The sequence below is a fragment of the Mustela erminea genome, chromosome 14 (genome assembly GCF_009829155.1).
Source record: "Mustela erminea isolate mMusErm1 chromosome 14, mMusErm1.Pri, whole genome shotgun sequence".
Classification (NCBI taxonomy): domain Eukaryota; kingdom Metazoa; phylum Chordata; class Mammalia; order Carnivora; family Mustelidae; genus Mustela; species Mustela erminea.
The window spans coordinates 39643962-40567360 of record NC_045627.1 but is presented as its reverse complement, the minus strand read 5'-3'; the positions used below and the strand labels follow the sequence as shown (position 1 = coordinate 40567360).

The window sequence follows — 923399 nt, the reverse complement described above, 5'->3', positions numbered from 1 at the left end:
ACATTTACATATTTTTGTGTATAGTAAAGACTTTTTTTTTTCAAATTTTTTATTTTGAAAACTGTCAAATTTACAGAAAAGTTGGAAAGAACAATTGAATGGACTCCCATACACTCCTCATCTAGATTCACCAATTATTTTACTACGTTTGCCTTCTCTCTATATATACAATATATACTATTGGTATCTTTTTAACGAACTATGAGAGCAAATTTAGACTTTTACCCCTAAATATTTCTATCTTTGCTATATTAGGGACAGCCTTTTAAATAATTACAGTACAATTATCAAATTCAGAAAATTTAACGTTGTTAAATTACTGTTATCTAATCTGCAGTTCATATTCAAATTTCCCTAATTGTCCCAATAAAGCCCTTAATAGTTTTCTTCTTCCTAGACCAGGATCCAATCCTGGCTCCATTTAGTTGTTTTGTCTTCTTAATTTCCTTTAATCTGGAAGAATTCCTCAACCTCATCTTTATGACCTTGATGTTTTTAAAGATCACAGGCCGGTTGTTGCGTAGAATTTCTTTTAGTTTGGGTTCTCTGATGTTTTCCTCACGTTTGGATTCCCATTATGTACTTTTGATAAAAAATACCTTTAATTGCTCATGCTTCATTGTATAGTATAACCAAATTATCAAGTGAAACAAGTTTTGAAACAAGTTTTCTCATTATAGTTCATGTTCATTTGCAGCTTACTTTCTAATTCACTATATTCTACATGTTTGTACTATCTTGGTCAATTTTCAGCATGGCGAAATACATTTTTTTGCATTTAGTGTTTATTCTTTTTTGGTTTGTTTTTCTTGGATTGGGGCGGGGGGAGTGTTTCTGTAATCTTTTTGCCGAACATGGGGTTTGAATACAGCACCCAATGATCAAGAGTCTCACGCTCCTGCCAGGTGTTTATTGTTCTGAACACAGATCAGGGTGTCTCCCTTGCTGGCTCACTCACTTTTCATCAGGTGTTTTTTTTTTTTTGCTTCTGTTTATAATATTTGGATATAGACAGTTTGTTTTAAAATTAAAAAAGACGTTTTCCCCCAGACCAAGTCTCTTTTGTTCTCCTTTGCATCCTGTGTCTAGCAACGGTAATACCTGGCAATGTTCAGGAAGCCTTTGGGAAACATTGGTGGACTCGGTGGACTAATTTTGTGGCTGCACACCGGATTCTCTGAATTCAGGTCCCACGTGGCAAATGGTGTTGGTTGTTATTAATTACTGGACGTAGAATAATTCAGGTTTTACAATTTTACAAAAATTTCTTCTACTGATGATTAAGCATCTCAACCTTCCTACGAGCCCAGGGTCCACCATCTTTGACTGAAGCCCTACTTGAGCCCTAGTGTATTTGAAAAGGGAAGGCTGTGGCTGGGGGTGGGGAGTTGGCTGGTCAGCAGCCGGGTTTCTCTGAGGAAAGGCTCCTCCCAGAAATGCGGGCAGAGACAGGCCGGAGTCTTTCAGGCTCTACTGAAGGACACCAAGCCTGAATGCAGAGAATGTGACCTCAGTCACTCCTTAGTTTGAACCTTCTAACTTGCAGTGTGGTTCACAGTCACGTCAGCCTGAGGCTCTGAGTCTGCCCACCTCTCCCGACTCAGCCTCTCCCTCACCATTGTTCCTCTTCTCCCTTCCTTCCAGTTCTGATGGTTGCTTCATGGATGAAAAGAGGCTCAGATTCACCGAGAATCACACAAAGTTAAACTATAATGAAATATCCGTTTAAACTGATCAGACTGGCAAAGATCGGACAGATTAATTATACTCGGGAATGTGGCCAAAAATATTTTTGTGGATTTTCATGTATTTTATGGAATCTGTTTAAGATGTCTTTACCTGTGGATCAAACTAGTCCACCCTGGGACTCTTTCCTATAGAAATACTCACATAAATACATAAAGAAATATGTAAACGTGTGTTTGCTGTAATTTTTTTTGTAATAAAGAAAACATGGAAACTACTCTCACAACTGTCCACCAATAAGGGCTGATAGGAAGGTGCAATTGGCTGTCAATCAGCTTAAAAAGAATAAGGTAGATCTGCATGATCTACTATGGAATAGTCCCAGGATATGTTGTTAAATGGAGAAAGCAATTGGTAAAACAGATTAAGTATGGTTATTAATATGGTGAAATATTAATTAGCTTATATTTTAATATATGCACAGCTAAAAATCTGGGAAACCTACATTAAACTGCAAACAACGATTAGTTCAGGAACGTGGGATTATGTGAGGCTTTCACACTCTCTTCTGTACATTTGTGGGTTTTTTTTTTTTTTTTAAGATTTTATTTATTTATTTGACAGAGAGAAATCACAAGTAGATGGAGAGGCAGGCAGAGAGAGAGAGGGAAGCAGGCTCCCTGCTGAGCAGAGAGCCCGATGCGGGACTCGATCCCAAGACCCTGAGATCATGACCTGAGCCGAAGGCAGCGGCTTAACCCACTGAGCCACCCAGGCGCCCCTGTGGGTTGTTTTTTTTTTAAGATTTTGTTTATTTATCTGACAGAGCACAAGCAGGGGGGATAAGAGAGGAAGAAGCACACTCCCAGTGGGGACCCGATCCTAGGAGCCTGGGATCATAATCTGAGCCAAAGGTAGACACTTAACCAACTGAACCACGCAGGCATCCCTCGGTTTTTTTTCTTTTTAAGATTTAATTATTTGAGGGGCGCCTGGGTGGCTCAGTGAGTTAAAGCCTCTGCCTTCGGCTCAGGTCATGATCTCAGGGTCCTGAGATCGAGCCCCACATCGGGCTCTCTGCTCAGCAGGGAGCCTGCTTCCTCCACTCTCTCTGCCTGTCTCTCTGCCTACTTGTGATCTCTCTCTATCAAATAAGTAAATATAAATAAAATCTTTTTTTAAAAAAAGATTTAATTATTTGAGAGAGAGCAGAAGCAAGAGGAAGAACGGAGGGAGTCCCCACATGAGGCTCCATCCCAGGACCCCAAGATTGTGACCTGAGCCGAAGGCAGACGCTTAACCAACTGAGCCACCCAGGTGTCCCTGTTCTGTATATTTGTGATGTTTAAAAATATTTATAAGAACTATTATTTGAAGGGCAACTGTCTGGCTCACTGTGTAGGGCACGCAACTCTTGATCTTTGGGTTGTGAGTCCGAGCCCCAGGATGGGGATAGAGAACACCTTAAAAAAAACAAACAAAAAAGAAATATCTCAGTCCTACTTCAGAGAACATGGTAGGCTGGTGGGGCCCTGGACAGGCTCAGGAACCCACTGGTTTTATGAGTGCCACACCATCTGCTTTGCCCGCACTGCCCACCCAGAAACTGTGCCAGCCTCTCCAGCTGCCTTTCACTTGGTTCTTGCCTAGATTAAGCAGAGCTTGAACAATTCGCCTCTACCTTTATCCCACTTGTTCCTCTGTATTCCTCCCAATTCCATCTTCTGTATTTGGCTGTTGGAGTTAGCCAGAAGATTTTGTGTGGGGGTGGGTATGTGTTGTAATATTCATTTATTCTTCTAGTATCTTTAAGTACCTACAAGTCCAGACATTGTTTGAGCACGCACAATGATGAATAGAACAGACAAGTCGCTGGTCTTCCGGAGCCTTCCATCCATTCTTCCAACATCACATAAGTAGTTTTGTTTTTCTCCTTTAAAAAATTATTATTATCATTGTAGTAAAATGCACATGGCATAAAATTTACCATCCTAACTATTTCTAAATATACATTTAGGCCTTAATTACATTCATTCTTGCAAGATGAAACTCTGCACCTATTAAGTAATAACTTCCTATTCCACTTCTCCTCCCTGTCCCTAGCAACCACCATCCTGCTTTCGGTCTCTATTCTATTTCTGTCTCTGATTAGAGCCGGACCTCAGATAAGTGGAGTTAGACAGTATTGGTCTTTTTGTGTCTAGCTTATTTCACTTAGCATATGGTCCTCTAGGTTCATCCGTGTTGTAGCATGTGTCAGAATTCTTTTCCTTTTTAGGGCTGAATTCACATTCCGTTGTATGTATAGACCGTATTTTTTTGGGTGGCTTCCACTCTGGGCTATTGTGATAGTCCTGCTGTGAACATGGGTGTGCAAATATTTCTTTGAATCTCTGCTTTCGAGTCTTCAGGTAGATACCCAGAAGTGGAATTGCTGGATCATATGGTAATTCTATTTTTAATTTTTTGAGGAACTGCCCTACTGTTTTCTATAGCAACTGCACTGTTTTACATTCTCACCAACAGTGAACCACCAGGGTTCCAATTTCTCCAAATCCTCACACACTTCTTATGTTGTTTGCTTGTTTGTTTTTATAGCAGCCATCCTAATGGGTGGGAAGTGGCAGGATAGATTTTTAAAGTATAAAACTGATTTGCAACTAATATTGCTCAGGGATACATGATTTTTGACTCAAAAAGTTTTTTCGCCCCGTATTAAACCATCACGATCAGAGGCAGAAGGCTTTGGGAAGCACCAGCGGTGAGTCGCCTACTTGCCAGGAGCCTAGTCCCACCATCCTAAATGCAGCCCACTGGAGTAGTTTAGTAAAAACAAAACAAAACAAGAACAGGGTTTTTTTGTGGGGGGTGTGTGTGTGTGTGTGTGTGTAAGTGTTAATTTGAGAGAGAGAGAGAGAGAGAGAGCATGAGTTGGGCGAGGAGCCAAGGGAGAGGGAGAAGCAGACTCCCCTCTGAGCAGGGAGCCCAATGTGGGGCTTGATTCCAAGACCCGGGGACCATGACCTGAGCCGAAGGCAGGTGCTTAACCAACTAAGCCACCCAGACACCTGGAGGGTTTAATTTACTTCATTAGGGCTGCCCTTTAGATCAGTTTAAGTTTACATGAGTTAATTCATTTAAGCACTTAGAACAGGGCCTGACATACAAGCTCTGTGTAAGCACTTGTTAAATAAAATAATAAAAATGTTTTTCCACTTTTGTGGCTCCTTTGGAGGGACTGATGGAACATAAGAATTGCATATTATCCTGGAAAGAAATAACAGTTTAGCAAAGTTTTATGGAAAGCCTCTACGTCCAGGATTGTTTGAGGCCCTGGAAGGGGACACAGGAGATGGCCCCGCACCACCCGGGGGGCTGTCGCACACCAGTGGGAACAGTTTCTGAACGTCAAGTTTCAGCTTACCCTGAATTAAAAACATGAGTGCTTGGCTTGCCTCGATGCGGGGCACTGCCCTGGGCATTTTATAGGCCATTTCTAATCCTGACTGTAGCCTTCTTAAGCAGAGGATAATCCTAGTGTACAGATGATGAAACCTAGACTGTGGGGTTCAGTGACTTGTCCGAGATGAGAAGCATGATAGGAGAGAAGTCTAGGAGGGAAACAGGGCCAGCTCAGAGCTTGAGACCTTCGGGCTCATGAACATCTGCCTTTTACAGAGTCTTACCATAAGCCAGGCCCAGGCTAAGCCTTTACACATGGGACTTATCATGCGCTCATCATTAGTGGAAGAACTCTTCAGGGAGGGACTGTCACCAAAGAGGAACCAGAGGCAGGGTGAAGCTAAATCATCAGCTAGGAAAAAGTGGCCATTCCCCAGTTGCCAGACACCTGGAAGAGTGTTTAAGCATTACCTAAAGCTGTGAAAAGAGACCTCAAGCCTCAAAATCACCTGGGTTGCATATCAAAATGCAGACACCCTGGGCCCGCTAAATAAAAATCCGCTTAGGATTTGGATATTTCAGTAAAGCTTTCCCTGGAGCCTGGAAATGAGAGGAACGGCCCACCAAGAGTTAAACAATGAAATCAGCATTAAAGAATCCGGGCAAGATATGCAGTCACCTCTGAAGGGACCGATCAGTCTTCCTCTTCCCTCTTAACACTAACCAGATTGACTGTATTAACAAAATAAGGGATGGATGAATAGGAGAAAATGTTAGGACCTTGGCATAGAGGAGCACTTCTTAAACAAGGCCCAAAAAGTACAAACCTTAAAAGGATTCAAATATTCAACTGTATACAAATTAAAAACTTCTGTACAACAGAAGATGTCTTTAAAAAAAAAAAAAAAAAGTGACGACAAGCCAGAGAGGGGAGAAGATATTTACATTCCATATAATCAACAACAGATTGTGTGTAATTGACACAAGCTCAGTATCTAGAATATATAAAGAACTTTTAAAAATCAATTTAAAAAAAAAAAAGGGAGAGTGGTGCCTGGGTGGCTCAGTCAGGTAAGCATCTGCCTTGGGCTAGGGTCATGATCCCGGCGGGGGCGGGGTGGGGTGGGGGTGTCTTGGCATCCAGCCCGATAGTTGTCTTCTGGCTCCCTGTTCAGCAGGGAGTGTGCTTCTCCCTGCGCCCCTCCCTCTACTCGTGCTTTCTCTCTCTCTCTCAAATAAGTAAATAAAATCTTTTAAAAAATGAATATATTTAAAAAGGGAAAAATATCTTCTTGGATTATTGACCAAAGGACATGATCAGGTGATTAGAAGAAAAGCTCAAACCACAAATAAATGTGCGGAAACGTGTTTGGCTTTACCGGGGATAGAAAAATGCAAATTGAAACCACAGAGAGATATTTTAAGGTCCAGGGAGGCTAGGCAGCAAACGAAACTTCACACACACTGTGCCCATATAAAGTGGGACATGGTCTTTGCAGAGCAACTTGGCAAGAACCAATAACATTAAAGAGACAAATACCCCATAACCCCATAATTTTTCTAGAAAAATTCTCCCACATCAGCTCAAGAGACAAATAAAAAATTGCCCACGGTATCATTGTCTACAATAAAAATGGAGATAATTTAATAGGGAGTGAAAAAATAAGTGCATAAGTGTATATCCTACAGTAGAACACCACGCAAAAGTTAAAATGAATGAACTAGATGTTAACAATAAATACCAAATACATGAATCAACATTTAATTTTTTAAATATTTTATTATTTGTCTGAGAGAAATAGAGAGAGCGCGAACTGAGGGAAGGGGCAGAAGCAGACTCCCCACAGAGCAGGGAGCCTGATTTGGGCCTCCATCCCAGGACTCAAGGATAATGACCTGAGCTGAAGGCAGACGCCCAACCGACTGAGCCACCCAGGAGCCCTGAATCAGCATCTTAAAATATAAGTCAGATCATCACATCGCTGCTCTGCTCCAAATGCTTCAATGGCTCCCCATTTCACAAGGAAAGAAATATCTTCACAATGACCTACAAGCTTCCCTGTGATTGGCATCCTCCATCCCGTTTATTACTTTTCTTTCTTTCTTTTTTTTTTTTTAAGATTTTATTTATTTACTTGACAGACAGAGATCACAAGTAGGCAGAGAAGCAGGCAGAGAGGAAGGGAAGCAGGCTCCCTGCTGAGCAGAGAGCCTGATACGGGGCTCGATCCCAGGACCCTGGGATCATGACCTGAGCAGAAGGCAGAGGCTTTAACCCACTGAGCCACCCAAGCGCCCCACTTTTCTTTTTTTTTTCAAATTAAAAAATATATATATTTATTTATTTGGCAGACAGAGATCACAAGTAAGCAGAGAGACAGGCAGAGAGAGGGGGAAGCAGGTTCCCTGCAGAGGAGAGGTGGGGTTCGATCCCAGGACCCTAGAACCATGACCTGAGCCAAAGGCAGAGGTTTAACGCACTGAGCTACCCACGTGCCCTGACCGTCTTACTTTTCTGACATTACCTGGAATGTGCTCCATGCCTCCCTCCTTCACCCCGTCAAGCCTCAACTCAGATGGCGTCTTTAATGTGAGGCACACCCCAATCCCTCAGTTTAATGTAGAGTTACAATGACAAATTACAGTAAAAAATGCCTCTCGCCCTGATGCTCAAGCCCACCAGCCCTGTTGTACTTCTCCTTTCTCTCTAGCATGATCTCCTTTTAAATATATGAATCACATATAATACTGTGTGTTTACTTCCCATCTTCCACTAGTAGAATGCAAGTTGCATGAGGGCAGAAATCTTTGTCAGCATTGTTTACTGCTATATAGCCCCGACTCCAAGAATGAATGAACACGGCTAAATCTCAAAATTGTATTAACCAATAAAATATGATGTGGAAGGATACTTATGGTATGATATCATCTTCATAAACTTTTAAGATCTATAAAACAACACTGCATATTGTTTATATATGCATACATATAGTAAAAGTATAAAAATGAGGCAATTATAAATTTAGGATAGTAATTATGTCTCATTTGGGGAGTGAGGGGCATGGATTGCCATTGATTTGTAATGTTTTGTCTTAAAAAATTGATCTGAGGGTCACCTGGGTGGTTCAGTCGGTTAAGCCGATGCTTTCAGCTCAGGTCATGATCCCAGTGTCCTGGGATCGAGTACCATGTCAGGATCCTTGCTCCCCAGGGAGCCTGCTTCTCCCTCTGCCTACCTCTCTCTCTCTCTGAGACAAATAAATAAAAAAAATTTTTTTTTAAATTGATGCGAGACAAATATGACAAAATCTTGACACTTGGCAAAGCTGAGAAAACAGCTTTAGTGTTTTCTTTGCATAGCCTTGAAATATTCCGTAACTTTATAAGAAAAAAATAACAAATGGATTCAAAAAAAGTTAGGTTAGCCAGACTCACCTAGACAAGGACAAAAGCTTGGAGAGAAGCTGTGCCACCAGGAAATCATTGCAGTTCCTTTAGCTAAGACCATCCTATTCTGAAAGGAAGCTATCAGCCCTGAAATACTGAGCCACTGAAGGCCACTAAGCGCTGGCAAGGATGTGGAGTGACTGACACTCACACACACTGGAAAACTCTCTGTCAGCATTATTAAAGCTGAACAGAGGATGTCCAAAGATGTAGCAATTCTTCTCTCAAGGATGTAACTTAACAGACCTAACAAGACATCAAAAGACATGTACAAGAATATTCATAGCTGCATCATTCATATAATCACCATGTACTGGAAACAACCCAAATGTCCACCATGAGAACAGATATATATGGGGCGCCTGGGTAGCTCAGTTGGTTAAGCATCTGCCTTCCACTCCTGTCATGATCTCGTGGTCCTGGGATGGAGTCCTACAACTCCACATTGGGCTCCCTGCTCAACAGGGAGCCTGCTTCTCCCTCTCCCCCTGCCCCTCCACCCTGCTCATGCTCTATCTCTCACATAAATAAATAAAGTCTTAAAAAAAAAAAAGGAGAGAGAGAGAAAACAGATATATAAACTGCACTGTATTCATATTGGAGTACTTGCAGCAATGAAAATTAACTCCAGTCTGTAGAGCACCACAGGTAAGGTTGAATCCAAAAAGCCAGATACAAAATAAATACATGCTGGATGATTTCATTTATATATGGTTAAAACTCAGCAAAACGAAAACAGGGTGTTAGAAACCATGAAACTGGGTCACCTGGGTGGCTCAGTGGGTTAAGCCGCTGCCTTCGGCTCAGGTCATGATCTCAGGGTCCTGGGATCGAGTCCCGCATCGGGCTCTCTGCTCAGCAGGGAGCCTGCTTCCTCCTCTCTCTCTCTGCCTGCCTCTCTGCCTACTTGTGATCTCTCTCTGTCAAATAAATAAATAAAATCTTAAAAAAAAAAAAAAGAAACCATGAAACTGTTAGTTTGGAGAGGAGGGAGGAGGTAGTAGGTGGGAGGAGTCACAGAGGGTTGGTGCTTACTGGAAATAGGAATGTTGGATTTCTTGGGGGAGGCAGGGAGGGGTTGCTCCAATGTTAGGTTCACTTTGTTTTAAGATTTTATTTTGTTTTATTTTTTTAAAAGATTTTATTTATTTATTTGACAGAGAGAGAGACAGTGAGAGAGGAAATACAAGCAGGGGGAGTCAAGAGGGAAAAGCAGGCTTCCTACCGAGCAGGGAGCCCCTATGCGGGGCTGATCCCAGGGCCCTGGGATCATGACCTGAGCCAGCAGTAGACACTTAACAACTGAGGCACCCAAGATTTTATTTTTTAACAACTGCCCCAAGATTTTATTTTTTAAGTAATCTCTACACCCAGTGTGGGGTTCCAACTCACAACTCTGAGATCAAGAATCGCATGTTCTTCTTACTTAGCCAGCCAGGTGCCCCATGAATATGATTTAGTTTATAAGGGAGAGAAAGTGCAAGCCACATTATTTGGTTTTTCCATTTTTTGCAAGTTATTCCCTTTCTTTTCTTTCTTTCTTTTTTTTTTTTTTTTAAGTGATCTTTGTTCATTTGTTTTTAAGTAGGCTCCACATCCTACGTGGGGCTTGAACCCATGACCCTGAGATCAAGAGTGACATGCTTTACAGTCTGAGCCAGCTTGGCGCCCCCTCACTGAAAGTTCTTCATTCATTAACTCAACAGCTATTTATAGACTACCTCCCCTGTCCGAGCCCTCTGCTACACGGAGGATCTACAATGATGAACAAATTCGGACATGGTCCTTGGGTTTGTGGGGCCTACAGACTCATGCTGTAGGCAGCACTAAGGAACCATTCACATAAAGAACACTACTGCTTTACACTATATACATAAACTGGCTTTTGGTTATGATGGAGAATGCTTTATAAAGATAGTGTGCAAATTTTTGGTGTGAACATATATTTTCATTTTTCTTACTTTCTTCCTAGGAATGGCTATTTCATATGGCAGCTCTATCATTAACCTTTGGAGGATCTGCCAGACTATTTTGTAAAGTGGCTGCATCATTTACATTCCCATCAACACTCTACAAGAGTTTTAACTTCACGTTCTTGCCAACATTTGTTATTATGTTTTTTTATTATTATGATAGCCACAACAGTGGGTGTGAGGTGGTATCTGATTTTGGTTTTGATTCACATTTCCATGATGGCTAATGATGTTAAGCATCTTTTCATGTGCTTAATTGGCCCTCTATATACCTTTTTTTTAATTTTGAGAAATATCTATTCATATCTTTTCTCACTTTTAATTAGGTTATCTTTTTGTTATTAAGTTAGCAATATTTTGAGCAGTGTACCATGTTGCACTTCTTTGTTAATTGTATTTCTAAATATTTTGTTCTTTTTTTTTTAAGATTTTTTATTTATTTATTTGACAGAGAGAGATCACAAGTAGGCAGAGAGGCAGGCAGAGAGAGAGAGGAGGAAGCAGGCTCCCTGCTGAGCAGAGAGCCCGATGCGGGACTCGATCCCAGGACCCTGATATCATGACCTGAGCCGAAGGCAGCGGCTTAACCCACTGAGCCACCCAGGCGCCCCTAAATATTTTGTTCTTTTTGAACAAAATTATAAGTTGTAAATTTAATTGTTTCCTTAAATTCATTTTTTGGATTGGTCAATGTCAATGTATAGAAATACAATTGATTTTAGTGTATTGATCTTGTATCCTGCAACCTTTCTGAACTTGTTTATTAGTAATAATAGTTTTTTTGTGGACTCCACAGGATTTCTGTATACAAGATCTTATTACCTGTGAAAGAGATAGTCTTCTTTCTTTTCAAATCTGGATGCCTTTTATTTCCTTTCTTGGCTGGTTGTCCTGGCTACATCTCCACCACAATGTTGAATACAAGTGCAAGAATGGACATCTTTGTCTTGTTCCTAATGCGTGAGGGAAAGTTTTCAAACTCATTATTAAGTGTGCTGTTAGCCGAGAGTTTTTCACTGATGCCCTTTATCAGAGTGAGGAAGTTCTTAGTTTGGTGAGTGTTTGGATCATGAACAAATGGTGAATGCTGTCATAACTTTTTTTTTTAAGATTTTATTTATTTATTTGACAGAGAGAGTTCACAAGTAGGCAGAGAGACTTTGGAGAGGGGGGGGGGAAGCAGACTCCCTGCTGAGCAGAGAGCCTGATATGGGGCTTGATCCCAGCACCCTGGGCTCATGACCTGAGACGAAGGCAGAGGTCTAACCCATTGAGCCACCCAGGCGCCCTAATGTCATAACTTTTTCTGCATCTATTGAGTTTATTTGTTTCTGGTCTTTTGTTCTATAAATAGATGAGTTACATTAATTTTTGTATGTTAAACCTTGGATTCCTGGGATAAATCCTACGTGGTTGTGGAGTATAATCCTTTTGATATGTCACTAAATTTGGTTTGCTATGTTCTGTGTGTATTGTTGAGGATTTTGAATCTATATTGTTATGGGATTTTGGTTTGTAGTTTTCTTTATGTTGGTTTTGGGATGAGGGTAATATTGGTATCACAGAATGAGTTTGGAAATAATCCCTCCTCTTCTGTTTCTTAAAAGACTTTGTGAAGGATTGGTGGTAATTATTTAAAGATATGATAGATTTCACCAGTGAAGCCATCTGGTCCTGGACTTTGCTCTGTTAGAAAGTTTTTGATGACTGATTTGGTCTTTTTACTTATTATAGACCTATTCAGATTCTCTATTTCTACTTGAATAGTTTCAGTAGTTTATTCTTTCTAGGAATTTGTTGATTTCATTGAGTTTGCCTGATTTGTTACCATAAAATGTTTCATAGAACGCTTTTTTGGATACAACGAGCAATTCATTCTTGATTTTAATAATTAGAATATTGTTTCTTTTTTTTCTCTAATAGTCTAGCTAAATGTTTGTCAATTTCATTGATCTTTTCAAAGAACCAAATTTTGAGTTGTTAATATATTCAATTTTTCTATTCTCTAATTCACTTATTTCTGCTCTGAATTTTATTATTTCTTTCCTTCTGTTTGCGTAGAGTTTAGTTTTGCTCTTCTTTTTCTCATTTCTTCAGGTGAAAGTTTAAGTTACTAAGTTGAGATCTTTCTTCTTTTTAATATAGGTACTTAAAGCCATGTATTTCCTCCTAAGTATTGCTTGCATTGCATTCCATAAGTTTTGGTATGTTGGGTTTTCATTTTCATTCATCTCAAAGTATTTTGTAATTTCCCCTGTGACTTCTTTGACCCATAGGTTGTTTAAGAATATATTGTATAATTTCAACATTTGTGAATTTCCCAAATTGCCTTCTGTTATAGATTTGTACTTTCATTTCATTGTGATCAGAGGCATATTTGTATGATTGAAAAAATCTCATGGCCTCACAGATGGTCTATCCTGGAAAATACTCCATGTGCACTTGAGAAAAAAGTGTCTTCTGCTGTTGTTAGTGTATTCTATAGATGTCTGTTAGTTGATTTATAGTGTTGTTCAATTTTTCTATTTACTAGTTGATCTTCTATCTAGTTATCCCACCCGCTATTGAAAATAGAATATTAAGCCTTCCACTATTTTAGTGAATTGCCCATTTCTGGCTTCAGTTCTGTTTTTGCTTCATATATTTTGGGGCTTTGTTACACCTATATGTAATTCATAGATCTATACTTATTGTTTTGTCTTTTTAGTATATTGGCCATTTCATAATTATATCATCTTCTTTGTAACCACTCTTATTATAAAGTACATTTTGTCTGATACTTCCATAGACATCCCAGCTCTTTCAGTTACTGTTTCCATGGCATGTATTTTTCCACCTCTTTGCTTTTAACCCATCTGTGTCTTTGAATCTAAAATGTGTCTCTTTTAGGGGTGACTGATTGGCTTGGTTGGAAGCGGATGTGACTCTTGATCTCAGGGTCAAGTTCGAGCCCCACATTCAGTGTAGAGCTTTCTTAAATAAATAAATAAATAAATATATAGATTTTGAAAAGTTAAAAGGAATAGGGACACCTATTCTTAACCAGTTCGTTAAGCTTCTGATTACAGCTCAGGTCATGATGATCTCAGGATCCTGGGATTGAGCCCCATGTGGGGCTCTGCCCTCAGCGGGGAGTCTGCTTCTCCCTCTCCCTCTTCCTGTGCCCCTCCCTCTGCTCATGTTCTCTCGCTCTTATTTAAATTAAACAAATATTTTTTTTGAAAAGTTAAAAAAATAAAATGTGTCTATTGGAGACAAAATATAGTTATAAATAAAGTATAAAAATATACTTTTTATTTTTTCTAAAATCCTTACCTATTGTTTGGAGTGTTCACTCCATTTACCTTTAATTTAATTACTAATAATGTAGGGTTTACATCTGTCATTTTGCTATTTGTTTGCTACCTGTCTTAAGTCCTTTTTATTCCTCTTTTCCTCCATTCCTGCTTTCTTTTTTCTTACGTATTTTCTAGTGTAGCATTTTAATTTCATTGTTGTTTCTTTCACTATGTTTTTTTCTGAATCATTGTCTTTTGGGTCATTGTTGTTCCCTGGGAATGGCAGTTCACATCTTAAAGATGTATTTATTTACTTGAGAGAGAGAGAAAGACAGTGTGTGTGCCTGACGTGGGGGGAGGGCAGAGAGAGAATCCCCAAGCGGACTCCCCTCTGTGCAGGGAGCCTGATGCAAGGTTTAATCCCCAGACTCTGAGATCAGGATTTGAGCTGAAAGAGCTGAAATCAAGAGTCCTTAGCTGAGCCACCCAGGGGCCCCTGCAGTTCACATCTTAAATGAATGAACCTCATCCCATCCTGGGACAAAAAAAAGTGCCCAGCTGGCCCAAGGCATCTATCTCTGCTCAGTGTTTCCCAGACTTTACAATGGGGTATCAGTATTATTGTCTTATCATTAGCTAAGCTGTACTATTATTTGTGAAAAGCTTTATTTAAATGAATTGCTCTTTTACTTAAATGTAGTCAAAACAAGTGTTTTTTAAAGATTTTATTTACTTGAGAGAGAGCAAGTGAGTGAACACGTGAGTGTGGGGGGAGGGGCAGAGGGCTAGGGAGAGTCTTAAGCAGATTCTGTTAAGATCACAGAGCCAGACTCCGGGCTCGATCTCAGGACACTGAGATCACGACCTGAGCCGAAACCAAGGGTCAGATGCTTAACTGACTGCGCCACCCACGTGCCCCATAACAGAAGTTTTATATCGATATCATAAGTAGAGAAGCCCATATCACTTGCCTTCATTCATTTAAATATACATATTAATGTTTATTAATTTTTAAAAAAGATTCCTTTGTGTATTACCTGAAGTGACCTTGGGTACCATACTTTGGGAAACACCACTTCTCGTTCAGCACTCTTCCAATTCTATACACTGCCCGCTTACTTGGCCTGTGGGATTTGTGATCTCTCCCTATCGTTTGCCTTCCTAAGGGCAGAGATGCTGTGTCCTATAGAGGACAAAAAATTTATTTGGTTTAATTTGAATTTTATCTGGGCTCCTCTCGGGATGGTGCAGCAGAGCCCATCAGGCATCGATGCTCGACTGTGTACCCCGGTGTCCTTCATCATTCCCACTCACCGCATCCCCGTGGTGTCCACTCCCGGGTGAAGCTGCCATGACCTGCCTCTAAGTACAAGGCATTAGATTTTAGTGATTTGTAAATCTGATTTCCCAAAAAGGTGAAGATAACGGCCTGCATGAATACTTAGACCCACCAGGAGAAAGAACCAGGTCATTATCACACACCACGTCATGGTCTTCCAATAGCCTGGGATTGGTTTTTACGCTAAGGAACCCGAAGTATCTCTAAACATGCTGGGAGAAATTTTTTTTTTTTTTTTTTGGAGAAGTTATTTTTTTGTAGAATGTCTTCCACAATTATATCATTGCTACTGATTTGTAATTTCCATTATATACAAGTTTGCTGAGAGGTTCATAACTCTGCTTTAGTTTCCATAAAGCGCCTTTTTGGCAGGTAGGTTGTGGAATTGGATGCAAATCCTCTCTCTAAATTAAGTGAAAACTTGTTAAGTCACTTTATTTAGATCAAGGAGGGATTTTGATTTATTTTTGGAGAGGGTACAGATACTTTTTGATCCTGCCACTTCCCACAGCTATAGAAGGCTGTTTTACAAGGAGAAACTGGGAAGGTTTGCCTTGGGTCACATTTAAGTACTGCTGGAAAGTGGAGGCTCTTTTCCTACTTGGATGCTGAGGGACAGAGCTGCCAGGTGACAGGGAGCTAGAAACCGGTTACGTTGGACTCTGCTGGGGGTGAACCGACACCTGCCTGCAGGTGTGTCTTCCTCCTGCAGGCGAGGCCCACTACTGTGTACCCCCAGCTCTGCCCCTCCTGCCTGGCTGTGGTCACCACAGTTTAGTTCTGTGATGACGTGGCCCCACGTGTGAGCAGGCCGGGGAAGGCCTCCAGGATCCCATATCTTTGGTCCCAGCCTCCTGCAGAATTTGATTAGAAGAATTTTAGGGGGGTGCCTGGGTGGCTTAGTTGGTTGAGGAAACAGCTCTTAATTTCCCCTCATGATCTCAGGGTTCTGGGATCAAGCCCCATGTCAGGCTCTGCGCTCATGGCATGATGGGGGTTGGAGGGGTCTGATGAAATTCTCTCTCCTCCCTTTCTCTTTCCCTCTGTCTCCCCAACTCTCACACTCTTTCTCTCAAATAATTAAACTTAAGAAAAAAAACATTAAAAAGAAAAAGAAGAATTTTAGGGGCCCTTGTGAGAGGGATGGGTTCTCTGGCCAATCCAAGTGTCTAGTGAGTTCCCCGGTATCGCAAACTGATAAGTGACTGTGGCAAATAAATCAGTCACTAACTTCAAAACATAAAGTCTAAAAAGTCCATTCAGATTCTTGGAAAGAATATTCGTCACCAGTTTTTCTTTAAGGGCTGCAGTGAAGTCAATGATAAAGTGGTTTTTGGCTTCTCTTGCATAGGTCTTCTCAAGGGGGTGTGAAGGGGGAAGGAAGGTGCCTTGTGACACCTTCTGTTTGCATTTGTTCCTTTGAGCATTTTTGTTTCTCAGTGACAGCAGCTCGGTGACTGCACGGAGAACAGCAGAGGCTGTGCCTTCAGTCTGAGTCATTCCCATGTGCTCACAGTTTCATGGTCACACAGAGTAACTCCTATGAAGACGAATTCACTGTCCACTGTGAGGGTACCAGTGATTCCTGCTTCTAACGCTAGATGTTAACATCCTATATGGCGGGGAGGCTGCAGCGGCCTGGGCTGGGGCCGTCCATCATTCTGTTTCACCTACCTGGAAAGTCATCTGTGTTTTTAACTGCCTCTCCCAAATGCCAGATCATCTAGGTTTCACTTTGCGCGTTCCTCCTTGAGCATCCCTCACTCTTCCCACGTGCCAGGCTGCGTGCACCTTGAAAATAGGACCTGTGTCATCTCACGTCCTGAATTCACCCTGACCACCTGGAGGAGATGACTACATGATTCACTGAATTCAATCAAATTGCATCTCTTTTTCTTATTTTCTATCCACTTCACCGCCCCTCCCCCCCATTAGAACTCTCAGCTTCGGTCTCCCACTAGTTTCTGGATGTACTTTCTATGCATCCCAGTCTTCATTCATTGAACATCTTTGTGTGCCTTCCAAGTATCAGCACTGGACTGGGCACTGGGGAGGTCACAGGAAGCCAGACACTGTCCCAGGTGCCAAGAAGCCCCAGTCTACGGGGAGGGACAGGAAAGAGGGAAGGCCACCGTGTGAGGGAGGCCATTGAGGCAGTTTCTGGAAGTCAGGGAGACCTTCCAGGGCTGCGATGTCTAGCCTGAGATCCCTGGCGTTTGGTTGTGCATTCCCTCTGCTTGGAGGGACTCTCTTCAACTCCTGAGAGCAAATCCATATGGTTCTCTCTCCTCCAAACCCTCTTCTTGAGGGTGGTCTCCTCTCCCAGTTTTCAAGATGGTTGCCCTCTGGGTCCTCTGCTCTGTCTTTCTCAGGATCCACTGGTCTTGGCGAGGTCTTGTTCTCCACCTTCTCCCCATTCTTCCTGGTTGGGCCTTCATCCGGAGGAGGAGGATTTCTCAACACAAGTCTCCAAACCCTTCTTCTCGGCCGAAATACATGGCTACCTGCCTGCTGGATCCAGCCTGTTACAGACGTGCCGTCATAGCCTCCAACTCTGGCCCTTCAAGAACAGAACATGGTGTTTTTCTTCTGAGTGACCCCTCCTGAGAGAGTCAGGTGATCATGGTTATTCTCTAAAGGCTTTAGGCTGGACCCAGGGAGCAGGCAGGGTGTGGCTTGCTTTTATCTTTTTATGTAACTGAGTCAACCCTTGTCATGTTCTCTCCCAATGAGACACGTTCTTTTGGGACAAATACAAGCATACCACTTTATTATTTGTCTCTATTCATAGGTAAGCATTAGTACCTAGCTCATAGCCTACTTCTAGATGTGGCACAGTCCTCCCGAGCGGCCCCTGAGGGCTGAGCTCCCACCGGCTGGGTTTGCTTGTGGCCACTGGTCTGAACACCAGTTGGTGTCGCTAGTTTTGGTGGGGGTAGGGGGGTGGGGGGTGGGGGTTATTCCTACTAATCACAAAATACTTCCAGCTCTCTGCCTTTGCAAGACGTGGTCGAATTGCATTTCTCAGCCCCCTTGCGGCGGGTGGGGCCCTGTAGGTAACTGGTAGCTCTGGAGACCCCCAGGAGATTCCGTGGGGCTGAGGTGTGAGTCCCTTTGCGTGCCGACTGGCAATGTTTGCAATGACAGCTGCTTCTCCAGCCTAGGCCCTGCAAAGGGGGAGACATGGGGCAGTGGCTTCTAGCTGCTCATGATAGACACGAGCTCAAGTGAGAATGGAACTTTGTTGGCAGGAACCACAGAGGCTTGGGTTGTTTGCAATGTATCTTGAAATTGACCAGCCTCCTCCTAGTGTGAAATGAAGTGCTATGTAGCGCCTTTCATGCTTCAAGCATGCAACCTTCAATCTTTATAATAGCTGACATATCCATTTCCATGAACTTTGTGGATAAAATCCCCCAAAACAGTAGGCTTCTCTCTGTCTCTCTAAACAAAGGTTGAAAATATATACACGTTCATAGCATTTTACGCAAACCTAACCTGTGTCCAAAGGACTCTGGAGCACGCTGATGAGTCAGTAAGATGGGCTGGGCCCACACTTAGCAGCCAGGCTTCCCTAACTAGCCGCCCCAGCCACCCACCACATGCCTGTCTGCTGTTCAGCGTTGACTATGCATCTGCGGGACCCGGCGGGTGATGGCTGCCTCTGGTTCCTTCCTTTCCACTGTCACTCACTTTGACAAGTCAGAAGTGGTGTTTCCACTGGTGTCAACCCCTCCAGTCTTTTTCATCGCTGTTCTAACCTGACACCAGGGTTTCAAGTTAGAAGTGCCCCTTATGGTCCTATACCTACTTCTTGAACCCCAGGACAGAGAAAGGGAAACCAGGTGGGACTACCCCTAAAGGGTAGAGGACAACCCCCCACACCCAGGGTCCAGCCAAGGTCAGTCCTTGCAGATTCTACCATAGACCTCATTCCCTCCGCTTCAAACGCTGCTCCAGTCTCTAACCCCAATGTGGGACTCGAACTCACAACCCTTGGATCAAGAGTTGTACGCTCTACTAACTGAGCCAGCCAGGCGCCCTGAACATAGATTCTTAATAAAGAAGCTAATGTTGCATTGGAAAGAGGCAGAAGAGGGCGTCTTCAGCCAGATCTTCTGACTCCATGATTTCATTGGGGCCCACAAGATCAGGAGACATTCTATAGGCAAGTGCTGATGGTGGCCATGGCTAACTAGTCCATCTTTTGAAGCTTCTCCATTTCACACTGATTTCCTTCATTTTCTAGAGCATTTAGGATAGAAGAGAACCTCCATACATGGTCTATCCAGGTTTAGGTTGACCCTCCTCTAAAGCTTGAATCTTTCCTACATGATTCTGAATAAATTTTAGGCCTGTCTCTCTTTGGTACTTCCAAGGTAAGAAGAAAGACATTGCTTTTTAACTAATAAGTTTGGTAGTGGATGACTTAGTAGCAATGCCAACAACAACCACCACTATGTTTTGGGCCCTTACATTGAGGTCAGATGTATCTTTTCCTTTTAATTCTTACAACCCATCTTCGGAGATTGTTATCGTTAGTCCATTTCACAGAGAAGCACAGAGAACGTACCCGCTCGAAGTCACACTATTATTTTAACAGTGTGGATCTAGGTTCAAACTCCAGGCCCATCAGACCACAAAACCTGTGTTCCTAAGCATGGTTCCTTTCCAAATGCACAGTTATGACAGAAAACTGATTTGAGGTTCTCTTCCCGTCTCTGGGCACACAGAAGGACTACGTTTCCTAGAACTTTTTTGGTTAGGTAGGACAGGGTACTATTTCTAGCCCAGAACTTCTAGGCTGAGGCATCTGAGAGCAGGTGTGAGTTCTCCACTTTCTCTTTTTCCTGTTGCAGTAATCCTAGAGGCAATGAGATAGGGGGCCTCTGACATGAGAGGTGCCTCTATCCCTACTGGCCTGCATTTAATTTGCATGAGCAGGATACGATGTGTTAAGCCTCTGAGAATTTAAGGTTTGTTTGTTCTTGTAGTGTCGACTTTCCCATCCTGAGCATTAAAGCTGCATGTTATAATTGCCTCCATTTATTTTTCTTTTGATTGGAATTCTGCCTTCTAGACCAGGATCTGCCTCAGAATGTCAGTTCCTGGCACCTGCTATCTCGTTTTATTTGTGTTCGTTTCTTATGTGCTGGTCTCATGGCACTGTGTAGTTAGGATCCTCTTAGTAGATCAGAGATTATGTTTTATATTTCTTCTTTATGCTGACGCTCTAGGCACAAAATTAGTGTGGAAGCAATGCTAGTTAATTATTAAATCTATAATACCCAGAAAAAGACTATTTGTATTTATTCTGGTTTATACAAGTCACTGTTCATTAGACTTTTAAGTTCAGTTGAGGACACTATTCTATTTATAAGTCTAGAATATTTTAGCAATTTCTTTTAAGGAACTTTTAAATAATAATTTGCTCCCATTTGCAGATTCAGCTAAATACTTTCAACCATTTAAAACTGCATTTATAAATGTATTATATTCTATTTCCTTTTAAAAGTACTTCAGTTGTCTGACAAACCCTCCCTAAGTACCCAAGTAATTTTTATAAATCAAATACATTAAACATACAGATATGGTGAACCTAATTTCTCTGAGAATCTCTTATTATTATCTGTAAACATGGTAAAATATCTACTTAAAAATCACAAATGTAAATCAATTATCCAATTACATGGGTTTTTTCTTTAAGATTTTATTTATTTATTTGAGAGAGAGAGAGAGACAGTGAGAGAGGGAACCCAAGCAGGGGAGTGGGACAGGGAGAAGCAGGCATCTCGCTGAGCAGGGAGCATGATGTGGGACTTGATCCCAGGATTCTGGGATCATGACCTGAGCCAAAGGCAGACGCTTAATGACTGAGCTACCCAGGAGCTCAGCGATTACATGTTTTTGATACAAATACAAATTTATATAAAAGTTGAAAGTACAGTACAAAGACCTTTCTCTAAACCATTTGAGAGTAAGTTGCTAATCTGACACCCCATTACCTCTGAGTATTTTAGTGTGTGCTTTCCTACAGACAAGGACATTCTCCTATATAACCATAACATAGCTGTTCAAATCAGGAAATTAACATTGATACATCACTATTGTTAACCCTCAGACCCCATTCAAGTTTTGTCTCTAGTCCCAGTGATGTCCTTTAGAGCAAAGGGGTCCTGTTCAGCATCTTGTGTTCCAGTAGTTGTCATTGTCTTTGTTCTCCTTCAGTCTGGAACCATTTCTTAGCCTTCCATGTCCTTGATATTTTTGAAGCTTGTAGGCCAATTATTTTGCAGAATATTCCCTGGTTTGGGTATATCTGATCCTCATGGTAGGTTCAGGCTATGTATCTTGGGCAGGAATATCATAGAAGCAACGTTGTGTTCTTCCTACTGCATTCTATAGATTGGTGTGTGATCTCAGTTTTTCTTGTTACTTTTTATCATGTTCAATTTGATTACTTGATTAAGGTGGTGTCTTCACTGTAAACTTAATCTGTAGTCCTTCTGTAACTTTTTTTTTTAAGATTGTATTTATTTATTTGATAGACCGAGATCACAAGTAGGCAGAGAGGCAGGCAGAGAGAGAGGAAGGGAAGCAGGTTCCCTGCAGAGCAGAGAGCCCAATGCAGGGCTCAATCCCAGGACCCCGGGATCATGACCTGAGTTGAAGGCAGAGGCTCTAACCCACTGAGCCACCCAGGTCCCCCGTCCTTCTGTAACTTAACAGTATTTCGAAGCTATGCAAATATCCTGCTTTTGTCAAAGTTTTTATAAAACCCTTTATTTGTTTATTTATGCCTGTACATTTCCTATTTTGTTCAATGGGTTATAATCCATTACTACTCTTCTTGGTTTTGATTGTCATGGTATCTCTAATCAACCTGGCTTGTTCAATTTGACATGCCGCTGGAATTTTTTTGAGCATTCCTTGCTTCATGACCTGATAAGATGTTTCAGGTTTCTATTGCACCTTCCCTGCCCTAGTTCTAGAGTCATCCATTTCTCCAAGGAGCCATGGAAAATAGTATTCAGAAGCCAGGACCTACCCTTCCAGGTAGGCTCATTGCCGTCGGGGTAATGCTGCTCCCAGTCCTTCCATTGGACAGAAAACAGAGAGAAAATTGCCTTCCATTACCCTTCCTATGTTTACTTATTTGCTCAATAGCTATGTATTGATTAATCAATCAATGTCCCACCTGACCTGCCACCCTCTTTCCCCTGCTCGCACTCTCTCCTCTGAGCCTCCCCCTGCACGGATCTCTTCCTCATCCCGCTTGGGATCGGATGCCCTGCCCTATCTGCTGCAGTTCCTGAGTCTTTCTGGAGATCCAGCACATTCTTGTCCGAGGTCCTTCTGCTCTACAAAGTTGTTGCAAACACTGAATTAGTGAATGCCCAGACTTTGCTCCTAAGGGAAATACAGAGTTAGGTTCCTCAGGGCCTCTGGCCACATTTTTGTCAACCAATCAATACATACCTTGTTTTATGGACATTTTTTATTATTGAAGACATCTTAATTAATAAGATATTGTTGATTCATTAACATTCATCTCACAGTCAACAGCACTATAACCCACGCCTGAACGAAGCTTATCTACCACACATATGTTCTCCATAAGGCACATCAAGACCTTCTTGCATTTGGGAAAAGCAGACAGAACTTCAGACTATACTTGGAGGCCATCTTAAACAGTGAAATCAGCAATAAATAGAACAAAAATGTGAAACAGGCAGCACTAAGCAGACCAAGAAAAGGACAGTGTTATTTACAGTAGGAGAGCTGAAACAGCAAGGCAGGGCGTTGCCTTGTTCGGCCTCAGCTGGGGAGGGGTTCCTGGGGTGTCTCAAATTTTTTTTTGCCGCTCTGTGTCTGTCTGTGAATGACTGCAAAAGCACCAGGAGTATTGATTTTGAGGTTACAAATGCATTTCAGTTGGTAGGTGAATTTGCAAATACGAGATCCACAAATAATGAGGACTGACTCCCGATCTATTTCGCTCTGCGTTACCTAATGGCTTTCTTTGGACAGACAGGGAAGGGGAGGGAAGGGGAGGAAGGGGAAGAGATTGACTACACCTTTGAAATGACAGTCACAAGGCTGAGACATTACACTAGCAGGCCAAATTCCCTTCAGCAGGGTAAGTACATAAAAAACTGAGGAAGAACAAACATCTTAACCTGAACATGTTAATACTATGAGTTTTCTCCTTTCAACATTTGCATACTTAACTCTAACATAATTATCCATTAAGGGAATTATATTTTCTCACACAATTTCTGGAGTTGTCTTCATGTATCATTTTTGAGATGGCTGCATTGACTCAAGGTTGCAAAAGTGCCGGGGAAGTGGGCTGTTGAGGGAATTCGTGCCAGGGACCTTGACAGGATTCAAGGGAATCCATACATGCCTGAACTACTTGCCCAGGATCCCAAGAGCCGGCTGTGCCGTCTACGATCTGGGCCTCGTGTTAGCCGTTTGAAATTGGCCATCTTGGGTGTATTTACACCATGGAGATCTGTAAAGGCTACAAGTCGGGGCTTTTTCGGAGAACTGGTTGTTAAATCTTAACCAGCACACCACCCCCAAGAGCCAGGTTTATACTTGCTGTACCATTGACTCTTATTGCCCAAAAAGGGAATGCTCACAAGGCCAGAGACCTTCTAACCTCTACTCGCAGAAGGCTTCAACCCTTGTATTTCTTGTTCAGATACTGTATTTCTTTGGCTCTTAAGATACGTGACCTCAACTCTAAAGATTTAAATCTGATGGAGACCTAGAGAGCCTGGTTGCCTCAGTTGAGAGAGCTTGTGACTGCTGGTCTCGGGGTCATAAGTTCGAGCCCCATGTCGGGTGCAGAGATTACTAAAAATAAACAAACAAATAAACTTAAAAAAAAAAAAACCTGGATAAATTTGATGGATTCTTGCATTCTTTTGCTTTCTTAGGAACACAGCTCTTATACTACGGAATCAAAAATCTTACTGAGGCTGGGCCCTCTTTCTCAGCTTTGTCCGGTTCAGTGATGACCTTAAAGGTGATTCTATGTCCCCCCATCCCCACCCCCCAACCTGATGTGCCTCCTCCTGCAGGGGAGGAGTCCCTCCTCTGCAGGGACTCCTGCAGAGTCCTCCTGCTATACATTTTCCTCATGTCTTTTTCCCTGTGTAAAGTCCAGATCCAAGCTCCTTTTGCAGATGAGCCTCCTGGCTTCAGAGCTTGGGGTGCAAGTCCCCCCTACCCCGCCTGCCGGTCTCCGTGAGCTGGGTGAGCTGCCATCTCCAGCTCCTTCAACACCTGGCACCAGCATGTGGACAAAGAACTCATGCTGTTTGCTGATCCTGGGGACTCGGGCTATAAAATTGTAGGCCAAGTTGTTAAACTCAGAGGCAGGTAGACAGCCAAACAGGGCCCTGGCTGCCCGGCATCTGGCTTTTGGCAGACAGAGCGGTTTCTCCATCTGCGGGGGCCTTGGTGTGGCCTTTCCCTCCAGGAGGCGATGCCAGTATAATTTATTGGGCCATAATTGTTGAAAGGAATAGTCCTTCAGGCCATTCATTCAGGCCAAAAATGTTTCTTTATGGAGCAGTCTCAGTGTTCTCAGCCTTGTGCTATGTGGAGTGTGTGCGCGTGCGCGTGTGTGTGCTTGTGTGTGTGCGCGTGTGAGTGTGTTCAGAGGAGAGTCACCAGAAAGACCAAGATGCAGTCCCTCTTCTGTGATTTACCAGTTGAGCAACAATAGAAAACAGAATACACTAAATATAAGGGCATCTAGAGCATGTGACTCAATCTCAGAGTTGTGAGTTCGAGCCCCCACACTGGGGGTAGAGATTACTTACAAAGAAAATCTTTAAAAATAAATAAACAAGGTGGCTCTGTGGCACAACGGATAGCACATTGAACTTCTAAAAATAAAGAAACAAATAAAATGAAGATCTTTCATCCTCCCTCCCTTTCTCCCTCTCTCCCTCTTTCTTCCTTCCTTCCTTCCTTTCTTTTCTTAAAGCTTTTATATATCTATTCGACAGAGAGACACAGCGAGAGAGGGAACGGAAGCAGGGGGAGTGGGAGAGGGAGAAGCAGGCTTCCCACTGAGCAGGAAGCCCGCTGTGAGGCTCGATCCCAGGACCCTGGGATCATGACCTGAGCCAAAAGCAGACGCTTAATGACTGAGCCACCCAGGCGTCCTGAAGGTATTTCTTTTTTTTTTTTTTTTTTAATTTTATTTATTTATATGACAGAGGGACACAGAGAGAGAGGGAACACAAGCATCAGGAGAGGGAGAGGGAAAAGCAGGCTTCCTGCTGAGCAGGGAGCCTGATGTGGGGCTTGACCCCAGGACCCTGGGATCATGACCTGAGCCGAAGGCAGACATTTAACCATCTGAGTCACCCAGGTGCCCCCTGAAGGTATTTCTTAAAAGGAAACGAAGAATATGCTAAATGCCAAATACGCAGTAGAAACTGAAAACACTAAAGAATTTCAAAGGAAACACTTTTCGTCACCATGATGAACAGCCTTCACAGGGCTGGTTTGAGGGACGGATAGGATTTGGTCAGTGAAGAGCAAAGTGAGAGAGCACCTCACCAGGAAAAAGAGCTCACAGGATGGGAATGGAGTTGGCAACTTGTAGGCATGCAGTTCCCGAGGTTGTGGCTCCTGGGGAAGGTCTCCCGAGAGAAGATCTCAAGATGTGGGCAGAGGCCACATGGGAGAGGACCTCAAATAACAGGCAAAGGAATTTAAACTCCATTCTGTAGGAAACAAAAACCCTCACCTAAAGTTTTTTTTTTTTTTTTAAAGGTTTTATCTATTTATTTGAGAAAGGGAGAGAGCACATAAGTGGGGGAAGGGGAAGAAAGAGAGGGAGAAGCAGACTCCTTGCTGAGCACAGCGCCCAATGCGGGGCCTCATCGCAGGACCCTGAGATCATGACCTGAGCTGAGGTCAGACGCCTAACCGACTGGGCCACCCAAGCGTCCCTCACCAAAAGATTTTAAGGAAAGAGTGGCATGATCTGGTCTGTGTCAAACGAAGTCAAAATTAGGATTTCTGTTCTTACTGTTGGAGGTATTTTCTCTAAGAGGAGCTGTGGCGATGTTCGGAGGTTGCCAGGCTGAGGAGGTCATGACTGAAGGAAGAAAGACGGGTTTCCAAGAACATCTCTTCTGCACTCACTGGGCTATTCTTGCCTGGTCACCATCTGCAGCAGATATAAGAGATAATACTGTGGTCCATAATATTAATGACAAGCGTAAACAATAAGAATAAGTAAAATTTACTGATTAATTTCTATGTGCTAGATCCTAAGCTAAGCACTCTACTATGATTTTGTAAAATACTTATAACAACTGTATGAAGTAGATACTATTATTATCTCCATTTTACAGATGAGAAAATGAAAGCACAGAGAAGTGAAGGGATTTCCCCAAGGTCACACAGACTGGAAGTGACAGTGGGAAGATAAGAACCCAGCACTGTCTGAGCTCCGCCCTCCTACACTGTATAAATTATCTTCTGAGATGAGTCGCTTTCTCTATGGAGCCATCCCTAGGATATGGAGGCAAGCTTGTGAATGGAGGGCTGGAATTCAACCCAAGCAGGTGTTTTAGCAAGTGGTGGACAGACCACATCAGAGGGTGACAGAGAGGGAATTCGGATTGCCTTGGAAGGTGGTTTCTAGGGCACGTTCCAGGTTTTGACCACTGTCCTCACAGTTCAATTAGCTTAATGATGAATGAATGGGTGAATGAATGACTTAATTGCTAACTGGTGGCCCAAAGGATATCTATTCTACAGATATTTTTGTCCCACATGCTGCTAAAGAAACACATAGAGCCAATGTTTTAAAATCAAGTGATTTTTTAAAAAAATCCAGCGTTCTCAATTCTCTTATGCAATTTGGAAATCTGGCATGAGTACATTTGCATTTCTGCAGAGCAATACTCAGCTGGGGGAAGCAGCAGCTGTCCCCCCAGCCCCGCCCAGGCCAAGGGGCTTTATTCCCTGTTCACAGAGTCCATGGCCTTCACACAGAGTGTGACTTACACCAGCCTCGTTGATCCATTTATGTCATCTCCTTGGTCTCTATAGGTATTTGATTTTGAAACCCTGTTGACAGATGCTGCCCTAAATAATCACAAGTGAAGTGAAAATGGGAGGAATAGCAAGAAAATGGATAACATCGAGCTCCAGGAAGATTTAATCAATAGATGTCTATCTAGCAAAAGTTTAATCGAGAGAAATGTAAAGTCTCATAACTGTCCATTAAATCAAGTGCTCTAGTGGGGACACAGGAAGATGGCTTAACAGTAATAAAATGAAAAAAATCCGCACAAGTTTTAGTGGATGAAAACCTCAATGTGAGTCAATGGTATGATGTAAGTGTCAAGAAAGCTGTGACTTTAGGCTATGTTAACAGAAGTATATGGCCAATGTTCGGCTGCCTCATAACAGGGATTAGAGGTGTACTGCATAGCCTCCCGGGAAGAGTACAAATTAATTTCACAGGGTGGAGGCTGACGGAGGCCTGATATTGATATGGTGGAAGGAAGCTGCCCAGAACTGCCCAGAGAGAGAATAGCTGCCCAGGAGGAGGTCCGTCCCCTGGAAATAGAGCGTTCAAGTGTGAACAGGACGACTGCTTGGCAAAAATCTGGAGTGGCAGACGGGAGCGATCAGAGGATGACTGGTCTCAGAGAATGTCTGGTCCATCTTGACCCTCACCTTCCATGATTCCATGTGCTAGAAGTCTCTTTGGAGAAAGGGAAATGAATAGGAACCTCTTTGAGCCCTTTCATGTGTGAGAGCTACACATATGGCACTAGTTTGGCAGAAAGCTCTGATTACCTGTGAAAGCATTTGGTAAGATCATAGACAGTTGAGGCCTCCCTGACTTAGGCTCATCACCTGGAAGGCCCACCGTGGTGTTTCAGATGGGAGCTGGGCTGAAGATGGCATTTTGCCACCTCCTAGGTTTGTGGGCTGACCAAACTTGCCACAGAGACAGGGTGCACATTGGGGAGACACTTAGACATTGAGGAATTAAGTGACGGCCACTGTATACAAACAACTTGCTAGTTTTCAGGGGTCCCTGTGCAGTGTCAAACCAGATCTGGAAGTTTGCTCCCCGGCAACCCTTGGTAACCAGTGGGTTAACAGTGGGTCAACAGCGGGTCTGTTGTATCGAATGCCCACGGTTGTGGCACACGGGAGAAGATGCTGAGCAGCGGGAAAGAACGTGGGCTCCGGAGTCGACGGCCAGGGTTCAAATCCTGCTCCAGGTTATCCCTGTGTAAAAGGTGGATAATCACACCCATATACAAGATATGATATAAAGTGTTTTTAACCTAGGAAACAATCAACAGAAATTAACCAAAGACTTGTCTTTTTTTTAATGACTATTTTGAAGACTGGCCCATTTTTCTTGTTTCCATCCTGCTGTGCTTCATCTGTGAGGCCGCTTGGATTTCAGCAGCTGTGGCCCCTTAGAGAAAACGTGTGCTGAGGAGCCCGGATGGAGGGAATAGAAGACACGAGCTGCAGTTATGGACAGGATCAACCCGCCATTCGCACCGAGAGATCATCAGTGGTAATCTTAAAAGGAAGCTCCTGAGGTGCCTGGTAGAGCTTGCGACTTTTGACCTCTGGGGTAGAGCTTACGTGAAAAAAATATTTCAAATAAAAACTTCAAAAATTAAACAAAGAAATAAAAGGAAGTTCCTTATTTGCCATCTACCTCAGGATCTCCTATAAGAGGCTCTGTGGGAGGAATTTCTGTCACCAGCTCGTCAAAGTACCACCTGCGGGTCCTCAAAATGCCAAGCACACACACCCTGACTGGGGCCTTTTTGCTTATTGGTTCTTCTTCCTGAAACTCTCTTGCCTCAGATATGTGCATGACTCAGTCTGTTTCTTCATTCAAATATTGCCTTGTTGGAGGAAACATCCCTGAGCAGCATATCTAGAATAGCATCTTTCCTCTCGTCCCGATTTCTCTCTCTTGCCCTGAACACCACCTGACATGTGATGTAATTAGTTATTATCTCTGTTGCCTCTCTGAATGGGTGATCTGTGAGAGCAGGGACCTGGTCCTAGACAGATCCCTTTCCCCAGGGCCTGGAAACTGCTGGTGAACATTTTTGGGTTGGGTACATTACTATGACTTCCTGGGTGACTTTATTGCTTCCCAGAAAACCTCAACCCCCAACCATCCCGAGTTTACTCTGAGTAATGGGTCTGTGGCCAAACAGCACTTCCTGGGGAGAGAGCGCTGCTGCCCCCCGCCTCCCTATCCTGGCAGGGGCCTGTTTTGCGATTGGCTTCTCTACCTTTTGCTTTCCTGCTGCTGCGGAAGGTAAACAGTAACAGCAAGAAGGGGAGCAGGAGCAGGGGCTCCCGGAAGAAAGAGACACTTATTCCCATAAAGGGGAAAGCAGGACAAAGCGCCCTATTTCTATGGAGCCGTGCAGAGTAATCCCTGGAAATGGGGAGCACTTACCAGTCCTGTTTTTCAATGGTCCAATTGTCTGGCACCCCAGAGCTGTTAAAGCTGTTTAGAGATGGGCTTTCACACTCGAGCAAGGCAAGAGTCTACTTCTGAGGGTGCCGCTGAAGGTAGACCTTTATTTAATAAGTCTCATCTGTATACGGCCGTCGCATTTGATTCACACGGAAGATCATGTTTACTCCTTTGGCCCTGAAAGGGCTGATCCTGCTGAAGCAATTACTCACCGTGGCTCACGTGTGGTTGAAACCCGGATTTCAAAGCAGTGTTTGGCGGTAGGAAGAGTCAATTGACTTGGAGGGTTTTTGTGTGTGTGTGCAGCATTTGGCCTTGTTGGGCAGGGGGAGCTTTGGAGGCTGACAGTTCAAGGAGTATCTTCTTCTTCTTCTTTTTTTTTTTTTAAAGATTTTATTTATTTATTTGATAGAGATCACAAGAAGGCAGAGAGGCAGGCAGAGAGAGAGAGAGGAGGAAGCAGGTTCCCTGCCAAGCAGAGAGCTCGATGCGGGGCCTGATCCCAGGACCCTGAGATCATGACCTGAGCCGAAGGCAGAGGCTTAACCCACTGAGCCACTCAGGCTCCCCAAGGAGTATCTTCTGATAGAAAGTCGTCCGAGGGATATGGCCATGGATCTCAAATGAGGAGACATTTCTGGATTTCTATAAATACAATTATGTTTTGCATGATATTGATTCAAAAAATCTAACCGATTCAAGTAAACAGCTCCCAGAGTGGGGGAGTGAGGGCTGAAAAACAACATTTAGATTTTAGTAAGCTGATTAATTCAGCAATCAGCTGTATTTTGTATTCTGTATTTGTCCTTCGTAATATGCTGCGTCTGCGGCATTTGTCCTCGTCACCAGAGCTGGCCATGAGCTCGTTCTGGCCACACAGAATGGACAGAGGAGCCGGCCTTTCCTTAAAAATAGGGGATGGAAATGTGGTGAGAGTATGTGTTTGGTGACTCCTGGTGTATTCAATGCCCGTGAAAAATGGCCGAGGCCCAGACAGAAGATAGGCAGAGAGCACGGCCTTTTATTAAGGACCTTCAAGCATGTCATAAACCAACTCTGGTACAAGCGTACACATACCTATTTCCATCTCTGTGCTACTTCCCCTGCCTTACTCAGTAAGATGGTGAGTCATTAAATGGCGGAGTCAATGAGTCATTCCCCTAGGTCTAGAAAGTGCCTGGTATGGGGTGCTCAATAAGAATCGCTGAACAGAGTTGATGGGTCACAAAACAGAATTTCAGAAATGGAAGGACTTCAGAGATCATCTAGGCCAAGAACCTGATTTCATAGAGGAGGTGAGAGAATTTGCCTAACAACCCAAAGCCTGACAGCCACTGATGAGCAGGGCTCTTGCTTCCTTGCCAGACCTTTTTTGAAAAACGTGCTAAATGTGGCCTTGGCATTTGTGAAACAGCTTTCAGGGGTGGGTGTGTGTGTGTGTGTGTGTGTGTGTGTGTGTGTGTGTGTCAGCCAGAGCAGGGGTCTCCTGTGTGTGTGTGTGTGTGTGTGTGTGTGTGTGTGTGTAGTGTGGCAGCCAGAGCAGGGGTCTCCTGTGTGTGTGTGTGTGTGTGTGTGTGTGTGTGTGTGTGTGTGTATAGTGTGGCAGCCAGAGCAGGGGTCTCCTTCTTCCCTAGGAGGTAAGCCTGGGGTTTTCCTGGGTGACCCAGCACCAGGCTCTCCAGGGCACAGTGAAGCTAGTGAAAAATGCTCATGGGGACTTGAGGCTAGGTCACCCAACCACAATAAAACACTCCCCAGTGGAAAATAATTTATTTATTTATTATTAAGATTGTATTTAATTACTTGACAGAGAGAGACAGCAAAAGAAGGAACATAAGCAGTGGGAGTGAGAGAGGGAGAGGGAGAAGCTGTTTTCCACCCGCTGAGCAGGGAGCCCAATGCGGGGCTCGATCCCAGGACCCCAGGATCATGACTGGAGCGGAAGGCAGATGCTTAACTGACTGAACCAACCAGGCACCCCTTCCCCTACCAAGTGGCGGAGACTTTAAACCTACGGTAGTGCTTAGCACACACGAGGTGCTCAGAAAGTACTTACTAAATCAGCCGGCTACTAAGGTGTTTTGAGGTGGACCATGTAGAAAAGGCTATAGAATCCCAGCATAAAAATAGAAAGAAAACATACACTTTAACAGAACATTTATACCTAAATGAAACTTCTCTTCCAAAGAATTCACGTTTCGAGGCTATGTACATTTATTTCAATGTGCTGCTACTGCTCAAAACTTTTGAAAGCTCTCTTTTTGGCATTTCCTCCTGAGTTCTCTAATTAAGTCAAGTGAAACCAATGTCAAAAAGGAGAAAAGGGGGAGGGCCCCTGGCTGGCTCAGTCGGTACAGTATGTCCCTCTTGGTCTCAGGGTTGTGAGTTTGAGCTCCATATTGGATGTGGAGATCACTTACAATAAAATCTTTTTAAAAAATGTGATAAAATAAAACCAGTGTCCTTTACTTTATAGTCACATTTTCTTTTTGACCTAAACATAAGTTTCTTAGTCAGCCCTCCTGTCATAGTCATCATATTTTACTTATTAAGAGATGTCTATTAAAAGGCTTTTGTATGCTAGCATTATGGACTTCAAGATTTAGAATCCAATCATACTACGTATATGAGCAGTGACTTCTCACTGTCACTGTGTTTATAAGCACTTCATAGAAAATGATTTATTTACTCCCCACAACAATTTTATTTAATTTTAAAGATTTATTTATTTAAGAGAGGGAGACAGAGTGCACGTGTGCACGTGCTCAAGTGAGGGGAGGGGTAGTGGGCCAGGGAGAGGGAAAGAATCTCAGACAGACTCCTGCAGAGCTCAGAGCCCAACATGGGGCTGGATTTCACAATCCTGAGCCCATGACCTGAACTAAAATCAAGAATCAGGCACTCAGCCCACTGACCCTCCCAGGCACCCTTCCTCACAACAACTTTAAAAAGGTAGGTATGAAAACTGAAGTTGAGAGAGGTTAAACAGATTGCCTCCTGACACAAAACTTGGAAGACATAGGTTTTGAATATAGGTCTGACTCCCAGCCCAGTGGCCTGAATATTCCGGTAATTACCAAGTCAAAACTTATTCTTCAATGTGATTTTTTTAAAAAGATTTTATTTATTTATTTTTCAGAGAAAGAGAGAGAGAGAGCGCGCACACAAGCAGGGCAAGCTGCAGGCAGAGGCAGAGGAAGAAGCAGGATCCTTACTGAGCCAGGAGTCTGATGCGGAACTCAATCCCAGGACCCTGGGTCCATGACCTAAGCTGAAGGCCGATGCTTAACTGACTGAGCCACCCAGGCTTCCTTCAACAAGATTTTCAAGGGCTCCGAGGTATTCCAGCATATAATTGACTACAACTTACCAAAGCAGCTTTCTATTACAGAACATGTAAACTATTTCCATTAAGAGTATTTTAAGGACCCGTGAAACAAATAGTACATTATATGTTAATTAAAAAAATAACACCAGTGATAATCCCCCCCCAAAAAGACTATTTTAAGGAATTCCATAATGAATATCCTTGGACATAAATCTTTACATACATTGTTTGATCTTTACTTTAGAAAAAGAATTCTAGAGAGCAGTATTTCCAGGTCGTATTTTTTTTTTTAAAGATTTTATTTATTCATTTGACAGAGAGAGAGATCACAAGTAGGCAGGGAGGCAGGCAGAGAGAGAGGAGAAAGCAGGCCCTCCGCAGAGCAGAGGGCCCAATGCGGGGCTTGATCCCAAGACCCTGGGATCATGACCCGAGCCGAAGGCAAGGGCTTTAACCTACTGAGCCACCCAGGCACCCCCCCAGGTCGTATTTTTAAAGGCCTTTAACCACCTTCTACAGCATATGAAGTCCTTGCTTCCCACTATTTATATTATCATTATTTAAATCATTGCCGGTCTGGGAGGTATAAAAGGTAACTTATTTTGATTTGTATTTTCATGTTTATTAGTGAAGATAAACATTTCTTTTTTCCATTTGTATTATTCTTTTTTGAATTGCCGTTTGTTCATTTTATTTAAAAGGCTTTATGTCTTTTTACTTCTGCTTTGCAAGACTGTTTATCAAATTAAAGATAATAAGCCTTTGTCTATTATATTGCCAATATGTTACCCCTGCTTGTGGTTTGCCTTTTCATTTAAAAAAATCAAACATATATTTTAAAATTTTATATAGCAAATCTATGCATCTTTTTTAAAAAAATTAAATTAATTTATTTATTTTCAGAAAAACAGGATTCATTATTTTTTCACCACACCCAGTGCTCCATGCAATCCGTGCCCTCCTTAATAGCCACCACCTGGTTCCACCAACCTCCCACCCCCCGACCCCTTCAAAACCCTCAGATTGTTTTTCAGAGTCCATAGTCTCTCATGGTTCACCTCCCCTTCCAATTTGCCCCAACTCCCTTCTCCTCTCTAATACCCCTTGTCCTCAATGCTATTTGTTATGCTCCACAAATAAGTGAAACCATATGATACTTGACTCTCTCTGCTTGACTTATTTCACCCAGCATAACCTCTTCCAGCCCCGTCCATGTTGCTACAAAAGTTGGGTATTCATCCTTTCTGATGGAGGCATAATACTCCATAGTGTGTATGGACCACATCTTCCTTATCCATTCGTCCGTTCTATGCATCTTTTATAATTTTTTAAAGATTTAAAAATTATTTTTAACTAATCTCTACAACCAGCATGGGGCTCAAACTTACAACTCTGATCAAGATTTACATGCTCTACCTACTGAACCAGCCAGGTGCCCCCTTTTATGATTTTTGCTTTAGGTACTCTCCTTTGACAAACTTTTATGACTCACGGTTATATAAACACTCTATATACTCTAGTTATTTTAAGTTTTTTTTTTAATTTTTTTTTTAAGATTTTATTTATTTATTTTATAGTCAGAGATTCAAGTAGGCAGAGAGGCAGGCAGAGAGAGAGGAGGAGCAGGTTCCCGGCAGAGGAGAGTGCCTGATGCAGGGCTGGATCCCAGGACCCTGGGATCATGACCCAAGCCGAAGGCAGAGGCTTTAACCCACTGAGCCACCCAGGTGCCCCGTCATGTATTTATCTTTTTTAAAAATATTACATGTTTTAGTCTTTGTTTTCAGGATCATTTTGGAAATATCTCTTTCCTTTTTCCATCTTTGTTGAGGTAGAGTTGACAACTTAAAATTGTATATATTTAAGGTGGGTGGCTTGATGATTGGATACAGATATCCTCTGTGAAACGATCACCACAATGAAGGTAATGAACATACTTATCATTTCACATAGTTAACTTTTTTCTTTTCTTTTCTTTTTGTGATGAGAACATTTAGGATTTACCACCCCCCCTCTTGGCAAATTTCAAGTATAAAATACAGTATTCTTTTAAAGATTATATTTATTTATTTATTTGAGATAGAGATAGAGAGAGAGCGAGAGAGCGAGCTTGAGCACAAGCAGGGCAAGGGATAGAGGTAGAGGGAGAAGCAGACTTTCCCCATGAGCAAGGAGCCTGATGTGGGACTCAGAGGGGGGTGGCGAAGCAGGCTCCCCACTGAGCAGAGAGCCCGATGTGGGGCTCAATCCCAGGACCCTGAGATCATGACCTGAGCCTAAGGCAGAGGATTTAACCCAGTGAGCCACCCAGACACCCCGAGATATATATAGATGTATATATATATATATATATATATATTTAAGATAGAATTATCAAGGTATAATTTATACATAATAAGTTTACCCATTTAAAGTATACAGTTTGGGGACCTGGGAATCATGGCTGGAGCCTAGGCCAGATGCTTAACCAACAGAGCCACCCAGGTGCCCTGTGATATAATATTTTTAACTATAGTTACATTATTATACATATATTTATCTTCTTTTATGTACCTTGGTAAAATTTTGCTCTTTCCTTCAAATAGATTTTAAATACATGTTGTTTATTCCTGGGTGAAACACATACACACATACACACAGACACATATATACACATATATGCATTTTTATATACTTACATAGAATTGCTAAATTGCTATTTGAGTGGGATGTTTCTTCTCATTTTACTTTCAAATGGATTATTGATAGTGAATATGCATTTAATCATCCAGCAAAGACTTATTGTTTATTGTGTGCTAGTCATTATGTTGGATGCCAGGACAATGCTATGTACCAAACAGACACTGTATATAGTATTAATAAATTCTAGAATATTGATCATCCTTGCATTTCTGGGCCAACCCCTGGTTGGTAATGGAATAATATTAATATACTGATGGGTTAGATTTAGTAGTATTTTATTTAGGATGTAATTTTATTAATTCTATATAAATAGCTTAAGTGAGACTAGTCTGGTCTAGCCTATGTGTGTGTATGTTTTTATGTTAGCTTTGTAAAATAAATTGGAAACCTCCCCATTATATCTATACTGTATATCACATTGGAATTAAATGTCTCATTCTTTTTTTTTTAATTTTTAATTTTTTATAAACATATAATATATTTTTATCCCCAGGGGTACAGGTCTGTGAATCGCCAGGTTTACACACTTCACAGCACTCACCGAAGCACAAACCCTCCCCAATGTCCATAGCAAAACCCCCTTCTGCCAGCCCCCCTCCCCCCAGCAACCCTCAGTTTGTTTTGTGAGATTAAGAGTCACTTATGGTTTGTCTCCCTTCTAATCCCATGTTGTTTCATTGATTCTTCTCCTACCCACTTAAGCCCCCATGTTGCATCACCACTTCCTCATATCAGGGAGATCATATGATAGTTGTCTTTCTCTGCTTGACTTATTTTGCTAAGCATGATACGCTCTAGTTCCATCCATGTTGTCGCAAATGGCAAGATTTCATTTCTTTGATGGCTGCATAGTATTCCATTGTGTATATATACAACATCTTCTTTATCCATTCATCTGTTGATGGACATCTAGGTTCTTTCCATAGTTTGGCTATTGTGGACATTGCTGCTATAAACATTCGGGTGCACGTGTTCCTTCAGATCACTACATTTGTATCTTTAGGGTAAATACCCAGTAGTGAAATTGCTGGGTCATAGGGCAGTTCTATTTTCAACTAAATGTCTCATTCTTATTCCTTGACAATCACATTAAATCATTAGGTTCAAGCTGGAAGACTAAACTTGGGAAAAGGCCCCAGGTTTCCTGAGTCTTGGATCTTTGAAGAATTTTTGGAAACAAGACAGAATGAAGATTTATACAGCATTAAGTCAGATGGCAAGAAATGCACTTCATGTTTTGGTCCTGCCCCTTCTCTGAGGAACACTGGACTTATATGTGGACTTCTTGGAAGGACTGGCTTTTTTTCCAGGGAGGACACCAAGTATGCCCCCATTCTAGAGCTTTCCAATACTCTTGGTTGGTGCCACACCGGACTGAGGACTGGAGACAGGGGTGATCAATTGGCTTGGTATGAAGTGAGTAGAAAACGCCAGTGACAGCAAGGAGGGGGCAGAAAGCAGCACCAGTGGGGTCCCTTTCTTGTAGAGCCCCCCACAGAAACTAAACCACAGACATGAGACATGAATAAAAGTCCAGTGTCTCCCACTTCTTGTCTTTATCCTCTGCATCTTTCTGAATTTGTACAGCTGTAGCTAAGTCTATCAGGCCAGTTCCATGCCTGCTGCAGAGTCCAATGTCAGAGCCAACTTGCGAGCCAAAAGTCCGAGTTCTGTGATACGATAGGATCCCTCTCATAATATTGGTATCGAATGTGTTGTCCAATTTTAAAATTTAAGCACCACTCCCCTTGCCTTCCCTGACAAAGAATTTTTAACTGCACGGGATTACTAAATCTTTTCCTGATATCTTCTGTATTGGCTTTTTCTACTGCCATGTAACAAATTGGCAGAGTTTAGAAGCTTGAAACATACACATCTTACAGTTCTGTAGTCCTCGGTCTGGTGGTACTTCCCTTCAGATTTCAAAATGCCCAAATCCAGCATCTTGGGGGGGCTTTTTTCCTTACTGGAGGCTCTGGGGAAGAATCCTCTAACAAGTTCATTCTGGTAGACAGTCAAATTCACTTCCTTGTGGTTGGAGGGCTGAAGTCTCCGTTTGCTTTCTGGCAGTCAGCTTAGAGCCCTGGAGCCCCTCTCAGCTCCTTAAGGTTTCCTGGATTCCTTCTCACATCCTTCTACATTTTCCAAGCCAGCAATGGTGCACTGAGTCCGTCCCATGCTTCAAATCTGCCTGACTTCCCTTTTGGCCTCATCTCTGCTACTTCCTGCTGGAGAAAGTCCTTTGCTTTTAAAGGCTCACCCAGATCATCCAGAATCATGTCCTTATTTTAAAGTCGGTAACCTTAATCACATCTGCAAGGTCTTTTTTGCCATGTTATATAACATGCTCCCAGTTTTCAGGGATTAGGGTTTGCACTCTGTGCGACTGTTATACTTAAAAAAAGCTTTCATTTCTTTATTTTCTATACAGGATATTTTAGGATCATCTTTTCCCCTGAAAAGGAAGACAGTTCCTTCCTTTTGGAAAAAATAAACTGCCAGTCATCATCATGCCCAAAACTCACACAGACATCATGTTTCAGTTTATGACCATAAAGTCATTTGATTCTCGGATCAAACTCAGTAAAATTCATTTGGTGGATTGAAAGATTTGAGACAGCCAAATATTGACACACCATTAGGTGGCACTTGATTAGAAAGCTTGCTTCTGCCTGAACTTTCCCAAGGCAGCAGTCTGACAAGATGGAAAGAAAACTCTGATGTAAATGGAGCAGAGCGGGGATGGCATCCTTAGTCATTACATGAAAATCGCTAAAGACAAAAACTATCCAAGACTTGAAAGTAATTTGTACATTCAAGCTAACTTGAGAGAGCCTAATTATGACTTAGCAAATGTAAACGGGTTATTTAAAATCTTTTACACATGATAATTTTAATAAATCCTGGGGTCAAAAAAATCACCTCTAATAATTTTTATTGGCTGCAACACTTGTCTTATGTTAATAATGAGCAAATTTCCATGGAGTGTTTATAATAAGCAGGGAAGGCATATAATGAGCCCTACAATGTCCTACTTACTCTGGCCCATATTTTGCACCAAGCTGTGTTTCTCTGAAACAATACTGTACAACAAAAATATAATTCCAACCATACATGTAATTTTTAAGAGTTTTTTTGAAATATAATTTACATGCCATTAATTTATGTCATTTATATATGAGATATGCAAGTTATAGATAGTAAGCTATATATTGAAGGTTTTTTGATTTTGCTTTTGCACAGCACTAGCCACTTGTGCCAGCACCATTTGTTGAAAAACTATCCTTTCTCCACCAAATTACTTTTGGATTTTAACAAAAATCAGTTGCCAGAGAATTAAAATTTCAGAAATAAATCCATACAGTTATATCCACTTGTTTTTTGACAAGAGTGCCAAGACAATTTACTCAGGAGAAAATGGTCTTTTCAATTAAATCGTGCTGAAGCAACTGGATACTGACATACAAAAAATGAAGTTGGACCTCTACCTCACTACCGTCCAAACAAATTGACTCAAATAACTTGTAGACTTAAATATAAGAGGTGAAACTATAAAACAGTTAGAAGCAAATTCAGAAGTATTTATGACCTTGGGTGAGGCAATGGATTCTTGGATATGACACCAAAAGCACAAGTGATAAATGGATAAAAAAATAGATAAAGTAGGCTCATCAAAATTAGAAACTTTTGTGCTACAAATAATACCACCAAGGAAGTGAAAAAACAACCTAAAAAAGGGGAAGAAATATTTGAGGATAATATATCTGTAAAGGAATCCATCTGGATTATATAGAAAACACTTACAACTTAATAGAAATGAGACAAATAACACAATTTTTAAAAAATGAACTATAAGGGCACCTAGCTGTCTCAGTCGGAAGAGCATATGGCTCTTGATCCTGGGTATGTGAGCCTGATGTTGGATAGAAATGACATAAATAAGTAGACTTAAGAAAAGTGAATTAAAGACTTGAAAATACATTCATCCCAAAAAGATGAAAACTGAAAGCACACAAAAAGAAGTCCAACATCATTAGTCATTTGGGAATGCAAATCAAAACCATAATGAGATACCACTTGACATCTACTAGGATGGCTATAACAACGACAACAACAACAAGACCCAAAACAACAACAGCCAGAAAATAAAAATATTGTTGAGGGTGTGGAGAGATTGGAGATCTTGTACATTTCTGGGAGGAATGTAAAGTGGTTTGGCTACTGTAGAAAACAGTTTGGTGGTTTCTCAAAAAGAAATTGGACAATTACCAGATGACCCTGCAATTCCACTCCCAAGTATATACCCAAAAGATTGAAAACCGAGACTTAAACAGATACTTGTATGATAATAATCATTGTAGCATTTTCCACAATAGCCAAAAGGTGGAAAAAATTCAAATGTCCATCAAGAGATGAATAGATAGAGAAACCTGGTTGGCTCAGTCGATTGGGTATCTACCTTCTTCTCAGGTCATGATTCTGGAATCCTGGGGTACTGGGATTGAGTTCTGCATCAGACTCCTTGCTCAGTGAAGGGCCTGCTTCTCCCTCTGCCTGTGGCTCCCCTGCTTGTGCTCTCAATCTCTTTCTCTGACCAAAAAAAAAAAAAAAAAAAAAAAAAGAGAGAGAGAGATATGAATGGCTAAACAAAGTGTGGTATATAAACACAGTGGAGGGGTGCCTGGGTGGCTCAGTGGGTTGAGCCGCTGCCTTCAGCTCAGGTCATGATCTTAGGGTCCTGGGATCGAGTCCCACATCGGGCTCTCTGCTCAGCAGGGAGCCTGCTTCCTCCTCTCTCTCTCTGCCTGCCTCTCTGCCTACTTGTAATCTCTCTCTGTCAGATAAATAAATAAAACCTTTAAAAAAAAATAAAATAAACACAGTGGAATAGTATTCAGCCGTAAAAAGGAATGACATTCTGATACAGGCTGTATATACTGTGGATAAACTTTGAAAACATTATGCTAAGTCAAAGAAGCCAGAAATAAAAAGAAAAATCATGTATGATTCCACTTATATGAAATACCTAGAAGTTAATAGCATTAAAAAGTAGATGACAGGTGTCCAGGGATGGAATTTTATTGCTTAATGGGTACAGAGTTTCTACTTGGAGTGATGGTAAATTTTGGAAATAGATAATGGTCATGGTCGCACAACATTGTGAATGTAATTAGATCTGCTAAGTTGTATACTTAAAATGGTATCCTTCATGTTATATGTATTTTACCACCACACACACAAAACATAATGAGATACCACTTCACATTCACTAGAATGGATATAATCAAACAGATAAGGGATAACAAGTGTTGGCAAGGATGTGTAGAAATTGGACCCTTAATACACTTCTGGTGGGAATGTAAAACTGTGGCTGTTTTGGAAAACAGTTTTTCAGTTCCTTGAAAAGTAAAACACAGAGTTTACATATGATTCAATAATTCCATTCCTGTATATCTCTCCAAGAGAAATGGAAACATATGTCCACATAAAATTTTGTACTCAGATGTCCATAGCAGCATTCCTCATAGTAGCCAAAAAGTGGGAACAACCTCAGTGTCTTTCAACTGATGAGTGAATAAATTAAATGTGCTGTATCTTTATGACATAATATTATTTGGCAACTGGAAGGAGTGGAGGGCTGGGGCATGCTGCGATATTGATGAACCTTGAAAACATGCTAAGTAAAGAAGCTAGTCATAGAAGACCAAGGTGTGTATCATTCTGTTTACCATATGCTGAGAATAAGCAAGTCTGGAGAGAAAGAAAGAAGATTAGGGTTGCTTAGGGTCGAAGGGAGTGGTAATAGGGGAAATGGGGATTGGCTGCTAATAACTACAGGGTTTCTTCCTGGGGGGACAAAAATGATCTGTAGATTGCAGTGATTGTTGTACAACCCTGTGAACCAGCTAAAACATATTGAATTGTACTCATTTGAATGGGTAAGTAATATGGTTTGTAAATTACGTCTTATAAAGCTGTTAAAGAATCACATGTCATTTGTATGTGTCATTTGTATTTCCAAACCCCATTCTGTTCCGTTTGTCTCTCTTGAAGCAGAAGTCACACTGTTTTACTTACTGTGGCTTTATAATATATCTGGAATCAGATAATGTAAACCCCTAACTTTGATCTTCTTTTTCATCTATAGGTCAATTTGGGGACAAGTGGTCTCTTCACATTGCTGAGTCCTTTGACCTGTGGAGAAGGTAAATCTTTTTATTTATTTAGACCTTCTTTAATTTGTCTTGGCAGAATTTTGTAGTTTCCAGTGTAGAGGACTTTCACATATTTTATCAGATTTATCCCTATTTCAAAAAATTTTCAAAAAATAACTTTTTGATGATTTTTAAAAGATTTTACCCATTTATTTGACAGAGAGAGTGAGAGAAAAAGAGTGAGAGAGAGAACACATGCAAGGGAACAGTAGAGGTTGCCGCAGAGGGAGAGGGAGAAGCAGGCTCCCCACTGAGCAGGGGGCCTGATGTGGGGCTTGATCCCAGGACCCTGACATTATGACCTGAGCCAAAAACCAAGAGTTGCTTAACTGACTTCATGAGCCACCCAGGAGCCCTGAGGAAGTTCCTTTCTTTTCTAAGTTTGCTGAGAGTTGTTTTTTGTGTGTCCAGAATCAGGAATGGGTACTGGATTTTATCAAATGTTTTTTTCTTCTATGTCTATTTAGATGATCATATTTTTAAATAGTTTGTTAATGCGGTGAATTACATTGATTGATTTTGAATGTTAAGCCAAATTTTGTATTCCTATGATAAACCTCACTTGGTTATAATGTACTAATCTTTTAAAATATTGTTGGATTCAATTTGCTGAAAAATTTTTTTGAATTTTTAAAATCAATGTTCATGAGGGATACTAGTTTGTTATTTGTTTTCAATGTCATTCTCTGCTTCTGGCAGTAGCCACACAGAAAGAGTTGGGAAGAAGTCTGCTGTCTTCATTTTTTTTTTTTTGGAAGAGTATATGCAGAATTGTATTCTTTCTTTTCACATGTTTGATAGAATTCATGAGGGAAGCCATATAGGCCTGGGGTTTTCTTTGTGTGAAGGTTTTTTTAGACTACAAATTCAATTTCTCTAACATATAGATGGCGATTCATGTAATGTTTTTATTTGTTTCAAAGTAATTTTTATTGAGGTATCATTCACAAATCATAAAATTCACCTTTTAAAGTGTAAAATTCAGTGATTTAAAAAAAAATATATTCAGTTTGTGCAACCACTCCTGTTTCCTAATTCCAGAATATTACCATCACCCCAAGAAGAAATTCTATAACCATGAGCTCCCCGTTCCTCTATTTTCCCAGTCCCTGGCAACCACCAATCTATTCTCTGGCTTTATGATTCAGATTATTACCAATTTAATTTCAATAGTATCTAAAACTTTTGCTTCTATGTAGCTTTGTCCTCTTTTCTTTATTTTTATTTTCTATGTTATTCTCACAAACTATATCTTTATACATTGCATGCCCATCAACATATACATACATACATATATATATATATATATAATTATTGCTTTATGTAGTTCTCTCTTTTTTTTTAAATGAAAACAGAGTTTATTGTACAGTGTAATGGATAGAGTATAGCAGACACAGTGTCTGGGAGACTTGGAAAGGAGAATACTGTGAGTCTAGTCTCTTTGTCATGTGGGGTTAGGGATTTATATTGGAAAGGGGTCCAGAATCCATATTCCTTCAGGAATTCAGGGTAGGGTATAGTCCAATCAAAGGCAAGTGTCTAGTGAATAAAAGGTATGATTTCATAAACCACTGATATTCATAAATTACTGGTATTGATGTCAGCATTTTCCCAGGTTGGTTTGAAGCTAACATTCTAGAACATGTTTGGGATCTGGTTCTTAGACGTCATCAGGGGCTTATTGGTCTTTTGGAGTAGCAACTTGAGATCTTCCTCAGGTTCACAGGTATAGGTGGATGTTTCTTCTGTGGGATCCTGAGACACCTGACTGGCTCAGTCAGCAGAGAGACTCCCAAACTCTGGGTTGTGAGTTCAAGCCCCATGCTGGGTGAAGAGATTACTTAAAAATAAAACCTGCTGGCTGTTTGTCAGGAGTCCCAAGGATTTCTTAGCTGCAGCAGTGTCTAGGACGAGTAACGTCCAGTGAGTTAAAACATCTTGCCAACCATGCCAACTGTCAGGGAGGAAGATCTTCCTCTGCCCTGTGGTCCTTATAGCTGGATTTAGAATCAAATTGATATGAGACAGATTAACAGGAGAAAATCAAATTTAATAGGCATAACTACAAGGAATCCACACGGACATGAAATTCCGTATATAGTTATCGTCTAAATCTGATTGGATAAATTACAATAAAAATACGTGATTTAAAAAAATACCCATGAATTTACCCAGTATTCTTTATTTCTTTGTGTGGATTCAAGCTATTGGCTAGTGTCCTTTCATTTCAGCCTGAAGGACACAGTATATCTTTCAGGGCAGGTCAGCCAGCAATGAACACCCTAAACTTTTGTTTATCCATGAGTATCTCAATTTAACCTTCAATTTTGAAGGATAGTTTTGCTAGAGTCCTGGCTAATTTTGTTTTTCTGTCAGCACTTTGAATATGTTATCCATAGCTTTTTAAATTTTTAATATTTATTTTTTTAGAGCAGTTTTAGGTTCACAGCAAAATTAAATAGAAAGTACAGGGAATTACCATATACCCCTGCCTCCCCTCCATGCCCAGCCTCCCCCACTATGAATAGTCCACACAAGAGTGGTACATATTCACATCTGATGAGCCTACATTGACATGTCATTGTCACCCAAGTCTATATTTTACATTAGCGCTCACTCTTGGTGTGGTACATTCTAAGGATTTGAACAAGTATAAATGACATGTATCCATTATTATAGTATCATACAGTATAGTTTCACCTTCCTAAATATGCTCTGTGCTCTGCTTATTCATCCCACCCCCCCTTCAACCTTTGGTGACCACTGATCTTTTTTTTTTTAAGTTTTATTTTTATTTAAGTAAGCCTTACTCCCAACGTGCGGCTCAAACTTACAACCTTGAGATAAAGAGTTGCATGCTCTTCTGACTGAGTTAGCAGAGCACCCCTGGCAACCATGAATCTTTTTATACTTGCCTTAGTTTTGTCTTTTCCAAAATGTCATATAAATGGAATCATATAGTTTGTAGCCTTTTTGGGTTGGCTTCTTTCACTTAGTAATATACATTTAAGCTTCTTATCTATCTTCTCATGGCTTGATAGTTTCTTCCTTTTTAGCACGAATATTATTCCATTGTCTGGATGTACCACAGTTTGTTTTTTCATCCACCTTTTGAAGGACATCTTGGTTGGTTCTGACTTTTGGCAATTGCGAATAAAGCTGCTATAAACATCTGTGTGTAGGTTTTAGTGTGGACATAAGTTTTCACTTTTTTGAGGTGGATACCAAGGTGTGTGATTGCTGGATCAATAAGGTAAGAGCATGTTTAGTTTTGTAAGAAACGGCCAAACTATCTTCAAAAATGGTTGCACTATTTTGTATTCCTACCAGCAATGAATGAGAGTTCCCGTTGCTCCAAATCCTCAATAGCATTTGGTGTTGTTGGTGTTCTGGGTCTTGGTCTTTTTTAAGACTTTATTTATTTGACAGAGAGAACACAGCGAAAGAGGGAAAACAAGCAGGGGGAGTGAGAGATGGAGAAGCACGCTTCCTGCTGAGCAGGGAGCCCAATGTGAGGCTCAATCCCAGGACCCTGGGAACATGACCTGAGCTGAAGACAGTGGCTTAACCAACTGAGCCACCCAGGTGCCCCAGTTTTGACCTTTTTAACTGGTGTGAAGTTGTTTTAATTTATAATTCTCTCGTGTGACGTTGAACTTCTTTTCATATAATTAATTTTCATTTGTATAACTTGTTCGGTGAGATGTCTGTTAAGGTCTTTGGCCCATTTTTAATCAAGGTGTTTTCTTATTGTTGAATTTTAAGAGTTCTTTGTATATTTTTGTATATTTTTGGATAACAATCCTTTATCAGATATATTTTTTGCAAATATTTGCTCCTAATCTGTGGCTTGTATTCTCAGTTTCCTGACCCATTATCTTTTGGTTTTCCTGATTTCTGATGAGAAATCAGCTGTTAATCTTATTGAGGATTCCCGGTATGTGAGAGTCTCTTCTTTTTTTGCTGCTTTCAGGATTTTTTTTTTTTTTTCATCTGTCTTTTGACAGTTTGACTTAATGTTTGATTGTCAGTCTCTTTGAGTTTATCCTACTTGGAGTTTTTTGATCTTAGTGGGTGTGTAGATTTATGTTTGCCATCAAATTTGAGGAGATTTCAGCCATCATTTCTTCAAATATTCTTTCTCTCTTTTCTCCCCTTCTGTAATTCCTATTATGCGTATGGTGGTATACTTGATGGTATACCATGGGTCTTCATTTGTCTTCTTATTCTTTCTGCTCCTCAGATTAGATAATCTCAGTTCACCTATCTTCAAGGTCTCTGATTCTTTCTTCTGACTACTCAAATCTGTTGTTGAGTGAATACATTTGAGTTATTGCAATTTTCAACTTCTTTTTTAAGAAAGATTTTATGGTTAAGTAATCTCTACACCCAGTGTGGGGCTCAAACTCACAATCCCAAGATCAAGGGTCACATACTCTATTGGCTGAGCCTGCCAGGTGCCCCTATTTAATTCCTTTTTATATTTTCTATATCCTCATTGATATTCTCTATTTGGCAAGACATGATGCTTTCCTTTAGATGTGTTTTCTTTCAGCTGTTTCAACATAGTTAAACTGGCTGATTTAAAGTCTTTCTCTAGTAAGTCCACTGTCTGGGCTCCCTCAGAGATAGTTTTATTTTGGTTGCTTGCTATACTTTCTTCTTTCTTGCATTCCTCTAAGTGTGGGAGATGGGATTAAGTCTAGGTAAAATGCAATGAAGCTCACTCTTCTCAAGATGCAGCCATTTAAAAATTTGATTATAGTTGAAGGATGCAGCCATTTTTCTTAAAAAAGTGCCCCCCAGAAAGGGGAACCCTCCTTCATTGGTGGGAATGCAAGCTGGTGCAGCCACTCTGGAAAACAGCATGGCAGTTCCTCAAAAAATTGAAAATAGAGCTACCCTACGACCCAGCAATCGCACTACTGGGTATTTACCCTAAAGATACAAATGTAGTGATCTGAAGGGGTACGTGCACCCAAATGTTTATAGCAGCAATGTCCACAATAGCCAAACAATGGAAAGAACCTAGATGTCCATCAACAGATGAATGGATAAAGAAGATGTGGTGTATATATACAATGCAATGCTATGCAACCATCAAAAGAAATGAAATCTTGCCATTTGCAACAATGTGGATGGAACTAGAGGGTATTATGATGAGTGAAATAAGCCAATCAGAGAAAGACAATTATCATATGATCTCCCTGATATGAAGAAGTTGAGAGGCAACGTGGGGGGCTTGGAGGGTAGAAAAAGAATAAACGAAACAAGATGGGATTGGGAAGGAGACAAACCATAAGAGACCCTTAATCTCACAAAACAAACTGAGGGTTGCCGGGGGGTGGGGTGTATGGAGAGGGTGGTTGCATTAGGGACATTAGGGAGGGTATGTGCTATGGTGAGTGCTGTGAAGTGTGTAAACCTGGCGATTCACAGATCTGTACCTCTGGGGCTAATAATATGTTATATGTTAATTTTAAAAAAAGTGCTCCCAAGTTCCTTCAAGTTTTTTATTACTGTCCAGAATTCTGAAAAATTTTGTGATTTTCACAGTTTTTGCTAGTTTTTAGTTGCTCTTATAGAGAAGTGGTCTTTTGGCATTCCTTACTTGGTTGTTTTCAATGATGCCTCTCTTCTAAATCTTTAAAATCGGCTTAGGTTATACTTGCAGTCCTACTTTTCCAACTAGCCACATTTCAAGGGCCCAAGAGCCACATGGGGCTAGTAGTTACCACACTGGATCGTCTAGGCGTATAAGAATATATTCATCATAGTTATTTAAAAAATATAAATGAGAAACAAGGTCTCTAATCTAATTGCTTTCTTGTACCTGGGACAGAATTGATTTCATGGCAAGGTAAGTATTCTATGAACCATAGGTGGTAAATAATAATAACCACCACCTCTTAAGTACTTTACTTAATACCAGATAACATTTGAAGACTTACATGTATTAGTGCTTTTATTCTTTACAAGAAGCTAATGGGGTAGGTATTATTGTGCTTTAAAGAAGCAGAAAACAAAATACCAATAAGTTAAGCAACTTACCCAATGTCTCACCACTAAAAGTGGTAGAGTCAGGATTCAAACCTTGAAAATCTGGTTTAAGCCCATGCTGTTAACCACCACTCTATGCTACTTAGCAGACCTAAAAGAAGGAATTCAGAGAAACTTATTTTGACCAAAGGAGAACAGGGTGGGGAAGAAATGCCCTTATACAGAATATTAGAAAAATATTCTTGGATTTTATAATAAAGTCCAAAACACACTTACAAGGAAAAAACCTCACATTTTTATTGAGTGCTATCTACCAGCACCTAGCACATTACTTGACACTTAAGAAGCAATGAATGTTTGTTGAATGAATGAATGACTCCTGCATATTTATACATTGTGGTAGTTTTTATTTTTATTTTTATTTTTTTTTAAGATTTTATTTGTTTGACAGATAGAGATCACACGTAGGCAGAGAGGCAGGCAGAGAGAGAGGAGGAAGCAGGCTCCTTGCTGAGCAGAAAGCCTGATGTGGGGCTCGATCCCAGGACCCTGGGATCATGACCCGAGCCAAAGGCAGAGGCTTTAACCCACTGAGCCACCCAGGCGCCCCACATTGAGCTAGTTTTTTAAAAATGTCTCTCAGGAAGTCATTTTAAAGAGCGGAAACTGAAGCTCAGCCTGGTGTAATAATTTTCCCCCTTAGTTGCTAGCTGGTGCAGGGATTAGACTAGAGCCCGGTTCTCAAATTGTAGTTTCACAATAGCTTTTTCTGGCTTGAGAAAGTATGAAAAAGTTACAAGGGATAAAATCTTGCACCATGTCACACAATCATGGTTCATTTATATGCACGTAGATTATGTGGTTGTGATGGGGAGAGAAGGTGGTCCAGCTATGACGCCTACCCTTTTCTTTGAGAACGAGGATAAATAGGAAAGAAAAGAAGGTTCCAGTGCGGAGAATGTGATCAGGAAAATAGGCAGATGATATAAACAATTATCACTGTCCTGGGCATCTAAAGCCCCTGGTGATTTTGCCATCTCCGTCTTTAACTCACCTCAGGGATCTGCAGAAATGGGAGAGGCCTTCACTGAGCAAACATTTATTCAGCATTCACTATGTAGCAGTGGATAGTCCTACCTTAGGAGAAGGCATGTACATCAGCAAACAATTATATATTATGACTGTATAAGCTACAGTAAGGTACATATAAGGAAATATGCAATGTATTTAAGAGAAAAAGGACAGAGCAGCAATTAACCTGGCGGGGGGGCGGTTTAGAGAAAACCTTATTTAAAGGACCTGACTTTTGGGCTGGATCTACAACTGAGTTGCTGCTGAAGGAAAACAGTAATCCAGATAGAGGCATGAGCATAGTTTTGTTTGGGCAGGAGTCAGTGTTACAAAGAGAGATGGCATTAGGAAGGCTGTTAAAGTGGTTAAATGGTGGATGGTCAAGGAGTTTAAACAGGCTTGTGGGGATGGGCGCTTCTTGACACTGAAGAGAGCAGAAGGTTCTAAACAGATGAGGTAGACAACTGAAATACTTACCACCCTTCTGGATCCATGCAACCATTCTGTTTTTCACTTTCACTACAGTGTTCAAACGTTACATGAGATAGCCAACTTTATTACAAAGTATGCTTTGTGTTAGATGATTTTGCCCAAGTCTAGGCTAATGTAGGTGTCCTGAGTACACTGAAGGTGGGCTAGGCTAAGCTATGATGTTCAGTAGGTTAAGGTTTATTGCATGCATTTTCGACTTACAGTATTTTCAATTTCTGAGGAGTTCATTGGGATGTAATTCCATGTTAAGTGGAGGAAGATCTGTGTATGATTTTGCATTATGTACTGTTTTATCTTCTTCCTGAGGTGCTATTGATCAAGTTTCATAGGCTTTCCTAAATACTTCACATTTTTTCCAATGTTAGGAAAAATTTCAGCCATATGGAAATGTTGAGAAGCAAACATCCATTTACTACCTAGATTCCACAATTCATATTTTGCTGTACTTGCTATCCATCTATTCATCCCCCTTTCCATGAATCTTATTTTTTGATGCACTTCACTGTAAGTTGAAGACATCAATGCACTCATCTCTGTTGGCATGCGTATCATTAACTACAGTTCGCTATTTGCTTAGGGTTCTTTGTGTGTGTGATTAAATAATCATGGAACTTATGTAGTACATTCTCTGAGGTTTTTTTTTTTTAAATTTTATTTATTTATTTGACAGAGATTGCAAGTAGGCAGGGAGGCAGGCAGAGAGAGGGAGGAAGCAGGCTCACTGCTGAGCAGAGAGCCCGATGTGGGACTCAAGCCCAGGACCCTGGGATCATGACCTGAGCCAAAGGCAGATGCCTTAACCCACTGAGCGACCCAGGCGCCCCCATTCTCTGAGTTTTGATGAATACGTACATCCCCTATTATGACATAAAACATCACTGTCCGCTTACAAATTTCCCTCATTTCCCCTCCCAGTTTCTACTTCTCTCTCCCACAAAGTCAATCCTTGGTCTAATTTACTCACTATAGGTCGGTTTTGCCTGTTCTAGAACTTTATACGGAATCGTATAGTCTGTGCTCTTTCATGTCTGGCTTCTTGCACTCAGTAAAATCTTTTTGAGATTGATCCATGTTGTTTCATCAGTAGCTAATTTCTTTCTTTTGCTGAGTATTATCCCATTGTTGAATACACCAGTTTTTATCTGTTCTCCTGCTGTTGGACAGCTACCCTCTTTCCAGTTTCTGGCAACAATGAATAAAACTGCTATAAATAGTCTAATACAAGTCTTTTTGTGGGCATATGTTTTCATTTCTCTTGGGTAAATACCAGAGTGGAATGGCTGGCTGAAAGAATAGGTGTGTTTAATTTTATAAGAAACTTCCAGGCCTTTTTCCAAAATGGTTGTTCCATTTTACACTTCCACTAGTGATGTTGCTTCACATCCTAACATTTGGTGTTGTCATTTAAATTTTAGTCATTCTAGTACAGCGCTAACTCACTGAAATTTTAATGTTCATTTCTCTACGACTAATGATACTGAATACTTTATCATGTGCTTATTGGCCATTCGTATATTTTCTTTTGGAGATCATCTGTCTTTTCAATGTTGACTTATAGGGGTTTTTGATCTATTCTAAATATAAGTTCTTTGTCAAAGTATATGTACAGTGTATGTTTTATCTTGGCCTGTGGCTTGTTTATTCATATTCTTAATGGTGTCTTGATGAATAAGAAATTAAAAATTTTTTGGAATTCAGTTTACCAATATATTTTCCTTTGTGGTCAGTGCTTTCAAAGCCCTCTCCAAGAAACTTTTGCCTACCCCCAAGCCGTGAAAATATTCTCATATATCTTCTTCTAAAACCATAATAATTTTGGTTTTTATTTATGGGCATGATCCATCTCTAACTTTTATTATGGTATGAGGTAAGGTTCATTTTCTTCTCATACAGATATCAAATTGTTGCAGCATTGTCTATTGAAAAGACTTTCCTTTCCCCATGTGTTGCTTTGGTACCTTTGTAAAATATCAAACTACTTTGTATTTAAGTTTATTTAACCATTTATAAAATGTTTTTACATATATATTTTCTTAACATTTTCTCACTGGGAGTGGATAAGTTTTCTTCATTTTACAGTTGACAAAACTAAGGCTCAGAGTAGTTCAAGAACTTGTCGAGGAGATACAAAGCTGGGCCTAGAACATAGAACTACTATTGAATCATTAAAAAAGAAAGTTTACATTTTAAACCTGTTTTATCTAATGGAAATATTACCAAATGGACAGTTTTTCTGAAGGTGAGGTAGTTAACAGAAATGATTAAGTGCAATTTCAACACTGGTGGTAGTTTTAGACTGCCAGCCAAACACATGCCTCCTTTGTAGACTTATGTATGTCTACATTATGCATCTTTGCTTTCAAAAGGTAAAAAACTATAATGCTTGCTTTGCAGAATTTGGTAAGAATAACAGCTTTTACCTCTGCCTTTTTTTCAGGTCATGATCCCATGGTCCTGGGATCGAGCCCCACATCAGGCTCTCTGCTCAGCGGGAGTCTGCTTCCTCCTCTCTTTCTCTCTCTGTCTGCCTCTCTGTCTGCTTGTGATATCTGTCAAATACATAAATAAAATCTTTAAAAAAAATAGCTTTTAGCTAAAGTTCCTTGGACTTTAGTTAAGATAAAGAATGTATTTCCCTCACCCTGATCAAAAAAAAAAAAGTCTTACTCTTTGATTTTTTTCAGAAAAATAAAGCAGTATTTAAAGGTACATATCATGAAGTCCAGTCTAGTGGTACATGATCAATAGTTTTGAAATAAGGAAGTTTCTCATCAGAAAGAATAGAAAGGCTTACTAGTGTCTCTGCTACTTAAGACATTCTGTAGTACTTTTAATATGATAAAGATACCCTAGTGCTCAAACTAATTGTTCTTGAGAGACAAAGCTATAGGACTTACACTTCCCGATTTCAAAACTTACTCAAAGCTCCAATAATTGAAACAGTATGAACTGGTACAAGACAGACATATAGTCCAATGGAATGGAATTTAGAGTGTTTATTATTTTTAAGATGTTTATTTATTTTAAGATGTTTATTTATTTATTTATTTATTTGACAGAAAGAGTCACAGTGAGAGAGTGAACCCAAGCAGGGGAGTTGGAGAGGGAGAAGCAGGATTTCCGCTGAGCAGGGAGCCTGATGTGGGACTTAATTCCAGGACCCTGGGATCATGACCTGAGCCAAAGGCAGACGCTTAATGACTGAGCCACCCAGGTGCCCCACAGCCAACTGATTTTTGACAAAGGTGCCAGACAATTCAATGATGGAGAAAGTAGTCTTTTCAATAAGGTGCTGGGATAACTGGGATATCCACATGGAAGAAAATTAATTTACCTCACTTATATATAAGAATAAACAAAATGGTTCAAAGATTTAAATGTAAGAGTCAAAACTAGAAAACTTTTAGAAGAAAACACCGGTGTTATTCTTTGTGATCTTGGATTAGGCAAATGATTTCTTAGGTATGAAACAAATAGCACAAATAACAAAATAAAAAATAAACAAATTGGACTTCATACAAATTAAAAACATTTGTGCTTCAAGGAACACCACCAAGAAAGTAAAAACAACCCAGAGAATGGAAGAACAAATTTATAAATCATATACCTGATGAGACGTATCTAGAATATATAAAAGAACTCTTAGAACTCAATAATGAAAGGTCAAATCACTCATTAAAGAATGGGCAAGGGAGGGGCACCTGGGTGGCTCAGTAGGTTGAGTGTCTGACTCTAAGTTTAGGCTCAGGTCATGATCTTGGGGTTGTGAAATTAAGCCCTGTGTGGGGCTCCATGCTCAGTGTGGAGTCTGCTTAAGATTCTTTCTCTCCCTCTGCTCCTCCCCCAGCTTGTATGCTCTCACTCTCTCTAAAATAAACAAATTATTTTTAAAAAGATTTTATTTATTTATTTGAGAGAGCATGCAAGTGAGAGAGATCACAGAGGGAGATGGAGAGGGAGAAGCAGACTCACCCCTGAGCTGACAGCTCAATGTGGGGCTCAATCCCAGGACCCTGAGGTCATGACCTGAGCTGAAGGCAGACACTTACTCAACTGAGCCAACAGGCACCGCTAAAATAAATAAATCTTTAAAAAGATAAAAATAGGGTGCCTGGGTTGCTCAGTGGGTTAAGCCTCTGCCTTTGGCTTGGGTCATGATCTCAGGGTCCTGGGATCGAGTACCGCATCGGGCTCTCTGTTCAGCAGGGAGCCTGCTTCCCTCTCTCTCTCTCTCTGCCTGCCTCTCTGCCTACTTGTGATCTCTGTCTATGAAATAAATAAAATCTTAAAAAAAAAGATAAGTATAATAAAAATGGGCAAGGGATATGAAGAGATTTTTCTCCACAGAAAAAATACAAATGGTCAATAACCACATAAAAAAGATGTACAGTATAATTAGTCAGTGGGGAAATGCAAATCAAAACCATAATGAAATATCACTTCATACCCACCAAAACGACTACAATCAGATAATAGCAAGCACTGGGGATGGTGTGGAGAAAATGAACCCTCAAACCTTGTGGTGAGAAAGTAAAATGGTGCAGTCTCTTTAGAAAACATTTGGAGTTTCTCAAAAAACTTTAACATTGGGTTACCATGTCACTTAGCAATTCCCTCCTAGATATATACATCAAAGAACTGAAAACATATCCACATAAAAAACTTGTACATGAACGCCCAAAGCAACACTATTCATAATAGCCAAAAATGTGCTAACAACCCCCAAATCTATTAACCGATGAATGGATAAATAGAATCTGGTATATCTATACAATATTATTTGGCAAATAAAAAAAGTACTGATATATGCTCTAAGATGGGTAAATCTTGAAAACATGCTAAGTGAAAGAAGCCAGATACAAAAGAACACGTTATATGACTCCATTTTTATGCATGTCCAGAATAGGCAAATCGATAAAGACAGAAAATAGATTAGTTGTTACTAGGGGATGGGGGGTGTGGTTAACTGGGAGATGGAGTATTTCTTTTTGGGGTGATTAAAAATAGTGATGGATATACAATTTCGTGAATATACTAAAAAAACCCAGCAAATTGTATGAATTATATCGCAATTAAAAAAGAAAAAGACAAGCAAGTATAGCATACCTTAAAGTTTCCCAAAACATAATAAACAAAAACCTGAACCGTTTTCTATGGTTTGAATTCAGTTTTATAAATGTTACCTTTTCTTTTTTTTTTTTTTTAAAGATTTTATTTATTGATTGATTTGAGAGAGAGAGAGCATGTGTGTAAATGGTGGGAGGAGCAGGGGGAGACAGAGAATAGGGCTAAGTATCTCAAGCAGGCTCTGTGCACGGAGCCTGATGCAGGGCTCCAGGCCAGGCTCGATCTCACCACCCTGAGCTGAAGCCAACAGTCGGACGCTTAACTGACTAAGCCACCCAGGCGCCCCACCTTTTAATTCTTTAACAATAATAATCATAATGATAAAAGTAACAGGTGCTTATTAAGCACTTACTAGGCATGTAGCATGCATTTTATAGTTGGTATTCTCTCAAGTCATCCCAATGATCTTGTAGATGGAATTATTATCCCATTTTATGGAAAGGAAATTGAAGATAAAAGAGGCTGAGTAATTTGCGCAAGGTTATACGAAGGTAATTAAGTCTGACTCCAGAGGTTCTATTATGCAATTCCGTTTTAAAACAGTGACTTATTGGTCTCAAATACTAAGTTATTTTTCAATGTGTTATGTTGTTCTTTCTATCACCATCAATAAATTAGATATCATTGTGGGGCCTAATACTAAAAAATGATCTTACTTCCTTAGTTTATTGAGTACAGAACAAAGACAGAAAAAATTCCCCATATGACAAGTTTTTATTTGTATCAAATCACAGAGTACCATAGGTAAATATAAGATTATAATTTGAATGTTGTAATATAACATAATTTGGCAAATTATTTAATTATCCAAAGTTTATTACACATTTGAGTATGTGCGAAAGAGATTATCTGGCATAACTTGGCAAGATATATATTTCTGTACCTTATTTGACCATTTATCATTTATACGTGGTACACATATATGTATATATGCATATACACACATACATATATACATACACACACTCCTAAATTAAATATACTTGTATAAAAGCTGAAGATTGATGTGTTAGAATTAATTCCTGTTTAAAAATCTATTATATTAAATTGCATCTGCATTCAAAGCAGAAATGTAAAAAAACTGATCAATTTGCTAAATATGCATGAATTTACAAAGTAACTGAAAATGAAATAAAAATTTCTACTGAAATGTTATATTCCTGTCTAATCAACATTTAAGTGGTACTATCAAACTACGGAAATAGACATTATTCTTTTAGGTTGTTGAGAGAATAAAGATTCTACTGAGCATTACTGTATTCCCTAAATTAAGAATGAATATTATTATGGTAGGAAAAGATGGCAGATAATTTTCTTCTTTATTAATATGGGAATTCTCAGGAAGCAATCAAGGCAGTGACTATACTCCTGGGCGTGGGTTTCCTGCGCTTCTCTCAGTGGAAGTCTGGCTTCTCAGGAAACGTGCAGCCAGTCCGCCTAATTATGACGCTTGCAGCATAGTGGCCAGCACGGATGCATTCAGCCAGGGGCTTGTCAGAGACCAGCTGAGACAGAAAACCTGGAACACAGACAAAAGGGAAGAACGTGAGTATTGCATAACAGCATGAGAAAGGTCATTTTGGGTCAGGCCAAAAATCAGTCCATGTACTTACCCTCTCTTCAGTGTTGATAGTTAAGCGTTAAACCTCAAGACTTAGAAAGTTCTTGCACCATACATCATGAGCTTCCCTCAGTACATCTTTTAAAGAGCTAAAGTTGGGACATAACAACTCACCATCCAGGCATTTCTAGTCTTTGTACGCCTAAAGCATCATCACGCTTTCCTTTATTTTTGAGATTAAGATGTTGTGAGTAAGAAGTACTGGCTAAAGAATATTATGTTGGGTTTTTACAGCTGAGAAGGAGGTATTAGTTATCCCTCTCTCCGTCTCTCTGGATTCCTTATGTGTTGTTATTCCTAGCACACTGCTTTTGGACAAAATTCTATCATCTGGATGTCTCTCGAAGTACAGATTTGAGAGTTGAAGAATTACAAAGTACCTTACGTCTCCCTTTTACTCCCAGAAGCAACAGTGAAATGATTTCTACAGTCAAACACCATGGACCAACTTGACATTTAAAATAAATAAAGTAGATAAAGTAGAAAACGGTGTTGAGGACTTTGGTTTCTGACCAAGATGAAATAAAAGGAACCACAATTACCCTTCCTCCAGAAACAACTAAAATAAGGACAAAATAAATGAAACAAAAATTTTCAAATACTGTAAAAGATCCATGAAAAGAAGGGAAAAAAATGGGATAAACAGTAAAATTGCTCTAGTTTACCTCCTAGAGAGTTACCAGGCTACAACACAAGGAGCAACAACTTAGGCAGAGCTTAACAGTCTCACTGAGTTGAAGAGATGGATTTGGGAGTCCGAGTAGGACGAAATTAAACATGTAGGCAGAATGATTAGCAAAAAAGAGAGAGAAGACTTAAGTTACCAGTACTGGGAATAAGAGCAGTAATGTCACTATAGAATCTACATTCACTGAAAGAATAATAAAGAGGGGCGCCTGGGTTAAGTGGGTTAAGCCTCTGGTCATGATCTCAGGGTCATGGGATCCAGTCCTGCATTGGGCTCTCGGCTCAGTGGGGAGCCTGCTGCCCCCTGTCTCTCTGCCTGCCTCTCTGCCTACTTGTGATCTCTCTCTCTCTCTCTCTGCGTCAAATAAATAGATAAAATCTTAAAAAAAAGAAAAAGAACAATAAAGAAACACTAAGTGATCTCTCTCTATGTCAAATAAATAAATAAAATCTTTAAAAAATTATTTATTTATTTGACAGACAGAGAAATCACAAGTAGGGAGAGAGTCAGTCAGAGAGAGAGGAGGAAGCAGGCTTCCTGCTGAGCAGAGAGCCCGATGTGGGGCTTGATCCCAGGACCCTGGGATCATGACCTGAGCCGAATGCAGAGGCTTTAACCCACTGAGCCACCCAGGCGCCCCAAATAAATAAAATCTTTTACAAAAAAAGAATAATAAAGAAACATTAACAACTTCATGCCAATAGATTTGGCAAGTTAGAGGAACTGGAAGAATTCCTGCAAAGACACAAAATATGAAAGCTCAAGCTCAGGAAGAAATAGATAACCTGATTAGCTTTGTATCTATTAAATATATTGATTTTTACAGTTAAAAACCTTCCCATAGGGGCGCCTGGGTGGCTCAGTGGGTTAAGCCGCTGCCTTCGGCTCAGGTCATGATCTCAGGGTCCTGGGATCGAGTCCCGCATCGGGCTGTCTGCTCAGCAGGGAGCCTGCTTCCTTCTCTCTCTCTCTGCCTGCCTCTCAGTGTACTTGTGATTTCTGTCAAATAAATAAATAAAATCTTTAAAAAAAAAATAAAAAAAAATAAAAAGCTTCCTATAAAGACAATTCCAGGTCCAGGTGGTGTCACTGGTGAATTCTACCCCATATTTAAGCAGTAAAAATAATATCAATGCTATATACAATAGCCTTTTCAAAAAGCTGAAAACTGAAAATACTTCCTAACTTATTCCTTGAGGCCAGCATTACTCTGATACCAAAATAAAAAAAAGATGCAAATACTTTAAAGAAAGTTTTAGCAAATCCAATCCAATAGTACATTTTAAAGGATAACAAATTAATCAGTGTAATTTAGCATCACTAACAAAACCACAAGATCACCTAATGCAAGAAGAAAAGCATCTGACAAAATTCAACCTACATATCTAATAACAACTTTAAGCAACCTAGGAATAGAAGGGAGCTTCCTCAACCTGATAAAGGGCACTTATAAAACTTAGACTTAAAATTATTCTTAATGGTGGATGATGGAATGTTTTCCCCTTAAGATCAAGAACAAGACAAAAATGTTTGTTCTTAAACACTTTAGCCAGTGCAATAAGGCAAACAAAAGAAATAAAAGGTATCAAGTGCTCACCTTGGTTGATTCCAATATTTATGTGGAAATGCAAAAGACTAAGATTAGTCAAACACACCTTTGAAAAACAAGACTACCTGAGTTAAAACTTATTATAGAACTAAAATAATCAAGACACTATGCTATTGGCATAAAGAAAAACAAATAGATCAATGTAACCAAAGAGTTCAGAAATAAATCTACTTCTATATCATCAATTGATTTTTGACAAAAGTATCAAAGCAATCCATGGAGAAAAGATAATCTTTTAAACAAATGGTCTTAGAACAGCTGGATGGCATATTTGAAACAAAACAAAACAAAACAAAACAACAAAAAAACCCCCAGCCAAACCACAATACAATAACAAAACCACTTCAACCCTTACCCCACATCATCTACAGAAATTAACTCGAAATGGATCACAGACCTAAATGTAAGAGCTACAACTATAAAATTCTGAGAAGGAAACAGAAAATCTTAGTGATTTTGAATTTGTCAAAAATCTCTTAAGTAAGACATAAAAGCACAAACTTTTACCAAGGAAAAAATAATTGGACTTTGCCAAATTAACTAATTCTACACCTCAATAATAAGAAACAACCCAATCAAAAATGGTTTCAAAAAAGCTGAACTAACATTTTATTTTATTTTATTATTATTACTTTTTAATATTTTATTTATTTATTTGACACAGAGAGAGAGATCACAATTAGGCAGAGAGAGAGAGGAGGAAACAGGCTCCCTACAGAGCAGAGAGCCCGATGCGGGGCTCGATCCCAGGTCCTTGGGATCATGACTTGAGCCGAAGGCAGAGGCTTTAACCCACTGAGCCACTCAGGCGCCCCTGAACTAACATTTTAGCAAAGAAGATAAACAAATGCCAAATAAGCTCAGGAAAAGATGTTCAATGCCATTACTCATCAGAGAAATGCAAATTAAAGCCACAGGTAGATACTACTACTAACCCATTAGAATGGCTAAAATTAAAAAGACTAACTGTAATAAGTGTTGACAAGGATCTGGGTCGTTTGGAACTCTCCTATGCTAGTAATGGGAATATAAAATGATAGTACCACTTTGAAAACCATATGTCAGTGTCTTAAGAAGTCAAACATACCTTTACCATATGATCCAGTCATTCTATTTCTACACGTTAAACTCAAGGTAAATGAAAGCATATATTCACATCAAAGATTTATAGTGAATGTTCTCAGCAGCTTTATTTATAATATCCCCAAACTGGAAATGATCCAAATGTGGATGAGAAGAGGAAGGAAGCCAGAATTACAAAAGAGCATGGGAGTAGTGTATATGTCTACAGTGTATATGTCTACAGTGGTGGTTTCATGGATGTATGGATGCCTATGTTAACATCTGCACAACTGTATACTTTAAATATATGCAGTTTATTGTTTATCAGTTATAGTAAAATAAAACTGTAAAATAAAAAAAAAAAGGAAAAAAGTGTTGTAGTTACAAATAAGACAGTTCAAGAGCAGAAGAATCTAGGGCTACTTTTCCTCTAGGGGAACATGAGCTGCTTAGCAATACTCAAATACTCAGAAGAACAGATAACGAGAAACTGTTCTGTAGCTGGACTTCCAGGCTATTTCCTAGGCCCTGGCAGCCTGCGGGGGGTGCAGATTAATTGAGAAGCTGTGGTATAATGACCTGTAGAGAGCATTAGAAGAGATTTATGTCCTTTCTTCTCTACTATTCTGACCACACAAGCTTTTTCGCTGTCAGATTTGGGGAATGCTCTGTACCTAGTAAAATAAGTATTCCCAACCAAAGAATAAAATTAATTTGGTTAATGGAGTGATATATTTTGAAGACCTTTACTTATAATGTGAAATCACTCCCTCAAGAGGTTTAGCAAGAGTATTTTATCATTGAGTTTTCAGGTAACAGTCAAAGGTCAATATTAACTTTCAGCCAAACTGTGAGACTAAAATGCTCAGCCCACACAGTGAATGGAGCAGACGCCAAATTCAGAGTCAGATCAGCTTACAATGGAAACACGTCTATGAGAAGCCTTATATGCAACATCTGTTTTCCTCATTCCTTCTGGTATGATCTTTGTGAGAAAAAGAAAGGCTTATGTTTATGAAATATTTCTGTGAAGCACAAGCACCAGCATCCTCTTTCTAAGAGAAGAGCTAGCTGATGTCTGAAGTGAAGTACTCAGAAGAGACATTTGCTTTGACAAGTGGAAAGCCTGAATGCAGAAAAAAGCTAAGTAAGACCTTTGCCCCAGGTGAATAACAGTTTTCAATAATGTATTCTGAAAAACCGACTGAGACAAACTACAGATGTTACATAATCAATTGTAAGTGGAACCTTCATCAAGTAGGGGACGTGAATCTTAAAGTTTCTATAAAATGCTTTAAACAAAGGAAGCTTATCTTTTAAGAATCACAGGGAATCCTATTGTAACATGAATAAACATTCTAAGATAATATTTTATTATATAAAAGATATATAACCTAGCTACCATTTTAAGTGTGCAATTCATGATATTAATATCATTTTGCTAAGTTGTGTAACTGTCACTTTTATCAATTTCCAGAACTTTTTCATTGCTTCAACGGAAACTCCATATTCTTTAAACAATAACTCTCTACTCCTCTACACTTCTGGCCTCTGGCAACTGCTACTCTACTTTCTGTCTCTAGGAATTTGCCTATTCTAGGTACTTCATATGAGTAAGATCACATAATATTTGTCCTTTTATGTCTGGCTTAGTTGACTCACTGTAATGTTTCTCAATATAATTTTTAAATTAGAATTTTTAATTCCTAGCTGACCTAAAATGTATTTTAAATAAAATGCTTTAAGAAAAGTTGTGAGAATAAAAATGTGAAAAAATCCACATATCCTTTACCTAGATGGGCTTATCTTTAATGTTTTGCTTCTTTGGTGCACATCGACTCTCTTTTTTTTTACAGGTTTTTGCTATATTTGAGAGCAAGTTGCATTTATCATGCTTCTTTACCTTTAAATACATCCATGTTTCCTTCCTGAGGATAAGGCTATTCTCTTATATAACCACAGTCATTAACTTCAGTCACACTGTTAGAATACCATTATCTAATTTTACTCTCCATATCCTAGTTTTGTCAATGATCCAATAATGTTCTTTTCTTTTAAGGAGCCATTTTTATCTTTAAGTAATCTCTATACCCAACATGGGGTTCAAACTCACAATCCCAAGATTAAAAGTTGCATGCTTTACTGCCTGAGCCAGACAGGCATTTGCAAGTGATGTTCTTTATAGCACTTTTTTCCTTCCAGGATAGAATCTACTGTAGGATTTGTTATGTTTTTGGTCTTCTGTACTTTTGAACATTTCCTCAGACTTTCTTTGGCTTTTGTGACAGGGACTTTTTTTTTTTTTTTTTTTTTGTGACAGGGACATTTTTGAAGCATATAGTCTTCCCCCAGTTCCTATTTAACAGAATGATTCTCATTTGGGTTTGTCTGATATTTCCTCATGATTTAACTCAGATTATGCATTTCTGGCCAGAATACTAAAATAATTACATTGTGTCCTTCTCAGGGTATCACATTTAGAGGCACATTATGCCCAATTGCTAGTCACTGTTGATGTTCATCTTATTACCTGGTATAGTTTCCAATGCTTTGCAGTCACAAAGACAGCTACAATGGATAACCTTTGGGATATATATCTTTGTGTTGCTGATGGGTGATACATCTTCAGGATAAATTTCTAGAAGTAGAATTTTGGGGCCAAAGAGTAGATACATAAATACTTTTATTAGATATTGCCAAATCCCCTTTCATAGAAGTTGAACGACTTTGTATTTCCACTAGTAAAGTTTAAGAGTACTCATTTCCCCACAACCTCACCAACAGAGTGTACTGTCAAGCTTTTGAATTTTTGCCAATGAAGGTTAGGAATTATATCTCAACGTAATTTTAATTTGCATTTTCTTATTATGAGTGAGACTAAATATTTTATATGTTAAAGAACAAATCTGGTTTGTTCTTATCTTTCACCTACTCTTCTAAAAGATTTTTGGTCTTCCTCTATTTTTAAAAGTTATTTGTATTTGGGGGATATTATTCTAATGAAGTATTTTTTTTTAGGTAGGGAAAATATCAACAGTAGCAATTTGCTATTAATATATACAAATACTAGGTCAGCAAGGAAACAAAGTGATTATTCATATCTTCTTCACTGAATGTGGTGAATTTTAAAAAGTATGGTTGGCACACACTATAACAGATAAATAAGGCTTTCAGATATATATCAAAAAAGAAGTTTGCTCTCTTTTAGTAAAGATTTTGGGTCTGTCAGGAATTCAACAAGAAAAATCTTAAATGACTGACTTGGAATGTGTGCTCAACATGAAAAAGTCGCTTTGGAGCCCTTTTTGTTGGTGCTTTTTCCCTGGTTCTTATGGTCCTCATCAGTATATTATCTTGCAAAAAAAGGCTAAATTCTACATATATGCCTTCCCAACACAGTCAAAAGAACAGGAGGCATAACACTGGAGAACAAGAAACATCAACAAAGGCTGCCAATCAGGAACTCATAAGAGTGAATGATTTAGCTTTTCTGGTTGTCAGAAAATAAGAAAGCCATGCCACACAGATTTTTGTGAACTTGCAAGAATTGAGGGTTTTCTGTTTCTTTTGTTGTTGTTGTTGTTGTTTGTTTGTTTTGATCACTAATTCAATTTCATTGCTAGTAATCTGTTCAAATTTTTGATTTCTTCCTGATTCAGTCTTGGAAAGTCCTATGTTTTCAGGAATTTATCCATTTATTCTAGATTGTCCAATTGGCATGTAAGTCTTCATAATATTCTCTTATGAACCTTTATATTTCTGTGGTGTTGGTTGTTATTTTTCCTTCATTTCTGATTTTATTAATGTGGGTCTTCTTTTTCTTTGATGAGTCTACAAGTTTATTAGTTTTGTTGATCTTTTCAAAGAACAAACTTCTGATTTCATTGATCTATTCCATTTTTTTTAAATGTTCTATTTTTAAAGTTTCTGTTTCATTTATTTCTGCTCTAATCTTTATTATTTCCTTCCTTCTACTGGCTTTGGGCTTTGTTCTTTATTTTGTATCTTCTTTAGGTATAAGGTTAGGTTGTTTATTTGAAATTTTTCTCTTCTTAGTTTTGAGGTAGGCCTGTATTGCTATAATCTTCCCTATTAAAACAGCTTTTGCTGCATCTCAAAGATTTTGGACAATTGTGTTTTCATTTTCATTTGTACCATGTATTTTTTTATTTCCTCTTTGATTTCTTGGTTTACCCATTCATTGTTTAGTAGCCTGTTATTTAGGCTCCATATATTTGTGTTCTTTCCAGATTTTTTTCTTGTATTTTAATAAAGAAAAGATAAACAGAAAGGAGTCCAAACATAACACTAAAAAAAGCCATCAAACTACGAGGAAAGAGAGCAAGAAAAGAAGAAAGGAACAGAAAGGAACTATAAAATAACCAGAATACATGTAACAAAATGGCAAAAAGTACATACCTATCACAGTAATTACTTTAAATGTAAATGGACTAAATCCTCTAATCTAGACAGGGTGACTGAATGGATGAAAAAATAAGATGTATGTATATGCTGCCAATAAGACACTCACTTCAGACATAAAAACATAGGCAGATTGGAAGTGAAAGGATAGAAAAATACTTGCCATGCAAATGGAAGCAAAAACAAAGTTGGGCTAACAATACTTTCATCGGACAAAATAGACTTCCTTAATTTATCTATCTATCTATCTATCTATCTTTTAAGTAGGGTCCATGCTCAGCATAGAGTACAACGTGGGGCTTGAATTTATGACCCTGAGATCAAGACCTGAGTTGAGATCAAGAGTCAGACACTCAACTGACTGAGCCATCCAGGCGCCCATGGACAAAACAGACTTTAAAACAAAGACTGTGGAGGGAGGAGTCAAGATGGCGGAGAAGTAGCAGGCTGAGACTGCTTCAGCTAGCCGGAGATCAGCTAGATAGCTTATCTAAAGATTCCAAACACCTGAAAATCCATCGGCAGATCGAAGAGAAGAACAGCAGCAATTCTGGAAACAGAAAAACAACCACTTTCTGAAAGGTGTTTTCCTTTTTTTTTTTTTTTAATTCTTTTCTTTTCTTATTTCTTTTTCTTTTTTTTTTTTTTTTTCTTTTTTCTTTTTTTTTCTTTCTTCCTTTTGGAACCTCTTTTTATCCCCTTTCTCCCCCCTCACGATTTTGGATCCCTTCTAATTTGGTTAAAGCATTTTTTCCTGGGGTTGTTGCCACCCTTTTAGTATTTTACTTGCCCCTTCATATACTCTTATCTGGACAAAATGACAAGACGGAAAAATTCAACACAAAAAAAAGAACAAGAGGCAGTACCGAAGGCTAGGGACCTAATCAATACAGACATTGGTAATATGTCAGATCTAGAGTTCAGAATGACAATTCTCAAGGTTCTAGCCGGGCTCGAAAAAGGCATGGAAGATATTAGAGAAACCCTCTCGAGAGATATAAAAGCCCTTTCTGGAGAAATAAAAGAACTAAAATCTAACCAAGTTGAAATAAAAAAAGCTATTAATGAAGTGCAATCAAAAATGGAGGCTCTCACTGCTAGGATAAATGAGGCAGAAGAAAGAATTAGTGATATAGAAGACCAAATGACAGAGAATAAAGAAGCTGAGCAAAAGAGGGACAAACAGCTACTGGACCACGAGGGGAGAATTCGAGAGATAAGTGACACCATAAGACGAAACAACATTAGAATAATTGGGATTCCAGAAGAAGAAGAAAGAGAGAGGAGAGCAGAAGGTATACTGGAGAGAATTATTGGGGAGAATTTCCCCAATATTGCAAAGGGAACGAGCATCAAAATTCAGGAGGTTCAGAGAACGCCCCTCAAAATCAATAGGAATAGGCCCACACCCCGTCACCTAATAGTAAAATTTACAAGTCTCAGTGACAAAGAGAAAATCCTGAAAGCAGCCCGGGAAAAGAAGTCTGTAACATACAATGGTAAAAATATTAGATTGGCAGCTGACTTATCCACAGAGACCTGGCAGGCCAGAAAGAGCTGGCATGATATTTTCAGAGCACTAAACGAGAAAAACATGCAGCCAAGAATACTATATCCAGCTAGGCTATCATTGAAAATAGAAGGAGAGATTAAAAGCTTCCAGGACAAACAAAAACTGAAAGAATTTGCAAATACCAAACCAGCTCTACAGGAAATATTGAAAGGGGTCCTCTAAGCAAAGAGAGAGCCTACAAGTGGTAGATCAGAAAGGAACAGAGACCATATACAGTAACAGTCAACTTACAGGCAATACAATGGCACTAAATTCATATCTCTCAATAGTTACCCTGAATGTTAATGGGCTAAATGCCCCTGTCAAAAGACACAGGGTATCAGAATGGATAAAAAAACAAAACCCATCTATATGTTGCCTCCAAGAAACTCATTTTAAGCCCGAAGACACCTCCAGATTTAAAGTGAGGGGGTGGAAAAGAATTTACCATGCTAATGGACATCAGAAGAAAGCAGGAGTGGCAATCCTTATATCAGATCAATTAGATTTTAAGCCAAAGACTATAATAAGAGATGAGGAAGGACACTATATCATACTCAAAGGGTCTGTCCAACAAGAAGATTTAACAATTTTAAATATCTATGCCCCCAACGTGGGAGCAGCCAACTATATAAACCAATTAATAACAAAATCAAAGAAACACATCAACAATAATACAATAATAGTAGGGGACTTTAACACTCCCCTCACTGAAATGGACAGATCATCCAAGCAAAAGATCAGCAAGGAAATAAAGGCCTTAAACGACACACTGGACCAGATGGACATCACAGATATATTCAGAATATTTCATCCCAAAGCAACAGAATACACATTCTTCTCTAGTGCACATGGAACATTCTCCAGAATAGATCACATCCTCGGTCCTAAATCAGGACTCAACCGGTATCAAAAGATTGGGATCATTCCCTGCATATTTTCAGACCACAATGCTCTAAAGCTAGAACTCAACCACAAAAGGAAGTTTGGAAAGAACCCAAATACATGGAGACTAAACAGCATCCTTCTAAAGAATGAATGGGTCAACCGGGAAATTAAAGAAGAATTGAAAAAAATCATGGAAACAAATGATAATGAAAATACAACGGTTCAAAATCTGTGGGACACAACAAAGGCAGTCCTGAGAGGAAAATATATAGCGGTACAAGCCTTTCTCAAGAAACAAGAAAGGTCTCAGGTACACAACCTAACCCTACACCTAAAGGAGCTGGAGAAAGAACAAGAAAGAAACCCTAAGCCCAGCAGGAGAAGAGAAATCATAAAGATCAGAGCAGAAATCAATGAAATAGAAACCAAAAAAACAATAGAACAAATCAACGAAACTAGGAGCTGGTTCTTTGAAAGAATTAATAAAATTGATAAACCCCTGGCCTGACTTATCAAAAAGAAAAGAGAAAGGACCCAAATAAATAAAATCATGAATGAAAGAGGAGAGATCACAACTAACACCAAAGAAATACAAACTATTATAAGAACATACTATGAGCAACTCTACGCCAATAAATTTGACAATCTGGAAGAAATGGATGCATTCCTAGAAACATATAAACTACCACAACTGAACCAGGAAGAAATAGAAAGCCTGAACAGACCCATAACCAGTAAGGAGATTGAAACAGTCATTAAAAATCTCCAAACAAACAAAAGCCCAGGGCCAGACGGCTTCCCGGGGGAATTCTACCAAACATTTAAAGAAGAACTAATTCCTATTCTCCTGAAACTGTTCCAAAAAATAGAAATAGAAGGAAAACTTCCAAACTCATTTTATGAGGCCAACATCACCTTGATCCTAAAACCAGACAAGGATCCAACCAGAAAAGAGAGCTATAGACCGATATCCTTGATGAACACAGATGCGAAAATACTCAACAAAATACTAGCCAATAGGATTCAACAGTACATTAAAAAGATTATTCACCACGACCAAGTGGGATTTATTCCAGGGCTGCAAGGTTGGTTCAACATCCGCAAATCAGTCAATGTGATACAACACATCAATAAAAGAAAGAACAAGAACCATATGATACTCTCAATAGATGCTGAAAAAGCATTTGACAAAGTACAGCATCCCTTCCTGATCAAAACTCTTCAAAGTGTACGGATAGAGGGCACATACGTCAATATCATCAAAGCCATCTATGAAAAACCCACCGCAAATATCATTCTCAATGGAGAAAAACTGAAAGCTTTTCCGCTAAGGTCAGGAACACGGCAGGGATGTCCATTATCACCACTGCTATTCAACATAGTACTAGAGGTCCTAGCCTCAGCAATCAGACAACAAAAGGAAATTAAAGGCATCCAAATCGGCAAAGAAGAAGTCAAATTATCACTCTTCGCAGATGATATGATACTCTATGTGGAAAACCCAAAAGACTCCACTCCCAAACTGCTAGAACTTATACAGGAATTCAGTAAAGTGTCAGGATATAAAATCAATGCACAGAAATCAGTTGCATTTCTCTACACCACCAGCAAGACAGAAGAAAGAGAAATTAAGGAGTCAATCCCATTTACAATTGCACCCAAAACCATAAGATACCTAGGAATAAACCTAACCAAAGAGACACAGAATCTATACTCAGAAAACTATAAAGTACTCATGAAAGAAATTGAGGAAGACACAAAGAAATGGAAAAATGTTCCATGCTCCTGGATTGGAAGAATAAATATTGTGAAAATGTCTATGCTACCTAAAGCAATCTACACATTTAATGCAATTCCTATCAAAGTACCATCCATCTTTTTCAAAGAAATGGAACAAATAATGCTAAAATTTATATGGAACCAGAAAAGACCTCGAATAGCCAAAGGGATATTGAAAAAGAAAGCCAACGTTGGTGGCATCACAATTCCGGACTTCAAGCTCTATTACAAAGCTGTCGTCATCAAGACAGCATGGTACTGGCACAAAAACAGACACATAGATCAATGGAACAGAATAGAGAGCCCAGAAATAGACCCTCAACTCTATGGTCAACTAATCTTCGACAAAGCAGGAAAGAATGTCCAATGGCAAAAAGACAGCCTCTTCAATAAATGGTGCTGGGAAAATTGGACAGCCACATGCAGAAAAATGAAATTGGACCATTTCCTTACACCACACACAAAAATAGACTCAAAATGGATGAAGGACCTCAATGTGCGAAAGGAATCCATCAAAATCCTTGAGGAGAACACAGGCAGCAACCTCTTTGACCTCAACCGCAGCAACATCTTCCTAGGAACAACGCAAAAGGCAAGGGAAGCAAGGGCAAAAATGAACTATTGGGATTTCATCAAGATCAAAAGCTTTTGCACAGCAAAGGAAACAGTTAACAAAATCAAAAGACAACTGACAGAATGGGAGAAGATATTTGCAAATGACATATCAGATAAAGGACTAGTGTCCAGAATCTATAAAGAACTTAGCAAACTCAACACCCAAAGAACAAATAATCCAATCAAGAAATGGGCAGAGGACATGAACAGACATTTCTGCAAAGAAGACATCCAGATGGCCAACAGACACATGAAAATGTGCTCCATATCACTCGGCATCAGGGAAATACAAATCAAAACCACAATGAGATATCACCTCACACCAGTCAGAATGGCTAAAATCAACAAGTCAGGAAATGACAGATGCTGGCGAGGATGCGGAGAAAGGGGAACCCTCCTACACTGTTGGTGGGAATGCAAGCTGGTGCAGCCACTCTGGAAAACAGCATGGAGGTTCCTCAAAATGTTGAAAATAGAACTGCCCTATGACCCAGCAATTGCACTATTGGGTATTTACCCTAAGGATACAAACGTAGTGATCCAAAGGGGCACATGCACCCGAATGTTTATAGCAGCAATGTCCACAATAGCCAAACTATGGAAAGAACCTAGATGTCCATCAACAGATGAATGGATCAAGAAGATGTGGTATATATACACAATGGAATACTATGCAGCCATCAAAAGAAATGAAATCTTGCCATTTGCGACAACATGGATGGAACTAGAGCGTATCATGCTTAGCGAAATAAGTCAAGCAGAGAAAGACAACTATCATATGATCTCCCTGATATGAGGAAGTGGTGATGCAACATGGGGGCTTAAGTGGGTAGGAGAAGAATAAATGAAACAAGATGGGATTGGGAGGGAGACAAACCATAAGTGACTTTTAATCTCACAAAACAAACTGAGGGTTGCTGGGGGGAGGGGGTTTGGGAGAAGGGGATGGGATTATGGACATTGGGGAGGGTATGTGCTTTGGTGAGTGCTGTGAAGTGTGTAAACCTGGTGATTCACAGACCTGTACCCCTGGGGATAGAGTATTATGCCTGCATCAGAAAGGATGAATACCCAACTTTTGTAGCAACATGGACGGGACTGGAAGAGATTATGCTGAGTGAAATAAGTCAAGCAGAGAGAGTCAATTATCATATGGTTTCACTTATTTGTGGAGCATAACAAATAGCATGGAGGACATGGGGACTTAGAGTGGAGAAGGGAGTTGGGGGAAATTGGAAGGGGAGGTGAACTATGAGAGACTATGGACTCTGAAAAACAATCTGAGGGTTTTGAAGGGACGGGGGGTGGGAGGTTGGGGTACCAGGTGGTGGGTATTATAGAGGGCACGGATTGCATGGAGCACGGGGGTGCGGTGCAAAAATAATGAATACTGTTATGCTGGAAATAAAAAAAAAAAAATTTAAAATAAATAAATAAATAAATAAATAAAATCTTTAAAAAAATTATAATTTTGACAAAACTAAAAAAAAAAAAAAAAAAAAAAAAAAAAAAAAAAAAAAAGACTGTAACAAGAGACAGAGAAAGACACTACATAAAGGAAACAATTCAACAAGAAGATATAACAATCATAAATATCTATGCACCCAAAACAGGAGCATCTAAATACATAAAGCAACTATTAATAGACACAAAGGAAGAAAGTGATAGTAATATAGTAACAGTAGGGGACTTTAACATCTCACTTACATCAATGGATAGACCATCCAGACAGAAAAATCAACAAGGAAACAGTAGCTTTGCATGACACATTGGGCCAAATGGACATAACATCTATACAGAACATTCCATCCAAACATAGCAGAATATACATTCTTTTCAAGTGCACGTGTAACATTCTCCAGAATAGATGACGTTAGGCCATAAAACAAGTCTCAATAATACAAAAAGATCAAAATCATATCAAATGGAAGAATGAAATTTAATAGTTCACCTTTTACAAGTGTTAGCATCTTGTATTATTCTCAAATTGCTTCTCCAACAATACTGTGTAAGTATATATCAGTGATTATCTCTTTCTCACACAGTTCCCAAAGCCTTTTAATGTACAGTAGCCCATAATAAGTATATGAAGAGTAAAGCATTTGAAAGCATTTTTTAGAATGTATATAATTTTCTTTAAAAATCACATTTTATGCTAAATTTAGTTCTTATACATTTAGATTGTACAGTACTTTGTTTTACCTGACAATATAGACAGATGTATATGTGTTTGAAGTAGTTTTTAAGTCATATAACTTAAAGGTCAGAGAAAACTAACAATGTAGAATAATACCTCAGGTACAAGACTTGAAGCAATAGCGGCTGCCATGGTCATGTATATTACACTTTCTTTTTTTTTTTTTTTTTAAAGATTTTATTTATTCATTTGACAGGCAGAGATCACGAGTAGGCAGAGAGAGAGAGAGAAAGGGAAGCAGGCTCCCTGCTGAGCAGGGAGCCTGATGCGGGGCTCGATCCCAGGACCCTGAGATCATGACCCGAGCCAAAGGCAGAGGCTCAAGCCACTGAGCCACCCAGGCGCCCCTATTACACTTTCAATGACCACTCCTTAGAAATTCACTTAGAGCCTATTTAGTTCAAGAAAGCAAGTGAAAAAAAATTTTTTTCCTGATTGTAAGAGTAATAACCAATAAATGTAGAAAAAGTAGAAAAAAGTAGCATAATAGTAAAATTAAGAAATAAACACACACAGTCCCATTATTTTAAAAAAAGGTGTTATTTAATATAGCATGGAGATCCTAAAAAGAGCAATAAGACTAAGGAAAAAATTAAAAAGTGTAAAAATGAAATAAACTTGTTATTTTCAGTTAAGAGGACTGTATTTAGAAAACTCCAAATATGGGCGCCTGGGTGGCTCAGTTGGCTAAGCATCCTGACTCTTCACCTTGGGTCCTGATCTCAGGGTCATGGGACTGAGCCCCACATTGGGCTCTGGGCTCAGCACAGAGTCTGCTTGAAATTCTCTCTCTCTCTCCCTCACCCTAATAAATTAAAAAAAAAAAAGAAAAAAGAAAAGAAAACCCTAGATAATCTATAAATTGTTGGGACTTAAGGGACTTTGGAAAGATTGCTGGATATAAGAGAAATATACAAAAGTCAATGATTCATATATAATCACCAATTAATCATACATTTTTATATATCATGAAAGAAAAGAAATTTGAAAAAAGATACAAAAGCAACATAAATTACATCAGTTTGTAATGAACAAAATTATAAATCCTTATCAAGCAGCACTACAAAGGACCTTAACAGAGAGATATGCCAGGTTCTTTGATAAGAAGATTCATTAATACAAAATCAAAGTCTCAACAAGGTTTTAGGGAACTGACAAGCTGATCTTAAAATCTATGAAAAACAGAGAGTCAAGAATAGCCCAAAATTCCTACCAAAGAAAAACAAGGGAGAAAGACCAGATCCAGCACTTATTATAAAACTATAATAATAAATACAGTGTAGTATTGGCACAGGTATAAACAGTGCAAAGGAAAAGAAGAGATAGTTCTGAAACGAGCCTGTGCAAATGTGGAAACTTGAGGTTCAGTGGAATTAGCATTGTGAATACATGGGGAAAGGATGGTCCATTAGAAAACAGTGTATAGGTAATTGATTTTTTGATTAAAAAATAAAATTTCTTTATTCCATATTTTAAAAACTCAGATGTATCAAGGAATTAAATGTGAATGGCAAAACCATAGGACATTTAGAAGAAAATAAAGAATATACTAATACTGTAGAGGTAAGATCTTAATAAGACACAAAAAGCACATAGTAACTCTAAAGTGAAATACTAAAAAAAAAATCGACTATTCTAGGGGCACCTGGGTGGTTCAGTCATTACACGTTTGCCTTCGGCTTGGGTCATGATCCCAGGATCCTGGGATCCAGCCCTGCATTGGGCTCCCTGCTTGGCAGGAAGCCTGCTTCTCCCTCTCCCATTCCCCCTGCTTGTATTCCCCCTCTTGCTGTGTCTTTCTCTGTCAAATAAATAAGTCTTAAAAAAAAAAAATTAGGGGCACCTGGGTGACTCAGTGGGTTGAGCCTCTTGCCTTTGGCTCAGATCAGGGTCTGAGGTTCCTGGGATCGAGTCCCTCATTGGGCTCTGGCTCAGTGGGGAGCCTGCTTCCGCCTCACTCTCTGCCTGCTTCTCTGCCTACTTGTGATCTCTCTGTCAAATATATAAATAAAATCTTTTAAAAAAATCCATCAATTTGAAGAGGGGAGTGGTTAAATCCATGGAATGGAATAATACAAAGCAGTTAGCCAGAAGAGGTAGATCTTTATGTGTTGCTATGAAACAATGTCCAAGATATGATTAAATGAAAGATCAAGGGTATAGGCCAATAAGCACAGTATATAGTATTCTCATTTGATAAAAACTGGGATATTAATACATACACAAACTTGTACATAGGCCAGATATTTCTGGATGGATTTAATAGAAATTAGCAAAGAAAGCTGCCTCAAAGAGGGGAATTAAAGGATTGGGGTAGGACCAATTGTATCTTTCATTGTATCTATTACTTCTACTATATATGTATATATCCTTTTTGTACTGTTGTATTTTCTACTTATTTTATTATTTCTGCAATAAAAAGTGTGTTATTTTCCCATATTTTTAAATATTCCTAGAGACCATTTTTAAATGTGGATATAACATAATTGACTCAATAGTATTGGATATTTAGGTTGTTTCTATTTTTTTTTTTTTTACTATAAATAACACTGTGATGAGTATCTTTATAAAATTTTTTTTTCTTTATAAAATTCTTACGGCATTAACCATTGTGCACATTTTTCATTTCCTTAGGAAAAATGTCTTTAAGGGTAATTAATAATTTTTCAGGCTTTACATATTATTGCCAGATTTCTTTTCAAAAAGATCTTATTAGTGTACATTCCCAATAGCATTCTTGCTATTAAAAAATTCTGTTTGATAATTTGAAAAGTTAAAGGCAGAATCTTAATTTAGTCATTTGTTATTAGGGATAGTGAAAACTTTTTTGTTTATATGCTGACTAGCCATTTGTATTTCTTTTTTTTTTTTTTAAGATTTTATTTATTTATTTGACAGAGAGAGACACAGCGAGAGAGGAACACAAGCAAGGGGAATGGGAGAGGGAGAAGCAGGCTCCCCGCTGAGCAGGGAGGGAGCCTGATACAGGGCTCAATCCCTGGACCCTGGGATCATGACCCAAGCTGAAGGCAGATACTTAAGGACTGAGACACCCAGGCGCCCCCATTTGTATTTCTTTTTAAAAAGTGAAGACAACTTCTACCCATTTTTCCATTGGAACCCCTCTCCCTTTTTTTCTTTTTTAAAAGATTTTATTTATTTATTTGACAGAGATCACAAGTAGGCAGAGAAGCAGGCAGAGAGAGAGAGAAGGAAGCAGGCTCCCCACTGAGGAGAGAGCCTGATGCGGGGCTCGATCCCAGGACGCTGGGATCATGACCTGAGCCGAAGGCAGAGGCTTTAACCCACTGAGCCATGCAGGCACCCCTACCTCTCTCTCTTTATTGATTTTTAAGAGACATTCCCAGTTTGTTTACTATATATATTGCAAATACTTTTCCTTATTTTGTCATTTGTCTTTTATTTTTGTTGTGATATAGATTAACCTTTTCTTTAATAAGTTTTCCACTGAATTTAGGCTGAGAAAGGTCTTCCACACCATGAGATCAGATAAATATTAGACTACCTTTTCTTTTAGTTCATTTGTGGTCATTTAACTCTATTCCATCTGGAAATTCTTTGGGTATGATGATTGGTAGAGACCAACATTTGTTTTTTCTGAAAAGTTGTATTTTTGTTCCACTACCATGCCTTAAGTACTTCATCCTGTTCCAGTTGTTTTAAACATTTTATTTGGAAATAATTTTAAATTCTCAGAATAACTGCAAAGATAGTACAGAGTGCTATTGTACCTATCCTACATGTGTTTTCTTCCATTTTAGTCTTTTGTCAGATCCATGTAATACACTTTAGAAACTTTTTTTTTTTTTTTTTTTGGAGAGGCAAAGAAAGCATGTGCATAAATGGGGTTGGGTGAATGGAGGGAGCAGAGGGACAGAGAGAGAATCTTAAGCAGGCTCTACATTCAGCGTGGCACCTGATGAGAGGCTCGATCTCATGAGCCTGAGATCATGATTTGAGCTAAAATCAAGAGTCAGATGCTTAATTGATAGACCACCCAGGCACCCCGCACTTTAGAAACATTTTTATTCGAAATAGTAAAAAGGCAAAAATTTTATGTGTGTCTAAAAAGAGAACATTATCATTTCCAGATTTCAAAGATGATTTTTTATTTGTTCTTCTCATCTTCTAAATATTCTATAATAAGTAATATTACTTTAATAATAAAAAAGCCAATAAATGTTATTTTAAACAATAACATGGGGATATTTAACTATTCAGATAAATAGTTAAGAATAACTCATTCAAGAGTTTCAGCTAAGTGATGCCTTTATGCCTTTAGAGTTTTCCACTTATGCCTTTAGAGTTCACTAATAATTATAGTCACTTGGGAACAGAGATTACCACGAAGTAAATCAGTGTAGTATCAGCATAAGGATAATGAAATTGGTCACTCTTAGAAGATTCCTCAAGGACATAAAGATCTTTACTACTTTCTGTATCCTTACCATAGGGAAACAAAGTCTGTGTGAGAGGACCTATCTTAGAAAGTTTCTGAGGAAACTTTAGCCCAGTCTTTCTTCTCCAAATGAAGTCTTCATCTATAGAAACTATAAGCCAAGTAAATCAGTCTGCATCTTTTGAAATGGAAATTCAAGGACCAATGCTTCCCTAGAAGGGACTGCTGGGAAAATTCCTGACAGAATTAAGCAGAAAGGATCACTGTACTTGGATAGAGTGGCTATTATGTGATATCAATGAAAACAAGCTTTTTGGTAAAAACTGTGATGTCACTGGCCATAAGACACTCAGCACCATAGGACACCACAGCTGATGAAGCTGAGATACACAGGGCATATACATATACCGAAGATGTGAGTAAAACGAGATAGGTGGAACAAGTTTTTCCACTTTGGTATTTAAAAAAAATAATAAACTATTTTTTGGAGCATTTTTAAGTTTACAGAAAAATTAAATGGAAAGTACAGAGTTCTTTTATATCCTCTCATCCCCTCAACCTTCAGTATCTCCTATTGTTAACATCTTGTATTGGTATGGTACATTTGTTACAAATGACAAGCCAATATTGATTCATTTTTCTTTTTTCTTTTTAAGAGAGAGAGTGGAAGTGCCCACAAGTTGAGGAGGGAGAGGCAGAGGGACAGAGAAAGAGAGAATCTTAAGCAGGATCCACCCTCAGTATGGAGCCCCATGCAGGCCTGATATCATGACCTGAGACCTGGGCCACAATCCAGAGTCAGATGCTTAACCGATTGAGACACCCAGGTGCCCCAATAATGACTCATTATTAACAACTAAAGTCCATGGTTTATATTAGGGCTCATTTTTTGTGTTGTTCATTCTATAAGACTTGAAAAATGTTTAATGATTGGTTTTCTACCAGTAGAGTATCATACAATATAGTTTTGCTACCTTAAAAAACTCCTGTAATCTACCCGTTTATGTCTCCATATCCCCCTCCCCAAGTCCTTGTCAACCACTGATATTTTTGCTGTGTCCATAGTTTTGCTTTTCCCAGAATATTATATAGTTGGAATCATACAGTGTATAGCCTTTTCATGATTCGTCTCTTTAATTTAGTGCTGTGTTTTTAAGTTTCCTCTGTATCTTTTCATGGCTTGATAGCTTACTTCTTTTTGTGGTTGAATAGTATCCCATTGTATGGATGTGCCACAGTTTCTTTATCCAGTCACCTACTGAAGGACATCTTGCTTCCAAGGTTTGTCAATTAAGTTGCTTAAGGCTGCTATCAATACCCATGTGCACCCATTTCAACATGGACATAAGTTTTCAATTTATTTGGGTAAATACCAAGGAGTATGATTGCTGGATCGTATGGTAGGAGGCTGTTTTGTAAGAAATTGCCAAACTGTTTTCCAAGGTGGCTATACCATTTTGCATTCCCAGTAGTAACAAATGAGAGTTCCTGCTGCTGCTCATCTTTGCTACATGGGCCATACATATGACTTCAAGAAGTTGGTAAAATGATATGACTGAAAGAATCGTTTTTCATTAAAAAAAAAAAGTCTTAATATTTACTTAAAAAGAAAAACCTCCTCAAATAAAATGGACTCTTTAAAAGTACATGCATTTAACCAAACTCATTAATCTATTCCACTGTTTGGTAAAGTTATTTACTTTATTGTATGTTTTTGTCTTCAGAAAACTATATGGTGGGGAGCCTGGGTTGCTCAGTGAGTTAAGCTTCTGCCTTCGGCTCAGGTCATGATCTCAGGGCACTGGGATCAAGCCCTGCATTGGGCTCTCTGCTCAGCAGGGTGCCCGCTTCCCCTCTTTCTCTGCCTGTCTCTCTGCCTACTTGTAATCTCGCTCTCTCTGTCAAATAAATAAATAAAATCTAAAAAAAAAAAAAAAAAAAAAAAAAAAAGAAAGAAAGCTACACGGTGCACTTCAGATTCTGTTGGTACTTTCTAAGGCTTTGGCTCAGATCCTTGAGGACTGGGTCAAAGATCTAATGAAACATTTGAATTCCTGACTGTTTCAATACTATGATTTCCCTACTGTCTCCATCCCTTGCCCGACCCCAGCTCATTCATTTAAGTTATCAATGTTCTTTATACATGAGTAATATCAAACTACACACTGTATAGTAGTGACAAGTTAATTACATAGTTATTAAGAGATAATGTGGGAGTAGTAACATAAGTTATCATGTAATTTACCTTTGTTCTTTGAGACATTACCATGTAATTAAAGCAAACCTGATATAATATTTTACAGAAACTAACAGTGCTGAACTCTATATTCCCCCCTATCCTTCTCCCTGTAAAAAATTTGCTCTCAGTCTTTTCTGGGTCAATTTGATTTTTCAATTCTTTGTTTGTTTTCCACCTTTCTCAGATATCTACACTTTAGTGATGATTGATGTGCTTTCTTAAACTGGCCTGCTATATTTTCTAGATCAATAGTTACCAGATACATGCTGCCACAGGGCACATGGGACAGTCAACTTAAAGGCTGTATTTTTTTTTTAAGGCTGTATTTTATTACATGTAGCTGCTTTAAGAGAATAAGATACATACTAAAACTTTGACTAGCAGAATCCTCAATTTATTAGACTCATGCTACTACCATTCCTATACTTGATGTTTTATTATAAGAAGCAAATGAAAAAGAAAAACCCAGAATGCTATCAAAAATCCTTTGATTTATTCAGTCAACAGCTTTTGAATGCCTACCATTACTAGATATCATGATTCAAAGATGGATAAAACATGTTTGTCTTAGAAAATTTTATAGTTTTAGGAGAGAAAGCTATATAAATACTTTAAAAACAATCCTAGCAGAAGTGTGAAGTATGAACTTACTAGGAAAGAGATTGTTGGCAGAGAGATCAAATTGGAACTTAGTGCAACATTTTAGGAGTGGTTCTCAAAGTGTGTCTCTGGATCACCTAAGTCCCACCCTAGACCTACCGAATTAGAAACTGGATAGGGCGCAGCAATTGTCAATTGCTGGGACAATTTAACAAGCCTTGCAAGTGATCCTGATGCATGCTCAAGTTTAAGAACCACTGTTCTAGGTGGTAGATAATAAGGAGAGGAAGGAGAAAAAACAGGTTTAATGATCTGATGTGGGTGCTGATGAAAAGTGAAGCAGGCAAGGACAATTCTGTGACTTAAAGCTGAGGTAACTGTATGGACAATGGACTATGGGGTATGTCCCAGAGTCAGTTCATGTCAGGCGCTCTTCACCTTCTTACTGCTTTCTCTGGGGAGGACTACTTTGAACTCCACTCCCACCTGTCAGTGGAGGAATACCAGCAAAATCCTAGGTAGGACAGGACAGAGGTATTGTTATTTGATGCACTAGACACTCATGGGGCATTTTGGCAAAGCAAATTTAGAGATCTACAGAGTAATTTCAATATATTCTGTGAAATCTTTTTTTTTTTTTTAAAGATTTTATTTATTTATTCATTTGTCAGAGAGAGAGAGAGAACGTGTGCACAAGTGGGCAGAGTGGCAGGCAGAGGCTGGGAGAGAAGCAGGCTCCCTGCTGAGCAAGGAGCCAATGCAGGATTCAATCCCAGGACCCAAGGATCACGACCTGAGCCGAAGGCAGCGGCTTAACCAACTGAGCCACCCAGGCATCCCTATTCTGTGAAATCTTGAGTGAAGCCTCTGATCTGTAAGCTACTGCCTATTAGCAGGAACTAATTTACAGATTTACAATCTTAGGAATTAGTTTTCTTACTTGTATTATAAATACTTAGGACAGTTGATGTTAGATGTTGTCTTCTTTCCCAACACATGTATACTCTCCATATTTACCTATATTTTAAAAAATTATTTATTTATTTACTTTTAACTTTTTTTAAAAAAAGATTTTATTTATTTATTTGACAGAGATCACAAGTAGGCGGAGCGGCAGGCAGAGAGAGAGGAGGAAGCAGGGTCCCTGCTGTGCAGAGAGCCCGATGCGGGGCTCGATCCTAGGACCCTGAGATCATGACCTGAGCCGAAAGCAGAGGCTTAATCCACTGAGCCACCCAAGTGTCCCATTTCTATTTTTTTAAAAAAGTAATCTCTATGTGTAATGTGGGGCTCAAACTCATGACCCACCCTGAGATCAAGAGTCACATGCTCTATGGATTGAGCCAGCCAGACGCCTCTTCTTATTTACTTCTATTTTAAGTAACAGTAAGAAAAAGTTAGTAGTGATGAGTCTCTCTGTCACTGGATTAGTTACATAACATGTTAGCATGGGTTAATCTTTTTTTTAATTAAAAAAGTTTTTTTTTTTAGCATGGGTTAATCTTAAATCAAGGTGACCGGATACTAAAGTATGGCCTACTTTGCTATTTCCTGACCCATTCCACACCTTCTGATAAAATCCTTTAATAACCAGTTTCTTAGATACATTGACTAGAATGGTTTTTATTTGATGGTAGGGTGCAAATTTGCTTGCAGCTGGCCATGTGATTGATTGACCAAGTGATACAACTATTTACTGGATGTTTACTCTATGCCAGGCACTCTGTTGGGTCCTAGGGATAAATGGTGAATACTCCATAAGACATATGGAGTCCCTGTGGGTCCCTGGGTGGCTCAGTGGGTTAAGCCTCTGCCTTCAGCTCAGGTTATGATCTCAGGGTCCTGGAATCGAGCCCCGCATCGGGCTCTCTGCTCAGCAAGGAGCCTGTTTCCCCTTCTCTCTCTGCCTGCTGCTCTGCCTACTTGTGCTCTCTCTCTCTCTCTCTGTCAAATAAATAAATTAAAAAAAAAAAAAAAGACATATGGAGTCCCTGTTCTCTTGAAGCTTATATTTTAATAAGGGAGATAAAAAAAATCCCAAGTAATAAGTTAGTAATTAAGATAACCAAGATAATAAATAAGTAAATAAGGTAATTCTAGAGAGTGTTAAGTGCTATTAAGGAAAATAACTGTGTGTAGCAGTAGAGAATAAAAGTGAAGGGACCCATATTAGACAGGATAATTAGTGAAGAGGTGACTTTTTAAAAAAAAAAAAAAATTATTTATTTGACAGAGAGAGAGAGAGAGAGATCACAAGTAGGCAGAGAGGCAGGCAGAGAGAGGGGGAAGCAGGTTCCCTGCCAAGCAGAGAGCCCGATGCGGGGCTCAATCGCAGGACCCCCGAGATCATGACCCGAGCCGAAGGCAGAGGCTTAACCCACTGAGCCACCCAGGTACCCCTGTAGAGGTGACTTTTAAGTTGAAACTGAGAAATAGAAAGAGAGAGCCATGTAAAGAGGGTAAGACAATTCTAGGCTAAGGGAGCTCCATGTGCAAAGTGGATAGAAGGCCTAAAAGAAGAAGACCAATATAGCCAGAGCATGTAAGTAAAGCTGAGAGTAGCATGAAATACAGAGTCATGGATAGCAGATTATATAGATTCTTTGAGGTCACTCCAGGAGTTTAGATTTTTAGTCTAAGTTCAACTAGAAGCCACTGGAGCAAGGAAGTGAAGTAATTCAGTTTCTTCCTCAAATAGTCAAATAGTTATTTTGGCTATTGTATAGAAAGTGGAATGGAGAGCGGCGCCTGGGTGGCTCAGTGGGTTAAGCCGCTGCCTTCGGCTTAGGTCTCAGGGTCCTGGGATCGAGCCCCACATCAGGCTCTCTGCTCTGCGGGGAGCCTGCTTCCTCCTCTCTGCCTGCCTCTCTGCCTACTTGTGATCTCTGTCTGTCAAATAAATAAATAAAATTAAAAAAAAAAAGTGGAATGGAGAGTAAGAAAGAGTGAAAGTATGAAGATTAGTTAGGAGCCACTATAATAAGTAGAAAACAGGCTTGACCTAAAGTGTTGGGAAGAAAGTGGATGGATTTGGGGTAAGATCATTTGAGAAGAATTCACTAAAGGTATGGACAGATGGAAAGAAATGCATCACTTGTGTACTGTTGGGAATGCAAACTTTGCAAAACAGTATCGAGGTTCCTCAAAAAGTTACCAGTAAAACTATCCTACAATCTAACAATTGCACTACTAAGTATTTACCCCAAACATACAAAAACATGAATTCAAAGGGATACCTGTGCTCCGATGTTTATAGCAGCATTACAATAGCCAAATATGGAAGCAGCTCAAGTCTACATCGATAGATGAGTAAAGATGTGGTACGTATATATACACAAAATGGAATATTACCCAGGCATAAAAAAGAATGATACCTTGCCATTTGCAACGATGTGGACAGAGCTACAGAGTATAATGCTAAACAAAGTAAGTCAGAGAAAGACAAATACTATATATATGGTCACTCACGTGGAATTTAAGAAACGAAACAAATGAGCAAAGGGAGGAAAAAAGAGAGAGAGAGACAAACCAAGAAACAGACTCTTAATTATAAAGAACAAACTAATGGTTACCAGAGGGGAATGGGGTGGAGCGGTAGGTAAAACAGATGATAAGGATTAAGGAGGACATTTGTGATGAGCACTGGGTGATGTATGGGATTGTTGAATCACTACACTGTACACCTGAAACTAAGATAAAACTATATGTTAACTATATTGGAATTAAAATAAAAACTTAATAAAAAATTGAATCCCAGGTTTCCAGCTTGAGATTCAGGGTATTTGATGTTCCATGTATTGTGTGATAGATGCATTGTGCTGTAGGGAACACTTTTAGGACAATAAGTATGAGAAAAATGATGTAGACAGGCATACAAACATACACATTGACAGAACTCATCCATCCAACCATTACCCTTTTAAGAAAAATCACCTCCTCTCTAGTATTGCTAAGGGGTTTGGTTGATAGATTTTGTGCATGTAAATCAATCCTTCCTCCTAACTGAACCAAGGAGAGGGCATCTGACCAAAGAGCAAATAATTACGGTTCTGTCAGTGTCTATTTACGCCTTGCGCCAAAACTAAGCTAACTTAGTGTTAGCTAGGGGATAGCAAAGAAAGACCAGCAAGTTGATGGTGAGATAGAGGAAGCCCACATGCAATGGCAGCTGAGTAACATTACTGTGTAAGCACAGGAGTGAAGAGCCATGAATACCTGCTCTTCAGGTCTCTAGAACTGATTTGAGTCTAGAATTACCACCTGGCTCCGCTCTCAGTGAAAACCTGTCCAGTTTTGGCTCCTGTTTGAGATTCCTTTTATTACAGGCAGCACTTAATGAGGCTTTATGATGCTTTACACACATTATGTATTTTAACTTTCATGATAACGCAAGTGAGGTAGGTGCTCGTTATTGTCATTTTTACAGATAAGGAAACTAAGGCTTCGGAAACATTAACTAACTTGTCCATAGTCCTACAACTAGTTAATGGCAGTACAAGGACTCAAACCTGTATCTTATGACCCACTGTCTTAATCACTATGTTACAATGTCTTAATGTTTGTGTGTTTCCTTAAAAAAATTCCTTATCCTGAGCTAAATGAAATGCGTTTCTGTTCCTTTTGTTCAAAGGAGTCAGATGAAACAATGCCTTAAAGCTGATGTATGGCTGCCTACTGTATCTTGCCCTCCCTTCCATGCCAGCAAGCTTCCTCACACAGTTGTCATTCTTAAGAAGATTGAATAGAACAAAATATATCACTGTATAGTGAGGATTTTGAAATGTAAAAAATAGGATATGTTATAATCAAAGTCCATATCCTTTCATTTTCTTCTGTCTTTGAATACTTTAATATACAATAAAGATATAAATATAAATGTGAAGGGGAGCCTGGCTGACTCAGTTGGTAGAGCATGCAACTCTGGATCTTGGGGTCATGAGTTCAAGCCCATGTTGGCCCTAGAGCTTACTTAATAAATAAGTAAATACAGGGGTGCCTGGGGCACCTGGGTGGCTCAGTGGGTTAAAGCCTCTGCCTTTGGCTCAGGTCACAGTCCCAGGGTCCTGGGATCGAGCCCCACATCGGGCTCTCTGCTCAGCGGGGAAACTGCTTCCTCCTCTCTCTCTTTGCCTGCCTCTCCACCTACTTGTGATCTCTGTCAAATAAATAAAATCTAAATAAAATAAAATAAGTAAATACAACTGTGAGAAGCCAATTTCCTCCTCTATCTTCTGAAAAATTAAAAGAAAGAGCTCTGGTGGTGCTCTCTATAACAAAACTTCATAATCTACTATTTCATGCTTAAAGACTTAATTAACTCAAGGAAGAATTTGGCTTATAACTACATAGCATTTCAAAAGCAAAGAACCACAGCTCTCAGGGATGCCTGGGTGGCTCAGTTGGTTAAGCGTCTGCCTTGGGCTCAGGTCATGATCCCAAGGTCCTGGGATAAAGCCCTACGTTGGGCTCCCTGCTCAGTGGGCAGCCTGCTTCTCCCTCTACCTGCTATTCCCCCTCCTATGCCCCCTTCCGACAAATAAATAAAATCTTAAAAAAAAAAAAAAAACAAAACTGCACCCGCCCCAATATCTTTCACTGTCCTTTTTGATAGAATCTGTTGCTTCTACATTTTAGAAGAGGTTGTCCCTCAGATTATCATTATTTTTCTTAGTCATTTAAGCAGATTGGGACAGAGGTACCAGAGGTCATGAGAAGTTTACTACAGTGCAGTGAATAAATGATTACAGCTGAGAGGAAGACTAATTTTAAATCTAATGGTCAAACTCATTTTAAATAAGTTTTCAATTTTGTGTTCATCATCCCAGGTGAGTGGTTTTTTTTTTTTTTTTTTGACTCTGATGTTTTTCTAGCCATTTGCAAGAGGGCAGGTAGTGTGTTCATATGAATACCTTCCATCAAATTGAATAGCTAGTTCAGTTTCTATGGAAGGTAAGTAACCCCTCAATCTGACCTTTTCTTTTACACAGATGTGCATCAACTTTTATCTTTAAGATGATGACTAACTTATAGCAGCTAGAATATTTTAGATTCTTCTTTAATGAAGAATAGTATTTAGGAACAAGGGTTGCAGTGACAGTTTTATGTGTCTAGGTCATGTTGTGCAACAAAAACACTGAATTTTAATAAAGATTTTAACAGGGTATTTTTTCTACAATAACATGTGTTTTAAATATTTTATAATTGCTTTACTACTTCTTTAAAATTGTTTGCAGAAAAATCACATACTTCTTCTGTTGATATGAGTATAGATCACTGTCCCTTTACATTGTGTTCTGGTGTTAGTCTAATTACTAGACTGAGGAAAAGTCTGGAAAACCTTTACCCATTAAATTCATATATTTAACAAGTCACAACCTTGAAATCTTGCTCTACCTGAAAGCACTGTTAAAAGTGCTTGGCTATTATTACTGGAGGAAATTTTTAATAAAAGCTAATTAAGCTACAAAACTCCCAAGCGGTTAACTGATTTTAGGGGCTAAATTTCTGGTACTTCTAATTATCCTCTGATGGCTTTACTTAGTGTTTCACAACCATGACAGATGACAATGAAAAGCTGCAGTGAAATTCATCCACCTTGACACTGTGTTAAGCACCGGTTTCTCCCTCTCCAAGTTAAATCAATACTCTGTTTGAGTAAACACATTTACAGCTTTATTAGGATGTCTTGCTTGTTCTGTAACAGCTACTTGAAGCTGTGGTAACAAATCGACTCAACTCAGTTAAACCTAGAGAGCTGGGTAAGAGGCCCATCGATAAGGTTGTTATAAAAATAAACTGCAGGAGATCAGAAAGCTGGAGCAAACAGTCTGGTAAATGTCAATATTTTCCTTTACAGAGGATGACAAAAACAGTGAGATCATGTGGAAAGTCTTTCTTTTCCCCCCTTAAAAATGTTTCTTGTTTCAACTGGATAAGAGCATTTCTACTTTTTGTGCACAAGTCTTCTGAATGACATTTTTGCTTCCTAATTCCCATGTGTATCCAGAACAGGAAACTGATGTAAATATTTGGTTTTTTCCCTGCCATGTCAGATTCTTTATTTTCCTTCATATTGAGAGGCTTATTTTGGTCGTTGGTGACTTTGAAAAATGACCTCATTCAAGTTATCTGGAGCACCTGGGTGGCTAAGTCTTACCTTCTTTTTATTAATTAAACAAAACTTCTGTCATCTATGTTTGGGAGGTCATTGCCATGTAGTATTTACTCTTAATATCTGTGAGACCTGATGTTGTACTTTCCAAATTAGGCCTTCCTTATTTATGTATTTAACAAGACCAGTGTTAGCTTCAGACAGGCCACACAATGTCCTGACTAGCCATAGTACATAAAAACGTCTGTTACCTCTTAGGAGCTAGCTTCCAGAGTGCCGATAGCCCTACCAAACAAGAACTTGTATACCCTCTTTTAGACGTTCACAGGTTGCTCAAAGGACTAACATCTGCAGGACATTCCCACTTCAGTTTGGCTAGCTTAGCCTACCCAGATGTGACAAAGCAGTGGTTTCCCCCAGTGGAAAAGTGCTCTACATGTAAACTCTTTTTCTTTCATTTTCTACGTGGTGTTGTTAGTAAACTTTTGTTCTGTTATGGCTTGACTTCATGTTGACTACCAACTAGTCATGAACTCAAGTAACAAGTTATGACCCATATGCTAGAAAACCCAGATTCTTCTGGAAAAAGAAAAGTCAACAAATGTTACATTTTGGAGTAACTTAAAAAGCTACTTTGCCTGCCAGGGTAAGGTCTGACTTAGTAGATATTTGCATAATGAAAACCAAAGCCCAAGTGGTGTCAGATGCTGCAGTGACTGACATGGACAGGAAGTCAATTCAGAGCAAAGGCTCCTTTGCAATAGCTCAGCACCACACATCCTCCCACACAAAGTGAGCAACTGAGCAGCACGGTATAACCTATAGGAAAATGGCCAGTGCTATAGCTATGAGGATAACTTATTTCCTTTCTCTGGTGACTGAAAATGGAAATCTGTCAAATTCTATCAACATGGCACGGGATACTGCATATGAATTAAAAAACCCCTCCAGATCCCAAAACTTTTATTTATTTTTTTTAAAGATTTTATTTATTTATTTGACAGACGGAGATCACAAGCAGGCAGAGAAGCAGGCAGAGAGAGAGGAGGAAGCAGGCTCACTGCTGAGCAGAGAGCCCGATGTGGGGCTCGATTCCAGGACCCTGGGACCATGACCTGAGCCGAAGGCGGAGGCTTTAACCCACTGAGCCACCCAGGCGCCCCCAGATCCCAAAACTTTTAAATGGCTCCAATTCAGGAAAGACCCTAAAAAGGACCATGAAATGGTGTATTTTACTCATAGACATAATTTGCCCTTCTGCCCCAACCCCTTTCAAAATACTGCTTTAAAGATCATTCCTCTTCATGAAACAGAAATATACACTTCAGGTTAGAATTTGAATTTTCAACCTAAAGTGTGATCTCTTGATGTGGTTCCCAAAATACAAGTATAGCATATGCTTCTGTTTATAAATGAAGTCAAACATCTTGGATACCCACATGCCAAGAAAAAGTACATCAAAGTCTTCTACCCATTTGGGATATTGATTCTTGACCTATGTATTTCCAAGAAGACTATATAATAGATTGCTTAACAGACAAAACTTTCATTTGGGTTATTAACATGTATAATTACTGGACCATGAATTAATGAGTCAGGAGATCTGGCTCCTAGTATTGCATATTTGCAATTAACTCCCTTTCTTTGGGACTCACTTTCCTCATCCATCAAATAGGGACTGCTGAACAGATCATGGTTTTCATACTCAACATTGCCTATTCCAGGGAGTTATTTTATGAGCCACCAAATAAAATGTAGATGAGGCCAAATGAGGATTTGTTTAATCTCATTTCATTCTGATTCAGATAAGACCTCATTTGAACCATAGTTTCATGACTAAAAACTGTTTAAAAACCTGAAAACCAGAAAATATAATTTTAAAAAATACTCCCTTCCAGAGATGTCTGGGTGACTCAGTAAGTTAACTGTCTGACTTTGGTTCAGGTGTTGATCCCTGGCTCAGTGGTGATTCCTGCCTTCTGGGTCCTGAGATCAAGCCCCGCATTGGGTTCCTTGCTTGGCAGGGAGCCCGCTTCTCCCTCTGCCTGCCATTTCCCACTGCTTGAGCTCTCTCTTTCTCTCTGACAAGTAAATAAATAAAATCTTAAAAAAATATATTCCTTTTCAGCATTAACATATTAAATAATACAGTTTAAAGCAAAAGGACTCATCAGGACAAGGTCATAGATGCTAGAATAAGGAGATGATAGCAAGCTTATTTATGTGCTTTATTTATGCCTTAATTCATAAGCAAGATAACTAGTACTGTTATTATTTAACTCAATTGAAAAACTGTTATTTGACCAATTGACAATTCCTCAAAGCAGGGTGGTTCTAAAATTTTAAGAGCGTTTGATGAAAGAAACTGGTTTTTAATTTGCCATCTATTTCATGGACTAGATATAAAATAAACATATCTCATCTCTATAAAATATCAATGTTATCTGCATAATTAAATGAAAAATAAATTAAGAGCCTGTGTTCATACCACAGACTTGGGAATTCATATATCTGAAGTGAGAATAGTTGTAAATTTAGTAATTGTGTAGCTAATTTTTGTTTTATTCAGACCTACTGATAGTAAATAGCTTTATAATATCAGAGGTTATGTTTTATATACATTTTCATATAAGAAGTTTGGCAAGTTTTGTTTTCGTTTTTGTTTTTAGTTTTTTAATTTTTAAATTTTTTGGCAAGTTGTTTCTAATGACTTATTTACCACAACTAAGACTTCTGTTAGGTCCCTGGGTTAGCTAGGGTATGCATTAGCACTATGAACATGATTTTATTTATTTTGGTTTTGTTAATTACAAAGCTGATAAGTGATATATTGTACCAAATTCAAACATAAATGAGACAAGATTTAAAACTGAATACATTTAGCTTCATGAAAACTTAGTATATTGCTCCTACCTTTTTTCATCTTGGTATTGGCTGATAGAATCTGTTGGGTCATAGACAGGCATCAGTCTATGGATGAGTGTTTAGAAAATCATTTTGCTAATTTTTCCTCCCTTGGAGGGGAAGATAAGATGATATACTAATAGAGCAGCGTATAACAAACTAACCAGAGGTTAGAACTCTGGGGTCAAACTTCGAGTATGAAACCAGGTTTTCACTGTGATTTTAGACATACTTAATCTCTTGTACCTCTGAGACTAGTGGAACTCCAGCTGAGCCTAAGCCCAGTTGCCAATCAACAGATTTGTGGAGCTAAGTAAATGGTTGTTGTTTTAGGTCACAAAGTTTTGGGGGTAGTTTGTTTATGTATACCACTAATACATGTTGTATGAATCAGACAGATAGGGTAGGTAAAATTGACCAAATCCATGTAATAGTAGCTGGGGCCACTAATGAATTTAAGTTAGTTCCATTTGATGCACAATTATTCTAGACCAGGAAAACTGATACACATATATTTTACCACGTCACTATTCTAAGAAAATTAACTTTGCTTATGACATTTCCTCTGGTTCTCTGCCACTAAATATAATGTTATAAAATCAATATTGTTTTCCTGGAATAAATATTTCTTAGTAATCTTCAAATATAGGAAACTTAGGCTCATATTTGAGCTTCAGGTTCTGATAGTCTACATGGCTCAAACTATCTTTGTCTTATCCAAACCTCCAGAAGACAAAGTCCTTTGAATTCCATTATCTATTTATAATTGCCTCTAGGTGGAGGTCATCCAGGATACTGAATCTTTGAGGAAACATTCATGTTTGTGAGAGATTCCAGACTTTACAACTTAAAATCATCCCGTATTCCATTTGAACTAAAGTTACTTCTCTTTTTTGTCATGGCTTGAGAAGCATCATTACCTCTTTTAACCAACAAAGGCTTAAATAATCTTAGGAAATGTTCTTGAAATTTATTCCTGGTCCCACATCAGCTTTTCTAAATATTTGGAGGTTAACACTAGAATAGCATGTCATGAAGTGTTCTATGAGTGTGCAACGTGTGAATCTTCTCTTCACTTCCATGAACTTGAGCTGCTGTCTTTGATGAGTTTCATATTCCTAATGATGAAGTCAATTTCATACCTCATTTGATAGTTTTATGGAAAATTACTGCTTAAGAATAAAATACCAAAGATCTCCTACTTAAGACAGGAACCAGTATTATTGTTAAGATACAAGGAAAAGTATTATTGTTTCCTTGGGTATGGATGTGGGTAGGAGTATCCAGTTCTCATCATGGTTACCGTTAGATAAATTCTCTGCATACAGAGGTCCTATGAAAGTTCTGATTTTTGAGTGAATTAGTGTGAGAAACAACATATTTAAGTTATTTTCTAGTTTTCTGAGTTGGACAGCTAAGAAGAGAGGTGGTGCAGAAAAACATCACAAGAATTCTGCACCACTTCTTTGCAGAGCACAATTTAGCAGCAAATAAGAAGAATGGGAGAGTAAGCTACACATGTTTTGGGAACATACAAGCAAACAAGGCGAGACTAGAAAATACAGAGATAATTTAGAGAATCCCCATGACTCTCTGCAGTATAGCCATATGCTATAAGAGAAGGAAATAGCATCCTTGTTTTAGAAACTTAAGTCTTTTTTCCTTAACCAAAATGTTTTGAAAATGAATTAGAAAGTAAAATCAATGCTTCTTTTTATTAGATGGGAACTAGGATAATTATTTACATTGGGATTGCTAAGTGGCTTTAATAGTCATGTGTATGCTGTAGGTATTATCTTTTAGGGTATTACATTTTCCCTGCTAAACCTGTCATAAGAAACTGAAAAAGTATTAGAGGTAGAACAGTTACGTTACTGTCATTCAAAAGAAACTGTTCTAAGCTATCTATGGCTCTCAACCACGTTTAACGAAGCTTTTTAAATCCTAAGAATGTTGGTCTTTGGGTGAGGTCTTCAGTCTTTTATCTGAGAGCTATATATATGTGCTTGGGTATAATCTGTCAAAGGCGTACTCACTTTTAGTCTAAATATGATTTGTAGGTCTAGTCCATATTCCTACAGCTGCCATAAAACATACAACTAAATCATATTAGATTAACACAGGCTGGTATTGACAGCCCACTGGGAACATATTGATTAGGTCCTCTTTCATGTTATTTGTTATGATTTTTCTTCTCAGTTTCATTTACTGGGAAGACACAGGGGAAGAGATTTCACCAGGAACAATGACAGTGCCTGTCACAAAATGTTCTCAATGTTTCCATTTGTTACTATGGCAGTGACAAAGAGGGTTCCAAATGAAAAGGCAGACCTGCTGTGACAAAGCACAGCAGGACAACAGGAAGAAATTTTCTCCTGACCTGGGAAATTAGGAAATCACACTTAGAGATTACAGAATTGTCTCCATTTCCAAGGGTACAATCGTAGCACTTGGGCTTTTGAGGGAGCATGTGAAAAGGGTTGTTCCATCAGGCCTGGCTACGGACAAATAAAGGGCAAATGTTACAGAGTGCTTAAGATCTCCAAATAGAACAAGGAGGCATCCTTGCAGAGGCTAGAGGGAATTGTCACTGTTACTGAACCCCTGAGATGGAACTATGAATTTAGTTTATGTACATGTGGGGTACTCATTTTAAAATTATACATGAAAATCTATGATGTACTATAGTCATATATCTCTTACGTGACTAATAAGAACACATGGCACTCTGGTACTAGGATATGTAATTAGCACATGATAGATGAAGTGATGCTTTACCCAAGAACTTGAAACGGGGACTGGAATACAGTTACGCAAAGTCACCAAAGACAGAAATATTCTTAAGCCAGCAAAACTTAAAAAGTAATAGGAGGAATAGATTATCTAAAGATAGAATGTGTCAATTGGAGAGGAGATATGTTAATCAGGCAATAAAATAGACCAAAGAAAAAGAAACTACATAATAAATGCAAAAGTTGCCATTGCCTCTTCATTCATGTTCAAGGTAGAGAAGTATGTTTCAATAGCTGGAGTATTTCCAATCCTAGTAGGAAGGCTTTCTTCCCTAGTGTAGAGATGGAAGTAGGGGTTTTTAACCAATGAATTTTTTTAGTACTTCCAACTGATAAAACCATCTCTATTGTAAGATGGGATGCATTAGCCTGGTGCTATTAAATGGTTGATTCATACAGCTCCTTGTATTTAGATTCCATGCTGACCCAGCAAGTTTATGATCTGTCTTTCTGTATCTCTGTAATGCAATCAATTCTACTGCTTAGCAAAAAAGCTCCTGGTTCAAACTCACCAGGGACTATAGTCCTTCGATTATTTTCCCTTTCCCTTTTTTTTCCCTGCAACAGTCTTACCCTAGAGTCCTTAGAATCCTATCAGATAACAAAAGCTCCTGTTCAATACATGAAATCATCTATTCAGATAACAGAAAGATTCTCTTTGGCAAAACCCAGCTTTTGTTAGTAAGGCTGGTCTGTGGCTCTCTGCCCTAATGATGAGATTGCCCTATAAGTTTAGGGAAGCAATACAGTGCAGTGAGTAAGAGCACTGACTCTGAAGCCAGACTGCCTGGATTGAATCTTGGCTCCGCTACTCTCTAGTTATGAGACTTACTGGAAGTTACCTAATCCCTCTGTGTCTCAGTTGTCTCATCAGTAAAATGGGGTTATTAATAGCCTACTGTAGGGTCTTCTGGGTGGCTCAGTCGGTTGAGTCCTAACTCTTGATTTCAACTCAGGTTGTGATCTCAGGGTCATGACATTGAGCCCTGCTTTGGGCTTGGACTCGGTGGAGTCAGCTTCTCTCCCTCTCCTTTTGCCCCTCCCCCCTGCTCGTGCACACATGCTTACTCTCTCTCAAAGAAATAAATAAATCTTAAAAAAAAAAAAAGCCCTACTTCAGTGAGCTTTTATGAACATTAAATGAGTTACTATATGTAAAATGCTGAAGATGCTTACTGGCTAGTAAGTGCTACATAAATGTTTTCTATTGCTATACTGTATAGCTTGACTTACACAGAATGTGCTAAACATGCCAACATAAGTATTTCAATGCTAAAATGACATTAGAGTGTTCATGTCATTGCATGACTTAGTCTTTCAGGATCTGATTATCCTGGAAACTGATCAGAGTAGGGTTAAAGTGAGAAAAATGGCTACCAGTAAAGCCCTGCCTACTGTCAGCCTGCCTTCCACTTTCTCTATAGTGATTTCAACAGCATGTAGTAAAACCTAGTGTTTGGATCCAAGGTATGATGAAAGTGAATTAAGTGAGGAAGCTGCCAACATATTACACAAGGGGTTGACAAATTAGAGCCTGAGGGCCAAATTCAGCCTGTGGCCTGTTTCTGTATAACTGGAGAGTTACAAAAGGTTTTATGTTTTTAGAATGTTATAAAAAACCTAAACCAATAGCAAGCAAGCACACAAACAAACAAAACAATAATAATATGCAATACAGCTTGTACAGGAGTTGCAAACCTAAACTATTCACTATCTGGTCCTTTACAAAAAAAAAAACAAAAACACATGTGGCTCCCTGTTCCATACTCTTCCCTTACTATTTACTTCACTGTACCCTGACAATAAATACATAGGTATAGAGTGAGATTAAAAAAAGAGGCTGAAAATCCTATAACAGTGAGCCCAAGTGCTTTGGTGAGGTAGTTCATTTATTATCCTCACCACAATACAAATGGGTAGCTAGCTATTCCACTTCAGTACCTAAGAATGACTTCTCTCTCCCTCAGAAAGTCCATACATTCTTACCTAGTATTGGGAACATTATAGGTAGTTCGATGTTCGTAAAGGAATCTGTTTTTACAGGGCTAGGTAGCCCAGGATCCAGTTCGTGACTAATTAGGTCACCATTGTGACCTATGATGGCTTCACAATGTACCCTACTAAACATAAAAAAAAAAAACAACAACAGAATATTTACTGTTTTAAATATTTGAAGTACTTAAATAATGCACACACAAGTGGTAAGTTTAAAGGTTAAGTACCGAGATTCCTGATTTAATCAATTTTACACAAGAAATCCATAGTGTAGGGGCTGGGAGGGGAAGAAAAAAAAGAAATCCATAGTGTTTCCTTAATGTATTACAGAATTTAGTCCAATTCTGGATAAGATATTTTTAGCCTACATGGATTTATAGGTCTGAAGAAATGCAGCTTAGGAAAAATAGCTGGAAAACATTCTAATAGATGAGGAGGCCTTTTAGAACCAAGACACAAAGATACAAGCATGACAGTAAAGTAGAATGTTATCTGTGGTATGTACTCTTTCCAAAGACTAGGGCATGAGGCATGTGATGAGTCTACTGGTTAACAGCTCATTGAAGAGTAGGCATGAAGTTTCAAAGAAGGAAATATGAGAAAGTTCTGTTGGTGAAAAGGATCCTTAAGACAAATGAGTATCTATATTTGAAACAATACTATGTTAAAACTATCATATAATTTAAATTTCCCATGGCTCAAATTATCTTCCAAGGAAAGGAGGATAATCAATAGTCAATTCTATTTGCCTTTGTTCCTTGTTCAACTCAATGTTGTAAGAAATAAAAGAGATCAAGAGGGACTCTTCTGGATTATCATTCGGGAATCTAAAGCATTCTAGGGACCACTATCTAGCTTAACTACACTTAACTAGAAGTGGTTTAGACATATCAAAAGAACTTTTGAACCAGATTTTAGATCAATCTGATTCATCAAGCCAAGAATCTTCCAACTGTCTTCATCTTAGAGTACTTGTTCTAAAAATGACCTAGTTCTTACAAATTTTGCCATTTTTTACTAACCCTGGACCAGAAAAAAATTTAACCCTTCCTAGTACATTTATGAACACTTAATTACTGCATTAGAAACAGAGGTTTTAATCAAATGATACAATCTGAAGACATCATCCTTAGTTAATATTCACCACAATTTCTTTTAAAGAACAACAATGTGTCCACACTTAAGCCTGAAGGCCCAAGAATATACTATATACTGTACTTGATACAGCTTGTTTATGCAATATCCTCCTAGACACAACTAAACTTGTGAAAATGACTGGAGTACAGCACAACTGCAAATTATCGTTGAGCCCAAAATAAGTATTTTTCCTATAGTAAAATATCTTCATAATACAGCAATAGCAGCATATGAAAACAACATTAGGAGTTAATTATTTAAAAGATGAAATTATTAAATTCATAAATCTTGGCTATGTAGTAGAGGCAAGGGTTAAAGGAAATGTTTAACTTATAAGTATGAAATAAATGAATCCTTACCTCCCACAAATGCATCTCCAGCTCCATTGGTATCAACAATTTCTTTCTGGTCTTGATCCAAGACAGCAAAAGCGGTGACTTCACTTTCTGCAAGTAGAGCCAAAGAAAGGCAGACTGACGTCTCTTTGTAACACTCAATACAGAAACTCACCTAGTAAAGTCTGAAGCTCCTTCATCATTCATCATTCAAAGAGAGAAACAGCATGAGTTCCATACTCTGTACATGAGTACTTAGGAATTAGGGTACAAAGTCATCTGTAAACAATCCTTTTTTGGGGTAATTTTCAGCACACAGACACTGTATGTGTTTTGTTAGAGTTTATACCTAGATAGATCAAATATTGTGGGGATCACATATTGTGGGAATGGCTGTAAACCACAGCAGTACATTTTTGGACAGTATAAATACTTGAACAGAAACTATGAGGCAAAGAAAGTGTTTTTAAGGACAGGATCTCTAATAAAGCTTCCAGCCTGACTGCATTCTTGGCAGTGAAATCTTGGATACAGTTAAAGAGCTGTAAATTTAAAATATATAAATAACAAGTCTTGGGTGTTTCTCTACAGAAAATCACAATGGCATAATAAAAACATAACTACTATTCTGTTATAATTCTTTATGCCAATGTTAAAAATTACTGATTTTATTTGGCTTATTACAAAAAACTGAATCCAGTTACTTTTTACAAAGGAGTCACTATTTCCTTTAAACTGTCTGTCAACTAGCAAGAGGGAAAGCCATTTACAACAAAAGGGACAGTGCAATGGGTTCTTGTCTTACAGCAGTCTGGACCAGGGTGGTTGTTTTGACTATAAAGTAGCCTAATACAGTCCTTTAAGCTTGGCACATGACAGTGGAATGGAGTTATCTGTGATGAAATCTGGCCATCTGCAAAAGATTGGACAGTGCTTTTTATTGGTGGCTGGAACTTCTGAAATCACAAATTTGTATCCGTCATGCGGACAGATGTGGCCAAAACTTGTAAACTTCAGTCTCACCTAAGATCAAGAGAGAGGGAAAAGGAGATACTGAGCACTGTAGGGTCTTAATAAAGAACCTAACAATCTCAAAGAGCATATTCTGTCCTTTGTTACCTGGTACTAATGGATATTTTCTTTCTTTCTTTTTTTTTTTTTAAAGATTTTATTTATTTATTTGACAGAGAGAGAGATCACAAATAGGCAGAGAGACAGACAGAGAGAGAGATGAGGAGAAGCAGGCTCCCTGCTGAGCAGAGAGCCCTATGCGGGACTCGATCCCAGGCCCCTGGGATCATGACCTGAGCCGAAGGTAGAGGCTTAACCCACTGAGCCACCCAGGTGCCCCACTAATGGATATTTTCAACAGAGATAAGCACAGATATGATAATGAAAAAAAAATCCTACTGGAAAGATTGACATTCAAGAAGAGGATTCTTCACTTAGTGATCCCTTTTGACTATATGACTGTAGATGCTAAGAAGACTCCATATCAGAAACATCTATTTAAACTCCTTAAGTGGGGCACCTGGGTGGCTCAGTGGGTTAAAGCCTCTGCCTTCAGCTCAGGTCATGATCTCAGGGTCCTGGGATCCAGCCTCTCATCATGTTCTCTTCTCAGCAGGGAGCCTGCTTCACCCTCTCTCTCTGCCTGCCTCTCTGCCTACTTGTGATCTCTGTCAAATAAATAAATAAATAATCTTAAAAAAGTTAATAAACTTCTTAAGTAATAAACTTTCCACACTTTGTAACACCAGGACCTACATGGTAGTTAGCAGGATCTTGATTAATTGGAAGTTAAGGCATAAATATCCAGGATTAAATTTTCTAGGGAGTATGCAGTACACACTGCTACACAGGAAAAAAAAAAAAAGTAATCAGACTTTACTAGAAATAATTAAAAAAGGGCTACCGTCTGATTTAGGAAAAAGGACTATATCATAAATATTTATAAAGAAATCTGATTTTATTACTTCCAAATACAAGTCATACTATAAAGAGAATTAACAACTATAAAGTCAAAACAAACAGCCACTAAATAAGTAAAATGAGCTAAGTTAATGACGCTATTTACCATTTATAATAGGGTTACATTATGTAATAATAAAATATGTCTATAAAACACTTTAGGTAATGTAAGTGTTAATTTTAGGATTAATTACTGGATTATAGATTTGAAAAATAATTACATACAAATGGTAAGTAAGCCATAATTAGATATAATTCCTTGAGTTTTTTGTTCGAAAAATCATGGATTTTTTGTGGGGTAAATCTTTATTCATGAATAGAACCTAATTCAAAAGGGAAGAGATTAGTTTGAACTTTGTTCTTGAGAATCATCACTTCTTGGTCTAAACTACTGCAAATTCTAAATGAATGCAGTTTTCTGGATATACTTGAGATATATTCTTGAGATGTTTTATCCTTAGGTGATATAAAAGTTCAATTTCTTGTAATATAAAGAATTATTTTTCATCTTTTCTACTTTTTTTTAATGTTCAACTAGCCAGCATATAGACATCATTAGTTTTTGATGTAGTGTTCAATGATTAATTAGTTGTGTATAATACCCAGTGCTCATCATTACATGTGCTCTCCTTAATACCCATCACTGGGTCACCCTCTCCTCCACCCCCTCCCTCTGTAACCCTCAGTTTGGTTCCCAAAGTCCAGAGTCTCTCATGGTTTATCTCCCTCTCTGATTTCTTCCCATTCAGTTTTCCCTTCTACCCCTGTGGTCCTCCATGCTATTCCTTATGTACCATATATGGGTGAAACCTTATGATAATTGTCTTTCTCTGCTTGAGTTATTTCACTCAGCATAATCCCTTCCAGTTCCATCCATGTTGATGTAAATGGTGCATAATCATCCCTTCTGATGGCTGAGTAATATTCCAATTGTATACATGAACTACATCATCTTTACCTATCTGTTTATCTGTTGAAGGGCATCTCAGTGCTCCTTCCAGAGTTTGGCTATTGTGGACATCTTTTCAATTTATTAATGCAAATAAATATATAAGAATTTCAAGACTATACTTTTGTAGCAACATGGATGGGACTGGAAGAGATTATGCTGAGTGAAATAAGTCAAGCAGAGAGAGTCAATTATCATATGGTTTCACTTATTTGTGGAGCATAACAAATAGCATGGAGGACAAGGGGAGATGGAGAGGAGAAGGGAGTTGGGGGAAATTGGAAGGGGAGGTGAACCATGAGAGACTATGGACTTTGAAAAACAATCTGAGGGTTTTGAAGGGGTGGGGGGGTGGGAGGTTGGGGTACCAGGTGGTGGGTATTATAGAGGGCACGGATTGCATGGAGCACTGGGTGTGGTGCAAAAATAATGAATACTGTTATGCTGAAAATAAAAAATAAATAAATAAAAAGACTATATGAGAGCTGTCATGAATTCGTATGCATACAGTCCAGTCTCTATTATCTTCTGTATCTAGAGTTATATTATGAGAGCTCCTTTCAAAGTAATGACCCTGAAAGTTTGCAAGATCCTGAAATGTGTTCTAAATTATTGAAGGATTAAATAATATTCAGTAATATTTAAGTTCAGTTACATTGCTGGAACTTTTCTTTTTTAAGACTTTATTCATTTATTTGACATAGATCACAAGGAGGCAGAGAGGCAGGCAGAGAGAGAGGGGGGGAGGCAGGCTCCCCACTGAGCAGAGAACACAATGAGGGGCTGGATCCCAGGACCCTATGATCATGACCTGAGCCGAAGGCAGAGGCTTAACCCACTGAGCCACCCAGGCGCCCTGGAACTTCTGATTTTTTTTGAAATGAAATGACTAAGTCAATTTATAGAGCTATTTATTTATTTATTTAAAAGATTTTATTTATTTATTTGACAGACAAAGATCACAAGTAGACAGAGAGGCAGGCAGAGAGAGAGGAAGAAGCAGGCTCCCTGCTGAGCACAGAGCCCAGTGTAGGACTTGATCCCAGGACCCTGAGACCATGACCTGAAATGAAGGCAGAGGCTTAACCCACTGAGCCACCCAGGCGCCCCTAATTTATAAAGCTATTTAAAACCCCCCACATGGGGCACCTGGGTGACTCAGTCCGTTAAGCATCTGACTCCTGATTTTGGCTCAGGTCATGATCTTGGGTTGTGAGATCCGCCCCACATTGTCTGTCTCTGCTCTCAGCATGGAGTCTGTTTGAGATTCTTTCTTTCCTCCTCTCCCCATGCTCTCTCTCTCTCAAATAAATAAATAAATCTTAAAAAAAAAAACCCACACATAAACCTACACAACTAATTTCACTAGCATAACCTACCCCACAGCCTTCTAGACAATTTTTTTTTTAAGATTTTATTTATTTATTTATTTGACAGACAGAGATCACAAGGAGGCAGAGAGGCAGGCAGAGAGAGAGGAGGAAGCAGGCTCCCTGCTGAGCAGAGAGCTGTGGGGCTCAATCCCAGGACCCTGGGATTATGACCTGAGCCGAAGGCAGAGGCCTTAACCCACTGAGCCACCCAGGTGCCCCTAGACAATTTTTTTGTATGAACAGATGAAATACCTCACTAAATCTTAAGATACACTCATAGGCATGAATCTTATTCAGCCATTGAGGCCCAGAACACTCACTTGGACCTCATTTTCTTAGGTGTGAAATGGGCCTGGAGTAGCTGTGGGAAGAAGTAGCAAAAATAGTTTTATTAGTTGTAGAAAAACAACATTCTGATCAAATGCTTCTAAATAAGAGTTTAAGATAAGTTAGAGCCTTTTATTCTGGTGATTTATTCATTCCATAACTGAAAATCTGTGTGTCCTATTCCCTTTCACCCATTTTGCTAATCCCCCTATCTCACTTCCACTCTGGCAACCATCAGTTTGTTCTCTGTATTTGTAAGTCTGGTTCCGCTTTTTGTTTTTTTTATTCATTTGTTTTGTTTTCAGATTCCACATATAAGTGAAATCATATGGTATTTCTCTTTCTCTGACTTCTTTCACTTAGCACAATACCCTCTAGGTCCATCTATGGTGTTGCAAATAGCCAAAATCTCATTCTTTTTATGGTTCCATAATATTCCAGTACACACACACACACTATGTCTTTATCCATTCATCTATAAGTGGACCCTTGGGTTGCTTTCATATCTTGGCAATTATGAATATAGTTCATGGTACTGGAATAGTGTTGTATGGTGACAGATGGCAGCTACATTTGTGGTGAGCGTAGCATAATACAGAGCCGTGGAATCACTCTGTTGTACACCTGAAACTAATGTAACACTGTGTGTCAATGATACTCAGATAAAAAGTTTTTGAAAAGTGAAGTGTATAATGTGGGGAATATTACTAATACTATATGGAATTACTAATAAAAAGAATTAGTGATTTTTTTAGACCTTATGATCTTTTTTTGTTGTTCAAGTGTTTTTTTTTTTTTTAAGATTTTATTTATTTATTTGACAGACAAAGACCATAAGTAGGCAGAGAGGCAGGCAGAGGGAGAGAGGGAAGCAGGCTCCATGCTGAGCAGAGAGCCCCCTCTTGGGCTCAAACCCAGGACAATGGGATCATGACCTGAGCTGAAGGCAGAGGCTTTAACCCACTGAGCCACCCAGGCACCCTTCATTCATTGTTAAAGATTTTATTTTTAAGTAATTGTTACACTCAACGTGGGGCTTGTAGTCACAACCTGGAGGACAAGTCGCAGGCTGTACTGACTGAGCAGCCAGGAACCCTAAATGATTTTTTATATCTTAAAACAAAACAAAACAAAAAACGTAAGTCAGAACCATTGTTTCTCAAATCTTTCAAAACTTTTTGTTAAGTGAGAAGAGAAAGGATTGGTAATACTTATTATTCATATTTTCCAGTTTTCTATAAAACCACAAAATCACGAGCTTCCTTAAGCAGACAGGAAATAAAAAAGAACAATTCCGTTGATACCAGAGTTGCTTGGTATTGTTGATTAGATAAGATTCGCAGGGCACCTTCATCAAGAACAATGAAATTTAGCTTACTTAAAATACAAAGTAATAAAAATCAAATATTCCCTGGACACTTTATATAAACAAATAACTTACTTTTCACTTTACTATGATGTAAGTTTCACTACCTAACTTAGAAGGGCAGTCTAAGTAGAGTCAAACATCCTCCCATGTGTGTAATGTTATGTCAATTATGGAAAAACAGCAAGTCCGTACAATATCTAACTGAAAAAATGGTAAATAAATTCAGTCACTCAATGCCAAACAACCAGATTAAATGCTTCTGTAGCCTTACCGCTATTAAATTAACTATGTATTTTAGCACTGTATACCTATAGCCCCATGATAATTAATACCCTGAGAAAACTTTGTTCAAGATATGTTAAAATGCCATGTTTTGTCACTACCTATTTTTTTTTTTTTTTTGACGTCACCTCTAAAGTGTAGGAAAGATGGAGAGCAGGATGAGGTATTTTCAACCTCAAGGTAGACTGTAGTCACCATGTCTGCCCCTGCCTCTGATTGAGCATCACCAGGCTTGGAAAAGACAGAAAAGTGATGGCAAAATCTTCACCACAAAGTGAGAAGTATGACTAGGTAAGAAACAGAACTCTTGAGATTCTTAGAAGAGGCTTCTCTACTTTGGCCATTTCTTATAATGAAGTATTTTCCAGAGTATTAATGTTTTTGTTTGTTTGTTTGTTTTTAACCCTTTATTTGGAATTAATTTTAAACTAACAGGAAAGTTTGATGAAAAATACAGAGAACTCCCATATAACATTTATCTGGATTTACCAGTTTTTAACATTTTGCCAAAATTTTTTACATCAATCCTTCTATATATATGTGCATATTATTATTTATTCTTTCAGGCCATATGAGCGTTAAGTTGGTTATATCATTCCCTTTACTTCTTAATAATTAAGTGTATATTTCTAAGAAAAAGGATCATCTTTTAGGTAACCATGATAGAGTTGATAAATTTAAAAACTTAATATTGTTATTTTATCTAATCTATATTCCATATTCCATATTCCAATTTTATTTTATTTATTTATTTTTAAGGATTTAATTTATTTATTTGAGAAGAGAGAGTGAGAAAGAGAATGAGAGGGGAGAAGGTCAGAGGGAGAAGCAGACTCCCCATGGAGCTGGGAGCCTGATGTGGGACTCGATCCCAGGACTCCGGGATCATGACCTGAGCCGGAAGGCAGTTGCTTAACCAACTGAGCCACCCAGGCAGCCCATATTCCAATTTTATTAATTGTCCTAGTGTCTTTTACAGTTTTTTTCCACCCACAACACGATCCAGTCCAGAATCACATGTTACTTTTAGTTGTGTTTGTTTTTAGTTTAACCTTTTGAATAGGTAATGCATACATATAGCTAAAAAATACAAATTTATTAAAAAGTATCCTATTAAAAAAGTCTTTCTCACTTCTTATCTCCTATTCAACCAGTTTCTAATCCTACTGCTTTCTAACCTGATTATCACTGTTACCGCTTTTTTGTATATCCTTCTAGGATTTCTCTTGCATATACAAAAGTAAACATACTTTTCTTTTTTCTTTTTATTTTTTCAAAAGATTTTATTTATTTATTAGAGAGAGAGTGAGTGAGTGGAAGGGAGACAGAGAGAGAATCTGAAGTAGACTCTGTGCTAAGTGCAGAGCTGGATGTGGGGTTCAATGCCACAACTGCAAGATCATGACCAGAGCCGAAACCATCAGTCAAACCAAGAGTCGAGACTTAACTGACTGAGCTACCCAGGCGCTCCACCTTTTTAAATTCTTAAACAAAAAGGTATCTTTCTATGCAGGCTGCTCTGGATCATGTTTTTTCACTTGGAAATCTTTCTGTGTTGGTAAGCAGGAAATGTCTGCATTTTTATTGCTGCATAATAGTCCACTGTATGGATATACTGTAATTTATTTAAGCAGTCCTTTACTGATGGACTTCTAGGCTGTTGTTTTCAGTCTTCTGTTATTACACACAACATTCCAAAGCACTGATGTTTTTAAGTAGACCTTAAATTTAATTATTTTACTTAAAAACCAAGTCAATTATTTCATTCCTAATTTTATAGGGACCTGACATAAGAAAACCAAACTATTATACAAAGAGCATGAAATATTCCTGTGTCAAAGAATAGAAAAAAAGTGAGGATCCAGGAAATGCTTTTCTTTTCATTAGGATACACATACCAGGATATGAGCAAAGACACCCTGTTCAGACTGCCCTAATAAACAGGGTAATGAAACAGTTGACAAATTTTACTAATAATAGAGATTTATAGAACAATCCTAATTAACAAGGACTTTTGGGGAATGAAGCGCTCTGGGTTAATTTAATTTTCTGGTTAACTAAAGAAAAAGCAGAAAGTCTTTTTAGTTAGAAATCTTTCTAAATGTATTAATATAATAACATACCATGACATCCCTGCTTTAATTAGTTTAGTTTATTGAACTGAATGAAATTTTTCTTTGATAATAGAGAAACGTACAGCACATGTTAATGTCATTATTCTGAACATCAATTCCTATTGTAGCTCTAAAGGTGTAAGTGCTTTCATGAAAGGCAGGATAAATAGAATGGTTAGAAGAACACTGGATTAGGACTCAAAAGACCCATGGTTTTAGTCTGGTTTTGATCCAGCTACTTTATTCAACAAATGCTTATTAAGAGCTTATCATGTGTCAGGCACTCAGAGACTGGGAATATAGATGTGAATAGGACAGACAAAAACCTTGCTCTCATGGGACCTACATTCTCGTGAGCATAGACAGTATACAAGTAATAACAACAACAACAAAAATGAACAAGATAATTGGAGATAATAATAAATGTCACAAGAAAAACAAAACAGGATGATTTGATTAAGTATGACTGAGGAGGTGAATTCATTTCGATGGGTGTTACTTCTTTGCTGAGGAGGTGATGTCTGAATTGAGACTTCAGTAGCAAGAAGGAGCCAGCCATGTGAAGATCCAGGTGCAGAATACACAAGAGCAAAGGCTCTGGTCTGGCAACAAGCATGGTGAAGTTAAGCCTGTTCAGGGTTAAGAAGGCCACTCTAACTCAAGTGTAGTGAGTGTGGGGAGATCTGAGTGTGTGTGTGCATGTGTTATGTGGGGAGGGGGTTGGTAGAATTTCATTCTATGTAAAATGGGAAACCATTGGAAGGTTTAAGTTTTTTAAAAAGATTTATTTATTTATTTTAGAGAGAGGGAGCATGCATGTGGGTGCAGGATGGGGTGGGGGGTAAGGGGCAGAGGGAGAGAGTGAGAAAGTGTCAAGTATACTCTGCTGAATGCAGAGCCTGATCTGGGGCTGGATATTAAGATCCTGAGATTGTGATCCTGAGATCACGACCTGAACTGAAACCAAGAGTTGACACTTAACTATGCCACAGGCACCCACCATGGTAAGGTATTAAGCAGGTGAGTGACATGATCCTATCTTTGATTTAAAAAGATTATCTGGCAGGGACAGAATGGTGGGAGGTTTGGAGTAGAGTCAATGATGCTACTTTTTAAGACCTTGCACAAGTAACTACGCAACCTACCCAAGTTTAACTATACTTAGAAGATGAGAGGAATGCATGGGTGGCTTAGTCAGTTAAGCTTGGGACTCTTGATTTCAGCTCAGGTCATGATCTCAGGGTCATGAGATTGAGCCCCATGTTGGGCTCTGTGCTCATACAGGAGGCTGCTTAAGATTCTCTTTCTACCTCTACCCCACCCCCTACTTGCATACATGTGTACTCGCTCGCTCTCTCAAATAAAAACATTTTTTAAAAAAGGAAAATGATAATAATCGTTCTAGCTATTTCCTGAGGTTCTTATATGGATTAAGTATTAACATTATGAAAGCACCCTTTCAAATATAAAGTACTATACAAGTTTTTTAAATTCTTAAATACTGTTTAATACTTTTCTCCATTTCTGTGTATCACAACACAAAGATTTTGCTGCTCAGGATCTCTTATAGAGAGGGGCTATGTCCCCCCACCCCATTTATGTGTTTGTAGGTGTAAATGTAATACATGTTGGTATACACTGGTACATAATTTTATAAAGTGTTCTTAGGAGCTTATTTTCTTCAATCAGGTAACACTTATTTGTAAGCACTTGCCATGCGCTCCTTATACTCTGCTAGATCCTTCGGGGGAGATATGGGAGAAATTTCAAGACATCATCTATCTTCTTAAACAATTTATTTATTTATTTATTTATTTATTTATTTATAAGATTTTATTTATTCATTTGACACAGAGAGATCACAAGTAGGCAGAGAGGCAGGCAGAGAGAGAGAGAGAGGAGGAAGCAGGCTCCCCGCGGAGCAGAGAACCCGATGCGGGACTCGATCCCAGGAGCCTGAGATCATGACCTGAGCCGAAGGCAGCGGCTTAACCCACTGAGCCACCCAGGCGCCCCTGAAACAATTTATAATCTAGACAGAAAGAGAAATCTAGCACATGTGAAAGAATTTGTGAATATCATACAATGTAATATTTATTATAACTGCAACAGGAGTTTAAAGAAGGAAAGAAACAATGTGAGTTTAATTAACTGGAGATGGTTTCATGAAGAAGACAACTTAAGCTAGGTTTTGAAGATGTGGATAGTGAAGAGGAGAGGAAATAAAGGTATATATATTCCAGGAGGCACAGAGAAAGACACAAGTTTAAATGTAAGGTAAGGAAAGAAATAATGCAAGATGGGAGGGGTCCAGCCATCTCAAGGAAGACAAATGTTTAGATTTAATACATCAAACAATGGGATGCAACTGCAGTTTCTGAGCTAGCAAAGTGACACTGAAATGCTTACTGTGCACCAACTGCTTTATATGCTTCCTATCATGTATCTTTCACTGCAATCCCACGGGTTAAGTAGTATTGACCTGACTTTATAAATGAAGACACTGAGGCTCACAGAGGTTGTCAACTGCTCAGGGTCCTGTGACAAAGAATTTTGGGACCCCCCTAAAAAAATGAGAGAATAAGATGGGATTCCAAAGTTACCATTTGAGCAATGTTGCTATCATTTATTTCTGAAAAAAGGGTGATTATGGAAAAAAAAAACCAAGATTTTGATTAAGCAGTATGCAGCAGTTATCTGACATTTAAATTCCCATTCTAAACCTTGTACTGGTAACTAAATTTGACCAAATTAAGTAGATAAATACTCCACAGAGGACAGAGGCAGTATAATATTGTATTAAGAATATATATCAGACTGCTTGGGTTCATATTCCCAATTACTAGTAAATTCCCATTTACTAGCTCATAACCAAATCAAACTCTTTATGCCTCAATTTTCTCATGTGCAAATAGGGACAATAATAGTAATTATCTCATAGTGTTTCTGTGAGGCTAAATCAGTTAATAAATAGAGAGCACTTAGAGCAAAAGTTGGCACATAGTTAGCATTTAATGAATAAATGGACAAGAATATTATTAATTTTAAAATAAGACTCTTGGGTATAGGGGATTGAGATCACACTTAAAATTGCTGCTACTGAAGGCATGGTTTTGATATGGAACACTACTATCGTTGTTTGCAGTAAAGCCTCCCAGTTTGTTCATGTTTTCTTTGAATTTTCTACAAATGTTTCAAGTAAATGTCAGTTAAAATCTTCAGTGCTGAATATAGACAGGTAAGAAAGTAGAAGAGTGTTTGCTTTGAATATGAGAATAGTTTTCCATAGAAAAGTAACTGAAGTGGAGCCTGGGTGGCTTAGTTGGCTAAACATTCGACTTCTAGTTTCAGCTCAGGTCATGACCTCATGGGTTGTGAGATGGAGCTCTGCATGGGGTTTCATACTCACCTGGACATCTGCGTGAAGATTCTCTCTCTCTGTCCCTACCCCCACTCATGTGCAAGTGCATGCTCTCTCTCTCTAAAGTAAATAAATAGATCTTAAAAAAAATCATTAGAAAAGTGACTAAAGCCAAAACACAATGATAAATGGAATTACTGCTTTAAAACCTAATTTCCCCTTTGTTTGGTGTCTGCCTGCCTTCCTTCCTCCCTTCTCTCCAAGGTTTCTGATACCTTTAATATGTTCACTACATGAAGCATATCTCTTTAACTTTACATTAAGAAGTTCATTCAAACTGTTCTCTGTTTTTTTCTATGCACTTGCTCCATTCTCATATCTATAAAAACTGGCTTCTTCTGTGGCTTAGCTCGTATGTCACTGGTCATCTATGGACTGTCTAACCTTGTTGAGATTCCTAGCCCTGATTCAATCAGCTGTGTGGATTCATGGCACAAACCTTGCCTACTTAGGTAAGAAGGCATACAGGAAAGGCAATTTGACTGATGATCTTTAGTACCCAGAACTATGCTTTGTGCATTGTAGGTGCACAATTTGTTGAATGAAGAGACTGATTTTTCATGAGTAAAAATCTGATCATGCTATTCTGTTACAAACCCTTTGATGGTCTCTATTGAAGTCTTAACTCTAGGACATGAATCTAGCCTGCTGTTTAAACCTTATCTTTCGTCATTTCCTGAGTTGTGACTGTTTCTCTGTCATGCTCATAATTTTTCAAACGTGTAACGCTGTTCAAAGATTTTATTTATTTATTTGACAGAGAGAGATCACAGGTAGGTAGAGAGGCTGGCAGAGAGAGAGAGAGAAGCAGGCTCCCCGCCGAGCAGAGAGCCCGATGTGGGACTCGATCCCAGGATCCTGAGATCATGACCTGAGCTGAAGGCAGTGGCTTAACCCACTGAGCCACCCAGGCGCCCCATGTCACGCTTTTCAAAATACCTATGTACATAATACCTGCTTTATTGCTCAAATCATCTTTCACTATTCATTCCAAATCTCAGTTAGGTTGTCTTCTTGGACGCAGTTTCTGACTTCTCAAGGTCTTGCTTAGAAGCAGAGCTAACTGCTTCCTCTTTTATGCCATCATTTATAACCTTCACGTATCTCTAAGAAAGGACTTATCATATTTATAGTTTTACTTTATTTACAATCATTTTTCTCTACTAAAATATGAGCTCCTTGTGGGTAGGAATCACAACTTAATCATAGTCCTAGGATGCAGTAAGTGCTCAAAGACAGTTATTGCTGAATGATTATTTCTACTAGATTTTAATTTCCTTTAAGACTGGTCTCTTTTCGGATGTTGGCGAGGATCTGGAGAAAGGGGAACCCCCCTACACTGTTGGTGGGAATGTAAGCTGGTGCAGCCACTCTGGAAAACAGTATGGAGGTTCCTCAGGAAGTTGGAAATAGAGCTAGCCTATGACCCAGAAATTGCACTAATGGGTATTTACCCCAAAGATACAAATGTAGTGATCTGAAGGGGCATGTGCACCCCAATGTTTACAGCAGTAGTGTCCACAATAGCCAAACTATGGAAAGAGTCCAGATGTGCATCGATAGGTGAATGGATAAAGAAGGTGTGGTACACACACACACACTGGAATACTATACAGTCATCAAAAAAACACAAAATCGGGGCGCCTGGGTGGCTCAGTGGGTTAAGCCTCTGCCTTCAGCTCAGGTCATGATCCCAGGGTCCTGGGATCGAGCTCCACATTGGGCTCTCTGCTCAGCAGGGAGCCTGCTTCCTCCTCTCTCTCTGCTTGCCTCTCTGCCTACCTATGATCTCTGTCAAATAAATAAATAAAATCTTAAAAAACACCCCACAAAATCTTACCATTTGCAATGGCATGTATGGAAATAAAGGGTATTGTGCTAAATGAGATAAGTCAATCAGAGAAAGACAATTATCATAAGGTCTCTATGATATGAGGAATCTGAGTGGCAGGGTGGGGGTTGTGGGGGGTAGGGAGAGAAACCATAAGAGACTCTTAATCTGAGGAAATGAACTGAGGGTTGTTGGGGGGCTGGGGGAAGGGATAGGGTGGCTGGGTTATGGACACTTACACATCAGTGTAAGACTGATGATTCATAGACCTGTACCCTTGAAGCAAATAATACATTATATGTTAATTTAAACAATTTTAAAAAATAAATATATTTTTTAAAAAGACTGGTCTCTTTTTCATGTAGTAGAGTATGAACTCATGATGTATTTCTGAATGATTTTTGAATAAGTGGTACCTAATTATAACATACTTCTCTAGGTTAGTTTATTAAACCAAGTAAACTAAAGGTTATAGTTGTCCATGATCCTGTGTTTTAGAGTTATGAGGATTAATCTAGCATTCTAAATGCTTATATGAAAAGAAATCATAAAAGTACTTGAAAATCAGAGGGTAATACGCTATTTCAATAGTGAATAGATTCCACCTTGTGTAACTTTTCCTAAAAATCTTTCCAGATCTAACTGTGCTAAACACATCCTGGAGAAATAATAAAAATATATGATTGGCACCTTCAAGCAAGTTGCTTTCCATAATTCACGAATGAAGGCACTTTTATGTATCTTTTTATGATTCAATAAACCTAGGTTCAGATCCTGTTTAAAGATAGAAGGTTCTGATACAGGGACTTGGAGTTAACTTTTAGATTGCATCAAACCAGTGTAATCAAATCTATCATAGTGACAAGGGTAGGGTTCACCTCGTGAAGATACCATATAAGTCCAACCAACATCTGTATGTATATGATTCTTCCTTATAAATAAATCATAGGCTGTTAAAACTAGAGCAGGAATAGGCATTTGTTACATAATTTGGACCAAGGCCATGGTTATGAAAAACACCAAGTGACCAAACATCAAACATTTTCTTAAATTTTTTTTGTGTGGTTTTGTCCTAATCACTGCAGTAGGAGGATACAGGACATTACTGATATTCTAAATGTACCCCTTCTTAATGTCGTGTATTTCCTTCAGGTACAATAGTGAAGATTTTCAAAACGATATGCATATGCAAAGCTGTTCTCTTTTATTAAAGAAAAAGCGATCTATGCCACTACTTCTAATCATGGACTTCCCATTAGTAAGATTTCTGTCTGAATTGTTGACAATGGCAATGGCAAATGTTTATGAAGTTTATGAAGGAAAAGTTGCATCAGATATGACGGGACCAGTGCCTCCTTTTTTCTTTTCATAGACCAGAAGAAATCTTAGAGCAAGAAAGCAATGCTGAAATATCACTGACATTTTAGTGCAATCTGGTTTGCAGGAATGATAATGCTTCAAGGTACTGCCATAGATTTATGCTGAAAGAAAAAAATTTTTTTAAATATTTATTTATTTATTTGACAGACAGAGAGAGAGAGACAGTGAGACAGGGAACACAAGCAGGGAAGTGGGAGAGGGAGAAGCAGGCTTTCCGCTGAGCAGGAACCCGATGCAAGGCTTGATCCCAGGACCCTGGGATTGTGACCAGAGCTGAAAGCAGACGCTCAACGACTGAGCCACCCAGTTGCCCCAAGAAAAAGGTTTTTAAAATATTCTATACTGTACAATAAGGTTAACATTCCCCAAAGTATGAGGTCAATTTCAATGGATGCGCTGACAAACATGGATAAAAGTTATAAGAACTATCGTCCACTACACTAAACTGGAATCACAGATAACTTGACAACTTGCAGTATAGTGATAAACACCAGTAAACAACCATTTTACCCAATTTAAACAGAATACTTTTCTTTATTGAGTCATTTGCCTATCTCTCTTGCACTTAAAAGTAGATTAAAATGTGTAAATGTATGGTTAATTACCTGTTTAAAAAAACCCTTCTCAAGTACCATATTTTACAATGCTTTTAAAGGCTGGTTGTATTTTTGCAGCCTCAGATATTTAACAGTTGCAGGAACAGTTTAAGGATCATACTCATGCCCATCAGGAGCTTAAGAAGAATGGCATAGTCCTATTTATTAAACTGATAAAGACCCCATGTCAAAGCAGGCTGGTGTTTGTCATCTAAACACTGTGCCAATTACAGCAGTTCCTCTCAGTATTGGTCCCACTAATGATCCTTAGCTGGCGCTTCCATTTCCCTCCCTAAGGTATCATTTTAAATATCTTCCCAAGTCACCAAATCATTCTCACCCTTAGAGAGAAGAGAAGCTGTTAGGCGTCATAACTTTGCCAGTTATGTTAAACTACTAACAGTTCTTCCATCAAACAATACCAGAATCAGTATCTTTGTTTCTCAGACTGGAAGAAGGTGGCAGACAATTCAATATAGTAACACACCACATTGCCTAGCTATTATATCACATAGCTATTTATACTTTAGTCTCTGTAAATGGTACCTGTTAGTCTTGGCCTATTTTTAGAAAGACAATACTATTTATACTTCCTCAGATGACCCAGAGACAAGAGACAAATTGGTCAAGCTATAGCAGTTAGTGTAGTAAGGCTGGTGTCATTAATTTTGTGGTATGTGAAGTTTTAATGTTGGTTACATCTGGACAGAAGAAATTTGTGCTGTGCTAGTTACTTCTTTGAATAGACAAAGTCCTGTACCCCCAAAGAAGTAAAAGAAGCAACAACAGGGGCACCTGGGTGGCACAGTGGGTTAAAGCCTCTGCCTTCGGCTTGGGTCATGATCCCAGGGTCCTGGGATCGAGCCCGGCATCGGCCCCTCTACTCAGCGGGGGGCCTGCTTCCTCCTCTTTCTCTGCCTGCCTCTCTGCCTACCTGTGATCTCTATCTATCAAATAAATAAAAATAAAATCTTAAAAAAAAAAAAAAAGAAGAAACAACAGCCTTACAGGTCAGACATCCATTTGTTCATTCTTTTTCTTTTTATTTTCTTTGAGTAGTGTAGCGATGGAGGTAGAGAGAAAAACAGAGAGAGAGAGCAAGCAAGCATGAGCAGAGGTAAGGGGCAAAGGGAGAGGGTGAGAGAGAATCTCAAGCAGGTTCCACACCCAGTGTAGAGCCCAATGCAGGGCTTGATCTCATGACCCTGAGTCAAAACCAAGAGTAGCATGCTTAACCAACTGAGTCACCTAGGTGGCCCATTTGTTCATCTATTTTAATACCTCATTTTATTTTATTTTTTTATTATGTTATGTTAGTAGAAAATATTTAGGAAAATGTTCTATGTGAGCTGTAACATACAATGGAAGTATCAGCAATTACTTTTTATTTTACTATAGTATTAGCCAATAAGGAAAGGGAAAAAACTCCATATTCTGATTAGCTCATTCTGAAAGTCTAGAATTTGAATGTCTAAGGATAAAGTCCACATTTTCTGATAGTGATGGCAGTACCTAAATACTCTGAAAGTGAAGGAAACATATAGTTGACCACAGAGGTGGCTTCTACTCCCTAAAAGCCAGGTATCTTGGTTTTAAACACATGGAGATAGACACAACTTTGAGCCCTTCAGGGAATCATGTGCTCAAGCTTTCATGTTCCTTACAGCATATATGTGGCTGGAAAATATGAAGATGTGAACATTCTATCTAGCATATTCCAACACTAGGAAGCCACTCTAGATATGGGATAACTCTTCTTTCTTGATTATACATTCATGAGTTTAGTGGGAAGAAACGGGACAACTATTGAAAGCCTGAAGAGGGGTACCTCTTATAAGGGTAGCTAGTCCCTTAAGCATGTGCCTTGAGTTCAGGTCATGATCTCAAGTTGGGCTCCCTGCTCAGTGGGAAGCCTGCTTTTCCCTTTCCGTCTGTGATCTCTCTTGCTCTCACTCTCTCTCAAATAAATAAATAATTTTCTTTCAAAGAAAACTAGAAGAAAGTCCATTATTTTAGCTACTCAGTAAATTCTCAGTGATTGATGAGTGCCAATAGAATTTAAAACTTCTACGCTAGCAATCAAGAACATTTTTTAATAAACTAATTTTTATAATCTTTTTTTTTTTTTTTTTGAAAGAGAGAGCACAAGTGGGAAGGGGCAGAGGGAGAAGGAGAGAGAATTTAAGTAGGTTCCATGCTCAGTGTGGAGCGTGATGTAGGGTTCAATCCCATGACCTGAGCCAAAATTAAGAGCTGGATGGTCAACCAACTGCGCTACACAGGCACCTCTAATTTTTATACAGTATTTTATAACAAAGGAGAGAAAACTTCTGTATTCATTAGGTATTTTCTTAGAGGATACTATAGGGATTACAACTAACATCCTAAATATATAACAATCTAGTTGGAATTGATACCGATTTAGCTTCAATAGCATACAAAACCTTTCTTCCTATACAGCTCTTTCCCTGCTTCTGTTGGTGTTATAAATGACATCTTTATACCATCTTTGTGCCAATTAATATATACATAAAATTATCATTCAATGTATCTGTCTTTTAAATCATGTATGAAATAGAAGAGTTAAAAACCAAAAATACATTAATACTGGCTATTTTTAAGAAGAATTTATTTATTTATTTGAGAGAGACAGAGCACAAGGAGAAGAGCAGCAGAGGGAGAAGTAGGCTCCCTGCTCAGCAGGGAGCCCAATGCAGGGCTGGGTCCCAGGACCTTGGGATCATGACCTGAGCTGAAGGCAGATGCTTAACCGACTGAGCCACGCAGGCATCCCACATTAATACTGGCTGTTACATTTACCAATGTAAATGTACCTTTGCAGAGTTCCTTCTTTCTTCTTATGGTTATGAGTGACTGTCTAGCATCTATTCATTTCAGCCTGAAGGATTCTCTTCAGTATTTCTCATAGAACAGGTCTGTGAGACCCGAACTCCTAGTACTGAACTCCTTTAGCTTTCGTTTAACTGGAAATGTCTTAATTTTTTCCTTCACTTCTGATCGACAGTTTTGTCAGATACAGAACTTGTGTATTCTTAAGCCCATTTTTTCAGATGTTAAATTGCAAATAAAATATCAAAAAAGCGAATTCACTGAGTAGATTCTCCATTATTTATAATGCATTTTAATATGTTGAAGGCCCTAGAAGAGAAAATTGTAGTGTGGCCAAAGCTCAGTGCTGAGCTCAAGATAGGGAAGATTTTCAAAAACTAGTTGCTGATTGTACTTTGGTAATTAAATATACGAACCTATGATCCTTTTAGGCTCACCTAATTAGTATCAAATGAGTTTAATTAATTATAGCTATAAATTAAATGCATAGAGTTTGCCTCATCTCAAAATAATTACATGTGCATTGTAATGTGAATTATGGAACATTAATTTGTAGTTTATCGATTATTCCCTAAACAAAGACTGGGACTCATTAGGACAAAGTTATTATCATAGCTGTTTTGATAAATAACTCCTAAAAAGGTTTCCTGTAAAATATCTGCATTTAAGTTCTTTAAAGGAAAGGTGTACATGTATCAGAATTGGAACTGCACGGACATATATTACGAAGCCGCAGCCTAGAAAAATGTGCTCTCTGAAGTATTCAGGTGAGAGGCATAAATATGTATATGTAGGTTTATAAAATCTCCACCTTCATTCTGCATGGAGCTAGAAAATTTTCAAGTTTATAGTAAAGGCTGCAATTACTTCAAGAGTCTTTTAGCACAATGCTAAGTAATTACAAGTCAAACTATTACCTCTAACAAACCAGTTCTTAGCAACCCTCAGATAGAGGAAATGACAGGTTAAGGATCATGTTAAAAAAGCTTCTGCTATGTTCTTTATACCCAAAAACCACAAAAAAGGGGCCCCAAACTCTATCTCCCTTTACCCTTTGGATACTTTACTATAGCAGTGCTTTTTTCCCTTCTTTATATGAGCTTTAAAAAAAATCTGAGAGGGGAAGAAAAATTTCCCACTAGAAAATGAATGGAATTATTAAAGGCATAAATACAGACTAATCAGGTAGAGAAAATATTCTAATTCTAGACTTTTTTTTTTAAAGGAAATGACTATGTTGATCACTTGGGAAGAAACAGCTTAGTTCCAATGGGGCTCACTCAATTTAAGATTTTTTAATTTTTTATAAGGAAAAGGAATCTGAATCACCATTTAAAATATTTCAAGTGCAATTTTATGAACAGGCCTCAGATTTTCCTTATATATAAAATACATTTAAATAAAAATATGAGGTTTTCCTGTTTAAATGAGACAAGTTTTTCAGAATAGCCCCTAGCTTTATTTGCTTTAAATATACCCACTGTTTTTCATATTTCCCTATTCCCGGTCAATTGTGAGACAACTCCCACTGATCATATCAATAACTTACTGCACTGATATTATTTCCCTTCATTTTTTTTGGAGATATTTTGCACTGTGTGCAAAAAAGGGACTCTGCTGCCACACAGTCTAAAGAATGTACTTGGCTGCTTGTGGTAAGTGTCACATTTTTCTAGTTAGGGGTAGTGGCATTATCAGGCTTCAGAAAAGCAATAGAGGTAATGGCTGAACAGGTACATTAAGCCTTTATTCTGCCATTTGGAAATTTCTAACTTTGGCCACCATAGCTTTTTTCTTGCTGTATTTGTAATTTTCTGCCATTTTCTCCCTTTAAATATAGAGACTGAGGGGGAAGACCTCAGCATAATAATCATGTTTTAATTCGGCCCCTTTCTGGCCTAAAGCAAACATCTCATTACTTGTGATTAATTCTAAAGAATATAACCTACTCTCAGGTTCAGTGGGTCTGTGTTTGAATGTAACTACTGGCTTCCTCATTTTTCGCTGCCTTTCTTTCTTTTCTCTGTGTTAACTTAATCCCAAGAGTGACTGAGGAATCATAAACTGCCATTCCCCTGCTACACAAAATATCTGTATTATGCAATTCACATTTCAAGGGACTTACATTATTAGTCTTGAATCATGTGTTCAAATTTAGACTTCTGTAAAAAATGACAAGATGCATGAGAGCACTGTAATCTAGGCAGCCATAATTATACAATTATTGATGAAGTTCCTGTTGATAAACAACGCAAACATTAGGAAATACTATTTTGCAATTAAATGACGAAGAAAGCTGTTTATTGCCTTCTATTCTATCCTCTGTTAATAAGACTGAAGTTGCAGATGTTCATGTATGCTGCATTGATGTTAAATGGTGCATGATGCTCTAGGTGGTTCCCATAACCTTGCTTTGTCTACTATGAACTGACTCAATTGATATGATAATAGAGAAAAGAGCTGGGCTGAACTGGCACAATTTGCATAGCCTTGAAATTTGCTATTACTGGACAGCCAACTGCTCCTAAAAGTTCTTGTTCAGTTGTCATTGACAACAATATGTTAGACAAACAATATTTTGAAATTAACCACTCAGGTGGGGGCATCACTTATTGAAGTTTTTATCCCATCAAACAAGGTACTCATCAATGCACTTCTAAAGCCAACAATGGGAATTTTGTGATCTTCTTTGGGATCATTTACTATTAGATTTAGTACAAAGAGAGCAGACAACATTCAGGGGTCACAAAACAGTGGTAGCACTTGCTGCTTTTTGACACAGGAATTATATTTGGAGCATATCTCTTTCCCTTTCACAGAACCTATATTTCCACCTCATCATTAAATAAATATTATATTTTAGATAAATAAATAATAAAATCTTCAGTGTTGCTTAATATTGCATTTACTCATGAAAAAAACCCATTATATGAAACATTTCACACACGAATAGTAGGAATTGCTCTGATCCATGAAAATGACACAGTAGAAAACCTCAAACACTGAAGCAGATCTCAATATATTCCAAAAACATTTTGAACAAGTACTAGGAGAATAGCTAGAAAAGTACTACAATTTTAAGGGAGAACTCTGAGTTTACAATTTATGGGCATATATAATCAATGAAAGGGTAGGAGACAGGAAAGGTACCTTTGATGGGTGGGCAATTAAAACAATTAGGAGAAGAGAGAAAAATTCCAAATAAATGAGAATAATGTAATTTAGAGTTAAAACAAACAAAATTGTTTAAAAATCCTAGTAAAGGTAATATGGAAAATTGAGTGCTCATTAAAACACAATATAAAATGGAAAACACAACTGGGCCACTCTATAATACCTAGAGGTCAATATTTAAGATTTAACTCCCCAAAGAGCAAATTCCTATATGACTGGTTGGATAAGAGATGGGATAAAGGAATTTAGAGAAATCCCAAGTGAAAGAAACTGCACACACAGAATTAATGTTTTAAAAAAGAGCCTAGAGTGGTTTTTAAAACAAACCCAATTCTTTAGCTTAATTCAAGGTTTAAACAATAGTTTGTTCTGATGTTTTGTTTTCAGTTGGTTTAAATACTAAATTACAATAAGACTTTCATTCTAAGCACCAGTTTTAAAACAAGAAGACTAGGATATATATAAACCCGTGAAGGAGAATGGAGACAATGTACATTGTATTCACTGTCCCCCCCCTTACTGGGCTTATCCCTGTGGGAGAACCATAATTTGTAAAATTTATACTTCCTATCTGATCAATATCAGGCCTGGCCATGTAACTTGCTTCAGCTAATGAAATGTAAGGGGAAGTGATGCTAGAATTGTAACTACTTTGTTGTTCTTTCATCTTTCCACCTTTACTACAACTAGCATATTCTGGACTGGGCTGTGCCTCAGTTTTGGTCCTAGGATAAATACAACATGGAGCAGTGCCACAGCTAACTCAGTGTAGAACAAGAATGCAACAGAAAAATAAATACCTATTATTGAAAGTCACTCAGATTTTGAGGGTTATTTGTTAGGCTACTACCTTACCCTAACTTGGTTAATAAACATATAAAAAAGGCAGCACTGTGACTTTTAATCCAAACAGAATTCAAAATTATGAGACGAAGGTTACAGAGTAAATACTTATTTGAATAGTGACTTCCCTTTGTCTGAACCAAGTATAAAATCAGACCGAACATTCAAGAAGTGCTTTTTTTTTTTTTTAAAGATTTATTTATTTATTTATTTGACAGACAGAGATCACAAGTAGGCAGAGAGGCAGGCTGAGAGAGAGGAGGAAGCAGGCTCCCCGCTGAGCAGAGAGCCCGATGTGGGGCTCGATGCCAGGACCCTGGGTTCATGACCTGAGCCAAAGGCAGAGGCCTTAACCCACTGAGCCACCCAGGCACCCCTCAAGAAGTGCTCTTAAAGAGTACTGGGATAAATGTGGTACAGGTAAGATGTGTATATGAGGATGTCCTGGTAAGACATCCTGATCCTATTTCCTAAGTATTCCAGAAGGTCAGAGAAGTGTTAATATTAATTTAAGTAGGTCCTAGGCGCTTTTGATAATGGCAGACTACATAACTTAGATTAACTGTCTCAAGAAGAACAATTAGAACATCTGAATAAAATGTATTTTAAAAATGTCCTTGAAGGCATTGAAGGCCTAATAAAAGAGTGAAGAATTAATGCAATGGGATCTCAAAGAAGATAGGGCCCAGAGAGGAGTCTGGTGTTTGGTACCGCTAGGAAGCCAGAATTTGGAATCTAGACCCTGTCAAGAGAAATGGACTTTGTAAAATCTCTTTATGCAAGGAAACCGAGAGGGCTGCACCTATGATTAAGGGTGAACAGGAGGTAGACAGACACAGGCAATGAACCACATCTTAGTTTCCAATTGTGTATTCTTAAACTTACATCAAGATGATTCTAGCGTGCCAGTGTTTCTGTAACTACCAAAAGCAATCATGAATCATCCTATGCTTTACATTATTTCTGCAAATTATTTTCCAAATATACTGTCTTGCTCACAACAAAAAATGAATAGTAAATAAATAGTAAGTAAGGAGGCAAGGAAGGACATTAAAACCAGTAGAAATTATATAATAGAAAGTAGTCCCAAATAGTTACAGATGTCGAATTTATCAAAGAGAAACTCTGAAATAACTATGCTTATTGAACTTTAGCAGAGGACTATAAAGTATAAAAAATTGAAGTTAAGAATGAATAGGTTTAAATGGAAACTGAAGATAAGAATTTAGTGGATAAATTCAACAGAAACTCAGACACAGCTTAGAAAAGAATTAGTGAACTGGAAGACAGATCAGAAGAAAATATCCAGAACGCAGCACAGCCAAAATGGGTAATATATATTCTACATAGTTTCTGAAAGTGGAATTAGGACCAATGGACAGAAATGTTAAAATAAATTCTGTTCAACAGAAGGAAAAAATTTCTAACAATTTGGGGTTTATAAAACTGAAATGAATAGATCGTTAGGTACTGAGTATTTTATTTTATTTTTAAAATTTTATTTATTTATTTGACAGAGAGAGGGAGAGATCACAAGTAGGCAGAGAGGCAGGCAAAGGGGGAGGGGGAAGAATGCTCCCTGCCGAGCAGAGAGCCTGATGCAGGGCTCGATCCCAGGACCCTGAGACCACGACCTGAGCCAAAGGCAGAGGCTTAACCCACTGAGCCACCTAGGCACCCCGGTACTGAGTATTTTAAAGAGGATTCTTGAATGATTTGGGAATATGATATGATGTCTATGCTCCTTTCAAGACTTTAGGTTTTTGTAAGAATTCAGAAACTTTATTAATTAAATGGAAGTATCTTGTGAGATATATTTGGAAAAGTATAGTATGATCCTATATATGTAAAATTATGTAATCTGTGCATGAAAGCCCTCAGTAAAAAGATGTCTGGAAGGATAATCACTAAATTGTTAACATTTGCTATCTTTGAGTGGGAGAATTTCAGTGGATATTTCATTCATGGTCATATGTTGAGTAAGTTATTGGTAGTCATGAGATCAGAGGATTGCAACTAAGACTATTGCATTAGAGTAGGTATTCTCAAAATTTTCAGTTCTAGAACTCTTTTTACACTCCTAAAAATTGAGGACCTCAAATAGCTTTTGTTTATGTGAGTTATATTTATCAATATTTATTGTGTTAGAAATTTAAAAAGATGTTATTACTAAACCAATTACACTTCAACATATTTCTATGAAAAAACAAACAAACAATATATTCCAAACAAAAAATGTGAAAGAGTGGCATTTACATTTTTGCTGATCTCTTTAATGTCTGGTTTAATAAAAGGCAGCTGGGTTTTCATATCTGTTTTAGTATTCAATTTGTTGCTATATCATGCATTATGTAGTCTCTGGAAAACACTACTGAAATTGAGAGTCAATAAAGGCAAATATCTTAATATTATTGTGAAATAGATTTGACTTCATAGGCAAGACAACTTGAAGGAGTCTCAGAGACTCTAATGGGTCCATACTTGGAAAACTGCTGCATTAACATAAGGGTTATTGTTGTCATCATGCTGAGAGGGTAGACCTGCTAACTGTGGATAAGCTGTATGGACAAGAGTATGTCAGTTCTGCTGGGTTTACAGCTGAGTTTAGTAAGGAGTAGGCCAGTAAAGAATTAATGCTCTGCAGCTTAAAAAGTAAAGATCCCAAACAGTGCTGAGATGAAAGCAAGCTGGCAAATAAGAGTATTTTAGACTTCTCTAGGCAGATAAAGTGTCACTGTGTTGATCCCTTCATGTAATAATAGGCCTGGATTAATGATCCCAGCCCATGGTTGCTTTGTTGTTAGAGCAAACAGAAGTGAAGTCTGATATAAGTGCAGTAGACAAAGTAGATTAGTTGAGGCCTGAGTTGGGAGAACTAACAAAGTTCTCCAAAGTGAAGACAGACTGATTTCCATGTTAGAATCCTGGTAACTTAAGACCAAGACGTGAACCCAACCCAAGACAGATGGAGATCTGAAGTCGGTCTAGCATGCAGTTGCTTCTTTCTGAAACACGCGTGCACACGCACACACACACACACACTCACACAGGCACACACAGTCTGAAGCTCACATTAGCACAAAAGGCATGATTTAGCTGATTTGATCAGAAACAAAATTAACAGGCATTGAACTTTGGTCCTACTAGGCTGAAAGAATTTTGAAGACTTAAAAGAATTATTAAGTGTTGTAGACACCATTATTCTTCCTTAATTGAGAAAGCTCTGGGTTCCTCAATTGCAGAGAATTTAACGTAACAGTTTGGTGACAGGATATTTTTATCCTTTTCCCATGGTGTTAGACCCTGATAGTGAAATATCATTTTATATTTGACTAATCCTTAAAAAGAAAATGAAGGGAAGAATGGTGCCACAGAAATAAGATTTACAGCCTTATTTACATCCCCCAAAGAAGTCTTTTAATTACATTTTCATTATTTTAATATCTAAACCAGGGGTTGTCCAATGGTGGCCTGGGGGCCAATCTGGTTAGTGCCTATTTTTTAAATAAAGTTTTATTGGAACACATCTACACCCATTTGTTTATGTGAGCACACAGAAGACAAATGTTACATATGTAACAATATGTAAACAATATGTAAAAGAATTATTAAGTGTTGTTCAATTCAATTCAATTTGTTGCTATATCATGCAGTATGTAGTTACATATGTAACAATACACGTAAACATGCTACAGAAACAGAGTTGACAATTGTGACTGAGATTGTCAGTACTGCAAAGCTGAAGATATTTACTGTTTGGCCCTTTACAGAAAAGTTCAGACTCCTGATCTAGATAGATAGTCCATTAGGACTGTAAGATACATTAGAGATTTTCTAGTCAGTCCTTTCATTTTACAGCTGAATAAAATGAAGGCCAGAGAATCGAAAAAGCAGCACAGTGAGCACACAGAAGACAAATGGAAGCACCCTAACACATGGGATTTCTTCTTTGCTATTTTCTAGCCTACTCTTTCCACACCAGGAAAGCTCTGCCTATAGCAAGAGTCCTGCAGAGTCTCTTAAAAGCCACATATGGTCTTGGCACAGAAATCGTTTTCTCAACACCTGGGTAACCAGGCTGTTTGGGTCCCGGGAGTGCAGCAGTGCCCTCAGCATCAGTTCTAGCCAACCCCCGAGGAGTTAGATCTGAGAGAGCGCCACTTTCAACGCCCTGCCTCATTAGTCCCTGCTGCCACCAATCTAGCTCAAAGAAAATTGATCCTTCCCTCATGCCTGCTGCACCAAGGCCAGTCTAGGGAAAGAGGTTTTGTTCATAGAGGATTTGTTAATTAAGTCATCACGGTACTAATGAAACCCCAGAGCTTCAGCCACTAGCTGTCTATGTTACTTTAGGGTAGCTAAATTTGTTAATTAAAAGGAGTATGTTCTTTTAAAAATGACTAATAATTAAAAAAATAAAATAAAAATAAGATATGGAAAACACATAGTATTTATCATCTTACCGCCTACCATAATCATTCTTGCTATTTTGCTGGTAATGGTAATTCTATATTCTGATTTTTTTATACTTCTAGAAAAGTCCTTAAATTTTGAGTTAACGAAGTTTCACAAAATGAATGAACCCACTGTTTTGGTTAACTTTTTATCTAACATACATGTAGTCTCAAACTGCTGCATTATTTTTAGTGGTAGTATCAATAAATAACATAGTTTACCCATTATATTAAAGTTTCTTTTAATTTTTACTATTATATGTGAAAATGACACAACTATATTTTCATTTGTATTTGCTCTCATGTTTTTAGTTATTTAGATTAAATTCCATGTTACTATAAAAAAGGGTATAAATACTTTCACTATTTATACTCTAGCAATATGATATTGACTGACATCTGACCACACTCCAAGCATCATACAGCAAATTCTTTTGAAAGTCTCTTGTGTCACATATCCCAATTTGAACTTCTTTATTAAGTCATAACCAAGATATTATCAGAAAGTCATTAATAGTCTGATTCTAAAAGGAAAGCTCATTCATAAAGCAAAAGTGTACAAAGGTTAGAAGAAAGTTTTATTAAAAGTGTTTATTATGATCCAGGGCACCTGAAACACTGATCATTCTGCATCTCTCACAAGAAAAAAATATTCAAATTAATATGATATTGATGTATTCTAAAGGCTGCTTAAAAGTCAGTTTAATGGGATGCTTGGATGGCTCAGTTGGTTAAGTGTCTACCTTGGCTTAGGTCATGATCCGGGGGTCCTGGGATGGAGCCCCACATCAGGCTCCCTGCTTGATGGGGAGCCTGCTTCTCCCTCTCCCTCTGCCCCTCAGCCCCACTTATGCTCTCTCTCTCTCAAACAGATAAATTTCAAAAAAAAAAAAAAAGAAGCCAATTTAACATCCATTCCATAGATACCGACTCTCAAGAAAAATAATCACCAGAATCAGCATAGATTCACAAACATACATACACAAATGTACAGTTTAATAAAGTATATTACTTTAAGACTAATTAAAAATCACTATACTCATTATAACTTAGGTAGCCTAGGATTCTTCAAGTTGTGTATATATATTTAAAAATGGCTAACTTTTTTGTATGGATAATGGTGCACGACTAAAAAAATATTATATCTGACTATTCTAAAATTAAATTAATTTCTTTTATTAACAGTTTTATTGGGGCACCTGGGTGGCTCAGTGGGTTAAAGCCTCTGCCTTGGGCTCAGGTCATGATCCCAGGGTCCTGGGATCGAGCCCCGTGTTAGACTCTCTGTTCAGCAGGGACCCTGCTGTCCCTTCCTCTCTCTCTGCTTGCCTGTGATCTCTGTCTGTCAAATAAATGAATAAAATCTTAAAAAATTTTTTTTAAAGATTTTTATTTATTTATTTGACAGAGAGAGATTACAAGTAGGCAGAGAGGCAGGCAGAGAGAGAGAGGAGGAAGCAGGCTCCCTGCCAAGCAGAGAGCCCGATGCGGGATTTGATCCCAGGACCCTGAGATCATGACCTGAGCCGAAGGCAGCGGCTCAACCCACTGAGCCACCCAGGCGCCCAAAATCTTAAAAATTTTTAAAAAAAGTTTTATTGAGGTATGACTGACATACAATAGATGGTGCATATTTAAAGTGTACAATGTGATAAGTCTGAATATGTATACATCCATGCAACTATCACCACAACCAAGATAATGAACATATCCATCACTTCTAAAAATTTCTTTGTGCTTCTTAGTAAACCCCCACCTCCTTCTGCCCTCCAGGCCCCAAGAACCATTCATCTGGATCCACAGTATCAAAGTTTGATTTGAATTTTTAATCAATTACTCTATAATGATTCAGGTAATGCTGCCTATACTCAGTGGGGTTTTTCTTCATAAATGGATATGTAATTTGAACAACAGAGGTTACTTTCTATGAAAATTTCTGAGCTGCAGATTCATTGGACCAATAGCAGCTTTAAGCATTCTGCTAAGTGCCGGTCTTCTGTGGAGATTGCCAGTCTTGTCATATATTAACACATAATTACAGACTTCCAGCATTAGCTGATAATTGGTGGTTCTTGAAACAACAGTATTTTAAAACAAATGAAAGAGGAATTAATTTGATTATTTAAAACCAAACCTTTGGACCATTCATAGCAATTCTGTTTCTTCTTCAGTTATCCTACATGTATTTCAAGATTTCTCTTTCTTCTGTGGTAAGAAAAATATTCTTCAGATAATTTTTCTTTCCTCTTATGGTTTATAATTATTCCAGTGGTCAACTGGCATAGTAATCAATTCTAGGTTGCTGGTTGACTGTCAGAACCTATGTGAGTATTTGATATTCGACATTCATTGATTTACTGTTCCTCTTCACACATACTTAAAAAAGACTTCCTAGATATTTTATGACCACTCATATGAAAACTATCTATACACTGTAATTCTTAGTATTGAATTCCTATTTCTTTGTATTATCATCATCTTTCCAGTCACTTAAATTCAAAATCTTCGGATCATTTTTGTCTCCTTACATAGTCACTAAATCCTATTAGGACTTCTTTCATGATGTCTTTTTGCCTTTAGTAATGTGATCCTTCTTCATCTTTTTAGCTTCCTGTACCTATGCTTAGCTTGCAATGCAGGCATATGAAATATGTCCTCCAGTGCATGATGCCTGACTCTTCTTTGCCTATGCCTTGGCATCCATTGTTTCTTTTGTGTCGATATTTTTTGGGGGAGGGGTCTTTTTCACTTGTCAAGCCTCAAACACCCATCTAATGTTAAATCTTGTATAAAGCACTTCTTAGAGTCCTCCATGCAATTAATTGTTCCCTCTTCTCAGGTCTCTAACACTTTAAGCATTCATATACTATAGCTCTTACTACAACAAAATTGTGATTATTTCTTTACACATCTCTATTTCACATATTATGAATTCCCTGGAGGTAGACACCACCACATATAAAGTACATTACCAGTGCCTGGAATACAGTAGGCCCTTAATCCCTATATGCAGGTTAAATAAATTCTTTTCACCATTCTAATTCAAATCCCTATTGGTGCAGGTCCAAGTTGTTGCTTCCAAAGAGGTCTGCCTGATGATAACCTCTGCTTCTTTCAGGTGATTTTATATACTAGCATGGAATTTTATCTCCTAAACTGCTGTTTTGGATATTATTTCTCTGCTCAAAGCCCTTTAATAACATCCCACATCCTTTCAAATCAGACCCAACTCCTTAATCAAGCATTCAAAATCTCGGTGCAATCTAACTCCAAGTTCTCTCTCTCTCTCTCTCTCTCTCTTTTTGCTTTATTACCCACTAATTTTCCTTACAAAAACCCTATACAAGTCATATAGACTACTTATATTTTCTGGAACATCTTTCAGTCTATTTTTGCTAGATTATTCTTTAAAAAATAGGTTCTCTATTGTTTGCACCTCCTTTGAAAGCAGACTTTTTATTGAGGTATAAAACCTATGCAGAAAAGTGTACAAATTGGAAGCCTGATCCTGAAGTACTTACCCAGACTAAATGGAGAGAAAGAAGGTTCTACCCATCCCTAATGAGTCCAGCATACAGCCAACATCTAGCTAAATGCAACCACACTAGTGGTCACTAAAAAGGCCAAGAGAAGAGCTGCCAGCAAAGTCTAGCCTTGACTGCAGAATTGTGAAAAAATAAAACTGCTATTGTTTTTAAGCTACTAAATTGTGGGGTGTTTTTTTATGTTGAAATACTCTCTTCTTGCAAAACCAATTCCCTCCAAGGGTATCCTGACTTCTATTTCATATATATATATATATTTCTATTTATATATATATATATATATACTTCTATTTCATATATATATATATATACACATACATACATATATTTATATAATATATAAAATACAAAATATATATAATATATATATATTCTGACTTTATATAAACAGAATCACATGGTATGTAATTTTTGTTTATATGAAAAGGCCTTTATTTTACCTTCCTCCTTGAAAAATTTTGCTGGGTATAGAATTCTGGGTTGGTGGATTTCTTTCAGCGCTTTAAAGATTTTATTTTTAAGTAATCTCCATGGTGAATGTGGAAGTTGAATTTACAACCCCATGATCAAGGATTGCATGCTCTACTGACTGAGCTAACCAGACACCCCAACTTTCAGCACTTTAAAGATGTTGTTACATGCTCTTTTGACCAACATTTTTTTCTGATAAGAAATCTATAATTGTTCATATAATTTCCCCATCGTATTAGTGTTCTATTTTGTTCTAGCAACTTTCAATAGCTTTTTATCTTTTGGTTTGGTAGTTTGATTATAATATGTCTAGTTTTGGTTTTCTTTGTATTTATTCTGTTTGTGGCTCACTGAATGTCCTGAATCTACAAGTTCACATCTCTGATCAGAATTGGAAAATGTTCAGACCTTATTTTATCAACTATTTCTCCTGCTCCATTCTCTCTCTCCTTTCCTTCTGGGACTCCCAATTATACACACATTAAGCCCTCTGATATTGCCCCACAGGTTACAGAAGCTCTTTTATTGTTTCAGTTTTTTCTTTGTTCTTCACACCTTTGCTCTTCACACATTATCTCTATAGCTCTATTTTCTTCTTCTTCTTCTTCTTCTTCTTCTTCTTTCTATAGTTCTATTTTCAAGTTTGCTGGCTCTCCTGTCATCTCTGAACTGTTGAAAGAGCACCTATTAAATTTTTTATTTGAGAGACTGTACTTCTCATTTCTAGAATTTCCATTTTTAAGTTTCTATTTCTCTGCTGAGATTTTCTAATTGTTCATTCACATGAGCAAATTTCCTTTTACATCTTAGAGTACAGTTAAAATAATTATTTTAAAATTGTGTGCTAACTCCAACATTAAAGTCATTTCTGAGTTGGTCTCTACTGATTTTTTTTAAATCTTTTGAGGTTTTCTCTTTTAAAATTTTCATAAAGTTGACACACAATGTTATACTAGTTTTCCACAAGTATAGCTACCATCTGCTATCACACAACACTATTAAAATATCAGTGAGTATACTCTCTGTGCTGTATCTTTTATTCCTGTGACTTAATCATTCTGTAACTGGAAGGCTATATCTTCCACTCCCTTTCACCCATTTGCCCATTCCTCTACTCCCTTCCCTTTTGGCAACCATTAGTTTGTTTTCTGTATTTATAGGTCTAATTCTGTCCCTCCTTTTTTTTTTTTTCTGATTCTGCTTTTTTTGTTATTCATTCATTCGTTTCGTTTTTTAGATTCTACATGAGTAAAATCATATAGTATTTGTCTTTCTCAGTCTGACTTATTTCACAGAGCATAATCTCTACCAGGTCATGTTGTCACAAATGATACAATCCCATCCTTTTTATGGCTGTGTAATATTCCACTGTGTGAATGTGTGTTTGTGTGTGTGTACTACATCTCACTTACCCACTTGTCTATCAATGGACACATAGTCTGCCTGCCTCCGTATCTTGTCTATTGTAAATAATGCCAAGACTGGGGCGCCTGCATGGCTCAGTCAGTTAAGTGTCTGTCCTTGGCTCAGGTCATGATCCAGGGGTCCTGGGATTGAGTCCGGCATTGGGCTCCCTACTCAGCTGGAAGCCTGCTTCTCCCTCTGCCTGCTACTCCTCCTGCTTGTGTGCATGTGCACGCTCTCTCTCTCTCTCTGACAGATAAATAAATAAAAATCTTTAAAAAAATAATGCCCAAGCTGCAACGAACAAAGGGCCGCATATTGGTTTTTTATTTATTTATTTATTTATTTATTTATTATTATTTAAAAAAAAAAAAAAAAAAAAAGCAGAGAGCCCGATGCGGGACTCGATCCCAGGACTCTGAGATCATGACCTGAGCCGAAGGCAGCGGCTTAACCCACTGAGCCACCCAGGCGCCCCGCATATTGGTTTTTTGAATTAGTGTTTTCATTTTCTATGGGTAGATAACTAGTTCCACTATTTTCTTTTGTTCTTTGTTGTGCATTTTTCTTTGTATGTCTTATAATTTTAGATTGTATCCTGAATATTGTAAATGATATGTTGTGGAGTAGGGGTTGGCAAACTACAGCCAGTTATCTGACTTGTGCAAGTCAGGCAAGTTATCTGATTTGTGAATAAAGTTTTAGTGGAATATAGTCATGCCCATTTGTGCATGTACTGTCTATAGATGCTTTTGCATTATAATGGCATAGTTGAGTAGTTGTAATGGAGACCACTTGGCCTCTAAGTCTAAAATATTTAATCTTTAACCCTTTAAGAAAAAGTCTGTTGACCTCTGTTGTAAAGACCAGTCAACTGTGTTTTCATGAAGAGGGTTATTTCTTTCTTTCTTTCATAAAGTAGATAGTTAATCTTTGCTAGACTCAAATTCTAACCTGTCAGACTGTATGTTTCCTATCAAGTTTTAGGCATGCCACTTAATGCCAACTTGGGCTTGCCCTAGAGATAAAAGCCACAAAAAGAAGAAATGTATGATCATTCCCTTGCTTCAAATATTGATTCTCCTTCAGTTTCTGCCTAATTTTCATTATTTACTAGTGTTCTCAGGTCATTGCTTTTACAATATTTTGTTCAGCATTATAATTGCTTCCTTGAAGAAAGAATGGTCTAAAAGGAACTATTTTTACTCTAAGTTAGAAGTCAGGATTCACTCTTTCAGGTTTGATTTTGAGAAACATTATGTTTGTTATATTCATTTATAATGTTAAGTGTAGTGGTAATTCATTCATTCACTTTTCATTACATGTTCATTACATATTAATATTACATTAATATAGCAGTTATTTATCCATTTACTATTTAGAGACATTTGTATTGTTTCTAATTATATTGGTCATTACAAATAGTACTGCTCTATTTGTTACAGCAATAGGTTAGAAATAACCAAGATATACATCGGAAGATTAGTAAAATAAATGGTGGTGCATTAATGAAATAGAATATTATGTAGTCCTAAAAACACGGAATGATCTCCAAGATATACTAACTGAAAAAGCAAGGTGTGGAAAAATATGCATCATTGACTTCCAACAGAAGCACTGGTTGACTCTGGGAAAATAAATGAATAGATGAGGCAAAGATTAAGAAGAAAAATTTCATGCTTTGTAAATGTATCATACATTAAAACAAATTTATAGAAAAGCACAAATATATTAAGTATATCCTCCCATGTTAATAAAACACTTTTATGACTAATCATTTTCCATATATGGATATGTTGATGAATTCTCTTTGGTTGAATATGTAGACTAGAATGAGCAAGATCTCTGTGAAGTAATATGGAGAAATTTCCTGGATATGTTACAAAGTGAAAAAAAGCAAAGTACAAAAGAGTACCAACAGAGTGCCATCTTTCAAATAAAAAGGAAATAAAATATTCATGTATCTGTTCATTTGGGCATAAACAAATTTAGGAATGAAATGCCTATCAACTGTTGATGGATAAAGAGAATAAGGTATAATTTATGTAATGGGTAGAAGAGTGTCCCCCTAAAATTCATGTCTACCTGGAACCTCAGAACGTGAACTTATTTAAAAATAAGGTAGATATAATTGTGTACATAATGAATTAAGAGTATCCTTATAATAAGAGGCAAGGACATACAAAGATACAGCTACAAGCCAAGGAATACTAACAATTGATTGCTAAGAAAGGCTAAGGACTGAATGCCGAGAGCCACCAGAAGCTAGGGAGATACAAAGAACTCTTTCCTATAGACTTCAGAGGGAACTAAGTCCTGTGATATCTTTATTACTCTAAATGCTGATATCTAGAGACTTTTAGCCTTTAGAACTGTGAGAGAATAAATTTATGTTTTTAAGTCACCTAATTTGTAGCAATTTGTTATAATAAGGAAATTATTATGCCATGCAATGGAATATTACATGGCAATAAAAAGGAATGAATCACTGATACACGCTATAAAATGGATGAACCTTGAAGACATTGTACCAAATGAAAGCAGCTTGTATGGATTCCATTTTTGTGGAGTTCCAGAATAGGCATATGCACAGAGACAGATTATTGGTTGCAAAGGACTGGCAGAATTAATAGAAACCGAGGAGAGAGTTTCTTTTAGGGTGATAAAAATGTTCTAAAATTGACTGTGGTGTAGTTGCACAACTCTGTGCAACTCTAGACCAAAAAAACTGAATTATACATTTTAAATGAGTAAACTATATGGTATGTGAATTATATCTCAATAAAACAGTTTGGGGAAAAATAAGATGAAATATAGGAAGGATAAATCAGAAATGAATGAATTCACTTACCTTCCAAGAGGTAAGTGGAAAAAGGATAAAAGATAAAAGAATGGGAAAATGGGAATGGAGAAGGGGTTTGGGGAGAGGTACAATTCACTGAGTATAGATTTATAAATACCATGGTATCTGTAGAGCATGGTAACTTTCTACATACCATTTTTTAAAAAAAGATTTTATTTATTTATTTGACAGAGAGAGAAAGATTACAAGTAGGCAGAGAGGCAGGCAGAGAGAGAGGGGAGGAAGCAGGCTCCCTGCTGAGCAGAGAGCCTGATGTGGGACTCGATCCCAGGACCCTGAGATCATGACCTGAGCTGAAGGCAGAGGCTTAACCCAATGAGCCACCCAGGTGCCCCTACATACCATTTAAAACTATTAACTATGGGGGGAAATGCTGTTGTGTTATATTGGAGTAGGCAATATCAGGATGAACTCAATTTAAAATACACACACACACACACACACACAGAGAAGAATAGATATAGACAAATAGATATAGAAATAGAGATGCTTGCATATTTTCATGTATTTCTTAATTCCATCTACAAAGAAGCCTAGGAGAAAAAAACAAGCCAGGAGCAAGGAAAACAGCTAGTGCCAACAAAAGAAACTAGAATTTTGAGAAATGCCTCATTCCATGTTTGGGGCAGGAAAACTTGAAGGATCTTGTATCAGAATAGAAAGAAGTCAAATTTGATGGCAATATGTCAAAAGGGTATAAGAGCCATCCTGAAGACACTTCCAATGGTCAAATCTAGGACAATGTGAGCAAAAAAATTAAAAATGATAGCATGGAATTTTAATCATAGAATAAAATGAATATTCCACAAGTCCATATTGATATGAATAAGTATATGAATAAACAAATAAATGGGCAAAAGAGAAAGCTCTTCCTGATAATATAATTCTAATTTATAATATATAGGGAATAATTAAAAATAGACAATCATTATTTGGCTAACACCCCAGTAATAATTATTTTTCTTTCTTTCTTTCCTTTTTTTTTAGAGAGAGAGTGAGTGCACATGTGAGCGGGAGAAGGGCAGAGGGACAGGGAGAGAGAATCTTAAGCAGCCTTAATGCTGAGTGGGGAGCCTAATGCAGGGCTCAATCTCACAACCCCGAGATCATGACCTAAGCTGAACTAAGGAAATCAAAAGTTGGATGCTTAACTTACTGAGTAACCCAGGTGCCCCCACAGAATAATTATTACTGATTAATCAATGGATGACAAAATTGAGAGCAAAAGTATGACAAGATCAAAAAAAAAAAAAAAAAGATGAAAGACCATAATCTCAAAGTATTTCCCCATAAGATATTTATGGAGAAATATGAGAGGCACCAACTTAGCCAAGTTATCAAAATTAATATCATCACTAAATGAGGCATATTGGTATTATAAGTGTCCTGATATGATATGCTAAGAGCATGATATAATTTCTGTGGTATTCTTGCCTAAATTTATAACCTGAATTTAGTCAAACCCAATACTATACAAAATAAGAGGGTAGCACTCTTCAGAAGTGTCAAAGTTATGGAAGACAAAGGTAAAACTGAAGAACTATGTCAGAGTATCAAGAGAATAAGAGAAATTGACTAACTACTAATGATGCAGTGTGGGGTCCTGGATTGTATTATAGACCAGAAAAACGACATTAGTGAGAGAACTGGTAACATCTGAATAAGGTATATAGCTTTATGAACAGTACTCTGTCAATACTAATTTCCTGGTTTTGGTAAGTACTATGGTTATATAAAATGTTAGTGTTTAGGAAAGCTGGGGGAAGGATATATAGAAGGTCGCTACTATTTTTGCAATCTCTCTGCTGTAAAATGATAAGTTAAAAATATTAAAAATTTAAGATCAGTGCTGTTATGAATATCCTTGTATGTAAATCTTAGTGCATTTGCTAAATTATTCCATAGGATTAATTCCTGTAACTAAAATTACTGAGTCAAAGGATATGCATATTTTAAAGGCTTTTGATATGTATTCTCAAGCTGTCATCCAGGAAAGCTGTACAAAATTTCTTCCACCAGCAAGCAGTGGGTCTCAATTATTTTTCAAATTTCCAAGATGTACCAGATGATCTCTAAGGTCATTTCTAGTTCTTATCTGCATCAAAACCTCACTTACGTTGCACAGACCGGTTTGCATGTCACTTAAAAAATACACTGTTTTAGTGATCACTAGTGTAAAGTGAACTCATGCTTGCATTATTTCTACAGTCCATTTCTTGGTAAAATTCAAATAATGTTTTCTATACATGGTTTTCTAGTGTATATCTCACCTGCTTTCTTTAAGTCTAAGCTCTCTGAAGAAGGGCCATATACCTTTGTTTTCAATACTACCACAGCATAGTATATATGCTACACACTGCAGTGGTTCAGTTTAGCATTTCAGGAGTTAAGCTGCAACTTGCTTCTTCTTCTTCTTCTTCTTTTTTTTTTAAAATTCTGAAAATTTAAAACTTTTTTTATTAGAGTATAACATAAAGATGTAAAGATACACAAGTCCTAAGTTGCAGCTTGCTTCTTGCCATAGACACGTTCAGATACCTTTTCAGCCGATATTTCAAGTCCTGTATTGTTTGCGTGAGGTCCTTCCTCATTTTGTCCTCCTTATACCTTTCCTGGGTCCTTATAATTCAGGCTGTATATGCAGAGCTGGGTACCCCAACTTTAAGCTAGTCCCAACAAGGGCAGGATATGTGTCAAGAGTAGGGCATGGAATTACTTTAGACTTTGAGATGTAAACTGTGGTAGCCCAGCTTTTGTTTTACTTTAATAAACTATCTTCTGCACTAATCAATCCTGAGAACTGGCCTAGGCTTCAGTCTAGATTGTCTATCCTTAGCCCTGAGTGATTATCCTTCCTAACATCCTAGGCTCCACTTTCTAAAAACTAAAATGCTTGCTAGCTTCCGGTAACCCTTCCTTTTAGAAGATCAGCACAGCTCCTTCTGTATAAGAAGGGACTTCTCTGAATGATCCTGATTGCCTCCTGAGAAAGAACTTTTTTCCTTTTTCCACTACCACTCCTAGCTCACATAATATGTCGGTGTGTTCATACCAGAATTGCTGAGGCTGCCGTACCCTGGAGTCTTCACTTAAAATGACTTAATGTCAGATTTGCTACCAGCTCCTGTGTCCAGACGGTTTATCTCAACATCTGCCTTACCCACATTAAGTTTTTTCCCAGTCCCTCCTGGCTCTGCTTTCCTGACCTTCCTATTTAACCAATCCGCTATGCCTCCATCCTGGACCATTAATCTAACTTGCTATAATCTACCTTATCACAGCTTTGGCTTGTAAATTATAGAAACAGCACAAAAGGTCAACACCTGACACCTTTTTGATTGGCATGATTCATCTGGAGAAAAATTATCTCCCCCATAGGATCTATTTAGTATTTCCATTTTCCTCTCTTTAGCTAAAATTCAGAATAACTCAAAGGGAAAAGCTAGGTGTGCTCTGAAGCTAAATTGAAACCACCAAATAATACACAGGAACACATGGAAAACTGAGCTGTAAACAGATCCCAGATGAAATGTCAGTACTGTCAATGGTGACAAATGCCTTTATGCTTTATAGATAAGCTTACAAGTGGCATGCTGGGTTGGGATGTTGCTATCATGTGTCAAAGACACCTAATGACCCCCATTATGATCCACTTCATATGCTGACATACCAACGAGCAGATCTGTAAAAATTTATTGCAGCTGAATGTTCAGTTAAGCTTTAATATACATATTAAACATATATTAACATATCCATATAATAGGTAATATAAACTAATATATTAATATATTTAACAAATATATTGCATATAATAAGCATTTATTTATCTTTTTCTTCTAAATGGTTCCTTGTACTTACAAAACATCCAATAAAAAAATCTAAATATAAATATCCTTTATAGAGGAATGTGAAGATAGAAATGGATAAATCTAAGACTATTTCCGAACAAAGCTTTTTTGGTTACCTTTTGTATCATATTCTCAAAGTAGCTATAGCCAAGGCTCTAAAAAGCTTAAATCTATATGGATTTGCTATAATGGCTTAAGGTTTAAATGCTTTAACAGATTCCAGAATAGCTGACTGCAAAACTATTTGATCATAACAAAGAGCACTGCTATTATTATTTCATAATAATCATGTTATGAGCTGTAATTTATGATGGAAATATAATGGTTAATCCTACTGCAAGTCACAGAAATTCAAGGCCATGGTTTACTTTCTAGGACTCATGGGCATATTCAGATTAGCCAGCAGTTCAGACAGAAATAAGAACCTTGCCAGTGATCCAAGTAACTGTTTCAGGGAACTAGACCTTTTGTCTAGGCCTCCATTCATTGTTCTCATCTAATCGTTCTTAAGATCTAGATATATTCTAGGTATTTAAGCAACATCTAGAAAGAATAAGACCATTTTAAAAGTTTCTTCATTAAAATGTGAGTCACAGAAGGAACAGTGTTCTCTAGAAAATGCAACAACAAAGATTTCTATGAAAAATATCACAAAAAATCCACTTTGAATCATAGAATATAATGACATTATACAGCTTGTAAATGTAGACTCTTTAGTGAGGACATATTCCTACTGCTCTCAATTTTAGGTGGCTCTATCATTCACTTATTAAACCCCAAACCAGGACTATCTCTTGGAAATGGAGACATTTCTCTAGTGTTACCTGTTGCTTCTAAATATATTTAAAAATGGGGTGAACATAGTTTATTTAATTTTGAACTTCTATTTCTAGCTTCCAGTGTTTATTATCAGAATTTCTATAATTTTACTAATAGCTATATTATCTCCTAATTTAGTGTCAACTATAAATTTTATTACTGGGTTATTACTCTTTTTCCTTAATCTAAGGAAAAAACCCCACTTACTAAAGCCAGTCCAGCAGCATTTCTTTTAGAAAGCACTTTAGTATGAACTGTCTCCATGACTGAATTCATTACCCTTTTGCATTAGTCTTTGTTTATCATCTTTAAACCAAACCAATCTTTATTAATTTTCTAAGGCATTTTCCCTAGTGCTCTTACCATGATTTATACATAGCTCTTTTTCTCTACAATTTTCTTAACCCTATCAAATTTGTCTCACTCTAACCCCATGGGTTTGTCATTTCTAATACCTTTTAGAGGGATTACTGCAGCTTTTATTCTTTGGTATTTAATTAAAAAAAAAGATCTTCATGTTTAGTATTTGTTGATCCCTCTGAAACAGGGCTTTATAAACAAATAGAAGTGCATTATGAGAAACTGATTGCAAGATGTTTCTTAGCCCAAATGATCTCTTCCTTCTCTGTACGCACTTTAAGAATTTATTTATTTATTTTACAGAGAAGGAGGTAGAGACAGAGAGAGAGAGGGCACCTAGGTGGCTCAGTCAGTTAAGTGTCTGCATTCAGCTTAGGTCATGATCCCAGGGCCCTGGGATCAAATCCCGCATTGTGCTCCCTGCTTCTCTCTCTCCCTCTGCCTGCTGCTCCCCCTGCTTGTGCTCTCTCTCTCTCAAATAAATAAATAAAATCTTTAAACATAAAAGAGAGACTGGGGAGAGTGAGAATGAGTAGGAAAGGGGGAGAAGGAGAGAAGCAGACTCCACGCTTAGTGTGGTGCTCAGTCTCATGACCCTGAGATCATGACCTGAGCCAAAATCAAAGAGTCGGATGCTTAACCCACTGAGCCACCCAGGCGTCCCACTCTGTATCTACTTTAAGCACTTAATCATGTACTGCCCAGCAAAGCATTCAAAGGCCTATCACAACTAACCATTCATGCTTACCCACAAGTCTCTTCCTAACATTTGATATTCTCTGTGATACATTATACCCTTTAAGGACTCTTTGATTTTTACCTTATTAGTCCATTAATTTACATTCTTTTATAATCTCAGCTTGCCAAAAATGAACCACATTCTTCAAAGCCTGGTTAAACCATCACTTTCTTTGTGAAACTTTCCCCAATTCCTTATGCCTTCTATACTATAAAGGGCAGTTCATTAAAGTCATATACTACTTTTGATAATTGTATATAGGTTATGTCTCTCCTAGATTTTAAGAAATGGAGTTTTGTCTTATTTATCTTTTTTTTTTTTTTAAGATTTTATTTATTTATGAGATAGAGATCACAAGTAGGCAGAGAGGCAGGCAGAGAGAGAGGGAAGCTTGAGCAGAGAGCCTGATGCGGAGCTCGGTCCCAGAACCGAAGGATCATGACCCGAGCCAAAGGCAGAGGCTTTAACCCACTGAGCCACCCAGGCGACCCTTATTTATCTTTTTTTTTTTTTCAAAGATTTATATGTTTTTTTTTTTTTTAAGATTTCATTTATTTATTTGACAGACAGAGATCACAAGTAGGCAGAGAGGCAGGCAGGTAGAGAGGAGGAAGGCGGCTCCCCGCTTAGCAGAGAGCCCGATGTGGGGCTCGATCCCAGGACCCTGGGATCATGACCTGAGCTGAAGGCAGAGGCTTTAATCAACTGTGCCATCCAGGCACCCCCTTATTTATCTTTTTAACTGCAATTCCTCACACATAGTAGGCACTCAGTAAAACCATACTGATTTGTATTCATTTGTACTGTTATTTTACTGTTTTATCTATTGGTATCTTGCCTCTCTGACCTGTCCTGTTAGAGATTCTCAGATTTCTTTTTTTTTTTTCAAAGATTTTACTTATTTATCTGACAGACAGAGATCACAAGATGGCAGAGAGGCAGGGCGGGGTAGGGGGGAAGAGCAGGCTCCCCGCTGAGCAGAGAGCCCGATGTGGGGCTCAATCCAAGGACCCTGAGATCATGACCTGAGCCAAAGGCAGAGGCTAACCCCACTCAGCCAACCCTCAAATTTCTTTAAGTTCTGTATTACCTGGCATATCCTTAGCACATAATCAAGAATCTTTGATTTGGAAGAAATGTTAGATACAGTACAGCCCAAAATCTCAACCAATACAAGGATTCATTTTACTAAATACCTTTGTTTAACTATCTCTAATAAGGAGCATGACCATATGGACTGGTTTGCTCAGGACAGCCCTAGTATAATTAATGGCACCCTCGTTCACTCTCAAAACTATCTGAGTTTTATGGTCATCTTAATAATGAAAAACTGCTTACTTCCTCACAAGTGGTAAACAGGTGAACAGTCCTAATTATTGTATCTTTTGAATTCTGAACCATGTAGATGTACTGCCTATTCACAGAACACTTTAAAAAATTTCCCCTTTGTTATAGGTAGGTAAGGGTAGAGTTCTAGGATTAAGTGAAATAATTAAGAATGCAGGTAAAATTTAATATGATAAATAAATCAGGGGCACCACGGTGGCCCAGTCAGTTAAGTATCTGACTTGAATTTGGCTCAGGTCATGATCTCAGGATCAGGAGATTGAGCCCTGTGTTGGGCTCCATGCTGGTGTGGAGCATGATTAAGATTCTCTCTCTCCCTCTCCTCTGAATTGCATGTGCAGGCATGTGCGCGCGCTCTCTCTCTCTCTATATATATATATACATATATGAGATAAATAAATTGAATGGGAGCTAAGTGCAAAATGATTAATTTGACAAAAAATTAGGCCATTTTCTTGAGACTTTAGATTGCTTATTAAAACAGAAAGGCACTGAATAGAAGAACTTAAAATAGCTTAATAGAAGCAGAGAAAAGCTAAATAAGCTTCATGGGCCAAGATTAAACAACAGGGGAAAATCCTTAGGAATAGTGGCTTCTATTTTGGCAACTTCAAAGGTCAATGAATATAAAAAATGATGTATGCTTCTAAAGAAGTTTAATTAAGATAAACTGTCTTGGCCAAGGTTTAAAGAAATAAGGCAATAAAAAGTCTTCATTTAAGTATAGTTTTTACTATCCAATGAGCAACACTTTATACCTTTTAACCTAAGAAAATTTTAACTGTTCAATTATCTGAATCAGATTTTTCTGCTACACCTCCAGACTTTTATCTGAGCCAAAAACACACATGTCATGTTTCAGCCAAAATAAAATTCTGCCGCCAAGCTGTAATGCTCTGAAAAATGAATTTTAGAGTCTAACTACATTTTAAAAGAATCACTCATTGGGTACAAACAATAATTATTCTGAAAAACATTTGGTAATATACTTCTTAGACAAATATCCATTTGTAATGTATTTTCAAGCGCTCTCAAGAAATTGATTATTTGGAGTTTTAAAATAAGATGGAAACACTCTCTAAGAATCATTTAAGTTAATGTATACATATATATCTATAAAAGTGTAGGTAAATACAGCTCTCATCAAGATAACCATTCACATATACATAATGCAATTATAAGATATGTATACACACCTCCACATGAGAATTTTTTAATCAACTCTAAAAAATTCTATCTAAAGAATTTAAATCTTTATTATTAATATTCTATATTAATAAATTAATATCTAAAGTCTTAAAATTTGAGATTATTTGGATGAAGCTCTGAGAAACACAGTTAATCAAATATCTACCAGATCATATATGAACATTTTCTTGAGTCAAAAGGTCTCTGGATGTATATCTACAAGAAGATTTATCCTACTAAAATCTATTGGTATTGATCTAGTGGTTAAATGTAATGAAGAAGCGGAAAGTGATCCGTCAAATATACAGTCTCAGATACAGTATAAGCCAGGCTTTTCCCAACTGATATTTTGGGCCAGACAATTCTTTGTTGTGGATGGCTGTCTTGTACATTACAGGATTTTTTTTTTTTTTTTTTTTGCAATTCTTTTTTTTTTAATTTATTTTTATTTCCAGCATAACAGTATTCATTATTTTTGCACCACACCCCGTGCTCCATGCAATCCGTGCCCTCTATAATACCCACCACCTGGTACCCCAACCTCCCACCCCCTGTCCCTTCAAAACCCTCAGATTGTTTTTCAGAGTCCATAGTCTCTCATGGTTCACCTCCCCTTCCAATTTCCCCCAACTCTAAATGTCATCTTTGGCCTCTATCCACTAGATGCCAGTTGAATTCCCTCATTCTCTACTGCCCACCCAGCTCTGACAACCAAAAGGGAGGAGAAAAATTGCTCCTGGTTGAGAATCACTGCTGCAAATAAGTGAGTCAATGTGGTATAGAACAGATTAGACTATACTGGGGTTCAAGAGGTTGGATTCTGCTACAGTTTTTGGCTCTAACTTTGGGATCTTACATAAATCACTGCACCCAGCCATTCTCAAAGGAGGTTACGGATGCTGGTATTGCTAAATCATTTAAGAACCTTATATAACGGGCGCCTGGGTGGCTCAGTGGGTTAAGCCGCTGCCTTCGGCTCAGGTCATGATCTCAGGGTCCGGGGATCGAGTCCCGCGTCGGGCTCTCCGCTTAGCAGGGAGCCTGCTTCCCTCTCTCTCTCTCTCTGCCTGCCTCTCCATCTACTTGTGATGTCTCTCTGTCAAATAAATAAATAGATTCTTTAAAAAAAAAAAAAAAAGAACCTTATATAACACTTGACTTTGTTGGGCCATATATTTGTAATTAAAAATATTGACTATGAACTTTGATTTGGCTCTAATGCCATAGCTTGTGACAAACCACTTCCTATACAACTTCCCATACAGCTAGAAAAGCTATAAAAATAAAAGAACAATAAAGGGGGTATGAGAGCGCTGTCAAGGTAGCCAAGACTTGATAAGATCAGATCCCTGGGAGTAGAAAGAGCTAGGCTGACATTTTAAAAGTTGATCTTCCCCTCAGGGCATTTGCAGATTTTTGGTGCTTGGTTAGATGTTGAGAATCTAGGAAGAGGGCTTTTAATAAGAGGTAGAGAAGCCAATAGAGCGTTTGACAATCTCCAGGGTTGCTGAGACAAAAATTGAATTTTGGGGCTGCCAAGGCAGTTAGAATTGAGGTGTCCTGTTCTAGAAGAGAAGGAAACATAGTGGAGTAAGCCTGACACTCAGGGTCTTCTCCTTTGAGGTATTTGTTAAATTTGTAATGTTACAGAACAAGAAGGCAAGACAGTAAGCAAAGGATCTCTAAAAGGCAGAGTAGTATTTTTAGCAGTCATATGGTACCAATGACAACCTACGAAGGAGTATGGACCCTAGTAAATACTGTAGGATTTCAGCTGACATTTCAGGAGAGCTATAGCGTATGAGTGGAGACAAATTAGAAGCCTTACAAAAACTGTAACCCAACCTTGAGCTGGTTCAGTTCTCAACAGAAATGCTATAATTTAGCATGGACAGTATTTAGCATTTAATGAAAATGTATCAGGCAAGCCAAGATACAAGGCTGTCCCAAATGAAGTAAAGAAACCAGACTCAAAGATGACTGAGATATTATAATTTTTGGACATGCAATATATTATTACTGTGATTAACATGTTCAAAAAATAAATGACAAGGTAGACAATTATAGCAAAGAACTGACAACAGTAAAAAAGAATCAATACAAGAAATAAAAAATGTGACTACTGAAATGATGAACTCAATAGATGTGCTGAAATGCAGATGGAACAAAGTAGAAGAAAAGGTAGGAAGAGAGGGTAGTGCCATTACAAACATATAAGCTGAAACTTAAGGAGAAAAATGATAGAAATTACAAAAAAGATCATAAAAGACATACAGGACACAATAAAAAGGCCTAAGAAATGAGCAACTGGAAAGAGAGGAATGCAATATCTAAAGAGATAATGGCTGGAAAATGTCCCAAATTGGTAGGAGTCTTCGATCACAGATTCAGGAATTACTAAACCCCAAGAAAAACCAGAAACAAGAAAAACCAGAATCAAGTCCAACGTTAAAGTCAAAATCAAAATTCTAGAAAAATTCTAAAAAAGCAGACAAAGAAAATAGAAATATATCCAAAGAAGCGAGAATAAGACTAACAATTGACTTCTTGACAAAAATAAGAGAATCCAAAGATTATGGAAGGTCACCATTAAAGAATATAACTTCCAATGTAGAGTTCTGTGCTTACAGAAAGGCAAAATAAAAGATATCTGTAGGGGCAGCTGGGTGGCTCAGTGGGTTAAGCCTCTGCCTTGGGCTCAGGTCATGATCTCAGTGTCCTGGGATCAAGCCCCACATTAGGCTTTCTGCTCAGCAGGGAGCCTGCTTCTCCCACTCTCTCTCTGCCAAATACATAAATAAAATCTTAGAAAAATATATCTGTAGGGGTGCTTGGTGGCTTAGTTGGTTAAGCATCTCACTCTTGTTTTCAGCTCAGGTCATGATCTCAGGGTCGTAAGACTGAGCTCTGTGTTGTGCTCTGTGCGGGATGTGGAGCCTGCTTGGGATTCCCTCTCTCTCCTTTTGCATGCCACCCCAACCTCCACACTCGCCCCCACCCCTCTTTCTCAAAAAGCCACAAAACACAAAAAACAAAAAAACCCTGCAAACAAAAACTAAAAGAATTCACACACTGATTGAAAACTAAAACAAGCTGTGTAGGCTGAAGAAAAATGATAAAATAATTCATAATTATCCAGATGAAAACATGGAAATGAAGGAAGAGGAGAAAAACAATGCAAAGAGTAAAATTCAACCACACAAAATGATAATAGTATTCTGTCACTACAAGGCATTAAAATGTAGAATTAAGGTGACTGACAACAATTATACAAAAAGTTGGAAGTCTTAATGGAATTAAAATATTCTAAGATCCTACCATTGTTTGAGAAGTGGCAAACCTTATAGTTTATATTTGACTTTAATATGTCAAGGATACATTTTGTAATCTTTAGGGCAAACTTCAAAAGGATATACAACTGCCAAGCAAACAGAAAAGGAAATGATAATAAAAAATACTTGTTCAATCCAGAAAAAAAAAAAAAAGAGCAGGAAAGAAGAAAAAAAAGAAGATAAACATGTGGCAAACAGGAAAAAAAAAGTAAGATGTGAGATAGGAATCCAATTATATGAGTAATATATACTGAATATAAATAGACTCCAATCAAAGACAGAATGAATTAAAGAAACAATAAAAGTACATTCCAAGTACAAAAAAATCTTGTATTTAAGAACATAGGTCAAAAAAAACAAAAACAAAAACAAAACATAGGTCAAAAGTAAAAGGATGGAAAAACAATGCAAACACTAAAATAACGTAAAGACGGCATAGTTATACTAATAATAGACACAAAAGATATTCAGGCAAGCACCATTAGAGGTAAAAAAGAATATTTCCAAATGATAAAAGGTTCAGTCCATCAGGAAGATAAAAGAATTCTAAACTTATATATATGTAAGTTATATACAAGTACATTTAACTTACACATGAAAGATCGCTTCAAAATATATAAAGCAAAATTGGATAGGAACAAAAGGAGAGAGATAAAAATCCCAATTATAGCAGGATACTTTAATAAATGTCTCTCAATAACTGATTTAAAAAAGCAGACAAAAACCAAATAAGAGTATAAATGATCTAGACAACAAACTCAGCAAACATGACTTTAGTGTATATATTAAGACTATGTTTAAGAATGTCAGCACAATAAAGAAAAAGAATGTCAGCATATACATTGTTTCAAATGCACAAAGAACATGAATAGAATTGACCATATGATATTCAATAAGACAAAATTATAACAAATTTTGAAGAACTAAAATCATTTGGCATACTTGACCACAATGAAATGAAACCAAATAACAGAAACAAAGAGATAATTAGAAAATCTCCAAATATATTCCAGGTATTTAAAAATTAAGCAAAACTTCCTAAGTAACTTACAGATTAAAGAAGAAATCACAAAAGGAATTAAAAAATGTCTGAACTAAAAATAATGAAAATAGACACACCAAAATTTAGAAATTAAATATGTAGAAAATAGAATAAAGACGATAGTAGCAAAAATTTTAAAAATAAAAAAAACATTCAATGGAGAGAATTAACAAAGTCAGAGTTGGTTCTTTTCTTTTTAAAAAAATTTTATTTATTTGGGAGAGTGAGTGAGAGAAAGAGAGCACAAGCAGACTCCATGGTGAGCAGGGAGTCTCCAACAAGGGGCTCGATCTCAAGACCCTGGGATCTAACCTGAGCCGAAGGCACATGCTTAACCAACTGAGCCACCCAGGCGCCCCAGTTCTTTTTAAGACTAATAGTTAAACCTTGTCATGACCATTAAAATGTGCCTCTCAGATGAGCCAAGTGGAGCTATGCTTTGAAATTCACCACTGCATTCATATGGAGGCCATGCTTCCCCTGAGCACAAAAGAAATAGCATGGAGTGTGGGATGTGTGGGACTCCTTTGGATAATTTTAGCCTGAGGATTCTCTCTGGCTTTGTCAAAACTTAATTATATTGCAATCTATGTCTCTTCCTGCCTAAACTTCTTTCAGTTCTGCTCTTCAACACAGGAGTCAGACCTGTACTACAGTCAGAGAGGTCTGTCTCCTTGTTTCCTCTGGCTCCTAACTTATCTTCCATTACAGGTGTTTCCTTCAATAAATCTCTTGAATGTCTAACCTCGTTTTGGCATCCATTTCTTTGAAAATCCAAATTAGCATAAACTTATATGAAGCATAATCAAGGAAAATGGAAAGGGCATATATTTAGTTTTAAAACTAGGAATTAAAAAAGGAACATCACTATAGATCCTATAGTAATTAAGATGATGAGAGAATATTAGAAATTTTATGTTAATAAATTTGAATATTTAGGTGAAATAGACAAATTCTGAGAGAAATACAACCTATCAAAACTGACACAGGAAGAAACAGAAAGAATCAGGCATTCTTATTCAATTAAAGAAGAATCTGTAATTAAAAGCTATCCAACAAAGTATTCTCTAGGCCCACATATTTTGATGGGTGAGCTCTTTCAAATATTTATGCAAAGTAAAAAGAACCGCAAGCATGGGGCACCTGGGTGGCTCAGTGGGTTAAGGCCTCTGCCTTTGGCTCAGGTCATGATCCCAGGGTCCTGGGATCAAGCCCTGCATCAGGATTTCTGCTCACCGGGGAGCCTGCTTCCACCCGCCCCACTCCTGCCTGCTGCTCTGCCTACTTGTGATCTCTGTCAAATAAATAAATAAAATCTTAAAAAAAAAAAGAAAAGAAAAGAAAAAAAGAACCTCAAGCTTATAAAACTCTCCCAGAACAGAAAAAGGGCCCTTCCTTATTCACTTTATAAGGTCATCATAATGTTCTTACCCAAACTAACAAGTATGTTACAAAAAAAGGAAAATTAAGAAACAAACCCTTTCATAACAACACTGCAAATATCTGAGAAAAAAATAATCCGATCAAATCCAATGGTATATTAAAAGAATATCATGACAATATTGGGATTATCCCAAGAACGCAAAGGTGATTTACCATTCCAAAATCAAGCTGTAATTCACACATTAAAAAAGTAATTTCTAATAGATGCAGAAAAGTTATTTGATAAAATTCAAGATCCTTTCATGAGTAAAAACATCTTAACATCATCAACAACAAAACTCTGCAAACTATTACTGAAAGGAAACTTCTTTACTCTGTTAAGGAGGATCTATAAAGGGAATGCAGCAAACTTTATCCTTTCTGATAAAATACTGAAGGTTTTCCACAGGAAACTGGGAATGAGACAAAGACACTTATATAACCACTTCAATTATACTCATATTCATTGTTTTTCACTGTGCTAATAGTGCAGTAGAAAAATAAAAAAATAAATACAAAGACTGGGAAAGAAGAAATGAAACCATCATTATTCACAGATGATATCATTATATACATAGAAAATCCAAAAGAATCAACAGACATATTATTACAATTGATAAGTGGAAACAATGTCATTATAAAAAATTTATACACCAGTGAAACACAAACAGAAACTGAAACTAAAAGGATGCCATTTAAAAATGGATAGCATCATTCCCAGAGATCTGCTCTTACTGAAATGGATCAATATGAAAATTTGTGCATAAAAAACCTTCCAGTCTCTCTGATGTGTATCTCTGTAGTTCTGAGAAGTAAAAGTATTTAAAACAATAAGGGCTTGTATCTGGAGTTGTGACAGTGTGTGTGCATCTGTGTGTATAAAGGTGACAGTGGGTAACTGAGGATTTGTTGATGGATGATGAGATTGGGGGGGTGGATATGTATGTGTATGAAACACTCATCAGTTCTGAGCAATGATAGAAAGGTTTTCTACTGACCTTTACAACTATGAAGGCTTCTACAGTTGATCTGAGCTCAGAATTTAAAAAAAAAAAAGAATAGTATCAAAAAACAAGTGTAACGCCTGGCTGGCTCAGTTGGTAGAGCATGTGACACTTGATTTCAAGGTCATGAATTCAAGCCCCATGTTAGGCATAGAGGTCACTTAAAAAATACAAAAAACAAATAATAAGAGTCTTATAAAAAAGTTATATATGTGAGGCCATTATACTGAAAAAAACTAACATTTTGAGAAAAACTAAAGACCACCTAAATTAACAGAGAAATATATTCTATGAATTGGAAGACACAGTATTGTAAAGATGTTAATTCTTTCCAAACTGGTTCACAGATTCAATATAAAAATTCAATTCAATAAAATTCTAGTAAGAATAAAAAATTTCAGGGGGGCAACAACAGTCTGATTCTAAAATTTATGTGGAAATGCAAAGAGCCAAGAAAAGTCAGGAAAATCTTGAAAAACAAAGTTGGAAGTCTGGCATTACCAAATAAAAAGACTAATTATAAGTTAAGTAATTAAGAGAATGTGAACTGGTTATAATAAAGAAAACAATGGATTAGAATAGATACTCTAAAAAAGACACACAGATATAAGGTAATGTGAAATGTGACAAACATGTCAATTTACTGCAGTAAGGGAAAGATGTTCCTTTTAATAAATGATGATGGGTCAATTGGTTATTCATATGGGTAAGAGAAATGAATTATCCCTTTATCCCATACCATATATAAAAATTCTAATTCCAGAAGAACCTGTGAATCCAAATGAAAAGAGTAATGTAAAAACTTTAGGGGAAAAAAAGAGAACAGGAAAATCTCTCAATGAGCTAAGGATATGCAAAGATTTTCTTTAAAAGAATATGAAAAATACTATCCATAAGGGGGAAAACATTATTAACTGGACTATATTAAATATGAAAAGCTTTATTTATCAAAAGATACCACAAGAGAATGAAAAGGCAAGCCACAAGTTAAGAGAATATATTTGCATTCCATTTATCTAGCAAAATACTTATGCATACTGCAAAAAGAATTATACATCAAGATGACAATCTAATATGGGCAAAAGACAGGAACTTTACAAAAGAAGATATCTAAATTCTAATAAGCAGATGAAAAGTTCTCTCACCTCATTAAATTGGGGAAATTCTAATGAAAACACAATGAGAAACTAGAGCATACTCACCAGAATAGCTTAAAATAAAAAAAACATGGATGGCTGAAAATGAGGAAAAATAGAAGCCATTCTATGTACTGCTGGTGGGTATAAATTGGTACCACCACTTCAGAAAACTAGAATTGAAAAATGGAACTCTTCTGTTGTGTAATATGGTGGTGGCTGCATGATCTTATGCATTTGTTAGAGCACGCAGAACAGAGACACCATGAGGGGTAAACTCTACTTACTAAAAACCCAACCTAGATATGAAAGGAAATCAAAATGGAATACAAACTTAACTGTACCACAATGAATAATGTAACCACACTGAAGTGGATGGAAGAAAAGAACTAACCTGAAGTGACTCTGGATAACAGTATTTTGACCAGACATCAGAGGGCTAAAGACAAAAAGAACTATAAACAAATACATACTCTAGGAAGTAAATATGTTTTGCATAAGGGTGTGGGTAAGTAATTCAAAGCTGGCTTAGGATCGAACAAATAAGTAAATATATTTTAGATAATGGGAGCCAGAACTTTCAAAGTCAGAGGAAGAAGTTAAACGGAAGGAAAGGGTGTAGGCTAGAATGAACTCTTGTTGGATTGGAATCAAAGGTATCAGCAGTTTCAACTCATGGAATTCAAATATATAGAGAGATAGATATGGAAATACAGATGGATATGTATGCATGAGTTATACGTACATATATTGCCAATCTATTTGCTAAGAGGGTCCCAAAGCAATGATTCTCAATTAGCAAGGAGCATGTCTAGCACCCAGATCTGGGTTTCTAAATACCATTTGTTAATTAAAGGAACCAGGGTTACTTGAAGAAGTGGCTGATTCCAGGACTAAAGCAGGGAAAATACAAGGAACTAAAGCAACATAGTTTGTCAAAAAGTAAGATAATGCTCAAAAAAGGATGGAGACAGAGCAAGATAAAACGTCTATATACTGGGTGATTCCATTTCAAGAAAAGGCAGAGCTAATTGTTAGTAATAGAAACCAAAATAATAGGGGCTTCTAAGTGCTACAAGTGTTCTACCTTGATCTGGTGACACAGGTGTGTTCACTTAGTAAAAAGTAGTACCAACTTCATATGCATAAAACTTAAAAACAAACAGTGTAAGATGTCCTATATTTTGATTATTAATATTATATTAATATAATAATATTATTATTATATTATTAATAACTATGTTATTTAGTGAAATATATGTGTATTTTATATAGATACATATATATAATCTATACCTCAATAAATCTGACTGAAGGTCCCACCAAAATAATGTTATAACAGGATTAACATTTGCCTAGGCTAGTCTCCCAGGGCTTAGTCTCTCTAGGGCTGGGTCTGAGATCACTAAACTATACAAACCATGCCCCAAAGATATTCCTTTGTCAGGAATGTGACAGTTCCACATATGTTATTCTGAAGTATTTTTGATCTCTTGGTTAACTAAAGGACTTTGTCTTTTGTGGTTACAAAGATCTAAAAATGGAACATGACTTAATAACGTAGTTGTTTATATTCCTGGTTAAGAAATATGCATTCTTCAAAATTCAAAGGACTTTTTTCTGTGAATGTCCTATATAGCCATTCTGAAAGAATGCTACTTAATTTGTTCTTTCCACACCATCACCAACCTACGCCGACAAGATCATCATTTAAATGTTTTGGCTGTGGTATAGATAACATTTTCAAAATGACTTATAGCAATATTTTCTAGGAGTAGGAGTTGTGATGATGTGCTGACATTTTTCTTCCAGCTGCTGAAGTTGTTTTACTTTAGAGTTTGCATTTTCTATTCCACACTCTCCGTACTTTATGTCTACCAGAACTGCAAAGCACATTGACCTTTTCCTATAGAGTAATGTACAGCACTGAGTACTATCAAAGAACATAACACTTTACTAGCAAATGGGGTAACAAGTTTCTTTAAGGTCTCATGACCTTGAAGACATGAAGACAAGAAACTTCAATAATTCCATTTACTTATAAAGAAATGAAGAAGGGAACTATGTTGTGATTATCTTAAATTATAAGCAAATCAAATGCAGTTACTATTTAAAATAATATATGTAGATTGCTAGTAATAGATGAGTACTTGACAATTTGTGATTTATCAGGAAGAGAGAAGCATTCACCAAGACTTATTGAAGTACTAGATGCTTAGCGGCTAAAAGGTTCTCTTTCTATCGTCCCACAAAATCATAGACTTGAGGCAACATTATCAAATCACCTAATCCAATGGTTTTTAAGGCAAGAGATGGAGGATAGACAGCACTGCTATATTACCTGGGGGATCTTTTCAACAAATACACAACCCTACACTTCCCAACCCCCACTCTATAACCCCCATTCTCATACATCTTCTTGAGGATGTATATTCTAATACTTTTCACAGGAATGTATCTGGTTGAATCGAATATACTTCCATGGAGGCAGGGCTATATTTACTAAATGTCCACTAGGTGACTCTGATATGGCAGCCCCTATCTTCCAGAAGAAAAACTAATGCCCTAATCTGTTTTCTCCTGTTGGGCAAAATTATAATTCAAACAGCCCAGAAAGAATTCTGAAAGTATTCAGAAAAATCTACAATTTATTCTTTAGTGGACCTATTTCATTGTGTTACAATGAACCAAAGTGTGAAATGCATTATTTTCAATTTAGAATAAAAATCTTTTTGCTTTTTCCAATTTTTAGGGACATATTTACTACAGAAACTTGGAGAAATGTAAACTTTCTGCGAAGACATATATATCTGTGTATGTGCCTGCATGTATGTAAATATTCATGCACATAAAATATTTATTTTTACAATTGTTAATGTAATAAGGTATTAATATATGAAGACCTCACTAGTAGGTACTATCTGGTAGGTAATAAAAATCTTTAGTCTTAGTTTTTCTACATTTATAGATACAGGAATGACTTCCTTGACCTGACTCTCATGCTACCTAATAGGTTCATTCAATATTTATTAAAAGGATCAAAAAGTACAGAATCATATTTTCTTTCCTGTCATCATTCCTGGCTTCTTACTCTTATTACATTCCAGTGTTCCTTGCCACCCCCTCTAGTACCCCAGAAAAGCTTAAGACTCAACCTGGAAGCAATGAGACAATGATTGATATGTGACAAAACCTCTAGGATAGATGGATATACAAAATGGATATACAACTGAAACAGAAGTGACACACACACACAAAAAGACAGGTGTTAAAGACTTTAGAGTCACAATTTAGCAAAGAGGAATTCAAAGGAGGAACTACATACAAAATAACAGAAAGTGGTTTATGGACACCATATCTCAAAAGGAGAAAGGTCTCTAGAATTATATACCAAGAAAACTGATTTTGTTACATTACTGCTAAATGCCAAAAACTTAGCAATGATCATTTAAAAATATTCTATAGTATGAGGCTTAAGGAACAATGATTCCTAATTAGTGTTTTAATAAGTGTGTTAGCACTGCCTTGTGCCATTCTGGAATGTCACTTATGGTAAATTAAGGGACACTTTCCCTCCCCGTCTTCCATTAGTATTTTAATGCTAGGAGGTGGGAAAATCTGATCCATATTCAAGAGCAAAGGAGGAAAAACAATAACAAATTGGCATCTCTTCTGTGAATTGCCCCACAGGCCAAGCATTTTTATGTTCTTAATCATTATTAAATGACTTAACATGACACCCAGAGCCTGGCGAATGATTGCATCCTGACATGAGAACGAATTACAAATGAAATGAAAGATCAAGCCGTATTAGAGGATTGCCTCTGGGAAATGAAAATCTTTAATTCTCTTTTATTATTGACATTTATTTGGCTGCCATGAATAACAACATAGCAAAGAGATTCAGCTATGCTTGTGCACTGAATAGCTTATCCCAGGGCTCAAAACTGCATTAACATTTATCATGTTTGCTTTTGTAGCTGACACCACTGAACAGATTCTCTATCCATCTTGTATTTATCATGCATTGCAGATATAGTGCATCCTCTAATTTAAGTTCATTTTCATAGAGTAGGAAGAGCAAAGATTAGCCAATGTCTTTCCTCAAATAAATTCCTGCTATTAAGTGTTCCTAAGACTGGTTTAATAGATTTAATAAAGAACAAAATGAGTTGAGAAAGAAATTGAGTTACAGGAAGGGTGGGGGGAATTTTAAAGGTTTCAACTTCGGGGAAATTTGCAAATTCACAATGAGGAAGACACTTGTATGACATGTATATCTGGAATATATAAAGCCTTAAAATAAATGTCTCCATAAAGAGCAACCAAATAACATTTTATGAATCTGCAGGCCGTACTACAGTTCCTGTAAGATAAGAAGTCTGCATGTTTTTCACTTTTCCAAACACTGTGTATTGCTAAGACAGGAAGAGGCCACGTATTATAGGAAGACAGCAATCCAGATAGTTATTATCAATTCAGGGAAATCTTTTCATGACATTTCTTTTCCCTCTTGCAAAATTAACATGCGGCTTTTTCTGTCATTACAATAGAAGATTATATGGTACCTGATGCCTTTGCTCATATGATCCTCTTCCATAATATGACTGGATTGCCCTCCTTTCTTTAAATCCTTCCTAGAATTCAAGGCTCAGCAAAGATATCAATGTGTCTTGAGAAAATCACTTAGTATCTCTGATTCTTTTTTTTTTTTTTAAAGGTTCATTTTTAAAAGATTCATTTATTTTAGAGAGTGAGAGAGTGTGAGCACGAGCATGGGGAGGGGCAGAGGGAGAGGAAGAGAATCTCAAGCAGACTCCCCACTGAGCCAGAGCCAGATGAGGGGCTTGGTCCCTCAACCCCGATATCATGATCCAGGGAGAAACCAAGAGGTGAACTTTCAACTGACTGAGCCACCCAGGTACTCCCATATCTCTGATTCTTGATTATTTTTTAGTTTTCTGCCTTTCTGTTTTATAATTTTAATCATGGAAAATCTAAAACATATACACAAGTGGAAGTAATAACATAATGACCACCCCTTGTACATCCATCACCCAGCTCTACAATTACTAAGTCATGATGAATCTCATTTTATCTCTAACCCCACTTCACTATTTGTCACTCACTGAATTATTATGCAATAAATATTTTTGGAAGTAAGTCTTTGAATCTTGCTTTTGACAATTCTAAAGTAAGAAAGTTGTAATGAATTCATTCTAAGGTTCTTTCTCTCCAAAATTTAACAATAATCTCTTCTTTGACCCCTTTTCAGGCTTATAGATTTAATTCAACAAAAATTTACTTCATAGTCATTATAACATCTTTCTTCAGGCTTAATCAGTTGATCTCCTTCTCTGAGTCAATATAACCCACACAGTTAGTATCAATAATCAAGAAGTATAATTATACTTCTTTGTATTTATATTTTTATGTATATTAATTTTATTTCCCAGTTAGATGTTTAAGGCTCATATCTTAAATTTCTGTTTAGCAGTGTACTAAAAAAACCCACAAAGGTAATTAATTGCTACTGTTTATAATAATTATTATTAACTGATGGATTTTAATCTTAATGGTTCAGGCAGAATTAACAGGTTTGTATTTGGGGGCACCCAGGTGGCTCAGTGGGTTAAAGCCTCTGCCTTCAGCTCAGGTCATGATCTCGGGGTCCTGGGACTGAGTCCCACATTGGGCTCTCTGCTCAGCAGGGAGCCTGCTTCCCCCTCTCTCTCTGCCTGCCTCTCTGCTTACCTGTGATCTCTCCCTGTCAAATAAATAAATAAAATCTTGGGGCACCTGGGTGGCTCAGTGGGTTAAGCCTCTGCCTTTGGCTCAGGTCATGATCCCGGGGTCCTGGGATAGAGCCCTGCATCGGGCTCTCTGCTCAGCAGGGAGCCTGCTTCCCTTCCTCTCTCTCTGCCTGCCTCTCTGCCTACTTGTGATCTCTCTCTGTCAAATAAATAAATAAAAATCTTAAAATAAATAAATAAATAAATAGATAAATAAAATCTTAAAAAAAAAACAGGTTTGTATTTGGCTTTAATAGTAGGTAGCATCATACTGAAAATATTAATCATTTAACCAATAAAATGTTTGTTTGCTAGATAAAATTCCTATTCTATTTCTGTGTAAGAAAATAGATGACTGAGTAAAAACAGAAGTGAGGTTTTCTTCTTAAAATTTAAAGCTGAGGAAGTAACTGATCTCTGGATTTTATTTGTTTATAATTAGATAAATTTATTTAAGTTAAGCATAGGAATTTGCTAAGTAAATTTTTTTTTTTCAGGGTAGACATTACTAGACTGACAGTATCTCTAAAATATCAGAGCAAATAAACTAAATCAAAGTGGATTTATTCAACTGAATTTTAATAAATTACCTTCTTGAAAATGAAATCTTCTTTACTGAGATAGAAGGTAAGTTTATTTACTAAAATAAAACACTACAAAAGGTACATTTTCACAGTAATAGAACAAACAACCCTAAAACTTATTTAGAACCACAAAAGACCCCTAATAGTAAAAGCAACCTTGAGAAAGAACAAGGCTGGAGGCATCACGCTTCCTGATTTCAAACTATATTACAAAGAGATAGCAATCAGATCAGTATGGTACCGGCATAAAAATAGATAGACACCTGGAAAGGACAGCATCTTCAATGAGTGGTGCTGGGAAAGCTGTCACATGCAAAAGAATGAAACTGGATTGTTATTATGGATGCCCAACATGCACATGAGAAGATGATTAACAGTAGTAATCATGAGGGAAATGTAAATCAAAACCACAGTGAGACATCACCTCACACCTGTTAGGATGCCTATTATCAAAAAGATAAGAAATAAATGTAGGTGAGGACATGGAGAAAAGGGAACACTTGTGCACTGCTGGTGGAACTCTAACTTGGTATGGAAGTTCCTCAAAAAATTAAAAATAGAGGGGCACCTGGGTGGCTCAGTGGGTTAAAGTCTCTGCCTTTGGCTCGGGTCATGATCCCAGGGTCCTGGGATTGAGCCCCACATCGGGCTTTCTGCTCGGCGGGGAGCTTGCTTCCTCCTCTCTCTCTCTGCCTGCCTCTCTGCCTACTTGTGATCTCTGTCAAATAAATAAATAAAATCTTTTAAAAAAAATTAAAAATAGAACTACCATATGATCCACAATTCCATTTGTGTGTATTTATCTGAAAGAAACAAGAACACCAACTCAAAAAGATATCTACACCCCCCATGTTCATTGCAACATCATTTATAATAGCTAAGACAATAGCTAAGTGTCCATTGATGGATGAATGGGAAATGTGTTGTGTGTGTTTGTGTGTGTGTGTGTGTATGATAGAATATTATCCAGTCATAAAGGAGAAGAAAATTCCATCATTTAAACAATATGGATGAATCCTGAGTGCATGATACTAAGTGAAATCATTCAGAGAGAGAAAGACAAATACTATATGATCTTACTGGTATGTGGAAACTAAAAAAAAAAAAAAAAGCAAAATTGAACTTATAAATACAGGGAACAGATTGGTGGTTGCCAGATACAGGGGCTGGGGTGGGGAAAGCAAAATGCATAAAGGTGGTTAAAAAAAAAAAAAAAAGAAAAGTTGCTGTTTTCAAATAAATTATAAAGAATACAGAATTCTGTCATAAATGACTAATCTTCATTATACTGGGCTTTGCACATAATTTCCACACGTACCTGTAGCCATTATAGTATCTTCTCTCCCTTGGGTGAAGATCACGATTCGCTGCCTCATCTGGTTCACCTTTGGCAGAGCCTGTGTCTTTCTGGCTATCTCTTTAATGTCTTCAGTCTATTAATAAAGAGGAGGAAAAAGTTCTCATAACAGTACAATAAAACAAAAGTTACTAGTAGATTAAGGATTTAGCTCGTCATGTTCAAAATCGGAGAGATACACACCCCCATTATTCAAAACAGGAGGGATACACACCTCTATTATAAGAGTTGTTCTTTTAAAATTTTAACCATATACAAAAGTAAATAGTACAAGAGCCTCCAAAGAACCCACCATCAAGTTGCAATAATTTAAAATAAAATAAATTTTATTTAATCTATAGTCTCACCCACTTGCCTTTACATTATTTTGAAGAAAATCCCAGATACAATATAATGTTACTTGTAAATGTTTTATTATGTACCCCTGAAAGGTAAGGACTTAAACATAACCACGTAACTATTATATTGTTAAAAATTAACAATAATTTCTCAATATCAGCAAATAGCCAATTTTCAAATTTCCAATTAAAGAGACATTTGTAAAAAAAAAAAAAAGAGGTGGAGAGATATTTAATTATTTTAGAGGTTTGTAGAATTATGCTGACTCTGGAAATAATGTCGTTAAAATGCCAAATCTTTCAAAGAACTAAAACGAGAGAAGGAGATGCTGTTTCATAAAGATCAAGTTAAAAAAAACCTACAAATTAATTCTAGAAACCTGATGCTATTTTTCATATCACATACCTCATGAGGTTTTACATCATAAATGTTTTGACTTGAAATCTAAATCTTGAGCTATCATCAGTAGGATGTTTAGAGTCATGTTTTCAACAATGTTAGGTAATTTAAAAATTCATGTCTGAATTCAGTGGGTCTCTAATCCATCTATAGTTTGGGCTTTATTGGTACTCTATCACTCTGCAATTTCAAACAGTTATGGGGAGAGACATACCAGAGGAGAAATATATCTGAGTGGAATCAAGAAAGTTTAATTAGAATATATAGGACAGAAAAATTTAGGTACTCAAGGTAGATAAGTCATAATGGTTACAGAGAACATCAGGAACTATGACATTTTTAAAGGTATGAAAATCCTTAGTGAAATATTTGTATGTTGTTTATTCACTACATACTTAAGAAATTCCAGATGATACATGAAGCTAAGCTTCTTTTACACCTAACATGATAATTCCAGACAACCTCTGTTTCTGAAAAGAACAGCCATGTGTGGTAAGACAATGCTGCTGACCTTTCAAATACGCTGACTATTTCACTTTTGGTTGCTTATTTTAGAACAAAACTAAGCCTGAAGTCTGATAATATAAGAAAAGAAATTTCCTCAGTTTGGGGGGAACGACTATTAGAAATGACTAGTAACAGCTGAAAGGACCAAAAAAAAAAAAAAATCAGAAAAAGCAACATAATTACAATGTTTTCGTGCTCTCAAATAAATGTATACACTTAACTAGAATGACTGACATATATTCTCCCAATCTCCTTACCACACTTAGGTTTTACAACTGTCGGAGTTCTGCTTATGATCGAGTAGATTCATATTTAATAAAGATAAAGGGGTAAATCCCAGAAACACATTCACTTTATCATCTTGGGAGCAGAATGCCATCTATGCAATGTTTTTAAAATAGAGGTCTTTCTTCAGTGTGGTATAAGAAGTAAATTAAGAATGAGAATCTATGGTTGTCTTCTACCATGCCAGTAGGAAGATATATGTATTTTTTATGGGGTTTTTTTGGTAACCCATCAAAGAAACCTTTCTTATGTTTCAAATGAAATCTTACAAAAATGGCAATTCAAGATTGAAATAAACTCCAAATATAAAACACAAATCTTTACAAGATGGTCAAACTTTATTCTAATTGTATCCATGTCCACAGTTCATACAAAACTACTCTGTCACTCTGGGATCACAGTCAGTGAAGACCAAATCTAAATTTCTTATTATGCCTTTGAGGAGTCATTTTTTTGGCCTCAATTGTTGATGCCCATCTAGTATGAAAACTTCTCTTTAAGCCTCAATTTTGTCTTCTCAAAGCTAAATATTTCTAGTTCTGCAGCTACCTCCATCTCCCTATAGATGCTTCTCCTTAATACTTGGGCTAACATCTTAGCAGAACTATGAAATTACAAGGGACTTCAGAGAGTGACACACCTAGATTTGTGCATCTTGAGCAAGTAAATAAACCTTTGTGAGGCTCATTTCCTCATCTACAAAACTAAGTAAATATTTATATTAAAAGACATTGGGTGGGGAGTGCCTGAGGGGTACAGTCAGTTGAGCATCTAACTCTTGGTTTCAGCTCAGGTTGTGATCTCAGGGTCATGGGATCAAGCACTGCCTCGGGTTCTGTGCTCAGAGTGGGAGTCTGCTTTAAGACTCTCTCTCCCTCTCCCTTTGCCCCGCCCCCCCGCATGCTCTCCCTATCTCTGTTTGTCTCTCTCAAATAAAATCTTTAAGAAAAATGATGTTGGGGGGCGCCTGGGTGGCTCAGTGGGTTAAAGCCTCTGCCTTCGGTTCAGGTCATGATCCCAGGTTCCTGGGATGGAGCCCCGCTGGGATGGAGCCCCACATCGGGCTCTCTGCTCAGCGGGAAGCCTGCTTCCTCCTCTCTCTCTCTCTCTGCCTGCCTCTCTGCCTACTTGTGATCTGTCAAATAAATAAATAAAATCTTTCAAAAAAAAAAAAAAAAAAGAAAAATGATGTTGGGGGAGAAATATGCCCAAATAGTAGGCAGAAGTTTCAAGAGAATCTAGGTATTTGCATAGTATCTCTCTTAAGATACTTCTCATTACAGATTAGTAGGTGAAATATTTGCACAGTCCTAAATATCACCCCCAAGATATTTATTAAATACAAAGAGAAAATAGTAACTTTATAAAAAATAAACTGGCAAACATCACCTAAACCCAGTGATGAAAGTGAACATCACCAACATTAAGACAATGGGACATCATGCACATCCCCAATATGATGCACTGAGAAAGGCAAATCACTTCGGGCAAAATGTGTAACTTCAACTTAATTAACAGAAAATATCAGAGAAACTCAAATTAAGGGGCATTTATAAAATGATTGGCAAGTACTCTTCAAAAGGCTCAAGAACATGAACTAGGAAAGAATGAGAAACTGTCACAGATAGGAAGAGACAAAGGAGGCATGACAAATAAATGCAGTTTGTTTTCCTGGATTAGATTCTCAAACAGAAAAATGAGTTAAGGAGAAACTGGTGAAATCTGAATAAAGACTGTAGTTCAGTTATTGGTAGCATACTAATGTTAACTTCCTTGTTTTGATCATTATACTTTCCTTCCTTTAAGATGTTACATTAGGGAAAGCTGAGTGTACTATTTTTGCGAATTTCCCAAGTCTAAATTATTTCAAAATAAAAAGTTGAAAATAATTGTTGTGAGGATGAAAGAAGATGTGGTAAGTGAAAGACCTTAACGCAATATTTAGCACATGCTACATACTTAGTAAGTATTAATTTCTTTCCTCTAATGACCATCATTTTAATACTCTCCAAAACTGTCATATCCTGAGGTTGCCCCAAAATCTCTAGAAAGGGCCTCAAGAGTTTTGAGTATTGGGAATTAAAATTATGGTATCTAATAAGAGAGGAGAGAAATGAAAAAGGGGGAAGGAGTAGAAGAAAGGTCATACAATTTAGCTATAAGCAATGGATATAGCTCTGAAGTGCTCACTAAATCTAACATCTACAGGCAGTAGGTATTATTCTCATATCCTCATTTTGTAGGTGAGTAAACTGAGTCACAGGGTAAGAAGCTTCCTAAGGTCATAAATACACTAAGTGGTGGAGCCAGGGCTAGCACTCATGAAGTCTGACTCCAGAAATTACACTCTTAACCAATATTCTATGCTAGCCACAGATCGTACTGCCTTTTGAATTCCGGCAGTGTGGTTTCTATTGTTATCACAAAACTATAGCATGTTCAACTGAAATAATTTTTCTGCCACATGTACAAGTCATTACTGATCTTGTATTTAAGTTTGCTATTTTTTCCTCTTAATTATTCTGGCTTGTATTTTACCCTAGTGATTTTCAATTTTTGACTTCCAAGATATTTCTCATTTTCCAAGGTCATTTGGAAATCTAATCTCCTCCTCCAATATGTTAGGATGTGAGTAAGAAAGAAGTGTAGTATATAAAGAGTATGAGACTTAAAGAGCTGGCTCTGGTTCTGGCTCCATGATATATTAGTGTGACCTTGAACAAGTCATGTAGCCTGTTTTATTGTCTATTGAACTGATACAGCAATACATGCCCTACCTAACCCCAAAAGGTTTGTGTGAATATTAAATGTATTAATCAGATGTTGAAAAGGTTTTATAAACTGTGAGGTATTTTATAAATGTTAAATTATGCTTTTATTGTCACTGCTGATCACACACTCAAATTTAGCATTGTCTTCCAAATTAAAGAATACACTCTCTTCATTCCATTTTTAACAAGCTGATGATACAAATGTTAATACTGTCATAATCTACCTACTCCTATAGAATACCAATTGCAGTGTTCCCACACATTGCCTCACTTAACCATATCACATTCTTTTGTTTTCCAAATAGAAACTCCTGTAATAATTATGGTGTTCACTTGACGTGTCAGTCTCGAGTCTTATCTCCTACTACCTCCTCCTCGCTTACTTCATTCCAGTCACACTGGCCTTCTGTCAGTTCTTGGAGTACACAGCACATTATGCTCTTTCCCCTTTGGGAGCCTGTGTACTCCTGTTCCCTCTGTTTGAAATTTGTTTCCCTGTTGTTTGTTTGTCTTGCTTTTGTCTGTCAATGCTAGATACCCACATTTTTCAAGTTTTACTTTCCTCATAGAGTCGTTCCATGACTATTGTATCTAAAAAATAGGAACCTCTCCCACGTTTTCTTTCACAGTTCACTCTCTGATCATTTCTTTTTTGTCTTCAGGGTCTATCAAAGTGTTAGGCACAGAGTTAGCGCTCAGTAAATATTTATTGAATGAAAAGTGACTAAATGAAGAGAATTAAAAGACTACCTTTATCTTTCTGTTACTTTTAAAACTGTCCTCTTTTGGGACTCAGTCACCTAGAAAAGCAGCATTGTACTCTCTTAGCCAGCAGAACCTAACCTAGTGTCTTATTTCTAGAAACTCTGGGTGATCATTCATTGTATTCTTTGTATTTGTGAGGCACACAAGAACCGTAGAAAAATCCTGGGAGAATTCTTTGGGAATAAATACCTCCTGAATACTCTGTGGACCTTCTCTCCAGTGTTGATCAATGGAATTTTCTGTGATGATGGATATGTTCTACATCTGTACTGTCTACTATGGTAGTCCCTAGCTACACAGGCTATAGAGCAGACTTGAAATGTGCCTGTAGAGATTTAGGAACTGAATTTTAAATTTTATTTAATTTTAATTAATTTGAATTTAAATAGCCATATATGGCTAATGGATGCCATATTGGATAACACAATTCAATACTTTCTTGTCTCAGTGGTAGAAGATGATAGAGTCATCAATGGTCAGAGAAATATTACAAGTCTGAGATTGTCTGGATAGAGTCAGGGTCTGTGGGAGAAATGTTGGAAAAAGGATTGTTTTGTTTCCTCTGTGGTGAGAAATAATATATGTTAGAGATGTAAAATAAAATTAAAATTTGTTGCTTGGAGTAAACTGAATGAATGACCCCGTAGCGAAGGTATGAATTATCCTCATCATTTGGCATAGATTCCATTGCACAAAGAATGAAAATACAAAGAATACTGTATTTAGGTTTTGGAGGGATTTTCTTTATTTAATTTATTTTTTATCTTTTTTCTTTAATTAAATCAGTTTTCAATACAGCTTTTAAAAGGTTTCATAATGAAACATATTTTTAAGTACCTTAACATATTTTTAAGTACCTTATTTTTATTTAGGTTCTAAGAATACAAACCTTTAATCGCATCAGTTCAAGATAAAGTAGATTTAAAAACACACTGCAGTCTGAACTGACTTTCCAGAATAAAAAAAAGCCTCATGAAACTTTTTACCTCAAGAATTGTCATTTTAAATTCTTAGCAGGTCTGTCATTTAAATCAGGCAGTATGCAATTTTCTATCATATATATATATATATCTTCTCTCTTTTGCTTTGTGCTCTGCCCAGCTCCAGTTTTTATCTCATTCTCCAGTGCCCTCCTAAGCTCCTCTTCCTACTAAAAATTGCTCAATTCATTTTAAAGATTAAAGATTTTTTTAAAAGAAAGATTATCTAAAATTTGCAGAGAAGCTAACCAGACTATCATAAACAATGCTACTGAAGATATTTCCTGATGAATAAACACTGTTTATTTTTAGAGGCATTTGGACTGGTCTGTTAACAGACATATCACTAGTGGCAATACTCAGTGGCTTTGGGAACTGATTGGGATTTATAATAGAAAATAAGAGTAGGACAGCAGAGCTGGTAGAAAGAAAAAAAATGCTCACCTTTCTTTTTAATCTTTTCATTTCTTTCCTCGTTCATGCCCCAATTTAGAGGTAAAATTAAGGTTGAGAGGGATAAAATGCAGATCTTGACTAGTTTGTCACTGTAGACCTGTGAGCACTGACACATTTCTATATGTATTAAACTGTGAAGATAAAGTGATTTATTCTTGTTTGATTCTTTAAAAACACCAAGTTTCAAACCTAGGCTTTCCTCTTACTATCTAATGGACTAAAGAAACTTTTATTACATTTTAAAATAATTGAATTCCTCTAGATAGCATTCCATATGTGGTTTATATTTAATAACAAAAATATTCTACTCATGGCTGTTATATATTTTGCAATGCTTGTAGTATTTTAGGGAACCCATGAAGGGACACATCAAGACATGGTGTGTTTTACCTAATCTAACATATCACTGTCAGCATCACCAACAGAGTAGTTTTGCTATGTTAGAAGGTAATAAGATATACTATTATAAACATCATCATGTTTATATGCTGTAATCAATTATGGCAGATTTATGGTTTAAAAAAAAAACAATTCTAGGTGTCAGCAAATAAGAACCAATGGAAAGGTTAATATGGTACAGATAGTAGAGAATAGAAAAAGTAGTTTGTCCCTAAGATTGAATTTAAAGCAAATATATTCAAAGCATGTAGCTCAGGTGGGCAATAAAAGTATGAATTTGGGTTTGATAAACTATTTAAAAATTATTATCTGCAGGCACTACAGAGTCATGATCATTTGTTACGCAACATGTTATATTTCTAAGCATATACAAAACCAGTTATTTCCCAGAACTAAAATACATTTTTTAATGTTAGCACTGAAAACAAGCTATAAATTTACATTCAACAGGCTCTTATCTATGGAGAATATTGATGTAACAAAAGAGAATATTGATTGTTAATATTAAAACTTACCATTAGTGAAACTTTAACTTAAAACATTTACTTACATTTTCATGATCAAAACATTTGAATTAAATATTACCCTGAGTATATTTACTTGTGAATACCAATTGCCAGTTTGGGAAATTACAAAGTGAAACTTAAATTAGATTCAATAAATTCTTGGAAATTTTTATTCCTTCTACGTGTGACTCAACCCTATATTTATAAGAATATAATAAAACAAAAAAAGAAAACTCCCAAGCAGCTATCATAGTTCTAATAATCAAGTATTTTGAGGCAAGATTTTCTGCACTGATAGGGTTTTTTCATAGAATACGTATACCATAAGCTATTGTCTTCCTCTAAGAAGAGGAAGCTTTACATCTGGTTGTCAAGTCCTATGACATGGGTAACATGCACATGTATTACTTTGTTGCTCGATAATGAATCTGCCTTTAGTACATTTAAATAATAGCTCCCTCACAAATTCATACAACAATTTGAAGAGTTCAAAGTGAGCTTACTGATAGATCTAATCAATGCTCACAGCTTCTCTGGATGGTAGAAAATACTGAGCATGTAAATAAAGAGTTTCTATATTCCAGCTCTAGACACTTTAATTTTTAAATTACTACCATGCAACATTCTAAGTTGCTGTACAGAACACAGCATTCTACATAGTTCTGGATCATAAATATGATGCTTATACACTTATAAACTCAGTTTATGAATTCACTGTCAGTTAATCTGGGTTCAGATTAAAGCCAGTGTTTTCTAACAATTACCTAGAAGATGAATATTTTATAGATAAAAACATGGTCTTCTCTGGTATCCTAATTTTGCCAACAACCACCACAAGGAGTTTTGAATCTTGACAACTAATATTTCCACTAGGAAAACAGAATTAAGACTTGGAAATTAAAGCCAATTATTGATATTTGGTTTCAGAAAATTTATATGTTTTATGCTATCAAAAAAGAGAGAGAGACAGAGAGAGATGGGGGAAAAAAGATTAAAGCAGGAAGTTTATATGAGCAGGATTTAAATTAATCAGTTCATAACAACTGTTAAGTACAACCTTTTGGAAATTAATTTGCATAATGATAATCTACATGTGGTAGGGGTGAAATTATTTAAATAACATTATATTTCACTATTTAGTCTTGCTCCACCACTGCTTTAGCAGTGAATCCTTATGAAATGTAATACAGCTAATGAGGTAGCTTTTTAACTGAACAAACTGACAGGCCCCATATCTGCAGAGGCAGCTTGAAACCGTGCCCAACCTCTTGGCTTCCCAAGAGGCTTTTCAAAATTCAATAAATAACATCTGTAGGCGATGTTGGGTGCAGACCTAGCAGAGTGCGTCATAACACTGTGCTGGCAGAACAAAGAAACCATGACGACTGCCAAGTTTCCATGGCAACTGCTGCGAGGCTCTGAGAGTATAATAGCACATCAATCACTGTCCAAAAGAACTTCATTATCAGCTAGAAAAAACCTTTAGGATCTGTTTAGTGTGCAATTGTGGGTTAACTCACCTCAAAGCCTTGCTCTCTAGCAAAAGTGGCAGCTTCCTGAAATAAAAAAAAAAAAAAAAGAACAGTTAATTATAAAGTGCTAGGTAATGAAGAAATAATCCATTTTGAAACTCATTCAAATAGTCTTCTTTTTACACAATTATCTCAATATACCCACACAGTTCAATTTTTATTCTTACACCAAAAAAGATTTCTTTTTTTCCTTGGCATGAAAAAAAAAGGCAGCATAATGTCAACACACTTCACAAGTTGGAATAAAGAAGATGTAGTACATGTTTTTACTGTAGCTGTCACAGTGAGTTCAGGTGTTTTGACCCCAGCAAAGACAGACAATCATTTGAAACCTAAGGAACATACTGGTGGTTGTGTTTTTAATTGAAACAATGCCTTTCAGAAAGTACTTCTGCAAAGGAGAATGTCTGCTAATAAATGTATAGATTCAGAGAAAAACCATTTGCAACCCCTAATGAAATTTATTCAGGCAAGGACCATCAATGGATGCTAAATTTCTTGGATAAAAGGATGACAGGAAGCTGGGTATTTCTTGGAATCAAAGTATCACAGATTATATGCTGGTCACGGGGAGCAAAGTATAACTTTATAATGGAAGGATCAAGCTGTCATCACCTTAACCCAGTGATCAATCTTCGCATTTTTCATCATTAATAGTGGAATCACCAAATATTCTGTGCCTTCCATTATGATGCCATTAAAAGGACATAGCACTACCCATAAAGTTTACTGGCCATATTTTTAACATTAATTAATCAAAACTTCAGTTCAATAACTGCAGTCTACAGGAAATATAGAGGATAGGAGAACAAGTTAAATGGTACAATGAGAAAGTAAATGGACAAATCCATAAAGTAGGGACATCCTACAGGACAAATGTGTGGTCTCTCCAATAAATCAAGGTCATAAGAACTTGGTGAGGGGAAAAATGACAAAGAGCAATGCACACACCTTAACTGAATCTTGTTTTTAACAAACCATTCAAAAAAGGCATTTTTCAGACTATTAGAGAAATTTGATTATGAAATGGGATTGAGATAACATTAGGAATTATTATTTGATAAGGTAAATGTGCTTAATTTTAGAGGTTTCATCTGAAGTATTTAGGGATAAAATGGCATAATATATGTAATTTACTTTAGAATATTAAAAAAATTAAAGTGAAGTAAAAATGTCAAAATGTTATCAACTATTAAATCTAGATGTATTTTATCACTGAAATTTTCAATATATCATCATACCATTTGTTAGCATTGTCTTTGTTTGATGCTCATTTCAAATTTGTATTTTGTTGCCTTTTTTCCAATCTAAGTTTTTCATGGAGCTAATTGTTCAAAGATGCCACTTTTTTTTTGATATTTTCTATTTTCTACCTTTTCTTCCTCATTGAGGTTATTCAGAATTATCAAGTCATATTTGGAAGTTGTTTTTCTGGGGAAAAAAAATCTAGATGTATTTAGTATTTCTACTTGTCTGTTTGAGCAGAGAGCCCGATGTGGGGCTTGATCTCAGGACCCTAAGATCATGACCTGAGCCGAAGGCAGAGGCTCAACCCACTGAGCCACCCAGGCGCCTCCCAAAAAGTTAAAATTTTTATTTTTATTTTGTTTTTAAAATATTTTATCTATTTATTAGAGAGAGAGAAATAGAAAGTGTGACGGGAGAGGTTTTAGAGGGGAAGAGGGAATTTCAAGCAGACTACATGCTGAGTGTGGATCATGATGTGGGGCTGGATTGTACAACCCTGAGATCACAATTTGAGTGGGAATCAAGAGTAGACCCTTAACCCACTGAGCCACCAGGCACGCCTAGTTAAAAGTTTAAATTCACAGTGTTTCTCGGTTCCTAAATATCTTAAGGGGACAATCTGATGAACATTTCTATATCTACTAATGCTCTTTAAACAGGCCATCAAAATGACAAAAACACATCTGTGTAACCAAATCCTTTCCCTTTCTGTACTCTCTGCATATACTTTAATTTTAGGACTGATAGAGAAAATAGAAGCATTATTACTTTTCAACTCAACTTCCCTCTTGAAAATGAAAAAAAAAAAAATACTGCAGACAACTGTCAAGAGCCTCTACATCTTAACTTACATTCCTCCAAAATTATCTTTGCCAAGAGATATTAATAGAAGGATGGGATTTGAGCCTGAGTAGTGAGCAGATCCAACTCAACTGAAACGACTGCCGCACCAAACCATGTAAGGCAGAAAGTAAGTCAGTGTCTCCAGCACAAATTTGGGTACTATCCACGTGTTAAGGAAAACACTGGGAAAAAGAAGTATATATGCACTTATGGTCCAATATACTAATGACATAAAGATTTAAAGACCCATTGTGAGGGCTTGAAAAGGTTGAAATGGATGACTACAGCTAAACACTGAAGTTAATAGAAGGAGATAAGCTGAAAGTACAATTTCTAGGCTGTTCACTAGAGAAGCATAAGGCTGATCAAGTTAGCCTTGGTGATGTAGATTAATGAAAAATTGAATTATGATCTTAACAATCGGTACAAGCAAGGTTGGCCTCTTTGATAATTTACTTACAATATAACTTGATATACCAGATAGTCAATAATATTTGCTGGCCTGGATGTCAAAGAAAAGGACAAGTTTCAAAAGCCATCAACATAATATTTTTCCAAGTAGTCCAATCCAAGAAATAACCAAGCTAATTCTTACATCAGAAAGATAACTGAAAAGCTCTGCTACAACTGCTTATTTATACAGAGTTTCATCAGAGGCATGAAGGATGCCCAGAGAACTAGAACACAAAATTAATATGAAGAAGCTGTATGGCTAAAACTGCACTAAGACATAAAAAACTCAAAATTCAACATATAGTAGTTAAAATGCCTTTTTAATGTCCAGATTTGCTTACACAGATATAAAAAGCAATTAATTGTGCTCTGTTGTGGTACAGTGGAACTGACTAATTGCAAGAAGACACATATATAAACGTCAGTTCATTATTCTTTAAGGAAACCAGGCTCTAGGACATTTCCACATCTGTAAACTATTTGAAGCGCCAACATATTTCTGATTGAGGAAGGACATGCTGAAGAAAAGTCAACTCAATTTTTTATCTTAGCGCCCCCTCACACAGGTTTGTTGAGCTGTGCCCTATCACTGAAAAGCTAAGCTCTTGTTCCATAGCTTAAAAAGATCTTATCTCCTGACTTCCTCCCACCTTCTTTTGATGTTGAGCTGGTGCCCCCAGTCACTCCATTAGAGAAGGCAGCTGGCTCACATCACTGCAGACTTTCCCACAGCTAACCTCTGATCTGAAGGTGTTTGTAGATACAATGATGGAACAACATTTATTTTTCCCTCCCAGCAAAACAAATAATAAAACAACACAGGGGAACAGTTTGACCTAGGAAGAATTTTAACCAGAATTTTAGTCCTCAGATTCACCGCATGGAGGGAAAAAAAGAAAACACATTAGATCTTGGAAGCAGGGAAGGAAAAAGGGGCATGGATGGTGGGCAAAAGAGTAAGGCAGGTTCCAAATATCAGGGTTAATTCCAAGTAAACTGATCATACTAAATTGAAAAGGACTTTTTAGTGTGTCTTTGCAGTAAAAGTGAGAAAAGAAAACAAGCACGTCCCCATCTGTGCTGCCCCAGGGCGCCACGTACTGAGTTCACAAATCTAATGAAGCAGTCAGGTTAAAATCCAACCGCAGAGTGGATGTGACGTGTGGAGAACAGCTAGGGTTAGAATAGAGAAGCAGGGCGGTTCCTAATGCAGGTGATTATCCATGTGATAATCATTATATTTACAGGCTTTCCATTTTAGATCTGACATCAAAAATCACAAAGGAGGAGGGATTAAGGAAATAAACAAGCGACAGAGGCTTTCCTGCTCCCCTGAGAGTGTAGCACTTTCATTCATGCATGACAAGCAACAAAAGAAAACCAAACAGGCCAGAAAGAATATTTCTGAGAAAGCTGGATTTCACATTAACACTTCTTTCCATTTTGATAACTTTCACTATTATGCAGTTTCCCAGACAGGTCACATTTTCAGAATTAGTTCCCATTGTTGTCTATGCTCTAATACAGTATCATTTTTGGTTTACAATGAATGATACTCACATAATATGTCTTTTACAACAACAGTAAAGTCATTTTTTCCTTCCTGGAATTGAGTGTTGTGAATAAAATGACATATAATTAAACTCTCAGACTCTCATCTACACCACGTTATTTAGGATTTGCAGTAGGCTTGCTGCTTCATTGACCAGGCTAAAAGGGTGCTAGTGAAACAACCACCAAGTAGGGGTTTTGAGGTTTAAAAAAAAAAAGAAGAAGCTGAAATTCATGGGTAATGAAAACTATGGAATACTTCCATTATGAGCTATTTAAGGGATTAGCAAGCCACTATTAGAAAGCACAATCCTCAGGTTATACAGAAAGAAAGGAGAAACTCAGGTGCACGTTTATGAGTATCAAAGAGCTATTTCCTTTATATTCAGTTGAGGAGAAAACTGTTTTCTCTGCAGTTTGTCTGATAACACCTCAGTTTTAATTTATAAAGCAGAATGATCTCTAATCAATATTAAACTAAAATCATAAGTTGTGTTATGGTTTATTATTATTTATTATTATTTTCAAGATTTTATTTATTTATTTGACACAGAGAGAGAGATCATAAGTAGGCAGAGAGAGACAGGGGAAGCAGGGTCCCTGCTGAGCAGAAAGCCTGATGTGGGGCTCGATCCCAGGACCCTGAGATCATGACCTGAGCCGAAGGCAGAGGTTTAACCCACTGAGCCACCTACCGTCCCTATTCTTATTTATTCTTATTTCAGTTCCAATTGTTACTAGTTATACGGAAATACAAATGATTTCTCTATATTGGCCTTGTACCCTCTGACTTTGTGAAATGTATTTCTTAGTTGTAGGAACTATTATTTTGCTTCTTTAAAGGAAGGTAGTTTTCTATGGTCCTATTAAACATACCACAAAGTTATTCTGAGAAGTTAGCAAATGCCTTTAAAAACAATATTTACCTCCCTTTTCTCCAGGGTGATTTGAAGGGTATGACTACTAACTACCACGACTACCATAGCTCGTAATACTTGCCCGTGCACTTCCTGCTCTGCACTTAAAGGCACTGAACCCAGTTAGAACCATTATCTGCTTGCTAACATTACCACTCTATTTTTGATATCAGATACGAAGGGTCCTGGTATAGGCTGAAACTTCATGGAATGAAACAAAAAGGAGAAGATCCAACTCAGGACCAAAGAAAGGTAACTTCTGACGATTATCCACAGAAAGCAGCTCATCTATCCAAACAAACTACTTTGTTGCTCCAAAGCATGGAGGAAGTGGAAAATTCACTGGGGGGCTTGCCATGGTCCTCACTCAAGTAACAGGAGTCCAGAGCTTTGGGAAAAGCCACGGGTGTACAGAGCCACCAAATCAGTAATGTTGGTTTTACTTTGTTACCTCTCCATTCAACAAGTATTCATCACCTATGTATAGTTTCAAGCTAACAGATACTATTAACCTATAAGTATATCACCACTATAGCTACTGCAGATCTTACAATGGTATTAGACTTTGATTCAATAATATTTGAAACAATACTGTAAATCCTAAAAGGTGTGGTATAGGTGAGAGTCGATAACACATAGTCTTCTGTGTCTAAGAATGTTGTTAAGAGTCTAAGAACATTATCTTTCTATATATAGAATTCACATATTTGTATACACATTTAGATGTATAATGCTCTCTTTGAGTGGCCTTAAGTGTAATACAGTACTGTTCAGGAGGCTAAATGCAAAGAGTACAGGGGCAGGGGTACCTGGCTGGCTTAGGTGGTGAAACAGGTGACTCTTGATCTTGGGATTGTGAGTTCAATTCCCACATTGGATATAGAAATTACTAAGAAAAAAAAAATCTTAAAAAAATTTTTAAAAAGGGAGAGAGTACAGGGTTTAGAATCAGAAGTCCTACACTAAGGGTATAGTTTTACAGCAATCTTGAGCAAGTCACTTAGTATATCAGTTTATATCAATAAAATTGATGCCAATAGTATCTGTTGCATTATATTGTTGCTAGGAATAAATGGAATATTTAATGGGAACCTCACAGGTAAAATAATTTTGCCTATTGAATTCAGTTTCTTGATAAGATCTCAGGATAGTTCAAACAAGTTCCAGGACATCCAAAGGACATTCAGTGATTTGTCTTATCTCTGCATCATATTGTAGTAGATAGCCTCCAGATTGGCTTCCAATGATCCTCTGACTGCTTACACTCAAACTTTTGTATAATTCCCTCCCCTTAGTGTGGGGTGGACCTAATGACTTGCTTCTAAAAATATATGACAAAAGTGATGGGATGCCTTGTTTATTCTTTTGCTCACATGCTCTCTCTGAGCTCCTGTTCTAGAGGAAAGCTGTCACCTATGGCCCATGGCTAACAACTGGTGAGGATCTGAGGCTTGGCAAGAGACACATGAGTAATAATGGAAGTGGATTCTCCCCCAGTAGTGACATGATTACAGCTGTGGCTGACATCTTGATTACAGCCTTCTGAGGAATTCCAAGTTAGAGGCACCAAGTTAAGCTGTGTTTGGAATCACCATCCACATTTTATATATGAGAATCCTAAGACTTAGTGAGGTTAAGTAACACATCCCAATTAGGATAATTCAGATTATGTTGGTCCTTACAAAAATTCTCACAAAAATCAACTCCAAGTAAGTGTGGTCAACAGATCAATCACAGGGTGAGCAAATTATGAAAAGATAATTTAGTTACATACTATCTAAATGCCTTTGTGTAACTGATTATGGTTAATAATTTCTTCTACACAGATAACCAGAGTATATTATCTTTTATATAAAATTTGTTTTTTAGCATCAAGTGTCATTTCAATTAACAATCTTTCATTATTCTGAAGCAATGATTACCTTACTGAGAATAAAGTAAGATATTTAAGTAGTGCCAGATCCTTGGGTGAGAAAAATATTATTGAATCAAAGTCTAACACCATTATAAGGTCTGAGACAGCTGTTAGCAGTGATACACTTCTAAGTCATGCTGATATTTAATAATAAATAACTACCTGCTGTTTATTTCTTTTTATACAATATATCATAAAGACTTACGTTGCTTAAGCTTTTATATATTTCCTCATGCTGTCCTTCAGACTAACAATTACCTTTTCTTTATGCTATCTAAAAAATCATTTATATACTTTTTATGACACTGAATGTTATATTATTTTTAATACACTAGTTTTGATGAGGAAAAGTTTTAATTTGAAAATAAAGTAAATGAAGGGTAGAGAAAAATCAGTAAGTAAATTATGTGCCTGAGAACTGCTTTCTAAAATAAATTTTATCACAAAAATTTCTGTACTGGGTTTTCCAAGGAATATAACACACAACTTTTGGGGGATTTTCAACCTGTGCTCTGACATTTATTACCATATGCTTCCTGTCTGCAGAATGCTGAATAGAAATATTATTTAACATTTATTGAGTGCCAAAAACTCAGTGGGGCAAAGAATAAGCTATAAAGACATTCATGGCCCCTATCCAATAGATTTATAATAAAAGTTACATAGACAGTATATAAATTATACCTCAATAAACATGACTGGGGGAAAAAAAACACACACACATTAGGCAGCCAAAACACAAGCCAACAAAATTAGGTTTGGCTTAGGACATACCTAACCCTTTCACAAAGTGATTTATTAGTTGATGAGTCTATTACAGCAAGGAAAGTTGTTCATTCCCACCTTTAAGTATATTTAATGGTGGTAACTAAAGAAAAACAAAGTTAGGAAAAACACTTCAACAAAATTTGATTGATTAGCTATTTTGGTAACTTCTAGACTAGCTCAGGTTTTTCAGATACTGAAGAAAGAGGAGAGATGATAGCATAAGAAAAATCTCAGACCTCTTATTGAGCTTTTTACTGGATATTTCATTTCCATTTTTAATGAGACAACACATGCTTGGCACAAAGGAAACACTCAACAAATGTCTATTATTTTCCTTATCTGATTTGATCCTCATAAAAATCCCATAAAATAGGTTTCTCATATCACAGATGAATATCTGAAGGTTCGGAGAAATTAAAGTATGTCCAAGACCAAACAGCAGTAATTGTTACAGGTAGCACTTGGATCTGAGCCTTCCTAGATGGTTTCTGCTGATGCTCTACTGACGAACTCTTTCAGCTCTAGTATGTCTAAAAAAGGCTTTGTTTTGGAAAAATATTTTTGCTGGGTATAGAATTCTAGGTCATTAATTTTTTTTCATTCGGTGCTCTATACTTGCATTGTTTCAGATGCTAAGATTGCTGTCATTCTAGTCTTTGTTTCTCTGAATATAATGTGTTTTTTAAAAAAATCAAACTTCCTGCTTTTAAGATGTCATCACTGATTTCATTCCATTATGTTTCTTGGTATGGTTTTCTGCTTATTTTTTTTCTGCTTGTGATTTGTTGAACTTCGGATTTGTGGGTTTATAGTTTTCATCAAATTTAGAGCAATTATGACCTCAAATATATTTTCCTTCACTCTCCTCTTTCCTAAGACTCCAAATATGTATTAGATCCAAGTATGTATTAGATCACCTGATATTGTCCCACAGCTCATTCATGCATGGTTTATAGTTTTTCAAAGACTCTTTTTTCCCTCTCTCAGTGTTTAAGTTCAAACAGCTTCTGCTGCTATGTCTTAAAGATCACTAATTACTGTTTTTTTAAATTAACATATAATGTATTATTTGTTTCAGGGGTACAGGTCTGTGATTCATCAGTCTTACACAATTCACAGCACTTACCACAACACATACCCCTCCCCCCCGCAATGTCCATCACCTAGCCACCTTATCCCTCCCATGCCAGCTCCCCTCCAGCAACCCTCAGTTTGTTTCCTGAGATTAAGAGTCTCTTACGGTTTGTCTCCCTCTCTGTTTTTTTTGTTTAATTTTTCCCACCCTTCTCCTTGATCATCAGTCTTATTTCTCCAATTCCTCTTATCAGTGAGATCATATGATAATTGTCTTTCCTGATTGACATACTTCGCTTAGCATAATACCCTCTAGTTCTATCCATGTCATTGCAAATGCCAGATTTCATTTTTTGATGGCTACATAATATTCCACTTATATATATACCACATCTTCTTTAACCATTCATGTTTATTCCTAGGTATTTTATGGTTTTGAGGGCAACTGTAAATGAGATCAACTCCTTAATTTCTCTTTCTTCTGCCTTATTGTTGGTGTATAGAAATGTAACTTATTTCTGTACATTGATTTTATATCCAGCTACTTTACTGAATATCTGTATGAGTTCTAGTAGTTTTGGGGTGGAGTCTTTTGGGTTTTCCACCTAAAGTATCATATCATATGGAAAGAGTGAGAGTTTGACTTTTTGTTTGATGATTTAGATGCCTTTTATTTCTTTTTTGTTGTCTGATTGCTGACTTCAGTACTATGTTGAATAAGCAGTGGTGACAGTGGACATTCCTGCTGTGTTCCTGACCTTAGGGGAAAAGCTCACACTTTTTGTCCATTGAGAATGATATTCGCTGTGGGTTTTTCATACATGGCTTTTATGATATTGGGGTATGTACCCTCCATCCCTACACTGTGAAGAGTTTTGATTAAGAAAGGATGCTGTACCTTGTCAAATGCTTTTTCTGCATCTACTGAGAGTGTCATATGGTTCTTGTTCTTTCTTTCATTTATGTATTGTATCGCATTGATTGATTTGCAGATGTTGACCCAAACTTGCAGCCCAGGAATAAATCCCACTTGGTCATAATGAATAATCCTTTTAATAGACTATGGGATCTTATTTGAAGTTCTTCCATTTCTATGTTTTGGAACAGTTTCAGGAGAATAGGTATTAATTCTTTAAATGTTTGGTAGAATTCCCCTGGAAAGCCACCTGACCCTGGGCTCTTGTTTATTGAGAGATTTTTGATGACTGCTTCAATTTCCTTACTGATTATGAGTCTGTTCAGGTTTTCTATTTCTTCCTGTTTCAGTTTTGTAGTTTTTATGTCTCTAGGAATGCATCCATTTCTTCCAGATTGTCAAATTTGCTGGCATATAGTTGGTCATAATATGTTCTTAAAATTGTTTGTATTTCCTTGGTGTTGGTTGTGATCTCTCCCCTTTCATTCATGATTTTATTCATCTGGGTCCTTTCTCTTTTCTTTTTGATAACTCCGGTGTGGGGTTTATCAATCTTATTAATTCTTTCACAGAACAAGCTCCTAGCTTAGTTGATCTGTTCTACTGTTCTTTTGGTTTCTATTTCATTGATTTCTGCTATAATCTTTAGTATTTCTCTTCTCCTGCAGGGTTTGGGCCTTTATTTGCTGTTCTTTCTCCAGCTCCTTTAGGTGTAGGGTTAGGTTGTGTATTTGAGACCTTCCTCGTTTCTTGAGAAAGGCTTGTATTGCTATATACTTTCCTCATAGGACTGCCTTTGTTGCATCTTGAAAGATTGTGTTTCATTTTCATTTGCTTCCATGAATTCTTTTAAATTCTTCTTTAATTTCCTGGTTCACCCAATCATTCTTTAGTAGGATGCTCTTTAGCCTCCATGTATTTGAATTCTTTCAACTTTTGTCCTGTGACTGAGTTCTAGTTTCAAATCATTGTGGTCTGAAAATATGCAGGGAATGATCCTAATCTTTTGGCACCAGTTGAACCTGATTTGTGACCCAGAATGTGATCTATTCTGGAGAATGTTCCATGTGTACTAGAGAAGAATGTGTATTCTCTTGCTTTGGGATGGAATGTTCTGAATAATCTATGAAGTCCATCTGGTCCAGTGTGTCATTTAAAGTCTTCATTTCTATGTTGATCTTTTACTTAAATGATCTGTCCATTTCAGTGAAGAGGGTGTTAAAGTCCCTGACTATTATTGTATTATTGTCAATGTGTTTCTTTGATTTTGTTACTAATTGACTTATATAATTGGCTGCTCCCTTGTTAGGGGCATAGATATTTGCAATTATTAGATCTTCTTATTAAATAGACCCTTTAAGTATGATATAGTATCTTTCCTCATCTCTTATTATAGTCTTTGGTTTAAAATTTAAGTTGTCTGATACAAGCATTGTCACCCAGCTTTCCTTTGATGTCCATTAGCATGGTAAATTGTCCCCCCTCACCTCACTTTAAATCTGGAGGTGTCTTTGGGTCTAAATTGAGGCTCTTGCAGACAGTGTATCAATGGGTATTATTATTATTATTATCATTATTTTTATCCAATCTGATATCCTGTGTTTTTTTATTGTGGCATTTTAGCCCATTTACATTCAGGGTAACTACTGAAAGATATGAAGTTAGTGCCATTGTATTGCCTATAAGGTGACTGTTACTGTATAGTGTCTCTGTTCCTTTCTGGTGTATGTTACTTTTAGGTTCTTTCTTTGCTTAGAGAACCCTTTTCAATATTTTCTGTAGGGTTGGTTGGGTGTTTGCAAATTCTTTCAGTTTTTGTTTGTTCTGGAAACTTTTTATCTCTCCTATTCTCAGTGACAGACTAGCTGGATATGGTATTCTTGGTTACATATTTTTCTTGTATAGTGCTCTGAATATATCACGCCAGTCCTTTCTGGCCTAGCCAAGTCTCTGTGGATAGGTGTGCTGCCAATCTAATGTTTCTACTGTTGTTACAGATTACTTTACAGACTGCTTGTTACAGACTACTTGTCCCAAGCTGCTCTTTGTCTTGAGACTTATAAGTATTACTATTAGATAATGGGGTGATGACCTATTTTTATTGAATTTGAGGGGGATTCTCTGTGCCTCCTGGGTTTTGATGCCTGTGTCCTTCCCCAAATTATGGAAGTTCTCCACTATAATTTGCTCAAATAAACCTTCTGTCCCCCTCTCTCTTTCTTCTTCTGGGATCCCAATTATTCTAATTTTGTTTTGTCTCATGGTATCACTTATCTCTTAAATTCTCCCTTTGTGATCTGGTAGTTGTTAATCTTTTTCTCCATCATTTGGTCTTCTATATCACGATTTCTCTCTCCTGAGAGAGAAATTTATCCTAGCAATTAGAGCCTCCATTTTTTATTGCACCTCATTAATAGCCTTTTTGATTTTGACTTGGTGATATTTTTCCAGAAAGGAATTCTCTAGTATCTTCTATGCTTTTTTTTAAGCCCCTCTAGTATCTTTATTATCATCATTCTGAACTCTAGTTCCGACATCTAACTAATGTCCATTTGTATTAGGTCCTTGGCAGTTTGTACTGCCTCTTGTCCTGTCCTCCTGTTGAGCTTGTAGGTGTTCAGAATGGTTTGATAACTGCCTGGCTGAATTCCTGGGACCAGATGAAATTTAGGTCTCCTACTCCTCTGCCATCTTGCTCCTTCCACTATTTTTTTGTTCTTCTCCAATGTCTGTTTTCATCTAGTGCATCCTCTTCTCTCTAAGTTCAACCTTTTTTATGTCTCTTCTTAACAGGCTTAGGCTTTCCTTCACCTTCTTGAAATACAGAATATATTTAGAAATTTTAATCCTTGTCATATAGTTGTACCATCTGTGCCATTTAGAAACCCATTTCTATTGGTTGATGTTTGTTCCTCATTTTGGGTTGTATTTTCCTGCATCTTTGCATGCTCAATAATTTTGACTGGATGCTGGACATTATGAATTTTATGCTTTTGGATGCTGGATTTTTGGTATTACTTTACACATTTTTGAGGTTTATTCTGAAATTCAGTTAGGTTACTTGGAAACAGTTTGGTCCTTTCTAGATTTATATTTACACTTTGGCAGGTGAAATGAGAGCAGCCTTTAATCTAGAGCATATTTGGTACCCTACAGATGTATTATCTTTTTGAGTATTAAATAAAATATCCCAGTTATTAGAGAGAGGTTTCTCCACCCTGGCTCTTGGGGACATATACTGGTATTAGCCTATTAAACTTGGGGGAATGTTCTGTCTGCTTCTTTCCAATGTTTTCATCCTTTACCTTCAATACTATCCTCATACACATGCTGACCAGTATTCAGCTGAAGACTGCAAGGAACCCCTTGCAGATATAAAGTATGTGTACTTTGTCTCTTTGCAGCTTTCTTCTCTGGTACTCTTTCCTGTAAATTCTAGCCATCTTGGCCTCCTTTAGTTCTTAACTGGGTTTCAGTTCAGTTGGACCCCTGGGTTTGGGACCCCCCCTTTCCTACGCTATAGATTAGAAACTGTTTAAACAGAATGCGATGACAATTGCAGGATTCTCTCACTTGTTACCTTCTCTAAGGGATCACTGTCCTGTGCTGCCTGTTGTCTAACGTCTGGAGACTGTTGTTTTATTTATTTTGTCTGGTTCTACATTGTTTAAGAAGAGAAGATCAATCTGGTCTCTCTTACTCAATTATTCCAGAAGTTCAATGTAGGTCCATCTTAAAGTACAGATCCTAAAATGTCCTGGCACATTCAACAAATTGGTACTTCTCTATTTAATGGTTAAAAAAGCTTATGACCAAACCAAAGACAAAACAGATTGATCATTTATCTTAAGCATCTCATATACTGCTTTTTGCATCTTGTTGTACAAAGGATACAGTTCCTATACTTAGATCTGCTGCCCTAAATTGTAAACACTCTACTTTATCAGTAATCTGTATTTGAAACCCTTTGAAGAATAACTCCAGTTCTAAAACCTTTTTTACTTACATATCCTATATAATTGTCACCTTCTTGCTTTTTATCTTACGAAGTAGAAAGCCCCAGATAGGTAGTAACATCTTTCCTTTTTAAAAAATTTGTTCCCTGATCCCCTTTTTCAACTAATAGAGAGGGCTTTATTATAATGTAGGATCAACACATTATGCCAGGGTCAACAGCCTGCAAAACAATTCAAACCATTGCCTGTTTTTATGAGTAAAGTTTTACTGGAACACAGCAATATTCATTCATTAACATATTGTCTATTATTGCTTTCATGTTACCACAGCAGAGTTAACTAGTTCAATAGAGACCACACTAACTGGACTTCTACAGAAAAAGTTTGCTGTCCCCTGAATTATGCTATTAGTAGGATATTTTTATGTTTCAAAAAAGATTTTTTTCTTTTTAATTAAGTTACCAATGAAGAATTGAAGGCCCTATGGAAAGCAGATTCCAGCTTATTAGCCTTGAGAAAAGTAAAATATGTATCTTTTGATGGGTCTTATTTCTTTCATTCACTGACAAAAAAAATCAATCAATCAAAAACCCAAATCACTTATGTTTAAAAAAAGGACAGTAAAAGTCAGATAAATAACCAATTCTTATTAGTTTAGATACATACATATGCAGGACAACAAGAAAGGCATTATAAAAAAAAAAAAAGAAAGAAAGAAAGAAAAAAAGAAAGAAAGAAAGGTATTATGGACCAGTGCTAAGTATTAGACAAAAGGAAGATCTCAGATGGGGAGAGATTAGCATTCTTGTTAGCCACCTAATGATTCCTTTCTCTCAGTTTAAAAGTGTACTAATATCCTTTATATTTTCCATATTCCAAGCATGATTCTTCCCAAGTTGTCAAGGTATGATACCCCTCCACTATAAAGCTTATCCCCTGGGGCAAATCTAATGTTCCAACTTATTCTAGTCTGGAAGTTGTACAAAACTAACTTTTAGAAACTAAGGTAAAAAACAAAATGAAAACAATATACAAAACACAGAAATGGATATCTGCACAGGGCAGAGTTGTTTTTATAAACACTTCTGTGAGCAAAATGGAAAGGTGTGAGATATGGCAGAGGAATGGATGTTACAGAGACCACCAGTTTCTAGTTGTTTTGACTCTTGAGCCCAGACCTATCACAAAAATTCCCTTATTTCTTAGGTCTCTTGTTCTTCTGAGGAAGAAGAGAGAATAATAATATTTATAGCCTATGATGTTACTGGACTAAGTTAAAAAGGGAATATATAGGACTACACTGTGATTTAATAACATAACAAAATGTAGTAAATACAAAAAAGCATTTAGTCCCCTATCTCTAGTAGAAAAAATCCAAACAAACAGAAATTTCTCCCCAGGTCTGAATTTTAACCTATGGATATGTATATAAAATGCCACTTGCAAATATCACCAATAACCACTATTATTTTCTTTCTTTTTGCTAGCTGACTAATGATAATTATATACAGAGTATATTATAATGCTTCTTTAGAAAAAGTCCAACATATAAACAAACTTAAAATTTACACAACGGCAAAAAAGGGAAAAAAATACACAATGGACAGTGGGAAGTAGCAAGGATAGCAATGGAAGTAATGATCAACACAGGTATCTTCAGAGAAAAGAAAAGAAGTCAAAGAAAAAATCCAATGCACATGAAGAAGAAATTAGCCAAATGTTCAAGTCAGGCTATTAAAAAAAAAAATCAAAGAAAAATGGTAGAAAACACCCAACAGAGCACGTAGCAGGGTACTCAATAAATGTCAGATGGAAGATGTAATTTAACCTATCCTCGCTGTATGAAAAAGAAATAGGTTTAAACAGATACTGGATATTTCTGAAAAGCTCATTATTGCATTTGATAATGAAATGGGAGCCAATCATTTAAGTCTAAAAACTAGAATGCAAGAAATGTCTATATTTCTCCCTCTTGTCAGAATCTGAGAGAACATATTATCCAACCTTTGAGCTCGCCTGTGGAGTTCTGGAGTCTCCATGACCAAGGATGGGTTTTCACTGGGTATCAACAACACATGGGTAATTGAAGGTAATACAGCACAGAACTACTGACAAACTACTGGCATTTTTGTTGCACTAAATGTTATAAAGTGATTGAACTAACAGACGGGATTTTGTTAACAGGAATTTTGACTTATTGTACCTTGTATTACATGTATTTGCTTCCCTCTACATCCATTTCAGAGACTGTGTTCTCACCAAACTTAGCTTTCCCTCTTGACTTTTTTGAATAGGACTTAATTGCTTTTCTTGAGGGAAGAAGTATTTCTGCATAGTGTAAAATTTAGGAATAATTTTTAAAAATAAAATGCGTACTCACTTCCTTCTATTCTTTTAGACATTTAGTTTTAATCTCCAAATTTCTTTGCATCACCAACTACTCTTCATTTCTTGAGTAAATATTTTCCCTCCTTCGGGTCTTTGGACAATTTTCCCCAACTTACTCCTGTATATTCAAGCTCTTTTTTTTTTTTTTTAAAGAATTTATTTTATTTATTTGACAGAGATCACAAGTAGGCAGAGAGGTAGGCAGAGAGGCAGGCGGGGCAAGCAGGATTCCCACTTAGCAGAGAGCCTGATGCGGGGTTTGATATCAGAACCCTGGGATCATGAGCCGAAGGCAGAGGTTTAACCCACTGAACCACATAGGTGCCCCACCTTCAAGCTCTTTTGTTTGGATCTCCCAGTTCCAATGGATAACTTAATAGATGAGAAATGAGACTTACTGATATTTTAGAGTTTGAATTTTCTACTCTGTCCAAGAAATTCTCCTTCTTACTTTTCTGTTGTATATCTTCTTTCCTCCTCTTTTTTTTTTTTTTTAAGATTTATTTATTTTAGAAAGAGAGAGAGGATATATAGATAGTGGGGGGAGTGGAAGAGGGAGAGAGACTCTCCAGCAGACTCCTGCCTAATGGGGAGCCTGAGGCAAGGCTTGATCTCATCACCGTGAGATCATAACGAAGCTAAGTCAAGAGTTGGAGGCTTAACTGACTTAGCTACTCAGACTCTTCTTTCCCTTTCTTCTTTCATCTTTCTGTTGCTTATTATCTTGCTCATTTGTTAAATTTCCTAAAGACAGTCTTTCTCTAGACTTCAGTTACCAATTTTCTGATCTGTTTTCTCTTTACATTTTTTGGGGGTTAATTTCCTCTATTATTATTATTATTTTTATATCATCATCATAAATCCTGTCTCACTTCCAGAGTCCCTTTTATACTTTCTCTTTGCATCTGATAGCTTTGAAGTTGTGCCAAGTACATTTATAAGCATAAGGCCTATAGCATCTGTAACCTTCTTTCCGTTTTTACCAAAACAACCCTAGGTCAGGCCTATACTACCTCGTACCTACATTATATAGTCACCTAACCAGTCTTTGGTACCTGTCACCCTCAGCATGAATGTATCCTTGCACATGACCATTAGATTCACCTTCCTAAATATCACCTTTGATTAGCCTTTGCGCAAAATGCTACCTATTGCTTACTGATAAAAGTTCTAGTTCCACAGCCTGACTTTCAAAGATCCTCCATAAGTGCCCCTACTTTTCCTTTCTAGGATCTTTTACTATTCCCTTATACATGTACCAGATGCCACTCAAACTAGAATACTTGCTATTCTCTAAACATGCCCCAGGCTTTTTCGCCTTCATTCTACTTTGCACATGTAGGCACTAAATGAATTAGAATACCCTTCAACCACCCTTGTCAAAATCCCACCAATCCCTCCAGGGTTAGTTCATCCATCTTCTGCTTAGTGGAAGCCTTCCTGAATTGTTCATGGCCTCTCCTTTCCTATCTCTACAAGTGGCTTTCTGCATTGCAGAAGAGTTTTACTCAATTTGCAAAGGTTTCTCTTACGGCAATTACATGCAGACCAGAAACATAGATATTTGTACGGACAGTTTATCTCTCCTACTAGATTATAAATTCTTAGTGCAGAAACTCTTTCTTACTTTGTATCCTCAAAGCATCTAACATATTGCTCTGCACAGAATAGGTAATAAATCCTTGTTGATTTACCAAATGATAAAGATAAAGCACATGTTCACATTAAGCAAAGAAGAAATACTTTGGCAATAGATTTATACTGACTTGATTTTTTGTGTTCATACTTTATTTTTGGGACCAGAGTTCACGGACTTAGTGCTGTGTATATGCCGCTATTATGCTATTTCTTGCACTGCATCATAATTTATTTACATGGTCTATTTTCTCCCCTAGTTTATGAGCTTCTTGAACTGGGTTTTATATCTTATCTTAGAACTTTGCCTTGCAGAGAGTGTGATTAAATAAATGTGCACTGGAATGAGTTAAACTGATCAAAAGAATGTTTTTTAAAACGGCCAAGATTTTCGTATGTATGAGTACTGAGATTTTCAAGAATGAGCTCTATGATTTGGTGAAATATTTAATAAATTGCTGGTCTGCTGTGTTCTGTGAGAGTATTTAAGCAACCTATATCTTGGTCACATCTGCAGTCCTGCCCTGTAAAGTTACCATAAAGGATGTTGGCATTTGCCTCACTTCCAAGTAATATACAAATATACAGGGTGATAGTTTTTCCTAAGAGAATATTTTTCTGAATTTTAAAATTATAATTATATTTTCAAAGACATAGAGTCCAGACATCACTGGCAGATACTGGGTATCAAAGAATACAATACAAGGATAAGTGTCAAAAGATTTACAATAGAAGCAACAAAAATAGCAAAAAACAAACCAACAAGTTAACTAAACAAAAACCACAAAACACCCTACATACAGATTAAATAACAGGGGTAAATAGTAAACACAATTCAGTTTGAGGACTTGGTAAGTTACCAACTAAGCACTTTTATGACAAGCTACTATTTTTTTTTAAAGATTTTATTTATTTATTTGTCAGAGAGAGAGAGAGAGAGGAGAGAGCGAGCGAGCACAGGCAGAGTGGAAGGCAGAGGCAGAGGGAGAAGCAGGCTCACTGCTGAGCAAGGAGCCTGAAGTGGGACTCGATCCCAGGACACTGGGATCATGACCTGAGCCGAAGGCAGCCGCTTAACCAACTGAGCCACCCAGGCGTCCCAACAAGTTATTATTTTATTTTACTTTGCTGACCTCAAAGATAATTAGAAAATTTACAGCATGTGGGATAAAAACAGAAGTCTAAATGGACTTACAATCAGCAATAAGTCATTATGGTACACTTCACAATTTTAAAATGAAGTCTTTCTCTTTTTTAACAAATAAATACTAATATATACTTGTAGGGCTTTTCTCACTTGTGATGATCTGGGTGGATTTTTGATGATCTGGTGTAAGAATAAAAGGGGGTAGCAATTAGGTATCTTCCATCGGTTTCAAGAACTTAGCAACCAATGAACATAGTTGATCCCACTTATCGCATGGTTATATGGCACTCCGCTAGACTCATCTGATTAACCAAAAATAATAATTAAGATGAATGCAAAAACTGAAGTCAGAGTATAGCAGGTTGCAATTGAAACTGAAAGAAAAGAAAACAAAAGAAGGCTTTATGGCAGAAGGAAAATTTTTTTTAAAGTAAACCCTACTCCCAACATGGGGCTTGAACTCACAGCCCCAACATCAAGAACTGCATGCTCTAATGACTGCAGCAGCCAGATGCCCCAGAATTTGATAAAAATGTAGAAGGAAAGGTAAACATTTAGGTGACTATGTAATAAGGAAGGACACAAAGGTATGGAAAATGAAAGGTGTATTCTGTGAACAGTAAGTGGTCCCATTAGGCTGGATCATAAGGGATGAGCAGAGGAGCAGAAAGCACTACAATTTGAAAGATAGAGTTACTCTTTAATAAATTAAGACAATGGATTTATTAATTTATTTAACAATGGGCTAGGTGGATGGAGAAGGTGAGAGGTACTAAAGTGTTTGAGCAGGTAAATGGCATAATTAGGACTAGATTTTAGAAAGATTAGCTTACTTAGCAGCATTATGCAGACTGGATATAAAAGGGAAGACAAGTGAAGCTTCTTAGATGGCAAATCAGAAAACAGATGACTAATACAAAATATTTTAACTCAAAGAATAAAGTATAGAAATGACAAGTTCTGGACCACTTGGCTCAGGTGGTTAAAACTCTCACTCTTAGTTTTGGCTCCAGTCATGATCTCAGGGTTGTGAGATGGAGCCCCACTTTGGGCTCCATGCTCAGTGTGGAGTAGGGTAAAGATTCTTTTTTTATTCTCCTCTGCTCATCCCCCTGCTCATATGCTCTCTCTTTCTCTCTCTAAATAAACCTTTAAAAAATTAAAAGAAATGGCAAGTTCTACGATACATGCAATATAATGAATTTTAGGTAAACAATCAGCTTGTTTTCCATGTTCAAAAAATAATGGCATAAAAACAGTCCCAAAATTGGAATAAAGAAACTTGATATCCAGTTCTTGCTTTGCCTCTTACTTTACGTCTCATGTGACTTTGGGCAAGACACAAATTGGCTTTCTCAGATTCCTCAACTTGAAAATGAAAGGCTTATAATACTTTCTCAAGTTCTTCTCATTCTAGAATTCAATGACCATAAAAATGATTTTTTGGAAGGACCTTAATAACCAGACAACCTCCTATCAGGGAGGATTTCATAAGCAAAAGTCCAGAGACTTCGACTGGCCTAAATCAGTGAGTAGATTTAAGTCTCTGTCATTTTCTACTGCTTTTATCTCTTTGCAAAAGGTGAAGTAACTTTTTAGAAGACAGGAAAAGATTCATTCCTTCTTTAAATACCAAAATTCAAGAAACTTTTCGCCTTATTCATGGATACTTAAACCCTTGCCAAGAAAAACAAATTGTAAAATGTGGAGGTTGGAAAATGTGAATCATCACTGATATTAAAACCTACATTTAATAATTTCATTGCAGTTTCAAACTACTACTGAATCCCATTAAGTTTTTAAACATAAATTCAATAAGAATTTATGATTTTATAAATGGCATTTAAATGTATTCAGAAGTAGAAACAAGAACCATCTGATGGAGTAGTGATTGTGGTTAAAACGAAAAGAAGGAGAAAATAAAGACATAAGGAGGCCAGAAGGTGAAGGAGAGGAAGGAAATAGAAAGTAATGAATCTATGGTTAGAGTTAGGCAAATGCTTATAAATTTATCTTTTGTGTTATGCATTTTCTTATTTGATGAGATTCTGAATTAATACTACAATAAAAGATGAGGCACCTGTCATTTAAGAAGCAGAAATTATTTCAGGAGAACTTTGTGCCAAGTTCTTGAGGATTTTCAGAACATATGGAAATATGCACCACATGACTGAAAATAACAATTTGGCCTTTATTCCACATCCAATTTGGATTTTACTTAACTGTCTTCTAAAATTTTTATTCCATCTTAATTTTATCATATTCATTAATCTGAAAACTAGAATTGCAAGTGGGGCCTTATAATATCGTTACTCTTCCTAAAACGAGGTTTATGTCTTATTTTTGTTATGCCCACTTGTTTAAAAGATCACCAGTGTCATCGGCAGTAATCCTGAATTGTTAAAATCTTTAACTCTCTTAATTCAGTTGTAGGGAATAGTTTTGCAAATATTGTTTCATCAACTCAACAATACTTATTAAGGATACATTAATGTTCCTGGAGCATTGCTGGAGCTAGACTAAATTCTAAGACCTGTAATTTGACTTTCCAGTCTGTAACTCCTCTTTTCTCAATCTTTTTACTTTCACCTGACCTTCAGACTTCCAGCGCTTTAAAACCATATTTTTAAAAATTTAGGGCCCCACAAGGTCTATATACTTTTTCTGTCCATGCTACTAAGCAATTTTCTTAGGGCCCTCAAGGACAGAATAGGGAAGGAAAAGAGTAAAATGTCAATCTCTTAAAAAAAAAAAGAGCTTATTTATTTATTGATTTGAGAGAGAATCTCAAGCAGATTCTGTGCTGAGCATGGAGTTCAACACAGGGCTCGATCCCACGACCCTGAGATCATGACCTGAGCTGAAACCAAGAGCTGGTCACTTAACTGAGTCACCCAGACACCTCATAAAATGTTAGTCTTGAAGGGCCAACAGAATATACCAAACACAGGAAGTTATATTTAAGCTGCCATGGCTACCAACCTTGGCCAAGATTCTCACATTCCAGGAAGCAGCAGAGCCACTAGACTTGAAGGGCTAACAGTGGGTCTCTCAGTAGAGCCAATGGGGACAGAAGATTCGGTGGTGGGTGGGTTGGGGGGGGTGTTTTAATTTCTAAGAACCTTGAGGGGGTGAAGGAAAGTACCCCAGTAATGACTAATATTTAATTTTCCAGGAAAGGAATTTAAAATTGTATTTCATTTAATTCAAGGAAAATAAGATTAAAGTGATTTGGACTGTGTAGGGGGGTCATGTGAGATTAAGGAGCAAGAATACAGCAAATACACACACACACACACACACACACACACACACATACACACACACAAAAGCTACAATAAACAAAACTTCTATTTGATCGAATACATGGTAGTATAGTGTACAAAAGTTGATAAATATATACTAACATGGTGAAGAACTCAAGAGTTCAAAAAAAAAAAAAGGAATAGGTTTAGTCAGGAAAAGTTCATTAGAGAGAAAAGGATTTCTGTGTTGGACCTTGAAAGAACATCTTGGGAAGAAAAACACTGAAAGCATAAAAGCAGAAACTATTACAGGATGCTAAGGAAATCACAGGACTAGGACACATGGGCCATCAAAAAGAATAGATGAAATACCATTAGTTTTTAGGTTTTGAAAATTAAAGGTAGAATGTAATATATTTTTTTTTTCAAGTGGCCTTCCTCCATATCTTGATGGACTCATTTAATTTAAATGGTCTTTTCTGGGAGATTTCAGAGATTCTGACTTTTGATTCTAAGCAAAGAACTATTAGAAGCCAAAGATATAAACAGCAGAGAGATGCTTGGGGAAGTTTATACGTGAAATAGGTTTTTTTTCTAGACATACTTGTTAGGCAATTACTGTACAACAGTATTCACTAAAAGTAGTAGCTTTCAAGGTTTCTTGACAGCAACCACAGTAAAATATTCACTTTACTGTGCAATGTGCCATACACAAACATATGTATACATGCATTTATATAAATGTATATCCTTGTATCTTTTATACTTATTTCACTCAGAACTGCTAATTTTGTCCCCTAAAGTAAAAGTAACTACATCACTTACAAAGTAACATGGGCCTTTGAAATTTGGACTTGATAAAGTTCTTGAGGGAATTTTACCGTGACTAGAACATAATATGTACTCAATATATTAATCTATCCTTTCACTTAATAAGCACCCACTATGTGCCAGGGACTGTTAAGAAATAGTGATCTAGTAATATTAAGAGGGGTGTTTAAAACTGTATTTTAAGGTTGGTTGTGGTGCAGATGAAGGAATCTCTACGAGAATGATAGTTGAGGCTTAAAGAAAGAGTAGGAGTTAACTGGGTGAATAATACTGAATAATGGGGTAAAAATAGGTCAAGGCAGAGGGAAGAGCATTTGCAAAGAGACTGTGAGAGGACAGGAGAAAGAGTTCAATGGTTTTTAAAACTGAAAATAGGCCAGTGTGGCAGCAGAATAGTTAGTGGAGAGACAGTGTTATGGATTCTGAATTTTGTTCTCAGTGAAAAAACAAAATAAAGCAAATACCCATAACACAATATAACCGAACAAAGAAAAAATGGTATTTGTTCAATGTAAAACTAAATCCAGAAACCAAATTTAATTTTGCCCTTGACCTGGTTTGCAAGGACAGTTTTAAAGTTATAGAGCATAAAATATAATGCAAGTGTACTTGACACAAAGAACACTGATTTAATTTCTTGCCAAAGCAGGCATTTATTGAAAGCACATGTACTACACTAAAAAGGATCCTAAAATTTTATGTGCCACATTTGATAAGGGATCTAATTTATATTCTGGCATTTAGCTGGAAGCCTGGATTAGTGATGCAGTAACATAATAAGGACCTAATTTTCTCTGTTCTTTTATAGATATGTCATATTCACTTGGTCACTGGCAATTCCAATTAGCACAAACTGATGCACTAATTTCAAACAAAGGTTAAAGGTCATGAACAAGGAGAGTAAGACCGTCTCTAAAGAAAATGAAGCAAATTGCTAATCAGTGGAAATGGATTTGCACCCATTCCAATATACTCTAGTCCCTGAATCCATCCCCAAATCAGAACTTGTTATGGCTTTTCTACCTGTTCTACTTACCCAAGTTCTATACAAAGAACCCTATAGGCATATATTTTTTAGAAGTCTATATTCCTTTAAAAATGTCATATACACCTTAGTTATTCAAAAAGTATTTATTAAGTATGTATTATGTGAAGGCAGTTGGCCATAAAGTCATGAATCATATCCTTAGATTTCCTTTATAATGGTATTTTCCACAATTAATGCTGCTGGTGTTTCCCTGTCTTACTTTCCTCCTAGACCATCTTGCTCACTGTTTTATCAGGAGAAGTGCTTGGCATGTAGAAGCCAATAAAGTATTTTTTGAATTAATAAATGATTTTAAGGGAACTTTAATGGTGAAAAGTTTGTGTAAATGCTCAAGAACACCAGATATGACTAAGCACCAAAAACCCTTCCAACTAAATGTCACTTCAACTTAACTCTAGACCATAATATCAGAAAGCATACTTTAGAAATCCATTATAAAAAATGACAAGGTAAAGTTGGGAGGCAAGGCAACGGAGAAATCGTAAAACTGTGTCAGTAATCCTCACAACACCTTTTAGAACATGTTTGGACCCTCCAGAGAGTATAAGATTCATTCTGATAAAAGCCATGTCTACAAAATTCATTAAATATCCAGATTTTCAGTTTTTGCAACCTAAGAAACATATTTCTGCAAAGATCTCTCATATACAATTGTAATATTAAGTAGCAAGTAGTTTAATTGAACTGAAAATGGAGTTCAATTTCAGTCCCACCTACTTTCTTAGGTAATTCTTATAGGGCCTCAGGTGAAAGACTAAGTCAACTAAAATATCTTCCTAAATGAGGTATTTCCTTTTGTGGTATTAATAAACAAAAATCAAGTTGACAGCCTTTATGGGCTTCAGATTTTACAACTATAAAATGAAGGGATAGATTCAGACAGCCTCTTAAGGAGACCCTTCTAAGTTCTAAATCTTGCTTTTGACCAATAATGAAGTTTATTTTTGGAGTGTGACTGGGGTTCCGGTAGTATGATTATAATATATGAAAATATTTGTGGAGTTACCAGTTGTGGGGGAAAGTATTTTTTATGAATTATGATCAAGAAAGGAATTATTTAAATGATGTCCAGAGGATTATGATGGTTTTTTTTTTTTTTCTAATGTCTGAACTTGGGTTAGGATGAACCATCTTCCCCAGTTAGTCAATCGAGTGCTAACCTAGTTGCTGTAATGATGGAATTTTGCAAATGTAATTAGAGTCCCTAATCAGTTGACTTTAAGTTAATCAAAGGGAGATTATCCCATGTGGGCCTGACTTAATTGGCTGAGCCTTGTAAAACAGAACTTAGGCTTTCCCTGAGCTGAGATATTAACCAGCTTATATACACAAGGTTTCAACCTATTTATGATCTTCCTTTCCTGAAAGGATTTTGGGTTGATTTTGCTAGCCTCCAGAACTACATATGTCAATTCCTTGTAACAAATTTCTGTATGTACTGGTTCTGCTTCTCTGTTTTAACTCTGATTCATATAATGATGCTTTAGAAATTATAAACAAGGAACACCTCACAATATTTAAACATTTCCAATCAATTTCAATAAAGTGAGTGAACCCGAGAAGCAGACACCTGTATATTGGGCAGATGAAGTCTAGATTCAGAAGAACCTCTGAGGTGTTCAAAGGTTACCTTTGATACCCTATCCTCAGATTCACAATGTTCGTCTTTGCCTCTTACCTCAGACCACTAGTCTTCTCATTGTCTCTTACCTTCCCTATTCAAAACTGAGATGAGGAAAGCCTCTTAAACGTATTCACACTGTGGTGTTAATACTTGGCAACATTTAGAATGCTAAAATTTCCAAGGTACATCAACTTTAATAGAGTAAAAGCTTTAAAACAAAGAACTACCTTGGCAAGTAGTGGAAAAAGCAGACTTAAAATTCATAAACTCTCAGATGACTGTGTATTCTGCCTACCTGTAAACTGGCCATGTTCAGATTTTTTTTTTCTTTTTTGATGATATCTTTTTAAGAAAAAATACCATTTCATTAAAGTTAAAGTTTGACTGACACACAATGTTACACTAGTTTCAGGTGTACAATATAGTGATTCAATAAGCCTATACTTGATGCTATGTTCACTACAAGTATACTTACCATCTATTACCACAGAGTGCTACTACAATATCATTGACTACATTCCCTATGCTGTACTGTTTAGTCCATATTTGACTTATCTGTGGGATCTAGAACAAAACAAAACAAAACAAAACAACAAATGAATAAAAAAAAAAACAAACAAAAAGCAGAAACAGACCCATAAATACAGAGAACTGATGGCTGCCAGAGGGGAGGGAGTGGCGAATGGGCAAATGGGTGAAGGGGAGTGGGAGATACAGGCTTTTTAAGATTTTTTTCATTTTACATTCTAGGAATTACTGTAGCCAAAGCTTCCACACCAGTAACATTTCCTTAGCAGATAATACTGGTCTAGAAGAGACAGACAGTTTTTTCTATCGTTTTATTATGGTTTTGGGAAGGGGTCTTTATACATCATTGGATAATTATAATTTATTTTATCATAACCATAACTACTTGTTATATGTAGCTTTTTACTTTTTCTTTACATGTTATGTGTTATTTTCACTTTACATTAATATTCAAAAGTAGCTGTTAATAATTCTAGAGAATTTGGTCATGTTATGTGTTAATTTGCTCTACTGCAATATTCAGAAGTATCTGCTAACCATTCTAGAGAATCTGACCTGTTACTATGCTCAAATATTGTTGCAAATATGATTACATCCTGACTGTACATAGAGTATTAACCCATTATCGAGCAGACACCTCATATACTAGAGGACTCAGATGGTTAGATTCTGTAAACAAGACTTGAGACTCAAATGTAATGTACAGTTCAATATTAGTAAAAAAGGGCTAGAAGCTATAAAAAAAGACTAATAAATCTAAATCTATATATAAATTTAAAACCTCCATATACCAGAAAGCACCAAAAATAAAGACACAAGATGAACTGGAAGGAATATTTACAAGTCAACTAGGAATTTTTTCTAGTGAACAAAGAAAAGGAAACATACACGAAAAAAATTAGTAAGGAAAAAACTGAACTGTCCCAAAGAAAGATGACAAAGAATTAAGGAGAGAACAGAAGATGAAAATACAAATGGCTTAGAAACATGAAAAGATGTGAAACTTCAACAATAACTGTAGAGATACAAATTAAAATGATGAGATGTCATTTAAAATTTATCATTTCAGCAAAGCTTAAATTGGGAATATGATTTGGTAAAAAACTCAGGGCAATAAGGAAAATTTATCAAAATTTAAAATATTCATTTCCTAAGAATCAGCAGTTATAGTTCTAGAAATTAAGCCTATACAAAAATTTACATAAAAGTATACAGACATATATTAACATAGCACTATTAACAGTAACAAAAAATTAGAAAACATCCCAATAGCCTTCAGTAGGAGAATAAACTATAGTATAGTCATATAATAATACAACTACTATAAAAAATAAGGAAGATAAAGTCTTTATTAACAAGAATAGCAGTCTAAGTTGTTAGAAAAAAGCTGCAAGGCAGAAGTATAGCATGCTCTTAAATGTTTTTAGTACTTCTTATAATAAAAAATAATCTGGGGCGCCTGGGTGGCTCAGTGGGTTAAGCCGCTGCCTTCGGCTCAGGTCATGATCTCAGGGTCCTGGGATCGAGTCCCGCATCAGGCTCTCTGCTCTGCAAGGAGCCTGCTTCCTCCTCTCCCTCTCTCTGCCTGCCTGTCTGCCTGCTTGTGATCTCTGTCTGTTAAATAAATAAATAAAATCTTTAAAAAAAAAAAAATCTGGAAGGGCATACCCCAAACTAAGAGAGTATCTCACTATGAGAAACAAAAGAGTTTCTTTTCTGTATTACCTATTTCTATAGTGTACCATCTTCTTTCTTTTTGGAAAGTCTTATTATTTTTAATTTTATTATTTTTTAAGATTTTATTTAAATTCAAATTTGTTAACATACAGCATATTATTAGTTTCAGGGGTAGAATTCAGTGATTCATCAGTTGCATATAACACCCAGTGCTTACTATATCAAAGGCTCTCCTTAATGCCATCACCCAATTGCCCCATTCTCCCAGTCACCTCCCCTCCAGCAACCCTCAGTTTATTCCCTAGAGTTAAGAGTCTCTAATGGTTGGGTTTCCTCTCTGTTTTTATCTTATGTTATTTTTCCTTTCCTACCCTATATTCTTCAGTGTAGTATACCATTTTTTAATAATGATCAAGAAAAAAAATAAATAAGGTTCAAGTACAAGATTATAATGACATATCTGGTCACTTGTTCTACTTTTAGTAAATTATCTGGATATAAAAGTACCTATATTAGATAAGTTTTTTTTTGTTTTAAGTTTTATTTGAGAGAGAGAGAGAGACTGAGTGCGTGTGCGTGCACACACACGCACACACAAGCAGGGGGAGGGGCAGGAGAAGGACAGAGAGAATCCCCAAGTGGACTCCCTGTTGAGTACAGAGCCTGACTCAGAGCTCAATTCATGATCTGAGCCGAAATCAAGAGTCCAACACTTAACCATCAGAGCCAACCAGGGGTACCTACATAGTTTATATAATACTAAATCACATGTTTTTCAAATTATAAAAGGGGATGAAAAAGCAAACACAAATATTAAACAATCAACATATATCCCCCATTAGTGGTAGCCAGCCAGCCAAATACATATGCCTATTTAGCTGCTACTGCTGCTTCTACTTCTTCTTCTTTTTAAAGATTTATTTATCTGAGAGAGGAAGTTCCAGCAGGGTGAAGGGGAGAGGGAGAAGCAGACTCCCTGCTGAGCAGGGAGCCTGATATGGAACCGGATTCGGAACTCTGGGATCATGAACTAAGCCAAAGGCCGACACTTAATGGACTGAGCCACCCAGGTACCCAGGCACCCTATTTAGCTTCTTAAATTTATTAATTTGTGTGTGAAGACCTGTGATTCACATTTTACAAAATTTAGTCAAGAGTATAAGGTAATGAAGAAATAAAGCAATGGAGTCCTCTACTATCTGTAGCATAGCTGTTTCTAGTAGTTTCAGTACACAATATTTAAAAAATTCAATTTATAGTTCTAGTGACAACAGGTATAGTACAACTGGCAGCTCAAATTGAAATTTATTTCCTTATTTTATTCCAGTGCTTATTTTATATATGTTAAAAATAGTTACAGAGTAGCATCATTCACTAACATGTCAAAGCACTTGGACTATTTCAAGCAAATATATAAGATGCACAGTAATAGGGGTATGTATCCTCCTGTTTTATTTCTTGAGGTCTGACAGTCTACTACATACTCTAAAAGAATGCAAGAGTATGGCAGAAGTGGAGACCTGACAGCATCTATCACAGAAATCTGCAGTCCTTTTCTATCGATATACTGCTGTGTAACCTATGCTTAAATCTACAGAGCAATAATGGTCCTAAAAGGGAACTAATCGCATATTTCCAACTGTGCCTGGCATCCTCCTCTCCTCAAATTCTCAAAAGAATCCTATTTTTTAAAAACTTGATACATAAAAGGAAACAGTAGGAGAAAAGCTAAGATTGGTTAAGGATTGGTCAATAAGACAGAGAAAATGTTTCCATCAATGGAATATATGCCCCTCCCATCTAATCTCCTGAGTGGTACTGATATTCCAGTAGAAGATATTTGGTTAAATATATAATAGCAGAGTCCCTGCTGGTCAAAGCTAGTAAAGCTGTCCTTTTAGCTCAGTGGCAAAGAATATATAGCACATAGTACAAGAAAGGTTGGAGACTTGATGTGTACTCTTGCCAATTGCTTTTTACTTTAAAAGCTTTCTAAATCAATGACAAGCTATCTGCACTGAGAAGGGTATGGAATAGCCTCAAGTTGTATATGCAGTCCTTATGTAGAAAATAAGCATGGCTCATATGGCATATTGCTGTTCTCTATTTTAGAACTAGCACAGGAACCATGTGATGTGTTCATTGCTATGGTAACTACATTTCAGTAGTGAACAGGAGAGCAAGCGGGCATGTAAAACATGTATAAGTTGTCAATATTTAAGTAATTGCTGTCCTGGAGCTGCGATAACTTAAATTTCCTTACTGCAAGACTTATTAAAATAAAATTCCACCCCTTATGTTTTTTTAAATGAGGTTAATAAGCCTTCAATCCCCATAATACCTTCCCCATTCAAGAAAACAAATGCATAATGTCTTTCAGACAGGGTTTCAGTTGCTTCATGGAGAATTACTGTTAATGTTATCAGAGATCTACACTTCTACACAAGTATGTGCAGTGTACTATATGATATAAAGATGAAGGGAGCCTCAGCCTGGTCAACAGAAAAACAGTGCTCTGCCCATCTTCTCTAGGGATTTGAATCTACTGTTAGGACCAACTTAGTCAAGCAGTCAAGTTTTTAGGTTGATTTAGGGGGGAAAAATCTCTGATTTGACATCAGAGTTATTTCACTTCTTTGTCTTTTCTCACCAGAGCAACCTCGAAAGAAGATCCTCCAAAGACCTGATTATCTTTCATTACCTTTAGATCAGTCTTTGACTGTCTGGCTTTTAATGAGATACTTATAATACCGTAATTTTAAACCTTCTGTATGATGCCAATTAAGAACAGAAATCATACCAAGCTTCTCTCACAATCCTCTCTCTCCTCCAATCCCTCCCTCTCTCCCTCTCTTTTGATCCATGATTCTGATCTGTGGAACAGCAAAAGGGATTTCACACCATGACTTAAAAAAAAAGTTAATGGGACGCCTGGGTGGCTCAGTTGGTTAAGCAGCTGCCTTCGGCTCAGGTCATGATCCCAGCGTCCTGGGATCGAGTCCCACATCGGGCTCCTGGCTCGGCAGGGAGCCTGCTTCTCCCTCTGCCTCTGCCTGCCATTCTGTCTGCCTGTGCTCGCTCTCTCCCCCTCTCTCTCTCTGATAAATAAATAAAATCTTTAAAAAAAAAAGTTAATTATTTATATGAGTTAAAAATGTAATGAGGGATGCCTAGGTGGCTCAGTCAGTTGAGTGTCAGACTCCTGGTTTCATCTGGAATCATGATCTCGGGGCTGTGAGATCAAGCCCCAAGCTGGAGATGAAGCTCCAGTGTGGAGCCTGGTTGGGATTCTCTCTCTCCCTCTGCCCCCGGCCCTGACTCATGCATGCACTCTCTCTCTCTCTCTCAAGAATAAACATAAAGCAAAAAGTCAGCCCCAATACAAATTATATTAAAAAGTTAAATTTATACCAAATTTCATATTATCTTAAGCCTGTGGTTACATTAATAAAATGGCTAAGCACAATGACTCTAATACTATGGTTATGTGGGCGCCTGGGTAGTGCAGTCAGTTAAGTGTCTGCCTTTGGTTCAGGTCATGATCCTAGGGGCCTAGGATCTAGCCCCCATCAGGCTCCTTGATCAGTGGGGAGCCTGCTTCTCCCTCTCTTTCTCTATCTCAAATAAATAAAATCTTTTAAAAAATACTAGGGTGATGAATAAAAATAATCTATATCTGTACGTACACAAAATTACATTTTTATGTAAATACTTGAAGGTTCTTTTATAAAGGACCACATTCTGTGAGAAATAAAACACTGTTTCACTACAATAAATATTAATATCAAAATGGACTATTAAAAAACCTATCAGAATTATGGTTATTTTTTATAGTGAATGACAATGTTATAACTTGGTATTAACTTTGACCTGCAACTTTTTGTTACAACTTTCAAATTTAGAAAATACAGTAGCATTTTATTGGAACATGGAGGAAAATCACACTAATGTGTGATAAAGAACATTATATTTACAGTCAATGTAATTTATACATATAATTATTTATATAGAAATTTAGCTGAAAAGATAAGTTCCTATAAAAAAAAGAGTAACTCGTACTTTGTGCTGTTTCAGCAGTAAAATAATTTCTTCAAACTCATTGGTTCAGTGGCACCATATGGGGCATGCCGATCTTCAGATACCAAAAATGTCTCCAAGATACATTTCATTCTAGTGTGTTAAAACTTCCTACCCTGCAGCTGTCATTATAACTATATAATTCATACCCTACTATAAAAATGCAAATCATATAGCTTACTAGGGTTATAGGAATAGAAGGAATTTCTAATGATATCTATATTTCCAAGTCATAATTACAACCCTTTCTTAGAAGCAGTCCACATATGTGAAGTCACTGATAATTTCGCTGGTTTAACAAGTGGGGTCAAAGGATGAGAAAGGAAATGTGACCAAAAAAAACCATTTCAACAACAGAAAATTATGTAGCAATGTAAATAAGTAAACTTTAGCTACATACAGCACCATGGATGAATCACAGAAATCTTAGTATTGAAGGGAAAGAGCAATACCATAATACACCACTTCTATGAAGCTAAAAGAGAAACACACAATATATTGTAAAAAAATATATGCATACATACACACATACATGTACATATGCAAGGGATAGATATATACACATGAGGAAATGAAAATACAAAAGTCAGAACAGGCATTAGCTCTGCAAGGGATTGCTAAAAGCTTTAAATACTTCAAATGAAGAGGGAGGCAGAGGCATCTGCTTTGTAGCATGTGTTACTTATATTCTTTGATAAATATCAAATATTTCATTATAAGGAAAAAGAAAAAATATAAGAGAAGAGAAAAAAGAGTTCATCAATGTATAATTACTTTTTCATGGTCAGAACATTATAGTTCACATTTTACCACAAGAAATCGTAAGAGAACAGAGTGCAAGAGCCTACTTGGGAAATCACCTTTTTCCCTCAATATACATGTATATGCAAGAAGGCAAAATATTCACCTTTTTCCACAGGTAATCTTTAGCAAATTGTTTAAATAACCTTCTTATAATTTATATGCCATATATAAGTATACAAAAATAGCATTAAATAAAACTGTTTTCTTTGTCTAAAGACAGAGAAGCAGGATTTATTTTTCTTATAAAAAATGGTGAGACATTAATAGAGTTGCTTGGTTGGCTTGAAATTGGCTATTACTTATAGCATTTTGTATTTTCTTGTTATTGAGGTATAATAAAGATATAAAGTGATGCACAGATCTTAAATGTTTACCCCAAACAAGACACAGAACGTTTCCATCATCCCAGAAAGTTCTCAACTGTCTCTCACTAGTCAAACCCTATGCCTCCTTAACAGAGAAGAAATACCATCTGACTCCTATCATAGATTGTTTTCATGGAATAAAGGACACAAATATTCTTTTGTGTATGACTCTTTTGCTCAACATAATGTTTTCTGAAATTTATCCTTATGGCTGGGGATATCAGTAGCTCATTCCTTTTTATTTTGTAGTAGTGTATTATTATATGAATATACTATAATTTGCTGAAAAATTATTCTGTTGATGGACATTTTGTATTTCCTGCTATGAATATTTTTATGTAAGTCTTTTTGTGGACATATGATTTTGCTCTTCCTGGGTATATGACTTGCTGGGTCATAGGGCAAATGTATGATGAACTTTATAAATCGAACAAAGTAACTCTTGAATACTTTTCCAAATTTGTGGTCCCATCAGCAAAGAATGAGGGCTCCAGTTGTTCTATATCCTTGCCAACACTTGGTAGTTCTATTAACTGAAACCACTCAAGTGGGTAGGCAATGGTATCTTCACTGTGGTGTTACTTTGTACTTCCCTCATGATTAATGATGTTGAGCCCTTTTTCATGTGCTCATTGGCCATTACATTATTCCTTTTTTTGAAGTGTCCAAATTATTTTGCCCCATTTTTTAAAAATTGTGCTGTTTGCCACCTTACTGATTTGCAGGAATTATTTATATATTCTCCATATAATCTTTTGTCAGATATATGAATTGTAAATGTTTGCTCTTCATTGGTGGTTGGCTTATTTGTCATCTTAGTAGTGTCCTTTTTAAAAAAGTAGCTTTATTAAAGTATCAATTTACACTCTACAAAGGTACAGTATGAGGGAGGTTAGGGACCCATGTTCAAGGGTCAACTGTGCTAATATTGGCAAGCAGATATTATTTAACTACTAAGAATATAAAGTCCTTAAGAACTGATTGTTATCCTGATTCCCTACTACTATGCCAAGGCAACACAAATTTACTGTGTCTCTATTCCAATCTATTAGACACAATGTGGCCATGTCAAAGCACAGAGCTTGTGATGCTACCACCACTGCTCAAAAGCTACCAGTATCTTCCTTTTGTTGCTGCAAGCAGTAAAAGACCATGGAAGAGCAGTTATGAGGCTATCATGATAATCTAGGAAAGCAATAACAGCATCAGGAACCAGAAGGAAGGCAAGACAAGTGGTAAGAAGTAGTCAGATTTTCAATGACTATTGAAGCCAGATTCAAAAGCAACTGCTTTGGTTAAAGTTAATATGTGATAATGGTTATCAAAGCTCCCTGATTTCCAATCACTAGACATTCATCCTTGACCTAAAATTGCTACTCAAGGTCTATAAACTAAGAATGACTTCTAAACACCATAAACTTCTTCAAGATGCTCAAAGAATCAAGAAAAAATCTCTTGGATGTATATGTTATATCTACTGCTATCAAAAGCTCCATCATAATTTCAGTGAGTCAACATATAATTTATACCTGTTATATACATGAAACTACAGGTAATAAAAATAAATCATAAATCTAAACACCTTTTTGCCTACTCTAATCTCTCCTTCCTCAAAGAATACATAATCTACCAAATCATGTATATATTAAAATAAAAAACCAAAGCTGTGTAAGAACCAAGTGCGATAGCCTAAAGAGTATTCTATAAACTCCGGGGAAAATTAGTGAATGAATGAAGATTTCATAGAAGAAACTGGATCTATCCCTTATGATACAACATAACCCTATCCTCACTTAGGTTTTTAAGAATATATGCATATTTTATGTGATTTCAGAACAAAGTACTTCCCTCTCATAATATGTGTGTTTGTAATTATAAATTAGTAAGTGGCTTAATTAAAAAATGTTTGTCATCCTCACTAGACTCTAAAATCCATGTCTATCCTTGTTCACCGAAGTAGCCCCAATATCTGATACATGGTAAAAACTTAGTAAATCATTATATTTCCAAATCTGTCTGCCAGGTATTCCAAACTCATGAAAATTTGATTCTTATCAACTGAGATACAACAGGTAACCTTTGTCCCAAAAGGCCTGATTTTATTCTAGTGCAAATTCATTCATTCATTCATTCATTCATTCATTCTTTCATTCAGAAAATATTTACTGAGTATCTACAGTGTGCAGGCACTGTTTAAAAGGGGTTGGGGATGTAGCAGCGAATGAGACACAAAGTCTTTATCCCTATGAACTACACTTCATAGAAACTATTCTCACTCCTGCTTCAGTGGCATTCTCAAGCCATTCATTCTTTTTTATTTTTTTTTAAAGATTTTATTTATTTTTTTTGACAGATAGAGATCACAAGTAGGCAGAGAGGCAGGCAGAGAGAGAGGGAGGAGGAAGCAGGCTCCCCGCTGAACAGAGAGCCCGATGCGGGGCTCGATCCCAGGACCCTGGGACCACGACCTGAGCCAAAGGCAGAGGCTTTAACCCACTGAGCCACCCAGGCGTCCCTCAAGCCATTCATTCTATGAAACATTGTCATCACTTCCCTCCATCACGATCATGATGCTTTCCTGACCACTCAATTCTCCAGTAGGGTCAACAAATACAAAATACATAGCTAAAATTGAATTTCAGATATGCAATGAATAATTTTCTAGTGGCCATTCCTTGTGTGTCCCATCTGAAATTCAAAATTAAAAGGATATCCTGTATCTCCATTTCCTAAATCGGGCAACCTCATTATCTAGTAATTTCCCCTGTTTCCAAATTTCCATTCTAATTATATTCAGAATCATAGAGATTAACATTTAATTATTGTCTTCTGTAGGATTTTTGTTTTATTGCTCCATGTTGCAAGCACTTAACAAACACTTGATAGATGTATTCAGAAATTTAAATTACAATGAAGATTTATTTATAAGACATTCTTTCCAACTGTATTAGTAATACTAAAAAAAAATGACAAACTGTAAAAATGTCCAAGACCAATAAAAATAAAAAACATATAGCCACCCAAAATAACTGAAAGAGCAATTAATGACACTAGAAAATGCTCAAAATATAATACTAAATGAGAAAAGGGATATAAATGTTTTTTAAAGATTTTATTTATTTATTTGACAGAGAGAGAGAGAGCATAAGTAAGCAGAGAAGCAGGCAGAGGGAAAGGGAGAAGCAGGCTTTCCACTGAGCAGGGAGCCCAATGGGCTCAATCCAAGGAGCCTGGGATCATGACCTGAGCCAAAGACAGCCACTTAATCGAATGAGCTACTCAGGTGCCCGAAGGATATAAAATTATAATAATGGAAATAAATTTAATTTCTTGAAATTTTGCATATACAGAACAGTTGGCTCTACTTATTAAGCATGACAGTGTCATGAAAGAGTGAGAAATGACCAAGGAATTGTTCCAGATTAAAGGAAAACAAGACCTATGATATGTAAAGGCAATGTATATTCCTGGATTGGATTTTGAAGAAGGAAAACAAAATTGCTAGCAAGGGCATTCTTTGGAGAACTAGAAACATTTGAATATGTGCTGTGGTTAGGTGTACATATGCAGAGAGAGGGAGCACTCAAAGCATAGGGGAGAGATGTTAATTGTCTTCTTACAACTCTTCTCTAAGTTGGAAATAATTTCAAACTAAACAGCTTAAAAATACATACGGATGGGGCACCTGGGTGGCTTAGTGGGTTAAGCCTCTGCCTTCGGCTCAGGTCATGATCACAGGGTCCTGGGATTGAGCCCCGCATCGGGCTCTCTGCTCAGCGTGGAGCCTGCTTCCTCCCCTCTCTCTCTGCCTGCCTCTCTGCCTACTTGTGATCTCTGTCTGCCAAATAAATAAACAAAATCTTAAAGCAAAACAAAACAAAACAAAACAAGTTTGCTCATCTACTAATGTAAATCTACTCTTACTCCACTATCCAGAACATTCTATTTACTTATAATATAGGTAGTTTTTAAAAATACAGGTAATTTTTAAAGGCTCTAACTTGAAATTGATCTAGGTACAAGCAGCCTTTTCAGAAATATTCCCTGTACTCATGTTACTTACAGAGACAAAGGCAATCTGAAAACTAACATCAGCAATGTCTTGGGAATATTTTTCCATTGCTTAAAAAAAAAAAAAAGAAGAAACGCAAATCCTGATATTAGATAACAGAAATCTGAATATATCTAAAGAAATAGAGATGAGAATATATCTAGAAAAGGCTAACCTCTGCCTATGCCCTTGCCACACAGTAATTAATGCATTAAAATCACATTTTTAAAGGCAACCCTGTCTTATAGATCTTCTAATTCTTTCATTTGTTATTTGAAAAACAGTACCAAGTACCATTCAGTTGTGATAATGTTGCTTGGTAAATTTAAATCTTTTTCACCCATTTTGTAGCTGCCAAAATGTCCTCAACAGTAAGCAATAATTCTGCTAATTTATTTTGCAGTGTTCCTTGTGGTGCATTTCTAATCCACATAACAAGAAATATAAACTCTGACTTTAGCATAACAAAGGTGAAGTCTGATTATCAAGGAGTAAATAATGTTTCTCCTAGAAGAGGTAGGAATTGAAGAAGTCATTTCTGAATTAAAGCCATGCTGAGAGAAAGAAAATATGTATTTCCTCATATGGTGAGAAATTAATTTTCTATAACCTATCAACCCAAAGTTGGTTTGATGTTATAAATAAAAGAATTCTACCTTAATTTGAATAAATGATTGTTAATATCTACCCTATTAACTAATGTCTTCATGTTTAATATTAGTTTTATTCAGATTAATTACTGAAAAAAATGCATTGCCTCTCAAAACGAATTATTCATTATTGCTTATAAATAGCTCATATAGCTCAAAAGGAATAGTAGTTTAACATTAAGCAACAGTGGGATGCCTGGGTGGCTCAGCTGGTAAAGCACCTGCCTTCAGCTCAGGTCATGATCCCAGGGTCCTGGGATTGAGTCCTACATTGGGCTCCCTGCTTAGCGGGGAGCTTGCTTCTCCCTCTGCCTGCTACTTTCCCTGCTTGTGTGCACGGCACTCTCTCTCTCTCCCTCTCTGACAAATAAATAAATAAAATCTAAAAAAAAAAAAAGGGAAAGAAAAAAGAACAAAACCCATTAAACAACAGTAATGGAAATGCCATATCTAACACAAATCCTATGAGTAGTCATATTTCTGAATGCATATTAGAACACCCTTCCAAGGAAAAGGAATTAAAAATAGGAGGAACCAATCAGCTCTTGAATATAGGAAACAAAGATAGATTTAAGTCTTCTGTTATTTAGGTAGCAAAATTTGACAACTGGGAGCTAAAGTACTACTCCCCTAGCCTTCTCTACATTACAGATTAAAGCAGAGAGGAAGAGAGCTGACAAAATGCTTTTGGTGGAAACCAGAGTCCCTGAGCTTGTTAAATCAGTACAGGGTTACCACAAGACTTAGGCCTTTTAAACTATTTACATTAGCTGGGACCCTAAGTTGTACCTGAACTTAATGCAGATTCCTGTTTTGAAAAAAGCTGAGCAGAGAGACTGTGGTAACGGACTACATATAATAGCAGTGCTAAGATTCTTAAGATATTTTAGAATACCTAGTACAGAATACCATGCCTGACACAGAATATCCTCTCAATAGACTCTGTTCAAATTGAAGGACATGAAATCACTAAGAGAATACCTTAAATTAATAGGAAGAAACTAAAATTTCAACTCTATTCCTTTCAAAATCTATCACCCAATAATTCTGTGTTTATATTGATGGCTTTAGCAAAGCACACAATTTGGGTATTACAAAAATTGTGAAAGATATTCTTTCATACTTGTCTATGCTCAAGATCATATAGATTCTACTTTATTTGCACTGTATTCTGCAGTAACAGAAATAAAAGAGAATATCACTGACTTGTTTTTATTTTTGTATTTCTGAAATCGTATTAACATGTTTTACTTAACACTGACAAAACTAGACTATGCTTATTATCATTTTTCAGTGAGAAAATTAAGGGCTAGAGAAGTTAAATGGATCTGTCATTGCCACACCACTTAATCTGCTAAGATTAGATGTTCCACTGACTCCCAGACTTGCACTCTAATAACTATATCGTACTAGAGAGTTCATCTGTCAATATCTATACCCATTAGTTCCTAGAGGAAGAGGCTAAATGGAAATGATATAAAAACTGGGAAATCTATTGTTCATACTTGAACTCAGGTCCAATGTAGATGAGCAAGCCCAGGATACCTTGCTTCATGACATCCTTCTGATTTTGAAAAAGTGACAACTAAAAGAAATATATAAATCGTAGTCACAAATAGTAATTATCTTTCGTGGTATTTAAACAAGAAAATGTTGTCATCCTTGACTTTTTCTTTCTTTTTGTAGGATTTTATTTATTTATTTGAGAAAGAGAGAGTACATATTGGGGGAGGGGAAGAAGGAGAGGAACAAGAAGACTCCCTGCTGAGAGGGGAGCCTGATGTAAGGCTCCATCCCAGAGTCCTGATATCATGACCTGAAACAAAGTCAGATACTTAACCAACTGAGCCACCCATGAGCCCCCTTGACTTTTCCTTTCAATCTATTAGTAAATCCTGTTGGTTCCATCTTCATAATATATCCAGACTTAATTCTCATTCCTGTTGCCACTGTCACCTTGGTCTAAATTTCTATGATCTTTTGCTTAGATTACTGGTATAACCTAACAATGAGTCTCTTTGCTTTTGCCTGTGCCCCCTTTCTAGTGTAGTCTTTCTTACTAAAGTATCAGATTAGGAAGGTAGGTATTTTTGTGTTTTGATTCCCAGATTTTAGCACATAAGAGTCACTAAAAAGTAATTAATTAATAAACATAGCAGTCAGAATAATCCCTTTAAGAGGTAAATCTTACCATTTTACTCCCCTGTTTAAAACCACATCCATTTCCCTCCTACCTAAATAAAAGTTAAAGTCCTTTAATGGGTCTCCAACACCCTGGCTAATCTAGCACCCCACACAGTTTAAACTCATCTCTTTCCTTTCTAGCCACACTGGTCTCACTGAAGTCCATTTATTGTCCATCTGCCTGGAATGCTCTTCCCTTGGACATATGTCCTCTAGACCTCTGCTCAAACACTACGTTTTCAGTAAGAGGTGCTTTGATCGTCCCACACATATGTTTTAGATACATTTTCTTAGTGTCTCAATTATTTTTTAAAACATGAGTACAACACTACTGTCCACGATTTTTAAAAATTAACAGTATTTCCTTAGTAGCGACAAATAATCCAATCACTGTTCTTATTTCCCCCGTTGCCTTGTACATTTTTCTGTTTTGTTTTGTTTTTTCAGTTTGTTCAGCTGGGATTGGGTCACAAAGTCTATGCTTTGTCATTGGTTGACAAATCTGTTAGGTTTCTTATAACCTATACATTTCTCTCTTCCTCTTTTAAAATGGTGAGTTATTTGTCCTGTAGAATGTCTCTGTCTTGAATACATCTCTGTCATGTTATTTATCATGCTTCTCTGCCTCTTATATTTACCATTATGTTATAGAGTTTATAGATAAAGGTTTATTTTTGTTTTTCCCCAAGACTTACAGTAAGTGGTATTGTATAGTTTTAAGAGATGGTGCATAATAACTGAATAGGTTAAAATTTCTATATATAATAAAAGCATGTCAGAAAGACTGCTCACAAAATAGACTAAAATTGTAATTTACTATTTCAAAACAATTTAAAAGGTTAAGAAAATGATACAAGCCATGAAAAAAAGTTAGAATGAGAAAAATGCAGAAATGAAGTAACAGAATTTAGTAAAGAATTAACAATTCTTTTTAAAAAGAATTTAAAAAATGAAGAGTAAACTAGAATGGCCAAAATTAAATAAAAATTTTTGTTTTAAGAGAAAAAGAAGACATAAAGAGAAAATTTAAAAACAGAAATACATGAAGGAAGGCCTAAAAATTCTTGAGTAAAAGAAACAGATATTGAAGCCAGGCAAAGAAGATCCAGCATATGGATAAAAAGAGTGCCCAAAAAAAGAAAACCAAAGCAAGAAAACACAGCAAATACCAAAAGCTATATTTTAAGAAAATTGTCCTGAAAACAAACAACAAAACAACATTTAAAACTATGTATTGAAAAAGCATGCACACTCTGTTTCTGAGAATTTAGATCCAGAATGAACAACACACCAAGACATGCTCTACTGAAATTAAAGAAAGAGCGAAGTGACTTATAAGGGGAAAATCAGATTATCAGACTGTGACAGCAAAGGAATGGAAGCAATATGTTTAAAACACAGAAGGAAAAAATGAGGCAAGAATTTTATATCCACTAAGACTAAAGTTTATGTACAAAAACTACAAACTATTAGCAACATGAGACAACTCTAGGAATATTTTTCCCATGAGGCTTTCCTGAGGAAACCACTATATAATAAGCTTCATATCCAAACCATTAAAGAAACATCAACACAGAATAAGAGGCAGTAATAAAATATATAGTTACTTAAAGAACTAAGAATAAATAAGAATTTAACAGTGAGAGAATAACACATAATGACTCTATACTCTAAAAACGTAGTATATCTTGTAAAAATGGGAGAAAACATAGAGATCACAAGCAAAAAAATTAAAAATATTTTTGGTAACCACATTGGTAGTGATGGCATTAAGAATATTATTATGAGACAGTTGTATATGTTCAATAGCATAAAGTAAATGAGTAAGTATGTGGATTTCTACATCTATCATGTCCTGTGTTTTAAGGAACCAGGATTCTTAGTGTGAAAAAAAAGGGAATAAAATATGCACTATAGAAGTTAGGTAAAAGCCCTGTAGCCTGAAAGTTGAACTGGAAGCAAAAGCACAAATTCATGGGTTAGCTATGTTAAAAAGCAAAATACACATACAGATATATACATTTATAAATATGTGTGTGTGCATGTGCATATGTAACACCCATATTTCCTAGCTCTGCCCACAGAAGAGGCCTACAACAATAAAGAAACTTCAAAAAAATTTTTTTTAAAAATTGTTTTTTTAAAATTTTAGTATAATTAACATACAGTGTTGTATTAGTTTCAGGTGTACAATACAAAGTGATTCAACAATTCTACACATTACTCAGCACTCATCACAATAAGTATACCCTTAATTCTCTTCATTGTTTCATCTACTCCTCCACCCACCTTCTCTCTGGTAACCACAAGTTTGTTCTCTGTACTTTAGTCTGGTTTTTGTTTGTCTTTTCTTCTTTGTTCATTTATTTTGTTTCTTAAATTCCACATGAGTTAGATAATACGGTATTTGTCTTTCTCTGACTTATTTCACTTAGCATTATACCTTTAGATCCATCCATCTTGTTGTAAATAGCAAGATTTCATTTTTTTAATGGTTGAATAATATTCCATTGTGTGTATACACACACAAACACACACACACAATACTTCTTCATCCATTCATCTATTGATGGACACTTGGGCTGTTTCTATTTTGGCTATTGTAAACAATGGTGCAAAAACCATAAGGCTGTATATACTGCTTTTTAGTGTTTTCATATTCTTTGGGTAAATACCCAGTAGAACGATTACTGGATCATACAGTAGTTCTATATTCAATTTTTGAGGAATCTTTATGTTTTCTATCGTGGCTGCACCACTTTGCATTCCCATCAACAGTGCATGAGGGTTCTTTTTTCTCCACATCTTTGCTAACACGTTTTTTTTTTTTTTAAGATTTTATTTATTTATTTGACAGGCAGATATCATAAGTAGGCAGAGAGGCAGGCAGAGAGAGGAGGAAGCAGGCTCCCTGCTGAGCAGAGCGCCCGATATAGGGCTTGATCCCACGACTCTGGGATCATGACCTGAGCTGAAGGCAGAGGCTTTAACCCACTGAGTCACTCAGGAGCCCCACACATGTTGTTTCTTGTGTTTTATTTTAGCCATTCTGACAGGTATGAGTTGTATAGTATAGTTTTGATTTGCATTTCCTTGATGATGAGTGATGTTGAGCATCTTTTCATGTATCTATTGGCCATCTGTATGAGTTCTTTGGAGAAATTTCTGTTCTTGTCTTCTACCCATTTCTAATAGCATTATTTGTGTGTGTGTGTGTGTTGAGTTTTATCAGTTCTTTATACATTTTGCATACTCACCCCTTATGTATATGTCATTTGCAAATGTCTTCTCTCATTCAGTAGGTAGCCTTTTAGTTTTGTTGATTGTTTCCTTTGTGGTGCAGAAGCTTTTTATTTTGATGTAGTCCCAATAATTTATTTTTGCTTTTGTTTCCCCTGCCTCAGGAGACACATCTAGAATAATGTTGCCATAGCCAATGTCCAAGAAATTACTGCCTCTGCTCTTTTCTGGGATTTTTACAGTTTCAGGTATCACATTTAGGTCATTAATCCATTTTTAGTTTATTTTTGTGTATGGTGTAAGAAGAGTGGTCAATTTCATTATTTTGCATGCAGCTGTCCTGTTTTTCCAACACCATTGTTGAAGAGACTTTTTCCTGTTTCATATTCTTGCATCCTTTTTTGTAGATTAACTGACCATTTATTTATTTTTTAAAAGATTTATTTATTTATTTATTTATTTATTTATTTATTTATTTAACAGACAGAGATCACAAGTAGGCAGAGAGGCAGGCAGAGAGAGAGCCTCCTTCCTGCTGAGCAGAGAGCCTGATGCGGGGCTCGATCCCAGGACCCTGAGATCATGACTGGAGCCGAAGGCAGAGGCTTAACCCACTGAGCCACCCAGGTGCCCCTTAATTGACCATTTAATTGTATGTTTATTTCAGGGCTTTCTATTCTTTTTTCTAACTTTATTTAAATTCTATTAATTAATATATAGTATATCATTAGTTTCAGAGGTAGAGTTCAATTACTCATCAGCTGCAAACAACATCCAGAGCTCATTACATCACATGCCCTCCTTAATGGCCATGACCCAGTTATCCCATGCCCCTACCCACCTCCCCTCCAGCAACCATTAGTTTGTTTCCCCCTCTGATTTCATCTTATTTTATTTTTCCCTCCCTTCCTCTATGATCCTGTTTTGTTTCTTAAATTCCATATGAATGAAATAATATGTCTTTTTCTGTTTCTATCTTTTCCTGTTATTTTGCTTGCACCATACCCTCTAGTTTCCTCACCATCCTTGTATCCTCACCAATATTTATTGTTTCTTGACTGGTTAATTTTAGCCCTTTTGTCTGGTGTTGTGCTTTCTATTCTGTTGCACTGATCTATGCATCTGTTTTTGTGCCAGTACTATACTGTTTTGATTACTACAGCTTTGGAGTATATCTTGAAATCTGGGATTGTCATAGTTCTAATTTTGTTCCTCTTTTTCAAAATTGCTTTGTCTATTTGGGGTCTTTTTGGTTCCACATGAATTTTAGAATTATTTGTTCTAGTTCTGTGAAAAACACTGTTGGGTAATCTCATAGGGATTGAAGCCTGTAGATTGTTTTGGGCTATATGAACATTTTAACAATACTTGTTCTCCTAATCTATTGAGTATGGAATGTCTTTCCATTTCTTTGTGTCATCTTGCATTTCTTTCATCTATGTTTTATAGTTTTCAGAGTACAGGTCTTTTACCTCTTTGGTTAAGATTATTCTAGGTATTTTATTATTTTTGGTGCAATTGAAAATGGTATTGTTTTCTTAATTCAATAAAGAAACAATCTTGTAGCAAGGAGTATCCCTACCACCCACACTGTGGTCTCAAAATAAACTTTCTTACAAATTTCTCAGCTTTCATTATTTATCTCTGTCATTTCAAATTTCGTGTATGTGCACTTGATTATGTGATTTTGTACTTCCTTACCCCAATTATAGAGCTTGTGCAAATAATAATCTATTCAGTATATCCTTAATGTGGTATAATAAAGAATGTATCTGCTCCTTGTCCTAGGTTCCTGGCAGAGTTCAAAAACCCTTGAAATTCCCACCACCAGTGTAAGAGGGTTCCCCTTTCTCCACATCCTCACCAGTATTTGTTGTTCCCTGTCTTGTTAATTTTAGCCATTCTAACTGGTGTAAGGTGCTATCTCACTCTGGTTTTTTTTTTTTTTTTTTTTTTTTTTTTTTTTTTTTTTTAAAGATTTTATTTATTTATTTGACAGACAGAGATCACAAGTAGGCAGAGAGGCAGGCAGAGAGGAGGAAGCAGGCTCCCCGCAGAGCAGAGAGCCCGATGTGGGGCTCGATCCCAGGACCCTGAGATCACGACCTGAGCCGAAGGCAGCGGCCTAACCCACTGAGCCACCCAGGTGCCCCAGCACTCTGGTTTTGATTTGTATTTCCTGATGGCAAGTGATGTGCAGCATTTTTTCCTGTCCACTGGCCTTACATATGTCTTCTTTGCAGAAAAGTCTGTTCATGTCTTCTGCCCATTTCTTGACTGGATTATTTATTTCTTGGGTTTTGAGTTTGAGAAGTTCTATATTGATTTTGGATACCAGCCCTTTACCTGCCAACGTCATTTGCAAATAAATTCTCTCATTTCGTAGACTGCCTTTTCATTTTGTTGACTGTATCCTTTGCCATGCAGAAGATTTTTATCTTAATGAAGTCCCCATAGTTCATTTTTGCTTTTGTTTCCCTTGACTTTAGAGACATGCCTTGCAAGAAGTTGCTGCGGCCGAGTTTGAAGAGGTTACTGTTGGTGTTCTCCTCTAGGATTTGATGGATTCCTGTCTCATATTTAGGTCTTTCATCCATTTTGAGTTTATCTTTGTGTATGGTGTAAGAGAATGGTCCAGTTTCATTCTTCTGCATGTGGCTGTCCAATTTTTCCAGGACATTTATTAAAGAGACTGTCTTTTTTCCACTAGATATTCTTTCTTGCTTTGTCAAAGATTAATTGACCACAGAATTGAGGGTCCATTTCTAGGCCCTCTATTCTGGTCTATCAATCTATGTGTCTGTTTTTGTGCAAGTACCATACTATCTTAATGATCACAGCTTTGTAATATAGCTTGAAGTCAGGCATTGTAATGCCCCCAGCTTTGGTTTTATTTTTCGACATTCCTTTGGCTATTTGGGTCCTTCTCTGGTTCCATACAAATTTTAAGGTGAACCCCTTTACACTGTTGGTGGAAAGGCAAGCTGGTACGGCCACTCTGGAAAACAGAGTTTTTGAGGCTCCTCAAAAACTTAAAAACAGAGCTCCCTGAAAAACAGTATGGAGGTTCCTTGGAAGTGAAAAATAGCCCAACCCTATGACTCAGCAATTGCACTACTGGGTATTTACCCCAAAGATACAGATGTAGTGGAAAGGGGCACATGCACGCCAATGTTCATAGAAGTAATATTCACAACAGCCAAACTGTGGAAGGAGCCAAGATATCTTTCAACAGATGAATAGATAAGGAAGATGTGGTCCATATATACAATGGAATATTACTCAGCTATCAGAAAGGATGAAATCTTACCATTTACATCAATGTGGATGGAACTGGAGGGTATTATGCTATCTGAAATAAGTTAATCAGAGAAAGATAATTATCACATGGTTTCACTCACAAGTGGAATATAAGGAAAAGGACAGAGGATCATAGGGACAAGAGGGAAAACTGAATGGGAAGAAATCAGAGAGGGAGACAAACCATGAGAGAGTTTTAACTCTGTGAAACAAACAGGGTTGCAGAAAGGGAGGTGGGTGGGGGGATGGGGTAACTGGGTGATGGGTATTAGGGAGGGCATGTGATGTGATGAGTACTGGGTGTTGTACGCAACTGATCAATCACTGAACATTCATAAAAAATTGATGAGTGTGCCTGGGTGGCTCAGTCAGTTAAGCATCTGCCTTTGGCTCAGGTCATGATCCCAGGATCCTGGGATGGTGCCCCAAATCAGACTCCCTGCTCATCTGGAAGCCTGCTTTTCCCTCTCCCTCTGCCATTGCCCCCTGCTTGTGATCTCTCTTTCTCTATGTCAAATGAATAAATAAAATCTTAAAAAAAAAAAAAAACACAAAAAAACGAAAACAAGCCCTGGAAATTTTCTGACTGATGAGAGTGTCTTTTTTATGACGTGACTCATTGTGGGTCCCTACATAGCTTCATGATTGGGCTGGAACTTCAGGTCCCCTCATCCTCCAAATATAGGCAAACCAGAGTTTAATGATATGGCCAATGATGTAATCAATCATACCTATGTAATGAAACTACAATAAAAATTCTGGACACTGAGGATTAGTGGAGGCTCCTGGTGGGCAAACACACTGATGTGATAGGAAGGTGATACGCCTTGAGTATAATGGGAGAAGCCACAGAAACTCTAAGATCCTCACAGATCCTTCCCTATGCATCTCAGCATCTGGCTGTTTCTGAGTTGTATCTTTAAAATAAAGCTGTAATTTTAAGTATAGTGCCTTCTTGGATTCTGTGAGTCATCTGGGTGAATTATTAAACCTGAGAGGGTTGTGGGAATCCCTGAACTTGTAGCCAAGTTGGTCAGAAGTGCAGGTGGCCAAAGTTCAGCTGGAATCTTAAGTAGGGGCCAACTTATGAAGAATTGAGCTCTTAAATCCATATAAGTCTGATGCTAAATCTGGGTAGTTACTGTCAGAATTGAATTGCAGCCCACCCTATTGCTGTGGGAAGAAAACTAAGGTTAAAAAGTAATGATCAAGGAAAGGCAAAGTACACAAGCATGCATTGTGCATATTGTCACCTAGTGTTAGTGCCTAGAGTGCAAGAAAAATGTATGCATTCTTAAAATATAAAAATGACAGGGCTCAGTATTCTTCAGTTTTACTTGATACATATCTACAAAATATTTCTTCACACTGTTTCAAGAGTTATGAATTTTAGGGCTGCCATTCAAATTCAAGAGCCAACCTAATAGCCCATGTAATGTACAATGTTCTATTTTATGAAGGGAAAAGAAAAGTATGAATCAGCAGTGAAAAGAACATTCAAGTTTATTTAATTACAGGTTAATTTTAATTTTGCATAGTTTTAGTTTTATGTTACATAGAATAGATAAAACTGTCAAAACAAGGGTCAATATTTTATTCTAAAAATATTTTAAATATTGTCAAATATAAAGTGGTTATAAAATTTAGCTTGATAGATTCAGATTTAAGATAAAATTTTAGATCTTTCAAGATCAAAGTAGTGATTAAAGGGGTGCCTTGGTGGCTCAGTGGGTTAAGCCTCTGCCTTCGGCTCAGGTCATGATCTCAGGGTCCTGGGATGGAGCCTTGCATTGGGCTCTCTACTCAGCAGGAAGCCTGCTTTCCCGCAACCCCCCCCCCCCCCCGCCTACTTGTGATCACTCTCTCTCTCTGTCAAATAAATAAATAAATAAAATCTTAAAAAAAAAAAAAGGAAAAGAAATGATTAAGTAGCAGCATAAATATTTGTAAAGATAACTATTCTCTGTAATTCGCAAAGATTCAAACTCTCCTTACAAAGGAAAAATTTCTTTCACTTATTTATTAAATATTTAATAATTATATATATATTTATATTAGGCAATAGGACTCTAATTAAGAATGAAAGTGTACTGTGAAGGAACACATTCTACTGTAAAAGAAAACCCATTAAGATGTCATTATTAAACAATGTAAGTCATACAGTGACACACAAAATATTACAGAATCACATTTTAAAAAAGACTAGGTGAGTAATGGTGGAGTGGGTAGAGAAGGAGGGGCAAAGGTGTGAAGGAGGTAATATATGAACTGAGGGTTGTTTTGGTTTTTTTTTTTAAGATTTTATTTTTAAGTAATCTCTACACACAGAGTGGGGCTTCAACCCACAATCCCAAGATCAAGAGTCCCAAGTTCTACTGATTGAGCCTGCCAGGCACTCGAGTATATGAACTGAATTTCAATGGATACGTAGAAGTTTACCAGATACAGTTGAAGAGGAATGAGGATTAAGACAGAAGGAACGGCATATGAAAGGACATGAAGCCAAAAATGACCACCCTGTATTCTGGAAAGTTATGTAGTGCAGGAGAAAGAGGTGCTTATGGGAGAGAAGTAAGAGATTAAGATAAAAATAAAGGACCAGAAAACAAAACTAAAGAGTATATAATGGATATATAATGAGTGGAGCATATAATGAATGAATGGGATTCATTCATATTCATCTAATGTTTTTAAACAAGCAAAAATGAAATGAGTCTTTAAAGTCTATACCTTAAAGAATATCACTTTTTATTTCTTGAATTATTTTTACTGTGTTAAAATGAATTGGCTAACTCATGTTAGTCTTAGTTGTTTAATTATTGCAGCAACTAAAAAAAATTTTTCTAAGTAAGCTCTCTGCCCAACATGGGACTTGAACTCATGACTCTGAGTTCTACCGACTGAGCCATTGAAATAAAACTAGATATTTTACCCTTTCAATGAATTCTTATTAGATGGCAATGTCTTCTAAACATATGTTAACTAAACATTAAAATAACTCCATTAGAAATAGGCATTCACATGCATAGCTGTTGGGAATGAAAATAGTTATAACTCTTTTGGAGAGTAATTTGGCAATACCTAACAAAACCACATACACACTTATCCTTTGACCCAGCAGTCCCACTTGTAGGAATTTACTCTGGAAAAAAAACAAAACAAAAACCAAAAACCCACCTCTAATAACATGAAAATATGAGTGCATAAAGTTATTTAATTTAAAGATTGCTTTTAGGGGCGCCTGGGTGGCTCAGTGGATTAAGCCGCTGCCTTCGGCTCAGGTCATGATCTCAGTGTCCTGGGATCGAGCCCCGCATCGGGCTCTTTGCTCAGCGGGAGCCTGCTTCTCTCTCTCTCTCTCTCTGCCTGACTCTCCGCCGACTTGTGATCTCTCTGTCAAATAAATAAATAAAATCTTTAAAAAAAAAAAATAAAGATTGCTTTTAACTGCAAAATACTGGGAACAACCTGAATGCCCAAAAGAGCGACTGAATAAACTCTGGTACATTCACACAGTGAAGTACAAAGCAGCTATTAAGAAAAGTGAGGACGGATTCTCTGAGCTGTTATGGAATGATTCCCAAGATATAATTAACAACAACAAATAAGAGCTAAATGCAAAGAGAACCTGCAGTACACCACATTTCATGTAATAAAGAAGGGATATAAGAAAATAAGAAAATACACATGTTCCTTCTAATTTATGCTTAAAGAAATACAGGAATGTAAGCCAGAAACTAATGAGATTACCCACAGGGCAGAGAGTAGGTGGGAAGATTGAGAGGAGGAGGAAAGAAGGAGATGAGAAATGTCCTCGGGAGTGGGGAAGCTTTTTGTACAATTCTGGTGTTTAAAACCATATAAATGTTTCACATACTTAAAAAAATTTACAGAATTTTGGAGAATCCTAATAGGATGCAAATAATAGTAAATGAACCTAACTGTAATTAAGTATCATAACCACCCTCAGGGATTGGGGGAAAAAAAGAACTAACCTAAGTCACCTAAAAAGAAGTATTTTGACTAATATACTCTAAAGCTAAAGACAAAAGAGCTATACACAAACAGTGAGGTCTAGTTCATAAATCTTTCACAGTAAGTATTAGTTATCTTTTATTGTATGAGAAATTGCTCCAAAACTTAGTGGTTCTAAACAACGAACACTTATCTCACAGATTCCATAGATAAGGAATCCAGGGCTGGCTTAGCTTTGGTGCCTCTTAATCAAGGTCTTTGCAAAGTCTTCTACCATGGCATGGGCCAGGCCTGCAGTCATCACATGTTTAAGGGAGCATGTGCTTCAAACCTCATTCATATGGCTGTTGGTAGCTGTCAAGTCCTCCCTGGCTACTGACTGGGGACATCAGCTCCTTGCTATGTGAGTCTGCTTTTAGAGTTACTCAAAACATGGCAGTTTGCTTTCCCCAGAGTGAGAGTTCTAAGAGTGAGAACAAGAGAAGGAAAATGAGACAGAAGTCACAGTACTTTTGTAACATAATTTTGGAAATGACCTATTATCACTTTTGCCTTTGTCTTTTTGTTACAAGTCACTCTACGTAATCCCACGGGCAAGGAGAGGAGATAGGCTGCCTATCACAGTCTGTCTTCTAGGCCACAATTCATGTCCCTTCTACATGCAAAAATATACTCACCTTCTCCCAAGGGCAGTTTTGCAATTCTGAAACTACTTTATATATACTTTAGATCTGAGCAAATAAGTCATTAAATTGTAGATAATGAAAGCCAGGTTTCTTACTGCCAAAGAAAGGAAATATAAATAAGGAAAGAAGAAAGGCTAGCTTTAACCCTCTGTGCTGTTGGACTGCAATCTCAGGTATTATTATTATTACTATTTTTTAAGAGATTTTATTTATTTATTTGACACAGAGAGAGATCACAAGTAGGCAGAGAGACAGAGGAAGGAGGCTCCCCACCGAGCAGAGAGCTGAATGTTGGAGTTGATCCCAGGATCCCGAGATCATGACCTGAGCCGAAGGCAGAGACTAACCCACTGAGCCACCCAGGTGCCCCAATCTGAGGTATTATTATGGTGTCATTTTTTCCCTTTTTTTTTAAAATTTAAATTCAATTAGCAAACATATCATTAGTTTTCGCTATAGTGTTCAATGACTCATTAGTTGCGTATAACATCCAGTGCTCATCATATCACATGCCCAGGAGTCAAGACTCTTTTATGGTTTGTTTCGCTCTCTGATTTCTTCCCATTCAGCTTTCCCGCCCTTCCCATGATCTTCTGTGCTATTTCTTATATTCATGTTTTTTAAAACATAAATAGAGCTACAGACAGGCAGATAGATACAGATGTGTATATTCATATATACGTATTTCTTAGATCTGTTTGTTGAGAATTAAAGACAACCAACCAGTAGCACTGAGCACATCTAGTTTTCAGCTCTTGGTTTCTTAATGTCAGTTGCTAATAAATCAGTGTCCAAGGAACCAGGACTCTACAAAGAAACGGATGATTCCAGAGCTGAGACAAAGAAAATATAAGATGAACTTGGAATGAACTGTGGTACAAGAAAGTAAAGTGCTCAAAAATTAATGAGGGTACATCAAAAGAACAGAGGAGCCAACATGAAGAAGCTCCCAGTGCTCAAATCCAGACAACTGGAGAAACAACAGAATGACTGCAATGGATTATAACCCATAGAATAAAATAAATATCCCTAAATTATAAGTTAAGAAATTAATAACTGGGGGAGAAGGTACAGCACAGAAAAATCACCTTACACGAAAAAAAAAAATCATGATTTGGCAATACCACAATGATTACTAAAGGCAAGAATCATCAGATAAATGCTAAAAGTAGTGGGTAAAATATAATGAAAGAACAAAATATTTACATAGCCTTATGTATTTTCCAGTAGGATAATTATTAAATTACAAAAGGAAAAATAAACTTAAAGTACATAAACTGGGTCAACATCTCCTTAACCAAGTGATCAAAATTAATGTGACCAGTAATGAGAAATGTAGAAATCTTGATACATAGTATGAAAAAAGACACAACAACATTTCTGAGATATTCTTGCCAAAAAAAGCATTAGTTAGAGGAAATATTAGTCAATCCTACATTGAGGGACATTCTATAAAATAACTGGCCAGTATTCTTCAAAAGTGTCATGGTCACAAAAGACAAAACAACAACAACAACAACAAAAAATACCCAAGGGGTATTCTAGATTAAAGAGACCAAGGAAACATTAAATGCAATCTAGGATTTTAGGTTGGGTCTGAATCACGTAAAAAACAGTAGGAATTTTCCAGATACGAACATTTTATATAACTACTATAGAATCATCAAAGTTCAGAAATGACTGTTGATTAAATACTAATTTACAGAACTTATTTAAATTTTGCTAATTATCCTCCTAACATAAAGAGGAAAGGCACAGAAAAAATTTAAGCTGAGTCAAAAACCAGATTTTCTGATTAAAGTCCAGGTTTCCTTCAATTGTCATATAAATGTAGTTTTTATGTATAAGGATAAGTCAATTTCATTTAATAATTTCAATAAGACATTTAAGAATGAATTAAATAAGAACTTTCAATATTTACTCATTACCTTTAAATCATGGCATACTAGACAGATGATATTAGAATTGTCAAAAATTTTTAATATAGTAACTGAAATAATCAAATATACAATAAGACTAATTGAAATACTGAGTAACATGGTATGTATGGCATTAGATAAAATATGATTATCTCCAAAGCAATTTAAGCTATTTCAGATTACTCGGTTTTTTACTAATAATGGACGGTAGTCTGGAATGACTTAAAAACCGTCCTCTTTGGAGAGGCAATGGAGTTGGTAAGGGGACAGAGAGAAAGGAAGCAAGAAAGAAGGGTATACTGGTGGGGATCAGAAGAGAAAAGGAGAAAAAGAGTTAAGAACATGGGAAGGAGGGAGATGTAAATCACATAGTTACTAAGCCTTTGGCTCTTTCTGAATTCTTCCAATAGCATTTCTTTACAACATGCTACTGACATTAGGAATCCCCCTTGTGCTACAGTGAATCTTTCTTTCCCCAGACCAGGAAAATATACCAGAAAGACCCTAAGGAGAAAGTTAAATCCAGGAACTAAACAGTGATCTTATGGTGCCACAGTCCTGTCTTAATTGAAATTTCATTATCCTCAGCAGGATATATAAATATGTCAGAATTTTATAGGAACACCATAAGTTTTTATTTATTTTTTGAAGGGGTTATGTATCTTCTCTGAAAACATCTCTTTCTACCTTCCTTGATTGATCTCATAACCGTGGATTTTGTCTATTTCAAAAGCTCCTGTCACTGCTTTCAGCAAAAAAAGAGGAATGGAATGATCTATATGAACAGTATCAGGAAGGTGACTTCCACTTTTCTGTGGAAGAAACAAGGCACTTCTGTATACCTACAAAGGTAGCATTAACATTAACATTTTAGATTACCCACATTCATGATGGGAATACCTTGAAACAAGGAAAAAAAAGACCATCTCTTCTATTGTCAGAATATGGATCTGATGAGAGGCTGGCTCTCTGCAAATGTTTGAAAATCATGTGTCTTAAGGACTTAGATTTGACAAAAAGATATAAAAATTAAAAAAAGAAATTATCTTAGAATAAAATATACATAGACTTGAGAGACAAAGAACTTCCAAAAATTAGAAATAATAACTTTACAAAGAACAGAAAGTTTCCTAACCAAAGAAATTATCTGAGTGAAGATGCATTCATATGTAGCACTTATCATATTTGGCACACATAATTTATACATTTACAGATTTTCATACTGAAGTAGCAAATATCTTCTATTTTACAGATGTACCAAAACTGACAAGATAAAAAAAATGTTTATCAATGGTTAATTACAATTAAAAGCACTACTGTTGCTTTTAAGTTATTAACTGTTGTCACTTAAGGAAGAATCAATGGCTATTAGATTAAAATTGACTTAACAATGTAAACAATAAATACCAATAAAATCCCTACCCCACCCACCAAATGGGTAAACAGAACAGAAAAATCTAACCTATTCCATCTGGTTTGGTAAAAATATTTTAAGAGTTTAATTATAAGGTCATTAGTCATTAGTTATTAGTCAGGTTTAGAAAACATGGGCTCAAATACCTAAAGCCAATTTTACATTTCTTTCAAAATGTCCTGACACATTCTTCCAAAGTAGAATTCCTGGTTTTGGCTGTGTATCACTGTCCTAACGAGATTGAAGAGCTACTCAACAACACCACAACCACATCAACAAACTGCAGAATTATGATCACTGTTTAATGACTCATTCTTTGATAAAATAGATACATTTTTTAAAAAGTCAAATCATCACTTAGGAAAGAGTAATTTTAGTTTTCCAGGTCTAGATTAGAGATTTTTAATATGGCGAATCCTATGTAGGGTCAAGAGGTTTAAAATGGACTTCCCTGGGGAGGAGTCAAGATGGCGGAGAAGTAGCAGGCTGAGACTGCTTCAGCTAGCCGGAGATCAGCTAGATAGCTTATCTAAAGATTGCAAACACCTGAAAATCCATCGGCAGATCGAAGAGAAGAAGAACAGCAATTCTGGAAACAGAAAAACAACCACTTTCTGAAAGGTAGGACCGGCGGAGAAGTGAATCCAAAGCGACGGGAAGATAGATCCCGGGGGGAGGGGCCGGCTCCCGGCAAGCGGCGGAGCAACGGTGCACAAAATCAGGACTTTTAAAAGTCTGTTCCGCTGAGGGACATCGCTCCAGAGGCTAAACCGGGGCGAAGCCCACGCAGGTTCAGCGTGGCCTCAGGTCCCGCAGGGTCACAGAAGGATCAGGGGTGTCTGAGTGTCACAGACCTTGCGGGTATTGGAACGGGAAAGCCGGCTACAGAGACAGAGCCGACAGTAAGCTCACAGCTCGGTGCTACCTTGAACTGGTCGCAGGCTCGGTGAGCTCGGAGCGCGGCCGGAGGTCAGGCAGACGGGAGTAACTGGGCACTGTTCTCTGAGGGCGCACTGAGGAGTGCGGCCCTGGGCTCTCGGCTCCTCCAGGCCGGAGACCAGGAGGCCGCCATTTGTATTCCCGTCCTCCGGAACTCTACAGAAAGCGCTCAGGGAACAAAAGCTCCTGAAAGCACACCCGAGCGGATTACTCACCCCGGCCCCGGGTAAGGGCGGTGTAATTCCGCCTGGGGCAAAGACACTTGAGAATCACTATAACAGGCCCCTCCCCCAGAAGATCAACAAGAAATCCAGCCGAGACCAAGTTCACCTACCAAGGAGTGCGGTTTCAATACCAAGGAGAGCAGCAGAATTCCAGAGGAGGAGAAAGCCAAGCACGGAACTCATGGCTTTTTCCCTGTGATTTTTTTTAGTCTTGCAGTTAATTTAATTTTTTTCTTTTTCATTTTTTGTTTTTTTTTTCTCGCCTTCGGGTAAAAATTTTTTTTTTAACTGTTACCTTTTTCTTTTTTAATGATTTTTTACTAGTTTATCTAATATATATATTTTTTCTTTTTTACATTTTTCTTAGGTGTTTTCCTTTTTTTTAAAATTCTTTTCTTTTCTTTTTTTTTCTTTTTTCTTTTTTTTTCTTTCTTCCTTTTTGAACCTCTTTTTATCCCCTTTCTCCCCCCTCACGATTTTGGATCTCTTCTAATTTGGTTAAAGCATTTTTTCCTGGGGTTGTTGCCACCCTTTTAGTATTTTACTTGCCCCTTCATATACTCTTATCTGGACAAAATGACAAGACGGAAAAATTCAACACAAAAAAAAGAACAAGAGGCAGTACCAAAGGCTAGGGACCTAATCAATACAGACATTGGTAATATGTCAGATCTAGAGTTCAGAATGACAATTCTCAAGGTTCTAGCCGGGCTCGAAAAAGGCATGGAAGATATTAGAGAAACCCTCTCGGGAGATATAAAAGCCCTTTCTGGAGAAATAAAAGAACTAAAATCTAACCAAGTTGAAATCAAAAAAGCTATTAATGAAGTGCAATCCAAAATGGAGGCTCTCACTGCTAGGATAAATGAGGCAGAAGAAAGAATTAGTGATATAGAAGACCAAATGACAGAGAATAAAGAAGCTGAGCAAAAGAGGGACAAACAGCTACTGGACCACGAGGGGAGAATTCGAGAGATAAGTGACACCATAAGACGAAACAACATTAGAATAATTGGGATTCCAGAAGAAGAAGAAAGAGAGAGGGGAGCAGAAGGTATACTGAAGAGAATTATTGGGGAGAATTTCCCCAATATGGCAAAGGGAATGAGCATCAAAATTCAGGAGGTTCAGAGAACGCCCCTCAAAATCAATAAGAATAGGCCCACACCCCGTCACCTAATAGTAAAATTTACAAGTCTCAGTGACAAAGAGAAAATCCTGAAAGCAGCCCGGGAAAAGAAGTCTGTAACATACAATGGTAAAAATATTAGATTGGCAGCTGACTTATCCACAGAGACCTGGCAGGCCAGAAAGAGCTGGCATGATATTTTCAGAGCACTAAACGAGAAAAACATGCAGCCAAGAATACTATATCCAGCTAGGCTATCATTGAAAATAGAAGGAGAGATTAAAAGCTTCCAGGACAAACAACAACTGAAAGAATTTGCAAATACCAAACCAGCTCTACAGGAAATATTGAAAGGGGTCCTCTAAGCAAAGAGAGAGCCTACAAGTGGTAGATCAGAAAGGAACAGAGACCATATACAGTAACAGTCACCTTACAGGCAATACAATGGCACTAAATTCATATCTCTCAATAGTTACCCTGAATGTTAATGGGCTAAATGCCCCTGTCAAAAGACACAGGGTATCAGAATGGATAAAAAAACAAAACCCATCTATATGTTGCCTCCAAGAAACTCATTTTAAGCCCGAAGACACCTCCAGATTTAAAGTGAGGGGGTGGAAAAGAATTTACCATGCTAATGGACATCAGAAGAAAGCAGGAGTGGCAATCCTTATATCAGATCAATTAGATTTTAAGCCAAAGACTATAATAAGAGATGAGGAAGGACACTATATCATACTCAAAGGGTCTGTCCAACAAGAAGATTTAACAATTTTAAATACCTATGCCCCCAACGTGGGAGCAGCCAACTATATAAACCAATTAATAACAAAATCAAAGAAACACATAAACAATAATACAATAATAGTAGGGGACTTTAACACTCCCCTCAGTGAAATGGACAGATCATCCAAGCAAAAGATCAGCAAGGAAATAAAGGCCTTAAACGACACACTGGACCAGATGGACATCACAGATATATTCAGAATATTTCATCCCAAAGCAACAGAATACACATTCTTCTCTAGTGCACATGGAACATTCTCCAGAATAGATCACATCCTCGGTCCTAAAGCAGGACTCAACCGGTATCAAAAGATTGGGATCATTCCCTGCATATTTTCAGACCACAATGCTCTAAAGCTAGAACTCAACCACAAAAGGAAGTTTGGAAAGAACCCAAATACATGGAGACTAAACAGCATCCTTCTAAAGAATGAATGGGTCAACCAGGAAAATAAAGAAGAATTGAAAAAAATCATGGAAACAAATGATAATGAAAATACAACGGTTCAAAATCTGTGGGACACAACAAAGGCAGTCCTGAGAGGAAAATACATAGCGGTACAAGCCTTTCTCAAGAAACAAGAAAGGTCTCAGGTACACAACCTAACCCTACACCTAAAGGAGCTGGAGAAAGAACAAGAAAGAAACCCTAAGCCCAGCAGGAGAAGAGAAATCATAAAGATCAGAGCAAAAATCAATGAAACAGAAACCAAAAAAACAATAGAACAAATCAACGAAACTAGGAGCAGGTTCTTTGAAAGAATTAATAAAATTGATAAACCCCTGGCCCGACTTATCAAAAAGAAAAGAGAAAGGACCCAAATAAATAAAATCATGAATGAAAGAGGAGAGATCATAACTAACACCAAAGAAATACAAACTATTATAAGAACATACTATGAGCAACTCTACGCCAATAAATTTGACAATCTGGAAGAAATGGATGCATTCCTAGAAACATATAAACTACCACAACTGAACCAGGAAGAAATAGAAAGCCTGAACAGACCCATAACCAGTAAGGAGATTGAAACAGTCATTAAAAATCTCCAAACAAACAAAAGCCCAGGGCCAGACGGCTTCCCGGGGGAATTCTACCAAACATTTAAAGAAGAACTAATTCCTATTCTCCTGAAACTGTTCCAAAAAATAGAAATGGAAGGAAAACTTCCAAACTCATTTTATGAGGCCAGCATCACCTTGATCCTAAAACCAGACAAGGATCCCACCAAAAAAGAGAGCTATAGACCGATATCCTTGATGAACACAGATGCGAAAATACTCAACAAAATACTAGCCAATAGGATTCAACAGTACATTAAAAAGATTATTCACCACGACCAAGTGGGATTTATTCCAGGGCTGCAAGGTTGGTTCAACATCCGCAAATCAGTCAATGTGATACAACACATCAATAAAAGAAAGAACAAGAACCATATGATACTCTCAATAGATGCTGAAAAAGCATTTGACAAAGTACAGCATCCCTTCCTGATCAAAACTCTTCAAAGTGTAGGGATAGAGGGCACATACCTCAATATCATCAAAGCCATCTATGAAAAACCCACCGCAAATATCATTCTCAATGGAGAAAAACTGAAAGCTTTTCCACTAAGGTCAGGAACACGGCAGGGATGTCCATTATCACCACTGCTATTCAACATAGTACTAGAGGTCCTAGCCTGAGCAATCAGACAACAAAAGGAAATTAAAGGCATCCAAATCGGCAAAGAAGAAGTCAAATTATCACTCTTCGCAGATGATATGATACTATATGTGGAAAACCCAAAAGACTCCACTCCAAAACTGCTAGAACTTATACAGGAATTCAGTAAAGTGTCAGGATATAAAATCAATGCACAGAAATCAGTTGCATTTCTCTACACCAACAGCAAGACAGAAGAAAGAGAAATTAAGGAGTCAATCCCATTTACAATTGCACCCAAAACCATAAGATACCTAGGAATAAACCTAACCAAAGAGGCACAGAATCTATACTCAGAAAACTATAAAGTACTCATGAAAGAAATGGAGGAAGACACAAAGAAATGGAAAAATGTTCCATGCTCCTGGATTGGAAGAATAAATATTGTGAAAATGTCTATGCTACCTAAAGCAATCTACACATTTAATGCAATTCCTATCAAAGTACCATCCATCTTTTTCAAAGAAATGGAACAAATAATGCTAAAATTTATATGGAACCAGAAAAGACCTCGAATAGCCAAAGGGATATTGAAAAAGAAAGCCAACGTTGGTGGCATCACAATTCCGGACTTCAAGCTCTATTACAAAGCTGTCGTCATCAAGACAGCATGGTACTGGCACAAAAACAGACACATAGATCAATGGAACAGAATAGAGAGCCCAGAAATAGACCCTCAACTCTATGGTCAACTAATCTTCGACAAAGCAGGAAAGAATGTCCAATGGAAAAAAGACAGCCTCTTCAATAAATGGTGCTGGGAAAATTGGACAGCCACATGCAGAAAAATGAAATTGGACCATTTCCTTACACCACACACAAAAATAGACTCAAAATGGATGAAGGACCTCAATGTGAGAAAGGAATCCATCAAAATCCTTGAGGAGAACACAGGCAGCAACCTCTTTGACCTCTGCCGCAGCAACATCTTCCTAGGAACAACGCAAAAGGCAAGGGAAGCAAGGGCAAAATGAACTATTGGGATTTCATCAAGATCAAAAGCTTTTGCACAGCAAAGGAAACAGTTAACAAAATCAAAAGACAACTGACAGAATGGGAGAAGATATTTGCAAACGACATATCAGATAAAGGACTAGTGTCCAGAATCTATAAAGAACTTAGCAAACTCAACACCCAAAGAACAAATAATCCAATCAAGAAATGGGCAGAGGACATGAACAGACATTTCTGCAAAGAAGACATCCAGATGGCCAACAGACACATGAAAAAGTGCTCCATATCACTCGGCATCAGGGAAATACAAATCAAAACCACAATGAGATATCACCTCACACCAGTCAGAATGGCTAAAATCAACAAGTCAGGAAATGACAGATGCTGGCGAGGATGCGGAGAAAGGGGAACCCTCCTACACTGTTGGTGGGAATGCAAGCTGGTGCAGCCACTCTGGAAAACAGCATGGAGGTTCCTCAAAATGTTGAAAATAGAACTGCCCTATGACCCAGCAATTGCACTATTGGGTATTTACCCTAAGGATACAAACATAGTGATTCAAAGGGGCACATGCACCCGAATGTTTATAGCAGCAATGTCCACAATAGCCAAACTATGGAAAGAACCTAGATGTCCATCAACAGATGAATGGATCAAGAAGATGTGGTATATATACACAATGGAATACTATGCAGCCATCAAAAGAAATGAAATCTTGCCATTTGCGACAACATGGATGGAAGTAGAGCGTATCATGCTTAGCGAAATAAGTCAAGCAGAGAAAGACAACTATCATATGATCTCCCTGATATGAGGAAGTGGTGATGCAACATGGGGGCTTAAGTGGGTAGGAGAAGAATAAATGAAACAAGATGGGATTGGGAGGGAGACAAACCATAAGTGACTTTTAATCTCACAAAACAAACTGAGGGTTGCTGGGGGGAGGGGGTTTGGGAGAAGGGGGTGGGATTATGGACATTGGGGAGGGTATGTGCTTTGGTGAGTGCTGTGAAGTGTGTAAACCTGGTGATTCACAGACCTGTACCCCTGGGGATAAATATATATGTTTATAAAAAATAAAAAATTAATTAAAAAAAAATGGACTTCCCTGCAAGACAATGTATAAATAAAATGGGAAAATTGCCAGCAAAAGGACTGATGAAGTAGAGTAATACATAATCTTTATAAATAGAAATCATCTGTGAGATTCAAAATACGAGGTATATGAGAGTGAGTTTTATCTAAAATGTTATCATTCTTAATCTATTTGAAATAATTAAACTGAATTCTTCTGCCTGATTTTCAAGCTGTATTTTATTATTTAAACTATCTTAAAGTGCATTGTATGGGTGATGTGACGTTTCACAGTGGAATTAAGTGGTAATTCTTGACAAAGCAGTTATTATCATGAGATAATTGACCTTATTTGAGAGTTAAGCATCCTGAGGCAAAGTTGAGTGTACTTAATCCTGGCAGGTTAATTATCTAGTGATTATGGAGCCTTGAAAGGTATTACCCTTAAGAACCATTTGCAAAATGACACTATTCAAAAAAAAACTTCTTAATTTAATAAAAATGAAAAACAAGAATAATCAAGTTCTTTAGTCATGTATTGCTAGATAATGACTACAGAGCAGCTTGCATTAGCAGGCATCAATGGATATAATTACCTGCATGTAGAAAGTTCTTTATTAAGCTGATTACACGTGGTTCCAGCTAACAAATGTCTGTTGCTGAAGGGAAATATTTTAAACTTTGACAACGTCAAAAAATAAAAGAAAAATGCAATATCACATTTAATGAAGTTCTATACTAGAGTAATTTCAAAACTATCTTAACAAGAAATTGTTAAATTCAGGCATGCTGTTTAAAAGTACAAAATGCAACATAACAGGGCACCAAAACATTTTGAGGTAAAGAGAAATGTTTCTATGCATTTCTGAATGTCAGTTAAAAGTAAACCACACAAATCAAAATCACAAAGAGATGTTACTTCACATCCATTAGAATGGCTACTGTCAAAAAAGGGGAAAATTCTAAGTGTTAGGAAGGATACAGAAAAACTGGAACTACTATGCTTTGCTGGTGGGAATGGAAATGGGGCAGCTGTGGTGGAAAAGAATTTGGTGGTTCCTCAAAAAGTTAAACACAGAATTATTATCACACAATCTGCCAATTCCACTTCTAGGTAAATACCTCAAAGTCCTGAAAGCAGGTACTCGAACACATGCTTGTACAGCAGTATTCATAGCAGCATGATTCACAGAAACCAAAAGGCAAAAATAAACTGAATGTCTATTAACAGATGACTGAATAAACAAAGACAAAAGTCTGATACATGTTATATGGATAAACACGGAAAACATCAAGTAAAGGTGAAATAACACAAACAGATAATTGTTGTATGATCCTACTAAAAAGAGGAACCTAGAATAGGCAAATTTAGAGATAATATAATAGTGGTTATCAGATATGTGGGGGAGTTGTTTAATATGCACAGAGCTTCTGCTTGGGATGATGAAAGGTTCTGAAAATGGATAGTGATGCTGGTTGCACAACAGTGTGGGTGTATTTAATGCTACTGAATTGTACACTTAAAAATGGTAAATTTTCGGGGCTCCTGGGTGGCTCAGTGGGTTAAGCCTCTGCCTTCAGCTCAGGTCATGATCCCAAGGTCCTGGGATGGAGCCCCGAATCGGGCTCTCTGCTCAGCGGGGAGCCTGCTTCCCTTCCTCTCTCTCTGCCTGCCTCTCTGCCTATTGTGTCTACTACTACTGTTCAATGGATAAATAAAATCTTTTAAAAAAAATGGTAAATTTTCTGTAGTGTGCTTTTTACCACAATGAGAGAAAAGAAAGAAAAATTAAATTTTATCACTTAATAACTATACTTTGTTTTTAGATGTTAATGCAGCAATGGATTCCTGTGGACACTTCTACTTTGTGTCTGGATTGCCTAACCAAATATTTTCAGACATTCCCTGGAGAAGAACATCAATTTCCTTGCACAAATCAGATAAAAGAAATAGGATGAGGTATTGGAAAAAAGTAGCCTGAAAGGTACAGTTGAGCCTGTAACATTAACAATGAAAAAAGAATAGTTACCTAAAATTAAATATGGTAGGCATTTTTTTTTAGGTTTCAGAACAAGGGCTTTGCTGATTTAGAATAAAATTGGTCAGTGTTACTGAATATTAGAATATGTGAGAAAATGAATCCTTAGGTTTTTAAAAAAACATTTTAAGCTCTAAGAAAAAAATTAAGAATCATTTAGTATTTCTATATAATCCCCTTACTTTACACATCAGGAAATTAAAGGAATAGTAGTTGACTAATAAATCAACAAGTTGGTTAAAATAAGGAAAAATCTATATATTTTATTTATTTATAACTATATATCATTTACTAATATTTAAAGTAGAGTTAGGGGCGCCTGGGTGGCTCAGTGGGTTAAGCCTCTGCCTTCGGCTAAAGTAGGGTTAAAACTTTGCATGTGTATCTGCTGACTGATATTCTAGAATCTTTCTTATAGAACCAAACCCGTAATTCGTAGTTTCTGATTTCCAGTTTAAGTTTCTTCAAACCAGAGTGAAAATTTGTAGACATTTATAAAGCTACTCCTGAGTGGTACGTATTTACAGCTTTTTGCTTAATATTTTATAATTTTCATGCCATTGTCTAATTCAAGAGCAACTTTTTAAAACAATTTATCTTTACTGAATTTTGTACCCTGATTTAACTCATTAAGCAAGTCCTCATTTCATTTGTACTCACATTTTATCAGATTATATAACTAAATAATAATGAAGATAAGCTGCATTAAAAATGTTTATGGGCAAATAAATTGACTTGACTTTTTATAAACAAAGAACATTGTGGGAAGAGAAGTAAGGTGGCCTACCAAAGAATAGCCTAATACCCACGAGTTCTCCCTCATTTACCTGTAACTACTTATTGTTTTATCAAGGGAATGATGTGTGCATGTTATCTAAGCAAGCTAGTTAAGTAAAACTTAAGTGGAGGAATAAGATCAGCATTCCTAACAACATCATCAGTATCCCTAACATACACTGAGTACTTTCTATAAGTAAAGCTGAAACTTTAAATGCATTAGAAAACTAGCCACAGATTGTGTATATTAAATAATTTTTTAATGATTTTATTTATTTACTTGAGAGAGAGAGAACATGAGTGTGCAAGAGCACAGACTGGGGTGGGCGAAAGGGAGACTCCCCACTGAGCAGGGAACCTGACGCTGGGCTCAACTTGCTTCCAGGGCCCCCGGGATCATGACCTGAGCTGAGGGCAGGTACTTAACAGACTGAGCCACTCAGGTGCCCCTAAATGATGGTTTTTGTGGAAAACATTTGTAACTTTAAAGCATTACTCAGTGGTGGGGTATAATAATTTTTAATAGTCTATGAGATTAAAACCCAAGACTATCAAAGCACTTCTCCTTTGGCTTGATAATATCATTGAAATACAATTTTTCATAGAAATAACAAATTTGATACAGGGTCAATAAAAAAATTAATTGGTACTTAATTAATTTTGACAGTGATTCTTTGGAACTTATTATGTGAGTGACTTGATTAATTTTTGCTACTTTTAAATTTCTATAATAGAACCACACAGCATATATTTTTTAAAAATTCTGATATAATTTTTGAGACATAGTTATTATATTATAATCTGCACAAATTCAAAGTGAATAAGTAGATAGGTATTGACACATGGATCAAGTCCTGAAACCATAACCACAATCAAGGTAAGGAACATATCCATTACTTCCAACATTTTTCTAACGTCTGTTTGTGTGATCATTGCCTCACAGTACATATCTATCCCTAGGCAACCATGGATCTACTGTCACTAGAGATTAGTTTCAACTTTCTAGAATTTAATTTAAATAGAATCAAAGAGTGTACTTTTGCCTGCCATCTCATCTTTCATTCAGCATATATATTCTAAGATTCATCTATGTAGGTGCATGTATAAATAGTTCACTTCTTTAATAGTTGAGTAGTATTCTACTGTATGGATACCTAACAATTTGTTTATCCAGTCACCAGTTGATGGACACTTGGGTTCTTTCCAGACATTGGATATTACAATTAAAACTGCTATGAGCATTTGTGTATGTCTTTGTATGAACATACACGTTCATTTCTCTTGGGTAAACACATACAAGGGAATAGCAAGGTCATATGGTGGTTGTGTTTATAACTTTCTAAGAAACTGGAGAACTATTTTCAAAGCATTTGTACTATATTGTATTCTCACCAGCTGCATATGACAGTTCTAACTCTATACTTTGCCAATATTTGCCCGAGTCACACTTTTTAATTTTGGACACTCAAAGAACTATACAGTTGTATGGACTGAAGTTTGCTTTTTTGGATATGGATATTTAATTGCATGACGGATATGGATATTCAAAAAAGCATGATTTGTTAAAAGGACTATTCGGGCACCTGGGTGGCTTAGTCGGTTAAGTGTCTGCCTTCGGCTCAGGTCATGACCCCAGGGTCCTGGGATCGAGCCCCATATGGGGCTCCTTACTCATCAGAAAGCCTGCTTCTCCCACTCCCTCTGTTTGTGTTCCCTCTCCCGCTGTGCTACTCTGTTAAATAAATAAAATCTTAAAACAAACACAAATAAAAACAAACCTATTCCCCATGGAATGACCCCTGAAACTTTCTTGAAAACTCAATTATTGGTCTATTTATGGACGATCCCTTCTGTTACATGATCTATTTGTCTATCTTTAGGCCCACGACACATTGTATAGCTTTATATTAAGTCTTGAAATCATGTAGTAGTAAAGGTCCTCTGATTTTTTTTTTCTTCAAAGTTGGCCTGGCTAGTCTAGTCTAGTCCAGGACTTTTCCATATGAATTTTAGAATAAGTTTGATGACTTCTACTGAAAAAAACTGCTGGGATTTTGATTAAATTATGTAAATACACCAATTTGAGAACTGACAGTTAACAACAGTCTTTTTTTCTTTTTTAATTTTTTATTTTTTATAAACATATATTTTTATCCCCAGGCGTACAGGTCTGTGAATCGCCAGGTTTACACACTTCACAGCACTCACCAAAGCACATACCCTCCCCAATGTCCATAACCCCACCCCCCTTCTCCCAATCCCCCTCTCCCCAGCAACCCTCAATTTGTTTTGTGAGATTAAGAGTCACTTATGGTTTGTCTCCCTCCCAATCCCATCTTGTTTCATTGATTCTTCTCCTACCCACTTAAGCCCCCATGTTGCATCACCACTTCCTCATATCAGGGAGATCATATGATAGTTGTCTTTCTCTGCTTGACTTATTTCGCTAAGCATGATACGCTCTAGTTCCATTCATACTGAACAACAGTCTTAAAAACCCATGAACATGCTATTTCTTTCCATTTAATTCTTCTTTTGTTTTCTCAACAGGTTTTGTAGTGTTTAGTATATATATACACTTTGCACATCTTTTCTTAGATTTATTCCAAATATGTCATACATTTTTATGATATCAGAAATAACATTTTTATTTTTTAGTTTTATTTAAATAATCTCTACACCCATGTGGGGCTTGAACTCACAACCCTGAGATCAAGAGTAACATGCTCCTCCAACTGAGTCAGCCAGGAGCCCTGGTATCAGAAACAGTATCATAAAAAATTAACGAATTGTTATTTATTGATTTCTCTCAGGGAGACAGAAAATTCCAAGCAGACTGCCCGCTGAGCACAAAGCCTGATGCAGGACTCTATTCCATGACCCTGAGATCATGACCTGAGTTGAAATCAAGAGCTGGACGCTTGACTGACTGAGCCGCCCAGGAGTCCCAGAAATAGTATTTTTAAATATCAATTTCTGAGTGTTTGCTGTTAATATATAGAAGTAAAATTGGTTTTTGTATGTTTATCTTGTATCCCACAACCTTGCTAAACTCCCTTTTAGTTGTAATAGCTTTCTGCAGATTTTATAGAATTAAAAAAAAAACCCCACAGTAATAGTGTTTGATAACATAATTTTACTTCTTCCACTCTAATCTGGATTTTTTTTTATCCCTTCCTGGCACTGCACAATGTTGAATAGAAGCTGAGAGTTTTGTTTTGTTTCTGATCTTGTAAGGAAAATATTCAGTCTTTCATCACTAAGTATGATGTTAGCTGTATATTATTTGTGAATGTCCTTTGTTGGACTGAAATAGTTTTCTATTACTATTTTGAAGGCTTTTATCAGGAGAGGATGCTGATTTCATCAAATCTGTCTTTATTCAGAAGATTCTGTTTTCTTAGTTTTATTAAGGTGGATTATATTGATTGATTTCTGCATTCCTGGTCATGGTAATTATCCTTTCTATATACTGTTGCATTTGATTTGCTAAAACTATCTTAAGAGTTTTTGCATTTATTTTTATAAGGAATATTAGTCTGTAGCTTTTTAATTCTTTGTTTGATTTTTGGTACTACTTCTTCTTCTCTTCAATAGTTTGGGATAGTTTGTATTGAACTGTTACTATTTCTTCCTTAAATTTGTGCCAGAATTCAACACAGCAGCAATCTGGTGCTTGGACTTCCTTTGTGGGAAAGGTTTAAAGTAAAAATTCAATTTCTTTAATAGGTAACCTGAATAACCCTATTTCTATTTCTTCTTGAATGTGCTTTGGTACTGTATGTTTTTCAAGGAATTTAGCCATTACGTACAGGCTGTCAATTACACTGGAATAACATTGTTAGGAGAAGAACCACAGTATCTTCTACTCTAGTCTAATTTGCCCCATTAGCGTTCTGAGTATTCTATCTGGAGCCCCGTGAATTATGAGGTTATTCACTCTGGCTCACAGAACAAGAATGATTACAGGTTCCACATGCACTCTGAAGATTACTCCCTCTAATCTTTTCAGGTGGTTCTCAGCCTTCACTGGTTTCCTGACAAATGTGCACTGATTAGTTCTTAGCTGAAGATTTGGGTGGGACTCTGCAAATCTGTGTTCTCTATGTAGCTCTTTTCTCTCTGGTACTCTGACTTGCAAACTCCAGCTGTCCAGCTGTTAGATTTCCTGAATTTTTAGCTCCCATCTCCTCAGTTCAAAAGAGACTACCAAGAGGGTCTCCCCCTTTGTGCTGTGGCCTGACAAAGGGAGAGATCCCAGAACCTGGGATCATGACATGAGCCAAAGGCAGATGCTTAAAGGACGGAGCCAACCAGGCGCCCCAATAAGCACAGATTTGATTTTTGTTTGGGGGGTGAGGGGCAGAAAGAAACATAAAACCATCATGTATGTTTTCTCCGAGGAATATATTTTACACTTCATTGAATTTTAAGATTTTATTTATTTATGTATTTGTCAGAGAGAGAGCACAAGCAGTCAGAGAGAGAAGCAGGCTCCCTGCTGAGCAAGGGAGCCCAATGTGGGACTTGATCCCACGGCCTGGGATCATGACCTGAGCCGAAGGCAGTGGCCTAACCAACTGAACCACCCAGCCATCCCTCCATTGTATTTTAGAAATAAAATGTCCCTTCTTCTCATGGACCTAAAGATAGTTGATGATTACTAAAGTATTCAAGAAGAACAATGAGAGATGAGATTAAAGAAAACAATGCCACAGTTGCTTTTTATATATAATCATTTACATTTATCCTTATTACATTTCACCACTCAACTGATAAATCCAGTCTATTAAAGTTTTCAAAAGTCTCATTTTGACATTCAACTTATTTGATATTTGTTAAAGTATTGAATTATTTGCATTCTCTGCATTTGCATTATCTGCAAATACAGCTTTATCTGAATCACTGATAGCTGAGCAAAGCTCAGAGTAAACACTAAAGCATAGCACTAGAAAACTATTTATTTATCAGCAGAAATTTTGAGACTGGTTCAACAAAATACCAAATACATCTAACTGCCCTGTATCTAATATTTATTATCTTATAATCCATATCATGACAGATGGTCTCAAATATACTATACATCCCTTGTTTACTGGTCTGCCATAATAGGTACTACATATCTACTGAAACGAATTCAAATGAATATTAACTACACCAACAAAGTAAAAAGCTATCCTGACATGACTTATAGCTTATAATTTTACATCTTTCTCTTCTAGGTGGGGAAAAATGATTAATTATCTATACTATATATAGATTGTAATAGCATGATATCTTTACTATTCTATAAGTCCTAGTCTAACTTTACTGGTTTGTAGAATCAATCATTTCAACAATGTGGCAAAATATATACAAGACAAAATTTTACCATTTTAAGTGTTCAAATCAGTGACATTAAGTACATTCATAATGTTGTGCAACCATTACCATTATCCATTTCCAGACTTTTTTTGTTATCCCAAATAGAAGCTTTGTACCCATTAAGCATAACTGCCAATTTCCCCTTTCCTGCAGGGCCTAGTAACCATTATTCGACTGTCTGTCTCTATGAATTTAACTATTCTAGGCACCTCATGTAAGTGGAGTCCTTATAGGAAACTCCAGAAGTTGTGTATGGCTTATTTCACTTAACATAATATTTGCAAAATTCATTCATCTTGTATTATGTATCAGGGTTTCATTTCTTTTTAAGGCTGAATAATATTTAATTTTACGTATGTACCAAATTTTATCTATTCATTTGGCTATTGGAAATAATGCTGCCATAAATATTGGTGTGCAAATATTTGAGTCCCTGCTTTCAGGACTTCTGGATATATACCAATTAGGGGAACTGCTGGATGATATGATAATAATTGTTCGACATTTTGAGGAACCACTAAATTGTTTTCCACAGCAGCAGCACCATTTTACCTTCCAATCACCAATGCAAAAGGGTTTCAATTTCACAACCTCCTTGGCAATACTTTTTTTCCCCTCTAAATTTTTGAAAACCACCATCCTAAGGTGTATCAAGTGGTATCTCATTCTGATTTTTAAATGCATTTCAGTAATGATTAGTGATGGTAAACATCTTTTCATGTGCTTATTAGCCAATTATATATCTTCTTTGGAGAAATGTTTATGGAAGGCCTTTGACAATTTATGAACTGGGTTGTTTCCTTATTGAGATATATATTCTGGATGTTAATCCCTTACCAGATACATCATTTGCAAATACTTCCTCTCACTCCGTGGGCTTTCTTTCTTTTTTAAAAGATTTTAATAATTTATTTGAGAGACCATGAGAGAGGAGAAGGTCAGAGGGAGAAGCAGACTCCCCGTGGAGCTGGGAGCCCGATGTGGGCCTCAATCCTGGGATTCTGGGATCATGACTTGAGCTGAAGGTAGTTACTTAACCTACTGAGCCACCCAGGTACCCACTCCATGGCCTTTAAATTTATTATTTTTTTAAAGTTTTATTTAAATTCCCATCAGTTAACATACAGTGTAATACTAGTTTCACGTGTGCATTATATAGTGATTCAACACTTCACAGTGGCCTCATAGAATGAATTGGAAATTTTCCTTCCTTTTTGCTTTTTTGAATAGTTTGAGAAGAATAGGTATTAATTTTTCATTAGCTTTTCTTTATTATTTTTTAAAAGATTTTATTTATTTATTTGACACAGAGAGAGAGAGAGAGAGAGAGAGAATGAATGAATGAGAGTACAAGCAGGGGAAGGGACAGAGGGAAAACCAGGCTCCCCATCGAGCAGGGAGCCTTAAGTGGGGCTTGATCCCAGACCCAAGGATCATGCCCTGAGCTAAACGCAGACACTTAACTACTGAGCCACTTAGGCGCCCCTTAACTTTTCTTTAAATGTTTAGTAAAATTTGCCTGTGAAGTCATCAGGTCCTGGACTTCTGTTTGTTGGAAGTTTTTTGTTTGGTTTTTTTAAAAAATATTTTATTTATTTTTTGACAGACAAAGATCACAAGTAGGTAGAGAGGCAAGAAGAGAAAGAGGAGGAAGCAGGCTCCCTGCTGAGCAGAGGGCCCAATGTGGGGCTTGATCCTGAAGGCAGAGGCTTTAACCCACTAAGACACCCAGGCGCCCCTGTTGGAAGTTTTTTGATTACTAATGCAGTTTCCTTGCTTGTTATGGGTCTGTTCAAGTCTTCTATTTCTTCCTGTTTCAGTTTGTTAGTTTATATGTTTCTAAGAATTTATCCCCTTCTTTAAGGTTGTTCAATTTGTTGGCATATAGTTTTTCATCATATTCTAATTGTTTGTATTTCTGTGGTGTTGGCTGTTATTTTTCCTCATTTGTGATTTTATTTATTCATGTCCTTTCTCTTTCCTTTTTGATAAGCTTGGCTAGAGGTTTATCAATTTTATTAATTTTTTCCAAAGAAACAGCTCCTGATCTGTTCTTTTTTTGTTTTATTTTTTAGTTTCTATATCATTTAATTCTCTTCTAAACTTTATTATTTCCTTCCTTCGGCTGGCTTTGAGCTTTACTTTTTTGATAGTGTCCTTTGATGCACAAAAGTTTTTAATATTGATCAAGTCCAATTATTTTTTCTTGTTCTTGCTGAGCATTTGGAGTTTTTTTTTTTTTTTTTTAAGTGAAGACCATTTTGATATCATCAGCATTTTCTGCAAACCTAATAATCTGTACCTCTATTTTTTTCTATTCTTCTAAATCTATGCCAAACTTCTAGAATTATTCTCTGGTTCTATACATGCTTTCCACCATTATTTATAAGTGTTTAGGAGATGTGAGCTTTTTTTTTTTTTAGATTTTTCAAATTTATCTTGAGAGAAAGCACATGTGCACACACAAGTAGGGGGAGGGATGGAGGGAGAAGGAAAATCTGCAGCAGACTGTGCTGAACGTGGTGCCCCATTTGGGCTCTATCTCACAACCCGGAGATCATGACCTGAGCTGAAACCATGAGTCAGATACTTAACAGACTGAGCCATGCACACACTCAAATGTGAACTCTAATTAAAGAATTTTCTGTGTGTTCTGTAATGTTTTGTTTTTAAGGCTCCTCCCCATTTTCTTCCGAATTGTGGTCATTTGATATTATAAAGTCACAGCTGAAGTTTTGACGGTATTCAATTCTCTCAAGTTATCTCTAATTCTAAAGTCTCATTCTCTGGAATGATACTTATCTTTTTATAAGTTTTAAAAATTTGTGTTTTTTTTTTTAAAGATTTTATTTATTTATTTGACAGAGAGAGACACAGCGAGAGAGGGAGCACAAGCAGAGGGAGTGGGAGAGGGAGAAGCAGGCTTCTCACTGAGCAGGCAGCCTGATGGGGGGCTCGATCCCAGGACCTCAGGATCATGAACTGAGCTGAAGCCAGACGCTTAACAACTGAGCCACCCAGGTGCCCCCAAAATTTGTCTTTTTAAAGTTCAGAGCATATGTTTAAGTATTGCTGTTTGATGTTTCCTGACTACAAAGAACTCTGAGTTCAAATATCAACTTCTCCTAAGGATTCTTAGACCACCATACTGATGACCAATTCTTTTATGTTATTTAAAAGGTCAGATTAGCACTTTTACTAGTTACTTCCTTTTTCTTTCAGAAAATAAAACCAGCAATAAAGGAAATGTGAAATGTAGATTTTAATCAAATGAGACTTCCAGCAGATACTCAGTAGTTCAAGGCCATTACCACTATTTCTTGCCATTATGTCAGTTTGTAAATCATCAAGAATGTAGCATTTCCTTCAAAGTGTCTTTGAAGATATTCATACCATATTATTTCTACAAATCACTGAGGTGATCTCATAAATTATGTTGAGGTCAAATTTATGTTATTCTATTCAGACAACACAGTTATCTTATTTGGATTCAAAATCTGTGAGTATAATCAAACTGTTATAATGATATAATTTGAATCAAAATGGACTTCTGGGAGAGTACAACATGTTCACTTTACACATAAAGACGTTAAGATTCATGAAAGTTAAGTGATACTGCTAAAGTCACAAAAAGATATACTGAAGGTATTTTTTTTTCTGTTTCATGGATGTTTAATGTCTACAGGTTAAACAGAAGCTATAAATACTATGTGAGCAAAAAAATTACTTTCCACTAATTTAAAATAAAAGAAAGTATAATCTTGGTAAAAATGAAAAGCTGTGAAAGTTTTAACAAACCCCATTTTATCACCTTTAAATATAACATACAAATATTAGCAAAAATGATATTAATAAAAAAATTTAATACAAATTATAATACACCAATAGCTACTCAAAATTTAGACTTTTTATAAATAGTTAAATTCATAAAACATTAATTTTAGACCAAATGCCCCTTACCTTATTAATCCATGAAAATTTCAGGGGAAAACATTTAATTGGTCAGAAGACAATTCAGTTGATATGAAAGGATAAGGTGACAGGTTGATTGAAAAGGGTGACAGAAATGACTTTTTTCTTGATTGTAGTCATGGCTACATGTCAGGCATGCATTTGCAAAAGCTCTCAGAAATGTACATTAAAGAATTAATTTTACTCTATGCAAATTATAAACCTCAATAATCTAACCTTTTAAAAGACCAATTTTTTAAATTTGAAAGAAAGGTAGTATATACTGAAGGAAATACGAAAAACACTGAATAAGAGGTCCAAAGTGAGGCAGCTTTGTTGTGTAATTTTCAATTATATTTATGCAAATATTTCAGTTTTTATCTCTAAACTTACACATAAACCAAAAAATAACCTCCAACCCCAAAAAAAAAAACCAGAAAAAGACCACTTATTTTTTTTTTAAAGTAACTCACCGTCTCATTTCCAAAAAGTATGTCAATATAAGGCATAACTTTCATCAATGACTCCTTGTAGAACTGACTAATAAATGGTGCAGACAAATTCAAAGTGAAAATTCTGTTGTTTTCAGAAGCATGTTTAGCCACTTTTAATACCGACTCTGGGGAAACTGTAAGAAAAAAGCCCTGGATAAAGAAAAAAAGGAGAGGAAATTAAAAATGCCATCTCCACAGAGTCATTCTTGGTCGGAATAAAAGATGCCTATAAAAAATACAAACATCTATATAATACAAACTTTAAAATACAATTATAAGATGCAAGGGAGAAAACAGCAGCAGCATTTGGTTAGAAGAAAAATCTATCATATAAGTACAATATACTTGGTATGTGCCATTATGCTAGAGTATAACACATTACTTATTTCATATTAGATTTGTATACTCAACCCTGAAAGAATTCTGGGAATCCACATAAGAAAAAATATTTCAAAGGTCTCATTTAAGACAATAATTACATTTAAATTACGGAAATAGTAATGAAGTCAGATTGGATCTTTTTATCTTCTTATAAATAGTTTGGATTCTTAAAAGGGACATACTATATATTAAAAAATGAAATTAGTTTAGAAATGAAATTAGTTCACTAAAATCATAGCTTGTTAACTTATGCCTAAAATGAATTCTTTAAAAAGATTCTGAGTTGAAATCTTCAAATAATGAGAAAATAATTCAGTGATAATAAAAAAATATTAATTAAAATTTTATGTCAGGAAAGGTGTATTTTAAAACGCTATTTATCTATATCTTAAAAGTGTTAATAAAAGCCTTTTAAAAATAGATTTATGCCTTCTCGATGAAAGTATAAGCAAGGACATGGATGCTTACATAGGAAATTGATTTGAATGGTGCACAAGAGAGTGAAGGAATGCACAAAGAGCAAAAGAAGATAAAGTCGGAAAGGACAGTTAAGTCAAGAATGCAAAAGGCCTTGAGTGGCAGGTGAGGATTTGATTAGGTGGGGTGAGAACACATGATGGGTAATGAAGATTTCTTTGAAAGAAAGGAATAACAACCTTATATAAAAATTTAAAGGAAAGTTAATTTGGACAACAAAAATTCAACAACAGTCAAAAGCAGAAAAGAAAAACATAAAGTAGAGAACAAGAGGAAGGTAAATGAGGACAGTAAGTGATGACAGACAGAAATCCAGCAGGGAAAGTTTTAAGAAGATATTTAAATGTACCCAATGCTATCAATGGATAGAGAAAGAATGAGCAAAACCCACTGGATTTGATGATTAAGAGAAAGTACTTAGGGGATAAAGGTAAAACAAACAAACAAAAAAGTCAGCTGTTAAAGAATGAAAGAATGGTGAGAAAGTAGGGGTAAAGATTATAAATTATTTTGGAAGATTTATCAATGAAAAATAATAGACTCATCTGAAATTTACTAAGCAATTATTGTGTTCCAGGCAATATACTAAAAAGCTTTATGTATATTAACCCAGTTGTTATCATTTTCCTTATATCAAACTTATGAGGTAGATACTGTTATTCTCATTTTTATGATGATAAAGGCAAAATGTCTCCCCCAGGTCATACAGTTTATATTGTGATGGAAATTAGATTCAAATGACGAGCTCTAATGCCCCTAGTCTGAATAGGTAATTGAAAAGAGAAGAGAAGAAAGATATTTTACTGGGGGAGAGGAGTGGAAGAGTTGTTTTTAAGAACAATGCTAATTCGAGTATTTTTTATCTTTAACAAGAAGGATCTACTGCAGAAAAAGAAGAATGAAGAAGCAAGACAGGGAGGAGGATTAGAAAGAACAAGGAACCAGAGAAGTTAGGGCAGTGGAAAGAAGCAGGAAAGAAGAGTTAGCTTATAAACGGAAGAAATAACCTTGAAAATGTAAAGGAAATGTCTTTTAAAATGGTAAAAAGGGCTATTGAAATATTCAACTACAACTACAACTGAGGGACTACCACTTCCAACATGTAAACTTTAAAAATTTTAAAAAGAAAAAAACATTTTTTCCTATTACTTTCAAATTGAATATTAAAAGAATATTTTAAAAAATTAACTATGAGGTAGGAGTCATGTATACTTGGACTTGCAGGGCTTATGGCCCTTATGAATTCTGAGATATTAAGAGAGAAGTCTACAGTACAATTGTTTCTTATTGCTAATGAAATTCTAATAAAAATGTTTCCTTATTATAATAGCATAATATTTTCTCATTATTTAAAAATCCCAATCCATTAATTCAACTATTCTCAAAGGTAACAAGTCTTAGTCTTAGGTAACATTATTTTTTAAATGTTTTCACCTTACTTTTTTAACCAACTACCACGTCACTTGCAAACTATGAACATCCAAGCTGTTTCCTTTGCTATTTTTGTCACTTGGAGAATTAAAATGAACAGTTTATATAGCATCTTGTCTCCATAGTAATATGTATGTACTTGCTTTTTAGTCTTTCATTTAATGAGGAGCGTTTAAAGCTATCCTCCCTCCCATTTCTCCCCAAAGTGTTCCAGCATGAAATAAAAACCTCCCAGAGCTAGCATTCTGCCAGCTGTGGATTAACCACAGACAGCCATAGAATGGTCTACACAAATAGTAACCTGGTCAAATAATTAGGCTTCTCACCAACTTTGGACTGAAAATTTGATCTGTGCTAAAATACATCTGATTGTAATTTAAGGTACTGAACAGTATGCCCCTGGAGTCCAAATTTGGCCTCATTCCAAATGTGTGTATGTGTGTTTTACTTTAAAATGCAACATAAGAGTATTGTGATGTGGACAATATAACTTCCATTTTGTCAGTTTTACAAAGAATATATAAAAACTATCAGCTTTTAAATGAGGAAAATTCACAATTTAAATTAATTCCATTTTTAAATAGTTTCTTGTTTTACTTTAAGTAAATATTTAGTATTTAAACAATTTAGGATTTGTGTTCCGTTATAGTGCAAAGACTTAAAATGGATGCCAACCATAATTTTTCTTCCTAGATTTATATCCTTTGCTAGGCCACATGTTCTAGACTGTATTATCACCAACATAATAACAGTGCCATTATACATTTTTTTTTTTAAGTGTCAGGTTTGTAATAAAAACAGGCCAATAGTTTATATGGCTATAGTTTAGAAAAATACTCTATATAATCAACAAATTTTTGTGGTTTTTCTAATTAGGGATTTCAGTCTATATAACAGTTAATCCTATGACTCTTTGTCCTTTTGAGCACCCCAAAACAAAGCAGATTCTAACATTTAAGAGATCCGACAACATTAATCAGTATTGGGAGTGAGGCAAGACAATTTTATCTATTAAAATGATAAATAAAACAGAACAAGAAGGTAGGAATAGGAGTGATGGGGAAAGACTAAGGCAGAGCCAAAGAACCATTTTTGCATAGCCAGACTTAATGCTTAGAAATCTCAGATACATGTGTTTGAACTGCACAGGTCCACTTATGCATGGATTTTTTTTGGGAAAAATGCAGCACAGACCTATAAATGTATTTTCTCTTCCTTATAATTTTATTAATAACATTTTCTTTTCTCTAGCTTACTTTATTGTAATACATATTTAATAGACTGTTTATGTTATTGGTAAGGCTTCTGGGCAACAGTAGTTAACTACAATCAGTAGTTAAGTTTTGGGTGAGTCAAAAGTTATATGCACATTTTTGACTGTGCAGGGTGCTGGCACCCCTAACCCCTGTGTTCTTCATGAATCAACATTATATAAATGTGTCGTCCAACTACTCTAAGGGTTTCTTAGTGTAGTAGTTTGATTGTTTTTAAGATTTATTCATTAATTTATTTGACAGAAAGAGAGAGAGGGAGTATGAGCATAGGCAAGGGGAGAGGGAGAAGCAGGCTCCCCGCTGAGCAGGGACCATGTGGGGCTTGATTCCAGACCCTGAAGGATCATGCCCCAAATGCAGACACTTAACTAACTGAGACACCCAGGCGCTCCTCTTGGTGTAGTTTAAACGCTACACAGGAGGATGTAAGAAATTCAACTGTTTAATATACTAAAGAATAAGAAAAGGAATTGTTCTTGTTCTTTACCAGTATTTACTTCAATTCAGGAAAAGGCTTTGGGGTTCTTTTTAATTGTCCCTACCTAAGAGTACAAATCCTTTCGGGGCGCCTGGGTGGCTCAGTGGGTTAAAAGCCTTTGCCTTCAGCCCAGGTCATGATCCTGGAGTCCTGGGATCAAGCCCCACATCGGGCTCTCTGCTCTGCGGAGAGCCTGCTTACTCCTCTATCTCTGCCTGCGTCTCTGCCTACTTGTGATCTCTGTCTGTCAAATTAAAAAAAAAAAAAAAAGGCACAAATCCTTTTTATTATTTCCATTAACAATTATCTAAAGAATAGAGGTGCATGTGTGTGCACACGTGCTCATACACATTGTAAATTCTAGGGATTTTTGGAACTATAAAAATAAAAGCAGACAAAAGACCACCAAAAATGTCTACAGTAAATATGACACAGGGTTAATATGTTTAGATTATAAAAAGCTTTAAAAAGAGATGAAAAATTAAACAAACATGAGGACACCAATAGATAAATGAGCCAAGAACATGAAAATGCATTCCATTACAAGTGAAAAAGAAATACCCATTAAAAGTGAAAAAGAAGAAGCAAATAAATATACAGACAACTATTCCTTCCTAGCAAAGAAAGAAACAACATGGTGAATAAAGTTTCCTCAGTGTTGAAGGAAGGTTGGCAAAATTCATACATTAATATGTCGGTGTGAGTAAAAGTGACACTATTTCTCAGAAAATAATTTGAAAATACACATGAGGAACCACAAACAAATTCATACTCTTTGATCCAATAATTCTATTTTGAGAGTCTACTTTAGGGAAATAATCTAAAATATGGGAAAATACTCATTCATGAACATATCAGTATATTATTTGTTTTACTCAAAACCTGGAAACAATGTAAATATTTAATGATTGACTATTTCTATTTTTTTTAAAGATTTTATTTATTTATTTGACAGAGATCACAAGTAGGCAGAGAAGCAGGTAGAGAGAGGGGGAAGCAGGCTACCTGCTGAGCAGAAAGCCTGATGCGGGGCTCCATCCCAGGCCACCGAGATCATGACCTGAGCCAAAGGCAGAGGCATAACCCACTGAGCCACCCAGGTGCCCGATTGTCTATTTCTTAACAGGCACGAAAGAACTGGCATATTCCTTCTACTTTTCCACTCTAAACCTGGCTGTTGATTGTTTAAAATGTGGCTAGGTTAAAAAAAAAAAAAAATGACAAGTCCAACTGAAGATCTGAATTTCAAATTTTATTCAATTTTAATTTAAATATAAAAAGACATGTAGCTAATGAGTACGTGCAATGTGCTCTAGCCAGTGTGACTATGGAATCTGATTTTAATTTAATTTATTTAAGTGTAGAAATAGAAGCTCTGGATAATATTTTTCTGCTAAACATAATTTTGTTGCTTTGGTAGGGCTACAGTTAATTTTGATCATTGACAACTGAGTGACTGAACTGATTGCTGTAAATTTAAATAGACACCAATTTTAAAGGCTTAGTATGAACAAAAGATTGTCAAAAATATAATAATTTTATATAATTACATGTTGAAATAAAAAATTTTAGATATATTAAGTTAAATAAAACATTTTTAACATTAATTTTACCTGTTTCTTTTTACTTTTTCAATGTGGCTACTAGAAAGTTTTTAACTATATGTGATTTATATTTCTACTGGACATTGATGCTCTAGAGAATACTTTGAAAATTTTAAAATTATGATTATGGAAAAATTATGATTATGAAAACTAAGTAGAAAAGTAGAAAACATTTATACCACATAAATGTTATATGAAGGATAAAGCATACAAACACTGTGTACAAAATATGGTTATAAACTACACTAAATCAAAAAGAAAAAACTGAAAGAGAATACACTCAGAGTAAAATGGTTAAATGTGAGTAGAAAAGTTACGGATAATTTTAATTTTTTAATTTTTCAAATTTTGGTGATGCCATTAAATTCTCTTCTGATAAAAATTATTTAAAAGACAAATTATTTTGTTACTTATAGTAAATTTCTACAGAAACAGATGTTTATAAATGGAGAGACGCTTACTTCAAGAAACAAGAGTCAGAACAGATAAACAGCTGAGAGTAAGTCTATTTTACTTCTATAAGTAGATGGCAGAAAAAAGGAAAAAACTAAATATGAGACTGGTGGATTTGGTAAACCTAAATCACTATTTACAATAGCAAAAGAGAATATTAAGAAGGAAGTGTGGTAACAGAAAAATATTAAGCCAACTAAAGAGTGCCCCCAAACCCAGACTACCAATGATGAGAGGGCTGAGAGTTCCAGATGCTGTGTCTGAAGACATACCACTGTTGTCTGTTCTAAAGAACAATACTTAGTCTGTTTTCCATAGCATGAGGAAGGTGCCATAGTAATACCTTTCAGAGAATGAGGTTGAAAGAATGAACAAATGAGAAGCCAAAAAACAAATACAACAACCAAATAGCATGTTTTCTTCTTAATAGGATCTACATGTTTTGTAAATCTCCCAGAGAGTGTGAAATATATTTCCTTATAGGAGAGGGAGGATCAAATATGAATTATGACAAAGCATAGTTCCTATGTGCTTGTAAGGAAAATACTTACTTTGACAACAGCAAGATAATGTATAAATTGTTTATAATTACAATGTTATGATATGCACTACTTCATACCAATGACAGCAATAGAATCACTAAAAGAAAAGAGCCAGAACAAATGCATTAGCAAATACCTAGATTGAATATAATGTAACAATGGAACGAAATAATTTACCTAGGCTCTCCCACCTATGTGGCTTCCTTTTGGAAGCATCAATGAAATCACTCATTCTACATATATTTTAGTCTTTTTAGGGATTAAAATACCTGCAATCTTAACTATTCTATGAATGCAAAAGTTAGCTTTTCTTCCTTCTGAAATAATCCCCTGAAAAAGCATGTAATAGGAGGCAGCAAGACATAGTGGAAAGAAGATAGGTTTTAGAGGGACATACATAGGATATTAATCACAGCTTTCTGGAAGTAAAAGGCAGTGTCAGGGATCCTGCAAGTCCATTTCTAGGGGAAAAGATAAGGCAAATGTGGTAAATTCACACTATTATATAGAGATTAAAAGCAATAAACTAGAAATATATACATGAGATTGGACAAGCTATATAGTTCATACTTTTATATATTGTGTATAATGTAAACATGCACCTAAAAAAATGATACATTTTTCAAGGATATAAAACTCATATCAAACACATTAGAGTTCCCATGGTGTGAAGAGGAATGGGATTAAGGATCAGGAATGATAGGAAAAATAAAATAATAGGAAAGGAGCCATGTCTAAGCCAGATGAAAATAATCTCACAGGATTTATTCAATTCTCAGCACCAGAGAGTTTAAACAAACCAGTATACTTACTTACTTGCTTGCTTATTTATAACCATATTACACTCAACATGGGGCTTGAAATCATGACCCTGAGACCAAGAATTACTGTTCTACCGACTAAACCAGATGGATACCCCAACAACATATTTCTTTTCAACAGTTTTGCCAATCTGACTACTATTTAACTGTGCTTTGGGGTTATGTAACCTCCCTAGGCCTCACCTCATTGTTCTCATCTGAAAATTGGGAATGGTAATACCTATCAATGTCATCGTAAGAACTAAATGAGTGCTTAATACAATGTTTGTCATGTTATATGCGCCTCACATGTTTCCATTTTATTATTACTATTTCTATAGTAATATGAAGAGCATTAGAAAGTTCTGTTTTGTTTTCGCATGATGGTGAGTTCTGCAGTTATAACTCTTAGTTACAATACTGAACAAAAGTATGCTCTTTAACATCGATATACAGTTTGGTATTTCCTTTGAAATATAAATACATAAAATCCATCATTCCCTTTCCAAAAGCTTTGCCTCCTCTCTTTCCTTGATTTAATCATCCTATATCCTGCTGACAGATTAATCACCCTAATCACTCTTCTTTTCCTAGCAAATTAAATCCAAATGCCTCACACCCAAGCATTCAAAACTCTCCACAAAATACTCCAATTTCCACATTAAACCAGCTGCAACCTCCATTACTCTACAACATATGTCCTTGCTTCAATCATACAGAATTTGCTTCTACCAAAATGAGCCTTCTGAGTCTTTATGTTGTTCTATCAGAAATATCCACTACCTCTACCTGTTGGAATTTTACCCCTCCATCAAGGCCCATTTAAATCTAAATTTAAATATGAACTTCATCCCACAAAGACTAAACTACATTCCCACCAAGATGTACTCATTCCTCTTTGAACATCCTTAATATGTAATATGAATTTCATTTTATTTTTAAACAACTTGCATTTGCCTTATCTCCTTTACCTGACTGTAAGTAACCTTAAGGGCCAGTGTATTTTTTTAAAATGTTTGCTCCAGTACAAAGCACAGTATGTACAATATACAGATAATTTAAAAATACTGGTTAAATTTTTATTGGGAGTCTATCTAGATTCCCACATAACTGAAATGCTATTTTGAAAAAAAGAAAAGGAAAAAGAACTGCTGAATTTTCACATGCTAAGAGAAGAGTATATTCATTTCAGAGTTGGACAACTCTTTGGTTCATTTTTTTAAAAGATTTTATTCATTTATTTGACAGTGAGAGAGAGAGAGAGAGAGAGAACACAAGCAGGGGGAGTGGGGGAGGAAGACGTAGGCGTCCTGCTAAGCAGGGAGCCTGATGCAGGGCTCAATTCCAGGACCCTGGGATCATGACCCGAGCCAACAACAGACAATTAATGACTGAGCCACCCAGGCGCCCCACAATTCTTTAGCTCAGAGGATCTGAAACTTTGTCAGTTCCCAGCACCCTTAGGGTATAAGTAATTTTCTTTTCATGGTGCTGTAAGATAGGCCTAACAGTTCTGGTTTTTTGTTTGCTTGTTTGTTTTTAATGTTCAAATAACCGAAGTACCGATAATCCTAACTACTTAACAGCTGGTTTGAGAAAATAATACATATAAAATTTACAAAACATTTTTTACTTAAAAAATAACCACAATACTTATTAATGGGATATGTGTACAACTCCTTAAACCCTTGGATTGAAATTGAATAGTGTAACTAACCCTCATTTCCTGTTCTACCCTAATATTCAGGAGGTACTTGCTTTTTTAAACCATGGCAACCAATTCCAAAACAGGATATCATCCTAAGGAAGGAAAGGAATGTATCACTATCTAATGTTGTAATTGGGTATTGCTCTGACATAAAATATTCTATAGCACTCTTGTGAATTTGCTGCAGTACCCTGGGGTGTCTCATTGCATAGTTTGGGAACTACGGATTTAGTTGAAGAAAATACCTTGATGAGTACTTTTATTTGAAAGAGCTGAAGTTCTTCTTGGGTATGATTCAAAGTATTGAGAAAATGGAAATAATTTACTCTACACAAGAGAAGTAAATCTGAGTGTAAGGATAGCATTCTGGGGAGCAGAGGTAAGAGGATTTTATAGAAATGGACACTGACTAGATGATGGCTGTGGGGTACCCCGAAAATAAAATACAACCAATGAAAACATGCCTGTGGCTGGGATGCCCTAACAACTTTTGTAATGATGATACCTAGTAACCAATTTTCATTTGTTTTCTAACCTACATAGTGTTATAATCCCTCTCTGCTAACTTAAACCTTCCATAAAGATTAGTTCTTCACCTTCAAAATACGTGTAAATAATTTTTTATTTTATGCTCAATTAAGTTTGAATTTAAGTATTATTTAATTAATTTAACTATTTATTAATTTAATTTAATCTAATTATTTGAATTTAATTATTATTATTTTTGTCCTTAAATCCAGTGTTTAATGTCCAATAAATTTTTTAAAAAGATTTTATTTATTTACTTGAGAGAGAGCAGAATAAGAGAGAGAAAGAACACAGAAGCAGGCTGAGAGGGGCAGAGGGAGAGAGAGAAGCAGACTCCCAGCTGAGCAGGGAGCCTGACCCAGGGCTCAATCCAAGGACCCTGGGATCATAACCGAGCTGAAGGCAGACTTTTAACTGACTAAGCCACCCAGGCGCCCATATCCAATCAATTTTTAACTCTGTAGTAACTCTTACAACTATGCTATCTTTCTCATTAATAGAACATTAGTACTAACTTCCCATAAATATACCCTCATTACTTTATCAACACTACTGCAACAGTTTCCTGTTTTGGCAAAATTCCTTTGCTCAAAGACCTTAAATGGTTCATTTCCTAACAATACATTTAAGTTCCTGACAGGGCATTCAAAATCCTCTAATCGGTCTTTCCTATATTACCTCTGATAATTCACCTTCATGAAACTCTTATTCTGATCACATGGGCCTTCTATGTAGCCTAAGTAGAAATCCTATATTTTCCTATATACTTTCATTTGCTGGTGATATTTATTCACTCTCTAGAATCTGTTTTTAACTTCCACTTAGTCAACAAAAGTAAGGGCTGGCAAATGTTTTCTGTTGAAGGCCCAGTAGAAAATACTTTAGGTTGGTGGGGCATATGACTTCTACTGCAATACTCTCCTATTGTACCACTAAAGTGGTTATAGACAATACAGAAAAGACTGAGGGTGGCTGTGTTTGAATAAAACTTTATTCACAGTAACAGCCAGTGGGTGAAATCTGGTCTAAAGGTCATACATAGACTCTATGTTCCTTACTGTTCCTTACTTAATCCTCTCTCAGTATCAATTCTCCAAAGCAGGGTGAGAAAACAGTTGAAGAGTAGACAATTTGAGGCTGTACTTTCTCTAAGAGTCTTCTTCTCATTTGGTACATATTCTGTAACACCAGGCCACCCAATATAAAGAATAATCAAATTATTTGTCATGGAAATCTGCTCAGTGGTAAAATCCTTATGATTTATATTAGGTAAATGTCAATATAAGAAGATATACATTACTGTTCTGTAATACAATTTGCTCAAAGATACTTTCACCAACTATTCTAGGTAGTGCTACAATGTACTCAAACTTGTCATTTTTATATGGCTTTATTTATTTTTAAACATAGCATTCATCACTACATAATGTTACATTATACATTCACTTATTTATTTTATTTGTTCTCTCTACTATTGGAATGTAGTATCTAACAGGGCAAGAACATCTGTTTTATTCATTATTGCATCCCTAGAGCAATGCCTGGCAAGTAGTTAGAAAAATATTTAAAGATTTTTTTTGAATGAATGAGTTTACTTAGACTGCAGAGAGGGACGGAAAAAGAGATGGTATAAAGTTAAAACATACTAATCTGAGAACAACAGTTAGCTGAAGCAATGGCTGCTACCTATGTCTTATCTCTCTCCAAGACCATATGGAACAAGGATGGAAAAATAAATCTACAAAAAACACGCCCTCAGCATAACTTGAAGACAAAGACAATGACCAAACATCAAAATAACTACAACTGAAAAAGGAAAAACCACCAAGTTCTGTTGTAAGATCACTTATATTCATGTCTCACCACCACACTATCATGAGGCCTTGTGGAGAACAAAGGTAGTTTGAGTAAAACTGTTGGGTAAAGAGAATTTGGTAACTGGGCCTAAGGTCAAATTAAAACTACTGTCAGAAAGATAATATCCAGGAGCGCCTGGGTGGCTCAGTGGTTAGGCCTCTGTATTCAGCTCAGGTCATGGTCTCAGGGTCCTGGGATTGAGCCCCTCCATGGAGGGAGCCGGCTTCCCTCTCTGTCTTTGCCGGCCTCTCTGCCTACCTGTGATCTCTTTCTCTCTGTATCCAAATAGATCCAAGGAGGAAATTAAAAGTACATTACTTCAAAGGGATATTCTTTAAAATGTACATTTTCTGTGGAAGAAAAAAAAAGAAGCCTCTTTGGCAACTGAACAATGAAGATGAAAAGAAGGAAATGGAAGTTTTAAGAGTTTTGAAAGAGAACACAAAGTTGGAGAACTCACAATCCCTAACCTATCCCAGAAGAAAAACACAACAAAAACAACTGCTATCTCCACTCCACAAAACAAATCCACCAAAGAATCTGCACTTTGATATACTAATGGAAGAGGGTACTGTTTTTACTAGGAATCATTTAAAGACCATAATACAGCCCCACCACCACCACCTCCACATATACATACCCACACTGAACAAGAGAAAGAGTAACAGATAGCTACCAAGCATCAGAAATGAAAATCAATACTTATCAACTGAGGAAACTCCATCAGGGAAAATCAATCTAAGGCAGAAGAAAATAACAAGGCAATACCACAAATGGAATGAAATATAGTCAAACAAGCATCTGAAGATATGAAAACCCTTCATGAATCTGAAATTCCAAAATTAAGAACAGAAATAAACAAAATAACTGAAAGAGAGTTGACTGAACTCAGCAAAGAGAAAGGAAGACAGAGATAAAATCAGTTCAGAGTAAACTACAGGGTGCCCAAAGAAGAATAAACTCAAATGAAAATCTAATAAGGGACACTGAAGAAAGGCAGGAAACTAAAAGAGAATGAAAATGAGATAATAAGGAAGAAAAAAAGAGTCAGAGAAGAATAATGGAATATAAGATGGAATATGGATATCCCATATTCCAAATTCCAAATATGGATATTCCATTATTCCAAATAATGGAATAATGGAATATAAGACATGGTAAAGAGGAACAATATTCATACTGTTTGAGTACCCCCCTAGTAGAGGGGGACAAAGTTAATATTTAAAACAAATACCCTCCCCCCCCAAATTTTAAGAAATCAGACTTGAATCTAAACACTGAAAGGGCTCACTGGATACCAGGAAAATGAACCCCTAGTGAGCAACTTGTAGATGTTATCAGAGTGAAACTATTACAGATCAAGAATAAAAACCAAACCTCCAGGAACAACAGTCAAATAATGTATAAAGGCGAAATAATTTGACTGGTATTAGACTTTTCAAAACCAACATATGACCAAGAAACAAATGAGCAGAAAATTTTTAAAAATTCTAAGAAAGAAAGAGTAAACTAAAGATTTTTATATCCAGACAAGTTTTCCTTTAAATACAATGACTAGAAAAACAGATTTCAATACATAGAATTTAGGTAATTCCTGTGCCCATGAGTTGTTTTGAGGAATCTATCAGAGGAGGAGTTTTGAAATGATGGTAAACATTTAAAAATTTATACATTTAAATCTATGGCTAAAATAAAAATAGAGGTAAGGGTAAAAGAGTAAAGTACAAATTTTATATGTTAGGAAAAGAAGAAATAATGTAAGTAACTAAAAGTAAATATAACTAAAAATGATTCAGAAGGCAACAGAATAAAATAAAGGGCTGTTGTATACACAATAGATGAGAGTTAAAGCATACCAACCCAGATACACCAGACAGTATGAAAGATTAAGTAAAATAACAGGACACTTAGAAAAGGTCAAGTAAGTGTAAGCAAGGGGCCTGGGTGGCTCAGTAAGTTGAGCAGCTACCTTCAGCTCAGGTCATGATCCCAAGGTCCTGGGATTGAGTCCCGTGTTGGGCTCAAGCAGGGGAATCTGCTTCTCCTTCTCCCTCTGACCCTCCTCTCTACACACTCTTGCTCTTTCTCTTTCTTTTTTCTCTAATAAGTAAATATAATCTATTTTAAAAAGGTTTAAGTATAAAGGGAACCACTAAAACAAAAATATAAACCTTTCTCAATAAACACAGACCACTTTTTTTAAAATTTAAAAACAAAATCGTGTTTTTCATAAGCAAACTTGTTGAATGAACTGAGAACATTCAAAAAGCCATTTCTTGGGGCGCCTGGGTGGCTCAGTGGGTTAAAGCCTCTGCCTTCGGCTCAGGTCATGATCCCAGGGTCCTGGGATCGAGCCCCACATCGGGCTCTCTGCTGGGCAAGGAGCCTGCTTCCCTTCCTCTCTCTGCTTCTCTCCACCTACTTGTGATCTCTCTGTCAAATAAATAAAATCTTTAAAAAAAAAAGTCATTTCTCTTGTCTTTAAGAAGGACTGTATTTGCTCTGCGAGCAACAAATACTACTGTTACTGGCAAATAGTAGGTGATTAAAGAATGTATAAGAAATGAGACTCTTCATGTTTGGCCAAATGTTGGCAGTACGTTATTTTTATTTAGAAATGCTGCTAAAAGAAATGCCATAATTTGCTCTAATCAAATGGAATATTACCTATCTCAGACCATAAAATATTACTGATTCTTAAATACTTACATAAATGGATTACATTATTTATTCATTTATTATAACTTCATTTATTATAACTAAAATCATAAGATGTTTCAAGCTAAAGAAGATTTTGGGATCATTTTCTTGAATCCCACCAGGAGAAAACCAGACAAACATCAACCAACTGACTTGCCCAAGGATCAAAAACAAAATAAAAACAAAGAAGTATGTTTCTAGGCAGAGATGAAAGGTATTGAAATCTTTGGCCTTTTGGATTATTTTGAATAGGAGATTGAAGTTGGAATACTGGATCAAAGATTTATATTTCTCTAGCATTATGGAAATAACTGAAACCATTAAAGCTTAAGTTAGGCTCTGAAGCTTTGTTCTAATTGTGGCAGTGTATTCTGGAGATCATATGCTGCATTGGGATATAATATGGTACCATCTAGAAATAAAGAAAGAATGTAAAAAGACAAAAGATTACATTTTCAACTGTAATTTTCTTCTGTATAATTAAATTTGTGGCTGCTGGTAAATCCCTGGCAATATTTTGTGGGTTAACATAGTTCTATGTTATCATTAATTACATAATATATACCATATGTTGAACCTATTTAGAATAAGTATTTAAGTATCTTTATAGAACCACACTGATAAAATCAATATTGCAATGAATGCATAAAGAAGTTTTTATTTCCTCAAACATTTTTATCTAATTTGGAAAATCTCTTTTAAAGCATGCTTATTTTTTTTACTTACTGAAATATTTTCCAAAATCAGAATTAAAAAAAGGAGAAATTTGAAAAGAAAGAATAAAGGGAAGGAATTTTAAGAATATAGAGTATGATTGGCAAAATGATTCATTTTCAGAACTATTGGTTAAATGCCCTAATGTTTTCAAAAATACAGGCTCAAATATTATACTAAGTTAAAAATGATGTGGGTTATTTGTGATTTAACAAACTTATAAAACTCAAATCATTTTACATGGTTTTATAGAATTTCTTAAAAAAGCATTTCAAACCCCCCTATATTATTCCTACTTACACAAGACTTTTCTCTACCTGACATTTAGTGGTTTCAGTAAATTAGATCGTGTCTTAGGTCTAAAAAAATTCTATGCATTCCATTTTAACTAGATAAAATAGAAATTGGTTTAATTCTGTGAGTTAGCATTTAGTAGTTATACAAAGAACTTAGGTTGATCCATCACACTGTGATCCAACTGGAGAATAATCAGAAAATTATCCCATCCTGCTCTGAGTCTGGCATAGTAACAGCAGCATTTTTAGATCTAGATATATCCCTATTTCAAAAAATGCTATCAAAATCAGGGTGCAGAGGGAAATGATTTCATAACATCAGAATTTAATTCAAATTTAAACATTCCAAAGATTTTTTCTCATATATGTACACACACACACAGTCTAGTCCACTGAATACACTATATACTAAGGGTATCTGCACCCTTCCTCAAGTCATTATCTCAGCTGAGAATAAGTCTCCTTTCCTCACTTCTCTAATCTCTACCCAAAATTGATGACCTTCCTTTACTGATATAAATTTGTTGAATTTCTCTGAGTAGTATTGTTTTATGCTTATCAGACAAGCTTTCTCCTAAGTATATTCCAATGTGTCTTTTGACTTGATATCTACCTTTTATATTGTAGAACTCAATATGATTGAAAGGATGATTAAGCATATAAGCAAAGTGTTCTTTTTAATTAATTTTTTAGAGAGAAAAATGAAGTGAGAGGAGGCAGAGAGGAGGAGGAAGAGAGAGAATCCCAAGCAGTCTCCATGCCCAGTGTGAGTTTGACACAGGATTCGATCTCACGACAATGAGAATGACCCAAACCAAAATCAACAGTTGGATGCCCAACCGACTGAACGACCCAGGTGCCCCACATGTAAGGAAAATATTCTATATGAACTTTCTTGCTATAAAATATGTAATTATCTTCTCTGTGATTCAAACTTTTACACTGTAAACTCAGTGGCAGTTCAGTCTTACACTGTTACTTATTAAAGATCCAGGTAATAAGATCAAGAACTGTACCAACAGCAGCAGCTATACTCTTTAGAGTATTATATGTGCCAGGCTCCTTTCTAAGGGCTCCAAATATATTAACTCATTTAATCATTACTAAAACCTTAAGTGATAGGTACTATTATTACCCTATTTGATATATTTTAAAATTAAAATACGATTAACCAAAATACGATTAACATACAATGATATGTTTGTTTCAGGTGAATAGTATAATGATTCACCAATTCTATACATTATGAGGTGTTCATTAAGGTAAGCTTGTGTGTGTGTGTGTGTGTGTGTGTGTGTGTGTGTTAAGAGAAATGTACTCTTGATACCCTGTATTTCCACCCCTCCTTCCTTGCCACGCCTCTGGAAGCCATCAGTTTGTTCTTGGTACTTAAGAGTGTTTTTCTTGTTTCTTTTTTTCTTTTATTTATTTTGTTTCTTAAATTTCACACGTGAGGGGCGCCTGGGTGGCTCAGTGGATTGAGCCGCTGCCTTCGGCTCAGGTCATGATCTCAGTGTCCTGGGATCGAGCCCCGCATCGGGCTCTTTGCTCAGCGGGAGCCTGCTTCTCTCTCTCTCTGCCTGACTCTCCGCCTACTTGTGATTTCTCTCTCTGTCAAATAAATAAATAAAATCTTTAAAAAAAAAAAAAATTTCACACGTGAGTGAAATCATACAGGATATATCTTTTATGGACATATTTCACATAAGAACTGTAACTCTAGGTCCATCCACATTGTTGCACATTAAAGTATCTCATTCTTTTTTATGGTCGAGTAATATTCCATCACACACACACACACACACACACACACACACACACACACCCACCCCTCATTTCTTCTTTATCTATTCATCTATGGATGGATGCTTGGGTTGTTTCCTTATCTTGGCTATTGTAAATAATGCTGCAATACACACAGGGGAATGTATATACTTTTGAATTGGTCTTTTTGTAGTCTTTGGGTAAATATCCAATAGTGTGATTACTGGACATATGCTGGTTCTACTTTTAAGTTTTTGAGGAAACTCCATACTGTTTTTGACTGGGGCTATGCCAGTTTATATTCCCAATGGGGCATGAGGATTCTCCTTTCTCCACACTTTTGCCAAGATTTGTTGTTTCTTGTGTTTTTTATTTTAGCCATTGTGACAGTGTTAAGTATCTCATTTTAGTTTTGATTTGCATTTCCCTGATGATGAGTGATGTTGATTGTCTTTTCATGTGTCCGTCGTCCACCTGTTTATCTTCTTTCAAAAAAGTGCCTATTTAGGTCCTCTGCCCATTTTGGTGTTGAGTTATACAAAGTCTTTATACATAACCTCTTACTGAATACATCATTTACAAGTATCTTCAATTCAGTGGGTTGTCTTTTGTTGTGTTGATGGTTTCCTTTGTTGTACAAAAGCTTTTTCTTTTGGTATAGTTCCAATAGTTTAATTTTGCTTTTGTTTCACTCACCTGAGGAGACCTATCTAGAAAAATGTTTCTATAGCTGGTATCAAAGAAATCACTGCCTATTTTCTAACTGAATAAATATTTTCAGAAAATTTCATCCAAAAACAGTAGAATACACATTCTTTTCAAGTGTGGGAATCTCCTCCAAAACAGATCAAATGTTACAAAGAACAAGTCTCAATAAATTAAAAAAGACTAAAACCATACCATACATATTTTAAGACCGCAATGGTATGAAACTAGAAATCAATCACAAGGAAATATCTGGAAAGAACACAAACTCATGGGGGTTAAATAACATACTACTAAACAATGAATAGGTCAACCAAGAAATCAAAGAGGAAATGAAGAATACATGGAGACAAATGAAAATGAAAACACAATGGTCCAAAATCTTTGGGATACAGCAAAAGCTGTTCAAAAAAGGGAAGATTATAGCAATAGAGGCCTACCTCAAGAAACAAGAAAAATTTCAAACAATCTAACCTTACAAATAAAGGTTAGAAAAAGAACAAATAAAGTCCAAAGTCAATAGAAGGAAGAAAACAATAAAGATTAGAGTGGAAATAAGTGAAATAGAGATCAAAAACACAACAGAACAGATCAATGAAGCTGGGAGCTGGTTCTTTGAAAGGAACCAATAAAATTGATAAACTTTTACCTAGACTTACTAAAAGAGAGAGAGAGAGAGAGAGAAACAGAGAGAGAGAGACAATTCAAATAAATAAAATAAGAAATGAAGGAGGAGAAAAAACAACTAATACCACAGAAATACAAAGGATTTTAAGAGAATAATATGAAAAATTATATCCTAATTAGATAACCTAAAGGAACGGCTAAATTCCTAGAAACATGTAATATCTCAAAGCTGAATCAGGAATAAATAGAAAATTTGAACAGACCAATTACTAGCAATAATATTGAATCAGTAATCAAAAAACTCAGCACCCCCCAAACTAAAGTCCATGTCCAGACAGCTTCACAGGTGAATTTTACAAAACATTTGAAGAAGAGTTAATACTTATTCATGTCAAACTATTCCAAAAATAGAAGAGAAAGGAAAACTCCAAATTCAATCTACAAGGCCAGCCCTACCCTAATACCAAAAACAGATAAAGAGGCTACAAAAAAAGAAAACTACCGGCCAATATCTCTGATGAACACAGACCCAAAAGTCCTCAACAAAATATTAGCAAGCTGAATCGCAAAGTACTTTAAAAAGAATCATTCACCAATATCAAGTGGGATTTATTCCACAAATATAAGTGTGGTTCAGTATTTATAAGTCTACCAAAGTGATACATCACATTAACAAGCCAAAGGATAAAAACTGTATGATCATTTAGGTAGATGCAGAAAAAGCATTTGACAAAGTACAACATCCACTTATAATAAAAACTCTTAGTAAAGTACGTTTAGCGGGAACATACCTTAACATAATAAAGGCCATATGAGAAAAATTCACAACTAAAATTCTACTCAATGGTAAAAAACAGAGAGCTTTTTCTATAAGATTAAGAACATGACAGGGATGTCCACTCTATTTTCATTCAACACTGTACCAGAAGTCCTAGCAGCAACAATAAGACAAGAAAAAGAAACAACAGACATTCAGTTGGTAAGGAAGAAGTAAAACTTTCACTATTTGGAAATGAACTGATACTATATATAAAAATACCCAAAAGACTCCATCAAGAAAACTACTAGGACTGATATATAAATTCAGTAAAGTCATGGGATAGAAAATTAATATATAGAAATGTGTTGCATTTCTATACCCTAATGATGAAGCAGTAGAAAGAAATTAAGAAAACAATCTCATTTACAATTAGACCAAAAATAATAAAATAACTGGCAATAAACTTAATCAAGGTGGTAAAAGACCTGTATTCCAAAAAACCATAAAATACTGAAGAAAGAAACTGAAGATGACACAAATAAATGGAAAGACATTCCATACTCATGGATTAAAAGAACTAATATTGTTAAAACGACCTTAATACCCAAAGCAATCTACAGACTTAATGCAATTCCTATCAAAATTCCCACAATATTTTTCACATAATAAGAACAAATAATATGAAAATTTGCATGGAACCACAAAAGACCCTGAAAGGCCAAAGTAAGCTTGAGAAAGAAGAACAAATGTGAAGGTAGCACAATCCCAGATTCCAATACATAATACAAAGCTAGAATAATAAAAACAGTATGGTACCTGCATAAAAATGACACACAGATCAGTAGAACAGAATAGAGAGCCCAGAAATAAACCCATGTTTATATGGTCAATATACAATGGGAAAAGTTTACAAATGATGCTCAGAAAACTGGACAGCTACATGCAAAAGAATAAAATTGGACCATTTTCTGTAACACACATAAAAACAAACTCCAAATAAATTAAAGACCTAAATGTGAGACCTAAAACCATAAAACTAGAAAATACCCCCATCTATTTGATACTTGAGGGGCGAGGCTCAGATATGTCAAATGACTCATCTAAGATCACATATTTGCTAAGTGGTAGAATCAGGCTATAAATCTGGACTGTCTTAGCCTTTAAGATTAGCCATGTTGTTATTTTTCTAACAACTATTCCTTCCTAAACTGAAGCACAAATTCACACAAGAGAATAATCTTTTTTTTTTTTTAAAAAAGATTTTATTTTTTATTTGACAGGGAGAGAGAGAGAGAGAGAGAGATCACAAGTAGGCAGAGCAGCAGGCAGAGAGAGAGAGAGGAGGATGCAGGCTTCCTGCTGAGCAGAGAGCCTGATGTGGGGCTCTATCCCAGGGCCCTGGGATCATGACCTGAGCTGAAGGCAGAGGCTTGACCCACTGAGCCACCCAGGTGCCCCCAAGAGAATATTCTTAATAGCCAATAATACATTTAGCATGTGCAAAAACTAGGTTCAAATCAGTTTAATTACTATAAAATACTATAAAAATGGCTTACTATAAAATATTTACACCTAACCCTTTCCTAAATCAAACTGCATTATTTTCAAGAATATTATTTATTTTGAGGGCTTTTAATTTTTCATCAAGCTATGATAATCAATGTTTACAAAACCACTTTAAAACTATAAGGCAACAATTTGAGATGCATGGACGGACCTGGAGGATATTATGCTAAGTGAAATGTTAGACTGAGAAAGACAAATAAGATATGATTTTACTCATACATGGAAACTACAAAAAAACAAATGAATAAAAAAACAAAAAGCAGAATCAGAACTGTAAGTATAGTGGAGTACTGACTGCCAGAGGGAGGATTGATGGGCCAAATGGGTGAAGGGGATGGGAGATACAGGGTTCCAGTTATGGAATGACTAAGTCACGAGAATAAAAGCACAGCACAAATATAGTTAATGACATTGTAATAGTGCTGCATGGTGAAGGATGATAGCTACACTTGTGAGAGTAATATAGTATAAAGTTGTCAAATCACTATGTTATTATACACCTGAAATTAATATAACATTGTATATCAATTATACTTAAAAAATTAATTTTAATGGGCGCCTGGGTGGCTCAGTGGGTTGGGCCGCTGCCTTCGGCTCGGGTCATGATCTCAGGGTCCTGGGATCGAGTCCCACATCGGGCTCTCTGCTCAGCAGGGAGCCTGCTTCCTCCTCTCTCTCTCTGCTTTCCTCTCTGCCTACTTGTGATTTCTGTCTGTCAAATAAATAAATAAAATCTTTAAAAAAAAAAAAAAAAATTAATTTTAAAAAGTATAAAAAAAAAGAATACAAGGCAACAATAGGGCTCTTCTAAAACTGTAAAACTAATCCTGGTTAGGAAGCATTCTGAATAAGGGGTTCCACACAATAAAAAAAGATCCAATGACAGCCATGACATAAGGCACAACTTGATAAGCTTAAATATAATAAATAGTGCATCACAGATTTGTGAAATATGAATACTTATCAGGAATAAAAAGTGTTTATTGTTCCTGAGAAACATAATAACAAGGATGCATTATCAAGAGCATAGCCTGTGCTGGCAGGATTACATTTCTTATTTCTAATTTCATCCAAACCCTGAGAGGGAAAATTTATTATGTCATGTTACAGATAAAGAAACTAAGAACCAGAATGGTTAAATAACTGCCTTCTGACAAGTAGCTAGTAAGTACATGACTGAACTGGGACCTAAACTCAGGTCTAACCTCAAAGGCCATAATCCTCATCACTCTGTGTCTCTCAAGGCAATAGATTTTCATTAAAGGTATATATACATATTTACAATAAAGTTTTAAAAACTTATTGAAAGCAGCTTCTGTTTAAAATTAATTAATGATGTACATTAATTTCAACACACTAATCAAAATGGAAGACTGGTATCTGTGGATGTACACCCACAGATTTCTGATTTCCTACTCTCTTCCACTATCTACTGTAGCACCACTATCACAATATCTTTATTACTGTTTTATAATTTTATTGCTCTTTATATAGAGGCAATTAACTTCTTCCATCTTGCTTGTCTTTTTTTAAAGATTTACTTATTTGAGAGAGAGAGACAGAGAGAGTGGGAGGGAGGAATAGAGGGAGAGAATTTCAAGCAGACTCTCTGCTGAGAGCAGAGTCAGACATGGGGCCCAATATCCCCACCCATGAAATCATGACCTGTGCCAAGACCAAGAGTCAGACACTTGACCATCTGAGCCACCCAGGGATGCTCATCTTGTTTGTCTTTAAGATGGTCTTAAATACTAATGATTCTTTTAATTTCCCAAAACATTTAAGAATCCATTTGTCAATTTACACATAGACACAGTGCTACTTAGGATTTTCCCCAGAATTCCACTGAATCTACAGATCAGACTGAGAAGTGATAATTACATCTTTACAAGATTGAGTCTTTTAACTCATTATTATCTTAAAAATGTATCTTTGTTTATTTAAGTCTTCTTTATGTTTATAATTTTTTTTTCACAGAGCTCTTATACAGAGCTCATGAGATATCAGATACAATTAGTGCCCGAAAGTAAGAAAATTTACTGGGCTGTAGTGAATTCTTATCTTTGACCTTAACAAATAATGAAATAGTGTTTTCCAAAGTATTTAAGAGTTACTAAATTTAATCCTGGGCAGCATTTGGAAGTGTTAAACTTTTTTTTTTTTTTTTAAAGATTTTATTTATTTATTTGTCAGAGAGAGAGCGAGTGAGAGCGAGCACAGGCAGACAGAGTGGAAGGCAGAATCAGAGGGAGAAGCAGGCTCCCTGCGGAGCAAGGAGCCCGATGTGGGACTCGATCCCAGGACGCTGGGATTATGACCTGAGCCGAAGGCAGCTGCTTAACCAACTGAGCCACCCAGGCGTCCCTGGAAGTGTTAAACTTTTAAACAGTCTTTTCCTTTATGTTTTTGGTGTCCTGCTCGAGAAATCATCCCTTATCACCAAAGTCTTACACAGATATTCCTCAATGTTACCTTCAAGAAGCTCTTTTACTTTAACTTAAATATTTAGATTTATAGTTCACTTGAAATTGCTTTTTGTGTGTGATATACAACAGAAATTGTTTTGTTCTTTATTTTCTTTATAAAAAAGTAATTATCCAGCACTACTAGTTGAATTACCAACTATTTCTTCACTGTGGTTGCACTGCTATTTCATAAACCAAGTTACTATGTATGAGGGGTGTGTCTTTGTCCTCACCAACTATTTCAATAGTCTGTCTACCACTGTGCCAATAGCACATTATCTAAATAACATAACTGTAAAATATTTGCACATATGGTAGTATATCTCCCACCTTACCTTTACTGTGCTTCTTTAGGAGTTTCATAATTATTTTGGCTTTTTGCCATTCCACGGAAACTTATGGTAAAGGTCCCAAGAATCTTATTTGCATGTTTATTGGAATGGCATTGGCTTTATGGCTATGCATTGGAAGAACTGAAACTTTAAATGACATTACATTTTTTACTTTATGAAAGTATTATAAGAATGACAGTTTTGATATTAGACTTAAGATTTAGTAACCAAAAATAAGAGCAGTTCATCAATAGCTGAAAGTCACTAGAAACTATGGCAAATTTTCCCTAGATGTCACCAAAGTTTAAAGAAAAGTAAACATGATATAATATTCTTGAGGATAATCACAAGAAAACATAAAGTTATTTTGTATTTGTGTTACAGCATTCCGACCATTAAATAAAATAATGCATATTTATGATAAGGAAAAATTCTGCTAGTATGGAACACATTCCTAACCCCTTCCTTATATGAACTTCCTATAAAATGGTTTAGAAAAAAACACACCTTCTTCATACACAGAAAAATCAAAAGAGGACCAGCTGTACACGGATAAAAGAAAAAGTAAACTCTTAAAATAAATGACACATGAAAGACATATATATACACATATTTATTTTTATAAAATATATAAAAATTCATAACAGAATACAAATAGACAAATTTCATGAAGCAAAGATCCCTATTAATCAGAGATATGAAGCCATGGAGAAGAAATAATGATAGACATTAACAAGGGATATATACTGGGTTCAAAGAGAAATGTAAAAGAAAAAAAACTAGAATAGAAACAGACACAAAACATTAGTTAACAATGTAGTAAATGAAATAGAGGCAGGATGGGGTGGGTAGAGTAAGCAAAATGATTTGGGAATTAATGAAAGTAACAAAATAGCTTAATAAGAAATTAGCAGAAAACCACTGAGAATATTTAGGGCAGTGAAAATACTATGTATGACACTATAACGATGAATACATGCCAGTATACATTTGTCTAAATCCACTGAATATAAAACATGAAGAGTGAACCCTATCGTAAACTACGGACTTTTGGTTATTATGATGTGTCGATGTAGGTCCATCATTGTGATAAATTGTGATAAATGTGATAAATTATGATAAATGAGCAACTCTGCTGGAAGATGTGGATAATGGGGGAGGCTATGCTTGTGTGAGGGCAGAGGGATGTGGGAAATCTCTGTAGTTTCCTCTGAATTTTGCTGTCAACCTAAAACTGCTTTTAAAAAAGAAAATATGTAAAATAAATAAGTGCAGAATTTACAAAAAAAAACTATAGACACAAAACAAGTAAATCTATAAGAATGATATTCCTCAATTAGAGTAATAAAATAGATCACAAAAAGTTGAAAATGTACTAGAAGATAACTGTATTCACCTTAAATGAAATTTTTATTCATAACCTTTCAATAAGCAAAAATAACAAGGAAAGCAAATAAAATAACACATTACCATTTCTTTCAGCTTTAGTAAGGGAAAGAATTCGGGGAAGAAATGAATAAAAAGATAAAACTACTGCAGAAATAAATGACAAAATGTTCAAGAGAGATTACATTCATATGAAAATATAATACCCGACACTGAAGAAATTAAGGCAAACAACAAAGAGAATAAATTGAGATAAGAAAGAAAAAGGACCAGAGAGAAAGTGGATGAAATCGAAGACAGGCAAGAAAGATATGCACACTTATAGTACCAAGAAATATAAAACAACTGGATAGAAATAATATTTTAAATATCAGAAAAATTTCCAAAATGAAAGAAAATTGAATCATTATATTTAAAAGACTTAAGACTGTGTACTGAGGAAAACTGACCACAAATAATAAAATGTGAGGCATATCCTGGTAAAATTATTAGACTTTAATGACAAAATATTCTCAGAGCCTCTAAACAAAAAGATACAATTATTCATAAGGGTAAGAAAATTAGGCCAGTATAAGAATTCTCAAGAGCTATATATAAAAGAAGAGCTACTATATAAGAGAAGATAATACTAGAGCAATAATTTTATGAAATAAAGTCAAAGATTTTGTATCCAGCCAAGCTGTTCTTCAAATATAAAAGTTATAGGAAACTTATAGAAAACAGGGAATAGTATCTACATGTGCTCCCTTCCTGAGTAATCTATTAGAAGATAAGTTTCATCCAGGCAAGAGATGATTGGGGAAAACTCCAAGGACTGTTAATGAGGATTTACTATGTGTAATTACAGAACTAGAATTATAAATTAAAAGGATGGGAGGAAGGATCATTTATATATATTATATACTCTGAGAAAACAGAAATAATGTAATTTTAAAACTGAGAGAAGGGAGAAAGAAGTAGAGGAACACTAGTGACTACTGTATAGGTAATAAGTGGGGATTAAAGGATGCCATTTAAAACTGGTAGACCAGATTACAAACTGTTAAGAAAAAAAGAGGAATAAGGAACTATAAAAGGAATAACTAAAAGTTCACTATAGAAAAGATACACAAACCTTTCAAAATAAAAACAACACAGAAACACACCACATGGAGAGAAAAACTGCATACACAATACATTCAGTAACTACCAATGGATGGCATGACAGAGTTGAAGCTAAATAGTGGCCTATTAAAAGAAAATAATTTTTTCCTTCTCTTTTCTTCTTTCTTTCTTTCAAGAGAGAAAGCATGCACATATGTGGGATGGGGGCAGGGCAGAGGGCAAAGGGGAGAGAGAAACTTAAGCAGCCTCCATACCCAGCTGGAGCTCTTATCTCACATGACCTGAGCCTAAATAAAGAATTGGACGCTTAACTGACTGAGCCACCCAGGTGTCCCTGAAGGAAAATAATTTTCAAATTTCCTCAGGAAGAAAAAGCAAACTTTCTGATATATAGCAAAGACACACAAACAGAGTGATTCAAAGTAGCTAGAAGAGACAAAGATAAACCAGGCCAATCAGAACAACAATTAACAACAACAACAACAACAAAACCCTGAAGTTGCAATCCTTTTACAAAGATAGGAGAAAGCTCTGCTGAAACAAAACCTACATCTATAGCTGGAAAGAATGTAACATTGACATGTAACAGTTAAGAACCAGGCATACCCTAGTAAAGGTAAGAAATTCAAATGACAAAAAGAAGACTTTGGTGAACCAGCAAAAAGATCAAGTAATTTATAAGGATGGAGGATGGGACAAAATCAGTCTATTCTCATAAACTCAACAAATGTTTATAAGGTATATACTAAGGAGTGAGTACTAACCTAGACTCTCAGAATTCAGCAGTTAACAAATCAGACCAAATCCCCTGATTATTGATTTGGCATTTGGTTGGATAAAGACAGACACAAAGAAATAAAACAAGGATTATATCTATTAGGTGGTAAGAAAGGGAAGCTAGAGAAGAGAACAGAGTTACCAATGAAGAGGAAAGAAATATATGTGAGTGCTCAGACTATTCAAAGCATCACATAAAGCCACAAGATAATGAAGCAATGGGAATCATCTCAAGGAAAATCTAGCAAAGAATTTTATATCTGACTGAAGTGTCAATTAAGTGTAAGTGAAATAATAAAATGATTGAACATAAAATACCTTGAGGTATACAGTTTCCGTGTGTTTTTTTGAGAAAGTCCCTGAGAATAAATTTAGCAAAACAGAGATGAAGTGACTTAGCTATTATAAACGTCTTGACAATGAATGTTTTTAACTGTTAAGAAAAAGACCAAAAATTGTGAGTGGGTCAGAGTGGTTATTCTTATAGAACAGAATGTAAATGTTATAAAGTAGGGCAATAAAGATATATATAAAATACAGTAGTTGAGAGAGGAAGGTGAGAGAGTATGAGATTTCCTTATCTTTTATAGCCTGAGGTCAAAGAGATTCTGAAAAGCTGATAAATCATGTAATTGCAGTTCTAAGTATATGGAGAAGTACAAAGGGAAAGAAACGTTTTGTAAGAAAAAGGAATGAAGAATTCTTCATAAGAATCTAAAGTTTAATATCTTAAAAAGCTTTATTTTATATAAAGTTACAAATCTAAAGGTAATTATTAGAATAAAAACACAAGCCTTATAAATTATTGGAAGAAACACAAACACGTACCAAAGGAAGGGGAGAGCACTGCAAAAGGCAAAAACAAAAACCTCTTATAAAACAGAAAGTATAATAAAAAAAAATGACAGAATTCAGCCCACCAAAATATATTTTACGTAATAAACATGGATTCTTGATTCATACAGCATGAATGAATCTGAAATGCATTTAGCTATGAGAAAGAAGACAGCTCCAATAGGCTACATATTATACGATGATTCTATTTAAATGACACTGTAGAAAATACAAAACCAGAGATGAAAAACTAATTGCTTCCCCAGGATTGTGGATGGGATAGAGATTGTCTCTAAAGGAGCCATACTCTTGAATTTTTAGGGTACTAGTATGGCTCCGAACAGGTATATCTGTGACTATTTGTTAAAACCCAGAGAACCATATGTCAAAATGAGTTACTTTTAGGGAATGAAAATGTTAAAATATCAATTAGGATACTGGAAATACTTAGGATGGAATGCCAACTGTGGTAAGTTAACCTAACTATACAACATATGTATGATACAGTCTTACTGAAGGTGGTAGGAAAGGAGTTAAATTGAACAAAAAGTATTCTGTTTAGATATTATAAGCCTAAAGACAAAAAAAACCACACCTGTGTATCAACACTGTAATTTGTGAATTTGTTTATCAAAGGAGTATGAAAATAGCAATTTTGAAACTACTTTGCAGGTATACTAGGGTTGAACAAGTTAAGCAAATATATATCAGTGAGTACCACCTTTCTCATTATCAGAGAAAAAGGTTACAAATAAGCAAAAAGAAATGCCACACACAAACACACAGACACACAGGAAATAAATAAACTGTGTGCACAATACATGAGCAAATACACAAATATGTTTCCTAGATCTATTTCCTGAGGGAACCCAGAAGCAATGACAACTAGTAGCAAACCTAATATCCAGATATTGGTTTTAAAATATCATTCTTCAATAAATAGAACCAGGGCTCCTTGGAAGAACAAAGACTTTGAGGTATGGCAAGTATCAAAAGGTAAAGAAGAGTTAAAAAGGGTAGGAGGTACACAACAAGGATACAGAAGCCAGCCTGAAAGAGCTACCAATAGCCAAAGCCTGTATCTGAGCAATAAAATTAGTGGGATATTGGATTATAACCCCCCAAACTAAATAAACGTCCATTATCCATATTGATGTATTTTTTCCAGTTTTATTTAGATATAATTGATATATAATACTGTGTAAGATTAAGTTGCATGACATGATTTAACATATATATTATGAAATTACTATAAATAAGGCTAGTTAATACAAATATCACCTCATAGTTACCTTTTTTTAAAGTGTAGTTAAAACATATAAAGGTGGATAATGGGTACACAGGCGTTGGATATGTTATTCTGTGTACTTTTATGATTTCACATTTTCCATAATAAAATTGTTTGAGAAACTATAGGCTTTTAGAACTGGAAGAGACTTTAAAAATAATCTGTGCTCGCTTCGGCAGCACATATACTAAAAATAATCTATTATTCTTCCAATTATAAGAGAAGTATAGGTCCAGAACATTTATTAAACCTGAATATCAGCAGCAAAACTATGACTAATATTTGAAACCTGATTTGCCATCTACGGCTCTACCTAATACACAATACAGACTCCTTCAGGAAAGATCTATCTATGAACATAGAATATATATCATAAATTTTACTCCTGCCTCTATAGCTAGCTCAAATATTAAAAGCCATTCCATTAACAATTATCATTAAAAATCAACATGACATGGGGGCATGTGGGTGGCTCAGTGCTTAAGCCTCTGCCTTTAGCTCAGTTCATGATCCTCAGGGTCCTGGGATCAAGCCCTGGGATGGGCTCTCTGCTCAGCGGGCAGCCTGCTTCCCTCTCTCTCTCTGTCTGCCTCTCTGCGTACTTGTGATTTCTTTCTCTGTCAAATAAATAAATAAAATCTTAACAACAACAACAACAATATGACAGCAATGTCATATTTGTAAGGATCACTAGTTTTGAAGGTTTGGAGAACATAACTTTATTAAAATTGTGTTGAATTGTACACAATTCATACTGTACACCTGAAATTAATATCTCAGTGTATGTTAACTAAGTGGAATTTAAATAAAACCTAAAAAATAAAAAAGTAAACTAAAGGCCATTAAAAAAAAGTAAATAACCTTTTAGTTCATTTTTACTTGAGTTTCACACCTTAAAAGAAACATCAAAATTACTCCAAAGACATTCCTACTGAGTGACCTCAAAAATAAGAATGGCAATAAGTCAGTTAAGGCACAGCCTTTGTCTGAGAAGGTGAGGGGAGGCTCTCTTTCACAGTCATAACTGTACATCTATCTACTTTCTTAAGGGCCTTTTAATAACACTAGCTATAATACCACCTTCTCCCTCTCCCCAGCCAGAATCATTGACCACCTGGGACCCTTGAATAGAAACAGTACTGAATGGAAAAGGGCACTTGAGAAGAGAAGTATAGTTGTACTTTAACAGTGTAATAAAATACAAAAAGTTAAGAGGAGGAAATTGCCTATACAGTGTAGTGAGAACTAATGAGGAAATGTGGTATAAGGGAAAAAAGATGGGGTAGTACCTGAGCTTGAAACTGGCTGTCAGAGACTAATGAGGTATATGACCTCTATCTAGTTCCATAAAGACGACTGTTACCTTATTTAATCGAAATAAACTGGGACTACAAACTCAGCTCTCATGCAAAAATAAATTTTTATATAAATTGTTTAACACATAATTGTAAATAAAAATGAATAATGAGAATACTGTGATTACAAAATATTTGTTATAAAAAATTCAAATAGAGAAAAAGAGTGAAAAGTTATCTATAACCTACTTCCTAGAGATAAAAATGCATAGTTTTACTATCGATTTTTAACTACCATAAAAAAGAAAAATTTAATATATTATTATTCTATGAAATTTATTCCAATGCAGCACTGGATGTAGTAAGTAAAAAAAAAAAAAAAAAAATTGCCTCATTCTCTTGGATTCTAAGTATTAATGACACAATCTAGATTGTGAAGACACAATGAAAGCCCTGGAGAAATAAATAATCCATAACCTCAGGTTAACACTTGCTGTGACTTTACGTACTATCAACTCAAGATAGAGGTGTCCAGAAATGGCAGTTCATTGTTTTTCACTGCACTAAGTCTCAAGTATGTAGTAACTCACAGTTTCTTTGATACAGACTTACAACAGTGATATAGTGTTAGTTTATTCAGAAGGTGAAGGGACCAGTAAAAGTACCCATGAATTTTATTTTAATGCTTAAAGATAGCCACTGTTCTTTCTTTGAGGTCATTTACCTTCACTGAAATAGTATGGTAGATAAAGTAAATGGAAAAAAAAAAAAAAAACGTGGATAATTACATTGCTGGATCAATCAATAATTTATACTTACAAAAGATAAAATTTTGATATATGTATCTTCCTCCTATATTATCTCCTATATTATACTTGTATATTATACATATAGAAACTATATTATACTATCTAAAATTAATCATCTCAAAAAATATATGTACATACAGAGTAATATAGCCATATATATTCATTTATCATTTTACTCTTCTTGGGAAGATCTGCAATTTCATAAATTAGTTTCTTTATCTAGATTTGTTAAATTGGATTGAGGATTTTATTTATTGCATATAAATAGTACTAAATCACTAGATGTCTCATGTAACATATTAAATGAAGATATGACATTTCAGCTAATGAAGCAAAGGCATTTATCTTGAAATTTTCTTGCTATAGAAAGAGAAACCTTTAAATGTGGCCTTAAGTTTGTAAAAATCAGCAACTTTAATCTATCCACTTTCTTTTGACCTTTACACTCAACCTCAAAAAAATGTTCAGCAACATAAATTCGATCTCAAAAGACTGCTGCAGATCTCATTTTCTGCTGTTTTTCCATTAGGTATTTATGGGACTTGCTAGTGTTACAAGGGACTAGTAAAACGCCAAAGTAATCCTGCAGTTCCTGTGTATGAATTCAGCTTTTCCCTTTGAGATGATAACTTTTTTTTCCCTTGCCAAGGTCTTTTCAGAATTGAGTATAAAACTAAGACTATAGGTGTAACGTTCTTTTTTAAGAGGTAGGATGGGTGAGTCCAGACAAGGCAGAGGGAAAGAACATTAACCAGGGTTAGCAGTTAAACTATTGAAACAAAATAATTTTTTCAAGCCATTAAGGTAGCTTGTTACACATTCGTACTAATTGAAATCACAGCATGATTACATAGGACAGAAACTGAATCCAATGAATTCTGAAGCTTGAAGATCTCAGCTGTGTGCATGCCTTCTCTTAACTACACAGGAAACCAGCTGCTTCCATTTATGAACTGCATTGAACACATGTGCGCCAGTATAGCCATGACATAACACGTAACACTATACTTTCAAATAAGTTTGCCAAGAAGGGGGAGGGTGTACAAATATGTTAGTGAGGCAGAAAACATTATATATGCTTTTTAAAAATGTTAGTAAGGAAAGAAAAGAACTTCAAGTTGTGTTTCTATTAATGTGCTTCATAATTCATTTTAAGTAATGAAATCAATGAACTTAAAGAAATTGGTTCACTCATTATAAATATAGAAGTGTATCAAAGTCTAAGTCCAAATCAAGTCTGAGACAAAGAGAAATATTCAATTAGTCAATCCTATCACTCACTACAGACAAGGGACTATATTAGCTATAAGATACTGGGCTATGAGACTAAAACTCTCCATAATTTATATAAAACTAGACCAAATTCTGCCCATTTCCCTCATCTCAGTTAACAGAAGTTCCATCTTATTTCCTTCTCAAATATCTTACTTCCGATCCAACAGGAAATTCTTTTATACCTTGTTGCAAATTATAATCTATTCACTCTTTCTATCATTTTCATTGCTAATAACCTAATCCAGTCTACCATATCTCTCAGTTGGATTATTGTAATGTTCCCTAAATTGATTTCCCTACTTCGATATTTTTTAAAGATTTTATTTATTTACTTGACAGAGAGAGAGAGATAGCAAGAGAGCGGACACTAGCAGGGAAGTGGGAAAAAGAGAAGCAGGCTTCCCGCCAAGCAGGGAACCCGAAGTGGGAAAAAGAGAAGCAGGCTTCCCGCCAAGCAGGGAACCCGATGCAGGGCTTGATCTCAGGACCCTAAGATCATGACCTGAGCTGAAGGCAGATGCTTAACGACTAAAGCCACCAGGAGCAAATATCCTACTTCTTTTTCTTTCTTTCTTTCTTTCTTTCTTTCTTTCTTTCTTTCTTTCTTTCTTTCTTTCTTTCTTTCTTTCTTTGTTTGTTTCTCTTTCTTTCTTTCTTTCTCTTTCTTTCTTCCTTCCTTCCTTCCTTCCTTCCTTCCTTTCTTTTTTAAGATTTTGATTTATTTGACACAAAGAAAGAGATCATGCATAAGCTGGGGAGCAGCAAACAGAGGGAAAGGGAGAAGCGACTCCCCACGGAGCAGGGAGCCCAGGGAGCCCAATGCTGGGCTCAATCCCAGGACCCTGAGATCATGACCTGAGCAGAAGGCAGATGCTTAACATACTGAGCCACCAGGTACCCCAAGTTCCCAACTTTTTCATTTGCCCCATTCAGTTCCTTGTCCACATGGCAGCCAGAATAACCTTACTAAAATATGTCAGGTTATTTTTCCTCTCTACACAAAGCTCTCTGAACTCTTTTTTATTTCATTCAGAGTAAAAACATCAAGTCTTCAGAATGGCCTATAAAGTCTTATTCAACATGCCCCTCAACTCTTTCCTTCTTTAATTACATCTCCTGCTACTTTTCCCATTGCTCACTCCACTCCAGCCATATTAGCCTCCTTGTTTCCTTTTCATCTGTTTTGTTTCAAGTTGTTATTTAAATTCTACTTAGTTAACACATAGTGTAATATTGGCTTCAGGAAGCCTCCTTGTTTCTTAAATATGCTATGATCCTGGCATAGAGCCTTTCTACTTGCTATTTATTCCCTGTGTCTGAATTCTCCCTAATATGTGCATGACTGGATCCTTTAATGTCTTCAAATTTTTACTGGACTGTTACCTTTTTGGGTAAGACTTTCCTCTCATAGTCTTATTTGAAAGGGTAACCCCTCTCTCCAAGCCCCAGCACTCCTTAGCCTCCTTTTCTGTTTTATTTTCCTCTATAGTTCTTATTACCATACAATATACTATATATATATATTTAAAGTCTTTACTCACTAAAATGTTAGTTCCCTGGGGGTAGTAATTTTTAATGTTTTTGGTCACTCCTATATTTTCAACACATAGAAAAGTACCAGGCACAAAGAAAACCTTTAATAGAAATCAATTAGGTATACAAAACATTTAATTACATTTTTTTAAAAGATTTATATATTTATTTGAGAGAGCATGCGCGCAAGTGTACAAGTGGGGGAGGGGGAGGGGAGAGAGAGAATCCTCAAGCAGACTCATGGAGCCTAATGCAGGACCAATCCCACACCCCTGAGGTCCCAGCTGAAATCAAAAGTCAGATGTTTAATTGACAGAACCACTCATGTCCCCCTCCCTTTTAAGAGAGAAACAATGCATGTGTAACGGGTAAGAAGGGAGCAGAGGGAGAGACAGTGAGAGAATCTTAAGCAGGTTCTACACCTGATGCGACAGATCGATCTCTTAACTTCAAGATCATGACCCGAGCTGAAACCAAGAGTCAGACTGAGCCACACTGGTGCCCCTGCGAGAACAATAAAATATGTCAGAATGGATGCTAAACAGTTGACTAGGTTCATTTACTACCTAAGATCAGGGCAGATGTTAGCCAAGCTATTAAAGCTAAATTCGGGAATGGCAACGAACTATCCTGTAATTTCATTTTGAAGTGGATGGCTCATCATGACTAACCTATAAGACTCAAGCTGATGTTGAAAAAACAAAAATTATGCAGATCTTTGAAATTAGATATGAAACATACATTAGTTATTGAATGATTTTCTGAAACTTTAATAGTTGGTTTTAGGAGAAAATGTGGTCTCTACATTGTTTAAAACTTTCTTTCCTATACTTTTTTTCTCTACAGGTTGATCTACAGTTTACAACAGCTCTTTAAATGTATTCTTAAAAAAAGGTTATATATTTTGTGGGAGCACCATGATAAATGAGTTTTTTCTTAATATGCTGTATAATTTCTAATTTTTCCAAATTGTTAAAAACATTTTCAGGTTCCCTATAATAGGTCAATAATTTAAAAAATATATTAATAATATAAAACTATTTAAAGCAATGTTGTATGCAAATTTGCTGGTGCTTAGAATCTGCAGTTCTAGTATAGAAACAAAACAAATAAACAAAAAAGACACACAACAAAGAGATTAGACTGTTCTCAAAACCTGTAAGGCATTTGTATAAGATTTAAAACAGACATGCTTTTAAAGTCAAGAACTTTCAAATGCAACAGTTAATCCACATAATAATTCAACAACCAAGATAGGCTCAAAGTTCTAACAGATACCATATGCAACCTGTAATAAAACCTGAGTTAAGATATTTCAAGCAACAGGATAATTTCATTTTCCATTTTAAGTACCCATTTATTTTTAGTTAACAGGCTATGATATAGCACATGAAAATGATGTAATTACTGTATAATAAAACCCTAGTACAGATAAGATATTTTATTATTAGTTGGGAAGCTAAGACTTGGGGAGCAATATTTCAGAAACATTTTTCTATGGTTGCTACAGATAATGCATACTGAATTTACTATTAATTGGGAAAAGTTGTGAAGTCTAGGAACCGTTAAATTTAGCTAAGAAAGCTGATGAAACAGCAGGAGAGTTATATTTGCCTTGAAAATGTATGTGTTCCAAATCATCATCCACTATATTGAGCACCTCCTGTAAGTAAAGCTGTGTCAGTCTTAAAGGGAATACATGCTTGTAAGATGTTCTACCACTGCAGTGGTAATTACCAAAAAAGAAAAGAAAAATAAAAAAAAGAAAAAGAAAGCACTGAGATACAGAAGGGTCAACGATATACTTAAAATATTCCACATTTTAAACTGGAAGGAAACAATTAAATGAAATGCAAACAGAATTGTCAGGACTTCTCTCTTTTCCAACATACAGAATCTAAATCTTTGTCCTGACAATTGTCACAGAGGGTTACATAAGCCATTCAGACTAGGAAGGTGAGAAAAGTTTTAAAATATAATTAGTGTGCAGATAAAATCAGATGTTAGCTGAGTAAAGGAAGAAGTATATTTACTGTTTTTTTGCTAACAGTTTTTAAGACAAAGGAACAAGTGTCTGGCAGCTGAACCAAGAAAAGTTGGGAACTTAAACAGCATTGTTAAAAGGAAATACCATTTTCTATTTCTGGCTTCTCAAGTTTATAGTTGGTTTACTCTAAGGACTTATTCTAAGTATTCCTCAGTTTAATCACAGAAGATGTTCTGTAAATTTAAAGACAGAAAACTGGCAACCTCATCAGCAGTATTTCAGTATTACAATAGTGTCTTTTATTAGAAACTCAGTACTCCTAATTCATTCATCTGCTAGACAGAACTTCCTGGCTAAGAGTCCATTGTGATGACATAATTTCTGACAAAGCCATTCTCAGTAAAATGGAGACTACCAGGACTAATCATTAGAGTTTTACTTTAAATATTTTGTTAAGCTGTTTGTAATTAATGGAATAAAGGGAACACTTCACTAGAATATACACAGCACGTCATGTCACCCTGAAGGAGTAACTTCATAGAGCAAAAGTCACCAACAGACAAAGATCTTGTTTTCATGTTTTTAAGGGACAACTGTGCTTATCTCCCACAGTGTTTGCAGCAGAGTGTGTAAATTGTACATAGTAAGGATAAGAAAAACAGGATAATCTGCCACTCTGAGATGGAAACAGTTACATCGAATACAAAATTCTAAGAAATTTTAGGCACAACTGAGTATCTTTGAATAGGAATCTCTCCATTATCTGCATTATAGAAAAATCAAATGGAATTAATGAACATCTGAAAAAAAATCTTTATAACATTCATGTAACTTTGTTTTAGCAACAATACTGTACATGTGAGGTAAATAAAAATCAACCCACAAATTGGATATACAAATGTCCGAAATTTCACAATTGCAAAGTAGAAGCATAAACACAACAAATGAAATAAGCTCCATCCTCCCTACTACCCCCAACAACCAAAATGACCTCGTGTGTGTGTGTGTGTGTGTGTGTGTGTGTGTTACTATCACATAGCTTATGTCAAAAGGACCTTTTGGTACACAGAGGTATCACAAGGCCTTTTTTGTTTTTCCATCAAAACCTGCTTTATCTGGGGTAAGCTTGAGAGAATAATGTTCAAAGAGTGCTCAATAGCAGGTGTTCTTTCACAGTATTTTCCCCTTGGGGTAGAAGAACGGTTAGGTAGCCACAGAGAGAAATGAGCTTCCAAAACCAAATCTCTTTCTAATTTGAAATTTGAAAACAAAACAGACTGTCTTGTATTTCTTAAAGTGTAAGTGTAATTATGGGGAGAAATAGTCTTAGAGGGACTAAAAGCAAGAAGTGCTCATGGGGGTGGGGGTGTGGGTGGGAACATATTTAGATTTTTTTTCTTTTTAAATCATTGGGAGACAAGAAAGAATCAATAAAGGTTGGCATGGCAATTAAGCAAGGAGAAAAAAAAAACTAACTGCCTTATTTTAGCAGTAAAAATGCATGACTCTTCACTACAGAAAGCTGACTTTTTATATGGGTATTTTCTAAACTCTGTCTTGCTAAACCCTACTGTCCTCTGAGATATAAAAAGATATTTTATGGGAAAAGGGTTTTGTTCCCCAGGAAAGAAATCTGTTCAATTTTTGCCTATCTTCACATTTGCCAGCTAATTTGGAAATGAAACTCTTCTCATAGAATATAATTTGGGGAAAAATTACATTTCTCTGTATGTTAAGGTAGGGGATATATGTGCATATTTAAAGAAAAAATCTTTTAATCAAATTCTGTTTAATTATTTCATGTTCTTTCCCATATTAAAACCTAACTGACCAAAAGAACTCTATGGTTAGGGAAGAAAACTAGATGGTCTGTGGGCTAGTCCCAAAAGGTGAGGTACAAGAGTAATTCTAAAAGCAGCATGGCAAAGAAAGATACTTATTGTTGCTGTTTTTGGCAGCTGAGACAAGCAGAAGCTGGTAGTAGAGTGTAATGTGTAGAATGTCCATACCAAACTGGATCTTACCAGAAGTATGGAGCAATAATAAAATTTTCAAAGCCAAACTGAATGAGAATATACAACTTTTCTTTGGAATAGGTTTCAGAGTTTCCACACCTGAATGACAGAAAAGGGGTGTGAGTGGGAACATTAGGGATCTGGGGAATAACTCTAACCTTAAGATTTCTTAATCATCCATTTAAAAAAAATCATGGAAATACTACATTAAAATGTTCTCATGCAAAATTAAAAAAATTACTCAGTAAATTGAATGACAGACTGATACTTGGAATACTGGCCCAGATCATTAATGTTATTCTCTTGGCAAAACAAGCAAACTGTTTTTGATTTGCTGTTTTCTTAATTGACCTAATCCCCAGCCTTTGAAACTGGATTGAAAAATATCAGGAGTATGACACATCTTCTTGAATGTAAAATTGGGAGTAATGCTTTGTACATAGTTCTGTTTCAGTGAACTATAAAGAACTGTCATTATACTGAGTAAACTACTAGTCAAATGTGTTATTTCTTTTATATACAGATTGTCTTTTTATTGGGATCTAACCTCTCTTGTTGGCACTCCTTTGACTTAACTTTGGAATAAATATATATAAAACTTAACATCCACTCTGGCAAATAACAAAAATACCTTCATAGCAAACATTTGGTGAGCATTTCTGTGGGCCATGCACTGTTCTGACAACTTAAACATGTTACCTCATTTTATCATTATGAGGTAGGTATTATTACCTTGCAGATAAAGAAAGTGAGGCTCAGAAGTTAATTTTCCAATCACACAGCTAGTAAGTACTGAAACTTGATTCTGTGTCCAGATAGTTTTAACTCCAAGGTATACCCTCTCAATCAATACAATATTCTTGTCTTAAAATAGCGGAAAGTTAAGTTCCTAATAAATATTATTTTTATACATATTTTAAAGGAAAAAAATAAAATATTAGGGATGTTTCTATAATTGATTTACATCTCATAAACTAATTGTAGTAACTCAAAACCTCCCCCAAGTTGCCTCAAATGTGTTCTACTGATGGTTTCTTCAAAAAAATCAAGTACACTAATGAAACAAATTGAATCAAGTACTATAATCGAAACTATGCCATTAATAAACACTAGGAAAACAAGTCTAATAAACACTTTTTTAAATGGGGAAAGAAGAAAGAAATGGCACCAATGATTCCCAGTAAGTATAAGTTAAACCAAATGATTATTATCTAATCAACGCTGTAGCAGTCCCAAAGACTTAGGTGGTCTTCATTTAACATTATTACTTCTGATGTGCTAAAGAAAGGTCCATTCACTGAAAAAGTTAAGAAATCAAACATATGGGCATCTGCTACCTATGAGAACATTTTAAGGTATTAATAAAACTCAAATTTACAAAGTGTTTTGCCTCTCTAAAAAAATTATATATATATGTGTATATATTATATATATATGTTTTTAAAGTTTTTTGGCAATTACTAAATAATTTTTAGATTCAATTCTTGCCATTGTTTTCCAAATTCATTATGGCTTCTATCATGAATATCCATAAGTTTAAAACAGGTCTTATAAAACAAAGTCAAAAATTTCATTAGTCCTTTAAAAATTGTGTTAATTAAAATATTATTAAGTTATTAAATTACAATTTTTATGAGTTGTTACTTTTTATGAAATCTATCAATGAAATGGTTGTTTCAATTCTTTTTTCTAGAATTTTATAGGTTGGGGAGGGGAGAGAAATGAGAAGAAAAGGAAATAATCATAAAATGATGAAGTAATTTTTAAAAGCAAAATCACTGAAAGACCACTAATAACTTCAAGTGAAATGCCATATAAAAGCTTTTAATTGCCTTAAATTTGTGAAAAACTACCCAGGAGATCAACAAATTCACATCAATGAACTGCATTATACTAATAAGAGACCCCTGGCCTCTAGCCAGAGAGAACAAACAAAACGAACCATTCTCACATGGCTGCAAATTATCCAAAAGGAAGAGAAAGAGACAGTCAAAGTAACATGTTTGCACGGTGGGAAAAAGATCAAATATTGATCAGTCCAAGCTGAGGTAATTAGAGCCATAGTCAAGGAGATGGGAAGCATGTTCTTAGTCCTAAGAATTGCATCATAAATGCTGAGCAAATTAGTTGTTCACCAGGACTGTTGGACTGTCCTTAAAAAAAAAAAAAAAAAAAAAAAATCCATGAAACATCTGTATGGTTCCAGGTGGTCATACTTTTAAAATTTAATAACTTCTTGACCCTTTAAATAATCATTTCATTTGTGTGCTTTGCAGAAAGATTTATAAGATTTGCTTGAATTTTATCTCTATTACCATGAGACTAATCACTTGCCCATATGTTAAATCATGGTTTGTCAAATAATCAGAAAGTAAAATAACTGCAAAATGAAGACAACTTAAAATCACTACATCTATATACATCTATAAAGTATGAAGCTTATATAATTTTAAAAAATTTTTATTATAGTGAAACCTAGGCATTTTCCCTTTTTTGTGAGGATGTTATCACTGTCATTGTTGAAAACTTCAGTGGTTATCATAATCTTAAAAAAAAAAAAGGGAAAAATTCTTTAGAGTCTATGGCAAGAAGTAAACTAGAAATTTGTCTATTACTTGTTTCAAATGAACTTTTTCATTTAAGAGCATTGTAATTATAACCACTAAGTGCACAAGGCAGTTAAAATCAATTATCTGTATGAAAAATTTGTGGTCAGGGGTGTCTGGAAGGCTCAGTCTGACCCTTGATTTCAGCTCAGGTCAAGATTTCAGAGTAGTGAGATCAAGACACCTCCCCCCTGCCCCCGACACTGGGTCAGGCTCTGTGCTCAACACAGAGTTGCTTGAGATTCTCTCTCTCTCCCTTTCCCTCTGCTCCTCCCCTCACTCAAGCTCTCTCTCTCTTCCAAAATAAACAAAATCTTTAAAAAAAAAAAAATTTGTGGTCAGTCATGACATAAACTAGAATGACAATGTCCATCCAGAATCAACTTGCCATGAAAGATTATTCTCAGAAACACCAGAGTAAGTCATATTACTGGGCACCTGGGTGGCTCAGTTGGTAAAGCATCTGCCCTCAGCTCAGGTCATGATCCCAGGGTCCTGGGACGGAGTCTTACATTGGGCTCCCTGCTCAGCAGGGATCTGCCTCTCCCTCTCCTTCTGCCTACCACCCCCCTTGCTTGTACTCTCTGTTAAATAAATAAATAAAAATCTTAAAAAAAAAAAAAAAGGTCTTACTATTTGTAGTAATATGAAGCTCTCATTTATAAAATTTCCTGACATATATCCAAAGGATTGTTCCTGTATCTATTTATAAATTCATGGTTTTATAAAGTTGAAATACACGTAAAGCTTATAAATCTAACCTTATTTCTCCCTACCACATTCATGTGTGTGGGTGAATTACAGACTAATTTTTAAAATTCTGTAACAAATAGCAAATCACTAACAGTTCTTAAGAAGGCAGTACCACAAAACTTTTTTTTTTTTAACCCCTAAATTCAGTATTTCAGAAGCAGTCAATAAGTGGAATGAACAGGAGCACCTGGGTGGCTCAGCTATTAAGTGTCTGCATTTGGCTCAGGTTCATGATCCCAGAATCCTGGGATTGAGACCCACATTGGGCTCTCTGCTCAGCAGGAAGCCTGCTTCTCCCTTTCCCTCTTCCCCTGCTTGTGCTCCCTCTCCTGCTGTCTCTCTGTCAAATAAATAAACACAATCTTAAAAATAAAAAAAGTGGAAAGAATGCCTATTTCCACATTCGAGGTAATGACATAATTCATATGCAGATAAAATTTAGGTAAATCTGAACATTTTAAATTCATTTATCTAAAATATATCTTTCATGTTTTCTTATCAACCAAGTCTATTTTGTTAATTGCAAAGTCATTAAAATACTATTTGTTCAAAATAAAGTATATTTTTCTTTTAATCATGCATGATTATCTGTAAATTAATTTTTGTGTAACACACCATATCTACACTATGAACAATTAATTATAGCTCGTCCTCTATGAACAAGCAAAGAGACAATTGAGACATTTAATCAATACACTGGTTCTGATCAAGTTCTTCCATGCTTCTTTTCACAATACCAAATACCAAATACAGAAAAAAGTAAATAAATATTAATATAATCATTATTTTATATTGAGTTATGTTAATATTCTTCCAAGGAATTGTGTATTTTTCCCCCCTTTCACACTTCCTAGCATTTTACTGCTTCATTTTAGGATAGTTTTGTTCTATCATTACTTCTTAATAAAAAGAGAATGAATTACATCTATTTGTGCCATATTCTTAATCCCAGTGAAGCTTTCACAGATGGAATACTTAGTCACCTTAGTAGCTTTGCTATATATTAGCCCTCCCATCCCCATCTTTCTTTTCTGAAATGCTGGAAAAAGTGGATCAGGATATGTGATGAAAATGAACTGCTAATCTAGATGTCACCTCAGAAAAATAGGTTTCATTTCTAAATTTTTCATCAGATTTCAAAGAATAGATATACTCATCTTTCATCATTAGCATTTTTCACCATATCCATAATCACGTGATAAAAGCTACCAATACTCCCCAAGAAAGAGTGCAGTTAGCCCATTGTTCCACAGGAACACTAAATTTATCGTCTCTTTGGGAAAAAGTGAAAAAGTAAATACACTGCTCTGCATTTTGTTACTTAGTTTTCAGATAAACTTTACTGGGTGAAAATAGATAATAAAGCAGTGTTTATCCTTCTAGTAATAAAATCCATCAAAGTAAGATATCCTGTGTTCCCTTCCATTCGCCACAAGGGAATGTCTGCATCTTATGGGTTGGTATTGTAAAATTAGACTCAATTGAAAAAAAAAATCATAAAATAAGTAGAACTATTACTTAACTTTTACATAAAAATCCCAGGAAAAACTAACTTAACTATGAAAGAAAAAAAAGGCAGTACGGCCATAGTTCTTACAAATTTTAAAAGCACAATAAAGAGAAAGGATGTCCAGTTGTTTTTCCTTTGACATTTTTCTAATACTTAGTTAGAAGTAGAAACACAGTGGGAAATGAAGCAATTTCTGTGTATTAACAGACCACTGACCTACAAATGAGATAGGAAGGTAAAAAGATAGCACAGTTAATTAATCTTTAAACCATTTATCTCATAAACCTTTAATCCCCAAACAAATATTTATACTCAGTAGGATACAACTACAGCAGCTTTCCTTTATATTCAACTGCTTTGCCTTGTTCCACAGAAAAGTTATAAAGATGTCTTGTTCATTGAAAAATACCAAACCAGAGAAATTTTATAATGCTTTAAGACAAAATAATTGAACATAAACTTTAAATACATAAAAGGAGGAATACTGAAAAAAAATCAGCTTACTATTCTCCAATTACATTATATTTTTCAATTACATCTCCAGTATTTTGGTTTCCTTTAGTCTCAAAGGAGATGTATTACAAAACTAAGTTTAGATTTCTTCTGTATACTCTTTTCAGTGGATTTAATAAGCAATATTTATTAAGGATCTTTTAAATGCAAAGCAATAAAGCACTATGATGAGATCCAAAATTACATAATAATTTGCCCTCAGAGGGTTCACATTCTTATGAAGGAAGATATGTCAGAGGATGGCTTTCTTCAATTTAGGAATTGGGGCTGTACTGATTCTTAACTAAGTTAAATACAGTGCTTTGATTTCAAGTATAGTCACTTCTGAATGCATATGGTAGATCACACGGTAACACAGATAGGTCTGAAGTTATCCTTTCATTCATTATTCAATCCACTTAAACAACAAACAATTGCTGAACATTTTGTTTTCTAGGTATTGTGTCAGACCAGGGTGATATAAAGAAATCTAACATACAATACCAGCTTTCAGAAAGCTCACAGTCTAGCTATACTCTTGATATTATCATCTTTTTATCCTCTTAGTCACCAAACGTGTTCCCGTCTCAGTCTATGCTTAATCACACACTGGAACAGATCATTCCTTTTCTGTCAAATCAACTATAGTTAGGATTCAAGTTTTACCTCTTCTATGAATCCTTACAATGGTTTCAGGCAGTGTTTGAATGAACTAAGATTTAAGATTTGGGGGAAAAAAAAACCCTAAAGATACCCTCTGTTTCCTTTTATTTACTTATTTTTAAAGATTTTATTTATTTATTTGGCGAGTGGGGTGAGGGGTAGAGGAAGAAGCAGACTCCCCATTAAGCAGGGAGCCCAATGCAGTGCTCAATCTCAGGACTCTGGGATCATGACCCAAGCAGAAGGCAGACACTTAACCGACTGAACCACCCAGGTGCCTCCCTCTATTTCCTTTTAAAATCTCAGCAGAATATACTAGGTATGAATAATGGATTCTTAAAAAATTAGGAGGTAAAAAAATCCAACATCATATAACACGCAAAATACCTAAAAACAAAGACCAAATACACCAAACTTGCTGTTTCTTTCACAGAAATGTATCTATCCTCTGTGATGTTTTTGATAGGACAACTTGATTAGGCTACAAACTCTAGTTATTCAATCAAATACTAACTTAGGTGTTACTCTGAAGGTATTTCTCAGATATAGTTAAAAACCCTTATCAGCTGACATCTAGTAAAGGACTATCCTTGATAACCTGGAAGGGCAGAGTGAATCAGTTGGAAGGCCTTAAAATCATAGTCAAGGTTTCCCTGACAGAATAAATTCTACCTATCTGTTTTGGCTGCCGCCTATGGAGCTTGAGCCTGCTGGTGATCTCCAAAGTGATCTTTGTGCTGGTGTCACTAAGAAAGAGGACATGGTTTTATGTAGACGTTGCTTAATATCCTAGAGCAAGACAAGAGGTCAAGCAAGTCTATATGGAAGAGGAGGTGACATAAAAGGAGTATTTGTCATATGCCAGATCATATATCATCACACACACACACACACACACACACACACACACACACACACACACGTAGCAGAATCAGCTATTTTTAAAGTTCCAATTTCTTCATTTGCACTGTAGAGTCTTAGAAGGAAATGATGCCCTAACAATATAAAGAATCATTCCTTGGGCACTTATGATACTAGACCATTTTATTAAGCATTTAGTGGTATTTTTAATGACATTTTAAAAAAAGATGTATTTATTTGAGAGTGAGAGAGAGCATGTGCACATATAGACACCCACGGTGGGGAGGAGCAGAGACAGAGAATCTCAAGGAGACTCCCTGCTGAGTGCAGAGCCCCATGCAGGGCTTGATTTCAGGACCCTGAGATCATGACCTGAGCCAAAACCAAGAGTCAGACTGGATGCTCAAATGATTGATCCACCAAGGCGCCTCTTGACTTTTTAGAACCTTTTGAGGTAAGTACTATCAGAATCTCCATTTTATAAATGAGGGAATTATGGTGGGAAATTGACATAGGGTAGTAGGATATTAGTCAAAACTTAAGAATCATCTCAATTCAGTGTCCTGGGAGTAGTCCATAGCCAATTTACTTTGTTCTGGGGGAATAGGAGAGTGGAGGGATATTTAAGTAAATACAGCAAATATTATAGCTGCTAATTTAAAGATCAGTGTGAACATAATAAAGGATGCAGGCCAGAGGTATTACTGGAAAGGTAGATTTGAAATGCTTTCAGTAAAGCATTACAAAAAATAAAAATCAGGGATACCTGGGTGGCTCAGTCCGCTAAGCGTCTGCCTTCAGCTCAGGCTCAGGTCATGATCCCAGGATCTTGGGATCGAGTCCTGCATCATCAGGCTCAGTCTGCTTCTACCTCTGCCTGCTGCTCCCCCTTGCTGTGCTTTCTCTCTCTAACAAATAAATAAATAAAATCTTAAAAAAAAAGAGAGAAAAGAAAAGAAAAGAAGAAAAAGAAAGAAAGAAATTACCCAAAACTTAGTGCAAAGCAAACACCATTTTCTATCACACTCACAGATTGTGTAGGTCAGGGACGGAGATGGAATGGTTTATCTGGTTTTGTGGGACAGGGCTTTCTGGGTCTTGAGGCCCAGTTTTCAGATTAAGAGAAGTCACACCCTAGCCTCACTCTCACCAGTGCGTCAAGCTGAAGCCAAAAAGGGATGAGACTTAAAAAGATAATAATAATAAGATAAAATAAAAATAAAATAAAACCCCAAAGTTTCCTCAGTATAAATCAGTAAGTGAGGGGGCATGTGAGTGGCTCAGAGGGTTAAGCAGAAACCTCTTGGTTTCAGCTCAGATTGTGGTCTCAGGCTCATGGGCCCTGCAACTGTTCCACACTCGGAGGGGAGTCTGCCTGAGATTCATTCCCCCTCTCTCTCTGCCCTTACTGTGGCTCACAGTCTCACTCCTCCCCAAAATAAATACGTAAGAAAGTAAATAAATAAATAAATAATTATCAGTGAGTGAGGCTCACAGTCTCTCTCTAAAATAAACAAATAAATATCAGTCAGTGAGGAACATGGGTTGCTTTAAGACTAACCATATGTGCTTTGGTTTATAAAATTAAGGTAGGTTTGCTTAAAATCATTGTAATACATAAACTAGAGCAAATACAGTTGAAACAAGTTTATAACTGTCTCAACATATTTCAAAGCTCCAACATTAACAAGAAACAGGAGACTATTCGAAGATCGTTGTCTTTTTTTTTTTTTTAAGATTTTATTTATTTATTTGACAGACAGAGATCACAAGTAGGCAGAGAGGCAGGCAGAGAGAGAGGAAGGGAAACAGGCACCCTGCTGAGCAGAGAATCTGTGGGACTTGATTCCAGGGCCCTGGGATCATGCCCTTAGCTGAAGGCAGCGGCTTTAACCCACTGAGCCACCCAGGTGCCCCTGTCTTCCATATTTTATTCAGTTTATGTACCTGGAAACCACAAGCATAAAGGGTTAAATGCAAACATACAATTACCCACCCTCTCACTACTATTCTTCCAAATTACAGTCTCATATCACACTCCTTCTTAAAAGGATTTTATGGTTCCCAACTGCTTACGGTATTTATACTTCTAAGCATGGAATATAAGGAATATAAGAATATAATTCTGACATTTTTACTTTTCTACCATTATCTGCTACCATTCTTCCACATGAAACCTAGCCTTAGTATCTCACAATCTGTTCCACAGGAGAGGTTAGTAAGTTCTCTTTGAAAAAAGCTTGAGTGGCAAATAGATTTTTAAAAGCTGAATAAAATATCTCCCTCTGGGAAATTAAAAATGAACATCAGCTTATTAAGGGGAGGGGGCAGGTTGGAAGGATTTAAGAAAATAAGTAAATTACACAAGGGTTATGCAATTAGTGGCAGAACACCCCCCAACAAGTTCAAGTAATTAGAATAAGGAGATAAATTATCAGTCTTAAATCAGTACAAAAGGAGAAGCTGGAGCCCTTTAAAGACATACCCCCCACTTTAGCATTTACCTGACAGAATCTATTCCCAAATTATTTACTGGGTTTTGGCTAACCTACTATTTAAGTGTAATAAAAAATATGTTTAAGTTGCATGCTTCAATTAATTCAAAATCACTACTAAAGTAACAAATCAAAATACTAGATAACATTTATTTATGTATTCATATTTAAACACCTCTTTTAAAAAAAAGGTAGAGAAGTTTTAAAAATGAAAGAAGTTCATTGAGTGAATTGCAATCCCTGAGAGAAATGAGAGCAGTTATAACTCTTTCATTTATACTTGACATTTTCCATTAGCCTTTCTTAGAATTCTCAGTAAACAATTACTTGCACTCACTTTATGATTTAGGTAAGGCTCAACAGCCACTTCCTCTAAATAAGGAAACCAAGGTTAAGAGAGGTTAAATGCCTCAGAGCAGATCAGAGGTGGAACTAGCTATATAACTGTGGGGTTCTCAGGAAATAATTTATTCTTTCCTTCAAGCAGGTGTAAACATACTAAGACATGTGATAGTATGGACATTCCAAGAAGCTTCTTTTACATTTCAACCAATTTCTTTCACTCAAAGGCACTGAAAAAGTATTGTGTGATAATAGAAAAATATATAAAAAGAATGAATATGAAATCAAGTTATAAACAAATATAGGAATTACTATGGTCAGCAGGACTTTATTCTTTATTAAATAAAAACTACATAGCTGCTTAGTTAACCTGAAAATTCTTCATTTAAAGAATGAATAGTAAGAAACATAAGGTGTTAATGAAATTGTATTTACATTTATGATATTCACATCACACTTGTTATTAACATGTTAATCACTAAGTACTCAAGATTTGTCAAGCCAGGAGCAGCTGATTTTAACAGAAGATCTTTTCAGCTGAGGCTCTTTATAACCATCTGTAAATTTCATGTCAGAATATGGAAAGAAAAAAATTTTTTAAAAAAACTACTAAGTGTATAATAACTAATTGTGCATGTAATGAATTAATTCTTTATGAAAATACTGAACAATCTATTTACAGCCCACTATTTATACTTATTTTTCTAAATTAGTGATTATGACATTAAAATATAAATTCTACCAGAATGTTTACTTTCAATGTCTTTCTTTTCTAACCTATATCTTTAATCTTCTGAGTGTATGTGCACTATAATTAGATGTTGTGAAAATTATTATACTGTTACAGGAAATGGATTTTGTGATTTCTGGCAAGAAATACAGCAATCAGACAAATGAAGCGTTAGAGGAAAAGAACTATTTCTTTATGAAAAATAATGGATCAAGGTATTAATCACCACCACCCCTAAACTCATTACTGGATGCTGAAGAAAAAGAATCTAAACCCCTTAAGGCTGAATTAAGAAGGAATGGTTATTTAAAAGACAAAACCTTCTTTATTCCACATTATAAATTATATGTTTATACTATAGTCATAGGAGAGATGTTGCCCTAAGAGAAGCTGCCTTAGAGGATACTTCCTACGTCTTTCATTGTTTTCCATGTCAGCTTACTGAGGTAAGAAAGAACATTTTCATTTTTAGCAGGGAAGACTAGAAAGCAACAGAAAGATGTTTACTCTTTAAAGGTTCCTATCAGTTATATGACCAGGATTAAAGAGAAGATAAGTGAGTCTACTAATCCCCAAATATGTGTTCATCACAAAATGGATATGCCCCATTAACAGTACAAAACCCCAGACAGAAATTTACTATCAAGACACAGGCTTCTCTTCCTCTGCTTTCTCTGCTTCCTACCTAATTAATGCTTTAATTTAGCTACATGTAAGTGTTAACCATTTAGAGAGTACTGTAGAAAATTAACCCACATTTGTACATTGGGGTTAACTCCCGTGGGAAACAAATTTTAAACTCAAATAACTAAATTACAAATAAACTTTGGGTATGTTGTTAATTTGTTCACACTGGATGATCTGATGAAGTGCCCTAAAGATAATGTTTATTGGCTGGTCAGTTGCATATACCTCAAATGGAGAGGCAAGAGATAGGTGATGTATAAATTTCTGCTATCAATTCCTGCTTACTGGATTACCAACATTTGAGTTTCATTCTAAATACTGTAATATATTTAACCAATAAGGACTGTGGTGAAATGAATAAGTTAACACCATGATGTATGATAAAAATAACAAAACAGCAGCAATAATACTTTTTACATTATAAATTTCTTCAAGGTGTCCCTCTCTAAATTTATGCTTCTAATATTACAAATAAATATACTTCTAAATATTAATTTCTTTGTTCTTAGGTATGCCAAGCAGTCTAAGTAGTCTAAAAGTTCTGTAACATCATCTTTCCTTATAACAGATTTATTGAGATCTAATTCACATACCATATAATGCACACATTTAAAGTGCACAATTCAGTGATTTTTCATGTATTCACAGAAATACATGATCATCACACCAGTCCTACTCTTTGGATATTATGAAAAATGCTGCTATGAACATTCATGTACAATTTTTTTTGTAGATACAGGCTTTCATTTCTCTTGGGCATACACCTAGAAGTGAAATTGCTGGGTCTTATGTAATTTTATATTCAGCCTTTTGGGGAACTGCAGACATACCTACCAGCAGTGTACGAGGGTGCCACTTTTTCCACATCTTTGTCAGCACTTGTTATTATCTGTCTTTTGTTTATAGCCATCTTGGAGTGTGAAGTTGAATTGCATTCCAGTTTTGATTTGCTCTTCTCTAACAGCTAGAGATGCTGAGCATTTTTTCATGTGCTCACCTCTGTTTTGTACATGTTTGAGAAAGTGGATTTAAGAACATGAGTTTGTAAGGACAGAATCAGTACAAAGGTGATAATATTACAGTTGTTACCTTTGACAGCTTACCTGAGGAAACCCTCACATACACTAAGTAAGCATTTACCAGTCTTCATTTATATTGTAATAGATCTTATCCTTCCTGAGAAATTGGTAGTTCGATAAATACAGAACCCTTGTTTTCTTCAGGTTGGTACCTGCCACATTACTAATAGGATACTCAGAGCAGGCAGTCTCAATGAATGATGTTTAATACATTTAATGTCTGATCTCATATTACTTTCACAAATCCCTAAGACAGAATGGACTGGTAGTATTCAATCCCCTTTAGAAAAATAATGATCATAAATAATTATGCTTTAGATTAGTGAGACATTATGAAACTCCCAATTTCCTAATCCCAAGGTTAGTACTCTGTACGCCCTTGATTAGGCAAGAGACTCTTCATGTTCAGATGATCCAAGTTTTAAAGTATTCATATCTATGATAAAGCAATGCCAGGTTTTTTTTTTTTAAAGGTTGACTTATTGATTTGTGAGAGAGAGCACAAACAGGGGGAACAGCAGGCAGAGGGAGAAGCAGGCTTCCCACAGAGAAAGGAGCCCGATGAGGGATTCAATCTTGGGACCCTGGGATCAAGACCTGAGCTGAAGGCAGATCTTATCTGACTGAGCCACCACTTATCAGAGGAGCCACCAAGGCATGCCAGTGCTGTTTTTGTTTTTGTTTTTTAAGATTTTATTTATTTGTCAGAGAGAGAGAGAGAGAGAGAGGCTGAGCAGGGAGCAGGGAGCCTGATATGGGACTCGATCCCAGGACGCTGGGATCCTGACCTGGGCCGAAGGCAGCTGCTTGACCAACTAAGCCACCCAGGCGTCCCTGTTTTTGTTTTTTTAAAGTAGGTTTCATGCCCAGGGTAGAACCCATTGTGGAGCTTCAACTCATGACCCTGAGACTAAGACCCGCGCTGAGACCAAGAGTCAGATACTTAACTGAATGAGCCACCCAGGCACCCCTAAAGCAATGTCTTTATTTTGGTTTATGAACATGAATAAGTACTTCACATACATTAAATTAAAAAATGCCATCTCTTTAAAATATGATAAACTTAATCTTATTATGAAATAACTGATCAATGCAGTCTTTTGTTCTTCACAAGAGGCAAAACTGGGGAATCCTGGTTTACTTTGATGAACCTGTAACAAGGGCTTGAATTTCAGTCCCAAACCTACAATTTATGAGTTGGGTAAACTTGACAAAATTATTTAACTTCTCTGATCTTTACTTCCTGCATTTTTCACGTGGAAAACAGAAGTTAATTCAAAGAGCTCTTGTGGGAACCAAGTATGTAATGTACTAGCATGTAGCAAGCCTGTATTGAAATAAACTATCATTGTTCAAGAAAACATCGCATATATATATAATGTGAAATCCGTTTCCAGATAAGAAAATTCTTTAACCTATAACAAGCCAGTAGGATTAATCTAAATATCTTACCTTGATGGGGAAATCTCTTGAACAGAGATGGGAAAGAGATGAACCTGTATCATCTGAATTACATATTATTTGCATATATTACGTATTCAAGTTAGTCAACAAGACAAATAACAAAACTGCTTTAATTATTTAATTATTAAAAGAAATAATCATGCTATGAATAAGTTATTTCTATACTATATGACCTAATAACATGGGTCACTAATACCAAATGTATGTTTATAGGAAATTATACATTTTTATATATTGAAATTCAGCCATGTTGATTTGTAAAGCAAATATGTGATTATTTCAAATTGGGATTTAATTTGAACATTAAATGAACATACAATGGTTTAACACTAGAGATTTGATTTTGTGTGATATACTTTGTATGTTTGCTTGATTTATTGCATATTACACAGTTTATAAACATGAAAACCATTTACTGATATAAGTAAACATTTTTAATATAAAGACAAACTTTCTTTTGGAAGCCAAGACAGATTATAATCCATTAATATATCTTTCAACAAAAAGGATGAAATCTTCCACTGGTTAGGCTGATAAACTCTTTCATGTCAAAACTAAGCCTCTTTATCATGATAACCCAGAATAATGGTCGGCTGCTCTAGGCACTTTATCTACTTTACAGATGAAAAATCAGCTCTACTTTCATGGAATTAGATTAATGCCATAACAGGAAATACTTCTGGCGCTGAACTTGCTTCATGCCTTCAAAGCTGCCTGTAAATTTAAAGTACTTCCTGAATTCAAAAGATAAGACAGGAGAAGGAAAAAGAAAAACAGTATAGTGACCCTTTTACTGAAGGAAAATATTGCTTCCTGAAAAAAGCTGTTGAAAGCTACTTGCTAAGGGCATTATGCTCTAGAAAGCCTAGGGCAAGTCTGTTTTAGTTGAACATGGGGATTCTGGTTATATATCAGACAGTTGTAATAAATCTGCTCTTTCTATAATCCTTTTTGATAAACTTTTTTCAAGTCATCGTGGTGAAAGCTGAAGTAATAACTTTCTCAGCTTATAGAACATAGAAAATTGCTCACTATTTTACATATAACATTTTATAAAGGATTACAGTTTAACACACTTGGAAAAATGCTGACCCCAAGTTCTAGAATTAAATTTTGGTTCAGACATGTACCAAAGGTAGCAAATCCAGTTAATACTTACTGGCAGTCTACTTAACGTTTAAAAAAAAAAAAAAAAGAGGAAGGATTATATAGAACGAATATAATAACACAAATGATTATATGATCTAAAACAGAAGGGAGAAAGGAGGAAATTGGACAACAAAAACAACACAATAGGACCACAATGAAAACAACAAAGAAAAAAAAAGAAATAGAACTATCTATTTACCCATCCAGCTGCTTACAATGTGCTCAGCACTGTGGAGTGTACAAAAAGAAAAGTATCAGGGAGCTGGGTGGCTCAGTAGGTTAAGCGTCTGCTTTTGGTTCAGGTCATGATCCCTGGGTCCCAGGATCGAGCCCTGCATCAGGCTCCCTGCTCAATGGGCCTGCTTCTCCCTCTCCCTCTGCCCCTACCCTCTGCTTGTGGTCTCTCCCAATAAATAAAAATAAAAAAAAAAAAAAGAAAAAGAAAAAAGAAAAGTATCTATAGATGCATACTGAATGTATATTAAATACTGGGCACTACACTAAGTTCTACAGGTTATGTGGTTATTAAGATAGGCAAGGACTTACTTTATACCTTTTCCTCTAGCTAACATTAGAGGAGGGACTAGACAAAGTAATACCAAATGAGATAACTCAATAAAGGCAACTAGCACGGTAGCTGCGTTGGTTGAAAGTGAACAGTGGGGGCACCTGGGTGGCTCAGTTGTTAAATGTCTGCCTTCAGCTCAGGTCATGATCCCAGGGTTCTGGGATTGAGTCCCGTATCAGGCTCCCTAATCGGCGTGAGGCCTGCTTCCCCCCTCCCACTCTCCCTGCTTCTGTTCCTTCTCTGCTGTGTCTCTCTCTGTCAAAAAAATAAATAAAATCTTAAAAAAAAAAAAAAAAAGAAAGTGAACAATGACAACAGTTCATAGAAAGCAGGACAAGCAATTTTAGATAGGTGACCAGAAAAAGTCTTACTAAAAGGATGATACTTGAGTTAGAATCCGAAGGATTTCAATGAGTCAGCCCTTAGAACACTTGGGTCATAAGTGAAGGACTTGAGAAGGAAAAGATTTTGGACGTTTAAGGAATGGTCAATGAGAGAAGGAATAGAATAAGATGATATGACTTGTAAGAAGAAGGCATAAGATATTTATGATTTTATATATATCACTGCATGAAGTATAGACTTTATTCTGTGAGCAACTAGCAGCTATGCAAGGGATTTTAACACGAAAGCATATTATGATGATTTGCATTTTTAAAAGATCACTCCAATGATTCTGTGGAGAATAGCCTGGAAGAGTTAAAAGTAAAAGAGTGGAGACCAGTTAATACAGTAGGTCAAGAGTAAACTAATAATGTCTCATAATAAAATAATAATTACTGATAAAAGAATTAACAAATTCTAGATATACTTTAAAGATGGAGACTTCCTGAAGGAAAAAGGATAATCAAGGATGACTCCTATGATTTGACCAGTCCTGAGCCTTAGAGTGGTACCATGTACAGAGATGTATTAGACATAAAGCTGACCAGGATCAAGAGTGAACATCAAAATAATACGCTACTAAACAATGAATGGGTCAACGAAGAAATCAAAGAAGAAATTAAAAAATCACATGGAAACAATGAAAATACGACAACCCAAAATATTTGGGATGCAGCAAAAGTGATTCTAAGAGTAAGTTTATAGCAATACAGGTCTACCTCAAGAATCAAGAAAATCCTCAAATAAACAACATAATCTTACATATAAAGGAGCTAAAAAAAGAACAAACAAAACCCCAAACCAGCAAAAGGAAGGAAAAGCAGAGCAGAAATAAATGATATAGAAACTAAAAAATTAAAGAACACATCAATGAAAGCAGGAGCTGGTACTTTGAAAACATCAACAAAATTGATAAACCTACAGCCAGACTTATTAAAAACAAGAAAACAAAAAGGAAGACTCTAACAAAATCACAAAAGAAAGAGGAGAAATAACAACCCACACCACAGAAATACAAAGGATTTTAAGAATATATTATGAAAAATTATACACAAACAAATTGGAAAACCTAGAAGAAATGGAGAAATTCTCAGAAATATAACCAAAATTGAAGCAGGAAGAAATAGAAAATTTGAACAGACTGATTACCAGCAATGAAATTGAATCAGTAATCAAAAACTCCCAACAAACAAAAGTCCAGGACCAGATGGGCATCATGGGTGAATGCTACCAAACACTTAAAGGAGACTTAATATGTATTCATGTCGAACTATTCCAAAAAGCAGAAGAGAAAGGAAAACTTCCAAATTCATTGTATGAGGCCAGCATTACCCTGATACCAAAACCAGACAGACTCCATTAAAAAAGAGAACTACAAGCCAGTATCTCTGATGAACACAGATGCCAAAGTTCTCAACAAAATTCTGAGAAACTGAGTCCATAAGTACATTAAAGAAAAATCATTTGCCATGATCAAGTCGGATTTATGCCCAGGATGCAAGCGTGGTTCAATATTCATGAATCAATCAATGTAATATATCACCTCAATGAGAGAAAGGATAAAAATCATATGATCAATTCAACAGATGCATAAAAAGCATTTAATAGGGGGCGCCTGGGTGGCTCAGTGGGTTAAGCCGCTGCCTTCGGCTCAGGTCATGATCTCAGGGTCCTGGGATCGAGTCCCGCATCGGGCTCTCTGCTCAGCGGGGAGCCTGCTTCCTCCTCTCTCTCTCTCTCTCTCTGCCTGCCTCTCTGCCTACTTGTAATCTCTGTCTGTCAAATAAAATAAATAAAATCTTTAAAAAAAAAAAAAAGCATTTAATATATTATATGAAAAAAACCCTCAGCAAAGTAGGTTTAGAGGGAAAATAACTTCTGTGAAAAACCCACACTGAACATCAACATGACAAAAGTTGAGAGCTTTTCCCCTAATGTCAGGAACAAGAAAAGGATGTCCACTCTCACCACTTTTATTCAACATAGTCCTGGAAGTCCTGGCCACCGCAAACAGACAACAAAAAGAAATAAAAGGTATCCAAATTGGTAAGGAAAAAGTAAAACTTTCACTATTTGCAGATGACATGATACCATATACAGAAAACACAAAAGACTCCACCAAGAAACTACTAGAATAAATGAATTCAGTAAAATCACAGGATATAAAACCAATGTACAGAAATCTGTTGCATTTCTATACACTAATAAAGAAGCAGCAGGAGAAATTAAGAAAACAACTCCATTTACAATTACACCAAAAATAATAAAATACCTAGAAATAAACAAAGAAGTGGAAGATCTGTATTTCTGAAAACTATAAAAACACTGATGAAATAAACTGAAAATGATATAAAGAAATGAAAGACATTCCATGCTTGTGGATTGGAAGAACATATAATAAATGTCTATGGTACTCAAAGCAACCTCGAGATTTAATGTAATCTCGATCAAAATAGCAATAGCATTTTTCACAGAACTAGAACCTGTAATTAGTAGAGAACCACAAAAGACCCCAAACAGCCAGAGCAATCATGAAAAAAGAAAAATAAAACTAAAGGTATCAAATCCCAAACTTCAAGTTATATAATAAACCTGCATTGATCAAAACAGTATGGTACTGGCACAAAAACAAGACACACAGATCAACAGAATAGGATTTAAAAAAACCCATAAATAAACCCACAATTACAAGGTCAATTAATCTTTGACAAAGGAGGCAAGAATATGTAAGGGAAAAAAGACAATCTCTTAAACAAATGGTGTTGGGAAAACTGGACAACCACATGCAAAAGAATGAAACTGGGCCACTTTCTTACACCATACACAAATATAAATCAAAATGGAATAAAGAACTATATGCCAGACCTGAAATGGAAAAATCTCAGAAGAGAGCACAGGTAATAATTTCTCTGACTCTGGCCATAGCAACTTTTTTCTGGATATGTCTCCAGAGGCAAGGGAAATAAATAAAAAATAAAAATTTGGGATTATACCAAAATAAAAAGCTTCTACACAGGAAAGGAAACAACAGAACTGAAAGGCAACCTGTGTAATGGGAAAAGATATCTGCAAATGATATATCTGATAAGAGGCTAGTATCCAAAATACATAAAGAACTGAGACAACTCAACACCAAAAAACAACAAGAAAAAACAGAAAAACAAAAAACAAAATAACCCCCCCAAAATCAAATTAAAAACCAGGCAGACGACATGAATAAACATTTCTTCAAAGAAGACATCCAGACGGCCAATGGACACATGGAAGGATGCTCAACATCACTCATCATCAAGGAAAAGCAAATCAAAACTATAATGAGATATCATCTCACACCTGTCATAATGGCTAAAATCAAAACCACAAGAAACAACAAGTGTTGATGAGGATGTGGAGAAAAAGAAACCCTCTTGGCACTGTTGGTGGGAATGCAAACTGGTGAGCCACCATGGAAAACTGTATGGAGGTTTCTCAAAAACATTAAGAACAGAACTACCACATGATCCAATAATTGCACTACTGGGTATTTACCCCCTAAATACAAAAACTCTAATTCAAAGGGATACATGCCTCCCTACATTTACTGTATCATTGTTTATAACAGCTAAATTATGGAAGGAGTCCAAGTGTCCATCAATAGATGAATGGATAGATGAATGGATAAAGAATGGTATATATGTACAATGGAATGTTATTCAGCCATAAAAAAGAATGAAATCTTGCCATTGTAATGACATGAATGGATCTAAAGAGTATAATGCCAAGTGAAATACAACAGTCAAAGAAAGATACAATATGATTTTACTCACATGTGGAATTTAAGAAGCAGAACAAATGAAGAAAGGAAAAAGAGAAAGAGAGAGGCAAACCAAGAAACATACTATTAACTATAGTGAACAAATTGATGTTTACCAGAGGGAAGGTGTATGGGGGAATGGGTAAAATAGATGATGGGGATTAAAGAGTAGGCTTACCATGATGAGCACTGAGTAATATACAGAAGTGCTAAATCACTGTATTGTACCCCGGAAACTAATATAACACTGTATGTGAACTACACTGGAATTAAAATTAAAAATTTTTAAGAAAGTGCACAATAAGACTGTTTGCATATAATCAAGTAACCAGTTGGACATTATATTTGGAGATCAGAAAAGAGGTTTGCACCAAAACATATATTTGGAAACCATTACCTTACGAATGGTATTTATAGCCATAAGTGAGGTTCAGATCAAATACAATAATGCATAAATAAAAGAGAAAATTTCTGAATGTGTAAAATTTTTCAATTTATTGGTCCAAATTTCTTCCTGAAACTATTTACTTTTTAGACATTGTTTTCATTTCTAATATTGCCAATTTTTTTCTTTCTTCATTTGATTAATCTTACCAGTACTTTGTCTATATGATTAATCTCTTTAAAAAATATTTTACTTATTTATTTGAGAGAGAGAAAGAGAGTGAGCATGAGTGGGATGGGGAGGGGCAGAAGGAGAGAGTGAAGCAAACTCCCCTCTGAGCAGGGAGCCCCATATGGGGGTCAATCCTAGGACATTGGGATCATGACCTGAGCCAAAGGCAGACACTTAACTGACTGAGTCATCCAGTGGTTGATTTGATTAATCCTATTTGATTAGTCTTATTTAAAAAGCTATATTTTATTTTTTTTTTTAATTTTAAATTCAATCAGTCAACATATAGTAAGTACATCATTAATCTCGGATGTAGAATTCAGTAATTCATCAGTTGCATATAACACCCAGTACTCATCACATCCCGTGCACTCCTTAATGCCCATTATCAGGTTACCCCATAACCCCACCCACCTCCCCTCCAGCAACCCTGTTTTTTCCCCAGGGTTAAGAGTCTTTCATGGTTTGTCTCCCTCTCTGATTTCTTCCCATTCCATTTTCCCTCCCTTCCCCTAAATCCTCTGTTTTGTTTCTTATATTCCCTCATATGAGTGAAACCATACAATAATTGTCTTTCTCTGATTGACTTATTTTGCTCAGCATTATACCCTACAGTTCCATCCACATTGATGTAAATGGTAAGATTTCATCCTTTCTGATGGCTGTGTAATATTCCATTGTGTATGTGTACACACACACACACACACACACACACACACACCCCACATCTTCTTTATCCATTCATCAGTTGAAGGACATCTCAGCTCTTCCTGCAGTTTGGCTATGTGGACATTGTTGCTATAAACACTGGGGTGTAGGTGCCCCTTTAGATCATTACATTTGTATCTTTGGGGTAAATACCTAGTAGTGCTGGGTCATAGGGAAGCTCTATTTTTAACTTTTTGAGGAACCTTCTTACTGTTTTCCAGAGTGGCTGCACCACCTTGCATTCCCACCAACAGTGTAGGAGGGTTCCCCTTTCTTTGCATCTTTGCCAACATCTGTTGTTTCCTGATTTGTTAATTTTAGCCATTCTGACTGGTGTGAGATGGTATCTCATTGTAGTTTTGATCAGTATTTCCCTGCTGCTTGGTGCTGTTGAGCATTTTCATGTGTCTCCTGTTCATTTGTATGTCTTCCTAGGAAAAATGTCTGTTCATGTCTTCTGCCCATTTCTTTTTTTTTTTTTTTTTTTTTTTTTTTTTTTTTTTTTTTTTTTTTTTTTTTTTTGGGATGGGCAGAGCCAGCTGAGACTTTATTTGGGACAAGACACTCAAATTGGCTTTTAGTTGGAGGCATGGACAAGAAGGGGTACCCAGGGCAGCAGAACCGCCCCCAGGGGCAGGCTGAGGACTGGGGCTGAGTGAGTCTTAGGTGAGTCTCCTGTTCCCAATGCTTCCCTGCACAGCTCCTTCCCCCAAAGGCTCTATGGCAGCCATGAGAGCAGGGAGGCTGGGTGGGACCACAGTGGTTGTTCACTTGGACAGGACATCAGACGACTCAGACACCAGCTTCCCGTCACGGGTCTCAATCTTCTTCACCACCACAGCCTTGGAGGAGCTACCACGGCTGAAGGACCCGGAGGGGCCAAAGCTGGACTGAAAGGAGCTCAGGCCATAGTTGAGGCTAGGGCTTGGGAGGGCCCCATAGGTCGAGCTCAGGCCACCTGAAAAGCCGCTGGTGGTCTTAGTATGGATACTCATGTTCTGCATCCCAGACTCCAGCCGGCTCTCCTCGCCCTCCAGCAGCTTGCGGTAGGTGGCAATCTCAATGTCCAGGGCCAACTTGACGTTCATGAGCTCCTGGTACTCGCGCAGCTGCCGGGCCATGTCCTGCTTGGCTCGCTGCAGGGCGGCCTCCAGCTCGGCCACCTTGCCATTGGCATCCTTAATGGCCAGCTCCCCGCGCTGCTCAGCATCGGCAATGGCAGCCTCCAGGGCAGCCCTCTGGTTTTTGAGGGCCTCGATCTCAGCCTGGAGTCGGCTGATGCTCCGATTCATCTCAGAAATCTCCGTCTTCGTGCGACGGAGGTCATCCCCGTGCTTCCCAGCCAATGTCTGCAGCTCCTCGTACTTGATCTGGTACATGGTCTCAGCCTCAGCCCGGCTACGGTTGGCGATGTCCTCATACTGAGCCTTGACCTCGGAGATGATGCCATCCAGGTCCAGGGAGCGGCTGTTGTCCATGGATAGGACCACAGACGTGTCCGAGATCTGGGACTGCAGCTCACGGATCTCCTCTTCATACAGCTGCCTTAAGAAGTTGATCTCGTCAGTCAGCCCTTCCAGGCGGGACTCGAGTTCTACCTTGTTCATATAAGCTTCGTCCACATCCTTCTTGATGAGGACAAATTCATTCTCCATTTCTGCACGCTCTTTGATCTCCTCCTCATATTTATTCTTGAAGTCCTCCACCAGCCCCTGCATGTTGCCAAGCTCCACCTCCAGCTTCAGCTTCTCCTGGCCCAGGGTGTCCAGCTGCCGCCGGAGGTTGCTGATGTAGCTCTCGAACATGTTGTCTATGTTGCTCCGCGCGGTCTTCTGCTGCTGTAGGAGGCTCCACTTGGTCTCCAGAACTTTGTTCTGCTGCTCCAGGTGCCTCACCTTATCGATGAAGGAGGCAAATTTGTTGTTGAGGGTCTTGATCTGCTCCTTCTCCTGGGTGCGCACAGCTTGGATGTTGGGATCCACTTCCAGCTTAAGGGGGCTCAGCAAGCTCTGGTTCACTGAGACGGCCGTGATGCCCCCCATACCCCCGGCCCCGCCGCCGTAGCCCCCGACCACACTCATGCTGCTGTTCAGGCCCCCCCGGAAGCTGCCGCCCACCCGGGAGAAGGCGGACGAGCTGATGCGGGAGCCAGGCCCGCTGGTGTAGGAGCGGCTGCTGAAGGCCCGGGGGCCGGAGGTGGACACCTTGTAGGACTTCTGGGTCACCCTGACGGACATGGTGGAGGCCGGAGTGGAGGCTGGAGTAGAGGCGAATAGGCTGAACCTGACAGAGGTTCCACAAGGGGCCGAGAAGCTGCTTCTAGGTAGCCTTCTGCCCATTTCTTGACTGGATTATTTGTTTTCTGGGTGTTGAGTTTGTTAAGTTCTTTATAGATTTTGGATAATAGCCCTTTATCTGATAAAACATTTGTGAATATCTTCTCCCATTCTGTAGGCTGCCTTTCAGTTTTGTCAACTGTTTCCTCTGTTTCCTCTGCTGTGCAGAATCTTTTTATCTTGATGAAGTCCCAATAGTTCATTTTTGCTTTTGCTTCCCTTGCCTTAAAAAGCTAGGTTTTATATTTAAGTCTCCCAGTCTCATTTTCTACTTCACTACTTTCTGTATACAAAATCATAGAGCAATAAGATGATAATAAGAGCAATAATCCCATTCATGAAGGCTCTGCCTTCAAGATCTAATTACCTTTTAAAGACCTTAACTTCAAATATGATAACACTAGGGATTAGACCTCAGCAAATGAATTTTGGTGGGACACAGTTTATAAATGAATTTTGGAGGGACACAGACGGTTTTACTTCTTACTTTCTTATCTAGAAGTCTTTCATTTTTCTTGATTAATTGCTATAGCTAGAACTTCTAGTACAATGTAGAATAGAAATTTGCTTAGCTCTAGATCCAGAAGATTCTCTCCCATGTCTTTTTCTAAAAGTTTTATAGTTTTTATTTTACATTTAAGTCTGTGATGCATTTTGATTTGATTCTGTATTAAGTATGAGGTTTAGGTCAAGGTTCATTTTTTTTGCTGATGGATGTCCAATTCCTGAAGCAGCATTTTGGAAAAGACATCTTTCCTGCGTTGAATTGGTTTTCTACCTTTGTCAAAAATCAGCTGAGCATATTTGTATGGGTTCTTTAATAATTTATTTTTGTTATTTTCTCATTGGTTGGCCTAAGACTTATAATGTACATCTTATCATAATCTATTTCAGATTTATATAAACTTGATTCCATTAAGATATAGAAACTTTATTCCTATATAGCACTATTCCCTCCTCTCTTGTGTTACTATTATTACACATATTGTCTACATGTTACAATATACATTAAGTCTATATGAATTGCTATTACATATTATTGTATAAAGTTTTATGGATTTTAGAGAAGAAAGGAGGGAAATTATGTGTTTATAGAGTTTGTTGACCATTTCTTCCTGTGGATTCAGGTCATCATCTAATGTAATTTTCTTACTTCAATACAGCTTTGTTGACACCCACCTCCTTAGTGCTGTTATTGTTATACATATTACATTCTGATATGTTATAGAGATAAGAATAATAAGAATACAACTTTAGGGGGCCTGGGTGGGTCAGTTGTTAAGTGTCTGTCTTAGGCTCAGGTCACGATCCCAGGATCCTGGGATTGAGCCACACATTGGGCTCCCTGCTTGGCGGGAGTCCTGCTTCTCCCTCTCCCACTCCCTCTGCTTCAATTCCCTCTCTCACTGTCTCTCTCTGTGTCAAATAAATAAATAAAATCTTCTAAAAAAAGAATACAACTTTATATACTATATAAAATTTATCACCCCAAATGTTTATACATTTTAATATATATATAGATATATATATTTGCATGAACTTCCCTTTAAATGATTTGAGAAAAATACGCAATGTCTTTCATTATTACCTTTATTAGTACACTTTGTTTTATTGTGTATAAATGAGAATTGTTATCTGTTGTCACTTCCAGCTTGAAAAATTCTCTAGCATTTTTTGTAAGGCAGATCTGCTAACAACAAATTCTTTAGATCTGCTTATCTAGGAAAGTATTTTGCCTTCATTTTTTAGATCTTTCTGCTGGACAGTAGATTATTTATTGATAAATTTTTTTCTCTCTGCACTTTAAATATGTCATATCACTGCCTGTTGGTCTTCACTGATTCCGATGAGATGTCAGCTAAAAATCTTATTGGCGTTCCTTTTACGTGATGGCTTTTTCTTCCTTGCTGCTTTCACGATTCCCTCTGTTGTCTTTCAAAAATTTGACTATTATGTGTTTTGCACTTATCCTACTTGGTATTCATTGAGCTTCTGAGATGTGTAGATTAATGTTTTTCAATAAGTTTGGTAAGTCTTCAGCCATTATTTTCCTCAAACATTTTTCTGTCCTTATTTCCAGACTCATAGTAGATATAGTATAGAACTAGGAATGAATATATTTCCAACCTCTCACCATGTGGTCATGGATAAGACACTTAAAATTTGTTGTCTCATTTCTTTACAAGTAAATGTAATGAATTATACCAGTTATATTCCACGTAACTGACCAGATTCCTTTGAAGATCAAATTAAATGGTATAGATACCTAGAGATGTTCTAGAGCACACATAAAATATTGACTAAGTGTACATTTTTTTCTCAAGGATAAAGCATTTATCTATATGCCTTTGATCTAATTCTATCCATTAGTTATCATTTTTCCATATTGTATCATTACACTCCTCTGTTCTATCGTATCTTTTTCAGTCAATATTACAACTGCCAATCTCTTTTAAGTGAAACTACCCTCTCACCAGCACTCATTAACTTCATGCAATCTGGTAACTCTCATCATCTCTCTGGTGTAGTACTTCTCAAACTCTCTGTGGCAAAGGACAAATTGGTTATTTTAACCCATTCCAACCTGGACCCATATATGGTGTTTCTGTGTATGACTCATGTACAGATTATACCACAAGAAGCTCATCACAGGTGTTTTCCACCACTGAAGCTGTCCATTTCCTGCTCAATGAGGAATCCAATGATCATGCATCTGGATGTTGGGGGCAATGTCAACTTGCTAAGAAGTATCTAAATACTTACTCTCAATTTCTATATTTAACTAACTGCAGACTGGAATCAAATCTTTCCCAGACCATACTTTGGCCTAGTGATTTTTTTTTTTCAACTATCACCAGTGGTATAATCAAGATCTACTACTGAGTTTACTCAGTGATGAACTCTTGTCTTTCATAGCTATCATTCTATATCCTCTGTTGGTTTTAATTTTTCTTCTTCATTTAGGAAACATCCGTTGAGGTATTGCTTTTGGTATTCTTCTTCCTATATTCTTTCTCTTGATAATCTGAATACTCTAGAAGCTTTGCCAAATCCACCATTATAGCAGACACCCAAATCTGTGCGTTCAACTCTGACGCACTTCCCAAGAGCCAGAGTTATATTTTAGATTACCTATGGGTAATTTGGCATTTCTAAATGTCCTAAAATAAACTCATTATATATCTCACAATGATTTCTTCTTCTAGATTTATTAACAGAGCCATATTCTCTCAACTTATCTAAGACCATAACCTCTAACTTATTTTAGTCTGCCACCCACATTCTTTTCCAAAAGCTCTTGCATTCTTTCCTTTCTTACTGATATCTTAGTTAACATCCTTATCTCTCTTGCCTTGACCTAGACTAAAGTAACACTTTTCTAATTAGGGTTCCTCTAAGTCATCTGTCTCAACCCAGGTCAGGTTAATATAGCCAGCACAGTTCTGATCTTACTACTTCCCTACCTACTCAAAAACTTAAAAAAAAACTTCATTGCTTTAACGCTGATATAGCAGTAATTTCAAATTTTACCACTAACTTACATAAATAAGTTTGACAAGCAACAACTTCCTTAACATACCAAGCAATTGCAAACATCAGTAAATAGTTATTGAATCAATAACTTAAATGATGAAAACATTTAGATTCAAAATAATTTAGATTAAAAATCACTCTCTATACTGTTTATATGATTATATGCTTTTATATTACTATTCTTTTTACCAAAACCATCCATAACCAATGCTATTTTCACATGTCTAATATTGCTGCTGGTTTTACTTTTGGATGAACTAGATTCTAGCCTCCTGCTGTTTCTGAGAAATGCATTAAAGCGGGTCACGTGGTTTTCCTCATGTCAACAAATGATGGCTCAATTAGGCAGATAAGTATCTACAGCCCTCAGCAGAATCTTCAGTCCATTCTCAGCAGTTTAGAAAAGCACTCTGGTTAGCATTAGAGCTAAGGAAAGGAACACTTGTAATTCTTTAAGCATTCAATTAAATTTTTAAATTCAAGACTGGCTATTGAATGTTTCCAAACACAAACAGTGTGGAAGTAGACTTTCATCATGAATGAGCACTCTAAAATCTGATGTGTATGTAAATTTCTTAATGAAATAGATTATGACATTTCTGATTCACTGTTTGCAGTATAAACACTTATGGATGATCCATTTTGCTAATTTACTCATCAACACAATAATTCTATGTTGGATTGCTAATTAATGGGCAGTGTTTGCTTGCAATGAAGCAAAGGGCTTCCAACTAAAAAACACATGGAACTCCTGGTGAGTCACCTTGTTGAATAAAGCCTTACAGTTAATGAAAGGAAATCTCAAGATTGCAGAGTACAAATGAAAATTAGGAAGCAGAAAAGGTCCCAGAGTAGTCAAACACCAAAATATTTAGTCCTTGACTTATTTACTCTTTTTTTCCTTTTTTCATAAGGATGGATTTATTTATTTACTTAGCCATTATTCATTCATTCATTCATTTATTTAATTTTTGAAGAGCATGAGTAAGGGGAGGGACAGAGGGAGAAGGAGAAAGAAACTCAAGCCGACTGTGCTGAGCTCGGAGCCCAACATGGGGCTTGATCTCATGACCTTGAGATCATGACCTGAGCTGAAATCAAGAGTTGGATCCTTAACTGAGTCACGCAGGTGCACCTACTTACTCTTTTCTAAAAATGATACCTACCTAATAAGATTTCTCACACTCTAAAAAAGTAGAAATAAAAAAAGAAGGCTGTTAATGATGATACACACCAGGTCCAAAAGTGGTAAAATTATTACAAAATATCTATATGCATTTAAAAGACATCAAAGTTTGGAGTCAACTAAAGTAAAAGGAAATAAATGTACCATAGAAGAGACCCATATCAAAGTCTGACAAATAACAGATAATGTGAATAAACTTAAGACATGAAGAAAAGCTGATTACATTCATGGAATTGATGAAAGACGACTACAAATTTGAAACATTTTTATATAGCTACATCGATACTAAAAGAATACAATGTAGAGATAGTTCCACTCAATATTTTTTTAAAAGATTTTATTTATTTGTGTGTGTGAGAGAGAGAGAAGCAGCAGGGAACAGCAAGTAGAGGGAGAAGCAGGCTTCCTGCAGAACAAGTAGCCTGATGTAGGACTTGATCCTTGGACACTTGGATCATAACCTGAGCTGAAGGCAGATGCTTAACCAACTGAGCACTTAATATTTTAAGATACACTATTGTCCTTGACAATTCTGGATGAATATCACTAAAAGGAGTTTTAATAATAGTAATAGCAGTGTTAAATTTATCCAAATGAAAAAAAATTGCCTATAGTTATTTATCACTGTTGTTAGTAAAAGGATGCAATGTGAGACATCCCTCAAAGACATGGAAATAAAGGGGTGCCTGACTGGCTCAGTTTGAAGAGCATGTGACTTTTGATCTCGGGGTCATGAGTTCAAGCCCCACACTGAGTGTAGAGATTACGTAAATAAACTTAAAAAAAAAGTAAAAACAACAACAAAAAAGGAAATAAGAAATACTAATACCATCTTTTAGTCAACCATAAAACAACAAAATAGGATGAGATATGCAATATGGCCTGTTTGAATATATTCAGAAATCTAGAGAAAAGATTATGCTGAGGTTAGCAGTGGCATTAATGTTGACAGGTTATGAAAGGGAGACAAAGGCAACGGTTAAATACTACTTGTTAAAAACGAGCCCAGGAAGGCTTGATCAATGGACATTTGTCTTTTAGGTTCCTAAGGATGAGATACATGTAACATATTTAGATGGTATTAATTTATTCAAGTCCTCTTATTCTGACTCCATAGAGAAGATATTTAGCTTCCAACTTAAATTTATCTACAGAAAGACAATGTGCAGATTAAGCAGACACAAACATTTGGGTTTGTGTGATAATTATATTTTCTACTATGAATGAATAAGGTGACCTACTGGTTTTCACATATAATTCTGACTTGGTAAACTGAATCATCCTTTTTCCTCTCCTCTCATATCCAACAATCAACCCATCAAAAAATTTTGTGAGATCTACTTCACAGTATATCCAAAAACTGTTCCATCTTTAATACCTCCACCAGTAGTGTAAGCCACCACCATGTATTATGTGGACTATTATAACAGCCCCTAATTGTTTTCCCTTGCCCAAGGGTGATCTATTTTCTATAGAGCAGGTACAGTGACTGTAAAATATAATTAAGAATATGCCACTCCTTTACGCAAACTCCTCAATGGTTGCCCCTTTCACTACAGGAAAATCTAAAACCTTATATATCTCATAGATCTGACTCACATCTGCCTTTCAGAGCTCATCTCCTTTCATTTTCTTGTTTTGTGCCTCACTGTCCTCCTTACTATGTTGCAAATACTCCAGGCATATTCCTACTTCAAGGCACTTGCTCCCTCTGCCTAAATCATGCTTTCCCCAAATAGCTACATGGCTTTTTCCCTCACTTACTTTAGGTCTCTGCTCAATGTCACCTGAGCAACAAGCCACTCCCTATTTACTGAGTGATGGTAGAATGTGATGGATGACACTTAGAAGCATATCAGAGATATGACAACAAATATAAACAAATGTTTACAGCAGCTTATTTGTAATAGTCTCAAACAAGAAACAACCTAGGGGTCCTTTCATGAACGAATACTTAAATTGCGGCACTTCCATACCATGGAATACTATTTATTAATAAAAAGGAACAGACCACGGAACAATCTGGATAAATCTCCAGAGGATTAGGGTGAGTAAAAAAAAAGCCAGTCTCAAAAGGTGACATACTACATGATTCCATCTACACAACATTCTTAAAATGACAAAGTTATGTAAATGGAAGATGGATTAGTGGTTGCCAGGGAATGAGCTGGGGGATGGGTGGCCTAGGGGTAGAAGGGAAAAGGATATAGCTGTAAAGGGGCAACATGAGTACTATGGACTGGATGTTTGTTTCCCTCCAAATTTATATATTGAAGTTCTAATCTCCAATATGATGTTTCTGAAGATGGGAGTCTTTGAAAGTAATTAGGTCCTAAGAGTAGGTCCTCGTGAATGGGATTAGTACCCTTATAAGAAGGGCAAGAGAGATTAACATTTCTCTCTACTATGTAGGGCTGCAGTAAAAAGACAGTCCTCTACAAGCTAGGAAGAGAACCCTTATCAGAACTCAACCATGTGGGGCGCCTGGGTGGCTCAGTGAGTTAAGCCTCTGCCTTTGGTTCGGGTCATGGTCTCAGGGTCCTGGGATTGAGCCCCACATTGGGCTCTCTGCTCAGCAGGGAGCCTGCTTCCCCCGTCACCCTGCCACTTCCACCCCCCACCTCTGCCTACTTATGATCTCTCTCTCTGTCAAATTAAAGAAAAAAAAAATTAAAACAAAACAAAACAAAACAAACTCAATCATGTTACCCCCCCTGATCTTGGACATCCCAACCCTGAGTACTGTGAGAGACAAACTTACATTGTTTCAACTACATCGTTTACAATACTTCTCTGTATTATTTGTTATAACTGCATGTGAATCTTCAATTATCTCAAAATGAAAATTTTGTTAAAAAAAAAAAATGGTGGCGCCTGGGCAGCTTAGTCAGTTAAGAACCTGTCTTCAGCTTAGGTCATGATCTTAGGGTCCTGAGATCGATCCCACGTCAGGCTCCCTGCTCAGCAAGGAGTCTGCTTCTCCCTCCCCCTCTATCCATCTCCCACTCATGCTCTCACTCTCTCTCAAATAAGTAATTTTTTTTTAACCTAAAAAAAAAAAAAAGAAAAAGAAAAAAAGGAAAAAAAGACTGGACACCAGAGGTAACCCAGTGGTTTCAAATCTTGGATTGGCAGATTACCAGCTTTGAGACATGAAGCACGTTAACTAACATCTGAATGCCTCTGTTTCTTCATCTATGAAATGGAGGTAGAAATAGTAGTGCCTACTACCCTCATAAGGTTATTAGAAGTAAATTAATTAATATATTTAAAAGGCTTAGAATGGTATGTAGCACAGAGTAAGTGCTATATAAATATCTATTATCCCTAACAATTCTTCTTCTTTTTTTTTTTACTATAAAAGTTATTTATTCACTATACACAGAACATGTCCCCTCTAAAATGTACATGTAAATCACTAAAAAGTATAATCTGGTGAACATTTTCTCAATTACAGAATATACTAAATCAGCTGGGATAACAGCTCTCTGTCTGCCTCAAAATAATCTAATTATAGCACCCAGAGTCTCCTTTATATCTATTGCAAAGTTAAATACTTATTTTGGGGATTATTTCCTAATGTGTTTGAGGAGGCAGAGTTAACAATTTAATATGACTCTAGTATATTACAGTCACTGCACAATAAATCAATTTATTACAGATTAAAACATTTTTTCATTATTTGTATTAATGGGATGCAAACAAATACTGGATACTTTTAAATGGCAGATAACCACAAAAATTATCTTTGATAGTATTCTGGGTTTTATAATTACATTAAGATACGAATGGTGTAAACTATTCTAACAATAGTCAGAAAATGTTGACTATTATATTCTCCGTTGAAATATGATTATTATTCACAACTATATTCTTAATTCCTAAAATAACCTGGTACATGATAAACATTTAATAAACATTTGTTGAAGGAACAAATGAAATCTCTTGAGAGAAGTGCTGATAGTATACTGATAAAATCACTCTTCTAAATCTCCAAGTTTAAGAACACCTCTAATCAAACTTTCTTTTTATATTTGCAAAATTGATTATGGTTTGTAACAAAAATTTTTCCTGTATATTAGAGTTCCTTCTTTTCATAAAAATTTTCTTGGCTTAAAATACGTTAATATTACACTCAACATGGGGCGCCTGGGTGGCTCAGTGGATTGGGCCGCTGCCTTCGGCTCAGGTCATGATCTCAGCGTCCTGGGATCAAGCCCCACATCAGGCTCTTTGCTCAGCAGGGAGCCTGCTTCTCTCTCTCTGCCTGACTCTCTGCCTACTTGTGATCTCTCTCTGTGTCAAATAAATAAATAAAATCTTAAAAAAAAATATTACATTCAACATGATTGAAAGAGCTGACAGGTAAATTTTTAATCTCTCCTTTCCCTACTTCTACTACAGATATGAATTATGGTAATAAGGACACTTGTCTGAAGAATTTGCAGGTATCTTCAAATAATTCTAATCATATTTCACATACATATAAAAACAGTTCGTATGGAAAGAACACAGATATTTTATTGGGAGGTACAATTATATACACACAACTATGTATAAACTACATGTGTATATATTAACTATAATATGCATAGGAACTATATATAGACAACTACATATTGAACTACTATCATGTGTTAAATCTGAAGGTGATTTTAGGTAACATAATTTAGTACTATAAGAGGCATTTAGTCAATGTAATAAGACATTTCATAATTAACACAAAATCAGTTTCCTAAATGAATAGTTTAAAAAATGTTTTCCTAGAAAAGTAGGTGGAAGAAGGGTGGACCAAGATAGTGGCATAGGAAGACTGTGAATTCACCTCTTCCCATGGACGCACTGAATCTACATATGGAACTACATACAGAATATACATATAGAAAAATACCATCTGAAAAAGGCCTGAAAACTAGCTGTAGAACTTTTTTTTTGCAACAAGTGGTAAAGGGACACACTGAAACAGGTAGGAGATGCACAGATGCAGCCTCATCAAAAACCCCATCCCTGATGTGGCAACCAATGATTGAGAGGCACCTCAAAAACAGATTTTCTTTGATGAACAAATGAGTTTGTGCCCCATAGCAGGCACCCCAATGCCTGACCTGCAGAGGAGAGATAAGTTCCCAAAATATCTGGCTTTGACAACCACTGGGTTCACGTCTAGGAGACTCAAAGGGCAATAAAGGAACTTAGATGCTTTTCTTAAAGGGCTATTCTGCACACTGACCTGCCCCTGTGGCCACTGCAACATAGTATTTTGAAAGTATGTAGGCTATATGTAAAGGAGATTCATTTGCCAATCTCAGAGTATCTGCTGGAGAGGCAGGGGCTTGTTGGGACTCTCTCCAGGATGGAAGCTCTGGTAGGTACCATTTTTGTGCTTTTCCTCTGCAATGACAGTGTCAGCAGTACATCCTGGCCCTATGCTTTCCTATAGACTAAGAAAGCAAGGAGGTGAGTGCAAGCCCTGCACTTTATTGCTGCCTCACTGAAATTAGCAGGCATGAGCAGACCACACACAGGACACTCCTTGAACACTTGGCTGTGGTGGCCAGGGAGGCTTGAGCTCCTGGGTTCCACAGGACTGTAACAATCAGAGAGACAGTTTTTGGCAGGCTACCACACCCAGGGCACTACTCAGGCAACAGACTGAAACACATCCTAATCTTTCTGTGAGAAAGGCTTATTTACTTGTCCTCGAGTTTCAGCCTGAGGGGCAAGCTTCCGTTTTGCCACACATCTAGATGCTTTGGAGGTAGTCTCAGAGAAAATAGGCCAGGGGTTCCCATCTTTGTACGGTCTCTTGGCTTGCTGGTACCTCCCCAGAAGAAGATTCTCCACTCATCTAAAGCCACAGTTTTTTTTTGCAACTGTCACCCAAGGGACACCTCCAGATAACTTGTTCTGGAGGCCAGCAGGGTTTGTGACTATGGTGCCAAAGGACTGTATATTATTGCATACTTTAAAAGCTGCTGCCTGAGGGTCTGGCTTCCAACCTAGGTACTGACTGAGATCCCCCCCTTCTGAACACTGACAGGTGTTGGCACAACCTCAATGACTGGGACTTATCAAGAGTAAGTAAGGTAGGTTACACAATCACAAAGTCTTGAGAGACAACCATAAGCTAGGGAAAAGCTCAAAAATAAGTTACACCTCATAGAGGAAATCATTCCTTCAAGACCAGGAGAGGCAGCTATTTTAGCTAACACATAGAAACTAACAGAGAGTCAACTAAATGAGGAAACCCGGGACTATGTTTCACAATACAGAACTAGAGAAAAATCTCAGGGGAAAAAAACAACCTTAATGATAGGGAGATAAGTAATTTACCCAATAAAAAGTTCAAAGTAATGGCCATAAAGATGATCACTGAACTTGGGAGAAGCATGAATGTACACAGTGGTAACTTCAACAAAGAGACAGAAAATATAAGAAAGTACGAAAGAAAATTTACAGAGCTGATGAGTACAATAATGAAGCTGAAGAATAAACTAGAAGAAGTAAAAGAAAAGATCAGTGATCTAAAAGACAGGGCAGTAGAACTCACCCAGAGTATCAGAAAGGAAAAAAAAATTTAAAAAGTGAGGATAGCTTAAGGGACATATTGAATGGAATGTCATTTGCATTTTAGAGTTCCCAAAAGGAGAAGAGAGAAAAAAGGGGCAGAAAATTTATTGAAAATATAATGGCTAAAAACATCCCTAACCTGGGGCAGGAAACTGATGTCCAGATCCAGAAGCCCAAAGAGTTGCAAATAAGAAACCAAAGAAACCCATACCAAGACACATTCTAATTAAAATGTCAAAAAAGTTACAGATAAAGAGAGAATCTTAAAGACAAAAAGACAAAAACAACTTGTTATGCACAATGAAACCCCGGTAAGACTATACGGAGACTGTTCAATAGAAATTTTGCAGACCAGAGGGAGTAGTAAGAGATATGCATAGTGCTGATGGGAAAAAAAACTTCCAACCCAGAATACTTTACATTCAGAATTGAAGGTAAGATAGTTTTCAAAACAAGCAAAAGCTAAAGGAGTTCACTACCACTAAATTGATATTACAAGAAATGTTAAAGGGACTTCTTTAAGCTGAATGGAAAGCATTAATTAGTAATAAGAAAATATACAAAAGTAGAAATCTAACTGGTAAGTGTAAATACACAGTAAGGCAGGGGATTAATCATTTATAAAGCTATTACGAAGGTTAAAATACAAAAGTAGTAAAAATAACCATAACTACAATAATCAGTTCAGGGATACACAAAATATACAGATGTAATCAGTTCAGGGATACACAAAATAAACAGATGTAATATGTGACATCGGAATCATAAAATGTTGGGGGAGAGAGAAATAAAAATGTAGAGCTCTAGAATGCATTCAAACTTAACATGTTATCAAATTAAAATAAACTAATATAAATAAATACATATAAATAATAAATATAAATAAATAACTAATATATATTTTATGTGTTATATGTATATGTGTATACACACATACACACACACACACACCCCCACACACACACACACAGGCTATTATATGTGAGCCTTGTGGTAACCACAAAGCAAAAATCTGTAGTGGGTACATAAAATATAATATAAAGGAATTTAAGCATAACACGTAGAAGTGTTTGAAGAAAGTCATCACCAGAAGAGAAGATAGCAAGAGAATAAAGGAATACAGGAACTGCAAAACATCCAGAAAACAATTAACAAAATGGTAGTAAGAACATACTTTTAAATGTAAATGGACTAAATTCACCAATCAAAAGACAAAGAGTGGCTGAATGGATTTGAAAAGAAAAAACAACACATCTATAAGCTACTTACAACATACTTACCTAAGATGTAAGGACACATAAACTGAAAATAAAGGGATGGAAAAAAACGTGTTCCATGTTAATAGAAATCAAAAGACAACTACGGTAGCTATACTTTTATCAGACAAAGCAGGCTTTAAAACAAAGAATATAAGACAAAGAAAGGCATTACATAATTAAAAAGGGGTCAATACAACAAGAGGATAGAACAGTTGTAAATATTTATGCACCCAACACAGGAGCACCTGAATACAAAAATCAAGTATTAACAGACCATTAGGGAGAAATGGGCAGCAATACATTGGGGAACTTTAATACCTCACTTAAATCAATGGATCTTAAATCAAAAAGATCTTTCACACTGAAAATCATTAAGGAAACATCAGCCTTAAATGACAGACCAGATGGACATAATAGATATACACAGAACATTTCATCCAAAAGCAGAAGAATACACATTCTTTTCAAGTGCACATAGAATATTCTCTAGGATAGATCATATGTTAGGCCACAATACAAGTTTCAATCAATTTATGAACATTGAAATCACATCACACATGTATTCTGACCACAATGCTGTAAAGACTAGAGATCAATTACAAGATAACTAGAAAAATCACAAACATGTGGAGATTAAACAATACACTACTGAATAACCAATGGATCAACAAAGAAATCAAAGGAGAAATCAAAAAATGCCTGCAGACAAATGAAAATGGAAATGCAACTTCCAAAATCTGAAGAATGAAAGAAGAGCAGTTCTTAGAAGGAAGTTCACAGTCCTACCTCTCGAATCAATAAAAATATCAAATAATCAACTTCATGCCTGAAAGAATAGAAAAAGACGACAAATGAGCTCAAAGTTCATAGAAGGAAGGAAATAACAAAGATCAAAGTGGAAGTAAATGAAACAGATGAGGGGTGCCTGGTTGGATCAGTTGGTGGGGCATGTGACTCTTGATCTTAGGGTTGTAAGCCCAAGCCCAACATTGCACATAGAGATAACTTAAAAAAAAAAAAAAGAAAGAAACAGATGAAAAGGATAATAGAAAATATGAATGAAACAAAAAGATAGTTCTTTGAAAAGCTAAACAAGACTACTGTTAGCTAGAGAATTCAAAAAGTGGAAACTAAAGATGAGTCTACAACTGAAACCACAGAAATCAAAAGTATCACAAGAAACGACTGTGAACAATTATAAGCTAACAAATTGGAAGTAGGGAAAAAAATGGATAAATTCTTAAGAACATTTAATTTTCCAAGACTGAATCATGAAGAAATGGAACATCTAAATAGACCATTACTAGTAAGAATGAATCAGTAGTCAAAAACCTGCCATCAAACAAAAGTCTAAAGCCAGAGGGCTTCACTGATGACTTTTACCAAATATTTAAAGAAGATTTAATACCTATCCTTCTCAAACTTAAAAAAAAAAAAAAAAAGAAAAAAGAAAAAAGAGGTGGGAAAAAATACTTCAAAACTCTTTTTATGGGGCCAGCATTACCCTGACACCAAAACCAGATAAGACCACCATAAGAGAAGAAATACAGTCCAATATTCTTGAGAACGTAGATGCAAATATCCTCAATGAAATATTAGCAAATGAAATTCAACATGGCACTCAAAGGATCATACATCACGATTAAGTGGTTTTTATTCTGGGGATGCAAATATGGTTCAACATCTACAAATCATTAAACATGACACACACTAACAAAATAAAGGATAAAAATCACACAATCATCTCAACAAGTACAGGAAAAGCATGTGACATTATTCAACACCATTTATGATAATAAAAACTCTTGTAACAGTGGGTATAGACAGAACATACATCCATACAGTAAAGGTCATATATGACAAGCCCACAGTTATCATACCAAATGATGAAATGCTGAAAGCTTTTGCTATAATATCAGAAACAAGACAAAGACATACACTCTCACCACTTTTATTCTATAGTGTTGAAAATCCTAGCCAGAGATATTAGGCAAGAAAAAGAAATAAAAGGCATCCAAATCCAAAAGGAAGAGGTAAAACTCTTATTATTTACAGGTAACATATTTTATATAGAAATCCTAATGATTCCACCCAAAACTGTTAAAATTTAAAAATTCAGTCAAGATGGAGGATAAAATATCAATATACAACAATCTGATTTCTATACAGTAACAACAAAGAGAAATTCATTACATATTTACAGATACCCCTAACATAATCCATCCACCACAGTGTTCTTTCCCGTATTCTCCCACTTAATACTGTCTGTCCTTTTTCCACAATGAGAACACAGGCCCCTAATGATATCAACTCATTTACTCACATGCTCAAAAAGTTTCAGAATTAGTTTGCCCATACCACCAACATAAATGAATGTAGTAAATAGATTTGTTTTTGTAATTAAAAAAACAGGATTTGTTTTTGTAATAATTCCCTCCTTTGCTACTCTGGCCCAAACTGAAAATCTATATAGTCCAACACTGTGCTCATAAATTACTTGGATAAGTCCTCCCTTCTCCTTTCCCTTCATTTTTATCTTCACTGTGACTATAGTATTCATTTCACTTTTGCCAATTAAGTTCATTTGTTTCAGTGTGCTTACAGTTTTAGGTCCCATTTCCTACTGATAACATTTTTACTTAAACTTTTGAATAGGTATGATATTAATACACTATTGTCATTACCAAAAAATATACCCCCAAGAAGTGTCATGCCCTCCCACATCTTTTCCACTGAATTTTCTTTTCTACCACATGAAATTACTCATTTTGTTATATTCTGTTTTACCCTTCCTGCAAATATGCATGTCTTACTTTTCCTTTTTCTTAAATAAAAGGTAACACTATAAATGCTCTTTTGTGCTTTCCTTTTGTGAACTAACATTTCCTGGAAATCATTCCATAGTGGTCTACTTTAGGTAGTACCATAGTTTATTCAACCAATCTCCTGATTGGTCATTTATACAGTTTCTAGTATTTTGCAAGTATTAATATGCTGCAATGAAAAATCTTAGGAAAATTATTTTTATATGCTAAATAGATTGGATTCTTGGATTAAATTAATTCTCATGTGTGTAGACTTTTATTTTTACTTTCATGTGTAACTGGTGTGGGGGATACAGTGGAGGGATATTTAATGACATGAGTAAACATTCATTAAATATTAAGAAATAAAAATCATTGGGGCGCCTGGGTGGCTCAGTGGGTTAAGCTGCTGCCTTCGGCTCAGGTCATGATCTCAGGGTCCTGGGATCGAGTCCCACATCGGGCTCTCTGCTCAGCAGGGAGCCTGCTTCCCTCTCTCTCTCTCTCTGCCTGCCTCTCCATCTACTTGTGATCTCTCTCTGTCAAATAAATAAATAAAATCTTTAAAAAAAAAGAAAAAAAAAGAAATAAAAATCATAATATGAAATAGTAGAGAATATGATGCAAATTGTAAAAAACTCAAAAAGACAAATATTCACAAATATAAACATGTATGATGGGACTGTGGGGGATTTTAACGTTCTCTTCATTTTTCTACTTCTCAAGTTTAACGAGTTTAACGTAATCATCATGTATTATGTTTATAAATAAAAAACAATAAATTATACTTGCAAACAAGAAGAAGGAATTCCATTTCTGACAGTAAAGCTGATTAAGTACCATAACACAGTCCTTTTGCTAAAAACAATAAATGATAAGTTAAAAACAGAAATAAAAGAATCTTTTTTTTGTTTTAAATCTATTTCTTGGTTGACAGAGAATACCCAGAAAACCAAAACAAAGTAAAATGGAAATCTAGGGAGGTAAGCAAACACTCAAATGTCTTTCATTCAGGGGATATGTCCAACCCATGAACTGAGCTTCAGTTTTCACAGCCATGTAGAAAGAGCTGGCAGTGGTTGCTGGAGCCAGCTTGTGAAAGCTAACTCTACATATCTTTACCCAAATTCATGTTCAGTAACCTCACATTGGTAGCTTGAAATCAGCCATGATATAAAATTCAAAAATATTAAAAATAAGGACTTTTTTTTCCCTTTTCAGAGAACCAGTTTTAAAATACTTACCAGCATACTACAGAGCCCAAGATTGAGGAGCGAAATCCTAGGTACACTAAACATAGGGAATCTAACTGGAGATCTATAAAGCTGCATGCCTAGTAGAACTCACTAGAACTACACCTATCCCAGAGAAACAATCAGCAAGGAAAGTCACCTGTTTCAAAGTTGGGTGGAGCTAAAAATGTCTTCCCTGAAAATTTAACCAGAAGCCCACTCTCATGAAAGTTTATGGATCTAGAACTCACCCCACCTATGCAGCCCACAGAACAGTAAGCCTAAAATTTATTCCACTGTTTCCAGGTTGACAGTAACCCCAGGCTCTTGGCAGATTCAAATGCAAATCCTCTCTTTGGAAACATATCTTCATGTCAGCCTCGGAAATTACCACAAATAATGAACATGAGCTCACACAAAAAGTGAAGCAGCTTGAAGTAAGAGATAGCAGAAACAACAGACAACAAAATCAGAACTGCAGCAGTTTTAAGTATCAGGCTAGGCACTAAACAGAAAATAATAAATTTAATATATTTTCAAAAATAAAATGATTATAAATAGGAAAAGAAGTGAAAAGTTTATCAAAATGATGAAAGAAGCAGATTTAAGAGAAAGAAATGAAAACTTAAAAAAAAAAGGAATGCATATTCAAACTCAATGGACAGATAAAAGACAATATTAGACACCACTAAAGACAAAAGATAAAGCAGATCTGGAGAAAGTATCAAGAATGTAGCAAGGAAGACAAAGATATGGTAACTATGTCAGAGGTGGAGAGTTGGAGAGCTATATTAGAATGATCAGGGATACATATGTGGTTAAGCTATTAAGTATGGTAATAATAATAATAAAATTCAAGGTCATGGTTACCTTTGGGGTGGAGAGAAACATGGGATCACAAGGAGCACATAGAGATTCAAAGATTCTAATAACATTCTGTTTCTTAAGATAGATGGTAGATACACATATTTTTTACTTTAAAATAATGTTTATTTGGAAGTAATTTTAGCTTTACAGAAAAACTCCAAACATAATAAGGAGAGTTCCAATATACCAGTTTGCCCTATGCTAACATATCACCATGGTCCATTTGTCTAAACTGAAAACAACTTTGTTGCATTACTATTAACTAAAGTCTAGACTTAATTTAGATTTCACCAGTTTTTACACTAATATCCCTTCTGGATCCAATCCAAGAAACCACTTTGTATTTAGCTGTCATGTCTCCTTAGCCTCCTTTTGTTAGTGACAAGTTCTCAGTCTTTCCTTGTTTTTTATGACCTTCACAAATTTTGAGGAACACTCTTTAGGTATTCCTGTAGAATCTCCATCTGTTTGGACCTGTCAGATGTTTTTCTCATGGTCAGATTAGGGCTATGTGTATGGAGAAGTAATATAAGGTACTCCATGTTCATGTTGCGTTTTCCCTGCCCTAGCCCTAGAAATCAGTCATTTCTCCAAAGAATTCTAGATCCTTTTATTGGAGAACGGTATTTACAAGCCCAGATCAGGCTGTGAGGTATGTTTGTCGCTCACTGCTTCTAAGCCTTCTCAGTAGACAGAACTATGAAATATATGTCTGTATCTAATCCATGTATAAGCATGTACCTGTAAATATTTCTGCATTTATCCATTTATATATATTAGCTAAACCTAAATTCACAAGATTATCTCCAACTCTAATCCAGTACCACAAGGTTTTACTCTAGCTCCTCCCCTTGATTCTCTTGTTTATTTGTAATTTCCCTCTCTGACAGTGAGAAACCTAAATCACAACATTCATCATTTATTTAGGTATTTGTTCAACCCCAGTATACATGCAAAGCAGGTTCAGAATTATTAACCCATACCCTTACAAGAAACAAATTTACCAACTAAAATACAGTGTTTCTATAACATTCTTTTGTCTTCAGCTTTACATTTTCCAGTCTAGACACCATTTTCCAAAGTTACTTAGGTCAGCTCCTTTTTTTTCTCCCACCCCTTCAGTGAGGCAATGTCATATATTTGCAGTGGAGGTACAGTCATTTGTCACAGACTGAACTACATCCTAGGATTCACAACATTAAAAAATTTTACATATATTAAAGTTAACTCCTTGTGATCTACAGTCCTATGGGCTTTAATAAATGCACAGAATCAAGTATCTACCCTACAGTACTATGCAGAAGAGTTCTATAACCCCTAAAAATTAACATGCGAGTCCTCTTTGTAGTCAACGATTTTACCTATCTTTTGTAATTTTAACATCTGAAATGGTTAAAAATCAGGGTGTAAAATTAAATATCATGGTTCTTTACAGAATAAGGCCTAACATTGTAAGGAGAGTCACTGCTTAAAAGTTATTAGAATTGAGGGCTTATAATCTTCACTTTAAAGTTCTAGACTAAAGAAAAGTCACCTAAGTTCTTTAATTAGTTTTTCCATGGCATTGCTATAAAACATGTGAGACTATTAGAGCAGTTCTGATATTGTTCATGGTTGAGAGTTGTGTTCTTGTCCCAAGCACATATTTTCTACATTTATAAAATGTTCTCTCAGGGAAAAATCCATAATCTATGCCCACACATATGTTTAGGATTGAATTATTATGGTTTATTAAAGAGATATTAAAACACAAAACTATATTGCAATGATAATCAACTAGAAAACTATCTTACAGGCTACTCAGTGTTGTTATATCAATTATGTGATTATTTCATCTTAACAGATATGCTCTGATAGCTGCCCAGTATCACAGATCTAAAGCATTCTATTTCAAGAGGATTGTTCCTCAAATAGATTGACAGATAATACAAGACCAATAAAAATCTTCAGGCTGCTTATCTGTACTCTCTCTGTTAAAAACAAAACAAAACAAAACATGAGGTAGGAAGTTTCCATTTTACTTACACTTAAATACTGTGGCAAGTCTGTACAGATTTCACATACAATTTTAGAATCATGTCCCCAAAGGCAGTGTCATCTGTAAGGTGGTTAACTGTATTAGTCTAAGCAGTACAATCCACTCGCTGGCAGTAACATCAGTTAAAGACTTTAAGTTTAGCTTTCTCCCCCTGGTGGTAGTGTCTGTGTTGATAACATTTTAAAAATATTTGTATAGTATCTTAATGTTTATGGCTGCTACAGTCAATTATAGGTAGGCAATTTTGGGAGAGAAGTAGATTTAAATGAAATCGAAGCAGATATTAAAACACTTCTGAAGGAAGCACTTGTCTCCTATAGTTCCTCTTTTTTTTTTTTTTCCCCCAAAATGCAATTACAACCATTACATCATTGTAAATTACATGCTGGGGTTATCTCAGTAGGTAACTGACAAATGTAAAACTTACAGAAGGTCTTCAATGTAATAATGATGTTTTATCATTTTAATTACAAACTCTTTAAAAAACTCCCTAAAGTGTACCAATTGGGGTGGTCTAAATTAACACTATCTTAGTAGCCCAAGGGTAGTAAAAATAGAATGAACTACCAAATTTCATCATACTTATAGCAGCTGTCTTCCTGCCTCTAGGAAGCTAAGTATTTAACAAAGCAGACAGCTTGGCATTGGCATCTGATTAGCAGTGTGTGTATTGTCAGATAGAATGTGCTTGGCTCTTTTGTTCCAGGGTTTGATTAGAAATCTGGAGAGCAGTGGCATCATGTAACTTTATTCTTAAGCCTTCTGAAAGGTAAATAAAGTGTGATGCTTCCGCTAGTATTGTACATGAAAACTAATCAATGCTTTTCTGGTAACATACTTTATCAAATCCCAGAAAATTTACATAAAAGAATCATTTTTTAAAATACATCACAGACTGACTGTAATAGGCAGATCTTAATATCATTTTAAATACCTTAAATGTTAAAAATATTTTTATAATTGAGTGCTTTGAGTCACATTGAGTCCTGTAATTAAAATACTGTTGGTGGGCAGGAAATGATCATTTTAGAGCACATAAATAGAAGATCCTATTCCTAAAAATATCAAGTCTAAATGGAGATTCAGAAAAAATTTTTAAAACGCCTATGAACATCTTATTGGAAAAATAACGATCTTGTAAGAATACTATTGTTTTGATGCAGGTGCCCTGACATTAACTATGTAACGGTGACTCTCGTTACCTTCTCCCCACAAATTTCTTTGAAAATTTATTACAAATGATTGTGCTTATTGGCAAAGTTCAAAATCAGTAGAGTCCATGCAAACAATCTACTTCAATGAGAAGTACATTCTTTTACTCTATCAAATCCATCGGAGGTAATCAGACTGGATGTTTTATTCAACAGGGCTGAAGAAAATTGTTCTACAATAGGTTAATTCAAAATGGCAGCATAGAAAATGCATCTGTCAGTGGGGATCAAATTACAGGGCAAGCTCCTCTCAATGCTTAGAAAAACAAGTCTGCAGTTCTACAGATTATGTGCCTGTGTGTGTTTAAAGGGGTGGGAAAGGAGCTAAATATCTGAGCTAACCTCCAATTAAAGTCAATCATAAAAACAGCCAATTTAATGAGTGCGGATTTCTTTGGGTAATTATAACACCAACCACTTTTTTCTCTTTTAAATCTGTAATTCTGCCTTCTTGTTATTGCTTGCTTTGTCATTAATCGCCTCAGGACCTTGATTTCCTAGCAACAGACTGCCACCAAACATTTGGCTCCTGTTCAACATTTTCTTTGTGAAAAATGGCACTGCTGTTGCCGCCTGGGCTGCTGCAGCTAGACTGGCTGTGTAAGTGCTCTAATAATGTATTCCACTGGAAAAAAAAAAATCACATGATATGGGGTGCAATGACTGAGCTCAGTTAATTACTGAGCTGGGAAGTTTATCTACAATCTAAAAGCTGTGTTGAGGGGAAGGGGGATATAAGGATTAAAAAGGTGCTCCTTCCATTATCAATAATTTACAGGTGAGAATTTACAAAGAAATATTTTATTCTTGAGTTGACAGGTTTCTGTTTAAGTTTATTTAGAAAAGGGTACAAAAGGCCAATGTCTCTTAAATGTTGCTTGACAAATTCTTTCCCTACAAAATAGCCCCAAACACACAAAAGAATCACAGAACAACTTGCTGCAATTTAAAAAAACAAATTAACCTATGTATCTGTCAGCTGTTTCTTTTCTACTTAAGGCAAAAATCATGTGTATATGTAAATATACTATGAGATGGCAGAATGAGGCTTTCATTCACAATATGAACACTAGACACAATGGAATCAGAATAATTCAAAATATTGTGTTTGGATATACTGTATACTTAAATTAACTATTTTTTATTCCATGATACCAGAAAAAAGATTTTTATCATTATTTTTCAAATCAGTCTACTGAGCTTGAAGGAAGTCATGATTAGAAACCTAATGATAAGGTAGATATTTTACCATTTTTTACTTAGTAGGTTTATTAAGATTTTTTAATGCCTTAGAAATACTACCAACCACAGTTATAATAGTTATGGAAATTAACATGGAATGTCAGATATGGTTCGCTGATACCTTGCTTTAGTTCTCAGAAATATGGCTATATAAGAATGGCATGTTTCAGGATTGCTGTCAGGATATGATAATTTAATATACCCAAGAGTACACTAAGTATTATGGAAGCATCTGTGAAACTAATAAGTCAGTGGACATTCTGATTCTTAGCAATGTCTATATACTTTATGAAAAACTTCCCACAAAGTATGGTCTCAATTCAGCTCATTTGAGGAAGAGAAAATACTACAAGTCTACCTGAAAATATCACAATAACTACCATGACAAACTGAAATAAAAATGACATTCGGGAATATTCATAAAAGAGCAATAGCATTAAAAGGCTGTTGGTTAATTAAGGTAGTTAAAATATACACATTTTTGGGAGAGCAGATGAAGATATTTGAATGATGTTACAGAATTCTGTTTATCACTGGCCTGAAAGCACATCACCTTACCATTGAGTCTGACTCCCCACTTCAATATATTTTCACAAAAATCAATTCTTAATTGAAAAAAGAAAGTAAATACATATTCATAATCGAAAAAGTTTTAGAAATTCAGAATGGACACTTTAAAATATGGAAGTGTAATGGAATATGTATCGTGTTAATTCACTATTTGCTACAATAACGATTCTTTTATTTTTAAGAGCTTTTTTTTTTTTTTAAAGATTTTTATTTATTCATTTGACACAGAGAGATCACAAGTAGGCAGAGAGGCAGCCAGAGAGAGAGAGAGGAGGAAGCAGGTTCCCCGCGGAGCAGAGAACCCGATGCGGGACTCGATCCCAGGACCCTGAGATCATGACCTGAGCCAAAGGCAGCGGCTTAACCCACTGAGCCACCCAGGCGCCCTACAATAAAGATTCTTGAACTGGGCTCCAAGAATTAGCAAAAAGTCTTCTGAAATCTGTAAACTTCCAAAAATTAAATGAAAAACTTTTGAGTAAATAAATTTTTGTGGGAGGGTTCAAAACCAAAAAAAGATTAAAAACCACTACTCTAAGAATATCAATCTACCTGAGAAATGCTAGCTGTATTCCCAAGTAAAATAATATTTTAAAGATTCAATTTAGTTTATTATAGCTGTCAAATTAAATAAATGATAACCTTACAAGAAGTTACATAACTGTAAAAGTAATTTGAGGAATGAATAATGAAATACATGGCACTCTTTAACTTTATTACATGTGTATCCTTTTGGAAAAGTTGAACTACAAAGGTTTTGGTGGGTTATTGTATAGTTTATATTTTATTTGATTGTGACTGTTTCTGTCATATCCCCTAAATTTAATAATACTATAATAATATGATGTGGTCTTAAATTCTTTTTAGAGTGAAGAAAGAAATTCTTTTAAAAGGAATATACAAAATGACTAAAAAAATTGGTCCCAGAAATCTGTATAGAGGACAAGAAAAATGTAATTTGGAAAAGCAGCAATCTATCTTTCATAACATCTTCCAACTATGCAGGATTTGCTAATATCAGGACAATGTCAGAGAAAAAGATAGTATGAGTATGTCCTAGAAGTCTAGAGGGTTTCCTCCAGCTTCCAGAAGCTATTTCTAAGGGGTAGAGAGAAAACACATGATGGACGGAAGAGGTTAGAGTCAAATGAGCTATACTAAACAGCTGAGAAACCTGTGTTGGTCTGAAACTGGGTAACACCAAATATAAATTTATATATGAACTTGCCTTCCTGAGTTAAGTATTAGAAGGAAGAAATTTTTTATTTTTCATCCCATTTTACCAAATATAATTTTTAAAAACTTTATCTACTGTATGTCATCCATCCAAATAAAAAATTAATTGACATTAAGGAACTGATCCCAAAACATTGTTATATTATATCTAGAACAAATAAATAACAAAAGCTTGAAAGACTTGTTAAAGTGCGTGCAAGAGAGAAACAGGAAGCAGCAAGAAATCAAAATAGACTTATCACAAGTTCCATTACATATGTCAAAGAACAAAAAAATTTGTTGTCTAATTAGGAACAATTATATCATTTGTAGCCACAATACCTGAGTATCACTGAAATTATTATGAGAGGTGTAGATATAAGACTGAATCCAGGGGCCACGGATAGCGGGGAATAACTGCTAATGGGTATAAAGTGTCTTTCTATGGTGCTGTGAATGTTCTAAAATTAGATTATGGTAATGGTTACAAAACTTTGTACATATTCTAACAATCATCCAATTGTACACTTTAAACAGGTGAAATTTATGTCATATAAATATCTCAGTAAAGTTGTTATAAAAAGATTAAAACCAATTTTATTTATCTGGGATAGACAACAGAACACATAGGTTAAGTAAGATATAAGTCTCTATAATGTGTACAGAAAAGTATGTTGAGAAACAGACTTATGCATACAGATACTAGATTATTTATGTCCAGCTTACATAAAATTTTAGATAGGACAACACATAAAAATGTATACTGCCATCATATGTTTTAAAATTTTCCCTCCCTTAATCATGTTTATTAAAGAAATTTTGTGAACATGTGATCTTCTTAGTCAATTGCTGACTGGTCTGAAATACATAAATAAAATACATGGAAGTGGAAACATTTTGGTAGATGGTCTGTTAATTCATTTGGGGCTCTGTATAAAGTACTACTGTCTTAACAACTAAGTGCTACAGACTTGTTTATTTTCTTACCATTCTAAGGCAATTAGCACATAGTGTGGTTTCTAACCTCAAATAAAATTGCAGGGCTTCATTATAATGCCACAAGAACAAAACACAAACATTTTCAATCTTTATCTTTAGAGCTCAAAACTTCTTTAACCAATACCATCTTACTTCTACAAAGTGAAAAGATTATTCTATTTAACTAAAAATAATCTTACTTTAATATTCCCTTCCCTTATTAGTGTTTTATATTTGATAACAAACTAAAATAAGACAACGAAAATTACAGGAATATATGACTAAACTGCACAACTTGGAGAAAATATTTATGTACAAAAATATTTACCTACAAAAATTAGTCTAAAAAAGTGATAATGTTATTAGTATTTAATGCACCCCACCCCCCAAAAATCTAGAGAAACTGGAAATGAACAAAAACAGGATTTCCATAATCACACTCACATTTGAAAAACCTTCTAGCAAGAATCGAAAACTGTCCCTATCAAGGAGGAAGTAAAAACATTAGTCATTTGTGCAGCTACCTGAACATCAATACACATATGGAAAATTCTTTAAAGTTAAAAATTGAACTCTAAAGCTAACTGCTTAAGAAGTAACATAATTAATAGTCTTCTTCTTGTATCTCTCTACATTTAATCTGAGCTAAAGAAAAATGTCTTTACTACGTAGTTTTAGACTTTCTTGAAAGTATACCAAATTGGCACATAAAGTTTTAAACCACTGTATGACAAAGATTTGGGTATACTAAGTGTAAGGAATTATATACAAACAAGAAATACTCAACACAAGAAAAAAAACCAACCCTCCACATTTTCTTCTCTCTCTTTTTTTGGGTTTATAATATTTAAGTTCACGTGCAAGGGTATTTTCAAATAAAGACTTAGCAATTCATATTAACCCTTAATAAAGTTAATGAAGCAGTGCAGAATACAACAGTCAAAAACTAGAGCAAAAAATACAGCAACAAATCCAAATGATGATCACTGATTTCACCAATATAACGAGAATTCTAATACATAAGAGTTGAAAACTGCATTTAGAACACAGATAAAATGAAGTCAGTGATAGTTCAAACACCACTATCTTCTTAAAATCTCAGATGAATATTATAAAGATTAATTAATAAATTCCAAGAAGTGTTTTGAATTCTGTTTCATAAATAATTGTGACATCATTAAATCAGATGTCATTTACAAAACAGCTTAAATTTTTAAAAATTCCATTAGTTTACTTACTCTGCCAAATTAATTTTAAAAGTAGAGCTTTCAAAATATAATATTACAAAGCCTTTTCCCATGGTCTATTATCATTTAAGACAATGAGTTTAAGTAACTGCCCACAAGTTAGTAACTTGTACAGATTTGGGGCTGGGGCGGGGGGATGAGGTGAGGTATAAATCTCAAACATACATACTAAAGTAATAGTTATCTTTCATTTCTTTTTAGGTTACTCGTTTCTATTAGGTTACCATTATAAGATTCATTCACTCACTTTCACTAGAATCTTTTTCAAATCTTTTTACAACAAAGCTAAAAATATCAGATGATACATACTAAATTTTGAGCATAATCAAAACAAACTTTAAAATTCCTAGCCAAGTTTTAGTTGCAAGCATATCTTTTGGTAAATATTATCAAAAGATAACCAAATCCTTAAAAAAATAGTAATCACATATTTTGCCATACATTCATTTCGTCAACCAACATTCATAGAAAACATTGCTAAAAGAAAATTTTCAAATATATGATCTCTTAGACTATATTTCTTACAACTTATAACAACACCTCATTTTAAGGATATTAGTTACTGCTTTCAAACAACTGACAAAGATATTTAAGTGTAACTGAGTCTAAATAACAGTTGTACTAAGAAAAAACTATTATTCATGGCATCCTTAAAAATCTTAGTAGAAAACCTAACCAGGCCAAACAAAATGAGAGATGTAAAACCCAAACAGTGATTATTATTTGTCCTTTATATACAAATACTCTTATTTCTTTCAAAATATGAATTCCATTCCATTCTTCCAAGGTTGTACACTTCTCCAAACCATGTGTTGTCTACTTATCTCTAATCATACCTTCTTTTTTCTATGAACAAACATCAGTAACACTTTCTTGAACACCCTACTCTCACAAAAACCATATTCCTCAAAATGGTAGGATTCTAGGCTGAAAAGAGGTAAGTGGTCAAGACAGAGTTATAAAATAAATGTAAGAGAGAGGAAAAAGAGGTCTATAATTAGCCATGGGAACTGGAACAATCATAGGAAGAAGAAAATAAAAATAGTGGCCAAGAAAAAATTCCAACTATAAGTCTCATATTCTCAGACAAGGATCAACAAACTAAGATTCCCTATTTTTTCATTTTCAATCAGTAAAAAAGGGCACACATCTAGTTAAATTTATGAAGGGTAAGTTAAGTCACAAGTACTAAAAGCTTTTGATAAAGATATTTTTAAAATATCTGTTATTAAAACTCTCCCCATGGTAAGTCTAAACTTGCAAGCTGATTAGTATTTGAAACTTGGAATCTTTTCTCAAAAACATTTTATTAGAAATAATGCATAGATTTATCTCACTGTATTCACAATGAAGTCTAAAGCACATAAAGGGGTGACAGAAAATAATAGAAAACATTACTGTAACATAAGTATTTATACACAGATGAACGCTATATATTTATTAAGCTGAGTATAACTTTTTAAAAAATTTTTTATTTAAAGATTTTATTTGTTTATTTGACAGAGAGAGAGAGATCACAAGTAGGCAGAGAGGCAGGCAGAGAGAGAGGGGGAAGCAGGCTCCCTTCCGAGCAGAGAGCCCGATGTGGGGCTTGATCCCAGGACCCTGGGATCATGACCTGAGCCGAAGGCAGAGGCTTAATCCACTGAGCCACCCAGGCACCCCTTAAAAACTATTTTTAATTATCAAATGGTAACTAAAGTATTTTACAGAATCTAGAATAATAGTTTGGGGAACTTATGAGGCTAAATCAAACTCAAGACTAATTTAAAACTCACTTCTCAGGGTGGCTGGGTGGCTCAGTCATTTAGCAACTAACTAACTCTTGATTTTTGGCTCAGGTCATGATCTCAGGATCAAGAGACTGAGCCCCATGCAGGGCTCTGCACTGGGCGTGGAGCCTGCTTAAGATTCTCTCTCTCTCTCCCTTTGCTCCCCCCCGCCCCAAAGTGATAAAATGCATATCACTAGAACTGAAATTTTTCCTGTTACTTGATTATTCCCTCTCATTTATGAGTGATGGTTTTATCGTTTTAGTTTTCAAATAGTTCAAGGAAGGAAAAATAAAATTTGGAGACAGGAAAAGAAGAAATTAATGAGGTTAACTGATTAAATCTGCATTTTGAAATAAATACCATGTTCCATGAAAGTCAGTACAGAACAATAGACACAGACATAAATCATGGTTAAGTTATTAACAAGTTCAAATTCAAAGAGAAAGTTAGTTAGGCAATCTTCCAGAAAAAGAGAGTCATCTAAGAAAGGTAAAAGACAAACCAATCTGGGGATCTCAGCTTCCAACCAAGACATATAAATGGGGAATGGATTCACACTTAATCAATTTAAACTTAAGCAATTATAAAAATGGAAAAAAAAAAACCCAGTATGAAACAATCTTCAGGCACTAATAATCAAACAAGGAACAATACCAGGTGATTCCTACAACTGCTCAAACTTACTCCCTGCAGACAGTTTCCAAGCTGCAGTTCAGACAGAGAGAGCCTTAAGTAGAGTCATTCATCTCCACTTCGGGAGGCCATGGTGGCCAGCACATAAAAGGGCAGGTACTGGACAAGACAGAGGTGATAGAAGAAAGAGATTTGAAATGAAAACCTGAAATCCGCAGGGGTTTCCCAATAAGTCTTCAGCACACGTGCATAAGGAACAACCCACTGCTATGGTAAGAACCAGAAAAAACAATAATAATAATAATAAAACATGTGGAATAAAATTAGTAGACAAGGATAGTAAAACAGCTGTTGTAACTACACTACCTAAGGTAAAAGTGAGAGATGGCAATATGAGTATGTAGTCATGGCAGGAGTGAAGAAGGCCCAAATCAAATTTCCAGGGATGAAAACTATCATGTCTGAGACAAAATAAACACTGGATAGGTTTCATAGCAGATTAGACATTGTAACAGAAATGATTAAGCTTAAGACAAAGCAATAGTAATTATACAAAAATGAAGTAGAGAGAAAAAAATGAAAAGGTCATACAAAGGTAAAGGACATTCCAGTGGATTAATAACAACTGGACTTTCCAAGAGGGGATGGGAGTGGGGAAAGAAAATATTTACAGAAAAATTTCCAAACTGAACAAACCACATTCACAAGAAATATAAAGAAAATGATACCAAGGTATATCATACTAAAATTGCTTAAAACCAGTGATAGAAAATCTTAACAAGCAGTTAGAGAAAAAGAGATAGATATGGAGAAACAATAAGGATGACTACTTTCTAAAAACAATGCAAGGCAGAAGACAGTGGAGAAACAGGGACTGTATATATCCTCCAACATGAAACAAAAACAAAAACAAACATGATGCATACAACAGTGGTTTTTAAAACGACAGACATCAAGGATGAAAAACAATGATCTTTGAGAGATAGGAAACCATCTTGGTGAGCCCTAACTCCAAATCAGCATACTGCCTTGTGAGAGTTTCGGGACAATAGCACCAGACACCAAAATGGGGAAGGACAGAGCCCAGGAAGTCAAGGAGACAGAACTGAGGGTGGGAAGAATGGAGCAGTTAGAGTGCTGAGGCTAGAACAGGAGAGAAGAGAAAATGTTACAGAGAACACTGGAAATCTGCAGATTCCTCTTGAACATTCATGAAATCAGAATCTGGGAATGAGTCATCCAAAAAAATTGAGAGGGAAAAGGATTAGAGGAAACAGTACCCAAGGCACACCTAATTCTAGGAATAGTGTCTGTTTCTACCATCTAGAGCGGAAGAACTCATTATTAATGGGGCATTGAACAGAGCACAGGAAAGTTGGGCCTCAGTAGTAGAGAACATGACATTTTACACCAGGGTTTCTTAACCCTGACTCTACTGATACTTGAAACTGGATAATCCTTTACTGTGGAGTGCGGTCTCATGCACTACAGGATGCTTAACAACATTCCTGTCCTATATTTACTAGTATCAACACTCATTCATCATAATAATGAATATCTCTAGATTTTGCCAAATGTTCCTAAAGGGGAAAATTGTCTCTGGTTAAGAAACCATTGCCATTAAATGAATACCACTCTGGACTCACCTAACAAGACATAAAGGCAAGATCAAAATTGCTGCAAGTAACATAATTGCATCCGAGAATAAATCTCAAGATTTATCCATGATATCTAATGATTACTATACCTACAAAGAGAAATGAAAACACAGTCCTTAATAAGGAGGATAAATGGGGTGCCTGGGTGGCTCAGTGGGTTAAGCCTCTGCCTTTGGCTCAGGTCATGATCTCAGGGTCCTGGGATTGAGTCTCGCATCAGGCTCTCTGCTTGGCAGGGAACCTGCTTCCTTCTCTCTCTCTGCCTGCCTCTCTGCCTACTTGTGATCTCTCCCTGTCAAATAAATAAATAAAATCTTTTAAAAAAAGGAGGATAACTAATCCTTTAAACTGCCCCAGAAATGACACAGATATAATGACTAACAGAGAAAGACATCAAAATAGTTCATTAAATTATATTTTATGTGTCCAAAATTAAAGAAAAAGAAATAAAAGACCCAAATCAATCTTACAGATATGAAAATAACAAATGAAATGAAGAACACTCTGTATAAGATTAATGACAGCTCAGATGTTACAGGAGAAAATATTAGTGAACTAGAAGGCATAGCAACTAACTATCCAAAGTGAAACACAGAGGGGGAAAAAACAAAGAATCTAAGAAAAGGAAAAGTGTGGCATCACTGAGCTATGAGACAATTTCATGGGTAATTTGAGACCCAAAGGTGAGGCGCAGTTGGGGAGAAAATATATTTAAAATAATGTCTGAAAACATTCCAAACATAATAAAAATTATAAATCCACAGCTGTAAGAAGTTAACCTCCACATATAAGAAACATGAAAAAGAATACACTAAGGCACAATATAATCAGACTGATCAAAACCAGTGATAAATAAAAAAATTTAACAGCAGCCAGGGTTGGGAGTATGTGAAATTTTACATCCAAAGGAACAAAGGTATGGATGTTAGATTTCTCATCAAAACCAATTCAAATGAGAAGACAGTAAAGCAACATTTTTCAAGTACTGAAAGACAAAAAACTGTCAACCTAGAACTGGCAAAAATCTCTTTTAAAAATAAAGGTGAAATAAAGAAGTTTTCAAACATACAAAAGCTAAAAACAGTCATCACCAACAGACCCAAATATAAGAAATGCTAAAAATGTTCTTCAGGCAGAAAGAAAATTATACCAGATGGAAATCTAATTCTAAGCAAAGGAATGAAGAGAACTGGAAGTGGTAATTAAGTGAGTAAATATGTTTTTTAATTGTTGAAATCTCTTTAAAAGATATCTGACAATTTAAACAAAAATAATGTGTTATAGTTCATAACATGAGTAAAAGCAAAATTTGTCTGTTGTATGGTATGTCAATTATTTGTTAATAAAGCTGTTTAAAAAACAACTAAAAATTTAAAAAAAGGAAAATGTGACAATAAGAGCATAAAGGCTTGGAAAGGAGAAACTGAAATATGCTATTATAAGATTATTAATCTATATGTAACAGTTTATAGTATTATGTAAAGGCAGACATAGCTCAGTTGGTAGAGTGTGCATCTCTTGATGTCAAGGCTGTGAGTTTGAGACCCACTCTTAGCAGAAAGCTTAGTTAATTTAAAAAAAAAAATGAAGGCAGACAGTGATGAGTTAAGGATGTATACTATCAACCTTAATGCAGTCAATAAAACAAAAATAAAAGAGTAGGAGATACTAAGGCAATGGAAATAAAAATACTGGATTAACCTAAAGAAGGCAGGAGAGCATAAAAACAGAATGAGGGACAAACAGGACAAACAGAAAACAAAAACCAAGATAATGAAGTAAAATCTAACCATATCAATAATCACATTAATGGAAATGGTTTAAACATCCCACATAAAAGGTAGATACTTTTAGGCTGGACAAAAATTAAGATCCAATGATACGTTGTTTATAAGAGATGCACTTAAAAAAAAAAGACATATTATTACACGTCTTTATTTATATTACTTTTACTAGTTAGATAATTAGTAAAGGGGTATAAAAAATATACCAACTATATCAGTAGTAAAAAAAAGTTGGATTGGCTATGTTAATATCAGAATATTGACAAAATAGTCGTGGGGTCAAAGTATAACAGCAGGAACAAATATTTCAAAATGACAAGTGGGTCAAATAATCAATTCCACATCTTTAAACACACCATTAAACACACTGAAGAAAAATCTGATAGAACTCCAAAGAAGAATATACAAATTCATAATAGTAGTAAAAGGAAGATATCTGGGAAATCTCCATATTTAGAAAATAGACAATATGCCTCTAAATAACTCATGAACCCAAGAAAAAAGTGAAAGTAGAAAATTTTATAAGCTGGATGAAAATGAAAACATGACCTAACAAAATTTGTGGGAGGTAGCCAAATTAATGCATGCAGAGAAATTTATAGCACTAAATGTCTATAGTAGAAAAGTCTCACTCAAATCAATAAATTATTCTTCCACCTTAAGAAACAAAGCACAGGTGGGACAGGAATGAGGGGCAAGGATGAAGGATAAGGTGTAGAAGACGAGCAAATTAAATCTCAGGTAAGCAGAAATGAGGAAATAATAAAGAACAGAAATAAAAATCAACCTGGGCTCAGGCTTCCCATAAAAGGTTGCTAGAAAATGAAGCAATATTTACAAAGTAGTACTTTGTTTCACAAACTATTACACCAAACAAATTGTCATTTTTGTATAAAGCAACAAGAAGTAAATAAAACCTCAAGAAAAGAGAAGCTCTGAGTCCTTCCTTGGGGGAAAAAGGCGACAAAATACAGTCAAATGAGGGATATTCAAAATAAACAATAAAGGAATGGGAAGACAGGATAAAATAAATTGGCGGTGGTTAACCATTTAACTCATTTAAATGTAGAAACAAAATTGTAAGTATTATGGTTATAGAACAGAATGCAAATATTTAAATCTTAATGCTAAAATGAAGAGTACCTGAAATTTATTTTTTCAAAATATAATTAGCTATCACCGTAACCGGTAATCCTTAATAACATACTAACAAGGAATTCGGGAATTTGTTTTAAAGTTCAGAGGAGGTGAAGGTAAAAGAAGATGTAAACACTTATTTAAACCAAAAGAAAATGCTGGTATATGCACATTCAATTTCAGTTGTTTATCACCAAGTTTTTGATGTGAACTCTGCATTGCAGATATACTAAATTATGTGACAGAGAAAATGATCAAAGGTTTGGATTTTCTCAATGCTCACGACCATTATTAATTTATGGAATAGTGGGAAGAAGAGCTGAGTATGTAGATCTGGTTTACATAATGCAGTCAGGGGGTCTTAATTATGGAAATTGGTTGAACAGATATACTGAGCTGCTTCCTCAGACCAAGAAATTTTGAAATTAAAGAGCTTCCAGAATTTCAACTTGTTAAACCTCAGTAGTTTATAATGATAATGTGATAAGATTGCTGATTCTACAGAACCAATATGAAAGAGCCAAGCTAATTTGTTGAGGTAAGTATTGATCTATTTATTCAATCTAAACTTGTGGTTTGAGCATATGCTAAGAAAAGACTATACGAGATGTTCTAACCTCAAAGGAAATTAATGGTTTATAAGAATGCAGAGGTGTTGTATGTAGGTGTTGTATGTAAGTGATGAACCAATAATCCTACTCCTGAAACTAATAATACACTATATAGTAAACTAGCTAGAATTTAAATAAAAACTTGGAACTTTAAAACAAACCTAATTAAAAAATAATAAAAGAATGGCTGAATATCTTTGTACAAATACTACATTTCTGAAATTCTACATTTCAGAAGAGATTTCAAAGATTTTAATGAGTAAGAATTATGCTCTTAGTTAACAGCAAAATAAATAGTTGTAGAATATATAGCATTCAAGGTATCCCATATGACTATAGTTTTCCGAACTATTTTAAAATAGCCAAACTCCACAAACTATTGATTTACCTGGCAATATAAAAGACCATTCTTTTTATGAAACTGCTGAAATAGAAACTAAGAGCTAACAACTCAGAGATATCAGCTGGAATTCATTTTGATATTTGTTTCTGTTTTTTGACAAGTTTCAAAATTAATTCAATTTTCTTTATTAATTTGACCCAAAATGATCACTCTCCATCTCATATAATAAAATTGGACTTGTATAAATAGTTAATACTATTATAAAAATTCCAATTTACCCAAAGTTGGCTGGACATTATAGTACATAATTGTTAAAACTCTAAGTTGTTTGCAAGTTGGGTCTATACTCCTATAAAAATTTCATTCATCCAGGTTTGGCCAGTGTTAGATACACATAACTGTTAAAATTGAGTGTTTCCACTCATAATTTGGAGTCTAAATGCCACATATCTAAGTAGAAATATAATTGCCTGGTAAATGTAGTTTTCTACCATAATATATTGTCATACTTTATAGCCAATATAAATAACTAAATAATGTCAAATTTTAAACCATGTGTTCTAAGAAAATCAGACTTTCAAATGTATGATGGTTTGAAAGAGCACACAAACCCCCGCTAAAGAATTGTACTACAAAAACATGCTCCCAAGATACTAACAAAAATATCAGACCATTTAGAGAAAAAGAATAGAAGATAATCAAGAAGGAATATTTTTTTATTTTTTAAAATGTTTCTCACATACTGCCTAAAGAGCTAACATGACTTTCCTCTACAGAATCCTCTCAATGTAAGCATTTACTTGACATTAAAAGAGGGGCAGGATTTGCCATTCAGAAGAATCAATAATAACCTTGTAAAGCCTAAAGCAGTGAACATAAACATGCTGTAGGAGGCATTAACACTAGACTGAAAGAAATAATTATACTTTCAATAAACATGCTCCTACTGGATAATCAATTTTTTACACGTCTTTGCAGCTGTTTCACAGCTCAGGTAGTGAAAGGCAGCAGCTGTTATATCAAAACCATATATTATATGCATATGAGCTACTTTTAATTTTTCATAGGTATCTACTTATTTGTGATCAGCCACATTTAAATCATATTAAATAAAAACAAGGTATTCATGGCGTGATTAATTCAGGAGGATTTTTAGTACCATCTTATTTTAGAAGTGAATTCTTGAGCCAATTATTTTTATGTCAGAATATTTAATAATTCAAATTACATGCTGCCCTTATTCCTAGATTTAAGAGATTTGTCACAATCAATGTTACTGAAATATTAAATTAAAACATGTCATGGTAATTACTATGGAATAAACAGCAATTAAGATTTTTTAGGCAAATAAGCTCAAACTGTTTGCAGTGCATATTTATACCACTAATATTTTCCCACACAATGCATGCATCATTCACAACAAGCAGCCTAAAAATCCAAAATGTAAATTTGTAGAATTATTTCAAAAGATATTAAGATCTTTTGACTTAATATGGAATTTGATACATAGTTGAGAAATATCTATGTATAATGGAACCAGAAAGAGGCAGGATTAAATGTTAAGTAATACAAATAATGTTACCATAGAATGATAATGTTTTTGTTCTGTACTTGTAATAGAGATCCTAACATATGCTGTAAATAATTTGCAGAATAAGTAAAAGATAATTATTTAAAAATGTAAATCCACTAAAACAAACCATAATTAAGTATAAATATGTACCAGAAATTTGAATTAGGTAAATACTTACTGCTATATAATAAACTCTTGCTTTTTCTACCAATGTCCAGTTTTTCTCCATATCAAGATGTTTTTCCTTTTTATAACAATTGGCAGCAGCAAGATTAGCCACAAGGGACCTAAAACAACAATAAAACACAAGTAGGCTTTAATACTACAGCTAAAGTTGTCATGTACTTCTATATAATTAATTAGCAATACTTTCTGCAAATTCTGTTTTACATTTTAATTCTTAACTTTTCAAAATTGCTATATACTGATATTAATAAATATAAATAAAATTAATTTGTTTTGAGCACTTTCTGAGACTTCTACATTTCCTTTGAGATAAAGAGATATTAATCCTTGCTCTAAATACCACCTGGTATTTTAAGAAAATAGAATTTATGTTTCCTTTGGTACTAAAATGATAGGATTATCTATTTTCCACCTTTTGATAGTTTAAAATACAGTTAAGAAATTAAACTATGTTGTTATGCAAAAAAAATTCGTGCAAAAAAGATATATACACATATATACATATATAAAACTAAACACTTCAGTTTTTAAGTATCAACATACTATGTACATTGATTATTTAATCTAGTGCTTTAAAAGCCAAGTATGGGATTAATTTCATAAACACACCTATAAATGTAGGTACTATTTACTATGAGGTATTAATTTGCAAACCAATACATTTTAAAGACTGGAATAAACTTGGTTTCTATATTTGAAAACTCTCTATACTGGTCCAGTTTTGCAGCTGAAAAATCTAAGCAGGATACTGCATTTAAAATCTTGTTACAAATGCCAGATAGTAATTTTTGTTATTTCCCAACAATTAAAGTTAATAAAATAATTATTTATGTTAAATACAAAGTAATAAAAATATTTTTTCTCATTCTGACCCAGAAATTAGAAAATAACTGGCCATTTTTTTAAATTCTTTCTAATCAAAAGGAATAGTTATGATTAAAAAATGGATACATCATTTCATCACTTGAGATTTTTATAATATGATCAGTTCCTCTGTTAAGGAAAAAAAAATTGATTCTCTTCCAAAACATATTTCTACTCATCCATATGCCAATTGACTACTGAAGGATATCAATTCAATTTATGCTCCATTAAATGATTAATAAGAACAATATAAATCAGTAAATTTATACAAAAGTATTACTATATTACCATGTTAAGAATAATTAGTCCTAATTTATAAAAGGTCAGTGATCATGATCTTAGCAAAATTTTGACTGAAATGGTTATATATAAAAATTAAAAATAAACACTTCTGCTACCAGTTACTAAATTCTATTTTGATAATAAAAGTACTCTTTGATAGGAAACTACATTGTTTCTCCAAAATATAAGTATTCTCCCTATCCAAATGAATGTGGTTAGAGTTTGGAGAGTGAGAACCTGAATTAAGAAAAATACTGCAGGGCGCCTGGGTGGCTCAGTGGGTTAAGCCGCTGCCTTCGGCTCAGGTCATGATCTCAGGGTCCTGGGATCGAGTCCCGCATCGGGCTCTCTGCTCAGCAGGGAGCCTGCTTCCTCCTCTCTCTCTCTCTGCCTGCCTCTCTGCCTACTTGTGATGTCTCTCTGTCGAATAAATAAATAAAATCTTTAAAAAAAAAAAAAAAAAGAAAAATACTGCATTATCTCAATTCTTTTGGATAGTGGTTTTGGATAGTAGTAGTAAGAGTTATAAGCTTTATTTATTTAAAAAATTTATTTAAAACAATTTATTATTTATTTAAAACAATTTATCCAAATCTATTAGGTTCTATAATTTAATTGATAATGAATTTGATACTAGGAGTTTCCCCCCAGTTTCTGACTTTCAATATTATCTGAACATTAATGATCACCATAGCCATAATATTAATTAAGCTTTTGACATCGGGGATACTTAATATTATCATAACTGCTCTTTAAAAATAGCAATTTAGCACAAAAAGTAATTTAGCAATTTTACAGTAGTGAGAGGTAGTAGAAGAAAACTTGACCTATTTCTCACAAATGAGAAAAGGGTACCTACACATTGTTGGTTTTAGGAAAACTGAAAAGGCAGGTCTAAATAACTATATTTCAATGTTTGAACAACAAATGGTTTTATTTATTAAAACCTTAAATGATAAAGTTCTATACACACACACACACAAAATCACAGGAAAGGTTTAAAAATGGCTTTGGTACCCTAATTATTTTTAGAAGCTATATTTTAGCTATTTAATGACTTCTGGCCAGAAGAGTGTCAGGTCCTTAACATATATCTGCTAAAGGTCAAGGAGTGAGCAAACTAAGAAAGAGGAAAGGAGCAAGGAGTAGAGAAGGAAGGAAATAAAGGAAAAAAAAAGGGAAAGGACAAGGAAGGAGACAGAGAATGGAGGAGGATACACTAAATATTTTTAGGTGTAAGAAAAGTAAAATTTCTAGTGAATCACTAGTTAGAAAGAGATACCGTTGCTGATTTTCATAATATAATAGCTAGAAAAGTTATTTTGTTTTTCCCTTGCAAAGGAGAAAAAAGGATATGCTGATGAGCAACATAGTATGAACTGAAGGAAAACCGCCACATGGCTGCAAAAGGCAAGAATACAACCAATGGGGGCGCCTGGGTGGCTCAGTGGGTTAAAGCCTCTGCCTTCGGCTCAGGTCATGATCCCAGAGTCCTGGGATCGAGCCCCGCATCGGGCTCTCTGCTCGGCGGGGAGCCTGTTTCCTCCTCTCTCTCTCTGCCTGCCTCTCTGCCTACTTGTAATCTCTGCCTGTCAAATAAATAAATAAAATCTTTAAAAAAAAAAGAATACAACCAATGTACGGAAAGTCCTGAGACACCAATTTCAAGTTTATAGAATGAATTTTCTAAAAAGTAAAATTATACAGAAATGTAATGAATTGCTTTTTAAGTGAAACAAAATAGAAACAAAATAGATGACAGTTTTAGAATAGCTAATATAAGTATTAGAAATCTCAGGAATTTGAGATAATTATGAAAGATAATAGTTCATTGTATATTTTATTTATTTATTTATTTATTTTGAAAGATTTTGTTTATTTGTCAGAGAGAGGGAGAGAGAGTGAGCACAGACAGACAGAATGGCAGGCAGAGGAAGAGGGAGAAGCAGGCTCCCTGCCTAGCAAGGAGCCTGATGTGGGACTCGATCCCTGGACACTGGGATCATGACCTGCCTTACCCATGACTGAAGCTGTTTGATATGGATAGATGACTATTTGTCAAAAATGCTTTACATGACCTAATTCATCTGACACTGAACATAATGTAGTATTTTATATATGTTACAAAATACATGCATTTATCTGTCTATGTAGCTGAATATTCCAATCTCAGGATACGGTAAAAAGAGCATTTTTTTCATTCCAGTTTCAGCAAGAAACTATAAGACAAAAAATAAAATGTTTTCCTTATTTTCCTTTTCTGATCCTTCTTATAAAAATTAGAGACTGGGATAGATAATCTCAAAACTTTCATCCCACACGCCTCATGAATACAAAAGTAGGTACAACAAGGGTATTTTTTTTAATTAATAAAAATGATATAAGATGAGTTATTAAAACACTGATAGCAATTAAAACCATGAGATCTAAATTCCAAATTCAGATTGGAATTCAGATTTTGTGATGGTTTAAATATCCAGTTAGTACAAACCTTCCCTTGGAATTACACTGACCTGTTGCTACCAGTGACGCACACAGCACAAGTTCCTGTTGTTTGCTCATTTTGCTCATAGTAATGAGCATCCACATGGGCTTCAGCAGCTTTTTTCTTCAAGATCTCTCCAAATGTGTCTGTGCCAATGCATCCAAAAAATGTTGCTGCTTTGTATGGCTGCTGAATCATCCACTGAAAAACAGGAACATAAATAATTTTAATGGCTTAGAAATATGGTACACATAGAATGGTGGCATAAAAGGGATGCTTTGTTAGATGCTGTGGCTATTATGAATGGAATTCCAATTCTGTACTAATGCTTATGATAACAAATTTGGTATAACAACCACATAAAATCTTATTATACTACTTCCAGGGAGAGAAATTGAGCATAGTGGGGTTAAGAACTCAGAATCTACTCATAGAGACTCTAGGTCAATGCTAGCTTGATACAGAAAAATAACAGTGAGTCTTAAGAGAAGCAGAGTAGCATTGTCATTGAAAGCCCAGAATTAATACTGAAGACTGTCTGGGTTCAAATCTTGCCTGTGCTAATTCTTACATGTATGAGTAAGAGCATGTAACTTAACATTTCTATACCTCATTTTCTTCACCTATAAAGGGAAAAATATATAACTCAAGAGGTTGTTGAGACTTAAACTAAATAAGTTAATGTATGTGCAGTGTTGAGCACAGTATCCAGGACATAGTAAATGATATATGCTAGCTGTGGTGGTCACTATTATTTTCCTATTTGTTGTAATTCATGTATAAATTAAACTATGATAAGTCTAATATATTGTTCTAAAAATTCAAAAAGTATTAAAAATTCTAATATATCAGTCTTTCAGTAGTCTCACGTTAATTTCCTTGCTATAAATTGACAATGAATTGCTTTCAAAATGTATATTTTAAAATATACAATGGGGATGCCTGGGTGGCTCAGTTGGTTAAGCAGCTGCCTTCGGCTCAGGTCATGATCCCAGTGTCCAGGGATCGAGTCCCACATCAGGCTCCTTGCTAGGCAGGGAGCCTGCTTCTCCCTCTTCCTCTGCCTGCCATTCTGTCTGTCTGTGCTCACTCTCTCTCCCTCTCTCTGACAAATAAATAAAATCCTTAAAAAAATAAAATAAAATAAAATATACAATGAATTATTATCTTTCATAATTATCTCAAATTCCTGAGATTTCTAATACTTATATTAGCTATTCTAAAACTGTCATCTATTTTGTTTCTAAAACCTGTATGAGCAAAATACCCCATATAGTAAGTCAAAAGACATCAAAATCTTACCACACTCTCAAATACTAAAAGTATAAAATAAATGCATGTATACTTGAGAGTTAAAAGGATGAAGAGACAAAGTAAAAAGAAAACTGTAAGATAAATATACAAAAACTGTCCAGGGATTTGTTCTGAAGATACATGTCTACAAATATGAAACAACATTTGCATAAGTAGTCATTGAGGGATCATTTGTAATACCAAAATGTTAGAAACAACCTAAATGCCCATCCATAGAAGACTGATTGAATAAACTGATAAATCCCCATCAATGGAACATCACACAGCAACTTAAAAAACAATCAAACAAGGATGAGCTCTACAGAGTAATCGATCCATTTATATAGAGTAACTGTCAGTATGTAAAATCTATACAAAATCCATATATACATATAGAGTAATTCTTTTCTGAACATTAAAAAAAAGATGAGTTCAAAAGATGCACACATACATGTGTGCATGTATGTTTTAAGACAATGAGAATTAAAATCATATATCCTTTTAGTACATACACATACTCTTAGAATTTATAGTTTCCTTATTATGTAAAAAGAAACAGAGAATAAACCATGAACTAAAGAAAAATGGTTTTCTATCAGGGTGCGTTGGAAAGGAATAAAGAAACTAAAACATAAGAAAGATGCCTCTGAATGTGCTGCTACACATAAAGTAGCCTTCTGAAATGCTTTTTTGAAAATGCAATTCAATCTGAATTTTAAATGCATTTGGAAAAACATGATAAAGTTCAATCCACAGAAACAAAGAAATCAAAGGAAATATAAAATTGTAACATAATTCAATAGAAAAAGTGTAAATAACTTTCATATACTTTACTTTTCAATGTATTAATATAAGGAACAAAAACCAAAAAATTTTGGAGGATAGATTATATGAAATTATTGATTCAGAATAGCAAAAGAAAGAAAAGAATGAAAGTGTGAAGAAAACTTATATAACTGGGCGCGTGCTTGGCACAGTTGTTTGAGTGTCCAACTCTTGATTTCAGCTCAGATCATGACATGATCCCAGGGTTGTGAGATTACATGGAGCTTGCTTAAGATTCTTTTTCTCTTCCCCTCCCCCCACCAAGAAAAAGAAAAGAAAGGAACTAATATTCACATGAGAATTGCAGAAGGAGAAGAGAAAAAGGACAGAAAGTATAGTTAAAGCAGTAATGGCTGAAAACTTCTTGAACATAGAAATAGAAATGGACATCCAGATCCATGAAGCCAAATAGGTTGAATATGAATACAGCTACACCAAGATACAATTAAATTGTCAAAAGTTAAAGACAAAGAAAGAATTTTAAGAGCAGCAAAAGAAAAGAGAGAAGTTATATGCAAGAAAATCCCCATATGATTATGGGTGGATTTCTCAACAGAAATTTTATAGGCCAAGAGAAAAGAAAATGAAAATTCAAAGTATTAAAAGAAAAAAAAAAGCTGCTAATCAAGAATTCTATATCCAGAAAAGCTGTTCTTCAGAAATGGAAGGATAAAGACTTTCCCAAACAAACAAAAGCTGAGGGAGTTCATTACCACTAGACCTAGCTTATAAGAAATGCTAAATGGGGGGCGCCGGGGTGGCTCAGTCCTTAAGTGGCTGCCTTGGGTTTAGGTCATGATCCCAGGGTCCTAGGATCAACCCCACCATTGGGCTCCCTGCTCAGTGGGAAGCCTGCTTCTTCCTCCCTACTCTCCCTGTTTGTGTTCCCTCTCTCCCTATGTCTCTCTCTGTCAAATAAATAAATAAAATCTTAAAAAAAAAAAGAAAGAAATGCTAAATGGAGTTCTTTGAGTGGAAAGTAATGGTAAATATGCCATCAAAATTAGATTCTGTAATATGGTAACTGTGGTGCATAATTCACTTAGAACTTGTTTAAGTTTAAAAACATGAATATAGTAAAAATAACCATGAACACAATAATCTGTAATTAGTTACACAATATAAAAATACGCAAATCACAACAGCAATAAACTAAAGTGTGAGGGGGAAGAGAATTAAAAGTGTAAAATTTAGGAATTCCAATGAAGTTAAGTTGTTGTCAGCTTAAAATAGAGTGCTATAATTTTAACATAGTTTATGTAAGCTTCATGGTAACCACAAGGGAAAAATCTGTAGCAATTACACAAAATAACATGATTAAGAAAAGAGTCAAAGCATATTGTTACTGAAAGGCATCAAAACATGAAAAATGACCACAGGGTAAGAAATAAGGAACAACTACAAAACAATCAAGAAGCAATTAACAAAATGGCAACAGTAAGTCCTTACCTATTGATAATTACAGTAGTCTCCCCTTATCTCAGAAGATATGTTCCCAGATCCCCAGTAGATGCCTGAAACTACTGATAGTACTGATCCCCGTATACATTATGATTTTTTCCTACAGATACATATCTATTATAAAGTTTATTTCTAAATTACACACAGTAAGAGATTAACAATAACTAATAATAAAATAGAAAAATAGTAACAATATACTACAACAATATTTATGTGAATATGCTTTCTCTCTCTCAAAGTATCTTACTGCACATTACTTGTCCTTCTTGGGATGATAAGTGATGATAAAATGCCTACATGATGAGATTAAGGTGAATAGCAAAGACACTGTGACACATAGCATTATGCTACTACTGATATTCTGGTGATATGACAGGAAGATCACCTGCATTCAGACCATCATTGACTGTAGGTAACTGAAACTGGGGCTGGGGGGGGTGTTGGGTAATACTGTATTTTAAATATAAACAGATTAAATTCTCCACCGCAAAGACAAAGAATGTTTGAAACAAACACAAAGATACAACAAGATGCTGCCTATAAGAGACTCACTTCAGCCTTAAATACACAGAGAGGCTGAGAGTGAAGGGACAGAAAAAGGGATTTCCTGGAAATGGTAACCACAACAAAGCAGAATCATATGCTAATATGAGACAAAATAGACTTTAAACTAAAAATGGTACAAAGAAATAAAGAAAGTCCTTATATAATGATCAAGGGGCTAATCCATCCATAAGGTTTAACAATTGTAAATATTTATGTACCCAGCGCTGGAGCACCTAAATATATAAGAAACACAGCTTAAAGGAATAATGAAAAACAATAATAGTTAGGGGCATTAATATGCCACTCTTAACAATGAATCATCCAGATCATCCAGATAGAGAATCAGAGAATGGAAGAATGAGAATAATGTAACAGCATATTTCAACAAAACTATAGACCAAATGGACCTAACAGACATATATAGAATATAGTCTATCCAACAGCAGCAGAATACACATTCTTCTCAAGTGCATTTCTAGGCTAGTTCATATGATACACCACAAAACAAATCTTCGTGAATTCATTAAGACTGAAATCATACCAAGTATCTTCTTTGACTACAATGGCTTGAAACCAGAAATCAACAAGAGGATAGCTGGAAGATTCACAAATACAAGGAAATTAAACAACACTCTCCTGAAAATCCAATGGATCAAAGAAGAAATTAAAGGGGAACAAAAAAATTGTCTTGAGGCCAATGAAAATGGCAAAACAACATACCAGAATTTGGGGAATGCAGCAAAATCAATTCTAACAGGGAAGATTATACTAATAACTGCTTACACAAATAAGCAAGAAAGACCCTAAATTAACAATCGAACATTATGCCTTCTGAAACTAGAAAAAGGACAAATAGTCCAAAGGTAGATAAAGGAAGGAAATAATACAGATTAAAGCAGGCATAATTCTTTTATTGTTAAGAAAACAATAGAAATGATTAACCAAACGAAAGCGTGATTCTTTGAAAAGATAAGCAAAATTCATAATCCTTAGCTAGACTAACCAAAGGGAGAGGGAAAAAAAAAATACAAATCATCAAAATTATAAACAAAAAAAGGAGGCATTACAACGGATACCACAGAAATAGAAAGAATCTTAAGAGGCTACTATGAACAATTATATGCCAACAAGCTGGACAACCTATAAAAGGAATAAAAAATTCTTAGAACACATAATTTACCAAGACCGAATAAGGATGAAATACAAAATCCAAATAGACCAATTACTATTAAAGATTGAATCAAAAACTCTCTAAATGAAGAAAATCCCAGGGCCAGATGACCTCAGTGGTGAATTTTACCAAAGTTTTAAATAGAATTAACATTAATCCCTCTCAAACTCTTCCCAAAAAACTGAAGAGCAGGGAACACTTTAAAATTTGCTTTATAAGTCAGGCATTATCCCACAACAAAAGCAAAATAAGGACAGTACTCAGGGGAAATAATGGCAAGCTAATATCCTGATGAATATAGGTATAAAAATTCTCAACCAAATACTAACAAACCGAATCCAACACCACTTTAAAAGATCACTCACCATGATCAAGTGGGATTTATCCTAAGAATGCAATGATGGTCTAATAAACACAAATGATAGAATGAAAGAAAAAAATCATATGATCATCTTAATAGACACAGAAAAAGCATTTGAAAAAACTTAAAATCTGTTAATGATAAAAACACTTAACTAAATATAAAAAACATCTCTCAACAACAATATAAAGGCCACATATCGACAAAATTTAACATCTGTTCATGATAAAAACACTTAACTAGGTATACAAAACATATCTCAAGAACAATATAAAGGCCATATACAATAAGCCCAAAGCTAAAAACATACTCAATGTTGAAAGATTAAAAGCTTTTTCTCTTGTTCTTGAGAACAAGACAAGAATGCCCACTCTCACCACTACTTAATACAGTACTAAAAATCCCAGCTAGAGCAATCAGTCAAGAAAAAGAAAAGGCATCATTGTTAGGAAGGAAGAAGTAAAATCATCTCTATTTGCAGGTGATGTGATTTTATATATAGAAAATCAATTTTAAAAAAGCTAGAACTAATCAATTCAGTAAGGTTTTAAGATACAAAATAAACATACAAAAAATCAGTGGTATTTCTATACATTAACAACAAATTCTCTGAAAAAGAATTTGTGTGCGTGTGTTGTGTGTATGTTCTGTTTGTCATCATACAGTACACTTATTTGTGGAACATTAAGGAACAGCATGGAGGACATTAGGAGAAGGAAGGGAAAAATGAAAAAGAATTTTAAAAATCAGTTCCATTTATAATACTAGCAAATAACAAATAAAATACTTGGGAAAAATCCATCAAGGAGGTTAAATATCTATTCTTTTTTTAAAAGATTTTATTTATTTATTTGACAGAGATCACAAGTAGGCAGAGAAGCAGGCAGAGAGAGAGGAGGAAGCAGGCTCCACACTGAGAAGAGAGCCCGATGCGGGGCTCGATGCCAGGACCCTGGGATCATGACCTGAGCTGAAGGCAGAGGCTTTAACTCACTGAGCCACCCAGGTGCCCCTATTCTTTTTTTTTTTTTTTTTTTTTAAGATTTTATTTATTTACTTGACAGAGAAAGATGTGGTGAGAGAGGGAACACAAGCAGGGGGAGTGGGAGAGCGAGAAGCAGGCTCCCTGCTGAGCAGGCAAAATAATGAGGGACTCAATCCCAGGACTCTGGGACCATGACCTGAACCCAAGGCAGATGTCTGACAACTGAGCCACCCAGACACCCCAAGATCTCTATTCTCTCTCTCTCTTTTTTAAAGATTTTATTTATTTATTTGACAGAAAGAAACTGCCAGAGAAGAAACACAAGCAAGGGGGAGAGGGAAAAGCAGGCTTCCAGTCAAGCAGGGAGCCCAATGCAAGGCTCAATCCCAGGATCCCAGGATCACAACCTGAGCTAAATGCAGATTCTCAATGACTGAGCCATCCAGGCACTCCAAGATCTCTATTCTTAAAACTAGAAGATATTGATGAAAGAAATCAACAAGACACAAATAAACAGAAAGATATCCCATATTCATGGACTAGAAGAATTAATATTGTTAAAATGTCAATACTACCGAATGTCATCTATGGGTTCAATGCAATCCCTATCAAGTTTCCAGTGGCCTTTTCATTTTGTTTTGTTTTACAGAAATAAACAATCCTAAAATTTAGATGGAACAAGAAAAGACCCCAAATATCCAAAAAATATCCTAAGAAGTTCAGAGCAGGAGGTGTCACATTTTCTAATTTTAGGCTATTCTCTAAAGTTATAGTCATTAAAACAGCATGGTACTGGTATAAAAACAGATAAACCAATGGAACAGAATCAAGAGCCCAAGAATAAAAACAAACATATACAGCCAACTAATATTTGCCAAGGAAGTCTCTCAATAAATGGTGCTAAGAAAATTTGCTATTCACATGTAAAAGAAAGGAACTTGATCTCCTAACTTACACCACCTAAAAAATTAACTTGAAGTGGATTAAAGACTTGAATCTATGACCTGCAGTCATGAAACTCTGAAGAAACATAGGTAAAAAAAAAAAAAACTTCCTTGACATGGGTCTTAGAAATAATTTTTTGGAAATCACAACTAAAGCACAAGCAACAATATAAAAAATAAACAAGTGGGACTACATCAAACTAAAAATCTTCTGCATTGCAAAACCAATCATCAACAAAGTGAAAAGACAACTTATGGAATGGGAAAAAATATTTATAAACCACATATCTGATAAGGGCTTAATATCCAAAACATATAAAGAACCCATAAAACTCAATAGCAAAAAAACAAATAATCAAATTCAAAATGGGTAAAGGAACTGATTAGACATTTTTCCAAAGAAAATATATGATTGGTCAACAGGTATATGAAGTGATGCTCAATACTGCTAATCATTAGAGAAAAGCAAATTAAAACCACAGTGAGATATTACCTCAGGCCTATTAGAATGGCTATTATTGGGCACCTGAGTGGCTCACAAGGTTAAGAACCCAACTCTTGATTTTGGCTCAGGTGGTGATCTCAAGGTCATGAGATGGAGCCCCATGTCAAGGCAGAGGATTCCCTCTCTTCCTCTGCCCCTCTGCCCACCCTTCCTCTAAAAAAAAGGGGAGGCTATTATCAAAAAGACAAGAGATAACAATAATGGTGTGGCTGTAGAGAATCCTTACACACTAATGGTGGGAATGTAAATTGGTAGAGCTACTATGGAAAACAGTTTGGAGTTCCCTAAAAAGTTAAAAATAGGGGGTGCTCTGCTGGCTCAGTTGGTGGAGCATGCAAATCTTGATCTCCTAGAGTCATGAGTTTGAGCCTCATGTTGGTCTGTAGAGACTACTTTAAAAAAAAAAAAAGTAAAGTTTAATAAAAATGAAAAAATAGAACTACCATATGATCCAGCAATTCTATTCTGGGAATATATTCAGAAGAAATGAAAACAATAATTCAAAAAGATATTTGTAGGGGTGCCTGTGTGGCTCAGTTGGTTAAACATCTGCCTTCTGCTCAGGTTGTGATCCCAGGGTCCTGAGATCAAGCCCCACCCACACTGGGCTCCCTGGCTCAGTGGGGAGCCTACTTTTCCCTCTCTGACTGCCTCTTCCCCAGCTGGTGCTCTCTCTCTCTCTCTAGATCGCTCATTCGCTCTCGAAAAAATAAAATAAAATTTTTAAGAAAAAAAAAAGATATCTGTAGCCTCATGTTCATTGCAGTATTATTTACAATAGCTAAGACATGTAAGCAACCTAAGTATCCATCAACGGATGAATGGATATCTATTTTTTTATTCATGTAGAGAGCATGGTTAAAGATCAACCATGTCTGTTTTATGTGGTAAAATAGAAAACCAAAATCAGTAACAAATTTTAGTATGATAATTAAAATAATATGCCAACAAAATAATAGGAAACTTCAGTCAGTGAAAGTGAAGCCATTATGATGTAATTAAGCCTAATTAAATCAAAGTAGACATGTTCAAACTATAGTGTAAAAAAGGGGTGATATCCAGGCTTAAATCTAACTTGTAACTCTTCCATTAGCAATCAATATTATTTAAACCTGCAGGACAAAAAATGAAAAATAATAGAAATTTTCAGCAGGTTGTATTATAATTCTATCACTGAATATTTCATCACAGGAAACTGGCTAACATCCTATTTCTGATATTAGTATATTGGGACACTGACAAAAATATGAGAACTTTACTCTTGACCAGTGATTTCCATTTAAATTTGTTAATCCATTGTGAGAGTTTACTAGGCCAAAGTAAACACACAAAACTAATAGAAGCCAGATTCACTGCTTCAGAGCACTTAATAACTTAGCTGAGTCATTAAAGATGTTATAATCAGAAAGTGGAAATAAATTAAAAATAATTTTTTAAAAGTCTAATTTGCTATGAGTTGTATTAAAATTTTGGTAATTCTCTTTTACCTCAAACACAATGTGTTATCAATACTTCACCAATCGGTTTCCTACCATTCTGACACCCAATCAAACATTTAATGCATGTCTAGTAGAGGATCAGAAGATGAAAGTAACAGTGTCCCTAACACAGTCACACCACTAACATTTTCAGATCTTCCAGAAAAGAAATTCAAGCCTTTTCATAATCTCTTATTATGCTGCTCCTTTTAGCTAAAACAAATTGCTCAGCTTGTCTGTTTATACATGTATAGCACATCCTTAAACACCTATCTTTAACTCTCCTAAAGAGTCCAGAATTACATCTATGTTATGAATAACTAGAAAACAAAATCAGAATGAAATAAGCACAGAATTTTCAGAAACCGGAAAAAGGCAGGGCAGACTGTGATCTCTGGTAGAAAAGAAACAAGGTAGGTCCTTACGTCATGTAGGCTCCCTGCCAGTAGGCAATTTCCAGATTGTGGTGTGGGGAGAAAGAAGGCAAACAGAGCCAGGCATTCTAGTGAAATGAGGAGACAGAGATAAGTGTATAAGGAGAGTCAAGAGACTAGAAATTGAAGAAAAAGAAAAAAAAAGTTTTCAGAGAGTAGTGTACTAAAATCATAACTCTTAAGGTTCTGACTGAATTCCATCCATTCCATTTAAGGAATGTTATCAGATCACAAGGAAGCTACATAAATGCTTCAGGATTAAAAACTGAGTTTATCAAGGTCTCAGGATTCAGTAGCAGCATACAAAAATCAAATATAATTCACATACTATCAAGGAACAGTTGAAAATTAAAATTAAGAAAATACCATCATTTATAATCACATTAAAAATGAAACATATTGGGACAAAATCTGAGAAAATGAGTGCAAGACCTAAACATAAAACACTACAAAGTTTGCTGAAGGGGAAAAAAATCTAAATAAATGGAGAGCTATACTAAACGTATAGATTAGAAAACTCAATATTCTTAAGATAGCAATTCTCCCCAAACTGATTCACAGATTTGTTGCAAACCCATTCAGTACCTCAGTAGGATTTCTGAAGATACCAAAAAGTTGATTCTATAAATTAAAAGTAAAGGAAGGGGAGCTAGAAGAGTCAAAGGTTGGGAAGTATGTCTGTGTGAAGTAAGCCAAAATTACTAAACCCCAATTTCTTGAAATATAAAATGTAGATAATATAATCTATGATCTTGTAAGGATGTTTCAAGAATTAGAAACAGACTAACAAGCCATGCAATTTAGTTCAGTAAATGATACTTACTATAGTTGGATCTCTTTTATACAGAATGAAAGGGCTCACACTATGCTCTAAGTACACTTAAATGGAGATCAAGAAAGCCACAGCCATAATTGGTAACTTTAAATAAATAAGTGAATTAGTTTATTTCAATTTTAAAAGCAATAGTAAAGGCAGAATGTCAACTGAAAAGACCAGGAGGGAGATTAATTGCAGCTGAGGGGATCAGAAAAGGCTTCCAGAGACAAGTGACATGATCAATTTGTCTATGAACAATGGGTATAATATTCAAAAATGGCTATAAACTGGAAAAAAACTAGAGACACTGAGTATATGCCTCCTTTCCTATCTTAGGAATTTTATCGTAGTATCTGTAAGGCAAAAGAAATTCTAAGTATTAAGTAGTTAGTTCAAAACAACTTAGTAAGTTACTTACTTCCTAACAATTTAGCACATGTCACGCACCATAAAATTCTCAAACCTTGGAATCAGATTGAGTGCCACCAATACCATTTCTTGTTTCACATTGATTCTTGTGCAGTACTTAAGGTTTTTTTCCTTTTTTACCACTCAAAACCCAGCTTTGTAGAGTATCCGATACTACCAAAGGAATGTAGCAATCTAATATTAAAACAGAAATATCTGGAGCTAGCAGTTCATGCTGTTTCTGATAGGTATCACTGTTTTGCTAGAAAATTTAAAATATCCTGTTGACCCAATGTGGGTTTGTTATAGAACCCAAGGCACGTTAGCACAGAGATGGGAAAACAAGAGTATAGTCTTAACAAAAACAATGAAAAAGGCAAATGAAGTACTATTAGGCATATAATGACAGAGCACTATGTGGGAGGGAAGACTATGAGAAAAGATGATCCAGGTCAGATCATTAAATGCCACTTTAAGAAGGTTAGGCAGCAGGGGCACCTTTTGGCTCAGTTAGTAGAACATGTGACTCTTGATCTAGACGTTGTGAATTCGAGCCCCATGCTGGGTGTAGAGATTATTTTAAAAATAAATTTTAAGGGGGCACCTGGGTGGCTCAGCTGAAGTCTCTGCCTTCAGCTCAGGTCATGATCCCAGGGTCCTGGGATCGAGTCCTACATGGGGCTCCTTGCTCAGCAGGGAGCCTGTTTCTCTCTCCATCTCTGCTTGCCACTCTGCCTGCTTGTGCTCTCTCTCTCTGACAAATAAATAAATAAATAAATAAATAGATAGATAGATAGATAAATAAAATCTTAATAAAAATAAATTTTAAAACCCTTAAAAAAAGAAGTTGAGGCAGTATTTTGTAGATAGAAGGATGTACATGAGGGTCTTTGAACAAAGGATTGAGATAAGAGATGATGCCTCATTAAGGTAAGGAAGCAGAAAACCCAACTGAATTTAAATAGGTGCTGAATAAATGACACATTAAGGTTCATTTTAAGAGTCTTTAACAACATAGAGAAAGACTTCTTGGGGCACCTGGGTGGCTCAGTCAGGCATCTAACTCCTGATTTTGCCTTAGGTCATGATCTCAGGGTCCTGGATCGACCCCTATGTCAGTCTCTGTGCTCAACAAGGAGTCTGCTTGAAGATTCTCTTTTCCTTTCTCTCTGCCCCTCTCCCCACTTGCCTGTGCTCTCCCTAAAATAAACAAAAAAAGTCTTTTTAATAAAAAGGAAAAAAGAGATTTCTAATAATATTAACTGTCTTCCAGATGAATTTCCTCTTTGCCACCTAATGCAGTATTTAGGACAATATAACTGAAAATGATGCTCAAGAGCCAATCACTTCTAAGACAATGCTATATACTTTAATTCAATTCATAATAGAATAATGAAGAATGACACTGAAATAGTTACAGGATAAGCCAAAGATAAACAATTTTAAATCAGAAAACCCAATGAGGAATTTCAGGAAAACTGTAAACCACAACGAAAAGAAATTAAATGTCAACTGGGAAATGACAGTAATAAGCAGATTGGAAAGGCTTATGAGGAAATCAAAATTGAAGTAGTTAGGAAAACAGCATATATCACATGGTTTAAAGGGCTGATTGTCTCAGATGACTGGTAGGCTACCAAGTGACACAGTGAAACACAAACTTTTCATAAGTATTATTACAGAATCTATTCTCCCTCAATAACTAGTAATGTTAGACTCCCTTCCTGACAAAACTGCTGTTTCCCTTGCTGACAGATGTCCTATTAATAAAAATCATGATAGTCCTATTATCCCCAACAATCTTCAGTTATTTTTCTTGTTCAATATCTGTTAACATCTATTTCTCAGAAGAAATTTTAGGAAACTTTGGCCTAGTAAGAAAAAAGCATAAATGTTAGACTCAGATATATATAAATTCATCCAGTTCTGTGACAGTAAATTATATACTCAACTAGCGGTTTTATTTCTTTCAGATTTATTGTGAGAATTAAATAAGGTAAGCAAAGTACCTATAGTAGGGCTTATTAAACAGTATTTATAATGACAAAAAATAATAACAGGGCACTGAGATATGATTAAAAAAAAAAACTTTCAGTCCAATTTCATTCAACTCATTCCATAAGTGTTCATGATTATTTACCAGTTGGGCATTATTTTAGTAAATAATGGATAAAGCAGTATTTCTCTCTCTTCCCCTCCCCTTAGCCTGGATAGTTGGGGGCTTTCAGAAGTCAGCACCAAAACTCTCCTTCTAACTTGCTAGTACCTCATACCCTCAACCCAGTGTGTTCCTGTGGAGCTGGTCCTTCCAAAGTGGCTTCTGCCCCACTGCACCCTGCAGGCAGGTCCTGCCAGGACAGGCACCACTCCAAAGTGACTCCTGGTCTGGGGAGGGGAAAAGATAAGCCCACACACCAATGCACCCACATTTCTTGCACCTAAGCCTCTTAGCCCCTATGCAGACAGCAAGCCCTGCTCTACAGTGCAGTAATTTCTTGTACATTGGCCTTGGCAACATCTTTATGGCTATGTCTCCTCAGGCAAGAGAAACAAAAAGGAAAATAGGCTATTGGGACTACACCAAAATAAAAAAGCTTCTGCACACACAAAAAGAAACCATCCACAAAATAAGAAGACACCTACTAAATGGCAGAATATATTTGCATATGATATAACCGATAAAGGATTAATATGCAAAATATATAAAGAACTTATACAACTTGACACCAAAAAACCCAAACAATCCGATTAAAAAATGGACAGAGGACCCAAACAGACAATTTCCCAAAAAAAAGACATACAGATAGATGGCCAACAGACACATGGAAAGATGCTCAACATCACTAATCAGGAAAAGGCAAATCAAAACTACATGAGGTAACACCTCACACCAGTCAGAATGGCTAGTATTAAAAAGACAAGGAATAAGAGTTGGCAAGAATGCAGAGAAAAAGGAATCCTTAATGCATGGATGGTGGGAATGTAAGTTGGTGCAACCACTATGGAATATAGTATGACAGTGTCTCAAAAGACTAAACATAGAGGGTCACCTGGGTGGCACAGTTGGTCGGGTGTCCAACTCTTGACTTTGGGTCAGGTAGTGATCTCAGGGTATGGGGATCCAGCCCTGCATGGGGCTTGGCAGAGAGTCTTCTTGAAGATTCTCTCTCTCCCTCTCCCTCTGCTCTTTCTCTCTCAAATAAATAAATGAACCTTTTAAAAAATATATTCAAGGGCGCCTGGGTGGCTCAGTGGGTTAAGCCGCTGCCTTTGGCTCAGGTCATGATCTCAGGGTCCTGGGATCGAGGCCCGCATCAGGCTCTCTGCTCAGCAGGGAGCCTGCTTCCCTCTCTCTCTCTCTGCCTGCCTCTCCATCTACTTGTGATTTCTCTCTGTCAAATAAATAAATAAAATCTTAAAAAAAAAATTTTTTTTTTAAATATATTCAAGCTGAAGGCAGATGCTTAACCGACTGAGTCACCCAGCTGCCCCCAAAACTCTGATCTTGAAAACCAAAGTCTAGAAAATTCTTCAGAAACAGAATTCAACACAACATTTCCACAACATTAAGTGAAATTACAAAATTCCTTCATATAATGAAATGATGTTGTTGATGATGTTGTAAATATATGGCAATATCCCGATGGAGTTCAGGAAACACTACTCCAAATTATGGCAAACTGGTTGAACGAATTTGAGAAAACAGCAGAAGCAGGACAGTCACTCTGACCTTCCTCTCCTTCTTCCCTGAAACAGGTCATAAAACCTTCATGTGAGAGATGCTCTCCCTCTATCTAGAGAAAAAGAGCACCCTCATCTCCAAAGACAAAGGGACCATAAGAATCTTATAAAAAGGCCTTGCTAAATTTCCCTCAGTTTTATTACACTTGCCTCACACTCTCTGACCTATCATGTTTCTACAAAATTTCCCACTATTCCTCAGACCTAGCATAAAAATACACAGGTAAACTGTTTCTTTGAGTCTCCATTTTCTAATGAAGACTCTGTGTCACCACATCCTTATATTAAATAAGTCTGTATGCTTTATCAGTTTAATTTTCAGACCCAGCCAGGGACCTGAGAGGATTCAGGAATATTTTTTCCTCCCCAACCCCAAACAACTTTAAATTACAGGTGAATAAAGGAAGATCTGCAGTGGAGTTTAAGGACATTTTTATTCACCCCTATATTTATTATAATTTAACATTAATTTCTAAATCATATTATGATTTTTTGCATATGTTCCAAACACCTTCTCCAAGCAACTTAAGAAAAACTGCACTAAAACCAAATTAAACCAAAGGTTAGCAAAAAAAAAAAAAAAAACCCACTATAATTAGTCAAAGGTGAATTAGAAAAAAAACTGTACTTAAGAGCTTAATTAGTGAATACTTACCATGTGTTTGCTATTATGCTAGTTCTTTACCTAAGTTATCTCTCAGTTAATCTTAACCACCAGGCATAAGGTAAATACTATTCCAATTCATAGGTGAGGAAGCAAAGTCAGTAGGTCAGTGGTAGAACTTAAGTCATATGATTTCAGAAGGTATACTTTCAATCATTACTCCAGATAGGAGGAAAGAAAGGGAAGTGAAAAAAATCATGGAATGAGTGTCATCAGACCTCAGTCATAAAACTAACTGGCTTGAAAAAGAGTAACTGTGTAACCTTGTAGAAGTATTTAGTTTCTCTGGTTATCATTATCCTTCACTGTAAAAGTCAGAAAACTACGGTGATTTTCTAAAAGATCTATCACTTCAAGCTATGAAAAGAACTGAAGAATATATGGCAAATACATCAAGGAGAAAATCCAAATAGAACTTTATCATGGCCAATTAAAACTAGTACAGAAAGGTGAGGAGGGTAAGAAACCTTTAGAGAGAAAGCACCGTGGTCTTTAGAGGTAAGAATGTCACTTGCTGCATTTGCCCAGAAATTCTACAAAATCCAGAGAGAAGCATGGCAACTAACAACCAAAGAGGAAGAAAAGAATTGAGGAAAAACCTTCTTCTTTACTATTTCTAACATACATGTTGTAAAAAGCAAAATCCCTCAAGGCAGTAAACATCTGCCCATCAACACCTATCAGCAGCAACATCAAAAACATAAGGCAAAGGTCAAGTCAAAGTTTATTGACAATGATGAACTATGACAGCCTCTATTAAATTACCCCTTCCTTCAAGGTATATGTGATCAAAGCAGCAAAGATATTTTCACTCAGTCACATAACAAGCTATTTGTTGAGATTGAAACATCTGGTCAATATCTCCTAACACTGCAATTTCATGCACAGTTAGCATTAGGGCACATTTCTTCTCCTCTTCTTTCAGGGTCCATAAGGGTGGCACATATGGCTGATCATTTCATTCAAAAAGGATCCAATTCAAGGCATTACACACAATCGTCTGTGCTTTATGGTGTTTTAAGTCTACCTGCCATCGTTTTCCATCATCATTGCTCACTGCTGTTCTCTTCTACTATAAAAGCCTGCAAATATGACAGAGCACTTAAAGCTTAACAGCTTTCCTCCACTGGAGTTAGAAAGCATTTAAGGCAAAGGAATCTATAAAGTGGCAAGTCGTTTTCTATTGTCAAAACATTAAACTGTTTACCACTTTATTTACCATTTAAGCAAAGATCTAATATAGATTTTAAAATAATTTTTAATGTCAAATCAAATGCTTAATTTTCTGCATGCAGAATTATGAAAATATATTCTTTTGGTATAATTTTAAGTTACAGTAAGTGACATGAAAACAGTATCATAGAAACATTTAAAAATTAATTTTAATAGGGGTCTTCAGAATATATTTTTTAACTTGACAAAGAGGAATTCTATACTAAGAGAATAAGAATGCTATAATTTTATCAGTACCATATGCTGAAAATTTTCCTCTTGAAATTCATGCATTTGTTGTCATGGTAACAGGGCCCTTTCTTAAACACTTACAGTAGTAAACCTGAACTCACACCATAGATTTCTCTTTTTCTCTTTCTTCCTTTAGAATAAGGAAAAGACTGAGTGGAGGTAAGGGACATCTTTCAAGCTACTGTTTCAGATTTCTTTTAACCATCTCCCTGACAAGTAGCATAACTGTATGAGTAGAGTTGTCTTCTGAAATATAAGAGTTTGCATAGACAATAATTAAATGAATTTCAATAATGAAATATTCTTCTAGTGATAAAGAACCACTTATGACCATTTTACAATAAGCAATATGCAATGGCTGATTAAAGAAGGAGAATATCAAAATAACAAGATTAAACCAAAATCTGACTTAGGTGTAATCTCCAGGACTCCTACCCTAGCATATAATATAAATATATTCTTTATTCACTTGTTCATTATTTTTATTGGTCAATCAACTCTAAAGCTATTTGTTGAATGCATCTATGGGCCAGTCACCTGGCTGGCACTGGAACACAAAATTAAACAAATCAGACATGTTGCTGTCTCATACAGATTCCATGCAGAGCAAAACATAAGGCAAAACAAACAAAAACATTAAACAAAATAACTAAGAAATGCTGTGAAGGAAAAACAAATGGCTGAGAAGGACAATGGGTGAGAGACGGGCAATGAAAAGTATCTACTTTAAATAGATCTAAGGACATTTAAATTGAGACACAAAATATGCAATGAGCTAATCAGGTACAGAGTGAGCTTAGGGGTTGGGGAATTTTCCAAACAGAAATACCAACTGCAAAATCTTCTGAGGCAAGGAAGAGGTTAGCATATTCAAAAAATTGAAAAGCAGTGCGGCTAAAGTTCAGCGAGGGAGGTGGAGAGTAGTTAAGATAAATTTGGAAAAATATGTAAGTTTCAGAACATGCGCACCTCGCTGGAAATGTGAAGAAGAATAAATTTTATTCAGGGTGCAACAGAATGTCACTGAAGGGTCTTAAACAAAAAAGCAAAATTATCAAATTTAAATATGGGTCACTTCTGCTACTGTATATAAAAGGATTTTATACTGTATATAAAAGTAGAGAAAGTTAAAAAAAAAAACCAAGTAGAGAAAGTAAGATCAATTAGGTATTATTCACATCCCTATCCACTCCTTTGAAAAAGCTTCTTGGTTCTATCCTTACATTATTTCCAGATTTTAACCACTTTTTTCAACACTTTTCATTAATTCCAATGCTAGCAACCATCTAAGTTACTATAACCCCTTGCTTAGATTGTTGCAATAGTTTCCTAATATCCTTACTTCCATCCTCAACATTTTCCTTTTAAAATATTAAGTCAGTGGATGCCATTCCTTTGCTCAAATCATACAATGCTTTCTGTATCACTCATTAAGAAGCAAAAATCCCTACATTAGTCTATTAGCCCTGCAGGATCAAGTCACTCTCCTTTATCTCCTGCTGTCTCTTTAACCTCATCTCCTGCACTTGTCATATTCTGCTCCAACCAAACTCAACTCCTTATAGGATTCTGCAACATGCCAAGCAAGCTCTCCCTTAGCAACGGCTGACATCTCTACTAGACTGGATTTCCTCAGCTAGCCAGATGGCTCTTTCCTCATCTTGAAAGTCTGTATTCAAATCTCTTCTTCTCAAGGAAACTGTTCCCACACATCCCACTTAATATTGTAAAATGTCTCTTTTGTTCCAACATTCCCAACACCACATGCTTTTACTTTTTATCCCTATTCTAATTTCCTCATTCACTATGTTTCTCCATTCAATGAAAATATGAGCTTCTTGAAGGCAGGAAATTTTAATCTTTTGCTCAGCAATGCATCCCCAGCATTTGACACATAAGTAGATACTCAATAGATATTTGATGAACTGTATCTTTTTTTAATGAATTGTATGTTAATAACAAATTAAGAGATAGCAAAAGAGTGATCAAAAGATATCAAACACTTATTTATATGCTATACATCATATATTCCTAAAACAGCATATTTATTTTAAAACAAGAATAAAAAGAGAATAAAATAATTCTTCCACAAATTTACCTATTAATATTACTGAAAGGATTCATGTTACCACTGCCACTATTTAATAGTGTTATGACTAGCATAATTATATTCTGGAACTAAATAAAGCACTAAAAACACTGAAAAGATAAAAATATAATGTCACAATCTGCAAAAAAAAAAGGAAAACTTACCAACATTCTTAAGTTCTGCAATACTATGGAAAGCAACTCACCCTTACCTATAAACCATGAGATAGGTACACTTATAATATCCCTTTTACAGATGAAGAAACTGAGGCACAGGAAGTGTAAATAACCCAGGATTTGAATCTAAACATTTTACAAACAAAGTCCAAGTTTAAACTACTATTCTGTAATGATCCCTGAAAAGGATCCACTGAAAAATTATTAGAAATAGTAAAGAGAGTTTAGTAAGATATTCAGTTACTGAAACACATATTTAAAAGTTTCTCATATACTATTAATAACTTACTGGAAAAACAACAAGGAAAAATTTCTACATAGAATAGTACCAAGAAGAAATCACACTGAAGCCACTGATCAATATTAGCATCACTGAAAGTGGAATAAAAAGATATGATGCATTACAAATGAGATATAATAAAAATAACAGAGTATCAGTTTTAAGATTCTTGCCTAAGGAAAGAAAAGCTGCATCTAAACAAATCTCTAGCTCTAACTATAAGCAAAGACTAAATAGGAAGCAAATAATGAAATACAGAGTAAGATACTTTACAAATGAACCCATTTCTCTTAAAAAACAAAACAAAACAACAACAACAAAACTTTAAAAAGGGGGAAGCAAGGGCTCCTGGGTGGCTTAGTACTTAAGCATCGGCCTTCAGCTCAGGTCATGAACCCAGGGTCCTGGGATGAAGCCCTGCAATGGGCTTCCTGTTCAGTGGGAAGCCTGTTCTCCCTTTCCCACTCCCCCTGCTTGTGTTTCCTCTCTCCCTGTGTCTTTGTAAAAATAAATAAATAAATAAATAAACAGAATCTTTAAAAATAAATACATGAGAGGGGAAAGGAGGATTACTAACTAAATAATACAAAGTATAAATGCAATGTTTGATTATTATTTAGATCGTGATTCAAATAAACCTATCACAAATGTGTATTTATAAAACAATTATGAAAATCTGAATTGGAACTGGATATTAAATAGAATTAAGAAATTCATATTTTAAGGTGATTGACACTACATTCTTGGACAGGCAATCTGAGGACTAATAGGTGAAATGACCAGAGAAATGGGACTTAACCTCTTAAGAGAAGAAGAAAAAAATTGGGCCAAATGCTGATATTTATCGAAGCTAGATAATGAGTACATGAGGTTCGTTATGCTATTCTATTTTTAAAAACATTTATTTATTATTTGAGGAGGGGCAGAGGGAGAGAGAGAATCTGAAGGGGACTCTCTGCTGAGCACAGAGCCCCAATCTCTGGACCCTGAGATCACAACCTGAGCTGAAATCAAGAGTCAGACATATAACCGACTGAGTCACTCAGACTCCCCCATACTATTCTACTCCTGTGTAGGTTTGAAATTTTCTGTAGTAAAAAGTATATGCATACATACAAAGTGGAAATTAAAATGAAAATCCCGACTTAGAAAAAAAAGACAAACATTTACTCTAAAAAGTTTATTATAAAAATATTATCTCACTAGTAAAACTATAAATTCCAACGTGATATTTTGAAAACATCAGTAGGATCCTTAAATTCATCTGAGGGAATAACAGTAAAGTACATTCTGAAAAGAATGAGTAATAATGATAGCAGAAGGGCACCTGGCCGGTTCAGTCAGTAAAACACATAATACTTGTTCTCTGGGTTTTGAATTCAAGCCCCATGTTGGGTGTAGAGTTTACTTAAGAAAAAAAAAAAAAAATCATGTGGAGAGGGCCAGGAAGGATTTACTACCAGGTATTAAAAAGTATTATTTGGCAACTGCAATTAAAACAATGTAGTACTGACACAGAAAGAAATCAATGAGAAAAGACAGAATTCAAACGCAGACCCAATGGTAATTACCTATGGCAATATAGTATAGGAATCATAGAGATGGCAAAAGAGCAAATTATTCAATACACTGAGCTAGGATAAGTACATAGTCATTTGGGGGGAGGAACTCCCCTTACCCATTAACCAAAAATGTGAAAAATACAGAAATGTAGGAAATTCACCAACTTATTTCAAAACTTTAAAACACAGATGTCCTAAATGAACGCTACTAGTACAAAGGAAAATACCGATAGTTGTGACCAGATACAAACCTAAGATCACTACCCAGGAAAAAGTGTGTGTATGTGGCAGGGAGCAGAGGGTGCACAGGAGAGGTCAATATTCTTAATATATGAAGCACTCTCAAAAATCAATAAGAAAAAGATCTGAAAGTTTGTCACAAGGATGGCAGCGCTTGAGAGAGTAACGACCATAGAGATAGGAAATAATACACATACTCCTTTAATTTAGATAAAGAATATAAGCATTTAAAATACCAAGAAGGCTACACATAGAAAAACTGCAGCACTTTGCAAATACAAGAGCAATCTTCATTGGCTTTCAAATCCGTATTAACGATGTGTTGATGCTATTTCCCGTTCAGAGTGAGGATGCCATATGTCTTTCAAGAAGCTCGTTTTGCCACTCTCATCATACCATGAGGTGCTTATGCTATTCTGGCCTCTCCTGACTGAATCTAAGAGACATTAGCTTTGAGCCTCCCTATGCACCAAGTATAAATAAGTGATAATAACTATACCATAGGACCAATTATTAATTTGTGAGGCCAGGTGAATCACAGGACAATTTCCCAGGCATATTCATATCTCTGTTGGGCTCACACTATATCTATTCTTACAATAAAATAAATAGCAATGAATAATAATCATATACTTTTGCAAAGTAATACCAGATAACTACACAGTAACATCAGACAATTAAAAAATGTAAAGAGTTCTTTCATGAAAAAGATTTACATGCAAATAACTCAAGAAGAATCTTATCAGTAGCTCAATTATAACATCATCAGTATAAAAATGTTACTGGGCACACACCATGGAATTATATACTTGTTAATCCAATAAACTTCTATTATACTCTTATTATATCTAAAGTACTCTATGAGGGAATACCAGCTCAAATAAAACCTTAAGGAGTTCACAATCTACTGAAGAGGCAGCATGGAAACAATTAAAATACAATGAGCATTACATGAGGGACATGCACAAAATATTCTGAGAGCACCAAGAAGTTTAAGAGTAATGAAAATGTCAAAGAAAATGACAAGCTGGTTTTTGAAGGTTGAAGATTTGACCAGGCTGAGAACAAGTAAAAGAAAAGTACATTACACAGAGAGAAAAATATGTGTAAAAACACAGAGGAATACTATGTTCAAAGCTTACTCAGGGAATTAGTAAAGCACAGAGTCTAAAATAGCATATTTTACAATAGACTAGTCATCCATAATACTGAAAAGCAGGCTGGAATCAGAGTTACATGATAAAAATGTATTTTAGGTAGATAGTTTTGGCAACAGTGTTCAGAAAACTAACCAAAAAATGTTGGGAAACAATTCTCCATGGGTCTATCATGTCTCTATAGGTCTATCAAATTTTGTTTGTTTTTTTAAATTGCAAACAGCCTTAAAAGATAAAGATAGTGACTTTATCTCAGAGTAAAGGTTGGGCAGGTGTCCAAGAAGCCCCTTTAAAGACTGGGGTTTCTTAAGTTCAAGATTACTGAATTGTGATATAAACTGTGAACACAACTTCCACCTGGGTCAATCTCCACATTGCCCTGAGTGACTGGGGAGACAAGCAGAACCAATGGGAATATGAAACTCACGTTTCCTGCTGTGCTTTGAAAAAAATTCATTTGTCTCTGACACAGTGGGCTCTTGTCTTCTGTCAGCATCTATGAAACTGTGGAAGACTAATTTGTTAGCTCATAAGTGGGGTAAAATCCAAGACATTGCACTGTTTTTGACAAAAACAAGAAGAGACCAGAGTGGGTCACAGGAAGACCAATTACCAAACTAGGTGGTATTAAGAAAAGAAAGATCTCAACATTAAGAATTATAAAGAAAGAAGGGGACAGACATAAGAAACATTTTTTTTTTTAGGCAAAAAGAACAAGATTTGGGACTGATTAAATGTGGGATGTGTGGGAGAGGGTAGGTTGAGTATGACTATGATGTCTCTCATTGGATGACTGATGGATGGTTATGTCATTAACAGGAAAAGATAATATAACACAGGAGCCAGTACAATAAAAAACCACAGAGTCTGAATATACAGAATTAAGAAGATATTAATGTAGAGATACCTACAGGATTATTGCAAATTAGGTTTGTAGTTCCAGAAAGAGGTCAGGAATAGAGAAAAATCACTGAGAGTCAGCTACTGAAAAAGTATCAGAAGACCCCTGGAAGACCCTGAGAACTTGTCAGGGTATCCACAAAGTCAACTTTTTTAATTTTCAATTTTCACAATATTGAGATGCTATTTGCATTTTTACTATGTTGACATTTGCTTTCATACTGCAAATTTCAATATGAAACTCTTGGTACCTAGGAACAAAAAAAGGGCAGTAGAACCAAGCTGTGGTAGCAGTCACCGAATTTATCACAACCTTGTGCTAATTTTAAAAATATACCAACTAAATTTAAGAATTTTTTGAAGAAGCAGTAAAAATCATTGATTTTTATTAAACAATGACCTTACATACACATCTTTTTAATTCTCTGTGTATGAATGAAATACAATGGTTTCCTGAGGGGAAAAGAAAGCACTTGCGCAGTTGAGTTTCGACATGAACTACTCTTTTTATTAAAAAAAAAAACGAAACTTTTTATTTGAAAAAAATGATTGACAGACAAATGATAGTTATTCAGACATGGGTATTTGGCAGACACTTTTCTTGAAAATGAAAAAAAGGAAGACTGCCACTTAAAAAAATAACTGTCAGGAACATTGCTAATAATAAAATTTGAGCTCTCAACTGAAAATTATAATTGTGTAAAACTCACACACTACAGTGAGATTTCCAATACAGAAAAGACCATTTTCTTGAGATTGGTAGTGATACTGAAAAATGAGACATTTTACATTTGTAAGATCTTCATAAAAAAAAAAAAAAAAAAAACAACTTTGCAAATGACCAATGCACCACAGTAAGTCATGTATGGACAGAAGAGTTAAATAGACCAAAGGACTTTTATTGTTTTTAACATGCAGCTTTGTTGAGATATAGTCCACACACAATACAATTCATATTTAAAGAGTACAACTCGATGGCATTTAGTATATTCAGAGTTGTTCAAGCATCACTACATTAATTTTAAAATATTTTCAACACCTAACAAAGAACCCCTTAAAACTTGGTCATCACACCCAAACCCCTGTACCCAGAAGCCTTGGGCAACCACTAATGTATTTTCTGTCAGTATACATATGCATATTTAGGACATTTCAGAGACGAAATCATAAAATATATGGGCTTTTGTAAATGGCTTCTTTAATTTAACATAATGTTTTCAGCGTTCTTCCATATTGTGGCATGAACCAGTTCTTCATTTCTTTTATGGCCAATATTCTATCAGATGGATGTTCCACATTCTACTTATCCATTCATCAGTTTATGGGCATGAGTTGTTTTCACTTTCCTGCTATTATGACAAATACTGCTACGAACATTCATGTACAAGATTTTATGTACATACGTTTTTGATGTCTCTTGGGTATATTCCAGAATTTCTGAGTCAAACAGTAACTGTATCTTTAGCCTTCTGAAGAAATGTCAGACTATATCCCAAAGCAGCTGCACTATTTTTTGTTTGTTTGTTTTTTAAAGATTTATTTATTTTAGAGAAACAGTGAGCATATGTGTGAGTGGGGAAAGGGACAAAGAGAGAATGTTCAAGCAGATTCCCCACCAGATGCAGAGCCCAAAATGGGGCTCAACCCATGTCCCATCATAAGATCATGACCCAGGGCAAAACCAAGAGTGAAACACTTAATGACTGAGGCACCACGTGATCCGCAGCTGCACCATTTTAAAATCCCACCAGCACAATTTCTCAACATCCTAACCAAAATTGTGCATATGGTGTGAGATAGGGGTACAACTCAATTTTTCTGTATGTAAATACCTCATTTTCTTAGCATATGTTGAAAAGGCAATTTTTTTCTTTACTGGACTATCTTGATATCCTTGTCAAAAATTAGCTGATCATGGATGGGTAAATTGCAGGACTCTTGAATCTATGACAACTAAACCTGACAATGGTGCAAAAGTAATTCACTGGAGAAAGAACAGTTTTCTCAACAAATGATGTTAGAATTACCAGATGGTCATATAAAAAAAAATCTTCAACCCATTCTTTATAATATAAACAAAAATACTTCAAGCTGGATCAAAATCTAAATGTAAAATCTCTGTGATCTTCAATTGACTTGGATTAATACTTTTTTTTTTTTTTTTAAAGAAAAGGGTGGAATTTAATCTTTATTTACAGGACACTGCAAGAGAGGAGAGTCCACATAGAAATAAGAAACCCACTGGCAGGAGGAGCTTCATACAGTTTTTACAGTTTGGAACTGGTCAAGTAGAGTTTTGTTGTAAAAAGTGCTACAATAACAAAACACATTTAAAAAGAGTTCTTAGTAGAGAAACAATAAGACAAACTTCTACCAAACAAAGCACACCACAAACAACTTTCTGCATCGGCTGTACAAGCTAAAAGTTAAAGGTCCCAGCAGTGCCATCCTGAACCTGGAACGTATAGCCTTCAGAGGTAGTTTCTGGCACAACATTCTGATCTTCCTCTTCCTCTACAGAGAAATACTTCTCAATCAAGTTTAATGAAGCTTTGTACACAGACTCATTTTCATGGTTTTGTAGAGCCTCGATTTTGTCCAAACCTCCACATTCTTCAATCATTATACTAAGTTTCTCGGTTTCACCTAGTTTCTCAGCAGCCTGAAAGATGTTGGAAATGGCATCCAGAATGACCAGAATAATTTTGGTATCCTTCGCAGTTAAGAGGTTCATCAATGGTTCTATTATGCCACAATGGACGAGGTATACAATCTGTTCAACTGTCCCACCACTTGTATAGTTGGTCACAGCCCAGACAGCTTCCTTTTGTGTCTTAAAGTCTGCCTTAGAGAGAACACCAACGAGGAACGGGACTAATCCATGATTCACAACTTGCTGTATCTGGTCCTGGCGGCCAGCTGTGATGTTTGACATTGTCCACGTGGCTTCCTTCTGAATATTAGTTTTGGGGTTTGTTAGCAGGCTGGGAAAGATAGCAAGCGCTCCTGCGTCTATTACAACCTGAGTCTGTTCATCTGTCCCAGTGACAATATTTCCTATGGCTCTTAGCGCAGGAGTCACAATGGGCAATTCAGTAGCTCCTAGAAGCTTCACAAGCTGCGGCACAACTCCTGTTTTCACGACCATTTCAATCCGTTCGTTTGGACCATCCGTCAGGTAGGAGATGGCCCAGCAGGTATCTGCCAAGACCTCTGGATCATCGTGATGCAGGAGACGAACTAAGGTAGGAAGAATCTGCTCAACGGCATCTAGCGGGGGTGCAGGGTTCTTGTTGCGACAAAGGTTTGAAAGTGTCCAAGTAAGGTTACGCAAGTAGCCACATGCTAATGATGACATATCAGGAACCGCGAGGAGAGCCAGAAGCGGATCAACCGCACCGTACTTGATAACCAAGTCTCGAAAAACAGAACCATCCCCTGCAATGTTTCCTAGAGCCCACACAGCCTGTTCGCTGATGTGGGCGTGGGAAGATGCCAACAGGGAAATGAACGCTGGGATCGCGCCTCCATCGACCACAGCCTTGGTCTGTTCTGAGGTCCCGGAAGCAATGTTGGTGAGAGCCCAAGCGGATTCAAACTGAATGGGACTACAATCAGTTCTGCCCAAGAAGGACACAAATTTTGGAATCAAACCAGCCCGGATTATGTTGTCTATGGGGGGCTGCTTTTCCCGAGAAAGCAGTTTCCTAGCAGCTTGAGTAGCCTGGAGCTGGCTTTCCAAATTGTTGCTATTTATGCCCTTGACAATGTCATCAACTGACCAATTTACAGTGCCCTGGTTGTTGCGGTTTTCCTGCAGTGGAGAGGTAGCATCATCGGGAAACGAGCTTACGTTTCTCCTTTTCAGCATCTGGTCATCCTTCTTTGCTTTCCTCAGCTCCACATTAACTTCTATTCGACGCCGCCTCATTTCTGTACTGTCTTTCCCCTTGTTCTTGAATCTGTTAAGGCGGGCAGCTGGTGAATTAGCATTCTCGTTGGTGGACATGGTTATGAGACAAAGGGAGAAAGCTACACGGCCGGCTCAGGCTTCCACGGGAGGCGGTCCGGGACGCGCAGGCTGCAGGTCAGCTGCCCTCAAAACGTCCACCACGAATCACTCCAAAGACGGTGTTGGATTAATACATTTTAAAACACAGATTTAAAATATATAACAGACATTCACTAAATGAGGTATTTTAACTTTTTATTTTGGTGACTTAGTATTTCATATATAGATATATCATATTGACTATAATTTCCTTCCCTGCTATTGAACATTTAGATTATCTTCAGTTTTCTAAATTATAAATACTGGCTTCATATTTTCACTAATACTTATGCACATAACTATTTTTATTAGATACTTTAACTAGAAATTACTGGGTCAAAGATTATGTGCACATTAAATTTGTCAAGAAACTGCCAAATTGCTCTATCGTACCTTATGATAGGTGTACCTTACAAAAGAGTATAAAAGGGAATACAAGAATTCTTTTCATCTTCTCTAACACTGAATTCTAATCAGTTTATTTTTAACAATGTGACAACAAATATGGTAAACTTTTATTTTAACTTGTATTTTTTATTATTAATTAAAGGAGCTTTTCATTTACTTATAAACAATTCATATTTCTCATATAAACTGAATTACCCATCATATCTCTGTTTACTTTTCAGTTGGGTTTTTCTTTTCATCTTAATGATCCCAAGAATCCAAGAATCTGTTTTCATATTAGGGACATGCTCTTTGATATATCTTGCAAATATTTTCCTTGTTTCCTTTCATCTTTGTTTCTTTTCCTTCACCTAAAATCTTTTTGGCTTTTTAATGTATTTTATACCTTTATAATTTATGAGATTATAAATACTGAAAATTGACAGAGAAAGGTAATCAGTAAAGGGTAGAGAGAAAGGACCATCAAAGAGTTAATAAGCAAAGAATGAAGAGTGTCACTTTTTCATGAAAGATAATGAAAGAAAGTTAAGTTTCAAAATTGAGGGACTAATCAACAAATTAAATAACCTCAAGTGGGTCAATTAGGATCTGGATTTTTAAACATTTGATTTGACAATTATATTATTATGACCTTTGTAAAAAATACACGTTTCCAAAGAAAGATAAGACTAGGTGTTATGTGCAAACCTGGCGATTCACAGACCTGTACCCCTGGGGATAAAAATACATAATATGTTTATAAAAAAATTTAAAAATTAATTAAAAAAAAGACTAGGTGTTATATGCAGCTAATGGATCGTTGAACACCACATCAAAAACTAATGATATGTTGGCTAATTGAACCTAATAATTTAAAAAAATTGAGATCCCAGACCACAGTTATTGAATAAACAATGAGTGGGAGGTTGAGTGGTGGTGATAATAAATGTATACTACTGGGATGCCCGGGTGGCTCTGTCGATTATGGGTCAGAATTTTGATTTCCACTCGGGTCATGATCTCAGGGTTCTCAGATAGAGTCTAGCATTGGGCTCTGCACTCAGCAGGGAGTCTGTTTAGGATTCTTTCTCTCTCTCCTTTTGCCCCCTAACTTTAAATATTTTATTTTTTAAATTTTTTTTAATTTTTAAAAGATTTTATTTATTTATTTGACAGACAAAGATCACAAGTAGGCAGGCAGGCAGAGGGAGAGGAGAAAGCAGGCTCCCCACTGAGCAGAGAGCTCAATGCGGGGCTTGATCCCAGGACCCCAGGATCATGACCTGGGCCGAAGGCAGAGGCTTTAACCCACTGAGCCATCCAGGCACCCCTGCTCCCTGTCTTTAAAGTAAATAAATAAATCTTAAAAAAAAATTGATAATATGCTCTCTATGCATCTGGCAGTGAAGGGAGAGGGGGATAACAGTTTGAGGTTCTAGAGAATGAAAAAGAAAATGGAATAAAGCTCAAAAGACAATTATACAAACACGTTTGAAGACAACAGGGAGAAAAGGTTAAGAAGTTGAAATCCGATGATTTCTATTATATCTAGAGAGCTGGATATGAAGTTGCTTGCTGAGAACAGGGTAAGATGATACAGGAAATAAAGCTTTGAACAAATACATAGAAAAATTACAATTAGAGAATAAACAGAAAGTACCATAGATGCAGACATGTGTCACTCCTTATAATGCCTAGAAAAATGTCTTACACATAAATGGACTCATTGAATGGGTTTAAAATTCAATTTTAGATAATTAAAAAATACACATTCTTTAGGAAATTTAGTTTTCATATCAGTTTTTATATATAAATTTTATATAACTGGTAAGCTAATATGATTACACTGTGATATGATTTCCCGAGGGGAATAAATAATTCTATTTATTTAATTTCTATAGAATTACATTAAAAAATTCAGAGTAAGGGGTTGGCAATTTGATGAAGTGACAGCAATTGAATTTTATATTTGAAGTACAGCATGAAAGATTTGCAAATGTCACAAAAATGGAATGTTTAAAATTTCTCTAGGCATTTAGTAAGTAATAATATTTATATAAATATATAAGAAATAAGAAAAAATTTTAATATTATAATATAAAATATAAGAATAATCAGGAATTAGTCAAGTTTCTATCTAAATTATATTAACAGGAGTAATTGTCAAATCACTTCCAAAATAAAAGGAAAAGTAAAAAGTACTAAAATTGTTAATCAGTGGGAAAGCTTGTATCTAAAGAGTTAGAATGAACAATTTAGGGTGCCTGGGTGGCTCAGTGGGTCAAGCCGCTGCCTTCGGCTCAGGTCATGATCTCAGGGTCCTGGGATCGAGTCCCGCATCGGGTTCTCTGTTCCGCGGGGAGCCTGCTTCCTCCTCTCTCTCTCTCTGCCTGCCTCTCTGCCTACTTGTGATCTCTCTGTCAAATGAATAAATAAAATCTTAAAAAAAAAAAAAGAATGAATAATTTACTAAATGTATTCAGCTATTATAGGTGCTCTGAAAATGATTTTTTAATTAATTAACTAACATCAAGGGGGAAATTAGGTAAGAATTACATGGGAACTCTCTTATACTACTTTTGAAATGTTTCCAAAACTATTCTAAATAACAAGTTTATTTTTAAAACAGACTTTTTTTTACGTTTTACTTATAATATTATGCCTAGAGAAAAGTTGCAGAATACAGAGAATTCCCATACACCTTTTACAAAGCTTACCCTACTATCATCATGTTACATAATGAGTATTATCAAAATCATGGACTTGCGGGGCGCCTGGGTGGCTCAGTGGGTTAAGCCGCTGCCTTCGGCTCGGGTCATGATCCCAGGGTCCTGGGATCGAGTCCCGCATGGGGCTCTCTGCTGAGCAGAGAGTCTGCTTTCCTCTCTCTCTCTCTCTCTCTCTGCCTGCCTCTCTGCCTACCTGTGATCTCTCTCTGTCAAGTAAATAAATAAAATATTAAAAAAAAAAAATCATGGACTTGCTTTCACATTTTGAAGTGCTTAACCTGCATATCATAAAACACTTCTGTGTCATAAAGTAGTATGTTTATTGCAGATTTTCTTTCACATAGTTTGTTCTACTCATCTCAGGTGATAAATAAAAGAACACATTTCTATTTGCAAGTAGTGTAAAACAAAATAGTGTTTTCACCTATCAATTACATTCCTCAACTTCCTAGAATGTATTCCTGTTTTAGAAATGAGTATCCTTCAAGTGGATGAATAATAAAGTATTTACTTAAAATTATATAAGACATACTAATTTTCAAAAGAATTTCTAGAAAGAAATCTACAATTTTCAAAAATGTTACAGGATGATCTAAGTAAGGGTTTGAAGACCAAGAATCTGTAAAAGGACCCACCAGTATAATATTATGATTTTCACCTAATAGTCTCAATATCCAAGGAGCAAGAGTGGTGGATGGTAAGTTGGACTGATCTAGAATTGGTGGATAAGCATTGTAAAATAAAAGGACTGACAAAAATTGAGAGAAAAATTTAAGTGAGGTCAGGTGCATTATCCAAGTGCAGTGGAATGGCATTATCTGAAGGCAGTGAAACTCAGAGGTACAAGGGGTAGGAGAATTTACATAACCAAAAAGCTGAAACTATAAGAGAAAAGTCAGGGAAAGATTACAAAGGATGAGAAGCTTTAGTTACATAGCAGAATATTAGAACTTTAGATTTCATACATAGAAGTATAAGGGATAATGATGTACAACATGAAGATATGATAGAGTGGGGCTAAAAAAGAACCAAGTTCAACAAACTCTGAAATTAGGATGATTACTGGGCTACAACAATGAAGTCAGGCCACCACCAGTTAGATTATTCCTTATCTTTCCAGCTTGGGAATCCTTGCTAGATACCTACATGAGTCATGATTAAATTCAAATTCACTTAAACATCTTTAGACTATAAAGATATAAAAATTATTACAATGTACCTCTTATCCAGCTTCTGCTGGACCCAAATAAGTAACACAATTAAAAAAAAAAAAAGATTGCTGAAGAAGAAATGTTAAATTATCTTGGGAAGGGTATATTAGAGCAGGACTGTCATTTTACATGAGTTTTTTCCTAGTTTTTCAAATAATGTCTACTATTATTAACTTGAACTGGAAGTAATACAGAGTTAATCATAAAAGTTTTACTTCTTCAAAAAATAAAATCAGAGATTAGAAATTCTTTAAAATTCAAGAAACTTACTCTAAACCAATGCTATAAAGAAATATTAAGCATTCAATAAATGCCTACTAACTCAGCATGGAAGGATCTGAAGTACATGTAAAAATCATGCTGAGATTTAATATAAAGTCACTGTTCTGAGGAGAATAAGAAAAAACAATGACTGAGACTATAACTGATGTGAAAATATGAGTGGAATTTTTATTAAAATAAGTACTGATTATCATAAATGTCTCATTTATTAGACAGTAATAGGATTTAAATAAGAATAACAAGTGATCATTGAGGCACTAAGTAACAAAAAAATATAGTAAAAAACACAGGCAACTATTACTTCAAAAATTTTAAGTCTTCATTTAGTTCACTTTTAACAGCTATAAACACTATGTGGGCCCCCAGGAGTCAATCAGTATCAAAAATGACAAGTTATTAATAGACACACAAAAAAGTTTAATATTCAGAGAAAACTACTTTGTAAGGTCCATAAAAATTAGAATATTTCAATTCCAAGATAATTCATTTCTAAGAAATAATTGGTACACAATGAAAATTCTTTGAGAGCCAACACATGTACAAAATAAAGCATATAACTAATTAAATGTATAAATTCTCCCTTCCAAAAAACAATCACTTTCATACATTGATTATCAATGGATATGCCAGCATTATGGCTAAACCTCCCAGTTTTTCCTGAATATAAGTAAACAATAAATACACATCATTTAAAATTCATATGTTAAAAATCTAAACCACTTTAGAAAGTTGATGGGAATTGACTTTATCTTTTGGTGTAGGTGGGGCAGCGAACTTTAGATTATGATTTTTCTAATACATAAACATAATTGATTTTACATTTTTTCCAAACCACAAATATGTAACTGCTAATGAACACATTTCATTGTGAATTTTTCATTATAATGCATTGTTTGAAAAGGAAATATTATGATTAAAAATGTACTAGGTGATCAATAAAGCTATGCTGAAACTAACAGTTTACCACATCTCCACAATACAAATTGCAAGAATATTTTTAAAATACCTCAACATTACTACATATAATCTTTAATTCTTAGATACTTTCTATCCTAAACCTGCATATCCCAAACTCATTTCTAACCATAATCTATTGAACCAATTGTTTATCAGAAGAAACTGAAGAAAAAAGTTCAAAAGATAATTGCTCAGATTTTGGAGTGCTAATATAAGTATTGTGGTAGGCAAATGTATTTTAACAAGTAATGAAGTTGGTCAAGCCTATGAATACTTAAGCTAGATCTGATTTTCAAAGAAATAATGCTACTTGATATTGAATAATCTATACTACACTCATTAACTTTAGTTCAGTGTTATTCAGTCATTTTTAGTGGTTTATCTTCTGAATAAAAATTGAGTTGACTTCAGACAACCTATTCAGTGTAACATGGTCACAAATTCCCTTAGCTTTTCTGTTTGTTTGTTTATTCATTTGTTCTAATAGCTTTACAGATGCTTAAATGATGGAAACCTATTTGTACAAATTTAAGATATAAAATTATGTAAGTTTTGACCTAGGTATATACCCAATATACAATCAATCAGTTTTTTCTTTTATGGATCATTCTACTGGTTATGTATTTTAGAAATCTGTCCACTTAATTTCATTCAGTAATGTTTTATAGTTTTAAGTATACAAGTCTCATATATTTTTTTTGTCAGATTTGTCCCTATATTATAGATGCTATGGTAAACACTGCTTTTTGCTAAATCTCAAATTTTTTATTACTAAAGACAAATACAGTCAATTGAAAATACTGATCTTGAATTCTGTAAATGTGCGAAACTCAATTATTAGCTCTAGGGCCTTTTTGTAGATTCTATAGGGTAATGTGCATAGATGATCATATCATTGGTGAATAATGACAGATTTACTTCTGCTTTCCTAATCTAAATGCTTTTCTTTTTATTGCTTAAGGACTCTGGCTAGAACCTCCATCCACTACAATGTTAAATAGAAGTGTTTGTAAAAGCAGACATTCTTGTCTTGTTCCTAACCTTAGTGGGAACACATTCAGCCTTTCAACAACAAATACAATGTTATCATTAGTTCTTCATAGATGTTATCTATAGGGATGGAGGTTCCCCAATATTCCAAGTGTGTAGAGTGATTTTTATGAGGCATCAATGTTAGATTTTGTCAAAGGCTTTTTATGCATCTACAGACATCACCCTATTGCTTTTCTTTTATTATTTCAGGTGGGAGGATAAATCCAGTATTTATTACTCTGTTTGTCAGAAAGAGGGAGCTTCAAATTCCTTTAGTGCTGAATAATTTGATTCACTGAATGTAGTCAAGTATGCAAATATACAGTTCATAATTATTAAAGATCTGTTTCTAACTCTTTATCTATTAATAAATTAGCAAGGAACTCACTGTAAATATCGTTACCAAAATCCTATAGCAAAATATGGTATTATATTCCAATATATGGTGAACAGTAAGAACATTTCAGGTAGAAATCTGAAGCAAACCAATGAATTCTGGCAGAGCTAAAAAGTATAAATATGAATCCACTTAAATCAATAGCAGTTATCATGGTTATGTTAGAAGCATGTGATGTGAGATGTTAAGAGATGAATGATGCATAGCCTGATTTAACGTCATGAAATGTTCACAAAAAAGTAAATCAAGGAATATTAAGTTTAAATAGAAAGACTTCAGTGAAATGATGGCAATGATCTTTCAAGACTGACCTGAAATGAAGAGAATACTCATTGCTGATCATTTGATTATTTGGGCATAATTAATGTTCCAAATGGAATACACGGTGTGAACAAGAAGTTGTGATTTGATGTGGGATTGGTTAAATTAAAAAAAAAAAAAAAAGACTTCAAAAGGTCAATATAATTTAGCCTCCTCAGCTTTAATTTGTGAATACAGAACAGTTGCTCCTAGTGGAAATACAGGGTTAAGGTTCTGCCATGCCTTCCTTACATTCTTTGTCAAAAAGTTAATATCACTATATAACTATGTTTTTTGTGTCTTTTTGTTTAAAGAGATATTGTTTTATTTATATTTATATACATACATATAAAAAGCTATATAGAGAGCTGTGTATGAGGGTATGCACACACATATCAATATTTGATTTGTTAACACTGAATGCACGATCAAAAGCACATGCCAGAACTAAGCATGTCTAACAAATTTTTCTCTAAGGCACCTAACAGCCCTCTAGCACCTAAGAACACTAGACTGCATTTCAGTACTATGCTTGGTGGTCTTTTTAAATAATAAAATCACCAAAAAAAAGCATAAACATGAAAAAAAATGGCACTAAATACACCACGCAAAGGATACTTGTTCTATAGTACAATGAAACAAGAAGGCAAAGTGTTACCTGTCATGATAATGTGCACATCACTTGATTTCTTTCTTTTTTTCTTTTTGGTGCTCTATTTATCTGTGAATGACTGCAGAAGTGCCCTGAGTACTGATTTTGGGTTTGCAAGTAAATTTTTACTGAGCAGGTGAACTTGAAAATACAGTATCTACAAATAATGAGGATTAACTGTATATATAGTGAGACCCCCTGTGGTCTTTATCAATGACTTTAAATCAGTGGTTTTAAACCATTTTTGAAGTCTGGAATTTTTTGAGAAAATGATAAAAGTTAAGTATCCTCCAAAAAAAAATCACATATTAAAAAATTATGATTTTAATGGATTTATGGGCCTCCAAAGGTCCATAAACTGACCTCCATTCCAACTGATAATACATGAACCACAGTTTAAAAACTCAGCTGTAGGGGCGCCTGGGTGGCTCAGTGGGTTGGGCCGCTGCCTTTGGCTAGGGTCATGGTCTCAGGGTCCTGGGATCAAGCCCCACGTCGGGCTCTCTGCTCAGCAGGGAGTCTGCCTCCTCCTCTCTCTCTCTGCCTGTCTCTCTGCCTATTTGGGATCTCTGTCTGTTAAATAAATAAATAAAATCTTAAACAAAAATTCAACTGTAAAGGTTATAGGCAAATTTTTAAAGCATCCATTGACTGTTTTAGATTTCAACTAATGCTTAAAACTTCATATTTACAGAACAGCAATCATTTTACCTTTTGGCTTATATTTTCTGAATGCATATTATAATAATGATTATAGCTTACCACCTAGATACAATATACAGTGTCACAGAACATAAAATGCATTTGCAGGTTTCACTATTTACAAAGCAAATTTTCTTTGCCTTTCTTGCAGAATTATTATTTTAAAAAATCTACAGAATATAACCAGAAAAGCAATACATAAACTTATTTGGAGAGCTCTTCATGCTTCTTAAGACACTCCAGTTTGGGGACATGAACATATAAAGTGTGAAGTTTCATAGCACACTGATATTTATATCAACCTTATAATTTTAATTGGTTCTCTACATATGAAATATCTAAAAATGCTGATTGTAATCCAGTATCCCTTCACTTTCAAAGAAAAAGTTTTACTGCCCAAAACACTGTCATTTGAAATTTTTTTTCTTTTTTCAAGAACAATCATATATGTTTCGTAACTGACACATTAACTTGGTAAATGTTCTTAAAGTACTAACTAGAAAGCAAAAGGTATTTTTTAAAAAAGAGAACAACAGAGAAAACATACCAGCAATTACTTCAGCATTAAACAATAACAGTTAATCAACAAAGAAAATTATACCCATTCCATATTATGTATTAGGGTATGAAGAACTGCTAAGTGGAAATGTTCTATTATAAATACTAAAAATATTTATTTTCAAAATTTCAAAAGGTACTGAATATTTAGTATGAAGACTAAAAAATAACTTACTGCATTTTAAGCACAGAGGGTTCAGACAATGAGAACACTTTTTAATGGCTAAAATGACTGCTTAGTAGGAGAAGTTGAGAAGTTGTCTCCTGATAAAGGGATCGGAGATTGGGCAGGGGCCTGAAGAAAGGAATAAATTATTCAAATAAATTCTGAAGAAAATAAGAAAGAAAGGTGACTAAAAGCAAACAAAAGAATTGAAAAAAGTCGAGGTCCCAATTTCATTTGAAAAACTGGGTTATTCTCTCTGTGTACGAACAGCATGATTTTATGCAAGTTTCTATCCATCACTTAAATCTGTTATTATCTTGATTTCTTCTGGCATGATACGCAATTTGGAATAACTATGATTCAGAATATCCTAAGTAACTAGTCAATATTTACAAATTTTGTATGTTGTTATTTTTTTCCATAATTATCCATGTCAGACAGTTCTAGGTATACTTCAGGAAATGTCACTCTATTTGTGAATGGTATGTAAAGGTGTAGTATCTGTAATAGATGTCTGTTGATGATAGCTTATATAAAACAAGAATACCTTCATCTTTCTCATGCAGCCAAACACAGGATAAAGAATTCCTACCTCTGGGAATGAAAGGCTTAGTTTGTTTCTTATCTCTTACTATGAAATATATGTAATGCAAATTACATACACATTTAAAAGGGTATGAAGGGGTTTTTAATATAAAACTACATTAAGGAACTAATCCATATGCTTTTGCATAAACTATTTTATATTCTCCTATGTATAAAAATTTGAAATAAATGAACAAATTTGTATTAGACATTGATGTTAATGTTAGATCAACTGTTCTATACATCACATAGAAACCTATGTTAATGCTAAATGAAGGAATTTCCCTTAAATGTTCCACAAAGTCAACTTACATTATGAGTTACTCCTTAAAATGCAGCATTAATAAATAATACCCAAAGGATTACAAAAATCGTGTCATTTGAAATCAATTTTTATGGATATGAGGCAATTTCATAACAAGTAATATAGATATACTCTAATTTTGCATCTGTCACAATTATGAGATAGATTTAGTTTTTGTCATAAATAAATGATAAGTTAAGTCCAGTTTTTTAGTTTGCATTATAATTCTACTTAGAACTATGTTAACTTCAAAAATTCTAGAATTATTTTTATTCTCTGGGCATGAAGTAGATTCTTTTAATGAATTATTATTAAAGGTGATTATACTTATTTTTCAATGTATTATGAAATATATGTACATATATATATAATATTCTATCCATACAAATAGAATTTCATCCCTAAATATCCCAATATCAGTCTACCACCTTCTTTTAGCTTAACATACAGGGTTGGAGAGAAAAATATTCAGTCATAGATCATAATGTGCAAATGTGAAAGAAAAAATTTATTATATCTGCTTATGCCAACTTGTAGTCATTAACACTATATTTTCTACTTATGTTATCCACCTATGTAATGCTTAAGGCCAAACTACAGTTCTGCTTTATTTATTTATTTATTTATTTATTTACTTGACAGAGAGAGAGAGAGAGGTGTGTATTACAACGAGGCAGAGAGAAAGGCAGAAAGAGAGTGGGAAGCAGGCTCCCCACTGAGCAGAGAGCCTGATATAGGGCTCAATCCCAGGACCCTGAGGATCATGACCTGAGCCAAAGGCAGCGGCTTAACCCACTGAGTCACCCAGGCACCCCTATGGTTCTGCCTCTTACTAACAATGCAACTGTGCACTTCCTATAAACAAGTATTAATTCAGAAACCATCAACGTTCTGATATTCAATCCTATTTACATTAAAAATTAGCCAGTGTCTGCCTGTTTCTTTCTCTTTTTCTCTACACACACACACACACACACACACACACACACACACACACACGTACTCAGTGACATAAGGACATGAGACCTCTGGATCAGAGACAATTTATTGCTCATGGCAAAAACAGCAGCCAGAGCAATAACTTAGTGCTATTTCCCTGAGTTCCAATCCTCACGGGGCAATGCAGTGAAGGCTGGATATTACTGGCACATGCAGCAAAGAACAGCACAGAAGAGTAATCCTAAAACTAAGAAACTCTGATCTGAAGGCTCCAACTCTGCTCCATAAAGAAAGATTACTCATTACTCTAGTATATAAGCAAATCTCCTAAAGGAAGGGAAAGGTAAGGTCTTTTATTTTTAATTTTGGGATGTCTCCAAGGAAGGACATGTTGCTAGTTTGACTATCCAGGAATTTCTCCTTATATAAAACACTGGCAATGTAAATGCCTTTGCTTAGAGACTGTTCAGGCACGTGAAAAATCTTTGAGCTATTTCCCAACACTCAGTTTTCTATCTCTAAATGGGGAGAATAACAGATGCAATGAAATTATATGAGTATTATAAGGTTTAGATGGAAGGTGCCTAATGAAGTGAATAACATATAGAAGAACTATTTGAGACAGAAAGACCTGAAACAGGGAACAACTGGGTGGCTCAATTGGTTAAGCGTCTCCCTTCAGCTCAGGTCATGATCCCAGGGTCCTGGGATTGAGTTCCACATCAGACTCCTTGCTCAGCAGGAAGCCTACTTCTCCCTCTGTCTGCCACGCCCCCTGCTTATGCATGCTTTCTCTCTCCCTCTCTCTGACTAGTAAATAATAAAATCTATTTTTTTTTTTTTAAAGAAAGACTTGAAATAGTCTTGCTAAAGATGTACTGAACAGGAGAATTCTTGATTCACCTGATACAAAAAATTTAAAAATATGAAAACCCCAATATTTATAACAAGATATAAACTATCCTAGGAAATGAGTATTTTATAAAATAACCCAATAATACCTACTATGTGAAAAAGGTGGAGAAGATTCATCCATTTATGCTAATCAACATCTTTCAGTGGTTTTCAGGCAATAGTATGCAATGCACTAATGATGGATGATAATGAAATGGGTCACAACCATCATTTTTATATCTAATAGAATAGAATAAAAAACCAAAGTGCCTTGCAATGTACTAAGGGTAGAAATTACTAATGAAAATTTTCAGTTAAATATATGCACAGAGGCATCCTCAGAAGTGATGTAAACTGCATTTCTTAGTGTGGATTGGCAGACATATGTATTTAGTTATATGATAAGATAAATGAGTAATTCTATAAACAAAGAATTGGAAATTTATAAATAGTACCTCATATTTACCAACATATGACTGTTAATAAACTAAAATTGAGGAAACCTCAGTTTTAAACATAATGAAAATTAGAAGGAATAGAGACCCATTGTCCAGTCTGAACTGAAGACAAGGTAGAAGGAAGTAAATTGTAATAGAAAAAAAAAAAAAAAAGATGGGCCTGAATGAGCAGAGCTAAATATCTTAATGAAAAATTTGAATATTAAAAAAACCTTCTAAGGACAGTATGTTTTTCTGTTCAGCTTCTGAAAATTCTATCTGTAAATCTTCCCCAACTTATCTGGCCCCACACTCTACACTTCTAGCAATATACTAAGCATGAAAGAAGAGAAAAGCCACATTAGATAACCACTACCCTGAAGGGACTTATAATAAAACAAAATTAAGCCTAGTCCACAAACACTATCAATTAACTCTTGATTGCATAGGACTAAGTATATACTTTATATATTACCTAACATGTTGTCCTTCCTTTTTGGATCATTTTATTATTCCTCCAAGTGACAGAGAAGTTTTTAAAAAGCTGATATATATATATACATGTATATATGTATATATATATACTTTGTTAATAATTCTAAAAAGTGAAATGATGAAAAGGTTGAACTTGCAGAAATAAATTTAGTCAGGAAAAACTGGGCTTGAACACTTAGCCTTACTTATCACAGTATCTAGTCACGTTGAGTCTGGCCAAGTAACAAACTCTCAAGACATGCATATAAAATTTGAAAAAATTTGACCATAGTACAACCAAATCCACAGAGTGGATAAATACTTATAATGAAGTTCTGGTAATTTACCACAGTCCTCTACTTACGCTTCATGCATTAAGTGCATATGGCTTAAATAATCATCACACACAGTGAAAGCAGTGAGTGTAAAGTGAGAAGCAATAAGATATCTAGCAACTCAAATTTAATTTAAGTGCTAATAGAACTTTCCCTTTGAATCCAATATGGGTTTTTTACGTAGATTAACAAAAAACAATATCATTTAAAAATGGAGAGATGTCATGAAATTTTGGAACCATAATGAGCCTCAGTAATCAAGACTAAAATAATTAATAGATTAAAGAAGCTGAAGCACTTCCCCTGGATCACTTACCTACCTGATGACAGAGTATGGAGAAGACCTTCTATCTTGGGAGCTCCCACCATACCTGTTACTTGTCATGACTCTTTCTATCATCCAAGAGGTTTACAAGAGCCACAGAAGAGTTGAAGTAAACTTCATGTTTTTACGTTACCAGTATTCAGAGGTAATATTCATTCAAAACAACAAATATTTTAATAACAATAATAATATAATAATATTCAAGGACTTCATGGATAATTATTTTAAAATGTTAAGGTTGAAGGATCTGTGTGATGGGGAAATTTTTATTACTTATAAAGGACCTGTGTAGGAGTCAAAGACATGCAATTTTTCCAGCAAAAGAAATCACACAAACACTGGAATCTTTCTGTGAGAATCAATGAGTGTGTGCATGTGATTCACTTCAGGGCAGTATACTGATAAAAAGATAAAAATTACTATCTTGTTTCTGGCAGGAACTTATTCCAGATGCTCAGGGGAATGATGAGTTCACTTTTTCCTACTCCCATATGAAACTTCTTACTCAATAGTAGTAATCAGTAGAGAGACTAAGTAAAGCCAGAGAATTAGTTGCTTATATTATAATCCATACACCAATTCGTTGAATACATATTGTAAGTACTGTTTTTAAGTGATGTTTTTTTTAAAAAATGAAAACCTTTTTTTAATGCAAAAGGATTTAGAGCATTTTTAAAGCTTTATTTCTGTTTTATGCCTTTTTAAAAAAAATTTCAGAAAAGCATTTTTTAAATCCCTAAAGAACTTTTATACACAAAATCAAACTGAACATTCAAAAACAAGATTGTTTCTTTTTTTTTACATTACAGAATACTTTTAACTTTGCATTTGAGTAATTTTAGTGTTTTCTTTCCACATTTAAGAGATTTTTTTAAGGCAAAAAACCCAAAATATAAAAAATATTGTTTCAAGTCAGATTGATTAGAAACTGAAAACCATTAAAAATTAAGACTACTTTAAATTAATTATAAGCTAATTAATCAATGACAGATGAGGCCCACCCATATTATAATTTTATTGTAACTATAAATGACTTATCAATATCATTAGTGGCATACAGTTCAAAATGGTAATAAACTTTCAATACAAAAATTTAATCTATCAGAGAAAGATGAAATGAAACATAAATTTAATTAAAATGTTATAATACTTGTATCTCCATGACAGAAGATAACCTTGTAAAATATACAACCACTACCTAGTAAGATTAAAATCTAGCATTCATGAAACTCCAAATAACTATTTTTGTTTTTGTGATCTGCACCATGACATGAAAATAAGGGGAATAAACATGAACTTTTGACGTATTCGATAACAGGAATTTTTAAATGCAATGAAACTAAAGCTTATTCAAATTTTTTTTCAAAGGCCTTAGTAAAAAAACAAGCTGTGTTTTATATACAGAGTAGAAGATGTTTTATGAAAGAGCAAACTGACTTCATGCAAATAATATAAAGGGATAAATTTCACACTGTCATATCAAGAGTTATGATAACTATATCTAAAAGACAAGTATGGTGCCTGGGTGGCTCAGTTGATTGAGCATTCGACTCTTGGTTTCTGGTTGGGTGGTGGTCACAGGGGTCATGGTGATCTCTACCCTGGGTCGCGTTCTGTGTTCAGAGGGGAGTCAGCTGGAGATTCTCTCTCTCCTTCTTTCTCTCTGCCCTTCCCCTGCTTGCACCCACACTCTCTCCCTCTCTCTCAAATAAATAAATAAATCTTAAAAATAAAGACATATATTAATGTCTACAGAAGACATACTTTAAATTAAAGGTTATAAATGGACTAAAAGTAAAAGGACAGAAAAAGATGCACAAGTTTCTCCCAGTATCAGAAAGTGGACTGTTTCTATGAAACTTTTCAAAAGCCAAAATGGAAAGAAGCAGAGTATTCTCTATTTTTGGAAAAACTGTGCTATGCTGCTTCGTTTTTATGAAAGACCTACGTTAGAAACTCTTTTTCCTACCCGAAACAGCAGCTTAATTTCCTTAAGGGGAAGGGAGTTTATAGAAGTTACCAAGGAATGGTGACATTTGTGTTAAGTATATGCTTTACATTTTTCAAATCTTTAAACATTTGAAAACACACATATAGCCAACAATTATCCACAACAGCACAAGCCTGAGCATGCTGCTCTTGCAATGCATATTTCTGCTCTAAGAAAGTTCATAAATGAACAACTGTCAAAACAATTTTCAATACAATGACAGCCAAATAAATACACAAAACTCCAAGAATAGTTACTTGTATTATGTAAGCAAATACATGAGAGCCAACACATGGTGGAGTTTGGATTGAGGACGTCCAAACATAAAAAGCTAAGCCATAAGTAGAAAGCAAAAGAAAACAAACGAACAAAAACAGAGAGAGCAAGAAACAGGGTAATGATTATAAAAATGGGGGAAATCAGAGGGGGAGACAAACCATGAGACACTGTGGACTCTGAGAAACAAAGTGAGGGTTTTGGAGAGGAGGGGTGTAGGGGGTTGGGTGAGCCTGGTGTAGGTGTTATGGAGGGCATGTATTACATGGAGCACTGGGTGTGGCGCATAAACAATGAATTTTGGAATACTGAAAAAAATTAAATTAAAAAAATCTGTTGAAAATAGACTATGGCAAGTTTAAGAAATATTGGTGATATCACAGTAAAAATTAATTTAAATGTTAAAGAAACAAATCCAGGACATCACTGAATATACCTTGGTAGTACACTATCAAGGAGAAGTATACATCTTTTGATGTCACAAGGTTATATATAGCACAACAAAGTGAGGACAAGTGTTCAGGAGTAAGGGCAGGCATAAAATTGTCTCGCTTGAAATCTCTGACATAAAGGATAAGAATATATATTTGAATTAGCTTAGCTATAAGATGCAAAGTCTGTGATAAATAGAACTTACCGAATGACCAAGAGTTAATCTTAACAATCACTAAGAAATATTTGTTAGGGAAGTTTTGTGTTTTCTTTACAAGTATTTGAAAGGCACTGTTCAATGTTATACATATTGTACTATTATCAGTACAATTAAAGTCTGCAAATTGACAATAAGTAAATATTGATTAAACAAACTGCTACTACATAAATATGCTAGCCATTTTAGCTTTCCAAAATTAAGTATTTATTTAAATTGGTAATACACAGCACATTATAAAAATGATTAAAACAGCAAGAAAGCACATTGAGTAGAAAATAATTCTCCCCAAATACCAATGCCTTAGTTTTCCTACACCGGTTGCCAGTTTTTATATACTTCTACTGAATTTCCATTTCTACTCATGTTTATTTCTTCACTCTGTTCTGATCCCCTAATCTGTCAATCTATATACTGGGATGATATATATACATTAAAAACTACATATCTGAAAATTCCCAGAAGAGTGCAAATGTCTATTCACTTTATCAAAGCAAACAGTACTAACCCCTCATTTTCACAAAACATGTATTGCTTACTGTTTTGAATAATAACATTAAGAGTTCCCAAACTAGAAATCAGAGTATATGATCTGAAATCAGATTTAGAAAATATTTTAAGATGAAAAGTCACTAGGTGCAGAAATGAAAACTGTCAACATTACTCAAACTATCAAATAGTATATAGGAATATAGGGAAACAGGTGACTTTTTCTCATATAATTGTATAAACAATGCAAAATGTACATACATGGTAAAACATTAAAAATACTTCTTAGCTTTTTAACCAGTATTCTACAACATTTCCTTACCCTCACAAGTCCCCCCAAAACACTATTTCTCTGGTCAGTAGAGATGAATCCTAAAATTATGCTAAATGAATATAAATCAGTAGGTATTTTTAAAATCAAAGTATAGACAATTTATAGTAATAGAATGCATTAATATCAATTCAAATATTTAAAATTCTCTCATATGTAGAAGAAAACTGGTCCTTCAAAATGGAAAAGAATTTCATCAATGGGTTTTAAAATAACAATGAAATAAAGAACAGAACAGACAAGACTACTGTTGGCCTCTGGCTTCTTTCAATATAGAAGTATTATAAAGGGAAGAGTAAGGCAGCACTGATATAATAAAGAAACTTCCACTTTAATAAATCATTTTTTTCAGGAAAAGGAGAAGTCTGCAAAATCTGTGAAAGTGATTTATCTTCAGGTGAATAAAATGAACAGCAATTGATCTCGCACCTAGGGAGTGATTCTTCTTCCACCAGTTACAAATATATCTCTGTTAAATATCACTAGAATGGGTCAGGTGGTCTCATGTTTTGAATAATTTATTTGTTCATTTAAGATTTAGGATGTATTCTGGAGTTTTACACCGAATGCCACTGTTTCAGCTAGGTGATTAACTTGCCTATTATTTGGTCTTTCCGTACATGTGTAAAATGAATGCAGCCTCGTATAGGAGCGTATGAATGGCACTGAGCAAAGATTTGAAGAGGAGTATCAAAGGTAAGAACTCCATGAGAAAATGATGTTTAAGCTTGAGACACATTAAATGGGTACAAACTTGTCAAATGAAGGAAAATAATTTTATAGGCAGAGGATTTTATGTTTATGCCAATGAGATAGGTGACCACCAAATGTTTCAGTTCATAGCACAGAATTCTGAAGAAATCATAAGGGCCCCTCTAGTTTTGTCTATAAAGTAGATCATTTTGAAAATAAAACTATTTTATTTACATTCGCAATCCTGAAATTTTGGGAAGAAGGTAAAAAATAAACAAAGGAGAAATAGCTCACAAAACTTATTTTCATGCAATTAGTTCTGTAGTCTTTTTTTTTTTTTTTTAAGATTTTATTTATTTATTTGACAGAGATCACAATAGGCAGAGAGGCAGAGAGAGAGGAGGAAGCAGGCTCCCCGCTGAGCAGAGAGCCCGATGCGGGGCTCGATCCCAGGACCCTGGGATCATGACCTGAGCCGAAGGCAGAGGCTTTAACCCACTGAGCCACCCAGGCGCCCCAAGTTCTGTAGTCTTTTAATCCCTTGCTTTGTATTGAAAAAATGAAAAGATACACATCAGGAGATTATTCTGTCATAGAGATAGAATTAGCTTAGACATAAGATGCAAATTATATGAATAAATGGGACTTACTCAATGACTACATACTAATTTTAGATTCACAACAAATTATAAAAATAGTAAGAAGGCTCCCATGTTACCTTCTCCCAGCCTGCTGTAATTATAACATATTACATAACCACAGTCCATTTTCAAATCCAGGAACCTGACATTGGTATAGTAGCAAATTACTAAATCCATCCAGATTTCACTAGATTTTATATGCATTCTTGCTTGTGTGAGTGTATTTACAGTCTATGAAATCTCATCAGCTGTATAGATTTGTGAAACCACCACCACCACAATCAATATAGAACTGTTCCATTACCACCAAGAAGACTCCTTGTGCAACAACTTTATATTCACACTATCTTCCTTTCCCCTTCACTCCTACCTTCTGGCAACCATGGTTCTGTTTGCTAAAACTAGATATATGTTTTAAATTTTAAGAACATTGTATCTTGAAACCATGCAAAATGCAACCTCTCAGATCTTTTTATTTTTAAACCCAGTGTGATGCCCTTAATACCCATGCAAATTGTTGTCTGTATCACTGTTACTCCTTTTTAAAGCTGAGCAGTATTCTGTTGTATAGAGACATCACAGTTTGTTTATCCATTCACCTGTTGAAGGTTATTTGGATTGTTTCTAATTTGGAAGAATTACAAGTAAAGCTGCTATAAATATTTGTGTATCAAGTTTTTTGTGTGAACATAAGTTTTCATTTCTCTATGATAAGTACTCAAGAATTCTGAGTCATATGGAATGTATGTTTAATTTTATAAGAAATGCCAAACTGTTCCTCAGAGTGGCTACGTTATTCTATATTCCCATCAGCAGTGTATGAGAGATTCAGTCATTCCACATTCTCACCAGCACATGTTATTGTGAGCATTTTTTAATTTTTAGCTATTCAAATATATATGCAAGGATTTCGTGTACTTTCAATTTTTACTTTTCTGATGTCTAAAGATATTGAAAACATTTTACATGCTTATCTGCCATCTTAGATATCCTAATCATTTAACATTTAAAATATATGATCTGGGGTGCCTGGGTGGCTCAGTGGGTTAAAGCCTCTGCCTTTGGCTCAGGGCATGATCTCAGGGTCCTGGGATCGAGCCCCACATCGGGCTCTCTGCTCAGCAGGGAGCCTGCTTCCTCCTCTCTCTCTGCCTGCTTCTCTGCCTACTTGTCATCTCTGTCTGTCAAATATATAAAATATGTGTGTGTGTGTGTGTGTGTGTGTGTGTGTGTGTATGATCTGAAGAAGGAAAATAAAATAGTATCTCTCAATGTTCAGTTAGGAAGCTCTCCCAGGTAATCAAATAGTATGATAACAGGGATTAATATACATAAAGTTAATGAAGCTCTGTGAATAAAAAGTAGAGACAAGCATAAGTATAGAAAATTTAATCTAATTTATCTAGAAAATATCATTACAAGGACGATATGATTATACTTATTTGTCATAATAATCCAGGAAGGGCACTTAAAAGTCATAAGGGTATGACTTTAATGCTGTCAGTGCCCTTCCCCTATCTTTTGGACCTACCCATTTTCCCTTGTTCCCGTTACTTCTAACAGCCAGTATCTTCCTGTTTATGCCTAAGAGCTTTTCTCCTGAACTGGTGAAAGCTGCTATGACCACCTGAACACTAGACAGATGAACAATTCTCCAACTGCAGTCAACAACCATTAACAGGAAATATATTCACACTTCTATTGGTTCATTTTGAAAAGCAATTTTGACACTGATTTTTCTCAGAATTTCCCCAAAGCTAAAGCTCCAGCAACCTATCATGGTATCTGGCTTAATTATTTGTTATTAGTTGTATTGTCTTCCCTGAATCACCTCCCTGCCACCCCTGCCAGTGTTACCTATTTCTCTCATATAGAAAGACCATTTGTTCTAAACTCTGTGTCCAAGGTTATGTTGCTGGAAAAACCTATAAATATCAAAGCACTCACCACAACAAAATAAGTCTCCTTTAAAAATAAATATTAGGGGCGCCTGGGTGGTTCAGTGGGTTAAAGTCTCTGCCTTCAGCTCAGGTCATGATCCCAGGGTCCTGGGATCATGCCCTCCATCAGGCTCTCTGCTCAGTGGGGAGCCTGCTTCCCACCCCTTGCCTGTCTCTCAGCCTACTTGTGATCTCTGTCTGTCAAATAATAAATAAAATTTAAAAAAAAATACAAATAAATATTAAAACAGAAAGTGAAAAAAAAAAGTGATGATAAGATATATAAGCTTTCCTTTCATTATCTATTTACTTTTCCTTATTAGTTAGTCCTATTATTTCAGAATCCCCTTCAACTAAGTTAACAGCACTTTCCTCTGCATACTGAAAAAACATTTTCTAACATGTACATTATATCAAAATCCAACAAGTATAAATTTATATAACTATAAATAAAAGACATTTTCAACCTGTAAAATGTAATAACTTCAACTTCCATACTCATTTTAACATGATGATAGAAACAAAAAAAACAAAAAAATCACAAATACATCAAGGGTTACTATGAAACTGCAGTAATCAGTACAGCATGGTATTGGAGAAAGAATAAACACATAGTTCGACAGAACAGACTTCAGGGCAACAGAAATACAATCATATAATTCATTTTTGGGAAAAGCACAAAGGCAATTAAAACAATTTTTAAGGGGCGCCTGGGTGGCTCAGTGGGTTGGGTCTCTGCCTTCGGCCTGGGTCATGATCTCAGGGTCCTGGGATGGAGCCCCGCATGGGGCTCTCTGCTCGGCGGGGAGCCTGCTTCCCCCTCTCTCTGCCTGACTCTCTGCCTACTTGTGATCGCTCTCTCTTTCTCTCAAATAAATAAACAAAATCTTCAAAAAAACCCACATTTTTTAAAAAACTTCAGGAAAGGGTATGGACTAGAACAACAGGATATCCATATGCCAAAGAAGGAGACAAAAAGGAACCTTGATTCATATCTTATCTTACACAAATATTAACTCAAAATGGATCAGAGACTTAAATATAAAAGGTAAAACAATAAAATTTTTATTAGAAAATACAGGATAAAATCTTTCTGACCTTACATTAGGCAAACTATCACATAAAAGCATAATCAATAAAAACCAAACTGATAAACTGGTAAGAATTTTTACTCATTGAAAGACACTATTCAGAAAATGAAAAGATAAGAACAGATGGGAGAAAGTATTTGCAAATTACATATCTGATGAAAGACATGTATTCAGAATATATAAAGAACTCTCAAAATTCAGTAATAACGAAAATAAATAACATGAGGTTAACATAAAAACTTACACACAAATGTTTATAGCAGCTTTATTCATAATCACCAAAAATAAAAACATTCCCAATATTCCTCTACCGGGGATGAATATAGAAACTGCAGCACATCTATACGACGGAATACTAGTCAGCTGTAAAAGAAATAAATTACTGATAAACAACAAAATGGATGACTCTCAGATGCACTTATGCCGACTGAAGGAAGCCAGATTCAAAAGCTATACACTGTATGATTCCATTCATCTATGTCAAGAACTCCAATGAGCTGGAGAGAGAGCTGAACTGCTGGATTACGTTATTACTGAGTCCATTTACACAAGACTAAATGTATCACTTACTATGATGCAGTAAGAGGCTAAACCAGAGGAAGTGCGAGCTGTCCACTTCCATCTTCCCTCAAGGGCCAGCATACTGGCCAAGGATTAGGTATATCAGCATAGATGTGGGGGTTGTTTCTTTGTCCAGAGAGACCCTGGTAAAAGGCTCTTGCAGCTTTATGATCCTGAGTCCCATGGAAGGTAGAGGGGAAAGAGCTAGGAGTAGAAGAGTCCTGAGTACTAAGTTACAGCAGAGAAAGGGGTCTTCAAAGTCGCCCTCACTTCCTCAGGAAGAAGCTGGTGACAGAGGCATCTGAGACAGGCCACTCTAAAAGGCCCAGATAAAGAGGCCCCCAAATGAAGATGCAGGGCTAGGAATGCAGGTATGTGGAAGAACACAGCTGGCTAGTGGGGGACAAATCCTTGACTAAAACCGCCTTCAGAAACTGCAATGAGCTGGCTTTGCGCCTGGCTTTCCCACTAAAACCGGCTACGTAAAACCTTTGTAAATGCCTCTAATTGGGCCTGAAAAATCACATGAAAGTTTTTGGCCAAGAGCTGGGTTCCTCTACATGAAACTGAAAAAGGGAGAACCATAGGGATGGAAAAATATGAGATATGGGATTTGATTTTACCCTGTTTAAAGGGTTAACAAAAAAGTCGGTTACTAAATTCATAGATGAAGCAGAAGGCATAAGACTCACTCCTGGGTCAAACACAAAAGACTTTATTATTCATGGAAAAATATAAGAATACAAGCATATTTGTACCAATTTACCCTTTCCCCCACATCCTATGGAGGTGAGATAATATGGTTCAAATACATGCTATGTATGCAGTGGGTTTGCACCCGCGAGTGAGGAACATCAAGCCTGGGGAATCCACCAATTTTATAGCAAACAGTAATGAAGTCAGTTACCTCATATCTTAAGTCCACCAGCTGTATAAACAATGCTCAGGAATCTCCAAGGAAAAGAACAGTTAGAGCCTTAGTCTTGGCACACCAACCAAGGAGCACTATCTCTACCAACAAAAACATAGCGGTTGCCAGGAGCTGAGGTGGGGGAGGGGTTGACAACAAAAGGGCATGGGGAAATTCTATGGGGATGGAACTATTCCATATCTTATATCTGGTGGTGGTTACGTGATTGTGTGCATGTGTCATAATGTTATCGAACTGTGCACTAAAAAGGTCAATTTAACTGTATATAAATTATACCTAAAAATTTTTTAATGGAAAAAAATACTGGAAAAAAGGTAAATCTTAAAAAGAGAAAAGAAAAGATACTTAGGACTTCAGGTTAACATCCTCATGCAGCCCCTTCTATATGTCTACTTTCAACTGCCAACTGCTTAATGTTTCCAACATTCATTTAAAGTTAATTGATGATACTTTTAGATATATTTAAACCACTTATTCAAAGTTATTGAATCTGGACTCAGTTTCTAAATCTCTTGTTTTTACAATTCTTGAGAAAGATATAGCTTGAATTTGCAAAACAAAATAAATAAAATAGTAATATAGTTTACTATTGCTTTTCAACTTTCTAAATTAAGACATCCAAAATACAATAACATTTGGCAAGCTTCCCTTCACCCTCCCTATCACCAATATTAACTGACAAACAGAATAAATTTTAAAATCATTAAATTGCCATTGTTCATGTTTCTCCTATTGACCAGTAATCTAAACATTCATTTTAGTTAAGAACGTTTTTAATAGAACGTAACATCTGTTTTATGTTACATGAGAGACAGCAAAATTCTTCCTCTCTGACTGGATTATTGATGTTCATGCCTTCTATGGAGTTATTCTCTTCATTCAGCAGCCCCACACTAGCTCTCTAAAGTGCAACATACCCCCTGATGTAATACATTTTCCTGCTAACTGCACAATACTGTGGATATCATAACTTTAATGTGACATGCTGGTATTTCTTTTTTAAACCACAAATGCATTTCTTATTCTCAATCACAAATTTAAATTTCCTGTATATTCCCAGCCCACCAGGCATTTTTGTTTTAAAACAGCTGAATAAAAATAGATGATTTCTATTTTTTGATTTGTCATCTCCTTTTTTATAGACCTCTCCAACTCTTAGAACGGAAAAGTGGAAAGATATTTGTTTTTATGCTTTTACTATTAAATCCACTCAAGCTTCAGAAAAATTTTAAACTAGTCCATGACACGTAAAATTATTTAAAATAATGTTTGCAATTAAATTCATACAAATACTTTTCAGAGAGGCACTGTTGCAGTGTTCAACTCCAAAATTATTTTAACATGAATGTTTTTGTTTTCATTTTTAAAAATTCTCAAAATTTGTTTTATATTCCTCATTTTGTTTCTGAAATTTACACCAAGATTTATCTGAGGCCATCTTACATTTCATGGATTAAAATGAAGGTAAAGTAACAGACCACATGAAGTTATTATTGTATTTATATTACCATTAGCTTTTCTTGTTTTGCAATATTTTGTTCATTATGAATAGATTCTGACAAAATTGAGACAAACCACATCACTACTGATGATTCTCAATTAGTTCTTCAGTTCATTTCCCCTGCCTAACTCTAAGAAAACTACATATGGTTTTAACCACTGGTATTTTTTACTTTCTGCCAATACACAAATCATGCTTTTTTTGTGTTGAAAACATTCCCATGAATAATTATAATAGTCTCCAAAGAGACCAGATGGTAATAAACTCTAGAGCAGATCTGGAAGCTAACCATAAATTTACCTTTTCATAGTCTCCCCACCATAATACAGTTCTTTGTGCTATGTCATTTAAAAAAATACTGGTGATAGGAACAATATGAGTATGCTTTGTACTTAAATAAAAAGATATACAATATGTTAGGGTCTTTCGTAACTATACACCCCTCATCTTATACTGTTATCAGAAATTTTTAAGAGAGCATCAACTTGATAGAGTTATGACATTACTAAATGCATTATAGTGATATTACATTAGCAAAATTACTATTAAAGCAAAACACAAGAAACATGATCCAGTTAATGGTAATAAATGATTTGAAGTTAAAGAAACAGAAATATATATATATATAAGCTAAAGTTAATATAAAATTGCCATTGATACTTATTTTGTTATTCTTCTGGGAAACATAATTAAATCATTCTGGCCATGCTTTCAATTTAAGTAAAATGTCTTATATAAACACTTATCACTCCAATTATTTAAGAGTACAACATTTATGAGAAATAAAAATCACCGGTGTTTTACAAAGATAGAAGCATGATTCAAAATTTTTAAAACACACCATGGTATATAGATTCAAATTTTACGCACTTCCCTGTATCTGTAAAAACTAAAAGTTAGCCAAGAGCCAAAAGTTACTTATTTTGTTACTTTTTGATTTAAGGTACAACATGAATGCACAGTATTTCCAAATTCATTGCAATATATAATCTGTAATGTTTCTGTTATTATTCTTATAGCTCAAAATAACCAAGATATAAAATTACACAGAGAAAACAAACAAACAAACAAAAAAACAAGAGACAAGAAAAAGTTTAAACAGGAAACACAAATTGGGGGGAGCAGAGATAATAGACAACACAGATAAACATAATAATATGCAGGAGCACCTGGCTGGCTCAGTCAGTGGAGCATGTACCTCTTAAGCTGGGGGTCATGAGTTTGAGCCCCACATTAGGTGTAGAGATTATGTAGATAAATAAATGCTAATAATAATAATAATAATAATAATATCTGTCCAAAAGTATTTTATCTTTTGTTTGCTACTGTAATGAGTTTTATAGTTTGTATATATAGTCTACTAATTTTAGTGCCTTGATACTGTATTTTAAATCTAGCTAATTTATTGAGTTTCTGTTTATAACTTGACTTTATTCCACTGGGGTTTCCACCATATAATCAACAATGATAGTGCTAAATCTATTTTCCCATTTTATCTATAAAATATAATGCTGGCATTGGAATTGAGAGAAATATAATCTATCATGTTAAAGAATCATGTATCTATCATCATCAATAGATGCTGCTTTACAATCTCCAGAAAAGATTCCATTATTCTTTTTTTTATTGGTATGTGACCAAAATAATAGATTTTATATTACTGAACCATCCTTGCATTCCCAGAATAGTCCTACTTCCCAACTTGGTCACTATTGTTAATGTGGTACTAGATTCTATTTCCAAATATTTTGAGATTTTTACAATAGTCACAAAGAGAATTAATCTATATTTTCCCTGAGTTTTATGCTCACTTTTTTTTTCTTTCTGCTATCCATGCTGTGTTACAGAATTGATGGGAGACCAGCTTGAAAAAAAAAGACCCTGAAAGCTTTTTTTCTCCTATGCTACCAAATTATTTAGAATTTTCTCAGAATTATCTGTCCCACATAGGTTTGGTGTATTTTCCTAATGAAGTCAACTAGAACTATTACTCTTGTGGAGAGAAAGTTCTTTGATAACCTCCTCTACTTCTTGTATGGGCATTATTCCATTCAAAGTTTTCATCTCTTTCTAGAGTGAATTTTGGCAATTTATTTCTCTTGGAAAATAGTCCACTCCATCCAAGTACTGCATTTCATCCACGAAATGTAAACATAAACTTTCAATGGGATATTATTTTTCACACATCATATTGATAAAGACGATTCTGAGTAATATTCTGAATTAGTAAGGCTGTATTAAAACAAGCGCATTCAGGGCACCTGGGCAGCTCAGGTGGTTAAGCATCCGACTCCTGATTTCCACTCAGGTCATGATCTCAGGGTCCAAGGATAGAGCCAGCAACCCCTCCACCACTGCCCCCACCCCACTCCCTGCTAAGCAGGGAGTCTACCTCTCTCTCTCTCTCTCTCTCTCCCCGCCCCCCACCGCTTGAGCTTGTGCTCAGATGCACTCTCTTGCTCTCTCTTAATTAAATAAATAAATCTTTTTAAAAATGTTCACTTAGTCCTGGTAGAAATAAAAATTGATAAAATTTTTACATGGAAAAAGCTGGCGACCTCTAAAAATGTATCACATCAATGCTGTTTGAGTCAGCAATTCTATTTCTAAGAATAAATGATAAAGATATACTTACACAAGTAGAAAATGTTACCTATATTAAGATATTCACTGAAGCGTCTTTGTGAGCCACCTAAATATCCAAACACAGGGGATTCATTAGATAAATGAAAATGCTGTCACAGAATGGCCATTAAAAAGAATCAGCCAGATCTATTTTGTATGGTATAGACCAATCTCCAACACATGGCCAAAAAAAAAAAAAACAATCCAAGATATGAAACTATGTATATAGTATAATGTATGCAGATAACATACATTAATAGATATGCACATAGACATAAAGGAATAGAGTATTTTTGGAAGCATGTACAAAAAACTTGTTATAGGAATCACACATAATGACTTCCACTGAGCAAGTAGAGTATGGCGAAAAAAAAAACACTGTACTCTTCAGTATACGCTCTTATGACCATTTAAAATTTTGTATTTTGTGTATATCAGTTACCTGTGGATGCCAAACATGGTGGAAATACAATCTTACATAGTTTTTATGGTTCAGGATTTTGAGAGTGGCTTAGCAGAACAGTTCTGGCTCGGTATATCTAATAGGCTCCAGTGAATAAGTTGGCCAGAGTTCCAATCATCTGAGGATTTGAATAGGGCTGGCTCTTTCATGTGGCTAGCATTTGGTGCTGGTTGGTGGTGGGAAAGATTTAGTTCCGCCCTATATGGGCCTTTCCATAGGCAGATTGAGTGTCCTCATGATATGGTGGTTGACTTGATGGGCATTCCAAAAGAAAATAATGTGGAAATAACAATGCCTTTCATAAGCTAACCTCATAAATAGCACACAGTCATTGTCATACTTTTTGTTAGAAGCAAGTCACTAAATCTGGCTTGTAATCAAGAGCAGGGTAACTAGGCTCCACCTTCTAAATGAAGGAATGTCAAAGAATGTGTGAACATACTTTTAAATAACCAAAGTATATGTATCACATTTTAGAAAATAAAAATAGAAAAATTTCATGAAATTAAAGCAAAATATTCACTTAATTTTGTTAAAGACAAGCTTTTACCATTAATCAAAAAAATGATGGAGAGGACTTGGAGATTTAACTTTATGAAATGATAACACTATTTCAATCCAAGATGAACATATGTTGACATCGAAAATTCAACCCATAATATGTGCCTCTGAGAAGTCACAGTACGCAGAGCAGCAATTTAATAAATATGTAACTAAAAACAGAAGTCTTTGGGAATACGAATACAGGACTCTTTCAAAACTGGCTTTGTCCAGGGATGCCTGGGTGGCTCAGTCGGTTAAGTGGCTGACTTCGGCTCAGGTCATGATCCCAGTGTCCTGGGATGGAGTCCAACATAGAGCTCCATGCTCTGCAGGGAGCCTACTTCTCCCTCTGCCTCTGTCAGCCACTCTGCCTGCCTGTACTCTATCTCTCTGAAAAATAAATAAACAAAATCTTTAAAAAAAAAAAAAACCTGGTTTTGTCCAGTACAATTTATCTACGTGCCCCACTACTTCATATAAATATTTTGTGAAAATACAGAAGAATTAAATCACATAATCTTTGCTGATGATGTGGACATAGACATCTAGTAACATCTGTCATAACAAAGTTTTTATGAGCCAGCACTTTACCTACTATTCATACCTTTATTTTACACTTTACTCACATCCCCCCCCCCGCAAATGTATAGTGTACATTTTACAGTGTACAAATGAGCAAAGTAAAGCACAGCAAGGCTATGTAAATTTGCCCAAGGTCACATGCAGCAAGTAAGAAGTCTGTTATATATTTTAATTGTAAGTTTCCCAGAAATAAGTAAGCACCCGAGTCAAGAAAGATATTGTACTAAATCCATTTTCTTTTATTTGGAATACTATTTTTAAATTTACATTATTTTCCTTAAGATTGTGTTTTGGTGGCTCTCTAAAACTACACGAACAAATAAAATAAATTTACTTGAAAAAACAAAGCAAAATGTTTTCTCCCCCAAATATAAAATTGTAGAACTACATAAACACACACACTGACTCACATAGAAAACAAAACAAAAAAGGGTTTTTTTTTTCTGATGTGCCCATTTTTTCCCTACTTTTTTACTTTTCAATTTCCTAACATATTATTAAGTTTAACAATTAAATCCAATTTAAAAAATTTAAGGTTTCCTACATATATGCAGGTATAAGGATAAACTGTAAATCTGCCAAAACTTCTGAGATGCCAGGTTTAATTACCTGTAAAGGAACCTAACAGCCAAGCTTGCTTGTATACCTACCAGATAATCTCTCCAAAAACATAAGCCCTGTCAAATCTGAAGCTTTATACATGTCCCAAGTTGTGTATATTACTTGAAGCCAATATGGCTACAAAATTAAGATTCATCTCTGAGGGACATAAAGGAAATGGTTAAGAATCCACAGTTGCTGCTTTAAAAATTGCAACACTAACTACAGTATAGTGACTATGATCTCTCACATTTAGTAGACTTCTCCTCAGGGTAGGATTAAATCTTTAAGTTTTGGGAAGGGAAAATGACCCACTTTAAATAATTTAAAGAAGTGCTCTACATATTTAAAGTTTAAAATTTTTCATCATTTAAGGCACATGGCACATTTATATAAATGCTTCATAGAGATATTACTTCTCAGTTCCCCAACATTTCTAAATAGCTCCATATTTCAAATATTAGTTTCCTATACTGTATTAATCTACCTGAAGAACATTTCCTTTGATTTTTAAAACAGAATATGTGAGAGCTATTATATAAAGCACAAAACCCTGGTGGCCAATAAACATGAATAATTGCTATTTTTAACAGAACTTAAAAGTAATTTGATCTTTTTAATAAAACATATTATTGTAATTCTTTATATCTACATAAATGGTATGCCATCTTCATAAAGGACTGAACTGGTATTGCTTTTATAAAACCAAAACAAAGTTTCTTTAATTTTATTAGGTCTCTAATTTTTAAAATTATCAGTATTTTCACAGTTTTCTATTATACATTGTTAAATCACTTTTAAATCATAAATAATAAATGGCAAAGTTTTTTTTTTTTTTAATGGCAAAGTTTTTAAGCTTACCTACAGATAATCTACAATCAACCTTTACTCCTACCAAGACCACAGTTTCTCAGTGGACAGCTAACATCTACCCAACCAACCAATTTTCTTTTTCTTTTTTTCAAGTCTGCTGCATAGCTGCTAATTTTCATGTAGAGACTTCTGGGAAAGAAGAAAATTCTGGTTCATGATGGAATGAACAGCAATTACTACCAGGTAAAACCTATGAAAATGAGGCCAAGGATTGTATCACTATATACTGAATTGTAAATGCTTTACATGGGAGGGATTCAAACAGGAGAGTAGAAAGTGATAGGGTTACTTGGGCCAATTCTTCACTCTACCTTACAACATCTTGTATATACACACACAGATTTGTCTTTAGGTCCAAACATATTCAGAGTTTAATTTAAAACCAGAGAAGAGGTACCTCAGTCTACTTTATACCTTTGTAATTATTTCAAATTCCATTAACAGAAGATCAGAACTTTTGTTTCTTAATAATATAAATTTTAAACAGGTACATATTTAAATAAGTTTAAAAATCAGTGTGAATACATTCTCTTGAAAATGCCAACGATGGAATGAGACTTTAGACTACTAAAGGAGTAAAATTAGAAAATAGGAAGTCTGAACTTCATTCAGGATTCTGAATGCAAGGCAACAAGGCCTTGTTCTTTCAGTATGCAGAGGAAAGTGCTATTAACTTAGTTGAAGGGAATTCTGAATAGGACGAACTAATAAGAAAAAGTAAATAGACAGTAAAAGGAAAGCTTATACATCTTATCATCATGACCTTTTGCATGTGCCTGTCAAGATTTCCCAGCATCATTTATTCAGAGTGTCCTTTCCTCACTGACTTCTTTATTGTGAATTAATTGACCATATATGCATGAGTTTGTTTCTGGGCTCTCATCCTGTTTCATTTATCTATGTGTCTGTTTTTATGCCAGCATCATACTGTTTTGATTACTATAGCTCTGTAATATCAGTTTGAAATCAGGGGTGTGATGACTCCCCACTACATTTTTGGGTACTTATTGTCTTTGTGGCTCCAAACAAATAACTGAATTATTTGTCTATTTCTGTAAGAAAATGCCATTGAGATTTTGATAGGAATTGCATTTAATCTCTAGATCCCTTTGGGTAATTTGGACATTTTAACAATATTCATTTTTCCATCCATGATCAGAGAGTATCTTTCCATTTATTTGTGTCTTCTTAAATCTTGCATTAATGTCTTATAGTTTTCAGTGTACAGGCCTTTCATGTTCTTGGCTAAATTTATTCCTAGGTATTGTATTCTTTTAGATGTAACTGTAAATGAGATGGCTTTCTTAATATCTCTTGATAGTTCACTACTAGTGTATAAAAATGTAACAAATTTTTATATATTGATTTTGTATTCTACAAACATCTTAAATACCAACTTATAAAAGGGTATAAAAAAGTATTCATTTACTTTACCATATCTACTAATTAGGTAATAAATCATCATTATATTGCATTTTATGTATGAGTCTAACAAGTCAGAAATGAAAACATAACAGTATATATAACACACATTTTTGGAGTATCATTGAAATGATTGCTTTTATATAAAGCAAATAAGATTTTACAACCCCATGATATAACACACCAAAAATCAAACCCAAAGTAAAGTAATGATAGGACAACAACACAGCTAAGGCTTTTAGATCATTTACTACGTGCCAGTCACTATTCTAAGTAATCTATGTGTATTATTACATTTAATTTTCTTAAACTATAAAGTTGGTATTGTTATAAGTTATCATCCCATTTTACTTGTGAAGAAACTATTAGTCAAAGAGCGTAAGGTCACTAAGGTCACTCTGTATGTAAGCAGAAGAACCAGGACTGGAATCCATGCCTTTGCCGCTAAAGACTATACTCTTTACTGCTTTGTTTATACTGCCTGTCAAAATGTATAAACGCATGGTATTCAAAGAAAAGAAAATTAGTAAATACATTAAAGGAAATACTTATGTTTGTATAAAAAGCTACGTTTGGGCCTGTCAAAAAATTAAATAAAATTAATACAAATCATACAATCAAGCAGTAAAGAGCCTTTCCACATAGGGTTATGTCTACTAATTGATTAAATCACTCAAAAAAATGTTCATTGAATGTCTTTGAAGCGACAGATTGCCACTAAGGATAAACAACACAAAACAAAACTGACAAAGTGCCTGCCGTCATAATACCTATATTTTAGTAAACACAAAGGTTATTTTAAAAAGGGGGGGAAGTATTTAAATTATGTATTTTAACGATAAGATAAAAAGGGAAATAAATTATGTAATGAACTCCACACCTTTTCTTAATATAAGTTGTAAAACTACCAGGATTAGAGTAATTCTTCCCTAACATGGAACATATACCTTTAAAAGCTAATACTAAAATTCTCCAGAGTTTTTGAATTCTTTTTTGTTTTTAAAGACTTTTATTTATTTGACAAAATGAGAATACAAGCAGGGGGAGGAACAGGCAGAGGGAGAAGCAGGCTTCCCTGCTGAGCAGGAAGCCCAACACAGGGCTTGATCCCAGGACCCAGGGATCATGACCTGAGCTGAAGGCAGATGCTTAACTGACTGAGCCACCCAGGTGCCCCAAGTTTTTGAATTCCTGATTCTGCAATAGCATATGAAAAAGAGTTAAACAAAAGAAAGGAAGAGAAAACAGTTTTCAGGGAACATAAGTAACAGAAACTCAAAGCAAGATATGAGCTAAAAAAGTAATAGAATCGGTAAAGGAATGCTGTATCTGAGCATAAAATAACTACATCTCTTCTATACCAGCAATATCACCTGGAAAGCATAATAAAAAAGAGATATTATTTTAAAGTTGTAGGAATAACAAGAATAAGAATGATAACATACTACACAATACTCAACAACATATATGAAAGTGTGAGGATCTTTTTAAAAAAATTATAAAACTCTATTAGGTAATTAAAAAAACACATATTTGACTCAGTAGAGATGTTCTAATGTCATTCTACCGATCAAAACACAACATAAAAATGTGTATTATACCTAAATTAATCTATGATGGTACAAAATTCCCATCAAACCTCAGGAGGTTTTTTGTTTGTTTGTTTTTAAATACATAGATAAAATAATTCTAAAGATCATTCTAAGGAAAGACCAAAGAATAGAAAATAAAATTTTTTGGGAAGAATAATGTGCAACTATATGGACTAAATATTTTAGCAATAATTTAAAACTTACTGAATTAGGGGAGCCAGGGTAGTTCAGTCTGTTAAGTGTTTGACTGGTTTTTAGCTCAGGTCATGATCTCAAGACCCATGTTGGGCTCAAGCTCAGTGAAGAATCTGCTTGAGATTCTTTCCCCCTTCTTTTTCCTTCCCCTCTGCATCTTCCCGCACTTGCAAATTCTCTCTCTCCCAAATAAATAAAAATCTTAAAAAAAAAAAAAAAAAGAAAGAAAGAAAAGAAACAAAAAAAACCTTTCTGAATCAGAGAGATCGGGTTTTCTAATTTTTTCCTGGGGCTGGGCAATGGGGCTGAAGATAAAGAGAAGGAGGAAGTGACCAAGACAACTGTGTTAGAAACATGTTTCCAAATTCCTCTTTCAGTGCTAGCTTTACCCCAAGCCCTATGATCCTGGTAACCAGAGACAATTGAAGAAATTCCCCCATGCCTTTGTGTTCCTAAAACAGTTTGCTACAAGGGACCATTTTCCCTCGTATGACTAGAAAAAACACACATAACTCCTTTGTTTGCCTTATGACAAGGCCAGACACAGACCCTCCAAATTCCCATTCTTTGCCCAAAAGTGATTACTTCAACTGGTTATACCCAATGATCAATCTCAACAAAATACCTGCTACCTTGACTTACCAAATGTCAGTTAAAAAGCTTCTCTACTTCTTTGAGAGCCCTGAACACTGACCCATCCTCAGCCTGAACCAAAATAAAACCTAACAGGCCTCCTAAGGGTAAGCTGATCTCAATGTAAAATAGTCTCTGTACTATCCCATCACTCCACCTCTACCCACCTAAATCTATTAATTCCACTTCCACGTACCAGGTTCCTTCTAGCTTCACTCTTTCCTTTTGAAAGAAAAGACTTTTCTACCCAACTTTTGGGAACACTGCACATCTCATGGTGGGAGCATTTCCTTTATTGCAGTAATCCCCATCCCCCTATTACAAAGGTCCCTTTCCCCACTCTTGCAACAACTCTTGTGAATAAAACCTCCCTTTAAAGGATTTTGCATGTGGCTCTAATTCTGATTCAGATAATAAAGTTTAAAGGCAGGCATGATCTAGGATCAGCTTGACTAGAGGTACAAGTGTTCATAATCCGAGGATCAAATAAATAATACAGAAGGGAGTAGAGAGCCATTCATTTATCTGCCCATTATATAGTAAGTACTGTGTTATATAAATTAATCCAATGATGAATAATGGAAAAAAATGATCAATGATTTATATGCAGTTAAAAATGATGTTGACATTATTGACAGAATATCACCAACAAATGCACTCAGTTGGGTTAAGCTATATAAATATATATGCTCCAATAAGCACTTTTAGCGTGGGGAAAGCAAAAGTCAGAAAGATCATTTATCTCTGGAAATGACCAGTAAATTGAGAGGGATGAGGAAAAAAATGGCACAGTAAACAGCACTGTAGGCTGAAGAAAATGAAGACTAACAAATATCTAACTAAGATTAAATAGAACAAACAGGTTCACAGGACTTGATAAAAGGTGATGTTTGGAGTGATTCTTGATTCATTGGCATCCAGAGGCACCAACACACTCTTATATACTTCTAGCGGCCATGGGAGAATAAGAGACTAATTAGAACAAAAAACTGTCTTCGAGACTGTGCTCTGAGCTTTCTGTGATGTTTAAGTGGCTTAAATGCAGACATGAAAACCAGGAAAATATAAGAAAATCACTGAATACATACTGTGATTAAGAGTGTGGCATGGAAGATAAACACTTATAAAACTGACTTAGATGCAGTAATTAGAGATTATCTTGTTCTTTAAAAAACTATTTTTTTTAAAGATTGTATTTATTTATTTGACAGAGAGAGAGAAAGAAAGATCACAAGTAGGCAGAGAGAGAGAGAGGGGGAAGCAGGTCCCTGCTGAGCAGAGAGCCTGATGCAGGGCTCAATTCCAGGACCCTGAGATCATGACCTGAGCCGAAAGCAGAGGCTTAACCCACTGAGCCACCCAGGCGCCCTAAAAAACTATTCTTTTCAAAGGAATTTACTACTAATTTCATTAAATGAAAACTTACAGCATTTAATATTTAACATAAAATGAAATTAAATTATATCTTTATGTAAGATGCACAGATACGAATAGACTTATTTCTTTTCTTTTGCATTCAATTAACTATCGATGTATAATCCTTATTGATGCCAATCAACTAATAAATCTTCCAACAACTGTAGACAACAAAGAATTTCCAAGTCACTAACCAAAACAATCACTAACCAAGTAAAGCATTCAAGAACTCAGAAGATTAAACTTTATTTATTGAACTTTATTTATTATTAAAATTTTTTTTTCTTTTCAAATTTCTATTTAAATTGTTAGTTAACACATCGTGTTATATTGGTTTCAGGAGTAGAATTTAGTGATTCATCACTCACATATCACATGTAGTGTTCAATATGACAAGTGTCCTCCTTAACATCCATCATCCATTTAGCCCATTCTTCACCCACCTCCTTCCATCACCACTCAGTTTGCTCTCTATCATTAAGAGTCCCTTAAGATTTGCTGGGGTACTTGGGTGGCGCAGGTCAGGATCACAGGGTCATGAGATGGAGCCATGTGTTGGGCTCTGCACTCTGCATGGAGTCTGCTTGAGATTCTCTCCCTCCCCCATTGCCCCTCCCCCGACAGCACATGCATGTGTGCATGCGCACTCTCTCAGAAATAAATATATATTTTTAAAAAGTCTCTTATGGTTTGTTATCCTCTTTTTTCCCCTTCCCATATGTTCATCTGTTTTGCTTCTTAAATTCCACATGAGTCAAATCATATGGTATTTGTCTTTCTCTGACTGACTTATTTTGCTTAGTGTAATACACTCAAGCTCCTCCACATCATCGTAAATGATAGGATTTCATTCTTTCTGATGGAGGAGTAATATTCCTTTCCATATATATACCACATCTTCTCTATCCATTCATCAGTCGATGACATTTGGGCTCTTTTCCCATAAGGACCAATTCACTAACCAGTTTTAGGCCCCACTGCCTTATTTTCTAATTTTGAAAGATTTTGTTTTTAGACAAATAGGTGTGAAGGAAGGAATATCTGGCATATTTTATTGCTTTAAATACATTCTCAACAAATTGCTGGAATTACACATTAAGTTTAATTCAATTAATGGAAAATGTCTGCCACATACATACAGCTGTAATTTATTGAGCTCTTGTTATATATAAATACTGAACTAGGTATATTGTTTATACTTTACCATTAATTCTATCAGCACACTATATTGAGTTAAATACCATCAAAGAAAAAAACTGTAAAAGAGTTTGAAATGGTCCCAAAAGACTGGAGATATTTGTGGAAGCCTATGCCTTTTTTTAGAGCATAGACTTCTAGATTTCTGATTCTATGTGGCTTAAACCTTTCATCATCTTCAAGCTATTTTGTAAGTCTATACATTACTTACAGCAATAATTCTTGTGTATAATCAGTAAATAAAATCTGACCCTACAGAGAGAATTAAAACTTGCCACCCCAACAAAGGTCAGTTTTGTTGGGGCTCCTGGTTGGTTCAGTTGGTTAAGCGACTGCCTTCAACTCAGGTCATGATCCTGGAGTCCAGGGATCGAGTTCTGCATCTGGATCCATGCTAGGCAAGGAGTCTGCTTCTCCCTCTGACCCTCTCCATTCTCATGCTCTCTCTCTCTCTCTCTCTCTCTCTCTCTCTCTCATTCTCTCACGCTCTCAAATAAATAAATAAAATATTTTTTTAAAAAGTCAGTTTTGTAATACTTGTAGATTTATTTCATCGACTACACATGTCTCTGGACTTCTGAGTTTTCTTTTAAATCAAATGTAACATCTTACCTGTTCATTCATTCATTATGAGTTAAATAAAATTGTTGACATATTCATTATCTATGAGATTCATAACTTTACTCTTTTGAAAATATTAGGCTATGAAATTATTATAATTATTCTCATTTTTCAAAAAAAGAAACTCAAACTTGAAAAAGTTAGCTGATTTTGCCCGAGTTTTTTCCTGCCCAGCTCTGCTTAATTCCACAGGACATCCTCTACACCCCTAATCACTATGCCCTGCTAAAATTTAGACCATTTGGCTTTTTACTTTGTTATCTCAAGTACCTCACCATCAAAAGCACCAAAGAACATAGAAATACTCTAGAAAAGCTTTTCTTTAAAAAAACAGGCTTCTTGACAGTACCACTATATAATTTATGCGGCAAAGACCATCCTTACTGTCCAACAACTAAACAAATGAGACATTTTTTTCTACCCAAAGAGGTCTGACTTTATTTTTCAGTTCAAACAAATGAATACATTATCCATAAGACATTTATTTTTAAAGTTTCTGAATGCTAACTCTAAAACAGAATGAAAAGGAATGGAACCAAGGCAAGAGTTTCATCCCCTGGATGAAATTAGAAACTGTCACTTGTAGCATTTCTTACAGAAGTCTCTTTGTTTTCCTCTTACACAGGAGAAACAACCTCCAATTGTACCCATGTTTAATGCTGTAGCATGGAACAATGCACCACATTGAAATTTATAAGGTTTGTAAGGTTTAAACTGGTAAAACAATCTCTTAATATAAGGTATAAAATAAAGTTTAAGAAAAAAAAGGAAAGAAAAAAGGAAGAAAGGAAGCATAAAGAGAAGGACTAAAGGGGTAAAAGAAAGAGAAAAGGAAGGAGAAGATACATGAATTTTGCTTTACATTAAAAACCTGACAGCCTTTCTGGTGGTGATGAGTTCTCCGTGAGAACATGCCCCTCACAAAGGACCTTCTCTACTCATTCCCAGAGTAAAAGAAGAGGAAGCACAAGAATAAGTGCACAAAGGCCTCATGGATATGAACTGTCCAGGTTGCTACAAAATCACCACCGTCTTTAGCCATGCACAAATGGTAGTTTTGTGTGTTGACTGCTCCACTATCCTCAGCCAGCCTCCAGGAGGAAAAGCAAGGCTTACAGAAGGATGCTCCTCTGATGGAAGAAGCACTAAAAGCACCCTGAATTGAGATGATAGCCCAGTAAACAGATGTTGAATAAAGTTAAAAAATAATAATAATAAACAAAAATAAATTTTAAAAAATAAAAAATCTGACATAATATAGAAAAATGTCACAAATCCATTAAAATACCACTTAGAAAAACAAAACACTGCTTTCCTCACCTTATTTAGCTACTAAAATCTCTCACAATCTAACCAACAAGGAATAAGGTTTACCAAAGAAAGGAGGTATTAATTCATATTTAAATTTTTTCCAGCTTCAAAAAGAACTATTTTGAATAGTCAACTTTATTTTGTAAGCCCCAATTACTTAAAATTATTCATTAATCTTATAAATGGCACCAACAGGAACCTCCTTTTTAATGACGTAAGGTTTGACAAACTTGTGTGTTGCATCACCATCTGCCACATCCTGCTCTGTTATTTATAAATACTGCTGCGCTACTGACATTTCCACAACTGTTCCAGGTGTAAGACATTAGAATGGAGAATTCTCTTTGATCACTCCAATGTCATTTCTACTTTTTAAATGTAAGGAGTTGGGACAGCTCCCAGATTCCTGGAGGTACATCTAATAAAAGCCTTTTAATCTCTAGCTGGTTTTTTTTTTTCCCCAGGTAAAATAGGTCACAAAAAAAGAGATAATCAGAAAAATCTATAACCACACAGATTAACAATTTTTTTAAAAGAAAAGAAATATGAAGGTCTTGATTTTCAATTTTAATTTCTAGATAACTATGACTCAGTTGGAAATGCCACATGGTTCTTGAAATACCAGCTTTACAATTTTTGGTTCAACATGTTTCTATTCATCCAAATATAACTCTTGAAACTTAAAAACAAAAAAAGATTTTAGGAACTCAATGTACATAGTTCGGGAAAGCTTTAAAACACAATTCTGGGAACTAGTTCCTAACATGACGTTTGCATCAAAGAAAAAACCAAAGCACTCCCCCTCTCCTCCAGGTGAAATCCTGTATAATTATATAAATATAAACACTGGTACTTAGTTCTCTCAAAATTTAATTAAAAACAAAACAAAAACCTGGTTAAAATTTCATTAGTAGCTAAATATAAATATGGAAGATTATCTAACTAGGAAAAACATAAGAAATTGGAAAAACCAGAAAGCTGATGATCAGAGAACCAAGTTAGGAATTAAAAGACAGAAATAAGGATCTAAGAATTTAAGAAAAGACCAAGGTAAATGTTTAATGCTTATGTGAAGAAAAAATTCAGGTCCATTACTGATGGTTTTGTATATATGATTAAAGAAGAAAACCTGTAATTAGAGGCATAGGGTCATCTCTACAACCTAAAAACAAATGAGTTAAAAGGGTAAAGAACATAATACACAAATATTATAGTTTCTATAAAATAACCTGGAGTACAGCAATGAAAGGAGTATTATTTTATCTCAAAGATCTCTGCTTTAAATCAGAGAAAAATATACTTTATTTACAAAGATGGCAATTACTAAAGTAACAGAAAAATGGTTACTTTTTATTATTGAATAGAGAGTCATAAAAATCCACATAGCCTCAACATTTTGGAGGATGAAAGGGAGAAGAAATTTATTCTATTAAAAAGAAAACCAAAATAAGTCAATCAGAGAAAGACAATTATCATATGATCTCCCTGATATGAGGAATTTGAGAGGCAATGTGGGGAGAGTCAGGGGTAGGGAAGGAAAACATGAAACAAGATGGGATCAGGAGGGAGACAAACCATAAGAGACTCTTAATCTCACAAAACAAAACAAACAGAGGATGGAGCGGGGTATGGAGAGGGTGTCTGGGTGATGGACATTGGGGAGGGTATGTGCTATGGTGAGTACTATGAAGTGTGTAAGTCTGACGATTCACAGACCTGTACCCCTGGGGCTAACAATACATTATATGTTAATAAAACATTAAAAGTTAGGGGTGCCTGGGTGGCTCAGGGGGCTAAAGCCTCTGCCTTCGGCTCAGGTCATGATCTCAGGGTCCTGGAATCGAGCCCCACGTTGGGCTCTCTGCTCCGCGGAGAGCCTGCTTCCCACCCCCGTCTCCGCCTGCTTCTCTGCCTAGTTGTGATTTCTATCAAATAAATGTAAAAAAATATTTAAAAAAATTAAAAATTAGATTATAAAAAAGAAAACCACAGGTCCAAAATGAAGTCACTTACATTAAGAGCCCCACTTAGCAAACCAAGACTTAATACCTAACCTAACTACAATTTCAATACCCCCAAGAATGTAACCTTTTAACCAGTCAACGTGGAATTTCCTGGTCAGCACTAGGAAATGTAATGATAGATCCCTTTCATTGCCCTCAGAAGGACAACATTCCTTCCTAATAATTTCCTTTTTTCCATTCCCTTTCTGCTTTTAAAAACTGTTCCTTTTTGGCAGCTCAAGAGAGCTCTTCTTTACTTTTAAGATGGGATGCTGCCTGATTCACAAATTATTTAATAAAGCCAGTTAGATCTTCAATTTCAGTTTTGTTCTTTAACAATGATAATGATGATCTACTTATAGTTCAGTTAACAAACAATAAGACACTTACAAGATTTGATTAGATACTCAGAACAAATAATGACAAACTTTTAACAACTGCAAAACATTAGAAAAATCAGTAAATCAGTTTGCAAGAAGCATAAAAACAAGCAAATTTATATAACTTAAAACAACAGGGACAACCACATGTAGCTGGTCATCAGGCTTCTGAAAAATTCAATAATTAAGAAAAAAGCATAAATGTTCAAGGATCAAAAAGGTAGTATCTAAACATCAAGGAAAACCACTGTCCCTAAGAAGCATGAAAGAAAGAGTTGGTTTACTCAGAACTATATTTAAAATGATGGATACTTGATTTTCCCTGACAACCTCCAATTCTTCCCAAATTGAAGCTGACTATAAGAAGTGCAGAGAGTATGTGAAAACACTCAAAATCTCAAACACATAGACAAGTCAAAACTGAAGTCAAACACATAGACAAGTCAAAACTGAAGTCTTCTAAGGAAGAGGGGAAAAACCTCTAGTAAGGAGATGAATCAGAAGTTCCAGTTAAAACACCTGAGTTCTAATTCTATTTTGCTTAGTGACTTATCATGGCATTTTTGTCTATCTTAATCAGAATCTTCATTAAAATGGAGACCACATTGTCTTGCCTATCTAATAAGCTGTTGTGAGGATCTAAAAAATAAGGATCGCAATGAAGTATTATAGGTAAGTTAAGTAGGCCAGGTTTAAGAAAACAACAGCTCCAGTGTGGAAAAAGAAAATAATAGGCCACTGGCCTTAATGTAAAGTAACCAAGATTTTAGAATGCTGACCCAAGAATGGACATACCAGACCAAATATATATAATGATATAATAAATAATTATGGAGCAAACTAGTAGATAGCTCGAAACTCATTCAACAGAAACATCAAAAAAAAAAAAAAAATCACCAAGCAGACCAACATATGTATTATAGAACTATCCAAAAATTTCTATAAAAAGAGAGAAACATAGAAAAAAAAATCTGAAAATACAATGGCCTAAAACTTCCCATATTTGATGAAATACATGAATTTACACATTAAAGCCCAATGAATTCCAAGGAAGAAAATCAAAGAGATCCATACTAAAAACGTGAGCAAATTATCAAAGACAAAAAAAGAATCTTAAAAACAGAGTGAGAGAAGTGACTTTTCATGACTAAGGGGTCCTCAATAAGACTACAAGCTGATTTCTCATCAGTAACAATGGAGGACACAAAGCAGTGAGATGACATATAAACTGCTAAAAGAAAGGTCAGCCAACAGTTAGGTATCCAGCAAAACTACCCTTTATGAATAAAGAAGAAATTAAGGCATTCCCAGATTTTTTTAAAAAAAGCTTAAGAAGTTTGTTAACTTGTCCTATAAGAAATGATAAAAGGAGTCCTTGAAACTGAAATGAAAGGACACTAGATGGTACCCTGAAGACATAACAAGAAATAAAGAACACTGGTAAAGGTAACTACATAGATAAATATAAAAGCCAGTACTACCACACTTGTGGTTTGCAACTCACCTTTTATTCCTGTAGGAATTAAAAAGCAAATGAATGAAATAATAATTATAAATCCATATTAATGGGTACACAATGTATAAAGAATTACTGATGATAACAATATAAAGGGGGAGGATGGAAGGAGAGAAGTGTTTGTATGCCACAGAAACTAAGTTGGTACTATTTAAACTGATTGTTGTAAGTTTAGTATGTTAATTGCAAGCCTTAAAGTAACCACTAAGAAAATAACTAAAACACATACACAAGAGGAAATAGAAGAAAATCAAAATACTACCAAAATCAAAGTACTACCAAAAATAAAAAACATAAAATGAAAACATAAAAATAAAAAACACTACCAAAAATAAAAAACATAAAAATGAGTACTTGACATGCTCTGAATTGTGTCCTACCCAAACTCCTGTGTTGAAGCCCTAAGCCCCAGAACTTAAGAATGCAACTATTGGGTGCCTGGGTGGCTCAGTGGGTTAAGCCGCTGCCTTCGGCTCAGGTCATGATCTCAGGGTCCTGGGATCGAGTCCCGCATCAGGCTCTCTGCTCAGCAGGGAGCCTGCTTCCCTCTCTCTCTCTCTGCCTGCCTCTCTGTCTACTGTGATCTCTCTCTGTCAAATAAATAAATAAAATCTTAAAAAAAAAAAACAATTTATTAAAAAAAAAAAAAAAGAATGCAACTATTAGTTAGAGATAGGGCCTTTAAGTTAAAATGAGGCCCTTATGGTGGATCCTAAGCCAATTTTACCATTGCCGTTATAAAAATAGATACAAACACAGAGAGAGATACCAGGGGTATGCAGAGTGACAATTATGTGAAGAGAGAGCCAAAAGGAGAGAGGATTCAGAAGAAATCAAAGCTGGGACATATGGGTGGTTCAGCTGGTAGAGTGGCTGGTTTCCACCCAGGTCATGATCTTGGAGTTGTGGGATTGGGGCCCCCCAAGTGGGGCTGGGGCTCCATGCTCAGCATGAAGACTGCTTGGGATTCTTCTCTCCCTCCTGCTCTGTCCCTTCCCCTGATCCTGTGCATGTCCAGTGCACACATGTGCTCACTCTTTCTTTCTCAAATAAATAAAATCATTTTTTAAAAGATTTTACATATTTATTTGAGAGAGAGAGAGTGTGAGAGAGATAATGAGAGAGGAGAAGGTGAGAGGGAGAAGCAGACTCCCTGTGGAGCTGGGAGTCTGATGTGGAACTCAATCCTGGGAGTCCGTGATCACGACCTGAGCCGAAGGCAGTGGCTTAACCAACTGAGTCACCCAGGTACCCCTAAATAAAATCTTAAAAAAAAAAAATAAGTAGAAGAAATCAAAGCTGCTAACACCTTGATCTTGGACTTCTAATATCCAGAACTCTGATTAAACAAATTTCTCTTGGGTAACCACTCAGTCTCTGGTATTGCTATGGCATCCTGAAAAAATCAATACAGACCTATTTGAAAGCATTTATTATTCTGTATTATTTACTTTTCTGTTATGTAAGTGCTACTTTTAAACAATAGGAGAAATTAACAGTGGAAATTAGCAATTTTTAAAAGTAGGGCTAATTAAATAATATGTATAAGAAAATATAATAATCATTATTTTCATTTGTTAAAATATGACAACTTAAACATTTTAAATTCTTTATTGGAATTTAAATTTTATAGGCCATATTGTATATTCTTAATGTATATAAATGAAAGATTTTTTTAAAAGAAGATTAAAAACAGTTGGATTAATAGTTTTATGTTTGTGTCTCCTTTCCAATAACACTTCTCTGAACTAAATAGAACCATTAGGACAGCCTTCTTTTTACTGTGGTGAAATTGAATATAGTTCAATATAAACTTCATTTTGACTGCTCTGCCTATATCAAGGCCATATTCTTGGTGTCCGTCCTGTGATGATATCAAGCTAAATATCTCTCAATAAAAGCATTTGAGCATGGAATACCTAGGATTGTACTTACTAGCAATGGCAGGTAGTTAGATATGTTAAAATTAGTTTCAAACTCTACAAAATATCCACCTACTTTGAATCTAAATGCTTGTTTGGGTATTCCAACTGTTTATCAATCATGTCCTTTGGATTGATGGATTAAATTATATATGCTTTCCATGTGTAAAATGAACATCATTTCAGAAGCACACTGGTAATTTCAATTTATACTGTCAAAGTTGCAATCCAAATGAGTTACAGTTTTAGTAAAGAAACTGAGAAGGTCTTATTTAATTTGGCTGCCCTTTCATGGTGACTTTTTTTTCCCCCACCTTGAGTTATGAAGCAGTCAAATCACACAAAAATGAGACATTTGTTTGTTGTGCAAGTTTTTTCTAGTCTCCGTATGGCTTCTTCAAATACCGTCAAACACTTTTGGAGAAATGGCATATAAATTTCTGTTTCAGTAAAATCTTTTTCTCCATTCTCATCCTCAGTGTATTGCCAAATTAGACAAGGACATTCTTCTTGTCTCACACTTCAAAAATATTTTACTGCAGGATATCTTTTCTAAGTCCAACAACAATTATAGCCGTTTTTAAGGCACATGTCCAAGGCGGCTACCTCCTTCCATTGCTTTAAGTTCAAAAATCCCATTAAGTGCACCTGTACATATTGAGAAAACTGAAGTGTCCCAAAACCTTCACTATGAAAGCATCAATATCACAGGTAAGCAAATCATACCACTTTCTGACAGCGGTATATAAAAGGGGTGCAGAATACTTTTCAGATAAGACTTTTACATTTTCATTAAAGAGAAGCTTACAATGAATGAAATTTTACAAAATTTAAATTTACACTGTCAAACATGCAGGTGAGGAAAGTCTAGAATTGTATTTGGACATCTCAACAATATTGTTTTATATTGCCTGTGGGTGCATTAAAATCTCCAAGAATTTAACAAATCAAAGTATCAAAGAACTAATGAGAACATTTTCTTGTTGACATAATTTGCAATATCAATTGACATATGAAAGTATGGTTGTTGGTCAGATCTGACAGAATGTCTCTACACTGACTGTAAAGTGTTAATGTTGACCCTCTGTACGACTTTTAGTTTGTCTTTCATAGAAGTGTTGATCTTTGCAAATAATGCTCCCTTTCAATGTTTCTGCACATTTTTCCATGGCTACCATGTAAGGTATTATTAAACCATGGAACAGGGAGAAATCCACTTAAACCTAGTATTGTGTGGGAAAATTACCTTGAAACAGTAGTAGCCTCCAAATATGTAAACATGCCAGCCATTCCAAAAGGAAAAGAACAAAAAGGGCCTACCAACCAAATGCAGAGGTTGATACTACACATTTATCCATTAAAAAACAAACAAACAAACAAACAAACAAACAAAAAATAGCAAGAAGCAAGGGGAAAAGCTAAGAATCATAGTGTAATGATTGTCAGGAGGCAATCAAGTTATAGGGATTTCACTAGCTGAATGTTCAAAGCCCTGTCTACTCACCTCATCAGGCTCCTCTGATGATGATGGCGTACACAATCACAGTTTAAGCAAGGTACCACAAACAGTAGTGCTTAGGATTGCACATACACACTTTACTTGTTTTCTGAGAGAAACTCAAGAGCAAAGAGGCTGAAGATTGATAATTGGTCTGCTCAACAGTCAAGGTTTTATTTGCCTTTCCTGGGTAGTGTGTATGAGGCCAGAATGAGAACATACTAAGTGTCACTAACAAGGGGTCTATTTGGGGTGATGTAACTATTAGCCCAGTGGTACATGCTCTTGATACAGTTTTCCAACCCTTTCTATAAGTGATATTCTGATCTGTTACAATTCCAGTTTTCTTTAGTCTAACCTTAGCAGTCTTGCAGGTTACAAACTTACTTTCTATTTATATACAGCACATCAGATTTGCCTATTTCCCAAGATACTTGATTATTTATTGTCTATACTTTAAAACAAGTCCTATGACTTTGGCTCAATCTTATAACCTATCAGTTCACAATATATGAATTCCATCCACCTGTTTTTTTTTCTTGTCTTTATAGAAGACTGAATATTTTAAAAATATTTATTACATAAAACACACATAGATACAGAAAATACATATTTCACATGGTATATATGATTAAGAACTATGGAGAATTATAACGTGATCTATGAAAACTTAGATGATCACTGAATTTTTACCCTTTGAATAGATATTATCCTATTTCAGAGCTACAGTTCACAGCATTTGGCAGACATTAAGTTAGTGTAGCTCTACTGAGTTGTTAGCTGCTACCTAATACTTGCTTCTTTAATAATGTAGAGTGATTGAAACAATGGAAACCTATAATCCAGTGGTTTGCTGGAGTGAAGAACTCAAATGGCTAAGAAAGTCCCAAACCAACCAAACGCTAACACAAAACAAAACCCAGTACTTTCCCTGGTAGGCTATATCCCTGTCAACTCCTTTCTGCTGTATTTGCCTACACTTTTTAGATCGCTCTAAGCTCAAACTCGATGTCCTCATTGAACAAGACTACATCAGAATTAGATACAACTAAGACTCTATCACTGTCGTTCACTCTAAGGCTCTATTTTTTCAGATTTTTCTCAAAATTTAGACTGGAGAGCTTAAGTTACCAGTTACTACCTATCACAATGACAAGCACATAGCAGACACTCAATAAGTATGCCTTTTAATCTACAAATGAATCATTTTTCCTATTATTGTCTGCCAAGGAAAATCTGAAAAATCATCTTTTTAAAGGAAAGTACTTCTAATGTACTATTTTTGAAAACTGTGTGGCTATCCTAGACATAAATTATAATTTGGCAATTATGTAGTTGGATCATCAGTCAGATGGAAAGGAAACGCAGTCTCAAAATATTAGGGAAAATGGAAAGCAAAACAAGATGTTCAATTGAGAGCTAGATTGGAATTACTATTTTTAAGTGGATGAGAGCCACAATTCTGGTTGTCCAGTCCATAAATGGGTAAATTTAAGTTGTGTTAAGATGAAAAACATTCAGAAAAATGGCAAAAAAAAAAAATTTAAAAAGCCTTCAACCCTAGTGGTTTCTAAGCTTTCTTTTTAAAAATAGTATAATTTTTATAAACATTATCACATTAATCCTTACAACTTCCAAGATAAGCTTTAACTACCACATTTACAGATGAAAGGCCAAGGAAAGCTGAGTAGATTGTTCATAGCTTCAAGGGCAGTAAAGTGACAAAGCTTAAACACAAACCCAGTTCTAACGCACTCGCACGGTCCCAAAAATAAGCCCATGCTATGAAGCTGTTCTGTTGCCTCATTGATTGCTGAATAAGCCAATGAAATCTTTAACTTGAATCATGCTGGTATCATTGCCTACCGAAGAATTTCTAGGATCTATTTTTTTTTTTAAAGAATTTATTTATTTGACAGAGAAAGATCACAAGTAGGCAGAGAGGCAGGCAGAGAGAGAGAGGAGGAAGCTCGGCAGAGAGCTCTGCTCGGCAGAGAGTCCGATGTGGGACTCGATCCCAGGACCCTGAGATCATGACCCGAGCCGAACGCAGTGGCTTAACCCATTGAGCCACCCAGGCGCCCTCTAGGATCTATTTTTAAATTTATTTTTTAATTGTGGAAAAACAGACATACATAAAATTTACCTTTTTAATCAGTTTTAAGTGTATAGTGCAGTGGCATTAAGTACATTCACATTGTTGAGAAATGATCACCACTATCCATTCTAGAACAGCTTTTCATCTTATAAAACTGAAACTCTATAATCATTAAGCAGTAACTCTCCCTTCTTGCTAACCCTTGGCAATCACCATTCCACTTTCCATCTCTATGAATCTGAAAACCTGAGGTATCTTATATAAGGAGAATCATCAGTACTCAGCCTTTTGTGACTAGGTTATTTCACTAAGCATAATGCCCTCAAGATTCATCTATGTTGTACTATGTGTCACAATTTCCTTCCTTTTATAGCTCTGTGTTTTCTTTTTAGCTATTGTGAATAATGCTCCTATGAAGACGGGTATACAAATATCTCTTCAAGACCCTTCTTCCAATTCTTCTGGGTATGTAATCTATCTTAGTCTGCTCAGGCTGCCATAATGAGATACCACAGACTGGATGGCATAAACAATAGAAATCTATTTCTCACTGTTTTGAAGGCTTGGAAATCCAAGATCCCGGTACAGTCAATTTGGTTCCTGGAGATGACTTTCCTCCTGGCTTGTAATTTTTGATAATTAGATGGGCAGTGATTGCTAAAAACCCAATTAAAAACCGACAAAACAATTCTATAGCAATAAAATACAGTCTAGAGTCACTTTGAATCCATTTCTTTATAACTTTTAAAATATTAACCAACCTGTGCCACTTTCATTGAATTCTGGGTAGAGCCACCAGCATGATATTCGACCTTGAATTTTTTTACAAGTTCATCAAACCTACAAAGAAATCACAGTAGAAAAAAGTTAGCATCTGTCAGTTGTCACAATGAACTTTTCTGATTAGAAGTACATTAAATCACAATTACTAAAATACTTTGAATTACATAATTATGTTGTAAGAATTGAAATATGGGTGAAAAACTTTGCTGAATTTCAATACTTATGAAATTTCTTGCACAAATCTATAATTATAAAAATTTAAAATATATAAGCTGTCCATAAATAACCATTAAACTAAAAAAGGTAAAAATAAAAATTCACAATTACAACTAATGCATATTTTCCCATGTTAAGTGTTCTCTAAATTCCTTACAGATATATATTGTAATAACTTTAAAGTTCTAGATATCATAAAGACAATCAGCTTATAATTTAAAGAACTGGGAAACTACATTGGGTTGTATGATTCTAAGCAAGTTGCTTGGTGACGTGATTTCGGTATCTGCCAAACAAAAGCATGGAGAGAAATGATTTAAAGCTTTGATACTGGGCGCCTGGGTGGCTCAGTGGGTTAAGCCGCTGCCTTCGGCTCAGGTCATGATCTCAGGGTCCTGGGATCGAGTCCCACATCGGGCTCTCTGCTCAGCAGGGAGCCTGCTTCCTCCTCTCTCTCTCTGCTTGCCTCTCTGCCTACTTGTGATCTCTCTCTGTCAAATAAATAAATAAATAAAAATCTTAAAAAAAAATAGTTTTAAAGCTTTGATACTTCATTATTTTGGCATCTGACAAAAGCTATAGAACTTCTTTCCAGAATAATATGTACGTTCACTACACATCAAGCTTTCAATTTAACATGATCCATGTACATCCCTCCTACTACACATTTCCAGCCAAAGGACTATGGACAATGATCTGAATAAATCTCTAATTAGAGGGTGCTTATTAATCTGGATCTCAAATCAATACTCCCTACATGTATCTAACATGTTAGAGTCTGTGGAAGAAATCCAAGGAGCATAAATATGTAATTTAATTTCAAAAGACTAACAAGCTTTTGGAGAGACAAAAAGATGAATACATATGAGAAAATTAGAAAACATTAAATTATTGAATAACAGAATATATGCAATGTAGGTAGCAAGTGCTACAGGAGGTTGTTGAAAAAGAGAGATTAGGATATGAGTAGAATATTCAAGGAAAGTTTTAGTCTTGAAAAGTATTTTTAAACCTTTAAAAACTTTAAATATAGAAGTAGATCCTTTCACTGAAATGAAACATTTTGCAGAATCTCAAAATAAAAAAAGACAAATATAGAGATAGCTATATTAGGAATAAGAAAAATGGAGTTATACCCACTCCATACCTCCAACTGCCTTGGAATTCTATCTATAAAACCCTGAGATGCCCATAAACACAATTAGCAAACCTGCCCAGAACTCTGACAGCAGGATTTGTATACCACTAATAATACTAATGTAATAATAACAGTAGAGAAGGCAAAGTATATAGGCACATATGCAGAGGTGGGTAGTTGCAGTAGGTTAAGGGAAGTTCTCTTCTCCTTTGTCTGAACTAGGTATCACTTAAAGAGAGATACTAGAGATTAGAGGAGAAAGGGAGAGTGACTGGATAAAGTAATCATACAGTGATCAATCGCTATCCCTCCACTTTCAAAAATCAATTCCTCCAAAGGTTTTGAATCATATTTGTAATGAGTTGAATTACAAATGGGTGATGTCCAAAAAGACATCTCCCCCAGAACAAGTGAATGTAACCTTATTTGGAAAAAAAGAGTCTTTGCAGATATAAGATAAGGTTCTTGATAAGAGCATGTCTCCTGATTACCCAGGCAGGCTCTAAATCCAGTAACACGTCTTCTTATAATAGAAGAATAGACACATAGGAGAAGATCATGTGAAGATGGAGTCAAAGAGTGCGTGATAAGCCGTAAGCCAAAAGCCAAGGAATGCCAAAACCTAGAAGAGGCAAGAAGGATTCTCCCCTAGACTCTTCAGAAGGAACACAGCCATGCCAACCCCCTTAATTCAGATGCCTACCCTCCAGAACTGTGAGAGAATGGATTTTGTTATAAGCTCCCTAGTTTATGCAAGTTACAGCAATACCATCCTTTCTCACTTTCTCAAGAATCTCTTTCCTTAAGTTATAGCCTTCTTTAATCCATCATCAATTTCTCCCTTCAAACAACTACTAATGAAATAGCTATAATATTTGGGGGGAAATGAGATGGGCCTAAATTTGTTATAGTTACTACGATCATAATAAACCAACTATAGTATATTACTAAGAACTTAGGAAAGTTTAATGGAATATATAAAATGAAATGTCTGTCTTGTAAGGCATACAACATACTGCTCAACAGCAGTCTGACTACACATCAGAATGCAGGTTGTACTACTTCCTGTGTGTTCTTGGCCACATCTATGAATCCTCTGTGTTTCACCTTCCAAAGAGCAAAGTAAACAGGAGCTAAATAGTACCCACCTCATAAACTTGTGGTAAGCATTAAAAAAATTATGATTTGAATAAAATGTTTAAAACAATAACTTTAGGCATGCAATATGTATTCTATAAATGTTAGCTCTGGAACCTAACCCTAAAACCTCAAAGGGTTCTGAGTAACCATAAGTTTTAGGAAAACTGAGCGATAGTTAAATAGTCTTTCCTTTGAATATATCAAGGCGTTTAATATCCTGATACGCACATTAACATTCAAGATGGATATAGTACACATACTTCCTAAGCTTATTTGGCCATGTAATCCTTTTTCTCCAGATCATCTAACAGAATTAATGTTTTTTAAACCAGAATAATCTAGAACCATATTGGTTTAATAAAGTAGCTACTGGCCTCCTCTAGCTATAGACTGTCAAATGAAAGCTAATAAAATATAATAAAACTTAAAATTCAGTTCATCGGTCACACCAGCCACGTTTCAAGTGCTCAACAGCCATTTGTAAATAGTGGTTATCATACCAGATATGCAAATAAAGAAAATCCCACTCTTACACAAAAGTACTATTGGATGGGCAGGGAGTGTTCAATAACAATCAAGTAAAACAGAATAAAAGTTTTTACTAAAAATAAACAAAAGAGTAAATGTGATCAATTTTAGAGATGAAATGGACCTAAAAGAATGTCTTCCTTTAAGAAGTGGGAAAAGTTGGGGGCTCCTGGCTGGCTCAGTCAGTTGAGCTTGTGACTCTTAATCTCAGGGTCATGGATTCAAGTCCCACGTTAGGTATAGAGATTACTCAAAAAAAAAAAAAAAAAAAGGAAAACAGAAATGGGAAAAGTTAGGTATAAAGTTTGAGTGGATTGCCAAACAGAGGTCACATATGGCACAATAGTGAATCAAAAGCAGAACCCTAGGGGCGCCTGGGTGGCTCAGTGGATTAAGCCGCTGCCTTAGGCTCAGGTCATGATCTCAGTGTCCTGGGATCGAGCCCCGCATCGGGCTCTTTGCTCAGCAGGGAGCCTGCTTCTCTCTCTCTCTCTCTGTCTGACTCTCTGCTTACTTGAGATCTCTCTCTCTGTCAAATAAATAAATAAAATCTTTAAAAAAAAAAAAGCAGAACCCTAGTATCAAAATTACTTGTTAATTACAAACACACAAAAATCAGTGTATAATTCTCCTCATTCCAGCCAATGAAGAGAGTTTTTTGTAGAAACCAAATTTGTGTTTGTTAACATTACTTTTGGGATCAGTTCAAGAGGTACAAAAATATCAGGACCTCACATGTCAAGATGGTTGATGAAGCATATGTTTGCTTCCTCTTCCAAGTCTTACTGGATGTCAAAAACCATGTTTTATATATATATTTATACATATACATATATACGAACAAATATATAACAGCACCATTAAGCAAGTGGAGGCCACACACAGACCATAAATTTGAGAAATATCTAGCTTACAGAAAGAAAATATAATAGCATTGACAAAGCAGTGATAGGAGACATAAAAATGAGAGTAATTCCTTTAAATACTACTTGGAATATGGTCCAACCACTTCTACCTTATCCACAAGAATAAAATGTTTTTATATGTTCCAATATGTTGTTGTAAAGTCTTTCATATCCTGATAATTATGTAACTTTTTAGCCTACATGACAATTTTTTTTCTTTAAAATTTTTTTATAACAGCTTTATTGAGATACAATTCACATACCATACAATTCACTCATTTAAAGTCTACAATCCAATCATTTTAAATATATTCATAATTGTGCAACCATCACCACTATCAATCTTAGAATATATTCATTAACTTATAAAGAAACCCCCATACTTTTAGTTATCAAAACCAAATATCTCCATCCTTAAGCAACTTACTATCTCTGTGTTTTTGTGTATTCTGGACATTTCATATAAACTGAATCAAAAATATGAGTATGATTTTGTTAACCAGATTCTTTCACTTAGAATAACGTCATCTGTGTTCATTCATGCTAGAGCATCTATCAGCACTTTATTCCTTTTTATGGCTGAATAACACTGTGTTATATGGATATAGCACATTTTTTACATTCACCCATCTCTGGACACATAGGTTGTTTTCATCTTTTGGCTATTATGAATAATACTGTGAGGAACACTCACAGTGTTTTGTGTGGACATACTATTTTCATTTCTCTTGAGCATCTACCTAGGAGTGGAATTGTTGGGTCGGTTTAACTTTAAACTGTTAACTCTAACTGTTTAACTTTCTGAAGAACTGCTGCACTATAGTCCACAACCTGCCTAATTTTTTCTCAGAGACAATATAGAAAACCTGTCTCCCAACTATATGAAAAAGAAGTTACCAGAAAATAAGTTTCTATAAATTAGCTTAACTACTGATGAAATTTTTACAAATATCAATAGTTGAAAGGATGACCTGAATAATAAAAATGGATGTGGATTAAAAACAAGATGAAAGTAAAAGAGCTGAAAACACCCAGGAAAAAAAACCCCAAATCCGCAGGAAATATAAGAGATGAAAAGTATGAAAGAAAAATTAAGAGGCACAGAGAACGGATCAGGTGGCCCAAGGTCCATTTAAGAAGAATGATGGGAGGGCATCTTCCAGAAGAGAATCAACAGACGTAAATTTGTTAAAGAATGGGACATAACCACATTAAGTAAATTTATAATGTTAAACTAAAAACATTAACTGTTAATATTTGTAGCTCCATGGAATGCAGAAGGAGGGAAGTTACATTGTTGACTTTCTTTAGTTTTGTTTTTTATAAATTTCTTAAGGCTATCTAAAATAAATATGTAATTTTAAAAAGTTATAAAGTGAACAACTGTGTAACCTCCGGAACCATTATCACTATTCATACATACATACATACATAGACAAACAGATAATGATATATGTATGCTTGACCATCTCTGGGCTCTTAATTCTGATTCGTTGATATGTATGTCTACCCTGCACAAACTGCATTTTGTCTTAATTACTATTGTCTTGTAAGTCTTAATGAAAAACAAATACCTTCACTTTGTTCTTCTTCATGAGTGCTTTGAAAATTCTTTAAAGAAAAAAAAAGATTTTATTTATTTATTTAACAGAGATCACAAGTAGGCAGAGAGGCAGGCAGAAAGATAGAGAGAAAGGAGGAGGAAGTAGGCTCCCCACTGAGCAGGAAGCCCAATGCAGGGCTCCATCCGAGGATCCTGGGATCATGACCTGAGCCGAAGGCAGAGGCTTTAACCCACTGAACTACCCAGGTGCCCCTGATTATTCTTGGTCTTTTGTACCTTCATATAAATATGTCAATTTCCAAAAAACAGTTTGCAGAGATTTTGACTAGGAGTGCATTAAAAATAGATAGATAGATATGGCAAAGTGATAACCTTTCCAATATTAAACTGTCTAATCCTTGATCACACTGTACATCACAATACATTTATCTAGGTCTTTTATATTTCTCAATTAGTTTCATAATTTTTGCCAAAAATCTTGCATATCTTTTATTAGAGTCATTATTTCATACTTCCTTTGTTTTAGTACTACTGTGATATCTGTTTAAACTTAATTTTTATTTGTTGATGGTATTTAGAAATAGAATTCTTTTCTTCTAAAGACTTATTTATTTTAAAGAAAGAGAGCAAGAGTGGGGGAGGGGGGCAGAGGGGAAGAGAAACCCAAACAGACTCCGCACTGAGCATGGAGCCTGACGTGGGGCTTGATCTCATGACCCTGAGATCAGACATGTGCCAAAACCAAGAGTCGGACACTTAACGAACTATACCAACCAGCAGCCCCAGAAATATAATTCTTTATATAATAATTTTTATCTATCCAGTGGCTAATATCTCTATTTAATTCCAATAATTAATGTTTTTGCCATATATACATAATAATTTGTGAACAATAACAATTTTTTTTCTCTCCTTTCTTCCCTCCCCCTCTCTTTTTCTTGCCTTAGTTCAGATTCAGGACCTCCAGCATAACACACAGAAATAATAGTGGGTAGTAATAGTTATAAGGGGGCAAACTTAGTCTTATTCTAAATTTTGACCTAATAAATTCTAATGAATCCCGATGAAAGGTAGGGTAAATCCATTTCCCAAAGCTATAAGTCTTAGAGAAAAGTGTTTAATTTTTCACTTTATTTTTACTGTATGTATGAACTGCTTCTAGTAAAGAGTTAATTTTTTAAAAATGTTAGACCTATATCTACTGATATTTCCATATATTTCAATTTGGAAATATTAAGTTATCAAAACACACAATATAATCCAATGATGAAAATATACCTGTGTATATTACAAACAAAATCCCCCCATACACACACACTAATCTGGAAAAATACAACCAAGGTGTTAACAGTGGTTAGCTCCAAAGTAGGAACCAGTATGGATATTGTAGACATTTATTTTGAGTGTGTAATAAGCATATAAACTGCTTTGCAACAATAATATTTTTTTTAATCTACTTCATTTTATAATGGAAGAACATAACAATTTTCCATACAATTATCTAAAAAGAACTACGTATAGAACAAAGCTGAATAAAAAATATACAGCAGAGAAGTGAGTGATTCTGAATGAAAGAAGCAGGGAAAATTTAACATTTGAACTGAATTTGACAGATAAGGGAGAAAAAATATTCAGAACTGAGGGTAAAACAAAAACATGACATATGCTGAGGAACAATTTAAACACAGAATAAAACATAGGCCAAAATCAAAGTAGTAAAAACTGGCAATGAAAATGCAACTGTCTCTGCCAGGCTAATAAATTTAGCATTATTCACTAGGCAAGCACAAATTACTAAAATCTGACTGCTAATAGTGTGAAAGGCAGACTTGTTTTTAAAAATGGTGACAGCACTATTTGGAGGACAATGTAGAATAAGAGAGGCAGACTGTCACCTTTCAAATAGTTCATACCAAAGATGAGCTATTGAGCTAAAAGCACTAGAGAGAAATTAAACTGACAAAGCATTTCTGAGGTTGAAGACATAGCATGTGATAAATAGTTGGAAGTGGAAGATGTGGTAGAGGGATGGCAGTTCTGAGATTTCTAGATTGGATGACCAGGTGGATGATGTTGAGAAAGGAAACACAAGAGAGAAGAAAATTGTACTGAGCAAAGAGAATTCCTACATAGTGATAAACCAGGAAACATTTCTATTTAGGGAAATGATTCCAATGAGGCAAGATTTGTTGCCTTTTATCTCTTGCAGGGAAAGGATACGTAAGTTACATCTTGGTTTTCTCCATAAACTTTTCTAGCCGAAACAAAATTTTCTGTTTGTCTGTGAATGGTCTACCTTATCTGGTCAAAATTGTCAAGGCGGCCAATGGAAAATGCTGGGGAAAGATGAAGGACTGGGTATCTTTAATGAATAAAATAAAAAATTCAGGCTGAAACACTAATGAGCCTCAAAACTCAGAGTATAACTTGATAGGTAAATAATCTAATCAACTGTGTAAAAATCTTAAAAGTTGTTTAGGGATGAAATTGTTTAATAGCTTTACATGTTACGGAAACTTCAACATATTTCCATTATGCGGTGTGTGTATGTGTGTGTGTGTGTGTGTGTGTGTGTGTGTCTGTATTTTTTTAAAAGAGAGGGAGAGGGAGGCAGACGCTTAACCCACTGAGCCACCCAGGCGCTCTAAGAGTCAGATTTAAGAGTCTGTCTTAACTGACTGGGCCACCCAGGTGCCCCTCCATTATGTAATTTCTTTCCTGCAGGGGATAAAGTGTGGCAATTTTAGTACCTGATAAATTCATTCTTACTTTCTCCTTTTGGTTACATTTCTTTGTCTGAATGGAATGGGCATATCAAACACTTCAATCAAATGACTGACAAGAGTGAAAGAACAGTAGCTGATCCATTTTCCTACTAGCACTCTATTTGTGGAACCCAAATTAATAAAAACAAACAGCTTTCATAATGTTTAAAAACTTCCTAGAGGAAAAACTGTATTCAGTACTTATCAAACTTCTAGATGACAGATTCCAGATAATGGAAAGAAAAAAAGAATAAAAACAAACTTGATAATATAAAAATATTTAAACTTGATATATTTTCTATATGAAAGCAAAACTGAACAAATAAAAAATTTTAAATATAAGGATGTTTAGCGATATGGAAAAGGGTTATATTTACTTATATATTTTTTAAAAACATTTTAAATATATTTTACATATTTTAGTTTTAATTTATTAGTTCAATTTTTAAATGTTCAATTAGTTCAATTTTTAAATGTTGCAATCAGACAACAAAAGAAATAAAAGGCATTCAAACTGGCAAAGAAGAAGTCAGCCTCTCATTCTTCGCAGATGACATGAAAGTTATGTGGAAAACCTGAAAGACTCCACCCACAAATTACTAGAACTCATACAACAATTCAGCAATGAGGCCGGATACAAAATCAATGCATAGAAATCAGTTGCTTTTCTATATACTAACAATGTAACTGTAGAAAGAGAAATTAAGGAATCAATTCCATTCACAATAGCAACAAAAACTGTAAGACACCTAGGAATAAAACTAACCAAAGAGGTAAAGGATCTATACTCTAGAAACTACAGAACACTTATGAAAGAAATTGAGAAAGACACTAAAAGATGGAAAAACATTCCATGCTCATGGACTGGAAAAATAAACATTGTTAAAATGTCTACCTTGCCCCAAGCAATTTACACTTTCAATGCCATCCCTATTAAAATGTTACTGGCATTTTTCAGAGTTGGAACAAACAATCCTAAAATTTGTATGGAACCAGAAAAAAAACCCCAAATCACCAAAAGAATGATGAAAAAGAAAAACAAAGCTGTGGGTATCATGTTACCTAACTTCAAGTTACATTACAAAGCTGTGATCCCCAAGACAGCATGGTATTGGCATAAAAACAGGCACATAGACCAATGGAACAGAACAGAGACTTCAGAAATGGACCCTCAACTCTATGGTCAACTAATGCTTGACAAATCAGGAAAAAATATTCAATGGAAAAAACACAGTCTCTTCAATAAGTAGTGCTGGGAAATTAGTTACATATAGAATAATGAAACTGGACTATTCCCTTACATCATACACAAAGATAAACTTAAAATGGATGAAAAACCTCAATGTAAGACAGGAATCCCATCAAAATCCTAAAGGAGAACACAGGCAGTAACCTCTTCAACATCGGCCACAGTAACTTCTTTCAAGACCTGTCTCCAAAGGCAAGGGAAGCAAAAGCAAAAATGAACTTCTGGGACTTCATCAAGATAAAAGCCTTCTGCACAGCAAAGGAAATAGTCAACAAAACTAAGAAGCAACCCACAAAATGGGGGGAGATATTTGCAAATGACATTACAGATAAAAGGCTGATATCCAAGATCTATAAAGAACTTCTCAAACTCAACACTCAAAAAAACAAATAACCCAGTCAAAAAATTGGGCAGAAGACATGAACAGACACTTCTCCAAAGAAGACATACAAATGGCTAATAGAAACATGAAAAATGTTCAACATCGCTCAACACCATTAGCCATCAGAGAAATACAAATCAAAACCACAATAAGATACTACCTTAAACCAATCAGAATGGGAAAAATCAACAAAACAGAAAACAACAAATGTTGGCAAGGGTGTGGAGAAAGGGGAACCCTCCTACATTGTTGGTGGGAATGCAAGCTTGTGCAGCCACTCTGGAAAAATTATGGATTCCTCAAGATGTTAAAAATAGAGCTACCCTACGACCCACCAATTGCACTACTAGATATTTACCCCAAAATACAGATGTAGTGAAAAGAAGAGGCACATGTACCCCAATGTTCATAGCACCAAAGTCTACAACAGCCAAAATGTGGAAGGAGCCAAGATGCCTTTTAAAAGATCAATGGATAAAGAAGATGTAGAATATATACCCAATGGAATATTACTCAGCCAACAGAAATGATGAATACCCACCATTTGTATCGACATGGATGGAACTGGAGATTATGTTAAGTGAAGTAAGTCAAATAGAGAAAGACAATTATCATATGGTTTCAACTCATATGTGGAACATAAACAATAGCACAGAGGACCATAGGGAAAGGGAGGGAAATCTGAAGGTGGAGAAATTAGAGAAGGAGACAAACCATAAGACTATGGACCCTGGAAAATAAACTGAGGGTTTCAGAGAGGAGGGAGTAACAGGGTGAAGGGTATTAAGGAGGGCACATGTTATGATATGCACTGGGTGTTACACATAACTAATGAATCATTGAACACTATATCAAAAACTAATGATGTACCATACAGTGGCTAACTGAAGGTAATAATAATTTAAAAAACAATAGTAAGGGATTGTATAAATACATTTGGTAGTTTCCTGAGATCAAGTACTACATGGCCATTACTTGATGTAAAAAAATTAGTATGGAAAACTTTTACAATATATATCTGGAATATTTACACCCAAGGATTAATAGGAATTAACCCTTAGGAAATATAAAATTTTGTTCTTTATGTTTTTGTTTGCATCCTATAATAAATGCATATTACTTTTAAAACAAAAAAATTTAAATATTATTTTATGTATTTTAGTATTAATTTAATAAATTAGTTCAATTTTTTTTTTAAAGATTTTATTTATTTATTTGACAGACGGAGATCACAAGTAGGCAGAGAGGCAGGCAGAGAGAGAGAGAGGAGGAAGCAGGCTTCCCCCTGAGCAGAAAGCCCGATGCGGGGCTCGATCCCAGGATCCTGGGATCATGACCCGAGCCGAAGGCAGAGGCTTTAACCCACTGAGCCACCCAGGTGTCCCAATTAGTTCAATTTTTAAATGTTATTTTAATATTCTCATACAGAAGAGAAATTAAAATGTTAGGCTCAGACAAGTGGACAAATTAACAAAAAACAAAAGAGAAATGATAAATGTTCAAAACAATCAGAGATGCATTTAACACATCCATTATTTTTCTTTAGAAATTAACAAAATGACAAGAAGAAAATACATTAACATGCCAATGGCATTCTTAATTTATTTTTTAAAAAATTTTATTAATTTGAGAAAGAGAGAGAGAGCCTGAGCAAAGAGGACAGGGAGAGGGAGTGGGAGAAGCAGGCTTTCCATTGAGTGAGGAGCCTAGTGCAGGGTTCAATTCCAGGACCCTGGGATCATGACCTGAACAAAGGCAGACTCTTAACCAACTGAACCACCCAAGTGCCACTGATATTTTTTATATAAGCCTTTTCCTTTTTTTTATTTCCTACGATGCGATCATGTGCTTATATTCATTTTATAATGACAGTATTTTTACGAAAGAAAACTTTACATTACAAATTAATGTCACTGGAATGAATTCGAAATTTCCTTTGGACTAACCTTATGGAAAAAGCAAAAAGCAACATACCACATACACTTAAAGAAGTTTGAATACTTATTCTGACAATGAAAAGGAGAATTTAAATTATAAGTAATGCTTTCACTCTCATATTACATATTATTAAATACTTTATAAACAGTTGATAATTCCTGACAATTAATAAGATAGCTATCTTTGTATCTGTTCTGTTCTTTGAGAAAAAAGTAAAATATAAGGAAGTAGAGAAGCTTTCAAACACTAATATTTGATAGGTAGACAAAGCTATGACTAACACAGTTTTCTGATGCTCAGATTAATATTAAATCCTTTGAGATACAGTACCACCACAGAAAGAAAAGAAAAAGGTATCAAACGAAATGATCAAATATGGAAATTTAAAGTCTACTAAAAGGCAGTACTGGCTCCTGGTAAAAATAAAATAAATATTGATGATCATAAGCATGTTACAAGCACAGCACACAGCTTCCAGTTGTGGAAAGTTGGGCAGTAACTAAATGGATAACTTAAACACAAGCAAAGTAACATAATCTGTCCATTAGAATGAAAGCCCCTTGCATGTACACCCTAACGTTTATAGCAGCAATGTCCACAATAGCCACACTATGGGAAGAGCCTAGATGTCCATCAACAGATGAAGAGATAAAGAAGATGTGGTCTATATATACCCAATGGAATATTATGAAGCCATCAAAAAAACCCACAAAATCTTGCCATTTGCAGTGATGTGGGTGGAACTAGAGGGTACAAATAAGTCAATCAGAGAAAGACAATTGTCTTATGATCTCACTGATATGAGGAATCTGCGAAAGGAGGGGAAAATGAAATAAGATGAGACCAGACACGGAGACAAACCATAAGAAGCTCTCAACCTCAGGAAACAAATTGAGGGTTGCTAGAGGGAAGAAGGGTGGGAGGGATGGGGTGGCTGGGTGATGTATACTAGGGAGTGCATTTGGTATGGTGAGTGCTGTGAATTGTGTAAGACTGATGAATCACAAACCTGTACCCCTGAAACAAATAATACATTATATGTTAACAAATAAAAATTTTTAAAAAGAATAAAAGCCCCTTTAAGCATTAAAATCAAGGAAAAACTATTAATAGAAACAAATATAGGAAGGTATAATACAAAGAGATTCACCTGGGTGGGGAGGAAGGGTTAGCTAAGGGTTGGCTAAGTTATGGACATTGGAGTATGTGCTATGGTGAGCACTTGTGAAATGTGTAAGACTGATGACTGTACCCCTGGGGCAAATAATACATTTTATGTTAATAAAAAATAGAAATTAAAAAAAAAAAGATTCACATTTTCAAAAGCAGTAGCTGTACTAAGTACAACATGAGCAGAAAATTATGAAAGGTCAGTAACTGAAAATTTTAATGGAACAGAATTAATTGATGCTATACTGAAAAGATAGCAGCTAGACTTCACTGCTTGTCATTAAAGTGCCCTGACTGTTTCCTAAGACTTCCAAACAGTTTCCACTTTACAGAGTGAGGAACAAAATGTAATTGAAGTTTCAATGCATTTTAAGAGGTAGATTAGTAACAGCATAAACACACTCAAAGTCTAACACAATTAATATACTGAAATAAGCATACTCTGCTTTGAATATCTAGCACTCATGAATAAAGAATACCCAGTACACAAGAGTAAAGAAAATCAGGAGTCTGAAAAGTAAGGATGACACCATTTGTTAGAAGATCATAATGAAAAAAAAAAAAAAAAAAAAAAGAAGATCATAATGAAACAATGTATATTCACTATACTACAGGAAAATAATCCCAGGACACTTAATTCCAATGACCATGATCCACACACAAAAATCTAAATGAAAAAGTAAAGCCCTACTCTTGCAATCTAAGCATCAAAATTCTCTAGTTCAATTTCAATGCAAGTTTCAAAATCTATCTTCATTCAGTTCTTAAAAGGTTAAGAAATTTCTTTCAAATAATCTCTTTTTTAAAGCCTAAATAAATTACCCCGGCAATACTGTAAGTTGGCAGGACAAATGGCAAACAAATAAATGTTAGAAATTTAATAAGAAATTTAGAAATATAACCTTTTTATTTTCTGACATTCCTGGAAACAGTGACTTATTATCAAGCTCTGGTATTTTTTTTTTAATGTTACGTAACATTAATTCCTGACAAGTCTGACAACCTATATTTACTCTAAACAGGTCATAGTGAGTCTAACAAATAAGGGTACCAAAACACTGTTCATAATTTGACTTAAATATGATTGACCTAATGTTTCAAGAATATTGTTATAGATTCTTTTTTTTTTTTTAAGATTTTATTTATTTATTTGACACAGAGAGAGATCACAAGTAGGGACAGAGGCAGGCAGAGTGGGAGGAAGAAGCAGGCTCCCCGCTGAGCAATGAGCCTGATGCAGGGCTCCATCCCAGCACCCTGAGACCAAGACCTGAGCTGAAGGCAGAGGCTTAAGCCACTGAGCCACCCAGGCGCCCCTGTATAGACTTTTTAATATTTATTGTAAGTATTAACATTGAGAAGGATATACTATCTCATCAATATTTTAAGAAACTCTCCAAACTCAACAGTGAGAAAAAAAAATCCAGTAAAAATTGGGCAAAAGATTAATAGAAACATTTCCAAAGAAAAGATACAGATGGCAAATTTAGCATAGATTTTAATATCATTAGTCATCAGGGAAAATCCAACTGAAAACCATAAGGAAATACATCTATTAGAATGGCTTAAAAAAAAACTGGCAATATTAAGTGCTGATGAGGATGTGGAGAAACTGAAACTTCCATAAATTGCAGGTGGGAATAAAAAATGACACACCCTCTTTGGAAAACAATTGTTTTAAGAAAACAATTTCTTAGAAAATTAAACCTACAACTACCAGAAAACTAAGATACATGACTGTTTAGAACAGCCTTATTTATAACCACCAAACACTTGAAACAACCCAAATGTTCATCAAGTAGTGAATGAATAAACAAATTATTTTACATCCATGCAAAGTTAAGCAATAAAAACAAACCATAAATTCAAGAACATGCAAAAACATCTCCAACGTATTATGCAATGTGAGAGAAGCCAGACATAAAAGGGCTACATACAGTATGATTCCATTTATTTGACATTCTGGATATGGCATATCTATAGGCAATTAAAGGGGGGAAAAGACTGTATTATCTAGAGAAACAAACAAGGAAATTCCAAAAGACTATCTTTCTCTGCATGTACATATGTGCATATCTACCTACTACCTCCACAGAAAGATATACACATGGACGCAAAGAAATACATGTGAAACACACTTGAAACTCAAAACAAGCCTATGAGACAAGTAAGATTCATGCAAACGTCCCAATTTTCTAAGACACAGAGTTTTAGTAACTTTCAAAATAATTTGAAATAATTTCAAACTATGGAAAGACTACAGTATAATACAGAGAGCACCTGTATACCTTTCACCAAGATTCCCCAATTTTTAACAGAACATTTATCCCTTCTTCTCTGTTGTTACACAGATATTTAGTCTTTACAAATCATTTGGGAGCAGGTTATATATATAATGTGCTTTTATTATTTGCAATATCTCAATGAAAACTTCCTAAGAAGATGAAGTTTGTATCTGTGAAGTCAAATTTATGGGTTCATATTGCTATCTCCAATTCCAATCCAACACAATTCAAAGCCATTGTCTTCTCTCATTCTTTGTCATCTTTTTTTCATTATGTGTCTCTCCTTCTTCTACACTGAGATCCCTTGCTCTGAGGCCCAGGACATGGTCCAGTACCTACACTGGACAAGTGCCTTCCAGTGCGAAAAAGAGAAATCTAACTGGAATGGATTGGGGATGGTGCAAAAGAAAGAGGGCCTTGCTTGATGCTGCTCTGACCTGTGCTGGGCCTTTTCTTTTCAGAAGTGATTGTGTCTTCTTTTGAACTACATTCTCCACATCTCTTTCTTCTTCTTCACAGTCTCTTAAGCACCCCTACCAAAGTCCTGCTCTCCAAAGGTATAGAAACTAGAAGCAGTAAGAGCCCTACTGGAATATGAGAGGTTTCTTCCTCTGCTTATAAGAAATTTGATTTCTAGTATATTCTATCTCCTAGCAATTCTGAAGGTGCAGGTTGATGTGTGATTCTGTTTGTATCCCTTGTTTTTTCTTTTTTTAAAAATATTTATTTTTTTTAGAGACAGAGAATGAGCATGAACAGGAGGGGCAGAAGGAGAATAAGGAATCTGAAGTAGATTCCGTGCTCAATGCAGAACCCAACAGAGGGCTTGATCCCATGACCTTGAGGTCAGACCTGAGCCAAAACCAAGAGCTGGACACTCAACCAACTGAGCCATGCAGACACCCCTGCATGCCTTGTTTTAAGGATGAGGAAATTCAGATCCATTATCCTCCAAGCCCAGTTTAAGTGACTTTTGATGGATTTCTCACAACTGTTAAGTAGCATACTAAGGACTGGGAGATCCATCCAATAATTAAAAAAGCCTTACAATCATATATAATAAAAACAAGAATATTTAGAATAAAACATTTCATGGCCAAAACGGAATGAATTTCTTCTTAATTAAAGGTTATTAATGTTGGCTTAATTATTTTTAAGATGCATACAGAACATGCATTCTATAAAGCCAGAAAAATGAAAAAAAATGAGAATGATGATGAGGGAAAAAAGGAGAGGAGAAATAAAAAAGAAATAGCTCATTAAATTCTAATGTACCACTTTTTCTAGCTATCTGATATGAAACAAATAAAATGAGAAAGATTTCATGACTAGATCCTGTAACTGAGCACCAATTATTCTTATATGGAAAAAACCGTCCTTATAAAAAAGATACAGTAAGCATTATGAACAGGAAAATGTCCACAAAAGTACCCTTTACAATTTCTAGTTCTAACCTAATGTAACTGCTTCCTACTTTCACAGTAACTAAAGCCTCTTTTTTCTCACTCTTGGGAAAAAAAAAAAAAAGAGAAGCATATACCAGGAGATAAAGAAGATCTCACATTGTGTTAACATCACCATACCGCAGAAACAAACATCAACAATTTTGAACATTTCATAGAGAAAGTAAAAGAAGCAAGTTAAAACCTTTATAGAAAAACTCAAAAAAATTAACTTTCTTAAGAAAGCATTCACAACTGCGAAGAAGGGTTTTTGATGAAGTTCTTTCTTAAACTTCTCATCTAAACAAATAATAAAATGAAAAAATCAGTAATTCTAAACAGATTACACTTATTAAGACCAAATGTTAATAGAATAATGCAGGGGACAGGGCGAATCCATAGGCAAATTGTAAGACTCAAAGCTTTGAAATCTTTTACCACAAATGTTTAGTAGGGTTGAAAAAATTTGCTTAAATGTCAGTTTGATAAAAGCCAAAAGAACATTTCCCACATGTGTTTATATTTAACCATATTTTTAAAAGATGGAAAAGTAACAGTCATTCAAAACTAAGGTTAAGCTATTAGTTCATAGGAATTGTAATTTAAAGGTATTTCTCCAAACTCTAATTTTATTTTCTTTGATAAGAAAGCACTTTTAAGTATGTATTGCTTAGGTGAATCTTTATTCCATTCTAAAATGTTTAGAGGTTTAATTCTTTTCATTTATAACCCTGAAGATTTTTTTTGCATGTAAGATAATACAAATATATTGTTGAATAGCACTTCATACTTGAGTATAATTACAATAAAATGAATTATTCCTAAATTCAGATGTATATGTGTATTCAGTTTCTGCCCATTATAAAAACAACAAATTTCACTAAACCAATTTATAATTTTCATTAAATAGTAAAACTGTATGACATGTAGTTTTAAACCATACCCAAAAAAAGCCATATGAGAAAAAGAGAAAGAGTGCAGGACAGTGGTTCTCAAAATGAAACATGTAGCTTCCTGGTAAACCTAGAGGGCCATCCATATGTCTACAGGCAGTTCCAAAACATAAATTATACTTCTTCCCTCCTTTATTGGTTTGGTTCAGCTGTTATTTCTATCACAGAATCCATGGTTTATTAAAAGGGGGCCTTAGTTTCTCTGATCATAGAAAAATTCTACAAACATGTAACAGATACAAAGAGAAAATATTCATGCAATAATTAATCATTTTTCTCTTATCAAACTTTAAAATATATCACTCATCAGAAACACTCAAACACTTCAATCTCTTATCAAAATATAACCTATGGAACTTGTGATTCTGAATAGCATATAGCAGGTGACAGCCAGCATTCATAGTGAGAACAACTCAAAAAGTCATATAAATTATAAAATACAAATCATAAATCATTAAAGGTATCAAAAAGCTGTGGAGGGAATCGGATCAAATGAATACATTTCCAAGAAGGTGAGAACTGTTCAGAGTGCAGCCTAGAACTGACAGATGACTGTCCGACCTGCCTGAATTTGTAGTCAGTAGCATGGGGTTAGAGAGACAAAATCTGACATTTGGGGAACCTCAAATACACAGCTGGTTTGTCCTATAACAGATCTGCTGAATTCTGAACTGAATGGTAAGTTAAGAAGGTTAACCAAAATCACCTGAAAAGCAGAAAGTTCTTCATGTCTGGCAGGGCTTAAAAAACAAGGACAGGAATAGAGAAAGAAATAAAAACATAACAGGCAAAAAAAAAAGAAAAAGAAAAGAAAAGAAATCCCTAGGAGGAATGGAGAATAAAATCTAAATATAACACAGATACTTTTTCCCTGGGGACTGGGAGAGGACATATATCTATAATGCTTACAACTAGAAGCTGGAAATTCAGACCTTGGACTTAACAGAACATTGAGATGAGGGTGGAGGGCAAGGGAGTAAAAAAAAAAAAATAAGGGGGAGATGGGATTTCAGCCACTATTAGTACTAAAGTGATAAAATTGGAAACTGAGGGTCTAAAAAGGTCTGTTTCCCACTTGAGGTATATGCCAAATTTTCAAGTGGATTAGGCTGAAGAATAAAGAATTAAGCTGGAAATCTCTGAGAGCAGTTCTGGTGCCATGATTCAGAGCTGACGAGGCAAAGACCTAATGGCCTCAATTAAAAGTCTAAGAGGGTCAAGCTCTAGAAACAAAGTCAAACAGGATAGACTGAACATATCAAACCTGAAAATCAACTTTGACCTAGCTTAATCTTTTATTTTATTAAGGCAACCAACCCTCCCATCACTTCATATCAGCCTCATGGGGAAAAGGGTAAACACTCTGGTAGATGATACAATCTAAAGGACCTACAGCTCTTATATAAATAATAGACAGCTGGTAGTTATGCAAAAAGGTAAAATAATCTGACTACAAACAAAAAGGAAACAGCAAGAGAAAAAGTTTCAGAAATACTATAGACACTGGAAATAATGAAAGGGACTTCCAAATAACCATGATTAATATTTTCAAGGAAACAAGGAAAGAATACATAAACTAGACAAAAGAATGGGGAATGGCAACAGAGAATTAAAAACAATAAAATAAACATCTAGAACTTAATCTGACATTTGAGTTTAAAATTTCATTAAGGTTAGTATTTAACACAACCCCTATCAAAATACCAACAGCATTTTTCACAGAACTAGAACAAACAATCCTAAAATTTGTATGGAACCACAGAAGACCCTGAAAAGCCAAAGCAATCTTGAAAAAGAAAAGCAAAGGAGGCATCACAATTCCGGACTTCAAGCTGTATTACAAAGCTGTAGTAATTAAGACAGTACAATATTGGCACAAAAATAGACACATACATCAATAAAACAGAAGAGAAAACCCAGAAATGAACCCATAACTATATGGCCAATTAATCTCTGACAAAGCAGGAAGGAATATCCAATGGGAAAAAGACAGTCTTTTCAACAAATGGTGCTGGAAAAACTGGAGAGCTACATGCAAAAGAATGAAGCTAGACCACTTTCTTACACCAAACACAAAACTAAATTCAAAGTGGATTAAAGGCCTACATGTGAGACCTGAAACCATAAAAATCCTAGAGGAGAGCATAGGCAGTAACCTCTCTGACATCAGCCACATCATCTTCTTTCTAGACATGTCTCCTGAGGCAAGAGAAACAAAAGCAAAAATAAACTACTGGTACTTCATCAGAATATAAAGCTTCTGCACAGCAAAGGAAATGACCAACAAAACTAAAAGGCAACCTATAGAATGGGAGATTTGCAAGTGGCATATCTGGTAAAGGGTTAGTTTCCAAAATATATAAAGAACTTAAAAAACTCAACACCCAAAAAACAAATAACCCAATTAAAAAATGGACAGAAGATATGAACAGACATTTCTCCAAAGAAAATATACAGATGGTCAACCAACACCTGAAAAAATGCTCATCATCACTCACCATCAGGGAAATGCAAAACAAACCTATAATTAGATATTACCTCACACCTGTCAGAATGGCTAAAATCAAAAACACAGGGAACAACAGGTGTTGGTGAGTAGGTGAAGTGCACTGTTGGCGGGAATGCAAACTGGTGCAGCCACTTTGGTAAACAGTATGGATGTTCCTCAAAAAGTTCAAAATAGAACTACCACATGATCCAGTAATTGCACTACTGGTATTTACCAAAAAAACACAAAAACATTAATTCAAAGGGATACATGCACATCTATGTTTACAGCAGCGTTATCTACAATATCCAAATCATGGAAGCAGCCCAAGTGTCCACAAATTGATGAATGGATAAAGAAGATGTGGGGTGTGTGTAGGGGTGTGTGTGTGTGTGTGTGTGTGTGTGTGTGTGTGTTTCTCAGCTATAAACAAGAATGAAATCTTGCCATTTTCAATGACATGGACAGAGCTAGAGAATATAATGCTAAGTGAAATAAGTCAGAGAAAGGTAGGTACCTTATGATTTCACTCATAAGTGGAATTTAAGAAACAAAAACAAGCAAAGGGGAAAAGAGAGAGAGAGAGAAGACAGACACACAAACCAAGAAACAGACTCTTAACTACAGAGAAGGGGGGGGTGTTAAATATCTGATGGGGATTAAGGAATTAACCTCTAATGAGCACTGGGTGATGTATGGAATTAATGAATCCCTATACTGTATACCTAAACTAATATAACACTGTCTGTTAACTAACTGGAACTAAAATAAAAACTTTAAAAAAAGAATTCATGAGGGGTGCCTGGGTGGCTCAGTGGGTTAAGCCGCTGCCTTCAGCTCGGGTCATGATCTCAGGGTCCTGGGATCGAGTCCCACATCGGGCTCTCTGCTCAGCAGGGAGCCTGCTTCCCCCGCCCCCCCGCCTGCCTCTCCATCTACTTGTGATCTCTGTAAAATAAATAAAATCTTAAAAAAAAAAAAAAAAAAGAATTCATGAGTAAGTTTAAATTTAAACTGTTCTCCCTGAATCTCCCTGCTACTTAGCCCCCAGACATGGTATCAGTCATGGAAGCATGTGGCACAACTGGGAAAATAAAGCCCCAGTTCTCTGGCTAGAGGACCAAAGACAAGAACTCCAGAAAACCACAAAGTACTAGGGCTCTTCACACATCTGGAAAAAACCAAAGACTGAACAAAGATACAGAAGATATAAAGAAAACTGAGGGAAAATTTCGATAGTTGAAATTTTAAAGCTCATTAGCTGGGCTCAATTGCAAAATGGAGAAGACAGAATTGAGACTCCAAATACTTGAAGACAGATCAACAAAAATGTTCCAGTCTGAACAACAGAGAGAAAAATTAGTTTTAAAAAATTAAGACTCAGACACCTCTGAGATAATACTAAAGCCTCTAACATTTATGTCATTACAGGAACAGAAGAAGAGAAAAAATACAATATTGAAAAAACAATAGCTTAGCTTTCCAGATTTGATTAAAGACACACTCCTACAGGCTCAAGAAGCTCAGAAACCCCAAATAGTATAAACTTACAAAAATCTATGCCCAGACACATGAGAAAAACCCAGATGGTGGATCTGGGTGGAATATCAATATTTAAGGGGAAAAGGACCAACAGAGAGGAAGGGAAACACCCACCTATCCCTCTCCCCTCCAAAAAAAGAGCCTAGAGAGAGTGAGATATCAGGAAGGAAGGACGGAATGAGGGAGGGAAGAAGGAAGGAAGGAAGGAAGGAAGGAAGGAAGGAAGGAAGGAAGGAAGATCCAGCATAGTCAGAATCCTTACTCAAGGACAGGATCAAAACAGGATTTCATATTGTAAGTCATTAGTGTAGGAAGCATTCCTCAATGGTTTAAAGCAAAGACTCTGGTGTTAGACAGACCTGGCTTTAATTTCATGTTCATCTAATTATCTGACATAGCACAAGTAACTTAAATTCCCTGAGATTAGGTTTCATCACTTGTAAGACATGGTATTAAAGACAGTATCTGTTTTTGCATTCTATGATATTTAAGTACAATGCCTAACAGATATATACCCAGTACATACTGGGAATATACATGCCAAAAAAAAAAATGGATAAATAAATGAATGATGTTGATAAAATTAAGTTTTTCTTAAATATTTTTTAGGAGAATTTGACATTGATTCGAATTTTGCCTCTGAGATACCTACAGGACACTAGATTTTAAAAAAAAAAAATACAAAAGAACCTTAGATCTTATGTAGAACATTGTTATTAGTGAAAAATTTAAACAATAAGATGCAAATTTTAGGTTAATAATTGGACATTATGTTATCTAGTGAGAAGAAACAAAATCAAATTATTTCTGAACAACTGAGATTAGATTAAGTGCTCTGAGCTGTTTCTCCTACAACAGGCTCAAGATGAGAAAGTGTGTGTCCAGTATACTATTTCATATTTTACTCTTTCATTTCTTTTAATAACTTCTTATCTTTCTTTCAATTAATGCAAAGCAACACCACTCAGTTGTGGTATGCAGTGCCTTAAATATAGTAAACACTTAAATGTTACCAACTACTTTTCTAATTGTGGAGGAACAAATTGCTGATTTTGTAGAGAATGTTCAATTCTCTTTAGTTCAAAAAAAAAAAAAAAGACTGACGCCTTTACAATTTTAAATTCAAACTTCCAAAATTCCTGGAAAATATCTGATGCAAAATATTTTCAATCCCTACTTTATTGAATAAGGAAAAATAAAATCTATTGCATAACCAAAAGTTACAGTTATACAAAACCAATACTAACCACATAACAATGTGGATTCAAAAGCACATAGAGCCATAAAATATTGTTTTTTACATTACTGTTAATGGAATTCTCATTTTGATATTACTTTTTAAAAGCAAGGATTTTGAAATTTATCAGTATAGTTTTATCTTATGCATGCCTTTGCAGCAAAAGATATTAAAACCAATATGAAAAGTGTTTAGATACTAAGGAAATGTTTTCTTTCATCTTGCGAATACTACAAACAGAGATTCCAATAAAGAAAACCACAAGTTTGCTGAAGTTTAAAACATCTGGGGAATATCTTAAGATATTCATTCTTAAGAGCTCCAAGTTAAAGAACAGCCTGAAGGGTAGATGATAAATCTGCTCTAAAAGTGGAAGTGTGTTTTTAATCCCTTTGAATATAAACAGACTTTTTTAAAAAAAGAAAAAAGGAACTATAATTTGAAAGCAAAGTGGCAAGACACAAACTGCTCCATAAAAGGAAACTTTAAAAATAAATATTAGGGCTCAGTTATAAAATAAAAAGAACTTAATTATTAAATAATCATGAGAATATAATGATTTTAGGACATTAGCAACCAGAAAGTAACTGTCAATAATCCTTTGTAATTGCTATTGAAGCATATTGGGTGACAGGTTCAAATTACAAATATTCTTTTGTAAAAGATGCTTCCCCAGCTGTAAATTCTCATATGATAATAAACTCTCAGAAAGCTACTGCAAGAAAGAAATGGGATAATTTATATTTTAAAAAACTGAAGATATATCTTTTACATCAAGTTAATATTACTGCAAAAGTCTGTTACATAAAAAAAATTTGTTTGCCAAAATACACAATACAGAATGTATCAAGGCATGATACATAAGATCCTAAAACTCATATATAATTTTTCAAGTAAGCTCTATGCCCAACATGGGGTTGAACTCATGACCCTGATATCTAGAGTCACATGCTCTCCTGCCCCTTAGGGGCACCTGACTGGCTCGGTCAGTAGAGCATATGACTCTAGATATCAGGGTCATGAGTTATATTTTATATTTTATTTACAGAATTTACAACAAAACTGCCCATAAAGCTTATTAATTTGAAGAGCGTATTCATGCTATTTTTAAAACCACCACCAACACTGGAGTCAACACAATGTGAAATATATTCTTTTCAGTACATACTGAATAGCAAATGTAAAAACTTTGAACAAACTATCATCAGCCAATATCGAAGCAAAGGCAAACAAGACAAGATAAAATAGGCAAAGCCTTGAATTTCAAAGTTATTTAGCTACTGCAGAAGAGTGTTACAGTATACTCTACAGGATATACTGATAAATAATTTATAGGTAAATCTGTTTCCCTCATTTCAAAGATTTAAATTACATTACATTGATAATAAAATTCACCAATTCTGAACATTTTTAGTACTTTCTAAATGCAGTAACTCTAAAATGAGAATAAAGGACAATTAGCCCAATGCATAACTCATTTTTAATTAGACATAGAATTATTCTTTCTGGAGGGGAGGGGCGGTCAGAAAGCTTTCTCTATAAAAGACCAGGTAGTAAATAATATAGGCTTTTGTGGGTAAGGAGAAAACTCAAGGATATTTTTTAGGTGGTTAGAAAACAAGAGAGAAAAGTAATTTCCAAAAAATGTTTTGCTAATAAAATTAAAAATATAATTGAATAGTATTTTTTTTGTTAGTCTGTTTTGTAATTCAGGTCTACTAATAAGAAGAACATAATTCTTTTGGGGAGAATAACATTTCATTTAATTAGTGTTCAATGATACTGTTCCCTATCATCAAAAATGACTGCAAACATTCATCTGTTAACACTGATCGATTATGAGATTTTACATATTTCAACTTTGAAACTGTCTTTTCACACAAATAGATACTGCCAATTACTGATATCAATCTATAAGCATATGATTTTTATTGAGTATATTTATCACGTAGAAGGCACTTATAAAATTCTATCACAGAAGTCTCTTGATATTTGCCTTTTAGCATATCACTACCTTGTAGATTAATCACTTCCAAATCAAAATTAGATAAAGGCTCCTCAATTGCATTGGTAGAGGATTTAAAATAAGAAAGCATCCTTTGAAAAAAAAAAAAAAAAAGAAAGCATCCTTTGCACTACCATCAAGGTCTGAGAAATACTCCTGGAATTATTGTCCAGCCTGAAAATTGTATCTGCTATAAATAGTGTGAGAATTGTTTTAACTTCTGACACAATGAGACATATAAAAAGTAACTTCACATTATTCATGATTCAAACTACAGTAGTTTCTGTCAATGACCACCATAGTGTAAGTTTCAAATGTTTAAGTGCTATAGGCCTCACAATTAAGAAACAATATCAGTATCATTAAGAAACAATAAAGACTGAAGCAATCGGTAATTTTCAAAGCCATTTCATGTACTACAAAAATCACTTAATGGAGCTTATCTTGAAAACTTTGATTCTTGACTGTGAACCTAAAATAATTGCAGCAATCATATGGTAGGGCAAGTCAAATAGCTTAAATTTCTGACAAAAACTTAAGGAGCTATCTCTTCATGAGATCAAATGAAGCTCACTGCTTATATTACTAGTTCAATAATAAATGACAGATCCAAATATTTTCTATAATTTTGTAATTATGACAACACATTGAATAACCATAGGCCTTAAAAACTACGTTTTCACAAATTTTGTAAATATGTCCAATTAATTCTTTTTTCTGTTCCACATGTATTTTTACCACTATCAGCTATAACGTCTCTTAACAGATTATACTTCAGACTATATACACTAAATTGTGTTTTCTTAACTTCTTTGAAAATTATCTTGCCTCCACTTGTTTGATTGAGACTTTTCATGGAAGCTAATTAATTCTCCAAATACACTGTATCACCTCTTTGAATTTAAAAAAAAAAAACAAACAAACCTGAATACTGTCTGTAAATATCTATTGACTTCCCAAAAGCTAAGGAAAACCACTCAAAATCATTATCGCTTTTGACTACTGGCATTATTACCAATGTCCTCAACTCTTAAAGCAACTACTGCCACCAAAAAACTGATAGTTTTAAATTTATTTTCTCTAAACCATTTCTTTGGCTACTACAATAAAACACAGTTTAATTAAGTCACCATGGTAAATAGCTCTCATTGCGTGGCTAAGAAATAAGACACTCCCAAACCTTACTTTGAGTGTAGCCTCATTTTGCAATCAAATGCTCTACCGCTGAGCTATAGCCCCTCATTTTGATTATTAGTGTGTATGTGTGAAAAGTATCTGTTGTGATAAGCTATTACACTTTAAATTTTCCGTCATATGAATTACTTTCTTGTGGGTTTAAAATACTGTAAGTGCTTAGCCTGTAATGGCAATGTGTATGGTAGTCTTTTAATAGCACTTAATAAATCTAATGTTTTACCACCTATTTTAATAAAATTATTCATAGTCCACTATCTCTTAAAACCCAGGAGACTCATGGTCCCCTTTTCTCTCCTTTTCTTGTTTTGACATGATGGACATGCACTAGAAATAAAAAATAAAGTGTTATGGTGCAGTAACACATGTGACACTTAAAACACCAGGGAATAACTGTTTCACTGGGATGTGTAGTATGCCAAGCAGCAGTGCGAAGCAATGAGATTACCATATCAAATCTTTTGTAACTATTTAACTCTTCTATAGTGGTGGGAAAGCAGCCAGAGATGATATAGTAATAAATGAGCATGAGTATCTTCTAATAAACTTTAATTATGGACAATGAAATTTGAATTTTAATAACTTTCACATCATAAAATATTCTTTTTCTTTTTATTAATCATTTAAAAATATAAAACAAAGGGTATCTGGGTGCCTTAGTTCGTTGAGCACCTGACTCTTAATTTCAGCTCCAGTCATGATCTCAGGATCCTGGGATCAAGTTCCACCTGGAGCTCCACACTCAGCAGGGAGTCTGCTCAAGGATTTTCTCTCTCTCCCTTTGCCCCTCCCGCCACTCATGCACGGGTGCTCTCCCTAATCTAAAATAAATAAATTTTTAATATATATATATTAAAAATGCCATTTGTGTGTGTGTGTGTGTGTGTGTGTGTGTGTGTGTGTACACATCATTCTTAGCTTATAGACCACACAAAAACAAGTGGTAGGACAGATATGGCCCACAGGCTGTGGTCTGCCAAACCCTACTTTAAAGAACTCACTTATTTTCTTGGGCTCAGTTCACCCTTCCACAATAGGTAAATAAAATATTGTTATACCTATTTACCACAGACAGAAATTAAAAGGATCATCAAAGATAATATATGAATAGGTTCTGAAACTATAAAACAAATGAGTATCAACAAATTCTATTTTACATTCACAAAATATTGATTATACAACATTCAATGTACTATGCAGTCAATTCAATTCCATAAAGGTAACAAAACAAACACTAAGCACTTACTCATAAAATAAACAAGACATTTCAGAAATAGACTATGTATACACAAAACAAACACTTTAACTACAATTGCTCTTGATGAATGTTTTATTTCAGTAACCAGTCTTTCCTGGAGTTTGTTCCACACAACCAGCACCTCAAGTCAACCTCTTGACTTGAGTGGGTTCATAGTTTTCTATTGTATAGCTACAACTTAATCTCTAGAATACACATTAGGTTTTATCTAATTTTGTTTGCCTTTCCAGATAATATAAAAACAAATATCCTTATAGATCAAAGGGCATTTAAGACTTAAGATTTGATAAATAATATAAAATGTGGTGGGGCGCCTGGGTGGCTCAGTGGGTTAAGCCACTGCCTTCGGCTCAGGTCATGATCTCAGGGTCCTGGGATCGAGTCCCGCATCGGGCTCTCTGCTCAGCAGGGAGCCTGTTTCCTCCTCTCTCTCTCTCTGCCTGCCTCTCTGCCTACTTGTGATCTCTCTCTGTTAAATAAATAAATAAAATCTTAAAAAAAATAATAATAATATAAAATGTGGTAATTTATAATCCCACATTATGAAACTGCCTATTCCCTATAATCCTTGCCAAGATTTATTAGAATTATCATAACAGATTTATTTTTAATTCCTATGACCAAGGATGAACATCTTATCATGTTTCCATACCATTAATACTAACTTTTCTATCCATCACCACTTCACAGACGTTGTTCATTATTAATATATAATTGTTGTTCTTATTGATTTCTAGAAGCTCTTTACATATAAAGATCTTGGACTCTGATGTATTTGGCAATTATTTTATCAGTTGGTAAAATGTCTTCTGACTTTATGCAAACCTTTTTGCCATGTATAAAAAATATAATTTTATAAAATTTTATTTATTTATTTGTCAGAGAGAGCACACAGCAGGGGGAGCAGCAGGCAGAGGGAGAAGCAGACTCCCCATTGAGCAAGGAGCCCAATGCAGGACTCAATCCCAGGACCCTGGGAACACGACCTGAGCCAAAGGGAGACACTTAACTGACTGAGCCACCCAGGTGTCCCCAAAAATATTTTTAATATGGGCAATCATCCATTACAAGAATGTAAAAATAAAAGAACTGCAAAATAAACCCAAAGATTGCTGAAAGAAGTCAACAAGGAGCTGAATATGTAGAAATAGAAAACAAGCCTGCTCGATAGGGAAACAACAATGCCAAAGTTGGTTCTTTGAAAAGGTTAATAAAATTTATAAGTACCCCCTCACAATAACAAATAACCATTAGCAGAAATGCAAAAGGGTACTTTCTCCTGGTCACTTAAATATTAAAAGATGACATAAAGATATTATGAACATGTCTATGTACATATTAGACAAAATGTACAAATATTTATAAATACAAATCTTATCAAAGTTCACATAAGAATAAGTGGAAAAATCTAAAAAGTTCTTAGTTTTTTTTTTTAATGGAATATTCCCAAGAAAGAAAACTCCAGGTGTAGATAGCATTATCAGTGAATTCTACCAAATATTTAAGGCATAGGCAAACCATAGGCACAACAGTCCAGAGAGTAAAAAAAGGATGGGGACACCATTAAGAGTATCCACATTAAAATGAAAAAGTCTATTCATGAAATAATGTCATGATAAGCATGAAAGAACCAAGTCAGAGAAAGCATTTACCAAATAAGTCATAACCTGAATATACAGAGAATTCCTATGAACTGTTTAAGAATTATTAATAGAAAACTGGAAAAAGGAACTTACAATTCACAAAGACATTATATCAAAATGGTCAATATACAAATAAGAATATGCTTAACTTGGGGCGCCTGGGTGGCTCAGTTGGTTAAGCCACTGCCTTCAGCTCAGGTCATGATCCTGGAGTCCCAGGATTGTGTCCTGCATCAGGCTCCCCGCCCCACCAGGAGTCTGCTTTTCCCTCTGACCTTCTCCCCTCTCATCCTCTCTCTTTCTCTCTCTCTCTCTCAAATAAATAATAAAATCTTAAAAAAAAATGCTTAACTTTATTAGTGGTCATGGTCAAGGAAATACAATTAAAACTATAATGAGACGCCACTAGTTACCCACTCACCAGTATGACTAAAACAAAAATTTTAAAGACTGAAAAAAACAGTGGAACAACTAGAATCCTCAGTCCTGCTGATGGGAATATAAAACTCTGAAACTTTTTTTTCATAGTATCTAGTAAAGTTTAAGACAAGGACATCTAGTAACCCAATATTTCCATTCCTACTTATAATTCCAACAGAAATTGTATGCACATGAACACCAAAAGACACAAGAATGTTCATTACTAGTATTATTTGTAACAAAGCCAAACCCTACACAACCCAAATACACATCAACAGTAGAATATAAAATTAAATTGAGACGGATTTGTACAGTGGAATTGGATAGAGAAAAGAAAATGAACAAAGCACTACTACATGCAATGATGTGGATAAATCACACAAACAGAGGTGAGCCAGAGAAGCCAGAAACAAAAAATACATACTATATAATTCCATTTATTTAAAGTTCAAAATAGCAAAGCTAATCTCTGGTGTTATAAGTCAGGATAGTGGATACCTTCAGGGAAAAAAGGAGGGGGGCCAAGGGTGCTTCTGGGCTCCTGGCCAAGTTCTATTTCTAGAACTGGTTGGTGGTTAAACAAGTATGTTTACTTTGAGATAATTCTTTCAGCTGTACACTTATGATTTGTATACTTTTCTATGTGTGTTATACTTCAATTCATAAAAAGTTAATAAAAGAAGAATGAATGTTGAGTTTTGCAAATGCATTTTTAGCATCTATGAAAATAATCATATAAAATTTCTCCAAAAATCAAATGGTATGCTGGTCTGGCTCCAATCAAAAGATTAAAACCACACAATAAGTTAAACAGGGAAATTTTAACATAAAGAATTATTAACTATGATAAAAAAGAAAGCTCCATATGGTTCTCCAGGCCTGACTGAAGAGCACCCAAGGAAGGAAAAATTTATAAAGGATCAGACTTGATTTGAGAAAGTGTGGCTCAGCCACCAGATAGCAGAGTTCATTGGTTTAGCTGGTCTGGTGTTGCTAAGCAAACAACAGAAACCCTCTGGGAAGCAGTTGGAGAAGCATGGTAAATCATATTAATAGATTCCCTAATTCTGAACTACCCTTTCATTTTGAAATAAACTCGACTTGTACTCGTCTCTTGATATCTGACTGTATTCAGTTTACACTGCTCTTAATTAATCATTTGGAACTCTCTGTATTTAGAAAAGTATTAAAATATATTTTTTGTATGTTAATTCTGTAATTACCCATCAAGTCAATGTTATTTCTAATTATTTTTCACTTGCTATTTTTTGTTTTACAAAAGTACGGTAATTTCATCTGCAAATAATAATACTTTTTTTAAAAAAAGATTTTATTTGTTTATTTGACAGAGAGACAGACAGTGGGAGAGGGAACACAAGCAGGGGGAGTGGGAGATGGAGAAGCAGGCTTCCCACTGAGCACAGAACCCAACGCGGGGCTCAATTTCAGGATCCCGGGATCATGACCCAAGCTGAAGGCAGATGCTTAACTGACTGAGCCACACAGGTGCCCCCACAGTTCCTTTCTTTACCATTTCTATGCCTGTTTTTATCTGAGTATCATGATCTGACTTCCGTTATTATAAAGTCAACCCACCTGCTGGGCTGAGAATATAAGGAAAGCAGCAAAGGTGGATGGAGAGAGACTAGGTAAGTAGCCATGGTAATAATTCAGGCAAAGGATGACAGTGACATGAAGCATGGAATAGAAGATTACAGTAGTGTAGATGGTAAGAAGTGATTAGAATTAGGATATACTTCACGGTGGTCCAGTAGAATGTGTGAAGGGCTAGATATGTGTTACAAGAAAAAGAGAAGAATAAAGAACACCTTTAGGGTTTTTAGCCTAAACAACCAGGATAAAGTTGCCATCAAGTGCAACAGAGAAGCCTGCAGGGTGGAACAGATTTGGAAAGGGAGCAAGGGAGATAGGGAGTTCAGTGTGGATTTGTTGAATTTAGACTATAAAAAATACAAGCACTTTCATTTTTTTAAAGATTTATTTGTTTACGAGAGAGACAATAAGCAGGCAGAGGGGCAGAGGGAAAGGGAGAAACAGACTCACTGCTGAGCAGGGAGTATGATGCAGGGTTCGATCCTAGGACCCTAGGATCATGACCTGAGCCGAAAGTAGATGCTTAACTAACTGAGCCACCCAGGTGTCCCAAAAGCACATTCATTAAATAAGTCCTGAAAAAACAAATCAGCCAGTCAATCACTCAAACACAACTGATTCTCCAATATTCCAAAGTTGCCATGATTAAGCACACAAAGAATTACGCCACAGGGAACACTCTACTTCACTACAAAGAAATGATTCCTTGAGACCCACAAAAAGAAAAGACTTCACAACAGGAACTATTCTCCCGTGGCAGAAACTGGCCTATATAGCCTGATGTCATGTTCAAAAAGAACCAAAATGCAGGCTTTCCTAAGGCAGAACCTAAAGGCCAAAATTCCCCTCCAGTATATTATACATGATCTTTGTAAATTAAAAATATGGGTAAAGAGCTAGCATTCTTTGTATAGCAGACCAACAGTAAGCTCACAATAGTTCTAGAGAGACAGAGAGTGAAGACAGAGATAGACATACAGATCCACATTAAATAAATAAATCTGAGAAAAATGGGGGGGAAAATCCCATAGATCATGGTGGTAGTGATTTCGTCCTTTTGTGACCAAGTAAGAACTCTCAAAGTTCACCTCAGAAAAAGACAATTTGTATCAATAATCAGAACTGTAAGACTGTCATATTATTCAGTATGATATACTTTTCATTATCCCATGCTATATCCCTTCATTCCTGCAAGGAAGGTCATGAGGGAAAAAAATAATGTGCATATGAGAAAAATTAAGTAGGCAATCACTGTGCCATGTATAAAGGCAGCCAATATTAGAACTGGTATCTCCCAAGTCCCTTGCCAACTACCCAATTTCAAAAAAATTTCTAATTTGTAAAGCTGTAGTACTCAATTAAATATGAGGTAACAAAAAACTATAAAAATTCAGCACATTATCAAAATTCCAATGACTTTTTCTACAGAAAAAGGAAAAAAATCCATCCTAAAATTCATATAGAATCTTAATGGACCCCCAAATAACCAAAACAATCTTGAAAAATAAGAACAAGGCTAGAGGACTCACATTTCCTGATTTTAAAACTCACTATGAAGCTACAATAAGCAAAACAGTGTGTACTGGCAAAAAGACAAGACATATAGGCCAATGAAATAGGACAGATAATCCAGGAATAAACACTCACATATATGCTTAAATGATTTTTGACAAGGATGCAAAGATCACTCAATGGAGAAACAGGAGTCTTTTCAACAAATGGTGCTGGGAAAAGTAGGTATTTACATGCAAAAAAATGAGACAGGACCCTTATCTAACAACATACTGAAAACTTTAGCCCAAAATAGATTAAAGGTATTTTAAGAGCTACAACTATAAAACTCTTAGGAAAAAAACATAAGGTGGGCACCTGGGTAGTAGAGTCAGTTGAGCCACCAACTTGAGCAACCAACTGAAACTCTTGGTTTCAGTTCAGATTGTGATCTCTGGCTCATGAGATTAAGCCCTGAGTCAGGATCTATGCTCAGCATGGAGTCTACTTCAGATTCTCTCACCCTCTCCCTCTGCGCCTTCCACTCATGCTCTCTCTCTCTCTCTCTAAACTAAAGAACTAAAGCTTAAAAAAAAAAAAAAGAAAAGAAAAGAAAAGAAAAGAAAATGGAGCCCCTGGCTTGCTCAATCAGTTAAACATCTGACTCTTGGTTTCAGCTCAGGTCATGATCTCAGGGTTGTGAGACTGAGCCCCATGTGGAGTTCTACACTCTGCTTGAGATTCCTCTCTCCCTCTCCTTCTGCACCTCCCCTTAACCCTTCTCTGTCTCTTTGAAAATAAATGAATAAAAATCTTAAAAAAAAAAAAAGCAAGAAAGGAAAAATAAAAGGCAAAAGCTTTATGACATTGGATTTGGCAATGATTTTTTGGATATGACACCAAAAGCATATGCAACAAAAATGGACAAAGTGGATTCCTGAAAGTTAAAAACCTTTGTACATCAAAGACAGTACCAACAAAGTAAAAAGACAAGTCACAGAATGGGAAAATATATTTATGAATCATAGATCTGATAAGAAAATAACATCCAGAATACATAGAGAACTCTTAAAACAACAAATCAGTCTGATTCAAAACTGGGCAAAGGACTTGAATAAACATTTCTCCAAAGAACATATACAAATGACCAATAAGCATAAGATAATTCCAACATCACTAATCATTAGGAAAATGCAAATCAAAATTACAAGATCTACCCCACACCCATTAGGAAGCCTGCTATCAAAAAAAACAGAAAACATGTATTGGGAAGGATATGAAGAAATTAGAACCCTTGTGCACAGTGGGTTGCAATGTAAAATGGTACAGCCTCTATCCCTCTATTAAAAATAGAATTAACATATGATTCAACAATTTCACTTCTGAGTATATACACAAAAAAACTGAAAGCAGGGTCTCAAAGAGATATTTATACATCCATGTTCAAAGCAGTATTATTCACAACAGTGAAAAAATAGAAGCCACTTAACTGTCCACTGATGGATGAACTGTTAAGCAAAATATGGCATATATGTACAATGCAGCATTATTCAGCCTTAAAAAGGAAGGGAATGCTGACATAGGCTACAACATGGATGAACTTAGAGAATATTATACTAAGTAAAATCAGCCAGACACAGAAAAAGACAAATACCATATAATTCCATTTATATGAAGTATTTAAGAGTAGTCAGAATCACATATATGGCAAGTAGAATGGTGGTTGCCGGGGGCTAGAGGAAAGAGGGGAAGAGGAATGAGATTGCTTAATGGGTATAGAGATACAGCCTTAAAAGAGAAAGGGTTGGGCGCCTGGGTGGCTCAGTGGGTTAAGCCGCTGCCTTCGGCTCAGGTCATGATCTCGGGGTCCTGGGATCGAGTCCCGCATCGGGCTCTCTGCTCAGCAGGGAGCCTGCTTCCCTCTCTCACTCTCTGCCTGCCTCTGCCTACTTGTGATCTCTGTCTGTCAAATAAATAAATAAAATCTTTAAAAAAAAAAAAAAAAAAAGAGAGAAAGGGTTACCAAATGGATGGTGGTGATGGCTGCACAACAGTATAAACGTATTTAATACCACTAAACCTACACTTGAAAATGGTTAAGTTGGTAAATTTTATGTTATGTGTACTTTACCAAAATTAAAAAATAGGACAAAGTTATGCAAATGTAAAACAAAAATACTTTAAAAAATTAATATCTCAATAATCATAAAACTTTCTTTCCCCAGTTACTAAAAATTATTATTAAGATTTGACCACTGCTAGGTTCCTCAAAAATTAAGAAACAGAATTGTCATATAATCCAGTAATTCCACTACTAGGTATTTATCCAAAGTATATGAAAACACTAATTGTAAAGATATATGCATCCTTATGTTTATCATAGCATTATCTACAATAGCTACCTTATGGAAGCAGCCCAAGTGTCCACTGATAGATGAATGGATAAGGAAGATGTGGTATGTATACATAATAGAAAATTAGTCTGCCATAAAAAGAATGAAAGCTTGCCATTTGGAACAACATAGATATATCTGGAAGGTATGATGCTAAGTGAAATAAGTCAGTCAGAGAAACACAAATACTGTATGATTTCACATGTAGAATTTAAGAAACAAAACAAACAACAACAAAAAAGCAACAAACAAACAAACAAAAAAAAGCCAGACTCTTAAATACAGAGAACAAACTGATGGTTACCAGAGGGGAAATAAGTGGACAGAGGAGTGAAACAAATGAAGGAGATTGAGAGTATATGTATGAAAATGATGAGTACTACTATGGAATTGTTGAATCACTATATTTTACCCCTAAAACTAATAAAAAACACTGTATGCTAACTATACTGGAATTAAAATTTTTTACATACATACATACATAAAACTTTAAAAAAATATTTGACCAATGCTCTATGTCCCATATATAAAAGAATTTCACTGAGTGTATCCTAGATTCCTACTTCCCTATATGTCATGACAATCTATACAGTGCTTTGATAGAAAATGCTTTCTTTTTGTTATATGTGACATCAGAGTTGTTTTTTTGTTGTTTTTATCAGCTGAAGATAATAACAAGAAAATGCTTCTATATCCTTTAGCATATTTTACATATGAGCAATAAAATGTATTATGAAACAGTTTCCATTTTAAGTTTGTTATTTGGCAGAAAACCTCCTAAAGTGTTTAACTTATTATTATTATTTTCTACAGACTCTTCCTAAAAGCAAGAGGCAGCCCATTTTCTCCAGATGACTCATTAACAAAAGTCACAGTAGAATGAAGTGTTCCAACTTGAAATACCAACAGCTAAATATAACCCCTTCCACAACATTAGAAAATGCAGTTCCTCTCTTTACTCTATAAACGCAGTCTTAAAGGGTCACCTTAACAAAACACATTTAGCGCATTAGGTGATCAACAAGAAAAGCCTAAAACAATGTACAGTTTGTTAAAAAGAAAGCACTGAGCAAAAATGGGGAAAACTTTATAAATCACAAAAAAATGAAACTAATTTTTCTGCTTCTGTAGGTAAAACACATCTCTTTCATAAAAGCATTAATGCCTTAGAATATGAATACTCATCACAAATATTAAAATTTATCTCCTGATACCTGGTATAAATTGAAAGGTTTTTTTAGTCATTAAACAAATAAACTTATCAGAGATATTTCATTTGAGATTACTCTTTACATTGTAAGTCTTATAAAAATATTAAACCAAACTATTTTTTTTTACTAGATACTTATCTTGCATATAAATAAAAATGTAAAAACAATATATGAGATCACTAGTTAATCAACAGTTCTAATAATTTTTCAAAAAAGCAAAAAGAAAACCTAGCATAAAACCAAGAAAACACAGTAAGTCAAAGTAAAAAAAAAAAAAAAAAAAAGATGAAGTAAAAAAAGGCAGTTTACCAAACTGAAGATACCTTTTCAGACACAGATAAAGGGAAGAACTGAAGGGGAAAAAAAAAAAACCTGACAGCTTTTGAGTCCTTAGACTTAGTCCTCCCGAAGGCCCAACTGTACACATATTTTGTGTGTGCATTTTAATGATGAGTTACTAAATTCCTTTTTTAGCCTAAGCTAGTGTTAGTTAGTTTTCCTGTCACATGTACCCAAGAATCCTGATAGAGTTTAGAAATATTATTTTAAGAACGAGTAAACTAATTGTTCATGTATCTACAGAAATACAGCAATTTTCAGGTATATTATGACATCATACATTTTGTCTTCTCTCCTTTTTCCATAAAGGAGAATTTTCTTCTCTTTATTTTAGGGGTAGAGGTCTTTTAAAAATCATCAAAAGAAGATTCTTACAGGAGAATACTTTAGAGACAAATTTTTTGAAAAGGACCAATATAATAAAATAAACTTGATAGCAAACTTTCCTGAAGTACTCACCTTTTTAAAAAGTGTAGTACTGTTTTAACAGAAAAAAATAGTTAAAAGGAAATACAAATGGTAATCTCATTTTACTAAGTGGAATTACTGATTCTCTTTATATTTTTCATTCTATTTTTATGTATTTTCCAAATTCTTACCAATCAGAATCATTTTTTTTTAAGTAAGGATAAATTTTAAGTAATTTTAACCTTCATCACAGTTCAAAGGACGTATTTGGTTGAGGCTTCATCTTCACACAGTTTTGAGAGATAAAATACATATTCAGTTCAATTCAACAAATACATGTATCAAATACCTACCATGTGTGAAGCAAAGTGTCATAACAAAAATAGTACGTAGTTCGTGAAAGAAGGTATAAGAAAGACTTCAGTGAATGTAGAACTAATGTAGTATAGGTACGCATTGTATTTGTATGTGTGTGTGAGATATTTGAGTTGCAATAAAGCTTAATCCAGGCTCATGTTAACAACCTCATGGTACAATTCATTCTGATAGTTTCATTTCCTAGCTACTAACATAATTTTCAATGTACTCATCCTCCCCCATTCAGCTGCAATACAAGCTTATAAAGCGTTACTTACTTTTCATATAAATAATCTCTTAAATAATTTAAGGCAAAGTAACTTCCATGGATATTAAGAAAGAAAAATGAGGTGATGTTACCCAGTTTCCATCCCGTTTTCTACTGCATTAAATAGTTATCACGGTTCCATTCTACAGGTATATAAAGAGATACCATTGGTATAACTTAACCTCACTATAATATTTGAATAGTCAATAAATAGGCAAAAAAAGATTTTTAGGTGAAGAATTCTATAGTCAAGTTTTTAAAGTTCACTACTATTTACTATGGTCACTTGTTTTATAAACCACAATACTGATTTATATGACCCCTAACCAAAGTTTGTTTTCAGTGCTGGAGAATGTGAAAACTTAAAGTTCAGAAGCTATTTAAACTCAAGAGATTCTACTAGATGGGCAAGTTCTAGAACTTCCACTGTCCCTTCCTCCCAGGAGCCAGGATGTAACTGAGCTGTTGGGTATTCAGGTAAGGCTTGATAAATGAAAAGGTCTCCAAGCTCACAGTTGGCCAGGGTTATTTAAAAAACATACTTTGGGGCTACCTGGGTGGCTCAGTGGGTTAAGCCTCTGCCTTCAGCTCAGGTCATGATCTCAGGGTCCTGGGATGGAGTCCCGCATTGGGCTCTCTGCTAGGCAGGGAGCCTGCTTCCTCCTCTCTCTCTCTCTCACTCTCTCTATCTCTGCTTGCCTCTCTGCCTACTTGTGATCTCTCTCTGTCAAATAAATAAAATCTTTTAAAAAATAAAATAAAAACATACTTCAAAATAAATTTAAATCACACACTCACACACACACACACACACACCCCTGTATCTATCTATCTATATTTTGAATTGGCACACCTACTCTTCCAAGCTGAGTATAACTGGAGAAATCATTCCTCTCACTCACTTTTTACACCACTATGTCCGTTGACTCCACCTCCCAAAGAGCCTTCGAGTTCTACCTTTCTTCCCCTTCGATCTCACTGACATATTTCAGGACCTCCTTATTTCTTATCTAGGCTATTCCAATAAACTAATAGGCCTTTATGGTTTCAGAAAGGCCTTGTTCTAATCCATTCTTCACAATGTTTACTCAATTAACTCTCCTATTTAAAATCATCCCTGTCATCTACTAAAAACACATCTAAACTTACCAGCGCATATATATAATACAACCTGGTTTAATGCCTTTATATCTGCTGAACCCACTCAGTTCCCCAACTTAGGCACTATCGTCCAGTCATACTGAGGTCTTCCCATAAAATGTTTTCTCATGTCTCTGTACATCTTTTGCAAAGACTGTTCACAAGTACAACCATGCCACACACATAACTTCCCATCTGTGCATTGTTTTGTTTTGATTTTAAGATTTTATTTATTTACTTGAGAGAGAGCAAGAGAGTGAGAGCGTGACTACACACACTAGTTGGGGGAAGAGTAGAAGGGGAGGGAGACAGAAGGGGAAGAAGAGAAAGAATCCTCACACAGACTCCCGACTGAGCAGAGCCCAATTCAGGACTGAGATGCAGGACCCACTTTAGGTCAAATCAAGGGTCAGCCACTTAACCAACCTAGCCACCCTGGTGGCCCTCAGTGTATCATTTTTTCTAACTAGTATCATACCTGTCTTAAAAGATTCCGCTTAAGGCATCATCTTCTCTGTGAAGCCTACTTTAATCGTTAATCTTCCAATCCGAAATTGGATATCTCTCCTCTGTGCTCTCAGAGGTCCCTTTTCAAGTAATTATCATAAAACTTATCACTTTTTTATAGAATCACTAGCCATGTGATTGCTCTGAATTCTCTATGATTCAGTTTGCTTGACTAATAATGGTCTATATTGAAGGACTTTTATAAGAATAAATCCAGGAAGTGCCTAACACTTAGTAAAAGTTCTAGCAAATAACAGATATACTTTGTCGTTAATTTTTTTCTCAAAGGCAAACACCTCAGCATTCATCTTCTTTACTCTAGCAGCTAATCCAGTACTTGGCAAAAAAAGTAGGGTGCCTGGGTGGCTCAGCTGGTTGAGCTACTGCCTTCAGCTCAGGTAATGATCCTGGAGTTTCAAGACTGAGTACCACATCAGGCTCTCTGAACAGCAGTGGGTCTGCTTCTCCCTCTAACCCACCCCCTTCTTATGTTCTCTCTCTCATTCTCTGTCTCAAATAAATAAATAATTTTTTTTAAAAGAAAGCTGCTGTACATTTACAAAGTGAATAAATCCACGTTTCAGAAGGATGACTCCTGTAGCTCTATTGAAGGTAGAATCGAGAAGTCCTACAACAGATTCTGTAGGACCTCAGGATGAAGGAAAGAAATCACTTTTAGGGTCTTTCCAAAACTGAATACATACTACACAGAGACTCAATACTTGGTGATTCAGTTGAGAATCACTCCTGAAGGGAGCTTCTCTTAAATAAGAAGGGGTGGAGGTGGGTGCATGGGAATCCAGTCCCTAATGTGTTGATGGGCTAAGAAAGCCAGAAGGAAAGAGCCACTGAAGAAATGCCGCCAGAGAACAATGGGCAACGGGACTCAATGCAAGAGATGATGATGGGGCAATAAACATGAGGGTAGTAAAGAAGGGTGAGATCTGAGAGACATTTCAGATGATAAATAAGAGCTGGCAAATAATCTGCTTGTGAAGGTTTAAGGAGTAGGACCAAATATGACTGAAAATGTCAAGTATGACAAAAAAAAAAGTGATAAAAAGTCGAAAAGAAAGGCATACAAATAACTGACCCATGTTTAGAAACTGGCAAGGTCAGGGACGCCTGGGTGGCTTAGTCAGCTAAGCGTCTGCCTGTGGCTCAGGGGCTCAGGTCGTGATGCTGATATCCTGGGATCAAGTCCTGCATCGGGCTGCTTGCTCAGCAGAGAGCCTGCTTTTCCCTCTGTCTGCCGCTCCCCTTGCTCGCGCATGCTCACTCTCTCTCTTCCTCTCTCTATGGCAAATCAATAAATAAAATCATAAAAAAGAAGAAGAAAACCAGCAAGGTCAAAAGTGAGAAAGAACTGAAGGCAATGCAAAATGTAGTTGAAACAACCAACCATGCCACTCAGGCTAAACAGAAGAGAAAAAAGTAAAAATAAAAGAAGCTAAACAGGAAGCAGATACAAAAAAATTTAAAGCAATCACGGCAGGGACTAGGTTCAGAATAGGAAAGAGGGTTGCTCAAGTGGAATGGATATAAAGCTAGTTATAATAGAGGAGTTTAGGAAGTGTAATAATTCCTTATGACTGGTGCTGGAAATACCCACATGAGAACTAAGAAGACAGAAGAAAAAAGAATATTTGTAAAAGGGGTACCAAAGTTTTCAAAGAATGTAAAGGGGTATAAAAGGATGACACTCATAAAAAGCTTCCCAACAACCTTTCTTAAGCATGATCTAGTCTTTGCCTTATTAACTTAACAAAGTTAATTAAAGTTTGCTTCTGTTTCCTCTAACTTACCACTGTCTTCCAATACAAGATTTCCCTATTTTCTGGTGTTCTTTCAACAGAAATTTTGTTTTGTCATGGCCAGACAGTACATCCTACATGAGGTGACTTTCACATATTGTCAAACAAAAGTAACAAAACATCTGATTTGACACTAAACAATACTTATTTAATAATCTTATAATAGACTATATCAATGAACAATTATTCATTCTACAGGTTCTGTTAAGAGAATAACTTAATGAAAACAAGAAAAAACTTCATGTATATATTTGATACAGTTGTGAACACATATAAAAATACATGTTACCTGGGAACCTTCAGTTGGTCATCATCATACATCAATTATTCTTATTGTTATGTTTTAAAAGCAACAAAACAATTTCTTACGAAGGTAGTTAAATCCAACAAAGGAATAAAGCTAAATCTTCCAACCCTTAAAAGCTTAAGGGAATTATTACAATTTAAACCCACTGATAATATTTTAGTACATTTTAAATGATCCAACTACAGTGTCTTTTCCTAAGTACATTGGGATCACCATGCAATTTTAATCCATATGCTTAAACCTCTTTCACAGTTTACAGGAACAAAGCAGTTTTGATTCACAAACAATGCCCTGCAGTCAAATACGCTCATGAGGTATTAATTTACAACTTCATCTGTAATCAGTTAAACTCCATGTGAAATCTTAAACATCCTTAAAAAGCTCACCACAAATAGTTCAATAAGAGATTTTTTGGTTAACATTACTTTAACAAAAAACATATAAGATTAAATTCTATTGTAAAATAAAACCAAATGCCACTTGCTTTTAAGGATAAGCCACTAACAAAACAATCTTTTAAACTGTCACCTTTTGCATCTAAAATATTAATTAAAAATGTAATGCCAGTATCAAAAACATATGCTTCAAAGTTTTGGCAAGACAAGTCACAGATAAAAAGAAAAACCAATTTCATGAAGAAAATGTACGTATTTCAACAAATAAGATATTTCTTTAATCATTCCTAAGAGCCAGACTTATTAAAATGCCAGGTCAACCTGAATCATACAAAAACAAAAGATTAAAATTACCAGTTTTACCAAATAGCTAAAATGTCAGATCCACAAAAGTTATGGACAAAGACAACACTAATGAAAGAACATGATATAAATATCCAATTCAGCTTATTTTAGTAAAACACAATAATTACTAACTTCTCAGAAAACTGCAGTTTTGAGCCTTAATATTTATGTAATTTGAACTTGAGAACATTTATTTACTTAGGATTTCTTTTAGCTGGATACAAGTAACATTTTATTTTGATTGTTTTTTTTAAGACAATCAGGAATTATTACCGCATATAGCAAAACATCCAGGGCTAAAACAGTTCTGGGATTAATTTACAACTCAAAATCATTTGAGGCCTAGCTTCCAGCCATGTTCTCCCTATGCCATCCTTAATGTGATGACTTTTTTGTCCCTTAATGGTTCAAAACCAGCTACAATTGTTGCAAGTATCACTTTACTAATGTCCAAAGTTCAGAAGAAAGACTTCCCCTTCTTTATATCTAACAAAAAAAAAGGAAAAAAAAGGGAAAACTTTTCCACTAAACGTCAAGTGTTGCTGGCCCCTTGTTACTAAATCAATAGTAACAAGGGAAAGGGAATTAAATAGCCATGATTGGTTTAGATTAATTCAGATTCCCCCTCCGAAGGTAAGGAAAAACCCAGCTTCCCATAAAGCACCTTGATTATCTGGTAAGCTGTAAAAGCTGAAATATCAAGTTAACGGTATCAAAAATGAAGAATCAAATCAATGTTATTCTCATACATTATATGTATAATAATACACAAAAGTCATTATTTCCTTTACATGGTTCAAATGTATATTATATATGCCAGTGGGACCAACACTTTTTGAAACCATTAATACCTCAATCCTGATCAACTGAATATCTCAGCAGGAAACTATTATATAATGCAATAATTTCCACCTACATTAAGAAAGACCAAATAAGATAAAAGCAATAATTCAAAATATGTCACACTTTAAGTAAAAACCAAGGGACTGAACACACACACAAACTTCTGATTCCTCCTGAACCCCGCTCAATGACAAAAAGTAAACACTGGTGACAAAAATTTGGGTACTGTAAAGCAGGGTGAGGAACAGTGATTAACTCAACAGTCCCAAAAAAGCTGAATCCTAAACAGAAGTGGAGAAAGTCAGAAAAAATTGGTTAGCAGTCAAATTTACACTGTCATACTTTCTAAACGCACTGATTGGCATTAGGAATCTCTACGAATGGGAGTGAAGGCAGGACATAAATGAGTTTAAGATGCAGGACGACTTCCAGATCCCATCCTGTACTCAGCACATCAAAGCAAATAACCTCTTTCTTAACCAGGCAGATGACCAAAGGTCCATTTTCTGACAAGGATAAAAAGAGGGCAAGAAAATACATTGAAAATATGAGAATTAACAGAAACCTGACACACTGAACTTTGGGATCTCCCGATATTCTTCTCTATCTTGATTCAGAAGGCAATTAGGAAAGGAGCCTTCCTAAAATATAACTAGTTTAAGAAACAACCTAATGATATCAACATGGAATTCTGCTACAAAACAGCCCAGCAAGATCATTTAAGAGTGACATACTCTGCAATTTCTACACACCCACAGTACATTTACTATCTTTCCACAGTACATTTAATATCTTTCAATTTCCCCACCCTAAAATAAGCAAAGAGACAAATATCACCAGGTACTTAAAGAAAATCTCTACTGTGAAAGACTGAGGCCAAAATAAACAAAAATTAAAAATGACAACTTGGAGGAAAGGGAGACATATGATGGGAAAAAAGCTTGAGAACAACTTTATCTTATTATTAATATCTTCAGAGAGATGACAGGAGATATTGCAACCGTGAGACAAGAACAGATGCTACTAAAAAAAAAAACAACAAAAAAAACCACTATTAAATAAAAACCCCTTGAAATAAAAATGACAGTAAACTTCTCAGAAACCAAAATAAAGTTAGAAAAGTAATTTAGAGGGCCAGTCCAAGATGTCCAACGACCAAATAACTGGAGTTCAAAAAACAAATGGTGAGAGAGAGAACAAACAAAATAGGAAGAAATCAAATAAATGATTCCAGAAAATTTCTCAGAACTAATGGACATGATCCATGTCAAAAGAATCCATCACCAACCAGTCCAGCAAAATGGATGAAAAGAGACCCCTACAAAGACATTATCAGGACAAAGAGCCTAAAAGGCTTTTCCTTTTGTAGAATAAAACAAATGTTTCAAACAAAGGATCAAGAATCGGAAGGGCATCAGATTTCACCACAGCAACACTGGAAAGCTAGAAGATAATGGAGCACTGCCTTGGAAATACAAACACAATTTTGATGAAAAATAAATAAATAAATAAATAATAGATAAAAATAAAACTAACTAGTGAGATTTAAAATAGCCTTGCACAAAAACGGTCTGCTTTAAGTAAGCTGATTTTACGACAGCCACCACCCTAAGAGAAGAGTAGGATCACTCAAATCTGAGCAACTCTATTTCAATTCTACACAAAGGGAAAAAAAAAAGTGGAATTGTAGTTCAGATCAGGATGCTTCCAACGTTCACTTTGAAATGTCTGAGAAGAACATCTAAAGTTCATGGAACACTTTCTTCCTCCTATTGGAAGTCATACAAAATAAAGGAAAATGAAAACAGCACTTTATTTTCAGTAAAATTAGGGACATATCAAAAGGTATTGTAAATTAATGGGGAAAAGATGGAATAATCAATGATGGTATGGGACAACCATACATGTACACTGTAAGCTCTGTCAGAAGCAGCTGCCATGCAGTAGGAAGAAAAGTAAAAAGTAGCAGGAGAGTCCAGTGATAGGAATTCACTAAAAAGAGCCAATGAAATAACAATATTTGAAGGTGAGGAGAGTACCATGAAATGCATAACTATACCACTAATTTGCCAAGTCAGAACTAAGACAAGAAACTCCACCTATCACCACTAACATTTACATCACACTGGAATACTAGCCAACACCATCAAACAAAATGAAGGAAACCAGAGGAATAAATATTGGGAATCAAGAAATAAAACTATCACTATTTAAAACTGTTATTATTGCACATTCTAAAGAATTTAAGAATTAAGAATTCTTAATTAACAAAATAAATAATTTTGTTAAATTTTCAAAAAAATTAAGAGAAGGTGGTAAGGTACATGGGTAAGAAAGATAATGCACATAGGTCAGGAACTTTCATTTACAGAAACCAAAACCACTTTAAAAAGATCTTGATTCGCAAAACCAACAAGAGATAAACTTCAAAAATATATAATACCTATAAGAAAATAACACTTCTGAAGGCATTAACAGAAGACTTGAAGCAAAAGCTTACAAACTTTGCTTTTGCTTAGTGAGACTCAATACTAGTATGTCAATTTACCTTCATTTAATTTCTAATTTTAACATAATAATCATATCAAGAGCAATGGGTTTTATTTTTTGTTTTTGTGGGATGAGTGGTACAGATGAAATAACACAATAAAATTTTGAAAAATAAGCAAATAAGGATAAACTAGATAGTTGTAAAAAAAAATGAAAAACTTTCATGATGTTTCAATAATTAAACTGGCACACAAATGAGCCATATCCATGGAACATAAGAAACAGTCCAAAACAGACCATAATAAACATGTAAATTGGCATATGACAGTAACATAGAGTTAAAGTGATATCTCAAAATAACGAGAAAGAGATGAAATAGTTAATAAACAGTATGGGAAAACCAAATAATCTAATATTAAAAATAAAACAGGGAGCATCTGGCTGGTAGTTGATAGAACATCTCAGGTTTAGAAGTCTGCAATCCATGTTGGATGTAGAAATTACTTAAAAATAAAATCTTTATAATAAAATAAAATAGGATCCATCAAATAAGAGTAAGAAACCAGATTTAGAAGTCTCAAGTAAATTTCATTATATAATAAAAATAAAATTAGCAAAAGAAAATCTGAATTATAACCTTGTAAAAAAGTTTGCAACTCTTATCACAAAAGGATTTACATTCCTAGCGTACAAAAACTCCCAGAAATCACTAAAAAGACCAATCATTCCCCTAAAAAGTAAGTGTGGTGTGGAAGATATGAACAGACATTTCATAGAAAGAGAAAAGCAAATGGGTTTTAAATAAGATGCTCAACTTCACTTGTAAAAAAAAAAAAAAGGGGCGCCTGGGTGGCTCAGTGGGTTAAGCCGCTGCCTTCAGCTCAGGTCATGATCTCAGGGTCCTGGGATCGAGTCCCGCATCGGGCTCTCTGCTCAGCAGGGAGCCTGCTTCCTTCTCTCTCTCTCTCTCTGCCTGCCTCTCAGTGTACTTGTAATTTCTCTCTGTCAAATAAATAAATAAAATATTTAAAAAAAAAATACAAATTAGACATAGGCTAAAACATCACTATTTAGTGAATAAGGTGCTTTCCCCTCCAAAAGCCCAGAAATCAGGTTTAAGTTCCAGGTAAAGCACTCATTTAAAAAAAGGCAGAAAAGGAGGAAAAAAGGAAGAGGATGATTTCTAAAAAGCACAATTAAGGGGGTGCCTGGTGGCTCAGTCATTAAGCTTCTGTCTTTGGCTCAAGTCATGATCCCAGGATTCTGGGACTCAGCCCTGCATTGGGCTCCGTGCTCAGTGAGAGGCCTCCCACTCCTCCTGTTTATGTTTCCTCTCTCACTCTGTCTCTCTGTCAAATAAATAAATAATATCTTTTAAAAAAGAAATCACAATTATGCTAAAAGAGAAAGATTCTAAGTTTAGATTTTTAAAATCAAACTAATAGCTGTTACAAAAGATATATCAGAAGCGTAAGGACACATAATGTTCTAAAGTGAAAGAAGAGAAAAGAATATACTGGTAAAATGTTAAAGAAAAGAAAGAAGTTGGACAATAATTACCATTAATTTAAATAGAAAGGGATACTACATAATGATTTTTTTTTAAAGTTCAGTATACCAGGGAGACATAGTAATTCTAAAAGTACGTGTGCTTAATAAAAGTCTCAAATATATTAAGCAAAAGTTTAAAAATCTGAAAAAGAAATTGACAGCTCTGGCATCCCAGTAGATTTCTACATACCTCTTTTCATTATTGACCAGTCAAGCATAGAAACAAAAATTATATGTAAAAAATAACAATTTATAAGCGAGATCATGAGATCATATAATGGCCTAATTAAATGTATGGAATTCCTCATCTAACAATTAAAGAGCACATATTCTTATCAAGTACACATAAAACATTACAAAAGATATTAGAAGAGGAACAACAGATTTAGCCCAACGAATGTAGAAGGAAAGAAATAAGAGCAAGAACCAATCAAATAAAAAGCAAAGGTACAACAGAGATCAGTTTATAAATGCACACATGTCACTATAGGTACAGTGGAGATTAAAGAGATAAAAGACCTATGAACAACAGCAAGCAAGCAAACGGCGACCTCAGCCCTACAACTCCAAATAACTGAATTTGGCCAACAACTTGAATGAGCACAAAAGCATTCATCCTTAAAACCCCCAGAGGAATGTAATCCTGCCAACACTTTGACTTCAGCCTATGAAGTCTCAAGCACGGAAGAGCAAAGTTAAGACACACTGCACCAACTTCTGCCACAACTATGAGATTATAATTGTTTTAAGCTGCTCTATTCATGGCAATCTATATAGCAACAAGAGAAAACTACTATACCATCCCTGCTTGACAGTTAGGTGCTACTCCCTGGCCTTTACTATTCTAAGATCCTATCATTCCCCTTGCTACTAGATTCTAGTTTTGTAAAAGCATCTTCCATCAGCTTTCATCTACCATAAATAGCCACTCTTGAGGCTTCTCTATGACGCTGGTGCTCCCTTCACTCTACATTTCCTAATTGAATCACTGACAAGTGTCCTGGTCTTAATACAGTAGATCCATTCTAGCTTGCTTCTCTGAGCCTTTTGATTCCTTGCTTTACTATCTGCCAGGCAGCCCTGACAGCTCTACTTCATTTAATAGACGCCATCACTTCTCCCAAGCCTCCAAGAGCCATCACAGCAGCAGATTACAACCAGCTCCAGTGGCCTATGGCAGGAAGTGAATTGCTGTGTCACTGGAGAATGTTCCCATATCAACAGAACTTTGGCTTGAATGCTGACCAAAATCAAAGGTTTACAATATTTAGTTTGACCCTAAATCCAAAAAAAAAAAAAAGACAAAAGCCTTTCCTTCTTAAGTTTTTGATGAGAAAAACATGTAGTTTTCAGTCTATCCTTAAGATTACTGTGAAAGGTATAGACCTATAGACCTTATCAGAATAACACATATCGATGGGGGAAAAAATTACATAGAATTTTACAAAACATTAAAAAAAAAAACCCTCCCTATTACATCTATATTCTCTAAAAAAAGACACTGATATAGTTTGGGATGCAAAATATTTATTAAGGACCAACCCCTGTGAAAAGGGAAGCAGGACTGCAAAACGGGAAGTCATATTATAGTACAGACCTCATAAAGCCTTGGGCAACCTGGCAGGGATCTCTGGAAACGTATTATTTGTCAGAATTGTCTCAGGTATGCACAAAATGGCTGGGCCCTTATATTTCTGTCTTTCTCGATCAGTTGTAGGATGGGAGCTGCCCTGGGAGGGTTGGGGTTTATTTAGCCAAGGCAACAGTGGCAGAACCTTAAGAACTGAGAGATGAAAGCTTTCTGATTACTTTCCTCCCCACGGCCATGCTCAAATTCCTTCCTGAAGGAGGATCTGGGCTGCACAACTCTGTATCTTCCACGCTTTTCCTCAGAAACCTATTTTATCCATCCTAAAAGCCCTCTCCTCTCTTCTACTTTCTACTTTTACGCTTTTCTACTTCTTCTGATTACACCAGTGTGCTTTCTTAAGACAAAAGCCCAAACATTTGCAGCCAAGTCTGTGTACTATAAAGGCCTTACAAGAGGTCTACTATAAATCATGGACAGACTGAAGCTAGATATAGGTAGAAGCCCCACTCAGAGCAACAGGACCTCAATTTATCTGTAAATTGCTAAGACTATAAATTAAATAATTAGATAGGAATACTGACAAAATGATGTAACAGCAAACCAAGTAGTAGATGTCTACCAAACTGAACTGGAATTAAACACAGGATGGCTTATGATTCATCCACTACAATAAGAAGCAATAAGATATCACTATTTGAGGGCTATAAAATTAAGCATTTATAATAGCATCTTTTTATTATAATTAGAATTAGAAAATAGGCATATTTTTAATGTTTTCATCATATACTGCATTTAAATACCACCTTCATATACTAACATTTAAGTTCCTACTGTGTTTCAATCGCTCTTAGCAGCTGAATACCAAAGTCAACAGGACAAAGCTCCTGCCTTCAAGGAGCTTCTACAATCTAGTTAGAGGAGTTGGATAATAAGAAAACAAAGTCATTTCAGATATGACTATCTGTTATGAGAAGTGTCATTTGAACTGAGAACTGGAAGAAGTCCAAAAGAACCATAAGGAAGAGCATTCCAAAAAGAAGAGACAACATACACAAAGGTCTCAAGGTAGGTATGAGTACCTGTTCAAATAATAAGACAAGGATCAGTGTCACTGAAACATTACACACAAGGGTACTCGTACAGGAGGTAAGAGTTATATTCAGTGTTTCAATGTCAGAATCAATCACCCTAATCTGTTTATTGTTGATTACTGCTAGAGAATTATGAAAATGTTTGAGACAGAAGGCTGATAAGCAAACACTTGCAGATCTTGCCAGTAACTAGTAATACTTCCCATCATTTGTTCTACTCCTCTTACATTAAAAAAAAGATAAATCTACATTTTCATAGAAATGGAAGAAACAGAAATAAAAAATGAAAAAAACCTCACATCCCTTGCAAGCAAAACTAATTTTATATGTAACATTCTGTAATGCAAAAGATATTAGCAATACTTCCCCTTTATGCAAATTATCTACATAGATTTTGACTAAGTCACATTAAAGACAGTAAACAAATCATTTACACATCATAACATAAGTATATTCTGAATAATTAAGCTTTCCCTACATGTTAAATCTCTGTAAATAATGAAATATCAATGGATTTGCCCTGTCAGTTGGTTTCTACACAGAAGAAACAAGTACTCGCTTGCTGGACTTAACAAAGAGAAGGTAAAGTTAAATATGACAATACCAAGTGGCTTTGTCATACCAAACAATTGCAAATATTAGAAAAAACAAATGACATATTTAAAACAAAACTGCCTTAAATTATATCTGAATGAAAGTATAAAACAAATACTTTTAATTTCTAAGCGTGAATATATAAATGGCTAAAATACATGATCAGTGGAGTTAGACCTAAAATTTCCAACATTAGAAATGACAATTACTATGAGATACTGTCTCCAGGCTTCACATTAACAACTGTCAATGTGGAGGTATCTAAAAACCAGTAACTTGATGTCAGGGTGAATATATGATATACTAAGAAAACTTCTCAATACAGAAAGAAACCCTATTTATAAGTAGGCTAAGTCTCATTTGTTCCTTAATCTAACATAACCAGTCCCTACATATAGTCCTGTCAGAGAGAAGATTACATTGTTATCCTCTACTCAACTTGATGGTACATGCATTCTACTATGCTTCTTTCTCCAAAATATTACAGCATTGTCTATACTAAAAATTGGTTGTGAGAGATAATTTCTCTCATCTTGATGATCTCTGCACAAGTGTCATAAGAAAATTTTATCAGCTATGGTATCCAAAATTGCTGCTCTGCCACTTACTTGGTTATCACATGGATTTGAAGGGCCTTAACACCACAGAACTAACTCTAGCTATGACAAGCTTGATCACCAGCATCTACACCGCTTTAGACTTTAAATTCTCAAACACTCAGACTCTTAACATAAAGTCAGTAAACATCCATAATTATAATTCATGATGCTCAGACTCTGCTGTAAATTCAAAAGAATTTCAATATTTCTTATAGATTATTTTTAATTCTATAGACCAGGAGTTCTCAAAACACATTCCATGAATCACATGGCTGTAAAATGGCAGGGAATCCATAGGTTGAAAGTATCTGACTTTTTCCAATGTTATTCTTATACATCAATCCAGTGAAGTTTTCCAGAGGGTACATAATATAATAACATCATTCTGGTGCCTAATGGAATGGATGCTTGTGTATTTTTGTTATGTTCTGTTTTGAAAATTTTTTAAGGTAATATATCAAAGGTATTCATATATGTGTTTTCAGAGATTAACTAAATTTGTTCTCCAAACTTCTGTTCTCTTACTAGCTCTATCTGTTATAATCTAAGTATCTGTATGATGCAATATTTCAATCAATATCAATATTTGAACATACATATTTATAGTAGATATTTTAATCAATATATTGCAACAAACTAAATACAGAAGCAGATGAGACTCCAACTGCCTTCTATTATGTTAGACATTAAAGAGATCTGAGGGACGCCTGGGTGGCTCACTGGTTAAGCCTCTGCCTTCAGCTCAGGTCATGATCTCAGGGTCCTGGGATCAAGCCCCACATCGGGCTCTCTGCTCAGCAGAGAGCCTACTTCCCACTCTACTTCTGCCTGCCTCTCCACCTACTTGTGATCTCTGTCAAACAAATAAATACAATCTTTTAAAAAAAAGATTTGCAAAAATGTAAAACAATACCACTCTTTTTACAACATTTTTAGTTTGTGAAAATATAGGTATTTTTAACAAAACTATGTTATTTATGTTACTCATGTTAATAATGGATTCATACAATTATCTTTAAATGAATTAATAAAAATTTTCAAATGTCTCCATTTAAATTTTTAAAAAAGATTCTTTCAAATAAAAACTGAAGTTTTGACCATACAACTCTAAGATCAACAGTCACTATAAGTTAGCCAGTCTGGTGCCCCTTTTTAAATTTCTGATATGGTAAATATAAATAGCTATAACCCACTAAGCAAAATCTCTGGGGCACTGGCACAGCATTTTATACATGCTTAATCAGTTTCTGTTTTTGTTTTTCAAAGATTTTTATTTATGGATTTGACAAAGAGAGTAAGAAAGACAGAATGAGATGGGGGAGGGTCAGAAGAAGAAGACTCCCCTCTGAGCAGGGAGCAGGACACGGGACTTGCCCGGACTCACTGGGACTCTGGGATCATGACCTGAGCCAAAGGTGGACGCTCAACCAACTGAGCCACCAGGAGTCCTAATCACTGGTTTTGTCTTCAAAATAGTTCCTGTTGTTGCATAAACCAATTTTTCACCATTTTCCACTTTTAAAAAAATTATCTACTTTTAATCACCATCAGATTGATCTCTTATTAGCATTTCATATTCCTACTGCTTTCACACAAATACAATATTCTTAAAAATGAATTGCAATCAAAACACAAAGCAAACATAGTACAGAATAATGAACAATAACTAACAATAAAATGACAGGGCCACAACTGTTGACAACATTCTTTGGTCCAATGTGACTTTATTTACAAAATTTCACATGGTAAAATCTGATAAAAAAAACTTATTATATTTTACATTTGTATTTATGAATTATGAGTGAGAAACACCAGTATAATAGAGCTTGTATCTAATCACATTTAAATATGTTATAAGTCAAATAATGATGTACCACTATGTTATTTTATAAAGAAAATGAATAGTTGTGTTCCATCATTGTCAAGTGTTTCACGTGTCTTGCTGGCTATTGGAAATGTGGGTTACTAAATATCTAATGTGCAAATAGTTTAAAAACCATTATAGGGTTTCCTTCCTTGAGACTACATACCAGTTAACGTAAATGGATTACAAAAGCCCTATAGTTGGTGAAAAAAATTATGATAAATATAACCAATATTTTCTAATAAAGATAAATGGTAATTTAAAAATTAATGTTACATTTAAAATACATTCTGAATTTTGTACACAGCAATGAAGCACTTTAATTAAAAAACAAGTTTAAACAATATTTAATCATTCATCTTTCTCTCCTGTTGCCAACTTCCTTCTATTCCTCAAACACATGAAGCTGTTTATATCTGCTCAAACAATAAAACCATTTATCATAATTTTGCTATATTTATTGCTGTCTTTAAAGATAATTTATATTTTCCAACATAGATTAAAAATCTTATATGAATGAAATCTACACACTCAATACAAGTACAAAAATACAAATAACTCATGAATAGGACAGTATCTTTCAACTGTCATATTAAGCACTGAAAGTGGTAATCAATAAATTAAATTAATTTTTAAATTTTTTCATTAAAAAATTACTACATTTGAAATATTGACAGAGTACAGACAAATATAAAACATAGCAATGTTGATAAAACCCAAGTGTCTGGCTCATAATCAGGCTCAGAGGTGAATTAACATTTCTAGAATATCTAATATATGCCAGGCACAAGGCTAGGTATTTCACACACATAATCTTATTTCATCATCACAATAACTATAACCCCAACTTCCCAATAAAGAAAGAGATTCCAAGAAGTCACATAACTAATAAGTAGCAGGAATGGGATCTAAGTAAGTAAGACAAATTCTACTGAAATAAAATGACTCACACACATATAGAAAGACTCACACACATATAGAAAGTTTTAAGATAACTTTCTTAAATAAATGTCATTTTACAACCATTTTTTATTCCTAAAACAAGACTCCAAATTTGCTTTTGGGGAACCATCTCTTCAACCATTCTTTATCTATACATTTCCAGCAGTGCTAATTCTATCTCCAACTACAGAAGTAGGTAGGTAGCTCAAGCCAAGCTAAACAGACCTAGTATGACCAAATACCACAACTTTTCTTGGAGCCACTAGGACAAATGCAAGAAAGTGAAAAGGATGTAAACCAATAGCTGCTGGCAGCCACCCTACTACCTCCAGGAGATGAGAGCCTGTTTGCCAAAGGAGCCAATACCAAGATAAACAAACGGAACAGTTGAAGAAAGTCCAAAAACATTATTTGAGCCACTGGATCAAGCTTCACCTGAAATTGGCCACACCATGATCTTTTAAATTATGTGGCCCAATAAGTTTCCATTTGCTTAAGCCAGTCTAAGGTGGGGAATTTCTGTCACTTGTTCAGTGTACCTATCAATAAAAATTTAATGGTGTAGGGGCCCCTGGGTGGCTCAACCATTAAGTGGCTGCCTTCAGCTCAGGTCATGATCCCAGGGTCCTGGGACTGAGCCCCATGTTGGGTTTCTCCCTCTCCCACTCCCCCTGCTTGTGCTCCCTCTCTGTCAAATAAATAAATAAAAATCTTTAAAAATAAAAATTTAATGGTGTAAATCATCTGCAGAAATCAAATGATATCCTTAATTATTCTCAATCAGGAACCTAAAAAAAACATTAACAGGAATCAAGGAACTAATTTCAGTATTTCAAAAGCTTCATGGAGTTGCACACTGACCTGGAATACAGCACCTAAAGCTTAATAAAATACTAAGTTCTCTCTGACTACATCATTTCAATATGAAAACTTCAGCTACCTTGTTTTAATGAGTTCTAAATAGAAATAGATTTCTATATATAATCTATTTTTAAATTGGAAACATTTTGTTATTTTTATAATACAGTGTATTTGAAAGACAAAACTGTTTTAAAACAGGAAAATTTTCAAAATGATCACTGGAGGAGGAAATGTGAAAAACTATCATATTACTTCAAAATATACTTAATAATACAATTCACATCTTTAATATATCAGCAATTCCTGACTAACCCCTCAATTTCTGAATGTCTTTCTATCTTTTACCCTGAGGCTTTTCAGCCCCCTAACATACCAAATAAGCATTCTAGGCTAATGGCACCACCTAGTGTCCTGTACTGGTCACTATCCGACTCACTATTTTTCACTTTTTGCTGGCGAAAGAAGACAAGCTCTGTCTCCCACTGTTGTTCTCATCTATAAAACGTCCCAGATCCAAGTCTTTCTTATTCATTTGTACACAAACTTTATCCTAACTATCCTCTCATGCCTCTCTCAACAACTGTCCAGTTACTTTAGAAACAACTATTTAGTATACCCTTGATCTTTGCCAAGTAACCAGTGCTTAATGTGAGTTAGCAGAAGCACTTTCTAAAGTGACTTCTAAGAGTATCCCCTTCAAATGCCAAAGCTCACAGATCACTGGAAAGATAGTGTGACTTTAAAACTCATTTTCTTAATTACTAGTCATAAGACTCATAAGGCTCATGCTACTTTTTCTTAATTCTTCATTTCATACTTGGCCAGACCAGTTTTGTTTTGTTTTTTAAAGTAATCATCTAGTTCTTGTCCAAGATGGCGACATAGGAACACCCCGAATCGATCTCCTTAAAGGAACATATGAAATTACACACATTTATGAAATGATTCCTCCTGAAGAAAAACTAAGGGCTGAATGAACAGCTTCTAAACAACCAAAAACAGAGAAAGGCAAAAGAGAACAGCAAGAGAGACAGAGACATGATCTCCAGGAACACCCATACCAGATGCTACAAATAGCAGTGGGGAAGGATGTTATTGAGGGACCAGGAACAGATTCCTCTGCCTTTGGGCACAGAAAGAAAAATAAAGAAGCCTGGGTTTAAACAAGTAACTATCCATTTTTTAAATTCTTTTAAAGTTAAGTGAAGCATTCCTCAAATACCATCACAGAAAAATGTGTTCTTGTTCACATCTGTTAGTTGTACTAATATTAATTGCAAGTATTTTATACTAGTATTTGATGATAATTCTCTAGCTTATCATCAGTTAAATCATTTGGGGGGGGAAGACATAGACCTAACCACCACTGCTCCTTTTATCTTAAGAAAATTAAAATGAAATAATGGTATAGTGATAAAGAGACCAATGAAACAGAGTTAGAGCCCGGAAACAGACTCACACACATATAGAAAACTCAACTTCTCACAGTGGACTATTCAAAAAAAATGGCAGGGGTGACCTGGGCAGCTCAGTCAGTTAAGCGACCGCTTTCGGCTGAGGTCATGATCCCAGGGTCCTGGGATCTAGTCACACACTGGTCTCCCTGCTCAGTGGGGAGCTTGCTTCTCCCTCTCCCGCTCCATCACTCTGCGTACTGGTGCTCTCTGACAAATAAATAAATAAATAAATATTTTTTTTAGAAGACAAGATAAATGGTTATCCATATGCAAAGTCTCAAACTCTACCTTTTACACAAAGATCATATTCAATTGGATGAAAACATTAAACTCTATAGAGCACATATAGGAAACTTTTTGACTTTGGGGTAGGAAGGAATTTCTTAAGGTGTAAAAACATAAAAGAAAAAGATAGATTTGATTACATCAAATTGTAAAACTTGTATGAAACAAAGACACCACAAAGTTCGTCACACAGAGAGCACAGATATGTGCAACAAATACAAAGAATTAGTATGCATGATATATAAAGAACTTCTAAAAATAGTACTTTTAAATATTCTAACAGAAAAAAAATTACCAAAGACACTAAGTGGCATTCACAAAATAGAAACATTTAGGCAAACAAACAAGAAAATGTGCTCAGCCTCACATACTTAAAAGTGCAAGTTAAAATCACAAGGACATACATTTCACACCTGCCAAAACTGAAATAAAATGTCTACTGATACCAGTTCTTAGCAAGACAATTGAGAAACGGAATGCTCAGATACTGCTGGTAAGAAAAATTTTGTTATCTAGTAAAATGTAAGAGGTACCTGACCAGCAATTTCACAGGCACATATAAACCTCAGGCAGCACTGTCCCAACAGAGCTTGCTGGACTAACAGAAATATCTTTTATCTTTTATCTATAATACCCAAAACACTGTTAGTTACATGTGGCTACTGACCACTTCAAATGTGGCTAGTGCAATCGAGGAACAAAATTAATTATATTATATTTTAATTAACTTAAATTTTAAAACCTACATGTGACTAGTGGCTACTGTACTGAACAATACAGCCCTAGAAAATCACTCACATATGCATACAGAAATAAACACAAGAATTTTCATTAGAGTAGTATTCCTAATAGTGAAACATTTGTTAGTCCTCAATAAAATAAACTGGCATATTCATACAATACTATATGGGAAAAAATAAATTGTTATAATTATGCTAAAAAATAAGTATGTATTAACATATATATAATCTCAAGAATACTGCATTTAAAAAGCAATGTGAAGACAGACACACTAAAAAAGCATTTACACAATGTTTTAGAACGTGCAAATCAATCTCTCATATTGTTCATGGATATATATACATATATATACATATATATACATATATATATATGTATATATATGTATATATATATATATATATAGTTTAAGCACTAAAAAAGTATTATAGTTAAAACACCAGAAACAGATAAAAATACCAGTCACCTTTGGGTTAAGGAGGTGAATGGGATTGTAGAGAAGTAGACAGAGGGCCTCAACTGTATCTGTAATCTTTTGTTGCATACTCCCACCACACTCAAATCTTCAACAAATAGAGCAGTGTTAAGACACTGTGTACGTGGGTGTTGAGGTATTGTAAGATTTTGCTAAATACTTAAAATATTTCATAAGGAAAGTCTAAAAATTCATGCTCCAAACTGTGGACACAACCACTTGAAAGTTTTAAAGTTCCAGTTTAATTCTTTAATTTCTCTGCCTCTCATACGCTACTAAAAACAATGACGTCAAATTGGTGAAGGCCTAAAATACCCAATTGTATTTTCATGATGAAGCATACACTATCACTAAAACTGTTTCCTACTTCCTAGTAAAAGCAGTAAAAATGCAAGGTTTCTCTTTTTTTTTTTTTTTTTTTTTTTTACGACTTTTTGACTTCTTATTCAATTCCTCTATGTAGTGTTTGTGGAAATCAAGTATCTGAGCATGAAAAAAACAAAAAACAAAACAAAAACTTTGCCATATAAGAATTACCCTTGGGATAATTCATGGATTCCTGAACCAGGCCATTTAGCCACGAGGTCAATTAAAACATATGTTTCAAATAATATCTAATCTACTTTGCTGAACCCCTTATTGAACGTTTATGTTTTGCAACAATTGAAGAACTCATAAGGATCTCATATTAGGTCTTTCTGCCAAAACATTCTGCTCTCTTCTAGTTTTAAAATCGAAAGCTAATAAATGTGTTCAGGAAAACAGAAACATAGCATTACATTTAAAGAAAGACTGCCTCTGAATTCAAAAGTTTTCTTGAACTATTGAATCCTATGGTTGAGAAGCACAAAATACACGTTTTATCAATCAGACTCCTATCAATCCCTGGGACTGTAAGTTCCATGAGAGCAAGCAGAGTACCACACTGCATCCCCAAAGTTTAACACAATATGGATGAAAAAATGAAGACTCAATGAATAAAACTACCTATTTACATTTATCATTAGTATCTAATATGTTCCACATTAGTTAGACTTCATGACTTGATAAGACAAAGTAAAATGAAAAAACTGGAAATAAACTTGCTTGAAAAAGCAATTCTAAATCTTAAAGCTTCACACCAGAATTTGAAGTTCAGGTAGAAGAATCTCAAAGCTCCTCTCTCCCTCTGCTTTAATGGAACTCACTCTCCTTCCTCCATCAAAGGAAGCACTGATTAACAGGATGAAGGCCAAATCCAAATTTCAGGTTAAAATCTTATGCCTTATGGCAAGGTCTTCTCATAGTGCTCCATTTGGCTGGGAACAAGCACCTCTGTCTACAAAATGACAAAGCCAGAAAAAGAGGTTGGAGTGGATGGCTTAGGCCAATCATTGTCAGCCAAAAGAAAAAGAGATCTTTTCCTTGACCCATTAACCCTTGAACTGATTCTCTCATACCCTGTCTCTCCCATTAGAATACTAAGATTAAAAAGACAAATATTAAGGTATGAATGTAGGAGAAAAAGGCCAAACAGCTCTGTCTACAGAATGAATACAAAAGGAGCCTTTGTAAAATATACTAAAAATGGTCAATAAAACAAAAATGCTCTCAACCTCAGCAATAATTAAAGAAAAGCTTATGAGAACTATTAAATGTCGTATTTGCACCTATCTCATTGTAGCATATGTAAATAAGTACTTACACTCTATCACAAGTAACTGATACAACTTAGGAAATTTGGCATCTCTCAAAAGTTAAAATGTGTATTCCTTTTAGTTATATCTTTTTAAAACACTGGCACAATTTTTTAAAGTCCATGCAAAAAGATTATAAATGTGAGTAGTTTGGGTAGTGAAAAATTAGAAAAATCCCAAGTATTCATTATTAGGAACTCATTAATAAAAATAATTCACAGTTCTAGAGAGAATGAAGAAAAAAATGGTGAGGTGGAAATTATCCAAAATGTATAACAAAAATGGCAGGAAGGACACTCAAATTTCCAGAATCTAAGGGCAAATCACATGCTTAGCAAAGTGAAAAAAAAAAGAAGAGCCATCCTAAGAAAATCACATAAAGATCTCTTAAAATACCAAGGGAAAGAAAAGATCCTATCTAAGAGATTCCAAAGAGAAAAAACAGATCACATACAAAAGCTCAGAAATCAGTACATCAGTCTTTTCATGGGCATCACTGGCTCCTAATGGAGCCAGACCTTCTAATTTTTAAGGAAAAATTATTTTCAACCTACAATTCCATACCTAGTTGAAATACCAATCTAATCTGAAGATTAAAATAAAGATATTTTACAGGATTGCAAGTATTCAAAGTTTTCATTTTCCATCTTTTCTTTTTTCAGCAATCTCTGGAAGGATATGCCTTAGCAAAATGAGGGAATAAAAAAATAAGGGAAAAACAAACAAAAAGCAATTTATCCAACAAAAGAGCAACAAAGGGAAGTGTGATCAGGGAGCTGTGAAGAGTGAAAACCAAAACCAAAACCAAAACCAAACAAAAACTGAAGCAAGATAGAGGATTAAGGGAAAGAAGTCAACAGAAAAATATATATTGAGCTTTGGGGCCTACGTTTAAGTACTTGAAAAAAAAATCAATGAGTGATGCCTGAGAAAGCTGCTGAAACAGAGAGGGAAATTAGCAATTTAGCCCACAGGAAACTAAGCAAATGAATAAGCAATGCAATAAGTAATATGGGATGGAGGAAAGACCAAAAAATGTATTTAAGTAAATACACATAATATAATGCATTATGTTATTTAGTACTTACATGGTCATTATAATATAAAGTATAGATTGGTTATAGATTTAACCAAAATTATTAAATAATTTCCCAAAACTTTAAGCAGGCGTAGGTATGCAATATAATCTGAATCCCAAATTGCCATAAAAAGGGCAACAGATAACATCTAAAATTAGTTAATCAAGGAAAGCTGAGTAAGCATATTATTAGACATACGGTAGTATCTGAAGGAATAAACCAATATATTAAAAAATGGTTGTTTCTAGAGAACTGAGAGTGTTACTGAATGATCTCTCACAGCTTCTGACTGAGGGAATGAACTGGTAAAGCTCTTGAGTGCTGCCATAGCCAAGTGCTCCAACCTGGGTAATCTCAAAGAAGCTGGTCAAATCCAAAGCACTGCTCCTGACCGGGTTTGCCAACACTGTTGCCAAACAGAAGATAAACTCATTTCAAGAAAAGCCAAAATTCAAGAGACAAGGGTTTAGAAAAGAGAAAGGGAGAAATTTATTTCAGGTACCAGCATCTGGGAGAGGTGACAGACTCAAGCCTTAACAACAGGCCTCTCCACTGGCAAGAAGGACACCCAGAGTTTTATGAGGAGAGGCTGAGTGGGTACATGCAAGAAAGCAGGCAGAGGTCACATGATCCAGGGTGGGGGTTGGCATGTGTTCAGCAGTGATCATGGCAGTGAAGGAGACGTGATCAGGTATAGTCTTCTAGACTTCTATCGCTATCAGGGCTTTTCTGGTCTGGTGGTTGGAATGCTCCAGTTATTGCAAACACCTTCATCAATTAGACTCCTATCAATATAGGATGCAATAATGCGATAAGAAATAGACCAAGAAAGGGTTTTAGTTGAGCATGAGTTAAACAATCTTGGCTATTTCTGGTTTTAGCTGTTGGGGTCTTTTGTTGAGCAAGAGGGCTCACTAACAAGAGGAGGGCAAGAGGTTGCTGTATCTTGTGTAAATCTTTTGACGACAACCTGTTTTTTACCCATATATGCAAGAATTACTTTAATTAAAAAAATGTTTATGCCCCATTGGGGATACATGAAAAAAAAGAAGTTCCTAGTATAATCAACTTTGATGATGTTACAATTAAAAGAAGCTGAGAGGGGCACCTGGGTGGTTCAGTGGGTTAAAGCCTCTGCCTTCGGCTCAGGTCATGATCCTGGGGTCCTGGGATCAAGCCCCGCATCGGGCTCTCTGCTCATCAGAGAGCCTGCTTCTCCCCCTCTCTCTGCCTACCTCTCTGCCTACTTGTGATTTCTGTCTGTCAAATGAATGAATAAAATCTTTAAAAAAAAAAAAAAAGAAGCTGAGAGACAGGAAACAGGGAACACAGTTAATAAAACATGAAATATATATTTAGAGATGTAAAATAACCCATTAAGGAACTGAAACAGTGATTCACCTAATCAGAGAAGAACACAGCAAAGCAGAAATATCAAGAAATATTATATAATCCTATTACAGGTAGAGATAACCACAGTAAGCACTCAAAACAGAGTTGGTTAAAAGTGGCTGCCTCTGTTAACTAACAGAGTTAGTTAAAAGTGGGAATGCCAAGGGGAAAATGTGGAGCAGGATTTCTCTTGTTTTGCATTGTAAGACCATCTGTTCTATTTGATTTCTAACTATGTACATATATCACCTTTGAATTTTTAAAAAGTGGCCATGAGATACAATGGATCAAAGGCCCATGGGAATCCCTGAAACTTGTTACCAAGAATAACTTTCTCAAAAGGGTGAAATGCATTTAACATAGTCTTCATAACCTAGAAAAACTCCATGTAGGACATTCTTACAAAGAAATACAAAATGTGTGAACAAAAGAATACTACTTTATTGAGAAGAAATCAGGGCAGGGGAAGGAGAATTCCTCTATGAACATAAGGAGGAAGAATGAGTAATGAAACTTAATCTGAATCACTTAATTTAATGAGGCTATTTGAGAAATATTATCATGCTGAGTTCATAACTCATTCCTAAGAATTCTAAGGCACACTTAATATCTTTTTACAGTGCTGAAAAGAAAATACCTGAGCACATGTTTGTTTACATGTTCAAAACAAACTTCTAATAAATATTCTGTGTGAATCATGACAAGAAAAAGGTTGAAAAGCAATGAATGCAGGTATACATATCCATATGATTTTATATATACAACTATCCTACGGAAAATTTGGTAACATTTGAAAAAAGGTAAAGGCTGGCTGGCTCAGTCAGCTAAGTGTCTGACTCGTGACCTCGGTTCAGGTTCTTCGACCTCAGAGTTTAAGTTCACACTTGGCATGGAGCCTACTTTTTAAAAAAGTTAATCAATTAATTACTTAAAACTTTAAAAAGCTAAAAATTTAAGGGAAAAGGTAGAATAAGAAAACTATATTATTAATATCTAAAGATATTACCTAATCACCATCTCATACCATGGCATTCAACAATGAATATAAATGGCCTATGCACAGCTTCATTTTTAAAAAGATGGATTTCTTAGTTTATCAGAGTTGATATGTGAATTACTTGACATTATGATCCTTCACTTTTTCCCAGCTAAATAAAGTGCTTAAAATTTTGATCACTTCTAAATCTGTTGTATTAAGGCTGAAACCAATTAATGATGCACTGTACCCGGATAAGTAGAATTAAATTAGCGTATAATTGATTAGTGTATAATTGAAGCAGTTGTAGATTTACCAACTTTAATTAGGATGGCTTATTACAGATAATTTACACTCTAAGAGAGAAAATAGAATCAAGAAGTTCATCAAAAACCTTAAATTAAGATCAGAGATACAATATTACAGATTAGAAGTGGCTATACGCTAATACCAAAACTTTGGAAGTAAATCATTTAGCCCAAAATCCCTTAACAGAAGAAAATTAATTATTAACCTTTTAGCCTAGATTTTTCAAGTTATTACACTATTTATGGTAATCTACTATAATAGATGATGCTAACTTATGTGAGTGAATGAAAGTGTACTGATAATATTTCATCTACCTACAACACTAAATTAGACTAAAAAGAACACATAAAAAATACTTAAATAGTTCTCATAACTCCTTTAAAAGGTATTCAAGCAAGTTAAAAATCCCATATAAGTCTTACCCTAAAAATAAATAAAAACTGATTTACCAACAAGAAGCAAGTAAGGAGAAAGAGCATCTCAACCACAAAACACAGAAATAATGTTTGCAGTTCTCTCAATACCCTTGTGGGTGGTAACTACAGCCCAGAAAGTTCCACACATAAATTGCTAACTCCCCCGAGTTTAAAGCCATGGTAATTAGGTTCATTATCTTACATGTTAATGACACAGAGATAATAAGTTTGCAGTGAATAATTCATATATTACCAGCTCTCACTGTGATGCTCATTGCTAATAGTTTATTTACAGTACAAGTTATGCTGCATTTTTTTCTGTAGTTTAAATTTATTACCTAGATAAACAGGAATCATTTAGTGTGGAAATCTAATTTATTATCAGTAAATGGTAACAATCTTAAGCATTTAGTGGTTTGTATATTTGTAGTTTGATTTTTTACTCATTATTCATAATTAGTTATGATAATAATCAAAACACCAAAAGAGTATCGTATAGAAAGATTAAGGTACTTATATCTATATAGATGATTATTCCAACGGTACTGGATAATGATGATTACTCAAAACAATTAATTGATGTCAATGAATTTTGAATTGCTTTAGTAATTCATATTTTCAAATAAATATAATATCACCACATTCTAATAAAAAATATACATATAGATTATTTTAGAACTGTGAATATTAAAGTACAAATGAAGCACTTAGGTTTCTTATTATATAAATACTTACTGTAAAAAAAATGCTAACATGCAGTGTAAGATTAAATTCAGTGACATACAACAGCAGTTGTCTTCAATTATTACCCAGTTTTCTAGTGGATTCGTATCGCACTTGCTGTATTTCAGTCAATAAATTAAAGGTAATTTAAATCTCTTTCAAAATGACTTTCTTATAGATACTTGCAATAACTCCTCTCATAGATGCCACATATCACGAAAACTTCTCCATTACTATCTACATGAACTACTGTGGTTTCAGTATCTCTAAATCAGATTAGGTAAAATTTGTTCTATGATTTTTATACTTCTACATGATTCCTTCTAAAATAACTATTTCTAAGCTAAGACTGTTTTAATATGAAGGTTGCATCAATGAGGACAGGTCAGGTAAGGTCCAGGCAATATTTATCAAGTAATAAGTACAAAATCTCAGTAGCTTAAAAGAACAAAGTCTTTTTCCCATTTACAGTAGATGTCCATTGGTCATCGAAGGGTTCTACTCCATGTCTTTTTATTTCAGTACCCAAGATGATGGAGCAGTCATCACCATCTCAAATTCCACCAGTCATCAGAGCAGATGGAAACAGCTCTGTACAGTCTTGCACTGGTCATTCAAACACTCCAACCCAAACAAACCCACATTTCACTTCTGCTTTTGATATATTAGTCCAATTATCTAAGAAAGTAAAACCCTGAAAAAAGTTTAAATCTTAAAAAAAAAATTTTTTTATTTTTAAGTAATCTTTATACCCAACGTGGGTCTCCAACTTGTACCCTGGAGATCAAGAGTCACAGCCTCTGCCAACTGAGCCAGCCAGGTGCCCCCCCAATTTTTTTTTAAATCTCTCTTGTTATAAGCACTGGGTACTGTATGTAAGTGATGAGTCACTAAATTCTACACCTAAAACTAATATTACACTGCATGTTAACTAACTGGAATTTAAACAAAAACTTGAAAAAAAATTTCTCAAAGACACCTACTTCAGTAATTGAGTTACGAAGATGGGTTAGATAATACTCCTAAAGGACTACGAATACAAATAGCACTCCAAATTTCTTTTTGTATTACTTCCTTATCACATTACAACAATCTGTTCTTGCCAAATCTGCCAAAAGTATAACTAGGGTAATTACCAAGCACCCTTTCAAAACTGCAAATTTGAACAGACCACCTGCTTAAAATCCTCTAATCACCGCCCATGAAATGATCCCTGCCTGCTTTTCTGCCACAGCAGAACACTCAATAAAACATACAAACTGCTTCAGGAAGACAAAAACTAATAAATATGCTGTCCTCAGGCTTCTCCATCTTTTTTTACATGCTGGCCAAGTCAGAATGTCTTCTCTGCCATCTCTACTTGATGAAATCATACTCTTTCTTCAACTAAGCTTAAGCCCATCTCCACAGTGAGTCTGACCCCAGCACCCACTTTTGTACTTCCTCAACAGTGATTCCACATCTCCACAATGACTGTTCCTCAGCTATACACTAGATTACTAACTCTTCGAAAGCAGACTGTCGTATTTACCTCTGAATCCCTAGCCCCTGACATTTACTGGCTAATCAACAAATAAGTATCTAGAAAAATAACTAACATCCCATAGGCTCAAATGAATAATCTGAAAAGAAAGTAACACGTTTTGATAAATAAGGGTCCTGTCACAGTTCATGAAGTTATAATTCCAAAAATAAGTTTGCTCAGTGAGCTCCTTGCGGTATCTAAATGCTGGGGTCAGTTTGTTGGTGGCAATTCTGATAAAATTACCTTAAAGCTGTAGGATATTCAGTTCATTTGTCCTTCATCCATTCCCCAGCCTTTAATTTATTCAACTAAGACTTACTGAATGCCAAGAACTGTGCAGGTTTGAAAGATGGCATTAACTGTCAGTGGAGCTATTGTCATCAATGTGAGACAAAAATAGGTCAGTTCAATATTTTGCTCAGGGATGTCTCACCTAATTTTTTCACTGTTCACTTTACCATCACCATAACAGGAGGGCTAATACTACACAGTGTAATTTTATGTTAACATAATTCACTGTAATTATCAAAAATTTTGGAACAAATACTATCCATTGGCCATAAGACTGTCAACTACCTTTAGCTTAAAATCTTTTTTTGAAGTATATTATAGAAGAACATCTTTCAAGTACACAATTTTAATATTAAACACTTTAATTAAACAAGAGCAAATTCTTACATTAAAATAGATGGCTTTGGGGAGGGTATGTACTATGGTGGGTGCTGTGAATTGTGTAAGATTGGTTAATCACAGACCTGTATCCCTGAAACAAATAATACATTATATGTTAATTTAAAAAAAGACAAAAGCTGAAATAAACCATATTCCCTCACCAAAAAAAAAAAAAAAAAAAAAAAAAAAAAATGGCTTTACTTTTAGAAACAAAATGAGGAAGTAAAAATATGAAGGCATGTTCAAATTCAGTTGTTGGATCTGAAAAGGTCTTCAACTGAAAATGCTGCACACAAAACATAATAAAAATTATAAACCAAGTATTATTTGTAATGATACCTAACAAATAAAAGATTAAAATCTTCAAAAGTTGTAAAACACTTAGAAAAATAGCATGCTCTACATTCCTGGGATATTTTCAGAGAAAGAAAAAAGAAAAAGTTATCAGTCCAATACTTAGTCATTCTAGTTATCACATTTAGTTGCATAACACATAGCAAAAGAAAGTGACTCACATAGCCACTGAACATTTTTTTACGAAGCATTGTGCAGAGAATGTATTTTTTAAGAGCATATTTGTTTTAATAATAAAAAAGCTGACGAATTACAAGCTGTATCTTTTGGTGATGATATACTATTACATAACATCTGTACTACTGCACAAATAACAAGAAGCAGTGTTTCTCATTTTTCATCATATAAATTTCCTAACCTAACTTGATAGGCATTTTTTCAATTTATGTCAGATACATATGGGAAGACCATTTAATATAAGATTTTTCTGTGATGTGGTATATATATACAATGGAATACTATGCAGCCATCAAAAGAAATGAAATCGTGCCATTTGTGACGACGTGGATGGAACTAGAGGGTATTATGTTTAGCAAAATAAGTCAATCAGAGAAAGACAACTATCATATGATCTCCCTGATATGAGGAAGTGGAGATGCAATGTGGGGGGGTTGGGGGGTAGGAAAAGAAAAAATAAAAGAACATGGGATTGGAAGGGAGACAAACCATAAAAGACTAAATCTCAAAAAACAGACTGAGGGTTGCTGGGGGGAGGGGGGACAGGAGAGGGTGGTGGGGATATGGACATTGGGGAGGGTATGTGCTATGATGAGTGCTATGAAATGTGTAAACCTGGTGATTCACAGACCTGTACCCCTGGGGATAAAAATACATTATATGTTTATTTTTAAAAATTAATTAATTAATTAAAAATATATATAGATAAGATTTTTCTGTATTGTAGGAATTTTATTTTTTTTAAGATTTATTTATTTATTTATTTGACACAGAGAGAGAGAGATCACAAGTAGTCAGAGAAGCAGGCAGAGAGAGGGAGGTAAGCAGGCTCCCTGCTGAGCAGAGAGCCTAATGCAGGGCTCAGTCCCAGGACCCTGGGATCATGACCTGAGCCAAAGGCAGAGGCTTTAACCCACTGAGCCACCCAGGCACCCCTGTATTATAGGAATTTTAACCACTCATTTAACTGGCTTAAATATATTTATAGAATTATGAAGTATGCTGCTGATCAATAGAAATTCAGCTAAAAAAAATTACAAGAACTTTAAGTAACAGAGCAGCAAAGGATCATTCTTAAAAATTAGGAGGCTACTAAAACAAACAGTTGGTCAGAATCATTGTTTTATATAATAAAGCTCTAGCACAGGAATTCTACCAGATCTCATGGGTAAAGTGTAATAAAAGTTGTTAACGTAACGAAAGGAAGCTCACTGAATAGCTGACTTTCTAACGTATTTTTTTCAGAGACTAGAACTAATCATACCCACTTATAATACAATATTAAAGTGCATTTATTGGTTTTTGAGAAAAAAGAATGCTAAGCAGAGGAAATGGTATGAAATGCAGGAAAAAATATATACCTTTTTATTCAAGTGAATAAAAAAATCTCAACTGGCAAATACTGTCGAAAAATTGGGGGACAAAATGGCACATTTAATGGATTATTTTAAACACTCTTAAAAGAAATAAATGTCAAACTATAGGTAATAATGATATATTTTAATATATCAGACATACCCAAGGATACCAAAAGACATTAATATTACAGTAAATAAAACTTAAAAAGAAAAAATCTAGTCACCATATGTTCCCAAGCTTAATGAAGAGAGTATTATTAACAAAGACAGGTTTGAACTAAATGATAAATATATTTTAACTTTGAACCTCCCTGTGTAAAATATTTCACAATTAATTTCTGAAAGAGAAACTTGAAACATTAAAGAAAAACATTTGGATAAAAGATCCAGTTTTTAGACTGTGAATCAATAATTATATTAAATTTGATACCCAACCAAACAGAATGAATTCTTTTAGATTAGGAAATTTCTATTGCTAAATAGAAAGAGTATATCACCATAGACAACAACCTACTAGTACAAAAAGGATTCCAACTGTGACTTAATGAAAAACATAGAAAAGCAACAGGCTCAACAGTGTACCAAATAAACACTTTGCATTGTTCTGTATGCAGTGAACTGAAATGAATTTATGAATAGGCAAGAATACAATTCATAAAAATTTCCAAAATTGTATAAATATTTCTAAAACAAATTTTTTTTTAAAGATTGTATTTATTTATTTCACAGAGAGAAACACAGAGAGAAAAGGAACACAAGCAGAGGGAGCAGGAGAGGGAAAAGCAGGCTTCCTGCTGAGAAGGGAGCCCAATGTGAGCCTCAATCCCAGGATCCTGGGATCATGACCTAAGCTGAAGGTAGCCGCTTAACGACTGAGACACCCAGGTGCCCCCGAAACAAAATATTTCTAAAGATGCATGTTTTTATTGCTCATTTTAGAGACTGTTAAACTGTATTTGTTATTAACTTTATTAAATTTTTATTTTATTATGTTAAGTAATAAAAATACTATTTTCTGAAATCTGAGTTTCAATCACAGAAGGGTGTGTTTGTATACTTTTGTGTGCCTGTTTGGGCACTTTAATGTAAAATGTATTTCTTGCTGTTAGTTGTAGTTGACAGTATTTTGATAACCACTACCTTAAACAGATTCTTGCATATGTACAAGAGGCAGGTTTAAGAATGTTCATAATCACAAAGCAGTTAGAAATGACATAAATGTCCATCAGTAGGTGAACAGAAAATAAATGATGCATATTCATGCAGTGGAATACTAGTTTTTCAATAATGAAAATCAATGAGCTATAGTTACATGTCCCAATAATGATAAATCATAGAAATATACAAACATGCATAATTTTTATACATTTTAAAAACAAAACTGAAAAACCTGTTGTTTAGGAATACATATTCATGGTAAAACTATTAAGAAAATGAATTTTATTAAAAAAAAAAACAACGAATCTATACTCAGGAGGATGGTTACTTCAGTGGGGGATTTGGAAGAATGAGATCTAGGCAGAGTACAAAAGGAGTCTCAAAGCTACTAATAACATTAAATTTCTTAAATTGGGTGATGGGTTCATAAGGTTTAGTTTCAGTGGTATGCTTCATGACATGATGCATACTCTTTTGTTTATATCAAATACTCTTTAAGGAAATGTTGGAAAAATATATACCAAATTACTGGTATTAGTTATCTCATGGGTAAGGAACCGTGAGGAACTTTTGTTTGCTATATATTTATGAATCATTTTGATCTTTTATAAGGAACACGAATCAAAAACGAACACAGAACCAAAAAAGGATGAATTTTATGATAACTAAAATATGTGAGGGCGCCTAGGTGGCTCAGTGGGTTAAGCCATTGCCTTTGGCTCAGGTCATGATCTCAGGGTCCTGGGATCAAGTTCCGCATCGGGCTCTCTGCTCAGCAGGGAGCCTGCTTCCCTCTCTCTCTCTCTCTCTGCCTGCCTCTGTGCCTACTTGTGATCTCTCTCTGTCAAATAAATAAATAAAATCTTTTTTTTTAAATGTGAAATCGAATAATAGCTTACTGAAGTTAGAGACTCCAGAAAAAAAGTTAAGAGTTTATTAGTTATTGTATTAGTTATATTAGTATTTCTCAAATATGTAACAAAACTTTCATGTATATGTTCAGTACAAATGCATTTAAAATAAATTCCAGGGGCACCTGACTGGCTTCATTGGTAGAGGATGCAGCTCTTGGTCTCAGGGTCATGAGTTTGAGCCCTACATTGGGTGTAGAGATTACTTAAAAATAAAATATTTTAAAAAATAAAAAAATTTGTAAAATTCTATAACATTGTTAACTGGAACAAAGTGACTCAAAAGTCTAGATTTTTTAAGGAAAATTACACTTTTAAGTATTTAAAAATTACAGTTGTTTGTATATTTAGGCACACAGAGAGAAAGCAAGAGAGCATGTGATAAGTGATAGAAGCAGAAAACATTCACTTTAAGCTCAGAAGGCTGACATACAGTCTACATAGTTTTGATATGGATCAAATAAGTGCTGGTTGCAACATTCTTAAAGGTCTCACGACTGTCTGTAGATCTCACCAATAGTTACTATCGAACTGAATGATAACACCAGAGAAATCTAGTTTTACTCATAGAAACTCGAAGGAGATATTTATGATCTAATACTCCCTGCATGTCCTCTCCCCCTTGTTGCACTATAAAATGTCTCAAGAATTTTTTTCTTGACTGTTGCCCTCAACAATCCCACAATACATGTGCAGGTGAGGACACTGCATTAAAAAAATTTTTTTCCTGTAAATGTTTTCTTATTTTCGGTAGAGATGGGAAAATTAAAATAGTTTCTATCTTCAGATAATATACAATTTATAGGAAGTGGCAAACCAAAAATAATTTTAATTCAATACAGAAAGTACTAACATGGGAGGTCTGGAGATGTTAGCATGACAGAGAGGGGGATCAGGAAGGTTTTTAGATAACCTTTTAAGGAATCCTGAATTTAAGGCAAACTGAAGTTAGCATACTGGCCAGAGCAAGAACTTCCAGACAGAAAACTTCGTAAGCACTGAAGGCAGGGCACAAGTAAGAAATTGTAAAAAGAGGGGCGCCTGGGTGGCTCAATGGGTTAAAGCTTCTGCCTTCAGGTCATGATCAGGGTTCTGGGATTGAGCCCCGCATCGGGCTCTCTGCTCAGCAGGGAGCCTGCCTCTCTTGCCTACTTGTGATTTCTGTCAAATAAATAAATAAAATCTTAAAAAAAAAAAAAAAGAAATTGTAAAAAGAACACCTGGAGCTAACCAGAAAACTAAAGCCTGAATAAAAAGGAGGTTCGGGGAGAAACTAGATAGGGATTCTCACAGTCATCCAAAAATTTATCTTACTGATCTTCAATACTGATGTTACTGGGAGTTAACAGTTCCCTCCTCTAAACTAGCTCTGTATCTTATACAGACTTTTTTCTATTATTCCCTTTAGCACACTATATGATTATCTTACCATTTATTTTGTGAAAATTCATAAAGGGAAACCTCACTAAAATGGAGTGAGGTGGGCAGAGGGGAGTTCTCATGCCCTACCACTGGTGGTCAACTGCATTCCAACAGAAAGATGTGTGCCTTGCAATACCACAATACTTTATTTTTTTATAAGATTTTTATCTATTAATTTGAGAGAGGGAGAGAAAGAGAAAGAGTGAGCACAAGCAGGAGGAGGGGCAGAGGGAAAGGGAGAAGCGGATTCCACCCTAAGCAGGTAGCACAGTGCAGTGCTTGATCCCAAAACTGGGATCAAGACCTGAGCTGAGGCTAAGGCAGATGCTCAACTGAATGAGCCATCCTGGTGCCCCCACACTGCTTTAGCTACTACTTTACTAAGCCTGCAGGAGGAAGAAGGTTTTCCTCCTCCCCAGGCAACAGCCCAGCCAATGAGAGACTGTCACAACTCAGCCAATGAACGACATTATCCTTCCAACTCCCAGTTTACCCCATTGGATTTTTTGTTTATAAAAATCTTCCCAACTTTCCCCTTTCCCCTATAAAAGAGCAAAACTCTCCTTTGGTCTCTGGACTCGCCTATGGTTTTGCCCCAGCTTGCCAGTCCTGAATTTCTATTCTTTATTCCCAAATAAACCCATTTTTGCTGGTAAAAATAACTTGCAGTTTTATTTTTAGGGTTAACAGTTCGAAGTAAATTCATTCAAAGTTTTCATTGTTTTATTGCTACTAATCTATCCTATTCAGAAATCCCCTCTATCCTTCCCCAAGAAAAGCCACTCATTTTGTTCATTAACAAGAAGTTTCACTGAGCTTCAATGTCCAGAGTTTTTACTGGGATTTCATTACAGTGAGTGACGGAATCAATCATTGGCCTCACAACTAAACTCAATCTCCAAACCCCTTTCCCAGAAGTTGGGCTGGCTCAAAGTCCCAACCCTCTAAACAATCACATGATTTGGATCTTTCCGGGTGACCAGCCCCCTCCCAAAGTGATCAAGGGGCTCACCATGAGCCATCTCATTAGCATAATGACAGTGATAGCACAGTGATCCAAGGAGCTCATACACTTGGGAAATTCCAAGGGTTTTAGTTGCTTTGTACCAGGAACCAGGGCAAAAACCAAACTCTTTATTATACAACAAGGAGTGATTCTGTCTGTTCTTCATTAGCTGGTATAAGGTAGAAGCCTTCATTCCCCTCATCAAAGCTCTCCCATTTAATTTCTGAAGAACATTAATGAAGAAAATATCATCAAGGCTGTCTTAGCTACGTACCAGAAGGAATCTGATAAAATTTTAAGGGACGATATCACTCTACCCACTGTAGACGTTAAAATAGCTACATTCTATTCTACCCCAAATCTCTGTTCAAGTTTATTTTTTATCTTTATCTTCTAACACAATACTGAAACATGGGACTCCCTTAACTGTCGCTTGACTTAACTATTTCAACACTTACACAAAATAAATCTTAGCTTTTGTTTCCTTTGAAGAAAGGATCCAGGTTTTGTGGACCAGTATCTTTTACAACTTAGGGAACTCTTTTTAAGGAACAGGATACCAAAGGAGATGTGAAGTAAACATTTATTTAGAATATGAAAATAAACCACAACAAATTACAATTTTTTTTTAATTTTTTAAAAGACTTTACTTATTTATTTGTCAGAGAGAGAGAGCAGAGGCAGGCAGAGCAGCAGGTAGAGGCAGAGGGAGAAGCAGGCTCTCCGCTAAGCAAGGAGCCCGATGCGGTACTCGACCCCAGGATGCCAGGACCATGACCCAAGACCAAGGCAGCAGCCCAATCAACTGAGTCACCCAAGTGACTAAATTACAAATTTTTAAAAGCTGACAAATACGACAAACATCAGAAATTCAGGAAGACTGGTATATTTTTACCAACTGCTTCACCAGCCTCTATATTTTCCTACAACTTCCTTATTTTCTCTTATTTGGTCTTATTTTCCTACCTTTCTGGCTGCGTACTTGATTGCCTTATCATATTAAAATCTTATAATATTAAGAAAATAAAAACATAATTCAGTCTTTCTGCTAATGTTTGATCAGTTTTTATTATGGATAGTTTAAAAGTTTTTTATCAGTTTTAAAAGTTATGATAAGGTCATATACATTTTTAGGAATGTTGTCAGACTTAGGAAAACTCCTATTAAGTTTCTTTCATATATGACTTTTAAGATTTAGAAAAATTTTCCAGACTAGCTTCTGACTCCATATACTTAAACCATGTTTCACTTCCTCTGCCTAAATATTTCTGATACCAGACCCACAGAACTTAACTAGATTGCTTTAAGACCCCTGGCCTTTACATCTACATATCACAAAACCATCAGCACAGTGGACAGTAAGAATATTCCTGGGGGGCACCTGGATGGTAGAGTCAATTAAGCATCTGACTCTTGGTTTCAGCTCAGGTCGTGAGCAGGGTCCTGTGACTGAGCACTGCATCAGGCTCTGTGCTCAGTACGGAGTCTGCTGAAGACTCTCCCAGAGCCTCTGGGTGGTTGAGTCAGTTGGGTGTTGGATTCTTGATTTCAGCTCAGGTTGTGATCTCAGGATCATGGCATCAGGCCCCAAGTCAGGCTCCGTGCTCAACGGAAAGCCTCTGCCCCTCCCTCTTATGTACTCACTCGCTCTCTCAAATAAATATATAAAATCTTTTTAAAAGAAAAGAAAAAGAATATTCCTGTAAGTCATAACTACGCCAGAACTGCTAGTAAGAGCTTAATAATACACAGAAACAACTGCAAACCATGTACTCCATCTAAGTGTATCCCCTTAACCAGATCCCCAAAATGCCTCTGGCCACTCTAATGCCTCCCAACATGAGGGTATAATAGAGGGAAAGTCAAAGTGAAAGAAACAATTTTAATTGGTTAAAATATCTAACTTTTGGGGTGCCTGCGTGGCTCAGTCCTTAAGCATCTGCCTTTGGCTCAGGTCATGATCCCAGGGTCCTGGGATGGAGCCCCACGTGGGGCTCCCTGCTCAGCAGGAAGCCTGTTTCTCCCTCTCCCACTCTCCCTGCTTGTGTTCCCTCACTTGCTGTATGTCTCTCTGTGTCAAATAAATAAATAAAATCTCAAAAAATAAAAGAAAATAAAATATCTAACTTTTGTAAAAACTTTACACCCCCCATCTCTCTTCATTGACCAGTCACTAAATCCCATCAATTCAAGCCTCTGAATTATATTCTGAATCTAACCTCTTTGTTCTGAAGTCACCACTACCTCATTATAACAGATCCTCTTTACCTTATTCATATCTATCATGAATAATTTTCAAATTAGTATACTTGCCACCAGCCTCAACTTCTACTTCATCCTATATTCTATCAACTGTCTTAGTAAAATGCAAACTAAGCATGTTTTCTTCCTTAAAAACCTTCCACAGATCCAAAATACCTCTTATATAAGCACCTAACAACTTTGCCCAGTATATAGGACCTCTTAAGATTTGGCTCCAACCAACAAGTATAGCTTCTTCTCCTACCACTCCTTAGTGGTATACTAAGAAGTGGTATACCACTTCTCCTACCACATTCCTAGTGTTTTAACCAGACTATACAACATTTCATCATTCTCCAAATACACTTTACTCACTCATGTTTCTGTGTGTTCATGCAGATCTCTGTAATGGGACATAGGGTAACTCCTCCTTTGTCCATGTGGATTCCTCTGTTCCCAAACTAATTTCTATTCACTCCGCAGGTCCCAGCTCAAATATCAGCTCTTTGAGAAAACTTCTTGCAATCCCTCACAGCTAATTTACTTCTAAGATTTTATCCATAATTTAATCTTCACAGTTATCATACTATATGATAGCTAGCAACTGCCTGTCATCATCCTAAAGTGACTGAATCTTAAGGTATGGTTATATCTCACTAATCTCTATATTTCTGATATAGATAATAAACATTTAGTATTAATGTTAACAGGATGAATAAACAGTAGCAGAGTAAGAACTCAAGTCATTAGACTCCACGTTGTAAGCTATTTTACTCTACATTTTACTAGAAATACTTACTGAATAAGAAATTTAATTCTCAAATCTGTCTTCACTGTTAGATTGTGAGCTCTGTCAGTGAAGGAAAACTCTGATGCTCTGTATCCAATGTCTAAAGTGAAGTTTTATACATAGTTAAGATTAATATTAGTTAAATGAAAACATACATGAATTAATAAGTAAAAGAAAAGATCATAATTACAAAATTGGATGATCACTTAATTTGTCTAATGATGACAGGTTAACCAAGAAACCCTTTCATTCAGTTCTGGTCTCATTTCTCAACTATTTTAATATCATATATAGCAATCTTATTTACATGGCATAACTGAAGGCAAGATTCTACAGTGCCATGGATCTGATTTTGAAAAGAGGTTACAATATATCTATCAATCAATATCTATTGCTTCAAATTGGCTCATTTCACTCACTCATTTTCCACCTGAACCCATAGGATTTAACTTAAATCCTATGCCAGGACTTCAGTAAATGTCTGATGAACAAATAAAACTCTGTGTGTATGTGTGGGGTGTGTGTGTGTGTGTGTGTACAAGAGGACTTTAAAGATCTCAAATTCTTTTTGAAAGTATTAAGAATATAAATGATATATAAAGATACACGCATACACATACAATCACAAACACCTACTCCCAAATTAAAATAAAGTCAAAAAGTTTTTAAAGATCTTTATTTATTTCAGAGGTTGAAAGAGAGAGAGAGAGAGAGAGCGCATGAGCAGGGTGAGGGGCAGAGGGAAATGCAGACTCCCCACTGAGCAGGGAGTCCAATGTGGGGCTCAATCCCAGGACTCCGGAATCATGACCAAAGCTGAAGGCAGTCACTCAAACAACTAAGCCACTCAGGTGCCCCAAATAAAGTCAAATATTTTACTATTATCCATTTACTTCTAGTAATAGTAAAAATATGTATTTCCCTCTAGTACGTCAAGAAAAAAAGAGTTAAAAATATTAGGGTAGACCCTTCTCTCCTCTTCTTCCAAAATACTCTGTTAAATTAGGAAGTTACACAACATGTTTTAATGCAGTCATCATTTTATGATTATATTACAAAGGACCCTACTACTTATAAAATCACCAACAGCTGAGGAGAATTTTAGACAGATTTAGTTATGGATAGTTTAGTTTGTTGGAATTTAGGGAAAAGAAACAGACAAGAAAAGAGTGGTAATAGAAGGCAGAAAATATCTGTGATCATAAACAAATAAGAAAATAAAATAAAACCCAAAATATCAACTCAACATACATCTTCAAAATGCCTTTAATCAGGGAGCCTGGCTGGCTCAGTCAGTAGAACATGTGACTCTAGATCTCAGGGTTGTGAGTTCGAGCCCCATGTTGGTTGTAGAGCCTACTTAAAATAAAAAATTTCTTAAAAATGAAAGTATTTTATTTTAAAATGGCTTATCTTCCTTTCTAGTGCTTATCATTTTTTTCTCTTCCAAATTTTTGCTACCAATCAATCATCTCTTCAAATGGCTTGCAGTGAAAGGAACAAACAAAATACACTCTCTTAGGAAAATCAATTAAATTGTTTGTGGCAAAACCAAAGATCCATAAAGTCTTCAAGTTTATTGATTAGTTGATATAAGAGTAGAATATTTCTACTAAACCAATTGTCTTTTTAAAATTAACTCTTATTTTAAGAATAAACAAACAAAACTCTTATAAATTAAGTTATTTCCACCAAGTATACTGAAGCACATAAAAATAAAAAGAAAAAGGGTCATTTAGCCCAATTAATTATAACTTCTTGATTCATGTGCCAACTTAGTTAATTTCTGCCAACTAATCTGGTCTATAATACCTCCTGAGAAAGGGAATTTGTTACCTCCAAAACAAGCTTACTCTACTTTTGTATTTCTTTACTACTAGGAAGTTTTCCTTTAATGAGCTAAAATGATTCAATCTATACCATCTACTCATTGGTTCTTCTATCCTTGAGGTTTCACAAATAAATCAATAGATCTAATCTCATTTCCACATGAAGAAAGCTCATCAAATGGAGGAGGGTTATCACATATTTATCTTCCAAATAAAAACTATCCAGGTTTTTCAATCCATCTTCATGACATGATTTTAAATTTTTTTAACAACAAAAAAAGAATGTTTCAGAATCCACCCTCTCAATCATGAGTTTCAACATGAGAAATAATATACTGCTAATAAAAGAGCAATACAGAATTATTATCCTCTTAATTTTGGAAACCTAAGGATAAAATAGTTTGTTTTTGTAGGAGTGGACTGCCATAAATGTCCAGGGAAGCTTGTAACCAATGTTTTATTGTTGATGAAGGAAAAAAAAAAGTAAAGAAGATAGTGAAAAAGTCTCTAAAATACAAGAGGCTACCTCTTTGCCCTAAACTTTATTTTTTTTTACACTAAGGCTATATATTTCATATATCAATTCCCTTTTCCTACTACAAAGTTCATACTTTATAGCAAGGTTCTTTCATGTGTTTAAAAAAAAAAAAAAAAAAAAAGAGCAGCACCTGGGTGGCTCAGTGGGTTAAGCCTCTGCCTTCAGCTCAGGTCATGGTCTCAGGGTCCTGGGATCAAGCTCTGCATAGGCCTCTCTGCTCACCAAGGAGCCTGCTTCCCCCTCTCTCTCTGTCTGCCTCTCTGCCTAGTTGTGATCTCTTTGTCAAATACATAAATAAAATCTTCAAAAAAAATTTTTTTTTCTTTTTTTTTTTTTTAATATTTTTTTTTTTCCAGCATAACAGTATTCATTATTTTTGCACCACACCCCGTGCTCCATGCAATCCGTGCCCTCTATAATACCCACCACCTGGTACCCCAACCTCCCACCCCCCGTCCCTTCAAAACCCTCAGATTGTTTTTCAGAGTCCATAGTCTCTCATGGTTCACCTCCCCTTCCAATTTCCCCCAACTCCCTTCTCCACTCTAAGTCCCCATGTCCTCCATGCTATTTGTTATGCTTCACAAATAAGTGAAACCATATGATAATTGACTCTCTCTGCTTGACTTATTTCACTCAGCATACTCTCTTCCAGTCCCGTCCATGTTGCTACAAAAGTTGGGTATTCATCCTTTCTGATGGAGGCATAAAAAAATTTTTTTAATTAAAAAAAAAAGACACCATTTTATTGTAGCTGAAAAATCGGGTCAATGTCCCCAATTTGTTCATGTACTTAATAAAGTTAAAATATTAAACTAAAAAAAAAAAAATAATAAATAAATAAAATAAAATATTAAACTAATAAGCCAAAAAAATGACTGAATGTATCTGACTAAACCATTTAACCCTTCTGAGCCTCAGAGTACCCTCACTGATGAAATGAAGATGAAGAATTAGGATCAGAAGATTTCATACGCTTTGATGTCAGCACCTCTTTATACTTTAAAAAAGGTATTCATTACTTCATAGAATTTATATATATATATATATATATATCCCTGTTTACCACACTAAAATTAAAACACAAGTTTAAAAGGTTTATTAATTTTTTTTAAAAGATTTTATTTATTTATTTGACAGAGATCACAAGTAGGCAAGAGAGGCAGGCAGAGAGAGAAAGGAGGAAGCAGGCTCCCTGCTGAGCAAAGAGCCCGAAGTGGGCTAGATCCCAGGACCCTGAGACCATGAGCTGAGCCGAAGGCAGAGGCTTTAACCCACTGAGCCACCCAGGTGCCCCAAAGGTTTATTAATTTTTTAAAATAGAACATTAAATGTCAACTTAAGTAAATTTTTTAAGTAATTAATTTGTATATCAGGAAGAAAGTAGTAGGTTGTGCACTGTTAATTTAGATGCTACAATTGAATGACTATCCATTATAGTTAAAAATGATGAGCTAATGAAATATACTTCTCAGTGAAGTACAGAAGATTCAGCCAGTATTCCTAGGATTTTAGTCTACTTATTTTTCTGATCTTATTATCACTTCCATTTTTATTTGTGTCTGGCCATGAGACTGAAGCATGAAAAGTATGCAGGTGCTATTATAACTATTTGCCAAAGTCATTGTTGATTATGGCCACAATGATTTTATTGGAATGTGTGAAATTAGAGATTGAAGTTGCTTTTATTTCTTAAATTTGATTTTTTTCCTCTGGAAAAGTACATGTGTTACTTTTAATTCAGTGAATAAAACATACCACTCACTATAAGGCTAGTAAATACAGATAGATTTTCTTGTATTCCTAAACTTTGTGTATAGTTTAATCATAATTATGTTAACATCATCTTCATAATACTCTCTCTCTCTCTTTTTTTTAAGTAGGCAGAGAGGCAGGCAGAGTAAGAGGGGGAGGCAGGCAGAGTAAGAGGGGGAAGCAGGCTCCCCGCCGAGCAGAGAGCCCGATGCGGGGCTTAATCCCAGGACCCTGAGATCATGACCTGAGCCAAAAGCAGAGGCCTAACCCCCTGAGCCATCCAGGTGCCCCCATCTTCATAATACTCTTAAGATTATGAACCACCATACTGCTTTCTCTTACAACATTTCTCTTTTTTTTTTCCTTTTACTTTGTCTTTTAGTTTTGGAATCCTACAGATATTTCCTGTAAGAGTATAAAGTTCTCCCTACTATAGTTTCCCTCATTCCACTTAGGACAGTGCTTTACGTATAGTAGATGATCTGTATATATTTCTTAAATAAGAAGTAATTTGAGGGACGCCTGGGTGGCTCAGTCGTTAAGCATCTGCCTTTGGCTCATGTCATGATCCCAGGTTCCTGGGATCTAGGCCTGCATGGGGTTCCCTGCTCAGCGGGCATCATGCCTGCTTCTCCCTCTTCCACTCTCTCTGCTTGTATTCCCCCTCTTGTTGTGTCTCTCTCTGTCAAATAAATAAATAAAATCCTTTTAAAAATAAATTAATTAAATAAAATAAATAATAATAATTTTATTTTTCACTGCATATGGAATTACGATAGTTAATAAGATTTACTTTATGTCAACCTTAAGAATATCTACTTAATTTTAGACTACTAAATAGAAGTTCTATGGCATATAACTCTAGCAATAGCTTCTACCTCTAAGATAAAATTCAGAAAAAATAGATAAAATTCAGTACTGAATAAGTTTATGTTTCAATACTTTCCACTGAGATCCTCTATCCCCAAAATATGCCCTAAAAATATTAGATCTTCTATACACTTCTTAAAAGTTTTGTATTCTTTTAACCTCTGTATTTGTACAAACAAAACAGGCAAAACAGCACCATCTGGTGGGTATCACCTTAGTTTTAAAATAATTGTCTACATTTACCTTATTAATACTTCTTTGAAAAAAACTGCTTAATAGAGGGGCACCTGAGTGGTTCAGTGGGTTAAAGCCTCTAACTTCGGCTCAGGTCATGATCCCAGGGTCCTGGGATCAAGCCCCCCATCAGGCTCTCTGCTCAGCAGGGAGCCTGCTTTCTCCTCTCTCTCTGCTTTCTTGTGATCTCTGTCAAATAAATAAATAAAATCTTAAAAAAAAAAAACTGCCTAGTAGGGAATCATTTTTAAGTACTATGAATTAATGATGAAAAGTATCTTAATTAGCAACCAAATGTACACTTTAAAATTGAACCAAGGTGGCAGCATTGTTTCTTATTTACTAAGAAGTTAACTGTTTCTGTTTCTGTGATGCTATTAAGGATAAAATCTCCTCAGAACTTAACCTTGTGGTCCTAGCTTAAAAAAGAAGTGTTCATATTCAATACAAAAATAATGTCTTTTTCATACAATACATCTATACTATTCATTGAAAAGGATGAGATGTGAACATAATCTTCACAAAAGATAGTATGGTCTGTTATTTACACTTTATTTTAGAGTTAAAATTTTTATAGGTGTGTGTCTAAATGAGCTGAAATTAGTAAAGCTAATCTCAAGGTTATTAACAATAAAAGCTGCCTGTGTACTAACAATGTACTATATAATGGTCAGAACATAAATTAACTCCCAATTTTAATGAGCCAAATAAACATGCAACAACTATGGAAAGTAGTATAAACAGACAGAAGACAAAATCAAAAGAAAGTTTGTTTTTTTTTTAATTTTGATAATTTTCATATCAGGCTTTCCAAGGTGAAATGTAGAAGGAAAGCAGGATCAAAATACTAAAACCAGGGGTACCTGGGTGGTTCAGTGTGTTGGGCTGCTGCCTTGGGTTCAGGTCAGAATCTCAGGGTCCTGGGATCAAGCCCCGCATCGGGCTCTTTGCTCAGTGGGGAGCCTGCTTCCTCCCTCTCTCTCTGCCTGCCTCTCTGCCTACTTGTGATCTTTCTCTGTCAAATAAATAAAATCTTTAAAAAAAAAAAAAACTAAACTAAAACCAAACAAAAAGTCAGCATATCTCTTAGATGCACTTTTATCTACAATGATAAAAATTACAAAATATGGCTTTCTAGTAACTAATGGTTAACCACACACTACCTTATACCATAGTAGGCACTGTATTTACAATGGAAAGCAAATAGAAATAGAAAAGACACAAACCCATTCTCTTATGGAGCTTACAATGTAGCTGCTGCTTTTCCCACTCTCTGAGCACCTTCCCGATGTACTAGTTCTTGCCCATTTTAATTATACTGTTGTTTTCTAATATAAAGAAATTGAGCATCTCAATTTATACAACTTTGACACTAAAAAATGCTGACCATTATTAACTTCTGCTTCAACACAAAAGATTTAAAGTTTATCTCTGTTCCTTGCACTAAAATGACAACAAATTCACAAGAACAATATTTTTGGTGAAAAATATCCACAATATATTGAAGTCTTTAAAGTAACAGAAATACTGATGGCTGAACAAGAACACCAGAGAAGGAGGAAGAGAAGAAGAACTAAGAATCAAGTAAGTTTATTTGCAGAATTGCCAAAGAACTTGGAAATTTCTGGAGACAAATGCTATATATCCATATTTAAAAGCAGAGAAATTAAAGTCTGCACACAGAAGAATAAAATAAACACACCTTTTCTCTCACACACTACTTGTACACACACGCACACACACACAACACACTACTTCCCCTCTTCCTTACTCCTTTCCCAACTCTCCCTCTCTCCTCCTCCCTACTTCTCCTCTTTCTCTCCCTTACCTGACAACAAATAAATAAGATGGTAAGATGACATCAGCATGGGAATAAAGTAATGCTCTAAAACGTTCTGATAATTAACTCTATTTTTTTAAAGACTTTTTTAAAAATTTATTTGATAGAGATCACAAGTAGGCAGAGAGGCAGGCAAAGAGAGAGAGAAGGAAGCAGACACCCTGCTGAGCAGAGAGCCCATTGTGCAGCTCGATCCCAGGACCCTGGGATCATGACCTGAGCCCAAGGCAGAGGCTTTAACCCACTGAGCCACCCAGGTGCCCCATTAACTCTATTTTTAAAAGGATTAAGTTATCGAGCAAAATCTTTTTCATATTTTCCCAGAACATTCAATACAAAGAAATCAGAATCATTTTAAATTATCTAACAGTCCTTCTATAAATAAAAAAATTTCATCATTTTGGATTAATGATTTAAATATTGATTAATGCTTTAAAACGTCATTTTCCTGGGGCGCCTGGGTGGCTCAGTGGGTTAAAGCCTCTGCTTTCAGCTCAGGTCATGATCCCAGGGTCCTGGGATCGAGCCGCACGATGGGCTCTCTGCTCAGCAGGGAGCCTGCTTTCTCTTCTCTCTCTGCCTGCCTCTCTGCCTACTTGTGATCTCTGTCTGTCAAATAAATAAATAAAATCTTTAAAAAAAATAAAAAATTAAAAAAAACATCATTTTCCTAAAATTCCTGAAGCATTATTTTCTTAAAATTTAACTTCCAATTCAAGTAATATTTATTCCATATGCTACAGACTTTCAGTTAGCTTCAACAGCATTCAATAAGCAGATCCATGTACGACAGACAAGCAGAACTGGATATGAAATGGTCACAGGCCTCAAGAAGTTCAGTCTAATACAAAGGTTAACACAGACAAATTATATTATACAACAGAAGCGAATTTATTAGAGGTGAAGAGGGAGCTTTCTGGAAGAAACAGCAAAGTTTTTAAGTTAAGATTTGGGAAGGGTAGAACAGCACATGCAAAGGCACAGATATAATAAAAAGCAATTAATTCTTACTAGGGCTAAATTCTTACTAGGGCTGTTGGCAGGGAGCAGTGCCAAAGGGAAAACATGATCTGCTTCCAAAGTCGTGCTATAGTAACTTAAAATTCATCCTGTAGGCAATGGGAGAACTATTTAAGTATTTTAATAGCATGGTCAAGTGAAAGGACAAATTAGTATCTCAGAAAGATGGACAATTAGTAGTACAGAAACAAAAGTACAACAAAAATTAAAAGAAGAATGTAAAGTAAGGATAGAAGAGAGGGTGAGACTGGAGGCAAAGTTATGAGGTGCTACTGGAACATCCCAGGCAAAAACTATGGAAAAAAAAGAACAGATAGAGTTGGACACAAACAGGCATGATCTATATTCATTGACATGTACTAAGCTCCTAGAATATGTTTGGTATAGTGCCAAGCCCTAATGATACAAAGCCTTTGGGTAGCTCATAATCTAGAGGAGACAAAAGAAAACAGGAAATTATAAAATGATCTAATAATTCCAGTAACATAAAATCTGCATATAACCTAGATTTAGGAGGTGCCAAAAAAGAAGACAACAAGCCTAAACTAGAGTCACTTATGCTAACGTCCACATCACCTAGATTTACTTACAGTTTTAGCTTTCCCAGAAACAGAATAGTTAACCAGTCAGGAATGGCCTGATCATTTCTAGTTAGGTAACCTTCCTAATTAGACTGCTGCCATCACCTAAAAGGAAGCTAACTACAAAAACCAAACAGCTTTTTCATCTGGTAAAATATTCTTGTTCCCACTCCTTTCTGACCAGAAAAGTCTTTCATTTTGTATAGCTCCTTGGATCTCCTTTTTCTCTCTGCTAGACTGGATGCACCTATTCCATGAATCACTGAATTGTTAAAAACAAAACCACAAGATCAAAATGGAGTCACTTAGTGTTAAGCCACCACATCAGTAAACCAAGACTTAATAAGCAAACCTAACTAGAGTTTAAACAATACCCCTCCATGTCCCATCCTCCCCACCAAGAATTAACCAGCTAACCTATAGTTTGCATTGTTTTAGGCAAAGTTGTCCTCCTGCTGAGAGATACAAGCAGAAAAATGTTCACCCTTAACCCAGAAGGCTGACCTATAGCCTGCATAATTTTGATAAGGATCAACTAAGTGCTGGTTGCTACATTCTTAAAGGGTCTCATGACTGCCTATATTCCAATAATAGTTAATATTGAAATGAATGATAAGCACCAAAGAAATCTTGCAAAAGTAGTTTTACAAGTAGAAACTAGGAGATTTATGATCTAATACTCCTTGCACATTCCCTCCCCTCTTGAGCTCTAAGCATATAACCGCCAGCTTCATAGAGCGAAAAGTGCAGCCCTTTCCACCCACAGGTCCTGTCCTGGTGCTACTTAAATATATCTACTAAGTTGCATTATAGAAAGCCTTGAGAGTTCTTTCTTGGCTGTTGCACTCCAAGATCCACAAACATTTTTGGTGGCCATGTACAAGGATTTCAGAATAAATCCAAGAGCCTCGATGAGACTTGGTAAGTCATCTTTACCCCAGCCTTTGTTTCTTACCTCTTCTTTTTTCCTTCTTCAGAGATGTCCTGAATAGTATGACCCTTCAGCACATGTCTTCAGAACGTGTCTTACTCAAGGGTTCGGGAGAGAGCCTCTTGCCTCTGGTGGCTACACCATGGGCAGGAATGGACTACTACCAACCAGCTTGGGACTAGTACCTTGGCCAATAATGGAATTAAGCTCAGAAATCAGACTCTCCTACTTTTTCCTGTTCTTTTAATGAATATATTCTTGTTAGGCAAAGGACAGCCACATTTTTCGTTAGGATGGCCATCAATCCCAAGACTCCCACGTAAGGTTTACTCCTAAATAACCGGGCATGATCCCTCGATGAGCATAAGATCCAAGTTGCGTCTCACTGTGGGCTTCCTGAAAGGGACTAGAGCTATTACCCAGTTAGGGAACTCATCTAAAGGGGGACCATTCCCTTGGGACCAGATCATGGATTGAGCTCATGAGAAAGTTGCCTGCATTAGACAGGAGTTCCAAACTTTCATTTCTTTATGTCTCTCATTTGTCCTTATCCACGGGCTATTTAGCATCCTCAGTCCTGCTTTCAGAATGAAGGTACTTTTAGCTTAGATATATGATGTTTAATATAATATAAAATGGCTGCCCATTCTTAACAAAGGCCAGGACTCTACCCCATCCATTAATACTAGATCCAGAGGCTTTCAAAAGGTATTATTATTGGTCGCCAAATATATCGGCTCCCCGAAAATGGAAAGAGGCAGACCCAATCTCTGCAGCGAAACAGTCATTTTCCAGTACCTGTTGTGGTTTAGGATGCAACAGGGAAACAAAAGGAGGTCAACATTCCTTCTCAGGTAGTACAAAAGTGCCAAAGTGGTCAAGAAAGAGAAATGCCTCCCACCACTGTGAATCCCAGAAACCTTTGGCAATATTCTACATGGGATATCATTCGAAGCCAAGGGGGATTTTGGTAATGGACTCCTAAGTAGTTAATGTACTCTCCTCCTTTTATAGGAATTGACTATGGGATCAACTTCCTCAATTCAAAGGATTCCCTTTGGGCTGTCTCCTAACACACTGAAATCAATCTGGACAACAGGATTTAAAGAAGTGCCTTATGTTCTTCTATAATAATTCCTGGCCTCAATATTCTCTGGAGGATGATTTTTTTAAAAAAGGTCCATTAATGGGTCCTTCAGCTTCAATCCTATTTAGCAATTAGACTTTTTTTGTAATCAAGGAAAATGGACCAAAATCTCATAAGGTCAGGACTTTATGGCCTATACCAAAACACTGACCTGTCCTATAGTCCTCTAGGGGGCCTAAGGGCACCCCTCTCCTTACCCTTTACCCCTCAACCCACCATTAGCTCAGCTGCCTCAAGCCCTTCCACTGTTAATCTACAACCTTACCTGTGTTCTCTCCTGTTCTCTATGTGTACCCTCCCCTTGTTTCTCTTGTAAATAGGCTGCTGCCAACATCCTGTATATGCATCCCTCTGTTTTTCTGAGTGATTTGTCTCCTCTTTTTTCACTTCTTCTTCTGTGTGTCAGATATGAAATATAACTTGACAGGATTAGATGAATGTTATCTGATTCTTACTGCATGTGGGGTTTTTGTCATCATTCAATTTCCCAGGTTAATAGCTAGGATAATTGAAGCTAGTTGTTTGGTTAGTGTTCTTCAGGATGGGGACTTTAAGGAATATTCCCAAACAGCTGCTGAAACTTTTCTGTTTCATGGACTCCCCAACAACTGTGTAACTCAACTATCACCTTGATAGACTCTATGTGGCTAGGATAACAAAACTGCTCCTTAAAAGTCAGAGCGTACTCAACACCATGGGGTAGCCATAAACTTGTACAGATAATGGATAGCCCCACTTTCCTTTTTTAAAAAAGATTATTTATTTTCAGAGAGAGAGGGAGAAAAAGAGAGTGTGCGAGCAGGGGGAGGGGCAGAGGGAGAGCAAAGAATCCTCAAGCAGACACCACTGAGCGTGGAACCCAACAGAGCTCCAACCCGGGACCCTGAGATCATGACCTGAGCCAATATCAAGAGTCTGATCCTTAAGACTAAGACACTCAAGCGCTTAGTGGTGCTGTACTTTCCTTTTAAGTGGATTGGGGAATGCATATAGAGATGCCCTTATCTCCCCAAGACAAGTCATCTTCCACTTGCCATCAATTCCTTGTAATTAGAATAGTGTTAAGGCTAGAAAGCTCCTTAATGGTTTTATTCCTTAGCCATATTTATACTGGAAGCCACCTCTATTGAGGGAAGAATTACAAACAGAAGCGTTAGCCAAGAATACAGCAGCCACCTTTAATAAACCCAGCATGAAGCCACCCACAAATTCGAAAAGTGGCACTCCAAAACCTAATGACCCTTGATACCCTGACTGCAAATCAGGAGGGAAGTTGTGATGCTAATATTGAAACTAAATATTGTATGTGTATTCCCAAATGACTAATGTATCCAAAGCTTTAGCTCATACACACCCAAATTAAGGCAATGTCTAACTCTTAGTTCTCTCAATGATTAGTTTTTAGTTGAGAGGTAGACTATATTCTAACTTAAAGGGTCTTATCACACCTTTACCTTTACTATATTAATCCTAAAGTGCTGTCTCTTTCAATTTGTTCTCTCCTATTATCAAGATATATGCAAGCAGTTCCTGACTCCTTCACCCAGCCAACAGATGATCTTTACTACTCAGAACATATTCACCCCAATGTCCACTCTGGATTCTACAGCAATGGCCTTTCATAGTGGTTACTTGTACAGACAGATAGTAACCAATTTCAGGCCGTAGGCAGGAACACCTCTATGACCCTGACCCCTGTAAGCTTAAAGAAGTTACAAGAGATGAGTCTTTTGCCCTGCAACAACATTAAAGATTTAAGTGCCAAAACTGGCCAGGGTGAAAATGATTAAGGATAGAAGCAAGAAAATGTTTACCTTTAGCCCAGAAGGCTGCCCTATTACCTGCATAATTTCTTAATAAGAAGAAATCTTAAAATAAGATTTTATTTATTTGTTTGACAGAGAGAGAGCATGTGCACAAGCAGGGGAAGCAGCAGAGAAAGAGGGAGAAGCACAGCCTGCATAATTTCAATAGAGATCAAATATGTGCTGGTTGCTACATTTTTTAAAGATTTTATTTTTAGGAGCGCCTGGGTGGCTCAGTGGGTTAGGCCTCTGCCTTCGGCTCAGGCCGTGATCTCAGGGTCCTGCAATCGAGCCCCGCATCGGGCTCTCTGCTCAGCAGGGAGCCTGCTTCCCCCACCCACTCACCCCCCCCCCGCCTGTTTGTGATCTCTCTCTCTGACAAATAAATAAAATCTTAAAAAAAAAAAAAAAAGATTTTATTTTTAAGTAATCTCTATACCCAACAGAGGGATCAAACTCACAATCCAGAGATCAAGAGTCCCACACTCCACTGACTGAGCCAGCTAGATGCCCATTCTTAAAGGGCTGCCACATTTTTAAAGAGTCTCATGACCACCTGTATGTTTTACCAATAGTTAATATCAAACTGAATAAGCACCAGAGAAATCTTACAAAAGTAATTTTATAAGTAGAAATTCGAAGAAAACATTTATGATCTAATACTCCTTGCACATCCCCTCCCCCTTGAGCATTAACCATATAACTGCCAGCTTCATACAGCAAAAGTGCAGCCCTTTCTGCCCATGGATCCTGTTCCTGTGTTACTTAAATAAACTTACTAAGTTGTACCATACAGGAAGTCAAGAATTATTTCTTGGCTGTTGCATTCCACAATCCAGCAATACTTCTAAGGAGAACAGAAGTGATCTATCAGTAGATTACCTTGTAGTGTTGATCTGGATTTTTGCTAATAATTTTCCTTCTTTCTATTCCCTGTCTGCCTTTAAAAATCTTTCCTTTCCTGCAGCTCAATGGGGCTCCTTTGTATTGCCAGATATGATAGGGAAACTAAAGGGATCCCATGAAAAACTGCTGCCCCTCATCCCCGCTCCTTTTCCTGCTTCTATTTTTGTTAGGACCTACACCCCATGCCTTACACACACCTTATAGAAGAAATAATGTATGTCCTCCTTGTAGAGGTAAAGGATTTCATAATTTCTTTGGAGTCTTCCCACACAATACATAACATCTAAGGAGTCACCAGGTGGGGTCATCATGAACTTTCCAAGACCACTAATTCATCAAGACCCTGACTCCAAGGTATATGTGATTTACGGAGGATACCTAAACACTTTTCTTTGTTCCTCAATTACTGAGAAGACCAGGGGCACCAGATTACTATCCTTAATAAAACCCAGGCCCCAAGCAAAAAACAAGACTCACTTTTTTCTTTTCTGAGTCTTCAGACTCTCTGTATCTACACTCTCTCTGTCTTCAATAAGCTCTGCTCTCACCTCCTCTTGGCTTGCATTTAATTTCTATCTTCTGCAAAGCCATGGACCCTCTTGGCTATTCCTGTGGGTCACTCTGAGTCCTTAGACCCAGCAAATCTTCATCAGATGGGATGCTGCCAGATTCATAAATCATGAAATAAAGCCAAGATGACTTTCAAATTTACCCAGATAAATTTTGTTTTTTAACAGAGATCAAAGTTTTCCAGATAAAGATCTGAGTCTTGAAAAGGATTTGGAGTGGTGAGAGACCTACAAGGACATGGTTTTTAGAGGGACAAATACATGGGAAAATACATGGATAAAAGGGACAGGTTCAATAAACTGCAAAAAGATGCTAGAACTAGAGATTAAAAAGCAAAACAAAGTTCTTGGGTTTCATCATGCAGAGAAGACATTAAAAGGTTTTAAACTTGGAAGAAACAAGATCAGATTTTCAACTTACAAAAATTATAATAGGTCAAATATAAATAATGAACATATTTGCATGTCCCCATACTTGAGAACTAGTTAATGATTCACATGAATTAGCTTACATTAACAATACAAAGGGTGACAAGAGCCAAAAAGCTACAATTGATTTGAGTACTCTCATTTCAACACATACACTGTGACCTTGAAAAAGTATGTTAAATTTCTAGTCCCCTATTTTTCACAGAAGGAAACACTACTATTACTTCAAAAAAGGTCATGACAAAAAAGAATAGAATATTTAATAACTGGGTAACCAGATAACCGGTACGCAAACTAAAAGCCACAGTATACAAATAAAGAACAAATCTGCTGCTTTTCTGAAAGGGCATCAATTCAAAATGCAATGTTTCCATAATGCATATATTGGGAAAATGACTACAATATCTGGTAAAATGCAAACAACAAAGAGAAGACCCAGTAACAGCCTTTACCTTGCCGAGTATGATTTCTAGAGCAGAAGACATTCAAGAATCTAAGAGACATTTTCATTACTGCTATAAGAGAAGAATGGCATAACCTAAAACATTAAACCTTATAATTAACTTTGTGGACTGGAAATAGGATCATTCATTTTAATCAATCTTTCATGATAAAACACAATTTTACCACCAAAAAGATTTGTACATAAAAGACCATAAGCAAAACAAAAAAACATAAGCAAAGGGACTTAGAACTGTAACACCCTAAGTCTTAAAAAAATTTTTTTTCTAAATAAAATACCTATAGATTGACAGTAAGCCGTATGCTAAGTCATTCCTAGAATTAAACCTGTATAATGCCTTTATTTGTTCTGCCATACAAATGTGGACATGAGGGGGTAATGAGTGAAAACAATGATAATGCTGCCAACGATACCAGTATCAAAGTCAACGGCATGATCCCCAGAATGTAACAGACAGAACCTTAACAGTCTTACTGATAAACTCTGGTTTACAGTATCAATAAATCATTACAGACAGAACAAAGAAGACTGTTAATAGACCTATACTTTCACATAGAGGTTTCCCAGTGTAACCTGAAATTAGCAATAAAAAGAAGTGCTTCATCTCATATAATATTCATTTTTTTCAAATCACTAACAATGGATTTACAAGGTTAAATTATTATAGTTTTAAAATAAATACTTGATTTATTATGCAAGCCCAGGTAAAATGATTATGTGGGAATATATATATAACTTTAGAGTATACTTTTACAGACCACAAATCTAAGATAAGAACAACAAAAAATTCCCTCCATTATATAAACTAAGACAATGAAATACTGATACACACATTAAGTTCTAAATCAAGTCAGTCAACAAATACGATGGCCTACTCAGTCCTGGAAACACAAATGACAGTTTCTACCCCTAAAAAATGTTTAATCACCTTTAAATATCTGATGAGATATCCTATAGAAAACATAAGAAATTTACAATATATTCACAGGCTTCCAGTTACAGAATAAATAAGTCATGGGAATAAAAGATACAGCATAGGAATTTACTCAATGCTAAGGTAATAATGTTATATGGTAACAGATGGTAGCTACACTTGTGATGAGTACAGGAAAACATATAGTTACCCAATCACTATGTAGGTACACATGAAACTAATGTAATATTGTATGTCAACTATACTCAAATGAAAACATTAAATAAATAAATAAATTTATACTATGCTAACTCCTGAGGGCATAATTAGAATCAACAAGAGAAATAAGAAACATACAAATGATAACAATGACAGTTAAAAATAATATGAACGTCTTGAAGAGAGGCTGAAAATTACACATGTCTTGGGAATACTGTAAAATTAGATACTACTATAATCTTTAAGGAATTGCAACATCATTACTATCATTTTCCAAGATTCACATTAACAAAAAAAGCTTTGCAGAGAAATTAAAAACAAATATATATAAACATTATGAAAACTAAAGCAGCGCTTTCTACATAAAAAGTTCTTCATATGCAAGGGAAATTGAATTTTTGTAGTTTGACTATTATAAACTGATTAAAAGATACCGAAGTTAGAATATTTTAATTATACAATTACCTATTAATATTAAACATTCTTACACAGAGTAAGTACTAGAATGACAGACCATCTTGGTTTTTCCAGAGATGATTCAATTCTACTTTTATTCTTTCTTCAAGGTGGATTGAACTAAGTTGTTGCTTTCATCAATGGCTAATCCATACCTCTTTACATTGGAGTGAATATTCTTATAGAGACCATCTAATCCTACCTTTGTTAAGTGACTCAGTAAAATAATTCTAAACAAGTTACTGAGTCATGACTTATAGTACCCTAGAATAAAATACCCCGAAGTACTAAGACTTTTAACTAACCCCCCCCAAAAAACTATATGTAATGATGTTTATTCTGGAGGCAGTAGAAATGCGATCAGCTTCTCCATCATGATGCCCTAAAAGTACGCAGCATCTCTTTTCAAATACAAAGCACTAACCAAAGCAGTAGTTTACACAGTATACCATTCTTCTGAATGTATTTTTCTACCTACCCTGGTTTAGAGACAATAAATAATTTTGTTTGTTTCCCTTGAAAGTTGCCTGCTGGGTTGTTAAGGATGAAATTGAGGAAGAGGCTGAAAATTCTATCCAGGAAGAAAGGGCTTCCTGATGATGTTCCTGAAGCACTGAATTACTCAAGCTTTACCTCCAGATTTATTGTGTTAAATAATAAAATTTTCCATTTATAGATTACGTCATTTTGTTTTGGGTATCTGTTACTTACATAACCAAAGGCACAAGTAATATATCTCCCAACTTTGAAGAGTTTATGCTCTTATCTACTACATACTTTAAAAAAGGAACAAAATTCTAATTAAAAAAAACTAAAACTGACATTAAAAAATTCTCTCAGAATCCAGACCTAAGGGGCAGTCACACAAATTATTCCAAACTTAATCACCAACACCAGCTGCTTACTAGAATTAGAGGCACTTATATACAAAGTCAATCCAAATGTTAGAGAAAAAATGGAAACTTGTTTGCTCTCTAGTAAGGAAACTTAGGTTGATAATATTTAAGGAATAATGAGAGAAGCACTTAACTCAGGATTCCTATTTTCATAAGGAGCCTGCTGTTAAATTTGATTACATTCATGAAGACAAAACTTGGAAAACAACTGTTTCATTAATCATCAACCTTGTAGTAAAACCCAAACAACCAAAATTACTGTAAATAAACCCACGTACTGGTAAAATAAACGAATAAACATATGAATTGAAAACATCATAGATACTCCGCAGACTAAAACAGTCTTTAAATATTCACAAATATTTACTAAATTTCTACTAGGTGCCAGGTACTGGGGATACAAAGATGAATAAAATAGGGACCTTGTGCTCAAAATACTGAGTCTAGAAGGTAACAAAAAATAAATAAAAGTAGAAGCGGTTATTTACATGCCAGGCATAATGTAATTCTCTATATGTATATTACTTAATCCTCACAATAATTCTATAAGGTTAAGCGTCCTCATTCTCATAATTTAGATGAAGAAATATTTGAGGCTCAGTGGTTAAGAGTCTGCCTTCAACTCAGGTCATGATCCCAGGGTCCTAGGATGGAGCCCTGCATCCAGCTCCCAGCTCAGCAAAGAAGCCTACTTCTCCTCTCCCACTCCCCCTGTTTGTGTTCCCCCTCTAGCTTCTCTCTCTCTCTCTGTCAAATAAATAAATAAAATCTTTTTTAAAAAATAGATGAAGAAATATTTAAAGGAATAAGTAACTAACCCAAAGTCTCACAACTAGTAATTATCAAAGCCAGAATTTTGATTCTGGTCTACCTAACGGCTTACACCAGACTAAACCAGAGTACAGAAGAGTGTACAATAGAGAAAGCTACCAAAAAGAATTAATATTTGAGTGAAGCCTTAAAAGATGAATAGGGGTGGGGTGCCTGGGTAGCTCAGGTGGTTGAGCAACCAACTCTTGGTTAATCTTAGTTTCCACTCAGGTCATGATCTCAGGGTCCTGGAATCAAGCCCTGAGTCGGGCTCTGCACTCAGCAGGGAGTCTACTTGTGCATTCTTTTTCCCTCTGCCCCTCCCCTTGCTCGTTCCTGCTCGCTCTCTAATAAGTAAATAAATCTTTAAAAAAATAAAATAAAAATTTTTTACGTTTGTAAAAACAGTACTTAGTAGAGGCCATTACTGATCATATGGCCAAGAGATTCCCAGAATATAATATGTGAATCACTGGTGATACTTGAGACAATTTTTTTTAACTTCCTACTTTGAAATACTTTCTAATTTATCAAAAAAAAAAAAAAAAAAAAAAAAAAGCAAAAACTATACTAACTCCTCTATACTCTTCACCTAAATTTACTTGACATTATAACACAGTTTGACTTAACTCTCACTGTATATTACTATTTATTATTACTCATAGTTATTGCTAAACCATTTGAGTACACTGCAGACATTGACACTCTTTACCCCAAATATCTGTGTTATTTCCTAAGAATAAGACCATTGTATTTCATAACCACGGTACATTTATCAATTCAGGATATTAAACACAGCTACAGTATTAAAATTTACAGTCTGTACACAATTTTGCCAAGTGTTCCAACAATATACTTTAAAATATTCCTCCTTTGTTCCCAGGATACAATTCAAGTTCATGTATTACATTTACTTGTTACATTTCTTTGATTTCTCTCAATCCAGAAATGTTTCTCAGTCTTTATCTTCCACAAAAGTGACTCTTCTAAAGAATAGAGGCCAGCTGTTTTGTTAAATTTGGGTCTCATGTTTCTCTCACAATCACATTCCCGCATTTTTTAGCAACACTACATATGTGATATTCTGTCCTCTGTGGATCACATCAGGAAGTACATGATATCAACTAGTATTTCAAACACTACTGAGTGGCAAACATTTTTTTTTAATAGTTCTATAATTAAATGTATAAAACTCATAATTTCATGAGTATTAATGAGATGAGGCTAATTTTTCAAGTTAACATTTAGAAAACTTTAAATAATACAGGAAATACTAACATCGGAAAGCACTACTACTTATATATGTGATACGCGGGTTAAATCAAATTCAAAACGACATGGACTTTAACATAGCTGATAATAATATAATGGGAAGTTCACTTCAGATTTTTTCAAAGATTAATGAGAGATCGGTCAGTTCTCCATAAAGACAGAGAAGGTTTAAAATATTAAAAACTAGGGGTGCCTGGGCGGCTGGTTGATTGAGCATCTGGGTCTTCGTTTCGGCTCAGATCATGATCTCAGGATTGGGGGATCAAGTCCCTCCTCAGCTCTTCACTGAAGCTCAGCACAGATTCTGCTTGAGATTCTATCCCCCTCCCTCTCTCCCCTACTCCTCCTACCCCCTTGCTTTAACTCAGAAACAAACATTAATAACCTCCAGCAAAATATTTATATATTGATGCAAAGTTTTTACTGACATAAGAAAACATTATTACTATTTCAAGGACATAATATATGCTTTAAACATAACAAAGGATGGGGGCACCTGGATGGCTCAGTGGGTTAAGCCTCTGCCTTCAGCTCAGGTCATGATCTCAGGGTCTTGGGATCGAGCCCCACATCGGGCTCTCTGCTCAGGAGGGAGCCTGCTTCCTCCTCTCTCTCTCTGCCTGCCTCTCTGCCTACTTGTGATCTCTCTCTCTCTCAAATCAATAAATAAAATCTTTTTTAAAAAAGAAGATAACAAAAGATGGATTTGTTATATTAATAAATCTAGTTCAATTCTATTCTTTTAAATAATCTTATCAAAATTCAGCTAAGGTCAACCAATATAAAAATGAATAAAATGAATTTCTTCCTGCCACCATAATGCATGCCTGTGTTTGTGTAAACTACATTACACTTTAACAGAATAATAAATGTGTTTGGTATTAACAAAGGGCTCAAAGATAATTATCCTACAAAATTGTTTAAAAGCATATTCATAAATGATCCTAACAATCTTCAACACTGCTTAGTAAGAGTATAGTTAATTTTTTTATATTTTTTATTATGTTCATACAGTTAAATTTTTATAAATTCAAAGAACACATATACTTTACTGCTTTCCTACCTTCATTGCTTACATTTTAGTACCTAGTTTTATGGTTGATATCAGTTTGCCTATTTTTCTAAATTCCATCTTGGAAGCCAATCATATTCCCTCTACCCTCATTCTAGAATGGAAAATAACTCTGAAAAAGTAATTATACAATTTATATTTTACATTTAAATATAAAATAGTTTGGGAAATAAGGAAGAAAAAGTAGCTAGCAGAAGAAATATACATACTCTTGCAAAGGGAAATCAGCAGTAGGAGAAGATAACAAAGAATTGTCTTTACAAGAGCATAAATTTACAGAAATTATATATTTCCTACATTTCTTTGTTGAATATTGGGATCCTACTAAGATATCTCCCTTTGCTCTTTCAACCAAGCAGAAATGTTGTCTCTTTTCAACAAGACAAAAAAAGCTTCATAAATTTGCAGAAATTATATATGTAAAAGCTATTTCCTACATTTCTTTGTTGAATATTGGGATCCTACTAAGATATCTCCCTTTGCTCTTTCAACCAAGCAGAAATGTTTTCTCTTTTCAACAAGACAAAAAAAAGCTTTAATTTGCTAAAGAAAATTAACATTTTCTCACCCAATTCAACCCTGAAAAATTAAAAACAAAACAAAAAAACCCCAGAAAACCATAAATTCAAACTTTAAAACATTTTGTTTTCCAAATCTTCCATTAGGCTTTTTTCTACCTCCTGTCTAAGCTAACACAGAGCTACAGACCTAGAACTTACAACTATTTTTCTGGTATTCCCAAACAAAAAAGCACAGAAGCTGTGGGAATATTTGAGGAAGGTGGTTTCATTTTGCATGTGCTATTAAAACTCAATATATACAAGGTGAGGCATTTTTATAAAAGCAACATTTTCATAAGGAAAACACTAGGAATTATTAGGAGATAAAGTAGAATTTTACAAGGAAAATGTAAAATCTATTCTAAATGCTTCAATCATTTTGCTAAATAATCAGAAAAGTCAAGCTGCAATCATAATGAGGTTCCACAGAGGGAGCTAGCATCACAAAGAATAAATGTATCATATGCCGAACTTCAGAAACCACCTAGTCTAGGAGAACTATCAGATTTCCATTCACCAACATGAGCTCAGATTACCTTCTAAGATTTTACCTTAGACATTAACAACCTCCCAAAATACAGTATTACCTACAAATTTTGGCCTATTTCTACTAAACCATATTAAAACTTATGAAATGTAATATCCATCACAAGTACCTTTAAATTCTTGTCAAGTAGGCATGTTCATTTTAAATATTATTATTTCTCCCAAAAAGGAAAAAATATTCTTTCTCCTAAGTCACTGAATTTAGCAAAGTACAAAGCAATAAAATAGACCTGAAATCAAATCACAGTCTCTTCTACTGTAAGACAAGTTATAGGGTTGTTCCAAGCCAGTTTCCCATAAAATGGGAATGATTATATTTATATTCTTTTGCTGTGAGGATTGCTGTGAGGATTAAAGCACAAAAGTAAAAATAAGGTCCTCTTTTCCCTGTTTTTTTAATACATAAGTGTTATTTAATCGTTCATATTTTACAGAAATAAATCAGTAAGTGTAGTAGTAAAGAAATGTTTTCAAAATGTTTTCAAGGGTTAGATTAGCTGATAATAAATACTAAAAGTTCCCCAAACTCCCAAATCCGTATCATTCCCCAAAAGTCGCCTCAATCCTTAAGGAGATATAGACAGTGTCGCCAAAACCCTTATATTATTTTTCAGGTAGAAATCTGTCTTCATTCTCAAAGTAATCTTGTCTGGTATAGACCAAGGAAAATAAGATTTCAACATATCAGCAGTTTCTGCTCTCTCCATCCCATATTGGCCCTAATGAATATTCACCCTGTAGATATTACATACTGAAATACTGTCAAGTAAACTATTTACAACAAAGGGTCGATGAACTACAGTTACACTAAAATGCTCTGAAGTTTCAGGAAACACCTCACCCTTACACCCAAAACATCAAAGAGAAACAGAACAAAATAAATAATAATAATAATACATTTAAAACAACAAAGAGAAAACAAGTATTTTTTTGCCTAAAGAATTTCAGGCTAGAAAATCAGAAACTATACAATGGGATTATATAATAGACTAAAAGAAAAGTAGCTAATTAAAGATATCATTTGCCTAATGGATAATAATAAAATAGCAAAGCACTGATCTAACCCCATCACGATATTTGAAAAGCAGCTACTCCAAAAGCAGAAGCCAGTTCAAGAGTTTTCAAAATCATCACATTCATAAAAACTTTCATGACACAAGTAACTTTATATAACCTTTTCATAGTTTAAAACTTTTTCACATATATAATTTCATTCAACCCTCACTAAACATAATAATACAAACATGGATCACCATTTCACAAATAAAGACATTAAATTCAGAAAATTAAATGATTAATCTGAGTATAGCAGGTTTTATACTGTGTCAACTAGAACTGAATTTCCCAGAATTTCCTTCCCTGTATGGTTTCAGATTAGGATTAACCACACACACACAAAACGGTGTACAATTTAGGGGATGTAAGTGAAGCAGCAGCCATTTTATTCTAGTTATTGGTTACAGGAAGTAAAAGACAGGGAAGTATGGGCAGAATTCAAATTTGTCCTTATTTATCCCCACTCCACCTCCAGCTCACCTTCCCAAACAGTCCAAAGCCTTTCACCAGATGTTTCACTGAAAATTCAGAGGTGGTAGCTGCAAAGAGCCAACAACCTACCAGCCTCCTTCACAGTTTACTCTGTGAGGTGAATTCTTAAAAGCTTCAATTCATGAACCTATACCAGGAATGGATTTTTCTGATTCTTTGTGGGTCTTTACTTCCCTAGTTTTCCCCACACTGAATAAGGTTTAATTCCCATAATATATTCCTTATTTCTTAATACTTATAGTGGAACTGAACACCATGGTTGTAGTTTATGTAAAACTAATAGTAAGTTTCTTCCAATGTCCAAGGCAGCACACATTTCTTCGAAGCAGAAGGTAGCAAATTAGGATTAAGATTTCACCAATAATATTATATATCTTTCAGTCAACTATCATACATACATGAATATAAATCTGATTTTTTTCTAAAGGTTTTATTTATTTGAGAGAGAGAGAGAAAGCACAAGATGGGGGAGGGTCAGAGGGAGAAGTAGACACCCCACTGAGTGGAAAGCCTGATGTGGGACTTGATCCTGAGACTCTGGGATCCTGCGACTCTGAGCCATAGGCAGACACTTAACCAACTGAGCCACCCAGGAGTCCTTAATCCAGTTTTAATCCTAAATTATCTCTTGTAATGACTTCTTTATGACAGGGTTAAGAGTTTTATTTCAAACAATAAAATATTTAAGCAAATCTTTCAGAGGTTTCATAACCCAGGTATTACAACAAATAAGAAGAAAGCATGAAATCCTAGAATTTTAAAGTGAAAGCAGTCAAAAGTTCACCAAAAAGGATAAACTCTGGTGACAGACAAGGGGAGAACCAATTGTGGAGGCCTGGAATAAATTCAATCAATGCAAGCTTAGAATTCTCACAGAATACACCTGATGGTATTAGTTTAAAAAAGGAACCAAAAAATCTAACACACATTTAGTATGTACTCCTGGAGGCATAGCTTCATAAACACAAATGGTAAGCATTATAGCCTTTAAAGATCAATTTAAAAAGCAATATAGTAAACAGTTACCTTACAAAGATCATGACTATATATCAAAATCAATTTAAAAAACACTTTTCTCATGTAAAAAGCATTTATAGCTTAAGATAAAATGTCCAATGAAAGTATCATACTGGAATCAAACAATTTAAATCAAAGAAGACTAATGTATCCTAGAGGAAAAGGTTCTAGTGGTGACAAAGATGTTGATGATGAAAATTCTGAATGCTCTAAAAAATCAGAGTAAAAAAAGAAGAAAGTACTTTAAAATTATTTCACATAACATGTAGTTAGACTGTGAATGTTCAAAGACCTAAAGTAAAAAAAGAAAAAAAAATTTAATTATTTCACATAATACACGGTTGTAAATGTATGATCTAACTAAATTATAAATACAAAATTGACTTATTTCATACATATCTTAAAGCTTGTAGAATCAAGTTAGCCAAAAAAGCTTTGTAGTATACCATTTCCTTGGAAGAACAAGAAGAGCCTCGCATTTGGAATCAGGCTTATATATATTTGACTAAGTTTCTTCAACTCACTCAACAGTGGCTATTGGTCTGAGCTGGTTTCTAAAACCACAGTACAATACTATAAAATCAATTAGTCAGTGAGTCTTGATAAAGCTACTGAGTTCTTTATAATCAGTTACTGAGTCTTGCAATGGATATCAAGCCTTTTTATCAAAACAAAACAAAAAAAAAATTACTGAATATTTAGTGAGCTGCTTAGTATGACTTAGCACTTAAACGGAAATCAGGAGACTTGAATTCTGGTCCTGTATTGTCAGTAAGTAGCAGTGTAGCCTGCAGGAAGGCATTTTATCATATAAATCTCACATAACTCATTACAAAAAATGGATATTAGTTCTAAGGTTTATTTCTAGAATCAAAGTTCTGTAATTTAAAAGATATAAAATAAAGTGGCCCTTGAGAAAGGGGCTCTGGGGCACCTGGGTTGTACAGTTGGTTGGGCCACAGACTACCTTTCAGCTAGGGTAGAGCTCAGCGTCCTGGGGTTGAGCTCCACACCGGCTCCATGCTCAGTTGGAGTCTGCTTGAGATTCTCTCTCCCTCCCCCTCTGCCCCTCCCACCCTGTGTATCTGAGCCTGCAGACATACTCTTTTCCTCAAATAATTAAATAAATCTGTTTTAAAAATCCATATTTAAAATGCTATCTTCTTTACGAATATTGAAAAAGTAGTAACCATTTAACTCTGTTGTTGGTTCAAGATGTTCTTATTCACATTTTAAAAATTTCTTTTTTTTTTTTTTTAAGATTTTATTTATTTATTTGACAGAGAGAAATTACAAGTACACTGAGAGGCAGGCAGAGAGAGAGAGAGAGAAGGAAGCAGGCTCCCTGCTGAGCAGAGAGCCCGACGCGGGACTCGATCCCAGGACCCTGAGATCATGACCTGAGCCGAAGGCAGCGGCTTAACCCACTGAGCCACCCAGGCGCCCCGCATTTTAAAAATTTCTTAATGGACATATAGTTGACACTAGATTCTCCATTTCTTTTTTTCTTTTCTTTTTCTTAAAGATCTTATTTATTTATTTATTTATTTATTTATGAGAGAGAGAGAGAGAGAGAGAGAGAGAGAGCGCGCGCGCACAAGCAAGAGGGACGGGCAGAGAAAAAAAACCAACTCCCGAGGAACAGGGAGCCCAACCCAGGGCTCCATCCCAGGACCCTGAGATCATGAGCCCAGCCAAAGGCAAACACTTAACCAACTGAGCCCCCCAGGTGCCCCAGATGTTCTCTATTTAAATTTCGAGTTTCTACTTGCTAGTTTTTTTTTCCCTCTCTACAGGCATCAGTTCTTACGTTATTCTTACAAAACAATCTTGATGTTTTCCAAGAACTAAGTTACAACATTAATACTGGATTTAAGAGTTTACTAGATGTTAATGATTTTCTCTAAGGGCTCTGAAGGTGAATTTCTTGTTTTTGTTTTAAGTAAAATCTAGACCCAACAGAGGGCTTGAACTCAAAACTCAGAGATCAAGAGTCACACCTCTACCAATTAAATGGCAAGGTACCCCTGAACATGCTGTTGAATGTAACTTAAATACTTATAAATCTCACTTGCAGAGAAATTGGGAGTTGTTCTCTAAGACATTACAAAATTTTTACACTAAATCAAAGAGATCAAGGTGTAACAGCATTCTTTCTAATACTTGTTCTTCATACCCCTTGCATAACTTATTTATTTAATCCCATTTCATCATAATCTGAATTGACAAAAACTTAAACACAATATAAGTTTTGTAAGACAAAATTTAAAAATTTAAGGGGATATTGAGACAAAATAATTTAATTTCTGACATAAAAAATAGTCATTAATAATTCATTCAATATGAGATGGGAAAACATTCTTTGTATCTAGAACAGCATACAATACCTGTACAGATTCACCCACTATCTTGGCAGCTATCTTGAAAAGTCAAGAAAATAAATGTGAATCTCTTTTAAACAAGTTTTCCCCATGTCTTCTATAGCACAGCAAACTGACAAAAAATCCTCAGATTAAGTTACTTCTGTCTGTATGTAAGTGGCATGGATACTTCTGAATTTATATATTTGCCTTTAGACATTGTCCCTAATTCCCATCAATTTTAACTTTACTTATCTAAATCTTTATGATATTATTGCAATATTCTATTCAAGGTAATATAAAATTCAGATATTCATAAAAGGAACAAATACTCATAGAACAAAATAGTCCTATTTTCTATAACTACAGATATGTCCAATAATAAGAAAATCCAGTATTACAGAAATCTCCAACTTATGAAACTGTTTTATGGTATAAAGTATTATTAAACTGGAGATTAAATCTCCCTTTAAAAATGAAGTCAGTATCTTTACTGTAAATAGTACCTAGCATGGGGACAGGTAAGTAGGTGAAAAAATATTTACTGAATGAAACAGTGATGCTTTTCATTTTTATTTTAAATTATTCCATTTACAAAACTAAAACTATGACAGACTGAGAAAGAGCCACAGAAGACTAATGAAACCGTTTCATTATTGGACCATATATAGAGCAAAGTGTAAATTTCATAGCTTTGAATTAATTGGATCCCAAATTTAGTTGGCCTTTCCTATTTAGAATCATCTTTCAGAATCCTCACTATGTAGAACATTAAAAAACAGGAATTTGAGAAAGAACATTCTGCTTTAAAAAGACAAGGGTCGGAAGGGGCACATGCACCCGAATGTTTACAGCAGCAATGTCCATAACAGCCAAACTATGGAAAGAACCTAGATGTCCATCAACAGATGAATGGATAAAGAAGATGTGGTGTGTGTGTGTATGTGTGTATATATATATATATATATATATATATATATATATATATATATATATATATATATATATATAAAATGAAATACTATGCAGCCTTCAAAAGAAATGAAATCTTGCCATCGGCAATGACGTGGATAGAACAAGAAGGTAATAGGCTGAGCAAAATTAGTCAATCAGAGAAACACAATTATCATATGATCTCCCTGATATGAGGAATTTGAGAAGCAACATGGGGGGTTCGGGGTAGGGAAGGAAAAAATGAAACATGATGGGATCAGGAGGGAGACAAACCATAAGAGACTCTTAACCTCACAAAACAAACTGAGGGCTGCCAGGGGGATGGGGTAAGGAGAGGGTGGTTGAGTTATGGACATTGGGCAGGGTATGTGCTATGGTAAGAGCTGTGAAGTATGTAAACCTGGTGATTCACAGACCTGTACCCCTGGGGCTAATAATACATTATATATTAATAAAAATTAAAAAAAAAAAAACAAGGGTCGTGGACATTGCTGACGAATCTTCTCTGTTTTGCTGTATGTCCTAATTCCCCAGACAGAGAAATAAATGGTGTTATCTGAGAAGCGTAAGTAACAAAGTTTATATAGAATCTGAATCACCACAGTTTGGGAACTAAGAATATTTTAAATGAAAATATAGTTAATATTTACCACATAAAGTAATACCAAGATATTGTTATCATTGTACTCACTTATTGGTATACATAAAACTACATTTTCAAAAAGCTGACTAATGTGAAGGTGCCAATGCATCTTTCAATATCATGATAAACCAAACTGTCTTTAATAGGTTAAAATTAAGAAGCAATAATGTTTTATGAGAATAAACTATGGAATTATTGATTGAATAATTAAATTTTGTTTTATATCTACATTTTTACAGTATTTTTAAAAGTTTGGCCTTGAGCACAAAGAGATCTTAGTTAAGTTTAACCGTGAAAACAAAAATAAAATTATTTATGGGGTGCCCTCAAAAAGGGCTGGTGTTGAATTTTTAAAAAATTAACAGTCCGCTCTAAAAGTGGCATATTCAACTGAGAATTTTTCTAAAGTGTATAAGTCAAAAATTACAGGGCAGAGAACCAACATCCAAGGAATTAAGACAATCAACTAAGGCTAAAACAATAAACTAACAATACTATCAAGTATAAGACCCCTGGCTATATATATATACTATATTTGGGCCCTTTCAGCCCTTTAGACCCTCATCATGTTTGCCCACTTAGTTACAATTAAAAAGCTGAAAAAGTATATCTTGTACATCTTGTAATGATCCCATTTGGATCACAGCTGGCAAAGATTAGGAATAATACTCATTTTCCTCAGAGTGAACATAACACACAGCTAAATAAATGTGGTGTTAAAAAAAATAGCAACTCCAATATAATGTTAGTGGGGTTAATTTATAAAATAGTTACTATATAGCATATTCAAAGAGGAAAAGAAATCTGCAAGAAGAATGTTAAGAACAGGTATATAACAAATTCATAAGATGTTCCAAGTAGCCTGAAAAAAAAAGAAAGAAAATAAATTCTGGAAAAGTACATATTATTGACATTGAAAACCAATATGTTTTATACTTGATACTATTAATGAGATAAGACTGCACTATCTGAGGTCTCTTTTTAAAGATTTTATTTATTTATTTGAGAGAGAGAGAGCACACACACAAGCAGGGGGAGCAGCAGAGGGAGAGAGAGCAGCAGATTCCCCACTGAGCAGGGAGTCTGATGTGGGGCTCAATCCCACGACACTGGGATCATGACCTGAGCAGAAGGCAGTCACTTAACCAAATGAGCCACTCAGGTGCCCTTAAGGTCTTTTGTAATATATACAGAAGAGGCAGAAGGGCCAGTATTCATTTAGGCAAAGAGATGCAAAACAAACCTTCTTCACTGAAAATGACAAAGAACTGCTAAGAGAAATTTAAGAAGGACTAAATATTGTTAAGATACCAAGTCTCCCCAAAATAGGTTCAATATAATCGCCACAAGGACCCTAAAAGGTTTCTCTGAGAAAACTGACAAGCCCATTCTAAAATAAAGGGTCTAATACAACCAAAGCAATCTTCAAAAAGAACAAAGTTGGAGGACTTAACACTAACTGGCTTCAATACTTGCCATAGTCAGTTAATGAACCAAAAAGTGGGAAGTGAGTCGGTGGAACAAGAGACCCACATTCCTATTGTTATTTCATTTCTATAAATCCACCAAAGCAATCCAGCGACAAGCAAAGTCTATTCAGCAAATGGAGCTGGAATAACTAAATATCCTGGAATAACATAGATAACTATCCTAGTTATCCATGCAAGAAAAAAAAAAAAATGAACCTCAACTTCTACCTCACATAATATGCAAATATTAATTCATGATAGATCATAAACCTAAACATAAAAGGTAAAGCCATACAGCTTGTAAAGAAAACAATATGAATACTTTCATAAATTAAGGTTTGTTAGATAGAGCAAAGAAAGCAATAATCATGAAGAAAAAACTGATAAATTAATTACACTTCATCAAAATCGAAAACTTGCTACTCAAATAAAAAAAATTTTAACTTAAAATTTGCTTATCAAACACCATTAAGAAAAAAGCTAAGCCAGGAACAGGGAAGAAAAAATTTGTGAAACCTACATTTCATAATGACTGGTATCCAGAATACATAAAGGATTTTTTTTTCTAAAAGATTTTATTTATTTATTTGAGAGAGAGAGAGCAAGGGAGTAAGCATGAGCTGGGTGAGGGACAGTGGGAAAAGCAGGCTCTCCACTGAGTAGGGAGCCCGATGCAGGACTTGATCCCCAAACGCCAGGATCAGGAACTGAGCCGAAGGCAGTTGCTTAACTGACTAAGCCACCCAGATGTCCCTAGAATATATACTCATCAATAAAAAGAAAAAGCAACCCGATTTTTTCATATTGGCCGAAGATATGAACACACTCATCAAAGAAAATACAAAGGGCCAATACACAAATGTGTAAGTGTTCAATGTTATTAGTCATCACGGAAATGCAAATTAAACCACAATGAGATACCACTACACACCCCCCAGAATAGCTAAAATTAGAAAGACCAACACCACCAAACATTGGTGAAGATGCAGAGCAACTGGAACTCTCACATATTGCTGGTAGAAATGTAAAATGGCACAACTACTCAAGAAAATCAAGTAGTTTCTTATAGAACCAAAACCACTACTACTCTATTGACTCAGCAATCTACTCCTAATTACCCAGCAGTAAAATATGTTCACAAAAACTTGTACAAAGTTTTCATAGGAGCCAAAAACTGGAAAGGAAACAGCATAGATGCCCACCATAAGAGAAGGGATAAAAAATGGATTAGTAACAAGCAATGAAAAGAAATTAACTAATATATGGATAAATGTCAAAAACATTATACTGAGCAAAAGAAGTATTATATAAAACAGGATATATATATATATATATACACATATATGATTCCATTTATCAGAAATTCTAGAACAGAGAAAACTTAATCTATGGTGGAAAAAATCCTAACAGTTATCTCTGGGAGCAAAAGAGCAGAGAAACTCCAAAGAGGCATAAAGAAACATTCTGGGGTGGTGATGAAGCTTTGCATCTAGAGGTTTGGGTTACAAACATTTATTTTTGTTAATTTTTATTTTTTTAAGATTTTATTTTTAAGTAATCTCCATACCCAACATGGGCCTCGAACTCATGACCCTGAGATTAAGAGTCATATATTCCACTGACTGAGCCAGCCAGGTGCCCCAGATTACAAACATTTATGCACTGGTCAAAACTCAACAAATGTATACTTAAAATGTATGCATTTCATTGCATGAAGTTTTCATGTAAAGGAGATAAATTCTATAAAGTATTGACCTGTAGTTGATACACATTTTAAAATATTTAGAGGATAATATACTGATGTCTGCAGTTGCATTAAAAAAACTGATAAAGAAATAAATGGATAGAAGAATGAACAGACAGGTAATGCTAATGATAAAACCTAGTTGGTGGGTATGAGTGAATAAATACTGTGTATTTAAAATTTTTCATAATAAAATCTAAGTAAAAAAGTCAGTCTTCCCATAGGAGTACCCAAAGTACCCATAGGAGTGAAATTTACCATATTTAGTATGTGAAATTTTAAATGAATTAACACACTATATAGGTTATATACAAAATAATATGAATATATTCTTTAAAAGCGGTTTTCTGTTGTCTTTAGTATTAATCATAGCCTACAAAGCCCAAAGGAACCTTAGGTTGACTACCCAATTTTCAAACCAAAAGAACTCTGTTATCAGACCTATAAATAACAAGTAACCAACCAATGGTACAGTGAAAATCACCTACCTTCACTGATTTATACTTGGCCACAAAGAAAGAAACTGAAGAAAATTTGACAATATACTTGACAACCCACTATGGAGATTATAATCAAATGAGGACAGAACAAATATGAAAACTAAAAAACTAGCATAACAATGGGATATACCAACTGTAAAAATTCTTGAAGAAAACATCTCCCTACACATTGGTCCTACCATTTTAAGACTAACACTTATTACAATGTCTTCAATATGAAATAAGAAATAAAATAATTTAGAAAAGGTTTTTAAAGAGTAATTTTAAATAGTACTTTAAGGAATAGATTTTAAAGAATTTTTTTTGAGAAAAAAATATTATGTGTGTGGACTTTTTATTTGAGTATAGTTGACACACAATGTTACATTAGTTTCAGCTGTACAACAGTGATACAACTTTATAAGTTTTTCTATGCTCACCTCAAGCGTAGCTACCATCTGTCACCACACAATGGTATTAAAATATCGTTAACTATATTCCCTATGCTGTGTCTAAAAATAATAGTCTTAAAGAACTCTATCACAAAAGTTATTCTCCATACAGATGTATACAAATTGAAGACTGCATTAAACTAAACCATAAGGGACCTGAGTTCAATGTTAAAATATTAGGGATTATCAAACATTAGGGAAATCCCCAAGCAGCATATGAAATTCACCAATATATTTATTAATTGGATAGAACCCTAACTATTACCAAGAATAAGCGTGGTCAAACCTGAACGTGTACAGCCAGCCACAGATTCCTCAAATTCTTAATTCTGCAGTATTATATGACATTCAGTGTTTGCATAATAATTAAGGTCATCAGAACTTTCTTACTTCACAATGGGAAAAAGAAAGCAGACTAACTAGAAAATAGAAGCATATAAATTCTTTTTTTAGCTGTCCTCTTTGGACAATGTCATGATACCGAAATGATTAAGACGATTTTTTTAAAAATTCCCAAACCTGTCATTTTTAAATAAACCTCCAAGTTTCTATGAAGTAATAATCTTTGAAATACTACAACAGAGCAGAAAAATAGCCATGGAGGTATCCCAGAATCATAAGTTCAAGTTATTTCTATCTGAAAGAACCCTAAGAACATTAAAATTTTAAAAAGGAACAAAATTTTGTATATTTAAAGTGCTTTGCCTTATGCCAACCAATACTAGGCATTTAACTTTTCATAAAGAAGCCAAATTAGATTTCACCATCTTAAGCATGAGGGTGGGGAAGTCAACTGAGTAAAAGCTAAAACTAGAAACAACTGAATATTTTATGTGAGGAAAGATCATGAAATTACGTATTTCCCAATATGCACATGGTCTAGATGATAGAATAAAATATTACATGTTTTAACATGCATGCAGGAAGAATTATTACTATTGTTAACTGTATGTAATGTAAATTATACTATTCTTACTAGAATTAAGGTCATAGTGTTAATTATATTTTTATATTTCACATAATTTAAAAAATCAGATTGTTTACATACATCTCCATAGAGGAGTAAACTATGTACCACCTAGGGCTTAATGTACTTACAATTCCTTGTGTTTGTCCTCAGCCAAGATCTGGTCATTCGGCTTAAGAGAATACCTATAAAACAAAACAAAAAAATATTGGTCATATAAACATATAAGCACATTTGGCTCATGGACATCTCACTATGGTTATCAACATACAGTCAGTTAAACCCCATCAAACAAGCACTACCATAGTGTTACAAGTCTCTGTCTTCACTGATAAAACATTAATGTCTAAGTTCTTTGTTGTTCTGTTAGTCACTTCTGCAGACACCATCCAAAGAACTGAAGTAGGATCAACCTGACCTTCAAAAACACAAGGTATCTTCAGTAGTGAATGATCTGTAATGTTACATTCATCCAGCAGTTCAAAATTCAAGAAACTGCCACAGTAAGTATTTAAGCATTCACAAAAGAATGTGCATTCATTCATTAAATACACAGTAAAAATCTGTGTACCACACTATGTCCTAGGTAGTGTGACTTAGAAGGAGAAATAAGTTTCTGAGTTCCTTGACTAAACCATTTATAAGTTTAATAACAACAAGCAATTATTACATTTCTTTAAATCTCACTTTTCCCGTCTATAAAACAGAGGCTGCTATAAATATTAGAACAGGTATCTTCCAAATTACCATATATTTGTCATGTTTAAGGTAAACAGATTTCCGAGCAGTACACAGAAAAAAATAAACAACGGACTTCAAATTCCACTTGTATTCAACCCTTTTCTAAAAACTAAGCTCCCTGACAATGGGTCAGAAGTTCAAGTGGAAATGTTATATAGATTCTCCTTTCTTACCTCCCCTCTCATAAATGCCTTTACTCACTTGACAAAAAGAATGGCATCCTGAATAGACCTGTACTGCAGTGACTGGGGTATATAAAAAGCTCTGAAGTGCTAAATGAGAAATGGTTCATAATATTTTTGTCTGCAAAATCTCTTTAAGTAAAGTACCATAAACTGACTACAGAGTTTACTGTTTGATACATTATTTCTATAAATATCTAAGCTACAAATTATAAATGGGGAGCTGTCACAGGATGTTCTATTTTCAAATATACTATGGAATGGGGCACAAGTTGATTATACTTTTCTTTAAAAACTTTATCTTTGGGCACCTGGGTGGCTCAGTGAGTTACGCCTCTACCTTTGGCTCAGGTCATGATCTCAGAGTCCTGGGATGGAGCCCCACATCGGGCTCTCTGCTCAGCAGGGATCTTGCCACCCCCTTTTTCTCTGCCTGCCTCTCTGCCTACTTGTGATCTCTTTGTCAAATAAATAAATAAAATCTTCAAAAAAAAAAAAAGTTCATCTTTTCCATTCCATTTACATGATTAAAGATTGCATTACTTGTCAGGAAGAATCCTATGAAGTAAAGCTAAGAGAGTTTCCAAAAAAAAAAAAAAAAAACAATAAAGAGAGTCAACTTATTCCCTCCAAGCAACAAATTAAAAACAAAGTTCCTTGTCTTTCATTTATCTACTGAGGATTAAATATCAGAACATGGTTGTCACAGAAACACAAGTCAAATCATTTATTTGACTTTATCAAGAAAGTAAATCTGATATGTTTGACAATGAAGAACAATTGTACCAATGACTCCAAGGCAGACAAGTCTTCAATGAATGGTTTTGACTAAAACATGTGTAAGGCACTCAGTAAAAACATATTATCAAGAAAAATCCTTTTGACATAGGTATCAACAATATTACAATCAACAATATTTAACTTTCCCTAGCATCTCCTAAAATGTTTAGGTAAACTATAAGTAAAACACTAATAGATATAATTACTAGCTATTTAGGAAGCCTTACTAAAACCTTTTTCAGTGTATTTCTTAAAACTAAATGTCTCTAATGACTCTAATGACTGGGAAGTCCAGTGATTTTCAATTCTTTGCTTCTAACAAAACTGAGAATGGACCTAAGAAAATAATCAGCTGATAGACAAATAAAAATAATTTTTGATGATAGGTCATTTGATAATAGAGAAGCTCAAACAACTGAGTGCTGCTGCTGAAATAAAACTCTGCTCATTACCAACCAATTAATTATGTGAACACATCTCTCAGGACTTCCACCTGTCAGGGAGCAAGAATTCCTCATCTGTTTCTCGGGGACAAGAGCTCCTGTCCCCTTCAAGGTCCTTCTAGATGGACTAAGAATCAAATTGACAAATTAAAAGAAGAAAATCAAATGTAATGGACATACATATGAGGAATTCACATAGACATGGAAATGCCAAAGATGTCAAACAAAATGAGGTATATGTACCATTCTGAAATAAGGAGAAGGAAGTAGGGACCTGGGATTACAAGGAAAGAATGCACTTTACAGGGAGATAAGAAGAGATGCTTGGGGGCACCTGGCTGACTCAGTTGGTTAAGCGTTTGACTCAATTTCAGTTCAAGTTATGACCTCAGGGTGTTGAGATGGAGGGCTCTTGGCTGAGCTTGGAGCCTGCTTAGATTTCTCTCTCTCCTTCTCCCTCTGCTCCTCCTTGCTTTCTCTCTCTCCCTCCCTCTCAATTAAAAAAATATATATATGTGTCGTAATTTGATGTTTTCCCTATCATATAAATGTGTCACTCAGATATAATTTATCTGTTAATGACTCTTATTCTGGGAAAGATTCCCCAGTTCAGACTCCTCCTTGAGGTTAAGGGAGGGACAATAGTTTCTCATGAACCCACAGGGTCTCAAGTGCCTTCAACTCAAAATAATTCACATGCCAAAGTGGCACGTTCTGAGGAAGCGCCTATCTGAACCTCTTCACATTTCAAAAAGAAAAAAAGGGAAATAAAAATGATGCTGAGCAGCACTGCATATTATTATCCAAGAAATGCTGAACTAAATGAAAAAACTTAGTTTCACCCACCTCATTAAAAGATGCATTTCCAATAAAATGTTTTGTTTAATAATTATTTAACAAAATTTTAATACATTTATGTTGTTTTATGAAGTATACATTAGTTATAACTTAATGACTAGGAGGTATTTTAAAATTCAATTTACATGCATAAAAATATATTATCTTCATTATATATGCATATTATATTAAATAAAAAGATAATTTGTACACAAAAATACATTACAGAAGGATAAAATCTGGTGGTAAAAAAATTTATAGAAATACAAATTTAAACACAGAAAGGAATATGAAATTTTTCAGGAGAAAAAAAGAGCTTATTTTTGTCTTTTTTATAAATGGATGATGGTAAAATAAATTTTTTTAAATAAATGGATGATGGTAGATAGCAAACATTACAATAAAAAATCATAAATTTTAACTTAATGAGTGAGGAAGTTTATTAAAGTTTATTAAAACATTTTTATGAAAATTAAAATGTTTGAAACCAGTGGATTTGATATCTATGTCTTAGCAAAGTGTTTTGAAAATGCACAACTCAACAGCAACTCAACCAATGTTACTTTCCCTCTCCGGCTGGCTAGTGATAAAGAATAACAAACATTTCCTGCACTTAAGGACCTTGAGGTTCAGTACCTGATCAGAATAAAAATAACTGCTTCTGGTATGATAAGGTTACAATAAAATGAAGCACAAGGTACAGGGTTAAAACAAAACACTGAGTAACAAGACTTCTTCCTAAGAGCATCAATAAAGGAACAGCTTTTATCTGTTCCACAACTTTCTCTTCCTTCCCCACTTCATCTCTCTTCTCTGTTTCTTTACCATTAAAACAAAACAAAATACTCTTCCCTTTTAAAGTCTCAGGATAAGAATTTAAAGGGAATAGTGAAGCCAGGAAAAAAAAAAAGGGTCAGGGCGGGGGGGTGGGGCGGGGGGCATCCAGATAGCCAAGAAGCAAGCAAGGAAAGATAGCCTGAATTTTTATCAATCACTGAAAGGGACATTTTACTTTCCTAATTCACAGAGTACCTGTCCAGATCCTCAAGAATAAATGTGCAAGATCCATTCTGGACTATTCTCCAAGCAAATTAGTTCCCTAATTCCAAACTCCAAAGCAGTCATTCTTCCCATAGCATTTCTTTTTCTCATCTGATTTCTCCCTATCTAAAACCAGATAACTTTTCATCTTGTGTCAATAACTTTAATTTTTCTTCATCTTTGCTAGTTTTTTTAAATCAGTTTTATCTTCCTTATCTCTTCCTTGACTCTTACACACTGCAGTTTAGGAAACTGGACCATACATAAATATCCAAAGTTGACCAAAATGCAAAGTTTGAGGAAATAGTACCTAATACTACCCTCACTTCTGACACCAATTGCAAATTCAGGAGGTTCCCAAAACCATCGTCTGATTCAGTAATTCATTACAAGAACTTACAGAACTCACCGCAAACTATTACACTCATGGTTAAAGATTACAAGGAAAGGATACAGGTCAAAGACCAAGGGAGGACCCATATGGAGCAGTGTCTGGGAGAGCTCCAAATGCAAAGCTTGTTCTGGCATCAGTATTGACAATCCAGCATGTTGCTGGTATGTGACAATGTGGTATGCAGTATTGCCAACAAGAGAAGCTCACCCAAGCTTCAGTGTCCAGATTTTTTTTTTTTAAAGATTTTATTTATTTACTTGAGAGAGAGACAGTGAGAGAGAGCATGAACGAGGAGAAGGTCAGAGAGAGAAGCAGACTCCCCATGGAGCTGGGAGTCCGATGCGGGACTCGATCCCGGGACTCCAGGATCATGACCTGAGCCAAAGGCAGTCGTCCAACCAACTGAGCCACCCAGGCATCCCTAGTGTCCAGATTTTTTTACTGGGGCTTCATTACGTAGGCATGATTGATCAACTGACTGCCCAAGTGGTTTAACTTCGTTTTCGGGTCAACTGATACCAGTTGGGGTGTGGCCAGCGCCTATCCTAAACAAAACATGCTTCCATCAAGTATGATGTAGATCACCTTTCAGAAGTCAAAGGTAAAATTCAAACATCTCTTTGAACAAGACCAAAATCTTTACTACACATATGCTTATGTGTGTTGATCTACATATGTCCATAAATATACTGACATGTACATGTATTTCTTTATTCATAAACTTCTATCTAGATCTACTTTTTTCAAAGAACTTTCCCTTATTAATACTCACATTACCCAATTTCAGTTGGTTAATAACTATATGAAATGCCACTAGAATAACCTATAGTCATTAATTATCTATCTCTCTGCCTAAAAGAATAATATTCTAACTTATAAAATGGAGCACTGTTTTAGTTCGCAAATTTTTTTAAAAGGCACTAGTAGAGCAAGGTATTTGTTCCTCCGTGCAACTTAAATACATTTCCAAAGCTCATAAACTATAACCAAACTATTTATTTATATAGATGTTTATTCATAAGAGAATAAAAACTTTATACAACTTAAAAATATACACAAAAATAGTATACACCTGTAACTGTAAAAATTATGTTTTAACTAAGAAATACTTCAAATTTATCTTGAAAGTAAGTAAAGTATGAATAAAGTATAAATTATAAATGTAAAGGTAAATATATCATCAGGACCATAACCCCTACTAAAAAAATGGAGCTATTTCTCAATGAAAGGTACAGTTGGATGTTTATTTACATTTGGAATTATAAATACATGTATTTCTCATTTTCATTTAGTATGTCCTGCTCTGCCAACCTAACTGCTGTTGACAGAAGATATACAGTGTCTTTTAATCTATCACATTTAACTTACTCTCTGAACATTCAGGTTTTTTTTTTTTTTAAGTAGGCTCCAAGCCCAATGTGGGGCTTGAACTCACTACCCTAAGATGAAGAGTTATATGCTCTACCTACTGAGCCAGTCAAATGCCCCTCAATGATTTAAATTAATAAACATCAGGGGGAAGATTCAACTTAGTGGGAATTAGAAAGTAGAGAACTATATCTCAACTTTCTACCATGTCTTTCCCAGAATGATAGTAAGTACAGCCTATTCTTTAGTTGGGTTTTGTTTCCTAAAGACATGATTAGATAGATGTTCTGCTTCTATACGCATTTCTTCATTTAAACATAAACATGGCCCCTAAAAGGCCAAACACTGCAGAATGGTATCGTGGCAGTTCTCAATCTTTTTTCTGCCTAATTTACCAGAGGATAAAGACAAGCACTTATTCCAATCAGCAAGAGATAAGAAACCTGATAAGAATACAGAAAAGCACCTTCTTTATCTGCCTCAAGCATCCACAGAGCACCTCTGAGTGAAAGAACGTTAGACTGAAAGTCTAAGATCTGCGTTACTGTCCTGTGTTACTGTCCATTAATTAGCTTTTTGAAGTGGGCAAGCCATTTAATTTCTCTAAGAAGAATGAAAGTACCTATGCCACAGGGTTGCTATGTGGATCAAATAAGATAATACAAGAAGTGTTCAAGTGCCACCACATGAGCATGTAATAAATACTCACCTCTCCCGCCTTTCTTGTAATGCATCTACCTCTGTAAAATGACTAATTCAATTAGCTCAGATAGGGAGGAAAGGAAGTGTAAAGTGTTCACATGTTTTGAAGCAAATGGGTAACTACAAATTTCCATCAAGAGAACAACAGTGTTGTGTACAAATATGTCGATGAGGGAATTATTTATGGAAAAGTAAAATTGTAAGCAAACACTAAAGAAAGTAGCAGATTTATAATCAGTAAATTTTAGCATGATAGGGAAATGGTTCAAGATTAAGCTTTAAAAAAAAAAAATGGTAATATTCGCCCAAAAAGAACTGGAAACATAACTTCAAAATACTATATAGATTACAGATTATTTTTATTCTCCTTGTGCTTTTTTGAAATAAGCAAATTACTTTCGAAATTAGAAAAAATATATTAAAAACAAATACATATAGCACTTTAGAATCCAGTCATAATATTCACCTGGATGTAATTTTCACTTAAACTGTTCAACCAATGAACATTTAAGCCTCCAAATACTAGTTCAAAACTTTTCTTGTATAAAGTTTTTAAAATAAATCTAATTAAATATTTTTATTGTATAAATATGGACAGCAACAGATGACAAGTGGATAGGAAGAGAGAGAAGGAAAAGAGGAAGAGGGAAAGAAGAAAAATAAGGGAGGAGGGGAGGAATGAGGAGAGGAGAAGGAGGATTAATTTCCTTCATCCCTGCCTGAGCTGCTAAAGGAAGACACACTTGAAGCAAAGAAGAATAAAATACAGTAATGACATTCCTACCTTGGGTAATGGGAAAATGGCACTGTTACTTAGGTTATAATTAAATATCAGAACACATCAGTAAAATGTATTAATACATGATAGATAACTATTAAGATATGCTATAACAGCAGTAGTGTGCAACTAACAGTAGTCATGAGACTAAAACAAACTATTTATTCAAATGTGCTTTCCCTAAATATTAGCATAACATAAAATTTCAGACCTAGGAAGGCCCTTGAAGATACTGCAAAGTCCAGAAACAGCCCGGTCATAAATGAAATGGCAAATCCAGCTTCATACAAATAGTTAATGCCAAGCCAAGACCCCCTACATAGCAGGACAACAATAAAATACTCCATAAATACTTGCAACTAAGATTGCCCTCTGAGAATTAAACCAGTAAAATTTCAAGAAATCTACAAATATTACCACATGGTCCAAAGAATCCAAATAGTAGCATGCAAAGTTTTACAGAATTAGCAAATTCAATCAGAGACAATGTGGATGTGGTAAGATTTTAAACAACATGGTTAATAATCCTAGCGATTAAAAAATAAACATATTAAATACATTTGAAAGGGAAAAAGGGGAGACCAAAAGTGTTAATCACCACAGCAATGTTTCAGACTACAGTTGCAGTTTAAGAGGCTTACAAAGAAACAGATTAAATGGTAAACCAGAGTTAAAATGAAAATAATAGCAAAAAGTTACAAAGTTTATGAAAAGATATTTTAAATCCTCATTAGTAAGCTAAATGAGGATTATAACTGAATTATAGAAGGCTAAAGAAAAACAAATCAGATTTACACTTAAACAAACAGAACTATATTCTTTGTATTGTTAAATTTTTTTATGTTTTTATCTTAAAAAATCATTGATAAATATTCAAAATGATTAGGCTCATATTTTCATTAAAGGAAATTTTAGATGTCACTGCTTGGCTACTGGACCACAATGTGAAATATTGGGGCTCAGAAGCAAACAGTCAAGAAAGAATTCTAGAGATGTCTTCAGCACAAAACAGGTGGTTTTCTTACAGCACAGGGAAAGGACCAAGCAGAAAGAGCTGGACTGGGATTGGGAGGAGTGACTGATTACATATTTTTAAGTTGGGAGAGGTTAGAGATAGTGTTAGTCTCTAAGGAATTTGAAAGCAAGGTTTCCAAGACCTTGAGGGGCCATTTACTACTGTCCAGTAAAACCTCAGTCATGAGCCCCTTCAGACGTGTTATCAGTGGGCCGTATGTTTGGAGGACGACTGCTAACAGAAATAAAGGAAGAAATATAAAAATAAAGGAAGGAAGTTTCCAAAGGGATTTTTATAAGTTAAAGGGGACTTCACTTATAACCTGAAGCTCACCGGAAGCTAAAGTTGCCTTTTATCCTTACCAAAGTATTAACCTTGCGGCAGATGAGTTCCTGGAGGAAGGTCACCCTGCCTGTCTCAAGTACTTGTCAATGGGCTGTCAAGGAAATTTAATTTTTTTCTACATTTCTTTTGCCTTTTTTTCTCCAGATTAAGCCATATCCAAAAACAACAACAACAACAACAACAAAACCAAAAAAACCACTTCACAACACACTTCCATTTCTCTTTTTTTAAAGATTTATTTATTTACTTACTTACTTATTTGACCGAGAGAGAGAAAGGGAGAGCACAAGTAGGCAGAGCAGCAGGCAGAGGGAGTGAGAGAGCAGGCTCTCCACTGAGCAGGGAGCCTGACATGGAGCTCAATTCCAGGACCCTGGGATCATTAGCCAAGCCAAAGGCAGATGCTTAACTGACTGAGCCACCCAGGCGCCCCACCCCCTCATTTATTTCTTCTATGTTTCAATTTGATTTCTGTCCCTACCCTTCCACTGTGATTTACCTAGCTGAGCTCACTGCTGACATCCTATCATCAAATCTAGTGAATTCTTGTAGGCTTTATGTTACTAGGCATCTCATGTGATATTATTATGTGATATTATTAACCACTCTGTCACACAAGCTCACTATACTGCATAAGACCGTGTTTTATTCAGTTCTCCTGCTAAAAACTTGTCATTTCTTCTCTATCTCCTTCCATAATTCTTTTTCACTTACCCAATCTTCTAGTCTACCTCCTTTACTTTTACCCTTTCTTTCCAAAGGCTCATCCATTAGTTGCTTTAAGTTAACTAGTTAGTTTGTGTATGTATGTATGTATGTATGTAACCGTTACATAATCATTACACCCAACTGTGGGGCTCAAACTCATGACCCCAAGAGATCAAGTTATACACTCTCCCAGCTGAGCCAGCCAGGTGCCCCTTGTTTCAAATATCACCTATTTAAGGGCGCCCTGGTGGCTCAGTCACTTAAGTGTCTGCCTTTGGCTCGGGTCACGATTCTGTGGTCCAGGGACCAAGTGGCAAGGAGCCAACTTCTCCCTCCCTCTGCCCCCCTGCACCCCTGCTTATGCTCTCTCTCATAAATAAATAAAATCTTTTTTAAAAATAAATAAATAGGGCGCCTGGGTGGCTCAGTGGGTTAAGCCGCTGCCTTCAGCTCAGGTCATGATCTCAGGGTCCTGGGATCGAGTCCCGCATCGGGCTCTCTGCTCAGCAGGGAGCCTGCTTCCTTCTCTCTCTCTCTGCCTGCCTCTCAGTGTACTTGTAATTTCTCTCTGTCAAATAAATAAATAAAATCCTTAAAAAATAATAAATAAATATAAATAAATAAATAAATAAATATCACCTATTTTGATGATGGTGATGATGATGGCAGAATAATAACAGCAGCTAGTCTTTATTGAATGGCACTGTATCAAAAGTAAAATTAAATATAATTGTTATTTATTATACACCCCTTCAGTCATGAGATCTCTACCCACCAGAAACATAAATCAAATTACCTTCTAAATGGGTCTACCTGGATATCTCATATTCATCTCACGCATGAGCAACACTGAACTCAATCTCTTTCTCTAAGGTGTCTTCCTCTCATACTCCCTAACTCAATTGTAAATAGCACCTTCTAGTCAGTCACCAAAACCTAAAAGCTGGAAAATCATCCCTGCCTCCTCTGCACTCTTTGTTAATCAGTCATTAGCCTTACCTTTGAAACACTAAAATATTACTGCACTTTCTCCAAACCATCATTTCCTGAGTACAATGATCAGGTCACCATCCATCAACAACTCTACCACTACAGCCTTCTCTAATTTATCTCCTCAATGCACTGATCTGCTGCAGACACGTGCTTTCTGTAAATCTAAATGTAAATCTGACCAGTCATTCCCCTGCTTAAACTCCCTCAAGTGCTCTCCCTTGCCCATAAAAAAGACACAAGGGACATTCCAAGCTCCTTAGTAGCCAATAACACTAGCTAACATTTGACAAATACCTAAATGACCTCAATTCAAATCCTCACATTATAACAGTCCTATTCTAATATTCGCCCCCCCCTTTTTTTTTCACAAGAAAAGTGATTTTCCATAGATTAAGAAACATAATCAAGGTCACACAACTGCAAGTGGCTCCAAAGTACACCCCTTAATCTTTAGTCTATAATGCCACATTAATGAGGTGATTTCATTCTACATCTGTAGTTTCAGTCAGACTTACCAGCTGCTTAAAGGCAAGAAACTTACCTAACTCTGCACTCCTAATACTTGGCAAAATGTTGACGACAAGGCAAGCGCTCCAAAACACTTGTACTGAACAACATGAACTATTAAAAATGAATCCACATTTAGGTAAGCCTGAGGAATACCATTTTCTCAGTATTATAAGTCAAATCTGAGAATCAACGAGGAACACCATCTTACGATACATGGGGCAAAATAAAAGCTCCATAATTGAGTCTGTGTTCATTCAATTTCAACAGTTTAGATCTTATTGGAGGAAGCCTCAGAGCAACTCAAGACTAATCACTTAGTGTGTGAAATAGTCTAAAATTTCAAATCTAAAAATCTAAGAATCTAGAATTCAGAAGAGTCAAAGACCATCTTTCTTTTAATGCACAAGGTAACCAAGTTAAAGAAAATATTCAAAATTTAGTAGCAATTCCATATACCAGTAATAATCTAAAAAATATTATTAAAAAAATATTCTACCCACAATAGCAACTTTATTTTTTAAATACCTAGAGTAAACCTAAGAAAAAATGTATACCTATGAAAAAAACAATACAGTTTTGTAATAAGACCTAAGCTGCACTATATATGTAACAACTAATCACATATGACTATTTATTATTTTTCAAAGATTTTATTTAATTTATCTGTCAGAGAGAGGAGGGAGAAAGTGAACACGCACAAACAGTGGGGAGAGGCAGGCAGAGGGAGAAGCAGGCTCCCTGCTGAGCAAGAGTCCCATGCAGGACTCAATCCCAGGACCCTGGGATCATGACCTGAGCCCAAGGCAGACGCTTAACCGCTGAGCCACCTAAGCATCCCCATATATGACTATTTAAATTTAATTAATTAGGGGAACCTGGCTGGCTTGGTCAGAAGAGGGTATGATTCTTGATTGTGAGGTTGTAGGTTTGACACCCACATTGGGTGTAGAGATTATTAAAAAAACATAATAATGACATTTAAAAAATAAATTTAATTATTTAAAATTAAATAAAAATTTAATTCAATTCATCAGTTGTACTCACCACACTTCAAATGTTCAAAGCTAAGGCTACTGATTATCATATTAGACAGCACAAATACACAACACTTCCATCATTACAGAAAATTCTAGGGGGGAGTGCTGCTATAGAGCTAATAACTTACTCTAGATTTTGCTTTTAGTTTAGTCACTTCTACATGGTTTAGGTTTTTTCCAAAACACAAGTATTTTTATAATTTTTGAAGCTAACAAATTTAGTAATGATAATACCATAAAATGTTTAGATCTAAAAAAAAAAAAACTAACCATTTTGTAACCCTGTATTTAATGTACTTAAGTCCATGTGTTACTAAAATATATAAAAGAGTGCTTTTAAAAAAATTGAGATGTACATGCAAGAATAGAAACTTATCTGGTAAAGACCTCATTTTTCCAAATTAATCTAAAAATGCAATGCAATCCTTACAAAATACCAGAAAGAATTTTTTTAGAACTGGACAAACTCATTCTAAAATTTATGTACAGGGGGCCTGGGTGGCTCAGTGGGTTAAAGCCTCTGCCTTCGGCTCAGGTCATGATCCCAGTGTCCTGGGAGCGAGTACGAGTGCATTGAGTGCGTCCTGCGTGTCAGGCTCTGTGCTCAGCAGGGGGCCTGCTTCCTCCTCTCTCTCTGCCTGCCTCTCTGCCTACTTGTGATCTCTGTCTGTCAAATAAATAAATAAAATCTTTAAAAAAATAAATAAATAAAATTTATGTACAAAAGAATTACCAAGAAAATTTTTGAGTAAGAACAAAATATAGGGACTTGCCCTACCAGACATCAAGATTTATTTTAGGGGCGCCTGGGTGGCTCAGTGGGTTAAGCCGCTGCCTTCGGCTCCGGTCATGATCTCAGGGTCCTGGGATCGAGTCCCGCATCGGGCTCTCTGCTCAGCAGGGAGCCTGCTTCCCTCTCTCTCTCTCTGCCTGCCTCTCCGTCTACTTGTGATTTCTCTCTGTCAAATAAATAAATAAAATCTTTAAAAAAAAAAAAAAAAGATTTATTTTAAAGCTTTAGTAACAAAATAAAGACAGAGCTGTGTTAGTTCAACAACAAACAGAAAGCAGAAAAAGAATTGGGATAAATAAAATAGATAAATAAAAATTGGCATTGCAGAAGCGCCTGGGTGGCTCAGTCGTTAAGCATCTGCCTTCGGCTTAGGTCATGATCCCAGGGTCCTGATACTGGGCTCCCTGCTCAGTCTCCCACTCCCCCTGCTGTGTTCCCCTTCTCGCTGTCTCTCTCTGGCAAATAAATAAATAAGAATCTTTTTTAAAAAATAGCATTGCAGATCAGTGGGTACAGCTTGGACTATCCACAATACAGTGAAATAACAGCTGATTTCCCTTAAGAAAAAAAAAAATTTAACGGGATTCCCTACTTCACATAATAAACAAAGAATCAATTCAAGTCAATTAAAGACCTGAGTACACAAATCATACTTAAAATTTCTAGAAGAAAATACTGTGAAATACCTTTATAAAGAATTAACTACAAAAGTGTCAGAGCATTTCATAATCAGTTTTAAAACAAAACAATTACACCTTTTAACCACACATGTAGAGTGTCACCTGACACTCCAAATACTGTTTTACTTCAAACCTAATACACATTCATTTATTGAAATAATTCCTCCTGATTTAAACAAATAATCCAGTTGTAAATTTTTGGTATTGAATAATCAGCACTGAAATTTACAACCAACTATTACAATTCTGAGTATTTTTGGAGTGAATGTTAAGTAATATCTTTCTTTTTTTTTTTTTAAGATTTTATTTATTTATTTCACAGACACAGATCACAAGTAGGCAGAGAGGCAGGCAGAGAGAGAGGAGGAAGCAGGCTCCCTGCTGAGCAGAGAGCCCAATGCGATGCAGGGCTCGATCCCAGGACCCTGGGATCATGACCTGGGCCGAAGGCAGAGGCTTTAACCCACTGAGCCACCCAGGGGCCCCTAAATAATATCTTTCATTCATGCTTACATTAATCAAGACCTACCTAAAGTTTGTACAATTGTATTACTAAAGATTTAGGTTGTTAAGAAAAACATATTTCCTCAACAACTCTAACTTGCCTTCTTAAAACTATTTTCTAATGATGGTTTTTACTTCTCAATTACCATGTCACTAATTCTCTTCATACCTCTTAGTTCTGTGGTATTCACCTAGTGTCAAGAAAAATAAAAACAAATCTTTCATATATTCCTTTGCTTCTCTTTGTATAGAGTTCTTCCTTTACTCTCCATAACTAGGTCAACACTTAACTGGAAATATTTATATACTCCACAATTTTTCCTCCTCTCACACCCAATGTGTCTCTTCAATATGCAAGAAAAGATTATTTTCAATAGCCTACTTCCTGTCTCAATCTTTCCTACTTATTCTCAGTTACTATATTTTGGCAAATTGGACACATCAAAATTAACTAACTTAATTCTGCTTTTCTTTCAATTAGATAAAGGTCTTATATTTTTTTTTTTATCCCGGGGAAAAAAACTGGTTTTATTATCTTTAAATAAACAATAGGATATTCTAGAAGAAGTTTAATTTTTAAATACAAACAATTACCTAACTGTTATTTCTGAATGATGGCAATGCTTGTTCTAGACCGGAAACAGGTCAATTGTAAGCAACATGACAACTCTCACATAAAAAGTACACTGTTTTGGAAAACTTAGTCAAGAAAAGAATTGTTGAGGGTTTCAATCTCTCACACGGGACTTATTAATCTACTCTAATGCACTAATTAAAACTAAATATTAGGGTACCTGGGTGGCTTGGTCAGTTAAGCATCTGCATTCAGCTAAGGTCATGATCCCAGGGTCTTAGGATCAACTCCCACACTGGGTTCCCTGCTAAGTAGGGAGTCTGCTTCTCCCTCTACCCTCACCCCTGCTTGTGTTCTCTCTCTCTCTCTCAGCTCTCTATCACACTGGTTCTCTCTCTCATGCTCTTTTTTTTTAAGATTTTATTTATTTATTTGACAGAGAGAGACACAGCAAAAGAGGGAACACAAGCAAGGAGAGTGGGAGAGGGAGAAGCAAGCTTCCTGCCAAGCAGGGAGCCCGATACGGAGCTTGATCCCAGGATGCTGGCTGGGATCATGACCCAAGCCAAAGGTACAGGCCCAACCCACTGAGCCACCAAGGCACCCCATGCTCTCTCTCTTTAAAAAGAAACTAAGTATTAACAACTTTTAGAGATAATTACACACATTTTTCTTACCCATACACTACTGAAGGAAAACATAATTTCATTGAGTTTATAAACCTTTACATACCTACCATAATTTACACCAAAAAAATCTGGATATGTAATTGAATTTTTCAGTTCCAAATTAATACCTCCATAGCAAGGTAGCAGAAAATAATGAACATGGATTTTACAATTAAAATAAACCTGTATTTCAAATCTCTGCACAATGATTTATGTGTCTTTTTGGACATGAACAAATTTCTTAAGATCTAAATTATTCCTTATGACATATCTAACTTATAAAGTTGTCAAGAGGACTAAACTGATACCATATACATCTACTACATGCTGAATAAGTGTTATTTTTATCAGACAATAATTCTTAAATCTTATTATATTCTTTTTTTTTAAGGTTATTTATTTATTTATTTGACAGAGATCACAAGTAGGCAGAGGAAGACACAGAGAGAGAAGGAAGCAGGCTCTCTGCTGAGCAGAGAGCCGGATGCGGGGCTCAATCCCAGAATGCCAGGATCATGACTGGAGCCGAAGGCAGAGGCTTTAACCCACTGAGCCACCCAGGCGCCCTATATTCTTATTTTTTTCTTGAATGTTTTTTATTGGACCATCCACAACCCTTCTTTCAATTCAACTTTGTGCTGCTCAGTCCAATATGCAAGGATCATTAGCATTTGATGGATGTAATTCTTTAAAAAACTGCTCTGAAAGCTGGACAAACACATTGTATGAAAAATATATCTAAAGGCAAAAAAAAAAGTATCAACTCCCTCATTAATTTTAAACACTGAACACTTAAAATCCTACTTTTTGATTTTTAAAGATTTGACAGAGAGAGAGCACACACAGAGGGAGGAGCAAAAGGAGGGAGAGAAAGAATCTCAAGCAGACTCTGCTGAACATGGGGTGCAAGATGGGGCTCGATCTCATGACCCTGAGATCATGACCTGAGCCAAAATCAAGAGCTAGCCGCTTAACCAATGGAGCTACCCAGGCACCACTAAAATCCCACTTTAAAAAGAACTTCTCATAAAAAAATTTTATAAGGCAGATGTTATTTCCCAAGTACCTAACATGTACCCAGCACAATGCTATCACATACCAAAAACACAATGCAGTTCCTTTACACCAAGAGTTTACTGTACATATAACAAATTTACTAAGATATTTTCCCTAATTGTATCTCTCTCCCCAACAATGTTTCTAAAACCAGTATGATGCAAGGCTTATACTATGGATATGTAATTATAAACCTAGTATGGGGGCTCCTGGGTGGCACAGTCAGTGAAGGGGCTCTTGATTTTGGCTCTGGTTGAGATCTCAGGGTGGAGGCTCCAGGCCTCTGTCGGGCTCAGCGCTCAGCACCGAGTCTGCCTGGGACTCTCTCTCCCATTTTCTCTGCCCCTCCCCGCTGCTCACACCCCCAACAAAAATAAATTAAAAAGAAAAAAAAAATCAAAATGTAGTACCAAAAACAAAAACAAAACAAACTGAGCTTCCTTTCAATAAGAAATCAGGAAGCAGAAGAGTAAAAATAAATGAAAGCCAAGAAATCAAAAGGAAATTGTAAATTAAAGGGAAAAAAATCTTTTATTCTAAACACTGCTTATTTGAGAAATTATAAAATCACATAAATTATATACATTATTAAATACTTATGGAATAAAGCCAACAATCAAAAAAAAAAAAAAGATCTGAACCTAAGAAAAGTAAGATATTCATCTATTTATCTAGTGATTGCTTTATGAGGTAGAAACCAGGCCTACTCATTTAAAATTCCCAAAACCTGGCATGTAGTTATTATTAACTCATGCACTATGTTTTAATTATCAATAATTTAATAATCTAGTTAAGAAATAAAGGTAGTTAGTGTGGCATGATGGAAAAGGAAATGAATAAGGGTCAAGAGATACAGATTTCGTCTTAGGCTTACACTGCTAACTATAATAACCATGGGCAAAACAGGGAACTTCTCTGAGCCTGTTTCTCAGTTATAAAATGAATAAATAGGATTAAGTTATCTTCAAATTCTAATCCATCTCAAAAATTCTATGAATCTGTAGTTAATATTTTCTGCTATTGTACATATAATAATTTTGAAATATTACATACACACACAAACACATACACCCCATGGACTTCCACTTAAATATGGAGAAAGACTATTCTTCCTTCCATGACTCTGTTAAAATAATAATAAAGTTACCAAAAAAAAAAAAAAAAGGTAAAGATCTACAAGGTCTGAAAGAATAGCAATGTAAGCATTAATGGCCAAGAGGTTTCTACGAATCTTCAGAAAAAGAAGAGCAAGGGGGGCCTGGCTGGCTCACTGAGTAGAGAACATGGCTCCTGATCTTGGGGTTTTTGTTTTTGTTTTTGTTTCTTAATTTTTAATTTTTTATAAACATGTAATATATTTTTATCCCCAGGGGTACAGGTCTATGAATCGCCAGGTTTACAAACTTCACAGCACTCACCAAAGCACATACCCTCCCCAATGTCCATAACCCCACCCCCCTTCTCCCAAGCCCCCTCCCCCCAGCAACCCTCAGTTTGTTTTGTGAGATTAAGAGTCACTTATGGTTTGTCTCCCTCCCAATTCCATCTTGTTTCATTGATTCTTCTCCTACCCACTTAAGCCCCCATGTTGCATCACCACTTCCTCATATCAGGGAGATCATATGATAGTTGTCTTTCTCTGCTTGACTTATTTCGCTAAGCATGATACGCTCTAGTTCCAGCCATGTTGTCGCAAATGGCAAGATTTCATTTCTTTTGATGGCTGCATAGTATTCCATTGTGTATATATACCACATCTTCTTTATCCATTCATCTGTTGATGGACATCTAGGTTGTTTCCATAGTTTGGCTATTGTGGACATTGCTGCTATAAACATTCGGGTGCACGTGCCCCTTCGGACCACTACGTTTCTATCTTTAGGGTAAATACCCAGTAGTGCAATTGCTGGGTCATAGGGCAGTTCTATTTTCAACATTTTGAGGAACCTCCATGCTGTTTTCCAGAGTGGTTGCACCAGCTTGCATTCCCACTAACAGTGTAGGAGGGTTCCCCTTTCTCCGCATCCTCGCCAGCATCTGGCATTTCCTGACTTGTTGATTTTAGCCATTCTGACTGGTGTGAGGTGATACCTCATTGTGGTTTTGATTTGTATTTCCCTGATGCCGAGTGATATGGAGCACTTTTTCATGTGTCTGTTGGCCATCTGGATGTCTTCGTTGCAAAAATGTCTGTTCATGTCCTCTGCCCATTTCTTGATTGGATTATTTGTTCTTTGGGTGTTGAGTTTGCTAAGTTCTTTGTAGATTTTGGACACTAGTCCTTTATCAGATATATCATTTGCAAATATCTTCGCCCATTCTGTCAGTTGTCTTTTGGTTTTGTTAACTGTTTCCTTTGCTGTGCAAAAGCTTTTGATCTTGATGAAATCCCAATAGTTCATTTTTGCCCTTGCTTCCCTTGCCTTTGGTGATGTTCCTAGGAAGATGTTGCTGCGGCTGAGGTCGAAGAGGTTGCTGCCTGTGTTCTCCTCAAGGATTTTGATGGATTCCTTTCTCACATTGAGGTCCTTCATCCATTTTGAGTCTATTTTCGTGTGTGGTGTAAGGAAATGGTCCAATTTCATTTTTCTGCACGTGGCTGTCCAATTTTCCCAACACCATTTATTGAAGAGGCTGTCTTTTTTCCATTGGACATTCTTTCCTGCTTTGTCAAAGATTAGTTGACCATAGAGTTGAGGGTCTATTTCTGGGCTCTCTATTCTGTTCTATTGATCTCTGTGTCTGTTTTTGTGCCAGTACCATGCTGTCTTGATGATGACAGCTTTGTAATAGAGCTTGAAGTCCGGAATTGTGATGCCACCAACTTTGACTTTCTTTTTCAATATTCCTTTGGCTATTCGAGGTCTTTTCTGGTTCCATATAAATTTCAGGATTATTTGTTCCATTTCTTTGAAAAAGATGGATGGTACTTTGATAGGAATTGCATTAAATGTGTAGATTGCTTTAGGTAGCATAGACATTTTCACAATATTTATTCTTCCAATCCAGGAGCATGGAACATTTTTCCTTTTCTTTGTGTCTTCCTCAATTTCTTTCATGAGTACTTTATAGTTTTCTGAGTATAGATTCTGTGCCTCTTTGGTTAGGTTTATTCCTAGGTATCTTACGGTTTGGGGTGCAATTGTGAATGGGATTGACTCCTTAATTTCTCTTTCTTCTGTCTTGTTGGTGTAGAGAAATGCAACTGATTTCTGTGCTTTGATTTTATATCCTGACACTTCACTGAATTCCTGTACAAGTCCTAGCAGTTTTGGAGTGGAGTCTTTTGGGTTTTCCACATATAGTATCATATCATCTGCGAAGAGTGATAATTTGACTTCTTTGCCGATTTGGATGCCTTGAATTTCCTTTTGTTGTCTGACTGCTGAGGCTAGGACCTCTAGTACTATGTTGAATAGCAGTGGTGATAATGGACATCCCTGCCGTGTTCCTGACCTTAGCGGAAAAGCTTTCAGTTTTTCTCCATTGAGAATGATATTTGCGGTGGGTTTTTCATAAATGGCTTTGATAATATTGAGGTATGTGCCCTCTATCCCTACACATTGAAGAGTTTTGATCAGGAAGGGATGCTGTACTTTGTCAAATGCTTTTTCAGCATCTATTGAGAGTATCATATGGTTCTTGTTCTTTCTTTTATTGATGTGTTGTATCACATTGATTGATTTGCGAATGTTGAACCAACCTTGCAGCCCTGGAATAAATCCCACTTGGTCATGGTGAATAATCCTTTTAATGTACTGTTGAATCCTATTGGCTAGTATTTTGGTGAGAATTTTCGCATCTGTGTTCATCAAGGATATTGGTCTATAGCTCTCTTTTTTGATGGGATCCTTGTCTGGTTTTGGGATCAAGGTGATGCTGGCCTCATAAAATGAGTTTGGAAGTTTCCCTTCCATTTCTATTTTTTGGAACAGTTTCAGGAGAATAGGAATTAGTTCTTCTTGAAATGTTTGGTAGAATTCCCCTGGGAAGCCGTCTGGCCCGGCTTTTGTTTGTTTGGAGATTTTTAATGACTGCTTCAATCTCCTTACTGGTTACGGGTCTGTTTAGGCTTTCTATTTCTTCCTGGTTCAGTTGTGGTAGTTTATATGTTTCTAGGAGTGCATCCATTTCTTCCAGATTGTCAAATTTGTTGGCGTACAGTTGCTCATAGTATGTTCTTATAATTGTTTGTATTTCTTTGGTCTTAGTTGTGATCTCTCCTCTTTCATTCATGATTTTATTTATTTGGGTCCTTTCTCTTTTCTTTTTGATAAGTCTGGCCAGGGGTTTATCAATCTTATTAATTCTTTCAAAGAACCAGCTCCTAGTTTCATTAATTTGTTCTATTGTTTTTCTGGTTTCTATTTCATTGATTTCTGCTCTGATCTTTATGATTTCTCTTCTCCTGCTGGGTTTAGGCTTTCTTTCTTGTTCTTTCTCCAGCTCCTTTAGGTGTAGGGTTAGGTTGCGTACCTGAGACTTTTCTTGTTTCTTGAGAAAGGCTTGTACCGCTATATATTTTCCTCTCAGGACAGCCTTTGTTGTGTCCCACACATTTTGAACCATTGTGTTTTCATTATCATTTGTTTCCATGATTTTTTTCAATTCTTCTTTAATTTCCTGGTTGACCCATTCATTCTTTAGAAGGATGCTGTTTATTCTCCATGTGTTTGGGTTCTTTCCAAACTTCCTCTTGTAGTTGAGTTCTAGCTTCAGAGCATTGTGGTCTGAAAATATGCAGGGAATGATCCCAATCTTTTGATAACCGGTTGAGTCCTGATTTAGGACCAAGGATGTGATCTATTCTGGAGAATGTTCCGTGTGCACTAGAGAAGAATGTGTATTCTGTTGCTTTGGGATGAAATGATCTGAATATATCTGTGATGTCCATCTGGTCCAGTGTGTCTTTTAAGGCCTTTATTTCCTTGTTGCTCTTTTGCTTGGATGATCTGTCCATTTCAGTGAGGGGATTGTTAAAGTCCCCTACTATTACTGTATTATTGTGATGTGTTTCTTTGATTTTGTTATTAATTGATTTATATAGTTGGCTGCTCCCATGTTGGGGGCATAGATATTTAAAATTGTTAGATCTTCTTGTTGGTACAGACCCTTTGAGTATGATATAGTGTCCTTCCTCATCTCTTATTATAGTCTTTGGCTTAAAATCTAATTGATCTGATATAAGGATTGCCACTCCTGCTTTCTTCTGATGTCCATTAGCATGGTAAATTCTTTTCCACCCCCTCACTTTAAATCTGGAGATGTCTTCGGGCTTAAAATGAGTTTCTTGTAGGCAACATATAGATGGGTTTTGTTTTTTTATCCATTCTGATACCCTGTGTCTTTTGATTGGGGCATTTAGCCCATTAACATTCAGGGTAGCTACTGAGAGATATGAATTTAGTGCCATTGTATTGCCTGTAAGGTGACTGTTACTGTCACCTTACACTTGTAGGCTCTCTCTTTGCTTAGAGGACCCCATTCAATATTTCCTGTAGAGCTGGTTTGGTGTTTGCAAATTCTTTCAGTTTTTGTTTGTCCTGGAAGCTTTTAATCTCTCCTTCTATTTTCAATGATAGCCTAGCTGGATATAGTATTCTTGGCTACATGTTTTTCTCGTTTAGTGCTCTGAATATATCATGCCAGCTCTTTCTGGCCTGCCAGGTCTCTGTGGATAAGTCTGCTGTCAATCTAATATTTTTACCATTGCATGGTACAGACTTCTTTTCCCGGGCTGCTTTCAGGATTTTCTCTTTGTCGCTAAGACTTGTAAATTTTACTATTAGGTGACGGGGTGTGGACCTATTCTTATTGATTTTGAGGGGCGTTCTCTGCACCTACTGAATTTTGACGCTTGTTCCCTTTGCCATATTGGGGAAATTCTCCCCAATAATTCCCTCCAGTATACCTTCTGCTCCCCTCTCTCTTTCTTCTTCTTCTGGAATCCCAATTATTCTAATACTGTTTCGTCTTATGGTGTCACTTATCTATCGAATTCTCCCCTCGTGGTCCAGTAGCTGTTTGTCCCTCTTTTGCTCAGCTTCTTTATTCTCTGTCATTTGGTCTTCTATATCGCTAATTCTTTCTTCTGCCTCATTTATCCTAGCAGTGAGAGCCTCCATTTTTGATTGCACCTCATTAATAGCTTTTTTGATTTCAACTTGGTTAGATTTTAGTTCTTTTATTTCTCCAGGAAGGGCTTTTATATCTCCCGAGAGGTTTCTCTAATATCTTCCATGCCTTTTTTGAGCCCGGCTAGAACCTTGTGAATTGTCATTCCAAACTCTAGATCTAACATATTACCAATGTCTGTATTGATTAGGTCCCTAGCCTTCGGTACTGCCTCTTGTTCTTTTTTTTGTGGTGAATTTTTCCGCCTTGTCATTTTGTCCAGATAAGAGTATATGAAGGAGCAAGTAAAATACTAAAAGGGTGGCAACAACCCCAGGAAAATATGCTTTAACCAAATCAGAAGAGGTCCCAAATCGTGAGGGGGGAGAAAGGGGATAAAAAGAGGTTCAGAAAGAAAAAAAGAGAGGAAAATAAAAAGAAAGAAAAGAAAGAAAGAAAGAAAGAAAAGAATTAAAAAAAGAAAACGAATAAAGAAAAGTATAAAAAAGAAATATATACATATATATTAGATAAACTAGTTAAAAAACGTTAAAAAGGAAAAGGGTAAATGTTAAAAAAATTTTAGCAGAAGAGAAAAAAAATGAAAAAGAAAAAAAATTAAATTAACTGCAAGACTAAAGAATCATAGGGAGAAAGCTATGAGTTCCGTGCTTTGCTTTCTCCTCCTCTGGAATTCTGCTGCTCTCCTTGTTATTGAAACTGCACTCCCTTGGTACGTGAACTTGGTTTTGGCTGGACTTCTTGTTGATCTTCTGGGGGAGGGGCCTGTTGTAGTGATTCTCAAGTGTCTTTACCCCAGGCGGAATTGTACCGCCCTTACCAGGGGCTGGCCTGAGTAATCCGCTTGGGTTTGCTTTCAGGAGCTTTTGTTCCCTGAGCGCTTTCCATAGAGTTCCGGAGGACAGGAATACAAATGGCGGCCTCCTGGTCTCGGAGGTCCCAGAGGAGCCGAGAGCCTGGGGCCCCAATCCTCAGTGCGCCCTCAGAAAACAGAGCCCAGTAACTCCCATCTGCCTGACCTCCGGCCGCGCTCAGAGCTCACCGAGCCTGGGACCGGTTCAAGGTAACCCCGAGCTGTGAGCTCACTGTCGGCTCTGTCTCTGTAGCTGGCTTCCCCATTCTAATACCTGTAAGCTCTGCGACACTCAGACACCCCCAAACCTTCTGTGACCTTGCTGACCCCGTGTGGGCTTCACCCTGGTTTAGCCTCTGGAGCGATGTCCCTCAGCGGAACAGACTTTTAAAAGTCCTGATTTTGTGTTCCGTTGCTCAGCCGCTTGCAGGGAGCTGGCCCCTCCCCCTGGGGTCTATCTTCCCATCGCTTTGGATTCACTTCTCCACCAGTCCTACCTTTCAGAAAGTGGTTGTTTTTCTGTTTCTAGAATTGCTGTTCTTCTTCTCTTTGATCTGCCGATGGATTTGTAGGTGTTTGCAATCTTTAGATAAGCTATCTAGCTGATCTCCTGCTAGCTGAAGTAGTCTCAGCCTGCTACTTCTCTGCCATCTTGACTCCTCCCCCTGATCTTGGGGTTTTGAGTTCAACTCCTACACTGGGTATAGAGATTACTCAAAAACATAAAATCTTTTAAGAAAAAGAAGAGAAAAATGAAAGCAAATGAGAAACTTAGCTGAGCTGAAAAAATTAAAATATCAGTTGCAACAGATAGAGGCTACGGAAGCACCTGTGCGGCTCAGTCGTTAAGCATCTGCTTTCTTCTCTGGTTGTGATCCCAGAGTTCTGGGATCAAGCCCCTGAGTCAGGCTCCCTGATCCGCAGGGAGTCTGTCTCTCCCTCATCCCCTGTTTGTGTTCCCTCTCTCACTGTCTCTCTCTCTGTCAGATAAATAAATAAAATCTTTTAAAAAAAAAGAAAAGATAGAATATATATATATGTGTGTATATATATATATATATATATATATATATAAAGCAAGCCCTGTCTATTAGGAGAAGCCCCAAGTCTCAGAGGACATGAATAAGACATGGAGCTAAAACTACAGAAGCAGACTACCATCTCGTCAAAACAACTTACAATTCCTAAAATAAATTGGAGATTCCTTCTCTGAAGAAACCAAACAGAAGCATCTCTTGACTGAGAGACAACAGGCAAAACAGGAAAGATAGGGAGCGACAGATCAAACCACCTATTTAATTACGGTAGCATTAGCCCTTTTAACTTGTCCAACTCTAAGAATAAAGCAACCAGGCTTGGAAGACTTTTCTGTGAAGAAACTGAACAGACTCAGAGAATAGCTTTCCAGATACTAATTTTAGGGGTCACCCCCTAAAAAATAGGTTTTTAGTATAAATCAAATGTAATCAAGCCACAACAAAGTCCCAACAAAGCCCATCCTATGTATACCAATCTTTCAGTGAGGTTTTCAATGTGGGATATGAGCTGTGTGTGAATGTGTGTATTTGAAAAAAAATTTTCTTTTTGCTTTATTTATTAGTGTTCTTTGGCTACATAACAAATTCACCCAAAACTTGGCAGATTAGAGACTCCTGCATGGCTCAGTTGGTTAAGCATCCAACTCTCAATCTTGACTCAGGTCATGATCTCAGGGTTGTGGGATCAAGCCCCATTCTGGGCTCTGCACAGAGTCTGTTTGAGATTCTCTCTCTCAATCCTGACCTCCCCCCTCCACCCCACTCAAGCACGCTCTCTCTCAAATAAAAGAATAAATAAAATATTTTAAAAAAAATTTTTTTTTTTTAAATTTTAAAAGGGGGTTCCTGAGTGGCTCCTGAAGGCTCAGTAGGTTAAGTGGCTGCCTTCAGCTCAGGTCATGATCTCGGGGTCCTGGGATGGAGTCCTGCGTCAGGTTCCCTTCTCAATGGGAAGTCTGATTCTCTCTCTCCGTCCCTGCGTATGGTCTCTCTCTCAAATAAATAAATAAAAGTTTTTTAAAGTGCTTTAAAAAAAAAAAAAAAACACTTGGCAGATTAAAACAACATTCATCATCCCACACAGTTTTTAAGGATCAGGAATCCGGGAGTGGCTTTGCTAACTGATTCTGGCTCAAGGTCTCTCATGAGAATATAATCAAGCTGTCAGCCAAAACTGCAGTCATCTCCAGGCTTAAAAGAGGATGAAGAATCTACTTCTAAGCTCCAGTATGTAATTGCTGGCAGATCTCCATTCTCTACTGGCTCTTATCTCCAGCTGCGTGGGTCTCTCCATAGGATGCCTGATTGTCAAGACAGGGCAGCTAGCTTCCCCCAGAAAAAGCAATCCAAAAGACAGAAAGAGAAAAGTGTGCATACAAACAAGTCAGAGAACACCCAAGATGGAAACCACAGTCTTTTACAACCTAATCTATCAAGTAACATATCCTCACACCTCTGCTGTATGCCATTCCTTATATGGCTCAGCCCTGGTACAGTGTGGGAGGAGACTACTCAAGGGAAGACCAGGAGAAGGGGATAACTGGGAGCCATCTTGAAGGCTGACTATCACAATGTGTCCTTTGCCTGCCTCTCCCCCATCAAGGATTCCTGCTTCTTGTTTCTAATATCCATTATACCAGGTTTGGTCTGTATGACCAATAGCAAAGGTGATTATCACATCATTTCTAAGATTAGGTTATAAAAGAGACTAGTTTCTAACTAGCAAAAATGATTCTCTCTCTCAAATCGTGTGTTGGCCCATGAGATGAGGTACTGAGGCCCTCAGTTCAAAAGCTCTTAAGAAACTGAGGCCAGCCAGTAATGAGGCAGGTGGGAAGCAAATGCTCCAGCCACAGTGAAGCCCTGAAATGACTGCCACCCTGGCCAAGAGACTGACTACAACTTGAACAGAGACTAAGGAAGAACCACCCAGCTGCGCCACACTCCCAAATCCCAAACCCTCAGAAACTGTGAGAGAAACTAAATGTGTATTACTTTAAGAAGCCAACTTTGGGGGTAACTTTGCTGTGTTACACAGCAATAAGTAACTTTATTAAATTTGTTTTTTTAAGATTTATTTATTTGAGAGAGAGAGTACAAGCAGGGGGAAGAGTAGGACAAGCAGACTCAGCCTTGGGATGGGAGTCTACCAATCCCAGGACCTGAGATCATGACCTGAGCTGAAGCTGGACGCTTAGCCAACTGAACCACCCAGGCACCCCAAATGCTTTTTCAAAAAAATTATAAAAAACAATTCAGGGGGCACCTCGGAGACTCAGTGGGTTAAGCCTCTGCCTTCAGCTCAGGTCATGATCTCAGGATCCTGGGATCGAGCCCTGCATCGGGCTCTCTGCTCAGTGGGGAGCCTGCTTCCCCCCCAATACTCTACCTGACTCTCCACCTACTTGTGATCTCTGTCAAATAAATAAATAAAAATCTTTTTAAAAAATAAAATAAGGGTGCCTAAGTGGCTCAGTGGGTTAAAGCCTCTGCCTTCGGCTAGGGTCATGTTTCCGGGGTCCTGGGATCGAGCCCCGCATCGGGCTCTCTGCTCAGCGGGGAGCCTGCTTCCTCCTCTCTCTCTCTTTGCCTGCCTCTCTGCCTACTTGTGAACTCTGTCAAATAAATAAATAAAAATTTAAAAAATTAAATTAAATTAAAAATTAAAAATAAAATAAAAAACAATTCAGAATTGTTATAAAAATCTTGAACTGTACAGAATGTTGAAATATATGTACCTACCCTATCCAATCTACCCTCCCACAATTGTTATTGTTTACAACATATCCTTCCATATTTTTTCTTATTCCTATACAAATAAATGGAATGAACTTTTTAATGTCTTACCCTTAAATATGAACAGATGGCCAAAGATCACCTAATACTGGAGGAAAGTCTCCACTGTAAAGCGGAAAGACTATAATAAACAATCAGAAAAGAGGAATCCACAAAACTGAGCTAAAACTGAAAATAGAAGATAAACCTTTAAAAAACAAATAAAACCATCTCTAAATAATATGCTTAGGCAGGAAAAAAGCTACACCCATAATACAAGAATAAAATGTTACATAATAATAATTTACTAACAGCAAGAAAACAAAATAAAACAATGCAAAAAGCTTCCACAGAGAAAAAGACTGGTGATCGACAAAGGAAGGAGATGCATTTGATGCTCTGGCAGACAATGGTACATGCCTTCAAAATTCACAAGGAAAACCCTATCTAACCAATCAACAAGGTATGAAGGAAAAAATTTTTTAAAGATCATCACACATATGCAAGGATTAAAAAAAATGTGCTACGTGTGTACTCATGCACTCTTTTTCCTTTTACCTGTTCTTTTTTCTTAATTGACATATAATGTATTATTTGCTTCAGGGGTACAGGTCTGTGAATTATCAGTCTTATACAATTCACAGCACTCATCATAACACATACCCTCCTCAATGTCCATAACCCAACCAACCTCTCTCTCTCCCCTCCCCCAGCAACCCTCAGTTTGTTTCCTGAGATTAAGAATCTCTTTTGCTTCGTCTCCCTCCCTGGTTATGCACTCTTTCTCTTAGGAAGCTACTGAGGCTAGGCTACACATACACACACACAGAAAATCAATTAAGACAATGTGAGGTTTAGAAAACAGGAGATCCAAAATAAGCAGACTCAGCAAAGTTCAAGGAAAACTCCCATTTAAAAAAAAAAAAAAGGCAACACCACAACTAGTTCAGTTTGGGTCACAAAGATGGAGAACTCTGAAAGGGAGGTTCATCAGAGAAAAGAGGTTGACAGACTTAGTGATTTTGAGAAATGAGGAGTCTGAGGAGGAGGGGGAAGGTTAACAGGCATGTGGCAGATTTAAGAGAGTGGTTTGAAAATTTCAGTAAGCATACAAAAAGTGGTGCAAATAAATACAAGATACAATAAATAACGGGAAGAAAAACAAAAGTTTTTTAAGTAATCACGGTCCACAACTTTGTTCAAATGATTACTGATTTGTTTTAACATAATTTAACAACATGGCTAAGATAAAGAGGAAATGGTGGTAGAAAGCTAAAGCTTTCATAAGCCATCACAACAGGCAAGTTAATACACAATATCTAAGACTGACAAATCCAAGGGGATTCTAGCTGGCTAAAATGGTAGGTAGAACATGCAACCCTTATCTCAGCGTCATGTGTTTGAGACCCACCTTGGGGATAAAGTTTTTAAAAAATAATTTTTTTTAATTTTTAATAAATAAATAAAAATTATAAACTCAAGAAATACCTAGTAATATAGACCCCAAACCGTCCCTAAGCTTAGACTGCTAAACAGATGGTTTGCATGAGAAATTAATCTTTAATTCATGTAGCGTCATAGTAAACATTCAGGAATGTATACCAGTTTTTAACCAATTACTAGAACTTGGTCAGCAAGGAGGTAAGTAATCAGACTCTTCAATAATTAAACATCAAGAGATTATAAAAATCCTGGTAAAAATGGCAAAAGCAAAATTCTCAGACAGCCAGAGGAAATCCTCTCCAGTATCATCAAGAACATTAGGTTATCTCTTCCCGCACAGGAACTTGAAGATCAAGTGTGGCCCTCCAGCAGAATGCTGAGTTCTGGAAACCAAGCTAATGGAATCATGATTTTGTATCCTTTCCCTACATTAAAGGGATGTTTATCATTTGCCTCTCCAATCAACCATCCTTATCAAAATCACACACAACAATATTACTGTATTATTTAGAAACAATCAGATACCAGGAAAAAATAGCTAACAGAATTAAAAATGGTTTCCTTTGGGAAAATGGCACTTATGGGGGATAGGGAAAAAGCAAGGAGAGAGATAGAAGATGGAACAAAGGACTAACACTACTCCTTAAATCCTTCAGTACCAGGTCACTTTTTAAGTAGCTCTAGTTGTAAACTGATAAGTTTTTTTTTTTTTAATTGAAAAGGCCAGGTAATTTTCTTAAAAATCAGAATAAGAAAACATATTTTACCCATAAAATGTTTATGGTTAACTCATTTTCATAGTGTAAAATACTAATAAATATATATTTATTTCCTTTGCTTCGTACCTATTCCTGGAAAATCTATTTACAGAGTTTCAATATAAAAAATACTTAACTAAACATGGCCTGAAATGTAAATTAAACATAGTCTACTGAAATAATAAGCAACACTTTCAAAATATATTTTGGGAAAAAATGATCAGGGAGGTAAGAATAGGAAGTCTTTACATTTGTGATTAGGGTCCAAACACTTGCTTTTTATCTCTAAGCACTAATTCAAAAATAAAGGTTAAAAATAAAAACCCTCCCAAAATAAAAATATTAAGCTTCAACTGGCCATTGAGGATCTGCTGCTAAGGAAACAAAGAAGCTACTTGAGCTCCCTGTAGTATCAGCACACAGCTGCCAGATTACAATCTGTTCACATTAGCGTGAACTTTTAAAAAAACATATCCAGGGCCTCCCTGGCTGGCTAAATTAGTAGAGGATGCAATTCTTGATCTCAGAGTTGTGAGTTCAAGTCCCATGCTAGGTGTAGAGATAACTTAAAAAAAATTTAAAATCTAAAAACAATAAGTAAATAAAAATAAAAACAAATATCCAAAATATAGTACAGTAAGAAAAAAGCAAATTACCTAAGACTATACCTAGTATTATCCCATAAACACAAAAACATACCTCTAGGTTACATATGCCTAAGAGATGTGTGGAGGCATGTTTATGAAAATAGTACCACTGGTTACCACATATCATAAAATTTCAGATTTCTTACTGTTTTTTTTCTTTTTATATGCCATTTTAAATCTTTAAATAGCAACCATTAATAAGTAGATTTCCTGAACAAAACATCCCACACTAAGCAAATGAAGGAGCTCTAACTTCAAGCTCATGAATTCATTTTCAATTGGTTTTATTTTTATATTATTGTTTTGTTTATAAAGCTTTGAGATATAACTGACATATAATACACCGTACATATTTTAAGTGTGCAATTTGATAAATATTGATACATATTTATACTCATGAAAGCATCACATAATAAAGATAATGAACATACCCTTAAAAGCTACCTCCTGTCCCCTTATAATCTCTGCTCCCCATGTTCTACCACACCCTGTCCCATGCACAAGAAACAAATGATCTTTCTCTATCACTACATATTAAATCGCATTTTCTATAATCTCATATAAATGGAATCATACAGTATGTATTCTTTTTTGTCAGGCTTCTTTCAATGAACACAGCTATTCTGAGTTTCATCCAGTCAATATTCCATTCCTCTTTCATTTCTGACTAGTATTCCACCGTTTGGTTGAATGATCAACTTAATGATTCACCTTCTGATATTTAGGTAATATCCAGATTGTAGCTGTTAAAAACAAAGTTACCATGAACACTGGTGAGTAAGTTTCTATATGGACATATGCTGTCACTTCTGTTGGATAAATACCTAAGAACAGAATACCTAAGAAATGGATCAAATAGTTGACGTACATTTAACTTCTTAAGACTATCAAACTCAATGCAGCATTTTACATTCCTATGAGGAGAAAGTTTCAGTTCCTCTACATCCTGGTCAACATTTGGTATGTTCAATTTTAAAATTTAGTCATTCTAACAAATGTGTGGTAGTATTTCATCACAGCTTTAATTTGCATTTCCCTATAGCAAAAGAGGTTGAGTATCCTTTCATGTGCTTACTTGTTATCTATATATCCTTGGTGAATGTCTCTTGTACATTTTTTAATTTGGTTGTTTCTTTTCTGATTGAGTTTTGAGAGCTCTTTCTATGTTCTGATCCATGGTCCTTTGTGAGACATATGCTTTGCAACAATTTTCTCCCAGCCTGTGGTTTGTCCTTTTATTCTTTTAACAGTGCTTTTCCAACAGCAGAAATTTTTCATTTTGATGAAGTCCAAACCATCAATTTTTCTTTTATAGAACATGCTCCTGGTGTCATATATAAGAAATCACGGCTTAAAACATAGTTAGAAAGATTTTCTCCTGTGTTATCATCCAGAAGTTTTACGGTTTTAAGTTTGACATTTAGTTTTACCAGTTAATTTTATATATGGTGCAAAATATGGATCCAAGTTGGGGTTTTTTGGCATGTGGATATTCAATTGTTCCAGCACCAGGTCTTCAAGAGACAATCCTTTCTCTACTGAACTGCCTGGCACCTTTGTCAAAAATCACTTGTCCCTTTGCATGTGGGTCTTTTCCCAGATTTTCAATTCTATGTCTATAATATCTTTATGGTGGTATCACCATTTTGATTACTGTAAATTTGATTATAAAATTTTGCTATAAAATTGATTACTGAAAAGTATTAACTTTACAATAGCTCTTAAATTTAATAGTAGCTTTTTTATAGATTTCATTAAATACTCTACATGTCTTTTCTTTCTTTTTGACTGATTGGCCCAATTAGGATGTTTAGGACCACTGTATACACTTTGAAGTGGTAAGAATCAACATCCTTGAATTGTTCCTAATCTTAGGGGAAATCATTCAGCCTTTCACCATTAAGTGCTATGTTATTTACTAATAGGCTTTTCCCTAACCTAACTACTTCAAAATTTAATACAGTGCTATAATAATCAAGACAATGTGGTACTACCTAAAGGACAGACACACAGATCAATGGAATAGAATTGGTCATCCAGAAATTAATCCATAAGTAAATAAAAATTATACATACATACAATGGAATATCATTCTGCCATAAAAGGAATAAATTACTGATACATGCTATATCTTTGATGAACCCTGAAAAACATCATGCTAAGTGAAATAGGACAGACACAAAAGGTCACATACTGTACGTTTCCATTTATATGAAATAAAATGTCCAGAATAAGCAAATCCACAGAAACAGAAACTAGAATGGTAGTTCCCAGGAGACCAGGGAACAAGGCAGAGATGGGGAAGGGCAGGCAGGGATAGTGAAATTGGGTACAGTTTTCTTTTTGGGGTGATGAAAATGTCCTGGGATTATATAGAGGTGATGACTGCACAACACAGCAAATGTACTGGCAGTTACTAAATTACACACTTTAAAATTTTTTTAATTATGAATTTTAAGTGAACTTTACCTCATTTTTTTTAAAGTGGTTGCCCTTGGGCACAGAACTTGCTTTTTCATTATTAATCCTTTTTTTACTACTCAATTTTTTCCTTGTACCAAATGGTGTCAGAGAGCCAGAAAAAGAAACACAAACTGATTTCTCGGCTAAGTTAAAAACACCAAAAGTTACTATTAAGGGAGAAATAATATAGATTCCTGGCCTCTGAATTATGTCCTGCATATTCTTCTTGTCTTCTCTAATCCTATTTCTTCTCCCATTTATGTTATAGTATCATGACAGATGTAGTTCACTGACAGCAATCTAAAAATTTGGGAATTAAATCATTAGATAAATCATATATACTTCTTCCTTGCACAGAATAAAAAATAAATTTCAAGTGAAACCAGCAATAGGATTGAACAAATGTACCTCAAGTTTTCCCAGGGAAAACTATAGTCAATTATTCAATAAATAATGATAGTGTGACTTGCTATTAATGAGTTTAAATTTCCTGAGTTTTCCTCCAATTGAAGGTTCTGGAGTCCCCAGCTTTCACTAGTTTTTCTTTAGATATAAGTTTCATATAATGGGGTGCCTGGCTCATCGGCTCAATCGGCTAAGCATCTGCCAGCTAAGCATCTGCCTTCAACTCGGGTCATGATCCCAGGGTCCTGGTATGGAGCCCCAATCGGACTTCCTGTTCAGCAGGAAGACTTCTTCTCCCTCACCTTCTTCCTATTGCTCCCTTGCCTGTGCTCTCTCTATCAAATAAAGAAATAAAATCTTAAAAAATAAATAAATAAATTTCACATAGTACAAATGAAGAATTTAATACTTACTTATCAAGGAAATCTTTATCCACTACAGCAGTGATGTCAAGAAGAGGATTGCCCATTCCAAAGAGAATATTTTCACTAAAAAAAAAAAAAAAACACAAACACACACACACACAGAAGCAAGCATAAGTTAGAAATACTTCTGAAAGCTGATGTATAAAATGCATACAAATATAAAAATAAATATCTTCATTTTACCTTGAAAATAAACCCAACATACTAGTTTATTAAACCTTTGCCTTTTATATTTCAGGAAACATTTTAGAGATATTAAAAGCCATTTAGAAAGGATGGTGACTTTTAAATTGGATTAAGTAACAGAGGAAACCAGGTCCTGTGATCTTTTTTTGTAATATTCAACAGCTAATCAATTTCAATTTTTTTAAAAGATCTGTCATAACAGGGGCGCCTGGGTGGCTCAGTGGGTTAAAGCCTCTACCTTCGGCTCAGATCATGATCCTAGGATCCTGGGATCGAGCCCCACATCGGGCTCTCTACTCAGTATGGAGCCTGCTTCCTCCTCTCTCTCTGCTGTCTCTGCCTACTTGTGATCTCTGTCTGTCAAATAAGTTTTTTTAAAAAAGATCAAAAAAAGGTCTATCATAACAAAGTTCTATACTCAACAAACACGACAGATAATTAACTCTTTCTAACTAGTAAGATATCCAACTACCAAAAGTTATTGGGGAGGTTGCAGAAAATCCTACAGGAGTCCAGCCAAGAGTCCTATACTTGACAAACTGGGAATGACTATGGTGAGACCAGCTCAATGGTTATCAAAAATGGTATAATTTTCAATTACATTTAATAGACTTTGAAGTAGTCTCTTTTCACAATGATTACAGTATAGGTCAAAACCAAGCGAAAGCTAGAATCCCACCACAAATGATGCCTTAAATGGAGAGGAGCCCAACTGACAGCAAGAAATGGACCAGTGGCCATGGTTGGGTCAGCCTTGATGGGAGGAATTCTTCTAGGTTTTTCAACAAAACTTGCTTCTGTGTAACTTCCCACTGATCTCCAGGTTGCTTTAGATCTCTTCCAGTTGCCTCCAAAGCAGTTACCATCTTCACCATTTGGAGATCAGTCATATCAACAGGATTAGTACTCCAGAGTTTAAGAGAATGGGATATAACCTATGATTATAGTCTATCATGATTTAGAAGACTAAATTACAGTATTGTATTAAAACCACAGATTGGGGGCACCTGGGTGGCTCAGTTGGTTAAGCGTCTGCCTCCTACTCAGATGACGATCCCAGGGTTCTGGGACTGGGCCCAGTGTCGGGCTTCCTGCTCAGCAGACAGTCTTCTTTTCCTTCTCCCTTTGTCCCTTGCCCCAGCTCGTGCTCTCTCCCACTTTCTCAAATAAATACATAAAAATCTTCAAAAAATAAATAAATAAAACTACAGATTGGGCAACTATAGCTGAATATACAATGTTATTTGTCCCTTTTTTTCTTTTTAAAGCTGAATGGGGAAGAGTGAAAAGAGTGAAAAGAAAATACATTTATTCAGACTTAAGTTGTATTTATAATCAGAATAAAAATTTAATATAAAAAGAAAATAACTGCTTAGGAGATAAAGGATCAACAGGCAGATACAGTAAAACTTGATAATCATTTTATTAGAAACTTCTCTGATTGGGGTGCCTGGGTGGCTCAGGGGTTAAAGCCTCTGCCTTCGGGGGCAGGGTCCTGGGATCAAGCCCTGCATCAGGCTCTCTGCTCAGCAGGGAGCCTGCTTCCTCCTCTCTCTGTGCCTGCCTCTCTGCCTACTTGTGATCTCTGTCTATCAAATAAATAAATAAAATCTTAAGGAAAAAAAAAAGAAACTTCTCTGATTTATGTATTGTTACTCAAACAATAAAAACTCCTAGAACTTGATTTTTTTAAAAAATATGGGGTGTTACTGGATTCCTTGGCTCTTTTTAAAATATAGCCTTTTTTATTTTTTAGTGTTTGATTCAATGTATACAGTCATCAAACTACCACCAGAATCAAAATATGGCACATTTCTAACACCACAAAGTATCTTGCTTCTTTCATGTCAATCTCTCCACCTCGACTTGTCCCCTCTTGATTTTAAGGACTATAATTGTGACATTTCTTTTTCAAAACTCAATCCTCTGAATATCTCCTGCATTCCCAAAATAGTTCATTGCATTCCATTTGAAAATGTAGTATAGTATTAGTAAGTCAGTGAACTCTCTCTGGACCTAAGGTTTCTTCTCTTTTTTTTAGATTTTATTTATTTATTAGAGAGAGAAAGAGAGAGCATGTGTGCACACACACAAGCAGGGGGAGCAACAGGCAGAGAGAGAGGCAGGCTTCCTCCTGATCAAGGAGCCTGATATGGGACCTGATCCCAAGACCCTGGGATCATGACCTGAGCCAAAGGCACATACTTAACCGACTGAGCCACCCAGGTCTCCAGGGCCTAAGGTTTCTATAGTCAAATTAGTATGGGAAAAAAGATGAGTACACTGAATCACAGAACCCTGTTTAAACTTATATTCCTAAACCTATTTGTCCAGCAAAACTTTTTTTCCCCTGAATGCATATGGACAAGAAAACTTTTACGCAAAGAACAAGACTATGCTGGGACTGAATCACTCAAATTTAAGACTGGAAGTAAATTTTTATATATTATTAAGAATAATGATGGGGAGGAGCACTTAGGTGGCTCAGTCAGTTAAGCATCTGCCTTCGGCTCGGGTCATGATCCCAGGGTCCTGGGATCCAGCCCCACGTCCAGGCTCCCTACTAAGCGTAAAGTCGCCTCTGCACCCTCCCCCCATTCATGCTCTCTCCCTCTCAAATAAATAAATATAATCTTTTTAAAAAAAATAATGATGGGGAAAAACCTTGTTCTTCTTACATATATATATATATATATATATATATATATATATATATAAAAGAACCAACTTATATATGTAAATATAAATTATATTTATATGTCTGGGGCATCTGGGTGGCTCAGTGGGTTGGGCCTCTGCCTTCGGCTGGGGTCATGGTCTCAGGGTCCTGGGATCGAGCCCCGCGTCGGGCTCTCTGCTCAGCAGGGAGCCTGCTTCCCTTCCTCTTTCTCTCTGCCTGCCTCTCTGCCTGCTTGTGATCTCTGCCTCTCAAATAAATAAATAAAATCTTTAAAAAAAATTATATTTATATGTCATATAAATACATGACAACTTTTGCCTTGTTATTGCCAATAACATTACAATTCAGTTAACGTCATTTGAAGTCATTCTAATAATAAACTAGAATTGTGTTCTTGTCATTTCCCTACTTTCACCCCAAATTTCCTCCTTCAAGAGATCTGGGTGAAATTGATCCACTCCAGTGTAAGGGTCTGACTGGTATAACCTTGAGGCACAGCAAAGACTAAACCAATCTGCACAATGTATTTCTCTACCTTTATTGATCAGAGATGGACATATAACCTAAGCCAGTCAAATAAAAATGGACTCCAAGATTTTTTTCTAGAAGTGCTCACATACAAACTATCTTCCTTCCTAGTAGATATAAATGCAGGAGGTACTAGCACCTTAAGTACCTCAAGGTCCCCAGATGAGCTACCTTAGGATAAATCTGACATCACAGAGGGCAGAATGGAAAAACATAATGAAACTAGGCCATTAATGAAGTTGGACCAATTAAGCTTCACCTAAAACCTATACCCTCTTTGGGCTTCTCAAATACATGTAGGTTAGTTATTTTGTTGATTCCAATCTCATATTTCTTTTCTAATATTAACAGATATAAATTGTTGTATTTGATTTTGTGAATCCGCTTTATTTTGTAATTCATTTTTATTATAAAGCCAGCTCCTGCCCAGAGCGCCTCATCAGCAATAAACTTTTGCGTTCCTATAACTGGTCCAATTGACCAGAAATGTAGTATATCCAATCAGCTATTCCCCTAACACCAGCCAACTCTATACTTACTTCCTTGTTCCTCGATCTTTCTAAATAAGGTCAGATATGCAACCCTAGTCAATCACACCATTCCCAAGTTGCCCCTTTTAACACTCTATAAAACACACTCTTGTCAAATCCCTTGGGAGGAGTACTCCATTGCTTGTAAGGCACTGTACTCCTTGAATTCATGGAATTTTCCCTTGAGTAAAGGACATCAAACTCACTACCAAATGTTCTAGATCTGTGGTCTGACAATAATAAACCGTAATCCAGTAAACAAAATACTTCTCTAAGTTCTGTGAGCCACTCTGCCAAATTATTGAACCCAAGGAGGGGTCACGGCAATCTATGAACTATATAACTGGTTGGTCAGAGGTACAAGGGGCCAGAAGTACATAGGGGCACCTGGATGGCTCACTTAGTTAAGTGTCCAACTCTTGGTTTCAGCTCAGGTCATGATGTCAGGGTCATGAGATCAAGTCCCCCATGGGACTCCATACATAGCATGGAGTCTTCTAGAGATTTGTCCTCCCTCCCTCCCCCTCTCCTCCTTCCCCTATTCGCATACAGCTCATGCTCTAAAATAACTAAATAAATAAAATCTTTTAAAAAATAAAATAAAAAGAAGTAAGATAATAATCTGGACTTATGATTGGAATCTGAACTGTGGGAGGGGACAGTCTTGTGGGACTGAGCCCTAACTTGTGGGCTCTAACACTATCTCCATGTAGATAGTATCAGAATTAAGATAATTGCTTGGTGGTGTTGAAAAACCCACACATTGTACTTGCCCTATGCGTCTTCCATTGGTTTTATACTTCAGGATAAACAGGTTAACAATAAACAGGTATACATTAAACAGGAAACATAAGAGGTATCAAAGTTTTGGGCCATAGACCAGACACCATTTTGTTTACATCTCATATGACACCTCTTTCAGATAATCTTCTCTGCCCAACTCATACACAAAGGTTCCCATGTAAAGGTGCACAAGTTGTCCCCTGCACAATTCCAGTGGGTGATGTACACAGTATGGATGATAGCTTCTGGAGCTCTGTGTTAAGTACTGCTGTCTGTCCTCCCCAAGTTTTATCCATTCTTTCCCCCTAGATTCTGTAAGGTCTTTGATAAATGTTTTTAAGAGTGAAACGACAAAACACTAATTCAAGATAGGTTGTGATAAGTGAAAAAGGAATGTTGCACTCCCTAGAGCAATCACTACACAATAATACAACAATATTCAATAGAGGATATAAAATGAAAAACTACAATATACTCAACTTAGAAAAAAAGGCAGGGAAGACGAAACAACATAAAGCATAAATGGAAAACAAAAGGAGGTACACTAAAATCCAGCCATATTAGTAATTATATTAAATGTAAATGGGTTAAACACACCAATTAAAAGATGAAGACTGTCACACTGGATTAAAAAACAAATTAAATGGGGGCACCTAGAGGGCTCAGCTAGAGGGCATCTGACTCTGGACTTTTGGCATGATGGTATTTTTAGGGTCGTGGAATGGAGCCCCACAATAGGTTCCATGCTCAGGGCAGGATCTCCTTGGGATTCTCTCTCTCCCTTTTCTCTGCCCTTCCCCCAACTTGCATGTGCTCTCTCTAAATAGATAGCTAAAATATTTAAAAACAAAAACAAAAACAAATGTGACATAATTTACTAGAGATGCACTTTAAATATAAAGGCACAGAGAGTTTGAAAATAAAATACTGAACAGAAAGATACTCTATGAAAACACTAATTATAAGAAAATTGCAGTGGCTATATTTATAGACTTTATTAAAGTATAGCTGACATGCAATGTTATATTAGTTTTAGGTATACAAAACAGTGATTCAACAACTCTATACATTATGTTATGCTCACCACAAGTGTCCTACAATGCTACTACAATACCATCAATTTTATTCCCTATGCTGTATAGACAAGGTAGATTAAAATAAGGAGTGGCATACAAATAACTCATTTCATCAAGAAAAGAAAATAAATGGTTTCAAAACACTAAGGAAAAAACTTGAGAGAAACAAATAAGACAAATGCACAGTCTTAACGCCCCTCTTTTGATAATTGGTAAAACACAAAATAAGGAAGGAATCACACTATTGGACATTTATCCTAGCAAAATGAAAACTTAAGTTCACACAGAAACCTGTACACAAATGTTCACAATAGTTTTATCTGTAAAAGTAAAAAAAAAAAAAAAAAAAAGAATTGGAAATGACCAAATGTCCTCCAACAAACTGTGGTACATCAATACAATAGATGAACATGGAATAAGAAAAAAATGAACTATGATACAATTTGGATGTAACTCAAAGACACATGCCAAGTGAAAATAAAAGCCATATCTATGTGTTACATACCCTATGATTCCATTTATATAACACTCTCAAAAGCCTACACACACACACAGTGAAAAACAGGAGCATAGCAGCTACTGGAAGGGTCAGAAGAGGACTGGAGCTCTTTCAAAGCCCTATTTCCAGATAACTGCTATTATCTGAGCTTGCAGGCAATTTCATGAAAAACCGCATTCCTGAGGCTTCTTATTTTTTGACCCGACTCAGAGCTTGCCCAGCTCTAAGAGCCTTTTCCCCAGGGGAATTTGTCAAAAACAATCAACTGCAATTGTTTAACATCCCAGCTTCTGAAGCGGTTGCTACAAACAAGAAACTAACCAAAATACTTAAATGGAAAAGTGGGGGCATGAGATATCCATAAAGGGTTCTGAAAAGTTCTGAATAGTCCTGAGAATCTAGAAGGCCATGTACATGTGCCCAGAACTGTGGCATGCTCAACACCTGAAAGGTCCTAAGCAATCATCTCTGAGCCATAAGCCTCAGCACAAACAGGAAATAAAGGTTATGACAGAGTTGTATTCCTGCCTGAGCGTTAAACATATGCTTCTGCAAGCAGAGCCTCTCACCAAAGACTGGGAGACCATAACAAGTATTGGCAAGAATGTGCAGAAATTGGGGTACATGGGTGTCTCAGTCAAAGAAGCTAGCTATCGATTTCAGCTCAGATCATGATCTCAGGGTCCTGGGATTGAGCCATCATGTTGGTCTCTGAGCTCAGCAGCAAGTCTGCTTCAGGATTCTTTCTCTTTCTCTCCCTCTCCGTCTGCCCCTCACCCCTGCTCACATGCCTGCATACCCTCTTTCTCTCTCTCTCTCTCTTTAAAATCAATCAATCAATCTTAAAAAAAAAAAACAAAACTTTTTAATCTTCTACCCTTTTACCCAAAAACATTCCAGGCCCATTCCAGGCTTTATTACTCTATTCTAGAAAAAAAATTAAAGAAACAACAAATACAAAACTACATTAAGACAGTGAGGTATGGGGGCTCCTGGGTGGCCCAGTTGGTTAAGCAACTGCCTTCAGCTCAGGTCATGATCCCAGGGTCCTGGGATAGAGGCCCGTGTTTGGCTCCATGCTCAGCAGGGAGTCTGCTTCTCCCTCCCCTCCAGCTCGTGCTTTCTCTCTCTCAAATAAATACATAAAATCTTTAAAAAAAAGAAAAAATATGGGGCACCTGGGTGGCTCAGTAGGTTAAAGCTTCTGCCTTCAGCTTGGGTCATGATCCCAGGGTTCTGGGATCAAGCCTCATATTGGGCTCTCTCCTCAGCAGAGAGCCTGCTTCCTCCTCTCTCTTTGCCTGCCTCTTTGCCGACTTGTGATCTCTGTCTGTCAAATAAGTAAATAAAATCTTTAAAAAAAACAAACAAACCACCAACATTAAAAAAAAAGAAAAAATATGGAATAACTGGTAGTTTTATAACACCATCAGTAGGAATGTGGAATGTGCTCAGTTTTCCACTTTGAAAAAGTTCAGTGGTTTCTAAAGTTAAACAGACATCTATCCTAGGACACAGCAATTCCCACACCTAGGTGTTTACAAAAGACCAAAGACTTAAAAAAAAAGTTCATAGCAACCTTATTTATAGTAACCAAAAATTAGAAACAACCCGAAGTCCACCAATAGGATAACTGTTACTATCTCTGTATAATGGAATATTACTTAGCAATGAAAACGAACAAACTGATATACACATCAAAATGGATGACTCTCAAAATTGTTATAGAACAAAAGTAATCAGATAAAAGTAAATAGACAAATAGTGCTTACCACAGAATTCCACGTATATGAAGTCCTGCAACAGGCAAACCAGTATCTACCAACATAAGTCAGAAAATGGTTGCCTGGATAGTATGGGGAGTAGAATTGATTGAAAAGAGGCAGGGGAAATGACCATGTTTTATATATTGAGCTGAGTTGTGTTTATACTAATAAATAAATATATGAATATATATTCATATTCAAAATTCAGTGAACCTAGGATCTGTGATTTTTCTCTACATAATTTTATCACTGGCATTTCTTTTCACTAGCTAAATGGATAAACAAAGGAACTATTTGTGTCCCTTAGGCTCTGTAAGGCCAATTCTTGTATTTGTATTCTGAATATGCCTTCCTGCACACTCAAGAAAATTATCTCTGTTACGGTAACTTACTTAATAAAGCTCTTTTTTTTTGATAAAAAAAAAGTTTACAGTCTTTCAAACTAATGAGACACTAATTTACACAGTAAGTCTTCTCTCTCTCTCTCTCTCTTTTTAAAAATTTTACTTGTTTGTCGGAGAGAGCACAAGCAGGGGGTGCAGCCGGAAGAGCAGGAAGCAGGCTCCATGCTGAGCAAAGAGCTGCACGCGGAACTCGATCCCAGGACCCCGGGATCAAGACCTGAGCCAAAGGGAGACACTTAACCAAGTGAGCCACCCAAGCATCCCAAGTAATAAATCTCTCTTTGAACCCCTCCCAAGAAAACAAAACAAAACAAAACAAAAAACCCCTCGTCGCTCTGTCCAGCATCATCTATTTCTCTGCTTCCTAAAGGATTATTCTTTTCAACATACAAATAATGTTGAAATTTCAGCCCCCCTCAAAATCTCCATATACAGCTTCAACTACTATTAATTTCCTGCTTCCTGTTAACAGTAAAACACTTCTAAAAGGTAGTCTATGCTCTGTTAAATAAGTTCCCTTAAACTAAACAAAATTGTTCCATTTTATTTAATCTTTTTAGTCATCTCTACACCCAACCTGGTCATGAACTCATGACCCAGAGATCAAGAGTGGCATGTTCTTCTGACTGAGCCAGCCACGCACTCCAACAAAATTGTTCATTTTAAATTCAATTTTCAGAAACACATATGTGACATGACTAATACTTATAATTTGTAGTTTAAGCATTTTTATATGTTACCGTCTTTTTTTTATGTTATTGTCTTTAAAATCTCACAATAACCCCATAGGGTAGGTATTGCAATGATCTCTAACAGAAATAAGAGGTTCAGAAAGGTTTTATAACCTGCCAAAAGTCCAACAACAAATAAATGAGTCCCAACTTCAAATCATGTGCTTTCATATTTTATATACTATATCTGGACATCTAGAACTCTCAGTACAATAAAAATGTCTGACCAATGAAAAATACCCAAACCCAGCCAAAATATAGGCTAATATTCAATTATCTTATGGTCCTATTTCAAATCTACTACAACAGAATTTTTACAGTGTATAAGTAGATGACCAGATAATTTATTACCCAAATAGGACACTTTTGAGAATAAAGAAAGAACTATTAATAATTATGCCAGGATAACTAGCATGATTCAGGATTGTCCTGGGCAAAGTGGGACATATGGTCATCCTATTTATAAGCTAGCTTTGATATTTGAAAATAAAAACCCATATTTATGTTTTATTATAGTATTTTATTTTTTTATTTTTTAAGATTTTGTTTATTTATTTGACAGAGACACAGCTAGAGAGGGAATACAAGCAGGGGGAGTGGGAAAGGAGAAGCAGGCTTCTTGCCAAGCACAGAGCCTGATGCAGGGGCTCAATCCCAGGACCCTGGGATCATGACCTGAGCTGAAGGCAAACACCTGATGACTGAGCCACCCAGGTGTCCCAATTATAGTATTTTTTAAGTAACAATTTAAAAAACAGTAGGCATGAAGAGGTAAAGAAACAAGATTGTTAACCAATGTTAGAGGAAAGGGTTAACATTCCAACAGTCTAGGCAATCATTTTAGTTCCCTTTTATCTTTGACAGTTCTTAATGTAGCAATACTGTGGCTGGAAAGATTTGTAGTTAGAAGGCCTTACATGCTTTTTCAAACAAAGATGACCTATTTACAAATATGAGCATTAACAACTGACAACACTGCACAGTTCTATATAAGAAGGATTTGTTTTTCTTCTCCAGTATATTTCATAAATGAAACAATTTTATTTTAAAAGCTCATTTGCCTAAGAAGTCCCATAGCATAAAAAAAGTTTGCATAGTAATCTGAAATTCACAATTCTTATAAAAGACACAGGTCCTGCAAGGAGTCTGAAAATTCTATTTAAAGGTTCCAAAGAAACTAACTCAACAAAGCAAGGCAGCTTCGATCTCAGCCACATTTTAGTCTCCATATGAATGTTCGCCATCTGAGTGGCTTGGCAGATCTTACTGGACGCATCTCAAAAGTCTTGAGTGTTAGAAGAAAAATACGCTAGGACCCAACTCACAGCCCACATAAATTTTCCAATGTAGGCCTAACCCACAAAAGTAGTTCCAGATTCATCATGTAGGCCACAGTCATGTCAAGTCCCAGAATAGACCAAATCTAACCTGTCTGGACAGGACAAAGAATAGGGTTCCTTAGCTCTATAGCAAACTCTCTGTCTCCCTACCTAATTTTCCTAGTCTTTCCTGGCACAAAATCAAGCTCTAAAGCAATGTCCAAAACCAGTCTAGGCATTGATGTTAGGAAAACAAGGCAATATTCACAGCAGTATTTTGAAACAGTGTTGCTCAGTGTAAAGTACATAAAGTAGGAGTCAGAAGACCTAAGTTCTATCTTAAGCTCTACCACTGCCTAACTAGGACATACCCTTCACTTTGAGCCTCAAGGTCCAGTACAGAGAAAGGAAAAGGGTAAAATGCCCTCTAAGATTTCTCTTTTTTTTTTTTAAGATTTTTTTCTTTATTTAATTGAGAGAGAGCAGAAGCAGGCAGAGGGGCAGAGGGAGTAGCAGACTCCCCACTGAGCAGGGAGCCCAAAGCAGGGACTTGATCCAAGGAACCCCAGATCCTGACCTGAGCCGAAGGTGGACGCTTGACTGACTGAATGACCCAGGTGTTCTTTAAGATTCTCATCTAGGCCAAACACTGTACATCTTTCAATATCTCCTGAATTTAACTCATTATCAACTTTCCTATTGGGCCAGTTAAAATGACAAAACCATCAATTTATCAAATATGCTTTATCATTTCCTGAAAAAAGACCAGTTGGAATCTGATATATTTAACAAAAAACAAAAGTTATTCTTCAAGGACTATTGGTTTTAGAGGCTGTAAATTTAGACTCATCAGTAATGATGTAACAGAGTAGAATACAAAAAACAAGTAGAAAAGACAGTTATCGCCAGCCAAATTCATTCGAAGATCTCAGATTTTTTTAAATGCTTTTGATTTAAATCATTATTTATGAATTCCTAATAGTTGAATGTTAATTTGTAAAGGGCACTGAACCGGGTGTCTAGAGATCTGAATTCTAGTTAAAGATCTGCAACAGTTTGCTTGAGCTTAAACAAATCGCAGTTTCTTTTGGCTTCAGTTTCTTGAAATGTAAAACGAGAGAATCGGTAAGTTTGCTTCCTATTTAAAAATCTAAAATTCAGGGGCGCCTGGGTGGCTCAATGGTTTAAGCCTCTGCCTTCAGCTCAGATCATGGTCTCAAGGTCCTGGGATAGATGCAGGGCTCTGCTCAGCGGGGAGCCTGCTTCGCCCTTCCTCTCTGCCTGCCTCTCTGCCTATTTGTGCTCTCTCTCTCTGTCAAATAAACAAATAAATTAAAAAAAAAAAAGACATTTAAAAAAATTAAAATTGAAACTTTTTTTCAGACAACAGTCTCTAAGAGATTCAAATTGCTTTAATGAGAGAACACTGCATTTACAAAGTGTCCTGAAACTTAAAAGCACTTTCATACCTATCCAACAACACTGTGGGATACACATTAGCATCATCACCACTGAGTATTTCATTAAACAAATGTCCACAGAAAAAAGAAAAGGAAAATCAGTTAATTCAAGAAAAATGACTCAGAACCCTGGCATGCTGACCACTAGTCTGGTTTCCAATCTTATATTCTGTCATTGAAAAGGCACATATTACTATATTTAGCAACAATTATTTTAAGTGTGGTGTAAAAAACAACACTGGACATAAAATCAGATTTGAATAATTTTGTGATCTTGATCACTCTCATCACCAGTAAAAGCTGGTTAACTAATACCGATCTTTGGGCTACTGTTAGACTTGGCACAAAATGGGAGCAAGCCTAACAGCATGTCTGTGAAAACTAAAACTGGCAAAATTCATTGAAGGCAGTCCTCAGTGGAAAGTAGCTGCTTTCTTTAGGATTATCGACTCATTCAACACTGCCACCACTTACAGAGAGTTGCTTCAACTTCAGTCTCCCTGCCTACTCGTGAACCTAAGTTCTAAGTTATCAAATTCCTTAGAGAACTAGAGCAAAGCAGAAGAGTTGCTATAATTGTTTCTCATGATACTTGACAATTTTAGTCCATAGAAGCAGCTTTTTCAGGAAATTTAAGTTAAGGATATTGTTTCTATAGAAGCATCATGCAGTACACCACATCATGGATGTCTCGATTCAATTCCTAACTACTACTAAATGATTTCGCACAAGGCACTCAACTTTTATTGGTCTGTTTCCTCAGGTATAAATGTGGTATCTGGTTTAGATAACATTTCAAAAATTTGGGGGGAGTCGGAGTGCCTTCAGCTCAGGTCATGATCCCAGGGTCCTGGGATAGAGCCTCCCATTGGGCTCCTTGCTCAGCAGGGAGCCTGCTTCTCCCTCTCCCTCTAGCTGCTTGTGCCCACACACCCTCTCTTTTCTCTCTCTGCCAAGTAAATAATTAAAATTTTTTAAAAAATAAAAAAATCTGGGGGGTCATCACTATAATTCAAGACTATGTAAAATGCAAACTAACATCTGAAGAAACAACCATAAAATTTAACTATTAGCAAAAATCAATCCTTCCAGGGCGCCTGGGTGGCTCAGTGGGTTAAGCCGCTGCCTTCGGCTCAGGTCATGATCTCAGGATCCTGGGATCGGGATCTCTGCTCAGCAGGGAGCCTGCTTCCCTCTCTCTCTCTGCCTGCCTCTCTGTCTACTGTGAACTCTCTCTGTCAAATAAATAAATAAAATCTTTAATAAAAGATTATTATCTTTTATTATCCTTCCACAAGTCGAATAAGGCAGATGTCAACCTTTACTTCAGTCTTGAACACAATGGCCGTTCAACCCCTACATTAAAACAGCCATCAGTTGGGGCGCCTGGGTGGCTCAGTGGGTTAAAGCCTCTGCCTTCGGCTCGGGTCATGATCTCAGGGTCCTGGGATCGAGCCCCGCATCGGGCTCTCTGCTCAGCGGGGAGCCTGCTTCCCCTCTGTCTCTGGCTGCTGCTCTGCCTACTTGTGATCTCTCTCTCTCTGTCAAATAAATAAATAAAATCTTAAAAAAAAAAAAAAACAGCCATCACTTGCTAGCAACTGAGGCTTTAGATTTGTGTTTCTTCACTGAAGAGCAACCAGGAAGACAATGGTCAATTAAAACTGAGTCCACATTAAGAACTGATTCTTAACATAGAAAGTATCTAACCCACACTCCTAATTAGCGGCAGACTGCACCTATGGGAATGGAAGTGGGAGTGAGGTGAGGGGATATTAACTTGGTTTGACAGCATAATGTTAATTCATTCGAAAACACTCTTGGCATTAAAAGCTAGACTCTTATGTCCCAATATAACTTATTGTGAATCCTTTCCAGGTGGGTCTCCAAGTTTTAGCATCTGGATCTCTCCTTCTGCATAATGAGGTAAGTAGTCCTTGTCTATGTTAGTATAAAATTATATAATTTAAGAAACTGTATCCAAGTCAGCACAGTTGCATCTTGTCTTATCTTACCTGAGGATTAGGTTCCCAAGTCATCTCTTGAATATTATACAGTCAAAATTAGCACTGAGATATCATCAGGGCTTAGAATGTTGAAAGCTCACCGACCAAAAATTAATTTATTTTATTCTCTTCCAATTTGTGTTAGAGCCTCCCTTTCCCTGGGACAATGAACACCAAGGTCTCCTTTGAAAGAGGCAGTTCAGAACACTGGGTAAATAAAGCAATTTATCTCTTTTTATAAATAGTCGCATTAGCATAGTTCAACATTCTGTCAATGCTACCTGCAGAAAGTGGAGCGGCCCATTAAGCTCTTACTATTAACAAAACAAAAACAAACAAAAAACCAAACCTTCACAACTTTGGGAAAGCAATTGGGGCGAGTCTCCTGTTTTTTTGCTCTCGCTTTATACCTCTATCTCACAAAAGTCATTTCACTTGCGACTCTCAAATAAAAGTAGGTAAACAGATGGTACCTTTGGCAACCAGAATATGAACTCCAGTCAGAAGCAAACATTTTAGGGACACACACAATTTCGCAACTTAGGGGCTACGTATCTACATCAGAGCAGGGCCAAATATGCTGGTCTGCTCATGGCCACCAACGAAGTTGTCAGAAGGCATGACATGCAGGCATGGCCACACATGGTCCACGTCACACTTTCTCAGGCGCTGGGTCACCCCTGGGAGAGAATGGTAGCTGCATTTTTTTTTTTTTTTTTCCTCATGAGAAATCCACTACCCACACAAGCAAGCTTCACGCCCTGGAATCTGGGCGGGGGTCACCTCACCGGTGCGGCTAGTTACTGGGCTCGGCCATGTGCCAGAGACCCAAAAACTTCTGAGAGCAGCAATGACCAAATAAAAAGTGCAGAGAGAACCTCCAACGTAAGGGGGACCCGTGCCACGGGGAGGCTGCAGACCACTCAAGAGAAGGGGCGACAGTTCTCAGCAGTCAGGAGGCTAACGCCCAGTAGGCGAGCACTTTAGGCTGCCGCCCTCTCATTACCTGATGGACGTCATGGCTTCACTTTCCTGCCCCACGCACCAGCGCTCGCCTCAGATGCTCTGCGTCCGCACCGGCAGCAGCAGCAGCAGGTACCACGGCAACTGCTCCTCTGCTCGGGCACTCGGCGACCGGGAGCGCGTCCTCACACACCCCGCAAGCCAGCGGCCCCCGCCGAACCGGCCCCACGTGCTGATTGGCCGCGCCGGGAGGAGGCGGGCGCTCCGCCCACCGCCGGAGGCCGGAGATGAGCCCCGGGCGCCTCCGGGCGAGGCAGCCGGCCGCGTGTCTTGTGTCCGCTCCCTGGCGCGCTGGCTAGCGGAGTGGCTAGCGGGCGCGGTGGCCATCTTAAGTCTTGGTAACAAGGTTCCCCCTATTCCCGGCTTGTGGGGCATGAGGCTGGTGCCCGCCTCAAAAATGGCCGCCCCAACTGGCAACCGGTTTGTCAGTCACATGGCCACGTTCTACCTCTGCAAGCTCAGGTCGCTTTAACAGGACTTGGGACAGGGACGCTATCAGGGCAGTCTGTGGGGATGCAGTTTAACAGCCTGGAAAACCCACCTGCAGAAGAAAAGCAGCAACCTCCTGGGAAAACCTCTCAGCCTGGGGAAAACAGAATGCGTGGCAACAGCAGCAGGATGTATTAAATTCGAACTCACAGCCTTTAAGTATTAGTTGCTTACTTCAGCGGTCTCCAAACGTTCTTCGACTTAAACACTTAGAACGGTTTATTTAATATGGAACTGTCCAGGGCCCATTGTAAACTTTGTGCATCATTATCTAGAAAGGTGGGGTCCAGATACTGGTATTTTTAGCGAGTACCAGGTGATCCAGGTACACATTTAAGTTTTAAAGCCTCTGGGCCTAATTAGCCCACTCATACTATACTGCTAACCATACTTTTCTTAAAAGTATACAAAGCTCCGAGCAAGTATCTAATGCCACAGAGGGGCGGGAAATGGAAGAACCCGAACTGCTGGCCCTAAACGTAAAATTTAGTGTGGCCAAAAGGCTAAGAAATTGATTCTGAACCACTAATAAGACAGGTAAACGTCAACTGCGGTAAGGACCAGAGGCAGTAAAATCATAAGCTTTATAACCTAAATAGCTTTAACTCCCTCTTTATTCTCTGTAAAGTAGTATTTTTTTTAACACACTACAGCCCCCAGTGACATTCACTTACTGACCATATAGGGTGTGATCAGTTCCATAGGTCTAAAAATAGTTATATTAGAAACACAATCCCACATACACTGAAATGTGCCCAATGTGATCAAAATGAATTAATTTATTTTATTTAATTTTAATTAAAGTTTAAAACCAAAGCAATAATATATTTTCCATCAAACACAATTTTGTTTTTATTGGACTGTATCTCACTGTTTAACTGCTAAAAATTAAGCATCCAAATTGAGACACTGTAAATACAAAATACATACCAAAGTTTTCAAGACTTAGTACAAAAAACATTTATTAATTATTTCAGTAATAATTTTTATATTGATTACATGTTATGATACTTTGCTACACTGGGTTAAATAAAATATATTAAGATTAAGCTGTTTCTTTTTACTTTTTTAATGCGGCTACTAGCAAACTTAAAACATATGCATCTTGCATTACATTTCTACTTGACATTGTTATTCCACTGTCCAAGTTAGACTTCCTTCTTACCTATCCTTGCTCCTCTGACAGAATAATCATGTTCACAAAATGAATCTGTAGGGAGACCAGTTTATACAGATCTGTAATACCTTGCTAACCATCTAAAACATGAACTATTTCAAGATGTCCAGTTTTATTAAAAAACGTGTTAGCATTGTTCTCTTTTATTTGGTAAACGACTAACAAGAATGAACTCATGGAATATAAATCTTTGTGTTTAGTCCATGATTAAAGACTGTTAAAAACATAACTATGTTTTGCTGAGTGAGACGTTGACCAAATGTCCACAAGTAGACAGATCAGTTTTTTCTCTGGATTAAAAAAGATCTGAATCAAAGAAGCTGCAGAATAGCAATTTGAAGTGGAGAAGACATGAATAATTTAACAGTTTCCCTCCTCCTCTTGTGGAAAATGCTGATAGCCTACATGAACTAAAATCAAATCAGGAATAATCCTTGGGAAGGATTTCAAAACCAATGTAATTTTTAATATACAATATAGTATAGTGCTACTTTATTATGCACAGACATCATTTGAGCGATCTTGTTAAAATAAGGATCTAATTCAATAGGTCTCTGTGGCCAAGAATTTGCCCGTTCTTTATGCACCCAGATCTCATCAATTGCCTCTTGTCCATGGGCCATATTAAGTTGCAAGGTTGTAAAGGTAGCAAGCCAGACAGTGTGGAATCTCTGCTTGACTCTACTAACTGCATGACCTTGGGCTGGTCCTTAACCTATCTGTCCCTCAGTTTACCCATTATATGCTTTTCAGGGCATTGTGAAAATTAAAATTTAATTCTAGTGAAGTGTCTATTGGGGCCCTTGGCACGTGAGGTAAGTACTACTTTGTTATAATCACACTGGTTAAAATTACATCACTGGAAAGCATAATATGAAATGAACAAGAGGGGTTCCTGGATGGCTCAGTTCATTAACTGTCTGCCTTCAGCTTAGGTCATGATCCCAAGGTTCTGGGATCGAGCCCCATGTCCAGCTCCCTGCTCAGGGGAGAGTCTGCTTCTCCCTCTCCCATTCTCCCTGCTTGTGCTCTCTCACCTGCTCTCTGTCAAATGAATAAATAAAATCTTTTTTTTTTTTTTAAGTTTAAGTAACAGTTACTCAGTAGCTCTGTGTGTGTGTGTGTGTGTGTGTGTATTTGCATGTGTGAGAACGACAGAGAGGGAGAGAGGGAGAGATGGGAAAAACTGGATAAAGAGAGGGTAGGGAAAAATGAGAAGAATAAAAGGCCTAGGGGTGCCTGGGTGGCTCAGCGGGTTAAAGCCTCTGCCTTCAGCTCAGTTCATGATCTCAGGGTCCTGGGATTGAGCCCCGAATAGGGCTCTCTGCTTAGCAGAGAGCCTGCTTCCTCCTCCCTCTCTCTCTCTCTGCCTCTCTGCCTACTTGTGATCTCTATCAAATAAATAAATAAAATCTTAAAAAAAAAAAAAAAAGAATAAAAGATCTAGGAGAGAAAGAATAAAAAGATCTGCTTTTGCATGGAAAAACGTGTCCTTACTTTTATCCCTACCTGACTCTGAAAGAGCAATCACACAGAAGCCCTGTTTGCTGAAATAACATTTTTATGTTACTATACCTGCTGAAATGAACTGGTACCTAAATACATTTTAAAAAACTAAACTTTCTGAAAGTTGCATTGAGGGTGCCTGAGTGGCTCAGTCAATTAAATGTCTGCCTTGGGCTCAGGTCATGATCTCAGGGTTCTGGGATCAAGTCCCGTTGGGATCTCTGCACAGCGGGCAGTTGGCTTCTTCCTCTCACTCTTCCTTTGCCCTCTCCTCCCCACTCAAATAAGTAAATAAAATCTTTAAAAAAAAAAAAATAAGGAAAGAAAGTAGCATTGAATGATTATGAGTAAAAAACATTTAAAAGTTTTGATTATTAGATGAAGAGGATGTGATATGGCTTTATTTTGATTGAATGAGGATTTGAATATTCCAGACTCTTATCTTTCCTTAATGATACAGAATTCAGATGCTTCAGAAGCCAGACGCTTAACCAACTGAGCCACCCAGGAGCCCTAGTTAAACTTTTTTGATCAAATTTTCAACTAACTTATTTCAAATGTAATCTTTTAATTTTAGGGGAAAAATAGCCAACTGAAATTCCTAACTTCCATTAACCTCCTTATAGCTTCAATCACTGCATCAAGATAAGTGGCAGAGTAGTTTGCTCTTGGGTAGATAAGTAAATATTCTATTTTATTTAATAGTTTGGTTAGTCAGCCACTATAAAAGCAAATAGATAACTAACCTCAAACAGATAAGTGCCTCTGGGTACCATAAATAAATACACAGACCCCCCCCCCTCTATTTTTTTCAACAAATGCTTCAAGCCCCAAAATGATAGCCAAGTTCTCTTCAAACACAACCAGTTTCGCTGTTAAGGGTGCCATAAAACAAGCACTTTCATACATTGTTAGTGGGAGTATAAATTAATCCATTTCTAGAAAGCTTTTTGGCATTATATGCCAACAACTCCTTTTTTAGGGAACAATCATAAATAAAATAGAACAATGTGAACAAAGATTTGTACACACATTTATTCATTTCAGCATTAATAACAGAAAAAATTTACGATATTCTAAAAAACCAAAAATAGGGTAATGGTTAAATAAATTGCAGAAGAATGTTATGGAGCTATTATAAAATGTTTTCATAGACCTTTTAAGGATGTAGAAAAATACTCATGATATGTTAAATGAAAGCAAAATAAATAAACAAAAGGAATACAAAGTATGATCTTGGCTGTATTAAAAAAAAATACATGCCATTATGCAAAGAAAAAAGATGGGAAAGAAATATACCAATATGTTGTTACGTGTTTCTCTGGAAAGTGGGGTTATATGTAATTTTTACTTTCTTTTTCATATTGATCTACCCTATAAACTTTCTACGATATATTGGTTTTATTAATGTAAAATTTTCATATTATTAAATTTTAATTATCTTTCTGAAGTATTTTAAAAATACAAAACTTATTCCTTCTGTTTTTTAAATGAATTTTTTTAAATCACAACCCATCAAAACTACACTTTATTTTTAGAGGAAGTGAGCTTATTTTACACATCTTATTTTTCATGTATAAAGATTGTTTAAAAGAGGAATAACAAAACTAAAATGTCTTTATGATTTTCTTGGTTAATTTTATTTTATTTATTTATTTTTTTTTTTTAAAGATTTTATTTATTTATTCGACAGAGAGAGATGACAAGCAGGCAGAGAGGCAGGCAGAGAGAGAGGAGGAAGCAGGCTCTCCGCCGAGCAGAGAGCCCGATGCGGGGCTCGATCCCAAGACCCTGAGATCATGACCCGAGCCGAAGGCAGGGGCTTAACCCACTGAGCCACCCAGGCGCCCCTCTTGGTTAATTTTAAATCTTAACTTGACAAAAATTAAAGTATAAATACAACTTTTAGAGCTCTGCAAAGCCCTTATGAGGCCAGCTGTCACAACCCTCAACGCCTTCCCTGCGTATTACTTAAAAATACATCTCCTCATTTCCTATAAATTAAATGCCTTCCCTGCATATTACTTAAAAATACATCTCCTCATTTCCTATAAATTAAGATGCTATTAAAATAATGCTTCTAAAACAATCTATATGCTACACCAAAAAGAGAAATTTCCTAAGACCTATCTCCCGAAAAGTAAGTAGTGTGCCACAGAATAAAGTTCAAGAACCTGGGAAAAAGGAGATAGGAATTCTAATCCCAGAACTAACAAAGATGTTACTACCTTTAGCCATTAGTTTTCTTACCTGAAACATAAGGGAGTTTGTTATAGGTGACATCTCAAGTCCTAAAATTTCAGTTTTATTGGTCAACAAAAGAAAAAAAGTTCACTTATGTCTCAATACAACTTGGATTGTTTCTTCAAAGAGCTGATCAATTTTAATTCAATTTTAGTTAGCTTTCATTATGGACAAGATTATTCTAAGAAACATTGCTGAATGTATTAACTCTTCCCCAAAAACATTATATATAAAGGTCTGCTATTTTTATTTTAATTATTACCTGTAGATTCTCATGTCACATTTCATTTAAACCTTATATATTCAAATAATATAATTTTTTTTTGTTTAAGATTTATTTATGTATTTGACAGAGAGAGAGATCAAAAGTAGGCAGAGAGGCAAGCAGAGAGAGAGGGGGAAGCAGGATCCCCACTGAGCAGAGAGCCCGATGAGGGGCTGGATCCTAGGACCCTGAGATCATGACCTGAGCTGAAGGCAGAGGCTTAACCCACTGAGCCACACGGGCGCCCAAAATAATATAATCTTTAAATGGCACCTGACCATTTATCTCCCAGGAGAATTTGAAGAATATAGTAACATTTGATTGACTGAACTATATTCAGTAAAAATTCTTAGCAAAACTCCTTCCCAGGAACACCTACACAGTGTTTCTTTATTTCCAGTGAACTACAAATCTCTAAAACTCAAAGAAAACCTCTAGTCTGAAGTAAAGGACAACAGTGCTACCCAATTATTAATGCTGCCAGGAACACATTTTTAAACTGTGCAACTGACTATCACTACCACTTCATTAAAGAAAGGGCATTTTGGGGCACCTGGGTGGCTCAGTGGGTTAAGCCTCTGCCTTCAGCTCAGGTCATGATCTCAGGGTCCTGGGATCGAGCCCCGCATCGGGCTCTCTGCTCAGCGGGGGGGGGCCTGCTTCCTCCTCCCCCTCTACCTGCCTCTCTGCCTATTTGTGATCTGTCAAATAAATAAATAAAATCTGGAAAAAAAAGAAAGAAAGAAAGAAAGAAAGGGCATTTTAACATAAAATTGTATGAAGGAGAGGCTTCTGGGTGGCTCAGTTGATTAACTGTCTGACTCTGGATTTCAGCTCAGGTCATGATCTCAGGGTCATGAGATTGAGCTCCATGTCCTGTGGGCTCCACGTGCAGCAGGGAATCTGCTTGTCCCTCTCCCTCTGCTCCTCTCCCCACTCACTCTCTCAAATAAATAAATATTTTTTTAAATGTATGAAGGACATCACAAAATAAAGAGCTCTTCCCAAAGTATTACTGGAATCTTACAAAATACAGTCTCTATAGAATATATTTTTCTTATTTTTATATCACTTCAGATCTGGTCTATGGTACTTAGAAACAAGCTTTTAGGAATTATTCACTATTAACTCAACAGATATTTATTGAGCAGCTATTCAAGCTCAAGACACTAGAGATTCAGGGCGCCTGGGTGGCTCAGTCAGTCATTAAGTGTCTGCCTTGGGCTCAGGTCATGATCTCAGGGTCCTGGGATTGAGCCCCACATCAAGCTCCCTGCTTAGCGGGAAGCCTGCTTCCCCCTCTCCCACTCCCCCTGCTTGTGCTCCCTCTCTCACTATGTCTCTCTCTTTCAAATAAATAAAATCTTAAAAAAAAAGACATAGAGATTCAGCTACAATAAAGAACATGAACTGCCTTTACATTCCAGTGAGGGTATATGGATGAATAATCCAACAGTAAAACATCAAGTGATCATAAGTGCTATGCACAGAATTAAAAACAGATCAGTGTAGAGAATGGGTTTTTAGATAGTCTGGGAAGGCTTCCAGCAGAAGAAAATGGAATGACAAGGAAAAGACAGGTGGAGGAAGGTCATTACTGATAGCAAGAAAATGATGGCTAGAAAAACAATGTGAAAAAGGCAAGCAAGAGAAGAAATGCGGTAGTTGAAGCAAGAAGCAGATCATGATATCTTCTATGAGCCTACGAAGTTTTTATTTTGTTATAATAAGCATGACAGGAAGTCACTGTTTTAAAACCTGTTTTAATGTTTTAAACAGACAAATAACATGATCTAATTGTTTCCAAAGATCACCCTTGGTATTTGTATAGAGAATGCACTACAGGAGCATGAAAGGAGAAAAACCAAATTAGAAGCCTATTACAGTAATAGAGCTGACAAATAATAGTGGCAGACAGACAGAAGAAGATGGACATTTTAAAGACAGAATGACAGAACTTGCAGGTGCACTAGATATGAAAGACTAAGGAAAAGGAAGGAATCAAGAGCAATTCCTAGATTTTGGAATATATTGAGTAAATTTGGACTAAACTGAGTAAATGGTGCTGTTTATTAAAACAAAGAAGGCACAAGAGAAGCTCAGAAGACTGGAGCTCTGGGAGAGGTCAGAATTGGAGATAGAGACTTGCCAAACAGATTTTTCCTTCTAATTTTTCTTCCTTCGTGGCGCCTATTGTTTCCTATTGATAGACTACACATAAATGTCCAGAATTGAATATGCAGTTTTATTTGAACAACACCCAAGAGAGGAACCATTCTTGGAATCAACTGCTAGCAGCTATAGGTACTTATATAAGTAGAATAATAAGTAAAAGTTACTGAGTTCATAGTATGTCCCAGACACCATGCTATGTATCTTTCAAGTACTATCCCACTTTATCTCTCAAATGTGAGATGTTTTATTATTGCCATTTTATAGATGAAGAAATTGAGGCTCAGAGTTAAATAACTTGCTCAGTCACACACTATAGAAGAGAAATCCAAATTCTAGTAGTTTGACTCTAGAACCGGGGCTAATTACCACAGTACATACTTAGTGTCTCTAGAATAAACCCTAAAGTCTGCTGTAAGTCTGAAGCTTTTATAAATATCCAAATTTCAGACCACCACACTATTGATGTCACCCATAAGATACAGTGATCCAGTGATATCTTCCCGATTAGCTAAAACAACTTCTGAAATATTATTCAGAAATTGCTTCCTTTGTTCCTATATGTGCTTAAATAGATTAAATCTATTTAATGAATGAATGAAAATGCCATTTTAATCTTTAATTTAACCAAGACTCCTAATTATCACCAAGAATCATTTCTTAGATCTCTTAATTTTTCAAAATCTCAAACATAATTTCATTTCTGCCAAAATCACAAGAATGAATACCCAGTAGTGCAACTGCTGGGTTGTAAGTCAGCTCTATTTTCAAGTTTAAAGATACAAATGTAGTGATCCAAAGAGGCACGTGCACCCCAATGTTTATAGCATCAATGTCCACAATAGCCAAGCTATGGAAAGAGCATAGATGTCCATCAACAGATGAATGGATAAAAAAAGATACACACGGAGCGCCTGGGTGGCTCAGTGGGTTAAGCTGCTGCCTTCGGCTCAGGTCATGATCTCAGGGTCCTGGGATCGAGCCCCGCATCGGGCTCTCTGCTCAGCAGGGAGCCTGCTTCCTCCTCTCTCTCTGCCTACCTCTCTGCCTGCTTGTCATCTCTCTCTGTCAAATAAATAAATAAAATCTTTAAAAAAAAAAAAAGATACACACACATACATACAACAATGGAATATTCTGCAGCCATCAAAAAAAGAAACCTTGCCTTTTGCAATGACGAGGATGGAACTAGAGGGTATTATGTTAAGCCAAGTAAGTCAATCAGAGAAAGACAATTATCATAGGATCTCACTAATACAAGGAATTTGAGAGACAAAACAGAGGATAATAAAGAAAGGGGGTGGGGATCAAACAAGACAAAACCAGAGAGAGAGACAAACCATAAAACACTCTTACTCTCAGAAAACAAACTGAGGGTTGCTGGAGGGGAGGTGGTGGGAGGGATGAGGTGGCTGGATGATGGACACTGGATGATGGACACTGGAGAGGGTATGTGCTGTGAATGGTGTAAGACTGATGAATCACAGACCTGTACCCCTGAAATAAGTAATACATTATATGCTAATTTAAAAAAAAAAAAGAAAAGAAATGAAGTTTCTCTCAAAAATAAAATCACAAGAGTGATTTTTTACAAAAAAACATGTTTTAATCACTCTTCTAGAATTTAGGGGCACACAATGAATAGCAAGTGGCTGAGTTTACTATCAAACTAAGTAAATTCCCCATCCTAGACATTCAGCTATGTGAATCTAAGTTAGGTCTTACTGAGGCCTTGCTTATCAAGATCTTTCAAGACTCCATGAGTTGAAATCACAAATGTTCACAAAAGGTTCCAAAACAATTTCACTTATATAGCCCCTAGGTATACCATTTTACTAACTCCTAGTCCCTACCATTTTCTTTGGAACAGTAAAAATAAATATGGTCTCAAATTGAATATGCAGTTTTATCTGAAAACTGTCCTAAGAAATAATCATTTCTACTTGGTTGTATTATAAATATTGAACGGTTTTCTAACGTTTTCTTTTATTCAACGTTATTGTTTTCTTTACTGAAAAGTAGGAATGTGTGTGGGGAACAGAAGCAGATTTCTCACTCTTTCTGTTTTCAACAAAAATATAACAGCCTCAGACAGCCTGTATGTGAAAGGAGTTATTAAACCCAAATGTAATCTTTAGACATTGTAAGAAGGCAGCTCCTTTTGCATACCAAATAGACTTTTTCGGCAGTGTCAGATAGCAAACTTAAGACTTCACAGAAATTTCTGAATCTTAAATCATTTCCTCAAAAACCAAAAACACTCAGTATTTCATGGAAAAATAATATATACATTTAAATTAAATTCTGAACTTTGAAACCAAAACTAGACATATTTTCCAATGGGAAAGGGGGGACTATAAAAAGTAATCACCTCCTAAGGGGCAATAGCAGAATTAAAAGCTTGGAAATATAATTCAGTCATGTTTTCCAAAATTATTTTACCATAATTGTAGCAGATTAAGAAGGCCTCAGTTTCCTGGAGACAAGAGTTTATGTCCCCTCCCCTTGAATTTGGGCTAGCCTATGACTCCTCTGACCAATGGGTATAGAAGTGATGCTGTAATAGATTCCAGGCTATCCTTAAGAGGACTGCCAGCTTCTGTCTTGATCTTTTGGACCCCTGAACTGCCAGGTAAGAAGCCCAACTAAGAGGCTGAAGAAACCACATGCAGAGGTTCACAAACTACATGGAGAGGAAGAGAAGCAGGGTTGAGCCAAGCTTTCCAGCCATCCTCAACAAGGCATCAGACAAGTAAGGACATTCCAAACACTCCAGACCAGACCTGTTGTCAGCTAAATACCTCCAAGAGATCCTAGTCAATACCACACACATCAGAAGACTCAATCAGCCAAACCATGTCTGAATTCCTGACCCATGAACTCTAACAAAATGATTGTTATTTTAAGCCACTAAATTTTGGGATAGAAAACCAAACTCACTGTGAAAAGCATATTTTGTATTGCAACCTAGTATGCTATACTTATACCTAATTGAACAATGTTTCACAAAGCAATACTAATGCTTACCATATTCAATGCACTGATATTTTCTATTCTATTTTCCTTTTATAAAATACTAATTGTGCTACAACCAAACTGACACATGATGTAGTTTGAAAAGCATTTTAATCTATACCACTCACTTCACAGGTGCATACACAAAGATAGACAAAAACGTTAATAGCACCCAGCTCATAACAAGAAGTTTCTCACAAACTCTCATTCACAGCTCAGAAAGGAGTGAAAAGTTGAAAAGATGAGGTATCTGAGGTTAGAAGTTACACAGAAATCAGAAATAGCTAAACGGAATTGGGCCTTTTTCTTTTTTATCACCTTTTATCCCCCACTTCTTGTTCACAGATCTCTATTACCCTCCCCCCACTTCCTTTTTCCTATGATTATCAAGCATTATGAAATTGGGGTTTTTAAATATCATTTGAATTTAATGAAATGTTGTGGTCCTATTCTTAAAAGACTAACAGAACATTTCATTTCTTTTAAAAGGTTGCCTTTATTATTATTTATATAGGTCCAAGGCTAATCATGGCTGCAGTTCATTTTTAATGAAAAAGTGGTCTCATTACTACCATCTCAGATGTGGTAGAACATTTTCATAGGATTTCAAAATTACTAGTAGTATTAAAAGATTAACAGCTTTTTAGAGAATTGCTAGTACTTTTTTCATGTACAATGTAGGACTACTTTTTGAAGCAAAGGGTGTGCTTAATTTTTTTAATCATACAAATCACCAATGATTTCTGTTGCTGTTGGTTATACAATATCTGAATATTATAACTAATTATGAAAAATCTTTAATAAGACAGATTGAGGTTTGAATCCTATCTCTGCCACTCACTAACTGTATAGTCTTGGGCATATTAAACTTTCTAACCAATAATAGTTATTTCATATTATAATAATTGATGATGCTAAAGATAATATTGAAATTATTAATAACAGGAAAATATGCAAAGTCTCCAAAGTATATTAAAACTTATTAGAAATTGCTCTCTTAACTGAACATTTTAACTCTTAGACATAAGCAAAATTGGTTTGCTCAAGGCTTTTTAATTAGAAATCTGCTCAAAATTCAAGTTCAAGGAGTTAACCCATTTGCAAAGCATACCATTAAGTATATCCCACAAGGGAATACAGTATTTATTCTTGGAGGAGGGGGGGAAAGGGCTACATATGTGTCAATAAGAGAAATTGAAAGACTAAAATCTAAACAAGGTTACTAAACACAGTGCCACAGAATTTATTTAAATAGTGTGCTTATATAGCACACACAGAATTCACTTTGACAAGTTCTCAATCTACAGCTTTGTAAGTGTAATGTAAACAGCAAGAAATGTGAGTCCTAGGTCCTGAGTGTGAATTGAGAGCTCACTACTTAGGAAATCTTAACTTCTCTGTGTTGATTTCCTCAGTTGATTTACTGTAAATCAACTGAGGAAATCAACAAATCCTTCATATGAGGATCAGTAAGAAAAGGTAAGGGAAAGCATCTCATAAAATCTTTAAATATGTTGTTCTTATCTCAAAACAAACAAAAAACTTCAAAGAAAACAGATACTTCGTTTCTTGTTCCAGAGGGTAAATACAATGGAAAGTTCTATCACTTGAGATCAAATCTCAACTCAAATACTTCATACCTTTAAGTAACTAGCTGTGTTACCTTACTGATATCAGTTAACCTCTCTGGGCTTCAATTCTCTCAACTGTATAATGTAAATATTAGGCTGATTTTAAGTACCTCATCAGGCACTAACAATCTAAAGATTCTAAAACATGTTCAAAGAGTTTCTAAAAATCACATGAAATTGTAAATTAAAATTTCAGAAGCACATCTTGGCTGAGATACGTTATTGTTTTCACATCCCAACTCCATAATTTGCAGGAAACCCCAGGTACTCCTGGGAGTTACCACACTACCAGGGAATGTGGACTCAGTCATCACCTTCCACCCCTGTTCCTACCCCCACTTCCATCAGCATTTTCCATCAGTCTCTGGAAACACTTCTAAAAAGGAAGAGCTTCTCAAAGGGAAAGGCTAGAGAGCCTGCTAATGAGTACAGACCTGTTCTAAGAGTGTAAAGATGCAACATCTTGGTCAACAGATCATTTAAAGAGCTCTGAATTGGACTCAGTATCTACAGGGTATTAGCAAATCTTCTCAGGAATGTAGTTTACTCAAGCTTCAATAAGTCAAAGGTCTCCGGTGTCTATGTGTTTCCATTAGTAGAAAATGTACTCCTCTTCCCTTATTTGTGCTGAATCGGGGGGAGGAATGGTACACAAGTAGAGAAAGAGGAATGCTAAAGAAGGGATTCCTGCCTCATGTAGTAGGCTGGGCCAAGAAAACTTGTATCTCTCCCAATTCTAAGAACCTGTGAGTGTATATCTAGAAGTTTATATATTTTTCTACAGAGCATCCCTACAATATTCATACATAGGGAAAAACCCAAGGAAGTCAAACCTACCATGGAGAGAAGAACCTATACTCCCCAAACACTGCCCCCCGCACCCCGAAAGACAAATGTTTTCCTTTCTTTTTTACTAAAATATTATTTTAATACTAAACATTGAGTACTACTTACTGAATTCAAGTATAACTACCCAGTTTTATACATCTGGATAAGAAAGTGCTAAGTAAAATACACAAGCAAAATAGAATTCTGTCAGTCTAATTTCACGTGCATTTCCCATGCTAAAATGGAATATAGTCAGTTCATCCTGAGTGTGTGAGAACAGAGACAGAATTGAGGGTGTAAGTCTTAACACTTCTACAGCTTAACAGCTTTAATCTTCAACAAAATTAAAAACTAAAAGTGATAACTAAGGTCTCATCTCTCTTTAGGAAAAAAACTTCTGAAAAGCTTCTGAAAAAAACTTCTATTTTAGGAGGAACCAAAGACTTCTCTCAGTCATGCCTATAATACAAGAAAATGTTCAAATCTCTAATGTGGTTAACTTCAAAGACAACATATTTTAACTGTTTGTTTTTGAAGGAAATCATTTTCCTGTATTTCAATTTGTTTACTCAAAAACTTACATGGTTTTTTGGACTTCAGCTCTAGGACTCCGGGAATAAAACAGTTTATATTGCTGTATCAAGCTTAATGGAATTTGAGAAAACCTAAGATGTCTGAATTTCATTCTTTTGCTATATTTTGTTTTTAAATGACCCCCTCCTAGATGAGTCAACAGAGACAGATCTTTTTAAAAGACCAATTTTGTGGTATTATCCATTGTTACACAGTACATTATGTTACATGGTACGCTACAAAATTAAGAACAGTATTCCTAACAATAGAGTCAGCAATTAGAGTTCTGATTACACTGCAAATAGTATCACTAATTAAGGACTTGTTAACGCAAAGGAAAAAAGATTAATCATTCTGATAGGCGACTGATATCTTTGTAAATTTACTCTTCAGAAAAGAGTATTCCTCTGCCAAAGAAGCAATTCTGTATTTAAAAAAGAAAGAAAACACTGACTACAGGGCCTTAATAAAATGTTACTGTTTATGCAGAAGTATATATATATTTTTTACTTTTGAAGGAATTTTCCCCATGAACAAATGCAAGAAATTATTATTGTAGTCAAAGTTCACTACAGTCACCAGAAAGAATAGAAATGCATCTAAGAGTGCACCTCTTGCCTCTACCGTCCTGCACTATAGGATTTCTTTTGAACAAAGCTCACTACATATAACAAGAAAAATAAAAGGTCCAAAAACCATCAAGTGTTCTCAGTAAGGACTCTATCAACTCTTAGAAATAGGTAAGAATTTACCACTAATCCATGAATCCATTTTGCAATAGTAAGTACTACAAACATAATCATAAAATATCTTTAAAGAGTTACTTAAGAATTCATTTATTCAACAAAAGTTTAGAGCCTGTTATATTGCAATTAAGTAATTAATTATGAGGCACTAAGAGTTACTCAACTAGCTTCCTGACTTCAAGCAGCAGTAAGCGAGATAAAACATGTATATCATGCACAGCAATAAAGCAAAGTATAAACTACAAACAGCCAGAAGAGGCGTTTCCAAGCTGGATGATTAGGAGAGTTTTAAAAAGAAGATACACACTTTGGCTAGACCCTGAGGAATGAGATTATCAATAGGTGGGTGATTCCTTTGTTTTCACAGATATTTTCTATTCATGCTATAGAAATGGGTTTTTCTATGCTATGGATTTTTCTCATGCTGAAGGAATGACAGCACTGGTGGAGTTACTGACTAGAGTGTCTCCCTGAACTCCATCTACTACCCCATACATACAAACACCACAGGCTCACACACACCCCCACACCTACACAGGCACACGTGACACACAGGATGAGGAGGAAGAATATATCCAAGGCTGGCCAAAATCTCCACCCCTGATAAAGTAACTAGCTCAATAGTGGGTATGTAACCTAGACAGTTCCAATCAAAGTATTTTCAAAACTGATACATGGATGTGGAAAATCCCTTCCACTGGGCTCAGAAGATTTTGGCTTGGGGCCGAGAAATGCCATCTTTCTTGTTACATTGAGATGGCTTATGAGAGAAATCCAATTTACCCCAGGACAATGGAGGCAAAAGATGCATTCCTAGAATGAGTTCTATTTGGCTGGAGTTTCCAGTTACGTTAACTGAGTCTCTTAAAGATCTAGAAATTGTTCTACTAGGGATGCACTGATAAAGTCCAGCCTCGGCCTCTAGAAGACAAATAGCCAAGTAATCACTTCGATATCATTTCTCATCATTCCTAATTTTGTGAGTGATCAATGATCATCAGCTACCTTCATATTTATAATCCTGCATTTGCAAGTAACAACAAAATAGCAGGATTTACTAGTAATTAAATGTGGCTAAACAGCCAGAGCCCATTGTTACAATCAACCAAACTAATGTGCCTTGAGAAGGTAAGAATTTCTTACACAAAAATTGCTGTACAGATTTTCTTACTCTATTCTAGAAAAGATACTGAAATCAGCATGCATGCAATGAAAGCCAAAATACAAATGGAAATCTGCATGTTCAGATGTTCTTTTTTTTTTTTTTTTTTTTTTTTAATTTATTTTGAGAGAGAGAGGAGAGCACGCATGAGCAGAGAAGAGGAGCAGTAGGAGAGGAAATAGCAGACTCCGCACCAAGCAGGGAGCCCTGATGCAGGACTAGATCCCTGGAACCAAGTTCATGAACTGAGCTGAAGGCAAACTTAACTGACTCAGCCACCCACGTGCCCCTGTCCAATGTTCTTATGCTGAAAGCTAATTAACACTTCTCTCTAGATGAACACAAATCATCCAAGGCCACAAGTACAAACAAGTACAAGCAAAAACATCTGAAATAAAACACCTAAGAGCAACAACTTTAAATCAGCTTTGGAAAATATTCAAAAACTATCTTTTTCAAGCAGTATGTGAAACTTCAGTCTGTGAGGCTACTTCAATGAAATAAGCGTTTCAAATCTTGAAGTCCAGAAGTTGAAGAAAAATCTTTCATCAGTCAGTATTAGAGAAGAAAAGCCTAATAAGTCAATGACATAATCAGCACCAGTATTATGAAAGACTATGTTATTATATATGATATATAACATATCTTATATATTATTTTAGTATTATAAAAGAGATCTTTGAAATAAACATCTATTTAAAATCATAAATGTGTAGAATGGGAACCTCAGGAAAAATACAGTAACTGACTGATGAGAACGTAATGTTTCTGAACAATACCAAACTTTTAAAAGCAATTAAAAATTTTAATAAAAGTTCCCCAATCCTTTTGCTGATTTATTTGGGCAAGATATATTTTAGGGCCAGAATTTTATGAGACTCCAAATTTTACAGCTTTTAGGAAGATAATACTGTTTTTTAAACCACCCAGAGCTTCATGCAGCATGCCATTAACAAACAGATTAACATTTCTACAACAAAACATACACATTTGTGTAAGACAGATAAACACTATAAAGACCCTCATATCAAGTTTTGCTGGCAAATTAATTCATCTCAAACTTTTTTTAAAACTTCCAGTTTTCAGAGCTTTTGGAATTTCAAATATATAGATGAAAAGATTATAATCTATAATAAAATCATACTACTACTTATTTTAAAAAGTTCCAGATCTACTAGTATCCCAGAGTTGCATTCTGTAATGGTAATACCTAGCCACTTAGCATTCACCCAGGATACGTATTTAGTGCATATAGTTTCTCACCCAAGATTTAGTGCACATCATTTCTCCAGCTTAAAATCCTGAGTCCCAATATGCACACACATGCAGTATAGGAAAGTTGGAAAACACCAAAAAAAAAAAAAAAAAGAAAACAAAATAATCACAATCCTTCCACGTAGAGATAACTGCTATTAAATGTTTGGTGTTGTCCAAAAAAAAAAAAAAAAATGTTTGGTGTTGTCTAAATGTTCAGATTCTTTCTATACACATTAATAATTAGGATCAAAATCTCTATAATTTTAGTATGGATTTTTGTTTTTACCTTACTGTGTATATGGAATACCCTTTCAACCTGAGAATACTGATCTTAAGTCTGGAAAAATTCTCAGCCATCATCTCTTCAAATATATCCTCTTTACCATTTACACTTGTTTCTCTTTTTGGGATACCCAGTTAGATGTTAAGTTGTTGCCTATCAATTTATATTCGTATCTCTTTATTCCTCTTTATTTCTCTTTGCTACCTCTGGGTGTATTATTCAGTACTATCTTCCAACTCACTAATTTTCCCTTAAAATAAGTTTGATCAACCTAGTTTTTTGTTTTAATTTCAGTAACTCCATTTACTCTTTTACATAGCTATTTATTTCATATTTACTTTTTGTTCATAGTAAGTTTTTAATAGCTACTACTTTACCTTTTTAAGATCTATGAAATTGCTGAGTAATTCCATTAGATTTTGAGTGAATTTACCTCCTGATTGTTGTGCTTATTTTCTAAATAATGTTCCTTCCCTCAATATGTTTGCAGGCTCAAACTTTCCCTTCCTTTTTTCTGGTGGTTTGAGATAGGTCACCCTTCTTCCAGATCACATGACCTCCAAGCTTGGTGCTCTTGAAGCACGTGATAGTGTGTGGAAATTACAGTTCCCAACTCTCAGCCATCTGGCAGCTCAGCCATTTCTGTGCCACCTCGTCAGGTCCACAGCTTCTTAGAGCAATATCCAGGAACAGAGGTGCTCAGTCTTCTTTTCATCTAGCCCCGCCAAGCCCCTAGTTTCATCCACTGTATGACTCCAGTTCCCTTACACAGTTATTTCCACCAGCTCCTGAATCCAGAGTCTAATTGCATGTTTCATTTCTGTGTTAGTCCCTGGAGATGTTTATCTTGTTCTCTAATATACCTGTATCTTGGCTTTCTTTTTTATTTTATTTATTTATTTATTTATTTTTATTAAGTTTTTATTTTTTTTTTAATTTTTTATTTTTTATAAACATATATTTTTCTTTTTTAATTTATAATTGCTGCATTTGGAGCAGAGTAGGGGGGTGGACAGTAGAATAAACAGTACCATAGTAATAATAGCTAACATTTATTGAAGACTTATGAGCCACCAATTTTTTATTTATTTTCTCATGAAATCAACAATGATTTGAAGTAGGTACTATTAATATACTCATTTCATGGATGAGAAAACAGAGGCAGAGGCCAGTAAGGAACTATTCCAAGATCACCAGCAAGAAAGGACCAAGAGTCAAACCAGATGTCGGATTCTGGAGACCATGCTCCTAATCACTGCTCTACTGATTTCCATCCTGATTAAAATGCTTTATAATTCTGATTCTCTCTCTCTTATTCACTTAACTGAACATTTTGCACACAGGCAGGATTTTCACAGATGGAAGGGAAGTGGAGACATATTCCAGGTAAAAGTAGCATATCAGCCTCATGTTTTATTTAGTGTTGGCCAGTCTAGATCTATACCTAAAATGAGAAACAGTTTTCAATGCCTATCTTTTTTCCTAGAGCCCTTTCCACTTTCCCTGAGCTCTAAGAATTTCACACTTACCTCTAGTCACCCAGGACCATCCATACAGGCTTTCCCATGGCTCTTTCTCCACCTCCCTCACTCTGTCCTAGCATATAATGCCCAGGAAAGCAACTTATTTTGACATCCATGAAAAGTACCTCAGGAGACCTTGTTTTCTACTTTCCTTGATAGTCCAAAGCCTTAATCTTAAAGGATTACATTTGTGAATGTAAGGAACAGCATGTAGTATCACCCAAAAAAGAGCCTCCAACTTCAATTTTAGGCTACATTATTAAAAATACAAGGTCTTAAAAAAGTGAAGGTTTTCAGTCCCACTCTATGCTGTACTCATAATTCATTCAACAAACGTTAAGTCAACAGCTCCTAAGGACTGAGCACTGTGCAATACACTAGGGACACATGATCATCCTTGTTCCTTTCCAGTCTGCATATATTCTCATTTAATCCTCACAACAGACCACTCCTGGAACAGTGTGCTCAGTGTGTAAAAATCATCTTCCAGAGAATTTTCTGAAAGAGAAAAAAAAATGTGTTTTAGAAGAAACGGGTACTAAAACTGTTACTTGGTCACCTAAGATACAGACTTTTCTGCCTATATTTACTATGCAATTTTAAAACACAGTGTCCATAGTGAGGTAGAACACACATGGAAAGAATAAAAGGAATCCAGGGAAGTGAAATGGTTAGGAAGCAATAATTTGAGAAAAGCTCAATATTTGCAGATTGGAAAATTACAGTTTGTTTTCTTTTTAATATCACTAAAGTCATGACCTGGAATGATCTTTAATTGCTAATGTCAGAGAGTTACGAACTAGGCTCTTAGGATTCAACCCTTCCTAACATCAACTTCAGAGCTTACAAGTATTTGTTATGATGAACAAGTAGAGCTATGTCTGAAGAACATTAGGAAGAACTTGACATTGGAGGGAGAGAGACTAGTTGGGAAGCCAAAAAAGTCTAAGCAAAATAAAGTCTATGCTTGGGTTGTGGCAGCAGGAATGGAAAAGGAAAGATTTTGTGAAACATTACTGAAGAAGACAAGACCAACTTTGACAACTATATGCGGATGGAAAATGAAGCAAACACCTAGGTTCCAAACTTTGGAGAAAGAGAATTTACTGAGCCATGGAAGAAGGTGCAGATTTAGGACAACAGATGGATTTAGTTTGATATATTTGACTTTGAAGGGTCAGCAGAACACTCAGAGGAGATAGTGAGCAGACAGTTAAAATTAGGTTCTGCAAAAGTAAGGATCTAGCAATAGATCACACATATGTTCCAGTACATGTCCACTATACAAAGCCTGGATGCCCTCTACTTTCTCCTGAGTCAGATCAAACCACCTGTAGTTCCCCTACAGAGACAGTTTTCTCCCATCTCTACCTCCTAACAAACTTCCCTACAGAGCCAAATACCCTACTTCATTCCTGGTTAATTCCTTGTCATCTTTCAGAATGCTCAGGTATCATTTTCCCAAACCTTACTCATTTCCCACCAGGAGGACGGTACCTACATCTTACCTCTCTATGTTTTAGCACCTAATTTTTAGCAACATGCCTAAAATAGCAGCCATTTAAAGACGGACTGAAAAAAAAGGCTTGGCATGTGTTCAATAAGCTTTCAAAGGAAGAGGATCCTCTTAGAGGTGACCGCTAAAGAAATGAACTAGGATGAGATTTTCGAAGGAAAGAAAAGAAGTGGTCCTAAATACAGGTATTCATCATAGAACATACTCATTTAGGAGTCAGTTCCTGAAAATGCTTCTCAACTTCTCTCAGCCCCAAATACTTCATCTGTAACACAATTGTTACCTACCTCACAGGTGGCTGGTAAGATTAAAGGAGATAGCATATATAAGGCACCTAGAATAAAAATGTCTGGCACTCAATTAATGTTCCCTTCTGTTCCCCATCCCAACCTGAAAACATGTTAGAACCTGCTTGTTTCTTTGCAACTTTAGTAACTACTACAACGTGAAAAGCAATCTGATATAGAAAAATTAATGGATATTTAAAAAAGGGAGGCTAGACTTGTCAGATGCTCTCCCTTAGAGCAGTTTTGTCCTATCTCAACACTATTGTCAATTTTGGCTAGATAATTCTTAATTGTTCTAGGGAGCTTCCAGTACACTGTAGAAAGTTAAGCAGCATCCTTTCAACTCTGCTTACTAGGTGTCAGTAGCACACCCTACCAAAATGTCTCCAGACGTTGCTAAATGTCTCCTGGGAAGCAAAATTTCACCTCGTTGAAAACTACTACCCTAGAGCTAACTGAAATTCTCAAAGTCCTAAGTCCTTTACCTGACATCTACAAACATGTCTCATACATTTATTTTTTCCCCACTGATTGATTCTACACATTAAATTTTGTTTAGGCTTTATAAGCCATTCCCCTTAAAAATCAACCAAAACTGGTAGCTAGCCTTTAACTGTCAAGCCAGTCATCACAGATAATGCACACAGTCCAACCATGCAAGGCATTATCACACTGCAATCCTTAAAGCCAAATATAATAAAAGCAGGAAGAGCTAATCCCGAAAGGTCTTCACACAAAATTAAGAGATTTGTTCAAGTACTCAAGCATCTAATCTTTTAACTTCATGTTACAAGTGGCCCTAAGTAGATATGATATAAAATGAGTTTTATATAAAGAGTTTCCAAGTCTTTGTTTTTAAGTAAGCTCTTTGCCCAACATGGAGTTTGCACTCACAACCCTGAGGTCAAGAGTCACTTGCTCTAATGACTGAGCCAGCCAGGCACCTCAGAACTTTCCTAAGTTTTAAGTAAACACTAATGACACATATGATGTATTCTGTATATTTAAGATTAAATATGGTATGCCTATATGTTGCAACAACAGAAAAACTTATGTACGTTAACAAAAAAAAAAATAAGCAAAAGTAGAAAAACAAAAATTGACTTAACATTTCACAAGAGTTTTTGGATAACTGTTTGAGGTTAGTTAAGTATAGCATGGTAATTAAGAGCATAGACCTGGAATCAGATTACCTGGATCAAAATCCCAACACCATCACTTACTGGATGGGTGACGCTTCATCAACATCTCTGTCGGTGTTTCCTCCTTGGTAAAATGAAGATAATTATGGTACCTGCCTTCTAAGGTTGTTGTGGGATTGAATGAGTTAAAAAAGGTAAACTGCTGAAATGGTGCATGATACATATGTAAGTATTAAACATTATTATCATTGTTTTTAAGGATACATAAGCAGAGAGAAGTGTTTCTTGGGTGGCTATATAAAAGTAGAAACAGTAGTCAAAGAATGGACTTTCACCCAGACACTCTGGATTCATATTTCCTTAACTAATTATTTCATTTAGGCTTCAATTTCCTCATTTGTAAAATAGGGAAGTGCTCTGAAAATTTATTAGCATAAGGGAAAACCTAAGGGCCGTATGTTTAGTGGGATAGTGGGGGAAAAGTTATATCTGTCTTCCAAACTGGTAGAGGAAACTTTGTGAAGGATGTTAATTTTAAAGAAATAACTCTAATAATGTACAAAGAGGGAAAGCACATGCCTTGAACCCAGGTAGGTCTGATTCAAAAAGCCTTTGCTTTATTTACTCTATGGTTTGAAACCTTAAAGTAAAAATAAAACATCCTGAGTTGTCATAAGAAAAAAATGTTTATTTTTTTTTTTATAAGGTAAGCATACTAATTAAGGGTAGTAGGAATACATTAAAGGCACTGGCAGGAATTTGATCACCATCCATTCAAAAGAGCATGAAAACACGACCAGAGCCCTAACTGACCTTTTCTTTTCATTTATGAAAGCTTCATTCTTTCCGGGGGTGAAGACGGATGATGTTGGAAAAAATGAAACTTGTATTATCAAGAAACATACCAATACTTTAAAATCAATTTATGTCTACTTTTAGGTAGAAAAATCAATGTCTTCCAACAAACATTTCAAAATCATCCAGGACTGTGCATGTTGTACATTACACTTATTAGGAGAGAATACTTTAACAAACAATTTTTGTAAGTTGCAGCATCACACGTGAGGCAAGTCGGTGTTTGGGGCAGAACTGTTTCAACTGCTGCCAAAAAGTGCAAAGAACAAAAGAAAAATCAACATTTCTTATCTGTTCAGCCAAATTCCGCCCCCCAAAGCCTCGGAGGCGGGGTATCTGGGTCCCTGCAGAGGGTCTTCAAAGGTGTCAACTTTCAGAATATGTACAAAAGGAAGGTCAAGGCGCCCTTTACGAAAAATCCCCAAGAATTTGGTCTTCGCCCCACGACAGAGCAGTCGCAGGGCCTCCTGCTCGTCAACCCCCCACCTCGCCCCCGCCCCAGGGAATAGAAGGTGGCAGCAGTGGACTCTGCTCTGGTCGGGTCTGGTCCTCCAAAGTCACACCAGCCCAGCCAGGAGAAAGCTCCCACGTGGCGCCCCGAGCCTGCCCATGGGCGGCTAGGTTCTCCCCAAGCCGGCGTTCTGATTGGCCAAGAGCAGCCGGAACTGCTCCGGAGCAGGCAGCTATTCGACCAAACTGGGCTGGCGCCGGGCGAAAGGTCACAGCCTTGCGGACAGCTCCCCAGCAGCCGGTCCTTGCGCATTGGCCTCACGCCGGCAGCGAGAACACCATGCGCTGCGCTGGCAGACCCGCGCAACCCCCACGTGGGCCCTGGTTAGCTACTGGCGCCGTCACCCTCCACCCTACGTCGAGTAGCGCTCACCTCAGCGCTCGGGGCGCCTCCACCTTCAGCTTTTTGGGCTTCGGCTCCTCCTCGGCCGCAGCCATCTTCGTGCTCCCACCCCACTTAGGCTTCGACGTGCGCCCCACCCCTTCTGCTCTTTGACCCCATCTCGTCCCCTTATCACCGCCTCCTTCTCCCCGAACCCCGCCTCTCCTGACTCTTTCCACTCGTTGTCTCTCCCTTCCACAGCCATTGGCCCAGCCCCTCTCTGGCCCCGCCCACCCGGCCATAGGGGGACCCCAGACTGAGTTAGGCTGCGTACGAGCGCCTGAGTCCACATAGTGCGAAACCTCCCTTTTTTCTAGGTTCTGGGTGATCTAAAAGATTTAGATCCTAAACCTCACGAGACATCTTTCTTCTCATACAATGTCTTTCCGCTTATTTAATCTTTGCAGTACTGTAGCCCCAGGTGGTTTTTTTTGAAGCTGTTAGGCAGGCAATCTATTTGGGCAACCCAGCTGCGGGGTCCTCGCGGCCTTCTCAGCTGCGTCCGCCGGGGTCCGGAGTGGACCTGGCGCCGAATCAGTGGCTGGCCCAGGTGTCGGGGTGAGTGTGGGGAGGTGGGGAGACGGCGGACAGGGAACAGCTCGAAAACTGGGGAGCAGGCTGAATAGCTGGGGCTGCGGACTTTAGTCTGAGCTGCGGGAGAGTCTCCGATGCTGACCGCGCCTCTCTCTCGGCCTTCCGGGCTTTCTTGCCGGCAGGGCCGGAAGGGAGAGGTGCACCTGCAGCTTGGCCTTCTCGGGTCCCAGACCCAAGAGGTTCAGATTTATTGGGGTCCTTCTCCGTGCTTCGGCGCGGGAAAAAGGTCTTGTCACCCACGGTGAGCTGGAGTTCCAACAGCTTGGACGTCAGCTCCAGGCTTCTGATTTGGAAGACAAAACCCCTAACTAACCTGAACAGATGTCCTGTTTGTTAGAGGGTGGCACCTGAATGAGCTTGGGGTACCGTGAGGAAGATGTTGCAGTTCTTCAGGAAAGGTGACAGGAATCTAAACGGAGTATGGAAAAGTAAAGAGCTCTGTGGCCGGTTGGATTTGTTGGATTTGGATTGTGCCCGAAGTTGAAGTTTATAGCCTATATGATTAAGAAGGTGGTGCCATTAAAATTAGGAGACCTTACATGAGGAAGAGGAATTTTGTGGAACTTGGGATATATCCAGTTCGAAACCGTGGCTTAGGTGTGGATGATAGAAAGATTTTAAGGGGGGTCAGGGGGGAAGGCTGGGAAGTAAGCTGAAAAGAAACTTTCAAGGTAAGAACCAAATCAGGTGATATTTCACGTAATAAGGTAAGAAGTATTTGTTTTGGTTTGGTTTGGGGAAAGTTGTCAATGACATGAAATGCTGCAAGGGCCAAAGGAGCAAGTTGAAGTCTGAGGCTAGGAAGCTGGATTTGAGAATTAGGAAGTCGTTAGGCCAGTAGGCTTTAATGCAGTTAGTAACTGGTAGGAGAAACTGCAAGTGTAACCTAATCCTTCATCATTTGGAGCAGGAAGCAAAAGATTATTGAGGATGTCAAGTCCCTAAGAGGATCGGGTTTTTTTTTAAAGAATACAAGGCACATTGTGTTTTGGGACAGAAAGCTAGTAACCAATGTGTAAGATTAAAGATTCAAGAAAGTGGAGATAAGACGCAAGAAGAGAGAGAATGGAGTCGGGTCAAAATTACAAATGGAAGGATTAGTTTTGGAGAGAAAGGAGAACACTTTCAAATGAGACCATAGGAAAAGCTGGGGAATGAGGTTAATGAGGAATTACCTGAAATTTACATATCTTTGGTAGGGAAGCTCTCTTTGTAGTAAGGTTAGTTTTTCTTACTAAATCTTAGGATTTTTACAATATTTCTAAACATTCGCCATAATATGTTATTGGAGTTCCCTGCAGAATAGATATTTTTTAAGCAGCCCAATAATATCTCAATGCATGAGTGGCAAATGGCTTTTATAGAGAAGAGGAATTCCCTCTCCCTCTACAAATGATCTCACCTGTTACACAGAGAAATTAGAAGCAATCATCTTCCTACAACCAAATGTACAAATCTTCTTCCCTTCCAGTTTAAAGAGGAAAAGTGTCCAGGGGTACCTGGGTGGCTCAGTCAGTTAAGTGGCTGCCTTCAGCCCGAGTCATCATCCCAGGGTCCTGGCACAGAGCCCCCCACCCCCGTTTCTTCCTCTCCACACTCTTCTCCCTCTCCCCCGCTTGTGCTCTCTCACACTCCCTCCCTCTCAAATAAATAAATAAAATCTAAAAAATAAAAAGGAAGAAAAGTGTCCCTTACTAAGGAAGGCATATCCTTTCATCTAGTCTCCCAGTACCATCCTTCCTTACCCTATCAGTATCTTTTTTTTTTTATTTCCTCTCCTACATTATCTACCTTTCCCCTTCTACTCAAACCTTTCCTTCAGCAATTATAAATATTCTTCCTTAACTGCGTGAAATACTCCCATTTATTTTTATGTCTTTTCATGCTCTTCACAGCTAGAGTTCTTGAATGTATCATCTACTCTCTTTATCTCTGATTTTCCCACTTTTTGTTATTTATTTCTTAGCCCATTTCAGCCTGTGTTGTTCCTGCATTCTACTGAACTATCACTAAAAGTACCTTTGCTAAGATCACCAATGTCCTCTGTGTTAAATCATAAATTCTCAATAGGGACAAAAATTGCTTTGTGAGGTGCAAAAAAGAAAAAATCATAATCTTTATTTATAAAACAATATATATATAGTGCATAAAGAGATATACAGATATATATTATGTAATATTAAAATCTTATGGGGGAGGATATAATTGAAGGGGAGTCTGAAAAAGCCCTCAGCAGTTAATTTAAAAAACAAAACAAAAAACAGACATTTTCAGTTCTTTCTTTTTTTTTTTTTTTTTCTTTTTTTGTTCAGTTCTTCTTGTAGCTTGACCTCTTTGTGCCATTTAAAATGTTTAGTATTCCATTCTTCTGGAAACACGTTAACACAACGTTGGTTACTAAAAATCGTTACCCCCCCACCACCCTTTTTTATTGCTCTTCGGCCACATGTTCTTAGCTTTTTTTTTAAGGCCTATTTCCTTAACCCACTTGCTCTTCGGGTGTTGGAGTTCTTTCCATAGCTGTCTTCTTAGTATGTACATTCTCTCTTTGTAGTTTTTTTTTCTCCTTGTAGCTATAATCCCCATTAACAAAAAGTCATGTTTACTCCTTAGTGTGTCTCCAACTCAGCTTCTCTTTGTATCACTAGACCTACATATCTAATAGTCTTTTGAATATATCCATTTGGGTCAAATATATCCAGAATTGGGTCAATATACAGGACCAGGGCTAAGTGCCTCATTTTTCCTCTCATCTCCCCAAATCCACCTAATCTGCTCAAGCCTAAATAGTTCTCTTATCTTTTTATTTTATCCATCCCTACTGTAGTCCAGGCCATTACCATAATTTATCTCTGTCCTGTTATTCAATTTCCACAGTACAATTTCTCTTAAAACTGTAAATCGGATTTCATGAGTTCCCTGCTTAGAATCCTGCTTAAAACCATGAAAAACTGCACTGAGAATTAAGTCAACCAATCTCTGCTTATCTCCTTCCCAGGCTCATCTCGCCACTTCCCTTCACCTCCTAAAATTGCTAAATTTATACTGGATTTTTTTACTTGTGTTCTTTCTCACCTCAAAGATTTGTGGAATTTTGAAGGACACTGTATTTCCCCCATCATAATAGAAATTCCTTCTTACTGTATTAAGTTGTTTGCCTTCTTTGGTGAACTTTAAACTGAGTTCAGAGACTTTGTTCACCTTTCTATCCCTATTACTTACCATATATAAAACATAAAACTACTTGTTGAATGAATAAATGGTCAAAATACTGCCTGAGAATCAGAGAAGCTAGATTCTTCCCTGGTCTCATTCTCTTACCTTGCCTATCGGCCCTTCCTTCTATGCCTCTGTTCTGTTTTATGTAAAAGGAATACATTTTCTTTTTGAGACATTATTCCAAGGACATTTTGATTAGCGGTCTTCCTCGACTTATGCTGAGGTTATGTCCTGAAAATACTGTAAGTCAAAGATGCATTTAATAGACCTAGACCTACTGAGCCTCATAGCTTAACCTAGCCTACCTTAAATTGCGCTCAGGACACTTAACATTAGCCCATAGTTCAGCAAAACTACATAACACAAAGTTTATTTTATAGTTAAGTGTTGAATATCTTGGGTAATTTGTTGAAAACTGAAGTGAAGAACAGAATGGTCTGCAAATGTATTTGTTGTTTACTCTGGTGATCAGGTGGCTGACTGGGAGTTGAGTCTTGCAGCCTCTGCCCAGCATCTCAAGAGTATTTTGTCGTTCTCCCAGAAAAAATCAAAGTTCGAAATTGAATGTGTAGATTCTAATGGATGCATATCACTTTTGCACAATTATAAAGTAGAAAAGTCTTAAGTCAAATTGTAAGTCAGGGACCATTTGTACTATAATTGCTTTGTTTATGAATCATCAGGTTGACCGTTCAAAATTGGGTAGGAAGGATTTATGAAATATTTAAGATGCAAAGTTCTGATGGAACTTTCTCACATGGCTTTAACATAAGCTGGTAGCATTCTGTTTTCTGATTCAAAAGTCACTAAAAACAAAAAGATGGTTGTGGTTGCAGTGAGTATGCAGCTTTCCCGGAAAGTTTATTAGAATGATGAAAGGAGTAACTGCAGCTATTAAAGGATAAGTAACTAAAGAAACAGGCTAATTTACACTGCCACATGTGACATTTATTTGATTGTTATATGCATTAGGCTCTTGATCATAAAGGAATAGAAGAAATAAGCTCTCTTATCTCACAATAGAAGGGTAAGGTGGGTTTTAAAGCTAAGCACTGTTGAGAGCTACAAGTGTTATGCTTTCATCTGAGCCTTAAGGAAGCAAATCCAGATGGCGGGTAACTTGCTGTATTCTTCAGAGATTAGAACTATTGCCAACAAAAACAACTTTGGTGCAAACTTCCTGGAAAGAATTTTTCACCAGTTTAAGAGGATGAATAGGAACCTGGCCTCCAAAATAAAGGAACTGTGAAGTCACTTGCTGCAAGAACTTGCTGCAAGAACAAGCAGTTCTTCTAGGGAATACTGTGGCAGCAGAGTTCCACAGATCCATATGAACTATACCTTCTATAGGATGAATGATTTAAGAAGATAATTTATGTCAGTTCTTTTAAATATAATGTCTGCTCTAAATAATTTATTAGAACACATTTTGGCTTCTAACTACATTAAGAAGCCCATCCGGGGGCGCCTGGGTGGCTCAGTGGGTTAAGCCTCTGTCTTCGGCTCAGGTTATAATCTCAGGGTCCTGGGATCGAGCCCCACATCAGGCTCTCTGCTCAGCAGTGAGCCTGCTTCCCTCTCTCTCTCTGCCTACTTGTGATCTCTTTCTCTCTGTCAAATAAATAAATAAAATTAAAAAAAAAAAAAAGCCCATCCGTCAGATCTTCTTAAATTATAAACCCAAAGAGCATATTTGTTGCTCAGTCCTATATGGTAACCACCAGCTACATGTAGTTATATACATTTAAATTAGTGAAAATTAAAACTTCAGTACATCCATTGCATTAGCCATATGTCAAGTGTTCAGTGGCCACCTATGACTAGTGGATACTATATTGGACAGAGAAGGTACAAGACATATCCATCACTGCAGGAAATTCTGTTGCACAGTGCAGCATTAGAGTATGTTCCTAATAATTATGTATGTACTTATAATTAGTCTCCAGGAGTCCACGATTCACCCAGACCTGGGTTTGAAGCCTAGCTCTTATACTTATTGTGTGATCTGATTTAACATTTCTAAGACTTCATGATCTTATCTGTAAAACGGGGGTAAGCACAATATTTATAACATTGAGTCGTGAAGATTCAGTGAGATAATGTAGGGAATTGCCTAGCATAGTGCCTGACCCACAGTAAGTACTCAGTATCTTTTAGATATTATTAATTTATTTATTCTTTTTTTTTTTAAAGATTTTATTTATTTATTTGATAGAGAGAAATCACAAGTAGATGGAGAGGCAGGCAGAGAGAGAGAGAGAGAGAGGGAAGCAGGCTCCCTGCCGAGCAGAGAGCCCGATGCGGGACTCGATCCCAGGACCCTGAGATCATGACCCGAGCCGAAGGCAGTGGCTTAACCCACTGAGCCACCCAGGCACCCTAATTTATTTATTCTTAATGAATAAAAAATTTGGAATAGAGCTAAAAATTTAATTTTGTAAAGAATACCATATTCCATAGCTGGCTCACTTGAAGTGCTCAAATCTGAGTCTCTGAGTAGGTTACAGTGTTCTCCTTTCAGCTATACTTCATATTTTAGATGAGATTTTATTTTAAGAAAATGTGTTATAATATAAATTTAGTTGCAGATCTTATCATTGGATATTCCTGTTTCTTTTTTTTTTTTTAAGTGTATCAACAGAGGTTATAGTTAAAGTCAGTAGCTTCTATATACAAGTCTGTATTCTAGTGACACTACTTAACACTCAAATAGAAATATAAGGCTGACACAAAGCAAACCTGTTAAAGCATCTGACTAGATAAAGAAGAAAAATTTAACAAGTTTCAGTATTAACCTAGAAAAATTTAGTAGGTCCAAAGCCTAAGGGTTTATTGCTGCCAACTCACAGTGATTGCTTGGCTCAAATGAGATGGCTTTGAACAAAGAAACATTGTTTGTTTCTAATGAACAAGAACGTAAAAATGTTAACAGCATTCATAGTTATTAATACAGTAATTACTAAAACACATATTAGTAATTGATAATTACTTAGTAATTAAGTAATTTATGTAAAAACTTCTGAATATGTGCCAAACAGGAAGGGGAAATCATTACCAGATAGTCCTTAAATGTCAGCTGCTTTCATAAAATAAATGACTTGCTCTCAAAAGAACTGGTCAGGTTGGTGTCATTATTTTATGAACTGAATGAATCCATTCTGTAAAGTCTTCCTTTCCTCTTTGGGATTTATCTTCTCAGAGAAGCTGTATGTATTCATTTTAAATGTTTTACAGTTGGACTATACTTAGATAATACATAATTTTGAATTACTGGACCACTAGGCTAAACACCTTTATCTACATAAAAGAAGGGAACACCTTAGGTAATTAAATAGTTTTCTACTGTCCCCCATTTGTAAGGATAATAAATTTTTAATTTGAAATGTAGTTAACACTCAAAAAATTACATGTCACAATGTAAAACCCAGTGAATTATCACAAAATGAATACAACTTGTAACTATCATCTTGATCAAGAAATAAAACATTACAAGCACCTTGGTAAATATCCCCCATGCCCTTCTTAGTCACTGTCCCCACTCTCCATAAAAGATAGCATTTGATTTCTCAAACCAAAGATTAGTTTTGTCTGTTCTAGAATGTCATATAAATAGAATCATACTGTATGTATCATTTTATATTTGGTTTTGTTTGTTCAATATTGTGTTTGTAAGTTTCGTCCATATTTGCTTCATGTCGCAGTAGCTTGTTTTCATTGCTGTATAATAATTCATTTTCATAGTACACTATAGTTTATTTTTCTATTTACTGTTAATAAATATCTGAGTTCCAGGTTTTCGCTATAACAGTATATTTTTACACGTTTTTGGTGCACAATTGTACACATTTATGTTTAATCCACCTGGAAATAGATTCATGTGTCACAGTTATTAAGAATATTTTTAAGCAAAATATAATTCACATGCTATGGAACTCATCATTTTAAAGCATACCGTTTAGTAGTTTTTAGTATATTTTTAGTATATTCACAAAGTTGCATAATCATTATCTCTAATTCCAGATGTTTATCACCTTAAAAAGAAATGGCAAACCCATAACCACTAACTAACCCATAACCACTAACTCCACATTCTTCCCTCCCACCCAACCCCTGGCAACTACTAACCTAATTTCTGTCTCTGTAGATTTGCTTATTCTGGACATTTTATAAAATGAAATCATACAATATGTGACCTTTTGTGTCTGGCTTCTTTTACCAAGCATAATGTTTTCATGGTTCATTCCTTTTTATGGCTGAAAAATCTTCCATTGTTAGAAAATTATTTACCCATTAATCAGTTGATAGACATTTGCATTGTCTCCACTTTTTGACTATTCTGAGTAACGCTGCTTGGAACGTTTATATACAAGTTTTTGTATGGACAACCATTTCCAGTTCTCTTAGTTTTATACCTAGGAGTAGAATTGCTGAGTCATTTGGTAACTCTTACCTTTAACTTTTTGAAAGAACTCACTGTTTTCCACAGCGTCTGTACCATTTTACATTTCTGTCAACAATGTATGAGGGTTCTAGCTTCTCCACATTCTTGCCAGTACTTGTTATTGTCTGCATCTTAATTATATCTAGCCTAATGGATATGAAATGTTACCCCCATTGAGATTTTGATTTACATTTGAAAAGATGTTGAGCACCCTTCCTTGTGCTTATTGATCATTTGTGTGTATATCTTCTTTGGAATAATGTTTTGAAATTCTTTGCCTTTTTTTTTTGTATTGTATTGTCCTTTTATTAAGTGTTCTCTTTATATTTTGGATAATAGTCCATTATAAAATATGTGTTTGCAATTATTCTCTCATTCTGTGGGAGTCTTTTTATTCTCTTGATAATGCCCTTCAGAATACAAAAGTTTTAAATTCTGATACAGGTTATCTGTTTCTTCTTTTGTTGCTTGTGCTTTTGGTGTATTCTTAAAAAATTATCTAATCCAAAGTCATAAGGACTTAATAGATACCTTTTTTCTAAGAGTTTTTAATAGTTTCAGCTCCTATATTTAGGCCTTGATACATCTTGAGATAATTTTTGTATATGACATAAGTAGAGGTCCACATTCATTTTTTTGCATGTGGGAATCTAGTTGTCCCAGCACCATTTGCTGAAAGACTATTCTCTCTCGCACTGAATGGTCTTGGTAATTTTATCAAAAATCAATTACCATATATATATAAAGGTTAATTTCAGAATTCTCCATTCTATTCCATTGATCTGTATGACTTCTCTGCCAGTATCACATAGTACATTTGTAGCAGCAGGTTTTGAAATCTGGGAGTATGAGTCCTCCAGATTTTTCTTCAAGATTGTTGTGGCTATCCTTTGTATCTTTCATTTCCATATGAATTTTAGGACCATCCTGTTAGTTTCCACAAAAAAAAAAAAAAAAAAAAAAAAAAAGGCAGCTGGGATTATAGTAGGGATTACATTGACTCTTAAACCAATTTGGAAGGTATTGCTATCTTAATGATATTGTTTTCTAATCCATGAATATGAAATGTCTTCCCATGTTTTAGATACTTTTAATTTCTAATTTCTTGCAGTGATGTTCTATACTACTCAATGTATACTAATAGTGCTCTGTACTGTTCTATATTAATGATGCTCTAATACTATTCAATGTACTTGCTCTTTTGTTAAATTTAGTCCTAAATATTTTGATCTTCTTGATGCTCTTGTAATTGGAATTGTTTTCTCAATTTCATTTTCAGATTATTTATTGCTAATGTGTAGAAATACAATTGGTTTTTAAAAGTATTAATCGAGTATCCTGCAACCTTGCTGAATCTGTTTATCAGCTATGATTTTGTGCATGTGAGCATGTGTGTGTGTGTGTGTGTGTGTGTGTGTGTTCCGTAGGACTTTACATAGACAAGATTTTAACATCTGCAAATTGAGGTAGTTTTATTTCTTCCTTTCCATTTTGGAAGCCTTTTGTCTCATTTTCTTGCCTGATTGCCCTGGCTAGAATCTCTAGTACTATACTGAATAAAAATGAGGAGAGTGAACACCATTGTTTATTCTTGATATTAAGGGGAAAGCTTTTAATCTGTAGTCATTAAATATGATGTTAGTTATGGGATTTTCACAGATGCTCTGTTCTCTTGAGGTTAGAATATTTCTTTTTCTAGTTTGTTTTTCTTGTAAACAGGTGCTAGATTTTATCAAATGATTTTCCTGCATGTTTTAAAATCATTATTTTGTCTTTTGTGTAGATTGTATGTTATATTGATTGATTTTCATATGTTGAACCAATCTTCCATTCTTGGAATAAATCCCATTGGTGTATAATCTTTATATGGTGTGGATTCAGTTTGTTAGTATTTTGTCAAGGATTTTTACAGCTATTCTTGAGTGATACTGGTCTGTAGTTTCTTCTGGCGCCTTTCTCTGGTTTTGGTGTCAGAATAATACAAGGATACTTTTTGATGTACACTAAATTTAAACTTTTTTCCCCCCAGAAAATGATCCACAGTCTATTTCTCATAAACTGTTCCGGTGACATATTTCTGGAGAAGCACTGGAAGAGTGTTGTGAGCCAGTCAGTCTGTGATTATTTCTTTGAAGCTCAAGAGAAAGCTGCTGATGTTGAAAATGTACCACCTGTCATTTCAACACCTCATCACTACCTCATCAGTATATACAGGGACAAACTCTTCTTTGTGTCTGTCATACAGACTGAAGTGCCCCCTCTCTTTGTAATTGAGTTCCTACATCGAGTTGCCGACACTTTTCAGGTTGGTTATTCATCAACTCTTTTGAACTTAAATTACTCAAGTTAGTTGGGGGTGGGACACCTAATCATATTCTTTAATTATCCAGCTTTTGATGTGTCTTCGGTCTCTCTCTTCTTTTCAACTAAGCATAAATTCATGAACCCTTTTTTTGTAGGGTACACAGCAGTGCACATGGCTACTCCATTCACTGTTTCAGTAGAACCTGGTAATCTCATGGTCATGGAAACCATATTTATATGTATTACAGATTATGTCATCAGGAAACTGTAAAGCCCTCTACATACAGTTCCTTGAATGGTCCCAGGATTTTTATTGGTTATGTAATCTTCTAATATTTACATTTTATTATCTTGCTAAGTGTACCAAATAATTGAAAATATACCGGTGTTTTGTGGGGTATCTAATCAGGGCAAATTAAGTTTATAGTTCACATCCTAGTTTAATGTTTCAAAGTCCTCTCTGGATTAATATATAATAGGAATTCAGTTCAGTCTAAAAATATTGAGAAGATATTGAGGACTAGAACTATAGAGTTTTTTTTCACTCTGACATATTTTCAAGATCTTAATCAGTGAATTATGCCTCTGTAAGTTTATCCTTCTGAACAGGGTGTTTAGAAAGCCTTTCTTCATGCGTTTCATTGTGCAATATTATGTACATTTTGTTAAGGACTACTTTGGTGAGTGTTCGGAAGCTGCAATTAAGGATAATGTGGTCATTGTATATGAGCTCTTGGAAGAAATGTTAGACAATGGATTTCCACTGGCTACTGAATCTAATATTTTGAAAGAACTGATTAAACCACCAACAATTCTCCGTTCTGTCGTCAACTCTATTACAGGTAAGGTGAAAACATGCTGCATTCGGAACTGAGCAATTAAACTTTATAAACAACTCCTTGTTGCTTATGATCTTGCAGATACTAAGGTAGTCCGATATGGTCAGAGTTAAAGTTAGTGCTATTGTTAAAATGAATGTGTATTTCTTTTCATGAGGAAACTAGATCTTAAATGATAAAGAAAACTTGATTATTACTCTTTTATTAAAGACCACAAAAACATTATCACTATTACTTAACACTAAATAATATAACTGAATAAATTTTCCCTGCTAATCCTAAGGAAGCTAATATAGTGAAGCTATAAAAGGGAAGCCTATATGCGAGGCTACTTAGAACATCTAATCTATTTATAGACTGCCATTTTACTATTTAAATTAGTATTAGTTTATGTAATGTGATGAAGATGTTAACTAACACTATACTCGGTAATCATTATAGTGTATAAGTGTATCAAATCAACGTGTTGTACACCTTAAACTTAACCCCATGTTATATGTCAGTGGTCTCTCAATACAAGCTGGGAGAAAAATAAAAATTAATAAATAGCATTATAAAACTGGCTACCCAGTATAAAACTGGTACTACCCCCAAATTACTAGGAAATAGAAAATTTAAGACTCTCTACCACAGAGGACATATTGTCTCCTCCAAGTCTTTCTTTTATACATGTAGAAGATTTATTAAGCCAAAAAGAGATAGGAAATTAATCTATTTGTGAGATTTCATGTATTGTGGGCCTTGTACTTGTGTTACAAGTTTCTAATTTTTGTTTGCTTTTTGAGTATAGGTAGAAATAGGTACGTCCAGATGACAGTATTTTTTTAGAGTATTGAAGTCTTCTAGAGAAAGATTACTGTCAGATGTTACATGCCACACCAGCTACATTTTCTACCATTTTAAACCCCTCTCCAAGTATAGTTGACCTAAAAATAGGGCAAGAGAGGCCTATGATAAAGCATTATTCATCTTATGTATAAGGCTGAGCACTGGGAGAAATTCAAGGAAAGATGAGATGGAGTGTATGTGCCTAAAAGTTACACTCTGGATGGGAGATTGGGGGAAAAAAATTAAAGTATGTAAATAATATAAGATTATAAAAGGCAATTCCATCCTTTATGAACAATACAGTGCCACTGGAAAGTACACATAATATAGTACTAAATGGAAAAAAAATAAAATTTACCAAAAACTCTACAAAACTATAAAAATTTCTCTTAATTAAACATTCATACAGACAAAAAAGTTCTAAGATGTTTTCAATAATGACCACCTCCAGCTAAGGAACTACGTATGGTTCCTTACGTAGGAAGGAACTTTTTTTTTTTGCTTCTATACTTTCTAATTTTTTTTTGCTTTATACTTTCTAATTTCTAAAATAAACATGTATTTCATAGTTACTAAAATACAGAATGAAAGTATATAGGTTATTAAGGCAGTGCATTATGGAATTAAAGAGAATGGTTCAGTAAATGAATTGTGGTGCTTGGCCCAAGTGCAGGGCCCTCGAAAAGCAGCAGAATTTAGGGAGAGCGGGAGGAATAACAGCATTTTGTAGATGGAACTATATGAGAAAAAACACATACAAAATGAAAAATGTTGATTTGTATGAATTCATTTAGCAGGAACAGAGCTGTTTTTTTAGCTGAGTAATGAGATCTAAAACTTAAGAGTTAAGTTGAGGAAGTTCTTGAATAGTCAGCTAAATATTTAGTTTTTATCATAAAGTCAGTGTGGAAACATTGTGTTTGAACAGGAAGGTGAAAGCAGTGCTTTTAGAAAATTCTGGGAAGCTAAATGTTTGGAGAAACAAACACCATCATAATTAGACTGTAAAGTTATATATACAGTATGATTGCAACTCTATTTTAAGGTGCAGTCGGAAAAAAAGCAAACTTATCAAAATCAAAAAAAAAACAATTGCAACTTATTTATGAGGGAAATGTTTAAAGAAATATACCAAAATGTTAATGGTAGTTGTATTTTGGTAATAGGAAGCTAGATTCTTTTTAGCCTCTTTTCTGGACTTTCCATGTGTTATGTACTACTTTTTTGAGCATGTACTACTTTTGAGTTGGAAATGTAAATTAACCAAAATGTTAAATATGTCACAGCTCAAGGTTATGTTTTGGACAACCAGACTGATTTTCAGACGTATGTCAATTTAGCAGTAAATTAGCCAGATATTAAACATTAGCCATATTGCAGCCATATGGGTGTGCTGACCTTAAAATGGGAAAAGGCCAAAGTGCGTTCTTCATCCAGTTACTCTGCTGAGGCCTGCTTGGCAGCATGTCATGTAGAATTTAAGCTGAATACCAAAGGGCCTACTTAGCACTCTGTATTCTCAGTGGAGACATTTTATCGGCAGGTTTTAAAACAACTAGCCTCTTTTCTTCATCAGTGGCTGCAGGACGAGATTTGTTGTTGAGCCACTGGAATTAGGTTAGGTTACTGTTAACACACAGGAAGCAAAAGATAAGTAAATGAATTTAACCTGGTTTGGCACATAGAGGACCACGTGGCCTATTTCTGTCTTCTAGAAATTTGATCATATTGGTATGGCTATATCTCCCAACAGTTCTGGAAACTGTCCACAACTTCAGTGAAGAAAAACCCAGACATTAAAGAAGCAGCTATAGTATTCTTTTTTTTCCTGTTAATTGCTTTTCTTTTTTCATTTTTAAAGTGAACTATACACCCAATGTAGGGCTAAAACTCATGATCCACAGGTCAAGGGTCACACACTCTACCAACTGAGCCAGCCAGGCACCCCTGTTAATAGCTTTCCGGATCACCATTTTATGCATTACCTTTGCTTTCTCTTTTTCCGGCTTTCTAGGCAGTAGTAATGTTGGGGACACACTCCCCACTGGGCAGCTGTCCAACATCCCATGGCGCCGGGCTGGGGTAAAGTACACAAACAATGAAGCCTATTTTGATGTCGTTGAAGAAATAGATGCAATTATAGATAAATCAGGTAATTGCATGCATGTGGTCTTATTTGGGAAAACAGTTGAGCTGACATACGCTGAATAGAAAATTGAAATCCCTCGGTAGTGTGGTTTCAGCAGAAAGGCATTCATTTCCTAATGGCTTAAAAATCTGTTTATTTTGCCCAGAGGTTACATATAATTTTCATAACCACTAGCTGAGATCTGCCAAACCTTTGTAAATCAGATCTCATGCTGCCTCACTTTAAACTAGCTATTACCCTGTATGCCTCTCCCTCTTCCCATTTTTTCAGCATTTATTGTTTATCTGCCATGCACCATACTTTTGCTACCACTGTATATGCAGTACTTGTAATAAAGACCCCAGACAAAACAGCAGTACTGTATTAGAACCATAAAATTTTATTAAAACATCTGGTCCAACCCTCACATTTTATACCTAAGGAAACTGAGGCTCAGAAGGGTTTAGTAATCTGCTTAAGGTCATACAGCTAGTTGGTGTATGAAAATCAGCTATCGTGAATTAATAGCCAGTATCTTTTCTTCAATGGGTACCCTTTTCATTATAAAATTCCATCATACAGAGTAATAGCTGTACTATTATGGAATAATGGCTCCTGTTTCTTAAAAGTTAACAGCTTAGTCTATTTCAATGAGAAATTTTCCTTATTTTTAAATTCCATCAAAAAATATTTTAACTTCAAACACTTTTTTTTTTTTTCTAAGAGGGAAAGAGTTGGGGGAGAGGGCCAGAGGCAGAGGGAGAGAGAATCTTAAGCAGGCTCTACACCCAACATGGAGCCCAAGGCAAGGCTTGATCTCATGACCCTGAGATCACGATCTGAGCTGAAACCAAGAGTCAAGACTTAACTGAGCCACCCAGGCACCCCCAAAATACTTTAATTTCATATCCAGCAGAGATAGAGGCAGTTTTGACATTCCTTAGAATTACCACAGTCCTACCAGTTAGGCGTGGGCCATGGTACTTAGTGAAGAAGCTGTCATAACCAATGTAATGGATCCCCTGTCCACTAACTTGTTAGTAAATGTGTAAGTTTCATTATGTCTGACACCCAGAAGGTGTCTCCATTACCTCAGATACAGTGATTTCTCTAGTAAAGACTCAGAGTCCAGTGACTTTATCACTTTCTTTCTTTCTTCAGGATCTACAGTCTTTGCAGAAATTCAGGGGGTCATTGATGCTTGCATTAAGCTATCTGGAATGCCTGACCTTTCTCTTTCTTTCATGGTAAGTTTTGTTCTCCTGTCACGTAGCTCTTTGCATGCCTACTATATATGAAGTACTAAATGAAATGATAAATACTGAGAGATGTTTGTATCTTAGATTATAAGGATTATCTGAGAAATTTTCTAAGATTGATTTATTTAGAGAGAGATAAAGAGCTCACACTTGAGCGTGAGCAGAGGAAAGGATAGAGGGAGAAAAAGAGAGAGTCTCAAGCAGACTCCTTGCTGAGCCAGGAGCCCGACGTGGGGATCGATCTCAAAATCCTGAGATCATGACGTGAGCCAAAATCAAAAATCAATCACTCAACTGACTGAGCCACCCAGGCACCACTATCTCAGAAATATTCTTAGCCAGCTTCCCAAGACAGTGGCTTAGGTAATGAGCATGGCCTTTATAGAAGGTTGAGGAGAGGTCTCCTGAGTGTGTTAGAAGAGGCTTAAACAGCTGGCTGGCTTTCACAAATCACTTATTGAATTATTATTTGCTTTGCTGGTATGAAAGGTCATTGATCTTTTGCATTATTTTAGACTCAGCATGATACACTACTAAGAAAAGAGAATGGAGTTCTGATGCTAACTTGTCCTGTCCCATGTATAAAATATTTTGGGGGCTTCTGGGTGGCTCAGTCAGTTAGGCAGCTAGCTCTTGATCCTGGCTCAGGTCATGATCTCAGGGTCCTGGGATCGAGCTTCACATCAGGCTACATGCTTGGTGGGGAGTGTGCTTGAGGATTTTCTCTCTCCCTCTCTCTCTGCCCCTTGCCCCTCACACACGCATTCTCTCTTTCTATCTCTCAAATAAATCTTAAAAAAAAATAGATATATTTGAAAACCTTATGAAACCATTAAGTTTATGTTACTGTGGTCATAGTAACAAACTCTTAACATCACTGTTTTATCCTTAGGGAGTATTTAATTTCTCAAATATCTAAGTAGAGTTGCCATATTCCATGCATTCTGTGAATATTGCCGTCTTGTTTTCCTGGCAGAACCCACGGCTTCTAGATGATGTCAGCTTCCACCCCTGCATCCGGTTTAAGCGCTGGGAATCTGAAAGAGTTTTGTCCTTCATTCCTCCAGATGGAAATTTCCGGCTCATATCCTATCGTGTCAGCTCACAAAAGTATGTTGATGCATCAGCTAGAAATCTGCTATCATGTATCTGTGATGGGTAGTCACCTTACCTTTTTCATTCGGACAGTTGGATACTTGAATTCATCACTGCCCCCATTAGCTATGGCTCACCAGGAAACCTAGAAAGAACTGGTGAAAATACGTATCTAAAATAATCAGTGTACCTTAAATATGAGAATATAAAGTAATAGTAAAGGAGACTAGTAAAACATATACCTGAGAACAAGCAAGCATTTTTGACTTTGCATTAGCTGTGCAAAACCTGGAACCCATGCCATAATTTTACTGTGTTCTGTAGACCTTAGAGCTGACAGAAGGAGCTCCAGCTCTCTAGGCTATCTCCCAACTAACTGGCTTCAGGTCACCCTTTTGTGTACTAAGGTTTAAATGAATTGGAATTATGGGTTGTAAATGGTTTGTCCCTTGAAAATATCAGAAGGTATTTGGGTAATATCAGATGGGACTCAGAAGCAGAGGAATTATTTCTTGGCTCTAGCCACATAGGACCTATTTTATTTAGGATAATTTAAAATTATCTTTTCTGTGGGATCTTAATTTCTTCAAACAAGGTCTATTTGCCCCAGTTGTTTATACTATCTTTTTTTTTTTTTTTTTTAAGATTTTTATTTATTTGACAGAGACACAGTGAGAGAGGAAACACAGCAGGGGGAGTGGGAAAGGGAGAAGCAGGCTTCCTGCTGAGCAGGGAGCCCAATGCAGGGCTCAATCCTAGGACCCTGAGATCATGACCTGAGCCGAAGGCAGATGCTTAAGGACTGAGCCACCCAGGCACCCCAGTTTATATTGTCTTGATTCCTATCTTAATGTGCATACTTGTTGCTCAGAAATTGTGTGATTCCTCGTGTGGTGGTACTCATACCCTCTGGTAAGTACCAGTGAATGCTGAGTCTCCAGTTCTAGGGGGTATATGGCCCTATAGTGGAGTCAGAGTTAGAGTAGGATACTCTGGACTGAGATTTCCAGTTCTCTCAAGAGCTGTCTCACACCATTAATTATGTTTGTGGTTCTGTCTTTCTCTTTTCAGTCTAGTGGCAATACCGGTGTATGTGAAACATAGCATCAGCTTTAAGGAGAACAGTTCTTGCGGTAGATTTGATATTACAATTGGACCAAAGCAGAATATGGGGAAAACTATTGAAGGAATCACGGTAACAGTTCACATGCCAAAAGTTGTGCTGAATATGAACCTGACGCCAACACAAGGCAGCTATACATTTGATCCAGTTACCAAGGTACAGCTCCCTCTAATCAAGAGTGAGCAAATGTTTCTGCAGTCTTTATTTATGATGGCAGGGAGGGCGGAAGGAAGGGTTTAAAGTTCCTAACAAGACCTGGAGAGCATACTGAGCTGTGCTCTCGCCCCTGGCTGCGGAGGGAATCCCATGTCTGCTGCTGAGATGAACCGAAAAGTAAGACTCATTCTGTTATCCTTCAGAGTGTGCCTTTCTTCATCCATTGGTAATCTAGAAACATACTCGCTGAGGAAGATGTAAAAACTTTTTTAGAAAGAGAAAAACAGTATCTGGATATAAGAAGTTAGTATTGTAGTCTCTTAATTAAATTTTCTGTAGTAATTGATCATTACAAACTTTCTTTTTAATTTAAAAGCACTGTTCATACTCTTCCATAGGGGATGCTGGCTAGGAAAGCTGCTTCTCACCATATAAAATAAATGTGCCTTTAGCAACGGGTTTTCAGAGAAATTATAAAAGATGGTTTCCTCTCAGCTTTCTGCTTGGGTAAAAAGTATGATTCTTTTCAACTGCCTGCTAAGTGAAAAGGCGTATTTTTAAATAAAATCATTGAATGTTAAAGATCATCTGTCTAAAAATCCTGACCTAAGGATTTGAAGAATCTCCCCAGAGATTACCCAGGGCTGAGAAATGAAGGCAGAGCTCCAGATCCCTGGCCCATCACCTTGGCTTCAACTGTAATAGTCTCACTTTCTTGACTAGTACTGAGCTTCTGAACTAAAGATTTTTCTTGACCAAAGAAAGCTAAAAAGTTTAAAAAACACTAATTTAGGTTCCATTTTCTCATGTTACAGCAGAGTAAACTGAGGCCCAGAGACTTACAGTGAAGGTGGTATAGTAGAAAGAACATTTGAAATCAGGTCAGGTTCGAATCCCAACTTTGCCTCTAAACTAGCTGTGTGACCTTGAGCAAGTCATTTGACCACTGAGCCTCAGTTTCTTTTTAAGAAGACAAAAGCTACATCACAGGACTCTTTGAGATAACGTATAAATAGTGCTAAGCGCAGTGCTATATCCAAAAGTAGGTAGATGCTCTATAAATGTTGGTTCTCTGCCCTTGCCATTCAGAGTCACAGAACTGATTTGTGGTAAAATCCCATGAAGATCCCAGGTCTCTTGTTTCCAAGACACTATACTTCATTCTGTACAGAAGTTTATGGTGCCTTTGAACATTTGTGCTTAGCAAATGGTTCAGATCGTATTTGTTTTTTTATGCCTTTTTAAGGTACTAACATGGGATGTGGGAAAAATTACTCCTCAAAAGCTCCCAAGTCTTAAAGGACTGGTAAATTTACAGTCTGGAGCACCCAAGCCAGAAGAAAATCCAAGTCTCAACATACAGTTCAAGATCCAGCAGCTTGCTATTTCTGGTAAGAACAAGTTTTGACTTGTATTTAAGGATGAACTGAGTTCTGCTGGGGTCAGCTCTCAGGAGCTTCAGAGGGTAGGAGCGTTCCCTCTTTAGAAAGAACAACAGCTTGTTTTCCTGCCACCCTGGGCTGTGGGGCCATCCTCTCAGGTACGATGATTTTGCAGAGCTCCTTATTTCACACAGCTTTCCTCCACCAGACCCTCCTCATCCAAGCACGAAGGAAGGAGTCATTCATACTCACAGGAAGGACTATCCTTCAAAGAATTTCTGGCCCACATGGGAATCTAAACTAAAAACATCCCCCCACAGTGCTGTAACACATAAATAATAGAAGGGAGATTGCTTCCACATGGTAGAAGGGACACTGGGTTAATGTCAGATTTATTGGGTAATGTTCATTGCTAAACAAGTAATTGTTGGTTGCTGTGGCCAGGAAAATAATTTGTTCCTTTCCTTACCTATTCTTTTTGACACAGGCTTAAAAGTAAACCGCTTGGACATGTATGGGGAGAAATATAAGCCATTTAAAGGAGTCAAATATGTCACGAAAGCTGGAAAGTTCCAAGTGAGAACATGAGAAGAGGCCAAAATTCCTCAAGATCTGTTTGTTTTCCTAGTGTCGTTATAGTTTATTACTGTTAGGTACCAAGCGGGTGGGAATCCATATTCTAGTCCAAGTTCCTGTTGAGCTACACACAGCTAACGAAGTTGCTTAGTAATCAATGTTGGGTTCTGAAGAGGTCTAAGCTAAGGAAACTTTGAATGACTTAGCTTATTTTTTTATCTTTTCAGTTAGGAAGATTCTGGAGGTGATTGCCTCCATGGGGGGGGGGGGGCTCAGCTGGAGGCTCCACATTGTAACAACAGTAAAGGCAGAAAGCTGCAGTGATAACTTCTCCCCTAAAACAAGTGAACTGATCTCAGCAGGAGCTGTCTCCATCTGTAATATGATGTATCACAAGTGCAGCCCAGCGTCACACCTGATCTTAGCCGTCCCAAATCAGCATCTGTCCCAACAGAGGAAGTTCCCCCCACTCCAAGAAGTTTACAAAAAACTGCCTCTTCAAGTGTTTGCCTTATTCAGCTTTTCACTTGTGCCATTAAGCAAGCACTGTAGCAAAAGCCACTTCCACTGGCCCAGGCAGGGAGCCCCATGGCTCCAGGCTCCATTCTCACTGTACTTGGTCTTGTATTTTTTATAAATAAGATTTTTACGTAAAGCTCAGATTTTGATTTACAGGGACCTTGCTGCAGGAAGTACCATCTCCGTTTTGTGCCACTAGCTCAGCCGTTAGATAGTATAGTCAGTATCATTTGTATCAAAGGGGCGAATGCTTTATTAAGGCAATAAAAGGGAACACTACTTCTGCTTTTAGGAAGTTATTGCAAGCACAAGCATTTGAAATTTGAAGCAAATTAAACATCAAAGCAAAACTGAAGTGAACTTTGCCACCTTCATGTTTTATAAAGCTTATCTACACCACTTAAACCATTGTTAGCCTAAAGTCCTCAAGCCCTCGTTCAGCAAAAGCAAGAAAATGTGCCTGTTTCACTGTCTTCACTTTTTTTTTTTTTTTTTTTTACTCTTTTATCTTTTTTATTGTTGTTCTTAAGGTCTTGAATTTATCTGCATCCCTTGTCTTCAGGGGGAGCTCTCTTTTCATAGTCTGTGCTTCCCAAGGCTACAGTGGCCAATAGGTTCCTTCCTGAAACTTGTCATAATTGTTATTTGAACGTCTCCACTGTACTGACAAAGTACTTGGAAGTACATGATATTGAGGCAGTAACAAGATCCTCAGTAACACTGACGAAACCATCATCTTGGTTGGGAAGTCAGTCTAGGGTTGTATCCTTTCACTCAACTTAACTGGCTTTGAAGTCCTTGCCCAGTCATTTTGCCTCATTAGACACGAAGAATGGAAAAGGCTGAGAGATACAAGTGCTTGTTCTTCATGGTTCCCACTTGTTCTTGCTTATGCTGTTAGTTTTCTTATGACTGACTCCATTTTCTTCTTTCGTCTTGGCTTATAACTCCCTCTTCCATGTAATGCTAAGAATGGCCCTTAAATTCATCCCATTCTGCTTTCAAGGGCCAGTGGTCGCTGCTGCTACAGAGAGCCCACCAGACAGCAGCCTTCTTACCTTTGCCTGCCTAGGGTACCCAGCCTGCCTTTCACCTAATAGGAAACGGCACTTTTTGCAAATTTGAAATTTCTTGGGTAACCAAATCAGCTTGGCAGCTAAAAGCAAGATGTTGCCAAATATTTATTTCCTTTGCCTAAAGTTAATTACCCAGTCTGATTGCTTTAATTTTTAATGTCTTTTAATGTCCTATCTCAAAAGGACAATCAGTACATTTGCTTTTCTTTCTGCGTAACCCCTAATCTCAACCAGGTATATCTGGACTGTCCAATTTTCTTTCTGTGCTACCTTCTCTTATATATAAAAAAGCAGATTACATGCCAAGAGTCCGTTGTCTGTAGCAATTTCTGCTATAACTTCTAAGTAGACTGTTTCCTTTTACAATTAAATTATTGTATTTATTAATTTGAATCCAGCAAATCCTTTCTCTAATCTGGCTATACTGTCAATAAAAAGGTGAAAGCAACAAGTTGATTTTTTAGCTTGACTGTTGATTGAGCGTTCTCAGATGGACACACGTCAGCATCACAGCAGGCTAACCATGACCGGATTCTGTTCTGTATCATCACATAAGGTGTAATGGTTGCTGCGAAGCACTTGCAAGTGCTCCTCTCTTCACCTCAGTGTGTCAGCAGCCACGGATACTTTCTCTGAGCATCACCCTCTGGCCAGAGACTGAGCAGCAAGTGATCAAAGTTACTCTCCCTATCACCACCACCACCTACTAATAACAAAGATCCATGAATAATTAGTAGTAGCAGAATATTTTTCAGACACAGAATCCAGTTAACCTCAGAATGGTCCCTTTTTATAAATTCTTAAAGGAGATCTCCTAAGAATTTTTTGCATGAGAAAGTTACCATCATTCAGAGAGAATTCATGTGATGGGTTCATCCCTAAAATACAATAGAGCAACCCTTGGAAGATGCTGGTCTTCACTGTTAGAGTCCTCTGATTTGAGAAAACAACTAAAAAATATAGTGCAGCAGGAAGGTGGCACCCATGAACATGGTGAGCAACAAAAATGAGACCAGAATTTGTTTTCAGATATTGCCAAGTTCATTCCGTAGCCTTGGACATTTTTCTTGAACTCCAGCAATCTGGAATCTTGCCTCCCTGGTCAGCAACACTTCTAAATCAGAATAAATGTAGTCCGCAGCACTCTCTCTCTTTAGTGGCCCCTTTCAGATCCAGAAAATCGGGCAAAACCAGTGATGTGTCCCTTCTAATCCCAAGTACCTACTCCTACTTTTGGTCTGTGCTTCCTCAAGCAAGAGGAATATGTCCCCAAAGCTAGTTCAGCCTTATAGTCCTGGTGGATCTCTGACAGCCCCATCGTTCTACCTTGGGCTTTGAAATATAAAAGCAATAGACCTGTGGTGTTCTTGTACACATAACAGCTGTGGCCCTGTCAGGGTGACGGTCCCCACCACTAGCTGGGGGTGTTCAAGATGACAACAGACTACTTCAGCCAGAGAATGATCCACATCTGGTGTTTTCCTCCTCTTGTTTACGCCTGTCACTTCCTCCTGGTGTAAAATCCCCAAAGCTGGGGTTCAGTACACGGACCCTCGTTAGGTAAATACACTGCTGCTATACAGTACTAGTACGCTGTTCATCCAGTTCAACACATGGATTAAATAAACCTCTTTGGTTTCGAGATCCTGAGGATTAGTTTCATTGGCTATTTTTCAAAACAAAGGAGAAAGCTGATCTAAATGTTTCTGCTAAAATAATATACCCATCATTTAAAGCATTATTTATACAAATGCACTTTATTGTTTTAAACAGAACAAAAGAAGAGGCAGAAAATATTTGCATATAACAAATCCTAGCTTATAAATGTAGTTTTTTGTGATGATGTCTCTAATCAGTCTTCAGGGATTTTTTTTTTTTTTAATTTGTTTCACTGTGTCTTGAGCACTGATATTAGAGAAAAGCACATCGGCATAAAGTGTAAACCAGTGTCTCAAAACACTGGAAGAACCTGGAGAGCAGACATGATTTTTCTTATTTCCTCTAAGTAATCTTTCATAAAACAAAAGGTGATCTTTGGCATAGATTCATACTTTAAAGGCATTAATATTGCATTTATATCAGGTAAGCAACTATACAAATATGCTGAGGGCCTTGAAAATAATATTCATCAGTTAAAAGAAAATAGAGGAAGCCTGAGTGTACAGTACCAACTGAAGACAGGTTTTACACAATAGATGTTGGGATTTAACACACATTGCAAGTGAGAAGAAAGGACCTTCAGGCAACGGTTCTTACTCCTTTACTCATCCAGTTCTGGCTTTGGGAAGAAGTAGGATTTCATGTGCTGGGCAATGCTTAGACAGCAGTGATAATGCAAAACAGGAAAAATTCTTCTCTCTCACTTTGCTAATAGGAAACTTACGGTGATAATTAAATATTATATCCATTACTCATGAACATTGGTACTTGGGAGGGAGGTGGGGATAACAGGGACTTGGTTAAGGGAGGTAGGAATATAGAGCACTATTTCCCACTGATTCATCCCCAACAGAGCCAGAGTTCCAGACTGCAAGTACCAATCTCCCTTAGGTAGCAAGTGCCCTTCAGACAGGATTGCCTTTCTATTAAACATTCCTGGGGCAAGCACCAGTTCTTAGGTGAATTTCCAAAGGATAAAAAGGATCTTTCAAAATTACAATGAACAAACACATATCTTTAAAATCTTGTTTAGGAAGGGTATGAGGGAAGAATACAAAAGCCAGGATTGGGGACATGATTTGGTTAAAAACTAATGCAGCATTACAGCTCAGAAAGAACAGTAAGAGCTAAGAATGAATGATAAGGCCTCAGCACAGATCTCTGCAGGCAGTGACAAAGCATGAGGTGCCTGAGAGTGGCCATGCCGGGAAGAAGGGCAGGGCCTCGCCCGGCTACTCTGCCCCTCCAGCGGCAGAGAGCACCAGGACACACAGTGTGTGGGATGGCTACCTTCACAGGCCGAGGCGGGATATAGGACAGGAAGCTTCCCTAGCACAGACGTTGCTCAGGGGCAAGGTAAAGACAGAATCATGTGATTCTGTGATTTCCTCCTGAGAGTGAAATTTGGTTTTGCACTCTGGGAAGTGAGAAGGATTAACCTGGGGAAGGGCAAGAGGTGAATCCAGGCCCCATGAGCTGGGGCTCCCCAGAGGCCATCTTCCCTTGTAGCAGCAAAGCTCACTTCTGAAAAGGACCCAAATAGCACAGCCAGGGTCAGGAGCAACACGGAAAGCCAAAACAAATTTTGGAGGCACAGTGATTTCCTTCTTAACTAACTTGCCTGGGCCTGGGTCTTGGGACCCTGGTGGGGAGGATTGGAGGGGAGGGGGAAGAGAAAAGGAAGCAGAAGAGGAACTGTCCCCTAGGGAACGAGGGCAGAGCAGGGTGTTAAGTCTTGGCTTCTGAGCTTATGTGAAGTCCATGGGCTAGAAACCCAGCCTTCCTATTGGGATAGAGTGTGCACAAGTATAACTGTGTTGGAGAATACAGGCTTTATACGGAGAAACATTTCAAAGTGTCCATGACAAGAGTATAAATGGTTTCTAAAGTGAAGAGGCCCCATTCCTTTCTGTTATGTCAGGCCAGGATGTGGCCAATAACCCCCTAGCAATTCTCGGCATCTTCTGGGACTCAGATCATTTCATTCTGTTTAGTAGGGGTTTCTGTGCCAACCAGGTTTGACCAGGTGCCTACTGGTACCAGGGAGTCTTTCTAACCCAGCGTAGTGTAAATCCAGCATCTGTTCGAATTTTGATTGAAGCAGCTTCTGCTTCTCGAACGGTCTCCTTCACAGACTGCATAAGGTTCTGGGCATTGTGAACCAGCATCTCTGTGGCCTGCAAGGAAAGAGAAACTCTCCATTACTTGTCATCCCAGAGGCGGCCCTTCCTTCAAAACCAGCCCAAGCGTGGCGTGGGCTGCAGGTCCCCCTGCCTGCGGCCGGGATCCCCATACTTATCGCATCACTGGGAGGTTAGGGGGAGCACCAAAAAGAACCCCAAAAAACCCACCCCTGATTATGTATGTACTATACCCTCAACCGGCCTCTAGCATATACTCTTGCCTGCTCTTCAAACAAGCTTCTGCCTCGGGCTCTCACTGTTCCCTCTACCTGGAATGCTTTTCCCTTGTGGCTCAGCCCTCACCTCCTTCAGATCTTCGCTCAGAAGTCACTTTGGTGAGGCACCCCTTGCCCACCTTACTTTAAATCCCAAACACCTTCCCAAGTGACAGCATTGCTCATCCTCCAAGTCTTCATTTTTCTCCATAGAACCCATCCGTACTAACTACTACACTTTATGTAAATTTTACCTAGTTTGTCTGTTTTACCTGATTTTATTTAAAATTTAAGTTCCACAAGGGCAGTGATTTTTGTGAGTTTTGTTCACTGCTGCGCCCCGTGTTAGGCCAGTGTCTGGCACAAAAGAGGTATTTCATAAATACATAATTTTAACAATGAATGAAGAAATAACCAAATGAACAAACCAATCATTTGTAAATCCATGAAAATCTAAATAAATAAATCTCCTAAGCACACAAGCTTACAGGGCTAGGATCATACTAGGACTCCAGCACAGAAAGTCAGAGAACGTATTGATTCATTAGCTCCCATTTTTTCTTATCTCTTTTTGAGCCAACAAAAACCAAACAAAACAAAAAAACTATTTTTGAGCCATAGACCCTTTGAGGATTTTGTGAAGTCTCTAGATTCTTCCCTGGAAAATGCTCACATCTGTAAAATTTGTCCAGGCAGTTTCTAAGGGTTCATCAGCTCTGAGAGGCATAACTATGGGCTTAAATTCCCGGTCAGCTGATCTTTTCACTCAGTCAACAAAGAGGCTGAGGCCCAGATAGGTTAGGAGATTTGCAACCAAACTTACACAGTAATCAGGATGAGGACTGAAAACTTCTGACTTGCAGTCCTGTGTTTTTGCATTCTTCCACACTATCAGTGTCTATCCTTTTTTATTAGACTATGAGGTAGAACGTAGTAGATATTCTCAGAATACATTTGTGTTGGTTAATTAAATGACATCGTCTGAAACTATGAGTTCTATCCTTCCTTCTCTGTTTCCACCACTTCCTTTTCTTGAGATGAGACCACATGATGGGAAACAGCCCAGTGCCCACACTCTGCCTAGAATACATGGAAGTCAGGGGTGAAGATCCAATACCCATGGTGCACGAGGAGGGTGAGGGTGAGAACTATTGGATGAAAACTGCCATGAAAGCACCACTCGTACTAGACCGTAGCCTCCCTGTCTCCTCCAAAGTGCTCCTGGCCTGAGATCAGGGTGGTCTCCCAAACTACCCTGTGAGTTCCCCAGGGAGAAGAACTCTAGACAATCTTTTATTTTTCCTTTTTTTTTTAAAGTTTTTATTTGACGGGGCACCTGGGTGGCTCAGGCAGTAAGTGTCTACCTTCAGCTCAGGTCACGATCCCAGGGTCCTGAGATCGAGCACTTTGGTGAGGCACCCCTTCACCGGAAGCCTGCTTCTCCCTCTCCCACTCCCCCTGCTTGTGTTCCCTCTCTCAATGTGTCTCTTTCTGTCAAGTAAATAAATAAAAATCTTTAAAAAAAGAAAAAAGAAAAAAAGATTTTATTTGACAGAGAGAGACACAGCATCCTTGGCAGGATGCCAGGCAGGGAGCCTGACATGGGGCTTGATCTAAGGACCCTGGGATCAGGACCTGAACTGAAGGCAGACACTTAACAACTGAGCCACCCAAGCGCCCCTCTATTTTTTTTTAACTCCCCTACTCAGTGCCCAATACAGTCCCACATGCGTATCTGTGTAAGCCCATCTGGGCAGTTCAACGAAAGACCTGCTACCTACAGTAAGAGGATGCTAGTAGACTGGCTCACAGTAGGGCTGACTAGAGAGGAGATACGGAGGAGAAGAGATGCCCAAAGGAGGGCTTTCCCTATAGTCCTGGGCCACGTTTCCAGGAGGCAGCGAAAGAGGACAGACTCCAAAAAGTGGTTGCCAGCCCTTAAAAGAACCCTCCCACCAACTTTATTTCAATGTCTGTCAAAGAAACCAGGAGAAGCACCTCCTTTGAGCCGACCTTTCAGCCTCAGCACATGCCTGTCTCAGGCCCCTGAAAAGCCGACACTCTTCACCTCCCCAGGTACTTCTCACCCGGTGAGCTGGGAAGCACAAGTGCTTTCCAGCCGCAAAGACACAACGGGCAGGAGTGGACGGGAACTGGAGGCCTCCGGAGAGTCAACGCCTATTCCACGGAGACAAAGAACTGAGCAGAGTCCCAAGTGTTAATTGGCACGTCACCCCAGGCCTCAGCTTCCCCTCTGTGAAGTGACAAAAGTAGCATAAGAACTTTCCTTCCCCTTCGAAGTTTCTGACGCATCTGTGCAACACAGATGCCCTTCGAAGAGAGTTAAGAGTCCATTCCACATACTGAATACTCAAGTCACGGGTCAGATTTTCCCCAAAGCTAAGTTAAATCGCTATAAAGGGGCTCCAAAACTATTGGTAAGAAACCAGAAGCAGCGGACACATACCTGCTCGGACTCCTCATCACTGATGTTGGTCCGGCCCAGCATAGTGGCCTTCACCGTGGACAGGATCTTGAGTTGGGTGCTTATGGTTGGGATTCGCTCGCATACCTAAGAAGCAAACTTAATTTAGCATGTTTCTAATGTTTTCCTTGCCCACAAGCTCTTTGAGGACACGACTTCTCTACCTCTGATTTCCTAGAGGCTGGCGTGCAGAAGGCACCCTGTAAATTAGCCACAGAATCCCACTTGGTTTCTCCCTAGGATCAGTACGGTCCCTCTGTTCAGAAAGGAAGCATTATAATTTTTGCATTTGATTAGGCAAGAAGTTTTCCTGTCTTTCCCAGATATACATGTGTGTTTCCCCTTTCTGCTATTTCTTCAGAGTTCCTCCACCTCCTCCTTGCTCATCCAGTTTTCTCTCTCCTGCTTTCTCCCTCCCATGCCCCCAACTCAGACACGCGCACACACACACACACGCGCGCGCGCGCTACCCTTGCGTACCTGTAAGAGGTTGGTTCTAATCCGCTTATCTGTGCACTGCTTGGCAACCTCCTTGGCCAACCGCGTCACCTCATCTGAGGCCTTGGCAATGTCCTTGGCACACTGAATCAGTGCCCGCTTGGTACCACTGCCCCCTCTTACCAGCCGAGACATCTCAGCCATCAGCAGAGCCATGCGCTTGGCTGCTGCAATGATGTCATTGCCCTAGAGAGAGAAGCAAAGATATAATGTGAGCTCAGCCCACACTGTGGCCAAGTTAGGGAAGGAAGGAAGAAGTGCAGAGAAGAGAGGAGGGAGCCTGCTGCTCTAGCAGCCTCTGGAAGGGTGAGGAGAGAAGAAAAGGACTGTTCTTGAGTGATACAGACAGTACAGGAGGACAGAGAGAAGAGGGAGCCGGGGGGCTCCTCCCAGCACTCCGTGAGAGAGACAGAGAAAGACGACCCTACTGAAAAGAGGAAGACCTGCAGATTAGTCTGGAAGGGCAATATGTGCTCCCCGCATAGCACTGAACGAGCACTTCATCTCCAGGTTAATCATGTCAATCAAATTGAGGATGGGACGGAGACGTTGGTTAAACAGGCATTTCCCTTTCAGGAGGGGAAAGCAGGAGAGCTTGCTTGAGGGGAAAAATACAGAGGAGCCTTTCCAGACGCTGAAATCATCCTCTTCACCCTAACCCTTGTTACAAATAGCAGCCAAGGACTGTGGCTGCTGAGCTAGGATTTAAACCAAGTAACTATTACCAGCTTTGGTGAGAAAAGATCTATTTTCTCACCTAGACTGTTCCTGCCCTCCCTGCTACTGCATCTTATTTGTCCTGTCGGCCTCAGGGAACATGTTATTTTAATTTGTCACATTTTAAAAGGCCAAGAATCAATTCCTCAGTCCTCTCAGCTAAGTGGCTTCAATTAAAGAGACCTTCAGCCAAGAGCAGAAAAGTAGAAGTCATGAGTCAAGCTGTACATGGAGCCCCCACTCCAGCTCATAGTGGTTTACCTTCAATGGGGTATTTGGGTTCATTAAAACCCTCATGGGTTGTAATAAAGAAATGTATAAGGAATTTACTTTATGCCCTCAAAAGGTGCACCTTTTGGCTGCTAACAACAATCGCAATGTTCAAAACTACCTAAAAGGTCAGGCCCTACTCATTTTTCCCCTCACGCTTTTCAATTTTCTGCACAAGGCAGTGAGGCATACACAAACCATGCCCTGCTGGGCGCCCTGTGAGACACCCCCACAGGCACCCAGAGATGGCCGAGCACTATGCTGGGAGGCGTGTGACATCTCAGGCAATCACGGAGGCCACAGAGAATATGGGGAAGGGAAAAAATCACGAGAACAGGAGCGGGTTAGACATGGCCGTCTGGGCCCATCTCTTCCAGGGTAGACCTGGGATTGTTCCAGGATTCATGAACTTGATTAGAAAACAGTGTGGTACTGAGGTTAGTTATTATCCATCACTCTTCAAACCCTTTCTTCTTGCAACATGCTACCTTCAAAGGGAAAAAAGTGATCACCCTCCTCCTCCACTCCCCACACCAGTGTTGGTTCAGTCCCAAGGCCAAAGCTCTGTGGCTGCCCATCCTGCAGCCCTGAGTGCTCTCTGCTCTCCACCCCCAGCCCATCCCCCTGGAACACCTGGACAAGCAGTCAGTGAAGCCCCCTTCCCTGTGGGTTCCCGTCAAGGCCAGCATCTGCCAGGCAGCCAAGTGCAGGGCAGCAAGCAGTCCGCCCCAGAGACCCTGCCATATAAAGCTGCTTCCCACTCCGGCCCACTCCACCTGAGCCATCCGTGACAGGTCAGCAGAGGACGGGGTGGCAGGCCAAGCTCCATGGTCAGGCCAGATGACCTCTTAATGGTCTATAGTAGTTTCTGACCTGCAAGTCATTGAGAGACCCAGAGCTTCCCAAGGGGTTTAGGGTTCTAATCGTGGCCCCGAGGTCAGTAAGAAAACGAATCCTTTCAGAAAGTGACCCCATCTCTACCCCCCACTGGTCATAAATGCAATCCAATTAATCGGGCATTAGCAGACCTATCAAACTCGTGAAGCCAGTCCTGACAACAAGGTGCAGACAGACAGAGGCCCGCCCCGCTCAGACTCACAGGACTTGCACAGATCATGAGTGATGCAATGTGTCAAGGCTGCACATGGCCGGATGCATACAGAGCAGCCCCGCCGGGGGTGCTAGATCAGTACCTTACTAGACCACTTGGTAGCTTCCCGATGCAGGGACTGAGCCGCGGCCAGAATGGGCTGGTTGACCGGCTGATTGGATGGCATTAACAGCAGCTCAGGTTCGAAATCGTCTTCCATGTCAGGGGGGACAGGGAACCCAACAGCATCAGCCGCATCTGCCTCAGCTACAACACCTACACCCACCTCAGCGGCCCGGTTACCCGGCTTTGTCGATGGCAGGGAGGATAAGAAACAGGGACAGTGTTAGTCAGAGCAGTAGGACAGGGGAGCTGAGCATCACTTGGTTTAGTAACCAAAGCTTGCCTAAGATGGGAAAGAAAAACGGCACCTCTCCAGAAGCCAGACGAACCAAACTCCACCGAAGGGGGATTCTCAGCCTCCAGCACCAGCCAGAGTCCCCACTGTTGTCAGTGAGGGAAAGAAAGAGACTCACTCCAAAGGCAAAAGGTTTCCCGAGAAAAATGTAAACCAAGAAAGCAAGTGGCATCCCTTTTTTATTTATACACTTACCACCAAAGTTAAACTTGCCAAGAATAATTTTCATGTCATAACATTTCTGAGGAGCCAAACAACCAAATAATAGTAGCTGATTATCTTTAAAAGGAATCCAGAGGGAAAAAAGTAAATGTGGCCACACAACTTGCTCTGAATGGAACAAAGTGATCCCCACCCCCCAGCCCCCACTAGCTCCTATGGAAACTGTTCTAGATCTTCTGGGACACAGGAAGTGACCTGGGTCAGCTCTGCAAGTTGCCAGACACAGATCATTATTTCCAGCAGGAGTTAAAAGATCCCAGCATTTAAAAATGATACAGCAGAAGCCACAGACAGCAAACCAGGAAAGAGGCACAGAAAACGAATGCAGTGATGAGTGAGGAGGACTTGTCAAATCCCCCACAATCAGCCAGTGGAAAGGAGCCTCCAGACTGGGCCTCACCCAGCTTCCCATCTCAGGGAAAACCCACACTTCAGACCAGTTCTCTCTATCCCCTCAAGGCCCTTGGACACAAACACCTCCATGACCTCCTCCTGCACCCATTGCTACTACTGACCCAGAAAGCTGTTCCCAGGGTACAACTTAAATCTCTCCTGTTGCACTGCAGGGTTCTCAATCCAACCTTAAGGTACATACTTCACAGATAACCCAGGAACATAGCTACTGACCAACGCTGAGTTCAGAGGAGCCCAAATCAGTACCCATGAGAGAACAGGACCTGTGAGGGGGAGAGAATGGATTTAATACCATGGATGGGGATTCCGAAAGGCCAGGGCAAGCGGCAGTGTGATCAGATGTGAAATAGGCAGAGGGGAAAGCAAACAAAAGGAACTGCCTAAATGAAGCCAAGCCAAGTATATGAAGAATGGTAACGCACGTCCTTCTTTTAAAAAAAAAAAAAAAAATTTAAAGTAATCTCTATACCTAATGTGGGGCTTGAACTCACAACCCCAAGATCAAGAGTCACGTGCTCTACCTAGTGAGTTGGCCCGGCATCCCAGAACACAAGTTCTTTATATCAAACATCTCTAACCAAGAGGAAGAGTTTACTTGTAAGTTTATTTGAGGTTGCTATCGCTCCTAAAATTCTTATCCTGCACAGGAAACCGGTCTCCAAAGGTGATGACAAAGTTGGAGAATTCAGAGCAAACAATGGGTTCAGGTACATTCTAAACCCTTTCCCTAAATTCTGTCTCCACCAGGACTCATCAACCAGGACTCCGTAGAGGAGAGGCCAGCTCACTGCTGCTGGGGAGCAGAGTCTCAAGGTGTACAAAGACAGACACACAAACACATACCACCCTCACCACCCCAAACACACATGGTCAAGGAGCTCCTGACTCACAGCTCAAAGTCGGCAATTCTCCAATGCTCCAAGCCTGCACACAGTCAGACCTAAAGACTGCTGGCCACAAACTGGAAAGTGGGGTAAATATGTAGGCCGATGCTGTCTGCCCCTTAAGTTTGTTTATAATTCAAGTGTATTTTGTGTCCTGCTACACGATATATCTGGGTTTATTGTAACGAAATTTATTTATTTACTTATTTATTTTTTAAAGCTTTTATTTCTTTATTTGACAGAGAGAGAGCACAAGTAGGCAGAGCGACAGGCAGAGGAAGAAGGAGAAGCAGGCTCTCCACTGAGCAGGGAGCCTGATGCAGGGCTCAATCCCAGGACCCTGGGATCATGACCTGAGCCGAAAGCAGCCACTTAACCAACTGAGCCACCCAGGTGCCCCATGCTGTAATCAAATTTAGATTGCCTTTACAATCTTTGAGTAAAACCAAGCTCCACTGTCCCTTCCACCCCTCTTTCCACATGCACTGGGACTCTGCAAACGGTCCTGGAGGTGTGCACGCCCCAGGTGGAAAGGTAGAATTATAAATAATTCCACGGCCAGGCCCAACACCAGCAAGGTCACTATTCATTCCTTCTTAGAACCTAGGTTCACAGCTAACAGCACAGAAAAATAGAGAGTTTCAAAAACCAAGGTCGATTTCCCAGCCTGGAAAAACCCAAGATCAGCTGCAAGTAGAAGGTCCCCCGGAAACTACAGTTAATACAAAAGCCTGAGATGGACAAGGGCAGGAAAAGGCAAATAAATGGTGGGAATAAAGATCTAGAAGAGGGGGTCGTATTACAGACAGTTGAGAACTGAGTTAAAACTACATTTCACCACCCGGTGAGCAAGAATATTTAGTTCTTATCTAGAAAATCTACCAAGCACTTTTTCATCACTTCAGGGGAAATAGGCAAAGTTATTCACGGGGTCTGACAGGTGCAGCACCCACATTTTCACCGACCACATGAATATTTACACTTTCAGATTGTGGAGCTAGAGTTAGCCTGGAGTGGTCTTGAATTGGGAGGTGAGATGATTCTGAGAAAAGGACAAAGCACATAGCTCCTAAGCACATACCTGCTTTCATGGAAAACAGAAGGAAAATACAAACACTTCAGCCAATTCTAGCAGAGCCCACAGAAGACTGTTTCACATCTGGAGTATTGATACTTAGCAAGAGAGCACTTAAAGACATTCAGCAATCCTGAGAAAGAAAAACAATTTCTAAAAGAACCCAAATGTCGCAGGTCGCAGCAATGGACACTTGCATGGACGGAGGAAAGGAACCTCCTTTCCAACATCTCACTAAGCCACGAGGAAGAAGAGGATCGTGTTATTGGCGACAGCAGGAACCAGAAGTAGAGAGAGGGTAACTTTCCAATCAGACTCTTCTTCCTGGGCTGTGTGCATGTCTTCATCCTTTTCCAACAAGAAAAGCCTCATTACTTACCTTGCTGGACCACTTGCGAGCCTCATCGTGGAGCTGCCTGGCAGCCATCATCATTGGCTGGTTGATCACCTCCCCGGCTTTCTGCTCAGGGAACTCTTCATCCTTCTCCTCTGGTGGTGGGGGCCTGGGCGGAGGGACCTCACCCTCAGGCAGAGGTGGTTTGGGAGGAGCAAGCTCATCGGCCAGCTAGAGAGAGAATTACTGGGTTGTAAGTAAAACCCTAGGAACTACTTCTCCTCTAGAACTCTTTCCTTTCCTTTAAAAGCATCCCCAGAAAAGCCACCCACGTTCATTCCATATAAGACACCCACACGGAGCACAAGGACCACCTGCCTGAATCGCCACAGATGCATATTTTCTTCCTTGCTTCTCCACAAAAAGCCAGCAGGCTAGAGTTCTGGATGAATCCCAGGGAGGCACACACAGTACTGCTAGACCAAGGCTCCCCAAAGAGGATGGATCTCATTTGTGGTCCTGACTGTTTCAGAGCAGTTGCACAGGTGACTAACTTCTCCCCGGGGCCTGTTTCCTCATCTGTCAATGAGGGGTAGCTAAACCAATTGACCTCTTAAGATCTTGATTCTAAGTGTCAGGAATTTGCCGATCCCATAAGAAGCCAGGCCCCAGAGTAGCCCTTCCACTGGCCCCAACCAGGCACCAAGAGCCCAGCTCAAAGAAGCAAATGAAGCTGAAACGTTGGAGGCTAGAGGAGCACTGTGCCTCGGCTTGGGCAAAAGGACCCAATTCTGTCCTCAACCAACTTAGAAACTTCCATCTTTTACTGACATGAAACACAGGAAAGTAAGTCAAGGAAAGTAAATCAAATTATTGCCTTGATGCGCTATTCCCAAAGTCCAGCTGTCTCCAATACTGTTAGTTAGAACAATTACCATTTCCTATTCTAGGATTTGTATCCATAAGTTATTGCCCAGCTAAGCCTCCTCCGAAACCATTTACCTACGGAAGAATAAATTTATGGCACTTTGGGGAACATAAAAAGAGTTGAAATTACAGTTGGAGGAAAATATACTTTTAAAAAACAGACTATTATTTTTGTTACTAAACAAAAAAAGTCAAGTAAAGAAGACTGTACACAAATCTAATCACCTCAGTTTTGCCCTTGTCAATTGGGAACACAAAAAAAATCTCCTCGCCACCAGGTCACTTTCCCTCTCCTCAGTAACTCATCCTGTGACTTCATCACTCATCACATCCACACTTCCCAAAGCCAGCGCACCTCTGCTCCAGTCAGTCCCCATCAGAGCAGGCCAGGCCCATGACCCCCACCGACCCAGCACGCCCTGCACAGAAGCACGGGCGTAGGACTCTACTGGTTCTGGAATGCAAGTCAACTTGTGTGTCCAAGGAAGCTTCAGGTAAAAGCCAAACGAAGACACCTCATCCACGAGGCTCTGAGCATAGCTTACCTCCCTCTTGCTACAGTTCCAGCCCCCTCCGCTCAGTTCTCCCCGTCACTCCGAATCTACTTACACGGAGCTGTTCAAGATCCGGAGGAGGAGGTGGGAAGTCAGGCTCCTGAGGTTGGAAGGCTTCTCTGACCTTGGCCACAGCTCCCAGGATCCGATAACCCGAGTCCAGGAAGCTCTTTTGCAGGCCTAAACACAAGACGCCCTCACTTTCACTAGGCAGGTCAGTGCCCTGGAGCACCGTCTGTCCAGCAGCAGAACTGGTTTCTATGAACAAAAGCTGCATGTGAAGCTGCCAGGAAGCACCACAGGCAGTGACTGAAGGGGAAGGGCCGGAAGGGCCAGGCAGATGCCATGAGGCCTACAGAGAGTCACAAGGGTCACAAACCAGCTAATCCCTGTGGTGTGGGCAGGGTACCTTCTTGCCTGCATAATCAGCAAGTACTCAAGACGTTCCTGGGTGTGATCACTTCGGGCTCAGGTGGTGCTCATCACCCCTTGACAGTGAAGCCGTCGAGAGATAAGCCTGTCCAACTCAGAACAGGGAAGATGTCGTTTCAGATTGAGCAGACATCCCCTGAGGACGTCTCACCTTTCTCCTGACTCCTTCACTCACCTTGGCAGTAAGTGTGTTAACCCCTAGGTTGAACTGCCACTGCCTCAGTGCCTGGTCACCTGGGATTCAGGAATTCTGCTCAAACTTTTAGAAACTCCAATTAGGAAATGGAGCGTGTCCTTAGTGACGGTAGCTTGAAGATGTGAGAAAGATCCTGCCTGGGTTAGGGGTGAACAGGGCAGCCCTTCCCACTCCCTAACGGTGCCTGGATTCCACTCATGGGCCAGACACACTGGATGCTCCCAACAGGAAGGAATTCCGATGTTTCTAACCAAAGGAGTGGTAACATCTTCAGTAATACTGAAAACATGCTCACAATTCAGCTAAAGAAAATCCAGATTCTTTGGTGTAGGATCAGGATATTCACAGAGGAGATCTACAGGTCAATTTAAGCCCTCCAGATTTGACAGAAACTGAAAATATCTTACAGAGAAAAAAGCATTTTAAGAAAAGCAGAAGAGAAGATATGCCCATTACATAAGCTAAATGGTTGATAAAATGGTTTTCATGCCATTTTTGAGCAATTTCCAAAATAATGACTAAACGGAGCCAAGAGCCATCTAGTCAGGCAACATGAAGAAAGCACAGAAAAGTCGGTCCAAAGCAACTAACTTGCAATGAACCTTCCAGTATTGCAGAAAATATTCTGTGCCATATATATATATATATATACATATATATATATATTTTTTTTAAACATAAAAAAATTAATCTAGGGGCACCTGGGTGGCTCAGTGGGTTAAGCCTCTGCCTTCGACCCAGGTCATAATCTCAGGGTCCTGGGATCAAGCCCCGCATCGGGCTCTCTGCTCGGCAGGGAGCCTGCTTCCCTTCCTCTCTCTCTGCCTGCCTCTCTGCCTACTTGTGATCTCTCTCTGTCAAATAAATAAATAAAATCTTTTTAAAAAAAGATTAATCTGGCATTCTCAAACTAAGAATCTGCAGTGTTTGCTCCCAGACGCAGTACGTGGTGGTGGCAGAGTGGGTACAAATCGTCTCAGCACCCTGTCAGCTTCCTGAGGTAACCTCTCAAGTGAGGTGCCAGGCACTGCTTACCAGGGTCAGAGATGTTTCCGGCCACAGCCTTGGCGTCCATCACCATGGGGGAGATGGTCTTGCTCAATTCGTCAGAGGCGGCTTTCACAGCCTCGCGGAACTTGGGATCCTCCGAGTTCTCCACCTCCCTCTTGGCCACCAGCAGGATACGGTTGGCCCGGCGGGCAATGCTGGTGGCCCCGGCAACCAGCATCTGTGGCTGGATGTTGGCCATGGCTACTTTACACTTGTCCAGGTCTTTTTTAATTGCTTCTTCAGAAGCATCCAGTAGAGATTTGGTATCGATAGCTTCGTCCACCAGCCCTGTCAGAACAGAAATGGAATTTTGTTTCTGTTTTAGAAAAGCAGAGACTCAAAAACCCTCTTGTCCACTCAAGGTTCTCACGTGAAAGTAGAACACCCAGAATTCTCTCCTTTAGCCCTAAGTCCTTCCTAAACAATCAAAAGCTTCCAGGTGATTTACCTTAGTTCAAAAAAAAAGTGAAGATGTCATCCAGGAGGCCATATAGATTCATGACACCCATACCGACCGTGGTCACCGGCCTTCTCGGGTCCTCTGCGGCCCACAGGAATCGCAGCGACAACAGGAGGACGGCGTCTCCGGCCTTCACCGCATCTCCACATTATGCTAATAACATTTTCTCCCTGCCCGGCTCACTCCACAGCCATCTGTTACTTGTTGGCAGCTGGTCTTGCCCCAGACGAGCCACGAGGAGGGTTCTAATAACCTTGACGGCCTGCTTCTTGTTTCGGTTACCTCTCTTCCGACACCCCGGGAGCTCCACTTTCATCTCTGGCTGCTAGGGACCCTGTCACGGCAGGTCCTGCAGGGACGCCAAGGAGCCCACGTTCCTCATCTCCTCCCTCCTCGCCTATCCCTCCCTGCACGGACAGTGAAGAAGGTTTGGAGGTGCCACTTCCCTAGCACAGACACACGTTTGTTGGTGGTTGGTTTCTCCTTTTTTTAAAAAAACTACGTAGTTGACAAGTTGAAGGAAACTCTGAGACAAGTTGTATTAAATGGTAGCTATTGTGGTTCCTTGAAATGTGAACCCACTGAAAATGACAGGGACACTTACTGTATCCACAAACACTGCCTCCAGCCTCTGAAACCAAACCCTGGTTCAGACCGAGCAAAGGCACTATTCAAAGGGAAGACAGGAGCTGTAACAATGAGCATCGCACAGGGAGGGCAGAATTAAAAGAAAAGAGACTCAAAGAGCCTCTCTTCAAACAAAGTTGCAAGGCCTGAATGAGAAGCCTCAGCCTTAATCAGGGCCAAGTACACTGTCAGGCACATGACCATCCCTTCATCCAATTACAGCTGAGTAACATAACCCGACCTGCTCGAGTTTCTCAGAACTCATTCCTCTAGGACTAGACAGTAAGAGCTTCACACACAACTCTACCTGTCATTTTTTCGACATTATCGATCCACTGGTTCTTCATGGTCTCAAAATGTTCGTAAGCAGCTTGATTTCCAGGATTCCTAAGTAAGATGCGAGCAGCTGAGATGACCTGTCAATGACAAAACAACCTTTAAACCCCAGGGCGTCCTCCCACTGGAATACATTCAGCGAAGCTTTCCCCTCTCCACCTACAGATGGCACTAGAAAGCCAAAAATGTGCAAGTCTTTGCAGGCTGAACACAGGAGACTTCGGTCTCCTAAGGACCTCACCCGCAGAGCCAGTGCAGAAAGCTATATAGTCATAGCCTGATTTTTGAGCAGGTAACAGAATGACAAAGGAAATGGCATTCACCTCAGAACCCACACAGAACTGACATCAACCCTCCATGGGTTGGACTCTTCCATCTTACCAAGCACCACCAAGAAAGATACTAAAAATTACTTTAAAGTGATATGTATGAACATTCATTAACAAGTAGCTGTCTACAGTTAACGAAGTACTTTCACATCCATTATCTTACTTAATCCTCACAACAACCCTATAAAACAGGACAGGTAACTTCTGCAACTTTACAGACTCAAAAACCAAGACTCAGGAAATGTAAGTGACTTGCTCAAGAGCTCCCAGCAAACCAGTTACAGAAGTTAGGGAAGGAACTAACATTTACCGAGTATTTGCTAAGTTACAGGCTTTAAGTATATCCTCTCAGTCCTCCAAATTACCCATTAGGAAAGAATTCTCTTCATTTTACAGATGAGGAAATTCAAGGTCACAGAGGATTCAGGTCCAGATCTGTCTCCAAAGCCTTACTCTTGCTGAAGCTGGTATCTGTAGTTTTCTGTTTCTCTTTTTTAGGAATCTCAGTTCTGTACAGAAATACCTATGTTCTATGTCCCACACTTTATGGAAATTTTTAAAGAAAATTATACATGTTCATATTTTGTGGAAGTATTTTTAAAAAGTTGGACACGTATGATTTTTCAAGAGAACCTAATTTGTTACATGCCACTTGGGCAAAAGATAAATAATGAAGACGTGTATTTTTTTTTCCCCATCCTTTCCTGCAAGTTCCCATCAAAGGGATACATTAGCCAGTATCACAGATGTGTAAAAGCCTAGCATGGGTCTTGATGTACTACAGGTACATAATACACGTCTGCCAAATAAATCTATTTTTTAAAAATGAATTTTCTATAATTTGCTTAGGGAAAATGTGCAAACATCACACTAAATGATGTGGTACTGATATTCTTAAGAACACCTCTCACAGGGGCGCCTGAGTGGCTCAGTGGGTTAAAGCCTCTGCTTTTGGCTCAGGTCATGATCCCAGAGTCCTGGGATCAAGCCCCACATCGGGCTCTCTGCTCCATGGGGAGCCTGCTTCCTCCTCTCTCTCCTGCCTCTCTGCCTACTTGTGATCTCTGTCTGTCAAATAAATAAATAAAATCTTTAAAAAAAAAAAAATACCTCTCACATATTAGAACTTAAATTCCTGTCCAATTTGTTTTCTTTTGTCCCCACTCTTCCAATTTACTGTTCACAGCACACTGGCTATAACTTGATTATTTAATGAAGTAGAAAGAAAGCAAGTCAGGAACACAACCTCAAAGAGACATGGGGAAAGGCATAAGCTATACTATGAAAACAGACTAACATCTGGAGATTATCCAAATATCACCCTAATTATGGATGCATGTGAGCAGAGGTTGCTTTACCAGGTTTTTCCACCCTCAAAAGTTATCTATGATCATTGTAGGAAACTAAAACATAAAAATGATTTTGACACCTTGTGTTTCTTTCATGACAATATTCAGTAAGTGTTCAAAATGTACAGAAACTGTTTTGTAATTGACCTTTACTGAACACTACACGTGGGTACTGAAACAATGAAGAGTGAACAAAATTCAACCTGGGGTGTGAGTTCTCGGGCCGTCTTTACTGATGCCTGAATGCCTTCCACTGTGGCTTTATTAGCAGTTCCAACAGCGGCCGCCTTCTCCGCCGTGGCACCAAGCCTTCCTGAATGGTGCTCGAAGTTAGCCGCCCTCTCATCAAATACCTTGAGGAAAAACAAAGACATTAGGAACACTTATTTCAATAAAATGAGTCAGGAAGCCTAAGAAAAACTCTTTCTTAGCCTAAGAAAAACTCTCTCTTGAGCAGCAACTGCTCAAGCAAATACTTCACAGATGACATCAAACCCTAGTGACTACGACCACAATCTGGCGATTGCCAGGCCCTGGCCTTGCTCTGTCTCCTCAGAGGCTTGGCCATAAGCATCATGCACACACTTGCCTTTCCGTTCAACCAATGCTTACCAAGTGCAGAGAGGACATACAGCACTGTGTCATCTGCAACAAGGAGTTCACAGAGTGTGAAGACTTCAAAAATCCCTGTTTACAAAAGTCTTATCCTGTGAAGAGGACAGGCAAGCCCACTCCAGGCTCCAGGGTGCGTGGAAAACTCAAGAATATCCACAGTCCTAAGCTGAACTCCAGCTTCTTCAAGGCAGCATCCCTCACATATCCATTACCATTAATGTTGTAAAAACTCTACCCCTGACCTCCAGGGGAAAAACGATAGCTGGTGCTCACACTCAGGCCCGACACTAGGGCAAGGAAGGCTGCTTTTTATTCCCCCGCATACAAAACCGTCTACTGAACTGTTCATTCACCTCTCAAATTTAAAAAAAAAAGAAGAAGAAGAAGTTAGTTTTTTTCCTTTGACACGGTTATTATGTGAGGTTGCATACAATGAAGGGGACTATTTAACTCCAATAAAATGACAAAAGCGCATCTGTCACTTGTTTGGATAACAATGCTTGAAAACACAAGGCATCCCCAACAGTGCTGGGTCAGGTTTACACTCTACAAAGAGCACGTCAAGAACGACCATGGCAGGACCCATCCTCTTTCTTGCCTCCTTCTGAGGGTCTGCCTGCCCTACTCGGAGACAGCTGTCTAGCTCCTGGCGGACCACCTCGAAAGCCCTAACAGGCTCCCGGTTCAAGAGCAGGCTCCAATCGCATTGCCAGGGCACTGTGTTGACCCACTCAAGTCTCTTCCCCACACTGGCCCCTTGTTTCAGTTCAGTCACCTGGGTTCTTGCCATTTAATGCTCAGAATCTCTGTCTAAATCTCTGATCTCCTAGTCCCCTTAACCTAGCCTGTCCTTGTTCCTTATCTTGGCTGGTCTCCTGCACCAGGGCTTTCGCTTATCCTAGTTAATCCACCCAGTTCCAGCCCTGTCTGCTGCTTCCTCTGATTTAACAGGCTGCTTAGCCCACTTTTCTTACACTAAGTCAACATTACTGAGCACCTACTATATGCCAGACCCTGGGGTCGGCGCTGAAGATATAAAAATGAGTAAGGCACAGTTTCTGCACCTCAGGAGCTTGCATCCTTGCTTATGAGCCAAAAGACCCATAAGCACTTATGATACTTACAATAGAGTGTACTGTGTACAATTATAAAGCTAACACTGCTACCATGGGAGCAAAGGGAAAGGCGCTTAAACCTATCCAGGACATAAAGGATAAAAGGATAAAGGATAAATAGGAACTAGCCAAAAAAGAAGGGAAAGATAACAGAGACAGAAAGAACAAGACATGGAAGGGAGAAAGGACAGAGTCTGCACAAAACTAGAAGCAATTAAATACTGCTGGGGCACGAACGGAAGGGCAGGGTTTGCAGGAAACAAGTACAGAGAGAGTATCAGGAACAGATCCTAGCACTCTGGCTTTATCCTATAAGAAAGGGAAGACCCACTGAAGGGCTTAGCAGTAAAACAGGGTCAAATCTTTTTTTTATTGGTGACCGAGTGATAGATTCAAAGACCAGTCACAGCTGTGCAGTCAGTTAGGCAGCAGGGGACACAGATCAGAACTAGAGCTCGAGCAACACAAATGGAAAATGTGAAGGATTGAAGAAATGTCTGTGAGATCAAATTAGCTTGCCTTAGTTATTTGCTGGCATGGGAAGAGTCAATGGCAACTCACAAATTTCCAAGAGGGAGAGAGAGAACAGCAGGACAACACAGCCTGACGTATCAAGGACCCAGAAGAGACCCTTGATCTACTGGTCTAAAACTCAGAGAAGTCTGGAATGAAAAGAATAGCACACCATCCTAGTCTAAGGGGACCATGAGCTGAACCACGCCCTGATGTAGACTGAAGAAAGAAATGGGAGTCATCAGCAAATAAGAATTACACAAACCTCTACCTACCAATTCCACTGGTCTTAAGTGTCTGACCCAACAACCCCTTCTTCTCTGCTGTCAATACTCGTTTTCCTAGATTCTTCTACAGCTGGAGCAGCTTATGAAACATAAGCAATGTCTCCTGGAGGATTTCTGGGAAAGCCTTTCCATTCAGCACCAATAATATGCCAGATAATAATGTGCCAATAATTGTTTTAAGAACTGGGAATATTCCTTCCTGCTTTGTCGAAGATTAGTTGACCACAGAGTTGAGGGTCCATTTCTAGGTTCTTTATTCTGTTCCATTCATCTGTCTGTTTCTGAGGCGAGATGTCCATCGACAAGTAAATGAATAAAGAAGATGTGGTGTATACATACAATGGAATATGACTCAGCCTCCAGAAAGGATGAAATCTTACCATTTAATCGATGTGGTTAAGAACTGGAGGGTATTATGCTGAGTGAAATGAGTCAATCAGAGAAAGACAATTATCATCTGATTTCACTCACATGAGTAATAAAAGAAACAGCGCAGAGGATCATAGGGAGAAAAGGAATGGGAAGAAATCAGAGAGGGAGACAAACCATGACAGAGACTCTTAACTATGGGAAAGAAACGGGGCTGCTGCAGGGGAGACAGGTAGGGGGATGGAGTAGCTGGGTGACAGGCATTACGGAGGGCACATGATGTGAAGGACACTGGGTGTTAGATGTAACTAATGAATTACCGAACTCTACATCTGAAACTAATGATATTCTATATGTTGGCTAACTGAATTTAAATTTAAAAAATAATAATAATTTTTTTTAAAAAAGAACTGGGAATAAAGGGGCGCCTGGGTGGATCAGTCGGTTAAGCATCTTCCTTCAACTCGGGTCATGATTCCAGGTTCCTGGGATCGAGCCCTGAGTGGAACTCCCTGCTTGGCAAGGAATCTGCTTCTCCCCCTCTGTACACCCCCGCCATGTTCTTGCTTGCTCTTGCTCTCTCTCACTCACTCTCTAATAAATAAATTAAATCTTAAAAGAATTGGGAATAAAGTACGACAAAGTCCTTGCCTGCATGGCCTTTCATGCTAATGTGAAGGAGAGAGACAAATAAGAAGTGAGGTAAACACGTCAAATGTTGAAAAATGCTGAGGCAAAAAGTAGGATATGGAGATTAGGAAATCCCTGGGGCGGGGGGAGGGGTTGTATCTTCAGCAGTGACCCAAAAGTGACATTTCAGTAGGCACTGATGAAAGGGAATGAATAACACAAGTAATTCTCTACGGGAGGAACGGAGAGAACAAGCACAACATTCGCAAGGTTAGAATGCAGTAAACATAACCGGGGCACACTGGGAATACAACACGAGGCGGTCAGTGTAGACCGAGGCGCATAAGGGGTGAGGGTGGTAGGACCCGGGGTCAGAGAAGCCAGCGGGAACCAGATGCAGTGGTGTGCTGAAGCCACGGTCACAACTCCGCCAGCCCCTCAGAGCCAAATGTGCCGTCTCTTCCCAAGTCTGTGTTCAGTGACCCTGCACAGAGACACCCACCATGGGAATATTTACATCATGGAAGCAAACTTGACAAACCAGGGCTTTCTGGGTTTTAGACTTTTTTCCTGGAGTGCTGCCCCAAGCACAGCACTGGCCTCACTGTCATTGTAAGGACTCTGGTTTCTCTCGGGGACAGGAAGGAGTTGTCAGAAGGGGTTGAGGAGGAGAATGACATCAAATCATTTAAAAGGACTGCCCTGACTTCTGTGTTGAGAATAAACTGTCCTGATAAAAGGGACAGTTGGGACTGGAGTGCCCTATCCCTTGTTTCTTACAGCCCTGAACATGGTGCATGGGGTTATAACAGCTGTCTCATACCAGTGCGGAAAGACCAAGAAAATTCCAGGCATGCCAGTTCTCGTGGTGTCAAGGGTTGCCTATCTCCATGTTTCTTGTTACACAATAAAAAGAAAACCCATTTGTTTTGGTCTTTGAGAGGCAGGTCTTGAACAGTTTAGAACTAAAGACATGTCCTGCGGACTTTCCTGACTGATGCACCTGGTGACTAAGGAAGGGGGGCAAGGCCTTCCCTCCTCTGCCCTTGCAACCTTCATCCACAATTTCCTAACCACCCCGGAAGCACGTGGGAATCACATTTTACCTTTACAGATATACAAATAGATATAAAGTGCGTGTGTGTGTGTGCGCATGTGCGTGTACACGTCTGCCAACAAAAGATATAAAAGACCTCAGATACCCACTTCCTCCCTACTGGGAGCATCAGGAGGCGCAGTGGCCGCCACCGCCAACAGCTTGATGGGAGTTGTGGTATCGCTGAAAACATCGGACACCTCCTGAGTCATCGCCTCTTGCATCCGGGTTTTCAGATCCTTAAAAACATTGTTTAAGAACAAAAATTACCAAAAATGTCCAAAAAGCGCATCTGTCAATGTCCTCACTTCAGTGACACATTCATCTGTTCATTCAGTCTTTCGTTCAGTAAGTATTTACGATCAACTATGTACAAAGTACCAAGCCAGCACGGACTGGCGTACGCTATGACTCCTGCCCTCACAGAGATCAGCCTCTAGCAGGAAAGGTAAGACAGGACCCACAAGTCCCGGGAGACCGCTCCACCCAGACAAGAAATCTTACTTCCTTTCCTGGTGGCTTCTAAGAAATAATCCTGAGATTCAGGGGGTAGAACCCAAAGACGACTCTGAAATGAAAGATTTCCTCCCCACTCCCAAAGCTGGAGGAGCCTGATAATGACCACAGAAACGGTAAGGATCGTTTGGGGGATGCAGTGCCAAATTTCTAAGCATTTTCTCACATTAAGAGTAAAGAAATTAAGGATGGCAATTTTTTTTGGATACATGTTTTTTCAGTTAAGTTTCTAGAAAAACTTTGATAACCAGTATATGTATCTATTTCTTAACATGGGTCTAAAGAGGGTTCTGAGAAGTCATGAAGAGGCTCCTTTTCATAGTTGTCATACTTAGTCCAATCTAAGTTTTCTGGATTTATAAAAAGAAGCCTCAGTCACTCCCATTGTGTCTCAAGGTGGGTGGTTCATGATACCGGAGATGATTTTAGGTGTTAGGCCAATGTTCTTATTTTAATAATTACATGTTTTCTTTTAAAGAATATTAGGAAAGATATAACTAGGTCACCAAGCTCATCATTTCAGGATTATTATGAAGTTATCTTTTAAATAGATCCACTCAAGTTTACAAAGGGAAGGGATGCCTGGTAGCTACCACAGAAGAGTTCTCAGTGGACTGAAACTTGGAAAACTTCAGCTGTCGTCAAACACAGGTGAGCTTTTTCCTAATCAGCTCTGGACTTCTTTATACCCTCCTGGATCCACCCTTTACTTTCCCTAGACTCAAGAAATTATGTATTTTTAAAATCTCTCTCTGTCCCTAGTCTGTCCATAACAGGAAGCAGAAAGTGAAATACGATGGGACTGGGGAGGGAGACAAACCACAAGAGACTCTTAATCTCAGGAAACAAACTGAGGGTTGCTGCGGGGTCGGGGGATAGGGATAGGGTGGCTGGGTTATGGACACTGGGGAGGGTATGTGCTATGGTGAGTGCTGTGAATTGTGTAAGACTGATGAGTCACAGACCTGTACCCCTGAAGCAAAGAATACATTATATGTTAATTAAAAAAAAAAAAAAAAAACGCAAAGAAAAACAGGAAGTAGAGAAATGTCATATGTGCTCCGAAGTTGTACCTTTAAGGAGTCTTGGAGCTGAGAGGCAAGGGCTCTCGCCTGAGGACTCTCTCCTTCCCCTCTGGCAGCCAGGTCAGCCAACTGGGCCGTCAGCTGGTCCACGCGGTCACACTTTGCAAGAAGATCTTGGCGATATGGCCCCATCATGACATTAGCCAAACGATGCCCTTCGGCCACAAGGCCCCGGATGGCAGCCTGACCTGGATCCAGAGGAAAATGCTGTAACTCACACAGACTCAGAGAAGGCAACTGAAGTGCCTTTGTGCTAAACTACTCTGTTGTTGGTTGTTTATTTTTTTTTTAAATAATAACATTTAGTGGAGTTTTTGTCCCTAACAATAGAAAAATTTAGGGAATTCAGCAAAGTATAAATAAGAATAGATAATCCACCTATAATCCTCAGAGATTGACACAGCTAAACATTTCCTTCCTGTCTTCTGAAATAGTATCTTATTCATATTTATTTACTTAATTTTAATTCCAGTATAGTTCCCATACAGTCTTATGTCAGTGTCAGGTATACAAAATAGTGACTCCAATTCTACACGCTACTCAGTGCTCATCACTTAAGCAAACCCTTAATCCCCTTCACCTGTTTCACCCATCCTCCCCGCACCAACCGCCCCTCTGGTAACCATCAATTTGTTCTCTACAGTTAAGTCTGGTTTTTCTGTTTTGTCTCAATTTTTGTTCATTTGTTTTGTTTCTTAAATTCTATATATGAGTGAAATCATATGGTATTTGTCCTTCTCTGACTGACATATTTCACTTAGCTTTATACCCTCTAGATCTATCCATGTCATTACAAATCTTTCAGTCTTTTCTAATGCATTGCACATTCCTATACAAATATACATTTCTCTTTTACAAAAATGAGATTATACATAACATTTACATATTCCTTGCTTTTTTTATTTAATGGGAACATTTTTGCACATCACTGAATATTTTAAAAAAACCATGATCTCAAAATCTATATAATATCATATTAACTATAATTACTGATCACTTACTTATTATTAAACATTTATGCTGCTTATATACATTCTTGTATGTAATCATTAGAAAATGTCTGATTATATCTTATAATAAACTCCTCAAATTGCTAAGTCAATGAGTATGAACTTTTTTAAAGCTCTTTACACGTAATACTAAATTGCTGTTCAGAATGTTTATACCAATTTATTCCTCCCCCAGTAAATTATACATTTGTCTGATTCTTCAACACTGGGAATCACCAATTTAAAAATTTATCTTTTTATCCAGCAAACACAGCAAATGAAGTAAATAGATCTCTCAGCTTCAGCTGGCTTGCTATCATAAAATGACCTAAATTCTTACAGATTCATCCCTAAAATCTCCCCAAAATCAAAACTCTAGGTTATCAATTCTACTGGTGACTGTGTGGTGCAGGAGCCCTTACAAATGAAAATAACCTCGGTAGCTCAGTGTCTCTTACTTATTTTCAAAAATTACATTTAACTGGATATTTTCCAAGAACTGCAATCGAAATACAACAGAATGGAAGTAGACAGAGGCTAGAAATAATTGGTTCAAAGTTTCAATTCCAACCTGAGGACCTTTCTATTTGCCCAAAGCAAAATCGTTTATTTGCTAATTCTTTTTTATTAAATCACAAGAATCATATTGGCTACATTTGGAAATGGAGTCCCACTGTAGAATGACTTACTCACCAGTCGCTGAAGAACCCATTCTGCACCCAAGTGCAGATGAACAAGATCTCTATCAACAACTTCTTCCTTTTCCCTGAGACCAGTTTAATGAGGATTAAGTGCACTTATGGCCTTACCAACGCCCCGGTCATCCACTGTGGGATTATCAATCCACCGCTGTGCCTGCTCAATCTTGCCCTCCAGGTGGACAGCTGCCTTGGCGGGCCTGCTGTTGGCCACAGCTCTATTGGTTTTGGTCTGCAAGTTCTGCAGGGCTGTGGCCACCTGTTTGGCCAATGCTCGGGCCTCTGGGGAATCTCCTTTGCCCCTTTAAGAAAAAAAAAAGCCATCCTGTCAGACACTATTTACATTGAGATGATTTGAATTGCTCTACAAATGCTAATGAGATAACAAATTACTAATGATTATTATTAGCTTAGTTTGGAAGGAGAGTGGTTTATTTGGCACTAAAGTAAGAAATTAATTATTTAAATTCAGATTGCATTATCCCAGTTAAAACATTAAATATGAGTTTGAGTCAGTCTACCTCAGTCAAGCTCAACCATTTGGTCAGCTGAGCTGAATCAAATATCACTCAGTCAGCCATCATGGGAAATGCTAGTTCCCTCAGAAACTAGGTGGGCCCAAGTAGCCATTTATGTTGTATAACAGTAACTGAAGTAGTTATAGAACTAGTTATAATAGAACCAGTAATAGTACAATCTTTTTTCTTTTCTTTTTTGAGAGAGAGAGCATGAGCAGGGGTAGGAAGGTGGGTGGGTAGGGAGATGGAGACGCAGACACCCCGCTAAGCAGGGAAACTGGCGCAGGGCTTGATCCCAGGATCCTGAGATCATGACCTGTGCCAAAGGCAGACACTTAATCCACTGAACCACCCAGTCGCCTGGAAGTACAGTCTCTGGAGTCCCAACTCTGACAGGTACTATTGCAAAGACTCTTATATTATTTAATCCTCACAACGACCCTTTGAGGTAGATACCAGTATTATCCCATTATTCAAAAAGCAAAACTGAGGTGCTAAAAGGTTGGACAACTCACCCAAGGTCCTATTACTTCCTTAGGTGGACTCAGAATTCAAACCCAGGCACTCCATCTGACCTCCCGAGTCCTCCCTCTTAGATACTTACATTGCTATCAAGCAATTCTCTCGTCTTCACCATAACTAATTGAACTGGTTATCTAACTCAAAGACAACACGGCCATAGTCAAGCAAGTCACCTACTTCCGGTGTGCATAAGAGTTACCTGGAATCTTAGTTTTAAAGGCAGATTGTTAAACCCACCATCAAGAAATTCTGATCAAGTATGTTGGTGTAGGGCCCAGGGTATACATTTTTTACAAACTTTTCCGGTTGATTCTAGGGTAGGCTGTCCATACTTCAAAACTTCAAAAACACTGCATAGTCAACTAGTGGTAGATCTGGAAATAGAAAGTCATACTAAGCCTGGGACATGGTAGGTCAAAGCTAGATGAAGAACCCAAACAAATTCAGCACACAGAGTGAAGGAGACAGCATACCATACAGCTACTAGGGGATGGAGGAAGGAACTTAGGGCTGCCCCCAGACTTGGCCATACTTCAAACAATTAAGTTCCATTAGATGCCTCTACATATTTCTAAAAAACTTCCACTTCTTACTTGAGTTAGTTCCTTGCAAGCAAAGAACTTCAACAATAGCATCAACACAGAAATAAAAAGAAAAACCACAATATATATCACAAAGAGAGATTACTGCCCCCAAAATCCCACTGCAAAGACTGCAGATTCTAACCATTATGAACATACAGAGAGTCTGATGCATTCTGTATCTCAAGTCCACTTCGAGAGAATTTCAGGCTAATCTTATCTGTCTCACCAATAAACATAAACATATTAGTCTGCCTGCCAAAATGACTAATTTAGAGACTCTCTTAAGAACTCCTTTGTGAGGGGCAGCTGGGTGATTCAGTGGGTTAAAGCCTCTCCCTTCAGCTCAGGTCATGATCTCAGGGTCCTGGGATCGAGCCCCACAGCGGGGAGCCTGTTTCCTCCTCTCTCTCTACCTACTTGTGATCTCTGTCTGTCAAATAAATAAATAAAAATCTTTAATAGAAATCTTTAAAAAAAGAAAAGAACTCCTTTGTGACTTTAAATTTCTATATCTTCTCCATTATAAAGCTGGACAAAGAAGGTGTTTACCAAGGCTCTGATCATGTACAGGAAGCTATGTACATGCATACATTATAGTAATAAGTAATGATGGCGTGCGCCTGGGTGGCTCAGTGATTAAGCATCTGTCTTCAGCTCGGGTCATGATCTCAGGGTCCTGGGAACAAGCCCTGCATGGGGCTCCCTGCTCAACGGGGAGCCTGCTTCTCCCTCTCCCACTCTCCCTGCCTGGGTTCCCTCTCTTGCTGTGTCTCTCTCTGTCAAATAAATAAAATCTTAAAAAAAAAAAAAAAAGTAATGATGGCATATACCACACAGGGAGGTTTGCCCTTAACACTCTTACCATTAATTCTTTCTTCATCATTAAGAAACATTAATGAGTGTCTGGTATGTATATGAAATTGTGGAGGATCTTTAAAACAAATATTCTCCTTGAGTTTTTTTATTTTTTAAGCTTTTATTTATTTATTTATTTATTTGACAGAGATCACAAGTAGGCAGGGAGGCAGGCAGAGGGGCCTGCGAGGGTGTGGGGGGAAGCAGGCTCCCTGCTGAGCAGAAAGCCTGATGCAGGGCTTGCTCCCAGAACCCTGGGATCATGACCTGAGCTGACGACAGAGACTCTAACCCACTGAGCCACACAGGAACCCCTCCTTTGAGTTGTTTTTGTTTTTGTTGTTGTTGTTGTTTTTTAAATTTGACAGAGAGAGAGAGATCACAAGAAGGCAGAGAGGCAGGCAGAGAGGAAAGGAAGCAGGCTCCTGCTGAGTAGAGAGCCCGATGTGGAGCTCGATCCAGGACCCTGGGACCATGACCTGAGCCTAAGGCAGAGGCTTTAACCCACTGAGCCACCCAGGCGCCCCACCTTTGAGTATTTTTAAATAAGAATGCAAACAGATTATATAAATGGATTAATAGTAAGAAATAGAAATAGATCTAACCCTTAGACATTATATTTTACAATTGTCAAATTATTTATTTTCTCCATCTAAACAATTCAAGATTTGAGGTATAAAACAGTGATCCTCAAATGATCGAGCTCGGTATACAATCACACTTGAGCTGTTATTTAAGTTGGTCTCCATCATAACCTCCTGCCTAAAGTGTATCTACTCTGCTCCCACCCATCTCCTATTTCACAGTTCTAGCTACGCAGGAATGTGCCTTCTTAACCAACATTGTCCCCCTAGTCAGTATAAGACTTGAAAGAACTTCAAGGTACCAGTCACTGAAGAAAGAGTAGGTACTTTCCCATGGAAGAAAAGGGAATGAAATATGCAAGTTACATGAAAAGCCAAATCTCACAAAATACTTGATATGGTTACCCCTGGAGAAGGGCTGAGGCTGGAGGACCGAGGTGGGGAAGAAGCAACTTTTACTTCTGACGTTGTATTCTTTTTTAACGTTCTTTTAGCACGTGCTGCAGTTTGTTTAAGAGAGAAAAATATTGGTCAAAAGAACAAAAGCAACACTTCTTTTCTATATAATCAAAGTAGATGCCATGAACGTCTTTAAAAAGCAGCAGCTGTGGTGAGGACATTGTATTTAAGAATCTTTTATAATGTTTGCATAAGAAATAACACTGCTGGGGAAAGAAGAAAGCATCTTCTTGTGCCCCACCCTCCTCCTGGGAAACGGTTATGCCACAAACATGATATAGCAGGGAAAGTCCTAGCTTAGAAAATAAAAAGTAAGGGCGCCTGGGTGGCTCAGTTGGTTAAGCAACTACCTGCGGCTCAGGTCATGATCTTGGAGTTCCTGGATCGAGTCCCACATCCGGCTCCCTGCTCAGCAGGGAGTCTGCTTCTCCCCTTGACCCTCTCCCTCCCAAGCTCTCTCTCTCTCTCATTCTCGCTCTCTCAAATAAAGTCTTTAAAAAAAAAAAAAAAAATTAAAAAGTAGATCTCAAAAAAGGAGTTCTTCTGAAATTTATTCATTTAAAACCATGTAACCAGCAAGAAATCATTTAACCTCAGTTATGCCAATAATAAAATAGAAGTAATATTTGACCTAGCCATGTCACACAGAATCAATGAGAATATAGCGGAATAACATCATACATGCGCTTAACCTACAGCATTCAACTATTTATGTGCCTGGGGAAGAAAAGAGAGAAATTAAATACGTACTGTCTCCGTAGATCTGCTAATTTAGAAGTCAGAGCAGATATTTCCCCAAGAGAACGTAGAATGTCATCTCTCTCTTTAGGATCATCACATAATTCTGCTATCTTCCGAGCCTCAGTCAAAGCCCCTCGAATCTGTTCTTCTCCTTCTGGCCCTCCATTTGGATCTGCAAGCCAATTCTACATACACAGAAACAGAAAAGAAGCACATTGAGACCTCCTCATAAACCAAGGCATCAGAAAGATTTCAAAAGTAATCACGAGGCACACCAGTGACCATTTTATAATGCTGATTCTAATTTTTTTTACCCAGGTTCTTAGCTCCGGTAAAATAAGATTGATCCTTCATTTTCTTATAAGTGATTTTCATCCCCATAAGAATAAACACTTTCACAAGCTTCATCTTATCTTTGACTTATATATTAACTGAACTTCCCAAACATTTGTGTTTCTCTGTGAAATGCCTGAAAATCGTTTTACAGGAGAGCAGCAGCAGAAAACTTTAACCCTTTAGCATTGCTATGACCAAACATAGCTGGGAATTTTAAGATGAAGACCAGTTTTTGTACACTGTGATCTATACCAGGAGCTAGTAGTATTCTCTCGGTATTCAGAGTACTTCCTTTTAACTAAGCCAAGTATTCAAAACTAAGATCTCTATTTCAAAGTATAGATAAACAGGAGTCTAAACTTGTGGTGGGAGCAGAAGGGTTAACATTGGTAATTGCAGGGAATCGGTCATCCCTTAGAAACACCCGTCAGTCACCCACAGTAAATGAGACAGACAGACAGACAGAGATGCAGGATAGTTATGGAACATTTGTCATTTATTGCCCACCTCTCCTGAAAATCGTTACTACCTGAGCAGCATCAATCTTCTTGGCAATGCTCTGCTTGGAGTTGGTCATAGCTTCCAGCTTGCGAGCTGCATTTTCCACTTTTGCTGTGAGCACATCCAGACCCTGCGACACCTGCTGGGCTTTCTGCATGGCCACGGGTGAGGCCCCTTGTCCTCTGCTCAAAACAGATGCTGTCACTGTACTCTCTCAAATACTTACTGGCAAGATATCATGAGATGCACAAATATGCCATTTTTGTTAACCTGCTTGTCTTTCTCCTTTCCTTCAGTACATCTGGGATAGCACAAGAAAATGCAGAAATAAAGCAGAACACCCCAACTCTCTACAGTCTCCTTTCGCTTTTAAAAATATGCATTAGCTTTCTGGAATGGCAGTACCACTTTAAAGACCAGCCTGCAAATTTTGGTAATAATGATTCTCCTCTTGATGGTGATTACATAATCAAGTCTGAACTTCAGGGGGAAAATGTGCTTGTGATCTTCTTGCTATGGAGGGTTTGTTACCATAGTAATGTGTGCTTTGGGGAAAAAAAAATCCCATTAGACTGTCTTATTTATGGGCAAGTATACACTGAAAATGTTTCAGGAGGTAGTATACACAGTGTTACTGAAAGCACACCACACTGGGACCAAACAGATCTGTGTTCAAATCCTTACTCTTGGGAGCCATGAACCTTGTTTACGATGGGCTTCAGCTTTCTAACTTATAAAATGAGGGGTGGGGAGGTAACAGTTCTCGCCCTGCTTACCGAACAGAGTGGCTTTAAGCAAAAGAATTAACCTGAAAACACCACGGCAATAAAGCAATACAAATATATGACTACTACTGTTATTGAAGTCTCATTATTATTATAATAAACCTAATAATAAGAATCTTAAATGTCTACCTTCTGCTCCTATGCAATCTATAAATATCAAAACAGTTGGTACAGAGGAGGGCGAAAAGCACTGTTGACAAGAAACTGGTTTCCCGCCCCCCCCCATCAAATTCCTGAAGAACGAATTTTACTATTTTCCTCTTTCAGAAGTGGTAGGCTACTAAAAGTGATGTGCATTATTAGACACTTGTTTTCTCTTTGTAAGAGAATGTTCAAGTTAAAATGAAGTAAGATTTGCTACCTTTTCATAAGCTCAGGTGTTTTAATCCACTCGGCCTAGGAAACTCTCCATGACAGGGTGACAACTTGATCAGCCGGTAGAATGGCAAAGCTTATATTCCTAACCTGACCTTCTGACTGTAGGATGAACTCCACAACATCGCTGCTTCTCTTAAATGAAGCACGGACCAGTCATTCATTTACTTGTCCTCTTAAAATTCATCTTTATTTTTCATCTACACCAGTATCTGAAATAATGAACTCAATCATATTAATTGCCAGGTACTTATACTTGAGGCTTCCCTTTTATGTGCAGAGGAATGGAAGACTTTTGGGACCTTTTACAATTTAATTTGCTTTTTTCCTTCAACTCTAGTAATTCATGATGGAGAAACCTTTTTGGTATAAAAGTCCGGCTGTGAAAATATAAAAATATTTCTGGGCTACATAATTTTTCATTCAGAATAAAAGTTTACTGAGTCCCGTGGCAGGAAAAATAGATCCTTACAACCTAGAAACCCTAGGTGACTGAAAAGAAGCTTATCAACGAGGAAATTGTTGCTGAGCCTCAGCCACGAAAATGTTAAACATGGAGGCATATTTAAGAAGGGCTAACAGGGAGAGAGCTCGCTAATCTTTCATCAGGAAAGGACACTGCAGGCTCCAGTGTGAAGGAGGCCCGTAACTCCTCATCACTGTGTGAGTCTTTTCTCTTTACAGACTTACGGTCAGTCCCATACAGCAACCACCTTGTTCTCTTGCTCAAATTCATCTTTCTCTAAACACATACAACTGTGTATTTGAGAATTCCAAGTGAGAACTGTCTACCACACTGTGAAAAGGCTGCAGACAAAAGAGCCAGCAGTGAGAAATCAGAAGAGCCAAGAATCTTGTCAAGCTGCATTGGCATTTCTCCGAACAGGAACAGAACTCCTTTTTGTCCTCTCTGTAAAGTTCTTGTCATGCTCATGACAGGGGAGACTGCTTCCCAGCAGGAGAAAAAGGCCCATTGAGCTCAATGAGATCACATTTATTTATGTAGTTCCTTCTCCCTACAAGGTAGAGACTCTTGACCTGAAACCCCTGGAGCTTCCAGCCCTACCGTGAATCCACGAACCTCTGGAAATTCTATGTAATATTATATGGCACATTTATGGGCTTCTTTTTAGGTACAGGTTAATGGCTTTCATCAGATTATAAAAATTACTTTGACCCAGAGAAGGTTAAAGAACCACTCCTTTAAGAACTTGTATTCTTGGGTGCCTGGGTGGCTCAGTTGGTTTAGCGACTGCCTTCAGCTCGGGTCATGATCCCAGAATCCTGGGATCGAGTCCCACATCAGGCTCCCTGCTCCTTGGAGAGTCTGCTTCTCCCTCTGACTTTCTCCCCTCTCATGCTCTCTTTCACTGTCTCTCTCTCAAATAAATAAATAAAATCTTAAAAAAAAAAAAAAAGAACTTGTATTCTTGGGGAACCTGGCTGGCTCAATCAGTGGAGTGTGCGACCCTTCGTTTTGGGGTTGCCGGTTTAAGCCCCACGTTGGGTGTAGAGATTACTCAAAAATAAATAAACTGAAAGAAAAAAGAAATATATATAGAGAGAGATACAGATATAGATTTTTTTTAAAGTAATCTCTTTATCCAACACGAAGCTCAAACTCACAAAAAGATCAAGAGTCTCACACTCCAACGACTGAGCCAACCAGGTGCTTCTTAAGTCTATTCTGCTAATACATTTGAAACCAGGTCTAATAACAGTGCACGTTAGTAACATGTCAAGGGGCGTTTCTGAGGCCTGTCTCTGTGGAGATCCTATACCTTCTAATTATCCAAAAATGTTTCATGACATTCTTGAAGCCAAATTAAACTTCATCTATACTAGTATCTCAGCAACATTTCAGTTTTTCCCTAAACTCATATTACAAAATTCCATAAAAATGAGGATCTTTTAGACACTTCATTGACGCTGTGGATGAGTTCCAAAAAAGCCTATATTATTCTGAGTTTTCTTAATAGCTCACTATATATATTTAGTTTATAGCAGGAAAGTTCTAAAAATCAAGTCTTGAAGTAGGTAAAAGAATTATGAAACCAAATGAATAATGATGAAATAGAAACTCAAAAAAGCCTAGAAATAACCAACTTACATGATAACCCACTTAGCTGTTTTTTTAAAATAATGTGAAATAATTCCAATGTTTTCACTCTTTGTTTCTTTTTACCCATCCTTCATAAAACATATGCCTACCCATGCCAGACTTCACCACTTATTCATCATAAGTCTACAGCTAGAAACTACGATACTAGATTTCTATTCCAATTTCAACTATACAAGGCATCTGCCTATTTTAAAAGTTTATCAGAGGAAAAGTTCACTTCAATCTCAAACGAACAGAATATAATAATCTGTGTTATCCATTAGTCCATAAGAACATAGTAAAATTAGCAGAGACCTGCTCTCTAAACACTCTATCGAGAGTTCCACCTGATCCATCACCTAACTAGGGTAAGAGCAGAGCAAATTTACCTGGCTCGGAGGTCAGCCACTTGATCAGTCATCTGCCCCAGCATTTTACAGGTTCCCAGGATCTCCCTGCGTTCTTTGCCTGCACAGAGTTCACCGACTTTTCCAGCTTCATCTAAGATCTGTCTGATGGCCTGCTCACCGGCATCCCCTAAAATAAAGAGATATTCAATATCTACACTGTTGATGCATTAATTATTTAGGAAGGATGCTTTACAAGTCATCTCATTCATGAAGGAATGGATGATTTTAAACGACAAGAGAAGTGAATAGAAGACGATACATACAATCGCTAACAGCCAAGCAGTGCCCTTAAACCAGAGGGTGAGGTTTCAACCACAGATACTTCTAAAAAAGACATTTGGAATCATATCCATCTGAGGATGATAAGCAGCTTGTGGTAAGAATATGGACGACAAAAATAGGCTCTACTCACTTAATACTATTTAGCACCTCTAACGTCCATTAAGCTTTTTGTATTCATTCAAATATTAATCTAAAACTGAATATTAGATTAGAAAATCCATAAAACCTAGCTCAATAATCCATTTGGGTCCTTATATAAGTCAACTTTGCTTTCTAATTCTTATTGGCATCACCATTTAATCTGCTTAATTAAGTACTTTGTTGACATAAATGGAAATCTGCCCGATGGGGACTAGAAGAGTTTTTATTCAAAATAATTACCTTTCCAATTCAGAGAAGAAGTGAACCAAGAATCTGGCAAAGAATGCCCAGTTCAGCTTGGCTAATTCCTCCATGGTGAGGGGTGACTAGTCATTGTCCTTTATCCTTCTAAGGACCAGTAATGCTTCAATGAGTCAAAACTACCAGAACATGCAGCATGCTCCTAAAAGTTGCAGTAGTTATCTCAGAATTATGAGATTACGGGAAGATTCATTTCTTTCTTTCTTTCTTTCTTTGCTTGATTTTTAGCTTTTTATTGTATCCATCAGAAAAACAGAATCAGAGGATTACCTGGAGAGGCACTGGGGTCACGGAGCCAACCTTTGGCCTGGTTCAGTTTGGAGTCTATGGAGGCCAGTGCTCTCTTCATGGCTTCAGTGTCCTTTTGAAAAGAAATACAATTACATTCTTTGCAAAAACGGAGATACCATCATACAAAGTAAGACAGAGGAAACGTTACAGCACTTAACATACAATAGCTAAGGGAGTCCTGCGACAGCCTTAAAAATACTTTCATCACACCAGAATGCTTATTTCTGTCAAAATGCAGCATGGTGCATGCAAATCTTCAGTTAATTCTATTTTGTTTTCTGGTCTCTCTACTGCTAAACTGTGAAAACTGGTAAAAATCACTCAAGCCAAGAGATGCTTCATGTCTGCAGCAGGAAAAAGCCCTGTGGTCACATGCCTCGTTATCAGCCTTCCATTCCACATTCATCTACCACAGCGCCCCACCCCCACCCCAGCCCTCCCTGCATCCGGGAAGCCTCATTAGCACGTGGCGCCACAAATCACAGTACTTTTACGTCTTGCTCTGAAATACACAAACTCTCGGTGATACTTCGCTACACTTGGCATCACTAGCTGGCAAAAAATTTTAATCTAGCAATTTAGTTTTAATTCCACAAATAAACCACTCCATGTAATGCAAGAAAGAGAAAGTGTTATTCTGCCCTTCCCTGCCCTCCTCATCCTCCTCATTCTTGGTTCCCTTCACCATCCTAACTCAGAAGAAGAGGCAGGATAAAATAAGTGGGTCTCAGGTGACTGTTTACAATCAGGATGCAAAATGGTTAGCATTAAACCCAGGACATAAGCATGAAAAGCTGAAGCAGACTTAAAAATACGCCAATTGTTTGCTGAAGTTTTTAAAATACAGAAGAATGTAGAGAACAATATAATAAACACTCATGTGTTCACTCGCACAACTGACAGGCTGGCTATCTCGTAAGTCTCAATTTAACACTTTAAAAGACAAGTGAGTGGGTGGCTCAGTCAGTTAAGTGTTAACTCTTGATTTCAGCTCAGGTCATGATCTCAGGGTCCTGGGGTCAAGCCCCAAGTCGAGCTCCACGCTCTGCACCCAGTCTGCTTGGGTGGGATTCTCTCTCCCCTCCCACTCGGCTCCCTACCTGCCCGCACTCTCTATCTCTCTCTATAATATAAAACAGAATAAAATAAAACAAAACAAAAAGAGAATTGAACTCCCTTCTGCTCTGGGAACTTTTACAGAGTTCTATGCACAGAAGAACAGAGTTAACCTCTGAATTCTAGGCAATGCCCTGAATCCCTAACTTTTTTTTCACTTTCTGGTCCTGTAAAACTTAAAGGTGTGGTACCACTACTCTTCCACATGGGGGCACGAGGAGCATCCCCACTTCTGATCCAAACAAGACCCAGCACTAGGACAAAATAAGCTGAGGATAGCGCTCAGAGGCTTAATTTAAGGTCAGTAGCCTGACCACAACTTTTCCAACGGACCTATTCAATTTTAAGGACTCTCAGCTTTAGGATTTCCTCCCTTCCAATCTAAACAGAAACAGATCGTTCTTCTGTTTTAACCTCGGCTATCAAAGGCTTCTAAACAGCAAATTCTCAGTCTCGGCAACTTAACAGAAATGAATTAAATTACTGAAAAAAAAGTAAATAAAATTGTGTTTTATTATCAAGTTATATGGAATTATGGAGGTTATCTCTCAAAAGAAGGCATTGAGCATCTATTTTGAAATCCATTTGTAATTAGTGCAAGTAGACAAATGGCATTTTTTAAGTGCTTTCATTCTCAAATGGCTCAATTATTTCCCTCCTTCATCTTGTCCTACGTTAATCTGCAGAGCAAACCCTGCCTTTAAAAGTCAGCTTTGGCCTGATTCCAGATTAGCAAGACCCAAATCAATACCTGTTTAAAGAGAGACTCAGGGAACTCCCAACCTCAGAGAATTAGACAGCCTTTAGGGTCTAATACAAATTACAGGACTTTGTCTAGGTACAGTAAGAAAAAATTCACAGCTCTTACAAGGGAGGCATGTGCACACTCTAAAGAGAACTTATATCCATGCAAAAAGGATTTAAAATCTGTTAACCATTTCTCTAGCACATTATTATTTTTTAGAGTGAAAAAAAATGAGATTGATTTCATTTCAAAAGTCTAAATTCAAGGGGAACAAAGAGTAAATATTTTGTATCTACTCTAGCATTAAAGGCTATTATTTGGGGACACCTAGCTGGCTCAGTCAGTACAGAACGCAACTCTTGATCATGGGGTCATGAGTTCAAGCATCATGCTGGATGTGGAGCCTACTTAAAAAAAAAAAAAAAATCAAAAAGAAATAAGGCTAATAGTTTGGAAACTAACTTTAATTGAGGATTTCTTACATATTAGGTTCTGTTTTAGATATTGTTATCCCCTCGTTACTTCATTGAACCTCAAATTTAAATATAATTTTATTTTACAAATTAAGAAACAAGGGCTCAGTCCTACAAACTCAACTGATCTCAGGTTTGCTGGCATCAAACCTATCTATTTTAGATTAAATAAAACTCATGCATTTTTTCTTTTACCGGAAAGAGTGGCTGAAGATTCCTCTAACCTTCTGTAATAGTCAGCAAGGCTTTGTCTTGTTGATTTTGGATTTGGTTAATACTGCCCAGAAAATAAGATCTAGAAATCAAAATCTTAAACCTCACTACCCAAAATGACTTATTTTATTCTTCATTGCCCAAAATCGATTTGGAACATAATGGAAAAATTAGCTTTGCTCTATTCGGTATCCTCAAAAATCACTGTATTTGTTCTCCCTACTAAAGCATGACTGGCCACCACACTTCAAGGAAAAAATCTAATTCTCAGGAAGTGAATAATTTACTTCTGAGTGGGAGATGATGTGACATCAGTAAGTTAAAATTAAGAGGTGCTCATTTTTCCCTAAAAATGACCCATGGCAAAGTTGAAATGAAGTTGCATTTTTTAAATTGGGAATTTCAGTTAGTTACCAAAGGTCTTTATAGCCTCAATTTTAAACAATTCTGATGACCTAAAACACTAACTGAAAGGACCACCTTAGACTCTTTTGTTACAGAGCAAGTTTTGAGTAATCATTTAAACATATTACACTTTAGGGGCACATGGGTGGCTCAGTGTGTTAAAGCCTCTGCCTTCGGCTCAGGTCATGATCCCAGGGTCCTGGGTTGGAGCCTCGCATCAGGCTCTCTGCTCAGCAGGGAGCCTGCTTCCCTCTCTCTCTTTCTGCCTGCCCCTCTGCCTATTTGTGATCTCTGTCTGTCAAATAAATAAATAAAATCTTAAACATATTACACTTTAATGTCATATCTATTAAAGTAAAAAATGTCTGTGGGAACAAATATTTTGGTCTAAGAATCTCATATACACTTCTTTTGAAGGGTAATATTTATTATGGAATTGACAGAACTGTCATCAGCAGCATAAGAATCCTAGATATGCTATAAACCAATTCACTGAACAACCAGGACTAGAAGTCAATTTTTTTTTTAAGATTTTATGTATTTATTTGACAGAGAGAAATCAGAGGCAGGCAGAGAGAGAGAGAGGAGGAAGCAGGTCCCCCGCCAAGTAGAGAGCCCAACGTGGGACTCGATCCCAGGACCCCGAGACCATGACCCGAGCTGAAGGCAGAGGCCCAACCCACTGAGCCACCCAGGCACCCCTAGAAGTCAATTTTGAGATATATTTATAAAGAGTGAAATAATCATAACCTTGTGGTCAACCATACTATGTACCACAAAGCTTTCAGTTAAACTATGTCATGCCTAAGTACCCAGAGTACAATGTGGGTACAAAATAGGAGAGAAAAACACATCTTCATTTGAGTATTTTCTCTGTAAAATCTCAAATTTGGGAAAGAAAGAGTCTCCACCAATCTCTTCTCTGGGTTTCTGTTGTTCTCCGCCCACCCCCCCCTTTAAAGAGTGAGTGTTAAAAAGACCAGATTTAGGCATGCAGCTTTGGGGACAGCTGGCAGGGATCTGGTCACCTCCTCCAAGGTCCCCTTTACAGTAAAGCTCTTAGGAGGTCAGGCTTTAAATGAAAAACCACACTGGCTTGGCTCTGTCCCACATACACCAAAAGGTGGAAGGACAACCTTAAAAGAACTCCTTTTTATATGCTCTCCCAGGAACTGAAACACTCCTAAAATGTAATATAGAGTTCGATCTAAAGAACACAGAATAGTACAGAGAACCACAGATTTCCTCCTAGAGATAATCAAATGGAACTTTGGCAGAAAAAGTGAGGTCCTACAATGCCAGGCTCTAGAAAAATCTCGATATGGGACTAAGGACTCCCTCTTGTTTGCTGCCCAACCTACTCTCCCTTTTCCCACTGATACTTTCCCTCCCTACCCTTCCCACTCTGATGGCATTTCCACCCCTTAATCAGTGTTGTAAACAAAGATGTTTCTGGAAAGAATAAACAGGGGAGTAGAACAAGATCTTACAAATTACAATGAAGTGACGAGAGAAAGTTCTCTACCCCTGAGACTTCTGGTAAGTTACCTTCCCAGGCTTTAGTTCCTCCTCTTTAAGAACACCTTCCCAGCTCTAAAATTCAATGCCAACTGTATGTGAACAATCAGATGTACCAACTGAAAGATCACTTGGATCAGGAGGGAAATGTCAATTGTTCTAACATTTTGGGCTTTTCTCCAATTTGAGGGGAGGAGCTAAAATATTATAAATGCCTGAATTTAACTTCAAGAGCTAAGTCCTTTACTATATTAGCTGCTAAAATAAAACACTCCTAGACTCATTAACAAGCTTACGTATTGTCAAATCACTATGTGTATGCCTGAAACTAATAAAACATTGTATGTCAACTATATTTCGGTAATAAAAATAAAACACCTAAAGTAGAATCATTTTAATTAACTGATTCAATCTTAAATCATGTTTTATTTTCAGAGTAGACATTCTAATAATAAAGAAAAAAACCTCACATACTTATTTTTTCAAAAATGAAATAAAAATCAACCTTGAAACCTCAGCTGTCTGTAGTTAAGAACGAGTATTAGAGGCTCACATGTTCTAACCAATATTTCCTTCTTTGGTAGGCAGAAGTCTTCTGTGCAAGACATCTGAATCAGTCACTACATTTAGCCCACCACCAGCCTAGGCCCTCAGTGCCAGGAATTCACCACAAGAACTAATTCCGAAAAACAGCAAGTACTGACTCAAGGTGCAGTTTGTAGAAGCGCCTACATAGGGTTCGAAAAATACTTAGCTTAAAAATTTTCTCACTTCCTCTTAATTCTCAGCATGCATCAAGAAACAACTAATATAAATACAAAAACAAGAGGGATTAAGTATAGATTGCTAAGTTTACAAAGGGCAGAATTAGAATTGTGTGTAATCCACAAATTAGTTTGTTTCATAATGTACCCTAAATTAATTTTTAATGATCACTATACGATGACTGTTATTTCAGGAGGGGAAAATTGTTATTTTCTTTTCTTTCTTTTTTTTTTTTTTGAAAATTGTTATTTCCAAAACGAAATGAGCTGTTTAAACTCAAAGTATACTTTTAAATGTGTAACTCTGTCATTTGAATGTAGGTATAAAAAGTAAAATAATCACCCACTGCATTGCCTCTTTAAAAACTTAACTTACTCGGCAAGACGCGCTTTTACCAAAAATTTTTCCACTTACTTTCTTCCCCCACTTTTCTAGAGGAACCATCACTTTCCAGGAGAAAACTGCACCAATGGGGAAGCATGAAACAAGTATGGTAAGACAAAGTTAATTCTTAATTGGTAGGGTCGAGAGGAGGTAAAAGATAGCATGTGTTAAATAGAAAAGGGACCCAGTGGCCACAGACAGACACAAGGTCTGATTAATTTACTGCTTACAGTCAAGCAGTGAAAGATGCATAATGTTATTAAACTGAAAAATAACCAAAATTCTAGTTACCAGTTTCCATTTTCAAGGTAAAAATTTTTTTCGACTTACTCTTACAACTAATAAAAACAATCACACTTAAAGGGTAGGCGGAAGTAGAGTGGATGGGGATGGGGTGGGAAGTAAGATTTGTCATGTGTATCTTTTTATAGCATTTTGATTTTTGAACCAGGTAAATGTATAACAAAAACAAATTGAGATTTAAAAATAAACATTTCTTGTTCATTCTGATGTTATTATGTACTTGAGCTGCTTTGGGCCAAACTAATTTTATTTTCTTTCTTTCATTCTGACAGTTAAGGGTTGCAGAACCTGTCAACTGTCTGATTCCTTCCAGATCAGCATAAAACTGAGACAGCTACAAGAATGTCCACAGCAGGGACCAGGTCCGTTTCCCTTGTATATCTCCCCAGGTGCCTCATCCTTGTCCTGAGAAACTCAACTGACCACATTTTTTGTAAAAAAGAAGCATCTCTCAATGGCACTGGCACTAAATAAAGCTCAGCAACCCCTATTTACTAGATGATGGTTAACTTTCCCCCTCCAAACACAGATAAACATTTGAGAGTGTAAGGCCTGCTCCTCTTTTTTGCTATTTCTTTTTTTTTTCTTTTTCTTTTTTGCTATTTCTCATCTGCTAGAAGCAAAGGAGAGAGAATAAGGAAAGAGATTAGGTTAGGGGAAGGTGAGGTCATAGAGAACCATGGCTGATTCACAGCTTAGCAGAACATGCAGTGAACCACAGACTGAAGTTAGGAGAAACTTTAGATACACTTAACTTGTCCCCTTTTGATTTTGCAGACTAGGATCACTGTGAAGGACAGGTGCCCCATCTAAACTCCTGAGCCTATTCATTTTCACAATAGGTTGAAAACCTCAATGACACATCTCCAAAAGCAAAATTCCAGAGCCTGCAAAGGAGACCGGGAGGAAATGCAAATAGAGAGATGACGTCGGCAGGAAGTTTCATTTCCCAAGAGCAGGGTCCACACAGGCCACCTGGAGGTCACCCAGCTTACTGAGAGAAACTTGCCCCTCAAATGAAGTCAGTGGGAATGACCTGGCCAAAACGGTTCTTAGGAGCCTGTTCAAAAAGATGAAAGCACCCACCAAATATAGAAAGCCTGATATCCCATCGTCATGTCTTTTCTTCTGTTTTCCCCAAAGAAATGGCTCAGTGTGAGCCAGAGTCACTCCACCCGGCACAGCCCCGAGTCCCAGATGAAATGACACTTGGACGAATGTTCGAGCACAGTGTTACACACCGGCACACGGAAAAAGGCACAGCACACAGCACAAGAAAACCTCACAGACATGCTTTTTTCTCTTTTGAAGCGTAAAAGAGACTAGAGGGCAAGAGAAAGCTTACCTTCTAAATGTGAGAAAAAGAATAAAACAAACAAGAGAACAAAAAAAGATGCATAAAGAAGTCATAACAGGGAAATGAAAGTTGTCAAATATGCAAAAGCAAAATTAAGTAAAATACCAAAGACTTAAAACGATTTCACCATCTAGATTTAAAACACGATCTGAAAACTCATTCAAGAACTTTGTGCCTCTGTGAACAAATCCAGAGGTAAGAGAAGCTAATTTCCTTCTGCATATTTAGATTCACTTTCTGGGCAATGTAATTTTCAGACCCTGGCTCTGATCTTACCTTACTGGTGTCCTGGAGAACAAACACAACCCTACTGGGTACCTAATGGAAGTCATACGACAAATCCTCTCTTTGCTACCAGCCTGCTGGGGGGCCCATTTGGGTCATACGTGGGGAAGCTGGATCCTGGAGACAGTGTGTTTCCACCACTGCTCATATCCTGGGCCTACAAGGTAAGTGTAAACCCAAGTGCCTCTGTTCTCCCAGTCACCAGACAGGGAGAAGTAGACCAGAACAGCAGCTGCACAAGACCACTGCTGTGAGGCTCTAGCAGGAATCCACCAACCTTTTTGGAGGCCAGGAGGAAATTCAAGATAAAGGGTGAGGGGACCCCTCAAACTCACTGACGAATGTGAAAACTAAATTTTAACTAAGCTTTCCTTAAGGAAAATGGGATGACCAATGCACACAACTAGAAATGCCAAGAGCTTCCCCTGTAGATTTCTTAGGTCAAAGATTAGCTAAGGAGAAGTTTCCATAAAATTCACAGTCATATTCTGTATCTTACTTAGTCACCTAGCAACAACCACCCACATAAAAAGGCAGGGTTCCCACCCAGGGGAGTATCCACCATACAAAAATTCCTCCACCAGCCCAATGAGTGTCCAGCTGGAAGAAAAAGCTACACATCTCAACCTTCAACCCCACATAACTATTATTTCTTCTAGCTTAGGGCAAAGGGAGTTTGCAAAAGCAGCAAGTAACCCATGAAACCCATGAAAAGTGAAGTAGAAATTATTTCATCATATCTGAGAGGTCTTACGCTACCCGCAATTATAAGATAAAGGGTGAGAGGAGAATTGGGGAGTTTGCTTATTTTTCCTCCAGGAACACTTACCTTGCTGGCCCAGGCATCTTCATCCCAAGAAGTGAGTTGTAAGACACGAATGATTTCATTAATTTCAGCACTCATCTTCTCTACAGTAAAATTGCGATTTTTCAAAGCTTCTTCTATTCCTTGGTTTTTTGAATTTTTAGTTGTTACAAAAATCTTCATAGCTGTAAAAAATAAACAAATGATCAGAAACGAAGCTGGGAATTTAATCTTGCTGTAGAGCAACATTCACACAAGATGGTCCATACTTCAAGTACATGTGCTGGGTTTCTAAGATCTTAAAAAGAATATACTGGACTGGCTTAGTCTAGACCATGTGACTCTGGACCTTGCGGTTGTAGGTTCAAGCTCCACAGTGGATGTAGAAATTACCTAAAAAAATAAAATCTTAACAACAACCAAAAAGAATATATTAAAAACAAAACAAAGAAAAACACTGCAAGTGTGCTAATAAAGTTCTAATATCAGCAACTTTAAGGTACAAGACATCACTAAAACATGACCAGGGAGCTAATCTAACACACGTATACTGATGACCTATAATCACAAAATATCCGATATCTTTCTAAATCAGTTATCATTCCATCCCTGACACTGGCCCCATCTAGCACACACCTAACAGGACAAGATGAAAATAGTCAGTAAAACTCTAATTTAAGTATCTCACTGCACCCAGTCCTAATGGAAGATCCCAACATGTCAAGTTTTTCTTCCAGAATTTCTCTCAACATGTAGCAGGAAATTTCTAACCCCCAAGAATCAAGAAGAAAATAATAATAATAATTTGAAGTATGGGAGAAAGAGAATATCTTCTCAAGAAATCACTGAAATTGTTAAAACAAAGATTGATCAACGATTTATTGAGTTACCCAGATCAGAAAGAAATCTTACTCCCCAAACTTTTCTATCTCACAGAAAAACTGTCCTCAAAAACACATTTCCTGTGGATATTTTAAGACTCTACTTACAAATTTGTTTTTGTTTTCTAGTTCACATAAGAGCTTTCTGAGCTCTTACCCTCACCTCTCCTTTTCTAGCTACTCTGTGAAATGCCAAAGCAGGAAGGCAGGAGCTGGGGGTGGCAATGACATGTCTCATAAGATTCTGAAAATAGAGTGGCCCTCTGGTAGTTAAACTAATTAACCCATAACTTGATTAAGATAACTTATGTAAACCAGGAGGTGTCTGGTACAGACCAGCCAGCCACCCAATGAGTACAGCTCCTTTTGCTAGCTGAGAGAGAAGCCATGAAGTTCTACCAATTGGGAAGTGGTCCCATGTGGTACAGACCACCAGCCCTGTAATATAAAGAACAGTTAAATTTCTTTTAGGAAAAACAGTGTTAGCATAACACTGAAAAGGGCTTTGGGTTCACTTCTTTATCCTGTAGTACTCTATAATGTCCATTTCAGCTCCTAATTTCTTTTCATAATACAAGTAAAAGTGTAAAAATTCCTATGTCCAAGAGGTGCCTGGGTGGTTCAATTGATTGAGCATCTGCCTTCGGCTTGGGTCATGATCCCAGCGTCCTGGGATCGAGCACCACATCGGGCTCCCTGCTCAGTGAGGGGCCTGCTTCTCCCTCTCCCGCTCCCCCTGCTAACGTTCTCTCCATCAAACAAATAAATAAAATCTTTTAAAAAAATTTTTCATATGTCCAAGATTAAAGTTTCTAGATATTCCGCCTCCCAGCAAAGGGGCCTACTAGAAATTCAGAACAGAATGAGGCAACAAGAAAGGCAGCTTCAAACAGAGAACAGGAGCAGGAGAGCATTTCAGGAGATAAATACTGGTTCTTAGCCAATCGGCTGCAGTCATCAGGTAACACCCAATCTATCAGGCCTCATTTTTACCCAGCCTGAAGGACATGCGACTAAGCAGTAAAAGAAAATTAACGTCAGAGTTTAGAATACATTGACTTTTTTTTTTTTTCCTGTAAGATCATATACAGGCAGAAAATACCTGAAATGAGAACTGGCAGCAACTCTTTCACGGTGTTCATGGAGTTCACCAACATCACTCGGTGCTCCTGGTGAGTCAGTTCCTGCTGCCTCTCATCAATCATCTTGGCCATCTTTGTCATTCCTGAGGCACAAGGAATAAATTGTGCAGGGTGAATGGTGAAATGTCCCAGACTCTGGTGTTCGGAGCCTAAATCCGTTATTGAATGACTATGATAACCCAAACGGATTGCCCAGATAACTACCACTGAACTGTAGCATTCATGACATAAATGTTCCGGACAGGTCTAACATAATGCAACTCCATTCCTTTCAATTAAAGGTAATTTATGAAATGTAAATCCTAAAAATGACATCATTTTCACACGTTTGACAAAAATACATTCACAAATACAAAAACATACTGAAAACATAAGTATATATTTGTAAAAAATAAATAGAAATATTTTTCCTGGTTACCACGCATACGAGGTGCGTGTCTCTTATCTGGCCATTGTGCCTACTTGAGAATCTCACGCAAGCCTAGTACTGAGAAGCCAGGGGCTGAATAAAAATCTTAAGAATTAAAATAATGTGTTTTGTTTTCATCTTTATATTTTTCTGTTCTTTCCAATTGGTCCAAAATAAGCATGCACTATTTTTATAATTAGAAACAAACAAAAATATTTTAAAAATGAATATAGTTAGGACAGCAATCCAAAGCAGCTGGGTGTTCTGGAATCAGACTGCTCGTCCTTTTTGTTTACTTTGGTTATTATTCAAAGGTGCTATGTGACTGTCTAAAGCTTTGGTTTTCAAACTGCTCATAGGATTTCTTAAGTAGTTTCACAGATCATCAAGGGGGTACCAAAGGTTGGTAGACATGGAGGGGTTGCCCCTGCTCCATCCAGAGTACTTCCATTTTTGTCTTTTATATGTTGGGATTCTGCATAAGATTTGATTTGAAGAAATAAACTTCTTTTCCCAATGCTATGGGAAAGTGTAAGGAACACTGCTCTAAAGGCACTTCCTGCTGATCTTCAAGGACGGCTCAGAGAAATTCTTAAAAGCCTTAAGTTTAAAGAATGACTATATCGGAACCTCAGGAAAATACTGTTAAGAACTATTTTACCTAAGACAAAAGACTTTTATGAGGTGGTATGTGATCTTTAATACTGATAAGTTAAACATATGATGTGTCTTGTGGTTGGTCTCAGTCATACTTTGAGAACCCTCCAGGTCACGGTAGGTGGCTCTCACAGAAAAAGCTGGTATCTGTTCATGTATTTTGAGCATTCAATCCTGATCCTCAGGTGACTAAACAATCATTTCAAAATGAGATTTAGCCACAGCAATTCTTCTCCCCTTCTAGGTCTCATTCTATTATGCAGCCCCAGGCTAGGGCATGAATCCATAATAGTAGGCGGGCTAATTAATGAGCTAAGAGGTCATTAAGAGCTACAGGCCAGCTGGCAGACAGTGAAGGAATGCTGTATAATGTGGAATGGAGAGGTCAGAATTCAGGGTGGCCTTATGCATTACAGTAATAGAAAAGTATTTCCTACATTCTCCAGCAACATTTGCAGTGTCTAGTTTAATTCATTAGGCAGGGCCAGGATTTGTAGAAAGCAGATTCAGCTTTCAGAGACAATGATACCTCCTCAGTAGAAACACAGTGTCACTCCAACAGACCAGGGATACATCAAAGCCCCACGCATCATTACTTATCTTCTGCAAAAAGCAGGGGGGAGTTCTCCTTTCACCTCAATCAGACATGGACAAGCCATAAAAAACTGTATTATAAAAACTGGACATGACTGACCTGGTCCAAGATTCTTTGTGTAGGTGACCAAATCTTCCATGGTTTCCACCACCTCTGCCACTGTAAGATATTCCAAAATTCCTTTGCAAACTCTAATAATTTTACGAACCTGAAAATATATTTCAGTTTTTAGTCGAGTGAGTGAACAATAAGTGGAAAACATGCTAATTCAGCTGGGCACCTATTCAACATTTTCACATCCTAAACCATGACCAATCCTCCATTATTACCTTTAAGACTATCTTTAATAAGGGGCGCCTGGATGGCTCAGTGGGTTAAAGCCTCTGCCTTCCACTCAGGTCATGATCTCAGGGTCCTGGGATCGAGCCCCACATCGGGCTCTCTGCTCAGCAGGGAGCCTGCTTCCTCCTCTCTCTCTGCCTGCCTCTCTGCCTACTTGTGATCTCTGTCTGTCAAATAAATAAATAAACTTAAAAAAAAAAAAAAAGACTATCTTTAATAAGACTTCTGTCTGGAAAAGGTCTGCATGGGCCTCAGATTGCCTACCTCAGCCTCATCGAAGGTGAGAAGCAGGTCTGATGTGCCAGAGAGGATGCCCCTTGACCCATCGATGAGATAATCTCGAGCGGGCACAGAATAAGGATCCGACTGAAGCATCTGGGCTGCCTGCACGAGCTTGGTGCAAGCATTCTCAACCCTGTGGGGAGGGACATGGAGTTAACTCACTGACAGAACCAAGCAGAAGAATAGGACATACAAATGCAAAGAATGTAAATGGACACCGTCACTTTTTTTTCAACATGGAAAACAGCCAAGACCAATTTACAATTGGACTTTTTAGCTCTTAAATTCTACGATTAAGGGCTACACATCCATTCATCCATTCATTCATTCATTTACCTCATTCACTGCACTAAGTCCTTGTTCTTTATTGTATCTTGGCAACAAAAAATGATGACAAAATGTTTTAGACCTTTCACTTTAGGTTGCTATACATCTTTGCAACTCCTTTGTTTTCTTCTTCCTCACCCTATACACATTGCCAGTAAAAGGCACTACACAAAGAACAGAAGTCATTGACAACAGTTTTGGATTTAATATCTGGAACTAATAAGCCAAAGCATTGTGTTAAGTGAAATTTAATAATTGGATAACACAAAGGATTAGGAGGAAACAAAAAGTATGAAGTAATGCATAAATTTCCCATTCATCTAGCTAAATGGATTTGACAAATCCACTGGACTGTTTGAAAACAACCCTGTAAAACTATATTGTTAATTAAAACATCACTAGCATTAATAACTGGACCAGTTATTAATAGTTCAATGTTAATACAGTTTAATAACATAGAAAACCCGATCATATGTAACAATGAATGAAGGAAGGAAGGAAGGAATCAGTAAAGAGCAAGACCTCACAGCTAGGGTTTTGGATCAGTATTAAAGGGCTGGTTGTTTACTGTGCCTTTTTAATTTTTAAATTAAATTTTTAATTGAATTTTAACTTATAGAATATATATATTCATATTTATGAGTCCGTGAAAAATCACCTTCTTTCCACTATCTCCTAGGCATTCCATCTACTTGCAACCAATGCTATGAGTCTCCTCTGTATTCTTCAAAGTGAGACACTTTATGCATACAGAAACAAAAACAGGCTTCTACCTTTTTTAAACAAATAGGATCATACCAGGCATACTCTGCATTCTGCTTTTCCAACTTAATTTAACTTAGAGATATTCTAATAAAAGTACATAAAGAGCCTCTTCATTCTTTAATATGGCAATATAACTAGTCCATAATTTATTAGCCTACTACATAAATCACCTTGAAAAATGTCATTGTAAAAGGTATATATCTGTAGGACACAGGCCAGAAAGGAATTGCTGAATCGAAAGTGTAGACACTTACAGTTTTGACAAATGCTGCTATATTGCCCTCCACAGAGATTTACATTCCCCCCACAATGGATGACAGCAGTACCTGCTTCCTCTGTCTCAACAACTCGGCATTTAATCAAACTTAAGTTTATCCTCACCAATATGATACACCAAAATTGGATCTCAATATAGTTTTTTAATTAAGGTAAAATTCACATAACACACAATTAGTTGCTCCAAAGGTACATACAATTCAATGGCATTTCATGTATTCACAATGATGAGCAACTACCACCTCTCTCTGGGATCAAAACTTTTATCACTTCAGAAATGCACCCTGATCCCACTATGTAATCGCTCCCCATTTCCCCCTTCTCCCCCCATCCCCTGGTAACCACTAATCTGCTATCTGTCTCTACGAATTTACTTATGCCGGATATATCATATAAAGGAATCATGGGACTATGTAACTTTCTGTGTCTGGCTTCTTTCACTGAGCATAAATGCTTTCAAGTTTCATCCACGTGATAGCCTGTGTCAGTGGTTTGTTCTTTTTCATACCTGAATAATATCTTATTATATGTGCATATGAAAAAAATTTTTAATTTGCTTATCCATCCATGTATTGATGGACATCTGGGTTATTTCCACCTTTTGGCAAAAATGCTGCTACTAACAGTTATACCAAATTTCCACATGGATTTAGGTTTTCATTTCTCTTGGATATATACCTACAAGCGGAAGTCTATGTTAATTTTTTCTGAGGATGTGCCAACCTGTTTTCCACAGCAACTGCACCACTCTACATTCCCACTGGCTTTGTTGAAGAGTTCCTATTTCTTTACATCTTTGCCAACACTTGTTATTTTTTGGTTTTTAAGGTTTGGAGGGTTAATCCCATCCTACTGGGTATGAAGTGATATCTCATTGTGGTTCTGATGTGATTTCTTTACTGACTATAGCTGTTGAACAACTTTTCATGTGCCTGTGGGCTATTTGTATATCTTCTGTGGAGAAAATGTTTACTGAAGTCCTTTGTTCTTTTTTTTTTTTTTAAGTTTTTATTTATTTATTTGTCAGAGAGAGAGAGTGCACAAGCAGGCAGAGTGGCAGGGAGAGGCAGAGAGAAAAGCAGGTTCCCTGCTGAGCAGAGAGTCCTATGTGGGACTCGATCCCAGGACCATGAGACCATGACCTGAGCAGAAGGCAGCAGCTTAACCCACTGAGCCACGCAGAAGCACCCCTTTGTTCATTTTTTAATTGGGATGTCTGTCTTGTTGAGTTGCTGAATTATTTATATACTCTGAGTATTAAATATTTATTAGATATATAATTTGCAAATATTTTCCCCTATTCTGTATGTGCTTTTTACTCAATATAGTTTTAATTTGCCTTTATTTTATTATTAATGAAGTTAAGAATATTTTTATTTTTTTTAAATTGCAAAATAAAATTACACAAAGACTATTAGACAATTATGCTCATACACAACAATCAGACTTCAGAAATGAAATATTACCAAGTACTTTAGACGCCCTACCCTAACCAACAGTTCCTTATTTTCCATAACTAATCATTATCCTGATTTTTGTTAATTAGTCTCTTAATTTTTTTTTGTATACTTCCAGTACCTATGTATCTATACATACCTAAACAATGCATCATTCAGTTTTGTCTATATTAAAGTCTTAAGTAAGTGTAATTACACTGTTCTATATGCTTCTGTGACTATTCTTCTGTTCAATATTACAATTTGATAACTATACCTAATATGTCATACACTGTATGGATATACCATAATTTATTTACCCATTTGACTTCTGGTTATTATATTTTTTACTGGTGTTTATATCAATAATACTACTATGAGCGTTTTTTTTTTTTAAGATTTTATTTATTTATTTGAGAGAGAGCATGAGAGGAGAAGAGCATCAGAGGGAGAAGCAGACTCCCCACGGAGCTGGAAGCCCAATGCAGGACTCGATTCCGGGACTCCAAAATCATGACCTGAGCCTAAGGCAGTCGCTTAACCAACTGAGCCAACCGGCACCCTTCCTTGAACATTTTTGTTCTGGCTTCTGGTGCACACAAACAGCATATCTAGTAGTGGAAAACTGAGTTGCAGAAAATGCATATATTCAATTCAACCAAGGAAAGCCAGTTTTCCAAAGTGGTTACAGCAGTGTTCACAACTGCTCCACAACCTTACCAACACTTGGCATTGTGAATTTTTAAATTTGCCAACATGGTCATTATGAAATGCTAAATTATTGTGAATTTAATATGCATGTCCCTGTTACTAATGAAAACGTTGTGGGTAGCTGTTGGTGTTCTTTTTTTTTTAATTTCTAGTGTTTATGGGCCCCAAAAGTTTTGATAGGTAGCATTTTTGTTGTCATCCAGCTCTAAGTAATTCTCATTATGACATCTTTGACCATGAATTGTTTGGATATTTTAAAATATACTTCAAAACATAAGGGACTTTTCTAGTTATCTTTTTGCTATTGATTTATGATCACATGCATCATGCCAGAGAATATGGCCTGTAAGATAACAAGGTTGTTAGCTTGATGGCTTAACACATGATCAATTTTTATAAATTTTCTATGTGTGCATGAAAACAAGGACATGCTCCAATTTTTATGTGAAATATTTTACATATTTCATTAGCTCAAGCTTGTTAATTAAAATTGTTCAAATTTTCTATATCCTTGCTGATATTGTCTATTTCATCTATCAATTACTGAGTGGTGAAACTTCCTAACATAACAACAGATTAGTCTGTATCTCCTTGTAGTTCTTTTTGTTTTATATATATATTGAAGATAACTTTTTTTTTTTTTTAAGATTTTACTTATTTATTTGAGAGCAAAAGCAAGAGAGATCACAGAGGGAAAAGGAGAAGCAGACTCACTGCTGAGTGGAGAACCCAGTGCGGGGCTCACCCAGGACCCTGGGATCATGATCTGAGGCAAAGGCAGACACTTAACAACTGAGCTACCCACGTGCTCCAAGCTAACTTTTTAGGTACATATAAGTTTATAATTATTGTATAACCTGACTCTATTTGTCATTATGTAACACCTCTCTATGTCTCCAGTAATGTTTGTCGCCTTAATGTCTATTTTGTCTGACAATAACATTCCGAATCAGTTTTCTTGTACTATTTTCAATCTCTGTCATTATGTTTTAGATATATCTTTTTAAATAACATATAGCTATATATTTTTAATCCAGCTTAACAACTCTTAACTTAATGATTTAGCCATACTCGGCATAGACCCCGACTTGGGGCTCGATCTCACAACCCTGATATCATGATCTGAGTGGAAATCAAGAGTCAGACACTTAACCAACTGAGCCACCCAGATGCCCCTAGAATTATTTTCATATCTTATTATTCATTTTCCATATTTAACTTATTTTTTCCCCTTTTTCTTATCTTTTTTTTTTCGGGGGGGGGGGGCGGGGAGGAGAAGACTGCTAGTTTTTTCTACCTTTTTCTTACTCCCTGTACTAATTGTGAAGGTTACACACTCTGTTCTTTTTGAGGTTACCCTAAATATTTTAGCATGCATATTTGGCATGTTAAAAATCTAAAATAAAAGCTGTCCTCTTCACACAGTTAGCAGTTCATCAGTCTCATAAAAATCTAAAATGAGTCAATATTTTTACCTCCTTCCCAAACAAAGAACGATCTTAGGATATTTAATTCCCAATCATCCTTATCCTGAGCTTTTTGCTATTGTTTTCAAGTTTTGCTTGATGTTTACATTGTTTCCATGTATAAAATGTTTTATCTTTCATTTTAAACACTTAAATCTTACTAGATATTAAACTGTTATACTATATAGGTCAAAGTTTGTTTATATTTACCAACAAAGTGTCCCATATTTTGGCTAATCATTCCCTCTCGTATCTCAGGCTTTACATCTAGAATCATCTGATTCTGTCCAGATTACATTCTCTAGAATTTCCTCTACTAAGAGAATAATTATGATAACATGTAAATATTTTTGTTTGAAAATGGATACTTTGTCCACTACTTCAAAGACTATTTCAGTAGTTCAGATTTCTAGGTTGACAGCTGTTGTATTGCACATTGAAGGTATTATTTCTCTAACATAATAAAAGAAGCAGAAAAAGATATGATGACAGAAGCAGAGGTAAGAGCTTAAGCAGCTTCTAGAAGCTGGAAAAGGCAAAGAAACAAGTACTCTGAATTGCCAGAAGAAACACAACTCTACTAACCCATTTTGGACTTCTGAACTCCAGAACTGGAAGACAAAACATTTGTGTTGTGTTTGATACAAAGTGACATGACACTGGCCTCCAACTGTAATTTTCCAGGCATACAAATAAGCATGAAAACACCACCCACAATGAAAAGAAAAAAAATAATAATTTGAAAACAATCCAGAAATGACACACATGACAGAATTAATAGACAAGAACATTAAAACCATTATTAAAACTGTATTCCATATGTTCAAAAGGTAAAGCAAAGTTTGAGTATTTTTCTTTAAAGATTTTTATTTATTTATTTGACACAGAGAGAGAGAGAGATCACAAGTAGGCAGAGAGAGGGGAAGCAGGCTCCGCGCTGAGCAGAGAGCCCAATGTGGGACTCGATCCCAGGACCCTGAGATCATGACCTGAGCCGAAGGCAGAGGCTCAACCTAGGTGTCCCAAGTTTGAGTATATTAAACAAATGAGTATATTGTAAATTATAAATAATTTAATATATAAAATATAATATTTATTTAATAAATAAATAAAATTATAAATAAATTGAGTATATTAAATTAATTAAAACCTGAGCCACCTAGGTGTCCCAAGTTTGAGTATATTAAATAAGTGAAAGCTTAGAAAAAAACAAGCCTCAAACAGAACAAGTGGAAATGTGTCTCAGATACAAAAATGCACTCAATAAATTACTAGCAGATAAGATACTGCATGAAAAAAAGATTAGTGAAATTCAAATCATAGCAATTAAAATTATTCAAAATGAAGCAGGGAGAAAAAAAGACTTAAACAAAATGAATAGATCATCATTGAGCTGTAGTACAACTTGAAGCAGCCTAATATATTTGCAATTTGAGTCCCAAAAGAGAAGGAGGAGACAGAAAATAATATTTGAATAAACGATGGCCAAAATTTGTCTATATTTAATGACCACTATAAAGCCCCAGGTCCAAGAAGCTCAATAAACTCCAAGCACATAAAATATGAGGAGAACTACAACAGGGCACATAAATTGCTTAAAGGCACATAAACAAAACTGCTTAAAACCAAGGTTAAAGAAAAAATATTAGGGTGCCTGCATGGCTCAGTGGGTTAAGTCTCTGCCTTCAGCTCAGGTCATGATCTCAGGGTCCTGGGATCTAGCCCCATATCGGGCTCTCTGCTCGGTGGGGAGCCTGTTTGCCTCTCTCCGCATGGCTTTCTGTCTACTTGTGATTTCTTTCTCTGTCAAATAAATAAATGAAATCTTTAAAAAAATATATTAAAAGTAGCAGGAGAAAAATTACACTTTAAACACAGAGGAACAAAGAATAACAGACTTCTCATTGGAAACAAAGCAAGCCATAGGGCAATGAAGTACTGAAAGAAAAAAACAACCTGTCCACCTCAAAATTTATACCCCCAAAAATAAACATTTCAAAAATTAAGGTGAAATAAAGACTTTTTCAGATATGTAAAAGCTGAAAGAATCAATCAGCAGCAAACCTGAACTATAGGATAGGTTAAAGGAAATCTTCAGGAAGAAGGAAAATTATACCATCCGGAAACTTGGATTTACAGGGGGGAAAAATGACAACTAACAAAGAACAAAATGACATAAATAACAAAATGTTAACTATGTGAGTAAACATTAAAAAATTCTTATTATTTAAATATGTTTAAAATACAACTGACTACACAAGAACCTTTTAGAAAATGAAGTTTAAAAAAGTAAAGTTGATTCAGCTGGCTAGATTCACAGGAAGGACTGGCCTGGCCAATGATTATGCCAGATGTTTTCCATAAATCAAATGAACCACAATTACATGGAAACATATTTAAGACAGGTATACAATGCACAATATGGCAGAAAATACATGCTGTGCAACTAGTTAAATTTATGATTAAAAATGTTTCCGGAATTTAAGAAACAAATGAGCAAGGGGGAAAAAAGAGCAAGACAAGCCAAGAAGACTCTTAACTACTGAGAACAAACTGATGGTAATTACCAGGGGGTGGGGGTGGGGGGGGATATGAAATAGCTGATGGAGATTAAGTTGTGCTCTTGTGATGGGCACCAGGTGTTGTATGAAAGTGTTGAATTACTATATTGTACACCTGAAATTAACATAACACTATATTTTTTTTAAAGAAGATTTTATTTATTTATTTGGGAGAGAGAGCACAGACGGAAAGGGAGAAGCAGACTCCCCACTAAGCCAGGACCTGATGTGGGATTCGATCCCAGGACCTTAAGAGCATGGCCTGAGCCAAAGGCAGATGCTTAATGACTAAGCTATCAAGGCGCCCCATAACACTAAAATAAAATAAATAAAAATTTATTTTTAATAAATAAAAATAAAATAAATTAAATAAATAAATAAAAATTTGTAAATGAAAAGTTTAAAATATTCAAAAGGATATTTTATATTATTATAAATTATAATTGATATGATATTATTTATATAATATTAAAGGAATATTTAAAAGAATATTTCAAAAGATCTTTAGGGATGGCCAACCACTCACTGAGACCATTAGTTGAAAGAGCACTGACATCTTGCTTCAAGATTTTTTATATCCACTCCTGCCAATTCAAACACCTCTCTATCTCCCCTCTTCTGCTTGTCTAACCACTATTTATTATCTTAGATTCTGCCTTTAAATGATTCTTCCTTCAGGAAACCATCCCAAATCTACAAGTACCTCTCCTACATACTCCCACGAGATTTATCACACCCTCTCAGTTTACTCTATTTTCCGCAAGATTCTAAGTTCAGCAAGGCCAAGAACCTTGTCTATTTTGTTCATTAACGTATTCACAAAGCAGAGTGCCTGACTCATAACAAATGTCCAATAGATATTTGTTGAATGAACGAATAAATGAATTTTCATCCAGTACAGGCCCGTAAAGATCATTAATTTTAAAAAGTCACAAAACTTGATTTTATTTCCAGGTACCATGAATGCTGATCAAATTAAAGCAAACAAACCTAAGAATCACAGAATACAATGGTTGCTTGCAAGGATCCAGTGACTTCATAAGTGTTTCAAACGTGGAAAAAAACAAAAAGCCATCACGGAGAAAAGAAACAGGAAAAAAAAAAAGATGAAATCGAAAAGCTCTGCAGGAATCAATTTGATTCTCCACTAATGGTTCCCTTGTGTGGTAAAATGATAGGGCTAAAACAGACACTGTACCATTTTTTCTACAATAAGACATCTGATCTGTACATTAAAATTTAATGGCATACATAAAAGCCAAACAAATCCCACCATGACTAACCGGTGGTTAGAAACAGATATGAGTCTGTTTTGACTGCTGAAAATGAGATTTTATTAAAACATTCAAGCTGTCTTCTTCTTAAAGTGATCTTCTACTTTTTAAGACAAATCTAAATTTTTAAAAAAAACATTTTAAAGAAAGACAGTAGGGAGAAGTTCTGTTTCCTAAATAATTATGTATCTTGACTATATCCTAATAATATTGATTTAGACACTTTAAATCAATCAACTACCAGTTGATTGTTGAAAGAGAAGTTGAAAGCTTCTCTCTGCCTTTCAGTCTTCCACTTAAATTAACAGAAAATTCTTATGCTTTAGATCAGTGGACCAATGACAGCCCCACAGGACCCAAGAGATGCTCACTTGTAAGCCACTAATCCATTCTTTCCAGGATTACACATGATTTAACTTGATACAATTTAAGATATATATATACAAAGACCCCTAGCTACTCAGTCCCGTGTGATTTCAATTATCACTAATCAAGGAGATTAAGCTTATGGTGAATTTTTAATTAAAGAAATATAAGAGAAAAACAGATCCAGATATTACAGAGATTGATTGCCATAAGTCATTTTGCAGGTTCTACTAGACCGCATCCAATCTTAAATTCCTTTAGTTTCATTCATTCATGTATTTATTCCTCTAACTAATGAGGACCAGCTATGAATCCTAGGAACACAAGGTATTTTTAAGTCCCTACCTTCAGAAGGTCACCACCTCAGGAGAAGAAGACATACAGGTAAACAAATATGCCTCAGTATTTATAAGGACATCGAGCACATGCCAAGGGGACATAAGAGTGGGAAGGGTCATTTTCGCCTGAGAGATTAGGAAAGTAGTGATGGGGAAGGTGCAGACATCGCTCCTGTCTCAGAAGCTCAGGTCTACTCACAGAGATGATCTTCTGCACAGCGTCTCTCTGCATTGTTTTTCCAGTGGAACAATATTCTCTCTCTCTCTCTCTCTCTCTCTCTCTCTCACACACACACACACACACACACACAGTCCTTTCTGTGAAAAATAACATGCATTTGTCATAGACCTGGTTTGACTAGAGAGGGCAGTCTACTCTCACAAAGTGCGGGAAACCCATCCACTCTGAAGCCACACACCCTCAGTCTGCTCCTCCAAAAATCACCTAGCAAGGGAGACTTGGTGGCTCAGTCATTAAACATCTGCCTTGGGTGCAGGTCATGAACCCAGTGTCCTGGGATCTAGCCCCGCGCTGGGCTCCCTGCTCGCCTGCTTTTCCCTCTTCTACTCCCCTTGCTTGTGTTTTCTCTCGCTGTGTCTCTCTCTGTCAAATGAATAAATAAAAATCTTTAAAAATCACCTAGCAAATCCCAGCTCACTGCTTTAGCAGAGGGAAGAAAGAAGAGAGAACTTTGGAACAAATAATGTAAAGGAAACAGTGCACTGGGCCTAATTAGACATATACTGCTCCATAATACAAACTGAAAGGCTCTCTAAAACATCAACAAATTAAATGTCTACCCACTGCAAAAAAAAAAAAAAAGAAAGAAAAAGAAAACAAATATGTTGGGGGTGGGGGAAAAAAACTATGAAAATCCTTGTTTAAATAAAATCTGAATTAAATCGGTATAGCTGGGCGCCTGGGTGGCTCGGTGGGTTAAAGCCTCTGCCTTCGGCTCAGGTCATGATCCCAGGGTCCTGGGATCGAGCCCCACACATGGGGCTCTCTGCTCCGCAGGGAGCCTGCTTCCTCCTCTCTCTCTGCCTGCCTCTCTGCCTACTTGTGATCTCTGTCTGTCAAATAAAAAATAAAATCTTTAAAAAAAAAATAAATAAAAAATATAAATAAATAAATAAATAAATAAATCGGTATAGCCATTTAGACTAGACACACTGTCACACATACACACACACGCACGCATGCAATCTGTTTGCTAAAAACTTTAGTGCTGTGAAACAGAACACCTAAAAATTTGATTTCACGGAAGTCGGATTACCCTGGAGCACACCCAAGGAAGCAGGTGTTAACATTTTGGACCTGTCCTTTCACGAGAGAGAGAGTTGGTGAGGCCACACTCATATCCATCTCACAAAACAACATTTGGAAGACAGGAAGGAAAGAGGTGAAAGAAGGAGATCATGATCAACCGGCGGGTGAGGCTCCCCACCCCCACCCTGCCCCCATGGCCACTGTGCTCAGCACCTCCATCACCGCAATTTCCCACCAGGCTGGCCTTGGCAAAATTATTTGGCAGACAAAATTGCCTGTCAAGGCTATTCCTGCTCTTATCTTAATCCTTGCTGAGACTTCCTTTCCTTCCCATCTGTGTAGGGTTTCTCAGAGGTCAAGAAAGACCTAGATCACTTCCAAGTCTAAGAAGCCTATCATATTTCAAAATTAAGAAACGCAAAATCAGGGCCATAAAAATGGTGGTACACTTAAGTGTTTACATCTAATAATTTTAATTGCACCATAAACACCTTTTTTAAGAATTTTATTTATTTTGGGGGGGGGGGCGAGGAGGAGGAAAAGGAAGAGGGAAAGAATCCCAAGCAGACTCCATGGTGAGCCCAGAGTCCAACACGCAGGGCTTGATCTCGTGATCTAGAGATCATGACTTGAGCTGAGACCAAGAGTCAGATGCTTAACCAACCAAGCCACCCAGGTGCCCCAAACCTTCTTTTAAGAACCCCTCTTTTAGGGGCGCCTAGGTAGCTCAGTAGGTTAAAGCCTCGGCCTTCGGCTCAGGTCATGATCCTAGGGTCCTGGGATCGAGCCCCGTATCGGGCTCTCTGCTCAGCAGGGAGCCTGCTTCCCCCCCGTCTCTCTGTCTGCCTCTCGGCCTACTTGTGATCTCTCTCTCTCTCTCTGTCAAATTAATAAATAAAATCTTATAAATAAATAAATAAATAATCCCTCTTTGGGGGCATAAAAGTAGCCAGTCAATTAAGCATCAGCCTTAGGCTCAACTCATGGTCCCAGGGTCCTGGTGTCGAGCCCCTCATGGGGCTCCCTGCTCAGCAGAACCTGCTTCTCCCTCTCCCTGCCACTCTGTCTACTTGTGCTCTATCTCTCTGTCAAGTTTAAAAAACAAAACAAAAGCTGTAAGGCTCCCTCTTTTTCTCTATGACCACATATGTGGTATCATTCGAAAATAATATTACAGTCCAGACCTGAGCCCGAGAGAGAGGCCAGGGTATGGGGTCAGGGTCAGGTCCTCAAATTCTCTCTGTTTTCCCATATTAGGAGCCTAGCCTCAGTTAAACATATGATAAGTGAAAATGACTGCTGAAAATTCTCCCTTCACCAGGCATTTAAGCATTGAAATCATTAACCTAAGGAATGAGCTCCTGTGAAATTTCTGGCATCGGCAACTGACAGTTAAGCCTATTTCTAGCGTCCCTCCTATAGGAAGTCCTGCCTCTATAAGCAATTCATTTCATCCTCAGATCTTATTGTATATATACACATGATTGAAAAGTAATAATAAAAATAATGGATGTGAATGGGATGCCCAGGTGGCTCAGTTGGTTGGTCAAGCATCCAACCCTTGGCTTCAGCTCAGATTATGATCTCAGGGTCCTTGGATGAAGCCCTACAGCAGGCTCCACACTCAGCAGGGAGTCTGCTTGAGGATTCTCTCTCTCCCTCTCTCCCTGCCCCTATCCTCACTCACACTCTCACTCTCTCTCTCTAAAATGAATAAATTCATCTTTAAAAAAAATAATAGATGTGAAGATTACAAAAGTCTCAGGAAGATGTGTGAAAATAAACATTTCTTCTACATACTCGCCATCTGGCACAAACTTTACTTCGAAATCTCAAAAGTAGAATCATCCCATGGCATCCCAGGACTAGGACTAGCCAATATGCTTTGGTCCTGGTGTTGCCATTTTGAGAAAGGTCAAGGATCCTCAGCCATTAGTCATCTAGAAACCCGAGTGAAGGCCACAAGAATAGTTAGAGTTTTTAGGAGGGAGTTGGGAACACTGAGTACAATGACAAACTTTAATCCAGTTCAAGTAGAAAGTACATGGTAGCAATTCACCCACATGTACACTGTGATAACAGCAAAACAGGCTGTTCCAGCCCCATGCTCCAGCCCCTCTCTCAGATTTACAGATCCTCTACGCCCCCATCCACCAATTACTCCTGGCCTTTTCTTAACTCAGTGATAGTATAGGACACTGCATGTATACACCCAAAACTAAAATTAGAAACCACAATGAGTCATATTTAAAACATCCAAAGCCTTTTAAGGGCCACACCAATCTCTCTTTGCTGAACATGTACACTGAGATACCAAAGCTAAAAGATACACAGAAATAGCAGTGGCTCACTAAATTCTTTTCTTTCAGATGAGAGTAGGAGAGTAAGTGACCGGTTTTAACTTAGTCTTCAAACAAAACAGGATTCTGCCAGAGCCGAAAGATTAACTGAAGAGGAAGTGACTTGTTGGAAAGGAAGGTTAAGAGTGTCACTAATGCCCAAACCACATGCTCTCTTCATTCTTGGTAGGCTGCTTATTTGAAAGGTAGAGTATGAGTCATACCTTTTGAATCCTTTAAAGCCTGAATGATTAGTAATAGTCTTTTTCCCTACTTCCTTCACACCCTGTTCAAATCTGGCATCTGTAAGATTCAGGCAAGAGCTCTGCTACCTCTAGATCCGTTGGCTCCTATGGTCCTATGGTCCTTCCTCCCTACCCTGCTGGTAGGATTACAGTAGAAACAGAAGACTGCAGAAGCAAGTGTGTCTTACAGATACTAGTAGGTTTTTAATGTATCTTAAAGCTATTGTGATAAATAAAACAAAATTTTATTTTAAAACATTATAAAATCACTCACTGCATCTTTCATTCTTACCCATTTTTAAACAAATGGTAATAAAAATCTCACTATTATTATTTGAAGGTCCTTATGCTTAAAAAAAAAAGTTGATAATCACTGTTCTAGAATGTAATGAATGAGTTAGGAATATAAATATCTAAATACAAAATGGAATGGCTATTCCATTCCAAAAAAACGGCCAAGAACTAAGATATGGTTTACAAAAAATTGGAGATACAAGTCAACAGTAGACTAACATCAATCAACAGCTATTCTTTAAAAACAGCAATAAATGGGTGCCTGGGTGACTCAGTCAGTTGAGCGTCCGACTCTTGATTTCAGCTCAGATCTTGATCTCAGTCAGGGTCATGGGATCGGGCCACATAGGCCTCCATGCTCAGCTGGGAATCTGCTAGAGATTCTCTTTCTTCCTCTCCCTTTGCCCCATCCCCTGCTCAAGCACGAGAACATGCTCACCCTCTCTCTAATAAATATATAAATCTTTTTTTAAAAAGGGTAACAGGGTGCCTGGGTGACTCAGTTGGTTGGGTCACTGCCTTCAGCTCAGGTCAGAGTCCCCCCGATCGAGTCCCTGCAGAACTGGGAGTCCGCTTCTCCCTCTCTTCCCTCTCATGCTCTCTCTCACTCTCTCTTGCTCAAATAAATGAATAAAATTTTTTAAAAAAAGGGGGGGAGGGTAACAAATAACAAAATACTTGATAGAATTTAGGACCCAGGAGAATCATAACCTTGTAACCACTTACTACTAATAATATTGCTTTGAGATATATAAAGCTAAAGCTGACAATTATGAGAAAAACTGACAAGCCTAAAATTACTGTAGGAGATTTCAACATACTTCATCATAGACTGAGAGTTCAAACAGACAAAACAGTAAGGCAATAAAATTTTGATTGGTAATATTTAGGGGCTCCTGTCTGACTCAGTCAGTAGAGTGTGCAACTCTTGATCTCAGGGTTGTGAGCTCAAGTCGACTCCATGCTGGGTATAGAGATTACTTAAAAATAAAATCTTAAAACAATTATAATAATAATGTTTATATGTTGACTTAATGAAAGCAAGAAAGAATATACTTTCTTTTCAAGTAAACATAGCACACTTAGCAAAACTGACATATATTATATCACAAAAGAATTTCCAAGAATTGATATTATATCAATCATGTTTTGGGCACAATGCAATTAAATTAGAAATAGAGCAATAAAAAGACAGTAAAAAGAATTTTGAAAATTTCAAAACATACTCCTAAATAAAGCATATCATTAAAGATGAGATCACAACCAAATCACAACTATTAAAGTTTCTAGAGCTGGAAAATTCACAATCCCATCTACAACTGCATCAAAAAGAATAACAAACCTAAGAATAAATTTAACCAAGGAGGTGAAAGACCTATATATTGAAAACAACAAAACATTAATGAAATAAATTTAAGACACAAATAAACAGAAAGGTATCCCACATTCATGGCTTAGAAGAATTAATATCATTAAAATATCCATCCTACACAAAGTAATATACAGATTCAATGCAATCCCTCTGAAAATTTCAGTGGCATTTTTCACAGAAATAGAACAATCCTAAAATTCGTATGGAACCAAAAAAGATCCCAAATAGACAAAACAATCTTGAGAAAGAAGAACAAAGCTGGAGGCATCACACTCCCTGATTTCAAACTATGTTACAAAGCTATAGTAATTAAAACAGTATAGTATTGGCTTAAAAACAGACACTTAAATCAATGGAACAGAGAGTTCAGAATAAACCCACATATGTATGGTCAACTAATTTAAGGCAAAGAAGTAAAGAATATACAATGGTGAAAGGACAGTCTCTTCAATAAATAGTGTTGGTAAAACTGGAGAGTCACATGCAAAAGAATAAATATGGACCTCTACCTTTTTTTCTTTTTTTAAGTAGGCTCCATGCCCAGCACAGAGCCCAATGCGGGGCTTGAACTCCCAGCCTCAAGATCAAGACCTGAGCTGAGATCAAGAATCAGATGCTTGGGGCACCTGGGTGGCTCAGTAGGTTAAGCCGCTGCCTTCAGCTCAGATCATGATCTTAGGGTCCTGGGATCGAGTCCCATATCGGGCTCTCTGCTCAGCAGGGAGCCTGCTTCCCTCTCTCTCTCTCTGCCTGCCTCTCTACCTACTTGTGATCTCTCTCTGTCAAATAAATAAATAAAATATTTTTAAAAAAAAAAAAGAATCAGATGCTTAACTGACTGAACCACCAAGGTGCCCCAAAACTAGACCCCTATCTTCCATCACTCACAAAAATTAACTCATAATGGACTCAAGACTTGAATATAAAACCTGAAACCATGATACTCTTAGAAGACAACATAAGTGGTAAGCTCCTTGGCACAGGTTTTCATGATTTTTCTAATCTAACAACAAAAGCAAAAGCAACAAAAGCAAAAACTACATCATACTAAAAATCTTTTACACAGCAAAGCAAGCCATCAACAGAATGAAAAGGCAACCTAGTGAACAGGAGAAAATATTTGTAAATTGTATATCTGATAAGGGGCTAATATCCAAAATATATAAAGAACTCCTATAACTCAAGAGCAAAAAAACCAGATCAATCCAATTTAAAAATGGGCAGAAGATATGAAAGGACATTTTTCCAAAGAAGACATACAAACAGCCAACAGGCACATGAAAAAGTGCCCTATATCACTAATCATCAGGAAAATGCAAATGCAAACCACAATGAGATATCCCTTTACACCAGGCAGAATGGCTATTATCAAAAAGACTAGAAATACCTAGTGTTGAAGAGGATGTGGTACACTGTTGGTGGGAATTCAAACTGGTGCAGCCACTATGGAAAACAGTATGGAGATTTCTCAAAAAATTAAAAATAGAACTATCATATGATCCAGCAATTCTGCTTCTCAGTATTTACACAAATAAAATGAAAACACTAACTTGAAAAGATATATGCACCCTTATGTTCACTGCAACATTACTTATTAGAATACCCAAGATATGGAAACATCTTAAGTGTTTATGGATGGATAAATGGATAAAGAAACTGCTGTATATAATTAAATATTATCTGGCCATAAAAAAAGAAAAAACCTTGCTATCTATAACACGGATGGACCTCAAGAGCGTATGGTAAGTGAAATAAGACAAAGAAAGACAAATACCACATCACCTCTTTTATATGTGAAATCAATCAATCAAATAAATATATGGATGTATAAATGGTTGGATGGATGGATGGACGGATGGATGGATGGATGGATGACCACCCAACCAAGCTCACAGATACAGAGAAGAGACTGGTAGTTGCCAGAGGCAAGGGTTGGGGATGAGAGAAATGGATAAACTGTTTTTGTCCTTTTCTTTAGTTTAAGTACACTGAATAATAATACAACATACCAATAGCTGCTTCCCAACTTGTAGTAGAACTTAGAATAAAATTAAGAGCCTAATATATATATATTTTTTTAAAAAAAAGCTTGAACATAAAGACTGAAATATTGAAAATAAGGTATTTAAATAATAAACAATATGGAATGAATAAGTCATGGGAATAAAAGGTATAGCATAGGAAATATAGTCAATGGTGTTGTATGGTGATAGATGGTAGCTACACTTGTAAGCACAGCACAATGTAGAAACTTGTCAAATCTCTTACGTTGTACACCTGAAACTAATATAACATTGTGTGTCAACTCTACTTCAATTAAAAAAACAAAAAATAAAGTTAAAGTAAGTAATTAATATGAAAGAATTTAATGAAATAAACCATACAGGGAAAATAATAAAATATAAATCTCTAGAAGCATAATAAGAAAAAAGGCAGAAATACATAATACTAAACAAAAAAGGTGATATAACTAGAAATGTTACAGATGAAAATAACAGTAAGTCACTATGAACTTCATACTAATAAATTTGTGAGCTTAGATGAATGGGTAACTTTTAAGAAAAGTATCAGATTAACAAAGTTGACTCAAAATGAATTTAAGACTGGAATTACATAAAGAAAAAAAAAGGACGGGGCACCTGGTTGGCTCAGTGGGTTAAAGCCTCTGCCTTCGGCTCAGGTCATGATCCCAGGGTCCTGGGATCAAGCCCCGAATCCAGCTCTCTCCTCTGCGGGGAGCTTGCTTCCCCCTCTCTCTCTGCCTGCCTCTCTGCCTACTTGTGATCTCTGTCTGTCAAATAAATAAATAAAAATCTTAAAAAAGAAAAAAAAAGGACACTGAATGAGTAATCAAGTTTCTTCTACCAAAAGATACTAGACCCAGGGTTTTATAAGCAAGTTTGGCCAAACTTTCAAAAAACAAATAATGTTTATTTTATGTAAACTGTTTCAAAAACTAGAAAAAGACCCTATTTTATGAAGTTAAAATAACATTGACACCACAACTGGATGGGAACAAACCAAGAAAATCACAGATCAAGATACTTCATGGACAAAGAAGCAATATCCTTTTGAAATATTAGCAAAATTGAATTTAGCACTGTATTTTCTTTTTTAAAATCACAACCAAGTAGGGTTTATCCTAGAAACACAAAGATGGGGGTGCCCAGGTGGCTCAGTGGGTTAAGCCTCTGCCTTCGGCTCAGGTCATGATCCCAGGGTCCTGGGATCGAGCTCCGCATCGGGCTCTCTGCTATACTGAGAGCCTGCTTCCTCCTCTCTCTCTGCCTGCCTTTCTGCCTACTTGCGATCTGTCAAATAAATAAATAAAATCTTTAAAAAAAAAAAAAAAGAAAGAAACACAAAGATGGTTCACCATCACAAAATCTATATTCAGGGATGCCTGGGTGGCTCAGTTGGTTAAGCGTCTGCCTTCGGCTTAGTTCATGATCCCGGAGTCCTGGGATCAAGTCCCACATCGGGCTCCTTGCTCATCAGGGAGCCTGCGTCTCCCTCTGCCTACCTCTCTCTCTCTCTGACAAATAAAGACAGAAATCTTAAAAAAAAAAAAAAATCTATGTTCATGAGTAGACCGGCTGTCTCATAAAGGATAAAAAGTGCATTATCATCTCAATAGGTACAGAAAGAGCTTTAAATAAAAACAAGCAATCTTGTTTTGTTTTGCTTTTTTTTTTAAAGACCTTACCATAGGAGACCAAAAAAAAAAAAAAAAAAATGGGGGGAAAATGTTCTCTGAGAAACACTTAAAAAAGCAATTACTTTATTTGAAGAGAAGAACTGAGAAAGACTGAGAAGCTAAGGAAGGAAACTAATAATCACCAAATGTCTTTTTTTTTTTTTTCAGGTACTTTCACATACATTATCTCACTCATTTAAGCCTCACAAAAACTATTAGCCCATAAGAAGTCCTTGTAATGAAGTGAGAAAGAGTCTTAGCATACTGGAATGGGCGCAGCATAGGAGTCAGGCCAGGGTTTGAATCCTGCCTCTGCCATTGGCATACTGGGAGACTTTGCAACAAGTTCCTGAGTTTCCCTGGGTCTTAGCTTCCTCAACTACAAGATGAGGTGAATTAAGGATACAACTTAAAGTACCCAGTTCATAAAAGGTATTCAGGAAATGGAGATATTTTTATAAGGCTCTTTTGCTGTACTAAGGAAAGAACAATAAAGATTTTAAACAGATGTGGGGAAAAAATTTTAATCTTGAGGGGTGCCTGGGTGGCTCAGTGGGTTAAAGCCTCTGCCTTCGGCTTGGGTCATGATCCCAGGGTCCTGGGATTGAGCCCCACATCGGGTTCTCTGCTCAGCGGGGAGCCTGCTTCCCCCACTCCCTCTCTGCCTGCCTCTCTGCCTGCTTGTGATCTCTGTCTGTCAAATGAATAAATAAAATCTTAAAAAAAAAAAAAAAGGATGCCCATTATTTAAAAAAGAATTTTTTTTAATCTTGAGAATTTCTTGATTTGGGACTTGACCTAGATAGGAACAGTCAAGGTAATAATTAAGGGAATACTTGTGTCTAATTATTTATAGTATTTCTGTTTGGTTTGGAGCAGCAAGGCAGACACAGCCAATGACTTCCATTCATCTACAAAATAAAGCAGTTGGAGTAAATAATCTCTAGGATTCTTTTTAACCTTAAAATGTTATGACTTTAACTTCTTTACAGTTTAAGAGTTGCAAGACACTGCAATACATCACAAACTACATCAGTAATATTCCTTCTGTGGAAATACTTGGGAAAAGTGTAAACTGTTATCATCTATGAGTGGTATAAAATTAGCACTGCCTGAGAGAGAGGGATGGACCACATGACTTCGTGGAAGGTCAGATGGTGGAAAGAACATGGAATCAGAAGCCACAAGACCACCAACAGGAAGTGTCCTGCCACATAAGAAGCTGAACTGACCATGGGTGAGTTAAAGTTGGTCAAACCTCAGTGTTTTACTGTAAATCAATTTATCAGTACTGAAGTTGTTGTTCTCAGAAGACGGAAATATGTAAATACTTGGCCCAATAGTATGTACTTGATAAATGTGAATTCCCTTGGTCCCTTGAGTTTCTTTCAATCATATGATTTTGAATACTCTGTAGAAATAGAAACCAAAGGGTTACACATTTAAAGTTTGATTTATTTCTTAATCAGAAAGTATACAAAGTAAACCAAGGATCAAATCCCTGCCAAAGTGTTTGGAACTCTTCTGCAAATTAATAATCCTGACTCGGAGTTCATTACTGAAAAGACTTAAAACTTAAATCATTTTTGTTTGAGAAACTCTGTGAAACACAGTAGTACACAATTATGTTTAATGTAGCAAGTTCAAAGGTGAACTATTTAAAGTTTGAGTGTTTGCTCTAGGTCAAAAATGCAGTAAGTCAGCCAGCAGATGTGAATAACTGTCTCACAGAACCTTGATTGTCTATGTTAAGAGACAAAAATCTTCTCTTAAATAGCAATGGAAAGGATCACCAAAAAACTCAACTTAAAAAATAAAATATTAGAATCACACATGAGCCCCAGATAAGCAAAGTGCACTGAGTGGTATGATCAAAGAATTAATTCTAAAAAGAGATATTCTGGGCACTTTCACTGAGAAGAGTGGTTAAAAATATAAATTTCACCACAGATTATTCTGAGTGTTCAAGATCATAAGCAAAGGAAAAGCCAAATATAAGGGCTGGTGATCTAAAAATATGACACCACTATTTTAGGCCTAAAGAGATCTAAATTAAGTGAAAGCATGTTTCAACCCTTTGCAAATTTCTTCGTTGTAGTACACAAATATCAATCAAGGTAAAATTGTGCAAATATTACTGTAATTGGGGTTACTAACAAAGTTTCAGAGTTAAAACAGGGCAATTCTCTAGGAAATATGATTAATGGTAATCACGCAGATTGTTAATAGTACATAAACCCTCTCACATGGTATTTTAGGAACATTCTTTTATTCAATAGGCCTAGACATTACAGTATGTTTCAAAAATAATCCAAGCTGGTGAATCAACTCAAGTTTTGATGATTTCAAGCAGACTGTTCAGAGCAACACTGAACACAAAGTGGCAATCCTTTGCAGTTCTAAATCAAACTATCATTTGCCTGCCAATAGACAAAGCCACTGATGCCCTTTTCAAGGAGTTCATACAACAAGGACCACCTCACGAGTGACTCATTTTCATACATTCAGATACTGAACAGCCTTGGATAGGATCCAAAAACTGCCTCCACATTCATTTCTGCTCTGCTGCAGAAATAAGAATGAAATTCCATTGTACACTACAACAGCAATTTTTTCAAGCCAAATAAAATAGTTGGCTATAAACATTTTTTACCTATAAGGAATCCATCTAGAAGTAAATCCACACTGGCAGAAAATGAATCTGGTAGGTTCATAGAGCTTACTCTCCTTCACTAGCCCCCATGATCCATCCAGTATTTGGCTAGGTAAATGGTAAAAAACCACTTTCAGCTTGTCATCTTACTGCTCAAGAACTGCAAAGCTTCTGGGACACCTGGGTGGCTCAGTTGGTTAAGCCACTGTCATCGGCTCAGGTCGTTATCTCAGGGTCCTGGGATGGAGTCCCACTTCGGGCTCCTTGATCAGCAGGGAGCCTGCTTCTCTCTGCCTCTGCCTGCAGCTCTGCCTGCTTGTGCGCTCCCTCGCGTGCTCTCTCTCTGACAAATAAATAAATAAATAAATAAAATCTTATTTAAAAAAAACAAAAACTGGAAAGCTTCTCTGCTAACCAATTCCAAATTCCTCTGCCTGGCTTCCAAGCACCTTTATCACCTGGCAGAACTTACCTTGGCTTAGTTTCTACCACTCCCAACATGACTGTCCCTCTCCTCACAGGCCCTATGACTTGCTTCTGCAGTGCGTTCCACCCGGAGTATTTTCTGTCTCCCCATATCTATCTTTCCCAAATCCCACTTCCCACATGCAACCTCTTTCTTCTATTCCTGCTTACGGTGATAGCACTTTCTCTGCATTGCTATTATATAGTGAAAGTCGGTCTGCATTACAGCTCTTATTTATTTATTTACTTACTTACTTGAGAGAGAGAGTGTGCAAGTGGTGGGGTAGGCAGAGCGAGAGGGAGAGAGCTTCTCTCTCCAAGCAGACCCCACACTAAGCAGGAGCCAGACACCAGGCTCAGGTTCACCACCCTGAGATCAAACCTGAGCCGAAACCAGGAGTTAGACACTTAATGGACAGTGCCACCCAGGTGCCTCTCCACATTACAGCTCTTCAATTTGAAACTTCTTAAAGCATTTTTTTTTAACTTTTTTTTTTTTTTTAAAGATTTTATTTTTAAAAAGCAATCTCTATACCCAACATGGGGCTGGAACTCACAACCCTGAGATCATGAGTTGCATGCTCACCAACTGAGCCAGCCAGGCACCCCCTTCTTAAAGCATCTTAAAAGAATTTCTCTGCAACAGAAATTTGTTCCTCCATGATACACAGAAGAATAAAAACCACATGGGAGCACCTGGGTGGTTCAGTTCATTAAGTATCTGCCTTCGGCTCAGGTCATGATCCTGGGGTCCTGGAATCAACCCCAAGTCAGGCTGCCTGCTCAGGGAGAGTCTGCTTCTGCCTCTCCCTCTGCCTGCCAAGCTCCTTGCTTGTACTCTCAATCCTCTCTCTCTCTGTCAAATAAATAAATAAAATCTTATAAGAAAAAAAAGAATAAACCCTTATGTATGACATTCCCCCACGTGTGTACCTGGAATTATGCACAATTTCCAGCCATAACAGCTATAATTTCACTAATATCTTTCTTATTTAAAAAAGCATAATATAAAACAATTGAATATAAAAATAAAAATTAAAAGAAAAATTTTTCAATTTCCAATTTTTCAATAAAAATTAAAAGAAAAAAAGCAATTACCTAGTAAGCAGGGAAGAGAAGGATGTTTTTATGCATGTGACTCTGAATATGCTCAATTTATTTTAAAAAAATATAGCATTTGCAAATTTTGACATTTTATTATTGCTAACAAATAACTTACAATACATCTTACAAGTGATCACTCAAAATACACTGGTAAGAACTACCATCTATGTAGCACGTGGTGTGCTAGACATAATAGAAGGTAATCAATAAATACTTAACCAATTAGTATATCTAGCTCATTAATCAATTACACATAAATATTGCTGCTGCCTGATAATGATGATGATTGACAATGATGCAAAATACTCTTCTGCTGACAGTCTCTAAAGGAACAAATGACTTTTTACAGGGAAAATCTAACCAATATTATGTAAATCTAACCAACATTATAACAGTACGGCATGACCGTTATACTCCTCAAGTTTATGGATTGAGACAGTTTCTTTAGCAATCATCACGCAACCCTACACCTCCTGTGCAACAGTGTGGCTATTATTACAATCTTGGGTAAAATTAGTAAATTGTCAATGCTATCTGCTAGGGCAGTTAGAGATCAGATAGCTTTTGCTCCACCCAAGAGAAAGCCTTTCTGTAACAGTGCAAATTTTGCTCTATATTATAATGTTCTCACTTTTACAATAAGGAATTGCCCAAGCACTAGAAGGCCCTCAGTGAAACTTATAACTCAGATGTTTAATTTTTAACTGATATTAAACCTATTCTCCAATATATCCATATGACCTTAACTGCCTGTCTCTCAAATAGATCAGGATGTGATTCTGACAACCCCCCATCCTAAAAATGTCAAAAATCCTGAAAAATATATCTTTCCCTAAAAAATCTCTAAATGTATTATCAGATTGCTTAGGTATAAATCTACCTACAGGCCAGGAGTCTTCTGTTTTCTCTAGTCCTGACATTCTAACATTCTAGGAGCAGAAATTTTAATCTAAGAATAAATTTTTAAAACATCTTTTAGCCTTTAGCATTGCCTAAGCAGACACTATTTAGAAGTCTTTGTAAAAGTGGATGACAGAGGAAGCTCTGTCATGCCCTGGAAACCTCCAAACATCAACCAAACAGCCCAAAAGAATGTCCTACTCAACAGTTCCAAGGATGTCATTAACTGCTTCCATCTGTTTCCCCTCTCTGTCCCCTCCCCCTTCAAGCCAAGGCATCTACTAAAGTTATTTTCTGCTACGTTTTGCATTCTAAAGAAAAGCAAGAAAAGCATGAAGAGGCCATAATATTTTAAATTATGGAATATTTGCCCCCCAAATCTGTTTGACAACCATAGCCATTTTATTTATACTCTATCGTATTTCCAAGTAACATATTAAGTTATGTACTTTTTAAACATTGCTCAGTAAATTTTTCAGTTGATTGTAACATAGTGTTTTTCCCTGATTCCCCATGGAGACCAGGATTTTCCCCCCATGGTGGAATAAAGGTTAAAACCTCTGAACGGTTTCATCTATTGATGATCCCTATCTAAATCAACTGTTTAAAATTGCATAACTTTATTATGCATAATTAAAACTGCATAATTATTACTTTCTAATTCTGTCATTAATTCCACATTTGTTGATTAGAATTCCCCTCATCAACTAGGATTATTAGGCTACTCTGAGATAGACTGTACAGGGGGCAAGACAGTTACAATATTGGAGGAGGCGAGAGGACAACTTTTGACATCTATTCCCTTAGCAACTTCCAAATATACAGTACAGTATTGTTAACTATTAATTACTATGCTGTACATTATATCCCCAGAACTTATCTTTATAACTGAACTCTGTACCTTTCAACCACCTTCTTTCACTTCCCTCCATTACTGTGTGTGGGTACACACACACACACACACACACACACACACACCCCATATTTTCTTTATCCATTCATTCTGATGGACATTCAGGTTTTTTCTATGTCTTGGCTATTATAAGAAATGTTGCAATGAACATGGGAGTGCAGATATCTTTTTGATATAGTGATTTTGTTTCCTTTGGATGAATATACAGAAGTATAATTGCCAGATTATACGGTAGTTCTATTTTTAATTTTTTGAAGAACCTCTGGAAAGGCAAAATAAATGCTTAATTTTTTTTTCTCTAAATTACCAATTACCAATAAATAAATAAATTATTACCAGAGTAGGGGACTGGTGTCCTGGTTACCAAGGGCAATCAATGAAGTTTTATTTTGTTTTAAAGTTACCTACTTTTGGGGCGCCTGGGTGGCTCAGTGGGTTAAAGCTTCTGCCTTCAGCTCAGGTCATGATCCCGGGATCCTGGGATCAAGCTCCGCATCGGGCTCTCTGCTCAGCAGAGAGCCTTCTTCCTCCTCTCTCTGCCTGCCTCTCTGCCTACTTGTGATCTCTCTCTCTCTCAAATAAATAAATAAAAATCTTTTTTAAAATAAATAAATAAATAAATAAATAAATAATGTTACCTACTTTTTTGAAAATATTATCACAACTAAGACACACTCCTTAATTTTTATTTTTAAAGTCCCCAAGGAAGCCTGTGAGAGCACATAGCATACTTCAGGGATATATCTCTGGGAATGAGCAGAAATGAGTTTCCTAAAGAAATTCTTTACCAAATGATACTCATAGACTTAAATGATAGGGCTGAAAGGAACTTTCTAAGGGGTTATGTAGTTCAAATATCCACCTGATGTTGAAACCCTCTGTACATTATCTGCCCACACTGTGTACCTTCCAAAGGGCTGAGGGGAAAACAGGTACAAGTTAGACCTGTGTTTCTATTTCTAAAAAATATAAGTTTAACTACAGTGTTTAATGACAGCATAGGACTCATCTTAATATTACCACGCTGATGAAATGGCATGTAAACAAAGTAGGCTCATATTGGTTAGAACTGGAAGAAGCCTTGGAGGTTAATGAATCCAATGAAGGCAAGTCAGACAAGATACTCCCACAAAACAGGCTCTACCAAAAAAAAAAAAAAAAAAAAAAGATGCTCTGGCCCCTTACTTCCTGATACATGAATATTTTGCAGAATTAACAGAAATACCGTTATGTAGAAGCACCCACTCAAGTAAGTTAGAAATAAGAAGACATCAATATGGGTGAAATTTTGCATCTGTTCAAAGAAAACAGAACATAAGGAGGATAAAAATAAAGGAATACTTCTCACATTATTTAAAATTGTGATATGTAACATACATACTGAAAATTGTATAAAACATATGTATAATACAAAGAATAAAACAACCACCTATATAATTCAACACTTATATCAAGAAATACACTACCATTTTATTTGTTTGTTTGTTTGTTTTTACATTATTACCATTTTAGAAGCCCCTATGTGCCCCTCCCTAAGTATAACCCTCTTCCTTCCTCCCAGAAATACTACTATCCTGACTTCTACAAGCATTATTTTCTTATCTTTATCATTTTATCACATAAGCAGGCATTCCTAAACAACACAGTTTATCTCTACATGTTTTTGCACTTTAAATAAATGGGACCTACCTACATATCTACCATTCATTTCTCTCATTTTTGAGATTCATTCATTTTTTAATTAAATTTAATTGAAATTCATGACATAAAATTAACCATTTTCAATCCTTTTCATTACTGATTAGTATTCTAATTTATAACTATATCATAATTGTTTTCTTCCATTCTACTATAAATAGATCAGAGGGTCATCATGAGCAATGTTGATACCAATATTTTCATATTTAGGTCCTAGTGTACATGAGCATAAGTTTCTCTAAGAATTGCCTATCTTCTACTTTACTAACACCAAACTGTTTTCCAAAGAGGCTGCACCACTTTACATTTCCAGTCGGAGTGTATGAGAGTTCCATTGTTCCACATCATTATCAACAACTGATATTACCAAACTTCTTAATTTAGAGGTCCTAACAGAATAATTTGCACAGCTCTGATGACTAATGAGATAAATCACCTGTTCATCTTTTTTTGGCCATTTGGGTTTTCTCTCTTTTGAGGTACCTATTCAAATCCTTTGCCCTTCCTTTTTGTAACTGAATAGACTTACCTTACTCTTGACTTGCAGAGGTCCTACTTTTTGGGGTTTTTTGCCTTATTCATCAGCCTTTACTTTTACATAGTACTTGACTGCCACAGAACAAAGCTATTGATCAAAGAAAACATAATCAAGAACTTAACAAAGTTTTATCTAATCAAAAGTTGGCATCTCGGGGTGCCTGGGTGGCTCAGTGGGTTAAAGCCTCTGCCTTTGGCTCGGGTCATGATCCCAGGGTCCTGGGATTGAGCCCCACATCGGGCTCTCTGCTTGGCAGGGAGCCTGCTTCCTCCTCTCTCTCTGCCTACTTGTGATCTCTGTCTGTCAAATAAATAAATAAACAAAATCTTAAAAAAAATTTTTAAAAGTTAGCATCTCTGCTTTTACTCAGGATAGGCCATAACACCTGCAAATTGTTTGTAGGAGTTTGGGTGATATGTAAATATAACTTAAATTTAAAATGCCACTAAAATACATTGCAATTAATTTTTTTGAACTTTGTATCTATTGTTATTTCCTTATCTTCAAGCGAAGGTGTTCAGCATATTACCCAGATAAATGCCTGCTAAGGTCAGAATGTTTCTAAATCCTTCCCATTCCAGACAATGAAATTCAGAAGTCATAGTTTTATTAAAAATTATTATGTCAAAAATGCTTAACAGCAATGAATACAATCAACAGCAGGAAACCAGAGTGTTAAAAGATCAAAAGTCAAATTTCAATTGTAAATATTAAAAAAAAAAAAAAAAAAAAAAAGCTGTTCCTGGAATCAGTTAATTTTCTTCTCTAACAAGAGGATTATTCTGCTTAGCAAGAGAAGAATGTTTTAATTACTCACTTAATAAATGCTGGTGGCATATCTCTCTTCAAAATTTGATCCTCAGTGGTTTGAACAGTCTCTTTTCCAACCTACAGGAGAAAAAAAGATTCACAATTCAATAATAAATTCTCAGAATTCTAAAAACTATTACTTCAATATATATGAAACATATACTTTACATATAATCTATCCTTGAAGTTTCTGGATTCAAAAAAAAATTCTAGATTTTTGAAATTATCAAGACTGTTCCCATATATTCTTCCACAATACTCCTGGACAACAATATGGAGTACAAACATAATGTATTACTCCCTCTTCAGAACCATTCATCTGAAGGCATCCCTGAGCACAGTAAAAAAAAAAGAGAGAAAAATGCATCACTGAAATTTATGTATATATGTTTAATTGACAAACTGCTCTCTCTCTTTTTTTTTTTTAAGATTTTATTTATTTTCTTTTTTTGATAGAGAGAGAGATCACAAGGAGGCAGAGAGGCAGGCAGAGTGAGAGAGGGGGGAAGCAGGCTCCCTGCTGAGCAAGGAGCCCAATATGGGGCTTGATCCCAGGACCCTGAGATCATGACCTGAGCCGAAGACAGAGGCTTTAACCCACTGAGCCACCCAGCCACCCCACTCTCTCTTTTTTTAAGATTTTATTTTTAAATAATCTCTACACCAATTGGGGCTTGAACTCACAACCCCAAGATCAAGAGTCATATGCTCTACTGATGGAGCCAGCCAGGTACCCCATATCTCTAAAACAATGCATGAAGTACATGAATCGAGCAAGGTAAGTAGGCCAAAATGTCTATACAGAAAAAAACAGATGTTACTGGAATTGAAGAAATATGAAGAAATTATGATGCTGAAACTAGAAACCAAACACAAAAATACACAACTTCAACAGTCATCTAATAAATTCAAACTAAAACAACATGATTTTTCCCCTAAATATAGAACTATAAAAAAATAATATATAATGCTGAATTCTACAATGGAATAGTTTTATACCTTTCTGGTGGAACTATAAACTGGCATACTCTCTTTGGAAAAGCATTTGCTGGTATGAATTAAGAAATAAAAAAATATTTAGGAATTCCCCTTTAAGCAATAATACTAAATGCGGTAATAACAATATTTACAAAAATATTCATGATCATGTTAGTTATAAAAGCTGAAATGTTTTTAAACAACTAACCCAACAATGAGGAACAGTTAAGCAAATTAAGATCTATCTTTAGGTAGTGTACTATAGGGCTATTAAAACAATGGTTATAAAGACTCAACACTACAGGAAGATGTTTATGACATTTTATTTCATTTAAAAGTTATAAAAATAATAAATACAGAATGATTAAAACAAACCAAAAAAATCTACAAAATGTTAACAGTGGTTATAATGATGCTTAGGAAATTCTGTACCTGTATATCCTATATTCTAATTTTCTGAAATGAGAAGATACAATTTTTAAAATTTAAAAAGTAGTATTAAAACATTACTTTAGGTTATTTAGATGCAATTATTTTCCATCTAATAGCTGTAGTAATTACATCATTTCATATAAATCTTCCAAATAGTAATAGCTAAAAATATAAAAATATATCAAAATACTAAAAGTCACACTACCCAGATTTTGTTTATGTGCAGATACACTTATTATACCACAAATAATACATATACTCACTTTCTTCAAGATTATTCATCTGTAGGGCTTGGATGTCAATTTTTCTTTCACTACAGTTATATCATATATCACAAAGTACTCTTAAAAGAGGTTATAATTGAATATATTGAATGAGGAAATTCACTCATTTTATCAATATAAAGCTAGGTAAAAGTGCTAAATCACAAGTATAGACCATAGTATAATGCAGAAATCTGAAAATTTTTAAAATCCGGAATGGAAAGTATCTCCATCCTACTATTTAACCATTTAACTTTCCATTGAGTTTAAAGAAGAAAAATGAGTAAGAAAAATCCCTAAGTGCACAGTAAATCAGTTAAAGAAAAATAATACAATAAACTATTCTCCCAGAATACAAGTCATGCATAAGTTAATGAATACAAGTTTTTTTTCTCTCAAGTTAAAAGCTCAGAAAAAAGCAAAACACATATACCACTGTGTAATAGCCAGTACTTTTGTAGACAATAGGCTGTCTGTATCATAATAAAAGCCTTTCAAATCAGCAGCTGGTTCTCTAGAGTTTCTCAGATCAAAACATGACAGAATATTTCCAGATGTATTGTTCACTATATTTTGCAACTAAAATCAACCATTCAAAAAGCTGTGGGCCATGATCTCCCAAAGTAAAAAATGAAGTTCAGCAAAAAAGTCACTGGTTCATACTAAGTATAAAGGGCCTAAAAGGACATTCACATTTAGACACATGGAGATTTCTTTTATTTGACACACACATAGACAGAGAGAACAAGGGAGGAAGAGGAGTGAGTTCCTCTTATATCTCCTTTAAGAAGCATTCGGTTATTCAGCATTATTAAACATCAACTGAGTACAATTATGTAAGCCGGGCACTGTTCTACCACTGTTCTAGGTATAGCAGGGAGTAAAAATAAGTCTCCTGCCCTTATGGAACTTAAATTCCAGTAGTAGCTAAATAAATAAAGTAAATAAATAAGTAAATAAATAAACCAACAAAATCATCCCAGATAAGGGCAATGCCATAGAGAGTAGGGAGTAGGAGTAGAGGGAGCCTACTTCAGAAAGAGTAGATAAAGAAGGTACCTCTCTGAGGAAGTAACACTGGAGTTGAGGCCCTGAAGCTGAGATGAAACCATTCACGCCAGAGCTGGGAAAGAACACTCCAGAGGTAGAAACAAGAAAATGACCCTAGGGCAGGACAGTCTGAGTATATTCAAGGATGTGAAAGGAGGCCAGAGTGGCTAAAGCTCAGTGAGGGGAAAAGGCGTGGGGACAGGGCTGGATAAGAAGGTTGGATAAGAAGGTTGGTAAGAAGATAATAAGTTGGATAAGAAGGCAAGTACCAGATCACAAAAAGCCCTTTAAGTCAGGTTAAAATCTGTGGAATCTTTTCTAAACACAGTAAGAAGCAGGAGTACTAAACAGGAGATTGACATGATCTGACTTTCTTTTTAAAAAGTCATTCTGGGGGCGCCTGGGTGGCTCAGTGGGTTAAAGCCTCTGCCTTCCGCTCAGGTCATGATCCCAGGGTCCTGGGATCGAGCCCCGCATCGGGCTCTCTGCTCAGCAGGGAGCCTGCTTCTCTCTCTCTCTCTCTGCCTGCCTCTCTACTTGTGATCTCTCGGTCAAATAAATAAAATTTAAAAATAAATAAATAAATAAAAAGGTCATTCTGTCTGTTATGTGGCAAAGGGATCTTAGCGGGCAAGGGGAGGCACGGTGACCAGTTAGGAGGCTACTGCAGTCATCCAGGGGAGAGAGGGCAGTGCCTTAAAACAAGACATAAAAGTGGAAATGGAGAATTCATTCTTTTGGAGGAAGAAGTAATAGGACGTGCACTTAGACTGGGAGGTACAGTGGAAGGGGAATAGATTGAGGGGGGAAAAAGTCAGGAATGACTTCTAGATCAATTAAATGAAAAGTCTTTGAAGGCGGCAATGCTAGAAGACTGATAGATTGCTACAATTTATCACCAAAAAATAAAACAGGGGCACCTGGGTGGCTCATTTGGTTAAGCGACTGCCTTCGGCTCAGGTCATGATCCTGGAGTCCTGGGATCAAGTCCGACAGCCGGCTCCCTGCTCAGCAGGACGTCTGCTTCTCCCGCTGACCTCTCTCCTCTCATCTCTCTCTCTTTCACTATCTCTCTCTACCTCTCAAATAAATAAATGAAATATTTTAAAAATAAATAAATAAATAAATAAAACACTCATGAGTAAACCAAAAAAACCCATTAAAACATTTTTGCAAATAGCCTATATTCTGACCCCAGGGGAAGTATTTACTAAAGAATATTTAATTATTTTATGTCTTTATTTTTAAGGGTAGGGGTAGGTGGGGAAAGAAAAATAGATACTAAAAATTTACCCAGAGGCGGGCACCTGGGTGGATCACTCAGTTATGCATCTGCCTTGGGCTCAGGTCACGATTTCAGGCTCCTGGAACTGAGAGCCCCAAGTAGGACTCCCTGCTTAGCAGGGAGTCCTGCTTGTCCCTCCCCCTTTTCTCGAATAAATAAATAAAATCTTTTTTAAAAATGTTCAAGGCCACTTATCCAGAAGCTATTTTTAAGTATTTAAGTGACAGACACTAAATTTGATTCACTGTTCTAAGCTGCATTCATATTGTGGTGATATCCACAATCACTCCAATCTTCATACACTCAGTCCAGAATTAAGTTAGGTACAATGAATACATGATCCCATTTTTAAGGCACAATACATAAAGCATGACTATGTAGAATGAATGCCATTTCCCTTGAGGAATTGATTTTTAGCAATGCCATCCAATGCAAACTTTAAGACAGAAATGTTCTATTTAAATTATCTTACCCAATACAGTAACCATTAGCCACATGTGGCTATTGAGCATTTGAAATATGGCTAGTGCACCTGAAGAACTAAGTTATTACTTTTAATTCAATTTTAATTAATTTTAATTTTTATAATTAAGATTTTTTTTTCTCATGCATTTTAGATTCAGAACAAAATTGAGGAGAAGGTGCAGAGATTTCCCAAACATTCCCCGCTCCATACAATAACAGCCTCCCCCATGAACATCCCCTGCCAGAGAAGTACATTTGTTACTAGCAATAAACCTACCACTGACTACATCATAATCACCCAAAATGCATAGTCTACATGACCGTTCATTTGGTATGGTACATTCTATGGGTTTGACAAATCCACAAGAACATGTATCCATCATTATGGTATCCAAAAAGAGCCATGCCAATAATCCCCGTGCTCTGGCTATTCATGCCTCCCAGCCCCCAGATCGCTGGCAACCACTGCTTTTTTCAATGTCTCCACAGTTTCGCCTTTCCCGAAATGTCATATAGTCAGAATATCCAGTATGTATACCTTACAGATCAACTTCTTTCAATTAATTGTAATTTAAACTGCCACATGTGGCTAGTAGCTATTATATTGCACAAGTCAGGTCTGTGGAACTTTCACTGTCTCCTAAAACTGGCCTTCCTGCCTCCAGACTTCCTTCTTCTTCTTCTTCTTTTTTTTTTTTAAATTTTATTTATTTATTGACAGAGATCACAAGTAGGCAGAGGCAGGCAGAGAGAGAGGGGAAGCAGGCTCCCTGGTTAGCAGAGAACCCAATGTGGGACTCGATCCCAGGACCCTGAGATCATGACCTGAGCTGAAGGCAGAGCCTAACCCACTGAGACACCCAGGCGCCCAGACTTCCTTCTTCTAATTCACTCTTCACACGGCTCCTAGATAAACTTTCATTTCTACCTTTGTTATGTGTTCTCTTCACAGAAGAAAGGAGCTGGGCCTGGAAAGGCAGAGGTTGCCAGATGGAGAAGAGAAGGATCAGACAGACTAAGCAGAAAGGAGAAAACAAGCAAAGGCTCAGATGTGTTTGAGCACATGGTTGACTAGACAGGAAAAACAGGCTGGTTGCGCCTCAGCAAAAGAAATGAGGCTAGAAAGGAAAGCTCCACAGTCACCCTGGGAAGGGCTTTGTATACCAAGCAAAGGCAGAGAGGATTATGTAACTTAACCTGCCTATTTATTCAAAGGTTGTCATCCTTTCTTCTAGATCTTTCCAAATCAAGTGTTCTATCACTAAAGGATCAACTCAAGAAATTCCAAAGAAGCCAGTTCCTGAAGATATGCAGGACCAGAAAGACATCTTTTGTTTGTGATCAACGGGCAATTCTGTCTAGGAAAGCCAAGACAAAACTGGACATTTTTAAGCCATCACCAGGAAATGACAGGAAATGCAATTTTCTCCTCCTTCCCCACACTATCTAAAGAGAAATAGTTTTTTCAGCACCCATTTTTTTCAAATAAAAAGAGCAGAACAATTAAGAAGGGGATTAATTCACAAAATGTTCTTTGTTAACTAGCAGGAATCTTCATGGCTTCAGAAAAACATATTCCTGGAGTTCAGCCTTAGAATGGGGAAGCGTATGATTCATAATACAGACTAAACTTTGCAAACAAGCAGGTCAGTAATAATTTTTTTTTAAGATTTTATGTATTTATTTTAAAGACAGAGGGACAGACAGAACATAAGCAGGGGGAAGAGCAGAGGGAGAGGGACCAAGCAGACTCTGCACTGAGCACAGAGCCTGACCCGGGGCTCAACCCCATGACCTGAGATCACAGCCCTGAGATCACGACCCTGTGAACTGAAATCAAGAGTCCCAGGCCTAACCAACTGAACCACCCAGACTCCCCTGGTCAGGAATAATCTTAACAAAAGCTTCTCAAACCTGTACTGCACCAGTCACCCATACACTTGACTAGTGCAAGACAAATGTTTTTGTTACACACATATAAGAACACATTTGGTGACTTGGTTTCCAGTTCCAGCTTGGCTAATATTGGTAATGTGACCTCAAATATATCATGTAATTACTCATATATTTCTTCTAAGCTATGTGATCTCTTTAGGTATCTCCTTACTTGTCTACTGTAGGTTGGCCCAACTCCCTTTTAACTCTGACAAAGGAAATTTACCTTTATCTTTTCTACCTTAAGTCCTCATTAAGACCTCAAATTCTTTTTAGGAACACGGCAAGGTATGGAATGATTAACAAATGCAAACTTTAAAAGCTCTCACTGCCTATATATTTTATCTATACACTTTATGATTGTGAGTTAAAGGAGATGCCTGAATTTCTAACCTTAAATGTTATTATAAAGACCCATAGTTAAAGGGTTAAAAAAAAAAAAGGCAAAGAAAAGAATGACAAATAGTCTTAGTTATAGTTTAAGTTCTCAGCAGGTTTTCCAGATCAGCATTTAAAAACAACCCTTTCGAAGTAATCTAACTTTACAATAAATACATTTTATTACTTCCAAGCTTTATTCCATTGCTGAAATTAAGATTTGTTGGTTCTATTCACTGCTAAAACTATTTCTCTTTTAATTTTTTTCTTCAGAGAATTGCCTCTAACTCTTGAGGCCCAATTCCGCTCAATTCAATCAACAGGCTGTAAGTGCCAACTATGTGTCCGCTAGGTGGTGGGAAGAGAATGAGATAAGAAATAAAGCATCCTTAGACAGATAAACTGAAATAATGGTAGTGAATGAGTAAGAGGCCTAGGGGCAATTTTTACGGGGCTTGGCAGGAAGCCCTGTTTCTTTTGAAGAGCTCTTACTTTGTTCAGTAGTTAATTTAAATATCTTTTGTTCAATATGTGACTTTAGTTCAAAATTCCTTGTGAGAGGCCTTTTGTCTTCTACTGTTGTTATTATTACTCCTTTTATCGCAATCTACTCAATTTAGTTCAGTAATGTAGAGAGATTTGGTTTCTTTCCAGCAAAAAGGAAAAAAAAAAGAGCTTGGTTGGTTCAAGTCATTACCCAGACTAAAAAAAATATGTTAATGCAGATGTCGCCCTTAGCTAAACTAAGAAAACAGGAAGACAAAACACATCAGGGAGGACTTGGGTTACAGATTTGTACAGTAGAAGTGTATAGAACAGAGAACACCTATAGAACATCACATTTAAAGGAAGCAGGGAGATGGTAATCAACACAACTTTCTAATATATTTGGACAAGAAGATGCAAATGATGAAAATGTTAGCCTAATGTACAGTTAAAGTTATAGTAGGCCAACTATAGAGCTAAATGATGGAAACCAACTGATTGGGACCTGACAAGGGAATGTGCATCCTTCTGCCTATACTTAGTTTGGTAGGGCGCCTAGGTGGCTCAGTGGGTTAAGCCTCTGCCTTCAGCTCAGGTCATGATCTCAGGGTCTTGGGATCAAGCCCCGAATAGGGCTCTCTGCTCAGCAGGGAGCCTGCTTCCACCTTTCTCTCTGCCTGCCTCTCTGTCTGCCTACTTGTGATCTCTGTCTGTCAAATAAATAAATAAAATCTTAAAAAAAAAAAGTCTTATACTTAGTTTGGTTCAAATCACTGTTTCTACAGTGTAAGCATTAGGCTGATCAATCCATTATACTGAAAGGCTATTATGATACACAGCTGTGTCCAGTACCACATCTCGGTAATACAAGGACAATGATAACATACGTTCCCACCATCAGCAACATTTTTGGTTGTTTTCCTGCAGTGGGGATGGACTTGGGATTCATCCACCCCCACGGTACCTTTTGCATCATTCACAGATGATATACTAGAGTTGGGTATTTAAAAAGCTGTATATCCAGAAAAACTGGGACTCTCTAACCTACTCTGGTTTCCAACTCACTCACTTACTCAAGAACTTATTGAGTACTTCCTATGTGGCAGGAACAACACTGTGTACAACACTGTGTGTGACAGCAATACAAAAATAAATGAGACTCAGTCCTTGCCTTTCACAGACAGACAAGACAAATGCTTAAACAAATCATTGTAACGCAGTGTAATGTGTCCTCTAATAGAGTTACATCCAAGCTTCACCTCTGCGTCAGTGAGGCAGGAGAGTTTTCACAGACGAAAAGAAACTCTAGAAAGGTGGGTAAGAGTTCTCCAAGAGTTATAGGATTTGGGGAAGAAAGGATAGCTTCCCAGTATGGCCAGTTCGGGGAACACAGATCCACAGGGAGGAAGTATAGAGAGGATGAGAAGTTGGAGAGGCAGTAGGGACATTAGGGAGGGCCGACAAGGATTTAGACTTTATTCTGTAAGCAGTGGGAAATTATTTAATAGTTCTAAGCAAAAGACATTATTAGGTTTCCATCTCAATAATAGAAATACAGCAGCAAAAATGAACCAAATATTTTTTAAAAACTACAATGACAAGTTGATGCATTAGTTCATTTATTTGATCAAATATTTATTGGTATTACAGACAGTAGTGAAGAAAAGACATGTGGTCCCTGACCTCGCAGAGCTTAGAGTCTTTGTGAAAGATAAACTACAGATGAGCTAGGGTGCGGATGGATATGAGGGCAGACTTAAGAGGTGCACCTACATGACACTCCAGGTGGAGAGTAAGGGAGAAATTTAGAATGACTCCCAGCCTCCTGACTCAAATAGACTTGGGAGTAGAGATAATATAGTAAAAGCAAACCACATCTGAGAGGAAAACTCATTAGGACGCATGGGGTGTTTAGATGGAGATAAGCAAATGTTCCATAAGCAACTGAAGAGATGGTTCCTCCATTGACTAGCCTGGGCTGAAGAAACTGACTGCAGCTGGTGGAAGAGTAAGTTGGTGAAAAGAGCTGAGAAGGAAATGTCTGAGAGCCATGTGCGAGGAATGGCAGAACGATGCCATGAAAGCCAAAGGAATCGAGTTTCAAGGATGTGAGAGACAAGTCATTACTGTCAACTGCCAGAGTTAATGGTTTCTGGTATAATCAGAGAGTTGTGCAACCATCACCACAATCAATTCTTGAATATTTTCATCACCCCTTCAAGAAACCCATTAGAAGTCACTCCTTTCATTTATCCCCAACCCTTCTCCAACCCCATCTAGCTGTAGGCAATCAGTAATTTACTTTCTGTCTCTACAGATCTGCCTATCTTTGATACGAATGAAATCACACAATATATGACCTTTAGTAACTGGCTTCTTTCTTGTTGGAGTATGTATCAGTACTTCGCTTTTATTGACAAATAATTGCTTTTATTAACAAATGTGGCTATACCATGTTTTGCTTATCATTCATCAATTGGTGGACATTTGGATGATTTCCACTTTTTGGCTCTTATGAATAAAGCTTTTATGAACATTAGTGTACATGTTTTTTTTGTGGATGTTTGTTTTCATTTCTCTTGGATATATATCTAGGGAGAGAACTGCTGGATCACATGGTAACTCTATGTTTAAACTCTTGAGGAACTGTCAGAATGTCGTCCAAAGAGGCAGTACCATCGAACATTCCCATCAGCAACAGTAATGTGTGAGGGTTCCAATTTCTCCACATCCTCAGCAATATTATTATCTGTCTTTTTTGTCATAGCCATCCTAGTGCAGTGATGTCTCAATGTGGTTTTGATTTGAATATCCCTGATGGCTAATGATATTGAACATCTTCCTATGTGCCTATTAACCATTTGTATACCTTCTTCAGAAAAATGTTTATTTAGATCCTTTGCCCATACCTTATAAACAATTTTAGTTCTGTGTCTTTTGCAAATACTTTCTCCCAGTCTGTGAACTGTCTTCACTATCCTAATGGTGTCTTCTATAGCACAAAATTTTTAATTTTGATGAAATTCAACTTACCTTTTTTTTTTTTTGGTGGCTTGTGCTTTTAGTTTAATATCTGAGAAGGCTTTGCATAACCAAGGTCATGAATATCTACTCCTATATTTTATTCTAAGAATTTTATAGCTCTTACATTTTTAGGTCCACAGTCCATTTGAAGTTTATTTTTATGTATGCTGTAAGGAAAGGGTTACTATTTTGTTTAAATAAGAGAAAATCAAGCATGTTGATAGGCTGAAAGAAAGGAAGCAGGAAACAAGGCACTGATTATGAAGCAAGGTCTCTGAAGACGCAGGGAAAGAACCTGGAGAACAAGTAGAGAGACTAACATTTACCAGGAAATGTTCTTCCTTGGAGACAAGAGGGATGGTGAGGTAAATGAGTAAAACAGAGATATTAACTGTGCTGTGGGGTCTATGAGCTGTATCTTCTTAAGAATTTACAAAACACTAACTTAAGGATCTAACATAATCTTCAGTCAGGAAATGTTTAATTTTATTTAATCCTCCACTTTCCAAATTCTTTATTTCTTTTTTTTTTTAAGATTTATTTATTTACTTATTTGACAGAGATCACAAGGAGGCAGAGAGACAGGCAGAGAGAGAGGAGGAAGCAGGCTCCCTGCTGAGCAGAGAGCCAAATGCGATGTGGGGCTTGATCTCAGGAAACCTGGCATCATGACCTGAGCTGAAGGCAGAGGCTTTAACCCACTGAGCCACCGAGGCACCCTATTTCTTAATACCTACTAACCTGTGATGGAATTTGGATTTGTAGGATATACTTAGGGAGAGAGTGATCTAGACCACGAGTTACAAGCTAGTAGCCTTTGTGCAGAATTTGGACCAAGGGTAATTTTTGTTTTGGCCACATTTTTTTTTTGAAATCAAGAAATTTCATAAGGATAAAAATTCCTGGCATCTCTCAAAATATCTAAAGATTTGGCCATATCAGATCACATTTCAGAAAAAAAAAAAAAAAAAAACACAATTTGCTAGGACCCAAATGTCCCCTATAGGATGTATACTCTCTGTATCCTTCCCTATAATCTTAACATCCAGACCTTTTCACGCATTTATATCACTTCCTGGTCCCTGTGGGTATTTGGGTTTATCATTTCTACACTAGGCAACCCTCCCAGTGTCTATACAGAGTGAAAATTCCTGAAGCCACTCTTAGAAATTCCTCATCCCAAGTCCTCTAAATATTTTCTCTTATAAAAGTGCTCTTCTTGTGAGAGCTATGAGAGAAAGACCAAGAGATGCATTTACGTCAGGAATGACATAATGGCAGTGTATGGGCCAGGTGCAATCCACAGACCTGTTTCGTTTGACCTGCACAGTGTTTTAAATGAAAACTTCACATTAAAAAGAAATATAGGGGTACCTGGGTGGCTCAGTCAGTTAAGCATATGCCTGCAAGTCAGGTCATGATCCCAGGGTCCTGGGATGGAGCCCCAGGACCAGTCCAGAAACCTGCTCAGCAGGGAGCCTGCTTCTCCCTCTCCTCCCGGCTTGTGCTCTCTCTCGCTATTTCTGTCACTATCTCTATCTTTCTCTCTCAAGTAGATAAATAAAATCTTAAAAAAAAATAAAAAGATATACAGATTTCTAAATTTTATTGGCTATCAGGAAGATCCAGTAACACGAGGCTCTGTTTCCATAGGGTAACAATAAGCTGGATATAATAGCAGTTTTCTCCAATCTTGTATTTTTCTTCAGGTCTTGTATTTTTCAGTTTACCACAGTCTCTGCCGCTCCCCAGTGTCCTCTTGCTGGTCTGATTTACACATTTACCTATCTGGCTGTGTAGGCATCTGAGTTAGTACCACCTAATTTAACAAAACACTCAGTTCTTAATTAGCACAATACATGAGGCAAGATTCCCAACATCATGAGTGTCATGGGAAATTCTACTTATGCCTCAGCTATCTCCTTAATGAAATATCCCACTCTCCCCCAAATACATGTCCACATTAAAAAAAAAAAAAAAAGGACTGGAAGGAAACACAACACAGAAAGTAGAATTTCAGATAATCTCTATTTTCTTCTTAATCTTTTTCTGTACTTTCCAGATTTTTAAAAATAGACTATGGGGGTGCCTGGGTAGCACAGTCACTTGAGTGGCTGACTTTTAGCTTCGGATAGAGTTGTGAGATCAAGCCCTGCAACAGGCACACTCCACCTATAGTCTTCTCTCTTCCTCTCCCTCTCTAAAATAAATCTTTTTTCCCTTCTCTCCTCCCACTCGTGGTTGCTTTCTCTCTCTCCCTCTCTAAAATAAATCTTTTTTCAAAATGACTACACAATGCTTTCATAATCAGAAAAATATAAACTAAATTTCTAAAATGGGTCAACAATATTCTTGGTAAGTAAGAATCTATAAAGTAATAAGAAATCACTAGTGCCCAAAAGGTTCAATATTTGACCAACTGCCAAAAACTGAATTTACATGTGTATCAATGATAACACAATCCTGTGAGATAAACAGTAGATGAACCACATCAGTGGCAAGCTCTAGTGTCAAGCAAGCTTATTTGTTGCAACATACTTTCCTTAGATCTAGTGTTAAGTTGCCTTGGCAGCAGCTGTTAATTGTAACCCAACATAAGATTGACTGTATCAATTAAGACTAGATAAATGTTAGCAGGGCAGCCTGCTCACCAGAGTCCTATTTATGGAGATGCTACAGGCAGGCTTCCAATTTGCAAATACCATACTTCGTTCTCTCCCTCAACTCCAGATTCTTCTGTATACTTCACAATTACTTACACTTGTGCTCTGGATGGCCACTAATTTAATAATAAAACCATGTCATCAGCACTGGGAACTTCTTCCCAACAACACTTTCTCTCAAGCCCTCTCAAGTGACAAAATATGCTCCTTCCATTTCACAGAAAATTTCAGAGTTAAAAAGAACCTGGGGGGCACCTCGGTGGCTCATTCAGTTAAGCGTCTGCCTTCAGCTCAGGTCATGATCCTAGGGTCCTGGGATCAAGCCTGGTGTTAGGCTGTCTGCTCAGTGGAGACTCTGCTTCTCCCTCTCACTCTCCCTCTGTGCTCTCTCTCTTTCTCAAATAAATAAAATCTTAAAAATAAAAGAATGTGGCAGTCTAATCCAAATACATCACACAAGAAAGGAGGCTCAAAGAGTTAAGTTCTCTAAGACAGTTGCAGAACTTGAATGTGAATACAAGACTCTTAACTCCATTTCCCATGTTTTTAGGTACTTCCTAACTTGTGAGCAAGACATTAAATGAAAAATATTCCCACACCCATTTCCAGCATACCACATCCTACTTAAATGATTTCTAGGGACGCCTGGGTGGCTCAGTTGGTTGGACGACTGCCTTCGGCTCAGGTCATGATCCTGGAGTCCCGGGATCGAGTCCCGCATCGGGCTCCCAGCTCCATGGGGAGTCTGCTTCTCTCTCTGACCTTCTCCTTGTTCATGCTCTCTCTCACTGTCTCTCTCTCAAGTAAATAAATAAAATCTTAAAAATAAATAAATAAATAAATAAAGTGATTTCTATTTTGTTTTGAAACGTACAGAAGCAAATACTACATCACACAAAGTTTCGCCTATTCTTACCCTTTAGTCCTACATTTAGGAAAAGGAAAGTAAGCAATAATTATGGGAAAATAAAAGGGTTGTTTTTTATTCGATCTGCTTTAGTTTTTCTAATCTTTTTAGTTATTAAAAAGATTACTTAAACAAGAACTCAGTAGTAGTCACACTAGTCTTATAATTAAATAACTATTGCAATAGTCATAAATACTAGTGGGGAGGAAAATATCATCCCATGACCTGAATGTAATCTTCAGCAGATGCTTCATGTAAAGAACAAATTCCACTGGGGTCGGGTCTAGATTGTTCTTTCCTCATGGACTTGATACACAGTGACAGACAAAGTGTTCAAAAAAATAGTGCCAACTAGGGACTCCTGAGTAGCTCAGTCTGTTAAGTGACCAATTCTTGATTTTGGCTCAGGTCACAATCTGGGTGTCCTAGGATCCAGCCCTGGATCTGGCTCCACGCTCCTCAAGGAGTCTGCTTGTCCCTTTCCCTCTCCCTCTGTCCCCCACCAACAATGTGCAGGCATGTACGATCTCTATCTCTTGCTCGCTCTCAAATAAATAAAATATTTTTTAAAAAAATAAAAATTGCCAACAAAAACAAAACAAAATTAACATTTAATTCTACCATTTTCATATCTGCCCACATATACTCTTTACTCCATTCTAATTCATTCTATTTCTGCACAATTAACTCAGGAAGATCTACATTCTTTTATTTTCATTCAATCCTCAATACACTTACAAACTAATCCTCTATTAAAGGGACTAGCCGGCTCCTTTAAAAAAAAAAAATCATGGATGAAATCACGAAAAAAAGAAAGCTAACTATTGCCAAGGAAAATTAGGTCGACTCTACCACCTGTCCTATATGCCTCATACACAATTATAAGGAAATAATGCATAAGAATGTGCTTTGTACATCATCAAAGTGTTATCAAATATAGCTGTCTCTGAGCTATAAATGTTTAGTCTCTCAAAGCATCCCAGAGGCCCCACCAGCATCAAAACAGTCTCCATTTTCTTCTTACTGCTCTCTAACCAAATCTGCTTTTCTCAAAGAACTACTGTTCCACAGAATTTAAAATATACATTTTTTTTTCTGCCTTAACAGCCAGAATTGCAAATGCATTTTTTCCTAACAGTTTTAGTTCACAAATATGCAGAATTTCAATAACAATGTAGCTTTTCCAGATAAGTCTTGGTATGTAGCTACCATCTGTAACTTTGTCCCTATGGAAAAATAACTCCAAACCAATTTGTAGATAAATTTTCAAAATGCAACCCATTTTTACATAGGGAAAACTGGGGACCTACTGGAAGGTAACATGGGGCTGCTGTGGGAAAGGTACTGGGGCTTTGGAATGAATCTCTCCTCCTCCTCTGCTATTATTAATACTGTCCTTGGGCAAGTAACTTAATCTCTTCGAGTCTCAATCTCCTAACCAGTAAAACGGGAAAAGCAAAATCTCTCTCAGAGCTAAAGAATGTAATACATATGTAAATATACTTAATACATATGTATCTTCCAAAGCCTGGAAGATAACAGGTACCAAATAAATATTAGTCCCTTTCTTCCCCTCTGCTTTTGTGGTATTCATTTGTGACTTCTGTTTTCTCTTTTAAAAATTTTTTTGTGGGGCACCTGGGTGGCTCAGTGGGTTAAGCCTCTGCCTTCGGCTCAGGTCATGATCTCATGGTCCTGGGATCGAGTCCCACATCAAGCCCCACATCGGTCTCTGCTCAGCAGGGAGCCTGCTTCCTCCACTTCTCTTTCTCAGCCTGCCTCTCTGCCTACTTGTGGTATCTATCAAATAAATAAATAAAATCTTTAAAAAAAATTTTTTTTTAATTGAGCACATGCTGTAAGTTAGGAGCTCTTCATTACCTCACTAAATCTTTATAACAACAACCCTATGAGTTAGGTACCTTTTACGATCTAGTTTTACAGATGACGAACAGAGGCACAGAGAGGTTCCTTGATTTGTCTAAAATTACTTGATGGTGTGGACTTCAGCATACACATTCTCTAATTCTAAACCACTCTACTGTGTGTGTGTGTGTGTGTGTGTGTGTGTGTGTGTGTGTGTGTGTGTGTTTTAATGAGGGAGAGGGATCCAATGATGTGTAATGTTTCCCGTTGTTATATTGCATGATTCTATAACTCTACGAAGCTATCAGCTGGCAAGGACAAGAAAACCTTCAGGCTCACAACGGGCAAATACAAACCATCAGGCTGCAGTCTAATCAGCCCATACCCAATTGTTCTGGTTTCCCTTCCCAGAAGCTGGAAGGCTTCCACAGGCAGGACGGGTTAGACTCACTAGGCTGTAGCCGCTTCAGCTCTGTAACTGTTATTGGCTTAGGAACCATCAAATGAGTCAACCTGGCCTCCATTCATTTTTAAAATTGAGCCAGGACTGACAAATAACATAGCTTTTTACCTTTTTTTTTTTTTTAAAAAGACTGATTTATTTATTTATTTAGAGAGTGCACATGAGTGGGGAAAGGAGTAGAGGAGAAGAGGAGCAGGGGGGATAAATGGGCAGAGGGACAAGGATAAAATCCCAGGCTCTGCACTGAGCGCAGAGGCCGATGAGGGGCTCAATGTCACAATCCTGAAACCACAACCTGAGCCGAAATCAAGAGTTAGATACCAAACCACCTAAGCCACACAGGTACCCCGCTTTTCATTTTTCTTTTCTTTTTTTTTAAATTACAGGTGTGGTCAAAATTGGAGATAGTTTAAAAAAAATTTTTTTTAATTAAAAATAAAAAAAAGGGGCGCCTGGGTGGCTCAGCGGGTTAAGCCGCTGCCTTCAGCTCAGGTCATGATCTCAGGGTCCTGGGATCGAGCCCCACATCGGGCTCTCTGCTCAGCAGGGAGCCTGCTTCCCTCTCTCTCTCTCTGCCTGCCTCTCCATCTATTTGTGATTTCTCTCTGTCAAATAAATACATAAAATCTTTAAAATGCAAACTATTAAAAATAATTAAAATAAAATAAAAATAAAAATAAATTAAAATTTTTAAAAATATAATAAAATTTTAAAAAATTGAAATAGTAATCCAATGGCAAAAGTCTTTAAGTCTCTTTACTCATGTTGGGAGCCATCCTGCTTGCTAACTGGAGATCATTCAGAGTCACTTTTACAGTTTAGTAATTAAATTTGGCTCCAGACTGTAATAGACACTCTGACCCATTAAATTAGGACCAGAAGCAAAATTACTCTATTTCTCCACTCAAGCCACAAACACATTTCTCACAAACAGCTAGAACTGGAAATCCAATGTTTCAGAGCATTCACAAGGCAAGTGGTTAAAGCTACCGATTTAAAACGCCCATAGAGGGGCACCTGGGTGGCTCAGTGGGTTAAGCCTCTGCCTTCAGCTCCAGTCGTGATCTCAAGGTTCTGGGATCGAGCCCCACATCAGGCTCTCTGCACAGCAGGGAGCCTGCTTCTCCCTCTCTCCCTGCCTGCTTCTCTGCCTACGTGTGATCTCTCTCTTTAAAAAAAATAAAAATAGATTGCCCATAGAAAAGACCTGTTTATTGGTATCCACACTAAACAAAAGCCTGCAGGCTTTTGTTTTTCATGTTTTTACCTCTTCTTCTCAATGACTACAAACATAGTCAGTGTGACTACATATGGGCTGAGCAGGACTGAATTCTAAGCTTGCTGAAAAGTGAAATAAGAGCACAGACCAAAATGGCCAAGATGTACAGACAGAAAAAAAGTTGTCAACCAGCCCCAGTAATAGTGTTTGTGCCTCTGGCAGACTGTATTTCATCACTGCTCCTCATACAACATGAATAGATTAGACACAGCCTCAGTTTAATCAGAAGCCTTCTGCAGGAATATTAAGTTTATTTCCTTTTGTTTCACTTGCTTACTAACACAAAAGATCAGTACTACAACCTACCTATTGAATAGCCGCTATAGATAACTAAACCCTTTGGTAAGTTCTGGCTCTACCATCTTAGATAACTTATGTCCAGTTGGGCAAAAGGAAGAAACACAATTAGTCAGAATTAAAAGAATTACACTATCATGGGAGACCATTCATCTATTTTTTTATTGTTAATGTTTTAAGTAAAGTATTAAAAGTCAATGCTAGCAAAGCACCTATACACTTAACTACAATCCTTTTATCTTCAGTCGCCACTAAATATTAAGTTCACTCCTAATGATTCATTACAGAACAACAAAAGTCTGTATTCGTTCATAATTGGAAAACTTCTGAAACTGAATTTTGTGGAAGATAAGACAGCAGAGAATCCCTGGAGATTAACAATGTATAAGGTTATCATTGTTGAATTTGAAGTTAATGTGTGAATTCCTACCTTCGCAGGCAAGTTTCCATAAGCCTAGCAATCAAATATAATTGTGTTGGGGCAACTGGATGGCTCAGTTGGTTAAGTGTCTGCCTTCGGCTCAGGTTATAATCCTGAGGTCCTGGGACAGAACCCCAGATCAGGCTCCCTGCTCAGCAGGGAGTCTGACTCTCCCTCTGTCCCTCCCCCCTGCTGGTATTCTCTGTCTCTCTCTCTCCCTCTCTCTCTCTGCCCCCTCCCTTCTCTCTCAAAAAACACAATATATATTTAGGACAAATCTAAGTTCTCCATAGGGTATACATCATCGATTACTAGGTAGATATTGTGTAGGTAAACTCACCATGAATTCTTCTATACAGCTGATGCCATCAAAAATATTACATAGTGTTGCTGTATTTTCTTTTCTTTTTTCATAATAGACATAAACTAGAGATGTTAAAGGCACCTCTTGTGTCCTGACATTTTTAGATTAATTTATTCTTTAACTTATGTCCTGAGAATTCTATGTGGAAGATCATGTGTAGGTGACACAAAGATGCAGTTAAGGAGTTTATGGCCTGGAAGAGCATCAGCACTACACGAATGCCAACAGGGAGATCGAACTTAGCACCACTAGGGGTAAGTGGACAGACAGTATGAGCAGTTGTTGAGATTAGGGCAGTCTTTGGTATTTGAGCTGAGCCTTAAAGTGTGGATATAATTTCTGGAGGGAAGAAGGTATCTTAGATGGAAGAGAATGCAGTATATGCAAAGAAACAGAACTGAGAGGGGAGCCTGGGTGGCTCAGTCATTAAGTGGCTGCCTTCAGCTCAGGTCATGATCACGGGGTCCAGGGATCAAGCCCCACATCGGGCTCCCTGCTCGACAGGAAGCCTGCTTCTCCCTCTCCCATTCCCCCTGCTTGTGTTCCCTCTCTCACTGTGAGTGTCTCTCTCTCTGTCAAATAAATAAATAAATAAAATCTTTAAAAAAGAAAGAAAGAAAGAGAGAGAGAAAGGGAGGGAGAGGGGGAGGAAGAGGAAAAAGAAACAGAACTGAGAAGGACTTGAATTTGTTCAGAAATGCCAAGCAGTCTCACTGGGCTAGCAGAGGCTTTGAGGGAGGGGCACTATGGTGGGGTAGGACCAGCAGTGGAATCTGATTTTGACTTTTCCACTGTTCAAGATACCTTCTTCAGACACCCTGTTGATCATGTCTGAGAATACAACTTCTCATTTTTAAAATGATAGCCCTCAAGAGCTAGAATAAGGAGATTAGATTACTTTAGAAGACAACTGGAGGAGGTACATGCTTGTGAGCAAGAAAAGTGTTAAGATCAGAGCTGTACTTAGATTTACTAAGTAAACTGGCAGTAACGGATGGGAGTGAGAGACTAGAAGGTAACTATCAAAGAGGGGTACTATTAAAGCCTAATCTAGACTGGTAGCTTTGAGGAAGGAGAAGAAGAAAAAAGACATGGAAGGAAAAATCAACAGAACACTAGTCAGAAAAAAAGAAAAGAAAAGAACAAGAAAAATAAAAGAAAAAAAGAAGAGGACAAGGTTTATCTGGCAAACATAATAAAAGAACTCGATTTCTGGACAAGGGGGAAGATGGGGATTAGGCCTCATTACTCAGTGCCTTCAATACATGACCACCATAGACTGAGGAAGTTGTCTGTGTACGGAAACTTCAGAACAAATAACCCACGTTGGAGCTCCCAGCTCAAAGATAAAAGTTTTCTGGTATAATTCAGGTAAAATGCAACATTCAAATTTCCATGTTAGAGATGCAGTAGAGAGTTTTAGAGATGATGTTTATTATTTATGGCTCCTTGTTCTCCAGAGACGTTTCAGCAGCCTTCTCAAATTAGGAAACAGGATTCATCTGCGGTATATAGATACATCGTTGCACTCAGAATTTAAAAAAATCACTCTGCTGACTATGACTTGGAACGCCTATCTATTTTTTTCTCCCTCTGACAGAGAAAATACTCCAGTGCTGCAAAAACAACTGATTTAGCATTACACTATCTCCCAAGTGCAAGTAATCCCACTGTATGAGAGTACTGCATGCCTTCCAGGTCTCATATTGTAAGGTAGGTGAGCTTGGAGGGACGACATAAGTAGCTCTCATTCGTGACAGCATCTGAGAGGAAACACAGGCAAGCCTTAAGGAGAGATTAATTTCCACTGAGCAGCCTGGAAAGCACTTAATGGAGAAAGTGACAACCACATTTTAACGAGAGAGGAAGGGTGATTCTAAGCACTGAGAACAGTGCAAACAATAAGAAGAAAAAGATGTAGGAAAATACTGGATTTATCTTTTTACTTCAAAAGTGATACAAGTTCATTGTTAAGAGAAAAACATGAATTATGGTAAGAAAAAACTGTGTACCCTGAAATCCCACTACTCAATCCCACCACATTTTAGTGTATGCTCTTCCACACACAGGATAATACAAAATGGGATCATTCTAAATATATACCCCTACTGTTTTTTGCCTATCTTAGCACAGGTATCTATCTGTCCATGTCAACCTGGAATACATACTGGAGTGATTAAAAAGCCCTGGCAGGGGCGACTGGCTAGGTCAGTTGGATAAGTGGCTGATCCCACTCAGGTCAGCTCAGGTCATGATCCCAGGTCCTGAGATCGAGCCCCGCATCGGGCTCTCTGCCTGGCGGGAAGCCTGCTTCTCCCTTTCCCACGCCCCCTGCTTGTGTTCCTTCTCTCTGTGTTTCTCTATCAAATAAATAAAATCTTTAAAAACCCCTGGCATAGCTGAGTTCAAGGCCAAAGTATAGTCCCTTCCTCAGAGCTCTCACTTCAACTTGATCTTTTTCTGTTTTCTTCCAAGATCTCTACAGGTAGATCCATGCTACTAACCACTGTATTTACTTTTCTTTCTTCCATATGAAATAAAAAAGATAGAGGTATGATGAATTTAATAAAATAATTCTTAAAACCATTTTGTTTTACTGGTGCATTTCTGAAATTGAGAATACTGTGAATTCAACTGTAAAGTAATAAAGAGCCTCTCTAGAATTTGCCCCCATCTTTCTCTGTTTGCAGTTCCCCAGTGCTTGAAGGCAGCCCTCACTGGAGGGAGAGTGTGTCTCACTCTCCAACCTATCTTTCTCACGACTACCAGGGTGATCTTTACCAAACCCAAAACTGTCCATGTTATACCACGATTTAAAATCCTTCCATTGCTGGGGTGCCTGGGTGGCTCAGTCGGTTTAGCGGCCGGCTCTTGATTTTGGCTCAAAGTCATGATCTCAGAATTGTGGGGTTGGGCCTCCTTCCGGCTCCAAACAGGGCATGGAGTCTGCTTAAGATTCTCTCTCTCCCACTCCCTCTGCCTCTCCTCCCTTTCCCTCATATCATATATATATATATATATATATATATATAAAATCCTTCCATTGACTAACATTCAGTGCTTGGAATGGTCCGCTTCTAGAAATTACCCTACAAATATACCTGCACAGGCATAAAATTACCCAACTATGTCATTCATTGCCACAGTCAGAAACAGCAAAAGATCACAAATAACCTAATGTCCTTCCATAAGGACCTAGTTACATAAATTATGTTACAATCATCAATGGAGTATTATGTAACTGTCAAAAGACTCAATATGCATTGATAAAAAATATTCTCCAAAGTATGTTAAGGTGAAAAAAAGAAAATCAAGGAACAGGTACAATAGGTCACCATTCGGATAAAAGGGGAAAACCTATCACCTGAATATGCATAAGCCATCTCTAGAAGCATACCCAAGACATTGGGTTCGTTGGTTACCTAAGAGGAGGGAACCTATTAGTTTCCTAATGAAACAGTGGCTGGAGTTCAAGGGTGGAGAGAGACTATTTACTAAATCCCTTGCCGAAACTTTTAAATTTGGAACCAGGTGGGGGCGCCTGGGTGGTTTAGTCAACATACCGTTGGCTCAGGTCAGGCATGATCCCAGGGTCCTGGGAGGGAGCCCTGCATTAGGGTCCCTGCATCTCCCTCTCCTTCTGCCTGTCCCCTCCTGCTCCCTTGCTCATGCATGTGTACACATTCTCTTTCTCTCTCTCTCTCAAATAAATAAATAAATACAAAATCTTTTTTAAAAGTTTTGAACCAGGTGAATTTTTTACTTACTCAAAAATTAAAGTGGGGTTTTATCTGATTGGTTAATATGGCACATAAGTCCCTTCCCAAACTAGCACAAATCTACCTTAGTAGTCTCTTTACTAAAGCTGCCCCACTCCCTCACTGCTCATTCACACTCCTGCCCTGCACAGAAGGATTTCCCATTTTTCTCTGGCTGGCAAACTTCGTGTTTCAAATACTGGCTCTCTAAGACAGAATGAACTTCCTCTCCTGTCTTCCTGCCATTTGGTGCAAAAAGCCCTTTGGCCTGATTTGATTACATGTTTGCTCCCTGGCATCATTGGCTGGGTTCACAGTCTTACCTGACTCCATGAGAACATTCTATCCCTCAGGAACAAAGTCTAGGTCTCAGGGCAATAAAAAAAATGATGAAATAGCAGGATTACTCATAGTAGCCAAAAAAAAAGGAACCCAAGTGTCCATCAGTGGATAAATACATAAGCAAAATGCAGTACATACCTACAATGGAATATTACTTAGCCTTCAAAAGGATGGAAATTCTTTTTTTTTTTTTTAAGATTTTATTTATTTATTTGACAGACGGAGATCACAAGTAGGCAGAGAGGTAGGCAGAGAGAGAGAGATGGGGTTGGGGGAAGCAGGCTCACTGCTGAGCAGAGAGCCCCATGCGGGGCTCAATCCCAGGACCCTGGGATCATGACCTGAGCCGAAGGTAGAGGCATTAACCCACTGAGCCACCCAGGCACCCCAAGGACAGAAATTCTGATACAAGCTACAACATGGATGAACCTTGAAGACATTATACTAAGTAAAAATAGGCCAGTCATGGGGTGCCTGGGTGGCTCAGTCATTGGGCATCTGTCTTTGGCTCCACTCAGGATCCCAGCGTCCTAGGATCGGGCTCCCTGCTTGGTGGGAGGCCTGCTCCTCCCTCTCCCACTCCCCCTGCTTGTGTTCCTGCTCTTGTCAAATAAATAAATAAACAAATAATTTTTTAAAAATAGGCCAGTCAAAAAAGGACAAATACTGTATGATTCTATTTATATGAGTTACCTAGACAAGTCAAGCTCAAAGCAATAGAAAGTAGAATTGCAGCTGTCAGGGACTCGGGGGAATAAGAAATGGGGTAAGGGTTTAATGGGTGCAGAGCTTCAGTCGGGGGCAATGAAAAGGCTCTAGAGGCAGAAGGCAGTAATGGCGACACAACAATGTGAATGTACTTAATGTCACAGAACTGCACACTTAAAAATAGTTAAAATGGTAACTTCCATGTTATATATAATTTTACAGCAACAAAAAAAATTCAAGAAGGGGCACCTGGGTGACACAGTCAGTTAAGCATCTAACTTTGGCTCAGGCAGTGATCTTGGGGTCCTGGGACCAAGCCCTGTGTCCAGCTCCGTGCTCGGTGGGGAGTCTGCTTATCCCTCTGCCCCTCCCCCTGCTGGTGCTCACTCTCTTTCTCTCAAATAAATAAATAATATCTTTAAAAATGTAAAAGAAAAAAAGAAAATAATCAGAGACTTCCACAGCCTCAAGATAGTAATATTATCCTGACATTTCTTCAGATTATTTTTTAAGATTTTATTTATTTATGACAGAGAGAGATAGTGAGAAAGGGAACACAAGCACAAGGGAGCTGGAGAGGAAGAAGCAGGCTCCCGCTGAGCAGGGAGTCCTGATGTGGGGCTCGATCCCAGGACCCTAGGATCATAACCTAAGCCCAAGGCAGATGCCCAATGACTGAGCCATCCAGGTGCCCCTTCTTCAGATTTCAAAAGTACCTTTCTATTCTCATCCCAGTATTAGCTCTTACAGGCTCTATGCTCCAACATATATTTTTACCAAACCAAAAAAAAAAAAAAAAAGAGAGAGAGAGAGAGAGAGAGAATACAAACAATCTTTTTCAAAATGTTTGATTAAAGAATGAGAGACTATCAGAATTGCTAGCAGATTTTGAAAAACGTACAAGCAATTCTAGAAGTAAAAAATAGTCATTTAAATTTAAAACACAGTAGATAAATTAAATTACATTAGACACAGCTGTATGAGAATTAGCAAACTGGATGAAGAAATTACCAAATGGAAAATATAAACTGAGAAAAGATATGAAGGACAGAGGGAGAAAGTACCTTTTTCCAACTAGAGTTCCTCAAGAACAGAATAAAATGAGGGAAGGGGTAAAAATTCAAAAAGATAATGGCTAATAATTTTCTAGGACTGATTAAAAGAAATCAATCTGCAAAACTCAGGGAGCCCCAAAAAATCCTAAGAAAGATACATAAGGTGTTAAAACCTCCAGAGAAAAAAGTTATAATGTACAGCAAAACAACAATCAGACCAATGGCTGATATGAATGCAAAAGCACTGGAATAATATTTTCAAAGTGCTGGAAAAAAATTACTATCAGCCCTGATTTGTTGATCTAATGAAATTACCTTTCAAAAAGAAGACAAAAGGGCGCCTGGGTGGCTCAGTGAGTTAAAGCCTCTGCCTTCTGCCCAGGTCGTGGTCCCAGAGTCCTGGGATCGAGCCCCACATCGGGCTCTCTGCTCAGCAGGGAGCCTGCTTCCCCCCCCTTTCTCTCTCTGCCTGCCTCTCTGCCTACTTGTGATCTCTGTCTGTCAAATAAATAAAATAAAATCTTTTAAAAAATAATAAATAAATAAATAAATAATATCTTAAAAAAAAAAAAGGAAGAAGAAAAAAGATATTTTAGACAAACAAAAACTGAAGAGTGTGGACTGCCCAAAGATCCCATTAAAGATACTATTGTAGAGTGGACCTCAGGAAGTAGAGAGATACACCTAGAAGGATGAACTATTCATCATTTCTCCTATATCTCAAAGAAAATGGTAAATGTGAGTAAATGGGGGGAAAAGCGACAGTGTAAGAAAAAAATAGTATCTAATTTATGGAGTGAAGAAAGAAGACAGAACAAAATCTTAGACAACCATATATAAAGGAACCATGGAATTGAAGTATTTTACAATCTTTATATTACTCAGGAAGACAGTAAAAATGCTAACTAATTTAAGACTTTCAAGTTAAATACACAGGGTAAAATTTTTCCCGAAAATCGGGGCGCCTGGGTGGCTCAGTGGGTTAAGCCTCTGCCTTCAGCTCAGGTCATGATCTCAAGGTCCTGGGATCAAGCAGGGAGCCTGCTTTCCCACCCCCCCCCCCCATCCCCGCCTGCCTCTTGGCCTACTTGTGATCTCTCTCTGTCAAATAAATAAATAAAATCTTTTTTAAAAATTTTCTTCCAGAACATCACTATAAGACTAGAAATAATAGATATACCTTCCAAACTAGTAGTGTGACCATCACTTTTAACACGTACTCCCATGCTGACAGGACACCTGAAATTCTAGCCCTCCTTTCAGGCAAAAGATACTAAGCCCATCTAATGTCTCCCATAGTATGTAGTCATTACATATTTGCTACATTAATTTCCAGAATTAAATGAATTCTATTCCACACGTTGATTATACTTCTCAACACTACCTAGAAGGCTGATTCCATCTTAATATTTTAGTGAGTGGCCTGACTATCCCTTCAATTTTTTTCTTTTTTAAAAAATGGGACAATGAATACTTGGGATAAAATACCAAATCCTAAGCCTCTTGTTTCTTCTTGTTTCTAAGCTGGGAAAAAACATATTTATATAGGTTCTAAATATATATGCTTTCTCCCCTTACTATTGCTCCAAAGGAGATATGAATCAAAAATTTAGATGTTTGATTTTAATCATGGGAAAATGGCAATCAAAAGCTCAGGCACCTAAACTGTAAGTGATATTTTCCCCACAGTTGGTAAAACTGTATATCCCACAACATATGGAATTCTACTGAAAGCTTTCACTGGCACTTTGCCTTGTTAAGCAAAAGTTAGAAGTTATGCTAAGACATTTTTAAAAAAGTGAACACTGCCTTTTCATTAGACTAACATTTAAAATAGGACTTAAATACCATGGAAAATATACTAATATATCTAACACTCACTGAGCTCTTAACTCTATGTCAGGCATAGTTCTAACCATTTTCATGAACTCATTAATCCTCCCCAAAATACATGATGAGTCAGGTAGAAGGGGAGTAGCTTTGCTTTACAAAGGAGGACCATGAGAAAGAGATTAAATACTTTCCCCAATTTACATACCTCAAAGGTGTCAATCAATATCGGGATTTGAACCAAGGAGTTTAGATCCAGAGCATTTACTCTTAACCATTACACTGTACTGCCTCCCAAGAGTCTTGTCATGTTTATATGCTGATTTGCCTTGTATCTGTATCTAAAGTCTGACTTTGAGATTTGCTAACTCATACCAGATACATTTTGCCCAAATTTTCTATTCCATTTATTTGCAAAGGATTAAAACTAATAGAGAATTCCAAATCCATGTTATATTTTTACTTACACTTACAAATTCTGCATATTCCCTTGTTGGGCAGGATTATTCTCATCTGCACCCCAAGACTTCATGCCTGGAATTTATTCATTCAGGTAACAGGAATTGGATGGCCTACCACATGTGATGCCCTGTGCCAAGCAACAATTTACAGCTACTTCCTAATTGGCAGTTAAATTTCACCAAAGATTCACTCACAGCATGATATATATTTTTCCAAAGAAGCATAAAACAGTTTTGGTAGGGAAGCAGTAAATGGCCTTCCCATTTGTTCATCAACAGATATTCTTCAAGACTCTACTATGTGCCAAAGTACAAGTACACTCTGATGGGTGCTGAAAATTGAGGAGCAAACACAGCAGAATCAGTATTTGCCCATTAGGGATCTAGCGGGGAAAAAGATATTAAATAAGTAATAACCACACAAATAATTACATATAACTGTGATAAGCAAAATAAGGGGAAAACCTAGGAATCATATGATAAGATGGACCTAACTCAATTTTAGAGGTAAAGTCAGGGAGGTAGTCCCGAAAACACTGACATTTAATATGGATGTTGAGGATGCCTAGAAATTACCCAAATAAAGAAGTACTGGAGAGTAGTTCAGGCAAAGGAATAGCACTGCACTTTGGAGGAAATGAAAACAAGTGTGCCTGGAGTACCACAAGAAGATAACAGCTGAGGCCAGTGCTCAAAGGTCTTTTCCTCACTATGAGGACCACAACCTGATCATTCTGTCACTGGCCCACTCTTATTTCCTCCATGGCTCCAAGGAATAAATTATTTGCAGTACTAGCACACAACCCTTTAAAATGAATAACTTAAATTCTGCAAACAATTTCACCAGTAGAGAGGATGTGGATAAGATACATCTTTTATAAGATTATAAATTTCATCTGTATTTTAACAACCTGAGGCCAGAGACCACATCTTATATAATATCCCACCGTCATTCAGAACACCTAGCAATGTACATAGCAAGGGTCTAATGACTAAGTCTGCCATTTGGGGAGAAGAGCTTTAAGATAAGAAATTTATGTGTTAGTAGTCTCAATTTTTTCCTATGTTAAGAATTACTTCCCCATTCATATATCCTTATCTACTTTAATTGGATGAATAAAAACATGTTGTCTACGTTACAGATGAAAGATGAGCCAGTTCTTCAGAGATGGGCTGGAGAACGAAAGAAGGCTTGAAATATCGGGAGCTAGATAATAGAGGACCCTCACCTCCCAACTCTAAGAACAAATGTGCTATTTCTCTTTCTTCACAGAAAGCTTACTTATGGGAATAAGTTAAACTTATTTCAAAAGAAGGAATGACTTTTACTTGGATTGTGGCCAACTACAATGAAATTCAGCCACTTTCCTCTTAAAAGTCATTCAACTGGAAATCTTATCAGTGGGAAATTCTCTAAGGGCCAAAGATTCTATTTTCTGTAACTTAACAGTATTTGTATAACATTTTTACTTCTAAGATTCACTACCTCTCATCCTCTGTACACACATACATCCCACAATCACACCAACCCAATGAGCTGACTCCTAACAGAAGTGATATAAAATTTTTTGGACTCTAAAAGTCCAAATAGGGGCACCGGGATGGCTCAGTGGGTTAAAGCCTCTGCCTTCAGCTCAGGTCATGATCCCAGGGTCCTGGGATCGAGCCCCAAACTGAGCCCCACATCGGGCTCTCTGCTCAGCAGGGAGCCTGCTCCACCCCACCCCACCCCACCCCCGCCTGCCTTTCTGCCTACTTGTGATCTCTGTCTGTCAAATAAACAAATAAATAAATAATCTTTAAAAGTCCAAATATGTAACCACACAATATAACGTCATTTACGAATCTTTGCTTCTCGTATATAACAACACTGGAGGGCAGGAAAAGAGAATCACCATGCCTTCCAAAGGAGGCAAGAGATAGTGAGCTATCCTCATCAGAATGACTAGTTGGGATAGCAAGTATCAAAGCACAACACACCTACGGAAGGAATACCATGAGCAAGGGACTACGATAAGAACAGCACTGGAAATATCAAGAATATAGTCCAGTCCTTGGCCTCCAGAAACCAACAGTCTAAAATGGAGATACCCTGAGGGAGTGGGGGTAAGTGGAAAGAAAAGTCACAAATCAATCATCAAAGACTAATGATCCAGCATACGAGGACACAAAATCTACAAGGAACTGGGAAGAAGGCAACAAATCCCCAACTTCCTGAGTATAATTATCCAAGTCCCCTTTCATTTATTACTCTGTCATATTCTCTCTCTCTCTGTCTGCACATAATGCACATACCTAAATAAACTTAATCATACTTAAGCCCCCATATTTTTAACAAGCATGTCCAGATTAGAAATTCTAATCTAACCTAGGTTAGGTTATGACTAAGCCTATTATTTTGAAGTCATCTCATTCCATATTTACTGAAACAAGCAGTTAGCTAAGTACATCATGACTCCTTAAATGGCACAGGACAAAGTCTTGGGATATTGTATCAGACTCTGTTTCCCTACTTTTCTTGGTAAATTTTTTTTTAAGATTTTTATTTATTTATTTGACAGACAGAGATCACAAGTAGGCAGAAAGGCAGGCAGAGAGAGAGGAAGGGAAGCAGACTCCACGCCGAGCAGAGAGCCCGATGCGGGGCTTGATCCCAGTACCCTGGGATCATGACCTGAGCTGAAAGCAGAGGCTTTAACCCACTGAGCCACCCAGGTGCCCCTGTAAATCTTTTTTTTTAAGATTTTATTTATTTATTTGACAGAGAGAGATCACAAGTAGGCAGAGAGGCAGGCAAAGAGAGAGAGAGAGAGAGAGGGAAGCAGACTCTCCACTGAGCAGAGAGCCCAACGCGGGGCTCGATCCCAGGACCCCGAGACCATGACCTGAGACGAAGGCAGAGGCTCAACCCACTGAGCCACCCAGGCGCCCCTCTTTGCAAATTCTTAAATGGGAAAGTAAATTAAAGGGTTTGGGTTTTTTTTAAATAGTGAAAAAGGATAAGAACTGGTGCATCTATATATAGTTTAGTTTGTATTTATATCCAGGGAAACACAAATTGGTTGGGAGTAGAGAGAAAAGGAAATGAGAGAGTAAGACAAGTCAAGTTCAAACAGACTGAAAAGGCTGAGAAAACTGAGAGAAGACAGATTTTCTAAATTTCAACAAAGAAAATGCAATACTTTTGTAATAAGAAAAATGTCGTTCCTTTTGGAAGACTATATGAAGGCTCAGCATGATAACAGTATACAGTTCAATATTATTTATATTACTATATGAAGGATATAATACTTCAATTATGATAAAATACAGTGAAAAAATTCAGTACCTACATTTTTTTTTAAGATTTTATTTTATTTATTTGACAGAGAGAGAGAGAGACAGTGAGAGAGGGAACACGAGCCGGGGGAGTGGGAGAAAGAGAAGCAGGCTTCCCGTTGAGCAGGGAGCCTGATGCTGGGCTCCATCCCAGGACCCTGGGATCATGACCTGAGCCAAAGGCAGATGCCTAACAACTAAACCACCCAGGCACCACCCTGGTACCCACATATTAATTTCAACCTCCTTCCCTAATAAATCTTTTTGTAAATTACTAAGAAAAACTGAACGGGGGGAGAGGGCCCTGGGTGGCTCAGTCAGTTAAACGGGCAGCTCTTGGTTTCAGCTCAGGTCATGATCTCAGGGCCATGGGATTGAGCCCCAAACAGGGCTCTTCACTCAGTAGGGAGTCAGCTTGAGGATTCTCTCTCTGTCTCCCTCTGCCCCTACCCCAACTCTCTCTCAAATAAATAAATAAATAAATAATCTTTAAGAAAAAACAGGATTAAGTTCAGATAACATAAGTTTTTGTTTGTTTGTTTTTTTCAGATAAAGTAAGTTTTGAATGATCAAAGTGTTTGCTTCTCTGTCTTTTACAGCCATTTTAGTACTTATTTAGTTTTCATTGGGAATGGTTATGGAGCAGAAGACTGTCTTTTTTAAAAAAGATTTTCTTTTTTCTTTTTTTTTTTTTTAAGGGAGTACCTCTCATCCTCCAATACATTCACTTCCTTCTCTGGGTGTTTCAGAGTCTTATTACATAGTCAAACTTTACTCTTTAACCCTTTGATGTATTTATACTAGATATACAGAACTGAAGGCTGCTGAAGCTTACAAAGTTAAGGCTGAAATTTATATTTTCTCCTTCTAGACCTGTCTATATGGGAAGGTTTAAGGGCAGACCTGCCCCAAAACAACATGAAGTAACTGAATGACCCTTCCTCGGCAAGAATACTGAGCATATAGGATTATTCTAGAAAGAAATCCTGCTGTGATACCAGCTGATCACTAACATTTGCTGATTAAGGATTAAGACCTCTTTTTGATACTGCTCTAATGCTGGGTTATTAGGTAAAAAGTACCCCACTGTCATGACCATGACATAAGGTTCAATGAAAAGGCTGGGCCAGATCAGTCAAAAAGCAAAAAATAGACAGTTCAGCTTTATGATAATCTTTGTCTCCTGCCATATAGTTCAAGGAAGTGAGGATCTTTTAATGAGGAATTCAGGACTCACAGTATGCTACCACACTGTAACCAGCAGGACTCCAAATAATGTATCAACACCTGGTCTAAATTGTTAAATTTTAAAAAGTAACTTCCAATGTTAAAAGAATGCAAGATCTCAAAGTCTCTTTCAGATAGCAACATATTCTCATTTATGAATTTAGAAGGTGGCCTGCATAGTTGAAAGCACTCTGAAACAGAGAACCACAACCCAAAATAGCCTGAACACTTTTGTTATCTCAACCAATGGGCAGTTAGCCATTTATGCTTTCCTCTTAGTATATATATTTGTTTCAGACACAGCCCATAATAAATTCAATTAGAGTGTTCAAATTCAGCTGTATCAGATGTTTAAAAGCTGGAGAAGAAAAGTATTCATTGCACAAAATTTCTATTACAGTATTCTTCACATAAAAAATAGAAACTATATATATGTTCACTTAGTTAAAAAAAAAATCATACGGTACAGCTATGGTCACAGCCAGCCACTGGAAATTAAGTAATGAACACAAAAGATGTGGTCCCTGACACTGAGGAACCTACAATGTAGCAGAGAAAACCCTGACCAATATGGTAAATATTACCAGACCATGTATACCTGCTATGCTGAGCTGCATTAAAAAAAAAAAAAAAAAAAAAAGGAATAATAAAACCCTCTTAGTTGTGATACATGTAAAGCGTAAGCATTTTATATGTATATAAATGACCAGTAATTAAATAAGTATCTGAAATGATCAAACTCCTTTTTTAACAAATATACAAGAAATATATAAAATCCAAATAGTTCCCATCCTCATAAAAGTAGTTGTTTTAGAGGCACCTGGGTGGCTCAGTCATTAAGTGTCTGCCTTCAGCTCAGGTCATGATCCCAGGGTCCTTGATCCCAGGATCAAGCCCCACATCAGGCTTCCTGATCAGTAGGGAAGCCTGCTTCTCCCTCTCCCACTCCCCCTGCTTGTGATCCCTCTCTTGCTGACTCTCTCTGTCAAATAAATAAATAAAATATTAAAAAAAAAAAAAAACAAAGTAGTTGCTTTAATGCTGCCCTTATTCCTGGACTGTAACAGAAGGATGCAACTTAAGATACTGTGCTTAATACCAATAAGACTTTTACTCTGACTTTTATTCTGTCCTCTTAGAGTTATTCCAGTGCTATTTATAAAACAACTTTGGAAAAGCCCAACTTTCTACTGTGCAGATATATAAACAAATATATTTTTTAAAGATTTTATTTATTTGAGAGAGAAAGCGCACACACACAGGCAAGCGGGAGAGGGAGAGGGAGAAGCCAACTCCCCACTGAGCAGGGAGCCCAACAAGGACGTGGAGCTGGATTCTAGGACCCCAGGATCATGGCCTAAACCAAAGGCAGATGCTTAACCAGCTGTGCTACCCAGGCGCCCCTAAACGAATATTTAAATTGGGGCCCTACTAAAATTAAAAAGACGGTTGTAGAAACATTATTATCTTCAAACCTTTTCTGTTCTCTCAATCACATGAGTAAATGTTAAGTATTATTAGAACAAAGTTCACAATCTGAGTCATTCATTTATCTCTTTTGATTCAAGGTTTTCATTTTTCAAATGAAACTTCATGATTGCCCAAAGAATCCACAAACCTACCTTAAATACTATGTAAATACAGAAATCCTATAAAAGTACTTTAAATACTATTAGTTCTAAGAGGCTTTCGAGCTGAGCAGCCATATATACTATAAAAAGCCTTTATCTGTTTTGCAGGCATTAATACTTCTTTGCTGATCTGTAGCTACTCTTGTGTTTTTTTCTAAAGAAAAGCTGCAAAATGGAATGTTGCTGTGAAACAGAACCCTACCTTCACACCAGTCTTTTAATATATGGACCCTTCATGCAGGCCTTGCCAAAGCCAGGCTTTTAACAGGTAATTTTGCCAGGCCCAGGTCACATGGAAACTCTATGACTAACAGCATTCTTGTTGCTTCAAATTCTAGGTGGAAACCTTCCACTGATATTTAACAGCTTTGCTCTAATTGGACACAGAATAGTGCAGTAGAGAAAGCAAAGGGTACAGAGTAAGAGAAACAGAGTTTGGGTTCAAGCTCTCCGACTAACTAGCTTCGCCACTGAGGGCAGATTACTTAAATTCCCTAACCTACAGTATCCTCATCTGTAAAACTGGGACCATCACAATATCTACCTTAAAGGATTACTATGATAGTGTAGATGAAAGTGTTTTATTAACTATAAAGGATTATACAAATGTTCTTTTTTTTTTTTTTTAAAGATTTTATTTATTTATTTGACAGACAGAGACCACAAGTAGTCAGAGAGGCAGTCAGAGAGGAGGAAGCAGGCGCCCCACTGAGCAGAGAGCCTGATGCGGGGCTCGATCCCAGGACCCTGGGATCATGACCCGAGCCGAAGGCAGAGGCTTTAACCCACTGAGCCACCCAGGCGCCCCTATACAAATGTTCTTTATATTCACTTGATTACTTTTTTCCTTAATGTAGAAATATGTTCATTTTAAAAACTAAAAAATACAGAAAAATATTAAAAAGGAAAAAAAATCACCCAGAGGCCTATCACCATTGTTGTTATTTTATTTATTTATTTATTTGTTTGTTTGTTTGTTTGTTTATTAAGATTTCTTTTTTCCAGGGTGCCTGAGTCGCTCAGTGGGTTAAGCCTGTGCCTTTGGGTCAGGTCATGATCTCAGGGTCCTGGGATTGAGCCCCACAGCTGACTCTCTGCTCGGCAGGGAGCCTGCTTCCCCCCTTCTCTCTCTGCCTGCTGCTCTGCCTACTTGTGATCTTTCTCTTTCTGTCAAATGAATAAATTTAAAATATATATATATATATATATATATATATATATATATATTTCCCCCCTCAAGTAGTCTCTAGGGGCAACATGGGGTTCAAACTCTACAACCCTAAGATCAAGAGTCATATGCTCTTCCAACTAAGCCCAGCCAGGTGCCCTGTTGTTATTTATTTTAACTGAAAAATATCTAACATCAACCAAGAAAAAAAAATTACAGCAAAAATAATTTCAGATGCTAATATCGATCATTTACAAATGACAAAATTAATTGCCGATCTCTTTTTAAGAGCAGAACAGTCTTCCCCATCTATCAGGTTAAAGACAATGCTGCTATTTGTACCAGAGCTGGTCTCAAGAGGGTATGATATATGGGTGAGGCTCATAAAAGCCAAGGCCACAAAAACTCCCAAAATAAATATTTCATGAGCCCAAGGAGAAGTTACAACACATGCCCTCAGATGCAATGGAGAAGGCAAAGGGTCTGAAGCCCCATTAATAAAACTACCACAACTATGGGGTCACAAAGACTAACAGATGGCCATGGGTCACTTCAATAGAAAAAAAAGAAAAATTTATATACCATGCTACAAGACAGGCAGTCTAAGACTTCTGACTTTTTCACACTGCTCACAGAATCTCACCCTTGGAACTTCTTACCCTTCTTCTGTTTTTCCTTCTTTCTCTTAGCTCCCCTTCCTTGTTTTATTATTACATTAGAATCACTCTCTGTATTTAAAATGGCCTTATTCCATATAAAGGAATATTATTCAGCAACAAAAAGGAATGAAATTCTGATACATACTATATGACCCCCTGGATGAACCTTGAAAACATGCAAAGTGAAAGAAGTCAGACATGAAAGACCACATGTTTTATGATTGCATTAACATAAAATGTCCAGAATAGGCAAATCCACAAAGACGGACAGTAGACTAGTGATTGCCTAGGACTAGGAAGGTGGGGGATGGGAGAGACTGAGTGACTCGGGTATGAGGATTCTCTGTGAGGGGACACAAACTTCCTAAAATTAGATTGTAGTGATGGTGGCACAACTCTGTCAATATATTTAAAAAACAAAACAAAAAAACCCACTTAATTATCTACTTTAAATGGGGGAATTGTATGGTATGTGAATTATATCTCAAAAAAACTGTTTTTTAAAAAATGGTCTTGTTCAGGATTGAGTCTTGAGTTGAAAAAAGGACATGTGAATAATTTCCCATCCTAATCCTCCCTAAGTGTGCGGTCAAAGTGATGACTCCGTTGTGATGAGGTGTGCGCGTTAAGTGACCAGACTAATTGTTTAGCAAATACACATGAAGTTGTAAGTCCAAATGAGTTTTGCCCCTCCAAGTAGTCACCTGACTGATGCCTTAAGTCAAAACGTGGTCCTCAGATGCTCAATAATTCTATGCCTTTGTCTGGGTAGTTCTTTCTGCTTATAATGCCTTTCTTACCTCGTCTTTAAATCAAATCCCACCTGTCTCAAATGTTACATCCTCCATATAGCCTTCTAGATTCTCCCCTCAAAAGTAATCTTACCTTCCTCTGAACTTCCAGGGTACTTCACTTCCTTACAGTCGCTTAGCCCTTTCAGTCCAGTATTGTACTTACTTTGCCCAGAATCCTACACTGCTTTGACATTAAAAGGGGGTCTCAATAAATACCTATTTGGTAAAGGAAGGATGATGCTTAACAATTGACAATTTTGTCTTCATCTGGTAAACTTTAATTCAGGAAAAATCCAAAGCTCATTTAGACACAAGAACGGCACATAAAATAATAGGGCTAATGGAAAGTCCACTGCAGATGAAATTTTCTTGACTAATTTGACATAGGTATGTAAATAATCTGAGAGAAATTCTCAAACAGAAGCACTGGAATAAAAATATAACCTCCCAAGGTAACTGAAAGAAACCTGAATTATGTAGGTTCCATAATATTCGTTCAAAAATCAGTTTCCATATTTTATAACACCATGTTTTTTCCTAGAAAAACCTGAGAGTTCTTTTTTTTTTTTTAAGATTTTATTTATTTATTTGACAGACAGAGATCATAAGTAGGCAGAGAGAGAGAGAGGAGGAAGCAGGCTCCCTGCTAAGCAGAGAGCCCGATGTGAGGCTCAGTCGCAGGACCATGGGATCTTGACCTGAGCTGAAGGCAGAGGTTTTAACCCACTCAGCCACCCAGGCAACCCAAAACCTGAGAGTTATATCATCAAGTTCTATTAACTCTTCCTCTACTATATTTCTAATTAATTCCTTCTCCATTTTCCCTGCCACATCCAAAGCCCAGGGCCTCATTATATTCATGACCAACCAGTCTAAAAGGTCTCCTAATTTATCTTGCCTCCCACAGTTCCCTCTTTCCTTCAGCAATACTTATTGGGCCATCATGTGTGCCAGTGTTGAGGGGAGGAACCGGGGAGCACATAAAGAAATATCAAATGAGGCCTGTTCTCCAGACTCAACCTAGTTGGGAACTTGACACATGTACATAATTCATCACAATATTCAGTAACATATATAAGGGCCACAACTGGCACTGAGAATTTCAAGCAGTGGGCAGGTCGTCCAGCCTCCAGAGAACACAACCTATGCAGTCTCCCTGAAACCCTGTAACACTATTCTCATCCCCTCTCCCCTCCCACTGTCTTTGTTCATCTTATTGGATAAGGCCTTCTGTTAAAGTGCCCATATGTCATACACTGACTTCGTCTCTAATTTCTCTCCAACTTACTTCCTGAGCTAGTCCAGACAATATACTTGTTGTAACCTGGAAATGACTTACCAGTACCTTTGTTCATTATTGACTAACAGCACAATCCTCCCAACTTTCTCTCTGCTAATTCAGATCTACCAGCAATCCCAAGTCCCTTTTCTTGTATGTACTGGGATATAACTGTACGTAATTTTTTTTCAGCTCCTGACTGGCCTTATTTCTTTAGTATTTGTCTCACAATGTCTTCGCAGTGTTTCCTAACAAAGCATGTATCACAACCACCTATGGAGCTTCTAAAAAATACAAAAGGCCTTGAGACTACCCCACGAAGAACTCCACAGTTAAGTCTGAGATGGGAGTTGGACATCTTTATTACGAAAAAGCCCCACCGGTGATTCTGATGCACAGCCCAACCTGAGAATCGCTGATTTATTATAATGCTCCCTACGCAGCATTCAATTCTTATTAATTCATGCAATGAAGCTCATAAATAACTTTTCTCTAAATAGCCTAACCAGATATCAACCTCTAGACTAAACTAGCTCTGTTCCAAGTGCAACATGTGGTTTTAAGATTTCATTTCCTGAAGTACTCCATGGAGGGACACTATTACCCTGTCTCTTTACATTGTTTCCTATTTGTTGAAAAATGGAGGCCTGGAATGCAGCCATGTTAGACAACACTACATAAGAATGTACTCTGGAGTCTTAGATTAAAATTAGATATAAAAAGAACAAGAACAATGTAGAACTAGATGTTCTGAATGAAGACAGCATTCTTACTGAATAGATTCTTTCTAAATCTACATAGAAAGAATAAGAATTTGGTCAATAGAGTTCCCCCCCATCTTCCTAATGATCAGTCTCTCCAAATGCCTGAGAAGGGACCCAAAGACTGAAGACTTTCAGCAGCTACAGTGCCCCTGGTGCAGTCAGGGCTCTAATCAGATAAGTAACCCAAGCCCCACCCAGACCCACAGTTGCCTCCCAACCTGCCAACTACCCTGACACAAACTATTTACACAGCTCGGTGGGGGAGCAGCATGAACTTTTTCCAAAGTTGTCCCTCACAGGCAGCAGCGGTCTGAGTCACCCGCCCAGGGTGGGAAAGAGAGTGTGATATTAGTCAGGCAAGTGTTAAAAGACTGGTCACAGCACCTCTTTCCCCATTTCAGGAGTGAGCTCCGCCTCCCCTAGGCACCACCTAAGTTATGAGTCACAGCTCTGGGCTACAGGGGTCTGCAAGGGCCACTCAGACACCCACGAAAGTTGCGGGTCGGGGAGGAGACGCCCCGTCCTTCTCTCCGGCAGGGGCCGCAGATCCCAGATTCCACAGGCCTCTCCCAGCACTCCATCTTGCTTCCTGCCCGGAGGAGGGGCCGAGGAGGAGGGCCCCCGAGGCTGGAAAGGCCCCAGGGGGCGGAAGCCGTTTGACAGCAGGTAAAGCCAGGTGGAAATCTCCACGGGAGGGAATAAAATGAAAGGCGGCAGGTGAAGCGAATGAGGAAAGAGGACTCGTGGTCATGAAGTACTGCATAAAGAAACATAAAGAAATTAGCCGGTGTTTGAGAGTGCCAGAGGTGTGAGCCGAAGTAGAAATGCCTAGGCAGGAAGGAGGAGCCCGGGAGACGGACGAGTGGCCAGGAAGACAAGTGGACAAAAGAGCCAGACTCGGGGAGCAGGGGGGAGCGTGGCGGGTGAGGCAGGTTTCAGGGTGAGGGGCAGAAGTACTAGAAAGGTGAACAGCGCGGCTCAAGTAAGAATCCCTGGAAGGAAAGGCGGGGAATCCGTAGGGGAGCGCGCCAGCTCATAGGCCAGACTGGGGAGGCCTAAAAAGGAGCTGAGAGCAAGGCTGTCAACGTGAGGGGCGACAGCCTGCTGAGTGAAAGGGGCCATCAGACACCCTAACAACTATCATTTACGGAGCGCCTACTATGGGTCACAGGCTGCGCTGGGCACTTTACAAATACCCACCTCGCTGAATCTTCACAACAAACCCGCAAGGCAGGCATTTTTATGATTGCCCCCATTTTAGAGATGAAGAAACTGAGGCCCACAGAAGCTCGGGGGCTCGCTCAAGGTCACAGAGTGGGGGGAATCGGCGTTCGAACCCATGACCATCTGGCTCCAGAGCCCACGCGCAAAGCCACAGGGAGCTAGCCGGCGAAGGGGACCCTCTGGGATGTCTCCTGACCCCGCTCCCAACCCCAGGCCCAGCGCGCTCACCCGGACAAGGTTGCTGACGGCCGCCTGCACGGCGGCCACGGGCGCGGTGAGGTCAGGGATGGCTTTACCGTCCACCTCGCCTTCCTCGTGCATGATCACCAGGTGCGAGATCTGCTGCGCCACCGGCTCCAAGATGCTCTCGATCGTGCGCGTATGAAACACCGGCATCGCGGCGGCTAGCGGGGCGGCGAACCGCGGGCTACAGAAAATTGGGAACGGCGGGGCCGGGAACCCGCTGAAAGACAGACTGCGAGCAGCAACTACGGAGTCCGGGCTTCCCTCGGCGTAACCAGCCCCGCGGGCGCCCCGCCCCCATCGCGTCGTCGCACCCAATGGCAGCACCGCTCAAACCGGGGCCGCCACTCCTATTGGTCCTGCTTCGAGATGCTCCGCCCCCGCAACCTCGCCGCCCAGACCCCGCCCCGCCCCCATTCCCAAGGGAGGGGCCTGGGATTGGGGCTGCGCCGCAGGGATTGCAACCGGATTCCGGAGCCCTAACGCGGGGCGCTCCTTATAAGGACATGGTGGGAGCGGAGCGTGAGGCTGGAATCAGTGGCCCCGCCCCCAGGAGCCACCTCCCGCTTGGGCTCTGCAGAGCTCCGCCCCTCTGCAGAATCACCTCAGCGGGGCGGGGTCTCCTTACCTCAGGCGGCGCTGGGGTCTCGGGAGACCACGGAGCTGTAGGTCTCTCTGCCCCGCCTCCTCAACTTTTCCCTTTGCACAATGCCTTCAAAATAGTCTTTCCATTTCTTCTCAGTAATACATGAAAATGTTTTTGGTAAAACATTCAAATAATAGAAGTGCATAGAGAAACAGGAGTGTCCCGTTCATTCACACACACGTTCCACCGACTCCCTCAGAGATACTCACTGTTAACAGTTTAGTGTGTAGCCTTCTAGACTTTTGCCTATTCGTTTTCTTGTACATATATACTTCTAAGTAAGTGGGATTAAACATTTCCTGGAATTTGATATTTTTTCCCCTTAATTAAAATCCCCCGGTCATCTTTCACCATTGATACAGGTCTACTTCACTCTTTTTTTAGTAGCTGCATGGTATTCCAGTGAACGAAATCAAACAATTTATAGAACTTATTTCCTAGTAATGGACATTTAGGTTGAATCCTGTTTTTCAGTATTAAAAAACAATTCTGGGGCGCCTGGGTGGCTCAGTGGGTTAAGCCACTGCCTTTGGCTCAGGTCATGATCTCAGGGTCCTGGGATCGAGTCCCGCATCGGGCTCTCTGCTCGGCAGTGAGCCTGCTTCCTCCTCTCTCTCTCTCTCTCTCTCTGCCTGCCTGCCTCTCTGCCTACTTGTGATCTCTCTGTGTCAAATAAATAAATAAAATCTTTAAAAAAAAAAAAAAAACAATTCTGCATGAGCATCATTGTACTTGTCTCTGTATTGGGCACGTGTGTATTTCTCTAGGATAGATACCTAGAAAGGAAGTGAAAATTTAAAAAGTATATGCATTTTGTATTTTGATAGGACCAAATTACTAATCCTCTCACAGTGCACTTTGTGTACATCTTATGAATGTCTTCCTCATCTCACATTCTCTCTTGCCCAAGCTTTCCCATGCGGATGTAATACTTTCACTAATACATCCAAGCTGAAGATCTTCAAGTCAATGAAAGTAGTTGTCAAGGTGCCTGGGTGGCTCAGTTGGTTAAGCGTCTGTCTTTGGCTCAGGTCATGATCTCAGGTCTTGAGATGGAGTCCCACATCCAGCTCTCTGCTTAGTGGAGTGTCTGCTTCCCCTCTCCCACTCCCTCTACCCTTCCTCTACTCATTTTCTCTATCTCTCTTTCAAATGAATAAATAAAATCATTTTTAAAAAGGGGGAAAAAGGAAAATATTTCTCAAGGTCCCACATTTTGCGAGAGGCAAAATAGTCTTATAGACAATGGAATTCTTTATCCCTCTATTTTAAGTTAACATTTATTTAGTACTCTGTAAGTACTAGGCATTGTATAAGCCCTTATTCAAATTGAGGTATATGCAGTATATATTATTTTATTCTCCCTCATTTTATAGATAAGAAAACTAAACTCTGCAGTTTACCCAAAATTTCACGGGGTCAAGCTACTCAATTTGTGGGACCCAGTGCAAAATGAAAACATGGATCCCCTTGGGGAATGACAGTAAAATAGGGGCACCTGGGTGGCACAGTCATTAAGCATCTAACTCTTGGTTTCGCTCAGGTTCTGATCTCAGGGTTGTGAGATCGAGAGTTTGCTAGAGACTCTCTCTCTCTCTCCCTCTCCCTCTGCCCCTCCCTGCTCTCTAAAATAAATAAATCTTAAAAAAAAAAAAAGATTCCAAAATATAAAATTTGTTCCTTTCTTTGGCAGTTTCTCTCTCAGCCTGTAATGATATTTTTTTTTAAGATTTTATTTATTTATTTGACAGAGAGAGATGACAAGCAGGCAGAGAGGCAGGCAGAGAGAGAGGAGGAAGCAGGCTCCCTGCTGAGCAGAGAGCCCGATGCGGGGCTCAATCCCAGGACTCCGAGATCATGACCTGAGCCGAAGGCAGTGGCTCAACCCACCGAGCCACCCAAGCGCCCCCTGTAATGATATTTTTAACTTACTATTTAATGTCACATTAACCTGACCGGAGAGATACCTTTTAAATAAATACAGAACCCCACAGGGACTTGGGGGCCCATGCAACCCACTGGCTGCCTGGAGCCCCCTCCTGCCAGCTGCTAGACTCATGTACTGTTCCCAGCTAGAAGCATGGAAGCCAAGTCAGGCATCTCCCCTTCCCACAGGACTTCCCACAGCAGATGCGTGATCTCAAAAGGCATCTTTCCCTCCACACTGAGGCTTGCTCAGTAACTGGATCAAGGGAGGGAAGGAGGCCCACTGCCACCTAACAACTGCCAAACATGCTTTAGCACTAATAGCTTGAGTTGACAATGACCACCATAATGCCTCACCCCTAGACACTATGGGGAGCACACTTGAAATCCTGCCCAAGAGGAGAAACCAGCTGTGATCATTGGACAGGAGTGGGGAGAGGGAGGTGATGTGGGGTGGGAATAGGGGACCAAGACATTGGGGGAGATGACGTATTCACAATCTCCAAAAATCACTGATGGAGTTTCTCTTTTGAGCTTTTGCCTACATTTCTTTCTCAACTAGAAAGCTTTATCTGCTTGTCTAAGTCTTACCTACTGTGGTAGGTAAAATTCTAAGAGGTCTGCCTAGATTTCCTATCCCTGGTATAATCCGCAAGACTACAAATGTAATGAATTTCACCTCCGTGGAAATGTTTGATATAGCACAGTTGACCTTAAAATAGGGAGAGTATCCAGGCAAGTCTGACCTAATTACATCAGCCCCTTTAAAGCAGAAAGTTTTCTTTAGCTCTCCACGGAAGAAGAAGTTAAAAATTAGAACCATAAGGATTTAACAAACTGTCGCTGGATTAAAGTTGCAGAAGGCCACATATCAAGGAATGTAGGCAGCTTCTAGGAGCTGTGAGTGGACTCTGGCTGACAGACAGCAGGAAAATGTGGACCTCATTCCCACAGCTGCAAGGAACGAAATTCTTCCAACACGAAGAATGATCCTGAAACAGATGTTCCTGCAGAGCCTCCAGACAAGAAGAGTCCATTCGACACCTTGATTTCAGACTGCTTCTGAGCATTGAACCAAACCACACCATGGAGGACAAATGTGTGACCTTTACAATTGTGAGATAATTTATGAGTGGTATGAGGAATTTGTTACATTGCAATGGAATACTAATGTACTTACCTTCAAGGCCTACTTCTAGTTCTTTCAATATGACTTCCCACCACAAAACCCTGGCATAAACTATTGGTAACAATCCTTTTTTCCTTCATAACACTTGCCACAATTATCACACGACCATTTTACACATTTCTCTCCTCTATTATAGAGACTGCTAGATGTCCCCAATATTTGTTCTATTCTTTCTCCACAGGAACAAAACCCCAGATTTATAGCTAGCATTTACCCACTCCATTCCAATTTGACACATGGTGAGTTACAAAGCTTTGGTTTTTCTCATCTCCAAAACAAGGATAATAATCTTTTCAATCTTTTTTTTATGCAAAGGGCTTAGCACATAGTCAGCGTGAGAAAGATGTTAAGTGAGGTCAATTCACAGCCAGCACTGGACTAGGAACCATCGTGAAACTAAGTCACAAATAATGTGGTGAAGGCCATGTAGTCATGTACCAGCTAAGAAGAGATCAGCATGGCCCTAAGGATAAGAAAGAATTTATGGGACAGTGAAACTAAATCTGGCCTCAAAGGAAGAATACTGTTTGGTTAGGCAGACAAGAGGCAGATGTTCCAGAATGAGCAAGCCCGGAGGTGGGAGCACATTCCGGGACAGTGATTACAATACAATTGTCTACCCTTTCTCATGGGGGAATACATTCCAAGACTCCCAGTGGATGCCCCAAACTGCAGATATTATCAAACCCTATATACCCTGTTTTTTCCTATACGTACATACCTATGATAAAGTTTAATTTATAAATTAGGCACAGGAAGAGATTAGCAACAATAGCTAACAATAAAGTAAACAATTATAGCAATACAGAACAATAAAAGTTTGTGAGTGTGGTCTTTCACCCAAAATATCTTACTGTAAGTTGTTTGCCTTTCCTCTTATGGTGCTATGAGATAATCAAATGCCTACGTGATGAGATGAATAAGGTGAATAGCAGGCAACTATCAACCTTCTGTCATCTGTCAGAAGGAAGATTAACTGCTTCCACAGTTGACAGTAGATAACTGAATCCCCTGAAAGTGAAACTTTGGATGACAGGGGCTACTGTCACCAGAGTACAGTGAATGTTCACACAGCTCAAAGATAAGAATGAAGGTAAATTTCCACAAGATTATAACCTACCAAGGTTAAGGACTGTGTGACATTTTCTTGTGGTCACAGCCAGCTCAGCATCGCTCTGCCATGCAATTAGTCTGAAGGCCACCAATGATAGGGAACCTTGAACAAGATATAAAAATTTAGCATTTCTCAGTTAAAAATAATCAGGGGAGAGTTTTGGATGGTGGCAGTTATTTTACAAAGTGCCCATTGGCATGGGGAACTTTGGATTCTCAGCATTCTGAGACAGGTGGAAAACCAGGGAGTACAGCTTTCTTTTATTACACAGACTGGGAAATTGAGACATAGTAGCAACTGTTAGTAAGAATACAGTTTGCGGAAATTTTATTCAAGGAAAGAGCTGGATATCAAACCTGAGTCTTCTGTATTTACTCGTATGTAGTTGTTCAATTTCTGTGCTCTCCTCCTGATTCCCTCTTGGGCCACTCTACTTCAGTCGTGTGTCTGAGGATTGGTTCACACCTTCTCAGTCCTCTCTGGTATACTCCACACCCACATGAGTAAGTCAACTCACACACACACAGCATCCCCAGCGCACACAGAGGGACCTTCACTCTTCAGACCACCTCATCAATCTCTTCCCCCACATTGTCCCCACATCAGAACCACACAGTAGCTCATTTAGAACTTCTTCCTTTTCTTCCCTAAATGCTTCATGTACACCATACTCCACCCCATAACCCCACCCAAAACCACAACCACTTCCCCCATCACTTTGAAAGCAACATGTATCTTCTTTTCTTTTTCTACCCCATCTTTAATGAGGTGTAATTAACAAAACTTTACACACACACATACATATACACACCCACATAGTGTACATGTTTTGATATAATATACATTTTGAAATAATTACCACAATCAAGATATTTCACACATTCATAATCTCATATAGTTACCGTTCTTTCCTGTGTATGAGAATACTTAAGATCTACTCTCTTAGAAAATGTCGAGTATACAATGCATTGTCATTAACTATAGTCACCATGATGTACATTATGTCTCTAGATGTTACTCATCTGATAACTGAAAGTTTGTACCCTTTGACAAACATCTCCCCATTTCTCCCACTATCCTCCATACACCATTCCCTGGTTATCTTTTCTTTTCTTTCTTTTTAATTTTTAAAACTTGATTACAGTTGATACACAATGTTACACTAGTTTCAGGTGTACAAAACAGTGACTTCACAAGTTTATACATTATGCTATGCTCACCACAAGTGTAGCTACCATCTGCCACCATAAAACACTGTTACAATATCAATAACTATATTCCCTATGTGTACCTTTTATTCCCACACCCCTTCTACTCTGTTTCTGGGTTCAACTTTTTTAGATGCCACAGATTGTGCATTTTATCTTTGTGTGTCTGGCTTATTTCACTCAGCATCACATCTCCAGATTCATCCATGTTTTCACAAATGAAAGAACTTACTTCTTTGTTAAGGGTAAATAATATTCCACTCTATACACATGCCACATTTCCTTATTCTTTGACAAGCACTTAAATTGTTCCATGTCCTGACTGTTGTGAATAATGCTGCAATGAACGTGGGAGTACAGACTTCTCCTCAAGGTCTAGATTTCATTTCATTTGGATATATGCCCAGAAGTGGGATTGCATTTTCCAAAGAAGACAGCCAAGCAGCCAACGGGTATATGAAAAAGTGCTCTAGGTCACTAATAATCAGAGAAATGTAAATCAAAATCACACTGAAATATCACTTCATATCCATTAGAATGACTATTATCAAAAAGTCAAAAAATAGTAAGTGTCGGTGAAGATGTGGAGAAAAGTGAATCCTTATTCACTGTTGGGAATGTAAACTGTTACAGACATTATGGAAAACAGAAGGGAGGTCCATCAAAAAAAAAAACAGAATAAAACTACCTTATGATCCTGCTCGTCTCCTTTTTGACCAATTTTTTAAAAAATTCAATGTGGATTTAAATCATTTTCAGCTTCACTCTTTTTCTGGTGTTCTCACTGTTTTATTGCACTTCAACCTTCTACCTTGTGTGAGAAAGCTACCAAGAAGGCCATTAAAAACTATGTAAAATTTCAGTTATTTTAGATAACTGCTAATAACATTTTAACATATTCCTTTTCAGCCTTTTTTCTGTTCATATACATTTTTATGTATGTGTTCATTTTTTTCTCATACAAATTTTTTACTGAGATAATTTACACATCGTAAAATTCACCCTTTTAAAGTATACTGTTCAATTTTTATTCCTGCTATTTTCACCTTAACATTATTATGTCAAGAACATATGCTCATGACATTGAATATTCTTCAAAACTTGATTTTTATAAAGTTATTTTTAGCCATATTACATTTAAAGTGTGCAAGAATCATAACTTATTTAAACATCTTCTTACTGGACATTTAGGTTGCCTCCAACTTTTCATTGTTGTGAATAATGCTTTGAAAAATGGCCTTCAGTTTTTATTTTTATAGGCACTGAATTATTGTTTTAACACATTTGTTACTTATGAGAGGGGCAGACACTATTGGTTGCCTACCCAATAGACATTCTCTCGTTCATCTTTAGCTTATAGAATCTCACAGTTGGAAGAGGTATATTACTTATCTGTCATTGCCTATAAATTACTCCAAAACAACAATCCTTTGTCCTCTGTCATGTTTTCTGTGCCTTAAGAATTTGGAACTGGCTTGGCTGGAAGGTTCTAGTTAGGAATCTCTCAAAAGGTTGCAGTCAGCCGGAATCATCTCCAAAGCTCCCTTAGTCACGTGTTTGATACCTGGACTGGGAAGATGAGGAGAGCTGGGGGCTTACATGGCAGTGCCTTTCAAGAAGCTCTTTCTATTTCTACATGGTCCCCCCACCATCACCTCTCAAGCATGCCAACTTCAGGTAGCCAGACTTCTCATACAGGAACTCCATACTACAAAGGCACATCTCTCAAAGGACAGCTAGGCAGAAGCTGTCTCACCTTTTCTAACCTAGTCTTGCAAGTCACAAAATGCACTTCCCACCTGAGTCATGCATAGGCCTACCCAGATATCAGAAAAAGAACACAGAGAAGTATCAATGTCACATTTAAGGAGAACATTTGGGACATCTAACCTGCCAGAAGAGGCAGACATGCTCAGAAAAGGTGGAACCCTTCCCAAACCTAAGGGAAGAACCATGAATTGTCTGAACCAAGTATGCTAATCCCACTCTTTGTTATTAGTATAGACACTGCTAGCTGTCCACCCAAAATGTATTTCCCCTTCCTGCTATCAGAACGCAGCTAAACGACCCAGGCAGTCTTGCAGATAGGATAGCCGAGGGATAAATTCGGCCTTAATGAAACCAAGTTAGGAGATCTAGGAAACCTTTCATTTTTCTAACGTAGGTCCTTGCCCCTTTCTGATGCACAAGAATACACCTCCAAGGATAGTGCCTGATGGGTATGGGCCAATCAATACTGTCTATCTACCTGCTCAGAATGGGTGGTTCAGGAATGAGCATTTGATCCAATCTGGCCCAATGCAAGAAAGAGTGACTCCCAAGTACACAAGCTCCCAAAGACAAGTTTTCTTTTTCCCTCAAGGCATGATGTAAAAATAGAATCTACAATCATTTTGCTTTCATTAAGGGAAAGTTTGAGCTTTGAGGAACACCATAGGAGCTTGAATTTGAAGGCAATGTCAAGAAGTGAGAGGGAGACAGAGAGAAATATGTCTGCAGTGAAATTCTAGACTCAGTCCTCTCCTAAAGCCAAACTGACCTCAGGATTTTTCAGTTACTGAATGTATTAGTCAGGGCTCTCTTGAGAAACAGAGCCAGTAAGAATGAAAGAGATTTTTTTTTTTAATATAAGATTTTATTAATTTATTTGTGTGAGAGAGAGAGGGAGCACAAGCTGGGGAAGCGGCAGGCAGAGGGAGAAGCAGGCTCCAGGCAGAGCAAGGAGCCCAATGTGGGACTCTATTCCATGACCCTGGGGTCATGACCCAAGCTGAAGGGAGACGCTCAAACAAGTGAGCCACCCAGGTGTCCCCAAAAGAGATTTATTATAAGGAATTAATTCATACCGTAATAGAGAAGGGCAAGTCCCAAGATCTGTAGGATGACTGGCTATCTGGAGACCCAGGAGAGCAATGTTTTCGTTCTAGTCTAAGTGTGAAGGAGAGCTGATGGTGTAATTCCTGTCAAAGGCCGCCAGGCTCAAGACCCAGGAAAAGGCCATGTTTCAGTTTTAGTCTGGAGACAGGAAATAAGCTAATGTCCCAGTTGGAAGGTGGTCAGGAAAGAAAGAATTTTCTCTTACTTGGGGGAGAGTCACCCTTTTTGTTTCATTCAGGCCTTCTGGGAGCACTGAGGTGGCTCAGTCAGTTAAGCATCTGCTTTTGGCTCAGGTCATGATCTCAGGGATCCGTCTCTCTGCTCAGCGGAGAGCCTGCTTCTCCCTCTTCCTCTGCCTGCTGCTTCCCTTGCTTGTGTTCTCTCTCTCTTTCTCTGTCAAATAAATATAATCTAAATAAATAAATAAATAAACCAACATGTATCCTTTCTACAGGTGGTGGACATTTGATTTTTCCCCCCACATTTTGACTATATAAATGAAACTTCTATAAACATTCATGTAAGTCTTTTAGTTGGATACATCTATACTCCTTTTTCTTGGAAGCAATTTTTAAAATTGCTCAGTGGGCGGCTCAGTGGGTTAAAGCCTCTGCCTTCAGCTCAGGTCATGATCTCAGGGTCCTGGGATCAAGCCCCACATCGGGCTCTCTGCTCAGCAGGGAGCCTGCTTCCTCCTCTCTCTCTGCCTGCCTCTCTGCCTGCTTGTGATCTCTGTCTGTTAAGTTAAAAAAATAATAATAAAATAAAATAAAATGTAATATTTCTTGCTTCTAACTTCCCCATACTACTGCCTACTCTGATATTTTATTTATTAACTTGTCCTGCTGTTCTTTTGAAAATAAATGAGAACTCAATCTCCTCTTTTAAACATCTCCAAAGAACCTTTAATTTGTAAATCTTACCTACTTATAATGGCAAAGGAATAATCAGAGGACACTATTTTCTTAGCTGTGTGGTGACTGAGTTCTATCTCCCTCATTCCCATGCATTTCTGTAATCCATCAAATGGAAATTTCATTCCCAGATTTTTATGTACAGAACACTTGTTTCAGCAATGCTTTGCAGATCCCAGAATTATGCTAGTGAGTAAAACCACTACATAACAAAATTGATGAATGGCTCATTTTGCATATGACAGCAGTTCTCAAATGTTTTGATCTCAGGACCTCTATGCACTTCTAAAAATTATTGAGGGCCCCCCAAAGATCATTTGTTTATGTGATTATATTTATTAATATTTTCTGTTTTAAGGAATTGATAAAACTTTTACATATTTATTAATTCATTTTTAAAATAATGATAAACCCATCATGTGTTAACATAAATGACATATTTTTATGAAAAATAATGTGGATTCCCTGTAAGTTTCTCAGAGACTCAAAGCAGTTCCTGGTCCATGTAATGAGTTCTTTTACCCCATCATATCATTTTGAAGCAATCGTCTTTTATTTTGACTTTCCAACATCACATTCCTCTTTATTTGGTGACAAAACACTACTTTTCTTTTCTTTTCTTTTCTTTTTTTTGAGTTTTTTTTGAGTTTTTTGTGTATGGTGTAAGGAAGTGCTCCAGTTTAATTCTTCATGTGACTATCCAAAATTTTTCCAACACCATTTGTTGAAAAGATTGTCTTTTTTCCATTGGATATTCTTTCCTCCTTTGTTGAAGATTAGTTGACCATAGAGTTGAAGGTCCATTTCTGGGCTCTCTATTCTGTTCCATTGATCTATGTGTCTGTTTTTGTGCCAGTACCATACTTGATAATTACAGCTTTGTAATAGAGCTTGTAGTCTGGAATTGTGATGCTGCCAACTTTGGTTTTCTTTTTCAACATTCCTCTGGCTATTCGGGGTCTTTTCTGGTGCCATATAAATTTTAGGATTATTTGTTCCACTACTTTGAAAAAGTGGATGGTATTTTGATGGGGATTGAATTAAATGTGTAGATTGCATGAGGTACCATAAACATTTTCACAATATTTGTTCTTCCAATCCATGAGCATGGGACATTTTTCCATTTCTTTGTGTCTTCTTCAATTTCTTTCATGAGTACTTCATAGTTTTTTGAGTACAGAATATTTGCCTTTTGGTTAGGTTTATTCCTAGGTAACTTATGGTTTTGGGATGCAATTGTAAGTGGGATTGATTTCTTAATTTCTCTTGGTGTATAGAAATGCAACTAATAGGACGCCTGGGTGGCTCAGTGGGTTAAAGCCTCTGCCTTTGGCTCAGGTCATGATCCCAGGGTCCTGGGATTGAGCCCCACATTGGGCTCTCTGCTCCATGGGGAGCCTGCTTCCTCCTCTCTCTGCCTGCCTCTCTGTCTACTTGTGATCTCTGTCTATCAGATGAATGAATAAAATCTTTAAAAAAAAAAAAAGAAAGAAAGAAAGAAATGCAACTGATTTCTGTGCATTGATTTTATATCCCGACACCTTACTGAATCCCTGTATGAGTTCGAGCCATTTTGGAATGGAGTCTTTTGGGTTTTCCACATAAGATATCATATCATCTGCAAAGAGACTTCTTTGCAGATTTGGATGCCTTTAATTTCTTTTTGTTGTCTGATTCCCAAGGCTAGGACTTCTAGTACTATGTCGAATAGCAGTGGTGATAGTGGACATCCTTGCCGTGTTCCTGACCTTAGCGGGAAAGGTCTCAGTTTTCCCCCACTGAAAATGATATTCACTGTGGGTTTTTCACAGATGGCTTTTACGATATTGAAGTATGTATCCTTTATCCCTACACTGTGAAGAGTTTTGATCAAGAAAGGATGCTATACTTTGTCAAATGCTTTTTCAGCATCTATTGAGGGTATCATGTGGTTCTTGTTCTTTCTTTTATTAATGTATTGTATCACATTGATTGATTTGCAGGTATCGAACCAACCTTGCAGCCCAAGAATAAATCCCACTTGGTTGTGGTGAATAATCCTTTCAGTGTACTGTTGGATCCTATTGGCTAGTATTTGGGTGAGAATTTTTGCATCTGTGTTCATTAAGGGTATTGATCTGTAATTCTCCTTTTTGATGGCATTTTTGTCTGGTTTTGGGATCAAGGTAATGCAGGCCTCATAAAATAAGTTTGGAAGTTTTCCTTCCATTTTTATTTTTTGGAAGAGTTTCAGGAGAATAAGTATTAATTCTACTTTAACTGTTTGGTAGAATTCCCCTGGGAAGCTGTCTAGCCCTGGGCTCTTGTTTGTTGGGAGATTTTTGATGACTACTTCAATCTCCTTACTGGTTATGGGTCTGTTCAGGTATTCTATTTCTTCCAGTTTAGTTCTGGTAGTTTATATGCCTCTAGGAAAGCATATTCTTCCAGATTGTCAAATTTGCTGGCGTATAGTTTCTCCTAATGAGTGCTTATAATTATTTGTATTTCTTTGGTGTTGGCTGTGATCTCTCCCCTTTCATTCATGATTTTATTAATTTGGGTCCTTTCTCTTTTCTTTTTGATGAGTCTGGCCAGGGGTTTATCAATCTTGTTAATTCTTTCAAAGAACTAGCGCCTAGTTCCACTGATTTGCTCTACTGTTCTTTTCATTTCTGTTTCATTGATTTCTGCTCTGATCTTTATTATTTCTCTTCTCCTGCTGTGTTTAGGCTTTCTTTACTTTCTTTCGCCAGCTCCTTTAGGTGTAGGGTTAGGTTGTGTACTTGAGATCTTTCTTGTTCCTTGAGAAAGGCTTGTATTGCTATATACTTTACTCTCAGGACTGCCTTTGCTGTATCCCAAAGATTTTGAACAGTTGTGTTTTCATTTTCATTTGTTTCCATGAATTTTTTAAAAAGATTTTTTAAAAATTTATTTATTTGACAGACAGAGATGACAAATGGGCAGAGAGGCAGGCAGAAAGAGAGAGGAGGAAGCAGGCTCCCCACGGAGCAGAGAGCCCAAAGTGGGGCTCGATCCCAGGACCCTGGGATCATGACCTACGCTGAAGGCAGAGGCTTTAACCCACTGAGTCACCCAGGTGCCCTGTTTCCATGAGTTTTTAAAATTCTTCTTTAATCCTGGTTGATCCCTTCATTCTTTAGTAGGATGCTCTTTAGCTTCCATGAATTTGAGTTCTTTCCAACTTCCTTCTTGTGATTGAGTTCTGGTGTCAAAGCATTATGGTCTGAAAATATGCAAGGAATGATTCCAATCTTTTGATACCAGCTGAGACCTGATTTGTGACCCAGGATGTGATCTGTTCTGGAGAATGTCCCATGCACACTAGAGAAGAATGTGTATTCTGTTGCTTGGGGATGGAGTGTTCCAAATATGTCTGTGATGTCCCTGTGGTCCAGTGGGTCACCCAAAGCCTTTATTTCCTTGCTGATCTTTTGCTTAGATAAGCTGTCCATTTTGGGGAGGAGGGTGTTAAAGTGCCCTACTATTATTGTATTATTGTCAATGTGTTTCTTTGATTTTATTATTTGGTTTATATAATTGGCTGCTCCCCTGTGAGGGGCATAGATATTTAAAATTGTTAGATCTTCTTGTTGGACAGACCCTTTAAGTATGATATAGTGTCCTTCCTCATCTTTTATTATAGTCTTTGGTTTAAAATCTAATTTATCTGACATAAGGATTGCCATTCCAGCTTTCTTTTGATGTCCATTAGCATGGTAAATGGTTTTCCACCCCCTCACTTTAAATCTTGAGGTGCCTTTGGGTCTAAAATGAGTTTCTTATAGACAGCATACTGATGGGTCTTGGGTTTTGTTTGTTTGTTTTGTTTTGTTTTAAGTTTCTGCTTTTTTTTTTTTAAGATTTTATTTATTTGACAGAGAGATCACAAGTAGGCAGAGAGGCAAGCAGAGAGAGAGAGAGAGAGAGGGAGGAGGAAGCAGGCTCCCTGCCTAGCAGAGAGCCCAATGTGGGACTCAATCCCAGGACCCTGAGATCATGACCTGAGCCAAAGGCAGAGACTTAACCCACTGAGCCACCCAGGCAGCCCCTTTGTTTTTGTTTTTATCCATTCTGATACCCTATGTCTTTTGATTGGGGCATTTAGCCCATTTACATTCAGGATAACTATTGAAAGATATGAATTTAGTGCCATTATATTGCCTGTAAGGTGACTGTTACTGTATATTGTCTCTGTTCCTTTCTGTTCTGTTCTTTTTAGGCTCTCTCTTTGCTTAGAGGACCCCTTTCAATATTTCCTGTAGGGCTGGTTTGGTATTTGCAAATTCTTTTAGTTTTTGTTTGTCCTGGAAGCTTTTTATCTCTCCTTCTATTTTCAATGACAGCCTCGCTGGATATAGTATTCTTGGCTACATATTTTTCTCATTTAGTACTCTAAATATATCATGCCAGTCCGTTCTGGCCTGCCAGGTCTCTGTGGATAGGTCTGCTGCCAGCCTAATATTTCCACCATTGGAGACCATTGTATGTTATAGACCTCTTGTCTGGAGCTGCTTTCAGGATTTTCTCTTTGTCATTGAGACTTGTAAGTTTTACTCTTAGATGATGGGGTGTTGACCTACTTTTTTTTATTTTAAGGGGGATTCTCTGTGCCTCCTGGGTTTTGATGTTTGTTCCCTTCACCAAATTAGGGAAATTTGCTGCCATAATTTGCTCCAATTAGCCTTCTGGCCCTCTCTCTCTTTCTTCTTCTTCTTCTGGGATTCCAGTTATTCTAATATTGTTTTGTCTTATGGTATCACTTATCTCTCGAATTCTCTCCTTGTGGTCCAGTAGTTGTTTATCTCTCTTTTTCTCAGCTTCCTTATTTTCCATCATTTGGTCTTCTACATCACTAATTCTCCTGCCTCATTTATCCTAGTGGTAATATTCTCCATTTTTTATTGCACCTCATTAATAACTTTTTTGATTTCAACTTGGTTAGATTTTAGTTCTTTTATAAATCCAAAAAGGGATTCTCTAGTACCTTCTATAGTTTTCTTATTTTGTTTTTGTTTTTGTTTTTTTGAGCCCAGCTAGCACCTCGATAGTCATCATTCTGAACTCTAGTTCTGACATCTTACTAATGTCCATATTGATTGATTAGGTTTCTGGCTGTCTGTACTGTCTCTTGTTCTTCTTTTTTTTTTTTTTTTGAGGTGAGTTTTTCCACCCTGTCATTTTATCCAGATAAGAATAGACAAATGAGAGAACAAAATACTAAAAGGTTAGCAATGACCCCAGAAAAATATACACTAATCACATTGGAAAAGACCTGAAACCGGGGGGAGAAGAAAGGAGGAAAAAAAAAGAAAAAAATATATATATATACTAGACTGGTGAATAGAACAGAGCTACACACTTGATTTTGGGTGTATTTTGGTCTGTTAGAAGAAACTGCCTCCCCAAATTTTATTTTTTTTAAAGATTAGGGGCGCCTGGGTGGCTCAGTGGGTTAAGCCGCTGCCTTCGGCTCAGGTCATGATCTCAGGGTCCTGTGATCGAGTCCCACATCAGGCTCTCTGCTCAGCGGGGGACCTGCTTCCCTTCCTCTCTCTCTGTGATCTCTTCCCTTCCTCTCTCCTACTGTGATCTTTTCTGTCAAATAAATAAATAAAATCTTTAAAAAAAAAAAAAGATTTTATTTATTTATTTGATAGAGAGAGATCACAAGTAGGCATAGAGGCAGGCAGAGAGAGAGAGAGGAGGAAGCAGGCTCCCTGCTGAGCAGAGAGCCCGATGCAGGACTCGATCCCAGGACCCTGAGATCATGACCTGAGCCGAAGGCAGTGGCTTAACCCACTGAGCCACCCAGGCGCCTCATGCCTCCCCAAATTTTAAAGAAAGAAAAACATATATATACAAAAATAAGGGTAAAGACAATGAAAGGATAGAACATGACTGTAAAGATGAAAATTGAAAAATATTCTAAAAAAGGAATTGATAAGTTGGTTGAAAAAAGAAAAAAAAGAAGAAGAAAGAATGTGATCAGGCTGGAGACTAGAGCAAAGCCATGTGCTAGATTTAGGGTACACTTTGATCTGTTAGAAGAAACTGTATTAAGGAGGACACATTTTGCATGGAGCCCTGGGTGTGGTGCATAAACAATGAATTTTGGAACACTGAAAAAATATATATAAATAAATAAAGGGGGCACCTGGGTGGTTCAGTGGGTTAAGCCTCTGCCTTCAGTTCAGGTCATGATCTCAGGGTCCTGGGATTGAGCCCCACATCGGGCTCTCTTCTCAGCAGGGAGCCTGCTTCCCCCACTCGCTCTCTGCCTGCCTTTCTGCCTACTTGTGATCTCTCTCTGTGTCAGGTGGATAAATAAAATCTTAAAAAAAGAAGAAGAAGAAGAAGGAGGAGGAGGAGGAGGAGGAGAAGGAGGAGGAGGAGGAGAAGGAGAAGAAACTGTATCCCAAAATTTTAAAGAAAGAAAAACCCATATGTATATTAAAAATAAGGTTAAATACAATGAAGGGATAGAATATTACTATACAATGAAAATTTAAATTTAAAAAGATTTTTTGAGGGCACCTGGGTGCCTCAGTGGGTTAAGCCTCAGCCTTCAGCTCAGTCATAATCCCAGGGTCCTGGGATTGAGCCCCGCATCAGGCTCTCTGCTCAGTGGGGAGCATGCTTCCCCTTCTCTCTCTGCCTGTCTCTCTGCCTGCCTCTCTGCCTACTTGTGATCTCAATCTCTCTCTCTCTCTGTCAAATAAATACATAAATTTTTTAAAGTTTTTTGAAAAGGTATTGATAAGATAAAATAGTTTTAAAAAGGTCAAAGTAAGAAAGAAGAAAAAATAAAATAAGAAAAAAAATTTTTTTTATTTTAACTTTGAAAGACTAAAGAATCATGAGGGGAAAACCATGAATTCTATATGCTGCATTCCCCTAGCCCTGGGGTTCTGCATTCTCATTGACAGGTGAACTTGGTCTAGGCTGGATGTTCTTGCTGATCTTCTGGGGATGGGGCCTGTGGCAGTGATTCTCAAATATCTTTGCCAGAGGTGGAATTGCACCACCCTTGCCAGGGGCCAGTCTAAGTAATCTGCTTGGGTCTGCTCTTGGGAGCTTTTGTTATCTGAATGCTTTCCATACAGGTTTAGAGGAGGAGAACTGAAGATGGCGGCCTCCCAGTCTCCAGCATGGAGGAGCTGAGAGCTCAGGGCCCCACTCCTCAGTGCTCCCACAGAGAAGAGAAGTCAATCCCTCCTGTCTCCCTGGTCTCCGGCCACACTCTGAGCTCACCTGACTGTGACCGAGCGTTTCTATCTCTGACGCATAGTCCCATTTGGAGTCTCCAAATGCAGCAGATTCCTGCAACAAGCTCCTGCACCACTACCCCTTGGGCAGAAAGGTGAGTTTTCCCAGATATGCCACTTGTGGGGTCCCTGCTCAGCAGGGACCCACCTGTGCCTCCGATCATGGTTTAAGGTAACCCCGAGCTGGGAACCCCTTCCTCAGCTCCGTCTCTGCAGCTGGCTTCCCTGCTCTGATACCTGGCAGCTCTGCCACACTCAGACAACCCTGGTCTTTTTGTAACCCAGCGGGTCCTGAGACCACACTGTCTCTGTGAGGGCTCTACCCCCTGCTTAGCCTCTGGAGCAACGTCCCGCAGTGGAGCAGACTTCTAAAAAGTTCTGATTTTGTGCTCAGCTGCTCTACCACTTGCCGGGGGCTGGCCCCTCCCCCAGCAGTCTATCTTCCTGTATATCACCTGAGATTCACTTTTCTCACATCCTACCTTCCAGAAAGTGGTCACTTTTCTGTTCCTAGAATTGCTGCTCTTCTTCTCTTCAATCTCCTGTTGAATTTATAGGTGTACAGAATGGTTTGATAACTATCTAGCTGAACTCCTAGGACCTGAAAATATTTATGTCTCCTGCTCCTCCACCATCTTGCTGCTTCCCCACTTATAACTTTTAAGTAATACTTTTTATTTGACTTAAAAAATCTGAAGATCCAGTTTTTATCAAGGTAATCCATTGTATATATGTTGTTTTCATTTAGTCCAAAAAACAATAATGTCTTCCATTCATCTCCATTTTACAGAAGAGGAAACTTAATTTCAGAGAAATTGGGAAATTTACTCAAGGTTCACTGAGTCTTAGAGACAGAAATTATACTGAGTTCCTTCTAGCTCACAATCTCATTCTTTTTATACTTTTTGAGATGCCACTGAAACTCGAGTTTGCTAAAATCTTTGTTAATGATAATAATATGGATCTTTAAGCAAATTTGTTTGTCCTTTTTGTTATTTTTTTTTCTTAAGAGAGAGCTCATGAGGTGGGGGAAGAAGGGGGAGCAGAGAGAAAGAGAATCTCAAACGCCACACGGGGCTCAGTCTTAGGACCCTGAGATCATGACCTGAGACAAAATCAACAGTCAGATGCTTAACTGACTGAGCCCCTCAGGTGCTCTATCCTTTTTGCTATTTAAGAAAATTGAACTGTGAACTGCTTGGTGGGAATGCAAGCTGGTGCAGCCACTCTGGAAAACAGCATGGAAGTTCCTCAAAATGTTGAAAATAGAACTGCCCTATGACCCAGCAATTGCACTATTGGGTATTTACCCTAAGGATACAAACGTAGTGATCCAAAGGGGCACGTGCACCCGAATGTTTATAGCAGCAATGTCCACAATAGCCAAACTATGGAAAGAACCTAGATGTCCATCAACAGATGAATGGATCAAGAAGATGTGGTATATATACACGATGGAATACTATGCAGCCATCAAAAGAAATGAAATCTTGCCATTTGCGACAACATGGATGGAACTAGAGCGTATCATGCTTAGCGAAATAAGTCAAGCAGAGAAAGACAACTATCATATGATCTCCTTGATATGAGGAAGTGGTGATGCAACATGGGGGCTTAAGTGGATAGGAGAAGAATAAAGGAAACAAGATGGGATTGGGAGGGAGACAAACCATAAGTAACTTTTAATCTCACAAAACAAACTGAGGGTTGCTGGGGGGAGGGGGTTTGGGAGAAGGGGGTGGGATTATGGACATTGGGGAGGGTATGTGCTTTGGTGAGTGCTATGAAGTGTGTAAACCTGGTGATTCACAGACCTGTACCCCTGGGGATAGAGTATTATGCCTCCATCAGAAAGGATGAATACCCAACTTTTGTAGCAACATGGACGGGACTGGAAGAGATTATGCTGAGTGAAATAAGTCAAGCAGAGAGAGTCAATTATCATATGGTTTCACTTATTTGTGGAGCATAACAAATAGCATGGAGGACATGGGGACTTAGAGTGGAGAAGGGAGTTGGGGGAAATTGGAAGGGGAGGTGAACCATGAGAGACTATGGACTCTGAAAAACAATCTGAGGGTTTTGAAGGGACGGGGGGTGGGAGGTTGGGGTACCAGGTGGTGGGTATTATAGAGGGCACGGATTGCATGGAGCACGGGGTGTGGTGCAAAAATAATGAATACTGTTATGCTGGAAATTAAAAATAAATAAATAAATAAATAAATAAATAAAAATACAAAAAAAAAAAAGTTGAATATACATATATGTTTACTATATGTTGCTCAAATTTCCGACACATATTTTTTAAAAAGGCTTTTCTTTTCTCTTCCTCTTTCCCTTTTTTGCAGCTGAGCTTTCCACTGGTATCCAGTAAGAGGTGGAGGTTGGCATGTCCAGGGTTAGGCAAATAAATAAATACAGATTTTTCACTATCAGAAAAAAGTGTTATAACTATGGAAGTTAGGAAGTCCATAACATATCCTGGAGTATTGCACAGGAATTGGAGATATCAGTATTATGGCCTGATTAGATAGATAGATAAATATAATTGTGTGTAGGGCATCTGGGGGCAACTGCCTTTGACTCAAATCATGACCCCAGAGTCTGGGATCAAGCCCCTGTACAGCTCCCTGCTCAGTGGAGAGTCTGTTTCTCCTGTTGCCCCTTCCCCAACTCATACATGGGCATGCTCTCTCTCTCGCTCCTTCTCTCAAATAAATAAAATCTTTAAAAATGCTATAAAAATAATACTAATTCTGTGTGTATATGTGTGTGTGTTCTAACTTGTTCACTAAGAGGTCTAGACGCAATAGTATTCTGATAACAATGAGATCAGATATTTAGCTCTTGGTTTCTAGATAACATTATCCACTAAAAGGAACCAGTTCTCTGCCAGAATGACCAACTCTAGGGGAAATATAAGATGTATGTATTTAGAACATTTTATGACACTAAAAAGTTTAAAAAAAAATGTTTGAAAAATGATGGAGACATGTCCGTAAGACATAGCAACCAGTTTGAAGGGGCTACTGCTGGTCAAGTCTGGGATAAAGTGAATATCAAAATAAGTAATAATACCAACAGATTGTAACTCTGTGAGTAAAAAAGAAATCCTGAAAAAAAAAAAAGAACGAAAGATCCTGGGTCCATATTGACATTAATTAATAGGAGAGAAAGGAAATTTCTATCCTACCTGATAAATCTAGAAGGAATAATAAGTTTAGAAAAATCCCTATTTCATAATCATCAGAATAATTTATTCAGGTTAGAATCATTAATCAATGCTTAAGCTGATGGAAAGTTGATAAGAAACAAGATATTCAAATGATCTCAAAGATTCTTCATACAAAATAATTAATAATTATGTTACAGTAGAGAACCTGGCAGACACCGTCTTAACTAAGTAATAGCAGTTGACATCACCATTAATGGAACAAATTAATGTCATATGATTCCAGGAGACTCACACAGCATTACTTCTATGAGATTTCTGACAAAATGCATACATTAAAAAGAAACAGCAGACAAGTTCCCATAATTGTGAAACATTCTCAAAAGTAACTGGTTTCGGGGCACCTGGGTGGCTCAGTGGGTTAAGCCTCTGCCTTCAGCTCAGTCATAATCCCAGGGTCATGGGATCAAGCCTCACATTGGGCTCTCTGCTCAGCGGGGAGCCTCCTTCATTCTCTCTCTCTGCCTGCCTCTCTGCCTACTTGTGATCTCTCTCTCTGTCAAATAAACAAATAAAATCTTAAAAAAAAAAAAAAAAGTAATTGGTTTGGGCTCTCCAAAACTGCCAAAATCATGAAAGAAGACTAAGAAACTGAGAAACTTCCAGGTGAAGAAGACTAAAGAGACAGGACAACTAAATGCAACATGAGATTCTAACTCAAATCCTGGACATATAAGGGACATTACTGAGATCATGGGTAAGACTCGTATGGGGTATATACCTGAGATGATATTATTGGATGGAATTAATTTCCTGATTTGGATTGTTGTACTGAATCCCTGCACTCATGAAATACAGACTGGAATATTAAAGGGTAATGGGGCATCATGTTTACAATTTATTTTCAAATGATTAAGAAATAATAATAATAATAAGTGGAGGATCAAGATGGAAGATAGATGGACTGTCTGCGTATATTTCGTCACTTTTTTATAAATTTGAAATTATTTCCAAAGAACTACGGCAGTTTCTTCCCCTAAAGAACTTTAAGAACAGCTTCCCCCAAAGAACTTTAAGAACAGCAAAGCCATGAACATCTGTGGGATTAAAAGATTAGAAGAATACAAACCAAGAGGCGCCTAGGTGGCTCAGTGGCTTAAACCTCTGCCTTCTGTTCAGGTTATCATCTCAGGATTCTGGGATCGAGCCCTGCAGCAGGATCTCTGCTCAGCGGGGTGCCGGCTTCTCCCTTCCCCTCTGCCTACCTCTCTGCCTACTTGCGATCTCTCTCTCTGTCAACTAAACAAATAAAATCTTAAAAAAAAAAAAAAAAAAGAATACAAACCAAAAATATTCATTTCAATTATTTATGGCTACACAATAGAAACACTCCAAAATTCAGTGGCTTTATTGTCTTATCTGTCATGCTTCCATGGATTGACCGGCCTCAGTCGGGAGTTTTGCTCCATGTGATGTCAGATGAAGCTGCAGTTATTTGGGTCTCCATTAGACCAGAACATCCAAGATGGCGTACCTACATGCCTGGAACTTTGCTGAGGATGGTTAGGAGGGGCAGGGGAGAAATGGGCTTCTGGGATGGCCGGGCCTCTTTCTCCATCCAGTCCCAGGGTCTCTCCCTTTCTACCTGGCCTCTCCAGATCACTTCTCTATGGGACTGTCCAACTGGGTGGAGAATTTACACAAGACAGAACAAAGGAGATAGAAGTTTATTGAATACACTGCAAGAGAGAAGTGGGCAGGACAGTAAAGGAGACACTGTCTGGCAGGAGGCAGTGTGGGGGAAGGGGCTGCAGTTAAGAGGGAAGGTGAGGAGCTGTGGGAACTATGGAATTTTCCTTTTTGGTAACTGTGTTAAGGTGTAAGTAACTCATTGGTCAGCTAGGGCTTACGGATATTTTGAGGTGGGTCACCTAATGGGCCTGTTTGTATTCAACTAGGGTTTCACTGTGGGCCCCCTCTACCCCACTCAGGTTTCCGTTGTTAAAGTAGGTTGCCTAAAAGTGGTCTCTACAATCTCTCCTGCAGGGCAGCCAGACTTTTTACATGGCACTTTAGGACTCCCCAAAAGTGCCAAAGCAGGGTGCCTGGGTGGCTCAGTTGGTTAAGTATCAGACTCGTGATCTTGGCTCAGGTCTTGATCCCGGGTCTTGAGATCGAGCCCCACCACCGCCCCACCCTGGTGCTGGGCTGGAGCCTGCTTAAGATTCCCTTTCCCTTTCCCTTTTGCGCAAAATTTGCCAAGTATTTGCAAGGCTTAAGTCTAGAACTGATGTCACTTTCACTGTAGTCTACTGGTTAAAACAAAACAAAGCAAAACAAAAAAGTAGAAAAATGTAGAGAAATGTTCAAAGATACAAAAACTGTATCATGCACCCATCATCGAGCTTCAAAATTTTGGATGACACTTTAAATCTAATTTAAAATATTACTAATTTTAGGGGCATCTGGGTGGCTCAGTGGGTTAAAGCCTCTGCCTTCGGCTCAGGTCATGACCCTGAATCAAGCTCTCTGCTCATCAGGGAGCTTTCTTCCTCTTCTCTCTCTGCCTGCCTCTCTGCCTATTTGTGATCTCTGTCTGTCAAATAAATAAACAAAATATTTTTTAAAATAAAATAAAACATTACTAATTTTAAAAAGGAGAGTGATGTCTATCCAGATTCTATGTGAGAGGGGACCATACAAAAGCATATATAATAGGGAGCCCCTATCAATCAATAGTTTATGGATATTTTAATTGTTTCCACTTTTTGACTATTATGAATAATGCTGCTATGAGCGTTCACATACACGTTTTTATGTAGACATTAGTTTTCATTTCTCTTGGGCGGACATCTGGGTCCATGAATATTTAAATATATTTTAAAATAATTCTATATATTTAATTAATTCTATGTAATTAATTAATTATATTTCATTACATGTATACATTTAATTAATTTTATATCATTTATAATCTATCTGATTCATTGATATTTTCATGAGAAAACTAATGGTTATTTTCCAGTTATTAAACTTTTTCTTTCTAATCTACAGTGAATAGTAAATAATAGTTCATTTGGGGGAAGACGATTAGAGAGTATGATGGGTCCTTTACTCGAAGGATAAAGGAGTTTAAGAGCTTAGACGCTGAATGCCACTGCATGGTTTAAAATCCTGATTCTAGCTCACTCGCTGCAGCCAGCCCGCACTCCAGGTTCTCCCACCACCTTCACTGATCCCAGTGGAAAAGGAGATCCCAGCGCTTGTCATTGACAATGGCTCTGGCAGGTGCAAGGCTGACTTTGCTGAGGATAACACCCTCCCCTTCTCCCTCCGCCATTTGTGTTCCTATCCATCATCTGGCAGCCCCGACATGAGGGCATTACGGTGGATATGGGCCAGAAGAACCCCATTGAACACAGCATTGTCACCAATGGGGACGACATGGAGAAGATCTGGCACCACACCTTCTACAACAAGCTGCGCATGGTCCCCGAGGAGCATCCCATGCTGCTGACCGAGGCCCCCCGAACCCTGAGGCCAACCATCAGATGACTCAAATCATGGAGACCTCAACACTCCACGTATGAGGCCATCCGGGCTGTGCTGTCCCTGTATGCTTCTGGCCACACCACTGGTATTGTCATGGACTCTGAGGATGCAATATCCCACACTGTGCTCTGCTACATCACTTTGGATTTTGAGCAGGAGGTGGCCACCATATGTCTTCCTCCTCCTTGGAGAAGAGCTATGAGGTGCCAGATGGGCAGGTGATCACCAATGGCAGCAAGGGATTCCACTGTCCTGAGATGCCCTTCCAGCCTTCCTTCCTGGGTATGGGTACGGAGACCACCTTCAACTTCATCATGAAGTATGATGTCGACATCCAGAAGGACTTCTACACTGACATGGTGCTGTCTGGCGGGACCACTGTGTACTCCGGCATCACAGATAGGATGCAGAAGGTGATCATAGCTCTGGAACCCGACATGATGAAGATCAAGATCATGTCTCCTCCTGAACGCAAGTACTCTGTGTGGGACCACCATGTACTCCGGCATCACAGATAGGATGCAAAAGGAGATCATAGCTCTGGAACCCAACATGATGAAGATCAAGATCATCTTTCCTCCTGAACACAAGTACTCTGTGTGGGTCAGAGGCTCCGTGCTAACCTCACTGTCCACCTTCCAGCAGATGTGGGTCAGCAAGCAACAGTGATGAGTTGGGCCCCTCCACATCCACCACAAATGCTTCTAAATGGACTGCAGGCAGATGCTTAGCATTTGCTGCATAAATGAACTCCAGAGTATAAATTTGTTCCAGCAAGTGTGTATACCTCATGCTAGCCTCAGGACCCTGGAATAAGCCTTTGAGAGGAAATTTGTCCTTGAAGCTTGTATCTGATATCAGCACTGGATTGGAGAACTTGTTGCTGATCTTGACCTTGTATCCAAGTTAACTATTCCCTTGGTATATGTTTAATACCCTGCACATATCTTTGATTTAAACCCTTAGCATGTGTGGCTCAGTCACTTCATCCTGAGGTTGATGATAACATGTTCATGGAAGAGAAATCCATTGACTTGAGAATCTGTGAGACCATAAGGTTCTTTTTTTTTTTTTTAAGTTTTTATTTGATAGGGAGCACAAGTAGGCAGAGTAGCAGGCAGATGGAGAGGAAGAAGCAGGTTCCCCGCTGAGCAGTGTTCAATCCCAGGACCCTGGGGTCAAGACCTGAGCTGAAGGCAACCACTTAACGACTGAGCCACCCAGGCACCCTGAGACCATAAGGGTCTTGATCTGTGCAAGGTATTCATGTGTAAGAGCTGCTTATTCTCTAGAATGTCTTTAGATGCTGGCAAGAGTCCTGAACCAGTTGTCATTTCTGTCTTGCTGGTCTGACAGGGTTGGCAAGATGTGAGCTTTAGGTAAACGCACTTTCCTTTCTTTCTTTCTTTCTTTTTTTTTTTTTTTTTTAAGATTTTATTTATTTATTTGACACAGAGAGAGAGAGAGAGATCCCAAGGAGGCAGAGAGACAGGCGGGAAAGGGGGGTGGTGGTGGTGAAGCAGGCTCCCTGCTGAACAGAGAGCCCAATGCATGGCTCAATCCCAGGACCCTGAGATTATGACCTGAGCCAAAGGCAGACACTTAACCCACTGAGCCACCCAGGCGTCCCCCACTTTCCTTTCTTAACAGATGTTTTCCTGCCAAAGCATGGTGGGTTGTTAGTTGCTTTGAGCTGTAAAATGGTTTGTATTTCCAACTGTAAATTTATTCATCCTTTTAATTTATTATGTAAGGTTTTTACACATAATACTCAATTCTTTAAGAGAGGTCAACAAATTTTGGTTTTCTACTGTCATGTGAAAACATTAGGCCCCAGCATGCCTCACTGTAAATGAGCACAATAAAATAAAGTGGGAAATAAATAGTATGCAGTAAAAAAAAAAAAAAAAAAAAGTGCTGCAGTAAAGAAAATTAATAAATCAAATCAAATCAAATACTGTTCTACTATTTACAAGATGTATGACCTTAAGCAAGTTACTTTACATCTCTGAACTTCACTTTCCTCTTCTGCAAAGTGGAGGAAAATATCATAATTACTTTAGCAGGTGATTGTGAGGATTAAATCAGAGACCTCTAAACCTAGTGCTGGGTACTTTGTAAGCATATATTAATTGTTAGTAATTATTAGTAATAATTTATATGCCACTGGATTCTTACATTTTTAAAGAAGATTTATTTATTTTAGAGTGGGCAGAAGGAGAAGAGGAGAGAATCTTCAGCAGACTCTGCCCTGAGCGTGGAGCTGAGATGGGGCCTGATCTTATGACCCTGAGATCAGGACCTGAGCCGAAACCAAGAGTCAGCTGCTTAACTAACTGCGCCACCCACGCACCCCTACATTCTTATATTTTTATAATGAACATGCTTTGCTTTAGAAATTCCAAAAATAATTTTTAAATGTGTGAAGTCAACCTTACTTTTGAGTGTTTACTAATTTAAATGTTTTCTTAAGTTATCAAATCATGCTTTGAGCTGTAAAATTTGACCTTACTCTCTCGGTATTTCAGAGAAAATGGAGTTGCTAACAAGGTCTGAATTGTACTTTATTTACTTGTTTCCATTTTATAAATCAAGGAGGGAAAATTTCCTGGGCACAAAAATTCATGAAGTCATGGTACGAATTTTTATCAAAATTGATCCTGAAACAATGACTAGCAGTATTAAATTTTCTAATCTACAAAGAGTTCCTTTTATTAGTCCATTGGTCATTTAGATCTTTGAAACAAAGCAGTTCCAACTAAATTTCATGTTGACCCCTAAGGCTTTTTGTTTTAGTGCAAAAATCTCTTAATAATCAAGCATCTTTCCAAAGATCCTGTCTCATTTCCCTTTGGCTGATTTGAGCATTCCATTTTAATTCATTGCCTGTGGAATTAGTAATTATATGATTTCTCTTGTGACTCCAATCTTAAATAATGATATCCATTTAATAAGGCTTGTTCTATTTATATGGTCTAAAGAGAAATTTTATTTTTAAGAGAAAACAGCAGCAATACTAGAAAGAACTGTTTTGGGGTTTTTTTTTTTTTAAGATTTTATTTATATGACACAGAGAGAGAAAGAGAAAGACAGTGAGAGAGGGAATACAATCACGGGGAGTGGGAGAGGGAGAAGCAGGCTCTCCACTTAGCAGGGAGCCCAATGGGGGCTTGATCCTAGAACACTGGGATCATGACCTGAGCCGAAGGCAGATGCTTAACGACTAAGCTACTCAGGTGACCCGAAATAACTGTTTAAACATATTCTAGAAGCCATTTTCTGACCTGTTTTTATTGATTTATTCATGTTTTGGTCAAAAGAACCAGAATGCAAAATGAGGAGCTTGTAAGGTTCTCAACCAGCCCCTCCCACCAATACTTGGACTTAACTAGTGGCCACTCCCTAGGATCTCCAAATGGATACCAGGGCCATTTTCCAGACTCCAGGAGTCTTATAGCCTTTAACCAACCAAACTCTAAGTACCTACAAATAACAGCCACTTTTTTCGAGACTATCTTTCTGTGTATGTGTAACCACTTTGTTGAGATACAGTTTATAAACTGTGTAATTTACCCATTTAAGGTGTACAATTGATTTTTAATATATTCACAGAGTTGTGCAATCCTTACCACAATGAATTTAGAACATTGTTGTCATCCTAAATAGGAACTCCATACCCATTAATAACACTCCCCTTTTTACATAATGACAATAAAGCTTACCAAAAATGTATTTAGACTTATCCTACTGAGACAAAAGAGACAGATCAGAAGGAAAGCTCAAACTGTGCACAGTGGTCTAATTTTTAAATTCTATAATTGTGTTTTTTCCTATCTCAAATTGTGGAAAGAATATTTTTAAGATTTTTAATATTTTTTTTAATTTGGGAAATTTACATTTTATAACTCAGAAGATTGAAATTGGGAAGATACAGAATTTTCTAGCATCTAAAATTGTTCAAATGGGCACCTAGGTGGCTTGGTCAGTTAAGCACTGACTCTTAATTTCTGCTCAGATTATGACCTCAGGGTCGGGAGATTGAGCTCTGCCTCGGGCTCCACCCTGGGTATGGAGCCTGGTTAAGATTCTCTCTCTCCCTCTGCCCCTTTCCCCAACACACACAATCGATCACTCTCAAACATAAATAAATAAAATTATTAAAAGAATTAAAAGAATCATAGAAATAAAGCAAAGCCCTGCCCTAGGCTAGTACTAATCTTTTTTCTGTCTCTATGAATTTGCCTATTCCAGAAATTTCAAATAAATGGCACCATATAATATGTGGCCTTTTGTGTCAGACTTTTTTCATTTATCATAATGTTTTCAGAGTTCATCCATGTTGCAGTGTGTATCAGTACTTCATTTCTTTTTATGACTGAATAATATTCCATTGTAAGGATGTGCCACGTATTGTTTATTCATTCATTAGTTAATGGACATTTGGATTGTTTCTACTTCTTAGCTATTGTGACTAATGCTGCTATGAACATTCATGGGCAAGTTTTTGTGTAAATATATGTTTTCATTTCTCTTGGGTGTATACCTAAGAGTAGAATTACTGGGCCTTATGTTTAACCTTTTTAGAAATTGCCTGATTGTTCTCCAAAGTGGCTACACCATTTTCACCAAGGCTATCTTAAGATCTGCTTGGCCTTGGGTTAATTGTTGTCCCATTTGTGTACGACCTTGGGACAACATATACCTTACCGTTCAGGTAAGAAACTTTTGTCAAAGATTCTCACTATATTATGATCTGAATTTAGCAGTCTAAAAGAGTATGAGTTTTTCAACATTTTTGACAATATGATGATGAGCATTCTTCTATCTAGAATGGAAAAAAAAAATGATTCTGTTTATCAAGTTTCCAGAATTATATAGACTCTTATGGAGCACTTGCTTCTTCTGACCCTAAAAGGCTGAGTAAGGCTTTAGGAACAGGTGGAGCAAGGCATAGTGATATAAATTAAGGAACATCACAAAAGAAAAAATGTCTTCATTACAGCAAAGAAATTCTTCATTTCACTTACAACAACATCCTTGGTTACAGAAGTAAGAAATTCATATGTGCTAATAAATTTTTGTTGTAGTCACTCACACCTTAGCATAAATTATTTTAATAATCACACTTTCCTCTTAATCCTTGGTTCAGATTAAGGTAGCAGAGGAGGTACTTTAAAAAGGATAGAAAACAAGTAATTGTAGAGCCTAAGAATGGGAATTAGGTCATACTACATATATTACATTTATTAGGTTATTTACTGCTTATAACAATGCCATGAGATAAACAGTATCATGTTTATTTTTATTTTTTTTTAATTGTGTTTATTTATTAAGGAGAGAGAGAATAAGTGCACAAAGAGGGGAAAGGTAGAGGGAAAGGGAAAAGCAGACTCCCCGCTGAGCAGGGAACCCCACACAGGGCTGGATGAGCCTAAGGCAGACTCTCAACCGACTGAGCCACCCAGGCACCCCTCATTTTTATTTTAAAAGAAAGGGCGGAAGCTAAGAACACCTGGATAACTCAGTTGGTTAAGTGACTGACTCTTGATTACCGGCTCAGGTCATGATCTTAGGGTCGTGAGATCAAGCCCCTTGTTGGGCTCTGTACTCAGTGCATAGTCTGCTTGGGAATCTTTCTCTCCTGTTACCTCTGCCCCTCCCCACTCATGCTGTCTGTAAATAAATAAATAAATATTTTTAAAGAAAAGAAAAGGCAAAGTCTAAAAAAGTTAAGTAACTTAGGAGCCTCGTTAGCGCAGTAGGTAGCGCATCAGTCTCATAAAAAAGTTAAGTAACTTACTGAAGATCACATTATATGTGGGGAACCAGGATTTTAACTCCTATTTTTCTGATTCCAATAAATTAGAGCATCCACTTTCTGTCCTGAACAGAGGATAAACACTTGGAGGATGCAGGGCTGGGAAGGAGGGAATGGGGAGAGTAAGGGTGTGTCGAAACCAAACTTTGCCTTCTCTTCAAATTTCTTTTTCCAGTGTCGTTCCTCGGGTTGCCACAACCACCTGCTGGCAGCTCCCCTGACCCCAGTGGTTCAGTTCTGCGTACATGCTAATGGGTCCCTAAATGCTTCCAGGCTTTAGTGGAGAGTGGAGCTACTGTATTTGACTAAGTTAGGATGGCAGCAACGGCTGCTGCCTGAGCCACACACACTCCAGCAAAACTTCCTTATTTGGAAAAGTCTTTTCCATGCTATCCAGGCAGAAAGAATACAGACTCACATTTAAGAAAAACAAAATGCTTTGACCTACATCAGAAGGGACACTTGAAAACACTCAAAAACAAAGAAATTATAAAAAGATCAAGTGGATTTCTTTTTTTTTTTTTTTTTTTTTAAGAGTTATGTATTTGTTTGAGAGACAGTGAGAGAAGGCAAGTACTCGCAAGCAAGCAAGCAGTAGGCAGGGGCAGAGGAGAGAGACTCCTGAGGCAGACTCCCCTCCCCCAGTGCAGAGCCCAGTGCAGGGCTCAATCCCAGGACCCTGAGATCATGAACTGAGCTGAAATCAAGAGCTGGCCTCTTAACCAACTGGGCCACCCAGGCACCCCATGATCAAGTATATTTCTAAATATCCTTGATCACCGACTTTCGTCAAGTGGGAGGTGGGGAGAGGGGAGGAAAATGCTGCATCAGAGAGCTAAAAGAACATTCACGAAGCCCTTTTTCTTTAACCCCAGAAGCTGTTCTAGTTAGCAGTAAGCTTTGTTTCTCAGTTATATGAAATTTAGCACACTTCCTACTGGAATGAAGAAAAAATACATTTTGAAATTATTTTTGTGTTCAACCCAGGAGGGACCTCAGTGGCAATACACCGTAGTATCTCAGGCAAGATTTAGCATTGCTTCTCCTCCCCTGTGCAGAGGTTATATTTGAAAAGGGAGAACCAAAGGGATATTTGCAGAATTGGCCAGGGAGGTCAACCTGAGTGTTAGCTCCTATGGTTCCTGGAGCAGCTTGCTAGAGAGATGAAGAGCGGAAACTTTAAGTCTCAACTCTGTCACTAACTCGCTGGGTGAACTTGGGCAAATTACTTAACCTCACTGGGGAGACCTCAATTTGCTCTTCTTTGAAGAGGGGTTGGACTAAATGACCTCCACCAGCCTTTCCAGAATCGACTTTTTATTTTATGATTTCCATGATTTGGAAAAGGGCTTGTTTAAGCTAAAGTGTGCAATAGAAACCATGGCTTTCCAGTGTCCTCTAGACACACCCCTCTTTTCCTAACTTCTCTCCTGGTAGTCCCTCCCAAAAGACCCATTGGTATGCAAAGCACAATAAGCTGAATATCATTCCCAGTGCTTATCAAATTTTCTCTGTCCCATGTTCCATTCCCTCAGAGTCTGCTTTCAACCACCTGGCCCCTGAGTGACAGTGGATTAAATCGGATAAAATAACCTCATTGGCTAACACGTAACCCTCCTCACAAAATGCCTTAGAAATAATCAGAATATACCTCCACCCCTCCAAGGTTCCTAATATCTGCATTTTGTGGAAAGAGACTACCCATGGGAGGGGTCTTCTCATGCCCCTCAAGTTGCATTAATGTTGGATTGCCTTCTCTGACCAGTGACACTTGGAGAAGTTGTCCTATCTTGGCAGGAAGATTGTAAATTCAAGATGGAGATTTTGTTTTCCTCTGCATTAATCTGCAGCTAATGCCAGTGAACATTATCCTTGTTTAATTACATTCACTAACCAACTGACACAACTTCCCCTGGGAAGAAGCTTATCCGACTCTGACTCATGCTTTACAGCATGTTGGATTTGAGGAAATGGATAATATACGCCCCACTGGCTTTGGAATTTTAAACAGAAACCCACATGCCGCCAAGTCTCCAGCTTACTCCCAAATATGGGAGAATGTGTGCCCCAGCCACGATTGCAAGAGGCATGCTCAGTGTGACAAAAGACAAAACCCACGGTGTGTGCCGAGTGCCAGGCCAGGCATGGAGAACCAGAGCATCCACTTAAAGGAGAAGGAAGCCCCCCACCTCAGAGAAGGGAGGGAGGATGCCCCCTCTAAGGACTAGGTCCCTTTTCTAGAGCTATCCATTTTTTATTATTATTAACATATAATGTATTACTTGTTTCATAGGTATAGGTCTGTGATTTATCAGTCTTACACAATTCGCAGCATTGCCTGTAGCACATACCCTCCCCAATGCCCATCACCCAGCTACCCCATTGTTCCCTCCCCTCCAGCAACCCTCATATCTGATGATAACATAGCAGTGAATGTCTTCTTAAACATGAAATGAATCACCAGCACCAGGGACTAAAGAGGTATGATTTCGAGGGGCCAAGCTTTAGAGGTTTTTAAAGCAGTACTCACAGACACAGCATGGCAGAACAGGAGATGAAATGATAGGAGCTTTTCGCTGAGCTGGTCGGGTCACCCTGCACCCAGACCACCGCAAGAAACCCTCTGGTAGCCCGAGTGCCCCGGGATTCTCTAGAATCAGAGATGTTGCCAGAGTAGAGCTAATTGGGGCAATTGTCCTTGTGTCTGAGCTTAGGGTGCAGGAGGCAGTGACCCAGAGCAGGAAGAGATGGCTCCTCAGCTGGAGGCCAAAATAAGAAAGGCTCCTGGTCTAATTCAACCCCTAACCCCAGTTCCATGGCTAGGCCCACCCTCATTTGGTCCCGCACCCCCTAAGGCTCTATATGCCCTCTTACAAACTGTCTTCCCTTTCAGGACGGTCCCTGTTTGTTTTGTTTTGTTTCATTTTTAAATTAAAAAAAATCTTTATTATTTTTATTTTAAAAATGTGTTTGTTGAAAAATATCAAACAATAGAGAAATATAACAAAAATTGCACCCGTTTACAGAGTATTTTCTTTGCATAAGACACTGTATGAAAGCATTTACTGGGCATTATTTTACTCAGGTATGTTTATTATCATCCCCATTTACAGATAATAAGATGAAAGTTCATAGGGGTGAAGCCAGTTGCTCAAAGTCACATGGCCGGTATACATCAAAGCTGAGATTCGAAGCCAAGTGCTTATTTTCCAAAGGCTGTGTGTTTATTCCACAGGCTACTTTAAAAAATACAAGAAAGGGGGAAATATCAACCCTAATCTTCTACTCAAAGATAACCACTGTATTATCTTTCCAGACCTCTCTTTACATAAATGTTTGTGGTGTTTCTTTCTTTTTTTTTTTTTTTTTTAAGGATTTTATTTATTCATTTGACAGACAGAGATCACAAGCAGGCAGAGAGGCAGGCAGAGAGAGAGGAGGAAGCAGGCTCCCTGCTGAGCAGAGAGCCCCATGTGGGGCTCGATCCCAGGACCCTGGGATCATGACCTGAGCTGAAGGCAGAGGCTTTAACCCACTGAGCCACCCAGGTGCCCCTGTGGTATTTATTTCAACCTGATTTTAGGAGAGTAAAATCTGGGGTTGATTGGGTTTCCAGGAAGAAGGAGAATGAGTAACCCACCATAATTTATCCAGATTTCTCTTCCTCTTAAAAAGCTCTAGTTCAGGGACCTTGCACTTGGCTGAGTCCTGAGCCCTCTGCTGGTCTCCAAGAGGCATGGGTGTCATGGTGGGAGCTTCATGCCAAGCACACAGTAGGTATTCAATTGTTTCTCTCCAGTGATATTATCAGGGACAGGTTTTTCTGTGATTCTTGGCCTCTGTTCCAGTGCAGGTTTTTAAGAACTATGAGTTCCTTCCCCCTCCAGATGGTGCTGGTGTTGGTGTTGGAGCCAAATAAAGAACCAACTGCCCAAGTGAACCTAGAAATACAGACATGTCAACGCTCTGAAAAGCAAAATTGATGTCACTACTGTTGTCCTGGGCCTGCCCTTTAGTACCCTTGCTGAAGGCGCCTGGGTGGCTTAGCTGGTTAAGTGTCCAGCTCTTGATTTCTGCTCAAGTCATGATCTCAGGGTTGTGAGGTCAAGCCTCATATTGGTCTCCACACTGGGCGTGGAGCCTGCTTAAGAATCTTTATCTGCCTCTCTTTCTGCTCCCGCCCCCCTCGTCCCCCTCAAACCAGCAAACAAACAAACAAAAAAATCCCTTACTGAATTTGTAATGTTGGTCTTTCTCATGGCTGCTGACGAAAAAGAAGAGCTGCGGGGGTAGAGATAGTCACAGGCAAGGTCAAACGTGTGTGTTATGGTAGTAGAGGAACAGAGTGGGATCTAGATTCAGTGACACTTCTAGAGCTCATAGGCTCTCCTGTCATCAGATCTCTCCTGACTTCAGGGGGCTGGAGACTCACCGACAGCCAATGAAGGGACTGACTCCCTGCTTGGTCATGAGATCTCAGAGCAAGCAGAGTGAATGAAAGCAGGCATGACAGAAGCTAATCAGGGACACAGGAAACCTGTCTTTCCTTGTCACTGCTCACTAACCAGCACCTTCCCTACAACACATACAACCACACATATCCTCCTAAAAAGAAAACCAAAACCATTAAGTAGTAAATTTTATGTTGCATATATCTTTTTTTTTTTTTAAAGATTTTTTATTTTATTTATTTGACAGAGAGACATCACAAGTAGGCAGAGAGGCAGGCAGAGAGAGAGAGGAGGAAGCAGGCTCCCTGCCGAGCAGAGAGCCCGATGCGGGACTCGATCCCAGGACCCTGAGATCATGACCTGAGCCGAAGGCAGCGGCTTAACCCACTGAGCCACCTAGGTGCCCTATGTTGCATATATCTTACTGTGATTCAAAAGAAGATACCAGCCCAGGTGAAATATTCTCTCTCCTTATTCCTATGTCTTTGTATTCCTTCAGGTGTTTTTCCCAAGCACTGTAATCCACATGATTGCATTTGAATCCCTGACATTTGTGATATAATAAAAGTAGTTACCACTAGTTTCCTAAACCAGGATTGCTAAGTTTTTTTTCTTTTTCTTTTGGCTAACTTTTCGTGGAAGTATACAGAAAAGTGCACAAATCATAAATATCCAGTTCTATAAATTTTCAAACAGCAAACACCATCATATAACCAAAACCTAAATGAAGAAACAGAATGTCACTAACCTATCAGAAACCCTCCCTGGACCCCTTCCAGTCACTAGTCTCTCAAGGAAAATTCCTGTTCATAGATTAAAACCATAGATTAATTTTTTTCTCTTTTGGAACTTGACATAAATGGAATTATAAGTATGTATCCTTTTCTGTCTGGCTTCTTCCACTTAACACTATGCTTGTGATACTCACCCTAACTACTATATGTAGTTATAGATTATTTTTTTCCTCGTGTTGTATAATACTCCATCATATGAATTCACCATGATTTATTTATCCATTCTCTTGCTGGTGGACATTTGAATTGTTTCTGGCTTTTAGCTATAACAAATAATGGCACTATGAGCATTCTTGTATGTCTTTTAGTGAAAATGTATTTTTCTAGAAAGGTAATTGCTTATCATAAGGTATGCATATATTCGACTTTGATAGACATTCTCAGATATTTTTCTAAGGTGGCTGTAACCAATTTACACTCCCACTAGCAACATAGAAGAGTTCCAGTTGCCCTATAACCTCACCAACATGCACTGTTGTCTGTCTTTTTTATTTTCGCCATTCTGTTATGATGCATAGGGATATCCTATTGTAGTTTTAATTTGCACTTTCTGGCTGATTAGTGAATTGAGCATTTTATCATGTATTTATTAGTCATTTGAATATTCTAGAGACTTTCTAAAGTTTTGTTTTCCCAGTTATTAAAGTAATACATGCTAACGGAAGAAGGTTTGGCAAATACAGAAAGGAATCATGATGTCTTTGTACTATGTCAACTCAGCTAAACTGGAACTATGTTTTTCAGAATTTTTTCCTTGTCTGCTTCTGGGCTAAGGTTGGCCGCAAGAAAATTTACATAAGACTTGAAAGGCAGATGGAAAGCAATCATGGTTATGCTCAGAAGGTTGGTATAGAGGCAGGCCCTCGTGCACCTCGCACGTGTTGTCTCAGATCTGCTGGCTAACCTTGTTGGTGTGGGAGGGCTGTTGAACCCACCAGATCTCGTCCTTCAACCTGTTCAACTCCTGGGTCAAATGTGTGTTTAGCTCCATGCCAAAGGACCCAGCTCCTTTTGCAGGTTCCGGACATCACTCAAGTTGGAGGTCGAAGAGGCAGTGAGAGACTGATGCAGGTTCCACATTTGTGAGTGCTACATTTTTGCGGGTGCCACATTTTTTTTGCAATTTCTGGTTTGCCCTCACTTGCCCATATTTCATGTCTCTTTATTCTCCCGGACTATCTACCCTCCTGATCTCAGGCCCAGAACCAAAAACATAAGCAGCAAGTGCACACAAGCTGTTCAACTAGTGCCCACAATCGTATAACATCAAATCCCTTTAATAAACCTCTGACTCTATGTCATCCTTAGAAGTTCTGTATCTCTAATTAAACCCTGATACCGGTGTTGAAAAGAAACCAACATCATTACCTATAATCCTACACCCGGAGAGGACCATCTCAGTGTGTCAACATCTCAGTGTGTATTTTTCCTGTCTGGAGCATTTTCATGGAAAGAATGGAGCTCTGGAGAGGGTAAGGGCTGCTCAGAGCTCCACTGGCAAAGTCGCAGAGCCCTGCAGTCAGAGAGCTGGTTTCATCCCTGCCAAGGTGGCGTTGTTTGCACTGGGTCTCAGAATCCCTGTGGGACCCTTGCCTCCTCCAGCTTTCCTGGGGCCCTCTGTCTGAGCATGAGCTCTGTGCCTGGGAGAGCAGTTTTTAAACACATCTTCTTGGGCTTGACAGCCACCTGCTTTTACAGCTTCCCCATTTTGTTCTGACCAAATTATAGGAGTTCCACCTTTCTGTTCCTCTTCAGAAAAAGAACAGTGTTTTATAAAACGAGTCATGCTGTGTCATCCACATCCCGCTGAGAAGCGGCGGCCACCAGGGGGCCAGGGAGAGTCCTAAGGCCTTCCTCTCCCCACCAAACCCAGCTTGGGGGAAGTCATTTAGAGATGGAATCCTTTGATTTAAGCATTACTTGTCTTGAGAGTTCTCTTTTAAAATATAAATGTTCCTGAGAGAGGCAACACGTGAAATCCATAATCCTTCAGAATGAATTTCCCAGATGTCTTCGTAAGTGACATCATATCACAAAAACTTTGGTGGAGAACGGGCTGGGCAGGAGACGACTGGCGGGAGGCAAAGCCAACGACAGACTGCTTACTATGCAATTTGGCCAAGAGCTTCCTGGACACTAAGTTTTTTAAAAAATGGATCAATGGTACTTTTTTACTCAAACCTGAGACTTTTTTACTCAAACCTGGGCTCATGTCTTCATCTGGAGTGTGGACCCACTAGGACAGATCAGCTTCTCTGAGAAGAACAGAACCAGAGGGAAGCATCCGGAGATGGAGTGCAATGTAGAAACTAGTGACGATGAAAAGAAACTGTTGACACATACTCTCCGAGTGTGTCAGTTCTGCCTGGCTGGTTTCTTGAAGAAGAACAAAAAGTGGATGTTGTAGTTAAGGTTTCTTGCTTTGCTTCATTTCCTCTTCCAACAGCCATCCCTCCTGTGGGTCTCACTCCTGGTTTATTCCTATCACTGCCACCCAAGGAGAGGGGACAGTTACCCCACAGGTTGGCTGCTGAGCTGGGAGCCCCAGGGAGGCAGGGAAGCCACAGCCCAAAGCCCAGGAGTGCCCAGGGATATCATTATTCCACCACAGCTAAACAAGGAGCTGAGTGTTTAGAATAACTTCAAGAAAGTCGTGGGTGTTTCCTCTGTCAGAGAAACAAGAAACCACAGTGAGATAATGGATGACTATATTCAGTCACAGATTATCAGCTGCCATTGCTGCTTCCTGTTCAGAATGCAATGAAACTTCTTTCTAGTCACTGGAGTCACATGGATTCTGCAAGTGACAGCATTTAGTGATGTGAGGCTTGGGAGCACTACTAATCAGAGGTGGAAGTGGATGCTTTTTTTTTGGGCAGTGGGGACTGAGGCTCCAGGGGCCTCTTCTTGGAAGTGTAGGAGGTGAGTGAGAAAGCAACGGTGAGAATAATTTTTGCCAAACTCTTGGTATTTTTCAGACTTTTTGACTTAGAGGTTTTTATGCATGATCGCATTTGACTCTTGATTCTTAAAGACTATTTTTAAGTGCTCTTGACACCCAACATGGGGCTCGAACTCACAACCCCAAGATCATGCTCCACCAACTGATCCAGCCAGGCACCTGTCATTTGACTCTTAAAAAACAAGTACTATGCAATAGACAAGTATTGGTGAGGATGCAAAGAACTTGGAACACTTGTATGCTGTTGGCAGGAATGCAAAATGGTGTAGTCACTATGAAAAGCAGTGTGGAGGTTCTTTAAAACACCGAAAATAGAATTAACCCCCAATTATGTGATCAACTAATCTTCAACAAATCAGAAAAGAATATCCAATGGGAAGAAGGCAGTTGCTTCAACAAACAGAGTTGGGAAAACTGACCAACAACATAAAAAAGAATGAAGCTGGACTACTTTCTCACACCAAATGCAGAATTAATTCAAAATGGATTAAAGACCTAAGTGTGAGACCAAAACCATAAAAATAACAGATAACAGAGGCAGTAGTCTCTTAAACATTGACTATAGCAACTTCCTTCTAGACATGTCTCCTGAGGCAAAGGAAATAAAAACAAAAATAAACCATTGGGGCTGCATCACAATAAAAATCTCCTGCACAGTGAAGGAAACAATCAACAAAACTAAAACGCAACCTACTGAATGGGAGAAGATATTTGCAAATGACTTATCTAATAAAGGATTGGTATCCAAAGTATATAAAGAACTTATCAAAATCAACACACAAAACAATGAATAATCCAAATTAAAAAATGGGCAGAAGACATGAATAAACATTTTTCCAAAGAAGACATAGATGGCCAATAGACACATGAAGGCGCTCAACAACACTTATCAGCAAGGAAAAACAAATCAAAACTACAGTGAGAGGTCACCTCACACCTGTCAGAATGACCAAAATTAACAACACAGGAAACAACAGAGGTAGGTGAAGATGCAGAGAAAGGGAAACCCTCTTACACTGTTGGTGAGAATGCAAACTTGTGCAGCCACTCTGGAAAATGGTATGGAGTTTCTGTAAAAAGTTAAAAATAGAACTACCCTATGATCCAGCAATTGCACTACTAGGTATTTACCCAAAGAATATTAATTATAAATATATAAAAAGGGATACTGGGGCACCTGGGTGGTTTAGTCGATTAAGTGTCCTACTCTTGATCTCAGCTCAGGTCTTGATCTCATGGTTGTGAGTTTAAGCACCATGTTTTAAAAAGTTGGAGGGGGGGAGATTATAGCACACTGATGTTTATAGCTGTATTATCTACAATAGCCAAATTATGGAAACAGCCCAACGGTCCACCAAGATAAAGAAGATGTGGACGGGCACCTAGGTGGCTCAGTCAATTAAGCATCTACCTCTGGCTCAGGTCATGATCTCATAGTCCTGGGATCAAGCCCCACGTCAGGCTCTGTGACCAGAGGAGAGCCTGCTTCTCTCTCTCCCTCTGCCTTTCCCCCGGCTGGTGCTCTCATTTCTCTCTCTTCTCTCTTTCTCTTTCTCTCTCCCCCTCTCTCTCAAATAAATAAATAAATAAAGTCTTTTAAAAAAAGAAAGAAGAGATGTGGCGTGCATGCGCATACACACACACACACACACACACACACACACAGAGGAATATTACTCAGCCACAAAAAAGAATGAAATCTTGCCATCTGAAATGACATGGGTAAAGCTAGAGAGTATTATGCTATGAAAAATAAGTCAGAGAAGGGCAAATATCATATGATTTTACTCATATGTGAAATTTAAGAAACAAAACAAATAAGCAAAGGGAAAAAGAGAGAGAGGAAAACCAAGAAATAGACTCTTAACTACAGAGAACAAACTGATGGTTACGAGAGGGGAGGTGGGTGGGAAGATGAGTGAATTAGGCAATGGGGATTAAGGCATGTACTTCTTTGTGATAAAACTGGGTGTCATATAGAATTGATGAATCACTATATTGTACACCTAAAACTAACATTACACTGTATGTTAACTAACTGGAATTTGTTTTATTTTTTTAAGATTTTATTTATTTATTTGACACATAGAGAGAAAGCACAAGCAGGGGTAGCTGCAGGCAGAGGGAGAGAGAGATGCAGGTTCTCTGCTGAGCTAGTAGTCCAATGGATCCCAGGATCATGACCTGAGCCAAAGGCAGACACTTAATCGAATAAGCCACCCAGGTTCCCCAACCAACCGGAATTTAAATAAAAACTTTTTAAAAATTGAAAATAGAACTATTGTGTCATCCAGTAATCCCACTACTGGATATTTATCCAAAAGAACTGAAATCAGGATCACAAATCAGTATTAGCCCTTCTACGTCCCTTGCACCACTGCTCACAATAGTCAAGATATGGAAATAACCTAAATGTCCACTGACGGATGGATAGAAGGATAGAGAAAATGTAGGGGCACCTGGCTGGTGTAGTCAGTTAGCCTCTGACTCTTGGTTTCAGTTCAGGTGGTGATCTCAGGTTCTTGGAATTGAGCGCTGTGTGGGGCTCTGAGCTCAGTGTGGAGTCTGCTTGGGATTCTCTCTCCCCTCTCCCTCTGCCCCTTATTCTAGAACTCCCCCCATGTGGGCACGCTCTCTCTGTCTCTAAAGTAAATATTTTTTAAAAAGGAAAGAAAAGGGCACCTGGGTGGCTCAGTGGGTTAAGCTTCTGCCTTTGGCTCAGGCCATGGTCTCAGGGTCCTGAGACTGAGCCCCACATCGGGCTCTCTGCTCAGCAGGGAGGCTGCTTCCCCCTCTCTCTCTGCCTGCCTACCAGCCTCCTTGTGATCTCTCTCTCTCCATCAAATAGATAAATAAAATCTTTTCTCAAAAAAAGGAAAGAAAATGTATATATACATACAACAATATTATTAAGTCTTTAAAAAGAAGGAAACCCAAAAAATATGTGACAGCATGGTTGAGCCTTGAAATAAGCCAGTCACAGGACAGATACTGTATGATTATACTTATACGAGGTATCAAAATAGTCAAACTCACAGAAGCAGAAAACAGAATAGTGGTTGCCAGGAGCCCGCTGGGGAGTTGCTAATCAACAAGTTTAAAGTTCTAGGAATGCAAAATGAGTAAGTTCTAGAGATCTGTACAACATTATGCCTAGAGTTAACAGTATTGTGTTGTACACTTAAAAATCTGTTAAGAACAGATATCATGTTAAGTATTCTTACCACAATAAAATAAAAATACAAACTAATTTAAAAACCACCCAGAGCCTGGGTGGCTCAGTCAGTTAAGTGTCTGCCTTCAGCTCAGATCATGATCCCAGGGTCCTGGGACTGAGCCCTGCATCGGGCTCCCTGATCACTGGGAAGCCTGCTTCTCCCTCTCCCTTTGCCCCTCCACCCCCACCCCATGCTCATGTTCTCTCTCTCTCTCCTCCGCCCTTCAAATAAATAAATAAATAAATAAAATCCTTGGGGGGAAAAAACACACCCTATAAGAATGGTACTATTATTATCTCCATTTTATAGCTGAGGCAAGAGAATCATAAATGTTTAAGTAATTTGCCCAGGGGTCACAGTGGTAGAACTAGGAACTAGAATCAAGACTTGCTTCTCTCTCCCAGTACTTAATTGAACTATCACTTACATACACTTAATATGTATATACCCATGTGGCCACCACCTAGATTAAAATCAGAACATTAATATCATTTTGAAAAGTCCCCCCAAACCCCCTCCCCAGCAAATACCCACTCCTCCTAACTTCCAAGGTAACCAATATTCTGATTTCTATCTTCATAGATTCATTTGACCTATTCTTGAACTTCATATGAATGAAATCATCCTCTTCTCTCTGACTTCTTTTGCTCAGGATAGTGTCTAGAATCTGTCTACAGCGTCATGTGTCATCAGCAGTTTATTCCTTTTTATTGCTGAACAGCATTTTATTCTATGAATATACCGCCCAATTTACTTGTCCATCCTCTTGTGGATGAATATTTAGGTTGTTTCCAGTCTTAAGCCCTTTTGAATAACAGTGTCATGGGCATTTTTCTTAGGTAAGAAGTTTTACTTTACTAAATACTGCCACACAGTCTGATTACTCCTCATCCCTGCCCACACGTGGCATTGGTGGCCCTCTCATTTTAGCCATTAGGATGAGTGTGAGAATCAGCTCTTTCCGATTCCAAAGGCTGGCAGCCTCATAAAGCTCTGGGTCTGAGCTCCTGCTACATGCATGGCTCTCTGTCTTGGGTGGAAATAAGTGGCCTAAGTACCACTTACATGCTGGCAGCAAGAACGGAAAGTGGCTTTCCAGAACAGCCAGGTGCCAGGAGATCTGCCTCCTCCATCATTTCTGAGGCGTGCCTGTCAAATTCAAGATTGAGTGTGCATGCCATTCTCTAGGAAAAGCTCTCTTAGAGAAAGCTCTCTATAGCTTCAGGGACAAGGGTGTGCCAAGTGTGCGGCCAGTGTGGTCAGAGCCTCCTATAAGGTTGGGCCGTTCTTCACTGTTAACAGCTTGGGGTGGTTCAAGCCAGAACATCAGAAGGCTCTCAAGGATGTCCTGGCCCAGGAAGCACTGTAGCCAGAAGCATGAAAACTCTAGAATTATTTTGTAGCTTGATGTTATCCCCCAGTGTGGCCTCGGGCAAGTTATTTAAACTTCTGTGACTCAGTCTTGTCAATTCTTAAAGGAGGCATTAATGCCTGCACTTATATCTCACACAAGATTCTTCAAGAGCTTCTCCCTGTTCTTCACGGGTCTATTTTCCCAGCCCCTCTTTCTCGAATGTCCCGTATACTTATATCACACTGACCTATTTAATGTTCATGAGCAGGATATCTTCTTCTTCTACTCCTCCACATTTTTATAAAAGCTACTTTTGTATGGGATATTCCCTTTCTCTGGAATACTTCTTCCCACCTAGTCCAACTGGCAAACTTCTCTTCATTCTCCAACACTCAGCGTAAACAACACCTCCTCTGTGAAGCCTTCCCTGGACATTCCTTGACTCCTCTGGCAGATGGATTGCCCCATAACACTTGGTGTTATATAACCACTCATATCACATTGTTTTCTTGTGAGTCTTCCCCATCAGACTGTGAGCTCCTTATGAGGAAAAACTCCTAGACCTGTGTCAGGCTGAGAGCAGTTGCTCAGTAAACATTTAGCGAATTAATGAATAAATCTTGAAAGAAAAAAGAATGTGGAAACATTTTTTAAAGGAAATTAAGCCTTCATTAATGTCTTCATTCATAAAAATAAATTATGCATATTATAAGATATTCAAGCAAGAGAAGTAGAGGTTTCTCCTAATCCACCCCACATTCAGGGACAACCCTATCAGCATTTGCTTTCAGACCTTTTACTCTATGTATACAACTTTTTTTCTCAAAACTAGGGTCATATTGTTTGGAACCTCTTTCTATTAATTATATCTTGAACACTGTTAAGAAGTGTCTTCTTTTTTTCATTATTATTCAAATATAAGTTGGAAGGACAAGTCTCAGTCTTTGTAAATGGGTCAAGGATAGAAACTTAAAGACAGAGTTTCTTTCTCCATTCACCCCTCTAGAAATCAAAAAAGTCCCTTATTCATTCGTTCCTTTGTTCTTTTTTTTTTTTTTTTTTTTTTTGCGTGGAGCCTGCTACAGGACTTGAACTCATGAAATAACCCTGAGATCAAGACCTGAGCTGAGATCAGGAATTGGACGCTTTAACTGACTGAGTCACCCAGGTGCCCCAAATCCTTTGTTATTTTCATTTTTTTTTTTAATTTTTAGGGAGGTTGGAGGGAGAGAATCCAAGCAGTGTCCATGCCCATCACAGAGTCCAACATGGGGCTCAATCCCACAACCCTCATGACCTGAGCCAAAATCAGGAGTCAGAGGCTTAACTAACCAAGCCAACCAATGCCCCAATTCCTTTGTTCTTTTTTTTTTTTTTTTTAAGATTCTATTTATTTATTTAACAGAGAGAGAGAGAGAGGACAAGCTGGGGAAGCAGCAGGCTGAGGGAGAGGGAGAAACAGGCTCCCCACTGAGCAGAGAGCCTGCTGTATGGGATCATGACCTGAGCCAAAGGCAGACGCTTAACTGACTGAGCCACCCAGGTGCCTGTCCTTTGTTCTTTAATTACAGAAGTAACATGCGTGCACTGTAACAAATTCGGACAACATAGAAATGTATAAATAAAAAAGTAAATGTTTTCCATATATGTATGTGTATAGGTGTATGCACAATTTTTAAAGAAGAAAAAGACTGTACTATAGGTGTTGCTTTTTTTCACTTAATAGCTCATGAACAACTTTCTATATCAATAAATATATATCAACCACATTCTTCCTGATGCTTGTGTAGTATTCCTTTGAATGACGTACCATGATTTAGATGTTTTCTAACCCTCTGTTGATACAATATATCCATTCCAAAAATACTTACGGAGTGCCAATAGGAAAAATTAAATATCAGGATGGAGCTCACTGGACAGGTTTATCCCAGGATGCTGAGGGAGCCCAGAGGAAACAGAGATGGGGAAGCCTATACCTGATGACACCAGCAGCACTGGGGATGGAATAGAAAGTGTGAATCTAAAAGGCCAGCTGCCCAGCACTCTCCCTCCCATCCAGGCCTTGCATCTCATTGGCTAGAACAAGACAGGATCCAGGACCCCCCAGAAGAAGCTTCCAGAACACGAGCTGAATGGAGCAAGCATAGTTTGCTTTAGATGAACAAATTGATTTTGCAGAAACAGGAAATTTCTCTCATACTTTAAGTCCTAAAATAGAAGAAACATGCTGGGATGCACAGGGACTTCGGGAATTTGGTTAATGTTGTGAAGCAAAGTTGACGTGCACTTTGAAACTCACAATCTCAACATGAGCTCTTCCTCATTTCTCAGAAAGGCTTTTACTGAAAATCAAGCAATGGCAACAATCAAGAAATGGTCACACAGTAACAGAATGGGGTAAGAGAACACTTCTGAGTATTGCTGGTCTCAGAGCTGTAGGAAATGGAACCTTTATGCTCCGTTGGGGAGACTACAAATCCAGCAGCCTAGAGAGCCATCTGTGGCCTGACCCAGCATTTCTCTTCAGCCTCGACTCCAGATTTTGTCCCTGACACCAGCCCTGGTGTTCCTTCCAACTCAGCACACCATCCCCTGAGGGTCTCTATACAGGCCTTCCTTGTCTGGAAAGCTCCTTCTGTCCCCATCTTCCTCCAGAGCCCCAGTCTCTCTGGTCTTCCTATTCATCCTTGAATTCTCAGCTTCAGGGAGGCTGTCTCTAAACCTCAAGTATGAATTAGTTTCCTCTGTCTACATTCTCTAACAACCCTGTTCCTTTTCTTCAAAGAGGTTACTGCAATCACCGTAATACATATCAATTCCTGTGATTATTGGCTGAATGATAATGCTCCTTTAGTGACACAGGATGAACCTCTGTCGGTTTGCTCATAGCTGAATTCCTAGGGTCTCATAGATGTCTGACACAAAATCATATCCAATAAATATTTGTTGAATAAAGGAATGCTTTTAGAGGGCAGTCTCTATCAAAATTGTAAATGGATACTGTGTGATTCAGCCTTCCTGCTGAAGGAATGTATCCTGTGGAAGTAGCAGGACTGCACTAAGACATAGGGGCAAGTGCCTCTGGGGATGCTTCATCTGTATTAGCAGAGGTTCAGACAATGCCTCATATGGTACATCATTCAGTGGAACACTACGTAACCATTCAAAGGAATGCCATATACACATATGTGTGTGTGTGTGTGTGTGTGTGTGTGTGTGTGTGTAGTAGCTCAGTATATAACTGAACTACTGATATGAAAAATGTCAAGGGAGGGATGAATCAGTACAGCTCAAAGGATTTTTAGGGCAATGAACCTATTCTGTATGATACAAAAATGACAGATATATGTCATTATGTATTTGTCGAAACCCATGGAATGTACAACATCAGGAATGACCCCTAACATAAACTCTGGGCTTTGGGTGATAATGGTGTTTCAACATAGGTTCATTGATAAAAAATTAAAAAAATATACTACTCTGGTGGGGAATGCTGATAGTGGGGAGACTGTGTGGGAATGGGTATAGGGAGTATATGGGAAATCTTTGTACCTTCCACTCAATTTTGCTGTGAGCTTAAAAATGTTTTTTTAGAAAGCCTCTTTTCTAAAAAGAATTCCTTGGGCCATATATGGAAGATTCCTACCTTTTCATTTACACATTTATGTTTCCTGAATTTGTTACACTGCACATATCTATTAACTACTTTATAATCAAGAAATACCAAAGATCAGGGATGCCTAGGTGGCTCAGTCGTTCAGTGGCTGCCTTCGGCTCAGGCCATGATCCCAGGGTTCTGGGATCGAGCCCCAATTTGGGATCCTGCTCGGCAGGGAGCTGCTTCTCCCTCTCCCACTCCCCCTGCTTGTGTTCCCTCTCCAGCTGTGTCTCTCTCTGTTAAATAAATAAATAAAATCTAAAAAAAAAAAAAGAAGTACTAAAGATCAAAAAGAAAGTAAGAGTAAATACTATGAGTCTAGGGGCGCCTGGGTGGCTCAGTGGGTTAAGCCGCTGCCTTCGGCTTGGGTCATGATCTCAGGGTCCTGGGATCGAGTCCCGCATCGGGCTCTCTGCTCAGCAGGGAGCCTGCTTCCTCCTCTCTCTCTCTCTGCCTGCCTCTCTGCCTACTTGTGATCTCTCTCTATCAAATAAATAAATAAAATCTTTAAAAAAAAATACTATGAGTCTATCTATCTATCTATCTATACACACACAGTCCATACTGTACAATTGCATACAGGCACAGTAACGAGCAGATGTGCAAACAGGCCCAGAACCCTCTAACCACCAATAACAGTATCCAAGCTTTTCCCTGAACATCTGCAGGGCCACGCATTTTCATTCAGTGGAGACATTGCAGAGGGAAAGGAAAGCTGTTCAACTCCAAGAGATTAGATCAAACCTGGCCTGGGAGAGCATGAACCTGGGATCCAGTGGTGGTCGGAATCTGCAAGACATCCAGGGAGGTGTCTTCTGAGCCTGGCACCCTGTTCTTTCAAGTGGGCCCAAATGAGGGTTGTCTTGTTTTTTCTCGCAATTATAACATTTACGTAGTTTTTTTTTTTTTTTAAAGATTTTATTTATTTATTTGACAGAGAGAAATCACAAGTAGACGGAGAGGCAGGCAGAGAGAGAGAGAGGGAAGCAGGCCCCCCGCTGAGAAGAGAGCCCGATGTGGGCCTCAATCCCAGGACTCTGAGATCACGACCCGAGCCGAAGGCAGCGGCCCAACCCACTGAGCCACCCAGGCGCCCCATTTACGTAGTTTTTAAAGATTTTTTTATTTGAGAGAGAGCAAGACAGAGAGAGAGCAGGGAGGGGGTGTAGGAGGGAGGAGCAGAGGGAAAGGGAGAGAGAATATCCCAAGCAAACTCAGAGCTAAGTTCAGAGCCCAACACAGGGCTCAATCTCACGACCCTGAGAGCATGACCTGAGCTGAAATCTAGAGTCAGATGTTTAACCAACTGAGCTACCCAGGTGCCCCAACATTTACATATTTTTATTGTAAAATTGAGAAAATTCAAAAAAGTACAAAGAAAAGAACCAATAACCTATAGTTCCACTATGACCATCTAGTTCCACTAGAGATAAAAACACTTTGGGGTAAATTCTTCTAAACTTAAAAATTTGGACATTTATAAACACATATGTATGTAAACCTAATTGATAAATTTCCCTATTTTCATTTCTTTTTATATGCCTTTGCACTGGAGCTCTCTTTCACTTTTCTAAAGAAACGTTTTATTTTGGAGTAATTTTAGATTTACAGAAAAGTTGCAAAGATAGTCGGGGGGTTCCTATATAACTTTCACCCAGCTTGCCCTAATATTAACACCTTACATATGCCAGAAGGTGGCCGATAATCAAAACTAAAAAAATTAACATCAGTATACTATGATGAATCTAAATTTAGACACTATTCAGATTTTACCAGTTTTTTCACATATGCCGTTTTTCTACTCCAGGATACCACACTGCATTGAGACATGTAAGTTTTCACAAATTTCACCTGCTTCTTAAGTTGCTACTTCAGGGAGCACTAACATGGGTTCAGAGTTCCTCCTTTATTTTTCTATCTCCTTGCTTTCAAGCCAAACATTGGCCTTTCTTATGTGCCTCTCCATAGACTGCCTTTGGGAACCCCATAGACGTGAGGTCTCCCTAAAGACTCCTTTGGTCAGACAAATTCTGCTCACTGCCCTTTCCCTGAGTAGGGTTATTGCAGCCGGGAGGCTTGCCTGTTAGGAGGCATCTCACCCAGGACTGGATTGGATCCTTTGGGTTCTGGCTTCCCGCATTGTGCATCTTCCCTATGACTTCCGTTGTAATTCCAACACTGTGACTTCCCTGAGTGTGGCACCTGGGAGCCTAAGCCTTTACCTGCTTTCTCACTCACACAATTCCTGTGTCGCTTTTAAATGCCTCCAAGAGTTCCTGGGAGGCTCAGTTGGTTAAGTGACTGCCTCTTGGTTTCTGCTCAAGTCATGATCTCCGGGTCATGAGATGGAAACCTTGCTGGGCTCCATGCTGCGGCCCTTCTATAAGGGAAGCTCCAGATGCCCTTATTATTGGCCAACTTTTGGGGGATAACTTTTATCTCTGGTACAGAAAGTTGGGCAAACCTCTTCAGTTCATCATTGTACATTATTTCATCATTTGTAAGGTGCCTTCTTTTATTTTATTTCCCCAATTCATCCCCCTACTGACTCACCCTTCTCCTTACTCCAAAAGGGGCCTCACTGTAATGCATTTAATACCTGTCCTTGGGAGGTTCCTGGATGGCACTATTAGTTAAACATCTGACTTTTGATTTGGGCTCAGGTCATGATGTCAGGGTCGTGGGATGCAGTCCCATGTTGGACTCCCCACTCAGTAGGGAGTTGGCTTCAGGATTCTCTCTTTCCCTCTGCCCTCCCTCCCTCTCTAAAATAAATAAATCTTAAAGAAAAAGAAAAGAAAGCTACAAATCAATATCTAACTCTTTTTTGATTTTATTTATTCATTTGAGAGAGAGCAGAAGCAGGGACAGGGCAGAGGGAGAAACAGACTCCCCATCGAGCAGGGAGCCCGATGCAGGGTTCGATCCCTGGACCTCTGTATCATGACCTGAGCCAAAGGCAGACCAATTGAGCCACCCGGGCACCCCTGTAACTCTTTTTTAAAAAAAGAAAATTGTTGTTAAAAAAAATATATGTTCTTGGGTTTGTAGGCATTCTTAAAAGATAACATAGTGTTCTTTTCTGGATAGGTGTGATGTTAGCCTACATAAATGGTATTATGCCATAAATTTTAGTGTATTTCTTCCTTACATGACATATGTTTTTAATATTGTTGTGTGGCTCTAAGTACATTTGGTTCATTACATCTGACTACTGCATAGTACTGTAAAATGGCCATCCATACACTTCACTTCATCCTTTCTCCAATGATGAACTCCTAGGTTGCCTCTTTACACATTCCTCTAACAAATATGCTTGCTTATGTTCCATTAGGGATGTGTCTGCAAGTTTTTTCCAGGGCACTATACCCAGGAGTAAGATTGCTGGCTCTTTGGGTATAGCATATTTAAATTCATGAAATAGAGTCAGATGGCTTCTAGAATGGTTCTACAAGTTTATACTACCCCCCTCCTGTGGTTGCCTTTTTCCCACATCCTTACCAACAACATATGAATTGTCTAACTTTTGCTACTCTAATGAACACAAAGTGATATCATGTTTTAATTGACATTGCTCAGAATGCTCCTAAGGTTGAGCATCTCTTCACACACCGGTGAGCCATTCTGATTTCTCTTCTGTGATTTCCTGATCTATCAGTTGTTCACTTCCCATTGGGTTTCTGGTCTTTCTCTTGTTGATCTGTGGGAGTTTCCTATACATTCCAGATAGTAATCCCGAGTCTGAGCAAACTTGATTCCTAAACACAGACTGCTCTAGAAATGGGCTTTTTCAATGGTTACACATATTCATTTCCTCTTTACTGTCCATTGATTTAAAAAAAACCCAACCGCCCTCTTATGGTGGAGCCATAGTTTCTGGCCTGTGAAGTCCACAGTCATGATAAGGGTCTGTGCAGAGGCGAGCCAGGGCTGACCTGGGCATACAAATAGAGGGGGGCATGATTTCAGGAGCTGCTGAAACTGTCTCATGACTGGGTAATACACAAAAAGAGAAAGGGGACAGAATTGGGGACAGCTGTTACCACTATCAACTTAATGGCCCCAAACATCACACGTGAGAGTTCTTAGTTCATGTGAAACTGAGCTGTTTTTTCTATAGTTTTTTTAAAAGATTTTATTTATTTATTTACTTGACAGACAGAGATCACAAGTAGGCAGAGAGGCAGGCCGAGAGAGGGGAGGAAGCAGGCTCTCTGCTGAGCAGGGAGCCCGATGCGGAACTCGATCCCATGACCCTGGAATCACGACCTGAGCCGAAGGCAGAGGCTTTAGCCCAGTGAGCCACCCAGGTGCCCCTTTTCTATAGTTTAAAGTTTCCATCTGCGATATTGGATGAGAAACAGGGTGAAGGGGGTAAAGCAAGCTGTGGTGATATAATCTGCTTTATTCATGATGACTACAACCTCTGTCTGGTTGAAGTGCGCCTTTGCTAGACCTAAAAGGCTCTCTTTCCTCAACAACCTGATACCAGCTTCTGTCACGAGCCCCGGCAGCTGCAGTAAGCTGTGGGCTCCCGTGTGTTATTTTTATCCTAAATACTCACAGGATCCCACTTGGTCACCAGTATGTGCGAAGAAGAGTCTGGGGACCTGAATGCTTCCATCTAGTTCACAGGGATGAATGCCACATGGGCAAGAAGAAGTGTTTTTAGTAAGTGGCCGTAAGGCTCTCGCGTGCCCTCAGAACAAGGGTCTTGAGTAAAAGTTGGATCGGAGAACTCAGCTGTGGCCAAGAAGCCTCAGCGGGCTTCCTATTCCTCTCTCTGAATCAGAGAGTTCATGACCCAACCAGCTGCATGGAGGAGGTCTGACCTTCTCAGAGAGGGTCATGATCCATACGGAGGTGGAAATAGAAGGGCAGAACTTGAGTCATTCATCCCCACCCAGCAACAGATCATTTCTCTCCCTGGGCTAAGCCAGCTGCCCTCAGACCTGGACTTCCCTCCCCTCCTCAGCACCACTGTCCGAATGATTTCTAAAACCCAGAGTCTGCCATAAACAACCTTGAGGTAGCCAGAGCTTATCTTCTCTGAGCCCCCTTTGACAGCAAGGTCCACACACTGCCCCTCAGGCCATCTCACCCAGCCCGAGGGGCGGGCGCCACCCTATCCCGGCCGCTTTCACCCCCCCAGCCCAGCAGAGGCCGCTAGAGGAATACGGATGGAGCCAGAGTTGGCCAGAGCAGGGAAGGAAGAACTCCCAACAGGGCCTAGGGGCTGGTGTGATAGTCTGTCCTTCAGAAGCTCAGTCCAAGCACCCAGCTGGGACAGCGCTCTGAGCCTCCTGCTTGGCACTCCCCTTATCCCTCTCACAAGTGAAGATAGGGCCAGAGTACTTGCATTTTATTATTTTTAAAAATATGTTTCCTATTTCCATTTTTATGGTTCCTGATTTTTTTTTAAAGATTTTATTTATTTATTTGTCAGAGAGACAGAGAGAGCGAGAGTGAGAGCGAGCACAGGCAGACAGAATGGCAGGCAGAGGCAAAGGGAGAAGCAGGCTCCGTGCCGAGCAAGGAGCCTGATGTGGGACTCGATCCCAGGACGCTGGGATCATGACCTGAGCCGAAGGCAGCCGCCTAACCAACTGAGCCACCCAGGTGTCCCCTGTGTTTTTTTTAATGACCCCCAAACTATTAAAATTGTGGCTTATTTCAAATATTTATACTTAGCAAATTAAGCCTTGTGATACCCCCACCCACTCCCTCCACACACATACTGTAACTTAATGGTACCATTCACAAGCTGTATGAAAAGAATTTACAGCACACTGCAGTGGTGGACGTGGTCTGGTAATGGGACATGCTGGGGATGCATGATTTCTGTTGATCCCAGTAAGTAAGACTGAGGGCAGCTCTGTGCCAGATACATAAGCCCCACATTTCAGGTCTGTATCTGAGGCCCTTCAAAAATGGGAGGTCCTAGCCAAATGGGCCTCCTAGTCCACTGTCTGCTCTCCACCCCTACCCTCCAAGAACCAGGCCACAGTGAAATATTACACTTAGTGCAGAGTGCAGAGGAAAGGGGGTTTCAGAAGTCACCGGTACCCCTCTTCCAGCTCCCAGCCTGTCACCCTTAGGTGAAGGAATGCACTCAGTGGGCTTCAGGAATATAGCTGATGCCAGGAGGGAGGTTCCTCTGCTCCCAGCTGCTCTCTGTACAAGCCTCTAGCCCCTGAAAACCTCCTGCTCTGGGCCATTATTCCCATCCCATAGGCCCCAGAGCCTTTTCCTGTGGTTGCATTGTTTTTCTCAGAGCAGGAAGTCTTCCTGGAAATTCTCCAGGAGTCCAACATCCTCCTCCTCACCCAGGGGACACTGGCCTCAGGCGTGCAGCCCACCCCACCCACCCCACCTCCGCTCTGGGCTGGGACATGAGGCCTGGATAACAGGAAGTTATCTTCCCAGAGACCTAGTATTTTGCCCTCAGAGTGCTCTGGCACCTCTCCTAAGCAACATTCAGAACAGCCCTTTGCAGTTGAAGAGAAAACAACAAATCATATTGCCACAGGGCTGCTTGTCTGAATGTCCGTTTTCTCATCTGGGACCTAGAAGCTGAGCACCATGAACCCTGGCACCACGCCCCCACCCCCTGCATCCCCTTCACCCCCACAAGATCTATGGCTTCTGCTCCGGTTCTCAGCACTTTCAACCTCTTCCTCTTTGTTCAACTGTCAGAATCCCCATCTCGTCTGGTTGGCATGGGAAATGATAAGGCTAATGGGAAAGACTGGTTGGACCCCAGTGTGTTCCCTGTCCTGGAAGGCTGTATTATAGACTAATAGCTCAGGGTATCCTAAGAGTCTATACAATGCTAGTCCTCCTGGATGTTCTTGAAAAATGGGATTCTGTGGTCAAATATGTTCGGGGGACATCAGATATGTATCTATGGTCCTTTATTCACAATGTTGAAGTTTTTAAAAAGTCCTGAAAACAAAGGCTTCATCACTCAGGGGTAAAACCTGACCTAAACGATGTGTAGTTTTTCTGATTCTTTATTTAACCTACTTGGCGTGACTGTCCATATGTTTTGTGCAGAAGTATTTGATTAGAGGGCCTCGTCCACTCTGCTGAGGAGGCTATGGAATAAATAGCATGTTCACTGTATTATCTTATTAAAATACGAAAAATCCCAAATTCTGAATACATCTGGCCACAAGGGTTTTAGATACTGGATTGTGAATGCATAGATCCCCTCTACTGGATATTTATCCTATCCATAGCATTTCGAGGCTCTGAGCAACCTTGTAGCCAAGAAACTAAACTTAGAGCATTCCCCAAACTTATTTGGCTACAAAACTCTTTGTTCCATTTCATATCTATTAATACCTCACAAAATTTCCATGTGGACACACGAGATGTTGAGAATTTAACTAACAGTGGCCTCTTAGATGTAGGAAAAGGTGGGTCTTCCGGAAAGCAATTAGATCCGAGGCCCTAGGGATAGTTTTTCCTTATTCTCAGGGCTAATGCTGTGGGCAAGACGCAAAACTGGCGTAGGGTAGACTGAGGCAAAACTTTGATGACTCATGTGGACTTGGGACAAGCACAGGGATGGCTAGAAAACCCAGTTAGGACAGACACATGTGTCAAGAGTCAAACCAGAAAGCCAGACGAGAACCAGGAGTGAAAGAGTTAAAAGTTCAGCTAAAGATCAGAAATCAAGAGATACGCAGATTTTAAAGCAATCAGGAGTCCAAGTACCCAACACAAAAGTCCTGGAAATTAAGACAACATTTTGCCCCATCCTATGAGCTTTTACATGCCTCCTATAAAGACCCATACTCATTCTAGAGTGTACAGGTAGAAAGGCACATGAAAGCTCCTGGTGGTGTGTTAAATCAGTGAATAGACAGCTAACCCACTTAACGTCCTTTCCTGACCCAGTGGAAGGAATACTAAGGGATTTATAAGAATAGCAAATCCAGGGGCACCTAGGTGGCTCAGTTGTTAAGTGTATCCCTTTGGCTCAGGTCATGATCCCAGGGTCCTTGGATTGAGCCCCATGTCAGGCTCTCTGTTTAACTGGGAGCCTGCTTCTCCCTTTTCCATTCCCCCTGCTTGTGTTCTCTCTCTCTCTCTCTCTCTGTCAAATAAATAAATAAATAAAATCTTTTAAAAAACAGCAAATTCAGGCAATAAGAACTTCCAAGGTATTTCTTGTATCTCTGGCTTCTGGCTGCTGCTGTATGTTATCATTCTTTGAAATTACAGATTGGTTTAAAAAAAAAAATGTGGGGCTCAGTTACCCGTGGCAGTAGGACCAGAGCCGGGAGCGTCTGCCTGTCAGAATATGCTAGTGAGGAGGCAGTCATTCCCTTAGCAGTCTTGGGTCTGTTGGATGTCAAGAAACTCTTCAGAGTTGGCTCTGGGTAACTCTAGGATCACTCAATTAATGGCCATCTCTGCACTCTTAAGGCTGTGCTCCAAGCGTCAGGAACATACCAGGAAAAGCATGTGCCCAAACCACCACAGGCTTTGCTGCAGCTGACCCCTGCCTCTTGCTACTGTGAGTACAGTATGTTCAAGGCCTTTCTTTTTTTTTTCTTTTTTTATTTATTTTTTCTTTTTTTTTTAAAGATTTTATTTATTTATTTGACAGAGAGAGATCACAAGTAGGCAGAGAGGCAGGCAGAGAGAGAGAGAGAGAGGAGGAAGCGGCTCCCTGCTGAGCAGAGAGCCTGATGCGGGACTCGATCCCAGGACCCTGAGATCATGACCTGAGCCGAAGGCAGCAGCTTAACCCACTGAGCCACCCAGGCGCCCTGTTCAAGGCCTTTCAAAAAATGTCTCTTCCAAGTCTCATGCTCACCTTTTGACTATCTCCCTGTGCCTGCCCTCGATGGCTCATTCTCAGTGTCAGGATTTCTCAACCTTGGCACTACTGACATTTGGGGCCAGATAATTCTTGGTTGTGTGTAGCTGTCCTGTGTATTGAAAGATGTTAGTTACCCACTAGATGCCAGTAGCATCTCCCCAGTTGTGACAACCAAAACTGTTTCCAGAAACTTCCAATTGTCTCCAGAGGGGCAAAATCATCACTTCCTGTTGAGAACCTCTGCTCTACACAATTTAGGAGGTAGCATGGCAGACTGAGTGCCTGGGTGAGACCCCAGTTCTGTCCTGGGCCAGCTGTGTGCCTAGAATCTATATGATTTCCTATGTGACCCTATAATATTTCTGGCTGAATTTAACCTCTCTGATCCTCAATTTCCTCGTAAAAGAGAGAAAAATGATAATAAATATCTCACAGGCTTGTTGGGAGGGTTAAATGAAGTAACTCATGTAAAAAGATTAAAGTGCTTGGCACAAAGGAGCATTCCAAGACCTGTGGGTTATTATTTACCCCTCAGGGCTCCACACCTGCTTTGAGGGTGACCACTAGCTGCCTTTAAAACCCCTTATGAAACATTTCAAAACATTTCATTCTGACCTTCCCTCTCAAACTACATATCCTTGACATTGCCTCCAACTCAACATTCCAGACCTATTGACTACTTGCCATTCCAGGGAAGCAGCCAACCTTTTTAAGGCTCCTGGGGGTCTTTGTAAGGCAGGTAAAGGTTGCTCCTTATGCCTGGTACTCTCCTCCCCTCCCCTGACTAATTGCTACATTCCTTTCAAGTTTCTGTGTGGAAAGCACCAAGTCCAGGAAGGCTTCACCTCCCAAGTCAGGGCACAGGAGTGTCCTTTGCCCTCTCGTCGTGAAGCTTCTGATAGTCATGTGGTCATCGCCCAGTTCTCTGAACTACTCTCCTGACAGGGATCCCTGTGAGGCCAGGGGTGCTGTGTTGTTGTATGCAGGCTCCAGAACTCTGCATACAGCAGGACTTGATGTCCAACAGGGAGTTTGGGATGTGTGTGCTGTCAATAGCTAATTCCGTGAACTTCTTCAACGCTAATACAGAAAAAAAACTTTTTCTCTTCCTTCCCAGATAACTACATATTATCCTTTCCACTTCAATAGATAGTATTTGAAAGTGGAACAAAATTCGTGTTATCAAAAGGTATATGGAGGGGGTGCCTGGGTGGCGCAGTCGGTAGAGTGTTCACTCTTGGTTTTGGCTCACATCATGATCTCAGGGTCCCGGGATCAAACCCCATGGCAGGCTCCACGCTTACCAGGGAATTTCCCTCTCCCTCTGCCCCTCCTACTCCTTGTCTCTCTCTCTCTCTCATATAAATAAACAAAATGTTAAAAAAAAAAAAAAAAGGTATATGGAGAAAAGTAAGACTCCTTTTCCCATCCTCCAGCTACCTAGTCTCCCTACCCAGAGGCCACTGTAGGACCATGCAGCCTTCCACTGATGTCCCACTATGTACTCTAAATGGAGTTTTTGTAATTTAGTACCAGGATTTCCTATGTGCTACCCCAGTCCAGAAAGCCAGCATGAGTCCTCCCCATTCCCCAAATCCCACTTTCCATACTCAAGAAAATGGATGCATTGGGGCAGGAAACAAACTTTTGACTTTCTTCAAAGGCAGCAAGGCAGGAGGTGGCAGAGGGCAGAGGTGACAGACAGTAAGGGGGAAATTTGGAAGATCCCAGCATGGCCACCACCCCAAATCTCCTGAACTGTCTAGACACAGACACACGCACGTACATACGTACATGTACACAGAATAAAAGCAGAAGCTGTGGGGACACTCTAAGGGGCCATCCCCTGGAGCACTGTCACCTGCAAAGCCTCACGCTCTCCCTCACTACCTTGAGAAATCTGAGGGACAGGGAGCGTCAGGCCCAGCTTCAGGCTTCCTCCTCCCACCCCAATAAGCGGAAGCAAACTTCAATGCTTAGTCATTTCCCATGGGGTTGGGCTTTACCTGGGGGTCTGAGTCACCCCACAGGTGTCAGTGAGGGAGAGGTGCTCTCCAACATGACACATCTGCTTGCCCAGGAAGGACATTAGCCACTGGGAGTTGCGGGGGGCCACTACAAATCAGACCCCAGATGCTAAGAACCCATGCTGTTCTGTGAAGGACTTTGCATTCCAGGCCAAGGGCAAGACCTTAGGATCCTTTGCTTGTCTAATACCTTTTCCTCTCTCCCTCTCATCTTCCTCCATGGGGAACCAGCCATCCTGAGTTGCAGCTCTCAGCACCTCAGTGGGTAAAGCCACCACCCTCCAGAGAGGGCAGGGGTAGAGTCCGCTAGAGTCCCAGGCACTTGGTGGGCCTTCAACAAATGTTATTTACCTTTCCCTGCCTGAATTGAGGAGAAAGTCCAGGGCCTGAGGGGCACCAGTACACATACTGATCCCATGGGAGCCTCAGCACCTGACCAAACATCTCAACCATGCCAGGGGCTTTCTGAAGCTGGCCAGAGGTGACTGACCAAACCCTGGGAAAGGCTGGATTCTGTTCTGGGAATCTTCACCTTGGCTTGACTTTCACTGTGCCTACAGCAACTGTGTCCACTCCTGTTAAGCTGTGCTAACCGTAGTAGGCTAAACAATGACTCCCCAAAGATGTCCACATTCAAATCCCTGGGACCTGTGAACCTCAGTTTACATGGCAGAGAAGACTTGCCAGATGAAGTTCAGTGAAGGATCTTGTGATGGGGAGATGATCCTGGATTAACTGGAGGGGCCCAATGTCATCACAAAGGTCCTTGTAAGAGGGAAACGGAGGAACCAGAGTGAAAAGAGGAGATGTCATGATGGAAACAAAGGTCAGAGTGATATGGGGCCCCTGAGCCAAGGAATGCAGGCAACCTTTAGAAGCTGGAAAAGGGGAGAAAACAGATTCTGGGGCACCTGGGTGGCTCAGTGGGTTAGAGCCTATGTCTTCAGCTCATGATCTCAGAGTCCTGAGTTAGAGCTCTGCATCGGGCTCTCTGCTCAGCAGGGAGCCTGCTTCCCTCTCTCTCTGCCTGACTCTTTGCCTACTTGTGATCTCTCTCTCTCTACCAAATAAATAAATAAAATCTTTTAAAAAAAAAAGAAAAGAAAACAGATTCTGCCTAGAACTCCAGTCTTGCTGACTCATTTTGAACTTTTGACTCCTAGAACAATAAAATAATACATCTGTGTTATTATAAGCCACTAATTTTGTGGTCCTTTATTACAGCAACAGTAGCAACGAATACAGATTTTGATACTAGGAGTAGGGTGTTGATATAACAAATCCCTGAAAAACCAAGTGGCTTTGGAATTGGACAGTAAGGAGTGGACAGAAGAATTTTAAGAAGAATGATGGAAAAATCCTAGATTGCCTTGAACAGACTTGTTAGTAGAATTATGGATGTTAAAAACTCTGCTGGTGAGGTATGAGAAGTGAGGAACACAGTAGAGAAAACCTATGTTGTCTTAGAGAATATCTAAATATTATAAACAGAATGTTAATAAAAATATGGACATTGAATATGAGATGCTGGTGAGATCTTAGAAGTGAGGAATATTTTATTGAAACCTAGAGGAAGGTGAGGAGGGGTTTTTATTATTAGTGGTGGAAAATTTATCCGAATTGTATCCTTCAGTTCTATAGAAGGCAGAACTTGTGAGGAATGAACTTGGATATTTAGACTGGGAGATTTCCAGGCAAAATATTGAAGCTGCAACATGGCTAATTTCTGTTCTTTATGGTAAAATGTGAGAGAAGAAGATAAATTGAGGGAAGAACTATAAACAAAAAGGAAGCAGGACTAGTAATTTGGGAAACTCTCAGCCTATCCAGATTGGAAAGGATGCTAAAATTAGGAGATTCACTGTCAGAAAGGAATACTCTGGAGAGAAAGCCAAAGGTGTGACTAGACAACCTTTTGTTAATGCCTTGAAAGGATCAAAAGGTATTCATTTACACAGAGGACTCTTCGAAAATTTTAGGCGTGTGACTCATGAATCCCCACAACCATCGCAGGGAAATCCAGAAATAGAGGTGGGATCATCCAGGAAAAATCTGTGGAGGAACCTTTTGTCTAATGAAGTGAATCGCTGTGACATACATTGGAGACCCACAAGATTCTTGTTAATTTTACACCAACATAAACACTGTCAACTCGGACTGAAAGGGACAGAGAAAAAACAAAATGAAAGAAGACTGACAGACTCCCAACATTCTAGAGGCAAGAAACAAGATGACAAAATTACTCAGCTGCAAACAGAATTATCTGTCAAGAAAAACGTAGAACGACAGAGAGAGAGGGGTAGGCCCAGAGGCTAGAGTCTCGAGCCACAGAAGATTACTTCCAGGCCTTGAAACCCAAAGGAGTTTACCCAGCTATATTTTAGAATGTCTTGGGACCGGTGACTTCTTTTTTCCCTTCCCTTTTCTCCCTTTTTTGAGCAAGAATGTCTAGAACTATTATTCAGTGCCTATCCCTGGAAGCTGATAATTCGTTTCTTGAGTTTCACAGGTTCTCAGGTGGGGGGAAAATGGTCCTCAGGATGGATTGTATGCAGTGTCTCACCCATGTCTTACTTAGAATATTTCCATGGTGAGATGTGAGGATTGTGAGCTGATGAGGTTTAGATCAGATTTTAGACTTGAGTTGATGCTCTAATGGGTTGAAGTTTTGTGGGAGGTTGGAATGGAGTGAGCGTACTTTGTATATGAGATAAATGTGAATCTTTGGGGCCCAGAGGGTAGACTGTGGTAGGCTGAGTAATGACCCTTGAGAATATCCACATCTTAATCCCTGGAATCTGTATGTTGGCTTACAGGGCAAAAGGGACTTTGCAGATGTGATTAAGTTAAGGATTTTGAGGTGGGGAGATTATTCTAGATTATCTGGGAGGGGACAATGTAATCACAGTGTATAAAGGCGACCCTCATAAGAGGGAAATAGGAGGTTCAGAGTGAGAGAAGGAGATGTGATGACAGAAGCAAAGGTTGGAATGATGTGGAGTCGTGAGCCAGGGAATGTAGGCAGCCTCTAGAAGCTGGAAAAGGCAAAGAAATGGACTCTGCTCCCCTAGAGCCTCCAGAAGGGATGCACCCCTGCGGACCCATTTTGGACCCATTCTGACCTCAAGAACTATAAAATAATACATTTGTCTTATTTTAAATCACTAAATTGTGGGAATCAGTTGCAGCAGCTGTAGGACACTCATACACTAGCCCTCTTCCTTCACCAAGCTCCGTATCTCCCAAGCCAACCTACTCTCTTCCATCTGAGGTACTTTCCACCTTTCCATCTCCTCTAGACTTCCAATTTGACCTTTATAACTAATTTCCACACCCCTAGGCTTCCACCAACTCTTTCCTTGGCACAGCTTCACTTTTTCCTGTTTCCTGACCCTTCCCAGATCTGCATTATCCTTTAACTGGATGGTTCAACCTTAACAATACATTAAAATCATGAGGATGTGGCTGGGCAAGGTGACAGGTGTGGGAGGGGGAAGACTTGTAAAAAGTAGTGAAACTCCAGCCCAGATGGATTAAAGCAGACTCAGGTATGTCATGATTAAAGTTCCCAGGTGATTCTATGTGCCATACCATCATTGAGAACACCTGCTCACCTGTTGCTCCAGGGTTATCAAACTTCCACATACATACGAATTACCTTGAGAACTCTGAAGGTAAGTGCCTGGGCCTCAGGCCCGGAGAGTATGGTTCAATACATTACTCAAATCTTACTCTTCTAACAGGCTCCCCAAAGGGTCAGATGCAGGTGACATTTGGAACTTGGAGAGACATTTCCACAGCCTTCTGTCTGCTCTCTCCCCAAGAGACTCAGCTAATTGATAAGATGAATTCCTTAGATCAATGATTCTCAATCTTTGATGAATATCAAAAATCACCTAGGGAGCTTGCTAAAAATAGTTTCCCAGACGCCAGTCGGGTTCGTTTAACCAGGTTATGGTTAACAAGCTCCTTAGGTGGTCTGGGTTCCTACTGCAGTCTGAGAATCAGTGCCTTAGATCAGAGATTCTCAGACGTGGGTGTGGAACAGAATTACCGGTAGGGCTTCCTAAAATGCAGATGGGTGGGCTCCCCCTCTAGAATTTCTGATTCAGTTGATCTGGGGTAGTGTCTGATAATTCACATTTCTAACAAGTGCCAAGTGATACTGAAGTTGCTGATTTGAGAACCATCATGGAGGACCACCACTTTGTTCGATTAAAACAAGCTAGACGCCCAACATGGGGTTTGAACTTGAACTCACAACACCAAGATCAGGAGTCCCATGTTCCCTGAATCAGTACCCTCCCCCACCACCCTGAGAACCACCACTTTAGATTGATGTTCTAAGCAAAGTGTTTATCTCACCGTGTGTGTCTCTCTCTGTCCTTTCTCCTAATTCTCTCAGCCATGAGAGAGTCTAGCCAAGGAGAAAGGAAGGGCTAAAGCAAATGGCCAAGCAAGTCTTGACTTGAGGGAGGTACATGAAGGGCTATCAGAGAAGGGCTTCTGGTAAGCTCACTGTGGGCCATCCTGGCATAAATCTTATAGGTCTCCAAGGCCAGGGATGGTGGCCAAATTCCAGTGGAAAATAAAAGTGATATGATCAATAGCTGTTAATTCCACATATACATTCAGCCCCACTGGGACTCAGGGGCTTAGAGCTTCCCTGGCAGAGCCTCTCAGCCTGGGATGGTAAAGCTTATGCAGGTGTAGCGAGTAGTAAGAGAAAACCTGAGGTCACCTCTTTCACCAAAGTAATTAGGGGAAAAGCCAAGCTGAGACTATAGAGTTCTGCTCACCAACAGTACTGACCTCAGCTTATACACATGCTTTGGAGAGGAGAGCTAAAGAGACCAAAAAGCAAAGATGGGAAGAGCCAGGTGAGAGAAGAAAGTCATTCTCAGTCCTTTTTATTAAGAGGGAGTCAATAATTAAGGGCAACTGGGAGGCCACAACTGTCAGGGGGATGGAGGGATTGGGCTAGGAACCCAACCAGCCAAAGTTCTTACAAAATCCGCTTCATTTTCACACTCTGCATGCAGATCTTGGCTATGTGCTAAATGCACATGACCTGCTTGAACACCAGAAGTCACATTTCAGTTTTAAGAAGCCAGAGGGCAAAGAGCCAGATCCAGTCTGCAGATCCCCTTATATACGCCACAGATCCATCTACTAACTCAACTGACTGTGCATCACAGGACTAGAGGTTTTAGAGAAGTTCCTGGAATCAGAACCACAGTCACAGGGCTGAACAGATTTGGGATGTTTAGGCAACAAGCATCAACGCCTGCAGGGTTGGATAACATCACTACTTAGTGATTTTGGTGACCGGGAACTTCTCCAACTGGGTGGACAGAGTCCCAGAGACCATCAGCAGGGCTAGCTTGCCCTGCAAATACTGATTCCCCCAAATTCCACCCGGTTATAACTCTAGTTTGTTCAACTACCTACTGGATATGGCTTTAGGGAAATCACTTATGGTAGAAACTCAACTATGAAATTATGCACGTCTTACCTGTCTGAAAGCAGGAGGCTAAGACAAAGGATACTTCCTTCTCCTTCCACACACCCCTCTCCACCCTGCTCCTGCAGCCAGGCACCAGGTTAATCCTATTTCACAAAATCTCCCAGATCTTCACACTCTCCTTGCAGGCCACTGCTACTGCCCGGGTTCAGGCCAGCTCTCCAGCTTTCATTTGGTTCAGCGTTGTCTGTTCTCCTTGTCCATAATATCACCTAGGCTCAAGAATCTTCATTTAGGGGTGCCTGGGTGGCTCAGTGGGTTGAGGCCTCTGCCTTTGGCTTAGGTCATGATCTCGGGGTCCTGGGATCGAGCCCCGCATCGGGCTCTCTGCTCAGCAGGGAGCCTGCTTCCCTCTCACTCTCTGCCTACTTGTGATCTCTGTCAAATAAATAAATAAACTCTTAAAAAAAATCTTCATTTAGAAATTGGACCATTTCCTTACACCACACACGAAAATAGACTCAAAATGGATGAAGGACCTCAATGTGAGAAAGGAATCCATCAAAATCCTTGAGGAGAACACAGGCAGCAACCTCTTCGACCTCAGCTGCAGCAACATCTTCCTAGGAACATCACCAAAGGCAAGGGAAGCAAGGGCAAAAATGAACTATTGGGATTTCATCAAGATCAAAAGCTTTTGCACAGCAAAGGAAACAGTTAACAAAATCAAAAGACAACTGACAGAATGGGAGAAGATATTTGCAAACGACATATCAGATAAAGGGCTAGTGTCCAAAATCTATAAAGAACTTAGCAAACTCAACACCCAAAGAACAAATAATCCAATCAAGAAATGGGCAGAGGACATGAACAGACATTTCTGCAAAGAAGACATCCAGATGGCCAACAGACACATGAAAAAGTGCTCCATATCACTCGGCATCAGGGAAATACAAATCAAAACCACAATGAGATATCACCTCACACCAGTCAGAATGGCTAAAATCAAACAAGTCAGAAATGACAGATGCTGGCGAGGATGCAGAGAAAGGGGAACCCTCCGACACTGTTGGTGGGAATGCAAGCTGGTGCAACCACTCTGGAAAACAGCACGGAGGTTCCTCAAAATGTTGAAAATAGAACTGCCCTATGACCCAGCAATTGCACTACTGGGTATTTACCCTAAAGATACAAACGTAGTGATCCAAAGGGGCACGTGCACCCGAATGTTTATAGCAGCAATGTCCACAATAGCCAAACTATGGAAAGAACCTAGATGTCCATCAACAGATGAATGGATCAAGAAGATGTGGTATATATACACGATGGAATACTATGCAGCCATCAAAAGAAATGAAATCTTGCCATTTGCGACAACATGGATGGAACTAGAGCGTATCATGCTTAGCGAAATAAGTCAAGCAGAGAAAGACAACTATCATATGATCTCCCTGATATGAGGAAGTGGTGATGCAACATGGGGGCTTAAGTGGGTAGGAGAAGAATCAATGAAACAAGATGGGATTGGGAGGGAGACAAACCATAAGTGACTCTTAATCTCACAAAACAAACTGAGGGTTGCTGGAGGGAGGGGGGTTGGGAGAAGGGGGGTGGGGTTATGGACATTGGGGAGGGTATGTGCTTTGGTAAGTGCTGTGAAGTGTGTAAACCTGGCGATTCACAGACCTGTACCCCTGGGGATAAAAATATATGTTCATAAAAAATTAAAAATTAAAAAAAAAATCTTCCTTTAATCCATCGTTCACACTGCTGTCACATGCCCCAAACTTTTTACTGAATTTACACCATAATAGAGTCCAAAGTTCTTCACGTGGCCAGCCCAGTCCTTTAGGCCCTCAGGTTGCAGCTCTCATCAATCCTTCCAGACAAATCTGCCAAACTGGCTTTACACCCCATCCACTTGAACCACCTGCAGTTCCTTGAGTGCCCCCTTGCTTTCTCCCTCCTCTTTACTTTTGCACATGCTCTGTCCTCTGCTCAGATTGTCATTTCTCCTTTCCATATTTGCCCTCCAAGTCCGTACTCTTAGTCATCCATGACCATCTTGTACCTCCTCCTCATGGCTGTGCTCTCACTGTACTCCATTCATTTGCGTGTCTGTTTCCCCACTTAACCTTTTATCCCACTGAAGCTGAGACCAGAGCTTTTACCTCCACAGCCCAGTTCCAGGCCTGCAAGCAACTCTCAATGAGTGTTTGTTAAATGAATGAGAGATAAATCAATGAATCAATAAATATCCTTGAGTCCCCTCTCACCCTCCCAGAGCTCATCAACTTGGCCTGAGTGTCCTTCTGTTAGAAGTCCTTTTAAAAAATGCAAATGTCCTTGGGCTGGTAGCATATAAAAGTTAATGAGTTATTTTAGACTTTAACTAGGTGATCCGGCAGAACAAGAGCACCAAAAAAAAAAAAAAAATGCCTCAGGAAAGGAGGTATAAAGGCAAGGGTAGGGAGGTAGGGAGGGCACCTACATTTCCTTTTAAATGCAAATAATATTGCCTCATATGAATATACAGCTTACTAAGAATGTTCACATACTTTATCTATGACACCTGAATCTAGAAAGGTAGGTTGGTGAGTGTTGTTGTTTTTTTTAAAGATTTTATTTATTTATTGAGAGAGAGCATGAGTGAGGAGAAGGTCAGAGGGAGAAGCAGACTCCCCGTGGAGCTGGGAGCCGGATGCGGGACTCGATCTCCGGACTCCGGGATCATGACCTGAGCCGAAGGCAGTTGTCCAACCAACTGAGCCACCCAGGTGTCCCCGTGAGTGTTTTTATCTACACTGTACATATAAGCCTTGGAGATGTTTGTAACACCATAGGAAAAGACTTAATGACAAAATACCCAAAGGAAAAGGACAAGATACAAAGTTATGTACAGACAGTGAACACAACTATGTAAAAAAGAAGGAAATAGGGGCCACCTGGGTGGCTCAGTCATTAAGCTTCTGTCTTTGGCTCAGGTCATGATCCCAGGGTTCTGGGATCAGGCCCCACATGGGGCTCCCTGCTCAGTGGGAAGCCCGCTTCTCCCTCTCCCACTCTCCCTGCTTGTGTTCCCTCTCTCGCTGTGTCTCTCTCTGTCAAATAAATAAATTTAAAAAAAATGTTTTTAAAGAAGCAAATAGGAAAGAAGGAAGAAATACAGCAAAATGCATCCATTCAATAAATATTTAATCTTTTTTTTTTTTAAAGATTTTATTTTTATTTATTTGACAGGCAGAGATCACAAGAGGCAGAGAGGCAGGCAGAGAGAGAGAGAGAGGGAAGCAGGCTCCCTGCTGAGCAGAGAACCCGATGCGGGACTCGATCCCAGGACCCTGAGATCATGACCTGAGCCGAAGGCAGCGGCTTAACCCACTGAGCCACCCAGGCGCCCCTCATTCAATAAATATTTATTAAATGTCTGCCATATTCTAGACATCGTGCTAGATTTAAAAAAAAAAAGCAATGATCAAAACACATCGTCCCTCATAGAGGTTATAATCTGATGAAAAGGTGAACACTAATCAAATACTCCTGCAACAAAGGTAAGATTGCAACAACTGCAAGTGCATCAGAGAGGTGGTACTTGTTGCCATGAGACTATCGACAAAATAGAAGGATCTTATATAAATAGAGGCAGCCCAGGAAAGACTCCCTTGAGGAAATGATCTCTGAAGCACAAGGAAAAATTTAACTAGTCAAAGAAAGTCCCAGGCAGAAGAAACATCATGAACAAGGGCCCCGTGGTAAGAGAGGGACTGAGGAGTTAGAGAATGGCAAAGTAGGTCAAGACTGAGAGAGGTTGCTGCCAGGTGGAGTTAGAGAGGACGTGGAGGCCAGACGCTGCCCAAGACAGCCAGCCAAGAACAACAGGTGTCATTAGGCACACTTGAGTTTTTCAAAAGATTTCTCCAGAATGGACTGGTTGTGGGCGTAGGAGGAAAGGGAGTAGGGATAGAGTCAATGGGGGAGGCCAACTGGGAAGCTTTTGTGGTAGTCCAAGCAGGAATTGATGGTGGCTCAACAAATGGTGGGGGTGTAAATGGAGAGAAAGGGAGGACTTCAAGAGCTATGAGGCAAATTGCCAGGATGGGATGAGGGGAATGAGAGGAGAGAAGTGTCAGGATGACTTCTAGATTTCCGGATGTGAATGGGGGTGGTGCCATCATCTGAGACAGAGAGTGATGGTAGAAGTTCATCAGGTTGAGACTTGAAGAGAGGGCCCATTTGGGGCAGGTTAAGTGTGAGATGCCCTGCAGGTGACCACCAAGAGGGGGTGTCAAGTAGACATCAGGAAATAAGGGTAGGACTGGCTGGAAATAAACATTTGCAAGTCAACTGTTTACTGGTGGTAATTTAAGCTTGGGTGTGAATAAAACTGTGTAAGAGAAAGTTTAATGTGGGAAAATGAGAAGGTCTAGGATGAGGCCTTAGGGAACCCAATGTTCAAGGCCAAGTAGAGGAGGTTGATTGCAAAGGAGACGCAGGAAATCAGAGATGTTAACAACAGCTATGAAATACTATGAGAGCATTTTACTTTTACAGTTACTTTTTTAAAAAGATTTTATTTATTTATTTGAGAGAGAGAGAGTGAGAGAGAGCATGAGAGGGGAGGGGGTCAGAGGGAGAAGCAAAGTCCCTGCTGAGCGGAAACCCTGAGGTGTGTGGGACTCGATCCCAGGACTCTGGATCATTACCTGAGCTGAATGCAGTCGCTTAACCACCTGAGCCACCCAGGCGTCCCTACAGTTACTTTTATAATCGGGCGGAATTTTTTTTTCAAGATCCATCCATTTATTCTGGTGGTGGGGAGGGACAGAGGGAGAGGGAGAGAGAATTCCCAGGCAGATTCCCTGCTGAGAGCAGAGCTCAACATGGGGCTCTATCCCACAACTCCGAGATCACGACAGGAGCCAAAATCAAGGGTCCAATGTTTAACAGACTGAGCTACCCAGGTGCCCCTATTGGGTGAAAATTTTTAGTTAAGGGGAAAAAAAACCTTTTTATGGCTCCTTGAACTTAATTAACTTTCTAGATTTTGAGAAAAACAGTACCTGAGGGCAAGAGGTGATATTCAAAATATATAAATAGCAGGACTTTAGAGTACCAATACTTGGATGGCAGCTGGAGGAGGAAGGGGTCTCAGAGGCTCCTGCTAGGGAGCCCTCTGCCCAGCTGTAACCCTATGGTTGCTGGATCACTAAGTAGAAAGAGGCTGGATGGCAGGAGGAAATCTGGAAGGAATCTTGGAAAATAGCTATTTCATGATTGCTACCAATTACCAGCCCTGCCTAAGGGTCCTCACCTAAGGATCCCACCAGCTCCTTCCCCCGCTATTGTCTGCCTGCTCATAGCCAACCTCCAAACTCTTTTCTCTAGCACACCAGTTTATTCACCATTTCTTCCTTTTTTTTAAAGTAATCGCCATGCCCATCATGGGCTTGAACTCACTACCCCGAGTTCAAGAGTCACACGCCCTAATGACTGAGCCAGTCAGGCACCCCTGGTCATCATTTCTTGAGAATGCCTCACCTTTTCATGTTCTCATGATCTTCCCTATGCCTAGAATATCTTTCTCCCTCTTGTTTGGCAAATGTCTTTGCATCTTGATAGGCCCAGGTAAAATATCTCCTCCTCTATAAAGTCTTCCCTGACTTCCCAAGGCAGAATTAATTGCCTCTTCATCATTGTTCCTTGCACTTTATACATACTTTTATCATAGCTTTTCACACTGAATTGTGGTCTTTGTTCTGTCTCCTTTGCAAAGTTGTGAACTCCTTGAGGACTAGGACTATGTCCCATTCATTCTTGTACCCCAGCATCTAAAACAATGCCTGGTGTGCAGGCACCTAAAAGTTGTTTGTTTGTTTTGTTTTGTTTATTTCTTGAATGACTCTCAATGGGAATGCAAGGTTAGAAGAAGGCCTAGTCTATCCTTTCACCCAATTTGCTATTTAAAACTCAGCAACAGGGGCACCTGGGTGGCTCAGTCACTAAGCATCTCCTTTTGGCTCGGGTCATGATCCCAGGATTCTGGGATTGAGCCCTTCATTGGGCTCCCTGCTCAGTGGGAAGCCTGCTTCTCCTTCTCCCACTCCCCCTGCTTGTGTTCTCTCTCTCACTGTCTTTATCTCTGTCAGATAAATAAAAAAAAACTTTAAAAATAAATAAATAAAACTGAGCAACAGTCCTGATGCATGCTACAACATTTATGAAACTGGAAAACATTATGACAAGCAAAAGAAGTCAGTCACAAAAGACCACATATTATATGATTCCAGTTTTATGAAATGTCCAGCATAGGCAAAGCCATAGAGACAGAAAGTAGATTAGGGGGTTGAGGGGAAGGGGAGAAAAAAGGAGTAATAGCTCACAAGTATAGGATTTCTTTTTGAGGTGATAAAAATGTTCTAGAATTAGTTGTGATGATGGCTGCACCATTCTGTGAATATAAAAATTATTCAATTGTTCACTTTAAGGGGGTAAATTATATGGTGTGTGACTTATTTCTCAATAGCACTGTTCCTTAAAAAACACCTCAGCAACTTCTCCCACTGTGTCTGATTTAAAGGGAAGGTTCAGATGTTTGCTGCTGGGGAGGAAAATGGACAGCCTGGGAGTGAATGTGGAGGGTAAGTGAAGTGTGTGGTTATTGTGGGGGTTGACATAAGTGGAAATCAAGTTGAGTCCTTGTGATAGAATGGGCCGCAGAATATTTCAGAAGGAGGGGTTCTGGTGAAAACGGAAACCACTTCAATGAAATCAGGTTTCAGCAAAAAAGGATGAGGTTAGCTTGAGAAGAGTGAAATTTTACTTTGAAACTCGTGACTGAGTATGGTCTCCTCACTTGGCCTGGGAATCGTTAAAGAGGAAAGAGTTATAATAGATAATATAGCATATCATATAACATATCCTATAGACATGGGTGGCAATTCTTACACACTTAGCCTAGAAACCCAGTATCTCTAAAGTAGGGAGCTTAAAAGGGGGGCTGTTCTCCTTTTCCCAGGTTAGGTCGTCCTGGGAGGTCAGATGTCACGGTGCTGGGTCTATGTACTCTGAAGCCATCTGAACACTGGGTCCGCCACTTACCAGCTGTGATGCCTCAGGCAAGTCACTCAATCTCCTTCTGTGCTTCCATTTTCTCTACTGTAAAGGGGGGGGTTGATAATAGCACCTTCTTCACAGGACTGTGTAAGGATTAAATCAGATCACATATGAAGAACTTAACACAGTGTCCAATGAAGGGGCGCCTGGCTGGTTCAGTCGTAAAGCATGGGGCTCTTGATCTTGAGGCCAGAGGTTCAAGCCCCATGTTGGGAATAGAACTTACTTAGGAAACAAAAACAAACAAAACAAAAGCAAAACACAGTGCCCCTAACACAGTGAGGACGAGAAGAAGGCAGTCCCCAAAATGAGTGACAGCTTAGTACCTAGAGCTGCGATTGTTGGAGAAGTAGCTGTTCCCTGGAGAGCCTGAGAGAGATTAGGGAAGAGGTAACAATGAGGCCTGGTTGCAGCTAGAGCTGCGGTGGCTGTAGCGGCAACGGGGAGGTGGGGGTGTCAGGTCTGGGTGGTGGCTGGGAAATGGTCTGAGAAGAGTTAGCAGTGTCATTGCTCAACCCGGCCGGTGGGGCTCATACTTCCTGTTTTCAGTGTCTGTGAGCTCTGATGCTGGAACAGCTCATGTTGGAACAAGATCTTTCTTGGCCCCTGGATGGGTGGGGGAGACACACAGAGGCTGAAAAGCAACTCAGCCTGGGCTGGGCCCCTTAGCTTCACATCATGCCTTTTCTTTCTGGCAAGTTCCAGCTCCCACAAAGCCCACTAATGCAGTCCTGGGGTGGAAGAGTAAAGGAGGTTCCCACTCGGTTCTATGAGAATTTACATAGTTTGGTAATAACAGCCATCGTGTCTTTGTCTTTACTAGCTTCCAGGATTTGTGAACTCATGCATCCTTATAACATTCCTAGGAGGTAAATATTATTATCTCTTTTTTTACAGATGGGGAAACTGGGGCACAGAGACGTTACAAGTCTTTCGCAAGGCACACAGCTAGTGTCAGAACCAGGATTCTAGTCCAGACCACCTGACTATGAAATCCATGCTCTGAACCATTGTATCACAATAAATAAGACTACATGTTAGATTATAGGGATGAAATGCAGAATACTCTGGATCCCTGCCCTCCAGGGGCCCATGGTCTAGGGAACCTCTGAACAGGAAGAACTTGCAATCTCAAACTCCACTCAGGAAACTGACTCTTCATGCAAAGAACACATACTGACTGTATCTTGAATTTACTTGGCCCTTCATATATTCTGGCCAGTTGTCCCCGAAGGATCTCAACCAGGAGTGTTTATCAGAACCACCTGAGGAGCTTCTGTAAATTCCCAAGCCCTGGCACCAGCCCCAACCTGAATCACCCACAGTCTCTATGGGTGGGGCATCAGCATGCATATATTTTTTAAAAAGGTAATCAGGTGACTTGTTAAGAAACACTGTCCAAACCCAATAACATAGCTTGGAAACTCCAGCATTTTAACATCCAGCTGTATCTCCCCATTTGCCTTCTTTTTTTTTTTTTTTTTTAAGATTTTCTTTATTTACTTGACAAAGAGAAAGAGCACAAGCAGGGGGAGCAATAGTGGGAGAGAGAGAAGCAGACTCCCCGTTGAGTAGGGAGCCCGATGAGGGATGCGGGACTCAATTCCAGGGCCCTGGAATCATGACCAGAGGCAAAGGCAAATGCTCAGTGACTGAGCCATCCAGGCACTACTTGCCGCCTGCTTTCTACACCCTAGTTCTTCAGAAACCTATGTTTGATTCAAAATGTGTGGTCACCTCCATTAGGATAACACCTAGCTTTAGATTCCCAGTCCCCTAATATTAGGGATCATAGTGACTGGTCATGAGCTCCGTCAACACACTGAGGAAACTTAGTACCAGCTCCTCACACAGATGATGGGAAATTGTTTTCTGGAACAGAAACAGAATGCCACACTCAAGCTGGGCTGGGTTTGAGATCAGCAATTTTCACTCATGCAGATATTCTCCTTGGTTGAGGTCAGCCCCAGGATTGTTATGGGCAGAGTGGAGAGAATATGGCAGGACTTATCCTAGAGGATCACTGTGTACAGCTGTACAAGATGTGCACAAAGGCATCAGGCTAAGGAGGGAATTCATGGTTGTTATGTAGCCCACACACCAGGATGTATCTTATGTGCTATGGAGAACCTACTCTACAACTCTTCTAGCCTCTATTCCCAAAGCCCCACTAAGTACAGAGATTCAGCCCCCAAGAAACTTTAGGGTACACGCTATCATCATTATTTTCCACTTTTTATGCTCCCCAACTCCCTCCCATACAAGTACCAAGAAAGAAAAAAAGTTTTCAGAAAAATCACATTTTATTGACCTTTATTCAAAATTACAAAAATAGATATAAATAAAAATAGCTGAATATAATTATTAAATATTCAGTGTATAGGAGTGGGCCTCACCTCACCCAGTGAGGATTGGATAAACTCAGACAAAAGGTCAGAAGGGATAACTGGCCAAGAAAGAACATCTATAAAAAGTGAAACTGAAAATTTATTGCTGATCACAGGCATGCCCCAGAACGATATTTCATGGGCATGATCACATGACAGACCCAAGAGGCCCTAGGAGTGGCCCAGGACCTCTCCAGACAGACCCTTCTATGTGTCATCAGTCCATTCAGTTTAGGGAAATAGATTTGCAGTCACACACAGGGACACCAGCTGTTACACTGACAGCCCCATGCACAAGTGTGCACACATATACACCCATATATAATATTTCCTGATACATTCATGGAATGTCAGAGCCCTTCCCTCAAGTCATTAGTGTCTCCACTCCCCAAGCCACTGTTCCACAGTGGCCAATCTCCCTCAAGAGACCTCAGTTCTTTTCGGCTTCCTAATTGAGAAATTATTTGTTTCCCAACAGTAGGCCTCATGAATGCCCGCTGTTGGGGGTTCTGGCTCTCCTTCTACCCATGCACAGGAAATGGCATTTTTTTCTCTCCAGGAGGCTTCAGTTCAGAAAAAGATAAACAACTGGTCAACAACCGTCCTGGGTCAGGGCCATCCCTCCATCCTGGCCCCGGGGACTCTGGAGACTCAGCACCCAGGCCTGTAGCTGAGGATCAAGCTATTGTCACTCCCCCTGGGGGGGCAGCACACGTAAAAACCATCTCTTCTTGAGAGCCTGTCTTTCTCAGGTTCTCCCTTATATAGAGCCGAAGCAGATGCTTCTGCTGCAAAAATGACAGCCAACGTGGGAGTGGGTGGTACCCCTCGCTTCCCTTGGCTCCCTGGGGAGCCTCAGAGGGTTAGGCCATTCTGTTGCCTGGAGTGCATGTGGATCCAAGGCAGGAAGTGTGAGACCCTTGTGTAGACGCCTGGCTTGTCCTTCATGGCACAACCACTGCCCCAGCTCACAATCCCTGTCAGAGTCAGGCGGCCTTGAATAGAGCAGACCAGGGGGCCCCCGGAGTCTCCCTGTTAAGCCAAAGACACAGAAGGTGAGCCCTGGGAAAAGGGAGGAGGGGGTCATCTGATCCAATCACCCAGTCATGCCCGAGAGAGAGAGAGAAAAAGGAGAATATCTTAGAATCCCCAAGTTCTTAGTGGCTCCCCATTTCCTACCATTTCAAGTTTAAAATCCTCCGCTTGGCTTTCAAAGCCCTGCTATCTGCCCCAACTCCATCTACGCTCTCAGACCCTTTTCCTCGCCATCCTGGAATACACCATGCTCAGGCTTGGTTTTGTATCTTTCAACAGGAACGGTCTCCTTTCTTCCCTCTGCCTCCCCAAATTCTTCCAGTCACCTTCTCTCTAAAGCTTTCCCTTTATGACCACCTCACAGGTACTAACCTCCAGCTCCTAAACACTGATCATTTACAATTCATACCATATCCTGAGCACTGAGTTGTATTATTTTCTAGTGCTTTCCTCTTTCTTATGGTCCTATTCCCTTCCCTTCTCCAGTCTGAAGTGCCTAGCACAGAGCCAGGCTTATGACAAACGTTTGGTAAACGCATAAAAATTAGTTTAAACTAAGACCTGAGCTCCTAATTCTGACTTCTTGGGGCTTTGGCTGGAGAGGGGCTCTCAGAAGCTGGCAGGGATAGGCCCAGGAGCCCAGGGGAGATTTGGGGGTGACAGGAAGAGAGGCTGGAACTCTCACCTGGCAGGAATCTGTTTCCCACTGTGGATCAGCGGCACACAGCATTTTGGTGGTAACTTCGGAGCCATAGTAGTGTGGCTGCTGACACTCCTGGTGGGAAACCAGCTTCACAACAGTCATTTTTAGCTGCTCTGGATAGACATAGTCAGCTAGATGGAGGAAACAAGGAGAAGTTTACTTTAAGATGCGTCTGTACAGCCTTCCCACAGGGACTCTCTGCCAGGGAAGGGACCAAAAAGTGTCCCTACCAGGGAAAGCCTTTATTCTTTCCCCCACAGATCTGAGTCTTTACCCCATGTATACCCCCTCACACACACCCCCATCTGTTTACCTTTAGGGCCCATCACTCCCTAAACGGTGCTCCCCACTCCATCCCTGGACTATCTACTACCTCCACAGTGCTCCCATCTCTATCTCCACAGTCCAGTCTTGATCAAGTTGAGCTCACTTCCAGGTTATAACACTCGCCCAGGACCCTCTGAGCCAGCCCCAAATGTCACTTACTGTCATTCTCTTTTCCAAAGCCAGCAATCTCACAGCTCATGCCAAAATTAGCATCTCCACGCACTGGAGGCAGACAGATGGTTTGTATGGACCTGGATGGATGTGCACACTGGTCCGTGTAGGAGCGGATCTTCAGCAGGGCTGGGGGAAGAGGGAGGCAGGGGAGGTCAGGGGGGAAGATCTCTACCTGGCCAGGTGGTCACCCTCTCTCCCCTCCAAATGCTGAAGGACTGGATGTCTATCCCCAAATCATTTAGGGTCAGAGGCCATCCTGGAAAGTCTGCTGGCAGCTTATTACCTGAAACAAGCCTCTCCTGTCCCATGCCTCAAGGGTTTTGTTCCAGCTGCTGACATGGGCCTTGGCCAGCCAGGGCTGGTCTATACAGATGTATGGGTGGCTGAGGCAGATGGGCTAAATTCAGCTCAATGCTCTAAGTTCCAGATCCTGGAACAGGCAGAGGTTGTATCCAACAAAAGAAGGGGCCCCCCCACCCATGTCACATGCTTACCGGGCCATTGCCATCTGGAGGAGGCTAAATGTTTGGAAATTCAAGGTTTCTGCAGAGGAACAGTAGGCCTCTCCCATATGTCCTTCTGCTGTATAAAGCAGGATCTCTAGTTCCCCTACAACCTCAACCTCCCATTTGGGTCTCTTCTTGGACGCCTCTTCCTCCAACCATCATCATTATGGCAGATAAGGGCTTTCTACTCACCAATATCATTGTGGTGAGCAAGGCTGTCAGCATTGTAGTCCTCATGCAAGATGAGCTTCTCCACCTCAAACATCATCTCCCCAGGTGTCCCGGAGTTACGCTTCGACCGACCCAGGTAGACAATGTAGTCCTCCTTCTTCGGGTGATTACTGTGGGAGGGGAGACTTGTCAGATAGTCAGATCTCATGAGATCTCATCTCGTCCCCTCCCCTCAAGGTGGCCTCAGAGCATGACTTGCACCCAAGGCCATGGCCTGCACGGGAGGGGCCTAAGGGGGTAGAATTTAAGTGGCATTCTTTGCTGGGAAGGAGAAGGAGATGTGTTTGGGGTAAGACAGGAGGGTCAGGGAGTAGAGATGGAGGACGTACATGAAGCAGTGTGTGGCGCTGAGCACCCAGCAAGGACTGATGAGGCTGCCACCACACAGGTAGGTGACAGAGCCTCCGTGGTGCTTCCTGTAGATGGCGGCAAACCATGGCTGGTTCTCAATGGTGGTGAATTCTCCACCAATAATCTTAAAGCGAGGCCTCAGAGGCTTCTGGCCACATTGAAACTCAGCTTTTTCTGGAGTGAGGGGATTTTTTCCTGGAGAAGGAAGAGAAGGATGTCTTGGGGAGGCAAGTAGGAGAATGTCTCTCTCTTGTCTTCTAACCTCCCAGTTTTCCAAGGCCAGGCAGGGTCCCTCCTCGACCCTCCTGTGATGGGATAAAAGGACATATGATCTTCCCTACTGTCACAAACAGGTCAGTGACACTCACCAGAAGAGCATTCTGGCACCATGCACTCCCGGACAAGCTGCTTTAGGCCAACCTGCACATAGCACCAAGGCCTTCTATGGTTGTTTGGGTTCCTGGTAACACAGAAAGGTGGGGGGGGGTGTCATTCCAACCCAGAATACATCTCTTTCCCCTCCAGGGAAAAGTCAGCCAGAAGCTTGCTTTCCTCAGGCTATGGACAGCACTCAGGAAACACAGGGGGTGGTAGCAAGGGATCCTGGGGGGCTGTGAGAGGGTCTTTGCTGCCACCCCTCACCTGCAATAGTTGTGTTTGCCCAGGCCCAGATGAAGGGCATCGGGTCTGAGGGCGTGGTACTCTTTCAGAAGAACAGTGGCAGAGTTCCAGGCCAGGCAGGGCCGGCCTATGATGTCAGTGTCGACCTTCCCTCGGTAAGAGTGACCATTCCCCTCAAAGCAGGTTTTTGTTGTATCTAGGGAAGAATGTGAGGATGAGAGATATTAGAAAGAAGAGGAAATTCAGACAGGCATTTTAGAGATCCTGTCAGGCCTCACATGAAGGCCCGGCAAGGAAACGCCAGAAAGGGTCTTCTTCCATCCCCGTCTCACATTTGTGTGCCGCCAGAGATGCATGAAAGAGGATGGGGCGGGGTTTGACTGTGTATCACACCCAGGGGCGAAAATGTCCCCCAGCTCCTGACTCCCGCCTGCTCTCCCACCCCACCCATCTCTCCCTGCCCCCAAATCTCTGGTGCCCCCTCCTGCCCAGTTAGAGTCAGGATCCCCATACCTATCTCGCAGTGTTCCCCTTGGAATTTCTTTGGACAGTTGCATCGATGAATGTTGGAGAAGTACTTGTAGGACACACAGGTTCCTCCATTCAGACAATGGCAGTTTGCTGGGGATCACAAAGGTGGCGTGCTCAGAAAGGAGCGTGGGAGGAGGCAAGGGGAGCCAGCCCTGCAGCAGGGTCAGGGAGGGGCTGCCCCCTGAGGCTTTTCCAAGAGGTCTGTATAGTCAGATATTATGCAATGGGTGGATACTCACATGCACTAGACCCTGGGTGAAGTTCATGGCTTCCCTGGAAAAGATGGAGGGGAGGAGAAAAGTTCAGCAAAGGTCCCGCCGTCCTGGGACTCGAGGGAAAGGACAAACTGGCCCCAATCCCAAATCTCACCCTTTCCTCCGGCTCCCTCTCTCTTCACCTTGTTCATATCTAACTAGCCCTCACAGGGAAGATCATAGGTTTCTAGCAGGGAGAAACGGATTGACTCAAGCACACTTCACACACAGGGTGCAAGAAGGCGGGGGTGGGGCGGCGAACGACGTCTCTACGGCTTCTTCCTCCCTTCCCTGAAAGTGCGAACTCTCTTAGTTCTCAGGATTCCCACTGCCACACCTGTCCTGTTTTCCCCGAGATGGTCTGGTCCCGCCGTTGATGGAATCCAGAGGATTCCAGCTCCCTGTGCAGTCCCGTCCTCCCACACACACACACCCGAGTGCCACCCCCCGCGCTGCTCGGGATCCTGCAAGCCCCCTCGGCCCGCTATAGGTCAAAGCGGGAAAGCCACTTACTTCGGAGTCGCTCACCACTAGGGCACAGAGGAGCAGGCACGCCAGCAGGATTCTCATGGTGGCGAGGCTGGGGCCCTAGGCAGCGGCTCTGCAAGGGAGGGAGAAAGTCAGCTTGACACAGAAGCCGAGGAGCGAGAAGGTGGGCCGGCTGGGTTAGCGCGGTTCAGGGCAGGAATCCCTAGGTCTCCTGCGGGGCGCACCGGCGGTGGCCAGGGCCCCCAGGCCTGCCGTCTCTCTCCGCTGGAGGCTCAGGGGTCCGAGCACCCACATAGGGTGCACAGGCACCGCGAGCGGTGAGTCAGGCTCGGCCGCGGCGGAGCGGGGGCAACTGGGGACCGCCGAGGCAGCCGGGGTTGGGGGAAGGGACGCCCGCAGGAGCAGCTCTGCGCAATTGGGGAGGCCCGCACTCACCGGTAGCTGCGGCAGGAGGGACACCGAGCAGGGACGGCGGGATGGGTTGACACTCTGACAATCCGCGGGGCTCTGGGGCTTCCAGTCGCCGCGCTGTGCTGCCGGCCGGCTGCGGGGCTCTATATCAGGACCCGCCCCAGCCTGGCCCCGCCCCAGCCCGGGATCTCCCCAACGCTTCCCTTTCCCTCAGCTTCCCTGGGGACTGGCGCGACCTGGACCCGTGGGCTTCCTCAGCCTTGACCGAGAGTGAGGGGCAGCGCGGTCGCCAGCGGAGGGGACGAGCGAGGTCTACGCAGAGAGACCTAGAGGCATCTCAATTCCTCTCCCCCTCCTCCCATTCACCTGGCTTGGGCCCCACTCCAGGGCAGAGGCCTCCGAAACGCGCTAGAGAGACTCCCCTCCAGCTCTGCTGACTCTTCCCAGATCCCCTAAATCAGCTCTTCTCCAGTCTTTCCACCTTTGGCCCCCCACCGCCTAAGAGAGTGATTCCAAACCCTGGGTATAGGGGCATAGTGTGCCGCTCCTAGAGCTAAGCCTCTTTCTCAAAGTGAAAATGCACTTGACAGGGGCACCTGGCTGGCTCAATCCCGGGAGCCCGGGGTACTCTTCATCTCTGGATTGTGTGTTCCAGCCCCAGGTTGGGTATAAAAGATTACTTAAAAATAAAGTCCTTGGGGCACCTGGGTGGCTCAGTGGATTAAAGCCTCTGCCTTCGGCTCAGGTCATGATCCCAGGGTCCTGGGATCGAGCCCCACATCAGGCTCTCTGCTAGGCAGGGAGCCTGCTTCCTCCTTTCTCTGCCTGCCTCTCTGCCTACTTGTGATCTCTGTCTGTCAAATAAATAAAATCTTTAAAAAATAATAATAATAAATAAAAAAAAAATAAAGTCCTTGAAAAGAAAGAAAGTACACATGACACACGCTGGCTAACTCCTGCTGACAGGGTCTTCCAATACTAGCTCCCCAAAATTCACCAACATAACCAGTGGATAAGACAAAGTTGAGTTCATTGCTCACGGAGGTAAGGACCTTTGGTAGTGGCTGGCAGGGGCAGCGTTTAGGCAAGATGGGATTTTACTGAGAATTTGCCAGTTTGGTTTAAGGGTGGTGTTTGAAAGTGACAGCTTGATAAGGATTGGCTATGGATCATGGTATAATATTATAGGATTGTGAGAACAAGTCTAAGGGCACAAACTATTGATGCTTTTTACTGAAATGTTGATGGATCTTCCAAAAAGCTCCTATAACAAGCAATCCCTTTATTTGCCTGGCCCAGAGTATAGGTAGTTAATAAAGAAAAAATAATAGGAAAGCCTTGTTAACATAGGCAGTAAGCTGTGGAGGGGTAGGAAGTTCTGTTTTCGCATGTGAGGAGAGGAACTGGGGAACTGGAGAACAAGAATGAGATTTATTTTTCACTGTATGCCCTTTCGTGCTGTTTAAATTTTTTGAAAGCTTACCTTTGTATCCCCCATTCCAAAAGTCTCATTATAGATCTTTAAAAAATGCATATGTAGGGGCACCTGGGTGGCTCAGTGGGTTAAGCCGCTGCCTTTGGCTCGGGTCATGATCTCGGGGTCCCGGGATCGAGTCCCGCATCCGGCTCTCTACTCAGCGGGGAGCCTGCTTCCTCCTCTCTCTCTCTGCCTGCCTCTCTGCCTACTTGTGATCTCTCTCTGTCAAATAAATAAATAAAATCTTTAAAAAAAAAATTTAAAAATGCATATGTATTCTAGACTTCATCCTAAAGCCTTGCTTCTTTTTTTTTTTTTAAGGATTTTATTTATTTATTTGACAGACAGAGATCACAAGTAGACAGAGAGGCAGGCAGAGAGAGAGAGAGAAGAGGAAGCAGGCTCCCCGCTGAGCAGAGAGCCCGATGCAGGGCTCGATCCCAGGACCCCGAGACCATGACCCGAGCCGAAAGCAGAGGTTTTAACCCACTGAGCCACCCAGGCGCCCCAAGCCTTGCTTCTAATAAGATAAAATAATTGTTTATCCAACAAGATTGGCCTCCAGGAAGACAGACCATGTGTAAAGGACTCCACCCGCTCTTCCTGCCTGAGGGCAAGCTCACAGAGCTGTATAGACACGCACAAGCACGTATTCCTCAGACACAGTTGAAGGAGCCCAGCAGGGACTTGGAAGCTCAGTCAACCCCATCCCTTTCCCCTAGTGTTGGGAATCAGGGCTTGGGGGGAGTCGCTTCTTTCTACGCAGAAGGACTGTCCCCCCTAATGGGAGGAAAGGGGGCTGAGTCCCTGTAACTCACCAGGGCCCTAAAGCCAGGCCCAAGGCTTGGTCCCTTTTTCGGACTAGGCCTACAGCATTTTGTTGCTTGGACCTTGGGTCTGGATCCACTTGAGAGGGCCAAGAGGATGACGGGGAGAAAGCCATCAGAGTAGGGAAGAGGAATGCTTCTCTGCTCTGCTCCTGTGAGAGGTATCAGGATGCCAGCCTCTGCTCCAGGTAAAGTGCAAGTTAACCATCCAGCTTTCGTGAGGAAGGTGACCCATTACCCTCTGTAGAGAGTTCTTCTGTGCCCAGCTGAGCTGCCAGCACCTCAGGGAAAGGACTGAGTCAGAGGTGCTATAGATCGCAGAGTGGACCTCACTACTTCCTCTAAAAGCCTGAAGCATGTTTTGTTTGGATTTAGAACCCATTAATTGCAAATAAACGTGATCAAAATGTAAACAGAGATGTTGCAGCCTGAGGACTTACCCCGAAACTACTAGGTTAAGTATCAGGAAATTCCCAGCACACTGTCATGATTCATAGAGCACCCCCAGCAGCTCTCATGACTCCAGATTACTTGGCTGGAGGCTGTCATGCTCATTCTTGAGAGCAGGATGACCTCATTTCCTCCTGGACAAAGAGGCTTGGAGACCGTTATGCAGCTGACACTCTTCTTCCCCTTCCTTCCTACTACAGTCCTTCACCTAGTGGAACCATCCAGAAATCTCCGGCTCTTAACTTTCTTTCCACTCTGCCATCTTTGGTGCTTCCTGAAATCTTCGTGTCTGTCTTTTCTTGCAAAGCTGTGCTGGTCTTTCCCATTCTTTGAGGACAGGGACCACATCTTAAATATCTTTGTCTCTTCCTCAGTACTGGGCACAGGCCTTGCTCACGTAGGTGCTTCATGAGGGATGGATCAACAAACAAGTGGGAACAGAGAGCTTTGAGGCATCCTGTTAGTTTCCCTACTCTCTTTTCCTCTTGCCATAAAAAAATAGTACTGGTATTATTCCTGTCTTGTGCTGAAAAGCACTTTGACACAATCTATTCCTCTTTGTGGCATAGCTGGAAACCATTATTCCCATTTTGCAATGAGGAGAACGAGGTAGAGAAAAGATACAGACTAGATGAGTCAGCAAAGCCAGCACTAAGACCCAGGTTTTCTGATCCTTGTTGCCATGCTCCATACAGAGGGGTACAAGAGGTGTACAAGACAGAATGCTGTGAAGATGAGGGCCAGGTGATATATACAATATTCCGGCTCTGGAAACCCTCTTGCTGCTTTTGGAGACTGCCTTCCAGAATACTCCTCAGGCTGTGGGGCCCTAGTTCCTGAGAAACCCTTGGTATAGTATGATTTAATTGCTTGCCTGAGTTCCAGGAACTAACCTGGTGATCTAAGCTATCTGAAGTTTTTGTCAAGGGTAAGAGAATAAGGAACATAATTTCAGAACTTCATTCCGTTCCTGACTCACAGAGTCAAACCACCACTCTGCCTCTGTGTTTCAGGGGGCCAAGTCGGATGTGGCAACAGAGACTAATAAAGGGGCCCCTTTTCCTGAAGCTTCTCATAAAAGAGCAGGCAGATGCCAGCTGTGCAAAGAGAACCAGGATGTCCAGACTTGACCCTGAGACTATGTTCAGGAAACTGGGCCCCTGAAAAGGCTATTTTCTGACCAGTGGGACCTAAGGGAAGTTCACATCAAGTCACAGGATATATTCCTGGGTTGCTACACCAAGAGTGTTCAACATGGTACTATACCAAGAGTACAGTGTCTAGTCCCAGGTCTACCACATCCAAGTTCAATAACCTTAAGCAAGACACTTAACTCTCTTGCTTTCAGTTCCCTTTCTGCAAAACAAGGCAACACCCACTCTGCCTGTGCCTCACACTGCAGATTGAATGGAATCATGCTTGTGTGGGAAAGCATCCATTCATTCCTTTATTTATAAATATTTATAAATTTGTAAATTTATAAATACTCAGTATTTATTGTGGGCCTACTATGTGCCAGACACAGTTCTAAGATACCAGACATAAAAGGATGAACTTCTGGAGTGCCTGAATGGTTCCATCACTTGAGTGAAATCTGACTCCTGATTTCAGTTCAGGTCATGATCTCAGGGGCCTGAGATCAAGCCTGGGTCTACGCTGGACATGGAGCTTGCTTGAGACTCTCTCTACAAGCCTCCCTACCCCTCCTCTGCTTGCACATGCATGTACATATGCTCTCTCTTTCTCTCAGAGAAAAAGATAAAAGCAGGATGAACTTTGTAAACTACAATTCCTACCCTGAGGGCCTGCCTTGCCTTCTTGACTATGGCTATACTGGTCAAGAAGACCAGCAATTCTCTGGAGTGACTCCCAGAATTCCAGTCAAGTCGGGATGCCGTGTCCTTAGCCAATTCCCAGCAGCTGGCCAGCTGCATGTGCTGATCACACCCCATCGTCCTGATTCCCATTCCCTCCCACCATTATCCGCTGTCTGTGGCTTGAAGCTCTACTCTTTTCCCCTCTATACCCAGGGCAGAGGGATTCCTCTGCAGTTCTGGGAAAGAGGCCCTGAATGCTGGCCACGTAGCTTCCGTGTGTCTTCTGTTCCTCCCTGTGTTTGGCTTAGTGCTCATGGAAAAGATGCTGCTGTCACAGCAGGCACTGAAACACGATGGGGGAGGTGCTGGAACTGCTAACCCCCATCAGCCTGCGGAAAGAGTGGAAAGAGCAGGGCAGAGGAAGCCACATACTTGCTTCCTTACTCATGGAAAACAGAGAGGCCCGGGGGCTGCACCCTGAGGTTATACTCTGTCGTCAGTAATGCCCTGAACAGAGAGGCTGAGTTGGTCCCTCCAGCTTCAGCCTCTGACCCCTACTCTTTCTCACCCTTCCCTGCCTCACCACCTCTGGCCCAATTCCTAGTCCCACCCAAGCCGGCTAGCTTAGATCTCTGCACGAATATTTTGAGCCCTGGCCAAAATTGTCTTTGTCATTAATCCAAACCCAGTTACTTCCTCAGTCAGGAACTTGTGACCTTAAAGGAGTGTTGGTCATGGGTTTCCAGACCTAGATCTTGAGCTCCCTCCAAGAACCAAAGCTAGGTCCTGGTCCTGGACGTTCTGCTTGGGTTACCATGGGTGGTGGCAATGGCTACTTACCTGGAAGCTGAAGGGGATACCCAGGAAGAAAGGATTAACAAGGCAAACTGAAAACTGGTAGGTAGGGCCGGGAAGTCAATGATGTTTAAGGAAATACTTTCAGCCAGTATATTCAAAATTTTTGCACAGAAGCAAAATCACATAACATCCATAGCCCATATGATGTATAATTTCATGTGTTATGGAGGGCTAATGAAGGGAAGTGAATCATCTGATTTCATTCACTGAAAATGATGAGATTCAGAATTCACGGATTTTGAAGAAACTCATGACACATTTCCACCTTCTCCTCTCCTATGTCTGAATCCTGACTCCTCCCTTCCTGACCAGCGTCAACTCCCACCCCCAGTCTCTTCATCTTCCTACCCACCTGCAGAAGGTACTTCTTTTCTCCAAGCGGTGATTGGTAACAGTGTGATGAAGCAGCCAAGTCCTGGGGGTCAGGGGCAGGTATGTTTCCTTTCAGAAGGTATATAGGATGAGATGTATGGAAGTCTGTGAGAGGAGGGAGCAGAGACAGAGCTTGGAGTCCTTGAGATAGGTGTGTTTGCAGAATGAGCAGAAAAACAGCATGAAGGTATTCTGACCAGGAGGCTCCTCTTTACCCTGAGGGCAGTGATGGTGGGAGGTGTGACAGCAGTTCAAGAAGGGGAAAGCTGGAGGTACCGGGCTGGCTCAGTCAGAAGAGCATTTGACTCTTGATCTTGGGGCTGTGAGTTTAAGCCCCACATTGTGGGGGAGAGATTACTTAAACAAATAAAATGAACCATTAAAAAAAAAAAAAAAAAGAAGTGGAAGGCTGCTTCCCACAAGGAGATATTATAATCTATCCTTTGTTAAAGATAAATGATATAACTGACTTGTATTTGCTTAGCATTAATTTCTTTTTCAATCTTAACACACAACCTTTAAGGAAGCTATTATTTTCCCCATGTTGTGAATGAGAAAACGGAGACTCACAGAGTTTAAGCAGTTTACCCAAGGGCACGCTATAGGTAAGTGGTAGACTTGGGACTTAGTCCCCTACTTGCTCGATTCCAGGAGGTAGAGACCTATCTCTGATGCAGTATCACATTCTTTTGGGAATGTGGGGATACTTGTTCTTACACCTGGGAATCTTCCTACCTCTAACCAATGGTGCCATCCCAGGGCAGCCCTAACTGTCTTAGTCATGTCTGTGTCGGTTCCTGCCTACTTAGGTCGAGCCAGACTTTAATAAAAATGCTCTTTCTTTTCCTTAATACAGCCAGCCACAGCTGAGGCTGGTCAGAGAAGCCATCACTGGGTCTTCTGGCTGTGTTTATAGCTATGTGGCTCTCTGGGAACATCAATGGCCAGTTTTCCTTGTTTGCAACCATTATTCACCCATATTAAATGATGAGGATAGCCTAGGGTTCTTCGTGGGGAAATGACAGCAGCATCTCTTTTAATGCACTGCATTACTTGCATTTTACTTAGCAGGGCATTGGGCAATAGTCCTGTGCATTTTCTCACTTAATCCTCAACGAGGGAGATGCAACACCATCCCACTTTATGGATAAGGAAACAAAGGCTCTGAGCAGTTAAAATCACACAGCCATGCCAATACCTTGGAAGTCAAAGCTAGATTTCTGACTCCAAAGACTGTGTTGATTATCACTATGATAGTGTTATCTCTTTACCCCTCCCCAAGGGAAAAAAACGTACCCTCTTGAATGCGTGCCCAGGAATCTGTAATAATAAATATTCACTAATGTTGGGTTTTCTGACCTTGCTTGATTATAGGAATCACCTGGCTTTGGAGTGCCGGGATGGCTCAATCGGTTAAGCATCTGCCTTGGGCTCAGGTCTTAATCCCAGAGTCCTGGGAATCAGGATCAAGCCCTACATTGTTGTTGTTGTTGTTGTTGTCTATTGTGGGGTTCCCTGCTTAGTGGGGAGTCTACTTCTCTCTCTCCCTCTGCTCCTCCCCTCCCTGGTTCCCCCACTTGTGCGTGCCTGCTCTCTCTCTCTCTCTCTCTCTCTCTCACTCTCTCTCTCTCTCTCTCTCTCGTTCGCTCGCTTTTTAAAATTTGACAGAGACAGAGAGCTCAAGCAGGGGGAGCAGCAGAGGGAGAGGGCTCTGCAGACTCTCTGCAGAGCAAGGAGCCAGATACGGAGCTGGATCCCAGGATCCTAGGATCATGACCTGAGCCGAAAGCAGACTAAGCTTAGCCAACTGAGCCACCCAGGTACCACCCCCCCATTCTCACTATCTCTCTCAAATAGATTTTTTAAAACTTAAAAAGAAAAAATTACTGGGCTTGAAGGTTGAAAAAATGTAGATTGTCAGGTTACTTCTTGGAAATTCTGCTTCATTAGGTCCAGGTTGGGGCCTAGGAGTCGATTCTTTTTTTTTTTTTTTTTTTTTAATTTTTTATTTTTTATAAACATATAATATATTTTTATCCCCAGGGGTACAGGTCTGTGAATCGCCAGGTTTACACACTTCACAGCACTCACCAAAGCACATACCCTCCCCAATGTCCATAACCCCACCCCCCTTCTCCCAACCCCCCTCCCCCCAGCAACCCTCAGTTTGTTTTGTGAGATTAAGAGTCACTTATGGGAGCGCCTGGGTGGCTCAGTGGGTTAAGACACTGCCTTTGGCTCAGGTCATGATCTCGGGGTCCTGGGATTGAGTCCCGCATCGGGCTCTCTGCTCAGCAGGGGGCCTGCTTCCCTTCCTCTCTCTCTGCCTGCCTCTCTGCCTACTTGTGATCTCTCTCTGTCAAATAAATAAATAAAATCTTAAAAAAAAAAAAAAAGAGTCACTTATGGTTTGTCTCCCTCCCAATCCCATCTTGTTTCATTTATTCTTCTAGGAGTCGATTCTTTCTTTCTTTCTTTTTTTTTAAGATTTTATTTATTTATTTGACAGAGATCACAAATAGGCAGAGAGGCAGGCAGAGAGAGAGAAGGAAGCAGGCTCCCCGCAGAGCAGAGAGCCCAATGTGGGGCTCGATCCCAGGACCCCGGGACCATGATCTGAGCCGAAAGCAGAGGCTTTAACCCACTGAGCCACCCAGCCGCCCCTAGGAGTCAATTCTTAACACGCATCTTAGAAGAGTCTTACCACCAAACAAGCTTGGGGAAAATGTCAGTCGGTGCTTATCTAGGGAGTGTTGATTAAATTTTTTACCCGGGAAATGCCCAATTAAATCACAAACTTTCTACCTACTGGGGCTTCTACTCCAACCCTATCCTTTGAAATGAGGGCCCGTATAGAGGTGGGAAAGATCCAGGGCTGGAAGGCCAACTTTTGGGCAGAATTTCTCAGACAAGGATGAATCAAGAAGGGAATGTACACCTGAGAGTCTTGTGCAAACCCAGCTACCCTGAGGCGACTTTTCTAAAGAATCTAGTCTCAAAAAGTAATCGCTTCAGCACTCTTGTACTTTGTTCTTTTTTTAGATGCTAGTGATCAGTTCATTTTTAAAATGCCAAATGGATGGCTAATGGAGGGACTTTTCCATATAGAAATTAAAAGAGTCTGGGGAATGAGAGCAACCCTCAAAGTCATGGCAGTGGATGAGAATTTGGTTCCTGAGGACCTCAGGAAAATTGGGAGAAACTGGGTAGAGGAGAGAACAAAGCAGAATTGAGACTAGCTACACTTTCTGAGGAATAGTTCCTGACCGTTCCTTTAGTCATAGTTCCTGCAGGCAACCTTCTGAATGCCTCGATTTTTTTTTTTCTTCCTCTCTGGGATTTTCTGGTTCCACCTGAGTGAAACAGGGTTTCCAGAGCACTGTCCCTTGGGACAGTGGAAGCGTGGGTGGGAGAGGGTGGGAGCATGGGAACTATCCTCAGCAACAATGGGCCCAGAAAATTGTGGGATGACCATGATGTTTGCATTTTTAGTCAAGAAGGAAGCAACAGTGACATGTGGCATGAGCAGACCCTCAGCTCCATGGCATACTAACCTAAGATTTGTTCAGTCTATCCTGGCAGTCAGCTCATTCTATTTGTAAAGAAAATTCTAGGGGGACCTGGGTAGCTCAGTTGATTAAGCGTCTGCCTTAACAAAAAAAAAAAAAAAAAAAAAAAAAGTGTCTGTCTGTCTCCATTCAGGTCATGATCCCAGAGTCCTAGGATCGAGCCCTCTATTAGTCTCCCTGACAGAATAAATAAATAATAAATTAATTAATAAACAAAATCTTTTAAAAAATTCCACCCAAAGTTCAAAAATAAAAGAATTAAGCTCAACTCAAAGTATTAATGTCATTCAATCAACCAAAAATTATTTTCAATACCTAAGGTGGACCTAGTGCTGGGCTGGGCCCTGAGGGTACACAGAACATATGTGATCTGTACTCTGAAGGAGTTTAAAATCTGGTAAGGAAGACAAAATGAGTGTACATGAAACAATTAAAATGCCATTAAGCAAGATGGGTACTATTTTAAAAAAAAAAGAAAAAAGAAAAGAACAGTGTTGGCAAGCTGTGGAGAAACTGGAACCCTTTGGCACTGTTGGTAAGATTTTAAAATGGCACAGCCACCATAGAAAAAAGCATGGAAGTTCCTAAAAAAACTAAACACAGAATTGTCATATGATCCAGCAATCCCAACTCGGGTATATATCCAAAAGAATTGAAAACAGAGTCTCAAAGAGATATTTGCACACTGATATCACTGAAGAACAGTTCACAATAGCCAACAGGGAGAAGCAAGCCAAGTGGCCATGGACAGATGAATGGATACAAAAAATGTGGTCTATACACAAAATGGAATATTATTCAGTCTTGAAAAGGAAGGAATTCTTGTCACATGCTACAACATAGATGAATCTTAAGAACATTGTACTAAGTGAAATAAGCCAGTCAAAAAAAAAGCAAATACTACATTATTCTATATATCTTTAGATATAGAGATTTCCAAAGTAGTCAAATTCGTAGAAACAGATAGTGATGGTTACCAGCGGTTAGGAGAAATGGGAAGTTGATGTTTAATGGGTAAGATGACGTTCTGGAAATCAGTTTCACAACAAGGGGACTATACTTAACACTACTGTACATTTAAAAACTGTTAAGATGGTAAGTTGTATGTGTGTTTTTACCATAATTTAAAAAAAAATTACAGGGCACCTGGTTGGCTCAGTCAGTTAAGCATCTGCTTCTCCTCAAGTCATGGTCCCAGGGTCCTGGGATGGAGCCCTGTGTCAGGCTCCCTCCTCAACAAAGAGTTTGCTTGTCTCTCTGCCCCTCCCCACTGCTTGTGCTCGGGCTCTCTCTCTCTGTCTCGCAAAAACTAAATAAATACAATCTTTTAAAAATTAAAAATAAAATAAAATAAGTTACATTAAACACTCTGACCACTGATCAAAATTGCAGTAAAGACAGAACAGACACACTGAAGTTAGAGACTTCCTAGACCTGACCAGATCATAAAGGATGTGTCATGTTGGATTGGTAAAGCACGTGGGGAAAAAGAAGTTCCAAATAAGAGTCCTGGAAGATGAGAGAAGCTGCAATAAACTTTGTATATATTCTGGAGAATATGTGTGTGTATGTGTGTACACATGTATACAAGTAGTGAGAAATCTGGCACAATTAGGAAGAGTTTACAGTGAAGATCAGTGAGAACCAAGTAGAGCTAGGAAAGTTGAGGTCTGATGGTAAAAGTTCTTAAAAGCCAGGTGGAAGTCTGCACCTGATACCATAGACTCTAGGAAGGCACTATTGGTTCTTTTCATTTCTTTTTTCTTCTTTTTTTCTATTCTTTACTTTTTTTTTTTTTTTTTTTTTTTAAGAGAGAGAGAGAAAGTGTGTGTGAGGTGAGGAGGCAGAGGGAGAGAATCCCAAGCAGACTCCACACCAGCCGGGGCTCGATCTCATGACCCTGAGAGTTGGACCCTTAACCAACTGAGCCACCTAGGCTCCGAAGGCACTATGGGTTCTCAAACAAGGATGTGTATAAGGTTTCTAGTAAAGCTGAAAGTCCGTACAGTCTCAACTGAAATAAGTGAAGCAAAAAACAGTGACTTGTCTGGGCTTAGGCTGGAGGGAATGGGAGAATGAAAACTCCCCCAGGGCTGGGTGCCGGAGCTGGATGGAGAATTGAAATGAAAGGACAGCAGAAAGGAAGTGAGAATGAAGGGGAAGAGAGAAGAACTAAGCTGCCTCCTCATTCTTGGTCTTCAGGAGCTTTGTTTTTCCAAACTTGCAAGATCATGTGTTTTGATTTAGAAAGAGCCTTAGAAATTTCCTTTCAACAGCTGTACCATGAAATCCATATTTGAAAATCAACACAATATTCTCATGGGTTAGAGTGGGAAGAATGAAGGTAGAGAGTTCCACCACTCAATCCCAGTGGCACCTGTCAAGTACAAAGGCCCTATCTTGGAGCACAAGCTGAGAGCTTTATCATGAGGAAGAGGGTGACCGCTCATGGTGAGGACTGTGGTTTCAGAGTCAGAGAGTGGAACCCCATTCCCAGCTTGGTTGCTGACTCCATCTCTGCACTGGGGTGAATCACTTCCCTCCGTAGGTCTCTATTTTTTTCCACCTGCTTTCACAGAAAACAGAAAAGATCAAAAGAAGAAGAAATGTACATGGGCATCAAATTTGAGCAAAGAGGTAAGGCCTGGGCTGTAACAAAGCTCAGGATATGCACCCACGTGGGGATCAGGTCTGACGTGCTCTGCTCTTGACATCAGAAGTCCACGGAGAGGACGTAAGTATTAAACAATATAAACAAATGTTGCCCCAGAGAGTCTGGGTTCTGGGAATACAAACTGGGAATCCCAACCAAAATTCCAGGTCTCCAAGTTCCCCTCAAGGAGTCATAAGGCTTATGCCGGAGGTGAATCACCACACCCAGGATCTGTCTTGGAGACCTAAACCACCGAATCTGAGCCCCAGCAAAGGAAAGGGCTCAATTCAAATAGCTTGAGGGTTGTAACTAGAACATAAGTGGTTCCCTTGGGTCCTAGTGAGACCAAGAAACATTTTTGCCCAAGGATCTGGATGCTGTTCTGGTTCTGAGGTCAGTAGCAGGTCAAAGCCATAAAGTCAGTCCCCGTGGAGTCCTATGGTCTTTGGTCTGGAAGTCCATGAATTAAAGAGCTCAGAACACATGGGCCTAAAGATACTGAGTTTGTATTCCTCCCAAAGCCGATATTATTTCTCAGTCCAATTCTCCATAAGCAAAAGGCAGAGAGATGGACAGCAGCTTGTCACAGTTTAGAAGAAAGACCAGAGGGCACATGGAGAAAAACGTGTGTTGGCAGCTTTTCAGCGATGGTGGTTTCTCTGCCGCAGGGAAATGCTAATCCTCACGGCCAGGGTAAGTTGAAGAGCCCAGGGGGAGGAGTGGACCCTCAGAATCTGGAATGCTAGAAACATTGTGTGCAAAAGGGATTTCGCATACCACTTTGAAACTATTAGGATGGCTGTTACAAAAAAAAAAAGTGGAAAATAACAAGTGTTGGCAAGGATGTAGAGAAATTAAAACCCTTGTGCAGCGGCCGCATCTCTGCCTGCCCACGGGCCCTGTCCCCGTGCTTTAATAAACCACCATTTTGCACCAAAAAAAAAAAAAAAAAAAAACCCTTGTGCATTGCTGGTAGGAATGTAAAATGGTGCAGGCACTATGAAAAACAGTTTGGCAGGTCCTCAAAAAGTTAAACATAGAATTACCATATGATTGAGCAATTCCACTCCCAGGTATACATCCAAAAGAACTGAAAACGGGGCCTCTAAAAAATACTGCACACCGTATTCACAGCAGCATTATTCACCATAGGTCAAGCCAAAAGGTGAAACAATCCAACTGTCCACTGACAGATGAATGGGTAAACAAAATGTGGCTTATACATACAAGGGAGTATTATTCAGCCTTAAAAAGGAATGAAATTCTGATATACGCTACAACATGAATGAACCTTGAAAATGTTATGTTTAGTGAAATAAGCCAGACACAGAGACCGCATATCATATGATTCCACTTCTGGGAGGTACTTAAAATAAAAAAATTCGTATAGACAGAAAGTAGAATAGAAGTTACCAGGGCAGGGGCATCTGGGTGGCTCAGTGGGCTGAGGCCTCTCTCTTCGGCTCAGGTCATGATCCCAGGGTCCTGGGATCAAGCCCCGTATCGGGCTCTCTGCTCAGTGGGGAGCCTGCTTCCTCCTCTCTCTCTGCCTGTCTCTCTGCCTACTTGTGATCAATGTCTGTCAAATAAACAAAAAAATCTTTAAAAAAAAAAAAAAAAAGAAGAAGAGGAAGAAGTTACCTGGGTTGAGGGGAGAGGGGTTGGAGCGTTATTGTTTACGGGTACAGAGTTTCTACTTGGAAGGTTGAAAAGTTCTGAAAATGAGTAGCAATGATGGTTGTACAACAAAACGAATGTACTTGATGCTACCAAATTGAACACTTAACAGTGGTTAAAAAGGTAAGTATTATGTCTATTTCACTATAATAAAGATTAAGTGATTAATATTTTTAAATGGTTAAAATGGTCAATTTGGGACGCCTGGGTGGCTCAGTTAGTTAAGCAGCTGCCTTCGGCTCAGGTCATGATCCCAGCGTCCTGGGATCGAGTCCCACATCGGGCTCCTTGCTCGGCAGGGAGCCTGCTTCTCCCTCTGCCTCTGTCTGCCATTCTGTCTGCCTGTGCTCGCTCTCTCTCCCTCTCTCTAACAAATAAATAAAATCTTAAAAAAAAAAAAAGTTAAAAAATGGTCAATTTTATGTTATGTATATTTTACTAAAAAATGATTGCCAGAAAAGAGGGGGTACACAGGAATCTACCCGGCACTGAGAATAAGATTCAGAGAAACGGGGCATGGGAAGATGGCCGCAATGATACTCAGACTCAGGAGCTGAGATGGGGATAGGGACTGGGATGGAAACAAAGAGCCTACCCATGAAGGAGAAGGATAGAATGGGAGAGTCAGAGATGAAAGACAGAGAAGCTGACCAAAATGGAGCCCTGTTAGGGAATAGGGCTGAGTATGGAGAGACAAAGGGGGATTGGCAGGTCTAATTTTTTCAGTGAGTCTGAAGTCTGGGTGTTTTCTTTGGCAGGTACATGGATTTCCATGTTTAACCGCTGCAGGGCCTGTGCATGATGCCTCCGGGACCCTCAACCCCTCCGCACTGGTCATCGGACTGTTACCCTCTGAGGCTTCCTTTCCTGTCTCCTTTTAGAGCTGACAGACACCACAGTGAGTCAGTTCTACCAAGACTTGACTCATTTTTGACCCAGTTTTGGTGATTAAACATAGAACCCTGGAATTTGGCACTATGGCTCAAAAGGTATGGGGGGGTACATGGTTGCAAGACCCAGGTTCCTAGCTGCTTCCTGTTGCCTTCCCATTTCTTTGTAAAGGTTGACGTGAACTACGTTTAGATATTTTATTATTTTTAAGTAATTTCTACTCCCAAAATGGGACTTGAACTTATAACCCTGAAGTCAAGAGTCGCAAGCTCCATGGACTGAGCCAGGCAGATGCCCCAGAAGTGAAATACATTTAAAATCAGAAATTCTTGAGTCCAAATTCTGGCTTGCCTCTAACTAGCTATGGGACCTTCGGCAAATTACTTAACCTCCGAAAGCCATGGTTTCATCACTTGTAAAATGGAGCTACGCTGCTCTGCAGCCTTGTGGTGGGGATTAGATGAGATAATGTACAGAGAGCTTCTCAGCACTTTGCTTGTCACAAAGAAATTGCCCAGTAAATTAAGGTATTATTATTACGACTACTATTAGTACCCCAAGATCTTTGATTATTTAGGATTGCTTTGCCACAAAAGCAATGAAGATTTATATCTGGAGAGTCAGTAACCCTGATTCCCATAGCCCTGGATTTAGAGCAGGAAGACCTGAATCTGATCTGGGATCCCCAGTTACTACTTGTGTGACCTTGGGCATTTTCTACCCTCTTGATTTCCTCATTTGTAAAATGGGGATGATTATATAGAGGTGTTCATTTCAAATTAAACTCTATGTGTAAAGGCTTTATAAATAAAAACCACCAAAAAAAAAAAATCATGGATGTATACTGTACTCAGGATCAGAAGCAAGCTATATCTGGGCCAACGTTAAGGTCAATGTGGGAATCAAGGTTGGGCTCAGCACAAGAGCTATAAAACAACTATGATAGAAATCAGTGCTGGCCTTGGAGTCAAAAAAACTTTGGGGCTAAAATAGGAAGGGAGTCATGAACAGGATCGCAGTAGGGGGTTGGGCGGAGTTTTTAGTTTGGAGCTAGGAATCCATGCCGGATTGTGCCCATTGTCTGAGCCCTGAGGGGTACAGCAGTTCTGTGCAGTGATTCAGAGGCCGCTGCACTCCCTAGGATAAGGCTCTAATCCAGAGAATTTGGTTTGGGGGAAAGTAGAGTACAGGACTTAACAAATCCTGAGAGACTTATAGAAGAGTAAGCCTTTAGGCAGATAGTCCAACTGTAGTAGTTCAGCATCCTCATCTCCTTCATTCTTCTCCCAGCAACCGGGGAAGTAGCTAAGTCTTATTAAGTATCATCCCATCTCCAGGTGTGTCCTGCACAGCCCTGGTCCTCACAATCACCCCTCCTCCGTTACACATCTTCTGTCATCCGCCATCTACCCATCATCATCCATTCAACAAAGATTTATTGAATACTTACTATGGGGCCAGCACTCTGCCAGACCTTGGGGATCCAGTAGTGGATGGAAGCAAGCATGTTCTCCGTCCTCATGGAGCTTCAGTCTAGAAGGAGAGACAGATAATGCAGCTGACTGCCACCTTCTACATTTGTGTGCATTAGTGGGTGGTGGCGGATTCTAAAATCAGTGCATGAGGCAAAGATTGGAAAATTATTCTTGAAAATGCCTTACGTTGCCAGCACCTTGGCATTTAGAAGCACAAAAGCCAAGAAATAACATCTATTTCTCTTTGCACCTTGGGTGTCACCCTGAGATAGTAAATGTCAAGGTCTGGCTTTAATGGTGGAGTATGATTTTAAATAAAGGGATTTCTTTGTTTCTTGATCTTTCAGCTGAGTGTGGATAGTTGGGTTTGCATAAGTTAATGTCGTTAATGATGGGACTCCAGCATAAAAACAAATTACACCAATATGTATAATAATATATATAATGTGTATGTAATTATTATAAATACGTAGAGGAAGAATACAGTGCACTGTGAATATGTACAGTGGAGGGACATAGTTTAGTAAGGGGTAGACAAGTGAATGATATGGAAGGCTTCACTGAGGAGGTGACATTAAACTGAGTCCTAAATGGTGAATATGAGTTAGCATGTCATAAAGGGAAAGAAAGGACTTTCCCGGGATGCCTGGGTGGCTCAGTCGTTAAGCGTCTGCCTTCAGCTCAGGTCATGATCCCGGGGTCCTGGGATCAAGTACCACATCAGGCTCCCTGCTCACCAGGAAGCTTCTTCCTCTCCCACTCCCCCTGCTTGTGTTCCCTCTCTCGCTGCCTCTCTCTCTCTCTCTGTGTGTGTGTGTCAAATAAATAAGTGAAATCTAAAAAAAGAAAGAAAAGAAGGAAGGAAGAAAGGGAGGGAGGGAGAGAGAGAAGGAAAGAAAGAACGAAAGAGGAAATGAACTTTCCAGGCAGGGGTATTGACCTGAGGCAGAAAGGAGCTCAGTGCGTCTTAGGAACTGAAAGCCAATTAAGATGATCTTGGAAGAGATAAAAAAAGGGCCTCCCCAAGTCAGCCCCCAAAGTAAGGACCTATTCAACATGCTCTAAGGCGCTGTATAGAACATCACAGAGGTAAGGAAGCCTGAGACTCAGAAAATTAAATAATTCAGAGTACAGGGCTAGAGAAAAAAAAGTCATCAGTCAGTATCTTTTGGAATCACTGGGCGAACTGCCCTGTGAGATGCAAAGAAAAATAAGAAACAGGTTATTGGAAACAGGAACAGTGGGATTCACAGTGATAGCTCTGAAGAGCCTATAGAGAGACCTAAACCAGGAGTCATAAATGCAAACACCCCAGAGGCAAAGCAGTTCCCAGCCAGTGACTGCTGGGTTTGCTGGATAAACATGCTAATACCTTTGCCTCTCAGGTGAGAGAATTTTGAGGCCTGTGTCCTACACTGTTTCTCTGAGTTCCCCAGGAGAATTAAGCTCCAGACGTCCAGATGGTAATTTCCTTAGTAACCTTAACCTTATCCCTTACCTTTCCTGTCTCATTTCCCTACTCCCTACCTGGAGTTTCCTAGGATCACCTTCCCAATAAACTACTTGGAACTAAAGACTTGTTCTGGGAGGAACCAACCTAGGACACAAAATGTTAAGAAACATTTGAAACCTGGATTTTTTTTTTAAGATTTATTTATTTATTTATTTTAGAGAGAGAACAAGTGAGGGGGCCGAGGGAGAGGGAGAAAGAATATCCAGCAGACCCCTTGCTGAACACCTCTTGGTCTGTTGACCAAGTGTCCATCGCTTAACTGACTAAGCCACCCAGGCATCCTGAAATCTGGATTGTTTTATGTTAAAACCTCCCAAATGAAATTGTGCAAGTCAACAAAAACAGGCTGAAGGGCTGGATTTAGCCAACGGACCATCAGTTTGGGATTCTTGACCTAAACTAAGACTTCATCTTTTTACAACAATCCCCCAGGAGAGGAATACCTTGGCTAGAGAAAAGTGTTTAAGGCAGAGTTGGATGAGAAAGTTCTAAGAGTGAGACTCAGTGCTGCATGAAAATGACAGCTTCCAAGATGGGGAGTTAGGGAGGTCTCAGCGATGAGGAACACTGCTCTGAGGTCTGGCAGCTCCTGCCCCTGGCTCCCTGCATGCCTCCTCGTTTGAATACACCAGGTCCCCATGCAAAGTCTCAGAGCAGAGTCAGGCCCAGCAGCTGCCTATCCCAAACTGGTTCTGCAGCAAGAGTGACAAGCCAGGGCCTGCTGGCTGCAGGGTCCTCAGAATCAGACTCTCCCGGCTCCCAGTCACAGCCCTTCCCGGAACTGTAAGACAGCTGCCTTTCTGCACGATCTTAGCGTGGTGCAGGGAGAGGCCTCAAGAGTGTGTGTGTGTGAGGAGCTGGTTGGGGAGAGCTGTGAGCCCCCACCCCCAGCACCTCTAGTCAAGCCAACTTTCTAGGCAGTGATTCCAACTCAGCCACCTAAAGTGCTGACAGGAGGCACTGTCATCCTCTGTTGCATGGAGGAAGACACACCAGGCCCTAGAGGGGTGAGGGCTGCACCTGGCCGGGATGCCCAGACAGGCCCACGGGTGACAGGCTACACCTTATGCCCCAAGCTGTCTCCAGCCGTGTTTGCAGAGCCTGTGCTATTTTCGGTTCCTTTGTCATCACTGCAGGCAAACTGGACTGGAGGAGTCTGATTAGAAGGGAAAGAACCTGTTTAACAGAGCTGGGCTAGGGGAGGCTGCTTCCCTAGGTTGGCACCACAGCACCCTGCAGAAAAGCCTGTGTCACTGCCTCTGAGGCTCAGGCCTGGGTTAACAAGCAGCAACTTGACAGACAAAAGAGGCAAAGAGGAGGACTTTGAGGTTCAAGGGCCAGTGGCTTTAATGCCCGTCTTAGGAATAACCATGACAATAATAATACCTTATTATAAACGAGCTGGAAAGTATTTAAGTATCCTTCAGAGAGATGATCTTATTTGATCCTTACTGCAGTCCTTTGGGACAAGCAGGCATTACCCGTCCCACCTTAAATATAAGGAATCAAAAGACTCACCAAAGTCAAAGTGGCTTGCTCAAGGTCACAGTCTTAAGGAAGTGACAATGGCAGGGCCTGAAGTAATCGCAGCAGGGGGTTTTGGGAATCCAGCTTTGCACATCTAGAGGTCTTTGGAGGAAAGGGGACTGGGGTCGGGGGAGAGGGGGACTCCTGACCTCCTGCTGGGGGCCCCAGGACATGTGGTGCTTGGTGGTTCAGTGGCTGAGGAGGGGACCCTCCCACAGAGCCTGCTGGTGGTCTGCGCTACAGGACAGTCACAGCCAGCCTCGGGTAAGCTGCACCTCCTCTCTTAGCTGGTGGGTGAGAAGGGTTTTTCTCTTCCCCTCATGCCGCCCCCTGAGTCAGCTCGCTGGCATTGCCCTGGCATGTCCTGGGCCCCACGCCCAGGCAGTGAGAAGGAGCTGGCAGATTGCCCAGGGAATGCTGCTGTCTTCACTCCAGCCAAGTCCTAGTTAAGACCCCTTCCCGGAGGAAGCCCAACAATGGCTGCATTGGGAGCTTTGACTTGTAGGCATGGGGTGAATCTTCCTCACCCCTTGGACTTCCTGGCATAGATGGTATGGGGCACACGCCTTTACCTAAGGGCTGCAGCCTAGGACCGGATGCAGGGACCAAAGGCATTTTATAAACTGGCTGAGCCAGGCTGCCACCCCAGAGCCCTGCTTGGGTTTCTGGTCACATCCAAATAGCTAGGGAGGGAGTTGCTTTTGGACAGAAAAGGGGAAAAGAGAGCCAAGACTCCAGCCTGAAGCTGCCTCAGCTGTTTCTGGGGCTCTGACTCAGAAGCTGCTTCTCAGGAATGTTGAGCACATGGGCCTCTGAGCCCCTTGTCCAGGCACAGTGGAATGAACAGCTGGGGCATGGGGGCTGTTTTATCCTCCCCTCTGTTCTCTGAGGATGTCTCTCACAGAAAAACCCTACCAGGATAGATTGAGGGCTCATCTTGGAAGGTCCTGGTCTCCCTGTCTAGGAAGGAAGCCTCCCCGGACCACATCAGCCCCAGGGATCGACCCCAGCAATGAGTGTCCGTAGCCACCGATTTGTACTTGTCAAAATGCTTCGTTGCATGGGCGTCTGTCTCTTCCCCCTCTCTGATTATCTCATCTCCCTAACTGTTGCAACTCCTTGACTTCATGCTTCTGGGTAAAAAGAGATAACCTGAACATAATCTTCATTTGATAAATATATTGGTTGACAAATAATCTGAGAAAAAGGAACAAAGAAAAGAAAGAGGCAATGAAAAAATAGTGAGAAAACCTGCAGTCTGGGTCACACCCCAAAATCTGGGGACTCTCCTTTCCTTTCCAAGCAAAGCTCTCAGGTCACTTGGAAAAAGGAGAGAAGAAAAGCTGTGGAGAGGTGGCCTGGCATTTCCTTGCCCCAGTACCCACCCCAACCCCAAACACCCTCAGATCTGCCAAGATCTGCCAATGAGGGGGGCTCCACAGTGATTCTCCAAATGTGGACAGTTTCTTTTCTCTGCCTCTCACCTTTATTTATCTCATTTCTCTAAAGCAGGTAGATATCCCATGGGATAATCCACACCGAAATGAGACCCAAGGAGAACTAATCCTGGAACAGAAATCATGTTAGCCACTTAAAATACAATACAATGTTTTTAGGCTTGTCTGTGTACCTCCTTAGATCATAAGAGCTGGGAGGGCAGGAACAGAGTCTGTCTTGTTCACCAGGCTAGTCCCAGAATCTAGCACGCTGCGTGGTACACAGTAGGCGCTCAGTACAGTGCTCCGTGCATGTTGGTAGATTGAGCTAATTGAGGGGCATCTGGAGCCTGCCAGCAGCTGCCATCAGCACCTTTTATTTTGGAGCTAACTTATTCCAGGTCCGCGAATCTGAGGAACTATTGGAAGGAATTGGAGCCAGATGCACTGATAGGCTGTCTCTGGGCCTGTGGGCTCTCAGACAGATTTGGGACTGGAAATGACTCCTGGGGTGGGGTCTGCTGAGTAATCTACAGCCCTGATGTCTCTCTAAACCCGAGCCTACTGCGGCCTCTAGTGGACAAGCCGAATCACTGCCCTTTTGGGGGTGGAGGTCCAACTTTCTTATCTCTGTGCCCCAGGATCTTCAGGTTCTCCACCTGCAGGCCCAGGGTCAAGAGTATACACGATGGCACCACCAGCAAGACAATGAACCATATCATAACAATAGATCAGACATGGACCGGACCAATCCATTAAAAAGCACCCTTTACGTCCAGTACATAGTCGTCTGATAAAAGCATGAGGAGGGAAGAAGAGGGAGACATGAGAATAAGTAAGGACTCCGCCCTTAAGAAACCTATGCTTTAACCAGAAGGCCAAACTAAAATTTAAAACAAGCAAACAGCGAGCCTGTCATCAGGTGCCAAACATTTCAAGAGCTGAGTTCAGAGGACTAGCTTAACTTCTCTGTGCCTCAGTTTTCTCATCTGTAAAATGGGGATATAAAATTTACCTTGCCAAAAAAAAAAATTTACCTTGCAGAGTTGTACGAAAATTATAATAAGACGACGAGGGAGAAACGTGGCATTGTGTTTCTTGCTGTTATTCAAGTAATCTACGTTCAGCATAAAAAAAATTTAGAAAGCAAACCTAAGGAAGAGGAAGAAGTTCACACTGATACCACAATCAGAGATAAGTACTATGAACCTAGACATATACATTCTTAATGTGTTAAGCATGTCTGTAGAAGCAGGGGCATTCTGGGAGCTGTATGAAATCACAAAACCAACTAGAATTACAGAGGTTCTGGGAGGTTATGCATGAGCATTCATGCTTAATTCTGAAGGAAACAGCATTTCAGCAAAGACACGACCTACTGAAAGCAACATTATTTCCTGCAGCTCTCTGCATATATGTTCATCTTAGCAGAGGGCCTTCCCTGATTACCCTATGTTAAATAGCACCTCTACCCCCTTCCCCCACCTTGATTTCCTTCATAACATTTATCACCACCTGATGTATTAAATATTTATTTGTTTATAGTTTGTCCCTCTCACCAGAAGGTAGGCCTACCAAGGGCAAGGACAGCATCTATGTTGTCCCCTGCTCTACCCGCAGCACGGAGACAGTGCTTGAAAAAAGTAGGTGTTCAACCAACATTTCTAAAAAGAAAGCGCGAGAAAGAAAAGTGAAGTATAAAATGGAGTTGGCGGGGCGCCTAGGTGGCTCAGTGGCTTAAAGCCTCTGCCTCAGGCTCTGGTCATCATCTCAGGGTTCTGGGATGGAGCCCTGCATTGGGCTTTCTGCTCAGCGGGGAGTCTGCTCCCCCTCTCTACCTGCCTCTCTGCCTACTTGTGATCTGTCTCTCTATATCAAATAATAAATAATCTTTAAAAAAAATTTTTTTTAATATCTTTAAAATGGAGTTGGCAAAGGTAGGAGAGCTACTGCAGCAACTCTGGAGGGTGAGGTAGGCCAAGTCTAGGGTGGTGGGAGGAAAATGCAAAAGAAGGAATGGGCACAAAGACATTTAAAGCAGAAAATGTGGGCGCCTGGGTGGCTCAGTGGGTTAAGCCGCTGCCTTCGGCTCAGGTCACGATCTCGGGGTCCTGGGATCGAGTCCCGCATCGGGCTCTCTGCTCAGCAGGGAGCCTACTTCTCTCGCTCTCTCTCTCTGCCTGCCTCTCTGTCTACTTGTGATCTCTCTGTCAAATAAGTAAATAAATAAATCTTTAAAAATAAATAAATAAATAAAGCAGAAAATGTGCTGGTGTTGGTTCCTGACGACACACAGGATGATCATAATAATAACTACCATTTATTTGGCATCAGGAAGTGAGCCATTAACCTACAAATATTATCAGTAAATTATTCTAACCACCCTCTAGTGGACATTGTGACATCTTTATTTACCAATGAGGATCATGAAGCTCAAGGAGTTCAAGTAACTTGGCCCAGGTCACACAACTAGTGAGTGGCAGAATTCAAACCCAGCTCTGCCCTCTAAGTGACATAAGGGATGAGTCAAAGTTGACTTGGAGATTCTGAACATAGGTCATTGGCGGGAGAGCCATGTCATTGTCAGAGCCAAAGGAACTGGAGGAAAAAACTGGGCAAAGCAAGAGATGCAATTATAATATTAATATTTATTGAGCTCTTGATATGCAAGGCACTGTTTTACTTTTCTCATGTACTAGTCATGTATTCCATAGACCTCTATGAGGTGAGTGCTATTGTTATCCCTATTTTGCAGGTGAGAAAACTGAGGCCCAGAGAAGTCATAAAATGTGCGGACTCCCATAGTTAGTAGGAGGCCAGGATTTGGTTTCATTGTTCTTAACCGCCATATTATACTGCCTCTCGATCTGACGAATTTGGATTTGGATCATTTTTAATTTGGGGGGATTCAAGTGGGACTATCTGGTAAATAATCATCTCTAGCCAAGGTCTGGGATCTAAGAGCCTCTCACCTGGTCTGGTCAGAAAGTTGGACATTGGTCCTTCCCAAAGCCCATCTCTGCCCTGCCCAGAGCCAAATACTATTAACATCTGGCTCATCCCCAGATTTATGTTCTTTTCCTGACCACCCAGTTTCCCATACACCTGCCAAGCCCTCAGCATCTCAGCACCTGACTTACACTCTCTTTGCTACCAGCAATGACCCCTCACTTACAACACCATCTGCCAACATCCTTCTCCCCTTTTCATCGGCTCCAGTTTGTCCAATTGTTTCAACGTGATCTACTTACCCCCCTCATTAAAAGTCCCATAGTACTTTGCTTTTACCCTCTGGGCATTTACTGAGTACCTACTAGATCCTGGGAACTTAAGAGGATACGAGGATGAACATGAACAGACACAGACCCTACCCTTGGGAAGTCTGTAGTCACACAAACGTATATATAAGATTACACTTGGGATAAGTGCTTTGAAGAAGTGGTGATGGAACTTTGGAAGGCTGTCATTCAGGGATCTGATCTGGTCAAGAGACCAGGAAAAGCAACTCTGAGATGTAACACCTGAACAGGCAACTGAGGTTAGGCAAGGGGAGGGCCATGTGATGCAGGTAGCCATTTGTACTCATACTAATCTTCTGTTATATCATTGTTTTATTATCATGCTTATCTTCTTGCCTCCAGTGGGTAAAGCTCCTTCAAGGCAGGGCCTATTTCTGGCCCATCTTTTTATCCCTCTAAGAATTGGGCTTGAAGCTTGCCCAGGGCAGTGAGACTGTTGTCTAAATGGACAGAGGGATATTGACTCTCTGCAGAACCCCTCAGCACAACACCTGCAGAGCCCCAGTAGTGCTAAGGGGTCACCCTAAACCCACCTCCGTACCTTCCTTTGTGGTAAACAAGGAACAGCATCACTTTCAGCTTCGGGACCATTTTTATGTTCACCCTTGATAAAGGTATCTTCTGGCATTAAGCTGGGGTTTCAGGTGTCCTGCCTTTGTGCGCATGGAGGCAGCCTGTCCTTGTGGATTCCCTGTGACTCACAGTTTGGAAGGAGCACCAGGGGGCTTGTACCAGGACAGTGGGGTTTACTGGGGCCTCCAAGTCCTGTTGGCATATGCCTTCCCACTTGCCCACTCTGTTCCTGCCACACAGCCCTTCTTTCCACCCCTCAAATATACCGTGACCATTTTCATCCCAGGCCTTTGCTGCAGTTCCTTCCACCAGGAATGCTCTTGTTCCATACCTCCAAGGACTACCTCCTTATCATCATTTAGGTCTCCCTTTTAAGTTCCTTTCAAGGGCAGCCATGCTCGAGTACCTCATTTAAAGGAATTATCTATTTCTCTCCCACTCTATCCCATCACTTTATTTTATGTTCTCTATAGAACTTACTCTAAGCTAAAAGGACCACTTTCTAAGTTCATTGCCTGCTGGCAATACAGACCCTATTCCAATGTAAGTTCCATGAGGGCAAGAATTTTGTCAAATTGTTCTCTTGGGTTTCTAAGTGACAGGAACAGAGAGGTGATCAAAAACCTAAAGAAATGAATGACTGAGTAAGTATCTGGATTCAGAACTAGGATTAGATTGGGATAAATCCACCTTGGGTTTAAGATTCCAATCTAGGGGGGCTTAGGTGGCTCAGTGGGTTAAAGCCTCTGCCTTCAGCTCAGGTCATGATCCCAGGGTCCTGGGATCGAGCCCCGCATCGGGCTCTCTGCTCAGCGGGGAGCCTGCTTCCTCCTCTCTCTGCCTGCCTCTCTGCCTAGTTGTGATTTCTCTCTGTCAAATAAATAAAATATTTAAAAAAAAATTCCAGTCTAGATCCCATTGTTGCTTTGAGTACATCTGAACTGAACCACCCCCTCCAATACAATTTACCACTCCCCCCCACCTCAATACCCATTTCTATTCTCTTTAGTCACATCATGTCCTACAACATGTTAGTTGTTTGCTCTTAGGCAATCTATTCCCCCCCCACACCTTTTTTTTAAGTAATCTCTACACCCACCCAAGGCGGGGCTTGAACTCACGACCCTGAGATCAAGAGTCAGGTGTTCTACTGACTGAGCCAGCCAGGTGCCCCTAATTGCTTTTCTAAATTCCAGTCTCCTTTTCTGTAATATAGGGCTGATGGCTCCTATACTCAAGAGTGTGGTGGTGACGGTGAAATGGAAAAGGGTAAGCTGGAGGACTTAGTGCCTCCGCCTTTCTTACCAGCAAGCGCTCCCTAAAGGTTAGCTACAATTGAGGTTTTATTATCCTCACCACACCTCTCTTTCTCATTCACATTCCTCCGGCTCTCAGCCCCTCCCTTGAGCACCCTGTGAGCCTCAGGTCTGCCCACCAGGGGGCCCCACATGCCACTCTTTCTGCCCTGACTGTCCCTGCTAGAGCAGGCAACCGACCCCTTACCCCATTATCTCCCTTCTTTCTCTCATGACAGTTTTGTCACTTCTCTTCAGGTGCCCCCTCTTCATCCTAAATATCTCAGTCTCGTGGCCCCAGTACTCCAATTCATTCTACAAGTAATTATTGAGCACCTACTATATGCCGGCTTTGCTCAACCTGTTAAGGATGCAAGGAGAAAGATCAGGTACCTTCTGTCTTCAAGGGGTGCACAGTCTCTAGGGGGATGGTGGAGAGGAGGAGAGGCAGAGGGAGCCCTGACCTGCAGTCGGGGGTGGGAAGGCGGAAATCAGGCTGCCCTTTGGAACCAGCCCTCTAGCTGGAAAATGGAAGAGAGTTCCTCCTGGCTGGTCCCTCAGCACCTCCCTCCCAATACCACAGCTCCTCACAATATCTACTCCCACAACTCACCCGAAATTCTGAACTCATCTCATCCCCAACACCTCAGACCCTGTTCCAAACACTTCAGTTCTTCACACCAAAGTTTTCCGCCCACAGCCTGAATGTCCTTAGCCTCTTACCCCAAAAGTTCATCCCCTATGCCCAATCTTTCAGACCTCAGCCCCCCACTTGAAATTCCTCAGCTCCTCTTTTAAGAAATATGTTAGCTCTTAGACGCAGCAGGGATGGGAAAACACTCCCGCTAAGGACAATGGTTGTTGGGAGTAGTTACTGAGAATGGAGCATATCAACTATTCCGTGCATGGTTGTGATTTCACGTGTTTTCCATAGAGAGAGGAGCATCTCTCACTAGACCCCCCTCGTTTAGGAATCATCTATTTAAATGTTTTCATTTGTCAGGGTGTCTTCCTGGCTCAGTTGGAAGACCATGCAACTCTTCTTCTTCTTCTTTTTTTTTTTTTAAGATTTTACTTATTTATTTGACAGAGATCACAAGTAGGCAGAGAGGCAGGCAGAGAAAGAGGAGGAAGCAGGCTCCCTGCTAAGCAGAGAGCCCGATGCGGGGCTCGATCCCAGGACCCTGGGATCATGACCTGAACTAAAGGCAGAGGCTTTAACCCACTGAGCCACCCAGGCGCCCCAAGACTATGCAACTCTTGATCTCAGGGTCATGAATCTGAGCTTTACAACAGGTGTAGCAATTACTTAAATAAATAAAACTTTAAAAAGAAATTTAAGTGTTTTCATTTATCTTTCTCACTCTTCTTTTAAAAGATTTTATTTATTTATTTGGGAGAGAGAAAGAGAGAGCACGAGCAGAGGGAGGGGGACGGGCATAAGGAGAGGGAGAAGCAGAGTCCTGGCTGAGCAGAGAACCCAACAAGGGGCTGGATCCCAGAACCCTGAGATCATGACCGGAGCTAAAGGCAGATGCTTAACTGAATGAGCCTCCCAGGCATCTCTTTCTCACTCTTTCTTATCCCCATTATCATATCTTGTCACTAGTTTCAAATACCTTTCTACTAAAACTTTTCTCAGAGTCCTGGGGGAGAGGCTATGACCTAATCACCCCTAATTCTCCAAAACTAGCCATAGAATCTTAGAGTTGGAAGGGACTTCAGAAACCACTGGTCCAGTGATTTTCAAACTTATTTCAGGGACTATTTTTTTTTTTTAAAGATTTTATTTATTTATTTGACAGACAGAGATCACAAGTAGGCAGAGAGGCAGGCAGAGAGAGAGAGAGAGGGAGAGAGGGAAGCAGGCTTCCTGCGGAGCAGGGAGCCCAATGCGGGGCTCGATCCCAGGACCCAGAGATCATGACCCGAGCCGAAGGCAGCAGCCCAAACCACTGAGCCACCCAGGCGCCTCTTTCAGGGACTATTTTTAGCCAAGAATTCTTCTTCAAGAAAATCTTATGCGGAACCCCAATATATAGGTTGAGCGGCTGCTGAGGCAAAACCATATAACCTGTAGGTTTCTTTGGAACATGGATTGAAAACCCCTCACAGGCACAAGACTAAATTGTCTTCAAATGCATTTTACAACATCCCTCAACAAGCAGGTTAACTATTCTTTGTTTCCAGGAGCATCATTCCCCTTGCATTTAAACACCTCACTTTCAATTGCCCTATTTTCCTCAGGTCTGAAGAATAAGTACCTTTACAATCTAAAATCGCATTCCAGGGTGCCTGGGTGGTTCAGTTGGTTGGGCATCTGCCTTCGGCTCAGGTCATGATCCCAGAGTCCTAGGATCGAGTCCCACATCTGGCCCCCTGCTCAGCTGGGAGTCTACTTCTCCCTCAACCTCTCCCCCCTCATGATCTCTCTCTCAAATAAATAAACAAAATCTTTTTTTAAAAACTGCATTCCAAAATTAGGGAGGGAAGCTTCTGGCATTCAGGGGGCAAGTCCCATGGTGTAATTTTTGGAGACTTTGTAATTTTTGGAGTCCCACCCAGTGGAGCACCTCTGGTGATTACGGGGGCATTGATTTCTTGTGTAATCCCCTGTTCCCCATGCTGTGGGCACTGAGTGCTGGTGCTACCCAGGGGACTGGCTGCAACCGGAACAACGCAGCTCCAGGACCCCATGAGGTTGCCATAGATACTGATGCGCAGGGAGCTGGTGAACTCATTATTTGTATGTATCTTCCCTCTAATTGCTGTGGGGTAGTTGGAGGTTGTGTGGGTGCTACAGCAATGGGGATCAGGAGGGTGTGTACCAGGGTGTGTATTTGTGTGCGTGCACACAAAGATGTCTATAGGCTCCAAATGGCCACTCTGGCCACGTCAGAGTCTGACCAGTTGACAGAAGTAGGGAGAGAGGGAGAAGTGAGGTAGACGTAGAAAGAAAAAAAGGAGAGCTTGATGTGAGTTTTGTTCTCATTGTGAAGTCTAATTTTTCACTTTATTTGGACCTTTTAGAAAATGAGAAATAGTGCCCAGCAAACAGTATGCAGTGGATAAACATTCATTGAAAGGCAGTCAGGTCCACTTACATTGGGCAGTGTGGGTCCTCCCCAAGGCTTCCCCCCACTATTTTTCTCATCACTCTTCCTTGTACCCACAGACTCAATGCAAAATGCTTATACAGTTACCCTCTAAAACGCAGCGTGGAAGGCTCACCCTCGGTGGGGAAGATACCCCTATTCCAGTGGGCACCTGGGAGTTGTAGTCCTGATTTTACGTTTCTCCTTGGGATAGCCTAAGGGATGGCACTGTAGCTCTAGTTTGTTCTGATCTCCCTCCATCTTCTCACTGCATCTTACGTTAATGAATATAAAGTTTCAGCACGAGGAGGTCAGGAACCAAGTTGTCCTGAGGGCTCGGGAAGGGCACACTGATGATTAATACGCAGCCCCTATTTCTGGAATGCAGACTAGCCATCACTGCTGCCTTTAAGCTGGATGACAGAAACTCAGGACTCACTGTCATCCCGACGCATAATCTCATTGCCTTGACCCGCGCTGGGACTTGGAACTCGGCTCTCACCCCAGTGCTTTGAGATAGGAAGTGGCCTTACTCCCCAGCGTCTCACTTCCTGTTGCCCTGGGGACGGGTGGAGCATGATGTTCTGTCTTCTCAGCCCTTTCCTCTGGCCCTCTCTGCCCTCCACCTGGCAATCTGTTAAAGTTTTTCCTCTCCTATTCCCTTAATCGCCCCCACTGGGCAGTCTGGCTTTCCCCAGCTCCCAGAGCTGTTGGGTGAGGAAAGGAAGGGAGACTTCTTTGGGAGCTTTGCTCCACCCCCCCCCCCCCCAGGGAGGCAGCCTGGGAGGCTGGGAGGCTGGGAGGCCTCTCAGCTGCCTTCTCGGTGAGCCAGCCTGCTGACAATGGAGGCCTGACTCCCAGTGGGCGTCCTGCTGTAATCAAGACTGAGCCGCAGCAGTTGGCCCAACTCCATCCTGCCCAGTTGGGACTGGCCCCTGACTTGGGGGTACAGCTGCCTGGGCAGGGAGGGTTGGGAACCTGCCCAGCTTGTTTCTCATCCACAGAGACAGTTATGTGCCTCAGTCCTACTGTCCTCTGACAGTGGCAACAGAGGAAGGGATGGTAACTCCCCCTGCCATGGCCCCAAATAGTCCCTTCATTCCACAAATGTTTACTGAGGGACGGTGGCTATGTATACAATGGACAACAGAGGAGGCAGAGGCCCTGCCCTGTTGGAGCCTACAGTTTAGTGGGAAGGCAAATATTAAACAAATAATAATAGCTACCTCTGTTCTAATTAGGTGCCAGGAGCTATTCAAAGGGCTTTATGTGATTTAGCGCATTTAATACTCACAACACTGTGAGGCAGATAATATTATTCTTCTCAGTTTTCAGATAAAGTATTGAAGCACAGAAAGGTTAAGTGACTTGCCCAACATCACACAGCTGGGTCAATGAGTTGCCCAGAAATTCAAGCAGGCAGTCTGACATCAGAATTCACTCTTCAGACAACCACATTCTAGCTCTACTAACTCTCATAACAGTAAATTAAATATATTATTACAAAATGTGATGAGTGCTATAAAATAATGCAGGATGCCCTACAAGAAAATGGGGATTTTTTTTCCCTCTTTCCTTCCACTTGTTCTTCTAGCCCACAACCGCACAAAACCTTTCTAATCGTTCCCACCTCATCCCTTTGGTTACTGGCCTGAGAGAAAACAGTCTCTCATCGCCAAGGTTGGAGTGCGGGAAGGCAGAGCTCCACCTGCATCGTTGGCCCTGGCCTGGTCTCCCTGAACAAACCGTGCCTGAAGGGTTTTATCTAATAATGGCCCTGATGCTTACACAAGTCTAGACTGTCCGCTTCCAGAGGGAAGGCTGTTGAGGGAGCTGGCTCTGCACAGGATGGGGGCGCCTTCCGCGTGTGCAGTCTGACAGCGGACTTTTTGACCTTGGCCCTCTCGCCACATCCTGTGAGCCGGGCTGGGGTCTAAAGACGGCTAGAAAACTCGGTGGTCCAGACCCCTACACACTCCCAACACACACACATAGCATGCACATCCCCAGCCCTTTGCAGGGTCTGCCCTGGGACAAACCCCACAGGTCGTGAAGCTTTCAGCTCCCTTCGGGTGCCCCGGAGCAGGGACCACCCACCTCCCTCCCGCCTCCCCTACGCGCTCGGCCCAGCCCGGGCGGCTCCCGGGGCGGGGCGGAGCCGGCGGCAGGAGGCCCCTCCCCGGGGGCGGTCCGGGGGCCGGGCGGGGGGCCGGCGGGGCTGGGGGCGGGGCAGGCGGGCGGGCGCGGGGGTGTCCCTCCCTCCCTCGCTCTCCCCGGTAAAGTCTCGCGGTGCTGCCGGGCTCAGCCCCGTCTCCTCCTCTTGCTCCCTCGGCCGGGCGGCGGTGACTGTGCACCGACGTCGGCGCGGGCTACACCGCCGCGTCCGCCCGCCCGCCAGCATGGCCACCACAGCCACCTGCACCCGCTTCACCGACGACTATCAGCTCTTCGAGGAGCTCGGCAAGTACGGCCCGCCCGCCGCCAGCCGCGGCCCCCCACCCTGTCCCCGCCGCCCGGGCGCTATGCGGCTCCTCGCCCCGCCCCCCGGCCCTGCACCGGCCGCTGCAGCGCCCCCTCGGCCCGCCCCACCCCCAGCCTTTCCCGCCCGCCGCCTCCGGGGCCCCCTCGTCCCAAGCTCCCTGCCCCGCAGCCCCCTCCGCGCCCTGCAGCAGCTGCCCGGCTGCTGCACACCGCGCTGCCGCGGGGACTGCAGCCCCCGGACCGCTCCTGGGCGCCCTCCAGCCCCGCCCCTTCCTCACCCTTCAGGCGCCCCCGATTCTGACCCCACCTGCTCGCCGCGCCCCCTCCTCACCCTGCTCGGGAGCTCACTCAGCACCCTGTCCCATGTCCCATGCGCCTGGCACTCTAGACCTTCCCCGGCCCTGCAGCTCCAACCCCGCTGCGGTGCCCGAGTGCGGGGGGATGTTGGATGTCCGGCCCCGCCCCCCGCTAGTGATGCTTCCAGGATCCCAGCCCCGCTGCTGGGCAGTGCTGCAGCACCCCCTTGTCCCCTCCCCCTATCCCTGCAGTGGTCCCGGGAGCCGCGCGCCGCAGCCGCAGCATCCCCCTCCCCTCTGCACTGAGCTGGCCGCCGCAGCAGCCCCGGCCCCCCCCACCCCCACCCGCGGCGCCGAGCCCGGCCACTGCAGCCCCCGCCCTGCCTGCCCCCCTAGACGTTTCCAGAGCTAGAGAGTGCGAGCTCCCATTTGGGGGGAAAGTAGTGGGGAAAATCATGGGGTAGGGGAGCTATTGATGTCTGAGACCCACAGCTGGATCCTCTGTTTCCCTGCTGTCAGTTGAGCCAGGGATGCAGTGGGATGAAGCCAGTCCTGGGGGGTGGGGGGTTTGAGCCTCACTTTCCTCACCTACCCCTGTGACTGAGGGAGATTTCCCTCTTGGAATCATACCCTCTTCCTAATCTCTCCTTCCCCTACCCTCAACTGTTCGTGCTGAGAGAAGAGCAGGGTCTCTGTCCCTTCTCCTGGTTCTCTTGGCTGGGACTGCAGGGCTGTCCCTGAGATGCAGCAGGTGTGTGTTTTAAACATTGCCCACCAGCTCCTGATGTACAGTCTGAGGTTGGGGCTGTTGCTTTGTCCAGCAACTAGACATGGGGGTGGGATGGGGTGGTCCTCCACCCACATCCGTTCAGTGTCGTGCAGTGGCCACATCCTTCTGCCTCACATTAGAGGGTGATGGTCACAACGCTAGTGTGTATGATTTTGACTAAGGGGCTGGTGATGGGAGCATCGCTGTTCTCAGACCCAAAGTGTGTCTGTGTCACTCTGCTCTGCTCCGTGTCCCAGTTCTTTCCCCCTTCTCCCTCCAGGGGTGCTTTCTCTGTGGTCCGCAGGTGTGTGAAGAAAACCTCCACGCAAGAGTATGCAGCAAAAATCATCAATACCAAGAAGTTGTCTGCCCGGGGTGAGTGTTCCCCCATCTTGGTCTCCGTAGGCTGCTTCCAAGGGCTGTAGCTCTGAAGATGCTCCAGGAATTGGGAGTTGTGTATTTTAGCACCTGCAGAAGAAGTGGAATTTCCGGGTTGGTTGACTTGGAAACCAGACACAGAGTGACATGGGGAACCAGAAGTGCTCAGGTAGAAATGAATGAGAAAGATGTAAGACATGTAGGTAGTGACCGGGAGGAATGGTACCTGAAGGCTCCAGGGAGTTTGGTTTTTAAGGGAGGTGGAGATATGGGGAATGGTGGTAGCATGGAATGGAGAGCTCTTAATTTGGAGTCTCTGTGTTGCGGGCAGTGGGCAGCCCCTCCAGGCCTGTCCTTGTCCCCATGCCCCAGGGGTGACTTAGGATGGAAATGCAGTAAGTGAACAGCTCTGACAAATCCAGCCTCCCCCTGCCCACCAGGCGGCAGAACAGACTCCCAAGGGAAGGCAATCTGTAAACATCAGGGGAGGCTGCTACTGGCGAGGGCTTCTCGGGAACAAATCCTGCCAGATGAACTTGATTGCTTTTTTGATCAAATTACAAAGTTGGTGGTGCAACAACAGATGCAGCCTGTCCTGGGTGGAGGGTGATGCTTCATGGTCTGGAAATCTCAGTGGCCTGGCCGGGGTGGGTGCAGCATTGCCTCCAGGTCCAAGGATTGTGAAGGCCCAGGCGTTGGAGCTGATTTGGGAGATCCTCCCAAGTACCTGAGGCCAGGAGGGTGAGGCCCTGTCTTTCACACCTCGAACCTACACTCCTTGAACCTTCTATTGGGTGCTTGCCAGACTCACCTCATCTGATAGGTATAGACCCAGCAGTGTGTGTGTGAACAGGTCTGGGGAGTACAGAGGTATGTGGACGGCTTGTCATTGAGGGCCGCGGGGTGCAGCAGGGGACAAAGGTTTTTAGACCCAGAGAAAGGAGTTAGTATGGGGCAACAGGATGCCATACATATATTAGGAGCCGGGACCGATGCCCTGGGGAAGGTGAGGGCTGTGGCTTATAGTGACCCAGGCGACTCCAGGGTAAGAGATGTAGTTGACGTCCCTAAGCATCAGAGAAGCTATTAAATTCCTCGGAGATCACAGTGGGCTCCTGTCTTGTGTCCAGTTGTTCTGGGACCTGTTTAGCAAGGCTGCGTCTGCCTCCTGGCTGAGAGGGCTTCTCTTCGTTCCCCACCAACAGGGCTTGTCTTGTTGTCCCCCTCCCAGCCTCCATCTCTTGCTGTTCCTCTACACCGGCTATAAAGTTGACTTATTTGTTTGTTTGCTTTCTCTCTGGGTACCTTGAGTCGGAGGCGACGGTTGCCATAGAGATGTGTGGGCAGTCAGATGCCCTCCTCTCCTGGGGTAGGGGGATGACACAGTGGGCTGGGCTCCTTGGCAAACATCCTGTGGCCAAGGGTGTAGGGCGCAGGCGGGGACGGCAGCTCAGGAGTGGACGCCTCCCTGTGCCCACACAGCCGAGCCCTGGTGCAGCAGAAGTGGGGCTGGTGTCTGGTGTCTCCAGTTAATGACACAGTGCTTCGTGTTCCTCATTTCACCAATGTCCCCTGACCCAGGGGTGAGGGAGGGAGAAACACCGGGAGCCGCACTCTGGATTGTGAGGCTCACTGTCGTGGGGACTTTGTGGAGCTGCCTGCCCTCTGCTCTCGTTCTGTCCTCCTTCCCTACCTACCTGAACTTCCCTGACCTGGGTCATCATGTCCTATTCCCTTCCCCACCTCCTTTCAACCTTGTCTTGTCTTTTCCAACTGACAGCTTTCTTTCCCTGCCCAAACTGGATGAGGTTTGATTTCTCTTTGATTTTTTTTTTTTTTTTTTTTTGGTCCCTTAAGGATTCTTGTGTAAGATCATATGCTTCAGACATCAACTCCCCCTCTCTCAAGATGCTTATGCCAAAACTGGGGCTCTGTCGTGTGGCTTGCCTACCAGGTTAACCTAGGGACAGAGGCCTGGTCCTGGCTGACGGGCACAGATGCCGACAAGACGGGTCAGGAATCTGTCAGTGCCAATACTGTTTGGAGGTGGGAGAGTGGGAGGGTGTTGTCTTGGAGATGGAGGGACCAAGCTGGGGGCTGTGCCGTAGGTGTGGGCCCAGGGGATGTGAGCTCCTGGAGAGTTGGGCCAGGGTGCCCACTAGGCTGCCCACGGGGTTAGGGAGTGAGGGCCCATGGCTTCCCTGCAGCCTCTCAGTTTACGCTGTATATTTTATAAAGGTGCAGCAGCTAGGGCTGGGTTTCACTCTTCGTTGTCTGTCTGTCTAGAGCTCCGCAGGTGTTGGATTTCTGTGTCTGGGAACGTGGTGGTCCTGCCAGTCATCCTTGGGGGTCTGAAGGGGTTCGCTCTGTTTGCTGAGTCTTTCTGCCTTTTTTTCTTTCTTGTTTGTGATTTTCTGTGCTGCGAATACGAAGGGAAAGAAAAGGGTACCAAGCTGCTTCTCCTTGGCATCCTCGGCAAAGTGCTCAGGAGGCATGGGGAGACATCACCAGGTCTTACCGGGGAGTTTGGATCTGGGTGGGAATCCTTCTTTGGCTCCATTGTTTCTTGTGGCCTCAGAGGTCCACGTTCGTAGCTGTGTTACAAGGTAGGGAGTTCGTGTGGCTGGGCATCGAGCACCATTTCTGTCTGCAGGCCTGTCTATGTAAAGTCACTGAAAGTCAAATAACGTCACTCCCTCTGCTTGGAACAGTGATAGGTGTGGAGCTGGGCCTCTTAAGGGAGCCCGCGGTTCCAAGCTTAGCTCTCCACTAGGCTGAAGGAGGCATTTAAAATAGGCTTGGATGCAGGAGCTAGTGGGCCAGGTGATGGCAATGATAAGTCGTTATTTTAAGATTTAAGAGCATCCCCCCAAGGAGCCTGAGCCCTTATGTCTTTTTTTATTTTTAAATCTTCAGATTCCCTTCTTATCTTTATTCATATGCATATAGATTTTCACCTCGTGGAGCATAACATTTTATATCCTGCTCTCTTGCTTACATCCAAAGCGTTTCCCCATATTGCTATAGTTGAAGGGCAAATGGTCCTTTCTCCTTCCGTAGCTTAGGGTTTATCTTTGGAACAGTTAGCATCATAAGGAACCTCTGTATTTGGACCATTTATCTGGAGTCCAGTTGCTGTTACTACTGTGGATACTTGGCCTTACTAAGAGGTGCTATCAGAAACAGTATTTTGAAATCTGTTATAGCACTTGCTGTGTTTATTTATTTAATCTGTATACGCCATGTGAAGAAGTTTCTGTAGAGGCTAAATGTAAGCAAAAGCTTTCCTCTTCCTGAGGACCGGGGAGGTAAAGGGTTGGGACCATGTCTGTTTCTTTACCTTGGTGTGGGCAGTACCCAGCCAAGTACCTGACACATACCTAGCCTATACATGTCGAATGGATGGATTCAGAACACTATGTAACTAGTCATGGTTACTTCTTGGCTTTGGCTCTCATGAAACTCAGAGCCTAGTTTTAGGAACGCTTACACCCTGGTGCTGGCTTGGGTTCCTCCCTTTCTGATTCGTGGAACCTGGCATAGGCGTGACATGGCTATTGGATAGGACACATGAGGTTAAAGACCTGTGCTTGGGGCATATATGGTGGGTGGGAGACGTAGGAACACAGTGTAGCTTGTGATTCTTTCCTCCCTGTCAGTAATGACCTTATAGGGCAATGTTGGGACTTCCTCTCAGCAGCGATTTTCAATTTTAGTGTGCATAAGGATCACCTGAGTACTGGTTAAAAAATACAGATTCCTGGGTTCTGTCCACAGGGGCCTGGGGTTGGACCCTAGAATCTACACTTTAAACAAGGGCCCTAGTGAATTTCATACACGGGGTCCCCCAGCCACGCTTTAGGAAATGCCATCTGAAATCAGCAAACACACCACCAGTCGCTCTTGTCATGTTCTCTGAGATTTCCCAGACAAACCTTGGCCCAGCCTTCTCCAGGTGGCATCTCTGCCAGTATGTGGCCATCTGTGCCCATGGGTTTTTCTGAGATTAGGGGCCTTCTTCTGAGCCCCCAGACTGGGGTGTCAGCCTGTGTCCAAGGCTGTAGCAGGCTGAGTGGCTAAGGTTGTGGCATGTTGGCCACCAGAAGGGCAAAGGCTGTCCCTTTCTGGGTCCAGCTGGCCCTAGGGACTGAAATCAGATCCCCCTGGGTGGTGCCAGCTGTAAGTCCCCACCCCCTTAGTGCTGGCCTGAGTAGCCCCCATGACATTTGTGTCCCCTGTGGTATCTCCAAGTGAGACTTTCCTGTTAAGGATCTGGGTGAAGCGAGGGGAGGCTGGGAGGGGAGGGTGAAGCAGCAGTGCAGGGCTGGGGTGGCAGGGTTGGGGGGGGAGGGAAGAGCAATCTGTGCAGCGCTGGAACGCTGGGACTCTGCTACTTGAGGAAGCATTTAAGGAGGCTGTATGCAAAACTGTGCTTTCCTCCTGAGGATAACAGGCCAGTCAGTTTCTGTTGACAGAGAAATGGGCATCCTGTATATAAATGACTGAACTTCCACTGACTTATCCCCCTAAGAGGATGAGAAAGCAGCCTGAAGGCCCCTTCTCTGTGCCAAAGGCTTCTTCTGGGTTGGTCTTGTCATTCAGTCACGCTGTGAGCGATGTGACTTAGTTCGTACAACACTGGCCTGTCACCCTGCCATTCCACCCACCTTCCCAGAGCGACTTTGGGTACTGGTTTCATGGAGTGGGGATGGCGGTTGGAAGGTGGCCCCATCCTTGCTCTCTCCTGGCTGCTTGCCCTGGTCTCTTGTCAGAAGCTGTGCTCTAAGCTTCGAGGCTCTGCTGAAACCCTAGAGGTGAGTGGCTGACCCCATTCTCTGCTGAGGCTGGAGACAGGGAAGGGGAGGAGTGGGTAGGACAGACTCCTGCCCCCAGCTCTGTGCTTGCTCTCTGGACAGCCTTAGCAGGCCAACAGGGCCCTGATCCCATGGGTGCGAAAAGGGTGATGACAGGAAGAGATGGGCACTTTGCACCTCTTGAGTGCCTCTCGGCAGAGGCCTTTTGTCATCTGCCCGTGGCCAGAAGGATCTGCCCCAGGGCCAGTGGGGAAACCAAGGCACAAACGATTGGTCTGTTTACTTTGAGCTATAGGTATGCCAGTGATTTTGCCAGTGCTCAGACCCCGGCATCCTCCAGCAGTATGGTCTTCACCTACCCCGTCCGTGGCTCCTCCCTTGAAAACACAGATTCTGGGCATTTTGTTCCTGTGATACATGCTGCTCTCTCATCCCCACACCTCCAGCTAGGCCTAGAGTGCTGAAGCCTGGTGGAGCAAATCCATCTCTTTTGCTGGCTGAGGCCCTGCTCTCATCTGTACCCACATCTCTGGGTGTAGACCCCTCTGTGGTGGGGATATTTGCAGCCTCTCCCCCCCCCCCACACACACACCATCTCTACTTCCTGGGTCCTATCAGCAACAGCAGCAGCAGCTTCCCATCTGCTCCCCTCTTTTCTCCTCCCTCTTTCCCCTCCCCCCCGCTTGCTGCTGCCCTGGGAGGAGCTATTTTTAGGGGCTGCTTCCTGGGATGTTTTACTTGGGGCTGGTTACCATGAAGGAAATGTCACCAAAACAGTGGGCAAAGGCTGCAGGCACCCAGATCCCTGCCGTGGGCATGGAGAACCAAGCTGCTGACCCTCTTCTGGCCCAGAGAGAATCCAGAGTATCCAGAGGCAGAACTTTGCCTTCTTGGAGCTTGCAAGTGACCCCACAGGGATTTTCTCCATCCAGGCTGGTTTGGGAGACTTTCACTGTGGGGCACTTCTTAGCTGCCTCTCTCCTCTCCCTTCTTAGTTAAAGCTTCTCTTAAGAGACAGAGGCCACAGTGGGGCTTGGGTCTCGTGTCACCTGGTGAAAGTTGCTTGAATGAGGACTGAGGAGAAAGGGAGGGTGCCAGCTTCAGAGACAGAGCCTTAGGGGTTCATGCGAGCTCGTTTTGGGCCCCGTCCCACTGTCCTCACAGCACGCGGCTGGTCCCGGGTGTGTGAGTGTGAAAAGAATTCCAAGCCGTGACCCTGGCGCGGACATGGTGGGTGGACTTTGCTCTTAATTGGAGACTCTTTGCACCTTTGGAGTGAGACTCAAAGAGGAAGGGATGTGGCATCGCAGCATCAAGATGAGGTCAGTGGGATGGTGGCCTGGGATTCCCACTGGTCCGTGCCCAAGGCCAGGGGCTGTTTATAAGCAGCTGGAAATGTACACTACAACACCAAATCCCTATGGTGCCCTCGTTCCTTCTCCTGAGAGTGAGGCCCCGGGGGCCAGACGGAGGCCTCTGCCACTTGGGAAGGAGGAGGAGGGCACTCCGGAGGGCAGCAAGACGAGACGCTCCTCGTGGGGCATCTGAAATTGGGCCGTAGGAAGCTGTAGGAATCTTCTCATCATTGATCGGGATCACAGGCACAGACCCTTGAAATACTCTTTGAAAAGTCAAGGTGTCATTGGGATTGGAACTTGGGGAGGGTCCTCATAGCCGGCATAGGGTTGTGTGTTCTTTCCCATCACAGAGGGTGCTGTGTTTGGGTGGCAGGAGGCTCTTAGGTGAAGCTAGTGCTGACATTTATGGTTTCAGAGAAATGTCACTAAAGCAGTCATGTCCCTGCAGGGCCATGGAGATCAATAGCCTGCCTTCCCTGGCCCCCTGTCCTGTTGGGGGAAAGGCAAATACATCTGGAGTAGGCTTCTGGTTTGGATTTAGGGGAGAGGTGGTTCTAGAACCCTGCCTCCCCTTTGCCACATGCCATCTCCTCACTGCTTCCTCTTCTGCCTCCCTTGGTACCAACTACCTGGTCACTCCTTGCCGCTCTTCCTGTGATGGGTACTTGGCTTGGACCAAGGCTCAAAGTGCTGGGACCAAAGGCAAGAGAGGCAAGGCCTCCAGGGATGCTTGTTTCTTGGGCCAGGCTCTACGCTGGGTGGGTTGTTGGGGAAGGCCTGAGCAGGTCCCTGATAACGGCCACTTCTGCTTTCTGCTCCTGTTGCTACCTCTGCTATTGAGGGGGAAAACCTTGCAGAGAGATGTGGTTGGAGCTGGGCTGAAGGTCGGCAGGGGTGGGTCTCTCCATGGCAGTAGCACACAGGCAGGCAGGAAGTGGCCCTGTGCAAAAGCGGGAAGTGGCTCTTGTCAAACAGGAAAGGGGGGCTGGGCCACGTGAGGGGGCGGGGAATAGCCCAGCTGAAAGGTGGGTGGGAAGAGGATCAGCCGTGGAAGGCCTAGGAAGAGCGAGCTCTGGGGTCTGTGGAAAAAGGGGTGTCTTGAGAGAGAAGGCCATCTTTGGGACAAAAGCACCAGCTCATGTGTTATCCCCTCAGGATACCCAGACAAACCCTAGCGAGGCCACTGTGGACTGACTCAGTTCAGTGGCTTCACCCTTTTTGGAGCTGTGATGCTGTGCTTTAGCTGGGACAGCCCTTGCCATTGGGAAAGATACTCTACAAACCATATTTGTTCCTGAAATACCACTCTGCTGCTGGGGTGGAGCCCTCTGCTTTTTTTCCCAGACGGCCCAGTCCTGGAGGGGACTCCAGGACAGGAGGTATGCGGGGGAAAGGGGCTGGAGAAGACAGCAGGGAGCCTGGGGCACAGTATAAGGACGCAAGGAGAGGATGGTAGGCAGAAACCACATGGCTCGTTGACCAGAGCTTCTGGAAGACAGGATGCCACAGCCACCAGGCGTGAGGCTGAGGAAGAGGAGGGATCCTGCAGGCAGTGGCACTTCCAAGCTGTCCTCTCTCGAGAAGCCCCCGTTGCTAACCTTTCTCCAAGGTGGACCCCAACCAAAACAGGCAGGAATATCTCCCCACTCGGGATGGCTGCAGCGAGCCAAGGCAGAAGGCTCTGCTCGTGTGCTGGGGACTCCGGCCGCCCAGGCTGCGGGAGGCTCGGTCCGACTCACTGTGTGTCTCTGGCAATAGCCACGGCTCAGATTTTCCCTGGGTGCCAGGCACTGCACTGAGCATTTACCCAATTACCGCATTTAATCTGCAGAGAACACCGCCTCCGTTTTCAAAGCGAGGAAACTCTTTCCCAAGATACGTGGCTCCTTTTGTCACCTCCTTCAGGTCCCAATCAAACGTCATTCCTTGCTGAAGCTTTCCATGACCGTCCTATTTAAACGTGTGCCATGCCTCTTCCCTGCTTTATTTTCCCACATTGCACTTGCCACAGCATTTCATGTCCCATCCCCTTCTTCTCGTCTGTCCCTCCCCCAACCCAGCCCTGCTGGAATATCACCTCCATGAAGGCAGGGATTTTTGTCTTGTTTTGTTCAGTGCTGTAGCCATAGCATTTAGAACAGTGTTTTTTGAAAGAATGAAGGAGGGTCAGATGGCTTTAATAACTCACCTGTCATAGACATGCTCAGACTCACCCTGGGGCTGTCTGACTCCAAAACTGTGTGTTCATGGACGGAGTACATGCTAAGGACTGGCGCCAAGACCAGGAGCAGCCTGGGATTCAGAGAAGACATGGGGACTCGGCTCCTTGGAGACAGGGTTGAAATAAGTGGCTGACAAGGACCCTCTGGGCACTGGGCAGCTCCTTCGAGGAGCTCGAAGTATGAGCCTGTGTCTCTCCTCTCCCGGCTCTGAGTCACTGGTGAAGCAGGAGCACCCTTATTTTTAGTGCTGTTGCTCTTATGGGCCTGCAACCATTAGCCAGTAAGAGACTTAAGGGAGGAGATAAACATTAATCTTCCAGGCCTTCCCCTCAGCAGCCACCTCCGCATTGCAAGATACTGTTCTCCTGCAACTGCCTGGGCAGCTAAGCCCAAGAGTTTTGGGTCAGAGGGCGGTGAGGTGAGTGGTCAGAGGGTGGAAGCTTTGGGGCTCCCTAGCTTGGTACTTCCATCCCAGGTCCAAGAGCTGGGAGGAAGGTGGGTAACCTTGACATCTTCCCAGCCAGAGCTGGAAGAAGCAAAACCTCTGCCACTGGGCAGGGTTAGCCCTACTTCTTCAACCCCAGGGTCTGAAGATCCCCAGGAACGATGGATCCCAGGTGGTATGGGAATGTGGGGTCTACCTGTGGTTCTCTGGCTGCATCCTGGTTAGTGGTAATGCCAAACCTGAGGATGGAAAGGAGGGCCTGACCCAGATCTTTGGGCAGCTGGGACGGATTAGCTGGGCAGCAGGAACTAATCTCTGCCTGTCCCCACCTCCTTCTTCCACAAAGCAGAGCTATTGCTAGAGGGAAAGTTTAGGACAAAACTGGGGGTGTCTGGTGAAACAACAAGTATGAATTCCTTTTGGTCTGTAATCCCTGCATTATCTCAGACTACATTATTTTGCCAGGCCTGGGTTTGAATCCCAGTTCTTGCCATTCCCCGCTGTAGGGCCTCAAGCGAGTTATTTAACTTCTGTGGGCTTCAGTTTTCTTATGTGTGAAATGATGACCGTCATGGCGCCTACCTGGTAGGATGGTTGTGGGGGTCATGGGGAGCTCTGCAGAGGCTCTTTGCTGTTGAGCTGGAGGTAGGGTGGAAAGAACCCCTACTATGGGAGGCCGGAAGTGCCTGGCAGGTGTGGATATGAAGGCACTTGCCTAGACCTGGAGAAATGCCTCCCAAAACCCAGAGTCATTACCAGTTGCTCTCACTCTGTCCTGTCATCCTAGCACAGTGATGGAGAAAGGGCTCCAGGCTCAGACTGCCTGCATCCACTGCCTGGGACCTTGGATGGGTTACTTCAACTTGTTAAGCCTCAGTTTCCTCATTTGCTGTGTAATGGAGTTCATTGGATCCTTTACTTCACAGGGTCTCGGTGAGGATGATCAAGTAAGATCACCCATGCTTCTGCCTGGCATGTAGTGAATCCTCAGTAAACAACGCTTGTTAGTACGATTGGTGTTATGGATAGTCCAATACAAAGCCCCTGTTGTGGCAAGACCTCTAGGAAGCAGCACTCTGAAAGGTCCCACCCTTTGAAGAGCTTGTGACCAAAAGATACTGGACATACTGTATGATGTGACAATTCGAAGACATGTGGTGGAGGATGGGGGGATGCTCGAGAGCGAGGAGAGGTCACACCTGCCGGCCGGAACAGGGAAGACTTTGTGAAGGAGGGGACTGTTGGGCAGGATTCCAGCAGGTGGAAGGGGAAGGGCTGCTAGGCCGCGCTGCTTTCAGTAGTGGTGTCCTCTCTTCCTGCTTCCTGGAGCTCTGCCTTCCTGTGGAAGGAATTGACCAAGGCACCTTGTTTGCACCGGGGGACTCCTGGATTCTGGTCCTTTCACCCGAACAGAGTAACCCCCGTGCCTGAGTGCCAAGAGGCGAGCACTCACAGCAGGCTGTGGCCAGCAGGATCCTGGGGAGAAGCAGGATGACCGTAAAGTGGGCATCATAATAGCACCAGCCTCGTAGAGTGATTACGAGAATAAATTAAAAGATGTTTTTCCCTGGTATAGAAGTAAGCTCTCGAGAAATGTTAGCTCTGCTTATCATTTTGTCAAATCATTAGCATCCTCATCATTATCTTGGTTGTCAGCCTCATTATGTTTCAGGGATACTCTGAAGACCAAGTCAGAGGATATTTGCACCAATTCCTAGCACAGTGCCTGCTCATGTAGTTGGGTGCTCAGTAAAATTTAGTTATTAGTAGCACCTCTATCAAGAAGGAGATTCTGGACGCCCTGGCCCAATGAAATCCCTGCTGTAGTGAAAAGGGTACCGGAGTTATAGTGGAAGACCTAGATTCAAGTTCTGACTCTGCCTCTCACTAACTTGAGGGACTTTCCTAGGGCATATCCTCATTTGAAAAAAGTCATAATACCTGTCTCTGGGATTGCCATGACTTGCTCCATTAATTTGGCAAATTAGTGAAAAGTGCATAGTTGGTGCCTAATAACTGAAGGACTATGAATAACCAGGTGGCCACAAATAGAACAGATGGCTGATGGGTTTTGTCTTCTCTCTTCTGCTTTTAGATCACCAGAAACTAGAACGTGAGGCCCGGATATGCCGACTTTTGAAACATCCAAACATTGGTAAGCACTTTCGCTTGGGGTATTTCTTGGGCATCTGGTAGAAGGTAGCGAGAACAGAGATCCACTGCTTTGGTGTCTGAAACCAGTTCTGACCCTGGACCTTTGCCTGGTATAACTTTTTTTGTCCAAGTGGGATAGCAGTTGTGTCTTGCTCAGAATTCTGGAGCCTTCTGCTCTAGACACCTGAGGGTCTCCATCCCGCCAGTGCCATTCAGGATGGGAGGTGCTGCAATAGGTTTCAGACTCCCTTTCTTCCCCTTCTCCTTCTGTCTTTGGGCTGAGGTCCAGGGTCCACAGCGTGTGAGGCTCCGGGCTAGTAGCCTGCCAGCGTCTCTCACCAGGGGCCTTCCACAGCCATCATAAAAGGGTCCGGATTTTGTTTCTGGACTTGAAAGAGTTTTGTTCCTGTTACGGTGTCGTGCACACTCTGGGGGTTTCCATGGTGCTCCCGTTTGTATTCCCCCAGAGCCAGGAAAGCAAGCTGCCCACCCGCCTGGCTTCTCTGGAGAAGGGATGGCAGGAGCCACTCTCATGGGGAAGGAGGAAAAATTAAGAGGATTTCTCCCTGCTCCCACCCTGACTTGGGGGACAAGAGCACATTGTTGGTTGTTCTAAAGCCTGAGGAGGCTTGCCTGCCACAACCCACTCCGGCTCAGTTTTACATTGTTCAGCTGAAATAGTCTTTGCCAAAAGCGTTGGCCCTGATTTGGTGCTTCTTGCAGTGGGGACAGAAACCGGGCTGGCTGCAGTGTCTGAGCAGAAACCCCAGTCTTGACTTGAGGCAGGGCAGGGAGCATCTCCTAGGTTTCTCCCTGAAAGCCCTGAGTCATCACAAAGAACAACACGTGTTCCTTGCTCCTCAGGCATGGCCTAAATATCGGGGCTCCCACAGTGCCCCGGAGGCCGCCTGCTTTGCTCTGCTGGAGGCCAGGGCTGGGAGGTGACTTGCTGAAGCTCCATGCTTCCTCCGGAGCTGCCCAGCCTCTGGTCTCCCAGACCTCAGGCTGGGAAGCTTAACATGAGCTCTTACGTGGGAGAGCTGAGGTCGTACTCCAGCCCAAGGGGAGAGGAGCAGCTCTGAAGTACCAGAATGCCAACCATGCAGGGCTTTACAGATCGCAGGTAGCAGCTTGGATTACACCCGAAGCAGACTGGCATAGCCAGGGCTCAGCTCTGCTGGTGCGGTGTGTCCCACTGAGCCAACACCACTCAGCCAGCGGGCCCCGGGCTGAGAACTACTGGAGCTCCCTGGGTGAGCTCCGAAGTCAGACGCTCACCTGCAAATAGCACGATGGGGACCAACATGTCACCTTCGGTAGGAGAGAGACAATGAGAGGAATGCCTAGAGCAGCAGTCGCAAATTTGGGTGTGTTTTGTTTGGCCGGCTCAGCGGTCTAAAAATATTTTATTATTTGCCAGTATTTAAAAATGAGATTTCGCATTTTGGGGAAAAAAAATTCTGTTTCCCAGTCTTGCGAATCAGACATCAGGGCTCTGCTGAGCCTGCCTCTCTGTGCCGCCATAATCGGCTCAGGCTGGGCAGCGGCTGTCCCCGTAGTCTGCCGGGCAACCGTCCTTCGCTAACTCCCCGTTACCTCACATTTGCACTGCCTACCTGGAGGCTTTTGAGCTTGTGACCTCTAACCTGGAAGTTTCAGAACAGGAAGAAGGAACATATGGGTGACTAGAGGCATCCCTAGAAGGAATGGGGTAAGGTGAAGACGGTGGAGAAGGGACCGAGAAGGACAAAAATGGGATTCCAGGTGAAAACAGTCGTACCCTTCTTACTATGCCTTTCTAGAAATTAAATACATACTTTTGACCTTTTAGACCTCAGTTGGTTTGGTACCTCTTTCCTTTGTATCACCTGCCCCTGGCTGGACCCAGGGACCTAGCCGTTGGGGGACTGTCGACCCCAGCCATCTGCCCTGTTAGGGAGCCCGAGAGATCCAAGCCAGGCCAGGCACACTCCCTTCATCAGCATCTGATTGCCTAGAGCTGTGCTTCATTTCACAGCTGCTCCCAGATCCTGAGGGATGGCGGTCTGAGGCCTTATTCTGGGGTCAAGAGCAGTGAGAGCGAAGGGGGAGTCAGGACTGTGTCCTGGGAGAGCTGGCCGGCCAGGCTCTATGGCTTCCGGTGGGAACCGGGGCTCCTGGAGATGTGGTGGGGCGCTGGATCCGGGAGGCTGAGGTTGCTATGGCTCCCGATCTGGCTTGTGGCAGAGAGGAGGCCGTTCTGTGCCCTAATTCACTATTCTTCCACTCTCTTCGCTGCCCTGTCCCTCAGAGCTGTGGCCCTTTTGTCGCCAGCCTCTTTAACTCCATCCTGCAGGGATACAAGTGGACCATCCCACAAGGGGCGCAGAGTTGAGGAAGCTCAGAAAGAGAGCACACGGTCCCCTTCTGGCTACAGTCAGATTCAAAGGCACTTGAACTCAGGAGGATATTTGGTGCAAGGAGCCAGGCATCCCCAGTTTTCTTCCCTAATCGATATTCTATCCCAGAAGTTAAAAAGCTGCTGGAAGAGCAAACGCTCACGTAAACTGCAGAGTCTGGGTGACAGCGATGTGTAGTGTAGGTTCATTGATTGTAACAAACGTGCTGGTCTGGTGGGCGTGCTGGTGGTAGGGAGGCCGTGCGTGGGGAGGGGGCGGCAAGTTGTATGTGGATGTTTTTCGGACTTCCTACTCAGTTTTGCCGTGAACCCTAAACTGCTCAAAAAAATAGTTTATTGATGGAAAAAAAACAAAAGCTTTTCAGTTAGGAGGCGTGCTGCAGAACCTCAAACAACTTGGGAAAGGTGGCCAGAGGTGTGGAGTGGAGAGGAGGAGCCGGCAGTCGTCCTGTCCCCAGTCTGAATGGAGCGTGTTCTACCTGTGATCTGCTTGCCTCCCTGCTTTAAATTCCTCTAATGAATAGACTCTGTCTTCCTTCGTGCTGAGTTGCCCCAGCAGGTTCAATCCCAGTCTGGCGTGATGATTTAGAGCAGCACTACTGAGACTTTCATGTGCTCAGACACCACCAAGGGATCGTGTGAAGCTCCGGTTCTGATTACATAGGTCTGGGGAGGACCTGAGCATCCTCCGGAGTGTGGTCTCCAGGGCATGCTCCCGCTGCTGGCGTGCGGGCCGTGTGTCTGTGGCTTTGCCATCCTGTTGTCCAGGTTTGCATGTGGGATTGGCTGGTCTGTAGCTGTGACCTCCCTCAGAATATTTAGCCTCTTCGTCGAGTTTGAGGGTTCAGCGGGCAAAGGAAGCCTCGGCTTGGAAAGAACGGAGGCGATGAAAAGCAGGACCGCAGCTCCTGGAAGCTCCTCAGCGCCCCGGCTCAGTTCACAGGGTATTTACGCCAGGCTGCCATTTACCTCGGACCTAGAGCCCATTCAGCTAACAGTAAGTGGAGCAAAAGCAGGGGCAAAGAAGAAGAAGATGGGGTACCTGACCAGGCCCTCCTAGATCTGTGCCTCAGGCAGTCCTGCCCACCTGCTCCTGGGGGGCAGCCTCGGTTCCCCGCCAGCCCCCCGGGAAGCAGGACCTCCTTTCCACTGTGCTCTTGCTGCAGACACTTTTAACACTGACACTTTCTCAGAGCTTTTTGAGCCAAGATTTGCTAGTTAAAATGTGGCATATTGCTGGGTGGTTTCTAGAACCGGAAATAGCCACAGCATGTGGGTTATGGCGTTGTTAGTCCTTGAAGGTATGAAACGTTAAGTTAAGGTATTTAGGTGTTTGGACTATTTTTCTCTCCACAGTTTTTAAAGAAAAATGGCTAGTTTTATTGCTGAAGTGCAGTAGATGCTTTTTAATCCTTTTCCAGGTCTTTCTGTCTGAGGAGGTGGTCTGGCCCTCCTTGGCCTTCAAGCTATCTAATCACTGTGGAATGGACTGGGTGTCAGATTTTTTTTTCCGACACCTCCATAGCATCCTTTACTTCTACTTTGTAGCCCTTTCTGCAGTAGGGCGTAGTGACATCTTTGTGTAAGTGCTGGTTTCACGACCGTCTTCCCCATTGACCCGGAAGCTCCGTGGCAGCGGGGCCAGGTTTCTCTTCCTCACAGCCGAGTCCGTGGCATGTGCAGCCATGCCTGCTTCCAGAAAGGCACCTCATGGACACTGTCGAGCAGATCAGAGCGGCCAGAGCTACTGGGGACAGGTTGGAGTTCCTCTGCCCAAGAGGACAGAGAAAGGGTCTCCCTTGTAGGCAATTCCACAGTGTTAAGGATCTTGATGGTAGTTTGTTTTGACTTCAAGTCTCAGTTCCGCCACATGGGATGACCTGGGATGAGTTCCTTTCGGGGCCTCAGTCTTTTCTCCTGTCAGATGGGGGTAACAGAGGTGATGTGAGAGCTTAGAAACATAATGTAGGTAAAGCACTTGGCACAATGTCTAGCACCTAGAAACAATAGTAGCGATCACTTGGGTTGTTATTATCAAGATGCTGCTGGGTAGGCACTTAGAGTGGCACAGTCAAGTTTTTTCTCTTGTTCTCAGTTCTCTTAAATTTTCTTTACAAATGGAAAAAAAAAAAAAAAAGATAGTATCTTGTTCAGCTATGAGGCCTTTTGCACCTGTCCCTTCTTGTCTCAGTGGTACCTTGCTCTGGGGCACACATCAAAGCCATTCTCTGGGCTGGGTGTCCTGGAAGGATTAACCTGCTGCTGCTGCTCTTCTCTTCTGATTCCCCTGCCTTGCTTCCTCCCACCTGAGCTCTGTGTGTGGCCTTCCTGGAGAAGGGCACATGCCCGTGCCTCCCTGCCTTGGCATAGGCCTGGGCACCTGGACTTTTTGCAGCACTATCAGCCCCGCTGTGCAGGATGAGGGGGGCAGACCTGGGGGCCGGGGGGCAGGGAGAGGCAGGGCCAGGGAGCAGGATTCCCCTGGGAGTGGTTGTTAGCATCGTACCTGCTGTACTGTTAGCTTGCCGTCCTGTTACTGTTAGTCACCTCCCTAATGAAGCTGGTCTTTAGCTTCTGGGACAGCTGATTTCCAGGGGATTATTTGTATTACACACTTTAATGCTTTTTAATAGCAAATTTTTAATTAAATGGAAAGTCCTTTTGGAAGCGAGGGAGCAGCAGCTGCAACAGGACTCCCGTGTGCAACTCCGACTTAGACAAGAGAAGCACACATGAGGAGGGGGCTGGCAGGCTGTGAGGGAGCTCACTTGAGCATGCCTGGGTTGATTGGGTGGGGGATGGGCTTGACTGTAGCTTCCTTCTGTCATCTGGGGGCCTAGAGAAGTATGAACTTGCTCGCCCAAGTATCAGAGAGAACAGTTGGAGGAGGAGGGCTTTTGAAGTACCCCCTGCCCTTGATGCCATTGGTAAATCACAGCTGGGGGTGGAATTTGGGGCAACCAGATCAGAGTTGAGTGACCAGATCAGATTAAATAAAGCAGGCAGTAGGAAGCATTCAACAGTCAATAGGCCCTCAATCCAGCCCTGTCAGGCCCAAGTCCTCATTTTTGTTGGCTGAGAACCACAGAGCTGCAGGAAAGGCCAAGGGCCTGTATTTTGTGATCTTGCTGTGGTGGGAGAGGCTGCAGGAAGGCACCCCAGCCCTGAGGAAACAGTCTGACACCAGAAATGGAACCTGTTGTGAGGGGCAGTTGGCAGCCTGGGTCCACCAAGGAAGAGACATGGTGACTCCCGTGTATCTGAGAACTTTGCGGGTCGTTTTGATGTCAGGCCATTCCTAAAGTGCTCTGTGAGGTGCTCCTGAAAATGCCTAGGGCTGGCGTGAAGGTCAAATAGAGGTTCCCCTTCAGGAGAGTTCAGGTGAGGGAAGGGACAGGGACTGCCTTGCCACAGTATCGCCTTGTGTTTGAATGAGAATGGTGCTCAGGGGTTGGCATTTAAGCCTGAGGTGGCTTTGTGGGCAGAAGCTTGAAGAGGAGACCTCGGAAGACATTAGGTTGGTTTTTCGCCCAGGAGCTCTGGAGGCGGGGAGTGGGAAGGGATTCTGCTTGCCAGTGTTTTCCTGCAGCCGGTGAGATGCCCCAGTCTGCTCGGTGCCGGGGCCTCCCGGACCTGTCCGTGCTGCTACTGCAGCTGCATTCATGGTTAGTCTCTCTCCCAGGCCCCATTGCTCTGGTGCCTGGCTGTGCAGGCTTCACCACATTTCTTAGAGGGAGCAGTGGTGTAGACTCATCTTTGGAGTCAGAAAGAGCTGGACTGATATCTTAACCTATTGCATCTTCGGCCTTCAGTAAGATACGATGTCTCTGAGCCTCCACTGTCCTCTTCTGTAGAATGGGAGGATTCTTCCTCTCGGGGTGGTCGTCCAGAAAAATAAACTCCTCAGAGACACCCGCTGTGTCCTTCGCGAGTCCCACCATCTAGCATGGAGTCTGACGCTCAGCAGGCACTCAGTAAACCCTTGTAGAATAAGTCGTGTCTGCAGAGAGCCTAACCCAAGGCCTGGCATGTAAGAAGCACCGAATAAACAGTGATTGTTGTCATTGCCTAGTCTGCATGTTGCCTCCCACCCTCACCATCCATTAGCCTCACTCCCCATGCCTTCCTGCTGGACGCTACCTTTCCAGCTTCTTTCCTGTCCTTTAATTCCCTGTCTGCCATCTATTCCTGTGGAAGGGCTCTCGGGCCCTCCCGTCTTACCATCCTCTATCCCTCCATGGTCAGCCTCCCTCAGGCACCCCCACTCTTGTCCCGAATTACACCATCACACAGCAGGTCCCAGGACCTTCTTCTCCGGGACTAGCCCCTCTGGGAAGGTTCTTGGTTTTCTCTGTTTTGTCTTATTTCTTAGCCACAAACCTTCTCTCTCTTGCCTCCGTCTGAGGCAGTCCAAAGTGGCAGTCGGAGCACTGGACCTGGGGTCTGGTGGTTTCTCTGCTCTGCGGCCATGTCACCTCGCCTTGGGGGTGGGGTGGTGATGGGCACGTTGCCACTTCTCACTGCTGTCAGAAGACCATCCAGGGAGGCTGGCAGGCTGGGGCAGGGGTGGGGTTGCTGAGAAGGAGAGGAGTAGGTTTCCGAGGTTTCTCTCTGTTAATCTCTGTCCCCCTCTCCTCTCTTGCAGTGCGCCTCCATGACAGTATTTCTGAAGAAGGGTTTCACTACCTCGTGTTTGACCTGTAAGTGCCCCTTTCTGAGGGTGTGGGGGGCCTTTCCCTCCAGCTGGCTCACCATGAAGGCTTGGAGAAAGACCTGAACTAGGTCTTCAGCTTCTGCCAAGGCCCCTCTCCTTTACCCGAGGGAAAGGCTTTGATTTTGACCTTCCTCCGGTAATGGTCAGGCTGTGGAGGGGACTGCGTTGCTCCCTCACGGTCTCCCCAGGGCTCAAGACCCCGGAGGGCATTGCGCTCGCATTTCTGTTCAGCAGCACACCTCGTGCAGATGCTTTTTTTCTTGTTTCTTGGTGTGTTGTCTTCTGTGGAGAAACAGAATAGAGCTCTTCGCATGACCTTAAAAATTCTGGGAAATTAAAGGTGGCTTTTATTAGTCATAAACTGGACTCCACTTGGTCTCTCCTCCACTTTGGTTGTGGTTTAATATCTCAAAAGTAGCTCTTCACCTCCTGAAAATGCCTCTCCAGTATTTTCGGGATTGGGTCTCTGTGTCCTTGATCTCATTATTCTTCAGCTTTAGGAGTAGGTCTGTCCTTCTTGGGCAGCTGTGTATCTTAGTATTCATATTGGTCTCAAATAAAGCTATGACTTTCTGAGTAGGTTGACAATTTTCTCTTAGATCCTTGTATATTCATCTTTGCCTGAGTATTAGCTGATCTGTGGGTTATAGGCAGAGACATGTGCAGGAGGAAGGGAGGGCCCATGTTACCCCAAGGAGAAGCCCCATGTCATCGAAGGATCAAACACTTTCTGGGCTCTTGGAAGGAATGCATGTGGAGTTGGGATTTCCTTAAAAGCTATTCCGTGGTGTAACCTGTTGCCTGCTGGATGCTGGGGTTGGCCCCCTGACCTGCCTTCTCTGACACTCTCTGTCTGTTGGTTGCAGTGTGACTGGCGGGGAGCTGTTTGAAGACATCGTGGCCAGAGAGTACTACAGTGAAGCTGATGCCAGGTTAGGCAAGGGCCCTTGAGTTCACTGTGAGTCTCAGCCACTTCAGGGGGGGCAGGCATTGGGCCTATTTGAAGAGTCTTTGGATATAGATCAGAAGAGCTCCCTTCTGGACAAAGGTTCCATACAGCTGGACCTGAGCTGCATTTTATGGGTGATGTTAGAAGTTAGAGCCTTTTTTTTTTTTTTTTTTTTGTGAAGCACTTACAAGCTTCCTTTACCCCTTCACCCCAGAAATACCTTTTCTTTGCACTGCTATGTACTTGCCAGCTTGCCCAAGGGCCCCTCCTACTCTGCTTCTTTCCTCTGACCAATTTGACTGTGTGCAGGGCACCCTGGGAATGTTCCAGAGATGGAAGAAACGTGGTTTGCGTTCTGAAGGAGTGTAAACATCTGGGCTAATGAACCAGGAACCTTCTCAAAAGAGATTCCAGCCTGAATCCCTTAGTCTCTTGACCACCACGACCAGCCTTGATGTGGGGCTCCTCCAGCTGGAGAACTGTTCCTTGGCCACATCCCTCAGCCCTCAGCCACCCCTGTGGAAGCCCTGGCAGAATTCCGCCCACACCACAGCTCTGGGGTGTTTGTGTGGCCGGTCCTTCCTGCCTTGGCTCCTCCCTCGGCCCCGACTTTTCTCTGAGGGTGATGTCCATACAACCTGGTTTTGATCATCCTGCCTGCAGCTTATCTGGCATATGTGGCAGCTCTGGCTGCCTCTAGAGAGTGGGGGAGTACAGCTTCCTCACAAATTTCTCAACTCTGAGAGGCCAGTGTTTGCTGATCAACTTCAGATGCTTCAGCCTCAGGAAAAATTCTCAAGTGGGGAGATGAATTCCAGTGCCAGCAGGGGAGGACCGGACTTCGGGGCAGGAGGAGGCGGTGATAGCTCTGGGAGCCGGGCGGGAGGAGGGCGAGCTGGCTAGGGGGAGGGGAGGGGTGGTGTGTGACTGTACCAGTGGGCTTGGCCTGGCTCTGCTGGGACACTTCGCACTTTTGCCATTTTTGGCCAGAAGGCTCTCCCTGCTAGCCTGGCTCTGTTCTAATTATATATTTCTGTGGAGACTTGCCTCTTCAGCTCGGTCTTAAAGTCTCTTTGGCCTACTCATGGGCTGTGTCTTGAAAGGAGGCCTGAGCCTTAGCCTCCAGCAGCCCGGTAAGACCCCTTGGCTCTTGTGAAAGCCCAAGAATCAGATTTTAGAGGAGGAGTCAGAAGTCCAGGTCACCAGCCCAGCACCCCTCCACAAGCCTGCTCCGCACACATGCTAGTACCTGCGAATGGGGGCCTCATTCTGTAGGCCAGTGATCCTCAACCTCAACACTACGGATATTTGGGGCCAGATAACTTTTTGTTGTGAGGGCCCCTCCTGTGCATTATAGAGTTTTAGAAGTATCTCTGGCCTCTACCCACTGGATGCCACTAGCATCTCCACCTTAATTGTGACAGCCAGCAATGTCTCCAGGTATTACCAGATGTCCCCCCCAGTTTTCACCATTGCTCTAGATCGCTAATGCTCCCTGCCAGGAGTCTGACTGCAAGTGTGGTCAGATGTTTAGGAAGGTGGGCAGCCTGATTAAAGAAATGGCAGAGAGGGCACCTGGCTGGCACTGTTGATGGAGCATATGACTCTTGATCTCGAGATCGTGAGTTCAAGCCCCATATTGAGTTCAAGCCCTGCATTGGGTGTGGAGCCTATTTGAGAAAAGAAAGAAAGAGAGGGAGGGAGGGAAGGAAGGAAGGAAGAAGGAAAAGAAAGAGAGGAGAAGAAAAGGAAAGGAAAGAAATAGGAGCTGTAGGTGACTCGGGTTAGTTTATTTTTTTCTATCAAAAATCATTACCAGATCCTCCTCAGTTGCCCTGTTTGGAACCTTCTTAAGGACATCGTTTCTTAAAGGTGTCTGTGTGCTGGGTCTTATCTCCTCTACTAGATGATAAACCATGGCAGGCACAGGGTTTTACTGATCTTCAGAGTCTGTGTGGTCCCAAGCACAGTGCCTGGAGGTAGTCAGTAAATGTTTAAATAAATGAACGAGTGTGCCCCCAGCGAAACAACTGAGGTACAGTTGTATTCTCCTTCCTAAGATGCCATCGCAAGCCTCTTCTCCAAAGAGAGTTACTATAGGGGGAAAAAAAGAAAGAAGGGGTTAGATGGTATCTTTTGCTCAGAAGTGTCCCCAGTCTCTTGGAAATGGACTGGTGATATTGGGCCTTTACCGTCCAAGGAGTTATGGTGAACTCTGTTCTAGTATGTTCTTAGCCATTATCTAGTGGGAGACCCCTGATAAACCACTTAATATGCATGGCCCTCAGTTTCTTTTTCTGTACAATATGTTGAACTAGATGATGTCCAGAGTCCCAGGCTTTTAGCTGTTGTTCAGGGATTCCCTGTGACTCTGGAACCCAGATTTCCATGGTTGCATCCGTAGTGTGTGGTTGTGGATGAGTGGCTTAACCCTGCACTGACATTCCTTCTCCTTGTGCTTTTGCAGCCACTGTATACATCAGATTCTGGAGAGTGTGAACCACATCCACCAGCATGACATCGTCCACCGGGACCTGAAGGTACTACCCAGGCTCCCCATTTGTCTCCTGCTTGTGAAGCGTAGGCGCCACCTGGTGGCAGGTGATGGGACTGCGGGGACCCAAACTAGGCTTCCTCAGGGTCTGAGGGCCGGTGCCTCACGAGGTCTTCTCTTCCTTATTCAGCCTGAGAACCTGCTGCTGGCAAGTAAATGCAAGGGTGCCGCCGTCAAGCTGGCTGATTTTGGCCTAGCCATCGAAGTACAGGGAGAGCAGCAGGCTTGGTTTGGTAAGAGTGACCCTGTCTTCCTGGAATGTGGCCCCCGCCCTTCCTCCTCTTCCTGATCTGCTTTCCTCTTTCAGAACTGGAAGCCAGACCCTTCACGGCCTGGCCCGTGTCTCCTCAGAGACTGGAGAAGTGGGGGAGGGTACAGAGTGTCCCCTGGCCCTAGGTGACTCAGTGCAGTGAATCTAGCTGTTGTCAGCCGGCATTCTTGCTGCCTCTGGGGAGAAATGGGAGTTCCTGGTAGGCACTTGGACTTGCTCTGTGATTTTATTCTGGGCACTACAAGAAACCCAGTCTGCGTCTCTCAGGCCGCCCATGTGCTGAGAGCTTATATACCCAAAACAGCAGGAACGAGGAGGGACCTGGAGGAAGATTGCTGATGTGGTTTTAACAAGAGAAAAAGCAGGTTCAGTGTGCCTCTGCCCTCTCTTCTGCTACAGGTTTTGCTGGAACCCCAGGTTACTTGTCCCCTGAGGTCTTGAGGAAAGATCCCTATGGAAAACCTGTGGATATCTGGGCGTGCGGTAAGCCCATTCCACACTCTCAGCTTTTTGGTGTTAAGGGCCCTCAACTTCCAGCGATGGTGAAAAAGAGGCATCGCTATTCCTTGGGGGCCCCACAAGTGTCTGGTGTCTGTGAAGTCACGGTGTTGGCTCTAGGGCCCCTGGGATGTCTGTTCTCATCACATGCTCCTCCCCAAGTATTTCCTGGATTATACTGCAGCCTTCCTTTTTTTTAAGATTGTATTTATTTATTTGCAAGAGAGAGAGCACGAATGGGGAGGAGAGGGTGAAGCAGTCTCCCTGCTGAGCAAAGAGCCCGATGCAGGGCTGGATCCCGGGACTCTGGGATCACGACCTGGGCTAAAGGCAGCGGCTTACCTGACTAAGCCCCCCAGATGCCCTACGCTTCATCCTTCCTAAAGAGGGACTGACCCACACCTAGAGGATGGGGTATGCCTAAAGACATCCCCGATATGGCTTGCTGACATGGGGAGGGAAGCAAAGCAGAAGGCGCCAGCATTTTTAGCTGATAGCCACTTCCACCTCTGGTATAACCTTGACTTTTCAGGTGGCTGAGCCCTCTGTGGCTTTTCTTGGTTCCTCAGTGGAGTCGGTGACTGACCCCAGTGACCTTTGTTCTGTCTCGTAGGGGTCATCCTGTATATCCTCCTGGTGGGATACCCTCCCTTCTGGGATGAGGATCAACACAAGTTGTATCAGCAAATTAAGGCCGGGGCCTATGATGTAAGGACTGGTTTGTTCTTGACGTTCAGGCTGTTTCCACAGGAGGGGGCATATATAGTGTGTTGTGGGGTATAGGGAGTGTCAGGGAACTTTGAGGACCCAAGGATGGGCATACAGGTCTCAATTCTTGCCACACCCTATCCCAGGAACAACTCTTTTCACAGTCTTTCTTGGTAGCTATAAAATCGAGAAGCCCACCGAAGCTCTTTGATCCATTATTTGCAGAGAATGGCCTGAGAAGTGTGGTGTGCCGCCAACATAGGGGCAAGAAGTGGCATGGCTCCCTCCACTGCAGTGGGCCCTTCTAGTAAGGAGATGTGGTTGAACCAGGGCTGAACCAGGACATGTTAGAGTCCCCTTCCTGCTCTGACTGGATATTCTGGCATTCTAACCGTGATTCTGTCTTCCTCTCCTAGTCCTTTAAGTTGACACAGGTGCTGGGATGCCCCAGAGCCTCCCCAGTTCTCTGCGGGGCAGGTTTAGCTAGCACAGAGTATTCCGATTATAGGAGCTGGGAGAAAGACAGAGCCTCCCTTTCAGGGTGTGAGGCTCACAGAGGTTATATGCCTCCTTTCCCTCTTCCTGCTTAGTTCCCATCACCAGAGTGGGACACGGTGACTCCTGAAGCCAAGAACTTGATCAACCAGATGCTGACCATAAACCCTGCAAAGCGCATCACAGCTGACCAGGCTCTCAAGCATCCGTGGGTCTGTGTAAGTGTCTTCACCTGGGGTAGAGCGGCTCAGGGATGTCAGCCCTCAGTGTGCCCTCTTACTGTCTATAAGTCTATAGCTACTGTCTATAGCTACTGTCTATAAGCAGGGAATGACTGTTCTGGGCCCTGAGCAGGGACCCAGCAGAGAGGGAGGGGGACTGGGTGGGGCCCTGGAGGGATTCAAGGAAGCAGGTGGCCTCAGTAGATTCAACCTATCTTGCCCTCCACTCACTTGTCAGGTGTAACTTAGTTCTGATCTTGGATGAGGGCTTAGGTTAACCCTTTCGGACTCTGGGTAGTTGAAGATGAATAGCAGCTGGCAAAACCCAAACTGAATTGCCAAGTTGAGGGTACATATTCAGATCTCAGCTGTCGCACGACTGTAACAGAAATGTGACCAAGATCCAACAAATAAACAAAAGGGGCCTCTGGGAGTTAAAAAGAACATCTTAAAGTTCATGACCGAAAGAAAAAAACTCACCCTAGGAGAATTGCACCCCCCCCCACCAGCTGTCAATGTGGATCGACATACTCTGTTTTCATAAATACTTCTGTAAAATTATATAAAGTGAAGTGTCTGTTTTCAAACTAAGAAGAGGGTCTGCTACAGTTAGGCCTTCTGACAACCAGGATGCATTTATGTATTTGTCCTTTCCCATGTTTACTGAATGCCTCTTTGGTACCAGTCACTGCCTGGGTCCTGGAGATAGAAAGATGAGTGAGGGGTGGTCCCTTCCTCCAAAGACCTTAAAAATCATCTGGGGAGCTAGGCACTCAAACAGGCAACCATTCTGCAATGTGAGAAGTACATAAAAGAATCTAACGAGTGCACAGCAACTCTTGCTACCTGGTGAGCTGTGAGATTACTGAAGGCTGCCTGGAGGAGGTGACCCCATCCTGGTTCTTGGCAACTGACTGGGAGTTCCTCAGGATGATAACCTGCAGGCAGAGCTTAGCATGAGCCAGGGTGAAAGGCCATGGGAAATTGTGGCAAGTTGAAGGAATGTTAAGTAGTTTAGTTGTAGATGAAGATACGCCTACAAAAATGCAAGAGAACAAAGCCAGAAAGATTCCATGACATACAAGTTTCTGCCTAATGAGTTTGGATTTTATTCAGGAAGCATAGGGAACCATTTAAGGGATTTAAAGAGGGAACAAAGGGGCGCCTGGCTGGCTCAGGCGGTGGAGCATACAACTCTTGATCTCATGGTTGTAAGTCTGAGCCCCACATTGGGTGTCGAGATAGCTTAGAAAAAAATAAAATCTCCCTCTCTCTCTTTTTTTAAAGATTTTATTTACTTACTTGACAGAGAGAGAGAGCATGCACAAGCAGGGGAAGGTGAAGGGAGAAAGGGAGAAACAGGCTCCCCGCTGAACTCCCTGCCCAGTGTGGGGCTCAATCCCAGGGCCCTGGAGATCATGACCTGATCCAAAGGCAGACACTTAACTGACTGAGCCACCCAGGTGCCCCCAAAATAAAATCTTAAAAAATAATAATAAAATAAAAACAGGGACACCTGGGTGGCTCAGTTGGTTAAGCTGCTGCCTTCAGCTCAGGTCATGATCCCAGGGTCCTGGGATTGAACCCAGCATCAGGCTCCTTGCTCAGCAGGGAGCCTGCTTCTCTCTCTGCCTCTGCCTACTGCTCTGCCTGCTTGTGTGCTCTCTCTCTGACAAATAAATAAATAAAATAAATCTAAAAAGAAAATTTTTGTCTTTAAATCAATAAATTAAAAACAAAACAAAGAGGGCATAAAATACACAGCTAAGAAAGGTCACTTTGGAAGCTGTGTACAAAATGGAACTTAAGAGGAGGCTGGGGCAGGGAGTTCAGGAAGCTGTTGTAATTGCCTGAGCAAGACCGGATGAGGTCTCAGCTAAGGGTAGTGATAGCCTGGGTGGCGTGGCACGGAATAGACAAATTTGAGACATGTTTCGTAGGTAGACTCAAAAGGATTTAGTGACCAGTTGGAGTTAGGGAGTGAAGAAGAGCAAGGGACCCACAGGGACTGTCAGATTTTGAGTTGGTAATAAGCAAAGGTTGTGCCATTTACTGACTCAGGAAACCGGAGGAAGAGCCAGTTTGTGAGAAAGAATGATGATCTTCATTTGACTGAGTGTGGTGTCTGAGGACCTCTAGCTGGAGACATCAGTTGGGTAGTTAGAAATGTGGTTCCAGAAATTAGAAAAGAAGTTAAAATTGGAAATGCAGGTTGTGGTCATTTCTGTGTGGGTGGTGTGGAAATAAATGGGATTGTTTTTACACTGATCGAATTCCCACTACGGGCTTGTATTTGCTTCAGTAAGAGAAGGAATGGCCACTGAACACCAGCACGTAAAGACAGGCAAAGTTAGAGGTGCCAGCCTCGAGCATCTATAATCAGATACCACAGAATCCCTGATAAAGACGGGAAAGACTCCATGGACTCTGACCAGTTGAAGCCCAGTTTCATTATTTCACTGACAGACGCAATGGAGTGAGAGACTGAAACCTTTCTTCAGTGAGGTGAATAGGGCATGAGGAGGAAGAGAGAAAGAAATGGCATTATACAGAGAAGGTCATGAGTCAGGGGAGTTTTTAAATTTTTAAGGAGAGGCCTAGGCACGCAGTAGGGGCTCAGTAAACAGTTGCTGAAGGAGTGACTGTGTGAGGATCACAACACACAGGATACTCTCTTCCGTTCCATAGCTTCCATTTCCCAAGGAAGGGGAGAGTGCTGTCTCATGCACCCTCCTCATCTAGCATCAATTCTCCGTGGTGTTTTTGTGTTTGGATTGTTGTCCTTAAATAACCTTGAGTTTGGGGTAGTGCTTTTCTTGTAAAAGCATTTTCACATCTATGACTTCATTTTACCTTCAGATCAACTCTGGGTCGGCTGAGCACACAGCCATCAGTGCTGGGACTAGGGTGAGGGGCAGGGGGCCCGGCTGGAGGGCTCACAGGCGTGTCTGTTTGGCTTCCAGCAACGATCCACAGTGGCATCCATGATGCATCGTCAAGAGACCGTGGAGTGCTTACGCAAGTTCAATGCTCGGAGAAAACTGAAGGTGAGTCTTGCCTTTCCAGGCTGCCGACATCCTGAAACCATAGCTTTTGACAGTCCACCCCCTACCCCAGCACAAGAGAAAGCTCCCTTGCGGCTGGAGCTGAGCTGTGAAGGTTATACCTGTTGGGGGGCCCCAAAGACCTGAGGGCTTGAAGCTCTGGCCAGCAGCTGCCCTCTGCCTAACTTTTGCTTTTCTAGAGTCCAGCTGAATTCACAGGCCCCTCTTCTTTCCCCAGGGTGCCATCCTCACAACCATGCTTGTCTCCAGAAACTTCTCAGGTATGTTTCCCCAGCTGTGCACTTTAATTCTGAGGTGAGTGGGTCAGAATGGGGTGTTGCCATCCCAGTGCTGGGTGTCTTCAGGCAACACCTTGACCAAGATGAAGAAGACCCTGTTTTAAGGGGGCTGCTGCTGCTGGGTCCTACAACTTGACATTCTGGGGGACTTCTCTTGGGTTCACATTGATGAATTCTATTCCCTACACCCTCCCAAGGAGTAAACTGCCCAGCCTTCCATCTCCCTTGCCCCTGGGGATTCTTCTTTAATTCTCTGAAGACTCTCAGCACTTTAGGATTTTAGCCAGTCGATAGGGTATTGGACAATGGCTTGGGGAAAAGAAAGAGATGAGGTGTAATGAATCTTCTCACCCACCATTAATTTGTCTACTGGGACGATTCTCTACTTCACTGTGTCTAAGTGGAGATGACTAATAGAAATTTTTCCAGATGTTTAAACATTTTACAGAGACTGTGCTTGTAATATGCTTTGCGATACTAGCTGTAAAAGTGAAGAAAGAAAGAGCAGCAGGATGGATGGAAAGCAACTTACTTAAATTTGACAGAGAAATTGGGGGAGCTGGGACCAGTCATTTGTAAATCACTTGGCCTTTCTTTTTAAGATGCAAGACACTCCACCCACCCACCCCACCCCAAACCCCCATCTTGTTTGCCCTCAGTAGGGAAGCAGAACGGCTTTCTGTGAGGAAGAGGTTAATGTCAGAACTTAACTGAAGACAGAAGGTCTCTTCCCACCTTGCCCACCACCTCTCACCCAGCCTCCCCAGCCCTGCAACCCCCCAGCCCCACTGTTTTGGTTGAAGACTCCCTTCTCTCATTCTCACAGTGGGATTCCTTCCCTTGCTTTCCTTCTACACTGATATGGAGACAGGATTGTATGGCAGCCGCCCTGGGCTAAGGTTGCTCCCTTGAGCTTGAGGGGTTTGTCTGTGTTGGTTCAGGGTAACCTAAGGGCCCTGGGTCCGAGGATACCACAGGTGAGCCTCTAACCGAAGCCTCTAACCCCCCAGGCACCAGAGGGGCACGACTGGCGAGTGAGCCAGGGATGTGTCCCACCTCAGGTCCATTCCCTGTGCTCCTGGTTTGGGGCTCATTCTTATGTGGGTATCCATGAGGGGAAGACTATTGTTATGGATTCAGCTCTCACAAAGGAGAGCGGGAGGGCACAGCTTGGCTGCCTCCAGTGGAGATGGAGCTGTAGTTCCACATCAGGCTTGTCCTCAGAATTACTGGAAGCTTCTACTTTCTCAGAAGTGTGAGAGCCTTTCTAGGGGACGCTCAAGGGCATTTCTGTGCCCAACTAGAAGGGTGATCTGTTGTATCTCTGAATAGAAGAAATGTGATAATAGGCTACTACTTCTTTTCTAGACTGGGAAATCAGTAGCATGTGCCCTGTCCCATGGCCTCCATATACATCAACCTCCCCCACCTCCATTCCATTTCAGGAAACTGGTATCCTGGTTTCAGGAGACTGGCCTCTCTGTGAGGACAAAGCACTTTCACTCATCCCTAAAAAGCCTCCTCCTGTCCTTGTTGCCCAGACCTTGTCTGCCTTTGAGCTCACTTTGCCCTGGGTCAGAGGAGACTGAAAAAGTGCTGCAAGTGTTATAGGATGCCCTCTGCTGCCCTGACTCTGGAACAGTTGGGGGCGGAGCCTATCTCTAGAAGCTTCTCTAGAAAGAGGTGTCACCAGGTATAAAATCAAGAAGGAAGAGCACCTGTGTGTGTTTTTTAAGGCATGAACTAGGCTGTTTCCTGAGTCTACCCCAAATAGGGGGTGCAATCTGGACTTTAGCAAGTTGGCTAATTGTGGAATCAGAGCTTATAGAATGTATAGCTTCAGCAGCTTTTGTTTTCTTTCTGGAGGCTCATTTATTGGCATCTTCACCCTTGGAATACTGAAGTACAGGCTGAGAAAAATGGTCTGTCCTGGCTACCTGCCTTGAAGAAGGAAAGCAAACCATGTCTCCAAGGAACTGGAGGATTAAGAGAGGAATAGGGAGCTGGGGCCCATCAGTGAACTTTAGCTGCATGAGGGCCATGTGCCTTCCGTGGGCCCCAAATATTTGGAATATGGCCAGAGGAAAGGGCTCTCTGATGTTGTCATTTAGGTCCCCTAGAGAGGGCAGTTCTGAAGCTGAGACTCCCTTTCCTCACAGCCTCGAGCTAGCTTGGCTGCCTCAGAAAGGACCCCGCCTCTCCCCAGTTCAGGCTTTCCCTTGTAGACCCTTCCCTAGGCGCTCCCAGGCCAGGTGCTAGAGCTGTGGTGATCCCTACACCCTGACCAAACCCCATCCTCTCAGGCCCCCAGACTGCTGCAGGGCTGGCCGCACCTGCTCCTCAGCCTGCCCCCGGCGCCTTCGCTCCCCCAGCTCGGCTGGCTTGGCCACGCCGCCTGGGCCCTGCTGTGCGTGGGCGGCCAGCGGCTCCTGCGCCTCGTGCTGGGGCATGCTCGCTGCTGACTGGCCCCTGTGGCTTTGCGGCAGCTCTGTGCACTGAGAGATTGTATCCCCTCAGTTGGCAGGCAGAGCTCCGCCCCCGCCTCGCCTGCCGCGAGCGCCGCCGGCCTGGCCGGGCAAGGTACGTGGCATGAGTCCCCTGACCGCCTGCCTCGGCTCCCTGCCACCCCACCAGGAGGGCCAGCATGCCAGGCCCGCTCACCAGGGAGGCGAGTCCCATGCTTGCGGGCTGAGATGGGCATGCCGGACGGACCACCTAACTTGGCATCTGCGAGCGCATTGGTGTCACAGAGCCCCCTAACCAGCCGTGCATGCTGGGCGCTTGCCAACTCTCAGGAGGCAATAGCCTGGGGACGTGGAGCTGGGCAGCAGGAGGCTTTCCTCCAGACGGCCGAGAGCCTGACCTGCCTCAGGGCTGTGGCCATTGGCAGCCCTGACAGAGACAGTCCTGGGCGTGGCTGGAGCTGCCCAGTGCTAGGACTAGGCTACTTCAGCACTGCTGGGAGACCCACAGGGGGCGCCGTGCCCCTTGAAACTGTGAAGTCTGACATTTGCAGGCCTCCAGGTCTGAAAGGCTGTGGAGCGTAGAAGCTGCCTGGGGAGAGCCTTCCCTGGGTTTGGATCCTAGTCCTGCCATGCCCCGAGCGAGTCTCGTCAACCCTCCCAGCCTCAGTTTCCTCCTTTTTCTGGTGGTGCTAAAAAATAATGTGGCGATGATTAAGATCATGTATGTCAAAGGCTCTCAACACTGCCTGTAGAGGACAGTTTTGTCAAACATCCTAATGCGGACACCCCTACCCCAGACCAATAAAATCAGAACCCCTAGGGCATGGGATAGGCATAATGATTTTTGTTAAGCTCCCCCAAAGTGATTCTGATGGGCAGCCAGAGTTCTGAACTCTGATATATATAAAGCACCTAACACAGTAGGTGGTCAGGCATCATAGTAAACATTAAAAAAATAAGTTTCAGATCACCCCAGCATGACTGGAGATAGGATCCTAGGCCATTTGGGGAGGTCAGAATTCTTGTGAGGGTGAGATCCCTGTTCTCACTGGAGAGAGATGGGCCCCAACTTGGGTAGGAATTGCCACCTGAGGGAAGAACGGCAGCAGTAATAGTGACAATGGTTTACACTTAGTGAGTACTTGCTACATGCCAAGCACTCTGCCTAGTGCTTTTCATTCATGGTCCCCTTAGGGCCTGTTACCTAGGCCCTATTTTATCCCATTTTCTAGATAAAGAAACTGAGGTTCAGAGAGGTTAAGGAACTCACTCAAGGTCATACAGGGAGCAACTGGTAGAGCCAGTGAAGTCCAGGTGGCTCATACAGTTGGTCTCTGTGCCTCCCAGACTCCCCCATCCACTGTCTGCTACATACCTGTGGCCTTGGTGACCAGCAGGTGTCACCAGCCTTCCTACACAAAGCCTATCAGCCTTGAGCCTCTTCCTGTGCCTGGCTAGAATCCATTTAATACCTCGCTATTCTGCCCAGCCTTTCCTGCTCAGTGGGTCCCGAGAGTAGACTGAGGAAAGAGGGGTGGATAGGACCCCGTCATCCTGGTGAGGACCTGCCCAGTCAAGGCTTCAACCCCCCGGCAAAATCCTCCTGTAGGTGGTCCTGGTCTCTGTGTCTGTGTCTGTCTGTCCTCACGTCTGGTCTCCTTTGTGAACTGTGACACTCTCGTTTCTTAAGAGCTCTCAGGAGATGTCTTGCATCCTTCCAGCTTGGCCGTTCTGAGGAACTCCGTGGCATCTAGGGACGGAGCCCTCACTTTTCACCCTGGCACTCTGCTTCCAGACGTGGGTGGAAGCGGTTGAAGGCAGAGTTCCCAGTACCCCAGGCAGCTCCTGTACTGAATGTGGTTTCTCCTCCCATGTGCAGTGTGTCCCTGTCCTCTTCTGTGGCAGGAGCGATCCTGGGGTGCCACCCGGAGGGTCTGAAGCAGCTTGAGATGCCCTTCTTGCTTTGGGGCTCCCAGGAAGGGCCTCTTCCAGGGGCTTCAGGAGACTCCTGGCCCCCTTGTCAGACACAGCAGACTCTTGCGGATCCGGCTGCCAGACTTCAGGCTAGGGAAGCGTACAATGCAAGAGGCTTGATTTTTCTTTTTGTTTTCACAGCTGCCAAAAGCCTACTGAACAAGAAGTCGGACGGTGGTGTCAAGGTAGGTGTCTGCATCCCTGTAGCCCGAGACTGGCCTCTCTCCCTACAGTCTCTGTGGGGGGTTCTTAGCTTTGTTCCTCCTTTCCCCCAGGAACCTTCCTATCCTTGCTTTTCTGCTTTAAAACCAGAAACCTTTGTGCTCAGAACAGCAGGTTCCATTGGCCTGAGAGGGCAAAAGAAAGATGCGTTTCTTTTGACCTTAGCTTGAACGTAAAGACTCAGGGGAAGTGATCTAAATTTTGGTTTCCTAGAGCTCAGTCCTGAACCTCACGGCAGACACATGCCTCCTCTCCACGACTTTACTCTCAGAGTTTTTGAGGTCATTTGGGTAATCTTCTTTTTTCCTTTTTCTTTTTGGAGCACAGACCCTTTATATGAAATGAAAGCAAAGTAGGCCTGGTTGACTCAAGGTATAGGGCTTGGAACCTGAAGCCACTATCCTTTTAGTTTTTCTGTCTTATCTCCAAAGCACTTCCAGAACCCAGTTCAAATGCCACTAAGTGAAAAGTGTGTTAAACTTTCTAGAGGCATAGGCTCCTCAGAAACAGGCAAAGGAGGTGGTATATCACAGCTCATTCCCATTTGGTGAGGGAGCTTTTCCTGTAGGATCACAGCAAGAGGAGAGAACGGGGTCCCACGGGGACCAGCGGAAAGCCCTGGTGGGGGTGGCTGCTTGGTGAAGGGGAAGGAGAGGTGGCTAGGGGTCCTCACAGGGCCCAGAGTGTTCTGTAAATGCTTTGGGGGCAGAACGGGTCCTGGGGCTAGGGCACTGGATAGGAGTCCGTACCATCTTGAAGCCTACCAATTTACACCATCGAATGTTTCAAACGGTGAAATTATCCAAACCTTTATATTCCAACAAAAGCTTAAATTGGGCCTTTCCCCAGGATCGTCTGTCCCCAGCTGAGATACACACTTGTGCCCCATTCCCCTCCCCGCTCTCCTTCCTCTTTCCCTCATTCTCTGCATGCCTGCTTCTGTGTGCTTCTGCACCAAGGAGGGGAGCTTGAGCTCCACACACACCAGCTGACATGGATCTGGGGGTGACCAGCAGCCTCCCAGTAATAGGGACGTGAACTGGAATGGGTGGAACCAAGTTAGGAAAGGGTGCCAGGCTTAGTTGGAGAAAGCATTTGCATATTTCTATCCAGGAAAGAAGCTAGAATCAGTTATTCTTTACAAAGTGTTAAATAAGTTCCTATCAGAGGCCCAGGGCTGTACTCAATTCTAGGGGCCCACCAGAAGGAGAAGAGGTTGATGTAGTTTTCATCTAGTTTTGAGAAGTCACAGGTTAATTGAAGAGGAAATTGGACACACCTGGAATCAGCTAAGCACTGTCTGGTCTGTGGTACTGGACCCTACATTGCATGGCTCCGTCCAAGAAACTACTGGGCAAAAACTTACTGGAGAAAACTTAAAGGATGTAGGAAGATTGGAGCCCAGTCGGCGATTGCCTCGAGAGAATGGGATTGGAGGCCAGGACGGGGTGGAAAGACACACCTTTCATTTTTTACCTGGTACACTTTTCTTTAAAAGGAGAAGGTGTTCCTGCTATAACTTAAAAGCAACAAAATATTTTTATGGATTCTGTTCTATATATTGATGTTCTTTGCCCAACTGGAACATGGTGTTTGTGGTGGAAGGATGTCGAAATTACAGCTGGATTGGTCTGGTTGGGTGGTGGGTTTGGAGGTTTGTGTGTCAGACCACAGGAAATGTAGGCCACTGAGCAGGGAAGCTATGGTGAGAGCAATGGTTTCAAAGGATTTGGCTGAGGGTATAAAGATGAATAGAAGAGGGTGGGAACTAGACACAGAGGTCTCAATTAGGATTTGTTGTAATCTGGGCATAGGGTGAAGGAAAGGTGGTTAGAAATAGAAAGGATTGATGTTGAAAATATTTAACCACCAGAAGAACCCAGGAACTGACCAACGGGAACAGGCCCTACCTATGGAGAACTGACCCAGCTGTCACCAGGGATGCAAGGCACTGACTAGATATTAGCTCCCCTGTAGAGATGTGTCAAAGTTCACACCGGATGTGTTAGAAAGGACCCATCAAGGATGATGTCAAAGCTCCTTGGATGTTGGAAGGATTGGCGGTACCTCTGCTAGAAATGGGAGTGGTTGTGAAGGAATGCCCATGATGACAGCAAGAGTTTTACTTGGACCCCCCTGAGATGAAGAGACAGGTGAAGATCTGTGGGGAGAGGACTTTTAAGGTGCTGGGAAGTACCTGAGGTGGCCCAGGGAAGAGGTCAGCACTGGACATGCTGATGGGGACTCGTGTAAATGAATTCCATGAGTTCACTTCCTCAGCCAGTTCCATGCTTTGGGAGCTGGGAAGACAGCGACATAATCCACCCTTTAAGGTGTTCAGAGACCTTAAAGGGGAGAGACAGGGGAACCAGCAGTGCTGCGTGCTCTGGGCAGGTCTGTCGAAGGAGGTGTGATAAGGGCGGGCCCTGGAGGAGCAGATACCAGAATTCATGCCAAAAACAGGAAATCTTCCTGAATGTGATGGCCTGTGAACTGAGTTGAAGGATCTTGCTAGGTTGAAGTGAGCAGGAAAGGGGGAAGAATATTCCAGGCAGAGGGAATAGCGTAAGATATAGAGGTTTGAAACTGCGATGATTCTGGGAACTTCAGTAGCTCTGAAAGGCTGAAGGAAAGACTGATTTCACTACTTTGTGAAATAAAATTAAATAAATAAATAAGATGAATTTCACTATTTTGGACCTGAAATAAAGCAATACCAGCCTAGACAGTGGTGAAAAGATGGATAAAGGAGCCATTGAAGGATAGGTTTCTGATGGAACTTTCTAGAGGGCTGGCCCCAGGGATGAGTGTCAGGTGCAGCCATGCACTATTAGTGTAAGGAGCTAATTTAAAAAGATAACAGCTCTCAGGGTCCAGCCTGGAATTCAGATTCAGGAAGACTTGGGTGGGAGGCAGAATCTGAATTTTATTAATACTCCCTTTCTCCCATATGAATCTAAAGTGCGTGAAGGTTTAAGAGTTCAGTAAAGACAAAATTTCAGGGCCATCTGTCATTGAGAGACTGGAAGAAGAAGAGTCATGGAAGGAAACAGAAAAGACAGAAAAGGTGGGGGAAGAGCAGAAGTGTGCAACAGTGTTGGACCTTACGGAGCACTGAGAAGGATGAGGGCAGGGCCAGCAAATGGTTAAATAAATCACTTCAAACAAGAACATGTGTGGGGAAGCTAGTGTCTGACCCTGCTATGCACTCCGCGAGTTTTGTGCATGAGAAAAGACTTTGAATATAGTGGTGGGAACAAAGGCAAAGATGCAAATGTTTAAGAAGGGAATGACCAACCAAAATTGAAAGGCCAGCAGCAGATTGAGGAAAATATTCACAGCGGTGTGATGGGAAGGGTTAATATTATTTTTCTACAAAAAGCTCTGCCTAGCAGACAAGAGTTCCCCCTAAAGCCCAGTAGACAAATGGTCAGAGAAGTTGCGCTGACAACCCAGAGAAGAGGAGGTAGAACTGGTTAACAAATGTGGAGGTTTAGCCTCACTAGTATCAGCGAAATGCAAGTTGAAATGAGCCTCCACATTTTGACTCTTAAGTTTGGGATAGTAGAGTAAATTGCAGTGGCCCTTTTGGAAACAGCCTGCATGTCAAAAGCTGTAAAATTATTACTGCTGGTTTTACCCTTTAATTTTCCTTCTGGGAATTTCTCCCAAAGAAATAACTCAAGGTCACACCTGGCTGGCTCAGTTGGAAGGGCATGCCACTCTTGATCTTGGGGTCGTGAGTATGAGCCCTGCACTGGGTGTAGAGATTACAAAAATAAATGAACTTTAGGAGAAAAAAGAAATAATTCAAAATATGGAAAAACTGAAAGCAGAAGGATGTTCAACATAACATTATCTCTAACTGAAAAAATTGGAGACGATTTCAAAAGTCGTACAGGAAACCCATTTACTAGACCTTTACAGAGTTATTAATTTTTTCATGACTATATAATCATGTGTTTTATATCAAGTGGTCAAAATGGGATATAAAGCAGTATGTACACTGTCATCTAAATTTTGTTTAAAAAAACAATATGTTTGTTGATTATATTCAGTATATATTATGTGGATAGACGAAACCCCATGAAGTGTTAATAGTAACTTCACCGGGTGATGGGAATTTGGGAAACTTTTATTTTATATATTTTTCTGTGTTTTCTACCTTTTTTATGTAGACCATGCATTGCTTTGAGAACCAGAATAAAAATCAAAATGCTATTTATTTTAAAAGTAAGGCATCAACTTGGATGTAGCTTATAATGATATTTTTAAATTATGTAAGAAAAAAGACTAGCAAGAGAGGTAGGATTATGGATGGGTTTTATTTTTTCCCCTTCTTTGTTTTCCAAGTTGCTCTTAATGTGGCTGCAGAACCTCTTAGAATGGGGAATGTGTATATAACAATGAATGGCATGGTTGGACGGAAGTGCTGCGAAAGGTAGCGGGGGACGACAAAGCAAGACGTGTGCGGTTCAACTTTTCTGGACTCTCTTGAAGGTCAAGGTGATGACCAGTGTGTATGAGGGAGGCCTGTGAGTTTGCTCAGAAGATGCTGACCTGTGAGCAGCCTGGGTGTTTTAGAGACCACACCTTGCTTTCCCAGCATCTCCCTTCCCGGTTCCTGGTGCTTAAGGTCTGTAGGAAAGTTTCCTCCTAGCTGTCCAGAAGCTTTTTACAAGATGCTGGAACATTAGCCCTGGTTTGAGCATTGAGTCCACTTTGTGCTCTCGAGTGTAAGGACCCCAGATTCTGATTCGGTTTCTCTGAGAGTGGATACAGGGACCCAGGGTCTGTAGAAGAATGACAGCCACTTGCAAGGACAAGACTGGAAGGGCCACAGACTCTCAGATCCTGAGAGGCCCCTAGCTGAGGACAGTTAGTGCATTTTGCTCGTCCCAGGCCAGAATGGCCATCCAGTCTTTTAAAAAGTAATAAAGGAAGAGAAGAAACGAAAAAAAAAAAAAACAGAAAAAGGGATATAGCCATTTTCTTAAGTACTCTTTGAATATTTGTTTAAGTGTGGAAAGTAGGTTTGAATCCTTTTCTGGCTTCCAATTTTAAATAAATATTTAATTTGTAAATAAAAGTGAGATGTGGTTCTTTATAAATGATCTGGTATTTAAACAGTGCTGCAGTGTGCTGCTTGAGAAGGACTCAGCTGCACATGGCTGAAGTCAAAGCCCTGAGAAGATGGAGAGAGGAACTGACAGAAGTCTACTAACCCAGTAGAAACCAACCCTTGAGTAGAAAAGGATTGTCTTGGCTTTTCCTGCAGGACAGTTGAGGAAAAAGAGAGCCAGCTACAATTGGGACTCTCCTCCCCATGAGGTGCAGCAGAAATTTTAAAGTGTTTGGCTGCCTACACAGGCCTTTCACAGCAAGTGCCTGGAAATCACGAGGACCAAGGGTGGGCCTGGTCTGTGCTCCCAGAGTTTTCACTCCATTGATCCTGGGCAAGTTAGAGACCTGTGCTCTGGTTTAGCCCGAGGGAAAACCAGAGTCAGCAAACCCAGTTCAACTCAGCAGAAGTTTGTAGATCGAGTGCTCCCTTTAAGGGAGTTTGCTAGACACCAAGGAGATGACAGAGGTGGACCTTCCCTCACACTGTAGACACTCTAGTTGGATAAAAGGATAAGTATGAAGGTAAAGCAACTTCCTCTTTTTGAGGAATAACTTTGGAAATAAAATCCCACGTTGGTCATAAACAAAAGGCTAATGCAAAAGAAGCCCAATTTGGGGGCTGGCTGGCTCAGTCAGTAGAGCCTGCAACTCTTGACCTCAGGGTCACGAATTCCAGCCCCATGTTGGGCATAGAATTTACTTTAAAAAAAAGAAGCAGCAGCCCAGTTATTTTTAGGCTTTCTTTTTCTTTAGATATAATTTTAAGTTCTTTAAATACTTCTAGTCCTCTTATTTTGAATTAAATATTGTCCTGAAAATGTCCTCTAAAGCAGGATGTCAGCCTCTGGAGGGACAAAACATTTATCTGACACGTTCACTGTGCCTACAACAGTAGTTAGACAACAGATAGGTTCCAAGGGTACTTCTGTCTCCCAGCAAGCTAATTATAAACTTCTTAAGTGCCTTTCACCTTTTAGACAGTCTTCTGAGATGTATTTTCAGTGTTCCATGTGGTCTTTATTTTTATGCTCTTGTTTCACATCTGAACCTAACGTCCGTGAGCAGCTGGCCAAGACTGAGAAATCACTGCTTTCAGCATCCCCCCCTGGTTTCCGTCTTGACGTCTTTGTGATCACTCCACTTTTAGTCACCAGTACTCCCGTTCCCCTGTGTCCTGCTAGTTGCAGAATGCAGTGAGATACTGAAATCTTCTGGATAAGCGCGGCCATACTGACAAAGGGATGCCCCCAACTCACCGTTTATCAGATGATTTTCTAAAGCGCACTGTCTTTATCTGAATAGCAGTGTAGGGAAGCAGCAAAAAAGGTCTCGGTTAAGGAGCCCAGGGCTTCCAAAGCCAAGGACGGCCTCGAGTGGCTTTTACTATTTACCTGGTAGCTGCTCAGCCAAATTTCAGGCAGACCTAGTAATGAGAGAAAATAAAAAATCTTACAGGGAGCCAGCCTTAGAAGCTCAAACCTATAACTTTGCAGCCAAATGTTACCTTTATAAACTCGTGACTTCACCTTCACAAAGCTTTCTATGAGCAAAGCCGAGAGAGAACCTTAGAATATACTCAGTCCGTGTCTGTGAGCCTGACGGCAAAGGGCCCAGAGGCATGTGTGTGCCTGGTGGGCTAGGTGCTGTGTGAATCCTTCTGGTGCTGGGCTCCAGGTCCCCTTCTTCTGCTCTTTTCTCCGGACGCAGAGCCCACGCTGGTGCACTAACCTGCAGCATCTCTGTGCTTCTCTTCTTACCTCCTCTTTCCCCTTCTCTTTCCCTTTCGCTGTGGTGTGTCCAGAAAAGGAAGTCGAGTTCCAGCGTGCACCTAATGGTGAGCCTTGCCTGCCCACCCATCTGCCTAGTCCATGCTGCCTGCGCCCGCCTGCCGCCACGCAACCCCATTCAGCCATGTGCGTGTGCTCCACTCATCCTCACTGCATGTCTGTGCTATGCGGGCAAGCGCGGCCTGTCCTGACAGGTGGGGGCCGTGGCCCAAGGTCTCCTGGTGGCCTAGTCAGTGGGCATCGGAGTGCGCGGTGTGGCACCCCCTCCCTCGCCAGCCCCCTGCAACCTGAGCTTGGACTGCCTCCAGCAGCCCAGGGCAGGAAGTGAAGCTAGCAGGGACTCGGAACCAGGTGGCAGTCCCAGGGAGAGACCCTTGCTCGCTGTTGCTCAGGAAGAGAGGCCCTGCTCACTGGGCACTTCCCACACACTGGCAGCTGGTGGGTATCTGTCTGGTGGGCAGAGGAGCTGGTTGCAGGCTCACAGCCCCAAGCCTCCCTCTCCAGGCCTGTGCCCCTGGGCAAGTGCCTGTGAACAGGCCATGCCCAATGTTTCATCCATCCCACCCACCCCTCAGGGGGACAGCTGAAAGACTGGAGAGGACGCATCTTCTTTCATGGGGGACACAGGCCACCAAAGGGAGCGTAGCAGCCTGAATCATTATGAAACCGTGCTTTAAAGTCAGAGGTGGGGCCACGTGAGTGACATCTCCGCCCTCTGCAGATAATGGCAGTTTCAAGGGTGCCCTGGAATCCTCGCCCCCTGCCAGGGTCCCTGTCTCATCCAGGCTTTGCAGGCAGGACAGCCTTATCCAGTCAGTCCAAACAGGTCGGACTTAGTTGCTGAGCGAGGACAGCTCTGCTCCTTCTGGGGTGGAAATGAAAGAGAGCAGAGGTCATGGGAGTTCAGACCCACATCCTGACTCTAACTGGGACCCCTCTTCTCCAGCCTGCAGGGTTCAGTGGGGATCTGGTGGCATTTGGTCCCTGGCTTAAGGTTCCATGCTAGCCCTGGGTTTAGGGACATCTCAGCCATTGACAGCAACCTAGGACTGGATGCCTTCAGGTCTGGTCCAAAGAGCCATAAAAGAAGCCTCCAAGCAAGAAGAAATAGGACAGTCTGGATAGCTTTCCATGTGTGTCCTCAAAGAGAAGAAGCATATCCTACCTGCCAGGGTGTCATTTGTGCCCGGCTGAGAGATGGTAGCTACATATTTGTCTCTCCGTCTTCTGAAGAACTTGCAGGCGTCAGGCTGTTCCTCGGTGGCCACTGGTTCCACTGGGACTCCCAATGAGACCCAGTACATTGGTGAGGGCATACGTAAGAGGTTGCCTGCCCTGGAAATCAGTCTCCTTCCTTCCTTGCCATCCTTCCCACACCCTACCTTGCTGGGCCACTCAGCGTCACGTTTCAAAAGGCAAGAGATGTCCCAAGATACCCTGGTGGTCTGCTGCTGTTAGGAATGTTGGCCCGTTGGGCAGCCTACTCTCCCAGGGGCTGGGTTCTGGGACTGCAGCCACAGCCACCCCCAGCCTCGGATTCACCTGCCCCTCCTTGGAGCTCTAACCTCACCCCCAGTTGAGCAAGTTCATGATTTACCAGGCAGAAAGGCCAACAGCACAGCCTTGTGTCTGCTCCCTGGCGTCAGTGGGTGCATTCCGTATCCAAAGTCACATCCCTCCGTTTCCTCTCTCGATGCCATCTTCTAAGCAAGGTTTCCTCCTCTTCATGTTCCTCCTCTTTTCAGATCAGGCTTCGGGCGGGTGTCTTAAGGGAAAGGAAATGCAGGTGGCAGGTTGAAAGGGCAGTGGAAGCCTACCCATGGATAGGGGACCCAGAGTGTCTGCATTTTGTTCGGCTTCCTTACAAACTGCCCTTCTTTTTCCCTGTGAAGTGAGAAGATCCTGAAGTTCTTTGGGTAAAACGTGATTGTGCAATGACATGGCATCTGGCTTAAGCAGAGATTTCTGGAGACATGCTTTGAAACAAGTCTTTGGCCCAGTCCCACCTTAAGGATACCTCCAGAGTTAGGTCTCTGGGCCCCTCCAAATACTCCCGTCCTCCAGTGGATCATCTCTCTGACCATTGCTCCCATCCACACAGTATTACAGAGGCCAGCTCAGTCCTAGCTCCTCCGGGCCAGGCCGGGGGGCAAGGGAGGTCTGGGAGTCGAACCTGAGCAGTTTTGGCGACTCTAGAGGAACTAAACCATCTGTTTTCTTGTCTCAGCCACAGAGCAACAACAAAAACAGTCTCGTAAGCCCAGCCCAAGAGCCCGCGCCCTTGCAGACGGCCATGGTACCTCCTGACTCCGGCTTCTCCGCCCCTGCCCCTGGCTGCCTCCCGCTCCTTCTCCCTTCCTCTTCTTGCCCTCCCTCCCAGGCCTCCTTGGCCTTGACTTTCTCATCCCTGTAGAGCAGGCTGCTTTGTGTCCTGCCCCGTGGGCCCCTTCCCCCTCATTGTCCCGTGTGCCATGCTCCTTCCTGCACTGCGGAACTACCGCTCCTGCTCCTTCTGCTGTGGAGGGTGGGGAAGAGGGGTCAGGGCTCTCAGCTAAACCTCTTAGCCCCAGGCGGGGCCCCCTTGGGTCTGCTGTGGGGGCCGGGAAGGTGAGTGGCTTATAAAAGAAGAGGGTAGGAGCTTTCTTGGGACCTGTCGTTCATTTCCTGGAGACCTCCTTGTAAAACCTGCCTCACCCTCTACTTCGCAAAGCTACGAACAGGAAGGAGGACTGGGGTCCCCCACCTCTGGATGGTGCTGAGGTCTCCAAGGTCCTGGAGAGCCCCATGCTGGGGGCACCATGTGCTCCCAGAGCTCTTTCTGTTGGTAGTGACAAATGAGAGAGTTGGCAGGGGGGATGCCTGGGAGAGAAGGAGGGGTAATTGTGCCTGCTGCTCCTACCGCCTGCAGCCCTGGACCCTCGCACTGCCTCAGGGCACATCAGGGACAGGAAGTCTGGGGAACACAAAAGATGGTAAAGCAGGTAGTTCCCTGGCTCGGCTTGCTGAGGGGGCATTCTGGGTCTCTCTGGGAGACTTTAGTCTGGTCTGTGTCCCTCCCTCCTACACACCCCTTGGTGAATGCTGTTGGCAGGGCCTGGCCTGTGCCCTCAGCCCCATGGCTCCTCCAGCATACTTGTTCCATGGGGAAAGAACCCTCAGATCCAGCAGGAATCAGGGACAGAGGCTCTTGTCCTCTCCCCTTTTCTGGTACCTGCTCTTGCTGAGTGCCAGCCCTGTCCTTCTTACTCAGTCAGTACTGTCCCCTAAATCTGGGGCTTCCCAGCTGCCTGGGACCCAGATGAGCCAGGATATTTTGTCTTATAGGAATAGCTGGTGGGCAGGCCTCAGTGATCATCGTAGAGTCTATGAGGGACTGGGCTACAGATGGGGTCCCTCAGGGAAGAACCACAGGTCTGTCCCCAGGTCAGGAAGATAATTTTCATCTTCTCTCACAGGAGCCACAGACCACCGTGGTACACAATGCTACAGATGGGATCAAGGTGAGTGGCACATGAGCTGGTCTCCTGCTTTACGGATCAGCGGGAAACAGGTGGACTGGGTCCCAGGGTCTAGGGTCCTGCAGATGGCAGCCTGCAGGCCACGCCTTGAGGCCAAGGTGTGTGCAGAGTCTAGGCTGGGGATAGCGTATACCTGTTTGTCACTCTGTTCCCTGGAAGGGTATTATACTTTACACCCTCTAGTCACACAGGCCAGGGTTTGAATCCTGGGCCACTGAGTCAGCCACTGTAGCACTCTGCACCTCAATTTCCTTATCTGTAAATGAAGGATAATAACAATGGAGTCTCCCTCCATGACTTACGAGGCTTAAGTGACAGCAAACAGCTAGAAAAACAGAGACAAGAATATAATCAGACCCTAGAGCATCCTCCATTGCCTCGCCCTATTATGCCCTCAATACCCTTGTTGTCTTCTTGGCACCCCCTTAGCAAATATTTATTGAGCCAGACCATCCATGGGTCTGGAGAGATTTACAAAAATCTCTCCACAGGTGTAGGGGAGGCAGATAATAAACCCCAAACCAAATAAGTCAGATAAAATCCAGTAGTGGTAAGTGCTACGAAGAAAATGACACAGAAGAAAAGAAAGGGGGTGAGCAGTGCTTTTCTTTAAGTGGTCAGGGAAGGACCTCTCTCAGGAGGTGAGTCTTTGAGCTAAAAACTAAATGGTGGGAAGGAGACACCCAGGCAGACTCTAGGGCAGAGTGCCCTAGACAGGAGAGCTGTAAGTGCAGGGGCTTAGCCTATACACAGAACAGAGGAAATGAAACAGAGCCTACAGCGTGGGGCCGGGGGAAAGTGGCAGGAGGGGAGACGCTGGAGAAGCAGGCAGGCCTGCTACATAGGACCACATGGCCGGATGCATCTTCTTCCAGCAACAAGGAGAAGCTATCCAGATGTTCTTTGCCGGGGAGTAATGTAGTCTAATTGACACTTTGGAAAGCCCCTCCGGCCATGTTGTGGGCAGGAACTTTAGGGAGGAGGCAGGCATGGGTGCAGGGGGACTGGGAAGCAATTGTAGTCTGGGTGCCAGACACTGGTCACTTGGACTCAGCGTGTAGCTGTGCGTTTGAAGAGAAGACGTAGGGGTGCCTGGCTGGCTCAGTGGATAGAGCGTATGAATCTCCAGCACAGGGTGGTTTATTTGAGGCCCACATTGGTTATAGAGATTGCTTCAACATAAAATCTTTAAAAAAAAAAAAAAATGAAGAGAAGAGGTAGGAGACAGGAGGTAGGACTGACAGAGCTGAATTTAGATTGTATGATTAAGATATAAGGGAAAGAAAACCAAGATTCAACCTAGAATCAAACCTAGAAGAGGACTCTAACTTTTAACAACAGGATAGATAGTGTCATTTACTGAGTTGGGGAAGACTAGGGAGGGAGTTTAGGAATCCAGGGTTCTGTAAAAAAAGTCAGATGGCAAGGGTGAAAATCAAACCTTCTCTGATTCTTCCTTGCATCTCCTACAGGAGTACACTTTGCTTTTGTTCTGTTTGGTTCCTCTGGTGTAGGGCCTGAGTGTATAGAATCATGTTCTTTTTGGCCTACAGGGCTCCACGGAGAGCTGCAACACCACCACAGAAGATGAAGACCTCAAAGGTAGGTGCTGGCCCTTGGTGGGGAAGGGACCCTAGCAGTGTCCCAGGTACCTTGGCTCCAATGGGCACCTGTCTTGTCTGTCCCCAGAACTGAGAATTCACTCCTTCTACTTGAGGAGAGGGCTTGGCATAAGAGCTCCTTTCCATGGGCTAAGATGTGAGGTCCCTGGCTGGCCTGGCTGGGCTGGGCAAGAGGCTTCTCTTCTTTGACCCCCAAGTCTAGAATAGCTAAGCTAGAGCTTTACCTGAGGCTTTCTGGGGCCAGGGCTCAGAGAACTGTCCCTGTTGCCAGTAGTGATGTGACATCCCAGTACAGGAACGTCCTGAGTCCCTGCAGAAGTAGCCCACAAATACAGTAAGTCATTAGGAGGGTGACCCACCGTCCTGATTTCCCTAGGATTGAGGCGATTCCCAGGATGTGGAACTTTTCAGTTTTAAAACCGGAACAGTCCTGGGCACACTGGGATCAGCGACTCTCATCACAAAGTCTTGGCATGAATGGTGGAGTCAGAACCACATTTGGCCATGTCCTGATGGTCCCATGAGGACCACCAGCCTAAGTGTGGACCTGGCCAGAGGGCCAGGGGGTGTGGGAGGGCATGGCAGACCAGACCACCGGGAATCTCGGTTCTGCTATTCGGTTTGGTCTCCTGGAATCGCTGCCTTTGCCATCAGTAAGTGACCCGAGGCCAGGCTCGCAGAACAGATGGAGAAATGTGAAAGGACAGAGCTGAGAGAGCACACCCAGGGGCAGTAGAGGGCCACTAAACCGTTGGGAACCAAAAAATAGAAAGCATAAACATATAAGGTAGTGAAGAACAGTACCTCTAGGGCTGCTGGGAATTGGGCCAGAGCAGTTCAGTTCTGGGGGTGCTATGGAGTAAGTGGCTCCTTCATGGCTCTTGACTTTGTAGCCTAGCCCCCTACAACATCTTCCCTGGGAGCAGGGGTCCTTGTAACAGGCTATTTGAAGGCTCTGGGAGCCGCAAGCCCAAGTCTGTGTACCTTCCTGGGGCTGTCAGCTGGGAGGCCTCTCCGGCAGAGGCGGCAGTGTGGGATGTGGTCCAGTGTCCACAGCAGCCCGAGGCGTTGCCTTGCCCCGGCTCTGCAGTGCCACGGGCTTGGGTCCTGTCTGGCTTGCTCGCTCACCTGCCTTGTTCTGTTTGTTTTGGCTGCTCTGCCTTGCCCTGCCCTGCCCTGGCTGGCTAGCTGCCCCGCTCCGCACTGGGAATGGCAGCTCGGTGCCTGAAGGACGGAGCTCCCGGGACAGAACAGCCCCCTCTGCAGGCATGCAGCCCCAGCCTTCTCTCTGCTCCTCAGCCAGTAAGTGTGAGGGAGGCACAATCTGGCTTCTGTCTCCCTGGCTCATCCTGAAGCCCCTCAGGGATCCCCCACCCCCACCCCCCACCCCGAGCTGTCAGCCCAACTCAGCTGTCTGTCTTAGTAAGCTTGGGGAGCTCAGCCTCTGCTGGGTGGGGGAGCTGATTGGAGGTGCTGTTAATAGCAGGCAGGGGCCCCTGAGACCAGGGCCCAAAGACATAAAGAAGAGTGGGTGGAAGAACAGGGCATGGTGGGAAGGAACAGGAAGCCCCTGGGATGTTCAGTGGGCCTTGCCTCAGCAATGAGCCAGGAAGAAAGGCCGGGTCAGAAATCAGGTCAAAGGTGGTGGGAGCGGGGGTGGTGATGAAATTGCTGTAGCCAAGAATCATGTTGGGATGTGGTGTTGCCTGAGGCTCAGCATATCCTATTAAGAGCAGGAGGCTTGGGGTGAGACAGACCCCAGTTTAAATCCCAGCTACGCTACCTCCAGAAATGTGTGAAGTAGCTTACACCTCCCAGAGCCTCGGCCTCCTCCTTATCTATGAAGTAGGAGTCAAATAGCACCTACCTCAGAGCACTGTCATGAAAAATAAATGAGATAGTAGAATGTCTTGAAACGATGCCTTGCTGGGTTAACGGTAGCTCATATTTATATTTTGTGTCTGTGTAGAGAATGCCTTTGTCTGCTTCTTTTCCTTCTACCATCTGTCCTTTTAGAGTTAATGAACACAATCCTCTTCACCCATAGGGCCCCAGTCAGGTCCTGCAAATGGGTTTGGTGGGGCTGGAGAGTGTGTGTATGTGTGTGTATCTATGTGTGTGTGTGTGTACACACTTACCTGCTTGCCTCTGGGAAGTCGATAGAGCTCGTTTGTTCCCCTAACATGCTGCTTACTCTCCGGAGCTGTCTCCCTGACAGTGCTGGTGGCTGTGGGGCCCCCACCTGGCTGTGTCTTTGGCTGCGCTGCCCTCTCCCAGCTGTGCCTCTTGGCCGTGCTGTTCTAATGCTCACATTTGTCTCGCAGCCTCTCGCTCCTATGAGGAGAGGCTTGTGGCCTGGGCCAGCCCAGGGCTCTGGTCAGGGTTAGCCTGAGCTCAGTCTTGAGCCCTCACTTACCCTAGCGGTGCCCCTGCTGATAGTGGTGCTCCCTGTCAGGATACAGCCAGCAGCAGTCCCTCGGCTTTGGATGGGGTGGGGGTGGGGGGCTTTGAGGCCACCAGTCTGCCTGCCTATCATTCTGAACCTTGTCTTTGTTTTCTTGAGGGACACATCCTGGCATGAGAGCTGGTGTGAGATTTAGAGCTTTCCCAAGGCTCGTCCAGGGTAAATGGAGCCATCTCCCCAGTGGGAAGTTCCACTTTAAAAAAGTGTTTATAGTTGCAAGATCCTTTATCCCAGAAAAGCCCTGTGGAGGAGATGAGCAGGGTGAAGAGAATTAAGCTTCCATCCTGGGGCTCTGTTCATCCTTTTAGCACCCTTATCCCTGGCTAGATTCTGCTCTCAGGCTGGCTGCTGCCCAGGGCTAGGTTCTGGCCCGCTGAGTGAGGGCTGGGGCTGGTGTGGTGGTGCTGGTAATTGAGACCTGACTGAGCCCCTTCAGGTGAGAGAAGTAAACAGGCAGTGGAAACAGCCATCTCGGGAGATGCTTCTTCGAGAGGCTGAACGTACTGGGGATGGGATACATGGACTCTGGGCAGAGTATTAATGATGGCCAGATTCCTCAACTGTAAAAGATAAGAATGTTTTCTGCATCCTGGTTGTTGATGGAGAGGGAGACAAAGGCTAGAAAACCATACCTAATGGGTAGGCTTCAGGAGGAGGGGGCTGTTAACTCTGTAGACAACAGAGAAGGATTGAAGAGAAAAGTGGGCTCACTCTTCCTGCAGAGGGACTTAGTGTTCAAGACAGGGAAGAGGGCTGTTTGTCACAGAGATCACAGGGGATTCTCTGAAGGATTGGGGAGGGCTCTCTGTCACTTGGGAGATCCCTAGTCCAAGGGAGGTAAATTGCTGGATTTTTCCCCCCCAGTGCGAAAACAGGAGATCATTAAGATCACAGAACAACTGATTGAGGCCATCAACAATGGGGACTTTGAAGCCTACACGTGAGTAAAGACCCGTTTCCTTGTGACCTAAGTTGTTTCTAAGTGACCTAAGACCTCTTGAGGCCTCCTCTGCTCCCCAAAATCAACTTGGACCCTGGGAAAAGGGAAAGCCGGGCCTTGGGCACAGTGCCTGAATTAAACACCCGGCCCTTGGGCTGGGGTCTCTCCCGGGAAGATACCCTGTGATAGTACTCCACACCCCCTAAGGTCTTAGCCATCTTGTCAGGCCTAGCCCACAGCTAACCTGCTGCAGGACAGATGCTACTGACAAGAAAGAAACACAGGTCATCCCTGTAGGAGACTGACAGGCTGCTTTTCTTTCTGCAGGAAGATTTGCGATCCAGGCCTCACTTCCTTTGAGCCTGAGGCCCTTGGTAACCTCGTGGAGGGGATGGATTTCCATAAGTTTTACTTTGAGAATCGTGAGTGGGTTCGTGCTGCTGATATACTCCTGCCTGCCCCTTCACCCCCTTTGCCTCTATCCCTGCTCACCTTCTCCTCTTCCCAGTTGCCCGCTTTTCCCTTATTTGACCTGCTTGGCTGCACCCTGGTCTATGCATTTGCCTCCTTATACCCTGAGGATGGTCTTAAACTGACACCTTTGAAGGACCTGCTCCAGAGCCCCACGTGCGCCTTCATCCTGCAGCGGCTTTGTGGCAACACTGGTTTCACAATCAGGGTCTCTATTCCTTTAAGCCTCACCTCTTTCCGTGAACACTGGAAACCACTGAGATCAGGTTGACATGATGTCAGCAAGTAATAACGAAGCTCTCTATCTACAGGTTTCACAGTAGAGGAAAGTAAAACCAGGATAAGGATGTACAAGCAAATAGCAGGGCACTGTAGGTGATCCTGTGAGATCAGAAGTTGTGGCTTGAGTCCCTCCTGAATATGGAGGGAGACAGTCCTGCCTGAGGGGCTGTGCACTCTGTACAGTTCTTGGAAGTCCCAGGGGAGAAGATGAATCACCACCTCTTCCTATCTTTCTCTCCACTCTCTAGCACCCTCCTCCTCCCTGTTTTTTTTTTTTTCTTTTCTTTCCTGCTTTATCCTAGGCCTTCCCCGTCCTGCCCCAAGTTTTATTTTGTCACTGTTTTCTCTACTAACTACCATCCTCTCCCTGTCTCACTACAAATGCAAGCCTTTGACTATCTAAGTAATTCTGTTAGCCAGAAGCAGTTTCAGAGTTTATAGAAGCCCTAGAGTGAGTCTCAGGTAGCCCCTATCCAACATCTGAAATGAATTAAAATGTGAATCTCATTTAAACGAATTCAATCTGCCGTGTTTGCTGATAATGGCAATACAACTTCTTTTGGCTTTCCCCCAGAAGAACCTGGGAACCCTGGGAACATCCTGAGCTTGGTGCTTTGGTGATTCTGTTTTAACTTCGGGCATTCTTTTTTTCTAAATCACAAATGCACTTTGAAATCTTAAGCTCTGGATTTTGCTCTGCAGCCAGTTAGGGACAAGCCAACCCTTACGAAATCTAAACATCAGCCTGGAAGAGTGGAAAGATCTTAGGCTTTAGTTAAGAGTCAGCTGGTCCTGAGTTCAAATGTTGTGTGATTTGAGCAAATTACTTAACTTCCTTGAGCCTGTTTCATTATCTTATAATAAATATTGACCAAGAAATATAGCTTATGTATGTAAAAATCCCCAGCACAATGTCTGATTAAAGTAGCAGTTGCTATTATCATCGTTCTCCACCTCTTTCTTCCTTTTGGATAACTGAGACTAATGTTCTGGGATTTCCTGGCCTCTGGTGTGTGGGGGACTTAGAGACTCCCAGAATGGTTGCTGGAGAGTGAGACCCAGAAGCGCAGGCTGGGAGGGAAATCAGTGCCCAGGCCTGACGCCCTCCTGCCTCCCACACTCTGCCTTGCCCCCTGCAGTTCTGTCCAAGAACAGCAAGCCCATCCACACCACCATCCTGAACCCGCACGTCCACGTGATCGGGGAGGACGCAGCTTGCATCGCCTACATCCGCCTCACCCAGTACATCGATGGGCAGGGTCGGCCTCGCACCAGCCAGTCGGAGGAGACCCGGGTCTGGCACCGCCGGGATGGCAAGTGGCTCAATGTCCACTATCACTGCTCAGGAGCCCCTGCCGCACCGCTGCAGTGAGCTCAGTCACAGGTGCACTTGGTAGGGGGGCGAGGAAGGGGACAGATGGGATCAGAGAAGGAAGAGGAGGTTGAAAAGTGGCACTGGGGGAGGAGACGTGGACCGTCCCAGGAGAGTGGCAGAGGCCATCAGACAGACTTACGTCTGGCTCCAAAACTCCGAGTTGAGTGACTTTGGGCAGGTGATTTCCCTACCCTAAGCCTCAGTTTCTTTAACTGTCAAAAAAGAGAGAGAAAGAGAGAGTGGTACCTACTTCATTGAGGATTAAATAAGATACTCCTAAGTGAAGCATTTGTTCAGCAAATGAAGTGATGTTATATTTAAATGCTAGCTTCTCCCCCATCCTCCACCTTCTCAGGCAGACTTGGCCACGTGTGTCGTGTGTTGAAGTCCCCGGAACTCATCTGTGTGCTTATTGTCCTTTGTTCTGTTACCACGTCTGTCCTCTTTGACAGGGGCATTAGGAGATCCCAGCCGGAGGTCAAACCTTCGCAGCCAGTGGCTCTGGAGGGCCTGAGTGACAGCGGCAGTCCTGTTCGTTTGAGGTTTAAAACAATTAAATTACAAAGCGGCAGCAGCCAATGCACGCCCCTGCATGCAGCCCTCCCGCCCGCCCTTCGTGTCTGTCTCTGCTGTACCGAGGTGTTTTTTACATTTAAGAAAAAAAAAGAAAAAAAGATTGTTTTTAAAAAACAAAACAAAACAAAACAAAACCGGAATCCATACCATGATGCGTTTTAAAACCACCGATAGCCCTTGGGCTGGCAAGAAGGCAGGAGTTTGTGTGACACCCGTCCCGGCATGAGCAGCCGGCTCACCTGCCAGCCCTGAAGAGGTGAGCTCGGCCTCTGGCCTCCGTGGACCCAGGGGACCAGGCGAGAACTCTGACAGAGCTCTGGGGGCTGTGATGTGACTGCAGCCCCTGAGGTGGCCTGCCTGCCCCAGGTCTAGGAACGGACTTCTTCTGAACTTGCATAGCGCCTAGAATGAGGCTGATGAGAACATCGTGGCCATCAGACCTACCTGGGAGAGAACACAGAGCTCCCAGCCTGCTGTGGAGGCAGCTGAGAAGCAGTGACCTCGGGACTGAGGGCCTGGACATTGCTGTACTGTTTCGTTTAGTGTAGAAGGGAAGAGAATTGGTGCTGAAGTGTGTCCGCTGCAAACCAGATGAGAAACCTCGTGTTAGTCTGACATGTACTCACTTACTCATCCATTTCTCTAGGATGCACAATGCACGTGGGCCCTGATACTGAGGCCCCATACCTGCAGCTGGGAAGAGGGAGGGGTTGCTGCTTTGCTTTGTGTTTGTTTTCTTATAACTTAGCAAGGAGAGAGCCAGGCCTTGGCCAGGGCTCCCCTTGCTGCCTTTGGCGGTTCTGTTTCTGTGCTGATTTGGACCATCTTTGTCTTGCCTTTTCATGGTGGTGGTCCCCGTGCTGACCCTCATCTGGGCCTGGGCCCTCTGCCAAGTGCCCCTGTGGGATGGGAGGAGTGAGGCAGCGGGATTGAGTTGATGGTTGTTTCTATGCATTCAGGCTGACCTCAGGACTGCCTCCCTTCTTACTCTTCCCTTGCTGCACGTCCATCTCTTTTCCTGTCTTTGAGACTGACCTGACTGCTCTAGCAAGAAGAGGTGTTCTCTTTAAAGAGGCTTCTCTACTGACCAACTGAAGTATATGACTTAACTGCTGGACAATCTGCATGGGCATCACCCCCCCCCCACCTGCATGTACCCAAAAGAGGTGTCCAGAGCCAAGGCTCCTACATTCATTGTCCCTCTTTGTGCTCAAGGAGTTCCATTCCAGGAGAGAAAGATCTATACTTTAAACAGTTAGGAGAGAAGATAATAGAGGAGCAATGGGTCATGGCCTCGGTTTCCCCAAAACAACTCTGCAGACTTATCTGCACAAATATCTGCACTATGGGGGAAAGGTGGGTAAACCCAGCTTCCTGGACTACGTGTAGGAGGCACAGGAACTGGGAGAACAGGCATAGCTACAGATTTACCTTGGAGCCAGCTGAGAAGAGAGTAGACTCACTGGTGCTGGTGCTTGGGTTTAGCCAGGCTCCTCTGAGCACCTCATGCATGCCTCAGCCCCTGGGCCCTAGCCCTTTCTTGCCCTGCAGCCTGCAGTACCAGCACGCAGACGCCTTCACCACAGGGTTTGGTTTTGCTGGCTTGAAGACAAACGGTCTTAGAGTTCATTAAGACCCATAGCTTCATATGGCTGCTCCAGCCCCACTTCTTAGCATTCTTACTCCTCTTCTGGGGCTAATGTCAGCATCTATAGATTATAGACTATTAAAAAAAAAAATCACCTTTTAAACAAGAAATGGAAGGCATTTGATGCAGAATTTTTGCATGATGACATAGAAATAATTTAAAAATAGTTAGTGTTTGTTCTGAATGTTGGTAGACCCTTCATAGCTTTGTTACAATGAAACCTTGAACTGAAGATATTTAATAAAATAACCTTTAAACAGTCCATTGTGTTACTGCTGTTGGAGGCTTACAGCCAAAGGCTTAAGAGTTTAGCAGTCTGGGTTACAAGGCTTCAGATGGAGAGATGTAGCTTCTCCCACTCCCTTGGGGCCCATTTTTGAGGCAAACCTGCTCATAAACTTATCGGCCACCAACTGGCCCACCCGGCTGCAGAGATGAGGGTGGGGGTGGGGTGGGGGTGGGGGAAAGCTGCGGGCCCTTCACTGGTGGGCCAGGGGTCTCGCCCCGCCCCCGGGCTCCGCCCGCGTCAAGGGCAGCCCCGCCCCCCGGCCCCTCAGTGGGCCGACTCGGTTCCCCCTCCGCCGGGCTGAGTGGACGAGCCCGCAGCCTGGGCCCGCCCCTGCCCGGGGAGTCGCGGCGCCCGACGCTGGCCAGACTGTGCCACCGGGCGGGGAGGAGGGGGTGAGCCTCTGCGGGCGGGGCGCGCAGCCCACCGTCCCGGAGGCTGAGGTTCCACAGAGCGCTGCGGAGGACCGTTCGGCTGCCCGGCATCTCGGCAGTGCGGCTGCGAGGCCCGGACTCTGAGGGGACCTGAGCGGGCGCTGCGAGTGGCAGCGCGCCGCCTCCCCCCCCGGGTGGGAGCGGTGGTTGGGTCCGGCTGCGGCAGAGCGTTCGCTCGGAGATGGCGGAGCCGCCGCGACGCGGCCAGAGGCCCCGAGAGCTGGGAAGCCGGGCAGCCCCGGGACGCGGCGGAGCCCGGGGCCAGCGGGGACGCCGCCTAGTCCGCCGGGTGAGCCGCCCTTGAGGGTAACCACCCCCACTCAGAGTGTGGCCCCCACCCACGGTTCCCGCAGTTCCTCCCCTCACAGACTTCCTCTCACTGTAGCCACCATAACCTCCCGCGGGGTTGTCCTGGGCGGCCCCCAGTGCGGCCCAGAGCGCCCCGGTCGTGCGTCCCTTCCACTAGCCTCCCTCGAAGTGGCCTCAGGGCCCTCCATACGGGGCTCCTCCTCCCCTTCGGGCTCTCCCAGCCCAGCGCCTGCCTCGATGTCACGCCAGGCTCTCCTCAGCGCGTCCCTTGCCTGGTCCCCAATTAGCGCTCCCTTTATATCTACCTGTGACCTCATGTTCCCCCTCAGCAGGTACCCCGCTCCCGGGATGCCAGCCCCGCATTCCCGTGTCGCTGCTGGGTACCCCCTCCTCCCACGGCGTCTGCACCGCTCGTCTCCCCGCGCGGGGCCCCCAGCCCTGCCTTCCCCAGTCCCTATCACTGTTGCTGTCGCCCAGCCCGAGCCTGGGTGACCCCTTTGGTTTCTGCCTCAGAAGCCTCCCGCTGTTGCCCACGGGTACAGCATCCCCTACCCCGCGTTCCTATTCCATCCCACACTCTACCCCATAGCTCCCTCAGCGCCCCTTCCCTGAATATTGCTGCTGCTTCTAGGTGTGAAGCCAACATGCAGTGGTTTAAGAGCCCCGGCTGTGGAGCTTGGCAGGCCTGACTTTGAATCCCAGTTCTTCCACTGACTGAGCTGTGTGATCCTGGGCAAGTTTCTAAGCTTCTCTGGACCTCAGATTACTCGTATGTAAAATGGGGGTAATAATAGTCTCTACCTCTTACCTACCTCCCAGGGCTGATGTGAGCATTAAACATATGGGAAGCTCTTAGAAGAATGTCTGACAAAGAGTAAGCTATTTACTGTTTACTGTAACTATTTACTGTTATTCTTAACATTAAGGGGTGAGTATCTCACCCCAGTGATGACTTTGTACTACTGTGTTTCCCCCTCAGGAGTTTCCTTTACCTCTTAAGAGTCACCCCTTTCCATCACCATTTTGATCCTCTCCCAGCTTGCTTTTCACATCAATTAATTTGGCCCAGGCCAAAGCTGAACTGTTTTTAAATTGTCTCTCTCAATTCTGAGGAACCCTGTCTCTGCCTAATCACCCCTGAGATGTGTATGTCTGGGAGGGGGTAGTAGAGAAGGATTGCCAGCCACTGCCCTTACTAGGAATGGCTAAGCTGGAGAGAGCAACGATACAGCTTCTAGAAGCAGTCTGTCTATTGAAGAAAACAGTCTTCAAAATTAGGTCTCCCTGAAACTGTTTTCTGATCACATTGTCCTTACCCGTCTCTTATTGGTTGGATATGACTTAAGCTCCTGTTGCTCTCATCCAGCCCCACACAGTTTGCTCTGTTTTTTTGTAACGGGATTCAGTCCCTCATATCTCCACAGGGCTGGCTCAGAACCTTTCTGAGCTGTTCCGGGATGGGATATAACTCACCAAGGCTGTTAGGAAGGAAAACTGAGGTGATAGGGAGAGGAACTCTGGACTCAGAGCTTATCTTAGAGCCCAGTGATGTGGCCTGCCCTGGGGGTACATTTTTATCACCTCTCGGACACTGGTGCAGGTGAGGTGAAGGGCAGGGGATGAGTATTTTTCAAAAGCCATGGAAAATAGAGTTCCCAGGTTCTGGGTTTGGAAGCGAATAGAATAATTAGCTAGCAGCATTTCTCCGGCCTCTTCAGCAACCCCCACCATAGTGTCCTCCTGACTGAAAGTTCGTTAGTGCTTTTAACTTGTGATGTTGGGTTTGATTGATGAGGAAGATTAACAGACTCGTGAGTTTCCTCTTATCTGATATTTCGTTGGAGCACAGGACTTGTGGGTCTTTCCGTCCTTTCCTCCCAGGCTGACCACCGACCCAACTGCTCATTCGTGGGCTAGAAACTTCTTACAGAGCAGGTTCATTTTCAGCCTCCTGGGCTGTTTGGTCTCTTGCTGGTGGAAGATTTGTTCCCTTCCAACCCTTGGATATAGTCCTCAGGAAGGAGAATTTAGACAGTATTCTAAGAAAGGGAACAAGCTATGAAGTGAAGGAGTGAGACTCAGTGGTGTTCTTCTACAGGAGGTTTTTTTTGGTTTTTTTTTTTTGGAGAACAGATCATCCTGTGAGCAGGAGGTAAGAGAAATGGGTGAAGAGGGGAATGGATGAACGAAGTAACCCTTGATTTCTCTGTCTTACAAATAGTGAGAGCAGAGATGATGAACTTTGTTGACCTCTGATGTGAGGAGCTCAGCAGGACCAAGAGTGGAGCCTGGCTAGATTTGCATCCTGAAGCCATGGACCAGGGGGCCATGGTGACCTGATATCAGTGGACTTTGTCCAGTTGCCCCCTGTTGCCCCTTCTAACTCCCCTACAATAAAGTAAGGGAACTTGACTCCAACTTTTCAGGGAACTGACCCTGAGGAAATCCTTTTCCCTTGTTTTTCTATCTTTCTACCCTCCTGCAAGAGCCCCAGCCTGTAGAACTCCTACCTCCCATCCCCTGAGGTAGTCCCCATCCCTACTTCCCCTTCCCCGCCATGCTCAAGCTGTGGAAGGTGGTACGCCCAGCTCGGCAGCTGGAACTGCACCGCCTCATACTGCTGCTGATCGCGTTCAGTTTGGGCTCCATGGGCTTCCTGGCTTACTATGTATCCTCCAGCCCCAAGGCCAAAGAGCCCTTGCCCCTGCCCTTGGGAGACTGCAGCAGTGGTGGGGCAGCTGGCCCTGGCCCTGCACGTCCTCCAGTCCCACCACGGCCCCCCAGACCACCAGAGACAGCACGAACTGAACCTGTGGTCCTTGTATTTGTGGAGAGTGCATACTCACAGCTGGGGCAGGAGATTGTGGCCATCTTGGAGTCTAGTCGTTTTCGTTACAGCACCGAGCTAGCACCTGGCCGAGGGGACATGCCTACACTGACTGATCATACCCGTGGCCGCTATGTCTTGGTCATTTATGAAAACCTTCTCAAGTATGTCAACCTGGATGCCTGGAGTCGGGAACTGCTAGACCGGTACTGTGTGGAATATGGTGTGGGCATCATTGGCTTTTTCCGAGCCCATGAACACAGCCTACTAAGTGCCCAGCTCAAGGGCTTTCCCCTTTTCCTACACTCAAATTTGGGGCTCCGGGACTACCAGGTGAATCCTTCTGCCCCCCTACTGCACCTCACACGCCCCAGCCGCCTGGAACCTGGGCCACTGCCTGGTGATGACTGGACCATCTTCCAATCCAATCATAGCACATATGAACCAGTGCTTCTTGCCAGCCTTCGGCCAGCTGAGCCCCCTGTGCCAGCACCAGTGCCTCGCCGGACCCGGCTTCCCACCGTCATACAGGACCTAGGGCTTCATGATGGCATCCAGCGGGTGCTCTTTGGCCATGGCCTTTCCTTCTGGCTCCACAAACTTGTTTTTGTTGATGCTGTTGCGTACCTTACTGGCAAGCGCCTCTGCCTAGACCTTGACCGTTACATCTTGGTGGACATCGATGACATCTTTGTGGGCAAAGAAGGTACCCGCATGAAGGTGGCTGATGTTGAGGTCAGTCTTTTTCCTGACTCAAGTTTCTTTCCTCAGAAGCTGTTTCAGGCTCTGTCTTTTCAGACTCCCTTGACTCTGAGCTTGTCCTAGGTATTAATCCCTGCCCTTTTTAGTCAGGGAGAGCATCACTTTTCATTTTTCTCCTGCGTAGTCTGCTCTCATGATTTCTCATGTTCCTGCCACCCTTCCCAGGCTCTGTTGACCACCCAGAACAAACTCAGGACCTTAGTCCCCAACTTCACCTTCAACTTGGGCTTCTCGGGCAAGTTCTATCATACTGGTAAGTGTATTCTCCTGCTCCCTCAGCATATCAAGCTTAGTTTGATCTGACCCCTCACTGTTCATCTTCCTAGGCAGAGAAGTTGGAGGAAAGGGTCAGGGCTTAGGGCCCAAATGTTGTGAGGAGCTAGCACTGGATATGAATTTAGGTTAGCATGGGTGGCTGGAGAACAAGTCAGCAGAGAGGGCAAATCGGCTTAGGTAGTCAGAGGTCAATAGTCTTGTCCCAAGAGTGGGAGGTGGTCAGTATTATTACAGAATAGAGGAGGGCACATGGCCTGACTGGCTGTGGTCAGTGGTCAGTGTGTGATCATAGGGACAGAGGAGGAGGATGCAGGGGACGACATGCTGCTGAAGCACCGCAAAGAGTTCTGGTGGTTCCCCCATATGTGGAGCCACATGCAGCCGCACCTGTTCCACAATCGCTCCGTGCTGGCTGACCAGATGAGGCTCAACAAACAGTTTGCTCTGGTGAGACCCTTGGATCTCTTTCCTATACTTTTTCCGAGATAATGCTTCCTTTTCAACCTTCCCCTAATGGGGTGCCCTCTCCCTACCCTGTCCATTTTTCTTTCTGTGGAGGCATCCCCACCCTCTTTACCCTCTACTCCCTGAACCTCACCAGGTCCTGGTGAGAGTCTATGCCATTCCCAGGAGCATGGGATTCCCACGGATCTGGGGTATGCTGTGGCCCCCCACCACTCGGGTGTGTACCCCATCCACACGCAGCTCTATGAGGCCTGGAAATCTGTGTGGGGCATCCAGGTGACCAGCACTGAGGAGTATCCTCATCTCCGCCCTGCCCGCTACCGCCGTGGCTTCATTCACAATGGCATTATGGTGAGGGACCCTCGATACAAACTTGAATCAAACTCCTATGTTTAGACAGCCACCAACCTGCATTGTCCTATGTCCTGTCAACTTCTAGTCCAAGTTCACATAATAGGGGGTAAAGGGATAAAAGTTATAATGCATAGTAAGTTCTATTGGTATAAGTCAGTCCTCTGCAAACCCAGGGAATCCTGATGCTGTAGGGACTTTTGTCCCTTACCTACTTTTCATTCCACCTTTCAAACCCCATCTGTCTCTTTCTTTTCCTGCTTTCTAGGTACTGCCAAGGCAGACGTGTGGCCTCTTCACTCATACAATCTTCTATAATGAATATCCTGGAGGCTCTCGTGAACTAGACCGGAGCATCCGAGGTGGAGAGCTCTTTCTGACAGTGCTGCTTAATCCGGTAAGGTGCTGAGAGGAAGGGCTAGAAGACTGGCAAGCCAAAGTGTATGTAGTTTAGGACCTTTGCTCACCAAGCCTGATTCAGAGGTGGGGTAGGCTCTCCCACTTCTGACATGCAGGCACCCCCTTGCAGATCAGCATTTTTATGACCCATCTGTCCAATTATGGAAATGATCGGCTGGGCCTGTATACATTTGAGAGCCTGGTGCGCTTTCTCCAATGCTGGACACGGCTGCGCCTGCAGACCCTTCCTCCTGTCCCTCTTGCACGGAAGTACTTTGAACTGTTCCCTCAAGAACGGAGCCCCCTTTGGCAGGTACGGATGGAGCTCTGGCTGACCAGAGAGACATGCTAAAGGTGGTAAGGGTTGAAGGAAAGATCAGACATCTGATTCTTTGCCTCACTTTCAGAATCCCTGTGATGACAAGAGACACAAAGATATCTGGTCCAAGGAGAAAACCTGTGATCGGCTCCCCAAGTTCCTGATTGTGGGACCCCAGAAGACAGGTGAATCATCTCTAGCTAACTGTTCTTCCCCCTGCCTTAAACCCAAAGGATTCTTCCACCAAAGAACTCCCTTCTCGTACCCACCCCTCCTTGATCCAGTCTCCTGAGACAGTGATTCTTAATTCTGGTGGTACCTCAGAATCATCTGTGGATTTTTTTTTTTTTTTTAAAGATCCACAAGTGATTCTAATACAGTCAAGGCTGAGAACTACTATTTTAACCCTTCCTTGGGCTTTCTTAGTCTTTCCTTCTCTCACTGTAGTTTGTCCAAAGGGACTATTACTACCCAGAGTAGTTATTTTCTCACCTCCTTAAAGCTCATGTTTTTGATCTGGCTGCTCTCCAATAGTTTGGACTTTCTCTCCCGTTTAGGGACCACAGCTATTCACTTCTTCCTGAGCCTGCACCCAGCTGTGACTAGCAGCTTCCCTAGCCCCAGCACCTTTGAGGAGATTCAGTTCTTCAACGGCCCTAATTACCACAAGGGCATTGATTGGTGAGACTGAGACCCCTTGGAATGCTTCTCAGAGGAACACTCTTCCCCACCCAATACCCCATTCCAGCTTCCACTAACACAGCTTACTCTGCAAATTATCTGCCTCATATCTGTACTACTTCCTAGGTATATGGACTTCTTCCCTGTCCCTTCCAATGCCAGCACTGACTTTCTATTTGAAAAAAGTGCCACCTACTTTGACTCAGAGGTTGTACCACGTCGGGGGGCTGCCCTCTTGCCACGAGCCAAGATCATCACTGTGCTCACCAACCCTGCTGACAGGGCCTACTCCTGGTATCAGGTGAGCCTGAAACTAGGGCTACATTAAGGCTTAAGGAAGATGGTGACTGCTAGACAGGAAGCAAGAAGGTAGGGAAATTAAACCAGTTGCTTTGGGGAAGGATTCCTATGCTATTTATTCACTAGATCGAGAGTAGGGCAGAATAATTGTCACATCACCCATCCCTTCCCTTCCTATTCCTTGTCCTTCAGCACCAGCGGGCACATGGAGACCCAGTTGCTCTGAATTATACCTTCTACCAGGTGATTTCAGCCTCCTCTCAGGCCCCTCTGGCACTTCGCTCCCTGCAGAACCGCTGCCTTGTCCCTGGCTACTATTCTACACATCTGCAGCGCTGGCTGACCTACTACCCCTCTGGACAGGTATGATCCCCCAGTAGCTCTTGTTAGGGTCCCCCTTCCCCTCCTCTTCCCCTTTAGCCTAGAGGCTTCTAAGGAATACAGACAGAGGGAACCACATCCCTGTCCCTTTAGTTGCTGATTGTGGATGGGCAAGAGCTGCGTTCCAACCCAGCTGCCTCAATGGAGAGCATCCAGAAGTTCCTGGGTATCACACCCTTTCTGAACTACACACGGACCCTCAGGTGGGAGAGTATGACCCAGGGGAGGAGGAATCTGGGGGAAATGGGGAAGCAGGTTGACCATGTCTGCTTGGAAGAGACATGTGTCCCTATGAGCTGGGAGAGGTAGTGTACCTTTATGGGGCTTGAATTTCCTTTCTTCCTACCAACTAGTGGCCTCTTCCTGTTGAGCAGATTTGATGAAGATAAGGGATTCTGGTGCCAGGGACTTGAAGGTGGTAAGACTCGCTGTCTAGGCAAGAGCAAAGGCCGAAGGTATCCAGATATGGACGCTGAGGTGAGTAAAGCCAGGGACAAGGTATCCCCCTCTGCCTCTAAAATCTCATCCTTGTTCCACTCCTTACCATTTCTGCCTCCATTTTTCTCCTGTTAGTCCCGCCTTTTTCTTACGGATTTTTTCCGGAACCACAATTTGGATCTGTCGAAGCTGCTAAGCCGGCTTGGACAGCCAGTGCCCTCATGGCTTCGGGAAGAACTGCAACATTCCAGTCTGGGCTGATGTCCGGGCCTCCTGTACCAGCAGAAGCCCCCTGGTTCCCTAAAGGGCAAGCCCAGAGCAGGGCCCACAAGGGGGATTAGTGGCCCAGCCCCTACCCCTTCTACCTCAGTGGCCCCGAGGCCTGGGATGGCTGAGAAGGGAAGAGAAGTCCTTTCCCCATAACTCTGGGGTCTTCTAAAGGGGCTTCCCTTGATACCCCACATCATGGTACTAGGCACCTTTGACCCATGGTCTTGGAAGGTGGGCAAGAATGAAAGGGTCCAGGCAGGGTGTAGAGGAACATATTAATCCAGTGATTTCCCTCTTCATCCTCAGCAGTACATCTATACCTGACTGTGGGAGGGACCCCTTACTGTGGGATCAATGGGATCTACCTGTGGCCCAGCCTCCCTACTGTCATTCACATTGAATGGGGATGAGGCTGGACAGTGGCTCATAGAGCTAAGTATGAGCCCTAGCTGTGGGCTAGAAATGTCCTTAATAAACATCCTTATTTTTCTGTTTTGTCTGCCTCACTGGAGTGGGAGAAACTGAAGACTAAAGCAAATAACAGTCTTTCCCCCCACATTGGTTCAAAGCTCATCTGCACATGGAGGGAAGGAAGGCGAAGTCCCAGGCAGACTAGAGTAAAAAAGGAGTTTATATATTTATAAATGCCAAATAAATACCAGAGGCCACCCAATGCCCCCTCCCAGACAGGGCTGTCTCCCCCAGCCCTAGGCTTCTAGGGTCTGAGACATCTTGGCCCCAAGCTACAGCCCAGGAGCAGCTGCCAGTCTGGGCTACCAGAGAACTGAGTGGAGATGATCTGTCCAGCCAAGATTCACTCCCTCTGTGTGAGGGGCCCCCATAGCCACAGGCCTGTGTCCCCGTATAGGACCCTAGAGGGGCCAGATTCATGGGGAGAAGGTGGTCATCTCGAGTGAGACCCGCTGCCACAGCTCCTTGGTCTGTTTGCTGCGCTTGAGGTTCTGCAGGATGTCGTTGAACTGCATCATGCCCATGGGTGTCAGGCAGAAGGCGCTGCGGGCACTGCGGATCGCGTTCACAAAGTCGTCGTAGTCGGCAGGGGTCAGGTGAATCAGGCGGTGGTGGATGTACTGCAAGAGGATGAGCCACTAAGCACAGAACCAGGCCCGTCCTCCCTGGCCCGTGGGGGAACCTGTTCCCTGCCTGCCCAGGAGGGGCTCCCCCATCCTCCATCCATCCTGGGTTGGCACCTGCATGTATGCCTGCTGGCAGCGCTGCACCAGTTGGTGGAAGGCCGGGGCACGCAGGTGGTTGTGGGCATGAGCAGGGCTCAGCCGCTGCAGCGTCTCCATGACGATCTCCTGCAGCACAAACGGGCTCAGCACCCCCTTGGCTGCCCCCACACAGAACTGGTGCACGTAGTTCACTCCTGGGGGGCAGGGGGAGGGGCATGAGACGGGGGTGGCCACCTCTGCCCTAGGGACCCAACTTTTCTCTCTCAGCTCTGGCCTAGCAGAGAGCCTCCCTCCACCCCAGGAGCTGAGGTAACCCCCCACCCCCCGCGCACGCACACATACCCGACCAAGGCCTCAACTCTGAGCAAGAGCTAGGAAGGAGGTCTGGGACAGGAAGGTGGGGGAAGTGGGTGGGGGGCGGACAATGGTCCTGGGGAGAGGAGGTGTTACCCAGCTTTGCTGCCAGCCCCAGCAACCATTTGACATCATCAGTGTAGGGGGGGGAGCGGGAGAAGTTGTTGGGGTGATCATTATGTGCTCGGCGACCCAGCATCTCCAGTGCCAGCATTCCTGGGAGAAAAGGGTGGGCACACGGTGGCGGTACATCCTTTCCCTCCTCTACCCCAACCTGGTACACCTGATCCCACAGGAAACAAATCAAGAGCTGAGGGGAGGGAGGGAGGTGTCACCAAAGAGCCTGTGGCACAACTGCAAATGGGGGCACAAAAGGGGACCTCCTCTCACCAACACGGTAGGCAGCGTGCAGGTGGTGTAGGCTGTGTGGGTTGACAGGCTGACTGTGTGTCTCCTCCTCGGGTGGTGGAAACCCCCCGCTCACCAGAGGGCTAGGCTGCGTAGTCAGGGCAGGCAACGAGGCACCCTGGATGGCTGGAAACGTGGATGCTGGATGGACACTGCTCACTGTGGGAGGGATGAAAGCCATATGAGCAACTCACAGCCCACAGAGGGACAGAGAGGGTTCCTCCCCTATCTCCCTTACCCAGTGGACCTCCCCTCCATTCACCTGTTCCCTGTCCCCACAACTCACAGGCCACACTGGTGGGCAGTGGGAGCCCTGGCTCTGTGTGGTAGGGATGTACTGTGATGGGCGCCATAGAAGGGACGGGGAAAGACACAGCAGTGGCAGCAAGTGAGGGGGGAGTCACTGAGTAAGGGTACTGAGCCCCCAAGAAGGCAGGATGCACACCCTAAAGACAGGGAGAAGAGAAGGAAATTATGTTAAGATACAGTTCTCCCTCTTCTGCCTACAACTGGGTGTCTCTACATTTCTTAGATGGCCTGGATCACCCAGACATCTACTACCTCACCAGGACAGCCCTATTATTCTCCCAGAGTACCCCACTCCAACCCCACATGAACTCACAATTCTTCCACATGCCCAAACCCACCCCCCAGTAGAACACTGGTCTCACCTGTGGGTATGCAGAGCTGGGCACAGGGAAGACGGCAGGCCGGGGCATGTGAGGCATTGGGTGGGCAGGGTGAGCTGGGTGGGTGAGGTATTGAGGGCTGCAGGGCAGGTGGGGCTGTAGAGCAGTGTAGGGGTGCAGGCCAGGGGAATGACCATGCCCCAGTCCTGGACCTGGATATAAACTGGACCCCACTGAGATGACTGGCACCACTGTGGCTGCTGCTGTCACTGCCGCCGCTGCCACTGTAACCGGCTCAGTCCCTGGGCCCCCCCTGCCCTCAGGCAGCCCCCGCCCAGCCTCCCCAGCTGCCCTGATCCCACTGGCACTACAGCTTGTAGCCCCTTCCCGGGCTGTGGATGAGCCACCTGCTGTCTGCTCATATAGCCAGAACCACTGGTGAGCAACCTCAAACAACACTTCGGGGTATACACCCCCACCCTTAGCCGCCTCTTCCACTGCCATGCAGGCCTTCTCCAACATCAGGTTATCCTGGAAGGAAGGGCACAGAGGGTTAAGTGGGGGAGGGTCTTTACTCAAGCACGGTTTAAAGTAACATTCCAACATCTCCCTCTCAGTTGGCTGGTTCCCAAGGAGGCATCAGAGGTTAGGGCCAATGCTCAGAGTCTATGTCAGAGCAGCAAATGTTTCACACAGGCACTGAACAAAACACCTGCTGACCAGTAGAAGACCCAGGTTATAGTCCCAGTTCCAAACTAAGCCACACACTCCCATTCAATTCCACTGTCTCCCCAAGACCTGCTCTAAGGATTCCAGCCTGGTGATCACCTTGGTCCCTAAAGTATAGGCCTCCATTTCCTTATCTATAAAACAGAAATAATCCTAATCCCAGAGTTACAAAGCAAAAGAAGTAATGGATATTAAAATGCATTAATATTAATACGTCAAGTATCACCATAGCAGAACAAACTGGACAATCTGTGAACTTGAGGAAATGGGAATTAAGAGCTGGGCTGTTAGTTTTCCCCATGCACAGTGCCCCTGCACAAATGCCTCAAAGCAGGTCCCCAGATTGCCTGTAGAAATACCTGCTCCTTGCACTGCACCAGGGCCCGCTGGATCTCATTGGGGTTCAGTGCATGGGCATGAGGCAGGCAGCTTAGGGCTAGCTCTGCTGCCGCCCTCACCATATTGGAGTCTCGTGCCCGTGATGCCCTGTCAGCCAGGGATGCAACCTCAGGGGGTGTCAGGTGTCCATCCCAGCATTCTACCAGTATAGTCAGAGCTGCACTGCCAATCTCCATTGCCTGACCTTCAGAGAAAGGAGCAAAAATCAGAATGGGGTTAGTAGGGGCACCAATGGGGAGCAGGAATGGTGTCTTTTATCAGATCAGTAATTCCACAAGGATAAGACTCTGCTCTACCAATTAACCCCCCTCCCATACCCAAGTCAAGCCGCTGGGTTTACCTGTAATCCAGGAAACGTGGGAAGAGTAAGTACGTGAGAGCCAGTTCGGAGAAACAAAGTTGTGCAGGCCAAGGGCATAAAGCCCAATCTCGAAGGCGCAAAGGTGCAGGTTGCGGTGAGGACCCTGGTGGCCCCCCGAGGAAGATGGATGTGTGAAAATGGAAGTGCTGCTGTTGCCCCCTGCCTTGATCAGCACCGTCTTCGCCAACTCGAAGTAGAAGTGTGCAGCTGCCTCTGATGGCTGATTGGGTACATGAGGGGCATGACTCTCGGGACGGCGGCCCTTGTACCTGAAGGGGCAATGGGGTAGGGACGGGGGTTGGGGTTTCTCTGAAACGGGTATCCAGGTAGGGTGGGAAAAACCAGGGTAAGTAGGGTCACTGGGGGAACAATAGCTAGATTACACTAGGGATGTGTCTCTGAAGGTGGGCCAGATGAGAGGAGATGGTAATTCTTACACTAACCTGCCAACTTCAACGGTCTTTGCCCGGGCCCCTCCACTGGCACTGGCCCGGCGACTTCCACTGGAGGACGAGGAGCCCAGAGAGTCCGAGGAAGAGCTGCTAATGCTGTCACTGTCCTGTCCTCGGCCCCAGGAGGTGGGGGCCCAGCCCCCTCGAAGTGGCCTCCGGCTTAAGGTGGGAGAGCTATCCGATGTGGTTTCAGGGGCACTGCTATCAATGCTGGCCATACCTAACCCCCCAAGACAAGTGAATCTCAGAGGCTAGAAGTTCCAGAATTCAGACTTCAGGAATATCCTTCCCTCCATTTCATCCCACGGGTTTGCATACCTGTGTGTTTCTTCTTAGGCCGCCCTGGGGAGCCCCAGCCCCGTCCATTGTAGCCTCCACGACTGCCAAGTGCCAGACGGCTGGGAACCTTCCCTTCTGGCCTGGGGGTCAAAGCTGCCTCAGATGGGAGACCCTCACAGGGAGAATGTGGGGAACTTTCTAGGTGGGGAAAACAGGACATTGGGATGAGCTCAGGAAAGAGGACCCCAACACCGTTCCACACCATTCATCCCCCCTGCCCAGTGCCCCCACCTCACCAGGCACATTCTTCTCTGTGAAGCCCTCAGTGGGGCCTGGCCCAGTCCCTGCCACACTCCCTGGCTGAGTAGGCCCAGCAGAACCCGAGGTCAGCGGTTGCAAGGTCCCTGGGGCAGATGGGCCCCCATGCTTTGAAGGAGACCTCTGGCTGGCTGTGGCTGGGCGGCTAGATGAGTAGAACGAACTCAGTGTCTGGGGCTTATGTGTCTGGCTCTCTCGGTCCAAGAGTTTGTCTAAGATCTGGAGAACACAAGCAGCGACAAGATGCCCTTTATCTCCTGTCTTCAATTTCTATTACCTTCCTCTCTATTTGAAACAGCTTAATATTAACCTGTTCAGGAAGCCTTCCCCAGTTACAACCATAGGAGAACCATTCCCCCCGACCAGGATTAGGGCTAGCTTACGTATCTTGATAGCCTAAGACTTAATCACAGGACTGAATATATTGATATTCAATAAATATTGAAATAAATGTATAACTGACCCTATGTCCTCTGTTTCTCTTCTTCCATCCCCTGCTCAAGCACTCCTATGAGAACCACTGGTCTTTTTTTTTTTTTTTAAGTTTTTTCTTTTATGGTTTTTTGTTTTTTTAGTTTTGTTTGTTTTTAATTTTAGAGGGAGAGTGTACATACAAGCGTGGCAGGGAGGGGCAGAGGGAAGAGAGAATCCCAAGCCAGCTCTACACCCAGTGCAGAGCCCAGTACAGAGTTCAATCTCATGACCCTGCGATCATGACCTGAGCCGAAATCAAGAGTTGAATGCTCAACTTAATAAGCCACCTAGTCCCCCCGTCCCCAGCAATTTGGTCTTCATCTTTATAAAATGTCTCCAAGATTCTCCCATTAATCTCCTATAAGCAATATAGCCCTTTCCTCATTGTACTGGAATTCCTGAGAAAGGTGGTAAAATTTGCTCTCTGCCTGTCAAAATCCCAGTATCTCAGTCCCTACCTTTTTGAGCTTGGCTTGGTCATCCTTGTAAGTGATCATTAGTGCCAGTGCCAGGTCACCCTTCTCCCGACGTGTGCCTTCACACAGGAGGGGATGCTCTGCCTCACTCACTGTTGTCTTCATACCTGTGAGAAGAAGGGTCTCATAGGGCCTGAGAATGGCAATAACTCTCCAAGACAGCAGCAAAGGTGAACAGGCCAGGGCTGCGAGCCACCAGCATCTGAGCTGAGGAGTTCTCCTGGACCAAACCATAGCCCCTGTGGAAAGTCCCCAGTGCCTATTACATCCAGCCTTAGCTTCGATCTGCTTTTTAAGACCTTCATAACCTGACCCACTCTACCTTCACAGCATACCCATCACTTCAAGGATGTTGGACTCATCACTCTCATGAAGACTTGACTGCCCCCCTGTCTTTATTCATGGTGTTTTGTCCACCTATCAAAAACTTAACTGATCTTTTAACCCACATTCCATATTCTACACCCTCCCTGAGTCCTTTTCCTAGATTTTTGTTTCTCTGCCCTTATAATACCCAACACCCAAAGCACATATTTTGTTCCTAAATTCTTGACTGTCTCATAGGCACTACTTGGCTTATATAGGTCATTCTGGTTGTCCCACAACCCTACAGTCCCTTCAAAACATGGCCATGTCTCACACCCTTCATGGCCTGGGCCAGGCTTAGCTCACAGATGTGCTCAAGATATGCTAGACTCACCTAAGGCAGCAACTGCTGCTTCAAATCCCAACTCCTCATCCCCAGGCATCTCGTTGTTCCAGTTACGACTCGGAGGCCGGGAGCCCGTGGGAGAAACCACTAGATTAAAGTTGAAGTAAGTTAGCCAGACAGAAGCATCACGGGAAAGAATGAAATGTAGGGAACCCAAGACTCTTATCATTTCAGACCTCTCATGAAGCTGCCTGATGGATCCTAAAGGCAATTAAGAGCCTTGGGGCTCTTGGTTTCTCCTTAGAGAAAACTACTCCTACCCAAGATTCCTACTTGTTGTAGAGTCACGCGCCATACCTGGAGCACAGAGAACGTCAAAGATGAAACTGGCCAACATGAGAGGCAAAACGGGCCGATAGTCACAGAGCGTCCCCTCCCGAAGCTCCTCTGCCCGGCACCGCATGGTACTCATCTCATTCGGACCCAGAGGAATCTTCTTGAGCAGGGCAGCCACCTCAGACTCCTGGTATGCCAGCTTCACCTAACAGTATAAGCAGGAGCTCAGACCTCCAATACTTCCATGGAGATCAAGCTGCATGGCTCTGAGGAGATGGCAATACAAGGCTCAGAAACAAAGAACCTCTGACCTCCAAGGCCTTGGTAGAAGCCGGGGGCCTCTGCAGCTCCAAGGCAAACATGCCGACTCGGAAGGCCAGGTTGTGGTGCTCCGGACGCTCACTTAGCACTGTTAACAGGAAGGCTGCCTTGGTCAGGGTGTTGGTGGCCACCCAGGTCTGACGGCTCGTAGACACCTTGTTCTTCTTGCCCTGAAGAAGTACAAGGAGGCAGGCAGATGAATCTGACTCACCTTGGTGAAGGGAAGAGGACGCTCTCACTTGGGATGGGGCATAGAAGAGGGTTAGGGGTGAGCGGAGGAGGAGGAGGTTGGTGGGGGTCTCTCACCTTGGCAGGGGGCGGCTCTACCTTGAGGTCGGGTGGGTTGGCTAGCAGGTCCTGGGCAAGCTCCACGGTGAGGCGGGAGGCCTCACTGCTGTAGCCGTGCGCATGCAGGGCCTCAGCGCAGGCAAACAAAACCTGGAGAGCACATGGGCAGCACGCAGACTGAAGCCCTACCTTCCAGGGGCAGGGCACCGTACTCACTCACGCAGCAAACATCCTGTGAGTACTTGCTACATGCTAGGCCCTATACTGCTCCTGGGGACACCACAGAAACCCACAGTCTGATCAGAGAAACAAACACACGAACACACAAACCAGCGTGAAGCCAGCTACCACAGGGAAGGGTCAAGAGAGAAAACAGGTGGGGAAGATACCTCACTGGGGCCTGGGGCAGAGGAGCAATCTCAGGGAAAACTTCCACGAGGAAGTGATCTCTAAGATATCTGAGACCTGAAGAAGGAACAGGAGCTGACCAGGTAAGGTGAGGGAAGAACATTCTAGGCAGAAAGGCCAATCTGTGCACATGTAAGGATGCAAAAGAAAGCACATGGCAAGCTAGAGGAATGGTTCAGCTGACCAGTATGGACGGAGCAGCTAAATGAGTCAGGAGAAGCACACAACGATCAGAACAAGTGGAGCCTCACAGGTCATGCCAAGGACCTTCATTTTTAAACTCAGGGCAATGAAAAATACTGAAGACTTTTATGTATGAGAGTGACACCATCAGTTCAGGAAAATCAATACTGAAGCAGTGAAGAGAACGGACTGCAGGCAGGGAGGCCAGCTAGTAGCCCACTGCCAGATTCTAACAGCCATGCTCTACACTCCTGACACCCCCAACTACAGCCAGCTGGCCCTGCTCCCAGCTGTGGCCAAGGAGCACCCTCCTGCTCACCTCCATACGGCTCTCCTGCTCCAGTGGCTTCAGCCCGGCAAACAGGTCGTGCTCCTCCCCGGCCCCGCCCTCGGCCTTCTCCTCCTCGCCCCCAGCCCCATCCTGGGCATTCAGATAATATGCCTGGTAGTCATCATCCTCCTCTCCGACTGCGGTGGTTGCCTCTTTAGTTTTGGGGAGCCCACTGCCACTGTCATCTGTGGAAGGGAGGTCGTCCCGAGTACAGACCTCCCCAGGCAACAGGCCATGGGGGCCAGCAGAGGCTGTGGGAGGCTCAGGCCCTTCTGAGAAGTACACACCACCATCTTCTTCGTAAGTATCTGGGGGTTCAGGAAGGAAGGTGGAAGGACCTCGGGAGCCGCTGGGAGGAGGGCAGGGTGGAGGGCTCTCAGGGAATCCACCAAAGGTGCTGGCCTCTGCACCCAGGGCCAGGCTGCTGTCATCCAGGCTCATCTCGGCCAAATCTGGCTCCAGGGAGCTGTCTTCACTGCTCAGCCGTCGCTTGCTCCCACCGCCTGCTGAGCCCTTGCCCCCACTGCCAGCCCCACCCAGTGCCTTGGCTTTGCCCCCACCTGGACCCATCTTATGCAGAACCTTATCTCCCCCCTCAGCAGAGAGGCGGCGGGGCCCCCGCTGCGATGAGGGGACCCCCTCACCCAATCCCTTGCGCTTGGCCCCAGGCTCCTTGGGCCGCACAGCCGGCTCAGAAGGAAGAGGTCGGGGACGCTCCCGTGATTCCTCCAGGGCCCCAGATCGGGAGGCACCTGGCCGAGGTGGCAGGGCTCGGGCCCAGCACAGTGCCAACTTCCGGTCCGTGCCACTGTAGGTGACACCGGGAAGCGGGTAGGCCTCTTCCCAGTTGAAGTAGCATGCCTCCACCGCCGGCCGGAAGCCAGGGAAGAGCCGCTCCAGGGTCTTTTTGTGCTGCCCCCGCTTCACGTTCTCAATCACCTTCAGCTGCCACTGGCGTAGCTGTGCACACAGTTCCCGGCGGCTGTGGGAACAAAGTTGGGGAGGCTGCGGGGGGCGGCTATATTCTGCCCTGAGAAGCGATGGAAGGAGACAGAGGAGGCATAAACCCCAGAATGGGGGGCCCAGGGAAGGGCCCAGGAAAGCACTTCTTGAACGAGCCCACACACATCACTCCAACACTCAGATACGAGGGAAAGTGGGAGCTATTTAGGGAAGGGAAGGAAGAAAGCCTCTCAGAAAAAGGACTCCTAAGTCACTGGTAACCCTAACGCTCAGCACCTGCCATTTCCCAAGGGCTAGAAGAACAGGACATCTCTATGTGTGCACGAGACGAGGGCTGGATCTGTCCCAGGCTGTCCCAGTACCTGCACTGCCCAGGGAGAGACTCACCGCTGAGGGCTGAGTGCAGGGTCTAGAACAGCAAGCCTCCACAGTGTGACCATCTCATCGCACATGCTGGCACACGCGTGGGCTGCGACCTCTGACTGCCCATTGCTACGACCCGTGTGCCCACTGGCACTGCTGTGGGAGGCGGAGGTGCGCACGCTGTACCACCAACCTGTTATCTGGAAACGAAGAGAAAGATAGAGCAGCCCTCTCCTGCGCCCCTGTCGGCAAGAGGGAAAAGAGGTCCAGGGAGGGAGAAAATGAACCGCAATGGGGCTAGCCAACTCCAGAGGATTACCTGTTCGTAGGTGAGGCACTGGTCAGTGAGGATTTCCAACAAGGGGGCAGCATTGCTGTCCCTCCGTTTGAACATCTCCCGCACAATGCTAAGCAGGTTCCAGACCCCCTCTGGCTCGCGGCCCCTCAGAGGGCGCAGCAGACATGCCCATTCAGCAGCAGCTGGAGGCTCCGTGGAAGACAGGTACATGGAGTTCACGTCACTGTGAAGGCAGTGGAGTGGAACATGCTGACCCCGAGATGGGGCTGCCTTTGACAAGTCAACGTGTACCTGAGCTTTGACCCAAAAGGGGTCCTGACCCAAAATACAAGGTGTAGGGGGAAAAGGATGTCCAGGACAAAAATTCTTGGAACATGGGTATTCACAAAACAAAGGAGCTCTCAACAGCCTGAGGGATGCTCCCTTCTGCCACGGATGCAGGCGTGCATCCAAGGTACCTGAAGACCACAGGCGAGGGTCCACAGAACTTGTGCAGAGTCTTCTTGATGTTGTCGGTGAGTGTCGATTCATCCAAATACCAGGTACTCTGATCAGAGGCGGACGGCCCTGCTGTGGGGTCTGGGGGTGACAGGCAGTCAGTTGCCTAGAGATAGGGACCTGGATTCGCCTGACAACAGCACACTTTGAGGAAGTGGTGCTCTGCGCTACCTGCCTCCTTCCCTCCTACCACCCTGCCTTCACTCCACACTAACCAGGGGCTCCACACACGGTATTGATGGCTGTTGACTGGGAAGAGAGGAGTTCATCCAGAAGCCGCTGGGCTGTGGGGAGGATCTGAAATCGAAAGGGACAAAGGCATCGGTGACCCAACGAGGCAGTGTCTAACATGAAGGCTCACATGCGATCTGGAGCCTGGAGTTGGATATGAGGGTGTGCCAACCTCACTCACCTGCTGAGGGAGCTCACTGATGAGGTACTGAGCAAACTTTTGCAGCTGGTCCCTCTGCAGCCGAGATAGGGACTCTGAGACCGGGGCACGCAGGCAGACTGCAGAAGCCTGCAGGGGACACAAAGAAATAGAACAAGCTGAGAAAAGGCCTGCTATCGCTGGAGCTGGGTAAAGAGAGGCAGATTAAGGGGGGCAAGGGGGCTCACGTTGTGGCCAGGCATGCAGCGGAGAAGGGGGGGATGGAGCGTAGGATAGGACCGGGATAAATTGGGAGGGCCTCACGTTGTGGATGCGGAAGAGACAGAGTGCCACGACGTGAGTGCACCATTTGGCCCCAGCCCCACAGGTGCAGCTGCAGGAAGTGACCCGGCAGCGGTCAAACATCACAGCCACGTTGTAGGCCCCTTTGGGGGGGACCATCTGAGGTGGCACCACTGTAGCACTCAGGTGGAACCCTGGGGAGAAACACGGGCATGGTCAGGGAGAGCCAGCACGACAACATTCTCTGTCCGCAACCCTGGCCCTGCAGTTAGTCTGAGAACCTGCTCTAACTCCTTGCAATAGGTCCTTCATTCTTAACAGAGGGGGTGGGAGAAGCAGGGGCTGCCGCAGGGCCAGAAGGCACCCTTACCTATCTGCAGGGGGTCTTTCACAGCCCTCATGCGGAACAGCTGGTCCCCTCGCTGGAACTCATCCGCACTGCCATTGGCTAGGCACGAATACAGCCTGGTAGTGAAGAAGATCACAGCCACAACTCAGCAAACAACTTTCTAGAGACCCTGACAGAGACCACAACGCCCTGGGCACTCTCTCCCCAGTGTTACTCCCTCTTGGGGAAAAACCCAGGCACTCTCCTCCCCTTGTCTTCTTCTTACCACAGCCCCAAATACAGTATCTCCTTTGTTCTGTAGGAAGCCCAGTACACAGTGTGGAATATCAGGACCCACTCCCCACCATCAGTCCTTTAGCCTCACCGGATATCCTCTTCATTCTCAGGGAAGCTCCAAAAAGCAATTCGGAGCTGTAGCTGCTCAGGCACTGGGGGATAAACTTTCTCCACCACTTCAAATGGGATATGAAATGCCACCTGCTTTGCTGATAGCTCCACCAATGGGATCACCAGTCCATCTTGGAAACAAATGTTTGGGTGAGGGTAAAGAGAAGGGGAAATGAAAAGGGCCATGATTACTTGGCATCAATGCCAATGCCTAACTTCTTGGGCCCCACATCACTAGAAAGAAAGGGGAGAGCTGGATGAAAAACCAAGGGACCCTCCTGTTAGGATTCATTAAGCCTTATAACTCCCATCTTGGGGAGGGGAACGAATCAACTGCAGCCCACAGCCTGTTACCTAAGGTCTAGAACAGAAGATACCAGGGATATCCTAGAAACTCCTGGCCAAACAGGTGTGTTCCAGAATCCTAGCAAGTAACCCCTCTCACATGGCTCAGCATCTAATTTCTCTTATACCTAGCATTTTAGATTCATACTATGTTGTTAATATCTCTCCTCTGACGTTCTCTTCTCTAATTGCTTTTTTACTATCCCTTTTTCTCTAGATGACTCTACACCTCTACCCAAGGAGTGAAGATGGGCCAGAGCCCAGAGGAGTTAAGAGAGGGAACTCCAGCACAAGACAGGCTGCTTGTCCTGTGGCACACCTGAACCTTGGCTTCTTACAATGGAAACCTGGGAAGGAGGCTGGGGAGGAAGATGGGTTATCCCAAAAAAACCTAAGTGCTCCTGTTATCACCTGGAGTAGGATGGAACTGCCACTCAAGATTTCCTGCAATGTTTTAACCAAATAGTGGTAAAACACAATAGACTGCATGCATATCTCCCCAAATTGCTAGTCAGATTAGAAAACAGATCAGAAAATCACGGAGCTGAAAGAAACCTTTTTTTTTTTTAAAGTTAATCTTATTTTACAAGTGAGCAACTGAGGGTAGCCCAGGAGGGCGGGGACTTGGGCAATGATATGCTTTCCTAGATGTTAACCTATTCAGGAAAATATCTATATGCTGAAAAATTTCACCAACATGACTTGGGTTACTTCCCTAAAAGCAAAGGAGCTCTAAGCCCCAAGGCTACCCACACATGCAAATGTGAAAGAAGCAAGGAGACCGTAAAAGACCCACAGTGAAACTGCCTATGATCTCTGTGGGCGTGTGGGTGTGTGTACACAGAACATATGCCACCGCTCCAAATGAAGTTGAACACTACCACTCTGAACAAGTGACAAGTGTACATTTCCCTCTGTCCCAGAGGGGTGCTAAAAATCTTTGTAGGACAGTTTGGAAAACAGGATTCTTGGAATGGCCAGAGTAGAATCACAACCCCAACTGCTGAGAAAAGTCAGCATGCATTGAGGCCCAGGACAAAAACTGTGCCATGAGGAAGGCAGGGAAAGGATGTGGTGAGTCTTGAGCCTGTGGAGCTTCACTTACCATCACTGTCCCCTCAATCCCCTTTCATAAGTGGAAAATTCCTCACAGCACTAATCGGTTAATCTACTGAAAAACCCAAGAGTGAAAGACACTTACAGCAAAAAGCAAGAAGAGTGTTTCATAAGGAGATCTAGAGGCAATTACCTGCACTCTTCTCGGGCCCCAGATGATAAAAATATAAGGTTCTAATCCAGTGGTCCCAGCCTCCGCTCCTCACAGATGTTCAACATGGCCGAGAACCAAGCCTCTGATGTGAACCTATGTAACTATGGAATTTCCTCTCACAGGCCAATTCACCTCCACTTTCCTCTGGATGGAATTCGCTCTTGGTGTAGCCAGATCAAAGACCGTCATCACCGTTAAGAGGAAGCTCCCAAAGCACTTTGCAATGGGGTTGACACACCTCAAGTGGTCCCCTCTTCACAAGACACCTCTTACCCACCTTCTTTTCTGTTTTCTGGCTCGCCACGGGCTGAACTCGGTGAGTATTCCCAAGTCAGACGAGTTTTTTCTCCTACCCCATCTCTAAGGCAAATGAACCACAAAAGATCTACTTTCTGTTGCTAATCCTATCCAACCCAGGATTTCCCAGCCACCACTCCAAAACACACAGATGCGCGCGCACTCGCGCGCGCACACACCCTGATGTGGAGAAGCCAACCCCAGGAAGACTGGAAAAGCGAGTCCAGAAGTCCGTTCTGAGCTTGGGACAGCTCGCGGTCCGGGACAGCTCCCGAGCACGGACAGCTCCCCAGCAAGGCCTGAGCAGAGCCAGCCCGCTCCCTTCCCCCTCCTCTTACTCTCACCTCGCATTCTGGTACCGCCACTGCCACCTCCGCCACCGCCGCCAGTGGGGGAATTGGGCCCCGCGGACTGTTTGCGCCATCCCCGCCAGTTCTGGCAGAGGCTCTCGGCCTCGGAGATGAAGGAACAGAGTGAATCCTCCTCAAAGCGGTCCGAATCTTCGAATGAAAAGCGCTCTCCGTCCTCCCATTCCGCGAACATCAGCTCCATGGGGCCTGCACCCCCCGGGGCCGGGTCCCCCCCCGCGGATCCGGGGCCTGGGCCGCCGGCCGGGGGCTGAGGGGAGGCCCGGGGCCTGAGGGGCGAGCCGGGGCTGGGGGTAGCCGGGGCGCTCAGGGCGGCCGTGCCGGACGAGGATCTCAAGCCTGGAAGGGATATGGAACCGGGCCTCGCCCAACTGCGAGGTGCGAAAGGGGATTGTGGCCAGTATCCGAGATTCAGGGCCCGGGCGAAGCGCTCGGCAGCCGGGGCCTCTCGGCTGCTGCGGCGCCGCCTCCCCCATCAGCTGATCTGAACTTCCGGCCGCGCCGACCACCACCACTTCCGCCTTCACGCGCTTCGGAACCGGACTCTGTACGGGCAGATGTAGAGGACTTGTTTGTTTAATTGCTGCACTTCCTGCCTTTTTTTTTTCCCCTCAAACCCACCCTCAGATACTGTAAGAGGAACCCAACCCCCAGAGGTATATAAAATGACTACAGATCCCAGCAATAACAGGGCATCCATACTGTCTCCAAGGAATAAACAGCCGCCATGAATGCTGGGAATCGTAGGCTGTCAAGCGATAACACAAGAACTATTGGGTGGAGTTACTTTTAACTCCGGATAGGCCCTGGGTCCGCATCACCTTCTGGGAGTTGTAGTTCAGAAGCCTACATTCCATTAGGCTTGTTATAGGGTCTCATCAGGGAAGCAAAGCGAAAAGAATGCACTTGATTTCAGGAAATGGTTGTAGTGTTTTGTGAGTGGGTCCTCGGAGTTCAGATGTTTTTAGCCTTTTTTGTGACCCTTTGGCAGCCTGGTGAAGTCTGGAACACTTCTCAGATTGTTTGTAAATGCACAAAATAAAATATAAAAATTAAAAAGGAAACCAATTATGTCGAAATACAATTTTTAAAATAATAAAACAAATTTGTAACATAGTAATACTTGTTTATTTACACATTAAGATCTATCCAGCAGTAAGTGTAGTAACTACCATAATTTTGAAGCTAGTGAGGGTATGATACCAAGGTATCTGCAAACAACTATATGAAAATATGATCTCACATAAGAATTGCTGATACTGTGGTTTGTTTTCCTCAGTCCTGAGATGCTAAATTTCAGTTGTGGCTAAAGATAAAATCTGTTTTCTCATTCATGTCCACAGACCTGTTACTGGGAATCTATTGACCCTAGGTTAAGAACTCCTGAGTCCAGTCCAAAGTGCCTAAGCACCGAGCTTCTTCCTACAGCTAAAAGCCTCAGCTCTCAGAACTAGTGCTGCCCAGTGCTATACCCACGGTCTATGAGGACTATGGAAATAGGTAGCTGTGGGGGTCACGGAGGCAAGACCCTTTCTTTATCAGATTAATTATCTCACTGGAGATTTAGAAACCCCACCGATCCCTTTGTCTATTTATTTATTTTATTTTATTTATTTGACAGAGAGAGATCACAAGTAGGCAGAGAGGCAGGCAGAGAGAGAGGGGGAAGCAGGCTCCCTGCTGAGCAGAGAGCCTGATGCAGGGCTGGATCCCAGGACCCTGGGATCATGACCTGAGCTGAAGGCAGAGGATTAACCCACTGAGCCACCCAGGTGCCCCTCCCTTTGTCTATTTAATCCTCTAATGTACATAGGAAACGTTAAGTTAGTTATGCCTGAAAGGGCAGAGTATACTTTAAATGCTATACAATTGTCTCAAATATCAAGTGGTCACTTAAGTTAATGCCTTCAGCAACTAGGTAGATAACTTAATGAGAGAAGTGAACAGGTGATAAAGAAGGTAATTGCCAAATAAGTTTCAGTTTCACCATTTGGGAGAGGCCAATGCCAGGTACCTGGAGAACAGAGACAATGATAATCAGCTCTACTTGATTATTGCCATGCAGGAATAAGAAATCAGTATTGCCAGATTTTTTTTTTTTTTAATGGAAAGCTCCAAAGTGGATTTTTAATGGTATTTTTTCCTATTTTGAAGGTGGTCTTCTAATTTAAAAAGAAATTTTAAATTGTGTTGGCTAAATAAAATACATCTGCAGCAACTTTGGTCACTAGTTTGTGAACTTCTGATTATTCTGGGAGCATCTTGCAGGGGCTATGCACGAAACAGGCAGTTACGAAATACTTACAGATGATGGTAAAAAAAATTCTGCATATAGGCAACTTCAACTCCCTTATTGCATCCAAAGGCAAGAATACTAAATGGTGTAAACTTCAAATGCAGAACAAGAATAAATATGTCCTGGGCGCCTGGGTGGCTCAGTGGGTTAAGCCGCTGCCTTCGGCTCAGGTCATGATCTCAGGGTCCTGGGATCGAGTCCCACATCGGGCTCTCTGCTCAGCAGGGAGCCTGCTTCCTCCTCTCTCTCTCTCTCTCTGCCTGCCTCTCTGCCTGCTTGTGATCTCTGTCAAATAAATAAATAAAATCTTAAAAAAAAAAAAAAAAAAAAGAATAAATATGTCCTGATCCTGGAGCAAATCAGGGAGCAAATAACTTCCAGTCTCAGGAAGGATACAGAGTTCAAGTATAGAGGGCAAACCTAATCTACAACAAAGGCCAACTTCTCTTCAGAGGATTTTATTTCAAGATAAAGCATAACTTCCACCCTGACAATGATTACAAAAGATGAAAAGATATCTTGCCTCCTTTCACCTTTCAAATAGAGCATGGCAGTGCAAACGTCTCTAAAACACCTCTGCATAGTTCTCAGTAGCTACAGTCCAGTCATAGAAAATGCTTCTCCATTTTCAACTGACATGAGATTTGTTAGGAAATCTCTGTAACAACTTATTGAGTTTCATGGGGGGTAAATTCCCAGATTCTCCTGTATCCTGGATTGATCTCATCTTTCGGGCCCCCTGAAAAGACAGAAAAAAAAAAAAAAAAATGACAGCTCTGGAGTTTATCCGGACCTAGGCCAAAAGTTCTCACAATGCCGCAAACCACAATAACACATTAACCAGCCTGGAACTATCTGTGTCATCTATCCAGTCTCCTTTCAAAAGGGACTTGGAACCTACAGATGACAGTATGACCTGAGCTACCATGCCAGCTAGCAACTAATTTTAGGCTAAAATCCAAACAACCTGCCCTTCACAATATTTAGCTCTATTTCAGACAATAATATCTATTTGAGCAGCATTTAAAATTTTCCCATTCATTCCTCCATTTAATACAACATTCTGTAAGATGGGTATTGACATTAACCTCCTTTTACATCTGGTATAGCTAAAGCCTAGAGCAGTGAAAGAAATCGCTCAAAATCACAATGCCTTCAAAACATAACTTTTTCCACTGTAGGGTGAGTGAAATCGCTCCCACAACTTTCCTCATCTTTGTAGAATGAAAAGGTCCTCCTATCACCTAGCAAGAGGCAAGAACAATTACTTGTATCCCCGCCTCCATTCTCCTCCCAAGAGGGCACCCTAAGAGCCTTCTATCACCTCAGCCCTAGAAGCACAGTCGAAGAAATCCTGGATCTCTTTTCTGCACGCTTCGTCGCGGAATTCATTCTGCTTCCAACACGCCATCATCACCGACATCTCTGTGATACAAGTCGCCTCTGGAGGAGCAGAACGAGAGAACCGTCAGTCACAAGGAAACCTTTTACCTTAAGGCCCTCCCACTCAGCCGTCCGGTGCATCCCTCCGGCTTCCTCTCTGGAGCCTCCCTGGCTCCGACTGCTCACCGCCCTTGTCCCGGCGTCGTTCCCCAACACGGTTAGCTAGAATGAGGGGCTTGTTGGGCTTCAGTATAGGCTTCCGCGGGTTCCCCAGCCGCGGTAAGCGACCCCGCAGGCTGGGCGTCGCCATTGCGCACCGAGCTCCCGGCAGGCTCTGCGTCGTCCCGTACGTGACCCTGCGTGACCCCAAAGAGCTCGACGAGCGTAGGCGCGCAACCTGCGGGAAGCTGGGACACCTGTTTGGTCTTTTGGCATTGTAGGCGGGACGCTGGGATCCAACACCGGTAGTTTGAGACCTGTATGCAGGTTAGGAGAGAGTCTTTGGGGCTCGTTCGCAGATCTAGACCGCTCTTTTGTGGGCTCGCGGCCCTGAAGTCTCTGGGCGGTACTAAGCAGGGAACATCTAGTAAATGACCTGATAAAAAGGACTCTCGTTTATGGTGGGAACTGGCTGAACTAGAGTATGATTGACATAAGCAAGGACAGAGGATGAGAGCGAATCAAAATATGAGACTTAAATATGTTTGGTTTGGACAGATTTTGTATTTTGGCAAGTCTTCAAGAACTGTTGGATTTTACTACCTTTAAAACCACCCCAAAACTGTAAAGAAAAATTAGGATCTTTTAAACAGTTGCTATTACTGGGACAGCTGGGTGTCTCATTCAGTTAAACGTCCTGCTCTTGATCTCAGCTCAGGTCTTGACAGCGGGTTGTGAGTTCAAGCCCTTCATTGGACTCCACGATGGGAGTGGAGCCTACTTATAAATAAATAAAAATAAAGTTGCTACTATTTATGTATCTTATCTATATATTCTTTGCTCTCCTTTGTAATAATCTAATTGGGTAGGGTGGGGTTTAAGCATTTTGGCATTTATCATCCAATTTAATCTCTCCAATCCTGTGAAGATACTTGGTGGTATCATTCCTATTAATAGACTGGACCCATCAGTTGTGATGCCTAGCTTCATCAGACTTGGTTCTAAGTGTCTTTAAGCTATTTACAAAACTCAAAAATGTGCCAGGGATTCTCAAGGCCTTTAAAAATAAGCTTCAAGAAATGGTTCTGGGGATGTGGCTGGAGCTTGAGGCGTGCAGGGCCGGAGACGCCGCAGACCCGGGACCCGGAGCAGGGAGCAGCTCGGAGGCGGTGAATAATAGCTCTTCAAGTCTGCAATAAAATGGCCTCCAATAAAACTACATTGCAAAAAATGGGAAAGAAACAGAATGGAAAGAGTAAAAAAGTAGAAGAGGCAGAGCCTGAAGAATTTGTGGTGGAAAAAGTACTGGACCGACGTGTAGTGAATGGGAAGGTGGAGTATTTCCTGAAGTGGAAGGGTTTTACAGATGCTGACAATACTTGGGAACCTGAAGAAAATCTAGATTGTCCAGAGTTAATTGAAGCATTTCTTAACTCTCAAAAAGCTGGTAAAGAAAAAGATGGTACAAAAAGAAAATCTTTATCTGACAGTGAATCTGATGATAGCAAATCAAAGAAGAAAAGAGATGCTGCTGATAAACCAAGAGGCTTTGCCAGAGGTCTTGATCCTGAACGAATAATTGGTGCCACAGACAGCAGTGGAGAATTAATGTTTCTCATGAAATGGAAAGATTCAGATGAGGCAGACTTGGTGCTGGCAAAAGAGGCAAACATGAAGTGTCCTCAAATTGTAATTGCTTTTTATGAAGAGAGACTAACTTGGCATTCTTGTCCAGAAGATGAAGCTCAATAGTTGTTTGCTATATATATATATATATATATATATATATATATATATCCCAGATTTTATATATATATAAAATCTGGGTCTTTGTTTTTTGATTTATTAGTGTGAAGAAATAACATTCTAATGAAAATCAAGTTTGATATATTTGTTTTGAAGTAGTATTGGGGGAGTTGTTGGGGTTTTTGCATCTATAGCACTGGTTACTTTAAACAAATAAAAGCTTTCTGTAGTTGCTTCCTTTATCGGAAAAGAATATTTGAGACCATGATATATTATCCCCCTGCATTAGAGAACCTTTTCTAAATGTTGGGGGAAATCTTCATAGTCTTTATTCAGTCAGAATTTGTGTTTAACTCCTATATGCCTAAGGACCATTCTGGTTTTTTTGTTTATTTAGGGGTTTTTTTGTGTGTATACTTAAAATACATAAGTGGTTTTTGTTTTTAACATTCACCAAAACAAAAACAGCATTTTATAACCATGGATAAGCCCATGTTTCCAGGATGCTATCATTTTCAGCATTTTAAGAAATAAATCACTTTAAAAAAAAAAAAAGAAAGAAATCACTTAAAGTGAAGTTTTTCCTGAGGCCTTAATCTTTCAAATTTTATAATTAATTGGACAATTTAAATATAATGTAAACAATTTAAATTGGACAATTTAAAAGCAGCCATATCAGAATCCATATCCTTCTCTACAGCCATATAAACGCCAAGTATATTTGCAAGATCCCTGAAAGGAAAATTTTATCACTATCAACAACCTCCCCACCCAAATGACAAAACTAGACAAGTCCCTGTGTGTTTTACTTAGGTAAGCAATACTTTAGTTAAATGGACATTTAAAGATTCCTTCTAGTGAACCATTCCTTTTTAAGAAGTTGAAATTCTCTGTGCTGTATTGACTAAAAGGTCGTGATTCATGGACTGTCTACAACTTCCTTCATGGAAGCTAATCATAATCAGATGGTTAGAGATGTTGGCAGTTTAGCACCTGCTGGAGTAAATGGGTGGACAGGCTTGTATAATCCAAATTTTTCACCTGCATGTTTTTTCTTTACCCCAGTTCATTCCTGACATGTAAGCTCAGTCTTCAGTATTTGAGTTACTGGTTCAGCAGAAACCAGGAAAAACAGTAACTTTGTAGTCAGAATGTTATCCAACTGTACATTGTTTACTTTATTGTAAATACTGGTAAACAGTGGTCAATAAATAGTTTTATATTCCTTTAAAAAAAAATGGTTCTGGTAATGGAAGCTTAACTTGAACAGCTTTTAGTTCATATGAGGACTACTTCGGAGGAGCAGTATTTATATGGTTGTATAAAATTTAGTGTGCTAAAATTAAAAAATCATTTTATCGCTGTTAAAGTTAAAATCATTTATCACAGATGTTTAATATTCCCACTGATCTCTGCAAGACTGGTTCTTTTTCTTCTGTTGAGTCTCAGTTCCTGTCGGAAAGGCCTTCCCTGAGCCCGCCCCCCCCACACCAAGCTGTTGTATTTTTTCCATAGCACATATCACAGTCTGAATTATCTTGTTCACTTATTGTTTGTGGGAGGCCATGGTAAGATTTGAGATGAGGACCAAACCAGGCCCCGACTTGTG

The 923399-nt window shown here is 38.8% G+C and overlaps 11 protein-coding genes, 3 long non-coding RNA genes, 2 other non-coding genes and 2 pseudogenes across 66 annotated transcripts; 9 read left to right on the top strand and 9 right to left on the bottom strand.

Moving 5' to 3' along the window:
• Positions 1–55256: 55256 nt before the first annotated feature.
• ADK (adenosine kinase) lies at positions 55257–594113 on the bottom strand. Of its 2 annotated transcripts, none has more exons than XM_032311698.1 (11): positions 593937–594113; positions 555380–555454; positions 522433–522486; positions 413366–413444; positions 336832–337004; positions 333165–333273; positions 236498–236668; positions 162642–162677; positions 153676–153790; positions 94552–94638; positions 55257–56080 (listed from the first exon to the last, which is right to left on the bottom strand). In XM_032311698.1, exons 1-11 carry the CDS (start codon positions 593999–594001, stop codon positions 55956–55958), a joined length of 1089 nt encoding a protein of 362 aa, XP_032167589.1. In that variant the 5' UTR covers positions 594002–594113; the 3' UTR covers positions 55257–55955. The 2 variants fall into 2 exon arrangements, with proteins under 2 accessions (XP_032167589.1, XP_032167591.1); XM_032311700.1 differs by lacking the exon at positions 593937–594113 and adding an exon at positions 570366–570512 and having other exon boundaries at positions 55956–56080.
• On the bottom strand, positions 138681–140703 carry LOC116572620. Its single transcript, XR_004278436.1, has 2 exons — positions 139188–140703; positions 138681–138970 (listed from the first exon to the last, which is right to left on the bottom strand). It is a non-coding gene; the product is annotated as an uncharacterized LOC116572620 (long non-coding RNA).
• Positions 144811–144879, top strand: LOC116573814. The gene has a single exon (XR_004279020.1). It is a non-coding gene; the product is annotated as a small nucleolar RNA U2-30 (small nucleolar RNA).
• Positions 295710–297489, bottom strand: LOC116572616 (keratin, type II cytoskeletal 8). Its single transcript, XM_032311696.1, has one exon. The coding sequence runs from the start codon at positions 297418–297420 to the stop codon at positions 295951–295953; it is 1470 nt and encodes a 489-aa protein (XP_032167587.1). The 5' UTR covers positions 297421–297489; the 3' UTR covers positions 295710–295950.
• LOC116572614 (importin subunit alpha-1) lies at positions 362475–364432 on the bottom strand. Its single transcript, XM_032311695.1, has one exon. It carries the CDS (start codon positions 364311–364313, stop codon positions 362724–362726), a length of 1590 nt encoding a protein of 529 aa, XP_032167586.1. The 5' UTR covers positions 364314–364432; the 3' UTR covers positions 362475–362723.
• Positions 371627–371695, top strand: LOC116573818. The gene has a single exon (XR_004279024.1). It is a non-coding gene; the product is annotated as a small nucleolar RNA SNORD2 (small nucleolar RNA).
• LOC116572619 lies at positions 402788–403041 on the top strand (annotated as a pseudogene).
• A 282-nt stretch (positions 594114–594395) lies between the features above and the next one.
• On the top strand, positions 594396–615935 carry AP3M1 (adaptor related protein complex 3 subunit mu 1). The gene is made up of 9 exons (XM_032311697.1): positions 594396–594503; positions 604229–604504; positions 605174–605345; positions 608185–608322; positions 609460–609545; positions 610534–610667; positions 611724–611931; positions 613178–613322; positions 613801–615935. Exons 2-9 carry the CDS (start codon positions 604232–604234, stop codon positions 613899–613901), a joined length of 1257 nt encoding a protein of 418 aa, XP_032167588.1. The 5' UTR covers positions 594396–594503; positions 604229–604231; the 3' UTR covers positions 613902–615935.
• A 1278-nt stretch (positions 615936–617213) lies between these two features.
• VCL (vinculin) lies at positions 617214–731657 on the bottom strand. Of its 2 annotated transcripts, XM_032311693.1 has the most exons (22): positions 731365–731657; positions 692370–692440; positions 664527–664677; positions 664020–664128; positions 662220–662342; positions 660261–660421; positions 651847–651937; positions 650872–651019; positions 647250–647403; positions 646394–646569; positions 642233–642423; positions 640423–640622; positions 638944–639072; positions 634412–634561; positions 632502–632610; positions 631093–631395; positions 629485–629609; positions 627994–628179; positions 624705–624908; positions 622507–622710; positions 622009–622113; positions 617214–619320 (listed from the first exon to the last, which is right to left on the bottom strand). In XM_032311693.1, the coding sequence occupies exons 1-22, from the start codon at positions 731530–731532 to the stop codon at positions 619174–619176; spliced, it is 3405 nt and encodes a 1134-aa protein (XP_032167584.1). In that variant the 5' UTR covers positions 731533–731657; the 3' UTR covers positions 617214–619173. The 2 variants fall into 2 exon arrangements, with proteins under 2 accessions (XP_032167584.1, XP_032167585.1); XM_032311694.1 differs by lacking the exon at positions 624705–624908 and having other exon boundaries at positions 619174–619320; positions 731365–731532.
• A 21564-nt stretch (positions 731658–753221) lies between these two features.
• Positions 753222–755917, top strand: LOC116572813 (annotated as a pseudogene).
• Positions 755918–796333: 40416 nt separating this feature from the next.
• LOC116573688 lies at positions 796334–800939 on the top strand. The gene is made up of 3 exons (XR_004278943.1): positions 796334–796416; positions 800408–800468; positions 800846–800939. It is a non-coding gene; the product is annotated as an uncharacterized LOC116573688 (long non-coding RNA).
• A 2473-nt stretch (positions 800940–803412) lies between these two features.
• Positions 803413–808663, bottom strand: PLAU (plasminogen activator, urokinase). Its single transcript, XM_032313245.1, has 10 exons — positions 808577–808663; positions 808049–808082; positions 807792–807899; positions 807300–807474; positions 807026–807117; positions 806636–806852; positions 806268–806416; positions 805555–805695; positions 805051–805199; positions 803413–804362 (listed from the first exon to the last, which is right to left on the bottom strand). The coding sequence occupies exons 1-10, from the start codon at positions 808631–808633 to the stop codon at positions 804186–804188; spliced, it is 1299 nt and encodes a 432-aa protein (XP_032169136.1). The 5' UTR covers positions 808634–808663; the 3' UTR covers positions 803413–804185.
• Positions 808664–810984: 2321 nt separating this feature from the next.
• Positions 810985–840696, bottom strand: LOC116573240. Its single transcript, XR_004278669.1, has 3 exons — positions 840580–840696; positions 825005–825087; positions 810985–814869 (listed from the first exon to the last, which is right to left on the bottom strand). It is a non-coding gene; the product is annotated as an uncharacterized LOC116573240 (long non-coding RNA).
• On the top strand, positions 840012–893565 carry CAMK2G (calcium/calmodulin dependent protein kinase II gamma). 41 transcript variants are annotated; one of them, XM_032313207.1, is made up of 23 exons: positions 840018–840231; positions 841594–841688; positions 852626–852685; positions 859728–859782; positions 860663–860728; positions 863213–863285; positions 863430–863532; positions 863970–864053; positions 864682–864776; positions 865367–865489; positions 868456–868539; positions 868775–868817; positions 871353–871415; positions 873416–873459; positions 880422–880454; positions 882635–882703; positions 883863–883907; positions 885479–885527; positions 886736–886849; positions 888876–888951; positions 889279–889373; positions 890844–891088; positions 891532–893565. In XM_032313207.1, exons 1-22 carry the CDS (start codon positions 840167–840169, stop codon positions 891074–891076), a joined length of 1767 nt encoding a protein of 588 aa, XP_032169098.1. In that variant the 5' UTR covers positions 840018–840166; the 3' UTR covers positions 891077–891088; positions 891532–893565. The 41 variants fall into 41 exon arrangements, with proteins under 41 accessions (XP_032169094.1, XP_032169093.1, XP_032169096.1 ...); XM_032313230.1 differs by lacking the exon at positions 891532–893565 and having other exon boundaries at positions 840016–840231; positions 889279–889381; positions 890844–891010; XM_032313211.1 differs by lacking the exon at positions 880422–880454.
• Positions 893566–893926: 361 nt separating this feature from the next.
• NDST2 (N-deacetylase and N-sulfotransferase 2) lies at positions 893927–902291 on the top strand. Of its 5 annotated transcripts, none has more exons than XM_032313201.1 (15): positions 893927–894312; positions 894964–895101; positions 896554–897894; positions 898087–898174; positions 898490–898644; positions 898828–899013; positions 899282–899410; positions 899543–899725; positions 899820–899916; positions 900289–900412; positions 900539–900713; positions 900905–901075; positions 901187–901259; positions 901468–901570; positions 901667–901782. In XM_032313201.1, the coding sequence occupies exons 3-14, from the start codon at positions 896890–896892 to the stop codon at positions 901527–901529; spliced, it is 2448 nt and encodes an 815-aa protein (XP_032169092.1). In that variant the 5' UTR covers positions 893927–894312; positions 894964–895101; positions 896554–896889; the 3' UTR covers positions 901530–901570; positions 901667–901782. The 5 variants fall into 5 exon arrangements, with proteins under 5 accessions (XP_032169092.1, XP_032169091.1, XP_032169088.1 ...); XM_032313200.1 differs by having other exon boundaries at positions 893929–894312; positions 900956–901075; positions 901187–901296; positions 901667–902291; XM_032313197.1 differs by having other exon boundaries at positions 893930–894312; positions 901187–901296; positions 901667–902291.
• A 111-nt stretch (positions 902292–902402) lies between these two features.
• Positions 902403–916678, bottom strand: ZSWIM8 (zinc finger SWIM-type containing 8). 5 transcript variants are annotated; one of them, XM_032313194.1, is made up of 26 exons: positions 916183–916678; positions 913904–914057; positions 913561–913655; positions 913212–913384; positions 912930–913037; positions 912733–912814; positions 912478–912598; positions 912041–912242; positions 911746–911921; positions 910384–911377; positions 909492–909623; positions 909176–909355; positions 908886–909069; positions 908577–908675; positions 907859–907983; positions 906905–907145; positions 906648–906806; positions 906321–906549; positions 905857–906146; positions 905477–905700; positions 904431–904919; positions 904022–904205; positions 903742–903918; positions 903448–903567; positions 903013–903123; positions 902403–902892 (listed from the first exon to the last, which is right to left on the bottom strand). In XM_032313194.1, the coding sequence occupies exons 1-26, from the start codon at positions 916388–916390 to the stop codon at positions 902432–902434; spliced, it is 5718 nt and encodes a 1905-aa protein (XP_032169085.1). In that variant the 5' UTR covers positions 916391–916678; the 3' UTR covers positions 902403–902431. The 5 variants fall into 5 exon arrangements, with proteins under 5 accessions (XP_032169085.1, XP_032169083.1, XP_032169086.1 ...); XM_032313192.1 differs by having other exon boundaries at positions 904046–904205; positions 916183–916494; XM_032313196.1 differs by having other exon boundaries at positions 902567–902892; positions 903013–903191; positions 904046–904205.
• A 2263-nt stretch (positions 916679–918941) lies between these two features.
• Positions 918942–920241, bottom strand: CHCHD1 (coiled-coil-helix-coiled-coil-helix domain containing 1). The gene is made up of 3 exons (XM_032311780.1): positions 920072–920241; positions 919827–919945; positions 918942–919241 (listed from the first exon to the last, which is right to left on the bottom strand). Exons 1-3 carry the CDS (start codon positions 920193–920195, stop codon positions 919131–919133), a joined length of 354 nt encoding a protein of 117 aa, XP_032167671.1. The 5' UTR covers positions 920196–920241; the 3' UTR covers positions 918942–919130.
• Positions 920242–920247: 6 nt separating this feature from the next.
• On the top strand, positions 920248–922032 carry LOC116572641 (chromobox protein homolog 3). Its single transcript, XM_032311779.1, has one exon. The coding sequence runs from the start codon at positions 921245–921247 to the stop codon at positions 921794–921796; it is 552 nt and encodes a 183-aa protein (XP_032167670.1). The 5' UTR covers positions 920248–921244; the 3' UTR covers positions 921797–922032.
• The last annotated feature ends 1367 nt before the right edge of the window (positions 922033–923399 follow it).

What these genes read in the sequence shown, in the direction of transcription:
- LOC116572616 (XM_032311696.1), bottom strand. Translation starts at nt 297,420, where the DNA reads ATGTCCGTCAGGGTGACCCAGAAGTCCTACAAGGTGTCCACCTCCGGC.
- LOC116572614 (XM_032311695.1), bottom strand. Translation starts at nt 364,313, where the DNA reads ATGTCCACCAACGAGAATGCTAATTCACCAGCTGCCCGCCTTAACAGA.
- ADK (XM_032311698.1), bottom strand. Translation starts at nt 594,001, where the DNA reads ATGGCTGCGGCCGAGGAGGAGCCGAAGCCCAAAAAGCTGAAGGTGGAG. An exon ending in CTAGAGAGCAAGGCTTTGAG is followed by an intron (nt 153,791 to 162,641) that starts GTGAGTTAACCC and finishes CTTTATTAATAG; the next exon opens with ACTGAAGACATTAAAGAGAT. An exon ending in AGATACTATAATGGCTACAG is followed by an intron (nt 94,639 to 153,675) that starts GTACGTGTGGAA and finishes CTCTACTTGCAG; the next exon opens with AAAGTGAAGTCACCGCTTTT.
- AP3M1 (XM_032311697.1), top strand. Translation starts at nt 604,232, where the DNA reads ATGATCCACAGTCTATTTCTCATAAACTGTTCCGGTGACATATTTCTG. An exon ending in TGTCGTCAACTCTATTACAG is followed by an intron (nt 605,346 to 608,184) that starts GTAAGGTGAAAA and finishes CCGGCTTTCTAG; the next exon opens with GCAGTAGTAATGTTGGGGAC. An exon ending in CATTTGATCCAGTTACCAAG is followed by an intron (nt 611,932 to 613,177) that starts GTACAGCTCCCT and finishes TGCCTTTTTAAG; the next exon opens with GTACTAACATGGGATGTGGG.
- VCL (XM_032311693.1), bottom strand. Translation starts at nt 731,532, where the DNA reads ATGCCGGTGTTTCATACGCGCACGATCGAGAGCATCTTGGAGCCGGTG. An exon ending in TTAGCAGATCTACGGAGACA is followed by an intron (nt 642,424 to 646,393) that starts GTACGTATTTAA and finishes TTTTTCTTAAAG; the next exon opens with GGGCAAAGGAGATTCCCCAG. An exon ending in GTGATGAGGAGTCCGAGCAG is followed by an intron (nt 619,321 to 622,008) that starts GTATGTGTCCGC and finishes CTTTCCTTGCAG; the next exon opens with GCCACAGAGATGCTGGTTCA.
- PLAU (XM_032313245.1), bottom strand. Translation starts at nt 808,633, where the DNA reads ATGAGAATCCTGCTGGCGTGCCTGCTCCTCTGTGCCCTAGTGGTGAGC. An exon ending in TCACCCAGGGTCTAGTGCAT is followed by an intron (nt 807,900 to 808,048) that starts GTGAGTATCCAC and finishes TGTGATCCCCAG; the next exon opens with CAAACTGCCATTGTCTGAAT. An exon ending in GGTGCCAGAATGCTCTTCTG is followed by an intron (nt 806,853 to 807,025) that starts GTGAGTGTCACT and finishes TTCCTTCTCCAG; the next exon opens with GAAAAAATCCCCTCACTCCA.
- CAMK2G (XM_032313202.1), top strand. Translation starts at nt 840,167, where the DNA reads ATGGCCACCACAGCCACCTGCACCCGCTTCACCGACGACTATCAGCTC. An exon ending in AGAGCAGCAGGCTTGGTTTG is followed by an intron (nt 863,533 to 863,969) that starts GTAAGAGTGACC and finishes CTTCTGCTACAG; the next exon opens with GTTTTGCTGGAACCCCAGGT. An exon ending in AGAAGATGAAGACCTCAAAG is followed by an intron (nt 885,528 to 886,735) that starts GTAGGTGCTGGC and finishes CTGGCTGGCTAG; the next exon opens with CTGCCCCGCTCCGCACTGGG.
- NDST2 (XM_032313197.1), top strand. Translation starts at nt 896,890, where the DNA reads ATGCTCAAGCTGTGGAAGGTGGTACGCCCAGCTCGGCAGCTGGAACTG. An exon ending in GGGCCTACTCCTGGTATCAG is followed by an intron (nt 900,714 to 900,904) that starts GTGAGCCTGAAA and finishes CTTGTCCTTCAG; the next exon opens with CACCAGCGGGCACATGGAGA. An exon ending in ATCCAGATATGGACGCTGAG is followed by an intron (nt 901,571 to 901,666) that starts GTGAGTAAAGCC and finishes TTCTCCTGTTAG; the next exon opens with TCCCGCCTTTTTCTTACGGA.
- ZSWIM8 (XM_032313194.1), bottom strand. Translation starts at nt 916,390, where the DNA reads ATGGAGCTGATGTTCGCGGAATGGGAGGACGGAGAGCGCTTTTCATTC. An exon ending in GAGAATGAAGAGGATATCCG is followed by an intron (nt 913,656 to 913,903) that starts GTGAGGCTAAAG and finishes CTTCACTACCAG; the next exon opens with GCTGTATTCGTGCCTAGCCA. An exon ending in CCTGCACTCAGCCCTCAGCG is followed by an intron (nt 911,378 to 911,745) that starts GTGAGTCTCTCC and finishes TTGTTCCCACAG; the next exon opens with CCGCCGGGAACTGTGTGCAC.
- CHCHD1 (XM_032311780.1), bottom strand. Translation starts at nt 920,195, where the DNA reads ATGGCGACGCCCAGCCTGCGGGGTCGCTTACCGCGGCTGGGGAACCCG. An exon ending in ACGACGCCGGGACAAGGGCG is followed by an intron (nt 919,946 to 920,071) that starts GTGAGCAGTCGG and finishes CTGCTCCTCCAG; the next exon opens with AGGCGACTTGTATCACAGAG. An exon ending in ACTGTGCTTCTAGGGCTGAG is followed by an intron (nt 919,242 to 919,826) that starts GTGATAGAAGGC and finishes CTGTCTTTTCAG; the next exon opens with GGGGCCCGAAAGATGAGATC.
- LOC116572641 (XM_032311779.1), top strand. Translation starts at nt 921,245, where the DNA reads ATGGCCTCCAATAAAACTACATTGCAAAAAATGGGAAAGAAACAGAAT.